The 946,907-nt window shown below is 38.2% G+C and overlaps 1 protein-coding gene across 12 annotated transcripts; it reads right to left on the minus strand.

The window, feature by feature from the left end:
• Positions 1-184,999: 184,999 nt before the first annotated feature.
• On the minus strand, positions 185,000-888,154 carry RBMS3 (RNA binding motif single stranded interacting protein 3). Of its 12 annotated transcripts, XM_031503883.2 has the most exons (17): positions 887,974-888,154; positions 887,125-887,315; positions 783,305-783,373; positions 674,344-674,517; positions 533,037-533,206; positions 505,662-505,720; positions 445,709-445,800; positions 339,125-339,282; positions 328,178-328,257; positions 274,657-274,763; positions 263,707-263,753; positions 256,566-256,662; positions 253,963-254,013; positions 223,423-223,533; positions 197,638-197,718; positions 194,985-195,112; positions 185,000-191,143 (listed from the first exon to the last, which is right to left on the minus strand). In XM_031503883.2, the coding sequence occupies exons 2-17, from the start codon at positions 887,302-887,304 to the stop codon at positions 191,137-191,139; spliced, it is 1,611 nt and encodes a 536-aa protein (XP_031359743.1). In that variant the 5' UTR covers positions 887,305-887,315; positions 887,974-888,154; the 3' UTR covers positions 185,000-191,136. The 12 variants fall into 12 exon arrangements, with proteins under 12 accessions (XP_031359743.1, XP_031359746.1, XP_077643153.1 ...); XM_031503886.2 differs by lacking the exon at positions 887,125-887,315 and having other exon boundaries at positions 887,974-888,152; XM_077787027.1 differs by lacking the exon at positions 887,125-887,315 and having other exon boundaries at positions 888,014-888,148.
• Positions 888,155-946,907: the final 58,753 nt, after the last annotated feature.

The following is a 946,907-nucleotide window of genomic DNA, read 5'->3' on the forward strand; positions in this document are numbered from 1 at the left end:
GGGTCTGCTTAGGACAAACATCCCTGCCTTCAGTCTTACAGGAATGTGGAAATTTATGCCAAGGTATTTGTGTGAATTTTATTAACTGCACATCTAATGCCTTGTCTATACATTCTGGGGTGCCCATTTTCCCCAGCAGTGGTCACTATGAATGGGAAAATGGCTCTTCCCATGAGTGGCTCCTACCAGTAACATCTGTGTTAGATGTTTCTGCCTGCCTGCCTGCCTACCCAGTTTTGCTACAAGAATGGCAGTTTGGAATGGTAATTTTTCCCTTTTTTTGCAGTTGTTGCATACAGGAGATAGAGTGAATTGTTCATTTCATTATGGAATCACAGAACATCCTGGGTTGGATGGGACCCTGAAAGATCATCTAGCCCAACTTGCTGAATGCACAGAGCCAAAAGGCAGGCTCTAGTCCCAAAACATTGACAGTCATACATAAACACGTATTTTCTACCAGCCTTTTTTCTTCTACTCAGTGAACTAGTTGCATTCATCAGATGTGCAGTTTAGGCTGCAAGGTTGTCCCAAAGAACAGCAAGGATTTGTTTGGCCAATGTATGTCTCTCAGTCAGCAATGAATGCAGCCAGAATGGTGGTGGAAAAGGAAATCGGGGAAGAACTTTACAGACACACAACTGCCCTCTTGGCCATACGAACAACCAAGACAACAACCCATGATTAGTGTAAATGAACTTTTAATCTTCTTCTCCATACAAATGTGTGATAGCCACAGATTTACAGCTGGCTTTTTGTCATGAATTCCAGTCAGGTCTGCTGCTCTGTTTAATTCAAAGCAGCAGCCTGTTTCCCAGCTGGTGCTTCACAACTTAGGATCAAGCACATCTCTGAGACCTGAGTCTGGTCCATACAGCTATGTAAAATATATGGTCATTGGCCTCTTAACTCTGTAAGATATTCTAGAATGAAAAAGGTTGTAGGCAAGCCAGTTTGCCCATGAATTCTCATTGTGACACGTATACTAACTCAAGGGTGATTTATATTTTGCAGAACAAAAGCATTTTTCCTATGCACTTTGCTTACTCTTGCAAGCCTTTTGGCCTCAGTGCAGTAAGTCTGTGTAGCCTCACTTTCACCTAAGCTTTCTGTGTCAACCTTTACTATTCTGCTTTTCCAAAGAAAAACATGCATTTTGATGGAGTATTCCTTTCAGTTTAATTTACTTTTATTCACATTCTTTACTATCATATGAAAACCACCCTTTCTACAGTGGTTTAACCTGTATCCCCTTGTATTTATTCACTTGTCAAAATAAACTTAAATATTAAACTGTTTCACTGTTCTAAAAGCAGTTTCTAAATACAACCTCCTTCCACCCTCCTGTGTTTTTATTCTAGATGAAACTGATTTACTTGACTAATTCCAAATTTTTGTTATTGCATAAGAAATACACTGTCTTAACAACCTCAAATTAAATATGAATCAGCAAAGAACTTCTCAGTATTTAAGCAGAAACAAATTCTGTTCCATGTGAATAAATCACATGAACTGACTTTTGCACTCAGAAGGTCTCACTCATGGAACTCTAGAATTCAAATTTTTTTAAACCCTAGAGTATTTGAAAACCTTTATGGCCTCCCTTGAAATACATGTAACTGAAGCTGGAAAGAGCCTGAAGGTAAAAAAAAAAAAGAGTTACTAAGCCTTAAATCCTAAACAGAACAAAGCACAATCTGAATTTCTTCCACAGAACAATCAAAAGCAATAGTAAAGTCCCTGGTTGCCTCTGCATATGGTCTGTGAGATCAAGATTTACTAAGTTATGGGGTGCTTTTGGAAGGCTGGTTTTGTTTTGTTTTGTTTTGTTTTGCTTTTTGGGAGTGAAAGGAAGAGGGGATTATGGAATAAAAACATCTGTTGAATTGTGTCATATGTGGTAATAAGCTCCTTTACTCACGCACCCAATCACATTGGGAAAACACCAATATTTCATTAAGATGATCAGAATCCAGAAGAGCATTCCACAGCAGCATTACCTTGGCAAGAAGTATAGGCATCACAGAGCAAAACTAGATTGATTTTGCAAATAGTTCTCCCACATATTTTTCTGAACCCCCTGATCTAAAGCACATCAGAAGTACAGAGTTTTACTCTGACATTTTTTCAATTCCTTTTAATATTATGGCCAAGGCTGTAAACAGGTACTGAGAGAAAGCGGATGCCAGCTGAGGGACTTGAGTTCAGAAATTCAGTGCTAAATCACTTTATACTATGGAAAAATCAGCAGTTACTTTCTGGATCTATTCACAGGTTTCTGATTCCACTTCTGCTACAAGAGCTCAGGATGGAGGTGACAACTGCATGAATCACTGGGACAACATGTCCATCTACAAGGAAATGACAGAGTTTCCTAGTGAGCTGGAAGTGAGAGAAAGTATTTCTGGGAATTGCTGCATATTTGATCATCCATGTCTAATGAGGAGTCAGCCATAACTTTGATAAATAAAGGCTATATATCTTTGAGGAAAGGTGGTGACAATGTTTTGGCCAGATCTTCAAAGTATTTCTCTTTTCAGCCAAACACACTTCAGTCTTGCCTGGGTTCAGCCTGAGCTGACTGTGCTTCATCTACACACTTCCCTGTAGGCATTTTGATATGGCACAAGTGGTGGTGGTTGCACTGTTCAACAGAGGGCATAGAGTGGGACAAAGAAGACAATAAGTACGAGATAACTTATATTAAGGCAGAATTCCTTTCTATGTATTTCACTAACACCTTAGCAGCATCGACAGCCTCACCCTGCACTCTGAGCACTTCGGAAGATCTGTCAACTCGTGTCTCCTGGTAGGAGCTCACTTGTGCAGACTCAGCTGAGTTGTGTTAATGGGGATCAACTGCAGCCCTTCTGGACAAGGCCTTGTGACACAAGGTACATCAGAAGATTCCCTTTACTTCTGCATATCTATGCCTACCCTGTGCTGTCAGTAGGTAATGAAAGAAAGATTCCCTCCACACACTTGTGTCCCCTTATAAACATGCATGCAAATCACTGCATGCAGTGTCATGCACTTGCCATTCAGAAGGTCTGAATGTCTCAAATAAATGACCAGATTTTCAAAAGCCCCAGCACTCACACAGGAACCAGAAAGAAATTTTCCAAACTAAATAAACCAAAACCCACTCTGATGCCACTGAGAGCATTGGACAGTCTGTGACTGAGATGGCCCAAAGGAACTGAGCTCCAAGACCAGGAGCTCTGTACAGGGTGGCTAAGTCCTTCAGAATACATCCTTCATTGTCTCAGCCTCATACTTCGGTACAGAAAAGTCACCAATAGAAGACTTTAACAATTTTTAGATTATATTAATGATTCTCATATTGCAAATCTGAAACTGCCATCTGCTCAGTGTTCCTGCTTTCTGAGTGCTTGTGTGCTCTTTTTTGGTTCTGTCTAACACGCATTCTTGTTGCCATTGAAGTCAAGAAGAGTTTATTGTTAAAGGTGACCATGGAAAAACTACCTTCAGAAATTGGTAAAGTGAATACCCATAGTGCAAAGAAGCTTCATAATGAATCAAAAAAGAAAATCAAGCTTTAAAAACAACAAAACATATGCTGGTCAGCATTCCTCTACATTATACTGAGAGGAAGAAGTACAGGAGAAATACAAGTGCTGTTATGTGAAATACATATGCCAACATTTAAGAGTGCTAAATAAATTAATCTTTTGCTTTAGCTGAAAAATGGTAAACTGAAAATAATGTCCCTTTTGCATGAGGAAAAGAGATCTAAAATAGAATTGTCCAAGAAAATTTGTGCAAACACCAACTATTCCAAAAGGCAGAGAGCAAGTCATTAAAAAATTTGCTCTAAAAATCACTATGCTGTTTGCACTTACCTACTGTATCATTTTATCTTCCTGCAATTCATCCATAGCCTTCAAACTTGGTATCTCAGGATAATAATTTTCACAGTGGGTGCAAGTAGTATGGTCTGTTAGACTCAGGTAAATGCTGGAAAAAGCAAGCTGTTCATTCAGTTGTCTGGTGGGCTGAAAGTTAGTCAATGGCTGCTCTGGAGGTTTTCTTTCAGTCTTTTTTTCACAGCAGAGCCTTGAATTACTGGATTTAAGTGGATGTCTACAATTTATTTATTCTTAAAGCACAATTTAATACTTAAAGCTGAGACATCCAACCCCTAAGACAAATACCTCTACTTTTTTTTTTTTTAATATGGTTATACTTTCTTTTAAATATCAGATAATATAAATTGGAAACCAGAACTATGCTGTATCAGTAATTTCTTTTACTTGTTATTTAATACATATGTAGGCAAGAAAGAGAAAGAGGTGGGGGGACTGGACGGATCATGGGGACTTTTAAACATCTGTTACATTTCCAGAATTCCATTCCTGGTAAGACTTTGAAATGTCACAGCTGCTGCCCTTTTGCTTGTATGATTATTTCTCCAGCTGTGTGGAAATGCTGCAAAACCATTTTGTGACCTGTCACAAAAAATATTTTGACTCAACAATCAATAACATAGAAGTTCCTAGTAAATGGTATTAGCTAATTCAGTGTTAGAGTGGATAAAAAAATATTGTTGGTTCTTAATAATTGTATTTACAGCTGATGTGTTTAGAATGTATTTTCCCAGAAAAGTTGCATTCCTTACTCTTTCAAGAGTTTACAACTTGCTTCCTCGTATCTCCTTTACACACTTGAACCCAAGTGAAGGAAAGGGTTAAAAGGCAATTAAGGGGGAGACTTCATCTGTCACTGCAGACTGATTTCTGATTCTGAACTATGTGCAGGGATAAATGCCCTGGAAATTAGAAAGAATTTTTTTGTGCAATAGACTTTAGAAGTGGCTACCCAAGAACCCGAGAAAATGAAAATGGATGAGGGGGATAAGTTATCTAAGAGAGCTGTGAGGCTGGAAAAATCTGGGAAAGCACTACAGGGAAGTTACTCCAATTGCTTCATAAATACTTCCCCTGATGGTTCTGGGTATTTTGCAAAATGTCGCAGTTATCGAACCCCGCAGAGACACAATTATGCCCTTTCTCAGACAGGGCTGACTGACTGCTGGCCACCTGACAAACTGGAGAGATGATCCACAAGAGTAAGGTTCACTCAGCTGCCAAGTAAAGCCAGTGATCTGCAGGAGGGTGAGGGATAGAGAGAGGCTCACTAACCTCACAGTAAAGAATTTCTCCCTAATATCTAGTCTAAGCCTTTGTAGATACTCTTTCTCCAGCCTTGCTTGTGAGTTCCTTTTAGGTACTAAAAGATCCCAGTTAGGTTCTCCTGAAACTTTTTCTTCTCCAGGCTGAATACACCCAAATCTCTCAGCCTTTCCTCACAGGAGAGGAGCTCCATCCCTCTGATCATCTTGGTGGCCTCCTCTGGACTTGCTCCAACAGGTCCATGTTTTTTCTGTGCTGGGGACCCCAGAGCTGGTGGTGGCACTGCAGGTGGAGTCTCAGCAGAGGGAAGCAGAGGGGCAGAATCCCCTCCCTTGCCCTGCTGCCCACACTGCTGTGGATGCAGCCCAGGAGACGTTTGGCTTTCTGGGCTGTGAGTGCCCATGGCTGGGTCATGTTCTCTCACCCACCAGCACCCCCAAATCCTTCTCCACAGGGCTGCTCTGGATCTGTTCATCTCCAGCCTCTGCTGATACCAGGCTGTCCACAGCCAAGTGTTTTCTAGCATCTTGTGATACTGCCCCTTGAGATTAAACTGTGACCTCTAAATGTTACTTCAGTCAGTCTTCAAAAGAGCTCAAGAGGGAATCCTGTCACACATGCAAGTACAAGACAATGTTATATACCCAGCTAAGTGTACATAGCTGGCTAACAACATTAAATACCTGTCAGTGTTCATTATCTTAACTTACATCAAATTTTTGATTGTGTCTGAAAGCAGGAAAGGCTAAAATGGATAGTGGGGTGGTTTCTTTTTGGGTTTTTTTTTGAGAGGAAATTAAAACTACTGCTGGTAACAGCTGCCCACAGATTTCCCAGCCTGTCATTACAAAGATGTTGAGGAGGAGATTCAAAATTTGGCAAAAGAACTGATTTTCAGATAGATACTTTCCCACCTCACTGAAGAATGTCTTTAAGAAAAATCATTCAGTGCTATCGGCAAACTCATGTTTTCTGGCCTTTTTATTTCCTATAAAAAAGGGTTTCCAAGGGACAGTTCTTTGCACTCCTTCCAGTAATATTGCACATGTAATAAAATCCCAGGATGACAAGATTCTAAACTGATTAGACACATTATATGGTTACATTGGATTAATTTCTTAGAAAAACATTGCATTTTCTGTAATTTGTTTCATAATCTGACACATAAGGTCAAATATTTAGCCAAATTCGTGGAAGAATTATGTTAAGTCAGGTTTCTAAAGATATTAGTGGGTGGAAAATGAAGCTATTGCCACCATTTTCAAGACCCTATTTGTCTGAAGTACTGCTGAGCTTCACAGTTACTCTTCAGGCTCTGTATGGTTGGGGAAAATAAAAGGGTATAAGACTCTGACGCCATGTTGCACTTGTTCAGTCTTTCATATTTGCACCCAAAACACCTGACAGAGCTACATTTACACAGGAACTCATGTGGGAAACATAAAAAAAAGGGTTATCAGAGACTAGCAAGGGGAAATAATAATCTGAGAAATAAGGATTTAGTGCTACAAGTGGCTAAAATCCTGAATGCAATTCCTTCTGTCAAAACTCCTATGATAATATACAGTGATATAAATCAGGATGTAGATTCAAGTATGGGTGATAATTTGTCTGTCTTTCCTCAATATCCTGCTGGTAAATGTGGTTTATCAAGGGATAAACCTTGACGTGACTGAGTGACTTCCTCATTTTCTAGAACTCTTTCAGTATGGGAAGTTGATACTGCGAAAAAAAGTTTCAAGGGAAGCAACAGCTGGAGCTTCCCAGGAAATAGATATACCAGAGAGGAGACGTTTGACAAGCTGTCTTGTGCCTACAGACTGTGTGTTTGTCATAGAGAACAAGTTTCCATGCCAGAGAAGGGCAAGAGGGTTTAAGAGAGAACAATTCAGTTACCTAAACATAGCCATGACAGCCTCCAAACGAGGCCCTATAATAGATTTCAAGACAGACAACTGAAAGCCTTAGGGAATACCCTAAGCATTGGAAGGTCTCTGGACACCAATGTTGACGTGAGTGAAGCCCACCCTGACAATCCAATGAAGCAGCAGAAGGGTTCTGGTGAGCAAAGACATCTGAGGGGGAAGGACAAGGCCTCGAGAAGACAGTCAGAATATACCCACAACATTCTCTTCTAGAAAACCTATGGGATTAAACAGCTCATTATAGGAAAGACAAGATAAGAGGGGAGAAGATGAAAAGGGGAAAAAAAGAAGAACTTTGTTCAGAATATGGACAGTCTAACAAGGGGCAAAACCAGGCACTACAGAAACATGTCCTGGAAAGGGGATATGAAGGGTGAAGAGCAAAGAGATCTAATTTGGAGGAACATATACAATCCACCAAGTTCAAAATAAATGAAGTAATACACTCTGCTTCATGAAAGTAGTTTCCAGTACTTTTTCAGCAGTTTTTCTTGAAAAAGATAAATCACAAATTTCTGCAGCAATGTGGAGGATGATCTCTTTAAACTTTGCCCAGTTTTTCCATAAGCTTTCAGAAACACTCAGTTTCTCTTTGTCACTTCCATACCCCAGCTAACATGTTCCCAGACAATGAAATTAAAAATACATGAACATGACAGTTTATAGGATAAAGGAAGAAACCACACAAGAGAGAAGAAAATTACAGGGTTTTGATTTTTTTTCTCTAAACAATCCAATGGGCAAAATCCTCTCAGGAGTTCTCTGTCTGAAATAAGGACAATTGCAATGCTGTAATTAAGACAGAAAGATTACTAGTTAACTCTAATTGCATTTTGATTTCTACTATTTTTATGGTTAATTTTTTTTTGAAAGCTATTACTCATTGGAATGAGCCTGAACAGCTGTGAGCCTTTCTTGGTGATATGGGTTAGGAAATACTATCATTTGAACTGATTAAATGTGCACGTTCCACTTGTCTTTATCTCATTAAATTGTAATACACAATGCACTCTACACACTGGAAAACACACAGATCAACACAGGAGACAATCACTTGAGAACTGGAGACACCAGGCTTTCCTGGAGGCCACCTGGGATTAATTCCCACATAGCACAATACATATCAGTTTAATAGACCTCATAAAACTGGGATTAAGAATTCAGCCCTGTGTTAAGGCACATGACAAATTTTCAGCTATTTTAAAAATGAAAGAGATAGTGAAGGAAACTTTTTGAGAAGAAAATATGGGGCACAATTTACATTATAAAACTCCCCTTATCTAGGTAATATAGTCTTTTTGCCTAGTGGAAGCAGCCTATCTGAAAGGGTTGCATCAGGATGTAATTTTCTTCCCCCAAAACAGAGATTAAAACCTGCCTAGTAAAAGATCACCAGAAATCCAGGATGTGTTGCGCCTTCAAGACAGAATGTTTTACTGATGGTTATTTCAATTTTTTATGAGACAATGATATCCAGTGCAGTTTAAATTTAAACAGAAGCAGGGAGGTGTTGCCTTTTATAGAGCTCTTTTCTATGGTGTTGCTCCTACCTCTACACCACACAGCATGACAGAATATCTGTGTGCCATCTTTGTGTGCCATCAGCCTTCTTGCTGATCTCTGCTCTTAGATCTACTCTTGGTAAATGCAATGACTTGGAGTAATGTATGTTTCCTACATGAATAACAAAGAGAGAAACTCCTGTTATACTCCCTTATGGCACTTGATGCTTGATTTGCTGAAGTTATAGGGACTAGTCAAATATTAAAAATCTTCAGAGCCTTTGCAAATGCCAAGGCTATTTTGTTAAGATCAGAAATTATGCAAAAACATTTTTTAATGCAAAAAATACTTCAAAATCCCAGTTGAGTGCCACATATATATATATATATGTGGACATCAGGTTGTTCTCCAGTGAACTGCACTGAAAATCTCAAAGCCCCATTTAGTAATGCCCCGCCTGCCTCTCTTAGCCTGGGTCAGTTGCCATGGCATCTGCACAGCTCTAAAAAGAACCCAAAGCCAGTGTGAGCTACATCTGAGTCAGCTCAGTGCCTGACCTAACAAAAATACTGTTGCCTAAAAAGGGGCACTCCTAGTAGATTTTACCTGGAGCAGACTAGTTTAATCCAGACAATAGCACTACTAAGGCAAGACAGTGCATGAGTGCATACAAGAGTTATGAGCAATAAAATAACTAATTTTTCCAGTGCACTTATCAAAGAATTACACAGGATCATAACACCAAGTGTTAGAGAAGACAAAATAATGCATCAATGTACAAATAAGCACCTAGTACTCTAGTACTCAGGGTAAAGGACTTGATAGCTTTTTAAAATTATTATTATTTTTTAATTGGGCAGGAGTTAAAACTTCAGTTTTGTTTTCACTCAGATGTTTCCAAAGATACACAGATGAAAAACATAGGTTTTGCATAGGTTTTCTAGGATGGAAGAGGGTGACAGAGACTGTGCTCACACAAGCAGTGCTGATATGACACGTTTACCTCCAGGGAAGTGATGGAGAGATGTCTGTTCAGGAGAGGATCATGCTCAACTCCGAAGGGACATCTGGGTTCATTTTTCAGCATGTGTGGAATCTCATTCAATGTCCAGGCTTATTATAGATTTTGTGACGGAAGGAAAAACAGCATGAGAAACAGAGGCCAACAATTTTGTTTTTCAAGTCTCTGATCAGCCCCTGTCAAACTCCTTTTCCTGCCAATAAAAGCAAAAGAGTGTAGTGCTTGAGTGTGTAATAGTGGGAGTCAGAATTCATAAGCACTTAGAGAAATCCCTCCTAAAATTTTAGTAAATGATTAGTAATGATTAGTAATGATTTTGGATACTGCATTTCATGCAAAATACTGGACATCTTCTATTTTTAGCACAGCAAACTATCTCTTCTTAAAGCAGTCACTATTAAACATTTTTGCAGTATGTGAAAGAGAAGGGAAGTTTTGCCTGGTAAATTTTCTTTTTTTTTTTTTATGGTATCATGAAGGGAGTAATTTTTTTTATGCTCTGTGTAGACAAATGCCTGTTCCTTCAGTCATTCACAACTGACAAAATAATAAAAAGTGTACAACTTACATGTTTAAATGAGAATAGTAGGGAGTGTTTTGGGTCATTTGACCATGCTCCGGACTCCAGTTTTAAAAAGCAGGGACTGGGCACGTCCTGTTGCTAATTCTGCTTTCCTAACCATTTGAGTCTGGAGAGCTAGAGGTGAAGGACTGAATCCTGTAAGGAACTTTCTTTTGCTCCCCAAACCGTTGAAATCCTCAGAAAATTCTCCTAGCCTCACATGTGGAGGTGAAACAGGAAAAGTCTCAGATACAATCTAACAGCATCCTAATCTAGGACAAAAACACACACACCGTGTGAACCAAGCGCTGCCCATTTGACTCTGCCATACCCACGCCTCCTGCACGGCTAATGGAAAAAGCACACATGCAGATGCATGCAGGTTCCTTTGGAACATTCTACCCACTGGAAGAGAAGAAATCTGCCTTTCACATGAAGTCATTTTGCCAGTGTTTTGAATAGTATTTTCCGCATGTTTTTTCTATGAGATCAGCAGTCATGCCCTACTGTTCCACATTATCAGCCTTTTTTTTTCCACCCTGTGTTTTACATTAGCAAATCAGCCAGCTCTGAGATCATATTACGTAAGTTTCTTGTTTTCTTTTTTTTTTTTAAGTTTCTGTATTTCTCTAATTAATAGGAAGTGGCTCTCCATTAAGGCCTACAGATGACAAATGGCTTCCTTTCCTCATCTGTGCACAGCTCAGCTGCAAGCCCATTGTTCCTTGAGCTGCTCCTTCCCAGTGCTGCCAGCCCCAGGGCTGTTGTGTTTCACAAAGCGAGAACCATTCCAGGAGCAGGACAACAATGTCATGGATACATTTGTCCCTCACCAGCCAGAGGTCCTCGTGACAAAATACAAACATGCACACAATAAACTTTGACCTGTAATTTTAGCCTTTCCCTAAGGAGGATTCATCCCACTTGACACTGACCTACTGAAAGGCAGCTGTCTGAGCTTTTGGGCTGGTTACTGATGCTTCCTCTCTAATCAGTGGTGTGGAGTATTCAACCCAGTTGAGGTGGGTGAGGATTTTCAGGAAGTGCCTACTTGCTGCTGGCTACAGAGCATACTGAGGCAGCTACTAAATAAAACATCTACTATCCAGATGACATGAATTCCAGTGTACATGGTTTCCTGCACCAGATGAAGCCTGCTCTGAAGGAGAAATGTCTTCTTTATGCTTCAGTCTAGGACAGCCAACACAACCACCATTTTCTGTTTTGAACCTTTTGTATGACTTTCCTTTCTTTTCACTCTTTCTCTCATTAATGGAACAGGTTAAATATTTTGCAACACATCATGTACTTCCATGAAATGAAAATTTTGGAAATAGTGAACATCTCCCAGTTTTCTTTCAAAGCATATGCTTTTCAAAATTTGGTGACTGCATCTTTTATAGACAGTTGGATAAGAATATTCAATAATTAAAATTCTAAGGCTGAGTCCTAGTCTGGTTTGGATTCATTCACCACAGAGTATTTTTGCTGTTCTGTGGCAGAATACAACTAGAGGTTATTTGCAAAAACTAATTTGATTCTGCTTGGTACTGGTTTAAAAGTGTGACAGTGGTCTGTTACAATGACTCAGTTGTGTGGCATTAATTTTGAGCTGAAATGAAATTATTTAAGATGCTGAAATATGATGGAGATAATCTTGTCTAAAAATTTAGCTTTATGAGTTGGAAATATATTTTCTGCAGATGAACCCTATTAAGCATTTAAAATTCTTAGTTTCTAAGAATACTGTTTATTTGCTGCAATATTCCTGAAAAAAATTATGTAGAGCAGAATCTTATATTGGAAATACAGTCCTTACTTTGTTCAGCAAGCTAGAAGATGAGCATTAGCACAGACTAACAACAGGTTAGAAAAATAAAAAGGAAAGGTTTAATTGCTATTCCCATTATATTTCTTCTCAAACAAAATATTGAAAAGTCTTTGGTTGTCTCTGATATAAAAGATGTTATGAGGGAACGGTCATTTCAAGTACAGCCATTCTCACTTGCATATTGAAATCTGAAGATAATCTCAGATTTTTATTTGGGAAACACATCCTTGAGTTCTGCCAGTTATTTTTGAAACAGTCCTGGAATAGTTAGAGCTGGATGGTGTCACAGAACAGGACACATACACTGTAGCTGTTAAAATAAAATGTCATATTGACAAAGCTCAGGAGACAATACCCTGTAAGAGCCTATGTTACAACCATAGTCTTTCCTCTCTGAGTGTCTCCACTAAGAATCCTTCCTCAAGAGTCCTGGAAACAGCACCCTTTCAAAGAATCTGGAAAGTCTTTTGCCTTCCTAACCTTGTCCTCATGTCTTTCTAGAAAGTGAGTTGCCTTCCAACAGGCAATTCGAATGTGCTACTTTATTTGTTCTTCTATATTTAAATTTTGTTATTCCATATTCCTCTGCTGCATGGGCTGGGATTTCCTAAACTGTCTTCTGTACAATGGAACAAACTAATCAGCCAGCTAACATTCTTTATCCCCTTTATTAATTGATCACAAAATCCAAAGAGTAGAGCACTAGACATATTTCAATTATTGAGGTGAGTAAAGGAAATGGGATGTGTCAGAACTGATACTCTGGTCTCTGGCAGCTGAATGCTATAGCAGCACACACTGCTGAGAGTTACTAGACGGAGGATCTGGTCCACAGAGGTGTGCTGGTAAGCTGATTTAGCAGCTGTGCCTAGATACAGGTCCAAACAAACAAGGATCTGAAAGCTGGCTCCAAATCAACAGCCTGGTAACCATTCAGCTACTCTTAGAAAACATTTTGTTCCAAGGCTTTAAATGCTTTCTATTTTCTGCAGGAAAATCTCCACTGAATTACTGTTAGGCACCTTTTACCCAGCTGAGGAAAATATGTGATTTCTTTGCATTCTGAAAAGTTGATTTAATACGAAATCCTAGCTGGTAATTTAGCATTGGTATGGATAAACTCCCAAAAATTTCAGAAATGACTGTTCAAAGACAGTGACAAGCATTAGTATGTTTTGCAAAAAAAAAAAAAAAAAAAAAACCACCCCACACTGACAACTCAGCACATTCTTTTGTGTTTTCTTTGTCAGGTTCTCTAGAAGAAGCATTTTGCAACCACACTCACAGAAATTCCATTTGCTTGCAAGACCTTTGCCCACACTAGAGAAAGCTATGCCTGCATTGGATAAAATTACATCCAGAACTGCAAGGAAAATAAAACATCCTGGAATATTCCTCTTTCAAAAGCTATTGGTGAGAATGATGGGCAATTTTAGAAAAGCTCTGAAAATTTCTGCTTCTGTTTCCAAAGCTCCATTTCCAAGAGCCTATTTGACTGAAGCAGACCTCTGAGATCACATGGGTTTAAATACTTCATTTAAATAGTGGCAGCCATACTGCACCTTCTCCAACAGGAGTATTTCCTAGGTAAGAATAATAATTATCAGCAACCCCCAGAAATTAAAGGCAAGTTGGTTGAAAATATATGTCCAGTCACAATTGTTAGGGAACTAAAATTTCCTTATTTCCTTGAACGGGTATGTCTATCATCAGCCTGATAATCCGTTAGATGCAACAGATCCAACTTCTGGTTGAGGAATCCAGAGATTTTAGAGGATTTATAAAGTAAATCTGAGGTTTTTAGGTCACTAGACTACATCTGGCCTACTTTGGTAATGACTAAAAAGAGTTATCATCACTGCAAGTGGTGTTGTGTTCACATTAATGTCTGTGGTGGTTTATGCAACTTGAATGGACTAAGTTGCTTTTTTTTATTGTTAGAAAATGGTGATGGCTCCATTATCTGGAGCAGATAGACAGCTGCAACATAAAGGAATGAAGTAAAAAAATAAATATGAAGCTAGATCAGAATGGAAAAGCCCAATCATCATGAGCATACATAATCTATGTCAGGACAAATGAATATTCTCTAGGCTTGTGGGTCTAGTATCCTTCACAACATGAGAAAAAGTCAAAACAAAAAGAAAAAGAGGTGAGCAAAATTTCTATCCTTACTATTGTAAGTCATGCACAACACCTAGAAATGCTTAGGATTCCAATAACATCTCAAAATATAGCTTTTTTTTTTTTTAACTAACCATACTAATATTACTCACTCTATTTTTTATCTGAGCAATGTAGACTGACAAGTAATATACACATTTCTGGAAACAGTCACTTAAATTTTGCTTCATGTGGACTTAAAGCATTGGTATTTATTTTCTTGGATTACTCTCTTCCTAAGGGACAGAGCCAACATTAGAGCAAATGACACCCTCTGAGAATATAAATGATTGATAACTAGGTTATTCTAAAAAACAAGAGAAAAGGATACTTAGCTACTCTCACTTTGATGCCTCAGCATTACTGTAGTATCAATGTGTACCACTGAGAAGTAGTTTTGTAAGTCAGACACCAAAACTAGGAATAGAATAGCTGATTCCCCTGGATCTATTGCACATTTTCTTTGTTTCATGTTTCCTTGTTTCATTAATTAAAACAGTTATTACACAAAGTAATGGAAAACAATTTATTAAGAACTTATTAGAAAGAGGACACAGCAGGCTGTCTCCTACAATATAGTATTTAACTACCTTGCTGGGCACAAGGCTATCCCTTGTGCCTTTTTTTTTTTTTTTTTTGGACAGTTTTTATCATAAATTTGCTGAAAACCTCCATTTGCTGCAATGCTCATCATGTCACAGTGCAATAAGAGCAGGGCTGCTCAAATCTACCATGTCACCATGCAGTGTTTGGCTGTGTCCTTGTGCTCTCCTGCTCATCCACCCTGTACATCTGGATAAAGAGGTGTCTGATTCCGGGCTGCCTGTGCTTGTGTTGTGTTTGCACAGGGTCTGATCCCACAGAGTCCCTGTCTGTAAGCATATACCTAAGTTCTCCAACTTTTATAAGAGACAATATAAAAAAAAAAAGATCCCCTTCTACTTACACATAAAAGACAAATAAAAGTAATGGAAGTAGTCACATGTAAAATATTAATAAGAGGAGAGCTTTGAAGTTAGTTTTGAAGACAGGAGGAGTCACAACTCACTGAAGAAGCCAAGCCCCTAGAGAAGAGCCTGCTGCTAGTTCAGGCCAAGGTGAATTTTGGGTGGGAAACTGGACAGGCTCAGTGAAACAGGAAGGTTGATAGTTACAGAGGACAAAGGAGAGTCCTTGCCAGTCCACATTTTTTGTAGCCAGGCCAGATGGATTTGATAGCAGACCACTCCAACAGCCTGAAAATTCTGCACCAGACAATTTCAATATAGGCAAATGATTTTTACAAAATGAAACAGAAAAAAGTTACCACCCACTCTGCTTGTCTTCCTGCAGAATTTAGCACACAGTATTGTCATTTGCAGCTTACAGAGTACTGCAGGCTTCTGTCTCTATGCCAGCTTGCAGAGTTAGGAATGCGAAAGGTGAAGGTTGTTAGCTCACTGTATGGCCAGTGGGATGGGTGAGTGTGGAGAAGAGTAAGGGCATGGGTACAGAGGCAGCAGGGAGTGGTGTCACATGCCCTGCAACAGCTCAAGTGAAATAACTGGCAGTATGGATGCTGACACAGTTGCCTCCATGGTGGATGGTTCTCAAGTGATTGGAATAGGTCACATTTGAAATTTTTCATTAGGCTGTCTACATAGCCAGGAAAATACAGATGTTTTGGATTGACCCAGGTTTGTTTTTTGGTTTTTTTTTTGTTTGTTGTTGTTGTTGTTGTTGTTGTTGTTTAATTTTTGTTGCTTTGGGTTTTATTTTTTTTTTTTTTTTTACAATTAAGAACTAGAATTGGATTTTAGATTAAAGCCCTTACTTTAGAAAACAGTTTTGTGCCATAGAGCACACTCCATAGCTTGTATCAAGGCAGGTCAAGGCATGAGTGCTGGTCACCTGTAGCTGCAGCTCTGGTATTAGACTACTGAGAACTTGCTTAACAACCAAACCTGCTGTGACCATGTCTTTGAACAGGGCTTATTTCAGTATAGCATTAAAGGTTAAATTTCAAACCAGCATATCCCTCAGTTAATGTTTCCTTTAGCTCTTGATGTCTGTTTACTCTTCCACATACCTGTTTCTATTTTCGGTCAGAGGGCATTTGTATGTAGCTAAGAGTACACATATCTAAGAGACTATTTCTGCAGGGATATTATAGAAGGTAATTTTAGGTCCAGGACCCATACTGAGAAGTGGACAGGCTGCCAGAAGGATTATAAAACCCGTTGTGTGTTTCTCAAATCCAAAGGACAGGTTTCAATTAAGCAAAGCTAGGTTTGGCTGTAACAGAAATCAGTGCCAGGTAGAAAAGGCTTCTCTGATCCTTCTCCTGCCTCATCCGCCCTTCCCATTTTATACTTTTGGCCAGCTATGAGATGAACATTTGCACTGAATTTGCACAAACCCTTGCAGCATGACAGTCTATGGAAAGCAATTCCAAGGTGAAAGGTTTCTACATAGCTGGACAGACTAGATTGGTGCAAGAGGCATGTCAGAGGCTGGCCCATTGCCAGGAAGATAACCCACCAGTCCACATTCTGGAATTCACTTGCATTAAACAGGCAGGAAGATGCTGTGTATTTTACCATTGTATAGGTTCTGACTTGATGCCAAAATAAGCTCCTGAAATGGATGCACAGCACAGCATCTAAAACACTGCACTGTCCCAACTGTGGTAAAAGGAAAACACTTCTTTCCCTGTTGCTATGTACTTTGGCAGATCTCCCATCCAAAGAATTGTGCTCAAAGTACTCTGGAAACACCTGCCAGGAGACTACTTGGGAATGTTGTTTAAACAAGCCTACCTGCCAACTTTCCAGCACTGTTGACTTTGCAGTACCAAAAACGCGTCCTATTTTAAAACAGGCTTGATGGATAACAGGAACTGGGCCATAAGGATGAAGCACAGAATGTGCTTAAAATCTGCTTGCAGTTTCTGAGCTCAAAGTATGTAACTGTCTAATGTACAGACATTTCAATATGCAGCAGTATACATGGCTGGACTCCTGACAGGGACACATACGTAATGATGGTATGTGTTGATGCTGTGTGAGGAGAGGAAGGATATGTTTTTCCTACAGTAAATTACTCTAAAAGGGCTTCCACGTAATTGTTTTCTGATAAGATGCCTTTTTAAGTGTGTGTACAATATTTTTAGAGGAGCTATAAAAATTTTCAGGGCAAAGCTTTAATGCACAGTGTTTGTTCTCAGGGGAGGTCATGCAGAAGCAGAAGTAAAGAGAGCAGCCTCTTGCCAGATTTGTCGACTGAAGGGAAGAGGAGGTGCAGACAGACAGAAAAAAATTGTTCTTTTTCACACACACACACAGCATGTACATTAACACACTGACATGGCCAGAGTTATCAGGTAGTGATGAAAATACAGTCTGCTTCATTAACATTGGTTAGTGCAAGACATACTGACAGATCCTCAAATGAGGAAAACTGAATTTCCTTCCATGCCCACTATGCACATACTTCTATTTCCCCATACAGTGTGTTTATTTTCAGATGTAGGTAGCTCAGTGTCCATTTAGTTAAATTCCCTCTGGTCCCTTTGAGGATTTCAGAGATCTGTTCACATCTTTGTTCTTGGCCCACTCCTAACACGTTCTTGTGATGGAGAACTTGAATCCCATAGCAACTTTCTGTATGTGAAGGTTTGTGAGGTTCTTCCACCCCCCTTTCACTACTTCTAGTAACAGCCTTAGTCCATAAATTTAATCTCTTCAGGGAACTTCAGCAAACATGGAAAATGGCTCCCTAAAGGATCATGTTCGGCACAAGGAGGAGGCTCAGCCTCTCTGACTCAATCATCCACACTATGCAAGTTCAGTTCTGCAATAACTCCAGGAAAGGCTGCATCAGAGGTTTTGCTGATCCATGGATGTGTCAAAATGCTTACCTCTAAAGTTGTAATTAACCCCCAAGAATATGCAGAAAATCAATGAATGTCCATCAACATAGCAAACAGCGAGTTCTTTCAAGCTCTCTCAAAAATTTCCCACTGTTGACTCACAGCAATAAGGAATACATCTGCCACTTGTAATGCAGTATTTTGTGAACTTTAAAACTGTTCTAACCAGCTAAAATCAAGAAGCTGTCTGAAGTGCTCTTTATGCCCAGATGAAAAGAAACTGTCTGCTGTGCCAGCAGAAGTATATAACTCTATCCTGAAATATTTACAGCCTTTTTGGGCTGCATTTTTCTCGATCTGAAGCCAAAGAAGTATTTCCCAAAGACAACCGACTTCGTACGACTATTTATATTCAGGTTCTCTTGAATATCAATGGAAAGATTCTTGTTGACTTCAGTAGGAGCTGGAACAAAGATCATATCACTTAAGTCATAATTCATTAGACAAAAGGGTCACAAAATTAGCTGCAGCTACTCTCTCACTAATCAGTGCATAAAATTTTTTGCTAACCTTTTCACTGCAAAGGCACCTGTGCCATCAGAACAGTCCCAGCTGTTATTCAACAGTTTAGAAAACATTCACAAATATCATTATCCAACTTTTTGTCAAGTAAAGTGCTCTGGCTCTATCACCATCTTAACCTGTGGAAAAGGCAGAGGTATCCTAACCAGCTCCACAGAAAACACTGAAATGCACAGCTCTAAGCTTGGCTTGAAGACACTTAGCATTTGTTTTTGCAAGCTTTTATCTTTCATGTGCAGTATGCTGTCAAGGAGAGAGTTTATACTCTCAAGCCAGTAGCAGACACATGAAAATGTAAAAACCTCCCATATCCTTAATCAACAACTGAAATCCATAGATGGTAGGGACAAGTAAGCCAATGCACATGCTTTAGTTATCTCTTTTATTTTCTGTAGTGAGATTGACTTGTCTTTATGTGTATTTTCCTTTTTGTAATGTGCTTGATTCCCTTCACTGCCATTACAATCTGATAGCTCAGTACATCTTTGCCTACAGTGGTTTTTGTTAGTTTGTTTACTTTTCTACAGGAATGGTGCAGCATCTGCTTTGTTTTCTGGTTTCCACTACATCAGAATTAATTTTCTTCTTTTCAACAATATAGAAACCAAACCAAAATTGTGCCTGTTAAAAATAATTTTAGGAGGAATAGTGCTCTAAGGTATTTATTTTTAAAAGCCTTATGGTGTTTAAAAATGTTAAGTGCACAGAAAATAAATGCAGCACTTTGATATTCCTGCAAGATTCAGATCTCCGACTTCATGGGAGGAAATTTTGTTTTAGTCATTATGAGCTCTTTTATCCATTGTCTAATTCTTGTTTCCTGTATTTTAAATACAGGAGACTGAAGAATTAAGCTGATTAAATTCAGAAAAATGTTTTAAAAAGCTAAATATAATTTCTGAGGTGAATTGTTGTATACATAGCATTCTTAAACATGAGAATTTTTCAGCACTCTGAAATTGAAATACTTTCTATTATAAGGTATTTTCCTTGCATACTCTGAAAGATGCTTGAGATACTTGGCTCGGGTTTATCTTCTATGTGTAATGAAGCCTATAAAGCAACCTGATAACAAATACTAAATTACAGCAACAGATATCAGTGAGAGGTGGAGGTTATATTCAGGGCTGTTTGTGATGTCATATTGTGTTTAACAAGAACTCAGTTATTATGTTTCCCATATTAAATTTTCATTTAGAAATCTCTTTTCTATGTCTGAACCTACAGACTGCTATGCATATGCAAGGCCTTTCCCTAAAACCGAGGGTATTTTTTTTTTTCCCAGAGAAACAATAATTTGCATACAGTTGCTGAATGCAGCTGTAATTGTGACAATTTTGTCAGGAAACTTCAATCCTTCACATAGCAGGACACTGAATTTTTGGAGCGGAGTCTTGAAGACACAGGAGCTTAAGGACTAAGGACTTCTAACCAAAAAGCCTCTCTAATCTTACCACAGGTTTGGGGAGATCAGATTAAGAACTATGAAAACTTCATTTTATTTTGGGGTTGACAGTTTTGCTTCATCAGAAATGCTTTTATTTTCCTTCTGTCGTCTTTCTCTCCCTAATTTTAATAGTGGAGATGGAGCTATAAAGACTCAGCCATTTCATCCAAGCAGCAACTAGACCCTAGCTGCTTTCAGAATTGACTGTATTTGACTTTAGCCACAAAACCAAGGTCTTAAATGCTCGCTGTGTTTGGCAACTTTAAAACCCTAATAATAGGAAAAAAGATTCAGCTAGGAATTACAGAGCAAGTTGCTGGAACTTCACCAAAAATAGTGTCAGATGTGTGTGTGCTGGGCAACCATTGCTGCAAGAGACTGTAGAGCTCTTTGTGGTAAATGGATCAGAGAAGGGTTGTTGTGAGAACTGATAACTTCATGACAACTTGCTCAGCATGGCAAAAAGCAAAGAGTATGGAGAATATCACGAAGTGTTGCTGATACACAGGAATTCCTAATCCTAAAATGAAAATTTGTTGGGGTTGCTCCAAGGTATGCTATTGTTCAGTGCCTAATGTTGATCCTACAACATTTGATTTTTGAAGGATGGGAAAAATCTGCACTGGATTTCATGTCTCCACAACAAAGAAGTAAAGTGGTTATAAGAACCATCTACCTTGGTCTTATGAAATCTGAGGATTTCTGAATATTATATGCAATTTTGGCTGGAGAGCTTGAGCCAATTCCAGCTCCCTCAGTAGTAAAAAATAAAAAAGAGCAGCAGAAAAGAACCTGCTAGTGTATTCCCTAGAAGTAACAATAATAAAAGATGGCATGCAATTATGTGGTGGTATGCAAAAAAGGACCATAGAAATACAGTGATAAACAGCAGGGAATAATATGTACCAGCAAAAGTAATTTTCTTCTACACTACTATTAATCTCTTGTTTTACTATTGAGGCCAAGAAGCAAGGGAACCAGGCCCAAATAAAAGCAGACATGTAAGAAGCCTTCTGGGACAAGAGCAATATCCCCAACCAGCCAGATCAGGTGAGAAGACCACACATTAAGGGACCAGCTTTCCCTGCCCCTCCATGTGCTGTGCTTCTCTCCATCACCTGCCTGTGCTTCTGGCTGTGGTGTCACTAAATGGCAGGAGAAAAGAGAGGAGAGGCAGGGAAGAGGGTGAACATGCACCAGTACCAGCAGCAGGGGCTCTGTGAGTCCAGGACTCCACAGGAAGCATCCAGATGGGGCAGTCCCATCTCTCTGATTGTGGTATGTAGCCCAGGTGACATTTTGGTGACTTTATTTGCCTGATAGTGTTAAAGCCTTTTGCTGTTCTTCTATTGAAAAGTGCTAATCAGGTCATTTTCCAGCAACTAACTCTAACAGCGCTGACAATCACCTTTTAATTTATGGCCACTACCTGGCTTTCTTAAAATTCATTTTATTTATTAACCTGCTGTTTTGTAGTGGTCTCTGTTCCATTTTGATACAAGTGCAGATGCAAAATGCAGTTTTATTAATTCACAGATTTTATATCTCTAACAGTTTTGCTATTCACTACATTTTGACAGGCAATGTTATTACAGTTTACTGGGCACAAGATACAAGTCTTGAGACAATTCTGCCCTTTTTTTAAATGAAGATGCTAATGAATGTGGAAAATGTCTCAAGTTAATTGGTTCCTCTCAGAGGGACTGGAATGGGAAAAGGAAATGACAAGGGAAATAGGTATAAAAATAAACCATTCTTGTGCTCTAAATTTCCTGATCCCCTGGAGTTTTTCATAAGCTGAAGTAAAGGAAAAACCTCACAGCTGGTGCATTTTTGCATTTTAGATGAATATGAATAGGAATATTTATGCTTTAAAATACCAACATAATTTTAAACCACCATTTTCTAATTGCAGCTGATATATGCTTCATGTGTTTCTTGGCGGCTTCCTTTGGAAAAGACACAGGAACCTCAAAAAGTGTAGGATTTCATTAGGAAAAAAAAAAAGGCAGCACAGGCTGCTATATATAATGAGGAGCTTGCCAAGCCTATGGGAAATCAGAGGAACAGATAGGCCAGCCTCCTTCTTCCAATGAATTAAACCCAGGAACATTTTCTGCCTGGGATAGAAGAAAGTCTTATGTGCCTAGGTAAAAAAGAACAGTATGTGCTTAGGCTAAGCCAATCACCCAAACTCATTTTCCATAAACAAGGCTCTGCTACAGAGACATAACTCTGTTTAATCCTGTCTGGATGACTTCATTTGCTAAGCACTCCAGAGCTTGCCATAGACCATGTGATTCACCCAGTTCCATTCACTCCAGAAAGTGGCTCTCTCTTTGACTCTGAAGCAGCAAAAAAGGTCATTTATCAGAGCAATGGAATTAACACTGGGTCATGAATACCCTAAAAGGTTGTGTTGGTTTTGCAACTGAAACAGCCACAGAGGTATACCTCTCCTTCAGGAAAAGTCTTTCCAAACTGTCGTATTTCATTGATTTTTATCCTTTTCCTGTTGTTTTTAAATAATCTCAACCCACTTCCAACATGGATTCACAGCAATTCCAGCTACTGGAGAGCAGTAAGTTTCATCCTGAACATAAAAGAATTCCATGTTTTGATATTTTTATCCATGTTATATTTTAGGACATTATATAACTGCTTCATACAGCAAATAATTTTTAATTAACCTTTATACATTTCTGTTTTTTATCCCCCACTACATGGAAGATCTTTCCCCACCCATGAAAGGCGGCTTGGAACCAGATGTTCTCTAAAGTCCTTTCCAACTCAACCAGAAAAAGTTGGATTTTGAGTCCATTTATGCCTTATGTCGTAACTCTCTTTGAACTAACTGAAGCACGCAGACAACTGAGGAGTAAGAACTGACTCAAAGATAGTGCAGGTTTTGGCCCTGAAGGTGAGGCTTTCAGATCTGCCCGTGAACACGAGGTGCCACAAAGGTTTCTCAGGCTGAATTTCTCTCTACCATACCCTCGAGCTAGAAATGCAGGCCAGGGAGCAACAATCCCTGGGGTCTAATTAAAAGATCCTGGCTTGTAGTGTGGGAAATGCCTCCATGATGAATAGCACTTTGCTGCACTGAACAATCTGTTCTTAAAACATAAAATGGATGTGCTGATTGTAAAGCAGGGGATCTGTTTTATTTGTACATAACTAAGGAGCATTTGCCTACACGATATGAATAGGGACTGGGCAAACTGCTAGAACTCTGCAACTCTTGGCTGCAGCAGTAATCAGCGGGCAGTGACTATTAGTGTGGGCAGAATTCTGGTCTGGATCATAATAGATGTGGACCTCGGCAAAATCTACAAAGCCTGAACTTGTCATATGTCCACTGCATAACAGAGTGAAGGGCAGCAAAAAGGGCCCAGATCTGGAGCAGAACAAGGCAGTTCAGAAACACCCATCATGGTGCTGCACCAAATACTGCTTTAGGTGACTTGACTGCATTTTGTTAATATGTAATTCATTCATGTTCACAGTTTACACAAAGAGGCCTAAAGTGTGTTCCCTGTTATTCTCATGCCATTGTCAGATTCTTTTAACAGATCAGGGCAAGAAAACTGATGCTATGCCTCAAATGTGGAAAATGTGGAAAAAAAATATCTCTTTCTAGTGGCAGATATTGAAACCTAGTCTGAAACAATGTTATTCTCACACTTGGACCAGAAGTTCCTGGAACTGAAAAACATTCTCCAATCTTCATATTTTGTCATAAATGACAAATTATCCTTAGAAATTTTACTTTTACCAAAAAGGAAAAAAAAAATGGTTTGGAAGATTCCAAACCACCTTTCAAGAACAGAACTGACTGTGTGGATTTGGAGGACAAATTTCTCAGGAAGGCATGAGGATGGTAAGCAGATGCAGGCATTGACTACGAGAAATAGTCCAACAGAAACAAGGCACAGCATGTAAAGTACTTTGCAAAATACCAAGATACGGTCAGCTAGTGCTAAGGAAATCCTATAATGTATAGTCATGTTGGATCTTCAGGGGGAAGCAAAGCAATTTTTTTAAGAGGTGTGCTGTAGAAAGCTTTTACTGCTTACTCAAGATTTTTGCTGTTTCTCCTGTTGGTTTAGTATTAATATGACTTTCAGAATGTTTTTAAGCTTTTCGTGATCCCAAATATTGTAAGCTCTCTTGTCGTTTGTTTGTTTATTGCTGCTCAGTTGAACTGACTGGGACAGTGTCTCTTGCAGAGAGATCAGTATCTCATTTCTCCCTTTGTGGACTCGGCTTTTATTCCTTTTGCTAATCTCATCGAGATTGCCTGTAAATCATTCCCATCAGGGCTGGTTTTCTCATTTTCTGCTTTTGTTTCTAGTGTATTTTACTGGCTGTCTTCCTCTGAGGAACAATTCCTGCAGCCAGGCCAAAGACCTTCTTCAAACTGCACTTATTTAAATGCCTCTAAAAATTGAACAGAAGACGGCAAAATATCCAAACCTGAAACTGATGTACTCAACACAGAAAGAAGGGAATGGAAAATGGGGGTACCTGAGGAACTAAGCAGCACCACCACAGAGTCCTACCCAGTCTCACAGCACACCAGCCCTCCTGCTCTTGTACAGGTTGTCAGGCAAGACAGTATTTAGTTACTCAACTGCCCACTCCATGTCACAATTGCTAACTTACTTTCTTTTCAGATTTTACAATGCAGACGCCAGTACCTTTAGATAGTATAAAGCACCACGTTCTCTAGCAGAGTAGAATTACATACATATATGCATACACTTCTTTTGATGACAAATGTTGTCACCAAAATTATGAGAAGAAGCTACAGTTTGGAAAGAAAAATATATTCCCCACTAAAATGTGAATTACGTACTAAATCTATCTCCTGTCACATCATGATTCAGAAGAGTTCCACAACCACGGTGTCAAAGGCTGAGTGTATTTTGTGCAGAAAGATATTTTTTAATCAGGTTTTGCAGGGCCAAAAAAAAGCCAATAAAATCTGCTGGCCTTTTTCACACCTCAAAAAATTAAATGTCTTTAAAAAAGTAATAACAGATGGAAAAATAAAAGACCATATTATTGAAGATATTAAAAATAGCTATGATTCGCAGTTAATCCCACACTGTAGTAGCAAGAAATATCAGACTTGCTTAGGCTGTTTGAAACTCCAAACTAAAAATGCTACAAGCAAAATTTGGACTACAATCAGGTCATCATCACACAAAGGATATTAGAATGAGAGCAAAGATAAATGTTTTATTTTATTCATTTATTGAAGCATTATTATTTATTCATTCATTGAAGTATTTAAACAATGTTCATGAACCAATTCCACTCCTCATTGGATACTGAGACCCTCTGGTTATGAGAAACTGATTGGAGACAAACAGAAAAATCTGATTGGAGCTACTGGATTGGACCTTAAAGGACTTGCAAGAAAACTCTAAAAGTTTGTCCCCGAGTTAGAACTTCCAAATATGTTGCCCAAAATCTAACTTTTAAGAACTTTGCCTGTTCTGTAGATTAGATTTTTTTTCTCCTATCCAGCTTCTTTTACTGCTTGAAGAAGAAAAAGAAAGCAAAAATCACCCTTTAGGCTAATGATGTATCTTAAGGATAAAGAGGAAAAGAGAAAGACCTATATCTAATTCATCTGTTACTATGGTTGTTTCTATGCAACTCTTGTGAGTCAACTGTATCAGCCTAGTTAAAATATCATGCTATACTCATCATTCCTTTCTACTCCCATGACATTTTGACTTTAGAAAGAATAATGTCAGCCCCTGTTATCTAGGTTTGCTTGATAATATCTCTTTTTCTTTTTGGCCTGTGTATCTCTCACTTTCCCAGTGAGTGTCTTGCTGATGCAAATTCTTGCACTTTTGCCTTTTCCCCTAAAATTTCCTGTAAACGTCTTTTTTTAATGACAGTTGATGTTGCAAAATAAATGAGAAAATGATATGCTGTAAACATCAGTTTTACGGTGCTTCAGTTAAAATCATGTTTCTGAGAAGAGACGGACCATTCCAAATGAAAAGTGAAACTGTCCCAGTCCCACAGCTGGACTGGATATTGATGAGACACAGAGATTTTAGCAATTCTAGGATGACATGAGATGTGGGTTCTAGGCATTTTCCTAGAAAATCAGAATGCACAGCTTTGTAAATCAAAGGACACACACATCCCCACCCCCCTTAACCTTTCCAATTTGCTTAATCTAAAACTAATCTGGATTGCCCACAGCATGGGGCTTGTATCAAAAGGACTGAGCACAGACAGGGTGGGGATCCTGTTATGGCAGGGTGTGTTTCTCTGTAGTTGTAAAGACTCATCCCTCCATTGTATTTACAGGAAATGAAAATCAATCTTATAAGCATGTCCTCATCTTAATCCAGTTTCTGTACACACAGATAACAATGAAATCCAGACTCCTCACGTCCCCTGGGTTTCATCTTATTGACTGTAAACCTCTAGATCTGCCATGTACTCTAATGCTGAGATATTACTTGTAAATTGGTAACAGAATTCTCAAGGATGTAAAATATTTATAAAAGTATGGATAAATCTGGATCAAAGTATTATCTCAGTTTTTAAAATAGTCAGCCGAGGTAATAGTATAATTTTTTTTTAGCTCATAGACACTGTTGAAGGACAATAAGTCAATAGACAAATCTCTACAGTAAGTTTTAGTCTAAATCTGAATAGTACTTATTAGGAACATGGAAAGCCATATCATCTTCAAAGCTGCTCCACTTGCTCAGATTTGACACTGAGGTCATGCCACGATCTTTCTGTTCCAGAGCTTTTCTGGCTTCCAGATGCAGTGGAATAGTCTTGAGAGCTTCACAGCAGAGAGGAGGGAGCAAGGAGCATACCCTGAGACTGAGTTGCAAGAGTGTATTAAAATTGCAGCCCAGATTCATCCTCAAATTAAGGGAGATGCCTAATGAATAAACTGGATGTATAAAAACTCTGGTGGAGTGAAGCATTTCCTCAGCCCAATCTCCCCAAGAAAATGTTTAAAAATATATGTTTCTAAACAAACAAACAAACAAACAAACTTATCCCAGTTTGTCAATGGGCTACACCTCCAAAGTGCCTTACTCCAGCTCCACCAAACTTCTTTCTCCTCAAGTGTCACCCCAGATGACCCAACGGGAGGAATCACATTCTGTGTGTCAGCCAGTGCAAGGAGGACCACAGGACACCTCCACTGGTGACAGGGCTTTCTGCTGTGCCCCCACAGCATGAGCTGGGCTGAAGGGTTGGCACACACCAAGAGACCTGTGCGGCTCAGCAGCCACAAAAGCAGGCTGTGTCCCTGCAGAGTGCTACTTAGATTTGAAAAGGCAGCTTGATTTCTGCACCTCATGTGGCTTCCCCCACTGGAAACCTGTCATGAGGGTCCAAATTGCATAGACTTATGAGGAAACAGAAGCCAGATAAATTTGGAAAGACTAGAATGAGTTTTACTAAGAATACAGTTCTCCTGGACTGTCATACAGCCATTGCACTGCAGGATTAACAGAACTCCTGGCTGACAAGTTTTCCTGCTTTTAGGCTAGCTATTTTTGGGTGCTAAAAATTGTTTTAATAATAATAAAAAAAAAAGTTTTAGGTGTTTTTAGCTTATCCTTAATACTTAGTCTTAAAAATTTATTAGAGTTTTTTTATTATTATTTTTATTTTTTTAACAGACAGGGAAACCAAAGAGAGTGCTAAAGAGTGATTTTTCTTAAAATGTCGGAAGAAATTATGGCTATGGAATAACACAGATAGATATGACCAGTTTGGACAGGATATTTCAGGGAATAAAAAGTTGCATAATAATTCTCCTAGTAGTTTTTAAAAATTAAAATTATGTCTTTTTCATATGGTCCCTCTATTCCTTTTCCAAGGAATTTTTCAAGGATTTTTATCAAAATATGCATTTCCAATGCTTCTGTTGAAAAAGAGTTTGCAAACACCCATGGAACAGTTCCATCAAGAACAGGGTTTCATTCTTACAGTTGGTTCTATGGTGTTATTTCTCCTCATGCATGGTGAATACAACCATTAACAGTGTGGTTATGGGATATGGCAGACACAGTTTCACATTGCTTCATAAAACAGCATTCCTTACCAGAATTTAACTACCCAGAATATTAAAGATTAAGGCAAGACAAAGGAGAAGCAACCAGGTAACTGCTGTAGAGACAGAGAACAGATCTGGGAGGGCTTTTCACCCTGATGCACAGAGAAGCTGGAGGACAGGCAACGTGCTTGGCAGAAATTGAGTGGCTGCATTTTTTCAAGTGTGGGAGGAAGCTTACGTGAAAGTGCATAGCCAAAAGGGGGATGAGAAGATGGAGGAAGTTGTCCTGGGGAACAAATGTGCCTGAAAACTTTAGCAGCACTGCCTGACTTGCAAACTCAGCAGCACACTGTTTAGTCCATCTATAGTGCATCTAACAGCACTGGTGTATACATTAGTGGCAGCCTGTGGAACTCAACCCCTTCTCTGCTCTGCCATCATGTTAGGTTAACAGATGGACATGTGTGCATAAAAAGATTAAAATGCTGAAAACATTGCAAGCATGCAGTATTTACTAGTAACTGTCAGCTTTCTATCTCCTACAGCCATTTTGCTTCCTCACATATAGATGTATTTACATAATTTTCAAAATGCCTATTATCAAGCTCACTGTATGGTACCTCTGGAGTAGTTACTGTCTATTATGTAAACATAGCACTGCTACAATTTATAACAATCCTGTTATTTACCCCACAGAATATGTAACTGTTCCAAGTGAGCCATTACTGACTGCCACATAAAGTAAATTCATCTTCAGCTGCTTTTGCAAGCATGAGTTGTAACAACGCGTAACATTTCAATAGCGCCACGCATGTTGGAAGATCTCAGTGCACCTTATAAACATTAATGAATGAATACAGAATTAAAAGCAGTCCTGTGTGGTGAAAATTAGAACTAACCCAATAATTCATAACCATGTCCCTGTTCAGGAAGAAGTTTAATCATGGGCACTGACTTCAATGCGGCTGCTTATGTGTCAGAAGCTTCACACATGCCCAAGTTCCCAGGTGACTGCAAGTCTGCAGGGTCTGTGACACTCATTTTTCATCTCTTTCTGTTGGCAGAACACACTCAGCTTACAATCTTAACACAGGAGGTCTCTCTGCAAGCCAGTCTTAATTCTGTAAGACATTTGGTTTGAATTTCACGCACACACACTCCCCCCAGCCACACAGTGAGTTCATTCTTTTCAGGTTCCTTGTATTTTGTGCTAACTCTTCCCAGAAGAGTGCTCCACCCCACTGCACGGTGTTCTTAGAAGGGCTGGAGGGAGGCAGATGGTAAAGTCAAGCAGAGCTTTTCCTGCCTGGGCAGCAAGGACACAGCTCTGCAGTCAGGCATTTCTGCTTGCTGAGGGTTTGAAGCCTTCAAAGTGTTAACAGAGAAAATAGTTGCAGGTGTCCAAACTAGAATGTTAAAAAGCCACATGTGTCCACTGCAGCACAGCAACATGCTGAGGCATAGTAAAAACCCCTCACCTCCACTTACTATTTTTCACTTTAAATCCAAGATTTTGACATACTAAGATGTGCCATGACCAAATGATATTCCTCTGAAGTGCATTTACTTATGACAGCTTATTTGGGAATAAGGGAAATGGAAATGAAATTTTATATTAACTTCACTATGAACTTATATATATATATATATATATATATATATATATATATATATATATATATATAAAAGTCCAATTATCCTCTAAATTGTACTGGCTTCTGAAACACCCTAAACAATGGAGCTAAGCAAGTCAAACAGGAAGACAGCAGCACAAACAAGAAGAATATTCTGTCTTCTTATTTAAATTAGTAAAAAGTAAAAAATGCTAAATAAAATACTCTAATAATTACAGTGCCTACAAAAAATAGTAATAAATCAATTTAAAAGAGCTCTTAAGAGACATCAGCACCTATGCATGATAGCATTTCTCCACAAGAGAAAATGTAGTGAAGCAAGTCAAGCTTTTTCACTCTAAGAAATGGAATGAGTATTTTCACTTTAAGAAATTGAATAAGCTCTAAAAATTAACCAGGTTGCCACTGTTGAGCTATACTGGATTGTATTTTGTTCTGAAAATCTGTTTTTAAACTACACCAAAAGCATACAAATGCTTTCTGGAGCAGTACACAACTGCTCTAAGTAGCAGATGCTGCCAAACCTACTTCTGATCAGAGATAAATTTTAAGACTGAAACTGCAGTACCAAAAGTGTTCTCAGAAGCAAATTCCTACACAAGTGGTGCATGGATATCAGATGATTTACTGTGTTCCAAAAGGTGTCAGACCACTGAAGGTCTTTATGAACAACATTTCAGGTTCATATGCAATTGTGCCTTCTTAGACAATATGTGGGAAACAGGTTGCACATACACTGGCATCAAGCAAACACTGGTTGGAGAACAGACAGATGTGCCTGAAACAGCTTTAAACAGCTTGACATTCTGTGGACTAGTAAACCAATTGCAGGGCAAAGCAATAAAAAAAACCTCACAGGAAGGTTCTCCTTAACTTTCCCTCTACTTTATCATATTCTCTTATATTATTTACTGCTGCCTGTAGATTTTCATTCACCCTGCAATGATATGGGAGAATGCAATGTCTGAAAATTTGGTGGAAGTGACTCCCTTAAGACTTAATGAACTTGATTCTTGTCTGGCAGACAAGAACTTGTCTGGTTGACCTTGCTGCACCTCCATTTAAATCCAGGGAATTAAGTCATCCATTAAATCAAAATAGTTATGATCAACATTTGTGTAACTAATGAATGCATCATTTCCATAGCCTCTCTCAAGTGATATTTAATTTTCTGTGGTGACTGAGCAAAGATTTCCTTAAAAGCACGACTCCTTTTTTTAAAAGCTGAATTCTGGGTTCCGTGAAGTTGATGACATAATGCCCACTGCTTCTGTTCTTTTTTTCTGGGTTTTCAATGATATGCAAGTAATTTAGAACGGAAAAGACAAGTGCACAGTCTTACAGTACCGAGCAACACTGCTGCGGTAGATGAACGATACACTCAAAAAATAGAGAACTTTCAATATCCCTTCTTCTGCAGATTTAATATAAGCCAGATCCTTCAATATTGTATGAATGTGGATTATATTAAAGAGTTTGAGAACAATCCCTAAGCAGTGAATTGAACACTATCATTCAAAAATGTAATACAAAATGAGTTAGAAATCACAAGATATGAAAGACTTTGAGAAAAAATTAATGGTCATGCTCTCATAGCTCCTAAAGATAAATGATGTCTTGCCTGCAGATAGAAAATCTCTTGCCTTTTGCTTATGATGAGTTTTTCCATTCTATATAACTGATATAAAAAAAGAGGACTTGAAATATTCCTAATTACATGGAAATTCTGACGTGGAGCATATAGCTCATTTCTTTATGTTCCTATTATTGCTTTTCTGAGAGATACAAGAAGTGCTAATTTGAAATTCAGCAGAAGTGGATGTATTCCAACTCTCCCCAAAGATCAGAGGTTTGTATGCAGCTGGGCCCTGTGTATTAGCAAACACAGTTATTTGAAACCTAAACATATGAGTGCTTTGTACTGTCTCATGGAGTACAGGAAAAGACGTGAAAAAGGTTTACATTTTATCTTTCAGCATGAAAGGTACTGCAGGACCAGGCAAAGGAGCCTCTCCCATCAGCACAGGTTATGGGAATGACCCTATTTTAGCTCTTTTCTCAGGTCCCTCTGAAATGTCAGTCCTCTAAAATGGGAACAAAAGGCACAGGCAGAGGAGGGAGTGCTAAATCTGTATTTTCTTTCTCATGGCCCATTAACAAAACACACTTTAGAGAGGTCTCAATTTACAGTGGGAGCCAGTCAGACCTAAGAGCACAAAAATACAGGAAAATCAAAGGGTTTTTAAAAAAATCTCTCTTTCTTCAGTTTCTACACTAACCACAGTGACCAAAATCAAAGAACACAGTTTATGATACTGCCAACAAAGATTCTGAAGTTAGAAATTCTGAAATTGTTTGCTAGCCTTTTATGAGCAATAATTTAATCAGAATGCTTCCAAGGGTCTCTTCCCCATTTGATTTTTTTTCTCTGTTCCTATATTGATTATATAATAAGAGATGTACCACTGAAAAGACTCAAGTGACATGAGATTTTCAGAGCCTTTTTTCCCCATCTTCAATTTTGGAAATTATCTTCACTCGTTTCAGGAAGCAAAGGGGAAGTAAAGTTCAAATGAGAAGAGAATAAGTTTCAAATTACCATCTTCCAAAAAACTGACCTCCTCTTACATGTGTTTCCATCATAGTGGAGAGATTTACAGTCTATTTTCCTTCCTCTTACAATTGTAAAACTTCACACTTAACACTCAGGCATCCCCATTTCATTCTTTCCCAAATGCCTTTCAGTCAACATGACAGCTTAACTGCTTCTTTCAGCCATGTAGTTTTGCAGCCTTGCTGCCCAGCACCATTCCCCTCTTCAGAAACAGATCATGTTTCTGGATGAGAAATTTCAAGGGCATGTCACATACACTCAGGAACTGTCACTGTGCTTTCCACACCTACTCTGGACAACATGAGATTTGCCTCTTGAATATATATATATGTATACATATACACATATGCAGTTGGCTTTTGATATCCTCCTGAAAAGGCTATAGCAGGCTAAAGCCAGATCCAGGCATTTCCATCCAAATCCAGGCATTTAAGTGAAGATCAGAATTAGAAGCATATTCACTACCTGTATTGGGTGACTGGCCTTCTGAAGAGCTTAAGCACCTCCACAGACAGACCCTTAAGTAGGTGCAATGTCTCAGCCAGAAAAGAAGCTGCAACTTTAGGCTTGATTATCCATTTGAAAGAAATGTAATGGAGGTAATTAAATCCATGTGACTACCCACAGACTTGCAACTAATTTTATTAGTCTATTTTGTGGGATCAGAGTGCTTGAAATTTAGCAGGACTAGTGCTGAACATCTCAGGGGATAGCATTTTTCTTCCATTTCTGTTGCTATATAATCAGAGAGTATAAAATTGGTGTCTACTTACCAGAATTTGAATTTCTTATTCCTACTAGTCATGCTTTGCCAGTAAAAGGTGCAGTTGTTTGTAATGAACCACACAGACTTTAGTCTTGCTCATTTAAGCACCCTAATTTTTGGGACCAAGACATTTGCTTTATCAGTACACATTAAATCAATGTGCTTTGAATTTGTTGCCTGCAGTCTTGGCTTGAAAGCACATGTTAAGCTTCTATCAATTCCATTTCTTTCCACATCAAATTCATTAAAGTGAATAGAGGGACATGAGGTAACCACTGAATATGAGATTCGGTGCAAAACTTATAAATAGTTCAAGCACTCCATCCAGCTGCAGAACATGTCTGTATGACAGTTTTGGGTTTGTCTGCATGGAGGTGACTGTAAGAAGTGGCTTCCTGGCAAAGTCTGAAGCAAAGGCCACAGTCTAATTACTTCCTATTTGTAGAAGTGGGCTTTAGGTAAATTTATTCTTAAAAGCCTCAGTATAATTGTTGAAGTTACAGACTTTTCTAGGGAAAATAGAAATGCAAAGGTAGAGTAGAATAACCAATTTTTAATTTTTAAAAAAAATTATTTCCCCCCACCAAAAAAAAAAAAAAAAAAAAAGAAAAGAAAAGAAAAAAAAAAAGCTCAGCTGCTTCAAAACAGCTAGATTAAGGTTTACCAAGAAATCACTTTTGTGCATTTTGGGGCTCCTGGAAAGTGTTTAAATACCTGTGAGATGGCAGAGTAGGTGCCACTCAAGTACTGAAATGAGTAAGTAAAAGCTGAAGGAAAGAGTCTTCTGATGGAATCTAGGAAACTGCTCCTCTCTCCAATAAATGTTGTTACTGTGTTTTAACTGGAAACATTTTTGCAGAATCCCATGGTTAGGTGGCAATGAGATCCACTTGGGAGAGATCCCACAGGAGCCCAGCATGGGGGATCTCCACACACTTTGAAGGGCCCTGCTGCTCCCCAGCTCACTTTACAGTCGGGCCATGCTGTGGTAATTGCTTTTGGGAACTTAAAGACACACCTCAAAGTGAACTGTTCTGCTCATTTTCACTGATATTGAAAACAAATTTTCTCTCCTTTTCTTTACAAAGTAGAACAATAAATAAGTGATTGATTCTGCAAAATACAAGCTTCCTTGTGTCCAACTAGTTCCATCAATATGGAGAGTGCTCTCTGGGCATTAATACAGATAAAAATTTCTCTAATCATATTGCATTTCCCACTAGGAGTCCCAGGATTAAGCTATTCAAACCTCCTTGTGGACAACGATCTCCACTTTTCCTTCTTTATTGAAGTCACCACAGACATGGGATTACATAGCCACAGAGTCTGGCTCTGCTTTACAGCACATCTCCTACAACACTATTTTAGCTGTTCAAAGTGTTGATTGCTGCAGCTCCAGGGCCCTTTTCAATATAAGGATGAATGTTTTACATTTTATTTCTGCCAAAGGTAGAGAACCCTTTATAGATTGTACAATATTAACTGGAAATTTTTAAAAAAATATATATATGACTAGAAGAGAAGCATCATCCTGTGGGGATCCTGCCAACTGACTCAATATCTATGCTTTTTTTCTTTAGTGGTTTGAGGAAAACATATCAATTAGTAGGATGAGGAGATGGGGGAAAATCTAGGGTTCCATTTTGGGAAATAGGGCTCATCTCAGTTAGCTTTAGCTACCTTGAAGACAAGCAATCCAAGCAGTCACAGGACTACTCATTCTCTCTTAAGAGAGTTGGGTTGAATGAGTCTCAGGGGTTGCCTGTCTCTGTTCCTTCATCTCCAGAGAGAACTAGGATAATTCACTTAGATTAAAGGGTTATAAAATGAGTTTAAGATGTAATTAGTATGATCCTTGTGCTGAAGCCCACTGCTTGCATGAGAGAAAAAAAGAAGAGCAAATTCTGCTAAGTAAAGGGTCTATTTTTCTTTTAATGAAGGATACAGTTTCAAGCATTTTTTGTACCCAGTTTCCAGTCCATTGTTTAAATGATGAATTTTTGCTTCCTTGCATATCTAACAGATTTTGCTCTTATTCGCAAACTGAAATGTCTCATGCTTGATCCTGATATTTTGAGATATAAGACATTATTATGCATGTGAATGAACACCTGGAAGTATCCTTCAAGCTGCAAGGAAAATGAAGCACTGCAGGGCTCAGGGAGTGTCCTGATGACTGAAAGAAGGCAAAAGAGATTAAATAATCCTAAAGATGCCAGCCAATAATATTTTTGTGACTCTGCTAAGTGATTATATTCATTCAAGACCCAGATTTGTGCAAGTACAAATCTAGGAAAAATGCCAAACAAAACAGGGAACTGTTTCTCATGCAGAACACTAAAAATTTAAAGTACCCTTCCCCAGCTTTCAATTTTCTGTTTCTCTGGCATCTTTACAAACAACATTACAATATTATAAGATGTAGTGTTTTTGTAGCCATGAGCAATACTATTTAGTTTGAGTCTGCCTGATGCTTTTTCTTCAGGATAGAGGAAATATTTGCATGTGTGAAAACTTGTCTCTGTTCTCCAAGTGTTTCAGCTGGTCTAATGCACACAATAGCCTCTCCCTTCCAGTCAGTGGTTGCATTCAAAAAGAGCATGTAGACACTTCTGGTGTCAGAAGTTACTGTAAAAGGCCTGGATCAATACTTACCTGCAAAAAAGGCCAAGCAAGGAATTGAATGGATGTTTCAGTTAAACAAGCAAAGAATGAAGGGCAGTGCTGGAGAACACAGCAGCAAGCATGGAATATGAAGAGGACTTTGAGAATAACACCCAACACCTGCAGCCTCACCAGCAGACAAATATTCAGTGCTCTCAGAAATGACTCATACTAATTTGGGAGTGTAGAGGACAAGCTTTGACAGCACAGTCAAACAGGCATCTCTTATTCCATGGAGCCAAAAGGCTGTTCTCTAGCAAACAGCATACTCAATGCAATTTTAATCTCACCATGAACGTTTTCCAAGTTTGAGAGAGGAAAGAATCTGTATGTGATCGGCTAATTAATGTCCCCCTGCTAATAATTGTCGTTGAAGGGCTCTAGTATCACTCACTGATAACAGATTCATTAAAAAGCTCTAATTATTCCACGACATTATAGAAGGAAAAGGTGACAATGGGATGTTGTGGAGGGGGCGGCAGGCATCACTTTCTGCAATTTCTGAGAGCAGTGCTATTTCTTTATAGAAGTAGCTGTAGAAAAATTAGAATGAGAGACTAGAACAACATGTGGGTAAGGTTTGGCAGTACAGATGACTGCATCCAAAACTCACACCTCTTATGATTTGCAGGCAAGCCTGCATCCCTACACTCATTAGAGCTTTAGCTCATTGTGATTGTGGCTGTCAAAGCATTAGCACTCTAGTGTTCCTGGATATATATAAAATGACATCACATAAAATGGACACTTCAGATTGCCTCCAGCTAGTTTAGTCAGCTTCTATTGCTCCTAAAGCTGTAATGCTGAGGCCTCTAGCAAGGATATTCCTGAAGAGAACACATTAAGAATTGGAATTTCTTCTCTGTAGGAAATTCTAGGCTTATTTTTTCCCTCTTTGGAAGAAAAATACAGACATTTCAAGAGTTTCCTATGGAAGTGAGAAATTCCCAAATATTTTGTTCAAAATAGCTAAAATGACACTGAAACTGGAGACTGTGACAGACTCTTGCTTAATGCCCAGCTCCTTGTGTACCAACAGGGAGTCAAGGCCCCAGATGAGGAATATGGGAATCAGCATTCCAGCTCATTCACTAAGGTGTCCAGAGCAGGCTCCTCACAGAGAGCAGAATTTTAATATGGCTTATTCAAGTCCTGATTTCTATGTGAACCACCATCAAAAACTAGAAGACAATGTCTCAGCCTCTCTTTCTTCTAAACATGAAAGCAAGATTGTTCTGGGCAGAATGAAATGCTGTAGTTTAAGGATTTGTGGTCGGATTTGGTATTTTCAAAATTTAATTTTAGGCAATTTTAAGAAAAAAAATCTGTTCACTCTCTTTTTCACTCAAATTATCTGTGAGTTTCTCGTATAGATATAAAAGCTATTTTGTTCATTAAGAAAAAAAAAAAAAAGAAAAGACAATTTATTTCTAGAAAATTTCAACAGTGTCTGCATGAAAGCCCTGAGAGGGGTTCCCAGCATGATCTCTCAGCTGCTGCACAGCAGTGGGCCAAAGTCCAAGTGGGACCATAGGCTCCTTGGGCTTCCAGCCCCCATATGCCTGGGAGAGATCCTGACAGCCCTAAGAACCCAGAGAAGCCCTGTGGGGCTGAAGAAATTAATGTTGCTGAGCTCTACAACCTCCTGCCAGGAAACAGTGTGCAATGATGAAAACCTCCTTGCAGATCTCTGTCAGTCTTCTAAACTGACAGAGTTCCACAAATCATTCCAGATGTGATGAGTCACCATTTTCTGAGAAAAAAAAAAAAAAAGGGAAAAAGGGGAAAAGGATGGTTTGACTGGAGAATGTCCAACCCATTCTATTTTTGAGATGGCTAGAAATTCCCCTGTACTAGACTTCCTCCTGTTCTTTGACCTACAGGAAAACACAGCCCTTGAGCTAAGGAGACCAGAGCAGTATGCTGCAGTCAGTTAGGCCTCCAAGCACATTTCCCACGAATCTCTCATGTCAAGGAATACCAGTAGTTTCAAGCTAATAGCACCTTCAGCACTGCCATACAAGTGTGCTATCCCTTTCACCGTGTCTGCCAAATCTTTGCTCTCAGAAACAGCACTAAAGAGCACAGGTAACAGAAAGACCAGTTTATACTGAAAATTCTTCAAAGTGCAGTTTATTTTTCAGAATGACTGGGGTTTTCTCTGTTTTAAACGTCCCTGAATTTGTCCCACAAGTGAATTTTAGCAGACGGAGAAGCATGTAGCAGAGTCTTACTGTAAACTGGATGAAAGTTAACAATCCCCTGACAATCAGGTACATCCCAAAATATGACTTTGACTAGCCTAGCTACAAGCTCTCCACACAGTTTTCTACACTTGTTAGTAAGGTACCTACCCTCTTGTGGCTTATTAAGTGTTGTGCCTAGCTGTCCATTCAGTCCCCAATAATATGCTCGAGTGAATGTGGCAGAGCAATGGCAGTTTCAGAGACATGAAGCTCCTACCAGCTCCATGAAGGCTGGGCAGAGTCAGGCTATCAGTGCCTCCCACGAGGGAAAAAAAGTGCAGTGTTTATAGGATACCAGGAAGTCTGCAATATGAAAATCCCTCTTCATGACTCCACTGTGGGTAAGGCTTAAGCAAAACCTCCCAACTTAGGCTGTGAAATCAAGAACCAAAGAAATTAATAATAAAGTAAATTTTCTTCCTTTTGATGCTTACAGTACAGACAGTTTTTCTCTAATGGAGGAAAGCAAGATAACATTATTAGGAGATGTAATTTCTTTCCTAAAATCAGCAAGCCAGTCTCGGTCATTTACTGCTCCTTCTTAGTACAAGGGTTGGTGCAATTAAGAGTTTGCCAGTTTTGGATAGTTACAGACTTGGAGTCAAACTGGCTGTGATAATCTGTGTGAGACTATGTGCAAACAGCTTGTGCAGGCAAGAACTTGGCTATATTTTAACAATTCTATCAGCCAGTCTAACAAGATATCTAACACCTCTATACAAGGAATGCTTCATCAGTCATTACTTTGGCATAGCTTCCACTGAATTTGAAGAAAACTTTGTAAAAACAATAGTTGGCAGAATAAGTGTAGGATTTGTGCAAACAGCAAAATTATCAGCCATGTTGACTCTGGTTTGGGGAAACTAGGAAATTATATGAAAAATTAACACTTTGTCATTTTATGAAAGATCATTGTCATGAAGTCCCCTTTACATTTTAGATGAAGTGATGGACATACTCATACCACTCCTTTGTAGGAGAGGTAGGGAAATGCAGAACTTTTTGCTTCAAGCAAAAAAGGCCCAGATTGTATATTGAAAATACTATTGTTATTTAAATAATTTTATCTAATTTGGAAAGCAGAATATTTGAGTTGCTGAATGTTAAGAAAGAATACAAACCATGCCAAGATCCTTAAGCGAATCATTGACACACAGTGTAAAATCTGCAAGGACTCAGCAGCAGTGTAAATTTGCATTTCCATAGTCATCCCTGCTGAGATGATCTCAGATGAAACAGTGGGATCCACATATGTAATTTAGTACAGGAACTGTTCAAGCCTGTTCTACTGAAATGTATAGTGTATTCAATTAGTTTTATGCATCCCTATTTGCCAAACACTGATGCTCCTTAAAAAAAATTTGTTCTAACCAATTTAGCTTCATTCCTGTCAGGAAATGAGTATGAAATGACAACCGGCTTTTTCAGACATTTTTCTTGACTATTTTGATGTGTTTAGCAGGATGATGCAGTGCAGCAGATGCTGTTAGGTCTAAATCCAAGAGGAAAAAAGTAACAAAATGGGGACTCTGACCTTGTGCTGTTTAAATTCTTCCTGGTTTACCAGAATGTATAAATGTTGTTAACTCAAGGGCTAATAGTTATCCACTGCATATCTAGCACCTAGCACTTGCTTGCACAAATCTCATTAATAATGTCCAAGTGTCTCTGAAATATTCATTTCACAACACACGTTTGTGAAATATTTATTCTGACACTGGGACACTGAAGTGTGTAAATTTCTCATTTTGCTATTTCCACCCATGGGTGGGTGCTTTGCCTTAGCCAAGGTGTCCAGAGTAGCCCATATTATCACTTCTTTGCCTATCCATACCCAGCATCACCCAGTCAATTCCACAAAACACACCCCTTAATGCAAATCCTGGCTCCACAGCTGTCCCACACACCTCCATTTTTTCTCTGTCAAAGGCATTTCTAGCCCACGGCTCATTGTGTGCAAAGTATTCACCTGTCCTGTGCTCAGTAGATCAGTTTCCTACCTTGAGCCTTAGTACAGATCACAGTTTCAAATGCTGGTTTTACACCCCTCCAGATGAAGCCACTCCACATCCCTGTAAGTGACCAATATCATAGTTGTGAACTCTCCTGACTCATGGGACATAGCTTTAGGAATATTGGTATAAATATCTCATCCTTCCTCCAGGTCCCCTGTGGTCCCTCTTTTGGGCTAAGGTATCTTAAATACATTTTAAAGCTTCTCTAAGCATGAGTCTCTGCATATTCCCATCTGTTGCTTTCTGGAATAACAGTGGGTGACTGACCAGACTAATTGGAGGACCAGTATCAGAAGATTCTCCTGCCCAGTGGAATGATCTTTGTTCAAACCCTACGTAGCTGCTAATTTTATCCAGACAGAGGCCTCGTTACCCCATTCCAGCTAAAATCTCAGGACTGGTCTGGCAAGCAGACAGTACCATACAGTCAAGAAGATAAGATGCTGAAACATTCAGGAGTCAGTCCCACTAATAAACACAGTGAAATGATAGAAGATCAATCAGGTGCTGCACAGGATCCTATGCAAGTTATTTTATGTGTTTTACTTCAGACTTGAGTTAGCCTGGTTCCCTAGACTGAGTGTTCCCACCTTTCAAGGTGGCTCTCTCCAGGCAAGGTGTCTCACCAACCCAACTAGGCCTGGTAAGTCTGCCAGACAGCACCAGAAAATAGCTAAACTTGCAAAATTTACTGCCTTTGGTTTGCATATAGCCATAAGGGATTTGTGGCAGGTGACCAGATATAGGTTCATGGCAAATCTGCTCATCAAATTCAAATTTCATTCTTACCACTGGATTATACTTTCACCCAAAGAAGGGGGCTTAAAGCTTTATCAGTGTGTAGGTGGCAAATGAAAGAAGTGCTTATCATCACACACAGAGCAAAGGTAGAAAATATGAGCAGCATTGACATTTTAAGCCTTTCTGTGAAATTATCCATTACTAAATATATATTTTCTTTTATATACCATATCAGGAAGGAGGATTATGATCAAAATGCCATTTTTAATTGTATTTTTTATCCTTGACCTGGTAACATTTAGAGAAAACTCTGACTCCTTTTCACTTTTCACTAAAAAGGAGAGTCTACTCATCCCAGGTGTATTACATAAAATGAATTACTTACAGCTCCATGAGAGAGATTTCTTTTTAATTAGAGGTATAATTAGTGAATCCTTAGTGTCTGCTTTTACATATGGTTAGTATTTTCTAAAATCTTAGAAAATTGATTTTTACATGATGATTTTAATGGTAGCCATGTAAATCTGAGCAAAAATGAGCTGTTTTATAACAGAGACAGAAAGGCAGGAGGAAAGTGTATACAAACTTTGCCATTACTTCATTTACGATTTGCTACATATGGTCCCACATGGAGTTCAGTACACAAATAAAAATCTATTTAAGATACTCCTTTAACCAATGCACATGTAAACCACAGAAGTCATGAACAGGAAGAGATGTATATGCCGTGTGGCAGACTGTGTGAACAGAAGGTGAATTCCAGAAAAACCTTCTAAAGGAAAATGTGTCACTTTCTGCCATTCAAGTATGTTTATTTTGACACTAGAAAAGTCATAGTTGATGTAACTTCATCAGATTTAAAAAAAAATATATATATTTTAAGTTACCTGAAAACCAGAATCCCTACATGTGGCACCAGTTTTACTGTAACTGAACAGAATTAGACATTTAGAGTGGAATATTTTTATCTTCTGAGGTAAGGACAAACTGCAGCTGTTTCAAAGGTGCTGAAGCTCTTACATCTCCAATTAAGTGCCCTGGTGTAAAAGATTAAGAGCTCAGAAAGTGACGCAACCATCAGCTGGATTTGCATTGCTTATATGAGCAAGGGATTCTTTTATTTTCATCTGCATTTTGGGCTTCTTAATGAAGAAAATTTTTAGAACAGATTCTGGGCCTCCTTGAAGTTACAGCACAGCTGCTTGTACCACTATGGTAACAGAACTGCTGGCACAGAACAGTCTGGTAGCACTAGATTATGTTTTAGGGGATAAATGTAGGGAAGGGAGCTATGGTCATGACTGATATTACTAAATACACCAGAAGCTAAGAATTTTTGCAAATACCCTTCCCAATAATTTATAATGTGTATAGCAATCAAATAATTTACTTTAGCACCAGGCCTGTGAGGGAATTGGCAATATTGTAAAGCTTTTTATGTTGAGACCTATGTGATTTTTTTGGGATTTGCTCAAAAGTCTGACTGAAAACATCTTTAAGCTTACTGACACAATTTTTCCCTTCTTTGCTGATAGCATAAATTCTGGGGCAAGGAAGAATTTTAAATTTCAATTTTTAACTTTTTAGTGAAAAGGAAATACACCAAGACATCAGGGAGAAAGCAATTTATAAAACAGCAAAAAGTAATCTTTGAGGCAGAGCAGTGACCATTATCCCATTCCTGGAGGTATTCAAGGTCAGGCTGGATGGAGATTTGAGCAACCTGATCTAGTGGGAGGTGTTCTGGCCTATGGCAGGGAGCTTGGAGCCAGATGATCTTTAAAGTCCCTTCCAACCCAAACTATTACTGGATTCTACAATTCCATATATTTGAAGCCAACAATTTCAAGGCACACAACTACCTACCCCAAGCACAGAGCAGCTGTCTCTGTTTCTCCTGTCCTAAATGTCCAAGTACAGCAAAGCAAGCATGGCCATGACAAAGAACCAGAAGGGTAAAGGTTTGTGGGAAAGAGAGGAATCAGCAAATGGACAAGGATGTGATAGTTCAGACTTCTAAAGCTTGAGAGTGTGACAAATTATGATTTTTTTTATAATTTACCAGGTATGGACAGATGTTTGAAGCACCCTCAAGTCAGCAGTACTTCTGACATCAAATTTCAGAAGATAAGGAACTCAGAACCTCATCACATTAATTCTGATTTGAATGCAAACTTTCTTTACATTGCATTTCTTTTCAAATCCAGACACTATTTTCCAGGTAGTGAAAATACAGCTACACCAAGGTTATGCTTTTTTAAAAATGAAAACTAACAGTCTCAACATGACACAAAATAAACCAGGTTTTATTTGTGTCATCATTGTTAATAGCAGCTTTGGAATCTGAAGAGATGGGCAAATATTTACAATTTTATGTGGTGTCAAATTCTATTAAGGAAATACTAATGCTTACTACTTTGCACCTGCAAAAGGCTCTTTTGAAAAAAGACTTTTTAAATTGGTCTTTTTACCAGTCAAAATGTTCATTGCTAAAATTTCCATTTATGTGACTATAAAACCTGAGTCAGGATCCAATCCATAAATTCCTTTGAGGTAGGTAAATATTTCTTCAATTACACAGAAAAAGTAATGAGTTGTTTAAGTTAAGTGATTTTCCCTTACAGGCATGTATTTGGACCTAGAGAATTCTTGTATTTAGTTCTGTTCATTTCTCTACCACATTTTACTTCAAACCAGTATTCATTGAAGATTTACACTAGGTCACATGTGGACAATAAGAAAATTTCAGGGAGAAGCTTTTTATTCTCTTTTTTGATTCTTTTCTGCCTCAACTCATAAACTTGAGTGACTTTTATAGCTCTCAAATAAGGAAGACCAAGAAATTGCTTGATGGCCATGAAAGAATGCAAATCAAGACTTTGACATCAATTGCAATTGAATTGTCTCAAATCACCTTGTCTTTAATGTCTCAATTTTCTTTAAAATACACATGATGTTGCATTCTTTCTTCCCTTTCCCACCTCAGTCTGGTCCTGGACTTCCAGAAATTTTTGATTTTATGTGACAGGTAGGGAAAAGAACACATGGATGTCTCCATCCTTTTGTACTTTGACAACATCTTCCATCTTCTCCTTGTCTGCTCCACAGAACTGACCAAGAGCAACTTGCTTGGTTATGAACAGAGGCTGAACTCATGTTCAGCTTTATAATAATTGCAGACTGCTTTTTCCTCTAAGATGCCTCTGTATTCTCCCTTCCCAACACAAAAACACAACTTTGGGTGCCTGACCATTAACTTGTCTCTTCCATCTGAAAAAATTTATGTGTTCCAACATCCCTTTTTAAAGATATTTCTGTCCTTTGCTGGCGATCTCATTCCACTTGGAAAGAGAGGGATGTGGCAAATTTATCTCAGTAAGTTATGCTTTAGATATATTATATCTGAATAAGAGTTTCAATTTTCCAGTGCTTACAAAGCCTTATCTCTTGCAGCTAGAGCCTATTTGAACATGTTAAGCACTTGGTTATTTCCACTGACAAGATCAATTTGGTACCAAATTACAAACCATCTAACCTTCAGTAGTTTGAACAAAATGAGTGTTGAAGAGATAGAGCTTGTATTTGTTGAACTCAAAGCGAAAAAATTCTGAACCCCAAGTAACATTCTTGATCTCATTTATACTTGAAATTCCATCAAATATTATAGGTCAGATTTTGATCTTGTTCAACAATGTGACAGGAGCTTACTAGCCTCTTAGAGAATTTTTCATATTGCAAGATTGATGCTAAACTTAAATGTGAAACCTCAAGCCACTCCCTTAGAAGACTAGCACAGAAGTGAGTCCAAATAAGCTGCAAAACTTCAAACATTTTGGGTGTCAGGATTGTTTCTAGACACTGAGTATAAAACAGCAGAAATTACTGTCTCCAGGAGGCTGCTTTAACTTCCAGTGTTGGTAATATTATCAGTACAACAGGCAAAGGACTTTGTGTGTTCCAAGACTGAACATCAAAAAATGCAAAAGAAAAATCAAAAAGTAAATTTCTAATTAATCAGAAATATTTCAAAAAGGGGCTGGAGTGAAGGAATGGAAAAAAAATCTGCATTTTGTGGAGCATGGTTCTTTTAGGTTTTCTTGGAACATTTGTTTCTCTAGATAATGAACTCTCCCTTTCTTCTTTCAGGAATATTCTGGACAAGGAACTCCACTATTTTTGTGCTCAAGTCAACATATATAAAAAAAGGAATTTTGACTGTCTGCACATACAAGTATATCTCTGTTCTCAAGAAGTCAAGTGTGATAAGGATCTCACAGTGAATTTTTAGCCAATGCACAACCTGTATCATTGAGCACAATCAAACAAATACAGCTCATTTTTTATCAATATGATTTGCTTGAATGTTTCTGGAGCAATGCTGTAAGAATGTGCCTGCACCCTCAAAAGCCTGAGTTTCACCAAATATATAGTACAAGTATGGCTATGACTGATGCAAATCACACCAGTGCTCTTGCTAAGGGATTTCTGCAAAGTTCTTTTCCTCATGCATTCTGACTTCAGTCTTTAACATTCTTTAGGAAGGGGCCTCTTTCAGAGGTGCTGATAATCTCCAGCTCCTCTGAAAGTGAGTGAGTTAGTGGGCTTTTTGCACATTGCTACAGTGTTCTAACATTTTGAATGCTGCTTGAAACCATACCTATCTCAGCTGACTGTTTTCTGCTTTAATTTGGGATTTGGCCAGAGCACGACGTTCACATCAGCCCTATCTTGACATCAACAGTTACTTATGTTTCTTCATTATTCCACTTTCACCAGCTGGCCTATTATATTATATTATAGCATGTCACAAGGGATTGTCTCAATTACATGAGGTTATGCTACATCTGTGAGCATAATGTAAAACTGGGGATGGGACAAGGGTGTTTTCTCACAGGTCTGTCTAAGCAAAATGGCAGTTTTACAAGAATGGGTGCTGAACAGTAAATTAGAAACCTAGAGATCACCTGATTTATAAATTACTTTTACACAAATGAGTTATGTTACCACAAATATGTACCAAGCAAGTATACAGTTAAACTGCTTGAACAAGTCAAGGAATCTTTTATCTGTCTAGAGGTGCTCTGGATGCTTAGGCTTAATGTTTGAAGTTGAAAAAAAAGTCCTTAAAAGCACTTCAAATATTCTATTGTGCAAACTGCAGTGAAAAAAGTTCTACTTCTAAATGAAAGCATCCTGATGGAGTGGGCAAAAAAGTGTTCAACCTCTGTATTACTTCATATCACTGGAAGGGCTGTCAAATTCTCTAGGCAGACAAATCCTGAGCCAGGATAAAATGACTGTGCCAAAATATTTCCCTTAAACTATATAGGGGCATTTAGAAAAAAAAAAAAACAACAAAACCAAACAAACAAAAAAACACCCAAAAAAAACCAACAAAAAACTTCAACAAGTCTGATTTAATTCATACCATCTGGGATGTGTTGAAAAAAAATATCACTGTTTTCATTCTATTTTACAAATCATGAAGCTGTATTCACATTTTGTGAAGGTGTGGTTCATGCTGTAATACTTTTATGGCCATAGACATTACAAATAATATAAAATATTTGGTGAGAGAAGCAAACAAACACCTGCATCTTCTATGATTGTAGGTACAGAAGAAAATGGTATAACACATAGGAGCATACTGTGGCATTTAGTCTGCTGCTATTCAACTACTACTGTGAAGGGAGCTTTTGAGAAACTAAAACAATAATGTTATTATTGTCACTAAACAATACTGCTCAAAGAGTCAGTGCTATATATAAACTCCTAAGAATGTTTTCATCAAGCTGGGAAGCCAAGTCTTTGTGAGGCTGAAAAGAAATTTTAGTAAGTGAACAAGTGTCCATTCTGCACTGCATTCCCCAAGGGTTAGAAAAATAGCAGAAGGCTACATAGTTTATGGCGTATCAGCATTTTTTTTTTCATATACAGAACTAGAAAAATGAAAATATATCTTTGTTTTATATGGATTTTCTTTAGCCTTCAGTCTACTGAGCTATTCTTCAAGTGCCTCTTGCTAACAAAGACTTAACATTTACCAGAGGATCAGGCAAATTCCTCAGGCATTAGAAGCATGGTTGATTAAAAAAGCCTGTATTTAGTAATTAAAACAGTGCAGCTAATCCACAACTTGAAATATTTTGGAAGCAGATCATGGGGTGAACAATGCAGCTGTCAAGTAAAGAAGAGCTTTTCTCATAAGGGATCACTTCACAATACAAGCATCTCCAGATCCCCTCAAGCTATAGTGCACTTCTGCATAGTTGAAGACTTTTAATATTTCTTAATAGCTGACATAAATCACAAAATTTCATAACAGTGTAAGATTTCCTAGGGTTGGTTTAACACTTACAGAGAGCAGCAATTTGCTGTCCTATCCAGCTAATGCTTACATGCAAGTGGTTTTGATTCAAACAATGTAATTAAAATGAGTTTAATATATTGCTGGTCATCCTTTTGTAAGAGCTTTGCCATTCCATATCCTGAGTGGCTTAAAACTTTAAATTATGTGATTAGTCATGACAGACACATTAGGTGTGGAACCCCCAAACTGATCTGAAACAAGCCTCAAGGAACCGAATATAGTGAACTTAATAGTGGGAAGGCCCCCTTTCTTTTTCTTTAGTCTTTCTGTAGGACAAGGCCTGCTTTCCTCACATCTGTACTGCTTGATCAGAACAAGCAAGTCCCACAAAACTTTTGTGGCAGCCTCAGTAAGAGCATCTGCTATTTTACAAGCCTTAAGAAGGTTAAGGTATATTTTTACATCAACTTTCAGTCAAGTAATATTTGACTGTTATTCACAACATTTCCCACCCCTCCCCCACCCAAATTTCTGTTACTTCAGTCAATGAACATGCTAATCTCTCTCAATTATGTTCCCCTCTATCAAGCATGGACGAAAAATGTCTTGTTTGCTGCAGAGGACAATAACAAGGACAATTAATTTGTGTCAGGTATTTCAGAACCCATGACTGGGATCATGATCACCAGTGAAACCACTTCACCTGTGACTGCCATCAACCGTAGCCCGCTCTCTCCACACTCCTTCACAGCAGCAGGCCAAAAGTGCCACGCTGGAGGTACGGAACGCTGAGGAGCAGCCATTAACTTCAGTGCTCCCCCAACAAGAGGGGAATCACAAGAGGAGGGAATTCCTGGGTTGGACACAGCTACTAAGCTACCAGCAGGTATTACTTTGTCAGCTCTCCTCCTTCACTTGCACCAGTCTTCACAGACCCACAAACACAAGAGGAAAATGATAAGAGAGTGTTACTGCTCACATGGAACTCAGTTCAAGAGATAACAAATGACTAGGGAGCTTGTCCAGGCCTGGCTGGAAGGAGAACAAATTATTCAGTTGAATTGGAAAAAAGGGTACAGTGCAATTTTTATAGATTTTACTTTCAATGTCTTTAGGCATAAAGACTAAGTGTTGGGAAGGATGAATAAATATAATTGCCTGGCAAAAGATTCACAATAGTACAGCCAGGATGAAAACAATCCCCCCTACAGGCTAGACCTTACCTACAGATAGGTCCAAAAGTCAAATGGACTGTTCTAACTCAACGCCCAAAATGTATGGTTCATCCCACACCTGTAACTCTCCCCTGAAACATCAAGTGTCTGTGACCCCATTGACCTAAGTCTTGTTCCAGCCCACCTTGAAGCCCCCTGATAAGGGGTCTCTGAGGGGCCAGACACTCTCTTGCAACTTTTCCCCCTCTTGGAACTTCCACCCTCTCCTAGAGCATCCTCTCTAGCCCTTGTCTCTCCCCTCCCCCATCCCCTCAGGCCTTGCCACGTGCTGTGTCTGGCAGCTCCAAGCAGGACCTTTCATCATCCCTAATAAACCTGATAATCTAAGAGCAGCCTTCAGAGATCTCTCATCTCCATTCATCAAAGCCATCCTGGAGCCCAGCATTCGATACAACTAAGGAAAGAAAAATATGGGAGATTTCCTTTCTATTATCTCTGTCCTATGAATATTTATGTAACACACTACAACAGACATGTATTATCTGGTAGGAGCTCCCTATTTAAACTAATCCATGTAAATTACATGGGCTCTTCACAAAGGGCTCATTGCTGCTTACCTTTACCTCCTACAGAAGCACCTCTACAGGTATTCTCAAAGCACAGAAGCATACAAATGCACATAATCAAATTGGATCACACTAAGAAGATTATGTCTGCATTGATTGAAAGGCACTACTAAATCTGTCCAACATTCCTACAACCCTTCAAAAGAAGTGAACATTTTTTGCTGAGAATTTTTCCCTGCATCCCCAGTTATTTTCTTGGTAAGCAAGGTTACAAAACCAAAAAGAAATTTAAAATATTAAGCTGATGAAATAGGGAAATATAAACCAATGGATATTTCTAAAGGAATAAAACATATGAAACACCAAGCCCTTAAATGGCATTAAATTTAACCTGGTGTTTTAAGAAAAAAAAAGGGCTATTAAATTATTCCTCAAGATTACTTTTTATCAATTCAAAGCTTTAGTTCTGTTAAAGTACCACAAGAGAAACACAAATTGCATTACAATATGTCTGTAGAAATATAAGCATGGGAGATGCTAGTATCAGACAATGGAAAACCTTAATTAGTGTTTATAACTCCAGTAGAAGAGAATAGTTAACCTTGGATGTTACAGAACACACACTGAACATTGCCTTCCTCAGCATATTTGTGTGTGTTCATGTTTCTGCACATTATTTTGATGATATTAAATAAGAAATCCCCCTTTCAGAAAAAATGTAGTATGAATACATAGGCACATCTGTGAGAAAATGACAAGAGGCTGGTGGTTGTGGGACATCATGGTTTGTAGAGGTCCTCTCACAGCCAAACAAACTGCATCATGATGTACTTGCTGTCATGTCACTATGGAGACTACAGAGCCAAACTCTGACATCCATATTTCCTTTTCCTCAGAAGTGATGGAAACCTGTTGGCTTTTACCCACTTAAGAACTGCTGGCTGCCCAGGGTCAGAGGTTGGCTGACTGTTCTTAAGTACTTGACTCAGTACTCAGCTAATACATAGCCCTTTTATTCTCTGCCTTGTCTTTTCACTGTATTTTTTTCAGAAGCTGGAACCGAATCTTTGAACTGGATGAAGTCACAGCAAGCTTTGCTTTTGGCTCCAGTGGGAGCAGCATCCCGTATGATTACACTGTGAGCTCCATCTCCCTTTAACTTATAACGTGTCAACACATTTTTGCAGCTCTATAGAAAGTACTGTAATCTTTAAACAGATGCTTGTTGTAGATAAGCAGGGAATGGTATATTCTGTGCTGATTCTAAATCAAAACAGTGCTATCTATATAAGCTAATACGTAGACCAAAATACTCTGGTCTTCTTCTTCACCAGCCAAGAGCAGTGCAAGGGATTTTCTGCTGCTAGCCTGAAAAACTGCCAGACAATTGTTTCATGGAGCCAATATTACCTGTGGTTTTCTTGTAACACTATTTGCAATACACAAGGAGGAGGAATGGAAAAGCTGAGACTTCTCCAAATATCTCCACTGTTTACTCATTTTAATCCCTGAGAGTCATCAAATGAAGAGGGTTTTATTTTTCTCTCCCAACTTGCTTTGTTTTTTAAATCAAAAAGATGTAACTACTTCTTCACTCTGTTCAAATCCAATGACAGCTTTCAATACAGATTTTTAATTAGGCTTCCAGATTTGTTCATAAGGTGTTCAGGGCACAAAGAAAATTAAAAACAAACACTGGCAATGTATTTTTCCATTACTTCTACAGACCGCTGTATTTGACTTGTATTCAGAAGCAAAGCTAGCAGGATGCACATGACTGGAAAGGGCACCAGTGAAGTCTGACATGGGTTAAGCTTCTGGAAGCTCTGCTCTGAACTCTGCAGTGCCTCTGTTATTTTGGGATTTGTACAAAAGATACAGGCTTAAGTAACTCCCAAACAACACTCAGGTACTGGAACTGAAAAGCTCACCACTAAACTGCATGAAATATTTATGCAAGGATAACAGTTGTGTTTTCAACACAAATAATGGATTCCTTGCTTCTATACACTCCTCAACACCATACATTAATGATGCCTCATCATTTCATAGTTATCACTAATTTTATCCTAATTCTAAAATTTGTACCCCACAATTCTCTCACATCCACAAATCAAGTTTCAATGGACTAAGATATAATTTATCCTCAGCTCATTTTTTTAAATAGAAAAGAGGATGTAACAATCATTATAATGTTCATAGCCTTCCAGGAATTCAAAGGTTTTTTAGATTTAGATTTTTTTGCAGATTTTTCATCATTTATGAGACAAAACTAAAGCCCAACACTTCCTGTTTTTGCCCTCTCATGGGAAAAACAGGACAAAAAAAGCAAGATCCATCATCATGATTCCATGGATATATTAGTCAGAGTTAAGCTCACACATCCAGAGTTGATGAGTGATTTCCCAGTGATCCATCCTGAGATTCCAATATTAGTTCATCAGCAACTCAGGGACAGAGAAGGGACAGCCAAAACCAAAACCATACGCACACTTTGATCCTCAATTTTCTGTGCAAGTAAAGTACAATGTTTTCAAATTTTCTGACTTCTTAAAGTATTAAAAAAAATACTATTTACTACAAGAGAGATAAAAGGGAATTTGAGAAGAGAGCAAGCCAAGTAAATTTGTGGACCATAACTATGAAATTTCAAACTTTCAGGTGTTTGATGGCTTGTGAATTTAATCTTTACTCTGAATTCCCTAGGCTTTCAAAAATCCATGTATAAATACCTTTCTGCTAACTATAACATTCTTGCAGTGTTGTGCTGTAATTTACACTGTGTTCACACTGAAGCTAAATTACTTTCACTTAAAAAGCACCTCTGCTAAAGCATATATCATTTCTAGTACCTTTGCTTCAGCACTTTGCTCTCCTTTTATGCACACAGAAGGCTTTTACACAAGGGTGACTGTCAATACCTTTAATCCCAGTGGTGGTACAGGCAGAGAAATGAGCTTCTTCCTCCTACTCCCCCAGGTAGATCTGCAGGTCAGTGGTTCTGAAGTGCAGAGTCCTCGTATCAGCTGCTGCACATTATCTGTGGAGCAATTAACAGGAGAGTTCACTGTGCAGAGCTGTCCACTGGGATATTTTACAGAACCATAGAACCATTACAGTTGGAAAAGACCTCAAAGATAGACAAGTCCAAGCATTACTTTTCACAACTCTTACAACAAAACCCTGAAAACTGCAATCTAAACTAAGCTACTCTAGTGCCAAATACTGCATGAAGTCCTGAAAATGCTACTAGAGCAGACATGGACTAGGGATTCTAAATAAGAGTGAAGGCCAATTATTTGCCTTTTCTTCTCTCCCCATTTCTCAGATGCTATTGTTCTAAATGCAGAAGAGGCTGAACACACAACTTCACTGGAAAGTGCATCCATAATTTTTTTTTTTAATGTACAGTGAGTCTGAACCAACAAAGAGGTTGTATTACATTTTTTACATTTATATATTTCTTTAGAAGATACCTGAATTTTTTTCATAGTTTTTTTTCAAGCCTGAAAAGTGGTGAAGGTTTGCATTTTCAAATCATATATAGATACAGCCTGTACAATCATTTCAGTGGTATTGACTGTGAAACAGTAACAACAACATTCAATTAAATAAAAAGAGGTAACATTTTAAAATATATTCAGCCTTACAATTGCATTACAGCAAAACTGCACTGACTATCATTTGTCTGGTTTCTCATTTCCTACTGTGGTGTTTTCTTTTGTGGTGAAATAATACTCCTATTATAGTCTCACTGTAACCTAGAGATCCATTTTACATATAAACCGTAGAAACAATTCTGGTTTTTATGTTCCCTTGTTAGTGAACATTCAGGATCACCAAGTTCACCCAAGTCACTCTCTGCATTTTCTGTTGTATTAAATACAAAGAATTCTTTGTGAAGGATTAAGAAACTTATTTTTTATCAAAGAATCGTAGAATATATTGAGTTGGAAGGGACCTACAAAAATCGTCCAAGTCCAACTTCTGGCCCTGCACAGTACAGCCTCAAGAATGACATAATTTTTATTTCTCATGAATAATAAATTTATCAAAGAAAAATAGCAAGGACATTACCGAAACTATTCTACTAGTCACAAAGTTTGGCAAAAATTTTTAACAAATCCTTGCAGAAATATAAAAACTATTTTAAAGTTCCATTTAGAATAACTTAGTTAAAATATAGAGAACAAATATAGTGGAAGGACTAAAAAAGGGATTAAAAAACATTAAAAACTTTTACAAACCTACCCTATAAGCATAGGAAATACTAAGAATGCATCCTGAGGAAAAGTCCATAAAAGGAAGTAGTCATCACAGTGTTACTTAAATACAATTGTTAAGTATAGAATAAATACCATTGTTAATGATCATATTTTTTTAAAATAAGTTGTATATTTTAAAGTAAAAATGTGTATCTTACAGCTCCTAGCTCTAAGAAATATACAATGCAATTTGGTTTGCCTTAATACAGACGTATTTAGTTATTCATCTTGTAAAAATGGTTTATATTTTTTAATATTAGAAAATACTAAGCATCACTGCAGATGAAGGAGTTACAGGATTTTCATATTTTATTAAACAAAGATTCATAAGACATAACACAGATTTGGAAACCCAGAGAAGGGAATTGGGATACAATTTTAAACTTTAGTTCTATCAGGAAGAAATAAAAATCTAATTTTCATGAGGCTACACGTTGTCTTTCAATTTTGAGCTCTCATTCATCTTTTAATCTTCCCAATCTTGAAAAAAAGAAGTATAGTAGCAGGAATAAAACAGAGCATTTTAAGCAGCAGGGGGTTTGAGAATCATACCTTTTCATTAGATTCAGTTGCCATCAGAGTACCTTAAATGAAGATTAGCCCTTAGCAGTCAACACACCATCTGTTCCTGGGATACTCAGGGTCTGATGGCCAGATCATGTATTTTAATGCGTATTAACTTACAAGGGCCACTAGGAGTTTCACATCTGGAGTAAGAAATGCCTCTAAAAAGAATTACTTTCGCCCTTTCTACTTTCATGTTAGATGGCATAACAATGAAAAGAATGAAATGGAAAAGATACTTTTTAGGGCAGAAATCTATTGGGAGATAGTTGCATATATTACGCCTCTCAGCAGGCAGCTGAATCAGTAAGCCTTCGTAGAAGTCTGCTGCTGGAAAGAAACTGGTGCAGAGAAACCTGTTTGCATTTCAGCTCATTTCTTCATAGAAGTGAAAGTAGCCACAAAACATGCCTGTGTCCTTGTTTCCCTCCAAGACAGCAAATCCTGATGGAAGTGCTGTGGATTGGCTTGGACAGGGGCTGTCCTTCAGTCAAGATAGGTCTCAGTATCAGAGCAGAACTGAGCAAGGCAGACTGAAGAACCAGCACACTGGGGTAAAACCTGTCTTTTTGATGCTCTACGTTGTTGAGCTAGAATGCACAACAACAGGAAAAAGGAAACGATATCTAGAAATCCAGAGAAACAGAATTACCTCACAACCTGTAAGCAGCCATGGCTCTGCCAGCACAGCACGGTCCTTAAGCACAGGGCCCACAGCTGCTCCTGGAAGCTGCTGAGGAAAGCAAAGCAGAGCTTCTCTCTCTAGCAGCTGCACACCAGGGTTAGCAAAGTTTCATGCTGAGAACTCCAATCAGCTTTCCCACGGTGTCATTGTCTACAATTTGGAGGTGCAGCTAAATGGAATGCACAGAGGGAGAACCTCTAACAAGAAGAAAGTTTGGCTGCAGACAAACTTGACTCTAGGCTAGAGGTCTCCTACCCTTTTCCCCAGAAGTGGAAGAAAAAAAAGCAGAAGACATAATTTTTACTAAAGAATCTGAATTATTTTAAGTTCACTAAATTTCACTTCCTTGCACTTACTAGGGTGACAAATGTCAGCAGCAATATCTATGGCAGATAGAACAAAAGTGTCAGATTTCATAAAAGCAGTTAATGTTTCCTTAGAAATAGAAAGTTTCCTTCCTTCACACCAAATTAATTCAATGAGACTGAAAATTAAATTAAATTAATTTTCCTTATTTTAAACAAAGAAGTAAATCCTCACTGACCTTAGAAATATAAAGCATAACAGGCAAAGGTGTGATTTAAGTGCCACTAGGTAATTAAAAATGAAATCGGAAGTTTTCTAAAAGCAACTGTAGGAAACCTACTACACTGGCTTTACAATGGACCAGGACATATGAACAGGGGTTTAATTGTTAGCAATTATTTTCACATGCTGCTTATTAGTTCCAACTGTTATTAAAGGCAAAGGATGCACTGTGTGAATAGCTGAGTTCAGAAGTATTGTTCAGGAGAAAGCACTGACTGTCTATGATGTCTGAACTGTGCAGATATGTGTTTTCTACAGGTACTTCACATAGGAATCAATAGGTGAACAGTGAAAGTACTCAGTTAATCCTGAGGCCCAAGTGTTTGGGTAAAGCAGCATGTTCAGTTTTCAAAGTTTACTCAAAAATGTCCTGAGCTGCAACTTACTGATATCATAGAGCTTTTGGTGACTCACAAACCACTTCTTCTGAATGACTGACTCTGTGCAATATCAAAGCAGAGGTTCTAAGAGTCTCAAAAATAAATAAGCTAGCACTTTCACTTCTGTGAAAGTTTGAGTACTTTTTGCCTGTTATCAGAATTCCATGCTATATAGATAAGCCTGGCTGATATGATTCTTCCTGATTTCTGTCCATGTCACGTAGCAGAGTAGCATTAATTCAACCGAGAATAATTTTTAAAAAGAAAGGAAAAGGTAGGCAGTCTCTGAACTATTCTTTTTAATTTTGAACCAATGTTATAATTTTTTTTTTCTCTACAAAAACCTAGGATCTGTACAACCAACCATGAACATACTACTTTGAGAAATCACATTTCCTCTAACTTCCCCTCACATCCTACAGAGTGACTTGAGGATATTTTATGTCTAAATACAGAAATGCTAACACATGTATGGGTTTTTTCTCCTTGTTTCCAGAAAAGATTCTAACATGTCCCTCCACAGAAAAGAAAATCAACTGAGGGAAAATATAGTGCAGACCCACAGATCCCAAGGTTGTAGAAAACCTCACATGGCTTTGCAGCTGACTTTGGAGTTGATTTATAGGCTGTCATCAAATCAGTGGTCAGAAGCTGACACAAAATGTCTTCTGCAAGCTTTGATTCCTTATTCAGAATGTCTTCTTCATTTATATTCTATTGAACCAAACAACCCAGGATTTCCTCTCTCTTTGTTGAATGGCTTCCTGTTCCTGCAGCTGCCTTCTGTGATGTCAAAACATGAGAGTTAAGTGTTGCCTGAGGATTATGTTGCCCAAGTCCACCAAAATAAATCAGAATTGAACATTTAATCCTTTTAGCATCTCTAAATATGTGGGTTTAAACAGCAAAACCTTCTGTAATGAGGCAACTCCTTCCCTTCACCAGGCAACTTCATGGCAAGTAAAGATTCAATATTACTTGCCTTGAATCTTACATGTTGCAATATACTGAAAGTTTCCTGTTATCTTTTCTCCTTCACTGTAGCAGAAAAAACACTTTTACTGCATTGAAGTCTTATAGGAGCAGGTCTCACTGTATGTATAATTACATATTATTCTTCCCTTCCCATCTGACCTAAATCAATTCTTCTGGTGGCAGAGTCTGTACTCTGTATTTGAATAAAGCATCAGTTGTATTGAATGTGCTGGAATTGGCAGATGGTTGGTCAGTCATTCAGTTTGATATTAATTGCTTCTTTGAGCTCTCTTCCAGAGAACTGAGGACAAAATACATAGTGTCTTATTACATTAAGAAAAAAAAATCACATCTGAAATTCTTTGATGAAAGATTTGTCTGCCTGGCAGACAATGTACTTTCTCCTTAAGAGTCAAAAAATGACTAAAAAATTCCATTATTTAAAGATTATCTCATTTCCTTCCAGTGAGTAAAAAATATCAGACATTTTGTTTGAAAGAAAAAATGATTTTTTTTTATTACTATTTGAACAACACTTTTAACTGTTTAACAGAGGGGGGGTTCTTTTGCAGGAAGAAAGTAATGTAATTTTTTCATTATTATTAATTTTTAAATTCCTCACCGCTCATTTATGCTAGGCTGTGTTCATGTGTCTTTTAGTGGCTCATGTTGAAGACTTATAGTAGCAAGCAGGGGCAGGATCAGTTAAAACAAGACTACTTAGCACTTGATTTTAAACACTGGCAGTTTAGAAGAGGACCTAAGCAGCTGGGGTGAGGACTGTGGGTCTGTTCTTCCTGTATTATGGTGGGTCTACTGCTAGTGCCAAATAATTTTCTACTGGTATAGAAAGTATTCCCACAAACTCTCCAATATACTTGTAATTATATTCATGCTTCACATAGAATAAATTTTTTTCCTTCAGTATATTAAATGTATCTGGCACCTAAAAATCATTATGTATGATTTAATCTCAGATTCATTACTTTACAGATATGTAAAATGTATGTTACATCATTTATTCATTGGCCATTAGAAATACATAAAATAGCTGTGAGCTGTTAAAAAATGGGGCACCCATTCTTCTGATACTTATGTATTACTATTTTCATCACAGCAATTACAGCAGGTGCCAAATGGCACCTATTTCTTTTTGATAAATGGTATCTTATGCAGTATTTAAGGAAGTACTGTGTCTGCTCACCCTAAACATTTTTAAAGAGGTGACAATCAGTTAAAATTGGAGGCTGCTTCTGCCACCGCAGCATTGTACTTGCTAAGTGAGCTAAATGCCTTGTTTCAAAGATGAATCTTTCTCACATCAAAGGTCACAAAATTCCTATGCTATTTCTATGTTTCAGTTTTGCACTTTTCCCTGAATCCTTCTCTTGGTAATATTTTCTTTTTCAATAAGCATGCTGCACACCCCAGTTTTGTCCTCCTCCTGTCCTACTCTTGACATCATGGTGGGTATTTGGACCTTAAGCTCAGACACTGCAAATCATGAATGTTTTCACTTCTGCCACCTATTTACAAGCAACCTGGAGATACATCAGGAACACACCTGGTGTTTCTAATTTTAGTAAAATCCTCCACAGTGTCTGGAGGCTTGATCCTGAGCTAGTAAGCATCATATTAGTTCCACTGATTTAAATGAACAATATAAATCTACAACAGTCATGTCTTTGTCTTCAACAAAATCTCAAGACTTCTTGGAACCTCACATGCTTTATATGGAAAGATGGATAAACACAGGACCAAGATTTTGTCTCAAAGCTGAGCCTCCTTAGGTAAACAATTAAAATGGCTTAGTTGTATATAGCTATTTTGCTCTACAACTGGAAAAATATGCATTAACCAGAAATTCTTGACATTGGCTAAGGCTATTTGCTTAATATTTTATGACAGCAAAATACATATAGTTTTTTTCCTCATGGAAGAACCCCCAGAAGAGCACTGACAGCAGCTTGGGTACTGTGGGCTCACATGGCTGGTTTGAGAGATGGACTAGCTGTGCTCAGAGCAAGGGAGGCCTCTTGGACCCTGTCTGGGTGCTGTAACCTGGAGCTACCTCTGCCCTGGTGGATATCAAAATTCAATGACAGTGTTCAAACACCAGAACAAAGGCAGCAATATAATCCAACTTTTCAGGTGGGTTTTAAAAGTTCTCTGGGCTCAACCATCATTATTATGCCTGTAGACAGAGAGTACAAGCTGAAGAACTTGTGCTGATAGTGTCTTCAGAGGCAGTTTTGCCATACTGTGTCACACCTCTCTGTCTAAGAGTTGTGCTTTTCCCATTCAAGTCTACAGATAACAGAGCTGTTCTTGTTTTGCTTTTGGAAATGGCTTCAGCTGTGTCTCTATCCTGCTGCCTAAGTAAACTGGCTCATTTGAGCCAAAAGGAAAGTGGCTTTAGGAACAATGGTAATGAATAAATTCCCAGTTCCATACAATTAGTAGGGGCACACTGTAGCGATGCTCAAGAATGATGCTCAGATATTAAGCAGCCACACCATGTATTCAAGAGGAACAAAAACAAGGTGTGACCTAAGATGCTGTAAAGATCTTAGGTAGTGTGGTGAGCTTTGCAGGGAGGTTGACTAGCCTGGGTTTAGTGCTGGGTGGATGCAGCTCTGCTGCTTCCATTTCTGAAGCTAGTGTCTGCTGGAATTTAAGCTGTCTTTTCTGTACAAAGCAAGTTACTCAAGGTAGCTAGGTATCTCTTACACAGCACTTTATCTCATGGAATACAAACCCAGAGACCTGAATTGAAGATTACAGACACTCAAGTGGGAATAGTTGGACAAAATCAGAAAATTCTCACTGGATCTATTAAAAAAGAAAAACTTTCATATCAGCTAACCTGTTAATCATGCATTCAAGATGGCAAATGCCTATGGAAGGGTTAAGAGGAAGAATTCTTTACTTTCTCAGACCTACTCTCCCATCCTTTTAGAAAAACCAAGCCAACAAATGAAAAAGAGCATATTGCCAGTGAGAGGATCTGCAAAAAATATTCTAAACCAGAAGAAAACACATTTGGCCACAGTAGCAGTTGACGCACTCAGCAGAATTTCTGAGCTTACGAATAAAAAGATGACAACTGAGAAGTGAGCCAAAACTCAGAGTAAAAACTACATAGCAATATTCACACCTCTAATGAAGCCAGGGAATTTCTGGCTCTGCATCTTTTGTGCTTTAAATACGACATTTTTGGCTTTTTGCCTCTTTGTGTGTGTGTGTTTTAGTTGTGTAAAGATATCCTAACTTTAAAGAACCTCTTATTCTGCTTTTTTTCCAATTAAATACCCTACTAACAGTCTCTGAAGTCAAAGCCACATGAGCATCAGAGAGTTGGGCTCAAAAATAAACAAAAATACCATTAGACCAAAGTGATTTTTTTCTCCCCAAACGATGTTCTGTCACTTGTGTGTTATCTTTTTGTCTTCAATTCAGTTTTGGGCATGCTAGCACTTCTCCATATTTGATTCTGGAGGTACTTTAGAGCTAAGCCATAAGTGAAGTCTAAGTCACTTCTCACCAGCCCCATAAATTTGTCAGATAGGAAAATGCCAAAATAATGCGTAAAATTACTCCATCAATTCCTGTTGCCTTACAAAATATCTTGGCAGGCTACTTTTATTTTCTTTAGACCATCTTACAACAAGTTTGCTGGAAACATCATGTTTAGACAGATTTACTGTCCAAGGGATTTTTTTTTTTTTTTGTGCAATACTTGCAATAATTTTAGCTTGTAATTAAGAATGGATGGAAAAAAAGTTACATGCAAGGGTTTGTAAATGGCTACAAGGAGCCTTGCTCAGGGGCCTGGCCTAGGTCTGCAGAAGGAGACAGAATTATCCTCATCAAGTAGGAGAAAGGCATGTGGGGGGATGCAGCTGATATGCTCGAGGGCAGGGCTGCATTCAGAATGAGCTAGATGGGAGAAATGAACTGACAGTAAACTGCATGAAATTCAGTCAGGACACCTGCCCTGCCATCTCTGAAACAGACTAACATCCAGCAGGAAACAGGCTGGGATTGCCTGGCTGGGAGCAGCTCTTGGAGCAGGGGCTGAGGTCCTGGGGCACACACACCTGGTTGAATCTGAGCCAGCAGGAGCCTGGCAGGGATGAAGGCTGCATGCCCTGGGCTGTCAGCAGGAACACAGCCAGCTAATGGGAAGCAGTTATTCCTTTTTGCTAGGCATTTGTTTGGCTGTCTCTGCAATACTGAGTTCATCTCTGGGCCACTGAGTACATGAAGGTTGTCAATGAACTGCAACTAAGCAGAGAGTTCCTGAGGTGGCCAAGGCTAAAGCATTTGTCTTGTGAGGAGAGGCTGTGAAAGTAGGGCTGGTTCAACCTGGAGGTGGGATGGCTTCAGGAACCTGCAGTCCCCAGGACCTACAGAGACCTACAGAGACTCAGGCTCTTTGCTGAGGTGAATAGTGGCAGAATGAGACAGCAACCATAAATCAGAATGATGCATTTTTTCTTGGATATAAAAAAAGTGACTTTCCATGAGAATAATTAAGCAGTAGAGAAGGGGCATATCTGGTAGTTCAAAGCCCTGAGCAACCTGTCAATACAGGCTTCCTTTTGGTTGTAATGTATTCTCTTTGCTGAGTCCTACTTCTCATTCTATTGCCTCAGTTGCTCCAACTGCACATTAATTCCATTGGAGGGGAGGTAGTGATCAAATATGTTTAAAACAATTTGTAAGTAGGAAGGAAAAGTTGGGGAAGGATGCATAAAAACTATGCCATAGTGCTGAGGCAGCAGAAAATAATCACACGTAATCATAGGTGCCAATACAGTTAACAACTGAAATATTTTGTATGCTGTGATTAGATTAGGTGACATCAGCTTTGATGAATGTTGGGTATTTCATCTTTAAAAATAAATTTTCATGAGAGAGTGTGCTTGTGCAGTCTATATTCACCAGTGCTGATGATTTTGCTCATTTCCTTCAAAGGGCTTTCCTCTTTATAGACATTCCTCATACTGACAAGTGAAGAAAAATTTGACCCAAGTATTTTTGTTCCATACTGACATCTAAACCATTGGTGTGGAGTGGTTTGTAGTAATTTCTGCTTTAGGAAGAGATCATGAAGTTACAGATATACAAACTTCCCTATCACCACAGGTCACTACAGACTATTACCCAGACACTTTTTGGATCACCTAAGGAGTGATAAAAGAGTGCACAGAAAGCATTTAGAAGCTCACATGGAAACACAAAGATGTGCTAGTGAAGAAGCTTTCATATCAGTTTGATATTTTTTTCTTCTGCAGTCCACATCTGAAAAATGCCAGTATACATGCATGATACTCTAAAAACAATTGGTCTGCCATATTATCACAAAACAGTCATTTCATCCACTGATTTTACAGATACTTTCCCTGTGAAAATTTAAGGCTGAGCTGCTGAATAGCCTCTGCCAGCTTGTGAGGATTTTCTCTATGAGCTGAGGACAGCTTTGGGATTTCCCTACCTTGCAGCACAGTGGATGTAGGCTCCTGCCTTGCAAGGGGGATATGTGTGTCCATAGCATGTGCTGAATGCAGAGCCAGCATCACAACACACACTGCTGATTTCCTGGCTGAGTCAGCCAGAACTCTCCCCGGGGCTCTTCCTGCACTCACTCCTCAGCAAGCTCAGACCTCTGAACCACAGATGGGTCCTATCAGATGCTGTTCTTATCAATTGTGTAGGCCAGGAGATACAGCAGCAACATGCAAAAGGAAAACACTTGTAGCTACCAGTACTTTCCAAATTGTAGTTTTAACCACTAATATTCAAAATATAAAGGACCAATTTCAGTGTGGGACTAGCTCAGTTAGCTTCTAGGAAATTATATTGACCTACCCAGAGATAAATTTTCCTCTAACCATGAATGCAGTTAACATAAACAGCCATAGAAAAACTGTGTAGGTCATTGATTTTGTGGATTACTTTACATGTAAACTAACTTCACCTTCTGGATTTAATGAGTGTTGATTCAATTTTATGGACTGTTATTTCTTCAGTGGCCCTGATTCACATAAAAATCTCATAAGGAAAGAGTTCTGTGATTCCAGCTGGTAAAAATTAGCTCTATCTTCATTTTCCACCTGCTTTTCTCTTTGTTAGGATAATTTATTTTATTGTGGTTTTATCAAAAAAGTGAAATACAATTTGATAGTTATGATTTAAATAACAAAGAACTTGTGGGTTTGGATGTAGTAACCAGGACTGTCTGTAAAAGCAGAGGTTTGTGGAAATTGATTTCCTATATTCACTAAACCTGAGCATTCTAGTTCTTACAGTTTAGACTAACTTGAAAAATTCAAGCTTTATTTTCATAATTGGAGTTTCATCTTTTTTTTGTCTAAACCATACATACTAAGTGGCCTGGGATATTGGCAATCCTTAGCTACTGGTCTCCGCAATCTCCAAAACCTCAGATACCAAAATATTTTTTTCTCAATTATGTTGAAGTTAAACAACATTCTGAAACTTTTGTACTTTTCCAAGTGTTGACTGTAAGGCAGAGAACAATTGAAAGCTAAGAAGAAGGACCTGAGTATTCTCCCTCAGATAAGAACACAGACTCTCTAGTTACTCTTCTCACTGAAATAGACCTTTAGAAGATAAGGCAGGGATCCTCAGCTATGAAGATTGTAAGACTGAAAGCCAGGAATGTGGAGTGGAAGGTAGGCATTGAACAAGGTATTCTTTAGATAAGCAAACATTTCTTAAAGAAACTAAACCACCTATGTGTGGTATGAAATTTCCTTTGTAACATGGGTAGAATGCTTATGTTAAATATAAATCCATAAAATATGAACTCCAGCACAGAACTGCTGAAAGGAGCCCTGCCACTGCCTAGTCAAAGCAATGCTGATGTTTGAGAAACTAAAAACTCTTTCCTTGTCAGAGTGTTTCTAATGTTCTATTGCTGTAAACAGGGTAGAGCAATATAGCTCTACAGGATGCTGCTTGCAAATTGAAGAACCCACAAAACTTTTGTGCTTTTTTTGTTTGTTTGTTTCTAAAATTATTCCTATAGACAAAGCACTTGATCCTGCCTCTATACTGCACTATTCATGAGACATACTTTGCAAAAAGCTTAACAGAGAAGGTTAGATTCAATTGTGGCCAAGTAATTAAGAAAAAAAAATATTTTGCACAGAAAAGAAAACAAAATAACAAAGCTGTGCATTCCTGAGGTTATTTTAGAATGCATTTGTCACTGCCTGTAGTAAGGCAACAGAACCTGTGATTTTTGACTAACTTGGTGCTGCAATCACTTGTGTCAGTCACTTTGCTAAAGAGCAAGGGTAGATGTTCAAGTGCAGTGGCAATCAGCATGCAGCAGAGAACCAGCTTATCCACAACCATGTCCTTCTAATCTGTACCCAAGCACAGATTCAGAATCAACAAAGTATTACATAAAAGTAACAGCAAGAAAGATCCAGTCTGTATCATTCAAAGTAAGTTATGACCAGAGGTCTGGCACTTTATAAAAGGAAGCTGTTTCATTAAACTGTTCTTTTTCTCTGGAGTTAGGTTATACCATTCTTGCCTTTGTTGGAGCTAAAGAAGGAATATACAGTATTTCCTCAATGTCTGTAAAGTATTTGCAATAAATAACAATTTTAAGCTTTCTCCAGACACATGCTTTCAAAAATTTTTGGCCTGTCCTTTTCTTCCTGAAACACTCTGAAGTCCACAGATTTTACGTCTACATTACATTGCTGATGGAAATGATGCCTTCCTTTTCTGTGATCCATCCATTTCCTTTCTCTGTGGCTAGTGCATGTGCACAATCTATAAACATAAATATATAAATACAACTAATTATATATATACAAAAAAACATATATAGAGATATATAAATAGACATATCCCCAGTTAGGGACATGAGTAGCGTAAAAATGATTTAAGTAGCCTATTTGTTTCCTTGTTAGGGTTTGCTAAGGAGCAAGGTATGTTTAAAAAAAAAATCCTGGATTAAGAAGGTTTCAGTTTTCCTTTGAATACAAATGAAAGTTATTCTTTGCACAGCATTGGTTCTTAAATTCTGTTAAAAAGCTGTCATCAACTTAAAGGCAAAATTCTGGTGAGGAAAATTAATTACTTTTCAGGGAACCTCCCCATGCTTAGTGGGAGCTGTGTTCATTGCAAATGGAGTTCTTGACTGTACAATCATTACCACTGACATCAGTGAAACTACTTAGAATTCATGAGCTAGAGACTGACTAAAGAATTAGACTGGTATTTATTCCCATTCTCAGGAGGGGTTTGATCCTGGTTTACAGGAAACATCTCTGATTGACCCAGGGAAGAGTGGGACTGAGCTCCAAATTGATAGTGTGATTAATAACAACACCACAGTGATGCTCCAGTCTGTTTCATTAAAATGGATCCTGAAATTTTTGTTATATAGTGCTCCTTGTTTCATCTGTGTCCTAGCACAGGTCTCCTGATCATTTAGTACCTGAAGAAACAAGCAGAAGCTAAAGGACACCAAGCCTTCTGCTGGTATACACCATTGCAGCTCCTTGCACTGAAGGGCAATGGAGTTTCAGCAGCTCAGACCAGCTGAAGCTCTTCTGCTGAGCTGCTTCTTGTAAACTGAAAGGCAGAGCCCATATATCAGAGAGCAAGCTCAGAATGCTTGAGCTGCTTTTACTTTGTACCCAGGGAATGTGCAGGTAATCATGGGAAAGTGTGAAAAACCAAATGGATGATTGTGCTGAAGGAAGAAAGAGCTGTGAAAAATTGAGGAATAATGAAATGAATGGGGCAGTTGGGGTGGGAGGAAGCCTGTGATGTTTGGTCCCTCAGTAAAGTTAATTAATAGTTGAAAAATGTGAAACAGGATGCAGAAAACAACATGTGGCAGATACCAATGAGGTAACCAAGGCCATTTAGAGCACTTCCTATCAAAATTCAAACACATGCAAAAATAGAGCTGCAGCAACTCATTTAAGAGCCCATGGCTGTTCTTCATAAATTTTGGTTTACTCCTACTGGAAATTACCAGAGTGCTTTCTTGCACAAAAGAAACTTGAAAGGTTTGTGGCTGTGAATATTTTACTCAGCTTGAAAGCACGCTGAAACCTGTTAGCTGAAGGGAAGGTAAAAGTTTCACGTTGCTCCAAACCTCACTCGCTGAGCTCTACAACTGTAAGTTATTTTCTCACAGAGGCTGGTGCTGCTTCTGTGGAGGGACACAGAGAATTTCACTGCTGTCCACTCTTTGTCAGGATCTACAAAACATCATCTGTGGGGGTTGCTCAGGATTATCAAGTGCCCTGCTTCCCCAGCTATTTTTCATATTTGCATACAGCTATGCTGCTTGGGAACCCTGCACAAATGTATTGGCGTGAGTGTGTACTTGGGTGTGTTTGCCAATATATTTGGCACAGACAGAATGCATCAGTCTCAAAGAAACTACAGGATATCTACTCTGACAGCATTCCAGTAATGACATTGAACTGAGGCAGACATATCTATGGAACAATCATGCATTTGTCTGGTCTTTTGAATCTGAAATGCTAACTTGAATTGGAAAGGGCAAGGCCCTTTCAGAGGACTCATGAACCAGTTGGGAGTAGGGGATCTAGAAGACTTTAGTTTTTTTCTATCTTGTTCTTTGGAGCCTAAATATGCAAGAACAGAGCACAGCCCTGAGGGAGGCTTTGCTCATGCCTAAGCCCCTGACCTCAAAATGAAAAACCTAGAGTCAGCTAAGTCTCCCTGACAACAAAGAGGAGGGGAAATGGAATTGGCACTCCACATTATTGATTTATTTGCATTACAGTTTCATTCTGAAATGGGGAATAAACTGAATCAACAAAGAGTGGTAAAGAAGTGATCTCTTGTCTACTACAAAAAACATACACATATGTATATGTGTGTGTGTGTTTACATGTATATCTATCTATATCTATATCTGGAATGAAGAGACAAAGTCTGATTGCCCTCTGGGGCATGGCAGGCAGCATTGGGTGTGCCAGGGCAGGAAACAGCACTTATCTTATCCTGTGACATTTTGGGGTCCTCTTTGAGCCAGGAAATGCCATCATGACCTGCAGCAGATAAGATAAAGAGCTCTAAAAAGCGCTGCAGAGTCTTTATGAGTAATCAGAGTCTTTATGAGAAATCAGTTGTTCAAACAACTGCTTATATTCTGTGTATTCAGAGAAACTAGTACTAATTTCCCCACCTGTTTCTTGCCAGTGACACCACTGGCATTTTCTCAGAGGTATCTCAAGATCTGAAATCTACCTTGTGTTTTGAAAAAAAAACCAAAAAAAAAAAAAAAAAACAGCAACTTGAAGAATCTGTAAAAAAAATAATCCCTCTCTGCCTTCTTTAGTTCAGTTTCCCTACCTGGTAAAAGGAAGAGTTAAAGTGAAAGGAAATGGAGTATGACATCAGACCTGAGGCCAAGTCCTTAATTTGTTTTTTTGCTGAGGCTGAACTCAAGGAAGTCAACTGGATCCTTGCCTGAGTAAGTAATGAGCAGAAATTAAGGAAGGGCTTGAAGCCTGGGTCTTTGATGATTAGGTCAATGCCTTCCGTGTAATCCCAAGTGACCAAAAGAGCACAGAGAAAAAAACCTACCCCTTAGCACTTCCCATTTCCAGCTCAAGCAGGAGGACATCAGTGCTTATAGAATTCTACAACAGAGATGTTAAAACCCCATGGAAATGAGAAAAACATTGGGGCTGGGCAGTTGTAGCCAGGTTGCTGCAAAGTTAAAATAGAGCCATTTATAATTTTGACAGATTCCTCTCTCCAAAATCACTGTGAAGCACAAGGCTGTTCATATACATCTCCTTTGAGCACACCACAGGATTCCAAATCAGACTGGAGATACATTCTGCAAAGCAGTTGTCCAAGGATGTAATCCAAATGCCTATATCACCTACCTCAGTGAATTCAATGCCTGATTCATTAAGTCCAAGGACTGGATTTCCAAAGCTTTCACTGAAACTATTGTACACTATGCAATTACAATAAAACAGATGATTGCTTTTACCTACAGGTATAGGGCCCATACAAAGCATATTGGGTCTACTAACACATAATATCATGCCAGAAGTTCTCCCAGAAAGAGAATTATAATGTTCCAGAAAGTAACCAATATGTGACCCTGTTTGGTCTCCCCAGAACTGCGTACAATGTTTTTCTTGGATCTAAACGTTATGGCCAAATTTTGTATTGAGTCATTATTCAGACAGTCTTACTGACTCCAATAGAATTGTACCAATCCAAATCAACCCCAGCTGTCCAACATCCTTCCTTTGACTCCTAACCCTTTGCAGTCCTATTCCCCCTACCTCACAAAGCTCGCCTTGAGCTAATTCAATGGCAGGAGTACAAATGCAATACTGCAGAACTGACCAGTTTTACGTATTCATAGTCATAGCAGCCAGAGAGAGTCAGTAATCCTGGAATCATCTGATTAGACAGCACACAAAGCTAAATTTAATTTCATTGTTTTGCTACCTGCAGCAGTAGTAGGGAAAGGAAAGCTATTAGTAATTAGCTCTGTATTGCTCTCACTGTAAATAAGTGTTTTTAGTGGATTATCTGAGAATTTAGATTTCATATTATAAAACGTTCTTATTGCTATATAAACTATGGGAGTAAAAGGTGTAAAAGGTAATGAATATATAACCAAGAGTGCTCAGGGTGTAAGCTCTTCAAAGGGCTTGCTTGAAGACTAAGATCACAGCATCAACGAGGAGGATTTATATATATACTGTTGATCTGAAATTAAAAAGATAATTCTAAATAGGAGAGAAATGAAACAGATTAAATAAGCATTGTACAAATATGTATACAGTTCTGCTTCACCCCATTTCCTCCCATGCACATCACTTATTTCCATTTATTATATTAGACATAGGGAAAAAGTCTTCAGTTGCTTAGGATTAAGCTCACAAGGGGCAGAAATGGCTGAGGTAAGTACTCAGTGGTTTGGCTGGCTCCAGCACTAAGGAGGCAGCTGGAGGGCATCCTCAGTGCAGATTGTGCCAGGAGCTGCGTGTGACTCGGCACAGTGTGAAGGGGAATCCTATGCTGGCACCCCCGGGTGCTGAGTGTCTGTCACGGAGCTACTCTCACCTTGAGGGAGACGCGAGTCAAGTCAAGTCCTCTGGGATGCCTTTGCACACCATTGGCTGAGGCAGGCGAACAGCTTGAGAGGAGAGGACTTCCCAGCCTGGGAACTCTGCCAGCAGGAGAAGGAGGAGGCAGAGTCTGTCTCTGACATCTGTAACTAAAGCTGGTGTTCCTGCAGTGCTCATAGAGGATGGCTGGCATTACCACAGGGTTCTTCTAAGAGAAAGTAAGGCTTCAGATTTATGAGATTTAAAAGAAGTGCTATTTACTATGCAACTCTTTCCATTTGTAAAAGACAGAGCCCTCTGCAGACATTAATGCTTTCTCCTTTTCCTCTCACAAGTATTTGACATATTTTTGCTCACATAAAACTTGCCCACAAATTCCTTTGTGCCATGCTTTTAGGAGATGTCATCATAAATCATTTTCTCAGTAATGGTTTGCTTCTACCTCATGTAGCATATACATGTTATACATGTACCTGGAAGAGGACAAGCATCCAGAAATATGATCTCCCTTGCTGGATGTCTGACTAAATATGAAGTCTACACCACATATAGCAGACAGACAGAAGGGATTTGGGAACAGCAAAACTCAGAGGGGCAAAACAATGTGTATCCATTGTTGTTTCCAGGTTGCCAGCAATGAAGTGATGGTGTTCATGCACTTATCTTCATGTCATTGCTACCCAACTTTCAAAGCTGGGCCATGCTGTGACTTGCTACAGAAACCAGTGTCTCTGTACAGGAAAGCAGTGTGTGCATATGTGTATGTAGAGTGTAGGACTCTGCACCAAAGGGCACAATGCTCATGATGCATTCAAGAACCACACAAGCTGCAAGTAGTGCATTTTGCCTTAACACAACTGTGTCCAGCTTAGGACCTATTTCGGGCTAGGTTAGAATAAGAAAAAACATCTGGTGTAAATACTTAGGGTTTAAAAGTTTGAAAGTCACTTTCTGAGACTACTCCCCCTAGCAGTATGCAATTTAATGGCAGATACATTTGCTGTTTTCACCTACATGTTCATTACCAAAGTGAGAAGAGCAGGCTGAAAAGCGCACTAATAATGAAAGCACAAGGGTATTTCTTACAAGAAAAGTGGTCTTAGGTAAAGGGAAGAGATGGATGTTTCCCTGCTTAAGCCAGGAGCACAGATACAGACCTGCAGATTCTGATACCAGATTCTGATACCAGATTCATTACAAGCTGGACATTTATTTTGTAGAAGAGAACATAATTCTGAAAGGCTCTCCAAGACACAGCTCTTTAAGATCCTAATTTTAAGGGCAAACAGAAATAGGATTTTCCACATTCCACTACATATCAAATTAGCTGTTTTTAATTTCAGAATCTCAAGTGTTAAAATTGCTGCATACTGGGTAGAATCTGGCCTCATGCAAAGAAAGCAAACAATAGACAAAATACAGTGAAACAGTGTGTTAAAAGCCCTCTAAAACAGTCTGCTATTATAAGTTAATACTTTCTGAAGCTCTCAGATAAACAATTGTAGGTATCTGCAGAGTCTGCCATGATGGTATGGCAGGTCTGTCCAAAGACAAAACTCATCAGTTGGAGCTCAGCAGTTTACCCAGCTGCAAAGCCCAGAGCAGGCTGAAGCAGACCAGGGACAAGTCTGGCACAGCCTGTCTTCACCCACCTGGCAGATCACAGATAAGCAAGCCACCATTTGTAGGCTGCAGTAGCTGAGATGCCGACTTCCAAAATCTTTGGGTGGTACTGCAGGCTCTCAGAGAGGCAGGCAGAAGTCAAAGTACATAGGAAAATGCTGCAGTGAGGTTGTGAGAGATTAACTGGGAAGTCTGAAGCCTAAGATTTTATCCCAAGATAAAATCTAAGATTTTATCCCAAGATCATATAAATGTCTCACCCAGGAGCAGAGCACAGCACAGTCTGAAGTTGCATCAAGAAACCAACCAACTAGACAAAAATAAATCCCAGTTCATACTGAAAGTAGCAATTTTGTTTTAAAAAGCCTCCTTCAGCTATTTCACCCTTCCCTTTGGTTTCAGCTGTTATTCAAATCTTTAAAATTCTGCATCAGTCCTTTAATCTTGTGGAACCAAATTTCTGTTCTGCAAGGAAAAGGGAATATAGGTTCAACAAAAAAACAGAAACTCAGTGAAGAGCAAAAGTAGTTAAAGTATTTCAAAAGGACATGCCCCTTCCAAAACTTCAAAAAAAAAAAAAAAAAATCAATTGGAAGTGTGCAACTGATAAAGAAATCCTACAGTACATTAACTTGGAAGCATTCAAAATGTTGAAAAATAATATTGCAAAGCTGAAGAAATAAAACAAAGTTCATTGGCTAAATTCTGCACTCAGAAAAGAATGGCTAAGATCAGTCTCTCCCGGTTGCTCTCTGTTTTCTTATTTTATAATTAAATCTTGCAATCTTTCCTCAGACAAAATCATCCTCTGGGATTGCTGGCATTTTTTAGGACTTCAAAAACTTAGCACTCAGTGTGCTCAGGAGGAAAATCTTTAAGAGTTAAAACTATACAGCTGAACTACAAAGAACTGTCCAGAAGTGGCACGACTTCATCCCCTAGCAACAGAAATCAATAACAACAAAGATAATATAATTACACCACAGAAAGGATCCAGAGGGCAGATTATGTCAAGTATTATGTTGTTAAGAAAGAATGACATGTGAAACAGACAGTTTTAAATGCAGACTAAAATACAGAAAATGTGCAAGGTCAACAGAGAAAAGTGAAATGCGAACGCAGAATAAATTAGCCTGCAAACTCTTAAAAGGGAAAGAAAATTATTCCTGTTCCTGCTTTCACTGTTTTGTTTATTCAGTACACAGAATCAGATTCCCATGGAAGCAGAGAAATGCATTTTATTTCACAAGAAGCATAGTGGCACAGGGAAAATACATGACCCTATCATGACAGCCTTGTTCTGGAGCTCTGAAGACCCAGTTCATTTCATGTTTCAGAAGAGATGCCCTGTACTACTCAGAAAAATCGTGGGCTTCCTGTTCCTCTGTCTCCCATTTGGAAAAGAGTGCCAGTAGAAGTATAAGGATTCAGAGCTGAGATGGAACAGACACTGCTGTAGTCTGGGGATGACATGGAATTACCTACAACAGAAGGATTCCTGTCTGCATTGGCATGGAACACGTATTTGTCCCTTGAACAATGCACTTCACTTTTGCTGTTCAGGTTGCTCAGATGCCTAGAGGAGGCAGGATGTAGTGCCTGGGCAGCTTCTACTTCTCTGCAAAACTTGGAGCTCCAGCACCACCCACCTGCCAGCACAAAGTTAATTTAGAAATGTGTTCTCTGATACAGCTCCCTGATAGTGCTTTCATAAACCTTTCAAACACTGAGTAATGTGGGGTAACTTTTCAAGGACCATCTCATTTTAAGCAAAATTGATGGGTACCAATAAAAGCCCATATGCCAATTGCTTTACATGAGGCAGTAATGTCCCACCACCAAATCACCTGATCACCCTCCTACAGTTTTGCCTATTTCTTCTCTATACCACTGCCATGTGAACGTAGCTTTCTACTGAGAGTCCTAAGTGGGCTCTGGCTAAAGTGAACCTGCCTTTTTCAGTCATGTCCAAGATATTTGCTGAAATTAAACTACTTAAACTAACAGAAAATCCAAACAAACAACTGTGAAAGGAACATTAGAGGTTAGTAGTAGTGTCTCATAATTTTTACATACTGATATGTGGACTAACCTACAGCTTGGTGAACTCAGTTTCTAAATACTTAAGAATCTCGAAAGCAGGAACAAGGTGAGATGTTTATAGTAACAAATTTTTTAGGGAATATGTGCACTAAGGGTATGATTTTCACTTATTGCATTTCTGGCATTAGTGAAAGAACTTTCTGAATGACAAATATATGCTCATGAACACTCTTAGCAGTACAGCCAGTGATAATGAAAAAGCCCAAATTAAAAGACAGAGGGAGAGAGTATTAGAATGTATGTGAGATGTAACTCACACTATGAGTTTTGTCTCTCAAACACTCTTTATTTTATCTGTTTATTGTCATCCTTGTGGTACCTGTTGTGGTCAATCTTTCTACCTCTGCATCAAATTTTAAATTGATGGGGTTCTTATGTCACACATGGAGGACACATAAGCAGAGCAACACCTAAGCACAGAGATTACATCTACAGCAATAAATGCAGCAGGGCCAGGAACAGTCCTGGACACTGTCTCAGTCATCCATGCTGTTAACTTGTAATGCTTCCAGGAACAGTTTTGGCCCAAGGCTGATAGCCCATCCTGAAAAAGTCCTGGGTGCTGTTCAGAAGTTGACACTGGCCAGGGAAAACTCCCAATGGCAGTTTAGATGCAGACACCTGATTTGGAGAACCAGAGACTTTAACATTGTGGACAGGTTCTTTCATGCTATTTGGTCTCAAAGCCAGTTCTGGGGACATTTAATTGACTCATCTATACATTATCTGTGATTATTTGTGCCTTCTTACCATGAGAAACAAGCGCTACTATTCTAAAGTATTTCTAATTATTTTTTTATTAGAAAGGTTTGAAGTAATTATTAGAGACAATTGCTTCTTACCTCCAATCTGTGCAGTGTCCTATTGCATTTTTTGAACCTTTACAGGCAAGACCCAAAACTGGGCACCTATCCAGGACTGCTTTGCTTATACCCATCTTTATATCTCTTTTATGAGTAGAAGTAGCTGATATCAGACCAATTATGGTCATTATTCCTGTCATAATTCAATACAGATGGTATCTTATTCAACCCTAACATGATGCAAACAAAAGAACTATTTTAACACACTATATAAAATCAGGGGACTTTCCACACTTTCCCAGGAGTGCCTGAGAACTGATGATTTAGCTGTCTTGGCACCTACCCTAGACCCATCAGCCAAACTAGACCATTTTTCCTTCAGAACAATATGTTTTGCAGATATTACTAAATCCTGTTTTTTTCCCCCAGCTTCATATGGAACTGTTTTAATCACAGCTCAGTGGATGGGAGAATCAGCACAGTGGATGCAGTTTCGTAAACCTTTTTCACAGCCTTTACAGTCTCCTCTAATACTGGCTGTTACAGTTCTCCCATCTGAGCTGCTGCTTAACTCAACTGCTTCTCTTTTGTATCACCCAGCTCATCTTTTCTAAATCCCAAAAGGGTTTATCAAATACTAATCAAGTCGTTGATACCCCTTGTGATAAAAATTAGCTAGAGTTTTCAACCAGGACTCCCTGTAAGTTAATTTGAAGCAAGGTCATTACCTGCACTTATTAGCAGTTTTTGAAGTGAGAAATACTTCTGAAGGTGGAGGTTAAAAAAATGAAACTGAAATGAGTTAATATTTTTTTTTTCTGTCTGGTAATCTTACAATCTGCAGGGATTATTTCTATAGTTTAATTTACTGATGTGTATTCATGTGAAGCAAGAAGATTTTCCACATGAAGTAAGAAAACTTTGATTTTTTTTTTTTTTCTGGCAAGTATTGTGTTAAAAAAATTTCCAATGTTAGGTCAATTTAACACAGAACAACATAGAAGTAAATTGTAAGCAGGTAGAAACACAGACAGTATTTAAAAATGTACAGGTTGTGTCCCAGTAATAAAGAATGTACATAGAGAATCCTGTCAGTGGTGACAGGATTCATGATTATTCTCTGTTGTGTATGATATTGCCTCAAGGATACTGCAGTTATTTCATAGGTTGTTAAATAGCACATGACATCATGGTGATTGGCCTATTTAGACCTGTGGAGAAGAACATAAAATCTTTGCTACTTTATAACTTAAACTTATATTTAAGCTAAGTTTTATCTCTTTTTCAATTCTAATGTCTCTGAGTATCTGAATGTCAGCTGCCAAAAACAATTGGTTTCATATCTCTGTTTAGAACTCACTGTAAACAATATAAATAAATTATTTTTTGATCAACTCTTTTGAAAGGACTGCATTATTTAGGCAAGCCATGTATTTTATTGCCTCTAAAAGGTCCTGGTTTGGCTCAGAACCATTTAAAAATGACACTGAACAATGCTGAGTATATGTTTATATAAATGAGCATACTATTAGCCTTGATCCAATCAATCTTGCATTTCAATTGCTACAGGAAATGGTGCTGGCATGGATCAAATAACACACACAAATCATTACAGCTAAACAGAATGTAAGTTATTGAAAAATTCCTCCCTAATTGGTGGAAACATCTGTCTACTTCCCTGCCCTCAGCTTCTTTCATATCTGGTACACAAGAAGGCATGTTGCTGCTATTCTTGGTTCTGAGTTCCAGTAAAATGTTCAGGATCACACACATTTATAAAGAAGTAACTATGATCTAGCTGGATATGGACAACAGTATTTTTGTGATAATGTGTGAGGCAGAAACACTATAGCTTTGAGAGGTATGACTGAAAAAAATGCTAATAAATGTTCATTGATTTGGTGTAAAATAAAGAGTGAAAGGGTTCATGTCTTCGACTGACTGGAGAAGTCTTTGAGAAGAGCAAATCCCTGTCAAATTTAGCAATTGTAATGTTAACTTCCAAGTATCTCCTGATTTGCTCAATAAAATCCAGGTTTCATATTTGTCAGTTTTTTCCCCTCCAAGTTTAAAAAAAATCACGGAACTATAAGAACAATAAAATAATATAAAACTAAAGATTATACAAATTTATCCAGAAGTTTCTGAGGAATGAAGGCAACACACTGTTTCACAAATTGTGTCATAAGGAAAGGTAACAAAACCAAACTCCTTTACAATCGTTCAGCAAATCTTACTGTTGTAAATTCATTACTAGACTCTCCTAGAATGTGGCTGGACAATAATACAGGAGAAAGTTTAAAGGTGTTTGCACATAAGTAAAAGATGAGGGGAGAAAGTACAAAAGAAGAATCACAAAGGGCTTAAAAGGAAAAGTACCTTTAGCCTGGTGTGGAAGATAAAAAGTGAACCCTACTAGGAGACTGAAGTTAATAGAAATATGATCTTGGAAGAAAAAAAATACTGTCAGTTTATTTCAAATAAGGCCTTGACTTGCTGATAATGCTGCAAGTGTTGCCAAGGGGTAATCTCTTCCTGAGTGCAGTTCCTAAAGAACTCTCCATGAGACCATGGAGCTGTGAAGGAGAGCAGCCTGCCATGCCCTTCATTTTTGCTGCTCAATACCCTGAAGAAAGCAAGAGGAGTCAAATGGAAGTATACCTAAATTTGTCCTCAGCAGCTGCTTCCAGCAGACTGTTCCTATGCCCAAGGTAATGCAGAGGAGTAAAGGCATTGGTATGCAAAATGAATGGCCTGCCCTTACTGATCCATCTCTGCTTCAAGAAGTACATTTATTTTAAAATTAAAGTGGAATAAGTTTGGAATATGTGTATACTTTGTTACAACTGTCTCTTCCTCACTGGAAAACCAAATAGAAAAGGCTTGCTCATTTTTTACCCACTAAAAATGAGCCTGTTGGAAGAACAGCTCTTCCTTACCCCTTAAATATAAAAGATGTTATTCTTGTCTGCAAATGAATAGCAGAAATAACTGCTGAAGTTAGTGAAGCTCAACAGTAAGGAAAATGTGAACCATATCCTAAATGTCAGCATGGTCCCTCCAGATTTTGTGTACTGCTTGGCACTTAGACAACACTTTTTATCTGAGGAGCTCAAAAGGCCAGTTCTTAGTTCAATTTTGTAATACCCTTCTGAGGCTGGTAAAATGCCCAGCTAAGGGAACTTGAGTACAGAAAGGTTATATAATTTACTGACAGTCACACACATCAGTAGCAGAAACTAAAGGCCCAAATGCCCAGACCTGTGCTGTAAATGTAACAAGTAATAAACAAATTCTGGTCATTGTCAGTAGATTTGTGTATCTGTACTTTAATGGAATGCATTGACTATGCATCCTTCAGGGCTTAAATGCTCAGTAAATCAAACTGAGCTAAGGCTTGTTTTAAATAGATGTAGATTTCTAAAATAAATAGCAGCATTCACTCAGAGAAGTGGATCATAACTCATGGGTAGGCTGTTGTTTTGGAAAGAATAATCAGCAAAATGCAGGAAGAATTTTTAGAGGGTTTCTAGTAACAGTTATTACTCCTGCACTATATTACATTTAATAGCAAAGTCCCTGCTGAAACTGCAATACTGCAAATGCCTAAAATGGTTCTTTGTGGAAGATAGGAATTATTACATTTAGTTTCCATGCAAAGAAACTGATGTCCATTTGGAAACTGAAAAATGAGAAGATTCAGCTAAAACCAATTCAAATTTTGAATAATTCAGATAATGACAGTTAAAGGAAAATGGAATTAAAATCCTATCCCATTTAAGAATCTGTTATATAGTACTTTTCACAAAAATTTGATGTCAAATCTGAACTTGTATTTCAGCACATATGGAATTCTAGACCAATGTGCCACCCACAAGAAATCCTGTTTAGCAACATTTTTTTAATTAGTGAAATTCCAGCAATTATAGAAAAAAACCAGCAATAGTCATATGAATAGGTAGGTAATCAATAATTTACAACTACAGAAAATCTTCTTTTTTACTTTTATAGCCAATACATATTACAGTAAAATGCTTATTAAATTTTCAAGTGGCATGGAGCTAGGACAAAGTATGAGTTCTTTGGAGGACAGGATTAGGATCCAAAGTGATCCTGCCAGTTAGATGAATTACCTAAAAACATAGGATGTAAGAGGACATACAGTTAAGTGAGACTAATTAACTGCATAACTATATAATAATAACAGGAAGAGTAGCTCATTAGATGGGGCTTCTTTAGGGCTTGGGATTTATAGTGCCTCAAAAGCCATGTTAACAGTGTCATGTTGTTTGGAAGAAAAAAGATAAATATTATACCAGGGGACATATGTAAAGCAATTTTCAAGACATAGGAAGCCAAGTCCCATTTTCTGTCAGTTGCTGGTATACGAGTGCTGAGTGAAGTGGAAGACCTGCGCCCAAATTTCAACTCAGAAGCCATGAAAAATAAGAGAGGGAAAAAGGAAAAGAGATCCTCAAAACACAACCTCGAAGGAAAGATTCAATAAATAGTGAAGGGGGATGGGTAAGGAAGAAGGCAGAGCTGATAATCTGTCAAACATACAGAAGGCTACTACAAAAGAAGGAAAATCCATTCCCTGTGCCTAATACAACCTAAAGTTCCATAACAAGGATTCAGGATGGGCATTGGGAGGAGCGTTCTAACAGCAGGAAAGGAAAACACTGCAGTAAACTGCAGGAAGCTCTACAATCTTTCCACTAGTGGTGAGACATGTAACTATCAGGAATGACATTGACACGAGATGTGTAGATGGTTTCCCTGGGATTCTGATCCTATTCTGCTAAGTTAAATTTCTTTAATATTTCACAGAAATATCAGCATTAATAATTTTTCCTGATATAGATTGATTTAATTACTTGATCTAAGCTTCCACTCAGACAAAGATGGAGAGAATCTAAGAGGACCAAATGGCTCTATCAGATGCCTAGTCAAAAAATCACTTCTCAATTATCACAGTGCCAGCAGGCAAATGGGAAATCTGAAGCAGGCATTACTCTCAGAAGGGTTCTAAGATTCAGTTGTGGTGTTGCAATCAAAACCAGTGAGAATGAGTTTGAACTTGACCAAGTAGACACTGTTTTGCTCAAACCTAACTAGGGTGGTAAAGAGAAAATCATGGTCTACAGCTATCTCATGCACACAGAAGACCAAACATTGTAAACTGTGTTGACAGGAACACTAAAATGCAGTTAAGGAGTGTTTTAACAGAAAAATCATACCTGACTTTGATTACTCATATGATGCATTAGAAACATTTTGATTGAAATACCCAGGTCTATACTGCTTCAAAATTATTTTTGCTTTGCAGTTTCTTGCAACTTTGCCTGAAAAATGTTTCACTTCAAAGTTTAAACTAAGTTTAGATATCTAAACAATCTTATGACTATTGTTCTCCCTCTTGATAGCTTAAAAATATCTATATTTGCCTTGAAGAAATAGGTATATGGCAGTTGATCCTGAAATTCATTATCTAGAATTATAAAAGCTTACTGCAAATACATCCTCAACTGCCAAAATCCACTTTCTTTTTTTTTTTTTCCTAAATAAACAAAGTGTATTTATTACTTCAGAGTGGCTTCTTATTTTTGTAAACCTTCATCTGTATGGACCAGAGACAAAGTAACAGTGGGGAAAGATGAGGAGGGGAAGAAGGGGAAGAAGAGATCAGGGGAGAGAGAAAAGAGAGGAGGAGAGGATGAAGAACAATCCTAACCCCAGTACCTCATTTTTATTTTTAGAAGACTTTGTGTCACAGACCTAAGAGGTATAAATAAATTCAAATCATGCTGAAAAATTGCTGTTACTCATACATTCAATAAGTTTATGTAATTGCAAATAATAAGAGAATTTTACTTCTGACTTTTAGATGCTTATTTAAATTTTCTCTGATTAAAACACTTGAAACAAACCTCTCTCTTCATTGGACTTTATGGCATTCAGCAAACTAAAGAATAAAATACTTCCTCCTCCATTCTTCCCAGAATTCCTGGGTAAATTATGGGATAAAATGATATTTAGTATAGTTAGAGGGTTTCTAGAATTAAGAACCTGGTAGGTGCTTAAAAGTAAAACATAGAGAAGCTCAGGTTTTGTGTGTATACTGAATGAACCAAGGCCAGAGCATATATGTCTTCCATTGTGCAAAACTGAATGTGTAGTTAAATTAAGAACAATAGGTATTCATAAATCAGCACAAGTGCCCATGAGAAACAAGTCTTCTAATTAAATAAGAGAATCAGTGTTCCTTGTTCCAGGAATTGTTATTTGGTATTAGGTAGGATATATTGATAGTAGAGAGACTTTTTTTGTGAGAAGAATTATTTGGTTTATTTATCAAAAATAGCTCCCTTCCTACACATTATTCAAGTTAATTTACACAACTGGTTTGCGGGGAAATACTATTTGTGCTTTTTGAAAAGGAGCTATAAAATGCTCTTACAGAAAAATAAATCTTTGTTATCAGAATAAAACAAAACTAAAAATAGTAGTTGTGTGGAAATCATTATGGTATTTCATTCTATTTTGATTTTATACTAAAAGATAAAACCAAAGAAACTCAAACTCATAAAAAAATCAAGGCAGGCATTAATATTCTTACTAAGGGAGAAAATTCTGCAGTGATATGAAAAAAGAGTTAATTTATTGTCTCAACAATACTTTAGAATTTGAGTGGAAATATTCTCTATTTGGTGAGCAAATGTGGCTTGAGGATAGCTTTGTGATTTTCTGATCCTGACTCTTCCCAAGTACCTGTTTTTCCATCATCTAATCAAGACAGAAAGCAGAGAACTAATGTTTTCTACCTTTGGTCCTGCAACCCCAAATTTCATCCACCCATTAAGATGCCTTACAGCTTTTCAAGTAGAAAGAAGAACCTGAGTAGGTTATACTTGGTAATATAGTCAAGAACATGTACATTTCAAATAATGGGGACATGAAATATCTTACTTTAGCCTCTTCAAAAATAAGATATTCTAAAGAAACTTTCAGAAATTTGTCTTCAAATCGGCTCTAAAAAAAAAAAAAAGCCTTTATACAAACAATTTTTATTATGCCAGGTTGACTGAATCCCATAGTCCGAATCCCAAACTAAGAGAAGTAATTACATGTTTCCTGCACAAAGAGTAAGTACTTAGATCACCAGTTTAGGAACCAGATTCTGTTCTCACAGTTAGTCTGAATTCCTTTTTAAGGCACAATAATCTCTTGTGTAGACACACTTACAGTGACTTGAGCTGTCTTTGAAATTCCATTTTCAGTTTTACTTAAACTAGAGAATAGTTAATACATGTAAATTCCCTTATTTTCCTTTAATGTACAAATTCAAAGCAGGGAAATCCATGAAGGCTTTACTTTGGATGAGGCTAAAACTAAACTTTGAGATTGACCTCTACAGTGTTAATATACCTTAAACTGCACTTGGTTTGCCTAGCCAAGAATGTGCACCAAACAACCTGAAATTGTTGTTGCAAAGGGTATCTTGCACATTTGAAGCGTTTTATTTTCAAAAGGGATGATTTGAACTCAGACCTCATTGTGTCATGGTAATTTGAACATATTTCGTCGTGAGCAGTGCTTTAGGGTATAAAGGCAACTTTTTGCTATAAATGCTTTTTAATAGATTTAATGGGTTTTGGGTTAGTATTTTTCCACCCAAAGACAACCAAATTTTATACAGACATTTTGGTCCTGTGAGTTATAGTCCAAAATATGTATTTTTTTTTTTTTTTTCCTTGAGTTTCCTGAATGAAAGGAAGAGTTAATGCTTGAATATTCTGGCTTGAAAATGAAAGAAAAAACAGGTTTTGAACATTCTGCTTCTCTTCTTCTGAAGCTTTACATGACATATTAGACATACTGTATCCCTGGTTCTGTATATTAATAGTGTCAGAAATTTAGAAATTAAGTATTGCGCTAAATCTCTGTTATTTAGCTCTGGGCAAAAGAGGAGTATGATGTGATTTTAAAAGCAGACTCTTTTCTGCTGCCATTGGGCTAAGACTCTTTTGAAAGTCTTACCCTAGGATTTTGGGTCATGAGTCTTGCTGGAATCCAGTCAGTGAAACAGTGGAGTGAAGGCTTTTAAAGTATTTTCCTGCTCCAGTCATGGCTCTCAGAGCTAAAAATTTGTAATCAGGTAATTTTCATCATTCTGTGGCACCTTCTAGAAGATTCAGTAATTTTTGTCATTCAAAGCACAAAGTTGTACTTTGTGGATTTGCGTCCACAGAACTGTTGTTACTGGCAATTTGACACGAGGCAGGTTTTTCTCTCCAAGTTTGTTTAAAGTGACCACTGTAGAAAAATTACTACCTCTCCAAGTATTTATATAGATCTACCATCAAACTTGTGGGTCTATTCCATGCAGATGTAACAACTAAGAAAATGTTTCTGACACTTTTTTATGCCCAGTTGAGTGATTTTGGTGACATATCAAAAAGACAGAACCCAGAAGCACAAGGAGATAAAAGCTCACTATTTTTAGGCCCAGTTGTGTGGTGTTAGAAAATGTTTGTGAAGGCTGCTTGCCCAGGGCGTTGTGCTCCCCTTGAGCTTTCAGAACCCAGAACAGTAATAGACCACACAGCAGTGACCATCAAGGGTAGCTTTGCCTTTCAGTCTTTGATTTCCAGCCCTATAGACTACGTTATTTTCATGGCCATTGTAGGACTGGTTTCTCTCTGCCTGCAGCATTTTCCACAAAGTAAATTCACAGGCCATGTGTGAGAATATATGAAACAATTCATATAGAATTTTGCCATAATCTCACAGAGGACACACATTGTCACTGTTGTCACTGCCATTGTACCCAATTCCAAACACAGGATGCTGATCCCCTGACAATGCAGCACCAATTTACCAATGTCCAGAACAACACTTTATGAGGTAGAGGAAAGTAGTCTAAAGAAGCAGAATTTAACTGGAGAAGAAAACCCACCAAACAACAAAAAATCCACCCAAGCAAGCATAACAAAACTGAAGCCCATTACAAAGAAAAGATTAGGATGACATGACTATTTTTTCCCCCCATTGTTAAATGTAAACTAATTTAATGGCTAAAAAGTCGTGGAGGATGAGGGAGGGAAGTTGTGGATGATTGCTGCATTCTTTATTACGTCCCCTCTCCATCCTGGGGAGCTGGAACATCAGTGCAATTCTCATGCCAGCTTCCAAGTAAACAACACGCACTTCCTGGCTATCTCTAATCTGGGCAGCAATGTGTGTGAAAGGAGAGTGCTGAGTGATCTGTGGCTGTGACCAGGTATCCTGTTTTGACAAGGGTGTTTGTCCTTTACCCAACATATTGCAGAAGTTATTCCTGACATTTTTGTACTATGTTTTATTGGAAAAGACCTAATTAGGTCTTTTGGGAATGATTTCATTTGGATTACTAAAAAGGTTAGAGGGCCAGAGGTAACAATTAAAAAACAACAACAGAAAAGCTTCACTTATAAAATATCTATTCCTTTCAACAATTTAGTTTTAGAGTTAATTCAAAGATATTATCTTTCCTCTAATTAATATTTACACTATATATTATCTGTGGTTCAAAATCAAAATTTAAATTTGATTCTAAAATGTTTTGAGGAGTTAAAGGAATTGTTTTTGTAGCTGGCTCACACTTCCATTCTATAAGTAATGCTGTTCAAAAGTTATTTTTAGCAAAAGACTTCTATTTTTGAAAATGTCAGTTAAGCAAACCCCCTGACCAATAGAATGTAATGGTTCTAGTGAAGCTCTGCTGGCAACACCAGAAATCAGAAACAAATTTCAAGACGAATGAAGTGCAGATTGGTGTAATTATCTGGTACTTGGATGTCATTCAAGATCCATATTTAAAGACAGACATGCTGTCTCCCGAATGACTGGTCTGTTATGTGGGCTGAAGAGAACTCTGTGATTTTACCCAAGGACTCCTTAGAGTTACCCAGATGAAGAGTGTCGTCCACAGGAGAGGTTTAAAAGAGGCTGAACACTAGAGATAAAATTTTAGCTGGGGTAGAGTTCATTTTTTTCACAGTACCCAGTATAGGTTTATGTTTTGGGTTTGTGCTGAACACAGAGCTGGCAATACAGAGATGTTTTTGTTATTTCTGGACAGGGTTCATGCAGAGCCAAGGCCATTTCTTATTTTTGTACTACCACACCGGCAAGGATGCTGGGGTGCATGGGAAACTGGGAGGAGACAAAGGTGGGACAGGTGACCCAGGCTGACCAAAGGGATATTCCAGACCTCGTGACATCATGATCAATATAGAAAATGTGGGAAAGAAGGTGGAAGTGTAGAACATTTGGAGTGATGGCTTTTGTCTTCCCGAGTAACTGTAATGGGCCCTGCTCTCCTGGAGATGGCCAAACACCTGCCTGACCATGGGAAGTAGTGAATTAATGCCTTCTTTTTCTTTTCTTCCATGCACAACTTTTGCTTTCCCTATTAAACTGCCTTTGTCTCATCCCAGAAGTTTCTAAGCTTTTACACCTCCAGTTCTCACTGTATTCTCGTTGCTGGGGGAGAGAGCGAGCAGCTGCGTGGGGCTTGGTTGCTGGCTGGGTTAAACCACAAGAGTCACACAGCTGACACAGAAGGTGTAAGTGGCTGTTCCTCCCCCATCCCATGTAGAGAAAATACCTGAATGGGCAGTTCCCATAGTCCACCTAGTTGCCAGAGCCATCTAGATATTGGCATTTTTCATGGGGAAAAACCCCCAAACCCTATGTACTTATGGAGAAATACTCATAACATTGTACTTTTGTTTCCAAGTCAGCTTTAGTAAAATACTCCATGATATGGATGAGAAAAAGAAAATAATAAAATTTATGTAATAACAATTGCTTAAATGCCAGTCCTTTGCACACTAAAGACTTGTGATTTTTCTTTATTTCCCCCTCTATGATTCCTTTGCACTTTGGACCAGTCCTAAGCTGATTTCATTGGAACCTGGTTCACTGAATAAGATGGATATAACCATCCCAGTTGGATGGGCCCAGTCCTAAACCAAAGAATGCTAAGGTAGGCTTGTCACTGTCTTCCATAGGAGGTCACTGTTCCTTCCATTGGAGGGGAATGGATACCCCCCACAACACCAAAAAACTTGTCATTTATGAACTTAAACTATCTTAATTAAATCTAACATAGCTACAGATTTTACTCTGATAAGTGGTGCTGGCATCAAGTAAGGGAAAGGGGAGACCAAATGAAGGCAGGTTACTTGTGTTTGAGACAGTTGGAGGATTTAGGCAAACTCTGAGAGGACATTTAGGAAGGCAACAATTCTATCTGCTGTGTCCAGCAGTCACAGAATTTAACCTTTCTCTAACTAGCTTGCTCGATTTACTACATTTGACGACAAGAAACGTTAAGTAAAAATGGCTTTCAGCTAACTGCAGAACCTGCTTAAAATGTTGAATATTCAGAAAAAACTTAATACCTCAAAACAAATTCCCATGATGCTATCTTAAAGAAAAAAACTACTTGTATTTTCCTTTTTTTCTTTTGAAGATGAATTTCATCTCTGAGTAACTTGGAAATGTACAATCAGGGAAGGAAAACTAGAGCCACACATTCTCCCTAAATTCATTCCAATTGCACAGGTGTGACCTTGGGATGATTTTGACTGTAATTTTATAATTCTAGAATTTTGCTGAATAATTCCCCCTGCACAAATCCAATGATATATCAATATTTTGGAAATGTTATGAACCTGATGTTGAGTCCTACATTTATAACTTTTTTTTTTTTTGGGGGGGGGAATCAAATATTCTTCATGGATTTTCTATCACTTCATTGAAATATTTGAATAAAGGCAATCCAGAGCCACAAACTCCCCTTATATAAAAAACAGCAGGATATTTAATGACATAATATGCAGTTAATATAGGGACTGACAGCGATGTTATATATTGTTGGGAACTCAGTGTCAATGGACTTAAAGCAGACCTCATTAAACAGCAATAATTTACTTTTTCAAGGCAAAATCCCAGTTCCACAAGATATTGTAATGGATTGTGATTCCAGAAGTCCTTCTGAGCACAATGCTCACATAAAGACCACTGGAGGGACCACTAGTTAAAAGGATTTACTTTTAAATTACCTGGTATGAACTGAATATATTAGAAATAATGAATCATTACAAGCTGATGCCTTAGAATGCTAAATCCTCATTTTAGTTAAATATACTGGAGCTGCACAGGGATGATCTTGGAGGGTAATGAAAAGCAAAATAATGACAGATTAGCCAGTTCACTAACTTCTCTGATTAAAATCTTTCCCCATAATGAGCAAGCCAAATTAAATGGAGGCGTGAGATAAAAATATAAAACATACTTTTTTTGTTGAAGTTTCAAGTACTTTAAGCAAATTGTGTGGTCAGATTTCAGACTCAAAGACCAGAAATGTAACCTGATGTCTCTCCCTATATTTTACTTGGGATATGACACTGTGCTACTGGAAAAGCCTAAATGAATTAGACAAGTAAGACTTACAACACAGAAATTCACAAACTGAGACTTGAATTCAAGACTTAGAGTTAATCCCATGTCTGAAGAAAATCAATAAAGAGATGGATTTTAGTCAGGTAGAGCTTCCCCAAGATAACTTTGCAATATTCTGGAAACAGCAACTTGCAAACATAGAAATCAACAAGACCAGACTTAGTACTACCTTAAATAGATTTTTTTAAATGTGTTGAACACATACTAATGCAACTAATTAGTTCATTTGGGAAGCATCATTAAGAATCCAGTTCCCACTAGAGAAACACAATTTTTCCAAGGAAAAGTAAAGTAATTCAGGAATTACTTGGAAAAGTCTTAGACCCTAAGGTGTCATGTTCTCTTATAGCTCATATGGTTTACCTGCCTGCACAATACACCTTGTAAAATTTGTAAAACTAGTGACTTCAGTGCATTCTTTATTATTCCACAGTCAAAAACTAGCCATATTTTAATTTCATTTACACTGCTGTCAGCCCAAATAAATTCACTGGGTAGCATCCTGAGGTTTTTTAAGTCAAGGACAAATTGTCTATTTATATCACTGAGAAGACTTCCCTCTAAATTTGGTGGAGTTACTCCAACTCTTCTCTGTGCTATCAGCTCCTTGTCTCATTTTATGTATCCTGGGGTTACAGCATAAATAAGGGAGCAATTAGAGATGTAAACCAAGTTTCAGTATCAAGGTTGGAAGCGGAATGTGTCACACTAGGAAAATAGAAATGTGAATCCCAAATGATTTAGGCAGAGCTGCCAAAGTGAAAATCTAGCATTTCCCTAATGGAAAAAATGACTATTAGGTGGAAAGCATAATTGGAAAAGTACAACAAAACTTGAAGCCCTATGACTGATTTATATAGAGCATAACTTTAAGTATGTTCACCTGTTATTCCCTTTCTAAGGTCTTCAAAAAGAAAGTGTTGGTCACTTTCCCAGGGGTTTCTCAAATAGCAACAGATGTGGGGAGAGCCTTATATAGATGTTCTGGTTTTGAAAATTGTTTTGCCACCATCTTTTGTTAAGCATGAAACTCTGGGAAAATTTCACATATTTCTAATTTCCCTTAGTTGTTTGCATTGCACTCATTGTCTGTGCAATGCAAACAACTATTCTAAGACTCAGAGTCAATACATAACAAATTATTTTAGAAAGAGAACTCAAGAAACCCAAGACCTCTTTTTTAGCAAATGTGAAAAGTCTGCCTGTATCATGTCTAGCAAAAAAGAATACCAGTTTTCAGCTTGTTAGGAGATCTCCAGATTTCCATGAATTGCAAAATGGTAGCATCTCTAAAAATTTTAGTGTCTAGGAAGATTTACAGTTGGCCTCAATGGTCTTTAAGTTCTGTTCCTAAATGTTTCTATGATTGGTGGATTAGTGGAAGATGAGTTTGACTGGCTGCATGCAGGCTGGAGTAAAAATTCTTCCAAGCCTCAGCTTTGTGTGCCATGCACAGGCAGTGTGGTTGTGTTTCTCTCTTATCCCCTGCAGGAGAGGCAGGAAGCCCCACTAGCTGACTGTCATATTTGATGTGGTCTGGAGCCCTCATTATGCTTAACTGTTATTACAGACCATTCTGGAACACACGTGTATCAAGAAACGTGGACAGGAGTGGGCATTTCTCAGACAGTGCACTGCAGATCCACTTTTGCTCAGAACTGACCTCAAAGGCCACAATCTGATCTTGTTTTCAGTTTGTTAAAGAAATCCATAAACTCATACATGTTAGAAGGTTTATTTTCCCGCATTCTGGCAAACTAAAATAAATGGGAAACCAAAACCCTATTCCTAATAAAGAAAAATATTAGAGATGAGTGAACCATGACTTTGACTGAACCATGACTTTTTGGCGTATAGGTATGTGACTGAAATCGCTCTGAAAGGGACCGGTAATTATTAGGAAAAAAGAAGAAGTAAACACGTCTTTTAACTTAAACCAAAGTATACATCACCTTCAAGATCTTAATTAAATTTCTCAGCAGGAATTAGCTCAAAAAAGAAAAAAATCTTCAATCAACTTAAGAAGGCTTCCATAACACAGAACCTTGTGCTACTCAAGGCTTTTCAGAGAAGAAACACAGCCACAGTATGAGCTTTACAGGTAGACTGACAAGAAACTAAAAATCCTCAAGTGGAGATATTACAAAACCAAACTCTACTTCCTTCTTGCAGCACATAAATCTGACTCATATTTTTAATTTAAAAAAAAGAATGTCGTTCCATCATTTTTAGCTAGGAAATCAGTACCTTCCTGATACTTTCTTAAAGATTTTAATTTCTACCAACTTCTCTTCACTTGTGTGTTCCTCTTCTCCTTTTTATGTAAAGCTTGGTGCATCACAGGCTACATGCCCAGTCTGCAGCCATCACAGAGAGGTTTGTCTGTATTTTTGTCATTTGCAAGATGGTTTGTGTGAAAACCATTCAGGTGCCCTCTGGTGACTGAAACTCACAGTGAATTTACAGCTCAGTATAGCAACCATGAGTATTTGATGGACCCAGTTATAGCGATAAAGTGGATGTGGATGTGTTGTTGGCATGTCCCTGTTGCTGTGACCAGCACTGGAACATCTCACAAACAACATGTCTGCAAGCCAGAGGACAGAAACCACCCACCTGATGTAGAGAAGATATATGCTGTGATGACAGGAAACCACATATGTTTATTACTTTGTCAATCTGAGGTCTAAGACCCACAAGAAATAAAAAATAATGATAATCTATAAACAGTTTATTGCATTATTCGTGAAGACATTTCTGCTACTTTTATTACTCTTTTAAACAAAATAATGGTAGAAAAGCAATGTACTAATCATGGTAGGCAAAGTTTCCATTTCACCACAGACTGCAAAATGGATTGTAAAATTTATGCTGTTTCAATTAATTGAGATTTTGAACACTGTGATGTAACTGAGTGACAGAATAACACCTTATTCCAGAAGTGCACTATTTATTTATCTATCAATTTGTCAATTAATCTAGAATCTTAGCCTCTGGCAACAGAGAATCATATAATACAATACATATAAGTATTAAAGTCAACATAGCTTGATAAAATGAATTCAAATTTTAAGCAATAAAGTATGAAGGACAAAAGCATAATTTAGGTTTTGAATTTCAACTATTTAAGACAATAAAAAATGGCAAAAATACATGGAAATAAATTTTTCATTTCTATTTTAAATAGTAAGTTAATAAGGGCAACAAGTCACATCACAGAGACATTTTGGCTCACTAGAAGACGCCCTGGTTATGTGGGTTTGTATAATAAATGTAATTTGGTTCAGCAATGAATTACCCACTGAATATATAGTTCTTAGGAAAATAGCAAAAGATACTCAACCTGCCCATGCTGTCATGGGCAAACTGTTTTTTCCTCTCATAACTAAAGGAGGTCTACAATTCCTTTCCATGCTCACATTCAAAGCAAAAAGGGGTATTGCACTGAATTAGCCAAGGAAACCACAGTTAAACCACAGTTATTTATTGTTCTCTAGCAGTTTCATTTATACCAGGATAAGTTTGATTATGTTTAAAGATATGTTTAGACATTAAAGCCAGCTCAAATTCTGTGAAGTGTGAAGAATGGAGAAAGTAATGAAAACTCAACAAAGGGCAGTTCTGGGGTTTTGTACTGGTAAGGTATTCCTCTGCATACACTTGGAGGCCCTGATATTATCACAAATTGAACACTTTGAGTAAATGCATAGTGGTTTAGTCAAAGTATGTCACTCTGCAAATTCTTGTTGAAGTGGGATAGTCAGCAAATAATACGTAAGCCAGAATGATCACTTTTATAAGGTGTTTTGCAAAATACCTCCTTTCTTCATGTGTGTCAGTTTTCCTGTTATAACAATAAATACTGATTCATGTGTGGGCTTCCTTGAAAGTTTTTTATCATGTGCTTCAGTAAAACCAGAAAGCTCAGCAAAAAAACCCACTGGCATGCACAGCCACATGCTTAAAAACCAAAACAAAAATTTTCAGTGTGTGTTAGGAGAAAAAGAATCTGTTAAAATCCACTACACAACATGACAAGAAATCCTCTACAAGTGTGACTGTTTTTCAGCTTATCACTACTTTTCTGAATTGCTGTTACAACCTCCAAACCATTAATCATATAACATTTTAATCCTTCTTGTTCTTTTTGTTGTCTGCTCTATTTCTCCTTTGTCAATATCTCCCTTAAAATATTACCTGCAATATTATTTTTTTGGTATTCTCATTTTCCTTTTTTTGTCCTCCCCTCTCACAAAATGACAAAAATGTTATATTGCAGTCCTCATAGAATGAATATTCCTCAAAATAATTCAAACTCAAATTTAAGGTTGAAGAATAAATCCTAAAAGCATCCAAAATTTCCACTGGTATTCAAGGGTCTCCACCTTTCAAAAAACTCTTGCAAGAGTGGGTTTTAATAGGGATGTTTATTGTTTTATTTATTGGAGCAAGCTTCTTTATTGTGGTTTTATTTTTCAAGTTTGCCTTAGAGAAAATCTCTTAAATGTTTTCTAGACCTCTTGAAGGTCTCAAAAACAATCTCTCTGTACTACCAATTTTCTTTTAGCAGCAGGACAAGTTTGCCTGCCAGCAAGCCAATTCTCTGTCAGAATGAAGAGCTTCTCATCAGTAAATGGAACATCTTCAACACTGTATTTCACTCTCTGCAGTAATAACACAGCCCTACCAATGACTTGAAAATAATTAGCCAGCAGCAGCATTGATATTTTCTTCATTGCCAGCACTGCTTTTCAAAGCAGTAATTCATCTCTCTTCAGGAGCATCAAGCCCTTCAATTGAATAATGATGGACTTGAACAAATACCAACATCAGCAGCAGAATTCCTACTGTGGAAACTTGCAATCCAGTTTTCTTGTGTAGTAATCTAGTGATTTTAGAATTACCATCAAACCCTCCATGAGAGTGATATACTTGTGTGTAATTAAAGTGAAGTAGATAAGATCTAAGCTTCTGAGGGCAGTGTTTTTCTTTCAAGACACATTTCAAATAAGTCTGCAATTCCCAAAATTCTCCCATGTTACTACCATGTTCACACATCCCAAACAAGTTAGGTGAGCTCAGTGACCACTTTGCTTTTCCAGTCCTGAGACTACAGCAAGCAACACTATCCCTTTTGTATCAGCATGAAAATCCTCCTACTGAGCTTTCATTTACACTGTCTCAGAAGTGCACCAAAAAAAAAAAGCAGCTAGTTTAAACGCAAGCTATAGAAACACTTAACCTTCATTCTAACCAGTCTTTTTCATTTCCCTGTGCACACACTACTTTTGCACTAGGGAATACGAATGATGCTCTGTATTTTTACTCTACTGGGACTAAAAAAATTGCTGACGCCTTCCTCCAAGCCTGCAGCCATACTCCAACAATTTAGGAATGAGATAACCCCCTTTGATTAAAGGAAGTCAGATTGATAGACAAATGGTAGCAAGAACAACCTCTGGAAGGGAGCACATGGAACACCCAGATTGCTCAGCTGGGTGGGTGGCTTTGTCTAAGTAGCCATAAATTCCTGGAAGAAGCAGGTGAGGGCTATAGAGAATTTGCAAAAGCCTAAAAACAGTAAGAGTTAGCCAGTGAAAAAGCAGTTTAGGTGAACTATGAAAATTTAAGTTTTTCTTGTGTTTGTCAATCCTATACCCCGACGCAACTTCCTTTAATGAGTTAGTCCAACTTCACTTTTTGTTTGGAGAGGGTTATTTTCTTTTTGTAGAGTTAATCAAAACCACTAGTCAAAATGGCTAGATATTTTTCTGACGTATTTTTTAAAAAAAATCACTCCAGGGTGTGTTTATTTATTCAAGTGTATTAAGAATATCAGCTGTGTAAATCAACAATTGATTTCCCAGTTAAGCTGACTGGTAGCAGCAATTAATAATTCTGTGTAATAGGTGGCCTGTAACAGTATAGTCAGGAGGGTTATCTCCATTTTCAAATTGAATAGATTTATGTATGCCTTCTTAGTAAATAAGCAAATTGTGGATTCTTTTACTACAAAGTCTACTTTGGTTTGATTTGAAAATAAACCTCTTTTTCATCTGTGCCAAGAAGAATATTATTTGAAGCTAGAAGTAAAAACTCCAGACACTGTCTGCACCATTTCTAATAATCAAAGAGCTCCTAACTTAGTACCAACACATATTCCTCTAAACAGGGCACTTTCTCAGATCTGACCTGCAGCACAGTCCTTCTACCTCATTATTTGCATTACTAAAAGCTGTTTGTCCTCTCCATCCCTGCTGCTGACCAGCTCACTTCTGTTGATGTCTAAGATGTCTAATGTCCTTTTCATTCCTCTTGAGATTTCACTTCATTCTTCTATTCCTGCTCCAGTTCTTCACTGTACTTCTCTGATGACCTGACAACTCGGCAGAGCTACCTAGAATTTGTCACTTTTAAATATTTGTGTTTTGGACAAAAACCCCCCAAAACAGAATGTTCTGTCTACGTGCCTACATGGCCTTTTCTACCCTTTTTGAACCCTTGATGGTATTGCCTCAGTGCACGTAATATGGAAAGGACATTATTAGCATGCTATTCATACCAATCCCCTCCATCTTCTTCAACACTTTCTTTTCTACACTTTGCTTCCTGGTAAGTAGGGTTGGTCAGATGGTTTTCCAAGAAGGCCTAATCACCAACAGGAATGCTGTCTGAAAAGATCTGTTCCAGTCATTTAGTCCCTTGTTTCTGTGATACATTTCCAGAATAACAATGCTTCTAACAGCTCTGATTCATGTACAGCATTGTTTCAGTTCGAGGCAGCTACTGAGGCTCCCACACTCTGCTCACTCCTTCTTGGACTGCTGAGTCAAAACAGAAACTTGTATACTGGTTTGCTTAAAAATGCTCTGTGGAGAACTGCTGCTGCTTCAGGAGTGAATTCCTGAGCAGCATTGCCATTCATTTAGGACTGGCAACTCTGTTAGCTATTCCCAGCTATGTCCCCATGAAGAGTACCTAGGTTAGAAATTCACTGTGGCACAGCATGTAAGTAAATGGTCTTGTACTTTTGCAGTTTGCATTCCACACTGGCCCTTATGAAAAGGAAAAATCTGCACTCTTAATAAATGTTAACAGAAACTGTAAAGCAGTTCTTTCCTCACTCTGTCCTTAATTTCTGTCCAAGCATAAAACCCTTGAAACAAAATTAAAATCTAAAAAAGCTGTAAATGATTCTTAAATATATTAAAAATGGAACATCTGCTTAATTAGCAAATAACTCAGAAGTTTAGGACTCTTCACATTCGCTTCAAGCAAAACAAACAGACAAACAAAAAAAGCAAGTGTCATAAAACCAGGAAAATATTATGAAAATGCCTCCAACCACCACAAGCTACATATTTTGATACCATTCATTCCACCCACAACTCAGCAAACCAATGTTAAATAAACAGAGAAATGGCAGATTCACTTGTACTGAAGTCATTTGAGAGCTCTGAAGTCAGCAAAGAGAGTTGTGGAGGAAAGTGCATAGAAAATGCAAGTTGCCATTAATTTTCTTGCAGTCTTGACTAATGAGGATGTAGGCAGGGGAGAGTCTGGGAAGCATTAACAGAAAGAAAAAGTAATGCATATCTAATAATATCTCAGCCTCCAATTCCAAGTTTATTATTTTATAGTGAATTACATAGCTAACATTATTAGTATTCAGCCAAAGTGAAAAAAAGCAGACAAATTGCAGGCTAAGCCTAGCTGCACAGAACACATACCCCATCTTTCTCACTGGCTTGTTGAAGACAGCCTAAACTTGAGTCAGCTGCTATTTGTTCCCTTACATGCTCACTTTCTTCCATTTACACTTTATACTAATAGTTGTTAAATTGAGATTTTCCTTTTAAAAAATCTGAAACAGGAACTAAGGTTTGCAAAATAAATTTGTGTCAGTTTAACTGCAGAACACTTCATTCTTTGGCAGTAAAACCATAAGATACCGTTGTTATAGGACAAAAGGAGCAGGTTTAATCCTTTTGTATTTAACTGAGGCTTCCATTTAAAAACGTTTATCAATATTATCTTGCTCATAAGTTCTTGCATTGTTTTTTATGGGCTTCACAAAATACATGTGGGTAATGAGAAATAATTGTCTGCTAACAGTCTTGGATGAGGCTAGGTTTTAGCCTCTAAAATTTGCACAATAGACACATGACTTTCATGTCTTTGAATAACTGTTCAATTCAAATCTTAACAGCCTTGTAGTCTTTCTTATGCTATTTTTAATACTTTTTCAGTTTATTTGCACTATATGACACTATTTTGGTTTTCTGTATTAACTGTTCAATTTTGCCATAACTGGCATCTAATTGCACTTTATTATTATATAAGAACAATCAAGAGTCTGTTGAAACCTTACATGACAGCTACAGGTCAATTTTCATGACACTGCTGCAGATTAGGCACAATGTAGCATTTTAGTCTATCATTCCTTACATAAAAAAAATAATTGAGTTCAAGGAAGTAGAAACACTGCCAAAAAATTTACACTCACATTCTGCTTTAACTCCATGCTTCAAATTCTATTCAGAGAAAACCATATTTTCACAACATTGACAGTAGAAATTAGAGAAAGAACAAAGAGATCAGTGGAAAAGAGATTCATTAGCCTGAAAATGTGGGAGTATTCAAGACAAAATTAGGGTATTTGAGAAGCATGAAGAATTAATCCCCCCTGCAGACTTCTCAAAGGTATTTGGAACACAGTGGGAAAATAAAGCAAAGCTGCAGTAAGATGTTAAGTCTGGAAAGCACTGGAGAATAGGAAAGACTAAAAAGTTAATATCTTTACCATAAAGATAGCACAGTAGGCCATTTATATTATTCAATTTCAGATGGCTATTTTATGGCTTTTTTTTTTCTTTTTGTAAAAGAGGGTGAAACTATGCAAGCTGACCAGAAGAAAAAAACGAGTAGTAAAATTTTATCACTTCAAAATGCCACAGACTATGTACTGCAGATATTCATTTTGCACAGACAAATCAAAATTAATCCTTTATTCAAAGAATAAGGTGATCATTTCTCAGATAAGGTGACTAGCTGCATTGCACTCATGCTTTTCTGACTAACACTAAGGTGGACCCAGGAAAAGCTTATTCAGTGGCTGCACTGGTGAATGACTCACAGTGAACCCTGATGCTAATCAGGAAACTACACATGAAAGTTCTGTAAAATGCCCCGAAATTGCAGTTAGTCAGAAGGTGAAAACAAAATCTTGACAGCTCTTCCCTGGAATGGTGCTGAGGTTATCACTGGTGATGCATCAACAGCTCCTTAAGACTGCAGAGAAAGTGAAGTAGCCAGGCTGACTTGCTACAGAAAATAACAAGCCATCAAGGAAAGGCACTGGAACTGGAGTGCTCTGCTGCATTTACATGTGCTAACCAGAACCAGCAGCTTAGAATGACTGTTGGCAACACGAAATTCCAGCTATTTATCCTCTGGCACATATTTTTTTACCAGTGATCCTAGAAAGTGAATTTGTTCCTCCAAAAGGTAGAATGCTTTCTGTTACTATTAAAGAAAATTTCAAAGGCAAATGATCTGAAGCTCAGTGGCATTTATACCCTCAGGATATGCCTGTGGACAATTAGCACTGCTGCTAGTTAAGATCTGAGAATAGACATTCACTGTGTGTCAAGTGTAAAACACAGAAAAGATGGTCTCTTTCTAAAAAAACTTTCAATTCAGACTGAAAAATTTGAAATGGAAACTAGGTGTGATAATAGCAGGGCATCCAAGAAAGCAGATGACAGACTGAGGTATTGAAAGGATTTATGTCACATGTTCTGAGAGTCACATGTGAAATCATTTGGCAAAAGTTCTGTCTCCTATTTACCTGCTCTAAACAGATATATCGAGTTTGGGGTGTGTGGCAGCAACTCTCTAACCACAGAGAGCAGGCACAGACTTTCCCAGGCATTTTCCTAAGGAAAGCTCTGAGAAGATCAGAGGAAAGAATGAGAAACAATTCTTATCTCCACTTACACCTGCTGTTGTACACATGTAAAATATGTCATGGAGATTTGTTTACCAAAGGGTAATTTCCTAATTAGACACTAGATAGTGTTTAGATAGATTGACCAATTAGGTCAAAACTGTATCAGACTAACTGTTAAGAGTTACTAAGTTTCTTAATAAGTGTAATAGAATATAGTATAAGATAATAAAACAATTAATCAACCTTCTGCAATCATAGAGTCAATGCTAATTATTACCCAACTAAGAGCCTACAGCAACAGAGGGATAGATCAAATAAATAATGAACATAGGGACATAGTAGCATGTGAGTAAAACGTCTCATGCTTAGATGCCTGCCCCCTCTAAAATATACACCAAGCTCCTCCTTGAGTACTGGGAATCTAATAAGTGATGTGCAGTCAGAATGATAACCTCCTGGCATCAAGATGCAGGTGGAGCTTTCTGGACAGAGTCAGCAAAAACACCAGACCCAGGATCTGTCTGAAATCCTGAATCTCTTAGGAGCTTTAAGGTTTGAGCTAGAGATTGGGCAGATGTCTGGATTTACTCAGGATTAAATCTCTGTGAGTGGGTGCTTACAAAGCTGTGTTTTTCTCAAGCAGATGAGCAAGACTCACTTTGAAGATTCAGCTTCTCGAGGAAATAAATAGTATGAGCTGTCAGATTTTAAACAGTAGCCTTATATAGAAATTAGACAACTCAAAGAAAACTTCTGGGCTCTTAGAAAAGCACCTAGCCTGACAAAGTGTGGGTAAGAGAGGAATGCTTACTTCCCCCTTTCAGAGGTACCATGTCCCTGTGCAGAGTTTTATAACGATCCTGGGGCCAGGAGAGAAGCACAGGGCTCTGTTAAGCTGTTGTTCTGCCTCCCAAGTATGTCAAAACTGTAGGAAAAAGGAAGAAGGGACTGGGACTGCCCACAATCAGCCAAATCCCTTAGCCGTGGACGCATAAGCTGACCCCCTCTCTGTGCAGTTCAGTGACTGCTTTGCAGATACTCATGTTTCAAATTGATCTACAAGCACTATCATCCCTTCCCCTTCCTTTGGCAATAGCTTATAGTTTCCTCTCCTACAGAAAAACCACATGATCATAAAAAATTCCATCAGAAAAAAAGCTCCAAAGCATAAAAACTAAATGTACACTATATTTGGAACTAAAGAAATGGCAGTGATGATTTAATTCTGAATGTGTAGTAGCATTTTGCTGAAGTGTTTGATAGCTGCTTTGTCCCTAGCCCTGATTAATGTTAATGGGACCTTCTGCGAAAGCACAAAAGGGAACCAAGGCCACTACTTGGTGCCTGGAATTGTAGGGTTCCCATTTCCTGAGGTTCTTTCCTGCAGCAGGAAATTGTCCAACTGCCTTAGTAGAAAGGTCGGAGTTGGTGCTGAATCACTGCCCAACACGATGTGAGGGGTCGGAGGCCACGTGCCATTTTTGTTATGTTTTTTTTCTTGTAGTGTCTTTTGAATATAAGCATAAATTAGGACCACAACAATTTTAAAGATGGGACAGCCCACTATGCTTTTCACACAAGTATCTATGATTTTTGCAACCCTAAAACAAAGAGATAAAATATCCTTCCTCCTGTTTAATGTTTCCCTAATTGCTAAAAATCTGCAAATCCTACGGGGGAAGTAACATTTCAACAATGAATAGGAACAACAGGAACAGCAATATTGCGCATGACCTCATGCTTGCCAGAGGTCAGAGGCTTGAAATACCTAGGTTTGAGTTCTGAAGTAATATCAAACTTTGTTTGCTTAGGTGCACATTCAAATGAGATGTTTCATGCCTAAACATCGATCATGTCAAAACTGTAGTCCTTAAATCCATGATCTCCACCAGGCCCACTATCTCCCTAGAAAGGTTAATTCTCAGAAGACCCCAAATACATAACACACTGCAGAGGACACCAATTTTAATGCTGCCTGTGGAGAAAAACTAGAATTTTGTTTCTCTAGGTAATGATGACAATAAATTAGGCAAGACAATGTTCCAAGTTCCAGGTCTTGCTCCAAAGTCAGCACATACTTCATAGCTGGTTTATGTCAAATGCAAACCCTCTGCAAAGCAGTAACTTAAACCCAGTCCTTTCCTTTTTCCTCATAAGAATCCAAAAATTATGCTGAGTATCATGTTTCCCCTCACTGGGCCAGTGAATCTGCAACATATTCCCCTTAAGTGGAACAGCTTCAGAAAAAAGAAAGCTCCAGCCATATGGAGTTCTCACTAGTCAATAGCCACATGGAATGCTCACTTTTGCAAGATGTGGGTGAGCTCACCGTTCAGGCAAAGGCAAGAATCAGCTGCTGTCTCCTCTGTCCTATACCAGTGTTCCCGCCACTGACATTACCCTACCGCAAAAGATACCAAGCTACCCTTGAGAAGAAACATTGACTCTCTCTTTATTGGCTGACAGGCTGCAGGCAAGTTGCCTTGAAAAGAAGATATTGTGGACTGCAATTCCCAGGAACAAATCTTTTGTCTTTGTGGAGTTGTATGGATGGAATGGGTAGGTTTTAACTTGTAACACAACAGTGCATTGTATAGTCCTATTACACCAAACAAGTGACTCTCTGTTGACCATTCTGGCTCCTAAATCTCTCAAGACATCCAGTTTTTTCCAGGCAGTGTTTATTGGGTGCTAGAAGGAACCTAAGCACCAGTTTGTAACTCTCAGCCTGAGTTGTGTTGGAGTTAACAGACACAATGGGCTGTGCTTTGCTCAAGGCCTGTGGCAAAACTGTGATTGCATTCATAGTTTGTGAAATGCTCAAGGGCATTTTCAGGACAAAGCACTATATAAAACTCAAAATACTGTTGGACTGATTTCCACACCAGAAAGGAAGCAAACTGTCTCCTACCAATGCCACTGGCAAAATTCCTTCAATGTCAATGACAGCAGAAGGAGGTTCCAGATATCTAGAAAGCCAGTAGGAGGTAGTGAGGAATACCACTGAGCAGTATTGCATTTTGATTTATTATATTGTTTGTAATTTATATGGAAGCTCTCTCCTGTTTTATAGCCCCTGGTCTAGAGAGCTGAGGTTGTGCATTCACTGATTCACTGCCTTGAGCCAGGAATTGCCTCTATGTCTCGGTGGTATTTTTTAATTGGGTGCACCACCATGCTGAATCCACTGGCACAGGCAGACAAAGGGCAAACAGCTGAAAACCTAGAAGCAGTAGGGAGTGAAACAAGATAGTTGCACCACATTTTGCAGCAACCAAATGAAAACCTATTTTTGAAAGTGAGGAAGACAGCTCATCTATCAATCTCCTCTCTTTCTGACTTGTGTGTCACATCCTTTTTTAAAATAGTTTCTCCTACTGCTTGTACACTGACCAAATTAGCAGTGGTTAGTAGGAGGCTCTGGACAACCCCTTGCATGCCATAATATAAACCACAGTAGCTTTTGTATATAAAGAATCTTTAGGACTGTAATTTCAACAGTGGCCTGTGCATTGAACTAGAAATGGCCTAGAAAGGTTGCCTTACTATAAAGATAGATGATTCCTCTTTCCCTCCTAGCAGTGGGATAGAAAATATAAGAAACAACATTGCCAAGGCAGAAATTTCCTTCTAAATCCCCTAAAATTTCTGTTCAGTCCCTGGCACAAATACTAGGTGCTATTAAAAAGCTGGAATGTACACTACATTTGGAACTAAAGAAATGGCAGTGATGATTTAATTCTAAATGTGAGAAATTCCTGAGAGAGTCCTAAATTATGTCCTCAAAAATTAATGACTTCATCCAGAATTCAGATAATTAAAAGTTACTGTAAATTAAAAATATGCACAGATCTACAGTAAATTATTCTTGTTCTATTGTACTATTCTATAAAATGACTTAAACTTTTCAGAAAAGCAGACAGATTTCAGCACTTCAGAGAAATAAGAAAGCCCTAAATAAAATTATCACAGAATGAAAATTCATGCTAATTCACTAATTTTAAAAGGGCATGCATCTAGCAAAGCATTAAAGCAGCTTACTAAAGCAAATACATATTTTTGACAAAATTCCTTTTTCTACCTAGGCTGAGTGTAGAGCTTAACTCCTTGATGCCAACTGAACCTAGGAGGCTCCAAGAATAAATGTTGAGATTAGGAACAGAGCAGTGCAAAGCCAAAGGCTCAACTATATTGAGTCACATTTTGGATTGATATGAGTTTCCACAAAAATGAACTACAAAGCCCTGCAAAAATGTATAAGGTTCATGCTGGCAGAACAATAACTATCAAGGAGATGCTGGTCTAAAAAATAATCTAGAGGAAAGAGAATCAAAGCAAATTAAAAAGAGGTCTGGGCGAGGTCTTGCCCATCAGTCAGAAATCAGATTAAATATTTAGATTTTATGTAGGCTCTCTAGTTCAGGAATATTTCCTAAATGCCTAACAGAAGACATTTTCCTCTTAGCACACAGCAATAGGTTCTTCTGCACAGGTTTCATTGAGCCTTGTTTTTAAAAGCTGGATATATTCTTTCTGCATTTTCCATCATATGTTGAGAAGAAAATGATGGAGGGAAAAAACAATTAAAATTTCAAAGGATAAATTTGTCTCACTCCAGTCCAGAGTTTTAAACTATGAGATTTAAACTATGCTTTATTAGTTGGGATTTTTTTAATCCTAGTGCTTTTAAATTACAACATTTTATTCATGAATTCAGATATGCAGAAGGGGTCAAACACATGATTTGTAGGTGTTACTTATGAGAAGTCTGACTCTTCTCCTGGCATTTTATTTATTTACTCATTTTTTACTCCTATTATCACTTTATTTTGTTTAAAGATAGACAGAGACCTAATTTTTTCCCACTCACTCTTTCCTCCACTTGCTTATCCCTTTAAGTTGCAGTTTTCTCTCTTAATAAGCTCTGAAACCATTTGTTGTCGAAGCAGTTTTGCCCACTCTGCAAAATGCAAGTTGTTGGTTTATTTTTTTCCACCTAATTCACAAAATGATTTAGGCATTATTAAGTGCCTACAGTTACAAATCACAAGTTCTGTAGCAATTTTATGCCAACACTCTTACTTCATACATCACAGGATAGCCAACACCATCTACGCTTTGTGCAGCACCTGTTGCTTTGAGAGGCAGCAGATTTGGATGCAATGGCCCAGAACTGTGAGGCTGTTGGCCAGAGAGGCAGCAAGGTAAAAATGCCAAGGAGTTGTAGCACTGAATGTTTCCTTTCATGACCATGGACCATCACCATCTCCAGTATTCAAAGCAGCTTCCTGAAGAGCCACTAAAGTAGCCCTCCAAGGTCTGACCACCCCCAGCCACCAATATTATGTCATGCAAATAGGTCACTTTGAGTCTCTGGGTTAAAACCAGCAGAATTTCTCTTCAGAAAAAAAAAAGCATTAAGAAAGACTTATTTCCAGAGTATCCCCATACCTTCTTTCATCTTCCACCTTGAAGTGAGCTACAACAATGGTCTTGGAGTTGCATTAGTATGTGGTATTATCTGGGATTGTTTCCAACTGTTAAACAATGTTTAACAGTTTTAAGTCAACAGTCACAAGAAGTGTGGTGTGGAAGTATAGAATTTAACTTGAATGCAAGACTTTAAAAAATTTGTAGTTTGTTTCTGGGAAGCATTTAGTTCCTGTGAATTATCAGCAACCTTACATTTAAAGAGAGTCGAGATTTTTTTTCCTTGAAGCAAGTACTACAATTCCAATTATCACAGATCACTGTGCCATCTGTGAGCAGTTTCCTTTCACCTCCTTTTTAAAACCCTGTCAATGTGCTAAGCTAAGTCAGGCCTCAGTTTTTTTCTGAGGTTTGGGTGCATGACCAAAGATATTTACAGTAAGATCAAGTTCAGTCCAAGCCTCCTCCTCCAACTTATTTATATCAAGAGTTTCTGCTTCAAAATTGCCCTTTCTGAATACTCCCTGGTTTTCTGTCTCTGTTTCAGAAACCCCTTGAAACTCTATAAGACCAGTAACACTCTTTGGATGGTACTACTTTCTTTTTATGAGCCATATAAAAGATTTTTCCTCTAGGGGAATGGATGCTTCAAAGCCCGAGTGATTTCTCTCCCTTTGTCCAGGACAGACTATTAACTTCTCCATCCTTGTATGTTACCAAATTTGTTCTTCTCACCATATTAGTGAGAATAGTAACCCTGGGGGTCAGAGTGACATTGCTGATTTGAGAGGAAAAATTTAAAAAAAGAGAAGAAAAATATTTTACTTTTCTGTAGCAATTGAACTGCATCTTAGACAAGATTGAAGATGGCTGTCAGTACATGGTCAATGCTGTCCAGGTTCTCTTTTATGTAGTGGAACAAAAAATCACCACATCCTTACATTAAAAAGGGCCCCTTTAAAAAGTTTTTTTAACTGTTTCTTCAGCACATCTATTAATTTTTTACCATATTTTTAAGTGTTCAGAGAACTGATTATTTATTAAAAAAAGGACCAGCAGAGCCGGAAGTAACTATAATCTATGCTTTCTACTTTTTCTTCTACAGTACATCCTCTAAATGGAAGTCCTCAAAATTTATCAGATTTGGATGACTAAAAATTTATCAGATCCTGAACACCCACCATGTAAGGGTTTGAAAGGTACATGTTTTCGATTAACATCAAAAGTTCATCCAAATATACCTTTTCTGGAGTTTTTCCCATGACCCCTGGAAGGACACCTTTGTTAGCACCTTTTTAACCATCAACAGCATGATTAATATCAACATCAGTAGACACTGCTGCCAACTGGAAGAATTCTCCATAGAGATGTTTAAATCCTGAATGGGATTAGAAAACCTCAAAAGTGAGCTGATTTATACTGCTGGAGAACTGAGAGGTAACTTATGTTCATCCCTTCACCCCTGTTCTTGCTGCTCTGTGGCAAAATTTTAACCTTTGTATCCTTCAGTCCAGCACCATCACCATGGTTTAAGAACAAATGTGAAACATACAAACTGCCTAATATTACTGTAGCAGTGTGGCTGTGGTGTTTGCAATGACCCTCTTACTTCTAGAATTATCTCTCAAGGTCTCCAGAAGGTTTTCAAATAAAGTATTAGAAACACTTTTCTTTCATCCGTTACTTATCCTTTTAGTACCTAAAGAGAACCTACAAGAGAGATGGAAGGGACTTTTTACAATGGCCTGTAGTGAAAGGACACATGGGAATGCCTTCAAATTGAAAAAGGGCAGGTTTAGACAGGAAATTAGGAAGACCATTCCTTACTATGAAGGTGAACAAACAATGGCATAGGTTGACTAGAAAAGCTGTGGTTCTCCCATTCTTGGAAGAGTTGAAGTCCAAGTTGGATGGAACTCTGCGCAATGTGGTCTAGTGGAAGTGGGGAGTTACAATTAGGTGATCCCTGAAGTCATTTCCAACCCAAACCATTCTACAAATACCACAACTGTTCTTCATTACTCTTCTAAGCCCATACCATAATTCTATGACTAATGCCTACTACTGTTTAACCTAAAATTTGGTGCTACGAGTATGGTGAATGATTCATGAGTCAAAGACAGACACTTTCCACAGTCAAAGAGAAAAAGTTACAATAGCTACAGTGGGTTGATGGTCTGCTTATAGTTCCACAAGCTTGTTTAATTCAAATACACATAAGATACCACTTCTTCTAGTCACAGTAATCTATTCATTGTTCAGCTATAAAGACAGAAAAAATCTCTCCTTAACACAAATAAAGGCTAATTCTTATTGATTCAATAACATTCCAATTGATAGAATACAAACTCCCTCAGAAAAATACTGCTACTTCAACAGTGATGATGGAGTCTCCCATAGCACCAATGTTGGATGTTCCATTTTTTGGAGCACCTTTCCAGATAAATTTGTGTGATTTTAACCACAAAATGATGGCTAGATGTGTCCTAGTGTTGTGCCTTGTGCCCAGCATTTTCTCAATCCCTCATTTTGTTGCATAGTGTCTATTTAGTTTTGCTTACACTTCGAACAAAAACCACTCTTTGATTCTCTGAAACACCAGAAAAAAGATAAGCTGTGAGTAGGATTTTGTTAATGGATAGTGAAACTAAACCACACTGAAAAGATTTGACTGCCTGAAAGACATAGGAGACTGGTATTAAAAAAAACCCAAACAACCATCACTGCTTCCTTACACTCTTCCACCCTCAAGTATTCATGAAATGAATGAATGAATTCAGTGAAAAATGGAAGGCATATTATACTTCTTGCAAAACACAATTTCACACACACACTTATGAACTGCTACTTCAAACCCACATTAATCGTTCCAGCATCCTCTGCCCCCGTTTCAAGTACTTACACTCTCATTTCTCAACTGCTACACAGGATAGTTTCAGCTTGGTATGAAAATTATCCTCCAATTTCTTTACATTTCATAATTTATATTTCTTCCAGTTGTCTCATGAAAAAAAGATTTGTAATGCCATAAACAAAACTATTTAAATATTAAAAATATGTTACAAAAAACCAGCCAACATTAATTTATGCCAGTGCCATCAAACTAGACTTATAAATTTCACAGACTGCTGAGTTTCTAACACGATTCTTTGATTAAAGAAGCTGAGAGACTTTGTTCTGCTTATTATATAAACTTCCCCCTCCCACGATATTTATAATTTCCTTATACATTTTTGTAACACCAGACTACTTTTTCAAAGGTTTCATATGTAGGCTTAGAAAACAATCATGATAGATTCCACAATAATGTTGCCAATGTTTTTTTCTTGGTGATTCCCAGTGGGGTTCCACTTGTTGGTATGTGTGGTTGCACAACTCCCTTTTAAACTGGGCATGACATTTTTCAGTATGCCTTTAGTGCTTCTTCAGAAGCTTACATGTTGCATTTTCACTTAAGAATTTATAAGAACTCATGCCAAGACTAACTTTAGACACCATGATGGCAAGAGGCTGCTCTGCCAGTCAGCATCAGCTCGAAGGGATGAGAAAGCTGAATTCATGGAGTAGGGGTTTGAAGAACTATGAAGTGCTCCTTTACAAAAAGTGGTATTAGGGACATTCAAAATAATAAGGCAAACAAACAAAACCATAGCTTGGCTATGCAATCAGGTTGCTCTGATATCAGGGAAAGTGAAAGCAAGCAGGGCCTCTGAGCTCTTCCTATACGGAGAAGTGTCGAGAGCTGCTGCACTCTGGGACAGGCTCAATTTGTGCAGCGAGGTGCACGCATTGTGTTGGAAGCTGGATACAGCTGTGGAAGTATTTTGATCAGCAGTGTTGCTTGTATTTGTCCTGGGAGCTGCTCCCCTGAGCTGCTGTCACTGAGAAAAGCGCTTGCACGAGAAATGAACCCCTCTCCTGTCTCTTCCGAGGCCCCTAAGAGCCAAGTGTGCTTCTTCAGCAAGGAGGTGGAAAGAGGTGAGCAATGTGCAGTCAATGAGTAATATTTAGTAAGTAATTCTGCCACTTAAGGACAGCCAAAAGTCAGAACAGTCAAATGTTTTGCAATATCTAGTTGGAAGAGTAAAAAGAGCCTTACATCAACACATTTTCCTGACAGTTTTTATTCCTCTCATTTTTTTGTTCTTTTTATCCTTATCATTACCAATGCTTTTACTAATTTCCTCCAGCATGAAGCAATTTTAAATAAGTTCACACTGTTTTTTCACAACAATGAACACCTAGACAATTTCTTTGTGTGTGTGTATGAAGTTCATTTTAAAAAGCTGTGCAATGAGAATAAAGCTTTCAAATTAAGCTCAAGTGGAATATTACTCTACTGAAAGCATAATGTCACAGAAATAATTTCCAATTTTACTTTTTTTGTACTTGCAGCAATTTTCCACATTTAGTTTTATCACCTCTGTCTCACAGTATTGCCAACATCTGTAAAAGAATTCCCTATACCTGCCAACAAAAAAAACCAAAAGCAAACAAACAAAAAACCCCAAAAATCAATTGAAAAAAAAAAACACCAAAAAACAAACCAAAGCAAAACACAATGGGTTTCTTTGGACTTCTATTTATTGCAATTAATAAGCTATGGTAACAAGTAAATAACATTTCAAGCTCAACTTTTGATATGGGCAAGAAAGCTACTTTATTACCAGAGTAAAAGTCTTGGGCTTGAGTATATTTATAATCTCACATACAGTTTGGATGTGCTAGAGTGAGATTTTTATTTTCTTGCTACTTAGTATTTGATTTTATAACACTTCCTCAAATGAAATAAGATCTTTTTGTTTGGATCTATGTATACTTATTCAGACAAATCTTTTTGTTTAGCTTTGTATACTGACTTAGCCATATGAGGAGGGCTATGGAGAGAGTGTAGAGGGTCTGATCTTCTGATTTTTTTGAAAGGAAGAGATGCATGAAATACCACAGTTCAACCTTTTTTCTGTGGTTAAATCCCCCTTTTCCTCCCTCAGGTAAAGATACAGCTATACCCTTCATATTGTTATCTGCTTCAGACTCCCCATGATTTCCATTATGGAGAATATGAGACACAGCAGTTTGCCTTGTAATTTCTCCAAAGATACTTTTTGGTCCAGTTATGTAACAGAAATTTTTGCTTTGCAAGACAAGAGCTTTTAAGATCTGAGAAAAATTAAGAACAATTTTCTTAAAACTAATGTTTTGTAAGGCTTTGGGAGTAATCAAATTTCCTTTGTAATAATAGCATGAAAAGAGTCAAAGAAAACTATTAGGCAGTGTCTTGAAAGTGGTCATTAGAGACAAGATAATCAGTCTGGTTTCGAACAGCCTGGTTGGCTAACAAGCAAAAGCTGCAGTTCAAGAAGGAGAGGGTTTTCTAAGTAGAGATAAAACCACACCAATGCATGCAACCACTAAAGCTGTAAAAAGGCTAAGTATTATGAGCAAACAGTGATCAAGGAAATCTCTCAGATGACTAGAAGCCAAGAAGTGTGAGAGTGAACAAAGAAATGAATTTTTACTGTATAAATTGAACACTTTGAGGGCATAGAGTTGACACAAACAACTTTTTAAGGGGAATTTGATAACTGATCCACATGACATAAGGAAAATTTTGCAAACTTTTATGAGACATTTTTAAAAAGCCAGTTATGACTCTTTCTTAATAAAAAAATTTAAAATTATCATCAGGTAAACACAGCTAAGTGGCTGTCCTGATTATATGAAGAAACCTATAATTCTTTGAGCTATAAAGTTGATTCTTTCTGGTCAAATGTTATAAAATATTCTTGGATCTACTACAGAGTATTTTTTTCCTCTATTGTTACTAAATGGGCAAACTTTCCTCCACCACTCTTGTTTCTGTAGTATCAGTAGAGAAGAAAGATGATGACTAGCTGTGCATTGCAGCAATGATTTTGGCATTTGTGGTTTATGAGTCAGTTATACCTTCATTGGAGGGGGACTAGACCATCTCTGTGGAAAGGAAACAGTTTTGCAGGTGAAATGTCATGGCTGCTGAGATATGTGACTATATCTACTAAAGGAAACTGATGTCCTCCCTCCTTGAGGTAAAGAAAAATTTGAACTTTCACATAGAATACCTACTAGCTAGGATAAAACGTTAGCGCTAGAATGTAAAGTTATGCTATCTTACTTTCTGCCACTCCTGAATAATAATTAGATTCAAAGGATAATATTCAGGCCAAATATTTCTTGGCTGGCTTTCCTCACTCCTTTCTCCTGTGTGTTTTTTAATGCAATAGATTAGCATGGAATAGACTCACATGGAATTTGAATAGGAGGAATTTAAAATAAAATAACACTGTGGGCATAGCAATTGCTTTGCTAATGGTTAATAACCTAATCATGCTTCTTCCAAGTACAATGAAATAAGAGGATTCAGTGTACTCTTTGAATGACAGACAAATTTATAAATCTGTCCAGTAGGACTAAATAATGAAGAATGCAGAAGCCCAAAACTTAAAAATTAATTAAAAATTTATTTTAAAGGGGTCAAAATCATCACTATGTTTCTTATACTTACTAAAAATGACAATAAGAAAGTGCTATTTTTATGAAATGAAATGTTACAAATGCAACTGTACTTGATGCAAAAAGCCATACAGCTATTTAACTTTCCTCCCCACCATTTTGGCCCTGTTGCTTATTGTGATTTAGTAAGAAGACAAAGTTCTCAGCAGTAGCAGACTCATCTAAATAGTAATAGATTCCCAAAAGGAGCACTTCTCAACTCCATCATCCTGTCCCAAAATCTGTGAGGAAGCTGGTGCTTTACTAATTTGCATATAATCTTTCCTCATGCTGGTTGGCTAAACTGGGAAAAATGTTTTAAGTATGTCCTAACAGTCCTGAACTGAAAGAATAGCTCCATAAACTTACTGTCAGATATAATTCTGTACAACCTGCTAGAAGGAATGGAGGGAGGAAAGAGAGTTTGGTCTCCGTGGAGAAATGCCAGAGATAAATCTGGCCAACTATTTTCACAACAATGTCAAAAAAAAAAAAAAAATCTCTTCAACCAGAAAAAGAAACCCCAAACCAAACTTCAAATAACTTTTTCAATAGCTTTTAAGTTTCTAAGAAAAATGATGGCATTCCTGAAAGAGAGACTCCTGGTTTCTGCCAAATATCAACCAATAAAGAAATCTCTATTCATATCAGAGGATGGAAAGTTCTCAGAACAAAGCCATTTTATTTCCAACTTTGCCAAATATTAGTGTAAATTTATTTTCCAGGGAAACCTATCCAAGGCAAAGTACTTTTCCTAGAAAAAAACCAGTTCTACTAGCTTACATCAAACAACAAGAAAAAATAACAAGCAAATTCCTGAACCTTGAATACCAGCTCATAAAACTCAGAGGAGGAGAACAGCTTCCTCAAAACCAGAAGAAACTGTGGCAGATTTTCTAAAGTCTTTCTGCAGTGAGTGTGTTCAAGACTTGTTTGTACAATATGGGAAAGAAGCAAGAGTAAACAAAAAAAAAAAGTGGCAACTCTAGGAAAACTGTTGTAGAAAATGTCTGTCTTCACAGTTCAGTAGATAACCCTGTTCTTTAAGAAAGGCTGTGACAGGGAGGGAACTGCAACGGCACTGTCTTATGAAAAGACTCTGCATACCTGAGCATTCAGGAGTGTACTCTACCTGCTTCCCTTGCATACTAATTCCTTACAGTTTACAGTTCAGAACTGAAGAAACTTCAGAATCTCATCCCACAACGTTTCAGTGCAGTGTGTAAGCACAAGTGATGTGTTTTAATTGGCACACTCCAGTGGCCTGTGCTCTGACAGTGCAGGATGCAGCTGAACGTGTCTCGAATACAGAGCACCAAGTTCAACACACATACCATTGTGCAGAGACCACATGTCTAAACACAGAAATTCAAAATAGCTCTTGAATGTTTTGAAACTAGGCAGAACAAAATCTACTCTTCACTTACATGAGTGAACTCAGTTAGCAGAGGATGCTTTCCACCCTTAATCCCATCCCAGGGAATAATCAAAAGTCATTCCAGTTTGAGACTTCCCAAGTGCCAGGAAGGGGTTCTGACCTGGAAGTTAACTTTGGAGGTTTTTTCAGGCTCCTAATTCTGTCTCCAATGCTGTGAATTAGCATTAGAAAATACCTGCTAGGCTGCTATTCGTTATAGAAGATGGAGGTTATTTTATTTTCCATGCTTCTTTTAACAAGAATGTTTTACACCAATCTACCACTGCTACAACTTCAAGCAGCAGAGAATGTCAAGCTTATAAAAATGCTTCAAGGGTTTGTTTCCCTTTCACCATATCCAGCTCCTCTGATTAATATCAATCAGGATATGCTGGATAGGACTACTCAAAATGAGAGTTATGAATTTATATTCCAAATCCATACTTGTGCTACTGAAAAGTGTTTACCTTTCATTATACTCAACTTACCATTCTTTACAAATAGAAGCAAAAAAAGAACATGTGCAGTTGTCTGATTCTTCTTTATGATATGTAATGTATATAGTGTTTACTGCTGCTTTTGAAATTTAAGTTTTCTTCATTTTTTGGTAGTGGTTTTATTTGGCAATTCTCAAGATGGAAGAAAAACTAACTGGAAAACAAGAATGCAAGAAATGTAGTTCTATTTAAATTAAGATGGCAAAATACAAGCTATTTTATCCAAATATCAGAGTTTTACTGAGGTATTTATTTTTCAAAATTTAAATAAAAAAATATAAAGAAAATCTAATGAGTTAATGCTTATAATTTGCTCTTTTATTATCAAAGGAACCAGACAATTTCAGAAGGAATAACAAACATTACCTAATATTGTGTACATTAAAATACCTATACTTTCTTTTTGAATTAATTTCACTGAAGAACAGGTCCATCAGCAGCCTGAAGTTTGACCTTCTTTGAACAAAGTTTGGGCTCTCTGCTCATCAGAGGTCACTTGCAATCCACATGAGTCTAAATAGCATGGCTATTTCTGTTTAATTCTCTAACTAAATTAATTACTTAAAAATATTTAACCAGGTTCAGAGTAAGGTTGAAACATGTGCTTATTCCCATTGTCAGTGTAACTGTAATAACCTCCATATGATGCTGTGATTCATGCTGGGGTCATAGCCTTGTTTTCTTTCCTGTCTTACCTTTACATTTTAAGTAAACATCTATTTAATTCAAATTGCTAGACTGGAAAGAAAATCTGGAAAGAAAAGCTTGATTTGTGAAATATTAATTATTTGTATCTTCTTAACTAAGGGCAGAAAAAAGATAAATGCAAGCATTTTGGTTCTTTCAACAATTTATCACTACCAAATACATTAACAACAACTATTATTGATTAAATTTGTAAGATTAATATTTACTTCCTCATTCTGTATTGATTTATTGGGCTGAGACATAATTTCAAAATTGGAAATAAAAATAATGTAAGCTGCAGAAAATGCTAGCATGCTCAAACATAAAGCTAATTAAGATCTGGTGACTAGAACATGTTTATGCTTTTACTGACATGCAGTGGATATATGCCAGCACAGCTAGGTTTGTTTTGTTGGGTTTTTTCTTCACAAACACAGCTGTTTGCAATGAATCAATTCTTATAATTTCCCAATTGACCCATAATGAATGAGAACAGCCTGCTTTAAAGTACAGTTGTTAATATCCTTTCTTAATCCATGTTTGTGGGCCCACCTTTGTAGTGTATTTTGTGACGGTGAAACTGGAAATGCATGTGTGCAGGGACACATATGTGTGTGTATTTTTTCTACAAAGAAATGCAAAATTTTTGTAGAAAGGCAAGTACATGAAAATTATATGACAAACCATCTCTAAAAGTGAGGTCCTGCCTTGGTCACAGAAATCCAATCAATGTCATGATGAACATATCATTACATTATGCTGTCCACAACATATTCTGGACATAATTCAGATCCTAGGAATTTAAATGCTTTTTGAAAGTAATAGTCATGAATTTTACTTCACAAAAATCTTCAATTTATATTCCAGTGAGGACAACCAGGAAGCTCCCGAGGCCACCAGAATAGGTAACAGCAAGAATATTTTGTTGTTTGGAAGAAAAAATGCTTGGAATACTTAATAATATTTCATGCTATTTAACATCATACCTATTTATATCTTCCTTAGACCATGATAACTATCAGGAGAACTGAAAACCTGAGTAACCAAAAAGAGGAATGCACAATATTAATCTCATTTCTACCGTTCTCAGTTGGTTTAGTACAGACAACTGGATACAGAAGAAGCAGTTTTCAGCTTCAGATAACTACTCTGATAGGTTTTTCTACCTAGGGAAGTGAAGTTACTTCTACTGTATTTAACAGATAAAGCCAAAGACTCACCTCCTGATTAGATGAAGCAACAATAACAATACAGTATTTTCTGACGAATATAAATGCTTTTCCTATGATTAAAATAAAGCTTTTCTAAGGTCATCTATAGGCAATGGCTATGTAGTATATACCACAAATTCTAACAGCTTAAACAGACACCTGAGTTTATGAAATAGATACACAGATATTATATTCTGTTTGAAGTACTAAAAAGGGAACATCAGTCAAAAGACTCATGTATGTGGTATGACCTTCATGGCAAAGCTAGAACACAAAGGAGTTGTCCAGCCCTTGCCTGAACTTTTACCTGTGGCTTTTGACGATCATGCATAGATCATATTTCCTAAAGAATCCATAGCAGCTCATTTAAAAGAACTCCATGAATCATTTTGCAGCAAGCTGTAAATGTTGTTCCTTTGAAGCAGCCAGAATTCCTTTGAGAATCTCTCTTCTGACAAACTCCGTGTAACTGTCAATCACTTAACTTGGTGTTTAATGATACGAAGGCCAAAAAAAATACATACTTAGAAAAGAGTTATTCAGTAAAAAACTATCAGGCCTGATTCACACTGCAGGTCCAGAACACAGCATGTAATCAATCTGTCTTACAGTTAGTTAATGATGTTCTTGGATCCATTCTACTCAGGTAACTTTGTGATGGAAGCAAGGACATTTGCCTTTGAACTGAGCATGCAAAGACATCTTTTGGAAGTCTGAGTAAGAAAAGTTAATTATACCAAGAATTAAGTGAAATGCATTCTATGAGAAAAGTAATATATTTTTAACTGCCCAAATAGAGGAAACTTATTGTTAGTATTAGAAGTGCTATAAAAAGAATTATACTGTGTCTGAAACATATTTCTCTGATAACAATTTTAATATGTAACATATAAAATGGCTTTATTTAGCTCTGTGGTGATGTGTTTTCCAAGAAAGAGCAATATACCTCAATAGAGAAGCAGTACTTTATAAAGGAAAGATTTCCTTGACAACATCAGTTTTACTTCTATCTGCATGCACTGGGAGATAATACTGGAACACAATGCTGCAAGGAAAACCAACAAGCCCAGGCCTAACATTCTTGTGACATGGCAGGCCTTAAAGATGGCAAAAATGTCCATGAGAACATGGAAATAAATCCATGTTGGGTCGTTGAAATTCTCTATGGAAATAATGTATTTTGTAGGGCTTCTCAAGTAAATGAAGATGGGGAACAGCCTTTATTTGGTATCACTTTAATAGATGGATTGGAACAGAAAGGAAAATAGTGCAAACAGGTTCCTTCTCTCCAAATCATTTTGACAAAATTCAGTGGTAAGAAATTAATTACTTCACATATTTTAAGTCAGAGCTAACATTGGCAACAGCCCATTAACAGGTGACCTGAGTTGTAACTCAGTAAAAAAAAAGAAAAGAAAAAAGAAAATAAGTACATTCCAATGTTTTCTCTCGGTCAATTTAAGCCATGTGAGATACACAAAATTTCATTCTACAGTCTTAGCTATTTTCCAGGGGACTAAGAGGGTAAAAAGTAGCCTAGAGGTAAAAAGTGATTTTTAGCAGTCATAAATAGCATCTCATTATCTCAATGATACACTAACGTACAGTGCAATGGGAAATAATATTCCTTCAAGTGAAAATGCAACTATAGTCTACAATCAAGGAATTGGGGAAAGGCAGGTGGTGAGACTCACAGTCATAAAATAGTTACACAAAACCAACTGTGTCTCAATAGATATTTGTTTACATTAGATTTGCTTTCTGATATTTCAACATGGATTAAAAGTAAGTCTAGAGTTGGAGAGAGAAGGTAAAGACAGATAAAAAATGATGAGTGAAACTTATCTTTTATCCCAAAGAAGAATTCTGTAAGAAAGGTATAACATATTCAGAAAAGCCATTATTTCATATCAACAGGAATGAATTAGCTATGGATCATATGGTTGGTTTGGTCATCAGCTGCTGTATCTGCATTATTATAGATCTTTTTTCACAGTATGAGTTTAGCAAAAAAGACATGAGTGAAGGCAGTTGGAATTTTATGATTTTGAAAGTAAAACAGTTAGACCTAAATTTCAAGGGGACCACCTTTCTATGAGCTTCTGGAAAAGCAAACTGGGAACACTGATATGAACCAGAGAGAGCATAAACTACTCATTTCAATCCTGCAAGAGTCCACTTAACTCCCCGTTCTGAACAGATGAATGAGTGACTGCAGGGATGATAAATTAGTTCAGCTCTCAGTAGTCACAGTGACAAAAGCATCAGAATTCACATTTAGGATTATTTTATATAAGCAATATCATGGACATTTAAAGAGAATGAGTCTCTTTCATGGTGATTTGATCTGCTTGGCACGCAGGGTTCCTTGAGAAGCTGCAGCTGCTGCTCCTGCTGAACTCACGATAGGTGCTGACAAAGAATGTTGCTAGCCACAAAGCTATACCACCCTCCTATATGACAAACTAAGCCACCAAAAATACCTCATCTGTAGCAATGATTTTTTCTGCCCCTGAAGATACTGTATTTTCCCCCAGTCCTGGCTAAGGATACAAGGTCAGAATAACTTTCCTTTACAACCACCCTTCTGAAAAGTGTTCCTGTCTTCTGCACAAGCTAGTACAACTGTTGGAAGATGGAGAGCTGTGAAAACAGACTTCTGTCTCTTCTGGCCCTTTCAGAGGACTTGGTCTTGCTGTGAGCTTTCAATAGGTTTTTATACACGACCAATACTTACAAAGTAACTCCTTTACTTTTCTGACAGGAAGAGATGGATGCAAACACTAATTTGGAAAAATTGGATGCAGCTGAATGAGAATAAAATGTTTTAAGACTCAGCTTCACCTGCAATATTCTGAGTCGGTGTTATCTCAATACTGATCTGAAGCCTTGTTTTCACATTTAGTGTTGGTGAGACATTTTATTGAAATGGGTATTACAATATTAGACAAGGATAGGGTTGTGAAAAATTCTTTTGCATTTATTTTATTGCAGTGGAGAAACGTAGCAGCAGAATTTTTATAGAATTAATTTGAAGATACTATGCTATGGATCACATGCAGTGAGACAAACTCACATATTAAAAGCTACAACTCTACTATAAAAGTATTTTTTTCAAAGTCTAGTAATAATTCAAACCATATAACCAAATGTTACAGTCCATTTTGATCTAGTTCCATCACACATTCCTAAACCATACTGTAAATCCCACCCAAAACAAGAAAAAATGACAAAACAAAAGCTCAAAAAACCCCACCAAGAAACCTGAAGGTAATCACTTTGCAAGCTTTTTTATTTTGTTATAAAGTCAAGCTTTTGGAAAGCTTTCAAGACAATGCTAATTCTTGAATAAATGCCACTACAAACTGCAAATGTATACAATAGGCAGACCAATTTCTGGAGAGAGAATGAGCAAGCATCCAGCTGAACAAACCACACTGCCCCCTTATCCCACTCATATCCTTTTTTTCCCACACAAAAGCCAGAAAACAAATTTAATCTGGATAAAGTGAATGCTGACTGACTGCAGGTTGTTTTGTTGTTTTTGTTTTTTTTTTTAATAAATTTGTCACCTTGGCAAAACCTGCCCATTTGCTCTATCTCTATGTGCAACCAAGACTGCTTTTCTGAAACGTTTGCAAATTCTCCTTACTGCCAGGATCACTGAATGTTTTACCTATTAGGCTTGAATCCCCATGGCCATGGCATTATTCAAATACTGCTGATACAATGGTCTCTGCATACAGCTGCTCCTGTTAACATGTAGCAAGAGGAATTTTATTGTGACAGCTTATGAAAAAAGTACAGAATCAAAGGAAATGTGATAACACCTTAAGTGTCCAGTATCGAGTACTTCATCATAGCACAACACCTACAGGAAATGCATGTGACATCCACAAGTACTAAATGAATCCATTAGGATTAGTGGTGTTAAAATGAATACCAGATGCATTAACAAGGGACTACATAAAACAAAATGCTGCACAAATGTTTGCATCCCAATCCCAGCTTTCAAATAACATCAGCATATTACCCTAAAATCATTACTTTGCTATTCTAGTTCCTTTCCTAGGGAGCTCTAATGATAGTTCTTGCCCTACAGTGAATTCATATTGCATCTGGCACAGGAAATTTGGCATTTCAATTTACATAACTGTTTTCAATTACACAAATTTGCTGTTCCCTAATTCTCAGCATACTTTGAACAACAGTTTTCAATGCTTGACTGAGAAAGAGAAAAACTGAGCCAAACAAGTTTTCTTTCTCTGTCTCTCCTTCTGTCAGTAGGTTCTTGTGCTTTTTCAGACAAAGAAAAAAGAAGGTTGAATGTCAGATTTCAAAGAAGAAGATTTGTCCATCATTTTGCCTAGCTTAATTTGGATAGTTGGGACTGACTGATAGAGACTGGATCATGTATTATTACAAGGGATAACTGCAACCTGGGTGAAAATCCAGACAAAAAAGGATCTATGACATTTCCCAAGAAATAGTGGTCTTTTTTATGTTGGATCAAAAGAGACAGAGATAAATGATAGTATTTCTATGAGACCAGGAACAATCAGTACAGATTTATTACTGACTGAGTTTGAGCTGGAGCTATGGAAGGCAGATGTGCTTCTCTAGGGTATGTCCAGTTCCAAGGTATAGATTGCTGCATGTTGAAGGAGTAAGCAATGAGTGAGCAGTGACAATGCACTACACACCATCCATACTAAATAGCAGTGTGGAATTTAGGAAAAAGACAACAAAGGTGGGCTAGAGAGGAGGAAATGTGACACATAAAAATAAATCAAATCAAGCTTTAAGGAGCTGCACATCCTGTCGCCTAATCTAGTGGTAACTAAAGCCCTCTACGTGCTTGTAAATCAAGGAAAATACCATTACAGAGAGACCCAGGGTTTCAGCTCACACACTGATTCTATTTACATTTATTGAGAGAGAAACAAAAAAGCTGATATGGTGACATTGCAGAAAAGTACAGCTGTGGAAAAGAAGAGGCAGGCTAATCCTAGTTTTGTTGCCAGTGTCTCTGTTATTAGGAGCAGCAGTGATAATATTATCTCTTCTGGTTGTTATTGACATCCCTAGTTTATGAACATGTTTCTCAATTTCCCAACATTGGCTGCTGTGATATATTCCATTTTTGTCAGTACCTTGTCTGTGGCAAGACACTAGAAGTGCATTCTTCTCATGTGATTCTGGTGTCTGAGACAAAAAGAAATAATTTTGCTTCTCAACAGGATGTGTCCTCAGTAAAGGAAGACAGCACCATATTCATCCATTTAGAAGAACCTATTAATAGAAAACATTAAGACACAAAGTGCAAAAGAGCTCAAGGGAATAAAGTTTACCAGAACTACCCTCCCTTTATGTGCAGCCATGTCCAGTGACTCCTGGCCTTTTTAAGGATAGAAATGGCAGCCACAGGGTGGGCTGGGGACACAGAGACAGGAGGAATTTCCAAACAGAGGAGAGAGGAGGAGCTGAGCTCAGTCAAACAAAACACAATGCCAAATTTCTAAGGTGCGTCTAAGCCACAGAAAAGACAGGAATCACTGGTCTATGCAAATCCCTTCTGTCATCCCGAAATCTTCTTGCCAGCCTGGCCCTTCCTCTTCTTTCTGCTTTCATTAACTGCTGCCATCATTCCACCCACTACAGCTGTTTGGCCATCTCCTGTTGCCCACTCACTTGGGTGTCCCAGTCCCGTCCTTCTCCTGGCCTTTGCTGCTGCTTCACATTGCCCAGAATTAAAACATGCCAATCACCAACTCAACAGGTTTGGGGAAGAAATTAGAAGGGCAGATTTGACTTTTCAGCCATTATGTGGCAGAAAGGGAGAAAGCCACAGACCAATGACATGTAGCATAATTATAGCTTTTACAGATTTTATTACTTGTTTTTTCCCAGTTTGTTTACAAATTCACTGCACAGAATATTCCAATTCCATCCTAAAGGTCAATCAAAGTAAAGAGTTTTAAGAGCTGTTGAGATAATAATTTTGAAGAAAAAATATATTGCTTTACTTAGGCACCCTGCAGATGTTGGTAGAGTACAAACACATAGAGATTTCTCAAGTTCCTAATAATTGAATGTAGAGAGTGCACCCTGGAATGTGTACATAAATGCTTGTGTGTGCAGTGTTTTGGACTTAGTCTGCTCTTTTAAAATAAGTACAAGTTCCAGTTTACATCAGAGAGGTCTGATGGCAAGAGCAAAATATTCCACCATGAAAGCAAAATACCACAAAGGATGAAGGAATTGAAGCTGCATTAGTTGTTTTATCCCTGTAGTTAAAAACAAGAAAAATATATCCAAACCCCAGAGTCTGTGTTGAGTCTACTAATGTCACTGCCAATACGAGTTAAAATTTCAGTTCCTATGTTTGTCTTTTTTGGATACATTTCAGACTACATTTGCAATATGTGGTTTGACAGGGAGGTCTAAGAGAGCCGGCAAATTCCTCTTCCCCCATACTCACAAAGCTATGAATAATTATCTCAATCAAAAAAATATCAAATTTTTGATATTATGGAAGCAAAAAAAAATTCAGGAATTAAAAAAAAAGGAATAGAATAGAAAAACTGAAGCAGTTGTCAAGTGCTTTCAGAACCACTTTCAGAACCACTAACAAAAAGTTGGAAGTTATGACCATTTAAAACGGCTTGAGGTGTGGTCCTATAACTGAAATTCATTTCTAAAACCTTCTGTCACTCCAGTGAAGTCAATAGGATTTGAATGAATTTGTTGCACTGCATTTATAAAATATATGAACAATGACAGTACTGTCTACCATTCATAAGATTTTTTACAATTGTAGCTTAAAGAAGCATGGAGCTTGTAAAACTAGAAAAATGTGATTTACAAGATTTCATTAGTTTATAGATGCTTTAGCTTTTTGAGATTATGCATCTCCATGTCACTTCATATTCAGGAAATACAATTCTATACTTGACCAAATACTGATTAAGAAATGGCATAGGGAGAATTCACTTTAAAATACTTAAAAACCTGCAAAAATTATAGTTTCAAAGAGAGCTTGATGAAATAATCTATGTTCATGTTAACTTTTTTGGGTAGAAAGAGAGAAGATTAAGCAATCAATATTTTCCTAAGTTTAAAATACTGTATATATGAATCACTTACCTAAATGTTGTCATAAAAGGCATAATCTGCTTTTAGGCATGGATTTAAATACCATGCATCAACTTGAATATAAGCTGTGCCAGGCAGTCACACAAATAATTGCATGGGGAATGGTCCTTTTTTATTATTATGCCTTCTGAACAACAGGTACAAACACACACACAAAAAAACCCTTGTTTGAATCTTGACACGTCTCATTCTCAGATCTAAAAGCTGAATGTCAAAGAGAGTGTATCACAAATCTCCATTGAAATGTTTGCTGTGCTTTCTGTAGAAAACAGCTGCTAATACTTAATCAATTTTGGTGTTACCAAAAACTGTCTTTTCCGCAACTCTCAGAAGAGCAGCATTTGCAGGATGATTAAATAAGTTTTTGGTTTAGGATGAAGAAGAGGGTATAGTTTGAAGGGCACTAGACAAGTACTAAACCAGTGAAAGACTGTTCTAGTCCAGAGCCTCAAGCAGACACTACCGAATACTGCTGGTTTCTGGTTTTGTAATACTGAATAATTATGGCTTGAATTCTTCCAAATGGAAACAACATCAAACATTTAATCCAGCTTTTACAAGGTTTCTATATTGCCTTGCAAAACCATTGCATTGTGTACATTTCACTGGAGTCTCATAAAAAAAAAGTTGAAGAAACAGAAAGAAATTCCATACTGGTTCATATTTGTTTCACCACTATAACTATTATTATTATTATCACTTCTACGTGAGTATTGTGTTCTCCACTTCCCAACTCAGGTTACTGTAACAAACTGTTGACTGACAACTGGAGATTTCCAAAATTACCCCAATGAGCTGAGCAACCCTAAGAGCATAACTCTTGTCAAGATTTTCAGCAGACACTCAGATTATCTTGGTGAAACAAAGGGCAACTTTTGACTAATCTTACCCAGAATGAAGAACTTCAGCGAAAGTCAAAAAATTATTTTTATTGAAGAAGAATGGAACTCTGAAGATCTGTTTAAGTTAATTCTGATTATAAAATACACTATTTTCAAGGTGAGCATTTCATCAAAGGAACACTAAAAGGGAAGGTGTCATTCTAAACATGAGCTAAACAATCACCCACCTAGGGAACTGCTTGTTGTGACTGCTGTCTCATACCAGTGCTGCCATTTTGAGAGGTATAATGCATAAGGAGACTGAAGACAGATGAAGATCAGTTCATAAAAACCCAAAACAATCAGGAACACAGCAATAAGACGCAGAGGCTTGTGAGACTGTGCACTGCAGAGATTCAAAAACTAAACCAAAACACGCACCATAGAGAAAGAAAGTACCTGGTCAAGGTAGCCCAGCAACATATTTGAGGAATTTCTGCCCTTGCATAACTTACTGACAGTCAAAAATTCCCAGTCTAAGATATAGATTTTATATATAGATATATATTGAACACAATCTGAAGTTAAGGAGAGCTCTTTGATGAACCATGACCAAAGAAGTATATGATGATTAACCCCACATTTTTATCTGGAGAGAACTGCATCAACAGAGATGATGACTTCAGTAATAGAGTATCATATTCAATATATTTAACATTAGCAAATCTCATTGGCTTTGTATATTAAGCACGCTAAATTGCTACAACTGTTCTTCCTGACATACTGCCAGTGGCTCAGCACAATGCAAGAACACAAAGCAGTAAATAATGCAAAACTAAGTCCTAACAACTGCTTTGCAAAAGAAAGATGAAAAAAATCTTTAGAAATTTTACTTCCCATAATCCCTCCCAATCCCAATAGAGATTTTTCCACACAAGACTATATTCATATTCCAAAATAATTCAAAAGAAAAGTCTTGCACAATCCCTTTAGTTGTAAAAATTACATATCTGTCAGCAGATGAAAGAATTAAAGCAGAAAGAACAATTATTAGCAGCAGAAAGACAGTCATGGACTAGCAGAACACACCCTCATGGTAAATAGTGCAGCTGTTCTAGTGCTAAATACTTTGGGCATGATGGTCTCTTGCTTTTTCCATCTATACCTGCTTCAGATTTCTCTTCCTCAGAAATTTTGAGTGTATGGAAAAAGAGATGCACTAGGGCACTCCATTAGCCATCAGATATCCAACAGATCAAAGTGATTTTGGCTCAACGTCCTTAGATACCTTCTTGATTACAAAGAGGCCTTGACTTCTCAATCTGTGCTCTTTAAAACTCATTCTAGTGGCTCTTACTGGGCAAAAAATAACAACAAAATCTGTTTATTAGGATTAACTTTATAATTATCTGTTGGGTTATTTTATCCTGGACAAGGAGAAGCAATGATTCATTGTAGAGAATTATCTTAAAATTTGCCTGTGGTTCTTATTAAGTACTACATTTTAAAGGATTAACTATGTTTTTCCCAACAGTAAACTTGTAAAAAACATACTAAAGTAAAATTGCCTTATGCCTTGCACCTTGATACTTATTTATTTATATTTATCCCCAAATGCTCCACTTAAATGAAAATCAGCAGAAATTCTTTCAGTGTTTTACATATTTCAGTTCTTTTTTAAATGTTAAAAGGCTTTTTGGCCATTTTTTAATTCTTTTTACCATAAACAGTTATGTTTAAATATTGAATACTGAGACTTTTGAGACTTTTTTTGAGACTTTTTTTGTCACTTGTGGTTTTCTATTCCAGCTCGTGAATGGTTTTGCAGATGGTATTCATTTTTAAGCTTAAGTGAGGTGATCTTTTATATTATTACTGTTCACGCTTATTCATAACTGGCTTTCTTTCAACAAAATAGAGTATTTGTGTGCTCTGTTCCACTAGTACATAATGTACAAGAATTTTTCTTTCCAAGAGTCAGGAATTCCAGCCAAACTAAGTCCCTGTATAAACATTTGTCTGCACTGTTCTGTTGTTTATCCCACTCAAAGAGAGAGGAGGTGCAACTGGTGAGGGGGTGAAATTAGACCATTGCATATAAATTAGTTAATCAAAATAGACAGGAGAGTGGTAGGGAGGACCATGTTCAAGTGAAGGATGATGTTCAAATGAACATTTCTCCTAGAGATATTGAAAAACCTATCCAAGGCAAATAGCTTAGACTAGCAAATGACATAGGTGCTGCTGTTTTAAGTAAAACAGCAATTAAAATCTCAGTGAATCTATAGTTGTACACAAAGTTAGCACTTGGAATTCAACTGCATCCAAATTCAGAACAAATCCAGAAAATAAACATCAGTAACTACAGGTGTGGTCAATCTTTAACCACAGTACTGTGTCTCAAATTCCTTAGACTTGGGATCTGTTTTTTTTACCAATATGAAATACATGTGCTGGGGAATTCAAGGCCCTAAATTATTTTACTTTCCTATAGTGCACCAACCACTAAGTGTGAGAATGGTAAGGAAAATATCTTTGTGTCAATTTCTGTAAGCAGTCACACAACTCTTGGAAATCCAGAATTTTCTAAGTGTGATATCTCTACATGAAACAGCTCACAGGCCAAGAAAATTGAGTGAGAAACATTTGTCTTGCCAGAGTAAGGTGAGCTATGGAACCAATAGAGAAGAGAAGGTGAGAGTCTAAAGATACCTATTTAGATCTGTGGTGTCAAGGCTGTTGATTTCTTTGGAGATGTGGATGTCACCTGAAAACTTCATGGAGTACAAGATCTTCAAGTGTACTTCATTGTTAAAGGGTTATTCAACAGTAGCCCTCTTTTCCATGAGTTTTCCCCATAAATACAGTGCAAAATGAGCTGGGCACTGAGTCCTTGAGTGTGAGCTGGACAGGGACACTAAATGCACAAAGATATGATAAATATTTTATGTTTCTACCTTTTCTGGCTTCAATCTCAGAATGTTAGTAAAGTCTGCATTCCTTGGGATGGTTGCATGTCAAAATTTTTTTTATTTTTTCTTTTTTTTTTTCCCCTGAGGATTAGGTTTCATTTCTAAAAAAATTCTGTGCAGGTGGAAATGTTGTAAAACCTCTCTTCAGATCTGAAATCCAACCATTTTTTTTTTAGATCCATTTGTCCGCTTAGCATCTATCCATTCTTAGAGGAGATTTTTTTAAAACATGACTCGGCTTCACCCTGAACACAGAAAGGCAACAAACCATGTAGGAAGTCCCTGAGTGAAAGGTAAGATGTTAAAAACATTATTAAGTACTATTATTCAATAGGAAAAATCAACATATCAAGAAGTACAGCATACTGAATTCCCCTATTAGTCTGAGTTACAGAAGCAATTGGAAAAGTAATCTCCTGGGGAAACCATTCCATTAACCTCATATAACATGGCACAACCTGTCTCAATTTTTAATTCCTAACTTTCAGGAAATGTGGCTCCATTATAGCAGTAAATGTTTGTGTCAGAGCTAAAACTAAACAAACCTCAGTGGGGCTGAATATGTTGCAATTTCCAATTCCTATTAGCCTGGCTGCTGGGGGGTATGTGCCTGCCTGCAGTACAGTGTGACAGTCACAAGTGTGTTGCTATGGCTTAAATTAACTCTTTTTTTTCCCCTATATTTAACAGACTAGCAGTGTGCCTATGGTTCCATGTTGTATTATGTTGTATTTGAAATAAAGGAGGGAATTTCCAACCCTTTTAGCTTTTTGCATCTCACAGAGAATCTAAGTTAATTCCTTTTGTTCATGCTCCTGAGAGTCTATAGGTTTTCTTAGGAAGACTTGCTTATGTCACTGCCCTGTCATCAAAACATAATTACATAGCATCTGCACACATTGACCTTGTTTTGTCCTGTGGCTGCACTAGGATATAACAAGCATAAAAATAAAACACCAGTTAAAGCTCCAGTTGCTTGGTTGGTAGGTTACATTAACACTGACTCTTCAAGATATCTTAGAATTGAAATAAGTGAAATTTTTGCTAGGAAACATAGCAAAGTACAATACTGTGCATCATTTGTGCATCAGTTCAGTACTTTCAGTGATGGCAGAGAGTTCAATGGCATGCTTTGTTAGCTTAAATTTTTTAGAAGAAGAAGCAGGGGACTTTGTTTTGAATTCTTAATTTTCAAAGTACACTTGAAATACACTTCATACACTTCATGTCTTGTCTTATACTTGATATTTTCCATTTCATCTTCTTGACCATGACTCTTCTACAGCTAGCAGCCAGCCTCCTCCCAGAACCAAGCTGTGAAGGGAACTGTCCAACTTGATTGCACCCAGGAGACAGAATGCAATTCATGATATTAGAAACATCACTGTTGATGTCAACAGAAAGTCAGTGCTAAGAATAAAGCTGGCAGATGGAAGCCAGACAAATCCAAAATTGGAAAATACTACAGTTGGCTGCCAGTGTGAATTACTTTCAGGTGGTCAGGTTCATTCCTAATTAAGATGGCACCCTCAGCATGCAATCCTAATGAGCCCTCAGCAAAGGCTTAATGAGTCCTAATTCTCAGCTTGCATAGTTGCATTTCTCAAAGTGGGCTGGTTACTACGCAACAAGTGAGGCATAACAAAGATCTTGCTTTTGCTAAATGAAGTGGGAGTCAGATGAGATTAAAAATTTCATTAGTTCTTTTCTGTGTGCTTGTTTTAAAGTCATCTTTGAGAATGAAAAAAGGTAAAGTTCACAATTTATCCTATCATTATGCTGGAGAAGTAGTGATGTTTGCATGGAATTTATAACATTTGAAAAAGACATAGAGGATACACAAAGCTTCCTGTATGTTTTGAGTTTCTTAATATTATAACTCAAACAAACTAGAAAAAAATAGACCTCCAGCACAGTTTTCTTGTAGTTAAGTCAGCTTTCTAATAAAGCTTGAATAAGGAACTTGGCAAGGTAGTATAAAAGTCAGGTCTCTTGTAGGGATGCCCGGCCAAGGGGTCATAAGGATATTAAGAATAAGATCTGTCCATTCCTGGCTGAGCCACAAAATTGTTCCATTGATTTCAGAAAGCCAATTTTCCTACTGCAAATAGAAGCAACTAAGTAGAAGTACCTATGCAGCCTCATTGTGTTTAACACCAAAATAGATTCCAGATCTCACAGGCATTTTATGACAGCTGTTGTTCACAACATCTGAAATCATAGTAACCTTCGAAGGCTAACATGATATTGGTTAACATGATATGGTTAACCACAGTCAATTCTAAGATGCAAAGGTTTGTCCAGAAATTGACCTACTACTTTCAAAACAAAGTCATTTTAACTTCAGGTCCCATTTGCAAATCATAGATGCTACTGTATATTAATAAAGAATTAAATTATTATACCTAAACTCTCTGTGTAGGAAGAGTAAAAAGGTTACCATCTCTGAAAGTATAATAGTAACTCACAAAATGATAAACACACCTGATTTACCTTATCACATAACAAGTGCCTAATGTAGCAGTAAGCAATAAGGGATTTAACTGTGGTATCCTCCAAAATTTTTGTTCATAGGACCATAATAAATTTTAACAGGCATCCATATTACTATTTACTCAAATTACTGGGAGTATTTGGATTATAGGTACAGTAAAACTTGTCATGGTCTTCATACTATTAAAAATCTTGCTTACATTGTTTGCTGTGACCATAAGATTGCTCACATTGCACTTTGTCAAAAATGTTGGGCTGCTTCTGGTTTTCAATGATTAATATTTTCTTATAGGTATCAATACTTTGAGCATTTGGGGAAACACAACTTTGTTTAGTGAAAAATATTAAGTGCTAGGTATTCAGTTAATGTGAATCAATGTTGAAGAAAATGAGTCTGGCAAGGGAAATTTTGCTACTATGTCCAGGCTGGTGTGTGTAAAGATACAGAATTTGGCATAATAGGGCATCATATTCCATAGCAACGTAGGCTGACAATAAATCTGATTGATTTACAATAAAAGATACCTCCTTGTCTTGCCTCTTCCGTCCCCACTGCCTCAAGAAGCTGCCAATTCAAGATATAAATGCCACAGAGAGTTTCTGGCTTTCACAGTATCCTGACCTCTCACATATACGCTGAAGGCTGAATTTCTTAAATTGCTGAATGGCAATTTAAGAAACCATCAGGTAATATTTTGGCATAGACTGATCTGACTCAGCTGTTTCATCATCCTCTCCCCCTAGTCGACTGCACATGGATCTTCCTTGACATCCTTTTTCCTGGGTACTAGGCATTGCTAGATACTAGTACACACACTTTCAGAAATTCATATCACTGTTAGACTTGGCTGGGAATTTTATGTGTTTTTTATTCTAGTTAGGAAATATTGAAAAAACCTAAACAAGTCATGGGAAAGTCAGATTGTAATGAAAGATCAAGTTTAACTTATGTTACATAGTTGCAAAATTATCTTATTTCTTGACATTTTCAAAAGCAGTTCATTTTCTTGGTGACAATGACTCCTACTTTTGAAATTAGCGTATTCTCCAGTTAAAGGGTTAGTAAAAAACTGCAGAGGGGACATTGGTGTGACAGGAGTAGGGTTAAGTGTTAGACCATGGGAAAAAATCCTTCCTGTGATTATGAGAAAGACTTATGACTGCACTATATAGACATAGCTCTGCTTAAAATAAAAGCATCAGCCAGGAAAAATATTGCCAAAAATGTAAGAAAAGTTTTGTATGGTCAGACCACCAAAAACTCAGATTCTTGTGATACTCTAGCTAGAACTGTATGGCTTTCTAGAGGCATCTTATACTATGCCCAAGGCTAGAGTAAGTGTGCTTGCCTAGGCCTGAGATGGGCTTCCCACCCTGCTCTTAAGAGCTGTCAGTGGATGGCAGGGTCCCTAGTGCTTCCCATCCAGTCTTTAGACATCTCCAGCTCTACAGACATAGATTCTAACAGAACCTTTTTAGCCAAGGCCTTGACCTTAAAAATTAGCCTCAGACCTGCTAAGAAAGCCTGAAAATTTATTGCAGATGTCTTCTGAACCTATACTCAAACTGCACGGTCTGGAGGTTCTAGAGTCACAATAGCTGCTAGGACAGTGCATTGTTTGAGCAGAAATTATAAAATTAACTAGTTTCCACGTGGATTTTTTTTTCCTGTTTCTAGGAGCAGCCTTCCTCCTGATAAATGACACTAACAGAAAACTTCAGTGTGATTAAGACAGCACGAGACCATATTTTCAGTTACAGATAACTTTTGGTAAATTCTCTTGCCTCAACCAGGTTGTAAAGACTGCTTCTTAATGCTGCTGGTTTTTCCTTGATGAAAGCCTCACTTTGCCTGCTCTTGGCAAAAATAGTTCCAGGCAGAAGCAAAATGCAAAACTAGCTAAGTAATGGGGAAGATAACCTACTATACACAGCTAGAGGAGGGTTGAAAGGATGGCCTGGGCACAGAGGCAGCGCCACAGGAAAAGCCTTGTCCTCTGCCTCACCTAGACAGGGTCACAAAAAGCAGAACTAAGGCTGCTCCTTCTGTCAAAGAATTTAGAATAAGTGATGTAGCAACTACTGCACAGAGTTAATATCCCATGCCAGCAGCAGCGACTGTCCTCTGTGAATCCATTACACCTTTTCATTATCAACAGCTGGAAAAATGAACTTATTTTCCTATCTGCATCTCCAGTTCATCTTATCACCTGTCCTTGGCTATGACCGAAAAGTGTGCCTGTCATCTTTAGAACAATAAAATTCAGTTTTGCCTGTACCACTGAGTGTCTCTGGGAAAGATCTGCTTTGGGAGTGAAGGGGAAACAATGTCAGGGTAAATAAAATTATCCCATTTCAGTTTTCTATAAATGTCAGACAAACTTAAAGACAACCTGCAATAACAACACTCTTCAAAATTACTAAGTTTCTGACTCTGATCTCCTGAGATTAAAATTATGTAATTATTTAGAAATATCTGTCTAAGGAAGCCATTTAATTTTGATTGCTGGAGATGCTGATGAGCTATATAGTGTAGGTTTCAAAGATTAATATGTTTTTCCATGGACATGTTTCTAATCCAAAGTAGATCTAAATTACACTGAATGACTAAGGATGGTGAAGAAAACCCTCCTGTATTTTTTAAATTCCAAAAGTTTGTAATAGAGACATTTTATTACCTCCCCAAAAATGCTTTCTCCCAGCTGGATGTTATAAAACCAACGCGGAACCCACATAATTGCAACCTCAATTATTCATACAAATTAACTGCTCTGTTAAAAGGTTATTTACTGTTGTAATGATTTATTAATGGCTGATAATATATTTATTTATAAGTAGAGAAGGGAAAGCCATAGCGGATTTCAGTTTCAGAAACTACACACTCAATCTTATCTTGGTTTTGCTACCTGAGACACCAAGCTATCCAGGAACAGATAAAAACATGAGAAGTTCTACTGGATCCAGTTTCTCTTTATTGACCTAGAAGTATTCCTCCCCTTTTATTTTTTTCTACCTTTAGAAGCTATGTCAAAACCTCAAATTTTAGCCCTTGCCTCATAATAATGTAAGATAGAAGTTTCAAGGTATCAGTGTTGCAGCAATGTATATAACGAAGAATGGTGTGAAGTTTTGTAGTGCATATGCCAATTGCTGTCATCAATATTTCATTAGTTCCACATTAGGAAAAATCAAGCAGGAAATTGCTCCCATACATGATAGAAGTATTAATTGCACACAGGATTGTCCCACTACAACTCTTCCATTTATAGCAGGATAATTGGACCAGCTATTCACCCCATGAGGCTCAAGAAAAATCAAGGCAGCTGTTAAACTTCTGTGCTGGGGATCATACCTCTCCTTCCCATACTTCCATGAAAGTGGTTGTTTAAGTGAAAAGAAACGCAAGCCCAGAGAGCACACAGCATCACTTAAACAGCACCATACATTGTCTAAAGCAAAATTAACAATCCAATCCCTCCTGAGCAGCAGATCATGGAGAGCAGCAACCCTCTGTGTGTCCGAATTGCTGACCCTGTAATAAGCACAGTTTAACTACAGGGAAGAGGAAAACAGTTCCAATAGTGTCCTTAGAGCAAACCAGCCTGGAAGTGTGGTATTGGCCAGGCTAGGAGAGTGTATAACACCCAGGATATGACAATTACATTCTACTCCACATTTCACTACAGGAAAACATTCAGGGATATTTATTTCCACAAAATCATGAACAGTTTGAAAGTCAATTTATGCACCTACATAAAAGAATCACCTGGAAAGTTTATCACCACTCTAGCATGTACACCCTTGGCAGCAGCTCTGATAGCAGTGAAATTTCAACTGTATCGTCTTCTCTAGATGAGCAAACTTTCAAAGGCTCAAAAGTTATTGTTGTAATAGGAGAGATCAAAGGCGTTGTAGCAGGTGTTTAAGCAGATGTTCCTGTCCAATTTCTGCTCAAACAATTCATAGCTGGCTATGAAAAGACCTGCAGAAGTAGCTCAGAGAGCTACTCAAAGTTAGGGGAAACCTTATTTTCTCTGACTTGGTTTGTTATGGAAGAAGTAGATTATTATTATATGATATTTTCTATGTAATAACAGAAGGAAGAGCTTTTCTGTTAAACATCTGGTTAGGTAAGGACTTAGACTCAACAGCTGTGCTGAATAATTCTGAAAAGCACCTTTCTGTCTGCTCAAAATACCTACAAACACCTTGCAAGGAATGGAGCTAGGTGCAAAAGTAGGAAAGAGAGAAAGGCCAAATCCCTTATGTGATGTGGGATATCACAGCTCAGTTGTAATCAAAAGAGACTCACTGACAGCCTGATGTTATTGTAATGAGGTATTGTAATTGTAGCAATAAGCAAACATATGCTGAGTACCACAATTTTCCCACTGCTTGTTAATGGCTATTAAAAAATTGACAGGGGTCCAGAAAACATACAATGAAAGAATGTATGTCCCCTTTCAGAGGAAAGGGACTTAGTGGTCTGTGGTTTATAATATACAGACAAAAAATTTCTCATTATGAAGATGCACAAAATACAGCATGTAAAAATTGAAGGCAGACATTTTGTGTTGGAAAAACAATCAAATCCCTGTTTAACAATGAGATGACTTTTCTGTTGTCTGGCATCTTTAAATGAAGTTGAGAAGTGGTTTAAGTTATGTGCTCCTGCTGCTCCAGAAGGTTTGGGATGGAATAAAACTGAACTGCCTTGGGATGTACAAATGGATGTAGTGATCTCTTTACATTTGGAAAATTGTTTATACTGCCACAAGAAAAGCAGGCAACTGGAGGATATGGACTATGCACACCTTCTGCCACAACCATCCTTAGGAGAATAAAAAGAGTGTTCCCACTCACTGTGGCTGGAATGCCATCCCATTGAGGTAACTGATTATCACCCCAATGCACACCAGACCCTATGGTGAGTTCACACCAATGTGATAGACATCAACATTTTTGCTACAGCTATAAATGTCCCCAGATTTTCTATTATGGAAACAATTTCAGTAGTTAAATATTTGCTCGTATTTCCATTTGAATAAAAAGCAAACAAGCAAAAAAAGCAAACCTACATAAAACCAGAGGATTTCTCCTAACAGGATAGAATTTTCGTGACAAAATTAGGTTCTGATTCAACATGTCTTTCCTATTTAAAAAGTTTCATTTTGCATAACCTTTTAAATATTTGTATTAAATTTGAAATACTGATTTGAAATGAAATATTAAATTATTTCACTCCCAGCAATGTCAGCACCATTGAAAGTGCAAGGTAGAAATTTTCCAAAATGAAGTGTCATTGAAAACTTTGACAGAAGTTTCTGATTCAACAAAGTTGCTTTTTCCAAACAGAAGAGAAAAAAAGTGTTAGAAAAATGATTAACCCAGCTTTGAGACCTCTGGAGGCAAGTTTTGGTGTAAAGTCTGACTGCAACTGAGGAAATTAAATACAGTCTACACTCTCTAAAAGGCAACACTTTTAAAAGTACTTTTTTTTTTTCCTCTAACTTTTATTCAAGCATATTTAGCACACCTGCAAAGAGTCAGGGGGACTGTCCTGGCAGCTGACCTCCTTTCACTAGAGAACAGTTTGAAAGCAAGGAAAAGAAGAGTGTGGTTCCTTTTTCTTTTCTTCTCTTTTTGTTTTCCTCCACACATTTCAAGCAATTCAACCCTCATCTGGGTAGACCATCTGCACTTATGAGAAGACAGCTCAGTGTCCATCTCCTTTCAAATTCTTGATCTAATTCAAGACACACAGGAAGTTTTTCATCTGCTTCCAATGTAGAATGTTAAGAGGGTACTGGAGTTCAGTCATTTTAGAGCAAACAATAGGAGCAGGCAACAAAGTAATGGAACCAAGAGTGAAGATAGGTCTGTTGACTCAAACAATCCTAAACTGAGAAATGACTAAGGGAGCCACAAGAATCCTGCCAGTGAATGCTAGAGTCAGGGAGAGGGATCCTGTCGCAAACAACATGATTTCCTCACCATGGAACCACTTTAGAATACTTAGTCTTTCAGGTTAAGGTAACTTCACATGCTATGCACTGTTATTGTAAAATATCAGATACCAGATTGAGGTTTGCATGAATTAGTGTAAGAGTTTAATTTTTGGATTGCAGGGCACCCACACTGCAATTAAACAGGCAAACTTTCAGGGAATTTACTCTTTCTCAAAGTCTTTAAGTATGTCACTCTTTTGAAGGGTTAAATAAGAAACTATAACATATAAAAGGATGGCAAAGATATCTGCCTTACGCAACGTAGAAAATTTACTTCTGGATTTAATCCATGCATGCATATGGGTATACAGTTATATATATATATATATATATATATATTCCTGGCACGTTCGGAAGAGCTAAGAGGGTTGTATAGTTTTATACATATATACCATAGACTATTTGAGAGGCTATTTTGTACTCTGTAAGCAAGGTAAACAAGCACCCTTGAATTACTTTTTGAACCAAAACCAAATACAGAATTTTAATATTTAAAAAGCTAAAATACATGCATTAAATAGGGCGTGGAATACAAGCATGCACTGATTTTCCAAAGGAATAAAGGGGAACTTTAGCCTCTGCTCCCACTTTTCTATTTACCATTGCTGGGTGTGTGGCATGAAGTCTGTGGCAAATAACTGTGTTTAAAAAAACATAGAAAAATAAACAGAAAATAAGACTACTCCTACACTGTTTTATTTTCCAGCTTCATCATTATAACCAGCCCTGCTCATAACATAGCACAGACTTCCTCCTTTTTGGACACAGACATATATGACTGAAATAGGTCCATATTATTAACCATAATCTTATATTGAAAGTAAGACCAGAATGTTGAGTGTAAAAGCTCAACTCTCCATCATCTTCGTTCAGTAGCTATTGAAAATGAGTTTGACTTTTATTCTGTTTTCCTCCAGCTGTTTGACCATCTTATCCCAAAAAAACTACTCAATAAATATTTCAAAAGCCCCACTCTCTTCCTCATGTTGATTCACTCTGTGCTTTAAATTCATTCTGCTGAATGGGCTTCACAGCTGAACAGTAATGTCAGGAGTAGACATGGCTAAGTTACAAGGACTGAGGCTGTTCAGCCTGTGGTTCTTCTGATCTTGGCCAACAAGTCATTACACACCAGCACCATTTCCCATTGGGCTGGAAAGAGCACAGATCCACAGTTTTGTATCAGTTATGTGAGCCCAAGCACCTTTAGCATCCTGGATCTTTAAAATGCATGGCTGCACTGGGTCAGGAAACTCATGAGAAATTAATAAAGCCCTTTGAGACACTTGAAGCAACAATCAATAGCTGTGACAGTGACATCATTATTATTATGAATCTATTGCAGTTTTGCAGAGTTGTGCCCAGTAGAAGTAAGGGAGAAGAGAATTATCTGCTATATAACTATATTATGACCTGGGGCATTACATGTGCTACCCTACTGTCAAATTTTAGGAAGTGCTGGTTACCTGCAACTCACACTGAAGTCATCTCTTGTGACTTGGCTTAATTTGTAAGGAGTAAGGAGCTTGCAGGGTTGAGCAACAAGAACAGGCTTGAATGAGACAAACAGCAGGATTTTAGAGCAGTGTGCAGAGAAACAGGGAGCCCAGTGCATCTGCAGAGACAGCTCTAAAAACATTTTTTCTTCTACAAACCATGCTTAGGGTTTGCTTTTTTACAGCTCCTAAGGAATATGTATTACACAGGTACTATAGAAAGCACTAGCTGCCACAAAGTAAAAAGGAATTTTGGTTTGGTTTTTTTTTTTTTTTTTAATGAAAATGTCTTGGTTGCAAAAGAAAGATTATGATGATGATGATTACGCATAAAACCAATACACAAATCCAAAAATTAAATATTGTCAGATTTAAAGCTCAAACTTATAACTAGTCAGAAAGACTCCTGGCAGTATCCAACTGTAGCATTGGAGATTTCCACTGAAATCAAGCCTTGCTCACCCACTTCTCTCCTCACCAAGACAGCTGCTATCAATATTAGAAAACATAGAGCCATAACAGTCTGTCTCATTCAGATGAACTTATCTGCATGGAAGATGATGATCTGTGGCCAGGCATTTAGCTCTCAAGTGCAATCCCCCTGGGGGCTTATCCTAAGGGAATGATTCCCAGACCAATCAGCTTGCTTACCTTACCCAGTAAGATAATGGGGTTCTAGCTGACTTCATTGCTCAAATAAAAGAACGGGGGGGAGGGAGGAAGGCAGGGCAGTGGCTTAAGCATCCCTAAAATTATTGCCAGTGTTCTCTGTAAGTAAATTAGCTAGATTAATCTGGACAAGATCATCAAGCAAGAGACTGAGGGGGAAAAGTTGTGATGAGGTAAGTGATACCTTGCCTCATTCTGCAGAGATCTTGGTGCAGAAGTCTTCACTGAATCCCTTGCTACCACTCAAGCTAAAACAAGAGTGTGTTGGGTGCAGTCCTACAGTCAACTCTTAATACCATTCATGTCCAGCATGACAAAGGGAATCCATCTTAACTGCTTGATATCCTTGTTCTTTACTTAATAAACAGGTCTTTTATTTGAACCCACCCTTGCCTGTGTGTTCAGTTCTGAGAGTCAGGATTAAGCAGTTTTCCCAGGATGATCATGATACCTCTAAGAGCCTAGAAAAACTCATTATTTTAACAGGTCTACTATTACTGTTCTTGTTGTAAACTATGGCATCAGGTCACTTGCTAGAAGAAAATCCTCCCTAGGCATTTATTTTTTGCCTTCTACTCAATACTTCAAAGTCACCCAAAGTCAGCATCTGCTTCTACTATAACTGCAGCAGCAAGAATGGGGGAAGCATTACAAGCTTCCACTTTACTGCATCTGGATTTAAAATACCATGCACAATTATTAACTGCCTCCCCTGGAAATTTCCTTCCTTTATTTTGCTCAGGCAAGCAGGTTTTGGAAACTTGAGGTTGAGTAGCCTCGGCAGCATGTAATGGTCAGTGATTTATTAAGACAAGCTGTAGGTGCAGAAATGCTCACCAGGTGGCTAATAAACAGTCTTTGTGAAATACAACTAAAGGGGAAAAAAAATCAGTGGCCTTTTCTTGGGATAGTTTCAAACATTTTAAATATGCACTGGGGAAGGCACACTTTTTTAATATTATGATTTTTTCAAACAGTTTGACATGTTCTTTGAATGTTAAACAGATATACACTTGGCATTTTTGAAGTCAGTATAATTCCACAGTGAAGAGGGGAGAATATATTAATATATAAATAGTCTCCCTTCTGTGTGGAACAGAGTTTACATCTCATAGTGAAATGGTCTTTCATAATGAATTACAAGTATAATTTAAAACCTGAGGAGGGCTTTGATCACACTTCAGTGTGCTTCCCAATCTGTGGTGACACAAGGTAACTGAGGCTGAGGAATGTTGCAGACAAAACACTTGGAGAAGTTGAAAGATGAGCCTTGGGGTTTTTTTTGTGGGGTTTTTTTTGTTTTGGTTTTTTTTCTGGTTGGTTGTTTGGTTGTGTTTTTTTTTTTTTTTCTTTGCTAAACTGTGGAACAAGAATATTTTCCAAACCATGGGATAGGAGTGAAAATAAGAAAATATGCTATGGGTTGACCAAAATAGATATTTCAACAATAAGAAAATGGTCTTTTCAAACAAGTTATGTATCTTGCATATATAAAAAGGTTAGAGAGGGTAGCCTTGATAGTTTGGCAACATAAAGGTGGATCCCAATTTTTAAAATTTTGATAATAAAAAAAATTTTGTACAGTACTTAATTTTTTTCTAGAATAATAAAATATGAAATCTTGGAAACCTTTTGTCTGTAGTTTTCTTCAGCTTGAGGTGAAAAATGTCTTGAACTAAAAAGTACATTGATTATAGGAAATATAAAATGAATTTATAAAAAATGTAATAAAAAGAACATACTGAAAAAAGACTAAAATAGACATTGCAAGCTGATACAAATTTTGATTCCAGAATTTTAACTGATTGCATACAATAAACTGTAATTCCGTTACAGTAAGGGAATAAGATTTGTTTTTACAAGCACCACTTTTTCCTTTCTGTCACATTTCTTGTATTAGCAGTACCTTGCATTGCCACTGGATATTAGCTGGTAAACAGGTTGGCATGGATCAGCTCTTGATGAGTCATTTGAGAACAGACAGCACCCTTTTTAGCTGGCATCCAGTTTTACAGCCCTGTCTTTGTCCTTGGGCCAGAACATTTGGCAGAATGTGATCTCGAGAGATGATTTGTATAAATAACAGAAAGAGAGAGCATGTGTTCAGCCACAGAGTATTTCCACTTCCAACTGTCCACCCATGTTCTATGTTCTTTACTTAACATCACTGAGAGAAGATGTAAAGACTGCCCTGTGACCATCTCTGTATTACACCTTAAATGAGCTGCACAGAGGCATTTCCCACAGATTTGCAACATTCCAAAGGAGCATATGCAGAAAGCATTGTTGATTACAAAAGGAGAAAGGTCTCTTACTGTGTTTATGAACAGGTTGCTGAATTTGCCAAGCTATGAAATAGGCAAGTTTTCAAATAGGGATCCATAGTCTTTGTAGGCCACACATACACCAGCCCTCTCCAATATACTTTTATTCACTCTTGAGTAAAATTATTCAGCTTTCGTCTTCCTACCACTGGGATTAATTCAGTGAACTTCCTCAGATTGCATAATTACGCAATAAGAACAAAATCTGAGCTCAAAGATAAGCAAAATACTTGGCTTATTGTTGAAAGTTTCAGTCCAGAAGAATGTGGTTGCAACTACATAAATTCAGGTTAATACTTAAACATTTACTGAGGTCAGACCAATCTCAATTACATTTTTAAACTATTAAAATACCCTCCTGAATGTAAGCAGGAAGAACTCCTAGTAAGCACATCTCTCAAACTGGTGGGAGACCTCCATATTTCTCAGAGGATTTGAAGATGTACTGGGATTGCCTCACTTGCTGATCCTTTTGAGAAAAACTCTTCCTTTACGTAGTGTTAAAACAATATTTTAAATTTTGCCCTCAGCTTCTTAACCTTGATGGCCATGTACGTCACCATAAAGATATTATTTATGAAAGGTGATGGATTAACACATTTGCAGTAGAAACTGTTCTTCATCAAGAATTTGTGGAAATAATAGTGAATCTGTGGTACACCCAGGCTATAAATTCCAATATAAAGAGTTTAATAATATGGAATGTCTATAAGTAAAAGAACTACCTGCATCAGAATTGCCTTCCTTCTTGGCCTCCACCATCAGCTGTCAAAAGAATAGCATCTTTCACTAGTGTGTCAAGCAATGATCCCATCCCCCTATGCCAATTTGAAATAAGGAATATTATCAAGTAAATTGTCTAACTTTTCAAATGTATGGTGCATGGTAAAACAATGTTGCCTTCTGCTCCTAACAGTAAAATTTCACAGAAATGAGTTGTCACATCTGACAAAATTTCTTTGGAGAAATGGCCTCCTTTCTACTGAAGAACCCAAATTACTGGTCCCAGTGGAGACCATAGCATCACCCTGGAGATGCAAGACCATCAGGATAAATAACCAGACAGAAGGACACTCATCTTAATTTTCATGTAATGCTCTGTCATCTTCTGAAACTTGCTAATCCTGAGAGACTTAGAGTACTAACCAGATAAACTATAAAATATGGCAATGAATGATCTATAGTGACTTGTGCATCTTTCTCAATCCATAAATAACTTTATATTTCATTTCTGGCAGCATGACAAAGCAAGGAGGTAATGAGCCATTATGGAAAACCCATCTGTTGCTCATAAGGAGAAAGTCTTTGTGCTGGTAGATTTATAGAGGAAAATTCTCACTGCAAGTCCTGTTATTCTTAATGAGAATTGCACATCTAATTGCCCATGCTGAAAGTGTACCCCATTATGTTCCTTCATTATTTAGGTGGCTATTGTGTGCTCCAGCAACAAGGGAAAGTTATTATGAAAAGGAACCCCATTGTGAAGTGACAGTGACATTCAGGTGATGGGGGAAAGGAACATAGAACAGGGGAGGCTAGGAGAAGACGAGTACAAATGTACTTGTCAAAATTTCTGACACTACAAAATCACTAAAGAAATTATTTTTGCATGCACACAGAGAAGCATAGTTCAGTTGGTCTACTCCAAAGCCCATGTGTTTTGTAATTCTCTTGCTAAGTTTGTTGACTTAACCTTCAGATTCTCAGTTACAATTTTAACTTTGTGTTGTTTTACTTGATAACTCTTCCAACTGTTCTAGACAAAAATATCCTGCCTACTCAGCAGGGTTTGCAGGCTTCTCCAGAGTACTGGAAACTGTCTCTGCATCTTGAGCAGCCTTGAACATCAGGAAAGACAAGGCCTTCATCGTTCTATTTGCCTATGATTTGTGTAGCTCATGCATACACACTGGGCCCCAGCTAGCAGTTCTGTACCAGATTGTGCAGCCCCTGCATCCCACAGCAAGTGCAGCTGGACAAGAGGTCGGGGAGAAGCAACTTGGGCCAGAGGTTTCACATAGACCTTTGACCTACAAGCATTCTCAACCCTTCTTCCATGTCTGTCTGCCTGGACTTGCCAGTGCCACAGGACAAGACAGCAAAGTGCTCAACCACAGGGGCTTGACCATGCCAACATCTGAACAAGCAACTCCTCTTCTCAGCTCCAAGAAGCCTTGAAGCCACAGACACACAGGTTGTGCTTTCCTGCTACCATTTCTCTGCTCTGGGATCCAGGGCCTGACAAAACAGGAGGTCAGGAAGGCTCATAGATTATTATGAGTTCACCAACACCAAGAAACATAAAACAGATGGAGAGAGCTTTAAAGAAGCAACAATAATAGGTTCCTTCTAGTCCTAGCAACATAAATTTACTGTCAGGCAAAATAAATTTGTCTTTCTCATTTAGAGAACAGGAGCGGGCTCTGAAGCCAGCCTGAATCAACAACATGCTAACATAGCAATATCCAGATATGCAAAAGAATTCTGTTTTAAGAGAATCTTCTCTGGCTGCAGACCCCCAAAAATGCCTCTACTCCAAACTAAGTCTCTGTATCAAAAGCAGTGAGCCTTAAACAGCAGTGAGCCTTAAACAGCAGCAAGCTCATACCTGATCTTTCCAAAACACAGCTACAAACTTAATCTACCACTTAAAAGGAACACAGAACATTGCAACCATTGCCAAAGTTTTCTCCACTAATAAAATAAAGCTGATGAGCCCCTAGATATGTTCTGGATATTCTTCTGATGGCTTGATGACCAGCAAAAATTTTATTCTGCTGCAACTTCCCGGCGTGGATATGACTGAAGTTACTACTGAGCTTAGCAAAGCAGATGTCTGAGCAACAAAAGCAACATGACAAATCATACAGTGCACATATCTTGAAGAACTGTTGTTCAACAGCCCTTCCTATTGGGAGGCCTCAAGTACTGATACAAACATGCCTTTCCTTTGCATCAACTCATTGAGGTTGAGATGACATTCCATATGCTATTCCTGAATCACTTATATGTGGAATACACAAATTAGTTTGTGAAGAATCACGACAGAATCTGCTGAATGTTGCTGAAATTGTAGGAGGACTGTAAGTAATGAGAATAAAGTCAAGAATTTGAACAGATAATTATGTTTGACTTGAAGAACCCTGTGGCTCTTCAGTAGCCATTAGTAGCAATATTAGCTATACTTATTTCCTCAGCAGAAACAGTTAAAGAAGTAACTTCTCTAAAAGAATTACTAATTGATTCAGCACTACTTTTGGGGGGGGATAATTGCAACATCATTTTAAAATGTCCTCTGTCCAAGTACAAAGTCAGATTATACCTTTGGGAGCTGCTGATCAATTTATTATGTCATGCTACAACCAGCTCCTTTTAGAGCTCTTAACTGAACAAGGAGCTTCTGGAATCACCACAGGAGAAGTACTGTGTTGCTTTAAGGATTATCTAGTTGAAGAATCATACTCTTTGTCAGCTTGTGAAGACTAACATGAAACTTCATAAGATCACATGTGTTGGCTACAGTTTTGCGAGACAGTTTTGATTTTTGATAGAAACTCTATAAAGAATAAAGAGACAGTTATTTCAGTTTTATGTCTCAGTCTGTATCTATGTACACATGCAAGCATGCACAAGCCCTGAATTTATAGAAGCTGGATCTTGTCTCAGAGATCTCTTGCTGGGATATGGTTTTAAAATGAGTATAAGGGCTCAAGGAAGGTCAGGACAACATCAAGGGTAACGAAAGAAAAGTTTGACCATCAAAACAAACACATTAAAATTTAACAGAAACCACCTTACAACACTAAAAGTAGAAAAGAACTGTGCTGTGTCCCCATAGCACATGTATAATATAACTTTAAAGAATGAAATTCCTTGGGGAGAAAAGGAGAGGCATAAAAAGCCCAGGCTGGGCTGCGATGTGGTACATCTCCATGTCAGCAAGTTTCAAATGGTACCACGAGATCTGGCATATACTTTATATAACATCCTGCAGAACTACTGTGGATAGAGGAGTATACCTTTTCCTGAAGGCATAAAGGGTGCCTTTACTCTGCTGCTGTGGGGAAAACAGGATGTAGAAAATTTATGTTTAGGTGACAATCTAGCTGCAGGGTAAGACCATGGCTGGAAAGGGCAGTTCTTGCACTTCAGCTGGCCAAAGTACAAAGCTCTGTAAAATTTTCCTTTCCTTCCTGAGTCTGTATATCTGTCCAGTGTCTCCATGCTGCCTAGCCCTACAAAAGGCAACAGGAAGAAGCATTCTGCCTGGAAAATTCTGTATTTACAGATAGCACATCCATAGCACATTCATTGCCCTACTTATTAAGGCTTATGCCACATCTAAATTTATGTGCTAGAACACCTATCAGAATCAGCGAGTTCTTTTGAGGAAATACAATTATAGGTGTCAGAATCTGTGGTATTGATGATTCCAAGATTGTAGAAAGTCTGTCTTTCTTCCCCGTTGCCAAAGAAGAAGTCATAATTCATCTGTGCTGGTTTCAAGGTTGTTTATTCTTGCTTATCTCTAACATGTTCTGCTGCCCTGCCACAGGTCTGTCCTGCAGGGCAGCGTGTGGGGCTCTGCCCCTCAGTAGGATGTTACAAACATATACCAGCAACTACCTGTGCTATATTTACAATAATGTGCCAATATCTATCATCTACGTTGAACAGTGTGTCCCCAGCCTAAACCAATAGAAAAATGCCAACACTGCAGTGAAACATGGAGGGTATGAAGAAGAAGAAAAAGGACAAGACACGCTCAATTTCCTCCATCTTGTCCCATTTGGACCCCTATTCTAGAATCCTAAAATTTTACTTTTGCACCCGTGCCACACTTAATTATTACTTATATCAAACACTCAGAGCTTGTAATTCATCCTGTGAGATTGAAAACTTTTCCATGGACAGAGATCAGAGACAGTGTCTCTCGGGGCTCTGTACAGGGGGGTTCCTGACCCCCTGCCAGGGTCCCAGGCCTTCCAGGGCAGCCAGAGGGAAGCCATGGATTCCCACAACAGGGACATAAAAGGACAGATCACGTCATTTAAGAACTGCTTTAAGATTCTTTCCAGTATAAACCACTGTGCCTACAGCAAAACTTGCTGTTGCAGTTATACTGTATAATTGTACTGGCAACCCCCTTCCAATCAGACAAGACCTTATTTCACCAGCAGAAGGCCTAAAACTGTTTTTCTCAGAAGACCTTCTCTCTTCTGCTGCCTGTGTCTCTGACCAGGTTCACCAGCTCTCTCCCTGGGGGTGGTGGTGTGTACAGAGCTGTTTTCTGATCTCTACAGGCCTTGAAAGCAGCATGATCAAATGGATGACTGAAGGGACCTGACAGGCACGCAGCTGTGTGCTGCAGCTCCACTGCCTCCTGACTTCCCAACTCATCTGTCTCTCTTGTCTCACAGCATACAGACAGGACAGAGCAGAAGATTAAAGCCACATTACACATTACTGAATTACACTGGAAAGAAAGCAGATATCAGCAGAGGACAGAGATAATACTCCCAAGTAATAAAGCAGACAACAAATTCTGAGAGGCCCTGTTCTCTAATTGAAATGAAGCCTGCATTTCATTCTCCCCTGGATCTTCTTGGGTATTCTTGAGGTTTTAACAATTTTAAGCTCTTTAAGGCCAAGGAGATTAGTTCTCCAAAAAGAATAACAGCAGAACTGACATGATTATCTGTTTTATAGACATTATAAACAACCATCTGAAACACAATTTTTTTCCCTGAAGAGCTCCTTAAGGTAGATCTGAGCTGAAAAAAAGGGCAAGCTAATGACATTTCTTCTTGATTTAAACTGACACTCAATAACCAGACAAAACTTAACTGTTTTAACTTAACTTACAGCAGAGCTTCCATACAGGCCTATTATAACTGCAGAATGTTCAGACACAGTTTTCCTGGAAAAGTTTTGAGAAAACACTGTAGCTGTTTTGCTGTTTTAGGGAAGGAATTAGATAACTGCACATAGCTCACAAGGAAAATCATATATGAAGTTAATATTCAAGAGAGTTTAAAGCCCATGTCTAGGGTTCCAGTATTATTCTGTATATCATATTTCAGCTTCCACTTCTGATGGCCATCTCTACAGAATTTAATACTGCCTTGGACTTAAGGCAACTAGACTGTATAATTGAATGTACAAAGGAGAAGATAAGCAGGTACCTTGACAATGAATCTTAAAGACGTCCTGATGAATCAGAAGAATTAACAAGACTAATTCTTTCATTGATGTGTTTGAGTGCAATGTAACCATTCTTGGCTGCACAGTTGTACCTGCACAGGCAGTTAAAGGACACAACACTTCCACACACCCCTCCATAGTTGCAATGCTCAAGTGTTCCACAAACTGGTTTAGGGCAACAAAATCCTTGAGGCTCACATTAAACTGGCACACTGGAGGTGCCAAACCTCCTCTCTCTATCCTCTGTCATGCCATCGGAGGCAGATGACTAGTTTAGTCCATATTTCTTTATACCTAGAGAAAATACACTCACATACAGCAGACCAGTATCTCCTTTTATATTCACAGTAAAACCTTCAGCAGGTTGCATTTGTCTCTTTTCAAAAACAAAACCAAAACTGACAAATTGTATATGTCTCCTTTTCCAAATGCATAAATAGCCCTTGATTTTATTTTCATTTTGTAGATGGCATGTGTGTTATCATAAACTGGCAGTATAATGTGAATAGTGGCACAAACAGTATGAAAAAACAATTTTCCTGGAGGAAATCCATAATAATAATTTATTTATAAATACTTTATCTCATTTAACCCAATGAAAATAAAGGAGAAAATTGTACCTTTACATAGGCAAATTTGAGTTAATATTTTTACTTAAAATCTGCCTACACATTAGAAAATACCTCATAACACAGCTGATTATCATTTGACAGCATAAAACTCGGATTCATCAGGCAAGGAACAGATCCATACAAAAATGCACAAAACAATTTGGACCTGCCTGCAGAAGCCTGGTTACAGCCCTGCACAGTTCAGCAAGGATGTATACAACCCTAGACTGGGCTCCTTTCCTATTCACAGACTCGACTGAGCCTTCTCAGGCCAGGACCAGGCTGCATACATTATACTGGTTAATGTGTCATACTGCTGCATTTACCAGCTTGAAAGAAACTTCTTCATTAGCGCTCTCTACCTTTGATATCCTAAGATTTTAATTAAGCAGTGTCACAACAGGGTGTGCATTAACAGAGCATTGGCACATGCCTTTGGAGCATTGTGAAGCACTGGACCAGAGACCAATTACCTTCTACCACCCAAGCAGTACAACAGCAGCCCATTAATGCACACCCTGGTGTGGCCTGTTTCAATTAAAGTACATTTGTGAAAGGATAGGTAATGTTGGACCACTGAGAAAATCAGATGTTTTAGGCTAGGATCCCACTGATTATTCAAACTTTTTCAAATGTAGACACTGAAATTCAGTAAACAAATTGGTTACACTGCAAAGTGAGAAACAGGGCTATTAAGAGAACAGAATGTAATTTCCATCTGAACGCAGAGAAGGCGAGGAGGAAGCTGTGGTGTCAGCACTTCTGCTCTCTCCATTCCCCCAAAGGAGGCTCAGTTTCAAGACTCTGGCAGAGACAACATTGAGGAGAAATAGGCTCTACTCCATGACAGGGTTTATCCATGGATAGAGTTCATCCAATTATGTAGCACAGTGCAATTCACTAGGAACTTAATATTCTCTTTGTGTCTTGGTTTGTGGCTTGTTGGGTTTTATTTGCATTTACTACAAAGCTAATTTTCTCCTTGCATAAAAATTTCATGCATGGCTTCAGTAAAAGACATATACACACTTGGCAAAATATGTTTTAACTAAACATCTCGTGCACATCAGGCAAGTTTTGCTTCCTCACAATTTTTTGTTTCCCTTTTCTCTCTCCACTCCTTTTCCACCTATGCATTTATGTCAGACTCTTTAGGGTAAGCAGGAGCCCTTCTGAGATCCTCATTCAGCCTCAGATATAATGCCTCACAATTTAATGGTTTTCTGCAACTTTAACAAGAGTCACAAATATAAACAAAGCATTGACCTGTGGCCAACTGGCAGACTATAATTGCATGTTCCAGAAGGGGAGCATAAAGCTGTGGTTTTGATCACTACACTGCAATTCAAGTGCACACCACCAAAGGCCATGACAATACAAGTTGCAGAAAGCACAAAATTGGTGGCAAAAATTCCTTGGTACGAGTCTTGCTCAGTGTCCATAAAAATCAACTTGTCCTAGTCCTTGTTTTATACTAACAGTTTATGACTACACTGTAACCATCACTGAAATACAGGGCAGAATAAATCTGGCAGGAGCCTCTAATCTGCAAGGAGCCATATCCTACTTTACTACCTACCTACCAGGATAGGCTGAGAGATGACGGACTGGATGATAGAATATCTGGCAACTAGAAGCATCAAAAAGGGAACAAGTTAAGCAGCAGAACAGTGTTATTACTAGTAAGCAACTAGGAATGAAGTTAAAGTGACATTCTGGATGAGATTTTAGAACAATTTTGAAGTTCCCTGTAGGAAATTAAGGTGGGTTCACTAGCCAGGGCATTGAAATTGTTCAAAACTCCAAGTAATCTTCTATTAAGGGAAGCTGGCCTTTGTATGAGGATGAAGTGGATGGCACAGAACTACTTTTCCATCTTAATTTTCCTCTTTTTAAATGAGTCATCAGCCTGTGTATGTAATGAAGTCATATACATCAGCTACCTTCTCCCAAGTCTCAGAGGTGAAGCTTGATACCTCTGCAGTACAGCTAGTTAGTCACACAGTCAGCATTAGAGCCTCTAGAGATTTTAACTGCAGTATTGCATGTAGCAGTTGGACTTGCTTCCATATTTCAGGATCTACCTGAGCCAAGTTTTAAATTAAAAACAAGACGTATGATGAAGACCCATTGCAAAATGATGAGATATTGTCCCTCCTATTTTCTTTCCTCAGGGTATAGTCTAATAACTCTAAAAAACAGATGTCATCTCATGTCAACTACTCTTCCTTCTCTCTTGCTGCAATAATGAAATTTGCCAGTTCTAATTTCAAAAATGCTATGTCTTCTAATCTTGAGTCACTATCTAAGTATTAGGAGAACAAAAGCTTTTGTCCTGCAGTTACCCAGTGAGCTCAATGCTGTGTCTGTTCTCTATTTCTTGTTAACAAACTCCCAATGCAGACAATATGCTGCCAGAGTGATGGATATGGTTGAAATATTGACAATTAGATACTGACTTCTAAGCAAAATTGCAAACATCAAATGTATTTCAAACACATTTGAGCGGATGTCACTGTTTCTCCAGCTACCAATTCTTCTGGCCTCTTATCTGTTTTTATGGAAATTTATTCTGGGGTTGACAGAAAATGTCTCTCTCATCTTTTCATTTTCTTTGAAAGGAAAGATGAATCTTTCAATCCCAATCAAAAGGTAGTCAGAGAAGATTGGTAAAGAAAGATCTAAACCTTTAATTAAAAGCAGCAAGATATTTTTTCTATTTTTCCTATCCCACATTAAACATAATGCCTTGCAGGGCTTTCAGGATATCTTAAGAATCAAGTTTATACTTTCTTCTCTTTTCCAGATGAGATGATCATATCATCTGCAATTCCTCTTTAGATTAGTATCTTTTCAAATTATTAATCAAATAAAGTGTGTATATATATATATATATATATAAGGAATATAAAGGCATATATGAATACATAAATACATAAAGAGATATAAACCATGTATCAACATAGATATGTATATCAAATATGTGTAATATTAGAAGTATTAAATGTGATACCTAATTCAATTTCTTTTTAAGAAAGAAGTAAAAAATAGCACATCCCAGATATGGCACATATATATATATATATATTCTGATGAAACACTATAATTCAATTAATTGTAGGTTTTCTAGAAGCCCTGTACACTGGTATCTAGTGACAAAACATTAGCACAGATCTGACTGAGACTAATATCTAGATAAAACAAGGTATAGAGCATTAAAAATTGAACCCAGAATAGTATATAGTTGATTTTAATATTTATGGGGTTTTTTTTCTATTTTTTGTAATACATGGTTGTTAGAGATAAGATGTAAAAGTGTACAATCCTTATTAAAGGTTAGAAATATCTTACCTTTTTCTAAATTTAAAGAAACTTTGAGGAAATCTTTTGCTCTCATAATAGGTTTCTATGCAGATGAATCAAGTTGTTAGAATTTGGATTGCAGTAAATATATCCAGTTGAGTTCTGTGTGTACATCTTGCCATGGAGATTCAGTTGAACATTTATGGGTAACTACTTCATCCAGTGTCCTTCTGGCTGCTTTCTGCAGTTTTGTATGATTGACAGTTGTTACCACAGGGATAGCCAGTGAAATATTCCCCAAAAGAGAGCTAAGGGTGCTTTCCATAAGCACTTGTGCACTATATATGTATGTATAAAAATATATATATATAGACACACACAAGATACTAAAATTTGCATTGTTATATCACATTTAAAATACTACAATTATTTTAGAGACTGATAGACTCTTGAAGTTATTCCATTTATAACATTCCCTAAGACTTCCAAGATCAGACAAGAGAAATAAGGCATAAATTAATCTCCTAACTGTCCCTTTCCAAAATTACCTAGGTTAACCCCTTATATTTCTCTTAATAAAAGTTAATTGCTAATAAACAAAGTGAATAGCTGCTAATCTTTGTTGCTAATAATCTTGTCTCAAGACTGTGTATTATAGAAGTTGAATTAGTTCTTCATGGTTCAAAGACTACCTGGTAGAAGTTAATATCACATAAAGTGATATAATGGCCTTCCTTGACAGAAAGGGGGCATAAGGACATTATTTGCGCCTTTACAGGCCTACAGAAGAAAATTATTCTTCCATAAGGAATAACTTTTCTCAGTTGCTAATAATTGATTTCTTGCATCAAGTCAGCAATTTATTGCTGTACTGCAACTGTACAAAGTTGAAGACATTATTCCAACAGCTATGAAAACTTTTTGGGTTCAAATATTGCCTATTGTAATAGTTTAAATAAAATAGAGGGAAAAAATAGAGTTCCTCTATTATTTTCTATGTGTTGTGTTGACAATTCTGTTACAGCTCATGAAAGATTTGTAAGTTTCATTATTTTATTTTGTCCTGTCACTTCATTGACTTTTTGCACATCCTGCTAAAAAGGCAGGGAGCGCTAGATTTCCATGTGTGTTTTTAAACAGCAGCTCACGAGGCTGATCACTATTTGGATTGATTTATGTTTTAATTTTATGGATGATATCACACAATTATCTCCAGATGGAATAATCGGGATGAAGCATTGCCAAAGAACATTAGACACTAAAGAAGTCAGCCAATGCAATCCATTCAGTACTGTAATTATTTTTGTTTTGGCTTCAGATATTTCTATAGAGGCACAAACTCATTCTGGTAGGGCCTTGTTCAGTATCTGCATAAGTCAATGGAAAGGCTTCCATAGATGAAAGGAGGCTCTGGCTCAATACCCCATAATCCTGCATTCCCTCCACACATTCCCGTGGCGTGGAGTCTATCTCAGAGATTCCTTCACTGTATTTCCTTTCTCTTACCTTCCTCTCTTCTAGAGTTAACTCTTGCCTTCCCACCCTTGCATCCACTGGTTGATTTTTTTCCCTTCCCAAAAATCTGCAGCTGATATTCAGATTCATTGTTTTTGGTTTACTAAACATAGACAAATGACATCAAAACTTGTTAAGGCTGGTAAACCAAGAAAGTTTTAATTCCTACAGCAATCTACGTATAGTTCTTATTTGTATACATTTATTGGATGAGCAAGATTGATGACTTCAGATTTCTTGGTGTTGAACTCAACCAAATATTTCTTCCTAGATTAAATCCAACAATCTAAGAGATAGACAAGTTTCTCTTTTTTGTTTTCTCCCTGGGAAAACAGACACTGTCTTGCTTAACAGTCCCATTTTACTCAGCATCCAACATTTCAATGCATACAATTAATTTTCTAGGAGTAAATTTTCAAAAGGATCTGCCTCAGCTAGTAGCACAGATCCCACTACAAACACTCAAACTATATTTAGGAACTTAGATAAAACTGAAAAATTGATTCTGAAATGTAAGTATAGACTTAAGGCTGTGACTATTTTGGCTCTACTTCCTACTGCAGAACCCAAACAAGCACCACAGGGGAACACAGCAGATGGCCCTCTTAGGACACATCTGCCTTGGTAAATGCACTACCAGAGAGCTAATCAGCTACCTCAGGAGCTGGAAGCAGTGTCATGGCACCAGTGCAGCTTGCTGAAAGGTAGAGATAATTACCGTGGATTCAGAGCTGTACCAGTGTCTTTATAATGCTTTCAGGACACATGCCTTCCATAATGGATTCTTTCTGTAGATCCACACAGAAGTAAATCACATTCTGAATGAGTTACTTGGTCTTCATGATATACTCCTGCTACCTTAAATACGTTTATTGTCCTGCACTTGTGTCTGGCTGACAGGGCATGACAATCTATATAGTGTCCTAGTGTACAGAGTTCTACTTGCTTATGTTCCTGAGCCAATGAGTGAAGTTTTCAAGTTTAAGAGGTCTGAGCCAAACTTTCCGAGTTACACAACTTTCTGCTAGGTTTTGGGTCAGCTGCATAGGTTGTGTCTTGCACTTGAGAATAGTTGAACAACATGTTCTTTGTCTTCCTATAAATATAAACATCTAAAGGTTTTCATATAGGGTATCATGTCCGATTATTTCATTTAACTCCTGAGAATGCAAAGGGGAATATTATTTGATGGGTTTGTGTCAAATCTGGAAATCTTTTAGCATCATTTTATTAACCTCCACTATAGACTTTTCCCTTAGCTTTTTCTGAGACATTCTTTGTAGAATATCACTGACTTAAATATAATTAGGAAGTATTGGAAAAACAGACAAAAATTGACCTTGCTCTTTGCACTGGTTCAAAAAAAATCAGATAGCTGTAATGAGCATTTCCTTACAAAATTCCTATGACTTTTGGTCAACAGCCATACAAAAGAAGGGTTACTTGCTTCTCATTTCATAGAAAAGAAATGTATGTTTAAGGTTTTAGCCTTAACCTAAGAATCAAGGATATGAGTTTATAATTTATGAGCTACTCCATGAAGAGTGCCCCTCTGTATGATCTGTGGTGGCTTATCCTTTAACTGAGCAGCAGAAAGCTGGGTAGAACCTCTACAGCAGCTAATCCTGTGTGAATTCCCTGAGCTTACACCAGAAAAGCAAGAGGTAATGCAGCCACTTGGTTATTCCTTCTACTTCATCCCACAACTCAGGTGATTTCACACGTCCTATAAGTAACTTGGCAGGATAAATCTCTTTTAAAAAGCTACTATGACCCATTGCAGTACATGCACAAAGCATAAGAAAAGTAAACAGGGCTGGGATCTGAAGCACAGAGACACCATAAGCTAAACTGCAATACCTTTCACCAGAAACTTAATGCTGAGTTCAAAAGGTTCTTGCTGAATAAGGTGCTAGCTCTAGGCGTGATAAAAGCAGGCATGCTGACAAGATGACAAGTGAATTTATTAGACTGGCATTGAACCTGAGCAAACAAATCTTCCTGGAACCTCCAGAGTTGTACAGAGATGTTCAGGTGGCACTCAATAAGCCTGGCTGGCTTTGAACTGCCTCTGTGCAGTCCCATTCCTTGTGGGAAATAGGAGCACAGCACTGAAGTCTTCCTGATGACTCCACAAAATGAGTCCGAGTCTTTAGGGCTATTAGTTTGTGTTCTGAGACTCAGTGTGGCTGAACTGCTCACAGACCCAAGCTGGCTGGGAAGGCAGCACAGCTGCCTCTGTCTGGCACTGGGCCTAAGCTATTGAGTCTGGGCAGCCCAATGTTGGCTGGGAAAGGAGAGAGCTCAAGTATTTCTGCTTCCATGGTATGATTAACCTCAATCTGGTTAAAGCATCCACAGCTAACTGAGTGTTGATTACAAATAAGTTCAGAGCCCAGGGCTCATTCAGATCTACACTTCCTGCATCTCAATCCTGAGCCTAGGAATTAATGTACAAGACTGCTTCCCCTTACCAGAATGTTTTCAGTCGTGCCAGTAAGAAAAAGGTAGCTTCTGTTAGTGCCTGACAAAATCATAACTAGCAGAAGACACCTACAGTGGTGCTTGTTAAACAAAAAGAGCACTGGAACAATAATTTTAAAAAAAAGGAAATAAAAAGAACCAAGTGGCCATTTCCTACACCAGATAAGTGAGGCACAGCCACTCTGATCACAGGTAGTCCCCCCAACATGGCAAACTGCTTATGTGAAAACTGCAAATCATTTCTTACCAAGTGCCCTGTAGTCCTTACATGGCACCAAGACAAAATTACCAGTTAGTGGTTTTATTTCAGTCTCTGGATTCAGACTGACCAATGTGATTACTGATTGTACTGTAATCTATCCCAGTTTGCAGCTTTAAGATGAAGCTGGGTGTTGCCTGAGCACATTATGAGGATGCTTGAGGGATAAATTCTGCTGATGTTACCAATGTAATGTTACGACTCATAAGAGAAACACCACCAGATGCAGGGCAGCCTTACACACTCATCTTTCTGGGGGCAGCCTGTTGAGTGTGTTCTTTCACAGGGTTGTACCCATACGGTGGCTTAGAAAGCCAAGCTCTGTGACCCAAAACAGAGCTGGGATGGGGATCAGTGCAGAGTGAAAAATAATATTGACAATCCAGGATCCAGTGCATGAGTGTTGTCTGGTCTCCTTTTCTTGAAGCATGTACATTTACCTTGATGTTTACAAGCTCAACTGTATAGTTTCAAAATAGATATAATTACATTTAGAAGGTATTTCTGTATCACATGAGTGATGATGGACAGGACATGTCCAGAATATTGGCACTACTCAGTACATATTTCTTAGACATAAAAATAAAATAGCCTTCAGTTGAAAAGCTTGCTAAAGTTCATTTCATCCTAGCAGTGTGCTTAGTGCTAAGAGAACTGTCCTAGGAAGAGGCTATAAATATCTCTCTCTGTCCCCTCCACAATTACTAAAAGAAAACACATATGATGGTGAGGAAAATAATCTGAGAGGGAAAAAAAAAAATCAGAACATTGCAGAAAAGAGGAAATGCATCCACCATTGCATTGTGACAGATCTTCTTGTATTTGTTTGACAAAAGCATTGAGTTTGTACAATACAACTGAAAATGAGAGAAGTCACCTTTGCCTCCCCCTAATTATTATCAAAGATTGTGCAATGAGTTTGAAAAATTCCATTACTGGCTTGTGAGTTTATTATTTGCAATAAAAAGAAACTGTGCTAATAGAGATAAGAAAGGTAAAGGAAATGGAAAAGCATTCTGCATGGATAGCAGGATAGAAATCAAAATTCAGCACCAACATACAACATTCCTCCTAACATCTCAGTGAGGATCAGTGTCATTCTCCTTTGCATTCACAGACTCCTGTTTCAGAGGAACACAGCAGAAAAAGAGGTAGTAGAAATAAGATTACAATAAACTCAGCTAGCCCCCTTTGATTCCCAGATGAAGGCAGAAAAAGCTACATTAATGCAGTCTAAAAAATTTTATCTCCATCTTGCACTGCATTTGAGGGAGCATATTCTTGAGCACTAATGAAATACTAAAACCAGCAGCAGAAACAGCTGTGGCAAAAGATATGATAGACATGTCTAGTGCTTGGGAGGTGGCAGAGGGTGTAGGTAATGGCTGAAACTGTTTCATGACCAACATTTTGCTCCATTACCCAAAGCAACATGTCACTTTTGTGTGACAAAGTAAACAGCTTGTGGAATATGCTAGTTCATCAATAGCAGTGAGAATCTTTTGTCTTCTAACACATCCTTGGAAGACAATCTGAAACATGGCAAGTAGCCACAAGAAAAAAAAAAAGGGATTGCTTGTTCTTGAGATTGTGGAATTATCTTTATTATAAAAACATGTTATTAAATTATATATAACTATTTAGCGGTCATAAAATTGTCCAGTTAAAATATGTCCTGTCACCTAAGTTTCCTTCTATGCTACAGTAACTGCCTTGTAGCTGGAATAGGGAGTAAGGGTTAAAACCCCAGTAGACACAGTATGTCTTGATTTTGACATAGAATTTTCATCAGCAGTCTATGAAATGAAGTAGTGAAACATTACAATACAGTGGGTAAAAAAACAATTGCTTTGGCTTCCCAATGGGTTTTAAAGGGATGTACATTGAGTGCCTGATTCCACTCAATGCCTTCTTAATGACCAGAATAAGGTATGAGAGTATATGTTTATATATTTAGTAATGATAATAATGGGGACTGCAAAAGGGTAGGGTCCATCATAGTGTCAAAAACTGAATATGGTTGAAATAACAAAAGTCAAAAACCTCAAAACAAATGTAAAGTACTACAGGCTGGAAGGACAGATCAAATATAAGACATTGGATAAAATATGTAAGCTGCTTTGCAGCAAAAAAGAAGCTAGGGAATTGAAGTAAATAATAAATAAATTTTGAGGCCAGAACATGGCATCACTTTTCCTCAGTGTACTGTATTTAGTGCTGGTGAAATTTATCTGGTACATCATTCAGTTTCGGACATGAAAAATTGAAGAATGGAAGAAAATATCAACAAGAATGGTGTGAGAGCTAACACACTAATCAAGGAAGAAAAGCAGATTGATTTGATGAAATAGTCTTTGAAAAGAAGAGAATAAGTAAAAGTAGAGTTGAAGATACACATAATAACACTTTTCCAGTATATACAAGGGAGAAAAATCAAAGCTACTATGGGAAGCCTAAGAAAATTCTCAGCTTCTGAGTGTAATCAAGAATTCAACTAGAAAATAACTAGAAAAAAAGGAATCATTTAGAAATATTTTCCATTAAAATTTATTTTTTTAGATCGCTCCAAGAGGGGCTGCTAGCTTATTTGTACTCCATCACAGCAGGGGAAGTTCTCATCCACAGCCTCTGAAGTCCCTCCTACACATATACTCCCAAAATGACACCAAAATTTATTTGTACAATGACAAAGAAGTTTTAGTACAGTGCTCTTTTCTAAATATGTTCAGAGCTGAGCAACTCCACAGTGACTCTCCTTTGCCTTTTAGATGTTTCTGTGCCTTTTAGATGTTAGCTAGGACTCCACAGGAGTTTAAGTAGACAAACACTTCTAACACTGCTGTGCCTCAAATTATATGTTTACCAGAAACTGGGAATCTTGATCTAACTATAGTGTTTACAAAAATTGTGTTTCTGGCCTGCATTTTTGTTTTGCTTCTCTTGGTAGCAGGACATAAGATACAGGATTACATTTTTGGCAGGTGGTGGGAGTTCAGTGCACTAACAAGTGCCTTGACCCTCCAGAGTAAACATCAGCAAAGGTCAAAAAAGGGGTAGTGGAAGTCATTAAAAGAAAATTCCTACACATTAGAGTTACTCCTAAACAAGCCTGCTATGGACATATCTGTGTGTCATGAAGCCCATGCAGAAACCTGTCTGGACCACTGAAGTCCAATTCTAGGAAATCTCCCATTGAATACCGAAATTAAAAGTAGCCAAAAGGAGTAATGAAAATGGTATTTGCAATGTCTTGGACTTCATGGACAATAAGCAATTCTTTGGTTTGTAGTATTAACTGCTTACCACAAATATGGTCTCCTAGGAAATAAACTTCAACATGCAACTTCTGTAAAGCTCAGTTACAGATCTCCTTTTTCACCTAAGACTAAACTAAATTTGCATAATCTGCACTGATTTTCTCTCTGTCGCCCTGTTACAAATAGCAGTCTTTTGACTAGCCAGTTGAAGGAATGAAGAATATCTTCCTATGGCCCTAAAAGTTTGGCTGGGTACGGAAGGCAAAGGCAGGGCAAGCTTTCTGTTATAGGGTAGTAAATTCATTTATTTCCCCTCCTTAAATTAAACAGTTTCATCATTAATGCCAGTTTCAATACTGCAATAAAATAATTTTTGGGGGCCCAAAGTAGATCAATATTTAAAAAAAATAGCACCAAGAATTAAATATCTTGTAAGAACTTGCAGAGCAATAAACTATTGTCAACTGCTGTATGGCAACACCTGTGGCAGCTGTCTGTTGTAAGGAAAAGATATTTCATCTAAGAAATTAATCTCTCCTTAAAGGCAAGCTTTACTCTCAGTGGAAATAGAAGCAAAAACTAAAAAAGAAATCACTACAGCTATTATTTTACACCCACATGTTGGGAACATAAAGTCTGTCTAGCTCTGCCCTGGCACTGCCCCAGTTCCTGTAGTAGTACAAAATATACAGCCCTCTACTCTAGCTCACCCTGACGACGCACATGGAATAGGAAAGGCTTACAGGGGTAATTTAGTTTATCTGGCCTGTGTAAGGCTCTCCTGACAATCCTGGATGCTGTGCCATGTCTTTGAATAAATGAGAAATATGCCTCTCTTTTTTTTAATTGAAAACTATTTCAGTGCACAGACTTCCATTACCATGCCATTCCCCTGAGATTCTGCTGAATCCAGGTGGTGACAGTATTGCCAGTATCAAAATTTATTTCTCTGCAATCTTGCCTAATGTTGCCCTGTTGGGAAAGAGCCCCCAAAAGGGCTTGAAAAAGTAGCTGGTCTGGATAAAGAAAGCAAGCAGTCTTCAAAATCTGAATTCTGACTGCCTACTGCCAGCCAGTCTGAAACACTGCCCAATTGTCCAGGCTAGCCTGCAATCATGTGAGAATACAAAGCTACACTTGTAATCTAGACAAGGAAATTGGCTGCTGTTTCCTGCACAATGATACAGATTTAACTGGAACACCCTCCACTGCAAACACAACTGAGGTAGAATCCCTCAACAGCATTAACCAACAGCCTGGATTTTGTCCTTTCTTCTTTAAATGGACAAGTACCAAAAGACCAAACTGAAAAAGTAAATGTTTAAAATTAGACACATGCCTATTAATATTCAAAGTACATCTATTTGAACCTCATTTAATAAGGGTGACCAATAATTAGGTCCTCTTTCTGAAGAACCTGGGATGTGGTAGTCCCTGTGTTGGTCACCTACTTAAAATACTAGCCAAGTTTCTCCTCACCACACTCTCTGCAACCTAGATAAATATAATCTTGCCCTACACTTAGCCATTCAAAGATAATTTTCTTATCTTGCCTTCCTGTTCATCTCATGGTCCATATCTTTTTTAATTCCCTCCCTGATTTTCTTACTCTACTCAATCTAACCCAAGCTGCTTCTCTTCCATTTTTACATGGACCACAGCCTAACTTCAATGTACTTGTTATTCACATTGGAAAACCTGACTTTTACCTCACCATCACACCTGCTGTCCTTGTCTGAATTTGCATTTGCAACTGGCTAAGATGCAACACTAAATAAATTGGTGCAGAAGCCAGCTTTTAGCATCTGTAAATATGAAATTTTATTCTGTAACAAAAATTCTCAAATTCTACAGAGATGTAAATTATAGAAAAGAGTACTACTAGTCTAACACTCTAGAGATCTCCTATAGATCACTGGGCTTTATCTTTTAGTTACTAAATATATAGGACTGAGCTTACTATAACCTCAATAATACACTTAATATTAATAATTTTCAACCATTCCAGTTCCTCTCAGTTAATCTCACTGTCAGTGTGTTATAAATAAGTCATTATAAATGTAGTCCACATGCCTGACAACGTGTTCCTGGAAAAGCCATTTTACCATTTTATCAAAGGTGTGGTCAAAACCACATGTCCAAAAACCATTTACATCAGTTGTAGATTATACTTCAGGCTCAGCTTTCATCTTCAGCTTTAAGGATCATCATATTTTCTAATTACTTAAATATTTGAAGGATGAAACCTTTTAGCTAAGGTCCTTACTTTGTCAGTGGAAGAAGTGGTGATATAAAAATGAATTACAATTGTTCTTTGTTTCTTTTAGGAGTACTCAGAAAATGTAGGCCCTTTGAATCTCTCCCTCTGCCTTATGTTTATATGTATGTTTATAAACATTTCTACCCATATATATATATATATATATATATATATATATGTCTCTATAATCTGAATCTGGATTTTTGTGAATGTGATGGATCTGAATTGTTTTTTTGCAGAAGTTTTCTGGGAGATACAAGATTTAGCATGCTATTGACAACCAAATTAGACTTAATGGATATACATATTCTCCTTTACATATTTATTTAAAATTTCTGCAGTTGCAGACATCACAGACTACTAAGTCAACAGAAAACCTAATATTTAATCTAAATCATTCTCACTAAATACTTCTTTAACCTGTACTCAGAACCATACTTTCCTTAAGCTGACTGGGTATACACCAACTGTTAAAGTCAGCATTCTCTTCAGTTGGAAAAGAAATCTCACAGAAATCTAGACCCACTTCTTGTCTCATCTATCACTGACAAGGAAAGCAAAGAAGACTCCTTCCTTCCTTTACACCGCACGGTTTTATATTTTTGAAGGCTGCCACATTGTGTCCTCCCACTCTTCTGATGGAAAATCTTCCTAGATCATATTTCCCAGGTGTCAAATCACTTTCAAGACTGATGACTTCTCCACATCCCTTTGCAACATGTGTTTGCCTCTGTAACATAGGAGCTGCTGTGGGGAACTTGACATGCATTCACCTCAGTCTGACAGGCATTTAGATCCCTATTTGTCTTGTTTTGAAGTTTTTGGGACTCCTCACATTGCTTTCAATGGGGGCAGTGTCAGATCCCATTCATAGCAGCTCAAGCATTCAGTTTGATTACTACAGGTATTCTAAAAGATACGAGAAAGCCAAGGTTCTTTTCTGAAAAAGGATCACACACATTCTGTAATTCCCTTTAGAGCTGAGATAACCCATGAGAACAAAGCAGTAATCTTGGTTCAGACAAATACTGGCTTTGCTCTTTTTGTTACACTTCAATGTTCCTTTTCTTTCTAAGCAGTGTTTCATGAGCACTGTTGCCTCTCTACCAGTGAGGCTCAGACAAGTCATCAACTCTCAAATCAAACTTGCTTGGAGATCTGATTTGCAGCTAGTCCAGCAGTATATAAGCAAGTTCTTTAGTTGATAAAAACCTAGTTTACACGATCCATGAAGTCAAAAATATTACTTAGTATAATTGTAGCCTACTGATAAGGTTTAACATCTATCAGTAAAGTATATTTAGTGTTGAAAATGAAAAATAATTTAAGGAAAAGCTAAATCAACCCACTTTAAAGACTGAACTAATCAAAACATCAAGTTATTTCCCCCCTTTCTTCATTAAAAAATATGTGAAAGCCAGAAAGAAAACCAAGGATAAAATATTGGCAGGATTTCAGAGAAAAAAAAAAAAGTGGAACAGAGCTATAAGCTTGATAATACACATAAAAATAGAACTCATCCCTTTACCTGTACAAAAGGTAGATTAAAAAAACCCCAAAAATAACAAACAAAAGCAGTAGCATGAAATCCAAAAATACCAAATTGAACAAAAAAAAATAATTTGTAGTGACCATGAATGAACTCTGTTCATTTATGTAGCTCACCAAATGGCATCTGAAAATTTTTTTAGCTACAATCTTAGAATAACATCCTCATGGCTTTATGCAGTTTTATCCCAATCTGTAGTGGAAGAATTTAATGGAAATAAAAACCAGCAAATAACTGCAATAATCAATGAAGCCAACAGACTCTAATGAGACCCTTTTCTTAGTTTAAAATGTGTTTATAAACACATGGCCTGTTCATTAAATATGTACTTTCTCTATGTATTTTTGTACCTTAATATTGTTTTTCACCTGCAGAATTCATTGCACACTGCATGCTGCAAAATGTGGTAGCCATACTGCACCTTAGACAGGAAAATTATCTCATTTCAACTGGAGTGACAGATCAAAATAGGTGAAAAGTCTTTAAATTACTCGGAAAAAGAGTTCTGACTTCACTGGTCAAGATCCTTCATCTGTGAATTCTCTTTTGAACCTCTTCTATGCAGCCTTTTGCTACAAGGGACAGGACAATTTGTTAGAAACTGATTCTAGCCAATAGTGAGTGTAGTCCAGGATCAAACTTAAATGTATTTTCCTGATTAATGGTGGAAGGTGCTGCAGTTCTGAATATAGTTTAAGAAGACAATTGGCCAAAATTATTTCCTGTAGAAGTCAACACAAACTGCAGTATTAGGTTTCTATAACTAAATAGGCGTAAAAAGGACGGGCTACAAGCGTATAGAACATCTAAACCACTCCTTCCTCAAGCAGAACTGCTGGCAAGAAACCCATTCCCCATATTGGGCAGCATGGCCAGGATAGGATCAGGATGGACAGAGAAGGAACAGATTCATCAGGTTTTCACACTGGCTTTGAATGAAGAAGAATTCTGTCAATTCTTATGAAAGAACCTGCTGCCCAGAGACGTGTTCCAGGAATTTTAGTGTTAGAAAAGGACAGAAGAAACTGTCTTTAGTGGGAATATATGCTATTTAAAAATGGGTACATGCTGTCAACACAGACATTTGAAATTCCTTTATAATTAGACCAAGGGAGGTCTCCATAATACAGAAAAAATTGTTTTAGTAGGATCAGGACAACAGGGTAGGTTGGGGGAATTATTAGCATATTTGGATAAAATTCAGCACATACTGAGAGGAAAGAATGCTGCAGTGATCCCTTTTGACAAATACAAACTAAACCCATTATTATTCCTTCAAGATATCATTTGCAATAGGATGCAGTGCTACCGCCTCCCTTCTAATGCATGTGTTCATATTAAGACCCTGCTTTAAAAGATAAGAGAATAAGGGTCAACTTCCACCCATACCAGCTTGGGGTAGGGCCTCAGTGAGAGGCCTCTTCTGACTGAACTGTGTCAAAATGAATTTCTTTCAATGTTCCAAAGTGGATGTCTTTCAACATTACCAGCTAAGAACATAAACCTCATCTATGTGTTCAGATGTGTTGATAAAATGGCTTCTCATGGCTCTAAAATGGGAGGGTGCCATCACAAGCTGTCTATACACAACCACTCTTTTTCTTTCTATCTTAATGAAGATGTGACAGGTGATTTAGCTCTAAGAGAAGATGCCCACACTCTCTGTACACTACTTTTGTAGTGGCAGCACAACTCCTTGCTCCCAATAATACAAGTATCAGAAGGAATGATGATCAAAATTCCAGTTCAGAAGACTATAAGAGGCTGCCTATGATATACTTACTTTAAACTTTAAGACTGATTTTCCACTATATTTTTTAAAAATCTATTCCTGCAAGCTTTCAGCCAGCCACTTTTCACTCTTCATTGCTATTCTACCTTCTGAAGTACTGCAGGAAAGAAGGGACCTTTCTGCTTCAAAATATCTATAGAATTTAGGTCAGCATAGTCTAATACAACAAATGCTATTAAATTACAGAAGGCTTGCTTTCTCCACCTAGTGGCTAAAATACAAAGCTAATATCCTGTACAATACTAGCACCCTAAGGAAAAAAGGCAATATAAAAAAGAAAATAACAACAAAAAGGATAAAAGAGAAATCCTCTGATTCACTAATACTTAGTGGCATAATTGTACAGAAAAAAATGACAATATTTTTCTCTTCCCTCATCCTCAATAAAAGCAATTTTGCCTTTTCAGGCAAATGGAAGTACATGGATTTTGCCTTCAATGAAAGCTGTTACAATAAGATCATTGGAGGTTTGAATCTCCTGGTTTTTTTTTCATGAAAAAGGCATAGTGCAAACAGAGAAGGCTATTGTGACACCACAAGCTGTCCAGATGCTGAGCAATATGACAGCAAGAAACTCAAAGTAAGGATTTGTCTTACAGTTCTGCTTCTAAGCTCACTGTGGGCAAGTTTTCCTGACTGCCATAAACAGAGCACCCCTAAAAGAGAGTAAAACAGTTTTTTCTCTGATTACTTCAACGTAAGATCTCACCCAAGCATGGGTACCTCAAGCTGGACTTGTACATGCAGTGTAGTTTCCCAGGACTTTCTTTACAATCAAGGGAGATAAGCAGGTGCCTGTTGAGAGTGAATCTTCTGGCCTCTCTCAGAGCTTGGCTCAGTAGGGTCTACACTGGCTCCTGCAAAGTTCATCTCTTCTAAAGAGACCTGGGAAAACAAAACTGTTTCTAATATGAGGCACTAAAATAGAGTAGAAAATTGGTACCTGGAATGTACCATCCCACCAAGTAGGATGGGAATTTTTAAATGTTACATCCTTTACTTTTCAATCTGGAGAGGCACTGGCCTCTCTGAGTGATCAAGGCTCCCAGTGAGCACTTTGTTTTTAAGATCAAAGGTCCTGTCAGCATATTTTTCACTATTTCAGAATAGAATGGGGACAGAAGAAAGTTTTCTGTTCGTTTTTACCTCCCTCATCAGCTAATCATGTAAACTAACTGGCTCTAGGCTTCATGAAACTAAAAAACAATAAACAGAAGGAATGCTGGGGTAAGTTTTACCACTTTCTAAAGGCCCAGTTCAGTGAATTCTGAGGTATTGCACAAATAATCTGGCTCAGCAGCCACCACTGCTTATTGACATACTCAGATTTGTTAGGAGATGACAAGCCCTTACTCACTGTGTCATAAGAGGCATAGTTCAGAAAAAAGTATCTCAATTATTTTCCTGGTAATGAGAAACAACAGAAAAAACTTCCTTCATTCTTGATGTCCAATCCATCCAGGCCCATCCAAAACCATATGTTTGCACGTGTTCTAAAGAGCTAAGGAACTCAATATGCCCGTGTCTACAAAGAAGACAACCACAGTAGAGTCAAAGTCTGCAAGCAGAATGAACTTTATAAAGTAATTGCAATTTCTAAACCCCTGGTTTTGGTTGTGAAGAACACACAGGGATGGTTTGAGTTAAATCATATTTTTATTTGCCCTTTCATTTAAGCATATGCTTAAGAGCTTTCCTGATTAGACATTGATTTAAACCTGCATTAAGTGTTTTTGCAGATCTTCTTATGTCAATTACAGTAATAAACAGGACCTAAGAGAATAATTTTGATTTCAGGATTTTCAACATCACAGGAAAATTTAAAAAGTCAATGGGCAAAAAAAATCCCATAACCTACAAAAATGCCAATAACAACCCCCTGTCTTCAACACATGGGGAATAAATAGGCCTTATTTTTATGGTTTTTAATGCTCTAGGAGATGTTGGGGGGATTATTTTGTATTTGTGAGACTATTTAGCTTATATATCACTATCTTCATTAATGGGTCATCAGCATGAAAAGTTGGATTATACCATACTTAGGAAAAGATTATCAGTTATGTTTTCTAAGAGAAATCTGAAATAGTTGTTTAATAATCCTAAATATCCTTTCAGAGTTACAGTAGCAGGTTTCTCAGAGAAGGCACTTCCTGAACAATATATTTTAAGAATTACTGACCTACTTTCACTCTTCTGTTCAAGCAGGGAAAAGTACTGAACAGATACTTGCATGGCCATGAAACATCGCAAGTTTAAAGCAACTCTAGGAAGAACCAACACCCAGCAGCTTAGCACCTAACTTTAAATTAATAGACTTTTCTCTTTTCCTAATTAGTAATGGTAGTTCCTAACATATATCACTATTGTAGTGTATGATATAGTAGTACACATTAGCAATACAATCTTTGCTCTTGAAGGTAACATCTTTGAAAACAACTTCTTCAATTAACTTCTTATTGGTTGAAAAAAGCCCATGACTTCTACATCTTTCACTCTGCATCTCTGAACAAGCTTGTTACTTAGAGATAACTACTGCACTATTCATTCACCATCTGTTTAATTTATTTCGTATATTTTTCTGTGCAAATTTAAGGGAGAGCAGCATATTCTGCTTGTTTTCACAACAAGCAGAGGGTCAGGACACCCTCTTCAGCCAAAATAGGTTATTATTTCAGCACTGCATTACTGACAGTATTTTTCTACAGTGTAGCAAGATTACTGTAACATGCTAACATGATAAAATTGCTAGTCACACTGCTTTTCTCTCCACAATCTATCTTAGCATCTCCCTTCACAGTGAAGGATAAGAGCACCCAATGATGTATAATAGCTGACATTGCTAAATCTCCTTTTCTATGCTATGAAGACCTATGGTGGAAATCTTGAAGCAGCTCCTTTGTTAAATCACTCACTAGCAGTCTCCAATTTAAGTTCTCTCTATCTGACCAAAGGGAGAGAGACACAGATCAATAGTACTGAAAGATAGAATAGGATGACTCTTTCAAGAAATTCATAGCCTTTCAGGAAGAATTTGCAATTGCATTTCAAACAGAGTCTAGGAATACCTGTGCACTGTGAGCTTTGTGAATTGTTTTAATGGCATTATCTGAGCACAAAATGGATTCTTTGACCTGTCACTCAGAAAATTTGTACTTTGGTTGAAATCTACTTTATTAAATGTTAAGCTACTTCTGCTCCCATAAGACGACCCCCCAAATATAAGCAAGGACATTCACATTTTCAACTAAGAAATTACCCAAATATTTGGAAACTGGTACAGGTTGACAGAAGTTCCACAGACAGACTGCAAGAACAGAGCTGTTTGCATTTCCTACTCAGACACAGGCTATTTTTAGACCATACTGGTTCACCAGCCATACAAGATTTACTGCTATCCTAAAGGTGAGATGGAAGGGCAGTACAACTATTCACTGGCTTAGTAAAAATGATTGTTACTGTTGCAAGCATCAGAGGATTTTGCCTTTATTTTTTGAAGATGTTATTAATATTCTCTGAATTAAGGGGAGAAAGGCATTTTGTTTCCTTTTGCTTTTCTGCAAGGATTACTTTGTATTGCTTAGATACACAAGTTATATGTTGCAGCCAGCAGTCACAGGCAATCATGCATTTGTATACCACATTTACACTAGGAAAGACAATATGTTGGTGGTATAAATGACAGCCATTTGCACTGCTTGGTCTTCAGACCTGGCAAAGGTCATTAATAGTCTGTATGTACCAGAAGACTTTTTGCCTGTGCTCTTCTACAGTGCTCAGGGGACTGAAATAATGAAGCTGTCAGTGACATCTCTTTAAAAGATAATTGCAGGTAAAAATACAAGCAGAAATGAGAAATAAGTAAAAAAAAAATCCCTGGCTACAGTTAGTGAATTACTTGGCTGGTAGGGGAGAAGAAAGGAGAGAAAATGCTCACCAACACAAAGCCTGATTCTTACTGGCTCTGCTCCTGCCCACTCTACTGAAGCAATTTCACATTGTAGTGATTGAGACTTTCAGAGGCTGATTCCTCATCACCACAGACCTTTTATTTCTGGTGCAGTGTAATTTCATTGTACAATGTTTTACTTCAACTCTCTGCTTAAGCAGACAATTAAATACAGTACTATATTAAGCTTATGGTCCACCACTTTACTAGAAGGAAATACAGCAGATGAAACATAGATTTCAAAGCAGAGCTTCTACAAATAAGGAAGAGTTTGTGAAAGCAGGAACTTAAGAAAAAAAAATTACTTTGAACCTCTAAAGATTCTGATTTAGACTGGTACTTTGGTGTGAGGCCCTTAAGTTTCAGTTTGGATTTCAGTTTGGGTATAACTGAACTAAGCCATACTTTCGATTTAGATATGGTCTTACTAATCCATTTCAGACTGTCTAACCATACATATGATTTTAAATTAAACACATTTTAAGTGTCTTAATGCAGTCCAGATAGATGACCTGCAACTGGGGCCATTTGTATGAGTCATTTTTCACCCGTATGAACTATTTATCCTTCCACTCCTGCCTAGCACAAAGCCAGTTGTAATTTCCAAATAAATCTCAGGAGGCAGACTGACAGTAGAAAGAAAGTGAGGAGCCTGCAGCTATACAGTGCACAGTACATCACTAACTCTCATCTACAAACTGCTCCTAAGCGTGGCTTAGAGTCATAATAGACACTGATCTGATGGAAGGCCTTGTTGTTTGTGGGTAGGGGTTTTTAATATTTTTAATCATAAACCCTACAGAGTCAGTGGAGTGTTGTAATCAACTCTGTAACATGACTTTTTTAAATGAGTATCTCTCATTTCTCCCACTTCAGTCTCTCTGATGCTGATACTTTTCAGCTTTTTTCATTGTTCACACTTCATACTTGTACAGCACTGAAGCATCTCTCAAGATTTGATTTCATGACCTCTGAAACACTTCAAGGTTACTTTAAATCCCATATCGTTGTCTCCCTCCCCAAGCAGACACCTAATACCTAAAGTTTAAGTATGCACAGGTCATGCCTAAGTGGTGGACAAGGTATATGGTGGGGGCCCAATAGTCCTGCTCAACAGGAATCCTTAGAGGGATCAAAGGAGCATCTATTCAATATGTACACTCAAGAATGTCCAGGACATGCATCTCTGTCTTGCACTACAAACAATTTCTGTTGCCTAAAATTAAAAGGATATGCCAGATTCATGGCAAGTATTCCTTCTCTGGTTATTGTGTTGCTGAAACAAAGGCAATAGCTTTAAGTTAAAATTTCAAATATACAGAGTCCTGGTTCCTCCCTTAACCAGAGAGCAGAGCCAAAACTGATGGTTCCACACCTGGCTCCCTGATGCCCCATCTTCCTACAATCCTGCTGTAGTATCAGTGAGCACAATATGAGCTCTTTTGCCTCAGAGTTATGCTTTGTCCTCTGCCCTCAGCAGCTTTCTTATATCGCCCTGTGGAAGAGATCTTACTTTTTTACTAAGACACTAGGAATACACCATGCACTCACATGAGCTGCTTCCTTACAATCTGCTGTAAGTAAATAATGTCAGTTTGGAAAAAAAACTCCAAAAAAACAAACCTAACCCAACAACAACATCAACCAACCCTTTCAAAGCAAGAAACACTTCAAGCACAAAATACCAAAGAAAACAAAAAACAAAATACACACAACTAATCCATCACCCCATACTTCAAGCCACGAGGGTGAGTGAACATAAATAATCTGTATGGTTTAGTGTGGGGATTTTCTTTTTTTGGGGGGGATGTTTTAACTATGGAGATTTTTATATTTTCCTATTATTTTCTGCCTGTTTGGATTTTTTTTTTTAGGGGAACAATGTATTCCTGTTGTTTAATTTACTACAACTCATATTTTCTGAACCTATTGGTCAACTTTACCAAATCTGAGAGTAAGGCAGATCTCAAAGTGACAGTGTATTTTTTTAATATATGTTTTTTCCATAAAAGGGGCAGAAGGGAAGTTCCATCAGGAAACAGATGAAGCACTGAAGGGCTAGTTAGCCTAGACAGGCTTGCCTTTTGGCACCCATCAACCAGGCAGCCAGTCAGGCCACATTCAGCTGTGACCCAGTTATGGTATGATGGACTTCCAGATCTGGAAGGCTTGACAGGGGACAGATTAGAGGTTTTACAATGAGAAAATAAGAGCACAACAGGGAAAACAAGAAGACATGCAACAGGAAACTCATGGGGAGGTCGGGAAGTGGAGAGGTTGCAATATCTAAATTTGTAGCAATTCAACTGCAACCAATTTATTTTTCTCAGTATTCCTGTTTGGAATTACAAAAGACAGCTTCATTTATTCTTCCTCCTTTTCTCATTATTTCTACAGGAAAGACTCCAATAAAAGTAAGTACAACAGCAAGGAATTAAGCTTTTTACTATTGCACTCACAAAGACGCAACATCCTTCTTCCACTTTCTCCCACACCCACAGAAATACATAATTGAAGAAGGGCTGAGAGAAAGCTAAAATTTATTACTGGTCTTTGAAAGCACAATGTCTGTGTACATGCTTTCAAATTCTGATGCAACACTATGGTATGGTTGCACTTATAAGAAAAATAAAAGAATGCTGAAAATTAATCTTAGTGGGAGAAACACTACATTTTAGTTAAGAGGGCATATTTCTTAATATGTTCATCTTCCTTAATAGCTCTAAAGCAGGAAGGCAATTGTGTTGCATCTATTTTGTGTAAAATTGATTTTATATTAAATTATAGCCCTATAAAAATATTGCAGCACCCTCAGGATTCAAAGCAGTCGTATATCATAATTTTATCTTAGAATGCATACTGGCCATGTTTTACCATGTGTTTTGTTTCTAGGAAACACACCCTAGAAATAAAACAACAATACAGTACACACATTTTAAGTAAGCACAGGGAATTATTTCTCCTCTGACATGGGTGTACAGCTTCCACTCACTTCAGGGACTACACAAGGCAGGCCTGGACCTCTGTTTTCAGTGTAAATTGAAGTGAAACGTTAAAAGTCTACAAGCAGTAAAGCAGAGAGGAAATTATGCTGCTCTGCCTGAAATAAAAGGATAGGCTATATAATCTCACTGTATGTGCTTAGTTTTCAGCTCACTTATTAAGAGATACTAAAATATAACCATGCAACCACTAGTTTAGTTAATTATAGGCCAAGAAGATATCAGATCATCTCAGTGCATGATCAAGCATACTTCTGCTATTGTTAATAAAGCAAAGGTAGTTTATACCAGCTGAACACATGGTTTCTGTTATCATGGAGAAATAACTGGCCTTGCCTTTGCACACTTATGGAAGAAAAAGGAATGTGGAATAAGGAGGCAGAGATATTGAATGCCTTCTTTGCATCAGGCTTCGCTGACAGGATCAGCCCCACGGAATCTCAGGTCCAGGGAAAACCAGAGGATGAAGGAAGACATTCCCGTGGTCAAGGAGGATTGGGTTAGAGATCACCTCATCAAACCTGGCATCTGCAGTTCCTTGGAGCCTGAAAGGATGCATCCATGAGTGCTAAGAGAGCCGGCAGACAAGAATGCGGTCAGGAGCAATCAGCATGGGTTCACTAAGGGTGAATCCTGCTTGCCTTCTACATTGGCAAAACCAGCTGGATGAATAAGGGGAGAGCACTCCATATCGTCTGCCCGGACTTCAGCAAGGCTTTTGGCTATGCCTCCCACAATATCCTCATAGGCAAACTCAGGGAGAGCAAAGGGTGAAATGGACTGAGAACTGGCAGAGTGACACATCCCAGAGGTTCCTCATTGGTGGCACAGGAACCTGTCACTAGTGGTGTCTCCAACGAGAAGCAAGCAGAAACTTTTTCAGGAAGTTCCACCTGCATAGGAAGATCTTTATACTGTGCAGGTGACCATATGGAGTCTATCTACCTCAATGGAGATAGTCAAGATTTGTCTGGACACAGCCCTGTACCATGTGCTCTAGGAAAACCCTGCCTGAGTACAACCAGAAGACCCATGATGGTCCCTTCTGACCTTACTGTTCTGTGACTCTGTAATTAGATAGTCTAGTTATTAATATTTATTTATTGTTGGAACTCAAAATGTCCCTCAGACATTTTTGGAGGTTCCAGGCCCTGGTTAGAAGCATTTTAGACCCTGGCAGGCAGCTGGAAAGAGCTGTGATTTTGAGTTTGAGCCATGGAATGAGTTACCAACTTTGGAGGTGGAACAAGCAGTCACAAAAGGTTAGATATTATAGTAGAAGTAGCTACAAAGTAGAGGGGAAAATTTTTTAGTAGTGTACAGGGGGGTTTTAGCACCTGTACAGGGGGTTTTTACTTTGTACATGGGGGTCAGAAGTTTTAAGATGGAGGAAAGTGGGCTGAACCTGTTCTTCCTCATCTCCATGTTCTTGATGATGCTGGCACTTGTGGATTGGTTTAGAGTAGAAAAGCACCTTTTAATATAGGTAATAGGTATTAGGGAAAAACTGTAAACATGTAACATATCATATAAAAGATAGCAGCAGCCCTGGGCGGGGGAGAGAAGAAGAGGACAGCAGACAGTGAGGGTGTCAGGGTGTGTGTGTGCCTCTGCCTGGGCAGCCACAGACCATGAAGACAATCTTTTAGATAACTCACAATAAACTGCCTTGAGATCGAACAACAAGAGGCTGCTGAGTTTTCTTTGGAAGCACAGGTTGGAGGAGAGACTTCACCACCACACAGAACCCCTGAACCAGGCCAGGGTTCCGGCAATTTATCATTTATTAATTAATTTGTTATTTCTAAGAAAGTTACATTTCAGGTTGTAACTTATAGCTACCAAGAGAAAATTCTTTAGAATCTGTTAAAAAAAAAAAAATTCATTTGATTTTATGGTTTTGGTTAAAAATGGTGTTTGTCTTTCTGTCAGGCTTCTGAATGCATCAGGAAGTCATACTCAGAGTTGAAATACACTGCTTTAATATGATTTCATTCTATGATTGGAGGAAATACCACAAAAGAAAAGGACTAAATTATACCTTATTTTAGCTCCAGAAATGCTTCTCACAGGTACTGAAAAATGTAAATACAAATCCAGTAATAATACATCTTACGGTCAGTTAACCCACTACCTTAGTTTTGACTTTATCCGAAATCAAATCCTGTGCTGCATGCTCACATGTTAACACGTTCACCTGCTAAAGCAAGATTTCTGGTCATTAAGTCCTCCCCCTCAAAACAACCTATGAATCAACTCTGAGAAAACAAAACAAAGCAAACAAAAAACAACCAACCAAAATGACTGAAAAGGCAAAATCTTGTAGTATTTGATGTCGGTGTTGAATTACATATCAAGGAAAAGAGTTTTATTTCCATAGCTTTGTTTGCTTTGGTAATTGATGTCTCTTCCTCTTGTGTTTTAAAGCTGTCTTTAACAAAATGACAGCTTAAAAGCTCTCCTTATTCACAGCTTGAGGTTGAAATGGAAACAAGCCAGAGCTGGAATGGCTTTCCAAATTAGCAAGGGAACCTACTGTTGAAGTAGACTATTACCCTGCATGTGTTTGTGCATACAGCCTTGTTTCTTGTACCCACAACTGGGCTAGCTATCATTTACTCACCTCGCAAAGCTGCCTCCTTCCTGTTCTTCTCAAAGAATTTACTTAAAACAAAAGAAAAATCAACATAAAGTCTTTTGTGCTTGAAAGCACTTTTCACTTCAAATGGCCAAGCAGCATCAAATCACTTAGGAAATAAAGAGTCTTGAAAGTGCTCAAGGCAAACACAGTGGGCTGCAGTTTCAAAGGGGCTGTGAGAGGCTCTGAAGGGCTCATGTCTGGTGAGTGGCTACACAGTGTAAATGGTGCACAAAAAAGCCAGGGCTACAGTCACATCAAACTAAAAAAAAGTGCAAAATGCATAGATCATCTGGTTTGCAGGTCTGCTGAGGAACATCTTAATGCATGTGCCAAGATAAGACTTTTTTTGTTGAATTCAGCCAGTGCCACGCATTTTGGGGAGACCAACAGATGCAAGGCACTTTAGAAATGAGAAATCTAAGTCACATAAATGCACCAAAACATAAAAAGAAGACCCTCAAAGAGTTAACAACAAAGACAGAACATGTCCTTCCTGATCTAAGTTTCCTACCCTTGCAAAGAAAAATCCTGAATTTTAATGGACATTAACAGAAATTACCTAGTTATTGGGCTGGCTTGCTTACCGGTATTAGCACTCACAAAGCAGCCTAGCATGCAAAGATGATGGGCAATGATTTCCCAGATGTCTCTTGATCATTTTCCCCTTGATTTCAGTTTGCACTGAAATCCATACAAATCATAAGTAAATGTGCTCCTTACAGAGACACTCCAGAGCTCAGGAGCAATGAAAAAGGGCAGGATGAACAGCAAAACTACTCCACAGCTTTGGGGAGATAAAGGGAAAATGTCACATGCAATCAACTGTGTATGTCTATGGGCTGCAGTCAGAGCAGTATTGCACATTGCAACCCAAGAGCCCTGTCCTAACAAAGTTTAAATTAAAGAAGCTAAAAGTAAGAATTTCATAACCAAGTAAAAGGCACATGCAGAGCCTAAAACCACCAGTGAAATTGCAGCAACAGCAAAATGAGACCACATGTCAAGAAAACTAAAGTAAATGCTGACTAGGATAATGAACTACCTTGGAAAAATCACAACCTTATTCCACCTTGCCAAGAGAGTTGGATCACACATTAGTCCTCAAAGCAACTTAATTATTACTCACAGTTCACTTTCTCAGATGCCTTGCTGCACTCCTTGGACTCAAACAATATTCATGGGATAGAGCACCACACAGCTCTGCTGAGGCAGCATCAAGGGCTAGGTAAAAGAAATCATATATGATTTCATCCGCCTGGTTGCTTTCCTCATCAGCTGCAAGCACTTCTATTTAGCTCTCTGATAGAACTAATAAGGAAAATATGTGAAAGGGGGTTGTAGCAGGTGTGGGGCAGTTGCTTCTTCTGAGTAACAACTGCTGGGATGAAGAAATGGCTTCAAGTTGCATCAGGAGAGCTTTAGATCAGATATTAGGAAAAACTTCTTTATTGAAAGTCTTGTCAAACATTGGAAAAGGCTGCTAAAGGAAGTGATTGAGTCACCATTGCTGGGGGCATTTAAAAGACCTGTAGATGTGGAACTTAGGGACACAGTGTAGCGGACTTAGTTGGCAGTGCCACATTAATGGTTCAAGTCACTCTTCTAGAGCTTTTCAATGATTCCATAATTCCCTGGAAAAAGTGGATTGACTCAATTTTCCTGGTTTAAGCACTAATCTCCAAAACTCAGTTTAGCTCTTTTACCTTCTTCCAGTGAGAGGTGATCAGAAGGGACAGCATGGGATGGCTGCTCCTTTCTGCACAGCTCTGAAGGGTGGAGGTGTGTGCCCGTTCTCACCTCCCTGCCCACAGCACAGCCTAGTTTGCAGGACATTCAGGTATTACTTTTGTAGTAAATCCCAAAGCCAGGCAAATGTTATTGTACTTCTGGTATTTCATTGGTCATTTTTTCATCATTTTTAGGTGGCTTTTTTTCAGGGGCTAACCTTTCTTCCTAGCCACAGATTTTCCTTTACTTAGATTATTGGAAATGACATTGTTTCAAAAGATGCAGAGCAGACAGGGCCTTGGATGTTTTTTCACCCTACCTTAAAAAAATAAGTCCCAAATAACTTCATAAAAATTTCAATTTTTAAAACAGTTTCCTACTTGAGATTGATTATCTCAGCAAAGTGTCTGCCCTGGGATCAGAGATTAGTGGTTCGCAACAGAGGAGCTGTAGATGAACGTAGAAGCAGCAAGGACAAAACCTGGTCCTGCCCAAACTCACTAACCCTGGTGAGAAGCCAATGGTATTTATGTTGTGAAAGGCCAAGGTTTCTGAAGAGATGATGGAAAAGAGATGGCCAGCCATGGCCAGCCATGGTCACTCAGGGTGCTGCTCCCTCACACAGCTCATGGGTGACATGGGCTGCCTGTGCTGGCCCTTGCACTCAGACAGACACATGCTCTTCAGTCACTCTGATGTGAAAAGGAGAACTCCTAACAGCATCAAATGTTTCCTTCAGTCTATCCAGACTTTCTGTCCCATGTTCTATGCAATGCTCTATTCCTATGGCCTGCCTAACCACAGTCTGTGCTCAGCTGTGGGATAGTTTGAATCTCAAAAATATTCTCCTGATGTGACTTAATGGAGTCAGAAAGATAAGTTGGCAGAGGGGTATTCAACATTAATCTTAGTGGCCAGGAACCCTTGGAATTTATCTTTTAAAATAGGAGTGAGTCTTAATATTAATATTTTTTTAATATTATATAGAATGAAAATAAATAAAAATAATTTATTGGGGAAGGCTTCAGATGTGAAACATATTGATGGAGGCAGGGAGGGGGGAAGGCAAACTTCCTGTTTTTCTGGCTTTTTATTTCAGGTATTCTATCATGCTATAGAATCAATCTTCACTTAAAATATATGTGCCAGTGCGACGTATTACTGTTTTTAGGGGACCTATTTTCACAGCAGAGTGCTACCTGACATGAGTGAGCCCACGTGGCATGTCCTGTCTGAAAAAAAAAACTGCTTTGAATTTTTCATCATTATCCCAACCATTTTAATATTCATGGCTCTCTAGCCTTTGTTCCCTAAGCTAGAGCTCTCCCACCTTTCTTCTATTTACCTCCTCTTCCTCTCTTCCAGTACCTCCTTCCTTTTATTCTTTCCTGTGTATTGCAGCCCTTGAATCACACCCCTGTTGCCAGACAGTTTGTCCTCTGCGGTGCTGAATGGGCACTTCAGAAGGCAGCGTGTCTCCTTCTCAGCTATTTCACACCCAGAGAGGAGTAGCTATTCAGCACAGCGGGGGGAAATGAGGGAACGCAGCCTGGAGGGGAGGTCGATGAGACAGAACATTTTTCTGGAGCTTTCTGGCTCCATTTAACCTCTCAGTAAAAGTAGGTTAGAGCATCCTGATATTAAGGTCTATGTGAAAGGGGAAAATGGAAAGAAAAAAAAAAAAAAGTGTATAGTGGGAAAGGAAGAGGAGAAGGGTGCTTTTGAATAGGAAAAATGTCCTTGCAGATAATGCACACAGAATTCCTTCCTGATGCATAATATAAAGGAGGGGATCATTATGCTTGGCTTAAGAGTTTACAAGTGTGACTTTTTTTTTGGTCAGGATCAGGTCTGAACTGTCACAACTCCAACCACACTTATTTCTGCATCTGGGCTTGGTGGGGGAGAGACTAAAGAGGAGAGGATAGAAAAAACATTGTCACTTCCACTTCAAACAGGCAAATCTAGAAAATAATCTGTGTTGTGTTCTTTAAAAAAGTGTCTGAAGGTCCCAAGTTCTTTGGAAATGCAATCAGTTATGCTTTCAAGCAGGTGCTGAAGTGCTGAGCAAAGATTTTTATTCCCATTTCTCTATATGGGGAAACTGAGGAACCTTTCCCAAAAGGTAGTGTGAGACAGCTCTGGACTGGCCAGACACAGGTGAAAGGATGGGGACATTACCATTAAAATTAAAATTGCTTGTTAATAGAAAATACCCAGAGATCCATGAGGAAGCGACTGCTTTAACTTCATTGCAATTACTAATGTAGACTCATAATGAGGGGAAAAAAAATAGATCAGCAAACCAAGGAAGATTTTTACCCCCAAGTTATGATGGATAAAGATGTTTAAGTGGGATTTTATAATACATTATTTCTGTTTTAATCAGGCACTATAAAGCAGCAACAGGGCTTATATACTTCACAGCCACTTTGGATTGAATGCTCACAGTAGGCTAAAAGAGCACTTACAGTTCATCAAATTAGGCAAAATGTATAAATTAGGTACCATGAAACAAGCCAATGCATTTATGAAGAGTGAAGAAAGGGAAATAGAAGATATTTAAAGGATGAGGCATTAAAATGTACTTTACAGTATGCTTTTAAGAAATAACATTCATGACTGAAGAAAACAACAAGCATCTCAGCCTGTTTCTATCTATCGTGCAAAGCTAAGACTTATTTCTACACGTCTCCCCAGTCAACTATCCATCTTCCCTGGCCAACTATCTATCTTCCCTGGTCATTGATTATTGCAGTATTTCCAAATAGCATGATTTATTGTCTCCTACACAAGTTACCGCTTATATAGCTCGCCTGTCATGCGAGGTAGGCTCAGCCTGGAGCTTAACATCTGCAGTGTGGATACATACAAAGCTCAGGGTCTCACACACAGAACTTGTTTTGCAGGATACCATGTGGAGCAAAGGCACAGGTATGCTATGAGACAAAATTGCAGGCATCTGAATGCAGAGCAGATTTCCTGTCACATAAAAGCCTCATCCAGGTGTAATGAGCCTAGGAATTTCAATACTTCTCCCTGTCTCTGGGCTATCGGAGAGAGTACCTAAGTGGAGAATCTCAACTTGCTTTTTGGTGCTAGGAGTTTGCCAGTCAGTCACTATTCCTCTTCCTTGCTGCTGGTTCCTGGGCACCCATCATAAATCAGTGATGCATTTTTTCCCCTGGTGGTTTCCATGCAAGTTCTCAATACATTCAGGATTGCTTAGGGTCCTAGCTAAGACTGGAGGCTAAGACAGGCTGAAGATGTCTTCTGCAGGAACAGGAGGCAGCAGATGCCAGACCATTTCAGAAAGAGCTGCAAATTAATATCTTAAAGGCACAGGGTGAGAAGAGGGCAGTTTGATCTTTGTGACCTCTAATCAGGAAGGAGGGAAGGAACAGCTGGACATGAAAAAAATGCAACAAACTTTTTTTCTTCCATATACACTAAGATGGTATAGTTTCTGTTGTGTCTTTTACTGTTGTGATAGATTATGAGAATTACCACAAAGTAGAGATAACAGCACAAGCTAAGATAGCTCTTTAAAAGTATGGAGGGGAAGCCATCAGGATTATAAAAATGTCAGATATTAAAACAACTTGGAAATGAATCACAAACCAAACACCTTTATGCATCTGACAAACTGTTTGTAAACAATAACGATATACCTTTAGTCTACATTGCAGTATGAAACACCACCTTTTCAACACGGACTTTACAGTAACAATTAAATATCATTGTCCTCAAAACAATTACTATTATTTCTCATCTCTATGAAGGCAAGACCTCAGACATCAAGTAGTCATCTCGAAATCCCCATTGAAGACTTTTCAGATAAAGGAGAGGTTTTGTTTCTAAAATTAACTGAAACAACTGAGAATTAATTAAGAAAAAAAATGGGAATACTAATTAACAACCAAATTTGCCACCTGTGTTTTAAACACTAACCTGCTAGATAAGGAACATTTTATAAGTATTTTTTGCCAGTTTCTTCTAAAACCATTTTTCTGTGTCCATTATCAAATTTTGCTCATCTTTCAGATTTCTACATTATTCTTACAGGGAATGTGTTAGATGAAACTACTGAAGAATCAAACTAAGATAAGGCAGGTAACCAGTTAAGATAGAAAGCATTCCCTTCCCATTTTCTAGAGAAACATTGGGTAGGCAGCCCATGTTGGGGTGTGATACAGTCGGACTGAAAAGATTCCAGATTTGGATGCCATAAATAATAATAATCCTTCAAAAACTGAACTGTATATGAGAATGACCATGCAGTAAGTCTTGCCTTTTAGAAGGAAGTGGCTACTTTAAATTGTACTAGAAACTAAAATTCATAAAATGCACTGCCTCTTTAATAATTTTTATTTTAAATAGTCTGGGGTGCCTCTACCCTGAAAGTGTCAAATACAAAAGCACTATTTCTAGCATGGCCTCAAAGCATGGTGTTGGTTGGTCTTTCTCCTCCTTCTGCCTTGTGTGGAAGGATAAGAGGCAAGGAAAGTGAGGTTTGTAGGGGTCTAGTGCTCATGTGTTTTCACTAACAAATCCATGTCTGTTGCTGCACTCATATGCGCATACATTTATATAAATATGCATACACACACACACGTATAGACCATGGCTATGGCTCACAGTCTGTGGTGCCATCTGGTGGAAAGAAGTCAGCAACGGCCCTACCGCCAGGAAAATAGATGTAGGAGTAGCCTTAAAATAAAGAAGCAAGGAAGGAATGAAACACCAAAAGAAGGAAGGTCTGATCACATGATGAATGGAAGCCTCACTGCTCATCAAAACACAATCGGTTCCAGTCTGTCTCATCACCTAAAGCTTCTTGCCTTTACTGTCTCAGACTGTCACACTCATCAATATGGATCAGCAATCATTGATGAACATTTAAAACCACAAAAAGCTTAAATGGGTAATGGAAAAAGAGAAATACTCCCTCACATTTCCAGCTGTCTCCTCTCCCGATTCTGTCTGAGTTAGAAGGGTTTGAGTCCTTCAGACTTAATGGAACAGACATCTTCAATGTATTCAACCTCTGCATCTCATAGAAAACCTTTAACTGTGAGCAAATATTTCCATGAATACAAGGTTTGCAGTTTTTTGTTCCCCTGATGCTCTGGCAACTTTACCTAGCATGAGTTGTCTCCATTTCTACCAGTAGATGAAGTTCTTGGGATCAAATAACATACCATAACTTCTAGACAATAAAAGCAATCATTTGTTTTAAGGATTTCTTGGAGTGATGTTTGCTATATAGGCAGAGGAAGGCAGTCATGTTTTATATTAAGGATCTGGGTTTCTTTTCTCAATATTTTTTCTTGTTTGTTTTGAAGAAAAATAATGAATGGTTATGTTTTTAGAGAAATCATTTTTCTTCAAGGAGAGCACTCACATCAGATCAAGACCTGAGGAAGCCTGCCCAATATGAGTAAGGTCTAATTCCTCACTAGGTTATGCAAAATTTGGTCATTTGGGAATGTTCTTTTATACAGAGTTACAGTATACATCTAACTGTGTACTCACAATTACACTGAGGACTTGGGATAGGCATAACATTGTTAAGGCTTCCATGGCAGAAATACATGGAGCAAAAAAAATTTTGTAGAGAAACAAAAAATAGTTGAAATGTTCATTAGTAAGGTGGTGACAGGATATCATATTCATATTCTTATAAAGTAGCTTTAAATAATAAAACATAGCTGACAAATATGAGCTTAATTTTTTTCAGATTAAGATCCTGAAATGAATCACTGAATTAAAAAAAATTATTAGGATTGTTTCTTAAAAGGCTGGAAAGTTTTTCAAATGTTCTGTGTCTCATAAAGAAAATACTCTGGAAAGCAGGGACTTTAAGTACATAGCTGAGCAACCACAAATACATATCTATATACCAGCTGTAATTAGTTTCTGCAGCTGAGGCAAATGAGCCCCCTATACTTCTTCCTTCATTTTCTTTCCCCAGGCTCCCTTTATCCTTTTCTGATTCAGTGGTTGTATATCACTTTTCCACTTAGTTCTCAGGCTCTCTTAAGGCTCCATTCACCTCTCTGACAGCCATCAAACCCTCTCAAAAAAGTGAATGGAAATGCAGTGAGGAAGAGAGGTGATATGACTAAATAAAAATTCCATCCCTGCTGAGATAGCATCCTAATCCATTGGCAGCCTTTCTTGATAAAGAGGGAAAAAATCTTGGATAAGATTTCAGAACTTGAGTTGTGGTTGAACCACCTTTATAGCTGCCAAATTAAATATATTCCTTGACCTTCAAAACTCAGCATTGTCAAAATGTGTTCTTAAAACTCACTCAAAAAAGAAGAGTTAAAATGTATGACTCCTGTTTCAGCCATTGCCTTATTTCTGAAATTTTTCCTTTTGCTCTTGCATTCTTTTGTTTCTCGCTGCTTATATTATGATGTCTGAATCACAGGCTGCTTCTTGTATTCAGTGAACTCAGCAGAATAATTTGTATTGACTTTACTTGGTATAGAATTGGATTTACTGTCCATTGCTCTAATCTGCTAGATTACTTTTCTCCTGCTATTTCTTTCCTATATGTAAATAAACAATTAATATAGAGAATTGTACTTACTGGTTAATGTGGTTGTTGGAAGACTGGAAGCTAAACTAAAGAAATATCTATTTTGGGAACATTTTCACACAATTTTTTTTATGAAATATTTGTCCATAAGTTTTGATGATGAGTTGTTAAAAAACAAACTTCCATTTACTATGGAAATGAAACATTTCCCAAGAACTTTAAACCCCCTTTCTGCCTTCTTGTATCTGAGAGTCTTCCTCACCACTATCATTCAACAAATCCATTGGGAGAAAATTATCTTTTTTTCTTGCAGTTTTTCTAACAAAATTCTTGGTTTCTGTGTAAGCTCAGATATAATTACTGAGAAGAGGAAGGTTTCATTTGTAGGACAGTTCAGCAAGTTCAGTGGTGAATGCCTGGAAGACCCTGTGATGTGCATTGTTACTATGATTAATGACTCTTATTATTGATGCAGAACCATAAATTTATACAGGATCTGTCTAGAATAAGTAAGGGAGCAATGTGTTCTGTTATAAAGAGTTACAGCAGGAAAATAGCTAAGATTTATAGAAAGCAAAACTTAAGAGATAAACAAACATATAACCAAACTGTGAATATGATATGTTCCCTTTGTAGTTCTTGGAATGTTGACTTTTCTCTGAGATGGGAGGCAGACTGGGCTCTTATCGATATAAGAAAACCAGAACACAAAAAAGAATTTTAATTTAATGAGGGAGCTGATTCATTTCCTCATAAAACCTTGAAAAAGTCATTTGAAGACAATTTGTTTACAAACACACACCCAAACTGATGTCTGACTAAAGAAACCAACAGTAAATGGGATGGGGCCACAATTTTGGGGAGCAGAAAGGAGACCCCATTTTCAGCCCCAGTGATTTTTTGCAGGTTCAAAATGGGCATTATCCTCTGTTGTCTCAAGGTGCTCTTTTCTCTGGGGTGCTGCTGCACATCCTCACTCAACAATAAACTCTCTGCATAGGTAGTGACACAAACTTGGTGTGTGGAAAGCAGGGGCTGATATTGTCTGGTAATCTGTAAATTATTTAGATAATCAACAGCCAAAATATACACCCTGGGATTTGATGCTAACTGCCTTGTTTACATATCCACCTCTGCCTAGAGCTAACAAAGGGCAGCCAAAGTAATTTCACATGGGGCCTCAAGAACTGTTGGAGAGAGACAGCAGAAAAATCCATCAGGGAATTGTGGGTTCCAAATCAAAAGAAAGTATTCTCATACTGTGGGTCAAGCTCACTTTCAGTGGTTTTAGGTCACAAAATGGTAGGAATATCACCTTTTTTTTTTTTTTTTTTTTTTTTTTTTTTTTTTTTTGCATAATGGAATGTATCTCTGAAGTGATTCTGATTAAAAAAAATAATATGGAAAAAGTAAGACCTAACTCTTGTAAAAACCTCCAAAGTTTGTATTTGGATGTAGAAATGAAATATAGTATAATGAAAGAGTACAAAAATGGGAAACCAAATGACATGGATGTTTTATTGGCAACATGTAGGGAAGGAATGGGTTCACATGTGCTTCAAAGCTGAGGAAAGAGGGCATAGACAGGACTGGTTTTTCCTCCTTACCTCAATGTCACAAGAATACCTTACATGACCATAGGCATCACAGTTCTGAAATCTCGTCCTTCCTGTGTTCTCATACTGTACTGAAAAGCACAATTTAGGCTCCTTCCATGCTTGATTCTTCTGGGCTGCTCTTGTTCTCTCTGTGGTTGTATTCCATTAGGTTTCCCATTTCATGTCATGTTCAGGGCAGGGACTCCTTCAGTTGGCACTTCTCACACACTACTTCTGGCTTCATTCTTAGAACACCTCATAGGTATTTCCACTGCTTTTTCTGAGTCTTAATTATTGAAAATGTGTCTGGGCAGTATCAACTGACACTAAAATGATTTCCTCTTTAATGTCAATTGAAAAATGAGTTCCGTTTCTTGCTCCAAATGCTACTTTCATGTCAGTAATTTCATGAGGCCCCCGAGAGTTTCACTAGAGCAGCCAGCTGCCATGATGGAATCGTGCCGTGTTGGACCAAGCTCCGCGAGCGCACACTCAGCTGTTACTGGCATTCTGCATTTTGAGTGCTCAATACTTACAGGAACACCAAATATTTTGAATAGATCTGCATTGGGTGGGAAGTGGAGACAGTGCTGCAGGGAGCTACTGTGCAGACAGAAGCAGTAATGAATTCTATTGCAAGGAAAGAAGGATTGAAGGCTTCTTAAATAAGTATGGGAGAGGACTGAGAGGGTTTTTTTGTTGTTCATTATGGTTGAAAAGATTCCCCTGCTTAGGTCTTTCCCCAACCTCTGCACAGAGATAATTTTACCTGTCTAGAGTTATGGGCTTCCATGCTTTTTATTCTCTACAGACTACATCTCTGCTGTGTCTGTTGCACGTAATGGTATCTGCAGCCTCTAAAAGTGAGGGTGGAAAAAACACAAGTTGGCACTGGCATGCAGTGGTGTGGATCAAATGGACAGGCATGATTTGCACGTGTGCCTTGCTACCAGGTAGTTTTTACTACTGAAACTGTTGTAGGAAGAAAGAAAGAAACAGGTTGTCAACTCTGTAGCTTAATTTTTCATTTGAGTTCTGAGGATGGGTTTTGGGTTAAGGAAGACTGAGTATAATGCACCATGAAGGTTTATCACATAAAATTATCCTGGATCTGTTCATACACATGTACATGCATTCATATCCACAGCACAATGCCTTTCCTAAATGGCACTTCATGAAAGGGCAGAGGAAAACAGAACTTTGCAAAGGATGGAAAGCAGACATCTTTCTTGACTCTGGCCAGAACCTTAGTCTGCAAAAAAAGTTGTCACACAAGTGTGAATCTTCTGTAACTCTTTTTGAAACAAGTCTGAAATACTCAGCGTCTCTCCCTGCACTTCTGATAAGGTCTGTTGGCAGGTGTAGCTGTGCTGGTTAAATCTCTGTGTGTGTGTGCTGGGGTTGGAGCAGGCAACAGTACCTGAAAAAGGAAAGTGACTGGGGCCTATTTTTTTTTTTTTTTTGGTAAATAATTTAGTTTCGGATGGTTGTAGATATCACTACCAGAAAAAGTAATCCTGCTATAAAATGTTTCATCCTGTGTTTCTGATCCCGTTTTACCAATAAAGTGAAAGCATGCTTGCACCACTGAGGAGGAGACAATTTTCTGGGCCAGATGCTGATGTCTTGCCATTTAACATTGAAGTTTCCTTGTTCCCTCAGAGCCTATGTGCACCTCAGCCATCCATGTTGCTTCAGTTCTTTCCCTTTAATCTGTGCACAGAATTAATCAGAATTATTTGTTAATTCACTCACCAGGGCAGCTCACCATGGTCACATATCTAAATGTTTGTAGCTGTTTCTGGAGAGAGGCAAAATAGGATAAGGACTTACTAGCCTGTGAAGCCTAGGGAAGATTCTTTCCTACCTCTTCTCTTTGGGAAGTTTGTTTAGTTCTGCACAATTTTGTCCAATTATCTAGAACAGTTAATACTCCTACACAACAGACTAACTACTTTTCTCAGGTAAACAATTCGCATTACCATAGTGAGTTTTGATGCTCAAGTCCCTACTATTTAATGAGAATTCTTTCCAAGTTTAATAAAGAATTATATGCTTTGGGAAAAAAATAACGGAAGAATTCCCATCAGAGAATCCAGTGTGGTTATAACATGTTGAAGCTATAGATTTTGAAGGTTTCTGTTTGGTGCTGTGTAAGCAAGTAATAGAAATCACCTCAGAAAGTTACACTCTGCTTGCATGTCAGACAGGATGTGTCATAGGGAAGGAAGAGATAAATGAGCTTGAAGTGGATTGGGAGGAGCAGGAAGTTCTAATAAAACCAATTATAATTTAGCCAAAGACCAGAGGTCTTTGCTGTTGCAGTTCCCTGATCCTGGGTCTCCACAGCTGGAGGAAGTTTCTGACACATTTTTTCTAGTCGAGAGGAGACACGAAGGACTTGTTCTCAGGACTTCCTGTCAAGAGGAGCTGGCTGCAAGAGCTGAAACATATTACAGTAATAAACATAATTCACACAGGCAGGACTGGCAAATGGAAGGACTATTGCTGCAGTCCAGGGAAGCCCTTGATGTGAAAGAAAACCTTCTTTGTCCAGGGGCAGAGTCCTTGATGACTTAGGTTTTAGCTTTTACATTTTCCAGATTCTGTACTGCTTTAGTGTGTAGTTCTGAGCTACACACATCCATATTAAGGGATGGTAAACTCTCTTCACAGAGTAGGTAGACAAAACAATTACTTTTCTAGCTTGGGACCAAGGACAAATGATCCAAATGTCAGGCCCAAAAGCATAAACAACGGCGGACTGAAGAGAGAAAAACAAAAAGGAATACTTCTTGTACAAAGAATACAAACATAAAGCTATATTGGACAATTAACTCCAATATGCAAATGGACCAGAACTTATAAAAGTCATCAATTTTGTGACCACTTTGGGTTCATCTTTGCTGTAGCCCTGGCTGGGCTCCTGTACTGCCCAAGGTGTATCCATTGAGGCCTTCTAATAAATATCTACTTTATTCTTTAACTCCGTCTAGCCTCTGTTCTAGGTCAGCCTTGACAAGGCATCAACCTCACTGGAAGTACAGACACAGTTCCCAGCACGCTGTGAGCATGGAAAGGGTCATTTTCAAAGGGAAAGCAAGGAAAAAGTGTCATTTTCAGAAAACACTTGAAACACTAGCCCTGTCCCAGTGCAAAAGACAAAAGAAGTTTTATGGCCAGTTCACTGCACCAGACATTAAAGTTATGTTCAGGTGAGGTGCTCTTCTACAAAGACAAACCAGTCCCCTTGTGTGGTAGAAACAACCCTGCTGTGAGCATCCTGTCTCAGTCATTGCTACAGACAACACTCATCACTACTCAGAGCACGCTCAAAGCTTTAGTACCTTGTAAAGGTCAGTCTGGCTGTCTTTTTGGATTGAGGAAATATTTCATCCTCCCCATACAGGTCTGCACAGGGGTGAATCATGCACCTCAAGATGATTTTGGTGGCACTGGAACTACTGGGTAACTATTTTTCTAAGCAGTAGTAGATGTTTCTTTTGAACATTTTTTCTTGTGTAAGAAAAAAGAGAATTGGATATTATCCAAAAATCAGCATCTGCAAACAGCTGCTTATATCCCAAAGCCCTCACAGTACGTGAAAAGGGAAACAGATTTTGGAAAGCAGTCCTTGAACTCTGTGTTATAGCCAGCTATTGCTGTGAAAAGTAACCAGAAACACCAAATCCCACTGAACTTGGGTGTGTCAGAGGGTCTAGCAGAAAGCTGAATCACTGAATAGATTAGACAGATCATTTTTTCCTCCCTCCCATATAAGCCTAGCAGAATATGTCTTTTGTCCTGTGTTTACATGGCACCTGGTGGAGACTGAGGCCACGGTGTGCTACTGTAATAAATATTTACTTGCTCATTTAGAAGCATACAAGGGGCATAATACTGAAGGACCACAACTGAGAAACAGGGGTGAAACATCGCAAAACTGATTTTTTTTTTTTTTTTTTTTTTTTTTTTTTTTTTTTTTTTTTTTTGTGGTAGCTTTCTGGGCCTCTCAAAGATTCACCTTTAGAGCAAGAAAGTGAGGCTGTCAGAGAGCTTGCTAAGAGGAGAATCTGGAACTTGCAGCACAGATGGAGAAAGGGAGCACTGGGTCTCCTCTCCACTTCTCCTGGTGGCTTACTCAGTTTGCTGTGCAGTGCTTCTTCTTTTCTTCAGCTAAGGATTGCTGTGTCTTGGAATCAGCTGAGGACATGTCTCTACTTCCCTGCTTCTGCCCCTTCCTCTAAAAGGGGCAGAAAAGAGACTCAGAAGTGGCAGTGCAACTTTGCATATCACCAAGACTAACTAGAAAAACCAAGATGATATGTGGAAAGCTCAGAGAAGCATGGACTCCACTGAAGAGTATTTAATACAAGATTAACACCAGGCAGAACTTGCTCTACCTGAGGAAGAGACCATCCTAGTCAGCTGCCGTGTGATGCAGCACAACTGTTAATAATGAGGAAATGATTTCTGAGTGAAAAACATGGAGCTCAATCCCACAGGAATTATGTTCAAGAAGCTTGCACAATTTTCAGTTGGCTGCATGTCAATGGCTGAATTCTACAGAAGACAGAGAATGTACTGACTGGTAAAAAATGGTGAAATAAATCAAATAATAGGTGTGAATAATGGTTTCTATCTTTTTCTCACACAGTTATATTTTTCAGCAGCATTTCCATGCAGCAGAACCTAGGGCCTCAGCTAGTCACACTATAAACATAAGCCCATTCAACTTTTAAAAATAGCTGCATCATTTTAACTGCATCTACTTTCAACTCCTCCATTTAAAGCAGCGCACATATCTAGTAGATTATTTAGCTATAATTTATGCCCCTTCAAGTAAGTTCAGTGAGGTACCAGTGCAAAGAATCTTCTAAAAGTGAGCACACCATTTGCAGAGGTCTATACACATACATATTGAAAAGGAAGGAAGTGGTTTGCTCACAGGATCTTGCCAAAAAGTGGATTTTTTTCAGGAGCATTGTAACATTGGTAAACAAACCTTGATGACCGTGCATGTGTTTCCCCAAACTGACAGGCTCTGGGAGGGTTTAAGTGGAGGGATGTGCTGTCTCCTGCCTGTCTTAAGTGGAGGGATGTGCTGTGTCCTGCATCTGCGGAGATGGGAGACATCCCATGCCTGCCTTGTGTGCAGCAGTGGGCAGCTGCAGCCTCCTATCTGGATGTGCTGGGCAGCACATTTCCCTCCAGGCAGACTTGTTATCAGCATGGCAAACCCTCCCCTGTTGCCTGCAGGCTCAGGACCACTTCTGTCAGCCATTAATTAGCACTGTGGCTCGTGCTTGCCTAAGCCAAATGGAGGCTTTTGCCCAGTGCACGGTGTTCTGCTGAAGATCAGATTAACATGAATGGGGCAAGGAGCTGAGGCACAGACAAAGGCTACAGCAAGTTTGTCAACAGTCAGGTGGCTTGCTTTGTACTTTCAGTACTTCTGCTCCAGTCCTGTCTGCTCCTGACCTTTTGCTTCTGTGTTTGCTGATCATTAATGGCACTCTGAGACCTTGGTCTTAATGGGCAATCTCTGGTCATCCAAAATATTAAAATTTATATAAACCAGCTAACTGTGGAATTGTCCTGAATTTATGCTATAGCAGTTGTTGATTTGTTTTCTGTCTTCCCCTCTACTTGAAATCTCAAGGAATGACAATCAAAGGACATGGCTTTCTCCACATGGAAGTTATGGACATCCATTCCAGATGCAGACTACTGATAAAAATGGCTTTCACCTTCTGGAACAAACACACCTCACACATTACAAAACCCCATTTGTCCTTCTTATTTTAACTCTAAGGCTAAGACAGATACAATGATATAATTTGCCAATTAACCTTTCTTTTTTTTTCTTTGGATACTGACAGTGGGGCCAAGAAGATGAGAAGATAAAGCCTTCTTACCTGAACTTTTGTGGAAGCTGATGCAAACCCCCCTTGGACTGGTTCCATACGCACACAGAGGGCCAACTGACAGACAATAAAACCAAAACCACTAATGTCACAGTTGTTAGCAATTTCATTTTAGTGGAGCTTGAAGTGGAATGATCTTGGAAGTGGAGCAATTCTGGCAGTGACAAAGATGAACCTGATACCAGAACATCAGCGATAAACCACCTTTGCACCATCTGTGTTAGTGGAACACAGTGTCCCACTTTCTGCTGATCTCCCCAGCCTCCTCAGCCACCACTCAGAGTTCCAGGCAGGCTGCAGCTTTAGCCTTCTGCCTTCCTCCTTTTCTCACCATCATCATGGCCAGAAGCAATGCACATTTCAGCACAGGTGCACTTGAAAAAAACCCCTCTCACCTGCTTAGTCATCTCATCCCTCTGTCTTCTAAGGATTTCTTTATTCTTTTCTGATTAAGCTGAAGGGAGTTAGAAGCTCATTGATGTGTGAATGGCCAAAACAAAGTGAAAAGAAAATGTGCAGGCAATTGCACAAAACATGGATAGGGCTGAAGGAGAGAGGCACACTCCTGGTAGGTAAAAAGGAGTTCTCAGTGACTCCCAGCCTGTAAACAAAGCCACTTTGTTTGGCTGGGGAGGAGACTGGAGCTGGACCCTTCCACCCCATCCTCACCTTTGCCACAGAAACCGCCTGGTAGGAAGAAATGTACATGGCAACAAGAGAGCTGCTGAGTGAAGCAGCCATGGGGAATGCAGCAAATACCTTGTTCCCTGTGAGATATGGCTGAGGAGGCAATTTACTTTCCACTTTCCTTTCAAGATGAAGTATGGCTCACTCTACCACTGCTTAGGCTGTACTTATTCCACAAATAAAGATTTTCTGTCTTCCATGTGGCAACTTCTGCCCTGAAGTCACTCTTTAAAATAAACCTCAGAAGCAGAGGCAATGTTCTTCTAGCAGGTGCACAGCTGAGAGCCTGGACAGCAGATACCCACCAGATGTGTACGTTCAGTCGGTGTGAGGAACACTTCCTCCTGCATTTCACCTCCTAGCAAGCGGGTGGCTGTGCTGCTGGCAGAGCTGCAGAACTGTCCTGTCTCTCTGATTCCTCCCTTCCGTTTGGTGAAGATGCAGAGGAGGCAGACCTTGCTGCAAAGCCTTTCTGCTCCCTCTGTGCTCAGCCATAAGAGTCACAGCCTTGGGAAGCCTCTCCAGAAAGGTGCCACAAGAACACAGAGTCACCCAGCTCTTTTCTTTCTTTATTTTTTTATTGAAAGCTTCATCAAAGAAAACAGAAGTTTAAACCTAACATCCACTGATCTACAGAAAGCCCCAGGAGTGGGAAAATGGCAGCTATTTAGGACTGTGTTACAAATGGAAAACATAAAAAAAATTCATAGCAGTACAGATCTTTCAGAGACATTCTGAGACATCAGCACACAGATGCCCATATAAATAAAATTCATAATTTAATGTATCTCAGAGGTTCTCTATTCTACATTTTGGCTGCAGTGAAGTCTGTAAGGGCTGTAAAGAACCTCTGACCCATTTTTGTGATGCATGTTTTCTTGATAGGAAGTTCATCTGCTTTCAAAGCTGCTTTGATTTTTCTTACAGATAGAATCTATTAATTCTCCTTTAAAAAGGAAAACAATTAAAAATTCCTAAATGAATTCTGTACACTTCCTGGTTTTACATAAAATTGTTTTGCCTCAAAAAGATAGTAGAATTTTTTTCCACTCTGGAATACATCATATTTAATAATACTTCAATTACATAAACATCATGTTCTCTTCTTTAGGCTGTATTTTTGGGCTTTTAAAAATATAACTGACTGTAAATTTCACCAAATTCATAAAATTATTATCCAAGAGAAAGACACTTAAAGGCAGAAAATTAACATTGGGCAGATACTCTTTTAAGGACAACAGATCCAGATCTTGGAAGGTGCTTACACCTTGCAGGCTTTGGACCTACAAGGAAAAATGGATTTGTGAACCTGTCAAGGGCTGACATTTTCCACTTCATTACACATTTTTATTAGGGTGAAAGAACTCAGCTGTCACTGTTGGGGAATTAACAGTTGAACTGAACAATTTCAATAAACACAAGGATTTTTTCTTATCATGGAAACCTGAACCAGTGCTGGGATTAATTTCTTTTACTGCTTTACTCTCATAATTTTCTGTTCAATTTTAACAAAGAGCATGTTAATAAAGGGGAGAAGAAAGGGTCTCTTCTGCCTGCTTTGAGGCACAAAGGTGAATAAATCTCTGTGGTACATACAGAGCTCTAGCCTATTTGGATGACAGGAGCAAGATAGAAAAAGTTGGTGCTCTTTTTGAGAGGAAAATAACACTCCTTACTCTGCATCTTTGCTGTTTGCTGAGATTCTAGAAATCTGCTCAACTGAAGGGGAGGAGAAGTCTGCTGCTCACTCAGCCCTCCTTCTGAGAAAGTGTGCGTGCATGACTGTGTGTGTGCATATTGGAAATAAAAGGAATCCTCATTACTAGTGTCAATTGTCATTAAACTGAAAAGACTAATGCACCAAATGTCAGCAGTTTCATTGTTTCCTGTTTTGCATTTCCATCACACCATGACTGTTTACTAGGTTCATGTGGGCTACTGAGAAAGACCAGGAAATTCCCTTACTCTAGGGCACTTGTTTTATATCCAGACCAATTTCATGTTAAATAAAGTTTTGAAAGGAAATGTTGACCACGCGTGTATCAAACATTACTATCTTCAACTACCACATTTGGTCTCATCACTAAAAATGGATTGATTCATTACTGTAAGCACATTATCACTTTTTAGCATGACTCTTGCTGTAGGTGGAGTTAAGTGAGTCTGCCTAAACCTGTTTTGCTCATGTCAACCTCAGCATTAAAATGAAGTGGCATGAGGAGCACCATCAAGCTTAAAACCATGAAGCATGGCAATTTTTTAAACACTTAGGATCAATCTCAATCTTCAGTACCATAAACAACATAATATAGATCCAAATACTATGACATATTAAAAATAAACTTTATTACAATGCAGGCTTCCTCAAATTTGCTGAGTTTTGGTACACATACATACATAAATAATACCCTTCATTTGATTTTTACTTGAGTAAAAATCCATTCGAATGCTACAGTCTGATTGCCCATTGAAAGTTTAAGCCCTCACTTCTCTAATGACCAGCCTTTATCTTCCATGTTTGGGCATGCATCCATAGCAGAAGATGATACAATGTGATGCAATTGCTCTCAGGTATGCCTCATTCTGTATTACAGTGGATTTCTTGACCAACACAACCAAGGCAGTCTCTTGGTAAACAGAACTACACAAGTAAGCACAGGCTAAGGACATTTCAAGAGTCTGTTTCACCAGAAGGCAATAAGAGGACATTCACAACTTGAGGCCTGACTGTCACAGGTGAAAAGTGCTTACAAAACCAGCAGTAGAGCCAGATAGGAAGAAGAGTCCCTCTGCAATCTCAGCAGGAACAGTGAGATTTTTTCAGTGCCCTGATCTACACTTGGGTCAGCACCTGCAAATATAATACTCTCTTCAGTTCCACTGTATTTTTTTTTCCTCAGTGTTAAGTGACAAGCCCAGGTACTCAGAATTTTCTAGCCATAATTCATAGTTTTCTGACACCCCTTTTGTATTTATCTTTTAAGATTAAAAAAAAAAAAAATTACCAAACCTGAACATCCAGATTTGATTATTTACAAGAATTCAGGTGTGATGGAAAGTCGGTACGCAGTACAGCTTATGGATTTGATATTACTTCTAGACCTCTGGGCCAGGCACCATTGCCTTAGACATCTAGAGTTGCTTCTGCAGTGTTTCAGGAACTCTCCTGATATTTAAAGCTAATTTGGCAAGACAGACAAAGATGTTGACTTTACAAATTCAGGTCTTAAAAAAAAAAAAAAAAAAAAAAGAAACCAGAAACTAAACAGAGCATAACTAAAAACCCTCAAAAAAACCATATTAGCCAGAACAAACACAAAGAAAACCAGTTTAAGATTTCAGAGGCCACCAAATGACAACACCCATGCAGCAAGTGTGCTGCTATTTCACTGTTCACTACTATATAATTTTTAACTTTTAAATATGAGTTACGACTTTCAGAGCATTTTTTAAGTTCCAAATAAGCTTTTTTCTTACCTTATGATCTATGACTGTTTATAATCAAGGCTCACAGTGTTTACAATTCATAGATTTCAAGTACCAGTTCACTGTTTTTTTTGGAATCAGTAAGATGATGAATTGTATTTAAGGGGTCCATTTTCTTTCCTCTTCTTCTTCCTCTACTTCTTTGCTTTGTTTCTTTTTGTTTCATACACTATTGAACATTATAGCATGAAAAAGAAAGGGAACAATTCTAATACAGGATGCACTTGAAACACTTTAAAGTGACAGGCACTGTGATATCATGTTGCCTGCCTGGCTTAATAAAAAACACTGAGATTGTTTAACTTTGCTGAAAAAAATAAGAAAAATGTTTCTGAATGTATAAATAAAGCAGCAGAGTTCTGAATAGAAACAAGAAGGTACCTCAGCATATTCATCAGCCACATGGTAGCTACCTTGTAGCCTCATTGTTGGTAGTAAATGAGACTTTTTGTGTGTCACATTAGAACTAACACAGAAACAAATGTCTTTATTTCATATTTAACTGACTTGTGCCTGGGGTTATCTCGATTTGTACAAATAAGTCAGAGAGACACAGAAATAGAGTATGCGTAGAAAGGAAGAAAATAAGGCTAGATTGATTTTTTTCCCTCATATGCCCTCTAAAGAAAGAGGGAACCTTTATCCAAGGACAAAATTCAAGTGCCCCTCTCAAAATGCAACAAGTAATGAGACAGCACATAAAACAGAAAGAGAGGTTTGGGGTTTTCTTCTGAGTTGAAAACATGCTGTGGATGATGTTGTTCTTTAACTTTGGCATCATCTGGTTTTCAGAAGTGTTGAATACCAACAACTACTCTGGAGAAAGCAGAAGTTTTATCACTTCTGAAAATCAGGCCCTCTTCCTCTGGGGAAGAACCATGTGAACTCCCATTTCTCTCTTTTCTATGTTGCATACCTAGCAGCATTTACTTGAGAAATCCCCTCCCCCCTCCCATTATGTTAAAAAATACGATCTTGTTTTATCGATTTAAAAAAATAATTGTGTTCTTTTCCCCAAAAAAGTTAGGTTAGGGAAACACAGACCTCTTTTTAAGATGGGGCAGCTAAATCAGATTGATCCAATACATATGTTTTAATTTTCCTTATTTTTAATGGATACCCTGTCTCTAATCCACCACAGTAAATGTGATGAGCATTCCCCTCTCTTCTGGATGGAGTAAAGTTTAAAAATGTTTGGTTTAATATTTACACATAGATATGTGTGTATGTATGTATATATGGAAATGCTGCTTCACTTCTGCCTCCTTAAGGAAAAAAATCATCTTTTGACTTCCTTCTCACCTTTTTCATTTGACTGGAAGAAGTAAGGGCCATAATCAATATTTCTGTATGGAAAATCACTGTCATTCCTAAAACAGGTTTTTGTGGATTAAATTTAGTGGTTTTCTTTTTTTTTTCTTTTTTTTTTTTGTCTGATCATACTAATTAGTGATTGTCAGCCAACATATTAAGACAACAGAAATCATAGCAGAGAAGAATAATTTTTAACTTCCTGCCTGCATGACAATACGACATAATTTTCAAAATTTCTGCTTGTATGGGAAAGCTAAAATGAGAACAAATATCAAGTTTGCTTTCTCTTATATCTACCTGGCAACCCAAATGCAACACAGAGAAATAAATGCACAATTAAGGTGGCTATGCATGCTGGACGATGACAAAGACTGAGGTGAAGAAATGAATTGGTATGTTAGAATTCAGAAGGAAGACTGTTGTATCAGTAGAAATACCAAAGATCAGGTAATTAAAGAGAAAAACTCCCCAAAATTAAAGCCTGCCTGGACAGATTAGTTGGTAACCCAATCCCCCTTGCTTTGGAATGTTCTCCAAAGCACATCATCAAAAACCTGGACAGCTTCTGATACCAACTATTCTGAAATTTCCACTATAAACATATGCAGTATGTAAAACACCAGTGGAAGATAGTTTAAACAAACAAGAAAGTAAGAACTGGTCCGGCCATGTAGGTCAAATAAAGATAAAAAAAAGAAAAAAAAACCCTCTATCTTCTGGACTGCGTTAGGGTGTCACTTCATCTTTGGTATAAAATAGGCCATCCATAGGCTGCATTTGTTCACAACTAGGAAAGACTACAGAAATTGTCAACAATTTCTTCTATCTATTGCTTTTTTTGCACTTTTTTTGACCATAAGCTCCTATCTACTTAAGTTTTTTTAATGCTCTTAAGCTAGGTTTTTGCAATGTGACAAGCAAAGCAGACTAAAAACTTCTTAAAGCTCATAAAAAAGACTGCAGATAAAAAGCACTAATGCTTTTGCTAGCGATCACGCTTTGTAAATAAAAAAATCTGCATTCTGCAAGAAAAAACCCCTGCATTCTCTATAATGCAGCAAGTTTTTTTCTCAATTCAATAACTTTACTGTAAAATGCTTTAGCCTTCTAGATTTTTTTTCTGTCAACACTTAAGACAAAGTTCATAAAAGTCCCAGCATTTTTCCAATCCTTTCAGTTGCCACAGTTCCTTTATCATCAGCTTTTCTTCAAAAGAAGAAAATCATTTTCTTTTAAACTGTACAGTTTATTTTTTGTTCACCCCAAAAACTCAGTCTATTAAACTTCTGCACCAGCACCGGTGTGAGCAGTTTCAATTCATTCTCGGGTTTTCTAACAAGACGTTGACAGCTTGCCTTGAGAGCCTTTGACGTCCTTAAAATTAAGGCAATTAAGATTCAAGATAAACCTTACCTAAACATTTCTTTAAAAAAAAACCAAAAAACCAAAAAAACCAAAAAATACTCTAGATTAAAACAAGAAGAAAAAGAAAATGAGAGAAAAAGAGTAGCTTAATTATTGAGGAAGACAATTGGTTTTCATCACAACTTGCTCCCTCTTGACATCATCAGTTTTTCTGTTAAAAAAAAAAAAAATCTAGCTACACCTCCAGGTAAATTCTGAATTCAAATGTTTGTCCAGATGAAACGTCAACCCAGCATCTTTCCTCTGGGTTTTTCCTTTAGTTGAAAAAAAAATTAGCAAAAATAAAATTGTCAGACTACATGACGGAACCATTTGCACAGCACATAAAAACACTGTTTTGTTTTCGTTGGGAAAGGTAGAAAAAAAAAAGCATTCATTTGACGCCTGTGCAAACTGGAAGCCAACTTCTTGTTCAGTGAAGTTTCTCCATTCAAGGCAAAGATTTCAGACCGACATTCTTCAGTCCTGTTTATTGTCTGTAAAAACAATTGAATTAAAGTGGTCATTAAGTCAAAACAACTTTGAAATAGCCTCCTCTCCTTTTTTCCACCCAATTCCCTTTAAAAGTTATCCAAGCTAAACTAACTTTGCAGCTGTTTAAATATGATACCACCACTAAGCTGAAAATAGTTAGGCAAAAATAGGGAGCTCCTACTTTGGGGACATTAACACATCCTAAGCAGATGAATTTACACTTTGAATGCTAGGCATTAATAGGCAGTCTAACTACACTGAAATGGGATGAATACATGGTTTAACACTGTGTAAATCTTTCACAGGTGATTCAATAAGAGGATGAATATTTTCATAACAATAATTGCCACTATTTATTTTGGATATTAATAAAAAAATTAAAGATAAAATTACAAAAAAAGGATACAACCAATTTGCTAGGAAGAACACATTTTCTGATGGCAAGAACAATTACACTGTGAGCAGTCTGCTTAATGAGCCAGTTAAGGCTAACTTAGCAGAAACCTTCAAAGCAATATTAATTAGAAAAATATATATTTTTATCATATAGCATCATATCTTTCTAAATTTAGCATAGAGAATAAGGAAAATTAGCAACTTTTTTCCTACAGAAGATACCTCTCCTTTTGTGTTTTTGATGCTTCGTGTCACTTAAAGATATGTCACATCTAGCTTATGACTGTATGAGATCTTTAAGAGAGACCCAGAACCTACATAAAAATTCTATTCTGTGTCTAGGGCTATCTGTAAGGATCAGTTTTTGCTTTTCTCACAGTCTTTAAAGTTTACATGGAAAAAATCCTTTCCTGACCAAAATTCAACACATGAAAATCCAGCATCTTTTCTTTTGCAAACATTAATACATTTGCCTTGACTAGTTAAAAAAAAAAAAAATTAAAATTAGGAGTTAAATTGTGAACAATGTTGATGACCTAACATTTGCCACAGAACTTTTTATCTGGGAGTGTAAACACAGAATTACAATTTTAAATATTAAGTTTGCCAAAGGGTTCTTTCATTGCATGACACCTGAAAGTTAATATTTTGGAAGTTAAGAACAGATTTATGTGGAATGCAACAATTAACTATTTTCTTCTGGTTTTCTATGCATACTTTCTGGTAGGACTACTCAAGTTGGAAGCTCACCTCCTGAGATTTTACTGCCCCTATGGGTTGAGTGGCTGCCATATGTGCAAAAGACCAATTTCACCACTGGGTCACAGCACATGCCCTCTAATCTAACCTGGCATTGAGTTTGCCTACAAAAGGCTCCAGAAAAACATAATTCTTTCCACATTTAAAATCAGAGTATGTTGTGGAGCAGAGTTTTGCTTGGAGGTAAGAGAGTACACTTTTTGGGGGCAAGGATATCCGTTGATCTCCGCCTCATAGTGTTCATGCTTTTATGTGCAAAATTAAATATTTACAAGGAAAAAGGGGAGTAGGGTCTAAAATAATTAAGGTGGTTTCCTCATAAAGTAGATTCCTGTGCTCAGAATCAAGGGCTTTTTTTATCTACACAATATGTAGCCAGGTTTTTGCCATGAAGTTACCAATTCTGAACTCTGTGGGTAGGATCCTCAAGTACAGAATTCAGCATATTAAATAAAAGAATATGTATGCTGATTAGAAAGTGGAACTTCAATTCCAAGTTTCATGGTTTAATTTTACTTACAAAGAGAGTACAGAGTCCTTATACCACCCAGTTCATTCTTAGTACATTTTCTCTCCTTCGTTGCCTGCAATTTCATGATTGTTGCAAAGAAAATAAATGTAAGGAAATATACCATTATAACTTTTCTCCTGACTGATCAGCTTCCATGAAATAATTTTACATAGTCTGCCTGTTCCTTTGCCTATATCTGACAAAATCATTGTCCAGTCATGTTAATTACTTTCTCATGCTGACAATCCCTGTTTTATATCTGGCATGAAGTCTGCTATTAATAAATGTGCCCTTTGAAAAGCAGAGTAACAAAATTATATTTTCATTATAAAAAAAATTCACTTGGTTTTATATGAACAGTTACTGGGATATTTTGTCAGAAGTTGTTTTTTAAAGACAGAGATTGTGTATATTTTGGTTTGTTTCTAGAGCTTCCCACACTGCATTTCTGCCTGCAACTGGCAGATATAAATAGAGGGCCAATTTCAGATTAAAAAAATACTGAAATAAGCATAATAAAAAAATCTGTGGTGGATCTGCCTGTCTGATTAAAAAAGAAAGAAAGTCCTCTGAATATAAATGCCAGTGCCATTACAAGTATATTCATCACTGCAAAAAGGCTGTAGCTGACAAGGAAAGATGAGGGATCTCATTTTCAGGGAATTCACCGCATGAGCAAGAAACACAGCATCCATTTCAATAAAGAATCGCAATGTTGTTTTCTCCTTTGCTGGAAATATGCCAGAATCTGCAGCTCACTGCTACCTTATGAGGGCTTCTAGACCTAAGTCCTTATAAGGTCTTCTAGACCTAAATCCTTTTTCTTTGAGATGTAAGAGAAAGGGAACTGAGACACAGAAATCATCAGATCCAAATTCTACAGAACACACTCATTAAAACAAGTCAAGGATGGTACATATTTCTCTTTGCCTTTTATATTCTGTAAGTATTTTGCAATCATTTATTTATAGGTGCTAGAGAGACTGGCAGCTAGAAAGGATAAGCATACATAGTCTGTGTCTCCAATTGCGTAGCTTGTGATTGATTGTTTTTGCAATAGGTACATACAGACAGATATAAGCATGACAAAAAACAATCTTCTGTCTTAAGGTGGTCAAGACCACATAAATCTGAAGCCATTTGATACTCATATGGTAGACAAACAAATGCATCTTTCACTTCCAGAGGTCAAAAATGAAGTAAAGCAATTGACAAATTGTTATAATTCTAATCTTTTCTATACCAGCTCGTATCTAATGCCTCTTTAAGTACAGAGTCATGATGCATTGACTGACATATCTATCATATTTCTTGTCTGGCTATTTCTCTCCTTCCTTCCCAAAGATAAAACATGTATAATTCTATTCTCAATGTGATGCTGGTGTTCAATATACATGTATTAATGAAAGACTGCATTTGTGCTCCTTCCTAGAATTTGTCCAATATTTATCAGTCCCAGTGAGTATCCTGTCAATATGTAACCTTCCCTTTGTGAAGATTTTCATTATAGCAAAGAGACATTGTGTTTGAAGAGATTATTCTGAAGATGAAGGGACTCTTTAGAAGTTCTAAATACAGCTGTCATTTTTTAAATTTTGAACCTTACAAGGTATTCCAAGGGAAGCAAACAAAGGGAGCAGAAGAATGGAGACAGACTGAACAGCACTTCTACCCACCTTCTTTGTATCCCTCTTCTTCCATTTCCAGGTTCTGCCTATTCTGTATCTGCATGGCAGTTTTCCACAATCACAAATACCAACTTGGGGTAATTTATACTGTTTCATTAACTACACTTTCAGAAAGAAACCTTTACATGTGCCAGTGTGCGCTGTGCCAATATTTTCACCACTGCAAATTTTAAGCCCTTTTTAACCTCTGATGCCAGATGCTGCTTTAGCCCAGCATGATGATTGTTAAGACAGTTGTTCAGATCGTTCTGTGTCCAGAAAAGCAGCAGACAGTTAGAGAGCATATCACTGTGGGCAGGAGCTCAAGGACATTTTGCCAAATTGAGGCCGTCAGCCAAAACCTTTTGCTAATTACAGTGCTATATATCCAGAATTCATCAGAACTTAACGAAGCTATTCAGAATTCATATTTCTGAAAGAAGAAGTCAAATTTGTCCTGCTATAATCAACAAGCAAACCTTTCTGACTCCAAAGCCTATGCCTACTTACTTAGACTGTTGGTAAGAATATGCAGGCGCATGTTCACTGGATGTTTCCACTGTCATCTGTTGCTGTTGACCACTGGCTTCCTGTGATGAAGATGCTACTGTCTGTGGAGAAGTATCAGCAACAACACCCTAGGAAATCAAATGAGAACATGAAAAATTTACCAATTTCGCTCATGGCAGTGAATTACGTACAAGTGCTCAGCACCAGCTCACCGTTCACGCATTTCTCTAGAGATCAAGAGTTTGAGGTAGCAGAACCACATGCTAACACAACAAACTCCATCAGTTTTAGAAAGCTAATTCAGCAACAAGAAGATTTCTCAGCCTACCAGTAGTACTTTGCTCTCACAGGTTGCAGTGACAGATACCTTCCACTTTGAGGGCAGTTCCCTGCCCATTCAAAGCTAGAGGCAAATTTGATTTTGGTGGATTCTGGGTTTTACTTCTTGGCTCTTTCACAATGTATATATGCCTCTTCTAATTTTTGCTTACCTATCCCAAATCCACAGTGAGTTCACATTTATTTTGTTTGATTTAAAAAGCAATAAAGGCAGAATCTATGCCCACCACTTTCCACTTTACTACACATCCAAAAGAATTTGAGTCACCTTAAAAGAATGCTGCCCTCTTCTACACACTTTCTCTATGCATGTTCCCTTTAAAAGTAAATTTTCCTTACACTAAAGACTTTAATCTGTTAAATCAAACCTCCAATGAAGTTTTATTTATATGTTTGCAAAATGTAGATAAGTAAACATATAAAATATTATATTCATGAATGTAACATTATTCAAAATTTCTTATCCTATTTAGACGGTCTGAACTTGGTTTAAGTCTTTGAATGCTTTCAAAGCAGGATACATTTTCTTTTCTCTACTCTCTTGCTTGGTGTGTTGGTCTCATGAATAGCAAGTATCTTCAGGGAACATGCTTTATTACTCTATTGCACACAACAGAGCCAGAAGAGGGAGCACAAAGCACTTGCTTTGTTTTTATTTGAGCCCTGTGTAAACAACAGGTAGTTTATTTTAAAACATCCGTTAAAATATCAGTTTCATTTTTCAAAAATTCTTTGTATCTATTGCTTAGCAGACTGCCAGTATTATCTTTTTCTGTCTACTTCCTTGTCTTTATCCTTCTCCTTTTGTCCATCTCATCTTGAGATTGTAAGCTCTCTGGGGCAGAGACTGTATTTTTTGGTCTCTGCTTGTGGAGCATCCAGCATGGTAGGGTCCTGGTTCATGATGCTACATGAATACAGATAAACATTAACAATAATCATCATCACTGTATAAGAGCAAAACAGGCTATAGATTTCAGATAATATTTTGATTATGATAGTAGATAATTATGATACTGAATTACTTCAGAAGGCATGAATATACTAGCGAGTGATGGGGAGGAGGTCTTGACAAGTAATTTAAATTAACCTTAATTCTCGTTTGGACAGGTCAGCATAGTGTGCAGCCAACCCCATGACATGAACCACTCTCTATCCCACCATCTCCTTTTAATTCAGATTTTTATCTGCCTGATTTAGACTTAAGAATGCAATTGAAAAGAGGCACTCACAGTGCATTTGCAAACAAATGAGGTTTAAGGCAAAATTATACCGAGGCAAAAAAGACTGAAACATAACCAGCTCAGTACAACAGAATGGTAGTAGCTTTTCCTGTGGGACCTTATCTGGGAATAATTGCAAAGAACTAGGAGAAAACAGGATAAACCCACTTGACTGCTGGTGAAGCCATGCCAGCAGTACCACTAACTCGCATCCTCAAAGCACAGAGTAGTAACAGCGCAAAATCCAAAGTCCACACAGATGAAGACAGAAGTACAGAGACCCTGGCACTCCTTGCCTTACCCCAGAGTAGGGCAGAAGTTGTTAATAAAAGAGGGTAGTGCCAAAGAGAAACACACAGGGAAGAGGATGCCAAGGCTCCCTCCTCTCGCTGTGCTCAGCTGCCCTTATGAAGCTTCACAGAAGTGGAGGCCAAGCTGACGCTCTCCCAGCAGCTTGTGGTCTACAGGGTTGAGTAAATACTTACTCATTAGACTGTCATCAGCATGACTCAGCCCCAAGGAGGGAGGGAGCGAATCCTTCCTCAAGGATGAAAAGCACTCAGTCAGTGCAGCATCCTCCACGTCTGTATATACAAGAGGAAGGTTTCCATTGCTCAATCACTTTTTCTGGTGGCTAAATGTTTCAGCAATTACCTATGCTTGCTAAGGACCGCATCAAACCCTCCTGCAATCTTCTCTTCTTGAAATCTCTTTTGGTTTCGTGGTCTGCCTGCCGGGTTTGTTTTCCTGTCTCTTCCCATCTCCCTCCCAAGTACATGGGGAAAAAATAGTCATAATCACTGATGTTTTTATTCCGTGTCCTGCTGTACAACACAACAAATGCAAAACAAGAGCCCTTGCAAATAATTAAAAAAAAACAAAAAAGAGGGGTTAGAAAAAAGAAGGAAAAGGAAAGAAAGAAAACAAAAAGAGAAAGAGATGTGCAGTCCTCATTTAAAAAGCTGAAAGCTTCCAGCCACCACTCCATAAAGAACTTTTAGGCCCCTTTCAAACAACAGGTGCAAGAAAATATAATAAATAAGAGTTCTGTTCCCCCTTCACTCTACTTTAATGGATGGAGATAAACTTACTTCAATAGGGACAGCTGTTGGAGGCACAGGAGTGTACTGGGGAATGTAGGTCCCTTGCATAGGTGCAGCAGCAGTCATGTACTAGAACAAATCAAAAGCAAATGAATAGTAGAAAACCACAATTAAGATGCATAAAACCATGTTAGAAGAATGATACTACTTCAATTTCACATTGAGAGCTTTAAGTAAAAGTACAGCATATTATTTCTTTTAAGTAAGGACTTTAGGTAATGGTAGAACTTACCCAGCTATAAAAAATTACAATTTTTAACTTCAAACTCAGGTCATATCTGAATATAGGCAATAGTAAACATCTTACTGACAGAAGCATATTGTTCTCTAAAACTTAGAGACTACTATTTGTACTTACAAAAAACTCAGTGGAGATATGATAACAGTATATGTATATATATATATATATTTATATATAAAAGTGGTTACAGATACAAAGCAGTCTAAACAATCTTTTGGAGTCTTATTGACCTTATCTAATGACACCTACAAAACATGAAGCATGAAATTTGAGAGCTTTATTCCAACCTATATTTAACCCCATCAACAGCAGCAGTTGGGTTTATGGAGATACAAAGCTGCAGATATGTGCAATCCGAGACAGGAGAAATAAAGCAAGAGCAAGATTAATTTGGAGTTTCTCCTTTTGTACACAGATACCTTAGATAAATTCTCATGGCTTATTCCAACTATCCAGGGATCTTTTCTATGCATTTTGAAACCCGTGCAAATTATTATAGCAACAATTTGTATTAGCTTCTCTGAAACATGGTCTCTCCCAAGTACTACAAGACAATCTTTTTTTAAATTCATGTATGCATGTGAATTTTGTCATTGTTATGGCACTGATTTCTTTATATACAGCACTTCTCAAAAACATCCTGAACTGAATGCAACAGTCATTGTTGAAATTTTCAAATAAAGTATTGATATTAATTCCTTAGATCTATATGCGCTTTTCTTTCTATAATCCAGCCCTAACTACATGTCTTCACTGACAAGAATCTCAGAATATGCCCAATCCCCCAACTGACTGTATGACACTTCCACTACATGTTATCTTCAAAGACACACCAAAGATCTGAATCAGCCCACAATGTATTTGATGAATTTTAAAATGAGTTAAATATAGCTTTGCTTCCTGGCAGAGCTAGGAAGTGCTTGCAAGATTTTATTCCACTGTTATAGTAAAATTTGCATTTAAAGCACTCTCCTACCTCAATTCTAAACTAACTGGATGGTTTGATATGCCTGTCACAAACATGCATTTTGAAATTGCAAAGTGGGGTGAAGACTGCAGCAATGCTGGAGAAATGCCTAAGGGAATAACAACAGCATATGTAAGAATCTCACAGCTAAATTCTGAAATATTCTTTCAAGTAGAAGAACATAAAAAGTATTTAAATGTAATTGTTTTCTATTAAAAAAAAAAGTGAGGATCATCTGTGATATAGAAGGCATACTTGCAATATGAGCAGTCTATGCTGTTGAGAACCATCACAATATTTTTCCCCAAATTCACAGTGTTTTCCTAAAGTTGAACGAAGAGACGGGAGTGTCCTCAGTGTCTGTTTGCCTATATCAGGCCATGGTTTTCTGCAGCTCTTTCTCCTTTTTCTTCAGGAAGAGAATTAAATTCAATACTGTTTTTTACAAAGGCTAACCCCCCAAAAAGCATTAGGCCAACTCTCCCTACTGGGCAGCTGGGCTGTTCTCCTGCCTCACAGATGAAGAGCTGATGAGAATGCTACACTGGGGTGTTCAGAGCTGCTTCCTCTCCATTCATTCTGCCTTGCAAAGGTGCCCTCACATATTGGGAAGACATCTGTTGTGTAGCATTGTTCTAAGCGTGTCAATATTTAAGATTAACCTGAAGCATGCATTCTTAGAGTTCTGCAAAAACCTGCAAGGGTTCTAAACATCCATGCAGTCTAGCTTCACTTGTAGAAATATATAGAGAGTTTATTTGAAAGTGTCAATTTAAATATTAAAGTGGTATTATTCAACTTGAACTTCCTCTGTTTTCTTCCTTGAACTTAGCAAAGATCAACACTCAGACTCTTATAAGATGCAATTGTCTGCCATTCCCTACCTTAGACACAAACCCATGTGACTTAATATACAACTAATAAATTACTCAACTGCTTTTTAACTCAGATCACTCAATTTTTGCAAAATCCTTTGGCACTATGTTCTGTAGCACAATGGAAACTGTCTGGGAGTTAACTGATGTCTTTGCTGACTGTAAAAGCACTGCTCTCAGTAGTTGTGCAGTTTCTTACTCTATTATTTTTTATCTCTTGAGGCAGATCCTGATCTTACTTTCCAGCCTTCTTCATGTTGCTTCTTTCACAGCCAGACAATCTCTAGGGAAAACTGTACTGTTGACTTGAGTATCACTGGTGGCCCTGGCCAAAGCCTGCTTGCCCTAGTCTTTTCAGATACTCACACCTCCTGGTTTAATTTTTTTTTTTTTTTTACAGAAGTTTTAACTGAATTCAGCCAAACAGCAATGATTTAAAGCACTGGATACCAAAGCTATCCAGATGCTTGGCAGACTCTCTGGAGAACTGTAGGAGAGTAACTTTTCCCCTGTATATAACATTCTGCATGTCTAAATGTCTGTACTAATGGTGGATCAGTTTTTCTGACAAATCATTTAGAGTTCTATAATTAAAAAGAAAAATGTTGTTAGCCCAAATTAGTTCCACCAATAGCCCAAATGAAGTCATAATACTTGGGGCAAAGTTTTTGGTCCCAGGAAAATTTAGCCAAGGCTCAGTGCAACAGAATACTGTGCTTTATAAATGGCCCTGGATCACACAGCAGCAGTGGTCTGTATCACAGGTACACATATTGTGCCCTTCAGTGGAATATCCAAATATATTTAATATCATCCTCTTTATGAATGTAAAGATACCCTCACCATTTCAGGCAAGAGTTATTGGGTCAACAATTAAACATGTTATGGGGGTTAGAACTGGTTCTCTATCTCCAGGGTCTCACTGAAGGCTTCACTGAGTCTTCTGTAAAAATTTTTACCAACCTATAAAGGACAACAATGACTTAGTTCTCAGAGACATATAATTGTTGTCTAGTATCTGAAGTCCCCTCACATGCAGCACAAGGGAGTCCCAGCTGAGACCACATGAATTCGGAGATGTCTGCCCTGCTGGATCAGTTTCTACCATGGGAAGTAGTGCTGAGAAGCTGCTTTAGCTTAGTTTGTTCACTAACAGTGCCATGAAAAAGGAGACAGATTAATTTTTTTTATAACTGACACTAGCTCAAGCAAGTTCACATGTATTTCTTTCCTTTGTGAACTACATAATCCTAATTCTCTGATCTCACAGGATAAATAAAGATTACACAGTGCTAAGGCACAATGTCAGTGTTGATACTTTCAACAAAGGGTTTGGATAATGCAAGAGTTGAATTGCTTGTCATGAATATTCATCGTTGGTTGTTTAGCAAAATGTTTCCTGAACATTGCTGTTCAGTAGCTTCCATATCCAGCACACAATGAGCCCACTGGAATCTGTGTCTCTTCCTGGGTCCCCCAGACACTTTACCTAGATACTCTATTAAAAAATGTGCTCTGTATCTGCTAAAGTGAGCAGAGTCCACACTAGGAGGTGGAAAAGGTATTCAGAAATTACACTGATATTTAAAGAAAAGTTGAAATTTTATATCTACTCAGTTTAAGACCACCCAGGATGAAAATTCTAGTCTAAGGACATCCTTGAGCTGAGGGACTCTGTTGTAATGCAGCTCGATTTGGAATACAGTTCCTGTAAATGTACATACTCTGCACATGGCTTCCCATCTACCTCAAGAACCTCATGTAACTTGGAAGTGGGAGATGGCAAACAAAGGAGACGTCTTTGTCAGAATGTCACCACTGACATTTATTTTTTCCTGAATGAACCACACATTAACAGTACAGTTCTTTATCCACACATATGTGTGAAACAGAGACAGCATGACTCACAGACTCAGCTCGGAAGCACCCAGCTACATCCACTAAATATCAATATTATAGGCACTGAAATGAGAGAATCTGAAAAACCCAAATGCATCCTTTCTTTGTCATTTGCTTCCATTGGGATTAAATATTCTTGAGCTGTGATGTGATCGGTCATTCAGCAAGGTATGTGCAAGGCAGAGGAAACCACTGTTCATTCTTCCACAACTGTACAGGCTTTGTGGGTCTAAAAGTAGAAGCTGCTCATTTCTGACAGTAAAATGAATAGTGACTCTACAGGCAGAGATGATGGATCTGGAGGTTATAAGGGAGCTTTTCTCAGCAGTCTGATCCTTTAAAAGCCAGTAATTTCTACTACAGAAAACGACTACATTGCTGGTGGCAACAGGCTCTTTATTTGCTTGTAAACTATTGTTTTCTTCATACAGTACAGAGAATGAATGTCCTCAGCACTGAAGACATGCAGTATTGTAATATGATTCATGCTTTATGATGCCCAGCTGCTTAATTCAGACTGATCAGGTACCAATTTAGTCTATAAGCTACATTAAGAATTCTACTCATGTGTTTTCCAATGGGGTTTTTGTTTTTTACCATTTTGAAATGACTTAAATGTGTGGGAAAATATATAGCTAGAAAATGAGAGTGTTGATGTACACTTATGTTTCTGTTCTTTCAGATACTGCCCTCTGTGACTACAAAGAGTTAAATGCCAGGAGGTAACAAATGAGGAGGTGGGCTGAGGGGACAAAATGAGATCTCTCAAGAAGGATCATGTTTAATTCAGAGAGCAACATCACTTCTTCCAGATCTGCAAACAGCAGGGTGTCCCAGCCTGGCTCCAGTAAGGATCCTGTTAAGCCTGCAGCAAACACCAAACCCATAAAGGTGACAGGCACCAGGAAATAAAAAACAGGAGGAAGGCAGCTGCCTGTACCCAACAGAGTGAGGGAGCATGCTGCAGTAGGATAATATGATTTACCCATTAAAGATGGAGCTGAGTCACCTGCAGGGAATTTGCAGGAGCTTTTACATTGAGACTGTGGCACAGGTAGTGTCCATTTATTTATCTGTCCTAATAAGCTCTTAGCCTGCTTTTCTCAGGCCCAGGTTAATGCAGAGTCAGGCATCTGCCTAACAGCTGAAATACACAGCAAACACACCAGCCATTAGCTACTGAATTTCAGCTGAGACACTGCCTGAAAGAGTGCCTCTTGCAAGACCAAACTATTTCATTTACATCACCAGAAGAGTTTGGCTGCACACTCTGTTTAAATTCTGAAGGCCATCATTAACAGAATGTATAAGAAACCACCCTAAAGTTCAGCTCTATTTATGGGCCTAGTTGCCTATAAAATAACACAGCTGTGATTAGACAGAGGCTGCTGCAGATACATTAACTCTCTTGGTCACTATGAGTACTGTGAGATTTTAGAGAGTGAGAACAGCTAATAATCTGATCAATGTTGAATAATTTTCCCAGTATAAAGGAAACAAAAAAGAATTTGCAAAATGAGATTATAACAGATATGTTGCAGTAAATCTGGAAACCTCAAACAACACTCAGAATCAACAGACTTTCTAAGGACAAATGGCAATAAGCGAGGAAAAAATGTTTAAGAAGCCTTTTATACATTCCATGTGCAAATGCTTTTTTCTGGTGTTTTGCTTTGGTTTATGTCAATGTATATCTGCTGCAAGAATCAAAGATCTCTTTCCTTATATCATCAGCCTTCATGTTCCTGAGAAGACATAGAGTCTTTTCTCTCAAGATGAGAGCCAAAATGCAGAAGCCTTTTACCACAACATCCTGGTAAGCCTTTACACCAACCACCACAGCCTGCTAAAGGGAGATTAAATGGGATGTCTAACATGAGCAAATGCTAAACTATGTATCTGAAATAAGCAAGGATTGCAGAATCTGGTCTTCAATGACTATTTGTGGTTTCATATCACTTCATGAGCTATAGTACAGTGATAATGACTTAGCTTTTCAGGATTCCCAGAATTAATGCCAGGGTTTGTTTCTGTCTTTTTTTTTTTTAATCTTTTAAACCATCTGAGAAGTCTAGACACTGCATCACTAACTGAATTATGTGAAAATATTTGCATTGCTGGAAAACTGAAGGAAATTAGTCTGTTGGCTGAATTTATTTTTATCTTTTTTTTATTTTTATCTTTTTTTTTTTTTTTTTTTTTTTTATCCCATGAAGGAAACCTGGCCTTCCACTCTCAAATCTCTTTCCCTGCAAAGAACAAAAACTGCATTTCTCTTTGACCATTGTCAGGTGGTTATAACTTTAATGACATATAGAATAAAACCACTGCTTTTTTCTCCCTGGTTCCACCTTCTCATTTGAAAATACCCTATTCTCCAATAGAAAAGAACATTGTCTTGCTGTGTCCTCTTATCCCACAGTCTGGCATGGAGATATGGGAACTCAGGAAGAGAAAAGGACCATCTAGTTCATCAGTGCCAGTGGCAGTTCAATGAAGTACAATCTCCAGCTGCCACAGTTTTCACTTTAAACTTAAAATATCTTTTGCTACCCAGAAGCATTCTCATTTTCCAGCTCAATCCTGTACTTTTTCAATGGCTGTTATTAATTTCACTTTCTCTCAATTAAAAAATAGGAGAATAAATGATATGAAGTTTTTGCATATATTACAATGATTTTGCTAATAATTATCAGCCAGGCCTAAAATATAATAATATAATTCCATTTTACCACACAATTACCACAGTCCTATCAGGAAGAGCTCTGTCATTCAACAGAATCCCATTGCTGGGCCACTGCACTCATTGTTCAGGCAGAGAATAGAAATCTTCACCGGATTTAACATTCCTTCCCTGCTGCTCAGTAATACAAATGTATTTAGGAATGCTGGCTATCAATTCCCTTTCAACCTTCCTAATGAGATGTTCCCTAATTCTCTGAGGAAGTTAAATGAAGGTAGAGAGAATAATAACTTCAAGAACTATATTTGCAAACTAATCTCCTTTCTCTTCAGGAGTTCTAAACATCCTTCACAAATCCCTATCTTTGGAAATCAGAGTAATACAAAGGTATAGAAAAAAAAGGTGGATGAGCTATCCCCCCCCAGAGCTAACAGGTTTTTCTTTCTGAAATTCAGTCCTGCCACTAAAGCACAGTGATCAGGACTAATCAGATAAAGACTATTTAGAGTAAATAAATATGAGAACAGTCAGATACCACATACAGGTGTGCACCACACTCTCACTAGCATACACTTTCTAAAAGCTGTAGTAAATGCAAGCAGTATAAACAGATAAAAAACCTGGCTCATTCACTTTAACCATTTTCTAGTTTAAAGGCTGGCACTACAAATGAACTCAGTAAAAGTCTCAAACCACTTCCAGATATCTCATCAATGTGTGAAAAGAGCAAAAACAGAGGAAAACTCATCAGGATGTGAAAATAAATTCCCATTCTGATTGCATCTTTCATTAATTGGAAACTTCCTTTAGGCATTTGACCTGAGGGTGCCGAAGATCCTTGCAGTCCATGCTGAGCATACCAAGGACCATGATAGTTTCACTCTTCCTTCTGACATTTTAGGTGGGGACTCATGGAAGCTACAGAAATGTAAACTGATCTCCCATGTATGACTGCATGTATGAACATCCCCAAGATGCTAAAACTGTTTTTTTTTGAAAAATTTGAATAATGCCATATGTCTGATGGATACATTTGCAAGAGAGAAAGACTTCTGTGCTTAAAACAAGACTCTGGCAATTTGTTGTACTTTCTTAATTCTTCAGTTCCTACATGTTTCTCTACAAGAGAGGCATTTTTTTTCTAATACCCTCTATGTGCCTGTTCTATGAATGCACATTATGAGTTCTCTGGGGCAAGTTTCTGAGCATAGGTTAGCACCTGATTTATTACAGTCTTGTCTGCAGCACCCTATATAAGATCAGGGTATAGTGTCTGTATCATAAGGTGGAAGTATTCTACATCAGTCTCAGTCAGTCATGGATGGCAATCACTGAGATTCTGTGTGAGATCCACACATTTATATTCTTCTTTCAGATCCTGTATACTGAAGAATGGAGATGCAGTGGAATTACAGCTGTGGTTTCTGATACTTAAAAATTTCCTATGCATGCCTTTAGTTGGAAAGTCTTAGACATTTCCATTTAACTGCAATTCTGGCAATTAGTCCCTGATGAATAGCTGCTAGCAAGATGAAGGGAAACTGATCTGTACATTTTCATATTTTCAACATAAGTAAAAAAAAAAAAAATGTGTTGGTGAGTCTCTCAATATAGAAACACATTGAGGTATTATTAATAACACATCTATTTATATGAACAAATAATTGTTTTCTAGAAGTAAGCATGTCTTCTAGATGCTATTAAATCTCCATGGATTTGAAGAGTCTAAAGAGAAGCAGACTGCTGTGTACAAACATGCTTTATGGTTAAAACAAAAGGAGAACTGATTAGACTTTTAAATAATACTTGCTCATCAATCATCATATGCATTGCTCTTTCAGATCAGGGATAAAAGTGGCCAGCTCATGGGCCAGCTGTCCAAGAATGAAGTAGAAGAAGGCCAGAATAATCAGCTGGAAGCTAAACCAAACCAAAAAGAACAGTAAAATAGACAAAAGGGCACATGAATGTTAGTATTTCCAGTTTTCCTAGAAACAGGAAGAATTTCAACATCTCCTGCATGAAAAGGCAGTCATGCCAGGCAGAGAAAAAGTAGTAAGATAATAGAATTATACCACCACTGTACACCTTGGACATTGTTAAAAGCAGCTAAAGCATGATTTTCTTCACTCCTTTATCTCTAAAAGATCCTTGGAATCCAAAATATTTGGCTAAGTATCATGAAAGATATCACTGTGGGAAGGGAGGGGAGGACAGGGCAGGACAGGGACCATTTCAATACTTCATAAAAAAGACTGCTATTCACCTCTCTATATCCAGAGATGGAGGAGAAGTTGTCAGTTCAGTGGGCCTAAAACACTTTGGAGATGTCACCTTTTGGGGCTTGCCCTGGAAGCAAACAGTGGCATTGGGGATGCCTTGCAGGCTGGCTTCCTGAATTGATGGTGAGCATGCCAGTCCCTTAGGCAGGGGGAAACACATTCCCTCTGGGAAATGCTGGGCACTTATGCCTAAGGATACAAGGAAAATCAGCCTGCTGTTTGGCATGTGTGGATAAACATTCCACAAATCATGCACTCAGACCTTCCAGACAGCTCAACACAGAGATGGGGTGGTTGAGGAGGGAGTTTGCAAGCCCCAAGAGCTTCATATCAGCCCTCATGTGAAACTCTGGGATGTCCTTACCTCTTCCTATACATCTGGAAACTGGCAGTACCTCTTCAGTCTTCAAGTCAGTGTCCCGCATTTTTTTTCAGGACAATCCCACCAAGTTGCCTCACCAAAGTGACATTCCTGGGGTTTTCTGACTTGGCTGCAACACTAATCTGGCCCTCAGTAAGCAGACCTGTAAGCCGACCCAATAGGAGGTCTGGAAGCCTGCCCAAAGCACTGGACATGCTGAGGCTGCTCTGGAACATGAAATCCTGGGAGTGTTTTGCAGCTGCTGCCTGAAAACTGACAGAAACCAAGATGGACATTTAAGCCAGTTGGCAGCTGCCAAGATCTCACAGACTAGATTTTGTTTTGGGAACAATATGAGGCATTGTTTCTGCAAATTAAATTCTTTTTGGAATTTCTGACTCAAGGGAGAATCTTTCTGGTTTGTTCTGAGTTTTTAGAAGATGAATCAGAATGAAACCAAATTTCATAAGATTGATTTCCCACAAACTGGGAGCTGTGAGCGTTACTTGGCCAACTCTTCATCTATCTGCAACTTCATCCATATTTGTATTTGGATATGGTGGGGATACTAGAGAATACTAACCTTTAAAGGCTGGTGCCAAATTCATTACATTTAAAAGTAAAGTGTTTTAAAGTCATGCAGTACAAAACATTGCTTTTCATTGGAATAAAAATAGTTTTGTTCAAATCGTTAAATGTATTTACATGATAATTAACTTTGCTTACATGGCAGGGCTGTGGAAGGTGGTAATAGTAGGCATTTTTTGGGAAATCTTCCTTTTCCCTCTTTCCTCAAACTCTTGAAATTCTTGTGGAAGAAGGATCACCTTAAATTAAAGTCAGTGCCCTATCAATAGACTGTGACTGTGTATGAATATTACAGTCTGCCCCTCGGTATGTTACTTAGCAGCTGTGGGAGGATCTCTGAGACACATTGGATCAAATCAGCAATAGAGATACAAAAGCAAAGGAGAAACCTTGCCTTGTAGCAGAGTGGACTGAACTATACTGCTATGTCATCAGCTTATCTACCATGTAATGATTTGCTAGCTATGTTGAACTCCTAAACTTTCACAATAAAAATTACACAGAATCTCTCCTAATTTGTCATTGTTTCATCCAAAAGATAAGGTGAAGAGGTAAAAAAGAAGAAAATATACCAATAAATAAATAAATAAATAAATACATATATAACCAACCCGCAGAACAATAAAAAACAGCAGAAGAACAAAACGGAAAATGAAAGAAGGAAAAAAAAAATCCCAGTACTTCAGAAATAGCCATCCCTACTTGCCATAAGCCCTCCTGTGATTAGATCATCATCTAATCAGTAATTGGTCTCCTACAGAGAGATCCCTTTAGAATGCCTTCCATTTTGGACTCCTGAAGGTCTTTCATACTATTTCCCTATATTAACCTATTAGATCCCTATTTCTTAACCAATTAGATACTGTTTTGTTGGGGAAGTGTGATCAACACAGCTGACGAACCACAAGTGAAATAGCTGAGACTGCAAGCCCGATGCTTCAGCTTTAACTCTCACTTTGTACAGGTGAGCAACTTAACACATAACAAACATAAGGTTTGTTTGAAAAATAAAAAGGTGCAAGTACTCATTTTTCATATGGACACTATTAAGTAGAGCTTCATGGGTATGCTTACCAGTTATTTTACCAAGAATAACATGAGCAATGTTTAAAGGGGCCAATAAAACAGATGTGTCTTAGTGCTGGCAGAATAGCAACATTCCAAGCCTGTTCTTTGGGTTCTTTCACTGCTAGTTTTCCAAAGGAGACAGAATCACCTCATATGCATTCAAATTATATACAATTATCATTTGGTATGGATTTGTGCTTTAACACCTTCTTACAGTTCTGGAAAATAGAAGCACTGAAAGTTTTCAGTGCTGGTGTATGAATTTTAATAATTTCTATGGCTAATAAAGACCTGACCAAGTATAAATCAATTCCCATCATTGGAGAAAAAACATCTCTTAATCAATCTTTTCCTTGCTCTCACTGTACTGATTGCAAATAGTTTTAGACAGGGATAGAAAAAGTGTAACAGCAGTCTCGGCTTGATAGACAAGTATGCTGAAATGGTTACTCTTGATATATTTTTTCAATTAACACATTCTGTGAAAAATTAGAAGCAAAGCTAAATAACAAAATCTTCTCAATTTCCTCCATTCTCTCTAATTCTGATAGATATTATGAAGAGAATAATCCAGGAAGGGAATCAAGATTGGCAAAAATATAAATACATGCTCAAACACTCATATTTCCTCCTTATGAATGCCCTCTATATGACAGAGATGTCCAGACAGCACTTAAGGAGCAACAGCAAAATGCATGACAGACAGGAATGATAAGTAATGGTTCAAAATGTTTGCAAGCCAGACAGAAAGGGTGACTTTTTTTTTCTTTTTCCCTGAAAATCCTTTAAGGTAAACTCACACCGTGTCTGCTGGCATGCAGCCATTTTCCTATAAATTCATATTACAATGCTGTATTTCTAATGGATTTGGTATGGTGCTTTTCCATTTTGCTAATGAGAAAAGCTAAAGGCCATTACTTGTTCTGATTAAGATCCCAAGGGAAGAAATGTGATGTGTATATTACCAGGCCATACATAAAGGAAGTATTTGGCATTTCCAATCAATCAGATGAAGGGTAGACAGAAAAAGTCTTATCCAGTGACTGCAGAGGAAGAAGATATAGGGGGAAAAGAAACCATAGAAAGTGTCTTTAAAAGGTGACTTACAGGAATCAGTTATAATGATATTAGTATGATCAATGACTAGAGCTACTATCTGGGAAGGATGTAATTACCAAAATGAAAACTTTCAAATGGGAAGCCTGATCAAGGGCAGAGGTACTGTCATATTTCTCAGAGCACTGTCAGCTCTCATCCAGGCAATGTATTACGGTGTCACTCACAAGCACTATGAGGTTGTGCTTCCCTGGGGTGGGAGTGAGGGATTGAGAAACTTTGCATCCAGCTCGGAAACGAGGGTAGGTCTGGCCCCAAAGGCAAATTCAAGATAAAGAAAGATAAGGCTGGGCAAAGGGGAAAATAGAAAATACCCAGTCATGACTGGCTTTAAGGAAGGTTTTGCAGCAGTGCACATTTAAAAACCATTTCAAGAGACAGTGAAAGGAAATGCTATAGAGCGATGAACTACTTGTCATAAAGGAAAGGAAACAAAAACATGTACCAAGAGATACACTGCTCAATTTACAGGATAGTCTGGAATATATCTAAGATGTTTCAATATGCAATTCCTACATGTTTTTAATCCTGTTGTCATAGAATTTTTAAAATTTATATTTGAATGAAATACAAAGTTTAGAGACAATTTTTCATCCCTTTTTCAGTGGCTGTATAGTAACAGCTTGAAAATGGTACAAGATAGATGCTCCAAAGGGCAAATAAAATGAATAGAGCTTGGAGATGGGTGTTCTAAGAGTGAACAAGCTCCCTTGACTGTCACAATGCACAGTCAGAGCTGTGGACATTAAATATATTAATTTCACGTGATTTATTATGTGGTGAAAAAAAAATATACCACACTACATCCTCTTAAGTGGAATTCCAGATTAATGGAACATTGCTGTCAATGACAGCAAAATTATAATAACTGATAAGGTCAGCAAGAGAGATAGTCTCCTGTACTCTCCCAAATCTGTATTAGGGCATTTAGCTTTCCTCTTTAGGACATCATTGATTCTTTACAGATACTTGGGAATGCTTCAGATACTGCTACTTGGGAATAGAAAGAAAGGGTGTAACACTTTCCCCCATGTGCTTTAAAGGAACATTTTCAACCCTTCCCTTCATCATGAGATCAGGAGGCAAAGGGGAGAGACATGTTTTTCTTAAATATTATTGGTGACAAGGCATGGATGAATACAGTGCCAGAAAAAAAAGATAAGAACCACAGCTGAGAAAGCCCATCTACAGCTATCAAACTGAAATTCAATCATCTTCAGCTTTCCTTAAAGGCATATATTTAAAATATTCCACACAGGCCCTAACAGGAGTTCTCAGTAAGTTTTTCTGATCCCTCTGCTCCAATCATGTGAAAAGGAATAAACACTGCACAAATGCAACCCCAGCCTATTCAAGCAAGCAATTCTGGCCTCTTCTAAATGCCACAGCCCAGTCAAGGAATTGTTCTTCTCAGGAGGATTTTGCAGAGTTCTATTTCTAGGCTAGGTTGTCCGCTCTGGTTCTTTGATGCACTTCTGGCTCTGGCACATGGACAGACTGGAAAGCTCAGACATCTTCATTTTGCACTGGCACTCACTGATCAGCATAATGTTCCCTTTCTCCTGTCCTTTTATACACAATATTAAAAAAAAAAAAAAAGAAAAAAGAAAAATATTAAGTGCTGTGCAAATATTTGCAGTGGATAAAGTCCTAACTGCACCACAGATTTCCATGTCCAAGAATATGACAGAGATGACAAAGTGGCCATTTTTCTGTCAAATAAATTTATATCAACACTTAAAAGCCACAGGACTTTGCATGATTCACCTTACAAAGAAGGATCACTGTTGACAAGCATTATACTGAACTCACAGGCCACACTGCTGGCATACAAATTAACAGAGGTAATACTTAGAAAGTATAAAACTAGCTATTCCTGAAGCTGATTGAGGGCATTTGCAGATTCCTCACACTTAGTGGCTGAAGTCAGGGACAATGAATTTAATCTTAAGATGGGAGGGTGTGTGGGGGGATGATTTGCCAGCCTGCCCAGATGTAGTATCTCCTAACAGCCTTGAAGGAATGCTAATTGTGAACTGAAACAGCATCTGCTTAACTATCATCCTTGCCTCAGGACTGGAACTTTTTTTGCTTGTTGTGAAGATCATGAGAAACACTACATGGAGCATGAAGATGAAAACAGAGCAAGATTAAAAATATTAAATACAACCACCAAGACACAGCTGTCCATACTGCCAGTGAACTCAGGGAAGTATAAATGCCAAAATTTGACATTCATGATATAATTTGGTACGGGAATTTAGAACACTGAGTTAACTTCAAAATTCTATTTTAAAATATTTTTCACTATTATTTATATAGAGGACATATAGATAATGTGTATAATATATATATTATTCAGCAAGAAGCAATTCAGATTCATTGCTAGGCAGTAAAGTAAAATCTAACTTCAACTGGTAAAATCTTCTATTTTCTTACTGAGAAGAATGAGCCAATTAGTTCAGCTGCCTTGACCAGAACAGCTTATGGCAGTCCATCACTCTGAGACTCTAGGCTTTGCCTCAAATGTACAAATGAGCATCCCTGGGTTTAGAACAGGAGCTGCTGTCCATACTATAAGAAAGACTAGACTGTATGGAAGTCATTTACCTCAAAGAAAATGAACAACTGGCATTAATTTGATTATTTATTCAAGTGATGCTATAAGGTTTAATTAATATTTTAGAAACACCTTGACAATATAAAATGCATTATAGGTGCTGCTGTTGCTGTTTGTCAGTTGTTCTCTGCCTCAGGATGTCTCTGAAAAGACTGGAGTCCTGTTGTGTTTGGGAGGAACACAAATAGCAAACGCTATAGATTCCCTCCTGTATAATTTGTACCTTAGGGGGAAAAAAAAAAAGGAAAAGAAAAAATTTTTGCCATAAATCTGCAGGATATGTGCAGATGGAGTTAAAATACTTCCATAAAAATGCCACAGTTTCATAAACTGAACTAACTGAACTGCCTAAAAAAGAAGAGCTTCAAACTATCAGTAAGTACTGAAATTTCTTAGTTTACAACAGGATCAGCTCCACCTGCAAATATCTCTGTATAACAATTATAGACAAGAGACACTAATACTTTACACTTCTGTGCCAAACTTGTAATTGCAATCATATAATTAAGAGTCCTTGGAACACATATCCAATAGTGTATGCAAAAAAGTAAAACTACTAATATTAAAAATAACCTGAAGATGATGTCATGGTGCTTAAGCCATATTTTTCTGTTTTGAAATGCAAGAAAATACAATACTGCTCATGACATCTGTATGAAAATTAATGAAAGACAAGAGTGGATTTATAAGCCTTGAAATGTATTATTTTCTTTGTCTTTTGTTGAAGATTAATTACTTTAAATTTTTCCATCAATCATTTTCTGATTTCCAGCTCTGTTACACTCATTTCTAAACAAAGGATAGAGATTTCAGCAAGGTCAGATGTCTTCTGCTCTCAATATTGTTCAGGAGCAAATAAAATAAGGAAATCTTCTTCAACCAATGGCCGCACTGAGTGGAATTTTTTGTTACTATTTCATTATGTCCCCTAACACATCAAGGAAATCTGAAATTGTTGCTACTTCCATTCTTTAGTTATGGATAAACTTCACGTAATACAATAATCTTATGGAACTTGTAGAGGAAAATAATACCAATCAACCAAATGATGGCCATTTTGTCGGAACAACCATTTATTTCCAGAAAACTAATGATTCTGAGACAAGTCCATTGTCCTCAGAGGAAATCAGTTCCACTAAAGCTAGTTAGGAGTAATTGCATGTTAAAAGAAAGTCAGCAAAATAGCTTTTGTTAAAAAGTTATCTTCAAACACTAAAATTTTGAGCACCAGCTTGGATTCTAGTGGATAAACTAGGCAAGGTTATTTGTAGGAATACCATCATAGCCCAATTCTTACTTCCCCTTGTTACTGTATTTTTGTCACTCCAATTTGCACTGTCAAAAATGGCAATTGAAAAAAAATACAACTAATTTTTTAGTCAAATGCAGTTGTTTTAGGTGGAAAAGACTGGCAGTAGAGCAAAATTACAGTAAACAGGAGGAAGGGAGCAGTCAGGTGCCTGAGTGGCTGAAAAAAAAAATCACTGTGGAAATAATAACACCTTTGGTCTATACTGCAAACACTGCACACAGCTGTGGTTCACAAGGCAGAGAACACAAACAGCATGAAGCTCTTGCATCAGTGAAATCAGTTTGTGTCGTATAAATATTATATTGATTTAAGAGAAACCCCCAAGGGAAACACAACAAAGGAAAACTGGGAGTTGAGTTTGGCAAATGCACAGTAATTTGGACACTTAGATATTAAAGTCTTACATTTTCTGTTGCTGTATTATAACTGCTAATATTAAAAAGGCAAAACTAGAAGCATGCAGGTGAGTCTATGACATTCAAAAGTCATGAAATGTCATGAAGGATAGAGCAGTCCTTCATGGGAACAGAAAAGGATGTGCTTCTGGATACAAGGGCTCCCCAGGCCCATCCCGATGAGGTGTGGCTCACCTCTGCCACACAGTAGAAATATGCTGAGTTAAACATTTCATCACCTTGCTAGAAAAACAATTCAATTCAGCAAACTCCCAAATTCACTCAACACAGCTGCTCTCAACCCCCTTGCTAGAGCTAAATGAAAGTTGCTGACTGAGATGTTTCATAGTAAATATTAGGTACAGCAGAAATCTCCTCCCAGATTGAGTCTTTTAGGAGCAAGAGGATTCTACAGCCTCCTAGCTCTGACACAGAAGCACCCATAACTCACAGATAATAAAATACCATCAGAGGGCACAGAGGTTATTGACCATCAGCAGCTCCCTATAGATTTGTAAATAATTTGAACAAAGCTCATCCTTTTCTGAGAACTTCAGGCTGAAATCACTGTGCATATAGGATCCCGGTGTTTTACACAATGTATGAAGACTGTACCTTTAGCTTCTTTATTTAACCTTGCTTTACAAATGAGTGAACCCTGAAAAGGCTGCTCTTTCCAGAAGAAAAGAAAGATACCCCGAAAGTGCTGATAATTTGTCTCACAGGAAGTTTAAACCTTTGGGGTACCAGTTTGTCAACCATCTGATAAGACATGTGGATTAACTGTGAAACACACTGTGAGCTGAAATTCAATGGGATATGATATGGGAAAAGGCAATGAAATTCAATGGAATATTGTTTTTTTGAGCAGCTGCAGGTCCAGGACATTGTCCAATACACAGGTTATGTTATCTCTTCCAGTGTGATTAAAATATGTAAACTACTGAATATCTTTCAGATTAAATTCACTTTCAACTCCACTGTATATGTTTTCAGCATGGCAACAAGTCACCTTCCAAAACACTGAAACATCTTCAATATAGTGTTTTTGTAAAGTCCCAATTCCTCTGGAATTAAAAAATTTCCCTTATGAAAGAATATGGGAAATGTAATTCAAAGGTTGCTGCTCAGAGAAGAAACATTTTGCTTAACAAAATGCACCCATCTTATTGGAAAGAAAAAAAAAAAATCAGAGTGCAGTATACTTACTAATCACACAACACACATTGAAATGAATCAATCTTACCTCTTGGTTCCAAATGATTTTTAGTAAGATAATACTGTAAATGGCCAGTTGCAACATATGCTTACTCTTTCACTGTAAACCTCAGACATTGCAAATAAAATGTTATTTTGATGCACAGCTCTTTTCTGAGTCATGGTACATCATGCTCAGCAAACATTTTTAGAAGTTTTTATAATATCCTGAAGTCTCAGTATTTAAGTTACCATTACATATTTTGAACTGAAATCACCACGTCTTTTTGTGACGAAAAACAGAGGTTGGAGATGAAAAAAGGTCACTGCTCTGGATTTGTGTTAACACCTGGAAATTCCTCCTGTGGATTTTAAAGTCCAGTGGAGTTCTAGACGTCCCAAACAATGAATGTTCTATGCTTCATTTCAAATATTAGTCTAGCTCTTAACTTCTTCTGCAACATATTAAAGTTATGCTTTCCCTATTTAACTTCCATAACCTTGTTGTTAACACCACTAAAATCTCTTTTCCTTTCCATGGATATTCTTCATGCACCTATGTTGTGTTGTAAACCACTGTTGTCTTTCACCTCCACACCCTTTTATTTCAGCTAAAGTTTACATCTCTCCCTGAAGTTGATACAGTTCAAATGCTTCACCTTAGACCTGTGGGAAGGACTGCAACAGTACTTAGGATAAACTAGCTGGCTTTCCATATGATTTATCATGTTCTTTTCCACTGACATAGCTTCTTCAGGGATTTCAAGACTTTTGCTGTGTTTGTGTGCACACGAGGAGAAATGACCACAGATCTGTTTCCCATTTTTTGGTAGAGAAGAGCTGTGGAAGCAGCACTCTGGGAGACATTCCTTGCTTTTCACATAGCCACAGTTTTGAAAAACACCCTTCACCTCTCTAAGATCCTCAAACGTGCCCTGTATTACAGAGACCCTACAGAACTTGTCTTCATCACTTATATTTCGATTTATTATTTCTCTGGAAAGCCATATTCCTCATTTCAGTCAGAATTACCCAAGCATTGTTTAAACACAGGCAGGACAATAAAAATAAGTTTCATTCTAATAAGACAAAGAGTTCTCTTCTGATTGAAAAATGGAAAACACATTTATAAAAGAAAAACATATCAAGAAAATACAGATGACAGACCTGACATTTTAAAGTACTTTTGTTTTCCACCTCTTATTGAGTTTGTCAGTTGTAGGTGTGGTGGGATGTTGCAAAACTAGAATAATTTTCAGTATTTTTTTTAATCTATTATTTTTCCTGTCATCTACCTCTCTGTCTGCTAAATAAAGAGATTCTTTCTCTCCCCAAAACTTGCCCTGTCATTTATAGCATCAGCACAATTTCACAAGAAAATGTGTGAACATTATAATTTTCTTCTTAAAATTCAAAGTATTTAGGTAAATTATCTACTAGTAGTTAGCAAAATGACTTCACAATCTTGATTCATGTGTAGAAGAGAGAGCAACAAAAAATTCTGGGAGTATGACTATAGCTGAGCCTTTTTGGGGGGAATATTCTGCAGACCACTAAATTTATGCCAGATAGTACTAGTTTTATGGCTTTCAGGTTCTATTCATTACCACAAAATAAGAGTTCATTTCATATGCAGTGCATGGCTATCATTAAATTAAAAAATAACATGCTTGGAAAAGGTGGCTTTGAACTGCACTCCCATTCACCAGGCGGCACTTCTAGAAATCACAAAAAGAACTGCAGCAGTCATATTTAAGAAAATATATGAGAAACAAGCCTCTAAATATTATAGTTTAAAGTTATGTAAAGTCATCTGGAAATCAATTATATGAATGAGATTAGTTTGATGATGAAAATGAAGTTATATTAGTTTGGGCTTTTCTGGCTGATACTTTCTGCTGTGCTGATCCATCCACTGTTGCTTTGTGTTGATGTATATTTTTATCACCACAATCAGGGAGTTGATTCCTTCTCTGAAAGGGAATCTGGGCTAATGTCACTTTGAGTCAGTAGCTGATACCTCAAAGAGAGGCAACAAAAGCTCTTTGTTCATTTGTGGAAGTGTTGTGCAAAGGTAAAATTTAACACAGAATAAAAGCTGCTGACTTGCTGGGTTCAGATGAAGTGATGCATGGACCAAAAATGGAATTCCCTCCACCTATGTTTATTCACCTTCTACATTTTCCCTTCCTGCCTACAACAGGAAGTGGCTTGAAGCTTGAACACTTGCACATAAAGGCAAACAGTAAGCCACTACGAACAAATGGTAGGAAGACAGAGCTGAGTTCAGAAGTGAAGGGGGAACACTACAGAGATACGATTTTATAAACTCTATTCATTAAAAAATACCATCTAACCACAGCTGTGGTCAAACATAGACTGTGGAACCCCTGCTGAAACAGATGAGCAGAAAGAGTCTCATCTACACAAGAGCTGACTGCTGATGACTGCGTAGAATCTGGTGTTATTCAGTTGCACTGAATGCCCCTTTTTATCTCAAATTACACGAGGTAAATTGGAACTGTCTTTCAAGAGAATGGGACAAAAAGTGCAGGAGGAGTTACTTGTTTTTTATAAATATCACAAGAATTTATGCTGATCTTCTCCCTTCCAACAAGAATCAATTCTCCTTAAATGGATCTCCTGCCCCAGACAGCTCCATGTTGTTAATCACTTACATTTGCCCTAGACTTTGCCTGAGTAGAAGCATAAGGAAGACCTTAGTTTCAGCCTGAACTAGGCTATTTAATTTGAAATGGTTTCAGTCCTGTATTTTCCACACAAACAGTAACTGAAACTGTCAGTCAATAAATAAAATAAAAGAGCTCTAAGATTAACACCTGATAACGTGAAAGGCACAAGACTGCAAAGAAACCTTGCTCCTGTAGCTCTCCAAGGACCTTGTGACATACAATTAGAATAACAGAGAGTACTTTTGAGCAAGAGCCTGAACATGAGGGGAATGTGATGATGTTTCAGCTCCATGTAGCTGTAGTATCTGCAAATAGAACGGAAGATTAAACAGGAAAAAAAACAATCCTATCTAACAAAGCAGTTATTCTGCTGAGGCCTTCAGGTGACATTTCAAACCACTAGTGACCATGGAGTATCCAAAGGAAATAAAAGATAAAAAAACCTATAACAAGCTTGTTGTTCCATTGAAGGGTTCTGGAGATATCATCAAGCCTTGCTGGCAACAAAAAGAACTAACAAAGTGAAAGATAAGACTGATGTACCTGCATAACAAGCCTGCTATTCCACTGAGAAATTTCAGTGAAACTATAAACCAGGAAAGCTGAGTTAAGGTAGTGTGCAGTTACTACAGGATCCCACATTATGCCAGTGCAATTCTTTCACCTGACTGCATTTTTAATACAGAGTATCTAGAACAATTAAACATTTTTGCTTGTTTTTTCTTGTTTAAAAAGTGCAATGGAGGGTTTGTAAATTGCCTATCAAGTTTCTAAATTAGAAACTGAAAGCAGAATGAACATCAAGTGTGGAGAACCATTAAGCAGCCCAGTTGAACTACTAGCTTGAGTAAAAATCCTGACTTCTACTCACTCTCCCATTGGTGTGGGCCTCAAAGATTTAAGATGAAACAAGCCTACACTAAGGCAGCTCCAAAGGAGAGGGAGAAAAAGCTAGAGTCAGCCCTCTGCCTATGAGGACCAACAAAGGCTTCCTCAAACTATTGAATGAAACTGGAACCCAAGCAGTATCTGAAACGGATGCTAACACCAGGGAAGAGAGGGAAACCCCAACCAGGAATGTGTAGAACAGCAAACTTCCTTCAGGAATGACAAGCAGAGGAGAAAGAATAAAACAAATCTACTTCCCACCGAAGAGGCAGGTTATTGCTGCTGATGGCCAAACTTGGAAGTGCTGAGCAGCAATGACTGAAAGCAGTGATCAAACTGCTCAGTTTTTACATTTCTAAAGGTTTTTGTATTATATCCACTCAGGCATCAATCACAACATTATTAAACCACAAAAGAGATGTCAGATCAATGGCTGTATCAGAAACATTTTGAGTGATAGGCTGATGATAGAACAATTACAGCCTCTATACATTATTAAACACATACTAATGTTGCTTTTTCAGTGCTACCCTTACAGACTCACACACTGTATTCTCCCTTCATAGTACCTTTTTTAATAACAGACCTAATTTTAGGTGAATATTACATAGGAAAAACAAGACTTACTATAATAAATAATAATAAACTAGGAAAAAAATTCAAGCCTTAAACCTCTTGTCTATCTTCACATTATGCCTTCTGGCATTAAAATTTCATTTTAATACAATTGTAGGAGCTGAGACTGGGTTGTCAGCCTTAATCAGAATATTCAGAGCTATTGCTTTCTTGCTGTAATCTTGACATAATTTAAGCTTAGGTTTTCTTTATATATTTGCCCACAGCTAGCACACCCATGTAAATGCTTTTTGCTCTTTTTGAGTGAAGAAGTATCTATGAAAAATACATATAAATACGGCAGAAATCACCCCTCTGGCAGATTGTCTGCTTAACTCCAGATTTCAAGCAGAATGGGGAAGTGATCAGAGCAGTACACGTGCCTCTCAATTAATCAGCAACAAAAACTATTTTCACCCACAGAAATCAATTTGATTTTCAGAAAGGCAAAAAAGACTTATGTTCTTGGTGGATAAAGCACAAAGCACAGTAACTGGGACATACAAATGCTGTACCAATTTCTCTCACCACACAGGAGCATAGGGTCAAGATGCCAAAAATGGCACACCTTTACCTCCTCTCTCCCTCCAGTGCCCTATACAATCCTTTGCCATTGGAATCAAGCAAAGATGGATTTACAGTTTCTCCTGGCATCTTGATAGCCTGATTAGGCATCCTCCTGATTGGGGAGTGCTTGGTATAGCAGAGAACTCTAATTTTATGAGGACAATTCAATAATAGATAAGAATTAAGAATGTTAAAAATATAATAAAATGAAATTAAATATGCATTTTTTGTGAGTTCAGATAGAAAGAAAACTTCTTGCCCATATTCATGGCAAATAGTTTCCTAAACAAAATTATTTGTGTTTTGGAGGGAAGGATTTACCTAGCACAAGGGAAATGCAGCTGACCATGAGTGAGTCTATAGGAAAGCTACTTTGTTTTGACTGCTGAATTGGAAGCTCCCAGATAGAAGTGAACACCCTTAGCAGCATGAAGCCCAACCTGGGCTGGTGACCAAATAATCAGGTGAATGGAGGCAGCTGCCCCCTGGATTCTCAAGGGTTTTAATGTGTGCTTCAGGGCTGACAGATCAAAACACAAATCCAGTTTTAGGATGGAGGCAGGAAATGGCAGAAGCTGCTGTTACTGAGGTCACTCACCTCACCAAAGAGCTAAAGAGTGAAGGGAGATGGAATGGCTCCCGCTGTAAAGGGAGATGGAATGACTCCAGCCTGGACAGAGTATTTTAGTGTTTTAAAGAACATCAAAAGACTGAGTAATTGCCACAAGATACAAAGATGCATAGACCTATGTGCTATTGCTCTAGCTCTCTCACTAAAGAATAGATTTTCTGTTGAAGCAATGTTTTAGAAACCAAGTGTTCATCCTGAATCAGGCAAGTGTGGAGGTGGTTTTGAAGTCAACTCTCACTTAAGTGACCACAGGGGTCTGTTTCGGCTGAAAAATGTTACGTTAATTAGCAAAATGCTTTTTCTAAGAAAGTGAACATATGAAAGCCTTCCAATAAAAACTGCTTTGCATACTGCAAGCTTTTAAATTAAATTGGGACAGAGTTACTGCCAACAGTGAGTAGAATTATTTGTGACTTTTTGTCTTGTTTGCCTAAAAAAATCTGGCTGGTTTCTTGAAAGGTAGCTGATGGCTCTTTATTGCACTCTGTTGCACAGTTTTAAGGATAAAATTGAAAAATATATTCATAATAGAAATGTATCATTTATATCTTTTATCTCCCATAAAACCTAGTCCTGCTGAGGTGCTCACAGTAGTATGGCTTGGATTTGGCACAATTCTTCCTGCTTTATGCTCTCAATGCTCCCCTCTCTGGACTAAAACTCAGAATTCCATATAAATGAAGCAAAAATATCTCTAAATATATCAAATCTCTAAATAGCTGGTGTTCCCCACATTGGTTATTTTTTTGTTGTTGTTGCTGTTTTGTTTTTTTTCTTTTTCTGTAACAGAATACATGCTGAAGAATGAATTTCACATCTGGATGGATACATCCAGCAAAACTGCTACTGGCAGCCCAAATAATGACTTCTGACAGGAGGAATTCCCAACAGAAGAAACTCTCTATGACATCCATGATTATACTGCTCACATGAGTATTTAAACTGAATTTGGTGCTGATGCTGTTTTTATCTAAGAGAAATCCTGTATGTGTGAAAATAGGGTGTCATTTGAGATGTTTGAAAAGCCTATGGATATTGTAGCACTCATCAGTTGTTTACTCTTTCTTGCTCTTTAAGCTCTTTAAGTTTTCTGCAAATTACTTAGGAGTTGTACAGATAATAAACATAAACCTGTATGGTATACCTCTGAATGTATTTCAAGAATTTATCACAGGGAATGCTGCAACCTTGAAAGATAAAATTGCGTAAAGAGCTAGGAAAGCAAAGGAAAGATTTTCATTTGGTTGCAGTAACATGAGTTCAGACCTCAGGATCTCAGGATCCCACCTGATGACTGACTGCCTCTCAGAGTCCTTTGCCTGACTCCTCAGATGGATTTGTTACTCTAAGCACTGTAACAGTGGTCTCAAGAAAGAAGAGAACATTAACTGGGAATTTTCTAGTTTGCATTAAGATTGTGAGACAATGAGTGCAGAAGACAATGTCTGTTAAGTGTTATGGAATTGAAAATGACAGGCAGAGGAAAAAATTCATAGGAGCTGCCCAACAGCATAATCAGAATTCATTTTCCATTTCTTTGCCTTAACTGTTAAACAAGCTTTGGAATCACAATAATTATACATGCAGAAATTCTCACTAGACCAAGTATTTGCTTCACTTTCATGAAGGGAAAAATGCTGAGATTAACTTTGCCATTACTTTGCCAAGTAATTCCTACTTCTTTTGATTACTGAAAGCAACCTTTAAAATGTCAGGAATAAACAATGAACCATCATGTTTAAGTTTCGTCAGAAAAAAATACAGAACTCTTAGATCTTAACTAAGATTTTTTAAAGAAGTGGGAAGAGACACTGGAGATAGAATTAGATTCAAGAGATAAGAAAGAAGCAGCAGAAGAAGTCAGGAAGAGAGCCAACACAGTGAGTTAAATAACTTTGTACAGATACAACTGTATTAAGTACCTTATTAAACTAAAAAAAAGGTGGAAAACTGCATTCCTATAGGTTAGGATCAAGTAGAACAGTGGTGAAAAAAAGGGTAAGTGCATAACAGAGCATGTTATGTAATTACATGTTTCATTCAATTATTTAATAAAGAGCATGTGTCCTAAAGTAAACAGAAGTGTAATATGTAATGACTGTACTTTTGCAAAAATTTACATTACATGCAGCATGCACACATTCACATATCAAACCATCATTTATGGTGTCCAGCTGCTGTATTTTAGGAACTTTTCAGAGAGCTTAAAGGATTTTAATTAAGAGTAGTTTTTGCCTTTCTCTGACTCTGGGGGAGTTAACTGAGTATGACCTACACAGTCTAAAAAGAAAATTTGAAAACAGTTGTTGAAATATGCATATTTAAATATGATATATTAGAAACACAGCTGGCCTTGACCAAAAATCCCATTTCTAAGCCTGGAACAAAATGCAAATGGCTGGCTGCTATGATTTGAAGTGAGTAGTATATACCACCACAAAGCCAGAACTCCTGATCCCAGCGGTATGAAACTTTCTCCACTGACAAGCAAACAATTTAAAAAACAAATTGATAGAGCAGTACTTCTACAATTATGAGTACAGATAATTCCTCTTAAACATAGATCAGGTTTTTGTTGGCCTACCATTTTACTACTCATACTGCTTTGTCATTTCTGTTCTGTAAGAACTAATGCTGATTAGTTCTTAGATCAGATTAGGTATCATGATGAAGCCCTCATTTCACCATCAAAAGCACTGAAAAGAGAGTCAAGTACCTAAGGAAAATCAGTAACCAATATTTGCTGTGCAATAGAGGAAAAAAGAGTGATCTTACCGTTCCTGTTGTGCCCAAGGAAAGGTGGTTCATCTGTTGGGTCAGAGGGCCCATCATACTTGCTGGCTGCATTGACATAGTGTGGTCCATTGTTGGTGTTATCACAGCACCCTAGAAACACACATTATTTACAGTTCAATCCCTCACATTCAATTAAAAAAAAAAAGAAGAAGAAGAAGAAGAAAAAAACCCAGGCATTCTTTAAATGAGTGAACATGACTGAAAACTTGACATGAATCTTAAAAGACACTAATATATCTGTCAGAAAAAATATATTTTGTTCCTATTGACAACCAAGCTACACACATATATTATTTGTATTGCTAATGAGGCCATTTTATGTCAGCTCCAATTAAGTGTCATTTTTTACTTCAATGCTTCTGACAAACAAATGCATATGTTCTTTCTATGATGAATGCTACTGTACATTGCAAAATGCCTGTCATTTCCATTTTTCCATATCCTATATAGAACAATCTTACAGACAGAACACATATGTCCCAAATTTTCTCTGATTTCTAAAGCCTTCAGTCTCAGAGATCTTCAGCCTATTATGGTAATGATCTTGGATTTTTACAGTCTTAATTAAGAACCCTTATTCATGGTAGTTTATAGCTGCTTAAGTAAGACTAGCTATTGACAGTAAGTTTGGTAGTGACACCCATTTAAAACACATACAGTGTTTTAAAGCATTTTTCCTCTCTCCATGAAAAACAAAGACATTAATAAAAAAGAGCATATGTACTAAAGGAAGATTGAGACTTTGACCAAAAAATGAAACAAAAGACATGCCAGAGGAGCTTTAGAGAGAGAGCTTATTTGCCATTCATATTCCTTATTTTTCAGTCTCCAGCTCCCCAAAGACCCATGTTGGCAACATCATTACTTAGAGAAGTGTTGATTCTCTTCAGTTCTATGTTGTAAAATGCTATTTCCTGTGTTGGTTAGAAAAAGTCAGTCAAAAAGTGTGGTCTGCTCCTTTTCTTGCAGATAGTGATAGTATTTCCAGTCATTTCTTCATACAAAATAATAACTTTACTTTGTATGCATCTTTGTGTGCATTCATCACAAACTTGCACAATCACATTACATCTACTACAAAGCGTGAAAAATGTAGATGAATGTATCTGTTCAAAAAAATTTACTTTTTTTCCGCTTCAAGAATACTGGAAAAATTCACCTATAAACAAACTTGTTTAACCAACCTGTAAAACAAACGTGTTTCAAAACTCATAGCATATCTGTTCTTACATGTCTATCTCACATTTACATAGAACTATTTTTGCAAAGGATCTGATTAGAAAGATTTCAAATTTTCAGCTGCAAATAGAAAGAAAAAAAAACAATTCTGATTGCTTGGCAACAGCAATTGGGGAAATATCAATTCAATTTTGACTCACCTTCCAGCAATATTTTTTCTACACACATCCTATCTGAGAAGTATAGAGTCTAGAAGGTAGGCTCATTTTGGTCAGTCTTTTTTGTAATACCCTCAGCATATGAAATACATCCACATTTGTTTTATGTCACAGAGTGGATTATATTTCTTGCATTGACAAGAGTCCCTAAAGAAATCTGACAAATTACAGAAGCTAGCCTCCGTGGAGTATCTCTCATGATTCCAAATAAATGCTTAGGAAACAAGCCAGTCAGTGTGCATGTATCAAACCTGCAACACTTGCCACTTTTGCCACTTTATTGGCTATTAATGATTTGCACTGGTTTACGTGGATTAATTTATTGATTAGTTAATTTAATGAACTACCACACATTGAAATCTTCCTTTTGGGTGAAAGAGTCTAAAAGCAAGTCTTCAGGGCACACACCCATTCAGCCCATCCAGCAGTTCCTGCATAGCAAATTCAGTGCAAGAACCATGCACAACAAAAGTAATCTTGTTTCGATTTTGGAATCAGTGGCCTTGGATACTATGCAGCCAGATGAGGCCCTAGGGTTTGGACTTCAACTGCACTTTTTGGTTATGAGAGGAAGTTGTAAGCTCTATGATCAGTGATCAGTATTTTTACTCTATCAAACCATAGCAATATATCAACTGCAAACATAAACAGTTCTCAGTTCCTTCTACAAGCAGTATTCTTCTTTGGCTCAAAGGTGGAAAATTGCCTCAAGTTGGGCTCCCACTTGTGATGTCAAGGAAGGTGATCCTCCCTCTCTTCTCCACATTCATAATATCCCACTTTGAGAGATGCATCCATCTCTGGGGGTGCTGTATAAAGAGAACCTGGACCTGTTTGGGAGGCTCCGGTGGGGGGGCCATGAAGATGATCAGAGGGCATCAATGTATGTAAGCATCTGAAGGGAAGGTGTTAAGAGCATGGAACCAGGCTCTTCTCAATGTTGCCAAGCAATCAGGCAAGAGGCAACAGGCAGAGAATGATGCACAGGAAGCTCCTGAGGAAGAACTTCTTTACTGTCTTGGTGATCCTGTACTGGAACACGTTGCCTAGAGAGGTTGTGGAATCTCCCTCACTGGAGATTCTCAAGAACCATCTGGATGAAATCCTGTGCAAAGATGCTTATTGCAAAAGTACAGTTGGAGGAACTTGCTGTGATTTCATGTGTAATCTATAGCTGATAACTATTCCTGGGTAGAAATTCAGCAACCTGGAAATAAAGGAGGGGCAGTGGTGAAGGAAGTCTTATGGTTTACCTTAGCAAAATGGAACAGAATGGAAAAATCTGAGAGCAAATGTCTTTCAGCAAATAAGTTACCGCAACAGGTATTGCAAACAAACTATTAAAAAAATATGGACTAGAGAGAAAATATATCAAGGACAAAAAAATTGCTCAGAGATAGAAAATATATAATTTCCAAATTGAATATATATATATTCCTGTCCCTAAATATTCACATTTAATATGCTAGAAAAAGAAGCTGAGAAAACAAACCAAATATTTGCAGCTTTCCTAAAACAGCTTAACAGGTTTTAAACTGACAGTTACCTAGGGCAGAGAATTACATGCATTTCCCAGATCATTAATTCACCAGTTCAAAATCTTCTTGTGATCACGTAGGAAAGAAATTATACTTAATTAAGGAAATATTGTCTGGTTGTTAGGGCGACCTCCAGTCTCCAGACCATAATGCGTTTCATATTACATGCTGTCAAGTCCATTCATATTCAATTTATTTAGCTGTAGAAGACAACAATGTTTTGCCTCAGATGTTGCCATCATATTAAAAGTAATTTGATTCTTTTCAGCCTATAATATGTAATTGCTGATAAACATCCAGTTGGCTACTGGCAAAGGGTATACCAAACATATTGTTTCATCTTCATCTGCTTGGTTATCTGATTTTATTGAGTTTGTAAAGGTATAGAAAGGCATCTTAGCATTGCAAACTACTACTTAAAGCCCATTTTAATGGCAAGAAACCTGTAGAAGAAATTATCATGAAGTTTTTGCCACTGTCTTTGCCAAAAAAAGTAGTTATCTGGTCAATTATTTAGATCTGTCCTGTTGCCCCTGTTGCCTCAGCATGATTGCTTTTTTTTTTTCTCTAATTCCCACAAGAACTGATTATAATGACTTTTAAATTTGGCAAGATATTTTCAGCATATGATTTGTCATACAACTGTGTTGATGCTAGAGTGGTTTTAAAAGAAATTAACAAGTAAGGAATAATGACAGAGACAAGCATGTTTTTTGTAACATTTTGAAAAACCTAAAATAAGCTGGCATACAGATTTTATTTCCTCTTCACTTTATTTGAAAGACCTTGCTGTTTTAGAATGCTTTAAGCTTTATGAACATATTTTTCCTATAAGAAAAGAAATGTATCTATTTCAGAATATAGTCTATCACAAAGAGAGAAGCTAGACTTTATGAACACTGCACACCCCCTCTATGGAAACAAACTCAAATTACAGGAAGGACACCAAATGCAGTTTATTATAAGAGGTAAAATATCTTTAAGTATTTGCCAATATCAAAAGGCATTAACAGAACAAATCTATGTTGGTGCAAAGACACATGCCACTTTTTGTCTGTTGGGTGGGAAACTGACATCAGAAATAAAAAGTGTATTAGGAGGCTTTAGGAATGGAGAGTTCACTAGCTGAGAGATGCACTAAGGGGCCAATGAGAGGATAGATTACTTGGTCACAGATTTCTGCAATAATGAACTGCATTAAAGGCTTCTATTTTATTTCAGTGTTCTAATACTGATATTGGACTTAAGAGGAAAATACCAGCTGAATAAATATTTTTTTTAAAGCTTACAGTAAGCATCTGTTTATTTTAGAATTTACTTTTTCTTTATTTAAGAAGTTTAAACAATTTAACCATACTCACTAATTCTGCTTTGTAAATACTGGTCAATGTAAAGCCATAAACTTTACAGCAGAAAACTTACTTTTCAAATTTGTTTTCAGGTATCTTGTGCAGACATATAAATACTAGGCCATTCCATCTGAAAATTTATTACCCTACTATCAAGTGAATGCCTTTATGTTATCGAGAACATGTTGTTCCTCGAGATTTTATTAAATTGAGTGAAAGGATGGCTTTCCTTATACTTATCAGACAGACACATCTATCAAGAATTAATATGAAAAAAATCAACATGCGTGCTTTTTTGCAGATAAATACACTCTCTCTGCACACTGAAAAAATGATGGCCATATTTCGATTGATTTACTGTTCTGTCTAGTATGACTTGTCTGATCTCCTTGGGCTGCCTCTTACAGGCAGCAGAAAAAACAGGTCCCCTTGTCAGAACTGAGTCTGCTGAACTACTCAAAACTGGTTTGTAAGGGTCAAACTCCTATGACTGTTGCAGGAAGATTAAAGGTAACTTTGAAATCCTCTCTGTCCTTGTCATCACCTCTGCTGGGAATACTTGTTGATATTTCAAAACAAAGGAAAACTTATTTTCCCTTTCTCAGTGAAAAGGTAGCATGTGCCATGGCACTTGCCAGTTTATCAGAGATTAAATAATGATTTGAGTATAGTGAAGAAGATCAGCAAACATCAACTAAAAATGTATATTCTACAAATCTTAGGATTTGATTTAATTTCATTACATTGTTGATTTCAAAAGCTTGCTAAAAATGTGGTAAAGTGAGCAAGAAGCCCAAACCCTCCACTAAATTAATGCAGCTTTAACTTTGGAATAGTCAAACCTGAACCCTCCTTCTTTACTGAGTACTAAACCACAAGTTCACATGGCAATATTTTGAATCATGGGCATAAATTCAATTTCTTATCTGACATCACCTTCATAACTTAGTTGAACTTCCTAGGAGCAACGGGTATATTTGCTTTCCTTTTCTTATGTTTTTGCTGTATATTTGTGAACTCCTTTCCTTGGCTCAAAGTATATGTCATAAATCCAAGAGAGTTACTGTCCAAACGGAACTGGTTTTAAAGGATTAAGAATCCAAATATAGTGTGGTAAATAAAGAACAAAGGTGACCCTTGTGTAGGCTTCACCTTTCTTCAACAAAAGCCAACATTTTTTTGGTGGTTTCTTTCCCATTGTCCTTCTTTCCTCGTATTTCCTGTCTCCTAGTCTGAAATACAGCTTTGATAATGTAGAGATACTAGCCAACATGTACAAATATAGATTAAAGGGATGCAGAAATGGGAACATCAAGATATGAGGAAAAGACAGCTGATGCAGTAAGAAGAGTTTTAGATTAGTAACTGTGTGCACAAATAAAGCAATACCTGAAATGATACTGGATCAGTTAATAAATGTATTATATCTAGAAGTACCATATGTCAGTAGTTTATGCTTCTACCAGAGTATAAAAAAATCAGTAAATATCATAGCATACCTCTGTCTGTTAATCTAAAAGGACCTACCAAAAACAAATAGCATTTATTCTGCAAACAAAAAGCTGCCCATGTCACTCAGTGCCTAAGGTGACTTTGCATGGTGACTTGTATCTTTCCACCCAATATAAGGTTTCAAAAGAAAGGCCATCCAAGAAAGTGACAACATTTACAAATATTTATGAATGAAAAGTATACCTGAGTTCCTACAGGGACTCTGAAGCAGATTTTGCGAGCTCTGTGTTAGACCTTTGCCCCTACTCTGCCCATGCACGTTGGACCACAAGCCCATGTGCTTCTCTGTACCCTTCTTCAACTTGCCAAAGGAATAAAATAAAATGACTGGTATTATATGCAGGAACAAATAGGAGTATTTTAGCTGGGGTCTGCTATCAGGAAGGAGCCCACAGCAATTAGGAAATGACCTTTTGCAGTGGGGCATTTATTCCAGCAATTGCTGGCGAAGGCAGAGAGGCTACAGGCAAATCTTGCTCCCTCATCTGATCTATTCTAGAAGTGAATGAGAAATCTCATTTGTTTTCTTCCCTACTCTTCAGCTTATGAGTATGTACCTGGCTGTATGATGGCTTTATGTAGCTTTTGTTATGTCAAGAACAGCCGCCACAAACAAAAGAATCCTCACAACTCAGATAGGGTTTAGCATCCCCAGAAGACAAAAAAGGAAACACAAAGGTGGTAATTTGCCTGGGACATAACTACTGTAATACACAGATCAAATCTTTTCCTGCCCTTCCCACTATCAGATTTCACAAAAGAAAGATTTCAATCCATGTGAAAACAAGCAATTACATTCTGTTTGTATTCTTATATATATATTCTGATGTGGATGAAATTCTTCCTTCCTCCACTGTCTCTTTTCTGTGGACTAGTTTTTCTAAACATCAGAATGGAATTTCATCTACTAAAGTTAAATCCAAATAATACTTCCCCTCAAACAGCTCTCTTCTATTCCCTCCCTTCTTGCCTATAACTAGGTGTGAAAATTCACTTAATGGCACATCCTAGGTGATAAATGGATATTATCAAACTGTACACTAAAATACAAGTGAGAACCAGTCTTTAGGTAACATTTTCACTTCTTTGTCTTAGTGGGTTCAAATGAAACTTTCAAAATGGATGTCATATTTGTATCCTCAATAGTTTGATTTTACATATACATATATACACACACAAAATTACACATGGGAAAACAAATTGTATTGCCAATTCTATTTCACCCACTCAGGCCACAATGTTTTTTCAGTATGTAGATAGGTCTTCCTTAATATTTGAAACTCTCAGTGCATGATTTATTATGGCAAATGTAATTAAGAGCAACAGTGACTGGTTTTTAAACTTCCTGCTCATGAGCAACATTTAATGAGCAATGAGTACAAGCTTCTGTTATTAGCTGAAAATGCTTACTAGTTTTATTTTACTCAGGCAAACATGCTCCTAAAACAATAAAAATGCTTGACAGAAAATTTTACCTCCAGAGGTTTGTGCTTTTAAGTATAGTTACAGAGAAGGTTGGTGACATGAGAGCATGTAAGATGTTTAATGAAGGGGGGCCTTGTTTTTTCCCTGGGCCTCCAGTTTTCCATGCAAGGTGAGGCAGTCCCACCCGTCTGTGTGCTCCACAAAGGCATGACAAGAGATGTGACCCAGTGGCTGACACACCGGGCTGTTAATCTCTGCTTTTCTGGCAAGATTCAGTGCACAGGTCATTTGCCAGGCACAGAGAGTTCTTAACTGGGTTTGGGGAGGAAACTCCAGTGACATTTCTTCTATGTGCACTTCTCGCCTCGACACTGCAATGGCCAGGGACAGGGCAGAAGCCGTGATCTGTAACAGATATGCTGTGGTTTGTTTCCTGCCCAAAACCTTCAGGGGTTTGCATTTTGTGAGCTGTAATCTTACAGCTGAGTTGGATGAAAATATTCACTCATTAGAAGGACAAACACTGACACTGGGAGAAATTAGAAATTATGAGGAACTGGCTATCAACAAGTGGGAAAAAAAATCCCAAAGCCAAACAGAAGAGTGGGCTGGTAATATAATCCTATATATTAAGGTCATATCAGAGATAAGATGACAAAAATGACACTCTATACAATGAAGAAAATGGTATGGCTGTGCTTGGTGTTAACTCCACAACACTTAACACAACCAGACTTAGATGGAAATATCTGAAATTCCTTCAGCTTTCAAAAAAGTGAGGCGGTATCACTGAATGAATTTCCAAGAAGACATACTGAGGTATTAGGGTGAAAGACAGCAGAGTGCTCCTCTGTGAAATCCCAAATACTTGAGAGGACAATGGGAACAATAGTCAAGGAATGGTTAGTATCAGGATGTTTCCCTGCAATTCTGAGATCAGAAAGGCTCTTGTAAACCAGAATTTATCAGTGATGGACAATACATATAAGGCAGCTTCACACGAAGTCCAGTTGCTCCTGGACTTTGTGTCAGCCTTTCCAATGTCAAGCCAAAGGGAACTCTTCAACATCAGAGATAATTCTTAGGCAAGGCTCAAATTTAGGCTGCACTCTCAGAAGCACACTGATGTAAGGGCTACCATGTAATCTAGGTACACAGCTGCATGGGATGGGTAGAAAGCCACCTTGAAATGCTGAGATTAATGTTGTTCTATCACTCCTGAACTCAGCTACAAACACAATGTCCATCCTCCATGAGGATGCACTATGGTGCACTGCCATCTGCTGCCTATATCTCAACTCCTTGTTGGCAGCTTCTGCACAAAGGAAGATTAAAGGTATGGAGGGTCTAAAAATTATGTCCTTTCCCTCCTCATACCATTTTTCAAATTTAAAATTTCTGGAAAGCTGATGAGGACCAGTAATATGCACATAATCTTCACAGGAATCCTTCTTCGCCTATCTATTAGGAAAGACAGATAGCAGAAGATGCTATAAATTAAACCCTGGGTGAGTAAGGATGCTTTTCTAATGATATGCTTCTGTTCAATAATAGATTTTAGACCTGAAGATGATAGACTGGAAAATCTTGTACTAAGCCACTGTTCATGTTACGTATCATTCAGTTCTAGATCACAGTGATTCATACCAATCTTTAAAACTAAAAAGGCACCCTTATTAGAGAGGACAAATACAGAAATTTGTCTCTCTGTCATGTTCTGTTAGATTTGTAACCTGTAATGTTACAACAAAGCCCTTTCCCTCATAGTAATGGGAAGACAACTATTCCAGCCTGCCTTTCCTTTCATTTAAACCCAAAATTTTCACAGCCTGTGTGTCCTGGCCCAGATCCCAAATTGCATTTCATTTTCTGGAGTTGTAACTTCTTAGAAGAGGCTATGGATGGAATCCACTCCATTCTGTATTGGGGTTTGTCCTCTGACTGGTTAAAACTGGCTACCTGGCACTGCCAGCTTTGTGACAGACCTCAAATCCAAGACTGAGGTACATACTTCCAATAGTGCCTTCTTACACTATATTCCATCATTAAAAGTAACACAAGACTATGCATCATCATGCCTTACAAATTTTAAGTGTGATTTTTCTGACTCTAAAAATTCCAGACCAGTTGCTCCTTGGACTCTCTGCAAGCAAAATGCCACCAGCTCCTTGGGTTTTGCTGCTCCTGGACAATCCACCCTGCTTTGGATGATGCTGCCAATGACAGCATTGCAGTTTGTACACTGTTTTGAGCAACTGAGACTATAGGAACAGTCTGGACAAACTGTGGCTGCAGAGGTGTCCGTACCTAAAACTTCTCTCCCAAATGCATGACACCTCAAGATGACAGTAAAGCTGATGGAAGCAAGTGCACAGAGCAAGTCCTTCAAAGGTAACCACATCTAAATCCATGAAGGTACAAGTCATATAGACAAAATCAAATTCAAGCCCTCAGCCATGCGCCACCAGTCAGAAAAAAATGGAGTCTAGAGAGGGTAAACAGATTTTTTTTAACTGAAAATCAGATATTTTAAGTTCTCCTTTACTTAAAGGTACTTCCAGTGAAACCAGTCTTTGTGTTAGAATATACAATTAATATTTGTAGGTCTTCCTTTTACTGAAGATCTCTAAGTTCTTTCAGTCCTGTGTGATATACAGAGGACTTGGGAGCTGGTCTGTTATCAGGGTTCTGGGATGATTCTGTACCTACATCTGAACTTCCCAAGTCCATGAGTGCTCACACTGGGGGGTACATCTTGGGTCATCACCACTGCAGCCCCAAAGAGAACAGGTCCTTCCAATTACACACAGCAGTCCAAATTTATCAAGAAAATGATATATTTTAATGCTTGATTCATGCTGAGAAGATTTGAAGTAAATAAGAGAAAATGGCTAACTTGAGTCTACTTTGCTCTACTTCATTGTCTTTAAAAGTAAATGAAAATACTGATGAAAAGCAATTTAAAAGCAACCCATCTGAGTAAATATTCAGTGAAAAAATGGTTCAAATAGGTCTAAGAAGCAGACATGAAAAGTTAAGAAAGATTCAGATTTTGGTTATTATTAAGGCCAGAAAGAAGAGCAAGTAAGCAATCCAACAAGGATTACGCTACTTTTTTTTTTTTTTTTTAATATATCTTTACTGATTAAGAATTACTAAATTGATATATTTTCCCTTTTGTTTTATGTCCAGATAAAGTCACTCTTGGGCAGAAATCTTCCTTATAAAGTTTCAGCCTAGAGCACATTTTTTACAGCTGAATTATTATCCTTAAAATACGAGTTCATACTGGAAATGCTGGCAGCCTTCATAACTATTGTATAGCAGTGAGCACAGCTGTAACATGTTAAACATGTTGAAAGTACATGGGGGGAACAGAGTGGCTCAGGGGTCTGGTAATAGAACAGAGAGTCTCAGTGCCGGGTCACCAGGTTTGGTCATTGCTGGGACTGAAAATTGTTATCAAGCAACAGCTGCTCAGTTCTGTTCAGGTATCAGCTACCCATGGAGAAACTGTCTACTTCAGACATACATCACTGTGACTGGTGATGTCCAACAGCCTTCCCAAGGTTTGGGAAGTGTAGGGGGCTGCATCTCCACAGGTTAGCTTGAAGGTGGAGAGCACTGATGACACAGAAGAGAGAGACTTGTGTGGTCCTTGTCTGGTATGCTGCTCTGCCTACAGAGGGTGTTTGCCACTAGCCTATGGCTGATGGGTCTTCTCAGGCCACTCAGTTTTATCAGAAGGATGGTAACTACCAAAGACAGTTCCTTTTTCCACATAGTGAATGGACCACATCCATGCCATCACAGTACCAGTTTCAGAGGATTTGCCAAAGCAACATGGGCAAATGAAGTCAAAGTCTGCTGCTTCAGTTTTCTCTAAATGAATTTACTGGAGTAAATCAGGTAAGTTGCTCTATTTTACTCTTATCCATATCCATGCTGCAGTAATCTCTACAAAAAGATTTTATTTATTATAGCTTTTTTTTGATACACCACCATTTCCTATCAGCCACTGTGTACTTGTCCATGGGAATGCACAGCAAGTAGTCAGATCTTGACATACAACAAAGACTTTTTTACGTCTTTGTGACTTCGTGGTTTCCACACACTGTCTGATTTGCAGAATTTTAGGCTGAAATTTAAAAAAAAAATGAGGCAGCTTTCCTGAATTTCTTTTGGCTCTTTGAGTAACGTAGAGGTGTTCAGTTTTCTCTGGAGGAAAAAAAAAAAAAAATCTTTATGTTTATTTTCTCTGGCATCTAAAAATTAGCTACTATTGTGGCCAACAGTAATTCCAGAGTTTTTACGAATGAGCCAAGAAAGAGCAGTTCAAGTTTTTTTCAGAGTAATTTTCTAAACCCTACCTGAAGTAAATTCTTCAGGCAACAAGGTAGCTGATGGGAACCACCTACTACCAAATACTGCTCTGAAAATGTCTCAGACAACAGCGAGCACCTTGCTCTGGAGCCAGAGAGGAATAAGCTGATGAGTCACTACTGTGGTAAATGTACCAGAGTGAGTCTTTGACCCAAACTGGATGATCAGCCTTCTATGAAGCACTGATCAGGCAGCTGAGTCTGCCACGAGTTCAGTAAAATGTCTTTTACACAATGGTAAGAAGATGCTTTGGAGGAACAAACCATAGAGCAAACTAAAGAAAAGAGGGCCAGATGGATGGTATACACATATTGCTGAGATGAACAGTAAATTATTTGGGGGAAAAAAACAAACTCTGAAGAAGAATAAAACATCCTGTGAATCCAGGTCACACTTGGCACATAATTGTGACCAAAAGAATGAAAAAAATTGGAGCTGTCAAAAAAGCAATGTTTCCACCATATTTCAAAGTGACATGTCATTTCAGAATTTATCTACATTTGAAGGTGGAAAAAAAAAAAATCTTAAAATTAGTTCAACAGCCCAGAAATGAAAACAGGGAGATTATAGATATTTTGTCTTTGTTCTTCTTCTCACCCTTTCTGCACTCCCTAAGTTCTCTCTGGGAGTGAAGTCAAAACAACATTTTCACAACTTTTTCCATGTCACTACTCTCTCCCTCTGAACATTTTCACTTGAAGACAAGTTTTAGAGCTATTATTTGATTCTGGCCACAAAGCCAAATTTTATAATCCACAGAGTATTATATATGTAATAGTCCTGTCAGTCCTAGCCAGAGGCAAAGGGTAGCCTCAGAGGTAAAGGAAACAAGAAACATCCAAAAGAAGATAAATAGGAATGAGATGATAGGCAAATGGCTAATACTCCCATCTTTTATCAAGAGCTGTGTGGATAGAAAAATAGTGCTCTAATTAATTCCAGAGTGACAGGGACTCGAGGGCTGTGTTCTGTGCACTGCATGCTTGTGAATCTTCATTATATGTGAAACGCCTTCCTCCAAAAACCAAACAAACTCTTGTTTTGTCTTTGACATCAAAAGATGCATCATAACTACCAGCAGATGTTCTGATAAACTCCACTAGAGACAAACCTCTTGGCAGCCACATTTCTGTTCTGCAGTGACTTTTCCAGGCACATGGAAAATCCACTTGTGGGACGGAAAAGTACATGAAATGGTTTTCAGGTAGTATTTCCTGTGGTATTTTCTGTTACTATTGAGGAGCTGCAGCATCATGAAGGACCATCTTCTGGTGTTCCAGTTCAGGGTCACTGGAGATGATTATGAAGTAATGCAGAAATACACAGCTTGAAGAGGGAACTAGAATGAGGCAAGAATTTAGCAGAAGCTGATTGCAATTTCAGTGGTTCAATCTTCTGTAGTCCAACAATCACAGTAAAATACATATCTTAGTGAATTTGAAAAATTTTGCCTGAAATCCTGGCCCTGCTGAAATTAATTATGGTTTTGTCATCAACTTGAATGCTACCAGTATTTCATATTTTTTTAATCCTCTGAGACAGATGCCAAGCTGTACATCACTATACAGGTATCCAAAAGATTTTTATACCACAGACAGATTTTCATTAATTAGTTATGTCTAGCAGAGATGATTCTGCTGTTATTTTCAGATTCAGATTGTAATTCAGTGGTTTTTGGTTTTTTTAAGTAATCCAATTGTAAATTTTGTGGCTCTATGCTGCCTGCAGACTTGTTTAATCAAGAAACAAAATTCTGTTTTCTGGCAAGACAGGGCCATCTTGTCTAGAAGCTGAAGTAATTAATAAAGATAAGGACAACCAACCTTGGAATAGGAAAGAATCAAGTCTAATAAAAATTTCCAGTAAGAAACCATCTAATAAATACTTGTTATGCACACTAAGAAGGATCCTTAGGCTGAAAGGTTGCCATAAATTATTCATATGGAAGTTTTGGACTGTAAACAAATTTATGAAAATAATGATCTCTTTGCAATTCATGAACAAAAGTGGAGGGAGGGGTCAATCCCCAGAAAAAGCTGTGATGTATAAATCCACCAGCTGGAGGCATAAAGTACTGATGCAGAGATTCACTGCAGAAATTGTAAAATAATCCCTGTGTGTTTTCTCCTTCCAGAAAGACAGCTTTGAAGAGCAACTGCAGAGCAAAATAATTTAGCATATCCTCATTTGTTGTTCTTGACCAGAGCAGTAATCACAAGTTAGAAATCAAAGTCTTTGGACTATAATGGGTGAATCAAATGAGAACTGTGCACAGCATTAGCCTGTGCCTGCTTAAAACTAACAGCAAGCAAGCAGGAAACCTTCGTCAGTACAGACCGCAAGGGGTTGTTGCAACTTTGGGAAACACTGATGTTCATTTTTGTTTGATGTACCAAACTGCTTTTCCTCAATTGAGGATTCCTACTGACTGCCTAGGTGGTTTAATAAGCTGAATGAATTTCACAATGGCAAAGTTTACTTCCAGTACATTTATTTAATGGCTGAGGGAACTGATGAAAGGGAAATAAAAATCTGATGAGGGGAAAAAAAATTAGTCTAGAATCTAGACTCCCCCAGGACAATTTCTCGTGCTTTGTATCCTCTGTACTGACAGACAACATATTTGCTTTCTAGCTAATTACCAACAAGACTAAAATTTTACATCTTTGATGTGTATGAGATCAAAGAATATTAGGAAATAAAAGTAAGATTAACATAATTGTCTTGTACAGCTATAATAAATTATGACTACATATACAAACATACACCCTGCTCATCGGGAAAGCATAAACTAGAATCAATTGAACTATACAAGAACCTTGTTTAACTTTGTTTCCTCTGCAGTTTCTCACCTCTCTTGACAGCCACCACTGGATCCCAGATGGAAAGCCAGAAAAGAGGCCCCCTCACAGTGGCCTATCTGACTGACACTCATGACATCCGCAGAAGCTCCTGTTTCAATTGTTGAGCCTCAAAAAAACATAGCAGCCTTGTGCAGATATGGGAGGCCACCAGCAGGGGATGAACTAAAGGATTTCCAGGTCCAAAATCACATATCCCTACCACATGCTTGATCTAATTTCTATTTAGGTTTTTTTCTTTTTTACTACTATTGTCTGCCTAATATGCTTACACAGACTGGGCACCCAAACCTTTCTGGGACCATTTTGTGGTTGTGCAACCTTTTTCTATTATGTATCTAGGACACGATTCTCATCCATCAAATCCTGCGACAGCATGCTCAATTTAGGAAAAAAGGAAAAAAAAAAGGGGGAACCAATGCTTTGATGTATACCTGTATCTAATTCATCATTACCATGGCTGAAATAATGCGTTAGGAGTGTTGCATCGTCTTTAAACTGTCCATGAGAACAATGCTGCCCTATAATAACTGATAAACACCTTGCTTTGATTGATTTGTCTTCAGCCTTAATACACACAGCGTGTTTGTTTACTCCATAAATATCTTAGTATTCCTACTTCCTCACCCGCTCAGCTATGAGAAAAAAAATCAAAGGCAGCCAAAAGTAACTGCCTTGTAAGAGTAAAATAGGGTGGGAATGTTTGGATTGCTCCGGCTCATTAAGGTGACGTGAAAGGTCTACTTCTGGCTAGGAGCTTGAGTTATTCCTTCAAGCAAAAGCATTTTGAAGGTTTTATTTGTCATCAGGTGGCAGTGACAATGAAAAATGTCTATTGCACTTCAAGACAGCTGGTAATAAAGCATCACGGGGAACGACTGACAGAATAACTATACCACTGTAGCTTCTAAGTTTTTACAGCCACTCAGCTGGAGTTATACCATTGTATTAAAAGTGGTTTAGGGTATAAAAAACATTTGATACAGAGGGGTTGTCTCCCTCCCCATTGCTGTATGAGGAATCAGTGCAACAAAATTTGGGTAAAGCGGTCTTTTGCTTAATTTAATTAATTGTTTTTACTATGTAGCTTTGCTCTAGTTCACACAAGGGCAAGCCTAAAAATGTTTCTGACTTTCTGACAACTGCCTCATTCAGCACCCTTGCAAGCAGCTCCCAGCAAATCCCAGCCTTCAAAGGCACATTGTTTTTGTTTGTTCTCATTGTAACAGATGTTTTGTATCATGTACTTCAATGAACTAATTCATCTGCAGAGGACTGCCTACTCTGGCTGGTGTGCATCCAGCTGTGGAAATAGCTCAAGTGTCATCTGTGACCACTTTCATTCCATTCTTCTGACCTCACAGGATCTCAGTGACCGCATCCAAGACCATTAAAAATAAACAGACCTGAGAACATCCTTTTAAAATTTTTCCAGTGGAGAAGTAATGCTACTCTAGGCAGGAAGCCTTTCTGGAAAGAATGTAACTGATGCTGAAGGAAGATTCACTCAGCTCTGGAAGAGTCCTCCAAACATGTTGCTTTTATCATAAGAACTACCCAGTCAATATTAATAGGCACAGGAGAAATGTCATGCGTGATTTTGATGGAGCTGAGAGCTTCTGAGTAACTCAGTGCCATATCAATTAGCCTGAGCACCAGACAATCAATCACCACTTCTGCTCTAAATGTACTGAGCTCCCATTAGAAGCTTCAAATACCATGAGGCTACTTCATCTCAACACACTGAGCCCTTTTATATACTGTGGCTCTACTGTAATATATTTCTGAAGTAGAAACAAAATCAATCTGAATTGCTCTGGAGTGGAAGCATATCCCATTAACAGCTATGCACCAAGATTAAAATGTATTAGTGGATGAAAAATAGTCTGCGTCTGTAAGAAGACAATTACTACTTTCTTAAAAGTGACCAAATAAAACACCCAACAGCAATAAAGAACAGACTTTCTGAAAATGCCTTTAGAATCAGTTGGGATCACTTCATCACAAGTCAAAACATGCCTGGGATGTGCAACCATTCCTTGAATAGCATCCTTGGAAGCAGGAGCAACAAGTTGCTTTCTGAATTTCTTGAGAAGTTGACCACAGTTTTCCACAGGAAATAAGTAGCTCCTGATAAGATGCTGATCATATACTTCAATACTGGGTCCACTGTATTTGCTAATTGCTTTCAAACCACTTAGTCAAGTCACCCAATAAGAGGAAATGATTCAATTGCAGATCCACTGAACTGAGAAACTTGATGACCAAAACTCCTTGCGGAGCTAGAATTATCCACCTGTGTAAGAGGGCTTGCAATACATCAAACCAAGTAGTTAATTTTGGTTTTGAGAAGCAACTATGGCTGTAGTTAATTAGACAGCTTGGAAGGATTTTTAATATTGTACAACACCAATTGCTAAAATATTTCAGAAACATTTCAGGAACCTTTGAAAACCTTCAGGAAAATTGAAAATTAGAGCCTCATATCAATCATCAGAACTGATTTATCACTTTCAGGAAGTTGCATTCCAAACCCCGTATTCTACAGAGAAAATTTTTAATCTTTCTGGCAACTGTCCTATGTTTTAAAGATGGTAATTCATCTTTTCACTTCAGCTCAGGTATACTTGTTATGCACTTGCTATTTGGATATATCTAGGGGTCAGCTGCTTTAAGGTCTATGCAGAGCATGCAGAAGGCATGAACAGCTGGCTGCAGCTCGTGAAATTTTCTGTAGTTCCTAACTCAGAGGTCAACAAAATGGACTCACTCACAGCGACGCTAAAGCATTTCACATTAGTGTTCACTGACTTCATGGTAACTCATTAAATGCTGATACCTAGGGTACAAATGGGTGTCCAACAGAAGACTCTCTTGGGATTTTAAGTCTTCATCACACATTCTTAGCCTTCTGCTGATTTTGTTGTTGCTTGGTTTGTTGGCTCGGGCTTTCATTTTGGAGCATGTCAGAATGACAGATAGCATTCTTTGAAATTGAGAAAATACTTCTCAGAGGGAAATCACCACATTTGAGTAAAACTATTTTCCTTCAGCATGTATAACATGCAAAAGTAGTGCCCTTATAACTTAGTATACAAAGTAGTGATGTTCTTATACTGGATACTGGAATCGTTAACAACAAAGAGTTCTGTCCCTTGTATTTATCCACAATACTTTTACCAGCACAGAAGAGTTAACATAGCTTTTTATGCTGTGAGAAGCAGAACAAATATTGCATAATGCCTGGTTATATATTTGTCCCAGCTTGGCCAAGCAGATGAAAGGAAACAGCAAAGCACAGTCTCATACTTCACTCGATACAACAGCACTCATGGCATGTTTCTACTTACTCCTTCACTTGTCTGTTGAACAAAATAATGAAAAGAAGGTCAGAGAGGATTCAAATACATTGCATATTGTGGAAGCAGGCAAATGTCACCACAAACAGATCATTGCTAATCACCACAGCCCACACTCTCAGAGCCATGACCTCTACCACTGATTTTTATCTGGAAGACAGATTTGAATGGCATGTAAAACTCTAGGAAGAATAAAAAATGTACACATTTTGAATACTGTGAGAAAGTTCTCTTCAATTATGGTATTTGAAGCTTCCCAAGATCTATTACAAGATGTTTATAATGTGTTCACCTGGCTCATACACACAGGTCCAATTTTTTTTTTTCCTGAATGGATGTAGTTACACACATTGGTACATTTGCATTATCTCAGAGAAAACATCCATGGTTACTACCCACTGAAGTATGAAGTCCAGAATCTCAAAGACGTGCACATCACCTGTGTGGGCCAAGTGAAATATTTCTCAGGGTTATAGCCAAACCTGAATTTTGTCATCCAAGGATAAATTATCTTGCTTTTCTGCCCTGGAAAGCGGAGGCAAAGCAAAGGAAAGGGCCAAAGAAGTATGGAGTTCCCAGGACTGACTCCAGGTCCATGCTTTTAACACTGGCATGGATTGAAGGCATGTTTGCTGTGTGAGTCCAAAACTGAGCTCTGAACCATAACTCTTCTCTGGGAAGCAGCAGCAGTACCAGGACTCCCTTTCAAAGCCCATTTCCTCCCACCATTACCATGCTCTAACCAGCTGCCTAAAATATTTTATAGTCATCTCTTGGTAGAACCAAGGTGTAGAATATCTGTCAAGATTTAGGTTGAAATGTTACAAAATTGGATATCAAGCGAAAGCTGAAGATGTGAATAGGGTGCTACTGTCTGCAGAAAGCAGCATGAAACCAGGGGAATTGCACAGCTCTTTCTCTTCTAATTTTTCTTATTCCTGTGCTGTTCCTGGGGGAGGATGTGGCCTGTCACAGCTTTACCTGTCATGATGGGTGTCTTTGCTTGCTGCACTTGGAGTGGAGTTAGCAAGGGAGCTAATACAGCTTAGCTACTTCCACAGACACAAATCAGTGAGATGGGGTTCTGCATCTGCTTGTCTATCAGAAACATTCAAACTGTTCCTGACAAATGTCCACCCCTTTCTCTCCCTGAAAAAAAGAACTGTGACAAGCACCAGGAAACAATCATTGCATCAAACACTTCATCCTCATTTAAAATAAGTACATCTAGAACAATCCTCCACTTTCCACAAAAATGACGTGGCCTGCCAGCAGGAAGAAATGTCAGTGGTGAAATGCATACAATCATTTTGTATGCTTTTCCTGGAACACTGTTTGTTCTCCTGGACCGCTGAACTTTGGGTTACCAGGAGCAGCTGTGGCAGTGTGGATGAAACAGCTTTACAATGGTAGGTCTCTCCCCCTACCTGCCTATGGAAAATATACTTCTAGCCACAACCCCATCAGATGTGGGACATCTGCAAATGTGACACCCACCCCCACCTTCTTGGCTGGAGGCAGGCAGTAGACCAGTAATTTCCAAAGCTGCAAGCAGGAGTTTTTTATTGATAGTCCCAAAGAGGAAAGCTACCAAGCTGGGAGCTGACACAGACTCACATCCTGTGTGGATTGGGCAAAGAGGGGGTGCATAATGATTTGCAGATTTCCGTACTGCAAAAGTACAAAGGCTGTTTGAAAGCTGGCTGTGTGAATCATATGCAGCCCTCTTGTCCCACCACGGGGATCAGTAGCAGGGTGTCAATCCTGTGATCCTCAGCTTGAAGCTGAAGTAATCATCCAAGTCATCCCAGACTGAACCCCCCACAAGGACTCCACAATCTGAGTTTACAGCATTTTAGGGGGCAGAAGTAGACAACTGATGATGAGGAACCCAAGTGTCTTCCTGCTTTGGGATGTATGGTTTGCCATGCATAGAGGAAAGCTAACTTCCACTCAATTGCTCGCTCAGAAAAGCACGGTGGTGAAAGGCTACACCTGGGCAGACAGGGCAACAAGACCTGCAGTGACGTTACAAAACATCCCAGGTAGCTTATGTAAAAGGCAGAGATTGAGAAAGACTGTCCAGAAGACATCCTTTAACAAGAGGCTGTAGTCAGTAACAAGAAATAAAAAACTGGATTTAAACTGCAGTAAGAAGTAGTGGGATTTCAGCCCCTAATTTCCAATTTCTTGTTTATAATAGGCCAGTTGATAAGAGAACCTACCCTGCTGTAAGTGCATCTCTTTGGCAGGTAGTCCAAAGGTAGTGGTTTCACTAAATAACAACTTGGCATTCCTTCAAAATTCTTCAGATGCTGTTGATCTGTGTGTTACACAACTCATTCTTCATCAATCCACTATGAAACAGGCAAAGAATGTTCAGTGTTTATGCTATTACATTTCACTATTTGTTTTCGCAATCATGTAGGAAAGAGGTTGAAACCATCCTCTCAACAGCACTGCAGATACCACTGACTCACAGGAGGTTTTGTGGCAAGCACTGCTGAATGCATGGACTTAATCCTAGTTCAAACTGCTTTGAGAGGAAAGCAAGGCCACAAGGTTACAACCTGAAAACTGTAATTAAGCTATTACTCCACTTCAGTGGGACTAAAATCAGTTTAGGAAAGATACACATGATTTGCCTCTGTACTGCAAAATTTAGGTCAATATTATATTCTTTCTACGGAAATTTGAATTGAAAAGAAAGCATTTTATCTATGACAAAGTTAGAAATGAATTTCAAATACTGTTAGACCTGACTACATACAATAGTTTCAATAATAAGCTACTACTTATGGTATCTTGAGTATTTTTAACTTGCATGGTGTCAGACCACAGACTGCATTTATATACTGAGATAAAAAAATAAATTGTTAGCTGTGCTTCTGCAAAAATAATTTTAAAATAATTATGTTATTAAGATGCTTCAGCAGTTACAGTTGAGAAGGTGCTAATTAATCAGCCACTTACTCAGACCCCTCAATAAGTATATCAGGAATGAACACAGAAGGAGGAAATAAAAAGGCAAGAAAACGCTACAGTTGGAGGCCAGAAATAAGATTTGCTGTATGTCTACCTGAGACTTTGAAAATTATATTTTTTTTATAACACCTAACAAAAAGTTTCTTACATAGATAAGTGAAAACCAAGGGGAGAGAACCCAAAGCTTGGCTCCCCATGCAGGGAGGATGGGGGACACACTAAGGTGTTTCAGAAAGAGCCCCAGCAGAATAAGGACGCTATCTCAGTTTCCTACATTAGACAGCAGAGGCAACACTCAGAGAATGAGTGTTTGGGCAGAAAAATGAATAGAGACAAAGGAGATGAAAAACCCAGAGAAGTCACTGAATTCAAGGTGAATTGAGGAAGCAGAACTGGATCATCTCTATTACAGAGCTGGAACACATGAGCACAGGTCCAGTGGCCAGGACTAAAGGATATTAATGAAGATAGAACATAGATAAATCAAAGATAGATGTAGATAACCTAATTTTTTAAAATAAAATTACCTATTTTCTCAACAAAGGACATGCAGCAGATCTAAACTCTCTGGTCAATAAAGTATTTCAGGAAGTGCTACAGCCAGAAATTACTAAACTTTGGGGATGATAAAGGATTAACTAAAGCGGAAATGATAACAGGTTGTGCTAATAGACAAGCTATGCTACTTCAGTGGGAGGGTAACTAAAATCTCCCTCAGGATTGCTCTCATCCAATGTTTTTAATAATTCCCTTGAATAATATTTGGGGAAATTGCTAAGTTTTAAGGCACATAAAGTGGCAAATTAGTATACCATACAGGAAGGACTGGACTGAAGAGAGCAAGGCACAAATTCATCAAGTCAATCAGGCTAACATGTGGTTTCCTTTATCACGTAGGAGCATCTGCTGGACACATGTAAGAAGGAGAAAACCTAGGTATATCAGTGAATTTCAGGATGACTGCATTACTAGTCATGAACACAAGGGAAGAAAGATATTTTACAATGCAGCAAAGTCATCCCAGAGAAGAGAAGGAAGTATTAAAGCTATTTGCACAAAAGGCTTGAATCCTGTGAGCTTTGGCTGCCCCAGAAAAATGAATTCAAAGTGGAATAGATACAAAGAAGGGTCATTGTTGCAGCCAGAGGTATAAAATCCTCGCATTACTGCAAATGAAGTGATGTTAACATAGTTAACCTGAATTGAAAATGCAGGTAACATTTTTGTCTATAAATTAATGTGGTGAACATTGAGAAAGGACAACAGTTACTGAAGTAGGAAGAATGTTTGACCAAGAAGATGGAGGTGAAATTAATAGGAGCACCTTTAGGCTGGAAATTAAAAACTGAGTGCTAAGCCTCAGAGCAAAAGTGTTTTGAAACAAACCTCCTGATAAGATTATCAAGAGGCATAAAATCAAAGTATTTAATCAGATTTTGCAAGGGATTATGTAACATGCCACTGAGATTAGCTCAGTTGGTTAGAGCATGGTGTTAATAATGCCAAGGTTTTAGCTTTGATCCCTGTATGGGCCATTCACTGAAGAGTTGGACTTGATCCTTGTGGGTCTCTCCCAGCTCAGAACATTCTGTGACTCTATATGGTTCCTGGATACAGGAATTTTGAATCTTATGAACTGGTCACTAAGTCCTTAGAGTACATTATTATACTTTTTTATACAAGTCCTGCACTAGAAAAATCATAATGCAGTTGTAAGTAATACATAAATTAGCTAGTTTCCCCTACTTATGTAAATTGGTCCTTGAATACACTTGGCATAACATAATGGTAATTTATGGAAGTGCTGTTGTTCCAAGGATTAAGAAGGTGCCAGAGTCTCCTTCATCAGCTTATTGCTGCAGGCGTGATTCTCTTCTAATTCTCGCTGTTTCACACCTATGCAATTCAGTTTTCTTAAGTGAAGTCTTGATTTATACTGGTAAAAATCAGATCCAATACTTCCTTTTGTAGCTGGGACAGGTTTATTTTAATAATTAACATGAAAATCCTGAACCCTAATAGTATCACTCTGAGGATGTGTTTGGAGGCATCAGTCAATACAGGCCCTTGTTCCACCAGACTTTTCACAAACTTCTACTAAAAACTATTTAGCAGTATGACAGTTTTCTAATCTAAATAGATTGGGATTTGAAAAAAAACAATATGAAACTGAGCCTAAGAGAAAGATGTTTTCTCCAAAGTCAAAAAGCGGATCAGTGGCAGATGAAAAATCCTATTACTAAGTACTCTAAGCTTACATGTATTCTTTGAAGCCAATGTGAGGAAAGGCAGGCTAAGGTAAAAAAGGTGCTGCAGCAAGGATAAATATAGCTATAAAATACATTTGTAGCTAAACAAGTATGCATGATTTCCATTTGCAATTTTCTTCCAAAAGCAGTTGAAGCCTCTGGGACAAAACCTCAAATGAATACCATATTTTAAAAAATAGTAAATTAATTTACCTTTAAGATTACACCTTGATTAATTTATAATTTTCTTCCTATGCAATTGCTTATAAAAGAACATCTTGTCAATAGCCTAAAACTCAACTTGATCCTTCACTAACAAGAAGTCAGCTTTACAGCTTTGACAAGTTGTGCCAGTCTTTTTAAATCCTATTTTGGAGTTATCACAGGGTGCTGCTGTTTCCTGCTCCAAAGCTGCCCAATGCTTCTTCTGTAAATGGAAAGGCTGATTTCCTGCAGTTATAGAGATGGAGTTTGGGAGGCAGAAAGGAGATCCAGGCCCCCTTCTGCTGGTGAACTATCCTCTGGTAACATCTTGTATTCAACATCTTGTATTCAACATCATGGGAAAGGCACACAGAGATTATTTCCAGCCTTGCCACCAACTAGTGTAAAACCTCTGTGCCCTCAGACCACAGAGCACATTCAAAGCTCTTTGCTGTCTGTGGCAGATGCAAATTGTTGCCTTTCCCTTCCACCATCACAGAACTTGCATATTTGGTAATTGCACCACCTGACCACCTTTGTTACAAGCACGCTGGGGTCCAGCTTATGTCATCTGGTTTGTTGTAAACCAGCAGAGCAGAGCGTTCCCTGCAGAAAGTGGGTAAAATCAGCATCATCTGCAGGACAGCAGCAGACAATGCTAGGTACAAAATAAGAGAAAGGTTCACTATGGAGGGCAAATTTGAGAGGACTGTAACACAAGTCACATGCCTCAGCCTGTTCACTGCACACAGATGCAAGTATAACCAGAATGAATCACATGGGGCAAAACACCTGATGGTGAGCTAAATTCAGCACTCTGCTGAGCCCATTACTTTCTGCAAACTGATTCCTCTAATTCTTGGCCTGTCTTTAATAGCATATGTTTACACAGTCCACCACTCTCTCCTGATCCTATCACAATCTGCCTACTTCCTAATCTATCACCTGGTAAATAATTAACTGGACCAGTGCTCACCAAATTAAGAATTTTTGCTCAAAATGGCAAACAAAACATATGAATCTTACAGCTTTGTGTTCCGGATTTTGCCTTTGTGTAAATCTAAAACTTGATGAAAATGCAAATCTTGCAGATATTCTTAGGTGATGTACACAGAATAGGAAAAGTGAAAGCAGAATGCAGGCTTTGTACAAAATTAGGCATTGATTTTTTAAAAAAATGCACTGCATTCTTCCACAGAAGGTACTCTAATGTCTATTGATTAATAACTATCTTTTTAAAAAATAGTTCCCTTTGATAAAACTGCTTTTAAACAGCTGTTGTATTACGGTTTTTCTTGACAATGAAGGTTGACACCTAAGGTTGCATCTTTTCTGTTAAAAAGAAAACAAAATTCCATAATTTCAACCAGAATTTCCTGGCTTCAAGAAACTCTGGGCAACCTTTCAAATTTAGTGTCAGATGCCTTCTTTTCCAAATATATTTTTAATTTATGTTTATAGATTTATATGATGCATAGATGTTATTTTTGTTTCCACTAATGTAAATGTCTTTAAACAAACTGATGGTTTATCCATTTAGTATTCATGCAATCTGTAGAATATTTGAAAGGAAAGAAATTTTACTAGAGCTCTGAAGTCTTTTTAGGACAAAACAGCACACCGCAAGTTCCTCAAATGCAAGGGCTTGTCTACTGGAAACATTTGTGGTTCTCCTGTCCATGTTTTCTAAGTGAATCCATATGTGGTGTGTCTTGCTGCCATCACAAAAAATGCTCAGTTTCACTAGGGGGCTCTAACAGAGTGTCAAAAAATTTTGGCAATCTAACTTAAATATATCTTTTTCTGGCATTCGTATTAATTTCTACAATAGCAGAACAAAGGACTGGAGTGATACTTTGATATGATTCCAGAAGCATTGTATAATCAGACTTAAAAACTGCTACTCTTGAGTAGGAGATGCAACTTGGCTGAATCTCTTACACCTGTTTTCTTTTAGAGGTCTAAGTTAGTTGAACTCAGGCACTGCTTTTCTGTCCTGGGTACTCTCCCCAAAACAACAACACCTGGCACTAAAGGAGGTCAGCAAGCACATGCTCACCAGCATCTGAAAAACCCGTTTAGGTAGCACTGAGACAACATCTGTATACAGTGTATACACGTGCTTCATGAGAGGGACTGACCTCATTTGATCCTGCCTGCCCCAAAGGAACACTGCCAATTACTGTCTTGATTATCAGAGTTATAGAATTTGCAGCCCTCGATTTTCTGCCTTGAGAAACACTGGAATTAAACACTGGAATTAAAATTGCTCAGCAGAACTTTGTCATTGGTATTTGGTTAGTTATTTCAACCTCTAAACACTTTAGCCTTAAGAGTTCAAGTAAGTTCATGTTCAAAGGATCTCTTAAAAATACATGGCTAAAAGTTGAAAGACTTGTTGAAGATTCCAATTTCTAAGGATTATTTCCTGTTTACTTTTCATAGCAGCTAGCTGAATTCTCACATTTCATCTTGGAGGCAGGACTCAACCGTCTGCAGAGGACATACTTTGTTTTCTTACCTGCAAGCAGGCAAACTCAAGATAGATTCCTGGCTCTGTTTACTAAAAAGGTAGAGCAATAAACGTGAGGTAGAGAAAGCCATCTTGGGAGAGGGATGTGGATTGGAGCACAAGGAACTTCTTTGTTCCAGAGTGTAGGAATCAAAACACTGAAACTGCTGTGGTATTTTGGGTATTATCCAAAGCAGCAGAGTTGCTAGTGAGAAAATGAAAACTGATCCATTCCAGTTGAACAATTTGTACCTTTTATACTGCTACACTCATGCACAACAATCAAGAGGCAGGAATCTGGAGCCCTTACTCAGCCTTGCTTCTCACCAAACTAGGGGTTTTACACTGCTTATGAAATAAGACATGTTTTTGTTGGTTCTTTTAAAGACAGACTGATTCCATTCAGCCATGGGCCACAGGAAAGATGACAGAAAAAATAAATAAAGGTGTTTTTTAAGACATTGACCTCTCTAGAAGGACTGTAAGGGCTTGAGAAACTTCCAGAACAGAAGGTCTCCCTAACATACTTTATCATTATCATTTAAAATTATAATTATAGTGGTACATTTTTCCATATGCTGCCCTGTTTACACGCTTCCTGCTGCCACTGGCATACTCCTTCTCCAGCTATTATTTAGAAACTATTCCAGACTGACAAGAATATCTATCTGTGCATACCCAGTGATTACAAACACAGTTTTACTTGGAAATAAAAGAGGGTAAGTGTAAAACCAGTGTCTACATGGAGTATTAGGCTAGCACATTTCTGTTGGTTCACTAAAAAAATTGCCTTTAAAGAGGAATAGTGCATATATTTTTTGTAACAAAGATTTGAATCCAAATGTTTTTTACAAATGCCCCTATCAGTAAGAATTAGATTGTCTATACGTGAATTGACATGTAAACATGTTTTTCAAAGTATCCCCATAACTTTCAAACAGCCTTCAGGGACTACAGGAAAACCACAGTAATATGGCAAATGTTCTAAGTCTCCAGAATAACTCTTATCTTATGTTTTGATTCTGTCATTACCATCCATCTATCCTTATCCTGAGGCAGTAATTAAAAACAAGATTTGTTTCAAACACGGAAGAATAACACTGTACTTTGAAAGATACATTTAACTAAACTGAGACTGGACAGTGCATTAAATTTTTTGCCAATTTTAATCCAAACTCACGCTGCTATAACTCTTTTGGACCTTGTCTTCCATTAAAATTGTGGGGAGTGACCAGGACACATGGCAAAGCAATGAAACTGCCAAATTTTAGGTATTCTTACTTTGACACAGGGAAAGCAATATGGGAAAAATGCTGATGGCTCAATTCACAAAGGGTGCATATTTCAAATGTGTCTGAGTCACACATGAACTTCCAGGTAGATTTTTCATCATGTCCACATGATTCAGGAATAATGCCTTCCAAAACCCTGAAGGTTGTGTGAGCATTAAGATGTAAGAAGTTTTCATGTATGACCTTACTATGCCAGCAGAAGTTTATTTTCAATACTACTTATTCAACCTCAACCTATTTGATATTAATTTTCCATGGCTCTTGGAATAAGACCAGCAGAAATCACTGATAAACAAAAATAAAACTGCTTTAAAAATTGTATCTGCAGTTGTTTATTAACAACCTCCTACAATATCAGTTCTAGAATTGCAGAGTCCTTGACTGTATTTCTGAGTTTCTCCTTTTAGGATGAAAATGTTCTGATTACTATTTTCTTACAACATGTAATTTTGGTTGTTTTCAGTTCTTAAGGGTATCATAGAAATAAAAAGACAAACAAGCCTGAGAAAACCAGTATACTCAAATATTTGCAAGTTAATATATATGTCATTTTTGTTTGTTAGGGTCAGAAGTTTATCTGCTTGTAGTTAAAAAGCTACAGAAGAAATTGCAGATACAATCTTTTACTATAGTGGACTTTTTAATCCACCAAGTAAATGGATACAGAATGCACACTGCACACATCAGGAAAATGTGGCTGAAATTGATGTACAAAAGGAAATAAAGGACAAAAATATCTGACAGGCCAACCTACTGCAGGGATATCACTGAAAAAAGAGCTTTGTATTTTCTGCACAGGGAGGCAGTGGGAAGGGACATGAGACGGGCAGGCAAAGCAGGGACAGACAGACACAGGATGGTAGTGCTGTGCAGCACAGCTCTGCCCTCCTGTCAGCAAGCCTGCCAGTCTGAGAGAACACTGCCCTGTCTGTGCACAGCACACTGAGTGAAAACCCCCCTTTGTTTCCTCTACAGCATGGTTCTGCCTGTCTTTTTGTCACGAGGAACACTACGTGATGTTAAATTATACATAAACATCAAGTAGGACTTTCTGTAGGAAATGAAAAGCTAATCATCTAGTAACATGATTTAGTGGATACTTCTACTCAAAACAAAGAATTAACCACCACTGTTTGGGCAATTCAAACTGTGCTTTCTGTATGAGTTCATCTCTACTGACAACGAATAATAGAGGCTTAACAAAACGTTCTCCTTCCTGGAGCAAGGGGAATGTAACATTTATCTGCAGTGGTGTCCAGGGGGACACCACATGCCACAATCAATCACCTCATAAAATATTACGAAGTAAAGTGGTGGCAATTTAGATAATAGCATGGAAAACTAGCTTACAAGAAGAAACAAAAAGCTAAACAAGTTAGAAAGTTCCCAGTTTCATCAGCTCACAGGATTACCAAAACTCACATCCTTAATTCTGCCAACTTCATTGTGATTTTTTTTTTTTTTAAGCTATGGAAGTGCCTAGAATAGAGTCTATATATAGTTAGGCATGGAACTACTGAAACTTAAAATGAACACAGATTCTTTATTTTCTTTCAAAACAGACCATTAATTCTGAAGTCTCCTGAATTCTCTGTGTGGCAATACTCTGACAAGTTTTCAGACATTTCTAATAAAGAATTCATCTCTGAATGAAACCTGGGGAATGGTAGTTCTGCCTTTTTGCCTTTTATGCTTCCTTGGTACTAAATGCCTCATGTCTTCTTAAGAACATAATCATTGGAAACATATGGGAAAAATCTGACAGTGAAGAGTCTAGGATTGCTACAGAAAACACATGGAAGTAACCCACAACAGCAATGAGACTGGAACAGAAATGGTACACCACTTATCCACTCTCCCTCTGCTTTTCCATCTAGAATCACAATTCCTTTTTTTGATATGACTCTCTGGTTCATAATGAACACCAATTTAACTCAGCATTTTGAGGGTGCCATTCACTATAAGAGACAAATTTTCTCTTCATGTCCTTACTAAGAGGTAAATACATTCAATTACCTTATCATAATACTTAACCTAGTGCTGCAGAAAAATGCTTTGTCAAATATTTTCAAATAAAACTCAAACACACATATACATAAAATCTGGGATTGGTAAAGTGCTTAAGTTTTTCTTTTAGAAAGGGAGCCTTTCTGCAAGGATTGGAGATTGGCTTCCACAAGTTTCATAACTCATCATATACACACATCTAAGACTTCTTGTGGTCTGCTATTAAATCCGAATATTAGAATACAGGACTGATGTTAACTGTTAATTTGTTCAATACATTTCATCTTCCTACAAAGAATACAGCAACAGCTTTACTCCGCTGAGAAAGAAAGCTCCACCAGGGTCTACAGAGAGGTGCAGCACTGCAGCAGCAGGAATTGGGTGCCCAGTCAGTCCCACACTATGCTCCTTGCCTTGTGAGAGAACTGAAGAACTTGCCTCCAAAGACCTGAGGGGTGTGGAAAGGGGGCTACAAACTGGGGTGAGAGAATTGTGCAACTAAACAGATACATAGTGTAATTATATCCATGTTGCTGTACAGCTAACTCTCACCAGAAGTTACACTATTGTGAAGTCAAAATATTTGAACAAAAATATGAATAAGAAACAATCTGAAGTTACAGACCTTCGTTTTAATATTACTTCTCTTCTATAAATCATTGTATTGATGATTATGTGGAGCATGCATTTAAATTTTGATTAATGGCACTGTCAAGTGGATCTAGACCTGAGAAATTCAAAAAAGGTAGAAATGTAACTGAAGTGATCTGTGGAATTCAGTATGGTGTTTTCTTCTGGTATATCACTAATATTTAAGTAAAGAGCATAAAAACTCTTCTGTGAGGTAAACAAAAATCAGCTGCACTAGTTCTAATGAATGTTTGTTAGAAACATACTGCAGCTTTCAGTAGTTATAAATGGATAAAATTACAATTTATTCAGGGCAGAGGGGGAAAGAGCTGACTGGTCAAATCACAAAGCAGATTCAGATTTGGTAGAGACTCTCTAAGACAGTTGTGCTTCACCCTTTTCCACTATGTTGAAATGCATTACTGAGGCACTGTATCCTCATCCTTGATATGAAGCAGCACAGGACATTTTTGATGGATAAGCATGTAAGGGAATGGTCACGTGTTGATCCTGGCAATTCAAAGTACACAGGAATGCGGTTATCTTGCAGTCCCTGAAGCACAGCTTCAGAAGCAACACTTCAGAATTTGTTACTGTCTTACAATCAAAGCAATTAGATAACACATCACCCATCCTTCCTTTTCCACTAAATCAAATGGTGCTCCTTAAAGAAACAGAATCTTTACGGCAGAGGGCTCCTGTCACAGGGAGCAGATGGCTGCTCTTACATGACCCAGGACTTCAATGTGACTGGACAAGCAGAGCAAGGCTGCAATGGAAGCACTTTTAGCTAGATATAACCAAGTATCCACTTACTGTTGGTTGCATAACATATGGCGGATGAGGCATCCATGAAGTACTCTGGACCTGCACATCAAATACTTTTAATTAGCATAGAAAAGTTTAAAACTGAAAGATTTACTTGAAAATATTTTCTCTATTACAACTAAGGTGGTAATTCTGACAAAAGACTTAAGTCTTATAACTCAACACAAAATTAATTTATGCTTTGTAAAGTTATTGACAAAGAAAAAAGCTTTCAAATTTCATTTGATAATGTTTTCCACCAAAGTCAGAAGTCTGAGTGATTGCAGCACTTCTGTGAATTACAGCATTTTATCTCGTAAGGAAGCCTTCACTATTCCACGTGTCCTATTTTTTCATTTGCATTGTTTGCTTTCATCCATCAATATAATCATGAACATGTCATCCAACCGACAGTGCAGGAGACATAAAATGTTCAAAGTTTACTTTCAAAAGTATCTGTATGAACTTTTAAAGGCATAACATTTTCAGAGATCGCAGAATAATTATTCTGTTCCCAGGAAGAACTGCAGATTTAATTCAGAATTTTTGAAAATTATTCTAATCAAAAGCTTTCACAGCAAAGCTGGCTTAAGAAGTCTGTCCTTCCAGGATTGTTCTTAGCTTGAGCATCCTGGGGTCTGTTCCTACCAGAACTCCATATGCATCACCAAAGACTTTCTTTGTTGTTCTGCCTTATGACTCTCATGTAATGTATTTCAAGGATATAACAATTTTACTAAGAATCAGACACATTATAGAGTGTTTGCATATCTGTTGTGGCATCTCTGAGCCATAGCTACCTTTTGTGCTATGTGTGAATGGCCCACATGCGATCATAACTCGGGCTCAGTTTCAAGAATTTTGTATTTTAGTTTCCTTTTCCATCAGTCTGGACACAGCAACACACAAGTACACAAAAGATGTAGCTGTGCTAGAGCCATCAGAGGACACCTCACTTGCTGTTCCAGAGATGGGTGTGTGCCACCTCAGACTGAGCAGGACCAGGAATAACAAGGAGAAAGATACAAGGTCCCACTTCTCCAGATGCCCTGTGATTTTGTACATGAAGAAAGTGTTGAGAATTAATTGTATAACAGTGTGCTCCAACATTTGCATATGTTTATAAAAGTCTATTTTTTGTTGAAAAGCAAGTTCAGCAAAACATCTTTAGAACCAAAACCAGCACACCCACATGTGAACACAACTCTGCTACAACATTTTCTGCTGTGAATCCCCATGAGCAGAAACACACTAGAGCTGCCACAGCTTGCTGCTGCTCATTGCTCCCACTCCTGCACCACTGCAGCTCCTTCACAGTGTCAGTGAGCTTACACAGCAAGCTATCTAAGGAAAATTATATAGGTTAAAAAAGAATAAAAATGAATGGTTTTGGTGCAAACGCATGAAACCACAAACTGATGCAATGGTTCAAACCAGAATGGGAAAAGGGGAGCAACTGTGAACTGTGGAGCAGTGATGAAAGTAAGTGGCTGGGTAGCCTGAACTCAGCAGCATGATTGGGAAGTAGTATGGCTCCTAAGCCAGCTTTGCTACCAAGAAAATTGTGTGTGAGCTGCATGCAATGCAGCGTATGTCTCTGGCATTGACTCTTTGGTGCTGCCATTAGTGAAATTTACTGAATTTACCTCATAGAAACAACTTTTGTTTGGCAAATGCTACATAGCCATCTCAAATAAAATATTACAAAGATAATGAAAAGAATCATCTATCATTGAAGATCAAGTTCAAAGTAGAGTAACTGCCCAGAATTACCTGTAAGCAGTGCCATACCATCTGCAACCCCCCAGCCACAACAAACAAACCCTAACATTAAGAACAGCCCACCATGCAGCTTTGAAAGTCTGAGTAGCTTATTTCAGGTAAGACTCAGGGTTGGAAAAGCACGGATGGCACAGGAGAGAAACACTAAAATTGGAAAATGTATAGTCAATGACCAGATTCTGTGAAGTGATAAGTTCCCAGACAACAGCTAATAATAAAAATATACAATCTGGTTTTGACTTCCATCTCAGAAAGACAATAATTTCCCAGTGGAGATCTGAGAGGGATATGCTGAAAAGAGAAAGTCTGAAGGACATGGCATGTAGCAGACTAAAGAATGATTTGAGGACACATCCTCAAGTAATTTGCTTTGTCAGGGATTATTAGATAAAAATGAGTATTTTTAAAGGATGCAGTTACTGGAAAAAATATAGCTGGGTCAAAAGGTAAAAGTATAATGCAGTCAACATACATTATTAAAAAAAAACACTTAAAATTTTTTGGCTAACGAAGGGGAGCCAAAATGAGGAAACAGTTCAATAAGAATGATAAGCTTCTGGTGTTGTCAGTTGGAAATTAAGCAAAATGTTGTTTATCAGAGAAGTTGATTGAAATTAATTATTACAGTGGCTTTCATTACTGCTGTAAAGAATGCAGGAAACACTTAAAACTCTACCCAATGATACCTGAATATTCCTAGAGAGCCCTTTGTTTCAAGTGTGACTCAAGAGTGCAAGCACTCACAATTTTCTGTGGTATACACTGCCTTCATCCACATCCAAAACATCATTAACTGGGAAACACAGTAGACAAGTGCATATCTGACGTACCTGATATGTAGAGACAGGGGAAGCAGCAATGAATGGCGTGATTGATGTCTGTGGAATCATGCGGTTTGTTGGAATACTGTACGGTGAGGAATAAAATCTGCAAACAAAGAACAAAGGCAAGAATTTTTTGAACCGTTTGACTACTTAGGCTCTGACTAAATTCACTGCCTCCTGGGCAAAGACAGAAAGAGTCTACCCAGGTAATTATGTCCATCTATTTTCAAAACCACAATAAAAAAAGATGTGATGGCTCCATTGAGCAGATCTTGAAAATGGAAAGGAGGAGGAATATTTACACAAAGCATATTTTTTTTCACTTCAACTAGCACAAATATAGAACTTCACAATACAAGAAGCAATTATCTGAGATGCAAAGACAGCTGATTTTCCAGGGCGCTAGCTAGTGAAAGGAAATTTCTTATACGATACATTACTGATTTCATTTTTACACAGGGTACTCTATTCTTTTAATATCCTAGTGCTTTAGTACTGAGAATGACACATTCTATACACATGCCTGAATTATTTTATTAAGGAGTGGGTACAAAAACTCTGGCTGAAATTTTCATATTCATCTATGCAGAGAGCAAAACCACCTTTTTCTGGTGAAATATATCAGGAATTATGAGGCTAAATGCCCCAAGCAGCACTGAAAATCTCAGATTTAGTTGGTTTTATTTTCACTGTTGCATGCTATGAACAGAAGCTGCACCATCTCTTACTTGATGGTAATAAATATTATATTCTTTCTCCTTCCCCATGGGTTAATGACTATTGATAAAATTATCACTTGGAAAATATCATCACTACTGCTGGATTGTGTTAGTACTTAATATGTGTATGCATTTGACATTTTTGCAGTTTTACTGTAAGCCAGAACAATAAAATTGCTTAAAAAAAGGAATGTTTGTGGTTTTACTGTTAACTAAATACCTGTATTTTGGACTCAGAGAGAAACACTCGTGCAGTGTTCTTTTGTACAATTTAAACCTCATGTAGGTCTTTCTCATATAGGATGCACCAGTAAGTAACTGAAGTTGAATTGCATTCCCTCTCTTTTTATATTTTTCCCCCTCCCTACTCTGAGGCAATCAACAGCATCTTTCCATGAGAGCTATGCAAGAAAAAAAAAATCTATTGATGTTTAAACAAGTGCTCTATTTCCTGATCGCCCTGGCATCACAGATTTAGTACTAATCAGTCTAGTTCAGACTGGATGCATTCATTCTGGATGCAGGCTCAAATAACTACTGACATCAACCAATAGCCTTGGAAAAACAGGCTGCTCTCTTGAACGTTGGGCGGAAACATTCAAAGTTAGGAGGGGAGAGGGAGACAGAGAAGCAATCATTTGTTCTTTCTATTCCAAATCAGATTTTAAAATGCCAAAAGCAGCAGGTGGCATCTGAGTGATTTTTTGTTTAATAGAAATGTAATGCTATTTTAGGACCATTTATCAACCCTCACAATGCTCACACAGAGACTATTTTAAAATTGTGCCTTTGCCCAATTTTATATATATCCTATTATGAGAACTTAGAGGCAATTGTATCCCCATGCTTATACCAAATATTATGTTCACACATCAAGGGAGAAGGGATTTTTATACCACTAGGCAGATTCATCTATGGCACTAGCATGTTACATATTATCTAACTCCTTTTTCAGGGGTTTTCTCCCAGATTAAGCAGAAATCACTTGGCTATGCTCTTGCTAAGTGGCTCAACTAAGAAATGTTGTGTGGAGCAAATGAAAATACTCAATGGCAGACTGACAGAATCTAGTCTATAGGTAAAATGTGTAATGTATAGAAATATATATTAATCTTTTAAACTAGAAGATAATATCAAACTAAAACTCTTTTGAGAAAACCACACATTTTTGTTTATTCTTTTCTCATTCTGATCATAAACCTGGCATTGATGCTGGGCTCATACCCTTAACCATGCATGAACCACTAAGACAAAGACAAGTACAGGGAAGAAACAACTTTGGAATAAACTTTCCAATAAATCCCAGCAAATACTAACAAATTTACAGAAAATGTGTGCTAAGCCAAGAATTTGACTGACAGCTTGTCATTTCAGTTTCAGCATAGAGATGCATTTATCTGAATAGTACACAAGCCTGTAGAATATATACTATGGTGGAAAATACAGCCCTTCCCACACCCCTGCCAATACCATTTATGTGTCGCCATTTGGAATGCTCTCAAATAAGCACCAAATAAAACATACCACCAGGACATTCAGATGTATTGGGAAAATTAGTGCACAAGGGCATCAAGGAAGAGAAATTAAGAAACTCTGATGCTACAAATGACAGTGCAGGAAAATTCAGTTCATATATATTTAAATTTTAATAATAATAATAAAAAAAATCAAGTGTTACAATCTTGGCCACTGCAACAGGCTGCAAAGAAATTATTTTGCAGTCAGGCATTCATTACATCAAGAGACAAAAGCTTGTCTTCTTTCCTCAGTGCCACTTGTAGCCAGAAGGATCTAATAGTAAAGGATGTGGTTGTCTCTGCCATATGTGAAGAACAGTGGTGTGGTGAGGATAGAGGTGTCCTTGCTGGGGATGGACTCGAGCATAGCCACCCAGAGGTATGGGATGCTCAATCTACCACACTGCTGAAGTCATTTGCTGCCAGGGCAGAGCTCACTGACAAAGAGGGCTCAACACACCCTCACCCACAGGACACTGAGGCATCTCCCTAAATTCCCTTTACATACAAATGGGCTAATATCCTCAAATGTACTGGCACAAGTGGCATGCTGGGAACCTAATAAGAGACATGGGGAACAAAAACACAAAAGTGACTTGGTCTGGCACAAACCCTACAGCACAACAAGATTTGCAGCTGAGCACCTTTCTATAATCAGTCTTAGGCTTTGCCTTATTTTTTTCCTTTAGGCTTAGGAAGAAGTGAAATGAGGTGGAAGATGTATGTTTTAAGTTCATTCAAGGGAATAGAGGACTCTCAGTCATCAGAATATCTACATCAGAAAGAGGAGTGAAAAGAGATATGAAAGGCTTTGATTTGTCTTAGATATATTAAATTATATCTCCAAGTTTCCTGACATTAAAATGCACACAGTGTACCATGCACTAGGTATTATGAGAGCTGTAGGCTTTGTGGTGTGGTTGACCCAGGAGCTCTAAGGAGAACTTTCCAGAAGGCTCAGCTGCATTTTCTGTACATGCAGTTTGCATCCTTCCATTGATCTGTGCAGTTTTTTGCATGTGCAAGACAATGACCCTGCTCCTCAGCTGCAATTGCAATGCTAGGAGCACAAGCATGCAGGTTGCAAGGGCAAGGCAAAATGGACATCACCTTTGTATTAAAAATAGACTTTTTCAGCATGCCTAGATTCCATAAGCAAAGGGGAAACTCGTCACTAGTAGGCAAAAAGATGCTCCTGGAAGATCCTGAAGGGGGGTTTATAAGGGACTCAAAAGAACACATTTTTAAGTGACATTAAAAAGAAGCAAATTTCCAGTACATCATCAGGCACACAGAGGCAGCGCTTTAACAACAGTTTCTGTTGCTTAACAGACAAAGCACATCCTCCCCTGCTACACCAACCCTCCCTTTGCATTTGGGGATTGCATTATCTGCAGTGTCTGGTCACTACTTCCCTGCCAAAAAGTGGGGAAAAAAAAAATCCATATGGTTCCCATTCTACTGGGGAATGTGCAAGCTTCCAGACAGAATCTGCACAAGAGCAAGATTCTATTTGCACTGCAATAAACACCATTTGTTCATGCCTTGTGCCTGCGGGCAGTACTGAAAAAGTTAGATTCATAAATAGTATCCTGGGGCTCACATAATGTAAGAGTATTACCAAGCATTATCAAGGCAGCAATTTTCTGTTGCAACAAGGCACACAGTCAGATGTTAGAGTTGGAAAAGACCTACTGAATATTGAGCCCATTGGCCAGCAAATGCACAGAATTGTCCCCCAGATATGAGGTACTAAACTGATAAAGCACATCACAATCTAAGTCAAATGGCCAGGAGGACTCCAACCTCAGGAACATTTTAAATTAGCTTCTTTACACTGCAAGTACAAGAGCTCTATCCTTCTCCTTGTATGAGTACGTAAAACTACTAAAATAATGTTAATACCACAAATTAAAAAATCAATAGAATTTTACAACAGGCACACTACTCCCCAGAATAAAACCTGAGTACCTTTGTAAACAAAATTCAGAAAAGGCTGATTATAAAACAAAACCAAAAAAAAAAAAAAAAAAAAAGGCAAAGTAGTTGCCAAGTGAAAAGATCTTATCTACTGAAGTGTGTGCTTACCATATCTTCAGTACCTCATACTGCAATGCTATGGTACACTATGGACTGGATTCTCCACTGCATTATACCAGTTTTATGCTGATGTAACTCCACTGGATGCTTAAACAGAGCTACATGGGCATAAAACCAATATAATGAAATGGAGAATAGAGTTTTACAATGTAATAGACTCAGAAGAAAATCATCTATTTCTTAGCAGAGAAAAAAAATCATAGTAATTTTTAGTGAAAGCCTCTCACACTGTTTTATTTCTGCCGTAGATTTTCAAGGCAAATATGCAGTTATATGGTAATAAAAGTGATAGTATGACACCATGAACAATAAGAAACTACTTTTTCATTTGGAAACAAGAGTCCAGATTCCTCCCTGAGGTTTGGTTATGGCCCAACTCAAAACCTAATATAATCTATGCCTCTTAAGGAACTGTGAATTTTAAATATCACCCTATGACACCCGCTGCAAAGACATGTTTCTCTAGTAGGCTTCCATCCTCCACATAATCCTGTGTGGATTTAACATCTTAAATGCATCCAAATGCATCAACCCTATAAGAACTCTAGTAAACGTCAGCATATACAGTTAAGCTTTCTTTTTAAATTTTTTTTGGTGGTTCATAACTCTTCTGAATCATCACCTTGACTTGGTATCTTTACATTTCTCATCCCCAGACTCAGTTCACCAAGTTCTTCACGGGTGACCCCAGAAGAATGCTACAAGGAAAAGGCCTTTGTTTTACAGATCTTTGGGTGACATTGTTCATGCAAACCTTAGTGGCTTGGTCCACGTTACAGCCAAAGAATTCTGCAGCCTTTTAAGCACAGTATGGGTGTGCCACACTGCCCTTCCTGTGAGGAAGATGCCTCTTTGCAGGCTTAACCTGGGTCTTCATAGAGCTTAAGAGCCTTTGAGTCTCTTTCCCCATGGCCACACACCGATGCCTGCATCTCGTGTCAGCGAGCAACAGACCAAATTTACACATTTCACAAGCAAAGCATCAAGGTGCTCCCAGACTTTACTAAAATAAAACTCCTGAGCTAGATTTTCACTGTACTTGCAAGTAAAAAGGCTTAGGAAAAACAGAAAAAACTTAAAACTAGAGGATATGTAGAGATTGTTGTGTGAATGCCTGGGGAGATGAAAAGATCCTGTTGGACCAAAAGGGTCCTGGTGATCCTCATGATACTGCACACAATCAAGATCTCACCACAAGAGCATTTTGAATGATGGTTTAGTCCTGATAAAACTTAAAATATTTTGACACTTTAGAAAAAAGACATATGTCAAAGTAGTAATTAATTGTCACTCTTAGAGAGATATCTGGTACTCTAATTTAATTTATTTCTTGCCTTGAAAATAAAATAATATTTTAAAAACTGCAGAACTGAAATTCTCCACTGGGTACAATTTCTTTACCCAACAATCAGTGACAGTATACTCAAGCAATTGAGTGACCAAACTACCTAAGCAACCTGAATACCCTGGGTGTTCTTTGTTATAAATAATGTCTGATTCTGAGATAACTTTCATAACTTCAAAAGATTTTTTCTTGAATTAAAATTATATTAGTCTCAATGGATCATTCAAAATGGTTTCCAAAACACTCACACATCTGACATTCAGGAATTTATATGAAAAAAAAAAGCCAGTTGTCCACATGAAACACTGGTGGATTATGAAACAGTGATGTTTTTATCTATAGATTATAATGTTTTACCAGCTGAAAAGTATGACAATAGAGAAGAATGACTTATTTGGAGGTCAGAAGAGGGAAACAGGAGCACAGAATTCTGTAATTGCAATTACAAACAACCTCTCTATTCTTCAGGGTTTGGCCTCTTCCTCCACAACACAGGAATATCACAAGTCCTACAAAATTACTGCTTATGAAGGAAAATTAAGCAAAATAGATTAATTATTACTGCTGATTTTTTTTAACTACTGAGAATGTTAGGATTTTTTTCTTAATGCTTCAACTAGCCGTACCCTAACAAATATTTAACAAATAAACCCATTCATATCTGTGTCAATAAATTCTCCCCTTCAGTTGGAGAAGACAGGTGGGAGTATGTATGGAATTTGATAATATCATACATTCCTCTGATCAGAGAGTGACTGTCAAAAGATTCAGGGCTGAACTTCCTGCCTCTTTTCAAATTGTTGCTAACCTAACTGAAAAGAGAGCTAAATTTCAAGGATATGTTTTTCTAGTTTATGAAATAAAATCATGTAGGTAAATAATATGATTATGTAATTTCACTGCTCAGTTTGAGAAAAAATTGCAGTTCCTCGTATCAGCAAATGGTAGCTGAGAAATAAAGAAGAGTGTTACTCAGAATTTTACCCATAAATCCCATCTGCTTACACACTCATTTAAGGCTTTCTCCTTATCTGGCATTTTTATTCAGACAATGCCATGGAAGGCAGCCAGCCTGCAGAAAGAACCCCAGAAGCAACAGCTCTATTATTCAAAATACGTTGGAATCTTCAATGATTATTTTAACAAAAGACAAGTCAGTAAAGGGAAACTTTACTGGTTTCCACTTCATGACAGTGAGAGATTAAAAAGACATCCACTAACATTTTCCAAATAGAGATGGAAACTATTAGGAAAAACAACTTCCCATTCAAATGGATATTACAAACAAGAAGGCATAAAAAGAAAAGGAAAACTAAAGAAGAACTTGACAATATAGCAGTATATGCTTCAGACAAAATATGACTGAGTGGATTTGCTTTTCAAAAAGTTTCACTACAGAAAGAGAAAATAGAAGCTGACATTCAAAATAATTTAAAAAAAGACATAAGAAAACATGCATTTCTTACCCATTCTGTATAGCAGCTGTTGGATCGTAAGTCAAAGCCATGCCAGCCTGCACATAGTTAGGGAAGAAAAACAGATTTTTACTATTACTGAAGGAAAAGAGGAAAAAAAATACATGAAACATATTCAAAGCCAATATGAATAAAAACTGTATGCAACTTAAATAGAAATCTAAATTCTCAAGGGAAGCTCAGATGGCCAAAAGCAGCATGGACAGATTGGGTACCTCCCCAGCCCAAGAGATAACTGAGAAACAGATCTGTTCAGTCTTTTGGTTGCCATCTTTCCATAACATTTAGGGAAAATGGTGTTTTTGTTGCATCAGTATCAATTAATAACTCCATTGAGATTAATACCTTTAGAGCTGATTACTCACTATAACAAGACAGGCCCAAATCCTGCTATTGCCTGTGAAATGGGTAGTTGGTAAATATGCCAAAGTCAGTTTCATGAGAGCTTCACAGGAAGGAGTCTCACCTTTCCTACAAAGGTCATACCTTGTATGACTCCTGCCTATTGTTTCCCTGGGGTGTAACTTGCACTTAAGAATTAATTCATTACTGTGAGACAAGAAAAAAAAAAAATGGGCTGTGAAGCAGAAAAGCTTGAGCTTTCAAATAAGGCTTTTAAAATACTTCAGAGGTCTGGACAGCAAAAGAATTTGTTAATGTGTTACACAGAGCTTTTCAACTCCCATTTGCCACCAGACAGACCATGACCTGTGCAAAAGGATATGGCAGTGTCAAAACATTGTCCAGCTAACAACTGTCATCACTGCCACCGTCAGCAGACATATCCACAGGTACCACAGGAAAGGCAGTGAGAGAGCAAGGCTGCAGACAGAATTAAGCACTCTACCTTATCCTCCAAGATAGCAGTAAGGGTCATGCAGGAAAGACCTTTCTTCCCTTCAGCATTTACTTAAAGACATGGAACTGACAATCTCTCCTCCCACATACTGCATTTGCTTTGACTTTTTGCTTTCCTTATTGATTTTTATCCATCCCTTTGTGAAACGCTTTCCAATGTAAGATACCAAGAGATGAGAAGAAGTTGTCCTTTGTGCAGGGTAAGAAGCACAGCAGAGAGAAATTCTATTGCTCAAGGTGCTGCTCTTCCTGTGGGAGCAGCTAAAAAAATGCCATGACACCATCCCACCCCAAGACACTGTATTCCTCTTCATTTTTCTTACATATCCTATGCTTGTTGCCTGAGACAGGCAGCATTTTCTTCAAGGACAGATGCTTTACCAACCACGTGGTGTGGCCTGTGCTCCTGCTGGGAGCTTTTCATGCCCCTAAAGCCATCTACCAAAGTACTTGTGAATCAGGGCATCTGCCCCCTTCCAGATGGCTGCGCAGACAGGTCGGGAAAGCGTTTGGGCTTGGCTGGTTCCCAGGCAGGCAGGTGAGCAGCCAGGGTAAATGCACTGGTGACGAGCAGGCGGAGAGCAGGCAGCGCTCCTGGAAGAGCTGGGTTAGCCCGGCAGCTGCAAACTGGTCTAAGAGGAGGTGGTCCAGATTTCCAGAGGCCAAAAATAATTTTGGATGTGAAAGGCCAGGTTTCATGCTACTTTATGCTGCCAAAAAAAGGTTCATGTCCTTATTAAAGTTGTATATTTCTCTCATTATTCTTTTAAGCAGATGCTAGGGCAAATGTTTTGCTTTATGAAAATGCCTCTGTTTTAATAAAATATGTAGTCTCTCCTAAGCAAAGGATAATTCAGGAGACAAGTCCAAATACATGTGACTGTTTTTGAAAGAAGTATTGATTTTACACAAAGACAAATAAAATGGCTATTTCTTCAAGTTTTAAATGTCATAAAACTGAATTTAGGGTGACCCAAACAACTAATAATTTTGATGTAAAAGATAAATTAGCTTAGAAAATAATAATCCCTTACTTATCTTGATTTTATATTCTTCTGTCTTATGCATGCTCAGCACATTATACTGTTTAGTAAGGTTGCGTTAATTACTAATGGAAATGTTGACATTTCCAAACAAATGAGAAAAGAAAACTTTTGGGCTGCAATACATTTTTGAGGAAATATATTGCCTTGTTTTCCTTTCTCTTTTCAACACATATAAAATTTGTTATTGCTCTTTTTCTATTCCTGCACCAGTGAAGACAACTTAAATATTACATACAAGCCCTGGAGGAATAGAAAAATTAATTCTAACATATTTTTTTAAAATACTCTTTAAAATGACTTAAGATGCTCCCTTTAGATTGAGATGTTTATGTTTTACCTCTCATCACACATCTACTCATACTAATTTTTTGGGAAAGGTCATATTCAAGCTTTCTAAATTAAGGAGTTTCTAGATCTAGTTGTCCTTAGAGCTGATGGATCAAGGCTCACTATATCCTGCAGCCTGCATTAGTGACTGGGGGATAAAATGGCAACAAGGTAGGTGGGTCTGGAGGAAAAGTGAAAATAAGCTGCTGGTTTTATTTTAAAATAAGAATGAAGGTGTAGGAATGAAAACCTATAGCAGCTCTTTCACTTGCTGTCCACGTGAGACCTGCACACACATTTGTGCCTCTTTCATGTACTTTTGTCACAGATATTTCAGCACATGGTCATGGCATGGACACTCATCTCGCCCTCCAATCCCATCACACCCAGACCTGTGTGTGGGTCCATGCAGCCAAACTGCACAAACTCAGTTCTCTATATTGGTATTAAGAACAGGGGACAGAGCTGTGATCCTGAAGAGTACAAAAATATGATAGGCTAGTCACTCATCTCCTCTTCATCCATGTCCCATATCCATACTGCATGGAGACAGATTACCAGAATCTGTTTGAGTACTTCAGCAGTGACCATATAAATATCACCATCACATTTACCAGTAAATGAAAAGTCTCACATTAGACAAATAGGACGCAGCGTGTGGCAATATGTGCATATGGTAACCACCTACGGCTGGCCCAGTAATGTTGCTAATATCCCCCGCTGCTGCATAGCCTTAAACAGCTGCTATTTCAAATAGCTGCTAACACAGGACTATTTACTTCTTTCCCATCAAGTTGTATAATTTCTCTCCACAAAATTATGCTGGCTGGAAGCCCAGGAGTGGCAACACTTAGCCTGGACTGGTCAAAGATTTATGGTCTGAAGCATCCTCATTCATCAGGAATAAAAACTGATGAGCAATAATAACTTACTGGAAAATTGTCTGAACTTTCTTCCATAGCAGACAAACAGGAATTCCAAAAATACCAAATGCAGAATATTAGGGTTGGCCTCAGACTTCTGTGTGAGAGTGGTCTAGCTCATTCTGTTAAAATCAGAATTGAATATAGCATCATAATGCTAATACAGGCTGAACTATATATACCAAGCACTGGCTGATGCCTCTATAGCAGCCCTCTGCTGTGCTTAGACTGTTTTCTTCTGGGCCTTTTCACCCACTGGTTTGCTCATATCTCAGTAGAAGGAGAGTGTCTTATTCATTCTTCTCATAGTGACGCTTCCTGATAAAATGGCATCTTGAGGGAGAGGCACTGATGATGGAATGCTATTTAAGAAAGTATTTGTCAGATAAATCGTCTATTGAGCAACAACTAAACCACATAATTTTCATACTACTCAGCCAAATAATGGCCCTAGACTCAGCTACTGAATGAAAACACACTAATAGAAATAAAGGTCATTCTTAATGATTACTGATCTGTTCAGAAAGTCAGGTGGCACAGAAATTAACCCAACTTGTTAAAAATATTGATCTTTTTAAAAAAGATAACTTAAACCACATGAGTTTATTTATTCTTTTTAACAGTGTCTGAACTTAAAGGACATGAGGAAAGAAAGTTTTTGTTATTTTTTGCTACAGTATTCTAACTATTGACATCAGTGAAAGAGATTCTAAGAACAAGAGATTCAATCTGTACCTGACTTTAAATTTAAGCTCTTTCATTCAAAAAAAGTAGGAAATATCAAAAAGCATCTGGAAAACAAGGGTTTGAAGGCCTTTTGTCCAAAACTTTACTGTGAAAATTTTTCCATGGGCAAAGACAAGATGTTCAGTTTCTGGTTTGATTTTTTCCCCCCTCTTTTTTTATGATTTGAGCATAAGTGATCTGATCTTCAATGTCATGTGAAATGAAGTGGGTTTATTATTTCTCTACCCAATCCCTGTGATGCCTCACAAGAAAAAACTTATCAGCACAGTACCTGTCTTTGAGTAAACATAAATACCTATAAATGACCAATTACTTCTGTGCATCCTCAGTGTTTCTGGGAAGCTGCTTTCATGAACAACTTCATATCATAAAGAACTTCATATCATATCCCCATATCTACTCTCTGTGTACATGTCTTTCTGACACTGTGCAAAAATTCACCACAATATAAACCTGCTACAAGATGTGCTTTGCCTCCTCCTCTGAGGTGAGACTTCCACATCATCTCCTCAGACCTGCCCTGGCCACCACCTGCCAAAGGCTGGAGCACCTCTGCAAGGGGAGGCTGCTGCCACTGCAGGATCTCGGGCTGTGCAGGAGGCCACAGTCCATTGGGAAAAAAATGGAGAGGCCTGGAAATTAAAAAGGGGTGAAATCCATGGACGTGGTGGGTTTTCCAAGCAGAAGGCCCCCTGGATTTCTCCTCCTTAAGGTGAGATTTGGAAAGGTAAGGTTGTACAATTGCACTTAAGTGATTTCAGTGGTGAACTGAGGTGGGAGTTAGACTAAAAGATAAGTCTGTCCTCCAGATCTCCACTGACTCAGAGCTTCACCCTTTCATGCTGGAGGACTGCCATCCCAGGCTGTGCTCTTGGCTACCACAGTGGAATCAACTGAAATTTCAACACCCAGATTCCTGTACTTGTTTTGCTTCCATCACTAATATCTGCCAGGCATCACAACACAAGGATATCTTGTGCCCTGACAGAAGATAACCTTATTGAAATGCTTTGAAGAAAGAAGAGAGTAGGGAAAAGAAATCATCAACCCAGATGAGATTAATGCAAAATACTGATGTAATAAAATAAGATCAGTCACCAGTAAAGTTAACTTGGCAGAATTCCTTTCTTTGATTATTTAAACAGTTCTGACAGAAATAGTCAACATTATTAGAATGACTTCTGAATTTAATAATGGACAACTGCCCCCCTGCCCTTCCCCACCTCATTTTTAGAGAAGGAGAAATCCAGAATACAAATGTGACACCTTGTAGATATCTAGATGCATATGAAAGGAATGGAGCATTTCCCAGCAATGTGTGCTTAAGCAGCTGCAGATTCTGAGGGGAAAAGTGTTGTGGAGAAAAATAGTATCTATTGATGTCAAACTTGGGAAGTTATTCATGAACCTCAGAACATCAGAAACTGCTTTGATAAACAAAATAACAAGTTCAGATACCCAAATGAATGACAAGAAACCCTTTTGTCCTACAGAACTGGAATGGAAGTCTGACATACACAGCTTCTGTTCTTGGGATTGAGTCACTTTCTTTCCACTTCAACTCATCTTATTAGTTAAAATACAAGTGCTGAAGACTACAAAAATTGAAAAAACCCAAGAAAACCAACAAAACCAAAAGAGAACATATATAATATAATATAATTATTATGGTTCCACAGCCAGTCTATACATTCAACCATGTCATCTTCAGGTCTATGAATGATCTGCTTTTGGGGATCTGGCATCCCCATTTTGCCATGAGTGCGCTCCAGTGCTATATCAGCTGTATATTACACTCACATCTGCACACTAGATGTGTGCTGCAGTAAGCTGGGAAGACTTCTAGGGGCTGGCAGCACTCCTGATATCTGTTGGAGATACAGCAGAAAAAGGTATGTCCTTTCCCTGTCTCCAACATTTGTTTATTCTGCCTAAGAAAGCACTGTTACAGCAGCAGAATTTGGAGGAAAACCCAACTGTAGGAAAATCTCCAGGGCAAATGGCATGACATTTTTCAGCAGAGAAGGAAATTCAAAGCTAAAATGAAAACAAAGAAAACTGATCTCTAAGGACAGGTACACTGCTGATTCTGTTTTAACTGAACCATGGCTCTTTTAAAATCCTGATTGTATTGACAGTGATTTTACGTAGGCTATTGGTTTAAAATATTTCTGTGTAATTTATAAGGTCAAAATCCAAACTGGTCTTTGGTATTTGTGCCACTGAGGCATCTTTTCAAAATGCTGCCCACAGCAACAGCACCTTGTGTCATAATTCTAGATCTTTTCACCTACTGGTCAGTTACCTTTTGCTCTTCTCTTTCTCCCTCTGGAGAGAGGGCTTCTTTTCAGGTTCAATGCCTCTCTTTTTTAAACCGAGCTTTTGTTGAAAATAAGCATGCAAATTGCCAGTGTTTAACTTACAGGCATGCTAAATATATATAATAAATGTCTTTGTGGGTGGTTTACATATGAGGGCACTAATGCTTATCTCAACAGATTGGGGAATTGCCTCTCACATTAAAGAAAAGTTACTTGTCTATAGGTATAAGAAAAGTTACTTGTCTAGACACTCAGGATTATGGAACACAGCTAAGTAGTACCTATCTCCTTGGAAGCATAAAAAAATATCCATGACTGAGTTATAAATAGGCCTGGGACAGAACTACTAATAATTTCTAAATGCATCTGCTAGTAAAGAAGAGACCATTGGCACCAGGATCAATTGCTTCAGCCCTTCACTGGTACTGATTTAACAAAAAAATTTGGGAAGAGTCTCAAATAACCTACTGCATGTTTTTCTCTCTAAATTGCTGTTTGAATCAGACAAAGTTGTAACAAATAGTGGATAAAAATATAAACTCTTACAAAAGCAACATTCCCAAACTATCAGGTAATTTTATTTTTTTAAGAAAGAATTAAAAACATGCTTAATTTTTTGGATATTCCATCAACTGAGCTTGAAAGAAAATAAAGGAGAAAAGAGTAAGGAGGAAGAGAAGAAAGGGAAGGAAAGGAACGTAACCTATTGGATCTTTAGAAATAAAAAATGTAACTTAGATTATGGAAGCAAAAAAGCAATCAGTGGAAGAATTATTAGTAACAATTATTGAATATTGTTATAGACATCAGACCAAATTCAGTGCTGCATCTCACTGTTGTGATACATGCAACAATACTGTAAGGGTAGTACTCTGTTACAAGACAATGCAACTATTTAAATAGCACAAATTTTACAGAAACTTGCAAATGAAATATCAAAGAGTTCAAAATACTGTGACCATCAAAAAAACATTAATCACATCGGGCTGACCAGATGTAGAAAAGCTGCAATTTCTAGAACACAATAATAAACTTTAGGCAGATTTCTCCCTGTCTACCATGTAATTTGCAAATAAACCTGCTCTTAAATATATGTATCAAAAGACTTTATTTCTGATTAACCAAAACAAGGTTTCATTAAATGTACAATAGAAGATTATGTCGCAAAATTTATGTTGCAGTTTTTAATCCAATCTGATCTCATTCTGTGACTACACTTGATTCCCTGGGTGCATTTTTCACTAAAACATTTTTGGAGATTTATGTCACCCACCTCTAGACTTGTCAACTGCAATTTAAAGGTAAATTGAATCAAGTATTTTACAAACAGAATTTGAATATGATTATCCTCTATCACCATCTCAATATAATTTTGTCAGGTTAAGTTTCAAAACACAGTGCTTAATTAAACCAGTGTGAGGAGAAGTTAGTCCATAAAGAAATTACTGAACTTTGTGCAGAAATTATGTCAGTTGCTGGGTCAGAATTTCACTGCAAATATTTCCAACACTTGCTGGTATCACTGTACATTTATTGCACCTGTCTATTAGATGCCTAATTTGACAGCCTTATATAAAGCCATCACTAATACAAGCTCTCAGGTCTGTAGTCCAGAACTGGTCAACCATCACAAACACCCAGTTAAATGTCTCAGTAAATCTGCTGAACATTTCCTGAGACTCCAAACACGAGTGTAAAGGTAAGGACTAGAAAACACTATTCAGGATCTGCCATTCTCCCCCACTTACAGCTGGCCAAGTAACCAAGCAGCAAACACACCCATCCCACCCAAACCTCCAAAAATCCCTAGAGAAAATCAGTGTATTTCTAAATATTTGACTTTAAAAGGCAGGCAATTTAACAGCCAATTATGTATGGTTATGAAGCAATTTACAAAGATGTAAGGTAAGATTTTCTAATGCTTTCAGCAGTATGACCTGACAACTTCACAAAAAAAACCAAGAAATCCTGTCTTATAAAATTCCACGGAAGTTCTCCATAAAAGAGAGCCAAACCTCTGAGAACAGCATGAGCAGAGACACACCACTACAGCAAACCTGCTAAATCTCCTGCCATTCCGTCCCTACAGCAGAGTGCTGCGCAGAGCTGTCTGTCTCTACTGTGCAAGCTCAAGTCTGAGGCCAGGGACAGGACTGCTGCCATCATTTCTCTGGGAACTGCCCTTCCAAGAAATACTCCTTCTGCACGCTCAGTGCTAATGCTGGTTTAACCTCAGATGTCTTAGAAATGCCCTTCACTAAAGTGTTCAGGAATGCAAAGGCTTATCTGAACAATAGCCAAAATACATCTTGGTCTACATACCACAGGATTTGGCCAGGGTGGGAACACTAATGGAGTAATCTCTTGGATGGTGTTTCAATACTTTTCTTTGGAGAAGAAGCCAAGAAAGGGCAGAGGTGTAGGGAATATTTCCAGATGCCACTTGTCATCAGAACTATGACATTTGTCATATATCACACTTGTCACATTTCACTACTCACCGCCTGTTCTTTTAAAAGGAAATTAAAAGAAATTAAAGCTTACAGTAATAACTGTAGGAGGGTTAGTAAAGTGCTGCTACCTAAGGAACAACTGAATGGCAGATCATTTTTAGAATAAGATTGTTAAAGGAAAAAGAATTTGAAAAACCTTATTGCATGTGAAATATAAGAGTAATTATACAGAAAGATTTTACATTGGAAATAAGAAAATTAACAGTGGGGAAGAAATTCAATAAATTAGGGACCCTAAAAGAGAACATGCATTCTTGTCTTTGATGCTCTGGGTAGTAAATATCCAATGTGCAGCAGGATATTAACCAGATGTTAGTAAACAGAGAAAATGTGAGAAAATCTAGCCTGTAATATTTCTGAGTTTTGATCTTTACCATCTTTTCATGTTTTCACATTATACTATGACAACAGCTCTGTAGTTGACTGTGAGAAACAGCAAGGAATGATGTCTTCTAGCGATGAAAATCAGTTTTTAAATGTTGATACTACAAACACACCAGTCACACCCTGCCTCTGGGTCACCAGGATATCACTGGGCTTAATAGGCACCACTCCACTAGCAACAAATGAACTACACGAGGTGCAATAAGTTGATGCCCTGAGGCCACAGGCATAATGATGACTTGCTGGCTTTAACTTTATACTCTCTTTTATTATTGATTTGAACTGAAGGAAGTAAAAACCAGCAGAGATAATAGCTATGATGGTATTTACTTTTTAAACAGGATTTAGAGGTCTTTAAAATATGGATTATTGATGTTATTGTTGTCTCCTATACATAAATCTTTGTTTTTCAAGCTATGTATAGGGTGACATGAGTCTACTGCTTGAAGTACTTCTTGGGCACTTGTTCCTCAGTAGATCCCTAATATGACAAACCATAATGGTCCTGAGCAGATAACTCCATTTTTTGAGACATACAGTGTAAAATACTGCAATGACCCTTTGGAGACTTCTGCAATGTCCTGTAGCAAATGTGTCTCCCATATTGGGATTTTCAGCCCACAGAGCTAAAAATGGAGCCTTTGCAGTTGGAACAGTGTAGAACAACCATGGGATGGTGAGAGTAATTTCTACACTTTTAAAAGGCCTTTCTGTTTGTTTGGGGAGTTTACCAATAGTGCTAGAGTATTTATGTCATAAACTAATGGTCTGAAAAGTATCAGCTAGAAAAATCAAGTAATTACCAAAAAGCAGAAATACTCCAGAAACATGTAACTCAGAAACAGCAAATAATTTTTTTTTTTTTTAGTTTGCCTTGTAAAATTGAGACACACCCCATCCCCCCAAAAAGAGACACCTTTCCCACACTTCCCCCACAACCCTGTATTCAAGAGAAACACAATTGAGACCAATACTTTTTCTTCCTTTAAGGCTCAGTCATAAACACAAAAAGTAGTTGTTTAGGATATAAACACTTGCAATTCCTTCAGCCTTCATAGCTAACACCATGTATAAGCAGACACTATGAGCAGATCTACCTTATTTGTTCAAGTCTTTTTGCAATAATAAAATTCAAAAACATTAAACAAACTCTTGAGGAATCAAAAAATGCCTTTCTTATTTCACTTTCATATGGAGTCACTTCACATAAAGAACACAGAAAAGTAACAGACTACTTGCAGCAGAGCAGAGAGCAGCCATTATATTAGTTTATTTTAAAATACTGTATACATTATATAGCTGAGGTTACTGTAAATTGCTTTGTCTTGAACAGAATGAAAAGCTCAGCTCAGATAAGTTTTCAGAAAACCTTTACATGGACCCTACATCTGGAAGCACATTTCTCTCTTTTGAAACAGCTCTCACATTCTCTAAGGATATTTTACCACCAGAAACTAGATGGAGGAAATAACATTGTTGAGTTGCTTCGGTGGAAATTGATTTGGTTTCTGAAAGGCACGCCTTGGGTGCTAGTGGCTCACCAGTAGGAGAATGCTCAGCTCAAGTCTGCCTGCAGAACACTCACAGTGGGACCAGGCTGTGCACAGTTCCACACCAAGCTCGGAAATTCTCCTTTCCTGTAACTTTATACTCTGCACATTATCATAAACCTCCATCTCCCCACTGCTTACATAGTTTTTTCTGTATGAAACTATTGCATTTTGTGTGCAATCTGACTTCTTCACAGTCTGAAAGGTAGACTTCCAGGTCTGTCGCTGACTTCTGCCAAACCCCAGGAAAATAATTGCTACGTGGCACTTACCTCTCCTTCTCTGGGCCATGGCCTTCCATTCTGTGTGTATTTGCTTTGATTCTGGCGCTTCTTTTGCCCTCCATCAGCAAATTTGCACAGCAAAGGCTCAGTGGGGGCTGTGAAGACAAGAAACCCAGTCTATATTAGCATCCCCCCCAAAGAAAGTGATTATACCAGCAACAGTAGTGCTTTGTAATACTGATCTTTTGAAGTAAAATCTTGCCTTCTGCAGATATTTTTTGCCTCTTTTAGCCTTGACTCCACTGGCAGCTGTTCTTATTAACTAAGCTTCAAAAAATATATACTGGCAGCCCTTAAAAGAATTTAGCAAATATTGTTGAAAAAATAATCAGCCTACGCAGAATGTTAAGTTGCTGTAGTGGAACAGTATAGTCAGGCATTAGTTCCAGCTAAGTTAGACACGTATTCATGACCAGCATTAGTGCAAGGATAAACACTGCTTTTCTAAAGCAGCTTTCAGTTTTTAATTGTAAAAACTTTGCAAGAACTTGCTTAAGGAATAAGTGTTCTCACTATTTTGGTGTTTCTCAGCATCCAGTCCTTTAAAAATCTGACTGAACAGAATAAAATGGAGACTATTGCCAAGCCCAGTCCAATCAGCTTTCTTTTTCCTCTTAACTCCTTCTTTTAAGCAAGTTGGCAGCTGAGAAAATCTTTTTCCTCTCCAAGTGAAATCTGGAGTGTGTGAATACCATAGTCAGGAGGGGCCAGAGACCCAGGAAGAAAGGATAATCAGAGAGCTGCACTCCCCAAAAGGCAGCCCACAATAGGGTCTCCTAGAGGAACAAATTAACACACATCAAACGGGCACAAGGGAAGGGAACTTGGTGTCTTGGGATATCTTTCTCATCTACCCAGCTTTTCACAGCCTCCTAAAGATTTTTTTTAAAAAAAACTTTAATTACTCTGCTAGTGGGAGCTTCTCTCTTCTGTTTCATCCTTAAAAGGGAGAACAAATTCTACCCACTTAGGTGTATGTTAGGGTTGTGCTTTATTGCCTATATCAGCAGAGAAGTAAACCAGTATTTTCCTGTTTGAAAGAAATCTAAAAATCATGTGTCACATCTGAATCCTTTCAGGAATCTTTGAGTTCCTAGGCATGGTAAGTCTGTAATTAATTAACCAAGAGTTTTGATGGAAAAACTAATAAATGTGGTTTTTTCCTTCCCATTTCCTGTTTCTAGGAGGCTAGAAATGTTGAAAGAATACACCTGCAGAGACATGAAGAAATTTTTTGGGTGGGGGGTGCTAATCAAGTTGTTGACTTATTTATTTGTAAAAAAAAATATAATTTGGATAAGAGACAAGCTCATGTGGTATTAAAACAAATTAACCTCCACCAATCTCCTGATTATAGCCAATTCAAAATGGGTCAGAAAGGATAGATTAAAACTGTGATCACTTAAAAACTGCATACAAGAAACAATGCATGGAGAGAATCTCACATCAAAACCACAATTTTGCATTGGGACAGCATCACTTTGGCTACTTCAGAAGCTATAACAACTTTGTTTTTTCATTACCATTTTACCAGGCTAGTAATTTCCAAGGTCACTAGAAACTGAACTGCAGGAAACAATCCATTATTGGAAGAAAGCTTGACTATGTGACCCCAGAGGTCCTTCCTCACCTCCAACTTTGATTATTGTATCAGATTTTTCTAGAAGCAATGCTCAGCCAACCATTTTATATTTAAAATAATGAAGGTTTAAAAGCATCCAGGTGACTATGGAGATTCTTTCTGCAGATGGAGGACTTCACAGGGCTGATTGCTTTGCACTTTGACTGGTTTTACTCCATGACCTGATGCTGCATGATTTCAGGGTGGTTACTTAGAGTTCACTTTGATGTGATTGTGAGGGAGAAGCAGGTGCTAAGCCAGCATTAGAGAAAGACCTATTAAACATCACATCTGAATCTTCAAAAGCTTTTTGTTTTAAGCACTGAACAGTTACCAAGGAACATAAGATACCATCAGGAGGACCATGCAAAAATCATCTGCACAGTGGATATTTACACACGCCCTGATCATCTGCTAATGAACACATCTGGTATTAGACCATGTCCTGTGATGTGGTTTAACAAGATAGAAAATCTACACATCCTCTCTCTATATATTAGCCAACCACAAATAGGAAGCTGTTGCCATTTCTAGAATTCCAGCATTAAAATCTGACAACCTCATATTTGTTAATTAGTGACATCCTGAGGTTGATTGAGATCAAACAGAGCTACCAAATAACTTTACTAACCCCATCTAGAAAAAAAAAAAAAAATGAAAAAAGATTGTATAGACTTTTCAGGAGGTTGGAAAGAAGGTTGAAAAGGACAGCACTCTACAGAAGCAAGTTTCTGCGTGGGAGATTATATTCCTCTATGATAAACTGAGGGTAATTCTTAAAATCAGTGTGTGTTGACCAATATTAAAATAAGTAAAAATTTCAAAACAAAATCTTCTGACAGGAGAATAGAGCCCATATAGGATGGTTTTGGGTTGATGATTTTCAGAGTTTTGTTGGGTTTTTTTCCCCCTAAACACAGGCATGTAGTATCAAACAAGACATGAAGTGGTGTAGGTCCTAATGGTTTACACCTGGAAACAATTATGGTAACAAACCTATATATGTGTGTGTGTATAACCAAATACCAATACAAATAATCTCTCTTCTTTCATGACATAAAGTAGAATGTAAAAGTCTTGGGAGCTCAAAGATCTTACTCTAAGTACACAGAAGAACTCAAATCTTGGTTTACTTCAGCCCTCTAGAAATTCTTTGTAAGAAAGGTCCTTTAGGCTTTCCAAGATCAGATGCACCCCAAATATTAATACCATCATTCTTACTGGCCAAATACAGAGCAACAGAAGATAGACCACATCACATTCCACTACGCAAGCATGATTATTTCTAAGTAGAATTCTTTTTTAATGGTTTTATTACATTTCCAATGTGCATTACATTATAAATTTACTTCAACCAAGAAAAGAATCACAATTAGGTACCATGGTTATAAATTCAAAACAGAAAATACTTAGGAACTAGTCAAACAATATAATGAAAAATACTTATGGGTTGCAGAAGTGGTATATTTTACCCCAAATACTTCAGAAGGGGAAGAAAGATAAAAGGGAATATTTTAAACCTTTCAATGTCTTTTCTTTTCCATTCCATGTAGACAGTCTTCAATTTATGGACTGCATTTTTTACTTTTCTCTTTTTCCTCTGTATGAACATATGGACTGAAAATAAAATGCCTGTGTCTCTGCCTCTTCTCTCACCTTTTGTACTTCTGACTTAATAGAAAATGCAATTTGGATATCTGTAGATGTTCACATTTTGAAGTGATAAGCAGATCTTTTTATATGGTTCTTAACATCCTCTAAGTTTTAAGCATACGTGGTATTTTGAAGCATATCTAGAAAATCTACTATTGCTATTTTCCTGTAAAAAAAAAGTGAAAATTGATTCACTTGAAACAAATTTTAGGCTATTCCATCCTGATAAACTCTACAAGATAGAAGGCACTGCTCTTTCACTGATTTCTACCTGACAGCAACAAACACAAATATCAAGAATAAATAACTGCTTTAACCTTAACAAGGTTCATTAAGCCATAACCCATTTTTCAAGGAGAAGATTTAAATCCTTGCTGCAGTTCCCATCCAAAGCCTTCTCTAGTTAATAAGGCATAAATAGTCCTGAACTTGGCTTTGAGTCTTGAGAAGGAAGTGGGATCAAATTGATAGTGCTTCTAAACAGCATTTGCCAAGATATTCAAGGCTGCCTTAGGAGAGGGCAGTAGCTGCTAGTGTTCAAATTCTGTTCCCATGGAAGTCAATGGCTAAAACCCTATCTCACTTCAGTCAGACCCTGAATTTACTCTAAGAGTTCAGTGGAGGTGAAAGAGAGAGACTGGTTTTATGTCAATCAAGCCTGTCGATATTGCTGGAGTTCCCTCAGGAGATCAGCTTCTCATGCTCTGCTACTTTAGATGGACAGATTGTGCAGACAAACAGCACAGAACTGCCAAAAGGCTGTTAGTATCACCAAAAGCAACACTGGTACTTAAATAGCACAAAAACTTCTGAAGGAAGGAGAAGGGGTAACAGTGCCCCCTTCTCAAATCTGGCAATCTCTAAGAAATGTTCCAGCTCAGGAAGGGAATTTCAATTAAATTGGAGAATTGAACAAAATAAAGCAAACTTCTAACTAATTCTGAATACATAATTTCCATATTCTTTCATTCATCGGAAGGCAGATACACTTGAGCTCCTACATGTGCAAAAATGTATATATTCATGAGCATGTGCTTCATAAAGAAAGATGAAAGATGTCATTTGCATTTGGTGAGACTTTTCATTATTTCAGGTGCTCTGAAACTTTTACTGTCTTAAGAGTTATTGAGAAAAGGTTGTTCCCCACTATCATTTAGCATCATCTGCCCAGCAATGGCAAAAATTACATATACAAAAAGCAGTAACAGGACATTTTTATGCATTTTAGCTGCTTTTACTATGAATATTTTTGAAGACAGTATTTTTCAGCATGTCAAGAAGAGTTTAGTATCTTCTCATATTTTGAAACAATGAAAGTAACATTTTCAATAAAAACAGCCATGTGCATTGTGAACATTCATGTGGGTCTTTAGCCACCTCTATTTTGTTAATGTGAAGAAAAATAATTAGAAAGTCATTGGTATAGCAATGAATGGTCAGTGCACAATTAATGATCTTTTTCAAAGTATGTTTTAATGAGAAAGTTGGATTAATTTATTTTTCAGCCTTGGCAAATCCTCCTCCACAATAAAAAACTGTGCACAGTAATAATTGGGTTCACAATCAGACCAAGCATTCACACTGACCAAGCTCTGATAACTATTTTAATTCCTAACTGTCTTCCAAATTTTAAGCAGTTTGGTAACATTTTCATGTGGAAATCACAAAGAACATCTGATTGAAACATCCATGTAAGAACCAACCTCTTTTTTTCAGATCAAACATTTGCAGCCTTTAAGAAAAACTTCACCTTATGGTAACATCAAAGCCATTTGTAAGGAGGCAATATTTCACAGGGAGACATGAGAGAGACAAAAGCTGTAGAGCAAGGTAGGACAAAGCAAGTTTAAGTTTTGATTTAATATCTGGGCTCAGATGCAGGACTATGGTATTTACAGAGTTTATTTATCAAATGAATGTTGCTGTTGTAAGCTTTGAAAATGTGGAAGTTCCAGAATCCCATCAAGAGAGTCACTCTCTGCTCTAGTGAGTCCACAGGCTTCTAGGAAAGCCCTGCCACGCAATACTTTTTCATCCCAAAGTCATAAATAAACAAAACCTTTACTTCAAGGAAGATTATAAAACAAAACCACAACTATTCTGCTCTTGGGAAACGAAGATGAAGAATTTCAAAAGATGGTACGTGACAGAAAAGGACATGTGTTAGCAGAGTAATGAAACCATAACTAATATGACAAATTCATCCTATCCTACCCTATCCTGCATCAAGCTGTTAAAGGACTGAGTAAGAGATTTTGTCCCAGAATTCCATTATACAGGATGTGATATCACAGGAGAGACTCTCAATGTTTACAAGAGTTAGCTTTTAACAGAGGTGGAGCCATATATATATCATATTTCATAGAACCATAGAATATCCTGATTTGGAATCATAGAATATCCTGATCAACTAGGATCATCAAAGTCCATCTCCTGGTACTACATGGAACAGCTTCAAGAGTCCCACCATGACCCTGAGAGTTGTTCAAATGCTTCTTGAGCTCTGTCAAGCTTGGTGCTGTGATCACTTCCCTGGGGAGCCTGTTTCAGTGCCCAAACATTCTTGGGGTGAAAAATCTTTTCCTAACACCCAGCCTAGACCTCTGTGGTCATCACAGAGTGTCTGCCCCTCCACATTCCTTCACATGGAAGCTGTGGACTGTGATGAGTTCTGCCCTCAGTCTCCTTTTCTCCAGGCTGAACAGACCAAGTGACCTCAGCCATTCCTCATTCAGGTTCCCCTTCAGACCCATCACCATCTTTACAGATTTATCTTAGTTAAATTTAGATTTATTTTAGTTAAGCTTAACTGCATGATATTAATGGGATTTGTGCAGATGACTGTGAAAGCAAAACAAGTTATCACTGCATTTTAGTTTCTATAAAACTTCACTTTTTACAACATAATTATAGAAACTGGGGGCAGAATTAATAGAAAAGGACAGTAAAGTAAAAAAATATAAAGCAAACATCTATTTGGATAAACAAGAGTAAGGAAGTGAACTACTTTTGATAAATTGTATCAGAGCTTAAGTAATTATCTCTTGTTCACCTCTGTCTTAAGAAATTGGAGGCAATCCTTTCATCTTTTTGTATAATTGTTTCTAAAGAGCAAGAACATGTCAGAAAAGAAAAATAAAGCTCAGAGAAAAGTAATGTGTCAAGCACAAAGGTAGGACTTCTATCCTGTGAAACAGAAATTATTTAGAGCAGGTGGAACAGGTAACCATATGTGTGTGTATGTTGGAGAAACAGCATGCCAACTTGGAAGTGTGGAGCAGAACATACTGAAGCTGCTACAGGGAAAACTTCTGCTTAATCATATTGTTGCCAAAATGTCCACAAATATTTGTTAGAGGAGAACAGAAACTGGAGTCATCTTTCTATAAGAAACTGTAACATTCATTTCACAGTCTGGTGGGTTTTGTTTTTGGGTTTGGTTTTTTTTTTTTTGGTTGTTTGGGGTTTTTTTTTAAACTATTTTCCTTTTTAAATTTTCAACGGAAGGGCAGACTGGGAGTGCCTGATTCAGGCCTTTTAAAGTGTTCCACTCCAATCTGCTGATAAGGAGGAACTGTTGTAAAGGTTATAGAAACAGATGCTTCAATATTGTATGGAAAGTTAAATCAATCAAAATAGAAAAACTGAGATACAGTACTAAAATAATGCTGAAATGTTATAATATTATGGTCTATTTTTATTTCACCAGACTCCATTTCTTATACAACTCTAGTGCTGGTCTCCATTGGAGAGAATGAATGCATGGTGAGCAAATCCAGAATAGAATTTGGAATTTTATTACTTAATTTTATTAACTATTAAATAATTATAAAATACTCTGCACTTTAACATTGGAGTCTTCTTTTATTATAAACAAAAGGCAAAGCTCACAGAAATTATACATTCTCACTGAACCCAAACTGAACTCAAGTTTAAATTTGAGATAAGCGTAAGCAAGAGCTGACTCAGGCCCATGGGCTTTGCCACATAAATCAGCTTCCTCAAACTTGATGATACAGAAAAGTTCTGCCCTATTGGAGGTCCCCAGCATAATGCTGAAAAATTCCAGCTGTAGTTCATTCTTTGTAACCAGTGCTGCGACAGCTCTTCCCAACCTTTAACCACTGGACGAAAAGGAAGTGGAAAGAGTGATTTATTTTGCAGTTTTAAAATTTCTCCAAGAGCCTTTCCAGCAAAGGAGTAGATCCTTGTACTGAATGACTGTGCAACCAAACCAACTATGCATGTGCATCAGTTTGCAGAAATAATTTCACACACCTATACTTAAACCCAGTGGGTTTTTTCTATGACTTTCAAGTAGGATCTGTTACAAACTCAAATCTAGGCCACATTCTTTTAATGTGCCAATTCTAATTGCAAAACATGTAATTCAGCTGGGTTAATATCTCCTCAAAAAAACACTTTGACAGACTCCCTTGAGTTAGTGCCTCATTGCAAAAGCCATGTACAAAAGAAGTGAGACAATATCATGTTTTGGAGAGGTGTATTTGTTACAAGTCATTGGAATCACTTCACATGTTATCTGTGAGATAGATAATAAATAAATATTGAACTGTTAATTTATGTTAGATAAGGAAAGCCTCTGACTTGCACAATCATCACTGTTAAAAGATGAATGCTTAAGAAGCCCACCCACCCTGTCTGAAGAATTTTTCTGTGGAACTTATGTGCCCTAAATTCCCTGTTTTTCTATCATGCCAGAGTAACTAAACAAGACACTGAAGAAAGAAGAGTATATGTAGCTCTTCTGGAAACTATGCAAATAATCAGTGGAATAAAGATTTATGATAATACAATGGTCCCCTATCAAGAGTTTCTTCCCATTGACAAGAGCTGACAGCTGTGAACAGTTTTTCAAAACAAACCAAACAAAACAACAAAAATTATATTTTTTGTATAGATTTTTGCAAATACTAATTTCTGTCTGGGATTCTGACTTATATATTAAAAGGAAAAAAGAAGAAAAGCAGAAGGGTTGCTTCTACCACTTTTATGCTATTGACTTACTGCATCAGATGCTCACTGGATTACATGATGGGCAGGAGCTGATCCCTCCAAATAAAATGAAAAAAAATCCCAAGCTTAAAATATATTAATTTATTAAATAAATAATTTCAAAAACTTTTTGTGTCTTTCTTGTAAATTTCTAGACTATGTACAATTTGCCACACAGACACACACACTTCTGCTGAGTGTTACAAGGAACTAATAGAGATCAGGCAAACAATGTCCAACCCAAGATCCCAATATCCAGTGAAGTTGATGAGAACACTTTGACTGGAAGTAAATATGACAGCAGTTACACTGAAATAGATCTTACAGACTTCTTTTTTGTCCTTTATTTGGTCTTTAAACTTAAAGCTGAAGTCCCTTCACATTGGTAAAATGCAAAGAGAATTAAGAAAATGGCTAACCTGTCATCAGAACTAGTTTTCAGGAAAAAAAAGTTACACAGTGAGGTTCTGCTGTCTTACTATGTTGTTTGTCATCCCAGAGAAGCATTAATCTGAAAATTCATACACTGAGGCAGTGAACTAGAGGAGAGGTCTGAGTTGTATCACATTTTTAAACCAGTAGCACAATGATTTTAGTGCATGTACTTCATACTGATGCTCCTGAACTGACTGTACTTGATACACCAGCTTTGTGGGGCCCCAGGACTCCAATCTGCAGGTAGCAGCTGACTGGGGAAACCTGACCCTCTAAATGTGAATCCAAAACCACTCTTTAAATCCCCCTCTGAGACTGCCCTGTGAGCTTTTAGGAAGATTGTACTTCATATACCTTTTACTCTTCTCCCATCTCACGAGTTACTTGGATGAAAATGGAGATCTTGTATTTCTTACTGTTCAATTATTAAGGAACAACAACAGAGGCAGCTTCATCTGAAAGGCTGAGCGATTTTTAAATGATCTCATGTACCATAATTTATAATGGAAAATCAGGTACAAATAGTGTGATATGCTTTCTAGTTCCTCTCTAATGGAAATAAAATGAATCCCTGGTAATGGGTGACCCTACTTGCTTCTGTGGCCACCCCTTTTACTTTTTCAGTCTTCTCTTTAGTAGTCTCAGGAGAAAAGAACAAATGCAAAGCTTTCATCCAAAGCTGCTTCGCAAAACAATAGCTCTATGCTTCTGCTGAAAAATCTATTTTTACTATTCTCAGAAACAAATATTATTGATCGCAGAGACTTTGGTATTTCCACTTGCACTGACAGTCCAGAGATAAAAATATTAGCATTTATGCTGTACAAATAATTAATTCTGGTTCTGTTCATAAAAGGTTATTTCATGTAGCGGTTTAAGTATTACTCTAATATCTAGTGTGGAATCTTTTTTTTTTAAATTTAATTCTATTATGTTCTGTATTAGTTTTTACTTTGTATTTATTTAGATAAACCAGAACAATACCATCATATATTCCTCTGTATGACACGGCTAGAACTAACACTAGAGAGACAAAAAAAACCTCTTCAAATATGTTTTCAATATAAACAAGGAAACCAGGACAAATGTCTTATGTCAATGAAATTATTTCTTTCTACCAGCATAATGATAATTCCTGTACACACACATTTATTTTTTAATAATTGCAGTTGAGTTTTGGGATTCCCTGCTTACACTCCAACACATGTATACTATTAATGTCTAGAAGAGCTTATACAACTCAGGGTTATACTACATGAGGAAAAAAAAGCTTCAGTTATGACCATTAGCTTATTTAATTCACATGTATGTGTTCTAATAATACTTTTTTCTTTTTCCCAGTTAGGGAAAGACACATTTGTTGTGTCTTCGTGAATGGCCACAGTAATAAAAAAAGTGGCTATATATATATACAATGATAACATCATTTGCAGCTCTACTCACAGCCCATTAAAGAGTAGCAGTAGAAAATATATGCAATCAATAAATATTTGGTTTGGGTGAAGATGCCCCGTGTGTTGTCAAAGTAGTAACATGACCATCTTGACATGAGTTGAAACTATCAATCTGTTTCTAAGAGCACTGATTACTGCAGATGCATGAAATACTCCAGTGTAAATGTAAAATAAAGCTAATTTTTAACCAGCTATTAATCTGTTAAAATGATTTAAAATATTCAGAAATACTCAGACCTTTTTTTCTCAGACTGCCTTGTGAAAATCCTTTTATTTAAATCAGTTCTAGTTAACACACATTCTAATAACTGCTGGGTACAGCAGCAAAAACTCCTACTACTGATAATCTAAAACATAGCTCAGCCATATCATTTTGCCATTAGTCTGAGAAAGAAAGAAAATCTGATGGGGATTTTTTAAATATTTATTGTTCTTCTTTCATTTTATTCTTCTGCATACAGTTATAATATGTATGCCCTAAAATGAAGGAGTTTACTAGGAGCTAACAAATAACATCACCAGCTTTCTCACTTCAATGCAGGAATAATTTAAAAAAGTGGATTTGACCTTGACTGTGACAAAACCAGGGCTGGGTATAGGTTCCAAACCAGGAAGCATTTAAAAAACAGTGACTGACTGATTCTTAAAGGCAGGAGCTCATTTTGCTGTGGTAGACAATAACCAAGTCACACTAAATGCCTTGGACAGCATCATTTGTGTGCCACAAAACCTCATTGTGTGCTCTCACCATCTTCTTCTGTAAATGGGCCCAAAGGGAGGAAGGAAATACTTTGGAAATAATACATAAGTAACAATGCTGATTCCTCTTACCTTTTTCTCCCCAGAAGAAGGGGTGAGCAGCAGCTCAGGACAAGAACTGCAATACCCCTTGCAGCTCCAGCCTGATGCATTGGCTGCTCCTCCTGTCAGCTTCCAAGCCCTGACTCTGAAAGACAGACTTTTTTTGGGTAGTAACTGTGCTGAATGGCTACTGCCACCCTCACCAAGTACCTGAAGGTAGGGAGCAGATGTGGCACAGGCATTTATGTGCTAGAAAAGGAAGATAAGACCTTGGGAAAAAAATGCTCAGTAATTCCCATTTCCTTGAAGGGCAAGAAGGCAGAAAGGCCCTGTAGCACATGACCACCTGGAGCTGCTCTCAGGACATCGAGTCTTTGCAGCAGCTTGAAGTCAGCCTCTGCCTTCAAGGCACAACTGCACCTGTGGTTTCCACAACAGATAACTGCACAGTGGATTCACTGGGAATTTTCCACTAAGTCACCTATTTGTGATGACATTTTATTTGAGGGAAAGACAAAAAAGTGAAATTATAATCTTTTCCCGAGACAATGGAAGATCTCATACTTCTTAGCTCTTTGCAAAATGTGTTGATACCAACACTAAATCTAATGTGCTATGACATAAGGAAAATTCTATCCCTTGCAGCTTAAAAATCTTTTATTATCATCTGGGACAATATCCTAGAATATTAAACAGATAACGCTAAACCCTTCTGAAATTTTCAGTTGCAGAGCTCTAATTGGGTAGACAAGGAAGCAAACTTACATATTAGAGACTGAGTGATAGACTAATCTTTAATGTTCTAATACATTGTTCAGAGATTTTATGAAGGTCATACTAGATTCTGCTTTGCCATGAACCCAAAAATTACAAAAAAGTAGGATTTCAATGCTAAGATATGCAAAGTAAAAAACCGGCCCTCTACTCCTTCGGTTAAAAATACTGGAATAATTAGAACATGAGAGAGCCAAGCACAAGGATGAATATGGGAAAAGGAAAGAAAGGTATAGAAATATGCAAAAAGAACCCCCACTTTAACAGAATGAATGGGAAAATAGGAAAAGAAAGGAGAGCAATGCTTCTGAATTGTCCTTGAAAATGTCCTAGCTTTACAGGAAAGCAAATGCAACTCCATGTCCTCCATTTCTGGATGAGAACAGAGGCCTTCACAAACACTTCACAGAGACTGCAGCAGAAAGAAAATTCTAGGAGAAATGGCTGCTTAAATGTCACTGCCTATAGCAAACAGAATGACAGACTTTTATAAAAGATGTAGTTCTTTCTGAAAACAAAACGGAAGACCTATTCTGTTGGATTGTGAGGAACCCACTAAGGCTGTGGATGGTCTCAGGGACAATTTTTTGGCATCAAATCACTAAAGATACTGGGGGAAACTATTGAGTCTCCTCTATACAAAAATACCAAGGCTCTGTTATTAAAATGAATTCAAAAGCTTATCTCAAAACTCTAGAGATGGGTCAACACTTATATGCTACAGAAAATAAAATTAGAGATGACTATGTGAATGGTGAAAAAAAGGACCTCTCTTCCAGATAAATTACATAATGAGAAATAGTAATAGTTGCTTGCACTAAAACTTAATTTTTTAATGTTTTGTCCCCATTTGAGTGGGATCCTTCTTTGGTTTACAGACATATGGATGCAGCCATGCAGGTATGATGAGTCTGTATGCAACTCTATTCAAAGCATAGTTGTAACTCAACAATAGTATCAAAGCCTGGTCTGGCAAAAGCTGTTCCCAGCTGATGTGAAACAGCAATTTTCTTCACAGCAAATTATTTCATGAATCAGCCAGCAGGGAGTGACAACATTCTGCTGCCAGTGACTAAGTGTATGACCTCTGGGTTGTAATTTCCACCATCTTAAGAAGAGTTCATTGCAAACATGAGCTTATTTTTCACCCTACTGTTAAGAGAGATGCTAATCTGGCTCTTGGCTTCCTTTCTTCTTTTTTCTTTTCCTTTTTGTTTCTTTTTTTCCTTTTTACCAGCTTTATTGCTTACAATGTAGTATTTCCCTGGAGACAGAAAACGAAGTCTAGAACAGGCTACTAATAAAACCTGAAGATAACACAGGAGAGTAAGAATTAAAGGGCAACAACTTTTCTACTTCAAGGAATGTGGCAGGCGTAGCAGAGACCTCATGGCTTTCTCCTGCCATGAAAAGGCAGGTGAGTACTGAACCTTGCAACCTGGCAAGAGACAAGCAAACTGAAGTGAGAGGGAAAAAGCCTTTCTGAGAATGCCTTCTGATACAGAGCTAGAAACAGAGGAAAAATCCCAGTCCTGAGTATGATGAGTAGATGAACAAGGAGTTTTAAATGAAGGGTGAGGTAAAGACTGAGTAATGAAAATATGAATATTATCCAAATTACCAAGTGTTCTCCAAATACTTCACCTAGGATCTGCACACAAATAAAACTTCCAGCTAATGTACCACAACAGTCTGATGTCAGTATTAATTCCACTGAATTAACACAACTCTAGAATATGTATTGCTTTATGTGATTCGGTTGTAACAGTAAATCATGGTGGAAAGTGCTTTTATATCCTTAACAGAAGTGTTGAGGAGAGGGAAAATGGAACCCTAGATTTTATTCAGCATTGGGATTCCATTTCATTGTTGATCCTAAAATGAGTGACAACCAATTGTTAAAAGAGCTGTCATTAAGCCACGTTTGTTATTTCTATTCAGTGCAGCTCTGCTGCTTGGGTTGTTACCAGTGGGGAGAACAAAATCTCAGGCTCTAAAGCTCAGCTCCAAAATGAGAAGGACAAGCTTCTCATACTGATAACCAGTGACTCTTAGACTCTATGGCAAGGCTAGAGGAGCTGTATTGAAAAGGCCACCATGGACTTGTTGGTGAAGCAGGAGATAAATGCAAGATTTCTTTGTCTCTACCTCTGCCTGAGGTGCCCTAAGAACTGGACTTCTGGAACGTGTGCCATATAATTAATGTGGTTCTATCAAACTGTGCATTCAGAGGGACAAAGTCATGTGAGATCTCTGGAAACTTACTGGCTGGCTACATGGTATGTGTGTGGGGTTTTTAATTGGCCTGGATATTTTACTTGGATTTAAATGCAAGCATATGTTACATCAGATGAATTCAAGGTGATCCAGGCCTCAGCACAGCCTGTTTGCAACAGACTGCTTTTGCTACTGGATAAGCAAAGATGAATGCACTTGAGGCAAAAGCTTTTGCTTTAAGGGTGCCTATGTGCCAAACCAGAATAACATTGCAGGAGGACTTGCTTTATAGTACCGGAAGAAAAACATATTTATTTGAAATGGTCAACTTAGACCAAACTAGCTTACTTTTGTTATCAGTTTTTACTGTGTTTACATAGCATATGAAATGAGCACAGGATTATTCCAGGTTTAATCCTGTATGTTCTATTCCTGCTTTGTAATACCCTTGTAGGAGAGTCTTCTCTTACAAACTGAACTATTCATATTTACATTATGCAACATGTTCTAGTGCTGCAGGATTAGGGTATGAGCATGCCTACGTAGTTATCAAGCTGTGTCATGCCAGGCTCCTTCAAGGTAACTTCTGCTGCCACTTTTTGCATCCTAAATAAGGTGTGGATTTTTACAGTGCTTATCACTGACTTTGTTTGCAAACACTTTACAAGAACTAATGATTTCATTCTCTCAGTAGGCAGTGAAGTATTTCCTTCATTTCACAAAGGGATGAGATGTAGCACGGGAGGAAGGGAAATTGTCCAGTGTCACACAGTCACTGAGTATAGATCTCCTGACTTGCTGTGCAGTATTTATTCACAAGTTAACCCTTCTCAGACAGTTCTGCCCAGCTGCACCATTTTCTCAGCCTTGCTTCCCACTTCAGTCTATGTCAGGAAAAATCTCATTCACCGATCCAAGTTTGCAATGCCACCATCAGCTCACTAAGCGCTTTATCAGAAGGCAGTCTGACCTATAGTGCTTATTCAAATTGAGCTTGTAATGATAATAAGGACTGGATGCAATCACAGACACACACATTCCTCTCTATACATGTTTGTACATAATGTATGTTTATAAACATATCTGTCGCTATTGGACACAAAATGATTACACAGAAGCTTGGTGAGTTCAAGAGAGAAAAAGAGCTAATTTTATTCCTGACCTGGCAATATATAGAATTCCAAAAGTGACAGTGGACTGGAGGATGAAATTGACACCTCTCCAACCACATTGGTGAAACCAACAGTCCATCCATTCTCTCCTCACAAAAAGAAGAATGCAAAATAATCATTATTTACATGAACAGTGTGGGAGAACTCCAGCAGAAATATGTAAACATTATCAGAAGGCTAAAGAAGTTTTATGAGAACTTTAAAATTTTCAAAAGAAGTATAAAAGAAAACACTTTTAAAAATCAGGGCAACACATATCTATATTATCTGGTATCTGTAGAAAGTTATCAAATACAGAACATCAGAACAGTAAATGTGCAGCTATCTAAAGCTTTGAGTAGACATGTTTATTCACCACAATATTTAGCTATTCCAGGCTCAGACTCATATCTTATATCCCTAGAGGGCATTGTCACCTAAGAGGTTGTGCTCATGTCCCTGACATCTTCATGTGAAGTCAAAGATAATGCTACTGCAAAGACAGACAGAAGTCTGTACTTAATAAAATTTATTGTAATTAGACTTGTCCCTGTTTATACTCAAGAAGTTTTGAAGCCTGATTTCAAGAACAGCAAGGCACAGTTGATTATCCCAAATTTTCCTACCTTCAAAAAACTCTGAGATTTTCCTACTATGTCCCAATGTCAAACAGTGTAAGGCATAAGTAAAGACAAAATTCACTAGGGTCTTAGAGACCAGCATGCAGAAAACCAAATCACAAGAGAACCTTGAAGGGAAAATAGAACATTCATTTTCTTCCATGAATTTACTGTCTTGCTGCTTCACAAATAATATACTGTCTGCAAAGCCATGTTTGCTGCTGGCAAGGCCTATGTCTATCTCCAGGTCTCACTCCACATTTACTCTCAACATTGCTCAGCTTGCATTGTTCAACTGCACTGGTGGTCACCATTTCAATGGTCTCTTTCAAAGTGCGAAACGAAACCCCTCACTTCAGCAGTGTTCTACCTCTGAACAGAAAATGATGTTTGGGTGGGGAGGTTTTCCAACAGACCTTGTGACAGTGCAATTGTCTTTTAAAATCAGAATAATGCCATATAATTGCTTTATTGATGGATTTAGCAGCCTGGATTTACCCTCTGAAATATATAAAAAAGAAGCCTTCTGTTGCTTACTTCCTTTTTGTTTTAAATGATTGATAATTATTTCACAAATGTCTTCCCCTGACATTTGATTTGCTAGATAATACACAAACATACAATTTCTAATGGGTTTTCTGGCCTTTTAACCTAATTTCTTTTCTCATTACTTTTCATTTTATTTCCAATTCTGATAAAAAAATCTGTTTTCCAGAATATTTTTGCATGATTTGAAGCTTCCTCACTTTAATGATATACAGAACAATATTTTAAAGCAATGACAAAACCAAGATCAATGATAGCAGAGAAGCAAAATCAACCAATATTTTAAACTTTTCTTTGTCATGTTGAACTCCTTCATATGCAATCTCTCCAAGAAGGTTCCAAAATTACAGTGGAAATTAATAATTTTGTGTATGTTGACCTTTAAAAAAAATCTGCTACATGAAAACATAAGTGAAGACCAAACAAGAGTTCAGCATAAGAACCAATGTTTTTGCTGTCAAGCATTGTTACTGTATTGCAAGGATACATTAGCTAATTAATGATTAGATATAATCCTTAAGAGATGAAAATTATATATTTTATATTTTTATAACACTTAAGAGGACATAACAGCTAAAACTTCAGGGATATATATGAGCGTGCACAAAATGATGAAAAAGTCTCAGTGTTAAGGGAGGAGAAGTAGTGAGTAAGAATTCCAGTACACTCACCAATTGCAGTGGCAGTGACGAACAAAGTCCAGTAATTTATTTGCTATAACAGCATTTACACTCTTTGGAACAAAGCAGGTTGTCATCCAGAAATTGTTCTGAGTGTGTCTTTGGGATTGTACTAATTTACTAAAATTTTACCTGTATGAAGAATTACACTGCTTTTTTTAGTTTTCCTCAGCCAATATAAATCTGTTGAAGTCAGCGGGACCTTGTGATTATTGGTCTTATGGCACTGCAGGTCCACCTACCACTCCATTCATAAATGCATGAAAATGCAGGTCATCTTTCTAAAGAAAACTACTTAAAAGTATAAAGGACAATAGCCTTTTGTGTCCTTTGCTGGAATCCTACATGACTAGGAGGGCGACATAACTTTTTTTTTTTTTTTTTTCCAATGAAGATTCTCAATATGCCATCTGTATATCATCATTCTTTACAAAGACACACTGAGATTTCTTAGCACTGCATTAAACAAATTAAATGCATTTTTGTATTACTGTCCTATTCAAAAGATTGCTCCCATGCACTAAGACTTAGAATAGAAGAAGCCTTCTGAAAGTGAAGTCTAAAGAGAAGACATCCAATCTGCTATTTAACTTATTTTTCCCATTCTAAAGACTTTTTTTTTCCCAAGGTGTGGCTCTGGTTAGAAAGGATAACACAATAATGATCTCCAAGCAACAATACCTGTATTGTAAAATCCCAATTTATTCAGATGTCCTTTCCAGTGTAGCCAAAAGAAATAACCTGACATGCTAACGGACAGGTTTCTATTTAAACAAAAAAGAAAAAACAGAAGTCCTTAAGAAATAGCCTCTAAAGAACATGTTTTTGACTCTTCTCCTTGAATTCCACTGACAAAAGTAATAAGTAAGGTGACAGGAAACCTGATATTAATTCTGCAAGTTCTAACTAGATGTGCAGGAGATCTAAGCTCAAGGAATAGGGCTCAAATGCAGAGCAAATAGGCAATTATTCTCAGCAGGAGAATTCTGTGCCTGATGATGACTTGACTGTCTCTATTCTCTGGGAGAATCTTCTATGTTGATGCCTATATTCAATCTTAATGCCTGATACTGAGCAATGGGAAGCTGTAGGGATTCTTTGGAGATTCACTGTTAATAGGTTTAACTCAGTTGCCGTGTCTGCTGGGATATTTCATAAATACATAACTCATGCCATGTGATCAGAATAATTAACTAGAATCACACAGAGCACACAGCTATAAAACTTTTGCCCTCTTCTTAAACTTTTTTTCATCTTCTTAAAATAACAAATGCTGGTAAAAGGGTATGGAGTGATTTCTCCTCCTTTGCATGCATTCATTGCACACTCACACAGCTCCTGCCTTTGTGGTTCTGAGGTTCTAAAGGAATCCAGATTTCCAAAAACATTTTTTTTTTCCACATGCTGGGATGGCTACAGTTCTTCTCTGCTGTCTGTATGGACCAACCATTCTACAGAATATATGCAAGTTATACTCGGAACCTGAAAATTCCCGTCAGAAAGAAAACTTCAGGATTTGAGTGAAAATATTTTGAGAAAGAAAATCCTGCTGCAAATGTACTTTTCAAGCAGCTTAAAATTTATCCAGCTGCTTTTTTTCCATTATTAATCTTCTGTTTCTTAGTCCTCTCTTTCCCAAATGCAACATCAGCTGTTTTTGTTAGCATACAACATGGAGGAGGAGGTTTATTTGTCTGTAAGGCCTCTCCATAAATAATGCAATTGCTGTGGCTTCTGACCTATCTGAATTCCAGCATTTGAAGTGGACTGCATTCATTTATATGAGTGGATTCCATGACATGGATCTCAATGATCCTCCACTAGCAACATTCTCACCATTTGCATTTTCTGCCTTATTGTATTAAAGAAAATGAGGAAAATGACATAGGGTCCACCCCAAGGGAGGGTGCTTCAATTTACTGTGCCAGGTGTCTGACACATGGTTCAGGCACAGTGACCCCTTCCTCTAATCCTACCTTCTTTTATTCTTCAGTCTTCCCAGTTCTTTCAAAGCTAAAACTATCCTGAATAAAATATATGTTCAGAGGTACAGGACTATCACATGATGTAAAGTGTTCCCACTCAGTCCATATGAGAGAACCCCAGGGGGATATTCAGCCTGCTAAAAACAATCTTGCTGCAGTATCATTACAATGCAATCTTCATTTCCAATCCTAGCAAAACACATGGCTAAAAGTTGTTTTCTGAAAGCTGGAGCTCATCAGATCTTCTCATAAGAGTTAATGTGGCTTTCCTGATGATCAACATGAACATGCGAACATTGGCCCCAGAAACTCCATAAGGTAAGGATGACAGGCATGAAGCCAGCAAAATTTTAAAAAGGAAAAATCATATCATTTAAGTTTTATGATCAAAATGACAGTGGGTTGTGTTTGTTTTTAATAGTCATGCCTAGTTAATTCCCTTCAATTAGTAGTTGCTGAAACTTTAGTTTGAATTAGGAAAAATGATATTACTAAGTAATTTAACAATGGTTATTACCACTTAAGACTTTCAGATGTGCAATTATGCAAATTCACCAAGCACCATTTTGACTATATTTTTACTACTTGGCAAAAATTGCTGATAGAGGAATGAATTTACATAATGTCATCTCCTATTTCATTTACAAGTTGTATTTCAAAAATAAGGTGTGTGTAAGGTAATTTGTACAACAGTTCCACTGCTCCTCACTGCCAATTGTTGCCATTTTAAATTTTTTTCCCACATGTTTAGTAAAGATGCAAACACATCCTAAGAATAAGCAAGGAATCAAGAATACAGCCTAGGATATTTGCCAATACTGGTCTCATTTCCAAAGTTCATGCTCTCTGAAATATGCATACTTCATTTTAGACATAGCTAGAACATAAATGCTGATCCAGATACAATAGATATTTCCCATTTTCAGAGTACCATGAAAATACATATATTTTACAAACCTCAAAGCATAAAAAAAAAAAAAAATTGAGATGTTCATCTCAATCCTCTCTTCTGACTCCCTCCTCCATTTCTCCTGAGTTAAGTATTTGAAAATTCTGGGCTCTTCAAGCCTCTTTCACATGGCAAACTAACAAAACAATCCTTTATCCTTACAACTTTGCCCTACTGCATTTCATTTCAGTACTCACTGTGTGTTCCTCTCATAAAATTCCTTACCAGTGCAGTTTTCTGTATTGCACTGAATGACTCCATACTTGGTGACACTGTATTTTCCATTACACTTCTTGACTACCTAATTGGTTGACTTGAGTATTACAACACTCAATGAGTCAAAAGTAAAAAAAAACTTGACCAAAAATTTCTTCATGTTTCAATAACGTCAATTACACTCACAGAATAATGCAAAGGAAAAATAAGGAAAAGAAGAAAACCACCCTAAAGGCCAAAACAGACCATTTTATTCCTATAATTCTATGTCACAGTGGGCTGAACATCCTGGCATCACCCTCACCATTATTATGGGCTTGAATTACTGGAACTCAAGGTAGTTTATGGTATTAGCTTGCCTAATACCATAAGGAACAAACAAAGCATTTACTGCTGAAGTACAAAACTAGAAACAGAGGACACATAAGACAGTATTTGGCATTGTTCTTTATACACAAATAATGTAGCTCATCAGTTTTCTGGTAGTAGATAGGGACTTCGCAAACAGAATTTTTAGAATGGATCACGAGGAGAAGAACTGTGATAGGGACTTTCAGATGCTTCTACAGTCTAGATATATACAACACAAACTAAAAGAAAAATAAAAAGGAAAAAAATGCACATTTTACAGGAAAGATGGATCAAAGAAAAGGTGTTAAAACCCAAATGAAAGTTAGTTCAAACTCACTTTCAGTATCATTGAAATATATGAGGTTTCATTGTTTGATCACAAGGAAGGAAGTTTTTGCGATTTTCATTCAAGAGAGAAATGCTAAGAAATTACATCCCTTTGGACAGAAAAACAAATACTTTGGAATAAAATACTGTACTTTTGTCTAGTTCCAAGTTTTCTGTTTGTTTTCAAATTTTCTGTCCTTGTTCTAAGTTCTCTGTGTTATTTCAACTTAAAAGTTTCCTTCTCATTTTTAAAGGGGAAAAAATCAACACTTCTTTTAGAGGCTGGCAACTCTTCCTGAGTTCTGCAACTTGTGCCCTTGTCTAGAGATATTAAACTTTGACTCTAACTTCTCCTGCTTTGAGTGACAATATGAAAATTAGATCAATGTAGCTGGAGTTCCAAATTTTCCAAATTGTTGCCACTTTCTTTGTGAATTCTTTCTCTTCCCATTTTCACCCAAGATAGTTTTTTTTACTTGTTTCCATTTTTTTTTATCAAAACATTTCACTTTTATGCATCTGCAATACATTGGGCTGTACAGCTTTTGGATATGAAAACACTGAATCTGTGTTTTAACTGACCATATGAAATAAAGAAAAAAATATTACGAAACATTTTACAAAATATTTGTTCCATTCTTTTGGCACTTTGGGACTAACTTTAATTTTAAAGTTGAACAAAGAACTATTTGCTATTCCTTCGGGAGACAACAAAAGCAAAGTTAATACACACATTCATCGCACATACTTAAATACATTTATACCAAAATTCAGAATAATTCAGTAGTCAACTACTACTTGTGTCACCTCTGTATAGAAAGAATCAGAGAAATAAGAAAAGACTCAATAGGTGACTATTCAATTATCACTAAAAGTGGTGGTAGCAGTGTATGCATACTGCCTTGGAAAATATCAATGTAATATCCATGACACACAGAGTACACTATAAATTAGGGAGACAATATAATGAGAAACACACAGAACTTTTGAATAGTGCATTTGCACATACATGAATTGAAAATAAGACATATTCCATATAAACACTTATTTTCTTACAAAAAGAAATGTTTCTTTTTGTAACTCCTTTAAATTGACATATCTTACCACACTACAGCGTGACTGCTATGTTTGCAAAGATATTAACACCAAAAAAGTCTATGTAGGTGTTTATTTCTGCTTGTAGCATGCATTTAAGATCTGCAAAAGAACAAAGAGGCTAGATCCAAAATTCATTGAAGCTTATACATTCAATGTTAGCATTAAAAAGTCAGTTTGTTTAAGAACAAGGCTGAGATCTGCTATTGTCCTTTCCGTTTTAAGCCAAGTTGCTAAATACTACTTTGGATTTTTACTTAAATTACAAAAACTTGCATATGTTATAACAACCCTGAATATTCCTTTACTTCATCTTCTGTAAGAGGGGTAATCCTGTATGTATTGATTTGACACTGGTAACTGGCACTACCTAGAGCACAGCATCTGGTGAATCAATCAATACCACCACAGTGGCACACTACAACTCAGTCCAGGGTTTTTGTGTTCACAGCAAAAAGTAAAGAAGGTTTATTACAGGTAAACTACCAACTTCAAGCCAAGTATGCTATCACATGTTTTATTGTAAGTTGTGATACCAGAGTATGCTCAGTGTGCTGATCTGCAAACTGGCTTTCTGAGGGAGGAGATGGGGGAGTCTCACTTCTCTGCCAAAATGAACTGTAAGCGAGAGTCATTACGTACAAGGCCATAATAAAAGATTGTGCAGTGCCATCCACAGTTCACATAATTTTTTATATTTTACTGCATTCTGTGTTTAGCTTTAACGTTGAAGAAGCTACTTTTCTCTCTCACTGACAGGCTAAGACCTTTACAAATCTCTTTTTAAGAGACCTGGAAAAACCTACATTGCTCTTCCTCTTGCTCTGTTCAAGAGAAACACACTTAAACCTCCAGCCCAATACTACTGTAGGTAGAATCAGAGCTCATTTTCTGTTAAGTAGAAATCATGGTGGGGGGCTTCTCAGGATGATTTCCCACAGCATCACCTAACATGACAGGGATGGTGGCTATCTGCTTCTGCAGGAGCCTGCCTGAATAAAAGAAACTCAGCAGGTTTTACTAGGGACAACTGCTATCATTTTCTCCTAGTAATGTCACATTTCCTGTGAAGTTTATATACTCATTGGCTAGGTGAAAACCCTGTTTAGGGTACGTGTCCTCTCTCCAGAGGCAGGAAAAATGAAGCACTAGGATCTGAGCATACATATAGCAAATGGTGGAGCCACACCACAAATGAAGAAACACTTTGACATCAACCCAATGGTTTCTAAGCAAGATCTCCTCATGTTATTGAACTTCTACTTTTCTGAAGGAATTGTTTCTCCTTAAAATAGATTGGGGCAGTACATGTGAGCTACTCCTCCTGAGATTCCTATATAAGCAATTAAGAGATGAAAAAGTAGACTTGGTATATATAGCAAATTTCAGAACACTATGAAATATGAATTGAAAATGTCTATTTCCTTATGTTAGCTGTGAGAAGAGACCAAGTGATGTAGTGAGATGCAAGCTTCTACATCCAGCTTCTAGTGGGTAAATTTAGGCTCTTGAGCCTGAAGATTAGAATTCCTACTCATAGAAGTGCTTACCAAAATGGAATGAGATTTGATCTTTTCTAATCTGACTAGCAAAAGTATAAAAACAACAATATACTTAATATACTGATCATGGTAAAAATATGCCAAAAGGATTAAAAAAAAGGATAGTTAAATCATAAAATCTGCAAAGAAAGTGGACAATAGTATTTCACATATGGAAGTTAGTGATTCTGATTCAAAAAAGCAAAATTTCTTGGCTGCTTGTTGATGACATAGCAAATTTGAAGTCATTGATTTATAATGCAAAGGGTAACTTATGCTGCAGTATTATGTCACTGCCTTACTGTAAACAGAATTCCTTCTCCAAAGCCAAAAGGAAAATGAACCTTGATCTTTTACATTAAATTTAAGTGTGCATACGTGTTCGTGAAAGTCTGTGTTTGTATCAGCTCTCTTTAATATCAGCTGAATCTGACTATGCACAAGGACATTCTCTTCTTTGTTTGTGTTATGTTACAGTGAGATTAATTAATCCCTGAGTTTAACAGGTTTTATTTCTGACACAATGGTGCACAAATGTGAATGAGAGGTTAGGGAGAAGGATTCCTTTCAGCCTTCTTTCTTGTGTAAAAAAAAAAAAGGGAACCTAATTATGAAGAATTTGATTAAGACTCCAGCCTTTTCCTCTTTTTGCCTTGTCTGTGAAAACTGTTCTCACCATACGAATGGGTGAAAGATAAAAATAATGACAGAAATTACCATCACCGTATTTTGTCTGCCTACAGAAGACACTTGTATTTGATCCAAATCCTGGGCTCAGTTATTCTCTTCACTTCCTTACTCCTCTTAGCTATTCACTTACTTGCATATAACACCAGTCCAGCATAGCAGATGCTTTCATTAAGTATGCTGAGAAATGCTGGTCTGGCCTGGAATTCAGAAAGAAACTCAATTTAAAATCAAAATGAATTTAAATGTCTCTGGATATGACACTGCTGAGAGAAGCACTACTGAATCTCTCAATTTATTCCACCAAGAACTTTCAGGTTAATATATATTAATGTATTTTTGGTAGGTCTGCAATACAAGTTTGATTTGTTTCTGCTAGAAGTAATTTGAATTTAAATTCCAAAGCTGTAGGCATCTGAAGAATGCTTAGGTTCTCTTAATCATGTTAAAACACCATATACAAGGATTAAAAGAAGCCAACAGCCTATAGAGAGTCTGTTTAGAGAAGTAGCCACTTGATAACAGTAAGTTGAGAGTAAAAGGAAAACAAAATAAATTCCCTCTTAAAACTTCCAAATAGATTTTTAGGGCCAGCAAGTTTGAATCTGGGGTTTAACCAACACAACTAATTACCTTCAGCATAAGAATTGAGAGAGGAAAAAAAGTGAAGAGACCTCTTTCAGGCAGCATCTGAAGCTGTGTCCAATTCTGGGCTCCTCAGAGTGACATGGAGCTCCTTCCTGAAGAAAGTCCAGTATGGGTAACAAAGGGACAGGAGCATCTCCCTCACAATGAAAAGCTGAGAGAGCTGGGCCTGTTCAGCCTCCAGAAGAGATGGCTGAGGGGGGGATCTCATCAATCTGCCACTATCTAAAGCGGGGGTGCCAATGGAGCCAGGCTCTTCTTGGTGGTGTCCAGCAACAGGACAAGAGGCAACAGCCTGAAAATGATGCACAGAAGTTCCACCTGAACTTGAGGAAGAACATCTTTACTGTGCAGATAACCAGGCACTGGAACAGGTTGCCCAGAGAGGGTGTGGAGCCTCCCTCACTGGAGACATTCAAGAACTCTCTGGACACAATCCTGTGCCATGTGCTCTGGGATGGCCCTGCTTGAGCAGGGAGGTTGGACTAGGTGACCCCACTGTGGTCACTTCCAACCTGACCCATTCTGTGATTCTGTGATTCTCTAAAAGCTGTCTTCACATTCACAAACCTACTCTGACTCTTCCTTGAATTTAAGAAGATGCTGAATGGGAAGCTGCAGCAAGCATTCTAGCTGCCGTGGGCAAAGGCTGTGAGTCAACAGCTCTGCGCCACGGAGGACAGGGATTTTTTCCCTATTTTCACAAAACCTGAATTAGGAGAGATAGCTGTGCCCATCAGGACCCTTCTGTCATGTAGGGGGTCTCTGGCCTCCAGCTGTCAGAGGAGGCAATGGGAAAGTGTAATGGTGAGAGTGGAAGGAGATGCTTAACCCTTACAGTCCCCAGTAACAATCATCATACACAGAGCATCCAACCAAGGAGCACTCCTTGGGCAACGGGATAAGCTGGGTTTTTTGAGGTTTGACTTGGGACACTTTTTCACAATGATGTTAGGGGTAGTCCATCTTCTCTGTCAACAAGGGAATATCAGGTCTACTTAACTTATCCTGGGTTTTCTCATCTTCATGCAACTGCCCTTCTCAATACTGGCCATTCGTGTCATGGAAGTTCACAAATTTATGCACAAGTGGTTTCAGTAAGAAAAAGTGGCAGGTTCCTAAGTGGTCTATTTTTTATTTTTTTTTTTTTTTCTGATTTTTTTTTTCTGGAAAAGCTAAAAATTCTATTAAAATAACTTGGCTGTCTTCTGCTTTCTTTAATCAGACTGGCTAGCAAATGACTTCTTGGTAGCTGAGAAATTCCTATCTTTCAGGCTTTACTAGTAACACCAATTAACACAGCAGGAAATATAAACATTTCTACCACAGAAGTGATAATTCCAAGGCAATTACATTCTGTTGGTCAGGGTGAATAACTTCCAATACCTGAGAAAGTTTCTACTCTCCAGCACTGGGAAAAAAAAAAAAGAAAGAAGAATTGGAGAAATGATTTTTTACCTTTCTCAACAAAGAAAAGCTAAATTCTTAATAAAAAGAAAAATCCCCAAGCTGTATTCTTCAGAATGTGAAAATGTATGTGAGATGTAATATCTATTAGCTTCTATTTAGCGTCTTCCTCACACCAGGGAACTTTATAATAAGAAGCAGCTGAGGAGAAATCAATGTTGGCCTCCATGGATGTTCTGTATTCATAGGGATGGCTCCTCTGATTGATTTGTTGGCAACATGAGATAAAAACAATTTAAATTAAAAAAAAAAAAGAACTTAATGAGAGCTAAAGCTTACATGAGAGAAGAGTGAGAGACTAATACTAAAAAAGGGAAAAGATTTTAACAGCTCCTCTAACCTTGCTTTATTAAAATTTTCTGTGTATGGACAAGGACAATGGAAGGAGAATGGCTTCTCCCCTAAATTTGACCTGCTGAGATAAAACAATCAGGTCAAAACACTTGAGGCCTTGCACAGTACAAGAAGACACATTTAGCTGAAATAATAACAGAGAGCCATTTATTCTTTTCCAGTTTTCAAACTAGTCAGCCCTATATTTATTTTTCATTTGTTTATTTTTTATGCTTATGGAAGACATAATCTACTCACTCTTTAGCAAAACTAATCCTCAAAGAGTCCACAAAGCACTAATGGGACAATGCCAGAGAATAAAATAGATTGTGGGTCCATCAAGCACCTGACACTACCTTCAAAATATAGTTCTACCTCAAAGAAATACTTCTCATAACAACTAAAACAGACACAGAATGCCCCTTTTCTCTTGCACACAAAACTTCAGACTGTACTATATACATGTATGCTTCATAACAACAGGATACCAGTTTTAGCAAATGTTTAAACAGGGAGCCTCCACCTGAAGGCATCAGAGGGGGACCTGGAGCATTCACAGAGGTATTAGATGAATGAAGCTTGAAAATGGTGTGAAGCATAAATTACACTGCACATAAATTCAGCTCAGTGCCACTCTCCATAAGAAAAGCTAACTACATGTTCTGGTAGAACTCCATGTCCTGATGCATATTTTCTTTCCAACACAGTATTGTGCATTTCTTATCTGCACCACAGGTCTCTGCTGTATATCCTGAAAGTGCCTAGTGCACAGAAATCCTGTTGAGATCAATGAAACTTCTATGCATAGAAAGGGGCAGGGAATGAGCAACGGAGATCCCCGAGGTAGATAAGTCTTTAAAATCAAGTTCATGGAAGGTGAATTTGCCCCGTGTGACTGGTAGAGATTTATTTCAGGTTTTGTACAATTCCATGAAAGCCAAAAATAGGTCTGGGGTTTTACCTGTCATTGCTTTTAAAGGAACACTAAATTCATTTTATTTAGAGGCAGATCATACAGGTCTGTACACTGACCAACAAAGAGAAGTGACTATGACATCTAGCATAGACACAAAGTCAGATGCACTGAGGAGAAAAAAATTCCAAATCAAGTGGGATTCTTGAGTCTAATGTATAGCTGTGCATTTAGTCTGAAGTGCTTTGGGCAGAAAAGAATGAAGATATAACAGGCTTAACAGCAGAGCACTTAGTCTTGTCTTTTGTCTCCTGGTGGTGGTTAAGTGGCAGAACAGAGCTGGTTATAATGCAAAGTGCTTTAATCCATGCAGGATTATGCCCCTCTCTATTCTTCACAATTTCCATTTTTGTGCTTTCCAGGATCACACATATTTTCCCAATACAAGAAAGAATTATGGGGGAAATTGAGCTCTCATAAGAATTCATACCTTACCATCACTGAGCTCATCCTAGTATTTCTTACAGACTTCCTGGGATCACAGCTGCTGTAACTCTGTAACAGCAAACTCTGAAGGACACCAAGATTTTAGGTCAGCAGCTGACAACACCACCAGAACACAGATCAGAAAGTTTTCTTTAAAGATAATTTTTTTTAATGTGATTCACTTAGTCTCAAAGCTTTGCAGTTTGAAAAATGTCTTTTTTCTTCATCTGAGTTAGTACATTCCAATGCAACATCACAGTCTCTACAGCTCATCCCTTGTAACTCATCACTATAATCAAAATGTTAACATGAATGACCCAGAAAGCATGCAATCACTCAGCATTGACACAAAACTACCTCTGTCAGGCCACATGGGTTTCAAGGCACAAAAGAGCTTTTGGCTGTGAAGGACATGTATTTCAGCAAACACACTCTGCTAAACATCTACCTACAAAAGTTAAAGCTCTTCATCACAGTTCTGATCATACAAGTGTAAGTAAAAAATAATGCCCTTGTATCTTAATCTCTGCAGCGTGTTCCATAAATTTTTAGTCCATTCCACTGCAGTGTAAACCACTCAGCTCTATTGTCCCCCTAATTTTAGGATTTAGAATGTTTCTTACATTTTTAAGATTTTTTTTTTTAAATAAAGAAATCTCCCTACACAATGAGGAAACATTGCCTGTTCTGTGCATGATGAAGCACACAGGCTGCCATCCACTACAGGGCCTCCTCTGTTACTAGCTCCATTTCATCATAGTGAAACCAGTCTACAACTGTTCCAGGAGTCTACCAAATTCCAAGAGTAATCACGTTACTGACAAACTGCTGAAACTTAGAACAAATGCCAACCAGTCAGTGCAAATAAATGCATTGGCTTGTGCTATATTTCTGTCCCATTCAGGTTAGTGGCACAGCAGCCAGCATTTCATCATTTATCCATAAAATTTGTGAAAAGTGGAAACCTGGAACCCGTAGCACAGTATGGCAGGGAGCCTTTCCTTGTGTCAAACTCTGGAGTATTAGGAGATATTTCAAGAAAAATGTCAAGCCCCAAATCCTTTGTATAGAAAAATGCATCATTGTATTCAGAGCAGAGACAGCTCTCCTCACGTAGGAATGCCCACCTCAGCTGATGGATGGCCATGAGCAGTTGTGGAGGATGCAGAAGGTGGGTGTATCTCCCATAAACTCCCACCCCACACAGAGACTGAGGAGTCATTAGTCCTAGGAACTCAGTCACAGAGCCTGGGTTGGAAAGGACCTTAAAGATCATCCAGAGCCAGCTCCCCTGCTGTGGCCAGGGACACCTTCCAGTAGATCAGGCTGCTCAAAGCCTCTTCTGACCTGGCCTTGAACACCTAACCTGAGGATAACTCTGGTTATGGACTGCTATGCAAACTTTGTTCAATTCCTGACTTTGGCAGCACAATTTATTTACATACAAATGATAAAAAATCAGCTCAAAACTGTAATACAAAACAATAAATCATGTATTCAGATATACCTGTCTGCCACAAATGAAAACACACCAATAGAAATAAGTGAAATATATTTTCAGCAGAAATGCTCCAAACACATAGGGCCTAACCATTTACACAAAAATTGCTTCTCACTAATCCCAAGATCAATGAGATCTTGGCGGTCTGTTTTGAGGCCTAGTCAGTAGAGATTAGGAGGATTACAAATATATATTTTGGTCTCCAAATTAAAACCCAGGTATAGAAAGCAGGAGATCTGGGCTCTGTTTCTTCCTAGGCCTCAATACTCAAAAGCAAGAGTCCTTGGAAGGTGAAGTCAACTCACCTGAGCAGGATGCTTTTCAGTAAAAAAAAGGTATCAAGCACTCCAAAACATCATCTTACTGTATCTTTAACAGGAAAACTGGGATGTTTACCTTATACACAGTAATGGAATTAAGCTAAAATAACAGTTATTTGGAAAATATCACTTTGAATACATCTGACAGACACCAGATTTCTTAATTTTTTTGAGAAGATCTGACTGAAGAAAGAAAATAGCATCCCTGTGCTGGCCCTAAATATAAACAACTTTGTATCCTGAGGCACGATGAAAGAAAGGGGCAGGTGTAGTCACTTTTTACCACTCTGTGCTGGCACCATCAGCCAGTGAATCTATCACCAGTAATGGACAGATTTTCATAGCTTCAACCTGCAAACCACTTAAATGAAGATTAGCTTTTTAAAAGTACCCTGTCCCTTCTAACATCCACTTTGGCATTTAAGACTGAGCACTTTAAGGATCTGAAACACTGGATGTTTTATCTTTTATGAGCATCACAGAAGCTCAAACCATTAAAATCCACTCACCATTGATCACCTAGAAGAAGAGACTATCCTTCAAAGTAATGTAAAATTTTCAATGTAAAGCACTGACTTCTTTTGCACCAGCTTTGAAGATATCTAAAATGCAATTTCTTTACATTGTACCAGCAAGATCTTCATCAATTTAGTGAGAGAAGCATGTATGCATTTGTTTTACTCTCTTTGCTAACCTTCTCCTGCAAACACATAATCAGGTCCAAATGATAATTAAATATGTAGTGGGATGAGACATAATGTGACATCCTACTGAAAGATAAAAGGGCAAACACAACTATTTAAACTTTTCTTCTAGCTTGTGACAGATAAAGCCAGCACCATTATGTAGCATAGGCTTCATGTTACTTTAAATATCTCCTAAAATTCCTATAAAGCTTTTGTGTAAAATCCTTCCCTGCATATATAGAAATGAATCATATCACATTATAGCTTGCTATGCATTCTTCCTGGAGCACACTATGTTTTAAATTACAAAATCCATTTTTATTTTCTTTTTCATTTGTCACCTCACCACTGGAATGAAGGTTTCCTGGCATGTATTCCACCGCATGCCTGACAATGCCAAGTTTGTCTTCAATATATTAGTATAAAAAATCGAGGATAAATGATTACATGAGGTCAATGAGCAAGTATAGGAGACAAGAAGCCTACATGATTCATTGTATCTTGTGATGCAAAACTCTGAGACTTTTTGATGAGAATACAGATACAATAAGTAAGCACTTAGCAGAGAAATAACTCATTTTTTTACTACTCAGATAATTTTAAGATAATTTGGATAAATAAACCTGATATGAACATGTGTTCTTTGTTATCTGTCATCTCACAGTACAGTAATGTGCTGCACAGGGTAAGCCTATCATAGTCCTTAATGTAACTCAGTCGCTCGGAGATGAGGCGCTGATAGAATTTCTCTGAGGCATTCTCCTTTTAAATTCTGAATTAGTACACCATCCCAATTAATGTATATATTCACAACATATGCAATAAAGCTTTAAAACTAGTGCAAGCATCTTATAATGCTTTTTTCATGCATGTGTTATTGACAAAAGAAAAGTAAAAAGAGTAACATGTAAAACATGTATAAAGCAGAAAGGCTGAGCATGCTCTACAGGGCTGAAATGCTTTGCAGAGGACTAAGGGAGAATCCGTAAATATTTAACGTTGCTACAAGCAGAGGGATTAACAGAGTAGAGCTCTTTGATCAATACTTGCAGCATCATGTATTATTTCCAGCGGGCATGAACAGCAAAGTACTATTTATTGACTAAAGTATGCTACACATCATTGAAGTTGAATAAAAGGGGACATGAAATTCTCTCTTGATCAGGAGTAAGCCCCTGACCTGACTGTAGCCTAATCAACCATTTCTTGCACTGCAGTAACACTTGATAGTTCCCAGACTCATTTTTCTGGGAGCTTTCCACGACATAGACAAATCCAGTCTCTGACATGAAGAGATTAAAGTATTAGATTAAGATGAAATTAAATAAAGCTGGTGCAACAGAACAAATAGAAGTATGAGTAGTGAGAGGGCAAAAAGCATAAAATCACTTGGGTTCACAGACTAATTAGGACTTCAATTAGGAGTTCAGAATAAGAAACACTTTTGGTTTAATTTTCTAGCTTATAAAAATAGTAAGAAAGAGTTTTGGCAGCTTTTGTCCCACTTCCATTGTATGCAGTGCTATCCAAGCCAAAAAGGAACAGCAAAATGAACACAGCTGCCAGACAGAAGAGAGTTCTTGCTGGGGCAAACCAGAAATGTTCCGATCAGACCAATGCCCCATCTGCCACAGACAGTGCTCCGTATCAAATGCATATAAGGAAAATTCCAGGAAGCAAACTGTAAACATCTGTGAAACAAATGGATGGTAAGAAAACATTATTTGCCCTGTCATCCTGAGTCTCTTAAAATATATTGCAGGATTCTTGCTCATTAATCTCACTGAGATACATATGAAATTACCTAGCACTACTTGGGAAAAATCAACCAGTAAACTTAAATTTCATATGCTTCCAGTAGCTGAAATATCTTGAAACAAATGGTATGGCCCCCACCCTTAATGCAAAGCCCTGCTGCACATACAGCTGTCAAGGAAAAGCACAAACAAGGAAATTTGCATCAGTCATTCCTAACACTAAGACCTTTTGAAGATAAATTATTGTACTCCACTGTCCTCCCAGTGTGTTCCAAATCTCCACCATTTCTGTTGCTGTAGCATACAACGTTTGTTATGTTTATGGTAAAACTTGGAGTAGATAATTGACCAGATAAAATCCCATAATAACAAAAGTGCATTAGTCCAAAGTCCAGGAACATATACCCCTGTATATTCAGGGGCAACCAAACAACAGGGTCCACAGGAAGCTCTTTTCCTCTTGATGTTGAACACAGATGAATTAATGTCACAACAGTCAGCACCTGAAAATTGTGGTTGCCTGCTCACTCAGGTGCAGAGAGGCCTTCCAGAACACAGGAGCTCAGCTGCCTCCAGACCCATCACCTTGCAGGACTGAACTCCTCTCCCATAGTTCACAACCTATATTTGACACTGCTGAATCTAAATCTGTGCTGCTTATTTGGAACTAGGTAATTGGGATAAAATAAAATAACTTTTCCTCAGAAGGGAACCCTCTCAATTTTCCCTTCACAGCTGCACTTTCTGTTACTCAATTTCAAGGAAACCAAAGTGACTGAATGCACCTGACTTAATCTTTTTAAAGGGCTCAAATATGGCTTTCAATCTCTCTTCCTCTCTGACTCATGTATCACATCCAGGAAGCAAAGAGATGCTTCCCTTGTAAACTCTGAATAAACTTTTCCAGTCAGTGTATTTTAACTCATTTCTAAGAAGGACAAAGGTTATTCAAGTAGACAATTGCTACTTCTGAATTTCATTTAGCATATACCTCTCATGAGGTTTCTAAGTGATACATGTCAAAAGCTAAATGTGAAATTCCAACCACTTACCTAAAATGTAGTTTATTGGCAAAGAATGATTCTGGAATGTAAATCTTAAATGACCATTTTATATTTTCTTCTTTTCAAATATGGTCCTCCTTTCCCTGACAAAGCATTTTGAGTCCTTTTATGCAGTTATAAGCTTTTCTTAAGATTCTTGAAGTGTTATAACATTTTACGATTGCTTTTAACAATGACACATAATCCAAAACACCTATGAGGGATTTCAGGGAACAAATTTCAGCAGCCACTGAAATAAGAAATCACCAACCTCAAAAGGTTGCCACCTCAAGCTATCAGACTGACTTATTTTCTACATCTGGTTTAAAAGATACAGTAACTCCACAATGCTAAAATAAATGAAACCAAATCAGATAGTGCAGTGGTTGAAAATACTGGCAAAGAAATGATGAAAGAAAAAGAAATAAAAATCCTTTTCATCACTCCAGCCAGCCCACAAGAACTCCTTAGGGCATCTGATGGGTATTTTCTTGGCTGATAGCAGAACTGATGCAGAATACATTGCGTTCACAAATTACATGAAGTGGTGAAAAAAGGATGAAGAGGATGGATGCACTTAAAGAGGAACAAAGACATCAGGAGTAGAGTGAAAATATCCTTTAGAAAATTTCTAAAGACACTAAAGAGGTAAGAGAGACTCAGAGAGGCAAATAGTGTCTACTGAGGTACGTGATTAAAGGCAGTTCATTGGTATACATTCAATAGACAAAACACTAAGGAAGAGTCATGTTGATGAACCTCCCTGCCATGAAACTTTCACACCTTTTTTCCTTTTTAAGTATGAATTGTGTACATAAATGTGTGTAAGGAATTTTAATGAGATGTACACTTTAAATGTATTAAAATGAATTATGTAGAAAAGTAGTAAGAGAGCAACAGATGTACAGATCCAAGGGTGACATGCTTAGTTTCACTTGATGAATGTTTGTTTTGTTGCTTTGAAAAATTAATATAATGAAATATTTAAAGTGAACAAGAAACTTTCAAATTAACTTGGGGGATGGATTACAAGGACAGGGTTTTATTAAGGAAAATATGCTTTTAGCATTCAAATCAGGACTCTATGAACAACCATTAAAATAAGCCAGATATTTTAGGAATGCCTTATAGACAGTGTGTTTTCAAACCATGATATAACACCTCTTATGGACCAAGAGACCAGAGAACTAAGTCTTCACAGCATACTTAGAGGTAGTGTTTCCAGTTTAAAAGGTGGTGACATGATATCCTTTATAAACTTTTACAAGCTGATAGAAGACCAAGGCTGTCCACTGGTCCAAAACAATTCTGGACCATTGCTTTTATTTATACCAAATAGTGACAATAATAATTCTAGGAACTTCATTAACATCTAATTGTCGTCTTTCCATGTACTTTACCAAATTAGGGAATTAGAAAATGATAATTCCATCCATTCTGTATTTCTGTTATTAATAGTGTCTGTTTTCTTGTCTAGAGCAGGATTTTCTGAAGTTTATGTTAAGCAGTGAAACTTTCAGTGGTCTTTAGGTTTGAAAACCATGTTCAGGTATTTAAATTTATGTATCTACCCCAAAAGGATGTCCAAAAACCAGACAATGGGTCCTCTGCCTAGGCTGTTCAGCTTTCATTGGCAACAGCTATGAGGGGATCACATGTGTCTGCCTGGTTCCTCAATGCAGTCTATACAGCATATAGAGAAGCAGAAACTACCAAGCTTTTGATTTCTGAGTCCAAATTCCAAAACTGTAAATAAGAATTAGGCTGTAATGCCCAATTGAAAGTGACTGTGAATGAAGCAACAAACTGGAATTGTTAATTTTGCCAACAGCACCTCAGGGAATCAGAAGATTTTGAATTTTTTCAAAGAGAAAGCATATTCTTGAGAATATCCAGCCTCTCCTCCATGAGAAAATTGTTCTTGAGGCAAGTAAAGGAGAACAGATGAGATTATGATGACATAACTTGCATGCCAAGCCTTTGAAATGATAGCCTCATGAGAAATAACATGAATCAAAAGGATTCTTTTATTTTTCCTTTTTAAAATAAGACCCCAAAACCTCACTTTGTCCAGTACTATGCTCTTTACCACTTAGAATGGCTGGTAGCCAAGAAACGCAAACTTAACCACGTAAGAATGATACATGTCAAGGTTGTTTGGCAAAAACAAAAGAACTTTTTGTGGCCTAATAATGTTCCCTGACTGTAATCCATCTGTCAAGAGATTGCTACTGATAACAGCACCAGCAGCAATGGGAAACCTTCTGGGTAAAAACATAAATTGCATAAGATGTGGAAATTGTATTATTTTGGTAACAATTTAACCTCCAGGCTTATCAGTGTATCTGATAGACACCCTCCCTCTCCCTATGTATCTTAATCCCCTATATACAGGATCAACATGTAGAACACATTTTCATGGTGGACTTTACCAAAATCTATTTTACTTTCATGAAAATTCAATTAAACAAGAGACTGCAATTATCTGTTTACTGGCAAACAGGCAGTCCACATTAGTTCAGCTATGCTTTGCTGAACTGTGTTCAACTGCTCAGAGCATTCACATATTTTATTATGAGATTTCATCAGACACCCCTGGCTCCAACACAATGGCACAGAAAATGGAATGCACAATGCCCACTGCTCTCCATATTTTGGCTGCAGCTTAAAAGCTGACTATGAAACTAGTCAGCTTAAAAGCTGACTACAGAAACTGTTCACAAGTATAGCAAAGGTTAGGATAGCTTCATACATATTTGGTTTGTATTTCCCACATCTTATCCAGGCTACTTCCTCTCTCTTTGTAGCATGGAAAACTGAAAATTAACTTTCATGGCTTTGCTTTTGCGTCACTTCAATCACGATGCCTAAAAAATCAACAGTATAAATAGTATTTTATATTCTATTAACCACATGCAGCCTTACTGGTGTAACTTCCCACCAGTGCACACAAAGCTATCCTGTCCCTGTACGGCTGAGCTGGCATCCACATGTTGATGGCACAAAATACATCTGACTGAATTGCCATTTAAACCCGAAAGTCTGATGGAGCCAGAAAAAGCTTTGATCCTGGGAAATGTTTCAAGTGAGCTGTCCCCCTTCTCGAAGCAGACAGATCACAGATCTGAAATGTCACGCACAATTACCCTAGAGTCTTTGACTCTGAATCTCCAAATAACTCTGGGCATTATGCAGGCTCTCCTTTCCCCCCAGCAACTTCAGGACTTGATTTTAGTGAAATTTAAAAAATTTTCTTTCAGAAGTAGTGGCTAAAATGAGACCTATGTTGTAGTATAGGAAAAAGATATTACAACACTGATTCTTACAAATAATAAGAAGAATGCAAACTGTTAGGAAACAAGTAGTAAGACTAACTCTATGCAGGCCTTCTAAAGATTTCCAGGCTTCTTTTTTATTCTGTGTTTGGGATTTCTTTAATGAAGACAAAATATCCCTCTTTGTGATAGTGGAACAAAAAACCATGGACATTTGGAATCAGGTTTGTATTGTAATTCAATATTGCGTATTACAGCAATACTGTGTATTGCTGTATCATGCTTGTGCTGTGATTTTCACATATTGCTACATGAATCTTACAAATCAAAATCCAATGTAACATCAAATATCCTCAAAACCCTACATTTGGCATTAGAACATTGAACAGCTGTGCTGCCTCAGACCTGTTGAAGAGACCTCAGTTTGTGGGCCAGCAGTGGCATTCACCAAGTTTTCTTAGTGCTACAAGGATGAGGAGCTTGGTGCATTCTGTGCCAGCAAGAGGAGTCTGTGGTTCTATGGGGCTGAGGAAGTAAGGTAATGCGGCAACTCATGATATCAAGAGGTTGTTTTGGTGGTCATGTGCAGGGGCAGACACCCCAATGACCTTCAGACTAGTCTTCTGATGCTCCATGTGTGTATGGATGGATACCTGGAGCAAGCAGGATTGAGGCAAGCAGAGGATGCTGTCCTTTGAGTGGCATACCATGAGTCACTGAGCCATGGACTTTCCTTGACAAAAAAAGGCAACAGATTAAGAAAAAGAACACCAGAGACAACATCTTTGTATAGAAGATATCACCAGTGCTTGTGTAAATAAGGATGGGTTGAACCCACAAAGCAAAGTGACAGAAATGAGCACAGGGAGGCTTCTGAGCTCACCAGCATTCCCCTTAGGCATATGTTCCCAGCCTCAATATGACCAGGCAAGAGGGCTGGTCATACATGTGATGAAAGGATTAAGTTCATTGTGCAACATCAACAATCACTAGTGTTGACCTGAGATGGGAGCAGAAAGTCATTGACCAACAGCTCATCATCCTTGGACTAGGAGATGGACACAGGTGAGGTATGTGCTCATGAAGTTCAGTGAAGAATATACAGGCAACCACAGCCTTGTTAAGAAAGCTGAACTGAAAGCAACACAAATGATACCCACAATGTAAAAAGCCCTTTGCTTTAGATAAAGAGCATTATCAGTTGAGTAGATCACCTGTTTTGTGTAAATTGAGTTCCCTTTGACTCAATCCAAAGGGTGTAAATGTTCTTCTGAATCATGCAGGAAATGTCTACAAATTTCAGGCCCAGGTAAAATAAGGCAGCTAATAAGAGAAATTTTGGAAAAAAAAAAAAGCAATCAGTTTGAGCTGGCTTTGAGCCACATGTTCCTCTGCAGTGACTTGGAATGGTCAGCATCATGATAGTGCAGCATAAGACTGGCCCTGGGAATCATGCTTCTATTCTGATTCTGTTGTATAAAACAATTGCCATATCATGCTCATGTTGTAGTTTCAGTGTATTCCTCTTCTAAATCACAACTGCACATAATGTCACGTATCTTTAAACAAATCTGGAACTCTTCTCATGTGAAATGTCTGAAGGAACCAGATCAGAGAGTACTGGACTCTGACAAGTGGAGTCTCAGGAGGAAAAATGTTTTTTTGTAGGCTGTTAAAATGATACTACTTAGAATCTAAGGGTCAGAGATTCCAAACATACTCCTTTTTATTTTTGTACTGTGAAAAAGTCCAATAATTATAAGAACATAAATAGAGTAGATAAGAATCTTTTCTCTCAACCAAATAGTAAGAGCCATGGGAAAGCAATGATGATGCCACTTAGTGCTTATTCCCCAGCATCCTCTTCCTGTGAGCTAACAAGCCCAAAGACATTCTCAGAACTGTCATCTCACTGTGCAGGGAAACTAGCAGCTATTTAAAGGCAAATATGGGTAAAAAAAATTAGGAAAAAAGGGGAAATCCTTTAACCAGGAAATTATATCCAGGATCTGGCAAAAGTCTTAAGCAGGCTTCTAATTTTGGCAAACAAGAAGACTGAGCATCTTAAAGACTGTCTTTTTGTCTGGAATAGAGTTTTGAGATTTCCAAATAGGCAACAAGCAGTGAAAAAAATTCAATGCACAGCAAAAAGAATGAAACTAAAGACTGAATATTAAAAGAAAAATCTATCAGGATGTCAAAGTCAAGGGGACTTTCTGAAAGCTGCATGTTTCTAACACTCACGCAACTTTTAAAAGCTAGCACAGAAGAGGAGGAACTGTTTTAAGTTGATAGATGCTTTTGAGTTCTTAATACAAGAAAACAGGAAATACCTAAGGAATTGTTATTTTCGTTTTGGCAGATACTAGGGACAGACCTTTAAAGTGCCACAAGAGCAAAAGGATATCCTCCTGAAAGGAACACAAGTCCTTTGCTAAAAGCTAAGCTCAGTTGCAGAAGCCTGTAAAAATGAGCTAAGGCAACTGAATGTTAACATTCATGGCTCAATTCCCTATTCAGCTCAGCTGAGATCTAATTCCAAAAGACAGGTATTTCAGCACAAAAGCACATGCCAACAAATTAGAAGCAGTATGCAGAAGGATGATACAGACAGCAGTGGTCTCAAAAATAAGAATACAATGGTAAAATATTAGAAAACTTAATTCCTTAAAATGGACTACCTAGGAAAATCGATTTATAATCACTGAAACCAAAATAAAATCCATCAAAACCATCAAAATGAACACAATCTGACTCTAAGAAGAGTTAATGAGCTTGAACTGAGATGTAGGATTAAAAACCAGATTTCTTTTGAGCTCCGTTAGTGAAAAGGTATATGAAAAAGCTATTCATTAATTATTCCTAGCACTCCAAACTTCCTGCATGATATCTTCTCTTATTTGGTCTCACCTTAGATGTCAAAGAATGGCCAAAGATTTTCTGTATATTATACTGTGAGCTAATTCATTTGTAAGATGGTCAAATATTAGGGACATTGAACAGAATGGAAATAGATATGCATATTGAACAAACAAAAATGGCCAAAGCATTCTGAGTATAAACAGAACAGAGCTGTTTTTACTGTAAGTGGATGTCAATATTAATCTAAAGATTTGGCAATTCAGAGGAGTTCTTGGCTTGCTCAACCAATTCAAGTAAATTGATTTTGATCTATCCAAATTTTTTTAACTTTCATTTGTCTTTAAGAGAAAGATAAAAGTCATTATTTAGAACTTGGGCAGATGTTAGAGAATGAACTTTGCTCTCTCACCCAAATACTCTTTTAATCTTTATACAGAAGGTTCAGACTCAGGTGACCACTGGTAAAAAAAATCAAGCATTTATTTAAAATTTGAGTAGGCGTTATTTTAAGTATGTGCTAAGAAACCTTTCTCAGTCAAGGTCATCAGTGAGATTTCAGGGGGAAAATAAACCCCATATATATATATATTTATACATATGCACAATCCCGAGAGAATCAGCTTTAATGGAAAATGGGCTTGCCAACGATTCTGGCATGACAGGTGGGAGCACAACTCAAATTTTCCTAGGCTGATGGACTGTATCTTCATCTACAAAAAGCAACAATGCAAGGCATATTCAAGTCAGCATATTTCACATATATCAGAGCTTGAAAAGCTCAAGCAAAAGGGATATACCAACACAGGTAACTGTCACACAGATTTAGTTCCAATGACACAAACTGGTTAACAAAAGAGGTTACCAGAAAACAGAAGGTTTCTGCTGTCTAACCTGTCACAGGTTAAAGCATTAAGCAATTTTGACTCTGCTTTGAGAAAAGGACACAACAGAGAGGCTGTAGGTCAAAGTCATTGGTGCCCAGTCTGCCTACCAAGAGTGGAGGAATATGCGCTGTGTCATCATCCAGCAAAACCCTTCCTCCAGGAGAGGGTAAGTGACAAGATGCAGACGGTGTCTGATCTAGTGCTGCAGGCACGGCACATGGAAATGCAGGATTGTATTTACAAGAAGTTCTGTGCAGCTGAGGCTGCTCAAAACCCATGGAGGAAATTTTTGAAATGCTGGCATAAAAGAGATGGTGACAGAAAGGCAGTGCTAGCTGCAGGGAAGACAAGCTGCACTAAGCCTGCTGGGAGCAGGGAAGAGTGATGGACAACCGTTTGATTAGTCAAGATATTCTCTGCAAGGTGCAAGGAAAGTGAGATGCAGTCAGCTGTTTCCCAAGTAGTTGCTTGTAAGGTTAAACTGGTTCTTACCAGCAAAGTAGCAGTTTAAGAAACACTAAAAAAAAAATTTTAAAATGTAGATTAAACCAAAGACCAAACATAGCATATTCCTAACAGCTGAACTCCCTCACAGAAAGCATGATGTCTGCAGTTTCCAAAGGTCTCTACTCATAGGTGTAATCAGACTGACATCCCAACGAACTTGGCATCGTGTCTTCCCCTGCCACATCCCTCTTAGATGCTGCACATAAACCACCCCAGTCTGGAATCCATCGCCTGTGTTAGACAATGGAGAAAGAAATTAAAGGTGTCTGACAGCCACCTTAGTTTTCTTAAATGTACTTGTGATGGCTAAAGCCTTTCCCAATACCTCCTTGGGGCATTATTACAGATTTCAGATTGAGACTGGACTGCTTGGAAATCATTGTATTCCTGGAAAATGGGCTAATTACAATGACAATCTTGCACAGCAGCTACCAGTAGTATCTGCCTATATTGTTTTCCCCCTGCAAAAGGTTAGAAGCATGAAAATAAATATAATTAAGTCTGTGTTTGTTATTAGAAGATATGCAGAAGAAATGTTTTCACGTTCACTGCTAGGTACAGGATCTGATGCATGAGAAATGGTAATGAGATAACAAATTAGCCATTGATTCAGACACATCAGTGATGACTGAAAGCCATTATGTGGTAACTTCTCTTTTCTGGGGGTCTGTTTGAAGTATGTTGGTGGTCCTCGTGTATTTCCTAGGAGAAGAACATCTGTTGGACAAAAAACACTATCAAAATCAATATAATTAGCATCTTTTTGAAATTCTTGAGTTAAAGGAAGGGTGGATCTTTTTCCTGACCCTGAGCTGATCTTTCTTGTGTGACAAATAGAAGCTTTCAGCTTTCAAGTTGTTTTTGTTGGATGAAGAAACAGTTTTATTTCCCAGGTCTGACAGTCTGACTCTATCTATTAATTTTCATACACTTGGTTGCATTAATGTTGATTAATAGTCAATAGTTTCAATTAAGCCTAAAAGACTTCAATACCCAAATATTCCTGCAAATTATTTGGACTAACATATCTCTCACTCAAACAAATTTAAAAAAATGCCCAAAATGTTAAATTAGTAACAGATATCAGAGGAGTAATATGCAACACTTACAGAATAAGCCTCCTTTATGTCACTACTCTGGCATTCAAAAAACCTTCTGGAGTCAATGATCACATAAAATGATCAGAACAGAAGAATCTTGAATCAGACCACCTCTAATGTATATTTTTAGGGGTGCTGAATATTTTTTACTATTCCAAAGCCAACAAATAAGCAACGTCTTGGGAAAAAAAAAACCTTTACATTTAAGGCACATGCCAGTCCCAATATCTTCCATATTTCCTACCTAAGTGGGATGCAGCTCCTAATATACAATGCTGTATCAGCAACCTGGGTCATGTTATACACAAAAGGGCTAGTTGGTTGAAATTACAGGCAGGCAAAACATACATAAATTAAAAATTGCCTACCAACACCTTAATCACACACAAAAAAAAATCATTTAAGCTTTTTAATTGCTTACCAACACCGTAATCACACACAAAAAAACCATTTAAGCTTTACTTCAGCATACTTACATTATATGAAGTATGCTGAAGTAAAGATATGGAAGATGAACTGCTCAACCTAAACTTGTATCCACCACAATTAAAGCCTCCTAAGGCAAAGGTAAATTTCTTGGTGCTACTGCTCACATTCAAGAAGAATGCTTTCAAAGAATCCAGCTCAGTTTTCCCAGGTTTCTATTAGAGCAACTCTTGAGGCTAGTCTGAAATAAGATAAATTAGAGATTAAAAATAACCAATGACATCAACTCCTACATCAGTGAAATGCAGGTTCTTGCAATATATTTACTCCTATACTACCAGGCTTCTTTTGAAAATTCCAGATGCTGAGGTTTTCATTACAATGTAATGTAATGTAAAATTCAACTGATGAAGAATTTTTTTGAAGAGCAGGTGCTCATTCATGGTGCTGTTACCATGGGTGAGGTAGGAAAGGGAAATCCAGACAAGAATACAGTTAGGAAGCTGCTGGGACATATTTTCTTAATTTGAATACATATTTTAAATTTTTACAGTATAAGATCTGAACTTAAAAGCTTCACATATGGTCACAAAGTTACAATATTTACTGAAATGGGGATAGAGGGAGAGGGAGGGGAAGATGGGAGAAAGGGAAGATGGGAGAAGAAAAAGGAAGAAAGAATATGAAGAGGGAAAGGGAAAGAAAAAGAGGAAAAGAAGGCTCAGAATCAGTGAATTCATTGTGCAATCAGTAATCTAATTGAGAAGGACGCTGATATTATAGTCAGTAATATAATACTGTAACTGGAGAGCCACCCATGACAACTGGGACAGATATCTTTTTAGTTTTCTTGGGGAGGATTTCTTTTGTCACTAAAATTTGCATTTTTTAAAAATGTAAAAGTCTTTGGTGAAGTAAGGATAATTAAATTTGGCGTTTGAAAGTTATTTTTCCCACCATATCTTCAATCTAAAAGTTAAATTACTCCTTTGCCCTTTTTCTCTTTTTTTTTTTTTTTTTTTTTTTTTTTTTGTTTCTTTTTTTTGCTGAACAGCAGCAATTCCAAAAATACTATATACAGAAAGATTATATACTGGGTGGTAGGGTAAAGGCTACATATAAAATGCTGCTTTAATGAGCTTTAACAAAAAGGACACATGTAAAATCAGATATCCATCACCTTTCCCCTCCCTCTTGATGTCTCCTAACATTGTAGAAGATAAATTGCAGACACATCATAGACACTGAGGCAGCTCAAGTAAAATGTAGGCTGCTTTGCCCTTCTTTCAAGTTCCTGTGATTGAACCTGGGAAAGACCTTTCTATGATCTTGTGATCAAATGCTGCCATTCAAAAAAGAAAGGCTCAGAGAAATGACTAAGAAATGGGGCTTTTACAGCTGCTCAGGACTGCTGACCAGTACAATGACATTGTTGTTGGGACAAACAAATAAAAAAATCAAACAAAATCTTAGCTTCCTGCTTCCCTAGTGCTTTCAAGGCTGAATTGCTTTTCTCTGTGTTTTGCAGCACCATTGGAGGAGAAGGGTGAAAGAGAGACTTCAAGTATGCAAGAGGCTTCTTGCATACTTACTCGAATACCTCAAGGTATTCAAAACATATGGAAAAGAGAGAGAGAAGCTTCTGGTATTCAAAACATATGGAAACTGCGATTATGATACCACTGATATTACTTTGTCAGGATGGATCTCAAAGGGAAATATCTTCACATGCTACTTCAGACACTTCTTGTCACTTCATGCTCAGGGGGAAAGGCCTGCAGGAGAGTTCTCAATGCTCCTCTGTGCCAGGGACAGTTTCACTGGGAGGGAGGGAGGGAGAAAGACAAGACTACAAAAGGATGACATGCCCTGGGTAATTTTTCCCCTTATATGTGTCTTTCCCATCCCATGACACCCCCTTTCTCATCACTAAGTCCTTCCTAAAGGCATCAGCACCAATTTTTTCCCAAAATGCTTAAGGGCACACCAAGCCGCTGCAGGACTTCTGTTTAGACAAGTACTCAGAAGTTTGGATACAAATCCTCTCTTTCCAACTACCAAATTTTTCACATGCTCTGCCAATGAAAATGTCTTTGTTGAAAACTCTCTGTACCAGCCCTGATGGGACAAACCCTCCATAAGGCTGTCTGCCACCCAAGAGCATTTCAAAGCACCTCTCCTGGATATTTGTTAAGATACAGTGGGGCTTCAAAACATGTAAAAATTTCATACTCCAACTTTATTGGGACATCTGAAAAGTCCATTCCCAGAGGCTTCCACTTCTGGTTGAAATACAGATGCACAAAGAGCGTGTCAAAAAATATCTATTTGCACATTGTTAAGATTCAATAAAACTTTTTTGTTCAGCTTAGTTGGAATTTACAGGGTAAAGGTAAAGAAGATTGAAGTTTCTGACATAAATTTTTCTACATTTTGAATTTAAAAGTGTTGAATGTGTAAGTAAGTGGAAAAGTGGGAGGGAGGAGGAAATGAAGATTTCTTCTTTGAAAGGCCTGAAAGGGAAATAATTTTCCTTAGTTAAAAAAGCATGAGATCATGCAAACCACTTGCTGGGTATTATTATTATTGAGCATAACACACTATGAGCTCAAGTGGTTAGTCTGTGCTCAGCCTTGCTCAAGCTGGCTTTTTAAATGACTTTTAAACTAGTTGGCTCAGGTGTGACAGCACTATACTGCAGCAGTAGGGTCTGCAAAAAAGATCTACTCCATCATTTAAAGCATCCTGAAGGGACTAATAAAGTAACACAAGAGAGGAAGAAACAGGAGGAGTTGTGCCACTGCTGGCCACAGCTGATGCAAAAGCAGAATTGCTCCCTGAAATCTGAATCATGTACAAATAATTTTACAATGTGCCACATTGTTTCCTGCTCTGATTTCCATGTTTTTATTTATTTGCATTGCTTTGTTTTAAATTGCCAGCCCTTTAGACCTAAACAATCTGAAATTCAAGCTGTGAATCTTTCTGGCTCATAAATTTTGCCTGTCATAACACCTGTGCAACTCGTCTGTCTTGTCTTGGATTTTAGAAGTGCATCCAAGGAACAGCACTGTCCCTGGACCAGAAACTTGTCGACACTTCTCCTGCTGATGTATGAGGCAAGACAGAATTCAGTGCACACACTCAGCTGTGCTGGTTATGCAGCAGTAGCATACAGAAGGGGCTTCTATATTCTTAAACAAATATATCCACCATTTCCCATAAAGAGAATGGATTTTCTGAATTAGAAAATTTACATAGCCACCCTTTACAGCAAAAAATGCCCATGAGTTAAAAGAAAAAAGGAAAGTATATATTGAAATTTAGATAAACTGTGGGACAGCACATTGCCATTGGATATTATGAATGAGAAAGGAATGCAGTTCTCTGTTTATGCTGCAGACCTTTAGAAATCTTAGGAAAGATATGATAGGTGCTACTGTGGAAGGAAAAAAAAATAATCTTTTCTCATTTATATGCTACATTGTAATCTAACTTTCATTCTTATAAACCGAGTGGAAGATTTTAATCCAAACTGCAGTAATGCTATGTTTTACATCATGATCTGAATTACTGTGATATCACAAACAAACAGATCTTATGCATTTTTTTTTGTTATCTCTAGTTACAAAGTAACACAAAACCCCCAACCCTGTAAAAGATTTAACCTTAATTATACAGCTAGATTATAAAACTCAGTATTTGATCATATAGCTTTTTGAAATACAAAAAGATACAGTTATTTTCCTAGGAACTTACAGACCAGTACAAGATCAAATGAAACCCAACATAAGTATGAAGTACTTCAGATCTTTGACACTGTCCCCATCATCAATAACTTTATGTATTTTTGGAAAAACAGGCTTTAGATGATGGCAGCATTCTGTCTTCTCTCACCCAGCTTTCCTCGTGAGTCAAATTACATGGTTTAGCACTGATACATACCTCTTAATATCTTAAATACAAATTGGCTCAGCCTTCATTCCTCCAGGAAATTAGTGTGTACCAACTACTGGGGTTTAATGAATAAATAAATATGCCCATATCCTCCTAACCAAAGGGAGACTTTTTTGAACTAAATGGAAATAACATAAAATCTTGAATAGATAGGAATTTTTCTTTTTTGCTTTTTAGAAAAATAACACTTGCCGTTAAAGAATATACAATCTTGAAGATCCAAGGAACCTAGGAAATTGGAATGTATCTTTGCATCATGACATGGAAACATAAGATATGAAACCAAAAGCGCCTACAGCATTGTCAGCACAGTAAGGACAGCTGAAGGTTACATAAACTTAATTCTGAAGAAATTAAAAAAAAAAACAAAAACAAAAACAAAGGAGTTAAAGAGAGACAGCCCCATCTTGTTCAGTGGCACAAAATGACACACTTCACATTTGGAATTCTTAAGAATGCCATGAAGCAAAACAGGTATCATCAGATTTTAAAGGCTGTCTTTGGAAGTAAGGAAACTTTAAAAGTCCCAGAAACACTTGATTTCAAGTGTAGTCAAAAACTATTGGAAATCTATTGCTGAAGAGTTGGTACATGTTAGATTAACTACAAATGATGTTTGACCAAGAACTGCAAGGAGGGTAAAGCCAGGAGTCTGTGCTGGTGGTGTTTGATGGCTCTGAGTCTAAAAGGGAGGGCAGAACATGGAGCAGTGATGGGGTTTTGGCCACATAATAGAAGCCTGCATGAACCAAAAACCAAAGTCACTGACATCTAAAGAGGGACCTGCTTTCTAAACAAAAGGTTTTATATTTCCCATTAAACTCAGTACCCATTCTCTGGTTTCTTGGTTAGAAAGCCCATCTTTATTACTATCTTCTGCAAAGTCTGTGTCATCTTAAACACATGAGATCTGAAAAATTAAACTATTTCCCAAGGGACACTCTTCTGAGAGCTGTACACACCACCCAGGCACCTCTTAACATCCAACAGAATCCAAGCAAAAGGTCCCCAGAGCCCATTCTGCATGGAGCTGTTTGTCAGAGAGACCTGAGCTTGGGACAGCACCTGCACATTGCTGAGGGCATGGGGAGCACATGGGGCCCAAAACAGGACAGGGGTTACAGAGGCCTCATGGTCACCACCAAGACTCAAGCAGGAGTTAAAGGATTTTAACTATTTGTCAAAGATGAAGACTTGGAAAGAAGACGAAACCAACAGAAGTTAAAAAGAGTATTCAGAGGGTTTGCAACATAAGAGAAATTTCTGCTAACAATGAGCTGAGTTTGTGTATTTATGGAGCACAGAAAGTGAAAGATAGCAGCAATTCCATAAAAAAAATATTACAGCCAGAAATTGGAAACAAGAAAAATAAATAGAAAATTTGTTAAACTGTTACTTTTTATGAAGGTCTTTCCAAGGATCATATTTTCTGATACAACGAGGAAGAATTTATATAGTGCTGTCAGCAGATAACAATTTACAAAGTATTTACAAACCTGAATTCCTAGAATTCAGGTAGATAACATAAAAGATTCAGATAACATTAATATCATATAAATGAAAGGAACTGAGAATACAAGTGAGAGAATTTGGGGATTTTGAGTAAAGAAAATTTTTGAGGATAACAACATGTAGAAGATAACCTTCCTTTTAAATTAGTTTTACTGAATATTACCAGTAGAAAATCTAGCAGAATCTCCTTTATTCTGAGTTCTCTGTAGCATTCAACAAATGTTTCAAGATATTTACAAACCAATATCTGATTTACAGATTTGGATGCTGTCCTAACTAGTTTAAAATGTCAAAAACATATACATGTATCCAAACAGCTATGCAAATGTCCCAAGAAGAAATATTTGGAAGAGTTTTTCAGTGTTTTGTCTATACAAATGAATGGAGAATTAAATAAAAAAAGGATAAAGTACCAAGAGACATGGTCTAGAAAGCTATCAAAGAAAACATTTTAAGTTTATTCACTCAGAAAAACAATTTACAGCATCACTAATGAGAAACAAGATAGTATTTGTTCATATACTAAGAGAAAAACAGTGGAAAATGTTGCTAATATCCAGTACACAGTTAACCCTCAACTGGAATACTATTCCTTCATCACCATTTCAAGCACAATATCCTAGAAAACATGTTGCTCTAAATAGAGTAGTCTAGGTTCTAAGCCTACTTCTCTGAAGCAAACGTTAACTATTTTAATTTACTCTCTGTGGTGCAAGAACCTGAGAGATTTCCTAAGAGAAATATTTAAACTAAGGAGAGAGGCAGAAAATATAAATTGATTTTGATGAAATGAGTCAATAAAAATGCAGTGCTTGGAACACTCTCAAGAAGAAAAAATAAGAAGTAATGATTAAAGCAAGATATGAGATATTTTCAAATAAATGTATTGTTGCACATATAATTTGTTTCTATTTAAGAAGTTTTACTCTAGTAAAAGTCAGTATAAAAATGATGTGATCATGTGTTACTTGTGGGGTTCTTAATGTCCACAAGGATAATAATTCCCTCTTCTTTCTTTTTGTCAGATATCTGTAATTAAATTAGCAATAAGAAAAGGAAGATTATTGACCATCTAATGTAGCATTCATGTGTCTCACTTGCTTTAAATTTTCTCTGAGAAAGTGACTGGCCCAATGTCCTCTGACAATTCAAATGAAATTTAGGAAGTACTATAACAACTAGAAAATGCTGTGATGGAGTATAATGGACATATCAGAGGACAATTACTGCAATTGAGTCTTGTTCCTGTGAAATTCCCGAAAAAAGTAAGAACTTGGTAAATTTTTGCATTCATTGAGAAAGAGAAAATTTAGTTATTTAAAAACATCCAAGGATACCAGGACAAAACCAAAAACCGTGTCAATATCATACCCTAAACTTGCCCATTCAAACAGAAGCCAATTTGTCACTGAGAGACAAGCTAGGAATTTTTAATTTAATCCAGTGATTGCAAAATGTCAAAAATTAGCAGGATTTCATATGAAGTCTCCTATTCACCATCAAAAATATATGCAGCACAGAAAGACTGAGAGAGAGCTACCTGCATTATTAGTAGTGCTCTTCACATCTCAATGGAGATGTAGAGCAATACCGGATTCATTTGCTAACTTTCAGCGTGGCCACACAGGGCCTATACCATTAGTTTCCCATGAGGCTGAATTCTCTATAGGATGAAAACATACCCACTAGGCTGTGTAGGTCTATTTATCTCAGGAAAGCAGTGCTAATAAAGGGAAAACAAAAAAACCTCTTACAAATAAGACCCACTAAAATAATAATCACTCAAAGACACTCAGAATATTTATGAAGTTGACATGGAATCTGCCAAGAATTGAGATTCTGCAGATTTCTGGAGATGACTGTACTCTCTCAATCTGAAAGAAATGCGAAGACATTAACTAATTATTTATGGAACAACCAATTATTTTGTACAGTAAATCTAAGACTGAATATCATAAAATGCTTATTAGTTAAGCTAGCAAGAGAGTGGAGCAATTACTTCTGGAATGGAATGAAGCCAAGGAGTTGTAGGGAGAAGAACACTTAACGAGAATGATTCACTAACACAGACACAGGGATGCTCAATTTACTTAGTCACTATACAACTGCCCATCAAAATGTTTCAAGAGACAGAAAGTTACCTTTACATTGTGACTGGGTTGAAGCAGAAGGGTCTGGAGATACAAGTGCTCAGTTCTACAATTTTTAAGAAACAACAGACAGTGACTGAAGTTATAAAGTCAAAGAAGGACAGATATCTTGCCTTCAGAAGGTACAGAGGACAGAGCCTCCAAAGTGCCCTGGATGCCCTCCTTTCCTTCCAGTTGAACACTGCTTTCCTGCTGCATTGTTGGCCTGAGCTAGCTTAGATGTGTGACTCTTGGCTAGGCTCAAACATCCAGGTACACGGCACTTATTCTCTTGTAACTTTTTTCTAACTTACAAGAACAATAAAAAAAACCCGAAACCCAACAACAACAAAAACCACATTTAAAAAATTCAATTGAATGAACATCTCACTTGCCAAGGAAAAAAAACTAGTTGAAAAAGAGCTCTGTATTCAAAATTAATGTTTGCGATAGCTCTTTGGGAAGGTATAACTAAGTCAGGTAAGGTATAACTTTATTCTGGCATGAAAGCCAGAGCTATGGTGCTCAGTCTTTCTAATGGGTTGTTCAACATCACGTGAAAGTTACCTACTCCAGATCTTCCATCATGACTGGGTAACCAGGCAAAACTGCCCCCGCAGCACTATGAGCATTTTATCCTCTAAACATGCTAATCTCACAAACATATGTCCCACAGAATGTATGGTGACACATCACCAGGATCACATCTCAGGGAACCCAGAAGGGGATAATAGCAGGGATGGAGAAGAGCTGCCAAAATGATTTGTCTGGTCCATAATCCCACTGCCTCAGGCCAGTAGCATATGGCCAACACCCAGGTTGATTTCTGTCTTGAAGGACCTCATGCAACCTTCTATTAGCTGGTAAATCTGAACCAGAACGTTAGAGCTTAGATGAGAGATGTGGACAAAAATGCAAAAAACTCTTTCAGTTCACTGCTGCATCTGAAAGAAATCCATTTGAAAATCCAAAATCAATGTAATTTAACCCTAAAAGTATTGATCCATTTTCACTCTCATTAAGATCAGGCCTTTGAGCAGCAGAGGTTAGCAATAGATAGCGTTGCATATTTCTGTTAATGTTCTCTGGTTCTTTGTTTTTAAACTGATCTCCGTAAAGAGGTCACAGCAATAAACTACAGATGATTCTCCTTCTATGCCAATTACTGAGATGCTGGGAGGATCCTTTACACACTATAATTGTGATTTTCCAAGTACAGTAAGAGACTTGATTTTCCTTCCTGCTTCATGCAAGACACTTCTATTTTTGCTGAGAGGCTTAAATACAGGTTCATACCACAGATGTAGAAAGTGAGTACAAGCCTTAACAGGAATCTACAAGAAGAAAGTAAGAGTGAATAATTTTTTGCATATTTTTTGTAAATGATCCCTTGAATCGACCCCACTGCCAAGGTGGTTATGTGTGTTCTCTGGCTGCTTAAGAAGAAGAGGAATGAATACAACAAGTATTTTAATTATGAATTTAAAGAGTGCTCTACTCTAATAACAAGGCACAAACAGCCTCTTTTATGTGGACCAAATACGCTATGACAAGTTCTAACTATCTGGGTTCAGAGATAGAAAATCTGCCTCCCACAACTCAAGCACAAAATGAGATCTTACAGATACCTTGTGAATAGTTGAGTGAGTTCAGTTAATGGTTCAGTGACATTTTCCGAAGCTGCATTATGCTATATCTGCATCTGAACAGATAATCAGGTAAATTAAAACCCTTAATATAGTCACTTCCCAAATAATCCTTGCAACTAAATGCCATCTGACAACAACAATCATGAGAGGACCAGAGTATACAATCTTTTCACATGGACATCTTTTTTTCCTCAGGAAACTAAGAACTGATTCATATCCTTTAAGAAAGCATCAAAAATTATAGCCATTAACATTCAATTTCAGTGTATCTCTTGAAATAAGAGATAACAAGAAATAAATAACCATGCTGTCTTATCAAGACCCCTGTTTTGATGTACAACATTGTTCATGTTGAATACCCAGTACATTTCTGATTACTTAAAAATTTTAAAAAAGAAGAAAAAAGAAAATTATTTTCATTTTATAGTTTTCATTCTTTACCATGTAGCTTTTTGTCTCAAGCAGGCTTTGTAAGAATATTCTATTTTAAAACTGGGTTTACTGATGTGTCCTCTCTGAGACAACTGGGAATGTGACCACAGGCTTATACTGACAAAGCCAGCCTTACCAACTCCTTGCTATTCACACTCTTTCCATTGGGTGTTGCTATGATATTAAACAGATTACTGCTGGGATTCAAAGTGTGCATACAGAAAGGCAAGCCAAAGGTTCAAGTTCTCTGCCTATGCTGCTCAGCCCATTGCTCTACGCAACCCAAGTTTGTTGTACTTGACAAAGCTGGTGGTGTAATTCACTAGCTGGTGCTGAGAAAAATTGTCAGCGGTTACTTTTGAAAAAGCAGTCTTGATATGGAGTCTTGCAGCCTGTACTAAAAGCTTTATCTTCTTTCATGAAGGTGATCTGACTAAAATTTAAATGTACATTGCAGCACTCAATTACTGTACACTGTAGCTGTGCAGATGGCTTTCTTTTAAGTAGAGTATTTAGTACATCTTCTACATAAAGAACCAGGCAATGAATAAGAAAAAATTTAATGAAAGTAACCAAAAAAGGAAATAGTTTAGAGGAGGCTAGGGGAGAAAAAAAAGGGGGAGATAACAATTTAGGACACAATTCTTGCAAGAATTTCTTGCTCATTTAATGCAGCCCTTCAGAAAACCCAGAGGAGAAATTCTTTCAAATTTGTAGCCTTGGAGAGGTCTTGTCAAGCAGTAAATATCAAGCAACTGATCACTACACTTTGCATAGCTGACGAACACACGGATGATAGCTAAGGATTTGAAAGGCAAAATAATAGATGGAACTTGGCTTTCAATGTGACACGGACACACCAGTGAATGTGTTCTAAGGGTATTGTGAAAAAGTGTCAGGACTTCATTAAGTTATGGCAAGAAAAAATGATATAAAATAATATTTGAAACATCCTCAGTGTTAATAGCTACTGCTGTTAATACTGGTAGCTAGCAATACTGAGTGGTAACTGTGATGAATATAAAGCTGCTACAGCTTGAAATCCTGGATATTTAGTAATTGATAATGAAGCTGCTAGGCTTATATTGTTATATAAATTATATTTCTGGTTTGTTAGAAAATCATTGGCATTTAGTTATGTGGCCTCTATGCTAACTGGAGGGAAAAAAAACCCAAACCAAACCAAACAAAAACAAAAACAAAACAAAACAAACAAACAAAAAAAAAAACAAACAAAAAAACAACACTCAAAAGGAAAAAACACAATGAGACAACATGAATTTTATATGTTCTTAAATTCGCTGCTGTCAAGCACAAATGCTTAAAACATACAAACCTGGGTAAGGAAATGTTGCTGTGGGTCATAAAAGACAGGATTTAGCCAGGGAAGTTATATGCCGTCTTAGCAGGGGCAGTAATGTAGGACACTCTTGAGATAAATTCCAGTATTTCTGTATTCTAAACTCTTCAGTGAATTTTAAATTTCACAATGATGGCTAGACTTACCTGGTAGACCAGGTGGGGTTTTCAGATATTTGCCATTAAAATGTTGAATTACTACTTCACATTTTTCTGTAGACTCCATTCTGGAAAAGAGAAGAGAGTGGGATATGGGTAGAGGCAAAATGTGTTACTAGACTGTTACGGAAGCACTCAGTCAGCAAAAAAAAAAACAAAAAGCAGAAGGAGAAAAAAAGGACAAGCACAGATGCTGAGAGAAACCTTCAAAGCTGTTGTTGCTGATTTTTGCAGAGAAACTGGCTGAGCCCATTAGGACAGAGTGTGGCTCCTGAGGGGGACCTGCCACCCTCCCCACCTGCAGCTGCACTCCCAGCTGTGTTTGAGCCACAGCCCTGTCAGGGTACAGTCCCCTTCTGGCTCCAGGGCATCACCCTGAACAAGGACATCCTTCATGCTCTCACGTGCTGCTTGGGAAACCAATGGACACGTTTCTAGGCTCCTTGTGCACCCAAAATAACTTCAAGTGGCTTAAAGAAATGAATTGCAGGATTTAAAGAAGAATACAGAGGATTAAACAACATTATTATTAAGTATTACAATGTTAAGAAAACAACCTGCAAAGACAGGTTTTATAGTAAAAGCAAAGACAATGACTATCACAACATAAAGCTGAGTGCTGGGTGAAGACAGTAATTTATGTGTAGCAGAGGAAATGCCTTGCTGTTCATCCTCTATGAATTCAGAATAACTTTGAGCATTGAGTCATTAAAGCTTTAACATTGAATTGGTAAATGTATTTCTGGAGAATGGTTAGGTATACAATGTTGCTAGTCAAATCCCAAACCATAGTTATACGACTTTTGGGAACTCAGTATTGCTTCAGATCTTCTAAATTAACTGCATAAAAGTCCAGAAAAAGAGGTAACCTTGCTCCTGAGGGGGTTTAGAAACTTTGAAAAGAGGAAAGAGAGAAAAAGAAAGCTAGTAATATCCTAGAAAAGTTGCGTTTAAAAACGATGTTCAATGCTCCTTCAATACACTAGTACATGTCTCCAGGTATTCTCCACAAAATAACTCTGCTGACATATATATTGCTTACTTCTCACCTGTCTAGATCGTTTTAAAATGAATTTGTCCACTATCCTTGTCACACAGTTTGGGGAAAGAGTGGTTCACATACAACAGCAGTTTGTCTCCCAGGATGCAATTTTGACAGAGTCCAAAAAAACACACCCACCACAAAAAAACCCAAACAAACAACAACAAAAAGAAAACCCCAAAAAACCCTCTAAAAATCCTGCTTTCACATTTAATTCTTTGAGGAAGTCAGTCTATTGTCCAATTGTTTCAGATGAAATTAAAACTTTCCCCTTCCAGGTGGTATCACTGTGTATCAAGTGGGCTGGGCTATTTCTACAAGCACAAAGACAGTGACTTAGATTGTTCGCTTTGGCTTCATTCAGATTTAACTAAGCGAATGTCTGCGCTGAGCCTTTAGAGACTCTTGTCTCTGAAAGAATAAATGCAATAAAAGTCTGTTTTCTGTAGCTGCAGGCACTTGGTGTCAAACCATGTTATGTTGCACCACACAGCAGTGACAATTTCATTTTAATACATGGGGTACATTTTAACAAGCCAAAGCAATCCCTGCAAAGAATGCAATATATAAGCTGCCAAATGAAAGAGACTCAGTGCACTTCATGCGTTTTATGTGGGAAGAGAATAAAAGTGAAACCCACAGTGTTCTGGGATACAAAGCCCATAATTCGAATAGCACTCTGAAAAAGAATGTGCACATTTTCCTCTCAAGTTTCACAATTAACGGCTCTCAAATGCCATTGCTGGCTATCTGTAATCTGGCACACGCTTCGCTTGAAACCGACACTGGCATTATCGACTCAGCCTGAAAAGGCAGCACAATAGACAAAGCCCTCTATACATGTTCCCCTCAGATGTGTTGCTGCCTAACAACTGCATCCATCCTCTGCCCACCCCACCTGAGCCCTCGTGTGCTTTCTGCAGCTTCTGCCCGTGGGGGTGGCCTTTCCCCCCAGCCGAGCAGAGGCTGGCCAGGCAGCCACTCGCTAATCAGGCAGACGTACACTCCAGGGCCACCAAAACATGAATTATAATTGTCCACAATACCCCTTTGCTTAGAAATAACCCTTTCAAACTGAATTCTGCAGGATGATTAGCTCACTGACTGACTAGGCAAATTTAGGGGTACAAAGCAACCAGATACATTAGCAAAATTCTTTGATTCTTGATGAATCTTGCTGACCCTGGTTTTAGTTTAGTCAAAATTTTGACCAATATCAACAACTTATGCGCCAATGCTTATGGCAGGCACCTACACATGAGTTGAAGCTATCCACACACACAGATTCACACATTACTGATCTTCTTGTTTTTTTCCATAAAGATGAGCTGTATCTGAGCAGAGGTCCCAAAAATACATTTTCTTTAGGTCCACACTAATAAATTCCTCCTACTTTTCCTTCAGAAAGCTGCAGCACTCCTCTATTGTAGAATGTGCTTTGAATTATTCTTCTTATACAAGCTAGCAATGTTTCAAAATGTTGCTTGAGACTGGTATTTAATAAAAATATCACTAATGGAATTGTTGCATGTTAAAAGGTTTTCTGTAAAAAATGTCAGTTGAGCACAAATAAACTTGGGAGAAAAACACACTTAAATACATTTTTTAATTTAATACATTTTTTAATATTGGTATTCCTTTCATAATTTATAGAACAAAAATATTTAAAAATATAATGTTCTGGATAAAGATCCTAGATGCTTCAAAACTTTCTACTGAAGGATAGATATTCAACACTTGCTGGAAGGGGAAGGAAAACAGCTTCACATCATAATAGAAACTTGGTCTGATTAGATATTTGTGAAATATTACTTTCAGATTCCTTTCAATTGTATATTTTTGGTGTTGATCTTAAGAGGATCTAAGATAATAATTCATCTTTGAATGCAATTTGGAGATAACCATAATGCATGTAAATATTATTTTGAATCAGCAAATGCACTGCAGAAAAATAACAATTATCAAAGACATAGGATTTTATATTTTTAACAGGTACAGATAATGATATAAACCCAAAGGAACTAACAAAACCATGATAATTTATTTTTACTTGTGTCTATATATCTCCCAGTTAAGGAAACTGAGTTGTAAGGTTCCTAAATACAAAATAAGTAATGAGACTGTCTATATTCTATCAATTTGAAAAGAAGTAAATGTTTTAAAATCTGAAGAATGTTTTTATAATTTTTTTCTAGCTATATTTTGTAAACTAAAGATAATTCGATAAGAAAAGTAAAAGAAATCCAAACAAACTTAAACAGTGGATGCTTAAACAAACATCAGAACCAGATAATTTGATCTTCAAATTTTGGTGTTAAATATTTACTTTATATAATTTTAAATTTTTTTATTATATAATAATAATAAATTATTTTATAGTATAAAGTTTATATTACATATCTCTCTACAGACCACAATGGTACCAAAGTAGTCATTATGTGTTGTTAGAAATAATAGGGAACATTTAACATGAACAAGAAGAGAAGAAGAGAAAGAAAAAAGAGAAAATAAAAATTATTTTAACCCCCTACCTAAAGCTCTCATACATGCTTATTATAAAGATTGATGCAGTGTCAAAAACAACTTAATATGATTTTTATATACGGAATACCATAGTAATTACATAATTATTACCTGAGAAATATTCAGTACCATGTAATTACCACTTAGTGGAAAAATGTGGGTTTGGTTTACATATATTGTATAGTCACTTTTCTTAATAATAATAATATAAATTAGAATCAGGGCTATATTTTTTTATATCCAAAATAAATATTTAAAGATGAAATTGTTACTACCACATTTATGTTATGATCAACATAATAATATTGTTTACATTTACAAGAATGGGTATAATAAATCTTTGATAGCAATGTTTCCTTACTATTTAAGGCATTTTGCAAAGATGGAAACAGGTAGGTAGTACAGTGAGGGGAACCCAAAGAATGGAGACCACAGTTAGAATACACACCAGAGAACTGAATTTCTTTAGCATATCAAGAAGATGATTAGAGGGGCAGTCTGATAGCATTGCGTAAGTACCTTTGTGGGGAGAAAAAACTAGGGAATAAGGACTTCTGTCAAAATCTGTGGAATTGATGATTCCGAGATTGTAGAAAATCTCTATCTGCCCCATTGCCAAAGAAGAAGTCATAATTCGTCTGTGCTGGTTTTCAAGGTTGTTTATTCTTGCTTATCTCTAACATGTTCTGCTGCCCTGCCACAGGTCTGTGCTGCAGGGCAGCATGTGGGGCTCTGCCCCTCAGTGGGATGTTACAAACATATACCAGAAACTACCTGTGCTATATTTACAATAATGTGCCAATATCTATCATCTATGTTGAACAGTGTGTCCCCAGCCTAAACCAATAGAAAAATGCCAACACTGCAGTGAAACATGGAGGGTTATGAAGAAGAAGAAAAAGGACAAGACACGCTCAATTTCCTCCATCTTGTCCCATTTGGACCCCTATTCTAGAATCCTAAAATTTTACTTTTGCACCCGTGCCACACTTAATTATTACTTATATCAAACACTCAGAGCTTGTAATTCATCCTGTGAGATTGAAAACTTTTCCATGGACAGAGATCAGAGACAGTGTCTCTCGGGGCTCTATACAAGGGGGTTCCTGACCCCCTGCTAGGGTTCCAGGCCTTCCAGGGCAGCCAGAGGGAAGCTCTGGATTCCCACAGACTTATTTAATTTTCCTGAAAAAGTTGTGACAAGAACCAGATACATTCAAAACAGAAATTAGGCAGAAACATTTAACTGCAAGGAAGATGATCCACTGGCAAATATTAGCTAGCAAATTGGTGGTCCTTTTTTTCTGGTTGATGTCTTAGAATAATTTCTGAAAGTCTTATTTGATTAAGATATGAGCATTATCTCAATATTAGGTAATGGGTAGTATTTCAACTTCCTAGGATACAAAATATGTGAGGCAAAATGATCTTCAGTTCTCAAATACTCTAAAGAGTATCTCTAAACAAGATAGTTTTGATTATCATGAGGTTTCCTATGTATTTCATCCTTCCACGGAAACACATTCACAAGTTTTTAAATTTATTTTGCTAATTTAATTCCAGGCATTCTAAAACCCTGATGTGGCTGCAACATGATTTCCTCCTTCCCTGTAACAGACTTAGATATCTTGTCTCCCCAGCTTTTCAGTCAGTAAGAGATAGCTTCAAGATGTTTGTGCTTTTTGGTTTGAATCCATTTTATGTTGGAAAAAAGTTATTCCCTTTGCCACTCACAGCCTAAGAAGACATTTATTTTGACAAGTTCTCCTCATGGCTCACAAATTACGTCTTTTCCCAACACGTCTTACCTGTATATTCTTCAACTGTCTGCTTGAAAAACAGGAGGTTGTTCACTTTCTCGGATAAATATAAAAAAATCTACAGAAACCACTCTTTTCCTCTCGAGTTGTGGTACATTCTATACCTTGTAGCACCACCCATTATGTCAAGGTGAGCTGCCCAAGTATCTCTGCACTACAGTATCTGTATTTACAGCACTCTCCATAGAGAAATCTCTTTGGGTCAGAAGAAATAAATTCATTACACTTATATTATCCTGAAAACCTCTCAAAGATTAACAGCTTCCTTAAAGGAAAAAAAAAACCAAAAAACAAAACAACATAGAAATTAAAGGCTCATCTCTCTCATTTTACTTCAGTGGAAACGAGCATAACAATTTCTCCTGAAATCCATGCAGAGTTTCTATAAATAGAATAATGATCTTGTGATGGCTCAAAATCTCGTTTCCTAGTTTTTGTTGCTCCCTTTTAGTTGCCGAGTTTAATATTGTTTCCAAAGACTAAATTTAAAAATGTAAAATGGGGACAAGCAGGAGATAAGTTCAGTAAAAAAGATAAAAAAAAGCAAAGAAAAGCAGCCCATTAGAATCTTTTCCAGAAGAATAAGGTAGGGAAAAGATGAGGATGAAGCCCAAACTCCCAATAGCAGAGTGTTTAAATGCCTCACTACAGACTCCTAGCTAGGTCACAAAGGGATGGAAGCATCTCCCTGATGTGTACCTTTGCTCTGAAGTGACAGCTAATTGAGAATCTCTTGACTTTGGTCATTTGCTGGGAACAGCATCATAGCATTCTTTTATGACCATTTGTGTTGTACACATTTTCTCGTGTGACTGGAACAGAATAGTATGAACACACAGTCATTTCCACCTAGACCTAGGCTGATTTATGCTACTGTCTTCACAGTCTCAGGTTAAGTATTATACTGGTGCCTGCCAGCAATGCAATACTTGACTGTCTGACTGTCAGCATTTCCATCATAAATTTCTGTTTTCAGAAGCTTATGACTTAGTTGTAAAATGTCGCTTGTGGGAGGAATCTTGCAAGGTCGTTTTAAGTTACAAGACATCAAACAAAATAAAAAAGTTAGTGGTTTCTAACTCTTTCTTTGCACTTTATCATTTAAAAGGACCTATAAAATGCTTGTTCTGCTGTTCAGCTGAGTGTGACAAGCCTGTGTATGGTATTATTAATACTACTATCTCCTTAGGGAAGATACTTAAATAATACTTGAATGGTATTTTATTGTGGGGTTATAAAAAGCAATTTTTATTTCATTGATTCAGTGTTACTAGTTAAGTCCTTCCCCAAGGTGTATACCAATATCTCCTTGCTCCCTTTGCCCAAGACCAAGGAGTTCTTCAATTAAACTCACAGTACCTCAGGCTTCGATTATGCAAATCACTCAGCCAAATTATCTGGTGGCTCCCAACTTTCCAACTTCCTCTCTCATCACCTTTCAGAGCTGCATATTCATTTTCATTTTATGGAGTCACATTGATATTCGTCTAAGGATCCTAATCCATCTGTCCTTCCCTGGAGTTTGCTTGTCCCTGCTTCTTCCTGAAAGTGCGGCTTCATGCCTGACAATTTTCTTAGGGATGTACAAAGTTCAGCAAAATTTTCTAGGTTGCAACAGTTGACAGAGGGTCTCAGAGACAGATCTCCACACACATCTCCTCACCACCCTGCAGTGTTGCTCGGAGGCTTTTTCAGGGAGGCCTTTCAATGGAAATGTATCACCATAAGCATTGGAATATTTTCCAAATATCACACAAAGTCTTTGAAGCATGTTTGGGATTTCCAGTTTCACCTGAGATATTAAATTATAAATCAATTTCCTGGCTAAAATGTAGAATGTGACAGATCATTCTTCTGACTGAAAGTAGGAATGATCCTTAGACTATCTAAGCCTGTACTACCATCCCAGATGAGGGATTTATTCAAGCTAAATTACAGCACCTTTTCAACCACCTTCAATTATACCCTTGAATGAGGAAGAACAAAGCACTTTTCCTCTTCACAAATGCATCCCTAAACTGCCTGAATGTTCTTTATCCCCTGCTGCTGCTGACACTTCTGTCTCCAAAGTAGCAACATCACTGATCCTCAGAAATCTCTCTCTAAATATTCCTCATAACAAAACAGCAGCACTGTTTTGCCTCTATTTTCCACTAGTGCTTTGCCTCCACTGTGATTTTGTCATTCCTGTATCTTCCCACACCTTAACATCTGGAATTCATCCTCTCTGGGCCTGTGGAAATCCAGTTCTTCCAGCACATACAGTTACCTCTTTATAAGTGGCAATAATTCTTCAGGATAAAGGGAAATATTTCCCTCCATGCTCTCAATACCTTCCCCTATCCAGTAGTTCCAGCCTCCCTCAAAGACCTTCTTACTATCTCTTATCTGCTTTTTACTCATACCATCAACAACACTACTAATGTTTGCCAAACTCATAAGATAACAACTTTAAAATTATTTCTTGAAATAAGTCTTCAAATTCAGTTTCTGTGGATTTCTTTCCATTTTGGGTTTTTTGTTTGCTTGTTTGTTTGTTTTCTGTTTTGAATTGTTTTGTTCTCTTTCATCTTGCTGATTTTTTTTTTTTAAGGATGAAGGACTATGATTTTGTTCTAAGCTCTGAAGAATGCACTTACACTTTTTAAATGAAAGATCAGCTGCTGAAATTATTAGACAACTCCCAGCAACAGGTATTTAAGAGAAACACCTACAAATTTAAGCATTTTGATGAAATTCCATGCAAGGGCATCACAGTGTCATTTCCTCTTTTAACAGGCAATCTTACAAAAGACTGAACTTAAAGCTTCACATCCAAAGATGTGCCTCTTTTTTTCCAATATCCTACTTCTAGTAAACATTTATGTCCCCTTCTATTTCTTATTCCTCTCTCTGCTCTAGGATAGGCTGTGCATAGTCTCAGCTTCTGCTTGCCATTGTCAACAGAAACACCCCTGACAAAACACCACAGCAGCATGAGCCCTGTGGAATGCCAGCCCCCAAGGAGAGTCTGGAGGCAGGTAATATGGCCTGGAAGTAAAAAGCATGGGGCAGGGGCAAAGCAGAGGCAGATGTGTAGAGTTTATAGAATGGATTGGCTTTTATGAAGCCACAGTCAAAGTCTAAAGTTTCCCTTCTCTGGCCCCTTGCTCATAACTCTCCTCCCCAAAATCTCCCCTGGAATATACCCAGGCATAGTTGGCTCAGGCCACAGTGAAATGCTCTGGAAAGATTCAGGAAAATCTGTTCAGTTGCTTTTGAAGGATGCAAAAGAGAGGAAATTGTTTCACGGCTTGACTTTCACTCAGAGCTAGTTTTGTACACACATACTCTAAGGGAGGCTGTTAATGTCACCAGATATCTGATGGCATAAGATAATTTTGACCCAAGAACATTTGAAGTTCTCCAGATTATAAATGATTGAGTAGCCACCTACAGTACTATAAAACTGCTAATCATACCCATTTAGAAGAAAAATCTGACAATAGCTGCCTACCTTCAGCCTTCTGATTGCTTTTTGAATGAATATACTTATTTTGAGATTGACTATTTCCATGATTGGGCAGACTCAGAAAGTGACTTTTAATCATCATAAAATGTAATTAATAACTTCAAAACATCACATTTCAAAATTGCTGGATGCTGCATCATTTCAGAATATGCAAATTTAACTTTTTCTCTGGTGCTTCTATGGCTCTGTTTAGAGCTATGCTAGGCATCATGTTACATTCCACAGGCAGGCAAGATATACTGTGATAAAAAATCCCAGATCAGAATAGCCAGAATCCTCACCTAGGGTGCTGATTTGGACTTCTAAAATCTTATTTGGACTGGAAATCCAGCTTCCATCCCCTATCTATACTGCCTTGGTAGCCATTCATCATGTGCTCATACAATAGGTATACTAGAATGAAGCGTTCATGACTATAAGCAAAACTAAACAAATTATCAACCTGTTTGTTTTGACATACAGGAAAAAGATACCAGATAGCACTTCTTTACAAAAAGAAAGTCAGCTGGTTATGTAATTAAATATTGTACTGATAATTCTGCAAAGACAGGAGTCAGCATTTAACTGTGGTTCTAAATTCCTGGATTAACTTTAGCCTCATTCAAATCAGTGGGAGATCTGCTGTATACTTTGATGGAGGTTTTAATCTACTGTCATTGACATGGTGAATTACACAACCTACAAGTTAGATCATTAAAGGGTCCCTGAAATATGTTCCATAATTAAATACATTTTCACAAAGTAAGTCAATTTTCAAAAATGTGAGTTTATCCATGACTTAGACTAATCTATATTTAGTGAGCTAGAAAAAATCATGCTATTATCTGCAAGAATGCACAAGGAACAGTGTGCCATCTTTCAGCATAAATGTTTTGCCTTTGCCCATTGAATTCAGACAATATTATCTAAATATTTTTTGTGCATGACAACCTTGCACATCAAGGACTGAGGTAACACTACAATGTCACTTTTTTTGAAAGCTAACTTTTTATCACACAGTACCTGATTTCACTCAGTGGTATTATGGCAGTAACAGAAGTGCCAAGATATGATGGATTTCAGAGAAATTTGCAAGATGAAGAAGTTATTTTGCCTCCCCTACAAAGCACAGTGTTATGAATATTCTGTAGAAACAATGATCTGGGATTTTTTCCCCTATTTCTTTTGAAGCAGAAGACCGATTTGCAGCAGAATTGCAAATTTCTCTTCTTATTTGTTTTTTCAATACCTTTCTATATATAGCATTCTATTTCTTGGCTTTTGAAAAGAAAACTATTTGATTTGAGAATGTTTCAAGCTGAAGAGAATCTATGTAAATATTCCCTGAGAGTAAACATGGAGCCCTGTCTATCTGTACTAACAATGAAATACATGGTAATAATATGTTGCCCATTCTGTCTAAAATGTCTGACTACCCCATAAGGGCTTGTTCTATGCAAATATTTCTTCTAAAGCTTTTTTCACAGCTTCAGTTCAAGAAAGCTGCAGCTTTGAAGGAAGACACGTTTCTTCAGTTACAGTTCCTACCCTTTGCTCTTCCAGCTGCTAAGTTTACTTTCTCCTGTTGCAAAATCTTTGTCAAATATTTAAACAGTTTCATAGAATAGTTTGGGTTGGAAAGGACCTTAAAGACTATCTAGTCTCTCTCCAGATTTTTTACAACACCCATTCAAGTACTAAAGGCTGCAATAAGTTTCATTCCCAGGATCTCCTAAGCATAGGCCTTGGCTTCTTTACCAAGTGTGTGCTTTTTGCTGTAGGACATTTTTTATTACCTGAGCTTGATCCTGAATGGATAGCTCACAATTCCCAGCCATTTTTATTTACATATACCTACACAGAATGAACTAGTTTTTAGAGCAATGAAATGAACATCCTTCCTCACTGGCATTTCCTGCTGGAAAGAATGGACATAATCTGATAAAGGTGCTACTCTGCATTTTCCATAGCTGTGAGACTTCAGAGCTACAGAACAGACAGCAATTGCAAAGCACCAAAGGTGAAAAAGCGCACATGAAAAGTAAGAGCAAAGGTTTCACCTGGCAAAGCCGACTCCTCTGCTGACTCCATTCGCATCTCTTAATATTCTGGTGGAAATGACATGTCCAAAGGGTTTCAGCATATTCTCCAGTTCCTGCTCATCCATGGACACGGGTAAATTTGAGATGTATAGATTTGTGGGATCTTGCTCTTGTTGCTGTGACAAAATAAGAGAAATAGCCTCAGTTAGGCTTAACACACTAGAATAGCTTATGGCTCATATAATAGGGCTAGTCAAAATAGGACCAAGCCAAGATTTCATAGCTGCATTAGAAGAAAAGCTGGGTAATCTTTTCATGATGGCAACATATTTGTCAAATTTCTGCAAACTCTCATGCATGTGCTTAATTCTGTGCGTGATTGCTCCTATTGAACTCAGTGACATTACTCATTTATAGAAAATTACTCTCATGAACAAGTGTTCTTGGATTTGTGTCCTAATTTAGCAAAGAGATTGTGAAGAAAACGTGATTTCCACAAATGTGCTAATGTTAACATAAATAGAGAATAAAAATTCAACATATATTTTAAGCAGATGTTCTTTCCAGCCTGAACACTTCCCATTCAGCCTGTTCATTATGAAAAAGATTGGTTTAAAACACAGAACACTTTTCATAGCATCTTCTCCTGTTCATTCCTCATCAAAAATGTCTTTCTTAATAATATCTAACTGGGCTGGGGGCAGGAGCGGGGAGTTCTGCAGTTCAACCTATAGTCCTGCATGAGATAAGTCACATATTTATTCTGATACTAAATGAAAACATCTTATAAAACAAAGCCTGTAGCATGAATAATTGAAGAAACAAATTTGAAAGCAGCTTTCTTGTTCTATTTCAGCTGTTTAGGCTAAACTTTCCATTTTGGTAACTGCTCCAACTCCTGTCCTTGCTTGCTGGACTACTGCATAGAAACATGAAAGAGACATAGATGCCATATGTAAAATAAGTGTATTGAAGTAGTAAAAAAACCCTTGTCTACAAACAACCAGGTCTTGATTGCATTAAATCAATTTAGTTATGCCCTTGCAATATTTCATGGCTCTGTCCATTTTTATTGATACAAGCTTTACATAATATCTGATCACCTGCCAGTACAAGCCTGACTGGGATTCAGGCATTACTATATAATTTCAGCTAATGTTAAATAACCAAAAATATAAGATGCAAACATTACACTGTGCAGTAATCCAGACAATACCTTCTCTGAGAAAGTTCTCTGAAACAGAGTTTTTAATTCTTTTTATTACACATTTGAATAGGCAGAATTAATTTGTACTTGTTCAACATTGGGTTGATAACAGCAGTACCCTTTTTTTGCTGAGTTGTTCTAAAATCGGATAAATAACCTTGCAGCAGCATTGCAACCTTGCACTGTTATGAAATTACACACAGTCCTGCAGCCATCTGCCCTGGTTTAACTAAACTAGTTTCAAATTTCACTCCATTAAAATCGGGGAGGATGTGCCTTGTCAAACACAATCATGCATTCTGTTTCAAGAAGATGTATGAAGACAGGACAAAACCAAGATATCTGCTCCATCGCTGCCTTTTACATTCAAGGCCTCAATATTGGAAAGAGAAATTGCTTCAAGCTGTGATTCATAACACACCGTTTTTGCAGGGACTAGAATGACTAAAGCAAATCTAATGTAGCTAAATACCAGAATCAGAATCTGAAGAAAGTTTTTACCTTCTCTTACCTCAGGCTCTAGGGAAATTTTAACCCTTTTGGATGAGCCAAAAAAACCTGCAAATGGAGACCCCAAAAGGTCCAAAATCAGAAGGCATGTAATACTGCTGCACTGTTTATTGTGGATTCTGATCTCAGGGCTATGGATGCTTGTCCTTGGATGTACTGGCTAATGACCACTGCATTCTAGCTTTGCATCTCTAGACTCACTACCCCATGAAACAACACATTACTGTGCATGATGAATTCTTCACTGTTTTACAAAACAGAAACAAAATACCAAAGTGAGCATGTTTTCAAGCTGCTGTCCATAAAAATGTACCCAGTTATTACCATGTTCTTAAGTAAGGGGCAGAAGAGAGGAGAGGAACATCACACACATGAACACTGAGCTTACTGCAAATTCAACTGAAGTTACAAACCTCAAATCTAGAAAAACCTCATTTCCCTTTCTAGTTATCATTCCCTGCAGTCATCTTCCTTCCTCTCACATCAATTTACATTTATACACGTCCAAAAGCTAGTTCCTCTCCAGCAACCAAAAAATACTAGTGAGAAGTCAGAACTGCTACAGTACTGACAATGGAAGGAAAATCATGCAAACAGTCCTGGAGGGAAGGTAGACAAGAAAAGAAAGGGAATATGAGCTTCAGATCACACTTTTAGCTTCAGGAAAATCAAGGAGACAAAAATGCAAATAATTTTCTTTCTGTCTTTTTTTTTTCTTTACATTTTTCACATTTTCTGTATGCAAACTATGTAAGTTTTATTGGTACTTCCCCCCTTATCCACCCTGCACACCCCAAAACCACACAAAAAATGAAAGATGATGGAATTTGGAAGCATCTTCATTATTAAAGTACTTTGAAAAGGTGAGCAATAGAGGCAGGTAAAGCAGAGGCATTCAAAAGCAAATTGAAGCAGAAAGTTTTGCAATTCCAATTGGCACAGTTCTTCAGAAATAATGCCATTATTATGCAAACCTCTACCTATTGATTGGTTAAGGGCTTTGACTAATCCACCAATCAATGCTCAAAGACTAACATCGCTTGCTAATATTTAGAAAAAAATATGCTGATGAAATCCCTGTAGCCAAAGACCAGACTAATGTGGAAAAGTGGAGTTATGCATCAGTAACTTCACAACAGCCTCTGCTTTCACTGAAGCAACTCAGTCCCACAGCACATTAAAATGAGAACTCCTCCTTTGACTACTCAGTTTTCAAGCTGGGTCATACAAATAAAATAAATAAGAACCGTTGCCAATATGTCTCACTTCTGAACCAGGAACACATAAGCCTTTTCACTGTGCTAGAGATTAAATGTCGTTGTTTTAAATATCCGTGGAAAGTTAGCTACACTGTGAGGATGAATGAAAAACTAGCAGACCATAGTCACTCTTTCACAGGGATTTGCCAAGCCTATCTTTTATCAATGTGATAAATAAATGCTGCAAACAGAGAGAGACAGATGAGGCCACTCATGCTACCTCTGCAACACAACGTAAGAAATGAAAAAAATCACATTATTTTTCCTTACTATACACATATAGCATTTAGAGAAATACCCCTTTCCTTTACAGGGAAATATCAGGCCACAGAAGCCATATATCACACAACCAAATGAAACAAGATGAAATGCCTTTACAGTGATGCAGCTGGGAGCTGAGGAGGTTTTACAGGGGTGATGTAGAACTCAGCTGCCCTCTCACTGTGCAGCCAGAAGCCACTGACACCTACCCTCATGAGTTCCTATTTGTCAGGCTTGGTCCCACTCCCAGCTTCTGGTATTGAGGCTCCTTGTGCCCTTTTTCAGTTGTGCAGAGATCTCTGATGTTCAGTGTGTGCTGACACACGCCTCTCATTTTGCCCAAGCCTTTTCATCCGAGATTCCACAAGTTCTTGTGTGAGATATTCTCTTTCCCAACCCTGTGCCACTGCTGAGCTTTTCACTGTCAAAGGTAAGTGCCCTGCTGTTTAAAATGTGCCTATTTGTTGACAAGATAAGCCTAACCAGAATCATAAGTCCAAGCACCCCATGAACTACTTGCCTTTCATAATCCTAACAGTTGACAGCTCAGTTTCTGCCTTTAGTGAAGGAAGAGCTCCCAGGGTTGCAGGACTGATGGTGATGTTAGTGTCTGGATCAGACTCCCTGTGGTTCATTTAATTCTCTCTAAGGCTTCTCACTAGACATTAAAAAAATGTTACTTCCCATCTCGGGCCACTAAAACACCATTTATTATTATCTCCAGTCCCAAAATACACTGACTGACCAGTCATTAGTGACAGAGCTGAAAGTCTTTTGTTTGATACTGAAGGTCACTTCAGAACTGCATCTTCATCCTATGACCCCAACTGTCTGGGCAGGAACAAAAAGGGTAGGTAGCAGAAAGCCACACGCTCACCACAAACAACTCCAACAGCACCGTGACTTGGATGCCCCACAGGAAACTTGGAGCCAGCACTGTGGAGCCACCAGCCAAGCAGAGCCTGGGCTTTGCTACCGAGTTCATAGGATCCTAGAATCACTAAGGTTGGAAAAGATCTCCAAGATCAAGTCCAAACAGTAACCTAACACTGCCAGGTCCACCACTAAAACATGTCTCTAAGCGCTACATCTACACGTTTCTTAAAAACGTCAAGGGACAGTGATTCTACCACCTCCCTGAGCAGCCTGTTCCAATCCCTGACCATCCTTTCAATGAAGAAATTTACCCCTCTGGAGCACACAAGAGACACCCTGCTGGCCCTGCACCATGGGGGAGTGACACACCTGTTGATGCAGTCTTCCCAAAGCACACCAGTTCTTGGATCTAATCCCCCACGAGTGAGAAGGGCCTCCCTGGGAGGACCAGGGCCAGCCACTGCACTGACTGCTGTCCTGCAGGTTCACAGGAGCAGGGGGCTGCTGGGAGCAGTGGAGCAGCACAGTTCCTCTGCCTTTCCCAGGTCCCATGCCAAACACAGATAAATAATGGGAATAACACCAGGCCAAGTTGCTGCTTCATGAAGAGAGTGGAGAAACAACTGTGCAGTCTGCAACTGTGCAGTCTGCAACCTGTGTGCCAGCTGCAGAAGAACCATAATCAAGACATGCAAACTTGCAAGTGCAGTCTCAAGGCACTATCAAAAGCCTGCTCCTGTCTATCTTCAAAGATGTTAATTTTAGCCAAGATCTCCCATTTGACAACCCAAAGATTTTCTACATACAGTTTACAGTTGCACTGCAGCCCCAAAGAAGCAGGGATAAACTTATGCAGTCCATTCCAACCCTAGGAAATCCTGGCACAGCCTCACACCTTAAGCTAAGCACATTCTGGGACCCTGTTGTGTGCCAGTCTGTGTGGGTACACTGAGTGCCAAAGAATGAGCCAACAACAAGAAGAAAAAAGAAATTAAGTCAATTTAAGCTACTCTCTCCAGAGAAGTGCATGGCTTTTTGCAATTCCCTTTGCTTCCACTGCAGCTTGTTCCACAATCATTGTATGAGCATAATACCTCAGGCTCCTCTGGCCCTTGAGCTCCAGGGGTGTTAGCTGCATGCATTTGTTGCAGTTGGGCCATTCTGGCTGGGGATGTGTATGATAGACACTCTCAACGTGGTCAAAACAACACCTAGGAAGGCTTAAAATTGTGAAGATTTAATTTTTTTTTAATGCCAGTTTGAAAGAAAAAATCCAATCTTAAAATTGGAAGGTTTAAAATTGTGAATACTGCAAACTAGCAGTAGGTCAAACCCATGGTTTTTATTAGCTCAGACCAGCTCCAGTGGTCAGCAGAACAGGCGTCCTGCTGCAAGGCTCTGGAGTTCAGCAGTCAGGAGCAGTTGTACTGGGGGAACAGCCAGAAATTTTGTTACTGCCTTTAAGCAAGAACTGGGCCAGTCACTCTGCTCCCAAGACCTGTGCCAAGGAAGCAAAAGAAGTTTATAATGCAGAGGATTTGAAGTACACTACACCAACAGCATTTCAAATGAAAAAAAGAAAAAACCAAAACCAACCCTAGTGGAGCGTGTGCTACAACTCCAAGCTTGCTGTTTGCTTTGCTGGGCCCTCCCAGACACTTTTGTAAGGAAGGACAATGTTCAGATGGGATTTTCCCTCCCATTTTGAGATAATCTTTGGAAGCAATGCGTGAAAAGCTGAAAGAACAATTCCTTCTTGTGTGAGCTGAGGCTAAAGCTCCTTACACAGTACATTTAGTAATGCATTCTTTCAAGACACGTGTAGGGAGGGGCAGACAGCTTTTGGCGTTGTTCGTTTTTTCCCAAAAGGAACTCAAAACTCTTCTAATCTGTGATCTCAGTAGGACTGGAAACTGAGTATGTTTGGTTTATCTGGAGACCTTATGTACCAATTCCTTTTATTGAACCTAATGTATTTCTCCTTAGATCAGCTTGCCCTAGGAAACCAAACACTGATTATGAGTTCAAATTATTTCTTTTTCCATCTTCCAAACTTATTCTGAGAATTTAAATTTGCACATGGATCAATATGAGATTATGAACTCCTCCTTTAAAAGATATAATCAATATTTATACTAATAGATCATATGCTTTTCTTGTCCTTAATAAATTGAATTTTCATTATACTCATTTTGACACATGTAAGTATTTCAGTTCACCTTTAGAAACACAGTTCTATCTTTTTATATGCAGGTTCAAAACACCCTTTAAGCAGTATTTTCCCAAAATTAGTTAATCTCTGCCTTATGGCTACTGCCCAGATCTTCAGCCTATGCATTGAACTCCTTGTCTCCTTTAAAGATCTAGGCTGAACTTCTGCATCCCCTCAAGATAGGGGAAAAAGATAGAAAAAGCCATTTACGTGGATCCATATATATGAAACCAGATCATTTATATGGAAACATTTCTGTGCCATTTCATATGTTTTCCAGTGTTCGTTCAGTGTTTTGAAAACTGCAACTGTGTGGCAGCATCAGTGTCCTCTTCAATTTATTAAATTATTTCTAAAGTAGAGTTTTTATAGCCACTAAGCTTAAATTAAATTTAGAGGAAGCATGTAATATTTACCCTCAGTAGATTCACATTCAATAATTCTTCTTGTTGTTTTATTTTGTAATATTCACGTTTTTAGTCCTGCAGATCATGAGAACTTTTCAGGACATCTGAAACAGACATTCATTTAAAAGCTGATCTTATGCACATTTGGTTGGATTCACCGACCAAAATTTGGAATAAAAACTTTCCCCCCAGTTTTCTATTGTTACTCAATTTAGTCCTGCTGCTTTTTCATACTAACATAGCATATTTTTTCACATGTGCAAAAGATGCCTGGTTTCAGACAGAGTAAGTTTCTGAATTTATAATCCTGATGTTTAACTTCAGCTCTAATACCTAATGTCTTCAAGGAACATTTAGAGATGTTCTCTCTTCACTGACCTATTCAGGCATAGCCGGATGCTCCTAACTTACTTAATCACTGTTAGGATGAATATGGGCTAGTAATGTGCAAGTTAAAAGAAAGTCACCCCAAACTCCACCACCTCCTGGTATCAGAGAGGTGACAGCAGTAAATCCTTTTCCTCCTTCTCCGAGAGGATGGGAAGGAAGGGTGTGGTGTAGGGGTTGGGGATGGGGATCTTGTCTGTGTACCTGCACGTAGCGCCTTCCCAATCAATAAAGATACACTGATATCAATTAAGTGACAGTAATCCTGCTTTCAAAGACTTTTTACATTACATTACATATTTGTTGTATAAAAAGCAGGAACAAACTAAAATACTTTCATGAAACCATTGCTATAGCAATGGTCCAGATGATGCAGCCTTCCAGATTTGCCAATGACATATTTTGAGCCATCATTGCAATAACATGAGGTGAACAAAACAAATGAAGTGCAGCTGCCAGGGTTCCCTTTGACTTTTTCCTTGCTTATTTGCTTTCCTTTATGTGGGCACATTTTCAACAACATAGAAAGCTAAATCAATGGCCAGTTAACTATTGATGCCTAGCTAGTTTCATTCCCTTGTTGAGGACCACACCAAAAGGCTTACAGTGCTGTACAGAAAGCCTAAACTTCACATGGATTTTATTAGTGCACAATACATTAATAATATAACAGATACAGTTGAAGGAAACTGCTAAAAGTAATGCAGACCTCCTTGTCAAGAGTACTTCTGAAGCTCTTTTACAGAATCTTGGAATTGTTTAAGTTGGAAAAGACCTTTATGATCACTGAGTCCATCCCCTAACCCAGCAATGCCAAGTCTGTCATTAAACCATGTCCCTACCCGATACACGTACTTGTCTTTTAAATCCCTCCAGAGATGGCAACTCCACCACTTCCCTGGGCGGCCTGTTACAATGTTTGGCAATCCTTATGGTGAAATTTTTTTCCTAGTATTTAATCAGAACTACTCCTGGTGCAACTTGAGGAAATTTTCTCTTGTCCTATCACTTGTTTCCTGGGAGACCGACAAGGCTACAACCTCCTTTCACGCAGTTGTGGAGAATAAGGTTTCAGCTGAGCCTCCCTTTCTCCAGGCTGAATAAACCCTGCTCCTTCATTGGATCCTCATAGGACTTGTGTTCCAGAAACTTCACCAGCTTCATGGCCCTTCTCTGAACCCCCTCCAGCTGCTCAATGTCTTTCTTGCAGTGAGGGGCCCAAAACTGAACACAGGATTTGAGTTGTGGCCTCACCAGTGCCGAGTACAGGGGGACTGTACTCACTGCCCTGGTCCTGCTGGCCACACTACTCCTGATACAGGCCAGGATGCCATTGGCCTTCTTGGCCACCTGGACACATACTGGCTCATGTTTAGCTGGCTGTCAAGCAACACCCCCAAGTCCTTTTTCACCACTCAGCTTTCCAGCTACTCCTCACCAAGTTTGCAGTGTTCCATGGGGTTGTTGTGACCCAAGTGCAGGACCCAGCATTTCACCTTGTTGCACCTCACACAATTGGCCTTTTCCCATCATTCCAGCCTGTTCAGATGCCTCTGTAGATCCTCCCTACCCTCCAGCAAATCAAAACTCCCGCTCCACTTAGTGTCATCTGCAAACTGAGGGTACACTCGATCCCCTCATCCAGATAATTTATAAAGAAATTAAGCAGGACTGGCCCCAACACTGATCCCTGGGGAACAACACATGTGAACAGCTGTCAACTGGATGCAACTCCATCCACCACCTTTCCCTGGTCCTGGCCATTCAGACAGTTTTTATTGAGTGAAAACACATTCATCCAAACCATGAGCAGCCAGTTTCTCCCAGAGAATGCTGTGGGAAATGGTGTCAAAGGCTGCAGTAAAGTCTAGGTAAACAACATCCACAGTCTTTTCCTCATCCACTAACTTTGTCACTTTATCATAGAAGGAGACCAGGCTCGTCAACCAGGACCTGCCTTTCAAAAACCCATCCTGACTGGGCCTGATGCCCCTGATACCCTGGATGTGCTGCAGGATTGTGCTCAAGATGATCTGCTCCAAAACCTTCCCTGGCACCAAGGCCAGGATGACAGACCTGTAGCTCCCCAGATATTGCTGTCCCTATAGATGGTGTTGCAATTACTAACTTCCAGTCAGCCACAACCTTTCTGCTGGAAAATGATTGAAAGTGGCTCGATGAGCACTATGTCATCTCCCTCAGTATCCTTGGCCGGATCCCATCTGGTCTCATGAACTTGTATAACAGAACACTAACCATTTCCCCTGGGAATATGTGGGCTTCATTCTGATACCATCCCCATCTTTCAGCTCACCTGAACAACTGCTGGTCTTATTATTAAGGGCTGAGACAAAGAAGGCATTAAGTACATCAGCCTTTTCCTCATTCTTTGTCACTGTCTCCCTCTACATCCAATAATGTATGGAAATTTTCCTTAGCTCTCCTTTTATTGCTGATGTATTTACAGAAGCAATTTTTATTTTCTTTTCATGGCATAGTCAGATTACCTTCTAGTCGGGTTTTCAATCCCAATGTGTTTTTTTGGGGGAAAAGCCCAAATTATTACATGACCATTCTCAGGTGCTTCTGATGTTTCCAACACATCAATAACCCCTGTGTTCTTGCTCCTGCATGGATGTCCATCCCCTATCTCCGCTGAGACAGAAGATCTCACTAGCACACTGTCCCTCACACATTGGCATGATGTCCCCAGGCTTATCTCTACTGAGCCTGGCTTTATCCCTTTTCCACTTTAAATTTTTTTGCATTAGGCATTGTCAGAAGCATGAGCTATCTCCTCAACCAAGACTGCCTAAACACGGCTGGTTTCACAGGGAAAATACTGAAGAACAGAGGACATTCAGTTATCCAAAGCAGCTTATTTTGTCTTAGGTACCTTCAAAAGAACCTCTGTGTTTTTTGATGGTCTTCCAAAGGCTCCAATACACAAAGATTTAACATCCTGAGATGTTAAATCTCACACACTGACAGATCAACTTTACAGTAGTCGTGTTTTAGACTTAGTGCTGACTACATGTTTCATAAATTATCTTTCTTCTGTGCCCAGCCCTTCCTAATGTTTACACTACCCTACGGTTCAAAATTTATCAAGTGTGGTGTTTCCAAAGAGTCCAGGAGGTTTGGCCCCAGTACAATTATGCAACCACTATATAGCAATAATTAAGCCAAATCCATCAAACATTATAAATACAGCTAAAACGAAACCTACAGCATCCATTTTCTGTATAAGCTTGATTGTCATTAAATCATGTCAAAAGTCTGTTAACAAGGTCACTTTCTGAAAAGACACAGTGGTTCTGCACATGGACACAGGAAACACTCATAAGTGCTATTCTGAAGAAAAGTATTTTGCCAATGATTTTTATTCACATACGTAAATTTAAGGACTACTGAACTTCATAATGATCCAAGAAAAGAACTTCTGCCATTTGACATCCTTTTTCTGGAGTAATCTAATCAGAAAATATGTGACTTGGGCACCCAGCATGACTGGGCCATTACTGAAACACTCTGAAGTTACTCCTTAAACAAGGCATAGGCTAAAACTTGCTCTACCAAATTTTGTCCAAGAATTGCAAACAAGCAAATTCCTAAACTCCATGACATACAAAGAGAAAAAACAAAAATTATTGTAGGAAATTATTTGTCACAAATACCTGTATCAGCTACACAGTGGAGTATTATTTGTAAGTACTGTTTTAATTAAAACCATGAACTTTAAAAGAGTTCAGTTTATATATGCTCAGAATTTCTTCTCTCTGTGCAAACCATCAGAGTGCTGTGTCTGCTGTGTAAGCTGGACTCAGCTTTCTTTTAATTAAGTTTGTTCATGGACAGCACAGCATTTGCTAAAGCTAAATATTGTTGGAACTGAATTGTTATTGGTCAGTCCAGCACAGAGCTGCTGCAGAACCTTCCATCATGTAATTCACCTGCCAATGGTGATTTGATTTGCCCTTTGTCTTCTTTGGGAAATATGGGCTTGAGTCACTGTGATTGCTGCCTTCAGATTCTATAAGATACATGGTACCTCCCTTCACTTCCACAGGATACAGTTGCAACCAGAACTATCAAAGACTGAAATAAAAACCTCTTCTTCATACTTTTGCTATTACAAGATGAGATTTTTTCAATTCCTTACTTCTTAGTCTTCCTAGAAACAAATATCCATCTTCCAGCTTGCAGAGTACAGTGCAGCCAAAAAGGCAGATCAACTGAGAAAAAATCATTTTGCTATTCTAACTTTGAATATGTTCAGTTGTCTCCATATTCTATTTCACACTTTTTTAGTGACTAGCTTGCTATTTTTATTGCAGTTAAGTAAGAATCAATTAATTACCTCAGATGATCTGATGACTGTCTACAGCAATTTCTGAAAATGCTACACTAACCCCTACCCATGAACCTGAACTCAGAAATTCACTTATAACCTCTGGAAGCAAAGCTGCAGCCTAAGTTCAACACCTTATCTATTTATTTTGATTTTTCATGGATGGTGTGCTGGTCAATTTATGACAGTTTCCTACTGCCCACTGGACAAAATTGCCTTAAGTATGTTTCTTTCCTTTATCCTATACTGAGCTAATGACATGCTGATTGATGTATATCTTGCAGGATTCTCTTACTGATATTTAGACTAGAGTTGAGTCCTTTTTCCCTGCAGAGAGCTGATGAATCGTGCAATTTAACTCTGCTATTCGCTTTCTCCCAGAACTGTGTTTTACGTGATGCTGTCCAACAGAAAGAGTGCATTTGTGATTTGTAACAGAGAGCAAAGAAGTCATGGACATTACTTCCCTTTCAGAGGACACAGCATGAAATCAGACCACAGTATAAACTTTCCACTATCAATAAGGGAGGAAAGAAAATTAATTCGATCTAAATTTCCATATGCACTAAATCAATAACATTAAATTAACAGTTTCATTTAAAGTGCTCTTAAAAAAAGAACTTAAAAGTATGCATTGAAACATCCCATTTTTAATTGATTCTTGTGATTATTATTTGTAACTTTGAAAAATATGATACTGCAAATAATAAGTATTTAGTAGCACTGCTTAATTCAGGTCTCCAAAAAATATCTGCAGTGCCAGTGACACTAATTAGTTGAAATGCTTTTTTTTGTGTTTGTAAAATGCTCAGTGAAAAAAAAAAAAATCTGATTGCAATAATACATGAAAAAGAAATTAACAATTATTTTTGCTCTGATTAAAATCATACTTCCACACACCTGACATAGGCACCAAGCATTTCCAGATGAAACTCTTGTTATGTTGAGGCAAGAATTCTACAGTTCTACTTTGCATAAGCTGAAATACCAAGGGTTATGATAATCAATAATCAGAAGCTGGGTTTTTGCACACAGGAATGCAGATTCTAGAAATGGTTCAAATTATTACATAATTTTTAGATCTTGCTTTTTTAGTCTACATTTTTCAAGATGGCAACTCTCAGGAGTGGTGAGTCCTGGAGCTGACTGGCCTGTTCCACTTCCTTACCTCAAAGTATAAAGCAGAATATCTATGTTCTCATGACAGTAACATTCGACCAAAATGATTGCAAAATGGCAGTGGAAACAAATGTTTTTCTCCCTAATCTGTCTCAGGATACAGTACCACTTGCTCAGTGCAGAGGTCAGAGTCATTGTAGAGGACAATGGGTTCCTCAAACTGCAGATAAAAAGTGTTTAGGTCAACCTGTGCATTAGCCTCTCCTGTGTAACTGTGGAGACTGTAGCAGGTGTTAGAGCAGAGGTTGGATGCTCCTTCCTCGGCAAAGGAAGCAATGAGACTTCTTAAACAACAGGAGTATGGCAAAGATGAGGGCTTTGCTGTCTGATCATCCAGAGGCTATAGGATGGCATAATGGAGCAGCAGAGGCACAGGTTAGAGATGTGGTCATGCACACATAACCTGTATTTGACCATGGTGGCTTTAGGACTTTCTGTCCACTATTTTTAGCAGCTGTTCTTTCCAAGGACAGAGTACTTGCTCTGTCATGGCCTGATCTTTCTGTAACTGAATGCTACAGAAAAATTCTTTGTTTTAGTTGGCAGCATTAGGATCTGTGCTTGGAAAATATTTTCAGAACTGCATTCATTTTAATAAAGGTGCAAACAACTCAGTGAATACATTTCTTCTGATGATTATCATGCATTTATTGTTTTCCTTTAATATTTCATTTCAAAGCTGCCAGAAATATAAAGATAAAATAGATTTGCACACAGGGTTAAATTATCAATGTTGCATCCACTTGTAGATCAGTAGGAATTAGGAACTCATGTGTTTCTCTTGAGAAGCTTCTCTAGATTTGAGGCTAAGTCTGAGGAATCTAAGGAAACTCAGATTTCTTCATTTAAAGTTCAAAGACTTAACATTTAACTGTCTACACTTGGACTGGAAAAAGAACATAGCTATTAACAGTAGTAAATTATCAGCACTGGGACAGCATTAAAAGCTTTAAGGGGACTTTTTGGGACAGTAAAAGGCTTTTTAATATTTGACCTACTGACCCAAAGGCGAATTCAAGCAGTGCATAGGTCCCATGTGATTGCCTGAGAAGAAAACGGAAGGCTTTCTTTTGTCATGTTTTGTGTTACTTCCTATAAACCATAAATGAAGTCAGAATTTTCTAGTCTGGGAATTCCTGTTGGGATAAAGGTTGAGGCCTACTTAGCCTGAGTCCATACAAACTGCTAGAGAACAGTTATTCATCTTGATGCACATGCCAGAAATAGAAACCTACTAGTCCTTGAGGATACATCAATTTTCAGGGAGTCTGGATACTTTTAACTACTACAGAAACCTAAGGAAAAAAATCTACATAGAAACTGCTTAAGGAAACCAAAATCCATTGTAAAACATGCCTTGACAGTCTTATTTTGAGAAATCTGTATTTAACATAGACAAAAATACCATTTCCATTTAAGATCAGGCTCAGCTCACAAAATATACACTGCAGAAATACTTGTACTATATCTAAATGCATCAGATATAAAAAGGCAACCAAGTCATGTTTCAAATGTGACAAGGGATGGTTATCATTCAGAAACATGACAGATGCAACACTACCACATTTTCCCTATTTGTGGAATTCCCAAAGCTGAGTCAGCATGTCCCAGCAGAGGGTTAGCAAGAAGGCCTTGAAATAATCAGTTTCCACTCCCACAGAAGAAAATGAGGAAATATTATGAGTAACATAGGAAAATGAAACTTTCATTTATTTAAAGCATAACATACTAAAAATAGAACAAAAAAGCAGGGTTGAATTGCTGTGATTAACACTGCTGAATCCCATTGCATGACAAAGTCCTGAATTGCTGAGCTGTCTGTGCTTTCCTCAGCACCCATCAGAGCAGGTCTTGCTCTGTGTGATGAGATTGCCCTGGTAAATGAAGTTGAGATTAGTGGCCAACATCAGGAAATAAACATGCAAGGGTTAATGATGAGGTTAAAATCCTGCCTCTTTGCCAAATGGAGCAGGCATGGATGGCCCCATGATGTCCAGGCTGGTGTCTCAGCATTTCTGGCACAGTGTGTCTGGATTTTTCCTGCCAGGGAAGTCCACTGCTTCAGTCAATGTCATGTCCGTGCACAGCAATGCCAGGAAACAAATCAATAATCCATGGTAGCAAATTATATGGTACTCAAACACATGAAAATTTCACTAGAAGAGTGGTAAAGAAAGTAATCCTTCTATGTCCCTTCACAATCCTTTAGAAATACCATGCACTTATTCAATCAGGGACACAGACATGTGGGCAAGTTAACTCACGTAAGCCATGGAGCACATAGTGTATCCTGATGCTGCAGATGAGCTAAATGCCAAAGCTTACCTCCTCTGACACAGAAACCAAGTACCATTGTGGAAGGAAGCATTGTTTAAGGGTATATTATGCTTTGTGTAGGCAGAAAATAGGGATCTGAGCTGTTCAGTGCATTACCTAGAGGTTGGGGAATGTCAGGGGAGAGTAGTAAGCACTGCTATATGCCTACAATACTGGGGGAGAAAGGCAGGATAGAGAGAGCACTACCAGAAACATGGTTCTCCTCTTGCCATGTGATGAAAGCAGAGAGCAAGTGGGATTTTATTATACTTTTTAATCTACAAAGAACATAGTGCAAGATGGTGGTGGGGGGAAGCACTGACCCAAAAAGTAGTCTGTGAACTCTCTTACACCCAAAAACCAAGGTAAGCACAAGTTTTTAATGAGTTTTACTACAAACCTTTCATTAGTTCCTTCCACATTTCATATCAGCTAGAAGAATGCTGTTTTCTCAGCAATAAACACTGACTCAAGTTTTCTGAGCCAATGAATGCTTCCAGTTGCATATTCACAGAGAAGAAAACAAAGTCAACAATTATCTGAAGAAGAAAGCAGAAAACTACTCTGAAATTAAAGTACTTATAGCAAGGTGAACAATGCCACCAGTTCTATCCTCCTATCAAAGGTCAAGACAGAATTATAAAGCAGATTTTGTTGAGCCATGAGGAGCCATAAGCTGGTCCTATTGTGGAGAGGAAAAATAATTTCCCTCTGCTCAAGAAACTGGTGTGAAAAGGAATATGTGCTGTTCTTGTAGCAGAAACAGAGTTTTGAGAAAGCCATTAAGCAAAGATATCTGGTAATCAACATGAAATAACAGATTCAGTTGTCAGCTGGTGAGATGCATCAGGACTGGCGTGGCTGGACAGGGGCTGTGCAGCTCAGAGCTGTTCAGGGTGGGAAGGACAAGCTCAGAGGTGCTGCTGCATGAAGCTCATGCAGTTCATTGCCTTTGTAAGGAGGAAAACTGCAAGGATGGCACAAGATGATACAAGAGAAGAGTACAGAAGAGATTGAGAGATACTGCAAGCTGGATTCAAACAGAGCACAATACTTGAGCCTGAGTACACATGACCAGTCCCTGCAAGAAGGAGAAATGGAAGAAGAAAATGGTCCAAGCCCTGTAACTCCATCTTTCCTTTTGTTTCATTGGCTGGTGGTGACTGCTCACTTGTCAATGACTTGCTATGTTTTACTAAACTGGTCTGTGTGAAAAAGCACTAGCATTCCAATATGAAGTTCTCTGAGGTTCATGCATATCTGTTCTTATATGTATACAGTATTTCAGCTGTGGGTAAGGTGTATATATATGTGTGTGAGCCTCTGTGCATATGCATGGGAATCATAGAATCGTAGAATGGTCTGGGTTGGAAGGGATCTTAGAGGTCTTGTAGTTACAACCCCCTGCCTGTGGGAAGGGATGCCTTCCACTAGATCAGGTTCCTCAGAGCTCCATCCAGTCTTGCCTTGAACACTTCCAGGGATGGGATATCCACAGCTTCTCTGAGCAACCTGTTCCTGTGCCTTGCCACCCCATGGTGAAAACTTTCTTCCTAATTTCTAATCTAAATCTACTCTCTCTCCAATTTAAGCCATTTCCCTTTGTCCTGTCACTACATGCTCCTGTGAATAGCCCCTCTCCATCAATAATGGAATAATGTGCTTGGATACATAAGTATAGTGCTATATTATATACATAACAACAAAATATACACATAAAAGTGCATTCCAGTTTACATATGCTTCCAGTTTTGAAGATCTGGCTAAACAGATGCCTATGTGTAAAAACATATAAGACTACATCCAGACTTCCAAAAAAGGATGCACATTTGCAATTATGCATCATATGTGTAAGAGACTGTGTATGAAAAGTTGGTATCCTCATACATAGTCAGTCACTTAGTGTGTTTAGCTGGTAGTCTGCTTGTAATCTGCATGTAATCATATTTTACATTTACTTGTGTAAGTATATAAACTATTCATATAAAAAGTGATGGCTGCATCAATCCAACAAATGAAGAATGTTATTATTCTCTTTCTCACTTATAAATCAGAAGCAACTCTAAGAATTTCTGCAGTAATAAAACTGTAAGACAAGATGTACAGGCATTCCTTGAGTCGGAGACTGGAAAGTAATTACAGTTGGGCATTTTGGATGTAGTGGATGGCTGGGAATTAAAGACAAAGGAGAATGTGCTGCAGAGTATAGAAGGAGTGGTGTGGTGTCCTCCTAGGATGCTGAAAGCTAGACATGGTTCTTGTGTTGGTCCTTAAATGATCTGAGTCATCAGGACAAGGGGGAATGGGTTCAAACTGAAAGAAGGTTTAGATTAGATATCAGGAAGAAATTCTTTACAGGAGTGTTGTAACTAGATGAACTTTAAGGTCCCTTCCAACCCAAACGATTCCATGATTCTATGCCTTTATTCCAGATACAGAATCCTTTTTTTTTTAATTAATGAAAAAGACAGCATTAAAGAAGAGAACTTGAACTGAACATTTTAAGCTTCTGGATTACCTCTCTTAGGTGCTATATTCACAACTTGTTTTCAGAACAGTTTTAGTGAAAAAGAAAAGCTGAAGGCTTAAAAGTGGAACATCTTAAACTCTCAGCTCTCTAATATTGCACCACTAGTACCAAGAAGTAGAATGAGAGAGACCCAGAGAGACATTTTATCATGCAAATTAGGAGTGCTTTATCTGAGGTGCACTTCTTATACTAATGCTTATCCTTACTGATACTGATATCATCAGTTGATGACAAATAAATTTAAAAAACCCAAAACCAAACCAACCAAGATAACAAAACAACCTTACCCTTTTTTTTTTTTTTTTCCGAGTTACAATGACTTGTTTCTAAAGGAGGTAAGATGGAAAAAATACCTGTGAAATTCCAGAGTTTTTTTGTGAGGTTCCTGTCATGACTGCAGCAATTCCTGGTGGCACATGGTAAAACACACTGCCGTGGATGTGTGAGCTTTCTTTACTAGCTGTGTAAACACTTTAAACCTAAGGAGCCAAACCTGATATGATGCAGTCCTGAGAAATCTGTGTTCAGCTCAACTTTGTCAACAGATCTAGCCAATGTTACTTGTATTCTGTGGACCACTAAAAAAGAAAAAAACTCAAATCACAAAACCCCCCCACATCTATGTGCTAAATATGGAATTGGTCACAAAACACCAAATCTAGCAAAAAACCCCTTAAAAATGCTCAGGTTCTCCAAGAGAAAAATAAATATTAACTGAATCCCACAGAGTAATGTCTCAGTCTGATGTTGACTCAGTTGTGGACCTGCAGACTGGTAATTGCCACAGATGGATTGCACATCCAGCAGCCTCAGGATGGGATCTGACACTCAGAGGTTTCCCAGCCTTTCCACGCCAGGGAGCGGATGAGGCTGGCTCTGCTGGGAAAAGCATCAACAACCTCTGCAGCTTGTTTGTTTTTATGGGAAATAGTTTAAAGTTACATTACCCTGTTTTTAAAGATCAATAAACTTAACTTGCTAGGCTGCCTTTCACAGGTTCTTGAGATATTACATTGTTTCAAAAGATCAAGCAATTCCCCGAGAAAGTGAATAGCTAAGGAGTAGAGCTATTTGCATTTACTGTGCTATTAATTTTAAGACTTAAATAACAAAATTGAAAGAGTTCGAAATATTCAAGTATGAGAAAAAATGTTTTGAGGTAGTCAGCCAATCACAGATCATTCAGTAAAACAGGAAGAAAAAACAAAATACACAACCAGCTTCTGCCACTTGTGATACACCTAGAAAATTGTGTTGTACTGTCCCAGTGTTGCTAATCCCCATGTAAGTAATATATTTCCCCACTTTTCAATTCTACTAAACCTGCTATCCATTCTATAAGCTCCAAAATTAACATGAAGAAAAAGGAATACTATTCAGGGACAAAGCCCACTTGAAACCAAGACCCTGAGTACTCTGGGACAATTAAATTGCAGCCTGGGTATATTAATCACAGTCTTCTGGCCCACTTCCAAATTGGGCAATTACAATCTGCCTACCTCAAATTCTCTCCAGAGTTTCAAATGCAAAAGTTATTTGTGATTTCCTTCCTATAAAATGTGTTGTTTAGCCCAGTCAGTAAAGACTGGTTTCATTCAAGTGATGGGTGAATAACCCACATTGACTATACAAAATGTGTAAAAGCACTTTAGGATACTTCAGGAAAAAGGACACTTATTACATGGTCATTTTACAGTGCTTTTATTATTCTAAGATGAAGTACTCCTATCTAGATATTTCTTCACAGATCTCTTAGTAACCAAGTAGTTCAGAGTTTGTACTTGTTTTTCTAAAATTATATTATGGTAGCTTATTTTTTTTGTTAATTGAAGATTATAGATTTGAAATGCAAGCACCGTATCACAAAGACAGTTTCGGAACACATACACAACTTCTGCTTTGAAAACTATTCAGACAATTCCTGAGCCAAAAAAGATTAATGATTTATTATGGGGCTCATTAATCAAAAATTGTGTATGCATGTTTTTTAAAGGACCAATTCCACTGTTCAAGTCAATTAGGTCCTCTAAAGCTATTACATTGGGAAAGAGCCACAATATTACCAAGACTTCCTGCAATATTGTTGAGACTCCCCCAAGTGTATTTAGAGTATAAAATAAATGCTATTATTCAGGAGATACTGAATTGCTAAGCTTCTTAAATTTGTACAATTGGGAACTTGAAGTACATTAAAATGCTGAAACTCATTATGAGTCCTTTTCACAGCTGCAAAATCGTTGGCATTCACAGCACCGTGCAGAACAATAAAACACTCCCCACACCTTTGAACAGGGCGACTTCCGTTCCTCCAGCTCTGCTTTAATGAATCACTGAGGCAGAACTGGTATCTAACCTCTCCGTCAACCTCTTTCATTGAAAGTAAGAAACAAAAAGCCACAATAACACTAATATTCTGAAAAGAAAAGAAAAATGTACAAGCATACTGTATTTACCCTCCCCCAGCACAAAAACCTCAGCTATCGCTGAGTCTTTGTTAGAATGTAATTCAATTTTCTCCATCAACAAGAAACAAACCATCTTCAGAGGCAGAAAACGATCCATGTTTTTCTCTCAAGTCACCTACTAAATCATGCCAAGTAGACTTTGGGTGTCACTTTACTGAACCCAAAGCACAAGACTCAGCATCTGGGTGGGTGTTTTCACTAACACTAGCTGGAAAAGGTCACTCTGCATGCCAAAATGTCTTCCTGCCCTGATCACTGAAGGACTGGATTTTGTGCCTCCAAAATGGTACCAGAACAAACAGCCTGAGTCCACAGGAAACTTGTGGACACCCCAAAAATATTTGGACACATTCTCCAGCAGATGCATAGTGCTGGTCCTGACGATCAGAAGACAGCACCTTTCTGAGATCCCACAAAATTCCATCTTTCTCCAATGCATCAAGGTAAGCAGTGCCCAACCCTTCCCAGCCAGCAGCCAGCCACTCTACACACCAAGAGATTGCAAACAACACTTAAAACCAATCCCTCCCTTTGATCTGGGAACAGTATGTTCTGCCTTCTCCTCAGTCAGGAGGGTCACAACTGCACCTCTCATATCTACAGGTCTCACCAACCCCAGGGCAAAGAAACCCAAGTCTTATCAACGCTAGTGTGCATCAGCCTGATTTCTTCAGCTGAAGAATTTGTTTCTAAGTAAATTTCCATTGGGCCACCTACTGCGCTTCCTTTGGTATTTGAAAAACAGAAGGAAAAAAGTCAGTAACCAACCAAAAATTAAGTGAGAGTAACAACTATGGAAATAGTGACTGCTCTAGACTTTTCACAAGATTCATCATAATCTTGGTGCTGGACAAAACTGAAAGAAACAGTTTTTGGACTATTTATCTCATTAAATTATATGTACAAACTCTGTCTATTTCAAACTATTTCCCAAAGCAACAAAAGGATTGTCTCCCTGAGAGGGGGAAATTTTTCCCTTTTCTCCTCTAAATAATTTTGAAAGGAAAGTACAATGCAAAACTGGTGAAAAGATTATCTATTTTAGAAGTGGGTTTGAAAGATTCAACAAGAGATATTCAAAATAAGGATCACAGAATTAATTACAGAAAAAGAGGGGGTGGGGTTCTGCGTGGGAGTTCCTGTCTACATCAAACAAACTCAAAGAAAGCAACATTACCAGGGAAGATTACAGTATGACAAAAACAAGGCATGTGGTTAAAGCAAAAGATGCTTTGATAGTGTACAAGCTGAGATGGTTATTTAACCATCAACAACAACAACAAAAAAATGTAGCTTTCAAAGCCTAGCTGAAGAGTACTATCCCAGCCCTAGAGTTCTTGACAAATCACACCACCACTGGCACGTGGTTTGGGCTCCATATGTTCAGCTGGGGATACCTAAACGCATGCCAAGTGAGGAGAGCAAGAGAACTTGCCTGCTGACTGCTGCAGGAGCACACACAGGTGAACCCCCTGCATATCCCCTCCAGGATCACATTCCTCAACTGCTCCCCAGCCATGGAGACTTGAGACCAGGCACTGCTGGTGCACGGCCATCAGCACTGTGGGCAAAGGAAGTGTCTGCCTCCACGCCAAATGCTGCAAGAGACACAGCAGTGACAACTTCTTCCTAAAAAAAAACCCGGTAAGAAACGGGCTGTACCAGTTTTATCTGGCCAGTTGTTTGGGGAACTGATTGATACTTGCATGGAGACAATAAAAAGAAGGAAAGGAGCTTTTAAAGCTTTTCTAAACATAACTGATAATAATTTTTTTTTTCCCATCTGAACAGGAAAACAGTGCCCAGCAGAAGAAGAAGCATTTTCAACAGCTTTTTATCCTTGAAGTGTTTTGGCTTTCCCTCCTGAATCCATCTTATTCTTTCTATTGGATCATTTCATTACAACAAAAGGGAAGGGATCATTGTGGAATCCATTCCCTTTGCTGAGTCAAACAGAATTCAAACTTCCACCTTGAAATCATACTGTAAAAGTTGTCTTAAGCTGACAACTAGGGCTATCTTTGTCCTGTAATTTAGAGTAATTGAACTTGGCCATCTTGTATTTTGAAAACTTTAAATAGAATGCCAACCTTCTATCACAGTCTTATCAACTACCTTAATTTATTTTGCCTAAGCTTTTGGTCTCTTGGAAAATAACACAACTATGCTTTCATCCAAGCAGTACAATTAAGCATCTCTCCTTATGCAGTGTGACCCAGTACACCTTAAGAGCTATGGTAATCTTATTCATTTTAGAGTATGGGCCAGTATTTTAGAGTATGGGCCAGATGGGACAGTAAGGTCCCATCTGGAGAGAAGATCTTGGCCAGAATTATTTTAAAACTACAAATCAAAACCTTCTATTCTGCATCCCAATGCAATGATCCCAAATCATTGCACTTGAATAATCCTGGGCCTTTGGAGCTGAAAGCACATGGCTGCTAATAGTGACTGAACTGCACACAGAGGCAGAGGTATGAGCTCAAACATCTGCATGCCCATCATGGAGATCTGGATGTGCATTGTGCACCTGGCTTTGTATATCCTACTCTGGCTCTGGGAAAATGACTTGCTTGATTTCAAACACAGTGCCTTCAAGCATGAAATAGTTTCTGTTTTTCAAACCAATTTTTGAACAGTTTGAATTATTTGCTTTCTTCATTAATTATGCTTTGACCCTTAACATGCAATAAACATGGGAAGTTCTTTCCAGAAAAAAAAAACCTGAATAGTTTCCAGGCATTGTCCAGACTGCACACTGTGGAAAGAAAAGCATTTACTAAAATTTTAGGCTGAAAAATGAAATATTAGTATTTATGTGCAGTATTTAGAGTATCTGGCTTTGGAGTTAGGAGTAGGTACCTCATCACACAGAGTTTCCCTCCCACATATGTGAGAGACATTTAAGAGATGTTTTAGCTTGGGCTGTTGTCATAAAGGATCACAACTGCAGTAATCCAGAACTGCCCTGCTTTAGCACCTAACCCTGGTGGCAGGATTCACCAGGCAAAGACTGAGTGGATTGTAGACCCCAGCCCAAGGACAGTGTCTGATTTTAAAACCTTTTTCTATGCACTGCCTATGATTACCCTTTTAGAGAAGGAAATGAGAGGAAGAAGCCATTCTACACAACTAGATTAAATTTAACTTTGATATCTAAGGTCAGACCAAGAATTTTTGTTTCAGAGTTTGGGTTGTGTTTGCTTTTACTCCTGAGTTCCAGTTTGATCCTAGAAGCCGCCTGTGGCAGCTGAAAATGGTACCATCCCTTCAGGTCTCATCCTCATACAGATCTCAGCACTTTCCCCTGCAATCCCCTGTGGTTTTGAGCATCTGGCCTTTCCTTGCTAGATAACATTAAGAGGATGAGTGTAAAGCTCAGAGTGGGGCAAATGATCAGCTCATTTTCCTCAGCAACACCTAATGTGCAAATATGGCCTGAAAAGACATGGAACACCACAACCTGTATTTCTAAAGCAAACAACAGCAAGCAGACAAAAACCCAAAACCATCAAACCAGGAAAAACAAACAAACAAACAAACAAACAACAAAAAAACCCCAAACCGAAATCAAACCAATAACAAAAATCCTCACCAAAGAAGCAAAATCAACCAAACAAAAAAGGATTTCTCTTTCAACTGTTTCAAGTATATGAGTCAATGGTGTCTTATTCAGCCAAGCATTTTGCTGATCTAACTTACACTAGTTATTATAAAATCTCTAGCAGCAACAGAACCACAGAAACAAAATTAAGTTATATCTTTCCTCATCTTTTACTCTAAATACTATATACATCAGAAAATCTGGAGGTGAAAGACTTCCTATATTTTTGATATAAGGTAGCTAAGCTTTCTTTCAACTTTAGTGAAGCAGTTTCTCAATCGCCCAAGTAACCAACATTAAAAAAACAGAAGTAAATATTCATTTGGCTAAGCAGGTTGAACACCAAATTATGCTGAATGGGATGGGTTGTACACAAGAGAAAGCATAATATTTGTTTGCAAATCACAAGATCAAAGGCTAGAGAAACAATAATAGTGCATATCACTAAATTCATAAGGTAAAAAAAATACCTAAACATAAGGAAGATTGTTAACCAACATCAGCATACACCAAATGTACTTTTGAATTACTTTTGAAAGTGCAATCCTCTGGGTTTAGGTTTGCATTTTGACTTTTCTATGCTTGTGTCCACTCTATTAAAAAGAAATACTAATGTAATTTTTTTTTTTCATTTTTTAACATGTCAAACTTGTAGCTATACTAGGACTACTAAACTTCCATGTCCACATGGTTTTAAATAAATTCTTTAGCTTGCCAACACAAAGAGGACCAAAATGAGTTGAAATTTTCTTATGGCAATGTGTTCAAAGATAGGAACAGATTTTTGTACCTAGCAAGCTGAATAGAGTTCACAAGTTAAAATTAAGCACAGTCCAAATCCCCTGAGAACTGCTACAAGAGCACTTTCTTTCTGCAAATACCTAAATAGTTAATAGAGGAGTTAACAGTTAATGATGCTTAAAATGTGGACTTTAATTCATTAACTTTATGGGGTTGATAAAATATAGCGGTGAGCTTTTCTAATGGCTTCCACAGTTCAGCCATCCTCTCTTAATGGGTAGGACCTCAAGCTTTATGGTAAACATAGAAAGGCAGCATTTGCCATCTTGGTGAGGTTACTGGCCTACCTAACCTGGAGATTACATACCTTTACATGAGTTTTGTCATCACGGTGCAAAACTAACAGCTGCTTTTACTAATATTACAGTGAAGTTTAGTCATATATATGGGAAAATGAAAATACAAGTCATTACTGCTTTATGCAGTACGTAGAAAATAGCCTAAATTACGATACATTTCAGATATAAAGCTTTTTCACTACTTGTCTTTGTTTGCCATTAAAATGAAAGGCTGGGTTAGAAAATTGCAAGACTATGTGATGACACTGGGTCCTGCCCGTTCCTTCTATTGCCTGTCATGGCAGTGGCAATGGTTTAGAAAATCCACTGTCCCTGTCTTTGGAGACCCCAGTTTCTGCCTCATGGAGAAACGACAAAATGTTTTCAGCAAAGCACATCTTTTAAGTTGACATCATCTTTCCAGAACATGTCAAATACAGCCACTAAAACTGCAAGCTACATATGGTTTAGATTAAAACTAACAAACAAACAAACCAGCCCTTGAATTATGAGGCCTTCCAGGAGTAAGAAGCCAAAAGTACAGTAATTGCTTTATAGAGCACTGCAGGGACTGCCAGCAGAGCAGCACATCCGGCACCACTGAGAGGAGAGAGCTCTCCCTGTTTCCAGTGAGCAGGATGAAGTACCAGCCTCTCCCAAGGCAAAAGGGCTGCTGGGATGCTCTCATCCCTGCTGCACCCTGGCTGGCACATACCCCCCAAAGGCACCTGCACTGACAAAGGAGTGAAAAACCTAACACAAAGCACAGAAAATCCTTCCGTGTAGCCTGTGCAACAGGCTGTGGACTTCTGCCTCAAGGAGCAAAGCGCTCCAGGATGGTTTGGTATTAATGACAAAAATGAAGAAATTACATTTGTGCTGCTTCCTACGTTTAGTAAAGGAAATTATGCATTTCCCACAAAGCCTAATGCCAGCTCCACAGGGATTATATTACTATTTATTGTTTTGTTTGTTCAAATAAAACACCTGTTGAGGTCAGCTATTCAAAGAATTTTTAATATACAAGCCTTACACTATGGAGAGTAAGAAATGTTTATAGAGGCACTCCTGGTAAGATTGTTGGCTTTTTTCCCCCCAGGTAGGTGCATAATGATTTAATAACAGAAACAGCATGCCCACAAACCTCTGAACTTCAGATTTAAATAAAAACTAATATATCTGAAATCTGGATATCAGTCTCCTTCAGCCTTCCATGTTATGGAAGGAGGTGTAACCCTAGGATACGGCATCCTTCTTTTATAAAGTCCCATCTTAAAGTGTCAGAAGTCAAGGAATTAAAAACAAAAGCAGCATAAATCACTGTCAATCATTAAAGTCTTTGATCTTCTCATTTCTTCAGAAGGCATTATGCCTCCTAAATGGAAGGATCAATCACCCTATGCCAGACCTGCTGCTAGGCACTCCTGCGCCTCACCACCAGCATGGAGGGCAGCCCATCACAGCACATTCCAACTCCCCTTCCTGGCAAACCAAGGGGCAAAACCACACCATCAGGAGAACAAAACAACACAACACAAACCTCTTTGTGCAGCTACACAACATGACTGCCTTCCCTTTTGGTATATTTTTAGCTTTTCTGTTAAACAGCAGCTCACTTTGGTCTGCCTTTCCCAATATGTTCTCAGTGTATGTTCCACCATCACCATGCCTCACTAGCAAACAGGATTACTGGGGATGGTTTTGAAATCAAGGAGAAAATGTTTAGATTTTCAGTCATCCATGGCCATATGAAATTATATGTTGGCCTACATTAGCTTGTCTCCTCCTCTTTTACAGTAAACAAACAGGCTGCATAAGTAAAGGGAGAAAAATTTATTCACCTCTTCCTCAAATGCCAAACCTCCCCAAATCCAGCACATTTATCTTACAAGGAAGACTGAGCAGTTAAAAGAAAAGGAAAAAAAAATTAAAAATTAACTTTCTCACCATGACATCTATGCACAGAAATACGTATGCTGACTTAGCCATGGTTCAACCCAGACAGGCCCTGCTGTCCTGTCTTGCAGGATGAATACAACCTTAATGCCCTGTGCCAATGCAGGAGATGCAATGAGCTCCAAATAAATTCAACATGATTAGGCCCTTGATTACCATTCTGGCTGCTGATAGAGTTGCACAGATTTGGTGGGAAAAAAAAAAGGATTTTAATAATAGCAAATGGTATCAATCAACCTGTTTAATATGGGTGTGCTTGGCCTGTGGCAAGGGCTATATAGGTTTTCATCTGAATTCAAACATGTTTGTCACTTAAAGGTTTCTCCTCCTCACATGTCTCCCAGGCCTTAATTCTGTTGCCCTTCCTCAGTTTGAGAGCCCTTTTCCATAAACATTCCTTTTAATTTCAGATTATGGCAATCACAAGCAAAATCTGGTCTTTAAAATCAGGGAGTTGAAGAGAAAACAAACATCAAAGCGATAAAAGTAGTATTGTACTTTTAATTATCAAAGTATTTTATTTCTTTTAAAGAAACAGATTCACTGATCTTTTCCAGCTGCCTCGCATCATCACAGCAATGCAAAGCATTGTAAATCCAGTTTTCAGGCGAATGGTTACAGTGAGTTAGCAACTGCTTTACATCATGGAGCAGCATAAAGCAGCAAGCAAGCATTTCAGTCTCACCCCTAATCTTTCAAGGCATTTTACAAAACAAGAGGAAAGGTTTTTCTCTCTATCAGTGACTACTGCTTAACTGAGAGCACAGAGCAATCTAGTTAAGAGGAATAAAAGGTACTAGAGAAAATCTCTGAAAAAAAATTTGAGGGAGAATTTGTACACTTTACTCTCCTTTGGCTAGCATTTAAGTCTTCTCAGTGTAAGTGGTGGGAGAAAAGTGTTTGAAACAGTATGCCTCATTTTCAAACCTCATTTTAGACAGGTTGCAATATAATGCTTCAACACAAGTTAGAAGGGCAGATTCACTTTTACTTAGGGCTTGGAGCATGGAGAAATCAATGCTCAGGTTAAAGACAATAAAGACAGATAAGCACTTTGGGTGAATATTAAATAGAAAGAAAAATACCACTCTCAAACTCCTCCTGCTTACCTAATGCAAGGTAAGTGGAAGTGTGGTATCTTCCACAAAGTGACTGCAATGCTTCTTTCACTTGCTTTCAGTCTCATATCTGTTCAAGGCTTCCTCTGTTCATGAGCTGCACTGCAGCCTGATTAGCTGAGCAATTAAATATGACCTACATTGTTATTTTTTCACCTGGCTATTGCTTCATTTCTCAAGTGGATGGAGCAATTGCTCCTGTTTGGCTAAGCTCTTAAAAACCACAACTTCTAATTCCCATATACCTTCAGGCAACCTGCAGTCAGGAGCAAACATTTTTTCCTACCTGAATGCCATAGAGAATGGGGCAATAATGCCATGGGAATGGCATCCCCTGTCAACATGTGCTCCACTCCACATGTCCAAGCATGCGCACACACACGCACACAGAAACACATGCTTATTTGCTTACAGTTATAATCTTTTACCTTGCCATGTTTGAAAAATGACTTAAAAAACAAAAGTAGACTTCATTCCCATCTCCTATCAGTAAACAGGGGCTGTTTTACCCAAGTTCCTAGGGAAATGAGGCAAACATAGGATCACAGAATATCCTGAGTTGGAAGGAACCCACAAGAACCATAAACCCCAGCTCCTGGCCCTGCACTGAACAAACAACTCCAAAAAACATACTTGTCTGAGAGCATTGTCCAAACACCTGAACTCTGGTAGGTTTGGTGCCATGACCAAACATGCTGGTTTTGTTTGCAATTTTTTAGCCTAATAGCTGCTAAACCCAAGAGAAAGATAAGGTTTTCAAAGACAAACTATAGTTCTACATGTCTTGTGTCATAAAGGAAGATAAGAGATCAAGCAAGTTCTTACAGCTGTAAGGACAAAAAAATGATGTGTTAAGAATGTGTAAAAGGGAATGATGTGTTAAGAATGCTGTTGCAGATAACTGTGCAGCATCCTTTCTTGGCTCCACTTTGTGACAGGACTGCACTGTGGGTGGCTGCATTGCACAAACATTCAGGTTGCCCTGTATTTGCATCCCCACTGATCTGTACCCATGCAGCCAAATGCTCAACTTCATTTGCACACAGGGCTTCAGCATGTGAAATTGTTCATCCCTCCCTCCCATTGACTGTGGCATGTCTTAGGTGGGGCTGGGCCCAGCACTGCAGCCTGGCTGCTGCATCACTCCTGATGAACATCCTGGAAGCACTTGGCTGGCTTCCCCATTCAGAAAGTGGGAGGCTTGAGCACAGACAACACTTTATTCAAATGACAATTACTGGAGTGCTTTCTTGCAAGCCATTTCAACTCAATTACTTCAGTGAGCAGTAACATTTAATTTTACAGCCTGGGAGCACAGTGATTCTGTAATTTAAATGTTCCTGACAATTTCAATCATACTGTGGTCTTCATGCAATTTGGTTCTTGACATTGAATGGCAGAAACTGCAGAACTGATGCCACTTGCCACATAATCATGCTGTCACAACAACCTGGCAGCCTGGCGGCCATGCCACCAGCTCCTGAGCACATCCATAGCTCACTACCACTGACTAGCCACATAAAAAGGACAACAGACAATGGGGAAGAAGGCAGAGTCCACACTAACACACCTGCTGCTCCTTCAGGAAGACAACAGCTGTAAAAACAGTGATTCACCCTCAAATATCCAGCTTTCTGGATTTCTTGGGACACAGGAACACCACATAAAACCCCAGAGACTTCAAGTACAGTGCATCACACCAGTCTGCCAGTCTCACTTTCTCCTACAGGCATTAAAGCTGTAATTTGCTGCAGGAACAAGCTTTCTTTCTTCCCTTCCCTCAAGTGCAAGGAGGGACTTGGTGTGGTGCAGAAATCTGGCAACTCACTAGGTAACAATATGGCTGTACAGATCCCACCTGCTCTGCATTTCTAAAGGATGGTTGAAGCCTGTTTCTCAAAAAAATTAGGACTTTGCTTTCAGAGACAAGCAGAGAGGCTGTAATGCATTCATCAGAAATCACAGTGAATGTGCACACCTTCTTCCCAGGAAAAGCTAATAATTAAATAAAAACAAAAAGAAAAGAAAATGCATCCCCATTTAGGTTTGAACACATAGAAAAAGCAAAGTTTTTAGACCTGGCTTTCTAAAAAAAAAAAAAAAGTCAATTTACTTTAAAATTTAATTACTAATACTAGTCACAAACATTTCTAATGACTACATAGCATCCAGTTTGGACTGTTTGGCCTCCTGGTTTACTAGTACTGACACCCTCACAATCTATTTTCATGTGTGAGAAAGGTAGGGAGGAGTGGACAGTGACTAGTCAGACTTCACTTTCCTCCTTTACCAGTCAAAATGGAAAGGAAAGAGAAACCTGCACCATGGTGAAACAGGGGGCAGCTGAGTGCAATGCCAATAGCACCATTGCCATTTTGCAAAGGCACTCTCTCATTCCTCTTTATGTGTCTGTCCTTGCCACCTTGCCAGCCTGAAGCCAGGCAAGCTGAAGGAGAAGCAAAGGATAGCTGTATGACCACCGAGCAAGGAAGAATGCAGAGATGGCTCAGCACCAGGCACAGTCCTCCTCCTTACTTCTAAGCTAGACATGGAGTAACATTTCCCAGCCTTCCTGGCTTTCCCTCCTTCCTCCACCCAGTTCTTTTCTCCCAGAGGACAAGGATTATCATTAGGAAGGTCACTTTTTAGCTGCTGAGTTTTTCTCTGGCTGTATTTCAGCTGAAGCTGAAGTTAGCACGCTGCTGGGTGTGAGGCAGAGCCCTGCAGACCAGCTTCTATCCAAATCCCCAGTGCTATAATTAAAGTAATTGCTATGTCCAATGAAAGAGGTTTAATTTCACAGGGATTCAGGCAAAGCCAGAGTGTGTCTTCCCTTCCTGAGGGCTACATAACAAACTCCAGTGGCATGGAATTTTATTTTGTCATTTTTAATTGCTATTTATGCTGAGGAAAACACCTGAAATGTTTCCACAAGTATGATCAAATATGTTAAGCTGGGGAAAATGTGCTATCTGCAATTGAGAGCAATTTTTGAAAATGTATAAGAATGCATGACAGCAAGTGACTTCTTTCTCCGAAAAAAAAAAAAAAAAATTACTCCAAATGAATATGCTTCCCATGAAACACAGTTTTACCTATGGAAGTTTTGGTGCTGGAGCAAGTATTTAGTCTTGAAAGACAACTTACTGATGAAAAGATTAATAAAACAAATGAAACATTAAAAAAAAAAAAGTATGTAGTCAGTATACAGTATAAATATCCACACTAATTTTTCTACCCATGCCTTAGGAAACTATTCTCCTGTGTGAACTCCAACAATTTTTATCCAGAAATTTTTTGGAGAGAAATCTATGCCTACAATTATTGCACATATTTGGTAAACTCAACATCATACTCTGTGTATTCTTTACAAACAGTCAAAATGTCCACATGTAAATCCCAACACAACAAACACTGGAATTATTGTTTCACACAAATCATCGGGTGACACGTTCATGGCTCAATGCTCTGGATTTGCTGTGCATTGCGACACAGCAAAGCATGCATGAGCAGTGACCTCAGCCACACTGCAGAACATCTGCACATTGTGGACATGGCTACAGTGCACTGAGCTGCCCCAGGGATCCTTAAGATAGTTGGCAGTGGAAGTGGAATTGAGTTGAATTTAACAAAGATGTCATATACTGCCCAAATAAAAAGCCTTGAAAATCTCCCCTGACAATTCTGTTTGTAAAAGAAAGATATTAATGGAAAAAAGTGGGTGATAGTCCTTTTATGAAACTCCCTTCTGTACCTTGGTTATCAGGAGATGACCATTACACAAGCAGGAGGACTGCTTGGGTGGCTACTTGTTTCCCAGGGAGGCACAGGAGCTGTCTGCAATGTGCCCATTTCAGAAAAGAAAACTCAAAACATCTGGAGATTTTCTTTCTTTTTTCCCAAAGAAAAAAAAAAATTAGTTAAATACTTAAGAGCCCTGGGAGAGTTGATGTGTAACTACGTGTAAAGCATCCACTCCCCTCTGCATGAATCGGCTGCTTGATGCAGCTATGTGAAAACTGGGGGGCTGGGGGAGCTGTTGGGTAAAAAGGATGAGAGTACATTTTCCCTGAGGCTGCAGTTTCAGTCCAGCTCCAGAGTGCCAGAGCTGTTGCTGCCAGACACCATTTCAGTTATTCCTGCAAAATGATGGATAGCCTCAACCCATTCCCTAATGAAGATTTCATCAGGAAGGCTGCCATTGCCATCAGATTCTTTTTAAGGGCAGCCTTAAAGGACAGACTAAAGAAGAAAAGAACAAAAACAAAAACAAAAAAAAAAAAAAAAAAAAAAAAACCAAAAACCCCAAAACACTCACTGCCCCGTGCAAGCAAGAAAGTATTTAAGAGATTACTTTATTGTATTTATGAGCAGAGAGGAAAGGGGGAGGAAAGGCTTCTCCTACAGGCTGAGACCTCAATGAAAAGTAATAAAAAATTAAGTTTAAGGAATCAAAATGTGCATGCCAATTCATGCTGTGAATTCAGGATATCAGCCAGTTACAATGACAAGGAATTTCTGTTAAATTCTATAGCATCATAGTGTTCAACTATATTGGATACTTCTGCTGCTGATTGTTCCACCCAAACCTCTCTCACGTCCCTCTTATTTTTTTTGAGTGTGTTTATGTACCACATACATATGATACAGCATAATGACACACATTACTATTTTAGCTAAAGAAAACAAAAAGGAGCAACTCTTACTTTAATAGTGTTTTGTACTAACTAGTTATAACAAGACAGGCCAAAACCCCAGCAAAATAAAAACAACCAGCCATCTAAAAATTAATGCTTATTCTTTTAAACATATTTTTTTATCTCAAGTACTAGGACCATCTTCATCCATCTTTTTAGGAAGAATAGGTGACTACTTGTTCGCTGGTACTGTAGCACTTTTTCAGGGATTGGCTACAAAATGCAATTTAGTCATCTCCTCGATAACAATGGTTTATAGAAAGATTTTCCCTTCAAAAACTAAATATAGAATAATGCAAGTAGCTGAAATCAGGACAACATGCTACATTTTTTTCTAAGAAAACAGCACTGTCTCCCTTAAAGTAGAATAACTCCCTAAACTTTCCACAAAGTCAACAGCTGAGTAAGACTAGAACCAGGCTGCTCCCGCTGTCTTCTGAGAAGCTGCAGAAACTTCTGGAATTCAGAACTTTAGCATTGTTGCTTTTAATGTACTACCAAGAAAGAAAATGCACCTGCATTAAATTTGCCCCTTCTTAGGAGGGCACAAACAGGTCATCCCACCAGCAGAAGACCAGATGAGGAAATGATTTGTAACACTCCCCCAAAGATGAAGTTGAAAAATTAGCAACATCACAGCCAAGCAAGGCATGCTTTTAAGAGTGCCGAGACTTGGGAAGTCCAATGCACTCTTTACCCAGCTCCCACCGTTAGCAGGGGGGAAACACTCCAAAGAATATTGACAGTCACTATTTCCACAGCTCAAAACCTAAGGAACCATTATTGCTTCATTATGGCTATTAAATTCCTAGAGCTATTGCTTATAAAGAAGCATTGTTTCAATGGCAATGATAATGCTGGACTTCATAATGGTGGTGCCCACATGAGAACTTCAGGGTACTGCATCTGAAAGTGTCTGATGTTCTGTGGATGCTTCATCAACGATGACAGCTTTGAGTTCAATATGAAAACTTGGGGGAAAATAAATTTTCTTCTCACTGTAAGTACACTCAAAATGCAAACCGTGATGTTATGCACATTTTTGGCTTCAGACTGTACTTGCTGGTATTAGCAGCCCTTCTTTGCACATTGGTGATACACTCTCCCTGCTTCCATCACTTGCCATGAGGTGAGTCAAACCCTACACCCAGCAAGATGTTTCAAGGTTAACGCAGACTAATTAGTTGAGTTTCTAAGGTCAGTTTTGTGCAACAAATCCTCTGTTGGACCAGTATCTATGAATGATATGCGAGACCAGCTGTGAAGAGGGGTAGCTGCTCACAGAGACATCTTTCCACATAGCCTTTGCACTTATTAATAGGTTCCTTCTTCTTTAGTGCTTCTCTCACATTTGGAGCAAATACAAGGATGTAGACTTTAGCATGATGAATAGGAGGTGACTCTTTTAGGAATGTGTTAGTGTTTCCAACACTCATATCGTATGTCTTTGTTATTGCTCGCTGTTTTCCTGTGTGGATAAGCTTTCCTTGTTAAAAAGTGTCCAGTAAAAGAAGTGCACAGAATAAGAACAATTGAAGATGTTTTCAAGTCTTACAGCAAATTGGTTTTTCCCTGGCAATAATATTAGGATTTAAAAGTTTAAAGTCATTCAGGGATAAAAACAAATATTAAATCACTGAGATATTGGGTGTTTCTAGTCTCATTTTACGGAAATGAGTTCCCCTCCTAACTACAAAAAAAAAATGTATTACTGTACTCTTTGGAGAAATACCCTACTATACTTTCACAATGCTTCAGCCTGTTGCTTCTGCTTTTGCTAAGAGCCACACTGCATTTGGCCAGGTTCAGCATAACTGCTTTTACCTTGTCCAGTCCAAAACTGCAACTTTTACACTTTTTAAAGTGAAAATGACATCACAACAGAAAGATCACTATCACCTTTTCAGATGATCAGTGATGTGTGCTTTATGCTATCCAAAACTTTCAAATATGAAAAATAAATTTCAAGAAAGATGAACTAGAGGAGTATATAGGTCAAAATGTCCAAATTTCATCTTGTACAGGCTGGTATACTCAAGACTTTTTTTTTTTTTTTTTTTTAATATTTATTTACCTTTTAAATGCAACTTCGTAAGTAGCTGTCATATTCTGCCAGTTATGACATCATATGTATAGAGAAAAATGTAGAGATAATATTCCCTTCACTAGTAACTGGTATTATATTGTATATACTATTATACAGTATACTGGCACAAATTATACATTTTTAAATATTTCTGATTGCTATTCTTTTGTTTATTTGAATCCAATTTTTTACCTAAATGCAATTTTATTCTTACTTGTCAAATTCCTTTATCAAACAATAAACAGGAAACGTCTCTCTTTACTACTCCATAATACTATAAATGCAATGCAAATAATCTCTAAAAAAAGAATAAGAAAAAACTGTAATAGGTGACAAACTGAGATTGCTTTGTAGCTCACTTGAGCGTTGTGAGGAGTGAGTCCAACCTCAGCAAGCACCGCTCAGTTTCAGCACGTTGTAAAGTTATCTCATGTTGGGACTAAGAGAGAAATCGAAGCTTCCATTCAATACAACAGGCCACATTAGAAATATATCCTGCCTGGTCCTCATTAAACTTGTAAAACATGACTGCAGGAGTGCAGCACATAACACCCTCTAATAGCACCATTTAAATACCAGTCAACACTATAGAAGAGGTAGAGAAACGTGACAGAAGTATTAAAGCTAAGTCAGCCCTGAAATGTCTGGAGTTTAAATGTCTCTCCAAATCTCTTTGGACTTGGAATCAAGAAGAGAAGTCTTGTGTGAACATAGAAATGTTTTTTCTCCAATACCTGTTTGCAGTCAGGCTTCAAATACCAAGAAAAAAATCACTAGGAATATCAAGGAAAAAAAAAATGTAACATTGGCATAAAAAGAACCATATATTTTGCTTTTCACCTCTCACTGTCTGAAATCATTCTTTCACCCCACAGAATACTTAATTCCAATGAAATGCTTCACTTCAAAGAATTCCTACATTATCTTAAAAAGGAAATATGAAGCAAGCATTCTCCAGGGGAGAGTAAACACTGATCTAACTTGCTGCTGAATTTTAAGAGTGAGGAGTGAGGGTTGGGGGAAAGAGCATTCAGCAGCTCCAAACAAAATGTAAACAAAATTCAAAAACAAAACAAAACAAAACAAAACAAAAAAAAAAAAAAAGGAAAGCATAAATGATAAATCCAGGGACAATGCACGTTGATTTTGAAAGGAAAAGCACTTTTCTCCTTACTGTTTTCAGCACTATGACAATTTTCTTTTAAATATACTTTATTTGTTATTTGTCTTAAAGCATGTTAAGCATGCATGTGTGAGCTGTTCCTGTAGCTAATTACTATTACAGTGTTATAAACAGAAAGTCGAGTAATACTGAGGAGGTTTAGTTTTGGAGTGGCATGTCTAGTCAAACTTTCAAGCTTTGCAGGAAAGACTATGTTTGCCTCCAACATTTTTAATCTTGGAAGAATTTTCTCCTTTGAGGTTGAGATCTAGTAAAATTTCAGTGCTGTTGACTTCATGGAATTTATTTAACTTCACACTTCAATATTAATAAAAATTCAGTACAGTTATGTGAAAATGTCTTTATTGAACTTATCTCAAACTCTACTGATGGATAGGAAAATAATGTTCAACACAAATAAATGCATATAACATTTCTAAGGCTCTGAAGGACTCCCATCCAAAAGCAAGTGTTTCAGCAAGTCTTTTTCTACCTTTCTTGCTTAAGTGCTGCATGAAATAAAATTATTTCCAAAACATTTCTTCATAAAGTAAGTGTTCAAGTGAATCAGTACATGTAAACAAGCTCTGCCGAGGATTCATGCTGCCAATTTAGGATAAACTATTTTGTATATTCAACTCCATTTCTCTGGTAAAATTTCCCTAATGAAATGTAGTAAAACTCACAAACCATCAGATCAACACACACCAGCAAAATTAAACCCCTGAGAATATTCACTGCTTTATTTTTATTAGTACTGCTTTAAATATTCAAAATGTATGGGCCATAAAATTATGCTTAGGGCAACATTTTCTCATAAGTTCATTTGTGCATGTTTTAAAACAGATTTAAAAACTAAATAATTTTAATCTCAACCTTAATACAGACACAACAAGCAGAAGTAGTGATGGGGGCAGATCTTAATAGCCCCCTCCTCAAATTGTTAATTTTAGGATGGTTTAAAGCAGGAAAAGGAATGTATTTAAAAGCCTGTAGCAATTTATATAATACTTCAAATTTTTAAAGCAGCCCCCGCATTCTCTTCCTTACAAATACAAGATAAAATTACTTGGAATTTCCTTATATTATTACTGAATATAGGACAAACAATAACACAGTCAAGAGTCAGACATGGTGACCTGTGATTATTTTTCATGGAAAGATCACAGGACAATATAAAGTCTGAGCAATCTACTAGAAAAATGGGCTTCCATGTAGTTTAGACACATACATCTCAGCCTGCAATTTATCATGTTATTACCCTGATCACAAAATGTAAGAGGAAAAGTTCACATCTGCTTTCTTGCAGATGTCGGTATCACTGCAGCCCTATGCACAAGAAAATCACAATGTGATTTTAATAGAAGGGAGTTTTTGTTGTTGTTGTTTTTTGTTGTTGTTGTTGTAATTTGGTTTGGTGGTTTTTGTTTGTTTGTTTCAGGGTTTTATGTTTGGTTTGTTTTTTAAGAAGTTTTTTCTCTCTCAAGGAACCCAGGACAGCCTGTGATATGACACAGGTTACTTCAGGAGACAAAGGATGCATTATCTGCAGTAATTGGAAGAAGGGTGCCCTCATGTTCACCCCAAGAATCAAAATAATCAAAAGAGAGGACAGCCTTGCAACTCCTCCCAAGTTTTTTGCTAGGTCTGAATGCAAAAACAAGGCTGAAGAAGAAGTGCAGGAAGGTGGCAGGTTGTGCAGGGCACCTGGCAGAACTGGGAATAGAGAATCTGCTGCTAGCAGGAACAGCAGGGGATGTGACACCTCATATTAATCCTCAAGAGCCTGGAAGCATCAGGGACAATATTCAGCACAAGCCAGGCAGCTCCACAAAATGCACTCTGATTTGAACTCCTCTCTGCCCAGCTTTTGGGTTACCATGAGCTAGAATGTTGACAGGCCAGTGTTAAAGCGTTCTGATGAGTTATTGCTGCAGGTCTGTGTGTTCACCAGGAGAGGATGCAGAAGATGCAAGAAAAGTCACTATGAATGGCCATGTTGAGCACATAAAAAAGCTTTTCCTTCCTTTCCTTTCCTTTCCTTTCCTTTCCTTTCCTTTCCTTTCCTTTCCTTTCCTTTCCTTTCCTTTCCTTTCCTTTCCTTTCCTTTCCTTTCCTTTCCTTTCCTTTCCTTTCCTTTCCTTTCCTTTCCTTTCCTTTCCTTTCCTTTCCTTTCCTTTCCTTTCCTTTCCTTTCTTTTCTCTCTTCCCTTCTTTCATATCTTTCTTCTCCCCCCCATCCCTCTCTCCCCACACTCCTCTTTGCTCATCAATGTGTCCCCTAAGAACAGACATTAGCTTTCACTTTCTTTTACTTCTGTTCGAAGGCAGGAGCAAAAGCTTCCACAAACAGAAAGTTCCAATGCCAGTGACTTCTGGGTACAGGCAGTACAAGTGCTCAGTACTATCAGGGATTCTCTGTATGAAGAAGTCAGTGGTGAATATCTGAATAAAAACTATTGACACAGTAGAAACTGGAGATTGCCTAGAGCAGAAGACTGCCTGGCTGGAGCCTTGGTGTTTAGGCAGTCACAGACAGCACAACTGGCAGCATGACCTAAGAATACTGGGAAGGAGCTGGGGGCTTGGTTCCAGCAGTTAGCACCAGGAGGAGTTTTGGAGCAAACTCCAGACTGCTCCTTTGGTCTTGAGTTAGACCTACGTGTCGAGTATTACCCTTCCATGGTACAAAGTTTTGCATCCAAGAAAAGCCAGCCTTGGCTATTACTCAGAACAGGCCTAAATGAAATTTCACAGAAAATTATTATTGAGAAGAATCTGAAAGTATACAAGTGGTCATGCCTACAGAGAAGATCACTTTTTTAGGGAAAAGGAATTAGATCTGATGTACATCATATAGCACAGGATCTTAAGAGAGACAAATTGACCCAAAATGCACATCTAATGTCGCTTTCCTTTGGGATTTTTTTTTTTTTTTTTTTGCTCAGACATTTCATGCCAGAAAATAAGGTGTCTGGATAAGAATCCAAACTTTTGGATTTGCCATAGAAAACACACTTTATTTGACTATGCAATGAGGCAAGAAGTAATTTTTGTCCAAGAGTCAACAAACAAACAAACAAACAACTTTCTTGGGAATCACAGACCAGACAGCAAGAAGAAATGAAAAGCTGCACTGGCGAGGGGCAGACCATTATAACATTTCTCTAGAAAGATGTCAGTACTCAAAAGTGACAGGACACAAATCCACAAGTGAACATGTACAATGACCACCCTGAAAATGCCGTGTGATGTTATATCTGGTTGAAAACCATTTTTAATGAAATAAACCTTTCAAATGCACAGGGAAATATAACAGCCAAGAAATCACCTAAATGCTTTCCATAGCAGATTCTCAGTAGAACATTATTTAAATATTAAAGCTTATAATTTATGAAATTACTATTATAAAATATTATGTTAGCAATAATATTTCCCAAAACCTCTTACTTTCATTATACTGCTCCTTATTCTATTTTCAGGCAGCCTTTCTAACATGAAATGCCAACATTGTACACATCAATGGCCTCGAGGGTATAATTAAAACTTGTTATTTACATTTATTTTTTAAAATAATTAACCGGGAGCATGTCTAATGAATGGTAATGGGGCTTAAATTGAGACACAATATGTCAACTACCTTGCCATTTGGAAGCGAACTCCCGTGCAGCTCCGTGTGATCGAGAGCACAGGGCTGGCGGGGGAGCCCTGTGGGTGGCACTGCTGGTATAAAGTCAATGGCACCCATTGGCAACTTTGAAGAACCTGATTTTCACAGACATCTTCGTTTTACATATAACATTGATGAGTAAAGGCACTGACTTGGTTTTGGTAGGCATCAGAAATTAAGCACAGGCTTATCCAGACCCTAAGCCAAACCTGCTGCGGTCCTTTGTTACTACACTTTCTCTGTTTTCCACTACTCATAGGTATGTCCTTAGTTGACACAGTTTACAGGACATGGCATAATCAGCCATTCATGCCAGAATAAGCTTCTGACTCAGAAAGAAGCTATGCATAAAGAAAATCCTCACACAGTGATGTACTTTCAAAATGCATGACCTCATTCTTCCCCAGTCAGGCTCTCAAATGAAAACAGACCCAAACAAAACATTTTGTGGAGTGAAATATGAAACCATATGTCGGCTAGGTCACTTCCAAGAGTGAAAGGCAAATTGCAGATGTGTAATCAATGTAACAGTGCTTTTGTCCACTTACTACAGGTATAAATCCATTTTCCCAGCTTCCTGAAAGATTTTGCCACCATGGTGTACTTGGGTCAAAGGCACAGAATTAACCTATAAAGGTGTATTCAAACCTGATCACTGGTTGGCAGTGCTAGTAGTAATCTTGTCCACGAGTTAGAAAAAAAAAAACCTACTTGCAATATTTTCTCTAATGTTTTCTCTTGTAATCAGTTCAAATCATGTAAGTTTAGACAAAGTCCCCAGTTTTCATGTATGGCTTCAAATGTATTTTCATAAAAGATTAGCAACTGTTCATATGTAATACATATGTTCCATAGGGTGAACAAAAAAATCTCACTAGCAAAAAAGCCTGAAGGTATCTGTATCAACAGTAAAATACCTACCACATGTCATATAACCATATGAATGAAGTTCCAGGTTGTAAATACAATAAGAAAAGGAAGTGGAAAGAACATTACATTTTTCAAACACATCATTCATAAGCTGAAGAACAGTTAGATGTGTGTTATCACTGTTTATCTTTCCCCCCCTGCCTTTAACTTCATCCCCTAGGCCTGTCCATTTCCAGGCTACATTTTCCTTTCAAAATCCTTCTTGCCCCTCCTCCTTCCAGGTAATTTTTTGGCCTATTGCAGTGGGCTACACTGCTAATATTTGATGCCACTTAACTTAGGCAGGTCTTGCACACAGCAATACTAATGACTTTGTACTAAAGGCTGCAATATCTAACAAAGCTCATTTGACATCAGCATGATTACCTTATATAGCTCTATGAGGATGAGTTTAAGAAAATGCACGATGTTAATAAAGAAATACAGGGATTTATTTATCTAGATCTATTTTATAATGTCTGCTATATACAGGGATACAGTGGAAACCACTTCAAGTAATGGGCCAAAAATCCATGAATTCTTTGCCTCAGCTTAAGCAAAACTGTGGCCTGTAGAATTATCACTTCAGACTATAGCAATTTTACTCTTTTGGTCCAAGGATCTTTTCATCTTTCTTTAGACATAAATGCGCATGTATGTGCATCAGTTCGTGGTAAAAACAGAAGAAAAACAATGCTTCTGTTTCATGATGAAATATTTAAATTTTCAAAACAGCTAAAAATATTTGAGTAATTGTACAAGCAAGGGCAGTTGTTCTAACTAGATAATGATTTATTTGTATGATACAGAAGAAGAAAGTGCATCACAATCACATGTATACAGCTGGGCGCACTTCTACAGAGCAGGTAGGAAAACAGCATAATGCATATGCTAAGAGAAAGTAGAAGGTGGGATTCTAGACAGAAAATGTACTCTACCTGTAATATCTGTCAGTGTGAATAATTTCTTGGCTGCTGGCTAGAATATATTCTGCAGTTCATTTTGTTTTATCACATTATTCACACTTTTTTCTGGAACAAGGCGTTCTCTTCTTATAAGACTACACTCTAGTGGAACAAATGAGCTCAAGCCTATGATTGATTCTCCAACATAGCTGAGATGCTATAGCTTTATTCACTTTTTTTTTAAACAGCTTTATTCATTTACTACCTCCAGCATGACTCCAGAGTATCAGCTGCTCAGAGAAACTGCATTTTGAAAGGTTCTTTCCATGCTCAAGGAGGTGGTGGTAGCTTTGTTTTTTCATAGTAAATTCCGTGATAAGGAGGAGGAGAAGTGTTCAACACAGACAGACTGTCTCTGCTCACCAGTTCAAAAAGTGCACTCCCAGAAATATTTTCTAAAAGCTTATCAGTCTGAACATTCCTTTTCAGCTCTGTTTCCCTGTTGAAATGCTGTGTGAGTCTATTTGGATCAAGGCAGCAACTCCCTGTTTTATTTCCTGCTGAGGAACTGGCAAGGATGGGAAATCAACAGCAATCTGAGCAGGGTCCCTGGAGAAGCTAAAGCCATACTATAGATGAGAAGGTTTTGTACAATGTTCTGTCACAGTGTCACAAGAAAACAAACAAACAAACAAACAAACAAAAAACCCACACAAAACCAAAATGAAGCAAATCCAAATTTCAATAACAAAAAAACCCAAAGCAAACAACCACAACTCTTTTTTTCAAAGCTATATACATAATTTTTTACCTCTACAATAACCAACTAAACTAAACGTATTTTGGGGGATACAAGATTCACACAGAATTCACCATGTTCTTTTCTTGAAAGACTCTTATTAAGAGCAGAATGACAAGAACTACCAACTACCACAGATTCCGTTTTCTCAGGACTTGCTTGTTTTGTTCAGTGAATTTATTTTCTAGGAAAAAAGAAAAAAAGACTCTTTTTCCAAGATTTTCCTTGATGTCTCAGACCTGCAGCACATCAGCTAAATAGCTCACACACAGTTATTTCTGCTCAGGAAATCCCATGAAGACGTATGGGACACATTTATTCATTCTCATTTTAAAATTCATACATTCAGAATAATCCTAGACAAATAACTACATTTCTTAAATATCCCAGTAAAGGAGAGATTTTCAAAAATCCACCGGAATGAAAAAAAATTAACTGCTAGTTTGACAACTTAAAAAAAATACATAAAAATATCAAAGGAAAACACGGGTTTACATACAATTTTAAAGGTACACATTTAGTTCACAATCTAAAAGTGACCTAAGTTGCTTTTCTTTATGAGCAAGGAAAGCACCTAAACTGAGTTGGGCCCCATCAACTGGAAACAGTATGAACATACAGCAAATTCTGCAGTGTGGATGTTAAGATCTGTGCTAGGTGAAATTCTGTGACAAATAAAACTGGTTTTAGAATTAATTATGAATACAATGTTGCACATGTGGAATGAGAATAGCTACTGTAATGGTTTTGCTCTTACTTTTCAGAAGTATTTAGTTGTCGTTTTAAAGGCAAGAACTTTATATGGTGTAGCAAGCACGGTTTATAAAAATGTAAATCTCTAAAAGGGAGACAAGAAATAAAAACATGCATGAATTTAACTCATATCTCAAGAAAAAACTGACCTTTTAAAGTTCTGCTTAGAAGCAGCTGCTTAATTTACTTTGCCACAATCTTTAGAATGCTCAGAAGGCTGGATAAGAAACAAAATTCAAATATTTGGAAGTCAACCACTGAATTTTGGACTCCTTCCTTTTCCAATGTCTTAACTTTGTTTATCAGCAACTCTTCTGCTGTGCAAATAAAATTATAACCACTTAACTGAGCGAGCAAGAGATGCCTTAAATTAAAAATGCTCTGTGAAGAGAGCAACTATGTAAAAGCATCATGCAAACCAAAAATTACTAAGAGAAGAAGCAAGCTAAGCAAGTCCATAAGTTCAAGGATCTCAAGAGGAGAATGTTTTCATTTTCCAAAAGCTCAACCTTCCTCCTTTTCCAACATACAGGACAGGAGAAATATGAAGGGAGCAGAACCTCCCAGGGATTGCAGGGGCAGAGAAACAGGGAAAGCCACAGCTGGTTGCTGTGTCTGCTCGCAGAAAGGCTCCTTAAATTTAGAAATACCTTATTGTGTCCAACATGATCCCTTACTGGGAGAGACTAAGCCTGCCTCTCTGCTGTAAAGCTAATACTCACCAGGTGCTACAGCAGTAAAATAAAGAGGAAATAGTAAACATCATCTTTGTCTCTCTGATAGACATAGGGGTGGGAATCACTGATTTTACACCATTTCCTTTCAGCTTGCAAACAAACATCAAAACCCTTCCTCCTGCAGTAAGGGAACAGCCTTACTGCGCTGCACCCTGCCACACACTGATCTGCCATTCTCTGCTATTACAGTCGGTATGATTCACTACAGGTATGTGCTAAATGTGAAGCTTTTTTATGTCTTCTCATTTTTGAAATAATTAATGTAATTTTAGGCTTAGGAGAGTATCTGTAAATTCTTCTGGGCCACCTAGAATCTATTCACCACCTGTGGTTTGCATGTTTTCTTCGTTTGGCTTCTTTAGACACCCTTGTCAGCAGTTTTGGAACAAAGGGACTTCCGAGCTCCTGAATGACCCAGAACCCTTTCACCCCATCCCACCAGCTGCCCCAGGCTCTGCAAGGCAGTGCAGCACTCCAGCACCAGCTTCCCTCTCTGCCTGTGCAAGAGGCTGAGCAGTTAGCACTCTGCTGAATGTTTATTTCAAGCACAACAAATGGAAAAGAAATGTGCACTTGATCTCGGCCTCCTCCTCACAAGCAGGGGCTTCTTATCTCTCCTCCTACCTCTTCAGAGCTGTAATTTAGAGCACAGTTCTGGGTCTGTTATATGCTACTTGGAAGTTATCATTGCTCCAGCTATTCATGGCTCATAAAGTATTGTTCTCTCAATTGTACTGTATGGCTCTTTGTGTGGAAATGATGGATGAAATGGGATACATATTACTTAATGATTAGACTTCTGCAAAACATGTTCAAACAGATATGCCAGGCTTGATGATACCTTATTATCATCAATGAAACAGAGACAGCATAATGGTGCCATGTATGTATTTCTCAGCAGTAAATGCAAGGGAAATGTTTCTGTTTTAAAACCCGACAGCTCTTTAGTCTCAGTTATTTCAGTTCAGCTAAAGATGACATGCTAAAATGAGGGCATTTATTACTAAGTGGCATTAAGAAGAGGGATATTTAACCTACCATTGCTTACAGCAAAGCATGGAGAAATCATCTAATATGTGCTGGCAGTAATTTATGACATTGGAAAAAATGCTATCATCTTTTTTCCCCAGTCTGTGGTCTGGCTTTGCAAACTACAAGCCCTCAGGACCAAGTTTGATATAATGCGGCTAATGAGAATAAGTGAGCATACTGCAATATTCTTAAAGGGTTACACTGCTGAGTCTTTGACTCTTTATACTTTTTAATTTCCTTGTACAAACAGTGCAGTGAAAAAAGGCAAAATCCATTTGGCTGGTCTGTGCTACAAATTAAATCCTTGATTAAATTTTGGCAATTACTTCTCCGGGTCTTTTTCATTTAAACATTTTAAATTCATTTGAATAAGCTTCTTAATCATGATTCTGGCAATCCATTGTACAGCAAGACAAACTCTAATAAATGCTATAATGCAGCAACAGACAAACAGAAAGATGGATGGATGCTGAAAAGGAAGGGCTCTGTCTTTTGGGCTTTTTTTTTTTTTTTTTTTTATCTTGGTAAGTGTTGCCTATATCCATCTTTCATGAAAGTTGTATTCCAGTCTTCTGTGATATTGAAATTTATCTCATTATGTGTTGACATTTCCCTTTGTGATGTCAAAAGCTAATAAAGACCCCAGGTAGGGTTTCAAACCCTCTTAATAAGAGGGTGGAAGAAAGATTATATCATCCTTAATGCACAAATCAATACTATAGTCAACCAAAGGGTACAAATTAAGAGGAAAATGTGAAGGGCTGTCACTCTTGTAGCAGGAAAGATGTTCAATGGACATTTTCAGCAAAGTTGCTTTAATTTAGCTGCTTAGCCTTTACTGCACAGGATTGTATTACCTATTGAAAAAGTATCACAGAAACTGAGCTCTTCTCTGGAGGTTTTGGGTGGATTTTTTTCATCTGAGAAGACAGACATGAGACAGCAGGAGGTAAAGTATCTCCTTAGTCAGAGAGGAACTGTCTGAGCATGGAGAGCAGCACCGTGCCCTTTTCTGTGCAAAAACGGTTTGAGGAAAGGCAATGGCAACTTGATGAGCACAGAGTCAAGAGAGAACAGAAATTAAAAGAAATCCTACAGGAAAAACTAAACCAGTGCAAATAATAAATTTTTAACCATTTATTTTTAATTATTGTACTACTAGTCTACTGCTGTAAAATGCATAGAAAATATTGATAAATATAGAAGTTCAAATTCATACAGTGTTTATCAGTGACCCTAGAAAAGAAAGAGTTAAAGTCTTACAGTAAGGCCAACTCTCTGTCAGACAGGAAATATGCTAATATCTAACCCAGAGTATCCCTATTCCTGTAACCTCTGCCAATGCTTAATCTCACCAAAACAGAAAAGATAACCTCTGTGATCCTGAGAGGATAAACAAAGGGAATGCACATGCCCTGTTTTTTCCCCCTTTCCTTTAAGCCAGAAGTCACCTGTAGATAGATTTTGCTGCTTTTTCCCACTACATTCCAGAAACTGGCTTTATGCAGTTCATAAAGGAGAAGAATTTAAAAGCTATATATTGATTTAGGTGCACTTAATTGCAATTTCACCACCACATTACATTGTAGGCTCAGTGTGAAGTAAAGGCACAAAGAAAACAGATAAATAGAAGACCAACAGAGAATACCTAGATTATATTAAAAATTAAAAGAGGGGAGACACTAACTCTTGGCAAGCTGTATTAATGCTGTATCTGCCTCTCCTTGTCCCTAAAGGCAAGGGACTGAACTCTTGGGGATTTAAGCTGAGAGGTGAAGGTTCTGCACAAACGTTCACTAGCATGCAGGGGATACAGAGTGGGTGAGCTCATATGTTCAGTATAAACCAGCAGTGGATATAGTGCCTAAACAATAAGTCTGTCAATGCCATGTCATTATGCTTATGTTCAGTTTCACCAATAGCACATAAAGCCTTTTTGAACTTCAAATGTTGGGCCACACAATTTAGTTGGGATATTCTTTTTAAAGCCTCTTCTCATGACAGAATTTCATTCTCTGGTGTGTTGTTATCAAACTTCTGTTATGATCCTGAATAAAAACCTAGTGCCTGAAAAATACTACAGTGAAGAGTGAGGAAAAAAATCCCAAACAAAGCACTAGAGAGAAAAATCCTTACCAAGATAAAAACTTTCAATATATCACAACAAATCATATTAGAGCACAGGTGACAAACACTCCAAATCCATCACCAGGAAAGAAAAATAAACTATGATCTATTTATACAAGTATAGTAATATGAAAGGAACAAGGAAAAAATAATTCACAGGGAAATTGCAAACTCTGAGCTTCTAATTTTGTAGATTATTGTCATTTTCTCTACAGATGTTGGCACAGAGAGACAACTTTAACCCTGAATTCCCTTCTTGCATAAATGAGGGACTACAAGCCTCCTTATACTAGATTCAATATAATATGAAAATTAAATCTGGCAGAAGTAAAAGTTGTGTATAAATCTATTGAAAGGATAAAACATAGAAGTCACATATAATATCTTCAGAATCAGCATTCTATTGCAAATGGATGCTTTTCTGTAGAATCCCTTAATTTAGTAAAGACTGCTACAAGATGCAGAGACTTTCTCACTGTGATTAGAAATAAAGGTCCGAATTATAGGTCTGGATGCCCAGGGATTTCTCTAAATGAAGCATGGCAGTGTAAGGGAGACATGCAGCTCCCTACCTTTGATAAGGAACCATATGATGTCAACAATGCCAAGAATGCAAACCCTGATCTAAACTGGGCTCTTCACAGGTGCCTATCATCTGCTGCTAAGACTTTTTCTATTTTCTATACATTCAGAACACTACCTCAGTTTTGGTGTGAAGGATAAGACCCTCTGCTTTGAAAGCAATGAAAATATAACTACTGGCTGATTAATTGGTACATCAATGCATTTTTATATCAATTATTATATATTAGAAGCTTGGCCAAGGACTTCCATAACCAAAGGGCTGGCAAAGATGGCACTACATTCAGACAATTCCCTCTCTCAAGTAGCCATCCATTAAGAGGCAGGCTTTTTTCACAGCTCTATTTTTTTTCTAATGATTTTTTTTTTTCTTATTTTAAAATAAAATCTTTTTATGAGCTTCAACTCCAGCACATCACAGCCTGCCAAATTCATCTGCTTATAGCCCTAGGCTGAAACATCCTTTAATGCTCAGTTTCTACAAAGACTGAGAAGGACAATTCCAAGGCCTGTGTTGTATCCACTCCTTCCCTACCCTACTCTGCTCAGCTAGCACCTCCTGCCCAGCCCGAGGGAACCTTCAGGACCTGGCACTGGCAGAGAGACACCCTTTGTTAATCAGTGTAGGGGCCAGGCTGCAGCCCAGAGCTCATCAGGACATTACCATGCAAGCCAGCATGTTACTCTTCCCTATTCAGTCCCTGAAGGAATTGTGTTTGACAGAAGTGAACAGCTGCTGTGTATTTAGAGATGTGAATGTATTGCATTATTTAATGAATTGTGTCATTTTAATATAATTATTACTAAAAGTCCAAACGTAAGCCTATTTTTATTAATGCTTAAAATTTTTACCCACTAAGCATTTTCAACTCTGTTTGCAGCCAGAAGTGCTTTCACAAGGTTAGACCACCATAGTATTCCCAGTTTTGTTTGTGGATCCTTATTCAGCCACTTGCTTTTCAACAAGAATGCTCTCCTCCTTTCCAGATAGTACCAGGACTGTAGCTGCACTGCTTGCACTTGAGCCAGCTCCCCTGCATGCCACTAATATTTCTATCTCACATACAGTATTTTCTGGGTTTTTAACAAATAACATCCATTCAAGGATTTCTGTTTCTCCTCATTATTTTGGTAAAACTCTTTTATTACCCCAGTGCTTCCACCTACATGTTCACTCTTAATATCATGACAGTAATGCCTATACCAAAATGTCTTGAGCATGAGTTATTACTTCATGTGCTAAGAGAGTACCTCATGTGGAGCAAAGGATGAATTTCAACAAGCCACTTGATGCCACCAATTTCTTAACACACAGCAGCCTAACAGGCACCAGTGCAGCTCAGCAGGTCTCGCTGTCAAGCCCACAGCACAGCTCAGCTCCCACCACGTACAAGGACACGACAAGGCAGTTTTGATCCTGGTGTTCACTTTTACCTTCAAAACAGCACCACCAATAAACTCATGGGGTTTTCAGAACAAGAGGGAATAAAAAGGGAACATGGGTTGTGACACTTTGCTTCCTTATTACTGGAATCCAGAGCGTGACTGGACTCTGCCTACCTACTGCTTAAAATTACAGTGAGGTAAAAGGATTTTAGAAGTGGTGCTCTGCCTCTAGCAGGAGACGGATTCAAAATGACTGGTCACACAGTCTGGTGATCACATGCATTCACAGGCATCTCATTTTATGCACTTATGCAATAACCTCATTTCTGAAAGTCATCTGGAATCATTCTCTGGGGCTGGGACCCTGGGCCTGACACATGTTCTTTTTGGAAGGTGTTTCTGGTTTCCCAACTGTTGTTCTGCATTGCTCTAGGGCTTACAGACACTCTAGTGATGGCCACAACCTCATGCCTTATTCACATACCTCTATATTGCTACATTACTGGGTGGATACTGAATTAATCATCACCAAGGGTCACTGAAATATTCACCTATTACTTCATTTGCAATAGATATTCGTGTGGATGTTAGCCAAGTTAATGCTGAGTATGTTTTTCCCTTGCAGTGTTAGACAGATGATGTCCTTCTTTTTTTTCTAAAATACCTGTTGCTATCAGAAGGAAGAAATATCTATGTATCTTTCCATACATGTCACACACATCTATATGAAAACAACTAAAGATAGGAATGTTGCTAGCCCACCTTAAAAAACGCTTAGGTAAAATGTGTGTACACCAAACTACCCCATGCTGAGTTTTTTAAAGATATTGTTTATTTAATGTAGTCAGGCCAAATGGCCTCTAGGATAAAATTCAATTCACTCTTAAACAGCACAGAGAGAGTGATCACAGAAGTTTCTTCCTAAAGAAGTAGAGAACATCATATGAAACTGTTAGAGGTCTAAAATAGATACAGATTTAATAAAACTGTAAAACTCGCTGGCACAGGATGTTTTAGATGTCTATGCGCCCACAAAGTGGTAAGTATGGAAAAAAGGTCACATCTGTGTGAAGCAATCCAGCCCAGGGATGTCAGGGTACACCAAATATGTCTGTATTTGCATACCATACCCCTGCATGCTGCAGGAGCAGGACACAAGCCCATTGAAAGCCTCTCTCAGCAGGGCACCCAGGCATGATGCTGTTTAATCTGTCCCTTATTACTAGTTTTCATTTGCAAATTGAAAGGGGGAGCTGTGGGCAGGAAGAATGTAGCTTGTTCCTCCCAAAGGGGTGCTTAAAATCCAACCCCTTTTCTGAGCAGCCATAAGTGCAAAAGGCAGCAAAAAAATCCTGACAGGCATTCTAATGAAAATGCAGCCTGTTGTAGTCCCTGTGATAGAGAAAAATTCAAAGAAAAGGAAGGAACAGCCAGTAGGGCTTCACAAGGGACTACTCTGAGGGTTTAAAGAAAAAAAGCAGGCATACTGGAAATAGAGAGGATCCACACAAGACTACAGAGGATCAGTAAAGACTTGCAGGGAAAGTGAGAGTAACAGAATAGCAAGGGGACTTCACGCTAGCCAAAGGGATTAAGGGGAGTAAGAGAGGCTTTTACAAATACCTCATGTCAGGCAGGGAAAAGATGGAAGAAGCTCACTAATAAATGAATGCCAGGACAAAGAAAATACTCTAAAATGAATAAATCGACTTTTAACAAGGGACATAAATAAGAGAAAGCCAGATAATAAAAGGAAAACTGGATAATAAAGAGGAAGCCTGAGTATGTTGTTGCAGCACTGAGGCACAGGGAACCCAGGGCAGCAGGGTAGCCTCTGCAGCAGGCACTGTTCCCTCTGCATGGGGTAGAGGGGACAACATGGCCCAGCAAAGGCTCCTCATTAGCATTATAAGGCACAACATGTTCCTGCAGCTCTGCTGCATCTGTCTGCCAGAAAGCAAGGAGGGAGTGAAACAGCTCTCCTCCTCCTCCTCACCCACCTCAGAGACCAGGAGAAGGATGGGGACCTTCTCCCAGGATCTTGCAGATGTAATTGACTGCACAAAGCTAAAAGGCATGTGAAGTCATTAGTTCATATTTTGTACCCAAAACCATGTTATGAGGCCACTGGGCAGAGAATTTAGTGAAGATCTTAAATTCCTTAATTCTTCAAGTGTCATGTCAATTCTGTCTCCCTGGTTTACGGATCAGACCTGCTGTGACATCCCTTATAGCACCTCCATCAGGAGATTAAAATTTAACCTGCTGATCAAGTTTAGGCTTTTCCCCAAAGAAGCACAAAATCTCAGTGCATAACAGACATGGGGTAGCAAATGTCCACCAGAAGACTTGGCCTGTCCATGACATCCATAGAGGTGGGTGACATCCAAGGCCAGCAGCTCAGGTAAAGGCTTCCAGAACAAAACCAATGTCACTGCAGAACATCTACAACACAGGTAGAGATAGATCAAAATCACCCATCAGTTCTAAACTGCCCTTCAAACTTGACCTTGAAAAATGTCTTTCTGGAAAGGAACAGACTTGTCTCAATCTTTTATTTTTAGGTTCCACTTATCAACAAGAATACTACCAATGTGGTGGAAATGTATGGGCTACTTGCTTGCTATGTGCCTTTTACCATGTCTAAAACTAGGCAAAAGCGACAGCAATACAGTCAGATGCCAATGCCTCGAGAACTACACAGCAATTTCTGAGAGACCTTGAGAAATTTTCTTTCAGAGGTTAAGATATTAAATAATTTAAACATGTTTATGGAAGTTTCCCTGATAATAATCTCACCCAACAAAATATACATGTGTCAAATGTAAACTCTGTATTTTTGGAGTCTTCACCTTGGCTATATTAATATTTCTACTGCAGCAAGTTGTGCAGCCTAGATCCAAGCAGGGAGTGATCCTCCAATTCTGAGCCCCCTTACCCTCCTACAGACCCCTCAGCTCTGAGGATCCAGTGCTCCACAGAGAGCAGCTCCCATCAAACCTACTGCTGCTAACTTCAAAGCACCCAAAGGCTGCAAACCCAAGCCATGTTCTCCAGCTTTGCTTGCAGGGGTGGTGGGATGATGCCTGCTACCTTTGGCCCCTCTCATGCAGCCACCATCTCTCTGTGTGGCCATTTCCTGCTTCTTCCTTGCCCCAGAAGTTTAAGTAACAGTTTAAGTCCTATTTTTCAGGGAGACCCTGGTGCAGGAAGGAGGGCTGCTGAGCACTGTGGGGAGGCATGGCTCAGCCCTGCTCTCAGCAGGTATTGTCCCCCATGTGCCAAGCCCACCTACTCCACTGCTGCACTAACAGCTTCCTCCTATGGTCTTCAGCTCCACACCAGCACATAGAGTAAAACAATTAATGCTGCCAGAGGAGAGGCACAGAACCAATGTACCAAACAGCAGAGATATTCAGCTTGTTCTCTGCCTTTTCTACTCTGAAATGCACCCATACTCATTAAATTGCTGATCAGAGATTATTAACTCTGAGTACTTCCTTCCATTTTCCATTTTGTCCAGGTCTCTCTAGGTTTTCCCTATCACCTGCCAGAGGAAACCACTAAGTTTCTACAAGAGTTTTAGCCAGTTTAATAAATTAAAAAAGAAGCAAGACTGAATGAAGCCCTAATACAATTTATACAAAGTGGAAAGTATTCAGAGCTACTAGGTTGTTGGAAAATAAGCAAACACAACCATTTACACTGAATCTTTCTCCATATATCAGCCTCTAGACAAAAGCAACTGAAGCCACTTCTGTTCCAGACAGGACTTACATTAAACTTACTTTACATGAGGGTAGATATTTAAGCTCAGGACCTATTAAAATCTTGACATCTTATTTAAAGTGCAAGAATACATGAAACAATACATGTCAAAGCCCCCAGAAATTTCCAGGCATTAGGATACAGGAGAAGCAAAATGCTGCAACGCAACGACCCAAATTAATTATTCCACTAGAAATCCAGAAGCTGTCAACATTAAGCAGGGACACACCAAACTACATTATAGAGAAATAAAAAGTTACTTCAAAAGGTATCAATTTTTCTTTGCTAATACCCCTAACCTCTCCTCAGTTTTTTTTGATAAGCTAATGACATAGGCTGCTGGGGGAAAAAAAGCCTGTTGTGAAGGAACAATAGGGTAAAGCCAGAAAACACATCTCATACAGGAGTCAGAAAATCAAAACGTTTTTTAGATACAGGATAATTTATGCACTAACTTTGCTTTTCAGAACAAATTTGCTGCTGAGGCCCCAAGGATGCCTCTCACTGAGGCAGAATATTATCAAACAGGAATGAGTGCTTTGCTTTCTCAAAATCCCAAACAACTCCAAGAAGAAAACCTGAAGCTTATTTACAAGCATCACTTGTGCACTCTCAGCCATGAGTAACAGATTTCCATTAACACTCTGAAAGAGTATTTGATTTTTACAGGCAAGCTACAGGCTATGCTAAACTTTGGATACAGCCAGTGACCAAGCTTCAGTGATTAATTTTATGTGAATCACAATTATTATGAGAATGTCTGTGCTGTTTTTTTCATTTTCTGATTTTTCACTTTTATGTCAGAGACTTCAACAAAACAGATTTATAAACAGGGACTTGCATTATTACCCTTGACTCTTTCATCTTCTGAAATAATGTAACATCTAGTGTAAACCTGAACAAAACCAATGAGATATACACAGTTTATCTGTTCACAATAAAATTACACAGAATAAAAATTACTTAAAGAATATTTCATCTTTCCTCATCTTTCATGTAAATTGAATTTTGCTACTGTGAGCTCTTTCTGTACACACAGGGGTGGAAAACCAACTAGTTTTTATGGCATAATGAACACTTAGCTGCAGAGAGAAGGATTCAATTGCATTTACATTTTGCAATTATTTAATGCCACCTATTAATATCCAGCTACTGTCTCTGGCAGTCCTACCTAGCAAGGTGGCTGAGCATGCAAAATGTGCTAAAAAGGAATTTCCTCCTCATTTCCATCTTTGTTCTACTAACCCATGGCTCCCATTGTCCCTGCACACCATTCCCACCAGGAAGGCAACTGGCATTAAGCACAGCCCCTGCACACCAAGCCTGCTGCCAGCACACTCTCAGCACTGCTCTTCTTTTCTGCTCACACGTCACAGTGCCTTACTCTTTTTGGGTTTTGTTTTCTGCAATCACTACCCTATTGTTGCTTGGGAGGTTGAGTTCCTCATCTGCCTTGGAAAAACCCCAACAACAGAGCTGTAAATGCCCCAGGCTGTGATTTTGTCTTATTTTTCCATCTATGGGGAAGACTGAAGTGCAACATTGAGAATCATAGAGCCAAATTTATACTGTGCCACTGATACATCAAAGATAATTTTTTGAGAAGCAGACATCTATCTAAACTGATCTCATAACTCAATTTCAATTTTCATAGTTTGGATCCTTGCACATCTTACATTTGAGTACTGTTTTCCAACCTGCAGGAAGCACGGAGTGGTGCTGCTGTGCCATGAAGACCTGTAGTGCACCTGTACAGAGATAGATCCATGTCATTCAGGCAGCGAGCCATGTCAAACCAGGCACAGAGTGAGCTGAGGTCTGAAGCATTAAAGGAAGCTTGTAATAAGTATATTTTCAGAGCCTTGCCATATTATTGACCCTTTTATTTCACCTAAGCAGCCTGCCCACTTTTAGTTTCCTAACACACCTTCCTTCGCCAAATTCTCAAACTGATCAGCATCTCCCTCAGGAGCCCTCAATTCCCCTCAAAATGAATACTCATGAAGTCAGATCTGCTGATGATTAATCCCACTATGTCTCTAAAGGGTCAAAATATTGCCAACAGAAATCAATGGTCAATCATGTAATGACCTCAGCAGGACTCTGATTACATGAGCACAAGAGAGCTTACACAGAAAGCTGGCTACCATGTGAATCTACTTTGGAGCCCCAGGATATTACAGAGGCTGGCAGCCAGAGCACAGACGGGCACAATTCTCTCAGCTACACATGCAGATGGATTTTAGGTATGCTGCAAATAAGTCCCAAAGGCAAGAAAAAAAGCCCAGCTTTCTTCCTAGTGTTGTTTCATTGCTGATGACTGGTAACACCTTTCAACTCTTCTCTCTTCTCCTTTGCTCTGTAAAGGCTGTGCTAGCAGAAGAGATCCCACTACGTGAATCCATGAAGACCAGTAGCCCAAGCATATTTGACACTAGTAGTGAAACTTCTCATTCTCTAAGTTCCAATCAAAGAGCCTGAGATTTACCTCTGAAAACTCAAATATGAATTGGGGTTAAAACTTGCAGAATTCCTACAAATCTGCTATTGACAGCTCAGAAAACATATTTATTTTAATTTGGGATGTGAAAACAAAACTCCAGAGAAAGGCCTGCTGAAGACCAACTGCTATTCACTCCAAATCTTAAGAAAGACTCTCAAATGTTTACACAGCATTCTTTTAGCTATAAATAACTATTCCAATTGGTATCTACTGCAGCCACATCTGGTTTAGACAAATACTTTAAAACCATTCTGCCCAGGTGGGAATTTATTGAAATACACAAGCTTGAAAAGAGAATTTAAAGTCTAACAACAATTGCACAATTTTAGGAAGCAGATTGGAGAAATGCTAAGAGACTACTTCACAAAAATTTTCTGACACTCTGCTTTGGATTGGGCGGGTCAGGAGCCAGGCCAGGTGTAATTCTGAAGTATTGCAGATGGGAAGATCATGCAAAACATTTGAAAAAATCTCACCACAAAGATGAAGTGCTGAAGAAGTCAATGTGCCAATGCAAGGACTCTGCAGCATCAACACTGAGCCAATTCTTTCTGAATGACATTGATTCATATCCATGGAAAGACATTAAAGTTTCCAAGGATGTAAGGAAAATGCAAGATGCAGTTTGAAATAGAAAGAGAGGTATGACCACCAAATCTCTGTACTTTTTTTTTTTTTTTTTTTGGTGGTGGGGTTGTGGGGGGTGGAATTTTGCTCCTTTTGTTTTCAGTCCCAGACAAAACAAGGAAGGAAGAAAAGTTCTCAGAGATTCAAATCTGGCTTTTAAATAAATGTCCCACTGTCTTGAGAGAACCAGTCTTTTGTGGAACAAGTGTCCCTCCCTCATATGGAGAGAGAAAAGGGAAGGTTTTAGATCTTGCCCAGTAAAATTAATCTATAAAATACTGACCAGAGCTGCTACTCCTCACAAAACTGCTAAACAAAGGCATCATTTTGTGTTGCTGATATCTGACCAAAGGCAAAGAGGCTGAGCAATGTGCCTTCATGTCAGGAAAAACAATGCAATGCTTAGATTGTGCCAAGTGTGGAAGCCCACTGGGGCTGAAAGGGAGGAAATGCAAATAATAAGCCTTTAGTTTTGCACTCCACAGCGCTACTCTGAGGCTGATCATCCCAGATCCTTTCCAAGTCCTGCCTTCAGAACCTTACAGGATTCTTTCTGCATGACTGAAATAATAAAATAAAATAAAATAAAATTAAAATAAAATAAAATAAAATAACAAAACAAAACAAAATAAAATAAAATAAAATAAAATAAAATAAAATAAAATAAAATAAAATAAAATAATAAAAATAATAATAAAATAAAATTGTAGATCATAGGTTACCCTTCTTTCTCTGAATCACTGGGCAATTTTCTTAAATCCACCAGAGGGGGTTTTGTCCAAGCATCTTACAGCCCAAATCTCATCTGTGTCAGAAGTTATATTATAAATTGCCCCCACAGATGTTAAGAAGGCTTTGAAAACTGTTAATCTGATATTCCTCTTCTAAAACTCAGTGCCACTGAGCTACTACTGATAAAACAAACAACACCCAAAGGCTCCAAAAAGAACAAAACCCAAAACCACCACTCTGCCACCATGTTTCTGAGCATTCTTGCAAACCTAGCTTCAAAAAAATCTAACTCCTATTTTAACTTTTTTAATTAAGAAATGAATTAAAATTAATTAAAACTATTTTTAGATTTAACCTGCTTACCTCTTAAGTAAACAACTACCTTGAGACAAAGTGTCTGAAACACATGTAAAAATGAATATTAAACTCTTAGTATAAAAATACCTCCTGTGGATTTCAATTTTGCTTTTAGACTTCTCTTGGGAAAATTATTTTAAACACAGGTGTAGATAAGAGTAGACTTAGATAAAAGCTGGTTTTCAATAGTTTGGGGCTGGATTACAGGCTAGTAATTCCTCTGTAAAGCCACAACAGTAAAGATAGCCTGGACAGATGCTGAAAACGTACATACGTACATTATAAATCTTACACAAGATTAGATACTGCTCTTAAGGGTGTTAAGAACCTAACAAAACACTCACAGCTCTCATGAACAGAGCCAAGACAACTAAAACTTGTAGTTTTGGACACCTTTTCCTCCCATGAGAGGCTGAATTGTCTGAGAAAGATATTCAAAGCATACCATTAGCCTAAGACTTTCCAAGAAAGCACTCTGGGTTAGTTTTTTTATGGAATGTCTATGTTTAGGAGTTAAGTATCTATCTGTTTTTAAAAATCTGCCTTCAAGCATAAGTGCATCTTTAGACATCTAAAGTAAATTTTAAATTCTGGCCAATAGTGCCCCATTTTCTCCCATCTAGCCTCCATAAGTTAATCAGCCAACTCATCACTTTGAAAGCAAGAGCAATTAAATCCTTGTATTAGAACTGCGTCCCATTAGATCTCCTCCAGCAGAATATCTTCTTAAATGAGATCTGCAAGAAAAAGACATCTGCTGGAAGAACTGGGCTGTAAATTACAATTTGAATGCTGATGGCAATGAAGAAAAAAGAAAGAACTAAAACCATTTAAATTCCTATACCTAGAGAGGTGTGTTTTTTAATTAGATGGGAGAATTGACAAGGCTTGGATAAGAAAATTTTTAAATGCTCATCCTGAAAATACAGATCTCTCTCTTCAGTCCTAAGAGAACTATCAGTTGGATGTGACTGTGTGCTGTAACTCCATTTATGGTATAATCTAACACACTGCACTAATGTGTTCCAAGAGGTGCCTCCCTAGGAAAAGCCAGCACCCATGCAAGCAATGAGAAAATTTGCCCGTGGAAGGCATGGCTTCCTTGCAGTGCAGGGGGGCACAGGACCTGTGTGTGGGTACTGATCCCTGGTGCCTGTTTCCAGGTAGCCCTGTGCTCTCTGGAGGCAGATAAATAGCTCCAAAATGAGAACAGCCCCACTGCTCCACATATTAAATCAATTTGTCCTGAAGGAGGCTGTGCTAATGATGGCAGAAAAAAAACTAAAAAAAGTTTCTCTCTTTTCTTAGTCTGACTTTGAATATAAATCTGTGGTAAAAGAAACATTTGTACTTGGTCCAAATAAGTTGTTACTGAGTGAGTTTGACAGATTGATAACACTTGCTTTGATGCAGTAACAAACATTTTCAAACAGAAATCAAAATTAATCTTTTCTGTTGTAAACAAGGATCTGGAGAGGTCCAGTATATTCAGTTCAATATTGCAGGCATATACTGAATTAAAACCAGCTTGGTAATGAATATTTGTATCTTTTTTGTCAAGTACTATAACTAAAGAACACTGTGGAATGACAGCTTTTACCCCCTTACCCTGCACCTAGCACAGAGATGCCCAGTAATGACCCAGCATGTGAAAACAATGGCAGGAAGGATAAAAGAGGTTCTGCAAAGTCTTCAAGAGATCTCCCAGCTACCAATCTGACACTAGGCTAAGTACATTTACTCACTGTCCTTTATAGGGCAAAAGATTAATTTCAAGTGCTGGATAAGCAACATGGATGAGCTGGAGGAGAAACCAAGGTTAAGGAGATGGTTTGAGGGAGCATTACTATGCAAACTGGATCTCTCCCCATTTGGCAGGCCTCTGAACAGAGATGAAGAGAACTGCTTGCCATAAATATATGTAGGGCTGCAGTGCACCAGCTCTCTTGTGATGAGCAATAAGGGATCAAAGCTGATCCCCAAGGCTGCCATGTGCAAGATGCCAAATAAGTCTCTTATGGACTTCCAAATCCATGACATTTCTTTCTTCCTTCCTTTTATTTCCCAACCCCCATAATTCACAGATGCCCAAAGATCTCTGATATTTCAGCAATCTACTGGGGATTGCCAGATGAATAAATGGCTGAAAAGCCACAATAACAGCCCACACCCTCCCCTCTTGCCTGGATTCACTGAGTAATGCCAGGAGTTTCATACACCCCAGGAGCTCCAAGAGCAGCACGGGCGACTGACTGTCTAGTAAAATAAGGATGATTAAGTCAGATCAGAGTCATTGTTTGCCTTTATGACCCACGTCTAGTCTTTCATCACATTTACAACACTTAATCCTTAATAGGAAATGCTCCATTTATTTTGACCACTGATGTATTCAGGACAGTCTCAAGGGTCAACACAGTTTCCATCTTTCTTCTTCCCAAGCTACATTATTAGTACTGTCCCATGGGAAAATCAGGCTTCAGCTTATCACATCAGTTTCTTGCAATTTTCTGAAGAAGCTCACTGAGAGGAAAGCGAGGGAGAGCCAGGGCAGAACTCTTTTCCCCCAGAAGCATATCTACCAAATACATGATACATGAGCTTTGGTTAAGTGATCACAGGGAAATTCCAGCAAAGCTTGGCTGACATCAACAGCATTTTCCCCAAAATACTGCAAGACTGTGGGATATTGTTCCTCCACCTTGATTTGTATTGAAAATGGTATTTACATAATTTAGCAAACTTGGGGTGATAATCACTGGGATTATTAATTGTGTTCATATTAAATTTTTAACATATTTTAGTGAATCACATTAGGATAATAATGAATATAATACATTTAAGGAAAATAAATACTTAGTTCTCCTTTATAAATAAATTATTCTATTTTTTATTCAAAGAACATGTATTTTTACATCACTGCATTCTTACTGTGGTCTGTTAATTTATAAAGTTTTGAAGTCATGGATATCATATCACTGAGAGATCCAGTTTCTTTCAACTTCCAACTTCTCTTACAGAGTTTTTGATCAGGATAAAATATTTTCCCTCACAAACACCATGTGATAATTCTGCACTCCACATATTTGTCCCTTTAAAATAATCTAATGGTAGACATCCAATGGAAACCTGACAAACTAAAATATGTAGGCTTATAAAGGAGGATTGCACAGATGGGTACATTTAGCAAAGTCATTTTCCACCAGCCTATGAGTATCAAATTTCTAAATTCTTAAGTCTTCATTCATTGACTCTTGGAAGGTTTAGAGGCCAATTCATTTTCTCAATATCTCAACTTCATAAATTTTCATTATTTGCATTTTAATTCAAGCACGACCTTCATTTTAGATTCAGAATGAGTTAAGATAGGACAAGAACAAAAGAAAAAAAGCATTCTTATAGATGGCAGAAGTAGAATGAAAGGAAGGAAAGGAAGAAGGGAGAAAACCCCAAAATAAATGGAGCACTGATTAAAACCTCCATATTATTAAACAGGATGGAAATAAATTTAACATACTTTTAAAATAATGAAAAATAATATAAATATCATAGGAAACCATAGGCATGGGACAGCCTCGAGACGAGAAGACGTCAAAATGAAGAACATGGATCACAGAGGAAAGGTACTCTTAAAAGGCAATTCTTTCTATTCATTGCGTAAGTTTTACTTTGCCACGTATTTCCAACACTCACAGCATTTTCTGTGGTATGTGCTGACCTTTTAGTTTTGTCTACTGCAGTATTTTCTTTTATTTCAATACTTTTTCTTTAAACATTTTGAATCAATGAGTTAATGTCTTGATAGGTAGAGCACTAGTAAAAACAGACCCCTACACACAGAACAACAACAAAAAAAATCTGCGAAAAATAACCCTTCAGAACATCTCCAGCTTTGTCTTTGGACATGGGCGTAAGACCTCCTCCTTAGGGCTAACCTGTGAGCTTTTCTGGGGTCTCTTCAGTGTTGTGTGGGAAAGCTGCCTGGTACAAACACTTTTATATGCAGCATCTCTTAGGACACTAAAAGCTTAAGGATTGATGTAGCAAAGTGTGAGCCTGTGACTGATGTGGCACCTGAGTATTACGCTGGGAGCAAAACGATGGGTTATAATGCCAGGCTCTGACACAATGGCCTCAACCAAGTGATTTAAGCTCTTCGGGCTTCTTCCTCCTCCTGTGCTCTTATAAATACTACACAGACCACAAAGACTTTTGTCTCTCAACATTGTCTGCTCACACTGTTCCACTTTGTGGACACACAGACTGCCAAATAGTGGTCCAATGCTGGTGTTGAAGAAGAAGGGAAAGTGAATTTTTCACACACAGCAATGGTATCAGTAGCATGCTACCATTTTTCACATATAAGCAATGGTATTTCTGGTCGGGCAGTAGGTTTAAGCAAGACTGACAAGACCCAAACTCAAAGGAGGCTGGAATTCATGCTCTGGTTAAATACAAATGCTATAATTCCAGTCCAGAGTATTTCATTCGACTGTGTAAAGAGATTGAAAGACTATAGCAACAACATGGATAAAATCAGTCAGGAACCTGACCACAGTTTATTAACACGAAAAAAGTGAAGTGAAACAAACAAGGGGGAAATTGGATAAAAATTGAAGGCCCGATATATTACATCAAGATTTGAAATGATAACTCTGTAATCATTATCCAGAGTTCAAAGTCGACAGTTATTCCCTTGTAAAGAAAGGCAGACTGATAATTCCCTTACATCAGTTAAGATCTTTTTTTCCCCCTCACTCCTTACACAAAGCCCTTCTTGTCACTGGGAAATTCCTTAGACAGCAGCAGGGTCTCTTGCTAAGAATGAACAAGACACAAAGCTCAGCTTCTGCAAAGTACTCCTCATTCAGCAGATATTAATTTGAATACTGAAATCAAAGTGTCTGCTGACAGCTCAACATCACTGGAGAAATGCAAGACCCATGATGCAAAGCTGTGAGAGGGCCCTCAGATTTGTACATACCTATGCATTTCTGCTGCCCCACTCAGCAGGAGTTTTAAAACTGGTGGTCTGAGTCTCAACATCTCAATCATTAATCACAATTTAAATAATGAATTAAAATGGACCTCAAAAGACAAGGAAGCCTTTTAGCTATCCTATGTCTTTTAGGGCAGAAGTTTGATGATGTTTCTTTTTCTGCTTAATGAAGTTGGCTCCACTAGCCCCTATCTGCAGATTGAGGTAATTTACTTAAAAATTTCTTTTAAGAAAAAAAGCCAAGCAAAGCATGTGTATTTTATTTAGCCACATAAGGAATATTCAAAGTACAAATCTCTAAACACAATAACAAGTCCTGCTTGTTTCAAGACATTGGTTTCATAGTCTCAAAAAGTCAATCATGTAAGTAAATTGTGCACATAGGCAGCACAGCCAAGAGTAGAAATTTAATTATTTGTACTTTGCTAAGGAATAACAGTCAAAGAGGATTCCTGAAGAACTTCAGGTGAATCTCACTAATATTTCCAAAAGTTACAGATAAGCACTGGCCAAGAAAAAAGATTAAGTAGAAAGGGGGGATCTGAAGCTCCTGAACATAAAACAGTGTTTAGAAGAACTATATTTACATATGAAATGCATTGTTGTTCCTTGCTACTTGATATAGAAATGAAACTACATTGGACATATTAACAATTGCTTATATGACTCTACTGGACCCTTGTAGGGGAATGACCCTGGTATGGAATGGCAGCATCTTCAGTTCTTAGAAGTGCTCTAGAACTGCTTTTTCCACTAAGTCAAAATTTAAAAACGAGCCATGCTTTTGCAAAGCTGGCTCTTGCAGACTTTTTCTGTCAAACTTTACAAATGCATTTTTGAAGATCAGCTCAGATCTGGTACTCATTTGCAAGTGAAATGCTGAACTTGGCATGAAGTTTAGCTCAATTCTTCTCACAGGGTCACTTCTTCCCATTCTCCTTTTTGGTGCATAATGCCTCCTTGGTGAGGTCTATTTAGTCACTAGGGTCTCACAGGAGACATTGGTGTATCTTCTTAAGGAATTATTGTTATTTTTAATTGGAGCCATTTGCCCTTCTGAGAAATTCACAGCACTAATGGCAGCTCTTCTGTTCCTGACCTCCACCACCTCCCTGTCAAACTGGAATGGAAAACAACCAGCTCTTCCATTTAAATCAGCTCCTGCTGTCAGTGACAACACCCAGTTACACAAGTAAAGTTAAAGCTGAAAAAAATGCACAACCAATCTCTACTGCTGCTGCACAAGCTGTCTTCACTCAGTTAAACTCCCTTAATCCGAGCAAGGTGAAAAGGAGGAAAGGAATTTAGATATAGCAAAAATCAAATTGAACTGCAACATCTGGATCCAAAGTGTTATTCCTATGTGACTGTTGGAGGGAGAGAGAAAGAGTTTCAGGATGGAGCAAAGGTGCAATTTAAAGCACACTGAATAGGAAGACCACCATATTTAAAATATTTTATTAATCAAATAAACTGTTTTCTAGAGATAGGAGAAAACTCCATGCCTGTCTTTCCAGGCAGAGCTGATGTTCTGGCCTGATGTAAGAACAAGCAGTCTTTCAGGCAGGCCAGCTGCTTTAGCATTCTTTTGATTAAGCAAGGCTTAGACAGGGGAACTCAATGGACATTTTTCTTCTCTTTTTTAATTCTTCTATTTTAAATTTATATCTGCTTTATGTAGGGGTAACTTTTTCATATACAAGGATGTTATCCAGAGACAAAATTGCAGTCCTATTGCAAGGAGTTAACCAAGCCAAAAGGTACCTGATGATATCTAAACCTTCAGAGAGTTCAAGTCCTCTGCTTTCACTGGAAAAGTTGAGAAGCAAGCATTTAAATATCTTCTGGCTGCACACAAGAATTCTCTTTTAAATGTAAGTGTAGAAAAGACCTACATTTAGAACATATCTTCTTTTCCTGAAGTAAGAGCAAGACATATCTTGCCCACTTACAAGAACAGTGAGCTGGACTGCAGAAATAAATATATGACAGCACGAGGTCTGCTGCCCTTGCAAAAAATGATGAAACATTCAGGGATCAGCATTTTTTGCCCCAACTACTTACAATCCAAAGTAGATATTTCAGGCTGGCAAGTTATACCTCTGAGGACAGAGTTATGAAATAATTTCTCCCCTGGCTTGACAATAAAATGCAGGGGGAAGAAATGACAGGCAGGATAAATGTGCCTGTCACAGAACTAGCAAAGAGGAGAATCAAGCCTTAAGCACTCTTAAATAAAAAAAGAACAACAAAAGCAGGAAACCCAAACATCTGAAATTTTTTGCCACAATCTGAATCAATTTTTCTCTGTGAAAAATCCCCCTCAACACACCTTCTATACCATAGATATGACACATTGTTTGACACCTGGCCTGAAGATAACTTGATAATTTTTGGCTAAGCACTAAGGTTTTGTTTGGTTTTGGCTTGCTGTTATGTTCTTCAGTTTACCATAGGACATTAGAAAAAAGAAAAAAAGGAAGGAGGAATGATGATTTTTGACTATGTTATCAATGTCACCCCTTCGGTGACACCCCTTTTCCTACATTTAGGACATCCAAAATGAAGAAGTATTTTTCATATTTATGATTGATAGTAAACTGAGAAAGTATCAAAAATGGTTATCTCAAAGAGTGAAAGCAAGTCTGAACAGAAATGCTTTATCAGAATTTAGAAAAAACAACCCGACAACAAACAAAGACAATGACATGATGCCTCTCTTGTGTCTTCCATGGGCTACACTGGACTAAGAGCTCATCCCTAAAAGCTCTGCATGTGCAGCTGCTAATGCATGGGAAATGTGATTAACTGACTTGAGAAAGGCCCAGAATTACTCCCATTCTGACTAGATTACTGGATAATTAGATTGGTGGCACTCTTCCCTTACTGGGCTGTCAGATTAAATCCTGCTGGTTTTCTTCAGATAACTGTCATGTTTCACAATAATAAACAGGGACTGACACCAAGTCTCTTCGTGTTCAAAGGAAGCAAATGCCTCTTCTACCCCCACGCACCCAAACAGAAAAATGCTCAATGCACTTACTATTGCATTGAAAATGTCATTAAATTTGATTACAACATACCTAGTTGATGAACCTGGTCAGAAACATTTAATTTGACTTGATAAATGGGAATCACAGGGCTTTGAATACTCATCTGGCAGATTACTTAATGGGAAGGCAAAATCAAATTATGCTTTAATGGAGGATAAAGAAGGAAAATTTCAAAGTTCTGCTTACAGAGAAACAAGTCTCTCATTCACATGCTCCTAACTGGGATTTGTTCAGTCCAAGAAATGAGCCAGCAGGTATGCTTGGACCTTCCACGTCCGCATAATGTGGGAAGTTCATGTTTTTTGTATTCTTCAATTCCCATAACTGGCACTGCACCTCATGCTGTTGAACCAATAATTGGTATATATATATATATATATGTATAGATATATATAGATATATATATTTATATATATATATATATATATGTGTATATATATATATATATTTATATATATATATGTGTATATATATATATGTGTGTGTATATATATATATATATATATGATATTTGGCTCCTCTCTTCCTTCCATTAAGACCTTGAAAGAGCTTGATTTGAACTCTGTGATTTGACCAGAATGTAAAGTTCAATTACCAGTTCCCAAAATGCACAAATAATGCTACCATTTTCAAACCCACACATTTAAATCTCATGAGGATCAATAAGTTTGCTGTTTCTTCCTGAGGTAATCAGCGGGTGGTGAAAGCCTTCTGAAAGATAAGAACAGACACATGCCAAACCTGAGCCAGTATCTTAACTCAGCCAAAAACAGTGCTGAACTTCCCATCATCCTGAAGAGCACAGAGTAACAGTCCTTGGAAAAGAAGGGCTCCTAACAGAAGGAGCTTTGCTGCCCCATTGTAACCCTACCCCAAAACCAAGTCAACTCTCCCCACCGAGGCACCCACGAGCTATCACAGCACCACTGCAGTCTAGTTCCTACAGATTTCGAGAAGGCTGCTATTTGGAGCAAGGCTAAAAGCTTGATATTCCAGTATTTTTTCTTCTTGTTTTAAATTACATAATAGTGCCTTATTTGAAGTATTGTTGCTGCTAATTAATAAAGGCAAAGCTTTCTGTTCACCTGGTCGCACTGGCAAATTTATGCAATGTGATGAAAAATGTATCTTTTGAAGTTTGCATGACAGAGAAGATTGAAGCCAAAGAAAAGGTGAAACATCTCTGATAATGTACACCAGAATATCATAAAACATTAAAAGTGTAAATCTATACCTGCATCTCTTTTTTTTCCCCTGCCTTCTAAAGGCTTTTGGTTTTTTTTTTGTTTATTTTAAACTGAAAAAGTTGTTTACACTTTTATATGAGATTATCTGCAATGAAATGGGGAAGGGATAGAGTTAAAACAACAATGGCAATAAAGTAGAGGGTAGATAAGCAGCTAAAACAGTAAACTATAAATGTGAAGAGCATAAGCTAGAATTAAAAATATGCTACTGCTATATGGCTTGCATTTACAACATTAATATATGTTTATCATATTCAATATGAATAATAGGTCCTAGGACTCGCAGCAAGAGTTAGAATAACAAAACTAATCAAGTTAACTATATGGAGATACTTATCTAGAGAACCTTTTTTTTTTCCACCCACATGTTCTGTTTTTTATAAAACTAGATTAGAATAATTTGTCTTTTTCACTTATGGCTGAAACAGAACCATCTTGGGGGGAAAATGAACTGGCTGATCTACAGTGCCCAGCAACATCAAATAGCAAGTTTGGATAAGAAGTGACTGACACTTTACTTAAGGAAAACATAAAAGGGATTACAATTAATTTCTTGAACTAGAATTTGATGAAAACATTCAAATTAACTCTTTCCACTCTCACAGATTGAGACAAACAGTAAATATTGTGAGATTGTACTCCAGCAAAGTACAATAAAAAGGGAATGCTCAGATATTTGTATTAATGCATTCTATTTGTGAAAACATGCTAAATTATTATCTTGTGAAATGAGATTAGCAACACAGTGCCTTGAAGAAATCTTACATTTGCATATGTCTTCTGAATGCTATAAAAAACTAAGTTCCCACAGAAAACTGACATTCCCAACAATTGGGGCCTTTGTGTGCCTTACAGAGAACTGGTGTAAAACTTCAAAAGTCCATTGGCTTCAATGGAGCTAGGCTGATTTATATCCATGATTTATCACATACCCTCACCCATTTTCAAACCCAGATCTGTGACATTTCTTAAAAAACTATGCATAAGAAAATTGCTGATGAGTCAAAGCCTTGGGTGGATAATTCTGGGCTACTGGGTATAAATGTGTTCTGATCACTACTCAGGGGGCTGAGATTAAATACAACACAGAAAGGGGTTCAGAGTAATTTTTTAATAAAGAATTCTTTGTCTCAGTAAGGGAAAGAAAAATGTCTTTGACTCCTTGACAGAAGTAAAATGGCACTTGTTTAAGGTTGCTCGGGGACTTGGAATGGCAGAAAATGACCTGTGAGAGATGGAGTAATATAAAGTTAATCCGGCCACAAGTACTAATACATTATTCACCTGTCTGTGCTGTTTATGAGAGGGATAGATACATGTCCATGCAGTCGGGCACTCATAAAACCTTGCCTAATATTTGAAACACTTTGCTTTTGTTTAATTTCACTACAACTCTTTGTGCATTGAGGCTGCTTTGCTAATGCCGGTTGAGGGAAACCTTCCCATGCAGTTGCCACAGAGGAACTCCATTTTCCCGGGTTTTCATCCTCAGGCTCACTCAGGGGCAGGTGTGTTTATGCTCACTATGATGGAGGTCTTCCCTGGACACCTGTCCAATAGGAGCTGAACAGAAACCTCTGACACCCTTCACGGTGTCTAACAGCTATCAGATGTTAATACATTTTGGCTATTAACGAGCAGGACTCTGATTAAAGCCAGCATCGCACGAGTAGGAGGGTTTTAATCACATTCTGACATGCATTGGGGAGGGAGTGCTCTCCATTTTGAAAGGCATCAGCCAGTCCCTTTGTGAGAACCAAACGCAGTAAACCAATAACGCGAATACTATCCACCACTTCACATACTTTGGGTGGCCTTTCTTAACAAAAGGTTATTCATGCTGTTACATTATGAGAACCCCTAAAATCTCATTAGCAGCAGTGAAGCAGATCCAGTGGCAGTAATAAACTCTAGTTTAAATTAGAAACAGCTACATTTTGCACATTTACATGTGTATACATGATCTTTTTGTTGATAACCCAAAATTACCAATTTATTAAAGTTTAAGTAACTTAGAGATGAAAAATAATAATCAGCAACCTCTGCATTTAGAGCAATAAATCTTTTACTCATCCTACAGCTGAGCTGCTCCTCTGATCATTAAGAAAAAAATAATTAAAACACCTTTCCAGAAATTGCATCCCAGGGTGAAATGTGGTAGAGCCGAAGTAGGCTCACATTTATTTGCAGTGTGTGGTCCCTGCTGTGAAAAAACACACAGCTTACAAGAGTCACTCACATTTTAAATATTTCCAGCTTGAGCATCCACTGCAAAACATCATTGCTAAGTTTGTATTCAAAAGACACAACATACTAACAGTTCTCTATAAATGCAAAAGGAATGCTTTTTGTTTTACAGCTGAACACTCCTCTCCCTCTATTCCACTGAGAAAAACACTACATACTGCAATTCAAATCAAGTCAAGTTTCCTTTCCTGTATGAAAATTCCTATTTCAACATCACAACTGCTATTAAGTTCAAAGAAAGCTGACAGTTCTGCAGTTATTAAGTTAAAAGATGGCCAACTTTCAGCTGGAGTCATTGCAAATTAATTCTGCCTTACAAGGCCACATTAGGTCATTTCCTGAGCTGGTGGTAATAAATAGTCCTTTCCATAATGTAAGAACAAATGAGTGTAGTGAGGCTGTCCTGATGTGAAAACAGGAGGACCAAGCTAGGCTGGGCTCAGGGAAGTGCTGTAGGGCAGCCTGAGCCACCCACACTCAGACCCACCTCCAGCTGGGACCTGAATCTTGCCATACAATGAACTTAGGTGCATGTCCAAGCTGGAGTGTTGCAGTAGGTATGATCTCACAGTGCCTCTTTTACAGCCCCTTTACTTTCTCATTTTACATTTTGGGTTGTAACTACACTTGCCAGATACGGGGCAGAGATGGTGGAGTGGAATTGAAATGGGCTGAGATCAGCAGGTTTTGTCTTACAGGTTTGAGCTCTATTATGTCCTCAACTTTGAGAGGCATTTATTTATTAAGGGATGTATAGGAAGGAACAGAGTTGGCAGGGACATGCTGTGTAAACAAGCATCAAACTGCTGACATTTTCCCTCCGTGCCTTTGTGCTGAGTAATCTGCCTCAGACATGTGAAAGCACTAGTTAACAAAGCCTAAAACCCGGGATTTTCTCTTCCTACTAAATTATTCCGTTAGCTTCATTTCTTAGAATGCAATGACCTCCAGGCAAAACATTTCCTCAAGTAGTGGGGAAAAAAAATCATGCCTAAAGCTTGCATGACCTCAGATTTGTGTAACCCTATATCTCTATAGATACAGAGATGCCATGACATCCAGGTACATGGCCACCCTCTAATACACTGTATTATCCTGCATCTTTTACCACCTGCTGCTGTCTTCCATGTAAATCTGTTCCACTCATGGGATAAGGACTGCTCTTCTCTTGATTTGTTCAGGACCTAGTAGAGTCATGGGCCTGACCGTGATGGCTCTAACACAAAGTCTCCATGGTGTCCATGTTACGATCAGGATCAAATGATACAGGCTAGTGAAGCGACAGCTTTTCTGAAAATAGCAACAAAACTTAGGGGAGTTTTGCCATTATCTTTAGTGAAGCTAACACTTAACCCAGAAGGTCCACAACTCATGTGGCAAGGTGAGTAGCAAGACGTCTGCACTGGGCCTCTGACACCTGTCTTTCATTATGGGAACACAGATTTCCCCTTTCTAGCATTTCTAGCTTTTATCATTGAAACCTCCATATCCACATCCTACAATGGTTAAGTGAATTTCAGGGAGAACAGCACAGATTAATTCTCATTATTACTATTTCTATCATTATCACTAAGTTAGTACAAAAAAAGGGAAAAAAACCCAAAACCTCAGACTCCCTGGCCAACAAACAAGCCTAAGCTTGTTTAATTGTAAACAAAATGGGCTCAATGGTAGGCTTTTGCACAAGTCTTAGACAATCAAAGCTACTGATAAATAACAAGGATTGTTTACCATGGGAATACACTGTTTTTTGCTGTGTACAAAAGAAGGAAACCAGAGAGCTGGGAGAGCAACAGGGTATCTCCACGGATTAAGTAGTGTATTTTACAGCACACAGATATTATTAGGAAAACCTATACTGAGACGGCCACGCAGCCCATTGCTGGGCTTTGAGGGAATGAGGAGAATGCAGGTCAGAAAGAATAACTGGTGGATTATCCTGCCTTTTCCCAAATCAGAAAAGAACATTAAAGTGCTGCACACAATCTGACAGCACAAGGCTTCACAGGGATTCCAGGCTTCTCCAGGAGGATGTGAGAACTCCGAGTTCAAGGCCCTACATCCCTTATACCTAGCAGGCTACAGCTTTAGTCTCTTACCCTGCCCCGATGATTATTCAATTATTCATACAAGGTGAGGAAGGTCTGGGTGAGAGAGAATGAGAATGTCTTCTTTCAAGGCAGCAAATAGTCTGATGGAGGGGCAATCACCTGGCATGTAAGAGACCCTCCCTAGAGCCCCTGCTGCAAATTAGACTGACTCAGGACTGAGGCCAAGCCACCAAAATCTAAGCAAGTTCCCTGAACTCTGAATTATTAACTGTTCTGAAGAAAAGAGATTCTTTCACCATTAAACTTCTGAAGCTCTTTTCTTTTTCTTCTTTTGGGGGGTAAGGTCAAGTAAGACCTCGCCTTTTTGGCTATCATATTTATCTACTGTTGTAAATGGCAAAGCAAAGTGAGGTTAAGTGGTCCACTGAGACTCATGATTAAAGGTTCTACACAAAAATAAGAGAGATGTACAAGTATTTAAGTCAAGAAGGAAGAAGGTAGAAATATTGAAAACTAATAAAAAACCTACATAAACTGAAGTTTCATTGACTCTGCATTCAAAAAAATTCACTTGGAAGGACTTTAGGAGTGCCTCAAAGAATTAGAATCTTGATAAACAGAATTTCTTAATGAAAAATTAAGTCACTTAACATAGTTCAGCAAAGAATACAGCAACTAGTCAGGTGACACCATAGATATTTAATATATACAATCAGGATAAAGATAATTTGTTCACACAACACACTGCAAAATAAATCAAGTAGGCTGATTATCTTCAGTTGAACTGAAGTCAGACATAATTGCTAACACATTGGCACATGCTATTCATCACTACACTCATATTTTTCACCTCAGAAAGTAGCCACTCATTGTCCTTTGTAACCATTTAGTCTTTTCCATTGCTTTGAGACTTTAGTACTCTTGTTGTCATATAAAATGCATTATGGCTACTACACAAATCCTTTGCAATCACAGTCAAAATTTCTGAAAATGGAAAGAAACCCAGCAATATAACCAAGTGAACCTCATGGCACTCAAAATCCCAGGAGAACTGTACACTGCAGACAATTAGTTTCTGCTTACTGGTAATGTTTTGCAGGCAAACACAAGACAATAAAAACAAAAAAATAAAGTCCCCTCTTAAACAAGGAGAATGGATGAGAACTCTGAAAGGGGAAAATTGCAAAGCATAGGAAGAAAAAAATCAGAAACAAAATTTGAGACTATCAAAGCTTGCTTGTAAGGTCTCTGCATGTACTTCTACCTATCAATGCATATCCACTGACATTTTGAAAACAACATTAAATAAAGCAGTCTGTCTGGAATAGCATCTTTCATTATTTATTTACTATAAACCAAAAACTGCTATGCAATGCATTTGCTGTGATTGGGAAAAGAATATTTTTTATTACAGTCTGAGACATTTCCTATTTTATTCCATTACCGAATGATAATTTAACACAGTAAACAAATACCTACTCATTAAAGTTTTTTAGCAGACTAAAGCTTTGAGTCATTGTTCTGGCAAAATTTGCTTCTCTGAAAGCTCTGTGAAGTGCTTTGTGATCAGTATTACACAGGTAATGAACACAGTACATGAAGATAAACCAAATGTTCTGTGTTTCAGCACACTGAAAATCCAACCATGCAGAAGAGCTGTACATGCATTAGGTCATGCTCATTTTACAAATCTCCTTTAGCAGCTCTCAGGATGGCAGTTCCCAGCCTCATCACTGGTTTAGCCCAGAACAACACTATGTAGGTCTCATCAGAAAAAAAAATCTGCTAATTAGTACACAGCACTGGGATGCAATGTCTTGGGTCCATGATGGGCACAGAGACACAGGGGAAAAAGGCTGAGAACAGCACACATAATATGGGCAGTGACAACCATAAAATCAGAGTAAATAGTTGAAAATTACCTCTTGACTGCCTTGATTAAGTTTAACACATACATGGCAGGGTTCAAACCAACCATCTTCAGACACATGGTGGAGTGTGACCAGCTCTGTGGGACTGTATCTCATCTCCAGTGTAAGCACAAGTTCACAAAAGTGACTACTGAAAGTTTAGAGACCAAGAGAGATAACAGCGTTTTAAAAGTTTTGGTAGAATGTGGACAGGAAGCAGGAAGCCATTTTCAGGTGTTGCTCAAGACTATGCATGGCAGAGACTACAGAAAGTCTGAAGGAATCTGGCCTTCTCCTAAAACATAACAGTGAAGACATGTGCATACACTTTTTGTTTAGATCTGTACTTTCTCCAGTGTTTTGGTAGTCAGAGAATACTACTTGGGTGTAAGCAAGGGGTTTGCCATTTATGATAGCCAGTATTGATGGTGCTCACAGAGGTCAGGGAGCTGCACGTGTTGAGTTAAAACTAGACCTGCTGAGATAATCACCAAAATGTGATCCTGCTCAGGGTATTTAAATAAAATATAGAAATTTTGCACAATCCTGTCCCAAGACTTGGCAGTAAGCAGGATGCAGAAGGCTGGAAAGGACTCTGGGAAAAATTAGGAAGCAACAAAAGTCAATCTGTACCACAGACTAAAAAAATCCTGATTTTAAAATTAGGGAATAAATCCTCTTGTCCTAAATAACTTTTACCAACTTTCAAGTAACAATAGTGAGATAGTGCCTGTATTTCCATGAAATTGAAGTTTCAGCAAGCTTTTGGTGAGAGGTACAAAGCCCAGCCCTGGAAAGCTCAAGTCAGCATCCCATCCCGGGAGGATAGGCTGTGCAGCTACACAGTTAAAAATAGCTGGAGATACACCTAAAAATCCCTCAGGAACAGAATGGGAAAGCTAGGAGGTCTCTGCAGCATCTTCCTCATCTATGCACCTGCGCACTTTTCTGGTAAGCTCTCATAGGAGAGCTGCTGAAGACTTCTCCAATTTGCAGAAAAAAACTTTAAAACAAGAAAAGAACTTCAACAAACAAATCAGACCAAAAGTCAGACACAATCCTGCTTTTCCATATGGTACCAGTGAAGTATTTTGAAGCTGCCATGAAGATGAGCTGCTGGCCTGTGAGCAGATCCACGGGAGCCACATCTCCTGTGCAGTGATGTAGGAAAAGGAGATTCAGCTGTCCCAGTCCCAGGGGAAGCAAGAGACAAGAAGCCACAACAACACCATGGACTTCATCAGAGGGGAGGACCTGCACCCAGCATCCCTCTGTCCCTTACCTCCCAACATGTTCTGTACAAAGAGGATTCCAGAGATTCCCTCTGAGGGATCTACTACAAATAAATAAGCTATTACTGTTAAGGCCAATAGGCATCATCTTACAACTCTGATTTCTTTTAGGTTTCTTGTGGCAGGTTAAGACATCTGGAGGACTGCAAATGCACACATCACCACAGTCCTGTACAGTGATCCAGTGGCTCTGAGGACATTTGGAAGCTCTCAGGTTTTTGTTTTTTTTTTCATTACTGGACTGATTTTTTTTCCTCAAAACATCCAGAAATTTAACAAAGGGCATCCCTTCTCCCCTCCCTCAACTCCTTGCAAAACATTTATTTTTCCAAACCATAATCAAAATTTATTCAGCAGGAATTTTAGCATCTGACATTCAAAGAGGCTGCAGAGAAAGGAACAAGCGGAGAGAGCTAAGAAGGTAGAGAAGAAATAACCAGAGTTGAGAGGGAGGAGGTTCAGATTGGTTTTGAACATTTTAAAATATTTTACATATAAAAATAAGACTGTGAAGCTCCAGATGACACAAAGGTCTACAGCAATATTCTCCTCTACAGTAATCTCCAGCACAGATATAAAATAACAGAGGAAGAACAGATGTAACAGCCAAACATTACAAAATAAACAAATAGCCAGTCTTTATTTTTCTTCCTCATTTTCAGATCCTGAAAATTCAAGAATTGCCTATCTACTTTCAGGAGTGGCTCCAGAGACTTCTGAGCACAGTTTTGAAGGCTTCCTTTTTATTTTATCATCTCTTTTCCACTTCTGCAGCCTCCTGTCTCTCAATTTAATTATAGATGTGTCAATGAGGTTGATTAGAGCAAGGTTTTTAGGAGCCGGGGGACTGCCATTATAAAAGTCTAAGGAGAGACAGTTCTGATGAAAATCTTTTATAAATAGCTACAATTGGCAACTTAGTCTACTTAAGAGGCCAGAGGAAAAGGACATCTTGGGTTACATCGCTGCACTTCATGATGTAGCCTCTGCATACCTGGAAATACCCATCTTTACAAAACTCCCCAAATCCTTAAAACCGAAGGTACCCTTACATCAATCCTCTGGTAAATGTATATTAAATCCCCTGCATGCCCGAGTCCCCGAGCCTGCAATCCTCTTCAATGTGAGCACTCAGTGCCTTAGCTTAGGCTGTACCACAATATGCTTTTGAACTCTGGCTCCTCAGCACAGACTCTATTTGAAGAAACATGATAGCAGGCATTGCATTTTTTCTTCTTCATGCTTTTAGATAACTGTTATTCTTGACAGTACATGTTGCAATATTCTATACTGAGCAGAAATTTTGTTACAAAGGCTCAAGGGACTAAACTTGTAACTGAAGAACAGAGTCTGCACTGTTATGAACAGATAACAATACGGGCAAAAGATAATCCAGTATATCTTTTTAACCTTATAAAGCAACCTCCTTGCTCTATTAGGATCTTTTCCCAATAATGGCTGTATGAAGCTATTTACAACATAAATTAAGGCAATTACCTGCCTTGATTCCCACTTACCCAGTCTATAATTATTCCCATATCCTAATCTACTCTCACTTGTTTCCTTCACATTTTCCAAGAGGTACAAAGTACCTTGAATATAAACAGGCACGAAGCTCACTGAGGTTGCACCTACATTTGCATTTCAGTGTGAATCAGGCGTGCATCTTTTATGCAAATTTCCTAATTATTCCCACTTGACACATGCTGGTTCATATCACAGAGCCGTTGTGGAGCACAGGGAACTCAGGTACTTTCAGATTAAATTTACTCAGAAGTTCAGTTCAGGACTCCACTCGATGCATTTCCACCACGACCACGCCTGCTGCCTCCAGGGTCTGAGGAGAACTCAGGGAGGTAAAACCTCAGTGAAATGCACAGTGTGGATGTCAGCTCTGCAGCACTGTTTGTCTCTCCACATCTGCTCCCATTAGTCCAAACTGCTCTTTACAATAGGCACAACCTGAATGCTGGATTTGGGCAAAGACTACAGCTCTCAGCTTAGCTCAGCAAACTGCCCAGCTGGAAACCACAGACTCACTTTGCCCTCTGTTAAATAATAGACCCAGATTATGCACATCTAAAGATAAAGCAAGTGAGTGAGGAGCTCAGAATCAGACATCATTTTGGTCCCCTTCTGTCACTCCAGCATTGTCCTTATCAGCAATGCCCAAGAATGCAACTTGCAGTAACACCTTTCAGTCTTCACTGACTCTAGTTAAGGAGGGGAAAGTTGACTGCTCACTGCTATCCCCAGGTCTGGACAGAAAAAAATGAATTCTTAGGAGCATCAATTAAAGAAAACACCTACAAACACCTTCATGATTTCTGTTGGAGTAATAGTACTACTTTCATATAAATATTACTTAAGTTATATAATATTCTTCTGGTAGTGTGAAATAGTTATTAATTTTTAGGTACATATGGAATGACCAAATTTGGTTACATTAATGAGGACATAATTTTTACAGTAAACATGCCCTGAAAAGTGTCAAAACAAGTGGGGAAAAAAAAAAAAAAACAAACCACTTTGAAACAAAACTTACAGCAATGTAGCCTTAGTGACCATTAAAAAAAATCTCTTTTCATGGTCACGGTAAATGTGTATGCTGCCTAGGACAAGGAAAAACATATCCCCTGGACATAAAGTAGATTTAGTATGTTCTCAGGAGGTTTGTAGGATATTTACCAGTACCTGAATTTCAAGTCATCTTAAATTATTAAGTTAAATAACATATCCATATCTAACTTTCTATAATAATAAATAAGCATAATGTAATAAGCAAATACCTGTAAAGCTTACCCACATATTTGCTGTCTACAAGAGAAAAAGCATCATCATACTCTCCTGGGAAAAAATGTTCATTTTTTGACAGGACTTTTTCTTGTCAAGGACAGCACAAAGACAACATAATACACAGACCACAGAAAAAAAATTAAATACTTAGAAGAAACCTCAACTTATCAAATTCTGTCTGTATAAGAAATGTCTTGTTTAAAAATGGCAGGAGTATATCTCCTCTAATTTGCCAGTTCAATGCTATAATTATATTAATGTTGTGTGTTTCCTGGCAGTTTTACTATAAAGATTTGCAGGTATTCAAACATTCTCTTTTGCTTTTGATGAATACGGATTTTCTTCCCCAGCTCCTCCACATCTTTATTTGCCTTCACAGAATGGAATGAAGGGTTTTCAAAAGTATATCCAAGAAAACATTTTTATTGTGGCAAATTACAGAAAAAAATACTAGTGAAGCACTGTTCCATAAAAAAAAAGTAGGCCCTTTTTTTTCCCCTCTGGAAAGGCTGAGCAACAAAACAGGTGCACTGGGGAAAAAAACAAATTTGCTGGCTTTCCACAATGGAATGGAAAGTCCACTTTGTTTTATTACCATTTCAAGCTGCTAACAGACTTCAGTGTGGAATGAAAAAAAAAAAAAAGATTTAACAAAATCCAGATTTTTCTTGTATATACTTCAGGAAATTCCCTTACTAAAGCAGAAGAGTAGAGGTTTTCTCTTGTTTCCCTTTTCTCCCCTCCCTTTTGAAAGAACTGTTCTGATCTTGAAAACATAATCTGGGAAGAAACATCTGGTCTTCACTTTTTAATTACATTTCAGTCATCTCAAAGGCTTTCCTGGAGGTAGACCTACCTACAAGGGCTTATTGTCAAAACTATAGGAGTTACAGGGCTGCTGCATAAATGGATCAGCTGTAACGGTGGATTTGGGACCAATCTAAATAAATAAGATCATGCCATGTAAAACTTCAGGAATAGGGACTGCATACAAACAGATTGAGAGTTTTTGATGCCGACAGAAGCGTGGCTTGGGGAAGGGCAGGGAAACCTTCAGGGAGAAGATGAGGCCAGGGCAGAAGAAGCATCCAAACTGGATGGTGGAAATACCCCAGCAGCCTGCCTCTGGCCACTGCCCAAACCTTTTTACATCAGGAGGAAGAGTAGAGCCTTATCAAGGTCAAAAGCAGAGCCCTTCCTCAGCACTATCTCCAAATGAAGACGGAAGGGAGAGCAGTGCCGCGGTGATGGCAGCGGGGCTGGCCGCCAGGCAGCCGCGCAGGTGGGCTGCAGCCACCTGCCTTGCGGCTGGGACTCGCTTCCCGAGCCTCCCCCAGCCCAGGTGCTGACACTCGGGGGACCACACGGGGGGAGCAGGAGAGCTGCCAAGTACAAGGTGTTACCCTGGACACTAAAATGCCTTGCTACAGCTCTGAAGTGTGCAGTAATGGAGATATGAGAGGATAAGGAATTCACAATTTGTTCGGGCTGCAATCCAGCAAAAACCACTTAAGCAGGTGTATTACCAACAGAGCCACCAACTCTATCACACACAGGAAGCAGACATCCAGTTTCCCAACAACAGGATCCACACCATCCTGAGGGAGCGGGAGGATCACTTTGAGAAAAGCCCTTTTTCCTACTATCCATTTCCAAATTTTATGTCAACCTGGCCACAGAATCCCCTAGCGTGGAATGGAAACACTGAACAACAACCAGAGAAAAATGCTTCTCTCCTTCTTCTCTCTAATATTTATGCTGCAGTGACAAGAAGAGCTCTGTGCTATGTTCTGCATAGATAGAAAGTAAGAAAGTGTCCAAGAGCAACAGGTACCAAAAAGAGAAAAGCTAGAGACAGTACAAAGATGGTGAGAAGAAATCAGTTGACCAGTGTCACATAGTAAACCACCAACAGAGGTGGTTTCACTACCCTGAATTTGTTGCCTCTTAATTTTGAGGGTCAGTACTATCTCCTGTGTCATCCATGCTCTGGCAGCCCAGAATGAAGGACCAAAATATGAAGTAGCAGATGTAGATTTTTTTTTTATAATCAGTATTATGTGCCATGCTTAGAGTACTTTGGGAACAGCATATCCTGTGCCAAAGCCCTGAATTGTAGCAAGTATTTTGCTATTTTAAATTATGTAAGAAAAAATGGTTAAATAGTTCACTCTCTTTTTAGAGGTCTGTGTGTGTATATATGCACACATATGTACATACTAAACCTAATATGTACTGACAAGACAAAGTAGTTTTCCCTTATTCTTTCCTTTACATGAACCTAATGAGGCTCTGCAAGGCTGTTATGTCTCAAAGTACCATCAGTGACAGATAGGTAAATAAATAAATGTGTCATCCACACCCCTTTTTAAGATCTTTGCTCACAGTGTCTGTTGCTGGTAAGGTCGACCTGACATAAACCAGTTCTCAGCAGGCATCTCCCAGCTTTCAAATAACCACTGAACTTAAGCTCTGCAGATGATAAAGCACCTTGTGTCAAAACCAGTGCCTTGTGACTTTGACCTTGCAGTTAAACCCCAAAGGTCTGCTCTGAAATGATGTAATCCACAAATTATTTTTCTTCATTACTGTTCTTCACAGTGGTGAATAAAAAATCATGACAGGCTGGAAAAATACTTAAAAGTAACAAAGTGAGAGCAGAAATTATTCCTAAACTTTCATTAGCCTGTCTTACTACAGGTAATTAGCAAGATGGAGACAGTCGATGCCATTTGAAGTAGACTAAGTCATGACAAACAAAAAGATCCCACTTGGATTAGCAAACAAACTCCCAGTAACCTCAGTTCTTTGGTGTTCCCAGGTGGCAAGGAATGGGTGTGACTTTTCTTGTCCAGACTAGAAGTGTGCTGACCCTGAACTTGACTCAGCCACATTCAGGGCATGGAATTTTCCCAGCTTTTACACCTTGTATTGGCTGCTGTTAGTTTATACAGCCTTTCAGTTAGACACAAGACCTTTCCATCCTGAGCTAGCTCCACAGACCATTTAAAAACCCATTTTCTAAGAAGGAACAGCTCTATTAAATAACACTCTCAATGTGATCCTGCCAATATTCATATTCAATTGCTTGACCTGTGGTGGCAAAAATATTTCATGAACCTACCACTGCACATCCAGTAGACTCGCATTTGGCAGTGATGGATACTGCTGGCAGGCAGTGCTGTTGGCCTAGTCCAGCCACACAAGAAGGCCAGTTGGGGTGTGGATGTGGTTTCTTCACTACACTTATTAATTTCAGCAGCTAAGATGATATGTGATATTAAGGGATTAGAGGCAAAGTTGGGAAACACTTACTCACATTTTAAAACAACCAATACTTAAATTTGGGATGAGAAAATACAGAAGGAATCCCAGCTTAGAGGGCAACTTGCTTTTTAAATGACTGCAGCTAGAGAAAGGCATGTGTTTGGACAAGATTTATTTTTATGTACTTGGGGATGGATCAAGAGTAAAGCCCTGTCACACCCCTCCCAGACAGCTCATGGAGAAGTAGTCAAAAAGCCAAATTGCTTCATTTCCTCTCCTGTCCCCCCCTTCTGAAACCCTGCCACACATAGGTGATGCATCTGATGGAGGGATGCCAGGAAAGTCATTTAGGCCCCCAAATTAGGTTCATACACATATTACCTATCTGACTTAATCACCTACTAAAAGAGAGGGGCCCAAATAAATAAATAAATAAATAAATGAAATCACAAAATATGCCTGGGGCTGAGGTACCCTGAGCATTTTGGGGAATAAATTATCCAGGGCTACAGGGTCTTGTACACTTCAGAGTGAAGAACTATTAAGAAAGATAAGGAAAGAATCCTGAATATTCTTGGTATTTCAGAAGTGCAGGGTACTTAAACCAGGTTTTACAGCAGAGGAAGTCTGATGTATTGGTTCTGTAATGCCCTTTGGATTTCCATGAAGGAATATCCTGTGAATAGAAATAGAAGCATTCACAAAGATGAGATCAAGATAAAAAGAAGCTAGCAGTGCTGTAGTTAGAGCAGCACCAGTGACAGTGGCATATGCCTTTCTGTAACCATAACATGAAAACATACATGCAATACTTATATCCTGTGCCAGGAAGCCTAAGCCCTGCAACCTTCTCTTGAGGTGAGAAAAACAGCACAGAATATCTGATCTGAGTGTAGCCTGGACAGACAGAGTCCTTGGGATGAACAGCAATGAGGGCTGGTTGTCTGCCTGCTGCACAAAGTTTTGGAGGGGATGTTAAACTCCAGCACAAATGAGGGCAATGCCTCAGAGCTACTAAAGCTCCTTGCCATGACATGATCCAGACACAGCGGCTCGTTTCCATGCTGCACTTGTGGGCCTCCAATCCCTCTTCCAGCAATCAACAGTGGTCCAAATGGAAACACAGTTATGGGAATTTGTTTCATTAGCCTTCTGCACCAACATTACATGTTTCCTTCTCACTCCTTTATTATTTAAAAAAGAGCTACTGATTTTAAAGATCTTGGCATCTCTTCCTTCTTGTGCACTAAGCCATCCAGCACAAGACAAGTTACCAGTACCTTTATATTTCTTTCCAAAAGAGTCTCTGGTTTCTAAAAGAAAAAGAAAATGAAAGAGATGTGATTCTTCCCTAAAGTCGCCATAAATATTTGTTTTCTCTGGATGACTGTTTTCCTACATTTCAGCAAATGGCCTGGCTGCATGACCCTCCCCCTCAGCACCTGGGAAGCACATTGTCAACTCTGGAAGTGTTTATTCTCTGTAGATTAAACAATATTTGCTGGACGGTGATCACAGAAAGTTGTAAAAACAGATGGACAATGATCTGTCCAGACTTCCAGAGCTCACCACGAAAAGGCTACTTACATAAAAACATTTCTCAGAAGGATCAAAGGATTTTCTTTCCTCCCTCCCCCATACTCAGTTACATGAGGAATTTTATATAAACATGGGAATGCAAAACAACCATCTTAAATAATGCCTAAATTCTAACTTTTGAAACCAAGATGTTAAATTAGGCTAATAGAATTACTGGATTGGTTTAAAGAACCCCACACAAAACCAAACTAATCCTATGTATGGTCCTTTTCCCATTTCACCTTTATCTTGAAGTTTTTTCTTTTTTTTTTTTCCCCAGATATACAATCATTCATCTTACAATCATGCTATTTTCAAAGAAAATAGCAAAACTGTTTATTCTCACTAGAGCTCCAGATCACACTGATTCAAAAGTTGACATGAGTGTGCCCTCTCATGCATCAACATAACCAAACAATGCACCGTTTAAAAGCATACAGGCTTTTATCTAGGAATAAGACATAGCATTTTTCTAGGTGGTGAATTCAGCCCTGAGCTGTACCTCTGACAAAGTCTTGAGGTCAGGCTAAATGAGAAGTTGAACATGAATCCTTAGAGCAGCACTGCTTCAAGAGGCTATGATATGATGAAAGGGGGATACAAGATCAGTAAGTACAACACCCTGGCTCTAGTGTTTGCAATCCAGGAACTGAAAGTGAGGTCCAAGTTCTCACTTTCACAGTAAGGACTTGGAAAAATTAGAGCAGTTGCAGGGGAAAAAGCAAGGAGAATGATGAAAGGATCAAAGCATTTGCTTCACAGTGTGAGATGCAGGATGATCAATTTATTTAACTTATCAAAGAGATGGTAGAGGTAGCTTGGTCTCAGCCTATGAGTGCCCATATGGGAAAAAGAAATTTAGTAGATGGGTTTCCAACCTAGGAAGAAATTACTGAGATCAAACAGCTAGAACCTGGTTTGTTCACATGATAAAATCAAATTGCTACCTCTCTGTCACCAATCCTGACTGTCTGGTCATAACCATCTGGTCCTTCTTTATATACTTCAAACTGAAATTTAAACAGAAAACTAACCAAAGAACTGAACAGTATAAAATAGGAAAGAGAATTTACATGAACAAGAGAAACACCAGTGTTGTGAGCACTATGCAAATACTGTCCTTCAAGCTCTGACTTCTCCTCCATCCCATCTTTATGTTTTTTTTTTTCATTTTTTGTTTCTAATTATCTAATTTACTAACTATTTGTTGGGAGAGAACTAACTTTTCTGACAACAAACATTGTCTTTACACTTACCTTCATGCAATCATGTTGCCTACAAAATCAATATGAATAGTACCTTTACATGGTGTATCAGGAAGCTGGAGTTAGACCCTTGCCTGGAGAGCAGCAGTTTTCAAACTGGAGATAGAGAATTGCCATTTAAGTGGCTCTTGAGAGGTTATCAAGGGGACAAGAAGATTAGCATTTCTGCTCTTATACAAAATGTGGCCTCTCAAGCTTTTAGGGAGTTTTGCAGTCCCCCTGGGGCATGTATCTTTGTACTGCCAGTTGGGATATTGGGAAAATCTATTGTACAGGAATGTCATAGTGCTACTGCCCAGAAGGCAGCAGTACTTTTTGCCTTTTTTTGCAAAAGAGGAATTTTGTATAATGTTTTAAAAAGTCTGAGTAATACTATAAATTTGCATGAGCAACTTTCAGTATAACATCCATTATTTTTAGAGAGTAATTGGTGTTGTTTATTTTCTTCTATTATGGTAGTTAGCATTGAGATTTGACAGACGGTTTAAAAATAAAACATAAGGAAACTCCCAGAATAGGTTTCAATCTAAACAAGGCAGATAAATGTTGGGAAAGGGAAACACCCCATGTCAAGAGCACCATATTGCCTGGCATGCAAAGCACCAGCATGATTGTTTGGAGCTGCATGCTTTCTTGGTCACATCCTCAATACCATTATGCTGTATCCACAAAGTTATAAGGAAGTGGGCACTATGCCAGCCTTTATCAGAGGAGGCTGAATAGTTCAGTACTAAAAGCTGCTAGTGCAGTATAGCTGCATGCTGTACATATTTAATCCACAAGCACTGTGCAAGCTCACCCAGACAAGCATTTTGCCTTGTGTGGGATTTTTTTTAATACCTTTAAAGCACTTTGTAAGAGTAACAGTCCTGAGATACATAGAAAGAAAAGTGTTTGCCATACCAGTGTGTGAAATCCCTGAGCAGACAAGCTCTGTTTTGACACAGAACAGAACACCCCACACTTGACTTACCTAAAGAGCTCTTCATGAGCAGCTGAGTTGGACTCAGAGTCCAACTAAGAAAAGGCAAATTAAGAGCTTTCTCTTGTGAAAATTTAAGAGGAAATGACAGAAGTACAAAAAGAGAGGACAGACATGAAAATCTCAGCACCTCACCTGCATGATCTTTGTAGGGCAGCAGGGTGTGGGGACCCCAGCAGTCTCACTGTACCTCCTCTAATTCCATGAGCAAGCAGCTTGCCCCTCAGAACACAGAGCAAAGAGGGCGCGAGCCTACTCCTTCCCTGTCTAGACTGTCACACTAGGAAATCCAGACACTCCCCTGAAAGAATTAAATAGCAGATACAGGGAGGAATGAGAAGAATCCTCTCTCAGAAGGTCCCTCAGCTTTCACCCCATACCATAAACTACACCTTGGTGATACAACCATGCCCCTGAGAAAATAATAATTAGGTGAACATCATCAAGGAGGAAGAGCAGTTCAAGTCTTTTCAGGGGAGATGTTTATAGAAGATCTCCTCTGGATATGGCTAAACCATTGCTCCTCATAGTCCTTGTCCTGCCAGCTCCTAGGGTCAATGTCCACTCTGGGCTGTGAGACCAGGGCCACTCCTTAACTGACACACGAGTGTAAACATGCTTGTCCCAGGCTCACAAGAAACAAAACATGAGGGAAATGGGCAGTTATGTCATTTAACCATGAGACAAAGGAAATACATTTAAACAATGGAAGACAAGGATGTGTTGTCTGTCTTCCACCTTTCTAATGATGTAAACAAAGTTAATTCTTCTTTTCCCAATCTTTGTCTTCCCTCCCTTCTCCCCTGCTGAATAGTATAACATATTAATATAAGTTTCAGATTAAGTCCTTGCCCCTGACAATCAGCTCTTCTTGCTCCCTGCCTCAGGAAACACAAGATGTTTGGCTAACCCTCCTCTTTTAATTTATGGAAAAGAGCTACAGTGCTGACTAGCAATTATAAGCAAGATTAATGATTTGCCAAGAGACCTCTTCATACTTTCAACTACCTATACAAAAGCTGCTCTTTGTCTATAGAAAACAAATAGTGTTTTGAGAGAAAATATGACACAGTTACCAGACTGGAAATTTTCCCCTGAATAGTACAGGTTGAATATTTTAAGCCAGCACTACTGTAAAGCCTGCTTTGCACAGTGTCTGTTTTTATCAAGTATAGCCTACCAGACAGAAACTCCTCTAGCTTACTCAAACCCTTACACAGCAATGTTTTACAGAGAAACCTCCATCAGAAAGCAGCAAGCACAGTGCAGACACACCATATACCCAGTTAAGTTGCTTTAATCCTGATCTATTTTTTTTTTCAAAATACTGCTACTTCAGAAATATTGAATCAATTAATTGTAAAATCAAGCAAAAAAGCTTTTACATACCTTCTCTCTGTCACTGAAAATGTTTTTAAAAAATTGTGCACTTTTTTCTAGGAGATGAGAAAGGGATCATGGCTCACTGGAATGAGTTGAAATATCTTTTTCCCTAGAAAGTACTAGTATTGTTTCTAGACATCACTGTGTTTGCTATGAGGACTCCTAAATGTCCTTTCTCAGTGTTGAATTCTTCATCTTTGTGTAGCTTAAAATTTAAACAAATCATTTAGCTATCACTGCATGAAAAAAAAACAAAAGGCCTATAAAAATGCACCTAGCTATTATATTTTCTTAATGTGCTTTCCCTGCTGCTTGCCTTTTTGCTTAATTGCAGGAAAAAAACTATGAGCAATACTGAGAAAAAGAAGAAATAGTTATTCAAAATAGGAATTGTGGTGCAGAAAACAGATTTATATTCAATAGATTGTACATAATATGCTCAATAATGGTTACTATCTAACACAGTTCTAGCATCCCATATATACATACATATATAGAGTATAGATATTTTCATTCTGTGATCTGGAAAAGAGCTGATAGCTTGCAAATCCCACTAAAATTGGTGAGAATTGCTGGAAATTAATTGTATCTTGGAATTCTCCTATTACTTGGAAGAATAAAGACTAGGACAAAAGAAATAATTGCAGTGACTAACAAAAATATGAGTGATATATTAAAATACCCAAATGGTTTAACAGGGGATTATGCTTACTGTCTACATCTATCTTTTGGGGGGTAAATTTTGACAAACAAGGAGTCACTGCAGGTGTTCTCCTTGTGACTACTCATTATTTCAACAATATATCTATGTCTATACCAAACAGCTGCATCTGTTTTCCAATACGAATACTTTTTAAGAAGACAAACAGGTCTGAATCTTATGCCTTCAAACATGGCTACCATATTCCTGGGAAAAACATTCTAATAATTATAATTAGTGCTACTTTATGTTGGATACTAAAAACTCTGGATAAATATGATTTTCTTACTATCTATCTTTTCCTTTCACTCCAGGTAGTTAAACTAAATACAGGCCGACACATTTTCCCTCAAATGAGTTGTAGAGGAACCACAGCCAGCCTAAACATATGTGAGACTGTGACCATCTTACACATAGTGACACCAAAGTCACTGACCAAAACTACAATTCAAGCTAAGAAAGTTTACTGGAATCCTCTGACTAAGCTCACTGCAAATGACCCCGTGCTCCAAGGGCAGTGTCAGTTCTTTTTCTCAGCAAGGAGGCTGTGTTTGTAGGGTAATTCTATAGGGAGTTCCCCAGGAACTCATTCTGCCCATGTTATGAGCAAAAGGAAAATCAGAGAGCTGAAGGTTAGAAGAGAGCTGAGCTACAGACAGAAAAACTGGCTGAGCAGTTCATATATTTAATTTTAAACATAGTTAAGTTCATCTTCTGAACAAAACCTAATATGAGCAATTACAATATGAGAATTACAACATATTTTAAAATATTTTTCTGAATTAAGGTCAGGTTGCAGTATCTCATAGAATTTGTTAAAAACAGGGCATTTGCATTAACACATTTGCTAAGGCTGTGCAGATGTGTTAATGTAAATGATTTGTAATTCAGTTGCTACCAACAATAAAGCACTTAAAAAGATGATGACACTAAAGGGAGCACATGCAAAATAATGCAAATGGAGAAAAAAAGGCCAAAAATTAAAATGTAACCATAGTATTGCAAAAGCAGAGAAAATAGTGACAAGATACATAGAGATTGAGGTTTATAAATCAATCACAATGCTGTTTGCAAAATCCAGTATTTTCTTCTTTCTTTTTTTTCCTTTTCTCCTCAACCTTTGACCGCCATTTCAGGTAGAAGGGCATGCAGGAAGGGAGTGATTGCTGCATTATCTGTTATATTCAAAGAATAATAATTTGCCTTAAAATCTGAAATTTCAGAAATAAAGGGAAAATACTGATGTTTGACTAAGACAAGGCAATTAGTGATTATTTCTATGAGCCCCAAAATGGAGCCTGCAGAAACCACAGACAGTTTGTAGCTGGCTCTTTTTTTGAGAACTTTTTTTTTGAGAACTCTGCTTTATGTGACATGAACAACTCTAATAAATGAAGGCAACCTGAGTATTTAGACAAACACTTTCTTTCACCATCAAATTAAATGCCTTCAATGTATGTCAACCTTCCTTCCAGAAATGCAAACCTTCAAAACTGCTTCCTACCTCAACAACAGCTGTAGATTACCCAGCTATGGATAGCAAATACATTGTGTTGTATTTAAAGTATGTTTTTTCTGAATGCTGGGCATAGCAACTAGGCATTATGAAAAGGTATTATTCCAGTGCCATTACAGCACAGAGTCTGCAGGTTGCTCAGTAGAACAGAGCACGGTCCCAACTATCCCCGTTTCTGTTTTCTGCAAAGGAGAGTATGTATGAAAGAAAGCCATAAAGCTTGCCACATATATCAACAATCAAAAGCTCATCTGCATTCCTGTTCCTCAGGATGGTGGATCATCTACATTCTGACACCTCCTGAAACATTAATGTTTTTTCTATAATTGCTCCCTTTCAATGATTCAAACCCAAGGCAGTGCCATACACTGGAAAAGGGAATTTAAAGAGGGAAGAAGAAATGCTACCAATGTACAACAATTATGGAATAAATTTCACTGCTTGGAAAGCAAGTGGCATTTCTTTTCTGCATGGGGAAAGGGCAAATTTTTAAAGACGCATCATCCTAGGCTTTACATCTGGCTTAGCACCAAGTTCCCCTTGATGTAAAATGATTTATACACAGAGATCAGTACTTCTCTGTGTTAAAAAAAAAACACAGCTAGTGCAGAATTCCATTACCTATATCATCTCACATCATTTCTGCTGGCAAACTTTTTGTGGCTTACATACGCAAGGAGGACTCTTACCAGGAGTGCTATGAATTTACGTAGTTTTTTATCTGTCACCTATGGACCTGACTATTCTCACTGCATGTAGGACTCAGTACCATCCATGCATTTGCAAATCCTTCTGCCCATAGAAAATAAAAAAGAAGCATATTTTTCATTGTTTTATACCAATTCTTGCAAAAACTTCCCTTTTTAAAGTTTCTATTACCCACTCTCAATCCTTTCTAAACCATCATTTATTTTCACTTATGTTTTTTACCAACCATCTTTAAATATATTCAGGAAACCTCTAGAAAAGATGGTAATAGTAGGGGAAAATAGTAGGGGAAAAAATTGCCTAGTACCAATGACAAACAAACAAACAAACAAAAAAAAAAACCAAACAAAAAAACACAAACAAAAACAAACAAACAAAAAAAAAACAACCATAAAACAATGTGAAAACTACAAAGAAGAATAACACTTTCTCTTTTCAAAGTTTTCCACAATCAGCTTTAACATAGTCCCCATAACTTCACAAACTGCACAGATAAGGCAGAAACCTCATTATGTAATTAGACAAAATCTTTTAATGCCACAGTGTGAATCAAATGTCTACCTGACACCGAATAAATATGTGGGAGGCTTTCCATTTACTTCAAAGGTTACTGGACTAAACTCTGTGTGGGCTCACTAATGAGCAACCTGACTTGTGCTCATGAGCCTGGCAAAGGATAGCTCCAAGGAAATGCAATCTCTACAGCTCATAATTGTTTAGATGCTGGAAAATGAAAATAATGAACTGGTAGAGACACAGCCCATGACACATTTTCCTTTCATGTATACCACTAATAAAAATTTGTGGCGTACCATTGAAAGAATAAAGTATTGAAAAATAATAGATAAAAAAACCAGAACATAAATTTGTTATCTAGGGTGGGTTGACAGCTCATTCATAACTTTGGCAGGAAAAGCCTGTCATCTATTTGGAGACATTCACAGAGACAGTGCAGAGAGAAGCATACTTAGGCCATGTTTACATTGCAGTGCAGGAGAAACCCAGCCATGGTCTTAGAGAGTTCTCAATAAGCTAATTTATCTTGCTATGCAAATTAGATACAGACCTAACAGGAATTATTTTCTCCAGAGCATCTTTAACCCTCACACACCCACTACCTAGTATCAATCTAAAGCTTCTTTAAAGCATCAGGTCTTGATAAGATTAGGTTGAATTACAAACATGAGATTGGTGCTTTGATTTACTTTGTGCTAAAATACAGCCAGCACACAAGATTGGTTTTTTACTGCTTTATGAAGTATACAATTACATGAAATACACATCAAACTCATCTAAATAGCTGGCCATTTAACTGTCTGTTTGGAGCAGTTGCACACTTTGTCATCCTGTGTGATCTAAAGCACGGAGTCGAGTCTGGCTGCTGTTTGTAATTTAAGATAGGTAGCTCTGAACAACAGGGCCTTTCCCCTTCCTCCCTCCCAAGCAAGGGAAAACTCTTAAAAGGTCAGGCACCAATGCAGTTTACTGAATAAAGCTCAAGTTTGAAGAATGTGCCTTCTAAAGTGATTTTACTACCTGGGATGTAATGAGTTTTACAGACTCGCTTTGTTAAATTGCCCTGACAATTTCCATTTCCACTTGCTTCAATCATATTAACAGAAGCTAAAGTTCACAAGTAGTAAAATATTTCAGTGTACTGAGTTGGGTCTCTAAAAAATAGATCACACACTTGACAAACACATAGGACATAGCGTTTGGCATTCCATTTCATGTTTGGCTTGGCATGTCTCGTTTAGGGCAGGACAAGATGCCCTATCACAGTATCTCATTACTCATGGAAATAAAACATGGTTGCACCAAAGACTTGACAAATCCTATTTAGTATGTCAGAAGGACAGGACTGCCCCAGTGACTTGGAATGGGAATCAAAAGGGAAATGTTGGAGATGCTTCACTGAAAGGGAAATGTACTTAACATCATAAAACACAAATATATAGAATCTGGGTAAAAAGGTAAGAAACCAGAAGAAATACCTCACTGAAATGAGAAAAGGGACAGAACAAGTGAAGACAGCAAGGATAAGTCTTGTTAATGAGGGGATAATTCTCTCATTAGAAGACTATACACACTACTCTGTCCCTACCTTGTGTAATTGCCTTTGCCTTTTTAAATCACACAGTTCCTGGGGCATGGGATGGACCTTCCTCTGCCTTTGCTATGTCCAGTGCTCCCTGAAAGGTACTGCAATCCAAACAAAAAATGACCAACAAATTATAGTTTCCCCTTTTCCAAAGTTGAGAGAGTTCTTTTTAGAGTTTGCAGAATATAGGAAATTATTATATCATGCAAAGAAGGAATTGAAATCTTGCATTAATTCAAAGCAAAAGTTTATAATGTGCAACACAAGATGCTCACCCATGTATGCTGATCTACAAATTTTACTTCCCAAGTGTTTTTCTACACTATTATCCTTAAGTACCATAGCTATGGTTACATGTCAGCATTAGACCGAGATTTAAATTGATTTACTATGACTTTGATTTAAAATGTAACTTGATGCAACCAAGAGAAGAGCTGGGCCAAGAAATGCTTTTGCTTAGTTAACCCACACTAAGTGACACAGAACAAATAGAGCGTCTTGACATATTGAACAGCAATCTACAAACTCACTGAGTGAGGGAGTCAGACACAGACCTTTAGGATGCTGGTTAAGGAACTACTGAGGCTCTTCAGAGGCAAAAATAAATAAAGAAGAAAAATCAATTATTTGAAAACAATTTTAAAACAAAAAATTTGGAACTCTGCATTATCATCTAACTATTCTCGGAAGCATTAATAATGCTAAAGCAGGTTGAGATACAGTCAATACTAAACATAAAAACAAGAGCGAAGTGGGGTGGAGGGGGGAAAGCAGTACTTAAATAAATGCTGTACTCATCACTCATTGCTCCTCCTGAGTCCCAGACTCCAGTAAATGGCCTGACAGCATGGTAACCAGATCTGATGTAGAAGATCTTTATTATATATACTTATCTGGCGGCACTGACTGAAGGTGGCAGACAGTATGTGAAGGGAAGATGAGCGCATAATGGGAATACGGTTCCCCAAATCCCTGAGGAAATAAAAACCTGTAGCGATCAAGGTAAATCAAAGCCGAATGAAAAGAAACGCTCATCTCATTTAGATGCAAATATATCCGGATGCCACTGCACGCCACCTCTAAACAGTATCTCACAGATAGTATTACTTTCATTGTACCAACAAATGCCTGTCTTCGCTCTAATAATGTTCTCTTTGATGCACATGCTGTGGAAGAGTTAAGGCATATTTACATTCAATCAACAAAACTTCATCAGCACAGCGAGATGAACAGAGATCATATCCATGGCCCACATCTGACCTTTTCATCGCTCTCTCCCTGAATGCATGCGAGAGGCAGGCAGGCGTGCACATGCACACCAGCAAAACCAGAGATAATGCCTGAAATCAACTTCTGCCCAAGGCACCCTAATAGTTTCTGCTATGGCAACTATTTTATTCACTTCAAGCACTGGATTTTAATTTGTAACTTCCACAGAACTATGCATAGGGTTGGTGCTCAGGTAATGAGCATTTAATGGAATTAGAAGAAGGTAATAACTAAATTTAAAAAAAAACCCTTACATTTGTTAAATAAGTGCATTACCTTTAACTGAAACCACATATTTAGTAAATTAATTATTTACTAATTCACACCATTAAGCCAGGTTCATGACCTACTCATCACAGGCCTGTGCATATTGCAGGACTTTCATCCAAAACCAGGTTATTACACATCAACCATTTTTCAGAATCCATCCACATGAATATTTTCTCTGAAAATACATGTAACAATTTCAGTTTAATTTATCATTTACAAAGGAAGGATAAATCAGCAATGTATTATTATGACGCAATTTGTTTATGTGTCTTGACCTTGCAAGTTTTACACAGATGGACCTTGATCCAATCTGTCATTCTGCATCTAGAAATAAAATCTTTATACATACAGTGAACAGCAGAAATTAATAACACTTTTGATGCTACAGTTTCATCTTAACAAACACAGGACTGCAATAGCAAACTGCATTGGTATAACAGGGCAAGCTGTAATGGTATAACAGGCACTGGATGGAAAGCTTCAGATACAATGGCTTCTTTCTTACATTCGGCATAATGTGAGAAGCTACTGACTTCTAATTTTAAGAAAGCACATTAATTGTGCCTTTTTACTTTGTTAGGACTGGTTTTAAAAATTATAAGCTGTCTTAAAACAGCTAAAATATTTGCCTTAATGTATACTGCTTATATAAATTCGTTGTGGTTGTCTTTTGGAAGGGGTTTTTTAAGAAACTGCTGGATGGAACCTCAGCTATGATTTAGGTCCCAACACACCTCAGTTGCACCTCCTTTCAGCTCTTCAGACTTTTGAGAGAGGAGGTGGTTCATAGATTCAGCAGGTCAAAGTGCACATCACTGACTGTGGCTGATAAAGAGAGTTGCCCAGAAGGCCAGATGCTTAGATTTTGGTTTCAGCTTGATGGGCCAAGCTGACATCTGGGAAAAATTCTGTTATCTCAGCTTTGCCTTCAGGCTTCAAACTATCCACAGCAGGCACGGAGGACCTACACTGAGACACAAAAGTTTTGTGGAATCATTTCATATGGTTATCTTCCTCTTTCTGGGACTTGAATTTTAAAGGCAAACCTGACTCCCATTCCTAAATTCTTCCAGAATAAAATCTTGCACCATATCACTAAGGGTAAAAACTAAAGTTTGTTGCTTGTTCTCAAAGAAAAAAGTTTTTGGTTGTTTTTGTTCTTCCTAATATATTAAGGAAGGGCAGTTACATTATTGATGACCAAGAACAACAAAATCAAATATTTGAGGTTTTTTTGCCTAATACATACTACCTTGAATTATTTTTTCTAAAACAAAAACTAAGAAAAAGTGTGAATGGAATTAAAATTAAAATATCAACAGAGTTCATTTGTTGAACAAAATACTTCAATACATTCCATTTCTTCTGCAAGATAAAATAATAGGCAGAGATAACACAGTGAAGTATTTTACACAGATGGAATATTAGCTAGAGACCAAGACTGTCAAAATCCTGAAACAATCCAGCAAAGCTTTCTAACAAAAGCCTTTATATTCATTATTGCCAGCTGAATATATGTGTTAGCTTTGTGTCCAAAATATAGGTCTATATTTTATATACATATAAACTATATATATACATATGTCTATATATATACTAACTTCAGAAACACAAAAGACTGCTACATGACTCTGAGCAATCTTGTTTTTAAACATTAGAAATGGCAGTACAATAAGGCTGAGGGTCATCTGAGTCATCCAAACTTCCAGATTTGAGCTCTTACTCACAAAAATCAAGTTCTGCCTTAAAACAACCAAACTTGATTCCCTGAAAAATATTTGTATATGTATCTGTCATCTGGATATTTATACTGGGACAGCAAGATTTCAAAGTTGTCTAAAACAAATATTAGAGATATATATCTCAAGAGTGCATCTCTCCAGAGTACCAATTTGAACAGATTAGATCATTCTCTTAGCAAACATTTTGCACATCTCAAGGTTTTCCTCTACACAGTATTTATTGAACAGCAATTCTGACCAAAACAAAAGAAATACCACAATACAAACAACCAAAAACATGAAAGAAGAACTAGAACTCATTTGCTTCTTATGGCTCTCTAACTTAGGCCTATATTTCTCACCATCCTATCTTCATGCTAAACCATTTAGCTGTGAAGTATCTGCATAGATAATAGAGTTTGTGGTGGCTGCTTTTTTTTAAAAAAAAAAGGTAATCAATTTCATGGAACCTAATACTCATTACTTAAAATGTGAGATTTTATCATAACTGAAGTAAATGTTCTCATGGGGCAAAAATTCCAAGATTTAATATGTTAGAAACCCATCTATCCCCTATTGCTAATTTCTCACATTCTCTTTTTATTTTTTTTTTTTTTTGTGAAATGCAGCATTTTGGAAAATATTTAAAGTTTAGAAATACATAAATATAGCTTACTTTCTATATCTCCTATTTGGCTTACTATATTTTTGGAATTATACATGGCTAGAAATTAAGCTCTGGGACACTAAGCCTTTCCTAGCACAACTCAGGATACTTGGGGGGGATCACATTTATGGTGTTAAAGAGCCAACCAGTTGGTATACTCACTAAAGACAAGCTGTAGAACAGATCTTCAGCTGTGAAGATTTGCAAACACTTGTGACATAATTTTAAAACTTGTGTTTATAAAATGTAACATCTGCATTTGAATCTAGACCTGGTAAGGCATTCAGAAGTTCAACTGAGCAAATGAAATTTAACAATAGAATATGCAAAACAATTAAAACAATAGAATATGAAATTAAAAACAATGGAATATGCAAAACAATAAAAAATACACCTGCTAAAAATCAGAATCTCTAATGCAAACTCCACAGTGCCTATCAATTGACTAAAAGGCAGCAAAGTATACATATTACAGCACTGCAGACTCTGAAAAATAGCATACAGCTCCACTAAACAAGATTTAAGAAAGATGGATTTTAAATAGAAAAGGTATAGAAAAACACTATCAATCAGTGGAATAATACAAGAATAACTATGAATATCCCAGAAAAGAGACTTTGTCTGCCTGTTGAAACAGCACCACCCAGCTCAGATCCAAAACTGCAACAGGATTGTGATAAGTGTGTAGGAACACCCTAAATAGAATGTGTTCTATTCATAAAGCAAAATGAAGGATGCAAATGTGGTATCATTCTGCTTTCCCAATGCTTTGTATGGATTGACTAGAGTGGAAAAGTGAAAGGACTCCACTTACATGGGAACAAAGGGGGGCATTACAGAAGTAAAAACATTTGTCAAGTCAAATACTACTATTAAAAACTTAATATTTTAAGTTAAAGACCAACACAATGGGTTATCAAAGAAATACCAGCAAAGAGGCAATAAATAGTGTTTATATCTATTACTCCATGACTGATCTGATCTATGGACCACTAAAACCAAGTGACTTGAGAGTGCTGTCTTGTGGGAGGTTTCCATCACAGTATAAAGTGTTTCAGGTCTCAGCTACTACACCGATTCAAAGGACCTCTCAACAAAGAAATGGAGAAACCTTTAGTAAAACCCACTATAACAGATAAAGTACTAAATGGAAAGTACCAGCAGGAAAGTGCCTAAGTTGCTATATTTTCAGACCACATCCTTTAGGAAAGTCTGCACCAGGCTTCCCAGATGTCTTGGGATCAAAGAGTGCCAGGACAACAGTCACTTAGAGGAATAACCAATGTAACCCCTGTAACCAATCTAATTGCTCACTGGCATAAAATGTTGAGTCTCTTCAAGGTATTCCTGTAAGCCAATCTGGAAATTACTTATATACTCAAGAGAAGTAAATAGCATGCAACAATGTAATCATGCAAGATGAAACCATTAATTTGAACTTCAAGGAAAGCAAAGCAGAGTCTGCATCCAACACTCCTTTTTAACATATGAAGTCTGAGTTCAAGCAGACTCAGAAGATTGATCATACAAGACAGCCATTATGTATTTCAGCTAATTAAATTTTATTCTGAAAGGGAAGCATTTCCATTACTTTAGGCCCAGCAACCTCAGTAGAGAGGGCAGGGCAGCAAGACCACTGCAACCCCATCACAGCCAGACTTCAACCTGGTTTGGATCAGTTCTGGCTCCTTTACCAAACCCATGACTTTACCATGTCCAATATGCCATGCAGTGGGAAGGCAGGCTGAAGTGAATTAGGTCATGCTATTAGCAGTGGTGACCTTTCACTGATGAACAGTTTTTAAGCAAGGGAAAAGATTTTTTGGAAGTTAAGACACTGTAAAAACCCTCACTTCTCTGACTCCATGCTGCTTTATGCTACATCCCTATAATAAAGCAACACAGACATATAAATGATAGTCCTGGCTTTCCATAACAAGCTATAATTGGAGTAGGTGACTAGAAAAATGTTTAGATAAATGGTGGGATCATAACCTTTTATGCAAAATGGACAAATAAGTTATGGAAATATTTGGGAAACCCTGAGGCTGTGTAGCTCTACTGCAAGCTATAGGCATAGTTAAAGCAGACAGTAAATCACTCAATCTTGTCTCAGAGTTTACAGTTTTGTTGTTGTTTTGGAGTTTTTTTGCCAGGTTTTGCTGACAGATGGAAAAACACTGGCTGATTATGACCAAGATTTAATTTACCTCCAATTTCCTTCCTATTTTTACAGCACATGTCTGAAAAAAACACATTCTATTTTATTTTCAGGGCTTAGAGGTATTACTAGCAAATAGTCATACTCCAACAGCACATATTATGAAAATACCACTGCAATATTTTTCGCTACTCGCAAGACTCTCATTATATAATAAAATTTTCTCATTAATATTTCTAAATGATCATCTATAAATGTAGGCATACATTGATATAAATATAGTTTCTTGAATGCTTATCAGCTAGGCATGCATCGAGTAAAACCCTGTACGTCCATACACAGAGAGACAGAACTGTGATACTGCACTGGAACAGGATCATCTATCAACTTAGTGAGGTAGCAAAGTGCCAAAGATAACTTTGAAGATGGGGAAGCCTTTCTTCAAGGCATCTTCTCTTTCTTTACCTGTCTACCAACTGAATTTAAAGACCAAAAATAATTTAGTTGCAAGAAGTGACGTGTGAGACACAGACTTCAGTCTCAACTACTAGAAAGGTATGTTCACTTGTTCTGAGGAATTCAAGGCCAAACTTTCTAGCACCAAGCCTTAATTATCCCAACTCCAATTTTTTTGCTAGAAACGAACATATTTTTTCACTATCTCTTTTTCTTTTTGAATTGTGGTAAGAACATCAGGATAGAAGATGACTGACAAGTGGTAATCATTGAACACACTCCACTTACTTACTGGCATCCAGATAAACAAAGTTGCATCCATTTTAATAAGGCAAAAATATACCTCCTACCAAATACCATATCCATATTCTAACTATGTGTTCACACGGGGGAAGTCCAATTTTTCCAACTATAAAAATGCCTTTACAGCTGCTTTCATCAAAGTTTTCACTGTTCTCTGTGCCTTTTGAGAGCATAAAGCTGTGAGAAGCAATAGAGAAAATAGCCATTGCACCTCCAGTAAGGCAGTGTAAGGGGTGTCTTTGGTAGGCGTAACTCTCCCAGACGTACTCAGCGTGTACCTTTGGGAATCACTGAAAGATTCCATCTTCCTACACAGTGGAGGAATTGGCAATTTAGGGCCCCTAGGTTTTTCTATGTGTCCACCATTTTGAACTATGACTAATAAAATGACTAATATTTTCTTCCATGAGCTCTAGAGAAAGCAGAATATGAATATAAATCTCTCCTAAATAAGTATTCATTGCACAGCATGACATCTGCTGCAGTCTTTTCCTTGGTTTAGATATGAAGGCATGTGCTGCAGCATTGCTGGTCACATCAAGCCCAAGCAGTGGGTGCAAGACAAAACGCACAGGGATGCTTCAGTAGCCCCTGGAAAAGATCAAGTCCTCAAGCCCGCTGAAAGAATTGGCCAGTTATTGATCCATTGGTGGCATCAGCTTCAGGTGTTGTTCATCAGTATGACAGATACAAATTTGATCTAATATTTAAGGAAAGTTGTGACCAAACAATTCCAGACAATAAGGCAGTTATTTATAATGCCTTATTTATAAAGAGATGGGGGAGTTGGGTATATTTCCTTTTGACACACTGAACACATGTCCTTGTACTTGGGGTTATACTTCACTTGCTGCTTCAAAGGAATAGCTCTGTTACATTTTTTTAACACTTCTATTATTTCTGGGGTATATTTTTCTAAAGCTGTCAGTTCTTATTTTAAAAATTGATCTTCCTAGGTTTAATCAAATATGTGCATTTATCCTTGTGCAAAATGAGGACTGCCTTACAAAGTACCTGATACCAGCCAAATGTACTGTGTCCTCTCTGTGTCCATTTTCCCATTTCCCAGGCTGCAGCACTACACAGCATTAGCAATACTTGCCTCATTTCCAACATATTGATATAAAATGACCCTCTAAGCTTCCTGTCAGCTCTGCTCTCATATTACAAAGCCACTTTAATATGCTTCACGTTCATTACTTAGCAACTGCTCCTTGCTTCTAAGAACCACATCCTTATTGACGCACACACATCCACACACATCCTGGCACATCTTTCTTAAAACTGGAAACAGAACAGGGATTAAAGGAAGTTATGATTGCATTTTATAAAATTGTAAGTGCAATGAAAAGCATTTATAGGGAACAAAAGCCTTCTGTCTCTCCTGATACAAGAATTAGCAAGCAATCAATGAAATTTATGTTGCAGGTCTAGAGCAAGCAACGGAGATGGATCTTTGAAGAACATGAAGTTAAACTGAAGAATTTCTTATGGCTGGATGTTGTGCTGCCAAAATTTTAAATGCAAAACAGGCAGCATAAATTGTTTATTTGGGGATGGGGAGGCAGTTCTACAAATGACTATTCAATACAAGCTGAAGAAATCCCAAATTGCAAATTGCTAGAGGCTAAGAGACTGCTCTGGGGAAGTATCCTCAGATGCTTGTCTGGTTCTTGTATTCCTCTGTTGGCACATGATATAGTGCATTATCAGAAAGAGAATCTGATATCAGAAGAAACTTTATTCTGGTCTGATAGGTTTTACATTCTTATATCTCTTACATTTAATTTGAAAGCAAATTTATCATGACTACAAATAGAATTCAGCTGTTCATGTCATCATTATCTCCTGTTCCGAGCACAAATATATAAAGGGAAAGGACTAAAAAATTCAGTGAGCTTCCATTATGACTCAGTATGTTGCATGTAGCATGAGCACAGCCTAATTTCATATGTTTATACAAAGGAAAAATAGAGGTTCCTATTATACTGACAAAAATTATCATTCATTAGTGAACAAATCTGCATCTAAACCAAAATTTATTTAGATTACAGCCAAACTACTCAGACACGTTGGTTGAATGGAAGACAGTAATTAATAAAGAAATAACAAGCAGAGTATTCACTAATACAGTAACATTTAGATATTCAGAGAGGGATGCATAGCTGCACAGGGAATATCTATGCATATTACTGGTAGATTTGTGTTTACTGGTAGAGTGTGCACCTGTGTATTTCCAGGCTGATGAGCTGTTATACAGGCACTCACATCAACTTAGAAGAAATGCTGCTGAAGTTTGCACACCTGCTTTCCAAATCTGAAAGTGGCCTAGTTTCACACAAATTGCATTGCTTTGTTGAAGCCGTGTCTCAATCCGAACTAAGCGGTACCCCAAAAAGCACACACTTATCCTCCTGCTGGTGGTCACATGAATCACCATGCTAGATACTGTGAATTTTTGCTTCTCACCTTACAAAAGCAATGTCCTCAGGCCAATCTACAGAAGAACATAATTAAATGATATGTCACTGAAAGGAAGGCTACGTCCATTTTCTACCACAGTAATATTTTCTAAAACCACAGTTTTTTGATCATTTCAGCATACACTGGGTTTTTCCTGGTGAGTAAAGCTGTGCTTACTGAATTTAGAACATAGTTCTGCTCAGTCTGAGCTGCAGATTCCCAAGCTGCATAGTTGTGGTCAGATAACTCCTCCATGGGGCGTTTGGAGTTTCCTGAGTATGGAGGGAAAAAAGAATTAATTTGACTCCAGTGTTTAACTCATTTGCAGGACTCAGATTTCCTCTTCTGCAAACATAAAGGGTTTGCAAAGAGTGTGTGAAAGCTTTCAAGATGTATAGCTATGTGAGTGCTAAAGATAGGGAGCCCCATTCTTCTCCCCAGCTTAGACTGCCAAAGTGCTGTGGATTTCAGCTGTATTATTACCAATTCAAATGTGCTCCAAGCCAGAGAAAAGTCAAGAACAATGTGTATTTATGAAAAAAGGCCAACTCTTGTTTGGCTGAAGTTCATAACCCGAAAAGAACCCAGTAATTCCACTATTCTTCAGCCTAAAAGTTGGCTACATTTTTCACTTTCAGCATCTGTTCTGTGGTGCAAAGCATTAATAGCACAGAGGTGGATATATTTACTGATTGTTTGTATTTTAATTTTCAAAGGCAGAGGAATGTTTTAATGTTAGATGAAGTTACAGTATTTAAAAAAAATCGAGTAAGTCTAGAAACTAAAGCAGCACTTGAAAAGGGAAGGAAAATACCATGGTGAGGTCTCTCTGAGGTGATAGCTAGAGAATAAACATCACTGTGTGTGCTGTAAGATTTTCTAAGCTAAGTTAGTGGTTAAGAAAGATGCTGAACTACAATTTTTGGGAACAAAGGAACATAGTACTGACCTAATTCCTCTCAATTGGCCAACAGTAAAGTTCCATGCACTTTCAGAGAGTAGAATTACGTCAAGTTAAGCACTTCTGAAAACCCCCAAAGAAATTACTGTTTATAATTTTGGCAGGTGTGGTTCAAATACTGTCAATGTGCATACCCTCCTTGAGGCTGATCGACATGTTTTTAGAAGAAACACATGCAAGTGTGAAAGGACTGCTGGACTTTAGTACCCACAGGACAACTTGATGTTCTTTCAAGGATAGCTAATGCATTCTATATTGTCTTGTGAATGCACATCTAAAAGCAAGAAAAGGATCTTAAGATCATTTCACACTGGCTACCATACAGTTCTCAAGTAGAAGCATAAAATTTAGAAGGCTATATAAGACTAGGAAGTCCTTCCATTAATGTCATGTATCTTTGCTATCACCCCAGTCTATCATTGTTTGTGCAAAGCTGGTCATTGCTTTAGTCTTGATTATCTAGGACACTCATGGGACACTTGTCTGCTACTGCAGATTTTCTAAAATTTAAAGTTTGCTGGCACATCTGTGATTTGAATCCTGAACTTAGACATTGTTTCATCTGGGGAAAAAAAAAAACAAAAACAAAAAACAAACAAACAAACAAACAAACAAAAAAAAACCACCAAAAAAACCACCACACCAAAAAAAAAAACCAACACCACAAAAAACCCCACAAAAAAAAAAAACAAAAACACACACAAAAAAAAAACCCCCACCCCCACACACACAAAATAAAAAAATCACAAAAAAACCTTCCAGGTTTTGAAAGGCATATCTTCCTAAGAAATTTTTAACTAAAAGCTAATACAAACAAATAATTTAGCATCTTGTTAATGCTCTTGTTTTGTCAATTATTATCCTTTAGGAAATGGAAAAGTATCCTATATTTACAAAACCTACACTTAAAGGCCAGCTCCATCTGGGAAACTGATTCCCCATCCCAAGAGGAAAAGATAGTTTATGAAAAACAGAGGTAAGCAGGCAAGAGAGGATGAGGACAGCATGACTTTGATAACAAGCAGTACATGAAACTTGGAACTTCCAGTTAGTTCTTCTGCAGGACACCTTTGGTATGGCTGACTTGGTAAAAGAAATCAAAGGATAGAGATACTTGCATGCGTAATTTCCAAACCTGAACTGAACTACTTGTCATTTCTTTCCAGCTGTAACTTTCCATTTTCATTGAACCCAGAACTGTTATCAATTCAGGTCAGTACTGGTCAGCCAGTATGACCAATATGGTATATATGTGCAAGAGCACAGGGAGAGAGGGTGCACATTTTTGGAAGATGAGAGGAGAGCTCACTGGAGAGTGCTCCACACACGTACAAGAGTTGTGCCAAACGCCTCTGACAACTGTTGCAGCAGCAGCAGCCTACGCCTGGCTGTGCAATTCATTCAGAAATGACGTGGAAGGTGGCCAGCACAGCCATGTTCTCAGCTTCTCCTACACTGCTGAGCACGGCGAGGCTTCCAGGGACACCAGCTCCTGCCCCAGCAGCTAATGAAAACAGCGTTTTGTAAACCACTGATACAAATATTAGACTTCATAGAACAGTTTGCTGGGGAAGGGATAATTAAGGAGTAAAACAAAGCCTGACAATTTCAATGTTGAGCACTAAAACTCCTAGAATCCCACTTCGGTTTCAAAAGGAAGGTTAGCTCAGCCAGTAGGGCTGTTAACCAAAAATATTATCAAAAAATTTGACCAACCAGTATCCCAATGTTTTGTTAGCTCAAATTTGCAGACATTTCAATCATGAGTTAGGAAACCAGTGTATTATGTGTATAGGCCATATTTCATATTTCGTATGGAGAGCATTCTTTTTATTTTCATGAATTTTTAAACTGCAAAAACAAACAAAAACTTTCATCAAAATACATTGAAAAAAACATTGGAAAGAAGGGTTTTCGTCAGAGTGTTTCCATTTTAAGGATCAGCACTTTAGAGTATTGGAGTCTGACAGAGGAAAAAAGGGGAAGTACTTGAAAAATAAGAGACTATGAAGCTGAAAAATAAGGAGACAGAACAAACTTATTTGGTCAGCTAACTCATACCAAAGTAATGCTTAAAACCTACACAAAAGTCTGGAAAATAAATAAGATTTTCTTCTGTGGGATTTCCTCTTCCTTGGTTCTTGTAGAAAATCTGCCTATTTAACTATACAGCAACCAGCTCTCTGTTCCTCTTTAGAAGCTCTTGTTCTTGGCTCTGTTCTGTGGGAAATAGCTCCCTTTTTTCTTTCACCTAGATGGCAATTACTCCTTGTATTTAAGCTTCTGCATGATGGAAAGATGAGAAAAATATCACACAAGAAGGAAAATCACTTTCTGCAATTCCCTTGTGAAGGAAAACACATCAGAGCCTGCTGGCACAGCCCTTTCTCAGAACCAGTTCCTGCAGTGTACTCTCTGGATGGCAATTACTGCAGCAAAGTAGTCAAGAAATGATTCCTTGGACTTAGACATATGCCAGTGCTAATTAAATATTCCTTCAATATCTGCATTTTTCACTCAGGTCTTGAGGATGTCTAAATGTATTATATGTACAAAAGGAAAACCCAGAAAAGATACACAAGATCAAATACATTTTTAATCTTTATAAAAGCAGGGCTGAAAACCCTTCCTTTGTGAATGCATTTGTTTCAACACTTTTGATGGGCTGCTAGGTATTAAAGAAGCTATTAGGTACTCTGCAAGAACCTACCTTTGCCTGAACTTTCACATTATGCAATCTTACAGCAGACTAGAACTGGAAATAAAAAATAGTAGAGAGGACCTCAAATGTCTGTGAAGGGATAAACTGACTGCACAGTTCAATTGCAGTCTGACACAGGCTCAGAAGCTCAAATTTAGACAGCAGACTTATATTGATTTTTTCAGGTGATTTAGACTCTTTGGCATCATTAAAACTTACATATAAAGTAGATTAGGAAGTGTCCTCATGAATGTGTAATTCTAAGTGAAGGACTATTGCAAATCCCAAGAATAGATGTGTCTACAGATTTTATTAGAACACTGATACATTTTTCATGTGTACTAGGCTTCTTTTCCTACTTGTCTGGGCCAACTCCCATATTACTAGGATTCTCCTTATTAATTTTCCATATTCTGTCTATAATATTTTTCTATGAAATGCAGGAAAGGAGCATCTGGAAAAACCTAAACTGATATATAAATCATGCACATAAGCAGTGGTTTTTTTCTGTCACATTTCTGTAATCCCTAGCATAAAAAGACAACCAAATCAATAATTCCTGTGAGATTAACCAGTTGTGCCATTTTCAGTAGGAAGACAAAAATGAAGTAGGAAGCCCAAAAAAACACCTGGACTCTATGAGCCTGACCAAGTACATACACACAAATGAATCTGTATGTCCAAAGGCACGCAGGAAGCACACAGCAAAGCAAGCCAGGCCAGCTAGAAAAATATCCCGCAGCAGCTCCACAGCATTAATTCTTCTCAATAAATGAAATGCTTAATAGGCACTTTTGAAAAAGATGGACAACTTAGATGAACATAGGACAGCAGAAGTGGTTGTGTTGGTTCTCTGAGAGAGAAACGCAAAAGAAGCCAGGTGAAACACCTGAGTGCAAGTGACACACACAGCTCTCCTGTAGGTGGGAGGTTGTGTGGTTCCTGTCCTTGTGTGTGTCCCTGTCCCACATGAGACCTCATCTCCGCAGCTGCCAGCACTACCTCTGCAGACATACTGCTGTTTCTCTCCCTCGGCCGAATCCTCACCCGCCTGCTTCAAACCAGAACAAGAAAAGAAATTCAGACATGTTTAACAGCTGGGTTTTTTTCCCTTTGTGGGTTTATGGGGTGTATTAGCCTCAACAGAACAAGTTTTCCAATACTGATGGGATTTGGAGCATCAATCCACTAGAGTTTAACCTTCTTCCAGAGGCAGCACTCTGAAACAAAATCAGCCAAAATGCTGTCCAAATTCTATAAAAAAAGAGGGAGGTGGCTGTATTTTAGCATCGATAAAATGAGTATATTTTACTCAAGTATCCACAAGATACTTCTGCTAGCCAACACGGACAGGGGTTCAGCTCTGCTTTTTGTTTTTCAAAGAAGATTCCTGGATTTCTATGAGAAAAATTATGTTGTGTTAAAACTGAGAAAGAACCACTCTTTCCGAGCAAGAGCTCTCTCCAGGAAAACATCACAGACAATACCAACACTTCAGCATATTTTCTCTCACTACTGAAGAAGGCCAGTACATAGAAAGAGTTGGCAATGCCTCTTTCACCTTTACTCAAAAGCATCCATAGTGGGACTGAGATTTTTTTTTACATTTGCTGAACACAGGTTACAGACTGTCTCCTCTCTGGCCTCTACATAGGGCAGTTTCACTGCTTTGCAATCCAGAGTAAAAGATAAAGGACACTGATACTATGAAAGCATGGCACACAAAAGGTTTAGGAAATTTCTTCAGCCTTAACTCTTTTTATTTAGATTTCATTTGAAAGCCACCATTCATCACTAATTAAAGCAACTCTTGAAATGAAACTGCTCTCGATAAACTTCTAGAAATGCAGGTTGGATTATTGTTCTGCCCTTTTCCTCAAGCCTCTTCTGAGCCCTCGCTGTTAATTCCAACACTGGCAGGTAATGCTGTCTTTCAGTCCTGTTATGCAACTTGGTTTCCAACATATACAAGAACTAACATGTTTCTCCAATAGATTTGTTTTCCCAGGCTCCTGTCTTCTCGGCAATGCAAGGTACTTTGTGTGGAGTCATCTCAATTTCCTTTGAAACCTCATTTTTCTAAATACTTAGATTTTTTTCAGAGATGAGAAAAGTCAGTTGTATATTTATCTTGAGCTATCAAGCACACTAAAAAGAATCTATCTGAGATTCCAGGCACCATGGCTAAATAATAAAAATACAGTCAGTCTTATGCAAACAAATCTGTACACACCAGCCGCCTCAAAATCTCACAGGGCAGAAAACTTCTCCTGCTACAGATTCCCCAGAAAACAAACCAACCAAAGGCTGGTACAGCTCTTTGCACTCTGAAAGCATCAGGCTTTGCTTTACGTCCCTGAATATTGAACAATCCAAACCACAACGTTTTAAGTCGCCATCTTTTCTGGTGTTTCCACGAATATAAGTACTGCAATTGTTCATTGTTCTGAATCCTGACAACCCCAAGCATAGATTTATCTTTCAATCCTATGTTAAGATCTATAATTTTGAATCTATAACTGTACAGTTTTATATGGATTTAGATTTTTTTATAGATTTATATATAGATTTACTACTCCTTTCTAGAAAGGGCTATTTGATATCAGTCATTAGGACAAAACATATCTCCTGTCATTGTTTTTTATTTTCCACAGCTTGACTAATGTATCAAATTGCCTATATTTTAACAAGGAGCCACTGTATATCTGAGAAATAAAACAGCAAAATCCTTAGTAGAAGTTCACATTCTTCAGCTTACCATCTTTTACCGATTTGAAGCAAATGTTTTTTTATCACCATGTGCCAATAAACACTAAGAACCAATAAAACAGCCTAACTTGCATTGTGGGGACACTTTTAAACAGAAATACATTGTTGACATCCAGTTTCTTTCAAGCACAGTGAGTGCAATTCAGTAGAAGGCAAAAGAGACTCATTTACCAGCAATTACTTTTCTCTGTAAAAACAACAAAAAAAAAAAAAAAAAAAAAACAAAAAAAAAACAACAACAAAAAAAACCACATACACCAAAACAAAATTATGTTTTTACTACGACATCATTGAAAAACAAAGGTTTAAACCACCATCATTCCTTTAAGTAGAAATCTTCAAATCTGAGGGCTGTTTATTAGTTGATTTCCCTCTTTTTTGTAATTACCTGTTTGCTTTCACTATTTTAGATTCTAGGACACCATCATTTCTAGAGAGACTAAATCTGGCAATATTAAGTGCTTTTTGTGATTCTCAAGCAAGGCAGTTTTAAAGTACAAAACAACAGCTATTTTTGCTGTCTGACACAGTCTAGAGGCCAAAGACATATTTTTCCTCCTTCAAGAAGACAACAGCTGGACCTCATGATGGCCATTACTATAACCCCTGTCTCACCATCAGCCCCTTTGCCTGGGGACGAAGGACAATTCCAAGACCAGAGTGACAGCTCCTGCAGCCTCTGCGAACAGATGCCAATCATCTCCAGACAACCTTTAGCAACTATTCTTTCAGCAACCTTCTACACTTTCATTTATGTCTTCAAAATAAAAAAAAAAACTCAACAAGCCAAACCTTGGCAGATCAACCAGATTTTCCTTATGCTCAAGCACACCTTCAGAGAAGGCCACCAGGCACATCAGAAAAGACTAACTTTTCCAAAGCAAAAGAACCAAATGAAGACAACTTCAAGGTGAAGAAAAGGCAATTCTTTCACCCAGTACTTAGCAAAAGGCATTTCCAATACTCTTCCACTTCGGTGCTCTGTCTTACAACCCTCTCCAGTCAGAGGGGCAGAGAGGGAGTCAGAGCAGAGCCCATTACAGGAGACACAGCTCTCAAGAAGACAGACAAACCATGGGATGAACAAGGTGCTGGAGCCAAAGGATTCATGAATCTTTGGAATAAGCAATGCAAAACCTTAAGAAAAACAGGAGCAAAACAAACCCCTGGAAATTTAACCCAACAGTTGAAATAATCCTGCAATTACATAGGTCTTCTTACCTTTGCCATCTGCGCCTGCACGCCATTTGCTTTGAGAGATGCTACTGCTTTCTGTGCTGCTGCAGGACTGTCAAAATCTACAAAACCATAACCTGGAGAATAAAAAGATAAATATAGATTTTCAGTATTATCCATGTGTATGAGCACAGACAAAGATTTTATTTTCATAAAGAAGGAAAATATTTCCATTCTCTTACACTGTCTCATAATCTTCCAGCAGCACTGCCACCACACCTCTACTTGTCACATCTTTTCTCCTGAACCTAGTAGGGTTTAAGGGAATGCAGTGACCTGAAGCTTCAAAGTGCCAGAAGATACGCAACAGAAGGGGAGTGTAGGCAGGTGTTTGTCTGTCCTAACAGGCTAAAGGTCCCTGGCAGCAGAAAGGCACACATTCTCAGTGCTCTGGAGTCCTGCCCCATCGCTTCCGTAAGAGGAGGTAAAATTATGGATCTTCCTGGCAGACAAAGCTACAGTTTGCAATGGCTGGTCTCATGAGAAAACACTCCTTCTTCTGTCCTTTAAACCCATACAAATATTAAGTTTCAGAAGAGGAGGGCAACGAGTCCATGTGGCAGCTGTGGCCACGTGTGCAGGGGCAGGGAGAGCAGCCTTCCAGCAGGTGGGACCAGTTCAGGGAGAAATCCCAAGTATGCTCTACAGGCAACTGCCAGATAGCTCTAGAAGATGGTGAAATAGCAGTCTCAGCTTTGGTTAAACCACATTCCTTTCATTTCACTGATCTCTCTGCTGGAACTAGGGACAGATCTCTGCCAGGAATTGCTTTGGGGTATTATCTGAACAGCAGGTTAGAGGTTAGATCTTAGGGATTGGCAAGGGATAATCATCTGCTGTTAAGTGGCTTTCTTACTCCCAGTATTTGCATTAGTTTAGTATATTAATCAGCCAGTCACTTCCTATCTTCTCTTCCTCCCTCTTCAATTTTTTTTTTCCTTTAGCCAGCAACACTGGTATGTTCAAGCAAGCCCAGTGCTCTTATCCCTACTGGCTAGCAAAAACTCTGAAAGTTACTTTTATTTTCCTAAAGACATAAAGCAGGGGTAAGAAGACAAGGAATTGACTTTTCACAACTTTTAAAGCACTGAGCTCTCTCTGACCTTCAACAGCATTTAAATGTCTTGCTCATAAAGATTTCAACCGAATTAGGAAGATCTAAAAATCTCACCAAGCACCTATTTAGGCAGCTGCATATATTTCACAATCCATCCAGGGAAAACCCCTACATCTTATTAAGTAATTACAGTGCAGGTAGGCATGTGCTGCTCAGACAAGCTGTGGCCAAAGGCCACATCTTTGGCTTCTCCCTGGAAAGCCATATGGATGAAACTGAACCGCCTGAAAGCTTTAATAATATTAGCACAAGCATATTTATAGCTTCTTTGCAGACATCTCCATTTACTAGGTCAATACACATCCTACAGGAGGCAACCACAGATATGATTTCCTGCTGTATCCATTTGTATTTCTTTTCCCAGCCTTTCTTCCTACTCCTAGGAGACTTCATTGCCATCCTCTCTGAACCAAATCTAGGTATAAGACTGTGTTCTTGTTATCACCTTGCCTCTGAAATTACAAACATCTCTATTATTATTTTGGACTGCATAGATTACTTAATGTAGGGTTTAGTCAAATCATGAAAGGATTTTGTGTACTTGGATGTTTTTGTTTCTTGGCTTAAATCTCATCCATAAAGTTTTAAGAAAACTAAAAGAAATAAGAAAAAAGAAACAGACAAAATTATTAAAGAAACTGCTGACTTAAAGAGCGTGAAAACCAGTATTCTGTAGCAAAGTCAAGATCTGAACCTTTCTTTTCTTTGCTCAATTTTCTATTTTGGTTTGTTTAGTGGAGGGTTTATTTTCATTGGGAGGACTGGGGAAATTTTTTTTTGATAGGGCTACAGATTTTTTTTTGATTACTACAGATTGAGGGACACTGTGATACAGACACTGACAGATTGAGGGCCACTGTGATAACAAATCTAATAAACACTAGAGTTTGATCAACTTGGGGATGTGAGAAGTGTTTGACCTTCTCTGATTCCTTCATTTGATTTTCCCTTTTTACTGCAAGCCATTTTTAAATCAGCTTGTCCTACATCACATTTTCCTTTGCAGTGCTATCCAAGCTCTCTTCCCACTGCAGAGCAGCAATAAAGCTGATGCTGCTTTGAACTAAAAAGCTTGCTACAAGAAAGCAAATTTCCTCCTTGGATTTCTCCAATACCTTTGCCCTCTGGAAGAGAAACTTCTGGGAGGAAGTAGGAGATACAATTAGATGCAACTTCTAATTTTCTATATGAGAGATTCTGACAAGAAGCCAGAGCTGTCAAACAGGAAATCTGAAACATCTTGGAAAGTGATGGGATGCCTTGGATCAAACACTGAGAAAATTACTTTTTAGGACAGTGAGGTGATCTTCTCAGGAAACGAAATTGTTTTTTATTTCTCACCATTTCCATGCCCAAAAATTAAGAGGTAAAAGTGCAAAAGTAATTTTAACATTGTCATTAAAACAGATAATGGAGTTAGATTTTTATAATTAGCATCAGTGTACAGTGCAGGTTTCATGCATGAAGGAATAGAAAGGAAATTATTTTTAATCTGACTTTCTAGACAGCACAGTAGTTATTCACATCTAAGTTAGTTTTGCTTGTTAATAAAAACCAGAATGTGTGAATATTCCAGTGTTGTATCATAGATATCAGGTATATCTATCATAGTAAATCACTGAAGAGTACTATCAGTCCATAATATCTAAAACCATTAATATCTTCCAAGAAGTTTTTCAGCAGGCACAAGGGGCAATATGACCATATCAAAGATCCAGTGGAGTCTCAAGATAAAAAAAAACCCACATCTTTAGCTGCCCATTATGCATTCTAGTATTACTCCTCCCAGTCTCACTGCAAAGCTGTTAATTTTCCTTCCCTCAAGCTCATTTCCAGTCCAAGTATCTTTTTCTAGCCCTCCCCCCCTCCTGACACATCTCTCCACCACACACAGAACATCAGGACAAAATCACTCCATGGCTGAAAACCCGTCCAAAGAACATCAATCTGCCACAAGGGAAGCCAAGTTCCCAGGCTGTTTCAGCATTCAAGTATCCTTACAAGAACCCTGCAATGCTATATAACAGAAAACCAGGCATGATGCCTTTTTGTACAGTTTCCGTTCTTCCACGAAGATGTTTATAGTCTACATTAGCGACCTACACTAAAATATTTCATTTGTTTATAGCCTCACTTCATTTTTTTGTGTCTCAGGCACTAACTAAATAGTGTTGGTTTTTCTGTTTGGGTTTTGGGGTTTTGTGTGTTGGGGATTTTGTTGGTTTTTCTTTATTTACTTGTCTGGATGGATGAAATTTAGCCCTCACGAAAGCTAAAACTGGGTCTTGGAACATCCTCTCCAGTGTTCTCCAAAGTGTAAATGAAGCCCCAGACTCCCTGTGCTGAGAGTCACTCCCTCCTGTCCAGGCTGTGGCTGAAGTGGGTTGTGCTCCCCGCCAGCAGAACTGGGCTGCTGTGGCTGCCCCTGGCAGGTGCACTGTGATTGGATTTGGCTGCTCCAGCATCTATCCCTGCTCTGTTCCCTGGTTCCTCCTGGGAAAAGGTAGGAAAATGGTTGGAATCATCCCACGGGATGAAATTCCAATCAGGGTCTGCCAATCAGACACTGCTCTAAGAAAACATTTCTTTTTCCTCGTTTAAAAACAAGTGCAAGCCCCACCAGACTGTCCCTCTGCTAGACTCAAATTCCACAGCTTTTTTTTTTCTTCTTTCCCCTGCATTTTTATTGTGTGTTCACTGCCCTGTAAACATTCTGGTCAATGGATTATACATTCCGCCCCACCCCCCCCCCAGCCCCCCCAAGTTTTTATGCAGAACATCATGAAAAACAAACTCAGATTCTAAACCAGGACCTTCAAACTGTGCTCACAAGAATCCATCACCACCACAGGAAACCAAAACCAAAACTATTTCCCCTTTATTCCTGAAGCATCCTGACATTTTCCTTTAAGAACTCCAAACACAAATAAGGAAAGTTGTGCTGTCCCCTGCTGCTTTGAGAGATGGGAACTGAACTTATCACTAACATGAACCCCTTGCCTCAAGTGTACTTAGACTGAGGGTGACTTTAGCACTCCAATGCTACAAGTCCTCCAGGATCCTGAGTTTTTTTTGTAGAATGACATATTACAAGCTCTTACATGCAAGCACACACACAGAGAAACCCAGGACAAGACTATCTAGAATAATTGTTAAACCTTTCCTTTAAGAAATACAGTGCCTGTAATTTTGTACTGGCCTGATGCCATTAGGGCTAAATAATTAAATTTTAAAAATAAAACCAGCATGTTTTGTTGTTTTTTTTTTTTTTTTTTTTTTTTACCTGTGGGGGAAAGAAAACAGCTAAGCATCAGCAAACTCAAGTTTATAGCTAGCTGCAATAAGTGCTACCCAAATACACTGGCAGACACTAAACATCTCCGTCTCCTATAACCTAAATGGCTGGGGGCCTCCCGGTCTCAGTTTCTCAGTTCCATAATTAAGCTTGGCAGCAGGTTCAAATGAATTAAAACTGAATGTCACTATTTCCTCAACAAATCCCTCATCCTTGTTTTTTCTTACTTGTCAGGAGAAGACCAGCAGAACAGCAATTAGTGGTAAGCAGTGCAGTGAAAAAGAACCAAGCATACACTAATTAGGTCACTCGCCAAACACGTTCATTTCATTGGCAGATTTAATCAATGTTTTCCTGAAATGTCTTAAATCTCCTATGCTAATTTAAAGTTTTGTTATTGTTGCTACTTTAAACACAGATGGGATGCCTGGAGATTTTCAATTGCTTTCCACAAATCCATTTCAAAATAACAACCCCTCATATAGCATATCATCAAAATTTCGGCACAGGTTTTAGGAAATGGCCTCTAATTTTATGCCAACATTTTTGTGCCTGCAAATACCTACGGGTACAATTTTGTGGATTTAAGTAATTGCAGGTGTGTAGGGCTCTTAGACATCAAACTCTGAATTGCCCCGATGGATCGGGTACTTAGGGGTAATGACAAATAATTTAAGGGACTGCCTGCCACTTGAGGTTCCTGTAATTCTTGTGAAGTGCTGGATGGTGGCACAGAGCAAAGGTAAGCTTCCCCTGGCACACATGGGCTTTACGCTTCACCTCCAGGGAGCTCCGCTGTTATAGAGACAGGAATGAGAGCCTTGCTGCCTTTTTGGAGCATTGAGACAGCTCCTCAGTCACTGCTGAAAGCAGCATTAGTTACTCAGAGTGCATGGGAACAGCAGTTTCAGGCTGTTCTAGCAGCTTGGTCCCCTGGGTTAGTGCTTACAGCTAGCACACCGAGGTGCTTTTTTGCATGGAAGATGACACTCCGTTGGCAGTCGTCATTGCTGTCGCCGTGGGAAAGGAGCTGCCACGGCTGCTGAGCTAATGTGTCCCACACCAGCCTGCCCTGCCCTCCTTCCTGTCCTGACTGCACAGCCTGGGGTCCCTGCGGAGGCTCCATCCTTCCTGCTGGCGCTGCCCCCAGAACCGGCCCGCCCACGGCCCCGCAGCCACCAATGGGTTGGAAAGGGCCACGTGTGGCCAAGCCACAGCTCGGCAGCCACCTGGTCACCCAGGGTCAAAATAAAATTTAACAAAAGGCCAAAGAGCAAGAGAAGTGTGGCTTCCTAGAAGTGAGAAGCGGAGCGCCCTGGTATGCTGCTGAGCTGGAGCTCTGCAAAGACAGGAACGTCTGGCAGCGGGCTGAGAAAGGAGAAGCCATGAAAAATGAGGGAAGATAAGTTGGGGATGGTGAGCTCTGAGCCTGACACTGACACAAGGCCAAACACCACATCTGACCTCTGACCAGATGCTGCTTTGAATCACTTGAATTCAAGTCAATCAGTACTCTCTGTTTTCTGGCTCCCACACATCCACACAAACAGAGACAAGAGATGGAGACCTGACCCATCCAGCCAGGAGACTGGCATGGAGTCTGGGCACTAATTCAGCCACGTTCCTGGGTCACTACCTTGAAAGCACCTAAATACATTCATCGATGGGGAGGTCACACACACTGAGAAGCTCTTCTGGTTCCACTGATGCCAACAAACTCGCTTCATCACAAGACTTATTGGTTGGTTTTCTGTGGGTTAATATCTTTGCTTCCTTCCTGGCAGATGGAAAAGGCTGACTGTCCCAGGCAGCCCCTACTCCTGCCAGGCCCTCTGTACTAGGGGCTGATGTGGACATTTAAGCCAAGTTGTGGCAAAGCAAGAACTCCAGCTCTGACATTTTCCCACATTTGAGAGCTTGACTTGGTCACAACGACTCCTTTTGGCAGCATAAGATGTGTACATTTTGCATAATATTACATAGGAGTGGAGAAACTTTTAAAATATGAACACAGATTTGCTTATGTGCAATTACAATTCCATTACACCTAAACTTTTTTCCTATGTCTGATGCACCAGACCATTTGGAACTCTGCTTGCCATCAGCATACAATGTTATTTTAATGTAAAAAAAAGTTCCCAATCCTTGTTTCTGACCATCTAAAATTCAATATATCAGACCTGAAATCCAGAACAGAGAAGACTGAGCATGTCATGCAGTTGGATCTTCAAGGAGTGTAGAGATATTTTGGACAAAAAGGAGGATAAAGTAATTTCAAGAAACATTTCATCAATGTTTCTGCTAATGTTACTTAGAGACTGGAAATTAAAAACCACCCCCAAAAGGAAATGTGATGATGGAGAGGAATACCAGCCTAGGGAAAAGGCAGCAGTCAAAATTACTTGCTGAATTAAGAAATCATTAAATAGAATATATTTATCACAAATACCTTATTTTAACTTTATGAGATCACCTCCACCTATCTATCTATCTATATATATATGCATACATTTGAAGACACAAGCATGAAGTTTTGACACAAACACTAGTATAAATACACAGCTAAGCAAATACATAATTTTCAGACATTGTTTTATGCTCAGATAAAAAAAAAAAAGTTTTATAAGACTTAGAAAATTAGAGTTAGCAAGCAAAGAGGTTGAATCACCCTTGAACAAAAAATTACCAAAAACAACTTTTTCTTTATTCCTACAGCTCCAAATGCCCAGAGTAATAGTAAAATAGCCTACATCATTACTATTTTTAAATCTCTACTTTATAAAAATGCTCTCAGTGGCTAGAAAGTGGTGAATCATCACCTTTTAATTAAAACAGCTAATATATAGTTAGAAAAATAATTGGAAGTGAAGACTCTTAAATGCAAGAAAGAAAAGATAGTCCTTTCATTTTAGATCACTCCCCAGAGATGCACCTCCACTGTTAAGTATGCATATATAGCTGAGGTTTTTTTTGTTTGTTTTAGCTTGATATGGAAATACAGCACAAAACTGACACTTTGATTATGTTTCTGCAGTGATTTCTTTTGCTTCTTGCATTATTTGAATCCCATTTATGACAAGAGAATTGCAGAAAACCAGCACTAGCTAACAGAATTGTTTCTCTTTGCAAACACATTCTTAATTTGAACATTCAATTACTTTGAATTAAGCAGAGTGCATATAAATACAGGTTATTATTAATTGCATTGAGTAACTAATGATAATATTTTAATGCAAAACTGAAGTATGGAACACATTATGATCTTTAAATGCATTTTAAACTGCTTATAAATTATTTTTGTCAATCTCTGGTAAGTAAAGGAAAAAGTACAAAAACACCTGCAAAATACTTCTATGTGGGAAAGAAGTACTTTTACATCAAGTAAGTAACTATATGTATATGCATATGCATATTCATGCCTATTTTTCTGGAACTTCATGCTTCCAAAACCTTAGTCTCTGAACGGAAGCAGATCTCAAAACTGACAAAAGCTCTTTGTGAAAGATGGTTACAATAACAACTGTGAGGGGGAGAGGCATAAGAAGTCATGAATTTAGCAGATACAGCTATCAAGAAAACAGTATTGCACTTGAGTACCCTCTCTCAATTTACACTACGTTCCTGGCAATTCAGAACCCCAAAGACCGGCAAACTGAAGAAAATCCTAGAAAGAGCACAAACATAGCCATAAAAATCCAGATTTTGCAAGTGGTAGAACACAATTTGTTTATCCCTAACAATATGATAAATGTTTGGGGCCTTAAAAGTGAACGTACACATGCATGAATACTTATGGGTAACCCTAATTGCAGCACGTCACCAGTACAAACAGAGAGACCTAAGACTTTGTGAGGACCTGTCAAAGAACAAAAATCTTGGTGAAAATAAACAGAGGGAAGTTGAGAAATATTTCCTGGTATTTGCTAACAGTGCGAAATTGGATTAATCACACAAAACCAAGGATGGAAAATTCATTGCTCAAGTTACTAAATATGGACTGACTAAAGAAAAAACCTTGTAAATCTTGCAGTGTCAAAAGAACATGGAGATAAACACACTTTTCCATCTTTAACTTTCAAAGTAAATCTCTCCTCAAGTCCCACTGATTCACTGTCAAAATTCAAAATGAAGAGTAACTCTATTTTTAAATACAGGGATAGCTTACATCTAGAGTTGCCATATAAACCTATGTATGAATCAGCATTACAGTTATTTACCACCATAACATCTTTAACAATACATTAGTTGTATAATGTAATCATTAAGATTATTTTCACTAGATTTCTATAGCATGAGACAGTCATTGTGGTTCTGAAGCTGAGGTAAATTTCACACTTGAAGCAGTGATTGAAGAAAGCAAAATGTTCTCCCAAAGAAGTACTGCAAGTGGAGTGCTTAGTAACATATTTATATAAAAGGGAGGGAAGGATACAATAGCTGTTTCTTTCCTTGACTGGAGAAACACTCAGTGCCTCACAATATTATGCAATGCCCAGAACAAAATAACCAGAATTTGCAGTTTCAGATTTACATCACCTGTTTTGAGATGCAGAGTTACAGTATCAATTAATAGCTTCCCTGAAAAACTTGAAAGGAGCCCTTACACCCAAGACTGAAAAACTGTTTGCTTTTAAAACTGCTATTTTTCATATTCACTTTCCTCTGTTTACAGTGACGTCCAGATTCTAAAGTTTCAAAATACCACAAGAAAGGCTATTTTCTTGGTATTTCCAGACAGCAGGAAACACTGTCACTCTCATGAGAAAGTCTGCTCTTCTGAGGTTTCATGCTCAGTTATGCAGACTCCAGAGCTTTACTTAGCTTGGATAATGTTTGGGTAAGATATGAAACCAAATCTCTTGAGATTTGTCCATCACTTATTTTAGACCTGAGTGACTTGAGTAAAAAACCTGGTGTAGAGAAACAGTTTAGGAAAAAAATCATTCAGCTATTACTTCTGAAAGCTCCCAGTGCCTATGTAAAACAACTGATTTTCTCTGCTAAATATTGGACCTCAGTTTACCCAAAGCTAAGCAAGTTATCCACCAGCTGTTCACCAAAAAGGCACATAACCTAAGAAACTATGAGACTAATTCCAGCTCCTGAGGACCAGTTAGAAATGAACATTAATACTGCCCTGCATCTCTCAGGGTTGGAATTTGGCATGGCATTCCAGCAGACATTTATGGACAGACAAAACAGAACCTATGGGTGCTTTACTTCCAGTGCACCACAGCCATGGAAGACAGCAGGGAAATACTGGGAGGGGGGAAATGAAATCTCTCAGCAGCCAACTCTAGCAGCACTCATTTTAAACAGTGATACTATTCTAGGAGGCAAAGGAGGATGTTGTGTATCACCCAGTGATCTTTGTCAGAAATGAAATATTCCATTCTCTTCTTCTCAACATCGGATTGCACAGCAACCTTAACATTAAGTAACTGCAAATCCTTGCAAGTAGGAAGAAACAATCTGACAAGAGAAGATGCACTTGGTGATCACAACTGTGATTACTGTACTTTATTAAAAATAATTTTCTTTTCAGTATGTTTTGACAAGAAAATAGAAAGCACCTAGTACAGGCTTCAGGAAATATTAAAATAACCTAAGGTGATGAACATGCTATTATCCAGTCTGTTCCAGAGGGAGGATGCTCAAGTACTGAAATAGTTTTCATTTCAAATACACATTCATTTTCAAGACACTGCACTTGAAAAATTGGACTGTATATTTGTCATACAGTAAGCAGTGATAAAGAGCACAGTAATTTATGTTCTTTATGCAAACCACTTGTAATTCAGAAAACAACTATAGTTTCTAAAAGGCAGCAAAGTGATAACACTTTCCCAAGAAAGTGAAATTTTTTTTTCATGCCAGTTGGCCAATTCTAGCATGCCAACCTTTGCTGTGATAAACATTTTGGATAACATGAAAAGAACTCCTATTCCAACGCATCAACACTCATGACGTCTTGGAGCTTTAGGCAGAGATGAGCAATACGTTCTGAATATTTCATATTTCTAAGAAAAGGATCCTGGTACCACCACCACACTAAAATAATGATGACCTTTGAGCAAGAGGTCAATGCACTTTCAAGAAATGACTGGTGGTAACAACCAGCATTCCACCAGTGCTAAGGAGGAGAAGCACAGCAGATTTGGGCAGTACAGAGCAGGATAAGCCACAACACACAGGTGGGAACAAAATCTGTGTTAAAGACACAGCGTACATGTATTGTTCAATGATTCTGGACTTAGGGAGTATTTCAGACAATCATAATGTAAGCATCCTTAAAGTTTTATAGTTATATTGACCACAGTGTGGTGTTCTTTTTTCTCATGTGGTTAAATACCAGTTGCACCTTCTGAGAGTTTTTTCATGTATCTACCACATTTATCTGTAGCCTGAAGTTCCAAAATGCTATTTTTATGGTAGCCAGAAATGGCTATTAGTTTTCCAGGCTGAGACAAAACGAAAAAAAAAAAAAGAAAAAAAAAAAGAAAAAAAAAATAATGGAGAAAGAAGAAATCACATCAGAAAATCTCTTTTCAAGATCTCTAATCCATTTTCTTCAGATTTGAGATAGTTACACAATGTAGGTAAGTGGAAGACACAAAGTGGGTAAAAGTACAGGCTTTTAATCAAATCTGAATTTTGAACTAGTAGAAGTTTCCTATCACTATAAATGCCATATCTCTAATACATGAAAAAGAATCAAGTGAATAATATAACATTTGAATCTGAAGCAAACACCTTCCTTCCTATCTTGACTTTAAGGTAGCTCTTCAGTGTCAGCTTGCATGTAACAATATCCCCTGCTGCTACAGAACATGGGGGTCACACACCACAAAGGTCTGATGAAGGTGCCCATGCTGAAGCCCCATGAATGATGACTGTGAGGCATCAGGAGGTCAAACCAGCAGGAGGACAAACCATGTGAATAAATGCCAACATGTAGGAAGCCTCTTGCACACTGAAATTCACGTCCTCAACTAGCCTTCATAGAGCTTGTAGAGAAAAAAGGCAGAAATATGGGATTGGAAGAGACATCCTGGATCTTTCTGGAATGTGGATGATTAAAACCCAACATTAGATGACCATATGGGGTAACATCAGTGACTTGCATAGTCCTTTACTTACTGGAAGGATCTCACCTGATACATCCCTGTACCATATACATTGCCTTCACAATTGTGGCCATTTATGGCTCGGGCACTTACAAAATCATCTAATACTTTCCCTAAAAATAATCTTCCAACTTTCCAATCAGTATTTCTCCTATTACTTGTAAAGTAAATTATTTTACTATTGGATTTTTTCTCTTTTTCTCAAAATCCAACCTTCAGGATCATCTAATTACCTCTCCATGTAATTGCCTTGTGTAACAAGCAGGTATTGAGGGAGCTTTGGCAGCAATACCATTGAAGAATAAATAAGAAGTCTGATTACATGCCTTAGAAAGAGGGAGTGGGTGGGCATTGCTGATGTAGTGACTGCTGTGTCCTGTCCTGAATTCAGATCATAAGAATATCAGCAAGGACTATGTTCAGTAGCTTTTCCTAAATGCTCAGGCATCCTCTGAACATAAAACTGTTAAATTTAGGGTCTCCAGAGCCCCTTAAGGATTTAACTAAGAAGCAAACACATTGATATATATTGCCAGTGAAAGGCCAAATATACATGGAAAACAACTTTCACCACATTAAGACAGTTTTAGTTATGAATTTCAAGGCTTAAAAATAAAAGGTAAATGTGAGAAGGCAGATATGCTCAAATATTCTTTTTTAAAAATGAAAGCGAGAACAAGTCAATATAATAATATTCTGTTATCAATGAGGGATACTTTATTATCAAAAATATCACCATTTTTATAAATTATACAGAAAATTACTGAGATGTCCAGGTCTGTAATAGTTTGCAAAGAGTGGTTGTGCATCACTGTAGCACAAGAAATATGCAAAAATGAAAGAGGAAGCAGCAAGGAGTTTAGCTGGGACACACAAAACCAGCAAACATTATTTTGCCAAAATGCGCAAAAAGGAAAGGAAGCCAAAATGCACAAAAAGGATCCTCATGTACCACATCAAAGAAATTACAACCAATTTCTTGGTCTTTCAAAAAAGAGTGCAAAATCTCCCCACAGTTTTGTGTGTGTGTGTGCTCTCGGTCAGCCACTCAGCCTTCGGTTGCTGCGGCAGGCGAGAGCAGGAATAGACACAGGCACTGCCGCGCATCTCTCACGCAGACGCCAAATTCATGTTGGTGTTGTCAATGCAGAGATATGTAAATGTTTTGAGCCTGAATGTCTGCTTCCTGTCAACAGCAAGAATTAGCCAGACAAATATCCGGCAGGCATGGCTGTGCTTTCGTAAGAGTGTAAATGTTGTACTACAAAATTTGCTGCTTGCTTTATCACTGGGCAGTAGCTCACAAAGCTCTTCTTGTGACCAAATGCAAAGGAAAGCACCTTCCCACACCACCACAAGACCCTGAAAGCAGTGAGGGGGGTGTGTGAAGGAAGATGATGAGGTACTAGCTGGCTGAAAAAATGAACAGAGTTACTCAAGGCCCGTGACCAAAAGGGTGCCCACACAAGGAAACCTGTCTCGTTTCCACTTCACAGAGATGGCAGCCTTTGCAACAACTTGCTACTCTACATCTTCCTAGGCATCACTTTGTATTTCTGGGGCATCACCTTGTATTTCTGGCACCTTCCTCTTCCTAGGCATCACTTTGTATTTCTGGGGCAGTCCTAGGACTCTTTCTTTCGGAGGTGACACAGGTAGGTGGTGTATCAATCAGAAGATGGCCTGTCCACGTATTTCTGTATATATAATGCAGTCAAAAGGTCCTGTATTGGGTATTTCTATTACATTGAGTGATGTTCCGTTCTATGACACTGAAAGCAGGTTTATTTTGCACTGTTTAAGGGCTAGGGTAGGGGGCAACATGGAGCTGAGGTGTAAATTCCCTCACATGCTAGGCTTGAAACCTTTGACAGAAATGGGGATTGCCACTCTCATCTATTCATGGGGTGCAACAGCTTCACCCTCCCTAGTGCTCTCTCCTGCACTAGAAGACAAAATAAGGTTCTAGCAACAGACAGGAAAAACATCTGGAAAGAGAAAACCTCCCTACTCTTCCAGAAATCATACAATTTTGTCGTGTCATTTTATTACTTATTTTTTCTTTTTTCTTCCCAGATGGTTGGGACAAATATTGCACATGAAAAAGAAGTAGACTTTCCTTGCCTGTATCTAGAAACAAGCAGATGGAGCAGATGAAGGATATCATGCAAAGTATGATGGTGTGACATGATGGAAGATAGACTACAGTATTAATCAGCCTTTCCCTCCCTGAGTCTACACTACACCTAATTAGGATGCCCATTTCAACTTTCTATCATGGATTTTGTCACCTAGGAAGTCTGTATTTATTGCATCAAGGCTTTGTTGTCCTGGATAACACAACCTAAGATCTTTTAAAAACAGAGAAAAAAAGTCCAGCAAATCACGTGATTCCAATCCTAATTCACATACGTGGCACAAGTGCGTTGCACTTGTTTAATGGGCAACTAGCAGAATCAGGCTTCCCTCAGGAAAGTCAACATTTTAGTGTACGCTAGGAAAATTAAGAAAAAGCCATCTTCCAACCAAAAAATAAACCCCACATTTAATAGCTTAAAATGAAGCCACTGAAGGCTAAACATCTGGGCTTTTTGGATACTATCCCAGATGCTGCGTGTAGCACTGAAGCTCTTCATCACAATATCCTCTCAAGAATTTGAGTAAGATCATTTCCCCAGTATATGTTGCTTCTCTGCAGGACATCATAAAAATACGCATGTTGCAATAAGACCTCTGCTATGTGTGTGAAATTCACACAGAACCACTTTACATTTCTTTGGGTTCTCCAGGACTTCACATAATACTAATCACCTATCTGCAGCAGTAGCAACAGCAACCACCCATATGGATCACAAAAGCCAGTTAGAGAGGGATTATCAGAAACACTAATAAAACAGCAGTGGTTCTAGAACTTCCACTGGAGGTCAGTGGGATTTTTTGTTCCTGAAATACAACAGGCACATCCACAGTGCATCTCACCAGCACCCATCAGAGACCTTCCCACCAGCAGTGAACAAAGAAGTATTGCCTAGATGGCAAAGACCAGTGCCTGAACAGTGTGGTCCTCCCAGAATATTTAGGACTGTTTCTCATCAAGTATAAAAAGAACTAGCAGAGCACCACTGGGTCACTGGTTTTAGTACTAGTTTGGACAGGTCTACTCAGTACAGCACTGTGTTTTTGAAAACCCCACTTCCTGAAACTTGTTTTGAGATCTCCACTGGTCTCATCTTCCAGGCCATACCATCTGTGCTGAGATGCAGCCTGGATTTACTGGGACTGCTGCACAGAATTCTGGACCTGGTTCTGTGCAGAAGGTCAGATTGATCGGTGGATTTAAGCTCTGCAAATTTCTGAGAAAGAGTGTGTGGAACATGGCCACTGGAAAGCAACTGAACCAGCACAACATTTCATAGGCCAGAGGCACATAGATTATAACTACAGCCAAACTACACAGTGTGAGAGAGCCACACAAAAGACAAAAGTATTGGATAAGGCTGAAACAGAATTAGCCTTAATAGACAGCTCCCTAGAGCTTTTATGCTCACGGCCAAGCAAAACGGTTCTGCACAGGAAGACAAGAACTGCAGACTTCTGGCATGGGTCTTGAGACATAAACAGTATGAGAGACTTGTTCCCATAGTGGAACAAAGAGGTGAAGCAGACCCCCTTGAAACAAACAATTCCTGGCCATCATACCATCCAAACAAGCACAAATAAAATTAAATGTTTTATTTAACCTTTCATTTTTTTTTCAAATATATAAAGTAGAAAATAATATTTTTTAAAGTTCCTAGGTTTTTTTTGTTTTATTGACCTTCTTCTACTTCCTCTAGCAAATCACACACAACCACACTCTCCCTTTTTTTAGACATACATTGGTAATAGGAAGCTCTGTTGTAGACTCTCTTTTTGTTTCTTTTTTTTCCAGACAGTCTTGTACATTTTTTTCCAGTCCTGAGACAATCACTCCTATTCTTCATTTTCCTCCTCTCCTTGCTCCTCTAAGGTGACTTAAAAAGAGAAAGACTCACAGAATAGGCTAGGAAGATGGCTTGATTAATGACTTTTCCACTCCTGTAAGTAATTTCAAAGGAATCATCCTGTCCAGGGATGACAACAGGGAAGATGTTTCCATAAACCCCAGTATGCTTCCTGCAAACACATAAGCATTCCAATGCAGGCAAGGAGAGAGTGAAGATCTCATTTCTAGCAATGCAATTATTTTCCTTTTCTGATTGCTTTTTCTCCCCACATTTTCTGTTTTTCCCACACTTTCTATGTTTTTATCTTTCCTTTACTGTATTTTATGTATCTCTGTAATTTTCTTCCATCATCTCCTCTTTCCTAGCATGTTTTTCTAGCTTCTTCAGCCTCCGATTTCCTTTGTCTGCTAATTTCAGCAATTAAGATAGAAACAGTAGTTCTCAAAAAAAAAAAAAAAAAAAAAAAAAAAGGCAAACCAAAAACACAAAAAAAAAACCACCCACCTCAGCTTTTAAAGTTGAAACAAGAAAACTGGACTTTGAAAAAAGGTGAAAAGTAAGGACAAAGGTCTGTTATGAAATGATAGTGAAACAAAGGAAGCAATTAGGGAAAAAAGTAAAGTGAAAAATGAAACCAAGTTTTCACTTGGAATTCAAGTTTTCTTTCAGTTAAAAAAAAAGTTCTTGTCCAATATGTTTCTGTACTTACTGATTTTATCCATAATGGGGAGTAGACTTGCCAAAATATCATGAGAGTCTTACTAGTAATGAGATTTTTAGACAGAGAAAATGCCAGAGTTTCTAGATAAATCAGAAACAGAAAGTACTAAGTACTTAAATGGAAAATTTCTCTCATGAAGGAGTACAGTCCTGTATCTCAAACAAAACCAGGCTCACAAATTGCTCTACTTACATTTTAATAGTCTGCCATGTTAGTCAACTTTCTAAGATTCAGTCTAGCTGTCTCAGGAGGGGCTTTGTTAGCCACACCCTGCAATATGCAGGACAATTTGCTCCTAGCTGAAAGGCAAAGGGCACAGAACAGAGAACCCAAAACCTCTTGATGGATGCTGCAGCTTGAGGTTGCAGCACATTTCTAGTGCAGTTTGAGAAAGTCAGTAGTCTGCTGCTGTCACACCTTTTGGTTGCTTGCTGCAGGGATTTCCTGCTGCCACTTGCTTCACAGACACTTGCTTCTGTCCTATAAACACAGCTAGAAAACATTCAATATGAACTTGGAGCCTTGGAAAGTTTCTGAAGATATTTAATACAACTATCTTTTTATCAAAGGAACATGCATTATAAGATTATTATTTTGCTTCAAAGGATGGTTGCTACAGGAGCAAACTTGTTCACCGAAGGACAACTCAGAAGATAGTTCAGCTTCTGAATGTTTTTTTTTCCCAGCTTCAGTAATTACTAATTTAGGAGACAGGAAGACCACATTCTTTATGTGTCAGAGGAAATGTAAAGCAGCTCCTTTGTAGGGCACTTCAGAGCCCCAAAGGTAAATCCATTTTCTGAACCACCCCTGAAGGAGCTTCTCCCTGCAGGGTTCATATTGATTCTAAAAAAACCAGTTTTAAAACAAAGAGCTTTGAGTTTGTTTCTAAAACTGGGCAGGGCAGACATTTCCCTCTGCAAGTGTCACTATTCAGACTTTATCAAGCTTACAGTGTGGGGCACAATCTTGCCAGCTCATGGCATATGCCAAAAGGAGAAGAAAGGAAGGGAAAGGAGGGTGAGACTCTCACACTGGGATTGCACACAGAAGAAAGGACAGGGTGGCAAGGCACTCATGCAAGGCACAGCATAGGTCAAAAAAAAAAAAAAAAAAAAAAAAATCAGGGATATGTGCACATTGGATTTTAGTTCTAATAAATAAAAACTAGGGCAATGCACTCATTTTTATGATAAAGCTTCACTAATGAGAACACTGCTAATGAGAACACAACATGGACAAAAGCTTCTCTCAAAGCTTTTTCATTCAACACCAAACACTTCCCAGTCAAAATCCAGAAAGACTTCCTAATAGGGATTAGCTCATTGTCATTGTGAGCCAGAGGCCTTTGGAACAAAAATACCAAGTGTTTGGTCAGGAAAAGTAATTTGGGCCAAATATTGTTCTCATTTGGTCTTGGTCTCCCTTTCACGCCCCTCTCTGTTCTCTCTCAGTGATGATGAAGGGTATGACTGTCACCACTACTTCTTCCTGTTAGCACATAGGAAAGGCTCCAGCAAAAGGCTCTTGCTCAATTCCATTCATTGCAGCTGGGTCATGCAGACAAACCACAGCGAGCTGATACAATGAAAAGCAAGTTTTAGCTGGAAAGCATGATTTTTTTTTCTTTTGCCTTGAATTGTTCTGCCCTCTTATATAATTTTAAAGCAATGTGCTACTATGTGTATTTTTAAGGAGCTGAATAAATTAAACCAACTAAACCTTTCTTCTTGAATTATTTTTTACTTACAAAGTAGGTAGAGCATACAAGCTAAACAATATTATTATATGTATGCGTAACTTCTAAATAAAAATAAGAGGTTAACTTTGGTGTGATTTACTAGACTGACAACATATCCCCATCAAGTATACAGCACCCTAATAAATCCTGAAGTGCTCCCTTAAATTTGCATAATATGTATGCACTATCACTCAAATCCAAATGTGGATTGATACAGACATTTCAAGGAACAAACAACTCACTGCATAGGCACAGACTACAATAATAATCATTCTCTGATTGCCAAAAAGATTAGCCAGCTAGCAGAGACAACTATCTACCAAGCTGGCTGAATTTAATGAGCATTTCATTCACCCTCAGTAAGATTCTCTTTGAAATAAAAATGAAAAAAAAAAAAAAATCCAAGGCTGTGGTAGGTTTTTTTCTTAACTGAAAGTGGAAAAACACATTACACACTTTAGGTACATCGGCTGAAGTTCATCATTACCATGTTTTTATTAATCTCTTCTTAACTAAAACAATTTAAGCCCATTTTCATTGTTACTTCCCCAGGCTGTACCTTTCAAGGACAGTTCCACTGTTTTTAATGTAAAATACAATAAGCTGCTTCATACACAACACACATAAATTTCCAAATCTCCCTGTGCCAGGCAAGGGCAGTAAATTGAGAAAAGGACGAGGACAGTAACTTCAGCTGTGCAAAGCCTGTTTCCTAGCAGGGGATCAATAACAGCTGACTGCATTACGGTCAGAGAAACCAGCAGCAGCTTTGCTGTTTTGCTGCTGGAGGTCACTACTACCCTCAGTGCAACTGAGCCTGATGAGGTACATGCCCAGGGTACAAAGGTGCAGAGTCCCTGAAAGAGCTCCAAACAAGGCAGCCTTGGTTGCTGGAAGCAAAAGAGCTGCAGGACCCAGGGGAAATAGTCAGTGCAGACCCAGGATAGTGCAGAAAGTGCATCACAAATATCTTCACTTCTCCCACAGCTTAAGTAGGACTATTTTTACTTCTTTTGGTCTCACATATCACAGCTTTACTGGCTACCTCCATTTTCCTAATGAAAATAATAATGCTAAAAATAGGGGGAGGCTCGGGGCACATCTTACCACTCTTTACAAGTAGCTGAATGAAAGTTATAGGGAGGTGAGCTAGGACAAGAGGAAATGGCCTCAAGTTGTACCAGGGGAAGTCTAGACTGGATATTAGGAATTTTTTTTTCACTGAAAGGGTTGTGAGGCATTGGAACAGGCCTCCCAGGGAAGTGATTGAGTCTCCACCCCTGGAGGTATTTAAAAGTTGTGTAGATGTGGCACTTGGGGATACGGTTTAGTTATGGACTTAAAAGTGCTGTGTTAATGGTTGGATTCAATGATTTTAAAGGTCTTTTTCAAACTAAATGATTCTGTGGTTCTATCTCAGTTTCATCTTTTCAGGGGTTACTCTTTCCTCTCAGAAAGGAAGGATGAGTTGGTCCAGCTTAGAGAGCTACAACTAAAATGGTGAAATGAAATACAGTTTTCACTGATTCTCCTAGATCACCAAAGAGGGAATGTGACTTTGCTTTATCTCCCTTTCTGTTTATCTGTTGAACTTGTCCTTCTTATTCCCTTTACTACACTAAGTCTAAGGTCTGCAGACCTTCCTTAACCTCTTGCTGCCTCAATTTTTTCTTCTGTAAAATGGGAGCAATACATTTATATTCACCTTTTGGCAACTAGATTTGCTAATCCAATTAACCAGTTATCATGCATTTGTAAAGAACTCAAGCTCCTCAGAAGCAAAGCATTGCAGTAACACAAAGCTTTATTGCTATTGTTGTAAAAATAATCAAAATTCAGAGGGAAAGGGAGGATGCCAGCTGGCAGATTGACTATCCAGTCTCACTTATTGGCAGCAGGACTATTGCTGATTATGCAAACTTGTACTTCCAGTCTTCAACTGGTTAAGGAGCTGTTGTCAGCTTATTTCACGGAAAGCTCCTTGTGGCTCAAAATACTGTCTGATCAGCTTCTTTTCATGGATCCAGGATTCCCAGAAGCAGAAACCCTTAAGCACATGCTAAGTGTAAAACCAGGATTTAGGTGTTGTGGTTAATCATACTCACAATAAAAAACCTCCTCAATGCAAGAAAATAGGAAAGGTTATTTCCTCACATATATACGCATATATTAGAGTATCCAGGACCAAAATTTATCTTAGTAAAGCTTATCTTCAAACACTGCATTTGCATAGAGTATATATATATATATATATATATATATATATATATATATATATATAGAAATATATATAACACGTATCATATATATTTCATTTAAATAAACCTTTTCTTTGGGGCTTGGGTCTTGGTGTTGCAGAAAGATTATAAGACTGCTAAGCTTTTACTCACACTGGTTCAAGATATCTGAATTACCCAGGTCTCAGGTTTAAAAGGGCCTTTCTGGCTGTCTAAGAAAAGTCAGGGACACAGGAAGATGGATGTGTGGCACAGAACACACCAAGGTAACACACTCTATACTGGCAAGCATGGACTCTTCTTGAAAGTTGAAAAGTAACAATCTGTGAGGATATACAACAACTTTTGAAATAGAAGTTTGGAGCATTTGGAGCATGGCTGAATCAGCAAAAAGGTAAAAAAAAAAAAAGTTATGAAAAGAGTCAACAAATAGAATTTCCTCCTGGAGTAATTACTCTTCCTGGAATAAGCAATAGTTAATAATGAGAAGCAGACAACCACTGAAAAATGAAAATAAAAACACAATTTAGTCAAAGAGAGAAGATAGTTACCACACACAGGAAGCATCATTAATTAGGACTTCTAAAAGAAGATTTCTCATCTTGAAGGAACTTATTAGCAACTGATTGCTCCAAGGTAGGTTTCAAAACATGTGAAAATAACAATTACAGAATGTTACTAGCTAGAAGATGACTAAGACGATGAGATCAAAGATTAAATCTTCAGGGTTTTTTATTGGAAAATTCCCACAAAAGAGAATGGGAAAATGGGAAACTTCAGCATAATGGAGATATTGACAACTGAGTAGAGAAAACTACAGGCGAATCAGACACTGATAACCCTTGCCTACTCAATAGAAAACCAAGCTGATCACCAAAGAGCTGTTTCCCCAAATCAGTGCCACCATATGTCCTGAAACATATCCATGTATTAGACCATCTCACCAGGATGTTAGAGAAACTAACATCATGAGCAGTGTAATTCCTGATAGGTAAAACTAAAAATCTAGCTTGGAAAAACATGATGGTCCCACTCTTTCAGGAAAAGTAACAGCTAGCAGATAGCTGGAGTGTCCAACAGAAGATTTGATATACTACTAGAGAAATCTAGGCTGACCAAAAGAAGAGGGTTCAGTGTTCTTAGATCAGACCTCAGGAACCGACACATCTCAGTTTTGTCTATATGACAGCTGAAAGGCAATGCAGCAGCTATGGCTGCAAAAAGCTCCAGGGAGACTCATCTGAAAGCCTGCATAGGTAGGGATACCAGCATGAGAAAGAAAACAAGTAAAATCAAATGTTCATTTCTCAAAAATTTATCCTCAAAGGAAAAGTCAGGAAAACAGTGTGTAAATGAAAGGTGATCTAAATTAGTCTGATTATTGGTGACAGGGAAAATAGATGACCCATATTAGAATATCCAAGAGAACAGCAGACTGGATTTCAGAGTCCAGAAGATATTGTGTGCATACTGCATTTTCACCTTCAGAACAGTTACTGAGAAGCACATCAAGTGGCAAAACAAGCTCATTAACTTAATCAGTTTTTGATGGCATCTGACAGCCTCCATCACTGCTCACTTAAACACTAACAGAGGCATCTGAAGGTTGATCAGAGGCAAAACAGACCTTTGTTGTCGCAGACACAAGGGGCCATGGCTGGATTGTTCTTTTCACCAGAGAACAGCATAAACAATTTGGTTTCAGGTCTTGAAAGACAATGTGAAAAAGTTCCCTTTACACTTTGCCCTACCCCAGTAGTAGCCACCTTCCAGCCCATCCCAACACATTGTAGGTCACAGCACCAAAAAATGTAAGTTCCTAGGACTCTGCCATGAGTGGCATAGACATCATTGCCACCACTATTATCCTCCAGACTGTTGTTAAATTTGCTTACTTGTAGCATCTCTGCATCTTTATATGCCATGGATTCCTTTAAAAATAATGACAAGCCATAACATGAGCTATCAAAATGAAACAATAAAAGCATGGGAGCAAAACAGGTTATTTGTCTTCTGCAGGACACTGCCAGAGATTTTGACATGAGGAATGGATAAATGGATACTGTCTAAAATCAGTGTACCCTTTTAGCATGAGGCCAAAATTTGGCATTCATTGCCAAAATAGCAAAGTCACAGTTCAACTATTACATACATGCCTCAAAACTTCATACCCAGTAATGATAACACAAATAAGATGCTACAAATGACAGGTTAACAAAAAACACAGATCACAAATGAATTTTTAAAGCAGAAAGCACAGCAGAATTCATATATATTTGCACTGGCATGCATGTTAAGAGGGATATTCACAAAGACCTATCAGCAAGGTGTTAAGCACTTATTCATTCAAACAAACTCAAAATCTGACTGTCAAATCCAACACTTAAGACTGCAACACATGTAATCTTCCCCTTAAAAAATTGGCATAGAACAATATCCTTGAAAGATAGATTTATGGTAATAGTCCCTGTAATTTATCTTAAAAACAAGATGAAAATATCTAGTTAATTTGCTAAGAACAAAGTCTTACCATCAACCACCAGGCAGCTGGGGAACATATAAGGGTATCTCTCCTTAGGCATTTCTTTTCTTCAGGAAGAGATAATCTATGGGTCCTGATAGAGAAAATGCACTGAGACCAGGCCAGGTGTATCCAAAAGTGAGTTATTATTTGAGATCACAGGACGTATTCCAGTCAAAGTACATAATCTACATACATTTACTGCCCTTACTCCATTATTTTCTGTTCTCCACAGGATATATCACTGGACCTACAAGCATTTCTGGGTTTGTCTTGCTATAAAAACAAACCCTGGGTTTCTACTGTTGGTAGTTCTTTGATCTGAGATTTCTTGGTGACTCATCTTGAAGTCAAACTCAAGAGCTTATTTTCCTAATAATTTTTGATTTGTTGGTGGTTTTCTTTTTCAGTGTTTGAGTTTAGCAAAAGATGAGGCTTGAGGAACAGGAATAAAACCTGACTAAGCACATAATGCTACCTCTTCGAGTGCCATTTTAAAAGATGACAAAAAATATGACACTGATAATCATTGATTATTTGCATTATATAGTAGAAGAAAGGCTTGCACACTACCCTTGGGACCCACACTGCAATGCCTTGTAGAGCAAAACAGGAGGTATATTTCATGTCTCAATCAACTACGGATAAAATATGCACGACAATTTCAGCTTGGGAGGCCCAGAAAGATTATTTATTTTTCCTGTCTGGGAAAGAGTTATTTGTTTGTTTAATTGTACTGTGCCTTTTAATAAGGAATGTTAAGGAATCTTCTGTTGACAGGAAAAACAATACAGTCCAAACCATTTCAGCAAGAATGCCTATTATTCACTGGATAGCATTATGCATATGACATGCATTGTATTTGCTGCAAACAGGAAAAACATTTGCTGTTTTGCTCAGCTGAACAGAGAACAGCTTCTTACCCATGTTTTATCTACTTTTTTCCAAACACTAAATATTACATCACTGTGAAATAAATTAATTGACCTGTGCTGTGAATAAATAAATTAAAAAATTCAATATGCTTCTTTGAATTTGCAGCTCATTTCTGCGAGACGGTTTTGCAGTAGCTGTAACATATGAGTTAAGTAAGCCTTTCTGACAGGTGTAAAAGCCTTTCATACTGCTTGCAAGGTTATGCTAGCGAAATATGACAGAAAACGTGGACTAGTCACAATATCATATGTTCCATATCAGCAAGTATCATAACAGAAAGGCTCACTACACCAAATAAAATGTATTACGTGGTAAAACAATGGGTGTGTAGAAATAATGACACAACAGGCAGGAGATGGGGCTCTAATTTGGCATGTTGCTTTGCCATAGGATTAACCCAAATGAGACTCATTATCTGGGAAAAATAAAATAATGAACTTATTCATCAGGGGCATTACCCTATGCTTGGCTAAGGAGAGAGGAAGCAGCATTTATTTATTTATTTGGATTTTTAGAGCTGAAATGAACTCATACAATATTATGGAAGTTTTGATATGGACTGCCTCTCTCTGCCATCTTGTTGCATGCACTTTCTCAAAGGGACTTTATTGATCCATCTTTCCAGATGTTTCATATTTGAGGAAGAATCATAAATCACTGCTGGAGCGGGAGACATTGCTGGCTTTCACCCATCCAGTCCTCCAAATCTGAATTTGTTTTTCCTAGTTAGCAGCTCACGCCCAGCCCTGGGCTCAAGTGCCTGTACCCAGCTCATCCCAGCGATACCCTGCACACTGCACAAAGAGCATTTCAATGGCCTTGGCCAAGGAATGCTTTTGGTTGCTATCAAAGCTGGGTGACTGCTGAGCCACTCCATTCAGAAGAACAGCTAATGCCGGAAAAGAACTATTTTTCTATCATAAGACTGAACAGCTGATGAGGCAAACATCACCTAACTACTCGCTTGTGATTTTGGAAAGAGCTCTACCCTGGAAAAAAACAAGCCTGTGTGGAACTGCAAGCTGGACTTCTGTTGCAGTCAGGGTCTCTGTGCTACAAGGCCAGCACTTAATTTGGTATACGATCCAGAAACGTCTGCAGAAGGCTTATGTGAATTACACATTGCCTCATGTTGAGAATCAGACAGTTAAGACATACTGTTCTAAACATCCTTGTTCACATGAACTTCAACCACTATTTACTAGTGTTCAAGAGAAAAAAATAAATAAAAATGACATCAACACTGATCTAATGTTTCGATTTTTCACGAGGAGGACAGCTGTTTATACCAGTCTGCCTCACATCTGTGAAAGAGCACAACTTATCAGACAGCTGAGGGATGTAGGGAGCAGTACAGAAAACCAAGTTTTAAACTCCCCAAACCTGAACTGACACCAAAAAAGTAGATTTTTTACTGCCTTGCTTTAAAAAATGCCAAACAAACAAAACAACAAAACTAACCCGCGATAACCAGTCTTCAGAGAAAGAAATACAAACAAGCTAGGTGTCAACAAACAAAAAACCAACCCAGCAGGATACATAAACCAGGGATTAATTATTTTACTCTATGACCATCAACAAAGTCTATCTGCTAGCATCTATTTCTAGAACTTCCAAATTCAAATTACATCTAATGAGTTTACAGTACAATTTTTAAAGGGTCTCGCCTGAGTCATAAAGACTGAAGCAACCATTAAGGCCCATTTGTTAACAGCTATGATAACTGCACTGTCATTACGCTCGCTGTAGGACATTGTGCTACACAAAGGACTAATGTTATTGCACCAGACTAGAAGCACTTTAAAGTCATCTTGTGCAACTAGTAAGACAGGCAAAACACATTTTCTGATCATAAAATGCATTCTGGAAATTGCCAAAATCCATGCATTAGCATCAACTATACATGTAATATATGACATTATTTTACCATTTAAGTAGACTGCATTAACCTGCCATGTTTAGCTTTGAAATTTCATAACTATGGTTATCTAAACACCACTGTTACAGTTATCTATGCATTTAGGTTTGATGACAGTTTTGTCCTCTTTTGCCCTTTAAATTATTTTCATTTGAGGCAGCAAATTTGTCATCCCTTCTTTTTTTAACAATATTAATTAACATGTTATTTGTATTGTAACAGTTCACCAAGTCTCAACAATGACACAGAGTGTCAGCAGATATCTTAGCAAAAGTGATGAAAACTATGGATCTCTGCTTGAAACTTGATGGGTAATCAAAGCTTATCTACTTGCAATTAAATTGTCACCAGGCTAAAGATTTCAAATTGAAATCTACTGACCAGATTCTGGTCTTAATATATACCTGGAGAACACTGATGATGTGAGAGATATTCTAATTTAGAGTGATGCAGCTAAAATTGGATTCTGAGGATTTGCATCTCAGCTCTAGAAACCAGGGCTTTTAAAAATGCACATCTAAGATACTGCTAGAAAAAGTAGCTTTATCTCAATCTTAAGGATATCTTTATGTTCCCACTTATTTATAGAAAATTAAAATGGAGCAATAGCACATCACAGAACCTTGTGGCTATGTCCTGTCAGGCTACAAGTCAGACAGGAGACCATTGATAGTTCTTCTGTATCAGAAAGGAGGTGTCGCTGATAACACTGACATGAGGTACTGCAAAAGAACTGAATCAGTTTTGAGGGGACTGCTGGATGGATAACAACTGCTACTATACCTTCACCCCAGGAAAACATGTAGCCCTCATATAGGCCTTGTGAATGTTTCACTTCAACATTTCACCCAAGGTATTCTCAGAAAGTCTAATGACTTAGAACCAAAGAAAGCAGAGGTATTGCACAATATGCAGTGGTTTTTAGAGACAGATAATCACAACATGGCATTCTGCTTTGCACAGAAGGATGTGAAAGACAACTTAGAATAAAATTTTTAAAAGCCAGTCTCTAGAAATCCCAGTTAATGATCCATTTATATACAGTTTTAATTATCATCCTGTGATGACTTTTCTAGATAAGCAGGAAGAATTAGCAGGCTTTTTATATAGAGCAAAAATAGAAAGAAAGAAAATCTTGGTCAAATCTATATGTTGAAGGTAGAATCTGTTGCATGTTGGTATGCCAGAGAATTAATTTTAATGCCATTTGTTTATATGCTTCAGAATAAATAAGGTATCACAACAGGGAATGAGTCCTTGTCTTCTCTTCCTTACAAGTCACTTTATCATTATAATTTTTCTGAAAGAATTGTTTATAAAAGATTCTCTGTAGATATTCATTTTGGGGCATATGCCTAAAGAGATGATCACTTAATATACAAACATCTTAATTTAGAGTTAACATTTGGCAGCATGTTCCTCTTAATGTTCATCTGGTAACCACCAAAATGTCTCAGTTTAGAGAGGGACTTTCATCTGAGAGAGGAGGATGGGAGGTGCATAACATCTAATGTCAGACCAATGTTTTAATCCTCTCATCAGTCATAAACCTTATGACTTACAGTGTTTATACTACTTACTGTAGCTATTTAAGTTCTAAATCAAAGGCTTTCCTACATCTTACTATGATGTCTTCCTACATGCTCCTGCCTGCAAGGTTTTCACTTCTACTTCCCACATACAAGTCAATATCATGTAATGGCCCCCAAAGTTACAGCTGTGTGCTGGTGGTTAATTAATGTCCAAAAACTGGGTGCTTACTTCTTCTGATTAAATTCAATTTCTAGGCTTCTAGGCCAGACTAGTGAACTCCTCACTGCTCTGAATATTCCTAGTCTTACAGCCTTAATGCCAGTACAAAGTATGCCAAACTGCTTCAGGCTTTCCTCTGACCAAGTACAGTCTGCAAGCAGTCCTGGACGTATTCACTCTCCTGGGCTACATAACCCAACACTTGGACTCTCCAAGTCATTAATACTTTTGTCTGCAACTTGTTCCTGAGGCAGATACAAATACTGTAGGCTCAACAGCAGAATGAGCTGGGGTGTTGCCAAAGAAATAGTTCTCTTCCAAAAAATACCCCAATCTATTCAAATTAACACAAAACAATGTTGTGGTTTCCATAGACCTTTCACCTCCACATCATAATTTCTACTAAAAGCTGTGACAGAGCTAAGGGAGGCACAACAGCCTGAAGGTCAGGACACCCTCAGTGGGGGTGGAAGGGGTCAGGCTGGGTGCTGATTCAGACCCAGAGCTCCAGCCTAAGCTTTTCCCCTCTCAGCCAGCTGTCTGGATATGGTGCTCCTTTCCATGGTTACTATTAACTGTGCCAAGCTAAGAACAGGAGAAACACAGGTACAGACAAAATACATTTTACTACACCAACAGACAGTACATAAGCACATATATATGTGCTTATATATGTGTACATATAAGCTTTTCTTCAGATTCAAAAAAGCTTCTGTTTCTTCCCCCACTCTCTTCTCCCATGCCTCCAATTTTTTTAAATCTTGAGTTCACCCCAATCCAAAGTAGGTGAAGAAATCCTCAAAAATACTTAACAGATGGGAAACCCCTGTTTTATCCAAGAGTATTAACTCACAGCTGACTGCAGCTGACAGAAAAGTTGGATCTTGAATGGGAAAAAACCTACTGAAACAGCACTCCAAAAGGACATAGGAAAGTACTAGGCGAAAAGCTTATTTCTAACATTAAAAAAAAAATATGGAAATGTTGTTCCAGTTGACACTGCCTGCTAATAAAGTAACTGGTAAAAAAAATGATTATTTGGATTTTAAAAAATGTTGCAGACATTTGGGGGCTTAAGTCTGAGGGTCTTATCTTTGTGACAATTATGTGTAACTACACCTACTTGTAACTAAAATATTTACAGACCATTTCTTGGGAATGGTCCACATTCTTGGCTTTTTCATGGGAGCCAAGAAAATAGTCCTTTCATTAGTTCAAACTCTGTATTGACACATGGGCTTTGCTATCCAAACAGTAAAAAACACAACTCAATTAAGCTGCACAGATGTTTTGAACTGGCCCAAAAGGCCAAGCAATGTGATCAACATCCTATCACCTCAAGTTGTCTCCCTGAGCACTCAAGTACACATCTGTACTGCATATTTCTTCTTCCACCAATGACATCCAATAAAAAACAACTAATTTAACATGATTGCCAGTGGATTCTTCAATATTTCACTTAAGTCAAAAAAAACATTGTTTTTAGAAAAACACAACTATTTAATCTATCATTATTGCTGCTCGGACTTGGAAGCCAGGCAACAGACACAGAGCCTACAGAAGTCACTGAAAGCGGGGAATAAAAATGTATTTTGAAACAGTATATTGATTTTTATTTCTTTTCTAAGGGCATGTGGAATTTTCCCCGGGTGTAATTCAGCTTGTCTTGTCAAGGAAACGAGGAAACGTTCTCTTTGTGTGTGCAAATTGAGTGTTTATCTTTTCAGCCACTTGGGAGCCAGTGGCTTTGTGCTCCTGGTGCCCCTGATGCCAGCAGCGTTAGCATGCTTTGCTCATCCATTTCTTACCAGCCTTTCAGTGCTGTGACACTGGGGCCAAGCTGAAGGCTGCCTCTTAGCTGCATGCACTTATGATATCATTGTGCTTCCTTTGTAGTCCTTCAAACAAGGACAAATGTCAAAGAAGCCCTCTAATACTCAAGCTCGGAACAGTCCCTCCACGTACTCCATCTGCAGCCATCACTGGTGCCCACTGGGCTTGCCCAAAGATACAAAAAGTTTCCAGTGAACACAGACATTGCCTTCTTTTGTCTTCCATTTCATAATCCAGTCCCCTCTTTTTTTTAACCTATGTGTATTTCTAGGGCAATTTGGTCCTTTTTACTATATGTGATCCATTAGCTGTATAACTTTACAGACCAAGATGTAGGTTTCAAAGGGATTCTCAGGCACCTAAAATCTTGGAAGCTGAGGGAAAAAATGGATTAAAGGAGGCTAATTTGTCTGGCTTCCTATGCCAAAACCATAAAGATGACATGAAAATCAGAGACATAAATGCATGGATAGGTGGTCTGGCTCCAAAAAATGATGGTTCTTGAGTTCTAACATATGGGAGTGGGAACATATTCCACGTGTAATAAGTTCAACTATTTATTAACATAAAAGCATTTTACAAAGGGGGAAAGTTTTTTTGGAACAAACACAAAGTTAAAAAGAACAAAAGAAAAAAAATGAAGACATTTTAATTTTCCATATTTAACAATGTTTTTTCCCATAAGTATAAAGCATTACTTCTCTTCCTTTATGATAATTTAAAAGGTATGTTATTAAGGGTACAACAATACCAGGAATGTATAGAAGGGAAAAATGCCAGCAATAAATTAAATATACTAGTAAACGATAGGAACAAATAATGGCATTCTACAATTACAAATATGGACAGATTTTTACCCTTATTTTTCTCAAATGTTTAGTACTAGTACTTTTTTTCTTTTGCAATTTTTTTGGAAATGTTTAATTAGCCTCCCAATTTCCCTTTATCCTTCAACCATTGGAAGCAGCGTGTTGACACTCAAAAATTATCTGCAAGTACTGAAATGTTTCAGATTGCAAAACAATGTGGAAGCTAGGTTGGTTGTGGGACACTGCCCTAGCCTTTCACCTCTGTTGAGCTGGGAAATGAAATCTGTCTTAGGTCATAAGTCAAATGGGCTTCGTGATATGAAGGAGTCCCTCAGGAACACAGACACAGAATGAGGAATTAGAGAGAGACGCACACTAGGACTCATAACCTACTTCAGTATTGCTCTGAGCCAGCTTCCTATTAAAACAATTAAATATTAAAGCAAGCTCCTTCCTACCAAATTTAACCTGGATGTATCCTCAAAAATTGCAGAAAAAACTAAGCTTTCAATCTTCAAAATCACACTCACAGATATACAAAAAGCTCTTCAACATTTTTTTGATCTAGATTGATCCTTATTCAGCACACTGAGCTCTTGGCGTGGAAAATGCAGGCTTAATTCTTCCCACCCCTGCCTGTATAAACAGGCATTTGTGTCCCACAGCCTGTTGTGTTCAGTGAGGTGACTCACAGCAATGCCCGGCCACTGCCCTTGGAAGCCAAGTGACACAAGCCTGCTCTCTGAAAATGGGGTTTGGCTGTTCAGCCTCATCTTTCTTTATTTCAGTCTGTAAGCCTTTATGTTATGCTCTTGAATCATCCTTCAGGACAAGTAGTTAAGGAATCTCCTATATATATATATCAATCACCTGTAGCTCAGGACAGCAGTAAAATGCTGGTGTGCCAGGAGGATTACCTGAGCAGAGAGGTTTTCATTACAATACTTTTCCATCCTTCCACTAGCACTAAAAATGCAAGACAAATCCTATAATGCTCGCAGGGAGTAGCAGTGACTTTGTGTAGTCCAGCTCAGACAGCTAGAAAGCTTTGGGGCACCAATGACTTTTTCAGGGCTCCCTGTTTGATCACTGCACTGCAGCAGCTACAGCTATATATTTATTCCCGTGACAAACACTAAAGTTGTTATATGTATTTATATGTGCACATAAGCATATATTGATACATGCATGCAGCAAAGGAGCTACACAATGAGATATTGCAGGTAATATGACAAACACATCCTACTACAGGCTTTGCATTAAAAGACATGTCCAAATACAGTTCTTTCCTATAGCTCCTGAAGGCTGACTAGACTGGACATACTGCAACAGAGCTGTAGCAACTGTATTAAAATTGTTTTCTGACAAATAATAGCACATTTTCACGAAGCTTTACACATGGTCAGAGATTCAACACTGCCATTAAGGAGAACAGTCAGCCAGTAAATATCTTGTGCTGTTCTTCCCTAGTGGGAGTGTAATTACACCCCAGCATACCAAACTGCTCTATCTCGTCCTTGCGACCTTTGTCCTTTAGCAAACCCACAAAGGGAAAAGCTGGTATTCCTGCTCCAAGAGCATCACATACGAGTTTTAATCTGCTTCAAGATTTCACTGCCCTTGGAAACACTGAACTCTCTTCTGTGTGAACAACCTGACAAGAAGCCAGGCAAAGGGCCACTCGCCGGTCAACAGGAAGTAAGCTGGGACAAAAGGTCCAAGTTGAGGAACGCTTCTCTGGGCTCTCTGTCGATGTGCAGCCTCGGCAGCCTGCACTTGGGGCAGAGCCAGCATAAAAATGTACTCCGGGTAACTGTGGGCTTTGATTAAAAAGCCACAGTGCTTAATAACAAAACCTGACTGGAGAGAAAAGAGGACTGAAAAAAGAAAGAGCCAAGCTTATGAAAAATAGCTTGTGCCTTCAGGCTCATTTAAAAATGTTTTTGATTGACTTTTTATTTGATTAAAGGATATTCTTATTCTGTCCTCAGATACTGTCCACTGCTTCATACTGCACGTCAATGGATTATGAACCAATGCAAAAAGCTCAGGTAAAGCAATCCAGAGCCACTGTGTGAACTAGTCAATGTTTCTCTCAGCATCTTGGAAAAATGAGCTCTTGAACTATTTGGAAATCCCATTAAACGCACACATGGATAGAAAATAATGGCATTTTCAGAATGTCTGTATGTGCACTGACACTATGAAATACTAAGTATGAATAGAACCGATGAGTTCCATGAGCTCTTCTGAGTTAACTGTTGTGAGAAGGAGAAGCTTGCAGGCAGCTGAACCTGGTGGCATTGCAAGTACCAGAGGATGTTTTTCACTGAAAAATCTCCAAAGTAGGACTTTGAGCAGAAATATGAAGGCTCTTTAGAGATCACATCAAGCACTTAAAACCAAATCCCTTTCCTCACTTGAAAAAGCCTTTGTGTATACAAAGAACATGTAAATGTGTCATGTGTGGGAATATCTGTTTGTAGTCATCCCTGCAGTTTTACTGTGTGCAGCTTTGGGGAATCAAGTGGATGACTCTTCTTCCTCTCCACTCTCACCTTTTTTAAAAAAGGTTATGAATTTCTTTTGCACATAAGGAAAAAATACCCTTAAAATGAGATTTAGCTCAAATATGACTTTCTAGAACAGGACTGTGTATTCCTCTCCAAGTAATTTTAACTGGATGCCTAAAAATTTCAACTGAATTATTAAAAATAGAAGGATTCTATTTCCTTACTGCCAGAAAATTTCTGAGCGCTCTGAAGTCAGCTGGCTCAAAAAGTATCACTAATAAATAGAAAGAATAAAAATAATTCACAGTTTTAAATTCAGCAATACAATTTCTAGTTTCAATTAGGTGACTTTTCACTACATTATTAGTTATGCTTATAAAGCCCTTCATATTTAAAATGTGGTTAATTTTTCTTATAGTTTAGGATGAAACCAAAGTGGCAACACAGGAACAAATTACTATCCATCATCTGTTTTGCTACACCCTTTGCAAGTTCTCACTCAAAAAAAAAATGCAAAGCAGCTTGTTGCTCCTTTACTGAAAGTAATCTCTCTGGTAAATAAAGTGCTTTTACCCCAATATCCTAAGATGTGTGTGGACCTGAACAGTCCCTGAGGAGCATGCAAGAACTTGCTGCTTCACAGTAACCTGCACATAGAAGTCTTCACTAATTCCCTCTCTCCTTCCTTTGTTGACTATGCCATATAAATAGCAAGAAAAAAAAAAAAAACAAACAAAAAAAAACCAAACAAACAAACAAACAAACAAACAAAAAAAACAAGGTGGCAAGGAGATTTTGCAACAAAAGCAATTTAATATGATGCTTAGATCATACTAGGGACATACTTTTAACTAAGGAGGGGAATGACTGCCTGGCAATAGCTTTGAAAAAATATATGCTGGAGTTAATAGTACTGGAAAAGTCACTAATGCCAACAGAGCATTGAAGAGCAGATCTTACTGCAATGAAAGAACAGGAAGGTGGTGCTAACACCAACTACAATAATCTTACCACTGTCTAGTTTGGAGGTTTGTGTCCTTTTCTGAAAGCCACATTTCATGACCTACTGGTAAAGAGTAGAACAAAAAAATAATTGCAAGATTAGATAATATGAGCTAAGAGGAAAGATTGGAAAACATTGGGTCCACTTGCTGGATGAGGCAGAGCAAAGACAGGATGACTCTAATCTGGTAAATTTACAGTTGCTGCAATGTATAAAGGTAAAACTATATTTTCTTGTTCATTTGGAACAGTAGCCTAAAATACAGCAAGGAAAACAGACTGGGTGTCAAAAAAAACCCAAAACCTATGGGTAAGCATAGTATGCATTGCCTAGTAATAATTAGGAATCCCAGTCATGGAACTTTCTGAGGACAGGATGTAGGAATAACTGTAGAAAACAACTCAGCTTGCCTTAGGATGAGGTGAATGAACTAGATAAAAGTCTTCCCAGCCCTATCTTCTACAAGTATTATTTTTATCTAGCCTCATTTTCATCTCACTTGGAACTGCAGACTTTATGCTAATATTACAAGGAATATGTCTCACAACAGGTTTATACTACTGAGCAGTCATTGATAATTTGAAGCCTGTAATTAATATATTTTGTAACTAATGAAAAGTTATACATATTAAACTACCAGCTGAAGACTGCATATTTCATTGCAGTATATTTTCACTTCTAAGGATACCAACATTTTTCTCATGTTAACCTCTGATTTAAAAGATAGACTAGTGTTCAAAAGCTTATGTATGATGTGGATATACAAATCTTGATTTTACAAAGCAAAAAAAACTGCATAGGTATAAATTTTAGGCTATCCAAACAGTCAATTACTAAACAGCTGGCATTTCTGTTGCTGTCTGCTACAGTCTGTTTGAAATTACGACCATCTCTCACTCTAAAGCTTCCAGAAAACTTGACAATGGTTTCTGATCCCTCTTTTTTATTTTCACTGCTCAGTAACAAAACCTGTGGAGGACACCTGCTTCTACCTTCTGGACATAACTTTCTGCAATCTTGACTGGCAGAAAATAATAAACATCAAAACTTCATTATAGTGGTAGCCAGCTCTGTCATAGCGATTTTCCATAGTCATCCTCTGCAGAATTCAGGACTTCGGATTGATTTATTAGGAAAATCTGAAAGATAATCTGGAGTACAGTATCTAAAGCACAAGGAACACTGATTTGCTATTTCCTTCTTTTGTGCATTCTGTGTTGTTTCCCTCATTTGTTCATGTGTTACACTGTCAGGCACATTGGAATTAACCAGAAGATATGGCCCAGATGTCAGTGCATTTGCAGTGGAAAAAGGCAATTTCAGAGTCTGGTGCTTAATAAAATTTTTGCATGATTTCCTACAGCTGCTATCCATGTGTTATTTCAGGATAGCTGAAACACTGCACTGTTAAAAAACTGAAACAAACACACAAAACATGCTGAAAATGCAAATCTACAAGTGACTTTAATGTGGGATATAAGTCTAACAGAGTATTTGGGGCTAGCACTGATAAATAACCCCTAAATAACCACTATGGTATCCTTGCCACCAGATTATGGATCCCAAAACCAAAAACCTACCAACATATGTATTTGTCATATGTAATTGATGGCATCCTAATTTAGTCACTGGAGTCTCTTCTTTCGCTGAGGTTTAATCCTGTTTATTTTTGACACAATGTGGGTTCTTATTGCACTCTCAAATCTAGAGACAAAATACTAAGTCTGTGGATTAAAACAGAATAGAAATCCTTCCACATGAACTCCATGTCTAATGATTCTAAGGGCCACAACTATGTGTAAGTTTCAAATAATAGTCCTGAAGCTTTAAAAAAATCAACAACTTGCTTTCTTTTTCAATGTTAAAGAAAGCAGAAATTGGTTTGCCCTATGCTATGAACCAGGCTGGAATCCTTCTTCATTTCCTACACCTCCTTTGAACACTGAGCTTTTAGCCTGTCTGTCACACAATAGATATGTGAGTTCAACAAGTGTTAAGCTTACCCTAAAAAACAGATGAAAACAAACATCCATGCTTATGAATACACTGCTACTGCACTTGGGTGGCCATCTGCAAGAGAAGAGATGCTGGGACCAAAGTCTTCCCTGGTATATTTCCAATGACCTCAAGGTTACATCAAGACCTACTTGCCCATTGCACTTACTGATACACATCAGGATTTTTAAATGAAAACATATCTTGGGTGAGAGAGTTCCAGAAACAGATGCACAAAGCCTTAGAAGGGTTTTATACTCAGCATGGTGTAACTGAGTGATCCTGTCCAGCAAAACACCGGAAAAGCACATTAATCAAGAGCCAAAAGCCCACATTCTGGATTTTTTTGTGTATCTTAACATAATTTGTTTACATAAACTTTGCACAATATTTTTCAACCCACTGTTCCTTTGGTATTTACTTATCTTCCTAGAAAAAGCTTCCTGCCAAATAAATAATTAGAAAATAGATTTTCCCCTTCCTAATTATTAATTATTACTGCTTGTAAAAGAAAATATTTAAAGATACTTCATAGTCAAGAACAGCCTCCTATGATATGTTCATCAGTAGTCCCACAATTTCAGCGCTTTGCCCTGTTTCAGATAAAAATAGAGCACAAAATGATTAGAAAATATAAGGCTTTTACAAAGGCAGATGGCTGAAGAGATCATTCCAGGTACAAAAACAACCCCAACCCTGGGCTGTGATTTAAGAAGGCCTTTTATGAAGGAAAGAGATATTGCAGAATTTCATTTCATGAGGGCAGGCATTAGAAAGAGGGGAACAAGTTGCAGACAACTAGAAGGTGGCTGAGTATTTATTTCTGCAGAGTAAGGAGTAGGATCCCGATCAACAGAGAAACTCTATGGTATCTAAGAATGATCCTTCCATGCCCAGAACTCTGGCTAGACTCCCAGGTAAATACTGACAAGTGTACTTGCATGCTTCAGAGCAGAACACTGGATACCTGACCTTCAAATGCTCTACTGCTGCCGAGAAAATGTTTTTATAAAACTACTGGAAATGCATGTATCAAATCTCCTTCTAATACCGCCATCAGAAGTAATTAATGACGGGAATTTATAGGTTTGCACAGAACTTGCACTTGCACTACAAGTCACTATGGGTGCTCATGACAGAACTTGTTTTTCTTTTTAAAAACACATTAAATAATCACTGAACTGACACCTTTGAAACTTTGTTAAAAAAGTGTGGGCCTATCAATAACAAAATAACACACCCTCAAAACCAGCTGTTTCACATCCCATTCATCAATCTTTTGGTTGCTTATGTCAAACATTGACAGGTTTAATGTATTGAGAGATAGGAGTTTGTCCTTGGCTCTAGCAGGAGGGAGGAAATGACAGCTGAGCACCAGCTCACAACACACATACTGAAAAGCCTACTGACTAAACTGGGGCCTTGACAAAAACTCATCTTTCCATGCCCTGGGATCACCTCACACAGACACCACAGGAGGCACAGATGTGTGTGCATGTCACACTGAGCAAGGACAAAAATAGCAATCTCTGAACTTTTTTTTTGATCCATTTTGGGCAGTGTAACAGTAACAGACATAAGAGACATAAGCCTCAGGTACTATATACTGGTCAATTCCAAGTCTCCCCTAGGCTTTAAAAAAAAACCAAAACAAACTAAACAAACAAACAACAACAACAACACAAAAAAAAAGTATGTTCATGCAAACGCATATATCAGAATTTATATTCTGCACTAAGACAAAGCAAATAGCCCCTGAAAACATGAACGTACCCTAGGCAGCCAAATAGTGTGTCCAGTTTCAATTTTGTGGGTAAAGCTGAACCATGGAAAGAAAGTACAAGTATCTTGAAAAAACACGTGTCCTAAGAAGAGCAAGTGATAGTACCAGTTGCCTGATGATTTAAAGAAAGAAAAGGCATTGGTGATACTGAATTAAGATCTCTGCTTCCCAGTGACAGTTTCGTACATAGCGTTTGGGAAGCCATTTGATCACATCTAGCACTGGAATTTTGTCCTGTCTTGCAGAGGCTCTGAAACAAATGTGTTTGCCCTTGTAATTCACTGATTAAAGGAAAAAAATAGGGCTGTAAGGCTGAGCTCGTGTTGGATCCTGTTTCCCCACAAAACTGGGAGCATCTCCAACAGTTCTCAGGACAGTCCTTGCTTTCCCCAGGGCTTCTGCCCCCCAGCTGCTTCACAGCTTGCTATGAGAATCAGGACAAGCTCATTCTCATGTACACATACCCAAAATAATTGTTTGGGAAAGAATGGCATCAGCTTCAACCACAGAGACAGCAATCTTTCCTGTAAGTTTGTAATACCCTCTGCAGGAGAACATATCAGTATTGCATAAGAAATTCAAGACACTTACTTTATTTTACTTGTGGTATATGTTATTATTAAATTCATATTGAACACAAGACAGTATGTTTTAAGTTTTACCAAAAACCTGGTTATATTCCCATCCTTACCCTGGACACTATTTCCCAGATAGAAAGAAAGGCTATGTTCATACCCTGGGTCTTGGTCTACTTAGCCCAGGAAATACAGTGGCTACATTACTGGAGCTACTTGGCACTGCAGCATCTGTCTTAATGAAAATAGTCTGAGGGAGCTGGGCCCATTCAGTTTTGAGAGCAGATGACTGAGAGAGGATCTCACCAATGTATATAAATATCTAAAGGATATGTACCAAGAGGGCAGAGCCAGGCTCTCCTCAGTGGCGACAAGCAATAGGACAAGAGGCAATGAGCAGAATATGATGCACAGGAAGTTCCACCTGAAAATGAGGAAGAACTTCTCTGTAAAGAACAGATTGCCCAGAGAGGTTGTGGATCTTCGGATCTTCCCTCACTGGTGGTTCAAGAACCACCTGGACACAATCCTGTGCTGTGTGCTCTGGGATGGCCCTGCTTGAATAGGGAGGTTGGACTGGGTGACCCCACTGTGGTCCCTCCCAGCCTGACCCATTCTGCGATTCTGTGAACAGCAGTTTTGGCCACCCACCTCTAATCCGATCAGGAATACCTGCATTTAACTGAGAAATACCAGTGGTGTGGTCAGTGTCACAGCATATTTCCTGAAAGATTGTCCTGGTTGTAATGTAAGCAGGGCCTACTTTGGCTAAGAGAGGCAATAGTTATTTAGCCAACTCAACTACTCAATTGACACCTTCACCCAGGAGCATAATAAAAACGTAAATGTTTCTCTCAGGATCCTCCGCCTTCTCTGGGTATTATATATGGTTAGAGGGATAAACGTCTCATACAACCACTGACCTGCAAAATCTGCTCTACCATACACTTTCTTTAAAATTCTGTAAAGGGTATTAACAGTATGTCTCCCACATCCTGGGGTGCTGGGAGATCAAATGCATCCAAGACTGGGAGGCACTCAGATACTTCAGTGATGCAAGATGTGGAAGAATCCAAGACAGACAGATAATCCTCATTTATACCATATGGGGAAACACTAAAGCAGAGAGAAGTTAAGCAACCTGTCACTCAAAAAAAAAAAAAACATAGGGAGTGCCACAAGGAGAATTTCATCCCCTTTCCCCAGTACTTCAGACATTTGGAACAAGCTTCAAGATGAAGAATATTACTGGAAATAACAGCTTGGGAGACAAGTGACTAGCAGATTCCCAACTACACAGCCCAGTGCATATAAAACACCCTCTCCTCTATCCCAGCACTGGTATTAGCATATAGAGCACAAAATGACTGAATGCAGCATGACTACAATCATTTTGATAGCAATTGTTTAAGTCAGTCAAGAGAAGAGCTGGCTGTCACTTCTAATCCTTTTGTTTGAAAGGTGGCAGCACCAGCTCTGCCTCAATCCTTCTGCAGGATCTTACACCTCTGAGCATCGAGGGCTTGCTAGTACCAAACACGTTTCATGGCAATGTATTAACTAATGACATTGGAAGAATGACTCTTGATTTCCACTGGCATTACCTCTGCCTGGGTGGTTTAAAGAAAAGAGTTATCAGTTAAGGAACAGCAATTTAGAAGCCATAAATGTGGGGACAGAGATGCCCATGGGATTTGTGTGCTAGCTTTGCTTGCAACAATAGATTAGAAAATCAGATTGAGAGTTACTAAAAGAAAAAATTTAAAAAAGGGCAAGAAACTAAATATAGACTGATAAGAATTACTGCAAACCATGCACTTCTGAAACACAGGTCTAATAAGAAGATATTAATGGGTCCAGAGAGTTTATACTTCCAATGTGTTCATTCACAAGTTACACACCTACTGTATTTTCCATGTGCAAAGCAGTCATATGTAGTGATTTAAACTAGCCATGAAATCAGCACTTTAAATAATTATTGTTTTACTAACAAATGTTCACCTGAAAACTCAATGTTTTTCAAAAGTGTTTACAAATCAGAAAAATGTACTGCCATGTCTTTAAAAGAATAAGCATCAATATTTCACCAGATATTTTAGTACAAATTTGTCAAGCTTGGCCCTCCAGAAATGTCCAGTTTAAAACAATGCATCTTCTTAGAAAGATATGAGCTATAAAAAACACATAATTATAATATTAGTAAAGAATGTATAGCAATTTGCTATGGCAACATTACTTCAGAATTCAATGATACAATTACACAAGAAAGCAGATTACTTAAATATGAAATTTTATGTCTGTCCTTAAACTTTTCCAAGTCAACATTCCTGTCAATCATTTAAAAGGAAATACAAGTGTCTTATTTTTATTTAGCTCTCAAAAGCCTTTCATTGTGCAACACTACATTCAGCAGTTCTCTTGATTCTCTCTAGAAAAAAAAACAGAGTGCTGAGCTCATCAAGTTTAAACTTAAAACAGCAAAGTACCATGATACAGTCCTGCTTTCTGATGGCAAATGTGGATGGAATACTGTCCTCCCTCCAAGACTACAATGTGTTTTACATTAATCTAAATTATACTTCTCATAAACAATGACAACTGTGAAACTCACTGCATTCAAATATAATGGAGAAGGTCCACAAGGATGTATGGCCACAATAAACTCATTATCAATTCACGAGTGCATGCATGGAAACATATATGCAACTGTTTATCCATCACTACTGCTATATTTTGATAGTTATGAATCATTGTAGCTGTAATTTGCATGAGGTATACTGCTACATGTTTTTAGTGGATAAATTTGGCATTTTCATAGCACTTCTAATAGTTTGCATGGCCAGAAATCATTATGTTTCCCTACAACTGTGCAACTTGAAAAAGGGGGAAAATCCTTTTTGAAACTCAAGTTTACTACACAGCATTTTAAAAGGCAGACTTCAATAATTTAATTTCACTTGCCAGGACTCCCTGTTTTAGTTTTCTTAACTACATGAATGAATGCAGACTCTTTCTGATCTAAATTGGTTTTACAAATTCTTTACCTCCTGGAGCCAGTTGTAAGAGTTTTGTGAGATGCACATGAGACAGCAAAGAAAACTCAGAAGGTTTAATCCTAGTTTTGCCAACACTTCCCCCTGAGACTGTGGATAAAAGACACATTCACCCTCCTTCCTCCAGTAGCTTTGGTTTCCTTGAAAGGATCTCAAAATAGACTAATAGACCACCTGTGATGAGATCTTAAATTCATTAAACTCTTATAAGGACTAAAATGTCTCACTATTTATAATTTAGTCCTACTGCTGATCCATTTAAAGAGAAAGATTGCAAAAACCACTTCACATGTCTATTAACCCTGAAGTCACCAGTAGCCCATTATTTGTGACAGTTCTCCAGTTTGAACTTATTCAATCTTCCTGCTACATCCATTAGGACTCTTCTAACATCTCTAAGGTAAAGATTTAAAATGAATGAATTCAGAGCATTCTGTCAGAACAGTCCTTATTCTTATTTCTCCTGCTTAGCATTTATTAGTGGCCTACAGCAACTTTCCTCAGGCCAAGTACTATCATCAGTGCTTTTACAAAGCTTGGCCTTTCTTTCTAATCAATCATGGAAACATGGTCCAGAGAGGGTCTCCTCATTGTCAGGTGACAGAAAACCCGATTATTTTTCTCTTATTCATTCTATCAAAATATTAAGTCTTGGAGAACTTTCAGTGATAATATATAGAAGATTTTGCAGAAGGTGTTGGCTAACATATCCTAACAGACATCATCTCTAATAAAGGATTTATTCTTTTCAGGAAAAGCTTGTATCATTCCTTCTTTTTGTAGTGGAATGTACTATATTTGCCAAGTGACACGGACATGCTCTTTCCAGCCTTTATTTGCTCATCAGCTGGGATGTGGGTTTAATTTTGTTTGGGTTTTTTTCCTACTTGGGTTTGGTTGGGTCTTTTTTTCTTATTTTTAAGGTGATTGGTAATATGTGATGGTACTGTTCTCCTTTTGAAACAGGAGTGCAGACTATTAAATGTAAGAATTATCTGAAGTGCCCTTTTCCACAGAACCATTAAGATTGAAAAAATCCTCTGAGATCATTATTAACCCAGCACCATAATATTCATCACTAAATCATGTCCCCAGGTGCCACATACACTCAGTTTTTTAACAACTTGAGAGATGGTGACTCAACCATTGCCTTGGGCAGCCTGTTCCAATACCTGAACACTCTTTCAGTGAAGAATTTTATTCCAAACAATCAATATAAACTTCCCCTGTCAAAACTTGAGGCAGGTTCTCTCATCCTGCTGTTTGTTACTTGGGACGAAACACTTGACTCCACCTGCTACAACCTTCTTTCAGGTAGTTTTTGAGAGTTATAAGGCCCCTTCTGAACCTCAAAGACTCTCTCTTACAGCCAAGATCCTAATTTTTATAGCCCAAAGCTTTGCTCCTCGCTTTAAAAGCCTCCTGTGAATGGACAAAGCCTCATTTCAGTGTAAAACCTCCTCACTTACAGTTCAAAGCCTCATGTTCTTCATTTTTAATACCTCATTTGGAATGTCCAAAGACATATTTTTAGAGTGTAAAGTCCCATTTTTAAGGCCAAAAGACTCATTTGTAGGGTCCGAGCCTGTCTATTAATACGCATGGAAGGAAGAGAAGAAATGATGGTTTTGTCAAAGTTCAGATGACTAATGACAGAGTAAGCATTTGTTTCATTACTGAGTTGTTAAAGTTTACCTACAACTGACACGTAATATCTAGGACACAGATGATAATAGCAGGGGGAAAAAATGAGGGAGGGCAGGTGTGATAGCTGTGTACAAATATAAGATAGAATGTCATTAAAAAACACAGAGTCTAATTATTTATTTAACCAACAAAGGGTAGAATAGTAAAGAAGGGGCCTCAAAATGTTAAGAAATCATTCCAGAAATAACACTGATGGAAAAGGAGAGACATGCAAGCCAAGACATGTGAAAGGTTCATGCAAGGACATCCACATATATATCAAATGGCAAAAATAATCAAATTATTAAAATAATCTATACCCAAAATACTTACTAAATAGGACTTCCTAAGTACATTTAAGAGCTGTCAGACTGGTTTGATTTCATATCAGATCATAAAAACTACAATTAATCTGCCTTAAAATAAAAAACCAAAAAAACAACAACAAAAAAACCCCCAAATATTAACAGCAAAAAAAAGCCCAAGAAAAATCAAACAAAAATGGTTTAAAGGCACTGATACATAAAATCCCAGTTTACAATGTCACTCACACACTTACCTGGGGTAATGCATCTTGTTCTGATCAGTTTCATACCAGCAATTTATAAACAAACCAGAGGGTTTGTTCACTGATGAACAATAACATTGAATAGAGGTCAGCAGAAAGTTTTACAAGGAAAGATTGCTGGAGCTCAAATATATCTGTTGAGCTGAGCAAATACAAGAGGAGTGCATTTTAACATTGAACTATAATATTGAAGGATAAGAAGCAAAAACCAAAGAGGGAGATGAATTAATTAGTGTGGTGCCCAGAGGTAGGGGAGGAAGGATAATGAAGAGTAGTGGGATTAAATTAAGAAAAGCAAAATTTAGCCAGAGTATAAAGGAAAAAAAAACTTACTAATAATTAGTTTTATTATTTCGGGAATTAGTGTCTCAGGTGAAATGATGGAAACACCTGTCTCAGATTTAGGACTTTTAAATTTAGGTTGCGCAAAGGTGCTAATGCACAAACCACAAAGTGTGCACAAAGACACACACACACACTTTGGGGAACAAGACTGTGCTGGTAGGGACAGAACGAGCGGATGCGACCACATCCTGTTTCAGCTCCATGGCTACAGTGCAATTACCAACATCCTCTCCAAGAACTGCCCAAAACACAGCCTACACACACGTGGCACAAGCTCTGCTTGGAAGCACTGCCCACGTGGAAAGGAGATGGGCATGTGCACAAGTAGGTGGCTGGCAGGAGTTCCTGGCCCAATACAGTTCCAGGCACAGTGGGGTAAGGACACATCAGCACACCTGGTCTTTGCTCCCAATTCCAGCATTAGCTCTCTTTGCCACCCTTGCAGGCTTTCCAGTTTGATGGTAACAGGAAAAGAGATCCATAACCAAAATCGTAGCATTTTGTTGTTCTACATCAGGTAATTTTGTCTGGGCATTAATACCCCATGCCACACCATTCAGAGGCCAGGCTTGGTGCTCCAGGCACAGCACTCTGCCTCTGAGCACTTTCTGGAGTCAATAGTGCACTTCAGAGGAACAGCTGCGATCGCTCCTGCCTCTTCAGAGTTCATGAAGGCCAAGCCAGCTAACACCATCATCAAACAAAATAAAACATCCCTTCAGAAAGGGCTGCAAGACAAAAATGCCATACACTGCAGCTGGCAATTGGATGTCTTGTTTATAGCACTTTTCCTGCTATCTTAAGTGGGAAGCATCACCCAAAACTGTTCTAATATTTCTTTTTCTGGAGTTTTCTTTGCCTACCTCATGCAAAAGAAAAAAAACAGCAAACCCTTGCAAGCAATTCTGAGAGCACTGCCAGGACCTGGATAAACTGGATAAACAGTTTGTGCCTAATAACAAGCAGGCTGTTCACCCAAGTGAAAAAGAAGGGTTAAACACTGTAGCTTTATCAGGAAATTTGAGGCTTTACACTGGAAGCAATTTGTTCAATGGCTATTTTGACCATAGAACTTCCTAATCTCAGTTCCCATAAAGTTTGGCTTGTAGCCAGCCAGAATGGTTCGTTTCAGCTGCACAGATATCTGCCACAGAGGAAATAAAAGGATTTCAAACCCCAGAGTCATTTCCTTTGGCTCTCGGCTCATTCAGAAAAAATGTCCTTTCGGTCAGTGATATCTCCAACTTAATTCCTGCAGCATGACTTTAAAAAAAAAGAAAAAACGTCTTTGTGGGAAACTTTTTCTAAAGGTTTGGAAGTGTGCCCTATAAGCTCTTTGCCAGTTGGTGTAAAATACCTTCTTTGCTCACAAAAGTTTACAAAGAAAAATGTCCTCTTCACTTCTACATTAACTCTGAGCTTTCCAGAAGTTTTTACTCATCTGGCAGTCCCCATTTAATAATTAGAGGAGCTATTCACACTCATACACACAGATATATGAGTTTACAGAACTGTACATCAAAATAATCCACTAAATGTATTTTAATCACAGGGATTGATGCACATGCAGCTTCAGAGGTAGTAGTGCGAGCAGAACAAGCAAGCACTTATCAAGTGCAGCAATGTATTTCCCAACAGTATCATAGACTTTGACATATTGTAAGCCTTTGGTATCTCACTTTTGAGAATAGCTGACAAACGTCTGAAGATTCAGCCCCAAATCTGAAAAGTGATCCAAGTGGTCCGAACAGGATATGTTTAAAACAAACATGCAGGCCAGCAAACATAAATACCAGGAGTATAATGTCCTCTACAAGTGAGGGATACATACTCCTTGAGACTGACACCATCTTAAGCAGGTAGTCAGGATTTCACTGAAATAAGGGAGATAAAATTGTTGTCATACAATCTAGCTGTAATGATTAAATTCATTCCAAGCACATCAGACCTGTGAACGCTACCTTTACATCACCATGAAAGGGAGAGGAAGCTTTTCAAATATATCCTCAGACCCGTGATATTTCTAAGAGTTCTATAAAGCAAAATATAGAGGTGCAGGACTCAGTAAAAACGACAGCATTTGTGGGTTCCATAATAGTGAGCTTACGCATCCTTTGTCCTAAAATGAACTTTGAAGCACCAGGATACCTAGAAGCTGACACATGTTTCATCAAGAAGATTGATTTTAGTGAAACTCAAAGCCTTCTTCAGTACTGTGCTTCAGCATGCATCTCATATTAGGCATACACATCCTGAGGTGGCCCCATCTCATGTTCAGAAAATTCAGAAAGCAGAGTAAATGACACATGCAAAATGGAAACATTAATGAATTGAACCCTACTGTCAACTTCAAATGTCAGTGACAAATCTCGATAATTAAACTACTATTTCTAGGAAAGTTTATCATCCGATTAAAAATATGGTTTTAGTTATTATTTATTAATTGAGCCTTGTATAATGTACTTAAAGGCTCAAAATTGTTTCTTCCTTCATTGTAATAATTACAAGGTGTTGTATGAGATGGACTGAGACATCAATTCCTCACAAGGTAGTTCAACACACATACACCTCATATTTATATGTATCTCCATACATCTCACTGCTCTGCAAAGGGCAATTGAGGCCTTAGAACTGAAAGCCTTCTTTAGCTTCAGGTATTTTCTTACAATGTCTTGAATAGCACAGACCAGACCTTTAGTCCTTCAATCTGTGGATCTCAACCAGAGAGGAGATAACCTACAATATTAGATCTTATCTTGTCTATCCAGTTTATAAAATAAATTAAGAAAGTAAAATAAACAATGATGCACCATTTTCTATATGACAATCCAAACATTTATGTTTTGCAAAGTTCCCTCTGTTTAAATCATTATTTACCAGGATAAAATAACAGATAGAGATACTGATGAAGCATATAGAAAGAAAGGCATTGGTGAGATTTACAGATAAATTTTCTGAGAATAAAGTAGACCTAGACCGTAATTGTAATGGTTCCTTTTTCCCATTCTTTTCTAAAGCTGTATGTAAATTCAAACCAAATGTTGAATGGAAATATTTTCCCCTTTTACATTCCACTCTTCTTCTCCCTTTCAGAAATGCCAAACACAGGAGCTGAGCATCAGTAGACTGACCAAATTAAAACAGAATTTCTGGTTTCACTTAGTCTTATGGGTAACGTACTTCTACTCCTTCCTAAAACATAGTGGGAACATGGGATTTTAAAGTGTAATCTGCAAATCCTATTTTCTTACAAGCCTTATTAATATAAAATGACTCAGTGACAGTCAGAACCTCCATTTACAATAATAGAAGAACATTTCATAGCCAGTCCTCTGCCTTATCTTCACTTCCAAAACACTGAAAGCTCACCTTGCTGAGTTTTTGAAGGTTAATTTGACAAAGCCCATTTTGGAGTTGTTTTTTTTGGTTTTTTTTTTTTCTTTAATGTGCAAACCTGCAGACATTTCCTAGGCCTCACACTGGCAAACACACAGGTAATTTGCAAGTAGATGAACTGTAGCAGAGCCACACTTCACTCCTCCAGCTCCTGCTCCCAAGCATTTCAGCCAATCATCACAGTTTCCCCCACACACTCCCATGTGCTCCAACACAGCCAGTCAGGTTGGCTCAGGATGAGTGAGACAGTTGTCCTGTATTTTAACTCAAGAGCCAGGCTTTTTCTTCACAGAGGAGAGCAGTCCTAAAGGGAACGTGTCTCCCAGCTCCCTCCCCAGTGCTCCTTTTGGGGGTGCAGCTACTGAGAACTATTAAAGAAGCTGTATGAAAGTCTATCTTACAACATTTGCCTGACTCCAGACTCATAATATTGGGGGAACTCTTCAAAATAAATGCATGCACAGGAAAGAATCCTGACCCCACTCTCAAGCAGGCTCATGCCACAACTTCTGTTGTCATAAAAACTGAGTTTGCTCCACCCTCTGTACCAAAACTTGGCTGCTCTGATGGTCAGAAACTCTCACCCATATTTAATCATGGCCTGTTTACTCTCACTTATTCTAGCTGCCAGCATTGTATACACATTTTTTCCCTTGCCTAATAACCAACACTGATTTCTTCATAGACATTCCTATTTTGTTCTAGTTTTGTGAATGTTGTTTTAAATGCTTTGTCTTCTACTCCTCACCAATCCTTCTCTATACTCTGTCAAGCAAGAAGAGTCTCAGCATTTCCAAGAACAAAACTGAGACCATAGGCATGAGTTTGACAGCATGGAAGAAGGAACAAACTCTAGCTTTTGTCTTTAGGGCAGCAAGAGGAAGGGAAAGGCAATTAGATTACCTGGATAGAAAGAAGAAGAAGGAACAACCCTATCAAATATTTTGGGAGAAGAAATTAAAGTGGAATTAATCAATTTAATATGCCAACTATAATTTTCATGTTTTTTCCTTGGGACAGCTGCACACAAGGGCAGCAGGTCCAGGTCTGTTAGGGCAGCTGCTGGTTCAAGGCAGGACTCAGGTGGTAAAGCAGGATGTAATCCAGCGCTGGATCTTTCACACTAAGAGCTGCTGACTTTGCATCTTCTTGCCTTGAAAATGTCCCTCTAGAACTTGGAGCTAACCAGAAGGAAGGAGCAGGTTGGAGTGATGACAATCTCTCTTCAGGCAAGCAGATGGGGGAATTGAGAAAATTAGAAGGTGATCACTAGATCTACCCCTCCTGCAAATAAAACACCAGGTCCGAGAAGCTAAGTGGACATACTGCAAAGTAACTCAAATGCAGTGCTGACAACACAAATGAAACATGTATTAAGCCTTAAGAAATAAGATGGGTAAATTTAACTACATAATACAGTCGTAAAACAGTCATAGAAAAACTGTGAAAGTAATGCAATGAGGGGATCATCTTAACATCAAGATCTAATGTGCATGGCAAAGACAGAGCAGGGGTGCTGGTGGGGTAGAAATGATTAGACAAAGCATGGCAGAGAACAACACATAATCTTCAAGAGCTGAAATGCAGAAATATATGGAAAAGCAGTCAGTGGAGTGCTCATAGAGGACTTTTATCATCCCTACACAGATTGGGCAAAATGGGATGCAATACAAAGATCACATTTTTAGGTGCTGTTTCAGAGAGCAGCTGCTTAGGAAGTCCAGAACAGATGTAAGTCTTAATTTTCAATGACCACAGAGAAGGTTATAGGACAAATTGAAAAAGTGAACACTAACAAATTGCAACAACAGATGGTATTCACCCTCCCAGTTTGAAAAGAGCTCCAGGACACAATAACAGATTACACACACTAAAAAGTGGTGTGCAGGTTTTTTTTTCCCTAAAACTGACTTTGTACCTGAGGACTGGGAGGTGGCACACATGGTCCCAACATTCTGAAAACACCCCAGGTAAGATTCAGGTACGTAAAGATCTGTAAACTTGATGTCATAACACCAGAAATCACAGAAAGAGAGTAAAATCAATGGAAATAAAGTATGTTGAAAGGGTTAACCTGACTTTTGTAGGTTTGTTTCACAGACCTATTGGAGTACTTTGAAAAGGTCAACAAGCCTGTGGATAAGGGTGATCTGGCTAATATAGTCTGCTCAGATCTCCAAAAGACATTTGACAAGACCCTCACAAAAGACTTCTAAGGAAAATAAGCAGCCACAGCTTAAGAGGGAAAGTTCTTGAGTAAACAATTGGTTAAGAGATAAAAAGAGAGGGTAGAGGGCATGATCTTTCCTACACAGGGGGAGCAGGACCAGTGGACTTCCATAAGGAACTTTGCCAGGACCCATACTGCAGATCTCACTACTAAATGACATGAAGAGGCTAAGCATGAGGTGACAAAATTATTTAGGAGACAAAACAGGAGATGCATCTGTGAAGAGCTGCAGAAGAACCTTATTCAATTAAGCAGCTGGGTAATAAACCAGAAGAAATTAAAGGAGATAAATGTAGTGATGCACACAGGAGAAAATTCTGGTTTTACATTATGATGCCCTTTGAAATGTCCATAAAAGTGTCAGCTTCCTATTTGCTCAGAAAGGCAAACTGAATTCCAGGAATTATTACAAAAGAAGCAGAAAGCAAGGTAAAGAACATTGAGCAGAAATATCTACATATATTTCCCTGTCAGACCCTCATTTCCCATAACTTTTGAACTGACTGACCCCATTCCAGCAAATTTGACAGAGGTAGCAATCTCAAACACTTTTAAGTTCCAAAACCTCAATCTCATTAGTAGACACTGGTGAAAATACAACAGAAATTTGTTAATCCCAGTACTCAGAAGGATTTGTTGCACAGCATACACCCCCTCCTCCTTAAAGTGTAACAATTTTACCACTTCTGCAGTAAAAATCCAAGAAAATAGAGCATGGCAGACACGAGCTATGCAATTCTTTCTGATGTAAGAACTCAAATTCACCCAACTTGATAAATATGTATGCATCTCCAAAACTTGAAGCATATTTAATGTCTGTTCCATTACTTTCTTCTCTAATAACTGTCTATAATAGCAATAAAACCTGTTTCTATTTAAAAAGGAAATTACTAAAACAATGTGCAGCAAATGAACAAAAAAATTAAACACTAAAATATTGAGCACAGATGTTTGGGGGCTTTTCCCCCTTAGTTTTGGGGCTTTTTCTAAAGATACCTTCCATCAATAATGCGGAATTTAGCCTGCAATTTACTGTGAGCTGAAGTGACTGACAAGAGCAACCAAGATACCTCAGGCAAACCAGGTCACTGAGACTTTTTCTTGCTGTTTTGTGATTAAAGGCTGACCACAAAAACCTTTACGTTCTGCAGAATGACATGCTTGGTTGGTTAAATATGCAGGCAATTAACATAGAGATAACATGCATTTAAATGGAGGTCCCATTGACCCCCATCTCCTGACTGCAACCTTTGCTCTGAAAGCAGACAGCTTAGCAAAAATATTCAATTAATAAAAAGCCATGAAGGGCAACAACTCCATTTCAATTAATTTAAAAATAAATAGTGTTTACTGCTCCATATTTAATAAGTCAATAAAAACAACAGCACAACTAATATCACAAGCAGCAAAGGAATGTGCCTGAAAAATCTTAATAAAGATCATATAAAAATACCCAACCCTTTTTCTCTTTTGTTTAGAATAAAACAGAACATTCTATATAGAATGAAATCAAGCAAGCCTCTTGTTTAATACATTTGAGCCTCTTCTTTCTTGCCTCTGCCCATTTCTATCACAAGTGTGATGCTACAACTTGCTGCAGTGACTCCCATCCCTCTCTCCAATCATTTCCTATTCTTTCCACCCTCTACTCTCATACCTATACCTCCCTCCCCAATACTTTGTTGGGCAAAACCAGCACAAGCTCTGGTTCCACCATAGAGGTGCAAGTAGTGAATTACTGTAGTTACTTCAGGTGGACCAAAACTAAATCCATCCCAGATTTCTTGCAGCAGGAAAACTGAGGGTCCATTCTACATAACTGCCAATTTTCTGAAAATATTTATCTTGGTTCTATTTGAAAGTCACAGCCCTCTTCTGCTTTAAACTGGACAATAAGTTGTAAACTTCTATGTGAATAAAAAGTTGGCAGCTTGGAGACTTTGAAATTGGAAACCAAACTAAGAAAAATTTAACCATTTGTAATTTTTTATTAAAACTTCTAGTTTGGGGTCCAGAGAAACCACATATCACACCACTGCCATCTAATGGAAGAAAACATCAGCCAATTATTGGTCCTGGGGAAGACCCACTCAGACAAAAACCACTTCATAAAGTAGGAGAGTCATTTCTAGCACGTCCTTTTTTCATCTATAAATTTAGCTCTTCTCAAAACATTCTGGGTTGAAAAAACTCACTAAATGTTATCCAAATGTACTATTATTCTCGGGAGAGCTGAAAGGCTGGTTTAGTTAGGGGTTTTGGTTTTGGTTTTTTTTTTTTGGTGGAGAGTTCAGTAATTTAAAGACATGTCATTTAACTCCATTCAAAATCCCAATCTTACTTATGGTACCTAAATTGATTGTGGACCCAGTGCTCTTTTTCAAAGACCTGAGCTGCAAAGCCCATAGGACAAGGGTTTTAGTCATTTTTTTGTAGAGTACAATTGTTTTCTGTACTGTTGATTAGCGCCTAGAGCTTTAGTGCTCACATACCTGTATATGGCTACCATAGCCTAAATAGATGTAACACTATTATTAATACCCAGGAGTTCCCTTCCCAGAAGCGGTGTGGGTGGTTCTTTTGATCAGCATTGAGGGAACTACATCTTTATTGCCAGCAGTTATGATTTTTCTCCTGCGTTGCACATCTATTCCTGCTCAAGCAATCCTGCACCATCTCCAGACAGGCAGCCCTGAGACACCCAGATAGACAGATGTAATAAAAATGAAGGCCCAGTCTCTTAGTGTTTCACAGTTTCATACCCTCTACCAAGAAAGAGAACATCTACTTAATTCACTTGGGTAAGCGAACGCTGCTCTTCGAAACAAAAGCAGGGGGTGCGCAGTAATAGGGGAAAAGTGAGCAGTGACCTCTCTGCTGGAAAAACACAGAAATGTAGTCGTGTTGTAATTCACAGATCTGATTCAGAATGGCTCCTGTTGAGTACCCACACTCAATAAGAGCCTGTCAATTGGATTCATTATCAAATTGTCATTATATCAAGGCAGCATATGTTTTGCATATGCTGTATATTCTGAGAGAGCCTAATGGAGTAGGCCCTAGAAAAAAGAAGGAGCTGGGCACTGTCCTCCTCCTGCCTCTGCCCCGGGCTTGGACAGGTCAGCTGCTGTGCTGAAGGTCTTGAGACTTTTGAGAAAGTAACTCCCGAACAGAGTACCATCACTTTTAGAAGAGATTACTTGCCTTCAAGCAACCAGAGGCTGAACATTTACTGGTGTATAGGATGCTATATCATTACATCAGAAAAAGAGGTTTAAGCAAAGTGATTCTTCAAGACATTTGAAAAAGTCAAGGCATTGGAAGGCAACTTTCAACAAAGTTGATTATGAGCTGTTGTTCAGATAAAAAAAATTCTCTTCTGCTCATTTCTGTGCTATGAAATAGTTATTTCTAAGTCTGCTGAGACCACTAAGAGCCTACTAGCATTACCCAGTCCCAAAATGCACTTCAAGTGAATGCCAAGCTATTGGCAAAGTTTTATACGGACCAATGAATCAAAACATTAATCACCGCGTACAAATGGAAATTTTACTTTTTTATTTCTCTGGAAGGAAACAAAGTTAAACCAATTATTTGTCAGCGATATGGGTCTGCAGATTTTGGAAGCAGTAAATTAAGAATAATCACAGATTAGATATGTCACAGAATACTTGAGCATCTTGGGTCTCCCTATATAAAATATTTGCTAGGCCATGAGTTCATTTATGAAAAGATAATGACCCAGGAAATTTTTTACTTAATTGCAAAGAAGTCATTTAAGAAAATGTCTGGGGAACTAATTAGGAAGAAGTTTTCTCTGTAGAGGACCTGGCTTTAAACTCACTAAACAACTTTTAGAGGTCTTTTTTTGTGACAGAGCACCATTTAGAGGCAGTCAAGAATGTTTGCTGAGGTGCATTTTGCCGGCATTGGGGTGGGTATGTCTCAATCCTCACCACATTGATGCACTGCCCAGTGCTGGTGTGCTCAAACTATGATGACTTGCTGGGCACAACTCATTGAATCCTTTCCTATTTCACTTCAGCAGATGTGAAAAGCATTCAAAAATATACACACTGCAGAATCTCTACCTCCAAGCTAAAATGAGATTTTGTAAAACACTTGCACATTTGCCAAGACATAATAATGCCTGCTGGCCAGCCCAACAGGTGCCAGGAAAATAGCTTTGTTATGACACCTAAACGCCCATGAACACATCATCTATAAATTCAAGGAGACAACTGTGTAGTTATTTATACATATATATATATATACACACACATATATATATACATATATATATACATATATACATATATATATATATATATATATATATATATATATATATATATATATATATATATATATATATATATATATATATGCACCTTTCCCACACCCCCCATATAGTTCCTGGCAACTTCTTAAAGTGGTCAGATTTACAGAGCATCATAGCTCATGAGCCCAGAGATCAAAAAAGCTTTTATTTGCTAAGCTAGGGTGTGAATTTAGACTTCATTTGTGAGGGAACAACCTCATGGTTTTTTACTGGCAATTCTTTTCATTTTGATGTATGCCTGCCATCATCGTGGTTAGATGCCTCCTTTAGGTATTTTTTTCTTAAGACTTGACTCTTGGTCTCATGTGGCTCCATAGTAATATTACTTTTTAATTTAAACAGAAAAAAATTATCTCAACCTTTACTTATAAAAACCACAGGAGTAAAAGTAAAAAAAAAACCCTGAAGTTAAAAAAAAAAAATCCTAGAAAACAGACAAAAATACCTCCAAATATTTTCAAATTTTAAACAACTACCATCATGTTGTTTAATGCATCTTATCAAAACACACAGCATTGCAAGTTTGCTTTTTTTCCCTTCAACTGATGCAAAATGGGGACTCAGTGAGACTGTTGAAGGCTTGGCCCTTCTATCTCTGGAGATTTGGTTTTATCAGCTGGCTTGCTAACCAAAATTGATACAACTCAGCATGGTTTGTGCACTCTGTTCAGGAAACCCAGGAGCAGAAGGACCAGATTAGCTGGGGCTGCTGCAGGTCAGTGGTGAGTTGGACCAGCAGAGCCACAGACAAAACTTTCTGAATTCCTGTCCCACACTCAGACACTTGGCACGTGCCCGGCTTTCACAAACACCTCACTGTCAGAAAACCTGCTGAATTAAAATATTCCATATTGCTACACTTTTCATAACTTGAGAACCATTATGCCACTGATTACATAATGCTTTGGAGTGGATCAAAAAGAGAAAAAAAAAATAAAGAAATGTGAACAAACAAAATTAATGCTCAAAACCCAGCCCATCTATTGCTACTCTGGCATCGAAAACAGGACTGATTCATTAGCTACACAAGTCTAGAGTTTCAAAATTAAATAAGTCTGTTTTACAAATTATTTACTTTCTACAAGATCCATTTCCCCTTGAAGCACACTGTGCCATGCCCTCCTAGTGTGAACAGTTTACAGTCTGTGATCAGGCACAGACCTACTTGTCTGGATTTTTTTCCCTTTCAAAATGGCAATTCTGAGAATCATAAATTACACAGCACAGTTATTGTAATTCAAGCTTATTCCCAATAAATAAAATTTATTAACTAAATAGCTTTCTATTTGGTTTAGGTCTTTCCCACCAGCTTATTATTTTACATAGACTTGCTTCACATTCCTAGTCACAACCATATTGTCCCATCTTAAGAATATGAATTTAAAAATACAAAGTAAAAATGCATGTTTTCATATAATTACAAATAACCTTCAGTCCTTATAGAATATTTCCAGAGAATACTTTGTAAAATTTTAAGCTTTGAAAGTATTTTATCTAACACACATACCAAGGTCTATCTACTATGAATATAAGCTTTGTTTATCAGAATACCAGAGCAGAAGCCTCCAGCTCATTAAGCTCCAATGCATTAGAGTATTTAGGGATGCTGGTGAGCTTAAGCATATGAGTAGCAACACTGACACAAGGCAGGACAGACTCCTTTTGGGAGATATGAAACATCACTTTATCATGCCATTCCAATTATCTCCAGCACTTATAGTAAGCCTCCAGTTATTCCATTTTTGTTACACAAATAAACTCTCAATTTATAAAATAGGTCATTGCAAATTTTATGTCCTGGTCTAAAAACAGCAAGGCAACTGGAGAAATAAAATTGTATGTGATATATAGTGGGTTAACACAGATGACCTCATGGCTTTTTTTTTTAACATAAACCTACCCCAATCCTAATGAGTACATATCTGCATCCCTACTTTTAATATTTCAAAAAGAAATAGATCATTGCTAACATTTCTCAACCAGAAAAATGTCATCATGAAATACTAAAATTATAAGCAGAGTCACTGTAGTTCCCCTCATCATGTTAGGCACGTTTCCCTCCTAAGACAAACACTGTTATTCAACATATCAAGTCACCCATGGTTTGTAAAAAGATACATAAAATTAAGAATATACCACTGAAGTGTTTGTCTCCTACAAATTACAAATTTAATAGGATTTATTTATTAAGAAAAAAAAACCCACAGGTGGAATTTCAGACTTCTAGTCATTCTCCTGTGCTCATCTTCTAAGGTACCAGCAAAATACTCAAAATCATGCAAGCCCCTGATTAAACCAGGAAGCAAATCTGCATGCATGCAATTACAGTGTCTGCAAGGGCAGACGCAGATGACAGTAATTCATACTCTAAGAAATGGGCTTGTGTATTTGGCAGATTAACTGTTCTGTATTCCATTGCTATGAGGTATGGAAACTGTACTGTGAAAGAACCATTACTCATTCCCTCAGCTCTGAGCACGTACGTCTACCAAAGGCAAGCCAGGCTGGAGAGGGTGGGGGGCAAGGGCTGGAAAGAGAAGAGTCTACACGTTTCAGATTAATGCTTCTCTTGAATGGTTTCTTTTATTCCATTTCCCCCACTTTTTAAATTAGCAAATACAGTAGGCTCAGAAGGGGAAATGAGCAAGGGGAAGAGGGAGAGAGGGGAGGGAAAGGGAAAAAGCAAAAGCAGCCAAAACTCTCCAACTTGTTCATTAGGGGTTTTGTGTTTGAACATCTGAATGAATCATGTGTCTGTTTTTCATTATTCTCCATATGTATTTGTTCTTTGCTTTTTTCAGAGATTTCTGGCCATGTTGTCATGACTGTGCTTATTTTGTTTTTTATATTGTTCTGTTACAGAGTGATGGTTACTTCTCCTCTGCCTCACTTAGCAGCTATGCCCACCAACAAAGAGCAATCTGAAAATGAGAGGTTATGTCAAAATGTGTCCCTAGTGAACTCCCTTGCAGCCTATATGATTACTTTAGATCTGACTGCTTAATTCAGACCAGGGAGAAATCCTGAGATAACACTGCTCTTTATCATGACCGGAATGCTGTGGGTATCTTTTTAAAAATATGAGGAATGATGGAGAATGACTTGAAGTACATCACTGAATGCCTTCCTCCTTTCTCCAAAAGGAAAACTAACACTTCTTGCTAAACAGTAACCTGCTTTAACAGATCAGCTGTTACATGGAGGTTTTGAAATCATTTCCTTGCTAAAATAAATCTTTCTACTTTCAGCTTTACTCTATAACTTGGTCAACACATAAATGACACTGAAATAAATTCTTAATTCACTAATCATGTGATAATTTCTATCATCACATTTAATACACCCTACTTCATTGGATACACATCACTGGATGATGTGCTCATTTAACAAGATAATCTCTTACTTGGCAGAAAGTGAGTGACACCCAAAAGACTGGAAAGGAGCAAACAAATATTGTGCTTTTTTCCTTTTTTAATGGTTGAATACTGAGTTTTGTTTGGAGGTTTTTTGGGTTTGGGGGGAAAGGGGAATTGTGTTGTGGAGGCAGGGGGTGGTTGATGGTAGTTGTTTGTTGATTTTTTGCTGGGTTTTTCTAGGGACTAGATGTAGACTCCACTGTTTTAGAGACAGTTTCAGCTTCAACTTTCAGCAGATAGGAGAAAAAAAGGTCTGGATGAAAATGCTGTGAAGTAAGTGCCAAACTGATTAGCAGATCCAATTTAAAAAATAAGTTCTCAATGGCTCAGTATTGCACTACCTGGTGTACTGAGTGGGTTTCCTCAAAAATCTTCCCCAGGTCTGTTATTATTTGCTCTTTTCCACATTATCTTGTCCAGTGGATTAGAGAAACCATTTATTAACTGTGAAGAGGACACTAAAGAGGTAAGTGCTGCAAGCACTCTGGAGGCTTAAGATTATACTCAAATCATAGTAAATTAAGGAGACCACAGGAAAAAAATAGGACAAAATTCAATACAGACAAATGAAAAGTTCTAGCTCTAGGAGGGAATAATCAACAACCCAGAGCAGAGCATGCAATAAGGAACGCATGGCTGGCAGCAGCACTGGAAGAGAGTAACAAAACCAGGGTTTGCACAGAATCTCTCAGCATAAGCCAGCACCATTTTTCTCATGCCTGTGCCTCAGAGATGCATCTATATTTTAAATACATATAAAATTATATGTATGTATACATCAACAAAGAGGAGACTGATGTGGTCACAGAGAAGACATATGAAACCCCTCTATACTATTTAAAATTATCAAATTTAGGCCATCTAAAAAACTATGGCCAGCTCCAAGTTCTTCAGGTATGGAGTGAGCTGATTAGAGAGACCAGCAAAGTACATCTTATTGAGAAATTTAAAACAAATTGCCTTTAAGGAAAAATTTAAAGGACAAGTGTTTAGTCTAAGGAAAAGATAAGGCAGATGCAGATCAGTCTTCAAATATGTTTGATGCAAAAAAGAAAGGAATAAACTGCTCTATGTGTCCACTGGGGATAAGAAAAGAAGCAATAGACTTAAATTACATCAAGAGAGATTTGGATTAGCCATTAGGAAATGCTTCATTTTAGTGAGGACAGGGAGTGTTATCACAGATTGCCTGAGAAGCTTGAGGAATCTCCATCACTGGAGGCCTTTGAGCAAAGGTTACAGAAATACCCCTCTGCAGTGGGTCAGAGCTGATCCTGCCCCAAGGCAGGTCCTGACCTCTTCAGGTCCCTTCCACTTCTAATTCCTGGGAAGGTTTTTTGGTTTTTTTGGCAGCCTTACTGAAGAGAAAGAAAATTGCACCCAGCATTTAAAGCAGTAAAACATCTATTATTTTTATGCCATAAAGCTTACTGTTAATAAATCCAATTATGTTTATGATCTTTTAATGGCACTGCTTATGTCATAAAGATCCATCTTTGAAAATAGAAATAGATATCTCTGCCCTACAGTATAATACAACAACATGAAAGCAAACTAAGAGAAAATACAAACTCATTGTTATATGGCTCCTATAAAAATGATCTTAAAGCTGACTATAACATAAAGAACATTAAACCCAGACATTTTTTTTTTCCTCAAAATTCTACCATTCATATTCTTTACAGTATTTTCACTTCACATTTTGTGTTTCACAAACAGATACACTCCTTTCCTTGTTTACCACTGGCAATGGGAGCAAAGGAAGTTCTGCTCACAGGGGTATTCCTTTATAATGTAATCCTAAAAAAAGGAAAAACAACACCAAACCCTAAACACAATGAGGTCCTGTTCCTGGTGCGATATTCAAAGAAATACTGAGTGATGTTATCAGGATTCTGCCAGAAGAGTGCCCCAAGGAAATCAAACACACATTCAGGCAAAAGCAAATGCACAACAGCGCAACTTATGACAATGGCCCATGACCAACTGGGTTGGTAGACTTTTCTAAGTCTAGAACTGCAGTCTTCCAACTTGCTTTTCTCCTGAATAGCTAATAAATGCTGTTTCTGGCAGGCAATAGATAAGGTCACACAGTTCTACAAATCTCAAAAACATCTTTGGCACGGGTGGCAGGACTTTTCCCCCATCTCATAATTTCCCCAGAATGCTTCTCTGCTGCTTCGCTTCACCCCATATCTGGCCACTCACAAGACAGTCCTAAACTGCAATGCCTTTTCTTTTTACTAATACATATAGAAATGCACTCCAGGATGTGTTTCTTTTCAGGAGTATCCACTCTTAACAAATCTTAATATTCCAAAAGTATTCTGTACACCACTAGTGGAAAGCTACAGAATAATTTTAAGGCACATTTTCTCCCCCATAGACTCAGTGACACTGCAGATTCATAAATGAGTAACAATTCTAGTCCTGAGATAGTACTATACACGTTAGTCAATATTTTCCTCAGCAAATATAGCTACACACAAAAGAAAAAAACATGCTATATTTCATTTAAAAATATTTTCATACATTAGCAGAAAAATTAGGAACATAAAACTGGAAGAGGAATTATTTCTATATCTTGGTATTGCAACTTGCAGATCTAATTGTGTCATAAAAAATATTTTCTTCTTCTATTAGCATATGCCAAGACTTCAGAAAAATGTAAAAATTAGACTAGGTTTTCCTTGAGAAACTTTTCCCAAAGGTTTCTCAGTTTTATATAGGAAATCAATTTGCATCACTGATGATATCATTCAAATCAGACAGCACTATGTGGTTAGAAGGCAATTTACTCTTCTGCCGAAGCAATTTGATACTTGTTCTGATTTGTGATTTTCATTTTGTTTGTTAATGAAAAAAATTAATGAGCAATGTTACTGGAAGCACAACTCAAAGCTTTGGCATTATTAAATATGTTTGTAATATACTGTGCATTATGTTGATTGCACAGTTGGAGCCAGAGCTTTCACAGTCAAGCCACCAGTCAATCATTCAAACTGATAATGAACTCACAGGGTGGACACTTTGCACGTACCTTTGCACTGATTCGTGTTTTTGTCAAGAATTGCCTTTGTGGATACAATTTTCCCATACCTATGGAGAAAACAGAAATCAGAGGTACAAGTTACTATATTTTAGTAAAGTACGTAGTGATTGTTGCATGCATATATAACACATATCCTAGGAAGGGGTCTAGAGCTCTTGAAAAATGTTCATCTGATATCCTGAAGAGATCCCTTATGCCACTAGCTCAAACACCTTTAGAGTTCCCCAAGAGCACTTGCCACAGCCTGTCCATCTCTGGTCCATGCACTGCCAGCATAAATGCCAATCACAGGAAAGATTTTAGGACACTAGTAAAGAGGCTTCTTTGACTAAATTATTTTAAGTTTGTTTAGTTTAAATACAGACAGACCACATTCCTTCAGGATTAATGAAAATGCAGGAATTATGGTCACTTTTTATACACAGGCATGTACAGCTGTGCTCATGTGTGCATCCATGTCTATATACACTCTATCTAGTTTGGATAAACAGAACCTTTGAGGTTTGTGTGCATCTCCCAGCTCTTGCCAAGATGAATGTTAACATTAATTTGAATTTATATCACCTCCCATAGATAGCATGGCACTGCACTGCAATTTGATAGACTTAGTACAGTGAAGAGGGAATTCAGGCTGCTACAATTTGTTATATAAAGCAACTAGACCATAAAATAGGTATCTGTGTTTACCTCACAGAGATTAAGACTAAAAATGCAGACTTAATAGTAAGTATCACAAAATCTTGGTAAAAGATCACAGATGATGGCATTTATAGATGAGCATAAGATATCAGAAGGATAAGCAAAATAATTTTATTTCTCAAATCTGTGATACGTCTTGTTCTTCATTGAAGAGAACTTCCCTTAAAATGCCCTTTCCCACATTTTTTTAAAAAGCATTATTGATACTCTGATATATTGGGCATTCATTTAGAGAACTGTTCCATGAAACACAAGTTTCTACATCCACAAAGGACATATTACTATGAAAGAATTAAGAAAATTATGACTTCTAATGCCAAAGTAACACCCATGGAAAACAATCAACATCAATTATAAACCACTGAAATGTATGGTATACAAATACTTATTTGGTTAATCTTGATTAAAAGCAATATAAATTTGGTGTTAGAGGCTTCTATTTGCAATCCAGAAACAAGAACATGGAAAACCTGTTATTCCCTTCTCTGCCTCAGGAGGAAATCCATGTCTCTTTTCTCATACAGAAAAGAATTCAAGATGTCTAAGGGCAGCTAGAGTACTTCATCACGTATTCAAGGACACACTCTTCTTTGTCCTATCGGTCTGTAAACATACTGAGAAAATCAAACCAAAAAAAAAAAAAAATACCAGACAAAGAGGGAATGGTACCATAACTCAGAGTGTAAAAATTACTCTTGGGTTTCAGTCTGGAATCAAGAAAACACGTAATTACCTCATGAAGGGGAGTAGCACGATAGGGCAGACTGAGAATGGCCTAACTAAACATACTCTTCAATATCAGCAACAATTTGAGACAAAGTTCTCAGCTGAAGTTTCCATATTGCAAGTGACATTTAGCTACTCAGCTTAAGATAAAGGGCACTGCTTCTGCATCACTCACGAAAGCAGAGTAAGGAGAGATGGAAAGTGAGACTTTCCATTTCACTGTTTTTCCTTTGCCTAAGAATACACAAAAGCATTTGTTTCCATTTGCCTTTCATTTGAGGAGGAAAAGCATGTTTTGCTTCATTTTGTCTCGGTCTGAAATCAGTCAGGATGAGGAGGAAAAGCTGACCTAAGAGTATTAAAAATTTGTGTAAACTAAGTCAGGCCCCAATTCAGATATCTTTTAGAAACCAAAAAAGTCAAACAAGCCTTCCTTCCCTTCACTTCTCTCCACCTCCTTTTTTTTTTGCTGACTCAGAAGGATTTTGGTCTCTGAAGGAAGAAGCAATCTGTTGTTCACTGCACTATGATGGGTACATGGGCAAGTAGCTGAGAATCTATTTTGCCACAGCTGGCTCCACTCCAACCAAAGACATAATAGATTTAATGTTAGCCGTGAGATCCCATGCTTTTCTAGCCTCAGGTGTTTCCAGACTCAGGGCCTTTATACTCACTCATGTTCCACTTTATTTTATAATTCTTCATGGTAGTATCTAAAGTTGACTTTCGCCTTTAAGATATTGGAGCACATCTCTTCAGAAGGCAAAGAAAAATTCAGGTCAGTGATTTATGGCTGTTCGGTGGGTCAACCCACACAGCAGGAAATTTGGCCCATGCAGTGCATCTTCATTTATTTGATTTACTTAGATTTATTATCAAGTACATGAAAAACATGCAAAAACACACCTATCTCATACCGTAATGCACCTCTGACAGATATATGGCAAAAGAATCCAACAAAAATCAGTGGCTAACCCACAACAACCTCAAATAAAACACAACTCCTACCTAAACTTCCGCCAATAAAAACCAACACCCCACCTCCATTTCAGTCCAGCCACTCCTAATGAATTGATATGTTGTTCCATCCAAGTCACAAGAGAGCTAGAAGTTTACATTTCTTGCCAGCAGAGACAGGCATTTGTGGTTCCACTGCTTTTATTACAGATTTCACAGAGTAATTTGCTGTGTACTGCGATCCTGCAAACACTGTGTTACACGAGAGATTTTACTCACAGAATTCTGTTCCGGTCAGGAAATGCTTCTCCCCACATTCAAAGCTATGTGCACACCTTCAGGTTTGCAAAAACAAGACATTAGAGTGGTAAGAGGCACCACAATAACAAACACTGTTATAGGCAATTAGCCATATGTCGGCGATTTAATCTAGTGCTATAAACCCTGAGTGCTACCACAAGAAAGTAATTGGAATTAATTTGGACACTGTTTTACTAAATATTTCAAGTAATTATTCTACAGTAATCAGAACATCAGTTCTGATGAAGAATGTTAGTTTGTTTGCTGCATGAAATCAGGAAGGTACTTTGTTCCTACAAATGCAGTCATATTTCTTTCTCTCATGTGTGAAGTGTGGTATTAAGCTATAGCTCATCTCCAAAGTTGTTTGACTTTCTGCTTGTTTTACCTTTAATCATAATTTGATTCACCCAGAAGTAAAAAACAAACAAAATTTTTTTTCAATGGGAATGTTCACGAAAATAAGGATAAAGTACATCGCAAGAGTTTACCTCTTGCTTTCTTATATTTAAAGGGAAAATACTACAAAATTCAACAACCTGCACACCTGTATTCTACAAACTGCTAATATCATTAATGTAAAGAAATAACAGGTATGGTCTCCTTTTTGTGAGAAAATGTGAGTACTATTTAATTTTCTCTTGAGTACAGTTCATAGAAGTACTCTTTCAAAGATATTGAATCAAAAATTCTGGTCATAAAATTGAGTAGAATTGATTTGTAGAATTGAGTTCCCCTCAACGCCATATTACTAACCCTTCAAACAATGGCTGTATCATTAATGATAACCTACTGCATCACACTATCCAAGGAAATAGATGTAATGAATCTGAGGTGGTACCTCAAGAATGTGTCTATTGAGCATCTGAATTGAAATTGCTGTTCAAAAAGTTTCCAGGCACTCTTCCTGAAGTGTTACCTAAATGCACAGTAACCACTAAAAAGATTTTTCAAGTGATTTTAAAAATCCTTGTAAATAGTCTTATTCAATTACGCTTTTGATCTTTTTTTTATGTAATAATTTCCCTGGAAAACCAGATGGTCAGATTTTGAAAGAGCTTCTATGTCAAGAGCAACTGCACAGATTAGGACTTCCCCACATTAATGAAGAACCCATGCAATTAAATAGTGACTAGTTGTCTTCATTGTTTCTCATAATATATAAGGACTGCCCAGAAAAATATCTACCTGGGGAATTCATTGCCACAGCCCACACTGAGCCCAAACTGAGACATCACTACAAAAAGCTATTGGACAGCTTCTAGGAGGGAAAATCTGTCATGACATTACAAGCAAAGACACATTTGTGCCCTGGAAGTCACATACCACCAGAAACTGTGAGAGGATAGGAGAGTAGCATCATCACATGTTGTCCCTGTTTTAACATCAGGCACTTCCCCAGCCGCTGAAACAAATTCCTATCTGGCCCAGCCCAGCCACACTTACATTCCAAGAAAACATTCCACTGGGGTGGAAATACCTTCTTAGAAATATAACCAATTCTACTTTATCTTGTACATATCAGTGAAACTGTTGAAGTCATCTGACATACAATATTAAAATTACAAAGGTCACTTAAAAACTCTTCACTTACCAACAGCAATAACTGACACCATGGCACACAAAAGGGAGAACCAAGGGAAGAGCTCTGCACACAGGAATAATCTCCCTGTTCAGTCCTGGCTATAGAGCTGTGTCAAAAAGCACTCCTGAGAGCCCCATCCCATTGCACCCCATGCTTTCAGACTACTCAGCAGACTCAGAAAAGATGCAAGCAATGCAAAACAAACCCTTAATGTAAGTACATCAAAGCAGATCACTTTAAGAGCTTTCAGGCAGGCGGTCGATCAGCACTTACACTGCAGACAAAGCTCAACGTGCTCATTTCCAGGAAGTTATTTGGTAACTGCTGTTAAAATGGAGATAGCTCCTGAAGGAAACCATTCATCTGTGGGTGATGCCTCTTGTAAGATGCATGAACCTTAACTGCAGCCAACCCCAACGAGAGGAGAATTTGCTGTCTCAAAGCACACAGAGAATTTGAGCCATTTCCCCCCCTTGCCTGTGGGAAGCTAGGGTGCAGGGAAGGAAAGTGGACAGCTAGGGTTAGGAGACAAGATTCAGCTAAGGACTAGCTCAAGGCAGAGGAGCCAGATGCCACCCATCCCACTGCTGGCAGGCAACATCCCATGAGAGGAAGCTGGCTGAGTGACAGCTGTGACCAGGAGCTGCTGCATCAAAGAATGGATTTCCTAGGAGGCCAGGCTGGTGGGGGCAACACAGACTTTTCAACTTTTCCATGTCGTTATGGGGAACAAAACATCTGGGATAGGCACAGCATATTCCATCTTTCAAGCCAACCTTGAGGCTGGCCATAGCTAGTCCTGTAACACAAGATGTCTGTAGGAGCAGACAGGACAAATCTCTCACCACTCACCCAGCTCTGTGCTGCACATGTGCTGCCATCCTTATCCACAAGGCAGTGGGTGCACAGGCAGGTACAAAACACAGCTTTTACCCAATCCCAGCCACTGCCTGTGTGCTGAAAAAAAAAGTGAAGCTTGGAATTGAAACTCAAGTTACTAGTGTACAGAACTCTTCCTTGCTTAGTAAAAACCAATAGAGTTATCAAGTAATTTCTGAGTTCAGAGCTTAATAATTATATCCCCAGCATTTAAGTTCACTCAAGGCCTCAAGCATTGCTCCGAGCACAATCCACCCTACTGAAAACCGTCTGCATTTCTGGGCATTTAGGTAATGTATGCTTTTATCTTGGGAACTGTTGTACTGGGATGAATTTGACCAGCAGTAATTCGATTTAGATAAGCAACTCTGAGGCTCTTTCATGCTTGTGAATTAATATCTAAATAGCATAACCAGGTTTATTTTGTTTAAAGCAGACTCTATTAGGCAATTCATGGGTTTTGGGAGAAAATGAAGCGCCCATTATGAAGACCCAAAGTATGGAAAGAACTGCTGTTGAATTTCTTGGAGAGCTATTTTTTCTGTAATACACTGTGACATAAACTTACAACATCCAAATACACACAAATGGAAATTCACTCAAAAAAAATTTTTTTTTATATTTCCATGATAATTTCTGGGCATTTCATCTACTGCATGGCATTTTATATGCTTACATTTTTTCCCTAAAATATAAGATATTCTGTCCCTTACCAAAGACTGAGTTGCTTTGTTGCCCTTTCTCTGTATAATTTTTGTAATTTAAAAAAAAACTCAAAAACCTGAACATTTAAGACAAAATTCTCATATTCACACAAAAATATAACAAAATACATGCCACTCAGAGCACCTCACACAGACCAGTGCATAGCTTGGGGAACAAACAGAAGGAGCTACTTGCAGGGAACTGATGGTGTACTGGACTGACAGGACCATGCTTCTGTAAGAGCTTAATATTTGGATGCACTGTCTTCTCTAATTACTTTGGTCTGTCTGTCATGTTTACAAAAATCATTCATTCACTCAGTAAAATACAAGCTTTTGACACAGTCTCTCACAGTATCCCGCTGGACAAAAAGTCCAGCACACAGCTGGATAAACACATCTTGCAATGGGTGAAGAAATGGCTCATGGGCTGGGCACAAAGGGCTACAGTGAATGAGGGGACATGTGGCTGGGCATAATCACTAGTGTGGTTCCACAGGGCTCCATCCTCAGCCCAGTGCTCAAAATCTTCATAAATGGCTTGGACACAGGACTGGAAGGGACGCTAAGTTTGCAGAGAATACAAAAGTGAGAGGAGTTGTTGCGTCTCTCAAGGGCAGAGAGACCTTGACAAATCACAGGACTGTGCAATCACCAGCAGTATGAAGTCTAACACGGCAAAGTGACAGATCCTGTGCTTGGGACAGAGTAACCCTGGATGTATGGACGGACTGGGGCATGAGAGGCTGGAGAGCAGCACTGCAGAAAGGGACCTGGGTGTCCTGGTTGACAGAAAGCTGAATGAGAGCCAGCAGTGCCCTGGCAGCCAGGAGGGCCAGCCCTGTCCTGGGGGGCAGCAGGGACAGCATCACCAGCCAGGCAGGGGAAGGGATTGTCCTGCTCTGCTCTGCTCTGCACTGGGGCAGCTCCACCTTGAGTGCTGGGGGCAGTTTTGGGTGCCACAATCTAAGAAAGGCATAAAGCTAACAGAGTATCCAAAGGAAGGCTGTGAAGATGGTGAGGCGTCTAGAAGGGAAGCCATATGAGGAGTGGCTGGGGTCACTTGGTCTGTTCAGCCTGGAAGAGACTGACAGGAGACCTCATTGCACCCTGCAACTTCCTCATGAGGAAGAGGAGGGGCAGGCACTGATCTCTTCCCTATGGTGACCAGTGACAGGACCCGACGGAATGGCCTGAAGTTGTGTCAGGGGAGGTTTAAGTAAAGGTTCTTCACCCAGAGGGTGACTTTGATGATCCTAGTGGGTGTTTCTCAATTCTGCACAGAATATTCTGTGAAGTTAGTAAGTAATTTAGACTAACAACTTGTCCAAGAGTTTCAGAAACATCACAAAAAAAAAAAAAAGGAGAGTGGCCTCTTAAATCTTTTGTTTGTACATCTAAAGCCCTGGACTTTCAGAAGGCATCCTGAGTCATTAGCACCAAATTTTGAAAGGGCAGCTCAGCAATTTTGAAACTGAGACCTTCTATTTCTGTTCCTATCAGCACAATTAGAAGCCTAGTTTTAAGCAAACAGTAATGAACATTGTAGCATGTGGGAAGAGTGAATTTTCAAGAGAATGCAAGCTGATGAATCACTAAAACAACATATACATATTCAATAGTATCATCTGGTATAGATATTTACTACTAAGGGTGTAGTGATTTCATTCATACATGGGCTGATTAGTCACCATTATCCCACATCCACCGAAAATATATTTTTCAGAACTAGGAGAGAAAAAAAAACTACAAAATCCATAAAATAACCGTGTTATACAACATATCTATAAACACTATTATTGCTTTAGACAAAAAAAAAATCCAACATCTTACAATTCTATTGAAGAATAGTTTCATGTTAGGAAGAAAGAAAAAGCTATTTCAGATTATGGATCATGCCATTTACAGATCATATTCAGAAATCCCACTTTTCAGAATATGCAAGCACCATTTATCTCAAATCACAGGGCTCTAATACAGCCCTGGAAGGCTCTGTTAGGTCCTTTGGTGCTCTTTCATTGAAGAATAGGGAAAACTTAGTAGTTTTACTGAAGTTTGCTTCTTGTAAAATTTCAACAACCTCAGAAAGATAATCCTGTAAATAAACAGGCATGTAAAGAAACATCTATAACAACAACAACAAAAAAAATCCTCTGCTGTTAAAATTCTAGCTTTTCTTTCCAAAGGAAAATCTACTGCTATTAAAGCCCAGGAATGTGTCTCGCCTTCACCCTCACTAAATTGAAAGACTTGTCTCACATTAAAGTCAGAAATGTATTTACAAGACAACACATATTTACCAAGAAAGAGAAGGTCATACTTCATATTCAAACTAATCTGCATTTATATATCTATATATGAACTTTCACCTCTGGATAAACAATTTCATATGAGAGTCTACAGGCTTGAAGGCTTATTGCAATTTTTTAAGTATTTGGGAAATTAAACCAAGTAAAACAGAAGTTAAAGTAAATTAAATTTAAACAGACACAACACTTGTTGAAATAGCAAGATCTTGAATTTTCAGACCTGCAAGACATATATAATTTTAGTGGTTCACAGGTAATTTTTCTTGTAACCTTGTCCCTTTCTTTGCCAAAATCAGAATAAGATTTTTTTCAGCATGTAAATGAAATTACGTGGTTTAATCTAACACTTTCAGACACCAAAGATAATTTTTTCATTTCCCTCTGTAGGTTCACCCTCAAATCCCATTGACAGAGTTTACAATAAAGCTATCATACCCTTGTTACCCAGGACAGAATAAAACGCCACACTAATGTGGCACTCCCCACAATAGCCTAACATTTTACAGTTTTTCCTCAGCTTGTTGCAAGTAAGACACTTGGTTATTAGCTGCAGTTTCTATTCTAAATGCTGTTTATTCTTAATTAGTTCTATGTATTATATTCATATTAAATCTGTATATTTAAATATTGAAGCTATTAAAGACTATTTAAAAATTAATTACATTATTGAATACCATATTAAAATTATTACATTTATGTTTTTACTTTGACATAAAACTATGTTTTTCCCTCACAGTTCTGCCATGACAAATAACCAGTGTTAATAATTAATTAGCAAAATATTCTACAGTTGCTAAATTAAGCATGGAAAGCTAAATTCATGCACAAATTAATAACTATGATTTCATGCACTACAGTTCAGTTCTTTTTCTGGGCCATCATTAAATCTTCAATTACTAATTATTCCACATTTTCAAGAATTCAGATGTCTTAAAAAATAAAATGCAACTTTTGTTTACAGACACTTAGCAGTGCCTCTAATTTTTCTGTATGATAGCAGGCGCTACTGGGAAGACAGTTTAGGGATCTGAAACCCTTCACAGAATGATGTGGTTTACTGTAGCCTGTCACAAAGGATAATCCCAGGCATACCCTAATTTTCAAAAGGCAGTGGATTTATTAAAAGTCCAAATCTTTTCTAGGATAAAGACATTGCTCATCAGCATTGGAAATAAAAAAATGAAGCACTTCTTCAAAGTTGAAGAATTTCCTCTATCCAAAAATTCAATTATTTTAGACACTGTGGAAATGCCCCCTCTCCTCCCTAACATATCATTCCGAAAGTGTAGAATTTATTTGCTTTGTATGTTCTAGCACGCTGTGCTGTCTTGAATCCGATTTCTCATTCACAGCCTTGCTTACTTACGGAAGATTCATTGTTAAATTACAGTTGGTATGAACTAGCATGCCAGCATACCATGATATTAATCTCTGAAGTGTTCAATCATTTAACAATAGCCTCATTATTCAAGGGAACTCTGAGAATTCAGTTTGTGAAGATTTTCTGACATTTCACTAAAACAATTTCGTCTTAAAAGAATTCAATGACTGCAATATATTGTAATATATATATGTATATATACATGCCTCAATCAGATGGTTCCACTCTAATAATAGAAAAAAAAAAATATAAGAGGAATTGAAAAGAAAAGGAATTAGAGATAAAAGCAAGAACTCCAGCTACCACCAGGGACTGTGAACTCAAACTGATAATTTAAAGCTAAAGCATTTTATAGGGTTCACACAGAGGCCACTTGAGTCAAATGTGTGAGTGAGACTTCTTGAGTTCACACAGCTCCCATTTCATTATTTACAACTTAGAAAAATCCAGGTACTTGGGTTGTCTTTAGAAAAAATATGGTTTTGAGAGGAACTGTTTCTTCAGTATTTTACATTGCAAAATACATCATTCGAGAGCCACATCACAGAAAATACTCTTTTTCTTCAATATATTTAGTTTAATCCTTTTATTTCCAGGGCTGGAATGTCACAGTTGTATTCACTTTCCAGAGGCTGAACTTTGAAAAAAGTGGCACAGAGGCACACCACATTTTTTTCTGCCTGAAATTTTCAAGAAGAAACAACAAGAGCTTGGATTTGGATTTTTACAATTATGCGGGCAAAAGTTCACACTGCTCACCCAGAACTAGGACAGAATACCTCGGGGTTTGAGTTCCTTTGAATTTTAATTCCATCTAGTATATTTATAAAAGCAAAAATTTTTTAGTCCATTTATTTGTACAACTCTAACATAATGTCAGGCTCTGGAGAGTGGGTGAAAGCAGATTCGATAAGTTATTTGTTCGTGATACTTTTGAATACTCATGCACATGTACAATTTCAGGCATGTCGAACTTAAACAGGATGAACAACATTTCTCAAGGTTAAATTATGTTTGTAGGCTCATAAATTAATGTGTTTGTTTGGTGTGGAAAGTCCTCCCTACAGCCTCGACACAGCAAACATATGTACATGGGACATGTAAGAGTGTGTTCCCACTCAGCCAGGGCCTTCTTCAGTGCAAGGCCTATAACCACCACAGTAATTAGTTTGAAGAAGATTAAATCTGCTCTGGCTGGTAGCTCGCCACAACTCTCAGGTATTCACCGAAACCTTCTCTTGAGTGATAGTTATGTCAACAATTAAATTCAAACTAAGCAAAGCTGCCCCACGTGCAATATAGATACACAATTTATGAATTGTGTAATATTTTTTTATGTTTTCAAATCCACCAAAAACTTCCAAGTAAATGAAGCATTAAATGAAGAGGCACCTGATACAAAAACACATTTACAGGTTTAAAAAGATAATTCGTTTGGAGTCTTTGTCTATTGCATAAATAATTATTCACTCTTTATTATCCAAAGACAGATGGACATATTTGAACCTATTAGTCTCACTATGTCAGGTGGAAAAATATCTTTGGAGGGGGAAAGCTTACTAAAAACTTCACTTTGGATCAGACTCTTGCTTTCCAGAAATGTGGTACCTGTCTGCTGGCTCCAAGGGCTGCCCTAATTTATACTGTTGGAGCAATTGCCCCATGTCTTGAAGTGTTGAAGATCTACTTTGAGAAAACATCAAGGGGAAGGTTGTGCAGCATAACTAGCACATCTTGTAGCTCTCAGTTCATCAGTCAACACTTCTGAGCCTAAGAAAAACAAAATTTTAGCTAACCAAAATCTTCTGCCAGCTGCTCCCACTGGACACCTTGGCCATGAGTCTTCTACAAAAGAAAAGCCAACACTGGCAATTGCTGTGCTCTGCTATGGTTCAGTTTGTGCCCAAAAGCAGCGAACAGGGACCAGGAAGGGATGAGACAAGCCATGGATTAATTAAAGAAATAAACTTTTTATATCCATAGAGTCTTCTGTCCTTAAAAGGACACATAGTTGGTCCTGCTAGGCAGAACCCTAGAAGGAAAGCAATAAAGAGGTGCATTGTAGCCCATCCTTTCTGAAATATGCATGGGCAGACCTACAGAAAGGCACAAGAATTTAAATATTTTATGTTTCTGCTGAAAATTTTTACCCCAGGAACATAAGACACACTGAAAAAGCACAGCAAGCCTATTTTGAAATCTGACCAGTAATGCTGAATTTGGAAGCAATTTAGCTACAATTGCTTGGGAGTCCTCAAGAAAAGACTTTTGTATATTACTGGTTTCAGGCATCTTCAAATAAACTAATTAAATAAGATACAATCCTCAAACCATATAAAGATACACATGGAAAATCTGAGACCTCACTCTGAGTATTGGGCATACTTTGAGAGAGAGAGACAACTGTGATTCACTGGGATAAATCCACATCTTCCTGAAACTGGTCAAGGAACATAGCACTGTCTGCAAGGAGCAAAGCACAATTGCTCTTTAATGCAAAAGAAAAGGTTATGTAGTTAATTTTGATAGTAAAAAATTACAAATAAAGATGAGATAGCCTTTTCTTTTGCTTATATATTTCAAGCCCCTTTTATAGACTCAGGCTGTATTTTCATGCTTCTCTTTAGAGCCATGAGGGAAAGAAACCTACATTTTTATAGTAATTGAAAGCTGAGTTCTCTACCTTATCACATGCCTAAGGAACTAAGGGTTTAAGAAACAAATACTGTGAATCTAGCAATAAAATTTTGAGGTATGGCAACACCAAGGGCTACGTCTTCATCAAATATTAGTGAACAACTTTAGCTAGGGTAAGAACATTTCTTGACAGTTGTATGGTTTGGGTCCCAGAAAACAATACCAAGGGCAAAAAAATAGCAAGGAATAAATCTATTCCCCAATTTATAAAAAGAGCTGGATTTAAAGATAGATCAAAACCGCAGTGCTGACACCCCTCACTTACTGCTATTACACACATAAATAAAAGGTATATCCTATACAGACAAATTATTTTCCAGTATATCTATTTTGCCAAATATGATCTCCCAAAGGTGCTAGGTTTAAAAATAAGTAACACAAAATTTACAGTGATCACCTATAGCAGCAATCTGCCTGCTTTTTGAACATCCCATCAGAAGCAATGAAAGCACAAACCTATATGAAAAGGTCACAGTCATTCTTCAAGGAGTCAAACACACATTCTACAATGAATAGGCAAATATTCTGCAAATATTTACAACTGTGAATGACTGAATTAATATTCTGGACAGTCTTGAATGCACCCAATGGCCAGCTTTCATCAACCTAGCACTTGCAGAATCAGACCATGTATTTATGCATTCCTGAAACATCTTATTCATCAACAGCATTTGCACTCTTTCCTCCCACTTACGCACAGACCTTGGGAGTTTCTGACCCTTTCCCTTTTTGCTGTTCAAGAAAGGAAGTTCTCAAAAGACCAACATCTTGAATAAGAAGCCAAGGCAAAAGAAAAGGTCTGCTCTAACTACTCATTTCCCATATGCCTTTGCCCTCTGCTTTACTTGGGCTTATTCCAGAGACCACAGAGATCAAGAGAAAAACCTGTGGATTTTCCCTGTTTTGCAATTTCTGAGAGTCATTAAATGTTACTCTACATGCAACATTCCATTTTGTAAGACAATTTCCTATGTTCAGACTTCAGTTTCTTTGTGATTCCCACATTCTCAGGACAACAGTTTCTTTGTTCAAGCTTCCATGTTTATGGTATGCTATCTTATCTCTGGTTTAGCCTTTAATATTGAGCAGAGTCAGAAAAGAATCATCCTCTTGTTTGAGATGCAAAGGTTTATGTCTGCTTACATTTTTAAGATACACAAACATATTTTAAAATGTCTAAGAAAATATACTCTTATTAATGCTGCTATCTGAATGATGATATTTAACCCCAGTTGCAGCTTAGTTCCCTTATCTTCCCTGTGAAATAGTTTTTTTTTTCTCTAGGATGCTGTCATGTTAGTCTCATATCAGTCTGAAAAAACTTTCTCCAGCTCTGCAAAGGGAACAGCAAGGTTGGATTAGAAGGAAATTCACAGAAGGGAGAGTGAAGCAAACTATTACAGTGGTGGGACAGGGCAGGAGAATTTCATAGCCTCGAGGCCACCCAAAGAGACTGACAGTGTCACCATGAAACTTATTCAGTCAGAGAAGAGACACGAAAGCATAAAGGGTGGAGAAGGGCAGAAAAATTCAGGCCCTAGTCTGAATTCCAAACTGCACCTGCACATGGTGAGGAACAAAAAGGCCTGTCCACACCACAGCCATGCCAGTTTTGCAGGAGAACATGGAGCTACCTCAGGTGGCTTTGATCTGGTCCCAGGTTTCACTGCATGGCTCTAAAACCCAGAAGCATCTTCAATAGAGGCTCCTTCAGGAACTGCATGCTGTGAATGTGAAATGTACACTACTGACTCAGTTCTACATGCTTTTCCCCATCTAAAAGAAAGCACTTCAAAAAAGAAAAGGAAAATAATCATTGGTTTAAACCCCAGGCAGGATTCTTGCCAACCTTCCCATGTCCCTCATCCCCAACCTTCTCCCAAAGGCTGATTTCTCACCCACCTCTAAGATTAGTATGTTCAAGACCTGCTCAATTTTGACAGGGGAAAAAAAACAAGCCACCTTGAACAGAAAGCCTTTTGAGTCTTCCCTTACTTTTGAAGCCTTTGTATTTTTTAATCCCTGCTCTGCCAATTTCGTCTCCCTTTCCCCTCCTCCCCTTCAGTGGAAATTTTCTACTCTTTACAAGCCTGTCTCTCTGCAGAAAATTGATTTCCCCTAGGATACAGCCATCCTACTGTTCTATGCATGGTCATTAATGACCATCCTGTTCACCACAGAGACAGACAGACATGGTGGCACTCCTCCCCTGCTCCTTAGCACAGAAAGCACATGGGGGAAAATTGTAACAGCCTCAGAGCTCAGCCATACCAAGAGTTCATCATCCCCAGAAAACACCATACAAAATCCCCAAATGAGCTATTACAAGAATAAAATGATTCTTGCTGGTTCCTGTCACTCTTTCCTTCCACTGCATTAGATTGAATTTTTTTTAATCTCTCCCAGGTAACAACCATTATGTAGTTTCCTCTCTCCCAGAGGAGGTAGTTTCCTTCTTCCCCCACATGGGAACAAACACTAATCAGATGTTACTTGGTCTCACAGAGGTTTTACTTGGGGACTGACATCAGGCTATTCAAGGGCAGAATGCACTTCAGCACAGATTCCACAACCTGCCTGAAGATGTGAGAAAATACCTGGATGCTGCACTTCTTGCCATTTTAGCTGCTTTGCAAGTAGTGCACCTGCTGGCTGCACCATTCCTGGGAGATCTGCCATCTCACATCTGACTGCAGCAACATCCCATCCTTGGAGTGACAGACAATTCTCCCCTTAACTCCTGGTGTCTCTGATGCCAATGGGTAACACAAAATTACTGTACTCTCAAAACTGCTTAAGCCTTTTCTATAAACATCTTGTGGATGGACTCTAAACTGACTCCCTATCTCCTCCTTGACCCACGGGGCTCTTGCAAGAACTTCCTTTTGTCCCTGCTGCTACAGGGAGGTACAATGGAGGACTGAAGTCAGAAGTTACATGACTTGTTTCAGCAGGAACAAAAATAAGGACAATTATTCATAAAGCTTAAAGATGGATATAGAGCTGGCTTTTGTGGGTTCTGTTTAGTATTCAGCTTGGTTCCAGTGAATTTACATTAAATAAACAGGAGCAGAGTCTTTAAATCAAAAGGCAAATTTTTAACAAAAGAAACCATTTTTAGTGGCTGTGAAGAGAAAAAAACCCGACTCTAAAAATTAGTTCTGAAACTGAAAAAGAGCCTTAGCTACTGAACTGCAACTTGATCTGAAAAATGTCAACACAGTGAATGCCTTGATGCAGTACCTCAGAAAGCTGGGGTGAAGAACTGCCCAAACCAAGATGTTCATATTTAAATCTCACATTGTCCAGCTACAGTTTGTATATTGTGCCATGATTTCTTTATGCAACTCTTAATAATGCTGATATTAACCAAGGAAATCCTCTGCATACAAACAGAACAATCCACCCCACTGTAGGTCCCATAAAATCACACACTCTGTGGAAATTTCCAAATACCTCGACACAATATGGGTGAGTTAAGGATAAAGTTTCAAGCCTGAACTCCACAATTTCCTGTCTTTTGCTGGTCTACACAGCCCTTTAATGCTATGTTAATATCATTTCTGTGGGTGTGATTGAATTACCCGCCACTCCTGATGCCAGCATTAGTGGATTTCTGTGTAACAGGAGAGCACACTTTACTGCTTATACTGTTACTAAATACCATTAAGCAGAGCAGCTGCAATCCTCCTGATAGCAGGGCTGAAGGGCTACCTCGTTAGGAGGGGACAAGCACTTTACTGCTGGCACATAGCCTGAATCCCAAGAGCCCTTAGCATGTCCAATTTGCCTCAATGTCCCCCCACGAGGCAGCCTGCCACAGCATATCCCTCAGCCAGAAAAGGTCCCCAGGCCTGTAAGTCTGCTGAGATGCAGAAATCTCTCTCACGTGCAGAGATCTCTCTCACAAGCTCAACATCCCAAGTCCTACACGATGCTGCCGTGACTTGGCAGCTTGAAAAGGCAGAGATGTATTTACTTGGCAACCTTTTGGCTCCAGGTGCAACAGAGGGCTGCTAAACTGTCCACTGAGAGCATGCCTCACACACTGGTGACAGCTACTAACTAGTGGCACAGTGCTTTAAAAATCCCTTTCCCAAGTCTTTGGAGGAGAGATTAAAATGCCATACGTACGTGGATTGTGAAAACTCCACGGCAGCTGCCAAAGGGAGATTCAACATGAGTTTTTCATCAATACCCTTGCACTGCTAACCAGCACCTACTAAGCAAATATGAGCTTGACTACTTTGCAGACACTCTTTAGAGGAGGATTGCATTAGAGAAGACAAGGAGAGTTGACGAGCAATGGAAAAAAGAATGAGGGAGAATGAGGTGTTTACACATAGTTGCTCACTACACACTGACAAAATCATCCAAGCAGTTGCAATGAGCTGTCTTACAGTTTCCTGCCTCTCTAATCCACTTCTTCCTCACAAAAAAAATTCCTCTATGCTGCCTATAAAGCTATACTTGACCAGAAGCAGTGGGAGATTCAACTGCTAGCACTGAACTAACAGCAGTCCCATATCCCCAGTGGACCATGGGAACAGCATGGCAGGGACACAGGAGGTACAAGAAATGTGCTCTTGTTATTGAGAGAAATTCTTGTTTCTCTGTATCTAAGTTCAGTAAGAACCAACAAACAAATACAGGAATCTAATAAGAATTACCATTTGCAAATCCCATATTATAAAAGAGACAGCTTTTTCTTACCACTTCATGAAAACAGAGATAGAACAACTACAATTCCTGAAAGTGCTGATGGCATTTAACAGCTATATCATTACAACCTGCTTCCCACATCTGTAAGACCTGCTGACACTTATGTCTGTAGTCCAATTCTTATGTTAGGCAATGACCAAAATCACAGCATGAGTATAGTGCCCTGCTTTCATTTAAACCCCACCAAGGACTTGGTCATTTTCCATTTTTTCCACCATAGGCATAATTTTTCCTTTCCATCTAAAGCACTTGCCTTGACTTCATTTTATTCTGAGTCAGAGATTGTCCTATATGAATCCTTCAGGTCCGTGAACTGGCTGCATGTTCGCATATGTGATAGGAATTAATGTTTTATAATGAACTTCATTTGTTCTTAAGGCACTCAATAAACTTTATGTTGAAATATTTGTGTTAAATTATTATCATTAAAAAAACATGCTAGCCATAGTCCATTTAATCGGCAATTCTAAATTTGGTGTTGATTTAAGAAAAGCAGAGGAGACCGAATACATTAAAGGTGAGTAGAGAAATTGTTAGGTATGGTTTAGATCCAAATTCCTTACTTTTTAAAGTAAAGCTTCAAGGGTGCTGCAGTTTTCTCATTCTCTGGGGTTTTGTTGCTCACAGCTGATGATGGACAGACACATGACTTAAAGGTAATCAAAACCTTAGCAGTTTGGAGATGAGCTTCTGCTTCTGAAATAATGCCAGTACCCGTGTTCTGTGATGTCACAGAGTGCATGTGGCACCTCCTGACACTCCTACGAAGACACTACAGCAGCTTTTGAGTATAATTTCTCTTGCTTAGGAACACAGATGTTCCAGTAATACATTTCATCCATTTAAGGACACATACAAAGATATATAAACTAAATATAATAACAAATGTCCATAAACATTAAATAATTAGTTTTTAAAACATTTAAATGATGCATGCAGTCCTTGATGAAATTATCCAAAGGCTGGAGAAAACTGTCTTACAATCAGATACTTAGACTGCTCCACCTATTTGGATTCTTAAAGAAAAGAAATCTGAGCAGTGACTGCAGAAGTGCATCTGGGAGAAGAATGGAGCAAGAGAATTCAGAGAGACTTAATCTCATTACACCAAGAACAAACAGTGAAAAATTAAGACCAGACACTTGATTTGAAAGTGGGTTAGAAATTCTGACCAGGAAACATAGTTAACAGGAACAAACTCTTGGCAACAGTGGTAGGTTTGCTGTTGTTTTCATATCTTCATTTCCACGGTGGCTGCTTTTCTGGAACATAATCTTTACATCAAAATAAATTTTTATGCTTAGTCCAGAAACAAAGAAGGGAAATTTAAAGATCTTAATCAACCAGAAAATTATTGTAGACTGTCCCTTGGTCTCTTCTGGATCTTAAATTCTATGACTTTGTGAATAATTTTATCCCTTTTAATTATTAGTTCCCTACTGTAAAAAAGCTAAAAAGTTAATGTTCTTGAATCAATGAATTACAGAAAATAATTGAAGTTTCATAATTGGATTATAACCCCAGGAGAATATGGAAATGCTGAACTGGGAAGCAGAAGTAAGGAAAGCATGTCTGGTTGTTTTTTTTTTAATGTGATCACCAGGCAGTAATAGCCATAAATGCTTCACTTATTACCTGTATAACACTGAAACAATAACATGCCTGTGATCTTGCAGTAGCTGCTATTTGAACAGACTGCTGTGCTTCCATGAAGCTTCCGTGTCTGTTGTCAGAAATCTTATTTCAGACTAGGTCCTATAATTCCACAATGCTATTGCCTTCATTGTTTTACTCAGGCTTGCCCCCAGAGCTGTGACTAAATACCTTCCAAGAGAACCAGAATCTAGAGGTCTCCACATTCCCTAGAGCTCCTGATGGGGACACAGAAAATACATTCCCAAGACAGAGAAAACCTTTTTAGATCTCTGTCAGTTCAACATCTTTTACAAATTAGCCTGAAAACATTACACTGTTCCTGTCTCTGTTTATAACGAGGCAAATAGAAAAACCTCTGACATAGTTGCAACAATTCTAAGAAATTCCTTCTCCAGTGAACATCTTTTAAAAAAATAAAAGTCTTTGCAGTTTTTAACACAAATCTAGTAGCAACACTTGTCACACAAATAATTCTGGGAAGTTACCAAATACTTGGAATGAAGGACATTGCATGCTACATAGCACAGAGCTCTTGTCGATGCTTGTTTGGAATGGTATGAGAAAGTCTAGCAGCTGAACACAATGACATTTTTGTTTTCGTGCTGATAATATTCAATAGCTTTGCCACCAAAGTTGGCCTGCCACTTCCCTTTGCATAGAATTTGCAGGCATGCACTAAGGCTTTTGCCATTAGCTGGAAGCAGTGCTCAGGTTATTCTTGGTTTGGGGAGGGGGGTTGTTAAGCATAGCTGGTATTGTTTTCTTTCAGCAAAGCTTTAGGACAATATAGTTCTTAAACAGAGCAGAACATTATCTGCGTCATACCTTCAAGGAAAAGGTTAAAGAAACATTTCTGCTACACAAATGTCAGAGTGTGAACAGCATGTCTCCATCTCCCCTCAAAAGCTGGTGGCTCCTAAGGAGTATAAACCACATGCCAGTCACAGAACTTCTGTCTCCACTCTCTACACATGCAAGACAACAACTGGCTCTGCTCTCCCACTGCTGCCATCAGCTCTCAAAGGATATGACATCAGAAAGACATACTAAACCTGACACCATGGAATTTAGGAGAGCAAACACCAAAAATGCAGACAAATCTAAAACACATGGAAAAGCTTCAAAACAGAAGAAATAAAGATAACCAGAACTTGCAATGCCACTTAAAAAAAAAAAAAATACCGCTATGACTTAAAGGACAGAAGTGAAGTAACCTTTATCAAAACAACAGTATTTCAGCCAGCCCCCTCACTGGAAAACATAAACCAAGCATCAGAGTTTTACAAGACACCTTAAGGGGCTGAAAAACTCAGACTGTCAAGAGACCCATGGTTATGAAAGCCCTTTCACAGAGAACATCCACATTATAAAAATAGACATGTCCCATAGACTTATATGGTGGAGAGCCTGTCTGTCCTTTGGACAGTTTCAGAATCAAATGGAGACATGATTAGCCTCATGAATGGATGGTGATGCCATGGCTGACTGGCTGCACAAAAAATCGGCTGGAGAAGTGGAGAAAGAAAGAGGACAAGGAAAGACTGGAAACATATATCTCAGCACATGTTAGAAGAAGCTCAATAACTGTGCTGCCCTCCTATCTCAACACCCCTTGGGCACAGTAAGCAAAACAGGTGGCTGTTATGGTCATGCCCTTTATGTTGCTACAGAAAACTTCTGAGTTCCCTTTTCAGTTGTGGTTTTTTTTTTTTTTTTCTTTCTTTTTTATTCCACAAGGACTTTAATTAAAATTCATCAGAAGAAATATTTTCTGCAGCAGTGTCTGAAAATGCTGCCTCCTCCCATATCTTCCATTAAATCAGGTTCATCCAACTTGAAAGGAGATGAGAAACTCTCACTGACACTCTGTCACACTCCAGTGAAAAGACAGGCACATTCAAAACAGAAGAAAATGCAGGTGCTCATTTATTACTTTACGCAGATTATTTTTCTGCCTTTCTTCCTGACAATGGGAACGTTCACATCCCAGATGGAGCTCTCTGTAGTGCTGTGGGCATTTGATGACCTAAAGTTTTGCTTTCCCTGATGAAAGAGGCAAGGTAAGAAGAGGGTTGGTACATTGCCTACTGAGGCAGCTTTAATGTTTGTTTCTAGCAATGGAAGATGTTTGGGGAGTATTTCAATGGGAATGAATATACAAATAATTTTTCAACTATATCAGGTAAAGGAGAAAAAAACCTGTACACATCCGTGTCCATATTTACACTGCAAAAATATAATATTCATATAAATTACTTTGCAAAACTTAAAATATAATATTCATATAACTGACTTTGTAAAACTGCAAACTTCCAAAACTGATTTTGGAAACAAAGATGTTGTTCAAAGGAAATACAAAGTCACTGCCTTGCATCACTTCAGACCTAGTAACCCCACAATGTTTCTCTCAGCACTGATAAGCATCATCACTATAAAGACATCTTCAATGCAAAAATTAACAAATCATGTCCACAGCATCAGTTTTCTCTGCTTTTATGCCTACATTATGCATCCTTAGCATTCACCATTTGTCTCCTGATCAAAAGCATTTTGACTTTAAAAAATTACCCTTCTTTCCCTGTCCTGCCTCTCCCAATAAACCTTTAAGAAAAGTCTATGATATAAAGAACTTGAGAAGAATGCACATTTCTCCAATCTAATGCATCAGTGTGTTTTTCTCTGGTCTGGAAACACAAACATTAACAAATGAGAACAATACACTCATACAGTTCCTTCCTTGCTTTCTATATGCCCATTAGTCCAGCAGGGTGCTTGGTCCAGCAGCACACCTTTCTTAGGAGTTTGCTTTCCTGATTTTACTTGGAATAACAAAGAAAATCCAGGGGAGGGGAAAGGGTGTTTTTTCTTTTTTTCCCCTCAAGTGTGTGCATTTCTTTAGCTCCCATGAAGACTGATCTCCTTCAGCAGATTTCACAGCCATTCCCAGTTCTCATATTACCAGAATACACTGAACCAAAATAACCACCAAGACTTTAAGCAGGAACTATTCCCTGTGATGCCACATGGTTCCTATATGAGCTAATCCCACTGAATGAGTGCTCTCACCTTCATGCCCTCTCAGTCTCTGCTATATCACAGAGCAATGGTGTCAGCCGATATTAATTACAGGAGAGACGGAGGTTGTGGTTCTGTTTGAATTAATATGGAAGACAGAGTGCACATTGCTTTAACATACAGAATGTTACAGAATGCAGTAAATTCCTTTACCACTCCAAAGATTAAAAATTGAGAAGCAGACACAGCCTAATGCTCTGTAAGTCTGTAAGTCTCATATAGTTTGGGGGTTTTTTTCACCAGGATCGGGATGAGAACATCAGTTTACAGTGGGTACAAATTTTGCCTGACTTCATTGTGGAACAGATTTACTGCAGAGATTGTTTTGGTCCTTTTGGTCCTGAGCTCACTATAGCAATTGTACTTTGGTTAACCTTTATTTTAGCTATAGTTCACAGTATTTTCAATTATTTTTATTTAACTTTTAATGCAGTAAGAAACAGGAAAGGAAGATAATTTACTTTCCCCAAACCTTCGTTCCATCAGTTTTCATATAATATAATAATAATATAATATAGTCTTATTATTTAAACAAAATAAAAGAAAAAAAATAGTAAGGATTTTTTAACTCTTGCTGCCCTAACACATGGCAGGAATTACCATTATGAACTTGCTATAAGGCTTGGTCTAATGGAAATGTTGTACTTGTTGCAGCTATTAACAAGAAAACCTATCCTGAAAGGCACCTTGAACCCCTCTGCAACCTCAATGAACTCAGCCTTTTTCTGTGAGGGCAAAAGGAACGCACACAGTTCATTTCAAAAATAGTCTAGAATTTAAGTAAATAAATGTGTGACTTTTCAGTTGATAACCTCAGTTATATTCGCCCTGGGACTAACACTTTAGTAGAACCTAAACAGCAACAACCTGAATATTTATTCAAACATTCCACAACACAAAACCAAGGACATCCAAAATTAAACAAGAGGCTAAAATCTCACACTTAATGAATTGTCAAGGAGTCAATCAGGATACCTTCAGACAAAACAGAAATTAAAAAAAAAAAAAAAAAAAACCAACTATTAAAACAACCAACCACACTAACCCAAAACAACTGCAAATCATTGAATAATCTACTCAACAGTATTAATCTAGAAGTTATTTAAAGAAAGAAATACTCATGAAAATAATTATGCAGCAAGGATTTCCCATACCTGGAAAACCTCAGAGAATTCAGTCCCATCTTCCTCAAGAGTTAGCCTGAGCAGCATACAGACTTACTCTCTTCAGGTTTAGATATTTTTATTGTTGTTTTTTTAATTAATTAAATAGGGCCTTTAGTTTTAGCCTGGAACACAAAGAACTCAAGCGAACTGAATCAAGATGGACAGGGATTATTTTTTTAATACATCTCAAAGTCTTAACTGTGAAATGCAGAAGGCTTCAGTTTTAGCCAAATGCTGGAGTTTTAAGCAAAAATTTTCAAAATTACTTGGGGTAGGGTGGAAGAAGAGATATAAAATAACTCTTTTCCCAAATTTTCCTTCCCTTCTGCAAAGCTTATTTTATCTTTTAAAAAAATTTGGGCCTAAATCGTCTTCATTACAAAAATGCAAGAATAAACAAAAATAACAAAATCTTGAGAAGTGAACTGACTTCTTCAAATTAAATATGTTTTAAAATCATAAAGCTCAGATATTTAGTCTGTGCGTGAGATTTCTTTCAACCTATCATTACCAGGATGCAGATAGGAAGAACAGGATGAGTGTAGTATAATAATAAGGCACTAATTAATTTGTGGCTGCTTTTAAGAAGATCTTAGAATTATTCTGGGTGAAATATAATGCAATGCATGAAAATTAAAGTGGCAGATTATGAATATTGCAAAGATAATAATTTATATTTTGCTTGTAAAATTACACACCATGCAAATTTTCATGTCTATAATGTTACATTTTAAGGCTGATTATCTTCCCTTTTGATTGAAAGCATATTTTTACTGGACACACAATTATAGATACACATATAATGGTGTATACCACTACACCAGCAGAGAGTGTGTACCTCTGAGAAATAAATTATAACTATGTGATACTTACTATTAACATTATGAAGTATGCAAGTATTTAAATTTTAGACTAATAAGTTCTGATGATCAATATAATCACAGATTAAGTATAAAGCCTCTTTTGCTTAAGAACCTCAGAAAAGGTTGAGAGAGGCCAAGGTCCATTTTTGGCAGTTCCTTTACTCAGTGTTTCTGAAAATCCAGAAGATTATGCATACACAAAAGACCAACAGAGTCATGCTTGCTTTAACACTTTTACTCTTTTCTGATGTAACTTTTGAAAGAGTTATTGTATAGAGTCCCAAAAGATACAGTGCAACCTAACAGCTCCCTGCTGCAAAAGCGAATTTGATGAAATTCTGCTGGACACATGTTAAAACAACTACTGAGGAGCAGAACCACACAAAAAGAAAAATCTTCCAGTAGCAATTTTTTTTTCATTTACTCAGCTACTGTACAGCCTATGATGACTTGTTTTCCTTTAGTTATATGAACAGTTTGACAGATTACTGTGACAAGGTTACTCTCAAATTGATAAAAGGTTTGATAGTGTCGGAACATTTGTCAGAAATGTCTCACATCACGTGTAATGGACTCTGCACTTCAAGCATCAATGGTACTCCAGTCTGCTATTTTCTGTTTAGTGTGCAGTGCACACCAACAAAAACACACAGCAGAAAGACAGAAAAGCAGGCAGGATTCATCAAAACAGCCCTGTACTTTATCAAACCATTCTGATTAAAGGGGTTTTGTTTTCTTAACCCACTTCACAAAATGAAATTAAGTGAAAAACTTTACATGTGACTTGAAGGGTGGCCTCCATATGGGACTAAACCTAAAAATGGGATGGGATATGATAATGTACATAAATGTGTTTACAACATTTCCTGTACTTCTGACAGGGAAATATTGTGGGTTTAGGACATTATTCCTCAGCCTGACAAATGTGAGACATTAGAAATGATAGTTGTACTGCTAGCAGCCTTGTCCCATGCTAGAGCAGAGGAAATGGGTTCAGAAGGGCTCACTTTAGGCACTGGCAGCTAGCCTATGGGAACCAGTATGCTGGACATAAGCCAGCTTTGGTGAGTACTTCCCTCAAACAGCTCTCCAAAAATATTGTACTACAAAATAATAATATGGTTTATGGATTGGAATTAAGGTTTTCACATCTTGCAGCAAATGATGTTAATATTAGGCTATACTGGAAGCCTAGGAGCCAGCACCTTCTGCTCATTTGTAAATATCTGTTCACGTGAAGACTTTAGTGCTTGGTGAAGCCCCAGCCATGTAAGCTAGAAGAGAGCTCTACCTAGGGCAACATTTCTGAGCAGAAAAATCCTTTTTGTTCATATAGCAGCAGACTGTTGGGTTTGGTTTTAGTGGGGTTTTGGGGGAGAAGGGTTGGGTTTGAGGGTCTTTTTAGATGAAGAGATAGGAGCTTTGGACATTTATCTACTTCTACTGTGTAACCACCTGCAAAGGTTAAGAAAATATCTTGCAAGTATTACTTAAAATCTGCACATTGCTGTCATGAGCAAGAGTATCTGAGATTGCTTAAAAAAATCACTGTCAAGGGTATGAGCAAAAGTCAGATTTAAGCATTTCTTCTCAGATCATACTGCAGCCTGGCAAGCAGTGCACCACCACAGCAGCCAGTACAAATTCTTGTCTTTTCATGTTTAAGTTTCCCTACACTGTCTTTCTCTTCTGCCTTGAAAAATTCTTTTAATTTTCTGGAAAAAAAAAGGGTCAGAAGAACTATCTGGTTTCTCTTACTGACATTCAGCCAAAGGATAGAAAAATCAGCAAAATGAGTGTCAGCACTTTTCTTAAAGAGCATCTGTTCACACAGGAACCTCATGACAGCAAGACAAAGCCCTCTAATCTTGTATCAGATTAAGTGTAGCAGAGCACATTAAAAATGTTGCCACAGTGCTAAAATGAAGCTCTGAGGTACTTGATTTGCACTTCCCATACGTAGACAAGGGGGAGGGACACACTCTCTGAACTTCATGATTCAAGTATCACTGCTTACACCACAGCTCACACCATGACAGCAGCACTTAAGCACCAAAGCCGTGAGGCTCATTTAGGAATAGTTAGCTCAGCCCTGATCAGCTGAAAGGATTTATGTGAACTGGAGAAGGGTCAGACTGCAAGATGTATTGCAAAACAGCTTTTTGAACATCAGTAGACTACAGTCAGTTTATACCTACTGAGGATCTGGTCTTGAACTGGGATTATTTGTGACTGTCACGTGTGGAAAGTGTCAGTGTATGTAGTTTGTACAAATGTTGGAGAGGTTTCACTCACATTTCAGCTTGCATGAAATACAAAACATCACCAGCATACTATTCTCCTGTGAACTGTGAGTCTGTTCTACCCACAGAAACTTTAATAGCAGAAAGTCACAGGGAAGACTTTCAAGCTCACTCAAGTCCAGGTATCACTTCAGTAAGGCTGCTAACTCCAATCCTGGCCAGTCATGCCCACATAAAGAGTACTCAGGGAAGTCTTTCAGGATTTTAAATCAAAATCAGAAAAGGCAGAATGTCATAACATTGTAAAAACCCACTTAACTGCTACTCCTCTTGCAAGCTTAAAAATAACAGTCATTTGGATTCAGGTCTGTAGATCAGCCCCACACTGTTCCTTACTTTACCAGATTTCATTTATTGATACCTATTTGAAAGGCTGATTTTTGATGACAAAATACAGAGATGATGTTGTCTTTTGAAATAGATTACTCTATGGCCAAAGCACTGCAGTTCTGCATCATAACAAAAGTGGATTTTTATTTTTCAAATTTCTCCTTGTGCTTATTTTGACACAAAAAAATATTTGTTATGCTAAATTCCACCATGGTGATCTCTGACTGGAATCTCAAACTGGATTATTCCCCTTCCACATGTCAACAATAATAAAGAATTTGGAATTCCAATCAGGTTGTCATTTTATATTGCCCACTACATGTAGTCAAGAGAAAAAGGGTAGAAGAGTGCCATGTTTTAGGAAGTAGTTCTTTTGATGATGAATGAGGACCGAAGAGCTCCTTTATCCCACTTCTTTGGTTCCAACAGAAATAAAACATAATAAAACCTTATTCAACAGAACAGTCTGCAAATATGACTCTCAAGATAAACAGGGAAGTAGAAGCTGCCACTTTCTGCAGGATCATTTTTCAATGGCACTGCTGTTAATTAAATGTTAATTATATGGCTACAAGGCCACCTTCAGTGGGTTTCATACTTCTCAATCTTTGAGCCCAGCAATGTGACACAGCAATCATAAAATGTGATAAATGATTGAGGGAGAAACACCCATGTTGTGTTGTGCATGGGTTGTGATTCACAGATCATTATGACTATAAAATCTGTCATTAGGGAGGTTTTCCTGCCATGAATATTCTCCTTTTAACATAAGAAATCAACCAGATTAGAGCAAACAGAAGTCACCATGAAGGCCCTCACCTCTCTTCCCCTAAACTCATTTACCTCAAGGTTTTTAGCAGGCATTAATTTGCCGTTCAACTAAAGGAAAACCACTCAACCTTCAAGTGCAGGAGACTTCTGATGCCTTTTAGGGGCCACACAAGCATAAGCAGGAAGGCCAGCTCTGACATCTTCCTACAGAAAGACACTGAGTATTTGACGGGCACTTACGGCTGGCACAGCTTGATAAGGTCCTGGTCGGTGGTGCCGGGTGGAAGGCCTCGAATGTACAGGTTGGTTTTACTCAACTGCTCTCCGCTGCTGTTGTTGCTGCTGTTGTTGCTGCTGTTTGTGCTGGGGCTGGGAGGAGCCATGGGGTGGGGAGCTGGTGCATAGGACTGCTGGAAACAGAGTAAAACAAAAAGGCTTTTAGCGGAAAAGGCAAAACAGCGTGGCAGAAGCGTGTGCGTTACCTGGGTAAATCCAGAACTATGCCATATTGTCCTCCCCTCCCTGACCACTTCCCGCTGCCCACTCCTATGGCACTTCTACCACTCCCAGCCAGCATTGCCTTTCAAATGCAAAATAGGACCAACCAACATTTTTAGTTCAGCCATAGCTATGAAATGCATTATTCTACTATACTTTTTAATTTGGAATTCAAGTAGCTAGATCACAAAACAAAGCTCTGCAATGACAGATACTCAAGGAGTAACTAGCATTAAAGAAGGAAATTAAACACAATCTGCTCTAAGAGTATGCTAAAACACAAATAAGAATATCTAGCCAAAGGTACAGAAGCTGATGCCAGAAGCCGAGTTAGTCTTTTCTAAACATGAGGAGCACCCAGTACACACACAGTCAGGTGGCAGAGAGTTGGCTAGTCTGAGAAAGGAAAAAACTTCCAAAGCAGCCTAAAAACACTCTGTTGTTAAGGATGTCTTTTGCAATAGAGAAGCAGGGTTTGGAAAAGATGATTAGGCCAAGACCTTCTGCTCTCAAAATCATACCCACTTCTGAACAACCACAAACCACACGCAGCAACTAGGAAGTATTGCTTAAGAAGGGAGGCATTCTCACATGGAAAAACAGTATTCTCCCCTAACTCACTGGTAAATACATGCTGTGAAGAAAGACACCCACATGCTAGAAAAATTACCTAAACATCTCTGATCTGAGGCAACAACTGAGAATTTCAATTGCTGCAACCATCTCTGGCTCTCTGACCACTGGAGTTTTTACTCACAGCACAGGGTACTTGCCAGAAGAACAAAGGAGCAATTGGAGGGAGGAGACCATCCTGTCACCACTATGACCTATGCAGAAAAGCTGGAATCTAGGGAAGAACTTGCAGGAGCTGGAGGATCCTGAGGACCAAGCTCCAGAGAGGCAGCCAGGGGAACTGGAGTCAGAGCTCCCAGAATGTAACTGCCTGCGGAGAGGGTGAAAATCCCATTTCCACAATGTAATCAGCACACTCTGCTAGCTTTATGCATAGTGACAACAGCAGGTAAATATTGAACCAATGCTAAGTTAACCATGCTATGCTAATGGACTAATAAAAGCAAAACATCTGCAATTTTCATTACAGCAGCAATGACACTTTAGTGACTTCTAATATGCTTGTTCTACTTTTAGGCCTTGAACAGAGAAAATATTTAAGTCTGTGAGTAATTCTGATCACGCTAATCAACTGCCCCTTTAATGTCAGTGGCTCTACTTTAGTGCTTATAATTATGCATACACTAAATCACAGTCTTGGTAGATGGATTTCTAAATTAGTAGCTCTACACTCTTTCAAACAAGTCCCTTTGTTTAGTCCCTTATTTAGAATGAAAAAAAAAAGTTGGAGACTATAAGGGGAGCATCAATGACAGGTGATGATCAGATGTTTCATTGAAATGAAACGCCACACTTGCAGCAATGCCTTTCCTCCTGGCCTCCTCCTTCCTTCTCCCAAGTTTCTTCCATTTAAAGCAGGAGAGAGGAAACATAGCTCCAAGTGTCAAGACATCAGAATTCCTCTGCAATCTCACCTGGTTGTAATGTGACTCAAGTAAGAGCCATTAAAAGAAAAAATACTGGTTTCTAGTGTGATCACCATGCTATCAAGTAATGACATTCACTCTCATCTCCAGTAAAGAGAAAGGGCAATGAGCTCTCTTCCCCAAGTCTCTGCACAGACACTTTTGCTGACAATCAAAAGCACTTAATGCATACGGATCATATTTCTCTGCACACACATTTTATCACTGGGTAATCCCCACCCACTCAAGCTTCAATGTCATTCCCAGAAATAGAGAGCTGAAGCACCAGCTTTTAGTACCAGCAGAGGCAACCACCTCAGCTGAGCCCAAACACTGGGGACACATCTTGGAAATCAGCTCCATGCCGTTGCCACGGCCCAGCTGGATAACACTACAGGCAACACTAACCTATATTAAATACGTAAGCATCTTTATGTTATCATATCCTGTCTGAAAGCATATTTAATCTCTGTGTACTGCAGGACCATAGAAGAAGCAGGTATGACTGTGTATAACATGTTGGGCTTTAATATATCAAGAGCTCAGGAAATATCCCATGGTAATCCTGCACATTTTGAGCATTGTTAAGGTTAAATAAAAAGACAGAGATCAGGATTACATTCTTACTGCCTTACCCTGCACCTCCCAGATTACCACACACACTCAGCACACATAAGTAACATAAAGCAGTGAAAGATCTTCCCATAAGCCAATGAAGTGCTATGTACGTTAATTATTAATTGTTATTATTATATATGTCTTAGCAGGGAATAGGGAGTATATATCCTATTCTCACACCAACCTAATAAGCAAGAAAAAAAAAAAGTGGAAATTTACCATTGAAATACAAAGAGCAATTTTCATTCTAAGATCTTTATCCTCACACATGGGGGCCTAATTCTAATTTAAGTTTAAGACATTTTATCCCTCTCAACCAGCTGAAAGGGGATGTAGAAGTGAACACAAAATACATTTACACCAATTTTGAGGCCATAGCTATTAAAAAAAAAAAGAAAAAAAGATCCTCAGTATACAGAGAATGAGGCTGTCCCTCACGTAAGAGCTGCTCAGACAACAGGCACACAAGCATGCCTGAGTTCCCAGCAGTAACCTCAGAGATGCTTTAAAGGTGGACAGAGAGGTAGCCACACTCCACTTTAGGGGATGCTGATCATCTCAGCCCAGCAAACACTGCTACTCCAAACCCTCTTCACTAATAAATCTCAGCTACAGCAGCCCACAGCAATTTCCATGCATATCCAATACCCCAGAATACCATCTGCAGAAAGATTACAAAATTGCTTGTACTGAGGCTGATGACATCTTCTGGCTGGTTGCCAGGCTAAAAGCTTCAGGTCAGAAGAAAGCTTCCCGTTCTTGTTTCCTGAGCTGCTGAGTGTATGACTGATGGCAGAAGTATGCGCTTTGCCTCTGAAGGAGCAAAGGATCTGGTTTGGTAATCTCCAATAGCTGGAGTGAAAGAAATAACTGGCAACCTAATGATGATCCCAGGTATGGACCACTTGGTACAGGATCCTGGATGATGCAAAGTAGGGCACTGTCTGAGGAACGACCTGCACACATGGTAGCAGGAAATCTGTACCTTGTTTTGACTTTTGGCCCCTCCATGGCTGGGGGAAAAGCACTTAACTTCTCTGCCTCAAGAGCCAGAAGGAGCATGCACCACTGTCAAGACTAGTTCGAAACACCATAACACCAGCTGTAGAAACCTGGAAAAGAGGTTTTGCCACCACAACTAAGTACAGGACCTACACTGTTAAGGGAAAAAAAAAAAAATTAAAAAAATAAAAAATAAAAAATAAAAAATCAAATGTTTCACTTCAAAAGAACTGGAATTCAGAGCTGGTTTTGCCATTAACTTTTCACATAACCAATGCAAACAACTCATTTTTCAATTCTCATGCTTCATTATTCAGTGGAGAGTGTGTGGGGAATGAACTGGTTTGTAGATCATTCCAAGCAGCTTATTAATTTAGCATGGATGGCTAATAGGATTTGTTTTCATCTTTGAAAAATGAATGAAATTTCTCCTTTTTCATTATTTAAAAGTGAAAAAATTAATGTGCTAATTCTGATCCATTCTCAGGAATGCACCCTTCTTCTTAAACCCTACATTTCAATTCTTTGAAACAAAGTGTACTGTGAAACTGCACACAGCTAAGCATGAATAATGAGATACACCTTGGTCTTCCTAAGTAAATAACCCAGAAATGCTGAACCAGAAACCTCTTGGATATTAAATGAACAACACTCCTCCTTCCAACACCCAACCTCCTTACACGAGAACAGTATTTATCTTTCCATGGCAACCAAGTACTCTTAGGTAGTTTTTCACTAGTTGCAAGCTTAGACTAAAGTATTTTCTTTCCAAAGCAAAATACTACTTAAAAAGACAAATTTAAAATATTTTTTCACATACAATTCCTTTTGGATGGGAATCACAGGCCCCAGATGCCAAGTTGTAGAGTCTGCTTTATTAGCAGCAGCTGGCTCCTTGGCAAGCTTCTGAGGCGGTCGGGCTTGTGGTTTTGGAGTGGCCTCAGAGCCTAGGATGCAGCTGGACAGTTATGCTAATGGACTAGCCAATTTGTTTTTAGTCACCTTTGGCTATCCCAGATTTGTACTCTTTTATCCACTTGAAAGGGAAGTCTTGGAAAGATTCCCTATAACACCGATATGTTGACTTTTCCTATCATAGTCCATATTTTATATGAAAAAATGAGTACAACACACAGTCGTACATTAAAACATGTGTTATTTAAGCAATTGTGAACACACACTATCCATTTCACTCTGAATGGAGAGTTTTCCAGCTGCTAGATTCATCTAAGTGCCCAATTACAACACAATTCCCTTCTCTTCCAATTGAGAAAATAAAATAAGACAAAGTAAATACAAATAAATTGTGCAAATACCACTTTACAGCTCACATTAGGAAAACACTGTTCTCTCTACGGTGCAATGGAATAATTTTTGTGAGCTGGAGAGTTCTTACTAGTCAATTATAGAGAAGATGAGAGGATGCCACCAACTTTTACTCTGTTGATGAGATTTTGGAACTGAGTGAACAGAAAATCTCTTATTAAGCAAAAGACAATAATCACAGTTGAAGAGAAAGTAGAGCAGTAAGGGAAATTCAGGGAAAAAGAAACAGATCAAAGTAATAGCAATTCTCCTACCTTTGGTTTGCTTCCTCAGTGAGGAGCAGCACCAGAAGGCAAGTTGTATTTCCCATCCATAGACAGGTAGAAGAGAAAAGTGAATAAAAGATGAACATCTAAGCAGGCAACACAGACACCCCATGTATTTTAGAAAGGCTGCAGTCAAGGGAACTCGAGTTATAATTTTCCTCTCAAGCCTGTAGAGAATTCAGTGCTCTTGCAGAATCCAGCCATGACTATTGCCTATCTCCCATCTGGCCAATGAAGGCCTGGAAGATAGAGCTTCTTTTAGATTCTTCTCTACACATATGAGAGAAAATAAACAGATGTAAAAGAGTCTGAGTTTTCTAACTCCTCTGCACAGTACAAAAGCTTCCTAGACTGTTTCTGTAGAAGCACCTCTTGGCAGCATTTTCAATTTGTAAAGGAATGGCATGTGAAAACGTGAGTAAACTCAGAAGATGAGCACAGACAATAAGGTTCAAAGTCTATTCCATCACAGTTCTTTCAATCAAGAAAACCAGAACACACCTCAAGAGGATTTTGATTTCTCTGAATTCTTTCTAAGGCCTTCAAAAGTGATTTGCCGGATACAAGAAGCCCAGCGAGTGATAGCTGCTGGGTTATACTCTCTGTACCTCAAAAACACTGTGCTATTCCAAGCAAGTCATTTAAGTTCCTTACATCTCAGTTTACTAATCTGTAATGATTCTTCCTTACCTTCTTAAGGCATATATAATGCTCTGTGATTAATGGATGAAAGACACTACTAAGGATTGCAATATTACTTAAAGATGGGGAAAATATTATTAAAGTCTAACTTAATAACTAGAGCTAAACCCAATTATTTTGCAGATAAAAATGATTTCTGCATAGAATGGTTTTGCTATTCTGTATCTAAACTGAATGAAATACTTTACAATAAAAAAACACTAATTAAATTAATTTTCTCATTAATAATTTTTTAACCTAAAAACAAACTTAGAATTATGTGTTCACAGGGCTATTGTGATTGTAATATATGTATTGAACTAACTATTCCAAATGATATCTTTATTACATGGGAAAAAAGTGCAATTGTATTTTGCTTACCCTTTCACTTCACACAGGAAAAAAAAAGTCACTTGGGGAAAATGGAAATTATGAACAAAGCCTCAGCCTAGTCCTCCAACAGACACAGTAGTCACTCAACAGTCAGACTGAAACTGGGATTTGATGGATCAATAAAATAATTTGAGATCTTGAGGCAAAATACTCCTGAGGCTTACAATTCCCTTGAACCTGGTACAAAGCATTAAAGATCTATAGAATGAAAGCACAGGAAAAATTTGAGTCAATTTTCTCTATTCCAAAATAATTCTCTTCTAATCTGCATGACTGTGCAGATTTTAGCATTTTATAAATATTTACAGTTAGACAATACAGAGAAATTGAGGCATCCACAGGAAGACGTTCTTTTTTGGACATTACTACATGAAGTAGGTCTCATTTTATACAGTTTTCTGAATTAAAACCAACCAATGAAGCAAAGAAACTGCAATTCACTGTTCTGGCTATCTTCTGCTAAGAGTTTAGCAGTCATTAGCTAGGGTGACATACACTAGAAGCCTAATAATATTCTCACTAATCATAGTATCTCCTATTTCCAGTAAGACAGACTGAAATAGTCTGCACTACCACCATTATCAACAGGAGATTTCAAAAGCATATTAGTTGGGTGTTAAGTAGCTTATTCTGAAATGTGACAATAATAAAGTGGATTAGAGAACATTTCATTAAGAGAGTCTGAAGATCATCTTATCTGAAGATGAATGGGCCCCAGCAAAAACCAGTCCAAGACAGGGTAATGGCACAGAAATTAGCAGCATTGTTTGCAGATGGAGAATACCCTGGCCATCATTGCCTGTTTGGGGTTTGGTCACTGAATAGATGTAATAGATGCTGCAGAGCTGCCAGCTCCAGCTCTTCACCTTCTCTTGCCCACATATTGTTATACCACAGATGGAGCTACTCATCCCTCATAAGCAATTTTCTGTTTATCCACAGACTACCTATAGTTTGGGTCTAAAATATGGTAACTTCTCTGAATTTAGGGCTTCTTGAGTCCAGCCAGGAGGGCAAAATTTATTCTCTAGCATTAAGAAACCAAAAACTAGCAATAGGAGCTGTGTCATCAAATAAATATTTTCCAGAGTGGAAAATAACCTTCACAGCCTTGTCTCCTCCCATTTATTTCATGGCAGGAGGCTCCCATGACAGAATATTCCTGAGGCATTATTTATTTCTCCACAAGGGAGAAGAAGAATTCTTTCTATAGATAAAGTATTTTGGCACTTTGGCAAACTCGTAAACAATAGCCTATATCCTTTGACATAAATTACTGTTATTGCTTCATTATCCAATCCATTCATATTTTATTGATGCACTGAGACTAAATGTGAACAGACTTGAGATCTTAAAATTACTAAATCTGAGCAATCTGGACAATAAAATATTGCAATTCCTCTAATAAAAATATTTTAGAGCACAGATCAAAATATGACTGCAATTACTGATTGTGATACAACAACTGTGGTAAAAAAAAATAAATAAAAGAGAGGAAAAATAACAAATTCAAGAAGAAATTATTGTTTGTGTTTACATTTCCACATAGCCAGTTTCGGGGCTACAATGAGCTGTCGGTCCATTTGAAGGTTAAGAACGAAATTGCAGACCAAGAGGCTGATACTTAACTTTCCAAATGTTTGCAAGAACAAACACACATTTGGTTCTGAGAAACTAAATTTACTCTTGGGGTATTTGTTTACATGTGGCAGACTAAAAGCATCTTGGAAATGAGATGCTGCATTGCCTTGCTTTTCTACACACAGTCCACACATACCCCAGCATCAACACTACTGTGAGAACCTGGCTAAAATAAAAGCCCGCCACATAAACCTGAATTTACAGCATAGAATGAAACTAAATCTCTGTATCATGTCTTTCCTCCCCACTTAAGAATTTGACGAGCAGAGATCAAAAGCAGATGTGTTTTCATTCTGCAGCAAGAAGGCCCAACCAAAAAGGTTTTTCAAATCCAACCAAGTTTCCTAAGTTTATCTTTCTTATAGAAGAATTAAGCAGGAGATCTGCCACTGTTGACATAAACACTGCTGGGATGGAGGATTCAGGGATGGCAGAGCTCCCCAGGAATGTTGCTCATCATCTCCCCATGTTACCACAATGATCTTTTGTAGATGTGCATGGGGAAGCTCTGCCTTCTCCACCCAGTACATATAAAGATGAGTTGTGCCTCCCGTCCTGTGGCCAAAAGAATCCACGGAACGCAGTTTGGGAAAGGCTTTTCCTTTCCACAACAGTGTGGCATCATCACCACAGAATTTGGGGCTTTTCACAATAGCCAGAGTTCATGTTTTCTTTGAGACCTCTCGAGCTACAGTGACACACTGGTCCCAGGCAGAGTGCCAGAGGATGCCTGCAGAAGATATGAGCCATCACAAATCTCACCACATTTTTGCTTCCAGTGCAAACTCATGCAGCACATTCATTACAGAAAACAGCTTTTTAAAAATTGCCCACACAAGTCATTACAGTTCATACATAATTCCTCACTTAGGAAGAAGAGCACACTACCAACCTTGTGAGACCAATGTATGTAATGTCATTTATAGGAGAGCTTGAAAACCTTCCCAAGAGTAAACTGATATCGTAGGGGTAAGAATTTAAATCTAGGTTAAAATTATGTGTCAGCCTGTGGACATAACTGGCCAAGGTGGTGCTAGTCACCTTCATGCTTCTGGCAACCCTGAATACTAAACCAAAAAAAGGCTAAGGGCGACAGGGAAGTTGGGGTAGGGCTCACTGCAGAGCTCACTGGGGGTGTGAAACCCCACGTTAAGAACCTCTCTGTCCCATTCCAGATACTACTCTACATTCTTAAAACCAGTCAACTGTGTAAGAGAGAGAACTTCATAATGAAGTCACCATTATACATGACCTGAGATACTGTTAGGGCCCATGGAAAGACTGAAGGAATGGGACTCTGCAAGACTTAACTTGGTGGGGAGGTGAATTCCAGATCTTCTTGAGGTCGAAATGTGCTTTGAGCATCACATGACTGGCATCACAGGATCACACAAATTATTATGAACATGGGAAGGTGAGCAAGATATGCCAGGAACATTCTGGGATGTCAACTATGAGCTTTAAATCATTTGCCACAGAAGATGAATAACCACTCTGAACTTTGTTACTGCAGATTCTGATACCTTATCAAATCTCTATTTTCTTTAGATTTCATGTGGCAGACTTGGGAAGTGGTATCGGAAAAGCTGTTTAATTTTGATTTAACTAGTATATAATATAACTTACAGTTAAAACATCTCCCAGACTCAATCAAATCCACTTGAGGCAAAATCTACTAAATAAACTGAATAATTAATGCAAAAAATTGAGAACTTCTTTGTTCTATCTGTGGAATTTTCAGAATTAAATGCAATTTATTTACAGTCTTTTTTGTTTCCTGTAAATTTTATTAATTTTGAGAATGAACTTCCTTAAGCATGCTGAGAGTGAGTACAAAACCCCAGCACTATTGTCTTTTTTGGAAACAAAATATTGCCATACATTTGCTTCCACTCATACTCTTACAAGGAAGTCATATGTACCTTAGGTTGAACTGAAGCCTGAGCACTAAACTCTCAAGATACACCCAATACTCACACCAGATGCAGACTGAGGCAAAGGTCCTAATTGATCATCCCACCCACAGGGGTATTTCACCACCTCTCTAAGTAGATGCCATGACAGTTAATGCCCAGCATGCACTTTGTTGCCATGACTTGAGATCCTGGAACTGCAGGACTACTGAATGATTGAAATTTTGTAATACTCAGAGTCACTGAAAGATTGCAACTATTTTTTTTTTTTCAACTAATGAGATTCTGGTATGTTTTTCCTACAAGGCAAATAAAAATTATGAAGGTTTTTTTGAAAGGTAAAATAACTTCAGAATGCCAATTTGGCTTCAAAAACAGTGAATCTGAATACAGATAAACCTGACCTGCTGCTTAGGTATGTAAAAGACCCATCACTTTTAAAATTGCAATCCAGTATTATTCACTAAGTCCTTTCCCATCTAATTCCTACTTCTTTCTTCAATGTTTCCCCTTCCTCTGATTTTAAGCAGTTCTCAGAGCAGAAGAGGAAAAAGTTTAAAATATCTACATTTACTATGGTGTAAGTTCTAAGTCTCTTCCCATTTCTTCAACAGATTGTGCCACTGTGCTTGTCCGAAGTTTCAAATGTCATTTGACTCATGCACTCTGAAATGTTGACTCAATTAAAATATCCACACAAAACTAACTTTCAGTTTGCTAAAGGCAACCTATTCTCTTTTTTTCTGATGTGCTTAGAATATCTCATAGTGCAGAAATTCAATTTCAACGCAACAACTTGCTTTTTCTCAGTTCCCCAAAATCATCACTATTTTTCTGCTAAATGTTGTGGCACGGTGAGCCAAGTGTCTTGCTAACAGACACAAATTCAGCTGAAGATGCTCTGCCTAAACCATTTTGGGCTCTGTGCCATGTGCTTTTTCCATACCACATGGAGTAACAATACGAAGAACCTGAACTTCTGTGCTCAGAGGTGAAGAGCTTTGCAATGTGGGGACACATCTGCTTCGTTATGCATCTGTGTAAAATCCAATGCACCACTAATTGGGATAATGAGGTACTCCTGTTGCAAGCAATAGGAATTTAGAGTAAGAGGGTACATATGTTAAATTCCTGAAACAAGTCACCATCTCTATTTACTGTTTTTCATCCAAATGATATATTTCCTGATAAACAAAAGCTTAAATTTCCTCCTGCACTGCAACATTGCCTCCAATCTCTTCTGTTAGATTTCTGGCTTTTTGACCTTTTAATATTCTTCATTCATGCATGATTTATTTTTTTAAGTTGGCATTTTTTTCTTCTGGAAAGAATATATATTTGAAGTCATTTCAAATGTTAAATCAGGATAAGCAAAGGAAGAAAGAAAATCTCCTTAATACATTTTATTAATAAATGTTGTACCATGCTTTAGAATAGAAGCTTGAAGAATTATAGCATGTAATAATAAGGTTTATATTTCAAATCAGATACATATAAATATTCTAAGTCTTAATACCACTTAATGCCTCTGTCATAGGCTCATATGCACAAAATGTGCAAAAAAAAAAGTTCATGTCTAAAATGAAAAATTATTTACATTAGAAAAACCAAATCAGAATGGGGAAGAGTGTTAACTACAATATTTCTAGCAAGTATTACAACTTTTGTAATTATAACACAGTGTTATCAGCTGGAGCAGAAAGATATATTTGTTAGGAATACCAGCTTGTCTACAGGAGTGTTGGCAGCAAATAGAAGACTAAAGAAAAGATGTGCCCACTGCTCAGTAAGACAAAGGACAGATTAAAGCACTTGGTGCTTTCTTTGCCTCAGTCTCCACCAGCAAGGTCTGCTGCCAGTCCTCTTGGATGTCTTCCCCTAGTAGTTGGGCCTGGGGTGAGAAGTGCTGCTGAGGAAGAGGAGCATTAAGGTAGAAACTACTCCAGGAAGGCAGTGAGAGGTTACTGAACACAAAATGCAAGGGACCTGGCCGGTGTCACCCAGAGGCTGCTCTCTCTTTTCTCTGAAAGGACATAGCAGCTCTTCAGAAGAGGGAGGACTGGGGGATCATCAGGCTGGCCACAGCCTAGCATAACTAAAGAGAAAAGCCTCATAGGTGCTGTGCCAAAGCATGTGAGGGACAAGAGTATCTGCAGGAATGAGCAAGGGCAATCAAGAATTGGCAACCTTGCTCAACTTCTGCATTGGGACAAGCAGCTCCACAGGTCAGGGGAGAGTGGTGGATGTTGCTTGCCTTGACCTTAGCAAGGTTTACAATATGGCACTGTCACAACAAGCTGGAGGACAGGAGGGAGTGCACCCTCACCAACACTGCAGGTGTGAGGGGAGTGCTTGGACAACTAGAGATAAGGGCTGTCTGAAAATATTATTGTCAGTATATCCAATGCCATAAGAAAGGACTACTCAGCACAAAACTCCTTCATCTCACGTATTATGTATGCTAAAAGCTCTCCAAGTTTACTTACAGGACAAATGACTACTAAGTGATTTGTGCAGGTACATCCTATAATCAAATTCAACTGCACAAAAAGGATTTACTAAAACTGAGACATCTGAACTTCATTCCTTTGCTCTGTTTTGACCTCAAATTTAGTTCATTTGCTAAAGTCATTATTAAACAACAATGTTCCACACAGATTCCAACAGCAGTAGTATTTACATTAATGCCATATCCCTGGATTAAAGGAATTAGAAATACTGAATATCCTATTCCTCAGCTTCTTTGAAGATCTACAGTGTAGACTAAGGAAACAGTCTCTAAGAAAAGGCAGCACTAATTTAAGGGCAGTCTGATTCTCAATCATTTGAAATTAAATAAACTGAAAAGTCTTTAAAAATCTCTGAGACTAAAAGTTACACAACTAATGCCACCACCAGTTGCCATCAGATAATCAAAGTTCAGTCTGGGTGAGATTTTAAATTACATGTATCCATAGTTATAACAATTTTTTTTTTTTTTTTTTGGTAATCATCTTCTTAAAATGGTGCAGGGAATCTGACTCCCTCAGCCATATCAAGGCATAGGTGCCAATGGGCAGCATACTCTGTCCAGATACTCAGAATACCTAGGCTCAATGTCAGACACAGTATGTCGCACACAATGAAACTAAAGGGCTCACTTCAACTTAAGCCCCCAGTTTGGGGAATTTGATCCAAGAAAACTTGAAAAATATCCGCAGTGGGACACTGAAAGACAGCACCAAAATACTGCAGGTCTTCCAGGTGGGTCTGAGGACAACTGCAGGATTGAGTCCTAGCTATAATGAACCAAACTATCACCAGCAAAGCCTGGGGTCTTGTGGAAAGCACAACATAGCCAATCAAGTGTTTAAATGACCACGTGGTAATGACTGCTCACACAGGATCTAAATTCAGGCTCATGAAGAATTCCAGTATTTCCTAAATTCTGACTCTTTGACCATATAACCTTAACTTCCCCTGACAGAATTAGCTGAGCATGATAAAAGGAGCTGAGACACTGTAAGAAACAACTCATTTGGGAAAACAAAAGACCTACCCAGCAAAAACACTTACATTTGGGTGTTGCTAATAACAGGTGGGAACATCTTAGGAAATGGCATGAGAAATGCAAACAGAGAGTAAATATCCCCAGAACATTTTTCACTTTGCAACCAGATGTTGTACACAGATCATCATCCTACATCTTCTGTGATTTCATTCATTAGACCTTAGCACTCTAAAAACTTCCTAGTGGGAATCAGTTTTAGAATTAGATTTTATATTAAAAAAAAAAAAAAAAAGGAATCTGTGTGGTTTAAATCTGTTGTAGCGCATGACACACCACCGCATAAATCTACTACCAAAAAAGTGTAATTTATGCTGCTTGTCCTCATTCTTGTTTTACAAGAAAAAATTTGCAGTGGCTCTTTTCCCCCCTTCTTCTTACCATTCAGAACATTTTATGTGAAGCATTTTATCCCATGTCTTATATGGACAATCCCCAAAAAACGAGGAGGTGGCAGCCACACAGTCAGGGGGATTGCTATCACATCTTTTGCAAGTAAATAGAAACGCTGTTAACATGGTGATGCATTTGACAAAATACAGAGACACAGGCTATTAAAAGCACTGGATGTTTTTAACACACTTTTAAAAACAAATGTCTATATTTAAAAATGTCTTTTCACAGGGATTTCTCTTAAAAGAAAAAAAAACAGGGAATCCTAGACAAAATGTATATTGATACTCTTAATTCTGCTGGTGTTAAATACCCATGTTATCCCTCATAGGCCTAATATTTTGTTTGCAATGGCTTGCCACTACATTTCCTTTTGTGAACCCTGGGCTAATGAGTTCTTGTCAGGCAAGAAGTCTTTCAATGATAGAAACAACCTGTTATCAAGCTTTTATAAATATGTTTCCCTGAGGTCCATTTACCATTACAATTCCCCCAATCTACCATACCCAACAGATGAAATGCTGCTGCAGAGGAAGAAACAGATACAGCATCAAGGCACCTCTGGGAAGGACCATGCCACAGCTTTTGGCTGCCAAACAGAGCCCAGGTTTCCCTGCTCCCATCTCAGATCTTGAGACCTTACCCTGCTCTAAACACATCTGGAACAGCCCCTGTAGCCAGAAGACCTTCGATGATCCACTGGTCAGGCAAGGAGGACACAATTTAAAAGTTCCTTTGCAGGCTGTATACTGAGGGCTCCTTGGCCACAAGTGGTCTCTTGACATCTTCTACCCTTTCCCTTTCCCCTTCTAAACATCATCAGCTGCATAATGACTCAGAATATTTGGAAAGACAGAGTTTGTCCAGGCTCTGCTGAGAAATTGGGTGAGTATAGGTGAGAGTCCCTCTGCAGAGTGATTCCTGCAATTCAGTACCATAGCTCTGAAAAAAAATACAGCAAAGGCTGAAGTTATATGCATTCCCTGTATTTCTCAGTGCACATATCTTACATTTATTAACCAAAGTAACAGCTCTTCTTTTCTCATTAAAGCTTTTTACAGTCTTCAGTAATTCTTCTGTAGGAAGCTGTTAGTATATTACCACTAGCCAGGAAAACAAGACTGAAATACTCCCTCCGTGGCTCCCTGCTAGGGGTGCCATCGAGAACGATGGCACAGGGTAGCCCTGGTTTCCCTCAAAGCACTGCCACCCTCCCAGAGCATTAACTGCCAGGTTTCTGCAGCCACAGTCTGCAAGGCTAAAATTAGAAAGCAGCACCTTCCCTTGCACCTCATCACATGATAGGAAACAAACATAAATAGGGAAATACAATATGTTCCTAAAGGTGGAGTCGAAATACTTTCATCTCCATAATAGTTTAGTAAAGGACACTTATACAAGCAGCTTCTCCTAATGTGTCATCTGTTACTTGCACTGTCATTTGCTTTCTGCATAGTGCTAAAGACAACCACATTTAAATGTGCTCTTTCAGAACCATTTCTGGCCTGAAACTACTTAATATCTTTGCTATAGACAAATTGTTTTATTAAGCACCACTCTGTGATCAGATGCCTATTTATTCTTGCACCCTTCTGCATGGATAAACACCAACCTTTCAGTCGATTCATCTCATTGGCAGCTGTTGCACATTTCACCCTGGACTATCCCAAACTCCTCTGCAGGTCACATCCCTCCCTCCTGCTCTACTGAGGTGCAGCTAGTTGAAGGCTGCATGACAGACTTGAAAGATAAAGGACCAGGTCATATTTGTCTTTTTTCTCCCTTTTCCTAAACAGTTCCCTGCAGGTCTTAACAGCCATGCAAAGCAGCCACAGCTCTTTTATTTAAAAACCTTGTCCAGAGGATTCACAAAAAATTAGGTGCATTGAAGTCAATTTGCAGATTCAAAAGTAAAAAAGGGCAGAATTAAATCTGCTTAAATCTGCATCACAGTCTGCACACAAAAAGAAAGTGCAGCCAAATTATTAACTTATTTAGGACCTTTATATCTCCTGCATAAGGGAAGCATAAATAGTCCTTTGCATGCATACAAAACCCAGACATGTATCACAGTGTTACATAACAGGACACAGCATACGACAAGAGTGCGTAGAGCTAATGTGATTCTACTTGCACAGACTCTGACCTCCTGCTTCTAAAGCTTATCATCACCTTGCTGGCTCAGTTCTAGCACAGCTCAGTCAACTGCCTCATGTACTCCTCTTCTTGTGCACTGTGCCTGTGGCTGAGGAAAAGTGGCTTCTCCCTGAAACAAGGTCCTGTCTTGGCCACAAATTCCCAAGGCAGCACCCAGGATATGCTGGAGCCACAGCCATGTCAGCAGAATTGAGGTAGGGAGAGACTGAGATTTTTTAATTGGTTTGTTTTTTTCTTTTTTAATCCTCAGGGATCTGACTGCTTCTATTTCCGTATCCCTAATTGCAAATTGGTTATTTTGGTCCTAAAATATTTTGAGCTTTTATAAAATTAGCTGCAGCATTTTACTTGAAGATGCCCTGGCAGAGGGCAGTTCCACAGGCTAGCAGCCTACTTGCTAAAATAGTATTTATCATCTACCCACTTGATCACAATCATATTTCTGTCAGTTTACACTTGAGTTCAAATTTAAAGACATTTTTTTTAAAAAACAGACCTCTTGATTAGCAGTTCTTCCCAACATCCCAAGTTTGTGAACTTACTTTGATGTTTAATAAAATCATTTATGCCAATAAAAGGGAATTAAAAACAAACAAACACAAAATCCCCTCCCCTGACACAATTGATAAGGAGCAAACAAGGCCATCACTATCGATTCCTCTCAAGCCATTTATCAAACTACTGGCAAGAAAAAAGGCCCAGCTTCATTACAAACAGAACAATAAAGAAAGAAAAGGTTGAATATAAAGGAAGAAATGCTCACAGACAATAGACGAGTTTAAGAATTATATTTTACAATATATTTTTTGTCAATAGACCAGGCACCAGGGTTTTTTCACTGCATTTAAGAATTATCAACAAAAGTACTAACAAAATTATCTCACTGTTTCTGGTTATGTTTCATGACTTTGAATTTCAATTGGTTTTTGAAATATTTCATTATTGATCAGAGCTTTTTAAAATACACATACAACATTCATTAATGAAATCAAGACAGGACAAATCACTTTCATCTTCATAAGCAGTAGCTGGTCTTACTCAAAAACCCAAATTAGCTTATTTTTCCTGCCTGTGTTCCCAGACTATCATTCATATTTACAGATTTTTAAAATGAGCTCAGCTTTTTTGAACAACAAAAGAAAAAGTCCTACCACAAAGAAAAACCACCACCTAGAAAGAGTTCTTAACACTTAGTCCAGTATAAGCCTACAATTTTTGTATTCTGCAACCACAGACTTAAAAGTGCCTTAGCTGCATTTATTAGCTACGGGGTGGCATCAGAATATCAGCTGCCTTTGCCATCCCACAGAGGCAGTAGGCTGAGACAGACACTTCTCCCACAGGGTTATGGTCCAAGGACTTGGTCATGCTCTTGTCATCACCATGGAGAGACATTAACACTCAAGGACCATCACAGTCCCCCAGGGCAGACAGGTTTCTTAAGCAGGGGGGAGATGCTGGGCAGAGGAGCACGGAAGTCCCACCAAGAAGAGGATGCAAACCCTCAGGATCTCAGGGCAGCACCACTCAGCAGAAGGCCATTGCCTTGCAGCAGCACTCGACCCCTTCTTCACATTCATCACTCTGTGATGGAGCAGAAGCTCTCAGAAATTATTGTAGATAGTGCTGCTGACACTTTGTATCAATTAATGTATGTTAAAATAAATAATACTAATTCTGTAACAAGGCTGGGAAGTGATTACCAAGATGCCTCATAAATCTGCATCAACTTGCCATATTTTGAAGTTAAAGCAATCAAGGCAATGAAAGGAGAGCCCTTTTATAGGGAAGGTAAAATTGGCAGGATAGAAGGTCTCTTGACATCTAGTACCAATATTAACAATTGCGCACTAAGTGAGGTAGTAGGACAATTACCCTATCTGAAGATCTGGAGTATTGGTTATATTTGTAGGTTAATTTTCTCAATTTTCTAAGCTCCTTTGCAGTGATCCACTGATGGCCAGCCTCCCTCTGACAGTTTATCCAAAAAACTGACACTATTGTTGTTATCATTAGAATAGCTTTTCTTCAAGCTGCTATTGTTTAGCAGCCATGGTCTGTGTATATGAAAAGAAAACCCACTAAAACTAATTTCAAAGATCTCTGTTAGCCCAGAAAATATTTAACAGCAGCAGTAGCTATGCAACAAGAAGGTTAAGCCAGTTAGTGTTTGTGACAATTGCACTTAGCCATTCTATCCAATGGCAAGAACATCTTTGCATTTATCAAGAGAACAGATTTAGTAAGAAACTACACACAGCAAGAAACAAACGAGATGCAGGGAAAACTTGTATTATTGTGGCATCTGGTAGAGCTATTTTAGAGCAGTGTCTCCCTGTGCTGCTCCACTGATGGGCTTGTGAGTATCAACTAAAATTAAAATCTGCCTCTCAGACAGTTGTAAATAGGCCACAAAAACTAAACACGTCTCAGGTTGTTTTTTTGTTTGTTTGTTTGTTGTTGTTTTCATGTAGTCCCATAATTTTCTACATTAATTTAGAAAGTGTTTCAGTTTATGCTTTGGAATGGCCCTTGTGTCCTGGACCTGCTGTGAGAAAGGCTCTGCACTTCACTCCTCCTCTGCCAAAGATACTCCTTATGGCACACCCTCATCTCTCTTGCACATAAGGACAGTTGCAGCAAGAGTTTGCCCTAAGCAGTATTCATTTCTCAAACAGGACTTCAGTATTAAATCAAAAATTTTTGTGAGGACAAAGCAGATTTGTTCCCAACAGCTTTGGCCATCCAATTTCTTAAAATGTGTGTAAAAATTCTGTTTTATCTTCTACTTTGCCTATGCACAGGAATCCCTTGCACAAGGAAGGCCAAACATTTAAGCATTTTCACAACTCACCAACGTTTAATTGCATTTTGGCTCCCTTTAGGATGTGTCAGTCTGACCAGACAGCCAGAAAAACATAAACGCAGAAATGGCTTTGAGCAAGATTGCAGGCCCTGTGCTCCCCTTGGCAAATCTGAGCTATTCAGACAGGCACTGAAAGAATTGGGGCAGTAAGAAAATATGCTCAACTGTGAGAACAAAGGTTGTGTAAAACCAGGCACAACTAACTTCTAGAAAAATGCATATACCATCCCTCTTACCACGATATTTAATTTTTTTTTCTTTTTAGTGGCAGTTACATGCGAGGTCTATGTTACCTCCAGAGACAAAAAACAGAAAAAAAAAGAACCACTGGGAGTCTAAGAAAGAGAACCCAAACGGCATGTCTAAAATTTAAGCTAATATGCTAATCTAAAAGCCTCCTTACTATGTGACTGGGTTTGGAACACAGAAAGCAGAATATGACATGATTTGAATAAGTTGCACTTGGCAATATGAAGGAGAACTGCTGAATCACTGACTTCTATTTCTGGAAAGATGAAGTTTATACTGATTCTAGCTATACTAACACATTAACTCTTCATGTCATCAGTCTCCACACAGTACTATCAAAAATGCTTTTCTTCTTCCTCAACAGGATGATAAAGGGAAATCCCACTCTTGTAGCTATGTAAGTGTTTCCAAGAAAAACACACTGCTTACTTTTAGGTGGAAAAAACTGTATCTGTATCATCAAAACAGCCATCAGCTTAGGTAGAAAAAATTCTTTGCATGCCGAAGAAAGGAAGTGCCAAACTGAAGAACAGAACATCTGTTATAGAGAAAGCTATAATTATCTCATACATCTGAACACCACTGGGCATTGAAGTTACTCGAGCTATTTTGCCAGATATTCTGTTCAGGGCTTCTACTTGACACCAGCTGGAAATAATCAAGAGCTTGAGAGGCCTGTCAATATAGACCTTACACACTTCGAAGGGCACTACTTTTGATGTCAGATGCTGAGTCTTGTTGCTCTAAGGGGTTGAAAATCTGAACTATTTTGCTGCCACTGTCTCATATTACAAAACACTCTAACATTGTTAACTCTATCACTCACAGTTTAACAACTACTTCTGTACCATCCATTGTGGTGTGCTTCACTGGTTAGGCATTCTAATGGAGTCCTCAGCAGAAAAAAAGACAAAAAACAGCAAAATTGCCACTCTGCCACTCTACCTCCACCCAGGAGAAAAAGCAAGTGGTTTCCCTCAACAGATTTACAAAACAGTTGCAGGAGCTTTTCCCTGGGGATGCCAAGCAAAAAATACTCAAGCCTGCTCCCAAACCTATGTGCAGGAGCTGGGCTTTTCTCTCTCTGCAGAGGCAACTCCCAGTCCCAGGCCCCACATTCGAATCCTCTCAATGAAAGCCTTTCACGAGTGTATTCTTTGGTATTTTCTTAGCTTATCATGCACTTCTGGTCCACTCACAGAGAACATATCAACTGCAGCAGAGCCCCAGCAACACTTTTTTAAATATCCACCTCATGTGTGTCATCAGCAGATCACACAGGAAAATATGGAAAAGGGTTATAAAGCTGTTCTTCTTTTGGGACAACAAATAGCTACTGTTCTATTTTTCCACAAGTAATATGCATAATAGTTCACTTATGACAAAGAAACCAAAGAAAAAGAAGTAAAACATATCTTTCCCTGTTAATTCTCAGTCTATGCCTGTGCTTTTCTGAAAAGGAGATCAAGGTAGAAAAGGAACGATAAAAACACAGACAGCAGAAAGGAGAGCGTACAACAATCTCCTTTGATTCTGGGAACACTAGAGGCTAAAAGAAACTCAGCTGCCTGGGTATCTCAAGGACAGATTCCCACGTGAGACTCCAGCCCGGCTGTGTCACAGACACTGACAGATGGGTTTCCCCAGCCTTGAACAACCTAATGGAGCTTTTAGCCAATTTGCATAGTGGCTGTCCCTGGGTGAAATGGGTACGTGTCAAGGACATTAAGCAGGCCAAGACAAAAGTGTAATAGCCTTGTATACAATCTCACTTCTTACTGCTTGCTATTTTTAACCCCCAGGGGGAAGAAAAAAGAAAATAAGAGAAAAAGAAGCCTCACTGAAAGCCAGTTGTGAGCTAGCAAGTTCCTGCTTTGGGGAATGGGCTGAAGAAACAAGACACTTTTCTTGCAAAATGGAAGAACAAAAGCACTGTGCAGATAATTACTAGCTAGTTTCTTTTATTTTTTTAAAGCAAAACATTGTTGGAGTCTCCCAAAGCCTGTCTACATTGGTGATCTATTTTGATCCCAAACCCTCAAAGAGAAGAATGTGAAGCTGATTCCTGCACCTGAAACAGAGTCCAAAATATCACCTCTAGAGCCCCGTGCAGGTACAAGAGCCCAGCTGCTGCAGCTCTGTACAAGAGCTAAACCTAAGGCTAAGTTTTCTCAGGTCCAAGTCCAGATCTTCTTTCATATCTCCTAGCACCTCACACACGGCTGCTTCTTAACAAATTATGAGGAAAAGTGAAAAAATTCAAATTGGACTCACAACAAAAATTTATAGTTTGATGTGAAATATAAGGTCAAGCTCTGAGGGTGGCTGAATTACCTGCTGAGTTGCTGCAGCCCTCGCACACTCCAGGGAAAAGCGCGCGTACTTCATATTTGCTCGGCAATCACCACAACCTCCTGGCTGGATTCTGCTCTCAGCCACATTAGAATAACTCGGCTCCCAAACAATAAGCTGTGATTGAAAAGTGGGGCTGAGCTGCAACTTGTGCAAAAAGAGCCCCTGCATGGAATCACTGAATTTTGTTGCCTTGCCTTCTCCTTCAGACTTGCTCCTTACAACTTGCTATAATGTACAATGGAGGGTGTGCCAGTGCTTAAACTAATTCTTTACCATTTAGTAGAGATCAGATTAAAAATTAAGCAAGCAAACAGAGGCTTCCCTGAGGAAAGATTCAGCTCTGGCAACTAAACTCTGCATATAGCACAGAAAGTGTCAAACAGTATTTTTGACAGAAACAAAACCCACACCAAAAAGGCTTAGGATTTAACCCAGCTGGGCCATAATACATCAACACTGAGTGAGTACACCCATATGTGATGCTATGAAAAACTAGAGATCTTCAGCAAAGAAGAGCTGTGTGCAGATTTGACATCTGTTTATGATCCTCCTGCTCATTATCTATCCTGAGAACACAGGAGAGACTAAGAAGGTAGGTCCTGGTTTTGAGTGTAGCTACCTCAGTGCTATTTTTTATTTTGTCATTAGCTGACTGCATGATTTTGACTAAGCTGTCACTAGGGACTCCCATTGCTTCTAAGTGAAATGGGAGCCCTAACTATTTTAGGCACTTCTGAGGTCATAGGATAGGAAAGGTCTATAAATGAACATTATTACTGTCAGCAATACTGTTCTACCACTTCCATGGTTATTCAAAACCAAAACCAACAGTAGTGCACAAAAGAGCTATCTAACAGCTATCTGCAAATCTAGGTTATGACATAGGTCACCACTTTATGTTTTAAAAAGCTGCAGTATTTCCAGATGAGCATCTTCAGTCATCATAATATCTCAAGTTCAGTTCTCAAGTCCATTTAATTAGGGTGGATGGAGAGGAATAAAACCCAAAGGGTGTTTCTGCTTGGGTAATGTGTTTGTTTAGAATTACAAAAAATGCTATGAGCTTAAGTGTAAATGATTTGAGCCTTTGGCACTATTCAATTATATATGCTAATTTTAGATGGAGTAGATTGTACTTGAAATAACGGGATTTCATGTGAGCAAAGCCTTCTGTGGTGAAATTCTGTTCATACTCTCTTAGATCTTCTCTCTTGCAGAGACCAACCCTTTCTCACTGCTGGACTTTTATTGTGAAGAGAGGATTCATTCTTGGTGTGACAAATAAGCATTTCAATTTAAGCTCCTCATTCAGTTCAATTACATAGGAGCATGCATGTATCTACCCAGTAGCTAATGATAGGGAGTTGTAAATACTGTCACATCACTTGATTTTAAGGCTTTCAATGTTATGAAAGTCTTATGAAATATGGTATCTACTGAAGCTGTAAATAATTTGATTTCTACAAATAAGGTGAAAATGTTGTGGTCATTTAAAACAAGTAAGGTCAATTTTTTTAACATGCTAACCAATACAATACAGCATTTCATCCCTTTGTCATTTCACTTTTTATAGACAGACTGGATGACCAGCAGCAAAAAGGTCAGTATAACAGAACCAGAAGAAGTAAGGCTAAGGCTTAGTCAAAGTAAGGCTAAGCCTAATAGTAGAGATAAACTGCATTTTGCACCTGAGTTGGTTGCTCTGCAGTAGCAAGCATAGACCCAGCAGCTCATTCATAATGAGCTGAATTAAGGTTCATTATGCCAGGTAGACAGTTCCTTACACAATTTAAAAAAGAATAGAATATTAAAAACCCAAATATGGAGCAACAATATGCAGCCCCACAATACCCAATGTCTAAAAATCTAGAGCCTATGTAGAAACCTATCTTCGTAATGAAAACATCAGAATAACACGCAAAAATCTCAGTATCATAAGGGACATTTAAACAAGGGAGATTTTTTGTTTCTTCTATACTTGTCCTGGAACTAGGAAAAATTAAAGTCATAAAAGAAAAAAAAATTATTTGGGGCTCAACTTGACAGCATTTTCTTTGTTTCACGTTGGAAGGGAGGGGGTTTGGTAGTTTGGTTTTGAGGGGTTTTGTTCCTTCTTAACTGCATTTAATTGATACGACGAATATCCTTCAAATAATTTTTGAATAGCAGAGAATGTAAAAGTGAAAAAAAAATTATCATTATTATTAACAGTACTTCCTTCACTAAATAAGGTTTAACAGTTTTATATACACAGCAGCAGTCTGAAATGCCAACCTCCTCTAGATCTTGGGTTCATACCTCAACCCAGCAAGGCAGATTCAAAATTTACAGCTTAGTGACAACTCTGCCAATTCATCACTACTAAACCATCTTGAGCCCTCTTTGGAAGTGGCACAGGTCAAAAGAGGAAACCACCAGCTGCTGTAGAAATCCCTTCTCAAATAAATTCAATCCACAAGTAGGCAGCCTGGCACTAGCTCTCTCACAAACCTTCCCCCACCCTCCACCAAAATCAGTGCTGCAGTGGGGCCATATTCATCCTGACTTTTCCACTTACCTTCCAAAACCACCAGCATAAATTTTAAAGTGTTACAAAATTTTAGGATGAGTTAATAGAAAGAGTCAAGAGAGTAAAATATAACCACACAAAGCTCCAGTGCTTCTGATGGGTGAGTTTTCTCTAAAGAGTCACTGTCCTATTATCTTCCAGTCTGTAGAGGCACAGTGGTTGGACATCTTAAGATGAAGAGTAGATGAAAGAGAAAATTTACTTCTCTCAATCTTTAAAGGAAACTACAAAATAATGTAAGAGCTTATGCAAACACCCAAAGAGAAGATTTTTGTTGAGCTATTGTTCTGGCAAAGAAAAAAGAGGCAATTTAGGTTAGTTTGACAAGGAAATGCACATCCATATCTATACTCTACAGTATTCCTACCTGCATAGCTATTTTATCAAATATACTCACAGTTAAGTTTAAGAGTGACTTACTTTACTTTAGTTTAAATCTTTGTCCTAATTAATTTAAACCAAACTGTTATAAAGCCAACAGAATGTGGACTTAGGCTTATGCATACATGCTTTAGCATCAGTTTAATTACATCAGTTTGAAATTACACCATAAATTGGACTAGTATTATTCTGCATAAGCTTAGCCCTTGCAGCATCAGACACTGAAACCTCATTGAAATGCTGTGACATTCTTGTGTTCAATTCCCTAAAATTCCTTAGGAAATCCTAGCCTAAATTGTAAGCAGGAAGCAATCATACCAAAACCCTTCAGAGATAAAGCGGGCAGCTCACAGCTCCACCAGAGCTGTTTTCTTACCACTCCTTGTGTAACAGAATACTTCAACCATATGCTTAGTGTTTTGCAGAGGAGTAGTAGAGTTACTCGGGTGTTTAGGGACAAATTGAGCTCAATTCTTTGCTGGGACCTCAGAAATTACTGTTTTTGTCACTTCTGCAAAAGGTACAGTATCTCTGCTCTTCAAAAGCTGCCATTGAAGAGCACTAAGACTTTACTGAGGATCAGTGGGTTGGGGACCAGCCTGCTATGTCATCTTCCCCATCATCCAGTGCCCTCTAAAAAATGCAGCAGGGAGGGCTGGAGTGCTGCCTGGCTCATCTCGTCCCAGAAAACTGCCCCCAAGAGCTACTGAACAGTCTGACTGAAGAGACACTCCCAGATTGCCTCTCCATCACTGCAGTTACTCCAAGGCAGCTGGAAAGGAAAGGGAAAAAAAAAAAAAAAAAAAAAAGTAGTGTCTGAAGGCAGTTAGCATGTAATTTTGCATACCTCATGGCTGCTATTTCAGAAACAGTTTTCAGATGAGTAATTTGGCGAGATTCACTGTTTGCAAACTGCATACTTGGTCTAAAGAGCACTTACAGTGATGTCTACAGCACCAATGTTGAGGCCACAGATCTCTGTTTACCCTGCGTTTCAGACCACCCAATCTGCCTGCTTCCTCAGAGTGCTGATTATTACATACTCTTGTAAAACTTCAACAAATGGCTCTTCTGATACAAGGACTTTTTTGGATTTAGTTTGGGTTTGGTTTTGGAGGGTTTTTTGGGAGGGTTTGGGGTTGTTTTTTTGTTTTTGATTTTTTAGAAATAAAGGGCGGGGGGAGAAATAATAATGTTAAAAGAAGTAAAGCCTAAACCAGAAAAGTTCAAGTTCTGTCATTCATCATCTAGGAGAGCTGCGAGGAGCAGTGGCATACAAAAAGACAAGTTCTCTAACTGGCAGGTATCCACCAGCCTTTACAATTAACAAGCTAGCTCATTGTCTAGGTTGTTATCTAAATTACAGTCTAGGCATTTTCTGCTAATATATTTTCTGATTTTTAAAACACTATACTGTACAGTACCTAGTACAAAGGCATCTTTCTTTAATTCTATTTAAATCTCTATTTCTCTTTTTTAAAAATTAATTACTGTAACTTAGCCCTAAGCAAAGAAAAGAAAAGGGAAAAAAGGAAGAGAACATACTTTTAGCAAGAATGGAAGGGAGTTCAGGTGCTGGAGTTTTAAACTCACTACTTTTAAAAAGACTTAAAATCCATTTTTAGTCCCATCACATTTGTTTTATCAGCATTCATTAACAGCAACAACCAACTGACAGAAAGAACAAGATCCCTCCTTTCTCATAACATATCTAAAACATTGAGTATATCTTCACTTTTTTTGTCTTCCTTTTTTTTTGTCTAATTCCAGTAGAAAGAAAATTACTACAAAACTTTTTTAAAAAGGGATCATATAGTAGGGGATACAAAATAATAACATTAAGTGTCATCACAAAAATATGTTCCATTATATTTATTCTATCTATAGCACATAGAAGATAAAATGCACAAAACTTGGGAAACATATACTAGGTGTTTTACTAAAACTTGTAAACAGGCGTCTTTGGATCAGTCTTCCCTTTTCTGCTTTTACTTAACTTTTGTTTCTTGAGATTCCCCTCCCAAGTCATCCTTTGTATGTGTAAATCTTGGACATATAGGCAGGTTTTATGCTTTTCAACCATTTTTTTTTTTTTACATTTCAGATACTGGAACTGCTTTTAAAACACGTTAACCACAATTATACATATTCCATACTCTTCTTTTGGCCAACAGGAAAAAGGATTAGGGAAAAATGGAAACTGCCTCATTAGATGATTATTTTGCATTTGTGGAGTCTGTAAAAATAATGCTACACTCCAAGTTAAGAAAACATCAATTTCTTCCATTCCAGAAAACAGAAAAGCAGCAATTCTTTTCTCACTGTGTAAATCATCATAAGCAATATCACTTCTGTGACTGAAGGCAATGTAAAAGAAAAAAAGAGTTTGCCATAACTTTTAATGGTGAAGTTATAAGACAGGCCGTCAATAAATCTATTTTAAAAAATCAGCAATAATTACAAACCATTGAACAACTATAAGCAAGATTTCCATATCTTTGATGTTTTCTTTTCAGCACAGGGTTATACAGGTGCCACTTGTCTAATGTGGCTGACATTATTTAAATTGGAGAGCAACAAAAATACAGCTCCTTTTTTTGCCCAAGAAAGATTACAGATATGAGAAACTTCTCAAAATTTACTTCAGCCTTTTACTGAATGGTGGTCCTGATGCACTAAATCATTACACTATGGGAAAAAACACACTGAAGGCTGAAAACTTCCATTAGAAGATATCTATCAGCAAGCTGGTGTTTACCAAGGAATTAATTTTCAATTAAAATACATACCACTTGAAATTGTAGTGATTAATTCAGAGGGTTCAGTACCCACCAGTAAAGAACATGGATTTGGTTTTGCTGAATTTTTTACATTTCTCATGGGATGGGGTGCTATAACAATAGTCTTCCCCTCTACAGGTGCAGACACAATTTAATATGATTGTGGGTTGGGTCATTTTTCTTATGCAGACTTCGCTGAGACATTTGTAATGTAAGGAAGTTAAGACAAACCCTCTCCCCACTGAATATATTCAACTAGTTCCTTATTATTTTTGAAAATTGTTCCAACCTCATGTTTCCCAAGAAGCATTTATTGCAAAGATATGGCCCCTTGGTTACATTCCCCACAGCCAGACAGTATAGGTGCCTCACAGCAAACCCTGAGCTTCAGAAGCAGGCTGACACCAGTGAAGTATAAATTGCAGCAACTTTTAGTCTGTTACATCTGGCACCTGAAACAAAACCAGTCCTCTGATGGAAAGCTGTCATTGGTGTCAAGCTAAATCTGACCCATCCTTTCAGCTCAACACCAGCAAAAGCATAGAGTCGCTTTAGGATCAATAACTTAAAAAGCTGTTCGCTCTGATTTGTAATCCAAATAAGTATTTGGGAGACAAAGGACTGGAGGATTGAGCCCAAAGTCATTACTTCTGACTTTATACTTCCAGAAATATGCCTTAGCCATGCATTTTAATGATTAGCCTTAAAAATAACCACATTTTGAAGGTTAAACATATATAAATTGTAAAAAGAGCACAGCATAGACTCAACACAGTGTTTTGAACATGAAGTATTAATATTTATTCAAAGTGTAAGGCTTTTATGTGAAAAAAATAATATCTTTTCTTAGCTGAAACATGTTTAAAGGTTGATTCTCTCTGAGGAAAGTATCAAAATGCAGTGTGACAGATAAAAATCCAGCACATACCATGTCCATATTCACATATAAAAAGATATTTTCAACCTTTCAATTCAAAGACCAGCAATAAAAAAATCCCTCTCATATCCTTAGGATGCTAAATAATCTTTCATCCATGTTTCAATATTGACTTACAAAGACGAGACTTGCCTTTTTTCTGTAGTTTTTATATACAAACAAACTGAGGACAACTCGTTGTGGAAGTCAGTTGGATTGTCAGCTTCTTTACAAAAAAAAAAAAAAAGTCAGCTAGATGCAGCTGGCTCACAACTCTCAAAAAATATTAAAGATGACAGAAAGAGTATGATGTTTTGGCTCTTCTGCAGCCATTATGATATTGAGCAATATGCTGCAAAGAGCTATTGCAGTAAAGTACTGCAAGACCACCTCCTTGCTGAATAAAGGTCATGCAAGGACTCCGATGAATACTCTGAGCTGCATTGCTATGTCTGCATGTTCCAAATTATAATTTTTATGCATCTTTCCACCATGAATTTTGGGCTCTTCACATACCAACAGAAATTCTGTGTTGGTGAATAAGATCTTCCAATTCCAAACATCACCAAAAACCTAAATTATTTGTTTCATTTTTACCATCAAAACCATGTTAGCTGCTTGCCTCATAATGGCTTGAAGAGCTTTTCATGATCCCTGCCACACAGTGGAGACACAGAGGTGTCATTCTTGCCCTGAAACAAGAGGATACTGCTCTTCTCCAGGGAGTGTGCTGGTTATCAGAAACATCTCTACCCAGCCATCCCCACTGCAGCGTTGGTGGCAGTGACCAGATGTACAGGAAGAGCCCTGCCCATCTGACAGGTCCTGACAGCCACCCAGCACCTGCCTGGCCCATGTGCTGCTGCCCAGTACCCAACACCCATCACTAGCCTGGGACCTCAAGGAGGTTTCCCTCTACTGTGTTTTATTTCCATTATGTTATTTTATGGCACTTCATATATGAATATAATGTATACACTATATAGATCATGTATATTTGTGCATATTCATGTGTATATTGTATACATAATGTATACAATATATATACATACACATTGTAGGGAACATACATCAGCAAAAGGCCTCTTATTGTAGGGATTGCTTCAGTCAATCTAAATAGCTGACACAGTAAAACAATTTTACAATTTGTACTCCCTCCCATATTTTATATTTTCAGAAGGGGATAGGAAAGAAGATACTAGAATTTCTCCCTCTAGTTACTCAGACCACAGAATCAATGTAATTCTGCTGTCTTCATTACATTATTTTTCCCCAGAAACCATAACACTACAAAAAGATTAAATTAAATAAGACTCTAAAAAAAAAATCAAGCAGTTCTTTAATTTCATTTCAATACCATCTTGTTCTTCCAACAGCCTCTCAGATGTGCAGGAAATGGCTTAATGATGTGCCTTTATTAAAGGGAAGTGCTGAGGTATCTCTGCAGGTTCCTCCCATCCCCCAAAAGTTTGCACAGCAACAACTCTGAGAATACATATCTGCCAGCAAAAAATGTCTTCATCAGAGCCTCCTTTTATCACAGAAGCTGCAACAAAAACAGCACTTAAAGGACATCATCATCTCTACTCACAGTACCTCCTGAACTGTAAACACAGTTTAAAAACTGCACGCCATGGAGCTCAGGCGTGTTATCTAATCCTTTAGAAACTCTATCCTACTGCAAACACAGGGAGCAGCAATGCCAGCCACACCATGTGCTTCCACTTACTGACCCACTCCCTCTCCATAGGCACACAGACACCATCCCTCACCACCCAGCACAAAAATGCCAACACAGTTCTCATGGCCAAAACACTCGGGGCCTTACCTGGGAAGAAAATCCAACCCTGCCAGTCACCCTCCTAATACCCCCAGAAGTAACAAAAGTGCAACTGTTATATATATATATATATGCTGCTGTCTTGAGTTATATTTCCTCACCCTTTCCTGCACCCCTCCAGCACTACAGCTGCAAAACAGAATTAAAGGAGTGGGGTTTTTTAGTGTAATAGCTGGGGCTGCTGAACTTAATCTGGCCACACTTACCTGAGCAAGTGTTGCAACACTCTGGCCACACTTACTTTGTTAGCAAAGCAGCCAAACAGCTCAGGTGACTTTGCAACTGCCTTGCAGGGCAGCACTGTAACAGTACAGGCTTTGACAGCCAGACCTGTTACAACAAGGAGGAAACAGATGTCTTTTCTTTTTTTTTTTTTTTTTAATCTTCATTTACTCTGAACAAGGTAATTTGATCTAACTAGAAAGCCATTCTTTTATTTTCTTGCTAATAGTGCTGAATACTCCTGACAACACATGTGAGCACAAGCCTCACTCAAAGTGGCCTTGGGAGCAGCAAGAAATGCTTGGTACCTGTTTCAGAGCTTTGTGTGGCTGGGCTGGAGCAGCCCTTGACACATCATCCTTCCAGTAACCATTATGGAGCCAGTCTCATCATAGCACCAACACTATTGTAACTTGTAATGGAATACAGCTTCTCCACAGTAAAAACAAACAGCAACTGGTATAATTCTGGGCAAGACAACAACCGAAAGGTGTCGGCTTTGCCCTGTGCCCCAAAATCATACCAGATCAAACTGTGCCTGAAAAAACTCTTGCTTTTGTAAATCCTAGTGCTGTGAAAAGCTGATGGTTTTTCTGAAGGGTAAGCAGAGCTGATTTTTTATTGCCCCCATACTTTCAATACAACTTAGATGCAGTAGTTTCACTAAGGACCATATGACATTTTGTAAGAGCAACAGCCATTTCTGCTGTTACCAATTTCTGCCTCTGTTCGTCTCTGTCCCAACACTCCACGTCACATTTGAAGTGCTGAACCAGAGAGCATTTAAGTTCTAACTTGCATTGATTTTTTAAAATCTGCCCACAGAGAAAGAGGAATCCTCCTCTACAGATCAATTTACATGACCATCATGGCACTAAGGTCACAGACACAGGAACAATCTTCTACCACGCAGTTACTCTGTAGGACCTTAAGAAGCTCTCCCCGTGAAATCAGCTTTGCCATTTGAAACACACAGGATTGGAAACACTGCCGTGCTCCCGCCCCAAATCCCTTTTCTCTCAGCCCCGGCTAGCTCTTGTGGGGCGAGGGTGGGCGATTGAGGCACCCTCCGCCGCTCCCAGCTGGGGTTTGGAGAGTGCCTTTGTGGGTTCCAGGCAGCGCTAGCACGCCTCGCGGTGGTAAATGAAGAGCGGATCCTGCTGGGGGCTAAGTCCGAGTTTATTGTAGCCCAATGGGGCCAAATACCCTAGAACGGTACCAGCCAACAGGAACCCCGAAAGGGTTCTGACACTGGTTTATAAACTCTTAGGGAGGGGTATCCAACGACCAATGGGGATAGGGGGTGGCTCTGGGATGGGGGGATATGATGGGGTCCAATGGGGGAAAGATATGGGGGGAGCCCCAGGTCCTCGCCCAATCACCCGGTGCCCTGAGTAGAAGCTTCTGGATGGATGGGAAGGGGCACCGAGTGACAGACAAGGCACCCGGGGGGGGTAAAGTGCCCCTTCCAGGGTGATGGATAGATACTGGAAAGGCGGGAAGGGGGGACAAGGCGGGAAAACTGGGGGTAAACCAAGTTGTATATGGGGGTACAAAGGAATAAACCAATACATAATACAGGGATAATAAAACATACAAATAACGCAACTCCACAAAACACCCTGTTTTGGATTATTTGAGACTCAAAAACTACATTTCAAAATCACACATGGAACAGATGAACATTCAAAGGTTTATCATTTACCTCTTCTATTTCTTAGACAACACTTGTTCCAAAAAAATTAAATGATTCTCTGTTAAGGGTCAGCCATACTACAGATGACAATTTAGGTCAAACACCAATCAGCTTCATCCAGCTGCTCTCTAGCATCACAGATATTGTACTCGCCAAGCACAGCTTCAATGCCAAATCATTCTCCACACAACTACTTCAACCATCCCTATAAAGTTTACAAGATCTCAGAGACAAAAATGAACATCTATACAGGTATGAAAACTGAGCAGAAGACAATGTATCCCTGTGCCTAAAATTATACATTGTAAGAGAATTCCTATATTGTGCCTGGATTAATTACTTGCTCCAGCACAAGACAGTTTTTGCAGTATTAGCATACATCGGTCTAGGAAAGGGCTATGAAAATTTTTGCTTGCTTCAAGCCAAACATGATTTCTAAACACCCCTGAAAGCCACACACAAAGCTAGACCTTAGCAGCACCCACACAGAGATGTAAGTCATGTTGCATTAGAGTTTACGAAGTGAAATTACAGCCCACATCCAACACACAGATTGTGTTCTAGCAGGCCAGATGTTGCATGCATGATTAACTACCAGCCTTCTAGGGGATGTGATGAGCATACTTGTACATGTCCTCTACTCAGACTGTCCCTGAAAATCGCTTTTTCTTTCATTTCTACCTTGTGAAACAAGAGTTAAGTTGCATTTCACACAGATTTTAGGTGCTGTTTGATTCCCATTGTCATCACTGGTGGATAGACTGATCCACAGAAAAGAAAGGTAGTCCCACATCACAGGAAGCAGCAGCTGCCCTACAAGTACCCCCTCTGGAGCTTTGATGGGAACTATTCACTGTTGTGTACCCAACATGCACTCTTAGGATCAATCAAAACTACATTACATTAAGCAAGGGTTAATCACAAAAACAGGGAAGAGATACTTGTCCAAATGCACTGCTGCACTCACTACCTACAGAAAGACATTGCAGTTGACTCTCATGTAAGGGGTGGGGATGGAAATCCAAGAGAACAAAAAGAGGAAGATTTTCCACCAAAAAAAAAAAAAAATGTGTTGGGCATCTGGACTATGAAGCATGCTTCACTCTTGAGGCCCTAAAAATTAAAAACGCAAAGATGCTAATCTCACATTTCATGTTTGGGTTTTTTTTTTGTAATTTCTTTTTTTTTTATTCCTTCTATGTAGAAAAAGAAGTTTAGACAGCACATGTTTAAAAATGAAGCACAGAGTTCTTAAAAGGTTTTGATGACATAGGGTATTAGTAAAGACCTTACAAATCACACCTGGCTGAAAAGACTAACAAAGACCTTAGAGAAAATAAATTCACATTTTGTAAGACAGTCTGAAGACATTCTATCTGTATTTATCTTATTAGCATGAAGCAGCTGACACTACCATGAGCACTGCAATGCAAAGGTATCGCGACTCTGTACCATTCATAAGTGTTTCTATTGTACAGCTGAGGACTTAGTAGAGCATCAAGGGGGTGGAGGAGATTTTTCTGCTTCCTAATTAGGTGTCAAATGACACAGTTCTTTTTATTGTCTTCAACACAATTTTGGGAAATGGCTCCTCAGTACATTAGGGCACACAACCCATGCAAAGCTAAATGCACAGTTACTACTACAAGATGTGAAGGTGCTTTAGCTACTTCAGACTACTTATTCTACTCTTGTTTCCCTGCTACCCTTAATTTCCTTCACATCTCACTCTTTGTTGATCTGCTCCCCACTTTACCACCAGTACAAATAACATTGATTTTTTTTTGAGCTCATAATCTAGATTGGCAAAAGCATTTATTCAACTGTTTTTCCAATAGCTCTCCACTGTCATTTTGTAGATGTTCCACCAAATTTTTTAAAATTTTAAAGCTTGCCACTGATACAGGATTTTTTTTTATTTTTTTTTTATCAGCATATACTTCAAATGTTAGTCAGGACATCTAGGAAATTACTAGATTCACATCAGATTTTGTTTCCTTGAGGGGGGAAAAAATCAAAACACTGTGTTTCTGGTTCCCTCCAGACATCAGGGTAATATCCCTAGTCTTTTTTGTTGTTGTTCCTTTACTTAGTTCTAAGCTATTGTTTGAAACTAATGCTTCAACTTCTTTAAAAAGTATTAAACCTGTTCTGCTCACATTTGTGTCAATTTCTTGGACTAAATTTATCAAAACTTAACTGCACCAGTAGGTCACTGAAAAATGAGCCTCTGCCTAGGAGCTTTCTGCACTACCCAGTAAAGAAATACCTCAAACAAGAGTGCAACTCAGAAACTCACCACTAGCTGAGCAGCACTATGAACTCTTTCAGCTCCTCCCTTGCATTTTGTGATCATTTATACTTCTGCATGAGTTTTGATTATAGTTCAGCCAATGTTACACAAAAAGTAATTAACCCAAAGTGTATTCATTACAGGCACACACCCATAAACTGCAATATGAACATCAACTGTGATTCCCTAAGCGAGGGAGTCCCTCAAGGCTCAATTACTTGCCACTTTTTGCTCCATTTCAGATGTTAGCAGCCCTACTCTTCTAAATGGGCAATAACTACCAATAACCATTTACAAGCAGCAATTAAGAGTTGTAAACTGATACCAATGAATTCTCTCAAAACTGGGACCAAACTTTACTTATTTTTTCCAATTTCCTAGATAATTATCTCAGTATTATCTGTTTCCCACATACTTTAATGAATCACTGTTTTTCACAACATACACCTAGATGCTTATTGAAAATCCCTGGTAACAGGGAAACTGAAAGTATTGGTACATCAGATTAATTTTTGGTGATTAACTTTGAATGAGACCATGTTAGTTCAGAATATCTGCTTATATCCATGTACAGCAGACAAACCAGGTTGAATAAGACCTCAGAGTCCCACCTTTTCTGAAACCAACTTCTACCCCTCCTCTGTAATTGAGCTTAGCATGGCGACATAATTCTAGGAGATACTGGAAGAAATCAGTATCACATAATGATTTATCATGTGTAAATTAACTGTCTATCGCACATTCCCATGACCACTCTTGTGCAGCTTCCCTGCTCCTACACTAAGCTATTAGCAGTACACACAACCACCTGACATAGGAAACAAGACAAAAAACCCCAAAAGAAACAGGAGCTGTCCCAGCACACTCAGAAACTGATTAGCCAAACCAGAGTCTGATAACACACTCTGAATGTTGACAAAACATCCAAATGTCTGACAGCCTGCAAAAAGGAAAACTCAGAAAACTTCCAGCAGAGGCATCTGAGCTGATCACGGCAGTGAGACTCATTTCACATCACAGCAACAGCGAGCAAAAGCCATAGAGCTCTCAGCACCAGAGACCAGCAGAATTACCCTGAGTGATAAAATACGTCAGGAGTTTAAAAGTCTTTATTATCTAGATTTTTTTCTCCCTCTGTTCCTTTACCCTGAAAAGCATGGCACTTTGCATTCTACTTTATTCATTAATTAACAATGGTTTGACTAATAATTTCTGTTAACCAGTTCTATATAAAAAGTAGATATTTCCATGGATTTAAAGAAAGTAGTGGATAGGTAGTCCAGGGAGTAATTTAAAAATAGCACAAACATTCCACATGTTAAGAGTGAATAATATACCCTGCTTACATGTCCTTTTATTTAGGAATCATTTCTAGGAAGAGAACCCTACTCTTCAAACTTTTTAAACTGATTTTTAAATCCTTTAAACCTGCATCTCTGTTTCCCAAGGTTACACAGCTTGTGGCTAAGTATACATATGGAAGTAGAGTAAGAGAAGTCCTTTAGTCCTTTCACAGCTATTAGCCTGAAACCTAGTCAAATGCCAGACCCAAGAAAAAAATAAAATTAAATAATCTATACCTTCAATTGCATGTTCAACTCCCTTTTTTGTGTTTTTTTTTATTGTTTTTGCTTTTCTTTTTAAACAAGTTCTCTATTTGAAAAGAAAAAAAAAAAAAAAAAGAAAAAGAAAAAAGCCAAACAAAACAATCCACAATAATACAGAGCTTAGACACATAGACACAGTGCCTGGTGGGCTCTTTGGGTTTTTTTTTCCCTACAGTACTTACATACTCTAGTCAGAAAAGGAGACAAAAAAATAGGAAAGTATAATATATGAATCTTTCTTCGGAGTCACATGAAGATATATTTGGATGAGGCTGAGGGAAAAAAGGAATAGAAGTGATGTCTTTTTTACACGGCAAACTTTCAAATGCGTACTACATTAAAATCAAATATCTAAATGTAGCATCTGTAGCAGTCAACAAAAAACCACAGATCCAGCTAACCAGGTTCTTATTATTGCCGTGATCTCCAACGCTGAGCTTGTGCCTCCTGAAAACAATGAAAATTAAGACTCATAAGCAGCAGCAGTCAGACCTCTCAAGAATGTTGATACCTCTCTCTGAGAGTGTCATCGGCTCCTGACAGCCAGATGCAGACAGGCAAGGTAAAACGTTTCAATCTGTGCATCCCTCTGGTCTGGCTGCAGTGCAATGCATGACTTCAAACAGCCCTCAGTAAACAGTCTTCTCATCACTCCAGCCTGGGCTGAATTTTAATCAGGGTCCTTTAAATGCCATTGAGCAAATCCATATACTATGGATTGCTTCTTGCATGCCTCCGGCCAACCACTATTTGGAGGGTCATTTATTATTTTTAGAAAAGCAAAGCAATCCTAAGTTACAGTGCATATCACAGCACATCTCAAAGCAGAGTGCAGTTATTTCTGGACATTTCATATTGCATGTAAATGAAGCTTTTAATTATTCCTTTAATGTGGCATAGTGGATGCATCCATCTGTTAGCCAAACGAGAAGAGGAGCTAGGTTTATCTCATGACACAACAGCAGTTAAGTTTTCAGGCCACTCAGATGTAAAACTTGGATTCAAAAATTCACATATTGTGCACTAAAGGCAAGCAAAAGACAGAAATATGGGAAGAGCTCCCAACCGTAATAGTAGCAATAAAGAGTAGACAATTCAGGAGGGATGCTATGTATGATGAAAACACTAAGCTTGCTCATAAACTACTTTTTTCCTTTTTTTTTTTTTTTTGCAAACCTGTCCCAGGGAAGGTTAGGCTCTGTGCATCAATTATAAAACCAAGAGTATGTCCCTAATAGAACTACAAGCTCAGCAAAAACTCATTAGAAAGTGTGTATGTGTGCAGGGGGGTGAAATGTGGTCATTATTTGACTGCTCTGTTCTGCAAAGAACTGTATTAGGGAGGTGTAAGCCAGCAGAGTGCTGACTGCTACAGTTCTTTCTATCTCCCATAGATAAGTCAATTAATCAAACTTTGCTTACTACCTGTCAAAAGCCTGTGCCTGTCCTCTTGTCAAAATACAGAAGGAATGCAGGGGCACTTCCTCTGCCTGCAGGTTCTCTCTCGCTTAAGGAGTGGTTCCAGTCATTTTGAGAAAACATGATTTTGTCCTGTTAAACAGCTTTAGGAAAATTTTCTTCTCTACCTTTCTTGTAAACAGAGCAGCTGATAAGCAGGACTGATAAGAGGAGTGGCACTTAGCACAGCATCTGCGTGCAGCATTTAAAACCACTGTAGTGCTGCTGATGACACCTTCCTCCTCTCCAGGGCTTAATTTGGGCCAGGCACCAACATGGGCATCATCCCTTGGCTTCACAACTGCCCATTTGAGTTTGAATTTCAGACTGAATGGGTAGTCTCAGGACCAGCAATCCACTTAGCTCTGCTGGCTCACAGGAGGAGAGTGAAAGCAGGTTTTTCAAGAAATGCATATCTGGGAAAAATACTTCCTTTGCCTCTATGTCATGCCACCATGATACAATCAGAGCAGCAATATAAGATGAGATGGTGTTTCTCTTCTGCCATAAAAATTACAGACATTTCTTCCATTATGGAAAATGCTTGAGAATGTTCTTAATTGGAGACTCAATAAACATTCTTTAAGAAATGATGTCATGTCCTCTTCATAGGAACAGGGAAGAAAAGGAGGAAGAATTTTCCCTTACACCTCGAAAAGCCTGAGGACCTGGATTTGTATGCTGAAATTCAGGCAATGTAAAGTGGTCCCTATAGTTCTTGGAAGGTATCTTAAAAGAGGGATGTTTCCCTAGGACCTTGTGGAAGAAAAATAGAGTGCCACAGAGGCTGGTTTTCATCCAGATTTGAGGAAGATGTGAAAAAAAGCTACATATATAAATCCCAAAAGATGTATGCCGGGGAAAACAAATGCAGGATAAGGACATTATTGCTATTGCTCAGCCAGGCCAAAATGAGCCTAGCAATCTGGGCAAACAGTCACCATATGATGAATTGAGAGTCCACCACAGTAAATGGAAACACTACCACTTGCTACCATTTGTTCTGTTCAATTCTGGCCTATGGTTGATTAGGATTTTTAGTACTTTTATAGTAGATATTTCTTTCACACTATTGCCTGATGAAATGCTAAAAATGACCAGTTGTTGAATACAGCAAATTCCCAGAATACAATTATTTTGGATTAGTTTCTGAACTAGGCTCAGACTAAGCATTTTTAGGTCTATTTTTATTTGTATTGAAATAGATGCTTCAGTGTTTTTAGCTGTTCGAGCAGCAGTTGTTGCCACAGACTACTTTGTGGCAGCATGAACAAGAGTTGGATTCAATGTTATTATTTGGAAAGTATTTGAATTTTTTTTCTTCTTAAAACTGTCCTGCATATAGATTTGTTTCTAATGGTTTCTGCAGTTTCTCTAAGAGAAAATAAAATGTTCTTGATTAGGCTTCCCAACTCAACCATAGTGAGAGGCCACAGAACATGAAATCATAATTCTGACTGTGGTTGAAGCCAATAAGACAAATTTAATTCCTGTTAAAAATGTATCCCTTCCTAGTTTTTGTTTCTTAGACTTTCTAACTAAACTACTCTATTAGGCAATCACAGCCTAAGGTATCAACTAAGAACAAAAATTCTAATTAGAGGATCCTGCATCCCCCCATGATCATAACCTCCAGACATTTAAGAAAAGCCCCACACAATCAAGCAAGACTCTGGTGTTTCCACTCCCTAGCTTTTAGGCAGCACCTTTCAACTCACAACAATCCATTTCATTAATTGAATTCTCCCACTCTGAAAAAAATCAGAATTTTGGTAATGGAAGAAATTACAACTTTTGCCTAAACAGAAGTATCTTTTTTCGCTCTAGTGAAGTCAAAGTAACTTTAGTGAAACTTATGAAGGAGCATTCCACATCAATTAATCAAGGTAGACTCCAAATTCTTAATTGGAAGATTTAGATTACGCCCCCTTGCAAATCTGTCTCCAACTCTTCTACTATTTTCCTCATGTATTTGTCTTCCTTGACACACACTGTGCTCCTCCCCCTTACTCACATGCATGGCATTGGTGAGTACTCTCATGCCTTAAGTAGTGCAAAACAGCTCGAGGTAAAGTGTTCCAAGTCAAGTAGGAAATTCTAGTGGTTCAAGAGATGATTTTTGACAGAACATGAAGTATACTCTTTGGCTCTGGCCCACTTCACTAACTGGCTGATAAGTACCTCGAAACATCCAAGCAAGCACACTCATCAAATGAAGCAATTTAACACAAGCAAGATGGCTTTGGGAAACAAAAAATTGATTCAACAGAGTTGACTCTGCAGATTTGTACAGGCATTACTCTTACAGACTGTTCCATGAAAGAATTGTTTCCATTGGCCCCTTGACTTTTGGATTCTTATTCTTCTAAGCTATGTTGCTCCAGTTGCAAAACCTGATGAAGTTCATTTGTCATCTTGATTACACAATGTATTCAATGAGTCCATTTTACAATATAATATTGACTAAAATATTAATAGGAAGTGTTGACAGGAACCAATCCAAAATAGCAACATGCACTCTGTTATTAGCAGTGTAGTTTCCACCATTAAATAGTCTAAAAAAGCTTAATTGGATTTTAACAGCCCTAGAAGTCAAGAAAGGAAAAGAACTTTTCAAAACATTAATATCTCAAGTTTTGCAGAATGTTTCAGGAACCAGCACAGCCCAGCAACTTGTTATGCTTGTGAAATATTGCAGAAGATCACCAATCCTTTCCAAAGTCCTGTTTCTTTAGCCCTTGAGTTGAAAATTAGAACATGGCATATAAAGAATTTTCACCTGAAGTTTAAAATGCCTGTATACATAGAAGTTTAATTTATTATTCTAATGACTTTCACAGCTTGAGATTCTCACTGGGAGACATGCCTGTATGCATTTAATAAGGCTGCAGAGATTGGGACTATTCCTGAAGGACTTTCCGAATCATTTCCAAAGCATCTTTTTATAGCTGGCAAAGTATAAATTATGTAAAAAGGCAATTAGATAGATACCATCAAATCTATTTGACTGTTAACCCCTCTTTGTTAGATTAATCTATAAACCTGAAAAGAATCCACTTTTAGCATTCCAAGACCATGCTCACATATTTAGATGTGAAGATGTAATCATTCAAATAACTGCAGCAGGGGGGCAGGGAAGGGAGGGAGGCAGGGAGGGAGGAAGGGAGAGAAGGAGAGAGCGGCAGGAAGTCTTCATGTTCTTCTCCTTTTCTCTCGAGACCTAAACAGCACGTTCATGACAAATGTACTGTCCTATTACTATGATGTTGGTAGCTCACAAACATAACTAATGATCCTAGCATTAGATTTTTGGAAATCTGGCAAAGATCTGATACACAAATGTATAAAAAAAAGATTGCTATATCTCCTTTCCTTACTGATGAAATCCTAGTTCTTTGGGGATGTGAGAATTGAAAAGAAACATTCCCACACTTTCCATAAATCTTCCGGTAGCAGAGAATGAAGAGAGCCAATGGCACAAAACAGAGTTCCAATTAAGCCACATAATTTTTTTCCCACAAGATTGTCCCATAGGTAACAAAACACCAGGGTTGGTGCCACAGCTCTCTGCTCCTTTTCATAAAGGGCACTTCATTGCCTTCTTGGAATTCATGGATCATGGCACTGAATATTAAATACAACTTGCACAGGGTGGGCAAGAGCATGAAATTCCCTAGCGCTTCTACCAGGGCATAACTCTAAGTCAAAAATTTATCTTCTCCTCACAAGGAAGTTATAAACAACACACAGCGTGTTTCTGCTATTCAAGGGAAAGAGTCAAGGCCTGAAAATTTCCCCTCTCCAGTGTCAGTGTCCTTGAAGCCGGACAAGATCATTCAGCCTCGAACACAAACTGCAGCCTGCCTGTAATCCAGACTCAGATCTGAACACCCGCTTCTTCAACCATCTCTAATTATGGGTAACCTTGATTTGCTTTTTAGCTGGATAAACAGACAGGCTGGCTCACCCCATGGCAGAAGAGTAGCTAATACATACATCAAAGAGCTCTCTTCCCCTTCACTGCATGACTTCTGTTTTACGAGGCATGCCCAGAAGTAGAGATCATGTTAAACCATTTGACAAGAACATTCACTATTTCCTCCCCCCTCCCAGAAACTGACTGTGAGATTCTAGTTACAAAGACATTTTGTCAATTCACTGCTGTAAGTGGCCACTTTTCATAGGCGCCAGCTAAGCAGAAACTACCTGAGAGTTATGAATACTTATCAGATTGTGTGAAAGTCACAGGCATCACACTGCTGTCTGACTCTCAATAGCAGGGGACTTCTGGGTGTCATTTGGGAATGAAAAGATGCTGTCATTACTCCAAAAGGAGAAAGAGAGCCAAATGAGACTACTTGCAAAAGCAGCCCAATGATAGAACATTTTGATTAGAATAAATGACACCAAGAAATTGTCTGCTGGCAACCACACTTTTTCCTATTACAAGAAGATGATATAATAAAAGGGAATTTCTTTGCCAACTCTCATTCAACTGGGAGATTTCTGAAACCTCAAATTTCATGAGACAACAGCCTCTAGAGATGAAGAAACAAAGGAAAGTATTTTCAGCTAGTGCTTTTCTGGGGAACAAAAAGAAAAGTTTCCTTACTTATATATACACATGCACTTCCCTTCCTACAATTGATCTGGTTTCTTTACAGGGTAAAAATCTTGCATTTCAAAAAAACCCAGACTATTAAGAATGCTCTTCAGTAAAATTATGTTGCCTGGCCTGAAAGTCCATCAATAGTACCAACGGGTGCTGGTCATTCACAGCCAGCAAAACTGGTCTTCACAAGGAGCAGATGATCACTGTATGAAGAGCATTTGAGAGCTGCTTGTACTCCACAGCATTAAAAACTGAAGCCCAGCCCAGTTCAGAGCTCTCTGCATGCCCTGCCAGCTCTGCACCTCAGTCACTGACCCATCACGGGGCAGATGTTTAGAGGCATCTGTGCTCAGCTCTCAGCCTGTCTCCAGCTCTTCTCACTTGCCTCACCATTTTACAGATATTTCTTCTATTCACATTTGAAGAAAAGAGGCATTGCCAGTACACAGCTGTACTTTGGAGGGTTTTATATGAAAATATAATTCATGCCTTTCTTCCACCAGATCCTTTCCCTCTCAGTCATCAGACATTCCACCCTGGAATAAAGCTCTTTTCCAGACACCTCAAAGAGATGGAAGGATTCAAAAGAAGTTGTTCTGATATGTGTGCCATAGTAAGTGCCTGATCCATGCAGCTAGAGAGCCAGCCCTTCTTGAATGAATTTATATTTAGTTTTACAAAATTGAACCAATGTAAGAGAAGGAAAATGTTGTTTTGGGTATGGGAAACCCAGAAACCAGGGCTCACATACAACATAGAAAACAGCTGGAAACTGCACTGTGATCATATTCTTTGTATGCAACTATCCCAAAAAATGTGTTAGTGACTACACTGGACACTCTTCCTCTCTCTCAACTCAAAACTCACCACACACCTCAGAAATATTTACCTAGAATCTTGTTGAAGTTGGTAGGTACTTGAGCGGTAAATAAACCTGGGAGAAGTGGTATTCTGTAAGTTCCGGCTCAGCTTTGCCTGAAAATCTCTTCAAGTGGTCAGTCACAGTGAAAATTGGTTTAAATGTTCACTGAGAGCCCCAGCAAGCCTGAAAACTGAACTGACCTTGGACTGAGCCACAGTTTGTGGAAAGCTAATCAGGTACCTGCAAGTCCAAATAAAAATAAGCACATAACACTTTCAGCTAGATCAGGGGAAAGGGAAGAAATCAATACTAAATACATTGCAAATTTTATTTCGTGTTTTGAAATACGAACAGAACCTATCTATGGTTAAAACTCAGATAATAGTTTCAGTGAAAGGAAGGTTTTAGCTCCTATATTAACTGAGAAATTTGATCTAAAAAAATACTAAGGTTTTTCTCCACATTTTTTCACTAAATCGCTAGAAACTGACATTGTTTAAATATTAAAACCCCAAACAAACCCAGAAGTGAGCAACATACAGGATGTTCCAAGCAGAAAAAGATGAGCTGTTTTGATCTAAACACTCTTACCTTAAAGGACATAGTATCATTAACTAAGATGGAAAATTTTAGATTTATTTGGTTCGATGCAAATCAACATTTCAGCCAACTTTCCAATTAATTGTCAGACTTGAAAGCCATTTATACATCCAGCTCCACAAGTAATGTATCTCCGCCTTTCTCTGATCCTCCTGCTCTCTTTTGGATCACTTCCTATATGGGTTGAGATGGATGTCCCCAAAAAGTGGTAACACTCAAGTACAAATGAGCTGCTGAAAAGTCAGTGGGTAATTATGGCAATCCTACATCTCTCTTATTTCTTGGAATTCAACTGCTTAAGTTTCTGGAAGGTAACTTGAAATGGATGAGTGCCCAGGACAGAGAGCCCCAACCAGGAGGAACCTAAGTGCCACATCTAAAAATAAAAGTAACTCTTTTGTCAGGTCAATACTTCAGTGCTCTTGGGAAGTCATCCAGATGGAAATTGCAGTCTTCCCCCAAGAACCACATCCAAACACTCTGAAATCAAGGCGCTGTGAGATCAAGTTACAGCTGTGATATTTTTCACGTTTTAAACCAAGACAGCAATCTCCACATCAGCTCCTTTCTGCCACATCCCAGAGGTGTGGCAGTATGAAAGCCTTGCAGTTGACCTGCAGAAGATGCACCAAAGATGCCTGAACTGAGAACAGTTTTAAGGCTACTATAAATATGACACTTATCCCCAGCATTTACCCAGTGGAAAGCTGCAATGCTCTCACAGCACCACTCATGCAGTGACTACAGACCGCTTACCCAGGTTCCAACCACGTGGTCGATGCTAAAAGCCTTTTCTGGAGCTCTACACGTGGGTAAATGTGACAGCAGATGTGTGAGAGCTTTGCATGAGCACAGCCACCCTACACTCCACGGAATAGGGACTCCCTCTCGCTGCTTTACAAAGCATCATACACATCCTTGGGACCAAGGAATACACACTAACAGCAAGAAGAACTTAAAATGGAGAAATAGTATCATCCTACAGCTTTCTGATCACAGTGAGGCACTCTACTCGAGGTGCTTTTCAGAGAAGAGTTTACCTCTGGCAAGCACAGTCATTTGCAAGCTAATTCTTTCTTTTACTAGAAAATACTGATTTATACCTTTGAGGATACACAAACAATGAACTTCTGCAACCTTATCAGACCTCACAAAAGCTCATCTAAAAAAAAATCACCTGCTAGTAATTTAAAGGTTTGAGTTTTTGTTATTTCATTCTTAATTAATTCTCCCAAAGCTGTGCTAAATTCCAGATAGAGACACCACTTTTCAGTACCATTTTTGCACGCTCTTTTCAACGCATTTTAATAATGAACCCTACAAATAAATTCTATTGTAGAGTGAATAAAAGAGAGATTGTAGAGAGAATGAAAACATTTAGTGGCACAATGCAAATTTTTTGGCGTTCAAGTAAAATACAGGTTTCAGACCTCCTGATGTAAATGTGAAGAGAGCAAACTGAAAAAAGATGGGAAAGAAATTGGAAGAAAAATCTTCCTTTTGCATTGAAAAGTTACTTTTGTTATGAAAAAGACTAAATCAAATAGTAAAAATTCTTGTGACTCAAACTATATTCTATTAATGTGGCTCCACAACACACTATGTTGCTACACTGTATAAATTAACTTCAGTTTTCTGGAGACAGTAAGTAAGGAGTGTTTTGTCTAGCTATACGGGATCATGAACAATGTAACAATTTCAAAGCATTCCCTTCACGCATAAAAACCCCTGCATACTGTTAATATATCCTGACTAGATTAAAAGTCTTGCAAATGATTTTGCCTGAAAAGCCCTAGTATGCGATCTCCTTCAGGGAAATATCTTCAGCACCAATTATTTTAATTGACAAGGAAGCCAGGAGAATAGCAGTGAAGAGACAGAGACAGAGTAGACCAGGAAAGGCTCTGTTTCCCCATTTGCTCTCACATCCTGGAGTCTATTTGCTATTAGTACTTGCAGCCTTGCCCAACCTAACTATTTATATTACTACTTCTTCACGGATATGTTGAAACTTTAAGTCATGGGAGACGGTGTAAGAGTAAAACTTAATAGGTTATCAGCACCACAGCCATGCCTCACACACCTTTGGTTTGTTTTGGGTTTTTTTTTTTTTCCTTTAAAACCCCCACTTTCATCAGTTGTTGTCCCCAAATAGCTGGTATGCTTTTGAACAGTTTTAGCACAACACAATTATTTCCCTCCACCCTCCAGGGAGGAAACAAAGGAGAGCAAACTTAACCTACTCGGTGTGATAACAACTGTGAAATCTTCTGCTTTCCGTTCTTCACTTCCCCCACAGTGCCCTCCAGAAGTAACCCGAGCCTACCATCCCATCAAATCAATGACATTTTAAGGCCCCTGTGCAAGGGGGAAGGGAAAAAAAAAAAAGTTGTTTCAACCTTGGGAATCATGTGGAATCCACATAATTTACTATTTCCTGTGATTCATCAAACTTCCTTCTTCCCAAGAGTAATTGGTCACTACTTATTTATACACCACAGAGTGGCTTAACTCCAAAGGTCAGTCCAAGATTAAAAAAAAAAAGCAGACCATTTATTCAAGAAATCTGGGTGGTTAGGGGTTGTTGGTTGTTTCTTGAATTTTTAAATTTTGGTTGGGGTTGGGGTTTTGGAAGTGGGGGTGCGGGGTATTAAACTTATAAAGAAAAAACCTTACACGTCTTAAGCAGGCACTCAGCCTTTTGGACAACACGTGTAACCATCACTAAAGCAGTATCACAGTGAAGATTTAGAATGCAGAATCTTTAGCAGAGAGAACTGCTTGCATGTGTGGTAAATCGGGTCTCAGTTTCAGGCAGAACTAGGAAAAGTGGGAGCATGCACCACAGCATTGCATACTCACTTTGGCAATTCCTTTGCCCATTGCAAAAGAAAAGGATGTCACATATTTGATCCAGACCTGCCTTGATGCCTAGATGGGCAGATGGGGTGAGTGCTGGTAACAAAAATACTTTTGCAGGAAGAGTGTGTGTGTGTGGTTTTGTGTTTACAAAGCAAACCATTTGGTTCCCCTACAATAAAAATGTTTAATCTTTACTATAATAAGAAGGAAAAGCAGTTATGAATCTAGAAGCCCAGAGGAGAGAAATAAAATAGTCCTTAAGCTCCACATTAAAGATAAAACTGCCATTCTGACACTGAGCATCTACTTTTAATATACATGCACTTTTAATAAACAAACACTAAGACACTATGGAATTGAATACTTTCTCTAGCTAAAACTTCTGCCCAGTTTTCATGTTCTCTCTGCACCTCACTGCCCTGTAGCCCCATCTACACAAATGAGTGAAATAGTATGAAAAGAGATGCTTGAACAAGTTAATATCACAAAAACTGCAAACCCCAGTTTGGGGGAACAATTAATATCGTTTGAATAAATTCAAATGTTAAAGATTTGAGTAATTAAATGCTGAGATATAAGATGTCCAATCATAACGAAACTTACATATATAAGTTAAATGCACATATATTACAACATCCATAAAAATACAGCATGTGATATAGCTGACATTAAGAAGGGGAAATTCTAAATCATCCTCTTTAAAAACTAGAAAACATAGCCCAGCTCTTCTTTTAGGATGCAACTGAGGCATATAAAACATATTAATTTATTATATCAAGAAAACAAAAGAAACCTGCAGAAGTTAAGCCAATTGTTACGGAACAACCATGTATTTTCTAACCCTCTTACAGATTCCAAAGATCTCCTTTATGGGGAGCAAAGGAATTCCAAACATCCTTGCAGGGCACTTTGCCCCAGGCATTAACTGAAATTCCCACCATGATCAAGACAGAGAAAGAGGAAAAGCAACCATGTATTTTTTTAAGTGCATATATATATATACATAAACACACAAATATATATAAAGCAAAATTATATATATGCAAACAATATGTAACAATATATAGTCAATTGTAGTTCAGATGAGGAAATAGATGGAATTAGTCATTAGGAATATTTATAGTCCTAATTATGATGTTAAATATGATTCTCCATAACAAAGTGGCACATGCAAAAGTCCCAAGATATTTAGGAAAGAAATTATATGTTACTGCTTTTATTCATGTGTTTAGGTCAGGTTTTGTTTCACATTTTTACCTTCATTTTTTCATTAGGAAATATCTGATGTCTGAAAAAAACAGGGATCTGAGACAAAGCCTTCTTTCCTTCAGCTAAAACACTTCAAGTTTTTTTTCCCCTTTAAGCATTTCTATGTACCTGCCTAACACTGGTCAGATGTATGGTCAAGATCATAACCATTTTTTCAAATTAGTTCAAAGTACTTCTACTCCAAATTAATCATTTTAATTATGCTGTCAACAGCTGCATCAGGGCTTCAAATCAAATCTGTTTCCTTAATGAGATCCTGTTGCCCTACGCTTTTTGCCCAATACTCTTTTAAATTACTAAACTACATGTTGGGATATTCCATTATAGGCAGGTCTTCATAGAGACAACCACTTCAAATAATTTAAAGAACACATTCTGAATTTTCGTATGCACGTACTAAAAAAAAAAAAAAAAAAAAAAAATCCACAACCTCCTGGAAGTCTTGTTTCAGGAACACAGGAATTTTTATCCTTCATTCGAATTCTCATAAAAGCAACAGGGGGAAAATCGGTTTAAATGGAAGTATAGCAGAGAAGGAAGATAATAATCCTTTCCTTTTTGCTTTGTGATGAGCTGTGATCCTTCCTGTTTCTGCATTTGCTTCAGTGAAGCCTTCTTAAATTGGCAGAATTTTAATGCAACAAAAATATGTACTGGCAAGGTCGGGATTTTGCTTAGCTTTTTTCCTCCCCTCCCTGGTGTTCCTTTAAACCTTACAAAAGAGCCTGTAGACAGGACTGTCAGGTAAAATTCACAGAACAAAAGAATGCAAATTGCCACCTATTACCTCTCAGGCACATTTCAAATAACCAAAAGAAGTCTAGATAAATGATAAGATTCAAGTCAATAGCTCATTTCTGCTATAACCACACAGTTCTGAAAGGAAATACACTGCAGTTAAACCAGTAGTGATTACTGGACAAGAAAAATATAGTTACCTTTTAACCACGGCACAGTAGCATTTACAAATCAAAAACATGTTATTAAACTCACAGACTGGCCACTCTCCATGTCTTCTCAGAATATTTCTCAAAAGCTAACATTTCTAACAGCACAGCACCTGAAAGTATGCATACCTCGCATTTTCTTTCCTGGCTGGAGCTTCCATAAATCCCATCTGCCCCTCTTGGAGGCTGAATAACTATCCTTTTAAGAAAAGTATAAGCTTTTGTAAAGTCACACGCTTAAAGCTGCCACTGAAGCAAGGTGCTTATAAGCACTTTGTGTTGGCCTAACCCACACTCTTTTGAAAATACCACCCTCGGGCAACTAAATCCTTGGCCTAATTTTCAAAATTGCTGAAGATTCAGCAGTTTCTAATCATTGCAGGGGAACTAATGGGGTGTTAGCAGTTTAAAAAACAGGCTACTTATTTGAGTCCGTTAGGACCAGAGGATGCCTAATTTTACACAGCCATTTTTAAACAAAGCAGCCTTAAGCTAGGCTTTTTGCCTAAACTTTGGCCAAGCAGCCTGCCCCTTACCATGAGAGGCTAAAAAAGGCTGACACATTTAAATATGGAGAGGGGGATGGGCAGTAATAAGAGCAAAGTTTACAAAATCTGCACGGGCAGTGGAAGAGGTGAATGCAGAACTGCTACTGCACAGAACTGCTGCTGCATGGCAGGTGCCAGGAAAAGGAGAACAGGGAAACCAAGTAGATCCAACATGAATTAGCTATGTGGAAATGACAAATATGTATCCATCTTACAAGAAGACATAAATTAGCGCTATAGCACTATTGCTTAGGCTCTATGCTGGACCGTAAAAAAGTTGTGTTATAAAAATTCTGCTTCCCAAAGGTCTTAACTAAAATCCTAGCCTCAGTATACCATACCCCCCCTAGCACAGCATTCATCAATGTAATTCCTGCTGTTTGGCTATCAGTAACTGGAGCCATGTGATAGTGCTCCTGACAGATGTGGTGCTGCTGTGCCCTGCTGTGCTGCCAGGGAACAGGTGAGCTTAGAGGGTCTCAAGGCACTGGAAAAGTCTTCCATAGCGAGCATGGTGCTGCAGTCCCACGAGAAGCCCCACCTCGAGCTTCACAAACAACTTCCTGTTGCCCTTGTACATTGTGTTGCTCTGTATGTATCACAACTGTTTCAGAACTGAAAATAACACACACAGGAAAGGACAGCCTGACACTAAGAAAGCAGCTCTCTTGTGAAAATATCAAGAATTTGGGGTTTGTAGAGAAAGAGGCAGCTCATATTTGTCACCACATTTCTGATGACTTACATGACCAGCTATGTCTGATGCTTGAAAATGCTGATATGTAAAATAAGATAGCACCTAAATGGCATTGGGCAACTAAAAGGGGGAAAACAATTATACATAAGGTCAAATTCTAGGGATTTCTACAACTTTTACACACATTTGCAATAGCTATTTTCATTCATAGAGAAAAAAAATGGAAACAATTATCAAGGCTGGATCTAAGTTTTTTAAATATCCCACAGGAAGGCATTTCATAATGTACTGAATCTATTTAGCAGTTTGAGAACACCAGTATCATCAGCCAGCTAATAATGAAGTCAAAACATTAGCCAGACAAAGAACAACACACAGACAAATTCTATCTCCTAAAAGACTGAGCTGTATTGGAACATATTTTCTACATAAACATTACTGGTGTAATCCAACAGATTTATAAGATGTATTCTTAAAAGCTTATTATCAAACAAACATTTTATGAAGGATGGTATGCTGTGCTTTATGGCAAGGTTCTGAGGTAAACTTTCATTTAAATGCAAACCATAAAATTGTCTAAGCATTATTTTGGCAACTTGATGTGTATGGAATTCATTCCTACTCCAATTTCATAATATCTTTAATAAATTCATGCAGACTGAAATTGTGCCTAGCAATTATTTAAGAAATATGACTCAAGAATCTAAATATAGCTTACAAATATTGCTAAAATACTTGTCAGCAAAATATTGAAGTCTTTTCACTTTTCTCATAATGTAGTTAGATTTCTCTTTTGGTTTTTTTTTAAGTGATGGAAAATAATTTTTCCCTTAATATCAGAGATTCAAACTCAAAGGACAGGTCCTGTCCTGGTTTAAATCAGACAGCTCTGAGTAAATCTATTTTGTTCAACTGATGATCTCCCTCAAAGAAAACAACTCTTGCTTTTTATGTCATCAAACCACAATTTCCATTGCACCTCTCGTTTATGGAAGATGAGTTACAGCAACAGCTTACATAATTTTGACTTATCAAGGTTTCACTAGCCTCTATTTCCTCCTCTTTTTCCCCTATGGTAATTGCCAGGATTGCTTTCTTCTTTGAAATGTCCTTCACATGCAAATTCTGGAGTTAGCCAGGCTGGGCACCTCTCCCCTCTCAACAACTAGGGAAAAAAATAAAAGCTACCTGCTATGATGACTCAGAAGACTTTCATGATGTTTCTAATTTTACCATTTCATGTTCAAGTAATGCTGATCATAGACTTTTCTTTCCTAATTACTGTTTTGGATGAACTTATGATTTTTTGAGCTGATAGAAGAACATCAAAAAAGTACAATAAGCAAGCAGGGCTGCTGAGAACATAACACAGGCTAGCAAAGGAAAGCCAAAAAATGAGATACTTAAAAAGGAAACTAAATGTATGCATCAATTAACAGTTTGTTCAGTGCAAGGTAGTTTAAATAAATCAGGATTTGAACAAAAATGTTTGTATTTGATGATGATGATGATTTCATTCCCCCATATATTACCTCTTCATGTCTTAGGAAGAATTAAATATTTGCCCACTGAAAAAAAACCCTGAAATACCTGGCTATTTTATAAGGCTGTAATAATAGCCAAAAAAAAAAAAAATCTAGTTAAAATTTGGGTCTCAGCAAGGCAATGCATGATAACAAAGATCTACACACTTAAATGAAGGTGTTTCCCTTCTAGCTCTAGCAGCACCAGATACAGAGGATAAATTCAAAAATTTGTATTTCCAAACAAAGAAATTAACATAGAGCAAATTTTATTAGAAATGCATTTTCATCTCAAAAACCTTTCTTCAAGTCTCTCTGCATGCCACAATCTTTATGTAAATATTTAAAAAACAAACCAAAAAAAACCAGAAACAAAATCAACATATATAAAACCCAAGCAGCCTCATACTACCACCTGGATGTACTTTTTAGTTAAAAAGTGGACTTGAGAAATCAAATTCTAAAAAACAATTCAGTTCACACAAAAAAAAAAAAAAAAAAAAAAAAAAGTTTCTGAAATTGGTTTCTGCCCAGCCATGTGCAGTTCACACTGTAGACTCTTGCACTTCATGCTCCCCATCATATCCACGTCTCTGTGTACAGGTAAGAGTTTAATTGAGTGAGTTACAATTACTGGCTTTTAACAAGACAACTCTATTTCCATGGTGCAAACTTTTGCTGAGACAGATTACTTCCCAATTACCAAGCACACTCTGCTTGCTCCTTTATCTCCACTGTTTGGGGCACTCCTTGCCTCCCAATTTCCAGATACTTTGCCCTTAATGATTTTTTTTTTAATCAAATAATTTAGCATTATGAAACTTTTGGATTTATGCCATGCAAGTCACAAATTAAAAATTATATATATGTATACATATACACATACGTAAATGCAGCAATCTTTAGAGTACACACGTAGGTTATTCAATTTATTTATGGTATACACTGTTAGGAGCAAGTCTTGTTACCACTATTAAATTACCAAAAGAGAGGGAAAGTATGAATCCAGCGGTCATATCTATCTTAATTTTCAGCAATCTTAAACAAGCTGTTCATTATGTAATTAATACAGAAATTCCTATGCAGACACTCACAGAATTTTGTTATCTCTATTCTATGTCCACTGTTATCTTGAGAATATTTTGATGTGTCGGTACTGTTGGTTGACATGCTTTGTTATAAGGAAAACTACTATTGCCTAGAGTAATTTTCTCCAAAAACTGAAGAGCAGTAAAACACTTCTTACCATTCAGCAGGTCTGATTAAAACAAGTATATGGCATTCAACTCCTCTTTAAGCATCATTTGCCTGCAAATTCTGAAAAATACTTTATATTTGCCTGGCTCATTCACTAACATTTTAGGCTGACTCAAAAGCCAGACTACATAACCAGGCACTGTATGATCATGCACAAAGTTTAGGTGGTCTTTTTTGCCCTATTTCAATAAGCCAAGTTTAATGTAGATAGCTGAATGGTGATGCCAATAAGAAAAGCTTTTTTTCCCTGCAATGCTGAGTTTAAGTTATTTCTAAGAGGCACTTAGTAATCATGAACTCCCATATACTGTAGTCCTACTGTTTTACCTTGACCCTGACTAAAGGGTTTTTTTTTCTCCCTACCTACTATCACTAGAAAGGATTTTCAAGAATTTCGTCTCCTCGCGTCAAAGTCTCCTTGCAGAGCTGACCTCTTAGCAAGCCTGGAAGCATCAGGAGAAAAAATGCAGAGCAGCTTCAGCAGAAGTCATACATCACTTACAAAGACCAGACAGACTCAAAATCACATTCGCATCAGTGATGCTGCAGTTACAATAAAAAAATCAAGTCCAGAACTTCTATCCCTCCTTCCTGGCATTTTTTCCTCCTGGTCATTCCTACTCAACTGTAAAAGCTGCACACTCCCAAAAGTGAAGCACACTTCTTTTGGGAGCTTTCCCAACATTTTGGTGTATCTCCCAGAGGAATATTTTGAGAGACCCTTTTTTAATGAGGATAGATCAAGAGACAGACAAATCACAAGGAAGCACTAAGCTACTGCAAAAACAGAGAAGGGAAGACAGGAGCACTGGGTGAGCTCCTGAGCTTCTGTGCCTCACAGCCATGAAGAGCAAAAGCAGCTACTGCTGCCCCTTTTCCTGACAGCACAGAAAGAGATATTTAAAGTCTTTAAACTCTACCCACATATGTAGTATCATCACAACTCGGGTGCATTCCCACATGCGTTGCATCTGCTGAAAGCACATTTCTCAAAACCAGTAAACCTGGATTTTTCTCTTGTCCACTTTATGAAAGCCCTAAATTTTGTGTGTCTCCATTTTCAACACTGTACTACACAATGCAGCAGTACTCCAGGATCAGGGAACATTCAGGAGTCAGACCACAGATTACACACCAGGAATTGGTATTCCCTGCTAGCACCTAGTTAGACCAAATGGTGTGAAATGTGCTATATAAGAGATAGGTATTATTACTATAATTTGTCTCTTCCGTGCCAGACAAAGCAGTCTGAATTGCAGCTTTCCTTGTTTACATAAAAACAAGGAAGTTGGCTTTCTATTTCCCTAATGCTATTTAGGGAATGCAAAAAGAATGCCCTCAAAGAAAGTATTTCAGAGTTTGCCACAATAAAGATACTTCAGGGTGGGAACCTATGAAAATACCTTTGAGGTGGGAACTGTCACTAAAGGGTATCCTGAATATGAAATATATTATTGTACCAATCCAATTATTAGTCTACTAAATATTAGCTATATATTAGTACTCAAGAAGACATTATTACATATTATTATACTTGTTATAAATACTGATTATATTTAATTTAAAATATTTATATTTGTATAAATTGCATATATTATTTTATTTTATGCAAAAACATTTCCAATTCAATACCCACATATGCATAATGTGATGAAAATTATTTCCTTAAGAATTGAGGTGATGGTTTATCAATATAATTCCTGTGCTTGTGTACTCTTCTCTGACTGCCTATCTTTCTTTTTAAAGGACACTATGCTAGATACATTATATAAAGAAATAGAGAAGATCTCGACTGGCTCTTTTTTGTTGTTGTTTTTATGGGGGTTTGTTGTTGTTTTTAAACATATAGCAAGTACACGGTAAGATAAAGGATACACTGTATTTTAATTGTACTTAGGGATACTTTGTAGTTAGTTGTACTTGTGTTTTCTTAAGCAGCTCAAACACTGCAAATCCTAAAGAAGTAGGAAAATATTATCTTTTCCCATGTGAAGAGAGAAATCAAGATTAAGTGACTTTTCCAAGGCCAGTGACAGACAGGAGGACAGAAAGAAGCAGAATCAGCCTTTCAAACATTTGATCTTTTACTAGAGAGAGGTCTCCTCAGCTGAAACAAGTCTATTTTGGAGACAGTTACAAAAAAAATAGCTTCAGTTGAAAATCAGAGGCCTTTTCTATTTGGCTTTCTGAGTTAGTTGGAATGGGTAAGTAATGGAGAGACTCATTAACTCCTGCGCTTTTCACCACTGCTTTCAAAGCAATCACAGAATTAGCTGAAAATTGTTCTCTGGCCTGTCCGTGTTTTCTATTGAACGAGTCTCATGATAGAAGAGCCAAGATCTGTGACCTAAACTTGGCTCCAATAATGCAGAGAGCAGCCTCTCCTCTGTGGTGAACTGAGCCTTGAACAATTTCATTAAAAGGAATCATTGGAAAAGATGAAATCGATGCTCTCATAACACAATAGCCTAAATCGTTAATACAGATCCTCATTTAAAGCAGGCAAAAATGTAAATTTTCCCTATCTTCTTTCACAGAACAACACGTGCCAGGTTTTCATGGCAGGCATAAACTCACCTGCAGTACTGATGGCCAAGTCCAACATTTATTAATTCCAAGGCATAAAAAATAACAAAGGTGACAACTCCATTTTGTAACATGGAGCTGGTCAGACTTAAGCACACTGCAGCAATAGGTGATCTAGCATGTAAATGAGATAGATAGATGCAATGAAATCAGCATGTTTGTCACCAAATGAGCCTATTGGTGTCAAGCAATTTCAGTCCATGCAAAAAGATCCCAAGCACAGGTCACGGTAAAGCATTCAATTCAATACCAAGAACCTTATCATATTTTTTCACGTGAAGAAAGATTGTATAGTCAAGCAGTCTGACAACTTTGCCTATGAAGGACAATTTCTCCAAAACAAATGCCAAAAGCTTATTAAGTTACCAATACATTGCTAAGCTATAGTGACTTAATGCCACCAGGCCAAAATATTTTCTGATGATTTTTAAAGGGCAGTGCTGGGAAGCTTGCAAATCACACATTCACATTTTAAGGAAAGGTGCAATTACTGAACATTTACCTTGTATTTAATTAGAATGAAACATCAATAAGGCTCATTTAGCATCTCTCTAATATGTCAGCAACTTTTTTTAAAGGGAGTAGCAAACATTCATTTTTGATTTATAGTTATAAAGCTTTGCATTTGCTGGGTTGCTATTAGATGACTGAATGACAAATGGTGCAGCTTTGTCAATTCCAATGCAAAGATAACACTGCTGTGGTTCTTGCACACAACTCAAATCAAAGACTAATTTAAAATCAGTATAATTTCCTCTAAAATAACAACAATGGTTAGGGTAATCATATGCAATTATGACAAAGGAATGCATCTGTTTTTCTGACCTAGCTGTCACTGTTTTGACTGCTTCCTAATGCATTCAAAATTACAAATAGTTGACGTGTCTTTTCCAAAATTAAAAAAAAAAAAAAAATAGATAACCAGGCAATAACACAAGAATACCTTTGCTGAAGACATCACAAGCAACACAACTGATTCTCCTTTGCCAGTCTGGTTTCAGCATAAGCTGTTCCTTATGCTACATACCTCAAACCCCCTTTCAGCTGGTGGCACAGTGAGAAACCAGACACAAGGTGTAAGAATAGGTTTCCTTCTAGCTCCACAGTATTTTGCTGTTTCAAACATTCTCGGAGTCACAAACTCCAGATATAGATTTAAGATTCCATGAAGATCTGCTTATCAAGGAACAAGGCAAAGACTCCATCTTCCCTGGACCAACTTCTTCAGGATTAAACTATAAAAATCACTTGCAGCTTTCTTCCCAGAGACTAGAAATTGATTAAAGGAATAACAGAATATAAACAGAGGAAGAAACAACACATTGGAGCCTTAGAATGCTTACCCAAGCCAAATTTGCTCCCAGACTGGAGTACCTGGCACCCAAGTACTCATGTACTTATGTATAAACTTGCCATGTAATGCTGTGGCAGATGGGGTGCACAAATACTCAGAGAAAAGACCATGGCCAAAGAAAGCTCACAGCATGCTTGATTAACAACCTGCTTAAAAAAAAAACAAAACAAAACAAAACAAACAAACAAACAAAAAAAAAAAAAAAAAAAAAAAAAAAAAAAAAAAAAAAAACACCAAAGCCCTTATGACAAATCCCAGAACGGGAGATATCCCATGAAAGCCAACAGGACAATTTCTATGCCTTTATACCACAGTACCAGCTGCAGGTGCTGGTTGCCACTGACAAGACTCTTCTGGACCAGGCTGCAATGACATTCTTTGGAAATAATAATCTTTATGCCTGGAGTAGGCACTTAAGCACAAAATCACTACAGAAAAACCTTACTTTCAATTTACTTATAGTTCAATGCTCATGCACCTAAAGAAAACAACTTAAGAGAAACTTGTCCTTCTAATTCTGTATTAAGCAGCAGCCTACCAGATAGGAATATATATCTGTTACAGGAAAATTCAAATATTTAATGTCTTATGTGATAAATATCTAATATTTACTCAAGCTTATAATGAATGCTTGTCTAGGAGGAGGACATGAAACTGCACTACAACTATGTCATTACTTAATTAAATTTTCCCTTTTCAAAAAATTCTAATTTGCCAGCCAGCTTGCTAATGATTTCATGACCATGCTACGTAAACATTGTTTCCCTGATTCTCTTTAGATGTTTTCAAGCAGATATTGAAAGGTCATTACATTTGTCAGTGGCCTCTCTGCTGTAACTCATGGGAACTCATGACAAATATCTGCCATAGAGGGCTTAGAAATCAGAGGAAATGGTCAGACACGTTCAGAAGGTATCCTGCACATGTCAGGGCTTTGAAATAAAGCAGAACTAAGCAGAATTAAGGCTTTCTGATTATTGCCTGCTCCTTATAGGTCATCTGTACACAGTCACGACACTTAAATAGGAACATCTTAAAAAAAAATGACTGCAAGAGACAAAAAGGACCATTCTCTGATGGAAGCTCTAGAATGCATCTCATGAATTTTGAGTTCAAATTCAGGATTCTGCCAGGCTGACTGTGGGATTTAAGATATTTCACCCTCTTTGCCTGTAATTTCCAAAGGGGATTATTTGTGTGACTTACATGAAGCCTTCACCTACAAAAGGAGTGGAGTTTAAGAGCACATGCATCCCTGAGCACATTCTACAATTAAAACCAAAAATCAGTAAGTTTTGAACAGATTGCAAATATTCTTATGCTACAAGGAAAGGAACAATCTGTGAGAGCATGTGTGTGGTAACACTGACCCCAGCTGCCCTCAGAAGTGGGTGCCAGGTCTCCATATACTTACAGAGGAATTAAAAGCTCTTCTGCCAGGTTACTTTCAGGCAAGCATTAGACATCCTTCTGCCTAAGCATATATCATAACTTCTTTGCACTTACACTGGCAGGTCAAATTCGTGTTTTACAATCAAGGCACACACATATACAAAAAATAAAAAACAAAGAAGAAGCTGGAATTACATTTTCTGATGGAACTGATATAACAGACTAAAAGGGGAATGAAGCCTCAGAAAGAAACTCAAGCAAAACCATACTTAAATGTGTTTTTAATTTATAACAATGCTAGAATCCAGGACAATTATGAACTTGGTTGGTTCTCAGTTCATGCAGACTCTTTTCTCCCCAGAGTAATTGCACAGTATTTCTTGCCCTCCCAATTAGCACGGACTCCCAGCCCTCACTGCAGATGAAGTTAATGTGAGGAATGGAAGTGCAGCTCTGCCCATCTTTCTGCAGGTAGCAATTTTGTTACATCAGCCTAATACACACCTGTCTCTGAGCAAACTGCTCTGTGTCACAGGCCATCTTGCAACCATCAGATGACAACTTTTCAGCACTGCTGATCTGAACTGCATTCAGGTAACGACAACATTGACAGTCCTTCTGATTTTCTCATATTTGATGTTTTATTTAAAACCCCAGCTGCTCCAAACAAATGATCCTCTAGGAATGTCAGCTTTCATTTCCCAAAGCATACTTTCAGCCCTCATGTTGTACAAAAAAGCCTGGAAACAGGAACCAAATGTACCTTGATGTCTCAAAAATTCAAAGCAAAATGAAATATATAAGTACAATGTGTACTTACATATCATCATTTTCAGGTATCAGATTCCTTTCCACTAAGATTAGGATTTTTTTTTCCTGAAAACCAATGTGACTAGCTAGAAAATTTACCTTGAATTTCAATGAAAATTTTGCTTACAATAAGAACCATTTAAAAGGCACAGGTGTACTAAACAAGTTTGAACAAAGAGTAGTTTGAGCTTTTTTCTTCTCTTTCTCTTCCCACCCTTTCCCTTGGTCTTGCTGGCTGCTCATTAATCCCAAGGGATGGAGGATTTCATATTGACTCTGGCTTAGCATTTATGAGGTGCCTGAATACTTCAGTGTAAAGTAGATTTATCTGGAGTTTTTTACTTGAACCTGTACAGGGACTCAAGGATGGACTGACTGGCTGGAAGGAATGCCCTGAGGATTTTAACAAAATCTTTAAGGCAAGAAAATACTTTAAGTTATCAGAGAAAGAATGGGGGCACCCCATTGCTTAGCCAAAACAAGGACCACAAGGAGTTAATTTCTGACTGACTTGTACTCTTTCCTCGTATTTCACTCAAATGCAAAAGAATGACTTTATAATGTCAAGATTCAACTTCGAAAAACACCACTGTCGCAGCATTATGCATTTTAAATACTGGTTAATAATATACATTCATGCATAAACCAATGCTATAATTGAAGATTCCTTAGAACAATGAAAGGCTAAACAAATCCTAAATTTACAAGGCTCTGTGGTGCTATTTAAGGACATTCGTGTGTTACTGTAGAATTCCCAACCCAACTCTCACACTCACTTGCAGGGAGGACCCAGCTAATCCTACACAGCAGGGGGGTTTAGTAACTCTTCTGCAATTAGCCTGAGGGCTGCTATGAAAAAATGCAAATCTACCTCCACCTACCTCCATCCCATTTACTGTGGGTTGTAACAGGCTCAGACTCCCTAAGGGTTAGAGAGCCTTCATCCTTCCAGAAGAGAACCCAGAAAGATGAGAAGAACTTCTAGCTGGACTGGATGCGGGGGGAAAGTCAGTCACCAGTTATCTGTGTGCTGGCTGAACAGCATCGTCGCTCTTGTTCTGACAGCTCCCATCCAGCTGCCATTTGGTGCTGCATGACAAGCAACCTGCACACAGATGGACTTTGCTCAAGTCTTTGGTGACAGAGCAGCCAGGAAGGAAAACCTCCCCAAGAGAAACTGGAGCTTCAGTTCAGCATTCAGTGTATTCGTCATAATGGGATTTTAAGAAGCAGCTCAAAGAATAGAAGAGTTTGTCAGGAAAGAGAGAAATCACCACATGCAACGCAACTTCAACTCAGAAATACCAGTCATGGACGCTTTTGGCTTTGTTCTCCTCCCCTACACCCTGGTGCAGTCCTAGTGACACACCTAAATTCAAAGGGATTTTACAAGAGAGGATACAGTATGTAAAAGAAAAATCAAATCTGATGGGACATACCTGATAAATGTGTAAAAGGAGCAATTATAGGAAAGTAACAGATATCATGGCACTTCACATTTTCAATCAAAAGGTGTCAAAGAAAAATAGAGGCTTCCAGTCTCTCTACCTTTTTGGTTTTTATTGCCCACAACTACAAAACAAATTTAAATTTGGAGGACTAAGGCTCCTACCCCTTCCAGTGGGTTGCTACATGTACATTTTCCATGCCTATTTCCCTGCAAATCTAAAGAATTTCAGAATTAGTTTAAGAATGCTGATTTTGGTGCTGTCTGACTTTTCAAGACTCACAAATGGAAAAGCAAATGCCATACTGAATTAGTTTCTCATTCAAGTTCTATAATCCTGCAAACAGGATTTGCACACTCATCATCCACATGCTATCTTGAAACTTTTCCCCAAACTGACGACAGTAGCAAATTTGACATTCCTATCCAATAAAACTGCCTTTATATTAAGGCTGAGAACAGAATTCCCTGCATATAGTTGTATAGTTTCACATTAAAAAAAAAAAAACACCACAAAACAAACTAATAAAATATCCTCATCAGAAGACATACAAATTGATTGATATTTGGAAGAAGATACGATGATTTTTTTCTAGAGCTCTTAATATTTCAGTCAACTGTGTTGTAGACCCATCACAAGTCAGATGGTTGTAACATCAATTAGACAAATTCAGAGATTACAAGATACTACAGAAGTCTTCATTTAGCCATGGTAAAACTTCATTATAACTTCAGTTATACATGTGTCCACAGCATTTCTGAATAGCACCAACCTGCATTTTAAGGAGGCTCTTGCCATGTGCTCTCAAAGCATCAACGCTTTAAGACATCACTGATGGTTAGAAATAAAAGTATCAGTGATGAAGTATCAGTGAAAGTGAAGAGTTAAAGGAAGAGCCCTACTTGAGTGTAAGGAAAATCTTTTCCCACTGTTGTAGAGATACAAAAGGAGTAATTGAAGATAATAAGAGGAGAAGCTTTATGGGAGAGAAAAGTACCACGCCGCAACATCAATTCTCATGGAGTATTCACTCCAAACAAAATCTCTCCAAACTACTGTTTGACAGGGCTAGAGAGGAGGATGACTAGTCATCTTTAAAATCTTTGATAATATTTCCCTTAAATTTTATTAAAAACACATGGCTATTTCTTTCATTCAGCAGCCAAATTTGAGTTAGTTTTTAAATACTAGCTCCATTCTCTCTTTAGCTCCCCTTTACAAGGACAGCAGAACAGTTCCTACAAGAAGATTAAAGCCAGATGCTGACAACTGGACCATGAACCAATATATTTCTTAAATCCTCCAACCTCTTTCATATCTCTGGCCAACTGTACCAACACTCCTATTTCTCAGGGTATCATTTCTGATCAGGTACTGGCCAGTGTGAGGAGGAGCAGTCAGGCACCTCCAATTTTGAAAATCTAGCTCTTCATTAAAGACAGTATATTACATGGAGTCAGCAATATACTTTCTGAATTGAGAAACATTTTTATTGAGCCATTCCAAACCTAGGCACTTGATGGCAAAGTCATCCTTCTCTCACTTGCCTTGAAAAAGGATCTATCAGCAAAAAGACAGAACAAAGTACTTGACATGAATAGCCACACTCCTTTGTTTTCAGACCACAACTTCCCTATTACCAAGGAAAGACATGAAGGAAAAACAAGGTACTGTCAAGGAAAGAACTTACAAAATGCATAAAAAGAACCTCTACTAACACGCTTGGTGATCCTGCCCTTTGACCAGATGAGCTTAATCATGCCTAATATGGAGCTGGGAGCTTTCACAGAAGCAAAGCTTCAAGGATACAGCAGTGATGGAGAGAAACACTCCTGCTTTTTACAGGCCTGAAGGATCCTGCTTGGGGACAGGGTGTCTGGAATCGACACCACGCCCCACAGCCACAGGAAAGGTGCAAACATATTCGCTCCAGGTACCGCCACTGACGCTCACAACTTCTCCTCCCCTGTTCTCTCTAATTATCAGAAATAGAACCCAACCCCCTGATGAGTGATTTTGCCAGAAGGTATCCCTGAACATTTTCCTCAGTCAAATACCATGAATCATGTGAATAGAATAGGAATGGAAGAAACCTGACTCTATAGAAACGCCTTCAAATAGCCTACGGACTTGAGCTGAGATTTATGGGTCTGATCTAAATCCTTTTGAGGGCAGTGTAAAGACTGCAACAGGGTAAGGCAGGAATTCTTTTCCTGCTGTGAGAAAGCACAGAAGACATGCCATACTCTGTTAATTATTTTATTTCTACAAGGAATTCTCAGGAAAGGAAAACCTGGACCTAAAACATGAGAAACAATTTATATAACTGAACATCAAAGCTTACTTTAGCAAATCAATAGAATTTTATCTTTTTTTCGCAATAAAAATAATTACTGTCTGCCTAAATTACAAGCACTTTGATATTATATACTTATTAATCAAATGAGCACATTCAATAAGAAACTTTTGACCAAATCACACTGATAGGCAGTTAAGAATGATACCAACAACTGTCTAATAAGAACCATGGAATAATCCCATTTGATTATTTCTTACATATGTGAAGTCATGTTGTCTTATTTTGCTGTATTCAATGTATTTGTGCATTTATAACACACTTAGGAAAAAGTACATAAAAGTTCTTAGCTGTTATTCACTAGAGTTTCCACCTACTATTTGATATGCATACAACAAAACCCAAACAGAATTGAAATGTGGTATGTGCAGTTGTTTTCTTAATGAAGACTGGATTCTACTGGAAGCTGTCTATATTGCAGTATTGAGGTTTTAGGGCCACTATCATTTTATTTCTTTTACTTTTATAAATGCAGAATATGTAATGCTTCATTAGGACTGATGCAACTAAAGTGAGTTCTTACAGTGAACTGTAATTCTTCTTTATTATATTTATTCAAATACTGCTTGCAAATAGTACTCTGACTGCACAACTATTTATTTCAGGTTTGCTTTCAGAAAGCCAAATAGGAAAAACATTGTTTCCATCATAAAACTTTTTTTTGTTAGCTTTGTTCTATATTCTGAGGAAATTGTTATAAAAGCAGAGATTTCACATGGAAGACATACAGATTTCCATTACTACATTCGTGTTTACTAATAGAAGAAGATGCATGTATTAAACTAAAAACTGAACATTTGTTCCTGGTTCTATTCTTTGCAAGGAAGACCAGAACTTGCTGAGGCTACTTGTGTGGCATCCCACTCCACAGGCAGCCTTACAGAAACTGCTGGGTTTCTATGTTTGGCTGAAATGCAATTTACCACCCAAACCGAGCACACAGGCCCTTAGCAAATGCCTGGATGGATATTTGTAACCACCATTTGTAACCACCGTGCCTTTGCTCAAAAAGGAATCAAGACTTTTCCTAACTGTTCCACCCATTCTGCCGAGCAGCATGAAATTCCTGCCCAAACATCTCCTCTTGTGCAAGTCTGAACGCTGCTCCCAGTGCCAGCATCACACCCCAGTACCAGCATCACCATCAGCAATATCAGCCTAGTGAACCCTTGTACCCACCTGTTCCTGATACCTGCACTGTGAAATATCTCCTTAGGAAGAAAATATTTTATTTAGGGCTCAGCAAATTTCTGCTTTGGTTTTGCAAGGGTTGTAGTACTTGCAGAAATGCACGCACAGCTGCATATTTTAGGAGTTTTAATATTCATGATATACTATGTTGGAACTAAAATCAGACAGCCAATCTCTACTGAGGCTCAAATATGAGTTGATCACTATAGTCTAAGGATCTCACAGGGAAAAGAAGAAAACAAAAACCCCCACAGTCCAGCCTTGTATCTTTTCATAAGGATCACAGCCAATTGGTGAGGGAAAGGAAAATTGTTTAGGGGATAGCTAATGATATGAAGGTTTTCCTCACCAGCATGATGAGATGTTTGTAACAAGATGCCAGGTCAGTGATGACTCATCATTTTTTAGCAAGCCTACAAACATTGCCTTCTGAGCCTCCAGCTGTTGTCACTCTCGTGACAATTCTTACCCATCATAATGAGATTCAACCATGCTGGGGACAGGAACACAAGCTTTCTCACACTGTTCAGCTGTGCCTATTGATATAGATTCTTTGCACCAAAGAAAGGATAAAGATTTCTGATCAGTTCAGGCTCAGCTAAAATTGGAATACTACTCTCGCATAGCAAGAGGTAGTCGTGCTTGTGTGCTACTCTGCTTATGCAACAGCATCACACACTTGAGAGGAAAACTGAGGTTCATACCAGGCACTTCTTCAGTATCAGGCAATCTCTCAAATGCAACTAAACCTTTCAGTAGTGCATTGAGCTCACTCTTCTCACGCAAACATAGTGCACCAAATACTACCGCTTTCTGAGCAGCAAAAGCAGACATTGAAAATAACCATTTCTAAATAACACAAAGCATTCTATTATTACACTGGATCCCTTCAGAGAAACACTAATGCAAAAAATCACTTCTACATGTAAGAAAACCTATAATCAGAACTAGTGCATAGACTTGCTTACATAGTGAGAAATAACATGGATAAGAGGAAATCTGATACTTTATAACTACATTGTGGTAATGAAGAGGTTAAAGGCATGTCATAGACTGCAAACACAGTTTTCATCTCTACAAATGGATAACCTGACAAGCAATGCATATGTGTGTGCCTGTCTGTGTCTGCACATGCAAATGAGCAAAATATTCAGCATCTTTTATGTAACAAGAATTAAAGGTTGCTAATTATTTGCTTACTAAAAATTTAGACATAATACTTTATCTCTTGGTCATTTCCTATACACATAAATACACACTGGTTCCCAAGTACATGCTAGAGAAAAAGCTAATAAGCAACTTCTAAAACTATTATAATATATATTCTAAAGATATGAACTGCAGAGCATGCACCCAGTAACAGCAACCAAGTCACTTTCCGACTCCCTTCTCCCTGATCTGTTTATTTGTTTATTAGCAAAGTTGTGCTTGTGAATCATCTTGTTCAAAGAAAGGATTTTAAAGTAAATACAGACACATTTCATCCTATCAATCATGATCCTAGGAATCAAAGATCCTTTGTAAAAAGAACTTCCACCTTTTCCTCCCAGATGCATTCCTTAGAATATAAATACAGAGAATGAGGGAAGTTGTATAAGGTTTTCTATCAATACCCACCAATGTGCAGACCTGGGGACACACACTTAAAGGACTGGTGACAAAGAAGCACAATGGGTGAATTTCTATATCACTAACCCTCAGGCCATTTGGCCTGTGTCACTCCAGGCAAAGTGACTTCCCTGCCTTGAAATCCTGAAAGTTTCTTAGGACTGAATTCTGAAGTTCATCAGAAGAAAGAAAATCTCTTACATTTACTTTGGAAAAACATGTGCATCCGTTGAGAAGACTACTGCTCTGATTTCAGAGTACAATACTAGGCTTCAAAATTGTCTGATTAGAAACAGGGCCTCTAAAATGTCTATTTTGTTGGAAAAAGTAGTATAATGTTTATTTTTGCAGGTATTTGGCCTGGAGAGAAATATATGAAGCAGACTGAAGTTTCCAAATCATTTTCAATTACTCTGCTGGGCTAAGGAAGAACAGATCCTTCTTGCTTGGACAGCATTCTCCATAAAAACACACGCCCTCCTGAAGGAATCCATTTAACATGGTCTTTAAACAATACATTTTGTCTAAGCCATTACTGTATGTCTACTTTTCTGCATCTGTGAGAGTAATAATGATTTCATTCAAGTATCCATTTCCTCATCTGGTCCCAGACTGCATTGCAGACCAGCTCTGCAAGCTCAGTATGCCACATCCAGGGATACATTATCCAGATAGGAACTTCAGCTCAAAACCAGTACCAACAACAAAATGTTGTTCTCCAGAGTCTGAAAAAAAATAAATCAAGAGACACAGCCCAGTTTCATGAATCATGCTGCACCAAATGAAGATAGTTCAAGGTACAGTGCTTGTCTTTCAAGATGTCTTTCAAAGTGGTCAACTACCAAACTGTCTTAGAGTAAAAATAAGGGAAAATAGAAAGAAAGGGAAAAAAAGATGGTATAGGGGTAAAGTCTGCAGTCTATTGAATTTTCTCTCTATTAGACTGAGAGATATAATAAGCTCTGTACCATCCAAGAAAGGTTTACTCAGTAAATCAGCATCAGTTTGAGTAAGTTAACTGCTCATAGAAAAAGCATTGCTCCAAGATTTTAGTGAATCACCAAGTTCAGCTGGATGGATGTTTTCCTTTTTCATTTTGGACATAAATAAGCACCTCTCCTCTCAGCATCTGAAACGAGGATTAAACTGACCACAGAGTCATATTCTGCATTCAGTCAAGACAGCAGAGAAAGAATAAAAGATTATGATCGTCATAACCAAGGTACCTTCTAATGTGAAACAGGGAAGAGATAACAGGAATTAATCAATATCCTTTTCATTCACAGATGATCTTTTGTGGAAGAAGAGCTTTCCCAGAGGGTTCAAAAAGGATGTATTGTTTTGATTTATCAGCAACAGCTCTATTTTTTCATAGCGATTTTCATCTTCAGTTAACATTCATCTTAGCTGAAATTCATTCTTGACAGCATTTATCCCCTTGTGTTTGTGATTACAGCAAATCCAGGGTAATCCAGGAACTAAATTATCATGTACGTTTCCCTCTGCTCTGCCTCTGGACAGAACTCAGATCAGGTAGAAGAAAAATTCTGAGAAGTAAAAATGAATATGCTTCTACTTCACAGACAGGTTGGCTTTATCTGGGAAAGCATTTGAACAGTAGCAACCAAAGGCTGAAAACAAAGTCTGTCATTCATATTCAAACTAAAGAGAGAATATGAAGATGCACCTATTTTTGGAATCAACCTAGATACCAGATGTCAGATACACCAGACAGAGCTTTGCTCAATTTCTTCCTTAATCACTTGAAGTAAGAGGAGGATGTCAAATAGGTTGCACTGTTCCAACCTCAGGAAGCTGAAAAAACCAACTTCGTTCATGTCTGTGCAAGTCCATTGATAACAACAGGAAAGCACATTTGCACTTCTGATTCTTGTTTATTTCCAGAGTACAGCCTTGCTGGACAAAAATGTCATTATGATAAATGTAGCTAGTACCCCCAAAATTTTAAAAACAAAACAGGCAGCAAAGTTAGGGAAAAAAAAATAAAAAAGCTCAACTCCATAGAAAACTAGAAGACTTCTTACACATCTTCATTGACTTCCACTGAAAAGAGAATTTGTAGCCTCTTTCTCCCTAAGAATAATGTATGGTTTGACCCAAAGCTTCACTTTTCAGAACAGAAAATCTCATACTACATGCAGAACCTGCCAAGCTCCATAGTGAAGAGTTCAGAAGAGAGTGAAAAGGAGGGCAAGGACACTTGCTTTCATCTTTGACATAATTCAGGTCCCATTCCTAGAGACCTGTAAGAGCAAAAAGTCCAAGAAGCAGCAGCATTAGGATTAGTCTCCTTATGAGACAAAAGCTGTCCTGTGATATAACTAAAATGAGACACAGACAGAGTACTGCTAGTCCAAAACTTAAGTGTCTCTAATAATAATTCAGAAGCACAAAGGCTGTTTTGAGCCAGACAGAAGCTAAGTACAGAGCATTCATGATTACTGCTGTATAAAGTTCCCCCTTACCTAAACTGATCAGGCTGAAGCATCATTTTAAGCAGAGGACCTTGACAGGATTTAGGAAGAAACACATGGCGCACAGAATGCTAGTTATTCATTATAAGTAAGCTTATGAATAGCATATTAGCTTATATATTTCAACCGATATACTGTGGGTTTTATTCCCAAATCTGTGGTAGCACTACAGCACTAGCCATGTCAAGACAAATGCACACTAGCACTGTGTAGAAACAGCAGCACTAATGAAGTCGATATCTTTGGAAAGAAAGTCACTGATGGTAGGAAAGTTACTGAGCATTAAAAGAATAGCCTATATAAAACTAAATTGGTTCCCCATCTTATTTCAGTTGGGGGAAAAAAAGTCAAAAGCTGGATTCATTTTTCACTGGATCATTATAATGGTCTTCTGGATATTGTCTGCAGTGATTTTCATTCCAGGAAATAATATAAATCTAGTATTACAGCTGAACTCAAGAATCACATGCACTTTAAAACCACAAGTTTAATTGGGTTCTGGGATCAAAAAGTTATATCCAGGTTGCATTTGCCATTCTTTCAGCCTCCAATTGTCCTTTCCAAATCAGAATTGCTAATAGAAACTTTTATAAGTCTGTAATAGTGAAAATTCTCACACAGAGATAATGGCCTGGATTGTGCCTGGCTCTGTGAAGGTGTGCAAAGGGGAAAAGATCACAAAGAGCCTACAACACACAATATATTTTCTGCAGGGCAAGCCAGGATTCCCATCTTCCAATTTATGGAGCAGAGGCCAGTGCTAGACTCTCAAAAGCACTCAAGGAGGGTTCTGCCTGCAGCAGTTGACTTGGCTTGCACAAGAAAAGAAGGACAGACATGGTGCACCTTCTAAAACGAGCAATAACAGCCAGGCTTTTAGAGAAGAGCTGCAAATTTTCCTTCTGCTCAAGCCATAATGCTCTTAAGGTATATCAAATGGTACTAATCTCACCCCTACTTTAAAGAACCCTGAAAATTCTTATCTTTGAGTTCTGGCCAAGCCAGAGATGCTCATGTAGGTTTTAAAGAGAAAGCAGATTAAAACTCAGTCCTTATTATGTACTGCTCCTGGAGAACCACTTCTCAGCTCTGATTGCACCCCACAGAGCCCAAAACCACATCTCTTTCTGCACCAGGAGGATGATAAGCTAAGCCTAGCTGTTCTCAGAGAGGATGCTAGAATGTGGTATTGGACTTGCAGGAGCTGGCTGACGGTAATAGTTTTAGAAGAAACACATGTTACAGTGACAGTATGTTACAAACCAGGACACAGTAGCAAGTTTAAGCTCTGGGTAATATTAGTGACACTTTAGAGTACTGATAAAATCATAATGCCAAACTGTAGCTAGAAGACCAACAGTTTACGTAATAAATGTTCTTTCTCTACTCTAGAATAGGCACTTAAATTGTATTCCCTCAAAAAAAAAAATGGAGTAAAATATCTGTCTTTGCTATCAAAAACAGTCACCAGTCTTTCAAAAAGACTAGGAAGTTAAATCATCAAGGGAGTTTGCTGGAGTTTGTTTTGGGAGTTTTATTTTTGCAATTCAAATTATCTAACACAGTAAAATTTAATTTTATATAAGTTGCATATTATTTGCAAACATCATTTTAAAATAATTGCTGACATTAAATAAAATCACTTGAAAAGGAAAGGAATGAACACAAAGTAACAAAAATTTTAAAAAAATTAAAAATAAAAAAGAAAGAAAGAAAGAAATCCTGCCACTAAGGTATCCTAACATCAATAAGTTACTCAGATGGAGCTTAAAGTTTTGCATCAATCTCCGCAAAAATATGGGAAAGAACACAATTTACCTTGTTTGTGGAACAATACCTCAATATTTTTCCTTTCTGTTAACATGTACTGATAAATATGAGCCCAGAACAAATCCATCAGCTGCAGGGAGTGACTGTACTTTCATAATCCTTTACTACCAAAGAATGTTTTATATTCTGCTGAGAAAGTGCACGCCTTTATAAACATGTGAATCAAAGGCCCTCTATTCTTTAACAAAACATGTCTCAAATTAAAACATTAAATCTTTCCTTAATCAAAGGAGCAGCAGAGGTTGAATAGCAAAATTATTCTGCTCAGATATTCAGATTTATCATTATTATTATTATTATTACTAGAGTAGTGAGTAGCCACAAAAAAAGACTGAGACCTCCTTTGGTCAAAGCATCATGGAGAACATGGGGGCCCCACTGGCACAATAAGAAGTTGGTGAGGTAGGTAGGACACCTTGGGACACTACCCCATCTTACTTGACACGTGTGCTCCTCAACTATTACAATTTCAAAGTTTTTGTAATCTATTTTAATGTCGATGATTCAGGATAGTTTAATTTAACCTGCTTTAATGTGCAGCCACAATGAAATTCTCCTGAGAGGAAGAATTTCCAGCAGTGCAGAGCCAAGTCTTTGAAATGCTTTGCCTCACCTGTGACTCTGCAAGCATGGCCTAAGAAAGTCCTCAGCTGACAGAGATGACAACTGAAATGGCAACACAGAAAAAGGGTGTGTGTCAGGAGAACAGAAGAGCTGAGTCAAACAGATGAAATAACTTGTCCTAAACTGAACAGTACATTAATGCACAGCCGAGAAGAAAATGGGTTCCCCATCCAGGGTAGCTATCAAGCCTGCTCACCATGACCTTGAGAGTTTCTGTGACCAGTTCACAAACACCCCTCTGAGGGCAGCATCCCCAGACTGGGTTACCAGAACAGCTGTCTGAATTAAACTCTCGTGCCTATGGTTACAACACTCTACTTAGTCTGGTACTTCTAAAAATATTCTCCCTTCAAGTTCCAAAAACAGCTATGTCAGTTCACAGCATTTGTCCATCTAGCCCCAAATCTTGTCTTCAACAATAATCAGAAGTAGATGGCAGAAGGAGAGGACAGGAGCAGAGGAAACATACAGATAACCACCCTTGACCATACTCCCATGCTTTAACAATTTGACTGTTTGGCATTGCATGCACAGTCTTTTGGAGGCAATTCTTCAGTGATTTCTATGCAATGAAATTATCAATTCTCATTTGGAACTCAGGTGAACTTTTAGCATGCCATTACTCTATGGCAAAACATGTTCTTTTTCTCTTAAACTGTGAACAAACCCCCAGTTCTCAGATTCAAAGTCTGGTGCTCAAGCCATGCAACCACCCATGGTGACCCATCATTATGGCTCCAAACAATTTGAAAAGTTTTACCCCCTTTGACCCAGTCAAAAGTCATCCTTGTTTACAATAACCACATTACACTATTTTTCAAGTATCCCTGTCCTTCTGTTCCATAAAAATATTTAGCCAGTACCATCAACAATGATGCCAACACAGGCCACAAGAGCAAAACCATCAGGGAAGAAAGTGCTCTTTGAAAATAGGATATTGCTCAGGGTGGGAAGCAGGCTGTCCATCTCCACACCTCATGTCTCTCTGTATTAAGTCTCTATTGGATAAGCAAATAGGCACCATCCTCACAACACAGGAGATGGGTACTGGCATTGCACCTATATAATTTCAGGAGAGATAAATTCATTCTACTTCAAAAGTTAAACCATTCATGTCATTTTTGATACCCAGTCAGCATTGCCTTCACAACATCAACTAAAACATTCAACCATTATCCAGGCTAAGTTTGTCTTACCATAACTTTGAAACAACTTTTGTGACCAGTACACATCAAACATTCCTACGAGGGCAGGATTCCTAGATTGGTTTATCAGAACAGCTGTCTACACTAAACTGTCGTGCCTATGGTTACAAGAATGTGCCATGGCTAATCTGGATCTGGGTGGGATTAACTCCCTACAGCTGCTGGTGCTGAGATTTCTGGCTCTATTTAATTTGGCAAAGAACCACACAGGAAGCTGAAAGACTCAGTCACTATATTGAAGCTTCTGACATTTTTGTGCCTGGGCCCTAGAGAACCCAAACACAACTCGAGCCAGAAGTCAGTAAACCATTCAATTTACACAAACAGGCATGTAAACTCAGGTTGCAGTTTTGTTACCAATTAAGTTGCCCAAAATGCAAGTTGTCTCTGCCCTCGCTACCTCCCTTGGCTGGATATCTGTACTCCTTCTTGGATGCCAGTTCTAGTGCTTGTTTGGCCATGTGCTGAGCTGGCTCAGAGAGCCCAAGGACGAAGGGAAGAAAAAAAAGAAAAAAGAAAATAAAACAGAATGCCTTAGTTGTCAGCCATATCTGTTCCCTAGCCTGATTCACCTGGTAGCCACACAAACACAAATGTCTGCACCAGGGAAGGAGCAGCTTCCAGCAAGGACAGAACTACCTCCTACCACTAGAACTGAATTAAATAACCGTGAAACAGCAGTGTGGTAGGGCTGTGCTTGTCCTCTACAGAGCTCAGCAGTGTTGCAGCACAGGCAGGGAACAGGTCTGCTTGTCTGCAGCACTGCATAGATCATGATCCTGCCATGGCTCTGGACAGCCACTTCTTAAGATGATTTAAATATCTATAAACACTGCCTGTTCAAAATTAAACAAATTAGTTGGTCTGACAGTGCACATTTACTAATTACTTCACTAACTCTTGGATAGTTTATCTAAGCCATAAGCCTGGCTCAGCTTTCTTAATAGAGAATACATTTTAGCAACAAAGTACTGTACGGCCTAATTTCACAAGAACTTTACAACCTGCCATCTTCATCTCTGCTGAGCCAAAAAATAACTACTCTTTGTTCTCAGCCCTTGGAGAAACACAAAGGTCTACGTAAACCTAGGGTAGAGTACTCAATTCTCCACAACATGTGATTTTTCCCTGTTAACATTAAATAGGATTATCAGGGAGAGACAGGAGACTTTCACCAACTCTGCCTGTTCTGTGTTTGGGGAGCTTAGGTTGCTGAGAATGCCTACGTGGTGTGTATCCACAGCTAATTAGTGGTAAAAACCCCTCCTGTGGAGTCCATCAAAGCCACCCCACCCCTAACAGGGTTGCTGCACAGAGATCTGAAGCTCTACCTTCCATCTGGAGGGAGGCAGGGATTTCCCTCACCATACAACAGTGAAAAATCAAATCCAGGAATCAAACTCAGGTACCTCACTCATGAGATCACCAAGGCTGGCAGAAACATCGATTTTAATCAAAATCAAATAAAAAGTGAGTCACTGAACCTTCAGAGAGCTGCCACGAGCAAAGTATGTACAATTTCACTTTAAAAGACAATAACAACAAAAATATCATAGCCTCATCTGTGCTAAAATACCTTTGACATCGGCCACATGAGCCATCCCAGTAGACTTATTCCCACTGGCATGTGGCTTCAAATTGCATCCTTTTATACAGAAATGCCTAAGAGTATTTGCCTCAAGAGAGAGCTGTCATGACTGCATAAGCTTTCACCCAAGGGTTCTTCCCTATGGAAAAAAAGCTTTAATTTGCAGCTTTACAGTACTTTCTCCATTTGAGGCTGCAGGGAAAGAAGGCTGAATCTCTGCATCTCTATGCAACTAGGACCTACTACATCTGCTCAGCCCTTCAGAGAAAAGGAATCTTGTCCTTTTTCAACTGATAGAGTCATTCCTATCAACAGGATCTTGGGTCCAGTGCTCTCATCAAGAGGTCAAGTCTATAGACTTGTGTATTCTAAAACTTTTAGTACTTCTAGTACACCTCCATTTACACCTTTCCCTTTCTCAGTGATTTCCTCACCAGCCACTTAACAAAGGACTGTTTTGAGATACAGCCAGAACTGTTTCCCCAGACATCCTCTTCAAAACTTCCAGGATAAAAGTCATCTAATGCCTCCTATTAAGAAAGGACTTTTGGGAACTAAAATTAGAAATACTCTGTACGATACTGCAAGTGAAGCCATTGAAGTATGTTTTAGGAATAAAACAGAGGTTTAAGAGTCTTTAGATAACAAAGAGTGAGTCATGATGTCCACAGTTAAATATTGCATGATACTTATTTAGGCCTGTCAAGCAGCATTTCTTTTTCCTCCTTACCCCCTCCTTCTCATCTAAAGCACCCTTCTGTACATTAAAAAAAAAAATAAGTCTGCTTCCCATGTAGCCAATGGATTCCACTAAGCAAAAATAACAGAAAAAGTAAAAGAAAGAATAAAAGAGACCCAAGAAGATGTAGTAGGCAACACAAACTCACCTTCCAAACTGGCCTTTTCATTTTAGTTAGGGAGTTTCATCCTTGTTATAGAAACAGGGACAATTATGTTCTTCAATCTTTAAGGAGGGTGGCTGAAAATCATTAGCAACACCTGCATCTGCAAATCATTTTGTAATGCTCTGAATGAAAGATGATAATAAATTGCACTGACATTCATGGAACATTTGCAATTTCATCATTCAAGAGAACACAGGGATTCTGGAGGAGAAGCACGATTGAAAATCTTATATGATAGGAAATAATATGGGTAGTTTGCATTTATATAGCTCCCACCACCTGAGAAGATTAAAAAAAAAAGATACCAACTGTATCTCTGAACACCTTTCATAAGATTCTGTAGGCTGCCTTGCCAACCTCAGATCAGAAAAGGAAGACAAAACAGTGAGGTTTTTCTCAGTTCATACAGCGGGAAAAAAGGCAAATAGAAGAAACCAGTCAGGAATTCCTTGCTCTATCTACCCCACGGCCTCCTAAATGCTTAAGTGCTGACATCAGAAAAAGAAAAAAATTCTCTAAAACATAATGAAGTGGCACAGAAACATTTATCAATGCTGCAATCTGGAATAGAGTTTAGCCTTTTAGCAATATACTCTGAACTGAGAGATGAAATAAGTTGCATAGCATGTAACTTATTCCTAAAGCAAATTCTACTCTAACTTAATTAACATACAAACACAATTTTTCTTCTATTCAATAATAGAAGGAAAAATCCATTTTATTCCCTAATGAACTACAGTTAAAATTTCCTTTGTTTCGGCTCTCCAAGAATGGAAATGTTACTAGCACATTTCTTGACTTTTTCTTTTAACCTTTTTTGTTGCTGGAATTTTGAGGAGTACAACCACAAATTGAGAAAACTCCTTAAAACCACTTGGACTAATTGTTTTCAATACAGCAGTTTATATTTCAGCATTATTGTGCTGTCTATTTCTCTTCTAATTTTCCCCCTAGTCTGAGAACATGGTTAGCTGGGGAGCAAAGAGAAAACCAGGTGGCTTATGAATAATTAGCAATTTTTATAGTATTTCTTCTTATGCATTTCTACTAGCACACTGTTCCAAATTTAATGGGATTCTGAATACTCTGAACATAAAGAGAAGTATTTACACAGAGCAGCATTGTCTGTCTTGGTTGATTTATTGTTGGTAGAAAGAACTCATTAGCTGTCAGGCCAGTTGCTGAAAAGACTATAATGCCAATGCACAAAGTTGACATAATGAAAATAAAGGAAAGAACCTGGGCCAAATTCAGAGGCAATCTGTAAGGTAATGTAATTTATACCCACTTATGCTCACTCAGATTCCCTCAGAACTTGTTCTACCCACTCTATTGGTGCATGAGGGAACCTAAATTGATGTAATTTATATATCAAAGAGTCAGAAACGCTGTAAGGCCCCTAAGTCTGGGGCACTTAAAGTCATGGTTTCCTATATATTGTTCTCTTCATTAATCTGTCCTGAATCCTCCCTCCCTTTACTGTTTCAGCCTGTGATTTATGCCATCAACAATCCCTGAAATGCAATGGGCCAAGTGAGAGGCAGAGTGTAGGTAAGTGAGCATGACTCAAAGGAAATCTAAATAGAGGGAACGCAGAAGTTAGGGAAGCCAGGTGTCTCTCACATGCACATCCACTCTTCCCAGTGCTTGCATTCAATTTGAGATTTGGCTCTGCACATCCTCCATTACCACTGGCAATTGAATTTGTTACTCAAACAATACAAGCAGTCACAGCTCATAGACCTTAAATTTAGGGCCAGGAGAAACATTACAAGGGTCTAGCTGGACCCTCTGCAAAAACAGAAGCTAGCAAATATAACCCAGAAACCCCTGGACTGAACACAGCAAAGATGAATGAGAAAGACCCAATGTCAGTTTAAAGACTTCAAATGATAGTGGAATCTGCTGCATCCCTCAGCTATATGTTCCAGTGGTAAACTACCATTGCCTTTAAAATACGCACTGTGTTTGTCATCTGCTGAATTTTACTGGCTTCAACTTTCAGCCATTGGCTCTTTCTTTGTTCTACTAAATTTCTCTGTATATTTCTTATAGAAATATATTTCTTATATATTCTCACCCTTCAGTTCACTGTCTCACATTTTCTCAAAAGAACATAAATTTTGTACTCAAAATAGTTTAACAATGAGTTGAGCTTGCAATGAAAAGTATTTATATATGTTATACTGGTAAAAGCTTTTTCATTTGGGAGAGGAAACAGGACAGCTGGAATCTGGTGACCACAGTCTCTTCCTTCAGTATCTGAGCACTCCAGGATACTATCAATTGAAGTATTTACTCTCTCTACTCAATCTGAACATACTGGGAAGAAGAAATGAGAGCCAGGGTTGCAAGAGGCTTGATTGTTAAACCACTGCTCTTCAGTTCTTTCCACAGCTCTCTTTACTGACAGCTATTCTGCTATCCCACTCTAAGTGAACGCTCCATCCCACAAAAAAATTCTGATTATATCACTATCTGCTAACATACAGAGATATGGGGTCAGAAGTAACTCTAGTGGCATTTATAAATGATCATATTTTTTAGTTTCCTGTTGAACTACAAAATAGTGTGTAACAAAAAATCCTCACACCTTAAGGGAACCCTCATTACAAATTACATTACAACATAAGGAGTAGAAGGAACACATGAGAAATGCATAAAGGGGTGCTCTGGAGCAGCATTCTGGTTTCCTATAAACCTGCAAATGGGATTAGCCAGAACAAGATGTTTTCACATTGTTTTCATTTTTGTTTCCAAGCTCTCCAAGAAGATTTGTCAAACAGTTCAATATATCCCACTGTTGTTTCTGATTTCAGAGGTTGGCACACTAGTCTGCTCTGCACAGGCATGGTTAATGCTACCTGTCCCACTTGGAGAGATGCTAATGGTGTATGCCCTGTTTCTCTTCTGGTCAGAAATCTAACTCTTGGATAGAAACTCTCATCAAAGTTAATACTGCTTTATTATCTGTCAGGATTCTCTGCTGTTCATTTGGAACATCTGCTCCCCAAGAAGGGGACAGACTTTGCACAGGAGCATCAAACAGAGCCAGGAGGAAGCACATGGCTGCAGAGAACTGCAAAGAGCAGCCAGCATCAAACACCGGTTCAGTGCTTCCTATCAGCTAATGCCTTTCATCCTGTGGCCTCCTTCACCTCCAGACTTGGCCTCTGTCTGCATTTACACCTTCCCAGAATAAAATCCTTGCTTCCCCCACCCACTTGGTAACCATCATTCAGCTAGTTTGTCTATGACTCACCTACTTCAAAACCCTGCTGACTCACAGGCCTCAAAAAGGAAACTTGCCCAAAGAACGTACTGAGACGTTGGTACACCGTCCGTGCCAGCGAGGAACTCATCCAAGCTGACCCAGGCTTTTTACTAGGGAAAGGGAAGGAAGATGTGTCTCATTTGTGAATCTTTATAGTTTTAAAGCCTAATTAGCTTACAGATATTAATAGCCAAAGTATACCTCAATGGCCTGATTTCCAAAAATATTATGCACCTAGTGGTTCCCACCAAACCTAATGGGCACTCAACAGTGAAAAATATGATAAGGCTACATAGCTTTTCAAACAAGAATATACAGGCTGACTTCTTGAATCCATGGGTAAAAACTGACTTAACTCATGTGATAAGGCATGTTTGACACCTTTGAAGGGCATGTTAAGTTAAAATAACAGCTGTAGGAAAAAGAAGACAATACAAAAAAAAAAAAAAAAAAAAAAGACATTTCAGATGGACCTGTCACACCTGAGTTGACCATGTTCCTTCACCTTCATATAATTAAAACTAAGTGTTTTATGAGGGAGGGACAGCAGGCTCTCCTTGAAGAAAAATAATTAAAGAACTAGACTAATTGCCTTTATTTTTTCCACTTCACCATATAATTACTAACACATCTACACAAGTAGGTAGCGGAACCCTCTCTAACCAAGGGTGAAGAATTCAGCAGCTTCCTCAGCCACATCTCTCACCATGAGGCAGGAATTCCTTGTTCCTCCTTATAATACAAGCCACTGAGAAATGTCTTGTAGAGGTACTGTAAATCCATTTGATTTCACTTCTGAGGAAGGGAGCACGGTCTGGATGAGCTCTTTTCTAATAGTGCACACCTTCTAACAAAATACTATCAGCATATTGAGGAAATGAAATTTCACACTGCAAGACTATCTTCCCTGCTCTCCCCATTTCTCCTGAACTTTACCAAAATTTCTCCTTCTCCAAAAACTGCCTACTAAATGCACAGCCTAGTTCAAATTCATGCCCTAATGATGAGTGGTTTACCTTCGATTTTCTCTAACTATGAAATGACCACCAGTAATTTTTCAGTCAAAAGTTACCACAGACTTCCGTCTTCACTAGGACACCTCTGGAAGCACTCATAAATGTTGGCAGTAGGACAGGTCTATATTACTCTAGAAAAACAACAACTAAGCAATGATGACAGGATCACTCATCTGCTGAATTAACCACAGGACTCATTATTACAATTTAACTTTCTTCAAAAATTTCTTACTGTTCTCATCCAAGGAAGACACCCACGCATATAAACTAAATATAAACTAATCAAGGTGTTTCTCTGACAGACTAGAAAGAAAGAGAGAAAACAATGTTATTTTTATTTCTCTTTGAAATTGTTTGGGAAGAGCCACGTACCTTGTTTAAACAGACTACATAACTAGCTAGATAGATTAACCACAAAAGACTAATATTGAAATGGTTGGGAACTGAATATCTAAACCAGTTAGTAAATCCTGTCACTGTAATCTTTCTTGCTTTAAGAACTTAGTCCTATGTACTAATTTAAATATTTACTTTTACTACAATAATTTTAAAAGGTAGAAGATTGCATCTAACAATTTACATTAGCTGATACAGATCTGGTATGCATCACCTGTAAAAGTGCAAATATTATGTGAGTGTTTTTCAAACAATTTAAATAACATTGAACAACAAAAAATCACTGGATATTTGATAACTTATCCCTTATCTGCCTGATGTGACATTTAGGAAAATACATTTTTAGAAATCAGTAATTTATTCTGAATGCAACACTGACACTTTTTGTAACCCCATAGCCTCAGTCATATCATGAAAAGGAGAAGAAAAAAAAATTTAAAACCCACTTAGCATCTCCCAAAACAACAAGCTAAAAAAATACTATTAGAATGTAAATGTACATAATACAATTTTTTTCTTAATCCCACCTGGTGTTTTTCTCACCCCCTAAAGAAAGATGTGTCAAAGATTGCACAGTTCACTGGGGACTTCAAAGTTGCTATCAATCTCTACATAGAAAGCATTCAGATACTGCTGTGATGGGCAGCAGTATAAAACCCAGAGAGAGAAAAATAGATAAAATGCCCTCAGGAACAAGCTTCTTTCCAAGGAAGCTTACTAAACCAAGGCTTAAATTGAAATAGTATTATTTTTCAATGTAGAAGCAGTTTTTCATCTTTTAACTCTCTCTTGTTTGTATTATACTCAAAAAATGAAATTTCTATCCTAAAGGCCAAATTCTGACAGTCCTATTCCCACTGAATAATTCCTTATCCTGTTTGCAGTGCTGCAGTTTCAGCAGAGTTGCTGACGAGGCAGTGTTCAGCTGGGAGCACACCTGGACCACAGGATGGGGCCCAAAGGGAAAACACCTCACAGCTTACCAGGCTCCCAACACCAGCACTCCATCTGTCCCAATAAATCGCTTCTACCAACCTCAGTGGGAAGAAAATTAATACAATTAAATCAGGCATTTTTTTTTTTTAACCTCTCTAGTTGCCTGCTTTGGATATTCCCACTGTAAATGCTGAGTAAGCAACAGATACATCAGCACTTGGCATCAATATGAAATACAAACCCAGAATTTCAAAATGCATGTCTAATTTTAAAAAAGTCAATCAAGCTGAGTGTTAAAACTTCTACTTAAAACTACTTGAGTCTATAAACTTAAGAAATACTCAGCACTGCAACCTACACCTAAACACAGGGAGCCCTGGTAAGGCTGGATGCTACATCCCAAGCTTTTTAGAAGACTTCCTTCTGCTTTTCATTGTGTGACTTTTGAACCTTCTGGGTATATCTGGATTAGACATTCAAGCTTTTCCCTGCAATCTAGGAGATTAGAATTGGTACATAAACAAACACACATTTTGACAATTTAGATCCTTTTGAACTGAAGTACCTTAGGAAAAATAAATTCCTGCCACCTAGTATAACTGAAAGAGCATGTAACAGACCAAAGCAGTAAGAATTTCTCAAAATACATGTTTAATAAAAATAAATTTCACATAACTGTGAGAAAAGCTTCTGTTGCTTTTTTTTCTATCTAAGCAAATAATCCGTCCATGCATCCCAAATGCTACAACATTTTTTAAAATTAAAATGAAATAAGGGAAGAAATCGCATCCCTCTTCATTATCCAATATAAGTTGTGGAAGCTAAACAATAAGTTATTTAAATCATTAAGATCACACCACTAACAAAATGAAGAGTTACCTGTTAAGAGAGATACTTGCTTTTGGAAATACATTCTATTCATGGCTGTAAAAAAAAAGAATACAAACAAACAAAACTACCCTGAAAGACCCAAACTTCTTCCCATTGTCTCCAAACTCTCTTCATCCCCTATAAAAGTGAGAGGTTTCCCTGTCAGATTGCAAGCACTATTTGAGGTAAAAAAAAAAAAAAGTAACATTTAAGCCCTAAGGAGCTTTTGGTCTTCAAAAGTGCAAAGTACATACGGCTCTAGTTGAAATTAAAAGGAGCTGCAGGTGACCAGCACTTCTGACTCTGAGGCCCCAAGCTACTGTACAGAGCACTGTCCCTTTGAAATTTCAGCATTTACCAGCAGCCAACTTGCTGAAGTGCAAGACACATGCACCCCTTTGCCCCACAGTATTTACTTTTCAAAAGCACAGAACAGTTGTGGGCAGCATGGCTCTCCTGCAGCATTACAGCCCTGGTGAAACAGGAAGCAAGCATGAAAAAATACCAGCTCTAATCCTTACTGAGCCCCCAGCCATTGCACACCAGGATATTTCCAGAGCTCTCATGTGCTGGGAATAGACTTCTTGTCTCACACTGACCTCAACTGCTTTGCTCTTTTGTCCAGTTCCATTACGTTGTCCGTGAGCTCAGCCAGCAATATCAGCTCAGACTGTATTTGTTCAGTGCCAGTTTACTGACACAGGCAACTCCAGAAATCCACTCCATGGCTTCCTTCACTTTGCAACACCCTTGGCTTCACTGGCCACCAAATAGCAAAGATGGAGAAATTAAAGCCCAGGTAAGCACAAACGTAGTGCACAATGGTAGAAAAGAAGGAATGATTACGTGCAACTGAAACACTAAGTATTAGGGAAAGAAATGAAAAAAAAAAAAATCAGGAATGCATGAACTGGAAAGGCAGAGCGACTCATTCCCAAGGTGAAGGAGTAAACAGTAAATACTACTTGCCATCTAACATCCAGGTCCTGGCACTGCTTTGTAATTCAATCTCCTACCAGGCACTTCACTTCTCTCCTTTGCTCTTCCTACCCACTTTTGTGATGCTGCCTTATTTACATTGCTCATAAACTCTTACAGGCAGGGACTGTCTCTTACCCTAGCTTTGTATGCAGCTCAGCAATACCAAACTGCACAGTCAGAGGCAGTCTGTAAACAGTAAAATACCACTGAAAAAAAAAAAAAAAAAAAAAAAAAGAGGGGAAGAATATGACTGGCTTAGGAAATGCAGCAGCAATATCTATATATAACAAAAAAGTTTTGCTGGTCAAACGGCAGAACCAACACCATGGCATACACATTAGAATTAGGTGAAAGAAAAATGAGAAGCAGCAGGGTTCCTATAAGGCTAAGAAGGAAACCAGAACAAGGGGGAGGGGGGAAATAAAAACAAAGACATTGGTAAAGAAGTAGATTTGCTAAATCACAAAGGATGGACAAACTGCAGAATAGAAATAAGGCTTCTGGCTTTCCTTACATTCATGTCATGGTAATGACACTTTTTTTTTACCACCATTATGGGAAAAAAATGAGGGATCCATTTATGCCTCAGCTTTTTCAAGGTTTGTCCTTGTCACCTAAGCTTCAGATCACCTCTTTGACCCTCAGGTTGGGAAAAAAGAAGGCATGAACTTACCTGACAATCTATCCTGAGAGCAAATGAGAATGTGGGAAAGAGGAGGAGGGAAATAAAATCCACATATCTCTACCTCAAAATAGCTGACTAGTGCAGAAAGGAAGTCACCCACTGAAGGTTAAAAAATAATAAACAACTAATAATTTACTCCCATGCTAAAAGACCAGGAGAGATGAAGCATAAACGCCTACTTCATCGGCTGTTGCTGGAGTATGGCAGTCCTACTTCATTCCTCAACTCACATTGTAAAATCACAATCTAAATCTGTGTGGCCATTGGCACAGTTCCTTGTTCAGTTTTAAAACACCAATAATCAATGCTTGTTTGTAGTGTTTTCACATATTTAAAACAAAACCCTTGGGATATAAGAAGTTATCAGCACCAAGAATATCATCATTTCTCTCCCATACACAAAATACCTTTGAGCCAAACAAGCTGTAATTTTTTAAAATGCAACTATTTCCAACACAACAGAGGGAAACACATATGATGCTGTTACAAGCCAAGGTGAGAGGAATAAAAAGAGTAATGACAACAGAAAATCTAAAGTAAGTCCTGGCAAGGCACACGACATCAGGCATGAGAAAACCAACGCCAGTTGGCTGTGACAGTTCTGTATCTATCAACTACTACTTAGCTAACACCCACCCATAAATAACTTCTTTGCTATTGCCTTGGTGACTAACAGGGTGCCGTAGATTTGAAATATTAACCTGAAGGCCTCAAACACAGACCAGTTTCCTTACACAACGCTGGTGGAATTGTGACATTTGTTTTTCTATAACCTTCCCATCAGTGCCTGACAAAGTTGGCAAGGGCCAGTGGGACTGGGGGCTGTGTACATGCACTGTTTGAAAGCATTTTTCTCTTTTCCTTGGAAGAATGAGAAGTCCTTTGCATCATTTTCCAGATGTCTGCTAAGTTTTTGTCTCCTGGAAACATTTGGGCCAAGCACTGCTCAGATCTCTAAAATACTGCAAGCTGGGCCCTGATCTGCTCCTCATAGCACTGGCCAAGCACCACAAAGATCTTTTTCAGTCACCTTAGCAGGACTGCAATGAAGGAAAGCTCAAGAGGAAGGTGTAATGTTGAACCAGCAGGCAGGTTCAGGCTCTCGCCTCAGGTAAGTGCTCGTGCAAAGTGCTCTGTAATTCTCTAAGTCGCATTGGGTTTAGTGTCAAATGTCTTTGAGAAGTCCATCAGCTAAAGCTGTGGGCACTCAACACTTCTGGCTAACTATGGTTGAACATGTCCTCTTCTAAAAATGCTTTTCCCTTACTTTTTTCCAGCTTTTTCTTCACTCTTAGACCACTCATGCACCACATTTTCTCATAAAGCAGCAACAGCATTCCCCACCTCCAGATTCTGCCCAAAGAGAGAAGGTGTGGATGCTACACAAGCCCCAACTCTTGATAATCCAGTACAGGCATCTGAGGTCATTATTTGAATGCAGCCATTGCATGAGCAAATAAGGTGTTTAAGCCACCTCTCAGAATGGGCTCTGAAGATTAGTTAATGTTTATACAGCCCACTGAAAATTGAAATGACTGCTACATGCTAAGTATTACCATCACCAGGGATCCATTTAAGTCAAAGCAGGGCAGACAGTGAAAGAAACAAAACTTATTTTTTCTGTCCAGCACAATTACTGCCAGACTTATGCATGCTAAAAACACCCAATAACCCATCTAACACAGTAAATTAATGTTTATGCTATTAAGTTTAGACAATCTTAAGCTGAAAGCTTTTCAAACCAGAGGAAATTGCATGTTGCACAGGGACAACTGTATACAATTACAGTGATTTCATAAAATGGCAGAGATATAAAGCAGAAACTGAGTGGCCGGCAAGACTTCTAAATCACACAGATAACAAGTATGTCCTGGTGGGCTAGGAGTCTACATCTTTCTCACAGCTGTTCCTAAGTACAGGAATTATATTCATAATCTCAAAATTCAAGACAACTCAGTGCATTGCACACCTGAATCTGTGAGGCAATGGCAGACACATCATTGATCAGCATGTACTATTATTGTCCTCATGGAGTCACCATACATCAGCCAGTTTTATTATTATCCCACCTTGCACCACCAGCTGACACTCACAGTAAAAGCAACATTAAAAAGGACACGGAAATATTTGGACCAACCCATGTGTTTCTTTAGAATGCAAAAGCTCCAAAGAGACAGACACAAAGAGCACAAACATGAAATGCAACGAGTGCAATGCTCCCCCAGGCAGAAAGTTCCCAGCTGCTTTGCTAAAAGGCCACAGCAATATGTCTGCTTTATGCTTGTTTTCGTGAAGGATTGTTTAACAGTACACTTAGTACAGTTCTACATTGACACAGTAAACGTCAGCTTAATACAGCCTAGGTAAAGCTTTCAACTTACCAAGTCCTGCTGCACGCTTTGTCAAACATCTGAAGGACTGCAGTGCCTCTGACTTTCTTCTGATGTCTTGCAGGTATAGAGTGGTATTAAAGGTAGTTTTCATGAATGCAAAACCAGGCAGAGGTTTTTCCAAGAGCTATCAGTCCTATTTTTTACCTTATTCATTGTACTGTTCACAGCACATTTTTATCGCCAGTCTCCCTTCCACGAAACAATCCCAGAAGTGTCATTTGCACAGCAAACGAGTGTATATTGTACCATTCAGTTACTTGTGGCAGATTATCAGGTTGTGTATAGCAGCTAAGCAGAACATTGACAGCTGTGTAGACATCTCAGCTGATACTAAAAGAAGTCTTGTCGGCAGTTCTGATCTTAAAGCAAATACACTGAAAAACTTAGATCCAATTAGGCTGAGGCTGATAGAATTTTCTGGAATGAACACTAAACGAATGTGGCTGATAACACCATCTTTACAAAATATCTTGTTTGGTTTGTCTTTAAAAGATTACTTTTTCAAGATAAAAATTGCCTGACTTTAAAGCAATGTGTCCCTGCTGTCCATGTTCACAAAAATTGGAATTTTGTACTTTAAGCTGTGTTACGCTTCATTAATATGAAATTGCCACCCTGCATCACTGACATATTAGCTGAGCTCCAAGTGACCTAATTAATTTTTAATATTTCATAGTTTGTTAAAAGCTGTAACAAGAGATCACTAACACAGCTCTGACACTCCCTGTCATGAATCAAAAGATGTAGGGAAAAGGTCATGTACTTACTAACAGGCACCAAACCAAATTCATCACTACAAAATGAGAGAACAGAAATGAAGACTGCATTTCCCATTATGCTTCTCTCTTTGTAAGAGTATCCATCAACTAGCATGACTCCACAACAGAATTTATTTATATGCATGTCCCCCAATAAAAGGTCAGAGAGAAGTGAGGAAAAAAAAGAAATAAGGATTGCAGCCTTTGTCTAAGCAAGTAGTTCCTTCCCTTTAAAGCATACTCAGCAGCAGCAGCTTTTGAAGACCAAAAGGAGAAACAATTCCCAACCACATAAAGAAACTAACAAGTCCCTTATATGGCTAAGAATTGCAATGCCATTTTTTTTCCACAGCCAGAAAAATTAGAGCAAGAGGGGAAAATAGAGCAAACTTTAAACAGACAGCTCTCTCTGAGCACCAGGGAATTCACACAGGCACATCATTCCAGCTTTAAGAACTGCCAAACACTTTCTTCTTTAAAGGGAAGGAGGACATTAAGCCAGGTGAGTCCCTGCAATCTAGATTTTAACTCTCCTGTTGTAACTATGGATACCTAGCTTTAAAAACCTTCTGTGATGCAGTGGTACACCAGGCTCCCTTATTCCATCCTCTGGTGAAACGCCTCTATCTGAAGCTCCCTAATGTCCCTTCATCTCAAAGTCACCAATGCACCACCAAAAGGTTTTTGCCAACTCTGAGACTGCACATCCAACCAGCTCTCTGCCCTATCCACTGCATCTTCAGACTGCCTTTCACCCTCCCATAACCCTGGCAAAAATGTTGCCAGCTTCTCATCAGGAAGGCATCTAGACTGCATCACATGTTGTTCCAAATAACCAGAGTCTCTCACAGGCAAGACACACGAACAAGACTTGATGGTTGATGCAGTCTGGCCATCCCCCATCGGCAGGAGGAAAGGTCAGGCTCCTGCGCAGCATCGATACTGAACTCGGAGTGGCTCAGCCTGGCTGGTCTCTAAATATAGCTGGGCAGAGGAAGGGCTGTGAAAGTGGGTGGGGAAGGGAGTGGAACAGAAGCCAAATGAGCAATCCGTTAAATACAACAAGTCCACCAGTAAGTCTTTCCCTCTCTGCTATGCCACGTTCTGCAGCAGAGTATTTAAGCACAGGTTCAGGATTAAGTCTAAGAATGCAAACTCTCAGAATAGAAAAAATCTGCTCGTTGATTTATACATGGGGAGGGGAGAACACAAATCTGTTCAACTTATCTTCTTGAATTAATTTGAGTCACACAGGAGTGACATCACTTCCACAACATGACAGCACATAAATCATCATCAACCACATGGTACTAACCATAAAACATGTGTCAGGAAGACACCAACAAGGAACAAAATATAAGAGTACTTTACATTGTAAACATGCGTCTTCTGGCTTCTGCTATGATCTATATACATCAGGTGTTTTATTTCATTCATTTGCATCTGAATGAAGTCAATACAATTAACAGAGGAACCCTCATAGAAAATCTGTCCACACAATTTCATCTGCATAAATATACCACAAATGAAGCACTTAAAAATGTAAATATTTACTTTTTAATAAACTATCACATTCGATACTGAAGTTAACTTTACAACAAATAAGCAATTTATTTCCACCATTGTTGGAAATAAATATTTCCATGGTTGCAAGCAAGCCCAAAACCAAAAATAAATAAGAAAGAAAGAAGGAAGGAAGGAAGGGGGAAAAAAGTATTTCCATTCAAAAAAAACAGGAAAAATAATCTCTTTCTCTTATTTGACAATGTCAGATCTGAAGTCTTTCAGCTAATAAAAACTTCTAGGAGATTAGACTTTTCTACAAACCAACAAAATATAAAGAACAGTATGACTGAGGAATTCAACAGGAGCTTCCAATCTGCAGCTACAGATAGGACAAGCAACCTCTGCCTAAATTCTCCATTTAGAAACACTGTATCTTCTGAAAAGACCGACATAGAAAATTGACTTGTTTCAAATTTCAAAGATGCTACACAGTATTTTTCTCTTAAGAACTACATAACTAAAAGCAAAAACAGCTCTCCGATACTTTTGCGGCTTAAGTGCACTTAGCCTTTTACCGAAATTGTTAATCTTCATTATAGGCACTGGGCTCCATGTGAGACATCTCCTATGGCAATTAGACTTCCCCTCTGTATAAATCGTATCTCAACTGGCACAGAGAGAAACAGACAGAAAGACAAAGCATCTGGTTTATGCTGCTTATTCTCCAAAATTATAAATAATGAGAAATAATGTTAAATAGAAATTATACCCACAGCAAACATAATATGCTGTTAAGTACCAGATGAGCTATGTCCTCGGCCCCTTGCTTAATGTAGAATAATTTTGATTTAATGCTTTTATTTCTTTTGTGACTGTTGTTAGGTTTTTGGGGTGGTTTTTTGGGGTTTTTTGGTTTGTTTTTTGTTGTTGGTGGTTTTTTTTTTAATATGCATATTATTCAGCTGTCCTGGTTTTGCCACAGTGATCAGTATGGGCTTTGTGGGCCTGATTCTGTATTGCTGAAGATAACTGAATCTTTTTCATTGATTTTTCAAAGATAGCAGAACAGGCCCCTGTCACTATAACTCTATAACTTCTATTCAATAATATTATTGTTAACCCTCTACTTAAAATACTGGTACAATATTCTGCATCAGTAGACACCATTCTTGGGCTGATACCTGCTTGTTTAGAATAGCTCTCTTTGTAAAACTGTTTGCTTCTACCCTTCCCTTTGTTACTCGATCTTTCCCACATGAGTGGGAAAGCAGTTGCAAAACACCACTACAGGAATACACAGAGTATAGGCTCCGGCAATATCTGAGTAAATCACTGTTCTCTGTCTCCCTTCTCTGCCCATCTGCAGTCTTTGGTATGGAACAACTATATCATAAAAGCTCTTATTCACACATGCTTTTGATATTATACTATTTAATCACATACAGCTGTAGCTGATGAGACTGTTACAAAACACAATTTTAATGCAGCACTGGAAGCAAATTCTTGAGAGATATTAACTATTTTCCTCTATAAAATTTCTAGCACTAAAATTCTTTTCTTCAAGAAAAAAAATATACAACCAGACTATTTGTTTTTTTAAAAAGTCTAGTTCTCTTCCTGGACAGTCCAGAATGGGGTTGTTTACAAGCAAACTCAGTCCCACCTGGAGTATAGACAGTGGAAAATTTATTTCCCATCCCTAAATAAATAAATAAATAAATAAATTGAATTAGAAAACACTGCTTGCAATTATATGCAAAGGGAATACTATATAGGCTACCCACAGCAAGACCTGAAATGAACTCAGACATCCTACTTGAAATTCAGCCTGTTTTTTAATTCATGGAAATTTAAGAACTGACAGTCTGATGATTTTTACCAAGATACTTGAATTAAAGTGCAAGCATACCATTATGGTTTCTTTTAAAGGACTTCATGCATTAAAAACCAAACCAGTTCATTTCTGAACCACTGCACTTTATTTTGAAAGGGCACCTTGTATAAGGCATTCTAAATTATAATTATTAACACACCCACCACAGCAAGATCTTTGTAGCCTCATCTGGCAAATGCTTGCAACTTCCATCTTTTGTTACAGAAATAAAATAACTGCTTGCAAAATAAATAGCCATAGAATATTATAATATGTGTTTGAAGTAGTAAAAATTTGATTGTTCTTTTTCCACAGGTTTGGTCTGGGTTTTTGTTTGTTTCTTTTTCATTTTCTTTTTTTATTTCTTTAATTTGTGGGTATTTGTGGGTTGGTTAGTTTTTAATTTAAACATACTTGCATCGAGGCAACATATGAAAGGAAGATCAATCAAGAAATTTAACACCATCTTAATACATATCACCATGTCCCTTAAAACAAAAAAGGTATTTTTATCCAGGCATGTAAGGATAAATGGAAAGCAAATGAGTTCATATATTCCTTCATTTTTCAGAAGAACACAACTTTTATCTTCCTTATTGTGTAAGCCAATTGGCAACAACTAGAGCTAGATATTAATATTACCATCAAAATCATAGCTAGGCTGAAATACTTTTAAATGGCATTTAAATGAATTTGTTTTCCTTTTGGGCAGCTCTCTGAGGCATTTAAAACATGCTGTGACATACTGAATCAAATGGGGCTAAGTGCGAACAAACTTCATTCCTAGAAATGCATTTCTCTAATTGCAAGTGTTTGCCTTTACTTTGGCATGATCACATGGGCTCCAGCTAGACTTTTGAGCTCTGGCAGCGATCCAAACTGCAGATGGTTGGAAATGCAGCCTGAAATCAGTGTGTGGTTGATGAATTACTCCTTACACCTGACCCCTGCTTCACACCAGGCACCAAACACAATCTGAACACTACCAGCCAGAGAAGCCCCGTCAGGCATCTCCATATCTGGAATGCTTTCTTCAAGGCCTTCTGTATGGCCAGATGGCCAAAAGTGGGAAATGCCATAAACCCACTAAACAGAAATGTGAGTGACTAAAGAGCACTGGATTGGTAGGTAAGAGGTGAAGAGAGGCAAGAGCTTTGCACCTATGCCAAATTCACACTTTCTAAAAGAGGATGATGGAACAAAGACAAAGGTATGCTCATGCCACACAACTGAAGGAAGTCCCCAATTCCCTCATGCCAAAAAATGCCCTAAAAAATGTCAAAAAGGAGATATAACACACACCCGAATGTGGGCCCATAAAATCACTATATCAAACTTAAACTCTTCTAAGTACACCTGTTTGAACTCCCTAATTGTTTCTTACTCAGCTGAGGCACATATCTGTCATTTCAGGGACAGGCTTATTAAGCCTTCTTGCTTGCAGGTCAGTCTGCATCCCTTTCACAGCGATGGGGTTTTATTCAGGTAGGTGTTGGGAAATCACACTTCTTCTTTTTGAACGTGTTCACACATGAATCAGCATACAGAGATGAAGAGGTACTGTGGGTACTGTAAACACTGCCTCTCTCGTTGGGGTGTTACTGCCATCTGACTGGGTTACAGAGTCAACACCATGAGAGTTAAACTATCAGACCCAAACCATGACTAATAAGTAGGAAATAGCTGGAGAATGCATGAAAGCAAACCGCACGGAAATAGCTGCTTAACTGGCATATTTTTACCCCGAGTGCAGGTATAGAGATCGTAAACCAAACAATTCCTGTTGACAGGTAACTGTGGCACCTCCTCCTTTCTACCCAAGTGATTCAGTTTTTTTCAGGAGACTGTTTGCAATGAAAGCTGACCCCAGCAAGAGGTCTAATCATAAGCTGCAGAGGACAAAGATAAAACACATCACCTACTAAATCAAGGGGACTCTCTCAAATATATTCAGAGTTAATATTTTTCTCCCCTTTTTCTCAATACATGATATTTCATAGTGCTTATTTTTGTTTTCTTCTGTGCTAGATGGCAAAGAGAAAAGAATTTGCTTTGGCAAGCAAGAAACAAAAGAAAGAAATTCAGACTATAATGCAAGATTTGGCATCATTAACATTCTAGGTGGCAATTTGCAACCTACTCCTGCAAACCAGTCGTTTGAGTAGTTACACCATCAGTAAGGATGCAACTAAGGAAATTCTCTTAACATTTTAAAATAAAATAAAGAAGTACTACAGATTCTCATCAGATATACATGAGCTGAACCACTTCCCTGCAATATTTTTTGCAACAAGAACACAAGACTATGCTTCACTTACAACAGTAACCAGAAACACTTACTCTGAAATAAACTCCTAGGACAACTGGACTCTCTCCCTACTCTCAGCATCTACCTAAAAAGGTTCCAAAACTGTAAGTTCAAACTGAAGTTGTCAGACAGTGTCACACCAAAACAGAAATAAGGGTATGTCTTGTCTCAAACTCGGCGCTTGTCCTTAAGAGACATATTAAATTTCTTGCAATTGTCTCATAAGGATTCACACCCTCCCCCTCTTCTCTTTTTTGGATGACAATGGCTTTTCCTAAACCTGAAATTAAAGTTTTAGCTTCAGTGGTGGCATTTGATAATGAAGGACCACAAATAAATGGAACGAGTGCGTGCTTTGTGTTCCACAAAAGGCCACAAAACTCTAAAAAGTTAAAGCAATCAGACAAACATATGGAATCTATTTTTTCTATTTATAATCCCATTACCCACATAGCTATTCATTTACACCCTTTCTGCACAACAACGTGCTAGCAACGTTAGAAGACACACACACACAGACTGAAGGCTGGAATCCTGCACAGCTCCGTGCTCCCCTGTGAGAGGGACGTGATGTACAGTAATGCGGTACTTCTCAAAGGAGCGCCAAGGCAACTTCACCAAACAAGCAAAGCAAAAGCAGCACTTCACCCAAACACACTGGGGAACGTGAATTTCCAAACTTTGCCTGTTGAACATGCTGCCACTCTGAATTTCAGAAGCTGTACCAGGCCATAAGAAAGCCTAGAATTTCTTTCTTAATTCCAAATGAATGTGCACCACCACCCCCCACCCCCCCTCCAGCATGCATGACTATATGAGCATAAAAACACATTCTTTCTGTAGAGCTGAATCCTACCATGCTTGGTACAAAGAGCAGTTTTTGGAAAATAATAAGCTGAAGTTCTCAGGCCGGCTGGAATCATACAAAGGATTATTTATATGTGTTGCTCCAATAGGGATGATAAAAGATACAGCTCTCCACCACAAGATTATTTGATTACCCAACTATTAGCTTTAGACATACAATGGATCTAACTGCTTTAAAACGTCCCAGAAGCTGATGGCTAGCTTTAAGGTAACAAAATCCAGATGCTGCCTGTCTGCACTACTTTAAAGTCTTATAGAAGAGAAATACTTGCATCTGTGTGTATATGTGTATATATGTGTATGTATATATATGTGTGTGTGTATATGTATTTGCACGTGTATATGCACGTGTATATGTATTTATTATTTAGAGTTTATGTACGCCCTTAACTGTGATCCAAGAAAAATGAGAAAAAAATAAAGACATAAAATGTATCATCAATTTGAAATTTTACCTATCCTTACTGTAATAGTGCAAGTGTGCCAAGACTGATGCACATGACTTTTCACAGGGTTGATAATTTTATATACCAGCTATAAAAATGTATTTAAGTTTTTTAGCTCTTTTTTAAAGCAAGGGATTAAAAAAAAAGTCATGGTACAGAAAATATATTTTTCTACTTTAAGCCAAAATATAAGGTTAATTTCTTAAAAAGCTTAATTTACAAAGTTAAGAAAATGAAGAAAAAATGAAAGAAAAAGGACAACTGGCAAAATATAAGCTACGTGAGTAAAAGGGATGGAATGTCCAATATTTCTCCTCCAATACTCGAGGCTATTGTTCTTTCAAAAAAACACCATCAATTGTTTCATGTCCTTGGCTTGCCAGGTTTTGAGGAATAGCATCAGCCTGCATCCCCCAATCCCCCAAACAGTTAAAGCTATAGGCAATATTGCAGTCAAGCTAGTGACGGGCTGCTGCTGCAACAGCAACATTACACACTAAATGGTCACAAAGGTAAAATGCTATTTGGATTGACCTTGAAAAGAAAGGGTGGAGAAATAATAAATTTCACGCCAAAACACAAAATTAAAAAGAAGGATTAATTTTATTCCAAAAAAATATCTGCATGATGCAGTGAAAGAAACAGCAGAGCAAAGAAGTGAGAGGTAACCCTGCCATGAATTACAAGGCTGTAATCATACTGAGTGCTTCTGGTGTCATCACAACTCCAACCAGCCTGAATCACAGTTTTTACAATTAGTTAATTTATATAATGCAGTAGTTGGGCTATAAATGTTAATGGGAAAGTAATTTTTATTAACAAGGAATATAACTTATCCTTTCCCAGCCGCATCCAGATCAACGTGCTTCAAACCAAAAGTCTGGAGAAGTCAGCCTCCCTTGTGGCACTTCACCACACACAGTTGCACACATCAAGTGTCCCATGTGTTAAATTTGCCACAGGAGCACAATGTGTATATTTGCATGCAGTACCATATGCACGTGTGTGTGCCCTGCCTTGGCTTTTCCCTCCTAAAGGATGTTTGTTTATTTACTGAAAATGTTAATCTGGGGCTGTGAGGTCACACTTCACCTTGTGAAGTGTGTATTTTTTTCTTTTTCTTCCCTCCAAATACAGTGTCCTGACAGGGTTTTCAAACTTTTGGTTTAGGGCTTTCTTTGTTACTGTCCTTTGGTCACAGGAAATCTTTTCAGAGAGCAGACTATTATACAATGGCATTATAAAAATAAGGCTTTAATTAACTAACTCATGGCCAGGTAGCATAGACTTCACTCAGCCTCTTTAGGAGAGGCAGGCCTGCTTTCCAGTCTGCTGGCATTTTAAAAATTATTAAGAAAAACAGAAAGAAAACTGAAGCGTCCGCGCTTGGATACACTCTCCAAAAGTAGCTATCCTCTATTTCTAGACCTCTTTAATGCAACAGAGTACAGCCATATCACCCTCAATATTTAATGAAATATTAAAACCAGTGCAATGCACTGAAACAAACTCCACCAGGTTTACAGACAGTTAGCTCCGAGCTCTCCTCCGAGCTCCACAGCATCTCCTCCTCAGCTGATTAAAAGTTTGAGTTGCCACAGACAGCTTTTCTTACAGCAAAATGCTTTTAAGCTGTGAATAAACAGCAGAGATCCCTGGAAAATCCACCGAAAGTGTTTTATGTCCGATGCTGTCCAGAGCAATCTTTATCCCATGCCATAACAAACACACTACCTGCCGCTGTTACGATAGCGTTAACCGCACTGTTCTACCCAAACAATAAAAGGAATTAGCCGACGCCAGCAGCCCTTGGGAAAAAAAAAATTAAATTAAAAGAAATAAAGAAACAAATGGGAGGGCAGACAGTAACCTTCCTGCCTCTCTCACGCCTGCTTTCTGCCTACCACCTCGGCTTTGTATGATCCCAAACCCGAGAAAGAGACAGAAAAATCGCCAAAGAGAAGAGGCGAGCCCGCAATTCGCGCGGCTCCGCTCTCCATCCCCCGCCAGGCGCCCGGCCCCGCCAGCCCTTACCTTGGTTTGGAGATAGTGGGGGTAGTAGTAGGTGTACTGAGGGTACATTGGCTGCTGGTCCAGGCGTTTGCCCATGTAGCTGGAGTCCTTCTGGCTGGTGCGGGGAACTCGTTGGCAGGGTGTAGTGCCCCAGGGCCTTTCTTCCTCTCACGCCGCTATTCCTGACAGCGCGGGCGACAGAGGAGGCTGCCGAGACTTCCTCGCCGTCTACCGCGCGCTACTTCCAGCGCAGCCAAAAACGCGTCCGCACGAACATATACGTGTGTGTGTGTGTGTGTGTGTGTGCGCGGAGGGGTGTGTGCGGGTGTGGGTGCGTGGGTGGAAGCCCCGTGCCCGGGTGCCCGTGGCGGAGCAGCCCGCCTCCCCCGCTGGCAGCAGCGTGCCTCCGGCGGTGCCCGCTGCCCGGCTCGGGAGGGAACCGTCCTGCGAGAGCAGCCGGGAAGACAGTGCAACTCCAAATCTCCGCAGAGCCGCTCGCTCGCTCTCCTCGTCCTCTGCTCGGCTCGCCCCGCTCTCGAGCCCTCCCCTCTCGCTTCCCCACCCACCCCCCTTCCAACCAAATAAAAAAAAAAAAAAAAAAAAAGAAAGAAAAAAAAAGAAAAAATAAAAGAAAAGGAAAAGAAAAATAAAGAAAAAAAAAGAAAATAAAAAAAAGGGGGGGGAGGGAAGAGCCTTCCCCAGCCTAGTTGCCGCTGCCTCCTTCACGGAGTGACATGGTGTTCAGGGCTCGTCCTGTCTTTCATTCAAACCCCCTCCGCGCCGCGCCGCCGGTGGGAGGGACCTCGGCGCGCCGCTCCCCCGGGAGGTCGGCGCAGGCCGCGCGGCCGCCTCCGCGCCCCCGCCCGCTCCGCGCCCGGCCGGGCAGCTCCGGAAAGCGGCCGCGGGACTCGGGAAATCCTAACGCCGCGGGGCGGGGGACGAGGGAGAGCAGCCTCAAAACACGGCTTTATATTTATGATTTTAATTTTAAAAATATCTATCTGTATTTTAACAAACGGGAGGGGGAAGGTCACGGAGCCTGGTCGCCGTCCGCCCCCTTCAGAAAACTACTCCGCACCGTCATCCGGCACTTCGCGGAGCGGCGACCCCGGGCCAGACATATTATATACATACTTTGTTAAACCGCTTATATAAGACTTGGTTTATTTAAAGTTGGAACAAAATGGAGGAAGAGGGTAAAGAGGAAATTCGGCCGGCCTGACGGGCGGGTGCCTTCCCCCAGACGTGTGAAAATACCGATGTGCCACAAAAGTTTCCCGCGGCTGCGTTTCCCCCGGCCGGGCTCCCCCGCACGCAGCTGCCGCCGCCCGGGCCCAGGTGAGGGCCAGGTGTAGCCTCTGCGTCCGGCCGAGAGCCCCACACCTGCCACAGACCCCAGGCGTGCAGGACCTGTGTCAGCACCGCGATCCCAAATATTTATCCTCCGAAAGACGCGAAGGAAGAGTCTGTTTTACAGCAGGGCTATAAATCATCAGGAAAAAAAGTGCGTGAATAACAAAATGTTTCCTCTTGTACACAAATCCTAGCGTTTCTCTTTTTTTATAATAACTTATTTCTTTAACATGTCATCAGATTCCTGGGCCTTTCTACAGTGGTTTTGCCTATTTATAAATTTTTTGGGAAAAAATGTGGGGAAGCAGTTTCTTTTTGTTTTTATTTAAATCATCCATAGTATGGCAGCGGGATTGTCAGCTGCTGCATTATCAACCAAATTACTTAAAAAAAAAAAAAAAGGAATTATAAAAAGAATGTCTTTAAAGGGATATTTCTCAAGGCTGGTAGAGCTAAAATTAGATTTGCCAGCTGTGTTTTGGTTTGTGGGCACGTGCTTGCACATGACAGGAACATGGAAATATCACGCTTTACTCCAGCAGTTTGCTGTTCTCATAAGCAGAAGGTTTTGTTATGGATTCCCATAACTGCCCCACAGCCAGTCAAAAAGGGCAGTGCAGGAAGCCATACACAGGCTTAAAATACTGCATATACACTGTGCATCCATCACCAGCCATTCATAATCGTCGGTACTTAAATACCAGCCCTCTGCCATACAGTGGGAACATCATGCCATGCTTGCACAGGTATTTGCCTCCTGTGGCAGGAGAAAAACTTCTGCAAAATGAGTGCTCTGTCCCCAGAGCACTGTGCAGGCATTCAGCGGGTTCCTGCACAACTGGACAAGCCCTGTGGAACACTACCATTACCCCAGTTTTCAACAGACTCAGAAGAAAAGCCTGATTGGGTAAACTATTGAATATTTTCATTCCCTATCTTTAGTATTCTCATTCCAAACTGGCCAGGACCATGTGGTCCCTCTTCTGAGAGTCTCTTTTCTTCATTCATCTTCTCTTCTGAGAAGTGAATTTAGAAAAAAGATAGGAATGGGAGGAGAAGCCTGCAATCCCCACCTCCCAGTCCCTCGGTTTGTATCACTGCTCAGCTTTAAATATGCTGCCTCTCATTGTGGTGCATGATACTCTTGCTTACACTTTCTTCTCCCCGCGCCCGGCTTTCCCTGAGGGTGAAATAGACTGTTTGAGAGTTGGGATCTGCAAAAGTGAACAGTGATTACTTGACTGTATGTGATACTTTGAGCCTAGACAACTTTCAGATTGTTCTTTCAACTGCCAGAATTAAGTTGTTGTGCTTCTCTCCTCACCTTCTCAATTTTCCCTCAGGATATTAACGCAGTTTTTCTTGCTAAACTGTTTGCTTGTAGAGTGGATGTAACCAGATTTGGGAGAAGAAAGAACCTATGTGTACAGGGTGAAATAAAAGATAAATACTAAAGGAAGCAGAAAACTGCATTCTGACGAAGAAAGCTACATGAACATGCAAGGTTTCCCATGGTCATTAATTTAAATCCAGGAAGGACTGTTTTGTCTACATCCTCTGACTACTGTGAGTATTTCAAATTATGCCATAAAATTTCAGCCCAAGATTTCCACACACTTCTCCATCAGATGCACTGGCTAGTAGCTCCATCAGTTCTAGCAACTGAGAAAAGGTGGGAAGCTACAGAAGTGGGACTATTATGTGAGTGGGGAACAGCTCCACCTTTCATCTGCTCTCTCTCAGCAAAAATCTTCAATATGAAGATGCTTTGGATTTCCCTTTTCACCTGTGATCCTGACCAGGTGCTGAGCAGCCTCTGCTGTTTGCTCTGAGTGCTCAGCATCTCGCATGATTGAGCCTTCAGAGATGCAAGACAGAGTGGAGGCAGCAGAAATAGGAATTCAATATGAAAGAGTGGGGGGCCAAGGGGAGAAGACAGGAGGCAATATAGCATAGCAAAAATGCAAATGAACAGCCACAAAAGCAGATTTAGATAGCATACAGCCTCTGAACAAATGCTAGTGCTGGAAAATGGAAAATTTCCATTTGCAAAATACAGACATCAAAAAGATCATCTGTGACTTGGGAGCACACTGTTTAAATAGAATCCCCTTCATTTTCTGGCCTGTGCATTTGAATAACTGAATTCACTTGCAAACTGAAATAGCAGTTTGCCTACCGAGTGTTAAGTATAAATGTTCCTCAAAAGAAAAGACAAGCTGTTCAATCCCAGTGAGCAACAGTGAGCAACTTCACAACTTTTTTTTCTTCCTATGGGAGGGCTCATTATTAAGCCCCAGCCAGTCCCAGCCTCTGGAACACAGGGAATGAGCCAGATCCCAGTGCATCTGCAAGGACACTGCTGCCACTGCTGTCACTGACCTGAGGACAGATTCAAGAGCCAGGTGAGCAATAAGGATCTCTTCAATGGAAAGTTTAGAAATTAAATTAAATAAATGGGAACACATAATCTGCAAACTTGACATCCAAGTGCATTCAAAGACAGGCACCAAAGGATATTAACCCTGCAACAATCAAAGCTGTGGATGAGAAACTCGGAGTTAACTGACAGAAGGAAAAAAAAAAAGGAGAAAAAAAAAAAAAAAAGAAGAGACTCATTCTCCTGGCAGCCTGAAGTACAGGAAAATTACATATGTTTGTATGCATTTTTACCTGTCATAGAATTCAGATTTTCTCATTCACAAAACTGAGTTAAAAGAAAAAAGCATATACCTAGTAGAAAATTCAGGGGCTTTTATTTGATAAAATACAATTCTACGTACACTTTTTTTCCTTTTTTTTTAAAATAAGCTTACCTATCCAATTACAACCTTCTAAAGTCAGGCATCGGAGTCAGCAAGCAATTAAAATATTTTCTAGCTCCTTGCTCTTGAAAAGCAGCAATATGTATTGTAGAAGATTTAACTTCTGGCAAAGTTATGTCAAAATTTTATAAGTCAGGACTAGAGAAATAGAGATACCACCACCTAAAACAATATAAGAGGTAAAAAAAACCCAATTATATTTGGCTTACAGTTTTTACCCTGTCTCTCTACTTTTATTCTCTTTATTTACTCATTAAAGCTCTTACAAAGGAGATCATAGGGATGCTTGACAGCTTGTTTACAATGGATTACAAGAACAGCACTGACTTTATTTTCAGATCTGTCAGTTCCTTCAGTCCACCTTAAAACCAGTCCAGTCTACCTTAAAACTTTATTGATGAACACAGAATTTTACTATTTAATGGATCATTTATCAAGCTGATTTACCTAAGGAGAGCTAACCAAGTTTCTGAGAAGGGACATACCCTGGTGCAACCATCAGTAAAGCAGAGAAGGTGAAAAGACATAGAAGATCAAAACACTTAGCTTAACAATTAAGTGTCTGGAATTGATAGAACCTCTCTGAGTTGGGGAATGCCACTGTTTTCAGGTGCTTTCTTTTCATAAGAGACCAAACACCACTGGAGGTGGCTTTACCCACACACACATACACCCCTTCCCTGCCTGCAAGAAAAAACCCAGCAGGTTTGCTCTCCAACCTTCAGCACTATCACAACAGCACAAAGTCTAGAATTAGGCAGAGTTACAGATGGCCTAAAGTAAATCTGAAAGAGTTAATGGATAAGATTTTGAACAACAGGAAAGAGTTGCCATCTATCATCATACTTCATTATTTTCATTTTATCATCTTCTGTCTTTACTTTATGGCTCAGGGGTTTCCATTAGTCTACTTTTACCTGAACATCTAGTCCTAAAGGAAATCTTTGGACAGCAGCAGAGTGAAAAATTTTAGATGAAAAGTGAACAACAATGGACATTCACTAAATTGTTTGTGTTTTCCACCTGATATAATCCCTTACAAGCACAAACCACTGAAACTAGTTGTCAGTTGTATAGGCAGGCTGAAATTATGTATTAATGTCTTCTTTCTGCATATGTTAATGGATACGACCAAAGTAAATAATACTTAGTCTTTTGTCTATAGTCTGTTTCCTACACATCTCTGAACATTTTGCAGGAGTTAATTCATCCTGTAATGTGGAAGAGGATTAAGTAACATGACCAGTCAATGGCAATGCCCCAGTTATGACAGTAAATGGGGGATTCCTCTCACCCCCAAAACCCTCATTATGTGGTAAAAGGCACAGCAAATAAGACCAATAGGGCAAAAGATTGGTACTTTCAGTTCTGGAAGTGATTAATGTGGAGAGAAAGCAGCGCCATGGCAGCGAGTGCATTGTGAAGAAATGGGAGAGAGACATTGGCTGGAGCATATCATAGGATCACACAGCAGTAGTTTAGAGCTTACAGAAAATGCCAGGATTGTGCAAAGGTTAGAAGACATGCCATTCAAAGGTGGCATATTCCATAGCAACTCCACATCACAAGTTAGTAAATACTGCATCTGATCTTGAGTCTAAACTCTTAGGATAAAAAAGGCAAATAAACCCCTTCAAACACCAGCAAGACTAGCCAAGGCCATATCTCTCTTGCAGCATATTAACTTAATACTACCAGCATTAGATGTGGTATGTTTCCAGAGGGAGAAAATTCTACACCTCCCACCTTCCTCCCTCCAAAGTCCTGCTTACTAGTCATTTTCCCCACTCCTTGTTTACTTAAAATTAGATTGTAATCAGGGAACATGAGTTTTTTTCTCTTCAGGAAGTTTATTTCTGAAGGTAATGGGGAGATGTAAATATGCTGCCTGTTTACTGAGGCTCATAAACATATACGAACACAGGCAATTAATTGTCACTGAAGGAGTTCCAGCAAACATTGAAAATCCTAGCTTTTTAGGGCATGTTTGACTAAATGTTCACCCATCATGTACTGAATTACTTAGTGAGATATTAATTTTGTTCTCCAGCTGAGGGTAATCACAGAACAAACTGGCATTATTCAAGTTACTCTGTGAAATTACAGAAAGGGTAAGCTTAAGAACAAAGGCCAGCAGGAATTGAGCCTCTCGACTTGAAAGAAATTATCTTTTCCTTTAATTGAAGTGAGGACTGTTTTGTTTTGTTTTTTCTTTCCTTCCTCTTGCTAGATTTCCAACAACACTCTTTGGCAGAAGGTCTCCTTGCAATGGGATTTTGTGCTTAAAGCCCATGGGCAGGGGCTCACCTGCCTGGGAAAGTTTACTGATGTAATTGCATCAGCATCCTCGACAGCTAGAGTTATACCTACGTAATGCCTCATATGGGCATTCTTCCCCTTGAGTGATTATGCTGGTAAATGCCCCTATTTACACCAACACAGACTTCTGGGTCCTGTTTTCCTGCTGGTGCTGCCACTGACCTACACCATGACCTTGGACAAACCACTTCTCCTGCTCCCTCCCCTCTGTCTGTGTCTCATGAGTGTCAACTGGAACTCTTTATGGCAAGAAGAATCTCTATGTTTTTACAGTACCACAGGGGAACCTCAATTTTGGTTGGGCACCGAAACAACACAGCAGAAATCTGCAATAATGTATGCAAACAGTTTGTTGTTCTACCATCCAGACAGCTACTATTCTACTATTAGAGAATTCACTGGTTTTTTTTCCTCCATGAGAAAAAATTAACAATAGGAAAGAATGGAGGGTCATTTCAGGCGACATTCCATCGCTATCAAATATAATAGATTCTGCTTTCTCCATACTTATATCCTCCCCAGCATGCCAAGACACATTTCTTTTTGTCTCTTTCATATCTGGCAGGCTTATTTGCCCACTAAGTAACACTTATCTAATGCTGGCTGTAAATAAAGTCTGAAGGAGCCTTTGCTAACAATTTCTGTTTCATCCCCTAATAGACCCCCTTTTAAAACATGGTACAATTATGGTACTACTCTTGCAGTTTTGTCCAAAACTTTATTCAAAAGTGTTTGTAAAAACTATTTTTCATTAAAACTACTGGAAATTTTATGGTTTTGATGAATTCTCAAGACATTATCTCATTTTTTTCAGTTTAGTTAAAATTTGATTTTTTATTTTAATTTTTACATTAAAATTCTGCCTTGACTCAACTGCAATAAATATTTTCCTACTTAGTCCCCCTGAAAAAGGAAAAACCAAAGTCTGAAAAAAGTCTCTAACATATTTTCAAAAATATCTTAAGCAAAAACTCTTTTATCTCTACACATGCAGGAAAATATTATTTAGGAAATATACAAATGAAATACCCCTATTTAAATCAGTCTCTAGGGAAATGTGTTCATCAGTTGTTTGTTTTTAACTGAAATTCATGACTGGGAAAAGCAATCTGCACTTTAGCTTGTGCCAGTAAGCCCTACAGTAATTCTGAGTCTATTCAATCCAAAGTATTTTATAAATAAAGAAAAATCACAGGCTGGGAGAAACTGTAATCTTTAGCCATAACAAAATGCTATTCTTTTCCTTCTCACCTAAACACAACCGGGAACTGAAGTGGAAAGCACATAAAAACACCTACTAGGACTGCTAGTGCCTTCTTATCAACATGCAAAGCTTCCCTGAAAGCATTACAAGAAAAAATGTAAGTGTCCACTAAATATGGAATCAAAAGATTGTGTGTAACGATTCCCAACAGAGGGGGAATTTCTGGCTCTCAAATTCTGTCGCACCAAGATAGGAAAAGAATGCATAGCAAATGGAGAAGTACAGTGCTGGGAGTTGGGTAAAAGGTTCCATGTGCAGGTAAGCTGCAGACTTGAACCAATTCTTCATTTTTCAAATCAGTTCACTCTTTTATAGGAATAATGGCATTTTTTTGTAATGGACAGCTTCCATTTACCACAGAACCAATGCAGCCTTCCGTGCAAAATGAAACCTTATGTCACACTAGATTACTGTCCATCATAACCAAAAAAAAATGTATTGAACTGAATATATTTGGTTCAGGAAACCTGTATTTTGTCAGCTGCAGTATAGCTCATTGTCCACTAAACAGTACCAAGCCCATTCTGAACAGAGCACACTGTAGAAATGTTTCACCTCCTAATCCTGCACTTGTACACTTGCCAGAACAAAAGGGAGGGTAATACCTGAAATCTAACAAAAACAGGCTTAAGACTGACACTTTGCTGTACCAGAAAAAATTCTTTGGGTAAGAGAGAATTTATTTCCTGCAAACAGACAAATGCTAATTATAGCTCAAATCTTCCCTCTTTTTCCTCTATATTTTCTTTTTTCTTTTGCTTCCTCCTCTCCTTTGTGCATCTTTTCTTCAGTCTTGTTCATCAAATATTTTTTGCCTTCAAAAAATCTCATCAAATCTCTACATTCTCATTCATCTGAAAGTTATCTGTCTTGAGAATAATTTTCCTGCCTTCTTTTATGTATTCCAGCTGGAGTTTTTAATAAAGCACAGAGGACTCAAGGCTACTGTATTTTTATTAGGAAATGGTGGAAACTTTATAGTTATTTCTATTCACATTCAGCAAATGTTCATCCCTATTGTTCTAGCCTATTTACCACTCCCAACAACCTATTCCCAAATAGTTTTCACTCTGTAATCCTTAATCTGTTTTGTTTCCTCTTTATTTCTGTCCCTGACTAAAAGCCTGTCTTGCCAGCACAAGCACTTTCTTTTTCTCAAATTTTCTCTCCATTATTTTTTTCTCTTGCCCCCATTCCTCAGCCACCAATGCTTTAGGCTCCACTTTCTTACTTATGTTGCAGTTCTTTAAATATAGAACAAAAATATTCATGGGGGGAAAAAGATACCACTTCACTAGTCTTTTTAACTTGAAAATCCATCCTACTAGATGGGAAGAGAGAGCAGTGTGCCATAAACATCTAAATTAATGTCAGCTGAGGTGACTTGGCAGGGTTGTGGACAGAGTTAAAGTAGAAGGCGAGAATATTAAGTTCATTAACAGCAAGAACTGGGTCTCACAAACTGAGGATCCAATCAATCTCACCTCTTACTGACTTGTTTTCAATAAAGGCCTTTAAATTCTGCTAAGTACAGATGTACACAAGTTCCCTTTTCCTCACAATTGCAAGTTGTACACCCCTGACATCACCATGCCTGTCTTTTCAGAATCCTATGGCAGAAAAACATATATCAGCTTAAAACCTTAAGAGCAATCTTTGCCAAAGAATTCTTACCTCATACAGCAGGGTAAAAATTACAAGCCGAAATCACTGAAAGTGAGTAGGAGTTAAATATTAATCTTTTGATACAGTTTTTCAGATGAAATACTGACACAAATTCAGCTTGCAGATAATTTGCACTTTGGCCATTTGGTACATTCACACCAAGCAAAGGTAGGAGAGAAGAACTTGTGTGAAGAGCTTGTAGAAGAAAAAACCCCAAATAATAACTATTTAATTTATTTGTATTTTAGCAGTAGATATTTCTTTGTGCTAGTCAATTACTTTAATGTTTTATCAGAAGGGCCAGGAGTGTTCTGTCCCTATGGGGCACATATTGACATTTCCTATGATCTCAGACATTAACTGGAGTGAAACGCTGGTTTGTCAGAACTCTAGCGGTGCAGCCGAATATTTCCATCCTTCAGATTGCATCATCCCTTCGAGCTCAAGGTGAGAAATTTGAGTCAAACCATTTGTCCTTTTATTGTTTCTCAAGATACAATTTTTTAACCTGTGCTGGAATAAGGTGGTGCCAAATGAAGGCAAAAATAGCCAAGCTCATCCAGCTTCTTCTCCTTGGACAGTGGCTGAAAGGAACCTGAAGGAAGGCAAGGTTCCTTAGAACATGTGGAAGAGAGACCAGAAATTTGCCCAAATGGGTGATTCATTCTGCTAGGGATATACCTTCTACCTTTTTTGTGAAGACTTTCCAGGTTTGGCCACATGAGAAATACTTGAATAGGCACAGTCTCTGCATCCTCAGCATATATCTCCCTGAGGTCCCTACACCTGCTTCCCTCCCAGCTTCCATAGACCTCTGCAGACAGACACGGAATGGCACCTTCCTCCCAGGAACAGGAGCTGTACAGAGCAGGAGGCAGGGATGACAGGCATAGCAGGAGATGCTGGCACATAACTCTAGCAGTACTGTAAGGTATTGCACTGTCTCTGCTGATCTGTTGGGGTGCTGCACATCACTCACTGAGATGAGGAGGTGTGGAGGAGGGAGCACAAAAGCAGACTGAGGAGTAAAAGAGGGATGTGCCTTGGTTACAGGGTGAGTGAAGACAATATATCAAGGCACTGGTGTTATAAAAGGACCCCAGGGTGAGCAAGCATTACAGTCTGAGGTGGAAAAGAATGAAATAGGGATGTCAAAATACCTGTGGAAAATGGGACCTGAGGTTAAGAATCAACTAAAACTGAGAATGAAAAAGCAGTAGTGATGGCAACCAGGTAGTCAAGATGATCCAAATTGGTTAGGAGGGCTAGGCAGGACATGAGAGGAGACAAAATGGGTGAGAACAGAAGGGCACAGAGACATACAAGGAAAAAAAAAAGAAGACAGCCCTTTTCCCTCTGCATCCTGGCAGTAACCCCCAAATTCCTGACATTGACCACTCCTCCATTGTCAACAGAAATCATCTACACCCAGCTGCAAAGTAATCCAGCCCCTTCTAGCACTGGTCCACACAGACTATTAAAATCTAATGCTGCCAGACTCTCCATGTCTCTGTGATAAATAGAAAGATTTCAACCTTGCTGACAACCCATTTGTCAATATGCCACAGGATGGCATATCGAGGTTCCTTTATTTTTTAAAGCTAAAACCTTTTTCACACATAAATTAAATTAAAAGAAGAAGTGGGAAAATTCCATATGATCCCACATTTAAGGTTAATGAGTAATGGCATAATTATAATGAATAATAAAATGATAACTAGGGTTCACAAAGAAACCCATTATAACTGCATAGAAAACCATTATTCTGTAATTTTATACCTTTTGAACACGTAACTTTGCAACCTTAATGCTTTTTGTTTTTTGCCTGTATAATGATATATAAGAATCTCCAGACACCATCTGCAGTCTTCATGTTTCCTTGATACCTTCAAACAAATTTTTATACTGAATATGAGAAGAGGCAAGTGATTATCTCACTGACCAACAGCCAGGAGATAGTGGGGGATGCATTTGGTTGTTGCCTTTCTGCACATTCATAATTCCTATCTCAACAGCTGGGACCATGTTACAAACTCATGGGCTTCGTTCATCTTTTTTAAAGCCTACATTTTTATGACAGTTTTGTAAAAAAATTCTGATTTTTCTGTTTCTGCAGTTCACTTCTCCCATCGTTCTAAAAGTGTAAGCCAAGTTAACAAGGCTTCAGGACACAATTAAATACTTTACTTTATTCAGTTAGTGTTGTGGCTGAGAGCAAGGCATCAACTATTTTCTTCACTCCTTTCCATCTGACACTATACTGATTCACCTTAGTTTTATGTGCTGTCCTTCAGTGCTGTAGTTGTGCTGAGACACAGTACTAGGCACATTTTTTAATTGGAAAGAGGCTTTGCATGCTTACAGACTATCATCATATTTCAAGTTTACTGCTAGGAAAAGCCAATATTAATAAGGGTTGGTTTGCATTTCTTCAGGCATTACATATTTTAGCTGCAAATGTCAGCTTTTAGCGAGTTCTTAGCTCTTCTTTCCAAAGTATAATAATAATAACAACAATAATAATAATAAATGACCCATTGAACTGTCCCAAATCCTTGTCACTCAAGCAACTCTGGGTCACCTTAAAGCCACTGCAAGTCCCTGAACATCTGCATTATTCAGACTAGAATCCTAATTTGTGCCATATAGCAATGACTGCTACACTACCTGCATGCTTATAGGCAGGTCGTTCTCCTGACAGCTGAGATTTCTGTTTGCAATAGAAGGAAATAAAAAAAAAATTGTTTGTAGTAAAGAGCAGACACTTTGGGGGATGAGCTCAGTGAGCTGACTACCTGTGGAGCACATATTCTCATTTCCAGCCATATGACCCTGAAGCAGTCACTGCAGTCTGAGTGGAGAAGGAGAGTTAACACTAAATAATATTAGATAAGAGTCAATCTCTAGTCAGCACTCTTCAAACAGCAAGGTATAAAGTGAGAGATCAAGTAGGAGGTAACAGTAGTGAAGAATGATAGGGCAAATGAAAGACCCTCTCTGCATGCTTCTCTGAATTGGTCTTTTCTATCATTGAGTTCTTGGCTATAGGAGAAAGGTGATGGATCCTATGCTCTCACTGTCACAGCAAGTCATTCACTTGTTCTTCAGCATCACAAAGAGCAGTATATGAACTTCAGCAGATTTATGTATTTATTTTATGCAATTATTTAGTTGCTGCCTCCTTGCATGTGGGAAACACAGTAACACTTAATTCATAGTCTTGTAACAGCATTAACCAGCAAGACCAAAAAAAAAAAAAAAAAAAAAAAAGAAAAACCAATTAGGTGATGTATGGATACTTAGATGTATAACTCCTACAAAGATGAATGAAAACAGACCCATCTAATTTCCAACATGCTGCATTGAAAAGGACCATCTCTGAACTGAAATGGTGGGTGGCTCCCCATGTACAGACACTTGCACACACGTGAAACCCATGATCCAGGTAGGCTGGTAAGTGACAGGGTGCCATGGCACGCTTGGTCCCACAGGACTGTCTGGAAGCAGTTGGACCTGATTAAGCAGAATTCCCTCTTAAACATCACAATCATTTTTTGAACCAGCTATTAAAACCCACTTGCAGCAGCACATCCTGCCACTCACTCCAGCTCCCCTAGGAGCCCTACAGTGCCTGTGGCTCTGGAATACCTTCAGTGCACAGTCCCCAACTCTGGCCTCCTCCTTAGAGCTGGTGGTTGTTGCACGTCTGCCAGCATGAATACCAGCAGCTTTTGGCCGGGGAAGAGGTGTCATACCAAGCCTGGGATTTCTGGAATATGATACTAGGATTTCTACATTAGCCTCATGCAGCTTCTGAATTTCCACCTTAGCCACTTTATATACCACAATAGAAAGTATATTAAAAGGCAAGTTGCAAAGTTAATAGCTAAAATTCCTGGAGCACTGGAATTAAGACTGTTTATTCCACCTTAACTACATCCTTGAGTCTCTTTCTTTGAAAAAAATCTGCAGAATTGCATCTAATTCTAATGAGAGACGCCTTGCCTTTTTCTCAGTGTTGAATGGGCACTGCTAGCCATACGACAAAACATTTCATATTTTATTTTCTCATCAGTTTTTAATGCCGTATCATATTTCCTGTACAACATTCAAATTCTGCTCTAAAGACAGAATTATTAATGTTTGCATAGATTCTCAAGCAGTTTTTTTTTTCACTATAGTGACAGTGTGCTTTGTAACACATGTAAATTTATCTTCCTAATGCCTGAGGAGATGGAGAGCTATGTTCATCTCCAGTTAACAAGTAGGCAACAGAGGCACATACAAAATTCACCAAAAAGTCATTGCTGGATTTTAGCGCACATTTTAAGGAAGGGCCTACATTTTCTAAATACTGTGTATCATATGGCACAGTTCTGCTCAAAGATCAAGCTTCTGCCAGTTGTCAGCCAGAGAGTGACCAGTAGCAACAGAACCTTCCTATCTTCTCCTATGGGATTGGCCCAGTGAACTGCAGCAGTGAGACTCATGTATATCCTGGCAGCAGAGAGACCTTGGCAGGCAGGTGCTGCTCCAAGCCCCAGACCCGCATGCTAATCTCAATCTTTTTGCTCAAAAAACTTAATCCTACTCTTACAGCAACTGAAAAGAAAGATTTTTAATAGGAAAGGATGGGAAATCTTAACAATAAGTATTTCCATCAATCCTTTCTATATATAAAATTAATGATACTGAATTGTAAAATTATCAGAGAATGAAGCAATAATTTTATGAAATAGAGAGTTAAAATAGACTCCAAAGGATTAACATCCACAGTAGATTATCCCCTCCATACTAAATTGGGTAATGGATTTCACTGAATAGGATATTTCTTTATAGCAGAAGCATGAGATATTCTTTCAAAAAAGATCTGTAATATCTTACTTTACATATGCTTTGTGTTTTCTTTTGCTAATTTCTTCAGTCATTTAGAAGTAGTGATCTTGACTGATGACACAAGTGCATATTCTTGTTGAGATATATTAATGTAATGGGGAGGAACACATAAGCCACACATGATCTTCTTTGGAAAGAAAGAGCAGAGGTCTCCCTGTGAAGATTTCTGGTCACTAATGGAGTATGGTAGGACACAAGTAGGCAAAAATAGCAGTGTGGTTAAGATACTGGACTAAACTTGGAAGCTATCTTTTGGTTCCTGGCTCTGCTGCAGACATCCTGTGTGTCCTTGGATAAATGCCTCTTGTGAGGCTAATTTCATTTATGTGCTCATGTACATAGTAATGAGCCTCATAAACACCCTATAAATATAATCACTTGAAATAATTTTTAAGGTACAATCTCTCATACTCAGTGAGGGATTTCATATTCTCCTGGGAGATGAAAAGGTGTTTGCTAGGCTAAAGACATGAGACTGGTTTGGAGCCATCTCTATTTCAGTGGCATCTGTGTGCACATTTAGACTTGGCACATGCAGACATTTATTAAAAAAAAAAAAAAAGTCTGTATTATTTGCACTATTTCTCTTTTTCTTTCTCAGACTGGGATTGTTCCTATTTATAGGAACTCAGACTGTAGGAAGCAAGGAGAGACACATGCATAGATGATGATATCTCTGAAATATGTATTGGCTCCATGTTGTTTTTGTTCCAAGTTCTTGGAAACATCCTGTAAAAATCTGTGTGCATGCACAACAGTTGTGATTATTCACATAGACTGCACTGTAAATCACAGATTCATTCGTACATCTGGAAGTTACACGTTTCCCCACACGATATGCATAGCTACACAATTCACAAGTAAGTTTCTACAGGAAGGGTGGTCCTAGAGCAAAGGCAGATCTGCCAAATCTGCTAATCAGTGTGATATTTCACCATTTGTTGTGCAAAGTACTCCTTTACTGTTTCAGGGTTTTTTTTTTTTTTTGTGCTCTGGCAGCCTCTGTTACAAACATCCAGAAAGGCCAGATAAAAAACTGCTGCAGTCTGCTTCAGGTGGGCAGCAAATGCAATACACCATGGACTCTGGGACTAGCCAGCAAACACAAACCATGTCAAGGTTAGACCACCACCAGTTCCTAGTTTTGTCTGTGCATCCTTATTTAACCACTTCCTTTTCAACAGGAATTATCTCCTACATGTATCTTTGCAGTTGTTGACCCTCTGAGGCTTATATAAAGCATAAGGTATCAGGAAAAAGTAAATTATGAAAGAAAAAATTTTAAGTCCATATCTATCATCTGCACCTATGACTTTGTAAAAATACAACTACCTGCTTTCTAATGTAGACATGCCTTACTTGGGATGGGTCATTAGAGAAGGCTCTTTTTTTCTTTTTTAAAAAATTTAATATATCCAGTTAAAAAGCTATGCATATGGAGTAATTTCTCTATGGATCATTTATGGGCAAAACAGTCCAAGTTTGAAAATTCACCCCATCAGGAATGTTTGCCATAAACCAAAGAGGTTCATATTATGAAAGTATAACAGAAGATACTCTTGATGATAAGCCAGGAACTAGTGTTCATTATTAATCTGTAAATTAACTACTGTTGCTCTTAAATCTCTATAGCATTCCTTGCATCACATTACTGCTTTCAAATGTCTAGAAATGCCAATACCTTAATGAATCAGACTGCTACCAAATAGTATAAGACAGTTAGAATACAAAGAAAAAAAAATTTGCAATTCCTAATATAAAAGGGAGCAGACATAATCAAGGACACAAGCAAAAGAGACCTGCTGTCTCAAAATAAAAAGCATCAAGGTGCAATGCAGCTAAAAAAACTGTGACTGCAGGTTCTGCAAGAGCTGATAATTCAAATGTGATCACTTACATATAATCTATGTGATCACTTACATATAATCTATAAAACCAAGTGCATAACTACTGGGACAGTTTGATAGTTACAGGGGGATTTAATTTTTTTTTCCTGGATGGGAGTCATTGTGTACTACAGTTACCTAAGTGAATTCAAGGTCATTTAAGGGCAAAGATATGTTTCTGAAGCTACTCCTGCTGTCTGATCTGTTGAAGAATTAACAGCCTTAGCAGTTAGGAACAGAAGCCTTGCTGAGCAGGATCCATTTCTAAGGGAAAGGAAAGAAGACATGAAATTAAGAACCAGAGCCTCTCAGGAATGGCCTGAGCTATTTGTTAAATGCCTCGGCACTGAGATGTCCAAGTAACAATAAGGCTGTGGCAAATCAAGAATCCTGACACTCCCAAGAACTTGTGAATTCTGGCAAGTAAGTTATGTCTGGGGAGATGAAGTGAAGAAAGTGAGGATGTACTAATTGTCACATTGCAGTATCATAACGTTATGAATAACATTCATAATGCCATCGGAGAGCTTCCAAAAGAAGATTCCTGATACAGCAAAAAACTGCCCCTAATATTGGCTCATATTTTATTAAAGCTGAGGATACAGTGACAGCTCAACAGTAAACTGTATGTAACAATTACTCAATAACAGGTTGTACAGAAGGCTTCAATAGTTTCTTGTTTGTATCCTTTGGGCTTTTTTTTTTAATCTTTTTTTTCTTTTTTGTCATGTAATGACAAGGACATTGCTCATGTTCACTGAAATACCTCCAAATATACAAGCTGTGATCAGTAACACATTTACCAGCATTTCACACTGCCCTTATATTGCTATTTTCTATTTTTCAGGGAAATACATTCAAGACACATGCACAGAGTAAATCCAAAATGAGCCTTAAATAATCTTGTTCAGGGCAACAGAGAATAATGAATGTGTCTTCAATGAGGGGCATAATTACAACAAGCTGTCAAAGGAAACTTTAAGAAGGTTTGGGGGCAGGGGGAATTAAAAGCTATTTACCTCTATCAAAGCAGAATGAATAAGGGTAATGAGTAATAACCCTGAGAAAATGACAACAAAGGGGAACAGTCTCAGCACCATGAGTGGGAAATTAATCAAGTTCCTCTTTTGTTAACAGGTGTTACACAATAAATTCCCTGTGTTCCACCCTGAAAAAGCATCCTTAATACCACAAAAGAAAAAGTTCTACGAAGTAAACAAAAAAATGCTACCTTGTCCTTACAATACATCACTGTCTCAAAGCACCTTTTAGTTCAATACAGTAAAAGAAATACCAAAGCTCAGTGTTTAATGGCATTTGGATTTAAAATTATGGGGAAAATCCAGTGTCCTAAATTAACAAGTAGGCAATGGATGCATGACTAGGAGAACCATTTGGACAACACCAGATAATTTGCAGGAAGCACAAGGTAACAGCTAACAAAGCCCCAGTGTGCCTACTGGAGATAGACAAGCTTGGATACCTTGATTACATCTCCTACACCTCAGTCCCTTAAGCCAGGGAATACTTAGTTCAAGTCAGAGCAGCACAATACAGTTGTGTAAACAGAAGACTGAAAATCAGGAAATCCTTAGTTCTAAAATAGGATCCAACTGTGCCCCTTTTTCCTGTCCACAAAAAAGTTAATGAAGCAGCCTAAGCAACCCGCCCTATCCTCCCTCCTGGACAGAAATAGGAGTGTGTAACTACCAGTCTCAGTGAAGTGCTGGGAAAATTAACAGGGATGGATTGAATAAGTTCACGGCCTTAACATAGTCTGAGGAAGCAAAAAGCTCCATAAGAACTAAATATTATTGAAATACTGAGTAGAATATCTTTTCAAGGGGAAATTACTACATTTCCTTTCCTTATGTATCGATTACTCATTAATGCAGCAAAACTGAGAAAGATCAGATTTGACAGCTCTCAAGGAATGGTTTTCACTCTTACATATGCTTTTGATTTGACACTACAAATAAAAATGTTATTCAGTAGACCCCAATCATCTCCCAAAACTACTCCTGAGGGCCACAATTTTAAGACTTTCTGTGCAAATTATCTTCTCTAACATCCATTCCAGCTTAATCTTATGTACTTATATGTACTTGAGAAATAGCATGCACAAGATTGTTACTGCTGGTTCTTGTAAGAGTAATTGAAGACAATTTGTTTAGACACTTATTATTTTCAGAGATTTTGAAATATGCTTTGCACCTTCAGATTTATCTAAACTTCTAAAAATATATTTATATTTATTGAAATAAATATAAAAAACCCTGAAAAACAAAGGTTATTTCTAAAAAAAAAAAAAAAAAAAGGCAGCAAAAAAACCTCCAGTCTCAACAGTATTACATGTTCTGTATGTCAAAGCTAATATGAATGCCCAAGAGCTTTGTGCATTGAATGCAAAGCTATGGAAAACATAGATGAAGGTATTATATTAGATCATGGAACTGTGAGCTTAAAAAAGTTCAGAAAGCAGAAACACAAGAGGGACAATGGCAAGGTCATTTTGCCCTTTATATCAAATGACATATTTACAAATTGCAGTACATAAAAGTTTAAAGAAACTCAACCAACACACAAAAAAAAAAGAAAAAAAAAAAGAAATTAAAAGAAAAAAACCCGCATTAAAAAAACAAAACAAAAAAAACAACCAACCCACTCAAAAATAAACCAATACTGAAACCAAACACAGCACCACCTTTTCTTCACTTTTGGCACTTAGGCAACTGACGTAGTTGTATTGAGGGACGCAGGTAGATGAATGGCAGTAGGTAATATATACGAGACTGAATAGGAGGGCAACATTTGGAAAAGACCCTCTAGAAAGAAATGAGCCATGTAGAGAAAACATGAGAACCTTTCTGCAGAATACAAGGCACTAAATTGCATTTGAGTTTTGCTCTTCTTTCAGAAGCTGTTTGAAAATAAAAAATGTTCTTCGAGTACCCATAAATAATTTTTTTAAAAGGAAAATGATCCTGTACAAGAAATCTCAATGTCAAAAGAGAAAGAAAGGGTTCTAGAAAGCACAAAGTCCAATTCACCTGCTAGAAACTTTTCTCCTCCATCTGTTTTGGACAATCTCCCCCTAAAAAAATTCACAGCTTTTTTGTTTTGCACTTTTGCTTAATGGTGAGCAAATACAATTAAAAGCAGTGGTATATAAATGTAATAGTGATGAGCCTTGGAAAAGTCAGTGAACCTTGCAGCATATTTAGCCCTTAAGTGAGCTTTCACATGAACATATACAAGCTTTAGATCATGTATTAAATTGTTTTGTTCAGAATAAGACAGAAAGGTTGATCCAATCACACTAAATCCTGAAGAACCAATTTATGTATGGAAGCACACAAAAAGAAATCTCCTTTACCCAAACAACACGCTTAGAATGCATTCCAAACTTCCTGTGTGTCATTGGCCATGCTGAGCAGACAGGCCTATGATTTCTAATCTAATCAGCCTTAGAGTGACTGTGAAACCAGCAACTGTGTCTGAGCAATCGGAAAAATAGATACAGAACAAAGGGGAAGACCATCTCATCGGGGCTTCTCCCTCAAGTGCATAAACTCAGCTTCAGTGGAAAGTATAAATATTTCATTCACTATTTTGTACTGTATTTCTCCTGGGATTTGTGCTCCAACTAGTTTCTTTTAAAGGTGCATTAATGTCTTCTTTTAACAGCATCCCTTCTAAACTTTTCCCCTTGCTTAATGGGCCTGAAGGGATTAAACCCTTAGCAGAAAAATGCATCTGTTGTACATAACATCACAGTACTAGACTATCATAATACCAACTCATTTATTCTCATTTTGTGGAAGTATACCTTCCCTTGAGAATGATGCTACAGGGTATATTTCCTTCCTGATGCTTCCTTTCATGTATTGTATGATGTTAAGGAGAAACACTTGTATTCAGACATCAGAAGCCCAAGGCCCACTTTTGCCTTGCATTTTGAGGCCAAATTATGCCAAAAAGGTATCTAGGCTGGCCAGCAAAAAACTCCAGAAATTCTGCCTGTCTCAGTGAATAGTATGTTCTTTGTGCTTGTCACAGCTCTGGACACTGACCAGACAGACCTGACTTAAATTTACTTTTGATTTAGATGACCTCCTTCCTCTGCATCAAGCTGAGCTTAACATGTCAGTGGGATCAGTTGTGGTCTAACTGCTCAAACACACACCATAATAGTCAACACCAGTATGGACAGTGGTGCCATTTGTCTTGGGCTGGCCAAGGCTTTGTCTATGCAGTTACAGCTTCCAGAGTCCTTTGGCTTTGCCTTAGATAGGATTCCCTGCAAGAGCATCATAGCCTCCATCAAGACCAGGTCTCAAAAACAGCCTTGAAATCAAGAAATTAGAGGGACTACAGGTAAAAACTGTTAACTACTCTCAGTTACTTTGGTAACTTAGCTTTGGTAAACTTGGCAAAATTTATAGTTCACCTGAATGGAAAGATGTTACTTCATCTGTAAACTAACTTCACTTTAATCCAGATAAAATAACTTGTGTATATTTTGTGCCAGCATGAAATGTAAGATGAACATTTTCCTACTAGGGCAAGAGAGGAAAGACGGTCTTAGGCAAAATTTTCCAGGGGCAGTTTTGAAGAAACCATTTTTTGAACTGAACAGAGAAGAATGTTTAGTTCTCCTAGCTAACATGATAGTGATCAGGAAGAAATACAGAGCCAATGTTTAATGGTTCAAATGGAGATGCTGGCAAGGATCTGGCTTGGAAAGGGACAGATCTGCAGAGGTTTTGACTCAATATTAACCTCTGTTGAACTGAAAACCCTAAGTGGAAAGGGAAAAGGTACCAAATTTTCCTATTTCTTCATGCTAACTTTTTTGCAGGATCCTACACTCTTCCAGGTTTAAAGGCAGTCACCAGTCTTACCTTAGCAGAAAATTAAGATGTCTGGTAAATAACAAAGGCAGAGGATGAAGGGGTCACTCAGTCAGAAAGCAGATTGTATGCTTGCAATGTGACAGACTTCCTCGAGTACACAAGTATGTTAATCAATAGTTAGGATCTGTCTAAATGTGTAACAAGCTTCACTTTTGAGAACTCATATTAGCCAAGAACAGGGTTAACGAACATTAGCACAAAACAGAACCATGGTTGCAAAATCCTAAAATGACAGGGAGAGAAAAATAACACCAACTTGGAATCATTGCAGGCTTAGCTGCTGAATGATGCTGAGAAGGGCACAGTCCCTGTTGACTGAAACTAGAGATGAATTCAAGCCACACAAATTCCAGCTCAATTTCAGACTTGCCATTATTTTTGCAACCCTGCACAAATCAGCAATTTTCTTGACTGGACTGCCCTTGCTATCCTTCTTTTCAGTGCAAACAGTGGAATAGTCTACTCTGCCTAATGCACAGAACTACCAAGGAAGAAAAGGGTGCCTCTTATCCCTTTCCATGACTTTCCTGTTTACTGTAAAGCTTCCCCTATTAGCTGGAAAATGTAAATGCATTTGACTTCCATATTGCAGCAATATATGGTTGCATAATCCTTCAGTCTGGTCAGCCTTCCCAGTTGTCTTTCATCTTCCCTGCACAGCATCTGTTTTTCAAAGATGACAGATTCTCTGCTGTTGTCCTGGGACAACACTGGGACATCTTCCCTGAGGAAGACATTTTGTCGCTGTTTTGCTTGGTGTAAATTAGCAGCGACATCTTCTGAGATTTTTGCTAAACCTTTGGGGCTGTTTTTCCTTTGTAAGGTGTCTGAGTAAAGCGTCAGGTCTGTTTTCACACTGGACAGCAAACACAGACGGTTTTGTTGGTGCTTTCATTATGATGAACCGCAGAAAAACCAATGCACAGTCTTAAAGGCAGAGCATAACAGAACTTACTAGCCTCAGCCTCTGAAGCATTTTCATGTCTGTTTATCTCAGAATATGGATAGAATATCTTAGTCAGGGTGGTAACTGTTACTAGATTCTCTTTTCCATATCACTGTTACATATGCAGCAAAAATGCATAGCCCTATTGTGAGATGTTGTGGTCTGTTTTACTTTACCCTCAGCTGATAGTTCTCATTTATTTCCTGACATCACAGTATATCGAATGTGGAAGCTCCCGAGACTAAGAACTTTACTAGGACATAAAAATTGACTGGTTTTGGTCCTTCCTCTATTATGGAGAAATGTTCAATTAGAAATCCCCCAAAGACACCAAATCTTTAACCTTTGGCATCTTGGCACTTTTAGAAAATGAACCCATTTTGAATTGTTTCTTGTTAAGCATTGAGGATCAAATTTGCTTATCAGTTTTAAAACTATGGATACATTATGCTCTCTCTCTCAAATTTCTTTTACATCCATAGAGCTATCCACACTTCTAATAAATCTGAGCTGGATCCAAGACTATATTGATCTTCAGACACTAACTGTGTATATTAATCTCCACTATTTTTCTCAGAGTGTATTTCACTCATTGACGAGGTAATTGGACCACTGGGCAGGTATAATGCTACAACCACCACTACTTCCACAGAAAGCCCCTTTCTGATTGCATTTTAAGTTACTTTTCCCCAAGTCTCTCTCATCGATAAACATTGACATTTTTGCAGCAATGGAGGATTACTTCAATCACGTAGAAAAGGAATATATAAAATTACCAGGGCCTTGTAAAGGCTGGCAGGAAAGGTTATAAAAGCAATAAGCACCTGATTCAGGTAAAAGGTTTGAATATGTGGGTAATGCAGGAATATTTACATAAGTACTCTGTTCTATTCAAATCTGAAATAAGCACCACTATTCAGTTTACGTTTCAACTTGTCAGACTGATCAAAACAGAAGATGTGCATGTGAACTGAAAATTAGGAAGAAAAAATAAAAAACGTTCCATCAGGCAGTAATATGTAGTTCATCTTTCAAGTGAGGAAATAATGACTCTGCATGTGTGCCTTTTTGTGGAATGAAGGCCACAGCTTTTGTGAAACACAGGCAAAGTTAAGACTGGAAGTTAGATTTGTTTTCTTATCCCTTAAGATGGCACATAACAACTATCCCAAGGATTTCTAACAGGAAACAGAGGTTGAAAACTTTCCAAAGATTTCAAGGTAACACAAAAGTTAAACTTGAAAAGACTGCATCAATATTGGGTCAGCCAGACTAGCATCCCTCTCACTGCAGGCATAGTGTTGGCCCAATTTCCTTCTCACCAAAAGCCAGAAATCACCAGGTGGTGATGTATGCCATGCTTCAACACGAAGATCTTTTCATTATACTGCTGGGGTCAAATTCTGAACTCAGCTGTATTAGCACAGAGCTACTCTATCAAAACCAGAAGAGCTGTTCCAAATTATTGAGTAAAAGAAAAATTCCAAACTCCACCCAGATATAAGGAGACCATTATTTTATTTTTTGCACGTGTACACAACTATTTTAAGAGGCCAAGTATGGCCTTAGATTTGAGGAGACCTCAGCATGCTTAGATCCCACATCCTTTCCACATCCTTCTCTGCTTTCCTATCAGATCCTTGCCTGATTTCCCAGTTCATGATCATGGCTCTTCAAACCCTCTCCTCCCCAACCCACTTATAAGCACAGAGATAGCAGGAGCGGAGTCTGAAATGAAATCCTACAGGCTGCCTCATGGAAGGTGAGGTCAGATGCTGAGCAGCCAGATCTTGCTAAATTCATGCTGGCTGCCTTGCAGTGCAGCGAGAAAGTGCAAACCAGCTGATTGTCAGTGACTGGCTCATGCCTCATTAATAGATTGCTCAAATTTAAGGGCAATATATCTATATTGTAGAAAGGTTTGCTTAGAAAAAGGATTCTCTTTAATACTTAGCATTAGGGCAGAAATGAGAACTTGTATGTCCTTTTGATTCATATTTTAAACCTTTATCTTCCATTTTGGAGAAGCTGGATGACATAAATGCCCATCTCACCCTTCCACAGTTCAAGCCAATAAATTCACAAAAACCTGATCACCTATGAAGACATAGTTTCCATCTTTCCTCCTGGGTAGCTGCTAAAGTAACCAGTTCTGCTCAGACTGAGTATTTAATGCTCCTCAACTACTCCCATTGCTCTTGCCCCTAAGAAATTTCAAAAAGAAGGCTTTGCTCGTGAATGGCCATTTAAATGGACTACCAGGAGTAGTGCAGTTTTCATCTTTCCTGAAGACAGTAGTTGATTTTATTTAATCTCAAACTTCACACAAGCTATATTTCTGTATAGTCAACTACCTCTAACCACTCTCCAAACAACCTTTTTTTTAAAAAATTCCTGTATTTGCCATACCTAAGGATCATACCAAACTTTGAAGTGATTTAACAGCAGACAGTCACTAGCCAAAAAAAATAATTTGAAACTTCAGAAGCTATAGAAATTCATTGTTTCTTTTAGCTGATTATATGCTTATAGCTAAGATTATACAAGACAAACTTTAATAATTGCTGAAGAGCAATGAGCATAAATTCAAGCTGTCTCACAGAAAAAAAATTAAACAGTCTACAAATTGCATCTCAAAATAAAGTGCACTAGCTACACTGTGCTAAAAATAAATGATCCTGCTACTAGTCTACTGAAATATTTTATTAAATCTCCTAAATTGTGATCCAAGGCTCTGGGATTAACCCCCACCCAGTAAATCTGGTTAAAGAGAGAGCAGAGACAGCTTACAATTACATAGTTACCAGAAGAAATCCTACATTTTACTTCTGAAAAAGGACAAAACAGTTCTCTCTGCTGTGTGAAAACATATCCTCTGCCCATTTAAACAGCAGTCAGACCACTGCAAGACATCAAAAATATCTAACTGCCAATTCAGGCAACAGGTTTAAACCCACCAAAATATTAATTATTTTTCCCAGCAAGCATAAATAAGCATTGCTAGAAGACAGCAAATAGACCAGAAGCATGGGAAATTAGAAAATCTTCAGGCTGTTAACAGTTACAAAATACTATGATTTACATGTAATTGGGATAAGGAAGTCAGACATGGCCAAAGGTTGAAAACTATTTCACTGGAAATCTCACTCCACAGGTCCTGTTGGCAGCCTGGCCTTTACCTCTGGCCTGGCCTGAGCCTGTCCAGGTGCTCCTGCATATCCACAGGCAGGGCCAAGGACTTCTCTGCACAGCACTTGGATCGGGTCATTATGGTTGAATCGACCTTGCTTGCTCCTGAAGCCTCAGGATGTCCAGTTATGCACATTTCAGATTGTGAAAAGAGCTAACGCATGGAGCACTGGACAGCCAGCATTTTGGAACTGATGGAAATACAGAACTTGCCAATGTTCAGGAAGGAAAGATCATTATCTGCCAAGGAGCAAAATTATAATCAGAATATAAGGCCTGTTTTGTAAAAGTGATTTAACCAAAATTTGCCCCATGTAAAGTAACTATAATCTATAATTAATAGAAAAGTTGTGTATTATTTATTTTATATATAATTCTAATTTTGAAATTTATGAACTATTTTCCCTACATTTAAATTTTAAAAATAGTTTCCCCTTACATGTCCATCAGCATGGACAGTTGTCCATCTCACAACATACTACATTGCCCCAGAAGAAAGAGAAGGAAGATAACAGATAAACTGGGAAATGCTGACTTAATGGGACAGAGCTTTTCATACTTTGACAACTCAGTCAGGGGTTCTGATGACATAATCAAAATTAGACCTCTTTCTTCAAAAAACAAGGACTTTGCTATATTTCAATTTTATTCAGAAAATAACAAGGGAATAAACAGTTTGGGTTTTTTTTAAATTGAATTCTACGTTCTTTTTTTTCTTTTTTTCTTAAATAATGCCTTCTCAGATTTCAAGCTATTTGGTAACACCTGTGAAGGTGGTTGTATGTAAGCCCTAGAGTTATTGATGACTAATGAAATACTTCTCTTGGAAAATACAGAAATATTTTCAGTTCAAGTGTTTGTTCAGATGAGAGGTTTCAAGTCAGTTGGCAGCACTTCAGTAAAACCTCAGAAAGCACTTGAACCTTTCTACCATCTTAGCTACTGGATTCTTAACCCTTCAGCCCACACATATCTTCACTTCAGTTTCAGTGCAACTAATGGGTATTACAGGTTTTAGTCCTTGGGGCAGTGTCTCTTCCACTTCAAAGTGGAAAGTGTCTCTTTCCACTTCAGCAAAAAAAAAAAAGGGCATCTGAACACAGGCATGGGAATAATGTCATTTCCACCAGAAACAACAGTAATCTCTCTTTTTAAAGATACCCTCACTCTCACATGCAACAATTAAATATTCTTTCTTATTTTGCACCAGTAAGTCAACAGTCAACTCCAACATGGATTTCTAATCTCGGTCCCCACTAATTGTACATTAAATTGTTGAAAATAAATTTTCCTCAGACTGTCCTGAACTGCCTGAGGGAGGAGTTCTCCATAAAAACCACCGAGAACAATTGCTTTTCCTATTTTTCCTTAGAACTGCTGCAATTGCTCCAGAAACATTGATAGTTTAAAAAGAAACAATGCTTCTGTCTGAGAAGGCACATCAGCTGCAAGTTCTTGGAGGCTGGGAGAGCAGCAGGGTCTGGTCCTTCAAGTTTGCCACGCTCCCTGCCATGTCCTGAGACAACTGTATTGCCACTGGTGAGAAGAGATAATTGAGTAAGTTTTGCTCATTTTACACATTCCTGTGTCACCAGCTGCCTGTAGCCTCAACAAATTCCTTGAATGGCTTCTTTGTATTGCTCCTCTCATCCTGCCTGCATGCTGCCTTTACTGCCAGCCCATCATCTCCTTGTGGCCTGCATCTCCTCTTTTGCTCTTTTCTCCTTCAGCCTGGCAAGGGCACTGGGGCCCCTGGCTCTGAATTTATGAAAACAAACCACAACAACAGCCTCAGGGTGATTTCTCACCAGATAAGCAGGCTATCTTTGAGGTAATATTTTGAGATGCAGGCACAATCTTCTTTACAAACCCCAAACTTTTGGAGAGAACTGGGGACTCTGAGCACAGTAAATGACAGACAAAGTCACCACATCAGCAAGCAAATTGTTCCTGTCCTTTCAGTGGCACAAACTTTCAATCCTGTCCAGATTACCCAAGCTAAAGTCACTCCTTGAGCCCTGCACTTTGAAGAACATTGTGGTAAAATGCCTCAAAATAGAAAGAAAAGTCAGAAGCATAAATTGGCAGATCGACACTACTTACATGAAAGTGAAGGGTAGATAAAATGTTAATGTACACATTATTTTAAAAGCTGGTTGAAATTGTTACTCTGTCACAGCATTATTAGTGAACAGGAGGCAAAACTAAGGATCTTTTTTTGAACTCTCCTTCACAAAACAAAAATTCTTTACTTTTTTTCCCTATGTCTATTAGAAATTCAAGAAGACAATTTGCTGGTTTTAGGATGGTAAACCACTGTCAGAAATATTTAGAAATACCTTACATTTCCCATGGCACCAAATTCTCAGGGCTATTCCCTTTCCATGTTTACTTAGATTTGAAACTACAATTGTGCTCGTGGCTTATGTAGTTCTCTCAGTTTGCTGTTTATTTACAGCAAATAGAGATCAAATAGAAAGGGCTTCTCCTTCTGTACCTTGAAATTAATCCTGATAGATGCTCATTATAAGTAGTCTAAAAACTAAAAAACAAAATAAAACAAAAACCCCCACCACCTTCCCTTGTATAGCATCTTTTTTTTTTATGGCAGGATTTCCACATATGCAGGGAAAGTGTCTCTTCAACTGGAATGAACTGTCATATTAATGGAAAATGGAAATTTGCTATTTAAATCTGCAGCTGATTTCTACATCATCTGAAACACTACAAATTGCATTTCTCATTATAAGGAAAAACAAAATCACTTGGGAAATTAGTTTTACTTCTCACCTTCTTTGTGTTAAAAAATGTAAAAAGTCTGAATTGAAAAACAGTAATAATTGACAGACTATTTCCCCAGCAAAGGGTTATTACGGGAACACATAAAACTGGACAAGCATTCTAAATTCATCCTATTAAAAAAAAAAGGAAAAAACCCTTTTTTGTTTATTTTATGAAGGTATAAAATAAAAACCTTTTTCTCCTACAGACTACAGACTTGAAAAGACACTCTAAAATGTTCTGTTAAGATCTCACTTATCATCAGTGCTGAATTCAAATGAGTTTCAAACACTGAACTATCACTTTGCAACATATTACTTACCAAGGATTACTTTAATTTTCATCCAGTGCTACTAAAAATTCAGCTCTCCTCCTCTGCGACATTATTGTGTACATAATGAACTTTATGATTTCTTACAGGCACAATCTATTGCTTTTGGTTTGACTTTCAGGAAGTTTTCCCCAAGTAATTTTTCAGCAAGTGAAGAAAGTCTAAATAAAAGAACTTTTCCTGATGAGATTTGTCATCTTATTTTATTGCAAGACAGGATACTTAGGTTTTTAAAATATTCAGTGTTCTGAATAGATCTTTGCAGAGCAAAGAAGCACACTTAAGAAGCACTCACCCTCGTGACACCTCTAATATGTTCAACATCACTCTTTGGAATTAAAAAACAAACAAAGAAATTAAAAAAAAAAAAAAATCCCTGTGTAACTTCTTTTAGTCATAAATCAAACTTGTGGAGGCTTCCACGGGTCTATGGAAAAAATACTTCACTGACCAGGTCAGATTTCATTTGACTTTGGACTTTGACTTTCAAAGTGAGAGATCAAAGATGCTGGGGGAAAAATATCCCAAATGCTGCAGGGTGATCCATGTGGGGAACCACCTACCCCCCATCTCTACCTCAGGCAATCATCTTTGTGCACATGGATTTAATGCTGTCTTAGAACTGACAATACTTTCAAAACATCAGGAAGGCCAATGGCAAGTATTACTGCATCATTCTGGTTAGAGGGTAAAATGCTACAGAAAAAAATTGGGTGAGTAATATATCTTCTAGTCCATTTAGCAAGATGGTAGGTAAGAAGAAACATGAGTGCCAATCCCAGGAATGCTCCCCATCTAATTTCATTCCACCTTAGTTCTCCTAAACTGTAAAGGAAATGTTCCCCCATGAAATACTGAGGTTAACTTCTTATGTGATGCTACAGAATCCTTTTATTAACTAATCTGAAAAATATAATCAACAAAACTGCAGGGGAACATTACATTTCCTGGGTCTAGAGCCTGGGCTTCTTTCAGCAGCCTGTGTTGACTCAAAGGAAAAAAAAAGCAATTTTCAAACAAAAAATAGTGGTGAACACGTATCTTCAGCAACTATCAAAATAATTTCTCAAAATTACAAAAAAAAACAAAACAAAACAAAACAAAAACAAAAAAAAAACCAAAAAAAACCAAACCCCAAAAACTGAAAAAGTAAGCAAAAGAAAACAGCAAATCTATTTCCCTGAGACAGAGCTAAGCACTGAGAGAAGAGTTGAGGGTTGAATTCCAGGTTTGCACAGCTCTGTAAGTGGGTGGTTGTATTAAATACACTTTATTCCAGCATTTTTAAGCATTCTGAACACTTCTAACAAATAGTTGGAAACAAGAACTATCCACAATTGACAGAACAAATGTAAGCAACAGCAACCGTACTAGCAATTATGTAAAATGTGTCTAGGGAATTTCCCTCCATCAACTAAGAAAACAACACTGAAGAAAACCATATGGGGATGAAGCACACCATTAAAATGTTTTAATTGTTACATCAATAGGAAAGTGTGAGGATTTTTTTTAGATTCCATTTCTTAGAGACTATGCATTTTTATTCTTTACCAGTTGCACAAATACTGTTATTTTTACATTCATGGAATTTAAGAGCAGATACAGACATGAAAGGTGAATTTTCTAACCATATTGAGAAATATTCCAAACACTATTACTTGTCCATTTTGGAAGTGATGCAGCAGAGTACTATCAAGGCAGCATCTTAAAATGAAGAAATTACTACCTCAATCCCCACCTATCCTGAAAAGTTAGTTTACTAACATGCAGTACTGCAGGAAAATTATTGTTATGTTACAATTTTATATAGACTTTATTTAACAAAATAATACCAAGCTGAAGAATTTTTTTCTCCAAACTTTTAGATTTAGATTGACCGATAATAAAAGTGAATCATTTGTAGGATTTCATTTAGTAAGATTTGGAGTCTTTTTAGGATTTACCAAAATATTCAGCGATGTTAATGTCTACAATAATTAATCTCAGGAAGGCTCTTTGTTGTTCTTGGGGTTTGGGGATTTTTTTGTGTCCTTGGGTTCATTTGCTTTTACTACTGCACATCACTCTTCCCTTCGATAAACAAAATCCAGTGCAAGCAAAGTGACTAGCCAAAAATAAGTTCATTTGCAGGGGTACACTCCCATTTGCAGGTTCTGGTCTTTGGATTTTTCATGCTTTGCTGAGCACTTCATTTGGGTTGGCAGATTCGGATAGTCATATGGTGACAATTCTCATTTTCTGCAGCATCTGATATGTCCACTCATGGCATCACTGACAGCTAAAATTAGATATTTGGCAAAGTAGTCCTAGAAACTAAGGGCTTGATCAAGTTGCCTAATTATAGCTGCCTAGTGCCATTTGAGATGCCCTGGAGTACCCCCAGCAACCACAGAGACCTGGCAGGTATCACACAAAACCTACAGGAGACCTGTGGCTCTGCAGAGCGGGAGCTGTAGGCAAGGAAGGATAATCCCACAACATTTCAAAGGGCACAGAACCTTTTGTTTAGACTCATTTAGGAACTGAACACTATGTGCTTGCCACTGGGATATTGAAGAGATCAATTCTCCTGTCTTAGCTTGTTCTTGAATCATATTCCATCTCTTTGCAGGTGGGTGCATGAACTCTGTTGCTCTGTGCCTGCTCTCTGGCACAGAGCACAAGGAATAAAAAACAGGAAAATAGGTCAGAACAAGCATTAATTTTGGGGAAGTGAAAGGGTTGGTAGAGAACCTCTTCCAGGGAATCAGAGGGAGGGCTTGCATATTTTCCTCATATTCATCTTATCACTGTTTACACAGAGGAAAAAAAAAAAAGATCTGCTTAAGGAATTGTTCACGTTAGTTCCTATTGTGTTATGGGTTTTCCTTGGAGATGTCCAAAGCAAAATCCAGTCTTGCTTAATTTGTGAAATTTGACATGATTTCAGACTGGGGTTGATAAGGTTTGTGTTTAGGGAATCCTGATGACATCTCTCTCTAAAGATTGTAATTCTTCATCCACCTCTCTTTTCTGACAAGATTGTATAAAAGTAGTATAAAAAATTGCTTTATTCTTCTTTTTCACATTAAGCAGAAAATGGCTTTCTTGAGATTATGCATTTGCACTGGACTCAAGAAAACAGACCCCTGCAGAGCATGAAATGACACTGGGGGATATATTTTCCTTGACATACTGGGCATTTTTCATCTAAGGCAGCTCTCCACCATTCCTCCCCCTTTTTCTTTTTAACATAGTTATGCAGTACCTCATATCGGCACTCATTCTTATATTCTCCTTAAAAAGAAAATGAGCACCAACAGTACAGAGGGACAAATAATGCTTATCATAATAAAAACATTATGGTCTCAAGAAAGTAAGCACTCTTTGGAAAATAGTATGAAAAATACAATGCTCATGTAGTTTCCCTGTGGCCAAAATTTCAAATTTACTCATGAAGGTGTAAAATATTTCCTAGAAACCTGCTGAAATTACATAAAATCTAATAGTTTGATGCCCAAGGCAGGGCTAATAAACCTTCCCTACTTCAGCCCAACAATTCAACTGCCTGAATAAACAATACTGAACAACTACCACCGCTCAAGTGCCTCCTGAATATTAGATTCTTTTCTCCAACAAAATAAATTTCATTGAGGCCAATATTGATTCTGACTGGCATATATTTCTGTTCAGATCAGCAATTTACTTTTCTTTTTAAATCTGAATCAATATACATTGGTCTTACATTTTTCTGATAGGGAAGCTGCTTCTTAAACCCCTCTGCATTCTGCATTAACTCAATCTGTTCAGCTGCACAATGGAATGGTTAAGATGATTATTAGTGATATGACTGAAGTTATTTGCTCACCATCATTATAAAACAGTGCATTCAGAGCACGAGCTAGAAATAGCATGCTTAAAGAGTGGCTAAATGGAACAAATGTTTAAAACTAGTGTGTAGTTAATGAACAAGGATATTAATTGAAGTACTTCTCAGTCAGAAACTGAGATTAAAAGCTTGCTGTTGAGTAAAGACCATTTAAGATATTTCAGGACCCAATGTAGATTGGTGGTGGAATGAGAGCCATGCCAGGAGTTCCTGGCAGTTGGTGACTTTTGTGGGTGGAATGGTCACCACACAGCACAGCCTCACAGGCCCAAATGCCACCTTGCTCTTACTTCCATAGAGAAGCTCAGAGGGTGTGGAGCCTCCCTCACTGGAGATATTCAAGAACCACCTGGACACAATCCTGTGCCACGTGCTCTGGGATGGCCCTGTTTTTATGAAAACAAGGTCCAAGAAAATATCTTGCACATCAGAAATTTATGTCATCTTAATATTAAACAAAGGAAACTTTATATTTGTTTCAATATTAGAAAATTATGAAGTATAGAAACATATTAATACTTTAATAAATATCCAACATTTAGCAGTCCCATATAGTTTAAATTCTAGATAGAAGGGATAATGTCTGGAGAATTTTAAAATATAAGTTAGACTGTTAGACAATATTTAGAACAAATTTTAACAAATTACATTTGGATTAAGTAGATCAGGTATTAATTTATTTGTTTCATGCTTCAGCTGGGGTGTTAAATCTGTCATAAGGCTACAGAGAAGAAAAATATCTTAAGATGGATAGAGATGGGACAGTTTAGAGAGAAAATTAAAAGTTTATGAACTGATCACATATTCCAATGAGGGAAAAAAAATATACACTTCTTATTAAAACCCTGTGGAACCTTGATGCAACTATAACTTGAGTAGCACCTGGCAGTGTCAGGTAGGGTTTCTCGAAGACTCAGATCTTTTGACTTCTAAAATAGTTACAAATAACCTAAACCAGTCTTTTTTTCTCAATCACCATAGCAGGATTAAACAGTCTGTACAGGGAAGAAAGCTTTTCAATAATTTTTTTATGTATGACACTAGAGAAATGATGTGGCATCTAAGTCACTAAATATAAATCTGGTGAAAAGGTTGTTTAATTTGCTATGTGTATTGTTTAAAAGTAAGCATACAAAGAATTTGACAATCTGAATTTTCTGTTTATCTGAGAAAGTGTACACCTACTCCTTATACTTGAAGAGAGATTTCCTGTCAGCATTCATGAATTTCTCTCTTGACCCTGAGCAGCAAGAGATATATTGCAAAGGCAAATGTTTAAAGTTTATATCAATATACACGTGGGACAAAGGTAATTTACTCAGTGAAGGAAAAACCCCCTGCTACATTTAATCATGCTCAAGTACATGGGAAAGTGCCCTTACAGCTGTTGTTTCTCTCTGCCTTTTTAACCCGACTATTGAGAAGCCCTTTTCTTCTCATGAAACACCTTAAAGCCAAAGCCTAATTAAAATAGTAAAACAGCACTAAAGCTAGTGGGCAGACTTATCTCCAGTCACTACAATTTGCAATTAGATTTTGGGTGAGGGTACAGGAAATCAATGTTATGGTCACCCCTTAATGAGAACATAAACACTTCCATATTAAAGGATTATTTTCTTAAAATCCCCACAGGTAGGCAGGGGATTATTGCACCTGTGAAGGAACAAAAACATAGCAAAGAAAATAGCGGGAAGCAAAAAAAAAATCTCTTTGCCTCATGTGGAAATGGTATTTTCCTTTCTCCCATGATCTCAAGAAAAGCCAGATGAGGACAGAAAATAATAGTATGTATACATGTGGTCAAAGCAACAAGGTCAGGGCAAAACTCAGAGCTATTCTGCCTCTTTAGAACCTCCTGAATCCGGCTTGTTTCAGTGTACTGATACAAGAGATAATAAAGACACAAAGAAGTCTATGTTGGCATCAAACACCTTCTACTTTTGATCATCAGTGAATGCAAACAGGAATGTCTTGGTGGAGGCCAGTGGGACTTCATCACCTCTGATCATGTGAGAGCTTGGCTGATTGTATTCTTCAGACAGAAACTGCAAGTGTATATTTGGGGGCTTTTAGAGAGGAAGAAAGCAAAAGTGAGATATCTGTGGGAGACATTCTGCACAGCAATAGAGACTGGAATCTGCATTATGAATATCCAATAGCAAGGAGTCTCACACTCAGCTGCAGATCTGCTGATACCAACAGCATCACTGACAATCACTGTAGTTAGAGACTTCATTGAAGAAACCTACCCTTCCTCGTGAAATTTAGGAATTGTATAAAGCAAGAAAAAAGCTTCTCCTTACAGTATGTAATTTGCACAGAATGACTCTCAAGTTTCTCCTCCAGTCCCTGTTTTGACCAGCAGCTAATGCTTTGTGATCACTAGCCTTGTTTACTTCTGCTTTTCAATCCCATTTTATTCACTGTCATTTAAAGCAGAATAACTATTTTTATTTTGATTTTGTGAAATTAGATGGTTTTATTCTTCCAGACTTGTAAAAATTAACAGGGTTGGTTTAAAAAACATTCATTGAGTGAGAATAACAACTCTGTTTGGTCTTGGATTTTTGGTGAGAGAGGGAGACAGGTTACTGGGTTTTTTAGAACAAGTTTAAATACAGAAAAGAAAAGTCCTTAAGAATGTTACAGCTAACAATGTAAGTTCACTTTTGCTGAAAGAGATTAGATTTTTTTCCTGCCTTCTTTATATTTGACTTGTTGTTTATAGACTATTTACCTGCTCTCCACAAAACTGATTGGCATTTTTCTTTCTGGGTGGGTTTATTCTTCCTTTTACAGGGGAAAAAAAATCTTTACACTTCCCCCCGCCCCTTGTTTTTTTTTTTATCTTAAATGAGGAAAAATATTTTCAACCATGCCAGTTGCTCTACTCAGAGGGACCACAACCAACACAGACACCCCTTATGAGGTTAACAAGACTAGAAAAAAGGTGTTTATTCACATGGAACATCTTACAATACAATAACAAAATTGGATGTAGTCATTCAAATAATTTAATTTGGTTTTAGTCAGTTAACAAGATTTCAATGCCGGTTGTCCTTTTAAAAGCAGTTATTAATGAAGCCATACAACTTAGCCATCACAAAAGCTTAGCTTTCTTTTATTAATGTTATATGAATTTTTTGTTTGTTTGTTTCCTGCTTCACTAAAATTTCAAGAAAAACAAAGTGATTGCCATGTGGTACAGTCAGTCCTGGAATGGCAGCACAGCCTTTTATTCCCAAATTCTGAGAATTTTTTTAAATCTAGACAGCAGCCTGTAATTTCTCTGAAGGGAATTACACATCAAACCATAAGCAGACACAGTGTCCATAATCAGTTTCCCTATTGTACAATACTTGGCTGTAAGAACAACAAATCAAATGCTTGTCCTCCTTCTATTGCCCCTTTTACCTTGAATTAACTCCTCTAGTAAAAAAAAAAAAAAAAGGGGGGGGGGGGGCAGGAGGAAGGTATAGAGGGGCATATGGAGTGGGCCCAAAAAAAGTCATGGCAAAGAATCACAAAATTACTCCATTTTGCATTTCAGAAAAGTCAAGATGACCAAACTTTGGCTTCATACACCCTCTATTGGAAAGCATCAAGTTTATGTCTCTCTTCCTGATGTAACTGAGCATGCAGGAGGAAGTGGGGAAGCATGAACATTTAACTGCCAGAAGAGACAGGTATCTATTCCATAGATCATTGCATTTTAAGGGAGGAAAAGATCTGATGAATAACTGCATTTGACATTTTTGACTATGAGGAGCAAAAAGGACTGTTCAAAATTACTCGACAACATCCCTTTAGCATCACACCAGAACTCACAGGTTTCTCTGGAAAGGCACAAGTGTTATAAAATTATCAGCAAGTAAAAATAGGAACTGAAATAATAAGACTTTGCTATGATACACACAAGCAGTAACCTGATTTATTTGCCCCACAGGTGGGATTTTTTTTTTTATTTTGAATTAAATGGCTTTAAAATAAATCTGTTCATTTTGTGTAATTCTCATGTAACAAGTATTATGGGACAAAGCTGCTCTGCACTTCTACATGACCACAGCTAGAAACTGTTTGTTTACCCAATGCAGAATTTTGTTCTGTAAGCAGATCTCTTCTATCATTAAGTTATTAATTATATATTGAATATATTCACTATGGGTTGAAACCCCTATGTAGCCTGAGTATCTTAACTTGGTTCTGGACAGATTTGCTCTTTTAGGAAAGAGTGAGAACCTTCACTCTTCAGAAAAAGATTCTGAGCTACACTTCTGAAATCTTAGCCCCCATTTTCATCACAATGAAGAAAAAGAAATATTATCTATGCAATGATGGATCTACTATCACTGCTTTAAAATCTACTGTTAGAGAATGCTAACACATCCTTTTTCTCACATAGTAGTGCCAACAGATTTTTAAGACTGAAAAGGCAATTCTATCAAGCTTCAATATATAATGAATTCTTTTACTTTTTAACTTCCAAACAAAATATTAAGATAAACAGCTTGACTTGGTATCAGGCATTGTTCATCGTATGCTCTCCTTTACAATGCTACAGCTTTCACAGTTCTGTTTGTCTTGCATAATGTACCGTATGTGGGGCAGTGAATTACATTTCTTTTCAAGAGACCATGCTGAATTACTATTTCTTTCCCAGGACTCAGAGGTGAATAATTGCACCTGTCCTCCTTAAGCAGACAAAAGACATTAAGCAGCAGCCAAATGGAAAGAAAGATTTAAAAAGAAAATCACTTTATAGTTTGGCAGGAAAACAACTCAATCCAACCTTTCACCCAGCTGTATACAATATGAGGATTTTCTTGCGCAGCTACTGAAGAAAATGAAGTCTTCAAAGAGAGACTGCCCTGATAACAAAGCAAAAAATTAAGGTGCTTTCTAGAAGTTTAAAAGATCCTACTTTTAAAATAAATTCTTGACAGTACAAAAAGAAAAAAAGAAAGAAAAAAATAAAGAGAAAAGCTCAACTACACATCTAAGTGTTTGTGGGCAAATGTTCTCATTTACAGGATACAAACAAAGAAATAAAATAGGATGGGGGAACAAATAAAACCACATGGCTTTTCCAAGACCACACAGAGATGCAGTAGGAGAACCTAGCACAGAGCAGAAGTGAAGATGCTAGAACTTCCCGACAACCTTGACAGTGTGTCACAGGTTCGTGGTATCATTTAGATTGGGAAAGACCTTCAAGACAGAATCCAATTGCAAGGATTTTGTGAGCATGCTGAACATAAAGGCTGAGTCTTGCTCTCCCTGACTGCAAGCAGCTGGCAGGGAGATCTGCAGCAGCTCTGGTTTCAGGAGAGCAAGCCATGCTGGCAGGCATCCAGGGACAGGTCACCAGGGCAGAAGGACAGAGCCTCAACAGAGTATTTGCCTTTGGTGCTAGGAAATTCCTAGCACCTGACCATGCCAAAGGGCTAGTTCTCAAAAAGACAAGAAAAAAGCATGAAAGATGAAAATACTGAAGATAATCTCTGCAAAGACCTTTGTAATATTTCCAGACCCTTACAATTTTTTTTCTCTTGCATGGAAGCTGACTATATACCCAAGGGAGAGAGGTATTTGTACATAAATGGAAAAATATTCTGCTCCTTGTGAAACCTAAAGGTTGTCAGTCTCTTTGGCAAAAATCCATCTTACGGCTAAAAAGGTAAATGCCATTGAAAAAACTATATTAAAATATTGACAGCACCCAAACAAAGTAGAAGCAAAAAAAAAAAAAAAGGAAACAAAGGAGTGATGCCTTGAGGGGAGATGTCCTTGCAGAAAGCAAGTCCCTTCTCCCAAAAGCACAAATGCCTGTATTTGACATCCTTAATGAGAACCTGATACTGCATAGAAGAGAAACACTGGTGGAAAGCAAAGAACATAACTAACCATACCTTCTTTCAGCTAGAATTTTTGGGCTTCACTAAAACACCTCCATCACCTTATTGTAACAGGTTTTAGAACAAAAGCAAACACTGTCTAGCTATATACGTGGAAAAAATACAGAAAAGAGACAGGTTTGACAGATAAGGTAACAACTTGGAATGAATGAAAACCAAAGCTTACTGCCATTCTTTTCCTCCAACAGCTGCAGGACCTTGGGAAGGATCTCTTTCAGTACCATTGCTTCCCTTCCTATTTTCTGTCCCATCTAGTTACATGCCTTGTGATAGGGACTTTCTTTTACAGTAATTTTGATACAAATCTGAGGTCAATAGAGTCTTTATCAAGGAAAAAGTCAACACAGCACTGTGATGAGTTGTCCCTGGATTTCAGATATAAATAAAGCCTGTTATTTTGTGGATCTCTATTTTTCCTCTCAAAAACTCAAGCTCCCTCCTTGAACAGTGATGAAGAAATACCTTCTACAAAACACCTTCAGTCTCCTCAAAATGAAGTTCTCCTACAGAAACCTTTAAACTGGACAAAAGTAGAGAAATTCATGAAAAACTTGCCCAAGACTGACACACAGATCACAATGTCTCTCAGGTATCTCTTTTAGAGGATTATACACCTAATAAAAGCAAACCAAACATTTGAACAAAGGTGACAAAGATGAAAATTTAGATTGCTTAACAAATTAAGCATGCAAGGAACTCTAGGATTTTGAAATTTTTTAGATCATATGCTCACAGCAGAGTGTTTAAATCACTGGTGGAACATATGTCAGAAATCAGCAAGGGACAAATGATTCTTTGGTCAGCATTTGGGTTTACAGTAAAGCAACATTTGAAATTTATCAAGGGTAAAAAACTGAAATGTCATCAAAATAACATTTCAATTTTGACAAATCAATATTTCCCACAGACATGCATTTCTTCCATCTCCCTTTGTAAACAGAACTTGCTGTTGACAGTGCTGCTGAATAGCATCCCTGGTGTAAATAAATCCTCAAGGCAAGGAGATAGGTCTAAGGGCAAAAGGAAATTTTCATCCCTTATGCCTTCACTGAATTGGGTGGGTTTTTATTAAATCAATAACCACAATTAAAATTAAGAGAAAGAGTCCATCAGCAAAATGATTTGAAGTAGTATTTTCTCATACTAGTACAAAACCCTTCACCCTGGGAGGCTGCAATATAAGGAAGTTGCCTGAGTGTGTTAATTATTTAAAATGAAAGCAACACAGTTGCTGGCCTTTTGCGATAATCAATCTTTCAAAAAGTGTCAGGTGTCTCCAAAACATGTGACAGGTTGGCAGTTTGTAGCATCTACTGTCAAGACCTAACACCAGGATTTTCTCTGGAGCCTGAAGGAACTCATCACCTCAACTAACAAATCCTAAAGACAACCTGTCTGGCTTACTGAAAATGAGATGGAGAAGCTAAATTAGAACCATACATCTCCTATTTGCTAAATTAAAGCAGAAAACCAAAACAAACACTGGAAGCGTGTATATACATATATATAGACACACATTCATGAATACAGACAGAAATGCATATAGAGATATGTATAGGTAGATATATATCTGTATCTGTAAATTATAGACATTTACTAAGATCTGTATTTACTCCCTCCTACAAGCCTATTTTACAGTCTAAATTTAGGGAATTTTCTTCTCTCAAAAAAAGAAAAGAAGAAAGGAAGAGGGAAAAAAAAGCAGCATCTGGTTTGGGTTTTAAAATTCTCTTTCTGTCTCTTCTTCCACTTGAGTACGCAAGAATAAAAAATGTAGAATCAGCAAGAAAATTCTTGCTTCCCATAGAGTGTTTATAAACAAAAAGTTCCCATCTGCAACATAGTTAGTCAACCATTTATTAGCATTTGGAGGTGATAAGAAACTTTCTAGCAGTAGTTATTTTAACAATAAATAAATACTGTGGATATATCTGTGTAAGTACTGTCAGTAATTTCAAAGATCTCAATTAACTTTCCAATGAAGAAATCTTTCTTCTTGAAAATAAGGGCACTAGTTATTTGCAGGGCATTTTTTTTCTTCTAATCCTGATAGCATTAATTGTTGAAAAAAAAAAATTGTCCTATGTTTTTTGCAGAAAATTTGACTTTTTTCTGTTAAATGACAGGAAACTAATCAATAAAAGGCATCAACAAACATCAATCAAAAAAAATTTAATCTGTTAAGATTTAGAGAAACAATGACAAAACATAATATGCGTGATGTGTAAACAAGTAGAGGATACTGGAAAAAATAACATTAAAACAACACTTACAAATATAAAAAAACCAGAATTCTGAAACCAAGCATTTCTAAACTCACTTACATGGAACTTCTCCATTTCCCCAGAATTTCTGAAAAATATTTGTTGCGAGTCAGTTGAAGGGTTTTGCGTAATCAGTGCTCTCCCTACCTTCTGAGAGGCACTGCCCTTTTGGAGCAGGGCATTCAACTTCAAATTGTAATTGCCATCCATCAAAAGTGTAATTGCCATCCACTCCAGAACACAAAACTCACTTGGCCAACCTGAAGCACCCGTGAGCAGTGGCCTTTCACACACTCCACAGACCTGGCAGGCAGCATCCACAGCACTGTCCCTTAGCAGGAGCCAAGCAGAGCCACAGGCAGCATTTAACACAATTATTACAGCATCATCTACGCATTTTTGAATAAAACTACTCTTTGAGGCGAAATACACTTAACTACTTTGGTTAGAGTTATATATTGCTGGTGAATTTTCCCTACAACACTTCACTAAAGTTCCATGTCAAAGCTTAATGCACAAAACGAATATGCTGGGTAACTCAAAGGCGAGATGCAAAACCCATTGGTGGATTTTGTGATTTTTTTTTTTTTTTTTAAGGCCTGGCCAAGTTTTAATGGACTGTCACACATGAACTATTATGAAAGCACTACAATGAACTGAGCTGATAAGCTGATCTGATCAGAATTAACTGCATGTGATTGCTGCTTTGAAAAGCTGGCCTAAAGAGGCAGCATTGAAAGCAATCTCACGAGTCACTGGTACCGCTTGCCTCAGCTATAAGTAAGCACAGATGGTGAGAAAAGTTAATTAAGAGACATATTTGTTTGGGGGTTTGAAATTTCCACCCTCTCTTCTCCAAAGAAGCCAAGCCACAGTGAAAATGTGTTTTACGTTAGCGGCCTAATAAGTTCATGCTTTTGAGGCTCTGTTCCTGTAGATGGAGGTAATAGATAAACAGAATAAATAATTTACGTCAGCAGTTAGCATATGGATTTGCAGCTGATCACTAAGCTACTCCTTCCACCTGATAGCTACAACATCTCGTCAATTAAAAATATTCCTTTCCCCACAATCCTTCATTACTTTTCTCCTAACTGGCACAGCTTCTCTCTTATAGCACAACTCTACCTAGCAATGGAGACGCCATCCTTTTGATTCTCACTTTAATGACTGCCTCTTTATTTTATACTCTCACTTGTTCTTGCAGGATTTCATAAGGAACATGTCAGCAACTACATAAAAGAGCTTCTGGTGATACACTTCTCTTTTACTTCTGGTTGGGAACTCTCTTTCCAACTTCTTTCCAGCCAGTGCTTGATCTTTCCTCAGATTAATTAATGGGGGAAAGCTGGGGCCGTCACCAACTTAAGATCAAAACACATCCTTTACACTTTATATACTGTAAGACTGTGACCAAAGTGACATCTGGCAGATATTTTGCTCAATGGTCCTTCAACAGTGTATAATTTATTGGTCCCATTTCCACTTTTTTTCATCTGTGGCCGTTATAAAGACAAGGGCTAGTAGCACCAAAGAAATACTGGCTAGAAAATGGTAGGGAGCAATCTCACATGAAAGGCCTATGAAGGTAAGAAAGGGTTAACATCAAGGACAGAGAAAGCCAAGACTTCAGAACTGCAAGTGTAATGGAGAGGTTCTTAGAGAGACACTTCCCAATTCATGCCTACTGTACTATTTATTTCCTTTCCCATCACTGCTGATTATAAGGATGTGCATGTGTAAAAAAGAAGTTTCTTCCTCTCTAATCAGACCAGCTCTACTCCACAAATCCACAATCCACTGTTCGTGACATTACAAAATGAATCAGGCAGGAGGCTCAAGTCAGATCAGAAAGTGACAGCTTTTGTTTAAACAGATATCTCAGAAATTAGTGATGACAGGATTATACTTCATAAGCATTTCACTCTTTGCACTTTGTCTCTAGGACAGGTGCAACAAAATTACCCACTGGAAATATCTTAGTATTAAAAACAACACAAACCAAACTGATCTTTTCTACTTGTATTTCTAGAGAAATAAAAGTCTCTTTGGAATAGGATACATGTGCTATGTATTGCATGCTTCCTGAATTTAAAGAAAGATGATTCTTAAAACATTACCTTTGCATCATATTTTGTATGATGTGTGAATTCGGTATGCATCAGTAAATTGCTTCTGTCAGTCTTATTTTGGTGTTATAGAACCAACTTTGAGTAGACTATTTCACTTATAAAAATGTGTCCCCTAATTAGGATTACATTTCAGAGAAGAGGATCACATCAGAAAACTAGAAATTGACAACCAACTCCAGCCCTGCACTGAGAACCTTCCTACATCATTCTGCAAAGATTTTAGCCAGAAGCTTGATCTGTGTTTGATATACAAAAATGTATATATACACTTAAAACTAATAAATTATTCATTATATATATGTATACATACAAATTGATAATTGTAACTCACACCCCCAGATGATTCCTAAACATTGTATTGCCTAATCCCATAAAAATGGTAGGTTTTCTAATTTTATAAATGTATACAAAATAAGTTCTTTAAACAGTCAATCACTGAGAGCTCACTACAGATGTTAATCCAATTTGTGTGGTAATGATCAAAACAGTCAGTTTACATAAAGCATTACAGCTGTGCAATGCTGCAGTCCAGCAGTTCTGTCATCAGCAATGAGGCTTACCTACCTGGAACTGGAAATTTTTCCGATGGACTCTGCATAGTCATGCTGACAGTGAGTAAGCCCTTCCATTAGACTTGTCCACAGTGACAGTGTTTCTCCCTTTCTGCTTTTCCATCCAAGGATTGATTGTCAGTGGAAATGTGTAAAAGGAGCTACAGCTCCTTCTACTGGGTCTTAAGGTTTCTAAGATTAAAGATTTGAGATCCTACAAGGGCTTGCAGAATTGAGTGGAAGAATGCCAATAGTGTCTCATAGCGCTCTGCATCACATTTCTTTTTAATTCTGCTTTTCACATTCCAACTAACAGCATAATTTTAGAAGCAATCACGCATTTAAAGAAGCCACAGAAAGAAGTCTGGGGACAGACTGTTGGAATAGGGACTGCTAAGCAAACTGATTGTCTGATCCATATATGACATCTCAGATGTAACAGCTTGTAAACATTATGTGTAGAGCTCCAAATAATAACTCTACAGATTTAACCAATCATGCTTTGAAGGCTGTCACTGATTTAGTGGAGCATGACCAAATCCTGTTAGAGTGCAGAATAGATTCTAGCTGAAAGTCTTACATACACTGGGTTGGGTATCTAGATAAGGATTTCAGAGACATTTTGCATGCGACAGAGATGTATGCACATAGAGAAATTAATACACACAGCTAAATTCACCATCCCATGGGCATACAACAAAGGTTTCAAACCCTGTAAACACACTCTGTAACAGTTCTGTCTGCTTCATCAGAGAGTATCACATAGCCAAATTCCTTCATAAGTAAGGACTGACTTTTACAAAGGTGAGCATGGCAGGTATCTGAGACTGCTACATGAATGTCCAAGAAAGGCATAAAAGATTCCCATACAATTTCAGCTGGAATACTCCAAAGCTAACGAGATCTGTGTTTGTTTTATCATTTAGAGATGTATTTCTTTAAAAGAATAGAACAGTCTCAATAGTTCATTTGTTAGAGTTAATTCAATGAACAAGATTTCTGAAGATCTGTGAAATTCTCTCATCATTCCAGCAAAATGTGGGGAAAGGGAAATTAAGTGAGTCTTTGAGATGTTTAAAAAAGCATGGGTAGGAAGCCTGTGTAGATGTGAGAGTGCTCAAAGGACACTATTAGTCAAAGGTTCCTATCTTGCCCAGTGGGGATAATCAGAATTACTTTGTCTATTTTTTATCTTCCTGTGTGAAGAAAGTTCAAGAGAAAAGCATGACTAAGTGTCTTCTCCTATTTTGAGCAAGACATGCTGTATTTTTCTGGCTGTAAGCCTCTGAGTGTGAATGCCAGAAGAATTTCAAGCCCCTAATATCAAAAATAATTTACTATGTAAGGGCCATCTACCACATTATCATTTATATTAGTATACACAGATCCTGCAGGGTATCCTGCTTCCCAGTCAGAAATTAGCACCTTCTTGTTTGTTCAAAAACTGCATTGCACTGTTGACTGGGTTGATATGCAGTCTGTTTTTCTCTTAGATAATTCAAGAGCTGAAAAATGACCCTGTTTAAACAAATTTCCTGTTCTTTTCTTTCCTAGGGTGGAAAGACTGTTTTTAATCAATGGTTGGAGCACTATGGAAAAGAGATGCCAAGGGTGCTCTCTGATAAAACAAAATAAAAACATCACCTTTGGCTCTGACATACTCAGGACCAGCCAGAGTCATAAGGGTCTCTTAACACTGCACTTTGTAAGATATATTTTCTTTCATTTAGATTAAAAACAAACAAACAAAAAAATAACTAGAGAATTTTTTTAACTTATATTTGGCCCAATTAAAATTAATCTTTTTTTGTCTCCTTCAGCTTTTTTTCCAAACAGTAGAGAAATCCAAGGCTTTTCTCTTGGTGCTATCTTCAGCGACTAATATCTTTAAGTCCTCCAAGGGTAGATCCAACTCCCTGACATTTGTCTGCCTTGAACTTGCAAAGCACTTGTAAGTTTGTTAGCCTCCAAAGTGTCAAAGAACTGCAATGATCTTTAGAAATATTCCACATAGGAGGTTTTGCAGAAACAGCTTCATACAGCTCTACAACTTACAACTTGTTCTGGTGAACCTGTGTCAGATGAGGGCAAATAAAATCCTCTGAAGTAAAATAGATACCCAGTTGGGCATGTAATACTGGGAAGATTCACAAATAAAGGAGCTCCTCTGTATCCAGCTTTTATTATTGTCATTTACCATAAAAAAGTTGGTTTGAGCCCAGATTAAACAAACCCAAATAGAAACAGGAACTAGACTAATTCTAACTTCATAATATACAATGAAACAGATATCCAACCAAATATTAAGGCTTGTTTTTTTTCTTGGAAACTTGACATTTATTTGATGCTGCAGAAGGGAGGAGCTGAATTTCCTGGTGTGCCTTGCCCCAGACCTGCTTATGGACTCACCCTCAGAGAACAGAGAAGTAGGGAAGGTATGGAAAAAGTGTGTGATCACAGTAGCAGGTGCTGCAATGGCAGCTAACCTGTTACAGCTTCTTACCACCAGCTTAAGAAATCTGTCCAATCTCTGCTGAGTAGCACTGCAACAGCTCCTCAGATGAGCCAGAAGCAAGAAATGTGCCAAGTTTTGCAAATGTCTGAACCCAGGGACACTGAGGGCAGGGCTAATCAACCAATCTTGCACAAAGTTTTATGCAATTCTGCACATTCTAAAATCTCTGCTTTTCAGCAATCAGATAAATCAACTTCCAGACTGAGCTATCATTTCCAGTGACTACATATTAAGATGCTCAATGAAACAAATATTGTAGAGATTGCATATGTACAACCTATAGATATTTTACTATATTATTCTAGTGGAGCTACCCTCAACTTTAGTCTAAACAAAGGAAAGAAGAACTGTGGAAGTGGCTTGAAAAGACTGACTTTTCAATTCAAATTTTAAGCTCTCTTCCAGGAAGTACAGGATTCTTCTTGTATGCTCTTTTGCTAAGCAGAGTCAAACCTTGAGTCACAGAGGGGATAGTGTTTATTCTAAATTATCAAAGTTAAGAAGCAGTTAATGATTTGAATACCCACAGTTTAAGATAAATTAAGCTGTCATGGGACTCTTTTTGAGCCGTCATTCTAAACAAGGAAAATATCTGTGCCTTTGTGATGTCAAATACTTTATATTTCTTCACTACAGTTTTTATCATTTTCAATGACACCATAATGGAAGTGAGCAAACAGAAGAATCTATAGAGATGTTTCATTTATTCTGAGAACTCATCATCCCAGAAAAAAAAAAAGATTTTACAAATTTATTCCTCTCCTTTATTTCAATTACCATGTTAATATTTGAGACAATTCCTAACGCAAACTTCTGGCCAGAAGTCTGTTTGCAGGTAAGATAGCAAACCTAAATTGAATCACAATGATCTTGCAATAAGACTGCATATCACAATTTCCATTCTGTACCAAAAGCTGCACTTTCCCATTTCCTTACTGGAATTCACTATAGGATGGCAAAACTTCATTACGTGCACATGGCAGGAGGTTAAGATGCTATGTCTTTTAAGAAGTTCTATAACCAACTGTCCAAAGCTAAGTTCAAATCCAAACATTAAAACAACAAAGTGTGGAGTGGGAAAGAAAGGAAGATTGCTTACACTAATGAGATTTTCCCCCATTAAATCTCTTGGGGTCTTTCAAAACCAGAAACTACATGAATGAAAGGGCTCTGCTATAAGCAGTCAACAACACCAATACAACAAAACTCACCACAAGCCTATAGTTGTGACCTTTTCATGACTGTCCAATTAAAACACACAACAACACTGAGCTATCCTTCCCCATTCTTTTTGGCCACCAGTTCATGCACTTATAGAAGACCAGTAGTCTTTGCTTAGCAACAAGATTGCATGTTCACCACTGATCACATAAAAGATAAAGTAATGAGTCTAAACAGATCTAATTATGAGAAGAGATGCTCTCCTTCTCTGACTAATCCACACAATTTAAAATGTCTGAAATAGAAAGAATAATTCATATTACAGGCTCACCAGAAACAGAAATGAGGCGCTCTATAATACTGCTTTTCAGACGATGTTTCTGACACCAAAACCCGGGCATAAAACAATAATTTCATGCAAGGAGAAAGAATGCTAAATGTAAAAAAATAAATGAATTTTTACTGAGGCATAAAACTTTCACATTTGCTTATGTCTAAGACTCATTCTAATATTTTTTTAGAGTTAGGGCTAGTATAAGTGAGTTGTTCTGTCTGGCATAGGACAAAAAGACTGCTGCAGAAGGGTGCTGAACCATCAGCCCCTGAGTGCCTCCACCTCCCAGGGAATCACAGAGCTCATTCAGGTAACTGCAGAAAAGGTTTTCATTACTTACAGCAGGATGTCCAGCACAGTAGGTGTAGCTAGCATGAGACTGGTAGTGCAAGCTTGCTCTTGGAAAGGTGTATGTATTCCAAGCAGGTTGGCTGCTATTCCACTGGGAGCTAAAGCCAGGGCTCATGGTCACTCTCGATTTACTGTTTTGGTACGTTCTCACTGTGGAGCTGGACTATCAAAAAAGAAAGAAATGCAACGTAAAAATAGCTTTTAGGGTAGAATACAAATAATGCAGCTATAATTAATCATCACTGTGCATACATATAATGCCACATGGTCTGGAACTAACTTGAATGTTTCCTGTAAGGAGCTGAGGAAAGCACAAAATGGATTCCATCAAAGATATCAGTGAAAGAGCTGTCACTGTTAGACTGATGACTGTTAGACTTCAGGCTGGGATATAAATCAAATGGACAATCGATAAGTGATAGAAGTAAGGAGATGTTCTGAAAATGTGAAGAAGGTACAATCCCAAGATTAATTGTAGAAACCTCCATATCTTTTTAGTATATTGACATTTATTGAACAACTGATCAGCTATGGTCATTTTACAGTAAATGGCAGTTTGGGGCCAATGTTTAAATCTATTTCTTGAAGACTTGAAATCCCATCTAGTGGCTAGCTAAAGCTGAGCCATCACAAAGCTATGTATCAAATACACAACCTTCTAAGCACACTATAAAATTTCATGACATTCTAATTACTTAGGAAAAAAAAATCTAAAATCTTGATTTTTTAAAATTCAATTATTTAATCTGAAAGTAACCTGGACTACAGATATGTAAGCCATATGCATTCTTTCAGTTCTTGTCTCATTTTACTTTAATTGTAGCATTCTGCTTCTAGTCTTCATTTTAAGAAAAATATTCCTAACAAACATCTGCACTGTTAGGAGTGGTTTATTAGGACAGCAAAAAATAATCAATTTTCAAAAGAGTAGGAGATACATAGGAGTGGATGCATTTTTAGCAGGTATTTAGGTTGGTCTTCAAAGACATGCAAATGTACCTTTTATTCCATATTCTGCTCTTCATTTGGGTTTTGCTTGCTTTCTTTTTATTGGCAAAGGTGTTCTAAATTTCCCATGCAAATTTACCTCAGCTAATTGTAGTTATTATAAAACTAAGCTTATCCTTTTTAGAGCATTAAATTTACAGTGACCTTGTTTATACACTGAAAGCTCGAGAAATATGAACACAAATAATATTTCTTAGAAATGCTTATAAATGTCCCTGTTAACAAATTGATGCTATCAATTTCAAAAGCTATACTCAAGAATGACACTTCATTTATTTTTACCCTTCTTGCAAAGACAACTTTTATACAACAAATGTGTAGCATTAACCAAATATCAATATGGGCCACCATCAAACAAGGTGTTTCATATGACCCAAAACCATTCTTACCCTGAAGTGCTTACAAGATAAATGAGAAGGTCAGCTAAAGGATGAAAGAGCAGAGTCTGGTGTAGAAGCATGGAAAACAGCTTCATAAACATGACTTTCAGTTTGCTTTCAATGCTTCAGCTCAGTTTCATTGAGAGAGAATTAGAGAAATGGAAGGAAAAGAGAGCAGAGAAAAGACATACAAAAAGGTTTCAAGGACACATTCTAGCTGTAAAAATATATATGCTGTAGTCTTTCCAATTTTTAATAGCGTATTTAGAGCAGCTGCTTGCAGAAATTACAGGCCATGCTGGCATGGGCTGAACATGCCCTCTTCATTTAATTTAATTTTCAAAAGTTTAAGTACACAAAGTTTGACTCAGTTATCAATTGCTGTATAAACTTTAAGTTCAAGAAAAGGCCAAACGATTTCCTGCATGTGTTTATTTCCTGTGCCGCCGATTAGGAAGCCTGAAAAGAGCAGTTTCCGCTCACCAGCTCTCAATATCTCGACAGATTCGCCTCCCGCCCCCACTCCTAAGAGAAGGATTCCTGCGGTGTGATTTCTAAAGATTTAACTTACGACTAGCTGAACACAAAGCGTATGAATGAACACTAAAACCTACACTAAACTCTCATTAGTCACTGTGTGTGACAAGTGGTTACTTTGTTCTTACAAAAGGCTTTAGGAGAAAAAAAATATCTGCCCCTACAGTTAAAGGGGCTTATTTGAAATAAATCTTTTTGTATGAATTTAAATCATGACAAATCAAAGGAAAGAGGCTATAGCTACAGCTAGGGAAAAAAAAAAATAGGAAAAAAAACACATACAAAAAAAAAAAAAAAAAACAACTGAGGAGTTTTAATGTGTTTTTTTTTTTTTTTTTTTCCCTTTCCTCTTTTGCCCTCTTTCCCCAAAGAGCAGAAACTGCATTTTCTTTCCTTTGACGTATTACTTATCTTTCAGATCACTCCTCAAAGACATATCTTTCTTTCTGGGCCCTGGTAGACTTGCTTCTACATAAGAGATGAAGGCTAGGTTTTGCTTCGGCCACATCAAGTAGGTTTTTAGCCCTAATGTACTTTTCCGTGTACATTTCTCCCCTCTATAAACATCAGATATTCAAGTATGGCTTCTTATTAACTCCTCTTGAGAAGTTGATCCCTCATTGAATATTCTGTGAACATTGAGCTATTCTATCCTAATAATAACTTTGCTCCTTCCTATCACTTCTGATGGGTTTTCATTGTATGGACCAGTGGAAGGTATTTGTGGCTGATGCGATGTAAAGGTGCATTGTCAGTTGCGATACTTGTTAACTGATTATTTTCACAATGGCAGCAAACTCCACTTCAGTAAGGAGAGATCTGCTACTGGCACTACATAGATGTGCATGATCCCTGTTCACTTCTGAGAGAATAAGAGCAAAAAATAAGCCTGTTTTTCACCCAGCCTACCTGAGTTGCTGGACAGCCTTCTGCCTGCTGCCTGGCTTTTGTTTGTGTGCCACACAAAACACCCTCCCAGATCTGTCCCCATGCTGGGGACACAGTTTAGCCCCAGGGCCAAATCCAGGCACAGAGTTGAGCCCCTCTGCCCCGTTTCTATTCCTCCACCCTGCTCCTACCCCACATGGGGTGCATTAGGAACAGTGAGGCATTCAGAGCATCAAGGATGCAGAGGGTGTCCTTCCCATGCAAATCTCTCAGGATGCAGAGGCACAGAAATGAGATCCCACAGACCCCTCAGGGTGGCCAGGAGCCATGCATGGGAGCTGTCTGTGAGAGACCCCTCTGCTCTGAATAGCTCTGGTCAGGGACCACCATGTCTGAACCTATAAAAGCTGCTCTCTTACTGCTGGATCACCTCCAGGAAAAACCCAAAACATATAGGAAAACAAAGCAAAAGTCAGTGGAGACACTCACAGGATAATTGGCTTTGAAATCTTGAAGAAATACAGCTCGTCTGTCAGAAAATAGAGATTGCTGCACCACCAGCCACAAAGTCCCAGGACAGCCCTCAGGCAGTCAGGGTGCAAGGATGTGAAACCAGGGACTCCAAAAGTTGATGGTTTGATTTTCTCTGCTCAACAAAATGCTGCATACCTCTGCAGCCTTCTCAGCATAGTGAAGAGGCAGCTCTGGGAAAAACACTGGAACAACTGGGAGAGCTGGAAGGGGGCAGTGGTGCCCGGGGGCAGGTGCCCAGGTGCTGGCAGGGCAGGGCAACCCTGCCAGGTGAGGCTGGGGCCGTACCTGCCATACACAGCCACTCCCCCACACATGCCAGGGCACAGCTGGGCCCTGCCTCTGGGAAAATGGATTATGAAAAGAACAAAACACTGCCTGGGAGTAAGGGAAAAAGTGAGAAACATGCCTGTGAGCATCGGGGGCAGAGAGGGAGGAGGGTGAGAAGGCTCCCCTTAGCCCCTGGGGAGCCCACCTGGAGCAAGTGTGGGACAGGAGCTGTGCAGAAACGCGTGCTGGAGGAGGTGGAGATGTCCTGAAGGAACTGTGGCCTACACGAGAGCAGAGGATGAACATGAGGAGCAGGAGAGGGAGAACATCCCCTCCCTGTGCCAGCAGGGATGGGAAGCAGGCTCAGGAACAGAAGAGTAAAACTGAGCCTGGGAAAAAGAGGGAAGAAGGGTTGGTTATTGTCATAATTTCTTCTTCCTTCTCACTATGCCAACTTATTTTAACCGGTATCAGGTTATTTTTCCCACGTGGAGTTTGGTTTTCCCTGTGAAGCTATTTGCTAAATGATCACCCCGTATTTATCTTGATCCATGAGCTTTTCCACTTTATTGCCCACCCCTTTTTTACTGAGAAGGAGGAGTAAATGAGCCTCTGGATGGGGGTCTGGCTCACCACAAGCTGGCAGGTCTTGTGGCACGTGAGCTTGTACTCAGGATTTAGAAGTGTGTCTCTTTCCTCTTAACTACTGATTCCATCAAGAAAAGGAATAACCTCTCCCCATAATCCTAATGTTTTATTTATTTATAGCTCTTAGGTTGTCAATGGCAAACCACAACTGCCACTTCTGGGACAACCCAGTCCCCTTTTGTCAGAAAACTTCTGCAGAGAATTATCAGATTAAAACAAACAAAATCCATCACCAAACCCAAAATCAGTCAAAAAAAAACCCAAAAACTTTTCCCCTCCTTGTTCTGTCTTGCCAGAAACAAGAAATATTATAAAGCAAGAGGAGAATTTTATTTTCCTTGAGTAAGCTAGTCCAGCACCTTTATACCCCAAAGGCCTAATGCAATGTAAAATTGAGATCAGTAAAATTTAAATGTCTAAGCATATTTTAAAGTGTAACTTTTTTTTTCTGTGTCTTAATTTCTTTGGTTTCTAAGTATGGATAATCTTACTTTAAAACATTTAGAGTAATCTTTTCCTTGTGTTTGTAAAAGATTTGAATATTTTTGGACATAAGCATGACTGAAGTGGAAAGTGTTATTAGTATTATTAGTACATCTTGAGCTTAACTTCTTTTGGTTCTTAGCTCTTGTAATAGCTGATGTGTGAAGTCTAACAGTGGAAAAAAGAGAACATAGTATTTATGGAACAATTTTTGTCATCAAAGCACTGGGCACATTTAAGGTGGCAATATTTTTGACTGGTGCAACACTTCCAACTTTTAAAGAAGTTTATAGTAGATGTAAGAATGAGCAGCCTCTCTATTCATATGTGAATAAAGCACACCCTTTGACTAGGACATTAAACAAACTTGATAGTTCTGACACAGCTTCATATCATCACACCCATGCCCTCCACTCTTTTGCATTACAGTGTCATCATGCAGTAAACTAACATGAAAACTATGTGCTAACTTCTGAATTTCTACACCATGTCAAATGCAAGATTTACTACATCTATCAGACACCTTTCTGTCAAACATTCCAAGATGCTATGATTGTTATTGGCTTTGGCACTCTAAAAGAAGGGAGAGGCCCAAATGTTGTTCTCCACACTACCTCTTGACTAACATTGACGTTAAAAAAAAACAAAACCAAAACCAGAAAACAAGTGGGATTAAAGAGGTGTAAACATCTGAATTCAACCTCCCATTTCCTCATCTTTTAAAAGCAATTTTACAGAGCTATGATGTCATTTTCTTAGCCCACACAATTTGAGCTGTTCTCAATCCCCTGGATTTTCATTATAGAATGGTTCTGTCTTCAGCTGCATCTTCTGTTTTGTTTTTTTTTTTTCTGAAAGGAATTGTGATTGAAAGGGTATCCACCCTCTTCCCATATCCCTTCAAGGGATTTTGACCTCCCCTATTTTGGATGCTGAAATGATTACAGCAGATGGAAAAAGCCAAGGAGAGAAAGTGCCATTCTGGAGGTACTGCTTCTAGGAACTCTATGCTTGTATTTGGATCAGGCCATGATGCAAAGTACAGTCCTATACTCCTAAAAGTTTGTATGCTTTACAAAATACTACTGTTCCCATACTAGAAATCAAAGCTTTCCTATGACCTGTAAAAGTAAGAAATGAAAATAGCTTCCTTGGAACATTATTGCATGAGCTAAAATGCTGCGGGTTTTTTTATGCTCAGAGAAAATATGAAACTGGCAAACTAAATCTGAAGTTAGTTCATCACAAAATCCCCCTGAGAGACCTTAAAGATTTGGGAAACTGAAGAGTGAAGATTTTTTTTTTTCTTTTGGGGTTGTAATGAAAACAAAACATGGAAGATATTGCAGATTGGTTTTGGGTTGTTTTTTTTTTAATGGCAGAAAAGAGGAATTTTGTGCTGCTACTTTGCCCAACATAATCATTCACCATAGCTTGCAAATCTTTTACAGTCTAGGACCAGATTCCATCTGTTTCAGTAAGAAATGAGTTTTTAATATTTGGCCATTGCAGATTTCAAGTTTATCAAGTTTGTCTCATAACTTAAAAAAAAAAACAACAACTTTAGAGACATGATCAAATTTGAGAGAAACATTGTTTTTCCAGACATAGGATTGAAACTCAATATGCTCTACCTGGAAAAACAGGATCAACTGAAAGAAATAGCATTCCACTGAAACCACAGAGAAATGATGAGGCTGTATTTCATACCTCGGCATACATGTAAGATTACAGCTCAGTCAGTGGATCCAAAAGCACTGAGCACTTGCCCCACATCATGCCAAAAGCCAGGATTTGCAGCCCATCTGTCCCCTCCCAATAAGTGAGAGAGGAATGCTCTCTTGGCAGGCAGGCTGCCTGCCAGCCAGGTAAAAGGGACACAGGCCTGCACAGCTGGAATACTTACAGCTGGGGCCCTGTACGGATGTTAAATTGAGAGACTTTTTAGGATAGGTCTCAAATAACTCAAGGAATGTAGCCCAGAAAAAGATTTTGCCATTCATTATTTTCCCCAGAGTTATTATGCCTTGAAAACAAAATATATATGGCTTTCACACTTTCTGGTTAGAATTGCTGTAATTTCCAGTGACAACACTGTAATTCATGTTGTACTTTTAACTGTTACTTGAATCCCAAGAGCATTTTTTTCCTGGGTAAAATATGAAACATTACTCTTGTAGTTACAAGAGAGTGAGAAGAAGAGCTGAAAAAATGAAGGCCTTCACAGCCTTCAAGGAAGAGGCCATGAAGAGGCTGGTTTTCTGCCATTTTAACAACCTCACCACAGGCAAAGAATTATTAATAGGGGATAGGCCAGTGGTAATCCAGATTAAAGCCTAAAAACCTCTTGGCAACCTGTGTGGGACACACCAAAAAAGTTGCTGTTACCTGATGATTCGCTAAACAAGAGACCACTGGGTTTCAGTCAACTCCTGCACACACACTCCTCTCCAGAAGCACTACCACCACCAGTTCTCAGCAGGCAGAGTCAATGCAAAGGCCAAGAGTCTCAAGAAATGCTCCTGTAGTTCAAACTAATTTCTCCAGAATAGGAAAAGGAATTTTGTATGCATAAGAGACGCCTTTAATGGTTTTGTTACCCATGTAGTACCAAAACATAGGGAATGGGGACATGCATGCTTCTGGACCACTCTTGTATGTCTTGCATCCACAGAAAGGAAAATGAAAGGTGACTTTCCAAAATGTATGTATTTTTTTTTTGTTTAATTTGGTTACCTTCTTTGTAAAAAGTAAACTGGGATTAAAATGTCTTTCTACTAGATGGGATTCTTTTTGATCTAGTTTAAACCTTTGATTTACTTTTAAACACAGTGAATATCTTGACTCCAAGTAAGGCCATGTCAAAGTTTCTCCTGTTCAGAATATTATTTAGTCAATGTATTGTGATAAATTTAAATCATAACAACCTCAGAAGGACACTGAATATGACCTTGTAATGGTAGGTCATTAAGTAATTATTTTCTGAAAATAAATCACACTGGCATTTGTTAAATTTACTCCAGCCTTTTTTAAAACATCATGGTTGCAATTTAAAGCTGTAAAGCACTGTGTTAACCCAAGATGAGAATGAATTGAGTGTTTCTAGTAAACTCTGGTAAGATAGCACAGGCTAAGACCCTTTCATAGATGACCTGAATACTTCTGATTTCTAAAGAAGCCACCCACATAAAATAAACCACTCAATGCAATACTCCTATGAATGCATATACAGCCCATCTGTACAGAGTAACTGGAGAAAATTATATTCTTCAACCAGCAGCTGTTAAGCACATAAGTCACAGAGGCAAAGAATTTGCTCTAGATCAGAAAGTCTGTTATTAAAGATATGTGTTGATAACATACAAAACATATCACTGACAGATCTCCAGAGTAATCGTTTTTACAAGGTCTAAGAATGCCTGTCCCGTATGTGCTTGTTGCCACTCTTAAAGGAATTTTCTGCAAAATACACAGCAGTATTTGGAATTTAGAGCATTCCCTTGGTAAACCACAGAACAAAACAGTGTGATGTAAAAATAGAAAAAAAAATTATTATAAATGTATTTCCTTAGGATCACATTTCCAAGTACACAGGGCTCTTCTATAAATTCTGCTGTAAGTCAACAAATAACGTATATCTACATCTTATTTTTCTGTGTAACACTAACTGCAACACAAGCTCAGGAGCTTTACAGATTAATGACTGATTTTAGCATTTACCTATGTGCCAAGTTGGGACTTTTTACAGACAGCTAACATATTTGTGAACCTCATTATTTTTTGATCGTTTGGGTAGAAAAATTATTATTTCATTAACACTTGAATTCCTTCTCCTTTTTCAGTACCCAAAGGTAGTTTTCACTATGTTCTACAAGATCTTAACATTTTTTTTTTCTGATGTATTTGTTTACTTAATGTACATTGAATTGCCCCATGAACAATAAATCAACCACTGTCTTGGATACTAAATGCATTTTCCTCACACCAGATCTGCAATACACAGCTTTTTTTAGACAACCCCAAGAGTAACAACTGGCTAACAATTTAAGCAAATCTGAAACATTAACCAGTGAATGAAATCTGGACTGAGATATCAGGGAAGAGGGATGCTTATGAACAATTGAAAAATGTCCATGGCACAACATCACTTCTACAATTCTACCAAATACAGTCAAATTTCTTTCCTTGGCTGCAGTAGGGCAAGTGTTGATTCCAGCATCACATGTATATGACAAGCCTTCATGTACAGAAAATGCTTACCTTACTAAATAAATGTAGTTATGAAACACATTTGGCCACTGGGAAGAATTCTGTAAATCTTACAAAACTAACCAATGTACTCCAGCTAACTCCTGTGGATGGGCTTGTATGCTTCTGTAAACCTCACTGTGGGATTAGGACATTTATCAAAGCTATGATTTCCTTCCCATAATATTATATCTATTGTATACCAGGAGTTCTGCAGGTGCCTGATTTATCCATCCTGTCATTAGCTACAATACCCTCCAAACAGTTTTTATTTTCTACTGGAGAAACAAATACTCCTCCCATAAATTGTTTTACTGCTGATTGGTGAACAAGCTCCTGCTCCCTTGACAATAAAACCTCTTGCTTTCTCTGACCATGGAGTTATAATTTCCAGCACAACAATCTGAAGCTCAGCACCATTTCTTTATGGAATTAAGTAATACAGGGAAAATTATAGCTCTTTTCAATATCACACATGAAATCTCATTATCTGTTAAGCACCAACACGTTTGATCACTTGAGGGACATTACAGTCAACATAGCCCTAAAGATGCAAACAAGGAAACACAGAAGGATGAAGCAAAAGCAAGATAAATAGAACAGACAAAATCATCTTTTTAAATTGAAATGAAAACCTAATACAAATTTTACTACTTGAATCAGGATTTGTCAAAGGTTTCTGTTGGGCTGAAAATGCTCCATGAACATTTAAAAAACAAGGAGCAAACTGGATAGCCAGGAAATCTAGAAATGAAAAGCTGTTTCTTACTCAGTGGGATCATACTCAGACAGGCCTTTCACGCAAATTAATTATTCATATAACCACATATATTGTATATGATACATTTGAATGTGAAAAGGCTAATATCCTCTGTCTTTTCCTGTACTCAAGTGATCCATTAGAAATGTAATAGACAGTCTAATCATTCCATGACTTCAGTAGGACAGACAAAAAAAAAAAAAAAAAACAAAAACAGAAAGTGGAATGAACTACAAAGAGAAAAAGAAAATAAGAAGACATTTTCAAGACCATGTCTCAGGGTATTCCAAATCAATTTAAACTGCCTCAGATATCTGTTGAGTATCAAATACAGAACAGAATAAAATGTACACAGGGCTACTAAGTTGTCAAGAAAAGCTGCTTTTTGTTCCCTTAAGCTATGTGCACTCATACTGGAGAAGAGAGAGATGATTACTTTATTAAAAGGGATGAGCAAATTATAACTGGGAAGTTTACTATAAATTGCATAATTTCAGTGCAGCAAGAACTGGATTTCCAGGATACATCAATATACAGTTACAGATTTCACTAAAAAATAAGTAAATCTCAATGAAAAATTACATTAAAATTTCCAAAATAAAAGATAATAGAAATACCTAAGTGATAGTATGCTATGGGATCAGAGCTTATAAGATTTGCTTAGTTTTGCTTTTATTCCCCTGGGAAAAAAAAATGGCAATGAAAGGCTATTAAAATCCAAATAATTCTGCACATTATTGACAATCCTGTAGTCTAAAGTAGTATGGAGGAGACACAGGCATGAACAAACAAACAAAAATATTATTAAGTTAATAGAACACTTAGGGAATGTGAAGGAACAGAGCAGAATGAGGTACACATGAGGCACTCATGCAGAACATCTGACCATGCAAAGCTTCTCTGGCTTTGGTCTGCATGGCATTAGGAACAATGGGACTACTCATGGCCTCAAAGTAAACCATGAGCATAAGAAAACAGATCCCTGACAAAGCTTTCTCAAAACTACTTCTGAGATAAACACAGTTCTCTCATGCATCACTGTCTACTGTATGTAAAGATATCAGTCACATATATATCAGTTATATATATTATAACACTTTTACTATAAAGTATCAATGTGAATGCAAACAATTAACCTTCCCATAATAGTCCTTTTCCTTCTAACTATAAGCCACTCCTTTTATTCTCACCAGCTAAAGATACAGGGCTGACTTGCTTTTGGCCAAGCCACAAGTGTTTCAGATTGGCATTTTATACTTTGCAAGTTGATAAACCAAAATAACAATAACAAAATGCCAATTACTTACATTTTAGAAAGGTTACTGCAGTAAGGAAAACACAGGTCTGAAAATAGCTTCAGTTGTCATGAAATTACACTGCTGAGAAAAAGTAAGCCCAACACACTAGACATTGAGGGGCTCTAAGTGGAAAGCAGAGATCTTTTGAATCCTGTTGGAGGGTGCTCAAATAAGAGAAGTCATTGAGCCTCGAGAGAGGAAATCCAGCTGAAGATCCTCATAGCCTGGCATGTGGAACTGTACTTCTTCACTTACAAAACACTGACAGCTAGGGGAATAACTCAGTGCAACTCAGCCTAAGGGATTTTTTTCCCCTTGTGCTCAATGGGATAGATTCAGATCCTTCTTATTGAACTTCAACATAATTTCAACATCATAAACTTGACAGATAAACAGGGTGACTGAAACCTCTACTTCTGTGTTTCTCTGTGATGAACCCAGAGCTCCCTTTCATATTCCTAAATGTTTGTCAAAATGTTAAAATCCAGATTTTAAAACATAAGTATAGCGATCATGTCCAGGCTACAAAAATCAGATGAGAAATTAAAGGAGACTGAGCAGAAGAGAGAAGATGACCAGAAACCACAGCAGAAGGCTCTGAGGATAAACAGACACTGTCCTGTCACATTATACCCACTTGGTTTAAAAACCTCTGCTTCTCAAGTCAAAGCCTTTCTGGAGTTGACGACTGTATTTCCAAAGCCTGAAGATGAGTAGAATTTCTTACCCCTCTGTAAGGACACTGGTCTTAAAATGCTAGAGAATTAACAGAAAATCAATACCCTAGAAATTCCTTTAAAAGGCATATTTTGAATCTCATGTTTCTATGTCAGTAGAGCTCTGCAGCTCTGTGGTTAGAATATATATTTCAGGAAAATTTCCCATACTGTGTATGCAGTCATGTCTTTTGTATCCCAACATGTATGGGTGCCATAAGCTTATAGGAGAAAAAGGAAAAAACAGTGATAATAAAAGATTTGTACAGAAGCATACAACATTAGTTACCCTGTTCTACATGAACACTTCAGAACTTTTGAAGATTGTCAAAGAGATATTTTGGAGGCACGTTATTTGTTTAGTTTAAAATATATTTTAAAAGTTCCAATCACCTATAAGTAGCTTCATGACTATTTAAGTGCAACTTTCAGTATCTAGTGAACTGTTACATAGATACTAAGAAGGTAAGTTAATGAGTATAGACATAAAAGAAAGGAATCTCATCTACTATATCTGGAATAAAAAGATGGTCTTTCACCTAAGGAGGAAAACTATTATTTGGAAGATCAAAAATCACCATTACCTCTGAATCAAGCTTCTTACATGCAGCATTGAACATTGCACAGCTCTTTCTCAGCCTCTGTAACAGAATTTACTGCTTCCCGTTTCACCCTTTGGCAGAATGTGTGACATCTTTTGTCCATTCAAATTTTAACAGCAAAGTCCCGAATCAATCACCAATCATCTAATCCCTGAATCAGGTTTTTGGTCAATTTTCAGGTATATAATGAGTATTAAATACTCATCATACTTTTATGATCAGGAACAAACACAACAAAAGACACAGAAAGGCCTCTAGTAATTCACATATATCATGTAAGCATAATTAAGTGGAATAAATAACAACACAGGCAGAACAATACAGAGGATGTTTCCAATTTTGTTTAAATCTGATGGCAGACTAATTTTTTAATGAAACAAAAAGCAGGAACATGAATTAGTTGGATTTAAGAAATTAACAATAAAAGAGCAAAAATGAGGGAAGTAAATTTGAAGAGCTGAATCATTATAATAGAGCTTTACTCCATCTCATTCAGCTATGTATATATACATGTGTACATCTATGTCTATATTACATAAGGGGAAAATGTTGAAATTAAACATGCCTTGTTAGAACATAGTGAATATTCTTTTTAACTTATATATTTTAAAAGAAACATTTATTAGGAGGAAAGAGTTAATATAATTTTTTAAACTGTCTGCTGTAAGCTTTTATGTAACATGAATGCAGAAAGACACAGGAAAAAAATTAGTTTACAGCTTAAATATTGAAGAAAATCTAAATATATTTATGTCACTATCTCCTGTAATTTTAGAAATATCTGCTGTAGACTGTCATTTTACCCCAATTGCAGATACTACTGTGCAATGGAATAGTCAAACTTAAACTGTTCAAATATTTGATGGCACTGTCAACCTTTTAACAAAAAAAAAAAAAAAAAAGGATACTGAATAAATGCTAGTCACGCCATGATTTGAGGTTACCCACTTATTTTACAGGCCTCTTTTACTTAGGCCATGATACAGAGAATGTGTATTTTCTACATTGACTTTCCTAATAAGAATTGTTAACTAAGATGGATAGATCAAATTGATAGAACATACATAAGGGTTTTTTTTTTGCTGCTGCCTAATATTCTGAGTCAGAAACATTGTAATTCATAAAAAACTCTCTAGAGAAAATATTAATTAATGCAAAACAATTTAATTAGTTGATGAAAAAGCATTTTTAGTTTAAAAAAATATTTTTAAGAAAAAAATTTACTCTAAAAAAGTAAATATTTTCTTCTATCCTCAAATTCAAAAAAAATATGCAGGAATATAGATGCTATAAAAACAACAGAATTCAGATTCAGAAAGGCAAATTTAAAGAAATTGATTTCATGGATCACATCTAGCTGATCAAAGAAAGGCAAATTTTTTAGATGAAGCAGAAGACACAGTATTTATCTGTCTCTTTAACATCAGAGTCATACATTTTGACAAGATTCTGATAACCATTCATCTGCAAAAATTTGATAACTTTAGGAGGCGTCATTCAGGCCCTGGATGTCAGTTTTGTTCTGAATGCCAAGGTCCCAGTGCATCAAGATCCCTTAAGCATATGCACAGCTGTAAGCACAAAAAGAAGCCTACAGGAGCTCAGAGGATTCGTTACAGTAATAGAATCATAGAAAAGATTTTCATTCGAGAGACTTAAATACCTAAAAGAATTGATCCTGTGCTGAAGATAAAAACTTTATTTCTTCGCAAGAACAAAAAGATGGAGGCTTAGATAGGAAAGGGAGGGACATTGTTGTTTACTTTAAAAGGATATAAATCTTCATGATGCAGGGTATAAAAGAAAGATTAATACTCTCTGGGCAGGATATTCTACTCTTATATGCACAGTATATCTTGCACCTTGTTCTGAAGCATTTAGCAATGGCTCATGGAACAAGAGATGTTTAATGGTCTGATACGGCCTTGCTGCATCGATCACTGTGATACAGCAATCAAAACCAGAGGGTGCATATGGCCCCATTTGATCTTTACATGAGAATTCCACTATGCTAATCTCCAAAACATAGCATCAGATTATGCATTTCCCTCCCTTGTGCTTTTCCTTGCTTGAAAAGAAATAAATCAATCAATACTGCTATGATGCAAAATTTCTGAACTTAAGGGAAGTCAATAGTGTTTGTAGGTTCTTAGCAGAATGTGGTAACAGGGTTGCAAATTGCAAGGAGCCCTATTGACCTTCTTCTTTCAATGGACTCATTTTTGGAAAAAACACACACATTCATTATGTCTCTTACTTCCTGGAGGAAATACTGGTGCAGCTAAGGTCTGGAAACAGAAGACTCAATAACAGGAACAAATGACTGAAATATTTCACTGTCTTGCTTCTTCCCTCAGTATTCTTTCTACTTCTATTTACTTTCTATTAGGTCTAATTTTTTCAAAAGGTGAGTCATCCACTGTATCTTTTTAAAAACCCCACATTTTTGCATGAAAAAAAAGATGACAGAACAGAAAGAATCAGTTGTGTAATCTGTATTTAAATACTTACATTTGACTGGAGAAGCCCAAGAATTTGCAGACAAAGTAAGAAACTAGCACCTAGATTTTCAATTATCACCACCTTCAGACTATTACTGGGTATCCATTTCATTTTCCTTATGACTCTTCCATTCCTCTCTGATTTTGGCACACTTCTTGTGAAACTTTTTTCTCTTCTTTCTCTTTAGATATTGCCAGTACTTCATAGTTAGGTAAATATATGTAGAATCCTCATCTGATAATTTGTATCCTCATCTGACTCTCAAGAAACAAACAATTTAAAGCACAAGACTAAAGAATTTGAGGTTTATAACGGCCAACAAAGCCTCAGTAACCAAATGTCTGACATGAAAAAATCTATTATTAATTGCCTCTGATAAGAAGCACAGGCATCTCCCTGATTTTAAAAGTTGATATAAACTTTACTCGGTTTTACTTGTCTTTTTTTCCTCTTGAGGGTTCACTGAGTTATGCTGAGATTGATATCCATGAATTTATAACGTTTTTAAGAGAGATAGTGAACTTTTTTTTAACAAGTAAAACTTGAATGTATAGGTTGACTCTAAGGTAGACTGAATTTTAATAAGTTATTGGTGTTTATATTAAATATTATTTAATATAAAGCAAAACAGTCATAAGCATGTCCCAGCTGGACTGATCACAGATGTTAGCTGGAAAATGAGAATTTATGCTAAAGTCCCCAACTGAGCAGTAGCAACATAAAAAGAGTTTAAAAGATAAATTTTCAAAGAGAAAGATACTCATTCTTGTAAGTACACTCTATTAGCATCTTATATCAGTTTAGTATTTTCTAAGCAAAAGAACTCTTATGGCAATTTGGCAAAAAGAAACCCCCAGGGGTAGCCCTCTTTCCACTTAGTAATTGATAACTTTCCCAACAAATGCACAGTCCAGGTTTTTTCCTCTTACCAGCACAATTTAAAGTCTACAAAAAGCAATGTGATGGTTTTCAAATGCCCACAAACAAAAAGGTGATAATGTGAAAGAAAATCTACAGATGACTAAACATGGGTGAAATTTTGAAAATGGCAGAGAACCAGCTGGGAACACTTCCACACAGACTTGGTTATGCAAAGAGAGAAACACTAAACTTGCTTAATGATATGTACAAATAACATCAGGTAATTAGCAGAGTTGCACAGTCACAGGACACTCCACCTAATATTAATTATTCAGTAGATAAAAAACACTATAGGTCACTGTGAAAAACAGTAAGTTTCTTCTAGTGAATATTCCCTAAAGTTAGACAAAGTTTAGACAGTATTTTCAACAAAACACAAGTATCTTCTTTGTAATTAATGTTACCCCAAACTAGGGAGAAACGGGAGAAAGTAATTAGAAGACCTCCTTTTTAACTTTTTCTTCCAAAGTGGCACAATGAAGCATCAGTCTGACACCAGCAGATGCTAAATAATTTTTTTTTCCTACTATATCTGAGAGAGAAGGTTGTTTCTGGAGAACACAGTTCAGTTGCTAAATTAATATTCACACTGTATTTCCACATTTCTACCCCAGAATGAGAAAGGTCAGATCCTGTGGAGACAGTTCTGGGAGGTGGGGAGAGTCAACCCCTGAAAGAACAGTTAGGAGAGCTGAAGGCATGTTGTGTAGTGCAGAAAGTGGAAAGATCACACAATGAAGCACTTTGACTTCTTGCCAGGTATACCCTGTGAAATGAATTTCAAAACGAAGTTTTAGATTACAGACGGCTTGTCCAAGCCATTGCTGGCAGGAGCACAAGTGCGGAAAAGCTGTGACACCAGCAGTTAAGGATAGAAGAACCTGAGATATTAAGGGAAACTTGTCAAGCAGAACTTAAAATATCTAAATATTTCCCCTAAATATTTGCCAAAAGAAGAAATAGAAATTGCTTTGGCTCTGCTTGCCTATAAATTTGCACCTTCTGGATTTATTTTTTTCTAAATATTCACAGATACTAGTTCAGAACTTCTATAAACATAATATTAATTCACGTCTAAAAGCATCATGAACAGGGAGGCTAAAGATAGAATTCTTTTAAAATATAGCATGTGGTGTGCCAGCCACACAGTCCTATGAATTTCATGTGTGTCCTATCTGCCCAAGTAAAACACGCTGTGAGCATCTAAGCAAAGCTTCTTGAATTCCCTGCTTAATGTTTGCAAGGAATCCAGTTGAAAGGGTATTTGTTGAAACAATTAAGTTGAAAAGAAGAAAGCATACACATTTAATGAGTGACAAAAAAGGCAAAGTACTTAAATCCCTTCTTAAATGACCCTTAGTATTAACCATTCATGGGGAAAAAAATCCAAACTAGTAATTAACATTTTAACACCTCATGTAATGTCTGCACAAACTAGTAGTGCCATCAGAAATAACCACTGCAATGAAAAGTCATATGATTTTTTTAGAAAACCCTGAAAATTGTAAAGAAAGGAGGCATTGAATAAACTATTTCCCAGTACTTAATAGAAATTTATTTTTTTTTTTTGTAAATTTGGATCATTCAATGTGAATTTACAAAACATTTTAAAAAAGCTAATGAGCTTTTTTTTTTAAGTAGGGTGGAAACAGTTCTATAGTCTCCAACACTCAACACCAGGGACAAAAATTATTTGCTTCCCTTTAACTCCCAAAAGAAGATGCAGTAGGTGTTAAATGTAAATGCAAACAACTGGGCTGGCTCCCGCTTCCACAGGGTGAACGAAAAATTGCCATTGGCACTGTTTCAGGCAGGCTGTATTTCTAAAAATATCATCCTAATGCACAGTACCTCTCTAATGTCTCCACCAAGCTGCTTGTCATTGTCCCCAACTCCTTAGTCGGGTTTTCTAGGATAAAGAAATGGAAGATGTCCAAACAATGCTCCAGACAACGTGAGGTTAAAATCACACAGTTCCAGTTTGCTGAAGGAATTATTTCAGCTCTCAGCAAATCTCACAGCAAAAAGACTTTGCCTTTTACTTCTCCTGCTGCGTCTAGCTAAGGATTGAGCTCCATAGCTGAATTTTGAGTATCCTGAAAGTTTGTGGATCACAAATTGTAACAGATGTCCCTGCTGTGCAGGGAGTTTTGTTTAAAGGTCCATCTGCCTGCAGACTGAAATCTGGGATTCTTTGTTTGCATCCTGCAAAACCAGATCTTTCAGGCCACTCACCATAAAAACACAGAGATGTTTCTGAGGGATATGAAAGATCAATACACTGCATATGTTTGTTCCTCTAAAAAGAGGAGCAGCTTAGACCATCTCAGGGCTTGGCAGGATACAGTCGGACTCGTGGCAATGTTGCCTCCATAGGATTAGCTGCCTACTGCAAGAAGGAAATGGATATAGGCACCTACAGCTTTTTTCTTTAAACCCCATGTAAGATTGAGTGCTCTACATGTCTGGGGATGTGGCAAGGGAAGGACTCACCTCAGCATGGCTAGATGGAGAATTTGGGCCAGGGAGTGGAACACAGGGTCCAGAATGTGGTCATTTAGAGAAAAGCAAAGAGACTACAACACTGGTATATTTAGCAAAAAGACACAAATATTTCCAAAATCTGAGCAAAGGAAAATAGTAATGATGAAATGATATGAAATCAGAATGGAAGAGAAGTGAGAGACTATGAAGGAATGAAAATCAGGACATGGGAAGAGAAAATAGCAGAAACGGTACAAGTGAAAAGAGAAAGAAAAAGTATTTACTATGCAATTAGATTTCATGCAGAGATGCACTCAATTCCTTCCTCTGTCCAGCTCACAATACCACTTTTCAGAAGAAATTCTCCACACTCCCCTCAGCACATGAAGGGGGAGGCATGGTGGGGGGAAGGGCTTCTTCTCACTTCTCAGAATCCACTCTTCCTTTCCAGCTTCCATTCTCCAATCACCACCAAGTTCCAGTGGACCTATTTTCCTCCCATTCATCTGCTAAGAACATGAGGTTATCTCCTACTCATAATTTAAATTTTTTTTTTCCTCAGTTCACCTCTTTGGTGGCCAACAGTCAGGCCCCCAAGCTTGAGAAACAACTGTACAGAAAGCCAAGAAATTGTTCCAGTTTTCCAAACAGTCTTAAGTGTTGTCTTTGCTTAGGTCATACCTTCCTAAAAAAGTCTTTATTGGCCTTCCTTTGACATCTCTACTGTGTCATGCATAACTTCTTTGCAGTCAGCTTCCTGCCTCCTGGACCAAATCCTGCATATGCAGTCATGACCAACACAGGCATGCCACTCTGTTTCTCTCCCCTGTTTAAGCTCAGAAATGACATACCTACAGATATGAAGCCTTGAACTGAATACAGCAATTTCACAAAATTGACCAGAATTCACAGGTTATGACAATGTTCACTTACTTGAAACTGGTTGCAAGTCTTCTTGCATTGTCAATTCTTTGCTATTTTAAAACAGTGTGTTTTGCTTCTACTTAACAGCCAAAGGAAGTCAAAGAGTGCATCTTCCAGCTATTTCAGAAAATATTCAGCAACAGGAAATATATTTTTTCAGACACTTACAGTAAATCTTTGCCATTGTTTTAGAATCTGGCATCCTGTTCACCAGTTTAGAGGTAATCTATATAAGAACTAAGAAAACAAACACTATCACACACCTGTAAAGCTTAGTAGCACTATGCAACAGCACAGGAATTTTTAAAGATACATTCATATATTGAAACCTAAAAGTGAATTATTTTTGTATTTACATCTTTATAAATGCAGTAGGTACTGGTCATAATAAACACAATGGTTTTTCTCCTGTAAAAATATCACAGGTTCAATATTTTCTGCAAAAAGTATTACTTTATTTTTATTGAATGCCTTTATATTTTGTCAGAAATTAGATGTTCATGTTCTTTTATTACTAGCAGAATTAGAGAGATGAGTCAAGTCTTCAGCATGACATTCCCCATTTTTCATGTATCAGTGAAATGTTCTGTACCTCCTTTGCAGGTTTATTTTGTAATTTTTCACTTTTTTACATTATCCTCTTGTTCACATTTGAAAGACTCAGAAGTTTTCTAAATTCTATTAAATTTACCCCTTTTTTTCATATTGGACAATTCAATCTTATGCTTCACATTAGATTCCTGTATAGTGGTCACAATTTGTTAAAAGACTTCTTACATGGCCCATCAGTTTCAGACATTTATTTTTCTGCTTCAAGTATCTATTTAAACTATTTGCTTTTAACTCCTGTTGTTTGACCAACAAGATCTTTCACTGCCTGTGACTGCACCTCCTAAACTGACAGTCAAATTGGGTCTGGAGAACTTTTAATGGGTATTTTCTGTCCTACTGATAGCTACAGAGAAGTTCATCCCTCCTTCCAAGGAAAGACTCCTCAGGCAGTGCAACCTTTAATTGTCATTCGACATGTTCAAGATCCAAAAGTTTCATACAGCTCCATTTCCCATTTACAGGCATGCTGAAATAGGGTGAGATTTTCAAGTAAGGATTATTTTCTCCCCCCAAAAATAGAATATGCACACAAAAGCAGACAAAGAGAATGCATGCTGAAGATGAAAAAAGAATTCGCTCCACTCCACTAAAAGAAACCAATAAATGCTTTTACAACAACAGTGAAAAGCTAACTGGGGTCTGAACTTGCTCTCACTAATGTCAGTAACAGTTTGATTCAATGGGAGCAAAGTAAATCCCATTAGAGCCTTTTACAAAAAAATCCTAATAAAAGCAGACACTACAAAGTAAAGGCCCCGTTCAGGCCTCGCTTACACCACAGCCGTTGTAAAGCCACACCATCATATCTGGGGTTGGCATTCAGAGCTGGAGCTTTTCAGTCCCCCACTTGCCACCTCACAGAAAGCCAAAAGGAGATGCTGCTCTGAAGTGAGAATTGCAAGTCTCCTGGCCGTGGATTTAATACACTATTGTTAGGTTTACATAAGATCTGGTGGGTCCCAGTTGTGCATTCCCTGACACTCACACTGCCTGATTTATGCTGTCTTATTTGGCTGGTAACAGAATCAAATTGGTGACTGGTTTTGAATGAAGGCAATTAGGGTGCTTGATTGGTTTTGTAATTTGGAGAACACTACTCCAGAGTAGTCAATTGTGTAGAACTATCTAGGTCTTTAATCACTAGTTTCCCTGTGCAAAGAGCTGATACTTTGCATCATCTGAAATTTATACCACCTATAATCAATTCCATTCTCCCCACTAGCCCCCCTTATTGCTTCCTCCCCTGCCCTGCACCTGGCAAAAACATTACATTTTACTGGAGAAAAAGTTAACTATAGTGTGGCCAATTACTTCAAAGGTACAACTAAATTTTACTTACAGGGTCAACCAAGTGTATGGGGGTAACTATCTTTACAGAGCATTTGACAGCTGCTGTGACACAGTAGTCCAACACTTCCTGTTAGAAATCTATTGGAAGAACTTGTTCTAATTTGACTTAGGATAAACAAGACATTTCTCTCAGCAAATTTTAGAAAGCAACATCACCAACAAAGACAACAGTTTTACATAAGTCTCTTGGATAAGAGACTGGAAAGACTGGAAATTCTCTATTCAAAGAGTTTTCTTTCTGAATGGATAATAAAATAAGATTCTCAAGTTTCACTCACAAAAATTAAGCCAAGCACAGGACAGGAAATCATACATAATTTACTGATTTATAGTAACCATATACCTTTATAAAACACAGTTTCTTATTTAAATATACAGGTTTCACATATTCCAAAGCTGAGAATTAAAATTGCACTGAAGAGTTTCCTCAAGCATTTTTTTTATTCTCAACAGCAGACAGCAGTTGAAGCATACATTTACAAGATAAACAAGCAAAGAAAAACTCTGAAGAGTTACATGATATTCTAGGCTGCATCTTCTGGTCCCTCATCACAATCTGCACTCCTGACTTTTATTCAGAACAAGGCTGTGTTCTGCACACTAGCTTTCAGATCACTAAGTCCCAAACCTTTGGGCCACTGCTCTACCTAAAGTCTCTACCATTGATCACTGACTAGCATGGAATTATTCCAAACATTTACCTGAAACAGTAATTCATCTTACACAATGCTGTAAGCAGAATTTCACTGAATTACACTTCTCAGCAAGGCTGCATAAGAAATAATATGTGCTTCACAGAAGGGTGCCACAAAACCCCTGGTCAGCTCAGAAGATGTGAAGCAGCTTCAAGGCTTTCTATAATGTATCCTAATTTTATACTCCTCATTGGAAGTCCTCACTATAGCTGAACCCTGAAGCCCCATGCAAACTGACCACCACTGACAAATCACAGTTTGGAGAGGCAAAAGTTCTATTACTAGGTAATTAAGTAACTAATTAAGTTTTATTAGTAGTTAATAACATGTAGGGTTATGTATCTTTGTATAAATTCCCTGCGTACACGCTTAATTTCTTGTGGTCCTGAAAGTCCTCAAATTTTAATAAAATCTGCCAAATAGAAGTAAATTCTGGTTCCCACTCTCAAGTAAATAGCAAATCTTACTGATTATGAGGCAATAATGAAACTGTGTCAGAAGGTTTGTGTAGCATGGAGTAGATGATGTTAGTTAGCTGCATTTAGTATTAGTCAGACTAAGAAAATGCTATTTTAATTGAAATGATCCTATTCCTTGAAATAAAATATAGAGGAAAGAAGAAAACCTTCAGATAATTGTTTTGTTTCATCACTTATAAACAACAAGGAATAACTGAAAATTCATTATCATCCTTTGGTACAGCGACAACTATACTGTTGCTGTGCAATTTAAATACCCGTCATCCCATTACACCTCACCAGAACACTACTCATTATATGTTCAAGAAGAGTGATAAATTTGAACTTGACTGACTTTAATGTAGCTGCTCACCTAATAACATTCACATGCAACACTACACACAGAAGCATTTATTTAGACAAAAATTTGCTTTACTACTTCAACCATTGTGAAATTACTAGCACATATTTGTAATAATTTTTAGAAGCATTCTAGGTAAACCCCCAGAAACTGGACAGATGCTTTGATGGAGTTTCTCCTTCTAGGTGACCACATTCATTAGAGAAAGAGTGAGGAACCATATCTCTGCCAGTTCCCCAGACCATCATTCATGCCTCCCTAAGGGACATTACTGGCAGTGCCTGGAGCCAGTATTTCAGATTAATTTGTATTTTAAAAAAAACTCCCCAAACTGATTTGAATACTTTGTTGTGCTCATCATATTGACCTGAAAAAAGTGCTTACAGTCCCAAAGCAGCCACGGGCAGAATGTGACACTTCTTCCAAGGACAAAGGCACAAAACGGTACAAGTCAGGGACCTGGTGGCAGTGCATCAGCCCTCAATGAGAAACTATGAGTTATTCCTCCTCTTGAGTTCATGATGCAAACCTGAAGGGACACACAGCATATTTGAGACTGAAGCTGTATGTCTACAACAACTTTGCTGCCTTCCTATAGATAGACACTAAACTTGAGGAATCAGATTCTTGGCTAGAAAAAGGAAGTGAAAACATATACAACAAATACTGTCACAGGAACTCACATCTTCAACAACCCACATCAGGGTCCAGCAGTGAAGCAAAGGAAGGTACAGAACCTTCCAGTGACAACCCCCCCTGCCCTTCCTCCCCATTTTGCAATGTGTTTCAAGTGGTTTTGGAAACAAGGGAAGAACCAGGAGCTCTAGATGAAGGCAACTGGTGACAGACTAGAGGCCATGCCAGCAGCCTTACCCTTGGAAGCAAGGGAGAACAGGATTATTTCCAAAACTGTCTCCAGACACAAGGAAATGAAGGAACAGCTCCAATTTGAAGGCCTCAATGATAACAGTCAGAAGCATAACCCAGGGAAAGCCAAAGAGGATTGAGCAACAGCCAGCAGGAAGGGGAAATTCTTCCTCGTGATTAGTGGCACATTCCAGCAGTGAATCTGAAAGGGATGATGGCAGAAAAGCTTCACATCCCTCCCTCAGCAGCAGGGAGGCTGGCTCCAAATCAATCAGGAGATTAAGGGATCCCATCCTTTGGGGAGTACAAAGGAGGAAATAATATGCCAGAAGCCTCTTGTGCCAAAAGCCTCTGTTTGGGGGTAATAGCAATTCAAATATTAGGAGTAAGTACAAAAGAATGCTGGAGAAGAGAACAGGAGGGTAAGAGAGGGTGCAAGTCCCCCTCCTAAAGCACTGGCCTGCCCCAAGACCACAGGCTGAGCTGCAGAATGCCAAGCTACTAAGCTAAAATGTCTGAATAACATCTGGATATAGGTGTAATTATAGGAATAGTTCCTTTAAAGCACGAGGCATTGTAACTCACAAAAGAGTAGGAGTTTCATCCTAGCACTGCCCACTTCTCATTGAAAAATCAGACCCCCAAGAGCTGGGAGATTTAGAAAAGAGCAGTGCAGCACACTTGAACCTGACTTTCGACCTCCCCTCTGGCCCTCCAGAACAAGGTGTAGAAGGAAGACAAAAGTGTTTCAGCCTGCAGTTATGCTTACAAACACTCTCCATGCCCCCTACTGCTCAAATCGAGTTTTACCTTCAGGCAAAAGAGTCATCATCCCACTTCTTAAAAATACCAAGAATTTTCTTGACTGTGATGTTCCCTGCAATCCCTAAGAGCCACATTTTTCTTCACAGAGCAGTGGGAAGCAGGGGGAGGAGGAGAAATACTGCTGCCAATTGATTCTAATAAGATAACTTAAGATGAAGGAAAAAAAGAAGTAGAAAAAGCAGCAATTAAAAGTGCTATAGCTGGGCAAAGCACCAGATTTTTTTGCTATTTTCCCTGAATCCTAGCTCTCATGCACCAGGATTCTGCCTGAATATGTAACAATTATGGTGGGTTCATGTCTACAACTCCGATACCTTCATGAGGGATATTTCCCACTTCATCCCCAAAACGCTTCCTAAGAAAAAAGCTTTGTGCAGTGCTGCAAGGTGCCAAAATGACACAATGCTTCACAGGAGATGGCTAAACATTCCTCCTCGAAATGGGAGCATGAGGACTCGCCTGAGAGACACTGGAGAAAGCTGACTTGCAAATGTTTAAGAACCTCGTCAATGAACAACTGACTGATTCTGATTGATTTAATGAAAGTGCTCTGTACTGCTGAGAGGGTATTTACAAAAGCAGAGTTTAATCTAGTGAGACTCTGTTCCCACCAGAGCCAAGGAACAGACATAAGCTTGCCCTGGGCAATGTAGTCATGCTAAAGACTGTCTTTGTTAAACGTTCTGCTGTTTCCCACCATGCAGGGAATGTCCATTTGCTGACATGGACCATTTCCTGTATCATGTACCCTTTTGGGAAGCATTTATATGATAACCTCAAGAACAATTAGCATAGAATTGTTTCAACTAATTAGAATAATGAATACACAAAAGAGTTTAACTGTAAAAGATTCTGATTTCTCTACCAGCTAATGTAGAGCAAAGAGCAAACATGGAGGAAGTAATAAAAAATATGGTTAAAGGTGAGTTTTCTGAGCAGAAAGTATCTGTAGCCCTCACAACCCAAACAGATTAATGGAGTTTACTGGAGCTGCAAAGGAAAAAAAAAAAATCTGAAGACTGGAAACCCTGGAAAAAAACTGATCAAGAGCATTGACAAGTAGGGCCAGATTTGTTTTGGATGTATCTTGCATCATGCAAGATGTGTTGCTTTATACATAAGCACATAAATGTTAAGTTCATGTAATAAAAAAAAGAGTAATCCTAGGAGCTTCTACCACAATAAACCCCCTTGTTTTAGATTTTTTTGATATTCTATAGATTACTGAAACTGTTGCAATTCAAAATGAATGCATCAAAATGCAGTTAGTAATTTGAAAAGGGCACACGCCCTGTATCAGTTTTAGCAAAGTCTTCTGAAGGCTGCCAGAATATTGAACAACTCATACACACCATTAGTGCTTGAAAGAGGAGAAATTTCTTTTGAAAAACAATACAAATATACTTCAGAGAAAGAAAAAAAACTCAAAAGTCAATCATACAGGCTAATATTATTCTAGATAATCAAATATTGGCAGAAGTCTTGCAAACTTACTCCACTCTTACCACTACCACCAGATCACTTGGGCTCACATGGCTACATTCCACAGGCACACACAATTACAAATATTTGTTGAGCATTACACATTATTCACCATTTAAAAAATTACTAATATAATCTTTATTTGATATTATACATAGATAAAATGGCCCATAAGCATTCCACTTTTTTTTTTTTTAAACATAGGATAAATTCAATTTCTGTCAAAGAAGTCCACAATTTTCACTATGCCTTCCTCAACTGAAACAGCTCTTGATTAGAGAGCCTATCACATAAAAAAAGCATTGTAAAGCAAGCATATCTCTGGACACTTCAACTGTTCATTCTACAAATCTGACCTTCTTTAATAAGTACCTTTGACTCTTAGGTGTTTCAGAGTATTCCTATCTATGCTTATATAAAGAAAAATCCTTTCATATTAACATCTTTCTTTCTTATAATCAAATTCAGCCTTCATTTACCACCTTAAAAAGCTCCAGAGTCCCCTGTACCTGATTTTCAGGTAAATGTGACCAGTGGGAGCTCTTGTCCATAGACAGATTTTCCATGCTGCGTTTCCTATCCAATAGCCTGAACAACATAACTAGTCTATCCCTGCTGCTTAAGCTTTTATATTAAGACAGTCTGAATAAAAAGTATAAGGGCTTTCTTTGTAGGATTCCTTTCCAGCATATAATCACAGGTCTTAACAACATGATCCAAAGCAGAATTCTTGCATATCCATAACGGGAACTTTTTGATTGCTCAAGTCCCAAGACCAAAAAAGAACCATAACAAGAACCAAGTACCCAAGGCACCAAGAAAATGTAAGTACTTTGATTACTCATGACAGCTGCCTGATATCCCATCTCTGCTGAAAAGGGATTTCCCTGAACATGGCTTACAGGGTGGCTAAAACCTCTGGCCTCAGTATCCTTCTGCCAACTCTGCTCTGGCTGCCTTATTTGGGTGTTACCACTTCCAGTCTTCAACAGCTGCCATCAGGTTTGTCAGAAACAACCTGCCATGGAGAACAAAGCTCCATGATTCAGGAAGAAATGGGTAATGGAAACATTTAATGGAGTAAAGCAAATTTAATGGGATAAAGCAATCTAATGGAGTAAGCTTGTAGCTCAATGTCTATCTCTTTCACGTACAGATGCTTGCAAGGGCTTGTTACAAGTTAAACATTGCTTGAAATTCAAATCTGAAAATTCTCTGAAGGAAACTTCCTTATGGGAGCAAGATGGGTGCCTCTTTTGACTTGGAAGGGAAATATTTCTGAGAGCTCATCCACTTCATTCAATTCACCTCAACAGTTGAGATGCTCAAAAAAGTGCTAATTAGTCAACTCATTAGGTAGGGCTTGAGTTACAGAACCAATATTATATAGCTCAGTTCTGACTATTAATTCTACATTTCATTAGATCCCAAGTAGTCATCGAAAGGAAACACTTGAGGGAAGCTATTTGTACGAGCTCCCTGCCATGGGGTCACGTCTGGGTATGGAGAACATCTGTGTGCACAGCGAGCTCACCTCAAACCCACAGACACTACGAAAGCCAACAGAGAGCCCTGCAGCCAGTGAGACAGCTGAAGTCCAGACTCATTGATCAGCACTGAAATAAAATCAGTATCAACTAAGGGATTCATATCGGAATAAATAAACAAATAAAAATAAATAAATAAACAAACCAATAAATAAACCAGCAGATAGCTTCACTGATTTCCAAAACTACCAGATCAACACCTACGCTAACCATCTGGGCAAAATATATTTGGATCAGAGGGACAATAAGGAAAAGGTCATTGTTTTAACAAGTACTATCAATATGCAAGAAGACAGACAAAACTAAGCATTCATTAACAGCAAGAGATGCCTCAGAGCACACTTTTTTCTTGGCAAACATCAAATGCAGAATTCTTTGTTTCTTCCCTTTCCTTTATTTTGAATGCAATACAAACAATAATGAATATTTATTAGCTAGCCTAATTGCTTGAAGGCCTTTCCCCCTTCAGCCCTCTTATACACACTTAATTGTTTTTTCCTTGTCCAGTTGAAGTGATACCATCAGTAATCAAATAAATGAGTATAAAGAAGGGAGAGAATTTTAAAAATAAAGAAGTCAAATAAAAGATTTAGTTGGAAGAAATAGCAAGAGGCACAGAATGAAAGATAAGTTTGAACTGCAAGAACAGAAAACATGAAAAAATGTTTTCACTTCTGATTTTCTCCCCTTTCTCCCCTTTCTTGTTATTTCCTTGAGTCAAGCATTTTCACTAGATAATCCAGTTCACCTTGAAGTGTTTTTCAGGGCAAGAGTCCTCAAAAGCTTCTTTCACTGCAGAAAATTGAACTAAAATGGACTTGTATTACTAGCATTACTAGTCCAGTTTCATTTATTACTTTTCATTTATTGTTTCATTTATTTACACCCAGACAAATTCTAAGGTCATATTTTAGAGATCATCACATAAGACTAGAGAGAAGAACAAGACTCAGTGACTTTTCCTGATTCTTGCACAGACTCCTCCTGTGATTTCTAGACAGTGAGCGGCTGGTGCACTTTGTGATAATATGTAAGGATCTCATCGTGCAGAGAGAAAACAAGTTGGTTTTAAAGCCCATTGATATCATTAAGGATTTTACTAGGGATTATGTTACTGCAGCAAATATTGCTCAGCTGTCTATCCCTTCCTTATCAGTTCCCCTATCCTATGAACTCTAGCTGTGTAAGGAGCATCTGTAATCCTAAAGGGAAGGAATAAACACAGACTGCATTGGCTCTGATCCTTCCTAAATTCAGATTTAGTGACCTTGCTAATGTTCTTGGGTTAGTTGCACTTCCTTCAAGGCCTGAGAAACAAGAAAAGGAGAGATGGCCAAGGCTTGTTTTAGACAAATGCAATCTGATTTTGAAAAAGTATAACTATTTTAATAGCTAATGTACACCATTAACTACATCAGTAATAGCTCATGGGACAAATTCTCATGAAAAAACTATTTACAAACCAGCTGAACCAAATTTCTGAAAATGGATTTTTGCAGGAACATGTTAACAAAGAATAAAAAATATACCTTCCTTATTGAAGCATTTATAATAAAATTAATTTTTTCAATACTTCTAATGAAAGTAACAATAATGTTATCATGATAATCTTTGAAGTAAAAAACATGAAAAATTCTGCAGATGAGGGGAGGAAAAAAAGCATGATGCAACTTATAAATCACAAACTATTGTAGCATTTTGCAATATGGTATTTTTACATTATTTTCATTAAATCATGTGAATGAAGATGTAGACACTGATCATGTGGATTTATAATTTCTGTCACAAAAAGTGGATAGTAGTTATCAGTCTTGGTAAAAACTCTTGGTCACAGATGCCAAATTCAAAAGGGTACTCCTATACACCTCTTCCTGCCAGATGTAGCAACTGTCCTTTAAGTGCTGTGGCTTGCAGTTCACTTTGTATGATGAGCACAATGATGAGACTTAACACCATAGATATCAGTACCTGACAATGTGACCTACATTACCTTCCAATTATTATTATAGTCATTTGTAATAAATACACTAATTACCTGAAAAAGTTCTTTGCAACTCATGAATGCAATATATCCTTACAAGTTTGACTTACAAAGATTTAAAAGTACTTGGACACTCCTTGTGTCCAAGAAGATTCAATAGTAGAAGGATTTGGGGTTTTTTGTTTGGGATTTTTTAAACTAGTTACTAGACGTAAGTGATGGGACCTTGTTATTGCTAGTTCATTTATGTGCACAACATACACCATCCTTTCAGGGAATTTAATGAACCATGCAGAAGGAGGAAAAGAAAATATCAAAGGAGTTAGTGACCCTTGCCCCAAAAGTAAATTGTAAAGCCTTCCTAGTATTTTTGCAGAAGCATTTTTCTATATTTGCAATGTACCTATGCTAGAAGTCGAGCTGTTATCACCAAAGAAAATTGATGTACAACTTGGGAAAGCTGATTGAGGTGTCAAACATCCACAGGTTTAGAGAATGATTTAATCAATACAAGAGGTATAGGGCATGCAGTTTGTATTGCTGTAACTTGTCTCCTTTGAAGCTTTGTTGTTTATTTACAGCAGATTGGAATGCTCCTCTGCATTTGAACCGACAACCCACTGAAGTTCCCACGTTAAGGTCAGATGCCACTTGCAGAAGAACTTCAGAGGGTTCCATCATCCTTCTCCTCCTTTTGCAGGAAATAGCTTCAACACGCTTTAAACAAAAAGAAAACTACTCATCATTCCAACCCAGAGCTCTGGATCCAACATACCTGAATTTAGAAGTCTGAATCCAGATTTTGCCAGCCCTTCTTGGATATATCATTCTTCATTTCAATCAGGAATAAATTGGGCAATGAAAACATCAACTATTTGCCTAATTTTAGTTTTCAAGTATTTAAGCCCCATTGTTGAATAAAAAAGGCAGCTGTTTTTTCTTAGGACAATCTTTGTAATACCCCAGTAGCCAGCTTGTGCAAATAGCATATTTCCACTGACTTAGATAAATAGTTTTAAGTGAAAATAGATCATATCACTTTGCACAGCAGTTTTGATTTACTCAAGCTGAGAATTTGAATGTAAAGAGTAATTTGGAGGTTAGGTTATTTCATTTTTTTAACCTCTACTTATTTCCCTGCCATTATTTGTGGAACAACCTACTAATATTAAAGGGTTGTATTTTCAACTTAATTTCTAGAGTTTCCTTCACTAAAATTGCCTATACTTACTGAAAATTTTGGAGAGATGTAAATGTTTCACTTTTAGTAATCACTTTATAAAATGATATCCCTTCTTCAGCATTGTTCCTTGCCAGGAGACCAAATATAACAATAGAACCAGATTGAAGTAAATACTTTCATTAAAGGCAGAAAAATACTCTGACATTAGAATTAGCCAAATCAAAACCTCATAGAGCAATGACAGGACTCTTCAGGTAACAAAAACATTGCTTTAATTCATGTTAACATGCTGTAAAATGCAGAGACATGCTGAAGAACCCAAAAAATTTGACCCTAATTTTCATTCTGACTGATACAACAATTTTGATAAGTAGAGCTGTTACTTCCCAATAGGAAAATCAGGTACTTTGTAACTAGAGGAAGAGTATAGAAGTGGCTGCAGGACACAGCTGCATTCCTCACACCTCAGTAGTCAGGGTCATCCATGGTTAAAGAAAACAAAATTTTAAAAATAACCACAAACTCCAACTCAAAACCTATATTTTCTATCAAAAATCTGACATTATATGTGAAATTCCTTCCCTTTTTATATGTCATTAAAAACCAGGTAAGGCTAAGAAATGTCTCTTTTGGGAGAAGAAACAAAGAAATTGGTATCAGCAACACTTCACTCTTCAGAAGGGCTCAGATTATCAGAGTTATTAGAGTAAGAATGCATATAAAGTGAGGAACATGAGATTGCAAATTTACAATTTTTAATGAGCTCCACCATGGGAAAGTGGGTGGCTATTTAATTCCAAACCAGAATTCTGTCACCAGCAAATAGCAGTGCCTTGGGACCATTCTTTCCAAGCCCAGTGGCACATGAGCCCCAGGGTGGAGGGGCTGATCCATGGGCTAGAAAGAGAGATGTCCTCCAGAGTGACAGGACTTCACAAACGTCACTTATTTAAGAATGCAAACAGAAGGGGCCCTGTTATGCCCTGCTACAACTGCATCTAAAGTAGTGCTTGGCTCCCTGGGCACTTCATCTCACAAAAACCACATACAGGAAATTGAGAAACTACAGGAGGAGGTAACAAAAGAGAAGGAGGTAACAAAAGAGATTCGAGGTATAGCATTGCTTCCACTTTGGGAAAGAGACAAAACCTGAAGAACAGGGCGATAAAAGTGTATTAAGGTGGATAAATGGCAAGGAATACAAGGATGGGTTGCCCGGAGAAGCTACTTGTCAGTCTTAAAGGCAGCAAAAGAAAGAGCTTTCTCAGGAAAAGTCCAGCTAAGCTGTGCAGCTCACACCACCCAACACTTTTCTAGCCAGAAGTATGAACAGCTGCAAAATAGATCACAGAGAAAGGATTCAGTGATCACTGTGAAGGTTAATAGCCTAGATGCAGCCTTGATCTCAGAGCCACTAAGCCATTTATTGCCAGGAACTGGGCAAATAAGCAACCCAGCGGGACTGCTCTAGACTGGAGCTTTTCATTTTCAATATGTATTCAAGTTTATACATGCAACGACACTTATATTCTTTTAAGGGAATTTTCACAGGAAATTCTACTTAGTTCTTTCCCAGGAAAAGTTCATCAAAAAAGGTTATGTTCCTATAAACACTTTAGTTTTGACAAAACTGGCTCTTTCCACTAGAGGGGAAAAAAAGCCAACCAGTTCTTATCCTACATGTAACTGAACCCGGTGGCAGTTTTCTCCTGAGCTACTTCAAACCAGGGAGCATTCCAGTCAAACCAAAGAAGACACTGCAGAGTTCATAAAAGAAGCTCCCCACTGAGTCACTGTGTGCACGGCAGCTACGTATAAGGTGAGCACTCAGTTATGTCTCCTGCTGACCAAAGTACATTGCGTCTTGGGTTGGTAATTTTAAATAATGAGGTGAACATGCAGCTTGTATTGAAATAGACTTTTAGAAGAAATTTAATCTAAATTACTTTAAAAACAAAGGTCATCCTCTTTCCCTGCCTCAGTTTTCCCCACTGACACAGTAGCAAAATAAACACAAGAGAAAGAAAAAATACTGTGTAAGAATTTTCATTGTTTTACAAAAAGTAGCTTAAGTACTATTTTTCAGTGCTGCTTTTCAGCCTCAACAGCAGTTGACCTGCAGTATTAGAAACAGACGGAACTTGCCAATTTAAGGCAGGGGTTTCAAGAAATACTAATTTCATATATGTGTGTGTGTGTGTATATCTATAATGTCCTTAAACAGCTGATGATATTGCAGTAAACAGCTCTATGTATGTTAAAATCTTAGGCATAAAATTGGGTATATATTTGTTTGAGCTACCAAGGAATAATAACAATAAATAAATTAATAACTGCTGTGAATAAAAAAAAAAAAAGTAAAGTTTTGGAAAAAAAATCTTTATGAACAGAAAAAAAAAACCAGCAAAAAGTCTCCTTAAAAATTACAGATGCCACAGGGTTAAAAAAACTTCCTGTCTCCACTTGGAACAATTCTAGAATCAGAAAAGAAGGAATGAAGGAGGTAGAATGAGGAAAGTTCACTGCAGAAGACAAATCAAGCAATCATTCCTTTGGAGCACAGTTATTTTTGAAGTTACCATACATTTTTTCTTAATATTAAAGGATTCTTAAGATCAACATCTAAGATTTTAAAAGCTTTTAGATCTTATTTTTAACAGTGCCTCATCACATCAATGAGCTGAAATACAGATCTGTGTCTAAGATCAAAGAAGACACACCACAACCTAAATGCAATTTAAACTTACAGTTTGTCAGTGTACCACCTCCAAGATATGAGCACAATTTTTTGCAAAACTGTTAGGAGTTCCTCAGTGTGCACCATAGTGAGATCAGCAAGAATGTATCAAAGTTAAGAGAATATGCTCAACAGCACCCCAAATCCTCTCCACATTTTTTCTTTCTTTGCATATAATTCTCCTATTTTAATGCACTAAAAACAAGACCAGAAATCAATATTGATGGCAAAATACCTTACCTTGATCTTGAAAATATCCCTGCTCTTATACAAGAGAAATGCCATAAAAATTAGACAAACTGCACAAAGAGAAATATCCCATATTTTTCAGAGAAAAATGCTAATTTCCATTCCCAGTTGTGCTGAGGTAGTGCCAGTGATTGGCTCCATATGTTTCAGCAATTGGAGTCATATTAACATTCTTACAGTTCTTTTGCTTTCACATGCTTTATCTTGGTTACATTATGCAAGCCCGGGAAATCCAGCTCTTCTTAACACCTTCCCTTCCAAATAAAGACCAAATCAGTTTCTGACTACAGTGGTTTCTCTATCCCAATCCCAACAATGGTGATTTCTCCATACAATGCAAGGAGGGAGAATGAAACCCATACCTGACTTCAAAAATATATTCACTTTTTAGAAAATTATGATTGAGTGCATAGCAACATGCAAGTATCACTTTTAAAAGAAGAGCATCCTGTCTTCTTGTTACAGCAAAATGTCAATAGATTCTACTTGTATTTTGCCTTGGAAAAAAAAAAAAAAGGCAAGCAGAACTTTTCATCCTGAGCCAGTGACAAACGAGCAGTAAAATGCTAGTTGGGCTGAGACAAAGCAGACTAACTTAATAACTGTAATTTTCATCAGCACTGGAATATGAGTGGTAGGATGGAAAACCCACATTCCAATTCATAACACTGGCAAATGTATTTTTCCAAGACAACCTGTTTTTCTAATGCTGCTGACCACAAAGTCATCCAAGTGCACCGCTGTCTTCAGATGAAGGTAGATCTGCTTCAGATGAGTAAAACTACCACAGCAGGAATTTTACATAAAGGGTTCACCAAAGTTTATGCTTCACCATAAAAAGTACAGGAGGATACTAACTGGGAGTGAGTGCAATAGCTCCCTTTCAAACAATATTACTAAAAGTCAGTGAGTCAAATCACAAATCTTTGTCACAATAAAACCCCTACTGAAGTTAGTGCTGGGAGCAAGGAAGTAAGTAAGAGGAGAGCATCAAAGAGAGGAAATACTGCTTTCTTGGATTTTACTGAGTAGCTGCTTATAGGGTGGTAGATCATATCCCCATTCCTAAGTAAAAGATGAAACACCATCATAAAGCAGGCTGGCATGAAACAAGTGTTTGTGGTCTTGCTGGTATGGGGTTTTTCAATTTTAAAATCTGACAAAACCCAAATCTGATTCAGATTCCTATTAATTTAAAAAAAAATTCTTGTGTGACTTCCAACCAGCAATTTCTCAAACCAAAGCTTTGAAGTGCCACCTAACCAGCAATAAAGGGGGTGTCTATGCTACGGAAACACAGGGGAATTCAGAAAATTCCTTTCAAGGACAGTGGAATTTTTAGGACTGTGCTCCATTTAGAAATACCAAGTATTTTCAAAGCAGTAAAGAGAAGAGAAAATTTAAAAATCCCCTTAAACTGAAAGCAGAAACCTTCTCCTAGCCAAACCACAGATTATGGATACTCTTTCTGACATACATTTTATGGTATTTACAGAACTTAACTAATGAATCTTGCAAGACACTGGTGACTGAGATCTTGCTGCAGCAAAGCCTTTAAAACATCTACTTAAATATAAGTCAAGTGGAGGGAATGAGTTTTGAGCATGCATCAAAGATTACTCTGATTATAAAGTCATGAGGATATGTCAAAGGAACAAAGTAAAACAAGACACTAAAACTAATCAGATTATATTTATGAAACACACACTTTCAGGACTAAAATAATTTCTTTATAAAACAAACCAGAGAACAGTCAGAAAAAAAGAAGAAAAATCACACTAAAATTGTGAAGGAAAATAACTGACAACTAAATGCAGCTGTATCACTGAGGAAGAAAACATAACAATTATTCTTATATTCAACAGATCTTCTTCCCCTCCGCCTCCAAAATGGGCTGACAGAAACTCTGCAGACATAAATTATAGTGCCACATGTGTCAAATAGCATTGTGAAATCTTAAAAAACTATTCAAATTCTGTTGGTTGTGAGCGGTGCCAATGCAGACTCTTCCCAAAAAACACATTGGGGTTAAAATCAAAATCAAGATTATGCAGAAGTATTAAATAATGTTGGTAAACTGACTAACTACAGTCAAGGAAAAACATACAGTCCTCTGCATACTGGACAATAAATATTCCTCATTGTCAGGTTCTTGTACTGAATCAGGAATGAAATCCCCACTACCTTTTATTTCTAAAATCTCAAATTCTATCATTTGCAACATAAATTTGAGGGTTGCATGCAAATCCTTTTTCATGTAGTTTCTATCTATTTGAAACTTAAAAAAAATAAGTGCTAAATATGCATTAAGCAAATCAATAACTTGAATATGAAAAGAAATATTTACCTTCAACCAAGAGCTTTGTAATTTTAGAACATCTGAGAAACATGAACCATATTTTGCCCAACCATCCTCATCCTCAGTGAGGAAACAAGATTGGAGAAAGTTTGAACAATTTCTTATGGGGCTGTGTGACCCTGAGCAGAATATAATCTTCAATTTCCCCAGGTCCTAAATCTAAGACTATGATGCTTCCCAGTGCTTTACCCTTCAACTTATACATTTGGCATGAAACAAAAACAGAATTTGCACAACCCTTGGCTACTTAAATACAGGATGTAGTGGTATTACCATTTGTCTCTGAGTTCCTTTAAGACCTTTGTTGAACTGCCTCATCTCTCACTTTCAGTGAGGATTTAATGAAGGTCCTGCTCTACACCATTATCTTCTCACCAGATCCCTCAATGACTCTGGAGATTATGGAGAAGCAATGGTGTCACATAGTGTTATTTTAACAAAACACTTCCATACCACTGAAGAAGGGAATCTGTTTTCTTCCTTTTATTTACTTGTTTTCCTGTATGGAGGCTGCTGAGGACCCTTGATGGTCCCAAGACAGTAAGGAAAGCCCTGAAGTATAAAGAAGCAGAAAGCAGCATCTCCCAAAGTGACAGAATCATCAGCAACAAGAAATCAGGAATGGAAGCTGGATTAAAAGGGTTCACCAGAAATTTTCAGCAGCAGTCACCAACTGGCTCCTGAAAGGACTTTGAAGCAAGGTAGGGATCAACCATTTCTACCAGGTTACTGGTGACAAAGACAAGAGGACACAATCAATCTGTTCCAGGGGAGGTTCAGTTTGGGCATCCGGAAGAATTTCTCCATGAAAAGGTTGTCAAGCATTGTAACAGGCTGCCCAGGGAGATGTTAGAGTCACCATCCCTAAAGGTGTTCAAGAAATGACTGGACACATAGTGCCATGGTCAGTCAAATGTTGGACTTCATGATTTTGGAGGTCTTCTCCAACCAAAATGATTCTGTGATTATAAGGGATAACATCCCAACAGGGTACATCCATTTTTCTTCTGTGTCCAGTAAATACTTACAAGCTGAAGGACAAGGACAAGTGACCACTGTGCGCAGGGATTCCCACACCAATCATAAAAAGGTGGCAAGTAGGTTTTTCCACTTGATCACACCCACATTACTTGGCAAAATAGATAATGAAGTAAAGCAACTGGGTGACAGTAAATAACTGCTAAGGTGAACTCCGAGTCCTTTTGTTTTGCAAACAGTACTGTGTGCCATTAATTACAGGCAAGGAGAAACAAGAGCACCTCCAAGGCAGATACCTGGAGAAGCAGAACACTTCTCACTAGCAAAAGGATCATGCACAAGAGGGAGATACAAAATGCTCAGACATAATACTGCCTCAATAAATTTTCTCATCAATAAATTCGCCTCTCTAACACGAACACTTGATCAAATGCAAATATACTGAGAAATAGAAGGCTTTACTAATTTCAGCACAGATGTAGAAAATGTTGATATATTTCTGTATGAAACAAGCAAAGGAACAATAAGCCCCCTTCTCTGTGTTTTTAAGAGGCCAACTGTCCTGATTATGAAGGACAATAAAATGCGGCAAAGCTTTTACAGGCTTTTAATTTAATTTCTTATCACCCTTGTTGATAGCAGTATCCCTTTTGTTTATATTTTAAAATTAACAAATAATCACGCTGTTTCAGAAATCTGCAAGAAAGGGACTCCCACCCGGGGGTGGGAGACAGCTGTGTTTACAACAATGTCATTAGGACTCTTCTGTCAGTAACTAACAGATCTCTTCAAGACTCAGTGCTCTGGCGGTCTGGACATGCTACAGTGAAAACTGAGCCATGAAAGGCCAAGCCCAGAAACTTCATTAATCTGTTTGGGCACCATAGAGACCTGCCAGAATAGAGCTACACCGCATTTCCGTGGTATAGCTCCAAAAAATGGCTCTTTTTAAAGAAAAATTATCACAGCAGGGGATCAGAGTGACAGCAGAAGACTCCCTTCTGTGTGAGCAACAGCTTTGAGACTGGGTCCAGGTTTTTGCTATTGAATGAACCTGATTTCTCTAATGAGCAATGTGGAGAATGGAGAGATTCCCCCTGCCACAACTCCCTCCTGTATAGCTCACCCCAAACAGGTAATCTGGCCAGAGTTACCATGAAGAAGTCAATTCAAAAAATAAATGCTACATTTTGGTATGCACACATAAATATTAATGATCTCTGATTGAAAATCGCCTCTTAATGCCAATGTAAGAGGAGAATGCAATGTTGTTGTCAAGCTGATACAACACACAGATTCGATTTCCAAACTGAGGATGCTGAGTAAATGGTCTATTTCATACACTCCCATAGGAAGCAAAATTATTCATTCAGAACACCTTATTTTTATACATATTTTCATTATATTTTCATTCAAAATCTGTTGTCACGTTTACATGAGTTGCAAAATGAAAGCTTCCACTTTCTCTGTTTGCCATTTATACATTATTTTTTTCCACGCAGCAGAATGCATTTCTTCACTGCTTCAACAAAAATCTTGTCAACAACCCACAATTAATGATACCATGAATTATTTCACTGAGAAGCAATAATACCAAACATCAAACATTTTAAATAAATGCCCTCCACTCAGCACAAGAGGGAAGAGTGAGTAAAGCCAGCATCTGCTAAACCACCAGAATTTTTACACTGTCCCTATTGGAAATATTTACCCTTTCTAATGAGATTTAGCAGAAGGCATCCCATGCAAAAAGAGGACAGCAGCTGGCAGAAAGGCTGCTTAAGTTCCCTACAGGAGTTTGTGCTTGCTCTCATTTGTCAGGGTCACTTCAAAGGCTTTGCTTCCTACCTTGTGGAAAAGAAGGCATACAAAAGGGAGTGTGAAGGACCACTTCACTGCCTCTTTTCCTCATTTCACTAATAGCTCCTATGAAGGGCACTGGGGATGATGAGTGGAATTATGATAACCTATTGCATGCCTTCTCATCCAATGCCAGGGGCAGCACTTTCCAAGGCTCCACACCCAGGCTGTGCAAAAGGTTACAGTTCAGGGAAACACAATATTCAAGCTCTGCCTTCTTTCCCACTTGACACTTCAAAAATGTAGGACAAAAGGTACCTTGAACAAAAAGTTCTAAAAATTAGCATTTTCAAACCAGCTACCTAATTTATTGACTTTTCTGGAGGATCTGTGTAACTTCAGTTCATGTTGGGGAGCAAGTAGGAGTAGCTACCTGAGAATTCCAGCCCTAAATACAAAGAAGAAAACTGGTATTTTAAAGACATAGATTTCATATGAAATTAAATGAAATTACTAACTTTGCTGTCCCCAAAGTTCCCTCAACTCCCACTGTCCCAAAAGAGGAGGTTATTTTTCAGCTGAAATATCTCAGGACCATAAAACTCACCTTCTGGGTCTATCACATTTCATACAGGCCATTTCAGAATGGGTTAACATTTCCAACATGCCTCTGTCTTGTCTAATTGAACTGAGTGGTTCATGGAAACCTCTCTTGAGGTTTGCATAGAGAGCTTGGAACAACAGAGTTGTGATTCCAGTTGACATTTCTTGTGAAGAAAGGGTAAGGCAAAGCAATACACTTGCAAGAAGACTACAAGGCTTTCTTTAAAAAGGAAGAAAAGTATTTTAAACATCTAAAGTGTCTACTTCTAGAGTATCTGGGGACTCAGCCACAGGTCACTTCCTAAATCACACCAAAAAAAATGAACATCTGTTTTTGAGGACCTCCAGTGACTCCCAAGCCCACTGTAGCTCCCACTTAGGTAGCATTCATATGCAATCTTCAAAATCCTTTAAGAAGGTGTATAACCATTTGCTTTTTTCATATTTAGAGAAGGAGAAGCACAGGACTTGACAGTGACTTTGCACAAGGACAAACAACTGGAACAGCCAAGGGAAGGACAGAACTCAGGTGCTTTATTCCTAACAAACTGCCTGACTCTCTAAATCATTTTTTATATTGCCATTTCCTAAGTACACTGTGGCACAGCAAACTCATTAATTTACTAACAACTGTTAGTAAACATTTTCCTGTAACATTTCCCCAGTTACCAGCTAATGTTTCATTTGAAAACTGAAGCTTTTATTGACGAAGCCATTTAAAATGTAAAATGAATCATGCAAACCTGCAGACAGGAGGGGAAAAGTAATCCACTGAATAATTACACAGGGACATTTTCAAATGCGAGAGGGAAGGGCTGAGGAGACCTGGCTGGGCAAGGCAAGCTGGAAAGGAGAGTTTTCACCTTTAACTGGAAGCAGCTGCTGTAACCTGCCTAACCCCACCAGAATGCACGTGCTGGGGCTGTGTCTCACCAGGGCTCTGGCATCTGGACCATGGCAGCTTAACTGTGGGCAGGGAGCTAACTCACATTTCTCTTATGTTATCCTGAAAGAAGTTTCCATGGAGACTGGCATGAAAATGGCAATAAACCAGTGAGATAGAGATGCAAAGCACCAGGTACACAGAGTCCAAGGTCTCAAACTCGTCAGGTCAGGCACTGGGCTTACTATGCCCACAAAGTTCAGCTCCATCCTCTCTTAGCAGCAGCCTGTCAAAGAAGTTTTGATGGAGTAGGAAAGTGCCAACCATTAATAGTAATCTATCACAGATCATTAACACCTAGTTAACATACATTAGATTGCTTCAGATGTATTTGTGTGTGCAAAGGTTGTTAAAAGCAGTGTTAAAATGGCACAGTAAAGGCAGGTGTTTATTTCGCAGGACAAAGCAAAGAATGCCAATGGCTTTCCAGGACAGTGTCTGATGTTGGGGTTTTACTGAAGCAAAATAATATTGATCAAATACTGTTCTCTGATTCCCTACATGCAAGAATGATCTAACTTCTGAGGGAATTAAGAAGAACATCTCATTTTTTTATGGAATAAATAAAATTCAATTGCTTCACATTTCCAGTTGCTATAGTGCACTTTGAGAAGTGCCAGTGGGAGCATCAAGATCTGTCCTTTCACAAAGAAGGACCCAGGAATACTTTAACCAAACCATAATATGCACAGGGTGGGGAGGAGGAGGAATGCAGAAGATTCCCTGCCTGGAGATATTGGGAGTCTGCAGAGAGATGGGTGAGGGCTCTGGCATCCAGAAAATGTTGAAGGTGAGGGCTGAAATGTGTACCCCATCCTGTTCTATCTGGGCACTGCTCTTTAGAAAACATTTACATAAAATTCAAAGCTTAAGACTCTGCCCAGGTCAACAATAAAACCCGTGCAAAAATAGAATAAAAGAAGGCTCAGGATGAGAGGAACTTCCCCATTCATGGTTTCTGGGGGCTTTTTTCTTTGTGCTTTTTCTTTTCTTTTTTTTTCCTAGATGAAGGCAGAGCTGATGAAGCCAAGGCTACCCACCACTGAGTTTAGCCAACGAGCACAACAGGATTCCAACACACATTTCTGCTTTTCAGACCCATTGTGAAATTTATGGTCCATGTTCTTCCTCCATCCACAGGGCAAATACTCCAGGAGTGATTCACAAGCCCTGCCACTTGGTACCAAAACATGCTTCCCTGAACTGGTTAATTTAAGACTGGAATTAGTCTCTTTGTGCTGACAACCTTTTTATGAAGGCAGCATAATCCCACAGAGCACTTACTGCAAGCATTTCAAATCCTGATATTTTATAGTGTTACTTTTTACAACATATGTGTATATTTGAAAGGTTTCTTTGATACATTCCTTTACTGCAGTACAAAGCATAAAATACAACCCATAGAGCTTCCAACTTATTGACATTGCTCCTTGCATTTGCATACATAATGACGACATCATCTAAATTGTTTTGAAGTACAATTTACAGCCTTAAATAAAATGCTGATTTTTAAAAATGTATTTCTGATTTTACTTTTTGTAACACAGCGCAAAAAAGGTAGTTTAGTCTAGACAAAAAAGCTTGCTTAATCCAGTAATCTCTCTATAAACCACTGAAACAATGCCATCTATTTCTGCGTATGTGTCTCTGGAAAAACTAACAAATTTCTGACATTTCTGGAGACATTAAAAAAGCCATAAGTGACATGCAAGTATTCTCCATAGAAAGTTCTGAGGTCAGACAAGGAAACCAAAGTATTTCAACAGACTGAATAACTTAAGTTTGCATTTTATGACACTGAGTAATGATACATACCCAGCAGTTTTACATGTCTACCTTAATTCCTCTTAAAAGTCTCCTTTAGCAGCATAATGAATGTTTTATGTCTGCTATGGCGGGGCTGGTCCTGGGAGTGCTGAGAGAAACCCATCAGTCACAGCTCCTGAGAATGCACCTCTTCCATTTTAGAAAGTAACTTCACATATGACTTCCTTAGACAGCAAAGCAGGAAGCAAGTCATGGGGTGGAAGATGTTGAAGGACACAGAAGCTGCTTCTACTCCTATTGCCCCAAAATAAATTATGCTAAGACTGTTATGTTAAAACAAAGCAAAACAAAAGAAAAAAGTCTTATTTCTTGTTCTCATCATGAACCTTAAATCTTCAATTCAATGTCCCACAAAAGCTGAAATTTCAACTGCTTGTTGAAAGTCTTTCCTATGTAGCAAGGGGCATCATACAATCTGCAAGCAAGTCGAAGACCTGATAATTCACTGCATACAGCTTCCAAGGAGAAAAAAATCCCAAGGAAAGTGGAGAGGGAGAAGGCAAATGTCTCATATTCCAAGATAACAAAGACTCTATTCTGAGCAGTCCAAACCAAGACAAACTTTTCCAAACCAGAGAAAACTAAGAAATGTAATTAAAAATGTATTTATGAACCTGTGATAATAACTTTATATATATATATAACTACGCCACTTATTTATTGTAAGATAATTTTATACCTGATTTTCTGGAAAGGCCAAAAACCAAAAAATTTAAAAATGGGGAAAAAGGCACACTCAGCCATGCTGTGAGTTCACCATATGCTCCTTAAACACCCATACAACAGTGTTGTCTCCTTTAAAGCCACATTTAGTTGCAACTTTTCCCTGCAAAAATATCAATGCTGATATTTTGGATATTCCTCCTTCCTGCCTTTCTAAAAGATTTTTTCTGATTAATAAATTCTTGTTACAAAAAAAGAGAGGAAAGAAGAAAAAAAAATCCCTTGAAATCACAGATCCTTAAGATCTTAGAATTAAAAACAAGTGTGATAATTGATCACAAATTACCCTGAGAAAAGACTGCTGACCTTTAGCTAGGCTCTCCAGTACTGCCACTCACCTTATGGTATTTTATAACCCCACTAATCACCTGTTAAATATATTAGCAGGGCCTTAGCTCACTACTTTCAAGAGGGTCACAAATTTTGAAAGCAAGGGTTTATAATTACTCACTTTTTCTGCATATACACACACACCAATGCACATTTTAACACGATCCAGTCTAGAACTCCTGTAGATGTTATTTGGGACCATTCAAGATTTCACTAGTGCAGCTCACACGTTGTGTCTCAGACTCCCGAAAAGGCATTTGGATGAGGAACATATTGCAACTCAACAGAATAATTATTATGCCCAAGAATTCCTTCTGCCTTCTTTTATTCACTCCCCAAATCTATTTCAGGAAGTATTCCTATCCCTCTGACTCTCAAGCATCAATGCATGTGCTACTGTAGGCAGAATACAATGGCAATCAAAAAAAGTATCACCATAGCAGAAATGCCTCTCCATGAGGAAAAAAAAAAAGCAACAAACAGGCAGACATAGTTTTCTTCACAAGAATTTACATATTAAAAGCTGTATTTATCAATATTTGATTTAAACGTCTGTGCCTGCACATTTATTGAACAAAACCAGATGGGTGCAGGCAGCTGCACATCTGTATTCATTAATAGAAAGGAAGAGAGACATTCACAGTCAGCCACAGCAACAAATAACAGAATGAAAAATGTTTGGCTGAATTGTAAGTGTTTTACCTCTGTTCATCAACAAAAATTGGAGTCTTCCTCAGGCCTACATTCATCCTTAACTTTAAAGACCGAAGTACTTAGGAGAGTAGCTGATGCAATCAATAGAGAGAGATGCTTGCAAAGGTGCTACACCCCACTTAAGACATTATTAGGTTGACCTCTCCTCCTTGGCCACGTAGGGAAGCTACAGTTCCTCAGACAATAAATTTCAGCCTCAGTGTTTAACTGCCAAGAATAAATTTGAGTTTACAGTGAACTAAAATGATGAAATGGCTTTTATGGAGTGGACTTACATTCCCACAAATACAATTAAGTTTTCAAGAATGTCCTTAGCATAAAGGATTGAAGTAAAAACTTCTATTTGTCTTTAAAATTGAAAACTAAAGTTCACTGTCTGACTGAAGCTGTGACTGCACCACCTATTTGAGCACACATGTGATAGAAAAATATGGACAACACAACTTCTCTTGCAATCTGTACTGATGGAACCAAGATAAAGTATATTCTGCAGGAATTCATTATTTCATAGGATGAGGCCAACTATTTGGGGCAGCCTATTTTTAGTTACCAGACAAATAACCTTCAGGCATGCAAAACAACCATCAGTATGACAACTACCATAAACAGGAAAGGGCAACTGCTCACAGCTGCAGCACCTAAAGACTCAGATCTAAAGCCACCCAGTTTCCAAGAAACACAGTTCTGAAATTAAAACTTTCCATGAAACTCCTCCTAATTGCTAAGCATGCTGGTTAAGCAAATTTTCAAATTAAAGATGTTTTCTTGCTTAAGAGAGAGCTGAATCCTTCACAAAAATTAATGGTTTCATAGGTGCTGATCACCCCTAAGATTATGGCATACTCTTAGGAATGTGGGCTGAGGAAGTCAAGTGCACTAAATGCAAAAATGAACAAATTAAATATTAGAAGAGAGGACTGACACAGGCAGTGCATGTTAGCTCTGATAGATCCTTCTCATGGGGGAATAATGGAGGGGAAGCAGCTAATCTGTTCTGCCAGCATAATGCAATTCAAAAATGAGCCTTGCATAAAACTGAAGGCATTTTGAGGAAAGGCCTTCTACATTTGGATCCTCCTTACAGCACTTGCACATGAAGATGAAAGGGGATAATGGGACCTCAGCGTGGGACTTAGAGATAACACAGGACAAGTGAGAGATGGGTCATCTGCCTTTGCACTCGAAAATATATCTTCTAGATAAATTACTGATATTATAGAGCCCAAACTATGCATGGTTTAATCTGAGTGAGAAGAAAACTCTATGCCTTTCAGTCTAGGTCACTACCACTGATAGTCTGCATCCAGAAGGAGACTTATACACAAAAAAACATAACTGGATACTATGCTGCCTGCAACAGAACTTAAAATTAAACACTGACATAATAATGAAGTTTAGATCATAACAGCTTCTTGCCAGTCTACAATATTATGCTTAAATCTGCCAGTAGAACATGGAACAACATAAATATTGCATCAGTGCTTTGGAGTTTACAGTGTGTGTTTACAACTTTGCTTCACAAAGAACATACTTCATGTACTCTCCATTGGGAGCTAATATTAATTCAGCAACTCACTGAAGTGCTTGATGCAGAATAAAGGAAAATACCTTAATGCCAGAATGGAGTTACCTCTTATAACAGGTTACAGAATAAAACCATGCAGCTCCCTACTTCTGTTGTGCTAGAAAGGATGCAGTGAAAATGGTGCTGCATATTCAGCACTGGGCAGCAGGGACTGAGCATACAGCACAGACGTGGGAATTGCTGTGCTTTGCATCCAAGAACACTATCTCTGCAGAAAAGCCTTAGCTACTTATCATGGTTGCTAATCACCACTTCTGGGAAAACAACAATGTGACAGGAAAAGCTTCAGTTTTGTTCCAAAATCCTCAATGAAAAAAAAAATATTTTTAAGACACCCTCATTTTAATTTTTCTGTGTGTCAGAAATGAAACAAAGACAAAAATCCTGCTGATACCCCCCTTGCATGAGAGCACATATCTATTTTGCAGGGAAGGTCACTTCCACGTGTGCCATAAGTTATGCACAAAGTCATGACCTGCATCAGCTTCCTGGAGCCACCTAGGCAGGCTGCACACTGCAGCACTGGAGCTGGGCAGCTCCTCCTGCCTCCAGAAGCTGTGCTGGTCCCTCGGGGCTGCTCTACCCACCGAGGTTGGCATGTCCTTGTGCGCGCTTCGCGCTCCTTCCCTACGGCCGCTCCGCAGCAGCCTGCTGAGAGCTTCACCGGCCCTCAGTCCTGACCGAGTTTTAACCAGGCTGTCCTGACACCTTCCCTCACACACACGCACACCTTGTCTCCCGAGGAGGAAATTAAAAGCCAGATGAGAGGTGCCTGGGGCGGCGTTTCTCAAGCAAGTGCACGGGAGCTGCATGTGAGGCTCTCCAGTAAACTGTTAAAGCTCCAGCTACAGGGAAAGTATTATGCTTGCAGCTCTTTGAAGTGATATGTTTTCACATGGTGACCACACATGAAGTCACTCATGGTCACGCATGGCCACCAACGCAGTACTCGGGGATGCCTTGTTTACCACCATGATTTTATGGACATTTACTGCCAGAAAAAGGGGATGAGGAACACTACAAGGGGACAGTGTTTACATCAAGGAAAAAGATCTCTCAGCCTGCCAGGAGCACAACCCATGCCTTGGCCCTTCTATGGTTTTTGTTCATTTCCTCATGACTCCATTGAAACCCAACACCCACACACTCGGCAAGAGAGCATTTGCTTAGTAAGAAGAACCTGATGAAAACCCCAAGAAATACAGCTTCATGACTGAACAGCTTCCTCAAATCTTTTCCTAAGGGAGGAGATCTGTTCTTGATTTAGCTGACATTTCAGTTCTGGTTCTACACAATGGTAAAGCCTGACAGGTACCATAAATGTACCTTCTATTCTGTACTATCAATCACAGCAGCTTCACTGACCATCTTCTGCATTATTTGTCCTTCACTAGTAGCCAGCACATTCTGGGAAAGAGCAGACATTTCAGTCTGTTTTCCTGTGCCTAAGGCCTGTGATGAAAATCACCCAAGCTCACTTTTCAACCACTTTTCCAGGACAAGTGGCCACTGGGCACCACTCCTGCTGAGCCATGCAGAGCTGTCTCAGGCTGCAGCCCACATGATTGCAGCACTTCGAGGCAGCCACAAAGAGGAGGCACCTGGCAAATCTTCATCTCAGAAAACCAAGGCAAGGTAGGTGCAGCAACATCTCGTACTTACTGTACACCAAAAGCAAAAATCTGACCGACTGCCAGGCCTCAGATCAGAGAAAAGCCACAGCTCCTGATTTGGCTCAAAAGAGAAACTCTCATGCATTTTAATAATTCAACCCTCTACAGCATGCCATAGTAGATGAAATCATATATATTTCCTTTCCAGAGTGCTTTCAGTTGCTTATAAATTTCCCAGTGCTGCTTAGCCCAAAGCCAAGGGCTTGGTTCCTGCACGGGAGAAGCAGACCTCAGCCTGGCTGCAGCACAAGGGTGTCCCTGTTCCAACACCTTCACTTCTGCCCAGGTCAGGAAGAAGGGGCAGGAGGCTGCAAGAGATCATTGCTCAGCCAAGGCACGTCCCCTCTCAACAAGTGACCTGAAGGGCAGCTCCTTATGTCCCCTAACTGTCAGAAGAGATGGGATTCTCCTAAAGGTGCTCCAGTAGTTCTTTACAGATCGGACACCAGAAGTCTGGCTGCTTTGACTGAAAGATCAAGACCTAAACACTGGGCTTGGCCGATTTTTAATTTCCTCACTAGACCTTCCCCAGCTTTTCCTGCTGTGGCCAAAGAGAATTCTGTCTCTACTTCTTCAGCAGCTCCAGATGCTGCAAAAGCTCTTTTCCTCTTTCTTTCATTATTCAAAATTGCCTTGTGCTACACAGCCTATCAGGATATAGGTACTTAAAGAGACCAAAAATATAAAAATATTAAATGGGAAATTCTGAAGCAGTCTTTACTACCTTTGACTGCTGAAAAATTAGTCAAGTTTTCTTCTCGAGAGTAGATCACTTCAGAGCAATTAAAAGGTATATTTGGTTTTCAGCCAATCATACAAATCTGCTTTGTGCAATACCTTGTAAACACCAGAGAGTTCCCCTGTGAATACATTGATTTCAACTCTTTACTCTCCCCTCTCCAGTACTGGAGGAAGTCAAATACCCCAACATGAAGATTGTATCTCACAAATTATTTTGCCTGTAAGGCACAAAGAAACCACCATCCCATGAAAGACTCATTCCCCCAAATATCTACAAATTTGAGTGGCACAACAAATGAGCCATCCTCAGATGAACAAAAGAATTACTTTATGTGATGCTAGTTATGGAAGCTACCCTCATGGAACACTGCTGCTTTCCTGCTCACCAACAGCTTCACATGCGCCAGCTCAGCTCACCACAGCACAAATCACTGCTGAGCTACTAAGAGCCTCTGCTTTGGGTTTTAAAAGCTCACAAACTGCTCATCTCCACAGGGAAAAAAAAATAATCCTAGGCTAAAATTCTCCCTTTAGGTGGGGAGGAAGGGCATGAAAGGCATACACCATGGCAAAGCCCTTTGTATTATTAAATACAACGACTGAGCACACCCCTGTCCTGCAAGAAGAACTCCCACACTGAGAATTCACAGATTCCAGGGTCAAGTTTTATTCCAATTTTTGTTACAGAAATTGCTTGGGGTGAGGCTCCCTTATCTGTGCTTTTGACAAATGTGATTTACCATTAAACTAAACAAAGACCCATGTTCTTCTCTCTGCTTCAAAAACTTTTTAAGTCATTGTCCCCCAGAAATAAGAAATGTCCACAGTGTGTGTTGTAATCAACATCACAGGAGAATTTTGCTCCACGTTACACAAAACTTTGTGTCATTTTAAAAAGAGACATTCAGCATACACAGGTAAATGGATAGATAACACTAGATACAGATCTATAATCTCTATTTATGAACACAGGGAGCCCTAGATCTAGTTCCCACCTTCATCTCGGGAAGAAACAACTTGGCAAATGGTTGGCAGTAGGGCATTTTACAGTTTAAACAACACACACAACCCGCAAATGCAATTCCTACCTGAGAAAATCCCATACTGTGTGCTGACTGACATGTCTCCTGAGGTCATTTTAAAAGCTACTTGTGTCCTGTGGGTTTATTTTGCTGTAGAGTTGTTCTTTAATCTCCCAGTACCTATACATCAGGACCATGTCCCATCTGTCAGTTAGCTGATGGGCTGAGGCAGGGTGATGGAGAGCAGAAAGCAACGAGATTTCACTGCCTCTTGTCAGTCACTGGGAGGGGACGTGTGATTTTTCCCTGGTGGAGCATATAATGAAAGGTTGCCCACCACCACATACTTAAGGCAGACAGCAGGATGATGAGCTTCTCTGAATCTCAATTTCAGCTCTCATTCAGGACTGTGGAGCTCAGTGCACGAATATACCCTGACTGCTAGAAATGTCACAGTCATCAACAAGACACACTTAGGAATGAGTGGAAAAGCCATAAGTGAAGAAACAAGAATTTTGGAGTAATGGCCTGGTCCCTTTTAAAGCTATATGAGACCACGTTTTCCTTTTTATTGTCCTTTCGCAGTGTTAACAAATAGGAATGGCATTTATTTAAAAATAGTTCATTGCCAGCTAAACACACAGGATAATCTTTTGTTCCAAACTCCCAAAGCTTCAGACTGCAGATGTTCTCCCCTGCTACAATGAATCCTAAAGAGCCTGACGGTGCCAGGACCCTTAGAGTTTGCTTGGCTGATCATTACTTCTATAGATTACATTTATGGGAACAAAGCAGGGCAGTTTAAATGAACTGCTTTTCAAGGAACAAGCACAAGCAGTGATGCTCCATGCCATGAAAATAAGCATTTTCAGTATCTTTTTTGCATGTGATATGGTTTGCCTCTCAGACCAAAGCAACTTGGTGTTCCCTGTGCTGCGGAAGTCTGCATTCCCAGAGTCCACAAGCTGACATGTAGAATTCTGTGGTTATTAAGAAAGCTTGAGTGAAGCACATTTGGAAATGCAGTTCCCTAGCAGGAGCCCTGGGAAACATTTGAGCCCAATGCCTCAGAGCTACAGAGGCAGAAAAAAGTGAACAGATGTAGCATTGAGTTGAACTCAAAGTTCTTGGTGCTGCAGTTACCAAAGTAAAAGGGAGGAATGTAAAAAGGTAAGGGATTTATTTTATAACCAGGATCTCATTCTCTCTATGCTCCTGCTAATGCACATAAAAATTTTGCAGTTTTCCTTTTAATGGATGCTGTTTCCATGGGCACAGAGGTAGTACTGGTCTGCACAAAGGCAACTCCTCTGGCTGTCCACAAAAAGCAATGGATATTTTTATCAATCAGTATTATTTCACTAGTATCTCTATACATAGCCACAGATCTCCCCCAAAAACCCAAATGAAATGGCAGCTTACTTGTTCTGCCAGTAGTGCTAAATTCATAGAGACACATGGTCAGAAAACACCAGTTTGTTCTTTATTTTTGCATGCCTGTGAGTGCTTCCTTTCTAAATGTACTCACCTAGACCACAATATGTGGCATACAACTTTTGCAAATCTTGCCCTGGGGGGGACACTGAGGGAGTCTACTGGTGATGTGGCTGTTGTAACATCTCCAGGAACCAAGATCAGTAACCTTGCACTTCTCATTGTGTAAGTTGGTACAATGATATGCACTTATTTTTCAGAAGAAACATCTGTGTCACTTTTATTTGCTGTGTATACAAACAGCTTCATGTCATCATATGGGTGCACAGGCAATTAATCCTGGCATTTCCATTAGCTTGTGCAACACAAGTGAGACCAGGTTGCTTCTGAGCTGTTGCACCCACAGGTCAAAACAAACTTAACCTATCAGTTCTAAAGTACATTGCACTTTATTTTGACTCATCCGTTACCAGTGATGAAAGCATCCCAGTTTCACAGCTAATTCAAGTTTAAATTTATCCTCATTCACTTTCACATTTCCATGTAGACCAAGCCACTTCAATATCATTTCTTTGACAGGACTTCTTTCATAACTAAAGATCTCCAAACATTTAAATGCCTCATGAGAAAACATGCTTTCTTTCAGTTGATGCCCACTTGAGATAGTGATCACTTCTACCTCCTTTTTTTTTTAACATTCAAGATATTTTCTTAAAAACCATCATACTCCAGCAGCATGCAAGTCCATGGGGAAAAAAAGCACTCTTTTTTTATTAAGTAAAAGTAAAAATTTTATCCATTATTACTAGAAAATTAAATGACCAAAAGTCACAAGCAAATAAAAATTATATCTATCTTAAAATTATAAAGCAGTGTAGGATTTTGAGAGGAAGGGGACAACCACATGGTATTTGATCACTGGTGGCTTGCTCTTCCTCTGTCTTCACTGCCTGGGACAAGTTGCACAGAGCTGCAGCATCACTGCTACTATGCCTAGGCTAGCACAAGGTGAGGTAAATGGGAATTCCTGCTGCTCTGCAAGGCACACCCAATCTAAGACTATGTTTAGAAAACAAATCGGAGTATTCAAAACCAGGTACAGTTTTCTGTCAACATCAGTGTGAAGGGAGTAGATGTCATGGTCTCTTAATGTACATAAAGATAGCAAATTCTCCCATTTGGATTCTGTAAACTCTATACTGTCTAAAATAACCTTTAAAGACACCAAGAGATATTTACTCTAAAGCAGGCTTATTGTCAGAGACATTCTTCAAGTTTCTTATTGACTTCATTGTTTATAAATGATGTTGAATTTGCTCTTTAAAGTGGGAAAACAAAATATCCACTACCATTTCTCTACATGCATGAACAGCAGACTTGCTGTAGTGCTTGCATAATAGATGGTGGGAGCTCTCTGCCTTTGATGTCATCTTAATGAACTCTGCTTAATTGCCTTTTTGAAACAATGGCAAAGAGCACAGCAGTACTTAAATACAGCTCCACTGCTCTTGGTAGTGTGCCAGCTTCCCATCTCCAGGTTTTTCATAACTTCTTCTCTCTCTCTTTTCAAAACATACTTTTCTCCAAAATACAAGGCCAGGATCTCAGCTGATATAGAATGATCCAGCCTTGTGTGATATTTACTAATTCATGAGTTCAGAAAAGACACATAAGTGCATCCCATCCTTCTCCATGCTCAGCTGTGGCAGCTCCAGTTCCCTGTGACACCTACCAGCCCTCTCTCTGTACCATTGGCTGGTGGGTTGGCTGGGTTTGGTATCCATTTCCTGGGATGGGAATGGAAATTCTGCAGCTCTCACAGCAACCTTCCAAAGCAAAACACTTTAATTAAATATAAAAAATTGATTAGCACAGCACTTGATTAATCTCTAGGTTTATCTGATTCTGCTGTTCAAGTTTCCAGTATTTTGCACTATTACAGGTTATCAACACACAGCTGTGCTGCACACACCAATAAATTGAGTGCAAAAAATATTTCGGGGTAACCACTTATTTTTGAATGCTCAGTAATCACTGTATTACAAAGTGAATGTGACAGGAAAGCTACAAAGAAATCATGCCTTTCTTGAACGCCAAATTCATATCTGAAAACATCTCTCTGGAATTACACACAGCAGGGTATACTTGTCATCCCTAATTTGGCAGTGACAGGCTTGGCTGATTGTGATTTAGCATTTGAATTTTCACTTTGCTAAGGGAAAAAAAAAAAAAGTCCATCTCTTTTAAACCCGGAAGCTGAAGTTAGATATTTAAATTTGAGATTCATCAAAATAGAAGTGCCCTAGAACATGCTGCTCCTTTTGTCTTTTTTGGAGAGATTTTGATAGAGTCTTGTAGTGAGAAAGCAATGCACAACAGATCACCCACTGAAACCAGTAACTGGTTTTGTATGGATCTGAAGAACAGGGCTGGGAATAGTGACTATCACCACACTGTGGCTTTTAATCCAGCTCTGACACTGCTCACACCAACTAAAGTCTTCTGATGAAGCTAAAATAATCTGGGAATATGCTATGACATGATCAGAATGATTGTTTGTCTTTAGACTTCCCTCTAAATCACCTAAGACCTTTGCATGCTATATAAATAAATTACAACCAGTATTTTAGCTTCTTTCAGTCACAGCCATTACAAAAATGTCACTGACATTTTAGTCAGGATATTCTATTTAGTTTGAAATATGATAGGAGCCTAATGAGGTTTTAACCACAGAAAGGCAAATGCTAAGAAGCCTGAATCCAAATATACCTAGGAAAATTAAAGGAAAAATCCCATAAAAACTATATAGAGAGCAAGCTGATGGTACCTAATGCTGAGCATGCCCTCCTTATCCGGAGCTCCAAAAAAAAAAAAGCTACAGCAGGAGGACTGTAGCAGTGGAGATTTTGCTCTGGCTGCAGTACATTTACAGAAGCCTGAGTGCTCCAGGAAGGACACACTGACCGCAGCTGCCCGGTCCTCGGCTGCACAGACAGATCTCATCTGAGACAAAGCATCCTGAAGAACATTGTCCCGCAGGCACCAGACACAAACCAGAGGATGAGCTGGACAGCTGGCAGGACAGAGCCCCAGCTGGGGCTTGCCCAGCACACAGCCCTTGCCCCACCGGGCAGCTGGGCAAGAAAGCACTCTCCTGCCTTCTCACTTGTCTCACCTGGCTCATGGCAGGGTGCACAACCTCCACGGCTTTCTACCATGGTGCCCTTTCATTTTTTCATGAGTTGCTTAGTTCACCTAACAATCAGCCACTTTTTATTTCTGCTTGCGAAAGCTGAATGCAGAGGTCCTTCAAACCATTAAATATCCATCAGTAAAATAACAGTGGAGTTAGTGAAGGATTAACATATTCAAAATATGTATATGTTCTAAAGTTAATTAATTTCCAAGTACAAGCACTCATATGACCACTGGTTAGAACAACCTAAAAGCAATGCTTGAGCAGTATAAATCAAATTAAATCACAAACCAATTCTGAAGCTGTATGTTTAAGTGCCCCCATCAACTTGTAGAAAATTATAAAAACTAGGAATTAGGAACAAAACTCTGACTTGACATTCTTTTTCTTAATTTGAATTTAACTGGATTACATATGAATTACTAATTGCTGTTTCTAGTGACCCATGTTGATAATATGAGCTCTGTATTACAATGACCTGACATTTAATTAGTTTGTATGAGCAGATTATGCAAAGTTTTATCATGAAGTGATTTAAACTGATATTGCCCTTGGTAATGCAGCACAGCAATAGTGAAGTCTGTGCGTTGGTACAAACATAAAATTTCAAAGAGAATCTATTAAAGGAAAAACCAATTGATTAAATGCAAAATGAAAACAAGCTCTGCAGAGTATTAGGTACTAAATTCTATTCAACCAAGCTTCAAACTTTGTAATAATCAACTTGAACTATGTAAAACGAGCATTAGTCACACTTAAACTACTGAATAACTCAGTTAGTATATTACTTGCAATTCAAGAAAATCCGAAGAGCTCCACTAGGCATTTATATATGAGCTACAAAACTAGCTAATCCAGATATCATTTTGTGTGGAAAGAAAGCATTTGCCTGCCTGGTTCCCATATGGACTAACTCCCATAAATGGATAGCAGAATAAGACAGCATGGACACCACACTGCAGAAGGAAAAAAAACCAAATTACTCTATGACAAAGTATTTTCCCAACAAGCTGAGAATGTTTCTGAAGAGCTACTAGCAAGTTCAAGCAACATAATCAAACTAAAAAAAAAGGCACAGATGCCACTGAAGACCAGACTCCACTTAATTTACTTCTGCCCATCACTGAAACATCTGAGATAAATCAATAACAGAAACATTGGCCCTTTCTAGCTTCATTTACTCCTTCAGGCTATGTTCTGATAGGAGCTGGTTTTGGGGTTTTTTTTGTGCTAATTTTTTTTAACTCTTAAATATACACTTAAAGATTTATTAAGGGAAAAGGAAGTATTGATTTGAAGAAATTCTACTCCCATATGTAAAGAACTTTCCTCCTACTGAAGAAGAATTTACATAGATTACAGAATTCCTACAGGTTTCATCTTTATCTGATAACCTCTAAAATGTGTTTCTTTGGTGAAACATTAGATTGACACCATCTAAGTGCTACCTGGTGAAGTTTTGGACATCTCTACAGAGCAATGAGTCCAGGCTCTAGAGGAAGTGATTGCCTGTCTAGAACAGTATGGAGTAAGAAAGGGAGGTCAGGTTTCAGGTTTACAGCCAAGCATTAGGGACACCTAACAATGTTGCCAAATAATCAAGGGAGCCCTTGAACAATAACGCAAGGCCTGTCATTGGAAAACAGATGCTGATCGTTGTTTTGGACAAGCGTGTGATCACATGGTCAGGCTGCACATTTCATTTGCTGCTCATTTTTGTTGCTTCTGTGCCAGGAAGGACCACTTGATCCTGTGAGGCTAGCACAGGAAACATGATGCTGTGTCAGGGAAGGTCTAGGCTAGATGTGTAAAAGGTTTTTATCACAAAGGGTGGATGAGCACTGGAACAGCCTCTCCAAGAAAATGGTCACAGCACTAAGCCTGACAGAGTTCAAGAAGCATTCAGACAACACTCTCAGACACATGATGTGATTCTTGGAGTGTCCTGTCCAGGATCAGGACTCAATGGTCCTGATGGATCTATTCCACCTCAGCCTGTTCTGTGATTCTAATAATAACCTTCTTGCATGAGCCAGTCTGGCATAGCCTGAAACATTTGCAAAGTCTCTGAAGGAGTATTTTTACTTCACATTTCTATTTCTTGTGTACATGTGTGTATACCTTTCTAGTTTCAGATTTCCACCAGCATTCATAAATGAACATTCATCTCCAAAAATTATGATTCCTGATGACCTTATTGACTTTGTATCTGTCAGGGTCCATCAAGATAGTCAGAAGACAGAAGAAGCTAGCTGGATTTGAAGAGGACCTCAATAGTAGGTAGCTCCTTGAAACCACAGGAACAAATGGTCTACAGCCTGTAGTTAGGAAGCATTTTCCAGAACAAAGTGTGGCACACCCTGTTCTTGTCCCCTGTAAGTTACATATCAGCTGCTCCCAGAACACTGTGCTGCAGGTCACCTTTGCCTCCCGTGCTGGCTCAGTGCAGAGCTGCTTGGTGGGAGCACACCTGTGCAGCCTGGGCTGCAGGAGCACAGCTGCTGCCCCACAGGATGGTCCATCTCCTCAGAGACCATTTTGCATCCAGCTGGGCTTACAGTGCATGTCTTGAAGGACATGCCAGCCCCTTTGAATATTTTCTCACTTTTCAGCACTACAGCCACTCAGCCCCTTACTGGCACTGTTAAAGGAGAGCAAATCTTATTTAGTACTATTTAGTACTAAATAGTATATTAGGAATTAGTACTATTTTTCAGTTAGTCTGCCCTACAGCCCCCTGGAGAAGAAAAAAAAATAACCAAGAAGCTGTGGGTCACAGATTACTGCAGTCATACAGTTTGGCATACCTATCTGCCTGGTGCCAGAGGACTTGAATTTTACCAAGAAAAATGCAAAAACCAAAAAACTTACAAGAACTTGCACATTTGCTTACTTTACAAGTACAAGGGTACTTCACTCACATGTCCTCACTCTTCTGAAAATGTCTATACTTCACTGAGTCAAGGCTGATAATTTCCAAAATCATCTCTTGGCAACGAGGTATCAATTTCATCCATTTCTCATTAGATATTAAGCCCTTAAAATATATTGCTGGCTTTGAAAACTACACACAAAGTGTATGTCTCTAGATTGCTTGTAATATTTGAAATCTACCCTACAGCCTAAGCTTGAAAATTGCACACAGCTGAAGTCTACCTCTATTATTCATTGGCTTCAATGAGACTATTCATGCAAAAGGTCCAAGGCAGTTTTAGGGCTTTTGGTAATATATGTGCAGATATATCTTTTTACTTTTAAAAATGAACAGGGATTTTGGAACAAGCATTAAGATCATAAAGTGGGTAAAGATTTTTTTAAACCACCACCAAAATGCAATCATGCTGGAAGAAGCTGACAAATTTCAGCAGCTCTTTTTCATTAAAGTGCATTACTTTAAACAAAAACCCCCAAGGCAAGCTCTGTGAGAAGTTTGCCATGATGGGAATATACTCATGTGAAAGAAATATAGCAAAATCTAGCACATTCATAGAAACATCACTTTTAAATATAAAGTCCATTATTCATTATTAAAAGAAATGGATACATATGTGAGAAAAACACCCATCTTGTGGCTACATGCCTGACAGCAGCTTATATTCTTTACAGAGTATTTTACATCCACAATAAATGTGAAAGAGATGTATCTATCTAGCTTTTAGGATGTTTTTTCAGGTTTATCGCCACTGGGAAATAGCTGTGTCTGATTCAAGAAGAAAAGAAAGCTGCATTTATCGAGTGAGTTAAAGTGCCAGGAAATTCAAAGACAAGTTGAGACACAAATGGCAATGTCTGATTTACACTTTAGGACACATGGTAGCCCCTGATAACAGGGGGACATTGTCAAGATCTTGACAAAATACACTTCATAAAATAAAGTGGTGTAATTTCATTACAGTCACAGCAATTTATGATGCAAGGTATTGCCTCAGCATTTTGTGGGGTATTCTTTTGCTCTCCTGTTTGAAACTAGCTAAAAAGATACATGGATATTAATAGCACTGAGGCACAAGCAAGTTATCAGAGTGCATCTACTTTAATTGCTGTTGTATTTCTTAATCCTAGCAGGGCACACAAATACTAAAAAAAGTCACTTGTGCCAGAGAATCCATTTTTAACCAATACATCAGGTTAAGATTCGAATTTTTCTTCTGCAGGATATTCCCACTGTTAAAATTTCCAAATGACAGATGCTCTGAAGTTTTCCACAGTAAAGACATTTTAAGGAATGTCATTAACACTTTCTAAGACCTTTGTGGCCCTGAAATTGCACAGATGGCATCTCCTCAAGCCCTGATGGTCCTCTCCAGCTGTGCAGTGAGACAGTGCTTGGAGACTGGTGATAGCTTTTTGTTTTGGAAGTTTCTCAAAACACGTTGCCTTGAAGTGCGGCAATTTCAATATTCTGTGTTTTTTTCCTTCCCTCTAACAATAATGAGAAACACATACCTGGGGAATAGACAGAGAGTGGAAGGAGGCAGAATTCACCATGGATCATATGTTCCCATCTCAGATGAAATAAAAAGTTAAAATAGGAGCACTTCTTTGCTGCAACTCTCACAATGATTGATTCTGCAGTCTTCAGAGTTGAACTACTTGGTTGGATTCAGGGTTGAAATTTGGTTGAGCTACTCAGAGACTCACTTGCACAAGGTTTACATATCTGAACATGTACTGGAAGTGAAGTGCATATTGCCTTGCACACAGGACAGTATCAAAGGGCAAGAGTAATCACCAAAACGCCCTGCCTCTGGAATTACTATGCAGTACTAGGTTTTAGACAGGGAATCTCTTAAAACTAGCAGCAGCTTTTACTCATCTAGGAGCGCCAGACTGGATTTGGCAGGTGATGCGCAACAGGAGCGAGCTGGTTTCTGGGGGCACACGAGGCACCAGCTGACTCAAAAGGTAATTTTGAGCCATTGCAGAGAGCCAGAACCTGGAGAGGGCAGCAAGGGTACCTTTGCTTTGATGACATGGATCAGGCTCAAGACATCCATCCACCCTGCTGCACTCAGGAAATGCTCACTCAGCTGGCAAAGGTGGCCTGCACTGTACGCCTTTACAGTGGCCAGGAGCAACCAACTATGACTACGCAGACCAGTGCCTTCTGCACCACAGGACCTTCTCTTTCAGAGTGCATGGGCTGAATGTGGGATGACCTTTGGATATTCTTGTTTGGAATGGTTTTTCCCTGAGATAAGGACCAGTTGTAGGAGCAAGGCCCTGTCACAGAAGTCTAAAGAAGTTCTAGTCCTCAAGGGTACAATGGAGAAGGATGAGCAACAGGCTGCTTGAAACCTGCATTGGGAGAGGGAGCTTCTCTCTTCTTCCTGGAAAGCAAGAAGTAATTTTGAACCACTTAACTATAACCCCTACATCACCTTTCTGGGACTCATAGTCCTTTCTCCATTTTTGCAGTTGTAGCACAAGTGAGAGCCTGGCTTCAGACTTTATAGTAATTTTGGTGGGCTGCCAACACTTCTTGGAGCACACAAGGCAACAAAGTGAGGTGGCATTTTTTAATATTTGATATTGCAGGACAAGTTGGATGTCATTCTGTGGAATAGGATAAAAACAATAATAAAAAGAGGCATTTCCTTATCCAAAGGGCATCCTTAATGCTGCATATGATCATTCACTGCAAACAAGAAAAAAATAGGACCTTCTCAAAAGAAAGGCTTCAACCACCGTTTGTAATGGAAAGTTTAAGCAATTTACAAATAGGAACTGCGAATGACTCCTCCATTAAATAAGAAAGATACATCAGTTAATCTGGAAAAAATATACAAACCCAACAGGAAAGGGAAAAGTTTCCAAACTGATCTATTTAAACTAAGAGCCATTGATTTCACACAGACACTGCTCCTGATTAGAACTGGAAAGCCAAGTTTGCTACTGTGATGTTGTTTTGCTCTTGTGATTTTGAAGCAGTGTGAAGGGCAGAGAGACAGAGGCTAGGTTTTAATAGGAATTACTTCTAAACTCTGCTCATCACTGAAGATAGAATGTAATCACTTAGTACAACTCAGGACACTGGTGAAAAAATGCAAGATGTCAAAATGTTGCTGAAGCGACAGCTCTATCACCATGAGAACAAAACTGCAGGGACAAAATTCTGCCATAGCAAGATCCTGACACATTAATAACCTTGAAAAAACCTGTGACAAATATGCTCAACCCCCTAAACAAAACCAGCAGTAGTTTGATACATGCTCCAAAAGTGAGATAGAATTTGAAGTTTCAGTTGTTCCTGTATATTTACAAAATGCAAAATCAAGGCAGAATATGTGCCATAGATTCACAAACCTAAGCATAAATCTGCTTGCTGTAACTACATTCCATTTCTCATCCTAGTTAGGTTGAATAGAAGCTCTCTTGCCTAGTTAAGGAGGAGAAGCTTATTATCCCAAAGCACTGAAAAACAAATACATTCCCTGTGGCCTGAATAAACTAGGTTCAAGAGACTGCCACACAGGGAGGCCAACCAGTCTGCAGAAAAATTTTAGCTATCTGACAACTACATTGAAATCTGGGACTAGATATCAAGTACATGTTAAGCCAAGGTCCTGCTGCCCACAAGCATGGCAACACAAACAAAATGCAAGTGGGTGGGTAGAAAAATACCCAAATATATTTTCACCTAGATAATCATATTCAGGGAATCTTGATAAAATACGTTTCATTTTTTCAAATACCTTCAGTACACTTTCAGATTAATCAAAGTAACTTCAAATCCCAGAAAGATATTGAATGAAATTAAAATATTTGCAAGTAGCAATCAAACAGACAGTGAAAGTTATAAACAAACAAATGGCTCACATACATAACATATCCTACAAACAATTTATTTGACGGCATCGTGGCTCTTATGGAGAATGAAAAAGCAGAGGCTGTACTAAGTCTTGAGTTTATTAACTATTCAAACACTTGTTCACCAATTTGTCATAAACAAGACAATCCATCAAGGTATAGGTGTAACTCTACAGTTTGATACGTAACTATTTGAAAAAACATACAGGCATTGTTTCACTGCCAAACAGGAAAGCTGAATTAAATGCAGGAACCTGTTTTCATTCTGTCAGTTTTCAGTATTTTCATTACAAATTTGGTATGATGAAGGAGAAATCACCAGGCCTGAAGAGAATACCAAGGTGAGAAAGTACAACAGATCCTTTAGAGGAAGAGATTTAGTGTCAAAGTAATCCTGAGACAGAGGGAAAAGTGTCTGAGCCATATATATATATATATATATATGTATACCTGTGCAGCTGACAAAAGCCATGAGAGAAAACAACCGCAGAGGTAGTGGGTCTTCAGAAAAGGATTTGCAAATCTTAATGGATTGTAAACTGTATGCAAGCCAAGACCAGTTTGCTTTTGAGAGAAAGCAAATATCAAAGTGGGATGCATAAAGGGGAGCACTGCTCCTAAGACAGCTGAAGCAAACCTTTTGCTTTGTTCAGAAGCAGTAATGCTCCCACAGCTGGAGCACTGCAGCCAGATTTGGGCGCAGTATCTAATACCAGAACAACGCAGGCTGACTTGAAGGATTTCAGATGAAAAGAATTATCACCAGAGGTCTCAAAACCTATCCTTGGAGGGAAGTCTGGGAAAGGCAGAGTTGTTTAGTCTAAAAATAAAGATGTCTGAAGGGAGATGCGATAACGATCTTCAAACATAGAAAAGAACTGCTAGAAAGAGAAAAGAAATAAGCCCTTTTCCATGTGGACCAAAGTTTGTATGTATAGAAATAGGCTGAAAAGGCAGCAAGGGAGATTTAGGTTAGACTTCGGGAAGTGCTTTCTTCTAGTGGTAAGAATAGCTGGGTGCTGGAAGAGTTGGCCTACAGAGATCTTGTGATCACCATTACTTAAGCCTTTTAAGAACAGCTATATAGACACTTGTCAGGAACATTGGTTTTATCTGCACTGTGTTGGGGCAGGTGGATGGACTGACTGACCTCTACAATGTTTTTGGCTTTCAACTTCCGCTGTAACTATGAAAAATAAGTGATTGGAGTATAAACATGTTTGTTTCTAGCAGAGCATCTCTCTCTTGAAAATACATAAGCAGTCACTAGACTAGTGCTTGGTGTCATCACAGCACCTCCTCTGAGTTTTGGTACACAGATAAAGGCAGTAGAGGGGAGTGCCTCAGAACTCATAGGCAGACCTGAGTATGGATTGCAAGAATGTTTAGCTTCTATCCTGGAATAAAGAGGACACAAGCTCAATCTCTCTTCACCCAAGGGAACAGGTGTTCAGTGTTTGCTCTCCACCATCCAGACCAGAAACAGAGACACAGCAGCCACAGGAGTGGGAGATGGCCTCTATGCCACACTGCCCAAGAAACATTTTCATCCTCCAATTTTACTGCAGGAGATTTGAAAACAAAATTTTCTATGTCAGTAAAGGTGCAGGCAAGAAGACTTGGTCCATTTAACACTAGATATTTACCCAGATGACTTTAAAAGCTCTGCATGGATTTTGGACCAGCATTTTTTTCTCTTGTGGGAGTGCAGTAAAACACCAGCTGCTGTTAATGTACCTTGGTGAATAATCACACTCAGCTAATTTTCAGCTATGAATGATTAAGCACTTCATACCGTATGTGAACATAAAGAGCCATTTTCTCACACTTAAAATATATTTGATTTGAGAACACAGTGAGGTGAATGCAGCCCACACCAGTATAAGGACAAGCAGCAGAATTAGACAATTCTAATTAGACAATTCTTTTTCATCCATGATCTTGTGTGACATACAAATTCTATAGGAAAGCCATGACATCCCTGCACAAACTGATAATTCTGCAACACTGTTCAAGAGCTGACTGCACTGCCTGCCTTTACCCCTGGGTTGCCATGCACATATTACACTTTGCATCTCTCAGAAGAACATCCCTAGAAAAGCTGAGTTTTTTAAAAGAGGAGACTGTCAAAATTTGGCAGGTCACAATTTTGTAAGCCTTACTCATTACTAGTATTTACTTCTGCAAACTGTTTGCTGGAAGCCAGTTTGACAGAAAAAAAATACCGTTCACTGATTTGATACAAAAATTGCCAAGTCACACTATCATTTCACATGAAGACAATTGCTGTTGCTTTAGCACAGACTTGGGTTTGGGTTTTCAGTCTCAAGTCAACAAGAAGCACACTCTTACAAGGCTTTAGTATGGAAAAGATTTTTAAATTCTCCTGAAGCTAGAAAATTCAAATGCCCTTAGAGACCTCAGCTCTCTACTCCTTTATTTGCTTGTTTCCTACATGAATACATGTTTCTAAACAGGAGAGAGGATTGTGGGCTTGGCCACTAAAAATGTGCTTCCATCAAGAGCAGTTATGTATTGTTCTCCACTACAAAAAGGTAAGAAAGATGCTGTATTGTTTTAGTGCTGACAGGAATTTTGGAGGTCACATCCCCTGGAAAAGCCCTTGTAATTATGCACAGTAGGTGGTTCATCCTTTCATGGGTGACTTTTTCTACTCTCCATCCCCAAGAAACTCCTTTGCATGATGCACGCAACACAGCTCTGAGAAGCATGGGCTGTCAGGAAATAGCTGTTCTGATTCTGCACCAGCAAATGGAGGTCTGTACGTATGGTAATAGCAATTTACTTTTTATAGAATAATAATAGGCCTGGGTAATTCCTGTGCCAACAGATCAGCGGCTACTGTTTCCACTCAGAGGTTATGAAAGATTCTGCCCTCACCCCTTTCCAATGGCCTCTTGTTCCAGAACAGCTGAGCGTTATTTTTAAGCCATAAAATTGTAGGAGAATGGCTCGGCAGCTATTATTAACAATCATACAGAATTCCACATAATGTGTGTCTCAGTCCACTTTATATTCCACCACTTAGCAGAGAAAGCACAGGCTGAAATAATTTACAGTCAAGTGACATTTTGCATGTATAAAAGATACATCTATTTGAACAAGGTGAGTTCAAATTCGTGGTCTCTGTTCAAAGAAAACTTAAATATAAGTCAATGAGAACAATGTCTGTGAAAACAGGGCCTGCCTGGCTGCTTTCAGAGCATAAGATCAAGTTTATTCTTTCCAAAATTCCTTAGTGTGCAGGACTCAGGAATAGCCCTTTTATCTTCACGTTCTCCATTCCCCTGATGATCCACCTGCAGTTACTACTCCAGCTGTCCTTTTCCTGAATATAATGAGACTTTTCTGCCTTTTTCTAGTTGATTCTTACCTGCTTTCTTTTCACTTCTACCTTTCCCTGACAATGATATCCTCCTCCCCTTGTCCATCCTTTTTTTACGACACAGGAATTGAGAGCAAGTAAGGAGAGGAAATTGCCATGGTGGCTAAAGGGATAAACTAGCAAAGAAAATAATTTAGGTCCTTTTGGGAGGAGATACAGCAACTCTTATTCAGATTTCCTGTAGATTTTTTTTTCTTCCTTTTCAGATTTGTGAGAAGGAAACCAGAATGGAATCTTCTCCTTCCCCCTTTCAGGTTCAACAGGAAATTAGCCAAACAGCTAAGGCGCCCACTCTGCCGCCCTTCCCCAGCAGGCCATATGAATGTCTCCAATTGTTACAGTTTGTTAATTGCCACAGAGAACTTATCACATTAATGCAACTTTGATGCCAAGAATAGTTTAAACGAAGTTAAATGAGTAAAGCATGCCTAGTAGTTCCCATTGTTCGGCCCCATAGACAGGCAGTGAGTTGGATAATTGGGTATTCTGACACTTCCAATTCATTTGTTTCATTACACTGTGTTGCTTGCACTCAAATAAACATCTGCAAAAATTGTGAACAAACAGATCTAGGAATTCTTCACAAGGAAAAAGCTGCTGTATTCAGATTGATTATGCTCTAAGAACTTGTAGGATTGAAGGGTTATTTATTTTAAGGATGAGGGTTTTTTCCTCCCAAATGCATGTCATGCTAGAGCAACACAAGCCATTGGAGTCAAAGCTCTGAATATCACAAAATGGACATCATATTGAAAGCAGATTCCCCTAAGACCATGAATTTCTCCTAACATCACATCCCATTACTATTATGTAGGTGCCTTTCACCCTAACAGGGACACACAGCACTTTGCAGAGTCAGATTCTCACAGCCAGATTGTTCCAGTTCCTGGACTTCCACCGCTGCCACGGGTGCCAAGAGATATTCTGCACGTAGAGACAGGCATTCAGCCCTTGCCAAATAAAATACTCTTCAATGGATATAACTTACTGTGAGCTTTTCTTAGCTTTTTTTCTGGTATAGCTCTCCTGACTTCCACAAATTTTCCCCAACAGAGAACCACTCTGACAGCAAGAGTTACTGAATTGTCAGGCTGGGCACCACTCATTTTTGTGGCCTAACGTGAGGCTGGAACCCAGCGCGGACTCACTCGGGTACCTTCGTGCTGGCGCTATAGGATGTGCCAAAACACATCAAGTCCACTCATACATCTAGTTCAGTAACCTGCCTCCAGCAGTACCTCCGTGCTTCAGGGAGAGACAAACCTTTTGTAGTGTGCATAATGAGAGGAGAATTTCCCCTCTCTAGCTATTCATACAGCAATTTGTGGATAGTCTGATGGATGAGAATTGATTAGCAAGACTTGAAAGGTCAGAGGTATGCACAGACCTCATCTGCAGTACAAAGGACAGTTTATCCTCCACATCACAGGAAGCATATAGTGAAATTTTCAGTGTTGCTGATATAATACGGGATATATTGCAACACCAGGTCGAATTCTAATGCAGCCTTTATCATTAAAAATCCTAACATAGCTATGTTATTCTTCTGAGTCCACATTTTCAGCTTTCTCCAGTTAGAAGGTTGGTTTTTTGAAGGCTACTGAATTTTGATTTATTTGCTAAATTAAATTCACATAACTTCATCTTCCTGAGATATGTCAATTAGGTGGTTGACCAGGCCCCCTCAAAGTCCTAGCACTAGAGCAAGGTAATTTTATTTCCATGTAATCTTACTGAACTTTTCTCCTTTTGAGAAATGCGATTTTCTAGAAATAAAAATATGAAGATTCTCTGCATAAATGCTCTCACTCTCTGAAATTCCATTGAGAAGAAGATCAAGTAAGCACCATAGTAAATACTGGATAAAACTGCAGTGCAGCAGCTGACAACAGAGAAGACCAAGACATTTCCAGTTTGGAAAGAAACAGTTCAGATGTTAACATTTCCACAGAAAGGATTTTCTGTGCTTAAACCAGTTATTTTTTAACCTTATGAACTTGTGAATCTATAGTGGGTTGTGTATTTTCTTTGGTTAGCTGGTTTGGGGTTTTAACTCCAGCAAGTTTCACAGCATTTGACATAAACACCATATAAGCAGATTAAAAACAGTTCTAGCCCTGAAGGTTGTAAAGAATCATGTAAAATTGTGAACCTAAAAGTCTGAAATCCATATGGTAAAGGAAGATCAGAAAAGTTTATGCTTTATAGTTTCTGGAGTTTTGAATCAATCTCATCTCTTGGGAGCTGGAAGCGTTTTCCTGAATGTGAACATGAGCAAAAAACCAAGCAAGGAAACGAGGCAGCAAGGAGAATAACAACTTTTGTACAAGTTTTGTTGTATTTTTATACTACTGCAGATGCATGGCACAAGATTTTGGGATGACTGCAAAGAGCAATGGAGGGAGCTGGTGGACTAAGTACTTGCTCACTTAGGACTGAAAATAATTCTTGTTTCCTGTGTCTCTTATTTCATACACAGACACATATATATAGGCATATGCACATGAACACATTCTAAATAGCACGTACAGTCATTTTTTAGTATTACACTAGCATTTCAGAATTGGGATATTAAGCACCAGGTGTTGGAAAGATTTCCACAAAGTTATGTCAGTGTAATCAGTAGGATTATGCCAGCAATATTACATTTACAGAACCAGGCCCTGAGGTCATAACAGTTGCTCTCTCATAGCAAATGATGAGCAGAATCTCTGGGAATACAGTAAAAGTGGTAGATAATTACATATTTTTACACTTTTATTTAATAATTATCTTAGCTGTTTCATTCTTGCACCAACCCTGCCATACTTCATAACTCTTACAAGTATTTCATGAACATACTTAAAATTATTTAGTTTCTCATCCTGCAGTGCCTGCATGAATCATCATTCCCACAAGAAGGGAAGGAACAGCTACACTAACCTAGGACAGTGCAGAACTCTTAGAAACCTCAATACATAATTCAAACATGTTCCTATCTTTTTTTTTTTTTTTTCCTCCTATTGCTGCATCCTTTATATTTCCCCCCTGGCCAGGAAAAGTCCATAGCTGCAGACAATGAAACCTCACAGCCTGGTAACAGGACACATTATTTATTTATATGTAAAAAGAAGATGCATATAATATGACTTTTTAGTGCTTAATTCAAGTCTGTATTACAGAATTTTCTGATATCCCCTGTACTTTAGGTTTAGTTAAATACACCAAATACTACCCTTGGTATGTCATTTGGGAAACTGAATTAGAAAATGGAGTTTCCTTAGGAGCCAGGATCATTAGAATAGAGGCATCCCTTCATTTAAAGACAAATACATGATTAATAATATAACCTTGAAGAAGTCTAGAACATGTTATGCTATGACATAATTTGAAAAAAGGGCAGGGTACCAGCCCCACCACGTTGTAAAAACTTTTTCAACTCAGGACTCATTTTGTATTTTTTGAAGAGCCACTGTTCAAAGAGAGGAAACCAATTTAAGTTTTGTATATGTACATAACACAGACCAAGGTTAAAAAAAGAAAAACTTCGCTCTACTCAATTGTTATTCTAAAGCATTTCAGAAATATCTGGTAAATTTGCATTCTCCTCTGCTGCCCCCATCAGATTTTCATACATTCTTGAACCTTAGCATTCTCATTGGTTGGAGGTTTTTCCCCATCTGAATCTCACACAGTGGTTGCAAATACAGAAAGTATTAGTGCTAGTTTCATCAATATTTTGAACTCAACACAAGTAAAAAGCACTTGAAATTATTTTGTTCCTGGTATCTGAATGAACTTAATTCAAAACAGACTAAATTGGAAAAGAGTTGTTAAAGTGATGTGAAACTCAGGCTGCCCTTTTTACCATGTCTTTACAAACCTCCTTTCCAAAGATCAAGATAACCTTCTCAAAACTAAAACATCTTAGAGCACCTTGCATCTGACACTCAAATAAGGCTCCTCAGTTAGGTTTCTGAACTTCTAAATCAGCCAAAGTGTGTAAGCACACGGAAGTGAAAATAAACAAACTGAGGAGAAAAAATAAAGACCTGAAGAGAAGAAACATATGTGAGAAGGGTAGAAGAGCAGAGGGAAGAAGTGGGTGGGGTGGGAAAAATTCATAATAAATCACAGCTCTGCTCTACCAGCAAAGATCAGCAGACTTCAGCTGAAGAAACAGTCAAGCTAAAAGCTGCCTATGACTGCAACAAGATTATGAGCATGAGAAAGTTTAATAAAATTACTAAAATTGGCCAAAATCAAAATATATTACTTTTTTTAACATGTGATACAGTTCCCATCAACGACAATAAAAGCTTTCCCAGTAAACACAAATATGGGCTCAGACATTGCTACTATTATTCTCAGTTCTTAGTACATGGGCATGAAGTGTCTGTAGAGAGCAATCAAGCCTGGAGCCTGGCATAGCCACCCCAGTAAAGCACTGAGCCTTTGGCCTGGGTTGTGGACTGCATTTCAACCCCAGCACATGGGTTGGAAGGCAGTATTATATTATATTGTCACAAGAATTTCACAACACACACAGACATGTACATACCATTATAGACATACATATATAAATATACACACACGTTATTCAACTAGAAACAGATTAGCATCAGCTAAATAAAAGTGAACACAGATTTCAAAGAAAAATCACACAAGGTAAAAATGTGCTTGCCTGCCTGTGGCACCAGTTGAAGAATAAATATGATAATAAAATATCAACACAAAATGGCATATGGTACATTTTTGTACACATATTATTCACCCATTTTTTATTGTATTTGACTTGACACTGACAATATATCTTACTCATTAGGGGAGCTTATATTTCAGTCTCAGCTGTATGTTAAAAATCTCCCACTGTTATGTGGCAAGAATACATAAAAAACAAATAGGCAAAAGCACGCTTGCCTGGAAAGACTTAATATTTCTCAAAATGTTCAAAAATTATTCCTCCCATTAAAAATCCAAAGTCAAAGGGAGAAAATACAATTGTTACCCTTGATTTTTCCCTGGTGTTTCATTTATTACATCAAGAGTTCCTTGATTGGATTCAAATGCAAAGTTGCTCCCATAGCTTCAAAGTCAGAGTAAATTGAAAAATGCGCTTCAACAACATTGATACTCAAATAATATCCCAGAATACTGTCTTAATGGCTTTACCCTTATTAAACAAAAACATAATGAAACTTTGGGGGTCCTTTTAAATGAAATAACAGAATGATAATAAAAAGCAACAAAATGAACCATGTACTAAAGAAAATCTCATCCCCTCTTTAAACCCCCTCTGGAAATACTTGCGAGTTTTAAGTTTTCCTGTGATTCTGAAGAAGCCTCTCTGATCCTAAGGCACCGACATCCTCACACAGACTCCAAACAGGCATGCCACATGCTAAGGGGAAGGCTCTCATTGTGGGCAGTGCTTTGAGCAAATAGTTGGGTGCAAAACCAGACCAGAGCTGGGAAATCCCAGGAAGAACCATTTCTCAGAGGGAGCATTTCAACACCAGTTTCTCTCTCACATTTCTCAGCAATTCTCACCAGATTCCTCTCCAGCTATATCCATCTGTCTGCAGAAAAGCAGGCTGGAAAAGAGGTCCAGAAATTGCTGTCTGAAAAGAAACGCTCAAAAAAGTTCTCAAAAATCATTTAAATAATCTAAAAATATTGTCAGTCTGTTATAGTATTTAATAGTACCTACTCTTCATTTTAAGTTTGGATCCAGAGTTTTAGACAGCTGCCATTTCATGCCATTTCAATGAACCAGAATATGTTAAATAATTTGGAGGAAATGAAGAAATAGCCCAAAAACTGCTGCCCTTTGTAAAAAATATTAGATCATACCACCACTCTGATTCCAGTCTTTTGGGACTCCATACAACTTGAAACCACATTAATTTCAATCCTTCCGTCCTCTTGGGAGAAAAACAATGCAAGGATGGAGCAATGACACCTGTATTTGCAAAGCCAGTATTGCTTTCCCATGAGGTCACCTCTTGCCCTGCTCTCAGGTGAGCTTCCATCTGGAATGGTTTTCTTCAGAAAGAAGCCAAGGTTTGACATTTTGTCTCTTTCTGGTGCAACTCAGGCAAAAGCAGTGTGTTTGTAAAAAGTAAATGGGGAATGTCCTCCACCAGGAAAAATGCTGTATTGTCCTTCACCTGGAGTAGTGACATCAGCCCAGTCAGCTGCAATGAGGATGCCATCCCCTTAATGACAGGGGATAAAACAGCCACAGACATACCAAACTGGGATTGTGTCACTGAAGTGAATCAGCTGGACAGATCCCTTTCAGGACACATGAACACATCAGGACAGTGAAGAGGTTCATGGCTCATCCATGTTGCTAACTCAGGGGCTGTCAGGCTGCCAGTCACACCATGCCACATAGGGACAGATGCACAGGGTAGTGTAACAGGGTGTCCTCAACTATACCCAGAGTCCAGACAGGAGATTTTCTACAAAAAGCATGCGCTACTCAGAAAAGAATCAGCCAGAATGGCCAATTTTACCAATATTCCTTGCTCAATAGGAAATTTGTATTCTCTGACTCTAACTTTGTTGTAGAAAATACTTCTAAGTGTTTTCTAAGGCTAAAGACATGAAGTGGGTAGATATAATCAACACCTAAGCCCTGAACTTAAACTGTAATAGTTCCACATCATACAACCCTTGGAATGATGGCATTTTACAGAAGGTTTATCACAGCCTCACCTAAATCACAGTGTGATTAAATGGGCTTTTCAGTTTTTATTCTTGCCCCTCCAGGATAACAGGCCCAGACTACTACAATTGAGGTATTTCAACTTAACAATATTGTGAGACAGCATTGCTCTTTAGTTTCCATCCAGAGAAATAATACTTTTGAAAGCAATACAGAATATTCTCCACAGAGAGAATGCCAGGGTTAACAGACATCAGGCTTAGGAGTGCATCCATTGTCACCCAGGTGGCCCAGCATAAAAGGAGGCTGCAATCTCTGGCCACTGAGATGCATGAGGGGACAGCATCTCCAAGCCAGATATGGCTTTCATTACACTTATGAATTATGCCTGACATTTATATTTGAATGTAATATTTTTCGTTTTAATAGAGAATCACTGGATCATCAGAATAATGGATAGCACTGGTGCAAATATAATGAAAATGCCAAGCTTTAAATAGCTTGTTTAATTATTAAAAATGTTACCGGAAAAAACTAACTTTGCATTGCTGTCAAGATCAAATGAACATGAATTTCAATCAAAAGAGAGGCTATTGTACAATATATTAAAACATGAGGTTCTGCCTACAGTAATTATTGTGCACAGTGCACAAAGGGGAAAAAAAGGCAACACTATCAATCACAGTCTGTCCACATTCAGTCAATATGAGCCCCTCCCCTGCTTTGTTGCACAGTTTTTCCTTTGTTAGCCATATTATACAATACATGGGGCTTTCAAGAGCTTGGCATTGAACGTGCATTAAGGAAGGCTTTTGAGATCCTTCTTGAAAGTAATTCGATATCTTTTCTTGTTTGAGAAAATTGCAATAAACTAGACAGCATCTTATTTTTATTTATTGCTTTTTATTGTTAAATCATCAGTTATCTTCTACTTATCCTTTCTATGTGATATCATACTACACAGAACACAACCTTCTTATATGTTCATCTGCATTACAGTGACAGTACGAGCACCACCCATTCAGGCTGCTGAAGGACTTGATTCTGCAGCCAAGAGAAACACCAGGACCAAGACTTTCATTTTACACCACTGTGCAAGGTTTGCTGAATAAGTAGATGCTTTTAATTTTCATGCTAAGCAACTGCTGGGGATAATACAGAACACACTGTCTTGCAAGAATTCCACCACAGCATCTGTGCATGCTAAAAAACTTTGACTGCATAAGCACATCAAGGCTAGTAGCTCCAGGATTTCTCTTGGATTTTTTTATACAAGTGGGAAGTAACACTACGCATGTAGTTGCATGTCCTTCTTGTCCATCTTTCTGCTTCTACTTCCCAAAATTTTGCTGGTAGGCAACTTCTATATCAATCAGAATGTGTAGTATGTATCCTTGGCAGGATTCCACTTCAAAATTATTTCCACCACTGCTTTTGAAATTCAAGTTCCTTCCTTCACCCCCATTTTTAAAAATTTAAATCTGCATTGTTTTAAAATTGTTCTTGACTTCTGACTTTCTCTATTTTTGCTGAAAGATTTGTTGCAGTATGGCAAAAGCTCTTGTGCTGTATTGCTCATTTGGATATCAATAAAAAAGTACATTTTAAAAGGTAAGAGTCAACCTTCACAAAGTTATAGCTTTATGGTTACCCAAGTATAAATTCTGAGCTATATATAATGCATACACTAAAAACATTAAAATGCAGATATATATAATTTCCTCCAAGTGGCTGTAACACATCCTTTTTCCATGCAGCTCACCACATCTGTGGATACAGCAGTAAAAGACCCCCTTCCAGGCTGAGCTTTTCTTAGGGAAAGCACCTATAACAACCAGTTTATGCTAAAGCTGATGGGAATTTTGTCCTCAGGCTGCCTACCAAAGTTAGAGTAGACATGAAAGCTCCAACACATCTCTGTTAAAAGGGTAGGGCTTGCTGCCCACTTTACTGAACACAGAGGTGTTTGTTTATTTACCCATGTCTGTGAAAATCTTTACATTCTCTAAGCTGAAGATTCACAGGGGTGCTTGAAATTTAACAACAGAAGCAAAATGTCCTCCTGCACACGCTTGAGGACAAATCCTGTAACCAGGGCTTTATCTCAAGAGAGCTATAAAGCTGTAATAAAAACCATTTTATTGCTATGCTGTCCCATGATGGGGCTGCTGTTCTCTCATGAATATTGGAGATGTCCTGCACTTAGCCATAAATGCCCCCAGCATTACAAACCACTAAGTACTTAATTCCAGCAAAACACTTTAAACCCACACAACCTGAAGTGTGTATCCAACCCTATGCAGACTATTTCCAAGTTCATTTCCAGAGCAGAAGAACCCCGTATGGCTGTGTCCTACACACAATGTTACAGACAAAGAGAACCAAGGCAGGGTAAGGACATGGTCTTTATATCAGTTCAGTGGATAAAACCTGCAAGCTGAAACCACAATTGCTGATTGGCTCTATTTTTCCCCTAAATTATGGGACTGAGTTCATCTCCTCTGACTTCAAATTATTTTCCTGTGTAAAGAGGGAACTATTCCTTCCTACCATACTGTCACCATGATACCTCATCAAGGTAGCCATGAAAGTTACAGCCAAAATACAAGAGACGGACTAAAGAACACATGAAATGGATTTCATGAGAAGCTTGGCATTGAAAGACTTGCATAAAAGCTGCAGCTTCTTTCTTGTTATTCATACCCCATAGCCACCACCCCAAGCTGGAAAGAGCAGCACCTGGCAGAAGTCTCACAGAAGCAAGAAGCAGGTTTTATAGCACAGCATCCCATTTGAGCAGTAAAACCACTTCCACCCTACACCTGGCTTATCTGTGACTAGTGAGTGACTTAACAAGATCAGCCTTGCCAACTTCTAACTACACTGACTAGCACTTTTTAAATACCAGCAGTGTCCCTATACCTGCTCAGTCCCAAGCACAGTGTTTCATCATTAATTAGTCACATTAGGATTAACAGCAGAGGAGATATAGGAAAGTAACAGCAATGATGCTTCAGCTTTGTGTGAGTCAAGGGGAAAAAACATTTTCAAGAAAAGTCCAGAAAGTGTCAGGCAATAAATTAAAAATTACTGAATAAACCCAACCCATCCCTCCACCCCACAGCTTTTGTGGACACAACTTCAAAGGATAAAACAAGTGTAAGTTCAACACAAACTCAGATGAGGCATCTACCATAGAATCAGACTCTCTCTGCTCTAGTTACAACCTCTAGTAAATCTGCTCTGTGAATTTTTTTAAACATTGGTTTCAAGTTTCACAGATCCTAATGCTCACATTTTGACTGATAATAGCATGGAGAAATTGTTTGAGGAAAGTCACATCTTGTAGCTACTTTAAAACTGCCTGTGCTGTCCCAAGGGAATCAGTTGAGAGGACAGGGACAAAACACTGAATCTATTAAGCATGTTGGGCTAAAAGCAGTAATTGGCTTCACTTGATATTCTGCAGACCAAGTTGCATTATGCTGTATTAACTTTTCATGGCTTCATGCAGTGTACATTTTTTGACATTGCTTTCCCCTTGTCCCCATGAGAGCAGTCTGTCTATTCGTTCATCTCTGTTTACATTCTTTCAATAAATTACATGGATAACTATTTTGCCAGTTCTTCACTACTGGCATTTTTAGGTTTGCATTTACATGAGACATTCTAAGTTTATGAATTGAATTGGAGGCCATAAAGTTAAAACTAACAAGGCTATAAAAATGAATTTGCTTTAATACTGAAAACATGCTCACAGCAAAACATTAGCTGCAGCACGTTTTTCCTCATTTTGTCCTTCTTCCCCTTCTCATACAGCATTTGCCTCAAGCCATGGAGGAAAAGGCACCTCACCCAAGACCTTCATTAGCAGAATCTATCATAGCATAGCATATAGAGGAGCATTTCCATTTATAAATTTAGTTCTGGGGCAATCCAACAAGCCTGTCCACAGCAGCATCACTGCAGCATCACAGTTTGGGAGCACAGGAGCTCTCATTATGTGGAATACAACTGGAAATGCAGTGAGGTGACACTCAGAAATTTCCCAGTAACATCTCTACAGCTGGTCAGAAGAGAAAGAGACATATAAATGTATTCCAGGGAACAAAAAAAATCAAGGTTCTACAATCAGAGAAAGAAAGAGAAATATTTCCACAATAAGAGCTGCTAACACCCATACCAAAACAAAAGAAATGAGAAATAGATGGGGCTTGCTAGTCTGCTCCATAATTTAATCTTTATGGCATCTCTCTGGAAGGTTGGGTACCAGTCAGTAGCTGTATTTTCCCATAAATGATGCAGACATCAGTTCAGCCTTTCAGACACAAACAGACTTCTGCTCAAGAGCAAATACTGTGCCAAACCACCCCAAAAAACCTGAAAGCGGAGATGCTGCTGAGCTCCATTTGACTTCTGTTTCTTACTGACACAGCCTGCACCACCTCTGCATGACATGGCCCAGGGTGGAGCAGGAGGCAAAGTAGTGGCTTTGCTTTCTCTTAAACCAGATAACTTGTAGGCAAATATGTAATTCTATGCTATCTGAGAAAGTTCAGGTGTTTGGAAACCCAGGGCTTTCAGGATTCTGGGCCAGTCACATATATTTGAAACTGCAATATGTGTATTTAAGGCTATACAATAGGAAGTATTTTGAAATAATGGGCTAAAAACTACCTCAAAACATTTTAGCTAGGCATCAAAACCTTAATAAAATTCTAAAATCATGTAAGAAACTAGATTCAAGATGACAAGAAATACAGTGGGATTTAACAGGGAGGAAATTTTGTGAAAACAGTCTGACCAAAGAAATGAGAGTCTAATGGCACACCTTATGATCCAGTCCTCAGAAAGACTGCCTAACAATTTCAGGTCATTCATATGAAACCAATTCCTACCTTAAACAACCAAAGCTAATTTGAGTGTTTAATATATGAGTTATTAATTACAATTAGAAACACTTGTCATATTCCAGACAGAAGATTAAGATTATTTCCTTGACTTACATGTTACACTATCCTGATATTATCTAAAACAAACAGCAGATGAAAACAAACAACAGCAAGAAAAGATCAGTCCCAAGAGCACAACAACAACAAACATGTTAGATTGAGTTGAAAGGAGATTTTTAGACTAAATAAAGATAATGGATTAGCTTTCTCCTGTGATTTGCATTTAATTTTTGGCTTGCTAATGAGTAAAACTTTTGAATTATACAAGACTTTCATAATACAAGTTGGGAGAGAAAGCCAACTACTTAAGGCAGGGAGCAAGACCTATTAGAGCTGTTGATAAGCATTTTGCAAAGTAACATTTCCATGGCAAACAGCACTTCAGCAAACACGACCAAAACATTCCTTTAAATCTGAACAACTTTGACCTTTTTAGAATGCAATTTGTAGCTTTTGTGTTGTCTTATATGAAGTTAAAAAAATAGACAATAAAAATGAAATGGTTTTTCCTAAAGGGAAAGAAAAACATGTAAACCTTACATAAAAGATTTTGAAATTTTGTGGTTAGTCTGCTTAAAAAAGAATTTTTCATTTGTCGCAAAACTTTGTATCAACTTGAATAACCCATATCCTACAAGATTCCATATTTTTTATAACCTCTCCTGGTTCTAGAAGGTACAGAGGCGTGCATGTATGGTCCTGGGGATCATCTTCAGGAACCACAGCTGGGCACTTGCCATTCATTTTTGAAAAGAAGCAAAGATTTTTCCAACTGAAGAATTTTTCCAAAGATTTTTAAACTGAAGAATCTATGTGCCTGCTTCTGGCTACACATGTGTAATTTTGTTAATTTGTGAGCATCATCTCTGAAGCAGATTAGGACAATAAAACACCCTTGAGGCTTGCAAGCTTTGTGATATGTGTCTTTCAATGTGTATTTGAAACTGAAAAATTCCTGGCATTTCAGGCAAATAAGAGTCTCATCATTATTTGACTCATAGGGAAGACAGGAAATGGAATAAGGTAATATAGTTATGCCATGTTATGCCTAAAGTTAGGCATGACAAGTGTGTACTAGGCCTGAAGGGTCCATCCAGAAGAGCAGCTCTCCCTTGTAGGTCCCAGGCTGCTCCAGGAGACAGAGGGAAGTGATGCGCAAACCTACTATGTAGCTCAGGCTACATGACCCCAGCCTGAGCCCAGACATTTGTCCTGAGCCACTCTATGGAATCACAGCTAAACTGGATGAAGACAGAAGACTTTAAAAATCCACACTTCATGCAGGTTTGTTTTTGTGGGGTTTTTTTGGTTTTTTTTTTTTTTTCAAATTGCTTCAAGTGGTCAAATTACCTAAAGAGAATCCACAACTCTCACCCCCATCAGAAGGCACATTCCTTTTTTCCCCACAAAGTGACAGAATCTATTTGTAGAATGGGACATGATTACCCATTCAATCCCTTCTGCTATTGCAGGGCAGTGAAGAAATGTCATCAGAGATTTCCTCTGCATGTACTTCTAGGAAAAGGGGAAGAAGAACAGAATAGAACAATTCCTCTGGAAGGGAGCTACAATGATTGAGTCTGACTGCTGACAGCTTTGGGCCTACCACAACTTAAAGAATTATATTAATGGCATTGTCCAAATGCCTCTTAAATTCTGACTGGCATGGGACTTCAACCACATCTCCAAGAAGTCTGTTCCAGGATTTGACCACCCTCTTGGTGAAGAAGTGTTTCCTCATGTTAAGGAAAGTAACCCTCCCCTGACAGATGCAGCTTTTTAGCCATTCCTGCACAACCTGATATAGGATACCAGGAAGAAGAGACCAGCCAATATTCCTTTCTCCATTTCTTCTCAGGAAGCTGTAGAGAGCAGTAAGGTGGTTTCTTAATCCTTTTCCCTCCAAACTAGACAAGCCCAGTGTCCTAAACTACTCCTCAGAGGACATTCCTTCCATCTCCTTCACCACCATTGCTGCCCTTCTCTAGAGTTCAAATATCTTAACTTCCTTTTTAAATTGTGAGACACAATCTGTGGGATTATATATTCCTTTACTGTGTTCCCTTACAGTATAAGAACACAATTAGTACAGTTACTAAGCTAATTGTTTCAGGATGTGCTATGTCAGTGTTGCACAGCCCTTTGCAGAGAAGAAAGCATAGTCAAATACAGCAGCTATCAGTTTTTTTTTCAAACATAAAAGTTAACACATGGGCTTTAGCTCATAAATCCCATGCAATTTTAATTCCTTGCTACTTAAAGAATGTCTTTTTCCTAAAAGCTCTCTGGACAGAGGGCACTCATCATAGGCAAAATCATCTCTAGACTTATTCTGGCTGCTGGTCTATCAGATCTCTATTTGGACACATTAAGCTTGCATCAAAATATTAAGGTTCTTTAAAAGAACAGAACAGTCTGGCAGCTTTCTGCACTCACTACAACAGTTTTGCAAACTAATTATTATTATGGGTACCAAAAGATTGCTTTTCATGTATCTTTTATTAATTTAAAAGTTCTATCTTAATAGATGACATCTGATATTTATATAAAAGTTCTATCTAAGTAGATAATATCTGATATATATATATATGGGGATATAGAAAACAAACTCTTCAGTCCTGCTTTGCATTTATCTTACAGGTGTGTAGAAAGTCTCAGAGAGAGAGGCAGTTATCTTTTACTGTCAGGTGGACAGCTGGGCAGACAAATCCTTATCCACATCGTTATCAGCAACAAGATTTTTAACTAGATGCTTGCAGAATTCCTTTAAAAACTCAGCAAACCTTTATTTACACTGCTGCAGAGTAAAGCATATCCCCATAGACAGGAGCACCACTACCTGCATCACACTGATCCACCAGCATTTAATCTCTGGTGGCTTTTTCAGTACCTGGGCTGACTTGGCACTTTCTCTATAGAAAGTTCCAAAAGGGAACCTCAGTTAATGCCAGCTGTTTTCTTTCCTAGGAGGCATGTATGCATTTTGAAAGGGCTTAGACTGACAGCAGCAGCTTTCTTGTTCAGAGCCCATCACTGCAGTACATCCATTGTTCAGCTGGCAGGTGGAAGGCTGGATGTGCTGGCCCTGGCTGCATGGAGCTGTGGTCCAGCAGGCTACTGATGAGTGAAAGCTCTACCAATCTTCCAGGCTCTACTATTCTTTCCTGGATGTCATCAAACATATGAACAGTGAAGACATGACCAGGTCTTTTAAATGTAGATTGCAGAAAAACATCATACAGGAAATTTAGATTTTCTTGTCCATATCAAAGCCTTGATCTCATGGCATCTCATCAAGGTAGTGCATATTTGTTGCTGCTCCTGATTAAATTGAGAAAAGCAATAGGCATAGAAGATCAAAACCTCAAACAAAAGAGCTCCATCATGAACAAGGAAGGCCAAACCCAAAACCTCAAAATGTGATTTATGTTAATAATAAAAAAAAAGTTACTGTAAGTATTTTATTTGCCAGTGCATAAGAAGTGGGACTGAGGTCACAGCCATACACTCCCTACAAGACCACACATTGCATTCAAGCTCTTGCACAAGCTGCCTCTGTTTAAAGGTAGAAGCTGTGCAAACATAGCTCAAAAAGAATATCTTTGTAGCCTCATTTTTCCATTACAGAAAAATTCACTAATTTCTTCATTGTCATTATTTTTAGCTCTCATGTATAATATCCTGCAGAACATTAGTCTCCATAGAAATTTGTCAGGCATTAATATTTGGGAGTAAAAGCAATATAATGTTGTTTACAGCTCTAACTACAGCACTTCTTATCTCAGCAAGTTTCACTCAGATAGACTGATGTTTCAATTTTTTTTTTTAAGAAAGGTTTTCCTAACCCAGCCACATTACACTGGCAAGAGTAGCCAAGATAAATTAATCATGTTCTGAAGATCCAGAAAGACACAAACAAGCCACATCAAAACCCAACTCTGGTGACTCCTGCTCTCCATAACAGGTTAGCAGGCTGTGGATTAGCCATACCTCAGGTTTAAGTACTTCCCTATGGGGAAATAGTTGTACCTCCAGTTCTTGATGGCTGAACTGTGGCACCACATGAACCCAAACATTCTCCCAGAAGCAAGGAAGTTTCTTCAGACAGAGAAAAGCACAAGTTACTAAACCCCCTCAGCTACACTAAACACAGTCAAGGCCAAGTGGGATTTTTTGAACATCGACCAAAGCAGATGGCCAAAAACCTGCTGGGGCCAGGAAGAGGAGGGCCATTCTGAGTCTTTGTGCCATTTCTATCCACAGCCCATTGCACATCTCTGCAAGGCTCTTCTGAGCTTCTCACAGCAGCTGAGAGCTCTCCCCCTACCTTCTGATCCTTCAACACCCTTAGGGATTCTTGCTAAAGAACTAGATCATCTGTAAAATAAACTAAATACACAGATACTAAACAGGAAAACAGTGTCATTCATGCATCTATTCTATGATGAACATTTTGCTTACACATATTTATGCAGCAACTACCACTTTCACCACTGAAGTGCTTTAAAGCTACAGTGGAATGCTCTTCCCTGCATGGCACTCAGGAAGTAGCACTCACACAGAAGACAATTGGTGCTGAAGTCTTGCTTTGTCAATCCTCTGTGTGACAGTATCAGTTTTGTAGCATCATTTGCTTGGCCTCCAAGTCTGCTGTCCATCAAAAACGCAATCCATGTGCTCCAGAGTCATACTGTGAACCAAGCCATGCCTTGCAAGCAGGCAGGCTTAGCAGAGTTGCTTCAGAGCAGCACTGCTGCTCTGAACAAACCCCTAATGTAGATGCAACCTGGGATACTCTTTGCATTCAACTGAGGTTGGAACAAATCTTTTTTGCCAAGGAGTTCAGACCTAAGGCTAATATCAGAAGGAAATGCAACTTCCACCAGAAATGCTTCTAGATCCAGTCTTATGAGCTTCCTGATTCACAAAGGGTAAAACCAGCCCTGGAACAATTAACCTGTGTATCAAGCACCAAATTAGCATGCACTTGATGTCTGCTCTACTGAGGAGAAAAAAAGTGCTTTTGGCTACAGGAATGCAACTGAGCAGCATCCTACCCTCTTACAGCAGTGTAGCCTACCAAAGGGCATCTGTGTGCCAGGATCTCTGCTCCCTTCCTCCAGATAGCATAACTTCCAGCAGGACTCATTACTTCTCTTCAATGTTTTGTTGTGTACTCTCTGGGACACTTCTAGCTTATACTCTAAAGAAGTAATAAAAAGATATTACATTTGCACATAATGCAATGCCTAGAATGAAATGCCATTTCTTAAGGTTTGTTAAGTTACTGTATGGCTATTGACTAAATATGACTGTAAAAAATTGTATGTATTATGTAAGCATAAAATCTTAAAGTCAGGTCACTTTTCATATTTTCATGAGTCAGAATTATAAAAGCAGACATAATTCCAATATCTTAAAAAAAAAAAAAGTGTGAGACTAGTTCAGAAAATAAATATTAATCAGACATTTTTCATTCCTCTCAGAACAATATCCTTCTCCTTAAAAACAAATAAAAATTCAATGTCCTAATAGTGAGAACTTAGCTCTGTTACTGTACTTCTCATTGAACAGCTCTACTTCTTGGCTTTGGCTTTATTATGTACAGAAAATCCAACTGAACAAAGAGACCACTGGTCCCTTTTCTTCCAGAGGCTGCCAAAGAAGACACACTGCAATCCAGTGTGCCAATATCCATAGCACACATTCACTCATAGTGTGATTTCTCATTAACAAGGCAGCCTAAATCCAACAGCATGGCCATTCTTTTACAAGAGGCTGCAGAGCACAAGGTAGGTGAAAGAGCAATTTGAGTATTTTCTTTCATGCCCAACTGTACAGATTTGATCAGCTGCCTGCTGACAGATGTATCGCTGTTTACTCCATGTCCTTGCTTGTGGGTTTCTCCTCTGATCTCTAACAGGATCCACTGGGGCTTGCCAAGCTTCAGCTGCTCAAGTCTCTTCTCACAGGAGCCTGTAATGCTCATCACAGGAAGCCATGTAAAATTCAGCTACCAGAGCATCATATACTCACTAAAATCCAAAAGGGACCATATCAGTCCTCAGATGACAGCAGGCAGATCTCAGTTTCAAGAAAAACAGCAGTCACACATTTAAAGGTGAAATACAACCCAGGAATAAACCCCCAGTGCTTGGAATAACTGGGAACAATTTACAGAGTCAAATACCTGCTTTTATCACTTTGTGTTTTCATAGGTTTCATATTGAGCTTCTCTCCATTTATTCAGCAGCAGAAAATTTATAACAATAGGCCATCATCATTTCTTATATTTCCTTAAAGGCTCTGTTTGATTTATGCAGTGAGCAAACAAAAACAACAACAAAAAAAATAGCTGCTTCTAAATTTATAGAGTTGGTGCTACAGACTGTCAATATTTCGCAGAAATGGTATTGCAATGTCTAAGAAAGACAACCAACTCTTTCAATACTAACATATTTTAGTGCTATTTCTACTAGCAACTCAGGGTCCTACTATACTAAGACATTGGTATTCCTATACTGTACAGCACCCTCTGGGGTGCATGGGCAGCCCAAAAGATGAAGCCAAAATAACACTGATATTGGGTAAGAAGCAAGCATCTTCCCATGACAGAGGTAAAACTTCTAACCCAGAACAGACATGCAGAAATGCTGGGGACAGAACATCCTTGTATATATATTCAGAAGAGAATTAAGGTTTATAGGAAATTTCCTAGATAATATTACCACATAAGACTAGTGTTATCACCCATAGAGACAGAAATCAGCTATGAACAGCTGAATTATGCCTTCCTGATAAATATCATCTTTATTGCCCTCATGCCCTTAAGATCAAATTAGCTCATACTGGATAATTGCCCACGTCCTGAAAATGCTCATCATTGAGAGTAAACTCAGATTTAGCCATCAGAACCTAAGCCAGGCTAATAGACCAGGCCACTGCAGGCAGGGATGGTTAGCAGCAAGTCTACTGCTAAAATAGCAAATGTTAATGCTTCTGAAGGAAACTGAAAAAGAATGCTGGGGTTAAAGCTTTTATCATTGTACTGTCACTAAATTTACAATTTTAAAAGCAAGTTGGACATCTGGAAAAGGGAAGGCTTGGGGTAACCTTATAGTGATATTTATGTAACTGAAGGGAGCCTAGCAAAAAGATGAGAAGTGACTTCTTGTAAGGATGCGTAATGCGATGTGGAGCAGCTTCAAACTGAAAGAGGGGACATTTAAATTAGATACCAGGAAGAAATGCTTTACTCTGACAGTGGTGAGGCACTAGAACAGGTTGGGCAGTGAAGTTCTGGATGCCCCATTCTTGGCAGCACTCAAGGTCAGGTTGGATGGGGACCTGGTTGGTGAAAAGTATCCCTGACCACTGTAGGTTGTAGCAAGATTTTTAAAGTTCCTTCCAACCCAGGCTATTCTATGATTCTTCAACAATGAGATTGCCATCACCTAACAAGTCATATTAGCAGCTTTCTACAAAAAAATGGCAGCTTTCTGAATTATTTCACATCATTGATATGCCTCTGATTTTATCTATTATATTCAATATTCACAATATGCAAGAGGATTGATGTAAAGCGTGACAGCCAAGTGGGTAAGTGCATTAACCAAGACAGTGCATGCTCTTGGTTAACAGCTAACACACTCCATCAGAAATCTAACCCTAACAGCAAGGAATACTTTGCAAAAGGGGATAGATGTATAAAAATTCACAAAAGCAGTTGTCAACTTCTAAACTCATAAGAAATTGGGTAACCTTGAAAATTCTTGCTGAGCTCATGCCTTTAAGTACAGTTTGCAGTGTGATGATGACTACTGTGGAAGAACCTGACTGAATTATAATGCACATCTTACTGTGTTACTGGCAAAATTACTATCAGGTTATTAAATTCACTCTTCTGTTGTTTGTAGTTATCAATATACTAAACTTCAGTCTTCCTGAATTTGAAATGTGTATTTATTAACTTCTTTGGAGAAATGAAATAACCCTTCCTGAATCTTAAAACAAAATATGTCAAACTCATAAATAAAAGCATTTTCTAAAATATTCTACAGAAAAGATGTATTTCATATAGACCTTGATTTCATTGCAAAAAGTCATAGGAATCACAGGAAAATTCAGGAGTACCACTCCACTCAGAGTCAGCTTAGGCAGAGTCCAGCCCTACCTAGATATTTCTTCTAGGCCTGATCACCCAATCAGATTTAATTTATGCATCTATTTAAACACCTGCCCCTAACATGGCTAATGAATATTGCAGGAGAACACATCAGAAGTGTTGCTAAAGACAAGGAAAATTACACCCTCCACTCCTCTACTGTCCACAGGTCTAGTCCTTTTACAACAAAGGATTGGTCAGATGCATTACTCTTGGTAAATCCACACTGTTTCCTCACTCACCCTTTTTTCTTTTAATCTGTTCAGAAATGTGTAATTCAGCTGTAAAATAGATCTAAAAGCATACAGCTTTTCTTTTTCCTTTTAACACTCACAATAGTACACCAATGGAGGAGGCCAGCAGGTCAGGCACTGTTTAAGATATTCATACTGCTCTGTTCTTTGCATAATAGTCCAAATTCAAAACACTTGTGCCAATTCACATTACAACCTATCTTCAATAAAGAAAAAAAGGTAAAGAATTATATCTTTCTGGCGTATGCACACATAAGGTACGGGTGGAGCCTTGCAAGTAGTTCACACTCAAGACCCCTAGAAATGCATAACTGCAAAAAATTCCACCTCTGGCTGAGCTATCAAGGGAAGCATCAGTTAGAGCATATGTTTAAGTGTGGTGCTCCAAATTGCTACGAGTGATTTCAAGAATAAATCAAAGCCTTTCTGCTTGAAGTAATAAACATTCATAGCCTTTAAACCAACATATAATCATCATTTTGTTAATGCTTCTTGAAGCCAATAATACCCCAAAAGTAAATACTTAAGAGCAACTGAGAGGCTTGGGAATAAATACTATTTTCTAAGTATCAGCATTTATGATTAGTGCAGTTGATCATCATACCAAAAGAGCAGTGTAGGGTACAGTCACTGCTTGCTCCTTGATGCTACAGCTACCAACCCCACTAACTTCAAGGTTACCATATGACAAATAACAAATTATGTGGCAAATATTGTCTTCCAAGTCAGCAAATGCTTAATTAGATCATATGGAAGAGTCATGATTTTAGTCCTCAAGTGAAATTGCTCTACTTTAAAAAGCTAGATTATTTAACTAGTGACTGGTCTGCATATTCTTAGAAACAGCAATAGTCAGTATGGGGAGAAAAAACCCTAACAACAACGAGGTTTTATTCAACAAGAACATATGTTGGGAAGAGCACTGATTTTAATGTTTGCCAGTAATATCCATCAAGCCTGTATGTTTGCTCAGGACCTTAAGGTTAAGTATATAAATAATTTCAAGATCGAACTTCGATAGCTCAGCTACAGAAAGGTCAATATAACACATATGCACATATTGTTGGGAAGTTGTGCTGACATCTCACTGTAAAAACCAAAAAACTAACCAAGTTATGCCAGACAAGTTATGCCAAGTTATAACCAGACATAAGGAAAAAAAATCCCAAAAACAAAAAACACCACAGAACAGACATCCACTGTTTCACATATGCAGCATGAAACCTGGAGGGGGGAAAAAGAATAAAACTAAAGCCTATGTTTGCAATCACCAGAATACCATGAATTAAAAGAATACAGATTCTGGACAGGGGAAACCACAGTTTTCCAGGAACTGTACTGTCAAAGACGATTTTAAAAGGGACCACAAAACATTAATAAAAATGAGCATGTATCTCTTGCCTCTAATACATATTAAACATAAAATGGAAGGGGAAGCCAAGGCAGCTCCTACAGGCATGCTCAAAATCAGAAATTTAGATTTCTGAAAAAGCTGCAAACCGTCAACAAAAGACAAAAACTGATGCCACACAAAATCTGTCTTGGAGTAGCCTGATGTACACAGATATTTTCATCAGACTATTTTTGATTAGAAAAAAAGAAAACAAAAATCCCTTCAAATATCTTATATTGTCAAAGAGATTAATAAAAAGAACAATAAGAGCAGCCCTAATCTTAGTCATAGCAGGAGCTTGTCAGAACTTGCCAAAATCATCTGCACATTTCAACAGTACGGAAAAGTACCACTAATTCCTAGAAACCCTTCGCAAGTACATCACTCAACATACATCCCTTCTCAGTTATTCAGGTGAATCATGCTTCCAAAGTGACCATGATGACAGAATAATATGTAACTATTAGCTAATTTTAAAAAAACCCAAAAACAATCCCTGTAAAATCATCTGAAAATAATATTTACCTGGAGAGAAATAAGACCAAGAGTTGCTTATCCTCTCTAGGTACATCTTCACTTGCAACTAGAACAAGCTCTGCCCAGGTATTCTCCCCAGGTACCTTGTCAGTACCCATGCTGAAGATATTTCTTCTCAAAATAATCTCTTTTATTTTGTACTAGAACTTCTTGGGAAAGGTAAAGGACTACACCAGTGTTTTTTACAAACATCATCTGTCATCACACAAAGAAGCCTGAAACTCAAGTGTCAGCTGGTATATGCTAACAATGCTTATTGCAGTGGAACTTCTCTCTTCCCTCCTCAAATCCTGTTTGAGGTCACACAATTTCTCAAGTTGTATGAGCAGAAAAGAGTTTAATTTCTCATCAGAAGATATCTGATGCTCAGAGTTCCCTGGCAAAGGCACTTTTTTGGCCAACCTCTCCATTCTGCAGTTCAAACTACCATCAGATCATGAAGGCCCAAAGACATCAAAGGAAAAATAATGTCACCTCAAAGAATCTCATGTTTCTTGATTCCTCCTCACAGTTGAGCTGCTGCATCCAGATCCCACCAAATGGCAGGAACACAGCTTAGCAGCAGTGCCCGAATGAGGTTGAAGCACTACAAAGTGTGTCTGAGCTCAGGTACCAGCTCTTGTTTTCTCCACTGAAGCATCAGCCTCTGTTCAAGTCACAAAGGACTTTGCGCAGTTTGTTCCTGGCATGCTTCAGGCTCAGCTCATACCATGAGCATACCATTGCCAGAAGTGAGAAATGATGGAAGAGGAAGAGGGAAAGAGTCCTCAGGCCCTTTTGCAAGGTCAATGGTAGCAGGTGCCTAACATGGAACCAAGACATGAGAAACAAACACAAGCTTTATAGGGATAAGAACCTTGGGCATGCTGGAAAAATATAAATGGGTAATTCCCAAGGAGAACAGCAAGCCAGACAGGACCTTTCATGCTTATTGCTGGGGAAGTGTGGGAAAAGAAGGAAAAAAAAAAAGAAACAATAAATTAGACTGTTAAGACAAATTCTCTATGTAATTCTACTTGGGTATCATAGACCTGACAAAAAACAAAGTCTCCAGAAAGAAACAAACCCTTTTGTTCATCCTGTCTCATGGTATAGACTAAGTGGGTTGCTGAGTGTCAGAATCTGAGGTTTCATTTCAGCTTGTCTAAAGGAGGAAATAAGGGACTGGCAGGAGAAGACAAAAAATGGTATCAAAACAATTTCTAATTTCTTGGCCTCCATTTTAAACTTAGTTTTCCTCTAGTGACTAAAAAGAGAAGGTCTGAAAAAATTATACAGTGCTTCATTAGATACTTCACCTCCTCCCATGAAGAGTGCAAGGAACAGGAATTTCCACAAAGCTTTAAAATATTATTTCACTTGCTTGCTGATCATCTTGGTCAAGTAGCAGAGCTACAACTAGCACCAAAACTGGCACCACACTGATCTCATCTCTTGATTGAAGTCATGGTGGGACAAGTTACCTCCAAATGGTGAGCAGAAAATAGAAGGTGGATGATGACACTTTAGCAGATGTTCTTAGAGGTTTACCTGAAATAATCCTGGAAGTAATGCTGCCAAACTTATTCAGTGCAAGGTTGAAATGCCTACTAGGGATTGTACTCTTCCCACAAGCATTGGAGACAACTAGAGCATATGTGTGAATTTGAGCAACACATAACACTAGATTAGAGACTCACCTAGAATTCCAAAGCGAGGAATGGTAAGAGGAAGCTCTGAATGGGGACTCTCTTAGACCAGCAAAAAGAGAGTGACTAGAAGACACAGAGCTGTACCCAGAGTCAAACAAAGGAAGCACAGGCTGAGAGGAACGGATAAGAGAAAGGCACAGGCTATAATATATGTAGGAGGGGGTTCTATACATAGTGGCTAATAGCAGCATCTTCTGGCTTTCAGGGCTCCTGCAAAGCCACAGAACAATAAAAACACATCATGACAAATGCTTCAGGAAAGTGACAAGAGATACACAGCTGCAAAGACAGAAGAGAATACAGTAACTCCACCAAGGCATGGGAAATGTCAGCTATCAAGATCAGATTGAACTCCAAGAAACTGGGGAAGCAGACATAAAAATAATTCACTCAGTAGAACAGGAAAAGTGTAAAAAAGAATGAAAAACATGACTTTGCACAAGACAAGGTAAAATAGTTAAACGGGCAACATATAGGTTCAGTAGAGAAAAGCCATGACAAAGTTTATAAGAAAGACTGTGTACCGAATCAGAGCGAATAACTTTGACAAGAAGATTATACCTATCCTTGCAAACAAAGGGAAAGCACACAGCAGTAAGACTGCAGGCAATCTCAAAAGATGAAATATTGTATGCATATGACAAAACTAAAAAGAATGAGAGTAGTTTTAAATCACAGACTAGTAGCAACACCAAGGACATATTTGTGTGTAGCAGGCACAAAATAGATAACACAACTAAATGGCTCCAGAGACAGCAACCAAAAGCAGAATTATATCTTCACATGTTTGCAAGAAACAGACATGGAGGTAAAACACAAGATAAAAGAAATTCAATATCAATCTCTAAAAGTAGAGCTATGTCCAGATCAAGTACTCATTGTCCACACAAAAATCGTGCTGTTACCTGAGGTGAGAGCATTGCAACACAAATCTTTTCTAAAGATATTAAGTAAATTCAAAGTCATTTAGCTTTACAAGTTGTAAAAGTGTCTTCTGAAGTTTTCAATTCACAAGCTGTACTGTAATAAGACCCAACTCAGAAAGAGTTGGGTCTTACTGAAATTCTGCTTAAAAAAAAAAAAAATCAGAGTCCTAAAATTTTTCAGTGAGGCAAAAGGACCTTACAACAAACAATTCCAAGGTTCCCAGTGTTCAGAGCTTTTCTTCCATGTTCACTTCTGTTGAGGGAACAAACTATCACCTCAATGTGGAAAAAAAATTAACGTCTGACAAATAGTTAAATTCACACCATCCCATTGTAATAATATCCAAGAGTAGGACACCAGCAGACATAGGATTTTATACTAAGGTCACGGCTAGTACAACTACAAGTTAAAAAAAAGATCATGGAACTGATCAGTGACTACTGTAAAACAGTCTTGCAGCAGAAAAGTATAGCATCTGAATAAGAACATGAACTGTTAAACTAAACTTGTTTCAGACCACTTCAAGGTAACAGCTGGGGGTGGGGGAGAGGGAATTAAAAAGGAAAAATTTATATCAGCTGCACCTGCATAATCAGACACTGCAGGAAAAAAAAACTTCATTCTCAAGCCCATTTTAACTGTCAAGGTGTTTTGAAAAATACTTCAGTGTTACACATAGTGAGAGAAAACACTTTGGCTGTGTAATATAAAATTCTTTTTAGAAGTTTCTCAGAAGTATGTGGGAGTCACTCTGAAATGGAGCCATTTCTCTAGAGGCTCTGAAGATACAGTGCATTTCCCACCAGAGCCATAGCTGTTCCCAACACAGAGCTGTGACATGCATTAGGATATCCAGCTTAGGCAATAGGCTGCAGTTGTGCTGGAATACACAGCAGATTTTCAAGAATAGTAGAAATCACCAATTTCACCAGAAAAAAAAAAAAAAACACACAATAACATCATTATCACAGACTATTATCTAGACACCTGGGTACTAAAAAACCTGTCAGACATTACCTCAGTGACCACTGTAATTAAAGCAATGAAGCATTTGCTCAGCCATGATACCTGAAAATGTGAAGTATCATTACAGTAAACAGGGCTCCCTTCTCTTTGTGCGATTTACCTGGAAACGGGAAGTCAGGCATGTCACACAACATTTCCATAACAGAGAAGTCAAACAGCAAAACTCAATAGCAGTTAAAATTGTTATGTCTAGCCAAGAAGGAAAAAAAAAAAAATGCATCAGGCCATTCTGAACTGAAGAAACTGATAAAATATTCAAACAGCAGAAGTAAGTTTAAGGCAGTCCTATATGACATTAAGACATACATTCTGCTATGTGACAGTCACACACAGTGGTTTGTGCAGTCCTTGAGATGCACAAACAACCCTCCTAAACACAGCAGGAGAAAGGTCAGTTCCCAGAAAGGTTAAGTGATTACTTGCATTAGCAGGATAACATAGATCTTACTGGTTGTAACAGGACATTAAACAGCTTACTTATATAAAACATTTATTTTATGCTCCTCATTGTGGTGCTGACAGATCTTTCATAGGAGAAGTGTTTACCAGTATGTGAGGCCTGTGGCAGAACAACACATACCACTGATATTTTTTTTCCTGCAAGCATGTTATGAAATCACAAGAAAGTGCAACACAAAGGAAAGAACCTGGATGTTAAATTGCTTTCACTATCTCCCTTTTAACTTTTAATAATGAATAAAACAAAAATAATAATTATAAAAGCTACATTTAACCCCAAAATGTAAGAAGAAGAAAATCATTTTAGGTCAAAAATTTGACCTTACTAAGGCTATTTTACTAGAACAGCGTCATTAATTACAATACAAAGCTTCCATAAGTTTAGAAATAAAATATAAAATAGTACCCCCTATTTAAAAGCAGGCATAGCCACTCCTTGATATACACAATACCCAAGAAAGAATGTAAATCTATTGATGCATTATTTACTCATCACCTTGTATACCGTCCCACTGGGTATTAATTAACACATGAAAATGGACAGTATATTTAATAACTAATTAGAGTGGAAGCTTGATGATGTGATCCCAAATTCAAGCCCTGGGCTGTGGAAAGACCCGTGCTCAATAGGCTATTGAAATAGAAAGGCAGTGCTTGGAGCAGAGGAAGGTTACAAGCCCTATATTAGCAGAGCTCCGTGCAGCGGAAGTGGGAGAGCACACACCTGCCCTCAGCAATGAGCATTTGTGGCTGCATACAGGATGAGAGGGAAACAATAGGCTGCTCTTCAGAAATGCATCCCTGGTATCAAATGCCTCTTTCCTTCCTTTTCAGTTGTGAGCCACCAAGCCACAGGAGCATCGTGACTGCATGTCTGACTGCTGCACGAGTATCAGAAAGCAGCTTTGAAGTGTCATAATCTGTAATTTAAACCTGTAATACATCTTAACACAATGGACTGCAATATCCCTTCATAAGCAGAAGAGGTGTTACTTACACAAACATTTTTTAGTCAGGAAGAAATTTCTTTTTCAAGTGGATTCCAAAACACAAACCAACTTGCATTAACCAAGACAGCACACAGCAGAGGATCTGTACTTACAGTCAGTCAGATGAAGTCTGACACAGATGGTAACAAGTAGGACATCTGACATTATAGATGATACCATGTTCTTAAACAAATTTCATTATGCCCAGGTACGTATTGAGCTGCAGTAGTTTCATATAACAGATCGACCTCTCTTCCATATGTGCTTTAGTACTTAAGTAAAGGAGGACAAATTAAGGACAAAATACAAGCTTTCACTTTGAATTTCGCCTCCCTTCTCTATTTCTTTCATGTGCATTACCAGGTATAAAAGCATACACAGAAAGCACCACCAAGCTTTCAATAGTCTATTCACCGGGATGCAAGTGGGATTTCATTCGCATTCAGCAGTGCTGTGAAGGGATCAGACTCAATTAAACCACTCATGCTTTTTAGAATTCTCTATAGCTAACCTCTAAGAGAATTATCACAGTGCAATCAGACCAAAAAGGTAGTCCAGAAACACGAATATGCCATGCTGCGTTTCTGAATTACTGCAAGCAGCTGAGCAAGCAACTTATTAGCTGAACAGGAAACCAGGCATGCTTGAAAATACAATTACTGCAATGTTAATGTGTCACTGTCACTGATCTGGACTCTAGAGTTGCCTTCACAAAGGTAAAGTGGCCAAGAGTGATAACTATGAAATGCAATGGGTGGGAAACTGTCATGTAACTGTTGCCAGGGGGGAAGTGGTGGGGGTGTCTTTGCTTTAATTGCTGCTTACATGTTTTTATAACAGCTTTTTCCACCTTATCAAAACACCAAGTAAAGCCCTACAATGCACAAAATTCTTTGATGTTGTCGATTCTCCCCTGTAAAATTTCCCTCTCCCCAAGCTTCTGTATACATCAGAGACAGCTATAGATACTCCAAAGCATGGCATTAATAAACTGAGATACATATCAAGGACGTGGTTTACAAATATTTTAAGATTTAATGCTTCTGCCTCCTTGTGGCAGATGTTGGCATGAGCTTCCCTCCAGAGCTGGTTCAGCTGCAAATGCATTTGTCAGGTCTGAAATGCACATAAATGTTGGCTTTCCTATAAAATCCTCAAAAAGCAGACTAGAGTTAATATTTTAACTGAGTGAGAAACCACAAGAAGTTTCAGGACACAAAAAAAAAAAAAAAAAAAAAAGGAAAGGAAAGGAAAAAACATTGGAAAATTTGTGGTTGTTCCTTCCTCTTCCTGAGTTTAATGGCTATTCAGTACATCCCTGCAGGCATCAGCTCGGGAAAGAAAGGCTGGGCTGGGTTCTGATACTCATCTAGAGGCCTTAGCAAGCTGAGCCAACAGGAGTCTCTGGCTTTGATGTGGAAAGCATTAAGTTGCTCGGGACTTGGTCTGTGCAATGCTTACTTGTCTTTTTGGTACACTGACACAAATACAATATGCCATGGTGAAGGATTACTGTCCCACTGCAGCAGAATCTGGAAAAGCTGACCTGCCCTACATGTGAAAAATATTCTCTCTAACCAAGAGCAGTGTTCACCTTTAGATCACAATAATACACATTTAAGTGAAAAATGAAACAGCTGTAACAATTCAGAGAAAATGTCCAAGTGGGTCCTGTACCCCTCCAGCCCTGAGGTGAGGAACTGCTCCAGGAAAAGTTACAAAACAAGATTTAAGCATGGAGTTATACTGCTCCAGAGTGAGAAATCCTGTCTTCTGAGCCCTATTAAAGTGACCACATTCAGAGCCAAGGGTTAGATATGCATTGTTATGCTGAACACAGCTCAGTAGATTTATTTTTCTGAGGAGTTAGTGAGCTTTTCAGTTTGGTTTGGGCACCTTCAGTCAGACTTTTAATGCTGGAACACAACTACGTTGCAGGATCCATGACACTTTTACCTAAAAATTTGCCAATTCCTTGATAGAGTTCAGGAAGGTTTCTTTCCTCATGGCACTTCCAAATTACGGAGGAGATTTTAATCAAGACCCTTGCTGGTTGCAAGTTCAACATATATAATATATATCAATAAATGTATGTATTTATATAATATATAAAAATACATGTGAGACCCAAGCATCTCTTTGGGGAACTGGCATCATATTCCACAACTCTAAGTGACAATGTATGAGCCAGAATTGAAAGTTTGGTACTTTCAGTTTAGTTTATTTGCAGCTCTTCAAAAGCCCTTTCAATAGTAATAGTTTTGTTGTATTCAGGGACCAAAATGGAGTAGTTCTTGAGAAATATCATATCAAAGGCAATATGAGAGAAAGATCTAAATACTCAAAATTGATTATGCAGATGCTTCTATATCGTAATGGGGCAAAGTACACAAGGAGTTAAAAATATGACTATGCCCCTAAATAAAAGTTTTCTCACTGAAGACAAAAAATAATCACTGTAACCTTAAACATGAGGAATTCTGAAACTGTTCTGGCACAAGTGTAGCTGTTTAATTGTGACATGAAAACATTCCAGTTCATGGACACTTCCCATATCAGTCAAAACACATGGCCTTTTATGTTGTGGGTTGGTTTTTTCCTCATACCTCTTAAAGCAGATATATCAACAGTTTTACAACCACTGTTATAGAGAAGATTTCATATTAATATTTGTACAGAAAAGACTGGTACAACCACTATTGCTTAGTAACTATATAACTTCTCATATACATTTGGGAAATAATATCCTAGAAGAAAAAAGATTAAGGAGAAGTTAGAAAAGCGGACTTAAAAAAAAAAAGCTTAAGAATTTTCTACTTCACAATGCAATTTAGTTAGTTAAATAACAGACTGAAATGAAAGCATACCAGACCACTGCCCTGAGATAAATACTTAGGCCCAATGACTAGAACTGAAAACAATTTCTGTGCCAAAGTGCAGAGAAATCAGAACTTAATCCAATTTTCACTTTGTTTTCCTTAGTTACTTTCAAAATAAGTGTAAACACAATATTCCTAGACAAAAATCAACCCACAGAAAGTTACGCAAACTTACAGATGCCAGTAGCTCCGATAACACTTCACAAACTGAAGTTTGTCAATATCTAGCCATTTGATATGTGCATTGTGCTATTGCCCCAGAGAACACAAGTGATGGAAGCCCAGGTGTAATATATTTATTTTACCAAACTGTGTATTGACTGTAGAATTCATGCTTCCCCTTAGAGGAGTGGAACCTCATGAACACCTCCTGCAATGTCCTCCTTTGGAAAATTCATGCTTTTATTTTTACTATCAGATACCTGTAGTATATTTCACTCAGTAAGACAAACTCCTCCTTCAGAAGTTCAGTATGGAGAGATATACTAAATTCTTTGAGGGAGATACTTCATTGTAGTTTTGTTTTCCAAAGGAATCCAAACAGAGCTTGCTGGCCTACTGCATAGTGTCTCCTACTACAAGGACTAAGTATTCTACTTATATAGCCTATTTTCAGTTCAATATAGCTAGATTTCCACTGAGACCATAACATCATCTGCTTATATATTCTGTCAAGTGTTCCCAAGACCTACTTCAATTGTTTTTCTAAGTGTAGGGCCTCTGCTGTAGGTCCTCAAATAAAATGTGTGCAATATTGATCAAAGTCCTGCTTGCACTCCATGCAAGATTCAATATATTCCTATTAGATGGGTACAAGCAGAGCTTGATCTTTAACAGGATAAGCAAGCTCTGTATTGCAGGACACAATAGAGCTCCGTTGTTCTAAGTGGCTTAGAATTTTGTCTAGTCTTTGGAGGTCCATCTAAAAGTCACTGGGAGGATTAACAATTTCCCCCTGTTCCTTATAGTCCAGCCATGGTTATGAAGGCACACAGCATGATTTTGCTTACCACTTCCACTGTCCATAAATGTAAACCATGGAAAGAAAGTCTGTGCATTAAATCTAAGGCTCATTAGCATAGTTTTTGATGGCTGCATTTGCAATCCTGAACAGTTTTCCCTTTTCCCTGTTTTCCCTTCTGAATTTTGCAACAATCCAGCCAACATTCTCATTTTAACCCATGCATGAAGAGGGAGTCAAATCAATCTCATCCATTGAGGCACTGTCATTCATTCTTGGGAGTTCAGATGCTTTCCCCATTTGAGCACCATTCACACTTAAAGAAAAAGAAACCATCAAAACATCTCATTTTGCCAGAGTTATGTTTTCCTTATATTGCTGGTCACAAATGTATGTTTCCATTGAAGCCTGTAGGATTTCTGCTTGCACTACCTTCAGCCTTTTCAATAACGTCTTAGTTGCTTTTGGTTTTGAAGTTTTAATTCAAGTTTCACCATCTATGCAAATTTTGCCCTGATGCATTAATTGTCTTGAACAGCCACTACAGCTGAAGCAAGAAATACTGGTTTTACGACAATATGTAAGTCAAGTCTATACAGAATCGTTCTTCCTAGTTCTTCATCTACATTATCTCCATTTCAATTCCCTTCCTAGAAAACCTGAGTACTTCATTTAGAATGGAATTAAGGTCCTGGCCTCCCACATCAGTGGACTTTGAGGTTTTACTCTAAGTTACTTGTAAACCCTTGGTGTTTTTAACCATCCCCAAAATGTGTGAAACATTGGTGCTTTTTACAATAATCCCAGTCAAAGCTGAAAGTCCACTTCACAAGCAGGGTAATGGTCACTCTACAAAAGGCTCTTAGACAGTGGCAGAACTAAAGAGTAATAAACATATTCATCGTGGACCTTGAAAATAGAATTTTCAGATAGAGTACCAAGCTATGGATAAGATTGAGTAATACAAGATTTGATGACTTTGGTGAAATTAACTAGCTTCTGCTAGGAAGACATCATTAAATTCTCAAAGAATTTCCTTCTAAATCTAAAAGCTGACCATTAGAATGAATCTCTAAACATGCTGGGAGAACCTTACATTGATTTAAATCACCAATATAAACATCCCATTTTCTTTCTAGCACCATATTCTTCCTTTTCAGATAACTGCCACCAATGCTTAGCATTAACAACTGAGTCACTGTTAATACAGAATGGGAGGGGGGGGGAAAGGCTTTAATTTCCTGATTACAGTTTGATTTCAAATATCAACACAGCTTGATGGAACAAAAAATGGAGCACTCACACAATTAAGATCTTAACTCAGTAGGCAACTAATCTGAGCCTTGAAACATGACTAACAAGCATCTTGATAGAAGTGAATTTTATCAGTGTTCAATGACTATTTAAGCTTATGTGGAGACATGTAATAGACATCAGAGCTCACAAGCTTTGAAGTGAAACTTAAATACCAAGATGTCTAGTTGACAAAAATTTCTTAGCCAAGACCAGCTCCAGGATTAGACAGAGACCCTTTCTAGAGTTCACACTCAGAAAACCTGGGACAAACAAACTAACTTTGAAGGCAGAATATCTGATTTTCTCACTTTGAGTTAAACTCATTCCATCCTTTGAGGAACTGGTCCATAAGTTCAAGAGGTATTTTCCATCCCCAGCTTTTATGATTCATACATAGATTGCAATTTCATTCCTATGGGGTAAATACATTTTAAATTAAGCTATATAAAGAAGCTCTAAAGTTGCCATGACAGTTGCAGCAAAATGCCTTGTCGTTTCTCATTACAAAGCATAACCTATCTTTATAACCAAATTAGCTTTTTCAGCTACTCCCCCAAATGTAGCCTGCAGATTTATTTTGTTGATCCACCAATTGTTTCTTTCAGATTTGCATGGCTAATTATCAAACAGAATGATCATCGCTTAGATTATTAAAACAATCTATCAGCCAGTTTTGTTCTCCTTCATGTAAAAGACAGGAAAGGGCTCTTAAAGAATTGTCTGGACCTGGTTAAGAAAGGCAGAGAAACAGTTCTATGCCACCAGCCCTGATCTGACCATCTTCCCCAGACATGCCCCTAGCATGATCAGCCCCTAGACACAGCTCAGTGCCAACTGTCACTCCTCCAAAGGTCAACCCTCCTTCCTCAGCTAATGTTTGCTCTGGAAAACCATAAATCCCTTTGTTAGTGCAGCTGATGGTGGACCCAGCCATGTCTCTTCATTGCATTTCCTCTCCAGGTGTAAGGCTTCAGGAGCATGGAAGATGAGTGTCACAAAGAGCAAAGTCCATCTGTTACTTTTAAATACTAGAACAAGGGGGCAAAAGGCCCCTAAAAATAACTTAAACTCTTCTGCTCCCACCTATCTTGTAATCTTGAAAAACATTGGAACACTGAAGAAATCAGGGGGATGCAGTAGTATGTGTGTAGGCTGCAATTATCATACTAATTATCATCTGCATCAAATTGATTGCCTTAACTAGAAAGCAGAATTTTCAAAAAAAAACAATCCCTCTGAACTGTTCATTCCAAGAACAATTAAATCTAAAGTAAGAAGAAATATGACAAATTGCTGACAAGTGTTAAAACATCATCTGTTGGCATCTTCTCTTTCTTTTAAGATGTCATAGCAAAGCCAAAATGAAGACATCCACCACAGAAGATATCAAATGACACATTTAATAGAACATGAAGCAAGATGTTTGCGTGTAACACACATTGTCAATCTTTGCTATTAGTCAACACATCAGGGATACTACAGATAACATAATGAAAAGACCCTACTGTAAGATTATGAGCAGCTTCAAACAATATTATCTGAAGTTTATATGACAAGATCTGAACCTTGGGAAGAGTCAAGAATAATGTTGCTAGACACAGCAAGGAGACAGTTTCCTTAAAAGACTCACAGATTTAAAGAGTTCTGAATTCAATCAATCCACTATAGAATTTTGTTAGAATTCAACTGTGTAGCTATGTGAACAACAAAACTAATTAAGCCTGATATTGAACGTACACACATCTTGCAGCTGATTGACTTTAACTGAATTATTCCTTGAGCTCTGGGGTAAGCTCATCCCTTAACCAGAAAATCTGCACAGGAGAGAAAGTTTAGCTTCATTCTTGAAAAAACACAGACATCAGCAACTGAGTTTTTTGCCCCATGTCAGGAAATCCATAATGTGGACAACATAAGAGAGCTAATTGTGGACATCAAGATTGGAGGCAGACTGGGCTGCAGTGATCCCGCATTGCTGGAGTTTGCAGTCCCAAGAGATATAGGTCAGGTAAAGAGTAAAGTTAGGCCCCTGAACTTCAAGAAGGCAAACTTTCAGCTCTTAAAAAAGATAATCAATAGGAATCCCTGGAAGACTGCCCTCAGGGACAAGGGAGTAAAACAGAGCTGGTAGACCATTAAGGAAGTCTTCCATACAGTCCTAGAGCCTGCAATCATCATGAGCAAGATAAATGGTCAAGGAAGACAAGAGACCCACACGCCTATGTAGGGAATTGCTGGTAAAACTAAAGGGGAAGAAGCAAATGCACAGAGGAAACAAGGATGGGTAATCTGGGAGGAATACAGAGATGACATTCAATTGTATAGGGATGGGGTGAGGAAGGCCAAGGTGAAGTTGGAACTGAACCTGTTAAGGGATGCAAAGAATAACAAGGGTTCCTACAGGAATGTTAAACAGAAAAGGAATGTCAAAGAAGGTGTATTCTTCCCAATGAAAAAATACTGGAAAACTGGTAAGAACAGATGAAGAGAAGCCTGAAATACTAAACAACTTTTTTGCCTCCATCTTCAATGGCAGCTTCTCTTCCTACACCTCTCAAGTTGATGGAGAGCACATTAGGGACCACATTCTCTACTGCAAGTAAAGAACAGGTTCACCAACACCCGAGAAACCCGAATGTAAGTAAGTCTACAGAACCCAATGAAATGCATTCCAGAGTCTTGAGGAAACTGGCTGATCTCAAATATCAGGGAGAGTGGCTTTGCAAAGTCATGGCAGTCACATGAAGTCCCAGGTGACTGGAAAAAGGGAAACATTGCACCCATCTATAAAAAGGGTAGAAAGGAAGACCCTGGGACCCATGCCAGCCTCACCTCTGAGCCTAGCAAGATCATGGAACATATCCTCCTAGAAGCCATGCTTAGACACAGGGAGGACAAAGAGGTGACTGAGGACAGTCAGCATGGTTTCACCAAGGGCAAGTCCTTCCTGACTAACCTAGTGGCCTTCCATGATGGAGTGATTACATCAGTGGACAAGGGAAGGATTACAGATGTCATCTATGGTCCCCAATAGCATCAGTCTCTCAAAATTGGACAGAGGTGGATTCAATGGCTAGACTGATAAGTGGATAAGGAATTGGTTGGAATCCTACATCCAGAAGGTAGTGGTCAATGGCTCAGAGTCCTAAAGGACATCAGTGACTTTGGAAGTCCATACTGAGACCAGTGTAATTTAATGTCTCCATTAATGACATAGACAAAGGGTGCACCCTGAACAAATTTGCAGATTAAATATCTGAAAGAGGGGACATCATCTAGATGGACCTTGACAAGCTCAAGAAATGGGTCCATGGGAATCATATGCAGTTTAACAAGACCTGCTGCACCTGGATCAGCAGACTGAGAACAAACAGATGAAAGCAGGTCAGCTCAGAAGAACTCGGGGATGCTGGTGGATGAGAGGCTGTACATTATCTGACAACGTGCACTTGATCCAATCCAACCCTGGGCTGCTTACAAAGCAGCATGGCCAGCAGGGCAAGGGAGAAGATTCTATCCCTCTTCTCTCACATCTGGTGAAACCCCACCTTGGAACACTGCATCCAGCTGTGGGTTCCCCAGAACAGAAAGCATGATTAGAGAGATGGAGCACCTCTCCTATGATGTAAGTACTGACAAAAATGGAATTCATCAGCCTGGAGTAGGTTTTGGGGTGACCAAATTGTGACCTTCTAGTACCTGAACAGAGCGTACAAAATGATGAGACTAATGAGGATAAGTGGGTTTAAAGTTAAAGAGAATAAATTTAGATTAGACATCAGGAAGAAATTCTTCATTATGAAGGTGGTGGGGCACTGGAGGAGGTTGTCCAAGGAAGTTGTGGAAGTTTCATCCTTGGGTTCAAGGCCAGGTTGGATGGGGCTCTGAGCCAGCTGGTCCAGTGAAAGGTGTTCGTGACCACAATTAGATGATCTTTAAGATTCCTTCCAATCTAGGCCATCCTATGATTCCCCCCCATGAACTCCCCAATGACCACTGAAGGATGATCTCATGCTTTCCTTTTGTATAGCATTACCAGTATATCTCCTCTGTTGTACTCTTAAAATTCCCTTAAAAACCTCACATCTCTGAAAGGTTCAACAAACTTTTCATCCTTCCTTTTCTTCACCAAATTCAGTCAAATAGGGAGCAGTCAGAATTCATAGATAAATACCAATAAGCTTAATTTGCTAAGTCAAATGGGCAAAAAAGATTTATGGGAGGAACATTCCTGGGATTTCTCAAATTGAGTCTGCAGTCTTGAAGTAAGGCTTCCAAAAGAGGATAGGAATCTTCCAGGGGTGACAATCTGTGACACAGGGAGAATTTTGTCTTTATGGTTAAAAAAATTTGTAGAACAATACAGTTTGCAGTCTTTTTAAATCTTATTAAATTCTTCTTCTAGAAGAAAAAAGTTTTGAGAGACAATCTAAGTGCAGCTGACAGATAGCTTTTGGAAATGTTTTACTTCTACAGAAGTCATTACAAATGCTGTGAGGTTTTTTCTCTCGTGCTCATCACACACATTTTTCTAGACAAACCTGAGCACACCAAGCAGACACTTAGCACAATACATAGATTTGGTGCTTGTCATCAAAAGTAACTGCACAACAACTGAAGGGACTAAAAATTTTGCTGTCCTAGCAGACAAAAAAAAAAAAAAAAAAAAAAAAGGCCAAACTGCTGTTTAGAAACATAATTTTGAAAAAAAAGGGGTTTTGTCCCCTGCATGCTGATTTTTAAGATTTGCCAAGCTATAGATGGAATCTTCTGAACCTTTACTTGAAAGTGCAGCAAGATAGCCAATGGTATCTTACAGAGTAATGATAACTTTCCTTCCTGAGAAAGGAAACCTGCTATTTCCTCCTCACACCTGTAAAAGAGAAATACACAATACTGAGTCTTGGAAGAGTCCTCCTATGTTTTCATAACCATTACACCTAAAGTTTAACATTTATACAGTATAATTGGGAGAAATTTAATATAATTGGTTTACCAAGACTTCGGTATTTGGAACTAATGTCCAGATCCAATGCTTGGTGAGGAATATATATATATCTAACCCACAGAGTAGACTAAAGGTATCAGATGCACAGATTGCAGAATACAGCCCACATTTTGTCATTTACAGTGACAATAAAACATAAGCCCTTCTTTTAAATATAAGTTTGGGATTCATTCTAAAGATACCATCAGTCTTCATCCTGCTGTGTTAGAGTTGTGTCAGACACAAAGTGTTTCTCCACAGGTAGTTAACTGAAAGCATGGGGCTGGATCTTATGAACACCATTGCTTCCCTCCAGGCACAGGCTCTTACCCTATTGGAGCTTAAGAAACAGCTTTATGCTCAATTCAGTCAGTTGCCTGGTAATTATACCCAGACAACAGGTGAGAAGAGCAACCTATAACAGTGCATACATTTGTATTTACTCATATTCTACCACTGACCATAAAAAAAAAAAAAAAAATCTGTTTCCTTTTTAGTTCCCCTCCTATTTCATTTACAAAAGCCTTAACTTTTCAAAGCTAAGTTTATGTTGTACTTTGGTTGGCAACAGACACAACTGCTCCCGAGTCTCATTTGGCTGAGTTATGTTCACAAAATAAAAATAGCTTACACATCCTGGTGTACTGATGCATTTAGCTGAGCAGCAACTCAGTGTGCCCTGCTCTCCCGTTACTTGCAAAGCAGTCACCAGTATTAACTCTGCCTTTGCCCATGACCTTGGTAAAGCTGGGGCTGCTACTGCAGATTCCTGTGGTTTTATAAAACATATGCCAGGTTCGATCTTCCCTTATGCTGTCCTACAAAAAGCATCACTCCAGAAGCAGCAGCTCACAGATTTCACTGAGGAATCATCAAACTTTGGAAAGCAGAACCTTTAACATCAGGTTTCCTGTTGAACCTACCAAGCTGCAGCAGAAAAGATGGACAAGTGTATGAGAGGTGAGACATGAAACATGGGTGAAATGTGCCTGAAACATGGGTCCTCTGCCACTCACTTAGGCTACTTGCTCACCAAATAGTCCAGAAATTAGCTTGTTTCTGTACTGAACTGCAGCATGTGGTAGAATCTCTCAAACTTGATGGTATGCAAATGCTGAGATTAATTATCAGAGAAGTGTGAAAGAGGAGAAGGATTTTGCACAAAAAAAAAATAGAGCGGCTAATATTTTGTCTGCTACTAATAAAGATGGACCTAACACATGGGTCAATCTCTACAAATAGTTGACAAAATCCCACAAGGTTTTCATGTGCATAACATGGCAGATACAGTGGATGTAACAAGAGCAGCAGACCTGGAGTGCTGATCACAGATATTCACATTTTCCAAACTTTCAGTAAACTTAAGGCAACACATGATGCATAAAAGAATAATTATGCTTCTAAGTGTTTAACTGGTTAAATTTGCTCCTGCAAGGCACTCTCTCCACCTCAAATTCAAATTTAACGAGTGATCTAAGATAAACATAATACAGGCTTGCTGAAATTCAGTGAGTACCTTTGACATGTCAAAAAATTTAGTTTCTATCATTGTATACTTGATTTTTCCATGTGCTTATCCAAATGTAACTAAGATGAAAATGCAATGCTGCAAAACTGTGATGACCTATGGTAAAGAGAAATGTCTAATTCTGAAAAGATATATTATTGAAAGGAGGTATTTAGGTATTATTTACTCCATTATTGCAAAACTGCCAAATTTCCCTAATTAAGTCTAATTAAGGCCATTGAAATTTGCTACTTTTTTGGGGTAAACACCAAGTGCCAGGAGAAACATATTTCTGTGGCTTGGGTTGCCTGGTTTGCCTTTGGAAAGTTGCCAGACCTCATTTGACCTTTAAAAATAAGTTTTAACTCTAGTAGCTGGACTAAGTCACTATCATTTAGATGAGCCCACTGCAGCTCAAACCTAGGTCAAGTGCAGGAATTCTATTGCCACTTGACAGCCCTTCAGTGGCTTCTGGGAAAAATTGTTGGTGTTCCCAGTAAGTTTTCTAGTGAACAGGCACATAACCTAAAGTTTACTGCCACAGTGTGCAGTGCTCAGCAGAAAAGCAAGGAGCTGAGTCATCAGGGAGACAGTGCCTTTCTCAATACTTTTTCTAAGTCAGACTTGAGGCACTGAAGGAAAACAAGATTCAAAGCAGTTGAGTACATTACTATTTATTACTCCTTATTTAGTATTTAGAACTAGCTATCTTCCACCAGTTTAAAAGAAAACGCACTTCAGAGGAAGGGATCTTCTGAGCCATTGCTCCAATTATATTTGTGTTCAGGCAGCCTGCCAGAACCCATCAAGGAAACTCACTATTACCCATTTTCCTGCTCCATCTAGTCATGAATTCCGCTTGGAGTTGTCTTAGGCTACAACAATCCCAACTGCTACCAGAAACCATACCTAGTCTGGCTTCCTAAAACTAAATAAAATCTCTACTGTTATGCTGCACAATTAATCACAAGGTTCATTCTGACCTTGTGCACTGTGAAAAAGCCTACTGAATTAGACACCTGTCTAATTACCTTCTTACCAACACATTACTGCTCCAAAACATACACAGGAAGAACACAAGGGCAAAAACAAGACAAGGGGAAAGCAGAGACACACACAACAGGGACAAAGCGAGAGGGAAATTACATATACTGAAGTCTCTGACCTGAAATTCATTGAAACAGCTGCCACAGTACAGCTGGAATATCACCTTTCCTAGCTTCTGCCTTCCTGACTGGTACACTGGTGTTTCCATCATTCCCATCACAAAAAAGCTGTATTATAAACTATTGTATGAAAAGATAAAATATTTTGCCTGTTTGAAATATAGACACTACACAGAATGTTTAGCAACATCCATTGTCTGTCCAGATTCCTCTGAGAAATTGCTAACAACTTTATGCTAAAATATAGTACTTATCCCTGTGTTTAAGGAGAAAGATATTGAAGAAAAAACATATTCTGACCTTAAGGCACTGATGCCAAGTTCAGCAACAGTCAAAGCTCTGACTATCAGCAAGAAAGCAATGAGCTTGTTTTGCCTCTACAGAGCAATAACTCTGTAACAAAGCAGCAGCAGAGCCAGACAGAGGAACATTATGCAAGCACTCCTGTCCTGTGGCCCATTGGACACAGTTTCACTTTCCTTATTTTTTACCTCATTAGCTCATAAACTAATGCCTTGCTAATAGATATGAGGAGGAGAAAGATGCTGAAATATTCTATATTATTTTTAATGTAATTTAATACACACCAATTATTCTGCAGGCTCATTTAGCACCTAATATTGAAGAGGCATTAGAATATTCTAGAAAGTAATATAATCTAGGCATCTCTAAAGATAGTCTTGCTAACAACCTTTGCGCAAGAGACCTGGAATATTGCCACTTAAATGCCAGCCAGTGGTGGAGACCAAATGAATTGTCAGATTGTACCAGCTCCCAGCTCATGAGCAAGAAAAGTGAGCCTATCACTATCTTCTATCTGCATACAAGGTGGATTTATTTGTGAGATATGACTAGGTGCTACTGACTTTTTTCCTCTCATTAACAGTTAGGAGGATCGTTGTCCCATCACTCTTTCTTTTAGGACAATTAATGGTTTCTTTGAATGCCTCGACCTTAAGCCGGCATCTGAAAGATATGGTTCCCTCTCTTTTTTTCTAAGGAAATGCTATGGTTTGACAAAAACACACACAAAATTCAAAATGAAAACCTTGCAAAACATTCCTCCTCCTACCACTCAACTCCAACAAACCACAGTGAGACACAATCTGGACCCCAATCAGGTTTCCACCCTCCAGACAATCGATACTCAGCCTATCGAGGGAGACAAAGTCTCTCCTGTGCTACAGACCCCCCAAGAAACACAGCTGCCACATCCTGTGTTTCCATGTCACACATGGCACCGCCCGGAGAAATGTTTGCCATGGTGACCCTTCTTTCCATGCACAGTGCTCTCACCACCAATGCATGGATGGACAGACTGCTTTTAGGATTTTTCCTTTCAAGGATGCCCTGCCAGGAGGGGAAAAAAAACAACAGTTAAGTTTTTCATTTTTGGGACCACAATCCCCATCATTTTCCCCTGGGGCCAAGGGTCCAAGAACAGAGATCTTCTTCTCTTCTTCTTCTCTGAAGACAGGGGGCACCACCACAAACCCCCTAACTTTTCTCTGTTCGCTCCACTTCTGTCTTTTCCCAGCTGAAGCAGGTCTCTTGGCTCAATGTCATCCTCCTAAAATACAGTCTCTCTTGGAGGAGAAAATCAGTTCAATCTGTGGGTACCAAGAAAAAGTCCAGCCAAAAGCCACTCCATCATCTCCTCCCACGTAGAATTTCTCCTTCTAACATCCCAGGGTCCAAGCTGTCTCTCTTCCTCTCTTTCAAACCGAGGAGGAGAAAAAATTCACAAAGCTTTCATTTCTCAGGAAGGGTTAAAAGTCTCAACTCCCAAGAATGGCTTGATGCCCAGGCTCCAGCTCCCACAGGCAGCTGGGCACCTTGCAGCCCCCCTCGCTCTTCTCCTTCCCCATGGTGAACTGTTGACAAAACTGCTGCTGTCTCTTTCTCTCTCCTGAGAGAGAGAAACTCTGGGGTGGGGGGAACAGAGACATCCCAGATTTCTCCATCCTTCCATCTGCAGGGGCCAGCCCGGTTCCAGTCCCTCCACCCTTGGGCCTCCCCCTCCCCACCCAGCCACGGCCGGGCAGGGGAGAGGCTGCACTGCACGCTGAGCAGAACCAAAGAGAGCGAGTTCCCCTGGGAATTCTGCTTTTAACCCCTCTGTGTTCTCAGAGGCGTGTCCACCTTCAATTGGTCAATATCCAAATTGATCTCTTCCTTCTGAGAAAACTCTTTTTCCATGTCAAACCACGACAGGAAAAAAGAAGGCTTTTCTCTTCATTTTCATTTTTGCTAGCATACAGTTCTCAAGTCATTACTAGTAATGAGTGCATTGTTAATGTTAAAACTGCTTTCAGAGACAACCGAGCTGCAAAGCTGAGAGCCTTGTGTCCCAGCCTGCCTGTGTACCTTTGATTCATAATGTCAGACAGACTGTCCCACACAAGGATTTGCCATCACTTCTAAGAAGCTCTGCCTTGGTTGTCATCCTGCTGAGCAAAAGCAGCATCGTGTTAGAAATAGCTGTATCATCATCCCTGATAAAGTGCCACTTCCTCATTCATTTTCATCAGTTCTAAGAGCTCTTGCACTTCAGGCAGCAGCCTTCAGAGAACCACAGAAGGACTAAGTTCAGAGCTTGCTGCAGACTTCTTCACACATCAAGCAATGCCACTAGCCAAGAACAAAGTGTAGGCAATTTTGGTTTATTAACATCTGTATTTCCTCCTTGATTCCATCCCTCAAGCCAGTTTAGTAAGATCCCACAGCACCATGGATGCCAGTTCAGAAGCTTAAGATTTGGTCTGGCCTTCCCATCCACCCCTCAAAATTGATTAATTCCTTGAATCAAAAAAAAAAAAAAAATCAACTTTTTAGACTAATGGCTTCTTATTCTGACATTGACATTGAGAAAGAGAAATGCTTGAAGAAACCTAGCTTGAACCAGGTATTAATGCCTCTTTCCCAGGGCAGTCAGAAGGAACCTCTAAATCAAGTTCCAAAGATGCCTCCTCTGCAACGAGAGACTTTGTCAGGCTCAAGGAGCAGTGGAAGCAAAAAGAAACCCAAACTAGACTACTCTTTGAACAGCTTCATATTAAAAAAAACCAAACCTGATCATACAAATTCCATGTGATCATGAGAGCAATAAGTTGATAGAAACTTATTAAAAACCTCCCCAGATAGCATATTTGAGATAGACAAACATGCTTCAGTTTATCCAATACAAAAAAATAAGGATGTCTGGGTACAAAGCAAAACAAGTAAGGGAAAAATGTGTTATTTTCTGTGACTCATTGACCTCACCCTTTCAAATCTCTCACCTAATGGACCTTCCAAGTTCACATAGAGGAAATGTAAAAAGAAAAACTTAGGGGAAAGGAAGAAGAAATCAATTTAACTTTTAACATTTCTTTGATGCATCAAAGTTCTCAGCTATGTAGTTTTATTAGATTTGTGTGTGGATTCTTGTAAAATGCATGTGGAAAAGCCTTCACTGGGTTCACTGCATGAGACTAAAGAAAATGCAGACTATGAATTTGGACTTTAATCTTTTTCTTTCCTGGAAAGCTATCTTTAAAAAAATATAAAAAAAAAAAAGTTTATTTAAACTCTATATAGATGCTGCCAAGTGGCAAGGCTGAATACAAATCTCTTATGCAATACAAATATTTTGCCACTCAGCTCATGAGAGCGCACAGCGGTATTCCAGTCTCCCAAACGGAACTGCAGCAAGCCTATACATCCTCACAGTTGGTACTGGCATTTATACTATCCATGAGGCAAGTTTATAAGCTTATTAAACCCAAAACACAGAAGACAAAAGCTGACAATAAACATGGAAGAAAAAGATTAGAGAGGAAATGACAAAGGAAAACAAGAGTCAAACATAAGAGTTACAGCATACATGAAGGGAAATTACCAAGGGCACGCTTTAGTACATTAGAACAATTTTTTTTCCTGCAGATGTTGGATAGTCTAGACATACTTTCAAGCAACATTCCTGATAGTTAATCCCTCAACTCTGCTAGTGGTTTGACAGGGTTGTAACATTACAAACAAACTTTATTATGTGCTTATGTTTCCCTCCCTTCTCAGAAAGGAAAACAAGTGTGTAGAGCATAAGGTGCATTTCATATGATTTGTTAGGATGATCTCCTCCTGACTTAGGAATTCATCTCCTATTAACAGACAACTGCAGACACACACAGGAAGAGGGGAACACTGCTTGTATGTATTAGTTATACTCCATGAGCTTTTTCTTGCTCACTGTCTAAAGCCCTAGGATGGAGCAAGCAATAACCACTAAAAAAAGTTAACCTTTTGTCTATGTGTTCTTCACTTTTACCCTCAACAGTAAAAATTCAGTGTTGAAAAATTGAAAGACAGAAAACATGGAAAACTTTGCAAGCAAAAGAACCATATTTTTATATGAAGAGAAGGCACAAAATTCTCACAATACTTTGTGAAAACAGGACTATTAACACTGGGAGGACAGTGAAAAAGGTAGCTAACAGTCCATGAAGCACTTAGCCACTTGTTTCTCATCCTAATCTGAATATAAATTAAATTATTTCTTTTGCTTTAGTTTTTGAGATCAAATCACAACTTAATGGAAGTTTCCTCTCTAAGTGTACAAATATCTTCCAAAAGGAAAAACCAGCATGTCAGATCAAGGGTTTGTTCAACATGATACTTAAAATTTTTCATAGTGTCAAGGGGGACTGGTGGTTTTGGGTTTTGTACGTTACTGGGGTTTTGGTGTTGTTTTTTTTTTTTAATGTGTATGTAGAAAGAGGTACAAAAACAAAAGTAGAAGCTGGAAAAAAGCAATGTCAATGCAATCATTACTGAAAAGACGCCTGAAGAGTTTTTGAAGACAAAGTTACTAGCAAGCCATATCCTTGTCTATAGTCAAAATGACTTTTGATTTAGATAAAGTAACAGAAACCCTGGATATTATTCAAATAAGGAATCATTAACTGTGATATGGTTTCCTGGCTATCACTTAAGAGTTTCTGGCTTCAGTTTCAATTAACAAGTTTTCCTGGAGGTTTTGATCATTGCAATCACTTCACAAAGAAACCCTGGGGCAGTGGGATCAGGGGGAAGGCCAGCATAGGAGAACAGACTTCATGTGTTGCCAGAGGGTATCAAACACCCACACTTGTAGCTTAAGTGACAAGATTCAAAGGATAGGAGGATCCAGCCACAATAATATCCCCGACAAACCAGAGAGGCACCAATGCATTAGAGGAGGCATAGCTGTACATGCTCCTCTGTGAGCAGCAACTGCATCCAAGAATTTGCCACAGGATATCCTGCAACAACCTCAGAGACCAGCATGACCCAGCTCGACTAGTGCAGGTAGGTAACACTCTCAGATCCCCTCACAGATTCATTTTAAAAGGAAGCATGTGTCAACCTGAACTTCATATCATTTTTGACAAGGGCATATTACCTGATGGGGCTGTGAACTGGACCATCTGCTGTAGGAAGGAGCACCAGAAGTCTTGTTGGCTGTAGATCTCTGCAAAATAAAAGAAGGACATGTCAAATATTCACCAGCACGTCCGCCATACACACTGGCAACTTCTCCAATCTTAACCATGTAGATATCCATAGCAAAAAAGAAAAAAACCCAAAACCCTAAACAAGAGCCTCCAAAAAACCATAAATATTAGACATGTGCGCTAAAATCACATAGATGGAAATTTGCAACATATGCTCTGTACAGCTGTGAACCTCAGGACCTCACAATTTGCAGTTTGTCCCCTAGACTGCATATTTAAATGCCAAACCCCAACCTAAATTGAGGCTAAAAAGCACTACCCATCAGGCATACAATTTACTCAGTTTAAGTAGACATGCTGTAAAGGAAGAGCAACTGACATCATCTCTCTGGACTTGTGAAAAGCCTATGACACAGTCCCACAACAGACCCTTGTCTCCAAATTGGAGAGGTGGATTTGATAGACAGATCAAGCAGCAGATGAAGAACTGTCAACAAGGTCACACTCAGTTGTGGTCAACAGCTCACTGTTCAATGGGAGATCAGTGGCACATGGTGTTTCTCATGGGTTGGAAGGACTGAAGGGAGGATGTCAAAACAAAATAATTGTTCTTTCACAATAATTTCACCTTACCTAAGTTTCATTTTTGAAATACATAGTGAACTATTTATAGACCAACTCTTGTTCAGAAAAACAGCCTTTATGATTTATCCCTACATTTTTCATCCACTTCTCTATTTTTTTCCCCCCAAAAGCCCTAAGAAAAAAAGACCATACCATGTATTTCACATTTATAGCATATTTCCATATCATGTGTGTCACATACAGACTTAACAATCAAACTGCCTCTGGAACTGCAGAAGAATCAATGCATTATGGCATCAAATAAAACTCCATCAATTATTTTATTACAAATTATCTCTGGTTTCAAAATTATTTTATACAATCAAATTAAACACCATCTACTGCCAGTTTAAGCTAGCATCTAGTGTAACAGAAGACCTTCAAATCCACTCCTTACTTATGTGAATTCGGTGCTTCTCAGAAAAAAAAAAAAAAAAAAAAAAAAAAAAAACCCCAAACAAACAAGAAAATATTGGATACCACAGCCAATAACCAAGTTTCTTGCAAGCATATCACTACTATACTGTGTAAGCTCATGTATTACAAAATCTTCATCACAACCAGGCCACTTATATCAGGAAGACAGGTGGGTTTAAGTTTCTTTTGCATGATATCTGAATTCAAACAGACTTTCCAGACATGAGATACTAATTTATCAGTACATTATGTCACCAGCAGGATACTAATAAGGGGAACAGCTTTGTATTTGAACCATATGGACATAAATTACTAAAAAAAATGCAATTGTGACATACATGTGAGATTTATACCACAATGTAGTACAGTCTTTGTAAGTACAAAAATAAATAGCTTATGGCTTTTAACACCCAAGGATATAGTACATTTCTATGCCAATTATAACCACCAGGGCTTATACATCATTACATATTCTAAAGCTGGCATGTCATTCTAACTAATGAGAAACAGCCACTGCTGGAATTGTATTTGTGTGTTAGTCTACCAAAAAGCAGTTCTTTTACAAATTTAATTATTAGCATTACTGTATAGTATATTTATCTTCTCCTAGACACCCTTAAAAGGATAGGCATTTTTAATATACAGATACACCATATAACAGAATAACACTTTTTTTTTTATAGAAACTTCAGAAAAGACAAAGTACACACAATGCTGGACTCAGCTTTGTGAAAAACTATCTCCATTTGCTTCAGAAGAATGACCAGCCAATCTCTGAACAACAAGTTGAATAATGGGATAGCTGGAGTTTTTTCTAGAAGCACCTGGAAACTGTTTTCCAGTAAGATGCCTTTCCACAAACACTACACACCTTTCTTAATTAATATATATGAAATGTATGTCTACCCTTAGTGTCATCCAATGAAGCTGCAGCTTCCTCCTGTCTAAACTCATAAATACCAGTCTTGGGTTTCATTACTCATTCCAATACCTTTAGTAGGTACATTTCCTACACAGCAATCACTCTTTTGAACTTTTCTGTCTGTTTCAAGGACATTCAAAAGATAAATATTCCACAGAGAAACAGTACTGCAATATTACAGAGAACCAGGCAAATCCTTTCCAGAACAAACACCCAGCAAACAAACAATTCCCAAGACAAGAGCAGAAGATTTTTTTTAACTTTGCAAAAAAGAAAACACTAGTGCTTCAGAAGTATTTATTTGATGACTTCTATCTTCCAATATAATTAAGATGGCGCTTCTAAAAAAAATGCAAATAGTAGTATAAAAGACTTTTCCCTACCCTCCCAGGCTTTTTCCCCCACTGCTCAATCCACAAACCAAGAAACAGGCTCACTTGTATGTTCCAAGGCAACCAGATGACCAGGTTATAGAGCAAAGGCTTGCACTGCTCAGAACCTTCTGTATCTATTCAGAATAGATTCTGAAATATCTAGAAAATACTTTCATCCAAGCTTCTGTCCAGGTTCTAAAGGGCAACAGGAAAAAATCTGAAGGCCAGGCCACAAGCCCTGGTCATCTCAATAGTTAAAATACTTAAAGCAAGTGACTTAAAATGTTATGCACGAGCAAACTCCAAATGCACACACCGCCACACATATTTTGCTGTAATCATTAGAAATTAGACACCCACCTACCTCTAGGATATGTCTCTTGATACCTAGCAGCATAGGTCATAAGCCAGACCATATTCTCTGCTGGATGAGTAGCTTTTGCATACAGCTTGGACCTCAAAGACCTCAAGATATTGCATATTCACAAGCTATCTTACCAGGGAGAACACAGGCTGCATTCAGCCCTTTAAGCCACATCCCTTTCTTCAGTTAAAATCACCTCCCACATCACTCCTTCTTTTGAGAAAGAAGGAGCATAAACACGGAATATTTAAGAATGCTCCCTCTGGCACAATTAGCACTTTAGCACAAGCCCTGGACATAACCTTCCTCCCTGGTCTTGTAGAGCTCCCTAACAGCATCACTGTAACAACCTAAACCAAACAGCCATCAACACCTCCAGAGCCTCTAGCCAAGTCCCACTCTTAGCTAACTTTATACCCATTCTACTTTCCCAGCTCACTTCAGCTCCCTAAGCTACCTCACAGCTATATGCAGATATAAAAAGCTCCTCCCCAACTATTAAAAACTTATTAAGACTGACTTCCCTAATTACCTGCTCATTGAAGGTGTTCTTTATGTCCTGGCCATTTCCCTCATTCCCTCCACCTGTGAACAGAGGTCAAACTCATTGAGCTGCAGGTGACCACCAATTGTTTTAAAAGACCACAAAGTTTTGCTGAAAATTTTAGAAAGGTTTAAGAATCACAGTGGACTGTACTTGCAAAGGCAGTAAGACTGGAAACTGGATGTGTGAGATTCATATCTGAGATGGAAGTTGTGGAAAAATGGCAGTGTGGTCTGCACACTGCTGCCCAGGCAGCAGTCAGTGTGAGAGGAGAAAATCTGATGTAGATTCAGGTGCAATCATCAAGCAAATAGCCAGACCTGAGCGTGAATGTGAGGAATGCTGATGAAACATCAGACTGTCTCCAAATCCTAGTGAGACCAAGGAAAAAGCAAGTACTTCTCATAGCAGTAAAGTGGCACAGATAAAAGAACAAATTATGTAGTATGTGTGCAAAGATACTTTTTTAATATGCAGCTCACAGGAAAACTGTTTTCTCAGAAGATTCCTACTACTGAACACAGTAAATAACAGCGAGAAGCCAGGAAAAAAAAAAAAAAAAAGAACTTTTAAAAGAATACATGGAAATCAATACAATGGAGTATGGCTCAACAGGAGAGTTCAGGGAAATAAGTGTTACTATTTCATTCTTGGGATAAGGCTACTAGTGGCTGCATGCAATACAGGCCAAGAACATATACAGGCCCTAAATAATTCCTCAGTCAGTAAATGAGAGCTTCAAGATAAGGCCACACTTCAAATTTATGAAAAAAAAGCATAGCCCAAAATTACAAGTGTTATTAGTCTGACAATATTTCTAAAAGCTAAAAAAGGAGTAATATTCTGATAACAAAAGCAAAGTTAGTAACTGGTTCTACACCCAAATAAACTTATAAAATCTTGTGATGAGTGTAGCAATTAATCCCATTAGTCTGGAAAAGTATCCTAAAATGGGATGATTTACTGTCTGGAAGTACCTGTCTCTTTCCATCCACTCACTGGAGAGAAAGGCTAAGCAGGCAGTTTAATTGAGACATCTAACTGAGGATGGCTAATGTTAGGTGAAATTAAATCTACCCACAGTCCCTGTGCTCCTTGCTACCAAGGGACCTAAGCAATTTGTCCTGTTCTAGGTTTCAAAGAGCTTTTATGGTAGCAAATTTGTTATGCAGTCTGGGTACTTGTGAACTGCGCTGTGAACTCCCACAAACTGTGTTAATCTTCAAAATGCAGCCCATTGGTAAAGACATGAAATACTGTCTTGACTTGCAGGACTTAGAAATTTTTGCTGGGCAAGAACAGGAGAAAATAATTTTCTTTATAAATAGAGAAAAGATATGAAAAGAAATGGAACATATACTAAACATCTAGTAAATCAAAATCTTTTTTCTTTGAAGAAAATCTACTTAAACTTACATCTGTAGTACTCTGAGAATACAATTATAGTTACATGAAACACCTGATATACGACCAGTTCCTGGGCTCTTTGGCTTTTAGGCCTAAAACCTTGCTGGTATTCAGCTGGCATTCAGCTGGCATTCTAGTTCATCAGGTTTACAAAAGATTCTTCTTTAAAGAATATAGAGTCCTGATGTTTATGTGTGCGTGAATATGAAATTCAGGATATATTATGCACTGTCCAATATCTAGATTTCTTTTTTCTAGTATTTGCTATGGAATCTTCCTGATTTTCTCTTAAATGAAAAAAAAAAAAAAAATCCTGAACAAAGTAATAGAGACAGATGACAACTCTGTAAGATGTTCTTTCTCTGAAGTTTGCTTTCTTTTTTTTTATGGAGTTTTGTATATCTGTGACTTTTGCAAAGAGAAACCAGCAATGTTATGTTAAAAAGAAACAATATTCAGGGGGTGCTTCTTGTGAGACATAGGCCTTTGGGTTAACTTGTTTGGGTTTTTTTCACAGCAGGAATTTATGAAGAAAACAAAAGTGAAAAATAAAGTTTTAACTTCTCATACTATAAAGGGCTATAATATCCTTTATGACTGTCCAGGAACAAAGTCCTTTTGACATTAACCACAGCAGACTGGAGCAGTAGGAGCTGGTTTTTGAAGTATTGAGTTTTATTTCTTTTTAACTATTGAGCTTATCCCACAACAATGCAGTAAAAAAAAAAAAAAGACAAATTATTAATTTCTATTACAAGGTAAATAGAAATGATGACAACTTATCTGATACTATCTGATCAAAAATGGTGCTTAGAGGAATTACAGAGTCTGAAATTTGAACCAGTAATATCTCATGAAACAACACAGACTCCATGCCTACATATCAATCCATACCTGCCTCTGGTCTGACTCCAGACACCCTGAAGCCATGCTGATTCTCTGTGTGAGGTAAGACCTCACACACTTGATAATACTAAATCCTTTACAGCCTCTTCTTCACAAACATCATCTCAAGGGATCAGAGAAGCCAGCTCAGTGGAAAGGGTATCTCTGTGCTTCCAATCTGGTATCACACCTGGCTCCACGGGGAGACAAACCCCAGTAAAGCCTGTTCATTACAAATGTGCTGCTCACCCATGAAGCCATTTTCACTTTTGTGCAATAAATACACACAATTCCTTGCTCCCTTTGAAACCTCATCCCATTTTTCAACAATACCAATACCATGCTGGAAATTCATAGCTAGTACTCTGGACATAAGACTAAACAAATTCCAAGTTCTTTAAATATCTATGGTTTTTTCAAAACCCTACATATTAAGAAACCTCCAAAACTCCCTGGAAAACTGTCTGCTTTCTAGTGATGCTAGTGCTAAAAAATTGCAGAGTGGTTTTTCTTTGTTTGTTTGGTTGGTTGTTTTTTTTTAGAAAAAAGGAAGACAGGAAAAGGTTATATAATCAAATTAATAACAGGAATGTAATTTCATTACAGCTGTGCAGCAGTTTTTGCCACTCAACAGTGAACACTGCTGATCATGGGGTTAGGACACGAAGCGAAGCACAGTGATGTTGACAGCAGTGGAAGGATGGTACGTGACCTGACAATATGGTCTTCTCCTCCATGCAAAGGGTGCATGATGCATCCTTCAGCTTGCTTGGCAGCTGAAAGAATAGCATATGTCAGAGTGACATCATTGCTTTGCAGTGATGAGATGATGCAGGGGAATCACCAAGTGATTCCATAAAAGTGTAGAATCAGGAAGAAAACATTAAGAAATCAGCCAATCTGGATAGAATGGCAGGATATAAAATGTAACAGTTGCAAGAGGTAAAGTTTGCAAGTAATGAAATACATTTATAAGTTGCGTATGAAAAAGTGCGTAGTGGGAAAACAATCTTTTCTTAATGCTGTTACACAATGTCATTAGGGATTACTTCCTCTAGCTTACAGAAATCAATGTTATGACAGCAAGAGACAGAGCAGGAGAGATATTGACTGAGCTGTCAACTATAGGAGTACAACTCTCTGAACCTGTGGGTTTGGGCTTTGATGAAGAAAATGCATTCAATATACACTTTTATAGGAACTCAGGCACTCACTCAAAGTACTCACATTTCATATTCACTGTCTAGTCATGACCATTAACATAGTGACTCATAATTTTGAGGTGAAGTTGCCAAAAGTAGCATATGTGTATCACTCACCCCCATCCATGCATTCTTGACACCTAACAATTTGACATGTGCTCTGAACCATGGTGCAGGGTTTCTCTTTGTCCACTCTTGTTTACTTATTTAATAAAGATATTAAAAAAGGAACAGAAGAAAACTTCTAGACAGAGTTAAAAATATTCTTTCTTCATAAACTGTCTTAACACTTACCAACCAGGAGCTTTGTGCTAAACTGCAGACCTATATGACCTCTCATAGGCTATTTGATTGTTAAAAGTAAAAATTAATATTAATTAATTAATATATTTTAAGTTTCAAAGTTTGTATTTCAATGGTAATGAAGTCCATAGACATTTTATATCTCACAAATCAAATAAGAACTGATACTAGAAATTGTGTATTAGAAATCCATCTCAGACCACATCTACTTTAGCAGAACTGGCTGGTCAAGCTCAAGCCAACAATACTATAACCACTTTCCAACTTGTATCAATCAAGTGAAAAGCAGCATCCTCGAAATCACAAACAAGCTGAACAACTGTTACTGTTGGTAAAATGCAATAACATATATCTTAGGAATTTTATATGGTGAAAGAAATTCTCTGTGGAGATGCTATAGACACCATGATTTGCTATGCAGTCAGCACTTCCTTCCAAAGCCACAGAGTTTGAAGATAAGCTGCAAAGAGATTGAGGAACAACCTTCAAGTCTTCCAGATGGAGCTGACATAAATTTGGCATTCTTACCCAATGAAAATACACAATTAAAAAATTGTAAGAAAGTCACAAGACATAGAAACATGCAATTAGATAAGGAGGAGAAACAGCTGGAAAAAAAGAAGTAAGAGAAAAATATGAAGACATTCAATTGTTTGAGGTCAAGAACTCCCCCAAGCACTATAGAGAAGGCAGGGTAACACAGCACAGCCATATGAGAGAAAAATTAGTCATAAAGTGGCTTTCTAAAGCAGCTGCTTTTGTAGAACTAAGAATTAAGTGTAGTATTATGTTAAGCAATGTTCTATTACAGCAATCAGTAACATAAACAAAGAGCCAGGGAATGCCACAGTCCTGGATATCACCAGGACACCCACTCTTATTGAAAGAATGCTCAAGGAAGTATAAGATGTGTTCTCAGAAGAACTTGGAACATATGGCATCTTTATGTGCTTTGGACTCTCACCATTTTCCTGAGTAAATGAAATGCTGAGGCATGAGGAGATGTAGGGGAAGCAGTCACAGCACCAAGCCTGACCATGTTCAAGAAGTGTTTGGACAATGCTCTCAGGCACATGGTGTGACTCTTGGGGATGGTCCTGTGCAGAGCCAGGAGCTGGACTTGATGATCCTTATGGAATCCTTCCAAGTCAGGATATTCTATGGTTCTATGGTTCTATGATTCTATGACACAGACAGTCTTGGCTATGGCAGAGAGCAAAATGGGATTTGTTTTGTGGGACCAAGCTTTCTTCAGAAGCTTGCACAGACCTGCAAAAATGGAATTAACAGGTCTATGTTGATTGGAGATAAAGGAATAACACCAAGAACATAAAATAAATTGATTGTAATGAGAGCTGTTCTCTTTGAGGAGCTATTTTGAGAAAGATTATCTGTTCCATTTTAATAGCAGACAAGAAATATGGAAAGTGACCCAGAATCTTTGAGTAATATTGGGTCTGAGGTATTAAAAGATAACAAAGTGACCACAATGAAGACCGATACTGAGTAGGAAACCATCAGACATGCACTATAGAGAGTATCAAAAAACATTAGAAGAACAAATGCAAATAGAAAGACAACGGATGCTCTCATAAAGGCATGGGGAGACCTTTCCTTTTTTTTATTAATGTTCACAAAAGAAAATAAGAATTCAGGTTTATGCTTACATTGAAGATTATAATAAAGCCAGAACAGAGAATAGCCTTGATAAAACAATGCAAAAGACAACAGTGTAGAAATTAAAGTAAAACATGGCATACAGTAGATGTAATAATCAGAACATTTTACACGTGTTTCAGTACTGGGAGGCAAGGGCATGAATCATGAAGGTTCAGTAAAATACAAAAATAAAAATCTTTATTTGCAAACAATGCAATCATAGAAAGGTGGAGGAGGTACTATAATGATGTCTTTTATGGTGAGAGATAAAAGTGAATAACAAATGGTTATTTTCTAGATAAAGGAGTCATTCCCAGAAGAATCAAATTTTTAAAGTATTCAAAAGGCAATTAGACATTCAGGAAAAATGCCAGCAATTCCTGCTAAATTATTAAGACTTGGATGCAATAAGCTTACTCAAATTTTTTACAACCTAATTTTGATAATATTTCCTAAGAGCAGAAACACAAAGTCACAATTCCAATTTCAAAACCAGGATGTATTGGAAATGTAGGAGTTGTTTTTATGCTTCTTCCCACTTCAACCTCAAAAATCCAGCTTTCATTCCTTTTACAGACACATACTCTTTAAACACAGGAAATAGTGAGTGATGGCAAATATTGGTGTCTGGCAAAGAATTCCCTCCCAGGATTAGTCACAAAAAATGAAAACAAGCAATCACTATTAGTTAGGTGTTTTCTCCAGGGAAAATGCTGCTGTAAAGACAATTAAAGTGTAATTTCTTAGAGGATTTAGGAATAATCTAGTGGGTCCTTGGCCTGTAAGGAGAGTATTTGACATCTTGGAACATCACAGCACAAGTATGAGACTGTTTATTTGTAGGAAATTGGATGCTTTTCAAGTAGTGATACAATGAAATTTCTGCTCTGTTTCATAGCAATGCAATGCTAAAGTGGGAAGATGAAGAAGCCCCACAGTTTTCAGATCAGTCCAGTCATTGGTTGGAAGGCACTGAAGCAATCTGCCTCGATTTCAGAGTAAGTGACTGCTGCAGGAAAGACAAGGTCAGAAAAAATGGTGGGTTTGGATCAGTGAACATGAATGATATCCAAGGATTGTAAAACCAGGTAAATAGCCTTGTAATGATAAGATTCTGAGCAAGCTTTCTGTCAGGCAATGAGGTTGCAACGAGTTTGGTAGCCTAAACAGCTGACAGCTTTAAATAATAGTAGAAGTTTGTGGGAGGAATAAATTCAATTTTTTGCTGCAATAATGACAGAAGGAAAAATTTCTTTGTACAGAAGACCCTAAAAAGTCACCAAATTAAAAAAAAAAAGAGATCTCTTGAATAGATTGGCAAAGGTATTGCCTAATCATCAGCTGAGAAAAGCTGAAAAATGGAAGGGGTGACATTGTACTGCAGTTTGACTGTAGTCAGTGCAAGCATAATATAACTGGCATGGGTGTCAGCTGCTGTGACTGGGATGTGGCACAAGGTTTGCTAGCTGTCAACCATCACAGCAAACTTACTGAGCTCCTGGGTACATAAAGTGATCTCATTTTGTTGTAGACATTTCTAGAGAGAATTACGTAGCTGACTGTTATGCACATGATTCACACCACCACTCTTACTGCCCAAGCAAAGTGTGGAACACAGGTTGTTATAGGGATTCTAGTCAAGCAGGTGGTACTCTTTTGCAAACAGCATGCTTGTTTATGTAAATGCTGTGAAACCCTTCACCTATTGTCTCCACCTACCTTCCTCTTCTACCAGCAGCAGCTGGCAGGTCCTCCCTGTTCCAAACCCCTGTGCTCACTCCCTGTGCTCAGCGAGCATTCCTTCTTCCCCAGACCTATCATGCAATCTAAACCCCAACACCACAGAAGGTGAGACAGGCTTTCAAATTTGGCTGCCACTGCAAGAGGAGAGATGCAACATGGTGGATAGAGCAGCAATAACTGCAAAAATTTATCATCCCAGCTTCTTCAAATGCCCCTCCCTGCTCTGTGATCGAGGCACACCAGAGCAATAAATTCTTCTAAGAGCCCTTAAATCTATCACACTAATTGCTAAATGCAGAATAGCCATTCATCCTTCCTGCTAACATGGCAATGCATGAATTTGCTGTAAGATTTTTTTTTTCTAATGTTTCCTTATGATTAAACTGTAAAATAAAAGAAAATGTAACATCACTGTCTGCTTTGAGGCTAATGCTGTTTTTGAAGCCTGGAGAGGAGTTCAGCATGAAAATCATGAAAGATTAGGAGGACTGTCAGCACAAAGGGACAGATATTTTCCTGCTCTATTCACATGCAGTCTTAGCATTTAAAAATGTATGTGAATAACACTTATTTTTAGACTTCAGAAAGAATCAACAACATGCATATTTCCAGAAATTTCCTAATAACATTCTCCTAAAATTCCTTTCCAGAAATATCGCAGAAAAGTCTTCATTTATTTAGCATTGAGAGTAAGTGAAATTGGAATGCATTTTACCAGAGGGGTCAAATATTAAAAATAATAATATCATTGCAGTTAGTTGATAAATGTACATGGAGATAAACTTCAATGAAAATACAGGCAATAATAAGAGGCGAACTTCAGATTGCGAGCTTCTCCTTTGTCAATTTTTTCAGCATATAGTAACCTTGTCAAATTAAGGAAATTCCAAGTGTATTAGGAAAGGCTGCCCTCTTCAGACAAACTTAATAAAAGGTACACAGAAGTTCTGAATGTTTTGAAGTTAAAATAAGAATGTGGTGAAATTAACTGTGCAGTGCAATATTAGCATATTAACGTTCCTCTGCTTAATAAAAATTTGCTATCACTTAAAGAAAAGCATTTTTGATCATTAGCTATACATTAATGTGTGGTTTTTTAGACTCTCAACAGACCCATTTAGACTGTTTCTGTAAGGCTCTATAACTTCAAGTTATATGCTGAAATATAGAGACATAATTAAGAAATCTATTGAGTCTGAACTTCCTCTATGTCATGTTTTGTGCTGTCATATGGAAAAATAACACATTTTGCAGTACTGAATTTCCATCACATAGGAATTTTCATTAAACATGATAAAATTGCCTTTTTTTCCTCTAACAAAACTTGGGAGTTTAAATAGGTTTTGATCCTCCTAATGATCTAAACTAGTGAGTGGAAAAAAGTCTTTGTCATCATGACTGGTGTTTTATACTTGATGGCTATTTTTAATTTCATTCATGAACAATGAGAAAACAGCTTACTTAGACAGAAAGTAATTTTTTCTTTTCCTCTCTATTTGTCATCTGAGTGTCTTCACAGCCGAAATTGTGGATTTTTATCTTGCATCACACCAGGTGGCAAAACACAGGGCTACCAGATATTTTCCTGGTGAATGTAGTAGAATTTTCATAAGGAAGACCACCTGTATGAAGTAGGTAATTGTATTTAGGTTAATGACTGTAAATAACCGCTTCCAATTTACTGGGGAGATGAGGTGGACATAAATATTTTTTATTGGTGTTTTACTTTGAAAACTGAATCTTATAATCTTCTGAGAGACCTAGAAATACATATTATGCTCCACAATACCAAACCTAATACTTATCTATCCACCTTTTTCAAGACCTTTACCAGGACCTGGAACTGTACTAGAGAAAACAGACATTAACTCTTCATATATCCCCCTAAAGTTCTCCAGAATAGGGAGCAGAGAAAATGCTGCTAAAAGATGGTGCTAAGACAGAAAGATATGAAGGATTTAGCTGCCAGTTTGATAGATGTCTCTCTATTCATTAGAAAAGGTCTTTTTTCTAGCTTTTCAGCAAAGCCTCCAATGTCATGATATCTCAGGAGAGCATGCCTAAATGCCCAGTAAGTTTGTGATTGCAAGATTGCACTTTGCCTTGCAAAACACCTTTTTTCTTTTTTTATCTTGTCTCAAAGCATGATAAATCCAATTCATTCTATATTCTGATCAAAAATTTGAATCATGTTTCCTTCCTCCTTCACCTCATCATAAAGGCTTTCTGGACAACAGGTAATTTCATGTATCATATCCCTTTCCACAGACAGCATCTTCATTCTCTGAAAAAAGCAGTATTTCTAAGTTCACTTTAAGAAACACCCCATGCTCTTAACTTTAACGATGTGAGGAAGTCTCTTTGAAGACTTGTGGGGCTTCTTTTCCCCTTTGTTAAATAGGATTTGGTTTAAGATGTACTTTAAGTTAAGAATTACTTAAACGCTTTGTTGAACTGAGGCCTGAAATGGGACTTTAATTTCCTTAACAACTCTCAGTATACCATTACTAGAATAAATGCAGAAAAATCAGACTTTCTGAAAAAATGTGTCTCAAGGGTGCTAGTACAAGCAAATTACAGAGCAGTTAAATAATGCCAAACTATAAATCTCATATCTACCAACACTTATCCATCTGTCTTACCAGTATGCTAAGGAGAAGGTCTTTTCTAAAGACTGAGATGTTAGAGCTGGAAATGAATACTTGCCTTTTAGTCCCCTCCTATGCTATGGTATTCAGTTTCATGTATAATTGATGGGCTGAAATTTTAAGACAGACTGAGTAAATAAATTATGAGTATTCAAAATATCACCCTTTTGCCAGTAAACCTGTTATTCTTCTCACTGACTCAGCCACCTCTCATGCTGCTATCTTTATTTATAGGAATAGTATTTTCTGTGATTTTGTAGTATACACTTACTAAAATGATTTCAATGGTAGTTATTTCAATGTCAAACATAACCATGATTTTTTAATAATCAAAACACAGTACAGCTTTGTTTGGGTATTTTTCCTTCATTCAATTGAGACATAGTGAAAAGAAAGACATATTAGTTGAATACCAACATTTTTTATGCTATTGCTAGTTCTTGCACAATTGAATTCCTAAGAACTGCGCTGTAATTCTTTCCTGCAGTGAAACACAGGGGTGTCCACATTGGCATTCTTGAATTTTCTTAGGCTGTTAAATCATAAGGCTGCCTGTAGTATGCAGAGAGATTGGGTTATGAATTTTCTAAAGTGACAGATCCCGTTATATAAGCCACTGGTGAGTCTGGGAATGCCATTCAACATTTTCAGCTTTGGAATTAATTTTATTCTACTTTTTCCCATGAGAAAAATGAAAATGTTCACAATTTTACTGGTAAGGAGTGCAGTTTCTGTGACAAAATCACATCCCTGGGAAAACCCCAAGTATTCCCTCCAGCTGTGGGTATAGAGAGGTACAATTCTGACCTGACAGCTGTGTACCTAATGTGACTTACTGAAAAACTAAACAAGGATGCTAAAATTAAAAGGCTGCTGGACAAGATAGCTGCAGCATATTTCTTGTAAGAGGCAAGGCTAATGGACTTGAAAAAAATCTAAGAAATAACTTTTGCAGAATGCATTATAAGCCTCCTTTATACAAAAATACTGGTCTTTTCTCACATGCAAGTCATTCTATTGCAATCAGGTCCAGGCTAGTGAGAGGGCTAGTCAGGTAAGCCCACTGTCCTTCAGTATTACAGAGGTGGCATCAAAAGTGAGCTGTAACGTAACTGTCTGATACCACTTAAAAAAGGTAATATACAATTACACAATTTTGTTCATTCAGTGACAATCTGTAACCACATCTTACTAAAATCCTTCCAGGACTCATAAAGTAAATAACTGGAGCAGTAAGAACTCTTCTACAGACAGCAACTCTCAATAAAAAAAAATTGAACAAGTAAATGAACACATGCAAGTTTATTAGCAGAGCACAAGAAATGGAAATTTGCAGAGAGATAGACATTCATTTGGAAAAATTAGAGGAAGCCAGTGTAAGTTCAAAGACAAGACAATGATTACTGATTTTCCTTAACTAGAAACAAGAAAGCAACCTAACTCTGTCCCAAATAACAGCTGATAAAGTCACTCAATTTGGCCTGTGCCCCTTGTACCTTGGAGCTGGGATTTTCAAATTTCACTGGTAGATGAATGTGAAATACCCCTTTATTCCTTTGAAGAAGCCAGTCTGAAGCTGCAATGAGCCTGCAAACAGTGATTAGCATTTAAAGTGGCACCCTGAATAATAAAATGTCTTTGAGCTGGATTGTAATTTTCTGGAAGTGAAAGCTACTCTTTACATTTACCTCACAGGAGACTAATTTTGGTCTTGTCCCGCTAAATGAGAGGTCACAAGGTATCAGCTCCAATGAATTTCTCCTAGGCTCTTTGGGTAATACTTAATTCTTGACATTTCATTTGCGAGTTTTCTGGAGGCTGTAGTTTGTGGCTCCCTGCCCTGTTCCCTTCCAGCCTGAGGAGCAGCCTGTTGTGAGCCAGGCTGCAGGAGGCTGCAGTGCTCCAAAGAACTGCACCTCTTCCCAGGCAAGCCTGAATAACCATCTCTGAAGTTTGACTTTCTCACAACACTCAAAAATCCTGCTCCCCACATCTGGGCCCTGATAGAGGTACGGGGCTGTGAGGCTTTTTGTGGTATCATCTGCACCTTTCTTAGCTGCTGAGACAAAGTTCATGGCAACCACTTACAGTGCTCAGCTCAGTCTTCAGCCAAGTATTTAATCAGTAAATGTTGCATACCAGGCTCGTTAAAAGCACTTAGGAAGGATTTATCGTGACATCAAACTAAAGCCTAGTAAAACCAAAGTAACAAATGAAGAAACCCGCAGCTAGGTAAAAGTACCTGATCCACAAGTGGGGAAGAGTTCAAACAGCAGTAAACTCTCATTCCTATCTGCTTCTGTGGAAGTAGTGTTAAGCAGAAATGCCTAATGGAAACAAAGCTAACCTGGGCAGGCTCTTTCAGGAGAGCAAATAGACAGAGAAGTCTCTTGATGCCCATGTAAACGTCATTACCTCTCTTTCCGCCTTCTGCAGCAGCCCACACAAGGACTGGTCAAACAGTTCACAGAAAAGGGCAAGCGCAGGCTTCGGAGCTGTACATTCCCCGGAGAACACCTCCTCTGCTCTGCTTTTTAAAAAGCACAGTCTCCTGCTTTTCTACAGTAATCTTGAAATCTGTTCCATTTTCCATGCTTGACTATAGAAATTCTCTCTGGATTCCCTGAAAGAAAAATATTAAGCAGAACACCCAAAGTTTTTTAAATTCTGTAGCACTTGAGTCTCTGCCTGCCACTCAGTGAAACACAGCAATTTAAAATTACTGAAGCTCTTAAATTAAGTGCCTAAATTTTAAGGTGATCACCACTCTGAACATGTGAATTGTACAGCTATCTGAACTATCAAAGCTCTTCAATTTACTCCAAGCAAATCATTTTTGGAAGTGATAAGGGAGTCTGTGATTGCCCAGACTGCACTCATTTAAAGCTTCTGCTCAGTTTTCTACTTCTTTTTAAAAGTATTTGAGCAATTCTGCTAGCTTAAAGACTGTGCTGAACACATTTGGGCAGCTTGGGGGAATGTGTGTGACTTTTGTTTTGCTTGTAAGCAACCATTTTGGATCAGTATTTTCATTCCAGAGTTATGTCAAAGCAAGTGGTTTTGCCTAACTCTTCAATGGTTGTGTGGAGATAAAAACTGAACATTCATATCCATTTTCAAAGTCTTCAATTCACTTAATAGACAATATACAATTTTCTGAGTGCACTGAAAATGTCATTGCTTTGTAGCTACAAATTGAAACCCATAATGCTCATTTCCAGGAAGCAATTATTATCATCTTTTTTTACCATACGTTATATGTATTCTTTCAATTTTGGCACACAATGCCTTTTTGAATGTATTTTCTTAAATGAACCAGTAACAGCTAGTTACCCTCTGTAATATATGATGAAATACTTCCATTCCATACACAAACCTCTTACAGCTGCAAGGACTATAGAAACATAAGAGATTCTAAAACTCCTGCATGATTCTTTCCTGTACCATCCAAAGTAGGTTCAGGCCAGAGCAAGGCCTTGACAGGTTGTTTTTTTTTTCATTTGGAAAGCTTCCTACATATTCCCAGAATGGTTAAATATTGCACTATTTCCCACATTGTATAAAGTTCAATTAGAAACATTCTTTCTGTGGGCTTTTTTCTTGTGCTTCTCCAACTGCCCCATGGCAAAGTTGTCACAGCTGATGCTCTGCTTTGATTCACAACTCCCAGCAAATATTTCCCATTTTCCTTGCTGAATAGCATTAATGATAAAGCATAATTATCTGAAAACTCTGATGAATTCTAATATTTGTTATAAATTCATCCCACTTAATGCCTCATATTTTTAAGGTACTCTATGTATCAGAAGTAACTTCTGAGCTGAAGATTTGTCAGTCAGCCTTCCACTTGTAGACCCTTGAAAATCAATTGTCTTTTGAGTGGAGGCACATTTTGGCTATTTGACAGCAGATCCTTTTATACATCTGTACTGACCCATAATCTATTGCAAAGGATGTGCATTAGCATTTGTATGCTCTGCCTCCTAAAATAACACATGAGCTGGGACCTGGGGGGTTCTTGCTGCAATATCTGTTGGTTACTCACGCCTGATGGATAACCAGCTCATATTTATGATGCTAAGATGTCTTGAATGCGGCGGGTTTCTTTTTTTCTTGGTTTGTTTTTTGTGGGTTTTTTGTTTTTTGTTTTTTGTTTTATTTTTGACATTTCAAGGACTTCTGCAACCAGCAAAATCTGATTCCAGTGAGTTTCTGAGTCATATGGTGCTTGTGCTGTATCCATCTACTTTTTCTTTTAATGGCCAGTCAGATGCCAGAGGTGAGATAATGCAATGATATTTGACATTTATCTATTATCTAATCATTCGCTCAAGATTACATTGATCTAACTGTGCATGCTGCACTTCAATATTTTTACAGGTACACTGCGACACATCAAGATTTTTTCACAGTAATTTGTAAAGAAATCTGTCACATGATTTCAGAAAAAATATGAAGGATTTTTGAAGCTGTTTGATGTTCTCTTGAATGATTAAACCTTGTGTGAAAAATGAGTTGGCAGGTTAATTTTCCATGTCAAAGTCCAGGCACTGCCATTTCTTTCATTTTGGTTTATATATCAATGTGGAAGAGTTTGCATCTGTTTGTCGACAGAAGTGTAAGTCATAGTTTATTGCTTTGTTAATTGCTATCACTTTTTGCATCTCTAGTCTTAGATATTTTGGCTATAATGCTGCATTCTCCATTATCCTGTAGGATTTTTCCTATTTCCCTGCTTTGTAGAAGAGTACCATAATTTATCAGCCATCTTGTTCTCACAAGAATTTCCCTAGTGATATGAACTTCATCTGAAGTTTGCTCAAGTTTCTGAATGTTTATAATACCTTTCTACTGTACATGTAAAACAAGTGCAGTAATAATAATTTCTGAACAAAGTCTTAAAGCATTAATGGTTGAGCTGGTAGAATCCTTTACTGCTGCTTAACCAACTGTTTGACCTTGATTAAATTATCCATGTTGTTCCCTTCATTTCTACTCACATTGCCTTGTACTACACTGTCCTTAAAACTTTTTGCTGTCCCTTTTTTCAAAGGTATTTCTGAGCAGCTAATACTTTTCTTGCTTTTTTCTTTACTGTCCCTCAGTTGTGCAGACTTCAGAGACACTTTTCTGAAAATCAGTAACAGCTGTTGCATCTGTGATATGGTCATTCAAAAAATACAATGGCACATGAGGGCTGACTTTTGCAGGACCTGAGCCTCACCACACATGGACTCCTTTCTTGGTACAACCTGAAATGTGGGATTTGTGTCTTGAATAGCCTTTTCCTTATGTTTTTTAAGATTGCCAAAAAAAAAAAAAACTTGGAAAATAATTCCATGGCAATTTTGGTCCTATTCTTTGCATTATAAACTGGGATCAAGCCATTCTAGACTATTCCTGGCAGAGCTTCCTTTAACCACTTTTTTTAAAACCTCTAATGAGGAGCCCTGAATGAGCGTCCCAGCGCCACAATTGCTCACTGTTCCATCGTTCATATATGTTTTGGAAGATGAAATTTCCCCTCAGGCCTCTTATTGCTAAATTAGACAAATCAGTTCCTTTACCTGATTTCCATGAGCAGGTTTTCTAATCCTCTTTTCCTGTTACTCTCCTCTGGGGTCTATCCAGTCTGTCTACTCTTAAGCCCATCTACCAAAAACCATATTTTAACTGCAGTTACGCCAGTTTCAGGAGGAGCAGAGCACATTTCCTGCCACTGGGGGGAAAAAAGTCCCACATCCCACAGCCTCATTCTCATGATTTTGCATAATCATAATAAAAGGGTGTGCTTTTTTTATGAATTTGTTCTTACCAAACAAAAAACTTCTAGCATCAGCTCATCTACACTAGCTCACATCTTCAAGAGTTGACCCAAATTTACTTTTAGTAGAAGTTAAAGCAATCAAAGCAATCCTTGGTGACTCTATTTGCATTACTTCTATGACTTGTAGACAACCAAATTTAAGAATGATTTCCACCCACTCTGAACTCTAACATTGGGCACTGATTATTATTTTTTCCTCATGCTGATCTAAAACACAGGGATGGTACTTGCTCATTGCATTTCTCAGTATATTTTGACTGCCTCAACTTTTGTTATTGCCATTATTGCAGAGATCCTGGCCCAGCAATGTTGTCAGTCAGAACACGCTGATGAGTAACTCCACAGCCATAACTGGCTCTTAGCCTACGAGTGATGATGCTGTTTCTGCATTAATGTTATGCTCACTGAATAGTAACTATCTTGCACCCTTGGATATATTGCAGATTTCCTCATTTTTAAAATGCTTTTTGTCAGCAGTGACGTTTGTGTGCTACAAGGATTTAGGGCTTGCATTTGTCCATTTCTTTCATTGCTGCTATCAAATTTCATTATCACAACTACAGCTCTAAATGCTCTAGAAATTCTCATACATACTTACCTTCAGAAAAGTGTGTTGTACAGACTTGGCTCATGGAAAGACTTGCAAAAATTCCCAAGTGCATTACCTTGCTTGTGCTACTACCTTAGCATGCTTTTGATGCTTGACTTTATTTTGCTAATGTGTATAAGTTATAGATCTATCAATCACCTGCCAGTCTAGCAAAACAGTGAAATTCATTTCATCTGGCCTCTTTGACCTGTTAGACTTAAGTGGCCCTACCAGGAGTTAAAACTCCAGCCAGTAGAGATGATAGGATTATTGAAACACAGACTCTTTCATTACCACAAGGGGTAGCCCTCAAAGACTGAAATCTCAGTGGTGGCACTCATAAAGATTAACATTCCTGCCAGAAACCACTGCCCAGCATATCAAAACACTTCTACCTAAAGCAAATGCCTGAATGCAAATTTAGGCAATGAAACTGAAGTAGCACATTTTGGGAAGGTGCTGAGTACTTGCAGCTTTCAGCAACTTTATGGAATTAAATGAAAACAGTATGTGGAATAACAGACCTAAGAGAGACAAACACAGTGCCACATGCCTACAGTCTTTTCAAAACAGAAATAGATCTTTGTGTGAACTTAAATAAAAATTCTTAAAAGGTAAAATGACTAACTGCTTCTTTTCATATAGTTTAATTGATGGCTTTAAGCCAAGAACAGATTTAAAATTTATCAAAGTTATCAAAATAATTGTGACTTCATGGTCATACAATCCTGAATAATGGACCGAATAATAGGTTAATCAATTGACTGATTATTTCACTGAACAGAATATCAAATGAAAATACTCACCTATTATTTGTATTCATTTGTATTTAGATGTAAGCACATACAGATTTGACTTCCTGCCGTACTGAAAAAGGATGGAGTATTACAGCATGAAGTGTGCAAACACAATTTGTCATCCACACAACTGAACTGCGGGCAAGGGTGACTGTAACACCGCCTCGCAGAACTCACAGCCCAGCACGTGCTGTATTTGATGTGCCAAGGAAAAGGTACTGACACTTGTTCAGCCCATCCATCAACAGCAGCTCTTTGGGAAACTCCCTCTCTGTTCTCTGCAGATTCAGGGCCAGGCAAGCAGGACACTGAATCTGGATAATACAAGCCATCTACCCAGCATGAACCTGGAACACAGTGTCTGACACCAGCTTGCAGATTTTGGGTGCAGAAGAAACAACAAATGCAGAAAAAAACCTCTACCAAACGGAGGAATCTTTACCCCTAAAAGACTGATACCACTGCCTCTCAGATAACCTCATAAAATTAGGTTTTGACTGCACTTTTTTGTGAGATTTCAAGCCAGCTTATAGTATGCAAGAGCATAGTTAAGAGTTGTTCACAAAAGGAACAAAATGTGAAGGAAGACATGGAGATAGTCATGTTATAAATTAATCCATGAGTCTGTATTAAAAAAAAACAAATGCTTTAAATGAAGGGCATCTTTGAATCAGGTGCTAAGCAAAGAGCATTTTCTTTTACTCCATTTACTAGTTATATTTTCACGTGTCAGGTTACTTTTCAGATCAGTACTGCATATTTTTTTTACCAAAGCAAAGAAATACAGATCTTCTGAAATAAAAGTGCATATTTATTTGACAGCATCCTGCATTACAGTAACTAAATTAAAACATTTAATATTTCCTGTGCTGGCTTTCTATTATTTATCAAATGTTTCCACTTACATATATATATATATACATATATAAGTGTACATATATATATGTGTGTATATAAAAGTATATATATGTGTGTGTATAAATATATAAATATATTTTATATATTAAAAATATGCATATAAAATTAAATATGAGCATCTTTGAAAATTCATTATAATTTCTCAGAACTCCCCAACAAGGGCTTTATTGTTCAAAGCTGCTGTAAAGAGAGCTGCACCAAAGGTAGCCATTTGAACTGCACAACAATGAACTTTATTGATCCTACATAAGTCATAAGCACAGTCACATTTTTCTGAGTGCCTTCTATGGGCACATTTTCCTAATGACAGTGTATGTGTGCCTATGTATTAAAGACACCACTACTGTGCATCACAGCATTCAGACAGCACATGGTCCAAAATTTCCAGTTTTGGAGAAGGATCGCTGCAATATTTCTGCATTCTCACTGCCATTATATAAGTCTGTTTGGAGGCAACCCTGGATCCACACTAAAATACAAGACTGCAAAGATTTTCTGTCTTTTTATTTACAATTGATTAAATTGTTCCAGTGGTGGCCTTGACAACTAGACCTGTATGCTGATCCATTCACTCACATTAAGAAAAATAAAAGTGGTACATGCATGGAAATGAAATAACTGTGCCCCCAAGTAAGTGTTCTTACAAATAATCTGGCAGGTTACTCAGTAAACCAAGTAAGTTCCCATATTTGGATAAATTCTTTATGTACCCAGACTATGAAGCACAGAAAGGAGAGCTCTTTCAGACTGGTAAACATAGCCAATGTCAACTGGTTTTTTTTTACAGCAAACATTAAAGAGGAAATTTTCAAAGAAACATAAGAAAGTTATGAGCAACCAGGGATCAAACACCTTTAGGCTCCTCTGAGCTGTAAAAGGTCAAACAAAACAACCAGTACACAAGCTCATACCAATTGCCACATTGCAATGTTCCCTGAGACTTCAATCAAATAAATCAGGACCTTGTTTATGGAAACATAATTAAAGCACTTTCTTTGCATCCTGTAACAGACACTTTAACACCTGGTAATTAAAGGGAAATACCTGAAAAATCTGTTACTGAATTTCACTAAGGCCATGCATTAGAAACCTATTTGCTTTCCTCTGGTGAGTTTGGCTGCAAATTCACATGCCAGGGCTTCTTTGATTCACTGGTACTAGCCAGAGTGCACATCCCTAAATCCTCTGCTGCTTGGTGAGCCTACCTGCAGAAGCTTCCTTCCCCTTCCCACTTAGAGAAATTTAGTTATCCAACATGCATTTTTAATAGGCTCGAGTCACTTCCACTGTTTAAATGTTTGGACCCTAATACCTGCTACAATGCTGAGAACACCAAATGCGAATCCTGCCCTTAACATCCACAAGTGATTCACATATATGCTTCCCTTGGCTCAGACTGTGTTCAGGCTCATCTGTTTTGAAGGCACCAATCCTGCTTTGCTGGTCCAATGCTCAGGCAGCAATTCCAAGAGACAGGTACAGTGAGCAGTGAGCTTGCTCACGTAAGGCTACAGGAGTCCTTTCCAATGCTCCCACCCCTGCACTCACACTAGGTCATTACTGCTGCCAGTCTCTCTGCAAAAGGCCTCACATCTGCTCACTCAGAGTGCGGGGCCATGGAAGTGGATATGGTCCTAGGGAGCTTTGGCTACACATGGTGGCTGCTGCAGATGAAGCCTGTCGTCATGGGCTTGCCCAAGAGCCCATGCCCATAGCAGAAATCTGGAGCTCAAGAAACAAGAAAGTGATTATGCTATGGACAAATCTCCCTCTTATTTGAAGGACCAATACAACAAAGGTGCCACAGGGACCCAAGAGCTCCCCACACACATACTCTACTCCAAAAAAAGTAATGAAAGACACAAGTCAGAAACAAAGGACTCTGAGTAATGAAATGATTAAAGAGAAAATACAGTTGAAAACTCCTGGAACACATTATAATTTAATATCTCATTATTTACTAGGCACATTGAACATAACATGAATTTCCCCCTGCTCCACCAAGCCCACTTCATATTCCACAGAGCCTACACTTCTGTATCTCATCCAAGCTGAGATGAAATTGTCTTGTATATCAGACAAATGTACTAGAGAGTAGCCTACACTTTGGTAATGTACAAGCTGAATGTTCCCAACAGTCCAACTTCCACATCGTTTAGAGAATTTGCACTCACACATTTTCAATGCATAATGAGGGGTTTTAGCAGTTCATAATTATTAAGTAGTTATTTTACATGCCCTTGTGTGTGGTAAATAATACCATAGAGAAAAAAGTAACCAAGGGTTTGTATAAATGATTCTGCATAAACCTACAAGCTCAGGTTTTAAATCTGCATTATCATGTTGGTACAGATCTTTAGGCTTCGGTCTGAACAAACATGAACTTCAGGGACATTTGAAATTCAACTCTGTATCCTGACCTGGATTTTCTAAATAACCTTTGAAATTTGGAACTAAATCCAAGTGTGGCAGACTCTCTATCTGGAAGCTTTTTGCTGATGGATTTTCATTCAGTATAATGTAGGTGGCAAATTATGCTGAGAATAAGTCATTTTCAAGAGATCCAAGGTCTGGCATACAGACTACTGCTTCCAGCTGTTTTAAATGGAAAACAAAGGTTCTTCATTTACCTCTGAGGCTTCTGTCTGATTTATTTTGCTTCTCTGGTTTGCATTTATTTGATTGTTTGTGCCAGGTATAATGGAGAAAATGCAGGCATTGCTAGAAGATCTGCAATCTGCAGTCCCTCAGCCACATTGACTTCTTGCAGAAATGTCTGAATCACAGCAGAAAGGAGAAATGGCATCTCCCATCTGGATAGGCCTTTGCAGCTTTCCCAGATGTCAGAAAATTTGTCTTTATTGGCCAAGATTGAGACAACCATAATTTTTTATAAAGCAGTGAAGCACATACTTAACTTTACTCACGTATTTTAACTTAAGAATGCTTCGCTGAACATGGGCTGGCACAAAAACTTGCCATGCAACTGGCACTGGCAATGTAGGGTCAGTCACTCTTATAGCACCAAAATATTCTCCAAAAGTCCTTAAAATGGGAAATACAAGAGATCCTATTTATCAGGTGTCATAAAATCCAGTGTCCTATTTATCAGGTGTCATAAAATCTCCATAGCAAGGCTTGAGTTTGAAGGAACCTTATATGTCATCTGGTTCCAACCCTCCTGTCATGTGCAGGGACACCTTCCACTAGCCCAGGTTGCTCAAAGCCCCATCCAGCCTGACCTTGAACACTTCCATGGGTGGGGCATCCACAGCTTGTCTGGGCAACATCTTTGAAGTCACACTACTTTTACAGTAAAGAATTTCTTCCTAATATCTAATTGAATACTACCCTCTTACAGTTTAAAGCCATCTCCCCTAAACCTGTCACCACATGCCCTTGTAAAAAGTGTCTCTCCAGGCCCCTTAATGTACCAAATGGTTCTCTAAAGTCTCTCCAGGTTCTCCTCTCCAGGTTGTACAAACCCAGCTCCCTCAGTCCATCTTAGAAGAGATGCTCCAGCCCTCTAATCACCTTGGTAGGCCTCCTCTGGACTTGTCTCAGCAGGTCCACATTCTTCTCATGCTGGGAGCCCCAGAGCTGGATGCAGTGCTCCAGGTGGGGTTTCAGGAAAGTGGAGTAGAGGTGTGGAAACCCCTCCCTTGCCCTGCTGGCCACAATGCTTTGGCCATTCTCCTGTGTCAATAGATGGAAATTAGGAAAATGACCCTTCATCTGACAGCATCTGATACTGCACTCCAACAACCTCAACAGTCTTCTGACCCTTTCTGTGAAGGGAGACATTCAACTTACATTGGTAAGCCAGCAGATCTTACCCAGACAGAAACCAAAGAGAAACATCATTTCAGCAGTCTTCTTCTAAACTGTACTATGACTAAAATCAATATATAAACATAAATCTGAAAAACTGACTTGCATTTCATATTAATGTCATATTGGTTATATAGAACCATTCACAATTAAATTAATAAAAAAAAGACATTATTTTTGAAATGCACAGAAATTCAGAGGCAGAAGTCAGTCATATTTTCAGGCATCTATTAGTTGCTCTCTTGATGTGTTGAAGAAAATAAAGGAAGATTAAAAGAATCACTCTAGTTATTATCTGCAGGAACTGATAGTCCTTTAAAACAACTTCAGTTTCATGAAAATGTAAAACCCAAAAACTTCAATCCAGTATGAGAACAAAACATCCAAGTTCCAAGTTCCAGGGACAGTAAGAAAGCTACTGAAGCAAGTCTTTTGTTTGCCTTTTGGCCATTTCTGCATGCAGAACTCCCTGCAGTGCTGTCCAGCACTGCTTCCCAAGTGCTTTGAAATAAGCAATCTACCTTTGACCGTGCCTTAATCTACATTTTTCAGGACAAAAAATTCTTGGCTGCTATGCTGATCATCCAACTAGAATTTTTAAGTACCTTCAAAAAAATCTCATATCAAAATAGTGCTTTGTCCTCTGCCCATTTTGCTGTATCATTTTTCATTCTCTTTTTTTAATGGGAACTATGGACACATTTTATTTCTGCTGCACTGGCAGAAGATTTATGTCTCTATAGATTCTTCAGCATAATTGTCTCTGCATTTTGTGTGTGAACGGTTGTAATTTTTTTAAATTGCGTTGTTTTAATTCATATTTTAAATAGAAATTACACAGAGATAAAGAGAATTAAGTCTCTGCTGAGATGAAGACCACTGGAGTCAGAATTATCACATTGTTTTTTGACTAGTATTATGTGTGGTTGAAAGATGACCTAAACTTTCTTCCATCATCGTAAAAAAAGAAACATGAATCAAAAGTCAGCCTTCCATTTTAATCAAATTGTCCTGATAATCTGGTATGGATCTAAAGAAAGAAGGCTTAAATACCTCCTACAATGGAAATATTTCAGAATTCATCTGACAGTACAAGCAAAAAGAAGTAACTGATAGAAGCAAATTAACTTACATTATAGTGATCAGGGAACAACTGGGGAAAGGACACATAAATTGCAAGAACAAAATGACTACTGGTGGTTGTTTCTACATTAAAAAATTAATTAATTAATTAATTAATCTATACTCTTAAGGTTACTTTAAAGGAAGTAAGAAAACGGAGAACATAAATTTCATAAATAAAAAGTCTATAGAAGTGCATTACTGGATTGCAGTTTGCTGAACTTTACAACAAGAGAGCAGTTTCATATAATTGAAAAAAACTGATCTGATGATACAGTTTTCTTTCTGGAGAATCAAGGATAGTTTTCTGAATGGGGTTAACATAGGTGTTAACTAAGAGCCAAATCCAGAATCAGACCTCCTCCTGAATGCTCAGGAAGGAAAATCAAAATCCCCCACCAAGAACAGCACTCCTATTTCTTGCTTTTCCTAGCAGAGCTCTTGAGGATAATAAAGTTTTATATTGCCCAAAGAGCCTCTTACCTGGAGGCATTGTTGATAACTGTGTCATCTTCTCACCTGGACATAAAAGAGGAAAGATATTGGGGAAAAGGCATTGGGCTGTGCAGACAAACCCCAAATGCTGTGAAAGAGTTGAGGTTCACCTTATAACAGAACAAAGGTTTTCCATTGATCTCTGGCCAACACAAAATTTGATAAACCACTTAAAGACCCTATGAACACTCTTGAATCTTACTTTATCCAGTGCGAAGTAAAATATCTCAGGTATGCTGCCTAGAAAAATTTAAGAAATCATGATCCTTACTGTGGAGTGCCAATGAAAAGAAATTTACATATCCAAAATTGCGATTTGTCAAAGGTCAAACAAAATCTACCACATGCTGACAGATTAGCATCCTAACACTCTTCAGAAACATTTTTCAACCTGAAAACCAGCAAACTCCAATATAATTGGTATTTAATGTGTTCCAAGGACATGATTGTGATTGCCTTTAACAAGTGGCTCTTCCTGTACCATTCATGCCTTATTTTGTCAAATGTTTGTTAAAGGCAGAAACTAAAGTGGAGCTGGATGTAAGTAACACTCTGGAAACCCCTTTTCTGTAAGAGGATCAAGTTAGGAGACTGTGGAAATTGAAGAGCTGTAATGTGAAACCTAATGTATAGTAACTGTCAAGTGAGATAATGTAGAAACTGGAAAGCCTTGTCTTAGAGTTAATGCCTTAATCCCAACATACCACTTACACTGTGAGGAAAAAATGTAAGAAACTGAAAATCCATGAAACAAGGTTTTGGAACAAAGACAATAAAATAAACATTGTCAGCGACAACGTGTTGAAATTGATTTGTTTTCATTCCTGTAACAGGTACTTACTTTCTGATTTGCCAAAATCTCACAGCATCCTTTCATGTTCAAGTTATTTATTCTGAGGTCTCTTCTAGACACTAAATATTAATTATGAGTATCTATGACAACCATTGACACTAAAAATGAAGTATTTATCCCATCCAGTGCCTGAGCTGAGGTATTAACCTCTCAAAGTTTTGGATAACCAGAAAATAAAACTGTGACCCTAAAGGATGTGGTTATGTGGTGAATAGTGAAAAAATTTCTTTTTAACTAAACACAAAAAGTAGAAGAGTTTCCTGATTATTAATGATAAGCTTGTGCTCAGGGCCTAGCCAAATCAAAGCCAAGTGTTCTCAACCACAGAAATAACAAAAAATGATTGTATGATAATCACATGTGTTTTGATTATATTCATCCTACAGGTTCCCACAGAACCTCCCAGTCCTTAGCCCAGGCTGAGCTCAATTTGCTTTCCCATGGCAAACCATGCCAGACCCAAACCAAATAACTTTCACGGTTCTGACATTAAAAAAATCATGAGGGGGTGGGCAAAAGTAGCCTAAGCACCACCATCTTGTCAAGTATCTGTATCTGGAGCAGACAAAGCAGCAGAGAGCATCTACAAGCTTCATCATATGTGTACCTACATGGAACAGGACTCAACACCTCTCTGCAGGACTCTCCAGCATGTCCCATCTGATCCTTTCACCATTTCTCAGGAGAATACACAGGGATTTGGATGCCTTCCTCTTGGAGACATCTTTGGTGGAGAAAAGGAAGAGAGGAACTGAAAACTCACATTTGGATTTTCTACTTGTGTACACGGGTTTTAGAAGACTTTGTGAACCTTCCAAAAAGCACTGAACCAAAACACAACACCATGGACAAGAAATGGGGACACAAAACAGACAGACATCATTGAGACTCAGGGAAGGAACACAATAAAGACCACGGCATCAGCCATGTTGGCCCTTAAGTTTTCTGTTTAATGTTTGGAGCAAGGGCGGTGTTGATATACACCAGACACATGTCAACGTACTAGAGACAAGCATAATATTTGGCCCCAAGGAGCACATCTGTTCTGCTAAAATAGTGAAGTCCCACAATAGTTAGTGCCTAGCCCCATGTTTCTTACAGGATGCTTGAATTCCATCCCCAGGTTTTGAGGGGCAGGAGAGTTTAGCAGTGTGTACACACATCGTGCCATAGCCCTTTGTTTCAGGGATATCAAAAAGGATCTTTGGTGTAACTTAGTGTAGGGACTCGGGTGCATAAAGGAAGTCCTAAGAGGCAGCCACAGTGTAACCCCTGGTGAAAGACTGAAATAGAGTCAGGAACAGTCCTCATCTTCAGTATCACTATTAGCAGCAGCAAAGTTCTGCATTGCCCTGGTTATTCCTTCCTCCATAGGAAGGAAGCATCTTGGCATGAGTGTTTGTAATGCAGGTGTCTCCATACCCTAAAAAAGATGTCAGTACTGATGTTTTCACCATTACAAAACTGCAAGAGTCAGGAGATGTTGTTGCCAGTGACAGTGGTGCCTGCTGCCACTATAACTACATTACGCTTCAGCACAACCCCTCCCCTAAGAGATGGTAGGAATGACAAATTAAAGTGTTAATTTGTTAAACTGAAATAGCACTGTCAAATTAGCCTGGCTGAAAGTTAAAAATAAATCCGTTCACTACTACACAGCCAAAAGAAGTATCAACTACAGAGCCAAAACAAGCATCATGCTCTTTGATAGTAAAATTCTGCGTGCAGAGCAGTCTTACAAGTCCAAGGAAAAAAAAACAGGAAAACAGGTAGGCAGCTGAGAATATTTGGTTCATACAAATGCAGCAAGTTCGACAAGGACATTGCCTCTGAAGAGACTTCAGAGAGCGAGCATATGCATCTGCTGAACACCCCTGAGGTTCACCAAAGTGACTCAAATCCTAGCTTCTCTGACTGCTGCTCTGGTAGTATCAAAGACTGATCACTTGTGACAAAACCAACAAGTACCAAGTAGTGAATTGCCTCCAAATAGATAAAGAAAACAATACACTGTCACAATTTTTTTTTTTTTTTTTTTTTTGTGGATGGAGGCCAAGCTGCATCTGTTCCAAGCACCAGGGCCAAAATATTATCTACAATTAAAGCATTGCTGACAATGTTGTTGAGGCTACATGAGACAGAGCAGATTACAGGTCATCCTGCAGCTTGGAGGTATACTGGCACTGTGATGGCAGTAGTAATAAAAATGTGTTTCTGTCAGTAAAGTAACCAAATATGACTCAAAGCACACAGGCAACAGACAGGACAAATAAGAATTCACTTTTCTAAACACAACCACAATTTGAAACGCCAAGACATGGTGGCCTACAAATCTTCACTGCTGGACAGCTGTTGTGGAAATCTAACAGAAATTAAATTAAACAGAGAAGAAAGCAACACTCACAAGCCTACCACAATAACTGTTTTGCAAAAGCCGAAGTTCTTTTCTATCACTGATATATTCAGGAAGACATTAAGATAGAGAGAATTATGACAACTGATAAAATACCACAGCATTAAAAAGGGAGTAGGTAAATACAAGCACTGCAGAGGCCCTGCCATATTCTCACAATTGGAAATACAAAGTTGTGGAGATGAAAAAAGAAAAAAAACAAAAAAAACCAAACAAATACAACTGAAGCAAAGAGCATAGCCTTTACTATCTGGGAACTTACACCCCTTGCTCTGGGAATGATCTCTAAGCCCATGCTAAAAGATCAATGAACTGCAAAAGATGTCTCAGTCTGCCTGGGAATGTGAAGAATGAGTGGAATCTGGTTTTGCCTTGATTTCAATTTACCCAGCCCACATTACAACAACTGTCAACCCAAAAATATTTGTTCTATTGCCAGTGTCCTATCACTACTGAAATGGAAACAGTGATATTTTTATCATGATGGGTAAATGGCAAAAGCACATGAAATAAAGTGGGGGTGCAATGGCAGTGGGAGAGAGGAATAGCTGGGGGAAGACTCATTCCCTAAACAACTCAATAAGCCAATACTTTAATACTCATTGTGAAGCGTGATCATGCTGCTAATGAAGCAATAAATCCTCCCTTGCATTGGTGCTGGAGGGAGGGGGGTCAGAAGGTGGAGAGAGCTCCCTTTCCTTTCTCATTATAAACAGCACTGCAAAATGCTTTAATAAAGCTCAGCAATGTCCTAGAAGGAATAATCAGCTAATGCTTCTCCTCAGGAAGCCATGCTGCAAAATGGCACATCTCCTTGGCTCTTGTGGCTTCCCTCTTGGGACTCCTGTGCTGAAGTCAGCACCAAGCTTGGACCTGCCCTCCGCGTCTTCCCCGCTAGCCTTCATCCACTCTGGGACTTCCACAGTCGACTTCCAGACCTAGACCAGCCAACTGAAGCATAAGCCTCACTGATAAATGCCTAATCCCCCATCCCCCTCTACATATACATTAAAATGCCTTCATTTTAAATTGCAAAGGAGAGAAACATTTTTTTTCCCCAAAAACTGAAACTGGCAACGAAAAATGAGCAAAGCCTATCTCTAATTAACGCTAATCTGTCTGCCTTGTGTACGCACCAGTGAGGGAGCCACAGTACGCTGCAGATCAGAAGATAAAAACACACTCAGGAGTTCAACTGCTTTAGAAGCACAACATCTGTTAGCCATGTTATTTTGCAGCTATCCAACAAGCAGAGCACTCTTCACAACACTTAATAGCTTATGCATTATGGATGCTGCCGTGGGTACAGAGGTACTCGGGCTCAGGCTTTCCTTCTGCGCAAGTCTCAAATTAAAAAACTACAGGCAAATCTGGGCAGTGTCTCTCCCCTCTCCTTCCTCACATGGGAAGTGAGAGCTCAGGGCCAAATTCTGCTACCAATTACACTAATATGGCTCCACTCAAAATCAGTTTGGTGCAAAACAGAACAATATCTGACTCCATCCTTAATTCACTCAGTATGGGGAATTAGAATAAAATTGCAAAAAATCTCTTTAGAAGAGAACATTTTAAGTCAGCTATTGTTGTAATATCTTTGATTGATTTAGCCATTACATTATTATTACAAATTAATAAAGGAAGAGCACACATTAATGGAGTTTATAGGTTTTTCAATTACTGTTTTCCTATTATTCTTCCTATTATTCAATTCACCAGCTCCTTCATATAGTTTATCTATAACTCTAATGCATTATGGTGCTTCAGAATTTATGATGGATATACAAAGCATATAAATCTTATTAACCAGCCCATCATACTTAAAATTGATTCAATTAAAATGTTGTGTGTGTCTACAGTACATAAAGGGGAGAGAAAATAAAACTGAGACCAAGGGGTTAATAAATTCTTGATTATTTATATTTTTTTAAATGTTTCTACCACACTGGAAACAAGACACAGCATGAATATGCTGCATTCTGTTCCTTAAACCCTATAGCCCAGCATGTAACATAAGGAGTATAAGAGACCCAAGAGCAACTTAAAATTATTTTTGTATTCATTTTAAGGCCAAAGGGACCATTTTGTCCTTCTAATATGACTCTAATATTCACATGGCATGAGCCATAGTATTTAATTCAGGATTCTTTCATAAAGCTAATGTTTTCTGGAAGACTGGGGTTTTTTTTCAAGTATCCAACCTTCATTTAGAGATTTCCATCTATTTGTTCCAATTTTGTAACATAGCCTTGCTGGTAAAAATATACATTCTGGTAGGTTTTCACATCATATATGCATGCCCATGCTAGGTATCTAACTTAGGAATGATTCAACAGATCAAAGTGAAGGACTGGAGTTCCCTGCCTAGTCAATGAAAGGAGGCAGTCAGTCAGCTTCAACACACTGAGTCAGAGACAGCTGAAGGAGCTAAAAGCAGACTAGGAGAATAAATACCTACACCAACTTCTGTTCTGAACTGCTTGAGATCCTCCTCCTACTGATAGCTGCTCCTTCCAACTATTGTCTTTGGCAATACACTTCATTTGCCAGACTGAACAGGCAGCTACTTTCTCTATGGCCATACATGTAATTCTGTAATAACTAAACTACATGGAATTTGAAATGTGACAGTGAGACAGATTTTCCAGAATTCAGATCAGAGAGATCTTTCTTTCTTGCTTTTTTTTGCTGCTATCTTTTTTTCAGTGCCAACTCAACACAAGGTTTAGGCAACAGAATCCTAAGTGTCACTGAATTGAATTTGTGCTACAAAGACATTTAAGTGCTTTTATAAATCACACCCTTGAACTCTGGATAGCACTGCAGCATTATCCTTGCCACAGAATCCGAGTGCAACATCAATGTGTTAATTCCTATTTTTAAAGCACTTTGAAGATGCATATACTACTGCATTGTACCCTGCAGACTTTCATTGGTGCTAACATGGTACAACTCTGTTTTCTCCCTCCCTCCAGCTTGAGAATAACAAGAAAGACCAAAAAATGTGTTTTTCCTGTGCATTTGAGAAGGCAAATTTTGATGTCCCAGCATGAATTATTCTGCACCACACAAAAATGCTAATTAAGCCTTTATTCTATAACCTGACAGATGTTTCTGATGCACTTTTCATTTCATACTGTACAAAAGCTAAAGTTTTAAACTTTTTCTGTTATGACGCAATTAGCATTATTCATGAAGACAGCCATCAAAAGTCTGCTTGAAGCACTGTCCCATTCCTTAGAGAGAAGAATTTTGAAAGACAGGGCTGGAGATTGCCCTCCCTGTGCACTAGGTAGACAGGATGCATACACACATATATGCAAGGAGTCCACAGGACCCCATTCCTTCTCCCCACACACCCTCATTTGTCTTTCCTACTAGGACCATCTCCTGTTGCACGTGAATTCCAGTCCTGGTGGCTTACACTCACTACACATACCCAGCCCACACAACCTAGTGTTGTGCATACAGAAAAGCAGTTCAAGCAAAAGAAATGGGCTTTTGTGACTGCAACATCACAGAGAACAAAAGATGAATCAAAAATCTTGGTAGCTGACCACTCTATTCCTCTATGGCATAGAAGTTTGTCTCAGTGCCTTTCTGTCCCAGCAGTGGCCAATCACTACTGGGTCCCACTGTCAACTTCCCTGCAGTGTCACAGCAAATTCATCTTCATTCCTGTTCCTTTTGTCTTATCTTCTACACATCTACACAATATCCTTCTGGTTTTTTTGGTTTTTTTAATTCCTCTTACCTATCACTATTCCCTTTTCTCCTCTGTTCCCCTAAAAGAGCACATTAATACTCCAACCTCCTCAGTCTCCTGCCCTGGTCACAAAATCAACATCTGAGAAAACACTTGTCCTTTTCTCTTTGTTGTCCTTTTCTCTCCAGTTACTCTGGAGTAACTGTCAGGAAAAGAAAGGTTTTTTAAAAATACTGATTCAGCAACTACACTCTCTTAGTTGGAAGGAAGCTTGTCCCTGGGGTAGTGATTATACATATAAAGACAATAATAAGACTGGGGGCTACAAAGCTGTGTAGCAAAGGTGGAAATCTTAAAGTCTGCCTTTAAAATTCTCCAGAGGTTTAATCTATAACCAAAAAAAAAAAAAAAAAAAATCTTATTTTACACATGTGTAAGTGCTGTGAAAACAATGCATTTGCCTGTTCATCACAAATTACACTATAACACATCTCAAGTAATGCATCATTAAGAGGATAAACAGAAACAAATAGGCATATAAAATGTTTATGAAAGGGATGCACAGAAATGAACACCCCTAATAAAGAATCAACCCATTTTTTCTATTTGCATTTTTTAAACTATATTTATTAATAATATACGCCAGAGCTATTATCTGTTACTGTAAAGCTGAAGATGTAAGCTATGTGATCTGTGACTTAACAAAGCAAAGCTAAATAGTCACTCTATCATTGTTTTATGTACTTAACATAGTACATCAGCAAATAGGCAGGATAAAGATTTCTAAAAGCAGAATTTAATTGAGTCAAATTGGCTTATATCAAATTCCTTGCTGTACAGAAAAGACAGGTAAGTGAAACCTGGAATTGTGGCATAGATAATTTAGATGTAAGTTTATCAAGAGTCATGAGGAAGTATTAAACTGAGCATGAGGTGAAATAATACTGAAGACAGGAAGACTTCCTATGAGGATCTTCCAATCCTAAACCTGATGTCCCTTCCTTTTGCTGAATCCAAACACCAGATTTATGTATGGAATTTCTGTTCATATGAAGAAATACACACATGTAGGAATGGTGCTTCCCAGTTTAGTGCTCCCACTGAGAGTCTCCAAACCATTTGCTGCTTACTCCCTCCTCCCTCAGCAGGATAGGCAGGAGAACTGGAGGCACAAAAGTTGAAGATCACATGCTGAGATAAGAACAATTTTCTGGAAACAGCAGTGAGATGAAATAAGAGAACAAACAGTTTCAGCAAGAATACTAATGACAGAGGATAAAAGAGGCCAAATACCCAACCATTCCCTCTGCCATGCTACAGTGACCCAGAAGAGGGCCCTTCCCCCATCCCCAGCAATGACATGAGGTGATATAGAATAATCTCCAGGTCCTTGCCATGCCCCCTCCGGGCTACTGCAAAAATCAAGCCTGTCCTGGCTGGAACCAGGGCAACACATCAAAGAGGCAGTCCAAAACAGTCCATACCCTCATCATACATCTAGAGCAAGCAACTGGGCAACACTATGAAGAAGGATGCGACACTGACACTGTCCTTCCTGTGAGCTCATGAGAGCACTGAGAGCCAGAGAGAGGTTTCCCTGCTCAGCTGGAGGGATGGCAGGAGAAACAGTAAGGATACCTTTCTTCTCTCACACAAACACAACTACTGTGTGGTTCAGGATTTGTAAAACTAGCAAATCAGAAAAGCAGGGATGAATTTTCAACTACAGCAGCCTCAAAGTTAAGGAAGTCTTTTTATATGCAGGGCACTGAGGTTTGAATGAACCCAGACTGGGACAGCAAGTGACTTCGTTTTTCCTACTGGAAAAAAATACTAAATTGTTCCAGATCATTATGCATTTGTATGGAAAATAACTCCATTTCTTCCTCCAGTGAGTTAAAAAGATAATGGCCATTTCTGCTTCTTGGTGAACTAGATATAGGGAAGAATTTTCTCAGAGGTAGAGTGGATGTCTCATCCCTGGAAACATTCAAGGTCAGGTTGGGCAGGCCTCTGAGCAGCCTGAAGTAGCTGAAGATATCCCTGGTCATTGCAGGTGATTTGGATGACTTGACCTTGAAAGGTGCCTTCCAACCCAAACTATTCTATGATTCTCTGAAGCACCTGGCTGTACCAGCCTGTGTCAAGGGGAAGTCAGCAAACCTACAGGGTGGTAGCCAACAAGAGGTTTAGGAGCACATGGCTTAGGTATAAAGTAAAAGCCAAGGAGCTGTCTCTTACCTGAATAAATTTGCGCCATATAATCCCAGATCCTGTTTACCCAAGCAGAGGAGCTACCAGCATGCACTCCCACATCACCACATCACTCAGCCTCCCATCAAAGGACCTGCAGCAGCAGGCATGGGACCTGCACTGTCAGGGGGCTTTCCTTCACTGAAGAATTTCCACTGTCTCAGTATGAAAATGTTTGGTCAGACAAAAGCAGCCCTGGCCACTTACACTATAGAGAACAGCAGCACAGAGAGTCTCAGGGACAAAATACTCTGTAAGTAACTTCAGACACCTTCAAGCTATGGCAGTAGCTGTTGAAACACTCCTTATTTCATTGTTTGTGAGATATATGACACACACTGGGATTGGTCTATTCTTTAGCTTGATATCCACCATATTGACCTAGTCATTCTCAATCCCCTTTTTAGTCTATGGCTCTTTTTAATTTAGGTATCTTTAGGATGCAGTCAATTAAAACTGGTTTGGATATCTTACTTAGGAGGTGAAAATGACATCTCCTTCTTTAAAGAAGAATGGGTCTAGACGACCAAGAAGCAGCAGATACCTGCTGCATGCACACTGATGCACCATCAGAGGCTGCATCTGGTTTCTTTTATGTCACTGTGCCCCGTGGAGCTAGCCCTAAAGATCACAATGACTCCTTTAGTCCTTAAAATCTATTAATCTTCTAATTAGAGCTAATTAAAATGAAATGCTTTTTTACTTTTTTTTTAGACAACTTTCTCTTTCATCATTAAAACACTGACATTTTTTAAATGAGCTCCCCTAATAATAGGAGAACATTAATATACTTGATTAGTATTCTTTAATAGTTAAGACCTTGGCTTGTCCAATTACACATTTTTATACCATTAGAAAACAAAGCGAGAAGCTACATGTAACAGCACACCCTGGTTAGCACAAAGAACCCAGTGTAAACAGAAAACAACCAATTAAGTGGTTCTTCTGGGTATCAGGGATGAGGGAAAATACTTCACTGTAGTTTTTGAATTGTGTTTAAAGTGCACACAATAATTTTGTATTAAATATTTGGGATAAAATTGAGTGGTATAGAAGTGGAAGAACAACAGCAAGAAAGCAAGGGGGTGCATAAGCAGGACACTTCCCTTAAACTTCCATCTTTCTCTCTATAGCTCTTATGAAAACCTTACAGCAGCAGAAGACAACAGGAGATGTGTCATTTAAACAGAGGTAGGCCATTAATATATTGTTTAGAGTAATTGAAATGCATTGCACAGGATTAGTTGCCTGACAATCATCCCAATTAAGCAGGCGTGTCATTGATCAGCATAGCAATTAAGAGGATTCTAGGGTATCAGCAATTTATTCTTAGCAATCTCAATACTAATTGCTTTCAAGCACAGAACCAGGTTCAACATTCTTTAAAAGAGAAATGAGAGAACCATTGGAAAATTTCTTATTCTTTTCCCATGAATGACCTATGGGCTAAACTAGATTAGGAGAATTCACAATACTGCAGAGTTCGAACACAGTAACAAATTATTCCATCATTATCTACTGCTAGCAACAGGAAATGACAAGATCAAATGGAGCAACACTTGGTGTTTATTTTAATCTGGATTTTGCAATGTTCCTGTAAGTCAACAAAAAATTCAAACTCCAAAGGCAGCACACTGTAAGGCAAAGGTTCTGTGGCAGCACAGGAGATAAACTGTGCTTTCCTGCAGGTTCTTTGAGAATGAAGAAATGCAGCCCTGGAAACCACCAGACTTTTGGCATCCATTTAGGTCCAGTTTCAAACTGGTGTGACTCCCCAGTTAGCACTCTCCAGTTGGTGTCCCTGTGCTCAGTCAACTAACACCTAGGTCTATCCTCTGAGCAAATTGATTAGTTTGACACCAAACCAGTCTGTGTTTTACAAGTGTGTTAGGGTATCTGGTGGTGTCTGCTGTGTCAGCCACACTCAGGAGATTCTCTGTGCAAGCAGGTGAGACTGAAAGAACAAGGCATGGTACTCCAGGTAGGTCAGAGGCTCTTGGGAACCAAGTTGCCACAAGCATGAGTAGGATAGAAAAAAATGGATAATTACACAGGCAGAGTGAGGCACTGCTGGGCCACAGGAACAGCAAGGAGTCAGGCTTGGTCATAACCTGAGCCTTGGCACAAAGCAGAAACCAATAAACCTCATTAAAGTTCCAATGAGAAACTCTGTATGTGCTGCAGAACATTATTCTATGTTTTCAGGCTTTTTTTTTTTCTTTTTTTGTTCATATAGTTTTTATTCATGTGCATCAGTGAGGAAACAAATAACAAATATCTATATTGGAATATTTACATTTTTGCTTTTCTTAGTGTTTTCTTTCAACACCAAAACTACTGTGAAATGAGTGAAGAAATTAACATACATAACACCTCTAAAAGCACACTGATTATACTTGAATGCTTATGAACAGCAGCATCTATGAATATTATTTTTATGTATTGAAATCAGCACAGGACTTTATCTTTCTGAAAACTCAGATGTTTGGTACTATAGAAATACATACTTGATTTTAAAATATTTATTATGCAGAAAGCATAATGTTCACTGTTAATCATCACATACAGTTATTACATCTATATAAATATTCTATTTTACAAGCTACTCTTTACCTAAGGTTCATTTTCCTTTAAGTGAAAATCATTTCCCTCACCAGGATCTGCAGTTCCTAAGGGGAGATGACAATAGCAATACAGATCAGCACACTGAAGACAGTGAGAAGAGGAGGGAACCTTCTTGACAGTCTTTGGAAAATCACAGAATCATTAAGTTTGGAACAGATCTCTGAGTCCAACCTTTGATTGATCACCATCATGCCAACCAGACCACGGCACACAATTAGACCAAGCTGCCAGACCAAGTGCCACATCCAGTCATTTCTTGAACAGCTCCAGGGATAGTGACTGTCTACTATGTCCCTGAGCATATCATACCATTGTTTAACATCTCTTCCCATGAAGAAATTCCTTCTGATGTCTACCTGAATCTCCCTTGGTACAACGTGAAGCTATGTCCTCTCATCCTGAAAATTCCAGATCTCTGTCCGATTTATTTTAAAACTTCCAAAGCCTTATGCAGAAAGTAAGGACTACATTTCAGCCTAGAGAAGAGAATGCTCCAAGGGAGACCTTAGAGCACCTTCCAGTACCTACAGGAGGCCTACAACAGATCTGGAGAAGGATTTTTTACAAGGGCATGTAGCAGTAAAACAAGTAGTGATGGCTTTAAATTGAGCATAAATTTAGACTAGAAAGCAATTGTTCACTATGAGGGTGAGACAATGAAAGATAATGCCTAGAAATGTGCTGAAACCATGCCTAGAGAAGCTGTGGATGTTCCATCCCTAGAAGCATTCAGGGTCAGGTGTGATAGGGTTTTCAGCAATTTGATTTAGCTGAAGATGTCCCTACCCACAGCAAAGGGGTTGGAATGATCTTTAAGGTACTTTCTTACCCAAATAATTCTATGATTCTATGTTTTTTCTAGTGCAAACAGCCCACCAAACCTGTATTCTAGCTTCATGTCCATAATAAGACGTAGCTATTTAATTTTCTTCACTTCCTTTCCTACATGCATTTAAACTCCTCAGACCTTTAGACTAGGCATGGCTAACATATTCTCATTTTAGAGGTGTGAGACCCAGAGTGACTCACTCACACAAACAGCCCAGACAGATCCCCAAGTGAGATTTGGGATTTCAGAGAACCAAGAGTCTATTGCCCTAACACCTGAACATGCAAACCAGGAGTGTCTTTTAAGGAGCATCTCTTCTTTTTTAATGGGTCTGGGACTTGCCACTCACGGTTCTTCTTCAGGTCTTGTTTTGCAGTTTTGAACAAACAGCAACGTCTTTCTCTTCAGTATTTCTCCCTGTAAAACTAATGTTGGCATCATTTTAAAAGGCTTTGATATCCTGGCCTGACAGATGCAGTTCCTATTTATCCATTAAATGCTATTTGGCATATAGGACCCTTGCACCAAGAGACAAGAACACCCTATTCACATGCTCCTAGCCTAAAGAGTAATAACTGCAATTAAATTGTACATTGCTTTTTGCAGAGGTCAGTGAGGCTGCTATGGGTAATGGGACAGAGAGTGCAAAACTAGCAATTAAAATAGTCTCAGTGTCTCCTAAGAAAAGATGCAAAAGCATGCAGTAGATAGACATGCTATGCATGCAAACATCTGTTATAAATGCATATTTGGCAACTCAGCAGATAAACAAATGGGTCAGTGAGTTAAGAAAAATTGTTTCTTTTCAGGAGGCTAAAGCCTGCAACAGCTTGCATTTAAAGTAAATCAGACTCTTTCTACTTGCAACAGTGGAACTCTTGATTTGCACAGCTTCACAGCTACGCATTTACTTAGAAAGAGGGAGTCAGCGTTTGTCCCCAAACCAGCTTTTTCCTATTAATTTCACTATGCTTGCTCTATGTGTAATGGAGCCATTTGAAATCCTTCCATCTTGTTTGCAACTTGAATCATGTCTCTATTTTTAGCAGACTTGGAGCTACACTATGACTTTACCAAATGGAAAATGTAATCATGTCTGTGTTATGTATAACAAAGTGTGTGTTTGCCCTGAGCCAAATAAACTGCATCATCAGGATTTCAGATGAAGTCAGAATTTGGGGACAGTAACAACCCTAGGAACTAACCCTGCCAACAGCTCTGCTTTCCTAACTTGCACTAGCTGGAGTTTTGTGACAGCTCCCCAGAGAAAGGCGCTGAGGCAGCACAGCAAGAGAACAGTGTCTCAAGAATGCAAGAAACCAAATTGCTCAGTTTGTCCATATAGTGGAATGGGATTTGGTCTATTCAGTAATCTTGGGGGAAAAAAAACCCAAAACAAAAAAACCCTCTTCCTTTCTTTAGGAAGAGCATGTATGCAACATGCTTATAACCGACTCTCAGTTTAGCTAGCATTGGCAGAGATTCAAGGGTGTGAAACACTCCTCCCAAGGTCCATGGGGGCTGATTTATGCCACTGGGCAGCTTTTTCACATAATGAGTTTCCCTCCCAGAGGGTCACATTTACTACTTCTGTCCTGCACTAGAGGCAAATCACATCTAGCTTCCAGGCTCTGCATTTAACAGGAACAAGAACAGCAAAGCTGACAGAGAAACTGAAGAAACATATGGCAGCTCTGTGCATATGGAAAGGAGAGGTGTGACTGGGAGCATACTGTATTTTGTTGCTATTGGAGCCTCTCAGAAGACCTATATACATGCAGTAGGGAGCAGGAACCCTAAGCTGTTTGTTTGTACGCTGGTTTTTAGAGATTCTTAAACTATCAACGGCTAGATGCATTATTGAAAGCATTCTGGAGGAAAAAAGAAGCCATTCTTTTTCAAATACTTAAAACATTTAAATATAGTGTGCTTTTGCTGATGACAATAGAGAGGCATAATGTAAAAATAACTGCATGTGTGTAGTCTGGTTTTCCTCTTACAGCAGTTTTATACCAGTGTAATGTCATTGATCCCACAGAAATTGCTACAGATTCACTGCAAGTGAATTCTGAGAAGAACCATTCAGTGAATGTCACTGTCTTAAGACTGGTACATTATATTTTAAAATGCTGTAATAAATACCCACAGAAGCCACTAAATCTCTTGCAAAAGGAATTCTGAATCATCCACATGTGGGACAATTGTTCCTCAGTAAAGTGGTCTTCCCTCAGTGGAGGAACTGTCAGCATACAATTATAGATCTCTGAAAATCATTAAATCTCCATGTTTACTGGAAATACATTAGTGAGAAAACAACATTCAATTTCTCCAAATGTCTTTTGAACAGAATAGCTTTTTTTTTTTCCTGAAAATGAAATTCCCAAATCTGCTAAAAAATTACCACAAAATGTCACAGTTCTGTAATTAATAATTCAACTCTTTTCTCTACCACAACACATAAAAAAATCAAAAATACAATTGAAATGTTGTTTGCCTGGCAATATGTGTTCTACTTCACAGCAGCAGTTGTCAGAAAAGTACTTTTCATGTTAAGAAAGACACTTTGGGCTTGGTTTATAGACAAATTTTTGCTGGTACAAATTACATAAATCAAGCTAACTACATGATTTACATCAATTGCATTATATCAAATTAACTGCTAAAATCGAGCAAAACCATTCTGTTCTCCTAAAAAAATTGCTAAATGAAGAAAAGCAATTCACATCAGGCAATTTGCAGGCATTTCCTAGTTGTTTGCAAAGTTATAATCCCACTTTTAGAAAGGCTGCAAAAATATTTGGCATAACATCACTCCACCATACGGTAACTTTGTTCTGTATCAATTATAATGTTGCCTTAGCACTTTGCTCTTCAGCAATTCCGATGCTCTGCAATTTAATTTTGTCTCTGCTTCCACGTGGGGGAATAAAGTAACAGAAGGAGCAGGTTGAGCCATGGACCCTGCCGTTTTCCCACTTTCTAAATAAAAAAACAGTGCCAACAAGCACAGCTGTGGCAATGAAAGGACAGAATAAATTGTACAGGTAAAGGATGATAACAAATGCTAGGAACCAGGGATCCATCAAAAACACGAGTGTCAAAACAACCTTGTATAGAAAAGCAGATCCACTTGAACAAAAAAACATTATTCATGTCTTCCTGTGCTGTCTGGGTTTGGACGAGTATCTGATGGTACGATGTTGGCCTTCCATCTCCAAACACTAGTCCAGTCACTGACAGACACATTGTAAAAAGCTGCCTGCAAGTGAAAACCTCCTCTCTTTGGAGACTTCATCAATTTACTTCTGAAGTTCCCAGCATAATTTTGTCAGATTTCACAAAGCACCATCACTAGGCAACCACTTTTTGGTGGGCTCCAACTTATTGCTTAAGACAAGTTTCTTTCTGCTCTATCCGTCGTCTACCACTCCTTCCCTAGGGGTGTTGAAATCTGTCAACATTTCTTAAGACAGAGGCAGTTTCATTTCTACATGACCCAATGGCAAAATGGTATTGCTTTCCTCCATTGCCTCGAAATGTCTCAGCATCCATTTGCTTCGTAGTGAAACCAAATTGGTAATTGCCCGGAGTCTTGTCTATTGAAATGGATTTAAATTCTAATCCATGACTGTACCAGACTTTCTTTTACAGTATTTGAATTGCATTTCAAAGGCATCTAAAGCCTTTGATACTCATTCTATGTACAACAGCAGCAATAAAAACGGTGTGGGAAAAGAGCAAGTCCTTAAAAAGTTTGCAGGCAGTGGAAGGCTTGCCTGGAGCCCAGAGTCCCCCAGTGCCTTCCAGCTCCCCACCAGCACAAGCCTGGGCCTGGAGCATGGGCTTGCTCTTCAAGGGAAGGTGTGCAGGCCAGAGGGGTGCAGAGATTGCTCAGACCCATAGATCCTATAGGCTGCAGCCTGTGTGTAAGAGGGAAGCCACTGCTTCATTTTTTAGAAAGTCTTCTCTGCTTCAGAGTCCAGACAGTGCTAACAGGATCAGGAAAGGGGATCTGTGCGCACTAAGCAAAGTGAAATGTAGGATGTTTCAAAGACAATCTCTCCTCAGTCTCCTTTCCTCCTCTCTTTTTCTGTCATTTTACTCTTAGCCACCTCTGCCCACTTTCTGACAATCTCTCACCATCAGGAAAACATGTTTTAGAAATATATTTCATTTCTCCAGTCCCACTGTCAGATTTGCTGAATCTGTCTTGACTTCTAGAGAGTCCCATGTGCTGTTGCTTCTTTTTAAGACTGCTTACATTTTACAATATTCTTTTACCATATACTATTAACCTGTAGCAATTCAGGTCTTTGAATTAGGAAGTTTTCTGAAAGAGCTATGCTCCTATTTCACCTGCTCAATTAAAAAAATATATATACTTGGTACAACAGATTCTTATGAAAAAAGTTTTCCTGCATGAAGGAATTTTCTCCATGTAGAAAGTTTATACCAGGCAGGAATGTTGCTGAATCTTGCCTTATGCTGGACGAGCTGTATTCCTGTTTTGAAAAGAGTATGCTTTTGGCAACTCAGCATTTACCTTACTACAAGGACAATATAAACCCCACAGAGGAAATCACTACCCCTGGAACGCATCCAGAAAAAACAGAAATCCCACACCAGTGGAGTGGAATGTTAAAGCTCTGGTTGGTAAATGCTAAAGTATTCATCTTGCAGATTTTTGAGTTGTCTCTAAAAATTATTTAAAACAGCTATCAGAAGATGCCTTTGTGAAAAACAATATACAATATTACATTAGTGCCAGCAAAGAGGTACTGCTGCCAGTTTTACACTAGTCCAAATAAACCCTGACCACGTTCTGTGTGAGGTATTTCTCATTTGCACAGAAATACCACTCAGAAGCTCTAATCAATGGTGTGGACTCCACGGTATCAGCCATTAAATGGATACAGGCAAAAAATTACTTCTTTCCTACAGAATTTGATGAAGGGATCAAAAGCAGAAGATTGACCTAAGGGAAACAGAGGTGTTTCAGAAATCTATCTAAACTCAATTGCCATTCTTTAATTCACTTTGCTATGTTTGAAATGATTAAGTTCCTCAAGTTCAGAAATCCTCTGATACACCTCTTTGTTTCACACAACTCATTTGGATTTTGATACAACTAATTATGTTCATATGATACTCCTAATTATGGCATAATTAGTTAAACTCTGGGTCTAGCAAAGTCTGAAAGCTATTCAGAGCAACATCACGTAAATCAAGAGCTATTCAATATGAAACAGAAGTCACGTGGACAACCATAATTCTGAGCAACATTTTGAAACTTTATCAAAACATAAGGAAACCAGGAACCATATCAAATTAAGTTTACAATACAAACTCCTGGGTAGAAGGAATGAATAAAAAAATTAGTTGTGGTTGTAAAGCAATCATGTTATTATATTATTAGCCTATGGGGTTACCATTTGTGGTTACCATTACACCAGAGGAAATAGTACTAGTGCCAGAATACTTAAAATCAGCATTCAGATGTACTCTGGTCAATTCATCAGTAAGTCTCAATCAAAAATCTCATTTGAATTAGGTAAGACTGAGCTGCCCACACATAATGTTGACAAAAGACTGATAAATATTTACCTAGCAAAATAAAGGTCAGTTTCAGATTTTAGTTTTCAAACTCGTTAGCAGAGTGATCTTCCCTTCCTTTTCATTTTCTTTGAACAGTAGCTCAATGAAGATTCCATTTGTTTAAGAAAACAGTGCTAGAAAGCACAGATCAGAATCAGGCCCTAAATGGATAAAAACAAGTAGCATAACTAGTAGTTGGGAAGCAGGACTGACTGAAGCAATTAAGAAATAAACCCCTATCACTTACTTTGAGCTCTAGGTCAATACAGAAGATCGTGTGTCTAACCCATCAAAACTGCAGGTTTGTTTTTGTTAGAGAAGTCACTGTACTCTTGTGTACAGTGACAACTCTAAATGTCCCTTTTTGCTTAACAAAAGAGATTACCTTAGGCAAGGCAAGAATCTTGCAATGAAAAATCCCAGTATCCATCAGAGCTCGTGTATAGGACCCAGAGGTGCTAGGCAGTCTGCAAGCACACAGGGTGGATCACTTCTGCCCCAGAAGGGCTAATATGAAATGCATCACCAGCTTTTGGTTAAGAGCAATTGGAGCTGGTTTATTATTTTAGTCAGAAAAAAGCCTGAAAAATCCTGTCTTGCTGTGTGTTTTATCTTCCATTGCGGAAAACTAAAACAGCAGCAGCAAATAAACCTTGTACCAATTCAATTTGGAAATCACAAGTTCAGCAAAAACGCAGAGACACAACAAATTATTGAAGTTAGCAGGTTTGAAAAGACCTTTATAGGAAGACAAGGTGAACTAAGTTGTAAATAAGTTTTTAAAATTGAATGTGTGTTCTAAGAAAGCTTTAAAACAGACAACTTACAAGGAGAAGATATAACAGAGATTTCAAATGTCATTTAACCATGGGAATTCAAATTAGGGAACAAGGCTGCTCACCTCTGGGACAAATCCTCCAGCTCCCCAGGAAATTTGCTAGAGTGCAAGGAACTGACAACTATTGTAGCAGCAGGTGGACCAGGGCCCCATGGACACCTTTCCCACAGCTGTGTTTACAACAATGCCAGAAGGCACTGAAGGCCTGTTCCATAAATCTGCAGGGATGCAAAGGCACATGAGGAGCAGGACACACACAAACACAAGCTTCCCAAAACAGGCCAAACACTGCAGGCAGGAAGGAGGTATGTTTAACAGAGGCTGTGCATTATCTCTACAGCAAGGATGCTGGGATGATGAGGATGGCAAACATCATGGCCATGTCCTCCCGACCCACAAATATGGCACAGGTAAAACAGGCCAACACCACAGACCCATCGATTCTTCCTTTCCTTCCCATTTAGAAATTGTCCCAAAACACATGATATTTTGGTGGTAACAACAGAGGTTATGAGCCTTTTGGCCCAAAGTCAAATTACTCAAAAGCTTTGCAGACTCTCAGAGCTCCTTCCATGACTGCCCAAACACTGAGTCAACAAAGAGCCACCTAAAGAACTCAGATTTTGTAGTTTGTGAGCCTTTCCTTTTCTCATCTGTGCTGGCAGGTTGATTTTTTCCTCAATCTGGACTGGAAAAAAAAAAAAAAAGACATCAATTTATTTTTTCGAATACTAACAAAACCCAATGGGAGAATCAGGCAAGAAGAAAATTGCAGGCTTTTCAATCTCCTATTGTAGGGAAGTATGCTGGAAAGACATTCATAAAATGAAATGAATGTAAAGAGTACATCCAAGAGTGCAGATTAGTGAGGAACGCATGTGCTAGGATTTGCATAATTCCAGCTGGTTGGTGGAACATTTCATATTAACAATAATGCTAAAAATAACGTATTTTGAATATACTTGAATAGACTACGCTTAAGCACTGCTGTTTTCTTCACAGTTGATGGGTGCTTTACAACAATCAAAGGCAATGGCAGGGCAGGAAAATTCACCCTTGAGTGAGGTGGTTACAGACAGCACAGCAAACAGCGACACCTATTGCAGTGAAAACGCCAACATGTATAACCAAGCAACACAAAATTCCTCCAACTACTTATCAATAACCCTTTAGTGCCTGCAAGAATCCAGACATTAAGTTCTTGGCCAAGTGAAGTTCACACTTGTTCGATAGCAGGTCTGGATTAAGCATTGCAAGGAAGAGAGACTCCTAGAACTCCATTGTCTCAAAAACTGACATCTTTCAAGAGTCTTTACTTCAGTGTCTCTAAGCTTTAAACTCATAAAAATATATTCTTTTATGTTTATAGGTTGCTTTCTCTAAGGCCCCTCTACTTCTGGCTCATAATTTTATTTTGTCTCTTTTGATTTGGTGGGTTTTTAAAAGCCCACCTCCTTCAATGATATGTTTATGTAAGGATTTCGTTTTTCCTTTTAAATAAAAACCAAGATGCTCTTAGCCTTCACTGTTGAAAAGAGGAGTTTTGAAAACATCTCCAAGCTGAAGATAAAAAATCAAAAACCAGAAGGCAAGTAAAAAGAATACACATTTTTTTAAAGCCTCATTTTTTTTTCAGCCGACATCATGGTGTTCTTGAAGTAAAACCTGATTTTAAAAGGTTGAAACTCGAGAAAAAAAAAAAAACAAATAAAGAAAATGCCTTCCCCTACAAGCATGAAAATACCTGCTTAAGCATACATACCAGTATGCCAAATAAATTAATGTAATACATGTAAATACACGAATAAGTGTGAACATGTATTAATATTCACAACATGTGATACAAAGTTTTATTCATTTTTATTTCTATGTATTAAAAGTGAGTATCAGCCTTGAGATGCGATTGATCATGGCTCAGTCAACAGAGCATCCAAAACAAACCCTAAATCAAAAATGCTGCATGTAGACATACAGTATGAAGATGAAAAACAGCACATCAACCAAGTTCTGTAGTTACCAGATACCCAAACCAATAAATAAAATGTGACAGTTACCTATGAGTAGAAAATACCACTTATGTAAGGCTAAAGTTTGGGTGGTGAGGTGACAAAAAGAGGGAATTCTTGAACTGACAATCTTCTGAAAGATGAAGGCAGCAGCCTCCATTAAACTCAGAGTCAGTTCGTAAGTCTGACTTAGGAATGAACAGTAGATATTTGATTGACTCATTCATACCTCAGCTTTAATTTTTCAGTATGTCAGTAGCTTGATTTTCAGTCCCGGAGCACCTACAGCTCCACTGAAGTAGTAGGAGATGTGAGAATTCAGCCTCTTTGAAAATTCAGCTAAAGGCACTTGGAGTTATGAACAAAACGCAAGCTCAGTTGCATGCCTATTACTGTACCATCATTATGACTGCTCACAAATTAGGCACAGAGTCTCACACATGGTCTTAGTCATATGGGGGACAGTTTCAAAGACGCATCATGAGATGATATGAAACCAACTCCCTATAAAAGCACATACCTTTGAAAAGCTCACCCTGGGCTTTGAACAGTTTTTCACAATGGTTCTCTTCGAGGATTTGGTGGTAATAGAAATAATTCCTTATATATCACTGGATAAAACCTCAAGATTATTGAAAAAAGGCTTAGGTTTTGTGCAAGAGGAGGGAAACTTTGCACATTGCTCCTGGGAAATCTGTGTTGCAACAAGAGGAACAATGTAGGGCAAAGATCATGCAAGAGTGAAAAAAATATAGCTGCTACACTACTACATGAGGGACATCTCATTTTAGTCCCCTAGTAAATCCCTTCTTTTTTTACAGTGAATTCATACCAGAAGGGCAAAAAATAAACTACCTTCCAGTTAAAGCTATTCACAAAATCAACACAATTTTGAACCATCCCTTGTTTGCTTTCAACCCATTAAAGTTTAGAATTAACATAACCTAGTTTATTGGTTTTTCATGCTCTTCAATATTTGTCTTTTTATACTAGACCCAAAACTAAACTTCAGAGGCCAAAACTGGGGCAGGGGAGAGGGAGGAAGGCAGGCCCCTTTCATTAATCTCAGGCAAGGGTTTCAATCTCAGACTCACATAGGATTCACAGTATAACCACACAGTTAGCTTTTAAAATTACCCAAATGTATTCAAAATGTTTGTTTAGTTGAATCTGTTACGCTTTGATAGCATCGCTCCATGCCATAAGGGTATGGCAAGGAAATAAAATATGAACGATAGCACTAATAAATTATCATTGTAAATTACAACCACACCTTTACATGATTTTCTGATCTTTACTGTGAAAAATCCATTTAGGCAACAGGTAAAAAAAAAAGTTCCTTGGAGTATATAATCTTCTGAAATGTTATGAAGGAATGGAAAAAGAGTGATTCATTGGATAAATTTGTAATTTCATGTGCAGTTCTGATGAAGCCAACAGGAATTTTGTTGATACTTGGGGGATTTTACTTCATCCAGATACTGTTATGTACATTATTATGACCTATGTAGGTATTATTATCTAGATTTTTGCTCTGAAGACAATAGACTGCATGCAGCTAAGCACATGGTTCTGAAAGATGAGGATGAGCACAGGACAATAAGCCTTACAGCCCACACAGGATAACAAAGTGATGCCATCCCAAGTCTGGGCAATATATTGGCCTAAATAACATTTATGATGTGTACCATAAATCTGCTTATCAGCCCACATTTGCAGGCTCATGAGTCTCTCTATTCCTTGGCTAAGGACAACTTTAGCCTTTTCCTAGGCTAATTATTGATAAGTATAGGTGAATTATTCAAATCGGTTTCAACTTGATTTACAGTACACCTGATCTCTAAGACACAATTATGAAACAAGGAGTTGGACATCTGAATATTTTGTCTCCAAATTAATTCCTCCCCATGGACAAATGCTTGATGCCATGGTAGATTTTGGTTACAAAAAGAAGGGAAGATTCCTCCCCTTAATATTTTGGAAGTCACCACTACTTGATCATCCATGAGCTAAGGGAAAAAAGTGAAGACCCATTTGAAGAGTACATGGGATTTGGAAAAGTTTCATGGGCAACTGATGATGCTATATACTATCTAGTCTTCAAAATGTAAGCTCTTCCTCGTTTCTTTCATTTTGCCAGTGTATGGTTTAAGCCTGAAGCTTTTTAGGGAAGTAATTTTTTTATTTTTTCAGCTTAGTTACAGGAATAGCCAGAAGTTTTATGTTTTCCAAGTTGAATGCAACGGACAGATGCCTATATGTGCTAAAGGACAATTAATTTTCTCTTTGTGCTCATACCAAGACAGGAGTGAGGATAGCATTTTGCAGGCTTTGTACAAAGAATACCAGGAGAAGAGTTGGAGTTATGCATTACAAATCAGTCACTGCAGCTGGATACAGTCCATATGATTTGCTTACATCTTCATAAGATCTTCAAGGCGTATCAGCTGCAATGCGTTATTCACAATGTCAAATATTCCAGACAGGCCAGAAATAAATCTGTCTATGAGCTATTACTAAGAAATCATCCATCAGCAACACAAAAGTAATCTCTGCTGTATTCTAGCCCAAAGTCCAATTGAGAGGGTCTAACACACTGGCTGAGATCAGTTGCTTTCTGAGCTTGGCCTTTTGCCATTTTTTCAGTCATCCGAGAAAGAAACAAGGAATTAGGCAGTGTGCTAGCTTGCAAAACCAATGACATCAAAAAAACCTATTAGTCCTGATTGGATTATTGTGTTTTCAAGGAAGGTGATAAATAAAAAGATATTTTACATTAAGTACATAGACACTCTTCATAATCTGAGGCATATCAACTATCTTTTCCTCATGCTTTTCCTCTCTCATAAATACTCTACAAAGTGTTGATATGCATCAAATTCTGAAGACTTGAAAGAGAGGGGCACAGAAAAATAATCTGATACATTGCCACTATGCCTGTATGGATGCAGAGCATCCACAGAGCATAGGTATTGTCTTAAATTAGACTTTGTTTTCTGCAAGTCTGATGATAAGAGAAGGTTTTTAAACACACAAGCATTCATCCCTCTATCTGAAGAACTCTTATGTGTAGGTCGCTGATAGAAACAGCTAGATTTGAAGGGGGGAAAGGGAAAGATATGCTAAATACTGATGATATTTAAAGTTTCTTCCTCCTCCCCAAATCATGTCTTCTTGAACACTCCAGACAAACAGAACATCCATTACTGTTGTCCTAATTTCTGTCAACAGTGAACTTCAATACAGGCCTGAATCTGCCACCACTGCAGTTGGTGAGAACACCTCTTTAACAGCACTAATATCAGCCACTGCTGCCAATGCAGCCTTATAGCACAGATCAGCCTGCCCTTAAACCACTTTGAGTGGAACCCAGTTCTGCTGAACACTTAGAGGCAAACACAAAAGAGAAAGGAAAGCACAATTCTGGGTATTTTCTTAATCCTGGGATTTTTTTCAAAAAAAGCAAAACAGCCAGCCCATGAACTCCCTCTAGAACAGGGTGTACTTAACTCATATGCTTCAGTCTCGACAACAAACAGCCTGTGCTGCTGGGCTTAATTGCTGTCTGGCAGTTCCAACACACAAACTTCTCCAGCAGTTTTCAGATTCTTCAATAGCATGGCTCCCTGGAAAACCATCAGAATCCATTCCCTGTCCTGTATTTTTCCCACTTGTCCTGAAGACTTTTCTTCATAGTTCATTCTGGGTCACAATTGTCAATTATCAAAAATGCTGCCTTGACTACAATTCCATCCAGACCATACTGCAGGAAAGTAATATCATTGTGATAGGATTCATCTCACCTAACTCACTTTATTTCAGAGTTCAAGCAGATATCCTTGGCTAGCCAGCTAATTCCCATCATAATCAGAATCTTCAGGCAGCTGAAGATTCATTTAATTCCAACACAGGCTTCTAAATTAAGTACAATGAATTTACCTCCTTAACTCCTTGACTACAGAAGGAACCCAGAGAATCAGCTCTGGCTGGCTGGTTCCTTTTTAAGATCTGGTTTAGCAGTGGTTACATGATCTAGCTCCATGCAGCAGTGTCAGATCCCGGCGGGAATTTGATTGGCATATATATTCTAAAAGATTTCAAATATCTTTTTAGTTGCTCTCTGTTTACCCAAAACACCTTATGTTCAATAACTTCAAGCCAATCTCTAAGAAGTCTAGCTTAGGTGTTCAAATGTCTTAATCTGTTCCTCTTAGAAACTGGAAAAATGTATTTTATGAAATAATACAGTAGGATCCATTTTTACATATGACAATCAACAATACTTCTTTTATGTTCTGTTTCAGACTTATATAGGAAATAATGTGCCTGTGTTTTTCAATGTATGATATTTTTCATTTTGATTTTTTTATTGGGCTTTCAAATCTGCATGTAATTTTGGCTTTTAAACCAAATGAACATACAAACACAACTATAACTGATTTTGGCATTCAACAGAACAGTCTCATGTATTTGGGGTTTCTATTATCAGAACCTATTTTAGCTACTTTTTTTTTTTTAACATAATAAAATGATTATGCAAGAAACTACAGTGCTGTGCTAAATCTTCCAGACATGAGAACAAATTAATGACTTAGTGGGTGAAACTCTGGAATGCTGACAACTGCAAGCTAGGCTCCTCTAATGTACTGGTAGCATGGTTAACAGCCTGCAACCAAAATGTCTTATAATCCTTATGTGAACCATCAATTTATGCCTTTAAACTTACACTGCTATTATACTATTAAATTCCTATTTTTTCCTTGCCAAAGCTTGCTTTATTTTCTTGGGCAAATTCTACACTAATACAAAATGTTAGCCTGTGGTTGTTTGGAGAAACGGGTGTATATAGAAATAAAACTGTGGGTATTCACACAGGGTAAAATAGATTTGCTTGCATGTGGAGATGCTGGAAGGGAGAAGTATCTGAAAGAGTAATTGAGAATAAAATACAGTAAAAAGCCATCTATCCCTTCTATCTTACAACCTATATAACTTCCCGCTTTTCCTTCAGCTTCCTCCAAGTCAGATCTTCTTCCATATAACTTACATATTAAGTACTTTCATGCTCTGTGTAAAAATAGTGTCAGGTTGTTCAAGCTTCTAGCAGGGCAATTACTGAGACACAGGTGTTGTGAAGAAATAGATAAAGGAAGCCTTCTTTCAGAGCCTTGTCACAGAGAAAGATAAACCAGATGTTGCTTCCCCTGCTCTACCCCCATCTATTATTGTGCTTTTTGGCTTAGGAAATTCCCAAATCTAGGAAAGTATAACCAAGTGGTATCTCCAATAAGCTCTCTGAGACATTTACTACTTCCTTGTGCTGGAGATACTACCTAGAGTTTCACACTGAGCCTGTTTCTGGCACTTCTTACATTTAGTAATTCCCAGCTGATGAAACAGACCCATCAGCCTACAAGGCCAGACAGTTCTGAGGCCATCCCTGCCATGAGACATGCTCTAAACCAGTCCAAAGAAATTCTTCCTCCCCGCAGAAACCTGTGCCAAGACCCTGTCATTTTGAAATCTCTACTATAACATATCAGGGCCATTCCAAAAGACACCACTACTTGCAGAATGTAGTTATAAAATACTACCCCATAAACTCTGAAAACTATTCAGGGGACTATAAAGTCATCACATAAACTCACCAAAAACAAGGGCAATGGGGAACAAGGATTAGAAATTCAAACTTTTTGAAGGAAGGGTAATAAATATGTTTTAATTTTACAGTAATTAACATCATCTCCGTGTTACCTTCACATCTTTTAAGGTATTACACTAAATGAGGCTCTTCATGAAAAGCAACTTTTAGCCATTTCTAAAAGGCAGAAAAATTACTTCTGAGTAAAAAAGCTAAATTGTTTTCCTTAAAACAACATATTCAAAAAGTCTTACAGGTGTGTTCTGACAGAAATAACTGCATCAAAAAACTAGAGATTTTACTTTGGATTTATTTTTATAGGGTGATATTCTATTCTCACAAAAGCCAATGGAAATTTTGACATCCATTTCAATGGTGACAGAATTTGACTCACTGAGTTAAATGACATTTATTAGATTTTCATGTTAAATGCAGAGGAAAATCCTGTTCAGGATTCCTGCTAATCCAGACTCAGAATTTCTACACGACTAAAGCAAGAAAGTTGGTAACCTCAGATCTTTTATAAACTGTACAGAAATGACCCAATTTCCCACATTATTTTGAATACTAAATCTTTGAAGCCTGAGACGAGGGAGGGTCTGCTATGTTGCACTTTGAGTTTCACTCAGTATTCTGACTGCAGTCTTTGTAAGTCTGCAAGGATTTACATTCATTGTCTCTCCAGAGTCACTTGCAAAATGATTTCTAAAAATTCTGTCTTTCAACTACTATTAGGTACTGTCTAATGCAGGAACAAGGAATTCCTGGCCCAAGGGCCAGATACAATCTCCAACTTAATTTCAGGCAGTCTGCAGCCAAATGACTTTGTGTGTGTGTGTATTTATTATTGGCTGAAAAACCAAAGTGCTTATTGACATATGACTTGCCAAATGCCTCTGAGGGACCTAAAGGGTCCTCCTCAAGGAAAGGACCTCTCCTCCAGGGCTACTAAACTGCAGCTCAACATTACAGCTACCAACCAAGCAACACAGAAGCATAATGTTGCAGATTATTTCAGAGTACATAAATGCAGTATTCCAATGTGATTGTCACGTAGGTTTGCCATGCTGCTGCAAAGGCCACCATTAGCAAGGCATTAGAGAGGCTACTTAGTGCTGGCAGCGTCAAATCAGTAAATGGCAAAGATGCAGAGGAGGAGAGAAGGAAGAAATTACTATACCTTAAGCTTCAGAGTTCAGAGAAGATTTGGGGACTGCCAGGAAAACAAACAAAAAAGCATCTTTTTGCTTTCAAACATGTTTTGAGCATTTGAAACAGAAAGTGAGGGAGAGATAGCATAACTTTTGCAAGGTTCCTTTTTAAGTAAACTGGACTTTTATATCAAGCAACATTAAAAGAGAAAGAAATTGATTCAGAAGGAAAAAAGAGTTCAGAATTGAGGAAGTTGCTCACATCCTCCTGTTACTTGATCTGGACCATCTCATATTGCTAGGTTATTGCTGTTTCCTCTGTCACAGATAAATGGCTGTTCATGCAGTAAGAGCCACTGCTATGTAACAGCTGTGCTCTAATGGACATTTTAAAGCTCCTTGGGTTGGCAGATGCAGGGAAGAAGGAAGGGCAGAGCAGGGCAGAGCAGGGTAGAGCAGGGAGGGGGAGGAAGGGATGATGAGGTAGAGAGGCAATTGAGAGAGAGGCAAATGTAATGGGTTTACATTGCCACCCTCCATAAATCTTGATTGTGTCTTCAACAAGATCTAGAAAAATCACAATTTCACTCCAGGACAGGGATGTTCATTACCCAGGTTCAAACTGTATGAAAAATTGCTGTGGGAGAATCATTCACAATTGATTTATGGCCAAATTGAGAGAAGTGGAACTGCCATGTCCAACCCACTGCCTACAAAATACCTTCCAATCTTGCACCAACACTAAAAGCTTTGCAGGAAGCTGCTTCTATCATTTGTGTACCCAAACACAAGGCATTAGCTCAGCACATCCCATTAATCATTCCAGCCACCTAGAAATGAAAGCTGTAATAAAATGGAGAAAGGGAAAAAAATTAATAATTTAGTACTTGATCTCTATCTGGAAAAATATATCATTCTAAAATAAACATTTCTCTCTTTATAAGCCTGAGAGAGTACTTAACAATAAGTATATTAAAAATCTAACAAATTTATTCATGTTTCTTTAAGAAAAAAAAATAAAAGAAATATGTCAGATGGAAAACTCAGGCTTCAGAATATTTGTTCATCTTATTTTTTAAAAATACATAATTTTTTGATAGTTGTTCAAGGCAAGCTAAACAAAGGCATGGCTTCATAGAACAGATCATTCTGGAGATCAGCTGTTAAATGTCTCCATATGCTTCAAATCGATACAAAGGGCACGTGGATGTTTAGATTAATTTCTATGCTCCAAGAAGTGCAAAAGTATCTAAGACCATGCATTCTATGCTCACCAGCAAGTTCATCATCAACAGACACATTACTTAGGAGCTGCATCATGCCTTCAGGAAAATTTAACCGGTACGGTGCTATGGCACAACAAATGTGTTGACCCCAAGCAGCAGCAGAGTGATAGGAAAGTGAAAGGAAGTTAAAAAATTATGATTCTGCTTCAAGGAACAATCTCTCAAAGCAAAAGGCAACTTTCTGACACCGTAGATGGAACTAGAACCTACTGTGAAAGAGCCATCTGTGTATAGCCCTGAAAGAAGGAAGTCATGAAAGCCACTAGAAAAAAAATCACACTGTTACTCTTGTTTACATCTATTGAGTGATCCCCTACCACTCTTCACTATAAATTCGTTTGTGCCTGCACACACCCAGAGACACACATTTGTTTCATGTACACCTGAGCAAGTGGCTTTAGGCCACTGTTTTTTTCCAAAGCATGTCAACTAGACTAATAAGATACTACATGTTATAAGAGAGATTTTTAAAGTTGCACAGTAGCTGAATCACACTGTATCACCACAAGCACAAGACATCTCTATCAAAGACTTTTTTTTAAATTACTATCATACATTATTATTAACTTCTCTTATAGAATGTAAACAGGATTTCAGAAGAGGAACTAATGACGAAAAATTCAAATAACATTTTGAAAACTGGAGCATGAAGAAACTAAGCAACAAACCCTCTGACGAGGCACATTTGTTGGGAGTTACGCTTTTATAGGATTACAGCTGTCATCTCTCCTTTACTCCTCTAAAAATCTTAAAGTTGAGGTCATGACATTAAGACTGAACTGTTAATATCACCTCCCAAATTAGTCATAATTACTATCTTTTTAAACCACTGTGGGTTTTCAGCCTGAACCCCTGTGGGTCTATGCTATGGGATGAGAAGAGACTAAGTTCCTGACCTCTTACCTCCATCATAAGCAGTATCCTCCATACTTGTATTATTTCTCCTCTTCTCCATCTCCTAAGGCTATATTTTTGGTCCTTCTTCTGGCAGGAGCTTTCTCAGGCTCTTGAATATTCTTGCCACCCTTTTTCCAATCCCCCTATTTCAGTTATGTCCTTTTTGAGCTCAGGAGACCAAAACTGTGCAGTGTGTTCTGGCTGGGACCACAGGCACAGCTTTATACAAAAGGCTGTACAAGATCCTCGCAGCTACTCAACTTCTTAGCAGTCTTTAATGATGTGCAACCTAATACCACAGTTGGATTTTGGCTGTTGTAGTTTGATCAAGTGTCCCCACTCTCATACTCATCTCTTCCAGATCTGTCAGGACCGATTGTTCACACTCAGTCATTCTTTATTCACCACTGATCTTCATCCAGCACTGTTCTACCCACTTGGTGGAAAACTTTAAAATTAATACTTATTGCTCCTCCTGAACAGGTATTTCACACAGATTTTGCAACATGGTGCTCCAGCTCTCTCTCAATAAAGAGGTAAACAACAGAAATCTTTCTTAATTTGCAGATGCCCAAAGCCCAACTTTTGTCTCTTTCTACCTCAACAGATTAGCTCTGCTTTTCCTCTTCTCCCCAGCCTTCAGTCTGATAATAGTAATTTGTCTGTCACTCACAACATTGGAGTTTTTGTAGCTTTTTTGTCCAGAGCTCTGTCACTCAACAGCATTTTGTTTCCAATTACTCATTACTTTTCTAACACATTCTCCATGCTAGAAGATCACTGAAACATTGGTTCTTATGGCCAAAAAAAAAAAAAAAAAAAAAAAAAAAACCACCAAAAAAATCCCTGGTGGACTATATCATGCCTCTCTGGTACTTTACTATTGTTTTTTAAATGAGGATTTCAAGCTGGTTGCCAAGTGCAGATGTAATGTGTTACTTAAATATATCACTGAATTAACTAACTATGCCTGTAACTGATTCACAGCTGAAGCTCTGTTTCAAATAGAATTTATAGGAGACACAAGGCTCAAATCACTGTGAAAAACCCAGCCACAAATCAAAGTCCTCTGGCATATGGGACCAATTGGTCTAGCAGAGGTTTGCTGCTGGAGCACTCAGCAGTTCGTGCTTGAATCCCAGCCCTTGGCCATCTCATTTCTGCTCACAGCATTTTGCTATCTTCAGTGCTCTCCTCTACAGATTTGCCAGGCACCCATGCAGATTCACAGGGGTTTCTGTATGACTTCTGGAAACCAGAGCATGCCCAGCTGCCCTAGAAACCTGTCAAGGGTTCTTCTTGCCTCAGGGTCCTCCAGATTTTGAATTCTGAGCTCTAAAGGCTCATCTGCCATGCAGGAATTTAAGACTTTGATATGGGATGCAAATAAGCAATCCGGGAAGGACAGGAGATATGAGTAGGGCGCAGTGTCTTCCATGATCTCTGCTGCACCAAGGAAGCAGCTCTGTAAAGGATGTATTTTTAATCCTCCAAGAAAAGTTCAACTGGATGCTGTGTACCTTTGAGAATGTGTGCTAGGAAAGAGCAAGCCAGAAGGATTCCACTGACTCAAGCAGAATTTTGGAGAAAGGAAACAAAGGAAGAAAGAAAACCTAGTGTATATTATGTGGTCCAACTTCACTTTCATCATCTCAGACGGAGAGACAGAGACTGCTGAAATCATAGCAGAGGCCAATATGACAGCAGTGTTATTGTAGATTATATCCATAATAAAAAACACAATAAAATTACAAGGATGCACTGGCGTTATTACAGTTTAGAAACTAAATTCCAACACTGAAAACATAAAGGCATAGACATATTCTGAAATCTTACAGACAGCCTTCACAATGACAGCATTGCTTACTCAGGGCTCAGTCCTGCCTTGACTGAAATTAGAGTCTCCCTCCTTTTCAGTTTCAGCACTGCAAGACTAAACCTTGGCATCTTCACACCGTGTAAGCATCCACAGGTCAGTGAAGAAACTGCAGCTACTCTTCCTTGGATCCCTGTCCCACACTTGTTTGTTCAGGAGTCTGCAACATTATCAATGTCTCATTATTAAATCAAATGCCACCACAGTGACTGAAATGCAGCCCAAAAGTGGGCACTTCTTATCTATTTGTCCCCAAGTCAACAGCATGCAGGGCAAAAAAACAACAACAAAAACCACTATGTGTGTGCTTCCCCTGCTCCATGACAGCTGCATTTCATCATGTCATCCACCCCAGGATCACTGTCTCTGGGTTGGGAATATAGCTCTGCTCCCAGCATGCTCCCCATGTGCCTGTCAGTTTAGTGTGGTGGGTGCTGAGTAACCCTCCTTCTTCCTTACATCAGCATCTTTAAGGCTTTAAAATTCTGTTTGATCTGTTTGAGGCTGTGGGAGGAGTAAGCAATTTTCTGTCTGGCTTACTAGCTAGGTAAGAAATACTTCCCAATAAACACAAGCCTTTAGACCTCTTATCCATGACATTGTTCTACCCTTTTTATGGTTTCTTATAAGACATTTTTGTTTAACTTTATGCATTCAGGCAAGTAGATATAATGCAAATAACCTGAGAGCCAGCGTTATTTATAGCATTACTGCACATAACACCCTCATTCGCCCCACCACCCTTTCAATCTATAAAAATATACAAGAGTAAACAGGCATTCCAGAAAAAGAAATCCAGGCATCCAGTGTTAAAACTGAACAGCAAAGAGCTTAGCAGCAGCAAATATAACCTCACCTCCTTGGGAATAATGCCTTGCTATTTAGTCTGGTTACAGATGCCCTATGCTGCAAATACTATGCTGTGGTATGCCTGTTTTCTCTACAATCTTTGCCACAAGTCTGGAGGATTATGTAAGTGGAGGCCCAAGAACCCATTTGGAGAATTGAAAAACAGCAAGTATGTTCAAAAATTAGGACTTAAAAAATTGTACAAATGAGAATGAACATGCTGAAGTATAAACAGTGTAATTGTGAAAGAGGGAAGGGAAGGGAAGGGAAGGGAAGGGAAGGGAAGGGAAGGGAAGGGAAGGGAAGGGAAGGGAAGGGAAGGGAAGGGAAGGGAAGGGAAGGGAAGGGAAGGGAAGGGAAGGGAAGGGAAGGGAAGGGAAGGGAAGGGAAGGGAAGGGAAGGGAAGGGAAGGGAAGGGATTTAGCTGAACAACTTTAGAAGAACAGCTTTGTCCAAATTTTTGCCCAGATATTGTGAGCAGCATTTCACATCAGTTGCCTGCAGTGTCTTTCAAGGTACAGATAAAGGGGTAAGTGTCACTTAAAACAGAAACATCTATTACTCAGGCTCCTGCTCATCAGAGATGAGGCATATCCCTGGTAAACAACATGGGCTTCATCTCTGTGGAGGCTTACAATACCTTCAGAGCACTTGGCCAAAAGCCCCAGCAAGCTTGCCATCAAGCTGAGAAGTGAAAGGGCACTCAAATGCTTATTTTGCGTTGTCTCCTGAAGAAAATCTTTAGAAGAATTTTACAGGGAAGCTTTTAGAGAAAATAGAAATATTTATTTCTTTCCTCTACTGAGGATTTCTGAATTCACACTGACATTTGACTGAGCAGTTACTTAGCATGCTGTACACCACATTACTCTTACAACAGTGGACACAGTAAAGTTCCCCTTTTCCCCAGAAGATGACAATAGTGCATATTTTTCATAGAGTGTTACAATTTTTTCAAGGTTTGGGGTTTTTTTTCTTCTTTTTTTAAAGGCTCAAACAAAGGAAAATATGTTTGAAAGAAAGGATCTATGATGAGAGGGACACTGAAACTGGCAATACAAAACTTGTTTCTATGATACATTAAATATCCTACCATGGTCAAACAGACACACACAATAACATTTAAATGTGCAAAGGATCCACAACCACAGGTCTTCCACCACCTCTAGAAGTTGCTTCAGCAGCAGATTTTGTAATCAGTCACAGGCACCTGTAAGACAAAGGAATAAGGAACAAGTGTTAACAGAGAGACACTTTTCCTATCCACATCTTGTAGCTCATTAGAATTTGCAAGAATCTCTAAGATCAAGGGTGACTAATTCATCTCCTGGTCCTGTGCCATTCTCTGATCAGCAGATGACTGATATCTGATTTATCTGTGGTCTAGGTGTAGAGCAGGGGCAGCAGGGCTGTCCATGGAGACACCCAGCAGTACCCAAACCTATAAAAGATGGAGGAAGTGAAGCAGCATCACACCTGTCAGCCTCCAATCAGCAAGACCACCCTCCATCTGGTGCACAAAGTGGGTGTTCTTACCCACCACACAGTATTATGGTTTATGTCACTTGTGTTGCTAACAGCACGCTGGGGAAAGGTAAGACAGCAAACACGCATTTGTAATGCACCACCCAGCTCATCAACAGGAACAGTAAAACCTTTAAAACAGACATAACAGCAAAAGCAATTAAGGAAACTCCTTCAGTTCAGAGCTACCTGGGGCGAGCACATGAACTGGCATACAAGCTGCCTGGAGGCCCTGGAGAGCAGTTGCTGAATTAGTGAGGATTGGAACAACTAATTGGTGATTGTTTATCAAATAATACACTAGCAATTCTACTGTGCTCTAAGAAGGAGGCAAGAATAAAGCCATTTCAGGTGCCACCACTGTGAACTTAGCATTTTTCTAAGATACATAAGACATATTCTTCAAGTCTTTTAAGTGTCCATATGCAGACTAGACAGAGGCTGGCAGGAGGCACATTTATAAGTGCATTTATTTCAAGTGTCTCTGCTAGTTCAAAGGACTCAAACAAAAACCGTTGTCTAAAAAAACCACAGATGTGGTTTGGAGAAGAGAAGGAGGACAACTTATCATTTTGAGGTGGGAGGAAGGGATGGCAAATATGGTACTAATTAATATAAAGCCTTCTCCTTCCTTGCTGCCCCGCTGTCCCCAAACACACAAAATGAAGAATCTACTCCGCTCTGCTCTCTCAAAACTCTTGGCACGTACCTCCTTCTCTCTCCCCCTTGCACTCCCTCTCTCTCCATAAAGGGGCATGAAATGAGAAATTTTAGCAAGGTTTCTTTACAGAAGAGAGGCTTGGCTTCAAGCCCAGTATACATATGTGGGAGGGAATCTTCAAAGAGAGACTCCCTCAGCGCTGCCGAAGAAAGCCGTACTTCTCACGGCCCGCAAGCGAGGTTTGCTGGGACTCGCTGGCTCAAGCCCCACCAGTCCCTCAGAGACAATAAATGCCCAAGGAGGTAAAACATCTGCATGATGATGTCTTGAATTTTCCTTAGTTTGAACTTTAGGAAAAAATGACTGCATGTCGAGAGGAATGGCTTAAAAAAAACCTGAACCCAATCAAAAAACAATCAAAAAAACTTGGGGTGTCACTGGATTTCCCTTTTATATAGCATGTCCAGTTGCATGAATCAGTCAATTTATACTAAGGATTATTTGTTGTTTTTAGCTTTGTACAGATGATTCCTTTTCAATAAGTCCTTGTAGACTCTTGTAATGGTGTGTTGGCATAGTTATACAAGCATAGACAATTTACATGTGCAAAAAGGCCATTTGCAGGTATAGTTTAACAACATTTCCATGAGCAAATTGACTTGTCCAAGAAAAATATATTTTTTCCCTTGGTCTAGCTTCATACATTCTAGAGCTTTTGCTAGCATAGCAATGATGACCAAACCATTATAAATCCCTACCTGACATAGCTATGCCAGCAAGACCAAAACCTTCCTCTCAATTAGGTTGAAGTACCTCACATTTATAAGCTTTTGCAAGCATTTACAGGCTTTTCCCCTCACAGCACAGTGCCTCCTCTCCAATCATCTGTCTTTGCATTGCTTCCTGCCCATACTCTGGTAACCATGGATCTCCTAGACATTTACAGCATCAAGTATGCAACTGCAGGCTCACCTAAAGCCATTTAAAAGGATTTTATTTTTGATTGTTTAAAAAAATTCCCTCCATTATGCAGACAGACTTTCTGCAATTTCTGATGAACCCTCATCCCCAGCTTACAGCCAATTTTGACCCACTTCTTGGTACTGTGGTAGTAAACGCTGTACCACAGAGTTTAAATGTATGTTTGCTTTAGTTCTGTCTCCATCCTGTTTTAAAATGCACAACATGAATCAAATGCATCTAGTTTCCTCAGCCATATTTTCACTTTGAACATATCAGGGGGTAAACAAAATAGACAGCTCTTAACTGATTCTTTTTTCTGTAATTAAGTGGGAGTTTCTTACCATGCCCAATGAAATCCAGAATGCTTCAGTGTCGATGCCTGAAAAAGAGAGAAAAGTGTTTAAAAGAGAGTATTTTGCTCAATGAAAGTCTAACTCCACAAAAAAAAAATTTAAAATACTATTGCCAGCATAATTCTATAGGTTGAGTTAAATAAATAAATACTTATCTGATTAATTGTTGCCTGGGATCCATTTGTGCTTGTATCTCTTGAGTTAGAGGCCATATTAAAAAAAGTGCACAGGAGATTTGAAATCTGAGGACAACCTAAAGCTTGATTCTAAGAAGGCTCAATGCACCAGTACTTTCCCATGGCGTGGGTGAGACAGGTTTAGTCATCAGGTGTGAGAGCAGTCTGTTGCAATCCAACATTACATGGAGAGCCAACTAGAAAGCAACGTATTTAGCACATACACTGCACACATTACAATACCCTCAAAGAAAAGAAAATCAGGTGTTTCAGTACACAGGCTTTATTCAGGTCAGCTGCATTTCAGTCTCTCTGAAAAGCTACAGCAAGTGCCTGGATAGAAAGATGTTCACAATTTGGAGATTACTGCCAGACATCAACATCACTGTTATTCACATGTGGGTGACACACTAAGGTACTATGTATACAGGTATTAATACAAAAATCATTAAAATATCTTTGCAAATTAGGACCTCATCCTGAATTTGGTTTTGTCTATCTCAGACTTCTCTTTTTAAAAATCCTTCTGCCTTTCTTGTCTGCAAGAACATTTGCTGAAATCCTTCCACAAAAGCTCAGGTTTCTTTTTAAGGGTAGCATCTTGTTTGTCATGTATTTAAACAATACCCTGGCACAGGGTGAATGCAATTACACGGGAAGAGACAGATGGGATAGGCTCCGAGACTGAGGAAGTCAAGCATCCTATCACATTCATGACTTTCACTTTTTCCTCCTCAGGCAAATGCAAACAGCCTCAGCTCCTTCTCCAGTTCCACTGTCCCAACCTCTGGGACTCCCCAGCTCCCAGCAACCTCTAGAGAGGTGATTCCCTGAATAAAATCTACATTTTTGTGTACAATAGCCTTTGGGAGAGTTTTGTTTAAGGGGTATGTCCAAGCACCGCTGTTGACATGGGAATTCTTGGCATCTATAATAACCCAGGGCAATTTCACAGCTACAGAAAGTCCTTTTTGCTAGTTTCAAAACTGTCACCTAACCATTCTCTTGAGGCTGCTTGGCTCCCACAGCATGGGAGAGTGAATGGGCATTTTGTTTGCTTTCTCCATGCCACTTGAGAGTTCACAGATCTTTGCTTCTTCCTGCTCAGATAGACACCCAAGTATTGTTTCCATATTGGAGTCACTCCACATTTTTATCAATATTTCCTGCATCATCTCCCCTTCTTCTGCATCCTGTCTAAAATGATGGAGCAAGGATGCAATATTGGAGCCATGCATTATATGCATGCCATGCATTTATGCTGCAGCATAAAGACTCTTGGTTTTGTCCACAATTTTTTTACCAATCAGTCCCAGTATTCAGATTGTTTTTTTTTCTTTCACTCATTCCTATTACACATTCAGCAAACATTTTTATGCAATTATTATAAACCAAAGTTTCTCTCCAAACATTAATTTACCTTCCATCCCTGTGTATTTCAATTTAGAATTGTTTCTCTTCCTCTGCACTATTCCATGTTCTGCCAGGTCATACTTCGGTCACTCTCTGTGGTGAGGCTGTTCTGCAGTCCCATAGCACATCCTCACCTCAGCTATCCTGTTTGATCTGGTATCATCAGGAGGCTTTTTTGCCTCATTCTCCACCTCTTTCAGGACTATGCTGAGCAGCACCAGATTCAACAGCATGACCTCATTGGTATTTCCATCCCTTCTCTAAAAGTTGGCCAGTTTCCCCTCACTTTTATTTCCTAAACTGAAATTATTATTAATCTACTTAAGGACTTTGCACCTTAGCCTGTGGCAGCTTGATGTTATTGAAAGTTTTGGAAGATGTATAAATAACAAAACAAACAAAACCTAGAAAATTTGTCTATGTGATTATAACAGAAGCACAAACATCCTGAAGCTCAAAAATCTTCTGTCCAAAACCTACTGTCCAAGCATCCTTTAAAGTAACCCTTTAAGTAAGCAATGTTTTAGCTTCTTCTTGAAATTACAGCCTACATTACACCCTGGAACAACTCCTCCCCAGCCACAGGAGTTACCCCATTTGTGGGGAATGTGTGACTTGCCTCAAAGAGAGCTTTTCTCACTGTGCTTTCTTGAATCACAAGGAGCTGCTAACAGCAGGGCCAGTTCCAGACCCAGTTATGGGCTGCAAGTGCCCTGTTGCTTCCAGGACCATTAAGCCAAGGTATGTAATAGGAGACACCAGCTCTGGAGATTTTTTCCCATATAGTCAATCTGGAAAGACATTTTTTCCTGATCTTTATTTTGGAAAAGCTGTAGCTCTTCTCTCCCACTCTCAGACTTCTTGTACACACGCATAAGTTGAACAATGATGCATGTTCCATGCTCACAAACCCTCCGCCTTTGAATGTCATTCAAACAACACAATGCCACATATGGTTTCCCAGTGCTCAAGAGCAGTTCAGAAGTCCTAATTTAGACTCTGAGGCCCACCAAATAAAAAGGAATGTGAGGCATATGTTCTCAGTTCTAGCTCAGCAAATATAGGCTAGAGGAAGAGAAAAACATCAAGCCTGGTAACTTAATATTACACTAGATGAATAAGTATAATTTTCTAAATAAAAATAATTGGCTCAAATATAATGCCAATAACGCTTCAGGGACTTGAGCTGGTGAGTACCATTGAGAATAATAAAAGAGGCAATTCTTACTGCATGCATACACTTTAAGAACAAAAACACAGTGTGAGAATTTTAATTCCAGTGCTTTGGATAAAGCTGGCTATCCTGAATCAGCAAGCAAAGCACAACAGCTGTGTACAGTGAAGTACAAAACCAAAAGAACTGTAACTTTTAGACAGCAATCCATCTTCAGCTGAGCACAACTCCAGGATTGCTAGGCCAACACACTGAGTGAATGCTGTGCTACAACATAGCTTCTTTAGGAATAGGATCTCCACCATAGGAAGTACAGGCCCCTGGCACACACCAGATCTGAAGTGGCTTGTGGTCCTCACAGAGCAATGCTGTGGATGGAAAGGTGTCTGCTCAGGCCCTGCATGGCTCTTTACTACACCAGAAGCAGTACATAATTGCTTCTAAGCAATGAAGAGAAAAAAATAAAACTTGAAGGAAATAGATACTGGTATTATTCTGATTCTGCCTTCTCCAGCAGAGTTCTGCTCATTGCAGCCTTGAAGCACAGAAGCAGCTGGTACTTTCTCCTCAGACTACTCCAGTGACTGGTCAACACTGCAATTAAAGGATGCATTTATTCATTACACAGACCCTCTAGATTTCCCCAAGGTAACCAGTGAAACCCCAGTTTACCTTTTTCAAGGACATAAACACTGTGGGAAGAGAGCAGTTAGACCCTGCCATCCTGACCAGGATGCACCTCCTGCAGCACACATTGCTTCCTTAAGACCCAGTGCAGCAGGGAGCAAAGAGTGGATTCAGCCCTGCTCATTCACCATTTAAAAATTAATGGCAAATGCAGCCTCTCTAGCTGCAGGTAAGGCACCCCAGAGACCTCTGAAAACTAATGTCAGCCCTCCAATTCCTGTTCCTATTACAGCACTAATCTTCAGGTTCATCCACACACCAGCAAATGCTTAAAGCAGCCTGTTAACTCTACCAAAGGACTGATTTTAACTCGGCTCACATACCCAGAAAAGTAAATGCAACATGCCAATACACACATTCTGCTATCAAAGAATGACTTAGAAGTATCAAATTTTTAATATCGCATATTTATTTACTGATGCCAGCCCTAGCAGGCATCAGTAAATGCCTAATGCTGTATTTTACTGATATTGCAAACAGTATAACCAATCTCCTAAACTCTCAACACTCTCAATGGATTAATATGATGCGTGGAGCAGTTTTAGCTTACAAAGCACTATTTTAATGTGTAGAGTTATTGATTTAACTTAGAAATTTTGCTATGTCGTGTATTTTTACTGATTTACCTTTACAGTAGTGTAAGAATATCTTTTTTCCCCAAAAAAAAAACTTTGACACACTTCCTTATACAATACAAAATATTGCCCCAGTAGGATTTCAGGACAGGCACTCAGTAATGAAAATTATGGATTTTTGGAAAAAATTTTTGTGTTGCAGGGCTCCTCCCACGTTACTCATGTATTTTTTTCTAAATAAACCTGGCATACCCCCTAAACTTTCAAGAAATTTCTCAAAGAAACACCTGCAATTATATATAGGTGTACCCTCCTCCAGCCTCAAGCTGGGCAGATACTAATACAAAGGGAGAAAAATTTTTCCCCCATCTGGAATACTTCCCTAAGGTACTTATACATTTTCCTTCCTCTCAGTCATAGTAGTCACTCAATCCTCTAGTCTCCTCTCCTTTTGAATGCTGCAGGAATCTCCCACGTGGCAGCCCCAGTCCCAGCTCACAGTTCTAGCACATATGGAAAGCTGCAGCTGAATAGTGCATACAAATGACAGCAATAAAATAATGCTGTGGCATTGCTAAAAGTTTATTTTGAAAGGACATTTTAAAAACAAGACTAAACCTCAGAACCAGTCAGGAATGTCAATAGCATTCTTCTCCAGGTTTTCTTCATCATCAGCTGTCTCTGCAGCTATGCAACTTCAGTTCTTACCTTCTGCCCTGCACCACACCTCTTTCATCACTGTATCACAAATATCTTTTCTTCTGTTAACTATTCTGTGTTTAAATCCTCCTTTACTCTGCTATGTTAATCAATAACAGCCCCCACCACCTCTATCTTTCAATCCTCAGCTAATCAATGTGATATTGAAAGTGCTTCAATTTTACCTTATGATGACTTCACATGGCATAAACCAACATTAAAAAAGAAGTCTAGAGTCTAGCTCTACAAATATACTTTCCCCTTTTTTCTTTGCAGAGGTAGACTTACATCAGTAGTTAAATATGCCAAAAGGTTCACCTAGTCTGTATCTTGAAGTACTCCAACGCACCACATTTTTGTACATTCAATGAATTTTAGTCTTTGAATGCATTAATCAAAACTCTCCATATCAGCACATGCCCAGTAACATGGCATGTGACTTTAGTAAAGACTTAAGACTTAGAAATAATTGCTGTACATCTGTTGATTCACATCAACCAGTTACATGTATGTTTTTCTCTGGCTTATGGCAAATGCAGGATAACTCACAATAGCTTCAAAAAAATTTTGCCTAATAGAAAGAATGCCATATGGTTCTATCCCACTTCAACACCACAAGGAAATTGCCACAGAAAAAGTTTACACATTAAAGCATCACTTTAGTCTCAGATACTTTACCTTGATTTACAGTGTTTCCACACCTTCACAATTTAAGATAATGTTATCATAGTATCTGGATGCTACCAAATTCTCACTATGTTAAAAAAATATATTTAAGTTTATATCTAAACTTCTGTTATGGTAAATAAAGCCCTGTGATTTCAGAAGGCACACAGATCATAGACAAATGGGTCTAGCAACCAAAATCTTCTCTCTCACACAATGATAAATTGTGCCATTCCAACAGCTATTTAGACCTCACTGCCTGAACTCATGCTGACCTGAAACATACCCATTCCTTCATTACCCCAAGCTTTGTGTCATGTGCAGCATCAAACAACTTATCTTCTTCCTGCTTACAACACCTCCAGCAATAGCACTCTTTTCAAAGTTAAAAAAAAAAAAAAAAAGAAAAAAGGCAAAAAAAGCAAACTATTTAAAATGAACTGATGCTTATGAAGTCAAAACAAAACAGAACAGTACACACGACTCTGCTCTGTATTTTTCAGCAGCAGAATATCCTGCAGTGGCCTCAGCCAGCTGGGCTCTGTGACCCTCAGATTGATCCCTTGAGTGTGTTCCCATTTTATCAAGCAATGAACACTCCAGCCCCAAAGCCAGCAAGAAGTTTGTCACTGACTTCAGCTGAGAACAGGAATCGGCTCAATCATAAGAAACCTTGAGCTAAATAAAGCAGCAAGAAAAGGCACAGGAGGGAGGTGGGGGGTGTCAGCTCAGAGTGCTGTGGGGCACAGCTCTGCTTGTTTCCAAGGTTACTTGGTACTTCCCCATATAAGATTTCATTTTCAATCACCAATAAATCTGCAAAAGTTTGACCCCCTCAAGTGGGAAACTGGGGTTGAAATGCATTAAATATGTGCTGCAGCCTGATTTGGGGGGGAGGAAAAGGTTTCCAGACATAATATTGTAGGCAGTTTTGAAAAAGAGGTTACAGGGAAATGCGTGGCTGTGCAAAGCTCTTTTCCAATAAAGACTTGCCACTATGGCCCTGCTTTGGGTCTGACAATAAGTATGTCACAAATCAAAAATTTACTGATTGTGTCAGACATGTGTCTAAACAAAAACCTGCCAATGAATCTGAGCAGGTTGTAAGTCCTCAAACAGAATAGAAAAGAAAAACACCAGTTAAAAAACAGTCAATAAAGATATATTCAATTTTTAGCTGCTTTAGCCAATAAGCTGCTTAGGCCATTCCAGCCATTCCCTCAAGGCTCTCAAGCCAGCAGGTTTGCTCCAGGCTGGGGCTGAGCCGGACTTTCCCTGCAATTCCAGTGCGCCAAATGCCGTTTTTTATAAAAGCATGGATACCCTCTTCCTCCACCAGTGTCTCCCCAGACAACACCTCATGAGAAGAGAAGGTTTTCAGAACCAAACATAGTAGGGACAAAAGTGTCAGGCTTGCAACATTTACAGAGAAATAGAGTGGGGAAATGTCTCTCCCTAAACTCTTAATTACAGACATGGAGAGGCTGAAATTACAATAGATGAGAAATGGGATCTGAAAGTAATGGAAAGAGAGATCATTCACAAGTCTGGCACCAAAATCTGGCTAAAAAAAACATGACAAAGAGGCATGGCAATGTGGTGTGAGTCTCAGCTCTGATGATCTTAGATGCAGAAGAAATGCTGAGACTATGTCCAAAGGGTACCAGCTAGCTGAAGAATCTTTGGAAAGGAGTCCAGGCCTGAGGTTCAGTGGAAACAAACCAACATGGCAGAAAATACAAGTCCAAGCAGAGACTGACCAGAGGAAGATCCTTGATCAGAGTAATTTTTGTGACTGAGCCAAAAGCTGAGATTTCTGTCAAATATCTATGAAGTGAATCATAAATGGGATTGAGGCTGCTTCATGACACCCTGTAGGAAAGATGCTTGGTGGCCACCAGTTATTCCACAAGTGGCCCTGCTCAGTGTGGTGGACAGTAAGATCTCTGGTCTGTCCAATAACTCACAGAGGTGCACATTTCACACCCTACAATTAATTTGGGGTTTGCAAAAAGTGAGTTGGCAGGGAGCAACTTCTTCCCCTCTGTCTCTCATATTCCCTGGTCTGTTCATGCAGTTTTATTTTAAAAAGCTTGATTTTGTTACTTATAGCTGAATCCATTCCTGTGGTGCCTCAGACTATAGTTACGTATTTACATTTCTATTTCAAATAGAGCCTACACACCTCTATTTTTTGAAGCTCAATGAGAGTTAGGAAATTGTGTTTTGAAATGTGCACCTTGTCATTGCATGAAGACCTTATACCATGGAGGAGATGAGAAAAGGGGTATTTTTAATGCTTGAGAAATATTTATGGCCATATTGAAGAGTACAGCCTCCTTCCCCTCAAAGAGTATTTTAATCCTAATATCATACCAGAGGATAACTTTTGCACTACAGTAAAATCTGATCTGAGCAGCCTCACTGACTTAGGACAGCATTCCTGCACAGACAGTATTGTTCTGGGATCTTTTCATTAATTTCCTTAAAACATGGTGATTTCAAGTTTTGTGTGGCACTTTCTGTGTAGTTACTCAGAAAAACATTGCTAAATAAAATCTGTAAGCATCAGTACAGATGGGAAAAACAGAGCCCCATGAGAGAACCATACTTGCTCCAACTCCCTAAGCAACCCAAGAGGTGATTTGGAAGAGAAGACATAATCTCCTACCACACAAGGCTCCTCTATGGCAACCCAAAAAAACCCCCAGATCCAAGATCATTTAACTCGTGGTGACACTTGCCTTTCAGTTAAAAGGCTGGAAAAAATCATGATCAGTGCATAGCTCCTGAACTTACACAAAACTTTCCAGTTCAAAGAACACAATAAATCTAGCATATGGCCTGTCTCACCTGCCACTCTGAGAACTACCAGGTCATTTGTTCCCTGGAAGGATCACTTCATTCAGCCCCTGGTGCTGTTTCTTTTCCAGAGCTACACTGCTTGCATGGCTGACAAAGGAAAGGACAGTTCTTGCTAAACTTGCAGCATCTCAGAAGTTTCATCACCTTCAGGGAACCTTCTTGCATTTCCATTACTACTCCTTCCCCTTCAAATGCTGGTTCTTGGTATTTGCTGTTCACCACAGAGGAGCTGTTTTCTGTGCAGAGGTTGGGCCAGCACAAGCCATTTAGCCTGGCAGTTTGAAGAAAAATGTTAGAATGCCTTTTACAGAAGAACAAACATTGACTCACGTTAGGAAATGTCACTTGTGCGATGCACTATTTTGCAAGACCACCGTGGTTGCACTGCCTCACTCTGATCAGCCACATTAATATTTGAATACTGGATGGCAACAGTTGAAGATTATTTGCAGTAAGTTATTCATGCCTGGAGGTTGAAATTTCCAAGCAGAAGCATGTGGGCTAGACTATGGCTGTTCAGCACATCCCCAAGGAATGTGCAGTGGGAAGTCACCCAGCCCCAAAAGGATCAGAGTAGCTTGTACCTTAGCAAAATAATCCCCCTTCCTGCTTCTCTGTATCCAGGACACTTCACCATCAAAGATTACATGCCAAGGGCCTTTTCTGGCTGCCAGCCAGCACTGCCAGACAGTATGCTTACAAAAGGTGTGGACATACTCAGCCCTGTATACCCATTGGAGGATGACACATCATTTATTTAGCCAGGGAAGCAAAAAAAAGCCATTCTCAGACAAGCAAGACAACGTGTGTGTGTACTGATCGAGTCAGGACCTGTTTGGCCCTCAGCATTTACTTCAGTTCCATACTCCTTACATAAGAGCCTTCAAGCAATAGAGACTTTGAGAACATGACAGTGTGAGAAGAGATCTGTCAAAACATAAGTGTGAGGGCCTGTGTGGTGAAGAGCCTCTCAAGAATGCTTTCTGCCACGAGAACAAACCGTTCCCCTTGGATTGTTCCTGACGCACACAGAGCGTGAAACTGATGTCCAGGAGCATTGCTGGAAAGCCAAGGCAGAGGGGTTCAGCCAGCCAGCACCTAACCCTCTGCAGGAGGAGATCCAAGCAGTGCCTGCATCCCACTGCTAGTTTGCACCTAGAGTTTGAGGAATATAAACAGCAGTGAGGTTATTTGAGATACTATATATTTTTTCCTGCAGTCATCATAATACACACTTTTTCTTCTACCATGTCTTTTCTTAAGTAAGGAAGGAGAAGAAGCCAACTTCTCAGAAAGGCCCAACAATCCCAGCACAACCCCAGCAACATCTAAGGGAGTCCCTTCAGCATGCAAAGTTCCACTGAAGACAGAAGTAGAAGATATTACGTGCTGATTCCCATCTTTGCAATGGAAACTCAGAACCAGCAAAAAGAAAGTCTCTAGTACAAAATTCAATACTACCAAATCACAACACAGAAGCCACCAAGACATCAGGTCTTAAATGAACCCAGTTATTATTGCCTTCTTGAAACTCACTGCCTAACATCTCCATGTAGCAAGTAACAAAATATTAAAATTCTGGCTAAATATTAATTAAGAGATATGCAAAGGAGTACAAATTGAATTCTTCAATATACTGAACACTATTTTAACAAATGAACCCATGTTTATGCTAGGCAGAAGTTCAGACAGAAATCATCTTGAAACATGACTTTCAGTTCCCACATAGGAACAAACTACAATAAAACAATTATTAAAAATAGCTGCAATTTCTCTACTGATTGGTATTGAAAATCAGAAAGATTTTTAAATAACCAACAAGAGTGTGAGAAGTTTTCTTGGGCTAAATATAAACAATAAAAAACACTGATCTTTTAGGCTTTCTGAGGGACAAAAGAGTCCTCAAAATTTAAAGTGCTCTCCTTCTCCTTCTTCCTATGACCTAGGCAGAGACAGGAGACATTTATAATGATGCGTAGCAAAGTCAATTTTTCCACTGCTTTGCAATCATGTACCTCCATAAAACAGAATGCTGCCAGTGGAAGACAGAGAATTTCTAGTGTGTGACTTTTATCCTTCTATTTTACCGCAGTATGGGCGTAAAACAGGTTCACACAGCTCTCATGGATCATTACAAAAGTCCAGGTCAACAAAGATCAGGTTCCTTGTCTAAACTGTTAGCTGTGACCCTCATGCAGATATCCTGCCTCTAAAACACACAGCATTGCTCTGGCAAAGGACTGCTGGAAGTGATTCTGTGCTGCTGTCTTCTGAGATTACACAGACCAATCTCCAAAGATTTTCACTCCTTCCACATCTATTATCCAGCCTCTGAAGTTTAGTGCCACAAATTACCCATATTGTAATGCAGCATATTTTATGCAGCTACAAGATACTCAAAAGCACCAACACCTCGAGGAACTGAGAAAACAAACAAACAAACAAACTGGAAAAAAAAAAAAAAAAGAAAAAAAAAAGAAAAGGGGGGAAATGTAAACAACAAGTTAGAAAATCATCTTCACCTTAAGTAAGCCATGTTAGAGGCTCTGTTTTGAAAGTAGCAAGCTCAGAATTTCAGCCTGAGATACAGAGTGTTGAGACAAGGGGTTTGCTCCAAATTCAATACAACTCGTATTTACCAGAGGAGGGAAAAGGTTCAGAATATAGAGCAGGTCAAGTAAACAGATTGTGCAAAATTGAAAACACCTGCAAGGTGGGGCACATATGGTAGATGTGCTGACTATATAGGAGTAGACAGGAAGAAAAAGAGGCTTGTATTCTGGATGGAAAAGAGCTGTCTACTGCCATGAGCCAGCATCTGAAACTGTTGAAAACCATTACAGCCATGTTCCCAAGCAAACAACTGTGTTGGGCTTAGTCCTCACAGCTTTACAGGGAACAACATGGGAACTTGCTAGACAGAGGGCAGCGCCTTCCCATTTTGTCTTAGTCCTTCCCAAAGAGCAAAGGGCATGTTCAAGTGTGAGCAAGCATTTGTAGAAGTGTTGCTGCCATCCTGCTTGGGCTTCCTCCAGCCCAAATTCTAGCAGGGCACAGACACAACCACTCTGAGCAGATTGTGAGTAAAATACTGCAGTGGGGTGGGGGGAAAGGGAAGGAGGCAAAAAAACATCCCCCATGTATCTAAAGTACAATGGATAAGACAGTGAATTAACTTAGCTGGGGTTATTTTTCCCTCAAGTTTTGTGTAAGAGTCATTAAGAACTAAAGGAATAGGAAAAATTCTGAAAGAATAGTTGAAAAGATATGGCTTTACAGATGGTCATAGCATTTTTTCTTAAAATAAAATTTATTTTAGTAAAATATTAAATATTAGCTATAATAAGCTATTGAAAAAATCAGTGTGATAAATATTAGCAAAAAACTCTCTAACAGAACAGCGTTGTTCCAGAGTCACACCCAAGAGCCAGTTGGGAACTGGCTGTGACAACTCTGTTGCTTCCAAGGGGGCAGGAGCAGGGAAGACAGCAGTAACTCACCAGAAGTAGCTTTCAACATTACTCATTTCTTGCAAGCAATAATCTCAAGAAGAAAACTTAGCTGCATTCCTCCACACTGTTCCTCTGCACTACTCCCCCAAATGCAGTCCCCCTGCAAGTTTAGGTTCTGATCCTAGCTGCCCATAAGTCTTGTAATGTCAATAAAGGCATGAATTAATAAATAGATAATTAGATCTAAGAATTTTCATGATCCAGTCTGCCCTGGCTCTTGCTTCATTAATCCATGTAAAAATGGCCCTCAAGCACAGGTGATTAACACTGCCAGAAGCCAGACATCCCACTTCTGTACTTCACAGCAGTCAAGTATCTGAGGATGCAGCACACCCTTGCACATTACCTGAAGCTCCTACTCATCAGGAACCCAAAGGAGCAGTACTATTGGAAATGCCATTTGATTAATCTGTGACTCGAGGAGAAGAACCTTATTTATTATTAAAGCAAAAATTCTCATTAAACTGTATTTTTCAGTAAACCTGGGACTAGCTGATCACAACTTTTTGGCTGGTTCTGGTAGAGTCTTAAGCAGCACACCAAATACATTGTTTCACAAAGCTAGCTGGAAAGAGTTTGCAGAGCCCTTTTACCTCATTCTCACTTTAGCTAGTATAATGAAGATGGACATAGAAACATTTATCAGAAATGAAAACTAGGATTTTCCCCCTTCCTCAAATTCTTACAGAGCTTCACTTTGGGGGCAATTCAGCTTCCTTTCAGAGATGCTCTTAGAGATTGTCTCAGAAGAAGGTAACAACATTCAAGATGTGGAAAGTGAGAGGTCACATAATGCAATTACTTCAGATAATCAGATCTGCAGAGTTACTGAGACATCAGCAGTGTTTGTCACTGCCTCAAAGAAGTTTAAAGCACATAAACAAAATCAATTCCAAGTCCAGAATCCCAAAGAAATAATCGGTTACCCAAACAGATGAGAAAGAGGGAAGAAGTTTTCCCTGAAGCCACTCAGATTCACATCATCAGAACAAGTAATCCACTGTTTCCAACCATTTTAGAATGTTAAAGGCAAAACATAAATTGACATTAAAATGCCATCTTAATAAACACAACCAGTATCAGTATCATAGTCTAAGCCTACCTACCTTTGAACAGGTAGGTAGGCTTTGAATTTATTATTGATCAGGGAAACAAAATATTAAGGTGTTTGTTTATTTGTCTTTGAAATTAATTGATGAGTCAGTATTCACCAACAAGTAAGTCAGAACAAGAACACTTCCATGTAGGGTCCTCCTCCATGAGGTTCCAGCAAATTTTCTGCAGAAAACAGTTAAGAGTTGTGTCTGTATACTGTGAGAATTATGGTACACAACACCTATTTTATTAGAAATAAATTATCTCATTTACATCTTAATTCTGTGGAACAAGCTGCTCTCAACAGGGCAGTTTGCTAGAGTTACTGAAGATGTACGGAAATTGTAATTTTCATTATAAATGCATATTATGTTCTCATCAGAGCAATGACAGGACCAATAGGCAAATTAGAGATATTGCCTGTCTGGGAGGTGCCTCCAAATCTTCATGAACACAGTCTCTTCCTATCTTGCAGTATATTGTTGCACAGCTAAACATCACAAGAAGTCTCATTAGTTGAATGGAAATAACTACAGAAAATATTGTACTTTTCATTGACCCTCTGGAGTGAATAACACTATACAAATGGAAATCACACCCAAATATCTAAAGCTGTACATAATTTAACTGAACAAGCTCTAAATACATTCCCATAACTACAGAATGTACTGGTTCCTCTCTTTTATTTAGAGTTTCATTTCTTTGAATTGTGTACTCCTTAAAAAAAGAACCTGCCATCCTTGGGGGATCAGAGGATGGAAAGACAAACTCTTGTGTAGGTGCTGCCATGCACTAAAATACCATTTCTATTTTTTTTCTCTTTCAGCAATGACTGCAATCATGGCTGGGTCAAAGTCTGCTTAGAGAATGGGGACACTGGTTATACTTGCATGCCTTTTGTACTCACTGTGATTTTAACATTGCTCATGAGAAATTCAAGTAGTGTTTGGCAAATAAGTATGGCTCAGTGAAACAGCCAACACCCACTCAAATATTAAAAGAACTTGAAATACACTCTTCACAAGTTATTTCTACAGTGGCAATCACATGTTTATGGGGTGTTAGTACTTACAACAAACAGAGGCAGAGTCCTTATTTTAAGCTCTTAGGTAGGGGAGTAACCCAGTGCTTTCATTTCCGAGGAGACAGACACAATCATTAAGTTGAAAGCTATTCTGAGGAATATTTTTCTTCAGCATTTCTACCTGGACTTGCATCAGTTTATACAGAACAATCAAGGGAGCCAAAATGAGAACCCTTCCATGTCACTCTCACTGTCTTTCTGGCTTTATGACTATTATTATTATTATTTTCATGACAGAAGAGCTTCAGGATAACAGAACATCCCAGGAGAGCCTACAGCTCTTTATTGAGCATTCCCAAAGTAGGGCGAGAGATGGTTTTGCATGACATTAAGATCTGGGTCAATTTCAAACACAACCCAGACCAAGTCTCCGGGATATCCAGTGGTGGGATTTCAACAAGCGCTGTTTTCTTCTTTCTTCTCTTCCCATTTTCTGCGTTTCTTTAGAAAACCTCAAGATGAAGTGGGGTTACTTTGGGATGAGATCATAGGATCATAGGTTACCCACAAATGATATATGTAAAATGCTTTCTTCCAAGTTTCCCAGAAAAGGGAAAAAAAGAAAAAAAAAAAAAAAAACACGGAAGAAACTCCTCTCCTAAAACCTCATTCCTGCTACCCCAAAAGAGGCAGAGGACTAAAACAGCATTATCCACCGAAACAGCTTTCATTATACATTGAAACATATTCAGATCATTTTCACAATGCTGTCAATGGTGAAAAATTGCATAGCTTAATGAAGAACTTCCCTTAGATTCAAAATTTAATGTGTAAACAGAGAGTATGAATTTAGCAGTTCTCTCCACTTTCTAAGCACACTATTGTCAAAGGAAATCCTCACCTCAAGTGAGTATTTTTTACATTTTTTTATAGACCCTGCCTGAGAACTGGGCAGCTCAAGAAGGACACCTCACAAGAGCACACAGATACCTGAGTACCACACTGCTATCGTCTCTAACTGCTCACTGAAACATGCCTTGCAGCGGAGAGACAAGTCTGTAGCCGACAGAGCAAGGAAAGAGTCAAAATGATTTTGCCCATTCACCACCCCCCCTCCCTTATCATCATGCAGGAGGAGGAGGGCGATCTATTGATACTGGGTGTAAAGACAGCTGCTCTTCTGATCCAGCGTGGCTTTTGTTAGCAGCAGCAGAGCCGGTGAAAGAGAACAAACGCTCTCCCATACGCGCATTGTTAGGGCAGGAGACAAAAGAATACCTGTTTTGAATCGCTGAGGACTATTACTGTAACAAAGTACAAGATAACATTTCGCCAGAGGATACAAGAGATTCTGAGAGGAGCAACAATGAAACCAGACAACCTTTCTGTCATCTTATCAAAAACTGCTTGGGGTACTTACTGAACAGTGGGGGGGCAATAATAGCAAATAGAGAGCAAACACAGTTAATCTTTGCACAAAGGCTTTTTGATAACTAATAAAATAGAGTTAAGAGAGGCGTGCTGGCCTTTGCCAACTCACATTGCTTAGAAGAAAGGATATAAGACAGGCCTAACAATTTTAAAATAAACAAATCCATACACAACAGGGGAATGTTGCATGAATGAATTTTCTCATTCTCCTTTTTCAAGCAATTCAAGAAGCAATCAAAGCACTCCAAGGTTTGCTATGCTTTTACATACTTTTTTTGACACATTGCTTTACAGAACCTTCACAACAGCCCACTATCAGTAGCTTTGGTGTCACTGTATGGTACTTAAATGGAATAGGCAGATCTTTGACATAAAAATAATAATCTCTGGTAAAATTGCAGTACTACAGTGTATCATAGCATCAGAACTATGGAAATATTAATACATGGATCTTTGACAATACAATGTAAGATGTCACTTTGAGCAGTTATTATGCTAATAATGGATACTTATTATAAAACAACATGAAAGAGGTAAGCTATGTGGGTGTAGAAAGGGATATTTAGTATTCAGAAAATGTATTTAAAAGGGGAAAAAAAAGCAAGTGCTTCATACAGCATCTAATCCCACATTAGGCAGATGAGGAGTTCCCTGGCAGATGGGTGTCAGGGTACCCTGGGACTTGGATGAAGCAGCACATTATCTCTCAAGGGAGTACACATGCCATTATAATTTACAACATCCTTTGAGCTTGTTTTTGTTATGCAGTGGGCCAAATTGGGACCAAAATCATGAAGTCAGGGGGAGAAGTGGCACTAGAGCTCTGAGGATTAACTAGAAAACTGCTCATCAAGTCCAGCAGGGTTTCAGGAGAACATATTCTGCCCATGCTTACTGACTTCAAAATAAAATAAAGTAAAATAAATTCCAATACTAAAGAAAGAAAGAAACCACAATGAGGAAAATGTCTCCTACCAAATTCCCTGTACAAAGCAAGCAACAAGCCAGCATCCTGACTGGTTCTATTCAAGCTACACCAAAGTGTCCATTTACATTAAAAAATTACTAAGACTATTAAATGTTGCATTTAAAGCCAAAAGAAATATTTACAAAGAGTTTGTAATATAAGGAAAGAGAGTCTCTGTTTGCCTGATGGCTAAAGAGTAAATTTGTCTAGGGTTTTTCTAGTTGGGAAAGGAGCAATTTATAGATATTCTACATTAATTCTCACCTGGACTTTTTTACTCTGCACTAAGACCCTGTTTTCCACCTAATCTGAACTACAGAGTCACTCTGGGGGCAGAATCACCCATTTGTCACAGGGCTACTGCACTCTAAATTCAAACCTTAGCTGTGCTTTACAAAAACTTCTATACCACTGAAGCCAACTGAAGCCATTCTCATCCTTACAAATACATCCCTCAGCCCTGAAACAAACACAAATGCCATGTTTGTGAAGACAGAGCAGAAGATGGCAACACTTCAGACAACAGCCATAAATAAAGGCCTTACATACACAAACATAATCCATTTCAAACAGGAATGTTGGTGCTTATGCTTCAGCACTTGGAAATACCTGTCTTTTAACATTAAGCCTTGTGAGGATAATGCTTAGCTGCAATCTAAACCTGGGTGATTGCAGCAGAACAACCAGAAGCTGTGTGATTACTTATTGCAGCCCCCAGTCAGAGAGAGGGAAATCTGCCACGTAGCTCACATGCAGGTACAAGGAACCCCTTGTCTCAAACAGAATAACACAGGGAATTATTTGGATTTTGCTTACAGTTTCAAGGATTTCCTCATGCACATTCCTATGTACAGATGCATCTCCAGGACAATTGCATTGACCATGGACTAGATCACAGATCTCTCTTTTAAGTACTTGGCAATTTCCTGGGCCAAGTTTATTCAACCGCCCAGCCGTGCACCACCTATCCTTCCCCCTCTTTCTGATTCCTACAACTTTTCCAGGTTAGAGGCAGGCTCTCTGATAACTTTATGGCCTTTTATGTGGTTTTGTTACCTTCTGTGGTGGAGAGAAGGCAATGGCCACCTGCAAAAGCTATCAACAAGAACCTAGGAGTCTGCAAACTAAAAGTTACTGCTTTACTAGCATGACAGCAATAGACAGCTGTGACCAGTCACTGCTGTGTTCAAATCCCCAGTACCTCCCAGTCTACAACTTGTCCTTCCCCTGCTTTTCATTCTGAACTTAATTACTGCCCAACATACTACAAACAGGATTTGAACACTGGTATTTATCCAATAGAAAGCACTACTGCTATCATCGGTTAGACCTGGAACAGGCTGGGAAGATGACAAGAACACAAGGCATATAGGAGAAGGCATACAGGAGAAAGCAGTAAGTTTTCCACTGTACACACCCTTTAGAGATATGCAGATGGAGTGTGGGGGGAGAAAAAGAAGAGCCTTAGGCACATTCTTGCTAGCTCTCATGATTAAATTCCTACTTTTACAGTTTTAGGGTTTTTTTTTCCTAAACCTTCAGTTCTAATAATCAGGGTATTTTGTCATACTTGCAAATTTCCCTTTACAGAAAGGTGGCGGGCAGAGCATAAGAAAAGTCTTGAAAAGAAGATTTCTCCAGAAGCTAAAAAGCAAAAGTCATTCATAAATCATTCATCAGTCCTAAGTCATACTCATCACTAGGATCTGGTTTCATGACTTGAACTGCAATGTCTACCATAACCACTGAAATTCTCTTCCCGACAGGTGAACATAACTCATTTTGCCCTGTGTGCAAGGAAGCTCTGGAATTTTTCTTGGCATTTTAAGATAAACTGTCCCTTCAGGCTCTTACAGTCTCCTCTTCCCTTCTAATACCAAAGCCTCAATTAGACCATGATAAAAGAGGATGTACTTACAGATAGCAGCAGAAGGTAAAAGTTGTCAGCTTTACTGCAGGTCAGGAATGTATTTCTCTCTGTGCTCTAGACTTCAGAGTTTAATGGGGAAATAGGGTTTAGTAATAGGCAAGTCAGATTTTCTCAACAAAATTCAATCTTGATTATGAATTAAACAGGCATAAAAATATCTAACCAGATGGTTTCTGCCAGTCAACAGAAGTGTTGAGGAAAAGAGAACTTATACTCATTGACAGAAATATCTAACAGAAAACCAAAACAAATCCAACAGGAGATGTGCTTCACATGATGCTTTGAACTCCTCTTTGCTAAAAAACCAAGAGTGAATCTATGTACTGCAGAATATTGTTTAACAGAATTCTTCAGCTCCCTTTTCTTTGTGAATTGTTTATCATGCTTCAGAGTGCTGATCAGTTTTCAGGAAAACGTGAGGAAAAATTATTAACTACTGTGGCATAGAAGCCAAGCATTGAACTCCTTACCCCACTTGCATTGAGGCCCAGCTCAGTTTTTTCTTCTTTGCTTTTGACCAGTTTTCTTCTGCTTTCCTTACACTTCAGCTTCTGCACAGGTTCAAACAGCTACCTCTTTTTTTATTGCCAAAGAAAACACTGCTTTCTCCTGCACAGTTCTTCATGTGGTTTCCTCACAAAGATGACGATATCCCATAGTGTTTAATGCGCAACATTCATTTTTGGATCAGTAACAAGTGGAAAGTCTGGTAATGCGCACTCTCCTAATTTAGAAATGGAGCTTTATAACAATGAAATATTTCAAGAAGCTCCACTGCTTGCCCTTCCATTAATTTGTTACTTACTGAGTTGGATTCTCATCAGCAATTCTTAATTGATGTACTCTGAGCCATGCCATCAAATATTCTCTATGGATTTAGTTGGCAATAATGGTTCATTTCTAAATTTTGGTAAGTTAGTGATTATTTAGGTTGTGTTTACTTCAGAGTAAATATATTCCTACATTTTGGAAAGTCCCAATAAAGAGTGGGCATTGCTACAGATAAATAATATACTGCAATAAGTATTCTTATAATGGTAATGTATGATGCACGGCCATTTTCCAGATGCTACAGAACTAATTGTGCTGCCAACAGAAGCAGCCAAATCCAAAACAGATCCATATGAGGAATTACTGTTGAATCAACCTCATCAGTGAGAAAAGCTTCTGCCACACAAACCTTTTTTCACCTTAGCATAATCTTCAAAATGTTAATGAAATGCAGCCTAGCCCTGTTACAGCTGTAAAACCAAAGTAACTCCCATACAGGTGAGCTGGAACTGATGTAAAGGAGAACCAGGACTAAGGATATTTTCCATCAGAGCAAAGAGTGATCTGCTAATGCTGTCAGTGATGTGACACCACTGCAAAGCAGCCTCTGTGTGGAACAAACACTGCCTGGCACAGATTCCACTTTGACCTGGAAAATCAGTGTAGTGGCAGAGCTGCCATACTGGAGCTGCATCACCACCCAAAAGTTCTTTACATCCTCAAGTCTTACAGCACAACTAGCCCCATTAGTTTGTCTGCAGGGTAAACTATTTATCCACAAAAATAAAAACCATATTTCACCTCAGGTTTTAAAGAAACAGACAAGTAGGATGTATGGACTTTAAGACTAAAAAGGATGACTAGAACATCTAGTTTGACTTTCTTGAAACAAAAGCCAAAAGCCTTTAGCCAAATATACAATACAAACAAAATAACCGAGAGGAAGACTTATATCACAACCTTTCCTACTCACACTTAGCTAATCTTTAGATTTTTAGTATTTTTAATAGTCCCTCATAAATCAGTGCCTCTAGCTCCCAATTATTTTAGTAACAGGATCTCTGAGCTGTATCATGTATAGAAAATTAATGACCTTTAAAATAGAAGGTTTACTTATGCAGACATTAATTGCTATTGTAGCACAGATGAATAGTTAAGCAGGCCCATGAAACGTTTCCCTCAAGAACCTAATTCAAGAGAAGGAAATACTTTACGCAAATCCTTGGATGACAAAAGGTCAAATGCAATGAAGTTCCTATCAAGAAAAAACCTGCTGAGGTCTATTTGCCAAGTACTGCAAACAGGTTAACCATACACATAATTAAGTTCTGAATCCCTTTATGATCATATGGCATCAACCTGATTGCAATTATGTTGCCTTGGGCAGAAGATGTCATTTTAAGTAGAGAATCACTACTCTGGACAGGTTTTATAAATGATTCTCATCGATTATCATTCCCAATTAAAGGAAATAAGAGCATTAAATGGTCACTTTGATGTTGGAAGTGACTTTTCACCTGGACTATTTCCCTAATGGATGAGGGTAAAATTTACTGTGACAGCACCTAACCACATTTGATATGGCCTCAAATTTGATGGCACCAGTATCACATCAGCAGCAGGCTGAGTTGGTGAGACCATGACATGCAGTGTTTGTACCACAAGTATGATTATCAGTATCCTAGGGAGTCAGAAAAGCTAGGCATTTTCCAATCACCTATTTTACATTTCAGTAGCTAAAAGAATGACACATAGCTATAGTATGCCCTACAACAGGATTTTCAAAGGAACACACATTTTTCTCTTTTACATTTTTTCTGCTTAATGTACTTCAACGTTATTAATTTCAGCTCCAAAATGTTGGCATTCCCAGTAACAACAAATAACCACAAGTAAGTAAATCATAGGTAACATCCCTCTCTCCAAACAAAGAAAATATTGTATTTCTAACATAGTACTGCCTCTTTCAGTTAGCACAGCCATGTGAAATTAAATATAAAAGCTCCAGTGAGTGATTTTTTTACTAATCCTGTGTAACACGTTTTGCAAAAGTGTCAAAAAGAAATATAGTTCAGTCGCTGAATAGAATACAGAATGGAAATTGTTTACTTTCCAATCCAAACTTCTCTATTTACATAAAAATAACTTCACTACAGCAAAATTTTAGGCTACAACACAATATTAATGGAGTTCGATTGCATATTATTCTAAATGGGTTATTTTACAATCATTGTAACATTAGATCTAAATGCAAGACGTAGACTTATACTTGCAGTATATTTTAGTGTGCAAACAATATTTCAAAAAGAGCCATAGGTAAGCATCAGAAAAAAGCTTTTCTAAAACTGCCACCCTCCTAAATCCTGTATTTGTTTACAGGCACAAAACTCTATTTTAGTATTAATGTTACTTATCTCAGAATTACAACCTGATATTCCCATGAGAAAGACTGACAAACACTTCCTGGTTGTAGAATGAGCTATATATCACCATTGCATCAGCTCTTCACTGGCATTTTTTTAGTGTTCCTTTTACTGGCATGGTTTTGTTTTATATTGGTTTTACTGTCGTCCTGGCTGTAACTGTACACGACACATGCCTCTCTACAGTCCATCCACGAAGGAAATGAATCATTACAGCTTTTACTTACTTGCCTGACTTTTCAGTGCAAGCTGTAAGGTTTCCATCCTCAGTATCACTCAGCACAGGGGCGCTTCCATTAGATTGTGTTATTAGCCAGGAGTCCTCTTGAGAGCTCTGCTTCCACCGGAAAGTGCCATAAACATGAGCCGCAGTGAATGCCAGCTGGGAAGAGAAATGCATTGCTGTATCCCTTTAATGGGAGAAGTTGCTCCCCAGTGCAGCTGGCAAGCTGTTCACAGGCTCCCCTTTGGAGCCAGCCAGAAGACAGCAGTTCATGTTCACCAGGAATTACTTTCTATTTGCTTTCATCTTTTTTTCGTTTGAAGCAGTATTTTAACAAACGGAATAATTTTTTTAAAGCTGCCTCTGCCATATGGCTGGGACAGTCTGCAGGCTTCTGCTTTGGGAGGGAGGTGATCCCCACCACTTCTCTGAGCCTGAGAGAAACTGGTATTGATGTCAGCAGTAGCCACGAGCCTGAGGAACATGTCATTTACTCCAAGCAGCTGTCATGCCTCCCAGGGCCAGGGCTCCAGGAGGGCTGGGCACCCTCCTGGCAGCCACACTGCCATGGACTGTGAAACCAGAGCTTTCACACCTTTGGTTCTGTTGCCTCTCCAGAGCTATCTGACCTTATGAAATCTCTAGGCTTTTACTGAGGACCTAAGAGGTAAGCATCATTTACTGCTGGGACTTACACCATTCTGAAAGTCTTGGATCCACACCAAGTGCCAAAGTGCAAGGGTATCAGACTTTCCTGCAAGGCAAATGTTCACTAACAGGCTCCTGTTCAGCTTGCCATTAATCCACATCTGGCTGTGAGAAACTGTCTCTGAGTTATTGAAATAAGGTAAAATCTGAAATTCTTCTAAGGAAATATTTTTTTAAAAATTCTTTTAACCAGCCCAGGTCCCCCATTGACCCATCAACTCTCTGTCCAGTCTACTGGATCTGTTGAAGCTGCATCCTCAGAGATCCACAAAAAGGGACTGAAAGAAATGGAGAGGAGGAAAAGAAAGTAGTAGGCAAAAAGTTAATCTTCACTCTCTTGCCCAGTGCCTTACCCTCACTTGCACTGATGAAGAAAAATAGAATAATAAAAAACAAAAAAAACAAATGAAACCAAGGAAAAAAAAAAAACAAAACAAAACAGGGAGGGGAGAAAAATAGAGAGAAATTCTCAGACTTTGAGTATAACTGGGTCATTGTCACTAGGCTGTGATTCTGTGGAGTACATAGTTTGAGAGACAGAAGACTTGGCACACAAAGCAGGCCAGAATAATGAGCAATGGCAGATTTGCATGTCAGGTCTTTCCACCATAGTACAATTAGTCTGCTGATACTGTAGGCATGACTAAGGATGGTGGGATATGAGAGTAAGTGATAGAGACAAAATGAATGATTAAATGGCCTCAGACCTAACTTGTGACCTCATTCTATCATAAACAGCAAAAAGTGAGAGTACTCGTGTGTGGATCAAAAACCTGGCAGGGTTAGCTGAGCACATTAGACAAAAGAAATAGCACAGTGCACTCATCCTTGGGCTGCCATGATGTTCAGTCTGCACCAGAGATACAGAAGACTCAGGTACCATCTGGGTCCCAAAACAACCTCTCGCTAACTACCAGGGGAGATGATTAGGCTTCTTCCAGAGATAAAAAGCAGCAGCTGCTGATTAAGGAGAGCCAAGAGGCAGCAGAGACACTCTCAGCGTCTGCTGCAGAGCAGTAAGCAACAAAAAGACTGGAATCCACGTGAACAAGATGTCACTCTCCAGACCTCTTATCCATGTAGCACACAGCTCACCAGGCTGAACAGGGACCAATCCAGAAATGCTGGTTAACTCTGCACTGCAGTCTTTGCCATAGTCTCCACAAATCCAACTCAAAAGCCTGGCTCTAGGCTCTTCTGTTTGCTCAGCAAAATACAGTCCTGTTTAGGCTCTAGGAAGTGTGTTCAAGAGGTGCCAGGATATGTCTAAGAGACTAGAGTCACCAGGGTGTGGCAGTGGATGAGAACAGGTCATCTTAATTTTCCTGCTCTGTCTGCATTGCTTCTCCATGGCAATTCTCAAGAGCCTTTCCATTAGACTGTGATATTAGCCAGGAGTCCTCTGGAGAGTTCTGTCATCCCAGTTCATTTGATTAACAGCTACAACTATGAACAAAATACCTTGTCCTATGATGTACTCCCATTCCCAAGAACCAAGCATTATGCAACACTGAAAGTATTCCATACTCTGTCCTTGTCATACTCTGGAAACCAGACAAAGGTACTTGCTAATATCCACATGTGTGGGAGAGACAGACACCTTTAGAGACAAATTTGTGGCATTTACTCTTTAGAAACACTGAAATGCAGTGATTCAAATTCCTAATGAGACCACAAAAGAGTCTGCTGTGGGTTTTAGGGAATAAGCAGACATGATGAGATTTTGGAAGGAAATGGGCACAATTGTGGTAATCTGTACAGTAACAAGAAATTGCTACTGGAGATCTACCCAGACACAATACTGCAATTGAGAGATTGCACAAGCAGCTACATATGGGGGAAATTGACCTCATCAATAACAGAGATGCTTCAAACAAACAGCATTTACCTTTTCCATGATTCTTTTTATTTTTTTAATCTCTACCATTGCAATTTGATAGAATCATTTAGGTTGGAAAAGACATGTAAGATCATGGAGTCCAGCAGTTAACACTGCCAAATCAACCTTTAAATCCTGTCCCTAAGCCTACCCTGTTAAACTCTTGCCCTCAGAGTTATCCAGCGACTTCAACTTCTGTCAGCAGTAAGTTCCTGATACAGTAGAGTATTTCTTCTGACTTACTTTTGTCTTGTCACTTTTAACCTTCACCGAATGCTCCTTGTTCTTCCCTGATGGTAGAAATAGCATTTCTTGCTCTGTAAAACCTACACCTTCGTTGTCTGTAACCTTTTATCATCTCACTTCTGACTCATTTCCTCTCCAAGGTAAACAGCCCCAATCTTTTCAATCTTGTGCTATATGAAAGCTTTTCCTTGTCTGTTTAAAAACTGATTTATGTAAACAGTTAAAAACTTACTCTGTTAGTTTAGCTTGTATCTATAAATTAGGCATGCATATTAAATTTGTATTAGCTAGGTTTAACTGAATTAAGTGTATCCACACAGGATTTTTCACCAAATTCCTAAAGTCAGTTTAAAATGACACCTTTTGTTAAAGCAAAGCAAATTAAAGTGTAGTTAGGCCATAGCCAGTTTCTGATCCACAAATACTTCCAAGAAGAATTCAGACAGTGCTTCAGAAAAGACTATATTTCAGCAGACCCCTTAGAGAGTGTTATCTCCATTATCCTGAAATTCATGAAGCCCCCCACACATAGCAGGAAGTAATTCTTCTGAAATATTTTCCATCAGCAACACAGAGATTTGTTACAGAATTAACTTAACATGTTTTACCTTGATAGCACCTCCATTTGTGGGAGATAGTTTATTGCCTAGGCAAGGCAAAGTGCTATTAAACCACAGATTTTAATTCAGCTGCAAGTAAGCTGCCTTATTGTACCCAGAACACAACAGCAATATAATGAAAACTGCTATAAAAATTAATTCTGAAAATATCAAGTACAATCATTGTTAAGTTTAAGCAAAGGATATTTGCTAGTTCATTCCAAGACTTAGCTGCACTCAAAACCCAATGAAAACTGGCTTTTACACATATAGGCACACAGAGACATTTGCCTGTGGAATAGAAGTTGTAAATTATGGCTATTAAATGTCTGGTAGTTCTTAATGACACCATTCATTGTTATCTTTGTAATAATACATTTGACAGAGGAAGAAAAGAGGAACTTATCGAAAAGTTGCCAATGGATTTGAATAAAAAATACTTCCCAACAGAAGGCAATAACATCCTTATCTACTAGGCCACAAGTGCTTGAGTATTTCTCAAGGAATTTAGATGCATTATTTTGCAATAGAACTTACAGAAAGTTACAAAAAAGCAAATAATTCAAATAATTCTAAAAATCAAACATACAGGCCACTGAGTTGAAAGAAAGTAATTTCCCACATTAACATGCAGATCTATTATACATGCATACAAATTTCCATGCAAATCAGACTTCACTTATTGTGTATTTTGCCTTATTTAATGAACAATGAAAAAGACAGAAGAACACCTAACCCCTTCCATTTTGCCTATTAAGTTGCTGCTTCCTGCAGGACCCTGTCGATGGCATTTCCACTGAGGCTAATCACAGAGAAGAAGTGTGCACATAAACAAGAGAAAACTCATGCTCAGGTTAGAGAGAGCAGACACCTGGCCTGTCTGTCACATTCACCTCTATTCACACAGTAATTGCTGTACTCTGGAAAGCTGACTAGACCCATCATGATCTCAGAACACTAGTTATCCCCTACTGAACCATTTTCAAAATTGGTAAATAATACAGCTAAGTATAAAAGGAGACATTGCCAGACAATTCAGCTTTAGAGAACTCACTTTCACGGTATGCAGAGAACTGGTGAAAGCAACTGAAATACACAGTCAGTCCTGGTCACTGCTACAGCTGCAGTCCTGGCAGAGATGCCCCTTTGTGTCCATGCCATGTGTGTGTCCCCTTGACACTTCCCTATAACCTTGATTCCTCTTTTCCCACAGGGAAATGTGCTGGCAGTCTCCTGCCCCCATCAGCTCCATGCTAGTGGGACATGCAGGCTGGATGGGCAGAGATGCTGCAGGAAAGGCTTACAAAGAGCCCCATTTTGCTTCAAAATGCCTTCCTGCCAGCTCACTTCTCCTGCCTAACTCCACTATCTATAGCTTTCAAATGCTTCCCCTTCATAATCACACCTCCTACTATTCTGAAGACTATTTTCTGGGAACGCTGAACATATTTGTTGGCTCACTGGCCCCTAGCACACTGACTGCTCATTCAATAGCATTCACACAAGACTGGAAAAGACTTGTCATCCTCTTACTATCTGGCACTCTGTTAGTAGCTTACTACTGTTTCCCTCTGCAGTACAGGTCCAAATTGAATGTCAGACACAGGAAAATGCCAGCAAAAGCTCCGGTTCACAGTCAGGAACCAGCCACAGGATACAGTCCAAAACTAGATACACACTGGCACATTACCATTATTAACACAAGGTTTGCGATGAGTAAAGCCTTTTGTCATTCTTCTTTTTGACAGTAAAAGGACAGGGGAAATTAGGGTTATTATAGTATTTCAAATATCTGCTGGGTGATAACATCCTATAGTGGTAGCATTAGTTAAAAACTCATGCAGACATTAGGATAAACAGATTCTCCTGCTTCCATAGACAGGACTTCTCAGAAGCAAATTCCCACGGAGATCACACAACCTACAGTGTAATTGTCTCCTGGTTGCCTAACTATTCAGACAAGGAAGGAAGGGATTAGGCCTGTAAATCTTCCTGCTCACACTAGCCAGACTGCCAAGCATATCCACCACCCATCCTCATTCCTACCACTGGCTGGCTCTGTGACTGACTGACCTTCCCAGACTCTGCACAGCCACAGCAAATACACCTGGGGCATTCCTGATGGTGGCTGAATTGTCAGCTAAAATAATCACCTGGCTGTCACCAGGAGCAACACAGGTAGGGCAAAGGGGGGCATCTCAATGCGCATGCTTTCAGTCGACATGGTAAACAGCTAACATATGGTAATTCTGAGGGGGTTGACACACTGCAGCAAATTATTAAAAGGCTGACACTCAGCTGAAAGAGCTGACACTTTAAAGTTACTCCCTAGAACAAAAGAGAAAAAATGAAAGTGAACTGTGACTGAACCGTTGTCTTGTATGCTCACATTTTGTTGACAAATTTATTTGTAGGTATGAATTCGGCCCTTTCTTAAGAGTGTCACCATCAGCTGCTGATAAAAAAGCAACCTGATTCTATTACTGATGTGTTAGTCTTCAAACTGATGCTCCAGCAAGAGCAAGAGGACAAAGAATTCCATTCTTATAAATCTGTTGTGCAAGCTAAGGCTACGCTATCAACTGTAACATTTGACATTGTGATGCATCCCTTATAAAAAAGACTACTTAGAATTTGAAATATTGTATTATAATTAAATACCTCTTTAAATATATCAACCTTGGAAAATGCAAGTTAGCCAACAGTTTCCACTTCAAAATAAGTTTCCTTTTTAAGGTCCTTCAAAACACTGTTCAGTTATCACAGTAACACTTTATATCAACTGTCTATTACCAAAAATAGATTCAGATTAGGTATCACATCCCCAGGACACTGGTCTTCCTGAGTTCTAAGGCTGTTTTTGATACAGTAGGGTATGCAATTTTATACTGTTGAAATATTATACTTAGTGCTACATGAACATGTAAGTGTAGAGGTTTCATTGTAGTAGCACTGTTTAATTACATAAAGGAAGATAGTACTTCTCACTCAAAACCTCAGAATTCCAAGATCTGATCATGCAAGTATGTAAAACTGCAGTTTTATTTATAGTTGCATTCACTTAAGACTATTGTCAGATAATTCATATCAACTTTTGGAGCTTAAGTGCATCTGAAAACTCTCTGTATATGCCATTTTATTTTAAAAACCATCAAACCATTTTCCAGCACAGAATCATACAGGAACGATGTGGAAGATTCACAGCATTCTCCTGCTCCAAGGAAGGATAATTTCTAATCCCAAATAAAATCTCATCAAGGGACTTTCTAGAGGGTTTTGTGTGGAACATAGTAAGATTTGAACAATGCATTTTCAATAAAATTTTTATTTTAGTAAACTTTAAACCCTCAGATTTCTTTCAAAATGAGACCTGTCCATGTTACTTCCTTCTTCTTTTCCAAATATGGAAATTACTCCCAAAATTATACTACTCAAAGCAATTCTCTTACAGCTCTGAAGAATAGAACTGAACTTCAATTTCCCATTGATACTATAAAATGTCATTCTTCTAAGTGTGTAAATGTAAAAATTCTTTAAGTTGTTAGAGCACTGACAATGAACATCTAACCCCATCTGAACCTCCTAATGCACCTTCCTCTGGATTTTGTTTTACCAATCTGTAATCCTCCACTCCCTCATGCATAGTTGCTACTCATAATAAGTTTTACTTGGTCATAAATCATTTTAAGTCAGTAAAATATAACATGCCTTTGAAAAACATGGTGAAATTCCTTTGCTAGTAGGGCAGAAAATTTGTCCTTAGCCTACATGAAATCAAATATTAGATCTCAGATTTAAAGATGTTAGAGTATTAGAAGCATTTTTCCAAACGCTGTGGTTTTTAAATTTAAGAATTTGCTAGTCCTTTTGATCCTTACACTTCTGGGCTGATGCTGAAGTGCCGTCAGAGAGGTACATAATAGTCATGGCAAGGGTGTGGTCTGTTTTCTGTTGCAGAGTCCACAGGAGCACTGCCAGCACACTCTGGCACTGGTTTGGAAGGAGATCAGAAGAGAGGACCGTAACACATTACAGATGAGAGGTAAGACACTGTCCCTCTCTCTGGCCAGTGTTGCATTGGCATCCAGTACCAGCTGCACAAATGGAGTATGGGAATAAGTATTTTACCTACAGTGAATGTGTTTCCAGATACTACAGATCAAGCAGTGGCCTGCCATACAGGCAGGTGGCATTCCCTCATTCTTGCTAACTTATGGAAAAGGATAAACTGCCTTGTTCTTCTTTTCTATAACTTAGCCTTTAAAATTTAGCATTAGATCCCATTGGTACATTTATGCATTTTACATTGGTTTGGCTTTTAAATATGAGTTTTATTATTTTTGCTTCACTGCTGCTTCTCCCCCATTATTTTATGCACCATGATAACATACCAAGTGTCGGTTGGAAAAAGAACTCAAGATTTTCTACCTTTACTCTGCACAACACGTACACTTCTGTTTGTGCACAGAGTAGCTTGGTAGCTTAGCACAGTTCATTTCTGTACTTTTCATTTGGTAGCTCACCTTTTAAATTCTCTTCAGTGATCTCCACATCACCTTTCAGAGGTCCTGACCCTGTCTACTGAACTTCTGTACTTCTCACAGTGTTCTGGGTAGCTGTGACAGTCACTGCCATATGTATGACAAAACAAGGACCACACTGCATGCTGAGACTATTGATACCACAGAACTGTGTGTCAACAGGTAATAACTCTGTAACTGCTCTGACCTGAGTCTTAAAAATGGCAAAAGTTCTACCTATGACAGATTCATCTATAATTTTCCTTTGTGTAGGTGAGAAACAAGTCATCTCTATCAGCAAATAAGAGAGTAATGCTTTAGGCCCCTGTTAACTGTTGTGTCACTGTGTCTTCCTCCTCCTATCTCTTAATATCACACAGTTCATAATACATAAGCATTTGTTATCTATGGTTTTCTGACTTTACTGTCTCTAGTCTCTTCCAGTTACTATCAGATGTGGATGTATGACTAAGAGGTGTCACGCTATAATCATAGGTAACATGCACAGTCACTTGTGAAATGCAGAATGACACCTTTCCACGGGCTTTGCTTGAATCTGCAGACAAACATGGGCAATATAGATAGTTCTGGATACTGGGAATAATGCCATAGTCAATAGGATAGCATTACCAAAGAGATAACCTGCTGTGAGGAGCTAAGTCTGACTCTAAAACAGCAGCAATTAAGTACAAGTGTGACTCCATCACCTGATTGGTTAGGAAGACCTCAGTGACTGTTTTGTGTGCAGCAGCATGCAAAAGCATATGACTGTGAAGCACTGCCTGAAGAGAGAAAGCTGTTGAATCTTACCAACAGGCAGAACATGCAGAACAGAGAGCAGACCAGAGAGCCCAAAGCTTTGTCCTGCCCTGAGCAGTGTTTCCCAGCACACAATTATCCCAGTTTTGATGTTGATCTGGCCGATTGTCTCATGACAGTCCTGTGGTGTAGCCCTTCTTGTAAAGACTTCCTGAGACACGTTGACCTTGATCATCATCTCTGATGCTCTAACCTCCACATGGCCTCTCTCTGAATTGATCAATCAATTATTTATCTTCTGCACAGGGTGTGTCCTCTTGACAAGTTCAAGAAGTGGCACCCTTGGATCCCATTTTAAGGTCAAACAAGGCTATGCTTTGCGTAACACCGCAACAGCACATGACACCACATTAGCCACCACCCTACTGTGGGAGGCAGATGAAGTCTGACTCTTTGTTGCTGCCTCGCTCCTCTTGAAAACCTGTATGGCTTTTCTTCCCTATAAACTTGCTGCTCCTCCCTTCTCCCTTGGGAAAGATATTCATGACCTCCTCCAAACTTTAATGTTCTCTGTTTAAGCAAAAATTTCCCCAAGCGCAGAGCAGGCACCTTTTAACTACATTCACTGAAGTGACTGCAGAACATCTGTGGATGTCTGTCTTTGAGGCCATGCCAGCAACCTCACCATTTCCCTGCATCCACCTTAACAGCCATCTGATAATGGTGTGCCATTTCCTGTGCCACACCATGTGCAAAGGGATGTAAATGATAATGCTGATGCTGGCTGCTCTGCTTAAGGAAAAAGGTAATTTTATCACTTGGAAATTTACTACGTCCCTGACATAGTAAAGTTGAAACATGTTTCCAGTTATAAATTAGTTCATATAGAAGCACTCTATAAATTGACTGATCTTCCCAAAACCACTTACTAGATCAGGGAAAATTTAGTTTTAAGAGCATATCCTATGATAGTGGGAGAAATAAGACAGGAAAAAAAAATGGGGATTATTTAAGTCCCAAGATGTCTGGGGACATCCTTTTTAGCCTGTCATATCTCAAACCTAACTAACCTAAATATTATTGTATCTATTTTCTTTGGCAATGGCTTGCTGTTGGCTTTTATTAGGTATGAAACAATAGGTGGGAGAGAGTAAGCCAGTTAATTGTTAGAAGTGGTTTTCCCATACTTTGAAAGTCTGCATGTCCTCGAAGCACACTCAATAAAGTTAACAAGGCTAACCGGGGCACTGTACAATGTCTGTGAAGCCTCAGTAGGTATTTTGCGAACACTGCGGAATTCTGCTGCGTGCTTCCTTAACTCCACATGGACCCAGTGCACACTTCATAAAGCTCTTTTGCCTCAAAACACAAACTTTACAAACTTCTCTCTTCTAGCCCTACTCAAAAGTTGCTGCTTTCAATTAGCTTTCTGCCTACTCGCTCTCTGCCCCTCCACGTCAACTCCCTCTCACTATTAATTCACCCAAAGAGCAGAAGTTATTTACAACCTACCTCTACACATCATGCTCACCTGCCCAACTCTGAGGACTTGTAGTCACCCTTCCTGTGTCATGTCTGATTCACACAGTAACTACCTCAAGGCAACAAACTACTCTTTTTGAATCCACAGAAAAGCACAATGCCTATTTATTTATACTGTGTTGAATACAAAATTGATACTAAATATAATAACCCACAGGAGTTATCTTTGGTAGATACTAGCTCTTTAACTCCCTTTCCATAAAGACCTTGAGTATGTTAATTTGGATTCAAAACCAGATTTTCTGCTATCATCTCCTAAAATCAGTACAGACTCAGTGAGAATCAGTAACAACCTCAGTGAGAAAACCATCCCTGGGTAATAGCAAAAAGGAGATGTCAGTGGTGCTTGAGGCACTTGTTGAACTCAATTCCCACAGACTCTGTGCTGATGAAACAGGCATGGGTTCTACAGTATTTTCATTTAATTCTCCAATCAATTATAAGAATCTTTTGCAGATGGTCAAGAACTAAAGAGGGGAATATTGCCTTTATTTTCCCTGCACTTGCTGATCACATTATAACTTGTGAATAACTTGTGTCAAATAGCTTTTTGGAGACAATAAACTCTGTAACCATAGGACAAGGTGTTCAATGGAATGAACTCTGAAGCCCAGGAGCACTAAGTGCATTAACCTAGCTTTGTGGCTTGAGTCTGTGATTTTGATTAACCCAACACTTGCTTTTCAGTCAAGGAAACTATTCCTACTCTTCTTCTGTAACAAGATTGGTCTTCATATAACATATAATGAAAATAACAGCTGTATTTAAACACATGGCAGAAGCCATTAGGCATGGAAGAATCACTCTTTTTCTAGTAAATCATGTCTAACAAATTTTATAAATGACTGTCCTTGTCCATGCTATGAGCCAAATGTTGTCTTGTTTTATCCTGGTTAAGATGTACTGGTTACTAGAGTTCCTGAAACAATGTATATTGCCCCTGTATCTCAGAATGCAATGTGTAGAATTGAAATAAAACAGATATTTTTCTTACAGGCAGAGGGGAATTTCATAACCATGCAGAAAGGATGACGGCGAGGAAGGAAATAAACTACTGTAGAATATTAACATCTGCATTGCCTTTCAGATTCAGGGTTTTTTTTTTTTTTTTTCATTCTACGCATTTAAACACCCCACTAAAACCTGATCTGATGGAAACTTTTATGGAAATTATTATCAGTGATCCTGTTGTTACTTTTCCCATTTTGCAGCTGTAGTCCCATTTTCTTTACTATTTTAGTATTTTCAGAGACAAAGTGTGAGAAAACAATAACTCTGCTGAGACTCTGCAACTTTTTATACCATTGGCAGACAATTACTAGTGGCAGCAATTAGCACTACTACAATTACTACTGGTAACATAAAAAAATCCACCTAGCACAGGGTGCTGGGAAACAATCCTAGTCACTATATTAGCAGCATGGCTACAGCCAGGCAGAGAACAGCCAAATATGGAACCAAAGAAAAACTGAACCACTTCACACATCAGTAACTATACAGTACATCTCTCTTAGCTTAGGCAATTAAGTAAACTGAAACCTCAGTCTAGTAAAAATTGCTCCACCATAAGGATTCAGCACAACACAGTCAGTTTTTACCACAGATAGAGATGGTCTAAAAACACTGCGAGCATCTAGGAAAACACTGGGAATAGCATGCAACAACATGGGCATTGTTCATCTCTAGCTTCATTGATTATCCATTGTTTGAAGCCTCAGATTTGTTACAAGCTGGCACTCAGCTCTTGGCCAGGAGCTCCTGTGAATACTGCGCTTTTGAGAACAAGCTCTACTTAAGTGGGAAGGATATGCCATGCACTGGCCAAGCTCTGAGCTGTCGTATGCAGTCCTGAATAGGACTGCTTTCCAGTCTCAGCACATAGGCATGAACACATACCACTACATCTGAGTCAAGGCAATGGCCCAACTGCTCAAGAGGAGATAACAAAGCCCTTTTCAGTGCTGCATCTTCCTCCAAGTAGGAATCTTCACAACCCTTCTGCAGCCAAGACAAAATTGCCTTTAACCAGAGAGTCAGTTCTGTGTCTTCTGCATACAAAACTTGTGGTTGTGTTGCTGATGATTCAAGAGCGTTGTTCAGCTCCCACCCATGATGTTCCTTGTTTATGTCCCTGGATTGGTTACCCAATCAACTACATATGCACTTAATTTCACTTTGTATTAACTCTAAGCAGTATTTACTTTTCATGAAATCTCTCTATTTCAATGAATGTGTTTAGCCCAGGAACCAGTCAGAGTTTGATCACCTTTTCAAGCTTCATCCACTTATTGATGAAAAATTTAAACAGCTGTAAGACCAGTAAACTTCATCAAAACATTTCTCATACAATTTATTTGAGAGGACAACTATTTAAATAGCATATTCTTCTTTCAGAAACTTCAGTATTGGGTAAAATTTTAAAGAATCATTTACATGCACTATCATGTGTGTTGTTTCAACACAGACACAGGCATATCACAGACATCATTTCCTCATTCTCCAACTTTATGCATTAACATAAAACCCACATTCTGGATTCTGGGATACAGTTAATCTTCTCAGTATCTGGTACAGTGCTGTGTTTTGTATTTACTGTAAGAATAATATTGTCCTACTGTTGACATCTACTTAAGGTAAGATTTTTTCCCATAACATAGAATCATAGAATCTTAAAGTGATTTGTGTTGGAAGGGACCTTAAAAACCATCTAGTTCCAAACCTCTTGCCATGGATAAGGACAATTTCGACTATACTGGATTGCCTAAAACCCCATCCAACCAGGCATGGGGCATCCACAGCTTCTCTGGGCAACCTCTTCCAGGTGTCTCACTACCCACACAGTTTATTCCTAATGCCTAATTAAAAATTGTCTCTCCCAGTTTAAAGCCTTTTGCCTTGTCCTGTCATTCCATGCCCTTGTAAAAAGTCCCTCTCCAGTTCTCCTGTAGGCCCTCTTTACACACTGGAAAGCTGCTTAGGGTCTCCAGAGCTTTTCATTCCAGACCACTGAACAGCCCCAGCTCCTTCAGCCTGTCTCCACTGGAGAGGTGCTCCAGCCCTCTGATCATCTTTGTGGCCTCTTCTGGACTCACTCCAGCAGCTCCATGTCCTCCTTATGTTGGGATACCAGAGCTGGATACAGTGATCCAGGTGGGGTGCACAAGAGTGGAGCAGAGGGGGAGAATAGTCGCCCTTGACCTGTGTGCTGGTCATGCAGTAAAAGGAATTCCCAAAATATAGGCAGAAAGTAATTTTGGAGATATGAAAATGATGAGGTCTGGTTCCCAGTATCTTGTCTCCTTTTTGGATTCTTTGATGTCTAATAGAACATGAATTTGTTATTCTTGACTTCAGATGCTAACAGTTTTTCTCTTTCTCTTCTTCGCATCTTCTTAATTTTGTAACAGAGGCAAAATCCTAGGTTCATCTAAGGATTCAGTTTCTCACTAGAAAGAAAAGAAGAGTGAGGCAGATATATGAAATGCATCAAAATGCAGAAGTAGACCCGCCTGAAAAGCAAGGCTTTCAGTTCATAGTGAATTTCCTCTTTTTGATTTTTTTTAATCTGAATTTTTTACTTAGTCTCCTCAAAGCAGATAGCTCTTGGGTCTTGTTCATCATAACAAGTTAATGGCAGGGTTAAAGCTTTGCTGCCCACATCAGCAATACAAAGGACTAAAACCTCCCTTCCAGAGGCACCTTGCAGGTGCTCTGGCTTTGGACAGCCATTCCAGGAACACGTGTCCAGGACTCTCCCCATATGGTCATGAGTTAGCCTGGCCCAGAGCTGTAATCTGGGAATGTGCAGAATAAATATCTGAATATAAGGGACTCAGAATGTCCTGGGTCTGAAGCTTTGGATCAGGCTGACCACCCAGGCAGCCACCAGGTTCTGGGAACTCTGGAAGAACAGGGTGCAGATTATTTTTCAGACCATTTCATCAGGAAGAAACTGAACTATGCAGATCAATACTAATATCACGACAGTCCACAGCACAGATAGAAACAGCTTAAGAATAAAGAACTGGTGCTTTAGAGTGGATCTGAAAAAGACAGAGTTCATGTGGCTGGGCTGGGGAATGATTTCTGAAATTTTCTTACCAATGATTTAGACAAAGACACATTATTCTCCAGCTTTGTCCTCACTTTAAGCATACACCTGAATTTTTGTCTGACATCAAACTCTCAGAATAGCAACAGCCACAAGTATAATTTTCTGCCATATCTGTGTGGTGAAGATTTTGTCCATCTATGCATACCTTGACCTTGACTATTCATGCCTGCATTATATCTTGGCAGAACCATAGCCCATGATACACTTGGCACAAAGCCTTCACTACTTGGAAACTCCAACTAATATAAGATGGTGCATTTTACACTATTATCAGGAGAAGCTGCTACCTTCAGCAACCAGTAGTGTTGTCTTTTTCTGCTTTCTTCATCCCACACACCCCCCCATAGCCATTACTGATTTCAGTTTCAGCTTTTGGTTCTTAACTTCTGATTGCTCAATGGGAATGGTCCAGATTATCTGGCAAAGGAAAACTCAATCAAATCTCCAGGAAGTGTGACAGTGGTTGACAACTCCTCTTCTGTTCACAATGGAACTGCCTAAGGTAAGATAAGCACATCTGATTTGAGACTGGAGTGATTTACCCCCTGAAAGAATCCCCACCACCTGCTTCAAGCATAAACTGCATTTCTAGAGCCTTCTCTCTCTAAATGTAAACACAGAGCAACATTTGGCTTTCCAAATCAAACATAATACATAAGAGAAACTATTAAAAAATAATTCCCCTGAAGTGTCTTCCACTATTCCTAACCTACTACTTGTGGAGGATGAATGAACAAGCACTATATAGTTGATAGCAGTATTCTTGTAAATACACTAGCAGAAGGCTTTCAGAGACTGATAATCAGATCATGTGTACAGCAGAACAGAATTCCCACATTAATACTGAGTGCCTTTCCCCAAAGCACTCGGCTTTTCCCCTCTAGAAGCTCACACTTGGGTGCCATTATCACACAGCACTATCACAGGTGAGCATCCTGGGAAATAACATACAAAAAAGACCACAAAACACCTCAGAACTCTTGCATCAAACACTGGCAAATTGGTTGTGAATCAGAATACAATGTAGCCAGCCCACATAAGCTTGGTTTTGCTATAACCTCATTGTGCTCATTTCCATGTAAATACACAGAAAGTTCTTTGCTTTGGAGCTATTTCACAGATGGTTTTATATCTGGAATGTAGGTATAAAGTGAAAGCTCTGGGGGTGCTTGTAGATCATTTGTGCTAAATGATTTGTGCATACCAGAGATGCACAAGTCGTTCTCAGTATGAAATGTTACATTACCAAATCCATACCTCAGACCAGCTTTTGGAGAGCTTGGGGGCTTTGGCAAATGGAAACACTGTAATAGACTGGCTGTAGCTGAGGGCTTGAAAGTCCTAACTCAGGGCTCAGGGTATCACCTCTGGGAAAACTCTACCATCCTGCTCTGTGAGCTGTCATAAACTTCACCTATAGCCACCAGTTTGCAAAGGAACTGCAAAGCTGCCTTCTACTCCCAAAGTGCTCCGTGCGCTGATCCTTGTAAAGATGCAATCACTGCAAGATAAGCTGGAAAGAATCCTTGGTACAATTTAGGGGCCTGGATCCGTTGGCACCGAGTCATGGAGTGGCAAGATGGTGCGACAATCCACCCACACAAGCTGTCACAGGCATCAGCTGCACCTCCAGCCAGGAATGAACAACCAGGATTGCAGGTTGTTCTCTCCCCCAGTCATTCACTTTGCCATACTGGAGAATGTCAACATGCTTCTGTATATAGGATTAGACCTATATGTTTTTAACTAAAATAACAGAAAACATTGTAGGAGTGTTGAAAAATATTTTTGATGTGTTTTGCTTTAAGAGAAAAAATAGTATCCACATAGATTCAGCCTATTAGCTTTCTAAATCTTGCACTCTACTATTTGTGCTTCATTTTCTCCCACCCAAATGGCAACTAGGCTTTAAAGCACCAAGTACTGTGTACTTAATAAATTATAAAGTCAATCTTCATAATTTCTATTCCTATATATCAGTCAGAGTTGGTCTCAACAGAAAGATATATGAGAAATAACCTAGTTCTTCCTCCAACAAAGCACTTAAGCACACACTCCAGCATGTCAGCATCCCAGCTGAAGACAGTGAGATGTACTTCAAGTTACACACGTTTCAAAATTTTATTGAAGCTCAACAACAAATAAACTAATACACAGCAGGGAAAAAACCTTCAGTATCCATGTAAGTGAGACTATGGTAGTATATTCTACTGAAGTTCCATAAACTTAGGAAAATACTTGCTTTGGTTAATTCGATGTTCCTTTTGGAGGCAGTGACAAAAAATACTTTTATTAGAACATAAATATGACCCAGCTCCGTTTAGAAATGGAGCTCAGTGATTAAATACAAGATTTTCTTATAATTGAAGCATGATGCCAAAAAGCAAATCTGACAGTGAAATCATGAGACATTGCAAGATCTTAATATTTATGTAGTCCTAATTATACATTGTCAGGAATCCAGGTTCTAATGTCCTTTACAATTTCCATGTAGAGAGCTTACACTTCCAGCATGTATCAGTGTGCCTGGGAAGTTTGTATAAGGGCCAAAAGAACAGTGGTACAGTTATTTCAATCAATTTAGAAAGTTCTTAGATGATATTTCCAGAAATGCTTGAGTTCAGTTTTGTAGTTGACTTGAGATTTTTTTCACAATAGTGTTGGATTTTACTATCTCTCTAATGGTTTTTCCCCTTCCCATTATATTTCTGTTGCCAGTACTTAACCAGATATCTGAAATAGTTCTGCACTAATGAGAAGCACTGGTTGTCCTGGGACAGCATCCAGAAAAGATACATACATTTAGAGAGGTTTGAAATATCACAGCACATCCCAAAAATACAAGCTAGTCATTGCAACAACCTTGGCAATGGCAAACTTGGAAAAGTTAATAGTGGAATTAAAAAAGAGGAATATATCACAGTACTTTAGCATGGCTATAGATAGAACAACAACAACAAAAAAGAAAAATCAAAAAAAAAAGAGGTAGTACTTTTGTTTCCACATCCAGAAAGTACTGGCAGATACAGAATAAAAGAGTGCAATCCTGAGTCGTCTAAACACATTAATTAGCCACACCACAGAGAATCAGGCCTTCTTTGGTGTTCATTCACCTTGAGTCACACCTTCTTTGCCTTCCTCATGTCCATAATTGGTAAAACATTAGATTGTGTGGTACATCAGAAAGTAATTATTGAGCATGAATTTCTGCTGATGGCAGGGTTTTAAAATTCTCAAGGCAGTGGCAAAACGAAGTCATGTGTAAATGGCAACCTTGGCTCATTTTAATTATTTTGAAATAAAATATTTTTAAGTTTAATAAGTAGCACAGTGCAATGAAAGAGATCCTAGAAACAATCACAGACACACAAATCATTCAGCTAGGTACAGTACATGCAGTCATGGCAGAATTAAATAGTCATAAACTCAAAGGAGATGGAATTCTGTGTTCATCTATCACAATAAACCACCAGTTACCGTTTTAAAAATAAAGCCCTTGTATCCACCCTCTTAAATTGTACAGGCCCTGTTTAAATGATCCAGCGTTGATACCCTCTTTTAATTAAAACAATAGCACAGATTTTACCGAACAGTAACAAACCTAAAAGTGTAGGAGGCAAATGCTGAAAACTCGTAGTCTGCATATAAAAATACAATTTTTAAAAAATACATGAGAAATCTTTCTCATGACAACTGGAGTTCTAGTCATGCAAATATGTGGTGTAACATAGATGTTGCATTGATTTATTGCCCTGCTCGCTTACATTCCTTCATTGTGTTACTGTTCTCTTACACATTTGTAACGAAACCAAACTATAGTAAAACTAGTTGAACACGGTTCAAATCCAGTATATGCCAGCATTTCTTTTTTACATTACTCTAGGATTATAATCTGTTTAGGGGTACCTGTGCATTCAGAGAATTACTCGTATTTCAATAAAACAGAAATGGATGTGTTTTACACTGTCTAGCACACACGGATCACACCTTGCAACCATCACCGAATTACGATGAAACTTACACATTTATCAGTCTCTGCCTGTCACAGACCTACAGACACAGCAGAATTCATCGGCTTCAGTTTAGCAAACCAATGCCGAGAAAAATGAATGAAGACAGTGCCCACAGACAAAAGCACTGATCAATGCACTCCGCTGACATTATCTTAATGGCAACCTTTTTCCATCCCATCCTCCCTACTTTCCGAATCTCGCAGCAGCAGCCACATCCGCACCAAAGGGTGCGATCTGACCCATTTCTCGCTCAACTCCGTCACCCGCGGGCTCTCACTCGGCAGCGAGCAGCCGTCCCCCGGTCCGCAATGACACAGCAGGGCTGGAGGGACACAGCGCCCGGGCTCCTTCCCCCAAGTGACTCGCCCCTCGCCGCCGGCTGGAAGTCGAGGCGAGGCGCGGGGAGGGAAGGGGAGCGGCCCCGGGAAGGGCCGGCCGCGGCCCCTCGAAGTGAGGTTAAACTTTGGCGGCGGCAGCCGGGCCGCTCCCGCCGGGCGGGCGGGCGGAACAATGCCCGGCGCCCCGGGCCCGGCGGCGGCGGCCCCGCGCTGCCCGCCCCGCGCCCCCGTGTCCTCAGACAACCTCCGCCGCCGGCCCCCCGCCTCTCGCCGCCGCGCTGACAAAGGGCGGCGCGGGGCTGCCGCGGCCGGGCCCGGCGGCAGCGGCAGCGGGAGCGGCAGCGGCCCCGCCCGCCCCGCCGAGCGCGGCCCCGGGCAGCCGGCCCCTCGGGCGGGCGCGGCGCCGGCCGGCCGGCGGCGGAGCGGACCTACCTTTTTGTCCTCTTTCTCACTGCCGTGCCTCCGCTCCGGGTGGCCGCTGTCGGCGGCGGGGGCCGGCTCCGCGGGCTGCCCATCGCGGTGGTGCGGGCGCTGGTGCGGGCAGCCGCCAGACCCCGCCGCCGGGGGGATGGGCTCCGGGCACGGAGAAACTCCCTTAACATCCATCTCCATCTTCCAGTTCACTGTATTGCGAGACAAAAGCAGGCAAACACTTTCCACCACCCCGCGTCTGTCTTCTGCTTTCCTTTCTCCCTCTTTTCTTTTTTTCCTTCTTTCTTTCTTTCTTTCTCTCTTTTGTTTTTTCCTCCTTCCTCCCTTCCTTCCTTTTTCCCCCTCAGGAGGCCGTGACACGCATGGCTCTGCCCGCGGCTGCTGCACCGATCCGGCGGCTGCAATTCTCCCCTAGATCCTCCAGACTTTTGTATCCAGCGTGCGTGTGTAAGAGTGACTGTGTGTGTCTGTGTGTGTGCGTGTGCGTGTCCTTGGCACGGCGGCCTTCAATCGCCCCGAAACAGCAAACGCTAACTAAGCAGATCTCTCGCCGCGAAGATCAACTCCCGGCCCCAGCCTAATTGTGGTGGTTATTTACTTTACGCTATCTGTGTCCCAGGCCCGGACAAGCCCTCCCGACTGCAGCCCTTTGAACAAAGTTAACTGGAGGGAGCCGAGGCCGGGGAGGGGGTGGGGGCGAGGGGGAACCACCGGGGTTTAACACGGGGGAAGTGACAATAACCCGGTAATGTCAAGTAAAAGTTAAACCTCCCCCTTCCTCCCCTCCCCCTCCCCTCTCCACAGCCCAGGCAAGCGCAATACAGCAAAGCAAAATAAGCGATTTCAGACCTGTGCAAGGTGCTGGTGGCGAGAAGAGAGGAGCATTTACCCGATTGTTGCTTTTATTTTATTTTCCCCTCGCCTCTCCCCCCAGCACCACCCGCTATTGCAAATGTGGACTCCTTGATGTTAATCTCCTCTCGGCGGTCTGAGTCTATGCGTGTGACTGGAGCTCCCTCTCTCTCAGGCTGCCAGCGCCACGCAGCACTGCACAAGGAGAACTGAAGTAAGGAGAAAAACAAGAACAAATCCAGGCTGGAAATCTAAATCAGTGCTAGCCACCACTCTCCGATTTTATCAACACAGATAAAAGAAGAGAAAGGGGAAAAAAATTCGTGTGTAAGCTGCTAAATCTGTTGTGACCGCAGCACACTCTGGACAGTTTTATTCTTTGTGTTATCTTCCTTCTCAGACTGAAGTTAGACATGATAGAGAAAAAAAATGCAATCTCATTAAGAGTGGTTTATACCAAAACAAGAGCGAGATCCAAGCCAACTCTTTAACTATTGCCCTTTTCATTTCAAAGAGATGAATGGTGAGCACAGACCTGATCACTCTTAAATCAGGACACCATCAGGTGACCAGTCTGCACTTCTAAATATAAAACCTCATTGTCCTGAGGAGCAGCTGCTCTGGAAGTTAACTGGAAACATCTCCTAAGAGCCTGCAGTGCAAAGATCTGATCTATACATCATCCAGCTGATGCATGTACTGACCTCTGCAACAGTGACTACCCACTCTGCAGAGATACCAAGCCATATCCTCAGGAGCTGGTCTGTTTTACACCAAGAGAGAACCTGTCCCAGGGTATTTTGGGAAGCAGGTGACTATTTGGTACTTTATGACACCCTTTTATTCCTGGCCTTGGGTTGTGTTATCCCCAAGAGTATTGTTACTGTGGGAACCTGAACAGTTCTTATTGTTACAATATATTCAGACAAAGGGCAAGAGCTAACCTTGCAATAGAGAAAAAAAGTCTTTGTCACACCAAAGCTGTATTTTTTAAAATACACATCTCTAAAGATCCTTTTATATTATTCTCAAAGTATGTATTTACAGTCCCTACTGTTTTCTCCGATTGGTGCAAATGAGGAGCCTTTCTACTGAAATTACCAGCATAAATTTTTAAAATCGAGGTAAATAATTAGACAATCAAGCCATATATATTAAATTTTATAATCAAATACTTCAGACTACTTACAGTCATCCATTTGCCATCATTGCAAGAGGCTTTATTGAAAAGCTACATTTTGGGGTAGAAAGCCTTACACCTTTCAGACACTCTTGCAGTTCTGGTCTCATAAGCAAAAAGCAGTACTAACTGCAGACAGGCACTTTGGAGGGGAGGCTGCAGAGCCACAGTGGCTGTGGAATGTGTACCAAGGTGGACTTGACAGCAGAATTGCCCAGAACAAAGCAGTGAGCCCACATAGCTGATAAACCATCCCCCTGTCTGTCCACCGGCACAGTCATCCCCTCCTTCCACAGAGAAGAAGTCATGCAAGGAGCAAACTTCTGTCCTCTAGAGCTTTCCAGTCAAAGTTCTCCCAGTATCATAGGTTGGAAAATGGCAAAATAAAAGTGAAAATAAATATATTGCTTGTTCAGGCACTACTGTACACATTTTTAAAAACATCTGATAAATTACATAGAAAATTTCCCATGGTGGCTAATACTAAATAATCCTGTTAGAAAATAACAATTTCCAATCTACAATCTCAAGGACTGCAAAGTAAAATTCAAAGCAAAACCAAGCCACCTAAAAATACAGAAAAACTTACCCAAGTACAAATATTTGTCAATGGGCTCTGAAGATTACTGGAGCTGGACACTGGCAGAGAACCAAAGAAAACTAATTCCAGTGGTGGGGGCTCTAGACTCAGGAAGTTCTGCTCCTAATCCTAGAGAGTTTAACTCCCAAAACCAGAAACTTCTGGGATAGTTTAAGTAAAGATGATCATATATAAGAACAAAAGGGCAGGCCCTAGACTATATGAAAATCAGTACAAAGTTTTGCATTTGGTTGCTGAATTTCAAACTTCCCTTTCTTCTTCTTTTTTACCCCATCTTTCCTGTCTGTGCTGCAAGAGATTTACAATCCTATTGCAAAAATAAAATTATTAAAAACAATTCATCATAACAGTGTTCTCAGTTGTTCTCTGCACAAACTTGACTGTTGTTATTCAAAGGATTTCTAGATAACTCTAAGTAGAATATGCTTTTTTTAGGCTAAGATAAAGTTCTGCATAATCATTGCAAATCTCAGTGAGAGAAATTAAGATCTCCAGGCCAAGCACAGGCACATTTTGAGATAGAAACAGTAACTACAAATCTAGAAACACTAACAGATTGGACAGGAAAACATGATCTGCACCAGCAGCCTGGAGAGATGGGAAGCATGACCTCCTTCCAATCTATTAAGTGTTTCTTCTGAAGAATGGAACTACAGACCATGATCATGCAATGAGCTAGAAAACTGAACAGTTCATTGGCATTGCCTAATGAACAGGTTTTGGAACCTTCAACTTACTTGGTACATACACTGAACTAAAAACACAGAATTGTATTTGGAGCTGAGGTGGAAGGCTGGTGAACCATAGCATTTTACCAAATGGCAATGGTCTTAGAAGAGCATGCATTTGAGAAGCAGAAAGCAGGAAGTCTCACTAGAGGGCAAGCCAACCCACACATAATAGGATGAGCCCCTAAGAAAACAACATTGTGTTGTATGCTTCTCAGATGTCCTGACAGACTGAAAAAAAATAGCAGGGATCTTTCACTTATGTGTGCTGTGGTAAACCAGCATATATTTTAGTTTCTATAGAGAATAATAAAGTGCATTGCTGAATGTGGACTATTACCATACACAACATATATTAAGGATTTCTGTGCTCAGATCTATTGTACATTTTTCAAGAGAAACAGCATTAAAATATTGCTGGTGAAATCAATACTATGAGTCATTAACACACATTCCATGCTCTTGCATATTTTGCAGTTGTGTGTTGTACTGTAAAATGGGTGTAGGTGACTAAATAGACTCCAGAGACACTGATGTTCTAAAATGCAAAAGGAAGACTTTCATGACCAAGTACATTCTTAGCTCAAAAAATTAAACTCAGGGAGTGATGACAATATTAATTGAATAACAGGCCAAGAATTTGAACAATTTGATGGAAAGGGTCAAAGACTTCTAGAATCCAGTGTAATTTTTATCTTCTTATTCTTGGTTATGATCAGATGATAGTAAAACATACTGTGCACCAGCATGGCAGGGATATTCTATGTAGTCCTAATTAATAAGGGTAGAAGTGGTGAGAAGACATGCACAAATTAAATAAGTTGCCTAAGATCATAAAGTAGTTCAGCAGCAGATTAAAAAAACATTATTCCCCTTTCCACAATCTCTTCTTTTGGTCATTTATTTGTTTCACTTAGCAATTTGCCACCTCTTATGAGTAGTTAGGATCACTGCACAGAAACTAACTAAAGCATTTATTGATATTTCCTTACATAAGAATTAATGTTCAAAGATATTTTCAGGTCTTTCTCAAGCACATTTACATTTACATTAATGTGGATGAACTGAAGATGTTGCATGTAAAATGTACAAAAGTGGCTATTACAAGTTTGCAAGATTTATGCAATCTTTATAAAAATGCAGCTATCAGAGCATTTTGCTTTCTGCTGCCTCACAAATCTCTTGGTTCAGGATTCATCTATCAACTGCATACAGCATTTGAATAATTTTGACCTTTTACCACCCTTAGACAATTCAAATAAAAGGTTTCCTGTTGTCAGCACAAGCTTCTTGGGGCCTCACTCAACAGTCTTATCTGTCAACTTGCATTCTAGGCAATTTCATTTCTCACTTAAGAGTTGCAAGCAGAGTTGCTTTCTCATGAAGGCTCTGACTTTATCGATAATTCTCTCCATACTGTACCTTTCAAAGTGGCTAATACAAATATCCAATGGGTCATTTTCCCACTCATCGATCTCTGCTTCTGCCTTCTTAGGTGCTTTACTGCAGGTAAGGAAACATTTGGTAACCTGGAGACTTGTGTAATTTTTGAAATCTATCTATGCTGGTATTTTCTGTCTCAGAAGTCTCTAATTTTATGTGCTTAATAAATGCTATCCTAAAACAATTACATTGCACTGGTATATAAAGATATGCTGTAGATGTTCATAGAGAGTAAAAGTTGAATATACTATTTGAATTTCACCATTATCTACACAATCCACATGAAAATTGATACATCACAAGCTACATTTTCAAAATCATCGTATCTTCTAGCTTTTTTAATCCACAATTTTAATTCAGTTCTCCCCTTCATTCCAACATTTTTACTCACAGATCCCAAAACCACAAAGAATGGCTGCACAACTCAAGCCTTGAATGATGTTTTTTGACACCTTTAAAGACTAACTCAGTTCCTTTTTTGGAATAAAGAATCCTGTAACCCTTGGGAGATCTACTGAACTCCGACATCTCCTCTTCTAGAAAACCATCAAAATAGAATTGATAGCCTTAATGACTTTTAAACATGAACATAGCTCCTTTTAGTTTAAATTCTACATGACTGATGAACAAAACTATTCTCTGGCCATAGCCAGCTTCATCTTCCCTGCCCAAGACAATGAGAGAAATGGCCACGCACTCACTTTCCATAGCAGCATCATGATTTCAGCACACAAGTATCTCTTCTTTTTGTGTGGAAGGCTTTATTCACCTCAAAATTGTTATGTGAAGTTGAAAGAGAAGCAGCTATTTGTGCTGACTTTTCTGAGTTGGTCTGGACTCCTAGCTAGTCAGGATGGCACTGGGTGGGACGAACAGGCCTAACCTGGAAGACTCAAAGAGAAGAAAGGAAGCTCTGAGGGAAATGGGTGGGCAGCAAAGCCACATTTGTTTCACACACTGAAAACATCTGTATTTCCCCAGGTGAATTACAAGCTTCAGTCTTCTCGGTTCCTGTGGTAAGTCTGGATCTGTGTCAAATTCAAAAGTTTGATGTAGTTTTCAGTACCTGGAAAAGGAATATCTCCACTGAATTACCTTAAGTTAGAAATTGGGAGGAAAAAGTAATTTGTCCCTATAATAATTTTTAGAAACAAACAAAAGGGAGATGCTTTAAAACAACAGAAAAAGAATTTATCTAGATAATTTCTTAATGGATGTTATTTCTTCATTGATAGGGAAGAAGCTTACAGAAGTAGACAGAGGCATGATAATGTTCTACACAGGATAGGACATCTCCAGTGGTAGCCAAGGTTGGTGTGCAAGAACTGAAGTTTGGAGTCACATTAACAGGGAGAGATGGAGACAAGATGATGTGTGGGCTAAGCCCTTAAGCATTTCTGCTTCACCAGCTGGTCTGAAAACCACACACAGCCTTGCTGTGTAGAGTGCAGAAGAGATTTGTGGAGGAACAAGTGCAGATATTAGAAGCACCAATTCCTCTCTGAGCTTCCATGCCATGGAGTGCCTTTATATTTGATATTCCCAGTGGAATCGTATGGAAACATCATCAGAACAGGAACATGCCATGGAATAAGGAAGAAGCCCATAACAATTACATTTTCCCTTTTTTTTCTTGTGTTTTGTTTTTTTTTTTTTTTTATTATTTTCAAATCTCTTTTCATAGATTCTGTCTCATGTAGTAGGGTGAAGCATAAGGACTCAATGTGCTAATAGCATCTTCTCTTTTTTTCATAGCAGACTGCATATATACATATGCAAATACAGTTTTGAGCTGGGATGATGGGTTTTGTTTAAAACTGTCAAAATGATGTCTGGAAATTTTTCTTATGATGGAAATAGATGAGTAATCCATTTGGTAGTATCTGTGAAAACAATATGCACAAACTCACTTTTTAAAAATGTTTCTGCTTTTAATTCTTAAATTAATGCATACTGCTCATTTTGACTATTTCTTTCAACTTCTCTTTGCTCTCTGGTCCTGCTGAGATATACCCCATTCTCTCCTTGCTCTTTCTACAGATTGGGAAGACATTCAAACTCATCAAGCTTCTTAGAGTAAAAAAACCCAAATTGTTAAGCATAAATGAGACTGAACACAATTCACCACATCTTCTTAAGGCTAAGAATTTATAAGAAGTGTATACATTATCAATTAATCTTCTATTCAAATGCAGGGACTTGAGTACAGGATTTTCCAGTTTTGTCCACTATATTCAGGCCTTAACCTGCAACTGGTTGAATCCAGTGAGACAGAGACTGGATATTTAAACAGTATATTCTTAAGCACTTTAATTAATATTTAGAAAAGAGTCTGACTTTGCTTTCTCTGCCTATGATAAACCTGTTTTGATGCCATTTTTACAACTACAAGGTGAAATAAAGGACATTGTGAAGAGGAAACACAAAATCCAGAATTTCCCTTTCCAAAATAATTTTAAATTCCATAAATAGTTTCAATATATCTATACTTTGGACCTAGCAATGTCTCCTCAATTTTAAAAGCCATATTTTCATTATTTCTGCTTTTGTTGGATACTATAGAGAAAAAAAACACAGAGTAAAATTTTGAAAGAAAATTTGCTGAGTGGGCTATCATACATTTTCAAAAAGCAACCTGAAAAAAATATTTTTAATTTTTCTACTCAGAATTGTAGAGTTTAAAATAGACATTTGAAGGAGTAAGTATTAATGAATACAATAGTGAAGAAAATTAATGAGGAAATGAGAAGACTAGAAGATGCAAAAACCTAGGAAACTGATGAAAATTAAAAATCCTGCAAAAAGTTTTCTGACTCTGAATGGCAAACTCATGAGAAATGAAAGATGAATGCATCAAAAAGAACATCTTTTTGTTCCTTGAAAGAATAGGTTATTGTCTACTTGTATTTCTTGGACACCATCACTGGTAGTTCACTCACAAAATAACAATGGAAGACACATCCCTGCCCCAAGGAATGTACAATCAAAAGAGCCAATGGAAAGATGTCCAGTCATTGCAAAATGAATAGAATTAGATCAAAAATTAAGCAAATGTACTTAAACACCAACACTTCCCAGCATATTAGCAATAGCTCAGCAAAAGACACCAGTCAGCCTAACCATTCAAAGATAGATGTTTTGATGACAGATTAAAAATAAATAGACATGGTAATGGATATAAAGAAAATAAACAGAAGTTGCAAGGAAATGGTTTGATTTAAAAGCTGAAGTTCTCAGGTCAAATATGCTGTCAACAGGGTATGACACTTAAGGTCTCAAAAAACACTCAAAGCTAAACTTCAGCTCTGTGTATGCAAATCACTGGTGTGTGTGGTTGTTTATCACTGTCACTTGTACAAGAAATTGATAGAATTTACATCTGTAAAAGCCTGTTTGTGCTTAGTTTGTATTCAGTTAGCACATACAGCTGAGGTTTGTATGCATATCTGTATATTTTATCATTTGCTTGCAGAAAAAGCAGTGCTCAAATTGTACCTGAAAAATAGATGTCATATTTGGAAACTCTGGTTCTGAGTAGTGCTCAGAAAAAGCAAAAAAGTCCCAATACAATGGTTCAGACAGAATCTAATCTATTTCTAGCAATGACACCAAAATAAGATAACACAGTTTACAATCAAACAGGACGCCAGACAACATGCAGATGTTAGAGTATGTTTGTCTGTTTCCTTTCTTGTGCCCTTTAATTGGCAATGAAGTAGTTCATAATTTGACAGTTGTTAGAGGTCACTTTACATCAGAGAAGGTTCTAATGCTTTGCTACAAGTAGACACAATTCATAATTCTCAGTACTCTTGTTTTATCCTGTCATGAAGAAGACTCATGGCGTGTCTGCTCTTTACAATGGTGTCAGTCATGTAAACAGAACCAAAATTCCTGGATCAGGAGAGGTGTGAGGCTGAATTAGTCAGCTAACCATCTTTGGCATTTACCTAGGCCCTTCACCAAATTCTGTATCAGCACAGTCCAAACTATCCCCAGTGCACAGGGATCTATTGGCCTTTGTGTATTTGCAATTAATATATATTATTCTTATATTTATTCATGCTTCACAGGGTATTATAGTAAGATCTAGATAAAATTTGTTTAGCATAAGTGCTTAGATTCTGAAACATAAGGCCCAGCTGCCAAGGAGAAGAGTGGGACTATAAAGCTGTTCACTGTCCAGTTTAGTTCTTTCATTTGCCTCTAAGAGACAATAAACCACATTCTCTCATAGTCTGGGAGTTTATCTATACAGCTTTTTATCTTGTTTCATATGAGCACCAGAACTCACAGCCCCAAAAAATAGTTGAAGTCAGAATCCAACAGCAATCCAAGAGATTATGTTCTTACTTCTGCATCAGCCACTTAATCTATTCTCAACTTCCAAAAGGTACTTTCCTTGGATCTTTCAATTGTATCTACCTCAATTGAAACTCATCTTCCAGATAAGATAAATGGTGTCCCCCCACAGCAGCATGCAGCATACTTAAAAATGGAATTCAAGTTTGAGAGCTAGAGGGTGTGTCTGGGAAGAGAAGGCCTATATGAAATAGATCTAGCAAATGTTTTCTGGTTTAATACTGGGAATTTGTCTGGAAGATGGCCAAAGTGCTAAACAGCTTTTACTAGAAACAATAAAGCTGTATAATAACCTGGTGCTGGTTTGGTCTTGGGAAAATCCTTATTTTCTTGCTAACGGCAAGATGCCTATTGTTTCTTGGGGCATTACCACACTGATGTCTCACAATAAGAAAACAATTTTGCAGGAAAAAAACCCTATTTTGAGTGCCTTCTATGAAATCAGTTTGCATTTCTATTACTTTCTAATGAAAAACATCGCAGTTTACATAATTCACTATATTTATATGGCTTTTATAAGTTTGTCAAGTTATCTATTTTGTTAGCCCTGCATTAAGTGCTCTGGAATAATTGTGTTTACTCTATTAGACACTTCTGTCTTTTCTAAAGAAAATTAGATGAAAACTAGGAGTTGATGTCTTATCTAAGACCAACAGTCCTCCTACTCCAGTACCTTGACAGCAGCTAGTGTCAAATACACTTCAAAGGAAAATAAGTACACAAAAATGTGAAATAAACATGCAAGAACTAGTGTGTGCTCGACTTTCCTCTTAATTACCACCACACTGTCATTTATATTGGCCAAAAATAACAAATTATATCTACAGTGTAAAGATTTTTTGCCATAATTCCTGTAACTGTTTTTCTCTTTACCCATATAAAGGTTTAATACTCCAAGAATTTAAAAGCCATTTAAAAATTCCAAAATAAGGTACAGCAAAGCAAATGAAAATCAGCAGACATTACATTCTTAAACATGAGTAATGACTCAGCGTTGTTCAGATGTGCATTTTTATTTCTACAGCTGCATCTTGCAGTGCAGTGCTATCAGTCAGATTGAAGCTTTAAACAATCTGGTGATTTTACAGTTCTGTGACATCTAATAGCTCATTTGCTTTTTTCTACCTGTCACAACAACATAACAATATATTTAAAGAGCTCTTATTTAAGATTTGCCTCCTACTAAAAAAACCTGTGTTCTGGGACATGGTTCAGAGGGATGGGAGGATTAAATAGGTACAAGCAGATAATATTGCCTTTGGGCCATTCTTTCTGAAGAAATTAACTTTACAAATGCCATTTAGAGTGAGAACTTTCTTGTTCTCTTTAGGAAACAATATGTTTCAAGTATAACTTCAATTTATAAAAAAAAGGAGGACAAGAAAATATTAAAAATATAAAAATTTATATTTCATTAGAACATCCACTCAAACCATCTTGTGTATTTGTGCATTTAAACATATGGGTATGTATCTTCATATAAAGCACAAACATATATAAAGTATGTGTCCATATCATATGGATGCACTTACCACTGCATATTTGACATGGAATAATGGGTAGATAGTAAACTAAAACATCCCTGCTTGTCATTTGTCATGTTTCAGGATGAACTAGAAAAGCATTTACAAGCAAGAAATGCTAAGGTATTGGGAAAAAAAATCAATAAAATAAAATAAAATAAAATAAAATAAAATAAAATAAAATAAAATAAAATAAAAAAATTGTTTTTATCAATGGAAATTGAAAATTTCCCTTCAAACACAAAGGCCAATTAAAAGCAGTCTCCAGGGGAGGAAATCAAAACCCAAAACAACTCATAATAAAATCTTGATTGATGAAACAATTCTAAAATGTTGGAAAAATAAATTAATCTGAATAGAAAATAGCTAATTGGTGTAGCTGATTATGGATAAGTATTAAAAGAATAGCAAAAGACTAAGCAGAAAGCTAAGACCAAATTAAATGGATGCAGAAGACTGACTGAAGAACAAGTTTATGATTTAAGAGCAGCAGATAGAAGAGATATAAATTGAACAGATGTAGGACCGTACATGCTCTCAAGTGGAAATTCAGAAAATCTGGAAAGTTAAAATTACAGGTACTGATTTCACTAAAAAGATAAGAAGTTACTATTATATTGGAATATCTCATTTGGCCCATTCTGGGTAACAAGTTTAGTATGCATTACTTGTCATAGTACAAAGAATTCTTAATTGCTTGAGATGCAATTTCACAGCTCAAGTCTTCAAGTGAATCCATGATTGCTTATTTGGTGCTGGTGTATATTTTAAGAGTTGTGGGAAAAAATTCTCTGGAGTAATTTCTTTTTCAAAAATAAACACTTAACTTTTTGGCATAGCAACCAAGTTATCTCTTCTGGTAAAAATACAGCTCCTTGTTATCTTGCTAATACTTGGCTAAATATGTTTTGTTTTCAGGAGGCAACTGAATCTGCCTTTATGATTGATGGTGATGGTTTGATGAGTGAAATCCCTGTTCTTCTTCAGCAGGGATTTTACATCAATAAACTTTTTCTCTGAACTGAAAAATAGGGGTTTTAAAACAAAACAGTTCAAAGATGAGAGAAGCCTTTAAAAATTCTTGTGAAATACTTAATTCAGAGAAAACAGCTTTGTCATAATATTCAGGTGCTCGTTGGTAATCAAGTTTTGGTTTTCCTTCTCATTGTTTAACATTTGTAATAACTGGGATGCACTCAATATTGTTTATTATCTTGAAAACTGTTCAGGTGCCTGATAGGCCTAACTTTTTGGAAAAAAAATATTCATTGTAAATGCAAAAAGATAATTAACCTATTAAGTACTTTATATTTCCTATAAAGGAAATGCAGGTACAGTATATCACTTATAATGATTTACAATTAAATTATCTTTACAAAATTCTCAGGGTGATATTTCAAGATTTTTGCATGGGCTGAGAAAAGCTGTCCTTAATACAATATCCAAAGAGATTAAGGGGGATTCAGTTTTTATAGACATAAGATTGTCAAAGGGAAACCTTTTAGAAACTTTAATGGAAGGCTTCAGAAAAAGGTAAATATGATCCAGCTTCATAGGCCCCAGCCACCAGAGGATGATACAGCCTATTTGTAAATAAATGGTTATTTATTAGCTGTGGTGTTTGAGAGACGATGATTGCTAGGGATCTATGAGTAAGTTATCTCATTTCCCTTAATCGTGGCAATGACTCAATATTCCTAGCTAGAATGGAGTTTCAGTATGTTTCACCAATCTTGCAATGCACTTTATCACTTGGATATTTTGGGTTTTTTCTTAACTCTAAGCAAGAGTGATCATAAGACATGATGTCTTTGGGGAGCATTTACCATGACAAAGCACTGCATACTTAGCAGAACTACAGTCAAAATACTCTTTTCTGTTTCATAGCAAAACTTCATTTGTAATTTGATGTAGAAATAAATATATCAGTGCTATTAAAAATGACAGCAGGGAAGAAATAGTAAATAGTAAGAAAAAAGTATAAGTGTTGCATAATTACCCAGTTAGTTCTACTGTACAAAAGCAAAGGAAACTCCTAAATGCTTACTAACACAATCAGTTTTTAAATACAGAGCACCACACAGTGTGTGGGAATGGGTCAGTTCCTGTCTCCAGAGCTCTAGTAAATTGGGTAACATAGCTGAAATGACCAGAAAATAATTTACTGGATTTTTGTCCTTTGACCTTGCAAATTTCTCATCACTGAACTTTTCTACGAAGCTGGAAAACCGTTTTGAACTTATACATACACCCCTGTCTTTTAACTTCATGAGCTTAAATATATCTCAGATATTTCATTACTCAGATATTTTGATTTAGACTTTTCCTCCTCAGAGGCACATGGTGACAGAAACACAAAGTACCATGTAGACTCTTGAAGGTATTCTAAGAATGACTGATAAATGTCAGTTCAGTAAAAAAAAACTCGCAATTATGAATTTTTGAGGAAATAGATATATGTTATTCATAAAAGACCAAAGAACAGGACTAGGTTTGGAAATTAGTGCAACTGCCTAGCTTCTAAAAGCAAAAATTCTAAACAGGCATTACATCATATGTACTCGCTCTCAAATGGTTTGTGTTCGTGGGTGCAGTACAGACCTCTGACATGTAACCTAGAAAAGTACTTGAGTTGCGAAAAACTGTCCTCCTGTGAATCAGCCACAAGAGGCAGGTGAGACATGCATTTCATCTGGCCTACAGAAATATTGCCTGGCTGGAGCAAAACACTGGTTCCTGCGGAAGACAAAGGTAATACCTATCTATCATTTTCTAAACAGAAATTCTGTAGGGGTACTATTTCCTGTACATCCATATCACAGTCAGATTCCTCGGTGGCCTTCCCAGTTAAGTAATTTCTTTCTGAGATCCAGACTGTTCCCACTCCTTTCTATTAATTTTGCATTTTAATTCCTCTTTTCTCTGCCTTCATTTCTTTTCCCTAATAATTTCATTTACTCTCTCTTGCCCTGTGCTCCAGCGTTTTCCCCATCCTTGTAACACTCAGGCCCAGCTCCTAATGCTCCACTTAGGCAGTTTTCCTTTTATTGCTGTGGCACCAGCAGGGGTTCTTTGACACAAAAAGAGAGATAATCTCCTGCTACGAAGTCTGTTCTCCAAACCACAATACTTGTCAAAGAGAGGAGGAATTGCACAAAGCCCTACTTGGCCACTTCAGTCCAGGCAAGGAGAAGATGAAGCTTTGGAGAAGGTAACTGCCAAACCCTAGTGGCTAAATGCATGGAAGCTTTTTCTTTTTTTCTTTTATTTTTCATAGGTCATAAATGCAAGCCAAATGTAGATTTTTCACAGCATAACTCATGCCAAGCTTTAGGCCACTGCTCCAGAACATAAAGATAATACAGTTTCCTTGGTAATTGTAAACATTTCTCATAGGAGCAAAATTTTTTCCTATGAAATGTATTGTGAGGCATGGACCTGCTTGCTTAAGCTTTCCAAAACAAGTACTACATTCATTTCAGCCTGAGGCAGACACCTGCCATGGAAAACTTCGAGTTAAGTATTTAATATTTCACATAAAATTGTATTTTATCTGAAGACACTTAATAATGGGAAAAGACAGTGTAATAAATAAGGGGATTTCTTATGTGTTTATTTTAGATTTTAACTGTACCCAGCATTGTGGGGATTGAGTTATTTCCTCTCAAGGGGATGAGAGTAATTTTGCAGACAATCTTAAAAACAAAATTTAAATACAGCTGTCTGCTTTGTTCTTCAAGGGCATGGGAGATGCTTCAAAAAGGCTGAATTGTGAACTGAACAAAGCTTGTTTTAATAATTTCTGTGTATGCATTTGCAAGGCATCTGAAAAAATACCCATGTGATTTTCATCAGATTCAGTGATACTGGGTGTGTTTCCCAGGATGAGATTAGGCCGATTGCCTTGGGTTTGCTCCACAGGGGACAGGTCAGCTACCTCTATTGCATGCCATCAGCAATGTGCCACTGAGACATTTCCAAAAGATTAAATACTTCTCAGGATTAAGAGGCCTGGTTAAAATGGAAAATTTCCTTTTTTGTTTTTTGCTACATGTAATGCCTATTAGGAGGCTATAAAGGGGATTATGGAATTATAAATCACCAACAGTATTGTTTGCTGAGGTCTTTTTGTTCTTACTGCTTATACTTATGAAAGTACATGCATTTTCAAATTGTATATGCATGTATATTTTTATTAAAGTAAATGCAGAATAGTATGCAGTTTAGCCTCCCTAGACAACTGATGCATTTCTCAAGTCACCATGCCAGTTAAGCTTTGCTTTGTGGTTAGAAGTGGCAGTTGGTATAATTATTAAAGATAAGAGATTTTCAAGGATTCAAAGGATTGTTTATCAGCAAGTACTCTTTATGTGACTCCATAATACTTTCCTGTTCTGTAGTAGAGATTTCTTTAAAATTTCCTCTACAATCAAGAATGAAACTTTAGAACTATGCTAATAATGGTAAACTCTATTTATTGTTAATTATTTCTCAGTCTCACATAGTACTCTTTCAGTTTATATTATCTGACTGAATAATACAAGATTCACATATTTTGGAATTTACCCTTTTTAATCAAAATGTTATTGAGAACAAGATACAGAATCTCAGCAAATCAAATAATTACTAAGACAATTACCAAAGCCTAACATGATGCTTCCATATTTTTAGTATTATTTTTTTTATTTTCTTTTGGAAGCAGTTGTAACCTTCTCTCTTTGTGTTTACTCAATGCACAAATGAAGGCTGGCATGAGGTTCATAATTTCACATTACAGGTCAGTCTCAGAGGCTGCAGAGCTATAGATGGAGGTTCTTATTTTTGGCTAAAGACACAGAGAGCCCCTACTTTATCTTTCCAACTATTTTGCTTCTGAATCTGACCCTGTCTTTAAAATGGACATCATGCAGTGAAGCACAGAAGTTCAGATGGCATAGATCTATTTTGAAACTTTTACTTCCAATACATCTCCTCTAGAACTTTAAGAAAATCTGTCTCAGATCAGGGTCCCATTGTGCTAGGAGCTGTACCAAAAAAAAAAAAAAAAAAAAAAAAAAAAAAAAAAAAAAAAAAAAGAGAGAGAAAGAACAAAGATGATTCCTACTGCAAAGAACAAAAATAAAAAGGAAGACTGGGGGGGATGCAATAAGTCTGGTAGATTTTAATAGGCACTTGGGTGTTATTATGAAATTAGTAGGAATTAATGCTATATAGGAAAATGAATTCTGACACTACAGACCATGCTATATAATTTAAAACTTTTAAACTAGGTAAGAAATACCAAAGCAAGTGTCAATGGAAATAATCTTAGATCAGTAAGACTGTACTTTCCTGAGACTTAAGCTCAGAGTAACTGAATTAGTTTTAGGTTCAACTTAGCCTATCTGAAGGTAGACTGAGAAAAATAGATACATCCACTTGCCATATTTGTAATAACACTGGCTCAGGTTAGGGCTCAGACACAAAACAAGACCTGGCCTGAGAAGACATTTCGCTGCCTCTGATTCCAAGTTCATACTCAATGTCCCAGCTGAGGCTACATTAGGACCACTGCTTCTTTGCAGCTTATTTTTTAGAACTAGGATAAGTTCTTTCCACTAACAGCTGCCTAGCTGTTGACATTTTTCTGCTCTTTTAGAACTATTTTTCTTTATCATAGGACTAACTACATGTTATCTGCCAAGCTTATCAATAATGTACTGCACATATGTATCTTTTACAAAATATTCATATTGCCCTGTTTTTTAAATTATTTCTTTTGTCTCATGTCTCCTGCTTTCAACATTTTTTTTAAGCTTCAATCCTTTGAAATATTTTCTCTCTTTGGAACATTGAACTCTTCCTGATGCCTAACTCAAATGTGGAAATCAACACGACCTATCACATATACTAAGTTTGGAATATTGAAATGTCAAGTGCAATTCTGAAGAAGGTATGAAGGACACCCAGTGCCTAAGGAGACAGGCTGAACCACCATTTCCTGAGATCCCTGCAGCCAGAAAGGATGAATGTGATAGTGGCATAAAATAAAGCTATTCAGACCTGGCAGCACCCCTGGAAGGTGACAGCTATGCAAACTTTCCATGTTTGGCTCAAAAAAGTGACAAGCAAATGCAGAATAGTCTGGTAACAATAGCAATGGAGATTTTCAATGCATTCAACATGCTTTGGGAATGCAGGATACGTATCCAAGGTGTCTTAAGGGTTAGCACTTAGTAACATCCTAATGTTGTCTTTCCATTTACTGATGCTCATGTAAAACTGCATAGTACTATACACATGCCGGTTTCCATTTTATTGTACAGGATCTGTTTTGTTAGGGAATGCTCATTAAGTTCTCTTCAGTTAGCTATTAGGCATGCTATGTATAGGCTTTGCCTCTGTTTTTGTGCAGTGTGTGTTTAAAGCCCATTTCTGAAGGCCCATTGTCATCCCAGGCCCACACTCTTTGGGTATGAATGGTGTGTTCATTGTGTACTCAAAAACTGAACATGAAATAATAGATTTGGGGTGTGCTGCAGACTGCAAACTTAGATCATGTCCAAGCAAGTTGGAGGATACTTCTGACTGAATCACACGTGGCCAAGCATCAGCTGCCTAGCAGTGCCATAACATGGCCAATAACACATCAGCCATGTGACTCTTCATAGGAGGGTCTCAATGTTGTGAAATACAAAGGCAGATGGATTTGTAGGCTGTGTGAGCTCCAGAAGCCTTTCTTAGCCTGTAGGGAATGCTACAAGTGTCCTGTATTTGACCATGAAAAGCACTAAGACACATCAAGGGGCACAGCAGCCTTAGTGAGCTCCATGGTGCATCCCCTAAGGTGCCATGCAGACATAATCATATTCATGAACATATGCCTAGTTCTTTTACTCTCTTCCACCAACCCTTCCAATATCAAAAAGTGTTTTGTTTTTGACTCTTCCTTACAAAGAAAAGAAAGCTCTGAGATGCTTGGAGCAAATAATTATAATAATTACTTGACAGGGTTATTATTACAGTGGTCCACTTGCTCTCTCATTCTCCACCATTGCAACAGCAATTAATTTGTTCAGTCTTGACTTGAGTGAAGCCCTGCAGTTTCCTTCCAGCTCCTCCAGTGACAGAGAGAAACTGCAGTGCTGTGCAGGACCTGAAAATGTGAGTGCAAAAAATATGCTTTGCAGTTCTTTGGTTGGCACAATGCCCCACCATATGACCCAGCCTGCAGAGAACAACCTGAAACTATGGAAATGGGACACAGCCTTTCCCTCTGTCGTGAACAGCTGCACTGCACCTACCTCTGGCCTCAAACATAGTGAGGAATTATAGTTCTGCTTATAGCAGTATAGCTCACATCATCCATTAATTTTGTGCATGATAAAACTGCTTAATTTTGGTGATACATCCTCTCTTGCAACCAGCTCACAAAATTGGTGAGATAAACTTGAGCAAACAAGATGCATTGTTCTGAAAGATGATACAGTTTAATTGCATGCTCTGCAGATTGGAGAGCTCGAGAAGGGAGTTTGCCTCCAAAATAAAATTGCTTGGTTTCATTCCATGTTCCAATTCACAATCATATACTGTTTGCTCTTCAAATATTGTCCTCGTAGCTTCTTTATTTTTACTACTTTTCATATTTCTAATGCTGAACTTTTTTTCATATTATTTTTCTCCATATAATTAACTTTGAATTTTCTAAGCAAACTTTCCTTGGTTTACTTATTTTCTTCCTGTATTGGCAACCTCCTTTGCTCTTCTCTTTTATCTCTGTTCTCACTAATATTTGCAACACCTTCTAATTTGCTTGCTATCTTTTTCTTAACACTCCTCTCTTTCAGATTATTAACAATACTGTTAAATAAGACATGTTTAAGAGATTGCGCTGCTTCCTTTCTTACATCTCAATGACTCTTTGCAGCATGCAACCTGAAGAAATCTATTTCCCTAAATATCAATGTGAGTAAATGGTAGGACACATTGTTTAGGGATCATATTGTGTTCTAAGGAACAGGCAACTCTCTGATTTTTCAATAGAAACCACTCCTACCTTACACTCAGAGAGCTCACAAACTCAGGTTTTGCTAAACTTAAGTAGAAGATTCACAGATTGTAGATATAGATAGAGATTTTTACAAATCCAGAGATTTTTTTATAAATCCACTGCTCTGAAGAAACTGTCCTATTCAGCCACATCCATCTATTAACTCTAACTTTGGCTCCTTCCATGCATGCTAAAATCCTGCTCTGCATGCTGTTCTTGTCCAAGTACAGCCAGCTGAAACAGGATGATGTGCTGTTTATCTTCCTGTAAGGTAGCCAGAAATGGTACTGTGCCCATGCTGCTCATAATATTTTGGCTGTCAATCATCTGCTACAAGTACCTGAACAGTGAAAAACTCAGAAATAACTCCAATATCCATGACCAACAATCTTTGGTCAAAATATTCAGATGTAATCAAGATACCAGGGAATTTTCTGTTATATATTTCTCACCTCTACATTAATTTTGGTAAAACATATTTATTAATTTATTTGTTTAATGGTGAAATTTTACTGCTTTGCTAAGACTTCTGTATGGCAGGAAACTCTTAGCCTAGCCTTTAACCTAATTAACCAGCTTTTTCTGTCTCTATTCCTACATAACATCAGGAAAAAATACAAAAGATCAATTTGTTTAATATATGTGAAATGCTATATTGGTAAGCATATTTAATACAGAACATCATGCATGCTTATATTTTGTTTTGTAACTCTTTAAGCATCCTGTGAAGTTCAGTTGCATTTTTAAGTATTTCTCATAACAATGCAGACAAGACTCTTCCAGAGCAAAAGAATTTTAATATTTTTTCTTAGTGATTACTGGTTTGACTGTTGGTTCAGTAAAGTGAAATGGATCCCAGCATTGGTGAAAATAAATATATAGCTTAAAGTTGTATCATATTTTTATTGCAGACTTTTTAGGGTACCTCTCATCATTGCATTTATCAGAAATGCCTCACCATTTGCATTTCTGTCTGAGCTAGCAAGTACTAGAGTTCAAGTTTGAACTGAATATAATTGACTTCACTACCTGTTCTACTGCCTGAAGCTGTTAAACACAGCTTCAAAAATAATGTGAAGGAAGAATAAACTGGTTTTACCATCAAAAGAGAGAATCTCCTGCAGCCACTATTTCTGCCCTTGCTCTATTCCCTCTCTTACATCACCAGATGTACATATGTGACTACATGGTGAACTGGATAAACAAAATAACCTGGACAATCTCTAATGTCTTGCTGGAGGGGATTTGGGATTATTTTGATCCAGATTGGTTTTATGATCTAATTTACTAAATACTCAGACAAATACTTCATTGTATCAAGGGACACTGAAAAAACCAAAGCATCAAAGTCAGAAGGACTGGACTGCAGCAATGTCAATTCAATGCTTTGAAGCTGTGATATTAGAAAAGTGTGATTAAAATAAAACAGTACTTAAAATACATCAGTAGCCCTAGTGAACTGTGATGAAAATGCAGTTGTGAGAGATTTCCTTGAAAACACCAATCTAGGTAGCATAATTATTGAAACAAGGTAAATTATTAGCTAGTTACTAAAAGTATAAAACCTTCTTTTTCCATAAGTGTTTCATATTGCCTGATAATCTGTCAAAAAACTACTTATTAAAACTTTGCCTATTTTGGCTTTTTTACTTACTTTTAAGCCTTCTCAGAATTTTGGTCTTACCTCTTGGCTGCTTTATTTTTGTTCCTAATTTCTTCTGAGAGGTTTTGCCAGAAATCCTTTTGAAAAATCAAAGTAAATTACTTCCTCAAGATGCCCCTTTATACACTGTACTGTTGACTCAAAGAATTTAGCTGGTCAAGAACGTGTGATTTATGCTTGTGGCAGCTAGGCTGGTTTGATCATATCGGCATATATTCATCCAAGAATTTCATTACTTTCTCCTTAATTATACTGCATCAGTTCTTATAATACTGAAGTTTGCAAGCCTGTGATACCTGGAGTCATGCTTGAATCCTTTTAAAGATGGGAACAATGCTTGACATTTTTCAAACATCACAATTTTTTGCTTTAAGTGATGTACAGATTTTAGAGCTTCACTTTCATATTTTATGTTTCTCTTTTGCTCTGACTTCTTTTGTCTTTTAGTCACAAGCAACATGTAGCAAAGAAGAAGTATTTTCAAAAATAAGTTATTTTTGCTTGAGGCCATAAAAATACTAAAATATGACTGGCCTAAATGACATTATTTACTACTTAAAATATTTTTTTAGCATTAAATGTAATTATGTGGCACTTTAAGAAACCTCAATAACAAGAGCTGTCAGAAATAAAATTGTTTTGAGAATAATTTCAGTAATATTTTCTTTATAAATTCTCAAAATGAATTAAATTATTTCAAAAATTGCACAAAATATTTTTAAGGGTCTTTTCACTGAAAAATTAATGTGAGAGTGGTGACCATTTATCCCATAAAATAGCGAAGAGAAGGCCTTTATGTTTAAAATTAATATTTTATCTGTCTCTTTCTGCCTGTTTCCTAATTCCATTTTTATCCACTTTGTTCTGTTTCTCTTTTCCTTCCCTACTCCTTAGGGTGGGAGGAAAGAGGTTTCCTTTGATCTTTATTCTATTTTGTAGGTTTTTCTTTTTTAAGAATAATTTTAGTTGTAGGACAGTGAAATGAGCACGCTTTGGATGTTGTCTACCATAATTAAAATCTGTGTAGCAGCTAATAATCCTCTGGACAAACATTCTATTTTTGAAGTGAAAAAACTCTTAGAGACTACTTAGAGTTAAATTTTCCAGTAGTGAACTTAATGTTAACCAAAAGGTATTATATATGAGGATCAAAGGACAATTAAACCACACTATTATTTTATATTGGAAAAAAGGAGGGTCAAGACTATACAGTTGAAATGCAGTTTCTAACCACTGAAAGATATGTGCAAATCACTTCCAAACATATAAATATCCATCATTTTCCTATAAAGCATTAAAAATTTATTTAGAATTAGAGAATCTTTACTGTTTTTATTTAAGAAGCTATGTAAACAGTCATATTTCAGTTATCTGCAGTTTTTAAAAATCTAAATAAAAATACATCTATGTGGTAAAAACAATACCGCTTCAGTTTTTAATCTTAAACTAGAAAATATAGCAAGCTTTTTAAAAACTGTGTCATGTCTCATAATTACCACTTAAAATAATTATTCCTTTTAATAGTTTAAACTATTCTGCTTCATGAAAAACCAGTGAACTTGTGAGAAAGTGGGCAATATGTGAGTAGAGTTCAGCAGTAGTGAGAGTGTGGTGACACAAAGTCACTAAGTGATTCTCCATGCCTCAATTTCCATGGCTGAATCCCAAGGTATGTTATAAAGTAAATTAAAAAGATCTGGCTTTGAGCACCCTGATCTAGGGAAAGATGTCCGTACCCATGACTGAGGACTAGGATTTGGTGATATTAGAAGTTATTTTTAACACAAAACAATCTATAGGTTACTGAAATAATAAACTTAATAAAGCAACATTTCTTAGGTGCTGTAATTATTTCTGTACCATCTAAGCTTACAAAAACTTATATGCAAAAAAAAAAAATTACCAAGAATGCTGTGAAAAGTATCTCATGAAGAGCTACAGTACTATTCTGGACTGTAAAAAATTATTTTTAAGCTTGGCTCTATCTCATATGACTGGGTGGCTCTACAGAATTTCTGGTACCAGATTCCAAAAAAGTCTTCAAAGGTGAGGTGTCATGGTCCTGAAGATGGTACTAACAAAACAGAGTAAAAAAAGTGGCTGCTTAGCTAGCATGTGCTTCTGAAGAGAACTGTGGTAGGAATCAGTATTCAGTTCAGCCCGAAGAAGAGAAGGCACAGGAGGATCTTACCAATGCATACAAATAACTGAAGAGACAGTGCAAATAGGACAGAAGCTCTTCCCAGAGGTGGTCAGCGACAGGACCAGAGCCAATGGACACAAATTGAAATACTGGACTCTTCCCCTGAAAATCAGGAAACAACTTTTCACCATGGTGTGACAGAACTGGCACAGTCTGCCTAGGAAAGCTGTAGAGTCTGTCCTTTGAGATATTTAAAAGCCACCCGAGAGTGGTCCTGGGTAAACAACTCTGGATGTCCCAGCTAGAACAGGATGGTTGGACCAGACAACCTCGGGAGGTTATTACAACCTCCACCATTTTGTATTTCTGTGATAATCCTTTCATAATGGAGTAATTTTGCACCAGGAAAGGCAAAACAATGCAATAGTAAAAAAAAACCAGAATTTTTGTCCATTTTCAGGCATTTCAAGGCATTCCTAGACCTGATGCTGCAGAAGTACAGCAAGAACATGTTGAAATAAAATATTAATAACTGCAAGATTGAAAAATACAATTTCTACTGCATAGAAATATCAAAGGTAAGACCCTGTGAACGCAGTCACTAAACTACACTGAATCATTACATTTTTCATTTTCAGGAGGGTACCAGGAGTACAGTCCCTTCTGGTTCTGCTGCTCCTCCTATTTTCTTTAAAAGCATTTGTGGGAAGAGGCCAATTTTCTAAACAAATTCTAGATAATTTATCCCTAATTTTTTGAACATACATGATCACTTTTAAGAAATATGATTAATGTCTGATATATGAATCTTTCAATAAGAAATTACGGTACAAATAATCTTGCCAAAATAATTTTTAAAAAGAGAGAGTAAATAATCAGGAGATAATATTCTAAAGAATGTAACACCACGGCAAAATCCTTCAAAAGACAAAGGTAATTTGATGAAAACTTTCTAATTACTAGAAGGCTTTTGGAAATGATGGAAGATACCAATTTTTTTTACAGGAGATAATGTAAGTTGTAAATAACAGAGTTTGCATTTTATCCAATTTTGCTTTTAACATTTGGAAATAGTTTACTTATACTAAGAAATAATGAAGGAACAAGAAAATTTCTTCCTTACTAACATAAGATATGATGTGACCATCAATTTAATTTATTAGAAGTCAATCAACTACAAGTTTCTTCTGTCAAAAACTCAGAAATTTAAGATAATCTCTGTCCTGACATCTGAGTAGGTAAATCTTAAAAGATGATCACTTCTAGACTTTAATTTCTGAGTTCCATCTCTTTGGATGATGTCTTGGATCAAATGCCTTCGGAACAATTGACTTTAACTATGTGGAAATATGCTTCATGCATTCAACTTAGTCAAACATGCTATTTGATATCTCAAAGGAGAACTTGGTTTTGCCAATTTTGGAAAATATTTATAATAAATTGCAGTTGAAGAAATGCCTTAGGCCAATATGGCTGTCCTCAAAGCACACTTCACTAGCAGACAATGCACAAGTCTAAAGTTTCTCTTAAAGCAAAAGCTATGACCCTTTGCCTTATAAATAATTTCAATCTGACCTCCCTCTACATGTAAACACAAAACCACCCCGTGAAAAGAATCAGGAAAACTTTCAGATCATGCAGAATACTTAAATGCTGTATAGCCCTTCTCAGCTGTGTTTTAAAGTAGATGTAGATTCTGTCTTACTGTAGGGAAAAAAAAAAAGCACATGTATTCATGACCCCATTCGGGGGGATGGGGCAACATCTCCATTCTGGGGCATCCTTTTCCCATCAATTTTGACTCAAAATGAGGCCCTACAACACAGGTGAAGCAAAGAACTTCCACACCATGCCCAAGAGGCTTTAAAAGCAGAGTGCATGAGGGTGCATTTCAATGCTAATAACATGTAGATTATATAAATATAGCCTTACTGTGTCTGACCTAAAGGGCCATGATGAGAAAATAAAGACAAGAAACAGATGAAAGCTGAGAGAGCTCAAGTATATCAAAAGCATTACTCTTAAAGGGCTTTCCTGTAATAAATAGTATAATGGGAACCAAACAGCCTGTCATAGGATAGAACAAACTCTGGGCTTTCCTGGGATAATGTTCCCAGGAGGGAACAGCAAACGAAGCGTATTCTCATGTCCAAAGACAATGCAGACCACTAATGCTTCAAGGGCTGTAAAAGGAACAGAGCGTAACAGAGTCTAAAGATTTGCCCCAAGTGACAAGCCTCATTTCTCTGAAAAAAAAAAAAAAGTAATTTGAAAATTATCCAAAATATTTCCTTTTCAAATAAAAGAAAGTGCATGGAACAACAAAAAATAACCAATGTTGAGTTATAATGCTGTCTTTTAAAATAGTCTGCAATACACTGAGACATCTTTATGAGGTATGGAAATTTCTTTCTTCAAAATCAATTAGAAATAAATTGCATCAAAAAAGGCAGCTGATTATACAGCTCTACAAATTCCCAACATTGAATAATAAATTTTGATGGCAGTGAAAGAGTTAAAGTGGGGATCCATTCTGGCATTGTCTTTTCCAGCTCAAATGCTGTATTTTTGTTCAAATTCCAGTGTATGCTACTCACTGTTATGTTTGTAACTACTATTGATGCACCAGCTCTGTGTAATCAAAAAAGTTTACTGTGAGACTGTCATTCTCACTTGATTCTTACACTTCATCATTTCCACAAACCACCAGATATAGTAAGACTATGCAAGTTATCATCATTCTCTGCTGTTCTATAAATTAATTTCCTATTCACAAGACAGAACTTGTATTGAATCCAGTTGTGACTTAGAAAGGCAGATCTCAGGTATAATATTTTAGCAGACAATGAGGCAGAAGGGAATAGCTCTGATTTTTTCCCATAAACGTCTGACCTTGGAAGTACAGTCAAGACCTTTATGAAGACTATGATGGCCCTTGAAAATTTACAGAAAACAAACCACCAGCATTCTAACCTATGCATCCTACTTTGTCTGAGAAAGGCAGCAGAAATGTCAGTACAAAGTGAAAATTACTTTCCATATGTGACCCTTTGTGATAAACTGGATGCAAAATGAGAAAGTAAAATATCTGCCTTAGAGAAGAATGCAGACAGGATGATAGGATGCAGCCCTTTGAACTGCAACACTCTGAATTTGATCTATGTCAGAGTGATCAAATCAATCAATTCTCACTGATCATGTGAATTACAATGAAATAAAAATACTTAATTAGATATGTGGCCAGGGTAGCAGTTCTGACTAATATAGTACATATTAAAGGACTAACTGGACTAAGAGTGGTCTGTTTTTTTACAGATGGGTCAAGCAAGTAAATTCAGAATGAGTAGTACTGCACCCCTTAGCAGACCTAGAACTTCTGTAGGCCAATGAGGAGGGATTCAAATTTTAGTGTTCAAAAGATGGAGTACCTTGTAGTACAAATTATGAGTACCTCATATGGTGTCAATTAGACACCATATAAGAAATGCTTAGAGACTTCAACAATATTATTTGCTTTTAGAACTTATTTTTATTAATAGAAAAGGAATTTTAAAATTTCATTTTATAATCATGAATATACTTGCAAAATGCAAGAAATACTCTAGTCATGACTTACCAGCAAAAATAAGTATAATTTATACCTTTTACCTTGTACCTCTCCTTTTTCTTTCTACAAGACTCACAAGCTGTTTTAAAGCAACAGCTCTGCAACATGCCTGAGTTCCAGATATTTTATGCAATATTATTTCTATTATTTGATGATTTAAAATAATATCTCAGAAGGACACTATTTGTAAGAAAAATATTATTTTAACCATTAAAAAAGGGTTTCACATTAGCAAAGCATAGAGAACTAAAATCAGCAGACAAAAAGATCAGGTCTCATTGATACTAAAGTGAGTGAGGTTAACTCTGTTTTAGGCTAGGACATAATTTATCCCAGAGTTTTTACTTATTTGAAAAAAGTGAATAATATTCAAATAATTGCATCTGAATATGAAACTATGGGGTCAAGTACTATAATTGATGATAGTAGAAATATTAAAAGTGAATACTTAAGACAAACATGTTATTTATACGCAGAAGTCAAAATAGACATCTTCACCTTTTTGGGCCGCACATTCTGGAAAAATTGTTACAATACACCACAAGAGAAAATAAACTTTCTGAGGCTGAAATCTCTGGAAAGGGTTAGGGATTTCTTTTTTGTTGTTTGTTTGTTTTGGTTGGTTGGTTTTTACTCATTATTTACATATTGGTATATATATATTTAAAATTGTGGTTTATTTAATGTTTACCACAAATACTTTTCCATTGTTTCTACTGAAAATAAGATAATTATAAACTGGTCATACTTTACATGGTTAATATGTTTCTTCACAACTAAAATTTACTTCTCTAGCTAAGGCTCAGAGTGGCATACAGGAAATCATTAAGAAGCATTTTACTGCTTTCCAGCATGTTTACATGAACTAATTTTATAACATACCTGGAAAAATGGAATAAGCCAAAGAATTGTTGATGTTAGTTATTTTTAATACAATGTAGTCAGCAGATAATTGTGTTTTCCTTAATGTTAACTAATGCCCCTCCTACTGTGTTTTAAAAGGAAGTGGATCAGCAGGAAACATTTAATTTACAGCAGCTTCTTGCTGTTTATGTGAAAATCAGCTACCAGAATAACAAACGGTTATTTTATGTATGATTTATTTCTTCCTTCTCAATAAAAATTCCTCTTTCAGAAGAAAACACACATACCAAGAAACAGGGAGAAATATTTAAAAATACATGAAATGTCAAAAGTTCAAGGCTTTTTTTACATATTGTAGTCAGACTATTTTAGAGTATTTAGAATATTTGTGAAAATAAGTCCCTCAAAGCTGTAGCTAAGGAAACACAGTTGTACTCAACAATTCTATATCCTAAAAGTTAATACTATTAATTACTTTTAATGGCACTGCTAAGAATGCTCAGCAAGAAATCTGAAAAGCAAAGCCAAAAGATTTTTTAAATTCTGTTTTAATTATTTCAGGATGTTTGGTTTTGATTTCTTTTGAGGGACTTGACTTCATTTACTTTTTGTCTGATTGACAGTACATACCTTCATAAAGACCACTATAGATGTGCTTACACAAAATTCCATACAGTATTTTCAAGGATTTTTAAATCAACCCACAGCTGTTGGGAATGCCAAACAAGAAAACAGGGAAATAAAACAATTAGTTACCACTTAGCCTCCAGTACAATTTTAATATTACACTGAAGGGTTATTTCACTTAGTCATATCTTCTTACACTTGTAGGTACTGCAATTTGCAGTCACTTCATAGGTTTATCTATCAAAAGCACATACTCTAAAACTGGTTGTGAAGTTTTTAAGGAATTTTTAGCACAGTTGAGAATGGAATTTGGCCAAATGTCTGCTTTAATTTCCTGGTTTTGCCTGTTAACTATTTACCTGAAAAACACAAGGATATCCAGCAAAACCAGGACTAGCTAAAGAAAATGATAGAAGCACTACAGAAGGTTTACACAGAAACAGCTGGAACTCCTCTTAGAATCAGTATGACAAAACAACTTGTGAATACTTACTCCTGTGAAACTGGGGAAAAGGAAACCTCACACTGATAATGAAATTACTTCTGTGATTCTTATTTCAAAAATGTTTTTATAATTGACAGTATAGATGAGGTTAAGGTTTCCTAAGTTTTACTTCTTGTACTTCCTAGATAAAGAACATAGAGAGTTATACATCCTGACAAGGTAAGAGCAAATCAAGTCCAGCTTCTCTTTCCTCAGGCCTGCTCCTCCTTTTCCATCATAGCCTTCCCAAATGCTCTGCAGTTTATAAGGAGATGAATTTGGCTAAGAACTTTAACATGGCTTTTTTAGCCTCATTTTTTTTTTTATAACTGTTGTAGATTTAAAACTAAATTTCCTAAATTTTATAGCTTTTCCTGAGTGGAGTTTTTTCACACCACACTGTTCATAAAATAATTAGCTAAATTAACCGATCATCTCAGATGCTGCCCTGAACAATGTGTGGCATGAGAATACCACAAAACCTAGTAGAACATTTCTTTTGGATACTAATGATGTCTTTAGTGATATGTTGATTCACCTGGTTTTAAACTAAATCTAGTCCAACAGAACTCTCAACTAAAAAATGTGAGGCAAAGTAAATGTAATCTTTCCTTACACAATACTTAATAAAACAATAAGGTACACCAGTAGGATAGCAAACTGTATTCCAGTGCCAAAATGAAAACTATTACTTATACTGAAACACTAAGGATGTGGCTGCTGAAAATTAGGAGTTTACTCGCTTTTGTAATTAATATTATCTTGAAATCATTAGAAGTGAAATGTGGTGTGGCAATAAAAAATTTCTTGGAAATTAGTTTTTTCTTACACCATTTATATATATTGTACTGTATATATATATATATATATATATATGTATATATATATATATATATATATACACTGTAGCATATTATATATATACTTATTGCAACTATATTAGTATCATTATAACTGCAATTATTTGAGACTATGAAAAAATACTAAAACCAAACAAATCAAATACTGTAAGAAGAAAATATTTTTTTAGGTAAAGTAGTACAGCTGGGAGAAAAAAAAGCACTACCAGAAAAGCTGGGCCTGATGTATACAACTGACTTGACTGCTACAACACTGCTATATCAGAAACAAACTCTTTTCTCCCCACAGAGAAAGTATTAAACATTTCACATGTATTATATGACTTGTATATAAGTAATTTCTGAGGAGACAGCCCTCACAAAGGAGGACTTCTATGTGCCTTACCTCTCCACAAGAACTGTTTCAACAGAGCATCTTAGCACACTTTTCCTTTAAAAAGATTGTATAGTTTCGTGAAATTTCATTAAACACCCATAAGGCCCACCATTTAAAAAAATCAAATATTATTTCCAGACATACTTTTTCATGAAAGAGTTGGTGGCTGGAAACTGACTGTGGGAAAATAATAATTTCACAATTTAGCAATAATTATAGTAACTTCACTTTTTCTGCTTGTGTTTTTTTAAGAGGGAAATAATTCCACAGTTCCACAGTCTGAAAAACATAATTTCTATTTTAGGGAATCTGTTGACTAAATAGCTCACAAACTGCTCTAAGTTATGTAGACCTTTAAGTAATTACTTTCACTGATAAATGAGACAATGAAGGTATAAATGACCTGTCCTATTACCCAATAAGATTTGTATCTGCTGTTGTTTTCATTAACATAGCTTGGATCAGAAATTAACACCTGGTAAAAATCACAATGAAAATCTAACTAATTAGAAATAGCAGTAAGTCACTAAATGAGAAGCAGATGTGATTTTGCGGAAAAAAAAGAAAAAATTCTACTTAAGAGTATGTCTAACTTCTGAATAAAATAATTTTATATTTACTCTGAAGATCCTTGCAATTTCTAACTATTACCTTATCTGTGTCTTTTTCTTCAAAATTCTTTATTATAAGGCTCTTGCAACCACAATGACCTTCTTCCTCTCAACATTTGTGAAATATTTGGGTTCTATATAAAGGGTTAGATTTCACTGCATTTCTACAGCATCTCATGCAGCTGGATTTTTGATGCACTCAAAACATTAATGAAAGTTTACTATTAAGGTTCTCTAAATTAGTACACACTAAGGAAAATCAGGCAAATTTACTGGGATATTTCCATTGATGGTGGATAAGTAATCATTAAAAAATACTAGCAGGTCACAGAAGCCCCATCCAGAAGCACAAATCAACCAAACAATAAATCTGCTTTCACTTAAAATCTAAAACAACTTCTTGACTTGTCAGCCTGTGCATTGAAGTCAGCTTAAGGAGTTACTGCCCACATCAAGTATTAAACCTCTCTGGACAGCTAAGATTTCTCCTTGTATCTGTTCCAAAAAACTTAATATAAGTCCCACAAACAAAGAAAAACCTTTGTTCTCCCACTTTAACCTGTACCTACATAAATACATAAATATAAGCAGTTCTCAGAAAGGCTCTGTTTCAATAAAACTTAATTGTGTCTTATACCCTGTGTTATAATAAACCAGTCGGGTTTCGTTTCTTTTCTCGAGCTCTTGTCTCTCCTTTCCCAAATCTCATGAATTTCAGATATTATCCACCCTGTCAGAAACGTCTTTGGGCATTTGCAGACACTCATGAGAGAAATTCAGTAGTCACCCATACCTGCTTTCCAAATGACTAGAAGGACAAGTCCTGAAGTTTATGCTTAGAAATTCTATCAAATGAAAATGCATACTGGTCTCCAGGTCTGTTAATTGCAAGCCTTCAGTCGCTCCAGTATTACTGATTATAACAATAATTATTACTTTCCCTTCTTAGAGTACTAACAATTATGTACTTAAAAGAGTCTGCTTTATATGTCATTATAACTTATCTGATTCTCTCAGTCTTAGAATATTGTTCTATTAAGTTCTATTGTGAGTGCAGCCAATCTGCAAACCTTTTACTTATCAGTAATACTGTATTCAACAACCACAGCTCTTGTGTTCACATGTAATTTAAGAAATAGCAATTTAAATATTTTCAACATGTAAGTTTAACTTATTTTAAGGTGATACTAATTTTATGCCTTTTTGATATTCGCTTTTCACAATATATTTGAACTCTTCGCAAGTTCAAGTGAACAAGGAGTTCCATACAGTAGTAAAGTCCTGCACTCATTTAATAAGTAATTTTTATCAAATGATTCTGTGTGAAGAACAAGCACGTTTAATTAAGAACTGCAGAAACTGCTACAGTAAATTCCAGGTTTGGATTGAGGCTTGTTCTAATACATTGTGCATTTTTAACCAAGAAGTTAAAGAAGGACGATACCAATTTGTCGATTATTTTTAAAACATCTATACTGAGAATATACTTCAGATAAACTAATATGCTTTAGTGCTGGCTGCTGTACATTTCCCTTAAACACTTTCATATAGGGCAAAATGGTGCACTAAAAATCTGCTGAAGCAATATGCTACTATTTAGCAAGTTCAGCATCTAAAAACTGAGTAGGTAGTATTCCTGTAGCCTCTACTAGATCACTGTAAAACCCACCAATCTGGCATGATTTAAAATGACACATAAAAGCTGCTGAGAATGGAACAGCAACAGTACTACAATTTTAAAGTTATATAATGTACATTATACAGAAAAACTCACATATCTTCAGCATTGAAATAACTTTCTTTTTTTACAGCTATTCCCACTTCAACTCAAAACATGAAGCTTTCTAAATCTGTTTAAAGACTAAAGAAATTTAGTATTCATCGCACACATCTGCTCTAACAGACAAATCCAGATGAACTTTGTACTTTTGCTTCAAATTCGCACTTACAGAAAGAAATTATGTCATTACATACTATTACATTTCACCTCATCATTTTTCAAACATCAAGTAAATGTTTGTATGTTCAAATTAAATATCATAAATATTCTGGACCAAAATGCTCCAGATAAAAAAATTACAGAATTCCGGGCATGGATTAAGTATCATAGTGCCCATTTGCAGTTTCATTACGTAGAAGGCAAAGGCAGGCTTTTGCAGTAAGATTCTATACATATTTTAATGTTCTTGAATGAGGTGCCAAGCAAAAAATTAGTATAATTGTTATTGAACACCTAAGAATACTGTATTCTCTTAATACAATTCTATAAAACCCCATTGATTTCCTGTCCTTAGATCCTCAAGATTCATGACAATTCATCAGTTTCAACTCTCTTCTGGAAACTACCAATATGTTTTTCTCAAAATAGTGCAGTAAATGAACAAATTTTATATTGAAAGTGTACTAGATTACAATCTTGTAAGCCATCTGTCAAAGACTGCTTATCCATTTTTACTTTGATTGTCTAGGTTAAGATTTCTCTTAGAGGTCACAGTTAATTCAGTCTTCTGAATTTTACCTTGTGCGCAATGTCAAGGAATGTTACAACAGTAATCAGTAATTCTGTGCTTGTAAAGTGAAAATGTTTCTAAACTAAAACAAACAAACAAAAAAACCCATCTATGTTTATCTTTCCATTCATGCTTTTTTTTTCCTCAAGTCATGCTAACTTTTAAATTGTTCAAATAACACACAAACAAGTGAAATGACATGGGAAAAAAGAAGAAAGTGATGTAATGAAATATTTCAAAATGCAATATTTTTAAGCTAACTCATTTTCATTTCCTATTTCCTCTGTCTGTTTAACAGAAACCTCTTCCTCAATTATTTACTAATTTAAGGAGATATATGGAAGGTTAAATAAGTTTCTTTTTTTTTTTTTTTTTTACATTGAATGGTAAATGTAAAGCATAGAACTTAGACAATTTTTGTTGAAAAACCCAGAGGTCCTCATGCCAGAGTCACTTCAAGCACTGGCCCATATACTCCTATGCTTTGTATAGTTAATAAAATCAGTATCATTGCTATTCTCTGTGTCTGCCCATTTTTCTTAATGAATTTTTGTCTCTTTCAATAAAACTTGGCTCAAAGAAACCCCAATACTTCCCTGTCTACAACACATTTCCCACATACAATAGAAGTGCAGCATTTTGCCTTTTTTAAGTGGCTACCAATATTCAGCATATGGGGTTTTTTATTCTTAGTTCTCAAAGCACAAAGATATGCTCATTTGAAAACAGACTGCCTAGGAATTAATTCAAGCTAAAATAATCTTGACTAAATAACAAACTCTGTTGTATTATTAAAATAAGATAGCATTTCCAACACTTCGTGGCTATAAAATGCCATCATTTACAGATTATCAAGGCAGGAGGGCAGGCAGATTTCATTTTGTAAGGTCTTTTCCTCTTAAGTATAGAAAATGAAGATAAATGCATTGTACGTGACAAGCTGAGAGGAAAGGTTAATGTTATTTGAATTCTTTTGCATGTTTGAGGGACTTGTTTTATGTATCAGAATTTTTAAAAAGAAGCAGAAGAATATCAAGGCCAAAAGGGACTTCAACTATATTAGCACAACCACACTTCCTCTGCAGACCAGAGAATCTCCTGCTATTACATCAAAACTAAATGTCTTTGTAAAGATTGCAAGTAATGACAATCTCAATCATGTGTTCCAAAGGTTAGTTACCCTCATTGTTAAGAGATATGCACATTTTTTATTAGTCTGGATTTGTCTACATTCAGTTTCAAGCTTCTGGACCTTATTGCATTCATTTAAGGTCATTAAGTACTAGAAATCTTATTTTCATGCACCTATTTGTGGACTCTGATCAAATTACAACTGAATCCTCATTCAAACATATTGAAGAGATTGAGCTTTCTAAGCCTCTCATCATAACCCACATTACAAATAGCACACAAACATTCTTATAGCTATTTCTGAATATTTTTTCAATAATTTTTCTTTTTTTGAACTATAACAACTATAAGTAATATTACAGCAGGAGGTCTAACTTATTCCATTTGCCAATGTTTTCCTTCTTCTCTATTCCTATACCTATTTTATGTCAGCAAACAGTATAGAAAAAAAAAGTGATCTACACACCTGAACACTTTACTCTGATCTCAGAGTACAAAATATCTAAAACAACTTCTGGAGAAAAGAAACCATTAAATACATGAGGGTGAATGGAAAATGAGATAAAATTACATGACTAGCAAAGCAATCCTGCTAGAATGACTTGATATCTTTAAAAAAGGAGAAAATTATATTAACAAATAAAAAGCACAAAAGTCTCTACACAAAAAGTTTTACATAAAATTTGGGTTCTTGCTGCAATTGAAAGAAGTAAGGAACTGGCTGTGGAGGAGATGTCAACTCCTATGAGCTAGACCTCTGCCCTGGAGTAAAATTAGTAGTAGACTTCCTCAAAGATCGTCTTTGAGAACAATCTTATTAAATATTTTTAAAACTCCCTGGCATAAAAAGAGGAGTGATGTCAATGCCTCCTAACTATGTGTCAATACAGAGAACTGAACTAAGATAAAGGAAAAACTGGATGACTCAGGGACTGGAGTAATAGGAGTGTCATGACATTTAATAATACGAAGCATGAGGTTGGGGCAAAGACTCCGTGCTCAAGGCTTCTTAGCAGTATATACTAAATTGGATTTTGATGCCCTCAAGGAGAGGATAAAATTACTTATTTTCTCAACATGAACAGGCTTCAGAACTATATTTTGTTGTGATGACAGAGGAACCAGGACAGGAACATCTTCCCTGAGAAGTTTGTGTTGCTAAGCTAAGCAACATCCCTACCACCAATAGCAAACAGCCTTGGTCCCGCTGCCTTCTGCACAACCCTCTCTCTGATTCAGGGCTGGAGCCATGCACCCTGTCTGAGGAGAAGAACCAAAAGCTACTGGCAGAGGCAGAAAAGTGAAATGTGCACATCCCAAGTGAAAAGAACTTCCAGTTCTAGCATCAGCCAAGATCCCAGTTTGCTCTGTGCTCACCTCTGTCAATGGCCAAATCCTTCTAGAACACTCCCTTTTCTCCAGGAGAAATTAAGAGGAGGCAACAAAGGTCACAACTAAGTAAAGCTTCCTAGTCCCTATAATATGTGGCTATAAGACTTAAACCACCCAGCCCTGTTAGAAGCAGGGATTAGCTTAAACTCTTAAATCCATCTTTCACTCCCCCATTTTGAAATGAACTCTTTTTCTCTTTTGTTATCCTCTCTAGCAACCAAGTAGATAAAGAGTGTTGGGGAAGAGGTGTGAGCAGGAAGGGACGAGTACTCAGCCAGCATAGCAGCAGTCATGAAATTAATGCTCTTGTGATCTTGGCACCCTGAGCTGCTAAGAGAGGATTAAATATGGGAGCAATTCTGTACCATGATAATTCTGCAGACACATCAGTCTGCCATCATACACAACTATTTATGCCTAAATCTAGTTCTGTGACAGTTCCTCAGAAACTAATACACTGAAAACCTATTAGGGAAATGAAGATCATAACATATTAGTCAATCTCAGGACAACTGAGCTACCAATGTGATGCAACCCTACAAGGCAAACATGACCTTAAATCAGAAATTATCGTTTCAGTAGAGTAAGAGAAGACTTTATGCTATTTTACATTGCACTAATGAGCGCCTGTGTATACAGCTACACAGAATTCTGGCAACTTATATTAAAGAAAAATGGATTCAAACTGGGACACATGGAAGGAAAACTGTTAACTAGGATGATCAGAGAATGGAAATTTTCATGTTTTGTGAAATCAAAGTTAAAGAAAGTGATAGCTCACTACCTTTTTTCCTTAACTCCAGTTCCACATTTTGTTTTGGCTTCTGCTTTAGCTGCACCATTCTACCAGCCCTAATGCACATGTACCTACACAGTGAACTGAGTCAAGGAACTCATAATCAATAAAAACCTTTCAATCATCAGTTTCCTGATGGGATTTCTTTTCTGAGTATGTAAGTCTATGGTGGCACACAGAAAATAAGGTCTGAAGCTAAGAATAACAATGCAAATTTATGATGCAAGTGCAGATCATTGTTGGTTAATAAACATCTGTTGAAAGGAAAAGCCAAGAAGGAACATAGCTGTTCCTACATAGGAACATAGCATAAGGACAACATGAGCTTGGAGAAAATGGTTATATATCTATTAAAAACCACATTTCAGACTGGAAATGAGAAATTTTATCTGTCAGAAAAGTACAGTTGTAGTTCCGGTTAAAAGGACAAAGGCATAACCTGTTCTTACAGTACAGCTACTATATGCTAGCATTTTAGAAGTTTTTTTTAAAACCCTATTCAATACCAGTTCCATATTTCTGATAATAAGTATGCATTTTGTTGTGTTGAAGTGTAGTATTTTTTAAATTAATTTCCAGGAAGTCAGAGATTAGTAAATTAATAAATAAAAAAGTAGTACCACTTATACATCTGTACAAAGTGTAACATCTGGAAATGCTACAAATCGTAGCAAGGTAAAAGAAACTTCAGGCTGGGTATAATTTCTCTAAAGTTTCAAAATTACTCTAACAGCTTTTTTCAAATAATTGCCTCCTATATGTGATGTGAGACTTTCAGATGTGCCTTATTTACCTTATTACCTGATTTTTAACAGAATTTGGGTTTAGCATTTCGAGTTTTCTGAAACTTGTCTGCCTGTTTATGCATCCAAAGCCATTATTTTGCTGTAAAAACATGAAGTATGTAAAAAATATATAGGTAGATAAAATACACTTTTTAAAAATCAAACATTACCTATATTTTGGAGCTTTTTTTAGAAAAAAAAGCTCCAAAATATAGGTAATCTTTTTTCATGAACATTAAGTGGGAATCTTTTTTCATGAACATTAAGTGGGAATTTAATCTTAGAGGAGGAAAAAAAGAAAGCACCTTCCAAAATCTTTGATGCCAGTTTTGAGCATGGTTAGCGCTCATGTTTTTGCATAAGAAACTTGACAAAATATGGAATCCTGAAACACATCAACCTGCAAGAATTGGATTATATTTAAACATATATGGTAACTCTTACTTTTCATACCAATGAGTTGTACTGTGGCAGCTCCTTTGGGAGTCTTTGATGGGAACAATGAATGTGCTCTTCTTTGCTTGTTTGTTTTCACATTCTTTGTACTGAGTTACTTTTGGATTTAGTTCTCCAATAACTTGATAGGGAGTGACTATTAGATACCAGAATTGTGCCTTGATACAATTTTAAAGACATTCTAACACATTTAATTAAATTGAGACATATTTCAAGGGTTAGCTGAATTACACGGTTCAACATAATCACACAAAACAAATATTTTACGTCACTTGTTAAATAACATTGATATGTGACCACATAAATCTGAATTATGTCTAAACACATCAAAGCCCTCTAAGAATTTTTTAGATTTTACACCTGATCCTGCTTCCTTGCTCCTCAAAACATGACCCCCTTTGTGCCTCACAGTTTTGCAATGGTACATTTCAAATATCTACTTTTAAAATACAAAATAATACACAAAAAATGGCATGTGGAAAAAAAATTAAAAATATGCAAAAAACAGTAATCTGAAAGAAATTCAGAACTCAAATAGCATTTACAAATACAATTGCTTTTACGATACTTTAAAACACATTATTACAATCTTCTAGTTATGCTTTTAAAAAAATTAATTTTTTTTCTGTCTTAAAGAACATCAGAGTTGCTATGATGGAGGGGTTCCAGTTGTTTTTTCAAATTACTTTAAGAGCTATAAATCTAAAATTGGTGGACATTAAAAAAAAAAAACATAGGTAAGACATGCAAGAACTATGAACCTAATACTTTGCTTATCATCTCTTTTAATCAGGATGTTAGAAATTCATATTTTACAGCAAATTTTATAAGAGATCTCTTTCTTCACTTGACCATTACCACCTGTTTGATCCTGTAGTACTGCCAAAAAACATTTCAAAACCAATACAGGCAGAAGACAAATACATCTGACAAACAAAAAAAATTATATTATACTGATTATTTGTAAGATATATGTACTCCTTATCTTTGAAATATTAATACAAGTGTTGTAATTTATTTATTATGTCACAATAAATCAGTATAATAACACTTCATCATACTTTTCAAATTACTTCCATTGCAGATGTGTAGATCCATGGTCTCCATTATTATTTTTAATGAATAGCAAACATCTAATAAAAATATGTTTGTATGTCTCATTCATTGTTAAAACATCACCTTTCCCTCAAAGGGACATATTAAGTCCCTCTTGGGACTTAATTCTGGAATTTTGAAAATTCCTGCTATGTAGCAAACTACTCACAGGTACTTGTCATCACCAAAAAGGTCAGTGGATTTGGAGCACTTGTCTTTTTGTAAAAGAAAAACGCATAAAGTTTGACAACTTTTTTTTTGCCACAGGTCATCCAGAGAACCACTGTGTGCTGCCAGGAATTTTGTGGCCCCTCCCCATCTCATTACAAAATCTGGTAAAGATGCCACTGTTTGAAGGCTCGTTTTTGTCAAGTTATAACATTGATGCCATCCTGTAGCACACTGTACAATCCTGGCTCCAACTACTTTGCTGCAATAGCTCACCCCTGAGTGAGGCAGTGAAGGAGTTTCATGTGCAGTGCTCTCTCTGTAGCCTTAGTCTGGAATTCCTTTCTTATTCCAGTCAAAGCAGCCACTCTATCAGTGGCTACATTTGCACAGTTCTTCCATTAAACATCAGTTTCATTAAAGAAACTGTTTCCTGTTTAGGTCTTCTCCAGTACATTTGGACCAGTAATTGTCTTAATGCTTGTTTCTTCAAATCTTCAGCAGTGTCTTCTATGCATCTTTCAATGGTACTTACTGATAAGAATGCATTTTAGATTGCTGCTGTATTGTTCTACCTGTGTTATTTCAGTGATTTTTATTGTTGTGGAATATCAATTGTTTCCTCAATGGCATGTGGTCTTTTGCTATTATCTATGAAACTTCTAGACTTTTATCATTAAGTTTTGCAAAGTGCTGGATTGAGTAGCATGACTGAAAACATCACTGAAAAATATTTGTGAAGGTCTGTCTTCATGTTCTGAATGCATAGCTTTCTAAAAAACATAGTGGCTTCACACTACCTTTAGCTGACATCTCAAGACATAATAAACACTTTTGGTGAACTTCATTAGCAGGGGATATCAGTTCATAGAGTCATAGAGTCATAGAATCATAGAGTCATAGAAAGAATGATAATTCCAACCCCCTGCCACAGGCAAGGACAACTTTACTAGATCAAGTTTCTCAGAGTTCTGTCCAACCTGGCCTTGAACACTTCCTTGGGATGACATATCCACAACTTCTCTGGGCAGCTTGTTCCAGTGCTTTGCCATCCTCACAGCAAAAAACTTCTTCCTAATATCTAATCTAAACTTTCTTTCTTTAAGATTTAAGCCATTCCCCTTTGTCTCCTTTAGCCCCTTTGTAAAAAGCCCCTCTCCATTTTTCTTGTAGGTTCTCTTCAAGTACTGGCAGGTTACAATTAGGTTGTCCTGAAACCTTCTCTTTACCAGGCTGAACAAACCAAATTCTCTCAGCCTTTCCTCAGAGGATATTTCAGTCTTGAAATTTTTTTTATGTATTTAATCAACTTATTGTCAGATCCAATCAAATCACCATTGGTTTTGATGTCATGTGGCTGACAAGTCACACTTGGAACAGAAGTGTCAGCTCTACCATTTTCTTGTTCCCTGCTTGTCTTTTGAATCATCTTCAATGACAGCTTCTTTGCAGAATCTTTTTAAGATACTTGTCCATTTTCTGGGGGTTAATGTAATCAAAACTAGTTAATACAATCTGTAAATCCAGTTAAGCAGGCACATGGAAACGGGAATACCTCGTATGCCATACCTTAGGTGTCTATCTGACCAAATGATGGCAGCAGTTTTGTTTTGGGTTTTTTCCCTTTTTAAAGACAGACTTGTTGGAGGAGCTATGTATAAGTATGAGCAATGCGACCAGATGGAGAATAAACAACAGCAATAAAGATATCATGTTGCTGGTGGTGCCTGTTAATATGGATTTCTATCAAAGGGAGAGGAATTCTCCCAATAAGACCTAATAAATCTGAATAATTTGAACAGTTGTGTGGTTGTGTGAGTACTGGGTTGTGTATCTGACTTGGCTCCATCAAACTCTGAGATGCCATCCAGGTGAGCTCTCAGTTATCAGTTGCAACTACAGTTGCAACTACATCCTTGTGGCTTCCTTCTCTGACCCGTTTAATACCTGCTTCATTCTGCTTCCCAGTGCTGACCAGTCTGCCTGTCTGCTTCTTGAAATGAACTCTCACCTTGCCTTTCTATTTAGTATATATTTTGATTTTGGGGCATTTTCATTCCGATTCCTGAGTATGCTTTCACTTTTTTGCTTTTTTTATTTTTTTCTTTTTTTTTTAAAGACGCTCTGTGCTACTCCTAATTTCTGCATCTTTGGCTCACCTCAACTTTTTTCCTGCCTCATCAATTCTAGTCTAACAGTGATCACTGAGCCCAGTAGCCTATTATAATACTTACCTACAGTTGTTTTATATTGTGTGGAAGTTGACAGTATGAATCAAAAAACTGAACTTTCACAACTATTAAGTGTGTTTAGAGCTATTGCTTGAAAGTAGCATCAAATCAAATTGAACACTGCAGTAATTTTCTATATATTTACTGAGACATCAAAACTCCCTGGGCATCTGTAGGAAATCCAGGATAGATCTCTCTCTTTCACAGTGTTCTCACTGTTCAGCTCTCATGTGTCATTCAGGAAGCATCAGGCCTCTGACTAATGATAAGTTTTCATCAGGTAAAGTGACTTGTGTGCTATGGCATTACCTAAGCTAAAATGTAGATTATTTTCCTGCAGTTTCTAAAATAATAAGAAACTTATAAAAACTAGTGATTCTGAATCTGAAAAAAAAATAAGCATAAAAGAGAATATAATTTGAAATTAACCTGTTTTGTAACTATTTCTAAACTTGATACAAGTCCCGGTACTAACATGTATTAGGATTAAAATCTTCAATATTAGACATTAATAAAACAATAATAAAATCTATACTTGTAACTGGTATACAAAAATAAAAGGCTTCTATATTTACTATCTACTTTGTGGCTTCTGTTCAAATCTCATGTTCTTTTGAGATTTCTGGTTTCACAGCTTTAAAGAAGCCTATCTGAAATTCTCTGTATTGGTAAAAGAGCACTGAACTGAAACTTAGTAACGTGATCAAAAAATCTACCATGAAGAATCAGATATTTTTGGGATCATGCTTTTCACTTTTTGACAAGAAAAGAAAGTGAATGGCTGTAAGTTTTTGGCTTCTAAGCTTAAGCAGATGTTCACATCTGAAAACAGAGATCATCTTCAACATCTTCATAGCACTCTTGGATTTTGCCATACCCAGGTACCAGGACTTGCATCTGAAGACACCCAGCACTCCTCAAATGAAGTGAAAAGACCACTACAAAAATATGGACCCTTGTGCTTTGTATTTTTTGGACAGCATTATTACTTGACAGTTACTATTCAACACAATATTCACCTTGACTGGGACACAGTTCAATCACACTGGACCAGACACACAGCTGTTGGACACTAATGTAAGTTTCATTAAAGCCTCCTGAGAGTAGCATTATCATGATGGTTTGCTGTTCTCCAAGATCTTTCCCCTCAGAATCCTGAAAAAAATCTGTCTTCTGCTCCATAATACCTTTTAGGTTGGAGCTCATAGTGAACTGCAGCTTGCCAGCAAACTATGAGAAATAAATTAGCACTTTAAGATAAATAAATCAGCACCTTTGAAACCGGAGAGACTCAGTCAATGGGAGAATTAAATTCCTGAGCATATCTCATTGAAGAAAATTTACCATTGAGAGTTACTTCTTTATACTGTTGTTTGTGGAATTAACTTCCTCTGATTATAAGCTTACAAAATCCTTAACAAATCTCAGGGTCATTGAAATGAACATTTGAAAGTTAAATGTTTATCTTAGATCCTCTTTCCAAGTATGATTATATTGTGAACTGATCTAATCAACTGGAAATTCACTTTTTGCCAGCTTAATTTCAATCTTTCTTTTATTTTAGAGCAAGAACTCAAAAGGAAGGGTGGGAATTCCTCCTTCAGTGGCATTGTTCTTGAAAACATTCATTAAAAATAACTTGGAAACATCTGAGAGTGAAGTGACCACACACTGAGTTAAACCTCTTTGACTGTGATGTTACCTTCAGCAAAGTAAACTTTGATGAAGAAGAGGAAGTGGCAGAAAATTTGTGGTGATAATTCTTAGGGAACCACCATTATTAACAAATAAACTACATTCCTTAAAGACCTCAGTAGATGTTATGGTAACAGTCAGAAACCTGCATAGAACATAAGGAGGTATATGTTGTTCTCCTGTTAAGCACAGGAAAAATGTATTAAATAAAAGAGATAGCATCATAATTAAGCAGAATTTCTGATTATGGTGCTGACTACTGAAGAAGAGACATTAACTCTCTCATGGCTACTCTACATATTTTGATTTGTGCTTCTGCAGTTAAGGCAATAGTATGTAGAATAATTCAAACCCAGGACATGAAGTTCATTCAGACTTAACAGTGAAGATGCAGCAGATTGGTATGTACCTAATATTTTGATAATTCAACAAGTTTTTCAGGAAAATAGGATAGAATGATGCTCTATGAGAACCCAGTATGTCCCCTTAAGGAAAACTGATACTTTAATTCTATAAGCACCTCATTCAAATAGAAAAAATGCCAGTAATAATGATTTTTTTTTTTTTTTGGAAGTTTGGTATTTTTAAAGCATTGGGAAAATGAAATGATACACACAGGTTGATGCCCAAAAAGCCTTTGGGATTTCAGAAGTTGAACTATTCACCCAAAACCCAGAAAAAACCTTCAGTTTCAGAGCACAGGGATCAAACACAATGCCAAAGAAAAACCAAACTAATCACCCAACCAAACAGACAAAAAAAAAACACACAGAAAAGTGCTGCCATTTTTCCTTTCAAATTAACTTGCACCAAAAAATAATCTTCCTATTTTATTTCTCTTTCTGAACATTGAAGTTATGTAACAGGGATAGATAATGTCATGGATGAGGAAACCTCCACAATGAGAGTGTAAAGGCTGTACCAGATGAGTTTTCGGATACAGTGCTGGGATTATGGTACTAGTATGGAGAAAATGGATCTATACAATGCTGCTGAATCACTGCTTTGAAAAAACACTATTCTTCAAAGATCCTTCAGGTGATGGGAATACTGAATCACATCTTATCATAGAGAATGAATATAGATGTAAAGATTATTACTTCCACTCAAAGTCCCTGAAGTCATCTGCAAGTATCTTGACAAAGAAATCAGGTTAATACAACCTTGAATTTCTGAAAGGCACTTAGTTCCTTACTATAGACTCTTAAGACAACTAAAAATGCCATGGTTTATGGACCCTCAGATGACTAAGCCAATGACAAAAAAAAAGGAAAGAACAAAAGAAAAATGGGTAAAAGCATATTTGGACTATTTTCTCAGTAATGACTTTCACTAATGAAATCTAAAAATTGCCCTTTTTTTGTGTAATATGTGCATAAATTACCTGGAAAACTGAGCAAACACCAAAGGGAATCTCTAAGTATGCTCCAATATTGATACTAACTTGTTCCAGAAAGAGGAAAGGCATGGGGATAAGGAACTGAAAAACAACACCAACAAACCAACCAAAAATAGCAAAAAAAACTCACAAAACTTTCTAGAGCTGACTGGGCAATAAAATGGCAGATGTAATACAGAGTAAAATAAAGTTTAAAAGTGATGAATATGGGGAAAATAATTTACCTTTATAAACATGACAAGCTGAAAAATTGACACTTAAACATGACCTTGAAGTTATGACAACTCTATGAAAACATTGGTTCAATTTTCAGGAGCAATCTAAAAAGGAAATAAAGTATTTGGAATTGGAACAGAGGAACACATCACCGTGCCACCACATGATTTCACAAAGCTCCCAAGTCTTACAGGCTGCATAATTTTGTTTCCACAAGAACAAGACAGAAAGAAAAAGAGAGCGGTAACTAGGAATCAAGGTAGAGAACACCTTTCAATATTGCGACATAAGGTAGAATTCTTTACCTTAGAAAAGGGATGGCTGACAAGATCATAAAATGGAGATACACTAAGTCTTGACTGGCATAGAGAAAGTGAAGAGATTTTTTTATTATTTCCTATTTCTCTATGTTCTCACAAAAATACAGACAACAATAGGGGAAGCAGTTGCTTAAAGGAGAAAAGCAGAACAGTACAGCTGCGAAGGAAGCCCAATGAATGCTTGTCACAGAACAGACGAAGTATTTTGACTACCGAGTTAGCAAATGGACAGCAAATTATAAAGGCAGTTGAAGACGGAAATACTTGCCATTAGGAAATAAATAGTTTCCCGAAGACAATACTGGGAGGGGGTGGTGTGTGATGCTCCTCGCGAACAGGGGCAGGGAAGGCAGTCGGCGGGGTGAAGCCGAGCTCCGCGCCCGCAGCTGGGCTGTGACATCTCGTGGTCACACGCTCTAAGCGCAGTCCAGGCTGCAGAGCACCATTTGGTTTTCCTTCGGTATTAAAAGCAGAGACCCTGAAGACTTGATCAGTGGTGGGGGGCAGGCGGAATAAAATCAGAAGAGTACACTACTTATAGTGTACTTACAGAGTCTCTATATAGAAATGGGTATTCTAAAATTTAAGAAGTGAGGTTATTAGTGATATATAAAAGAAAAAGTTGACTTAAATGCTGTTCTATCATTAAAACAGACATGCTTTCATTAACACTGTTAAATGTGAATTCAATTATTGAGGAAAACAGACTAAATTTTAAGCCTAATCTGAATCAAAAAAATCACAGACCACTTGAATAACGCTCCCTCAGCTGTAAATGGAATTGTATTTGGGTTTCATGACACACAAACCATATGGTCCTAGCAGACACAAGGACATGAAATCTTAAAGACCCATGCCTCAGAAACAAAATGTATCTCTTTACTTGAAAACCCTACTGGAATGTAACTTTCTCCTAACCCTTGTTTTGGCTCTGTGTATCTTGGAAGAGCAATTCAGCTCATCAAGGCTAAAGCAATACTGAAATTTTATTTTGAGATCCTTACGAGAAAGAGGTATGTTGAATTTCTTACACCTATAGTACAAGATTTTAAGCTTCACAGATACTTTTACTTGCCTACATTTCTGTTTGTGAAGAGATTGAATATTTAATTTTAAAGGCAAATCATAATCACAGAATCACAGAATATGCTGAGTTGGAAGGGACACACAAGGATCATTGATTACAACTCCTGGCCCTGCACAGAACCATCCCCAAGAGTCATAACATGTACCTGAGAGCACTGTCCAAATGCTGCTTGAACTCTCAGTCTGGTGCTGTAACCACTTCCCTGGGAGCCCGAACCAGCGCCCAACCCTATTAAAGTTTGTGTTGAATTTCCTTGCATAAAATATATTGGATAATATGGTCACTGATATACCTATTCAAGTGAAAATTTCTAAAATAATAAAAAAAAATTACTCAACTCATCAGAAATTTTTAATCAGAAAAACAGTATTTCTTGAATAAAATATGAATAAAGTAACAGAAGGTGTTTTTAATAATCCACACTATTTTATCTACTTACAGTCATTTAGATTTGTTGAATTTCTTCTATTTTATCAGCTTACACTAACCACAAAAGAGTTCACTTCTTTAAAACATCCCACACAACCTTAAAGGATCCCCCCCCACACCCCGAAATCTCAATTAGTATTTGGTTTAACAGCCTAGAGTAAGTTTATGTATGACAAGAGCTCAGTTGTGTTGCAAATCATATTCATCAACTTTTTAAGCAAATTACAGTCTTGGCAAGAATATAATACTAACAAAATAAAATGAGCATAAGTAATGCTCCCTTGTTATTAAATTGCAAGTATGCTTTTCCTAGGCGAGAATTAAATACACTCATGTGGAATACAGCAAAGTGAGGATTAAAGTCTCCCATTTCTATCTACTTTTTTAAGTAATAAAATGCAGTCTTCGACAACATAAACAAAGTGCATTCTGAACATTTCAGAAGGAAAACTCTAATTCTCAGCAACAGGATGGAGTCATGCAACAGTGTTACTTCTGTGAAAAGGATTGCAGTACTATGACCTGTGGCAAGCACATTTCTCTCAGGATTTTTCATAAAGGTGCACAGGGAGAAATGTGCTTGCCACAATGACCTTTCATAAAACTCTTAGTCAAGGCATAAGTTCAGAGGGAAAACAGAAGTACCCAAACAAGATGCCAGAGAAATTAAAGATACCTATAAAATAAATAATGTGACTATATACATACAGAAGGAGGGGGCTACGAATAAGTGCTTTGTCCCACACAAAAAGTTGTCCCCCCATAAAGTTGTACAGCACACACATTTCCAGAGAGCATCTTGACTTACAAAGTCATTTATACTTAGTCTAGCATGAACTAAGCCGTGATGTAATGATAAGGATCAGACAGCCTTTTCTCCATATGGAAAGGAGATACTGATGAAAGGTGGGAAAATGTCAATGCTGCTGCTGTCAGAGCTGTATAGAAGAAATCACCATGATACATTGTGATTCACTGTGCATCTGTCTGATTAACTCTGCAGCTGAGAGAAACTCACAAAAATAAATCCAGCACAAAACAATTCATGAGCAAGCTTTCATCCACTTCTATTTGAAAGTGAATACTTCCTATCCATTAGGTCATATTTTGCCTACAGGTGGATCAAGGCCCCTCCTGAACAGCAAGCTTAGTGTAATACCACAGTCTAAGCAGCACTTGTGCAATCTTGAAACTCGCAGTCGAGACCTGCTGGTAGGGTTCTACACACTTTTGGCAAAGCTGGCATCAGATGTACTTGAGAAGGTAAACATCAGTCCCAAAGTGCTACCAAAATGAAAATATATAAAGTCCCTTATGTTCATTAAAACACGTCTCTCTTATTTGTGCCTGCTGCTGAAAGATGCACCTCTTGCTGAGACTTGAGGGGAGGACAGGAGAGAAGTCAGAGTTCTGGAACACTTACATAAAGCTGCTTCTTGTGCCCCACCCCTCTTGGTCAGGGACAGCCTCTCCAACAGGGAGATCAGATGTGTCTAATGATCAGAACAGATGGATGTGAAAATTGAAATAAAGTTCTCAAGCATGTTGGACTTCTCCTAAGCAGATGGTTCTGAGGACTTTTGGAGGAATGTTCCACAGACCTCATGTATAGTACCCATTTGGAGTTAATTTTGCTGCCATTCAGTGCTCTAGGTAATCACATTCTCAGACAGGTGTTAGTAAAAATTCAATGAAAGAAGTCAAGAGGGCTACTAACCTCACGTGTAATCTTGCTTGTCTAGCAGAGCAGCATGCCAAGCTTCCTCACAATCTTACTGTGAGAGATGCTTTAGCCAAAGGCAAGAAGACAGTAATTCCTTTAAGAATTTTTTCCTCTCTACAAGAATGGACACATCTTTATTGAGAAAAAGAATTGAAATAGCTGAAAAAAAAACAGAATAAGTATATTAAGAAATACACGATGAGCTGGATGAATTAAGCATAAGTCGTATCAGGCACGTGACAAATAATTCTGATCCATCACAAAGGCCAAAGGTTCAGTTTGTCTCCAAGCACATAAAAAAATTATTTCAGCCAATCTAAGACAAACTGGAAACTATTTAAATTGTCATCTCTGCTTGGGGGCCTATCTGTCTACACTTTACACCTGTACATTTAATAATCTTTTGGAGGCTCTAAAGATCAGTGACAACTGATCTTTCCTATGCTATCTTTCCTAAAGAAATCACTCCAACACTTATCAGAGACATAAAAAGACAGATGGCCTTTTGTGGTGGGTTGACCCTGGCTGACTTCCAGGTGCCCATCAAGCTGCTCTGTCACTCCCCTCCTCAGCTGGACAGGGGGAGAAAAACATGACAAAAGGCATGTGGTCAAGATAAGGACAAGGGAGATCATTCAGCAATTACTGTCACAGGCAAAATAGAGTTGACTCAGGGAACTTAGTTTAATTCATTACAAATCAGATGAAAGTAATGAGAAATAAAACTGAACCTTAAAACACCTTCCTCCTACTCCTCTTTTCTTCCCAGTATTAAATACTGTTTTTCCTTATCTCCTCCCAGCAGAGTAGGGGGACACAGAGTGGGGGTTATGGTCACTTCATCACACACTATATCTGCCACTCCTTCCTCAGGGAGAGTACTCTTCACACTCTTTCCTTGCTTCAGTATGGGGTCCATCCCATAAGAGAGTTCTCCAAAAAATATTTCCAACATGAGTCCTTCCCACAGGTTGCAGTTCTTCACAAACTGCTTCATTATTAATCCCTTCCATGGGGTGCAGTCCTTCAGGCACAGGCTGCTCTAGCATGGGTCCCTCCTTGGGTAACAAGTCCTGCCAAAAAACCTTCTCCAGCATGGATTCCTCTCTTCATGGGTCCATAGGTCCTACCAGGAGCCCTGTAGCCTCTCCATTACCAAGACCCTGATACTCATTGTGTCTTTTCAGATTTTTCATCTTATAATGGTAGTCTGAAAACTAAATAAAAACTATAAAAAAGGACATTCATACTTGGGCTAGTAAACTTATATATAAATAAGAAAAGTTCACGGTAATATTACAGAATATTTTTTTAAATGAACCAGGACTCCCTTCTGCACAAAATATCACATATCTCAGGACTATTTTTATTTATTTAAAACCAACTCCATTTTAGTTTCAACATTCAGCATTCCAATTTAGTAGTATGCACAGGTATATATCTACAGATAGAAAGCTGTGCTGTGCCTGAACATTCAAAAATGACAGGACATCAACAGTTTCTAGCCCAAATAGGTGAATATTGAGACTTACAGACTCCTGTAATAATATATTGCCATTCTGCTGTTTCTATCAGTATAAACTAAGCAAGCATTGGCTGTGGGTAACATAGCAACTATCCTGCCAGGCATTACTGATTTATCAAAAAATTAAGATCATTTGAAAAATGGTTCAAATAATATTCAACAAAAAAAAAGATTGTGCTTTTGAACTCTCTGTTTTGTATTCCTCTAGGTGGGATGTAAGGAGTAACATCTTCCAGAAAATACATGCTTGTCACTGAGGAACAACTGCTGATACATTGAACAGAAGGAAGAATAGATTGTAGTTGATGTCAGCATACAGCACATACTCTCTTAAAATACCCATAACCTATATTACATTTATAATTCCAAAATAAATAAGAAAGAGATTTCATATTTGATTTGTTCTGGCACAAAACTGGGTAAACTAGAGTGCAGAGCTACCCAACATAAAGTTATTAAAACAAAACTATATTCACAGTCTAATCTCTGGCAAGCATTCAAAAGCAGTCAAAGCAATAGTCATGAGATAGTTTTATTTTATGGTAAGTATCTGACATTTTCATTAGTATGCACTGGCAAGAAATACATGTTGATGTTCCAAATGCCTATAAAAAGCAAAAATTAATTCACCCCCACACACATACTAAAAATGGCAAGTAATTTAGAAATTACTTTATATTTCGCATCAGTTTTAAGCTCCTATGAGATTGTCAGCAAGCACGAGTAAAAAAAAATACTTTGGTGAGAAAAACTGAAGTATTGCTAAGTCAGACAAAAGATCCACATAGCACAGCTCTTTGAGTAACAAAAGGAAATGCTGTGAAAGGAAGAGCACACATCCTTCTAGTTTCTCCCAGCACACTCCCAGAGCATCTACAAGTGCTGAGTTAGGAATGCTAGAAACACACACTTGCCTACTTCTGTTCTTACTAAGTAATTACTTTAGTTATGATAACAATTCCTTTTTGAACCCACCTGTACTACCTGACTACACACTGTCCAGTAAATTCCAAGAGTTCAATGCCTACTGCATAAAGCAGGAATTCATGTGTCTCTTTTAAATTCACTTCCAACTACCTTAATTGAATGCCATCTAGTTTTAGTACTGTGAGATTTGGCAAGCAACAGTTCCACATTTCTTTTATCCACTTCCTTCATGATCATAGGAAGTTCAGCCATATTTCAGTGCCTTCTTTTTTGCCAAATTGAACGTACAGCTTTGGTTACATTACTGTATGTATGTGTACTTTCAGATAGAGCGTGAGTGTAACTTTAAATTTTCAATCTCCTTTGTACTTTAATTTTCCTTTTGAACAGAATTTTTTAAGCCGCTTCTAAAACATGGTTTTATTTTCAACTTTTGACAGTTGAAAAATCTCAAAATTCACAGAATAATTAGTGCATTATTCTTGTCTGTTAATACCTATATAATATGAAAGATCAGTTTCCAACTACCTTTAAGCATAGCTATACAGTGACACATATATGAAAATATTCAGTCATGTATGCATAATGTGATATTTTCCCAACCTTAAAGGAGTTTGGAATAAGTGTTAATGTGTTTTGGTGCAGCCCAAGCTCTGGAACAAAAAGTAACCAGGAATTCAGCATGATAGCTTTAACAAAGACATCTAAAGTGTATACCATCCACTGCCTGTTACCTGGATTGGAACAAAGTTTGTCAGAGCACCCTAAAAAGTAATTGAAAGAAAAAATGCCTTCTCAGGAAGTCTGTTTGGAAGATGTATCCGTATCTCTACTGCCATCAATTACTGCATGGAATGCATTAGGAGGAAGAAATAAAATCCTTATCTTACTTTGAAAGCTCTCACAGGTGAACAATTATAATCCACATTGACTTCATCTGAATTTTGTGATAAACCTCTGTACCAACAGAGTCCAAGTCCAATCTGATACATTAAAAAAAATTTAGTTTTTCCATTTCATTGCTATTCCTGCAGCAGCAGGACACACTAGCTGTTCATTTTTTACTTTATGCTTATTATAATTTAAAAGCACAGAAAGTAAAGATAGAAAGCTTCAAAGATCTTTCATTGATCAATTTTCCAATTGTGATTGTCTTTATAGACATTCAGAAATCCTTTTAATGAATTTGAAGGACCTGTTGATGCTAAAATCCAAAAGTACTATGATACAAACATCACAGTTGTGCAATTTTCCTCAACTGTGGATCATCCTACCCCAAAATAAATCATGATTATAAAAGTTCAATTGAAAGAACTTCTACTGGAGTAACATGAAAGATGCATGTTTTGTATTCTCTATGTTCTTAACTTAGTTATAAAAGCAAAATTCACAGAAGGACTCAGAAAGTTTTCCTGTTCAACAGCAAAGAGCCAGGCATTCTGTCAATGCTGCTGCTGGCAAGAAGAGTTAACCTTTGCTCCAGAAGAGCCACAGCTGTTTGGAATCAATGCCAAAAGGCTTGGGAACCACAGGCATAGGAAGCATAGAAGCCTCTGCGAGCTCTCTACAAAGCTGGGCTGTGGGCACTGTGAGAGAGGGGTGAGTGCTGGGGGGAGGTTCTCCAGAAAAATGGGCAGAGAACACTTGTTTGCTAGAGGGCATCAGACAGAGGTTTGCAAGAGTTCAGCATATTAATTTGTGGACTAGATTATGATAGGTTTGCCAAGAGGAATAAAAAGCTTTGAAAAATGCAGGGCTGGGGTGGGGTGGTCAGGTCAGATTTTGCTCAGTTGAAAAGATGAGATTGGTTTGCACGTTTCTCTTGTTTCTGTACTCCTTAACCCAAGACTTAGATCATCAGAAAAGTCAGCTTTGCTCAAAGGCAACTGGTATTGGAAACTGGAAATCACAACAGACTTCTTAAAAACATTAGTCAGTAAAGTTAAACAGGTATCAATACAGACAACATGAAGAACAATCTAATAAAAAAATACACTGGTGCTGAAAATTTGATACAAATCATCCTGCCCCCAGTAATGGAGTACAGATTCAGCAGTGATTGAAATAATATTAAGTGGTTTTCTAGAACTAATTTTATTTTTTAAACTCTTGAGAAAAAGAGCACATCTAAAATATTTCTGCATATAATACAAAGTATGTTTATGCCTTGACAAAAAAAATTACAAAAACATTAGGATTATAGCCCTTGTAATCTTATCTTGGCTATCTGCATATTTTTTCCAGAACTACTTCCTAGAGGAAGCTCAGAAAAATATGATTACTTCCACTCTTATGGGGCTCAGACTCTTCAGGAAGATACTTGTCAGAAATCCAACACTTAAAATATGGATGAGTATTCATATTGCAATACCATATCTGAGTTGTATAAACTTGCATCATCAGTCCCTGCTTTATATACTTTCCATTTCCATTATGAACCCACACTTTATACAGATAAATTTTTCATTTTTTTCAGACATAGGAAAGTAAAGGCTTTGTGAGTCTTTCATTACAAAGTCAAACTGTATTTATTCTAAATTTTTCAAAAATCCCTGGGTTATAACAACTAATGCAACAGATTTTTTTCAAGGAAGATTTACTTACCAGTAAAGTTATTTTTAGTTCTTTTTATGACCTAAAAGTAACATCTTGTAACAAAAGCATTTTATCTTTACACACCACAAGGATACCACAAAACTGTCAGTCAGTGCATATGCAACAGATTAATTCAGCTACTGACTTCTCTAGCACCTTGTGAAGAAGGTAGTAAGAAAAAAGGCAAGAACGTGTTGTGGAGAAAAAGTAGGATTATGTAAAATATATATGTCAGTAGTTATTTGAGATCACCATTTCCCTATAGTTCTTACATCCATATTAATATCATATATTTAAAATGCATATTTAATTATATGAACATTAACGATATTTCAACAACAAAATCATTACATTGCCTCCTATTTTCACCCATTTCTAGTTTACAAAACAAGGTCTGTTTTCTTTTATCCCAGAAGAGTGATTATATTAAAAGATTTTCTAATTTTAGTTTTGTCAAATCAGAATATTGCATAAAGGGAGGAAGAGAGTCATGTTAAAAAATTAATTGCTTTGATAATGAAATGAAGTATGACAGCAACAACCCTTGCCTACATTACAAGGTCAGTACAGTAATCAGGAAGCACAGCAGGCACAACTTGAACCCAAGACTGGTTTAAGTGGTTTAACTGCAGAATATGCTATATACACATATGCAAGAAAAAGGAATAAAAAATAATTTAAAAATCAGCAATATATTTTGATATGTGGATGACATGCCTGGATGGCTGATCCATACTCTTTTCTTTTTCTGTCATATACATTCCAAATGATCAGGAAAGACATTCATAAATGCATTCTCAAACAAGAGCCCAGTAGGAAAAAAAAAGAGGAAGAACATAGGCCCAAGAACATGAAGCCTACCTTCAGTATAGTATGCCTCTCTACAACTCTCTTTCTTCTCATGGTTCAAAAAAAAAATGGAAAAGCCCCCAGGAAAATGCTTTTCTGAGAAGTACATTAGTCTATCCTGAATTGTGATTATTCCTCAAAAATTAATGAAATTAATTATCTTTCTTGGCCTTCTAGAACATGCTGCAGAGCCATCAAGGAGCAGACTGGACTGGAACATATTTCTGCATTTCTTTTCACCAACTAATGACTTTGAAACTGCAGTCTTGGAATTTGACTGGCTCATCAGTATTTAATTGGTAGAAAAGAGAGCTGGAAAATTATGTCAAAGGACCTTCCTGTTCATGAAGGAGATCTATACCTCTGTGGTAGGACAATGTTTTTGTTATCATCTGAATGCTCCACAAGAGTCATTCAGTTTTCTTGAGCTGAAAATGGACAATTTTCTTGAACTCAATTAAAATATTTAAAATACTGAAGCTGTTGAAAAAGAGTTACATTGGTTAGGGAAGACTAGAGAATACAAACCATTTACAGTGTGTATCACTGAACTGGAGGCTTATTAAGCCAGTCTCTAATTAATGTAACTATCTCAGCAGAAAATTACTCACTCATTCTTTTTATAGTACCAAATCATCTATTTATCACAGTACCCCTTAATAACTTCCATGAATAAGGAATACAAACATTTCCTTCCTATAGCCTACTTCCCACAAAATACCTCTTCCTCCCCTCCCCCTAAAAAAGGGGGGAAGAAAGGAAAATCAAATAAACAAAAGCACAAAATGAGCCCTACAAATTCTTTTTCTTTCCCTTTGTTCACTTAATGTGTTTCACTAAGATTTGTACAAGAAATCCATAAAGAGACAGCCAAACAGCAGGGAAACCTGCATTTGAGCACGTTCTGAAGACATTTAGCTAAAAAAAGTAGCTACATTTCCAATTCTAAATACTCATAACTGAGAGATGAGCAGTTTGGGATAAACACTGAAATAAAATTCAAAAGCTTAGTCAGGAAAGGGTAATGGAATTTTAACTGGTTTTATCAAATAGGTATATGGAAGTTCAAACTCGTTGTAATTAGCAAGACCAAGTTCTGTGTGCTCAGACCAGCTCCCTTTGCTCAGCTGAAATGCTTCCAGAGCACACTGCCCTGGCAGCCAACAGAGGCCTCTGGCTCAGGTACCTGATTACAGCTGCTAGACAGTAACAAAGCATTAGGTGCCAGCTACTTCAGTGCCTTCCACAAGGGAAGGCAGTGCCTATGGGTGGGGACATGGCAGTTTTTGAATGCAGAAAATGTAATGTCTTCAGAAAGCTGCAAGTCCTGACCATTTCTCTACCTTGTCTTTTGACATTTTAGTACTTTGTTTCTGGAAATGACAACAGCACTCATACAATGTAAAGGCTTACTATAAGAAGGGTTATGAATAGGATGATGGAAGGTGCTAACAACTTAACCCTAAGTCATCAACATAAACAGTAATTAAAACCAAGGGTTATACAAAACAGTAAAAGCATTTCACAAGAAAACATCCATTAGAATTCTGATTGTGGAATCAGACAAAAACCAAGACAGGAAGCTGTCTCAGGACACTAGAATGTTCTGAGGGTATTGTTTACTCTTACCAGTTTCTTCTGCTGTAATCCATGAAAGAGTAGACAGTCTCCTCTTTAATTTAGGAGACATTCAACAGACAAGTTACCCCAGAGCTAACAGCTATCTTGATAATAAAAGTATTATTTATTCAGCTTATGAATTGCACACTACTAATAGTTTTGTTTTCTTTATCACACTGAAATTAACTGAGTGTGCTTCACCTTGGCCCATTTGTGCCACATCCTAGTTGCACTGCAGAATAAAATTAAGGCACACATGAAATAGATAAGAAAAAAAATGTACAAATAACTAATTGTCAATTTAAAAAATAAATGCTTAATAATCTTGATAACAGTAGCAAAACTCTTTTCATATGCTAAGCTTCTTCCCCTCATGCCTGATTCCTTTCCAATACAAAACCTTTTTCTGTAAAAACTATGAAAAAAGTTTATGGCAATAAATTGCCATATTTGTAATGGCAATGGCAGTGCCTCAGAGTTTATGCATTTTGTAGCCAAGATTTTCTTTCAGAACAGCGTGTCTTATAAAAAATTGACTGAAATAACCCCTCCAAAGCATGATGTTTACCACCAAATTAGTTCTGAACAGACCCCTTTCTCTTTCCTTTCTCTTTTCATTCACACACAAATAAACCTTCTGGCAACATTACACAGTAGTCAAAATAGAACTTCCAGGAGTTTTCCAGACATTTGTAAAATGGTACAAAGCTTCAAACAGACAGTTCTTTCATTTGATGAACAGAACAAACCTGGTAGATGTGTCTTAGCTACAAAGAAAGAAAAGTTAGTCAAGTTTACTGAATGCAATAAAGACCTAATATTTTGTTTTAAACTTCAAAGTAGAGAAGGGACAAAGTAAGAATAACTAAAAATAATATTTGCTTAAGTGCAAACAAGAGATGTTCCATTTTAATGCACAAAATTATTTAGTACTTCAAAATCTAGGGGATTTTGAGGATATCATTGAGGAGACAGCAGGAGAAATTTAGCTCAGCTGATTTTAGTAAAAGGTTTGACACTGATTTTGTCAATCAAAAACCATCCCTACTCCTTAAGCTATAGATGACGAAAGCTGAATCTTCAGTATTTTATATTTTTAGCCCCGTTTAAGTACCATCTTCCTTATTAGGAATTTAATATTCATCTGCCAAAGCATCTGTTCTTTGCAAGGATTCACCATTTCAGCTAATTCACCGAGGCAGCACCATTAGGCTCAAGGAATGTAAATATACGTAGACCTATTGTGATTTTAAAAAACGTTCTTCAGATTTTCTGAGAAGCCTGCTAACGGTCAGCTAAAATGAATAAGGAGAAGGAGAAGGAGAAGGAGAAGGAGAAGGAGAAGGAGGAGAAGGAGGAGAAGGAGAAGAAGAAATTTTTTAAAGCCCCAGCCACTAAGCTCCTGTGATCAACCACTTCTTCCTTCAACCTGTTACGGCTCTGGATGAGGGGAATTGAAGGGGTTTTTTGCGAGGCGCCCTCGGGGTGGGGAGGGCTCCGGGGGCCGTCCTTTCTGCCTGCCCGGCCGGGCTGCTCTGCTTCCAGAGCCGCCGCCGCTTTCCGAGCGACCGGAGCGGGCGCGGTACCTGCGGCGCTCCTGCCGCGCCCGAGCCACCCGCGGGCGCTTGAAGCGAGCGGAGCAGGCGGAACCGCCCTGTCCGCGGTGCGCAGCCCTCGGGCCGCCCTGCTGAGGGGCAAGCCGGACATCACTGGCGGCGTCACTGCCCTGCTCCCCGCGCCACCGGGCGCAGCCCGAGCTGAGGGGAAGGGGCGCAGCAGCGGCGCCCCTCGCCCGCCCGACGGCGCTTCCCGCCCGGAACCACGGCCGGGACAACGGGGCTGGGCAGGGCCGCTGTGCCCCCCGCGCCTCCGCCCCGACCCGGGGCCTCCGCCGCTCCCCGCACCCTGCGGGCGCCTCCGCAGCAGCTCCCGGGCTCGTCAGGCAGCGCCCGTCCGGCGGTGGAGGCACGCAGGGATGTGAGGGAAAACGCTGCGGGAGCGCCGGGTGTGAGGGGACTGGACCCGGGCAGCAGTCTCGGAGCCTGTCAGCTTTTTAATTTGGAGCATCATCTCTGCTGGCAGCTGGGTAGCAGTTCTTAGTCAAAACCTTGTCTTCGTGACCTTTCCCAGCACTGGACCCACTGTCACCCAAGTCAGCAAGTCGTGCCTGGTGAAAACCAGCTTTACAGCTCTTCCTCAAATCCTTTATAACTAAGCCTTTAAAAATTATTCTGCAAGGCCATTTGCTATTGCAAAAATATATATGCTCTTCCACTGCAGTGTCCATAAAGCATTTGGTTCACTGGAAGTGTCACCCACATGTGTCCCTCATATAGGACCGAGCCTGTGGGGGGGGGTTTTAGTCATAGTTTTCTTAGGGGACTGTAAATACCTCAGAATTAATCAAGGAAAATGTACCTACCACTTTTGTTAAGAAAATAAAGGTGGACTTTGCTTTTCTTCTGTTCTTAGTCTTTGCTTGCTCTTCACCAGTCATAAAATTATCCAGTTATACTTCTGCATTTTAATTATTAACAAAAATCATAATAAAGTAACAAAGTAAAAACATATCCTAAATAATTTCCCTCAGAGAGACCTATCTTTTTTTTGTTGTTGTTGTTTCTTTTTGTGTTATCAAATTGAGAGGAAAGCTAATGTATTTATAAGCATTTGCTGGGTGAAGGTATGGGTGTTAACATCTTTGAAATAGGTCTTAATGTCTCAAATGACTTTGGGCAGGGACTTGTTGCATAGCCCAGACAAAAAAAACTCCAGGAAAAAACAAGTCGGTCTACACAAGCCTGAACTTCTGAACTTTGGGGTAAAATAGTATGTTCAAGGGGGGAATACATGGCAGGTGGTTTGGGAAGGCTGTGCCTTGCTGGTGCCTCAGCAATGGGAAAGGAAGAGGGCAACACATGGCCAGAGTTCAGGATAAAAGGAGGCTGTTCCCTCTGAAACCTCAAGAGAGAAAACCCAGTTTGTGTATGCCCCAGTTGACTCTCTCCATTTATTTGAATAAGTTGAAGGACTCATCTATCTCCTTTTTGGACATAAACCTCTGGCATTTGTAGATTTTCCTGACAAAATCCTTCCTTTCATATCCTTCCTAAAGAGGCCCTGCAACAATAGCCAGGACAGAACAAGCTCCAACTGCCTGCCAGAGTCACCAAAACCATGAAGATTTACCTTCCAGTATGGCCTGCATCTGTCAAGACAGACAGCTAAAAAAATACCAGTCATCTAACAAAGTTTAGTAATTTTGGCAAGGGTAGCATTGTTCCCACAATCTTGCATAGCCCATGTTACTGCATGGAATTTGGGTTTTTTTCTTCTCATGTCTAATAAAGGGCTTGATTTGTTATAAATCCATAAACAATGAATTTAAGAAATCACACTGTGTAGTGTTTTGGGCTTGGTTTGTTTGTGGGCTCTGTTCACTTTTTTACTACCTCTACAGCTAACTACTAACCATAAAGAGACTGCTTGTTTGTGCAGGGGCAGACTTATTTTAAATGTTACTTATGCATAATCAGTAGTCTAGGGAAATGCACAATGATTTTAATTGCATGCATTATTATTTAGTACTTCCAAATTTTTACTGTAATGCAGCTTTGTGTCCTACTTTGACTGGTGTGGGATTGCAAAGAGTATAAAGACTGCTGAGCCATTATCTTTGAGCAGGACAGGTTTTGTGATCTTTCTGTTGCTTCTGTACAATGTCAAGCACAGAAAAGGATCAGAAGAAAGCAACTATGACTTATTTTTGTATTTGCAAGGACTTGCACTGCATAAATAGATGTGTTTAACACAGCCTTTGCATCTGTCAAAGTGAAATCTAATGTAATGTGGTTCACAGAATGCTGATTTTTATATCAAGTATGTTCTGTTCTAATTATATGCAATAAGAGTTTTGTATCATTCTAATTGTATTTATTTAAATCACACAGAAGTAGTCAAGAGAATTCAACAGAGTACAGGGAATAAGCTGTTCTAGGCACACACTTCCAATGCATCAGAGTTATTTAACTGCCACAGAATCATCATGGTATGCTAAAGGACTGGAATGGACCTTAAAGATACTCTGCTCCCAACCCCTCCATGCCATGGTCAGGGACAACTCCCACTAGACCAGGTCGCTCGAGGCTCTATCCAACCTGTCTTTGAACACTACCAGGGTTCACACTGTCATCTGGGGCCTCAACATTTCTGAGTATTTTATCTTCTATACAATTTTTTAGGTGAAAATGTGATTTCATTTAATATTACTTATACCAAGTATTAATTATATTTTACTGCTGATCAGTGGGCTTTTTTCATGTTAGAATTTTAAACTTTTCTCTTTTGTAGCAAAGCATGGTCTTCCCATAAATCTGAAAAACAAACAGTGGAATCAGTTAACACACATTTCTGATGGGTCATGAAACTGGAATGTATTTAGTAGTGGAAAGTTACTAGTCTCAGTTAAAGACACACCTTTTGACACCGGATGCTCCAGCACACATCCTTGTGGCCATCTGTTATCCTGAATTATTTGCTGAAGTCTGAAAAGAGCTGAGATTTGGTTTTGGTGGGGTTTTCTTCTTGTGTTTTAAAAATCCAGTATTCTGGTTTTGCAAGCCTAATGCTTGTGCCTGGCAATGCATTTCCTTTGTATGTGCTTAACGTGCTGGGATTAGGATGTCAGACTGAAGTACAGGGAAATGTCTTGCTAATTAGAAGATAATTCTTGGTAGCTTCCAAGCTCTAGGCTGGGTACCTTACAAACAGCTGTGTAGGAACATGATGGTGTTACAGGAAAAATCTGTCAATCTAATGCTATGTTTCATTATCTTTTTTTATTCCATAGTTGTTCAACAGAACAATGCACGCCCATATGCA

This window comes from Lonchura striata, chromosome 1, assembly GCF_046129695.1.
Source record: "Lonchura striata isolate bLonStr1 chromosome 1, bLonStr1.mat, whole genome shotgun sequence".
Lineage (NCBI taxonomy): Eukaryota > Metazoa > Chordata > Aves > Passeriformes > Estrildidae > Lonchura > Lonchura striata.

Coding starts and splice junctions, on each gene's coding strand:
- RBMS3 (XM_031503883.2), bottom strand. CDS start 887,304: ATGGAGATGGATGTTAAGGGAGTTTCTCCGTGCCCGGAGCCCATCCCC. Junction 533,207..674,343: donor ACTGTGCTGGACATCCTGCT/GTAAGTAATGAA, acceptor CTCTGTTTCCAG/CAGTCCTATGCACCAGCTCC. Junction 445,801..505,661: donor AAACACGAATCAGTGCAAAG/GTACGTGCAAAG, acceptor TTTATTCTCCAG/GTTATGGTTTTGTAGATTTT.